The 1153433-nt window shown below is 36.0% G+C and overlaps 3 protein-coding genes, 2 non-coding genes and 4 pseudogenes across 11 annotated transcripts; 7 read left to right on the top strand and 2 right to left on the bottom strand.

Annotated features, from left to right (window-relative positions):
• The first annotated feature begins 144999 nt into the window (after positions 1-144999).
• Positions 145000-145107, top strand: LOC124987721 (U6 spliceosomal RNA). Its single transcript, XR_007109242.1, has one exon. It is a non-coding gene; the product is annotated as a U6 spliceosomal RNA (small nuclear RNA).
• A 5432-nt stretch (positions 145108-150539) lies between these two features.
• Pja2 (praja ring finger ubiquitin ligase 2) lies at positions 150540-219850 on the top strand. The gene is given in 11 exon segments (XM_047555409.1): positions 150540-150685; positions 174615-174731; positions 176279-176479; positions 178042-179089; positions 188280-188465; positions 200205-200390; positions 204002-204012; positions 204015-204109; positions 212770-212887; positions 213278-213399; positions 217209-219850. Coding segments are annotated over 10 exon segments (2124 nt in total). The 5' UTR covers positions 150540-150685; positions 174615-174700; the 3' UTR covers positions 217335-219850.
• Positions 219851-334115: 114265 nt separating this feature from the next.
• Fer (FER tyrosine kinase) lies at positions 334116-834083 on the bottom strand. Of its 7 annotated transcripts, none has more exons than XR_007109062.1 (21): positions 790977-791106; positions 774562-774704; positions 752854-753120; positions 732847-733020; positions 729838-729937; positions 707522-707705; positions 703769-703906; positions 703080-703199; positions 683087-683209; positions 659383-659572; positions 600900-600992; positions 595280-595483; positions 583489-583611; positions 488219-488275; positions 482395-482510; positions 479950-480044; positions 431556-431679; positions 347873-348027; positions 343746-343868; positions 342167-342760; positions 334116-340893 (listed from the first exon to the last, which is right to left on the bottom strand). XR_007109062.1 is itself a non-coding variant. In XM_047555290.1 (21 exons), exons 4-21 carry the CDS (start codon positions 753058-753060, stop codon positions 342618-342620), a joined length of 2469 nt encoding a protein of 822 aa, XP_047411246.1. In that variant the 5' UTR covers positions 753061-753120; positions 753843-753955; positions 774562-774704; positions 790977-791106; the 3' UTR covers positions 334116-342617. The 7 variants fall into 7 exon arrangements, 4 of the variants coding, with proteins under 4 accessions (XP_047411246.1, XP_047411245.1, XP_047411244.1 ...); XM_047555290.1 differs by adding an exon at positions 753843-753955 and having other exon boundaries at positions 334116-342760; XM_047555289.1 differs by lacking the exon at positions 790977-791106 and adding an exon at positions 833964-834083 and having other exon boundaries at positions 334116-342760.
• Positions 572009-572774, top strand: LOC124986900 (acidic leucine-rich nuclear phosphoprotein 32 family member E-like; annotated as a pseudogene).
• On the bottom strand, positions 647199-647270 carry Trnav-aac (transfer RNA valine (anticodon AAC)). Its single transcript has one exon. It is a non-coding gene; the product is annotated as a tRNA-Val (tRNA).
• LOC124986698 (methylsterol monooxygenase 1-like) lies at positions 674407-674968 on the top strand (annotated as a pseudogene).
• On the top strand, positions 708785-709335 carry LOC124986697 (dual specificity protein phosphatase 18-like; annotated as a pseudogene).
• Positions 834084-1078601: 244518 nt separating the features above from the next.
• Positions 1078602-1079472, top strand: LOC124987339 (transcription initiation factor TFIID subunit 9-like; annotated as a pseudogene).
• Positions 1079473-1111836: 32364 nt separating this feature from the next.
• Positions 1111837-1112304, top strand: LOC124987622 (spindle and kinetochore-associated protein 2-like). Its single transcript, XM_047556921.1, has one exon. It carries the CDS (start codon positions 1111837-1111839, stop codon positions 1112200-1112202), a length of 366 nt encoding a protein of 121 aa, XP_047412877.1. The 3' UTR covers positions 1112203-1112304.
• The last annotated feature ends 41129 nt before the right edge of the window (positions 1112305-1153433 follow it).

Raw genomic sequence — 1153433 nt, 5'->3', positions numbered from 1 at the left:
AACAACAGACCCTGGGAAAATAAGTACAGAGTCTGACCCACAAGGCTATAATACACACACTAGAGAATTCAAAGATATGTATTATCAAAAACCCATAAAGCATTTGTGGGAGGCAAAATTTTGGATGTGACCAAATGTGTTAACATGGATGCAGTTTCCATAGATTACAGATTTGATATTTAGTTTGAGGGCCTGAAAAAAACCTCTATTATAGACAATTTCCCAATTGGCTAACAAAAACAAGGACTCTATAGTGGCCTTCGTTAAATAAAATTAATAAAAGAAGTAAAATTTGTAAAAGAAGAAAATCAAAGGATTTTATCTAAAATTGTTGGTGTGCATCAATCACACATTACCTGAAGACAACCCAGAAGGCAATTCTATCATGAAGGCATTGAGAAATCATTAGAAAAGGGAGTGCTAGATACTTGAAAATCTCAGAGGTGTTCTTTTGGAGATTAGGTATGGTAATGCAATATAACAATATTCAGATGTGATACCAGGAGCTACAGAGGCCAGTTGACAGCACTTGGTCACCATAGACAAGGCAGTGAAGATTATTGCACTGGATAACAGGCCTGAGTCCTGATTCAAATGGTTTTATCCAGAGAGATCTTTGGCAGTGGCTTTTTTATCATAGTGTTTCTCAGACTCAAATCTTCAAAGTCTTAGTTCATTTGTAAAAGTTTAAGTATTGTCTGACTTTAAACTATCAGTTCTCCCAAATGAGCCAGCTAATAGGGTATCTTAAGAGAATAGAAGGCTGGTACCTCTTAAGGAAGGACCCAATGAAGTTACAAGAAGGTACTACAGAAATTTCTCCTAGCTGTCCCCAAAAGGAAATACACCCATTTATCAGGTGATAATACTGTGAGGAAAGGAAAATACCCAGACATTTCTAGGTTTCTGGTCACTGACTCTAAAATGACAGATCTTTAGAATACCCCCTCAATTTTAAGATCTACCAGTTAGAGTAGAAACTCAAGGCTGTCAGACAGTGAGTGGAACTCTAGCTTGAATCTATTTCCCAATAGACCTATAAACCTTGTCTCATTATTATTTTCCCAGTTTCCAAAAGCATATTTGCCAAGAATCCTTATTTCCAGTCCTTTAAGAGAGGGCTATTCTCATGAGAAGGACTGAGGGGAAGCTCCTAGAATTGCCTCCTTTCTATTTAAGTAGTAAATAATAATTTATAATCCTGGGGACTTTCAGAGATTAATATCATCACCAAAAACATGAAAGTTGCAAGGATGGTGCTGTCTATCACATTTGCATAAATCTCCCCCTAATTGTCTTGTGGCAGAAGAAAAATGAGTTTTGGGAAATAACAGTGGATTATTACAAACTCAATTAAGTTGCAGTACTAATTACATCTACTGATGTCACTACTGCAATTTTTCTAGAGCATATCAATGTATCCTCTGGCATCAGGTATACCACTATTGGTCTGGAGATACTTTCTTGTCTATATTTCAATTCATAAAGACCAATTGTTGCCAATGGAAATGCTGTGATAAATCTCTGAAAAATCCAGATAAGAGAGTTATATCTAGACCCTTGGAGTTTAAGAGCAAAACTATACTGTCTTTCACAGGTCATTTTTCTCCTTTTGGAGGATAACTTCTGGAACAGAATTGGATGCAAAAAGAGACTGATATGTACATGTATGATTACACAAATGGTGTGACACTATTTTGTGTACAACCACAGAAACTATCGTTGTACCCCATTTGTGTACAATGAATCAAATTTTAAAAATTTTTAAAAAGAGAATGAACGTGGCCCATTAAACATCCATGAACTAGAAGTTATATAATGTCACAGACTTGGGCATGGACATCAGAACTTTGTAATCAAGTAGAAGAAGCAGTATAAATAAGACCATGCCCAGGGCTGGGGATATAGCTCAGTTGGTGGAGTGCTTGCCTAGCAAGCTCAAGGCCCTGGGTTCAATCCCCAGCACCACACACACAAAATAATAATAATAAATAAATAAAAAATAAAAAAGACCATGCCCAAACAGACCTCAAAGACACAAAGAAGCTACCAGAGCAGCTGATTCCCATGGCACCTACTCCTGCTGCTTTGGTACCTCTCCCTTTACTCTCACCTGTAGCCCCATCTATGGTCAGTTGAGAGAGAAAGAAACAATTTGGTCCCAATTCTGTCAGTAACAACTCCCAAATGGAGTGGCACTACATTTCAGTCATATCTGTAACTGGTTCAGAAAAGCAAATGAAAATGGTATATGATGGCTATAGAAAGGAGCTATTAAAAGAATGGGAAAGTTGGAAGTGGTGGCATCTGTCTGTAGTTCCAGCTACTTGGGAAGTAAAGGTGGAAGACTTGCTTGAGTCCAGGAATTCAAGACAGCCTGGGCAACATAGTGAGATCCTATCTCAAAAAAAAAAGGGGGGTGTGGGTCAGGGAGAGATACTTATATTAGTCTTCCTGATGCATATACAAAAAAAGCAAATTATATTTTATGTATCACAGGTTAAGATTCTAGCATTATCCCACTCACCACCATCCCCTTCCATGGCACTAACTCTGGGTACCATTTATTCAATAAAAGTCACTAAAGTCTTAATATGGCTCTTCTAAGTGACATTTATCACCCTACCTATTGATTGAAGTCTTATTGGATTTTCCACTAATTATCCCTTTCATCCTTTTTTTGCCTATACAATTTCACCTATTTCTCCTCCCCATCCTGCACTTTACAACTATACCCCCCTAAACAGGGAGCCTAACATTCAAATGTTAAAAGAAATGAAACGAGTGACCCAAATGAATGACAAAGCCTTAATAATTTCTTTCTTTCTTTTTTTTTTCTTTCCTGTGGTGCTGGGGATTGAATCCAGGGCCTTGTACATGCAAAGCAAGCACTCTACCAAACTGAGCTATATCCCCAGCCTCTTATAGTTTCATTTTTAATTACATAATATTATTTTTACTTCTTTAAAGGAATATACTCTTTTTTTTCTAAAACATGTAGTCCTTTGAACCTTCCTTTTTTTACTTCTGATATAGACATGGGCACAAAAATATTTCTCTAGTATTTTTTGAGCTACATAAATGACCATTAAGATGAAACCTCAGCTGTCAGCAACAAAGGACTGTTAAAGACCACGGCAAACTGAAAATCTCATACCCTGTCAAAATGGAGATGCTGCCACTCAGTGCCATGTGACTGTGCCAGGAATGAGGGACTAATGGGGTCAGAAGTGACTTTTCTGTAGAAACTGAAAATTCAGATTTCTATGTAAAAATTTCACAATTCCAAGTTTAGTCTTAAATTTGCTAACACAATGTGCCAATCAGAAACTAAAGGAATCCATAGGCGAGGGGGCATTCAGTCAATAATCTGCAACTTCTGTGGGTGGTACCCCAAGTACTTGAGAACAAGGAGCAGGTCTTACTTGTATACATAAGCTCAGGATAATTTCTGGTTCATAACACCATCTTATTAAACATTTTTTACTTTAAGTTTTAAAAAATCTAAAATTATGTATTGTCTAATTCTACAGCTAGAAATCCTTAAAGAGAGGATTTCCCCTTGTTTTATACACACCCCAGAGCCTAGCATATCATTTACACGTACTAGAGACTCAAACACATTTTGAGTTGTTGAAAGGAAATGTTCATAAGACAGATGATTTTCACAAGGAGAGTTAGGTCAAGAGAGACATTAAATGCTGCCCTCAGGAGGTGCGATGGAGCATCTCAGTGATTTCTGAGCAAGATGGGGCAGTGTGAGAACCCTGAGCCTTTAGCGGAGGCAGTGACTCAGTAAACCATACCTATTGGTCATCTGTGACTGAGGGTCACCATAAGGCACAAGGTTTTGCTTCTGGGACACAGGCAGTGCCAGGGCTACCACTTTTCAGAAAGGCTGCTACTTTATGATGGTCACTTGAAACATAGCTTTAAATGTCCACACAGAACCATGATATGTGAAGAGTTTTGAAATAGATTAGCTTTTTGAATTTTGCAAATTGAGAAAAAAATGCCTAGAGTAATACAAGTTTTCAGTGATTAATAATCCAAAATCAATTGTTTTAAAATCATAATTAGCAAGCAGTACATTTGTAAGGGAAACCAGATAATTAATAGTTGCATATCCATACATGTATGTTACTGCTATATGATGTGACTTTAAAAATGAAGACAAGAACTATTTTATATGAACTAGAAAAAAGACTAATAAGTTGCTGAGTTAATATTAATTTGCATCTAATTTATTTTTAAAAAGATCTACTCTAAATATTTCCTGTTAAATTATTATGCCCTATATTGAGTTAGGTATTTGCCTTGTCTAGTATATAATAAAATCATTCTGGAAAATTTTGCTATGTTAAAAATGTACTTTAAATTCATAATAATGACAATATTTTGTTATGCATATATAGAGCTCATATGAATTTAAACAGCATTTAGCATATAGAAGATTTAGCAAGCAAAACTTTAGTTCCAAGTGTCATTTTATAGGACTTTAGATGTTGTTTCTTTCAAATATTGAGCACCCTACCCCCTCCAAGGTGCATTTCTAATTTGACACTGAACAAAAAAAATATTCAACTGTACACATAATTCATCAATAGTTTCTAGTATATCAAATGAGATTGAAGTATTTAACAACCCACAATAGTGGTGTTATTTTATAAATTGGCCTATATATACAATAAAACTTATTTAATAAATATTTACAGAGTGCCTACTATGAGTTGGATATTGTAGACAGTGGGACTGTATAAATGAATAGACCAAAAAAAGTTGGTCTACTTGGAGCTTAAATTCTAAACACTGTGATTTTAATATCCCCATTTTGCATTTTTGCATATTACACATTCTGAAATGATAATCATTTTATTGCTTTTAATTATGTATAATTGTTATTATAAAACATAGTTAGTGCTTAACTTTTTAAAGTACTTCCAAATACATTCTCAGTTATTTTTCATACTTCTCTGGTTTTGAAGTAAGTTTGGCAGATGTTACTCTCTCAGCATTGCAGATGAGAAAGCCATAGATGATCTATTCTACTGCCAGTGGTCAATGTCCTGGTACAGTTCCATCTCTCCAACCTAGACAATTGTGAGAGCATGAGAAAGAGACAGAGTCAGAGGCTGAAAAAGGAAGTTTAAAATAGTTGTCATGGAAAGAAAAAGAAAGTGCTAAGTGGAGAAACATTAAGAATACATGAACAGCTGAGATAACTGTTGTGGCAGTCACTGGCTATTCATAAACTCTGGTGTTCTGTTCTTATCTTTCTTGGGACCTGATGAGAGTGTGTTTTTTCAGCCCCTTAAACTCCGGTAGAGCAACTTGAATTCCTTTGGCCAATGAAAGATGAACAGAAGCCTTTTCTCTGGCTGCAATAACTATGGATAGTGAGTTGAAGCACAGCCTTTATCACCCGGAGTCCCTGAATGACTATGATGAGCAGAGTCCCTGCCAACCCTTTTGGGACTTGTAGTATAAAAAAGAAATAAATTTGTACTCTGTCAAACCCTTGATATTTGAGATTTATTTTGTTTATGTATTTACGTGTTTCATTTTGTTTGTTACTACAGTATATAACCTGGTCCACCTTTAATGGAAATCACAGATTTATACTGACATCAGTGTATCTTTTTCTACAACCGTGTTAATATCTAATATAAGCACAGAAAGCAGAAATTGAATTCATTTGGGTCTGAGATTTTTGTCAGGTTATTGCAATAAAATGGATTTTAAGATTTTGGCAAGAGAACAATTAAAACTACAAACCATAAATCTAAGCTTGATTAGGAGAAAGTCAAGAGGGAAAGGCCAGGAAGTAAAGAGAAAATAGATGGGTCCAGAGACTGACTATTTCAATAAGGTGGATGATCATTTACAGAGAAGACAGGTAATAATCAAGTTTTAAAAATAAGGAATTGTGAATGAAGCAAAGAATGGTTTCATTATAGATTTTGGAAGGTTCTGGGAAAACCTCAGGTCATGACAAGGTACAAGATGTGAAAATGGAGCTGAATGGCTCAGTCAGAGAGAAGATATATGAGTAAATAGAGGTCATGGAACTGAGAGGCCATGGACTAGACAGACATCCAAAGGCACAAATTTATCAGAATGGTGGCAAGAATTGGGTTAGAAAAGGAGACAGTGAGTCATCTGCCAAAGTCATCAGCTAAATGTGTGGGGATGAGCAATGGATGGGGACTGTGTTCAGTTGTCAGAAGCTTCTTGGAGATAGATGTTTTCTTTACAAGAGACTATAAGCAGCAGTAAATGAGCTATAGACTCTACCTTCCAATTCTGAGCTTCATGGGATGTGGGAGAGAAAAAGCAGCCTCTACTCAAGAATATTGTTGGCCAAGTGTTTTCATAAGGTGATAACTATGTTGCTATGCAGGTGAGAAGACTGAAGGAAATTTGCTTGAAAAAATTCAGGATGGAGGGTATGACATAGGGCCTTAGAATAAAACAAAAAGGCTCAAGAAAAGAGTTTGGTGAATGTGAGGAAAAACAGAAGGTCACATTTGGGAGAAGAAGGACAAAGCATTATTAAGATGAAAGTTAAGGAGGGAAGCATGACCAGAAAATATGTCCTTGGGCAGTGACCAAGGAAAATGGGCATTTGAGGCAGGGAGGAATTTGGTATTTCTCAGGGCTGTGAAGAGCTTGCTACTGTGAGGACAGCATACACTCAGGGTCTCTTGTACGCAATAGCGGCTGGTAGAGAGGACTAGTAGCTATGCTCTGCACAATTCTTTCTTGCAAGCGTGGATCTCATACAGGTTTGAAGTCTCTACATGTCAAGGGTTGCATCCTGGACACTGATCTGTGTTCCATCCAAACTCATAGAAAATATTCAGAAAAGTCTTGAGATTTTTTTTTTTTTGCAATGGTTGTTAGAAGACAGTCTCCAAAAACATTCAGGGAGAAGATGATTGATCTAAACCACTCATTTATTAGGTAAGAAAACTGAGGCCCTATGAATGGTGCAGACTACATCCATCATTTGTCACATGGTTGAGTCTAGATCTCAGGTCTCCTGTCTCTCGTACTCTCTCTACCTAAATATCCAGTCTCCTAGAAGAGTGATTGTCATATAGTAATAAATATTCACAGCTAATGCTTATTGAGAACTTAACAAAAACGAAGTCTTGTACAACATATTTAATTTTCCCATCAACCTCATGTGATACAGTACTACATCACATTATCATTATCCCCATTCTACATATGTGGGCATTAAGGATCAAAAAGTTAGGTAACAAATATCACACAACTATAAAGTGGCAGATCTGGGATTTGAACTTGGATTGTTCTATTCCAGAGGCCTCACTCTTAGCTGACATAATATGCTTTATCATCACCTTCATATATGTTATGACTTGCCCATCTCCTTTTCTTTCATGATGTAAAAAACGTAGCAGGTCTTTACTCCCTTGATAAATAATTCCATGTGCTCTTTCCAGGTCTGCTCTGATACCTGTTTTCCTTGTGTATGCAAACACCAGTTTTGGGACTGGTTCTTCCTGATCATCCCTTGGCTATCAGTTTCTGGATCTATTCACCTTTGGGATATGATGCCTGGAAGAAGCAGCTGCAAGAAAGTGCTAAAAATGTGAAAAACTAGGTTTTTAAAATTGTTTTCATTCCTGAAATTACCAATATCATCTGAGAATGGTGTAAGAAAGTAGAGGGTGGTTTTAGAGCTGCTTGCACTGGGGAATTTTTAGGTAACCATCCCAGTTTACCACAGTTTGGGGAAAGCCATATTGAACTCAGCTTTAGGATAAAACTTGGAGATGGTAGAACAGGCAGGCAGGCACACACCCAAGATACCTGTTCGTTCCTAAAGTCTCTGCAGAGATAGAGAACCTTGGACAGCAAGAGAGAAAGGCTGTCAGTTGCAGACTTGACCTACTCCTTGGAATCTGGTAGTGTTTTATTCAGCAAACTTTAGTGATTCCTCCTGTGTTCCAGGCAGATGCTAGCTGTCCTTCAGGAAATCATGTTCTTATTGGACACTCCAAAATGGGTAAACAGAAACTTGTGATACCATGTGGTAATTTCTGCAAGGAACACACTTGTAGGATGCTAAGACAACCCAGAAGAAAGACTTGGGCATCCTCATAAGTTTCTTTCTTAGAAATGTCATGGAACTACAATAGCACTGAAGCAACCATTTTCCTTAAGAGAAGTAGAATAGCCATAAGCATTGGGCAATTTATTACATTTTATTCTCGGGGATGGGCAAGGTCACCTTTTTTTAAAAATCACAAATCAGAGTTTGCACACAGCTCTGAGTACCTACAGAATGTAGTAGAGGAAAATTGGTAAGGCAAGGTGCTAAATTCATTCCTCTGACCTTGAGATGATTAATAAAGTTACTCTCTTTTGTTTCCCTGCCGCTCTGAAGCAGTGCAGGATTACCTGTGAATTGTTTTAATGATGTGCTGTTTTGTTCCTTTGAATACTCCATACTTTAGGTGCCAATTCACCTTTTCCTCTCATAAAGGAGAGTCAGGAAAAAGAACAAGGAGAATGGCTGAACAATTGAAAAACCAGCATATTGAAAAGGTCATGGTACCACCACATCCTATTTTAATTCCTAAATGTTTTAGACATTGTAAGTCCTTTCTGACGCGCCATGCTACTGACAAATGCTAAAAAGGGGGTGGGAAAGGGCACACATTATCAATCTGCTTGTAAAACATGATGATAAGAGTAGAAATGGTGCCTAACTAATCCATTCTTTTTTCACATTTTCATTTGGAGACCTGCTTTGGAATTATCTTTCCATGAGAAAAGGTAATGGTTATAACCTAGTGATGTTTACCACAGTGATACAGAAGTAACTGTGCATTCCTCTAAGTAAGCTGATGTTTTGAACTTCTTTTCCTCTTCTTCTTGTATATTTTACTAGTTCTCATTCAGCATGTGCTTTGTAAGGGGTTTACTTTGAGGAAATTTTAAACTAGCACAGTGGTAACTAACATTTGCCCAGTGTTGTCACTAGATAAAATAATCATGACAGACACTGTTGCCTACCCAGCCTCCTTTCCCTGGTTCTGTCCACCACAGTGGTTGCAAAGCCAGTACTTGTTCAACAACTCTTGGAGGAAAGGGGAGTCATGTCCTCCAATTCTGAGCTGAAAGATGTAAGTGAATTCTACTGGGTTAGTTCTGAGAAAAGAGAAGCAGGAAAAGCCAGTGCATGTGTCTCCTTTCTCCCTGCAATGGAGTTTAGGAATGATATCTAGAGGTCTAGTAGCTATGTTGTGACCAACAGTCATGGTTGTGAAGCAATTACCAAACTCACTATGGAAGATGGGATGGAGAGATATGAGAATCTGGAGCCACTGATATCTGAAAGCTCTAATCCTACCTGTGAGAACTGGATTGAGCTCCTGTGTGCTTAAGGTATGGGAATTTTGATTTTCTACTACTCGTAACTGAAAGTTTTCCTAACTGACAAATATCTCATTTTAGCCTCAGGAGGAGCCTGTCTAGTAGATTTTTATTATGTCTGTTTACTGAGAAAGAGAAATTAGAGGAGTTTCAGTTAAGACGACACATCTGGAATAAGAAGGACCAGGACTTAGTTCTTAGACAGTTCAAATGTACTTTTTCCACCAGTCCCTTCCCTGATCTGGAATAATAGTTTAAACTTATATTGGAAGGAAACACAAACGATCCATTAGTAACTTGTTGGATCTATCTGTGAAGTGACTTCAGGCTCTTCTCTTCATCTTCAATTACTAACGTGTCAGCTAGCACATCATGTTTCGACTGCCTCTTTTTGGGTGCCATGTATACATAATATTTTTCCTGCAAAGTAAACCATGTGGCATTAAATTAGGACTAGGAATATAAAAATGTCTCTGAATTTAGTAAACGCCAATGAACTTTTCTCATAATCAGGGATATGGGCATGTTATGAATTTATCTTACTGAAGGTCATCAAAATGAACAGTCCAAAGGAGAATTGTTTCATTCCATATTGGACATTACTGGTATCCTGCCTAGATCCTTTTCCCCTGCCCTTGCCAGCAAAGCAAGATGTCTGAGTACCCATCTTCCATGTGAATGAAGAGAAGGGAACTTTCCCCAGTTCCAGGGCTTCTCCAGTCCTTCGGCAGCTCTGTTTCCTTTACCAGTGATTGACCCCAGGGTAGACATGTGACCTAGCAGAAAATTTCCTCTTTCTACCTCTCTGGTTGTAAATCCTATCCCATTACTAGACAAAGCCAATTTTACAATAAATGTCTGAGTAAAAAAGAAAAGAAAAGAAAAGAACCTGGATGCTTGATGATAACTGAATTCAGCACTGAGGCACCTTAAATTTGGGCTTCTGTTGTGCCAGACACCATGTTTTATTTTTTATCATTTAAGCAAAATTGACTCAGCTGAAGATATGATATCTGACTGTACAGTTTCCTGATCTCAGTGGAGATTTGGATCAATTAGGAAGCACAGAGATTAACTGCCCCATAGAACCACCCAGCCTCGGGTGAGACCTGAAGATATCCTTGGGTATTGATTCTTCCAGGTGGTCTGAGCAATCATTACTGCTCTACACAATAGCCACAGCATGACCCCTGGGTGGAGAAATCCGGCAAAAACAAATTGGAAAACAGGACCTAATTAATGTGAAGTAGAATTTCTTAAATAGAATAGATACTGTTTTTAACTGAACCGAGTAGTTCTAGAGCATGTGTGATGTTGTACACTAAGGAGTCTGGTTTTGGGTACAAGCTGCCAGATTAAAATTCCACTTCTATCATTAACATGATGTGTGATGTTAAGCAAGTTATTATGCTTTTCTGTGCCTCAATTCTCTACCTGTAATATGGGTAAAATAATAATAGTACTTTATATGTAATAATGGGCATAATAGCAGCAAACACACTGGTCTTTTATGAGGATCTAATAATTCTTTATCATGTAGTAGGTGATACGTAATTTTTAGCTACTATCATTATTTGCAGACTGAATTACAAACTTCCTTTCGTTCTTCCTTATCCTCTTGGGAGACAATTAGTCTTGCATTCATTAAGTCCTAAATTAATGCTGCTTAAATTTGGATTTTCCATGCCTCTATCTGGAAAATTTTGACTAAAATATGATTGATTACCTTATAATGATCTATTTCATGTCAGGGGAAAATAATAATCTTGAAAATAAATTATACTATGTCCTGTTTTTATAACTAATACTGTTCCTACTAATAACATTACTACTAAAAATGCTTTCAATCATAGAATTCTTGCAATTGTAACCTGGTAAATAAATCCTGGATTACCTTAATTCTAATTTTAAGGTTGTGTAAATGATAATTGATTTCAGTAAATGACTATAGTAAATTTTCTCACTTTAGCTCATATTTCTCAGCGACTCACTGTTCTTACGGTAGCTATCATTCACTGCACACTGTAATTTTAAATTTTCCCCTCAAAATGCAGCCATGACCCTGACAAATGCTTTCTCAATAGGGTGTCTTTCCTCAACAGTCTAACATTTTATTTTTCTTTGCATATAATTAAATTTTACTCTTTTGAGAAAATTGTCTCTAAATATCCTGCAAGAAAAGAAGGAGTAGGAAAATTACAGTACCTGTGTTTTCTTAGCCGTTGAGCTACAGAATTCTAGAGCAGAATAAATGCCCTTATTTGTTACTGACTCCTTATCAGTAGAAAACAGTGCTCACACTTTCTGATAAGGTCTTTGGATGTTTTGGTATTTAAGCCATAATTACATTGTAAAGATTAATCTCTAATTTTCTTGCCTAGATTTTTTTCTTTGATATATCTTCACTTATTTTTTCCATAGATTCTTAACTATAAATTAACCGAGTACTAAAATTTTTGTCTTGCATAAAAGTTTTTGGTTTATTCGTTCAAATTTTACTGATTAGCCTATTATATAAGGTGGTGTATTAAGCAGAGGTGATATAAAATGAAGGGAGTATAGACTCTATTTTCTATAATTTCTACAGTTATAGTAGTATTGATAATGATAATATCCATAATCACCTCTTATCAGACTAAAAAATGATAGCATAAAACTTAAATAAAATATAATTTAAATCGATATCTTCTAAAGAAATATCTTTTCTAAAGGAAAAGAAAGGTGGATGTGGATTTCATGGTAATCAAAGGGAGATCAGTAAAGGAAAAGAACCAAAGGGTAGGAAGTGGGGAGGGAGGGCGGAAGTGCTGGGGGGTGATATTGGTCAAATTATAGATACATTGTTTGCATGTACTAATATGTAACAACAAATCCCATCATTATGTACAACTATAATGCACCAATTAAAAATGTGGGAAAAAATCAGACATTAAAAGAAATAAAGTAGTATCTTTTTCTAAGTGTTAAAATAAAAACAAAAATGTTATATTTAAATGTTCCTAAAAGGAGGAATGATCCTTAAAAAAAATTCCTGGAGGTGCAGGACTGGTTCCAAAACTTTTTGAAAGGGAGAGATTCCATTCACAATAAAAATGACGAGACCGAAAAGGTGGAATAACACTAAAATCATGCAAAGACACATGATAACTTGTTCGTGACAAGGGAAACCATGTCATAAATGTTGCAAAGTTCATAGTTTTGTATATTTTTGTTTTTTTATTGAAGGGAGAGAGCACAATAGTAACATATTCAATATGACAGACCAGACAGCTAGAGAGGCGCAGTAGATAAACAACAAGAGATTATCTTTGAGAGATGTAGAACATTAATTAAATTCATCATCCTGACTGCAAAAGAGAAAGTAGCTTCAGGCACAGGTTTAATTGTGGAGTTCTGGAAGGAAAGCAAGCAGGGCATTCAACTTCAGAAGAAGGAAGAGAAAATTGGATGGTCATGATGGTGAAGAACAGCTAGCTCATGGGGCATCTACCATGTGGCAGGCACTGGCTTAGCGCTTACTTTTCACTTCATTCACCACTCTGAGTTTTCCTCAGAGACCATCACTACTAATGTTTTACCATGGGGAAACGAGCAGAATCGCAATCAGACTTGTGTAAGTCACCCTCGGATCTTAGCCTGTAGTTTGGAAACTCCTAAGCATCTCTCATTTGGGACTCTCAGAGCATCTCCCTGCCTTCTTCCCACCCTCGCTTACATATCTGCATCCTGTGGCTACCCTCCTAGGTCCATCCTGGGCCACCAGTGGGGCATTTAGGGCATCTAATTTGCTCTCTGGCTATAGGAGTTTATCTCTGCTTATGCAATGAACAGATACAACCTAATTGCAGCACTATCATGCAAAATAATTGCATCTCCTGAAGACAACCAATAATGTTCAGGGGTTGATCACATAGTCTGTGAATTGAGAGTTTATGATAAACATTGTTAATGATATTGCTTTGAACACAGAGAACCTTTCATCTGAAAGGGCTTTGTAGTTACGAGATGAATGATTGCCCAGGTTTTTAGCAAGTACTATGGTGGAGTGAGAAATAAATAGTTATGGATTTCCATGTTGTATTTTATGTGCACTATATTTATAATAATTCCTACCACCCTTCCCATACCTTTCCCATAGTCTTATTCCAGTAAGGTTTAAAATGTCCCACTCCTTCTTTCAGTTAACAGATCTGGCATCATATTTCCACACATTTAAGTTTCTACAAATTAACAAAAAAATAACAACTAAAGTTTGTAGAACACATACTAATTATAGTTCTCTCTTCCAGACAGAAATTAATATTGTTTGATTTTTCAGATGGAAAACTAAGGTGGAAGAGTTTGGTGATATACCCAGGTTTCTAAAACCAAGAGTCAAACCTTATCCATCCAACTGTGCATCATGAAATCTTTCTCCTGTCCCTCACTGTCCTCATTTTCCAGAGTATGATCTAGTCTTAGATCATGAGTTGGTTCTGAAATCAGGGATTGTGCCTGGTCATAGATAGGTGTTCCAAACTACTCTTTTATTGACCATGTAAATGAATGGAAAGTATTTTTACTTAGATTGTTTCCATTTAGTTCATTTCCCATATTACATATCATAAGCACTTTCCTGTCATAAGTAGAGGTCTACCTATATAGAAAGAAAATGAGGTCCACAGAGGTTATTAAGTGCCTAAAGCCCTATAATTGATTTAGTAACAGAAATAAAAACACTGAGCTCCAATGCTTCTGCATCTGGGCCAGTCCTTGTCTTTCTCAGCATAAGATGTCTTTCTAGCCTGTTGATGTTTTAAGGGTTGCACTCTCCTAGTCATGGTAACCAGGAAGTGTTCTCTGCCTAGCTAAAAACACATTTAATAGAAGAGCATGTTACATACCATATTTAAGAAGATAGTATTCATCGTGGAACATTTTCCATTTGGATCCCAACATCTCAACCTAATTGGTTGTCATTGATAAGGATTGTTCATGACTGTTTCAGGAAAACAACTCCATTTTAAATATTACACTAAAAAAATTAATGGGAAAAAGAACAAGATAGAAGTTTTTTAAATAAAGCTAAATAATTTCTCTCAGAATTACACATCAAAAGAGGCAAGCATTTAAGTGTGAGATATTATTTAGTTTTGTATAACAAATAGTAAAGTAGATAATAAATACTGGCTTTAAAAAATCAATCTCCAGCTCTTGAAAGCATGAAGACTCACATGTTACTAGCAAAAGGGAAAAAGGTGCATCTTTTTCATAAGTAGGTAATAAAATCTTATCTTAATGGAATAAGTAGCACTCAAATGATCCAAATCAATTTTCTGAAACACAGAAGTTGCTTTGGAAATATATCCAAGTAGCTCATTGCAGCACTATTCACAGTAGCCAAGACAAGGAACAACCTAAGTGTCCATGACCAGATGAATGGATAAAGAAAATGTGGTACATATGCACAATAGAATACCATTCAACCTTCAAAAAGAAGGAAGTTCTAACATTTATAACAACATGATTGAACCTAGAGACATTAAATGAAATAAGCCAGGCATAGAAAGAGAAATACCATATGATCTCACTTACACGAGAAATCTAAAGAAGTCAAATTCCTAGAAGCAGTAGAATGATGGTTACCTGGGACTGGAAAGCTGGAGGTTTGGGGGGTTGGGAGATGGTCAAATATATGAAATTTTACTTGGACAGGAAGAATAAGTACAAGAGAGTTATAGCTATTGTACAACGTGGTGACTATAGTTGTTAATAATGCTCATATACTTGAAAATTGCTAAGAGAGTAGATTTTAGGTGTTCTCATCACAAACAAAAATACGTGAGGAAATATATATATATATATATATATATATATATATGTATTAGAAATCCTGCTTTAGCTAGTACATAATATATATGTTGTTAAAACATCGTGTTGTATACCATAAGTATACAGAATTTAAATAATCATAAGTGGAAGTTAGAAATTTATTCCAAATTTTGTAAAACATAACATTTTACTTAGTGATGAAGTATAATAAATTTAGCCAATTCTCATTTCCCTTTTATTAGAGAATTAGAATTTACAAACAGAATAAACGCGACATATCTCCCACGCTCAATGATTGCTTTCGTGCCAGTCATTTTCATTTTCATTTCACTGACACTTCTATTACAAATGGAGTCCTGTAAAAATGGGATTTTACTATTTTATCAAAGAAAGCAATTTCATTTTCTACCTCGGAGAGAATCCAATGCAAATAGAACTAGCATAATTACATACATACTTTTATAACTTCAATATCATAATATTTTGATTTTGCTTTACATCACACACTTTCCCAGCTGGTGGGCAGCTTTTGTTTTAGCTTTGTGGATTATATTAGAAATGGGGGAAAGAGATATCATACACATTGTGAACTAATGAGACAACATTCTGGTGTCATTTGAGGATATGATAATACATCTATTTGATAGTCTTTGACTTGCTTTGTTATTGTAACTCCTGTACTTCAGGTGCAGTGGCACTTATAATTATTTATAGCATTTGGGGCTTAGGCAGCAGCAGCAGCAGAATGTAAGAGCAAGGTGGGTAACCATGAAAGGAGGAGGACTTCAGAAAGACTGAGGAGGGAGGCTGATGCTAAGAAATGAGCCAATAGTAAGAGCAGGGGGCCACACAGGACAGGAGAGCAAGAGAGAAACACTGGAGAGCTGGGGTCCCTATTGACAGGGTCAAATAAGGCTTAGGAGAAGTGGCAATTTCCTACTTCAGTTTTAGAAGCCGATTTCATGATTTCATGAGAGTTAATTCTTCAATCCAGTGCTTCTAAAACTCAATATGCATATGAATCCCCCAGAGAACTTTTTCTTTAAACTTTTTAAATTTATTCTTCTTAATTATACATGACAATAGAATGTGTCTTGACATATGATACCTGCATGGAGTATAACTTCCCATTCTTGTGGTTGTACATGATGTGGAGTTGCACTGGTGGTGTATTCATATATGAACACAGGGAAGTTATGACAGATTCATTCTACTGTCTTGTCGGGGTTTCCAGGACCCCCAGCCTTGGGCATGGTCAAGATGGCGCCTGACGCTGAGCCAAAAGCGGCCCAACTATACAGTAAACAACCAGCGAATTCCAATGATTGGCTAGTTAACGATGTGACTAGAGCATGCCCCCCTCGTGTACCTATCCTATGCTTGCAGCTGTCCGCTTTTACCTCGTGTACTCTCCCCTGATTGGTTGAAGTGTATATAAGCCTGGTGGGTGGGAGAGTAGAGAGGCAGAAGCGGAAGAAGCTGAGGGCGGCAGAAGCGGAAGAAGAGGCGGAGGTGGAGGCAGAAGCTGAGCTGGAAGCTGGGAGTGCGCGGAAGCTGGAAGGAGCTGAGAGAAGGGAAGCTGGGATGTGCGCGGAAGCTAGGAGTAAGAGAAGTGTAGGAGAGGGACTGTGCACAATAAACTTCCAAAGCTTCAGACGTTTGTCGTGTCTCTCTCTGCGGGCAGAGGGAGCGCGATACTGTCTTTCCCCAGAGGTATTTTAAATGCAGATTCTGATTCAAGAGGTCTGGGATAGGCTACAAAATTCTCTAATCCTAATAAGCTTCTAAATGATATAGATGATAGTCCTGGTACAGGGACCATATATTACCCACCAAAGTCTTAGGCCGATTCAGAGACAGGCAAAGCAGACAAGGGGAGGCAACAGGCTGGAGGGAAGAGGTGGTGTCAGGGAGCAAGGACAGTTCCTAACAAAGGTGAAATTTGCAAATTCAATGTATTTCAGATGAAAAATCATACTTTGTTGATGCCTGCTTGTTATAGGTTTAATTATGTCACTCCTGTTAAAATGATATGTTGTGTCCTAATTCCTAGTAGTACAGAATGTGATCTTATCTGGAAATAGGGTCTTTGTAGAGTTAATCAAGTTAAATGAGGTCAGTAGAGTGGGTCCTAACTGAATATGATTGGTGTACTTATTGAAAGGGGAAATTGGGACATAGACACAGGCATGTGGAGAAGGAGATGATGTGAAGACACATAGGGAGATGACCAGTGACTAAAGTAATTAGTGACAAGTTCCCCAAAACCCAGCAATCACCAGAGGCTAGAAGAGGAGAGGCAAAGAAGGATTCTCCATGGGAGCCATCAGAGAGAACATGGCCCTGTGGACACATGGATTTTGACATTCTAGTCCCCAGAACTGTGAAGCAAGAAATTTCTGTTGTAAGCTACTCGGTTGTCTAGGAAATTAATTCACTGCTGAATAATAAGAATATTGACTTGCCACTTTCTAAACAATGTTCAACAAAGAAGAAAATTCAGACTTGGAAAGATTTAAATAATTAACAACTTCATAGAAAAAAGGCCTGAAAACCAGGTCTTCTCAATGTCAATCAAAGTTTTTCCACTTAAGTGCTCAGTTTACCAAGAGCATCCACAAATGGACTAATCAATAATACACCACTTCCCAGACCAGTGTTCTGAAGATTCTTTTTCAGGTTTATTAATAGGTGCTTCAAGGGTTCATGGTTAACTAAGTTTTAAAACATTCTAAATTCACAGTACACATTAACCTAATTAAAGATCTAAGTAAAACCTACAAAGTTGGAGAGGGGATTTGGAAAACTTGTATTGAACCATCAGGTCCCTAATTTTAACAGCATATAATGCATTTAAAAAAAAAAACACACATTCTGCTTAGCTTCCAAAATACTAGCTCAGGAAATGCTGGATGAGAGGATGAACTTCATAGCCACTGAGAAAATTCATGCTAACAAAATGGCTACTCAAAACTTAATTATATTTTACTCTCATCCAGGAGGCCACCTGTTATTTGTTGTCATTTCTCAAGGCAGGAAAGATGATGCCTCCTGGATGAATTTTAAGAAGTGAACTTAAAGGCCCATCATCAAAGTGACATAAGAGATCAGTCACAGAGCACAGAGACATGGGGCACAAAACTGACAGGGTCAGAGAAGGAAAAATGAGCAGGGAGATCAGATCAGGCCTATCTATGCAGCTACAGTTTTTCTTCAGAAAAATCCCACTGAGCATAAAGAAAAAATTTGACAGTAACTGTACTTTGCATCACTGTGAAGAAAAACCACTGTGAAAGAATGAAGCGCAGGACACCTTTCCAGCATCGATTCCACGTCTGGCGCCCCTCCCAGTGTGCAGGATCACGGACATTCAGGCAGACAACAGCAGTGCCACTTAGTGATCACCTTCAGGTTGTACACAGTATACATTTGTGTACTGTCTAGGACAGCTTTGTCAGGAAAATTCCAGCAAAATCAGAAGTATATTGCAATAATTGGCCAACAGAAGTCAAGTATATTGAGGAAAGGGCTGCCTTCTTCTAAGCTACCGATGGCATGACATGAGTCAGTAGCAAGCCGGGTAACCTGTCTCACTATCTATGTGGTTCAGAGCCCCACTTCAACTAGGAAAATTCTTGATACCACCATCTGACACCTGGATAACAAAAAGAAAACATGTTGGTCCAGCTGGCAAGCTCTCACCCAGGACTGGAGACGGGGGCAAATGTTCACTTTGTGTGGGAACCTGGACCCAGTGCCCTCTCCTCCGAGGTATCTAGAATACAGTTGACAAGAAGAGTCAACTCATTATGAGATGTTCATAAGTTCTTCAAAATTGTTTTTTTCTACATCTATTAATAAGAGATGCTGTGCTAGGAACAGAAGCAGGTTTTTTTTTGTTTTTCATGGATGAATTTTAAATACCATTTTCACATACTGACAGTTTAAAGGTAAGAATTTTAAGCACATAGACCATATCACCTAAGCATGAAAGAAACACTCAAATTAAGTCAGTACCCATCAGACATTATTTTTTCATTGGCGGCACAGCAGGAAGAGGCAAGGCTGCCCCTCCATGGGGCTCACAGTCTTACAGGGAAGACGAACTTCAACAAATTGTCACACAAGTAATAATAGAACTACACTAATAGAAACCTTGGGAAGTAAAATCACACAGTGCTCGAAGAGTTTACCATAGAAGGTTTCAATTAAGATCGGGGGGTCAGGAAAGCTGTTCTTGTAAAAGGCTTCTTTAAGCGGAGATGTGAAAAATAAATCAAAGCTAGCTACTCTCTAGGCATAGAGAGTGAGTGCTGGAGACAACAGTGTAGACACAGAGGCAGGGGAAAGGCCCAGAGCATTCGAGAAACAGAATAAACCCAAGTGGCCACAGTGTTGTAAGCGAAATAAAGCAGATTGGAGGAGGCAAGTGAGTGACATTGTGTGGGTCCCTCAGGGTTCAGTTAAAGATCTTAAATCCTTTCATGAGAGCAAAAATAAGTTGCTATGGTTTGGAAATGGTTTCTCCCCAAAAGGTTCATGTGCTGAAAGCTTGGTCCCCAATGTGGTGGTGTTGAGATGGTGGAAGTTTTAAGAGGTGGGGCCTCGTGGGAGATGACTGGGTCATGAAGGGGTTAATGCTGATCTCAGAGTGGGCAGGGAGTAGCTTCCACTGGAGCACATTGCTATAAAAGAGTGAAACTAGCCCCTCCATGGTCTCCTGCTTCCTTTCTCCCAAATTGACAAACTACTATTTATGTTGTGGTCAGAAGTCCCTCAGGCCCTTAGGGGCCAACCAGAGGGGCTATTCAAGTTGGACTTTCAGCCTCCAAGACTGTGAGTGAAATAAACCTCTTTTATTTATAAAGTACCCAGCCTCCAGTATTTGATTATAATATAAAATGGACTATAGAGAAGTCTTTGTAACTTTTAAGCAGAAAAAAATATATTAAAAATATTAGAGTTTAGAAGTTTGTTCTGGTTAATGTGTGGGGAAAGATTGAGTGGCCAAAATAGAGTAGGGGGACCAGTTAGAAGATACTATGGTTGACCAGGAGAGAGATAGTAGATTAGTCTTGAAAGATGTCAGTGAAGATGGAGAAAATCGGACCAGTTAGAGACATTTTAAAGAGATAATGTAGGAAATATAATTAGATATAAAGCGAGTTGTAAAGGGGCATAAGTAAAAATGGGATGATTTTAAAATATGTGGACATTTACACAGTATTATAATATTTCATGTCTCTAGAGTAACAGTTTATTAAGCATTTTCTAAAGATGAAAAGTATCAATTGAGAAGCTGTTATAAGCTAGTGTTCTAGGCACTAAAGGTACAGATGCATATGACAGAAAAAGCCCGTGCCCTCTTGAAACTTGCCTTCTGATGGTGGAGACAATCAGTGAAGAAATCTTACAACAAAGGCAAGCTATCATGGGCAGTAAGAATTATGAAGTGAATGGGGGGAATTAGGCGCAATTGGACAGGGCCCTTCTGGCTTCTGTGCATATTACCAAAGGCCTCTGAGAAGACATCATTTGGACAAAGATCTGACAAAAGCAAGGGAGTGTGTCATAATGCAACGTGAGGAGCTGAGGTGGGATCAAATTCTGTAGGACCCTGTAGTCAGGAAACTTATTTCCCGGTGTCCTCATGGTGAAATCACTCTGGACTGGCTGGATCCTTCCACCAAAGACCACTGATCTCTCCTGTGGTCTAGCCTGTACAGCTAAAGCTCTCACCCAGGACTGGAGATGGGGGCAATCTTGCTATTATAGTTTGCATGTAAAATGTCCCCCTCAGGCCATGTGCTGAAGACTTGGTCTCTAGCCTAGCATGCTTTTGAAAACCAGTGGAAATTTTAGGAGTTGGAACCTGGTTGGAAGAGGTAAGTCACTGGGGTTGTGCCTTTGAAGGGTATATTTTGTCCCTGGCCCCTAGCTTGCTCTGTTTGCTTCCCTGCTGCTATGAGGTGAGCAGCTTTGCTCCACCACCTGCTCCCCACCAGGATGTTCTACCTCAGCATGGGCCCAGAAACAATGGAGCTAGCTGAACATGTTCTAAAATCTCTGGGACCCTGAGACAAAATAAATCTTTTCTCTCTTAGGTTGGTTTTTCTGTTGCTTTTTGTCATAGTCACAGAAAATTCACTAACACAGCTACTCATGCCAGAACTGGGTTTCCGTGCTGTCCCTGTGGTTCCTCTCTACCCTACCTATAGCTTTGTGATTAGTCCTTTGTGAATAAACTCTCCTCAAATTACAGAAATATGTGTGTCCTCCAGCCAATACAGTGTTTGACTAAATATTTAGAAAGGAAGTGTTAGACATGATGGTCCAGATATACGTTTAATTTCAGTTACTTTATGGATAACCCAGAAAGCACATTTGAAAGAGTACATTTGTTGATTCAAAGTTAAATATAGGATGGAAGACATAAAAATCACCCATTTTTCCTTGAATGCTCTAACTCTTTTCTACTGATTTTAATTTAAAATAAACATATTTAAGATAACTTCAGATTTCCCAGTAAAAACTTTGTAATTTTGTTTTGGTTCTTGATTTGGAACATGGAATACCAAGTTGTTTTCACTTCTACTTTAAAATTTCAGGCTTTTTCTCAATTCCTATTCCATACAAAAGCAATTTCTCTGATAGAAAGAAGCAATTCAGTAATTTTAAAAAATTGTTCAGCCTAACTGGTAATCAAAGAAATTCATATCTCAAAATAATGAAATTGGCCAAAATGTTTTACAACTATAATATTTACTATTATTTGTTAATGATGTAGAAAAATTAGTAGTCTCATACTATGCGGGTGCTAAAATACTTTGTAAAAAACATGTCTAAAGCATAATTTGGCAATCAAAAGGTTTCAGTTAAACTGAACAAGCAATTTTCCTTCTGAGAATTAATCTTAGGAAATAATCAGTGATGCAGCTACAGAAGGGCACTCACCACAGGATCACTGATAATAACCATATCTTCCCTTCTCAAAAAGGAACAAGATAAATGTCCAATAATAAAGGAACAAGTTAAATATATGGTACATGCATATGATAAATAAAAAATGTTTCTGGAAGAAGAATCTCAATCCTGGCTGTGCAGTGAGAGTAGTTGGGTCTCTCTAAGGAGAGGCAGATCAGGAGTTCGGAGAAAAATCCTGGTTTCTGTATTAAAAAAAAAAAAAAAAAAAACACAGTTCTATGAGAATTGAGCAGTATGAAATATGGGGCAATTTATAACAGCATGGGAAAATGTTCCAGAATAATGGTAAGGATGGAAAGCTTGTTACAATATACTAAAGTCTTCTTAAATACAGGCCCAGAAAAATAAACTCTAAGAATAGGTCCATACTGGTAAGTTTTTAGCTCTGGTTAGTAGGATCATGGACAGTTTGTATTTTCTTTTTTTATCCCTCCCTATACCTATACTTTACATTTTTTTTCTACAAAATCTCTTCTTCTTAATTAAAACAAAATAGAAAGCATCTCTTTCTTGTTCATTTTGTCGTTTGTGCTTCCTCAAGATCCCCTTTCACTGGCTTCATTCCCATCTCTGTGTCTAATTCTGGTTATCTATTTTTAGCTAGAGAATACTACTGATTCTAGAGGCATTGAAAGCCTAAGTCTAAAATATAGCAATTCATCTTTTTGTTTTGTAACAAAGCAAACACATTCTACAGGAGACACTGTAAAATTTTATCTGCTGCCCCTCCTCATTAATGACTGAACAGGAAACGCTTCAGTTTTCCTTCATCGGTTCAGAACATTGTGTTCACAAGGAAATAGCCACTTGTGAAGCACACACGTAAGAGGCACAATAGAGAACAGGAAGAGCAACCTTTGTAAATATTAAAAAGTATTTTCCTATAATGTGATATTAATCTACAGCCTGCCTTTCCTAAGAGAGAAATAAAAACTGGTATGATTGTATATTTACATGAATTAATTATAAAAGTTGCTACTTATTTTTTAGATAATTAATTTTCTTTCTATCTTCTTTTTTTTTTTTTTTTTTTTTTTTTTTTCCTTTATTTGGTGCTGGGGATCAAACTCAGGGCCTTAGCCCCTTAGCCTGCCAGGCAAGCACTCAACTACTGATCAATATCTCCAGCCCTATATTTTTCCTTTTTGAAATAGAAACAACCTGTTGCACTGCTATCCCTTTAATTGGGAAGTACTCCTACATAAGTCTCCCTAAAATTTTTTGCTAAATTATTTTATTTTACTTTGATTACTGTAGTAGTTGTACATATGAATGGTTTTCAGTGGGCTGTTTCAGCACATGCCCCTAGCATGTGACTGATCAAATCCAACCTCCGTTTTTGTACTGTCTCCTCCATACCCACTTTTCCCAACCTCTAATCACTATTTTACATTCAAGTCAACTTTCTTCAGCCTCCACATATGAGAACATGCAGTACTTGTTCTTTTGTGTCTGGCTTATTTCACTTAACATCAAATCCTCCAGTTCCATCCATTTTGTTGCAAATGACGGAATTTCATTCTTATTTGTGGCAAACAATATTCCATTGCATGTATTCACCACATTTTCTTTATCCACTTATCTGTTGATGAACACCCAAGTTGATTCCATATCTTAGCTATTGTGAATACTGACATAATAAACATGAGTATGCAGACATCTCTTTGATATGCAGATTTCATTTCCTTTTCCTACTCTGGAGTAGGAGAGCTGAATTATATGGTAGTTTTTTGAGGAAATTTTGTACTGTTTTCCATAATGGCTGTGCTAACTTACATTCCTACCAACAGTATATAAGGGTTCATTTTTCTCCACACCTCACCAGTAATTGTTATTTTTTTTATTTTTTTATTTTTTTTAAATAATAGCCAATCTAACTGGAGTGAGATGATATTGCATTGTGGTTTTGATTAGAATTTCTCTGATTGCTAACGATATTGAGCATTTTTTCATTTATTTGTTGACCATTTGTATTTCTCATTTTGGGAAGAGTCTGTTCAGATCATATGCCCATTTTTAAGTTGGATTACATTTTTGTTGTTGTTAAGTTTTTTGAGTTTCTTATATATTCTGGCTATTAATCCTTCATCAAATGAATAGGTGACAATATTTCTCCCATTCTTTAGGTTGTCTCCACTCTGCTGATCATTTCCTTTGCAATATAGAAGCTTTTAATTTGATGGGATCCCATTTGTCTATTTTGGCTTTTGTTTTTTCAAATACAACAGCATATCAAAAACATCATTTACTATGCTAAAGTTGGATTTATCCAAGGGATGCAAGAATGACTCCATATGCAAATCAATAAACATAATACATCACATCAACAGAATGAAGAAAAAAATCTTATGATCATCTCAATAGATGCATAAAAAGCAGTTGATACAATCCAACATCCCTTCATGATAAAAACCCTGAACAAATTGTATAGGAAAACTGTGTCTCAGTATAATTAAAGCTACCTAGGACAATCCTTGTTACTTTTTTCAAATAAATTTTATCAAAATAACACACATGCATATACATGTGTAAAAATCATACATGTACAGCCTGATTATTTCTTATAATATGAGCACATCTTTGTAATCGCCACAAAAATCAAGAAATAGAACCTTCATGGCATAATAACCAGAACAAAATCCCCTTTGTCAGCCACTTCATATCCCAAAGCTAACCACAATTCTAATACCAGACTGCTAATGCCACAGATAAGTTTTAACTCCTTTTAAACTTGGAATAAATGGAATTACACAGTATTTACACTTTTGTACCTGTCTTTAATGTTATGCTTGCGAGTTTAATCTGTGTTGTTATGCATAGCAGTCATTTGTTCTTTTTTGTTGCTGCAGAGCATTTCATTATATAAGCATACTATAAAGTATTTATCCATTCCTCTGTTGATGGATATTTAAATTACCCCCAGGTTTGGGCTACTATGAATATGCTACTATTAAATATTTTTACATGTCTTTAGCATATGTATTTATGCTTTTCTGCTAGACGCATACCTGTTAGTTGGATTCTCAGGCATAAGATAAACACTATTCATTTTTTATTATATGCTGTAAAACAGTTTTCCACAGTGGTGGTACCAGAAATGAAAATTTCAGTCGCCTCTTATCTTTGTCCACTCACAAGTTGTCTGTCTTTTAAGAATTACTGAATCTGGTGGGTATGTAGTGGTATATCACTATGGTTTTAATATTAATTTCTCTAGTGATTAATCATGTGTATTTTTTACGAGTTTATTCTCCATTTAGATGCCCTATTTTGTGAATTTCCAATTCCAGGTTTTGCCCATTTTTTCTATGGATTTTGTTTTGTTATTTTGATTTGTAGAACACCTTTATATATCTTCTCACAAATTCTTTGTTTCTATGTATTGCAAATGTCTTCTCCCATTTGCAAGTTCACTTCATTCTATTAATGACCTTCTTTGAATGAATGGAAGTTCACAATTTTAGTGTAGTTCAATTTATCCATCTTTTCAATTTATAGGTGATACTATTTCAGTCCTGATTAAGGATGAAAAAAAATCATATTTTCCATATCATTATTCATTTAATTTTTTTTGGTTCTAGAGATTGAACCCAGGGATGCTTAACTACTAAGCCACATCTCCAGCCCTTTTTTAATTTTTTATTTTAAGACAGGCTCTGCTAATTTGCTTAGGGCCTTGTTAAGGTGCTGCGACTGGCTTTGAACTTGTGATCCTCCTGCCTCAACCTCCTTTTTATCTTTTCTATATTATTATCCTGAAACTTTATTATTTTAACTTTCTCATTTAAACCAACAACCCATGTTGAGGTTACTATTTCTAAGGTATAAGGTATGGATAGTTTTTTGACTCACTACTATTTATTAAAAAGAATATTTTCCCCACTGTTCCGCATTGACAGTATTGTAATAAAGCAAGTGCTTATAGTGTGGGGATTTTTCTAGATATGATCTTGTTCCATTTCCCCCACCATCCTCATGTCAATATCATGCAGTTCTAATTCCTGTCCTCACATCTCCTGTAAATCCTCCGAATTGTCTTTCTTCGAGATTTTCTTGGCCATTTTGGATCCTCTACATTTCCACCTACACTAAAGAAGATGCCTGTCAATTTACATATTAAATTTTTTAAAAAATTGATTTTGGTTGGACTTGTACTGACTCTGCAGATAAGATGGAGAATTTTACATCTTTATTCTGTGTCTTCTCATACTTGAATGTGACATACTCCTTTGCTTATTTATGGATACTATTTATATCTTTTTAATATTGTGTCTTCCCAGGTTGAACATGACATTTATTTATCTACATTATATTTATTTTCTCTAAAGAATGTTTTATTGTTTGTGTGTACATATATGTTTACACATATATGTGTATTTTCCTTTAGATTTATTTTTAGTAATTTAAATTGTTGCTATTCTAAATGGCATTATTGGGAAATTTTTAATAGTTAGCTACTAACATGTAGAAATACAAATTGTTTTTTTTTTTTTTTTGGTGTGTTGCTGTAGTATCAAGAAACAGTTATACTTACCTATTAATTCTAATACTTTGCAGACTCCATTGTACACCATCATGTTGTCTATGAATAGTGATAATTTATTCCCCAACCTTGGCATCTTCTTTCTTTTCTCCTTGCACAGGCTAGGATTGAACAAAATTCCTGGTGGCAGATGTCCTTGTCTCACTGCCAAACATAAGGTAATCTTACTGGTTAGTATAATATTAGCTGTGGACATTTTAGGAAACAGACTTCATCAGAGTAAGGAAGTTCCCCTCTATTTCTATTTTGCTAAGAGGTTTTATCACAAATAGTTAAATTTTATTGAATGCATTTAGTTCATTTATTAAAATATGGTTTTTCTCCTCTGTTCTATACATGTGATGAGTTATACTGATAAATTCTTGCATAACTAAACCAAACTTGTATTCTTAGCTGTGTCCTGTAGCACCTTCTGTTTATCATTGAACTTAGTTTGTTAGCATTTTGTTTAGGATTTTTTTCTGTGTCAATGTTCATAAATGAGATTGAATATAATTTTCTTTTTTGTAATATTCCTATAGGATCTTGACCTCAACATTATACTGACCTCAAAAAATAAGCTATCATGTTCTGTTCTCTGGAACTGTTTATGTCAGAGTCATATCATTTTGTCCTTAAATGTTTTGAGAATTCATTAGTGGAGTCATTGCATCCTGGAATTTTCTTGGAGGATGGTTTTTAAATTAAAAATTGAATAGTTAAATTAATGTGGTGAGGAACTTAATGTTTCACCTTGACTGAGCCATAAGATACTCAGTTACTTACTCAAACATTGTTCTGGATGTTTCTGCAAAAGTGTTTTTGGATAAAATTAATGTTTTTTATGTGCTACTTTCAACAATTTATTTAGCTGAATAGTACAGATTTTACCTGTTTTATGCAGGAGTGGGAATAGGAGATTGAGACTTGGAGAGATGGTAACTTTAACTCAAGACGCACAGATGAGTATGATGGACATTTAAATTGGTAGACTGAGTAAAATAGATTGACCTCCCAAATGTGGGTGGGCCTCATCCAATCAGTTGAGTGCCTGGATACATGAAAAGGCTGACCCCAATTCCCTGAGTAATAGAGAACTCTTCTTCCTGACAGTCTTCTAACTAGGACTTCTGCTTTTTCCTGTTTTTGTAATTGAACTGAAATATGGCTCTTTATCTCAAGCCTGTTGGCTTTCAGACTGGACTACATCATTGGCTCTGCTGGTTCTCCAGTTGCTGGCTCACACTGCGTCTTGGCACTTGCCACCTTCTTCCTCCTCCTCTTCCTCCTCTTCCTCCTCTTCCTCCTCCTCTTCTCCTTCTCCTTCTCTCTCTCTCTCTCTCTCTCTCTATATATATATATATATATATACATATATACATATATATACTTATATAATTATATATATACACATATATATACATATATGTATAATTGTTTCTGTTTCTCTGGGAAGCCATAAGTAACACAGTCAGATATGGGGATATTCAGATGCAAATATTTCCTTACTTATAGCAGGATTAGGTCCTAATATGCCCATTTTAAGCTGAAAACATCCCAAATGAATATACATTTAATAATTGAATATACATTTAATATACCTAACCCTCTACATCGTGGCTTTGCGACACAGAAGGCTGTAGAATCCCCTGGCTGCAGACTTCACTACCTGTAGGGCTGAGTGAGTGCTGCAGTTCACCCACACTGACCAGCTTCATGAGAAAGGAACAAGCCACTCCAGAGTTTGAAGTACAGTGGCTCCTGAGTGCATATCACTTTCACACAATCACAGGGTCAAAAAATATAAGTTGAACCATTTATAATCTTCTTTTGAATATGCACTAAAAGTTATAAACATAGCTATGAGGTATATTTCCCTTTGAGCATTGTTTCAACTGCAATCCACAAGGTTTTTTTCTTTTTTTTTAAATGATGGATCTTTTAAGATCTTTTTCTTTAATGATGGATTTTTATTTTCTCTATTTATTTATTTATTCATCTAATTATTTATTTATTTATATGTGGTGCTGAGGTTCGAACTCAGTGTCTCTCGTGTGCTAGGCGAGTTCTGAGCTGTGGCCCCAGCCCAGTCCACAAGTTTTAATATGCTCTATTTTATTATAATTTGCCTAAAATATTTTCTAATTTTTATTGTGACATACTCTGAGCAATGGAGTAAACTTACTTTTAAATGTCTAGGAATTGATGATTTTTAAATAGATTTTTAGCTCCATTTCACTGTGCTCAGAGCATACACCTTTATTTCCATTCTTTAAAACTTATAAAGACTCGTTATATGGACCACTGTAATCTAATTTGTATGCAATTCAAAAACACTTGAAAATTCTGTAGATTTGTTGTGGAGTTTCCTAGATATATTAATAAGCTCAATTTTTAAAACTCTGTTGTTCAATTTATCTATATTCTTGTTAACTTTTGTATGCTTCTTTACCCTGTTACTGAAAGAGGTGTCATAAAATTTTTCTCTCTGATTGTGGATTTGTCTGTTTTTCCTTTTCTGTTAATTTATGTTTTATAATATACTTTATATTATATTATGTTATTATATCATATTGTTATTATAATTATATAAATTATATTTATATAATTTTTGCTTTATATACTAATAATTGTGGGTTATGTTAAAATTTTCAACTGTGGTTGAATTGTCCTTTTTTCCCTTTAGAACTATTTAGAATACATTCTTCATATTTTCTGGCTTCAGTTTTTTTGGGAGTACATTTGTAATCATTTTGTCTTCCTGAAATATTAATCATTGTGAAGTGTCTCATTTATCTCCAGTAATAGGTCTTGTCATAAAGTCTGCTTTGTACAGTTAACCTTTGGTGCCTCAGTCTTCTTAAGGTCACTCTTTCAAGGCCCTCTTGTCTTTGCTGTTTGATGACTTTATTACATTGTCTTCTTCCATTTATTCCCTTAGTTTTATTATAAAGTCAGGTAGGGATTTTTGTTGTCCCTTTGAGAATATTTTTTTTCTAACTGCTTTTAAGTTTTCCACTTTATACTTGAAATAGAACCACCATTTGAACCAGTTATCCTATGCCTTGGTATATATGCAAAGAACTTGAAAGCAGCATACTACAGTGATACAGCCACATCAATGTTTATAGCAGCTCAATTCACAATAACCAAACTGTGGAACCAACCTAGGTTCCCAGATAAATGGATAAAGAAAATGTGGTGTATATATATACATTATATGTATATGTATACATATAATGGAATATTACTCAGTCATAAAGAAGAACAAAATTATGGAATTTGCCTGTAAATACATGGAATTGGAGACTCTCATGGTAAGTGAAATAAGCCAATCCCCCCAAACCAAAGGTTGAATATTCTCTGTGATATGTGGATACTAACAAACAATAAGGTGGGGAGGTAAGAATAGAAGTTCGTTGGATTAGACAAAGGGGAATGAAGGGAAGGAGTGGGGATGGTAATAGGAAAGACAATAGAATGACTCAGCCATAACTTTCTGAATATACCACCAGTGAAATTCCACATCATGTATAACCACAAGAATGGGAAGTTATATTCCATATATGTATATGTCAAAATATACTCTACTGTCAGGTATATCTATAAAGAACAAATAAAAAAATAAAAATGTCACCTAAGAACAATATAAATAATGAAAGACTAAATATATTCAAATATTAGCTACAAATGTATTTATTTGCCCATAATTTAAATTTATTTTGCCTTTTAATTGTAAAGAAAATGTGGATATTATGGAAAACACAAAAATAGTAGAATAAGGAAAACCAAATGCTACCAACCCATGTTACCATTTTTTAAATTTTTTAACTGATACACAAACACATAAAAATTGTACATATAATGAGTATCAACCGATATTATATTTTGAGATATTTCCTTTTAGAACTTTTTCTATAGTTGTCATCAGAGTAACTGAATTCCCAGAAGGAAAAAAAAAAGAAAAAAGTTTTCTTTATTGTTGGTAGGTCTGTGATTTTCAACAGTTTTCTAATAATGTTCCTAGGTGTACTTTTCTTTACATTGGTTACCCACCCCCTCCCTCCCTTTTTGTTTTGTTTTGTTTTGTTTTGGTAAGACTTGCTAAATCTGTCACTTCATATCTTTCATTAGTTTTAGAAAATGTATGGCTACTTTCTTTTAAATTATTCCTTTTCCTTTTTTCAATTTGCCAAACTTTTTTTTCCCAGAGTGATTGTGCCAAGGTTCATTCACAGTAAAAGTAAAGATATCATCATTCTCTTTAAGTCATTCTGATTAGTTGGATAACTATCTCATTGTGGTTTTAATTTACATTTTCCAAATGGCTTATTAGATGCCATACGTCTTTTTATGGGCTTATATGACATGTGTGTATCCTTGTCAATGACGTGTCTGTTCGTATCAATGGCCATATTTTAGTAGATTGCTAATTTTTTTGTTGTTGTTGGTTTCATATATAGCTACTAGGCCTTTATTGGATAGACGGTTGGCAAATAGTTTTCTCTCAATCATTAATTTATTTTTATGTCTTCTTAAGAGTATCTTTCACAAAAGAAAAGAAAAGTTTTTAAATTTTTGGGACACACATTTTATTAAGTTTCCCATTGATGGATTGTGCTTTGGTTTTAAATCTAAGAACTCCAAGATCCTGATTTTTCTGAAAATTCTATAGTTTTGCCATTTACATTTAATCTACCTTGAGTTTTTTTTTTTTTTTTTTGAATAAAGGTGAGGCTTAGGTAGCTATTTTTATTGTTAATTGGTCTATGGAAGGTCAATTGCTTCAGTACCATTTTTTGAAAAGCTATCCTATATTGCACCTTTGTAAACAATAAATGGGGCATTTTTGTGTAGGTCTTCCTTGTTTATCTGTGTTGTTCCATTTACCTGTATGTCTATCCTTTGACCAATAACACATTCTTGATTACTGTAGCTATATAATAATTCTTGGAAAGGGGTATATGGATTCCTCTCACTTTCTTCCTTATTTTCAAAAGTATCTTAACTTTCTAGTTTCTTTGCCTTTCTGTATAATTTTTAAATTACTTTTCTATATCTAACAAAAAATCTTACTAGGGTTTTAATAGAGATTGTGTTAAATGTGCATATCGATCTGGGAAGGACAGACATTTGTACTATATTTTATATAGTAATAGTCAACATATTTACCACACACTAGTGTATCTTTACTATACACATGCTCATTAGAATTAATGAGTCACATGTCTTTCTTTTTAATTAGATCTCTGATTTCTTTCATCAAAATTTTGTAGTTTTCAACATACAAATTCTGTACATGTTTAGATTTATACCTACATATTTCATTGTCTTTGAGAAATTGTAAATGGTTTTACATTTTAAATATTGGTGTCCATGTGTTCATTGGTAATATATAAAAATATTGTTGGGCACCTAGGTCAGTGCCATCATGTGGCGGGCGAGACCCGGGGCCCAGGGTTACGCCACATGCATCCAAGATGGCAACTGGCAGAGAGCCAAAGGGCGTGCTGAATGCGCCTTGAGAAAAACAGGAAGTGTTTACCATTGGCTGTATGATAATTAGTTCAGCCGCCTAGCGCGTGGACAGATATGTCTTGCATGTATGCTTGAGCTCGTGATCACTCGACCTTTAATAGGATTGGATGGACATATCTGGTTACAATTGCACGTGCATGAGACTGCTTATATATTGAGGGTGTTATCCGAATAAAGTGGAAGCTGCTTCATGAACTTCTGAAGAGTACCTGTCGTTTGTCCTGCTGGTCGGCGGGCAAGCGACAAGTGGCAGCCCGTACCGGGAATGGTGAGCGCTCAGGTAAGTAAAAGACAGTTTCGCTAGCGAAGGTTTCCCTATTTGAGGAAACGGTGGCCTTAAGGTTTTAATGAAAGATTCCTCTAGAGAGGGAATGTTAACGGAAGATTCCCCTAGAGAGGGAATGTTATGAAAGGCTGTCCCAAGAGACAGCGAAGGACGTCCTATGGTGAATGAATATGTGTAAGATTTTACCTTTTCTTGTTTCATTTCTGTTTGTTGTTGTTGTGGTGATATGGACATTAGTTCATTTCTGTCTGACTTCCAAAAAACCAAAATTTCAAGAACGGTTAGGAGAAGGGGAAAAGATATTAGAAACTGTAAAAGAAGAACAATTAAGTTGAGCTTCTGAAAGAGAAAGTAGATGTTCAGACCTCTGTGCCTCCACCACAGCAGTATTAACTCCAGAGATGGGAGTACAACCAATACCAACTTCGGTTGTCGGCCCATTACCTAAAGGAACAGTGGGACTAGTTCTGGGGAGGAGTTCTTCTGCTTTAAAAGGATTAAATATTGTCCCTGGAGTTATAGACCCTGATTTTACAGGAGAAATAAAAATCCTGCTTCTTCACCAAGAGGTGTAGCAATAATAGCTCAGGGTGATCGCATAGCACAATTGTTGGTCTTACCCAGCTGCCATGATCAATATCCATCAAAGAATATTATTAGGGGAAATAAAGGATCAGGTTCTACTGGCCAAAATATGGTCATGTTAACATTGGATTTAAAAGATAGACCTATGACAAAGTTAGTGATAGAAGGCAAAAGTTTTGAGGGCTTATTAGATATTGGGGCTGACAAAAGTATTATCAAAATTACAGAATGGCCCAAAGCCTGGCCGCTTCAACAGGCAGATCAGACTTTAAGGGGATTGGGTATGGCTTCCAATCCTAACAAAAGCGCAACCATATTAAAATGGAAGGTGGCTAACCAGGAGTTATGTTCTGATACTGCCCGACGTAATGCAGTTGTGGGCAATCCTCAATGGAATCTAAACATGCTGACAGGCCAATGACCATACGAAGGGCAAGGTAATCAGATTAATTTCCACCCTGGCGTGTATCAACAAATTAACCCTCAACTTTTAATCTATCATTATATGGATGATATTTTGCTAGCTTGTAAGGAAAAACCTGTCTTAGAGCAATGTTATAATTCCTTATTAAAGTCACTGGAAAGATGGGGCTTACATATTGCCATTGATAAAGTACAAATGACAGACACCAAAAACTTCCTGGGATCTATCCTAAATGCAACTATGGTTAAACCCATAAAAATTACTGTTCGGGTGGACAAATTTAGAACTTTAAATGATTTTCAAAAACTTTTGGGTGATATTAATTGGATTAGACCTTACCTTCATTTACTCACCTCAAGTTTGGCCCCCTGTTTGATATTCTTAAAGGTGAATCTGACCACCTTTCTAAGCAGGTGCTTACCCCTAAGGCTTGAACAGCTCTCAAGCTTGTTGAAACAGCTATGGAAAAGGTTCATCTTGATCATATTGACCTAGCTAAGCCTTTATCATTCATTGTCTTGGCCACAAATAAGTTACCCACAGGAGTATTTTGGCAAAAGGGTCCTATTCTATGGGTTCACATGAATTATGCCCCTAACAAGGTCTTATCTTTGTTTACTGAATCTGTGGCAGAATTAATCCTTAAGGCGTTAAAAGTATCCCTTTCCACCTTTGGTATACAACATGTCACAGGAATTCCCTATAATCCTATTGGACAAAGCATTGTGGAGCGTGCCCATTTAACGCTTAAAAACATGCTTTATAAACAAAAAGGGGGAATAGGGGCATCATACAGATTCCCAAAAGACAAATTATCTGTTGCCTTGTTCATCTTAAATTTTTTAAATCTTGATTCTGAGGGCCGATCGGCTGTTGACTGTCATTCTGAGCCTAATAAAAAACATCTACCTCAAGTGCTCTGGAAGGACATTCTATCAGGACAATGGAAAGGCCCGGATCCGGTGTTAATCTGTGCCCGAGGGTCTGTTTGTGTTTTCCCACAGGACGCACAATCGCCAATTTGGGTGCCCGAGAGATTGGTCAAGGCCTCAACAGAGACCCAAAAACAGGAAGAAGATGAGGAGGCTTCTCCCTCTGATGGTGCTGGCGATTTCTCACCAAGTTAATGGAGGAGACTCGCATGAACTATGGGGGATAGTAAAGACGTGGCCCTATCCTGTACCCCTTACCAACTCTTCTATTCCATATCCTCCTATTTTTACAACAATTGGCCACATTTCTCCAGTCTGCTGTTCAATGGGGAAAAGAATGGTTTGGGTTTTTGTCTGGGGGAGGTCTCTTGTGTGTTGTATCTGTTCTGTGCATACAGTGTTTATACAAAATGCATATACATCGGCGCAGAGAAACAGCCATTATTCGCCAAGCTCTCATCGCAATTGATGCTGGCTCATCCCCCCAAGTCTGATTAAATGTGCTAGACCGGTAGTCAAAGATGGGTAAGATTCATGGTGAGCTCATACCGACCTAAGACAGGAAATGAGGGCTAGAGCCTCATTGTCCAATGACGGGTAAGGATGTTGCTCTGCCGTGGACAACCTAAGACAGGCACGGTCTCCTTTATAAACAGACAGGGGGAAATGTGGTGGGTGAAACCCGGGACCCAAGGTTACGCCACATGCATCCAAAGATGGTGACTGGCAGAGAGTCAAATGGCGTTCTGAATGCGCCTTGAGAAAAACAGGAAGCATTTACCATTGGCTGTATGATAATTAGTTCAACCGCCTAGTGTGTGGACAGATATATCTTACATGTGTGCTTGAGCTCGTGATCACTTGACCTTTGATTGGATGGACATATCTGGTTACAATTGCATATGCATGAGACTGCTTATATATTGAGGGTGTTATCCAAATAAAGCGGAAGCTGCTTCATGAACTTCTGAAGAGTACGTGTCGTTTGTCCTGCTGGTCGTTGGCAAGCGACACCATCACTGGTTGGTCCTAGTCGCGGAGCGAGCTGGGGGATGAGCCAGGCCACCTACATCTCAGAGGTAAGAGGCAGGCAGATAACCCGCCCAGCCAGCAGGCCAAGGACAGACGTCATAACTGAGTGACCCTGCCTGACCCCTGCACCTCGGTTGGTGCCATCGCTGGTTGGTCCCAGTCGTGGAGCGAGCTGACAGGCGAGTCAGGCTGCTTGCATCGCGGAGGTAGCAGGCGGGCACCCAACCCACCTGCCTTGCTGAACTGGGCTGCAAGTAGCCAACCCACCCAACCACCAGGCCACAGACAGATGCCATCACTGAACAACCCCGCCCAACCACCACGCTGAGATTTGTTGCCATCACAGAGTTAGCCAGAGGCTTCTTTATAGACTGGTGCAGGCATTTTGAATTACTCCTGAGGGCGTGGCCATCTTCATTGGAAGGGTAACTCCCTTCCTGACACAACTACAGGAGGCTAGAGGACCTTTGACAAGACCCAGGAGCCAAGAAGAGAGGTATTGAGAGACTCGGGACCAACTCAGAGCAATAAGGGAATATACCCCACCTGAAGGCCACACCCCAAGAAGGCCAGTTTCATAGTGGAGCACCGCATTATCAAGTTCCTCCAAGACTTCAGACTACTGAAGGCTAAGAGGTGAGTTATTGGAAACCTACAGAGACATTATTAGTCAATAGAGGAAATCTGCAGTATCCCAGAGTTTCACTACAAGAGAGGTAGATACCTGAACAATATGAGAAAACAAGGGAAGAAAATGTCCCAAACAAACCTAGATGGTATAGTGATAATATCCAATGACAGCATGGCAGAAGAATTGTCAGAAAGGGAGTTCAGAATGTACATAATCAAAATGATCAGGGAAGAAAATGAGGAGATGAAAGAGCAAATGCAGGCATTGAACGATCGCATCAATCAGCAGTTAAAAGAGCAAATACAGGAAGCAAAAGATCATTTCAATAAAGAGAGATACTGAAAAAAATTAAACAGAAATCCTTGAAATGAAGGAAACAATAAACCAAATTAAGAACTCCATAGAAAGCATAACCAATAGGATAGAACGCCTGGAAGACAGAACCTCAGACATTGAAAACAAAATATTTAACCTTGAAAACAAAGTTGACCAAACAGAGAAGATGGTAAGAAGTCATGAACAGAATCTACAAGAACTATGGGATATCATAAAAAGGACAAATTTAAGAATTATTGGGATTGAGGAAGGCTTAGAGAAACAAACCAAAGGAATGAACAATCTATTCAATGAAATAATATCAGAAAATTTCCTAAATCTGAAGAATGAAATGGAAAATCAAGTACAACAGGCTTTTAGGACCCCAAATACACAAAATTACAATAGACCCACACCAAGGCACATTATAATGAAAATACCTAACATACAAAATAAAGACAGAATTTTAAAGGCTGTAAGAGAAAAGAATCAAATTACATTCAGAGGGAAACCAATACGGATATCAGCAGATTTTTCAATCCAGACCCTAAAAGTTAGAAGGGCCTGAAACAACATTTTTAAAGCTCTGAAAGAAAATGGATGCCAACCAAGAATCTTATACCCAGGAAAACTTACCTTCAGATTTGACGAAGAAATAAAATCCTTCCATGATAAACGAAAGCTAAAAAAATTTAGAAAAAGAAAGCCGGCATTCAGACCATTCGCAGCAAAATATTCCATGATGAAGAAATTAAAAACAACGATGCAAATAAGCAAAGGGAGGAACTATCCTAAAGGAACAGCCAAATAAAGGAAAAATTAAGTTGGGTCAAAAAAAAAAAAAAAAAAAAAGAGCCAAATGACTGGGAATACAAATCATATCTCAATAATAACCCTGAATGTTAATGGCCTGAACTCATCAATCAAAAGACATAGACTGGCAGATTGGATTAAAAAGAAAGATCCAACAATTTGCTGCCTGCAAGAGACTCATCTTATAGAAAAAGATACCCACAGACTAAAGGTGAAAGGATGGGGAAAAACATACCATGCACATGAACGCAGGAAAAAAGCCGGAGTATCCATCCTAATATCAGATAATGTGGACTTTAAGCCAAAATTAGTCAGAAGGGATAAAGAAGGACATTTCATACTGCTTAAGGGAAGCATAAATCAGCAAGACATAACAATCATAAATATCTATGCCCCAAACATTGGCTCATCCATATACGTCAGACAAATCCTTCTCAATGCCAGAAATCAAATAGACCACAACACAATACTAGATGATTTTAACATACCTCTCTCACCTCTGGACAGATCCTCCAAACAAAAATTGAACAAAGAAACCATAGATCTCAAAAACACAATCAAAAATTTAGATTTAATGGACATTTATAGAATATACCATCCAACAAAGAGCAAATACACTTTCTTCTCAGCAGCACATGGATCCTTCTCTAAAATAGACCATATATTATGCCACAAAGCTACTGTTAGCAAATACAAGAAGATAGAGATAATACCTTGTATTCTATCAGATCATAATGGATTGAAATTAGAAATAAATGACAGAATAAAAAACAGAAACTACTCCAACACCTGGAGATTAAATAATACACTATTGTATGATGAATGTATAATAGAGGATATCAGGAAGAAAAGTAAAAAGTTCTTACAGGTAAATTAGAACAAAGAAACAACATATCAAAATCTCTGGGACACTATAAACGCAGTTCTTAGAGGAAAATTTATTTCAAGGAGCACATTCAACAAAAGAAGAAAAAATAAAAAAATAAATGACCTAACACTACAACTCAAAGCCCTAGTAAAAGAACAGAGCAACACCAAAAGTAGTAGAAGACAGGAAATAGTTAAAATCAGAGCTGAAATCAACGAAATTGAAACAAAAGAAACAATAGAAAAAATTGACAAAATAAATAGTTGGTTCTTTGAAAAAATAAACAAAATTGATAAACCCTTAGCCACACTAACAAAGAGAAGAAGAGAGAAAACCCAAATTACTAAAATTCAGAATGAACAAGGAAATATCACAACAGACACGAGTGAAATACAAAACACAATTAGAAACTATTTTGAAAATCTGTACTTCAACAAAATAGAAATTCTCGAAGACATCAACAGCTTTCTAGAAACATATGAATTACCTAAACTGAACGAGGAAGACATACACAATTTAAATAGATCAATTTCAAGTAATGAAATAGAAGAAATCATCAAAAGCCTACCAACAAAGAAAAGTCCAGGACCAGATGGGTTTTCAGCTGACTTCTACAAAACCTTTAAAGAAGAGCTCATTCCAATACTTCTCAAAGTATTTCATGAAATAAAAGAGGAAGGAACCCTCCCAAACTCTTTCTATGAAGCCAATATCACCCTGATACCTAAACCAGAGACACATCGAGGAAAGAAAATTTCAGACCAATATCCTTAATGAACATTGATGCAAAAATTCTCAACAGAATCTTAGCAAATTGCATACAAAAATACATTAAAAAGATAGCACACCACGATCAAGTGGGTTTTAATCCCAGGGATGCAAGATTGGTTCAACATTCGGAAATCAATAAATGTAATTCACCATATCAATAGACTTAAAGTCAAGAATCACATGATTATTTCAATAGATGCAGAAAAAGCATTTGATAAAATACAGCATCCCTTCATGCTCAAAACACTGGAAAAAATAGGGATAGTGGGAACATTCCTCAACATTGTAAAGGCCATCTATGCTAAGTCCATGGCCAATATGATTCTAAATGGTGAAAAACTGAAAGCATTCCCCCTAAAAACTGGAACAATGCAGGGATGCCCTCTTTCACCACTTCTATTCAACATTGTCCTCGAAACTCTAGCCAGAGCAATTAGACAGACCAAGGAAATTAAAGGGATACGAATAGGAAAAGGAGAACTCAAAGTATCCCTATTTGCTGATGACATGATTATATATTTAGAGAACCAGAAAATTCCACCAGAAAACTTTTAGAACTCATAAGTGAATTCAGTAAAGTAGCAGGATATAAGATTAATGCTCATAAATCCAATGCATTTTTACATATAAGTGATGAATCTTCAGAAAGAGAAGCTCGGAAAACTACCCCATTCACAATAGCATCGAAAAAAATAAAATACTTGGAAATCAATCGCACAAAAGAGGTGAAAGACCTGTATAATGAGAACTACAGAACACTAAAGAAAGAAATTAAAGTAAACCTTAGAAGATGGAAAGATCTCCCATGTTCTTGGATAGGCAGAACTAATATTGTCAAATGGCCATACTACCAAAAGTGCTATACAGATTCAAGGCAATTCCAATTAAAATCCCAATGATGTACTTTACAGAAATAGAGCAAGCAATCATGAAATTCATCTGGAAGAATAAGAAAACCAGAATAGCTAAAGCAATCCTTAGCAGGAAGAACAAAGCAGGGGGTATCACAATACCAGACCTTCAACTCTACTACAAAGCAATAGTACCAAAAACAGCATGGTATTGGCACCAAAATAGACAGGTAGGTCAATGGTACAGAATACAGGACATGGACACAAACCCAAATAAATACAATTTTCTCATACTACACAAAGGTGCCAAAAATATGCAGTGGAGAAAAGATAGCCTCTTCAACAAATGGTGCTGGGAGAATTGGAAATCCATATGCAACAGAATGAAACTAAACCCCTATCTCTCATCCTGCACAAAAATCAACTCACAATGGATCAAGGACCTTGAAAGCAGACCAGAGACCCTCCTGCATCTTATAGAAGAAAAAGAAGGTCCAAATCTTCAACATGTCATCTTAGGATCAGACTTCCTTAACAGGACTCTCATAGCACAAGAAATAAAAGCAAGAATCAAAATAACTGGGATAGATTCAAACTAAATAGCTTTCTCTCAACAAAGGAAACTATCAGCAATGCAAACAGAGAGCCTACAGAGTGGGAGAAAATCTTTGCCACTCATACTTCAGATAGAGCACTAATTTCCAGAATATATAAAGAACTCAAAAAACTCTACATCAAGAATACAAATAACCCAATCTACAAATGGGCTAAGGATATGAACAGACACTTCACAGAAGAAGATCTACAAGCAATCAACAAACATAGGAAAAAATGTTCACCATCTTTAGTATTAAGAGAAAATGCAAATCAAAACTACCCTAAGATTCCATCTCACCCCAATTAGAATGGTGATTATCAAGAATAGAAACAACAATAGGTGTTGGAGAGGATGTGAGGAAAAAGGTACCCTCATACATTGCTGGTGGGACTGCAAATTAGTGCAGCCACTCTGGAAAGCAGTATGGAGATTCCTTAGAAAACTTGGAATGGAACCACCATTTGACCCAGCTATCCCACTCCTCAGCCTATACCCAAAGGACTTAAAATCAGCGTACTCCAGAGATACAGCCACAACAACGTTCATAGCTGCTCAATTCACAATAGTCAGATTGTGGAACCAACCTAGATGCATTTCAATTGATGAATGGATAAAGAAACTGTGATATATATATATATATATATATATATATATATCTCACATGGTATGTATATATATATGTATATATATATCACATGGTACATACCATGTGATATTACATGGAATATCATACATACCATGGAATATTACTCAGCCATAAAGAATAATAAAATCATGGCATTTGAAGGCAAATGGATGCAGTTGGAGAATATCACGCTAAGTGAGATAACCCAATCTCAAAAAACCAAAGGACAAATGATCTCACTGATAAGCAGATGATGACAAATATAGGGGGTGGGAGTGGGGCAAGAATGGAGGAAGGAGGGACTCTATAGAGGGATAAGAGGGGTGGGAGTGGGGGGGGAGGAAAAAATTATTGATTTTTAATATGTTTGCCCTTTATCCTGCAAACTTGCTCAACTTATTTATTGTAGAAAAAACTCATTTTTCCAATTCATTCAGATTTTCTATATAGTATAGGTTTTTGCTTCTACATTTTAATCAAGTTGAGAAGGTCCCTTCTGTTCCTATGTTTCATAAAGTTTTATCATGAATTGGATTTAAATTTTGTCAAATGCCTTTTCTGCATTGATTGATGTGATCATGTGATTCACCTTATTTAGGCTGTTAGTATGATAGGTTCCAATGATCAATTTCCAAATATCTAACTAGTCTTACATGTCTAGAGTAACTATTCAATTGGTCATAGTGAATAATTCTTCTGATACATTTTTGTATTCTATTTCCTAATTCTTTGTTAAAGAATTATTATTTTTTTTAGATCTATATTCACTAAGGTCATTTTTTCTTTTTTTTTTTTGCAATTTTTAAAATGTATTTTTTTTAGTGTAGATGGATACAATATCTTTATCTTATTTATGCATTTTTATGTGGTGCTGAGGATTGAACCAAATGCCTCACATATGCTAGGCAAGTGCTCTACCATTGAGCTACAACCCCAGTTCCTGTAATTTTCTTCTTATGTACTGTCTTTGGGCCCACCTAGAGTATATTAGCTTCATGGAGTAATTATAAAGTGTTTGCTCTTCTTCTATTTTTTGGAAAAGATTATATAGACTAGAACTGGTGTTAATTCCTCTTTAAATGTATATAAGAATTCTCCTCTGAAACCATCTGGACCTAGATATTACTTTTGAGGGAACTTATTAATCGAATTCCCTTAATAGTGAATAGTTTATTCAAATGATCCATTTCATATTGTGTGGATTTGAGTATTGTGCAATTTTTAAGAATTAACCCATTTTACCCAAATTGTCAAATTTATCTGTGTGAAGTTCATAGTATTCCCTTTTATCCTTTTAATATTTACAGTCTATGTTAATATTTGCTATAATTTGTGTCTTCTCTCCCTTTTTCATTCTCATTTGTCTTCTTTTCAAAGAATAAGCTCTTTGATTCATTTACTTTCTCTATTTTTTTCTGTTTTCAATTTTAATGATGTCTGCTTGTATTTTTATTGTTTCTTTCTCCTTGCTTTTTGGATTTATTTTATTCTTCTATGTTGTTGAAGTGAGAGTTTAAATTGTTGATTTGAAACCTTTTCTCTCTTCCAATATATATGTATATATTTAATATCATAAATTTTCTTCTCAACACTTCTTTAGCTGTCCCACAATTTTTAATATATTGGGTTTTTTATTTGTCATTCAGTTTAATGTAGTTTTTGAATTTTCCTGAGAATGAGTTTTTCAGAAGTAATTTGTGTAATTTTCAAATGTTTGTAGATTTTCTTGTTATCTTTCAATTCTTGGTTTCTACTTTTATTTTATTGTGATTCTTCTGCATAATTAAATTTTTACAATATTTTTCAGATTGTTTTGTGGGCTAGGCTGTGGTATCTTCTTAAATTCTGTAAGTACCTGATAAGAATAGACATTTTGTAGTTGTGTAGAGTATTCTACAAATGTCAGTTACATTCTGTTGTTAATGATGGTTTTTGGTTTTGGTTTTCTACATCCTTGATTTTCTTTGTAGGGGGGTGGGTATTAATGGTGTTTTGTTTTTGGTTTTCTACATCCTTGATTTTTTTTTGTAGGGGGGTGGGTGTTTTGTTTTTGATTTTCTATATCCTTGATTTTTTTGTTTTTTGCTGGTAGGGGTCTGGTTGTTCTATCCATTGTTGACAGAATAGTGTTGAAGATTCCAGCTATAATTGCTGGTTTGTCTATTTCACCTTTCAGTTCTGTGTTGGTCCATTCTCCATTGCTATGATGAAATACCTAAAACTGGGTAAAGAGGTATATTAGCTCATGGTTTTGGAGGATGAAAGGTCAGTCAGTCCTATTTGTTTATCCCCTGTATCCTCTTCATGATGAGGGCATATATGGGATGAAGAAATAACATGGTTAGACAGGAAACTAGAGAGTGGGAAGGGACTGTTCTTTCTTTAATAGTAATCCTCTCTTGAGAAATAACCAGGGTCCTACAGGAGCTGCATTAATCCCTTTCCAAGGAAGGGGAATTAATGTAGGAAATTAGCCTGCCTGTATTATTATTTTTTTAAAGTAAATTCTTACAGATAGCATGTAGTTGGGTCATATTTTAATTCAGTCTGTCAACTTTTGTCTTTTAAATACTGTATCTATTCCAAGTTTTCTGAGGATTCTCCGTACTGCTCGTACTGCTTTCCAGAGTGGCTGCACCAATTTGCAACTCCACCAACAATGTAAAAGTGTGCCTTTTTCCCCACATCCACGCCAACATCTATTATTGCTTGTGTTCTTGATACTAGACATTCTAGTTGGAGTAAGATGAAATATTAGAGTTATTTTAATTTGCATTTCTCTAATTACTAGAGATGTTGAACACTTTTTCATATGTTTATTAATCACCTGTATGTCTTCTTCTGTAAAGTGTCTGTCCAGTTCCTTGGCCCATTTATTCATTGGGTTCTTTGTAATTTTGGTGTAAAGTTTTGTAAGTTCTTTATAAGTTTTGGAGATAAGTGCTCTATCTGAAGTGGGGTGTGGAAAAGATTTTCTCCCATTCTATAGGCTCTCTCTTCACATTATTGATTATATCCTTTGCTGAGAAAAAGCTTTGGAGTTTGAGTCCATTCCATTTATTGATTCTTGCTTTAATTTCTTGTGCTTTGGGAGTCCTGTTAAGGAAGTCTGATCCTAAGCCAACATGATGAGGATTCTTGACCCAGTTATCCCACTCCTCGGTTTATACCCAAAGGACTTAAAATTAGCATACTATAGTAACATAGCCAATCAATGTTTATAGCAGCTCAGTTCACAATAGCTAGATTGTGGAACCAACCTAGATGCCCTTCAACAGAGGAATAGATAAAGAAACTGTGGTATATATACACAACGGAATATTAATCAGCCATAAAGAATAATATTATAGCATTTGCAGATAAATGGATGGAATTGGAGAATATCATGCTAAGTGAAATAAGCCAATCCCAAAAAACCAAAGACCAAATGTTTTCCCTGATAAGTGAATGATGATATATAATGGGGGTGGGGGTGGGTAGTAAGAGAAGAATGCAGGAACTTTAGATTGTGTAGAAGGAAATGAGAGGGAGGGGGGTGTGAAAATCATGGAATGAGATAGACATCATTACCCTATATACATGTATGATTACACAAATGGCATTAAACTACATCGTGTACAACCATAGAAATGAAGCAATGTATCCCAATTGTGTACAATGAATCAAAATGCAGCCTGTAAAAAATTTTAAAAATAAAAAATAATTAAATAAGTAACTGTCTATATCATTTATATTTGATGTAATTATTGATCTGATAGGACTTAAATCTGCCATCTTATTTTTTGTTTTATATTCATTCAATTTTTTGCTTTTCTGTTTTCTGTTTTTCTGTCTCCTTGAACATTCTTTTTTTATATTTTTTTTATTTTTATTTTTCCTTCTCCCCCACCCCTCCCACCCCTCTTTTCCCACTATACAGTCCCTCCTTCCTCCATTCTTGCCCCCCTCCCACCCCCCATTATGTGAGATCATTCGTCTTTTGGATTTTGGGGATTGGCTTATCTCACTTAGCATGATATTCTCCAATTTCATCCATTTGCCTGCAAATGCCATAATTTTATTATTGTTTATAGCTGAGTATATTCCATTGTATATATATATACCACAGTTTCTTTATCCATTCATCAATTGAAGGACATCTAGGTTGGTTCCACAATCTGGCTATTGTGAATTGAGCAGCTATGAACATTGATGTGGCTGTATCTCTGTAGTATGCTGATTTTAAGTCCTTTGGGTATAGGTCAAGGAGTGGGATAGCTGGGTCAAATGTTGGTTCCATTCCAAGTTTTCTAAGGAATCTCCATACTGCTTTCCAGAGTGGCTGCACTAATTTGCAGTCCCACCAGCAATGTATGAGGGTACCTTTTTCCTCACATCCTTTCCAACACCTATTGTTGCTTCTATTCTTGGTAATCACCATTCTAATTGGGGTGAGATGGAATCTTAGTGTAGTTTTGATTTGCATTTCTCTTAATACTAAAGATGGTGAACATTTTTTCCTATGTTTGTTGATTGCTTGTAGATCTTCTTCTGTGAAGTGTCTGTTAATATTCTTAGTCCATTTGTTGATTGGGTTATTTGTATTCTTGTTGTAGAGTTTTTTGAGTTCTTTATATATTCTGGAAATTAGTGCTCTATCTGAAGTATGAGTGGCAAAGATTTTCTCCCACTCTGTAGGCTCTCTGTTTGCATTGCTGATAGTTTCCTTTGCTGAGATAGTTTCCTTTGCCGAGAGAAAGCTATTTAGTTTGAATCTATCCCAGTTATTTTGATTCTTGCTTTTATTTCTTGTGCTATGAGAGTCCTGTTAAGGAAGTCTGATCCTAAGATGACATGTTGAAGATTTGGACCTTCTTTTTCTTCTATAAGATGCAGGAGGGTCTCTGGTCTGCTTTCAAGGTCCTTGATCCATTGTGAGTTGATTTTTGTGCAGGATGAGAGATAGGGGTTTAGTTTCATTCTGTTGCATATGGATTTCCAATTCTCCCAGCACCATTTGTTGAAGAGGCTATCTTTTCTCCACTGCATATTTTTGGCACCTTTGTGTAGTATGAGAAAATTGTATTTATTTGGGTTTGTGTCCATGTCCTGTATTCTGTACCATTGACCTACCTGTCTATTTTGGTGCCAATACCATGCTGTTTTTGGTACTATTGCTTTGTAGTAGAGTTGAAGGTCTGGTATTGTGATACCCCCTGCTTTGTTCTTCCTGCTAAGGATTGCTTTAGCTATTCTGGTTTTCTTATTCTTCCAGATGAATTTCATGATTGCTTGCTCTATTTCTGTAAAGTACATCATTGGGATTTTAATTGGAATTGCATTGAATCTGTATGGCACTTTTGGCCATTTTGACAATATTAATTCTGCCTATCCAAGAACATGGGAGATCTTTCCATCTTCTAAGGTCTTCCTCAATTTCTTTCTTCAATGCTTTGTAGTTTTCATTGTAGAGATCTTTTACCTCTTTGGATAGATTGATTCCCAAGTATTTTTTTTTTTTGAAGCTATTGCAAATGGAGTTGTTTTCCTCATTTTCCTTTCAGCTGTTTCATTGCTTGCATATAAAAATGCTTTAGATTTATGCATGTTGATTTTATAGCCTGCTATTTTGCTGAATTCATTGATGAGGTCTAGAAGTTTTCTGGAGGAGGTTCTTGGATCCTCTAAATATAGAATCATGTCATCAGCAAATAGTGACAGCTTAAGTTCCTCTTTTCCTATTCGTATCCCTTTAATTTCTTTGGTGTGCCTAATTGCTCTGGCTAGAGTTTCGAGGACAATGTTGAATAGAAGTGGTGAAAGAGGACATCCCTGTCTTGTTCCCGTTTTTAAAGGGAATGGTTTCAGTTTTTCTCCATTAAGAATGATGTTGGCCATGGGCTTAGCATAAATAGCCTTTACAATGTTCAGGTATGTTCCTACTATCCCTATTTTTTCTAGTGTTTTGAGCATGAAGGGGTGTTGTATTTTGTCAAACGCTTTTTCTGTGTCAATTGAAATAACCATATGATTCTTATCCTTAAGTCTATTTACATGATGGATTACATTTATTGATTTACGGATGTTAAATCATCCTTGCATTCCAGGGATGAACCCCACTTGATCGTGGTGCACAATTTTCTTAATATGCTTTTGGATACGGTTTGCCAATATTTTGTTAAGGATCTTTGCATCTATATTCATCAAGGATATTGGTCTAAAATTTTCTTTCCTTGATGTGTCTTTTCCTGGTTCGGGTATGAGGGTGATATTAGCTTCATAGAATGAGTTCAGTAGGATACCCTCCTTTTCTATTTCCTGGAATACTTTGAGAAGTATTGGAATGAGTTCTTCTTGAAGGTCTTGTAGAACTCAGCTGAGAATCCATCTGGTCCTGGGCTTTTCTTGGATGGTAGATTTTTAATGGCTTCTTCTATTTCATTGCTTGATATTGATCTGTTTAAATTGTGTATGTCCTCCTGGTTCAGTTTGGGAGGAGCATATGTCTCTAGAAATTTGTCAATGTCTTCGGTAGTTTCTATTTTGTTGGAATACAGGTTTTCAAAGTAGCTTCTCATTATGTCTGTATCTCAGTAGTGTCTGTCGTGATATTGTTCCTTGAACATTCTTTAGAATTTTATTTCCTTTTTATCTAAAGTGTTTTAAGTGTACCTCTTTGTGGAGCCTTTGTAAAGGTGACACATTTGTTGCATTACCACATCATTTATACAAAACTGACTGTTATCAACTGGTGGTCTTCCTTGTGACCCAAGGTGCCTAGCTGGTCTGCTTTTTATTCTCTATATTTAAGAGTCTTCTTTGATTTGTTTTATATGTAATGTCTAGGGTTTTTAGTTACTCTTAACAAAAATGTTCCCGGAGGCATAAATCCAGTTCTGAGAGTTTTGACAGAAACTGCAGTCAAATAACAACTAACTACCACATCTAAATTTAGCAATTTCACCATCCCTCCAATCTTACCCATGCTCCTGTTTGGTCAATCCCTTCTTTTATTCCCATTAATCTGTTTTATTTCCTTATAGTGTTGCCATTTTGAAAATGTCATATAAAATAGAATCCCATCATGTGTGTAGCCATTTGATATTGACTTCATCAACTTGTTATAATGCATTTAAGAGTTATCCATGTTGCCGCATGTATCAGTAGGTTGCTCCTTTCTACTGCTGAATGGTATTCAGTTGGAGGGATTCACTACCATTCATTCCCCTATTGAAGACTGTATTTGGGTTGTTTTCAGTTTGGGAAAATTACAAATAAAGCCATTATAAATATTCATATACAAATTTTAGTGTGAGCACAAATTTTCTTTTAACTTGGAAAAATAAAAAAGTAGTAGGATTACTAGGTCATATTTTAAGTACATGCACAACTTTATTTAAAATAAAACTGCAAACCTTTTTCTCCACCTAAATTAGCTATACTATTTTTCTTTCTTACGAGCAATATTTGAAAATACTAGCAGCTCCTCATCTTTGTAGCTAAATGCAAAGATTCTTACAATTATTTGGGTTTGTCTCTTTTCTTTGTCTTTATAACTAGTGTGTTGTAGCATTTTGTTGTAGCAAAACGGTTTTAATTTTCATTTCCTTATTGACTAAAGATACTGAACATTTTTTAATGTGCTTCTTGTCATCTGTATTGTTATTGGTGAAGCGTCCTTTCAAATCTTTTGCCCATTTAAAAAATTGGATTGTTTGCTTTCTTATTATTGAGTTTTATGATTTTATATATATATTTTGGATACAAATCATCTATCATAAATATGATTTACACATTTTCTCATATTCTGTGGGCTTATATTGTCATTCTTTTAACAATGTCTTTCAGGGAACAGGAAGTCTCATTTTTTTGTAGTTACAACAGTATTTTTAATAATGTAAAATTATTACACTTTTCCATCAACACAATGAATAAATACCATGTGGCACAAACATATAGTAACAGGAAATGTTGATAACCTACAACAAATTTCACAAAAATACAGTGTGTGAAAAAAGCAGGTACTGAAAAAACAAAGTAAAAAACTACAAACATTTTTAAAAATGGATATAGAGTAGAATTGAAATAAAAATCAATAACAGGATAAACAGAGGTCAGGGAGAGTAGTGGGCAGGAGATACCCAAAATGAACAGGTGACGCTGATAATATTCTTTAGGAGGTCTCATTTTTAAGGAAGTTTAATAAAGCAATTTTTTCTCTGATGGATTATGCTTTTGGTATAATATTTTTAAAATAGTTGCCTAATCCAAGTTCACAGATATTTTTGTATGTTATTTTTTTCTTCTAATTTTTTTATTCAATGCCAAACACCATTTTTTAAAAAGTGTAGAGATAATGTGAGGGTCCGGATGATGTCATCTTCCTCCTAGAGAGAAAAGACTTCAGCTTCTGTCAGGCAATTAGGTTAGAAGCAGATCACTTTAATCTAATTGGGGACAGAGATGACTCAAATCTTGGTTCCAGGCTTTGTGAGAGCTGTTTTATTTCTTGCTTGCCCTAAGGTTTGAGTCACTGGGCTGGGGGGGTTGGGGGGAATAGAAACAGGGAGTTTTGACCAGTTCTCATCTTTGGTGGGTCTTATTCCTCTGTTTTTGTCTCACCAGTCCTGTGAGCCTGCCAAAAGCTCTGCTTAGCTTCTCTTCATTTCAGCCACTACTTATAAATCAGCAAATGGCTCAGGAGAGACATTGAGCCAAATGTCAGGTTCTTTCTGTGCTTCCCTTCTGTTCAGCATCATAGTCCCTCAAGCACAGAGCAGAAACTCTTGGATGCCTTCAAACAGTTTTTTTTTAATCCAGCTTTTATAATTTTATTCAATGTGAGGGCTGGTCTGATACAAGTTAGTCAGATATAACCAGAAGCAGAACTCCTCCCCATCAATTTTTCACACTGACTATTTGAGAGGCATATTATTATCTCGGTGTCCCAGAGACTAATTTTCCTTCAGAGCGATTAGCATATACAGAGAACTGAGACATTATAAACCTGTAGGTGCACATAGATGCGGGAAATGACTTCATCTCCCTTTGGAAGTTCAGGCAAAGAGTATGTTTCTCTCGCCTGTATATTTCTGAGAGAATGTGTTTTACCACTTTAGAATGAGAGGCTGATATTTAACCACCTGCACCAGCTTAATGTAACAACTTTTTTCACCCAGGTAGCATCAAAAATCTAATTACTTTCTCCTTCAGTTATTTTATGTGTTTATTCCCCCTCTCTCTATCCCCTTCTAAAAGGTTACTGCTAGCAAACAAGTCTGTCAGGTAACATCCAGCATTCCATCCAGAACTTAATAGTGTGGTTTCCTAGGATGATCCAGGATGAAGGAATTTGTCTTCAAAGTGTCAGATGAGAGAGATACATTTTCCTCAGCCAACATTAAATCTTTGATAGCAGCTCAAAAATAATTGAAATAAGAAATACCAGATATGCACCAGCTTTCAAAACTGAAAGTAAAATTCTTCTAAGAAGGCTGAATGGAGATGCTGTGGAGTTGTCAGGGCTGCACTGCCATTGGGACCAGGTCCCTTGAGAATAAAAGTAAAGTGAGTGATGGGCAGTTTTATACAAGATGTAGAAATAGAAAAAAAGAAAGTGAAAAGTGGAAACTGTTAAAGGTAAAGGAATATGTAGGCCATAAGAAGCAATGGAAGATTTAGTTTTGGAATGAGCTTCTTGACTAAGAGAAATGGCTGAAACAAATACCAAATGTGGACATTCTGAGCCTTCTATACTGAACTTCTTTACAAGATGAGTAGCAGGTAGTCGGTGTACATTTGCTCTGCATAGAATAAAAGATCTTTGGGATCAATTAACCAAAGAAGAGAGTTAAAATTCCAGCTTTGCTGTTAATTCATGGAGTGACCTTGCTTGGAAAGGTCATTTGTTTTTCTCTAGGTTTCACAATATGGCAAATTTTTAATGATTCATCTTTTAAGTTTTTTTTTTTAAATTTGGGGTATAATCCAATTTTAACTTTTGATACAAGTATTGGATACCTCTAACATACTTCGCTTGACATTTTTGCATTCAATAAAATTTACTGTGGTAGGATTTATACTGGGTTTTTTGGTATAGAAATATGGATTGTGCATTATATTTTTTCTCTTTATCACCAGTCATTTAATATGTACAAAAGAAACTGTAAATACAAACATGTACAATTTGCAGAGAACCTGGATCCATAAACCTAATTTTGTATGGAAGTCATTACTTCAGACTCAGACTGAGCTAAATTTTGTGGATAATTTTACCCCGTGTGTAGTCATTTTGGATGAGTGGCATATTTACCTCTCAGAATGGAAAGAGACTTTGTCACCAAATATTTGTGCAGAAAATAAAGTGTTTTATCAGCAGCTTTAAAATATCCAGTGTTAACTCCATGCAGTAACTAATGTTATCTTAACTCATTTTTTATTAGTCTATTCTAGTTTGAAAACAAAAATCTAAACACTGAGAGTATAATTAGGAACAATATGCAAAACTGCTTCTAGAAAACTTCACGCTTCTTTCGGAAATGCTATGATGGTTAGGCTAAAAAATAGTCTACTCCCTCACTTTAAGAACATTTGAAAGACTGTGGTTGTGGCTCAGTGATAGAGTGCTTGCCTAGCCTGTGTGAGGCACTGGGTTCAATTTTCAGCACCACATATAAATAAATAAAGAAAATAAAGGTGCATCGACAATTATATAAATTGAAAAGAAAATTGAAGCAGGGTGCTGTGTCGCACACCTGTAATCCCAGAGGCTCAGGAGGTTGAGGCAGGAGGATTGCAAGTTTAAAGACAGCATCAGCAATTTAGTGAGGCCCTCAGCTACTCAGTGAGACCCTGTCTCTAAATAAAATGTGAAAAATAGGGCTGGAGAGGTGCCTTAGTAGTTAAGTGCCTCTGGGTTCAATTCCAGTACAAAAAAAAAAAAAAAAAAAATCTGATACTAGTATACCTGCCTGCAATTATCATAACCACTATTTAGAGGAAGCTGGTATTTTCAAGACAACATAGGTTGACCCTATCATCTTACAGGTAACAAAACCAAGGGGAACAGTCATCGTTCTGGTGTTCTGTTAATTGCTTTTAGAATCTAACAAGTTTATCAAATATCAGTTTGCATGTAATCCGATGTAACAGGTGATTAGAGGAAGTTACAAAACAAAGAAAAACATGGTTCCCATTCTCAAAATTGAAAGCTGCAGGACAACCGAGTCTCTCTCCGTCTGGTCCATTACCCAGCTTAGTGCTTGGTACATGGGGAGTGCTCCATCAGAGCCTAGTCTGAGGTACACTCACTGTCCCTCATTTGAATCATCACTTACTGAGCACAGATTGTGTTTAAGATGCAAGTGCTTGCCTATGGGAACCACTTTATTTCATGAACACTGTACTGGTAACAGAAGTTGTCCTCTTTCTTGACTGACGTTGGATAAGGGACCTAGAGCTCCCCATAGAGAGCTGAGAAAGCTTGGCTGATGAGTGTGGTAAATTAGTTTTTAGGAGCTAAGTCGGTAAATTGTTCAGGTGCACAAGTATAGAGATTAGCTAATTAGAGTAAGGGACTGGAAAGAGAAGAAGATGCTAACTAATGTGTACGGGGCATAATTATGCGGCAAGCATTTTTAGCTACACTAACTCATAATCCTCATAACAATCAGGTGAAGTAAAAACAAACAAACAAACAAACAAAAAACCCCACTATTATCCCCTTTGAAGTGGAGAGCTTAGAGACTGAAAATGTTAAGCATTTTATCCACAGTTGCACAACTTCTGTAAACAGCAAAGTTGGGGGAAGGACGTGTCTTCCTACCTCACCATTCCAAATGCTGTGTCAGGACAACTGATAGAGCTGAGTTAAAGACAGACATGCTGTGGACTGTGGTACAATGAATAGGGAACACAAGATGTGCTCTTTCCCAGGGACAGGCAGTACCAGAAAAGGAAGCAAGCAGCAAGATGACCCAGACCACAATGGCTCATAAGCCTTGGCTCAGGGTACAGAAGTTTCAAAGCTGTGAACAGGCACATGGCCAAAGCCAAAGGCTGCAGCTAGGATTCCTGCCAGACAGAACAACTGGACTCACTGGGCTTCTTGAAGGCTACAGACTGTTTTTGGAAAAGGCAGTTGAGTTCATCTTGGGCAGGCCCTCATGGAGAGAAGCCCAGTAAACAGAACTGAACTTGAAGGGCCCAGTGAAATCATAGTTGAAACCACTGCCCAGATCTGCAACAGCTTTTACCACTTGGACCATGAGTGAGCAGAAGAGGTGAAGTAGGGATTTAGTGATCTTGTGCTGAAAGTTTTTAGAATAACACTGTTTTTACGGTGTTTGTATACTCCGAGTAATTGCCATATAAACTTGAAGGTGGAGAGTGAGCCTTATTCTGGTTCTCATCACCTTATTTTGGTGCTTTTCTTACAATAAATGTGTAATAAATGTGGAATGATCGACTGAACAGTTCTACTTTATCTTGCATATATTGGAATTTTAATTATACAACTAGTAGAAAATCAAACTTGGACTCTGTCACTTTGTTCAGCCTGGTTCCTGTCTTTCCTTCCTGCCTGAACAGAGATCTGAAGCTCAGAGCTTACATTTCATATTTGTCCAGTGGATGGATGGGTGCCCAATCTAGCTTCATTTGTGATGTTTGCTGTTCATGGTGAGCCCGATGAGAGTGATTTTCAGTTCCTTGCCCCATAAGTCACATTGTGCATAGGTACAACTTTACAATAAACAGGATCCGCCTCTGGATTTCACAAATCCAAACTGAATTTGAGAATGTCTGGAGGCTTACAAAAGCATTTCTTTTTATCTCTTTAGCAAACCAGAGACCTTGCTTTTTAAGGTAAGTTTTATATATATGTGTGTGTATATATATTATATCTCAAAGTAAATTTAATTTATGAAAAGCTATGACTTATGGGATGGCTGTTCTCCTACTACAAGCTCCTTTGAAAGCAGAATTCAACAGAGAACCACAGCAAGCACAGCCCCAGCAGATCTCACAGCCCTTCCATAACTGAACACAGAAATCCATCATCTAGTTTTATCAATTTCCACCTGAATAAAACTGATTTGCCTTACTTTGAAGCATGTTGTAGAAATTGAACAAGGTTAACAAATATCTTCCATTAAAACGTAATGCTTAAAAATATTAGTGTTCATGTGAATGTTCTCTTTGGTACCACCATCTTTTCTCATTTCGGTTTTAACGTGTAGTTCTCAGGTTCACGCACTGGAGACTGAATTCAATAAACAACAGGAAAAGGGATTTTGCTCTGAGAGAATATAGCAACAATTGCCTTGATAAATGAACTGAATATTTTTGTTTTCATTGATGTCTTAACTAACAAATCATGTAAGATCTTTCTTCTGGCAAGTTATTGAGAATCTAAATGATACAAATGCTTATAAGACTTTCTAAATCTAATGTAAATTCATGATATAGTGAGTAATGATGCTTCCAAGTTAGTTTTACAAATATAACCTATGGTCAGCATTGCCAAAGTTTGTTCTACATTTATCAATACATAAAGGCAATATGTTTTCTCAACGTCGTGATTGCATGAGAACAATTATAAAGTCATCTTCCACCCCCAGAAGATTTTATGCTGTATTACTGAATCCTGTATAAATAATTTCAGTTATTTTCTTTTTTTAAAAAAATATGAAAAGATATCAAATAAAGGCATATTCCTGTATGCAGCACTAAACCATGATGTTAAAAAGCTTGCCAAACTAAATGAAAAAGAAAGGAGTATTACAAACATAAAATATAACTTTCACTTGGGACAATTTAGTAACTGGGATTAGCAATATTAGAGACCACAAAATGAATATGGCCTAATTTTTCTTACCAAAGTGTGTTTATTGGGGGTAATCCCATGAGTGATGAAGGTGAGGCAGTTGGGCAGTCATCATTTCTAGAGTTGAAGCTGCTCTTATCTTTAAATTTCTTATTCATTTATTCATCAAACATATTTCAGCATGAACCATGCAATGAAGCAGTGGTGAAAAAACAGGTGTGGCCTTCATCTCATTGTTAGGAACCCACTAACTCAGCTCAACCTCTGCAACCCATACCAGGGTGACTGCCTGAAAAGGTTGCAGCAGACTCCCACAACAGTCCTAAGTCGGCTCACAAGGAGTAATTACACTCCTGTTACAGACAAGAGAAGCACGGAGACGTTCCCAAAGTCATGCAACTATCAGTGGTGGGACAGGAACATGTTTCTCTCTAGGCTTCTAGACATGGCTAAAATCCCTCTTTGACCCCAAAGTTTGAGTATAAACTGGAATGGAGATACCAGTGTCAGAGATATGGTAATTGAGAAAATGTTCTGGAGATCAGGCAAAATGGAGACAGATCTAAGCACTATGAGGTGATCATGACATTTGTGGGTATAAAAGCAAATGCTAATAAGATGAGCCAATGCTACCTGACAAGAATGAAAATAGCACTTACTACATGCCTTGCACTCTTGTGTTTTGCATACATTAATTCCTCTAAAAAAAACCCCTATGAAATAACTTTAATCCCTACTTTATAGATGAGAAAATGCAGAGAAATTAAATAACTTGCCTAAGATCACACAGCTGGCAAAGTGGTCATGGACGGATTTGGAAGTAGACAGTTTGATCCCAGAGTCTATGACTGTGCTATACTACCTCTCCTAAGAATGAGTCAAAAATCCTAGAGGGATGTTTGCTTGCACTCAGCAGTCTTTTTCTTCAGTGATTATGGCATACGAAATGACAACAACCATTGCTCTCTATATATTTTACAGGAAATAGATGAATCTACTTTCTTCTCTTCTTGTCCCTAGGAAAGTCCACTGCCCTTACTGGGATGGAGAGGGGATTGTTCCTATATTCTCTTCACTTACATCTAGCTCTGTCCTAACTTCAAATTTCTTTGTATTTCTCTCCAAGCATTAACCTTTGTGACCTTCAAATCAATACTGTCTTATCCAGAGGGGAGTTCAGAAAATCAAAGAGATAGACAAGTATGGGACTGTCACTGTCTATTAAAAATACCATGACTCTAGTGTCACTGGTGCCACACAAAATGGAATTTGCCTGTGTTGAGAAAAGGGCTTTGCTTGAAAATAAGAGAAATATAATTATTTTGGTTATTAATAAATGGAATTTATAAAATTCACAGTCCCAATAGGTCCAAGAGCAGACTAGCTATAAGTATCAAGAGTTAAGGACCATTGTGTTTGGATTTGCTGATTTGCCAGGCGTAGGTACTGACTCCTCTTGGCATCAGCTATCAAATCTTATCATCCAAGAGTCAAGGAGAAGTGGCTCTCACAGGGAAAACCAAGGTCTTTTTAAGAAATCAAATCAAGTAAGAATGGATAGGGCAGATACAAAACAAGTACAAGCAAATACAAGAGCCCAACCTCTACCTCTCAGTTTGAGAAACTGAGGCAAACTTCCCTTGCAGGGTCACATTGTGGGGGAGTTATGGATCAAGCCAATGATTTTCCCTGCATGAACTAGACAAAATATGGGAAAGGAGAGAATTCACGTTTTTGAGCATTCTGGTGCCAAGAGGGTTGGGTGGGGATTGCTTCCACCTTTAGAACTCCCTCAGTTTCCTTTGGCAGTTACCACAAGAGACTGTTTAATCATTCATCCTGAATCTCTGTATTGATACTTAGATTTCCTTACTCATGTTCAGGAAAATTCAACCAACCATTTGGTTTTAAAAAATGAATAATTGATCAATTAATAATGAATGTGGAAATGGGAAAATAATCATGTTTTTATTTTCTTATTGTTCATGCTGTCAAGTCACCAGATATTGTGTCTAGATGGAAATTAAGTTAATACCATGGGATTTGGTGACCAAGAGATCTATTTTTTTATGTCCTCACAAGATTCCACACACCTGTGTCTATATGTTTTAGCCACTTCAATTGTCTGCCCAACTTGATTAATCACAAAATCCAACTGTTTGTATTGGAAGAAGACTTAGAGGAATTACAGATGAGAGATCAGAGGTACTAAAAGCTAGAAATATAATTTAGGTCAATTAATATCAAGGGGCAAATTCAGTGTAAATGAACAAGTCTGATCATTTAGTGATGGACTAGGTGGACTGTAGTGGTACCTCTTAAGTAGTTTTTGAACCCCTTTCCCTTGGGAAAAGTGGGTTTCTCACCAAACTCTAGGCTTTTATAAACTCAGAACCTTCTCCTCAATTATGGGTGAAATGAACATTCATGCCACCCGACCTGCTGGGGAAAATAGCTAAGGAGAATAATACAGTTGTTGTGGACAGAAGTCAATTAACAGGACACATCCATGGTCTCTTATCCATCCTCATGGTCTCTGAACCCTGTGGGCTGGACCAGCACAAGGCAGACTGTCTTCTCTGCAGAAAGCCTGGGTTTGATGTGCATCCTTCTTATGTAAACTCATCACACTACCCACTTGGGCTAACCCTAACACAAAGGGACAGTCTTGCAAAGCTATCAGTATAAATTAAACACAGTGACAATTGCTTGTGACATCTGAGCAGTCAAGGCTGTATATGTCCCAAGTCACTCTTGAGCCATGTCCAGTTCTTAGAGAATTATGTGACAGATCAATCATATAACCCTGCCTTTTTACCTTTGTGGGATTGCTTTTGCTACATTATTCTTTATTCTGCCTTTGGTCTTAAAATAAGAAATGAAACAAGGACTCTTAAAGAGAAAGTAGCCTTCAAAGCTTTGTTCTACATTCTTGCTGTTTTGACTGATGACATAGCCGTTAATAAGATTAGTGCCTTCCCTTCTGCTCATTTTCCAACAGAATTAGTTGCTGCTTTTATACCCTCTGCTGCTAATTTTGCTGGCAAATCTCTTGAGGATTCTAGCCTAATTTTCTGCTACTAGAAGTAGAACTACTGTTGTAGTAGGTCACCTAACATTATTTGATTCCTTTAGGAAATCTCAAGGAATGAAACCTAGAGGTATAATTCAGACACTAACATCAAATACAAATCAAGGACCAAGTTTTCAGACAGGTAAAATGATTACTTTGAAGTGGATAATCCCTATTTCCTATAATTCTTATGTGTAAGATGTATGTAATATACTACTAACAATAATCTATATATTATAATATATTACATTATACTATATTGTATATTCAAATATGACTGAGCACCAGGCCTAGCACACTGAAAATAAGTTTTAAAAGAAAGAAGAACTTTTTTTTTTCTTTGGTACTGGGGGATTGAACCCAATGGTGCTTTATCACTGAGCTACATACCTTTTTATTTCTTATTTTGAGACCGAGTGTCACAGAATTTCTAAGGTTCTTACTAAGTTGCTGAGTTTCTCCCTAAATTGCTGAGGCTGGCCCCAATCTTGGAATATTTCTGCCTCAGCCTCCCAAGTTGCTGGGAATACAGGTGTGCACCCCCACACCTAGCAGAAGCAAGAACAATTCAAGGTTCTTAAGTATGCATCTAAGTCATCCTTTGCCCATTTGGGGTTTGAAATATGTTACCTAAAGTTTATACAGGCACTTGTAACTTATTATCTTCCATTGATTCCTTTTCTTCATTTCTTATACTGTGGAAACATTATCCAAAAAGAATAGGAGAAAAGATAAATGTGATGCAGTTGAAATTCCTCCAGACTGGTACTATCAATGGAATAAGAGATGTCTTAGAAAGTGTCTGTCTTTAGCGGTATAATGAAAATTGGGGACAGGCAGAGCCCAGGTACATCCTAAATCAATAGTGGGGATGTTCCATTTGGTGTTCATTTTATGTACAGCCCAACAAGGTATTATGGGAATGGTCCCAGGAATGAGGCTCAGAATGAGGCATCAAGAACCCTTCCAATGAGGAGGAGAAATTTAAACTTGAATAAGAGAATATCAGTCAAAAATAGCAGGAAACCTGCTTATATTGGCAATGGAAGCAGTCATGGGAGCTCTATGTCAAATTTAGATAAATATAGCTTATCTTTATGGATGTGAAAGTCAATGGACAGCACAGTGAATTTTTACCCCAGAGTGTTATAGGCACCAATCAGTCTCTGGCAATACCCTGGGAGAGATCATTGATTAAGAAACATTTGTGATATTAACAAACAGAATTTTTTTCCTAAAGACACACACACCCACATATACCACAATCAACTCTACTGGCAAAGCATGGAGCCACAGCTAATTTATATTGAATGATGTGAAGATAGTAACATGAGGACCATTAACAGGAAGTTCAATAACGTGATAGTGCAACTCACAAATCAGCACTACCAGATGCCACAGAAAGATTTGTAAATGGCATAATAGGCTAGATTTGAAAGCACTATATTTTAACTAGCCTACGAATATAACTGTATGAGAAACATTGTGATTACAGAAAGCAACAATTAATGTTGTCTAGTTAGAAAGTTTTGTTTAAATTTGTAATTATTTATAATTGCAGATTATGTAGAAAGATACTGCAAGTTTAAGTGGGCACTACAGAAAGTAATATTAGTAAGAGCATAGCCTGCTGTACTCAATAGGGAGTAAGGACTGGAGATGCAGAAGAACTTGTAGGTCTTGGTTGAGTGTCAGTGGTGTCCACAGAGCAGTCTCCAGTCAGCACTTTGAGAATGCTTTTCTGACACTGTTTGGCACATGTTTCTCCCACATGTTTCAACCATAATGTTATGATTTATAGAGTTTCAAAATCAACTATAACCTAATATATTCTCTGATAATAATCAATACATACCAGACATTTATAATGATTTATCTTTATCCCTTAATAAATTAGAGAAGATTCAAACTATCCTGAGCCTAATCCAGTACTTCTCACTGACATTCCATATGCTTTCTTGAGTGATGAGAAAAATTGCTTGAAGAATAAGGTTTAAGCAAGGTAGAGATGAAGAAAGGGGAAGAAGGGGGAAGAAAGAAGGGAAAAGAGCATTTCCCCCATGCTCCACATTTAAGTATCATTTCAGTGGGTCAGGAGATGACCAGAAATCTGGTTGAACATTGTTTTTGGATGTGTCTGTGAGGACGTTTCTGGAAAAGGCTAACATTTTAACTGGTGAATTAAGTAAAACGTATCTGAGAGACATTTTTCCATTCTCCCCTGCAGCCAGCACACAGACAAGTATGGGATTGACTAATCTGATGGACCTATCCCAGAGTGATTCAGAGCTGGTAATGTGAAAAACCAGGAACTGCCAAAGATTCCATCCTGGCAAGGCCACATCCAGACCCACAGGCCCCATGGTCTGGTGGCATTGTCCTGGCTCCCTGATCATTCTGGGCTTAATTTGGAGCTGTCTTTTCCTGATTATGTGGCTTCCACTCCTGATTCTCAATTTTTCCTGGAGATTTTATGATATACTCAATATCTTTTAATCAAATACCCTTCTGCTTGAATCAGCCAGTTAGTTTCTGTTGCTTGTGATCACAAATCTTGTCTGAGACAAATGGCCTTAGGAAACATAGTTCTGTGTTATTTTAAAAAACAACAATAGAAGATGAATTCTTATGATGGAGGAAGATTAAGAAATGGGGTATAACTGATTTACTGAGTGTTGTTAGTAATTGGCACTGTGGTTTAGGGTTATTGTTATTCCAACTTCACAGACAGAAAAAAATTAAAAAACAAGATTCAAAGAGGTTTTGCTTGAAGTCGGTAAGCATGAGTCAGAATTCAAATTCAGGACTAATTCTTTGACCTGTACCAAAGGAAACAAAGGTTAAATAGCATTGGCAACTTAAATTAAAAGATTCAGATTTAAATAAAGAGTTACACCAGGTGATCAGGACCTAAGGCTTCTGGTTATAACAAGTCCTTATAGCAAATGTGGCTACACACAAGCCATGGCAGGTTAAAAGAAGAGGTTCCTGAACTGGTTTAGCAATTGCACACAAAAGAGGAATTGTCCTTTTTTGATTGCCTCACAAACTGAAAGTAAGTTATTCTTTATTATTTTCTTTTTAATATATATTACATGTGTATGGAGTACCATGTAATGGTGACTATAATAAATAATTCATTATACATTGTAATATTATTAAAGGACCAGATTTTAAGAGTTCTTGCCACCAAAAAAAAACAAAAAAAACAAACAAAAAAAAAAAACTGAAGGTAATTAAGAACAGTTTGCTCAGAGAAGACAGAAGAAGTATTAAGGAGATAATTAACCCCTGCATAGAGTCAACCAGCTGGGAATTAGCTAGTTTGATTGTCCCCATCTGGAAAGAGTGCCTGGGGGCACATTGTGGGTGTCAAAAGGGATTGGTTATAAACTTATAATTGAAAGATCAGGAAAAAAGAATATTCATTTGGAACTTAAAAATTGATTTCCTCTTTAGGATATTAGTCATTTTGAGGTTAAAAAACTAGACAAAGAAATATGTACTGTTTTATAAATGAAGAATTAAATTTGTACAAAAATGGTCAAAATAAGGTGGGAGTATTGCACTGTTGCTGGTCTCCTGACTCGAAGTCTGCATGGAGGAATGCCTGGCTGAGTCTCATGTGATGCTGAACCAGCTCTCAGACCATGAGTTTTAAGAGTCAGGTACACAGATGGCCCTCTGTGTCCATGGGTTGTGTGTGTGTGTGGATTTAACCAACCATACATGGAAAATAGTAAAAATAAAATTATGTATGTACTGAGAGTGTACAGAATTTTTTCTTGTCATTAGTCCCTAAGCAATACAGAATAATTATTTGCATAGCATTTGCATTGTATTAGATGTTATAAGTAACATAGAGATGATTTAAAGCATATAGGGTGGTGTGCATGCGTCCTATGCAAGTACTATGCCATTTTATATAAGAGACCAGAGTGACTGCATTTTTTGAAGTTTAAATTAATTTTTTCTTTAATTTATACATAAAACCATAAAAACTTACATATTAATGGAATAACATGATGTTTCAATACATGTATAAATTGTGTAATGTTCAAGTGAGGTTAAACATATTACTCTCCTCAAACATTTATCATTTCTTTATGGTGAGCTCTTTCACAATACTTTCTGAAATGTATAGTTCATTATTGTTATTTATAGTCACCCCACTGTGTAATAGCACACCAGAATTTCTTGCTCCTAACTTCATCTTGGTACCCATTGATCAATCTTTCCCACCCACTTATTCTCCCTATCCTATGGAAACCATCATTCTCTCAACTTCTGTGAGATCAACATTTTAAAATTCTCATATGAGTGGCATCATGTAGTATTTGCCATCCTACGCCTGGTTTATTACATTTACCATCATAAACTTTAATTCCATCCATACTGTTGCAAATGACAGGATTTCCTCTTTTTTATGGCTGAATAGTGTTCTATTGTTTACCTCTCACATTTTCTTGATCCATTCATTTCATGATTGACACTTAGGTTGTTTCCATTTGTTGACAACTGTGACTAATGCTGCAGTAAATGTGGGAGTGCATCTGTCTCTTGGACAGACTGATTACATTTTTGAATTAATCTGTAAGAGTGGTACTGATGGATCATATAGTACTTCTATTTTTAAATTTTTGAGGATCCTCCATTTTGTTTTCTACAACATCTGAACTGATTTACTTTCTCACCAACAGTGTGCCAGTGTTCCCTTTTTTCACATCTTCACCAGCACTTGATATCTTTAGTCTTTTTTATTGTAGACATTCTTACTAGAATGAGGTGATATTTCATTGTGGTTTTAATTTATATTTCCTTGATGATTCATGATACTGAACATTTTTTTCATGCACCTGTGGCTATTTTTATGTCTTCTTATGAGAAACATCTATTTAGATCTGTTGCCCACTTCTTACCTGGTTATTTGATTTTTTACTATTGAGTTTTTGGAGTTCCTTATATATTCTAGATGTTAACCCCATATCAGATGTATAAAGTGCAAATGTTTCCTTCCATTCTGTAGGTTATCTCTGAACCCACTGCTTCCTCTGTTGTGCAGAGCTTATTAGTTTGATATAATCCATTGTCTATTTTTGTTTTTGTTTCTTGTGTTTGGGAGGGGGGTCTTGTCTAAAAACTCCTTCCTCATTCCAATGTCCTAAAGTGTTTCCTCTAGTAGTTTCATAGTTTTAGATAATTACCCTTAAGTCTTTAATCCATTTTGGGTTGATTTTTATAGCTGGTGAGAGATAGAGATCTAGTTTCCTTATTCTGCCTGTGGCTATCCAATCCTCCCACCCAACCCCCTGCACCATTTATTGAAGACTGTCCTTTCTCCAATGTGTGTTCTTAACAGCTTTGTCAAAAATCAGTTGAGTTAATGGGAGAAAATCTTTGCTAGCAAGTCTTCTGACAGAAGATTAATATCTAGAATGTATAAAGAGTTCAAAAAACTTCACACCAAAAAATCAAATAACCCAATTAAAAAATGGGCAAATGAACTAAACAAACACTTTTCAAAAGAAGAAACACAAATGGTCAACAAATACATGAAAAAAATGTTCACAATCATAAGTGAAAGTACTCAGAAACCACTCTGGACACAGGAACTCACACAAGAGATTTTTTTAAGTGGACAGGCAGAGTGTTTGTGAATAGGGTGAGAGAGAGAGAGAAAGACAGGGAGAGAGAGAGAGAGCAAGAGTGAGCAGGAGAGAGAGAGAAAATGGCGGGGGAGCTATTCTTAAGTAGTGGAATTTCACAGGCTAATAACAATGGACCAATGGCTGGTAAGGAGGTTCGTGGGCTAACAATCTGAGTTGTAAAGTGGTGTGGGGGAGGGAGAATAATTGGGGCAACAAAATAGCAGATCTGATCTCAATATTCCTCCCTTTTTGTTTTTATAGATACTGGGGGTGGGACAATGGTCTTTCTTCATGGTTTCTTCCTGCTGGTTAAGGGCGAAGAGTCTCATTCCTGTAAAAAAAAAAGAGGATTAGGGAGGGCTTTAGGTGGGAGCAGAGCTTTTGAAGCTGGAAGTGTCAATAGTGAATCACAGGTCTCGGCTTTGGGTGTCAGGGCTGGTAATCTTGAAGGAGAAGCAGTTGATTGGCCGATTGTTTGGTGAACTTGTATGTGTCCACCAGCTCCGGAACTTGTGTATCTGATCTTGTAGGAACTTCTGTAGGCAACTTAACAGGCATGGTCCTGTTTAAGAAGATCTGTAGACCTTACAATGACCAAAAATTTCTGACTCTGGCAGTTTCTTTTGGTGGTTATCAGGCACACCTACCTAAGAATCTCTTTAGTAGCCTCCAGTTTTATTTATTCTTGGGGCTAACATAAGTGTATATCTTAGGTTATGTTTAACTATTGTTTCTTCTTTTAAATGCTCAGGAATGGCTATGTTTTGGTTTTAACTGTTTTACTAGGTGTTCAAGATCAAGCTAGTCAAATTGATCTTGTTCTTATCTGTTGTTAAGGATCAGTTGAGTTCCCACAGGGGTTACTCATGGAGAACTTGAGAGCAGCTTCTTAGCTCCTTTAGTGTCATTTGCTAGGTAGGGTCTCCTTGATGAGGTGACTTCCTTTGGAAGCATCAGGGATGTCTCCCTTTTTCAATGACCTTCCTCTTTGCAGCAGGTGCAGTGATTGACTTTTCATCCTCTAGTGGTCTCATCAATCTCCCTGATCAGGAGGTCATGTGGCCCAGAGTTGCAAAGCTCCTTAAAGAAGCTCTCCCATTCCCTGGGTTCACGCTGACTCAGATGGCAAGAAGAAAATATTGGTTTTCTTGGCCCCTGTATTTTTATCTAAGTTTGATCTTAAACATCCAGCAAGCCAGTCTCACCAGTCATAAAGTAAGAGTACTGGGCTTTAACTTTAATGTTTATGACTTTACAGTTATTTACCCTCTTTTATTTAATTGGGGTCTATATTATCTGTCCTATAGATGATGGCTTATTATCTCAAATTAATTTAGATTGTTCTTGAAGCAGTACTTCTGCAAAACATTAACCAGGCAACAAATATAGAGTTTATACTTGAAAATAAGGAATCCCTTTCCATCTGCTTGCTTGCTCGCTCGCTCACAGAAGTTGTATGCCATTTTGGATTATCTAAAGGACACATTTTGGTGGTTTTAGGCAGGGCGTCAGGTAAAAGGGTTTAAGATTGTAGACACCCCAGAGGTGAATCTGCCAGAATGGTGGAGACTGATACAGCTGAGTCAGTGTTCAAGGCATCCTGAGGTCACAGACTAGTTGGCTGGAGAAGGCAGCACAGTGATGGGGTTGTCACCCAAACATCAGTGTGTGCCGGGCAAAAGCTGAGAGAATTAAAGACCTGACGTCAGGATATTCGAGAGCAAGTGCAAAGAGGAGCCTCAACCCTGAGAGACGATCTCCACCATAAAGATCAGGGACTCACCCGTCAGATAAGTCAACTAAGGGGGCCAGCCGTAACTGTAAAAGTCGTGGCTAGCCCCCACTCCTCAACTGCCTCAAGGGCGCCTCATAATCAACGGTCACATCTCAGGTCAGCAGAGGAGTGTTTAATTTGACCTAGGGGAAAACTCACCAATCTGAAGGCCAGTGGTAGATGTGGAACCCTGCATCCAAGCAAATGGAAGGTGAGACCAGCATCTTGGGAAGATAGATGGGATTCCACCCACCTAATGGTGGTAGAAGAGCCCATCCAAGTCACAGCACCAATGAAAGCACCCAGAAACCACTTCGGACATGGGAACTCATACAAGAGATTTTATTAAGTGCACAGGCAGAGTGTCTTCCCACAGGGTGAGAGAGAGAGGGAGCACATGCAAGAGTGAGGAGGAGAGAGAGAAAATGGTGGGGAAGCTATTTTTAAGTAGTGGAATTTCACAGGCTAATAACAACAGACCAAAGGCTGGCGAGGAGGTTCGTGGGCTAACGATCTGAGTCGTAAAGTGGTATGGGGGAGGGAGAATAATGGTGGCAGCACAATAGCAGATCTGATGCCAATAATAAGCAATTAGGGAAGTGCAAATCAAAACTGCACTGAGATTTCATCTCACACCAGTCAGAATGGCAGTCATCAAGAACACAAATGATAAATGCTGGAGAGTATGTGGAGAAAAAAGAACATGTTTACACTGTTGGTGGGATTGTAAATTAGTACTACCACTATGGAAAACAGTATGAAGGCCCCTCAAAGATAGGTATATAACTACCATATTACCCAGCTGTATCATTCCTCAGTTTTTATCCTGAAGATTTAGTTATCTTACTACAGGGATAAATGAATACCCATGTTCATGGCAGCATAATTTATAATGGTCTAACTATAGAACCAGCCTAGGTATCCATAAACAGATGAATGGATGAAGAAAATGTGATGTATAAATATATATATGTATATATATATAAAATAAGTAAAAATGAAATTATATCATTTGCAGGAAAATGGATAAAACTAGAAACCATCATGTTAAGTGAAATAAGTCAAATGCAGAAGGTTAAGAGCCATATGTTTTCTCTCATATGTGGAAGCTAGAGAGGAAAAAGGAAAACAAAGGTGGGGGTGTATCTCCTAAAAATCAAAGGGAGATCAGTAGAGAAAAGGGAAGTAGAATGGGAAGCAGGGAGGGAGGGGGAAAATGCTGGGGAGTGATATTGTTATATTGTGTGCATGTACAGACATGTGACAACAAATCCCATCAATATTTACAACTATAATACACCAATTTAAAACAATGTGAAAAAAATTTTCAAAAACCACTTATGTTTACTTCCATGCTCTCAATTCTATTCCATTTGTCTGTGTTTCTGAATTGATGGCAATCCCATGTTGGTTTTAATTCTATAGCTTTATTATATATTTTGAGGTTAGGTAGTATAATGCTTCTTGCTTCCTTCTTTCAGAGCATCTGAAAATTTTGGTATCCTCAGAGGTCTTGAACTAATCCCCCATGGGTACCAAGGGATGACTCTTCCCTGGGAGAAGTGTGAGTTTCCTGTCCTCGTGACTCCATTTTCACTTCTGTACTCTGCCTACCTTTCCCACACCATCCCCTACAGTTAACCAGTTTCTTCAACATCAAGATTTTCCTTTTTTTCATGCACAAATTAGCATATAAACATATATTTTCTTATATCCTCTTCTTGCTTACATGAAGTGTGATTTACTATGTATAGTTTTTTTCCACTTTACTTTTTCACTTAATCATTATTTATCTGTTTGTGGATATTTTTCTAATATTTTTAATAGTTGAATAATTCTCCAATGTGTGAGTTTAGTTTATTCATAGTTTATTCAACTACTATCTTATGTGTGAGCATTTAGGTTGTTTCCAATATTTTGTAATTACCTTCAATGCTGTAATGACTAATCTTGTGCACACATATTTTGCAATGTTGGAGGTGTATCTTCAGGAAATGTTATGGTCTGAATGATTGTATCATCATGAAATTTATATTTTGAAATCCTAACCTAAGGTAATATTAGAAGGGGAAGACTTGTGGGAGTTGATTGGGTCACGAATTGGATTAGTGTCCTCATAAAATAAGTTCCAGGGAGTTCATTCGCTCCTTCCATCATGTGACAGTGAGAAGGTGCCATCTATGACCCAGAACTTAGTCACCAAATATGACATCTGCCACAGTCTTAGACTTCAGTTTCAAAACTGTAGGAAATAAGTTTCTGTTGTTTACAATATTTTAATAGCCCATTATGTCCTCTAACTAGTTATTGAGTATGTATGGGAAGGCTACTGACTTGCATATGTTAATTTGATAACTTGCTCTGTCTCTCAGGTTAATTTGAGCTCCTACAATGTTCTGAGGTTTTTCAGATATATAATTTTATTATCTGCATATATATTTCTTTTACTTAATCTTGTGCCTCTAATTGTTTTCTATGGTATAATTGCACTGGCTATTAACTCTACTATGGTGTCAAATAGGCACAGAAACAGTGTTCCCAATATTAATGGAAAAGCCTCTAGCATCTCCCTTTAAATAATATGCTAGATTATTGTATGCATGTGTGTATGTGTACATGCATATGAATTTTATCATGTAGAGAAAATATTCTTTGATTTATATATTTTAGTATTTTATTGTAATGGGTTTTGAATTTTATCATCAGATTTTTAGTGCCTACAGAGATAATCCTGTGATTTTTTTTTTCTTTAGAAACATAGAGTATGCAGTATTAATGATTTCCTAATATTGAACAAATCTTGCACTACTAGAATAAATCCTACTTTGTCATGGTATGTTTCCTAATATGGCATTGGATTCTGCTTGCTAATATCTACATATTTTCACACCAATACACAAGCAGACACTAATCTGCACTTTTCTTTGATGTACTTTTTCTTTGCCTTTCTTCATTTCCAATGTGCTCTGACTGATCATTTTTTTTCTTTTCACTTAATGCTCTCATTTATTTTCCTGCCTTTCATTTATGCCTACTAAGTTTTCAAGTGTGTCTGTTCTGCCTCAAGGACCTTGTAATTTATTCTTTCTCAGTTATTTTTGTCCTTTTCTTCCATTTCCTTCCTGAGTTCAATCAACTCTGTTCTTATTTTTTTCCAGTTGTTATCCATTTCTTGATTTTTTTCAAATTTCCAATCAAGGACTTTTTTTCATATTCTCAGATGTTTGAGTGATTATATATAGCTCTGGAGCATGGACTTAACCAACTTCTTTCTACTTCAGTGTTTTTCTTATGGGATGTGTGGGTTGTTACTCAATTGATCAATGTAAAATCTTCTTCCCTGATTTTTGGCAATGGCTCCATATGAATTTGTTTATATTTTTTTCATTGTTATCATGTGTTGATGGCTAAAAGGTTTTAGTTTATTGATCACATTTTCTAGTAACAGAGCAAGGTCCCTGTGCTCCAGGATCATTTACTCACTTGTTTCAGTGATGGGAGGAAGAGGTGTGAGCCCTTTGACTTGTTTCTCTGCTCTTGCAGAACCCTCAAATTTATAAACTCCTTTTTCCTTTTACCCCCCAATTTCAAGGGATGTGACCCCTTTGCTTCTTGTCTTGTCTGTTCTTCCTCCCTTTAACATTATGTTTTGAACAATGCTTTTTAAATAACTCCTGACCTTTTAATCACATCTACTCTGACATCCTTTCCCCACAGTCCACGCTGATCTCTGACTAGACACTGCTAGAATTCACCTTTTGGATGGTGGTTTTTGATGGCCCTTAGGCCCCTTTGCTAGTTCTCTTTCTGGACTTTCCTAGAATTTGTCTCAGTGTGTCCTTAGTATAGAGTTGGTGCAGGGTGGGGGTTGAGCCAGGGCAGGGAGAGCTCACACCAGAAAGTGGTGATTTCCTCTTTTTAGTCAGTCATTATAGTGTTTTGGTGTCTCGTCCTCTAGTTATGCTGAAAGCATGATTTATCTAGATTTACAAATACTCTTATTAGTTTTAATCATAGGAAATATAAGGAGACCCATAGTTAGACAACTATTATTATCTTTAAGCTACAGAGAAGTTACCAATTATAGTTATCTTGTCCGTTAACTTCTATTATGTGGATCATCTATTTAGTTGGTTTTCTGTTTTTGTTTTTGTTTTACTTTTTTTTTATCTATTTGTTTTTATTGTTTGTTTGTTTTGTTTGTACTAAGGATTGAATCCAAGGGCTACCACTGAGCTATATTCCTAGACTTTTTTAATTTTTTGAGATAGAGAATCACTAAGTTACTGAGAGTCTCACTAAGTTGCTGAGGCTGGCCCTGAACTTATGATACTTCTACCTCAGTCTCCCAAATCTCTGGGATTACAGATATGTGCCACCATGCCTGCTTATTATTATTTTTTCCTTGGTAATTAATCATATGACTGTCTTTTAATATAACTGATGACCCTTGCTTGCAGATAGGATGTTATGTACAAAGGAACCATAGAGTTTCTGGATATTATTATATTCCATAAGAAAAATTTTCTTCTCTCACAATGGACTGAATTTTATCTTTCCATATTCATAAATTGAAGCTCTAACCCCCAATGTGACCATATTTGGAGATGAGACCTCTAAAAAAGCAAAGTTAAATAAAAGTGGAATTCTAATTTCACAGGATTGGTGGCCTTATAGGAATTCTCTCTTTCTTCCTGACTTTATCTCTCCATCCCTCTCTTCCTATTGCCTCCCTCTTTCCCACCCCAGGAGCACACACCAAGGCCCTTAGTGAGCACAATAGGAACGCAGTTGTCTGCAAGCCAGGAAGAGGACCCACACCAGAAACCAAATTGGTTTGATCTTGGATTCCCAGGCTGCAAAATTGTAAAAAATAAATTTCTCCTGTTGAAGCCTCCAGGTCTTTGGAATTTTGTTATGGCAACCCAAGCAAGCTAATACATGTTCATTACACACACCACAGGGTCTAATCCCTTCAATTCAGTCAGGAATTAAGCTCAGATAAAGTTTTAGTAAAGTTCAATCTACTTTTGATTTAATCATGTTCCTGAGGAACAGTTATCCCAGGGTCTTTATTGCAAACATGGTGTTCTTTGCCTCTTCAATATGGGAAGACTGTAGGAGATACCGTTCTGCCCTTCAGAATTTTTAGCTTCCATTTTGGCTGCCTGTTCTATGTGTCCTCAAGATTTGATAAATGTTTTCAGCAAGAACCTGGATGTATGTTTGAGGCAGGCCATCTCCTGATGAATTTCCATTTTCTGAGCTCTCTGAGACTGTGGGAGATTTCAGTACAGTGGGAAGAACAGGCATGTATTTGAGGCTCCTTAAGTTTTCAGAGCTCCACATGATTATTAAAGTTTTGCTGGTTTCTCTTCCTCCAGCAGAGTGTCTCTCTCTGGGTCAAGCCCACACACCTGGGCATTTCCAGAACTGACAAATGCCCTGAGAGAAAATAGCTGGCAATCATCAACTCACCTCAGAATTGTTCTCCCTCTAGAATTTTAGTTCATTTCATCCTCATTGCTTTCACAGCTCTCAGATGCTTTTGAAAATGACTTTTGTAATATTTTCCATTTGCTCAAGTAAGAGTATTGACCTATCACATCCTCCTCAGAAGCACAAGTCTCTGTATAATTTCTAATCGGTACAACTCTGGCTTTCCAAAAGGATCTAATGGAACAAAGATATGTTTATTACACCAAATTTTCCTGCTTTGCAACCTTAACTGGGTCAAGTTTGCCACTCTGTTGTGGAAAGCAAAATGTTATTTTGGTTTTACAGCAAAACTAATATGGCCAAGGTTCAGGATTTTGTGGCAAAGGGCATATTTTTGTAGCATGAAGCAATAAAACCCAGATAGTCTTGAGTACTGGATTCTCAGCCTTTATACTCATCAAGTTTTGCTTTTTCATTTCTCCTCTACTATCCTAAGATGGGAAGTAGTGGATGAGATATTTGTTTACTAGTTTAGCATCTGTCCTACTAACTAGACTTCATGAGAGTAAGGGCTTTGTCTTGCATGCTATTTTATCCTCAGTATCTAGTTCAGTACCTCACCCACAATAGCTGCCCAAATGATTTGAATCAATGAATGAATACCAGTAAGTTCTTTTATAGGCTCTTATTAGAAGAGTAACCTAAACAAACACATAAAATAAAAGTAAAAATGGACTTTATTAGACATTAACAATAACTGATATAAAACATGACTGTCAGAAACTTGAGAAGTACTTCGGCAATAACTTTGATCTAATAGAAATAGAAGTTCAGGGATATATTCTACTTAGAATAGAATAAGTATCATTTATGAAATTAGATTATCCTAAAATTATTCAAAATCAAATACCTTCCATCCAAGTATGTTAGTCAGCTTTCCATCACTGTGACAAACTACCAGAGAAAAACAACTTAAAGGAGATAAGATTTATTTTGGCTCATGGTTTCAAAGGTTTCTGTCCATGGTCACTTCACTTCAGTGAGTCTGGGTCTGTGGTGAGGCAGAACATCATGGGGAAGGTGGATGGAGCAAAGCTGCTCTCCTCATGGCAGCCAGGAAAAAGAGAGAGAGAGAGAGAGAGAGAGAGAGAGAGAGAGAGAGAGAGAGAGAGAGAGAGAGAACGTATGTTTCCCACTCTTCCATCTAAGCCCCACCTCCTAAAGTTTCCACCACCTCCATATAGCGCACTAGCTAGGAACCAAGCCTTCAACACAAGAGCTTTGAGGAATATCCCAGGTCCAACTATAATACCAAGTAATAAGAACTTCATGGAAAATTATCTACAAGGAACATTTCAAAATATAAATAGTCTTGGAAGTATTTTCACCTTCCAGTGCTAAATACAGTTATTGTCCCTTGGAAATGAGCATGGGAACTCCATCGATAGTTATATTTACACATACCAATGCTAATAATACCATTTAAAATGAACCAAGGGCAGAAGTTATTTTGAGAAAACTAGAGTTAATCTTATGTATTATTTATCACTTGACTCTCCTCCCCCCAGATAATATTGTTCAATGAGATCCTTAGGTAAAAGTAGCATAATTTTCTTAAAAATTGCAAAACAATACGAAATGAAGATTCTTACTAAAACTTGGGCTAGAAAACAAATCAATTTTAGGTGAAAAATATGTGTGAACATGCACTTTTTGATATAAATTGAAAGTGTTCAACATCAGGACAGTTGGCCTTAGGGGATGATTAGTGTTAAATAATTTTAGAAGTCCATCACTTAACAATTTAATTTTCTAATTCAACCATAAATGAAGCAATCATAAAAGCAAAAGAGTATAAAGAAAGCACAGGGACTTTGGAATAAAACAATTCTAAATTCTAATCTTTGCTCTTCTGTTGTTAGTAATTTAACAAATTTGTCTGAACCTCACTGTCTTCATTTGTAACAGGGACTTTTTGAGAGAACCCAGAGGAGTTCTGCACTAGTAGAAATAGCAAGAATGGAGCTTGGAAAAGAGGAACTGTGTAGAGCAGCCAGAGCACAGGGAGAGGCAAAGACAAACCAAGGAGAGAAAGCAAACAGAACTCGGGCAGGATATTAATTTTTTTTAACCACAAGAGTGAGAAATCTCAGAAGCAAAGCAAGACTCTGGCCAGGTAGAAGTAAAGGTCTTAGTCAAAAGTGTACAATTAGACTACACCAGATCTCCCTGACAATAGGATCTTTGCATTAGCATAGTGACAATACAAGTAAAATAATTGCTTATTATTGAGTTAGATTTGTCTTCAAGAATTATCTGGGAGGGAGTTTGGAAATCAGACAAAAACTGTGCATCAAAGGGAGAATATGATTTCTGTAGGGAAGGCTTATCTTATGACTGAGGACTGGGAGAACATCTGGTACTCATGACCTCCTGCTACGTGGGGCTGACTTAGTGGGAGTCTGAATAGTAATAAATCACACAGTTGCACATTTACATTTTACTGCTCAGTCTACTCAGACCCGTGTTGGAAGGAAACCCTAGAAATCAGGAGCTTTAGTCTGAGAATTGGAAAGAGTTCAGTCTCCTGGCACCCGTTTGTAGAGATTTGAAACATCCAGTTCTCCATCGAAGGCTACTCCCAGCCATTAGGACTGCCTTGGAGGACTAAGCCTTCGGGGGGGGGGGGGGGGTGAAGGGAGGAGTAGGGTGGGTCCCCGGGGATTATAGTGTTAGCCTCATAGAGTGCCATGAGAATTATTTGCGAAAAGATATTATAAAAGGACTTAGCACATCAGCTGGGCACAGTGGCACACGCCTGTCATTCAAGCAACTTGGGAGATTGAGGCAGGAGGATCAAGAGTTCAAAGCCAACCTCAGCAATGGCAAGGTACTAAGCAATTCAGTGAGACCCTGCGTCTAAATAAAATACAAAATAGGACTGGGGATGTGACTTAGTGGTCGGGTGCCCCTGAGTTCAATCCACAGTAATCCCCCGCCCAAAAAAAAGGACTTAGCACATGAGTGCATGATACGTGTTGGCTTCCCCACCACCTCTGCTTCAGCATTTACCATGGGCTATACATTACTCTCCCTTAAAGTATCAATGATGTTTACAGGTTGTATCTTAAACCTGGGCCTACCCATCGAGGCAGAGGCAGCGTTAGATACATGTGTTTATAGGGTACTAAAACCAGATAAACAAACATATTTGCCTTATAAGCTGGTTTTAAGTTTGATCTACTTACCCAAAATTCAACACTTAATTTTTGGGGCCTGGGAATTTTCAAATGAAAGCATTAAAAATATCATATTTTGATAATAAAGAAAACATGGAGCCCTCTAATAATTGATGGTTTTACCCTTCTCGGCTGCTGGATACTGCACAGTGAGAACGTGTCTTGTTAAACCATGTGTGCAAGTCCACAGTTCCTTAAAAATTTCCATTGTAGTTATTGTTGAATTAAGAAATGAATTCATGAATAAAGAGAAAAAGACGAGTCAGTTAAGAGACTATTTCTACCTTGAGGATTTCAGATGCAGGTCTCCAGAGATCTTTACCTTCTTTTTCAGTTCTAAATATTAAGCAAACTGTATAAAACCAGGTACTCGTGGAATTTGACTGAAACTTAAAGAGTTTTTGCAAAAGAAACTAGCAAGATTTAAAAAGATTATGGGGAAGAGCCTGTTGTGGTGAAATCAGTGTACCATAGTTATTAGCGAATTTTAAATGGCTGTGATCTTTAAAATAAAAGATTGCATTTTATTACAGCAACCGAAAATGCCATTAGCTGCACAAGCATTTAATTAGTTCTGGCCTCAGGATTTCATAACAGATTTTACTTTCGTTAAGAAATAAAATTTTAAATCATTGTAGGCTCTATTTTCCCAAAAACATATTTCAGTTGCTCACTAAACATCAAGAACATGGACAAGGCTGAACTTTGTGGATTGCATGGCTAAGGACTTATGAAGCCAAATGGTTGCTGTCTCAAATAACCTACAACGTGTCAGACACAGGGATATAACCAATGTGCCTAATAATCTATAATTTTTCACACAGAGATACAAAAATTACTGAGAAGAAAATTTGATTGCTGTTTTCCTGAAATTGAATTCTTAGTAGCAAGTGATCAAAATGCATAGCGAGCTGGTTTACAGGGAAATGAAGAGAAAGAGAAGAATAATAGGAATTTATTGACTTAAGTATGTGACTAGTATAGAGCTGGCTTTCACATCAGACCTGGTCAGGTTCTGGGCTTTCAATGATTATATTAGGAAATAGAATTCAGTTTTCTTCCAGTTTTAACTCAGATTTCTTTGTATTGTCTTCAGCTCAAACAGGTTCTTTTATACAAGCATATATACATGTAATATACTTTTAAATTCACACATAGAAATTGCACATATTTATGGGATACAGTGTGACATTTCACTACATATGTATAATGTGTAATAATCAGATCATAGTTATTTGCATAGCTATAATCTCTGACATTTATCATTTCTTTGTGTTGGGGACATTCAAAATCCTCTCAACTATCTATTTTGAAATATTCAGTTCATTGACTAATTATAGTCAGACTCTCTTGTGGCCCTTATAACTTCTAGACTTACATCCTTCCAGTTTGAAATCAAGGGGAGAGCCAAAATGAGAACCAGAGTGGGAGCCAGAGTGAGAGAGAGCAAGAGAGCAAGAGAGAGAGAGAGAGAAAGAGAGAGAGAGAGAGAGAGAGAGTGAGAAGCATCTTTTTTCCCCTTGGGCTAGCTGCAGTAATGTGTCCAATGACATTCAGAATGCAGAAGCATTTTTTTGGCCAGTTTTAGATGATGTATTTCACCCCAGAGGTCAGAGGGTACAGGAGAAGGAGTGAATTTACTACCCAAATGATGTCATATGTTTACAATTAAGTAATGAGGTGTATGTGTCTTCCAGTCCAGGCTTCGCCACCCCATCATCCATGTTGAAACTCATCTTTTGAAAAAATCACTCCTAAGCAGTCAGTCAGCTTACATTGCTATGCCAGTGATACACGCCTAGCTTTATCTCTTTCTCAAGCTTATCACAACTTGGTTTGCTATACATTAAAATTTGGTTCTGCAGGGAATGCCACAATAATTTGTTGCAGGAAGGGAAAATATGTGGTAGAGATAATATCAGAAAGATGTGCATAAGTGTGCTTTGAGGGATGAGACTGATTCCTCCACGCATGGAGCTTAATTGGATTCTAAAGTTTGCTCTTGCTATAAAGCACGACTATAGAAAACTTTGGGACACAGTATACGCTTGTATTTCTGTTGCTAACAGATAAAGGAAATAACATGATATTAATATATTTAGTAAATTTGTCAGCCTGGGAACATATTTCATTCATCATGATGCAGCTGTCAAGGGTCAGTCCAACAGTTAAATCAACAAAGCTGCCTACAGACGCTTCTCAAGGAAGGGCATTAGTACGTAGAATGGTAGTGAGAAGAAGGTCGATTTGGAATTGTAGAACTAGATTTGCATCATGGTCCTATACTCTATTGACAAGGTGCTGGACAATTTACTTAACCATGTGAGCTTCCATTTATTCACTTATAACAATACCTGTTTTAACCTCACTCACAGGGCTGGTGTGAGGTTCAAATAAAATAAAGCTCACATTTATCCATGTCACTTCTGTAAATGAAATGACTCAGAGGTTGTGCCTTATTGATCTTTTTTAAGTTCTATTGCCTAACCCTGTGCCTGGCAGACAAAGTATGCTTAACAAATACTTGTCAGTTGAACAGATAAATAGATGAACAAATAATAAAATAGATGAATAAATTATAGTGATGATATAGAGAGAAACAGCAAATATTGTTTAGCGCTGGCTCAGAGAAGTTCTGAGATTTGAGTAACACTTTAACAATGTTTCAGAATTTAGGATCCTTATATTTAATTCTGCATTTCCCTGGGTTTCCCTTGGTATAAAGGAAGCAGCATTTCAAGATTTAGAAAGAATAGTGATTCCTTTAGCAAAGTAATATCCAAGAAAATTACTGCTCTCCCCACTCAAAGAGAAACATTAATTAGTTAAGACACAGGCAAGATGCAAAATGGAGAGCTTATAAGAGTGAATTGTATTATAATTAACACTTAGTAATTCCTCTAAATTTTAGAGCATGACTGTCTTGTTGCAAGAGGTCTTTGAATTATTTAAAATTTTTCTGAAGGAAGTCTTTGAAATCCCTAGAGATGACTATTTATCTTTTTATAAAGCTTCTTTCCACTCCCATCTAGATTCTCTACCAAGCTCACATGCCACAACTTATGTGATCTGTAGTCTGGGGAAACAGGGATGGGTTTAGCTGAACCTGAGATTATGCTGATTATGTACATTGATAACATCTAGGCAGGTCCCACCATGGAAAAAATATTCCATATGTCTGCTTGTGTGATTTCCAAATTTATGGATCCTAAACTGTTGATTTTATCACTGATTCACCTTTCTTTATTTAGGTTTTGTTTAAGTGTACCCAGTGAGGAAATCACTTTGATCACTGTGTGGGTTTTTTATTTTTTTGTACTGGGATTGAACCCAGGGGGGCTCAACCACTGAGCCACAACCCCACCCCTTTTCTATATTTTAACAGGGTCTCCCTGAGTTACCTAGGGCCTTGCTAGGTTCCTGAGGCTGGCTTTGAACTCATTATTCTCCTACCTCAGCCTCCCAAACCACTGGGATTACAGGCATGCACCACCATACCCAGTGGATGACTGGTTTTAAAACAAGGTAAACTTAGATTCCAATTTGTATTTGTGTTTAAATGGGGAGTAAATGCCATAAAGGGAGGGAAGAAAGGCCAAAAGGACTTTGAGACAGCTACTGTAAAATATTATATTCTTATTTTTGCTTCTTCTGACTGAGCACATTTGTGTTCTATTACTCCTGGTTATAACCAAACAGAAAGGATAATTGAAATATTCTCATGTTTGTCTAACTACAAATACAAAAGTGAACAAATGTCTAGCAAGAACATGTGTGATTACACAAATGGAGTGAATCTATTTTGTGTACAACCATAGAAACAAAAAGACGTACCCCATTTGTGTATAATGAATCAAAATGCAGTCTGTAAAAATAAATAAAAATAAAAATAAAAGAAGAACCTCTACAGTTGCTTTGGGGATGCGGGATACATGAAACTACAAAGAGATCTCCAACTATGAGCATATTGGGGTTTTCTCAGAATACCTTGAAAGAAGGGGATGTTGCTCAACTCTGCACCAGTAATTTTGAACTTGGAAGTGGTAGGAGAATAAAAAAACTGAACCTTGCTTTCTCCCTCTGGGAAAAATTCTGTTTCATCTTCCCAACCCAGAGTACAAGGAAGAACCAAAACTTACCATGACAACTTCTAAATGGTAGCAAAGCTAGAACAAGGACCTTCATTACCCAACATTTAGAGCTATGCCAACATTTAGTTAACATGTAAAGCTATGCCAAAGACAGAGTAGGCTCTCAATAAATGTTGAATGAATTAATGAATGGGTATGTTTATAACAAGATACATACGTACACCTGTATATATGCAAAAAATATTTCCAGAAAGTTATTAAGATAATATATTAGGCTGGTTCTTCTATGATAGGAACAGGAAAGAAATTCATGTTCAAGAGAAACTAGGTCAGACACCAGCCTGAGGTAGTTCTGCTTCATGTGCATGACTCTGTCCTCATAGGGCCACCTGTATAACACCTCCTCAGTAGACTTCATTTTACAGTCATATGAGAATTACATGCCTACCATGAAAAAAACAGAGTTGTTCTCTTGAATTGAAAATTAAGAAATATTCAGAAGCTATTTTTCGATTCGCAAGTTTACCTTCTATTTGCTGCTCCATTATGTAAAGCTGGAACTACTTGATCTACATTTCCCATTTTCCCCTGCCGGGTGGGTTCCTCTTAGGCTCTATCAATGGAAATCATCAGAGGAATATTGGAAGCCCAGAAGAGGAGATTGCTTTCTATGTTCTTTTCACCACAGTTGGCTGCAACTTTCACCCCAGTCCTATTCTCACCAATCTGCCTAGTAGTAGCCAACCTGAAATGACACTTGGCAACCTCACTATGAACCACACTGCATTCCCTTCCAACTGAGTGACTCACTACTCCTGAGTCTAGACCCTTCATGACCTCTAGACTTGAAGGTGGTATTTGCTTCCTGCTGTCATTGATCTTGGGGTTACATAAGCATCCTCTTTTCATTCTTTCAGCCTTCCAATGTTCGAATAATGGATTTCCAAACCAACCAAACTATTCACTCGTCTTGAATCTGGAGAGGACCCTTGTGCCATGTCCCTCTTCAGATGTTCAAGCACCAGCTTTATGGGGTTTTCTCCAGAAGGCCCACACACTATCTCTGTAGGTCTCTCCCCATGACTCACCTTCTAATTACAGGGTCCCTTCCCTATGTTCTCTAAGCTTGAAAGTGGTAATCGCTTCCCACTGACTTTGATATTAGGGTTGCCTTAGTCTCTTCATTTTGCTTTTTCAGCCCATGACATTTGTATAACTAATTCTCTGTACTTTATGTATGGTTTCTGTTTTCCTTCCTGGAACATCACCAATACAGTGATTGTTTGGGCCTCTTTTGCTCTACCTTTTTTCCTTGGGCAATTGTTAGCTGGATTCATTTATACATTCAAGATGCATATCCAATTCTTATTTGCTCTTTACATCTTAAGGCTAAGAAACACTTCAATTTGTATCATGTCAAAAAATGAACTCCTGTTGAGGGCCCCCAAGTTCAATTCCTGGTACCACCCCCCGACACACACACACACACACACACACACACACAAAAAAACAATGAACTCCTAATGCACCAGTCTCTTCCTCCACTAGAATTCACCATCTCAGTAAATGGCACTATGTCAATTCATTTCTTCAATTCAAACCCTATGACTCATCCTTCCTCCTATCTCTCCCTGATTACTTATTCCCAGTGCAACTTAACATTGTGTTGATTACAACTGCAAAACTGTACCTGTCTCTCTTTCTCTCTATTATCCTAGTCCAGGTCATCCTTATCTATCATGTGGACTACTAAAGTTGTCTTCTTAGTGGCCTCCATCTTTCGACCCTCACTTTTCTGAAATTATTTGTCCACCTTATAACCATGATATTTTAAAAGTATAACTCAAAATGAAAATTAATCAGAACTTCTTACAGTGACTTTATGGGCTCTGGTTCTCACCATCACTTCCAACCTCATCTCCTATCACAGGCTGCCAGCACTAACTGTGCTCTAGCCATGGAGGCCTCCTGTCTTGATTATTTGTTTCTGTTTTTGTTTTTATTTTTCCAAATCTTTGAGACAAGAGACTTGCTATTCACTGATATATCTCCAGTATCTCCAGCACCTGGAACAGTCCCTATTCCCTAAAAGATGCTCAGTAAATATTTGTCAACTAAATTAATGAATAAATGCTTTTAATATTCTCTCATGGGGTTTGAAGTGCCTCAGCATCCAAGTTCTGCAAGTATATAAGAATTTCTAACACTTTGGAATAGAAATGTACAGAATTCTATTTGTCTCCTATTTTCCTTTCTTATCACAATTCCTAGGAATTTTCTTGAGGAATAAGAGTTACAGGATCAAGACTTGGTGACATGGTTGATTGCCATTGGATAAACAATACATGAATCAAAGAGGTCAAAGATAAGGATACACCAGAATCTACAAGATTTTTACCACAGTGAGATTCATGGCCTTTAAAAATGTGTAGAACAAGATGAAGCAAATGTTTTCAGTAGATGTTCAGGTGCTCTTTTCTAAAAATAACATACTTAACCACAAATCAATGTTTAAAGCCAGATGGTTAATGAAGGCCAGCCAGGAAACTCCTATAATTCACAGTAATGAGTATGGTAATGAGCTCCCATTATAAACCAAACTGCATCGTGACACACTGTATCTATTTCAAATAACAGTGATTAGATTATTTCACATTTTTTCAGAGCTCCAAAGTTAATTTACAGGGAAAAAAATATTAGAAAGCCTGAGTGATGGATGAGTTATCATGCCCAATGAATCAAATAGAAGGTGGCCTAAATTTTATTAACAAGACCTGCCTGTTGAAACATCAGATGTCATCAGAGATAAAATAATACTCAAACTCAAATAAAGATTAAGATCTTTCAAAACATGAAAGAAGTCCCATTTCTATGGTTGAAAATAAATGTTTTTTCCCTCAACTCTTTGATGTCTTTGCTTTTCAAATAGGACCCTAGGAAAGGTTACGTTCTGTTGAACAGAATGCTTTAGGGATTCTTCCACTATAGAAAAATGCCAAGGATTGAATCTTATTTTTAGTATCAAAAGCAAATATTTATTTTTACACTCAAAGTTCACCTGATTTCAGAGAGATAGTCTGAAAAGGCATCTCTGGATGATCACCAGGATGTGGGCAGGAGCACAGCACGTGAGCAGACCACTGAGCGTGGCTTCATGGAGCCACTCTGCTCTTGGGAGACATGTCCCACTGTGCCACCTTCTTATAATGGGATAGGATGCTTAGAGTTGAGTAGTGACAAAGTGAGGGGTGTGATACCCATTGTCATCTCCATTTAATGTGAATGAGGCTGCTCACACATTGGGTGTTTGGAATATAAACACCATTAAAGTTAATGTGCATGCTTGATGCTCCATATTTTTAGGTTAATTTTATTAAATTATTATTTGTTCTTGGGAATTCTGAAGCATGCTTTTCCCTCAAATGTGCCAGGAGTATAAGCAGACAAACTTAGACAACTTCTGATCTCCTATAAAATTTCTGAATAGACCTCAGTTATATTTACCAAAGATCAGAGGTTTATTTGCTAAAGTGTGTATGGGAGAGGATCTCTGGCCTAAAAGCAAAAATAGGAAATTGAAGTTGTGAGTACTGTATTGAAAACTGGAAGATTATATAGATTATAGAGATGAGTTTGGCCACTTTTCCACACTCAGCTCCCTAAACACTGGGAGGAGATTAAAGGTCTCTGGACAATAACACTAGCCCAAGAAGAAAGTTCTGAAGATACTAAATCAGAAGTTTCTCAAGTAAATAGCCCAACTTTGTCATCTCATATAAAATTCACAATCTGTAAAGTCTGTTCATACACACCAAGTAGCCAGTGAGCTATAAAATACTACAAAACATGGGTATTGTATGTCAAATATAAGAAGACAACAATATATATGCTTATATAATTATATATGTATATATAATATAATATGTGAGAAGACAACACAGGCTTATTAGACATTGGAAGCCAGCATATAATTTGAAAGATAGAGACCCAAACAAATAAATGTAAAGCAACTTAGAGTAAACAGAGACTGTTTCCTCAATTATCTACAAAGAGATGAGAAGATCATGTATCCTCAAACATGAACAGGATACCAGAATTTAAAAAAAAATCAGATAAAATAAAGAAGAGATTTTTACAAATTTAAATATTATACATAAAAATGAAAACTCAAAAGAAGAGTCTTTGGAAAGAGTCCCCAGTAGCATACACACCTGTAATCCCAGTGACTTGGAGGTTGAAGTAGGAGGATCACAAGTTTGAGATCAGCCTGTGCAACTTAACAAGACCCAGCCACAAAATAATATATAAAAATGGCTAAGGGTGTAACTCAGTGATAGAGGGCCCCTGGATTCAATCTCCAGTACTGGGAGTAAAGGGAAAAAGGAAGGAAAGAAGGAAGGAAGGAAGGAAGGAAGGAAGGAAGGAAGGAAAGAAGGAAGAAAGGAAGGAAGGAAGGAAGGAAGGAAGAAAGGAAGGAAGGAGAGAAAGAAAGAGAGAGCGAAAGGAGAAAGTTATTGAAGAGTGAGTGGTGAATAGTGATTAAATACATAAGAAATGAAGCAAATGAAAACAATTTTAATTCCAGGGAAAAGAAAATTTCCAGGAAAGGAATAGTGCTCATGCCTTACTGCACATCTCCACTATAAATAGAATTTACATAGTCATAATAATATTTTAATATGTAATATTATTTTAACCAAAATTACAGTATAGCTCTACTGGAGGGAAAGAGAATGAGAAGTCTATTGAAAGGAGCTACAGATAGTCTCATCTTCCACAGTCAGAAGTAATTACCAACTCCCCAAACTGAAATCTCAAGAAGTAGTGATGAGGAATGCTACTTGGAGTCATGAAGCTAAATAGCAACATAAACAGGTAAAAGAGATGAGAGTGATTGCTCCTAGGGAGGACAAGAAAAAAGTAAAGTTGGGCAGGGGTAGGACAATGCTATGCTTCAGAAAACCTTGTGAACTGTTGGAGTCTTTAGAGTTGTATGAATAACCTTAATAATAATTAAAGATAAAGGAGGATGAGGCAAGGGCTGAGGCAGTGACAGCCCTCCAAACACTGCAGGCAGGGAGGAGGACATGGGTTGGTGATGGTCAGTATAACTTTGTGTCTCCCCAGGAAACATGCAACTTGGGAAGAGAGAGCGTCAATGCTAACATGTTGAGCAGAGGTACATGAGGTAGAGCAATCGGCAATGGGATTTACAGATCCTTGGCCCTCAGATGTGTCTTGTTAATACCTGGCTCATGGGTGACCTTGGACAAGTTACCAACCTGCACCCCAACGGCATGGCACTTTCTCATTCATCTTGTGTTCTTCATAGTTTGTACAGAGAGCTTTACAGAGGGTAAGCACACAGATTATTTGGATCTATATTTTCTTTGGGAAAATGTTTCCTAAATTAAAAAAAAAAAGTGTAAAATACATTTGTGTAGAATAACCTGTTTGGAGACTAACAAGACATATTAAAGAGTTCTGTTAATCATCATAGAAAGCTTTTTACATAAATCAAATGTGGCCAAAGCATTTTTTAAGTTTCTCTGTAGTAATAACCACTTTCAAAAACCAAATAACTTCATAAAAATATTTTGTGACTATGTTTTGATTTACAAAATACACACATTTATTATTGATAACTTTGGGAAATACAGAAACACATGCAAAATTAATGTTGATTCTACCACACAGAAATGATAAAAGAATTTGAGTATATATGTAACCTTTAAAAATGATTTGAATATGCATGTTTTTGTAAACAAAATTGAAAATGTACTGTACATTTTGTCACCTGATTTTTTTCAACTAGTATGTTATGAATATTTTCCCTTTTCATTAGATATTATTCTCACCACCATTTTAATAGCTTCATAGTATTCAGCAGAAGTATGATAATTTATTTCTGGATAAAGCTAATATTGTCCATAGTTAATTTTTATAAATAACACTGTGAAAAGTAACCTTGTGCATAAATTTTTGCACACATCTATTTATTTCAGTGGATACAATTCCTAGAAATAAAATTTCTGGGTAAAAGAGTGTATGTTTTTTAAAACTCCTGATACTTGGCTACCAAAATATCTCTCCACTTCGCACACACACCAGCAGCTCACGTTTCATTCTTTTTTATGAAAACTGACAAATAACAATTGTACATATATAGGGGACACTATGTGATGTTTTGACATGTGTATAAATTGTGGAGTGATTAAATCAAGCTAATTAACATATCAACACCTCTTTTTTGTGTGGTGACTATATGTTAAAAACCTACTCCCTTAGCAACTTTGGAACATACAATACATAATTATTAACTATGATTATGAAATATGAAAAAGTCCAACTCATACTTTTAAATACCCTCAAAATTGACAAATTCTGCCAGGTTCAGTGGCGCACACCTGTAATCCTGGGGACTGGGGAGATTGAGGCAGAAGGAGCTCAAGTTGAAGGCCAACCTGGGCAATTTAGTGAGACCCTGCTTCAAAATTAAAAAAATAAAATAAAAAGCTCTGTGGTTCAGTGGTAAAGTGTTGCTAGGTTCAATCCCTAGGACTAGGAAAAAAAAACAACAAATTTTGATTTTGAGAAATAATCTAATTCCTCACTTTATATCCTGTTTCCACTTGAAATTACAAACTCTTAAAACTCATCTTTTATATTCTGCCAAATACCAAGAAAAAGTAATTTTATATTAGTAGTGGTAAGGTCAGTGATCAAACTAGGTGATGCAGTTGGAGTCAAAATAATATAACTATAAAGTAATAACACTGAAGTGTACAAGCTTTGCAGCAATGACCTATCCTTACTCATAAACCTAGAGAAGTTCTCGACTATCATAGAAGACAAGGGAAGATACATGGGGTTTACATTTCCTCTAGTGGTGTCTTCAGAAGGTTGGTTTTATTTTCATATTATTCAGAGGTGATACTTATTAAAAGAAATCCCCAAAGCCATAGACCATATAGACAATAAAAATGTGCATTCTCATTAGTATTGTATTACATAATGAGACAAAATTAAAGTACAGCAAATACATAAAGTATAGATGAATAAAGTCAACCTCAATGAAAAGCATGAGGGAAATATAAACATTTTTTTAATTGTCAGGTAATCTTTTAACCAGAAAGGGGGGGGGCATTAGAAAGAGAAAGAAAACTATTGATTTTTTAAAGGAGTTTGCAAGAAACACTCCTTCAGCTGCTGTCTAGCAGTGCTATTCAAAGCTGCTCAATGCCCAGGTGGGTATTCATAGATATTCACAGTGTTTTACACTCTGGCAAGAAAAATACAGGACTAAGCTACAGCTTTCAGTGTGGAAGAGGTGGTCTGAAGTCAGTCACTGCTGTAACAGAGGAGCTGCTTCCCTCAGACCCTGGCAATAGGGCTCTGTGCCTCATAAATCTGTTCAGCTTCTGGAAATCCCTGGCAATCCACCTGGTCTGGCCTCTCCACCTGAGGTCATCATTAGTGATGATCTGGGGCACCTCCCTCTGAGCTAGGTGGCACAGCTACTTTCATCTGTAGTGGGCAGCTTCTTCCTTTAATCCAACTTGATTGCTCCCTAGATCAAGGCAGCTGAGGCAATGTGGGAGGAAACCTGAGCTCAGGCCTAAGTGAAAAAGAGAGAGCAACTGTTTTTCCTGCCTTCTGCACAAACAAGAGCCATAGCAGGCTGGCAACTAGTGCTTCATCTGCAAGGCATGAACCTGAGGAAATGGGCTTCAAGGATGTCGCTCGTACTTATTTAACCATTTGTGGATTCTGTTGAGGTCTCTGAGTGAAGTTTGGCCCTTTAGTCAAAACCGTAGAGGGAATAAAGTTTGTCATCAACTAAAAAACAATTAAAAAAAAACAAAACAAAACAGGGATCCTTCAGCACCTACTCCAGTTCAGATACCATCCTAGGTATTTGCACATTTCTTAGCTCATTTAAATATGATAACATTGTAGGGAGTTAAGATAATGATTCCTTCTTTAATAGATAAAGAAACTGAACTAAAAGAGAAGTAATGCATCCAAAGTTAACCAGTTAATAATGGAGAAAGTCAAAATGTAAACTTGGATCTTATTAATTCTGAAATCTTTTCTGATGTACTTTCCCCATTTTCTGTTTGGTTCTTGGTGCCCCCTCTTTTCTGAGCATTTCCTATTCAAATTGACTTTCAATCAGCTACCACTTGAGAAGGAATTTAATAATATAACTCACAGAGTATTACCTTCTAAAAGTTTTGGTTGTATTTGAATAGGAAACAGCCATGGAATGAAATTCTAATAGTAAAATTGTATGTCTGAATAATAATAAGAAATATTTCAAGATTATAGTCTCAGAGATGAGCATGGAATGTCATTCCAGCAACTGGGGAGGCTGAGGCAGGAAGATCACAAGTTTGAGACCAGTCTCAGGAACTTAGCAAGCCCTTGAGCAACTTACCAAGAACTTGTCTCAAAATAAAACATTGAAGAGGGCTGGGGATGTGACTCAGTTGTAAAGTGCCCCTGTGTTCAACCCTCAGTATCCCCCTCAAAAAGATTATAGTCTCAGAAGAGGAAGTCAATGTTTCCAGTAGGACATCAGACAGTCTCAGTCCTGGAAAAATCCTTCAGTCAGGGGTCACATGTCTTTGTACGCTTCTGTTGGAGTGATATGGACAGAGCACACTTGAAAAATACCTTTGATGAGTATGATGAAAAACTGTGTAGGAGTTTAAAGGGGAAAAAATATCTAAAGATGATAGTAAAATAAGAACTCCTTTGTATGAACATCAATATCATCTTCACCCTTTTTCTGGCCTCTCAAAAATATCGCTGTGAGTATAAACCTCGCCTATTCCTTTCAACTCTTAATTCATTAACATGAACACTCAACATAATTGAGTGGGGAAAATGAAACATTTTCTTGTCACTAGACAAAGAAAATGTGTTATGCAATCCTCTTTAAGTGTATGTTCTGGTAATGTTGAAAGGAATTTAAATGAGATGTAAAAGAAGAATTATTTTCCCGAGTTTACATAGAAAAATGTAAGTTCTAACATTATATTAAGTATGCAATTTAAATATCTATAAAGCAGATATTCAGCACCCAGAAAAAAAATTGTGTGATGCCTGAACCTAGTAGGAACAACTTGGTTATCATCCTCAATAACCCAAATAAACATTCATTGAGCATCTAGTATGTTTAAAACTCTGAGCCATAGAATAAAAGGCAGAAGGTGTTTAAATATATTTTGAAACAAACAATGACTACCAACCCATATACACACTAAAAGAGCACAATAGGTGCTATTATGTTGAATGTCTTCCATAAATGACCTCACTTTATCACCTGTGTCTCCATGATGTCATATAATTATTATTGCTTATGAAGAGTGGTCTGCTGCATCATTTCACCTTTTCACTTTATTTTTTAGCACAGAAAACAAAGTCAAAGTTTTATCACAGTGATTAATAACTTTTTTTATTTTTCTTAAGACATTTTATTTTGAGATGTTAGACTTATGAAAGAGATTCTAAAAAATAGTAAAGTTCCCAGATACCCTTCATCCAACTTCCCCTGTCATTAAAGTTATATAACCAAAGCACTTGTCTCTAAACTAAGATATTGCCATTGATACAAGGCTATTAAACTACCAATTTCAGATTAAACCAGTTTTTCTACTAATGCCCTTTTCCTAAATTATTCTAGGATCCAGGATTCCACACTGCACTGATTGGGCATGCATCCTTATTCTGATCCAAGCTTTGACACTGCATTAGTTTTGTTGTCTTTCATTACCTTGAGGCTTTTGAAGAGTACTGGTCAGTTATTTTGTAGACTGCTCCTCAATTTGAGTTTGGTTATTTTCTCATGCTTTAACTGAGATGCATTACCAGAGAACAAAAGTGCAGAAGTGATGTATCTATCATTACTATCACATCAGGGATACATGATATGGATGTGTCTCATTACTGGTGATGTTAATGTTGGTAAAGCTGTGTATGCCAGATTTCTTTACTGCAAATGTACTTTTTTTCCTTTACAATTAATGTTTATTTACTTATAATGAAAGATACTTTGACATTATGCAGATGCCCTTATTTCTCCTTCAATGTCACCTGCTAAACAACTCACTTTTGAAGAAAAAGCAAACCTAATCCATTGGTAGAGAAAATCTACCAGTGACACCAGGAGCCTTCAGTGCTTTGGTGGCTGTTACAAACATCCTAAAGTAGAGAACCTTAGAATTGCTAAAGGCAGAGCATGTACAGCCAGAGCACCTTCAAAAGGGCACAATTTATTTGCCATCAGTGCCAAGAAATCTCTCCTTTTCAATAACTCGAGGGCAGAACCAAAATAAATGGATAAGATGCAAAGAGAAACAGAAGGAATTCCAGACGGATTCCACAGTTATCAGAGTTACATTATCATTTGTATTTCCTAATTCATTTTTGTATCAGTAAGTTATATGGTTCACAGATGGTTTAAAAATCATATTTCCAGTGTTCCTCAGATCAAGTACATAAAGAACTATAGGCTTTGGGGCTTTTGAGTCATTAAAATTTGGCAGACTATTGAATGCCACTTGTTTGATTGGCTTATTAACTTTCCCTCAACACTGAATTATAATATTGCAAAATCTATATTCAAGTTACACTGCAAAATATGCCTTAAGAATTACTTATATACCTCCTGCCCTACCCATAAGAGGCAAAATATTCATGAACCCAATCTTTACAGAATTTACTTGACCTTCCAAGAATTCCAGCTGAGCGATCTGGAGCTTGTATTCAAAGGAATGACACTGTCAGCTCAATTATCACTTGGGGAAAAAAGTATTTTGAAGTTAATTCATATATAATACCAAAATATTTGCCTTACTAATGAATAAATTACATACCAGTTTTATCTGGGACAGTAATATTATCAACAGTCCATATAACATTTAGTACTTTCTATATGCCAGTCACTAAGTTCTTTACACAGTTTATCTCATTTAGTTGTTACAGCCATATGAAGTGTCAAGAATTGTGAAGGGTCTGAGAATTTACCATACTTGCAAGCTAACAAGTTAACCTACTACAGTTTTACAGAAGTTAGCAGAAGACATGAGACTCTTGGGTCAGAGACAAAGATTATTACTCAGAGCATCAGCATTTTCTTGTACCAGTTCTCCAAGCCTTAGACCCCACAGGTGACACAAAGAGGGTCAGGTGATACCTGCACAAACAGTAGGTTGCATCACAGTTAAGGAATCCCACCCTTTTTAAATGAACAGCAGGCATATTGCTATTTCCTCCAGAAGGACATACTATCCCTATTTTCCAAGGTTGTCTACCATACAAAACGAAGACAGTCAGTGCTTTTGTTCTCAAGATAGGCAGAAAAGCATGACATACTCATGGAGAATTATATCCTAACATGATTGGTACCATAGTTATTCCTCTTACAAATGAAGGACTTTAAGCTGGGAGAGAACTACATGGATTTAAGAAGACTTTCAATGAAGGCATAGGTATTTGTTTTTGCATGGAATTGTTTTAGTATTTACATTTATTTAATTAATTACATGAAACATGCTTCCCCATAAAGGGTTGCAATTTGCACCTGCATGAATTTGCAAACTGTGCAGGAGTGGGATTGGGCATAAAGATGTGCTGAAGATAAACTTTCCATTAGATGTTTTGGAAATAATATTGTGATTTTCTCTCTATGATATCACTTTTAAAGTCTAAATATTAACTTCCACAAATAATTGTATATCTACTGTGTTTAGGAAGGAAAGGTGCTGCAACAGAAAAAATATGAGCTCTGAGGTCAGATAACATCAAGTTGGGATTCCAGTCTACATGTACTAACTTTTTTGAGACCATTTCCCCATCTGTGAAGTGGGAATCTCCTGTAGGGTCATTGTATGAACTAAATGAGATAAATGAATGCAAAGTTCCCAGTATAATATTCTGGCACAGAATAAGTGCTCAACAGTGAAGAATAATAATGATAACTTGTAGAATGGTTATTAGCAAAGTCCCTAAACATCTATTGCTTTCACAATTTGGAGAATTCAAGAATAAAATTAGAAGGAAAATTTTAAGCCCCGTTTTTTCCATGCAAAAGCTTTTCCAGGCATTGAGGATGTGTCATATTGAATTTAACTTTTTTCATTCAAAGATTAATTTTAAACATGGGGTGAAAACTCTTCAAGCTGTCAAAGCATCAGCTTTTAGCAATGGAATGGATGTTGTTCTTTTAAAAGGTCTCCTAATATTTCTTTTAACATCTTGGAGCAGGAAAGCTTGTCATTTTCCCTAACATGATGTGAATAAAATACAAATAAATGGTGGGAACCAGAGTCAGGAGGAGCTCAATAATATACATTTGCTATAATATGTGTCCCAGTGATCAATTCAAAGGGCCTTATGACTTTACATGGGGAGTTGTGCTGTGTTAGAGACTGCTTTGTTGATCTTTCATCCATTCACATGGAGAGGTGTTAGAAGATGAAATTGTTTTTTTACATTCACTTAAAAGTTACGCCACAGCCATTAGATAAAAGCAAGAATAATTGCCTGCTCAGTGGGCAGGCTGCTACAGAGGAAGAAGCACACTCATCAAACAGTTGTGTTTTTCAGCTTTGGCAGATGGAACATCACATTCTTTGGTGAGTTCTTCCACCCTGTAAAATTTAATGATTTGCCCTCCCTGCAGATTGCTGAACAAATTATTGTCCATGATAGCTTGATGTCGATTTGCTTTCGAAAGCCTCTCAACTTTAACTAATAGTTGCAATACAAATTAACAATAACCAAGGAAGTATGGAAATTATGGGTGCATTCTGGTAATTCACTCCAAACTAAGCTTGTTATCTGCATGAAATACAACTGTGGCTCCATGAATAATTCTCAAAAATGTTGAATCTAAAATGAGCACTGGGTAGGATAAACAGTAGTTGAATAATACTTAAACTCCACCATCTGGTATTCTAGTATTTTAATGTGAGTAGAATTTCTTTTATTAGGTGCTTATTTGAGATTCTTTCTGTATGGATTCTCTCCTTATGCAGAAAGAGCTCTATAAATTGGGGAGGAGTAAGAGTTATGATTCAGGACAATTTTCTTTTATAGTAATTCTCCTAAAGGGAAGTATGAGTGTTAAAATCTCAGCCATTGCTCCAAGGGGCAGCTAAAGAATTCCTGAGATAGTTTGTCTTAATTCAGAGAATGTATTTGTACTCCATAAGGTTGGTGCATGTAGAGGGAGGGAAAAATCACTCGGGTAGTAGGGAAAAGAGAGAAAAAGAGGGAGAGAATGTAATAAAGATTAGCAACAGGAAACAAAAATGACAAATTACACAACAGAGTAAGACTAAGAAATAATAATAAATGTACATTAATGTTCTTTGGGAGAAAAATAAGAGGATGAGAAAAAGAATTTTTGAAAAAATAAAATAAGTATCATGAAAGGTAGCTGTAATGGGTCCATCACATTTGGAAAAAATATCAATGTTATTTCCCAAAATTTTATACCAAGCTATTCCAGTCACTTAATGTGAAATTTGCATGAGATTTTTTTTCTTTCTGATCTGAGAAATTCAAAATGAAGTTACATGGAAGAAACAGAAGACAGTAATAATGACATTTACATAGCTCCTTACCATTTACCAAAATACTGTATCCCTTTGATAGACACAGCAATGCTCTGTGTGAGGTAAGCAGAGATGGTCTTATCATCCTTATGCAACATCAGAAACATGTAGCTACTGAGTGGAAGTACCTTGAGGTCAATTTTATTTCAAAATTCTCACCTTTGTTATATTTCAAATTAGCACGCACCAATGTTTCAAGGATGTTCTGCATACATTCTAAGCACAATTATGATCTGCTTTAAAATGCAACTTCTGACCCTAGATTCAGTTCTTATTTAATCCGGCTATACCTACTAGAGAAATATGGCTCTACTACCTACTGAAAAATAACCCTAGAATCTGTCCTTAACTTCTCTAAGCATCAACTTCGCAGATTAACATTGATAGAGCAGATAAAATGTTATGAAGCACTTTGGGCTCCATCATCTTATGTAATACAGAAACTGTCTAAATATTTATTTTTTCTTTAATAGAAATAATTCAAATTCAGAGTTGGAAAATTGTTTGCCAAGATCATATCAATAATAAATGTTAGATCCAGGTGTCCCCTCAAGATCTCTAACCCACCACCTTCCTATAAAACTGGATTGGCTTGGACACTTTCTAGGTTCTCCTCCAGTTCTAGCTTCCCCAACCTGTAAGACAGAGTGGGAGAATCTATCATTATTCACATGTTGACACTGCTATACTGGTGAATTGGATAGTGTTTGAGGGAGAAAAAAATCTTACTGACTAGTCACTAAAGCACTTCCTGATACCTCCTTTCTCCAAGAAATTATGCCAAGTGTAATGGGAAGAAAATGGACAAAATCTACCCCTGAAGAGTGTATACTCTAGTTGGAGGCATAATAAATAAGCATCCCTGCCAAAAAAGCACTGAAGATGAAGTGCTCTGAGAATCAAAGAAGGGAGGTGACTTTAAGCCTCATGCCACAGGATGAGTTTAAAAACTTAAGAGACACTGGGTTTGGTGGCTCATGCCCATTTTCCCAGCAGCTTAGGAGGCTGAGACAGTAGGATCACAAATTCAAAGCCAGCCTCAGCAACTTAGTGAAACCCTGAGCAACTTAGTAATACCCTGTCTGAAAATAAAAAAAATTAAAAGGGACTGGGAATGTGGCTCAGTTGTTAAGTGCCTCTGGGTTCAATCCCTGGTACCAAGAAAAAATTAAAAAGAAAGAAAGAAAGAAAAACTCAAGAGACTGGAGCAAGAGAGCAGAATGACAACTAAAAAAAAAATCTCTTGGGCCATCTACCATATTAGTCCCTATCAGCTTATTTCTGCTATACCTAAAATACACGGAGTGTTTTTTGGTAAACGATAACAACATTATCATTGTCTATATTATTATTAATTATCACTGTAGTCCTCCTACCACAATATAGTAGGTAAATTTCATTCAATATCTGAAATATGATTAACATGTACATTCAAATTCATTAAAAATTACAAATCCACAGAGCATACAAATGTTAGGGAGCAGCTTCACTCTTGTTTTCAAAGTAATATTTTCTTCTGTTTTGTTGGTTCTTATCAAGACCTGCAAAAAAAAGTCATTTGAATAACCAACTGAAATTTTTTCTCCTCTTTTTCCAACTTTCAAAAGTACTATAGAAGATTGAAAATAAAAGAAGAGCGAAAAACCAGAATGGACAAACAACAAAAGCAAAGAACCAAGATAATTAGTCTTAATAAGTCTGAATAATTGAGAGCTGATGAACTTTTCAACCACCCCTAATAATTGTGTGGCCTTATTAAGCTGTCCCTGCAATATTACCCCCAAAGTCCAAACAACTTGCCCACTTATGCTTAACTTGTAACAACGTACATAGTGCAGGTTTTCTGCACTGCAAAACAAGTAAGATGGATGTCAGAGCAGTCCTTGGAATATATTGAAAACTGAGAACTCAATAGTGGATTGCTCTGGCAGCAGATTAAATAAGTAATACAAGAGCATCTATTCTGAACACTCTTTCCATTTAAATTTCAGAACTGCATCAAACATCAGGCAACTGTATAAGATGTAGTAGGACCAAAGCAAAAAGGAAATTATAATAATGTACCTTGCAATACAACTTCATTTCAAATAACATCTTTCATATAAACCGGTATCCAAAGTACTTTAGTGAATAAAATAGTACAAGAAAGTGGACAGCATGTGGTATAAATTACAGGAAACAGAGGTGCAAGGATATTATATGTGGAGCAAATTAAAGTATTCCATCATAAAACCAGGAACATTAGAAGAAAATGTGAAGAGGTAGAGAAATGTGTACAATTTTAGATGAGGTTTAAGAAACTTGGACATTGATACAAAAGTCATTTCTCTCCCTACTTAGGTTTTTTGAAAAATGAAGTACTCACCATTCACTTTTAGTAGAATGCTTTAAGCTGTGTATTTGATAAAAGTGAATTTTAGGGTGCTTTAGCTTAAATATTGCAAACCAATCAGAAAAGATATGAGTTTCTATGTGAAGAACCAAGCACTGCTGCCTCCAAATAATCTGATTGTCTAAAAGTGTCAAGTCTGCAGGTGGCAAAAGTCCTCTTACAGGTATGTATAGCATAGTAGTTTCAACTATAGACAGTGTAATCAAATAGTCAGATCCGTGCCTTAACTCTGTCACTTAAGAACTGCATGGCCTGGACACTGTATAATCTGTCTTTGTCTTTACCTGTCTTTGCTCTTATCTTTAATAGAGAGTTATAATAATACCTATGTAATAGGACTGCTATAAAATTAAATAACAATTCATACGAAATGGTTCACATGGTGTCACTGACATAGCCATTTAGAACGTTAGCAACTGCAAATATTAGGTATGAAGATCAGGTCCAGGTCTCTATGGGAACTCCTGACCCTCTAGTGAAGACCTCCGGGTTCAAGTAGTCAGGATTCACTTCAGAGCACTCATGCACAAGCATAAGGCACTCACATACCTACTTTCAAAGTCCAGGCATTCAGGATAGAAATTTCTTATATGACTTCTAGTTTTATAATCAAGAATCTAAAACAAAAGAAAATAAACATTTCTTAAATTCTAGTAAAAGTTCCAGAGCAGGGAAAACAATTTTTTTTTCAGAACTGGGGATTAAACCCAGGGGTGCTTTATCATTTACATCCTTGGCCTTTATTTATGTATTTATTTTGAGACATGGTCTTGCTAAGTTACCTAGGCTAGTCTCAAACTTGTGATCCTCCTGCCTCAGGTGCCTGAGTGGCTGGGATTACAGGCCTGTACTACTACACCCAGCCAGAGTAAAGCTTTTGTTAAGATGTTTATGAAGGAAAGTTGGAGCACATGAACTCAGATTCCCTGGATTATGACTTTCCTGTGTTACCTTACTTATTTCTGTCTTAGATGACTTCCACCAATGTACTCTATATGGGAACCTACAGTGTCCACTATTTCCCCAGTATTGGTTACACAGTTCTGGGTAGAAAATTAACCCCAAACTCAGCACTGTAAGGCAACAAACCCTCATTATCATACAATCTTTTTTATAATCAGGATATTCATTCCACTAAACTTTTTTTTATGTTGATGAACCTTTATTTTATACATTTATTTATATGTGGTGCTGAGAATCAAACCCAGTGCCTCACACATGCTAGGCAAGCCCTCCACCACTGAGCCACAACCCAGCCCCTATCACACAATTTTTGAGGCCCGGGAACCTGGGAGTTGCTTAGCTTTGTGGTTTCTCATGAAAGTGATTTCTCTACAAAGTCAAGCTGCCCACCAGGACTACAGGATCTCTTTCCCAGGTCACTCATGTGCCTGTTGGCAGGAGTCTTCAGTTCACCACCTTGTGAGCCTCTTTAAAGGACAGCTCATGATCTATGAGCAAGCTTTCTCCAGAACAAGTGATCCAAGATGTCAGAGAGAACAAGGCAATAGCCGCAGTGCCTCCCCTAACCTGACTTGTCTGCCGTATTCTATTGGTCACACGGACCGATCCTGGCACAGTGTGGTAAGCCTGTACCAGTGTGAATATCAGGAGGTAGGGCACCTTGGGGGCCTCTGGGAGGCTGGCTACAATGCACCCTTCTGAGTCAACATTCTTCTGCCCTAGTCTCTGTTGGACATTTTTAACTTATTGATGACAATCCTCTACTTTGTCACTAGGTTTCTTCCAGGTTAATCTAGTTTTAAACTATCATATGATCCTGAAGTTTTTCTTCCTCAAAGCACAAACCAAAACATGGACCCTGTTGTAGATAACATAAGTCCATTAGGGCTGTTGTCTGTTGTTCCTCCCAGAAAACCTGAATGTTTTTGAAGAAGTTAGAATACAAGGGTCACATGTCTGTGGCTGACTGCAGAGAATCGAGCATACCATCCTGATTTTTGAGATGTGAAAAATACTTATGATTATCATTCATAGGTGATGCTCAGAGAAATTCACACCTTGTACTCCCCACACACATACACACACCGGGTCTTTGCTCAAGTTTCTCTATTCATTCAGAATAGTTTTCTACTCCTTCCCCCAAGTGTGCACCTCCTTCTTCATGTTCTAACTTCAGGGAGACCTCCTTCAAGGAACCTCCCCTGATCTACCATCCCTTCCTTCTCTGAGCTGCATTCACACTTCAACTGTCCTTCTCTCTTTCCATTGCTTACTCCTTAGAAAGTTGAAGGCTCAAGCCACTGATCCTATGATGGAACTGTGTGTATGACTGGTTCATGAAGGCGAAGAGGTAGTACCAGAAGACAGCCTGTTAGATGGTGATGCAGGGTTACAAACCCCACAGATGGAGAGATTCTCCATTCCATTAAAAAAGAACCTGCCAGCCAGGTACATAGGTACACACCTGTAATCCCAGGTACTAGGGAGACTGAGGCAAGTTTGAGGTCAACCTGGGTAACTTAGTGAGACCTTGTCTAAAATTAAAAAAAAAAAATCTTTTTAAAAGGGCTGGAGATGTAGATCAGTTATAGAGCACTCCTGGGTTCAGTTCTGGTACTACAAAGGAAAAAAAAAAAAAAAAACATTCATTTTGCAACAGTCATGAAGATTTTTATCCCTTGGATCCCAGAATAATGTGTTTTCCTTCCTGGAAAAAGTAAATGTTTACCTTCCTGCAGTCCCTGATAATCAACGACAAAAAGGGATCTTTTAAAGCTATTTGTGCAGTGACCTTCTGGGTTCAACCCAAACGTGGCCTTAGTTGTTTCAGGCAGAGCCAAGGTTTGCTCTGCAGGTAATGGGGATAGTACTGATCCCCAGTTTCCTCAGACTTTACTTGCTCAGCACTTTTCAGTGACTGAGATTTGAACCTGCCTGCTTCTGCGCATTATTCTTATCTCTCTTTTTATTATAAAAACAATGAGCAGTTTTTAGGACAACTGGCAAAAGTCAAACCCCCAATGATCCCATCACCCAACTACAAAGGCAACAGAATCTGTGAGTGCTGTTCTGGAGTATTCTGTGTGTTCATAAATAAGTTCAAGTTCCTGATTTCTTTTGTTGGTGTCATTAAAACTATTTCTTGTACACATGCATACTCCCACACCCATTGTTTTCTTCCTCCCCCTCCTCCTCTTCTTCTTCTTCTTTTTAATGGACCATTTCCTGATTCTCTTAGCTTCTTGGACACAAAAGCAAGCAGCACATGACATGTATTCCCTTCCAAGCTTCTGTCCATATGTATAAAGTTTTCACACAGTTGTACTGTGCACATATAATTTGCTACTTTTTTGATACTTCACAAAAATCATAAGCAATATGAAATATGTGGTAGTTCCTCGTAATTCTGTGTAAGAATTTTTGGTGTTTGATAGACCTGGGGTCACGTTCCACTTCTGCCATGTAGTGGATATATTTCCTTGGACAATTAATTAACCTCTCTGGGAATCACTTTATCTCTAAATAGGGTTGACAATATCTGCTTCATGCTGTCAGGAATAATAAATGAGAATTAATGAAAATGCAGTCTTAATACTGGCATACGCTAAATGTCCAATAAATTTTAACTAAAAGCAATAACCTTCATAAAATATAAATGTTTATGGTGGCATAGTATTCCATCAAGTGGAAAGTAAGTTATTTTTAAGATGTAACCACTCTGATATATGATGAAATAAATTATTATTATTATTATAATACCCACTATCTTTTTAAATTCCATTTTCAGCCACTTGAGTGTGATGTTTGTCTATTGTCCCTGTATGTGGTGGCCTCTGTCTAATTACAGTTCTTTCATGTGGGAATGTATTTCACTTCATTCCCCTTGTCCTTGCCTTCCTTCATCCTGGATAGGCATTTCTTAGGAGAGCTAATAAAAATATTCAACTGCTGGTGTTAATGTTTACCCTGAGGATATTCACAGATGATCTCTTAAGTTTTTTGTGTGATAGTCAACATTGCATGCAATATGAAGTAGAATTTGGGATGTTTACATACCAGAAAAATAAGTGGTTAAGAACCCAGCAAATGAATGAAAGGCTTTGCAAAGATCAAACGTGTTAATGAGGAAGTTGTCAGCTTCATGGGTTCTATTTGAATCCTCAGATTATTTGTGAAACCAAGGAAATAGGAAGAATGAATTCTGCTGATAACCACAGAGAAGAGGAGCAGTTTGGGTTAGAAAATTCTTTTTAATTACTAAAGCTCTGTAAATAAATAAATAAATAAATATCACTGATTTACATTAAATTTTCTTGTAAGTATCTATAAATATGGTTGGTCCTGATAGTAATTTAACAATGAGCAGTGAAATTTTACTAGTGTTGAATTTTGTTTTGTTTGCTTTGCTTCAAGGTAGGAGGAAATGTTACCATTGGGATAATATATTGGGCAAAGTTCTTCACTGCAATCAACAAAAACAACTTTTGCAAATTTGAGTGGAAATGGAATTGGTGAAAGAGTATTAGCTATCACAGAACTTCTGATAGGGCCAGAGGATCAGATGACAAAACTGAGCATACTTGAGCAGTGGTCAACCACTTCTTCTCTAGCAGAAACACCATGGGTGCTGGTACTAAGCATTTAGGATGCTCATCTCTGGGTTTCAGAAGTGCTGCCACCCCAGGAACTGGATCCCACCACACCCAGCTTGACAAAAGATGAATATCCTAGATTCACCTGCTTTCTCACATGCTTCCTTCAAATCTGTCTCTTCAAATCACAGTGTGATTAGAGGAAATGAGGTCACAAGTCTATACCAGGAGGTAGGGAGTCTGGGAATACAAATTTCCTCGATTCTACTTTGGGAAGGAGAGGTAGATAATGTGGGAAATATCACAATGTAGGGAGTGTAGTCAAAGACATGAGGTGACCCAATAGATGATGGACATTATACATAATCAGTCATTTTGAGTGTTCTGTAGACACTGACTGAGGATTTCTGTTCCTGAGAGAGAACTTTCCTGTTGCTAAGTCCTTCTCAGCTTGCTGGTGGTGGGCATTACCCTGATCTCAGGATTGTTCAAACCCTTTGGTGCCACAAAAACAAAACAAAACAAAACAAAAAATCATTTACCGTTCACAAAACATGTAACTCTGCTTCTTTCATTCCTCTTCTCACCAACATTCCCAGAATTAGCCTGGGCATGTTGAGATGATGAAAATAAAACTGATAAAAGTGTGTGTGTGTGTGTGTGTGTGTAGACATAGTAAACACCACACATTGTCATGACTCACAACCTCACCTCTGGTTAGTGATCAGATAAAATTGTAAGAGAAAAAGGAGTACATTCTTCCCTAGAAATTTGAGAGGGCAAGAGGGAAATAGGATCCATGGATAATTATAAAATATCTTACAAAGCTAGAAAATAACATATAATTTCACCTTTATTACATATGAGATTCTAAGATGCTAATTACTCTATTGAAAATATAATAAAATGGTCAATGTTTCCTAATAATAACTGTAGAGTAGTTGGATGGGAAGAAAACAAACCTATTCTTCAGTGGTATATTTAGAAACCCTTTCAATCTTTGACATTCCTAGCTAAAAAGGATTCAATCTGTTTTGTTAAATTTAATTTTAGGCCAAATAATTAGTGTATAGAGAAAATTAATAAAGATAGGTCAAGGTAATCATAAACCAATTTGCAATAGCTGGTTTAACTAATGCTAAGTTTCTCACTGAGTCATCTGTATATGTCAGTGTTTCTCTACTATCATAATAATAGATTTTAAAATATCTTTAAAATTACAAATAGAATATTTTCATTACAGAAAATTTAGAAAGAATGATTAAAAAAAATAAAGAAATCACTCATTACCTCATATGTGTTCATCTGCACAGGTACCCATAACAAAATACCATAGACTAGGTGCTTTAAATGGCAAATATTTCTTTTTGTTTAGGTCTGGAGACTGGAGTCCCAGATCAAGGAGCCAGCCAGTTCAGTCCTGGCAAGGGCTCTCTTGCTGGCTTATAGATGGCTGCCTTCCACCCTGCCTCCATGATAGAGAGAGAGCACTCTCAGATGCCTTTTCTTATATGCATTAATCTCTCTACAACAACTCCACTTAATATATAACCCTAATACCTCCCCCAAATCCTATCTCTAAATACCATCACATTGGAAGTTAGAACTTTAACACATTAATTTGTGGGCAGGGATGAGGGGCATACAATAGTCAGCCTATAACATCATGGTCAGAATACAATTCCTGTCAAATGTTTCCATTCTGAATTTTGCACAAGAAGGAAAGCAAATCTGGTAAAAAAAAAAAAAAAAAAAAAAAAAAAAAAAAAAAAAAAAGTTTATTGATTTGACTCACTTTCTGCTCTTCATTTAATATTATTCTGAGAATATCATTCCACTTAATTGTGTATTACACAATTAAAAGTGTTTAAATATTTTAAATGTTTTCAAATACTCTATAACATTAGTGTTAATAACAGCATAGAATTCTATAAATATATGCTATTCTTAGTTTCCCAACTCACCTATTGATGTACATTTACATTTTTTCTAATTTTAAAATATTTCAAGTAGCGCTATGAAGAAAATTCTTATAACCCCCTTCCTTGTAATTATCTAAGTAGTGGAATTTCTGGGGGCAAAGGTTATACATATTTTAGGACTTTCAAAAGCACTGGGAATTACTTTTGAGAAAATTTATTTCAAATGTATTCCCAAGTAGCGATATAAGAATGTCTTATATCCTTAATTTATACTAACAAAGGACATCATTTAAAATATTTTACCAAAGACATAACACTGTTGTTTTACTTTAGCTTTTAAAAGTTTATATAGTTTGTAATTAACATTTACCCTCAAAATTATGTTGACTATTAGAAAGGTCTTCCCCATCCAAAAGTTCAATAAATTTTCATATGTATTTTACCTTCATACTGTTAAAGTCTTGCTGTGTACATTTACATTTTTAATCCATCTTAAGTATATTTTGAATCTACTAACTTTTCAAAGGATTAGCAGGATGTCCCAATATTTTTTGAAATTGAGTTAAAATATGCATAATATTTTGTTATTTCCTACACAGAGAAAAAACTTTAATGAGTAAGATATAAAAAAATAGGCCACAGTCTAAAGGGTCCTTAACTATAAAGTAGTCCTCATAGTCCTCTGAGGATCATGTTATTATAAAGGTCATGTGGATTAACTCTGGCTAGCTGCTGCTGATTTTATTTTTTAAAACATTTTGTCAAAGTGACCTATGATAACTATCTTGAAAATTCAATTTCTACCTATACAACTTGGATTCTGTATAAAAGGTTGTACATATTTTTCCCATAAGCATAACTGCATTCCAATCTTGAAAGAAGCAACATTAAAGACTACAGACATAATTAATTTTGGTGTGTCAAATTAATCCTTGCTATTTCTTGACATTTCCAACAAGGATATTGATTGTTGTTGTGATTTTTTAAATGCAAATATCTATCCAGTAAAAAACGGAAATGCATTTTACAATTTACTTAGAACCTCACACTGCCACTAGATGGGGTCATTAGGTCTTTGTCAAACTAGGTCTAATATAATGTTATGATCCTAGAAGAAAAGATCTGTATCTGTTTCATTAGCATTCCTATATAATTATTAACCCATCCTAGATAAACACAATTCTACCTGAATTAGAATGAATGTCAAATTTATTTCATAAAATGTGTGCTAGAAATATTGCAAGTTAGATTTAATATCTTTTTTCTCAAGATGAGCTAACAAAAATCAATAAAATTTCTATGTACACTTACAATGACCAATTGGAAAACATATAAGATAGTTCCATTCATAATAGATACAAAACGTATAAAATACCAGGAATAATTATAACAAAAGATCTACAAGTCTTTAATATAGAAAACCCTCAAGCATTATTAAACAGTCTTAAATGGTCCTTAAAAAAATGAAGAGATATACAATGTTCATGGATGGAAAGACTAAATAATGTGAAGATATCTCTCTCTCCAAATTAATTCATAAATTAGACAAAATTCCACTCAAAATGCCAATAACATTGTGTAAATTAACAAGATAATACATGTGATCCTGCAATATGTATAATCAGAAAAATGAGATTACACTCTATGTATGATCTATCAAAATGTACAAATGCATTCTACTCTCACGTACAACTAATTAGAACAAATAAAATTTAAAAATTTAAAAAATAAGATAATACTAAATGCATAAATAATAACAGGATTTCAAATACTTTGCTCAATTTGAATAATAAAATATGGGAGCAACTTGCCTCATCCAATGAAACATAATCTAAATCCAAAGGGAAAAAAATCCACAGTGGCATCCCAAAAACCAGAGAAAAGACAAAGAATGGACTATTCATATAGGGTGGAAATTAAATCTAATTAAAAATAAATTTTTATCTCACATAAACCAAAAAAAAAATCCTGTGGCAACTAAGAACCTAGAGATTTTAAACTACAGAATAAAACATAGAAGTTTCTTGCTTTCATCTCATGATAGGAAGGAATTTCTTAAATAAGATACCAAAACCCAAGACAAAAAGTAATAAATTTTCCCATATTAAAATGTAACATTTATGTGCATCAAATGATACTACAGAAAATCCCTGGACTAAAAAAATTTTTTTAAATGGCAACAATTAGTATTAAATTCATGGCAGTGGTTGTTTCTTGGGAAGGTGGAAAGGGAGAAATGGAAAACTTTGCTTCATTTTGTTTACAAAAAAAAAAAAAAACTTAAATAGACAAACTGCAATATGTTGAGATTTGATAATGTTGAGCAGCAAGTACATGATATTCATAATATATTTAAAATGATATCATGTAAAAAAGCTTTTTTTTTCTTTGCTTCATCCCTTCAAATTTTATTTTCAAAGAAATAAGACACCGTCTGACCAGACAGTTCAGCAATCCCTAATAGCTTCACAGTGGGTGATTAGATAGTCACTTTTATAATACTACCTTATTTTTTATATTTAGGAAGAAACTTTTATAGCAAATTGCAAAGTGGAATCCCTTAGGAGTTTGGGGGATTTGTTTTGGAGAATTTTGTTTTGTTCTATTTTGTTTTTAAAGCTGTTTACTTCCAGTACTTTTTTACCTAGAATTCTCATTTTGGTTTAACCATTTGAGAAACAATGGTATCTCTAGCAGCATGCAGACTATTAAAATCATGTTTTCTCAAGTCCTATAATATTACTGGAAGTTTTGTAAAAATACATTTTCTATTATTAGTTTGGTTATTGAGCCACTCATCTTGCAGTTACTCTAAGCCAGACAAAACCCAGAAATTATAATTCTACCCTCTATGCAGCAAAGTACAGCTGTACCCAATAGCTTCCTCCATGTCATGCTCCTTTCTCTTTCGTGCCCACTACTTGCCATTTTTATGCAATAAATTTGGGTTTTCATTATATAATCATATTAAATCATATAATGTGTAGTAAAAAAAAAACTTAGCCATAGCCTTCTGAGGTCTTCAACCAAATGGCAAGAGCTACTTCTCTCATGCTGTTATCAATCTCCATCTAACAAAATTAACTTGTGAGAGTTTGAGTTGTTTTTTTTTTGTTGTTGTTGTTGTTTCATTTATTTGTTTTTGCTTTCAGTATCCCATAAATTATATCCCAGCTACCTGAAATAAGGGGAGGAAGGATTTATCAATTCATTTTTATTTCATGAGAAATAAGACTAACATTTTTATCCCTTCATTATATTATCCTCAACCTAAATCAGCTATCCTTGGGGTCATCTTTCCTCAACATTATGAAATTTACATGCCATTTGATCTGATCGAGGGAAATTTTCAAAGTATAAATGCCAACTTCATCCCTTACTCCAGAAACTTGCAAGAAGAGACAAATTTGAAAATCACTCAGGGATAAGGTGCTGAGTGAAATGAGACAATTTCCTTTCCTTTTAAAAATTGCTTTTTAGGGTCTATTCAATTTCTGGCATTGTTCAACTGTGGCTTAGGTTGAGGAGAACATGAGATGGATTCTCACCCATCTTCTGATTTAGATGACATCCTAAATTATCATTAATAATTAGTCAAATTTGCTATTTGGATATACTCCAAGAGTTGCTGATAGAATTATTTACATATAATCTTATCCTGATTATTGTATAAAATTTGGAAAATATGGTTTAATTTTTCACTTAGCATTGCATTGTAAGCGTACATATCATAAAGCAAATGATTAAAAGTTTTCAGTTTTGAAAATTCTCATATATATGCACATGCGCACATATAAACATATATAATTTAAGTAAAATCAACAAGCACTCTCTAGTCATGTTTTACTGGAATAGTTGTATATAAGGTGATATGTTTAAAAAATTATCTATTCAATTTAGTCTTGAAAGTATTTCTCAAAAATCATTTGTTCAAATAAAATTCTGTTAGGCTTAAGTGTATTTAATTGGTCTTAATGTAGTTCATCATTTATTGAAAATTCCCTGGGAGCCAAATTATTCTTACTCTTCCTGTCCCTTGCAATTCTTTTTGTCACAGAATTAAGGAAAACAATTAGCAGACCTACAGAGTCATAAACAAAGATAACTTAGGGAACAATATTTTACATTCTACTCAGTGCTCTTTCCCCCAAGTGCCATTAGAGTGATGGCTTGTCCTGTACCCTTATCCAGTGGTTGGCGTCAGGGTGCATTTCAGTGATCTCTCAAATGCTGCTGGTTTGTGTCATTGCCACTTCCTGGAGCACAGCAGTTCTCGTTTTTGTCCACAATGCATTCCTGGAAACCACACCGTAAAGGGGTCTATGGGGACAATGGGCAACTTCCCCCTCAGGACCAGGGTTATAACTGAATGTCTGGGCCCTAAATAAAGTACACAAAAACAAATCGTAGCTATTTCCAGTTAACTTGCCATAAAAATGAACATTCAACAATGAGATACATCCATATTAATTTTAAACAGTAAAAATCATAATCCACACCTAATAAAATGGGCATGGCACTTCCAATTACATTGAGCATAGATTGGGCAAATATACTTAGAGCACATAAAAGGAATCAAATTCATAATACCTTGACCATAAATGAATTTAATAGATTCAATCAACTTAACTTTCAAGGGTAAAGTAATTTGTTTCTCTTGGCCCAGATCTTTTAAAAAAGAAACCCAAGGAATCCCCATTGTGTCTCTTCCTTTTCTTCTTTATAAATTTCCACACATGGTCATTAAAAAATACTTCACAAAACAGAAGGGAGAGTTTAATGAATGATTTTATAAATAGTTATAAGAAAAAAGATAACAGAGACATTGAAGGGGACATGCCATCATGAACTCATCTTCTTTTAATTTCTCCCAGTACCTCAGTTGATTCCAAAGTGCCCTGTGGCTGTTCTGAGTCAGACCAATTTGTTGATTCAAAAGTCATTATTATCTCCTTCCAATCAATCAGCACTACAAATGAAGCTTTCTTTGCACGAGAAGATTTGGGTGAATGAAAGCATGAGAAACAGATTTGATAGTTACTATGCAGGACATGGTAGATGCTAGATGCTATGGTTTGGATGTTGTTTGTCCCCCAAAGTTTCATATGTTGGAGGCTTGGTACTCAGTATGGTGGCAGGAATGGTAGACCATTAAGATATAAGCTAGTAGTAGATCCTTAGATCACTGGGGAGAAGACCTTAGAAGGAATTGTAAGACCCCAGCCTCCCTGGTTTCCTGTTTCAAAATATGAGTTCTTCATCCAGCAGGCACTCCCACCTTTGGCATCCACAAGAGGGACTGTAGCCAAGTGGGTACTTCACTAGATCCCCCTTTGCAATCTTCTTAGGACTTTCAGCCTCCAAAGTTGTGAGCTAAAGAAACCTCTCTTCTTTATAATTAGCCTACCTCAGCTGTTTAATTTTTAGTAACAGAAAATGAACTAATACAGTAGATTGAAAAGTCTTCAAATATTTCACTCCTTCCATTGAGAGGCTCTTTCCCTTGCCTTGAATCTCAGCTATCTTAATGAATTACGTGGTCAATGAAACTTAAGACTAGGCCATAAGAAATCTTGCAACTTCATCCTGGGCCTCCTAGTATACTCCCCCTTGTTACTCAGCTTCCATGCTGTGAAGAAACCCAAGAAACACTGTGGAAAGGTCTATAGGGACAGAAACTGAGGCCCCACCTGACCACCGAACAAAGTTTCCATCTAACTGCTAGCACTCTCTCGCCAGAGGCGATTAACCATTTGAGTCACACCAGTGAATACCATGTGGAGAAGAGAAAGGATGGACCTTACTCAAACTGCAGATTTAAAATTATAATTGTTTATAGCTGTTAAGGTTTGACTATGAGGTAACCCAAAAAAATTCCATGTTAATGAATATTCAAAGGTAAATAAATCAGATTATGAGAACTGTAACCTAGTCAGTTCATTCACTTTGGATAGACTGAATGGGATTGACTGACTGGGTGGTAACTGTAGATAGGTGGGGCATGGTTGGAGAAGGTGAGTCACTGGGACCATGCCCTGGAAGGGTGCATCTTGTCTTTGATCTCTTCGTCCTTCTTTCTCTCTTTCTCTCTGCTTTCTGACCCCACCATAACCTGTGCAGCTTTCCTCAGTTGTGTGCTTCCCCTGTGATGTGCTACCTCATCATGGGCTCCAAGCCATGAAGTCAGCCATCTGCTGACTGAGACCTCTCAAACTATGAACCCCAAATAAACTTTCTCTCTTCTAAGTTAACAAATTTTGATGTAAAGTTACATAAAACAGACTATTCTTCAAGTATTTAGGATATTTATATTTGATGCAAAAAGTAGGAAAAACTGAGTATATGAAGAATATTGCTAGAGTCCAGTGAAAACTATAATTTGGTTTTAGTCTTTACCTTATTAGATATGATTTTATATCAACTTCTATAAAAACATGAAATCCAATTAAATCTAGAGTAAACTGCAAGTTTATTTGAGAATATACACATCAGGTAGTAGAAACTTTTAAGGTAAGAAAATATTAGATTCATTATTAAACAATTTGACTAGATAGAAAATTATGATTACCTTCAATAGATATGAATTGTGTAAATAATGTATAAGATCAACATTGGTCTCTCATCCATTCAGAAAGTAAATTATGTTAAAGTGCATGAAAAAGCAACATTCAAAACTATCTTGACTTTCTCCTTATTTCCAATAGGCTTAAGGAACCTTGCAGATTTTGTACATCAATTTCCTGTAAAAGTTATTCTAATGAGAATGTGCAATCTAAAAAAATTAGTTCAAAGAGAGAATTCTTATATTTCAGAGAATAAATATTATTGTCATAATAAATTGATATGTCTATTTAAAGGTGTTTGCCAGGATTATACCTGTATATAAATTTCATTTAAATATACTTGGTCATACAATATAGCCATAATGAACTCTGTAAGCCTATTTTCTCTCAAAAAAATAGCCAAAACTCCCAATTTAAAACAATAATTTTATAGAGAAACTGTTATTAGAATAAATAGTTGCTCCTCCTATTTATTTATGAATGTCTTCAATAGTTGGGTAACCCATAGCTTTCACCATTACTTATGGGTCCTACTGCCAAATATTTTTCAATAAATGTCTGCATCAACCCATTAAGTATGGAAGATTTGCATTTTGCACTCCATGTGCTTTGTTAAGGAGGATGATGACAACTATATTTTAGAAAGGCTTCAGTAAATATATTTTAAAGTTGAAATTGGAATTATTGAACTTCTTTTCATGTGTCAAGAAGTTTTAAGGACATAACTCATAGCATCTTTCTAGTGAACCAAAAGTCAATGTATTTTTACAGTACTTAACTTTTCATGGAATGGCTTTCACCTTTTTCACAATAGGTCAAAACAGAAAAAATATTGGAATCCCTTTCATCTACCATCCCATTAACTATAAACATTCTTTGTATGTACACTGTCACATCTTAAAAATGAAAGTAGAGATGAAGGAAGGGAACCTGGGAGAGAAGGAGTGGATGAAGGGTTCTTATTGTTGCATCATATTAAGAATCAACCTGAGACCTTTCTGCTAATCTCTATGATTTGTAGTTTCTATGCAAAATACTATGTAAATATACATTTGTGCCTATAGGGTGATATATCATAGATTTGGGGAAATGTAATTTCAAAAGGGGATTCTGATTTGAAATATTAAGCATGTCTCTTCTCTTACTGCTGCTAGTGCTATCTGGAACTACCTCACAGGTCTCATAGCATCACTTTTATTAGAGCCACTTCTAACAGTCAGGCCCAAAATCTCAATCCTACCAAGTCCTGCCACTGAAGACACAACAGAAAAAGAAACGTCCTTTGCCATTCTGCTAGGGTGACTAACACAAGACTGGGAAGAGTTTAACTTTAACTTACAAAGCTTCCAAAGGTTTAAGTTTTACATCACTCAGTCTGTTCTCTGTAATATGTAATATCAGAACAGCTGATAGCAGGAGAGGTTAAAGCAAGGATCATAATAATGACTACTTAGTGAACATAAGGCTCAGGTACTTGTTAAAATCTTTGTAAACCATTATTATTATGCTGAATTTATTACAAAAAACCAGCATGATAGTATTGCTATTATTATTTTGCAAATGAGGAAGTAGAGGTTAAGTGTTTTCATAAAAGGAATGGATCCAGAATTACAACTCTAGATCTTAGTCTCCTAAACCCCTTCTTTCCACAATCCCTACCCTTATATTCAGAACTACTGCCTTCCCAAAAAAGCTATTGAGTGGCCATCACCATAAATGGTAGTTGGTGTATAGTATATGAGTTTCCAAATTTATTTAGAAAGACCTACCATCAAAATTTTTCTATGGAAGTCCAAGTCCTAGAACTCCTTTCTTTATCCAAGTCAATTTGGTGGGTTTTATAATTGATGTAAACTCATTGAAGATACCCCAATCTGAGAACTCTAAGAGTAAATTCTGAGCTCAGAATCTTGGGATAGGATTCATTCCATGCTTACTGAATATCAAGCAGTTGATGTGATATGAGGATGTACCAATCATGACATGTAAATGACTTTGATCTTGATGAGCCCACAGTAATATCCCTATTTGTTATTGTTCACTGAAACAAAATGCAATAATATTATTGGAATGAGTAGAATGTATTGAAGGGAACAAATGACACCAATCATTTGGAGACTTCAAATTGTTAGGTCTGAAAATTGTGGAATTGCTAACGATTTATTAAGCACTAAATTATCTTGGGTCAGACAAAAGTACAGATCTCTCCTGGGATCCCTTAAGCTTCCTCTTTTGAAAATAAATGTCAAAATGTGATTCTGTTATGTATTCCCAAACAGAAATTGAAGCTCACTGATGCACTTTAAATTCCATCAAAGGATTAAAAAGGAGAAGAAATGTAAGAGAAGCTTAGGTTATGGTTGGGCACCCTTAGATATGGTTAATACATTTTAATTCTGCTTCCAAATACTCTAGATATTGAGTAACAAGGAGAAATTAAGGTGAGGTACAATGGAGCAATCTTTGCCAGGAGAAGTAATCTATGACCTATGACATTACTTATCTAATATTTTTTGGAAATCTTTCTCTGTTATATTTCCACATATTTGCAAATGCATCGTTTTGTTTATTCCTCCTGTTCTGTGCTTCCATTCATGTGCCTCCTTCAAGTTAGGGAAATAGACTATCCCTAGAGTAAAAATATTACTGACAACTACAAAGTGAAGACAGTTCTAATGGGAAATACCTTGGCACTATCGCGGGAGCTGCCAGCACGGCTGTTTCTGGCTATCAGTTAGGAACCAGCAGATGTTAAATTGACATATGTTAGGAAATAGCTTTCTGAGACTCATGTTTCAAAACGTATAAAAGAAAAACAGATGATACTACTTTTTTTTTTTTTTGGCTTAAACCGGATAACGAGAAAATCACACCAGATGTGCTAAGATGTTTCTCTTTAAAGCCATGTTCTATTTCCTGAGAAAAACACACAAAAGCAGAAGTCAGAGATGGGCTCCTCGAAATGTACTTTGGTTTTCTTTACATAAATTTTAAATTTCTATAGTGTCTAAAATATTTGGCCCAAACCTATGGGGCAAAAACAGGGGATTTGATATTTTTATAATTATTAGAGATTTTATAAACTGATACTCAGTTCCCCATAAGAATAGGTTAGTGGAAGATCTAAATAGAATCCCAAGGGAAAACACATTATAGTGAAGCCTGGAAAATATTAACTCAAGCCTGGAATAAATTAACTCAAAAATTGAAATGTTAATATCACTTTTCTGACAAGTTTATCATAAGTGATTCATTTTCATATAGGTAAGATATTAACATGTACCCCAAAAATGGTATATAGTCACCTGATTTAGGAAGCTGGCACTTTCATTGTACAGATTGCAAGTTGACAAGGACATTGGTTGCTTTGTCAGCCTGTGGTCATTCCCCTCCTTTAAGTGACACCTGAAATATGTACCTGTGAGGAACCACCCCTTTTCCACACATGGAGCTGTCCCTGTGACTGGATTGGTCTCCAAGGGAGAGCATGTGACAGATTCTAGCCCATTACAGTGATTAATGCAGTGTTGGACACATGACCCATGTTCCTGGAACTTTGGGTAGAGTCATTGAGAAAAACAAGGTTTATTATCCTGTTGGAATTAAAACTTTTGGGGTACACTCACTGAGCTCCCAGCAAACATTTTATCACCACAAAGAAAGAATATATTTAAGAATTAAGACAACCCAGAGAAAAACAAGAGGGTAAGGAAGAGAGAAGGGTAGAGAGAGAGGCAAAGAGACAAAGACAGAAACCAAGTTTGGATGACAGTTTTTAGCCCATAGATCTGATCTATTTGTGAACTTCTGAATTAGTTAAGCTCTAATTCTTCTCTTTGTTAAAGCAGGGTTTCAGCTGAGTTTCATTCAATTGCAATCAAGAGTGCATGATGATTACATGAGAAATCACTTCATGTAAGGCTCCATGGGAGAGGTAACACTGGGCAGAATCTTAAAAGAAGCTAGACTGGAATAAGCGGAGATGGAGAGAGAGGAATTGCTGATGACGTGTCTGCATGAGCAGGGTACTGGGATCAAAGTAAAAGGGTGGCCACAGTCATGGAAGTTCAGGAGGCATGAAGGGTTCCAGGTGGGGTCTCTGGTCTCAGCCATTGCATCTAGATTCCAGTGAGTCCTGCTGACCCCACAGTATTCCGTGGAATGGGAAGAACTTTCAGGGAGAATGAGTGTGATTTCACGTGTGGAGATGCACAGTCTGGAGCTTGCACGAATAGAGACTGTGCATAAAGGAAATAGAGACCAAAGAGAAGAAGTAAGAACCCCAGAACCACCCTCTGAAACTCCTGGCCCACACAGTATGAGATCTTCATATCTTCCTATTAATATCATGCTTGCACAAGGAGAACTGGAGAAGGCTGTCATGGTGTTTTTAACATATTTTTATGCTCAGCAAGAAAGACCTGTTGTCAGAACACATATGAATAGAAAAAAATCAAAAGTTCATACAAAAATACTTACCATCATTTCCCTTCATTATTTTACTTACCATTATTTATCTTTATGTTTGATTTTATGACCCATTTTCAAGTCTGCAGTTTAAAAATCACTGACCTGACAGTGTTATTGGGAAGCACCAACAGACCCAACTATAGGTGCAACAGTCACCACAGGTGACCATGGCAACAGTTGCTCCCTGCAAAAGATCGTAGCATTGCTTTACTGTTTATTTTTACAGGTCAAGTAGTCATATGTTCTACATTTCAAAAATATTAAAGTGAAAACTCTCCTTTCAATTCTTGGATCTTGGTCATGCAATTTCCTTCTTCATAGGCAAATCAATCTCACTAGTTTCTTCTGTTTTCTTCCAAATATAGTTTATGCTAATACGAGTACACACACACACACACACACACACACACACACACATTCTTTATTCCCTTCTCTTACAAAAATAGCATTGTTATAACACTGTTCTGTACCCTCCTTGTCTTTCCTAAGCATATCTTAGGGATTATTCCATCAATACAAATAAAGAAAACATCTTAATTCTGTTTATAGTTGTATAGTATTCCACTGTACATAGTGCCATTATTTATTTATTTATTTATTTATTTATTTATTTATTTATTATTTTTATTATTATTGTATTCAAATGGGATACATGTTGTTTCTCTATTTGTACATGGAGTCAAGGCATACCATTTGTGTAATCATACATTTACATAGGGCAATGATGTTTGATTCATTATTTTTTTTCCCTTCCCCCCCACCTCTCCCAACCCTCGTTTCCCTCTATACAGTCCTTCTTTCCTTCATTCTTACCACACTCCTTATCCCTAACCCTAAACCTAACCCTAAACCTAATGCTAGCCCCTCCCACCCCCCATTATATATGTCCTCATCCGCTTATCAGCGAGATCATTCGTCCTTTAGTTTTTTGAGATTGGCTTATCTCACTTTCCATGATATTCTCCAATTTCATCTATTTGCCTGCAAATGCCATAATTTTATCATTCTTCATTGCAGAGTAATATTCCATTGTATATATATGCCACAGTTTCTTTATCCATTCATCAACTGAAGGGCATCTAGGTTGGTTCCACAATCTGGCTATGGTGAATTGAGCAGCAATGAACATTGATGTGGCTGTATCTCTGTAGTATGCTGATTGTAAGTCCTTTGGGTATAGGCCAAGGAGTGGGATAACTGGGTCAAATGGTGTTTCCATTCCAAGCTTTCTGAGGAATCTTCATACTGCTTTCCAGAGTGGCTGCACTAATTTGCAACCCCACCAGCAATGTATGAGTGTTCCTTTTCACCACATCCTTGCCAACACCTATTGTTGCTTGTGTTCTTGATAATCGCCATTCTAATTGGGGTGAGATGAAATCTTAGGGTAGTTTTGATTTGCATTTCCCTTATTACTAGGGATGTTGAACATTTTTTCATATATCTGTTGATTTCTTGTACATCTTCTTCTGTGAAGTGTCTGTTCATTTCCTTAGCCCATTTGTTGATTGGATTATTTGTATTCTTGGTGTAGAGTTTTTTGAGTTCTTTATAGATTCTGGAAATTAGCGCCATATCTGAAATATGGTTGGCAAAGATATTCTCCCACTCTGTAGGCTCTCTCTTCACATTGCTGATAGTTTCCTTCACTGAGAGAAAACTTTTTAGTTTGAATCTATCCCAGTTGTTGATTCTTGCTTTTATTTCTTGTGCTATGGGAGTCCTGTTAAGGAAGTCTGATCCTAAGCCAACAAGTTGAAGATTTGGACCTACTTTTTCTTCTATAAGATGCAGGGTCTCTGGTCTGATTCCGAGGTCCTTCATTCATTTTGAGTTGAGTTTTGTGTAGGGTGAGAGATAGGGGTTTAATTTCATTCTGTTGCATATGGTTTTCCAGTTTTCTCAGCACCATTTGTTGAAGAGGCTATCTTTTCTCCATTGCATATTTTTGGACCCTTTGTCTAGTATGAGAAAATTATATTTATTTGGGTTTGTGTCCATGTCCTCTATTCTGTACCATTGATCTATCTGTCTATTTTGGTACCAATACCATGCCGTTTTTGTTACTATTGCTTTGTAGTAGAGTTGAAGATCTGGTATTGCAATACCCCCTGCTTCGTTCTTGCTACTGAGGATTGCTTTAGCTATTCTGGGATTTTTATTCTTCCAGATGAATTTCATAATTGCTTGCTCTATTTCTGCAAGGTACATCATTGGGATTTTAATTGGAATTGCATTGAATCTGTATAGCACTTTAGGTAGTATGGCCATTTTGACAATATTAATTCTGCCTATCCAGGAACATGGGAGATCTTTCCATCTTCTTGAATTTCTTTCTTTAGTGTTCTGTAGTTCTCATTGTAGAGGTCTTTCACCTCTTTTGTGAGATTGATTCCCAAGTATTTTATTTTTTTCGATGCTATTGTGAATGGGGTAGTTTTCCTAATTTCTCTTTCTGAAGATTCATCACTTATGTACAAAAATGCATTGGATTTATGAGCATTGATCTTGTAACCTGCTACTTTACTGAATTCACTTATGAGTTCTAAAAGTTTTCTGGTGGAATTTCCAGGTTCCTCTAAATATATAATCATGTCATCAGCGAACAGGGATAGTTTGAGTTCTTCTTTTCCAATTCGTATCCCTTTAATTTCTTTGGTTTGTTTAATTGCTCTGGCTAGAGTCTCAAGGACGATGTTGAATAGAAGTGGTGAAAGAGGGCATCCCTGCCTTGTTCCAGTTTTTAGGGGGAACGCTTTCAGTTTTTCACCATTTAGAATGATATTGGCCATGGGCTTAGCGTAGATTGCCTTTATAATGTTAAGGAATGTTCCCACTATCCCAATTTTTTCTAGTGTTTTGAGCATGAAGGGATGCTGTATTTTATCGAATGCTTTTTCTGCATCTATTGAAATAATCATGTGATTCTTAACTTTAAATCTGTTGATATGGTGAATGACATTTATTGATTTCCGAATGTTGAACCAACCTTGCATCCCTGGGATAAAACCCACTTGATCGTGGTGCACTATCTTCTTAATATATATTTGTATGCGATTTGCTAAAATTTAGTTGAGAATTTTTGCGTCGATGTTCATTAAGGATATTGGTCTGAAATTTTCTTTCCTCGACGTGTCTCTGTTTGGTTTAGGTATCAGGGTGATATTGGCTTCATAGAACGAGTTTGGGAGGGTTCCCTCCTCTTCTATTTCATGGAATACTTTGAGGAGTATTGGAATGAGCTCTTCTTTAAAGGTTTTGTAGAACTCAGTTGAGAACCCATCTGGTCCCGGACTTTTCTTTGTTGGTAGGCTTTTGATGACCTCTTCTATTTCATTGCTTGATATTGGTTTATGTAAGTTGTGTATGTCCTCCTCGTTCAGTTTAGGTAATTCGTATGTCTCTAGAAATTTGTTGATATTTTCAAGGTTTTCTGTTTTGTTGGAGTATAGATTTTCAAAATAGCTTCTAATTATGTTTTGTATTTCAGTCGTGTCTGTTGTGATGTTTCCTTGTTCATTCTGAATTTTAGTAATTTGAGTTTTCTCCCACTCTCTCTTTGTTAGTGTGGCTAAGGGTTTATCAATTTTGTTTATTTTTTCAAAGAATCAACTGTTTATTTTGTTAATTTTTCCAATTGTTTCTTTTGTTTCAATTTCGTTGATTTCGGCTCTGATTTTAACTGTTTCCTGTCTTCTACTACTTTTGGTATTGGTCTGCTCTTCTTTTTCTAGGGTTTTGAGCTGTAGTGTTAAGTCGTTTATTTGTTGATTTCTACTTCTTTTTTTGAATGCGCCCCATGAATAAATCTTCCTCTAAGTACTACTTTCATAGTATCGCAGAGATTTTGATATGATGTGTCTTTGTTCTCGTTTACTTCTAAGAATTTTTTTATTTCCCTCCTGATGTCTTCTGTTATCTATTCATCATATAATAGTGTATTATTTAATCTCCAGGTATTGGAGAAATTTCTGTTTTTTATTCTGTCATTTATTTCTAATTTCAATCCATTATGATCTGATAGAGTACAAGGTAGTATCTCTATCTTCTTGTATTTGCTAACAGTAGCTTTGTCACATAAAATATGGTCTATTTTAGAGAAGGACCCATGTGCTGCTGAGAAGAAAGTGTATTTGTTCTTTGTTGGATGGTATATTCTATATATGTCGGTTAAGTCTAAATTGTTGATTGTGTTATTGAGATCTATGGTTTCTTTATTCAATTTTTGTTTGGAAGATCTATCCAGTGGTGACAGAGGTGTGTTAAAATCGCCTAGTATTATTGTGTTGTGGTGTATTTGATTTCTGGAATTGAGAAGGATTTGTTTGACGTACGTGGATGAGCCAATGTTCGGGGCATAGATATTTATGATTATTATGTCTTGCTGATTTATGCTTCCCTTAAGCAGCATGTAATGTCCTTCTTTATTCCTTCTGACTAGTTTTGGCTTGAAGTCCACATTCTTTGAAATGAGGATGGATACTCCAGCTTTTTTGCTGTGTCTGTGTGCATGGTATGTTTTTCCCCATCCTTTCACCTTTAGTCTGTTGGTATCTCTTCTATGAGATGAGTCTCTTGCAGGCAGCATATTGTTGGATTTTTCTTTTTAATCCAATCTGCCAGTCTATGTCTTTTGATTGATGAGTTCAAGCCATTAACATTCAGGGTTATTATTGTGATATGATTTGTATTCCCAGTCATTTGACTCATATTTGTTTTTTGACATGATTTGGTTTCTTCTTTATTTGGCTATTCCTTTAGGCTAGCGCCTCCTGTTGCTGATTTGCATCGTTGTTTTTCATCTCTTCCTCATGGAATACTTTGCTGAGAATGTTCTGTAATGCTGGCTTTCTTTTTGTAAATTCCTTAGTTTTTGTTTATCATGGAAGGATCTTATTTCATCATCAAATTTGAAGGTAAGTTTTGCTGGGCATAAGATTCTTGGTTGGCATCCATTTTCTTTCAGGGCTTGGTAAATGTCGTTCCAGGCCCTTCTAGCTTTTAGGGTCTGGATTGAAAAATCTGCTGATATTCTTATTGGTTTCCCTCTGAATGTAATTTGATTCTTTTCTCTCGCGACCTTTAAAATTCTGTCTTTGTTTTGTATGTTAGGTATTTTCATAATAATGTGCCTTGGTGTGGGTCTATTGTAATTTTGTATATTTGGAGTTCTATAAGCCTCTTGTACTTGGTTTTCCGTTTCATTCTTCAGATTTGGGAAATTTTCTGATATTATTTCATTGAATAGATTGTTCATTCCTTTGGTTTGTTTCTCTAAGCCTTCCTTAATCCCAATAATTCTTAAATTTGGCCTTTTCATGATATCCCATAATTCTTGTAGATTCTGTTCATGATTTCTTACCATCTTCTCTGTTTGGCCAACTTTGTTTTCAAGATTAAATAATTTTTCTTCAATGTCTGAGGTTTGTATTCCAGGTGTTCTATCCTATTGGTTATGCTTTCTATGGAGTTTTTAACTTGGTTTATTGTTTCTTTCATTTCAAGGATTTCAGTTTGTTTTTTTTTTTTTCAGTATCTCTAACTCTTTATTGAAATGATCTCTTGCTTCCCGTATTTGCTCTTTTAACTGTTGATTGTTGCGATCATTTAATTCCTGCATTTGCTCTTTCATCTCCTCCTTCAATGCCTGCATTTGCTCTTTCATCTCCTCATTTGCTTCTCTGATTGTTTTAATTATGTACATTCTGAACTCCCTTTCTGACATTTCTTCTGCTGTGCTGTCATTGGGTTTTATTGATGTAGTATCTAGGTTTGTTTGGGACATTTTCTTCCCTTGTTTTCTCATATTGGTCAGATATCAGTGGGAAACTGAGATATTGCAGATTTCCTCTATTGGCTTATAGTGTCCTGGTAGATTTCCAGTGTATCACCTCCCAGCCTTCAGTAGCCTGAAGTCTTGGAGGAACTTGATAATGCAGTGCTTCCGAAGAAAGCTGCCCCTAGCCCCCTACTGGCTCCAGTGCTTGGAGCTGGCTCTGTGCGGAAAGGCTCTCACTAAGGGCCTGCACCGTGCAGCTGGCCGTGTGGGGGGAAACCACTGCCGGAGTGTGGAAGGCTACCTGGGGAAGACTCTAGCTGCCTTGCCCTGATAAGCCACCCCTATCAGTGCCAGCCACCCTGGCCAAGTTTTGCCCAGTGGGGGAGACTCACCCTCTGATTCTATTTTTGTCCAAGTCTCTCAATGCCTCCCCTTCTTGAGTCCTTGGTTCTGGAGCGACTGGAGATGCAGTCACCCTCTAGGCTGCCATCTTGGATCACCCCGTGGAAAGAGCCTGCGGCTGGAGTGGGCAGAGCCGCCTGGAGAAGTCTTTGGCTGCCCTGCCCTGATCCCAGAGGCTGCTTGCGGATCGAAGCTCTCCGTTGGTTCAGGGATTTGTGGCTGGCTCTATGTAGAAAGGCTCTCACTGGGCCGTCTGCTCCGAGAAGCTAGCCTTAAAAGGCGCCTCCCACCGCAGGGGGCCGGGCTGCTTGGGTAAGTCTCTGGCTGCCCTGTCCTGGTCCCTGAAGCCGCTTGTGGGCTGGAGTATGCCACGCTGGTTCCGGGACTTGGAGCTTGTTCTGATCAGAAAGGCTCTCAGTAGGGGGCCTGCTCCGAGAACCTGGAGAAGCTGCCTGTGTGGGAGGGGCCCAGCGCCGGAGTGCACAGGGCTGCCTGTGGAAGACTCTAGCTGCCCTGCCCGGCTCCGATAAGCCACCTCTATCTGGGCCTGCCACCCGGGCCGAGCCTTACCCAGTGGGCAGACTCACCTGTGGCTCTATTTTGATCCGAGTCTCTCAATGCCTCCCCTTCTTAACTCCTGGGTTCTGGAGCGACTGGGGATGCAGTCCCCCTCTAGTCCGCCATCTTGGATCGGCCCGTGGAAAGAGCCTGCGGCCGGAGTGGGCAGAGCCGCCTGAAGAAGTCTCTGGCTGCCCTGCCCTGATCCCAGAGGCTGCTTGCGGATCGAAGCTCTCCGTTGGCTCGGGGACTTGTGGCTGGCTCTATGTAGAAAGGCTCTCACTGGGCGGTCTGCTCCGAGAAGCTAGCCTTGAAAAGCGCCTCCCACCGCAGGGGTCCAGGCTGCTTGGGGAGGTCTCTGGCTGCCCTGTCCTGGTCCCTGAAGCCGCTTGCGGGCCGGAGCACGCCACGCTGGCTCTGGGACTTCCATTATTTATTTAATGAGATATCTGCTAACAAAACATTTGAGTTATGCGTATGAACGTCCCCAAGATGTTTATGAAGACACCTCAAGTGTCTATTAGTACAGCCATATTAACTATCAATTCTACCTTAACTAGGATTTACAACTCTCTAACCATGAATGATCGGTTCAGGACCTCAATTATGTTTCATTGTATTTTTTTTTATTCACCTTGTGCAATTCCTAAATTCCACACTGGCCCTGGCCAATTAGATCAATGCTTTTGAGCCCCTCTACATTTGCTTTAAACATGATTAAGTATAAGATTTTCTAACAATGGGTTCAGAACCACTGTTTATCATTGCCATATCTAAAGTCTTCTGATGTCCTCTAATTCTCTGAACTTTTGCAAATCACAGTACCATGTGCTGGCCTTACCATTTCACATGTTTTTTTTTCCTGCTCAGTACTTCTAGTTTTTAAGAAAATATGTCAGTCAAAAATTCTGAGATATTTTCTTTTTTGTAATAATTGAAGTTTTTTTGACCCAGAACTTAAAAAAAACAAATTGTTAACAAGAAGAAAAAAGGAAAAATATGATTAAATGGTATTCATTTTCATTAAACCTTTAATTTTGACACCTATGTACCCAACTTCCCAAATGTTGTGGTTTGGATATAAATTGTCCCCTGAAAGCTCATATGTGAAACAATGCAAGAATTTTGAGAAGTGAAGTGATTACATTATGAGAGGCATAGCCTAATCAGTGGGTTAATTCACTGATATGGATTAACTGGGTAGTAGCTGTAAGCAGATAGGGCATGACTAGAGGAAGTAGGTCAGTAGGGGCATGCCTTTTGAGTTTATATTTTGTCCTTGGTGATCAGAGCTCTCTAACTATTTCCTGACTATCATTGACTGAGCTACTTTCTTCCACCATGCCCTTCTGCCATGATGTTCTGACATACTTTGGGTCCACAGCTATGGAGTTGACCAACCATGAACTGAATCTCTGAAACCATGAGCCCCAAATAAATTTTTCCTCCTCTAAGTTGTTGTCAGATCTTTTGGTCACAGTGATAATAATAATAATAATTTTTCAAAACCTGACTAAAACACTGAGACATACACCAAAATAAATTGTTTTAAATAAACACGTAGTATACCCTTTACAGGTACCTGATCTTCAAAGAACCATAACCTTGGACCACTGATCAGAAGGTCCATAACTCATTCTTTCAACCTTAAAATTAAAGACACTTTCAGATTCTCCCAAATCTCTCTTATTATATTGTCCATCTTGACTCCAATGACTACGTTGGCCACCACCAGCCTTGATCCAATTTGGTCCTAGTGTTGGTCACATAGTGTTCCATAATAGGACTTCTCCTTTCTTAGCTCCTCTGATCATTGGGTTCAGCAAGTCTTTGGTTTATATTTCAGAACATTACAAAGACCTGGATCTCCTGTGCCATGTTTTAGAAAAGGAAGAACAGCTTACATAAGAGAGCTACTGTCTTTGAGTTCTTCTCCACTTTCATTAAAACTGTCCCTCAGCTCACTGGTTTACCATTATGATGTTGCAACTAAAGATTGTAAACTAAAATTAAACAAATATTTTTATATTTCAGTTTACCATTTCTGAATCAATGGGAGCTGAGAGCTCAAAATGTGATTTCTCCATTTTTCTCATTCATTCCTAGCTAACTTTCCCATCAATGTTAATAGCAACATGAAAAAAATCTCCTCAGTAGATTTTTTAAAACTTTATTGCTTATTTATTTGTGGGTTATTTTGGCTAAAGTATGAATTTGCATCACTTCTAATGGTAGGGTTACTTTTCAAGATTACACCTGTTACTTGAGACAATAAAGAGTTCAGGAGCAAAACTGGAATTAATAAATTTTATACCAATGCTTAGACCTGCCAGGCAAGCTACCATATATAACTCTTATGTGGTACCCAGTAGGTCAACCTCCAGACTCAAACTACAGCTATATGGCTCCTTCCAAATGCCCTGAGTACCAAGGAAGAGTCTCAATATGTTAGATATATAGCCATTGATTCCCTTTTGTACTTAGGATGTCTTCACATTAATAAAGCAAACCAACAGCAAATATTTCAAACTTCTCTGACTATAAAGTTTGCAATGGAAATTTTGTTTAAAAAATAATTCCAGTGGCATTCAAAATAGCCTGAAACTATAGAATTTGGGGAAAGTTTTAGTTCTTTAGGTTAAAATGCTCTCAGACAAGACATTTCTAAGTTATGAATATACCTCATTTATTTTATGACATTTATAGAGTATTTTATTAGACATAATTTCATTTTTTTAATTCTCAGCTCCATTAAATGGAAATGCAGTAAAAGTTGTAAGACCATATTTATTATCAGAGACATGCAAACCTTTTTTAATGGCAATATTTTCAAAAAACTAAACTGAACTCTTGATGGGAGACTTCTACTCTGACTATGAAGTGATATATTGTTACATCTCTAGTCCCTCTTTATTTGCAATATCCAATCAAGATAAAACAAATCATGACATTAAATCTTGAAGGCAATAACAAGCCAGAGATGTTCATAAATTCCATGATTAGATGGCTGATTGTATGTGAGTGGATGCCATCATGAACAGAAGGAATCAGGGATGAGTAACAGTTCTAATTTTGTTTGAGCCACAGAGATTCTCCTTTTCCAGGAATAACTGGTACCAGAAAAAGTATTTGCAAAGGATCTATCCTTAAAACTATGGTGCAAGCAGGTCCTTGTGTGCATCTGTATCTGTTTCGTTTCCCTTTCCTGAACGTAGAAGAGAACAGCAATTCACAACTCTCCTTGTAGTTAGGTTGGGGTCCGGTGATTAATTTAGGCCATCAGTCTGTAAGAGGAATGAAAAGGGCCTCTGCCACAGCCATGTGTTGATATAACAGAACCTCAAGGTGGAAGCTGCCGGGATCCCTAAGTCAGTCAGATAGCTGCAGAATTCTTCTTGCACTGGAGTATGTTATGAACAGGAAATGAACCTTGTTGTGTTAAGTCATAGACACTTCAGGATTAGTTGGTAGTTTATAGATTAGTTTGTAGTCAGGGTTAGTTTGCAGTAGCCAGAGAGCCTCACCTGTCTGAACACAATCCAAAAGTAAATTTTCAATATAAAGAGTGCAAAAAAAATTTGATTAGAACTTTATTTTAAAAGGAAAACAAATTGTAAAAATAGGTGCTTTCTCTTTATTTAATAAAATGTAAGTTATAATGCTATTACAATTATATTTATGCTTACAACAGAAAAATGAATCAAATGTTAGGCTTTTGGCATGGTACTTTTTTATTTTTTAAATTTCTTTTCCTTTCTTTTTGTACTGGGGATTCAACCCAAAGGTATGTTACCACTGAGCTACATCCCCACATCCCCAACTCTTTTTATTTTTTATTTTGAGTCAGGATCTTAAGTTGTATAGGGACCTGCTAAGTTGCTGAGGTTGGTCTCAAACTTATGACCTTCCTGTCTCAGCCTCCCAAGTTTCTTGGATTACAGGTGTATGCCACCATGCCTAGCTTGTTTGTTTATTTTATTTTATTTTATTTTTATTAAGAACTTTAATAAGCCTAGGCTTGTTTTTACAAGGCTACTCCAAAGACAGAGTATGTCTCTTCTTCAATCTTTAGAATTACTAAATTAAAATATAATACATATCCATTTAGAATTTCTCTTAGGTGAAAATATAAAATATAACCAAAGGCCATTCGGAGAACATCTTTAAAAGTTAAAATAGTTCACGTTCTTAGAAATTCTTTTAAAAGTCTTAAATATTTTATACACTTCTCGGAAAGAATAGGTACTATTATTTTTATCAAACTTTGGGGGGTTTACAAAAAATCCTAATTCTGGATTTTTATTAAAAACAAATTGGAGTGCAATTCAGTCTGTTCAGATAAAATCAGTGAAAACAATTTCTTGTTTAGCTACAATGAAGCCCAGAAAGTAGGCTCTGACAGGTAAGAGGTTATCCCAAGATTGATAGGGACTAAATTGTTCTCATCAAGATGCTTTAATTCAGAAAGAGATAGAGACTATAATCAAAGGGGATGGAAACATTTTGAATGTTTTAAACACAAAAGTTATCATATGTAACTGATGAACTTAACAACAAGTGTTCTACAGACAATGTTAAGTATCCAAAATGACAGAGTATATTGTATATAAAATAAGAAAAACTATCCTTGGTCCAATAAGAGATTTTGATGGGATCTTTTGGAAATGAAAACTTTAACAAATATTCCTTAGGAAACAGAAAAATTCTATCATTTTTATTACTACATCTCCCCAAATGGAAAACTGTCCTTTTAATACTTATATATTCTTAAATAAACTCTTTGATGACCATAAAGATTTGATCTCTCCTTAGGTATATGTAAATTATGTCTTCCTGGTGCACTTCTCATACTTAAAAAGAAAGAGAGAAAAGGAAAGAAAAAGAAAAAGAAAAGGATTCCAGAGCTTTTTAGCATCAAGAAAATGTTTTATAGGATTTCAGAATATTTTCATTTCTTGACTGAGAGCAGAAATGATTAACTGCCAAAATATAAATAAAATGTTTCCCAGTCCAAATATCGGGAAAGATCTTCTCTTTTCCAATTCAAATATACTAACATTTTTTACCAGGAATTCACTGTGTGGATTTTAACTTAGATCATTTCACCCATTAAACCCAATTTCAATTTCAGAATAAAATTTGGGAAGTTTGTATATCTTGCTAACAGGATATAGATGTTAATAGAAGAGTTATTAGTATATTTAATTTTAATTTAATAAGTGTTATATTCACATATATAATTCAGAAATATTAGGATGTATGTAAAATATAAATTATGCCCACTGTACACATTCATCATCTGCTCACAGCCCACTTTGCTCTATGTAATGATGGTTCTTAAACTCTTATGAATCATTTTAGTGTTACTCTACATGCATATGAGCCGATGCAAATATAGACCAGTTATGGTTTTCGCTTCTCAGTTTACTTGTCTTTTCTGCAGCTGTGAATGTGGATCCCTGTGCTCTGCATGTGGAAAATCCCTTGGCACTTCCCAGTTTTTTCCTCCCTCTCTAGCACTCCTCTTTCTTCTCTCTTGTAAGTGGTCTTCCTCTGTGTCCCTTATAAACTGATTACTCCTTTTTCACATGTTCTGTTCTTCCCAAGTGATCTATTCTCATCCAGCATAAATAAACGTATTGTCATTGAAGTAACTTGTGGGTTAAGTCATTGCAGAAGAGAAGAGTTTGCAGAATAAGAAGGAGTTAGAAAAGAGAGTAAAGAGATTTCTAGATGGGGGTAACAGCATATAAAGATGCAAATAGATCAAAGAGGGGCAAAATGTCTTGGTCAGCTTTTTTGCTGCTATGATCAAAAAACCTAACAGGAACAATATAGAATTTATTTTGGGACTCATGGTTTCAAAGGTCTCATTCTGTAGATGGTCAACTCCATTCCTCAGGGCCTGAGGTAAGCAGAACAACATGACCCAAGGGTGTGGCACAGGAAAACCACTCAGGACATGACAGCAGGAGGCAGAGAAACAGAGATTTCCCTCACCACAGACAAATTACATAACCCAAAGGCAAGTCCTCAATGACCCACCTCCTCTAGTCACACCCTACCTGCCTACAGTTAATTCCCGTCAGTGGATTGATGCACTGATTAGGTTAAGGATCTCATAACTCAATTTATTCACTTCTGAAATTTCTTGCATTTTCTCATATATGACATTTTGGGTGACACCTCATATCTAACCATAACACAAAACTTTACAGACTAAGTCACCAGCTCATCTAACTTAACAATATTTGTATAGCATTAAATGAAATAATGGGTAACAGCCAAGGAAAAAAAAAGTAATTATTTTGCTAAATCAGCCATGCAAATTATAGAAACTGAATGAAATGAAATGAAAACTACAAGGACTAAGTCTATGAGCAATGTGAAATATGAATGAGAGCGAAAATGATCCCTGCTCTACTTACCAGTAAACTGGTCCTCCATCTGCTGTTAATTGCCAACATGAAACTCTGCTTAGGTCACCTCTGTGTGGGAAGGTTGTCCACAGAGCGTTGTAGACTGACAATTTGTGGACCTGTCTCCAGATGCTACACCACATGTCACAGCAGTACTTGAATGGAACTTTCAAATGGGGGGAAGATTTTCATTTCCATGTTCACCGTTTCTTAAATCTCTTAACCCTAAGGACATGTCGAATACAGTTGCCTTCTAATGTAACGCCCTACTGACATGTTAAGTAGTAATGAAAAGCATTAGCTTTCTTTTTGGATACAATGTTTATGGTAAACATTCGAGTAGTTTTAGACTTATCCTCTTAGATGAAAGAATATTTTCCCAAAGTTATAAATTCACGTCCAAAAACTGGAATGAAAATAAGTCACTTTCAGCTTATTTTAGTTAAAGAACATCCCTTCCCCTGAGAGGAGAGTGTTTTGACTGGGTCACAAGATCTCTACCCTTAACAGAAAATGTTCAGTGTTCTGTTGTTTAACCTTCACATTCTTCTAAATCGATTGTTTCATGCCGGTGAGACTCCTTTAACTGTACCTACAATCAGATTAAGAACCCGGGGAATGGTTTCCTTGTGTGGAACCAGAACTGTGGTCCTTGCTCTGTCACTTCATGTCTCTGCAGCCCATTCTCCTCATCTGTGCTAGACACAGAACTCATAAGAGAATCATTCAAAATAAAACTGCTTTTAAGGCATAGAACACCATCACCCTGCTGTAGGAATCTGCTAAACTTGCACATACCTCTCATTTGGTGTTATACTGTGCTTCTATTCCTTTCTATTGCAATGAGAGGGACATGGCAGGCCAACAGTGACAGTGTTTCACTCTCCCTTCATTCCCTATGTGGTGTGATGATGAACAGTAGCCAGGGTCTCCAGTGTTCTGCCCAAAGGTAAGAACCTTCAACATCTGTTCTGAGCCCCCAAACTGAGATCTCTTTGTTGGCAATCAGGGAGTAGAAGATAGAAGTTTTGTCCATAGTTTTAAATCTAAACCTCAGTGGGGGGCATTAAAAAGAAAAGAAGAAGGAAAAAAAAAGGAATATCTGACCCTTTTAAGTCTTTCCCCAAGGCAAAACTGTGACCTCAATGAGAAATGCAATTACGGCTTCATTGCAGGAGATTTACAGATATTACTCACATACTTTCACTAGAGATGTGTAGCTCTTTTGGAAAAGGGCATAGTGACCCTGTCATACATTGCTGAAGAGCAATGGTCATGACCTAATGATCCCATGTTCCCATGAGAAGAAAAATCATTGCTTAGAAATGCCAGAGGTCTCCAGGTCATTTAGAAATTTTCAGGAATGTCTTCTCGTCACAAGAAGTAGTGCAGTATGGTATGATTGAAAAAGAACTGAGCCCCAGTAAGAACAGAATTATAGTCTGGCTATTACTTTGTGCTGTGTGACCTTGACAAGTTTCAACGTCAGCTGTGTCTGTTCCCTTACCAGCAATGCTCATCTGTATGGTCTCAAAGATCCCTTATCAATCCAATACACTGACTTTCTAATTACAGCTGTCTTTAAGTACATGAACCTGGATGTAACTTATTAGAGAGGAGAATAAAATAGAGTTTGAGTCAGTCTGTTTCGGTACCTTTTAAAAAACTGAACTTTTTAATCAGAGGGGAAAATCTTTAGTGGAGCTAATAAAGGCCTGGCAATGGACTTTTTTTTCATGCAAATGTGGAAGGATGCTATCTGCATATAGGCTAATTTTGTCCATCACTGAACCAGAACAGATGCAATGAACTATACCTGAATGTCTACCTCAGTGCAAGGAGCATTGATGAGAGTTGAGATGAGAGGAGATGAGGCCTCTATATCAAATAAATGATCTGTTTGCACCTAAAGCCACAGATCATTGTTTATTCAAATGCTATGTTTTTGAAGGGTTAGTTTAAAAGCAGTGTGGCAATTTGGGGGTTTCTAGTAAATAGAACGAAAGGCATGAACTAAGAAGTCTAAGCTCAGTTCAGAATTGAAATACCTAAGTACCCCCAAGTAAATAAATACAGACTAAATGTATAACTTCCTGACAACTCTGTGTTTCCTGGTTTACTCATAAATTTTAAAAAGCAATGTAATGTAGCATCAAGGTTTGTTTATGCATTTGTTTAAGGTGATGGAGTAAGGGTTTAAGTACAGGAGCATCATCTTGCAGAAAGCTTGAATTTTACAAAAAAAATCTTAATTTTCTCTATCTGAAAGCAATCTATAAATTTCAGTAAACACAAAAATAAAAATAAGAAAACAAATCTATAAACCCACCAATCTGCTCATATTTCATGTTTTTTTTTTCATGTATTTATGGGGATGCTCATTATTTTAAACAAAAATGGAACACAGCACATATACTATTTTTTTCCTGTTTTTCTCATCAACACTGTATATTGAATATTCTCACACCTCCCTGAATTTTCAAGTCTAAACAGTCAGTTTCAAACTGCCACTCTTAGGAGATCTAGGGCTTTCACTGAGATGCTGGAGGGGTTTCCAGGATTTGGAGTGTGGTTGAAGGGACAGAGTTCCATTCCTCCACCTCTACTCCAAACCACCTTAATCAATAGGGCCTTTAAAAATTATGCCTTATATGTTTTTTAACTTATTTTTTAAAGAGTTCTGTTGCTAAAAATAAAAATAATAACCATTGTTCTATATCATGTTTAACATTTATTATATCTGGCACCTACATATGTATCACATTCTAATGAACAGATCCCTTTGCATATAGCAGGTAAGACTAAGACTTTCTGGGTTCAAATCCCAACTCTATAATGGAACAAATGTGACCAAGGTAGTTTTAGGATACACCCATACTCCCATAGAGCGGTAGAGTTCAATTCTTTCCCCTGGGATATTGGCCAGATTTATTGATTTGTTTCTAATGAAGAGACTGCCGTAGAAATAACTTGGCAAGACTCCCAAGTAGGTCAGAGCTTTGTAACTGAAGCAAGGATCTTGGCAAGAAGTTACTTTTTTTTTTTTTTTTTTTTTGTCTCACTTGTCTTATCTATAAGACGAGAAAAATAATAGCATCCATTTCACAGGGACTTTTATGATTTCAGAGTTAATATTAAAAAAAGCCTTATCACAGGCAGCTTATAAGTTCCATATAATTATGATCTATTATTAAGTTGCTTATTCCCTTTTAGACATTTCTGCCTTGTATAGTAAACTTTGATATATGGTTAAATCTCTACAGGCAACTATGATTATTTCCTTAAAATTTTGTAGACATAGAATTGTTGAATTGAGGTGTATGGATTCATTTAGAAAAAGTTATTGTTAAACTCAATTCTCACTTTGTAATGAGAAATCCTGTTTTATATAATTGTAAAAGGCACATGGCATCATTGAGTCCTAACTACAGGGGTGAACATTCATATCATTTCTAAATCAGCTGTCACATTTTTTATAAAAAGTCTAAAAACAAAGAAAAATAAACCAAAATATACTTGAGTTAGCAAGAACTTTTATAAACCTCTATGTCTTTTGCTACAAGAATAAGAAGACAGAATTGTTGATTAACCTACATAGAGTATCTAATTATAGGAATGGATATGAGTACAATTGGAAAGGAGGTTATAATAATACACATACATACACACATATTATATAAATCAGAAGCTTATATTAATTAGAATGCCTTCAACTGAAATGACTGATAAGTCAACCCAAAATAACTTGTAAAAAACATTATTGATTTACATATCTGTAAATATGTAATAAGTACTGGCTGGATTCGGTACTTATTATGCATTCTTCTAGGTTAATTTCATTTTCAAACTATCTTCGGGTCCAAGCCCCTGAAATTTCCAGGTCTACTAATTTTACAATGTTACAGAATTCTTACTTGTAACTACATCCTCTGCCTGAAAATTACAGAAAGGAGTTTATTAAAAGACTACTTTGTAGGTTGCAGAATTGTTATAAAGGCTGGAGAATCTTGCCTGCAGCCAAACTTCCAACAAGAATGTTCCAAATAAACTATAAACAGGGCTGCCGCAGCCACCACCACCAACACAACTTCGTTTGCACGGCTGCCAAGAGCCCAACTGCTGCTTCTACTAAGGCCACTCGAGGGCCAGAAACTCAACTGTACAAACAACTGCCACCCCAAAAGCTGCACATCTCAGTCACTACCCTTAACCAAATAATGCCCCCAGAGCTTCCTTTCTTGATTTGTCAGCTTCCCAGTCAAATGTCACATGACTGAGTGATGGTGAAGTTATCTCTCTTACATGCGCCTTCCTCTGCTAAAGAGCCTGAGAAAGCAGGTTTTCTGTGTTCTACCTTGGTGAGGCAGATCTTGCAAGAAGGAAATTTTCTAAATGTTAAGAATTTTTCTCAAAGGCATCAGGTCAGAAAACATGATGAATGTCTGCAAAAGTAGCTCCAAAGATAAGAATGTCTTTCCACGTGTTCCATGCAAAATTCTGAATCTAACTGTCATGATGCTGGCTGAGATCAGGTATTGTGGCTTAAGTAAGCAGTCCCAATTGAACCACGGGAACTAAAAAGGAAAAATGAATACTGAGATGCAAAATCACCACAGAACTCCATCCTGGTCCTTGTAGGGCTCCCTCGAATCTCTGAACCAGTTCTCACTGCCCACTCCTCCCTGGTGACAACTGATCTACAAGTCATAACTAACTCAGGCTACAAACCACAGGCCATGTTACACTCATGTTATAAGTCCACACCAAGAGCCTGCTGAGCCAGGAACCACAGCCGTGCGCAAAATTATCTATTCTGTCTTCTTGGTTTGGGGATACGGAGGTACAAAGAGAGAAGTGAGTTCCTTTGGAGAAATCATTTTAGGGGCAAAATAAAATTGAGGAGAAAGGAAAAGAAAAAGAGTTTCTTCCTTATAGGCAGAGCAAACTTTCCCTTTCATAAGTAATGAAATGCTATGCCATCTGCTCTCTGGTTCTACTCTAGATTTACCCATTGTGTATCCTAAGAGTTTAAACAATTTAAAACTGTTTAATTTCAGAACATGTTGTCATATGTTATTTTACGATTTTAGTTTGTTTTTCCTTTGAAAAGTCTGTAATTTTAATTTTTCCTTTGATCTAAAAGTTGTTTGATAAAGTGTAATTATTTAAGATGTGCATTTTGAAGGGCCTTTAAAATTTTATTATTTGTAATTTTATTACCTCATGCTGTGAAAGTGTTATTTATATTATTTCTAATCTTTGGATTTTATTGAAATTGTGTGTGTGTGTGTGTGTGTGTGTGTGTGTGTATGTGTATGTGGTGTGAGTGTATGTATGTGGCCTAAGGTATGGTCAATTTTCATGAATATTCCATGAATATCTAAAAACAAGATATATTCCATACTATACACAGTTAGATATATCTCTAAGTTCTGCTTTGCTGATTATAATTTGAGGCCTTCTATGTACTTACTATAATTTGTTCATTTCATTTGTATTGAACTGAGATTAATAGCAAAGGATTTTATTTTTAGTATATTTCCAGTTATTTCTTTTTGCATTTCCTATTGTTTTCATATTTTGTAACTAAAATTAGGTCAAGACAAACATTGAGGAATAAACCTGAGGAGGACAAAAATCACAAAAACCAAGTCACTCCTCCACCCAGGGCTCCTCAGTTTATTGCCCAGGCATTACTGGCATAAATGCAGAGCCAATCTTCCCATTATCCATACCCAGAGAATGGTTTTTACTTCCAGAGTCAGAATATTCATCAGTATGAACCAATAATAAAGTAGAGGGAGGTCTTCCTTCCCAAAATTCTTCTAGCAGACAATCTTGCATTCTGTGAGCTTTTAAAAAATGGTGTAAAGTAAGGGTCATGTGAGAAATGAAGCTAACTTGGCAAATAGTCAAAATATAAAATTGCAATGAGCTGAGTTGATGATATTTCATAATTTGAAACTTGGCCTAATTGAAAAATAATTGAGACTTATCAGTACCTCTTATGTGAAAAATTCAAGAAAGGAAAAATTATGTAGACATCACTGAGAGAACAGTTCTTAACCGATAATATAATTTCTGTAGTACTGTTAATATTATGATGGCACCTCTCACTTGGATATGGACTGTGGCCTTCACCAAATGGTTCTAGAATATTAGTCATTCATTCTAGAAAGAAATTTATCCTCACCTGGTGCAAATTGATACTGTATAGTTATTAGGATAAAAATACATCAGATACTAAAAGTCAATTAAATCACAGAAAACATGATGAATAGTCCAAAAGCACTGCATGACATGTAGGCCAAGAATAAATTTCTGCTTTTGTTGTCTTATGGATATGTCTTTTACAGTTAATTTAACTTGGAAACTCAACATTTTTGCACCTGTCTATTGCCTTTCATAATATGAAGAGAAATTTCTAAGGCTATCATCTGTCAGTTTTTCACAAGTTTTTCTCCACATGGCAACAAATTGAAAATGCCGTGTTTGTCAGAAGCTAGATGTGGTATTTCTCGAACACTACATATACAGGTGGCCCTCAAGAACTTAAAAATGAAGGCAATGGCTTTATTAGACTTCTACTCTTAAATGAGCACAATTGCCAAATATTTGGTAGGCAAATTCTCCAGCATAAAAGACACTTTCCTAAGGCTTCAGAACTTAATGTTAATATGTTATTTTCATGTACCTATCAGATCAGCCAGGAAACACAGAAAAGGAAAGTCACAGAAGACAGTTTGGTATTCTCAGCACACACAAAGGAAAGATGTAGAGGATAATGTTGGCAGTATTCATCTCTGCAGGTTTCTGATGAGAGGGAATCATAAGGATTATATTTTGAGTACTCTGGCCTCTATGGCAAGACTATGTTCATAGTGATATGGACATATCAACCTTGAGAATAACAAAGATTTTTCTAATCCCTGTTAAGATTTCTGTGTTTATAACATACCTTTTAATCATATGCACCTTGATTACAGGAAGAGAACAAGCTCTTCATTATGATTGTGGGTCTTCAACTTTCCATGATAATTATTTTTCATTTGAAGTTAATAAATTTCCATTTGATGCCTCTTGCAGTCTTCTGGGCAGTTGAAGTTTAATCAGTCTCACAGAATTCACACAAAAGAACAATTATTAGTGGCCTGTCCCTAAGTCAACTTGCAAATACTGATCTTTCTATGAACTTCCATACTGGTATTAGAGACCACGCTCTCATGGCCACAATATTAGAAATAACAAAATTTCTGTGAATAAAATGAGAATTCACAGTTTACTAAGATTAAAAAAAATCAAGAAACAGGTGCCATCACAAGTTGGATTTCAATACCCACCACAGTAGAGGACCCAATCATATAAAATCTACAAGTGTCTTCTTAGAGCCTAGAACAGAGGTGAATATGGTTAAAATGGCTTTTGATATGAGACATTCTCCCCTGTATGTTCTCAACTTTATGGTTAGTAAATGGTGTTTGTGTATGAGAAAGAGATAGAGAAAGAGAAAGAGAGAGAGAGAGAGAGAGAGAGAGAGAGAGAGAGAGAGAGAGAAAGTCAGTCTCTTAATGGTTTTCTTGATGGCATATCTAGAAATACAAATAATATTAACTCAAACATGTCACTGTGGTAGCTGATATGATTGATATTGATAATGCACGTTGGAAAGGAAGAGCAGTAACATAGTCATTTATTATAATTATTGAGTGTTATGTGCTGTACGTAATTGTATTGCTATTCTTTTATACACTGGGCAATGCAGTAGTTTTGTTTACAACAGCATCACCATAAACACAAGAGTAATGCATGGTGCTATGACCTCACAGCTGCAATGCCATTAGGCAAAAGGAATTTTCAGCTTCGTTATAATTTTATGGAACAATAATGCCATATATGTGGAATAAAGTTCACCAAAATGTCATTGTGTGGCACATAACTGTACTTAATCTTGTGGTTTTTGAAAAAATTTTCCATTTTATTAGGTTGTTGAATATAAGAGTGTAGAGTTTTTAGTGATTTTTTATTACTCTTTTCATTTCTGCACAATCTGTAGTGATATTTCCTCTCAAATTCCTGATAGTGCATAATTGTGGTTCCCCCTGTTTTTCCTCGTCAGTCTTACTAGAAGTTCATCAGTTTTATTTTCCTTGTGGCTGGAGACTGAACCCAGGACCTCACACATGTGAAGCAAGTGCTCAACCACTGAGCTACGCTGTCAACCCAAAGTTCATCGATTTTATTAATCTTTTCAAAATAGCTTTTATTTTAATTGATTTTATTTTAACCTCATCAGTTTCTGGTCTTTTGTTTTCTCAAGCTTGCCTTGAATTATCTTGTTTTTTTGTCTCTTGAATTAGAAGCTTGGATTTTTTTCTCAAAACTTTTCTTATGTAAGTATTTATTCTATAAATTTCTCACTCAGCACTACTTTATCTGTGACCCACAGATTTTGATACATTGTACTTTTATTTTTATTTAGTTCAATATTTTTTATTTCCCTTGAGAATTATTCTTTGACAGAAAATTATTTAGAAGTTTTTAAAATTCCAACTGTTAGAAGATTATCCTGATATTTTTCTTGTACTGATTTTGAATTTAAGTCCATCAAAGTTGGATACTATATTTTGCACAATTTCAATTTCTTAACATTTCTTGAAGTTATTATATGACCAATCTCTCCTGGTAAACGCGCTCTTCAAAAGAATGCATATTCTGCTATCACTGGGTGCAATCAATATGTTATAAAGGTCAACCAGATTCAGTTTGTTGATAAGATTCCGATTTTCTCTGTTGATTTTCTGACAACTAGGTTTGTTCTACTGAGAGAGGAGAGTTGGAAGTTTCCTCTCCTTTCTTTAATAACAGAACTTCCAAATCATAGCTGGGCATTCTGATGCCTTGTTAGGGGTCATATTCTCTAGTTTTTTTGAAGCTGGGTGAGATTTTGTGATTAAGTACTGGCAATGAGATGTGAGCTGAAAGGATGCATGTCACTTGCTAGTCAAGCCAGAAAAGAAAGAAACTAACTCTTACCCTTTTCCTGCTCATGCTGGAAAATGAGAAGAATCAGCAGAAACATCTTTATCTCCCAGATGAAAACCATGTTGAAGATGGCAGAATAGTCCAGTCTAAACTATTAGGTAACACAGGAAACTTTTATCTAGTTTTAAGCCACTCAACTTTGAGGGGTTTTGTCTGTTATTTAGTTTATACACTACTAGATATCAAAATTAAGAGTACATTAGATTTACCTATTTGATAATGGATTTAAAAAATCACAACTTTCAGGACTGAGGTTGTAGCTCAATGGTAGAGTACTTGCCTAACATATATGAGGCACTAGGTTCAATTCTCAGCACCTCATATAAATAAATGAAATAAAGGTCCATTGACAACTAAAAAAAAAATTTTTTTAAATCACACCTTTCAGTGAAAAAAAGGAAGTTGCTGAATGGTTTATATGGAATGCTATCATGTATTTAAGTCTGAATATGTGAAAAATAAAATTACATGTTATTTATGTATAAATAATAGAGTTATAAAATTGAATGACAGATTTGACAAATTTAGGTTGAGATGCAGTTAGCGAATTTGGAAAAGAGAGTGATCAAAAAAACTATGTTCACTCAGGGATTTTATTCTCCTAATTAATTTTAAAAATACTGAAGCAAATATCACAAATTTTATAATTTAACAAAACTTGTGGTAAACATGTATAATCATGATATTTTTCTTCAAATTGTTATAAACACTTGAAATATTTCAATTTAAAAATTAAAAATAAAAGCCTTTATAGTGGAAATGATCTTTGCCTTGAAGGATGTAGGAGTTATGCAGTCATGCTTTGTGAAACTGTATTAATTTCCCACTTCTGCTTTAAAAAAGTATCACAACTTAATAGTTCAAAACAATACAAATTTATATATAATTTTGGAGTTCAGAAATCCACTGAGCTAAAATCAAGATTTCAGCAGGCTGCAGTCCTTCCTATAGATTCTAAGGGAGAATCTATTCCAGCTTTAAGAAGGTTCCCACATTCCTTGGCTCATGGTCCCTTTAGATCTTCCAAGCTAACCATGGCTGTTGTGTCTTTATTATGATGTCATGTCATGACTCCTCTGCTTCTCTCTTTCCACTTAAATGTTGTGCAATTGCATTGGGGCCACCTTGATAATCCAGGATAGCCTCTTTTCCTTCAAGTGAGCTGATTAGTGACTTAGATTTCATCGGCAACCTTAATTTTCTCTTGCCTTGTAGCAAAACATATTTACAGGTTTTGGGGATAAGGATGTGGACATCTTTGGAGAGTCATTAGTCTGCCTACCACAGGACCCATTGGCACTCTTTGTTTACAAGCAATAGAAATTATCTCTAATTTAGATTGGTATTTTAATAGAGGGAAAAAATTACAGAAAGCCTGAATAGTTTTATATCCAAAATAATGTGAAATCTGGATATCTAAAATAGGAGATAATTGGCAATCTCTTCTAATAAGCACTACTATCTTAATGAATCAGCTCCAACAATTTTTGTATTATTATACTACTGAAGATTCAACAAGGGAGAGAATCTGACTGGCTTCTCTAGAGTAATGCAGTCACTCCTTAATCAGAGGTAGGATAGGCACCTTAGAGGAACCCACCAAGCTTCTTTGCAATGGGGTAAGGTTCTTCCTCAATGAAAAACTGAGTTATGTCATAAGAAGAGGAAATATGTGTAAAGCAGGCAAAGATTTTCATTGCAGTAGAAAAATACAATTTGTCTGATAAGATCAGTGTCAGTTAGCTTGTACTGGAATCCTAATAAATTGTTGTTTCAATTAGTTTTACATTACCATGACCAAACAATCTGATCAGAACAACTTAAAGGAGGTAAGGTTTATTTAGAGCTTACAGTTTCAATGTTCAATCTGTAGTGGGCCAAGTTCATTGCTCTGGGAGGCTGAGCATCATGGCTGAGGGTGGAGGTCTGCGGAAGCTGTTCAGCTCTTGCCAGGGTCGAGAAGCTGAGAGAGGAAAAATGAACCCTTCAAGGCCATGTCCCCCGTGACTTCCCAGAGCCACATCCTACCTCCCCATAGTCAGCACCCAGTCAGTTCATTCAAACTAGGATGGACTGATTAGGTTATAGCTCTCACAATCCAATCACTTCACCTTAAAACTTTTAGCACAGGAGTTGTAGGGGGATGTATCATATCCAAATCATTGCAATTGTATATTCTGTGAACAAGATTAGTTTGGCTGGCATGAACATGTAAATAATGCTCACAGAATAATCACAGGAAAGTAGGCTTTGCTGTGTAGAACTGTCCCTGAATTTCCAAGTCAAAGATCTTGAACAATGTCAGAAGGAATGAGCAAACATCAAATGTTTCAGGATAGAGAAAAAATATAGTTGTAATGGTTGTTCAGGAAACTCAGGTAAATGACTATCAGCAAAGAAAAGGAAGGGGTAATCTTCTCTAGTAGCTAAGAATAAATCTTATCCAGCTATTTCCACTTTCTCTTATATTAGAAACTGAACTTCTGGTTAGTGACAGACTAGTCTGCTTTCCTAGAGATCAATGATTTCTTCAATCTTTGGGAAAGGAAGTAAGATGTAAGATTTTTCTGTGATGACATGTCTGAGTCAGCCCTACACACAGAAACAGCATAAGTTCACATGATAAGCAAAGAAACAAGCATACATAGAAGTCTCACCCTACTTTCTTCGTTTTTATCTGTCAGACCCCATAATTTTCTATCTCATTGTTCTTCCTATCCAGTAGGCATTTTTCCAATTATTCAATGAAGGCATTATACATTCATTCTAGCCACATTCTTAATTAGAATATGCACCACATAAAATTGCTGGGTGATTTTCAAGAAAAGTAATCAAAAAAATCAAACGTTTAAAGGGTGGTCTTTTGTTTTCACAAAGAGAAATTACTGAAGTAAGTCTTTTGAAGGTCAGAAATATTTACAACTTACATATGCACCAGACAGATAAAAAGAATTCCTGGTCAGAATTACTCCTCAGCAGGAATCCTGAAAGCAATGTGAAACCCAAGCTGTGAATCTGAAAAGGAATGTAAAGTATTAAAATGTACTATCAATGTACCATCACCATTGCCTAGAAATATTTTCCCCTTGCTTCTGAAACATCATCCATTTTTATCTGGATTATAACAGCTCCTCTTCTGTCTCCCTTGCTTTGCTGGCCAGTGGAATAGATGAGTCATTTCACCATCTGGGCTAAAGGAAAGGGAGATGTATGGCTGAATAAAGCTGAATATTATCTGCATAATGATGGCCCTGTAGTCCAAAATATCTCTATTTCTCAGTGTCCTCATCTACACTTAGTCTCTCTCCAAAACAAAATTAGGGGGTGTTCTACAAAAGCAATTTCTGGCTACTTATTCCCACATCTAAGTCAACATTTCCAAACTTTTGGCATTAGCAACTCCTGGTGATACTGACTTTTCAAAGGTTTGGTAATGTCTAAAAAAGTTGAATCAAAATAATTTAGCAAAATATGTAGCACCATATGTTTTTTTAGGTGCCATTCAAAATCCTAAATAACACCAATCCCCAAAGACAAAGTTGATACCTGAAAAAGTAAAGGTTATAGGTAGATTTATGGTTGCTCAAATGCTGTAAGTTTTCAAAATATTTGTGTATGCCTGTGTGTATACACGTACATAAATTTTGATAAATATCAGGGTATGATGAAGAAAGTAGATATTTATCTAAAATATGTAAAAATATAGACTATATGTAGAATACATATAAGCTTCTAGGAATATGAGACCTCTATTTAAAATGTTATAGTATAGATAATCAATTCTTGCTTGGCTAAGATTAGAGTTCTTTCATAAAGAGTTAATGAGAACTATGATTTATTCTTTTATATTATTATACTTTGTATATATGGGTACATATACATAAGCTACATGTGTATCTTATGCTGTATTTTCATTTTTTAAAATATGCTTAAGAATTTCAGTTACTTGAAAAAATAAGCCTACTAATACAATAGCCTTAGTGCTACATGCTAAGAATGACATTGACAGGCATTGCTAAGGAAGGTGACAAAGGCTACGATGAGTCTTATTATGATACAATAAAAAATATATATTTTTTTTAGTATTTGGTCTTTGATCATGGTTCCTGACCTAAAGCTCTTAAATCCCTTAGAATCTCACAGGCAACAGGAGCATCTTTTGTTCTAATAAGGTGATTCCTATTGAGCTCCTGCATAGCTTTAGGATAGGGGCTAATAACCAGAAAGATCAAACTATGATTAGTAGTTTGGAACTTTCAGCCTCACCCTATTCTTCACTAAGAGGAGAGGGGCTATCTATTGAGTTAAGGATTGATCATTTCTGCGTGAGGAGGCTTCCTTAACAATCCCTAAAGTACAAAGTTCAAAAACTTCTAGTTCATGAACACATCCACATGCTGGGAATGTGGTACATGTCAATTCCACAGGGATGCAAGCTCCTGCATTCAGGACTCTGCTGAACTTTGCACTGTTCATCTGTAACCTTTATCATATCCTTCATAATTAACCAGTTTCCCTGAGTTCTGTGGGCCATCTTAGAAAATTCTCAAACCTAAAAACAAAAAAAAAAAAAAAAAAAAGGAGGGGTTTATGGGAACCCTGATTTGCAACCAAGCAGGACAGAAGTGTTGGTAACTTGGGGACTCACTAATTGTGATCGGCATCTAAGGTTGGGAGTATTCTTGGCTGTGAGATCTTACACTAACTCCAGGTAGATAGTGTCAGAATTGAACTGCATGGTAGGACACCCAGTTGGTGTTGGAGAAATCATTAATGTAGGAAAAACCCCTACACATTTCGTTGGAAGTGTTCTGTGTAGTGGAAGAAACAATTTGTTTTCCAATTCACTTTTCTATACAAGTTATTTAAGGTATAGTTTAAGGAACTGATAATATTGAGTACCAAAAACATAAGTGTGCAGAGTCTTAGAATTTTCGAGCTGAAGACATCTTACAAAGTAGACCAAATATTTCATTTTGTAAGAAGAATAATATGGTAACCTCTGAAGTATTGAGTTAGTGAAAGAATCATATTACAACTGAAATGTCAGTTCCATGTCCTTTTTCCAATATCATTCTACATTCCCATAGCAGCTGACTCATAATTTTGGAAATGCAATCATCATCATCATATCATCATCATCATCATCAATCAATCAGTGATCATTGTCACTAATTTACTGAATGCCCACTATGTGCTGGTTACAGATCTAACCACTAATTATTTCATTATTTTTCACAATACCTCTTTTGAGTAGGTGCTGTTATGAACCTTATTTTCCAGCTATAGAAGACTAGAAGCAGGTCACCCAGTTAGTAAGAAACAAATACAGGCTCCAGAAAAAACTTTTATCTACTGTGCTCTGTTCCAAATAATGAGAGCAATCAGATGTGGAACTCCTGGGTGGATGTTATAAGAAGGAAGATTGCATCTTATCTGAGGAGTAAATTTCTGACGTTCCATTTTTAATAGTTCACAGAGTTGAAGTGAAACCTTAGTTCAATGAGCTTTGCAAAGATTGCTAACTTTTGAATGGATCTTGGGAAAGAATCTGCATACTGAGTAAGAAGATGAACTGATCAATATCAACTCTTCCTTCTCATTCTTCAGATTTTTAATCTTTTTCCTTAATCAGTTGGCAAAGTGTTATGTATCTCATAGTCTATTTGTCTCTACAGTTTTTCAATTACTACAATTAGAATATATATTTTAAAAGTACTAAACATTCACATTTTAAAAAGTCATGCTGAATGTTATTTCTGACTGGTTTAGGCGTCTTGTGTGGACATCTTCTATTTCTTTTGATTATCTGGAATCTGAAATTATTTTCTGTTTGAGGAATTCCCTGCCATACAAAATCTTAGGCAGAGCTGCCCATTATGGTAGCAGAAAATATCAGCTACCTGCCTCCTACTCTCTACTGGCACATGACTTAGGCTCTGGTAATCAGATACCCCTTCCAGGGACTCTGGCTCAGGCGCTTGTGAGATGAAGCAGCACGGTCAGGGAAGGATTTACTTTGGAGGCAGCAGCAGCCAAAGTTTGAGTGGTCAAGTTACCAGGAGTACCACCCTACATTGGAGCAGGTCGTGTCAGCCAGTGCTCAGTCAAATGACAGAAGTGTCCTCACTAGCCTGGTTATGTGGTATGCCTCAGGCTAGGATTTCAATACCCAGTCTCCCTTTTGCACCTGCTGGTTTCCCAAATCTGCTTCTCTAGTCTTCTGGGTACTACCTAGTATCTTTTTAATTATTTCCATTTCTTCTTTAATCAGCCAGTTTTGGTAATTACAATTCTAACCATTGATAAGGAAATAGGATTAGTCACTTGCAGTTTGACGTCATCCTTTAATAAGTATGAGATTCATGAGAAGTTAAATGTATCTCTGATTACAATGCTGTGTGCCAGGCAGTCCTGAAGATGTACCTGGGCACGTAACCCAAGGAATGTTCACGAGGCTTGAATGATCTATTTGTCAGAGAGTGTTCAAAAGAGCATGTTATCACCTCTTCCTCCTGAATCTATAGTAAAATAGTATTTTAAATGCAAAAGTACAAATCCTCAATGAAAAGGCAACAGGAATATATCAGCATCTGAAAGATTTCAGCATATTTTTAGAGAACAGTAATTAAGGATTGTAACTAATGAATTCAGAACAACAACAACAACAACAAGCTAAAAATTCAAGGATATTCAGAAAGAATTATGGTTGAAGTAGAAAACTAGTGAATTTAAACTTACCCTAGAGATATGTAGGATTTTGGAGTGCTAGGTGTTAGTACTACAAAAGACAGAAGATAACCAAAAACAGAGGATAGCTTTGTATTAGAATAAGGCAAAAGGGCTGGGGAGATAGCTCAGTCGGTAGAGTGCTTGCCTTGTAAGCTACAAGGTCCTGGGTTCAATCCCCACCACCAAAAAAAAAAAAAAAAAAAAAAAAAAAGAAGTCAGAATAAGGCAATATATACATTGAATCACATATATAATTTTAAATTTTCAGTCAATTTAAAAAAGTAAAAAGGTGAAGATAAGTTTAATATATTTTATCTAACATAAAACATTAGTATTTTAATCAATATAAAATTTGTTAGTGAGATTTTTATAAAGTTTTTTTTACTAATTTTTAGATTAGTAAATGGGATTTCACATTCCCATGCATCTTGAAATGTGCTGCATTTATAGTAGTCATATGTGGCTGCTGGCTACTATATTGGCTAACAGAACTCTATATGATATTCCATGCAGAAAAATTTTTAAAAACCAAGTGTCTATTGTCCTCAACAGAAAAGTTAAAAATGTTTTCTGTTTAAATCAAACAAAAAATAAACAAAACAAACAAACAAGACCCTTATTGGTCCTGGTACAAAATTGTGGATTTTCAGTATTCATGGTTTCCCCAGCAAGAGTTAGCTACCCTTGAATTGCAGCCTGCCAATTCAGTCACAGAACTTAGTTAGTTATTTTCAAATTAGAACACAAACCAAGTACTACCATATATGTAAAGAAATATTTCAATAAGAAAGAGAACTATTAAAATTGAAAATACTGTAATGACACTGAAGGAAACAGAGTTCAAGGAACAGAAGGGAACTAAAAAAAAAAAAAAAGAAACATTTAGTTAGTATCTTTGGAAATATTCAAAGCAATGTTCTGTCCATATAATGAGTATGAAATGAAAAAGAAGAAATTATAGAAATTAAAAGTATGATGATTGAAAAAAATAATTCAACAGAAGGAAATAAAGTTTAAATATTCTCTTAGAAATTTAGACAAAAAAAAATAAAATAAAAGGGTGACAGAAAAAATTGGAAGCTGTCTAGAGAGTAAAGGAAAAGAGAAGAGAAACTATCAATGTAATAATGTAGGAAAATTTCTCTGGGATTAAAATTTTAAGTCTTTATACAGAAAAGATTTACCCAATGCCTAGCACACTAATAAAAACTGACACACAAAGGGAAATTGTTGTGAACTTTTCAAACACAAAGCTAGAGAAAATGCTAAAAGTCTGGGGGCCAGGTGGTTAGTGTTACCTGCTGTATCATTTAGAATCTGTTGCAGAGAGTCACTAGTAAATTTAGGCACCAAAGAGATTTATTATTTGTTATTCAATGGCTCTCAACTGTTAGCACTCATTTTCCATATCTTACCTTCACTACTGTCGAGGAGGCTGACAATATAGTCTCTCATTTGAGCTTCCAATAACTACCTGCAAAGTCACACTGCAAAACTGGGCCACAAAGAACATCTGCCCTCACCATGATCAGGAAAATACCACCTAGATCTGCTTGACAGTTCAGGGAAACAATCACTGAAATTCCCAGCTTTCCAGTACCACACCATGCCCAGCACAAGCCTCACTAACAAAATGGATGTCCCATTCCCTAACTCATACTACCACAGAACTCAAGACCAGACACTAAGATCTCTGTCACAGTTACTATAGAGAATTGCTAGCTTTGACTTACAACATCCCTTTCCCCTTCTGATTTTCATGTAAGTGTAATCAATTAGCAGAACCTAAACTATACCTGGAAGCCCTAGCAGCAAAGGTATCTGGGAAGTGGAGTTCTTAGCTTTCCAGTATCTCCAGCGTAGGAAATTGTGTTAGAAAGTTGTAATGAAGGCCAAAGAAGCCAATCCATAGTGTCTATTTTAGCTTAGCACACACACTATCATCTTTCCATACTTAAATTTTTACACAATTTCCATGTAACTGCTTAGACTCTACAAAAAGAAAGGAAGTCTTTGCAGTTACTGCTCCCACGTCTCAGCCCAAAGTTGATGTAGTGAAGCTAGTGGGTTTTCAAAGACTAGCCTGAATTAGAATCATCTGGGGAGCAGGGGAGTTCAGGAAACAAACGACTGGGACCTGCTTTATTTCTGATTCAAATGGAATGAAATACAGCCCCAAAATTGGTATTATAACAATTTCTAGGTGGTGCTGATGTTATTTGTTCAAGGCAACAGTTTCAGAACCACAGCCAAAACCTATAGAACAAATTGTTACTGGTTGTAATTGGTATGTATAACCTGTTTTTCTGATCATTTCACGTTCCTGTCACTCAACCACCACTCAGCTTTTAGAAGTTCCTTAACTCTTTGGTGGGAATTATCAGAACAAATCGAGAACATGAGTTGTAGGTGGCTGCACCTCTTCAACATAGGGTCACTGAATTACAGCGTAAAACACAACCTTTCTCCCAAGCTCCCTCTTCTCCTACCACTAGGTGAATGTTATGTATTTATGAAATACACTTCTGTCGAGTTAAACTGTAACAGTTTGGTCTTTATCTGTTATATTAACTAATGTTGCGTAATGACAAGATTTTTTTTTATAATAAAATATTGAAAATACATGGCACTGGCTTAACAGTTGCTTAGTGGACAGTGAGGCCAAAATGCTAAAATGATAGAGATACATGCTATGCAGTCTCAAAGCATTTGGTTAAAAATTAGCTATCACTGTGGTAATTTGGGATGCAGGTATACTGCCCATTGAGTCTATAATTCAAGGGAAAAAGATTTTAAAATAGAATATTACTACTCCTGACTGGTTAACAAAGTATAAGATGAAAGAGAGAAACATAGGCAAGAAGTGACTGTTTGCAAGTAGAAATGAAACAAATTCCAAAAATTTGGAGCCACAAATGACTAGAAAAATAAACTTCCACTAGACCCTAAACTCTTAGATAAAACACTGAGGTTTTGATCAACAAAGGTCAATTAAAACTAAACTTTTACTGAAACATTTTTTTGTGGGGGCGGGGGGGTTACCAGGGATTGAACAGAGGGGCACTCAAACTCAGGGGCACTTGAACACTAAGCTGTATCCCCAACCCTATTGTGTGTTTTAATTTAGAGAGAGGGTCTCACTGAGCTACTTAGTGCCTCACTTTTGCTGAGGCTGGCTTTGAACTCTCGATCCTCCTGCCTCAGCCTCCCCAGCTCCTGGGATTACAGGAGTGTGCCACCATACACAGCAACATTTTTTTAAAAGTTAAAAAACAAACAAACAGATAAAACACTAATTGTTATGAAAAAAAATTCAGTTTAAGAATCTGGATTTTTTTATCTAATCCCGATGGCCTAAAGGTAGTCACCATTAAACTGAAATGCAGGATGGAGGTGAGGAAGGAAAGACTCAAACCAGATATGAAATTAAGTCTAGGAAAGAACTCTGAATATGGATAATGATTCACAAAACTGCCTGGAAAGAAAAACATTTTCAGAAGTTTATTAAAATTTGGATTTGGATTTTTTAAGTTTTGCAAAGGAAGAAGTCTAGACTACAAATGTGTTTCCTGTTAAAAGTTTTAAAAACAATCATCTGGTAGACTTCTGGTTGCAACTGCTACTGATTGACTTCTATCAGACTATCTTTCCCACCGAGAGCAATGATAAAAACCAGAAAAATACATGAAACAAATATTTGAAGGCATTGAAGAGGTAGCCATGCTGCTAAAACTTGACAGCCTGTGATCCTTGAGAGAAGGGAAACACGTGAGGTGAGCTTCCTAATCATCTAAACTTTGACTATGAGAGTGGTTACCAAATTGTGGTGTCAAGGAACAGTTTGAGCACAAAGAGGCATACAGGGAGCACACTTTTTAAACAGAGGAGATGGGTCAGAGAACAAAATTGCCAAAATAACTGAATTCAAGTAAAAAAATTCCCAAGAGGAGAGAATTACAAAGAAAGAACCTCAACACCTTTATAGAAATTCCCCTCAAGTTGTTGACGGACTCCTAAATGATTCATACAAAGAGCAAAACTCTCAGAAATCCAGCAGATAACAAAAGGAATTGGAATAAGACAAATCAAAATGCTACAAAGTTCTCAATTCTTAGAGAAATTCAGCCTTTTTGTCTTGAAAAACAACATTCCCCGGATTGCAGAAAGCTTTTGATTAATTTTCAGAGTTCTGGAAAAGTTGATTCTGACAATTTTGCCAGCATCCTTGTGACTTTTATGGAAAACACATGCACACTTTCAGATGTCCTTATTGCCTCTATTTTTGCTGATGTCAACACAGGTCCTCTGTCCATGGTCACTGAATTTTATGTACACCAGAACTAGCTGAAAGCTTTGTTAAATACAGCTGTGCCCTACACTTAAAGTATCTGATTCAGGTCAAAAAATTTGCATTTTTAAAAAGTTTCCAGGTAATACTAATGCCTGGTCTGGGGATTACTCTTTAAGAACTACTGTATTCTGCTTGCTTTAGGACACAAATACCAAAATTGGAACAATACAGAGATTAGCATGTCCCCTATGCAAAGATAACATGAAAATTCATGAAGCATTCTAAGAAGAAAATTGAAGAAGACCTTAGAAGATGGAAAAACCTCCCAAGTTCTTGGCTGGGCAGAAATAATATTGTCAAAATGGCCATATTATCAAAAGTGTTAAGCAGATCCAATGTAATCTCCATCAAAATGCCCTCAAAATGACATTCTTCACAGAACTAGAAAAAAGCAGTGCTGAAATTCATTTGGAAGAATTAAAGACCAAAAATAGCCAAGCAATCTTGAGCAAGAACAATGCTGAAGACACCATAATACCTGCTCTCAAATCACTGTGGTATTAGCATCAAGACAGACATGAAGACCAGTGGAACAGAAGACAGACATAAATCCACATAGTTACAGTCATCTGATACTTAACAAAGGTGCCAAAAATATATGTGGACTAGTAGATAATCTTTTAAACAAATGAATAGTGGGAAAACTGGATATACATAAGAAGAATGAAACTAGATCTCTAACAATTACCCTGAACAAAAGTCAAATCAGAGTAGACTTAGGAACTAGACCAGAAACTTTGAAACTTGGAAGAAAACATAGGGCCACTTTTTCATATATTTATTAATCGCCTATATGTCTTCTTCTGTAAAGTGTCTAGTTCCTTAGTCCATTTATTGACTGGGTTCTTTGTATTTTTGGTGTAAAGTTTTGTAAGTTTTTTATAAATTTTGAGATAAGTGCTCTATTTGAAGTGTGTGTGGAAAAGATTTTTCTCCCACTCTGTAGGCTCTCTTTTCACATTATTGATTATATCCTTTGCTGAGAAAAAGCTTTTTAGTTTAAAACAATCCATTTATTGATTCTTACTTTGATTTCTTGTGGCTTTGGGAGTCTTGTTAAGGAAGTCTGATCCTAAGCCAACATGATGAAGATTCGGGCCTACTTTGTCCTCTACTTGGTGCAGGGTGTCTGGTCTAATTCCTAAGTCCTTGATCCATTTTGAACAAGTGTTCAGCATCTCTAGTAATTAGAGAAATGCAAATTAAAAACAATTCTAAGATTTCATCTCAATCCAATTAGAATGACTATTATCAAGAACACAAACAATAATGGATGTTGGCATGGATGTGGGGGGAAAAGACATACTTTTACATTGCTGGTGGAGTTATAAATTGGTGCAGTCACTCTGGAAAGCAGTGTGGAGATTCCTCAGAAAATTTGGAATGGACCCACCTTTTGATCCGGTTATCACACTCCTTGCTTTATACCCAAAGAACTTAAAATTAGCATATTACAGTAATGCAGCCACATCAATGTTTATAGCAGGTGAATTTATAAGAGCTAGGTTGTGGAACCAATCTAGATGCCCTTCAACAGATGAATAGAAAAAGAAACTGTGGTATATATACACAATGGAATATTATTCAGCCATAAAGAATAATATTATGGCATTTGCAGATAAATGGATGGAATTGGAGAATATCAAGCTAAGTGAAATAAGCCAATCCCAAAAAAACAAAGGTCAAATGTTTTCCCTGATAAGTGGATGATGATATATAATAGGGGTGGGGGGTGGGATGACATAAGAATGGAGGTACTTTAGATTACATAGAGGGAAATGAGAGAGAGGAGAGGGCAAGGGTATGAAAGATGATGGAATGAGACATCATTACACTATGTACGTGTATGATTACATGAATGGTATGAATCTACATTGTGTACAACCATAGAAATGAAATGATGTACCCCATTTGTGTACAATGAATTAGTCTGTAAAAATAAATGCAGTCGGTAAAAAATAAAAAAATTTAAAAATAATTAAAAAAAAGAAAACATAGGGTCACCATTCCATCACACTGGCACAGGCACCCACTTTCTTAATAAGACTCCTAAAGCTCAAGAAATAAAACTAAGAATCAGTAAGAGGAATGGCATCTAATTATAAGACTTCTGCACAGCAAAGAAAATGATTAAGAGCATGAAGAGAGTGTGTACAGAATGGGAGAAAATGTGCCAGCTACTCCTCTGACTGGGGATTAATATCTAGAATATATAAAAATCCAAAAAGTTTAACACCAAAGAACAAACCAATCAATAAATGGGCAAAAATGCTAAGCAGATATTTCTCAAAAGAAGAAATACAGTCAACAAATATTTGAAAAAAACTGTTCAAAATTTCTCTAATCAAATGCAAATTAAAACTATATTGAGATTTCATCTCACTCCAGTCAGAATGGTACTTATCAAGAATACCAATAAAAATAAATGCTGGTGAGAATATGGGGAAAGGGTATACTCATACATTGTTGGTGGGACAGCAAATTGGTGCAACCACTCTGGAAAGCAGTAGGAAATTCTTAAAAAAACAAACAAACAAACAACAACAACAACAAAACTAGAATAGGAACCACCATGTGAACCAGCTATCCCAGTCCTCCATGTAATCAGTGGTATTTATCCAAAAGAACTACAATCATTGAACTATAAGTGATACAGTCACATCAGTGTTTATAGTAGTACAACTCACAGTAGCCAAGTTCTAGAACCAGTTCAGGTGTCCATCAATAGATGAATGGATTAAGAAAATGTGGTATATATACACAATGGAATATTATCCATAAAGAAGAATGAAATTATGGCATTTGCTGGTAAATGAATTCAACTGAATAACATCATGCTAAGTGAAATAATCAAAACTCAGAAAATCAAGGATTAAACGTTTTTCTCAACCTATGCAGAAGATAGAGCAAAATGAGGCAGGGAAAAAGGAGGGGAGTCAGGTATCATAATGATAGTGGAAAGACAAGTGGAGTAGAAGGAGATTGAGGAGGAGGAAGAAGGGACAGGAAAGTGGAGAAAATGAGGAGTGAATTTGACATAATATGCTATGTGCATGTGTAAATATACCACAGTAAATTCTATCTTCATGTATTTCTACAAAGCACCAATTAAAAATAAATAAATAAATAAATAAAAGGAAGACCAGTAGAACAGAGAAAGGGGGAATAGAGAGAGGGAGGAGGGGAAGGAAAGAAGAGGCACCCAGGACTGGAAAGAAGAGGCACCCAGGACTGAAAAGAAGCAAATTAAATTCCACACATGTATAATTATGTCAAAATGAATCCAACTATTATGTGTAATTATAATGCACCAATAAAAGCATAAAAAATAAACAACCAAAAAAATTCATTATATACCATGTGGTTCCTTCAACTCATTGGTTTAGGGAGTGCTTCCCAACTCTAGAATCAACAATACAGTGTATCTATATGTACATACAATGATACAGTTACATAAGCTAATAGGTATTTAGTACTTCATTCTACACATCATACACTTTACATTGATTAGGTTATTTAATCTATACAACCCATAAATAGATATTATTAGTTTCTCATATTTAAAAAGGAAATCAAGGCCAAAGAGGTAAGTAGGTTGCCCAAAGGCACATACTAAACAGGTATGAGAATGTCTCTGATTCTAGAGTACATACTGTATGCCTTCATCCCAGCATTTCTCAGGGTAGCATAGATCACTTATTTACTTTGGATGACTGTACTTGGGACAGGCAAGCAAGACTAAAAACAATGAGCCACACAGTGAGCAAGTGATTGCTATTTTGGTTCTATTTTTGTATCCTTTGATGGTATCGTAATACAAATGTCTTTTTTGTGCTGTCTTTAATAATTGTCTACTGCTTGATAAACTATCTTTTCAACTAAGGGTGTGTTTTTTAGTCTCAGAGCCTTTAGTGGGCAATAGTTTCTAACCAGACTTTTAAATTTTTTTTGAGATAGGATCTAGCTAAGTTGCTGAAGACTGGCCTCAAATTTGTGATCCTCCTGCCTCGCATTCTAAGTCTCTGGGATTATAGGCATGCGCCACGGCTTCTAACTAGAATATTATTTTATGTGTACTTTTACAGTTACTTTCAACTTGGGATAGGTGATGCTAAGTTTTTAATTTAGAGCACTTTCATCAAGTTTCCTACTTGAAAATGAAGAAAAATACATTTATTTTAAAAATAATGCTGAGTCATATACTCAGATATGATATGAAAAAGTCAAATTTGAGAAACCCTGCTCTCCAAAGCAGGTTAGTACTTTCTGCAAGACTAAATGGAAATTAGAGGAATATAATTAAAATATGAATTCTCTTTCAAGGAGGGAGGGACTTGGATAGAAAGTTACAACTCTAAGCATCATGTGTAAAAGCAGAGTAATATCAAGTTGGAAATGGTTTCTTGGTGAGATACCACGAAGGATGGCTAGAAATTAGATTTGGTTTCACAAAATGTCTAGCAAATCCTCATAGCCTGTTTTACGATAAATTTCGGATAATTTATTTTCATCAACAGCGGGGGGAGAACCCTCAGTTCAACTAGCGGATTTTACAGTTATCAAAGGACAGCAAAAGAAATAGGGCTCTTAATTCGTGGGGGAGGGGACGCGATAAATATGTCCTGGGCATTTGGCGGGGGCAGGGTGGGGGAGTGGGCTGGGGAGTAAGCAAGGAAAACAGGACTGTAATCGGAGAAGCGGACATGTTTCGGGATGACGGAGAAGGATATGTACTGAACGAAAAACCATTTTGCATCACTGACATAATTAAACTGTTACCCGCGTTTAAATTAAGCAAGGTGTCCGGGGACTACAGCTGTTCTATTCGTTTGCATGTGATGGGAGCTGTTACTTCGCCGCTTGACAACCGATTAGCTTCAAGATATAAACTGCAAGGCTCTGGTCAGGCCAAGGCTATAACGAGGAAAGACAGGCCTCCCCCGTTTCCCTCGCCCCGGCTCCAGCAGAATCAGAAACCGAGGGGCAACATCTGACTGCGGGGCGGGAGAGTAGAAAGCACTACACAGTGCGTAGAATCAGGGTAGACAAATATGCCCTTCCTCCTGTGATATTTTTCTTTTCCCACTGATATGTGAACTGCAAATGGTTGCATTTTATGCTAGGAAATCCTAATCTTGTTAGGTTTCCAGTCGAATTAAGACCGATTTTAATGCCTCCATCTTTGCAGTTGCTGTTGGAATTTCTGAAAAAGTCTAACTGCGCCAGTCCTTCCCTCAATTCTCCCCACCCGCATCCCTTTCCCTGAGACCCCGCCCTTTTCTCCCAGCCTAAACCACAAAAGGCTGTGCTGTACTGGCCCCGGCACAGCGCCCCGCCCCCTCCCCCAAACGTCGCAGTGCTGCAGGGAAAGGAGGTGGGCCCGGATGGGGGTGTGGAGTCGGGCTTCGTCTTTCCGCCCTTCGCCCAATGGGTAAAGTCCCTCGGAGAGATTGGGGAGCGGGGCGTGGAGACTGTCCAAGTATTTTTCCCTTTTTCTGCCACGTCCCAACCATTGACGTGAGCCCACTCCTCAGGTTCCGATTGGGCGTGTGTATTTTTCCCGCAGAGGCACGTTAAGTCTATTGGTCGGCGCGGCCGTGGGGGCGGGGCTTACCTGTACTCCTCCTTCGCGTCGGAGCGGCGAAAGGGGCGGGACTCGCCGCCACCGCCTCTGCTTCCGCCGCCGCCGCCGCCGCCGCCGCCTGCCGCTGCGCGTTCGGCGGGGGAGGAGTCGGAGGCGGAGAAGAAGGCGGTGGTGGCGGGTGGAGGATCGAGCGCTGTTCTCGCTCCGGAGCCGCTGCACATTTCGGTGAGGGGATTTTTTTTTTTTTTTAATCTGGCTTGTTCTGATGTCGGGAGTGTGGGGGTCGGGGCGAGGAAATTGCTGCCTTCAGCTTCTCGATTTCTTCGTCTCTCCTGGAGAAGGAGCGGGGCCTGTCCCTGGCCCGCTGCGCCGGCCATGGTGGGTGGGGTTGATGGCTGTGAGAGGCCTTCTTCGCCTCCTGGGCCCTGTCCAGCCCGGACCTGGGGCCGCGCTTGTATCCGGGGCTCCGCGCCTGCTGCCTCCCCCGAAGGATGGCATCGATCGGTGTCGGGGGTCTCCGCCCGCTGCTTTTTCCTGCAGTCTCTTCTGCTGTCCTTGGTGCCTCGGCCAAGGACCCTGCTGCCGCTCTCCCCACACTCGCGACTGTCCTAGAGTGTGCCGCCCACCAACAACTCACACCCGCCTTCTCTGCCCATTTCCAGTCACCCCGCATAGAGCTGATCCATCTTGCGCCACAGGCCTGCAGCCCCCCTTCTCGGAAAAACCTTCCGTTGCGGCCGCTGTGTTGGGTGTATTTGCATTTTTCTTGATTGTCACGGGGGCTTGGGCCCGCAGACACCCTGTACAAACCGTAGCGATCGTTCTCCCTATATTAGCACCATTCCATAAGTGCTTCTCCCCGTTAGGATGTCAGGTCAGAGCATACCTCTGGCAGATGCACCTTCAAATTTGGCCTCCCTAAGATTACTGCTGGTTAATCATTTTGCGCACATTCAAAATGGTGAGTTTAAAGCCTCATAGAACAAGTTAGAGAAAAGGAGAGGAGGTAAACGGTTTTTTGCAGGAAGGTAGAATATTCGGGATTTTGCCCCTTAAGTATTAAAAAATAATTTACATCTGCATGGGTAGTGCTTTGAGTCTGCTGGTTCTGTGAAGTGTACGGTGTTTTTAAAGGTTAAAATATTTTGTTATTTTTATTATGAAATTCTTGGTCACATTTCTTTTAAAATGGCAGTCACCTTTACTGAAGACTACAGATCTTTTGGAGACTATGTAAATAAACCTGGAAATAACAAAAATAAACGCTTTCAATTTTGTAATTGTTTTCTGGAATTCATGTCATTTGTATATGAAATAACTATTAACTATAGACATGCAAGTTTGATGTAAAATTTAAATAAAGGAATATTAGGTAAAATGTGAATATTTCTTTTCATTTTCTAGTCCTACTGCAGTATCTAGAGTTAACAATTTAGTGTTCATCTTTCAAAGTCTTTTTACAAATGTCCTTTTAAACACACATAAAAATGCAAACTTTTTTTGGGGGGTGGGCATATACCAAGCACATTTGGATATCACTTGCTTTTTTACTTTATATATCTTGCACATTATTCCTTGGTGTATGTAGATCTTCCTAATACTTTTTAAAGGCTCTGTGGTATTTCAGCAGTTTGAATGGGCTATAATTTAACCATTCCCTTATTAAAAGATGTTTAAATTAGTTGCAGTTCTTTTTTTGCTCACACAAATAATGGTTTATAATGAAGACAGCTTTCTAATATATTGACTGATGCTTAATTATTAAGTCCTTCATTTAAAAAATTGACTGATGCTTAATTATTATGTCCTTCATTTAAAAAATTTAAATGCTATGGGAGAATGTAAAAAAAAAGTTCTATTCCCATTTCCCTTTCTAGTTTTACCTGCATCCTAAGAGTCATCCACTGTTAACAATTCAGTAAACTTTCTCTATGTATGATTTTTTCCTGAGGGTGAATTTCTAGAAATAGAAAGTGATATGCATATTTAAAATTTTGACAACCATTTCTCCCTTAGTATTCTTTGTGAAAATGTTCTTGACTATTTCTTAGGCATTTCTTTTTCTACAAGAACTTTATACTCAATTTGTTATTTATAATTTAAAAGTTATTTCAAATAAGGTTATTTTGAAATTTTAGGTTCACGTAAAGAGAACTATAGTAGTATTTAAACACACATTGAAATGTGCTCTTGCTCTTTTAGTTACATCTTACATTATATTCTCAGGGAAAGTTTAATCATCCCTCCCCTCCAGCCCCCCATATGTATGACATTCCTTCATGGTTTGATTGCTATGGAAGATGAAAACTTTCAGTGACACACCCCCACCTCCCCCCATAGTAAACCTTTTAAATTTTATCATGTATCTAATCACTATTGTGTTGATACATATTTGAAAATATTCACACTATTGTGGTTTCCTTTTCAGTTTTTATAACATGTTTTTCTCATTGCTTGGTATTGTATCTAATGTTGAATAATAGCTCTAATAGCTTGAAACTTTGTATTGTTTTCCTTTAAGGGAAATACTTCTGATGTTTTTGCATTAAATATGAATGTCTCCTGAAGTTTTCTGATTAATAGCCTCTATTAAGCTTACAATTTTCTTTCTATTCTTGACTTTCCAAGATATTATCATTCTTTCAATTTTTGTTGACTTTTTTTAAAAAACTGTAAGTGTGTGTTATATTTTCTTAGATTTTATTTGACATGTTTTAATGTGGTTGCATATGGGCATCACCAGTATTCCCTGGTTAATAGTTCCCTAAGAGGACCTTTTTTTAAAAATCAACTTTATTGAGGATGCCTTAGATACAATAACATGTACTTATTTAAGATGTACAGTTAATTTTGTTTTGACAAGTGGGTATACCTGTTACTACCATCACAATTAAGAGAATATTTGCATACTGCAGTCACATCTCCCAAAAAGTTCCTACCTGCACTTTTGCAGTTAATCGTGCTTTCACTCTCATCTTGTTTTTCTTGCTATTAGTTTCATTTGTTCTAGAATTTCATATAGATGAATTTATGTAATATATACTCTTTTGCACTTGGTTTTTCTCAGTATGATGTTTTTGAGGATCATTCCTATTTTTGTGTACTTAACTAGTTCACTTCTTTATTTCTAAATAGTCTTTGATATTGATTTATCACAGTTTTATGGCCATTTCACCTATTTATGAACATTTGGATTGTCTCCAGTTTGGGCTGTTATTAATAAAGCTGCTATGAACATTCATTCATTCTGAGTTCTTGTGTGAATATATATTTTTATTTTTATTGATAAATACTGAGAAATGGAATTTGTGGAATTGTATGGTAAGTTAATATTTAACCAGTTAAGAAACTACCAAACTGCTTTTCAAAGTGGTTGTCCCATTTTACACGTCCATCAGCAATGTATGACAGTTCCAGTTGCTCTGCATTCCCATCAACACTTGGTTATTTCAGTCTTTTAAATTTCAACCCTTCTAGTGGGTATGTAATAGTATCATGTAGTACAGATGTTATCCCCTTGAACTTGTACCTGTACTTTTGCCAAGTGCTACATTGTATAGTGGTTTTACTTTATAGTAAGTCTTAAAGTTAGAAAATGTGAATTCCTTTTTTTAAAAAAAATTGTAGTTGTCAGTGGACCTTTATTTTACTTATTTATATGCAGTGCTGAGAATCAAACCTAGTGCCTCACACATGCTAGGCAAGCACTCTACCACTGAGCTACAACTCCAGCCCAGGAAATGTGAATTCTGAGCTTTATTCTTTCTAAAAATCATTTTGGCTAATTTAGTTCTTTTGGTTTTCCACAAAACTTTTTGAGCCATCTGAAAGGATGGACTTTAATTTGGATTTTATTTAATGCATAGATCAGTTTGGAAGCAATTGAGGCTTCTAATTCATGAGCATAGCTTATTTCCATTCATTTAGATAATTTTCACATTTCTTTCATGAACATTTTCTAGATTCAACATACAGATACAGTTGCTTATTGTATTAAATTGTATCTAAGTATTAATTTTGTTGCTTTATAAATAAATTTCAGTTTTCATTTATTCATTGCTATTCTGTAGAAATACATTTGGTTTTTCCATGTTGACCTTGAATTCTGGAACCTTGCTAAGTTCACTTATTTGACTTATTTTTTGGAGGATAGGTCTAGGTAACTTTTTTGGTAGATCCTTTGAAAAATTCTGTTTAGTTTCTTTCTTTTCGGTGCTGGGGATTGAATCCAGGGCTTTGTCTTGACAAGCAAGCACTCTACCAAGCTGAGCTATCTCCCGAACCCTGAAAAATTCTTGGTCATGTTATTTGCACATATTTGCAGAACAGTTTTATTTTTTAATTTGTATAATATCCCCCTTTCCTTTTTTTCCTTATCACACTGGTAGGATTTTCAGTATCATGTTGAATAGGAATGGTGAGAGCAGATAATTTTTGTCTTGCTCCTGATTTTAAGAGGAAAGCTTTCAGTCTTCATTAAGTATGATAGAGAGGTACTACAGACTGAATGTTTGTGTTCCCCTCAAGATTTGTATTTTAAAACAATCCCCAGTGTATTTGGAAGGAGTGGGATCTTTGGTGGGGGATAATTGGATCATGAGGGCTAATGAATGGATTAGTGTTCCCCACCTTTTTGGAGATGGGGTCTCTGTGTTACTCTTGCTCACCTTCAACTTGTGATTCTCTTGCCTCATCTTCCCAAGTAGCTGGGAGGATTAGTGTCTTTTTAAAAGAAGACTTAGAAAGCTTCCTCTCTCCTTTCCACCATTCCACCATGTCAAGACAGTGAAAAGACTGCAATCTATGAACCAGCAAGCAACTCCTCACCAGATTGAATCTGATGTCAACTTGATATTGAACTTGCAAGCCTCCAAAACTGAGAAATACATTTCTGCCATATGTAAACCACCTAGTCTATCTAGTTTTTTAAATAGTAGCTTTGAAGATATAAAGGAAGTGGCCTTTTATCATTTTGAGGAGAGTCCTGTTCTGTTCTTAGATTGCTTAGATTTTCTGTCATGGGTAGATAGATATTTGGTCAAATGATTTTATAATACTGAGATCATATGATTGATTTTCTTTAGTCTGTTAATAGGACAAATTACATTATTTTCAAATGTTCAGTCACCTTGCATTTGTACCTTGCCCTTGGTGATGCTGTTTTCATCTTCATAAATTGGTGGTTTGCACTTGCTAATATTTTGTTAAATTTTTTTTTCCTCCTTTCTTTTTGCTTCAGTGTCCATGAAAGATACCTTTTCATGTAATTATTTTTATCAGGCTAATACTGGCCTCTTAAAGTGTTTATGTTTATAAATGTAAGGGTAGTTTTTCTTCCTTTTACATTTCCTGAAGAATTTTTCTAGGAAAAATTACTTGTTTTATAACTGTTTAGTACAGTTTGCAAGATAACTTCTGGGCCTAGAGTTTTCTTTGTTGGAAGGTTTTGAAGGGCAAAATCAATTAATAGGTATAGGGTTATTAGAATTATTCATTGCTTCTTGAAAGCTTTAGTCTTTGAGAGTCATTTCACCATTGTGAGCTTTTGAAGTTTTTGTCTTTTAAGAAATTTATTTCAAGCCGGGTATGATGGCACGTGCGTGTAATCCCAGCAGTTTGGGAGGCTGGAGAGTTCAAAGCCATCCTCAGCACTAAGTGAGGCCCTAAGCAATTCAGTGAGACCCTGTCTCTAAATAAAAAATATTTTAAAAGGGCTGGGGATGTGTCTCCCCATGTGGTTAAGCACCACGGGGTTCAATACTTGGTACCCCCCACAATAAAAGGAAATTTATTATTTATTTCATCTAATCATTACAATAAAGTTGCTTTTTAATTTCCTCTTAATATCTTTAGTTTCTGTAGGGATTTGTTTTCTTTCATTCTTGATATTGGCCATGTGTGTTTTCTTTTGTCTTTTAATTTGGTTTAAGGTTTATCATTTATCAATTTTCCAAAGAACTTTTTTTTTTAATTGTAAACAAATGGGATACATGTTGTTTCTCTGTTTGTACATGGAGTCAAGGCATACTATTTGTGTAATCATAAATTTACATAGGGTAACGTTGTTTGATTCATTCTGTTATTTTTTCCTTCCCCCCCACCCCCCACCCCTCTTTTCCCTCTATACAGTCCTTCCTTCCTCCATTCTTGCCACCCTCCTTGACCCTAACCCTAAACCTAACCCTAACCCTAATGCTAACCCCTCCCACCCCCATTATATGTCCTCATCCGCTTATCAGCGAGATCATTCGTCCTTTAGTTTTTTGAGATTGGCTTATCTCACTTAGCATGAAATTCTCCAATTTCATCCATTTGCCTGCAAATGCCATAATTTTATCATTCTTTATGGCTGAGTAATATTCCGTTGTATATATATGCCACAGTTTCTTTATCCATTTATCAATCGAAGGACATCTAGATTGGTTCCACAATCTGGCTATGGTGAATTGAGCAGCAGTGAACATTGATGTGGCTGTATCTCTGTAGTATGCTGATTGTAAGTCCTTTGGGTATAGGCCAAAGAATGGGATAGCTGGGTCAAATGGTGGTTCCATTCCAAGCTTTCTGAGGAATCTCCATACTGCTTTCCAGAGTGGCTGCACTAATTTGCAACCCCACCAGCAATGTACAAGTGTACCTTTTCCCCCCACATCCTTTCCAACACCTATTGTTGCTTGTATTCTTGATAATCACCATTTTAATTGGGGTGAGATGGAATCTTAGTGTAGTTTTGATTTGCATTTCTCTTATTACTAGAGATGTTGGATTAGCAGGCCAAAGAACTTTTTATATGATTATTTTTCTGTTTTCAATTTTATTGTTTTCTGCTCTTTACTATTTCTGTATGCTTTGGGTTCAAATTCCTCTATGTTAAAATCTTAAGATACATGTTTAGGTCATCGATTTGTGACCTTTTCCTTCTAAGCAATGCTTTAGATGCTCATGCAAATTTGATATGTTGATATTTTCTAGGTTCTTAATATGACTTCCACTTTGACCTATGAAGCTTATGAGGTTTGTTGTTTCATTTCCAAATCTTTTTAGTGATTTTGCATATTTCTTCCTATAATTTATTTCTTGGTTAACTCTTTTTATATACTGCTAACACTTTTTCTGCTTGCTTTTCAATGTTTTGGTGTTTGTTTTTTGTCCAGAATTTGGTCAACCTTAGTCACTTTTCCATGTATACTTCAAAATAATGTGTATTTTGTTATTTTCATTGGAGTAGTCTCCAAGTATGAAGTCAAGTTGATTGATGGTGCTTGTTAGGACTTTTACTTCCTACTGAGTTTCTGTTTACTTATTTTGTTGACCATTGAGATCAGAGTTGAAGTCTCCCAAGTATAGTGAAGGATTTGTCTATTTCTCCTTTTTGTTCTTTCAATTCTTGCTTTATATATTTTGAACCTCTGTTGTTGGATTATATAAATTGGGATTATATATTGTCTTCTAGATTATATATTATCTTCTAGATGAATTGATGAAATTTTGTTCTATAATGTCTGTCTTTATCTCTGATAGTATTTATCATTCTGAATATATCAATATAGTGTCTTCAGCTATCTTCTGATTAGTGTTGATATATCTTCCACTGTCTTTTTAGTTTTTTAATCTATGACTTTTTATTTAAAATGGGTTTGCTTTGGATAACCTATTTTTTCATGTCATCTGACAATAACAATTTATCAAGATTCAATGTACATTGAATATAACCATTGTTTTCTATTTATCTGCTTGCTTTTTTTTTTTTTTTTTTTTTTTTTCCCCCTTTTTAATGGTAGTCTTATGTTTTCCAGGCTGGGCCCAAGTGGTCCTCCTGTCCCTGAGTAGCTGAGACTATAGACATGTGTCACCATGCCCAGCTTAAAACTTCCTCCACCTCCTCCTCTTTCTTATTTTTCCTAATGCTGGGTATCAAACCGGAGGCCTCATATGTGCTAGGCAAGTGCTCTACCACTGAGCTACTTACTGTTCTGCATCTCTCTGATCCTTATTAATTTTTTTTTTAGCTTATTCTATCTTCTCTAGTGGCTTACCATTTACACTTATTTTACTTTTAAAAAATGTACTTTTCTCTATGATTTACATTATAGATCTTCAATCACAGACTATGTTCAAGCTATGTTTATTTAGTGTAAGCTCTGCAACAGTATATTTTCAATTTGTCCCCATTTTCAATTTGTGCCATTGTGTTCAATATTTTATATATGCTATGAACCCATAATACTTTATATAGTTGTCATCCTTCAGGATGAGTTCTAGGACCTCCTCATGGATACCAATATCCACTGATGTTCAAGACCCCCCCCCCCACCTTACATAAAATGGCATAGCATTTATATATAATGTATGAGCATCCTCTTGTATATTTTAATCACCTTCAAACTATATTCATGCTATGTTAATAGTTGCACTGTATTTAGGGAATAATGACAAGGGAAAAATCTGCACATGTCAAGTACAGATGCAAGGGGTTTTTTTGTGTGTGTATGTCTTCCAAATATTTTTATCTGAGGTTGGTTGAATCCATGGATATGGAACCTGCGGAGATAGAAGGCCAACTGTATGATAGTTTTTTAGATCTGCATTGTCCAAGGATAGCAGTCCCCAGCTGGTGTAGGTACTTAATTTTGAATTTAAAGTTGGTAATGTAAATTTAATTTAAATTTATTTCTTCTGTTGCAGTAGTCAGTTTTCAAGTACATGTTGCTTCTAGTTAAAGAGCTTCCCCTGTCCAATTCTTTTCTTGCACTTCAGATCTTCTGGTAACAAAGTATCTCAGATTGCCATGGAAAATACTTTGTTTCACCTTTTGAAAGATATTTTACTGGAGATAGAATTCTTCCTTCAGTGTTTTTCTTACATTCAGAATGCCTTTTATTATGTTTAGCTTGCATAGCTTCTGTCAAGAAGTCCCCTGTAATTCTTATTTGTTACTTTTTGTTTTCTGACCATTTATATAAAAGATGTTTTCTTCATCTTTAAGATTTTATAACCAGTTAAGTGTAATGTTTTTTAGTATGTGTGCATTTGTTTGTGTTTTATGTTTATCCTTTTCTAGGAGAAGGATCACTGAGTTTCTTGGGTTTATGATTTGATTTTAAAATCATATATGGAAATTTCTGAGCATATTCCCTGCCCCCACACACCCAGTACTGGGCTTGAAGCCAGTGGCCATTTACCTGTCAAGTGAACCAATCATCATGTCCTTTTTATCCTTGTTTCCTTATGTTTCAGGTTACTTGATTGCATTGCTTCCTCAAATCTATGACCATAACAAACATGATTTTGTTGCTTATCTGGCATTTTCTTATAGTTGACTGGGACTAGCACTTTAACTCTCCATATTCTAGTAAGATGTGGAAGTCCTACAGATGGTATATTTTGAATATATTTTTTAACTATTTATGATGATGTTTAATAGTGACCTTTGTATCTTGATGTTATAGCTGGTTGCCTATTCCTGCTGCTGTAATAAAATACCAGAGACTGGGTGATTTATAAAAAAATAAATACATTTTATTCCTCACAATTCTGGATCCTAGAAACCCAAATCAAGGTGCTAGCAGATAGAGTGTCTAGTGAGAACTATCATCTGCTTCTAGGATGGCACCTTGTGGGTTGATACAGGGTAGAGAGTACAAGAACAAAAGGGGCCTAACTTGCTTCCCTTCAGCTCTTTTTAAGGCACTAATGACTTGATCACTTCTTCACATCACCATTAACTTTGTTCACCAATTTTGGAAGGGGGCCCTGATGTTCAAACCATAGCACTGGCAATATTCCAAGTGCTCTTGTATGTTTCACATTTTCTGTTTATGTTTCTTTATAGCTTTTAAAATTACACTTTTTAAACTTTATACCCTTAAAATTTTTTTGTGCGTGCCCTCCCTCTCCTCCTCCTCCAACTAAAATGTTGGATACTTGTGAGTTGAAGTAATGATTAGGCATTTTAAGAATATAGGATAATATTAACATTTTACCATTCCATATAACTATGTAGCTTTTTGATTGATATATTTTATAAGACTTGGAACATTCTTTTAAATTTTTAGTTCTTTTAATTCTTCATTAAAGTTGAATTTTGTTGAGTGCTTTTTCTACTTCCACAGAGATATGATAGTGTAATTCTTCACATCTAATGAGTTCATTTTGAAGTAGACTCAATTTGTACCTTTTAAAAACATCATGATAATTGATTTGCAGATATCTTGTTCATTCTTTTTGTATTTTTATTGCTGGAGTCATCCTGTGATTTTTCAATTTTGTAACTTGTCATTTTACAAAGATTTTATTGTGCCATAAAGTGAGCTGTGTTAGTTATTGAAATGAATTTTTCTGTTCTCCAAAGAAGTTTGTTTAGCATTGGAATTATCTCTTCCTTGACTGGTTTATAGAAATTTCTATTAAGACTTGGACTTAGTTTTCAACTTTTGGGAAGATTTTAACTTTTTTTTTTTTTTTTTTTTTTTTTTTGAGACAGGGTTTGTCTTAAGTTGTTGAAGCTGGCCTCAAACTTGTGATCCTTCTGCCTCAGCTTCCCAATTCCCTAATGTTACAGGCATGTGCCACTATGTCCAGCTTTGAATTTCTTTAATGATACAGAATCATAATGCTTTTATATTTATTTTTTAATCAACTTTAGCCATTTATAGTTTTCTTGCACATTGTGCATTTCACTTAAGTTTTCACATATATTGTTTATAATGTTTTTATATTTCAACTTCTTCTTTTGGAATTCTGTTTGCATTGTCATTCCTGTGTCAGTTATTTGAACTTCCTCCCCATCTTCCCATGCGCTCTTTAGAGAGCTTTGTCTTTTCCATAGCTGCTCTAAAGGTCTTTTCTGTTGGTGACCTTCACTCTTGGTCCTCTATGGTTTTCATTGCTTTTGTCTAAGACAATCTTACTTTTATTTATCCTTTTTGAGACTCCTTGAGCTTTGTGAATCTAAGAATTCACTTTTATATTTGACTATTAATCATTTGATTATTGATACTAATCTTTTCTCTCTTCTCTCTGTTGGAATGCTACATAGAAGTATTTTCCATCTTTTCATTTCATGCTCCATGGCTCTTTTATGTATTTCTGTTTCATTCTTTCTCTGTATTACATCCTGGGCATTTTCTTAATATCTCCTCTTCTATTATGCTAATTATTTTTTCAGCTGGATCTCATCTGTTCCTTTACTCATGTAAGTTCTGTCGGTCCTTTTTCTGATTTTCCTAGTCATCTTTAACAGGCTCTTCTTTTTTAAGTCATCTTTTTAATGTTGTTTTTGTTTTCTACATATTAAAGAAAAATTTTGGTAAAGACAAAATTTTGGTACCTGTAGTCTAAGTATCTAAAGTTGTTGTAGACATTTTCCTGTTGAATCTTGTTTTGCTAATTCTTACCAGCTTTAATTCTCTTCTATTTCACATACTTTTCATAATTCTCATGTACTTTTAATTGCAAGCTTATGCTCTTTAAATATATGTGGAAATTCAGCCTGGGTTGAGACAGTGTACCCTGAGACTACAATGTTCTTAACTTGTGGTTTAGCACCTCTTTAGGTAGTATGGTTTGCAGCCACAGATCTAGGTGAGGTACAGTGTGTGGCTTTACATCGTTAGACTAGACAGTCATCTTCTTCCCTACCATCTCTACCCCTCACCCAAAGCTAAGATGTTTTCATGTGCTTTAATTTAGGAAGTATTTGTTGTTTTTTTGTTTTGTTCTTGCTTTTTGGCTACTATACTGTTGAAAAATGGGAATTGAGTAGTTGAAAATGAGATATTTTACTGTGTATATGTTCCTTATTCTCTACATCATTTATTTATTATTTATTAGGGGTATGATCAGATGTCCTGGTATGCTTAGGATAATTCTACTTCATGCCTCTAATTTTTGCCTAACTATTAATTGTATCTCTTTACACTCTTAAAATTTACTTTTGACCAGCTAGCTTTAAGTGGCCCATACAAGCCTGATGCTAACTAATAATGACAGTATAGGTCCATTCATCAAGTGACATTATGATCCTTATTCTACCTTATTCTTTTTGAAGGCAATCTTGACTCTCATTTAACTTTTAGAATCATCTTGTCAGTTTCTAACAAATCAAAACAAAACAAAACAAAAAAGCTTGCTGGGATTTAAATTACAGGAAACATTGATTACTTCAGGAGAATTGGCATTCATAAAATTGAATTTTCCAAGCCAATGAGCATGGTATTTCCCTCCATTTAGTATGCCTTTTTTAACTTCTCCCAGTAGTGTTCTACATCTTTCAATGGGTTTACTTGGGGATTTGATATTTTTTATTACTATTGTAAATTATGTCCTTTTAAAATAAAATTTGTAAGACATTTAGTTGTGTAGCTATGTGTTAGAATATGGTAATGCATTTTTATATTTGTATCTCTCAATCTACTAAAACAAATATTTTATCATTGTGGAAGTTTGTAATCAGTCTCTTCCAGTTTTATTGTATACATTTATGTTGTCTATGAATTAGATTTCTTCCTTTCTAATTCTTCAAATTGGGTCCCTTTTTCTTTTTAATATTATTGGACTGATGAGCAACCTCAGTTGTTAGATTTTTGACTACATTAATTTAACAGAGATAGAAAAGAAATTTCAACTGAAATTATGGGAGCTAGAAGACAATGGAATTATATTTTTCTAATTTCAGAAGGAAAAAAGAGAAAAAGAAATTACCAATGTGGATTTCTATTCCATTGAAAATAGCCTTTAAAACTAACAGTAGTTTTAGACAAACTGAAGCAGAGAGGGAAGTTGTAATCAGCAGACTTATAATAATCTTAAATATTAAAGGATATTATTTGGGCTGAAGGTACATTGGAAGATGGAGGCATGGAAATGGAACAAGGGGTAGATATCTTTAGGAAGGAATGTTAAAAACTATCTGTGTCTGAAAAAGACATGATAATGTTTGGGGCTTATACACAGTGAACTGCATAAAACCAACAACACAAGACATGGGGGAGTAAATGGAGTTCAACTGTTATGAGGTTAAAGAAGTAGTTTGAAATAGACAATAGGGGAATAGGTCACACTTTCAAGTAAGAACAAGCAGAAATGCACTTGCCCTACTATAAACCCAAACCAAACTACTATAATATTAAGGTGATTTGCCTGCAGTATAATTACCTGCCAAGTGAAAAGGAAGATAAGCTATCCAGAACTTCTAGAAACTAGCACCCAACATGCAGTAAGAATGCATTTGGTAATTTCTAGGGAAGATTCTAAGGATACTAAAGAATAAATGAGAGGAACAAAGATAAAATGAATGAAAATTAAAGCAAAGTGGTACACTTAAGTCAAACTACATTAATAATTATGTAAATGGATTAAACATTCTTATAAGTAATTTCAGTGTAAAGGCACAGATAAGATGAAAATAAAAAGATGAAATGAGTATTCTTGGCAAATACTAAAAGCTGATATGATGTATTAACATCAAAGTAGATTTAAGGAAAGAAGTATTGTGGGCGATAAGGAGGAAAATATTATAATAGGTGGATACATTCATCAAGAGACATAATGATCCTAAATGTGTGTTCACCTAATATCACAACTTCCAAATATAGAAGGCAGAAGTTAATATAACTTAAAGAATAGATAGCACTGTATTTATAGTGGAACATTTTAAGTATGTATCTAAAGTAACTGAAACAACAATTAGATAAAGATATTTGTAAGGGAATAAAAATTTGACAGAATCAACTTGATTTTATTAACATCTGTACAACATCATATTTAACAATTGAAGACTATATTATTTTTAAGCTCACATGAGGTGTTTGCCAAAATATTCTGAGCCATGAAGAACTGATTTTTCAAAGGATTGAAATTATATAGTTCCTGTTTTATGACCACTATACAATTAAATTACAACTCAGTAACAAAATAACTTGAAAGGTTCCAAACGTTTGTAAATTAAGACACTTCTTGGTGGCCCACCATTGAATAAATAAGTCACTATGGAAATGAGAAAACATTTTAATTTGAAAATTAATAAAAATATTACCTATTAGAATTTATGGAATATAACTAAAGCAATGCTTAGAGATAACTTATAGCTTTTTTGCATAAATTAGTGAAGAAGAAAGGTTGGAAGTGAATAGTCTAATCCCTTAACTCAAAAGAGCAACAAATCAAACCCCATAAAAGTAGAAAGAAGGAAATAACATAAAAATAGAAATCATTGAAACAAAATTTTTAGTCTGTTGAGATTTTTGTAAAATGAAAACCTGTAATGAACTGATTAAGAATGAAAAAAGGGGAGAAAATATAAATTACCAAGACCAGTTATGAAAAAATATCATCACAGATCCTGTTGATGTTAAGTTGTTAATCAGCGAAAACAAAAATAACTTCATACAAATACGTTTTTGATCACTTAAGGCTCATAATTCCTGAAAAACAATTTATCCAAAATGACATATGAAATAATAGAAAATTTGAGTTATAATGAATATGATTCCTCCAGTGCTGAGCATTAAAGTCAGTGAACATTCTGTCCAAAAAAAAAAAAAAAACAAAAAAAAAACAGAACCTATGAAAAACTTTTCCAAAAAGAACACCCCAGATCCAGATGCTTCACTGGCAAATCTTCCATTTATTTAAGTAAGATATACACCAGATTTATACAGGCTGTTCCAGAAAATTAAGGGGAAAAAAAAGAGGAAACATTTCTCAGAACTCTTTTATAATTTGGCATAATCTTGATACAACCTGACCTCAGATTGACAAGAAAACAATTATAGGCCAGTATTTCCCAAGAAAATAACATAGGGATACATAAAAAGGGATAATATATTATGACCAACATGGATTTGTTCCAGGAATGCAAAACTAGTTTGAAGTTTTTTTGGGAGGTGGGGTACTGGGGATTGAACTCAGAGGCACTCAACCACTGAGGCACCACCCCAGCCCTATGTTGTGTTTTATTTAGAGACAGGGTCTCACGGAGTTGCCGTTGCTGCAGCAGGCTTTGAACTCGAAGATCTTCCTGTCTCAGCCTCCTGAGTTGCTGGGATTAACAGGCATGTACCACCACGCCTGGTTGGTTTAACATTTTTAAATTAATGTAATCCATCACTTTAACAAAATAATGAAGGAAATCAATAGTCATCTCTATAAATAAAGTCATTTGACAAAATTCAACATGTGTTTGTTAAACACCCTTATCAAACTAGCAATAAAAGGAAACATCTTTAATTTGGTAAAGTTTATCAACAACAAAAAACTATGACTAACATCATACTGAATGAAACACTGTTGATTCATATCCAGTATCTCCTGCTGTATTCAACATTGCATTGGAGGTCTAACCAGTACCCTCAGGCAAACAAAAACTAGAAAGGAAAAAGTAAAACCCAAATGTATTTACCAGCAAACAACAAAGTGATTTTAGCAAGGCAGTTAGATTGGAGTTTGTGTACTAGTAATCAAAAAGTGTAAACATTTGAAAGTACCTGTATAAGAGCATCAAAATATATAGAATAACTAAGACTTTAATAAAATTTGATAAGACTTCTATACTAAAAAATATTTTTAAATGAGATACATTTAAAAATGTTTGAAGAAGTATTCAATTTCTTTGTAATCAGATTCTTAGTATTGTAACAAATGTCTATCCTCACCACTTGATCTGTAGATGCAATGCATTCAGCTATTAAAATTCCATAATTTTTTTTGTCAAGTGGATTTTGAAATCTGTATCAAATTCTACTACCTCAGGTATCAAGAATTGCTATGAAGTTACAGTAAAACAGTTTTGTATTAGAGTAAACATAGTCAAAAAGATCAATGGAAGAAAATGAGCATCTAGAAATAGACCCTCCCATTTGATTTCTGGATTTATAACAAAAGCTGCACTGAGGTTAATAGAGCATTTATTTTTAATAAATTGGGACTAGGTCAACTGAATACCCATGGGGGACAGGTGAATCAACCTTGACCATTGCCAAATCCTGTGTTCAAGGATTAATTTGAGTTGGATCACAGATATAAATTTAAAAGGTAAAAATGTTAGACTTCTAGAAGAAAACCTAGGAGAATATCTTCACAACGTTGGGATGGGCAAATAAGACATAAACTATATAGGTAGAGAACATAAAGTTAGGAATTTCTATTCTTCAAGACATCATTAAGAAGGGGGAAAAGGCAAGCCACAGACTCCCAGAATATATTCACAATAAATAAACCTGGTCCAGGAATTGCACTGGAAAAATATAAATAACATACAAATCTAAAAAAGGCAGACAACCCAGTATTTTAAAATATGCAACAAAATGAGCAGGTCTTCACCAAAGAACACATCCAAAAGGCCAGTATGGATAGTTATTACTCATCTGGGAAATCTCACTGGGGGCAATGTTACATCCCTACCAGAATGTCTGAAATTAGAGAGTGCCAGTATCAAGTTTACCTAGGCTATGAAAAAAATTGATCCTTGTATATTGATGGTGGGAATATAAACTGCTATAGCCACTTTAGAAAACTGGCAGTATCTGTTAAAGCAAAACATTATTCCTCCTTTAACTAATTCCAGGTCATATGTACCTTAAAAAGTTGAAAACACGTACAAGGGTGTTTGTAACAACCTGAATGAATCCCCAAAGTGAAAAGTAGGCAGACACAAAAGAGTTCATACAGTATTATTCCACTCATAGGAAATTTAAGACAAGAGAAACTAATCTGGGCTATTGGAAACTGGTTTTCTCTGGGTTGGGAGGAAGTAATGACTGCAAAGGAGTAAGAGAACCTTCTGAAAGTAATGATAATGTTCTACATCTTTATCTATTGGTAATTGTTCAGATTTATATATATACAAATTAGTTCATTAAGCTGTGCACTTGTTTCATTCTTTTTAAATGTAAATAATTCTTCAGATTACTGCAGAGAAAAGGAAATACAAGTTATTGTTATGAAAATTTCCAAATTTCTATAGAGTACTAGGAACTTCCATGTATAGATCATCTTGCTTCAACATTTTGTCATTCTTATTTCTCTGTCTCCCTTCCCACTCACATCTCACACATGGTAATATTGGGTGTTTACTTTTGTTTGTAGTGAGCTCATATCCAGGACTTAATTATTATAGATATATTGATTTATTCTGAGCATATTTTATTATTTACCGTCAAATGAAATTTGTCACATATTGGTATGTATAAAGTTGAATTTCCTGTTTTCCTGTACATCCCCCCCCCTTTTTTTTTTTAATTTTCCTAGACCCTTAACAGAAATAAGTGTCTGCTAATGCTTTATTCTGAAGTGATTTGACTTGTGCGTTTGAAAGGAAGGTAGAATGAGTAGGAATCTTTGATTTATACCACTTTTGAGGGCTGGGTGTGTGGCTCCATTTTAGAGCACTTGGGAAGCATGCTGGAGACTCTGGATTTGATCTCTAACACCATGAAAACAAAACAAAACTTAGGTACCACATTTTAATGAGAAATCTTCCCAACTAAATGTCAGGTGAAGTTGAGGAGAGAAGGAGAATTTCTTTTCTTTGCCTCCCCCCCGTGGTACTGGAGATTTAACCACTAAGCTATATTCTCAGCCCTTTTTATTTTTATTTTGATACAGGGTCTTACTAAGTTGCCTAGCTGAACTTGTGATCCTTCTACCTCAGCTTCCCAACTCATGAGCATTACAGGAGTATGTCACTGTGCCCAGTTTATTTTGTTTTTTAATAGACTGATATTTTATTCTTTCATGGCAGTTTGTCTTTATTCCTCTTTATCTAACCCCCCCAACCAGTTATAGTCCCAGTGAATTAGAAAATCTTTATTGTTCTAAAATGTTGGGTATGTGCTCATTTAATTTGTTCTTCACATGTTTCTCTATATTGTCTTTAAAAATAATATTTTTGATGGCATAACAATTTATAAACATTTGGTGAGGTACAGGCTTTACCATAACAAGTTGGAAATAACAATTGTTTCAACTATTTAAATACAAGATTTTTGGTTGATATGAAGATGTTTCTAATTACATGTATTATATGCTGAGTCATTTCTGTGTAATTTTTGCTATATCAATTCTGAACTTATTGTTTCTTTTTTATACTTGTACACAAAAAAGCTTTTAGAGAAAAATAGTATTTAAACATGCTAACCTTATATCAGATTACCTTTTGGCATTACCAGGATAGTAAAACCATTTTTTCTCAGAAGTTTCAGTAGTTGTGCTTTTTAAATTGCTCTCTGTTTAGGTCTTAATTACCATTTCTGTAGTTGTTCATTTACATAATTTGGTAAATGTAGCAACCTGTAGCTTCTGACTGTAGTGGTTAATAGTAATTGGCTTTTCTGCAGTTATTTTTAGTAATGTGTCCAATTTATAGTGACATAGGAATGATAACACCTCAGTCCTCATTGTATATCTACTAGTTAGGAAGCAGGATCAGCTGAATAATTTTTCATTTGTGTGTATGTTTCAGCAATTGTATATGCATGTGAGTAGAAGATATGAACTCTGTAGATAGATTGAAAAGAATATACAAGTATAAAAAGATTTATATATAAGCTTTGATTATTATTCAAAACATGTACCTATTAATCTCTTGAAATATTTACCTTAGCAACTAAAAACAGAAAGATGGGATAATGTTAGTAAGCTAAGTTAAAAGGTAGATAATTCCAGCGTATATGAAACAGCTTCCTAATGACATTTATCATCGTTTGTCATAAAGTTTGTATTTTTGAATTTTTATCTCAGGTGTGCCAAGAGATGTAAATTATCAAAATTCTATGTGTCAAAGGAATTACTTTACTAAAAGGAAATGCAAACTAGATAAATTATAGATGTTTATTTTAGGAAAATCTTTAAAAAAAATTTTTTTGTAGTTGTGTGTGGATTGCATGCCTTTATTTTATTTGTATTTTTTTATGCAGTGTTAAGGATCGAACCCAGTGCCTCACACATGCTAGGTGAGTGCTCTACCAGTGAGCCATAACCCTAGCCCCTATTTTAGGAAGAACTTTAAGAAATGTTTTAGAGGTATAGGTGTAAAGTTAAACATAGGAGTATATAAAATAAATAAATATTCTAATGTGATTCAAAGAGTTGTAGTAAGGACTTTCTCTTTTAAGTAAGAGTCAAAAATTATATTTCTCAATTAACCTTTCTTTTTCCAGAAAAGACTCTTTAAAAGTGAGGTATTTCTTAGCTCCCCATAAGTGGCTTGCAGGGGTATAGATTCAAGCTATCAGTTAAAACTTCTGAAAGTTTGATTCTCATTCACTCCCCTACCCTCTCCTTTCTGCCTAAACTTTACTTAAAAATCGATTGTAAAAGTAAGTGCTTCCAGTATGTATTTAATGAGTGTAGGTTCTTTTTTTCCCTTTGTTCTAATTAGTTATATGTGACAGTAAATGCCCTTTGGTACATCATACATAGATGGAGTATAATTTCTCATTGTTCTGGTTGTACATGATGTGGATTCCCGCAGGTCATTTAGTTATATATGTACATAGGATAATAATGTCTGATTCATTCTACTAGGTTCTTGCTCAGCAGTTCTAACATTGCCAACAGTCAGAAGGCCAGTATAATTCATTTTGGTACTGCCAACCTCAACATTTCACTTTTCATGTTGATAATAAATAGGTCTTCTAAAGTGAGAAAATAAACTCCTATGAGATGATTTTAGAAAACTTTTGTTCTAGTAATAGATGGAAAAGTGAGAAAATCCAATATCTAAGTACATGTTTTAATGTTATTTTGTATTTGTTATCTATTGTAGGATAACAGTATCCTTTCATAAACTTAGTAGCTTGGACATTTATTTCATAGTTTCTGTGGGGCAGAAATTAAAGAGCAGCCTAGCTGGGTGGTTTTGGCACAGAGTCTCATGAAAATGTACTCAAAATGTAAACCAAAACTACAGGAATCTGAAGGCTTGACTGAACCTAAGGGATCTGCTTCCACGCTGGCGGAAGATCTCAGTGCTTTCTGACTGTTGGCAGGAACTACTGATATTTCAACATGTGAATCTTTGCTTGAGACTATTTAAATGATTTCATGATATGGCCCTTGGCTTCTCCCAGAGAATAAGCTGAGAGAAGGCAAAGAGGAAACTATATTGCCTTTAAACCCTAATCCTGTATATTAGACAGCCTTATTTACCAGATTGTCATTGAAAGAAACAAATCATAAGAGAAGCCTAATACTGAGAATAGTTACAAACTTACTCAAGTATCAGTGTTGGAGTTTGAATCCAGTATGCCCAAACACTTAGTCCTCTCTTTTTATTGTTTTACATTTCCATCAGAGAAAGGAACACAAAATTATCTCATTCATTCATTCAGCTACTGTTAGATAATGAAATAGACATAGTGCATTCAAATAAAATAAGGCCCTTTTCTGTACTTTCATTGGTTTACTGTGTGGGGTTAGGGGTGGGGAGTATCCTATTTCTGTGCTTCTCTTTATGTTCCTTTAAAGGTTGTCTATATAACCTGTCTAGAGTGTTGGCATAATGTATCCTCATTAAAATGCTAAAATGATGACTTCTAGGTTAGTAACTGGAAGATCTAGAATTGTTTCCGTAATTTACTCCTTTAATTCTTTAGCAACACATTTATATAATTAAAAAACAAGTAAGAAGTATATAAAAACCCAAAGCATTTGAAATGAATAAGTGTCACAAGTATAGAGGAGGCATGTTATTTATTAGAGGAATAGTACACAGAACAAGAGACTTAATTCATAGAAAAACTTGTAGAGAAAACTCAGAGTAAATATTCCTACTTTACTTTGTATACAGACCTGGAAATGATAAACTAATCATTTTAATCTTGATCTATAACTGTGATCTTTATTTTCTGTTCATTCCCCTCTCCTGCCTTTTTTAATACTTCAGAAATAGAAGTGAGGTAACACTATCATAACACTTGATTATAGTGACCTTGGATAAAATAGAGATAATTGATATCTATAGAGACAAGAACTACTACTGAAAATAATGAAGAAGCAGAACAATAAAAGAAACTAACAAATTACTGTAGTGTTTCTAATTACTACTGATGGAAGACTAGAAAAGTATATGAAATTTCCCAGTCCATTGAGTAAAATTATGAAAATTTTTGAGACGAAGAATTAATCCATGTGGGCCAAATATTGAGGTAATAGAAAGAGAGAGAGAGAGAGAAAGAAAAAGAAAGAAAACCACATCTGTGTGACACTGATAGAAGTGTTGAAATTAAAACAGTGCAGCCATTGCTATATAGGAGAAATTTTTAAATGGCCTGCCCCTAAGTAAGTCCTTAAGAAGTTGCAGGATACTAATTATTAAGACAAGATTTTAAATATTCCACGGAGAAAAATTTGGTTTTCCTATAGAAGAAGAAATAAATTGGCCAGAGACTTTCTTAATAGTAACAGGGAATGCTAGAAAACTATCTTTCATAGTCTAGAAAAAATGATACAATTTTGAACTACACTTAAATATGAGGGAAAGAGAAAAATGTTTTCAGACATGAAAGGACTCAGAGTTTAGCTCCTCCATATACTTCCCAAAAGAATTACTAGGGGATTTTCTAGGAAAGAAAAAAAAAAGAGGAAAATATACGATTAAATCCAGGCCTGGTAGTGGAATCAAAATTGCCACAAAAGTAGTTGGTAATAGACCTTGAAAACAAGTAGATCAGGATGTTGGAGGGTTTTGAAGAGTATCTTTAAGAAGAAACTTAAGAAACATAGTGCTTTTCATGATTCCTGTACTCTTTCCAATTTCTTTCCTCTCATTCTCTTAACAACTTTCCAATCAGGCTTTTGAATACGACATTGTACCAAAGATGCCCTTTGCAGTATCTCTGGTATCTTCTGTGCTAATGGTCATGTATAGGTTCTCATTGTATTTTACTTTTTGGCACAGTGGATTGTTTTTCTGCCTGAAACACTTTCTTCTCTTCACATACACTCCTCATTTTTTTCTTTTTTCTCTCTGGCTTCTCTATTGGTTTTTCTGTTACTTTTCACCCTGACTTCTTAAAGTTGAATTGTTACAAGGCTCAGTCCTTACACTTCTTTACCTGTCTATGTACCCTTAGTTATCTCCTCTGAGTTCATGCCTTTTTGAGTATTATCTACGCACTAACAACTACCAGATTATACTAACAGCTCAGATTTCTCCAACTCCAGACTCTTGTTTAAAGTTTCCACTTGAATAGCTCAAACTTAATACCCAAAGTTAAGCACAAGATATTTTCTCCAAATCTGCTTCTTCCACAAATTTTCCCCTCTCTTTTTTCCAATTGGTTAGACTGTAAATCTTATAGCCATCTTTGACTCCTTGCCTTCTTTCATATCCTTTATGAGTAAATTTTTTTAGCTCTGTTTTCACAATATATCTGGAACCTATTTCTCACCACCTCAGTTTTTACCCTGATCTAAAGCACTATGATCTCTTGGCAGTATTATTTTGTGAGCTTTGTATTCAGGCTCCCTACATTTGACCTTGTTTCCCTTCAGGCTCTTCAACATACTCAACATAGTAGCTGGAGGGGCCCTACTAAAACACAAGTCATATAATGTCTCTTCTCTGCTCAGTTGTTCAGTGGTTTTCCATCTTGGAATAAAACGCGCGTTTCTTGCATTAGTCTATAAAGACCTGTGTGATCTGTTCTGCTTCACTCCCCTCTCCTTGTCCTCATTAATTTTCTAACTTTATTACTTTCTTGCCTATTCTCTTGTAGACTGGTTATTACATGATTATTTCTAGAAGGTTTTACTTCACAACACAGTATTATGCCGAGAATCCTCTTTCCCTAGATATACACATTTCCCTCCCTCACTTCACATGTTTGCATCAGGAAATCCCTTTTCATTGAAGTTGTTCATCCCCAACAACTGTTTATTTCCTGCTTTTTTTGGGGGGGGGTCTATAATATGTATTATCTAACATATATTATTATTTAATTATTTCTTTTACTGTCTGTGCCTCTTACTATAATTTTAGAAAAGCAGGAATACTAATCCATTTTGTACTCCTTGTATCTACAGCTCTGAAAATAGTGCTTGGGACATGGTAGAATAAGACCTTATTCCAAGGAAAAGACTTTGGGTAAAATATTTGTCATATATACTGGTATCCTTGGTCATTCTTTAAGTTTGCCGTGTGCTGCACTGATCTGTGAAGATTCAAGTTATTTAAGATTATTTTTCTTATTAAAACAATGTTAATTAGCACCTGTGTTTTTGCTAGTATGCTGATTGTTTTTATTCCTTCTCTCTTCAGCTATTGCTTATAATCTGATGTGATCCCAATATATTAGAGGATCACAATCTGTTGATGAATTCGTGATTTATATGAGTGAATGTGGGTGTATACTCTTATGTATGCTAATATGTAACTATCAGTGGTCAGGTAATATATACAGTTAAACTCATTTGCTGAGTTGTCATCTTCTGATAAATTTGCACTAGTGATTCACAATTAGCAATGGCTCAAGTGTTTAAATAACTAAGATTTGTTTAAATAAAAAATTGAAACTTTATTAAGTTTAAAATAACCACAGGTTGCAATTTCTGAAGGAGTAAATAGATGGGTTAATTTCAAAACAGAAGGAAGTCTTCTTGTGTTTGTTAAATGGGAAGTTGTAGTTTCTCCTGATTTAGACTAGATTCTTATTTGGAATTTTCTCATCAATTGAGTGTTGTGAAGAGTAACTACATCATTGTTTACATACATTAATTGTTATTAGCCATTAAACATTTTTAAAATTGAGTTTGCATTCTTACACTTACGAATTTTAACAATTTTAGGGGTAAAGGAAGAATAGTACTTGATAAGGAAGCAAAGATAGCATTATAGTAGACTCCTAGTTTGTTCACGTGTTTCAACCAGCACTTCTTCCAATGTATTTGCTTAAACTTATAAATTATATGTGTGTTGTCAGTGACAATCATGAGGATGATATATACCAAAGGCAAGATTTATCAAGAGCAGATATAAATCTGTATTTCATATAGCCATTTTGATAGTTTTGAGGGTATTAGATTGATCTGTCAGATCAGGTTATATTTTTCTAAATTATAAAGCTGACATCTTAACTAGGAGAAGTATTGATTTTGCCATTTTTATTTTTTGCTTTTATTCCTAATATTTTTTCAATCCATTGTTTCATTGTAGGAATCTTTTGCAGCTTATCCACTGTGTGAGTAGAACTAAATCACATCCATAATTCTACTAAATTGGGCACACAGAAACTGCCATATATGTCACAGTACACTGAAAAAGAGCCATCAGGTAAGGAAGGTATAGTTCTTCTGCATTAAAGACTTCTTGATTTTCTCTGTACCTTTTTTCTCTCTGTGTATCTTTTGTGCAATATGTGACATGTCATCATAATATGGTCTTAACTAAAGGCTAGTTTTGATTCATCTATTGAATATTTGTAAAGCTTAACTTCTTTTTATATAAAATAAGTTTTGAAATTTGCCTTTGAAATTCTGATTTTTTTTTTTTTTTCCATACCCCTTGGCTTCTGTTGTGCATTCCACTCTGGAGACTTATTCCTTTGGTTGTTAATGATACTGGTTCTTAGATTTTTGGACAAGTGATCTAACACTTAATTTTAATTTTAACCTTAGTTTTTCTGTTTTTAAAATAGAACAGTGTCCACCTAAAGGTTGTTTAGGGGATTTAATAAGATAATGTAACACTTGATATTGTGTGTTATAAACACATTTTTCTTTGGTCTTAAGAAGTTATTATATTATTTTAATGTAGAAAAAATATGAAACTATTCCATTTTTTGACTATCTAGTATACTTTGAGAAAATATTCTGTTCCTGTATAGTATATATATTATGGTTGACTAAACAAACTTAGATCTTAAATATATATATATATATATATATGTACAAATATAGGTATGCTATTTAGTAAAAGATGCTATTATTTACTACTATGTGTCATTTGGTTATCAAAAATTAACGTTCAAATTGTTTAAATGTTGGTGACTTTTCTTCCCATAATGTACACTATTTACACATAGTTTTGATAGATAAGATGGCATGTGTTTGACTAGGTCCATGACTATTGTCTTATGGAGATTTTTATTTGACCTTAAACTTTGGGACATATTTTATTGTGATCTTCATGGTACATGTACAGTTTTAAGAAATTACCTATTGCCTTGATAGAAATGTATTTACTCTTGAATCGAAACCATCATATTGTGTTCTAGTAAAATTCACATTGAGCCCTTATGTGGAAGTGCTTATATTACCTACTTAGTTAATTTGGAAGATCATCCTCCAGTCCACAAAGAACTTTGTTGGCATAATAATCTGTTATTATAAAAAAATTTTTTTGGTAGATTTCATTATAAAAATCTAAAATACCAGCCAGACATGGTAACACATGCCTGTAATCCCAGAAACTAGGGAGGCTGAGGCAGGAGACTCTCAAGTTCAAGATCAGCCTTAGCAACTGAACAAGGTCCTAAGCAAGTTAGCAAGACCCCATCTCAAAATAAAAAATAAAAAGGGCTGAGGTAGTTCAGTATTTAAAGTGCCCCTGGGTTCAATCCCCAGTACCCCCCCCCCAAAAAAAAAAAACTTAGATACCTTAGAAGCACCAAATTTTGAAAAGAAAAGGCAACTAACTTGCCTTATGAAGTATTCCATGTCTTATCTAGCATATGAAAAAGTGGTTATAAGATAGTAGTAAGGTACACTTAATATTCAGTAGCATATGATTTAGTAAATAATAACATAAATGTTGAGGTAGTTTCTCTCTAACTAGTTGTCATTGATGTGCCTCTTTTTTGTTGTTACTGTTTTTTCCAGCAATGGATCAAGAATCCAACAAGGCTGGTTGGCCCAAACCAGCAGGAGGATATCAGACAATTACAGGCAGGAGATATGGAAGAAGACATGCCTATGTCAGTTTTAAACCATGTATGACTAGGCATGAAAGAAGCTTAGGTCGGGCTGGTGATGACTATGAAGTGTTGGAACTAGATGATGTTCCAAAGGAAAATTCCTCAGGTATGTAACATGTAATTAAAGGTTATTAATAGATACATAGGAATTGGTCTTAAAATATTTCAAATTTTGAGTGATTTTTATGCGTGTGTATGAATGTAAATATCGTACAGCTTCCTGTCAAGAAATTCTGTCTTGAAATTTTTTATTAAATTTAATATTAATAGTGTATACATTTAAACACAGAAGAAATAGAATATGAGCAGTCATTAAAATATAACTGTGTTGTCATGCCAGTGATCACATTGTCACATCTTTTAGCTGAAAACTATCTTTCAGCAACAACAAAAAAATCTTTTTAATGTGCACTGAGTATAATTTCCCCTACATACTACATTTAACTACTTTTTCTTTTAGTTTTATCCTCTAAATAATTTAGCTCAGCTAGTTTAGTTTTTTAATCACTTTATAAAATACAAATACCAAATAATGCTTAGTTATTCCATTAAAATTTCTTAATTACACAGGGATTTGAAATGAATTTTTCAGATATTCGTGTATTATAATTATACATTTTTAAATTGAATTCATCATCATTTTATATCAAGCAACAATTCTAGAATATTTTTACTGTCATTTATATCTAAGAATTTGAATTAATAATTAAGGTCATTCTAGTAAAGAAGCTTGTGACAAAACTAAATTTCATTTATTTTATAATGTATACATTTTTGTTCCAAAAAATCTCAGTGTTTGTTTTTAAATTAATCGTGAAAGATAGTCACACTTAAAGTAATTTATAGTACTGATTTGATTCATGTCTTAGACTTCTGACAGATAATCTATGGCAAAGAGAGTCAACATACTGACTTTTTTGTTGTTTTTTTCAGTCATAGTTATACTACATCTAAAATGAACTCATTATAAATGTCTTACAATGGGCTAGAGTTGTGGCTCAGTCGTAGAGCACTTGCCTAGCATGTGTGAGGCATGGAGTTCGATTCTCAGCACTACATATAAATAAATGAATAAAATAAAGGTCCATCAACAACTAAAAAAAAATGTTAAAAAAAAGTCTTACAACAATTCTATTTTGGGGATAGAAATCATGTGTCTAGAAACAAGATACAGTCTTCTGAATTAACATCAAAACACAATAGAGTCTCTCTTAGATCTGTACCTTGTTGATATTATATCTGTCATAAGTACTTAAGAAGGATTTTTTCTTTTTTCCCACCTGTATGTAATAAAAGAAGGTAAATTTTGAGATTAGAGCAAGGGTCCATTGATTACCCTTTTACTCCACTGATGCTTCCAATTGTGTAGTCTCTCTTTAACTCCTTTATGTGGCTTGTAGAAGGTTTTAGGTATGACTTAGGCATAAAACCATCTGCTAAAGAAAAATGATGGAGAGGATATTGAGAGTCTGCACAATGGTATAAATGAACTGATAGGGTAATCATTCTGCATTGCCAGTTAAGTTAGGGAGCAATAAAATCAATTGCCAAATCACTCATATTTTCAAATAGGTAATAAGTGATATAATTTCTGCACAAATGATAGTTATTACATAAGTTTTTTTATCTAAATTAATCTCTTCAAAATGTCTTTTGTTCTCCATGAAGGTTCCAGTGCATTGGATCAAACTCATTCTTTACCCAACGAACCCATATTTGAAAAAAGTGAAACAGAAATTCCCACTTGTGGTACAGCATTGGATCAAACCACTGAGAGCAGTCCATCCGTTGCTACAGTACACCACAGTGAGGAAGGGAGGGAGATCTTAGGAAGCAGTGAGAATGTTCCTAATCACTCTGAGGGAGAGTATACTCCAGGAGCTTGTAATGCCTCAAGTGTCCAAAATGGAATTGCATTGGTTCATACTGACTCTTATGATCCAGAGGGCAAACACGGAGTGGATAATGACCATCTTCAACTATCTGTAGAAGTTGTGGAAGGTGATAAATATCAGGAAGCATTAGGTAATACAGTAATTGAGTTGGAAAATGGAGAAGCAGAGGCATACAATGGTCTTTCACCACCAGTTCCCTCTCTTAACTGTGAAATAAGAGATGAGTTTGAAGTGTTAGATTCAGCACCATTAGTGAAAAATTCCACTGGTGATACTGAGTTTGTCCATCAGAACGGCCAGAAATTAAAGAGGTCCTCTTCTGAAGATGAAATTGTTAGAAAGAAACAAGATAATACTGTCGAGGAAAAACAAACAGAAAATTCAACTGAAGATGCTGCCTGTGTTCCGGGGCATATTTGTAGTGAACAAAATGGCAGTGATAGGGACAAAAACCGTGGAAGTTCTCCTGAACAGGTAGTGAGGCCAAAAGTTAGAAAAGTGATAAGTTCAAGTCAGGTGGACCAAGAAGTAGGTTTTAATAGGCATGAGGCTAAACAAAGAAGTGTTCAGAGATGGAGGGAGGCTTTGGAAGTTGAGGAGAGTGGCTCAGATGACCCCTTAATAAAATGTGAAGAATATGATGGAGAACATGACTGTATGTTCTTGGATCCACCCTACTCAAGAGTTACACAAAGGGAAACAGAAAATCACCACGTAACCCCAGAAAGTGGAGCCACAGCAGGAAGGCAAGAAGTTCGGGATAACAACTTTTGGAATGGCTGTGGAGATTATTATCAACTCTATGACAAAGACGAAGATAGGTAAGTCTTCGTGTGGTACTTTGTCAGATTATGTTGAACATAGTGGTTTATTTCTAGTGTGAGGGTTGATGGACTCTTTGATATGATCAGAAACTTGGATATTTTAACTTATAAACATTCTTTATAAATATTCTTAGCATTAACCACATATGCAAACTACTGGTTAGATTATTTCACAGGCACTTTCTTTTGGGTATTTTAATAACTTACAGAAATTATAAATTCAGATAATGAATATTAGTTATTAAGGGTAAAGATGCTAATTATTTCAGTTCATGGTATTTCCATGAATGAAATGCAAAGTACATGTTTATAGTATTAAAAAAAATCTACATAAAGCCAGTATGGGGTTTTAGAAAGTGATTAAGATCACAGAAATTATTGATTGGTAGTACTGCATTAAGTTTGCAAGTAGTTGTTAATGTCACCTATTTCCCTTTTTATTGGTTCTTTCTGTTGCTCTTTTTATCATTAGGTTTACTTTTTATTTATTTTTGTTAGCATTTAAAAATTCTCATCAACCACTGTAGTTGTAAATACTGCTATTTCCCCCAATAGTAGCCGAGGAAACTGAGGAACAAAGAATTAACTAACTTAAGGTCACAAAGTGACTAAAAGTTAGAGCTGGAATTTGAGTTAGTCCTATTCTTTCTGAACTCCAGAGGCTGTGTTCTTCACCATATCTATGCTATTTTTAAGAGAACGTTTAACTTTTCTTACACTCAGCATTCTGACTCATTTTACATACATGATTCTGTTTTGTCCCAAACAATAGAACATCAGAAAGAAATAGAGAATTTATTTGTAAAACTGGTGAATTTTCACCACATCAGAATCCAGACTTTAATGCATCCTTTTAAACTAGTTGCAAGCCTGACAGTGCAATTGTAAGACTTTATTAACTAGTAAAATAATCATTCTTTTTTACATTAAACAGTAGTATAAAGGAAGAAATTTATCATATGAATGAATTTATGGATTTTATTTCATGTCATAAAATAATAAACATTTGATTTTTAAGTATGAATTAAGCTCCTATAATATAGTATGTATAATATATTTTAGAAAACAAACTAAAATATAATTTATACTGCTGTCTTGAAGCTTATAAGCTTTAAGGGATAACAGATAATTTTAGTCTATTGAGGTTTTTTTTATGGGGAAGGGTAACTGGGAATTGAACTCAGGGGCCCTCAACCACTGAGCCACATCCCCAAACTGTTTTTTATTTTATTTAGAGACAGGGTCTCCCTGAGTTGCTTAGTGATCCTCCTGTCTCAGACTCATGAGTCACTGAGATTATAGGCATGCACTGACCTAGTCTGTTAAATTTGGTTACAAAGTTTTGCTTGACTTACGTTTTTTCAGTTTGAGTCTACAGTCTTTTATTCAAAATTCACAAAGTTCTAAAAACAGAAATTGGCTACAAAAACTTGACCCAGTGTTAACCTTTTTGATAGCTGATCTGAATTTGAAGTAAAACGAGACCCTTTTTTCAAGTATTCATACATTCCTCTACAGAATATGAGTGTATTCAATTATTGGTTGCTGGCCTAGGTGTCTTTGGGGGTTGTTAAACAGTATTTCTAAACCCAGTGTGTATGGAGGGTGGTGAGGGTGGTATCTAAATTCCCCAACATATGCAGCCCTAAGATTTTTGGATTGGATTTCGAACCTCTCTTGTACCTCTAGGTTACTATAAAAGAAGTCTTTGATAATCTATCTTTTGGAAAATATAAGGTTGTTGTATATTTTTCTTAGTTACATTTTTGCTTCTTAGAAGAAAATTGCTTAACTTGACTGTGCTTTCACCATTGTGGACACACTAATCAAAAAAGGAAACCTCTGAGTTTTGCTTGCTTTTTATGGTCAGGTTGAACATCACGTGAAGAAGTTAATGAAATATCATGTTGTTTGCCAACCTTAAGAGAAAGGGTAGTTTCTTTAGCTCCTGGGTTTGGGTTGTTTTGTTTTTGTTTTGGTACCAGGGATTGATTGAACTTCCCTAGCAGTGGAAATGTTACTTTGCCTAGGAGGACTCTGGACTTTAAATGGTTACAGGATGTTTTCTTAGTATATCTTATTGTAATTTTTTTTCTGAAGTGATATGTCAGCATTATGAACAATGACTTTTTTTTGTTTGTTTTTGGTTTTGTTTTAACAAATAGGAAAAACACAGTTAATAGAAACATTAGTAACAATGACTTACAGAACTTTTAGTTGGGATGTGCCATAATGATGGAACTGATTTTGTAACATTATTTAAGACACATTGAAATGCTAGTAACAACTTGGGTGTTTTTTGTTTTTTTAAGAATCACATAAAAAGTTCTCAAGCATAGTGGTTCTGCTTTCCATTCCACTTGTATTTGCATATATGTTTTAACTTATATTTAGGACCTTATTTCAGTCATCAGAAGAGTTTCAAGGAGTAAATTTTTTTCTATGCTTCTTTGTCCTGTTCTTGTCCACTCACTCCCTTCCAAGTATCATAGTTGCCAAGGTGCTTTTTAAAGTGATGCCTCTGAAGGTTAAAATTGAGTAGCCATACCTTTTTATTTAGTTTTATTTTGCCCCTTATTCATCTGCCTGATGTTTTACTGTTCCCCTGTGCAGCTATGATATTAGCAGATTAGAGAAATAGGGAAACAGTGACTCTACTTTTCTCAGTTTCTTGAGAAAGAAAGTATAAAGAACTGATTCTTAATTTGAGCCTGTGAGCTTTTGTTTTGTTTTGTTTGAGTTGATTTCTCTGCTTTGTAATACTAAAGATGATATACTTGAACTATTTGTTTTTTTGTCATGTTTGTATTATAAAAGCACTCAAGCTGGAATGACAGTAATCCCAGCGACTCCAGAGGCTGAGGCAAGAAGATTGCAGGTTCAAGGCCAACCTCAGCAATTTAGTGAGAACCTATATCCCAAGTGGAAAATAAAAAGACGGGATGGGGTAGGATCTGGGGTTGTGGCTCGTTGTGGCTCAGTGGTAGAGTGCTTGCCTAGCTTGTGTGAGACCTTGGGTTTGATCCTCATCACTGCATATAAATAAATAAATAAATAAATAAATAAATAAATAAATAAAATAAAGATTCATCAACAACTAAAAGAAAAAAAATTTAAAAAGGACTGGGGATATAGCTCAGTGGTAAAGAGCATCCCTGGGTTCAATCCCAGTTCAAAATAAAATAAAAAATGAATAAAAGGGCAACAAATAAAACACCAAGAACATAACTAAAATTTATTGTAACATTTTTAGATATTGGAACTTGGGCCACTTTTTTTAAAATATGGATATTTTTTCTGTGTGGAAAAATATTTTAATGAATGCGTGATCACCTTCCTCTCTGAAAAATTCTAACTAATCACTTAATCACATCTGAAATGTTACGTTCTATGGGGATAAGCATTGCAGTTGGTAGCATTGCTCTAGGCTGTTTGACAGAAATAGAGCACCACCTTATTAAATTAGAACTGCAAAGGGAATTTTAATAGACAGCATATAATTACCAGACTTGGAATTAGACCAAAGAGCTAAGGTTAGCACCTTGCCCTTTTGAAATATACCCGAGAACTTGAGTAACTGAGGATAAGATGTCAAGTTGAAAAAAACTTTGAGCAATACTAGCACATGTTAACCTTGGGCCTTAACTGTTTTGAAGAGAGGCATGCCATCTACTGATCATTTCTTATAGCACTTGAGGTTTCTTTTAGAGTTTTTCTGTCCCTAGGACTTAACATTCCTTTGAAAATGTTTAAAAAATAATAATAATAATTAAGGGAAAACGTCAGGACAGCTATTTTTGTTGATATTGTTGGGAGAACAAAATGAATATTCATCATTTAGTTGATTTCAACTTGATATATTGATTTCAATAAAGTTTACTGGAAGATTCTTAAGTGCCAGCCAGGCTTTATTTCAGGAGCTCTATAAATGTATAATAATAGTGATCCCTGTACCCATGTTATTCACCAGTCTTCTGAAGACAAAACATACACACACATTGTTGTGAGACTATAAAGCTTTTTTGTATTCTGTATGTTAGTTGAGATGATGAAGAAAGATCACTTGACAACCACAGCAATAAGTAAAACATCTATGAGCAGCCTAAACAAAGATCTTTAAGCACATTCTGCAGCATTTCAGCCAACCTTTTTTATCTTTTTTTCAAGTTCACAGAAATTTAGTAAATTCATGATAAATGGGTATGTTCCTCAAGCATGCTGAGGAGTTAAGAGTATTACAACATCCTGGTATAAAGGAAAAAGAAAGTAAGAGACAGGCACAATTCAAAAAAGCACAGATATCTAGGCCTTTTAAACTAACTTTAAGCAGCCTTTTGTATTTGAACACATTCAGTTCATTATCAGTGTATTGCGTCACAGGTCAATATTAGCAGTGGTAAAATGTCCCAGAATGCTTAAAATACTGTCAGATAAGAAAATTTTCTAAAATTTCACTTTTCTGTAGGTTCCTCTATAGAGTTTTATAAAAACCTGTGATAAATGCCAGAAAAGATAAACCTATCATTTCCTTGGGAAGTTAGGGAATGAAAGATTGCTGTGGTTGATTTTACTTAGAAATCTTATTTCTGCTTGGAATTTATACCTAAAGTATTTTTGTCTGTCTATAAATCAATTCTTATAATTTTACTCTTATGTGGAAAAAGTTCCTTTGCTTCATAACTGAATGGGTAAAGTGGTAACATTTGAGTAAGCTGTCTGCTTTCAAATGTCACTTTTTAAGTGCTTCTTGGGAAAGATCCCAATGAAAAACCATAAGAAGATCAAAGAGTTCCTTACTTTGGTTTTTACTTTGAAAATTTTAATATGCTTAACTCATCTTTTAAAATCCTATTTATTCTGTTGCTTTCTGTCAGTGAAAATATTTTTAAATCTTTTCTTTTTGTTTTTCGTTCCATATATTCCTGTCAATCTTAGTAGATAACTTTGTTTCCTTGCTTTTCTAGATAGGTTGAAATAAACGTGAATGTTGTTTCCTTTGTATTAGAATATGTTAGTATCCATTTGTATTTTTAATTTTTTCTTCAACAAAGAAGTAGTTTTTCTCATTCTGTGCTAACAGTTACTTCTGACACATTATCCTTGCCCCTAGGTTGCATCTTTCTATTTCTCAAGCTTGAATTTTTTTAAATCCTAGGCAAAACTTTCACTTTATCTAGCTCTGCTAACACTTGTCCTGTTTGTGTTTTTTCTTCCACTACTAAATTTTTACAGTTAATATTCCACATCTTGTATTTCTATTCTGTCACAATCCATTCTTCTTAATTGCCTGAAAATCCCATTTCCCATATTATTTCTGTATTCTCTAATGTTAACAGTGACCTCCTAATTTCCCCATCTGTTCCTCTTTTCTCAGTATGCATTTTCCTTGACTTCTCTGTTATTATTCAGACTGTTTATTCATTATTCCCTACAGTCCCTCTTCCACTGAGCTATGTTGGTTTCTTCTTTGCTAACTCTTTCCTGGACATCAGAGGTCTGCATACTTTTCCTTAAAAGGTATCCATATAGTAAATATTTTAGGTTTTATGGACCAAAAGCAAAATCAAGAATATTATGTAGGAACTTATATAGCCATGAAAAAGTACAAAAAAAGAAAAGAAAAATCCCTCATATTTTGAATCTTGAGAAGACAGGAAGGTGACCTAGCTTGACTGATGACCAGAGTGTGACCTCTGGTATAAAAGAAGACAAAAGTTGACTGGGTGACCAGGAGGCTGATATTGTCATTAAATACAAACCAGAGGATGTAGAGTAGATTTTCTTTGGTTTAAAAAAAAAGAAAGTAGTGGTGTATTGGTAGAAAATCCACTAAAATGTCTGAAAAGACAGATTGTGTTATGAAAAAAGTAACGATTGTCTTTTTAAAATGTTCACTGTTTCCAAAAGTTATACTATTTTGTCTGCAGTATTCATCAAAACATCACTACAGACTTGAAAAGCAAAAATTTATATACTTATTTCATAGATGAAGAAAAGTGACCTCAGTGAAGTTTATTGTTCAAACTTGCATCACTAGTAAATAACTGAGACAGATTCTAACCCAAATCTTGCTCTTACCGATATGGAGTTCTACCACCAAGGCTAAGAAAAAGGCAGTAGTGACTGGAACTTTGACTTGATATTAAATATAGTGCTTTGTTTCTTTAGTAAAGAAATTGCCCATAGTAGGATTTTTGTTTAATTTTTTTTTTACTATTAGAAAATCTGTATTATAGCTGAATAGTCTCCTTTGATTAACACTCTGAATCAGTTTAGTCTTTGAGAGCTACAAATTGGTAATAAACATTAAGTTTGAAATTTGTCAGAGAAAATAACATTGACAATGAAATAGTAGTAGAAATTGTTCATATACTAATACCTCTCACTCATCAGAAATGCAATTTTTGGAACATATTCAACAGTGTTAATTATTGGCTCTTTTCAAATAGCTAATTACAAACTAAAATTTCTCTATTTAAAATCATGTGGTTGCACAGTCTTTAGTACCTTCCAAGAGTTTATAAGCACTTTATTTTTCAGTCTCCTTGGAAACTACTGGTAAATTTTTAAAGAAACTATGACTTTGAACTTCATAAAAAAGGGAGATTCCTTAGACCAATTAAATTTAGTAGAGTTTATTTGAGCAAAACAAAAACAATTCATGAATTGGGCAACTTCCAGTTCAATCCATACAAACAATGTGATCAGATAGCATTTGTAGAAAGAGATGAGAAATGCAAAACAATTTAATTGAACTACAGCTTAGTTCATTGGTTGGTCACTTGATTACATCTTAGTTAATTGACTGCAGGACTTCCTACAGCCAACCAAAGCTTACTTTCTGTGATTAAACTATTGGTTTGGGTTGATGAACCCAGTTCGGTTTACAGGTCCATGATCTCCCACAAATTTCATTTAACACTTATGAAAAATAAATTCAACGTTAAAGAAGCAGCTTCACTATAATGAGTTGGACTAAAAAAGCAAGAATTCTAGTCCATGAAATAATTGAAAAACAGAAGGTGCAATTTTACATAGAAGGATCTTGAAAGAAATGAGGTGATCTAGTCCTAAATGGGGAAAATAAGGTGAAGTCTTTGTGAAGGATCTTGATGAGAAAAATGGTTGTGGCAAAAGTTTTGCTTTGGGAATAGGGTTTGTAATTGAGCATTTATCTAAGGTAAGAGTTGGATGTAAGGATGTACTGAAATCATAGTGTAATGAATCATAATGGTTCTCAAAGAAGTTTAACATTTTTATTCTGTATGCCAGTTTTTCCAAAGTGGGTGAAATACATCAAGTGGTACATAGATATGTTTTTAATTTTAATCATTGCTTATTTATTTGAATGAGAATTTTTAAAAATATAACTGGCACATTAAACATGAGATTTATTTATTTATTTATTTTGATTTTTTATTTGTTCTAATTAGTTATACATGACAGTAGAATGTACTTTGATACATCATACATAGATGGAGTATAATTTCTCATTCTTTTTTGCTTGCACGTGATGTGGAACTCCACTGGTCATATAGTTATATGTATACTTAGAGTAATGTCTTATTATTTTCCAGGTCCTGTTAAAGTGATTCATACATTAACTCATTAACCTCTCAGATGAACTCACTGAGTTACTAGACACTACATTATTTTCACCTGATAATGAGGATATAATGGCACATCAGTGTTTTCAGTACTAGTAAGTGGTAGATTCAAGTCCAGACAAGCTGATTCCAGAACCTGTGTTCTCTCTTACCTATTGTTCCTTAGGACACAGTGTTATTATGCAGCTATAGCAAAATTGTGAGGATGATAGACACATGGCTTAACATGAAATACTGTTATAAGAAAGAAAGAGCTATTAAAGGTTTTTGGAGTGTTACACTAGAAATGTGCCATATAATATAAGTTGAAATGAAATGATAATGATACTCAGAATGTATTTTTTAAGTTAATTGAAGGAGTCAGATTAACTTAACCACTGAGCCACATCCTTAGTCCTCCTTTTTCTTTCTTTTCTTTTTCTTTTCTCTTCTTTCCTTTTTCTTTCTTTCTTTCTTTCTTTCTTTTTTTTTTTTTTTTTTTTTTTTTTTTTTTTTTTTTTGTATTTTATTTAGAGATAGGATCTCATTGAGTTGCTAAGGCTGACTTTGAACTTGAGATCCTCCTGCTCAGCCTCCCAATCCACTGGGATTACAGGCATGCACCACGGTGCCTGGTTTTAAGTAGATTCTTGACCAGAATGTTGGGTGGAGGACACGTAAGACTTATTTCAACATTAATTAATAATATCTTAGCCTTTGGTAGTACAAGATGACTAGTTCTTAAAAGCTAAGATAGGGTGGGCTTTATGGTACATGTCTGTAATCCCAGTGACTCCAAAGGACCAGCCTCATCAATTTAGCAAGACCCTGTCTCAAAATAAAAAAATTGAAAAAGGACTGGGAGTATATCTCAGTGGTAGAAATCCGTGTGTCACCAAAAAGTAAACAAACAAGCGAGTAGTCCCCCTCCCCCCGAAAGAGTAAAATATATGACCAAATTAACCAAATGAAATGTAATCTGAAGTAATTTTCTAAATTTTATGAGGTTCATTATTAATCCTCTTTATTTAACCTTTTGTTTTCCTATCTATATGTTTTGTTGAACTAAAATTCATGTTTGTTCAGTGCTCCTTCTTATGAATTTGAATATCTTTCCTTTTAAAAGTTTGTGTGTGTGTGAAAAAGGAGGAAGAAAATAAACTTTTACTACATGGTAATAATACTTGATACTTATTCATAGAATGTAAGTCATTACTTGTCATTATGTAATTAGAAAATGTTTTCAGTCAGATCAGATGAACAGTACATTTTTTATTTAATCCAGATAGCATTTGTGACTACCAAATTTTATTTAAAATATTATTTAGAAATATGCCAAACTATGAAAAGCCTATATGTAGGCACAATGGAGTTATATGCTTCGGTGAAAGGAAAAAAAAAAGTGATATGTCTGTAATTTGCCATATGCCATGCTCATTTGAAAGAATTACGTTCTGCTGAATCTATTTCTGAATATTTAAAAATTATTTAAAAAATTGCATTAGCAGTCCCCTCTGTACCATGATGCCTGGTTAACACTCCACATGATAAAACTAACTGAACATGTAATGATAGTTTATTTTGTTTGTTTTGATTTACAGTTCAGAATGTAGTGATGGAGAATGGTCTGCTTCTTTGCCCCATCGATTTTCTGGTACAGAAAAAGATCAGTCCTCAAGTGACGAAAGCTGGGAGACTCTGCCAGGAAAAGATGAGAATGAGCCAGAGCTACAGAGTGATAGCAGTGGCCCTGAAGAAGAAAACCACGAATTATCTCTTCAGGAAGGGTATGTTCAAACCGTGATATTTACTTTTTTAAAATGTTTATTATACAGTAATGTTATATATCACATTTAGATGTTGGGTATGCTACTAAATTACCTTTAAAAACCCCATGTAGAACCAGCAGGCTCTTCTGATTTTTTTCATGATGCTTTTAAAAGGACCAATTAAGAATACTGTCCATTATCTTCTACAGAGATAATAATGTATGCTGTCACTTTGCTTTGTAAAGAGAACTTGTGAAATTAAAAGGTCAGTTTAAACTGGGTGAGGTGGCACATGCCTGTAATCCCAGCAACTCAGGAAGGCCAGGCAGGAGGGATCATAAGTTCAAGACCAGCCCCAGCAACTTAGGGAGACCCTAAGCAACTTAGTGAGACCCTGTCTTAAAATAAAAAATAAAAGGGGCTGGGGATCTAGCTCTGTGGGAAAGTGCCCCTGGGTTCAATCTCCAGTACCAGAAAAATAAATAAAATAAAATGTCATTTTAGTTGAATTAGGAATGAGTAAATTAGAGTTGTCATCGTTATACACATGAGTCATTGGCCAGGGAGAATGGGTAACCTCAAGAGGGAAATCAGTGTTTGTTTCACAGAAATGGAAACAGTTGCAAAAACTAAAGATTTAATAATCTTGTCTGATTGCATTGGATGATGCCATCAAAACATCAATGATTAATGATAAACATCTTTGACTTTTCCTGACTTTAATGGGAATGCTCCTTGTCTAGGGGTTGTCAGACTTACCTTGTAAAGGGCCATATATTATTTTATGTTTTGTGTGCCAGTCTCTTTTGCAGCTCCTCAGACTTATGTTGTATAAAAGTAGCTATAGGCAATATGTAAATAGATGAATGAATGGTTGTAGCTGTGTTCCAATAACAGTTTATTTACAAAAATTGTGTCAGGCTGTAAATAACCTGTGGCTCATGGTGTACCATTACTTATTCTAATATTTCCCCAGTAAAGCAAGTGTATGTTGATTTTTCTCTCCAGCACAAGTGTGTGTATATGCCTACACACATGGGTTCTTTTCCCCCCCGCATCCCTACCACCCCTCTTTTCCCTCTATACAGTCCCTCCTTCCTCCATTCTTGCCCCCCTCCCACCCCCCATTATGTGTCATCATCTGCTTAACAGCGAGATCATCTGTCCTTTGGTTTTTTGAGATTGGCTTATCTCACTTAGCATGATATTCTCCAATTTCATCCATTTGCCTGCAAATGCCATAATTTTATCATTCTTTATGACTGAGTAACATTCCATTGTGTGTGTGTGATATATATATATCACAGTTTCTTTATCCATTCATCAACTGAAGGACATCTAGGTTGGTTCCACAATCTGGCTATTGTGAATTGAGCAGCTATGAATGTTGTTGTGGCTGTATCTCTGTAGTATGCTGATTTTAAGTCCTTTGGGTATAGGCCAAGGAGTGGGATAGCTGGGTCAAATGGTGGTTCCATTCCAAGTTTTCTAAGGAATCTCCACACTGCTTTCCAGAGTGGCTGCACTAATTTGCAGCCCCACCAACAATGTATGAGGGTACCTTTTTCCCCACATCCTCACCAACATCTATTGTTGCTTGTATTCTTGATAATTGCCATTCTAATTGGAGTGAGATGGAATCTTAGGGTAGTTTTGATTTGCATTTCTCTTATTACTAGAGATGTTGAACATTTTTTCATATATCTGTTGATTGCTTGTAGATCTTCTTCTGTGAACTGTTTGTTCATTTCCTTAGCCCATTTGTTGATTGGATTATTTGTATTCTTGGTGTAGAGTTTTTTGAGTTCTTTGTATATTCTGAAATTAGTATTCTATCTGAAATATGAGTGGCAAAGATTTTCTCCCACTCTGTAGGTTCTCTTTTCACATTGCTGATAGTTTCCTTTGCTGACAGAAAGCTTTTTAGTTTGAATCTATCCCAGTTGTTGATTCTTGCTCTTATTTCTTGAGCTATGGGAGTCCTGTTAAGGAAGTCTGATCCTAAGTCAACAAGTTGAAGATTTGGACCTACTTTTTCTTCTATAAGATGCAGGGTCTCTGGTCTGATGGGTTCTTTTTTTAATCACCAAGGACATACCTTTATTATTTTATGGGTTTTTGCTGATTTTTATTAAAGTTCTTTTAGCATCAAAGGACATGATCATAAAGATTTTCTACTTTCAGCCTGATGATCTTGAGGAATTATTCTCCTTTTAGATTTGCTAATATTCAAATATTTGAATAAACCAAACATAATCACATAGTCATGGTTTAATGTTGGAATCTGTTTGCTGTTATTTTGCATAGTACTTTTATGTTGAGAACATGAAGAAGGCATTGTTTCTACAATTTGGTTTTATTATCAGTTTGGCATTTGCTTTGCTAAATGAAAAATGTAGACTTCTTTTTCTGTCCTCTGCATCTGTTGTTTAAATGGTTTATTTATTCCTTTAAAGGTTGTTAATATTTGCTTGTGAAATCATCTAGACTTAGTGTAGGGGAATACCTTTTTGATGATTTTAGTTTTTTTCCTCTTGGTTCTAATATTTATTTTCTCCTTGGATCTATTTTGGTAAATTATGTTTTCTTTGGGAAAAAAGCACTCTTTCATCCTGGACTAGTGTTGCAATTTATACTTCTTAAACTATATAAATTTCCTGCTTGACATTAATACTCTAAGAAAATCTAGGTAGGAGAGATACAGATAATAAGCAAGATATAAGCACAGTAAGTTACAAACTGTGCTACTTACTATAATGGAAATAAAACAATAATATGTTAAAAAATAACTAATAAGTTATTGTTTTGAAAACTAAGCAAATCATTATGGAGGTTCCTCAAAAGACTAGGAATGGGATCACCATATGACCCAGTAATACCACTCCTGGGTATTTATCCTAAAGAATTAAATTGAGAGTACTATAGTGATACATTCATACTCATGTTTATAAAGCAGCACAATTCACAATAGCCAAATTATGGATCAACCTAAATGTCTATCAGTGGATGAATGGATAAATAAAATGTAGAATATAGGCACAATGGAGTTTTATTCAATCATAAAGAAGAATGAATGAAATTATGTCATTTATAGAAAAATGGATTAAACTGGAAAGCATTATTTTAAGCTAAATAGACCAAACTTAGAAAGTCAAAGATCAGTCATCTTATCTGTCATATGTACAAGCTAAAGGTAAAAATGGGGAAAAAGGTGGTGGTAAGGTCTCATGAAAATACAAGGAAGACCAGTAGAGAAGGGAGACTAGAAGGAGGGAGGAAGGGAGGAAATGATATTGACCAAATTATATTGTGTGCATGTATTAATATATAAAAATAAATCTATTATGTATAATTATAGCACAGCAATAGAAATATGGAAAACATTTAAAATTTTTAAAAAAGAAAGTTAAAAGTTAGAAAATGATATTTTAGGCAAATATTAAGCAAAAGTTAAAAAAAAAAAAACAAAAACAGAAAAGTCCCAGTAGCATTATAAAGTATACTTAAAGACAAACATTATTAGAGAGAAAGAAAGTCACAACTGAAGGTAATAAACCTAACTTACCAGGGAAATAAATATACCAATCCTAATGTACCTAATGAAATAGAGTCAAATTATAAAAATCAGAATTTGACCAAATTATATGAATTTACTCTCTTACTGGGAATTTTTTACATACCCATCTCAATTGCTTATAATTCATGGATATTAAAAAGTTAGTCTGTCCTTAGCAGATTTGAATAACTTACACAGGATTTAATGAAGACTGAATTATCTGACATACACAATTATAAAAACCAGATATGCATTAGTCAATTAAGTTAACACTTTCCAAAGAATCAAATATTCAGACTGTGTACTCTGACTACAATTAACTTAGAAAACAAAAACACAAAAACAAAAGCTTGTTTTTCAAAAAATACTTACATGTATTGTTATCCTTTCTTTAAATAGCCAGTAGAACAAAGAAGAAAGTATAAAAGAAATTTAAAATTGTTTATAACTCAATGATAATAAATATACCACCAGTTAAAATTTGTAGAATACAGTGAAAATACTTAAAGGAAGATTTATGATCATAAATGCTTATGGTAGAAAAGAAAAAAAAGTCGCTAGGTGTTGTGGCACACACCTGTAATCCCAGCGACTCTGGAGGCCAAGGCAGGAGGAATCCAAGTTCAAAGCAAGCCTCAGCAATTTATTGAGTCCCTAAGCAACTTAAGCAAGACCCTGTCTCAATATAAAAAAATAAAAAGGATTGAGTATGTGGTTCAGTGGTTAAGCATCCATGAGTTCAATCCCTGGTACCAAAAAAAAAAAAAAAAAAATACAGAAAGAAAAGAAGAAAAGCTAACAATGAAGGAGCTGTGCTTTTAACTTGAAAAGGAATATTAGAATAAAGAAAATAATAGGAGATAAGAATTAGTATTAGTAAAAGCACAAACATTGATGAAATAGAAAAAAGTTGAAGATCAAAGAAGTCATAAGTTCATATTTTGAAAAGATTAACAAAAGTAGATGAAGCTTGGATAAAACTGAAAACAGTATTGTAAATTTTGTGTGGTGCATTTGAAGACTTATACTGACAAGTTCCTAGAAAAATAATTTACCAAACTTAAGAGAAAAAAGGAAGTCTACATAATCTTAAAACTATTAAAAATACAGAATCAGTTGTTTAAAATGTTCTTATGGAACAAACAGTTGATCTGGATGATTTTGGTCCAGGATCAGATCACTTCATTCTTACATAAATTATTCCAGAGAATGGAAAAAGAACTACTCCTTCAAACTCATTCTGTAAGTCCAGTGTAACCCTAATTACAGAAGTGTATATAAAAAAAAAAATTAAGCTTATTTCATTTATTAAAATAGATGCCCAAATCTAAAATTATTTGGAATTTGAATGTTTATTTTTTAAAAGAAAAATAAATTACCAATCTGGGTTTGTTTGAGAAATGTGAAGGTAAATTAACATAGAAGATCTGTAATTATCATTAATCACAAAATACAGGAGAATATCCATAATACATAGTCTGTAGATGTAGTGAAAAAAAATCACTTAATACTCTTCAACATCTCATCTGTATAATGAAAACTCAAAGTAAGATTGGAATATTTGTTATTATTGTATTTACAGCAATAGTAGCAAAATCAGTAGAAATGATTTGCAACAAGAAAGTATTAAAATTTTTTCCTCCTTAAATTTCAATTAGTAGTTAAGAAAAGTGTGCTTGCTAGCACTGTTTTTATAACCATCCTAGTAGAGGTCTTACCATGGTGCACTGGGAAAATAATAAAAGGAAAAAAGATATAAAAAGGAAGAAAACAAATTGCTGTAATATATTTGAAGTTTTTGAAGAATTTAAAATTATAGTCTTTCATTCCTTTGGGGTATTTGTTTCTGCCACAAACTCTACAAAATTGAAGATACTTTTGACCCTATTGTTCAGAATCTTGTTTGTTTTAATTTTTAAAAAATTGATGTCTATTTTGATTTATTAGGCTGGAAAGTCCAAGAGCATGGTGTTGGCATCTAATGAGGGCTGTCTTTCTGCATTATAGCATGGCAGAGGGCATGGTGAGACAGAGCAAGCACGCCAGCTGGTTACAGTCACCAATGTCATCATGGCGCTCTACCCTCTTAACCTCATCTAAATCTGATTGCCTCCCAAAGGCCCAAAATCAGTATATGAGTTTGGGGATTAAATTTCCGATATATGAACTTTGGGGGACAGATTAAAACCATGGCAGGTCCCATTTCTTCCTCCCTGCGGGTGCTGTTTTTCTCTCCCAACTCATTCATTACCTCTGCAGCCCAATACTAGGGCCTTTCCCTAGCCCACAGAACTACCCTCTCCCTTGGAAACCCCGCCCCTGTCTCTTCTCTGCTCTTCAGTCCTTTTTGAGGCTCTGCAGAAATCGTAGTGACAAGTCTTGGGAGAGGATGTGAAGTAGGAGCATGAATGAATATTTCTTTCTTGAGGGTGGTTAGGCCTTTCTTTTTAATTAAATTTATTTTTTAACATACATAAAACCATGAAAATTGATATTAAGGGGTATCATGTGTTATTTCAAATACATGTATACACTGCATAATGTTTGAATCAAATTAAACATACCTACCTACTGAAACATTTTTCATTTCTTTATTTCTGTTTCTACAACTTAGAATGAATTGTTGAGCATGGTGGCACATGCCTATAATCCCAGCAACACAGAAAACTGAGATGGGAGGATTGTAAATTCAAGGCCAACCTCAGCAATTTAATGAGAGCCTGTCTCATATAAATAAATAAATAAATAAAAAGGACTGGGGGATGTAGTTCAGTGGTAAAGTGTCCCTGAGTTAAATCCCTAGTACCCCCCTCTCCACAAAAGTGAATCATTAAAGACAGATCAAATGTTTAAGCAAATTATGTAGATGAGAATTGCTTATGTAGTAGGAGTATTAATGACGTTACAAATTATTTAGATTCTTATTTTAGTTTTGTTCTTTGAGTTGAAAAAACCCATAAGTTACTTATTTCTTACACTGAATTATTTTCACCCATCTATTTAATTTAGGTTTATGTTACATATCTGAAGCATGGAATTACAGTTGTTGTGATATGTCTGTAATAGACACAAGAAATGTATTTTTTGTTGGAGTAAATTAGAAATAACAAAAATTTCCAAGGACTTTTCCAAATTTAATAATTGAATTGTTTCTTAAAAGCTATTTTCTAGGATTTATAATTATATTCAACAACATAGGATAGAGAGTACCTATTATTGTGAAACATGTATTAGAGGGTGAGTCTACATGATGAGTCACAACACTGTGTCCTTTAGAGGCTCCCAGTGTAGTGGAGGAGACAGATGAGTCACCAGTTGAGCTAGAATACAGTGTGATCAGTGTTGTCATCAAGGTATGAACAAAGATCTGTTACTTAGAAATTTTAAGTTTAACCTTGTATCTCTATTCCATTTTGGGATTAATTTTTCATTGGATCTAATTATGTTACACAAAAGGAAAACATCCACTGTATATATTAGATATTAAAATTTAAAGAAATAAGCATATTTTGTTGTGCCTATTTCTCTGATTTTATTAGACTGATCATATTAGATGCCAAGTCTTATAAGCTTGTTTTACTAAATTTCCAGGTTAGTATTGGAAATTACTTTAGAAAACATTTATTGGTTTGGGTACATAAGGAGCTTCTGTTTCTGTGTATTTAAAATACATTGATTCTTACATGTAGATGTTGTCTGAGTCTCTTTTATATATAATAGTCGTAGTATATACTCAAGGATTGTTTCTGGTACCCTCTGCCACTATCCAGAATATCAGAATCCATAGATGCTCAAGTCCTTTGTATAAAATGGTGTAGTTATTTGCATATAATCTACACAATTCTCCCATATACTTTATTTTTCTAATTTTGGCAGGGTTTGGAATTGAACCCAAGGCCTCATCCATGCTAAGTGAGCATTCTACCATTGACCCTACCCATCCCATGTACTTTAAATCATCTAGATTACTTACAATACCTAATACAATGTCAGTGATGGTTGTAATTTATTAAATGGGGAATAATGACAAGAGGAAAGTTTATATAACTTATTACAGTCACATTTCTTTTTCTGAGTACTTTTAGTTGAGGTTGGTTGAACCCTTCAATGTAGAACCTAAAAATGCAGAGGGCCAATTATATACATTATTTTTACTCCCCTAAGTTAAGCTTGCACTAAATATTAATAAAACCCTAAATGAGAGCTTCTTTTAAAACTGAAATATACAAATTGTATATTTTACAAAATATATTTATATGAAACATATATGGTTATATAACCTTATCTGTTAAGACCTAAACTAAAATTCAAATTTGCCAAGACTTTGCTGTAATATTAACATCCTTTTATATTCTAAAAGGGGTATCAATTCCAAAAGTACCTTCTATTCGTTTCGTTGCAGTCTGAAAAATTGATAATTTAGGAAGCCCAGATTTTCGAAATTAGTCCTTTACACTGCTATAATGCCAAATTACAGTTCTATTCATATTTTTCCTTTTTAGACTTGCTCTTAGAACTAGCAGCCTTATTTGATGAATCTGTGACTATATCTAGATTATATTTTTTAACAGTAACTTCTGAGTAACTATTTAATAGTTTTTATATTACCAAGATATGTATAGGTCTAAAAGTGTTTTTCCAGTTGATACATTTTGCATCCAGAATAATGCAGAATGATATATTCATTCAGAATGATGGGGTACATTGAATGTCAAATGTGTAATTCCAACAGGCTGATTACATCTATCAAGGAATGACTAATGTCTGAGGTAGAGAGAAAAGAAAATTAGAAGATAATAATAAATTAGTACATTTTCAAAATTCTGACTTGCCCATGAAATACTAATAGGGCTTTAACCAAAGGGAAAAAGGGACTCTTGTGGTTGATTAAGAAAACCTTCACAATTTGAACATTTGTTAAATGTTAGACATCTATTAGTTTTATCTATATTTCAGATTGATATACAAACAACTGTATGACTCCTTAGTGATTGGTCACATGACTCACATGACTACGCATTTCACTCTTGTAGTTTACAGTAATTGAAGAGATCTGATTCTGAAATATGAGTATTAAGTGTGAATACAGCTTTACCTTTTAATGATACAGGCCTTAGTGTTTTAGAAATATTTAATGAATTGCTAACAATTTATTGCCAAGTAGTTCTTTCTGGTTTAACTTCTCGTGATAAATAGACAAAATAAAACTACATTTTAAGAATATGGATTCTGCCTGGTGAGTGGTGCTTGCTTGTAATCCCAGCTGCTCAGGAGGCCGAGGAAGATGATCTCCAGTTCAAAGCCAACCTCAGCAAAAGCAAGGAGCTAAGCAGTTGAGTGAGACCCTGTCTCTACATGAAAAATACAAAATAGGACTGGGGATGTGACTCAGTAATCCAGTGCCCCTAAGTTCAATCCCTAGTACCCCACCCCCCACTGCAAAACAAAAGAATACAAATTATAATATACCTGCTAAAAAGTGAATTTGTATAGTTTAAAAATAAAAAGCAGTGTAACCAGTTTCCTTTGTGAGCTTCCAAAGATATTGTATATCTATAAAAGCATATGTACATATACTTCTTTATTTTTTTGTGCAACTGGCAGCACATTGTATCTGTGAACACCTTCCTTTTGTTTTTGTTTTGTTTGTAGATCTGTTTAATTGCTCTATATTTATACATATAGATTTCTTTCATTCTTAAAAATCTACATAGTATGGTATACTAATTTTCATTGGTGAACACTTAAATATTTTCAGTTTTGATTTTTATAGGTAATACTACAAAGAAAACATTGTATATACTTTTTTAGAAGTATCTAGAAGCAGAGCACTCAATTTATAACTATTGACATTTCTTTACAAAGAAGTTGTATCAGTTACTTTTCTACAAACACTATACAGATTAATGTTCTTTACCAATAGTATATTATATTTTTTTACATTTACCAATCGTAAAAATGAAAATAATATTTCACTGTTATTTTAGTTTACATTATGCATTTTCTTTTCTGCCAAATAATTATATACTTTTCTCCCTTCTGTTGCTACATGTTCATCTTTTCTTTCCTTAGTGGTTTGCTTTTACATTTCTATTAAGGAAATACCCTCTGTATCGCATGTGTTTTAAAATTAATTTCTACCTCAATTTGAACTTAGTGTCCAAATTTGGGCCTTTTGACTATTTTCTTTAGTATATATATTGTGAAATTTAGTAATCTCTTTATGCTTCAAGATTTTTCATTGTGCTTAGGAGCGTAGGATGACGTGAGACTTGTAAAATTTTCTCTCATGATTATCCTAGTACTTCTATATGTTAGTGATGATGGTAGTAGGATATACATGCACATGCATTCGAAGCAAAAGCTTTTTTTTGCATCTAGAATTGAACCCAGGGGTGCTTAACTATTGAGCCACATCCCCAGCCTGTTTTATATTTTATTTAGAGACAGGGTCTTGCTAAGTTGCTTTGTTAGGTTGCTGACTCACAGTCCTCCCCATCTTCCCAAGTTGCTAGGATTAACAGGTGTGTGCCATTGTGCCCAGCAAGAAAGCAATTTACATAAGGAGAGTGACATCAGGATTAAACCTCTGTGGCTCCAGGTGAACATTCAGTTGTCCAAATACCATTTGGGTTGGGGGGGTGTTGCCAGGAATTTAACTTGGGCACTCGATCACTAAGCCACATCCTCAGCCCTATTTATATTTTAGAGACAGGGTCTCACTGAGTGGCCTAGCACCTTGGCATTGCTGAGCTGGCTTTGAACTGGAGATCCTCCTGTCTCAGCCAAGATGCTGGGATTACAGATATGTGCCACTGCACCTATCCTGGTATCATTTTTCTTTTTAAGAAATAGATTTATTTTTATGTATATATTTTATATATATTTCTTATATATTTATTTACCTATAAATCTATTTCTTTAGTTGTCAATGGATCTTTTATTTTTATTTATTTATTTATATGTTGTGCTGAGAACTGAACCCAAGACCTCATACATGCCAGGAAAGCACTCTACCACTGAGCCACAACTCTAGCCTCCCAATATTATTACTATTATTATTATTATTATTATTAGTGGTGCTGGGGATTAGAACTCAGGGCCTTGTGCATGGAAGGCAAGCACTTTACGACTGAGCTATATCCCCAGCCCTACAATATTTATTTTTGACTAGTCGTTTTCCTTCTGTTTTGAAGTGCTCCCTTTACCTCCTGTTTTCTTGATCTGTACCATTGATTTGTCTGTCCCCTGTTTCTGTGAGCTTATATTCTACTGGTGGTAGACTGACAATAAACAAATAAGAAAATACTAGTTAAAATAAATTCTACAATTTAAATCAGCACAGTGCTATGGTAGCCAGTAACTGGTGAGCTACTTTAACTGAGTGTTAAATTAGGCCTGTTTGAGGAGGTGGCATGCAATGTGACATTAATATCAAGAGGGGAGTAACAATATGTAAATCTGGCAAAAAAAAAAAAAAATTTTTTTTTTGGTAGGAGAAATATTCCCAAGATAGAAGAGATTTCCATGTGTTCCAAGAATAAACAAAAGGATTAGGAACATAATAGACCAGGAATAAGAGTGAGCAGAAACAGTGAAGGGGGCCATGAAGAAAGCATGAGTTTCATAGGCACTTGTAGGCCAGGTTGAGGAATGTGAATTTTAACTGTGAAGGGAAACCTCAAAAACAATGTTTAAAAATTCAAGTAGTCTAACATGGATTTCTCTTGTTTTTCTCTTCCAGAAATGTGGGAGAATAGACAATTCATAAACCCAAACATGTTTTTTGTATAATTAGGAACTTTTTATACACAAATTTGTTACCTTTTAAGTGATTTAGGAAATAGTTTTTAGAATCATAGAAGTACCAAGAGCTTAGTACTTCAAGACAAAGTCCAATTGCAGTAAATAGAATTCTTTAAAATAAACAATGTTAATGCCAGGCATGGTGGTTCACACCTGTAATCCCAGCAGCTCAGGAGGAGAATCTCAGGTTCAAAGCCAGCCTCCACAACCTAGCAAGGCTATGAGCGATCCAGTGAGACCCTGTCTCAAAATAAAAATAAAAGGGCTGCAGATGTGGCTCAGTGGTTAAATGCCCTTAGGTCAATCCCTGGTACCAAAACAAAATAAAACACAACAAAATGTTAATGATATGTCTTAGGTAATATTTTTTTCTTCCTTTAAAATATTTCTATTAGGGAACAGACATCTTTGGAAGAGGGAGAAATTCCTTGGTTACAGTACAATGAAGTCAACGAAAGCAGCAGTGATGAGGGAAATGAGCCTGCCAATGAGTTTGCACAGCCAGAAGCTTTCATGTTGGACGGTAACAACAACCTTGAGGACGACTCCAGTGTGAGTGAAGACTTAGATGTGGACTGGAGGTATGTTGCACAGTATGATTAGCCCGTGTCATTGCTCAGGGTAGAATGCATTCATGATTCTGAATTGTAAGAATTGAATTTCTGAGATAAGGAATATTCTGATTTTCCCATCTACTAGTCATCTCCTCCTTCAAAGCTCATTTCAAATGACACTCTCTCATGGACTCTCCTGTTTGCTCCACTTGGAGACCTCTTCCTACTTTGACCTATAGCTCTCATGAAGTTCACCTTACAACCTAGTTATTTATACACTTAGGGATTTGAGTTTTGGTCTTTTTTGATTTACTGTATATGGGCCGTTGTACTTAGCATAGTCTTTTTTTTTTTTTAAATAGGTTCCGAATAAATACTACTTGAAGAATTTAAAAACATGCGATTGAATCAGAAACAAACTTAAGATTATAATTATTCTTCTCTGTCCTTCCTTTGCCTTGTCCCATATTAGAATATGGAAGGATTATTTTATTTTATTTTATTTTATTTTGGCACGCAGAGCTTGAACCAAGGGCACTTAACCACTTAAGTCACATCCCCAGCCCTTTTCATTTTTTATTTTGAGACAAGGTCTCAGTAAGGTAGCTACTTTTTTTTTTTTTTTTTTTTTGCAGACAAAAAAAACTCATCTCCTTGAGATCCTTTACCTTTCCTATTACTTTCCTAGAGGGGAAAAGTCATGTATGTAGAAAAAACTTTTGTCACAGTTTTGTAGTATGTAGAAATGGGGTTTTATCAAAGGTGTGTAATTTTAAATTTCCACCTTAAACATTCTGTCTCTAAAATGCATTTTCTGACTTGCCAAACATTATGGAAAATCAGTTTGATCTTGGTCCTCAGGCCTTGCTGACTTGGAGGCTTCCTACTTTTCCTCCCTCTCTTGTGTCTCCCTGTCACCTGCCTACTGAGCTCCTTAATTCTGAGGTCTTCTGTCTCTGTTAGGGCTGAGTAAATCCTCAGAGTATTCAGCAGATTAAAGAATTGTCATTTAAGCTGGGCATGTTAGCACATACCTGTAAGCCCATTAGTTTGGGAGGCTGAAGCAAGAGGATCATAAGTTCAAAGCCAATGTCAGCAACAGTAAGGTGATAAGCAACTCATTGAAACCCTGTCTCTCAATAAAATACAAAATAGGACTGGGGATGTGACTCAATCATTGCGTGCCCCTGAGTTCAATCCCCGATACAAAAAACAAAAATTGTCATGTCATTTGGGATCACCATACACTCTATACACCACCTGTAGAAGCAGTTATAATTTCATATGAAGGCATTTTTTCTCTTGCATGTTTTCAAGACTCAAAATATTTTTTTACAGTTCCATTGTGTAGTTGGCTCCATCTTATGGGTATAGATTAGTGGACTATTTATTCTTTGAAATAGTGCAATGAACCATTAACTTGTTCTGTATTTCTGGTTATCCTTTTAGGACAAATAAATAGAAGTTGACATTACTAAGGTATATTGTGTTTTTCACGATTTGATATATCCAAATATCTTTGAAAAAAGCTAGTTCATATAGCAACTCAAAAGAACAATGTATCTTCATTGAATATAATTTTAACTTCAATTTGAAAACTTTCACTTTAGTTTCTAATTTGCTGATGATCTTTCTGGATATGTGTGTTGTGTAAAGGTTTCAGAGATATTACTGATGGTTCCAAAATTTTCAGAGCTTCAAAGTGGATTTTTTAATATTGAAAGCATTTTATCATTGATTTTAAGACAAAATTTTTGAACCTTGCTCTTTTGAACTTAAATAATGTCAATATCTGATATTATGTTGGTACTACATTAATTTATGTGGCAGTGACTAAAGGTTGATAAGGTGAAAATGGAGTTCTGTTTTCATATTAAAATAGCATGTCATTTAGCAACTGAAATGAAAAGTCATGGCAAACATTAGCAATTCTTCTCTCTAAAGTGAAACTTTGATACCACCTTAGAAAAAAATGCAAAGACTTTTGGTTCCTTTTTTCAATTAGAAGGAAAAAAACACAATGAGAGAAGTCCACTGCCGTGTTGGTGTGTTAATTTGTTTTGCTTGAAATTGCAAGTGTTGTAAAATACCTTGAGTATCTCATAGCTGGTGTGGTAGGAAATGACATGGAGCAAAACATGGGTTATAGATTTAGACAAAATCCCACCTCTACCAGTTTATTTATTCCTTGATAACTCCTTCTTATAAGAAATTAGGGTTATAGTGATGAACTTATATGGTTGTGTGAAGTTAATTTTGTATGTAATAGAATTTTTTAAAATAATTTCAGCCTTACAGAAAAGTGTCAGAAAGATCTTCTTTGTAGATGAGGAAACAATCACAATGAAATAATTTTTTCAAGTTAATTGTGATTCAATTAAATCTGACTGTAAGGCTCTTTGCATTACATCTCACTATTAGATGAAGGAGTTCCAGTTTCACAAGACCGTTTGGATCACAATTTGTAGTATTAATTTTAATTCTAAAATTTGTGATGGTATGAGAATGTTCCTTTGCACTATGTGATATTTGTTGATTTCTAAGTCCTATTACGTTATGATACGTTCTTCATAAGAATCACTTCTGTGTTTCTTTGCAGTTTATTTGTAATTTAATAATGACATATGGGTTGGCATCAACACTATTTTTGAACTTCTTTATATGATTGTGTGTGCTTCTAACTATCATATTAAAATTCTGATAGGCTATGGAAGTCAATAGAAGCTTGCCTTTAGGTAAAATAAGTTGTTTAGAGATCTTGGGTTATGAGATGGTAGGAGTACATCACACAAGTGCCCCCTGAAGTGTAGTTTAATGGCTCCAGAGAAGTTCGGAATTAAGTAGAGATTAGGAATTACCTATAGAGAGGACAATTGAATAAATGGGATGGAATGTAACTTTCAAGGGAGCAGATTAGAAAGAGAGGGGACCAAGGACCTATCTTATTTCCAAATTTAAAACTTAGCATTTCCAGGACTAGAAAAAAAGAGGAATATGTTTATGTCTAAGGATAGAAGAAGGAGATTAATCATGGCATGAAATATAATATTTTCTTCAGGGGTTATAGTTCTTTTCAAAAAAAAAATGAAGTTAGGAGCAAAATGTTTTCAAGCATAATAATGAAAGAGACCCAATTCTTAACAGTTTTCAAGAAGAGAGATTAATTAGAAAGGCTGAGAAAATAAAATAGTTTTAAACCCAAAGTAATTAAGCAATACAAAGTGAAAGAAGAAAAAGAGGAGACTTGAACTAGTGACAGAATTAAAATAAATGTAGCAATTTTCTTTTATCTTATTCTCACCTACACTCATTGGAAACTAAAATAAACAGACAGAGGAAATGTGAGAAGTATTTGGATTGGGACAAGTACTGCCTTTAAGCAGCTCCTCAGAGTTAGCCTGGAACAACAAAAAATGAAAATTTCCTACAGGCTTTATACAGTGAGTTTGAGGCTGTTGGGTGAGAGAGTGATAGCATATGCTTAGCACTTTTGTGTTGGTCCTTCCTGCTCCTCATCCCACAAGAGTAACATTACAAATAATTTAAGGATTTCTGCTCACAAGAAATGCTAATATAATTATCTCCTCAGATAAAATTTTCTGATCATAGTTTACAGGTTTTGTGTTTTTTCCCTCCAGCCTGTTTGATGGCTTGCGGATGGACTAGGCGTGGCTGAAGCTATTTCTTATGTGGATCCTCAGTTCCTCACCTACATGGCTCTAGAAGAACGCTTAGCCCAGGCTATGTGGGATTTTTAGTAACTCTGATGCCTGGGTATATGTTGATGGGACACAAAATGATAAAAGTTAGAGGCTTAAGGGGTTTTTGTTTTTTTTTTTTAAACTACTCTTAAGAAAGATAGTTTTCACATCAGTGTCAATAACAATTACTGAATACCCATTGTTGCTAATGGGTATATAAAAATTGCATTTGATGTACTGACTATTTCCCTTAAAATGCAATATTTCTCAGTTTTACTGCAGAATGGAAAATGTTTGGCTTACATTTAGAAAATACAGTTTTTTAATTATGTTTGGTATGAGTGTGAATATTTCATATGTGTACACACATGCAAAGGCATATTAGTGAAATGAAATGGAAGACCCTCCAAGATATATTACACATCACTTCCTTTCTTTTGTTTTCATGACTTCTTAAAACTACTGTGTTGCTGCCTAACGCAGTTTGGAAATTTTCTCCCCACTCACAATGTGCACACACACAACACACACACACACGCATCACTTTCATAAATATGACACATTTGCTGCCTAAATTTCTTTTGCTTTTCATTATTTGACTAAAACAGAAAAGCTTATTTTTAAAATGTTCTTTTCTAAAGTCAAAAGCCCCTAGTTTGTCACATTGGGGAACCTCCATTGCTCTAGTGGGTTCATTATAAGAAATCTCTCTTGAAATCACTAATTCTAAAGTGATTCCAGGTAGAGGAACACTAATAATTAGTGAATGTGCCAGAGGTTCAGAGAATAAATATTAATTAGACAAAAATTTCAGAAGCATTATAATGACATTTTTATTTTGAAGTTTTCTGAGATTAGAAAGTCAAGTTTAGATTGCTAAATTAGATGATATCCATCTATAGTACATGTGTGCATCACGCTTGTGCATGCTCACATGCACTTGTCACTCTGCTTTGCCATCACTGTTTTACCATATGTGTAAACTTCTGTGAAGATTATTTTGTCAGTTATGCCTGTATAAGTGTATATTTTTCTCAAAATTAATGTAGCATAAATACTATATACTAGGAGAAAATTCAGAAAGAAAATCACAAGGCAGGATAAAGCTAGAACTTTTACCAGATCATTTAACCAAATTCTGACATGTGTAAAATAGTGGTACAAAATGATGACTTGCATCAGAAGCATAATATATAAAGATTAAAGATTACTTACTTTCTTGAGCTACATAACTTCTAAGTAACCACAGTGGGTTATTGATTTAGGGTCTGGTTTCACAACACTTAAACATCTTTTATTTTTATGCTAGTAGATTCCAATTTCCTACACTTTAGAGATACTGTTAAAAAGAAATGTTGAAAACAAGTTTTACTATTTATTACTAACAGGAAATGTGACATTTGTTTGGCATCTTGAAAGAAGAGTCAGAGAGATTGGTCATGGGAAGTCATGCTAGGTAAAGACACTAGCAGAGTGAACAAAGATAAGAAGCAAGAAAGAACACAGTATGTTCAGGAACTTAGTCTCATACATTGTTGGCTTCTGCTAAGGAGAAACTAGTGGCACTACCACTTTCAGAGTTATTTTTACTTATCTGTCCTTCTGCCTCTGATAATGGCTTTAGGTCTCTTCCTTCTCCATAACTTAACAGTGCCCTACATTTTAGTGCTTTGCTTAATTTAACTTGAAGTTGATAGAGATGATTTACCTAGAGTATCAATATAATTCTATTTTCTTACCACTCCCCAGAACTCTACTTTTCCATGTTTCGTATGACATTATTTAATCATTTTTAAAAATGAGACTGAAATAACTTAAGGATTTTTCTTTAGAAATTTAATGCTAGTATTTAGATGAAACAAGCAAATAACAAAAACTGCATGTTTTTATTTGTATTTTAAGCAGCCCCTATCCCTTTTTGGAAATGGTTGCTTTATTTCTATTATTTTTCCAATAATATACTTGTCCTTTCTTTCAGGTAGTGGCTTTCGTTGAAATAATGTTATATTTGTGTCTCAGATTTGAGTAAGAACATGGTAAAATAGCAAACATCTTTAGCTTTTTGAAATAGTGTTATTACATTTTTCTACTTAACCTCCCAAATTTGAAAAAGTACATAGTCCTTTTGTACAGTTTATGTTCACATCTAAAAGTTTTTAGTATAAATCTGAGTAACGCTTACCTTTTCATATTTGTTGCAAGAAAATTGCTAAAAATGTTTAAATGATAAAAATTGATTTTTGCTGGTTGCTATGGCACATGCTAATATCCAGCCCACTCTGGAGCCTGAGGGCAGGAAGACTGAGTTTGAGGCCAGTGTCAGTAACTTAGCAAGGCTCTGTCTCAATATAAAATGGCTAGAGATGTAGGTCAGCGGTAGTGTCTCTAGCTTCAATCCCTAGTATGAGAAAACAAAAATTATTTAAATTGAGTTATAATTAATAGCATCCAGGTAATTAAAGATAAATAGAAAATTTTCATCAGCAATTATTAAAAAAAAATTTTACTGGAAATGTGGTCTCTTATAAGATGGAAGCTTTTATCTTTTTCCATTACTTTATGAGTGGTTTTATTGATTCGTAGGATTAGACAACTTTCAGCATGAATTGAATTTGTTTTTCCATCTTATGATATAAGTTTGAGAAACTTGTTACGTACGTAAATTGATAGGAAGAAATTTATCATAGAATTGTTACTTGGTTGTCTTCTATTTGCCAAAAATCATATTAAACTTAACCTCCTTTAATTTTTTGAAAGCAAAAAATTGAAAGTGCCAAAAGGATTTATCATTAGTTTGTTAGTTAGAGATTGTTTTGACCCTGGTACTTTAGATTACTCAGAATGAGTAATAGATATGCTTTTATTTATAAAGTGGGAGAAAGGGCTGGATGTGGTGGTACATCCCTATGATCTCAGTGATTTGGGAGGCCAAATCAGGATGATTACAAGTTCAAGGCCAGCCTTAGCAACTTAGCAAGACCCTGGTCTCAAAATAAAACAGAAAGGGTTGGGGTGTACCTCAGTGTGAGGTTTTTAATCCCCAGTGCTGCAAAAAATAAAATAAAAATAAAAATCAAGTGGGAGAAAGGTAGTATAAAATGAAATATGGAAACAGAGAACCTGCATGATACTTCAGGTACATTCTTAGGTAAATCATTTGAGGAAAGGTTACTTAAGAAGTTAATTGAAGTTGATTCCTTAAAATTGTCCACACTCATGAACCCCTTGGAACGTCTTAATAAACTCACAAGGGCACTTTGTAGACACTGACCTAAATAGTAGGACTATGACGTGGAGGTTAAGAGCATGAACTTTTGAGTTAGTTGGCTCTATGACCTGGGCAATGCATCTATTAACATCTTAGCTTAAGGAATCTCATCTATAAAACAGGAATAATAAAGTTTACCTCATAGGTTATTTTGAGACTGTTGAAACATTTAGTAAAAATACCTAGTATAACAGTAAGCTCACAGGAAATGGCTGTATTCATAGGCATCTTCAAATCAGTGCTCAACCTAATTATCTAGCAAATCCTGAATCAGTGATGTTCTTTCAAAATTGTCATTAAATCGTTTGTTATAAATCTTTGTATTTAAAAATTAAATTCTCTTTTATCCCTTTGAAACTAAATATTGTGCTCATAAAGGAATATGCTGCATTAAACCTAGGTATGTTGCAGTTTGGGTTTTTTAGTCTACTTAGTTGTCTTACTCAGACTAACTTTTGAAAATATACTGTACTGCCTAATGAGTTAGATTTTTGAATTTTTGTGAAATTTCATAGAAATGACTATAAAATGGTCTCTTTTGATCTTGTTGCTTATAAGTGATCCCAGATCTTCTTAAATATATATCAGTATCAAGGCAGTAAATAATTTTTACATATGAAATACCAGGTGTTTATTAGCACTGCAAATATGCAGACATTCATCAGAAAGAAATATTGAACCAATCAATTGAAACAAACATGTATCAAAGCATAGTTAGCCTTGAGTAACCTCCTCAAATGGAAGTTATTATAAATAGTATCTCTTCTTAGTGTTTATTTGTAGCACCAATGAGTTCTTTCAAGCAGAGTCTATTTTGAGAAGTACATTGGGAACTGGAAGACATTCCTGGTTAGGTTACATGAGAAAGGAAGGGGCAGATAACAAGGGCTTAACTTTTATTTCCTATCTCCTGATATGAAAATTTGATACACAGAATTATTAATTATATCAATATATTAGAGCTGGGTGGGATAGTGCACACCTATAATCCCACCACCTAGGCAGGTGAGACAGGAGGATTGCAAGTTCCAGGCCAGCCTCAGCATCTTAGCACTCTTGGGGTCAATCCTCAGTACTCCCCAACCCCCAACCCTCCCCCCCAAAAAAAAATTTGAAGTAACAAGGAATTGGCTAATAAGACATAAAGATAATTATAAAGAACATAGGAAAAGTACATAAAAGGAGCAGCAGCCACCTGTCCAGCTAAGATAGAACACCCAAGAAAGAGTTCCCCCTCCACCCCAAGGCTGAGATCCCAATCTTGATGGAAATGGCACAGCTGTGGCTCCTTGGCTGGCAGAGAAGTCACTGTAGTGTTGTGTTGGCAGAGCTTTCTGGAAAGCTATCCTCTGGAACTTGCTGGAAGTCAGCCCTCTGGGGTGCCAGGAAAAGTTATTCATAGGAAGGTGTCCAGTTGTAAAGCACTCTGCTACGGAGCTGTCCAAGGCTGATGCTAGGGGAAGCTGCTGGTCACATGAATTACAAGAGCTAGCCACTGGAGAAGATGCATGCCCCAAGGGAATTCATGCTAGAGAAAACCATGACTGCCTTAGAAACCTGTCAAGCAAGCACACCAGGCTCAAAAGCAAAGTCTTTTTTCTCCTATACTCTCTCTTCAGCATTCTTTGTGAACAAAGCTTATCATCATGCCATCTGTTAGAAAGGAAAATATTGAAATGGCCCAGCTCCATTTTCACAAAGCTGACAAAAATCGTGAGTTTGGATTTGAGGAACAATAATCCAGTAAATGTAACAGTCGATCATTTTAACTACTTGGTTTCCATATATACTTTTCTACTTTCGTTTGAGCTCTTATCTAACAATACAGCTATATTGTTACCTAACAAGGTGCAGATGTCTTACAAATAAAGTTATTAATCTTTTCTCAGAATGAGTAGATGCACAATCTCAGAATCATTATATCTCTCACTAGTATTAATTACTCCACAAATTCAGTCACACTGAATATTCTCTCATGTAAAGATTAAATTGCAGAGTTATTTTCTAACAACTTATATATGAAGTAGAAATGGGAAGGGAGAGATAAAAAGAGAATGCTTAGCACATATGCATCCATAAAACAAGCAAATAGACAACATGTAAAGCTACTAGTCTTTTTTTCTATCTTTGGTCATGAAGTCATTAATCAGTAGTTATGGCTTCTTTTTTCATAACCCATTCCATATTTTGCTTGCCTTCAGTGAGTCCTCGGCTGGTTAGAATTCTTCACTTGGTAGAGTGACCCAAATCTACATTTTTTAAGTGTTTTAGAACCCAGATTGTCCTTCCCGTTTTGGCGACTGTAGTTTTTTATTAACTGCAGTGTTGGACATGGAAGACTAAGAGATGTACCCTCCAAATGAGATTATCAGAGTTTTCAAACCAGTTATCAGAGTGACCCAGCATTCAAGATTGTCACTTTCATCTGAGTTCAACCAGATCTCCTCATTTCAAGTTTCAGAATTCCATTTGTTTGTTTGTTTGTTTTTGCAGTGCTGGGGATCGAACACAGGGCCATGCACATGCTCTACTACTGAGCTACACCTACCCCAGAACCCCATTCTTTAACCAGTCAATGATACAAATTTTGAGGAATTTGACTATACAGAGTTTTGCTCCCATTTTAAGTTAGCAGTCTACACAAATAGTTTGCCTTTGATTTTTCAAAAGTAAGAGCTTCTTTTAGGGCTGTGATGGAAGCTCCGGTTCCTATACTGTCTTAAGCTGAGAGTTCACAGACCTGAGTTCGCGATTTTCTCTGTAAATGAACAGGCTGTCAAAGAAATCCATCCCCCATCAGAATTTTTATAGTCGGCTCATTATTGCCATAAGGTTAAGGTTAAGTGTAGCAGTTACCTGGGCTCCCAAGACACTGGCTTCAGTTAGCCCCTCATCACAGTGAACCACAACGATAGCTTGATTATTGTGATGGCACTACAGGCCATGGGTTAATAGCTTCCCATTCCTGTGGCAAGGAACTCAGCACCAAGCTCAAACCCAGACAAAGTGGCCCAAGCAAAACAATCCCAAAATCTTATTCTTGCATTTTTGTGTCCACGAACCACTCCCAATGCCAAAATCTGTGTCAGAGTGGTATCAGTCACAAGAGAGAAAATAATAGTTTGAACAGGGAAAGTTTAAAATAAACTATTGCTGCCTCCAGCGGGAGATTATGGATTGCCTCCTTATTAAGATTACAAGGAAGTAGTGAACTCTATAAAGAAAATAGAAATAGCGGATTTAAGGAACAACTTTCACGCTGAGATGAAGTATTCTTTCTGCCCATCCACCCACTAAGCTGAGCTCCAGACATTGCTGGGGAGGACGTGACCGTAGTAGAACTTGCTGGGTTTCTGCCCTCTGGGACTCCTGAGAAGCTATTCACAGGACAGTGACTCACTGGAAACACTGTTCTACAAAACCACCCAAGATGAGTGCCAGGAAGCGGATGCCACCTTATACTGCAGTTGCTAGGCACTGGAGGAACCTGGTGCTGAAGAAGCACCATGCGCAGGGAAGCCTCACTCACTGGGATTCTGCCCACCAAGCTCAAGAGAGCCACAAAGCCAGAGCCATTTCCTTCTGTGCTTTCTCTAGCACTCTCTACTGACAGAACTTAAGATCATGCTAGCTGACAAAGGGAAAATACTTAAAAGGTCCAGATTTATTTTCATAGAGCATGTGGGGGAAAAGGTGTATTTGGAGCAGTGGGCAATAATTCAGACAACTGGTACACTTTTTTTTTCTTTCTGCACTGCCTCTACAAATCTAGAGTAAAATTCAGCGTTCAGTATTATGATGTTCCTAAACTTATGATGAACCTTTTTTCTTTTCTTTTTTAATTCTGATCTTAATTTGGGCTTGGTTCTATCCTCTATTTTAAGTCTATACAATATCTATAGAAATATCTATGCTAGATCCTTAGGCATATGTAAAAGATTATGTTTACCAGTCAAAAGACTATAGTGCTATCAGGCATAATTCTTTTCCTACATAGAAAAGCAGCTTTCTGTTGTTGTTGTTGTTGTTTATTTTTATTGTGATTAAAAAAACATAAAATTTACTTAACCATTTTTAAGTGAACAGTTTAGTGCTATAAAGTACATTTACATTGTTATAAACACCAAATCCCCATTTTTCCCCTCTCCCTAGACCCTGACAACCACCATTTTACTGTCTGTCTCTGAATTTGATGACTTTAAGTACCTCATACAAGTGGAATAATATGGTATTAACCTTTCTGTGACTGGCTTATTTCACTTAGCATAATATCTTTAAGGCTCATTCGTATGTGAGAATGTTACTCCTTTTCAAGGCTGAATAATATTCCACTGAATATACATATGTCACATTTTGTGTATCCATCAATAGACACTTTAGTTGATCCCACCTTTTTGATCTTGTGAATAATGCTGCAGTGAACATGGTTGTAAAAATATCCATTTCAGTCTCTACTTTCAGTTATCTTGGGTGTATTTCCAGAAGTGGGATTGTTGGCTTAAACTAGACTAATGCTAAGGTCTTTCACGACTCTGGGCCTTATGATGCTGTAATTAGGATATAATACAAAGAAGTAGTTATTTAACTGTATAATATTAATTATTTGAATATGATAGCAATTCAGAAGGAAGATACCAGTATGGTCTGGGGCCAATCACATAGACTTCCTAGAAGAGACAGAACTTACCCAGTCCCCGAAGAATTGATGGGACTTGTACCTGGTATAGAAAGTACCAGACAGAGGAAGCTGCTTGTGCACTAGGAACTTGTAATTGTACAAGTGGCAGGCAAAATATAAAAGTCTTAACTGCCATTCGGTCTAATTGGAACTCAAAAGAATGAGAATAACTCATCAAATAACTCATCATAGATGTTCATATGATCTATTGTTCTTTTCATCCTTCCTAGAACAGGGATTTAACACAGACATTTAAACCCCCAAGTGAAATTCACAGTAATACTTGTGAGCTGATAATGTGGGTGTGCTGACTGTATGCCAGTAGTAGATAAACCCATTCAGTAATGCATTTTTGCTTCCACACTTTGAACGTCTAGTAAACCCACCATATTTTATCTTTCATGAAGCGAACCTTTTTAAAGCATTTACTTTCTTCATATTGTTGATCCCACACAGGAAGCCATAGTTGGAAGATATAAAGACTCTCCTGAATATAAAATTGTAATGGGAAAATAGATAATTATTGGGAAAAGACGTAATTTTACTCATGAGAAGTAGGGCTTTGTGTGCGTGTGTATATGGAGGTGAGGGGTGTGCAGATGTTTTGGTTTAATGGTGGTTCCTTCTGGAAAGAGGCAAAGGACTGAACAGAAGAAACAGAAAAAGAATATGGTAAATACAATTTTGTAAAATACCTTAAAAATAGTTTTCCATTTCTATTTTAAAGTGTTTTCTAACAAAGAACTACAACTTCTTTTTCAGACTGCACTGGCACATTTAGAGTCTCTGGCAGTGGACGTTGAGGTGGCCAATCCACCAGCCAGTAAGGAAAGCATTGATGGTCTTCCAGAAACACTTGTTCTTGAAGATCACACTGGTAAGGGCAAAGCTGATCTCAAGTATTGAATGACACGTGCTGCGTGTTTAAGTATATTATATGTGCACCTAGAAGATGAAGTACTTGCCTACTAGAAACCATAATCTGGTTTTCTGTAGAAATCAGATGCTCACAACTTTTACCTAGTAGAATATTTTTAATTATAGCATGGTAGGCTGAGACAAGTGTTCTCCAGTCAAGTTTTCTACAAAAGCAATGCTTATTACATGCCAAATTGTCATGTATTATGCAGAAACATGCTTGCCAATTAATCAAAGTCTAGTTCTTTTGTCTTGCATAGGTATCATTTGTGAGTCAGTATGTTGATTTTTAATTTTATTAAATTGAACTTTATATGATTGATAGATCTAAATTGTTTATTGTTTTCAGCTATTGGTCAGGAACAGTGCTGTCCAATCTGTTGCAGTGAGTATATTAAGGACGATATAGCGACAGAGTTGCCCTGTCACCATTTCTTTCACAAACCTTGTGTCTCAATTTGGCTACAGAAGGTGAGTTTTAAATTTACTTTTTAAAAATTAATATTTTAATAGTTTCTCCTACGCATTAATGATGATAATAGTGTCTTTTAAGGCTATTTTATTTAACTTTGAAATAAATATTTATTTAGTTTGAAATACAGCTGGACACAATGGCATATACCTTTAATCCCAACAATTCAAGAGGCTGAGCAAGAGGATTACAAGTTCAAAGCCAGCCTCAGCAATTTAGCAAGAACCTAAGCAACTCAGTGAGACCCTGTCTCAAAATAAAATACAAAAGAGGGCTGGGGATGTGGCTCAGTAGTTAAGCACCCCTGGATTCAATTCCTGGTACCAAAAAAAATTTAAAAAAAAGATAACACAGTAACTATATAATACATTCTTAATTACAACTCTGAATTTGATATTTTCAAAAGTATCTCAAACAAGGAAGTCTTTGATGCTACCCAAAGTGAAGTGTAACAATAAACAAGTGTTCTGCTAATGTGGCTTTTACCCAAAAATAATGTGAGAGAATTTTAATAACCTACCAAGTACCTCCTATTCTAGTTTTTATATACTGTCCTTCAATACTTACTTAATAATTTTTAAGTCTATTTGAACTACTTAAAAAATAAGAGTTTTACTTAAATCTGCTTACTTACAATAAGAGTTTTGCATAAAGGATATTTACCATCCAACTCAGTAGGAATTCTGAAATTACTTTCAATATTCTTTTACAAAACACTATTTTCACATTTTTCCATTTGCTATCATCTCTTGTGTTCTCCTGCTCACTTCCACCTTTCTTCCTCACTACTGCTCCCGCTCCCCAGATAACTGGTATTCCCATCCACTGATTTGTATGTCCACATTTTTTCCAAGTTGCCTAAACTCTTTCACTAATATTTATAGGATTGATGTCTTTTAAAAACTTTTATTATTTTTAATAGTATATGCTATTTTTTCTGCTTATTATTTTGCATACTTATCCTTGAACATCTTTTTCTGTTTGACTTTTCAAATTATTTTATCAATTTGCTTCTTATCCCCAAAAGAATTCACTTTAGTGTGCTAATCATGATTACATTAAATTTATGTATTATTTTAAAGAACTGCTCTAGAATACTTTTAGAGTTAAATGTTTATGAGCTATAATACTTAATTTGAGTTAAGGTCAAAGTTGTGTAATTGATTACTGCCAGATTTCTTTTTCTTTTTAATTTCTTAACATTTGTTAAATGATAATTATGATGATATGTATATTACACAATGTGAGGACTGAATGAGATAATCCATAGTGCCTGGAAGGTGGCGAATGCCCAGTGAATGTTAAAAAATAATACCATATCAGATCAAAACTGTTATTAAAAATTAGAGATGGCTTTACTAACAAAAGCACAAATATAAACAATATATGATACTACTTACAAAAAAACAGCATCTTACCAACATGATTGCCATTTGGTTAGTAGTGCCTGTGTGGCGATCAGGTGTATTTCGAGTCTCATGAGACTTCCTGCCTTCTGGATTGGGGCATAAACTTGGATTCAGAATTATTTGTAAAATATTGTTTCCTTTGATCTCTTCCCTTCCCCAGAATATAATTTGGGAACTAGAATTCTAGATGATTTTTCTTAACCTATTTATTTGGCATTATGTCGATACACCTGAATGGCTATACTAACACTATATATGCACTTTTCTAGGACTTTTGTAAAGGTTGAAGTATATTTCATAGTGAATTGATATAGTGCCTGGAAAAATAGCAGTAAAGATAGTAGTAATTAAAGTCAGAATTAATTAGAAAAGAACTACTGAAGCAAAGTGCCTATACATAGTGGTGGTGGTAGCAGATGTTATTAAAATTAGTGGGAAAGAACAAAATGGAAAGCCATCAAGTGTTGTGTATGCCTGTATCTATAAGGTCTATTTTCTCATCTCATTTCCACCCCTGTGTATGAGGTCTTCACCCATGTTGGCTTGACTACTGTGGTAGTTACCTACTTTGTGTCCACACCTCCATTAGACATATTATCCAGCTCTGATCATGTTGCATCCCTACCAATAAAAGGTTGGGGGGAGATGTTGAGATTGAGATTGATTTCTGGTTACCTGTTAATAGTGAGATTGTTTCTGGTTACCTGTATAACATTTCTGTTTTGGCTTTCAAGATCTTTTGTGACCTCACCCCAGATCTCTGTTTTCTTATTTACTCATCTGCATATTTCCTTGTGTTTCTGTGCATTTGTTTTTGAAGCCTGTTGTGATTGTCCCTCTATGCCATCTAATAGATGGTCTTAGTACATGCAGTTGAAATGCCACCTTTTCTATTTTTATCATAACCTTTCTTTAAATTGCCATGATAGTTTCAGAGACTTGAGAAGGATCAGTGTTCCATGTGCCTACTGTGTTTCAGGCACTGCTAGATGATTCTCCCATTTAATCCTCACAACTTGAGGATGTATTGATATCCATGTTCCCATTTTCCAGTGATCATTACTTATTTAATATTACACAACTAGCACGTGGTTGACCACGTCTGCACTCATCTGTCTGATTCTAAAATGTTGCTGTTAGGGCCCAATCTGTATGACAAGTAAATGTTCACAGACTTGAATTCTTAAATTGTAAAAGTGAAATATGTTGTACAGCTTTGAACTATTCTTGATTTTGCTATAACCCAAGGTGATGTCCTGTTGAGTCTCTATCCTGTAAGGAATCAGCTTAATGAGAAACCTTTCCCAGTTTCCCCCAAGAAACTTTCACCTTCAACAGCATGATCCCTTCATCCTCCCTTCTATCTAGATCTCTTTGGGAAAAAGACCAGATTTGTAAGGCATAATCTTTCATCTGATGACTTCTCCCTAGTATAAAGGCTTTCCCTTCCTTCCCTCATTCCCAGGTTTGCCATTTGACTGACTTTGTCATTTAGAAGGTATCTTAATGCCAGGCTTAGTGGCACACTAATCCCAGCAACTCAGGAGGCTGAGGCAGAAGGATTGCAAATTCAAGGCCTGCCTCAGCAACTTGGCGAGCCCTAAGCAATTTAAGTGAGATCCTATCTAAAACACCAGTTTTACCCAGTGGTAAAACACCTCTGGGTTCAATTCCCAGTACCAAAAAAAAAAAAAAAAAGAGAGAGAGAGAGAGAGAGGAGGAAAAGAAGGCATCTAACTCTAGTTCTTCTTGGAAAGGAATTAACATGCCTTCTAAGAAAGGTCTGAGGTCCATCTTTATATGTGTATATATATATATATATATATATATATATGAAATTATATATAAAGTCTATATATATGCAAAGTCTGTCATAACAAATTTGATAAGTATATGTATGGTATCTTTAGTATATGCATAATAGATGAAATAATAATAATTCAGGTCATTCTTGATCTAAATGTTGACCTCCATGAGGAAATGTACTATGATCCGTTGCTCACCCTTCACCCTGGGCCTCAGTGCTAAGCATGGAGACTCTTAATTAAAACTTACTCTAGGTGAATTTTTTCTTTAAGTAATACTGGGGCTTGAACCCAGGGCATTGCACATGCTAGGCAAGTGCTCTACCACAGAGCTACATTCCCAACCCTTGGTGAACTCTTTTAAATATATAGACATAATCATGAGACAACTCTAAGAAATTAGGGTCTTACAGGGTGCAAAAGAAGTAACATTAAAATTTTGTCCTTCTGTATTGTATGGGTTTCAAATTCATTTGGTTTTAGTTTCCCAGATACTTGATTTGTTATTAGGATAATGAAACTATCTTTTTTCTTAATACTTGTGTGGCAGTTAAGATGTTTCTGATGGTTGTTAACTTATTTTTTTCCCTCCAGTCGGGAACATGCCCTGTGTGCCGCCGTCATTTCCCACCTGCAGTTATTGAATCATCTGCAGCTGCTTCCTCTGAGCCTGATCCTGATGCCCCACCTTCAAACGACAGTACTGCAGAAGCCCCCTAAACCTTAATGGTTGAAACGAGATCAATCTATCAAAGTTAATCTGCAAATTCCTTCTAAATCTGATGTGCAAATAATTATATATAAATATATTGAAAATGCTATATATAGTATATGCCATAGTTTAGAAAGAGAATATTAACCTTTCTAAACTGAATTTAGGTTTGCAGAAAGTACTAAACATTTTCAAGCTGAATGTTAAAGCAGTGCATCCATTTTCTTTAGTTGAATATGTTGGTATTAATTGTAAAGTCAGGCTTATCAGTTAACTCCAAAAGAAATAGTCATCTATGTGGCACACATTATTGATTTTGTCAAAAATTCTGCCACTACAAGATTATAGCTAAGCTCTCCTATTTGCATCAAATGTGAAGACTGTGATCACAGCAGTAGTAAAATTTGGTTTCATTGGAAATAAATGGAATTCTAAAGCATGCCTTTTTCATTGGTCCCTTTGCTTTTGCTCCATCCAAACCTCTTGGTTCATAGTACTGGAAAGCTTTTGAGAAAGGTGTCCACTCTTTCATCTTTGCCTACAATTAGAACTTTTCAGAATGCCAAACAAAGGCCAAAATTTTGATCAGAACAATACAAAATTTTTAAATCTTAGATATATCCCCCTAAAATGGTTTGGTAGTAAAATCAATTATTTCATAAGTAGTAGATGTGCCTAAAGGTTGGTAAAGCATATGAAGAATCTGGTGTGCTCCATGCTTGGTACAGTGAGGTGAATTTGATGGTTATATGAAACCCTTTCTCCGCTGATAGCCAACCTTTTTCTACTGGGTTAAAATTTTACCCGAAGGTCCAGAACACTCTTGGCACATTTGTTTAGTAAATGTTGGATATAGTTAAGGTAATTTTAGTTCTGAAATATTTTGGAAGGTCTGAAAACTTGGACAGGGTCATCTTTGTAATTATATAATCCCAAACCAAAATGACACAGCTTCTCCTTTAGGTGATCGCATGCATTACGCAAGTTTGTACAAACATAAGCTTTATAGTTAACTTGAAGATGTGATTTGATATCAACACCAGAGAACAATGGCTTTTAGAAATCACATTTGAGTAAAATAGCAAAGCACATAGTTAGTGTACATCCATCCAGGTGGTCCATGATAATTTTATTTGAAGATTATTTATATGGCTTCCCAATTACATTTTGTGTAATTTCTCTTGAGTATTTAAATTCTGTTTCTTTTTGCCATTCTTAAAAATAAATGAATTTTCACTGTTGGCACATTTGAGGCTTAAATATAAGGAACATAACACTTGCATTCTAATTTTTGCATATATTGTAAATGTGTCTGGTATTTACAGCAAAATACTGTGTATCCTTTTATGGGTAAAACAAAAGTGAACTGCATGCATGTAATGTGGTGAATTTGTAATTTAGGGGTTCTTTGGGGCTTCTGTGACTTTGGAAATGCTTACATTCAGGCCTTAATGTTGCATTAGCTAGCATGTTTTCCTGCAGATGTATATAGTCACTGTTGTATAAACTAATCTTTGCTTGTTTTCTACTCTGTGATCTTTCCATACCATATTTCATTGATGATCAGTTAGTGTCAAGGAGTCAAATCAGATTAAAATAATTCTCATATGTATATTGTGGAAATTTGTGGCTAATGTGATTTTTTGTTTGTTTGTTTCTTTTCAAGTAGTGTTGATCAGTCGTGACACTTACTGGTTAAACTTACATTGTTACAGATCTGTCTGTAATAAGCCATGCATTATATTTAGGCAGTATTAAGGGACCTTGGTTTTCATCTCCTACATAGCAGCTGTCCCAAAGAAAATATTTCTTCTCTGCCTGTTAAGACTTAGCTAGTATCTGCCAGTTGTTAAGAGGTTTTGGTTCCAAACTCAACCACCAATGTTGAGAGCTGACTTTAGATAGCTGTTGTACTTTTTGCTTTCCATCTGTTACTGTCCTTCATTGTTGGCTCCCTACTATCTATAAACAGCTGCTATGAGGGGGAAAAGTTAGTTTAAATTTTTTTTAAAGGAAAGTTGAAGTTTTAGGATTTTCATGATAACAAGCCAGTATAAGCTGAGGCTGACAAGTTCAGACCCCAAAATATTATTTGATCTTATTTTGGATCCTTTTGAAAAAGTTAAGAATATATGAAGGCAAAAAATTAGAAATAAGTATGAATATTATTAATAAAATATTGTTTATCTTATTTCTCTATTTTATGTTGTGACTTGACCTAATAATTTTATTTTTTGAACATTTTCTTATTTCTTGTAATATGAATGCTGATATTTAAAGTTAGATTCATGTGGTTTTCTTTTGTGTTTCTTAATTGTTTATCTCTGAGCTAACTAACTCTTAAGGTTATTTGTGATCTGGATTTATATATATATGCTGTTAAATATATATGAACTGTTTAAATGGAATGCAAGTTTTTCAAAAGCCCAGGTCTAAATGTAATGATTGGTTTATTGTTCTACAACCCCAGCCCATCATCTTCCGTGTAAATCATAAACAATAAACAGGATATACTTGGTGGTCATTTCTAATATTTAATTGTGTAATCATGTCACTTCTATAACATAACCCCTGCAGGGGTTAATAGCAAGAACACAACTAATAAGGAAGTCTAGAATAGACTCCTGTCACATGATTTTTTAATCCTTGATCTATAATCTGAGAAGGCCCTACAGAGAACTTCCTGAAGTAGTTGGAGGACTTCTGCTGCTGGGGGGACTCTGAAGGAGTAGTTGCCCTCTCCTCCCTAATGTTCTCCACATTCTGTAGATTTCAGCAGAGCCTGATTTCCACATTAACTCAATACAGCCAAAACTCTCAAGTTCAGGATGGGGATTCACCTCATTTATTGTCTTTCTCCAAATCTAACTTGTGGTTTACAAAGGGTTCAGAGACTTCACCCAATTTCAGCAGGGTCAGTTTGGGTGCTGATTATGTACACCTTATTAGACCAAAACTCAGTTTTGTTTTCCCCTAATAGAATAGATGTGCTAGAAAAATACAATCCAGAACTAGAAATAGCAATGGTCCACCTCTGCTATGGTGCCACAGTCCTCTTGTGATTACATCATAATGTTTATCCAGACACTGCAGGATGGAGTCACTTGGAACCTACAAGGGATGGGTTTCATTGTTAGAAGAGTGTCACCTAGCCAAGTGTGGTAGCACACACCTAAAATGCCAGCGGCTCAGGAGACTGAGGCAAGAGGATCGAAAGTTCAAAGCCAGCCTCAGCCACTTAGCGAAAACCCAAAGCAACTTAGTGAGACCCTGTCTCAAAATAAAAAGTAAGGGGCCGGGGATATAGGTCAGTTGGTAGAGTGCTTGCCTTGCAAGCACAAGGCCCTGGGTTCAATCCCCGGCACCGCAAAAAAAAAAAAAAAAAAAAAAAAAAAAATTAAAAATGGACTAGGGATGTGGCTTACTGTTAAGCACCCCTCTGTACCAAAAGAGAAGAAGAAGAGTCACCAAATTTCTCTGTAAATAACACACTTATTAATTAGAATACTTCTGTCTCTTGTGTGACCGCCTCTTTATATCCTCCCTCTGGCTTCACACTTTCTGAAATCTTACATCATATCTTTTCCAGACCAGCATGGTGTTGATTCTTTCAATCCCTCTCTTAAAATACGTTGCTCAGAACTAAACACAATTCTGTAATCCCATTAGAACAGAGTTCAGGGCCATTATTATCAACTTCAAAATCATCCTGGCTGATATGTTGTTGTTACCACATCATTATTAGACAAGCATTATCACATGGTTGTCTCTTGCTGAAAAACTTGAAAGGCATTGCTAGTAAACCAATGTCCTCTCCTAATCTTACTGACATAATTTTTCTTAGCCTAGTTGAAGGATGACATTCATCCTTACTAAATTAACCTTGTAAAGGTGTTTGTGACTTGATTCTTTTAGTCTTGTGTCATTTCCAATTTTGATAAAGCATGCTTTCTATATTTTGTAGCTTTGTCCAGATTATATATAATTATTATGTATAATTATTGAGTCAAACAGGGTGGAATTTACAAACTCTGAAGGAAAGAAACCTAGAAAGAATGCCATTAGAGACTGTTCTCCAGATGATGTTAGTACTTCCGGTACAGTTGTTGAAGCAACTACCAATCACTTCATGTACCCATTTTTTTTTCTTTTCTAAAACACCATAAAAGTTGTGTCATGTTTGGCAGTCACATGCACTGTCTTGGAAATAGCTTATTCTGCTGTATATTAAGTCAAGAAGGGAATGAAGTCTGCCGAAATGTCTCATTCGTGGGGGACCACACTACCTCCTTTTCCATCTGCTCACATGGCATCTGTTTAATAATTTGCCTTAGAACTTGGTAAGTGATCAAAGTCAAGCTCTTTAGTAGATATTTGGATCCTTGTTCCCCTCCCTCAAAAATATTTTATTTGAAATAATATAAACTTGACAAATCACGTAGTTGCTCTAATTTTTTTGCTATAAAGTAATGAATATAAATTTGTTAGGGATAAAATTGAGAAAAATTTTTTTGCTAATATGCAGAGTTTGGGGGAAATATACTAGGTTTCTATCATTGTTTTTAGCAGTGCCTTTTGGAAATGGATGAACATTTCAGAAAAATCCTTAAAAGCATCTTAATCACTTCAGGCATTCTGAAATTTGATGGGAAACAATAATTAAAACAAATAGTTTAGTTTTGCTTAATTTTATTAAAAGACTATTTGACTTAAACTAACAACTTACTGATAGGAAAGAATGTGGCAATTGGCTTCGTCCTTTTTTTCTTTTTTCTTTTTTTTTTTTTTTTTTTTTGTGTGTGTGTTGTGATTGCTGGGAAGTGTACCCAGGGCGCTGTACCACTAAGCTAAGTCCCGGCTTTTTTTATTTTTTATTTTGAGACTAGATCTTACTAAGGTGATAAGGCTGGCCTGAATTTGTGATCCTCCTGCCTCAGTCCCCCACTCTGGGATTATAGGCATGTGCCACCACGCCTGGCTTCCTTCTTAGATTCTCAGCTTATTATCAATATACAGTTTTGTAGTGAAAATTGTCAGGGAGAGACCTTTATCTTTTTACTGATCTTTGTCAGTAGGAGAAATTCTACTAGCAACTATGATTTCTTTTCCTTTGATCATAGTGGCACTTTAAGATTCATTTTTAAAATGCATTTATACAAAATATGAATAGTTCCTGTCTATGAAGTACTAATGAGGCTTTGTGTGAGAGCTCTCTGCCTTAGCTATGTTCACAATAAATTCATAGGGTTGGTTAGTTGGTTGTCCCAACCAACTTCACACACACACACACACACACACACACACACAGTGAGTTCCAGAGATGGTGATGAGTCCTGAGGAAGAGCATGAGGGTTCTTTCCACTTCATACTACCTTTCTAGTAGGAGCAGCCTCTCTAGTCAGTAGTATATTTAAGTTCGTGGTTTGAAATGCCAGTCTGAGTTTTTTAAATGAGAAAAATCTGATCTGTTTCAAAATTCTGGAAATATTTTGTTTTGCTTTGCTATATTACCATCAGCCTTCCATATTCATGGATCCAGGGTTCTCAATTCACAGATGCAGCGAGCTGTGGTGGTGCATGCCTGTAATCCCAGTGGCTCAGGAGGCTGAGACAGGAGGATCATGAGTTCAAAGCCAGTCTCAGCAAAAACAAGGTGCTAAGCAACTCAGTTAGACCCTGTCTCTAAATAAAATACAAAATAGGACTGGAGATGTGGCTTAGTGATCAAGTGCCCCTGAGTTCAATCCCCAGTACCAAAAAAATAAAAAATTAATTCACAGATTCAGCCAACTGCAAATGAAAAATATTCTTTAAAGTGTGTAGTGAACGTGTAAGTGCTTTTTTTCCTTGTCATCATTCCTTGAATAATACAGGGTAACTATTTACATAGCATTTACAGTATATTAGGTATTATAGGTAATCTAGAGATGATTTAAAGTACGTACATGGAGAATGTATGTTGGTTATATACAAGTACTACTCTGCCTTACACAAGAGACTTTAGCATCTGCAGATTTGCCATCCACAGTCGTCCTGGAACCAATCTCCTGTGGGTACTGAGGGACAACTATATTTTGCTAGTTTTCTAGACATGTATATCTAGAACAAAATGATGACTAAAATTCTACCTTAGTCTTGTTAGTGAAATTTCTTAGTTACTGTTAGATCAGATAAGAATTTGCTGCCTTCGCCTGATAATTTGGAATCCTTAAATTACTCTGTAGACACCTGCCTCTGACCCAGGAGGTGTGTCACAGCCTCCTGTTATCCTTAAATTACTCTGCAGACACTGCCTCTGACCCAGGAGGTGTGTCACAGCCTCTTGTTGCCCATGCAGCCAACAAGACCCAATTAACACAGACATAGCACACCTACCCTCAAGTTATCCCATCAATGGGAACTTGACAGAGGTTTTTCTTTTTATTTCAATCTTTAAATTCCATTTGAATTATTTCTAGCCATTTAAGCTATGTCCTGGTCCTACTTGTCTAGCCCCATTTCTTGTTAACCAAGTTTTACAGACAATCCTTGTAAGGGACCTTCACTCTGAACCAACCTACTGATTTGCCATTGGCCTCAACAAATAATTCTTTCCTTGACCTGACCCAGGGATCCTCCATCACTAGTATTTACAGTATCCTGGTGATGGGGACTTATCAGAATGCCTGGGTTTTAGTTTACATTCACATTTAAAGCAAATGAAGATAGGAAGAGGAGCTTACAAGGTCAAACTTATTGCAAAAGCAAGTTCCAACCTCAGCTAGATGATAAGGCTATTCAAAAATGAACAACTGATTATATCCCACATCTAAATGAGTTAATAGCATCTCAAATTTTTTTTAATTTTAAAATAGTTCATGAAAACAATGCGTTAGGACATGTCAAAGGGGCATCCTTCCTGAATCTGCTGAAAAATCTATTGACCCATCCCAACAAATTAAATAATTGAGCTGCTATCCACTTAATGGTTATCAAGTGCCTATTTTGACAACCCTGTGAACAAGATAGACAAAATCCCTGGTCCCCCAGAAGTATCCATTGTGGGAGAAGACTACTCCATGTCTCCATCCTCAGCCCCCATACACCTGGATTCATTCTATAGGAAGGAGTTCGTCTTGGCCTGGGGACTGCCTGGCACTGGACCTTAGAGGCTTTCTGTAGTTGCCCAAGCTAGAAACACCAAAGCAAGGAAAAGGGTACATGCTGAGCTCCCCAAGGTGATTCAGCTACAGCAAACACCATCAAGCCCCAAAGATCTATAGCTATGTCGATGTAAGTTGAAAATCTCTTAGGGTCTGTGCCCTCTGGCCCCAGTGAACCATGATGCTCACAGCTGAAAATTTTCAAAAGAATTTATTATCTTGAGATGGGACAAAGCAGAATGGAGAGATGCAAAACTTAACAGTGTTTCACTTTATCTCTTGTGCTTTATTTTATTACCTTCATTTTCTCTGTGCTCGAAGACATTCATACATAAACATCCATTGTGTTTTCACCCGGAAAATGGACATGAGATAATTCTGAAGCATTGCTCTCCTGGTGGAAAAATATTCTGGTGCAAAAGATTATATAGATTTTGGTAACCATGCTGGTAGACCAGGGCTAACAGTGAACCCTGCAAACTCTCTTACTCAGGGTTTGACAAGGAGTAAGCAACCACTGTAAAACTGTCAAACTTGCTCCTAAGTGAATCTCGCAGCAGCTGAATGAGTCACAGATCACCAAGGGGACTAAATGTCTCACAGAAGTACAGTCTTATGAGGACAGCCACTGCCTGACTCAGCCAGCAGTGTCATGGTATACAATGTGCCAAATTGGCTGCCAAGGGCTCATTCAAAGAAGGCACAACCCTGTGGGGTCTTCTTTCTCTACCTCTCATTGATGTGCAATGCATTTTTCCTTCCCTCACCAACAGAAAAAGGGGTGGCATTTGGAGAATCCTGTAAAGATTATTTAATCCATATGTAGGAAGAATAGAAAGTTGCATTAGATAGGTTCATCATAATGCCTGCCTTGACTTGAATGAGGACCTCCTCATGGTCAAGAACAGCAAAGGGTCTGTTTACCCTGCTCACCAGCTAACAGGATTCCCAGATTCTGGTAGAATATATGAGAGACACAGACATTGTTTCTCAGGCCCAGCTGGTAGCCCGAGTTTCATAACTGCATCAGTTCCTTTCATTCACCCTGTCCCCCAGGAATGATACAGAGGTTGGCACGGGTAGATGCTGCATACACAGGGAGTATGTGCCAAAGCCAAGAAAATGGGAGCTTAGGAAATCCCTGTCTCATACGGGGCTGCTGGCAAACCTGCCTCGGGGCAAGACATTAGCTTCATTGTTTTGAGCCGCAAACAAATTCATCCTCTGACCTGGGACAATATACCTGCCTTCTAAAACTGCTATACAAACAACATTGGAAAGACAGTATGGAACAGCTATCCACACTTCTTGCCCAGAAGACCTTTGAAATAGTAAATGCATAAATAATTGTCTCCAACACCCACAGCCCCTGCTAACAGGATGGGACCATGCAGGGTCCAAGAACCCATTTTTTCTCAGTCACAGCTGATTGGACTGTGACTGGATTTGATGCAAGGCCCATCCATTCTGAGGTTGATCATGGTACTAAACGAAGCAGGTCAACCAGATTATTGTGCTAATTTAGGTTGGGAAATGGGGAGAGGAAGCCAAAGGTTGCATGAGGAATGATATAAAAATCGTAAGTAGTCATGACATGCTGAGTGACAAGAAAAAACTAAAAGTTACTAGTGGGAAAAACCATGCAGGACTGGATTAAAGAGGAAGCCAGCTGCGATGGGAGAGGAGCTGAACCTCATCACTGAGGGAAGCATACAGTGAAGACATCCTTTATGGCTCCTTCCTTTCCCGAGGCTTCCTTACTTTCCATCCCCATCTGCCACCCACAGAAAACACGGACCTCCCTATAATCACACATGCACAAGCCATTACTGGAGGACAGGACTGTGCCTCGGTGAGTAAGCTCTAAAGATTTAGGCCTAAACCTATGCAGAAGTTGATAATTACCTATTAAATTCCGCCAGAATAAGCCCAAAGAAGGCTCAGGAGAGATGCCTGGACATTAATCATTTTATTCTCCTTCCTGAAAAATAGTAATAATAGTGATGATGATGATCTCAGCAGATGCAGAGGTTTGTATTACTTTCAAACCCATCACAGGAAGAATTCTGCCTCTGCCATTTTCTCTCTTCAAAAACAGAGTAGTATATACCCACAGCAGCAGCAACGCCATCACATGCGTAAATAAGTAAGAACAATGATGTGGTCAAAGGGAGCCTGTTGTATTTGTACAGACTGGTAAGGCCCCGGGTGGAAAGCAAGGTATAAGTGAGTAGAGGTAAGTGTCAAGTCCCTGCTGTGTCTTCCCACTCTGTGGGCCTTGCTGTGCCCTAGTCGGTCTCTGTCCAGGCAGCTAATCCTTTTGGTGAGTGAAAAACCCAGGACCTTAGCATCTCCAGTAACAGACACCACGGGAGGTAGAGACAGCAGAGTCAGACCACTTGGCAGAAGATTCCCCCTATCCCTGGACTGCTTTGTACTTAGAATCAATGAAAAATTAAGGGCATAAATCACCCCTGCATTAGCTCGCTTGTGGAGGAGAGTGCTTTGCCCAAGATCCTGGTCACAAAACACTGGATGGAGGACTCGAACTCAGGTCTTCAGGCTACAGACAAACTTTGTCACAGTGCCCAAAGCTGTGCTGCTGCTGTGGACCCACTGTCACCCTCGGGTGAGTCAGGCATCAGCTAAGTTAGTCAGAAGTGAGGCCTTCACTTCATAGGTTGTGTTTACCCTCAAACCTGTTCTACCCATAGGTACTCATCTGCCAGCAAAGTGGGAAAGGAATGACTTAAATAAGCAGATGAAGAATTTCGTTAGTGAGTTCCTGTTTTTCTAATTCCATCTGGGGACAATTTTAAGTTAGGAGGCAGCGGGTAGGGAAACAGGGATATTTGTCAGAGTCTGCTATGCAGCTGGTCCTTTACCAAAATAGAAGTACAGGATGAAATTTCTAGCTCTTTAAAAATGACAACACTGATTAATAATCCCTAGGAGCCGGTGATTGCTTCATGGTCCTGAAGTAGAAAACCTGCTGGGTTTTAAAAAAAGACAGTGAAGGGAGCATTTTGTCTTGTAAATTGAGTTCTCTGGTGACCTGTTAATGTCAGAGATAATCTCTACAAAAGTGAAGATAAGCTTCATTGCACCCAAGGAAATACAAATTTAGGGCTTCTTCAGTCTGGGAAGAGGCACTGTTTACACACTCTAAGTTCTAAGGGAAGGTGTTAAACCCATTCCTGGCAGTTACTCCAGAGGTGGCTGGCACTAGCAGATTCTCACTCCTCTGCTTCTTCCCCCCCTCCTCCTTCTTCTTCATTTACTTCTGTTCTTTTCCAGCGAGATTGACCATTTAAATCCTAGATTCACTGCGTACTATGAAATCTCAGAGAGCTTATTAACCTCCATGCGTACCTATTGCCTCACCTATAAAACAAACAGATGTATGTATCCTGTAGGGTTATGAGGATGTGCAAAGGACCTCGAATCTGGTACTAGTGGATTTCCCATGGGAACTCTTCTTTGCCCTTCCTCTTGTTTCTTTCCTTGTGGAGGGAACTCCACTGCTTGGCCTTGGTTCATCCCCTCACCTGCTGGGAAATGGCTTAGTTTGGTTAGCATTGCAGGGAACAAAATTGGCATGCTTGTCTCAGCTCCTTTGTTCCCCCTCTTGGAGCAGTTGCCTCTGCTTTACAGAATGGATGGGCTGTCTAAATCCATGTCCACGATTAAGAAGAGCAGTATTGCCCTTGGTCTTGCCCATCAGAGTTCCTGATGTCTGAGTGAAGATCAGAGTAAACCCCAATCCCTGTGTCACCCATGGTCTCTAACCTTCAACACTGCAAGTGGGCTCAACAAGATCCCCCAAAGGGGTCCCAGACTCCTATCTATGGGGTTCTTCTTGGGCTCTGTGGCTGGGTTCTGGTTCCAGGAAGACAGCCAGAAGAGTGCATTTTTCCTACTGACTAGTAGCATATTTCTTTTGCAAAGCTGGGTCAGATGCACAGTCTCACTGCCTTAGATTGACTCTCACTCTTATCAGATACAAAGCAATAGCAGGACTCAACTTGATCTCTGTGTAGACTTGTGTCACCAAGTGCCACCTCAACTGTATGGCACTCAAGGAGTGGGACAGAAGGTATCCTTTACCCTGTGCAACCCATAGACTGGCATCTAGGGCACTGATATCTCAAATGCATGTGCCTGTGTCCTCTGAGGTCTCACGAGAGCATTGCTCCACCACCAGTGGGCCCCATCTGTCTGTGTCCTCTCCTGCTTTCAGTCTTCAGAACCTCCTACCTTCACAGGTTGGTCTGAAGGCTAAACTTGATGAATAGAGTTTCTGGTGCAGAAGGGATTTCTCTACTTCTGCCTACAGCACTCTTCACTACGGATGGTGTATGGAAGGCAGGGGTGCAGCCCAAATGGGAAAAGATCACATCCTAGGCGTATAGTGAGTACTGTTCAAGAAGTTCAAGGGAGGGTATGGTTGGAAAATAGTCTGTTCTATTTCAGAACCTTGCCTATAACATTCTAGAGAATGAATTATCATTCACATTTCCCTGCATACTCCAGATAAGACTTGCATACATGGTTACCATCAATGAAGCCCAACAATCAGCTCTGATAGAGTCAGCGGAGACCACTATTCACAGGCAACACTCGGGTGATAGGATCTCAGGAGTAATGATGTAATGAGCATTAAATAAAAGAATTAGGCAACTGTAGAAGCAAGAAGGTCTGTGGCGTTCCAAAATCATTTCTGAAAAGCCACACATCATGAGTAATAACAGAGTTGAGACCTGCCTTCTCCTCGCTATGGGCAATATGAAATTGGCTAGGGATGTTGGGCAGGACAATAAAGAACATGAATAAACAGTTCCTGGACAGGAATAAGTGGTGCCTGGGTAGCATGAAAAGTCTTCACATGTACTGATTAGATCAAAAACATGAAAGGACTTCGTCCTTACTCATTTGTTCTAAACCTTCACTGATAAATCACAATATCTCATGCAGGCCCATGAGTTTTGTAATGGTTTTGAACTAAAATGGCTTCTAGAGTTGACACCTAACAAAGTATTTTTCTCAGGATCTTGCACACCCTAGACGAAACTCTGGAGAAAGGCAGGTACCCACAGAAATAAGCCATCTTCCCCTCTCAGCAGTAACACAGGTGCTAATTTGGTCACCATCTGGGACTCCTTTGTCTTATTCTTCAGTTTGTTTGGAAGATCAAGGAAGAGAGATGCTTTTTAACTAGGTTCCTCAGAGTCTCCAGAAGTAAACATTCAATAAATGTTATATATTGTCATTTTCTAAGCTTTTTGAATACATTTTATTTTCCTTTTTTTTTTTTCTTTCCCCAAAGTTTCCTTTCCTTTAACTTTACAATTTCTGTGAGCTATGACTAAGTCCTGTTTATTTTTGTTTGTTTTCATAATGATTCCGGAGATCTAGACAATCTCCACAGTGTGCATGTGTGTGTACACACACACACACCTTTCCTTCTAACATCCTTCAGTAGTTGGACTAAATGAAAATTCCACTGCTTCCCAACCATTAGCAGCACTTCCCTTGAGACTAATGTGTCACAGGAGAATTATGAGCCCAAGCTCCAGATCTCAGTTCTTAGGTCCCAAGGAAAGAAAATTTAAAGGCAGACACAAAAAGCCAAAAGAATTTCATTATAAAGTGAAAGAAAAGTAAGGTTCAAATGAAGAACACTCTCAAGAGCGGGTCCTCTCTGAGCAGAGAACAACAAAGGAATTGTGATGTGGCATCCGAATTTATCTCCTGATGTTTACCAGGAGACGTGTTTCCCTTTCTGCTGTCTTCAACAGTCAGATGTTCATCTCTCCCTTTATGACAGGGAGGGAAGTTTTTGACCCTAGTCGGTCCTCTGCAAATGTCATGGCGACTATCCCATTCAGGGGGGCTTCATCTACAGTCAAGTCTATATTAATGCAGGTGCTGGGGTCAATGACCAGGCAAATTTCATCTCAGTGCACCTACACTAATAATGAAACTTCCTTCTGAAATACACTGAGAAACCTATAACCATAAATCCCCACTTTACAAAGACTCAATAGACCCAGTCAGTAGTGAGCCCATTGAGCTTTCCTTCTTGAAATATTTCCCAATTTGTTCCCTTTGTTTCCTCGTGTTTGTTATCAGGGTTATTAGTACACCTGTTACTCTACAAGTTACTTGATTGCTCATAAGAGACAATTTCAAAGAAACCCTGTGACCATGTTATATAATATATTATATATATATATATATATAATATATATATATATATAACCTGTGACCATGTTATATTATATTATATATTATTGGTTCACATTTCATTGCTCATTACAAACAACTACCAAATAGATAGACTGAACCTGGGCACTGACTTAAGAGGAAGAGCACAAAAGGAGAGTGTTCCTAAGTTAAAAAATCAAATTCAGGGGTGAAGGGAATCTACGTTAGGACTTCGAGAAGGCCAAAGGGTTATAGGAAGAAAGTATTTGATATAGCAAGCTGGAAGTAAGTTAAATGTTCAATGGTGGGACAATAATAAAGCAAATGAAACCAACCAAAGAACTATATGGAGTCATTGTTTAGAGACAGAAAGAGACATGGAGTAGGGCTTATGCAAAACCAAACAGGGAGGAGAGAGTAGAGGAGGTTAAGTTATAAATGCATGTTCTGTGGGCATAACTGTGTGACCAAAGATGGGCATATCAGAGAGGAGCTAACATACTAGAGGTCCTGGGTTATAATATTTGCTGTTGCTTTTCTCAGACTGAAAATGATGTAATTATGTTACTTTTTATTTTTTCCACAGGAGGCATAGCCATACCTTTCCAGCCATCCTCAGCCCAGGGATCTTAGCTTCCCCTGCCTGCATCACACTAAATAGTCCCACCTTACCATGAAACCCTTGTTTGTTGTCTCTCAAGGTATACTCTGAGAATGAGGCCAAGGAATCTGCATTATAAACAGGTTCCTGGGAGATTCTTTATGCATACAACATTTTGGAGAAATATTGCTCAATTTTTGTACCAAACTCAGTAAGAAAACTGAAAGACTCCCTTGGAAATTAGGGGCAACTTCCTGATAACTATTTTTCTGCATTCCCTATTTCCTGGTACCAAGTATGTCAGACTCATGTGAGTCTCTGGTTCCCTGAGCCTCTGCACTCATCTAGCTAAATCTGCATGTGCATGTGTGTATTCCCTGCCTTGCTTCTCACTCTGCCTTCTCTTATGAAAGTTTGCTGTGTCCCTGAGCCCCCCAATGGTGACTTGAGACAAGTCTCTAGCTCCCTCAAAGCTGGCTTTGAATAAACCTATTTTCCTGCAGACCTGACTCAGGAGTTTTTAGTGTAGCAACAATTCCCTCTGGTAACAAAATCACACCAGGATTTCTCTGATATTTATTATATCTTGAAGCAAAATTAATCTACTGAAATTATTCCTTGTGCGTGTTTGTATTTTAAAGAATCGGTGAATATAGTTTTATTTATTCTCAAAGATAGGTCTGTCCATAAATTTTCATTTATAATTTGCTAATGCTTTTGTTTGGAAAATTACCTGAGAACCAGCTCTCCTCTCACAGGTCCCCATTTTGTTTCTCTCCACTTTGAGGGCAGATTGGCCTTTCTGAACATAGCCTACTTTGCTTCTTTGATCCCAGTGAAACAGAAACTGTAGAACACCAAGGTCCTGAGACTGGGTTAAGGGTTTTAGTTTTAATTCTCTATTATTACAATGCCTAGAAATACCCAGTTATGATCTCAAACTAAGGAGGAGTTGTCCAAAGTGTCCTGGGCTCACAGAACAGCAAAGGTCCAGCAAGGCCTCACAGCGCTCAGCTGAAGGGGCCCTTCCCACTCCCATCCTCCTTTAAGGCAGAAACGAAGAGCTCATGCTTTCACCCAATTCCGATTGCATTTTGTCTTTTTTAGAGAAATCTAAGAGACAAGAATTTCCTAATCTTTCCTGGAAACATGGAAGCAAACAAATATGTTTTCTAATACACTTAGGTTCTTCCCAGGGATTCACAGATAGCACAAACCTCTTTCTTTTGCTCTTTCTTGGGAGGGTCCTTACCCACTGGGCAGTCTCTAATGCTAGATAGGTGGCCAACCAAGAGCAGGTGGGTAGAGGAAGGACAATAAAGGGCAGAAAGCAGAGGCTTGCTATAAAGAAAGTCCATAGGTCACAAGACTGGGAAAAATAAAGAACTTTATCAAAGCAGGCAAGAACAAAAAGAAATTCTTGGGCCAGCTCTAATACCTGCCTGGCTGGGGAGGAAGGAAACAGCCATACCGCTCTCAGCTCCGGAGACATTCAAAGTCAAATTGGTGGGAAGGTGGGTTTTATTCAAAGCCATTTTTGGGGAAGGCGGAAAAAACCTTGTTTCAAAAGTTCCAGCTCCATAAACTCTTGGAGGAAGAGAGGACAAAAGACGAAATTCCACAGGTTTCAACGAGGTTTTCACTTCCAGGAATTTAACAGGTTTTAACTGCTTCCAAGCCCTGGAGGCCTTCCTTTTCACGTCAAAGGGAATAAGGACTTCCGGGGGCAAGCATCTTCATCTTCCATTTCCAGAGGGAGAGGGCATCCCAAGTTCAGACTTTTAAAAAAACCTCTGAAAGGCCAATATCAACCTCTCTGAAAGTCTGTCCTGAACTTGCGTACTCTCCATCTTCTGACAATCTCCTTTCTGCTACTGTGTGCTACATGCTTGAATCCTTCCTGTGGAGTCCCAGGCGACAGGGGACAGACAGAGATGTGAGTGTTGGGACCATGAGGTTGAGAAAATAATTCTATAAATGGGGCCCACTGTGCTGATCCCCACATGCTTTTACTTTTTTTAAAAAGCAATTTACCTGCAGCCTGCCTGGCTTAAGTCCACAGGGTATGTGACATTTCTCAGGAAACCACCTGCCATCTACAGGAGAAATGCAGACCCAAAATAATTCAGATGAGGAACACAAATTACCCTGAAGTGGGGGGACTTTGTGACCCTTTCACAGGTCAGATCCTGGAACTCAGGGAGATAAAGATAATTCCTCATAACCATAAAATCTGTAAGAACACATTCCAATTAGAACGGGTCAACCTGTTCAAAGTGCCCTAAAGTTGTCATGGCAGTGGGGACTTGACAGTCTGAGGTCATCCTGCTGCCAGTCAAAAGTCAATAGGTGGACCTGGGTGGGACTCTCTGGAAACTTTCCTGGGACCCCAGTAAGAGGAGTGCCTGTTACTCTAAGTGATGTGTCTGAAATCTTCCTGACTTGATTGCAGGAATTGGGGTTTGCAGTGGGGAGGGTCTCTGCACTGCCTCAGTTTCTCAGAAGGCCCCAGCCCTGTAGCACAGGGAGGGACTGGAGTTTGCAGACCCCCACAGTTTCTCTGACTCAGCAGGCCCTGCACACCTGTCCAAGGTGATGAGGAGCATCCAGGAGCTCCAGGAGATCCAGTCACAGTGCCCACTGTGCCAAGGTTCTGCTGAAGTACAACTCCCAAAACACTTGTACAAACTCCTATCACCTCCTAGGCCTGTAAATACATATACTGAGGGTTTTTGTTTTTTTTTTTTTTTCTTAATTTGTGTTTTCCTTGGTAATCATTTGAAATGTCTGCCCAGGATAAAACAATTGTCCAGATTCTCACAGAATTCATGAATAATATTTAAATCTACTTTCCAAAACAGCAGGAGTTCCATTTAAATGCTGCACTAAAAATGCAAGCCCCAAATTTATTTTCAAGCCTTTAAAAATAAATGAGGAAACCTCCCAGGAGATTATCTCTTATGCAGCAGAAGAGGAGTATCTTTGAGGGTGAAGTTGCTCAGGCAGCTGAGAAGGCCAGACCCATGGGTCCAGAGGTCCTGGAGCCCCTTGAAAGGATGTGTGCCATTATCCAGTAAGGGGTACAGTTGGTGGTGAGGACCCGAGCAGTTGTACCAAGGCTAGGCCAATAACAGGCATTCCTCAGACCTATTATCTCCACCTATTGGAGGCAAAAATCACTTCCACTAGGCTGTGATCTGTTCCTTTAAAGACAAACAAATCCCTTAAACCACTGCCCTCAACTCAGGAGTGTCAGAGAGGACAAGTCCTTTGACCTGGAAGCCCCCAAATTTCCTTCCCTCTTTTTCTGTCTTTCCAACTAAAACCATGGTTAGTTTTCAGCACCAAATCTATTTCTTTTAATTTACTTTAAAAATCTAAAAACTATCTCCTCCTCCTATCTTCCTAAACAATCCATGACTAAAGCCATTAGGTGAGGGAGAATAAGGAAGGTCAGGGCACCGGAACGAAGGGAACCATAATGGCCTAAAGTTGGTGTCAGCGTCAGGGTAGGGTAAAAAGGCATCCCCACAGAGGGACAGCTCAGCATGGTGTGTTCAACTCCTACAGGGTGGGGTACGGGGACCCAAACAAGCGTGGACTGGGTCCCCACAAAGGACAGCCCACGATGGGAGTGCATCCATGCAGGAGGCAGCCCAGAACTAGAGCCCATGCCAGGTGAGCACCAGGGAGTGTGTGATAGTGACCAAGGCCGAAGGCTGGTACAATGTGGGAGATTTGAAAAAATAAATCAAAAATATATTAATAATGTGGAATAGAGATATTTCACTGTCAGTGCCAGGAACTGCAAATGTGAATAGTGGGAAAATTAGGATGAATTGATGTTGGGTTGGAACTAATTCAGTGTGAGTTCCTGATTTTCAGTACCTATCCACTGAGATGCTAGCCATGGTGATGATTCTAAATCAGATCTTGGTATATAAAAACCATCTTCTACTGAAAGGAACCAGGGTTTGCAGGAGAAATGAATGAGTCCAGTGCTCAGACAAGAAAAGTAAAAAAGAGCCTAAGACATCTTGAGCTAGAAAAGGAAGCGATCAAAGAATGATGGCAGCTTGTGGAGACCCAGAAGCTGGCTGGAAGGGATCTCTTGCTGGCCAAACTGGGAATGGTTCATAAATTAAACTAAGCAATGGTAATGAAAGATTACAACCCACTAAACAATAAAAGGACACGTTGAGTCCATTCAGCTATAAATAAATAAGTGGATAGGTAGGAGATTGATAAGTGGGATATTTACATAATTTCGAAGGATTACTCCAACAGCACTTATTCATTGCAGAGGCATAAAGTGTGATTTTACGATGGGACCTCCCCACAGACCTTGCCTGACTAAGATGGTCAAAGTGAACAGACATCATCACCGAGGACACAGATAGAAACCTGCCACCTGATGGGAGCCATCTAGAACTTGGTGATATTTCTGCTGAAGATGCATAACCTCTTCCCTCGGTGGAAAAACATCAGAAAACACAAACCAAGGAACACTCTTGCAAGGTGTTTGGCCTGTAATAGTCAATGATGCAAGGTCAGGAAGGTCAAAGAAACACCAAAACAGTTCCAGACTAAAAGAGACTTCAGAGATGTGACAAATGCAATACCTGATTCAGAGTTGGAGCCTGTGGCTATTTAAGTCATGGTGGGAACAATTGGCCTATTGAAAACTGTGGGTTTAAGGGGTAGCTAAGTTATCAATTAACTGACTGCCTAGTCTTGATAGTTGTATTGTGGTTCTATAGGTGAATATCCTTGTTGGTAGGAAATGCATACTAAAATATTTAGGGGTGATGGGAATCAGCTGGTAAGTGACAAATGAATCCAGAAAAACAGTTGTTTGTAATATATTTGTAATTTTTCAGTAAGTATGTTATCGTTTGCAATAAAAAAAAAACTAATGTAAAATACATTTTATTTATTACTTCTCATCTTACATAGTCATTTTGAATTGGGCCATATTGAAAACTCAAGGTAAATGTTACATACCAGCATATTCTTGACTAATGTAAAATTAGATTGACAGCCAGGGAAAGAACATTGTAACCACCCTTTCTTATAACATGCTTTTCCAAGAGTGTTAGCTAAAATACAATATTTATATCACTGGAAAAGCAACACCTAGTTAGGCACTGAGGCATACCTGTAATCCTAGCAACTTGGGAGACTGAGACAGGATGATTGAGCAAGTTGGAGGTCAGCCTCAGCAACTTAGACCCTGTCTCAAAATTTAAAAAACAAAACAAAACAAAAACCAAACAGGCCAAGGATGTAACTCAGTGGTAAAGTGCCTAGTCTCTCTCTCTCTCACACACACACACACACACACACACACACACACACACACACAAGCAAAACCCACCTCAAAGAGAAATCTGAGAGATACATTTTCATCAGGACGTCTAGCATGTACTTCCCTTCCATATCATACATGCCTCTCCTAACTAGCTTCTGGACCTCCCTTCTGATTCCCCGCCCCCCAGAATTGGCAACTAAAAAGGTGGCTTTGAATGAAGAACTGTTGATGTCCTTGCCTGCTGGCACTGAACACACGCCTATGCTGTATGTCTCTTGAAGGGAGACACTGTGTAAACTTTATGTTCAGACACAGTTAGCGAAGGTGTCATGAATTTGTTTAATACAGTCGCTGCCTCAGCATTCATTTTTAGACCTGACATAAGTTATTTGAAACCCAGTGGTACAGCCACCTTTGGCCTAGTTAACGTTCCTCTCCCTGTGTGGAGGTTTGTGGTGTGGACCAGACACTTCCCATCTCATAACCCAGAGCCCAGCACCCCCACAGCTACTGACCATGACAAACCTAATGGTCAACACCAGAGTCATATAAATGAGTTCTTCTCGTTGCACGTGCTTTCTTTAAATTAGCCAAGCCACAAGCTCCAGCCCCATCCTAAGGGATAAAGCCCCTGAGTACAGACAGAGTCCTCCCATTCTTGTGAGCTGCACACTGTCTCTGGACTCCCTATCAGCCCTTGTGGACTTGTGAGTGAAAAAATTCTCTGTGTCATTTTATGTATTTTGTTGCGCTGCCACCTCTGTGTGTCACCTGGCTGACACATGGAACCTCATCCTCCTCCTGGAGTTCTCCTGGAGTGTGGAAAAAACTGAACACAGATCAGACAAGAACCATAGGCCTGTCTGTTGGTATAAACAAGTTTCCCGGGGCTGAGGGTGAGGGTAGGTGCCAAAGCATTTGCCTAGCATGCACGAGGCCCTGGGTTTAATCCCCAGCACTGGCCCGTGCACACACACACACACCGTTCCCTGTGAGCGGGACGTGTGACTTCATGCCAACATTGAGGCAGTAAGCTGTCTGCCTGCATAAGAAGGGTAGGTGCAAGACACATGAAAACACCCACGACCTCCTCAAGAGCCCCATCAGGGCAGGGCAAGCATTTATGGCTCTCTCTCCAAAGAGAGACCTCAAGGCCAAAATTAGAGGAAATCACCCCATATGGTAGATACGGTGTTGCAGAACATGATGGTAGTAGTTATGGCTAAGCCTGAGGAAAAGGGTGGAAATAAAGACGTCATGGCTCTGTGTTGAAACTTAATCTGAGCTAATCTGTGCCCTCCAGGGGTAGTGCTCTTCCAGAGAAGTCCTACTGTGGTGGGAAAAACACTAACTTTGTAACTGGTCCAAGGTTCAAATTCTGTCTTTTTTGTTTCTTTGCCTGGTTTTTGAGTTTTTTCTTGATTACCTACATTTGACATGCTGCTTAATCTTTCTTCAGCTGTGATAGTCACCGCTCGTTGCCTCCAATATCCAGTCAACCTCTTATTAAACCTCAATTTGTTCAGTTGGCACCACGGTTAGCCTTCCTGCCTCTGGGCTCCCTACATGAAGAAGCCAACACTTTCCTTGCAAAAGCCAGAGTCATATTACCATTGATTACTGTGAAACAGCCATAAGTGATACTTCCTCCCCATTAGCACGGGGTTACTCATGGCTCCGTCAAAGGCTGATGAAAACTTAGGCTGATGACACAAAGTAGGACTCTTCTACATGGTAGAAGAGAAAGTTCAAAACCAGTTGCTTTCTTTTACCTCCCTCATCCAATTTAGCCTTGCCATCTACTTTCTCTGGTTTCATGTTTGATTAAGCACGGGCACTAAAGTCATCGCCCTCAGGTGTGGCCAGCACAAAGGGGACTCCAAGTGCTGTAGTGTCAGGGAATGTGGGAGTTGTCTTTTGTAGTGAGGGATGGAGGGAAGCCAGAACTCCTTTGACGGATCCAGGAGTGTCCTGGAAAACCCACTGGACCTACCAGCCTCCCTGCAAATGCAGGACAACAGGGAAGACAGGGCGACCAGGCTCCTTGAAGGCCTGAAGAGGTCTGAGCTTCCACAGAGTTTTTGCCAATTAGGATCAAAGATGTGAGGGGCTGGGGTTGTGGCTCAGTGGCAGAGTGCTTGCTTAGCATGAGTGAGGCACTGGGTTCGATCCCCGGCACCACCTATAAATAAAATGAATAAAATAAAGGTCTGTCAACATCTAAAATACATATATTTTTTTAAATGTGAGATTTTCCTACTAAGGAGAATTATGTCTGGGGAATAAACTCAGCTTGGGCAGTGGTAAAGTGCTTGCCTAGCATACATGAGGGCCTGGATTTTGGATTCCCAGCACCTTGCATGAGCGTGCGCACACACCTCTCAGCTGTCATCAATGTTAGTCCATATCTTCAACTGTAAGGCAAAACTCTCCTTTTTATTAATGAATCAGTGAGCTAATGTCCAGACTTGCACTATGTATAATAAAACAAGTATCACAATTTTATGAAAATACAGGTTTCTTGCTGGTTATTGACACGTTTTGGTCAAGTGAGAATAGTGATATTTAACTTGTATTCATGAGCTGTGAGGTCTTTTGGGGGGCAGGATTCATCTCAATTCTAATTTCAGGTTTAGTTTACTGACGGTAGATCTCACGTTGAGATTCTAAAGTATCTTTGGAAGATCACATTCTTGAAGCCTCACTGCCCAGTGAATAGAGGGGTTCGTACCTTTTCCCTCCACTCCTAAGGATAGTACATCTCTTTGCTGGGTAGCCTCTAGTCAGTGCCACTGGGGTCACGTGACACAACAGAACTGCCTGTCATTCTCTCATTCTCACAAATCAGTTCTTGAAATTAGGCAGACTAAGGCAGCTGCCCCCCATAATCATCCTGAAATATATTCTTCAAAAAAGCCACAACAGAAAATACCTTTAATCAGTTAAGATTATTTTGTTCTAAGTGATAGAGAACTAAGCTCAAACTGACAATAAGCAGGGAATTGATGAGTTCAGATAGCTGAAAAATCAGGCAGGCTGGTGTCAGGCATGGCTGAATTCAGGGCTTCAGGGTATCTGTAGAAGTCAGTTTCTCTTCAATTTTAGGCTGTCCCCTTTCTTGGGCTCCTTTAGATGGTTTCTGGCAGATACTCATTCTCTCAAGATTGCAAAGTATTTATGGCAGCTACATCCTCACACTCTCCTAGATTTGAGGTTAGCACAAGATTTTTCAGTAGTCTTCCCCCAAATTCCAGACATTCTGACCGTTTTGGTCATGTCTCTTGCTTCCCAAACCACTGTGTCCAAAAGAAGATGTTGCTATAATTAAGTAATTACATACCGAGTCATGTTGTTTAAGCCCACAGTTGGCCACTGGAGCCTGTGGAAGGGTTGGATTCCAGCGAAAAGGGGCTACTACACAAAAAGGAGTGCTAGGAGGGAAAATAATAAAATATCCACCCTTACATAGTCACAAGAACCTGTAAATCTCTTCTGACACATTTATTTTCACCATGGTGCAAATAAATTGCATTTTTTTTTTTTTTTTTTTTTTGTTGCTGAGGATCGAACCCAGGGCTTTGTGCTTACAAGGCAAGCACTCTACCGACTGAGCTATCTCCCCAGCCCAATAAATTGCATTTTTGAAAATATGATTTATTTTTTTGGCGGCGGGGGGATTGGACCCAGGGATGCGTAATCACTGAGCCACATCCCCAGCCCATTTTTGTATTTTATTTAGGGACAGAGTCTTGCTGAATTGCTTAGGACCTCACTAAGTTGCTGAAGCTGGCTTTGAACTCATGATCCTCCTGCCTCAACCTCCCTAACTGTTGGGATTAGTGGTGTATGCCAACATGCCCGACTGAAAAATCTGTGATTTTAATGAGCTCAGTTCAACAATACAAAATAACTCTTCCCTATTGTCAGTTGCTCAATGTTCATGCTCAATTTTAGTCTAAGCACTGACATATACTTGAATTGGTCAACTGTGCTCTTTGTTTTTCTAAACGTTCAATAATTCTGTCATGTGTTTTATCTGTTAGGAAGTATGGTTTGATCAGTAGTCCACCAAACTTAATCTCTTAGAACTCTTTAAAATTCCAAAAATCTCTATGGCCAAGAAAGCAACTCAGCAGATCACATTAAATTTTCAAGTCCTAGCCTCTGGTACACTGAATCAATTCAGTCTCGACACTTGCTTCAATTATTTTCTGTAAACTCTCAAACCCCACACCAAGAGATAAATAGGCTCTACATGGCTATGAATGCTAAATAAAAAATGTAAACAATTTCCTACAATCCTTGGCCTTACCCCACCCACTGTTGAATGTTGTCTTTAGAGATTCATGAGTTTAGGCATTACTGACCCCAGGTTTTGCTATCTGGAGTCCCTCCCTTTTTTGAACAAGAAAAGAGACTCCACTCCTTGAAAGTGGAGCTCAAAACATTCCCTTTTTTCCTTTCTTGTATTTGCTAGTATGAGAATATCATATTTAGGGGGCTGGGTTGTGCCTCAGTGGTAGAGCACTCGCCTAGCACATGTGAGGCACTGGGCTTGATCCTCAGAACCACATAAAAAGAAATAAAGGTAATGTGTCCAACTACAACTAAAAAAATTTTAAAAATAAGGATATCATATTTTTGTCTCTTTAGATTTTATTTAGCATTTAGTATTTAATAAAGTTACGGCCACAGCAATTGCAAGGTTGGGAATAAGTCTATAAGAAGCCAAGTTACTACTTTTTCAGAAAACCTACATTCTCTGCCTGTAATACACATCATTTTCTGGCTTCTCATCTTTGATATTTGCAATGATTTTAGTCAATTACTATAGGACAGTAGTTACTTAGTGATGCTTCAAGTCCTTAGAAATAGATTCAGCCGAGTGCCCAATATTTCTCTAATGATTCACAATTGAATATGCGTCATTAAATCTTCTCTACAGCACTTTTCCTCTACTGAAATGAGCTCAAGCAATCTTTAGTTTTTCTCAAAACCAGTTTCAAGGGGCATCTGGGAGGTACATTTCTGTTAGAATAGATGTGTTACCTGCTAATGGTTCAACACTGATTTTTAAGTAACAGTCTTTCCTCAGTCTAATCCAGTATTCCATTTTCATTCCCTATGGAAAAAATTTGACCCAGGTAAAAATGAGAAATCAGATTGTGAGTACTGGAAGCAACTTTAGAAACTGTGCAAAATACTTTGAGATTCAAGATTTGGACTCTTGAGAATTTTAGAGAGTATGGTTATACATTTGTTCAAATATGCACATTAAAACATACACAGAGCATCCTATAATCCCAGACACTTGGGAGGCTGAGGCAGGAGGATCCCGAGTTCAAAGCCAGCCTCAGCAAAAGCGAGGTGCTAAGCAAATCAGTGAGACCCTGTCTCTAAATAAAATACGGCTCAGTTCCCTGAGTTCAACTCCTGGTACATATACACACACAAAAGCATACACAGAACCCTCTGGATCTCAGAAAAATAATTCAGTTTTCTTGGACTCGGAGGACAAAGTGACTTTCTCAAGACCATTGTATAAGTTGGTAAAGTTAGAGCTGAAACCTGAAGAACTGGGGTTCCTCAGTAACCCACAGTTCATCACAGAAGAGCTTTCTGCTATTGCTTATTTATATGAGGTAAGGAGTGGGGGAGTGTTTTTTAAAAAAAATTCAATGGACCAAATAGTTATAAAATTACTCCTGATTAAAATGCTCTTCATTAGGCATTTTTATATATAAGCGATGAATCTTCAGAAAGAGAAATTAGGAAAACTACCCCATTCAATATAGCTTCGAAAAAAATAAAGTATTTGAGAATCAATCTCACAAAAGAGGTGAAAGACCTCTACAATGAGAACTACAGAACACTAAAGAAAGAAATTCAAGAAAACCTTAGAAGATGGAAAGATCTCCCATGTTCTTGGATAGGAAGAATTAATATTGTCAAAATGGCCATACTACCAAAAGTGCTATACACATTCAATGCAATTCCAATTAAAATCCCAATGATGTACCTTACAGAAATAGAGCAAGCAATTATGAAATTCATCTGGAAGAATAAAAAACCCAGAATAGCTAAAGCAATCCTTGGCAGAAAGAGTGAAGCAGGGGGTATCGCAATACCAGATCTTCAACTCTACTACAAAGCAATAGTAACAAAAACGGCATGGTATTGGTACCAAAATAGAAAGGTGGATCAATGGTACAGAATAGAGGACACGGACACAAACCCAAATAAATACAATTTTCTCATACTAGACAAAGGGGCCAAAAATATGCAATGGAGAAAAGATAGCCTCTTCAACAAATGGTGCTGGGAGAATTGGAAATCCATATGCAACAGAATGAAACTAAACCCATATCTCTCACCATGCACAAAACTAAACTCAAAATGGATTCAGGATCTCGGAATCAGACCAGAGACCTTGCATCTTATAGAAGAAAAAGTAGGTCCAGAGCTTCAACATGTCGGCTTAGGACCAGACTTCCTCAACAGGACTCCCATAGCACAAGAAATAAAAGCAAGAATTAATAACTGGGATAGATTCAAACTAAAAAGCTTTCTCTCAGCAAAGGAAACTATCAGCAATGCAAAGAAAGAGCCTACAGAGTGAGAGAAAATCTTTGCCAATCATACTTCAGATAGAGCGCTAATCTCCAGAATCTATAAAGAACTCAAAAAACTCTACACCAAGAATGCAAATAATCCAATCGACAAATGGGCTAAAGAAATGAATAGACACTTCACAGAAGAAGATGTACAAGCAATCAACAAAAATATGGAAAAATGTTCAACATCTCTAGTAATAAGAGAAATGCAAATCAAAACCACCCTAAGATTCCATCTCACCCCAATTAGAATGGCAATTATCAAGAATACAACCAACAACAGGTGTTGGCGAGGATGTGGGGAGAAAGGTACACTCTTACATTGCTGGTGGGGCTGCAAATTAGTGCAGCCACTCTGGAAAGCAGTGTGGAGATTCCTTAGAAAACTTGGAATGGAACCACCATTTGACCCAGCTATCCCACTCCTTGGCCTATACCCAAAGGACTTAAAATCAGCATATTACAGAGATACAGCCACATCAATGTTCATAGCTGCTCAGTTCACAATAGCCAGATTGTGGAACCAACCTAGATGTCCTTCAATTGATGAATGGATAAAGAAAATGTGGTATATATATATACAATGGAATATTACTCAGCCATAAAGAATGATAAAATTATGGCATTTGCAGGCAAATGGATGAAACTGGAGAATATCATGCTAAGTGAGATAAGCCAATCTCAAAAAACCAAAGGAAGAATGATATCGCTAATAAGTGGATGATGACACATAATGGGGGGTGGGAAGGGTTAGTGTTGGGGTTGGAGTTGGGTTTAGGGAGGGGGGCAGGAATGGAGGAAGGAAGGACTGTATAGATGGAGGGGAAGGGTGGGAGGGGAGGGGGGGAAGGGAAAAAATGGCAGAATGAATCAAACAACATTACCCTATGTAAATTTATGATTACACAAATGGTATGCCTTTACGCCATGTACAGGCAGAGAAACAACATGTATCCCATTTGTTTACAATAAAAAGAAAAAAAAATGCTCTTCATTAGTTTCAATTCCCACCAATTAATATTTTTGTTTAAGCTCCAGAATTATTGGTTGGTTGGAATATCCCGGAATGAACGATGATACCATGAACATTGATTTCAGGTGAAAATGTCAACCTTGTGAAAGACCCAGGATTTCATGAGCTATATACAAGTGATGTTAGAGAAGTGCTCCAAATCCTACGTGCTGAGACTCTGATAAATGAGGGTGTGCTGGAGTCTGACCAATTAATGGTGGAGAGGACAGAGGGCATGGAGGTTGATAAGCTAGGAACCTCAAAAGAACACTTAGATGTGAAGAGGTTTAAGAAAATTCCTTGAGGAGGCCAATGGAGACCTGACACATTTTTGTTTAATGATGCTTTTTATGTTCATGTGAAAATCGGGTATCAAGTAGAAATATGGGTTTTGCTGAAGTATAATTCTCTTCGAAAGTTACACCAAGATCAGCATGGTTTTTAATTTCACTAAATCCTATCAAATCTATTTTTGTTTTCATCATTTCTGTGATACTCAGTGGCTTCACTTGAAGTAGGTTTGCTTTTACCCATTATCTGTAGATGATGAATATGTCCAATTTTCATTCTAACCTTCAAAAGCAGGCACTTGTTTTATGTGTTGATCTTTAATTATGTCTGTCCGATTTCAAATCACAAAGTTCCTTGAGGATTGTCATTTTACAGATCCCCTCCAGGATCTCAGCCAGGTTCATAGACATGTCAATGGTGACCCCTGGGGAATAGAATTGTTGTGCTACAAATTGAGTAAATTTTGATTAACTGGGAAGAACTTTTCTGAAACTCCATCTGCAGCATAACTCAATACTATTTTGAAAAATGAGAATGTCATTGAAACCAAAGGGCATGGACATGAAATAGATGAATTCTGGGTTATTTATTGAATGCCTCTTACAGATGGAATTTTATAAAGTCTTATGTGGTTTGAATAATTTGTGACTATACATACTTTCTGTTTTTGGATATTTTAATCATTAATGATTCTGAAGCATAAAATACCACCTAAGACATTTTTATGCTGTTTGATAATCTAAGAATGAATTGTGAAATTGACCTTTATAACTAGATTGTTGGGGTCTCTCCAGCAGAAGGGAGTCACTGTTTGTGTGAACTGAAGAATAAGCAATTTCTCACTGGGACTATACAGGGGCAATCGGACTCAGGGACTGGTGTCTAGGCCCTCTCCTGCTCACTTAGCCTTTCAAGATTTGTCATTTTGCCCCAACATTTTAAGGTTGAGTAACAGTGGAGACATAGGCCTGTTGGTAAGGTGATCATAGAACTTATCCAAATTGTGGCACTTTGAGATGAGTTTTTCTAATATACACTGACAATAGCTGTCAACAAGGATTATTCCATTAAACACGGATATGTGCCCACTGGACCTACAGATGATCTCCTGTTCTGCAGTCGGGGATCCTAACCCCCATTATTTATACATATATAACCCGCAGTGCACACTCAATCCCCTCCACCTGAGACCATAGTGGTACACACTGCCCCAGAAGGCAGATTCCCTAGCAGCCCAGGGCACATAGGAGGAAGTGCACTATGCTATTAGAGGGCCAGACAGGGTCCCACTGCTCTGGACGCTCGCCTGTACTTCCTCTCCAAGATGACAAGGCTGAAGGCATTCCAAGGATGAAGTGGGTTAAAGCCCATCTTACCACAGAATGCTAGGAGCTGTGAATGTGTGATGCAGAGAGAGATGGTAAAGTGTGGAGCTGAAATGCAGTTGCCTTCGTGTGTTCTGCCCTTTCGTTAATGGTTAAAACCCTGTCATTAATGTTGACAAGTGGTGAAGCTCTTTGAGCCCACTTTCTCCATTTGTAAAATGCTAATAACCTCTATCTAATGGTGTCGTTATAAAACCAAAGACTGATTATTGGTTCCACATCTAATCTCCCCTTCTTCCTTTGAGTAATATAATTTGCCAAGTTTTAATTGACACAGATTCCCTAATCTAGTCATGACATTTACCAGCTTCTTTAATCAGCTCCAGTGAAGGTGATACACAGGACTTCCCTGTCATATTTTCATGAAGGTTTAGATCCCCTACTCCCACCCTCTTTCTCCCTTTCTACCAGCTAGAAAATGGCAACATGCACTTCTGTACTAACATTTGAGAGAAAAGACAGAATTCATCTTATTTAAGCCACAATACTTGGGGACCTCATGATCAAAGTCATAAATCATACAAGCAGCTATAGTGGATTTGAAAACCCAGTGGATGCAGAGTCAGAAGATGCATGTTGTAGTCTTGCTCTGTTGGCTGCATGTCCATGAGCAACTCTGAACTTCACTTTTCTCATCTGGAAATATAAGTAGGAATAATACTGGAGAGGTAGGCCACCATTAAGTACTGTACTGTTCTTTCTGAATCTGGATTCATCTTTATGAGTTGATTCATTCCTTTGGCAAATGTTTAAGGAGTCGGGCACTATGCAATGCTTGCAGTTATCTAACATTGCAAGATTTTGAAAGTGTTCAACCCTCATGCAGACAGAGTAAATAAACAAATATGTAGTTGCTGAGATAAACGTCAATATTATTCACTGACTAATGGGACAAATAACAAATTGTAGAACTTCCTGTTTATGCTTGCATAATAAATCAATGTACTTAATTGCTGCATATTCAAAAATAAAAGTGGCAAAAAATATTGAGTAAAGAAGAATTCTTTCAAGGAAAAGAGAGCCAGTATGACTGGAGCAGGGTGAAGAGATGATGACTGGTGAGAGATCAGAGACAGGAGGGGCCAGAGGGTTTGTCCACGGAGTTTATGAAATTGGCCCAAGTTCAATAAGAAGTCTCTAATGGGCTTTAAACAGAGATGATACAGATAGCACCTGATATGGGCTTTCTCATATGCAAATGTTTTACCTAACGAAATGTAACCTATTTTATAAGTCACAAGAGCAACTTGAAATAGGGAAAAAGTTCTAGCTACCAGTTGTTTGAGAACATGAGAAGTTATTACTAAGACCTATCTTTATATACAGAGCAAACACCATTGCTAAGTCCTTTATTCTTAAAGAGATTAGTAGCTTGGGATTTGGCAGGAACACCTGACTTTGAATGGTAGCTCGTCCTCCACTAGTTAGAGGTGCTGAGCTGGGAACTTCTGGACTCCCCCTACCTGGCCTGTTTAAAATTCTCTTATACTTCCACCAAGCCCACCTGCCCCAGAGCTCCCTTCTCTGAATCCCTGTTGTGCTGACACTTTGTCATGCCCCCACCCCTGCCCATTTTAGCTTTTATTTTGATAGTCTCTATGCCTATGACTTGTTTCCCTCTTCAATTAAGAACCTCTTGAGAGAAGGGACCATTTACTATGCTTCACTTGTTTCCAAGGACCTTTCATCTGTAGGTGTTGAACAAGCATGTTTTGGTTGAGTCAAATATGTGCAAAAATGAGTAAGAGCATTCAGCTGAGCACCCTGACTCCTTGGTCCTCCTCATTTATGCCAGTTAGCCATGAGAATTTCCTTGCTGGTTCCCAACAACCCTGCTCAGGCCATTTGTAAAACTCTGCTCAATTTATCCAGTTTGGATCCCCCTAACCCCAGGACACGGATACATTCCATGTATGCCATGTTGGGCAGTATACTACATCGGGTAGATCTAAATGTAGACTTGCCCTAGGAGAATAGATTCCACCATTCCCATGGTGAACTTTTCATTTTATTATAATTTGGTGAACAAATTCAGATGAAGCTGTTCATTGTCTTGAGCTAAGCAAGTTGTTCATAGGGAATTGCAAAACTTAAAACTTAGCATACGTGAACCACTGCTGACAGTTAAATGTTTTTAACAAGAGTGAAATAAAATGTCACTTCAAGGAAGAAACTAAAAATACTTTTAAAAGTGTATATTGTGCATGAGGGTTTTTTTCCCCCAACCGTGTTGCCAGGCTGTAGGTGTTAAAAACTCTTTAGAAGATTTGGTCTGTCATGTTTAGATGGTGGGTGGCAACAGAAATTCTAGGTGGGGAGAAAAATTCAAAGTCATTCCATTGTCTCTCAAGTATAAATTATAGAATGTTGGCTCTAAAAAGAAACAATTTTTGACTGACAGAGTCAAGGTCAACTGGCAGCTTCCAAAGTAGGATGGGTTACCTTTAGACTAGTGTCCCACACCATCACTCAGGCTACCACCTTGATCACTTGTAACTGACTCCTATGAAGACAGGATATCCTTAAATAAAATGTTGGAAATGACTGAGGAAGTTCACTGAATTGGGATTTCTATAGAAAAAAAGTCACAAAATATTTTTCATTAGCAACATTGATCTATCCAAAGAAAATGTTTTATTAATAAAGATCAACAAGAAAGCAAGAGGTGATAAACACACATCTGATCCATTGCCCTAGGAAGTTCTATTCCACAGATGCCAGTTTAGTAAACACTTGTTTTCTGTTCACTGTTTTGACAACTTTGAACCCCTGGGCTCCTCTTGAGCACCTAGCTGCTCTATGTCGTGAGCAGCCCTTGCCCACTGCACTAGTAACACAATCCACTCTTCCCTACCATCTTCCCACCTTCCTGTTGAGGTGGTGTGCAGGGTTCTATGGCTTAGTCAGAGGCTGAATTAAATGACCCCTTTCCAAGGCAAGCACAGTCCACAGACCATAAACTCCTAGGTGCTCCTCACTTGGAGGAGCAGGTTTATTCACTCCATATTCAGATGCAGCTGTATTCACTCCATATTCAGTCTCTGTAGAGCAAGTGAAAAGCAACCACAAGTTGGTCATGGATCCCCTTTCTCTTCCCAGCTCTGTGTGTGTGTGTGTGTGTTTTCCATATTTTTTTTTTTTTTTTCTTTTTTGGGTCCTGGAACTTGAACCCAGGGGCACATTACCACTGAGCCACATCCTCAGCCCTTTTTTTTTTTTTTTTTTGAGACAGAGTCTTGCCAAGTTGTTTAGGGCCTTGCTAAGTTGCTGGGTGGCCTTGAACTTGGAATCCTCCTGTCTCAGTTTCCCTAGTTGCTGGGATTACAAGTATGCACTGCATACTTGGCTCCTCTTCTCAGCTTTAAAGCCAACTATTTTCTTGATTTATTCAACCCATGTTCTAGGTGTTGTAGATCCATCCTTGAACCAGTCAATTAAATTGCCTTCCCTCTCTAGAGTAGGAAGTTGGATAACGAATGAATACACACACAGACAAAACCTATAAAAATGAAGCCACTTTCTTATTCTGTGGTTTCAAAGAAAAACAGTGGAAAATTTGCCACAACCTGAACTACCACCACTACTACAATCCCTGCTAGATGCAGATACAGACTGCCCTAGAGAGACTGGAAGCCAGATCCAAGAAAGCAGTTGATTGCCGATGCTTTAGAAGGACTGTAGCTCACATGATTGAGCATCTGACCTATAGAGAGGACTCTGTCCTCTTGAGACTGTAGGAATTGCACAGTTTCTAGAGATTCCTGGGAGGAAATGTTTGCATTTGCTCTGTAAAATAGTTGAGTATGACACCCTTTGGTGGCCAGGGTGTCTTTGCTTTTAAATAAAACTCATTTTGAGCCATTCTCGGGAGGAACTCGGAACACATCTTGCAAAGATTCTGGTTGAAAGTAAAGCAAAGACCAAAGAAATCAAAGGTTAGGCTTTAGGGAAACACACCTAAAGACAAATTTATTGTTATCATTATTGTAATTGTTGAAATCTGAGGTAGAATTTTGATTTGGATTTTTGATGCCTTAGAATTCTACATTTATAAGTAGTTCCCAATATTGCACATTTGAATCACCTGCAAAGTTTATGAAATATATCTAGGGTCCCCCACCTTGGAGATTCTAATTGAGTCTGATCTGGGGTCCAGGAATCTTCATAGAAACTTCTGAAGTGATTCTAAATTGCAGACTGATTTAGAAACTACTAACTTGGGCTACCTTCATTCTCTAACACAGAAGGAATCTGAGGTTCCCTATGTAACATCAATGTCAGGGAATTCCTAAGGCCACACATCACACTAGTGCACATCTCTAGGTACAACTCAGATCCTGTTAATATAATGCTAAAATTGGTCACTTTGCATGTCCCTGCTTGAATCTGTTCCCAGGAACAATACATATACATATAATTTTCTCCCTTTTTTTTTTTTTTTTTTCTCATTTCTTTCATTTCTTTTTGCAGTTAAAGGAGAAAAAATTCTCCTTGGCTCTTTTTCTATGACAGAGTTTCTGGACACCAAGAATGATGACCAAGGGCTGGGGATATAGCTCAGTTGGTAGAGCACGTGCTTTGCATGCACAAGGCCCTGGGTTCAATCCCCAGTACCATGAAAAGAAAAAAAAAAAAAAAAAAAAAAAAAAAAAAGAATGATGACAAAGAGTATCAGAAATATGGTCTCCAGAGGCCATGTTTGTCATGTCACTTGGAAGTTCCTGGGATATATTCCTTATAGCACCCACACCTCAGGATGGCCTGTGCTCCGGAATTCTCCAGCTTCCTGAACCCATAGTTCTTCCTTGAACACAGACATCAATAGTTCTGATTTTCTCAGAACACACCTCTGATTAGATTTATGCCACAGGAATGACTGTCCAAGTCCTGTAGAAAGAAAGGTACTCAGCAAATACATAAAGGGTCAGAAAAGGTGAGGGACATGCTGGAAAAATGACACACAGCTGCAGGATATATGTTCACTAGAGATGCTTGCCCAGATAGGCAAAATAAAACCATGATTGCATGTGAAGGAGAACCTTCAATATAAGCTAATACATGTTCATACTGCATTATAAACCCCAATCCCGAGGCGTGATAGAAAGGATGTCCTATACATTATGGAGGAGCAGAACTGTCAAAACAGGCCTGTAAATCCTTTCCAATGGATACACACTGCTTTTATCTGCAAACTATATTAAAACAAAGCTTATTAGTATTGCTTCTAACTACATATGAACACACTCTCAAAGATATACTACACAAAGACAAGTACATGAGTGGAATTGAATAGAACAACTCAAATGTGGAGATTGAGTGTTAAGGTGCTCAAGCGCAGGGAGGGTTCTAGGTACTTTAGCTAAACATTTTTAAAGAATACATGAAAACTTGACATCTAGGATGTGTGTGCACACACGCACAAGTGCACGTGACATTTTATTTGAATTAAGAAAAATGATACATGGCCATTCATCAAAATCTATAGAAATTAGAAAAAGACCAAAATGCCCTTAAGGCCAGAGTTGTCTAAATAGAGGGTAACAAAATCTAAGGAAACCAGACGTAGCTTCTATATCTTCATGTTTTAAAATATAGCTTGTTCCTTCAGGTAACATAAAAAATCATGGGCTGGAGCTTAGCTTTGGCTACTTTAGAACAGCGTGCATCTACAGCGGTGGCTCAATATGAGACAATATAATCATGCAATAGCTAAATACAATCTGTGACATGTTTCCACAGGCAGCAGGAATGGGAGCATCTGTCACACTGTCTGTTATTAATACATGATGTACATCGAGGCGTGTAGGTACATGTGAAGGAACAGGGAAATGTCAACATTTAGGCCGGGGAAACAGATGGCATGTTCGTTTAAACATGTTTTCTTGTCAGCTTGAGTAGAACAAATGCTCTTGCTATTCTTCAATTTGTAAAGTATATATTTTTAAAGTGAGACTGTCTACCACATAAAGAAAAAATTTAATAGCCGTACAGTGTTTCTTAAAAACGACTTATCTTTCATATGGTACTTTCTGAGCCAAATAACCAATTTTATTTGGAAATCAGAAAATGACAGAGGATTATTTTTAAAGCAATTTTTCTTCTTGTGCCCTTGTAACCTCCAAGGAAGTTGGGCTGATGATGACACATACAGAGAACAACGAAGTTGTCATTGTCTGTATTTATATTTTGAAGAGGACCATCTAATCAGATATTAGACAATGACTTTATGACCCTTATTCTCAGGCAGATGTGATTATGCCATCTTAATACTGTAGGAAATATAATTTAAACCTACCTTCTGCTTATTTTTCACTTGATGTGTCTATTATGTTTCCTTGTAAATATTTTATTTAAAAAATTTTTCACTTAATGTAAAACCAGAAAAATAAATTGGCAAGCTAGAAGCAACAATTTGAGGTACAAAATCTATCCATGGAACATAAATTTCAGATACATGACTGTTTCTCCTCAGCTAGGATATATTTTCTTGATCTCTGTGGCCATCTGCCTCAGAGAAATCCAGAGAGGCCCAGACATGACTCAGAGCAGGGATTGCAGAGAGCAGCCCCCTGGGCTCTGTAATATTCAATTCCACTGCCAGGCGACCAGTGTCCATCATGGGGGTTGGGCCTGAGAAGAATTTGGAACTGTGCAGTCTTCTCTTAATTTCAATTATCGATATCTAAGGGACTATTGCCCTCTGAGTCATTTGTGTTCTTGCTCATAAACATCTAGTGACTTGTTACTGCTGCCAAACTAAACCTTAGTCCTAAGAGTGGCCTTAGGGATCCTCCTCAATTTGAATGTGATTTTTTTTTCTGTTATTACCACCCCCCACTGTTCTTGGAGTGTGCCGATCATGTATTTTACCAAATGGAAAATCTACCCTATTTTCTTTTTCCAATATCTCCATATCTTTGCCCAGGTGATTTCCTCTGTGTGGGACAAATCTCCCACATCCTATTAAAATTCTACCTATTTGCCTATTTTGGGTTAATCTTTATTTCTTCCACTGAAGTTTTTTTCTAATTCTTCCAATTAGAAACACTCTCTAACTCCTAAGACTTATGAGTACCTTTCGTGGCAGTTGAATTGGTTATGTGTGCACATACCTGCTGCCTCCCTAGACCAGTTCTCCTTCAGCTTCTGTTCTGACAGCCCCACCCAATAACAAAGGCCTGGCTCTGAGAAGCTGCTCCAAAAATCTTGGTTCCATCTGCTGCTCCAGAAGTCAGTTTTGGAACTTTGAGAGGGAGTTCTAGCTCAGTATGAAGGGGAGAGGATGACCTTGGGATGCTGTCATTGTCAATATCATATATAGCATAATCTCATCTGCAGAGGTAGCACTGTGCCTCCAGCTGTACCACCTTGAATCAACCGTAAGTGTGTGTGTGTGTGTGTGTGTGTGTGTGTGTGTGTGTGTTTTTCCTTAAGTAAGGCTGTTCCTCCCTGCAGCAATTTATTCTCTGGGCATGGACAAACTAGGAGATGTTCTGGCCTTCTTGTTCTGATTCTCCTTGCAGGATTAAAATTCATGCAACACAAACTAACTTTATCAGCTACAGCCACATTCCCTGCTTGGGTCCTTTAAAACATTTCAAGTTAAACCCTCCTCTTTGGCATAGGAAATGTAACCCTGCTGCATTCCCAACACCATCTGAGACTAGACCCCTCCAGTGGATTTTCCATCTGGTGTAACCACCAACAACTCCTTTGCATAACCACCCCACCCATGATATTTTGCCAAAGTTGTGGTTTCTGTCAAATGAACCTCTTTGACACTTTCTCATGAGGGTCAATTTTTCTGAACTTTGACAACCTTGAAGAGAGTAAATAGAGCTAGAGGTATTTTATCAGGAAAAGACAACCAGTTGAAATTTATAATGTCCCTTCACTCTTTTTTTAATAACTTTTGTTCATTCATATAGTAATGAATATATTGAGCACCTGCTATATACCTGACATTTTCTCAGCACGTGGGATGCAGTGAAGAGTCAGATCCTTCCCCTTGTGGAAAAGCAAAGAGGAGATAGACAATGAGCAAGAAACTTGGTAGATGATTAAATGGTGTGGGTAAAGGGATAGAACAAGGACTTGGGGCAGCAGGAATTCTGAGGCAGAATGTGCAGGTTGTTGGGGCTCAAATCACATTTGAGCATAGTTGAGGCAGGTAAAAATTGAGTCCAGCAGTAAATGGGGAGGAAGAATAATGCAGGCAGAGGGGAGAAGGCCATGCGGCTGGGGAGCTCTCAGAGAAGAGCAGAGCCACAGGGCAGAATGACTGGGAGCAGGGCCTGAGAAACACTGTAAATACTTTGGGATTTTTTTTTTTTTTTTTTTTTTGTCCTTTTTTAAATAAAAGAAAAACATTTTCCTTTTCTGTAAGAGAAAAGAGGTGATGTTTGAACAGAGACATGAAATCTTACTCTCTAGAGTGCTAAGCAGAACATACCCGCCTATCGGAAGGCACAGGTACTTTGGGTGACCCTAGGTAGCACAAAGAGAAAATGAAAGTCATTAGAGTGGGGACAGATTTGGGATCTAATCAAAATATTTACTAAGCACCACTGTGTGCGTACAGAACTGTTCAATAATGCAGTCTGAACACCAGCAGGACCATGGGTATCACAACAGAAAAAGGTCAATTGCAGAATGGCTACCTGAAGTGCCTAGGATAAAAAGGATGGAGATCACAGAGATCAGTGCTCATGGCCTCATATATCTACATGCCAAGAGTTCTGTCTAGGAAATAAAAATAGAAAACGGAAGAAAACACATTCATGGCTGCAATTCTGCAGGCACACAGAAAGCCAGTTGGATAGAAGTCATGACTTCTATGTCATGGTGCAGACAAATATATTGGCAAGGGTAAAGGTGGAGCGTGTAAATCAGAAGTTATGGTTATTTATAGAAATTCGTGAACCTGTCAGTGGGGTGATGTGAAGGGAAGGACATCAAAATGAAGATAAAGGGAGAGGGAAAGAGATGATAGCTAAGCCTATTTCCATCAATTTTTTTTAATTTGCTTATAATTTGGCATATTATGCTGGGTAAACTTAAGTTTAGAGGGAGGTATGAGGCCCTTATTTTTGCATGTTGCCTGAAAGCTGTTATCTATATCTAACTAGATTGGAAGTATTTTAAGGAGGAAAGGGTTGGGAGATGGTGCCAAGCTAGTCTTCTTCCATCCTGCAGGAAGCAGCACAGGGGACCACCCTCAATGATATTTCTAGCACCAGTGTAGCAGAACTGTGAGGAGGTGAAGTATGTCCTGTAGCTCTGAGGTCTCCTGTCCTCCTAGTTCCCACTTCCTTTGGATCTTCCATCCCTTGTCACATTCGGAGCCTCAGGGAACTGCTCCCTACACCTGCCAGCTTCTGCCCATTCTAATGGAAGCTTGAAGGTGGGAGGATCAACACCACAACCACAAGTTGCTAGATCAGGACTTAGATTGAAACCAAGACCATTGTAATCTAGGTAAGAGCAGTTTTCATGGAACATGGTGTCAGGTTGCATTTGGTAGAGAACTGAGTGAGAGGTAAGGAACTGAAGTGTAAGAAGTTCAACTGTGAGAAGGGAAGTTGTGGGGAGGCCTGTTAATGTTAAGGCAGAAGAACCTGGAGCATGTTTAAATGTTAGTGGAAAGGAGCCATTTGTAAGGCACAAGTTGACACAGGAGAGGGGGAATAATCAATAGAGTGAGGTCCAAAAACTCCCAGATGGAATTTTAACACAAGATGATAAATGATTTAGGCTTAAACTTTTGGCCTGTTGCTGAGGTCCAGGAAACAAGTCTAGGGAAATGTTTCCAGCTGTCCCCATCACATTCAAAGAGCTTAAGCACCACCTTTAAATAGGATCCTGAGCACTGGAGCCATTAAAGAAATCTAAGGAATGACAGGTTGTCTGCATCTAAAGTTATGTGGTGGGGAAAAGACTCCCTGTGCTCTAATATGTATGTAACATTTTCTTAATGTCCTCTGAGGTCTGTGACTAATATTATGATAAACTACTCTAACCATTTCTGAAAGTTATTTCCACATTAACATTATACAATTGATTTTCATTATCCTGGGAACTTTTTTCTCCCTCTAAAGATCTATGGCATTTGCTCTGCCTTTAATTATTTTAGAAACAAGTGTCATCTCAAAGTAAGATATTTACAGAAGCAAACGTTAACTTGACCAGACTCAGAACTCTGTGATTCCAAGAGGGCTTATCTCTGACCAACAATGACAAGAGACAAAGGGATATACTGCAGGTCAGCGATGGAAAACAGAATATTCTTAGCAACTGAGTAAAGATTCTATAATAAACACTACATAACTAGAAACTGAGAAATGTCTCTAAATGAGTAAAGAGCCTCAGAAGGAAAGCAATAAGAGCATACTTGACACACAGACACCAGAGAATGACAACAAAGGACTCCTAGACCAGTCCAGAAGAGGCACAAGTCCCTGGTCATGGTGGACTAAACATTCTCAGGAATTTCGTAGTGATATGTATTAGACATGTTAGACTATCCTGCTGGATGGTGAGGACAGTTATTGATCTAGCACTGCAGTGTGTCATATCTGGTTCTCATTGCACTGTGAATCTGGCATTTCCAAAGCTGCTTCCTGGTAAGAACTTGCTTTAGCTACTGTTGGTAATAACGACAATAGTGAAATTGAATGCACTCAAGCTTATTGTTTCAGGCAGCATTCTGTCATTTATATAGAATCTGCCTTATTTCCAAAAGTGCTACAAGTTAAACTAGACATTGATTTCCATTTTTCAAGAGAAGTCTTTCTGCTAAAGGCTCAGTGAAGCATGTATAATTCTTTCCAGAGCACCATGTTTTTATGTCTACAAATAATGTCACAGCTGGGCCATGTTGCTTTATGGGTTCAACATAAAGGAAAAGGAAATCTCACTATATTAAGGGGGCAGGCAGTTAGGGGTGTAGCTCAGTAGTAGAGTGTCCACTGAGCATGTGTGAAGCCCTGGGTTCTATCCCCAGCACACACACACACACACACACAAAAATTCACAAAATGGATAGATATGTCAGAAAATTTGTTTGATCAGATTCTGTGCTGACTCTTATCACAAGAATTTTTTTCTAATTCTAATTTTCTTAAGACATTCTACCAGTTGGATACATAAAATATTCCTATTTTGCTTAGGAAAGTGAAATATTACATGTGTGAACAATTGCTTTGGTTTGCGTTTTGGAGGTCTCTGATAATTTTATCCAAGTGTCTTTATCTATAGTTGTGTCAGAACTTGAAGCTGGCTGGATTTGTGTGAGCTATCATGCCAGACCCAGTGAATTCACTCGGGTGCCATTGTATTTAGCTTGAATTTTAGAAATGGCCAGACCTGGAGTCCACTGGAAATGCTTTGGGTGAGAGTGCTTGAGTGGACCCCCATGTGATTCCAAGAAAGGCTGACACCAGATTCTAGAGCCAGTCCTTCTACCCTGTTGGCACTGGCAGGGCTTTTTTAGAGAAGTACTTAAAATTTGGCTGTGTTTTAGACATTTTGGAAAAGACAATCAACACATAAAACAAAAGTTTTGATTTAGGTTCTTCCAGAAGCTGACCCTATAAGATCTGTTTTCTTTCCTATCAAAGTTAAATCATAATGCACCATAGGCATGATTACTGTAACTTAAGTTTCACATGTATAACAGAGTCATCTTAAGTTAGGGAACCATGTGGTCAGATCAGCGCCATCTTAAATTATGGAATCAGGTGATTAGAGTGGAGCCATTTTAAAATCAGGGAATCATATGACCAGAGTAGCACCATTTTTGATTACCTAACAAGTATCCAGTCACAACTATAACCCTTTTCTGTGCCCATCCCCAATGTTAAATTGGCTAATTATGTAGAGTATATCCTCCAGCCCTTCCTATGAGGAGCAAGGGGGTGTACTTCATTAGGTATAAATATTGGTGGGCTGCCTGCCCAGGCGTGCATACTCCCAGGTTCCCTTTGGGAGTGCACCCTTCTGCAGAAGTACAGTTGTGACTTACCAACCCACTTCTAAGCACATGTTTGATTTCTTGGGGGCACCTTGTTATTTCTAATAACCCTGACACAAGGAATTGTGTACACGTAGTTTATTTGAAGACTGCCCCTGGGAAACCTTGTTAGGGAAGCAGGAGAGTAAGAGCAACAAGAAGAAAGTGATCAAGGGTTTTGACCAGCCTTTGTTGGTAAATTGGAGCTCAGTCCTGCGGGGATCTCTGGGACTGCTGAGCACACCTTGGAACTGGCTCACCCTGGAGTTGGCAAGAAAGCTGGAACATTGATTCATCAGCTCCCGCTCCATCCTTGGTTGAAGGCAGCTTCCATAAGCATTAACTTGTACTTTCAGCTTGTTCAGCCAGACAGTGGCAGGTATTGGCAGTAAACTAACTTTGTACAGAGTGATGCTGGTTTATACGGGCAGAGACTAACTATACATTATCAGATGAATGGGAACCAGGCTCCTGAGTGGAGAATAGAAGACCTTGAGGGAATTGGCTCAACTGGAAAAGCCTAAGGAGTTGATAGTCCTCCTTCCTTTCCTTCTCCTCCAATTCTCCCTTCTCTCTCCTCCTGCCCTATTCCTCTACCTTCCCTGCACAAAGAACAGGAAAAGAATCTTCAAACACAGAATTTGGTTGAACAAAAGAACAATGGTTGACTAGTTGCCATCAGATAGGCCTAAGAAGCTCTGGTGTGCTTTTCCACAGCAGGGTTGTTATAGACAGTGACTGTGTGCTGTATATCTCTAAAAGCTAGATTTCTGAGCATTCTTTCCAATAAAGAAATGAAAAGTGTTTGAGGGCATATGTTCAACCTGATTATACAATGTAAACATTTATTGAAGCATCACTTGGCACCCCATTAATATGCACCATTTTTGTTTTTGTGTATCAGTTAAAAACAACATAGTTTACAAAAAAAGAGGAAAAAATAACAGGAAATATAAACAACTATTGAGCACTTACTCTATGCAAGGTGTTGTGTGGCAGTTGTCATAAGCTGACATGTCTTTCTCTCTTAAGACGTTTTCTATTAAATGGTGAGACAAAACATTTAAAAAAAAAATCTCAAGGAGCCCAACTCCTCTAACTATTGGAGGTAGTGGAGAGTTTAAGAAATAGTGCTAAGATTGCTGAGGGGCAGGGACAAAACCTTGCACAAAACCTTGTGGAGGAAGCAAGTGATTAGTAAGAAGGGAGACCAGGGTGGAGTTTACAGAGCAAATTAGATTAGAATTAGGCCTGAAGTGATGGTGAGATTTGGATGAGAAACAGGGGCATCACTAGGGGAGGAGGGACAGAGTGAGGATTTCAGTTAGATATAAGAAATAGGTTTTTTTTTAGAGGATTAAACTCTGAAGAAGACATACACGAAACAAGTGCAGAATCTGCCTCCAGGCAATGTTCCTTGTATACTGGCGTCCTTTGGTCTTGTCCATGATGTGATTGGGAGCACTGGGTCAGGATGAGATGGTAGGATGGGCAGTCAAGATAACACATTCAAAATTAAAAGTCGAAACTGAAGTAAACTCACTAGCCTGTGCCTGATAGGAGGGTAAGAACTATCTAAAAACTGCCTAGGTCCAGTGGCAGGGGTTGCCACCAGGGAGGCCTGGCAGCAGGTATCAGAAACCCTGCTCTGAGGATGGTGGCTCAAGGTGGAAAGCTCAGCCTCGCCCCGAGAGCCAGGGCCCCACAGGCAGGAAAGGGGCAAAAGCAGCAAGAACTCCGTGGTGAACTGTAAAACGCTGCCGTGTTACAGTATGTGCGTGCTGCCCTCAGGAACCCGTGATTTCACACTACCAATTGCTTCCCACAGACTTGGAGTACCTGATGGGGGGCTGACTCCCAGAGTGATTGAAAGGAAAACTGACAACACAATAAAATTAACAATCCAGTAAAAAGGCACAAAGGATTTGACCCTGTATCTCACAAAAGAAGCGATACAAATGGCAAGTAAGCACATGAAAAAACATTCAACATCACTTAAGAAGGATTTGCAAATTTAAATCAATAATAAGATAACACTGGGTACCTACTAGTATGGCTAAACCTTTTTTTTTTTTAATTGTTAACAAATGGGATACATGTTGTTTCTCTGTTTGTACATGGCGTAAGGCATACCATTTGTGTAATCATAAATTTACATAGGGTAATGTTGTTTGATTCATTCTGTTATTTTTTCCCTTCTCCCCACCCCTCCCACCCCTCTTTCCCCTCTATACAGTCCTTCCTTCCTCCATTCTTGCCCCCCTCCCTAACCCTAACTCCAACCCTAACACTAACCCCTCCCACCCCCCATTATGTGTCATCATCCACTTTTCAGCGATATCATTCGTCCTTTGGTTTTTTGAGATTGGCTTATCTCACTTAGCATGATATTCTCCAATTTCATCCATTTGCCTGCAAATGCCATAACTTATCATTCTTTATGGCTGAGTAATATTCCATTGTATATATATATACCACATTTTCTTTATCCATTCATCAATTGAAGGACATCTCGGTTGGTTCCACAATCTGGCTATTGTGAATTGAGCAGGTATGAACATTGATGTGGCTGTATCTCTGTAGTATGCTGATTTTAAGTCCTTTGGGTATAGGCCAAGGAGTGGGATAGCTGGGTCAAGTGATGGTTCAATTCCAATTTTTCTAAGGAATCTCCACACTGCTTTCCAGAGTGGCTGTACTAATTTGCAGCCCCACCAGCAATGCATGAGTGTACATTTCTCCCCACATCCTCGCCAACACCTGTTGTTGCTTGTATTCTTGATAATGGCCATTCTAATTGGGGTGAGATGAAATCTTAGGGTGGTTTTGATTTGTGTTTCTCTTATTACTAGAGATGTTGAACATTTTTCCGTATGTTTGTTGATTGCTTGTAGATCTTCTTCTGTGAAGTGTCTATTCATTTCCTTAGCCCATTTGTCGATTGGATTATTTGCATTCTTGGTGTAGAGTTTTTTGAGTTCTTTATAGATTCTGGAGATTAGTGCTCTATCTGAAGTATGAGTGACAAAGATTTTCTCCCACTCTGTAGGCTCTCTCTTCGCATTGCTGATAGTTTCCTTTGCTGAGAGAAAGCTTTTTAGTTTGAATCTATCACAGTTATTGATTCTTGCTTTTATTTCTTGTGCTATGGGAGTCCTGTTGAGGAAGTCTGGTCCTAGGCCGACATGTTGAAGATCTGGACCTACTTTTTCTTCTATAATCTGCAGGGTCTCTGGTCTGATTCCGAGGTACTTAATCCATTTTGACTTTAGTTTTGTGAATGGTGAGAGATATGGGTTTAGTTTCATTCTGTTGCATATGAATTTCCAATTCTCCCAGCACCATTTGTTCAAAAGGCTATCTTTTCTCCATTGCATATTTTTGGCCCCTTTGTCTAGTATGAGGAAATTGTATTTATTTGGGTTTGTGTCCGTGTCCTCTATTCTGTACCATTGATCCACCTTTCTATTTTGGTACCAATACCATGCCGTTTTTGTTACTATTGCTTTGTAGTAGAGTTGAAGATCTGGTATTGCGATACCCCCTGCTTCACTCTTTCTCTTAAGGATTGCTTTAGCTAGTCTGGGTTTCTTATTCTTCCACCTGAATTCCATAACTGCTTGCTCTATTTCTGTAAGGTACATCATTGGGATTTTAATTGGAATTGCATTGAATGTGTATAGCACTTTTGGTAGTATGGCCATTTTGACAATATTAATTCTTCCTATCCAAGAACATGGGAGATCTTTCCATCTTCTAAGATTTTCTTTAATTTCTTTCTTTAGTGTTCTGTAGTTCTCATTGTAGAGGTCTTTCACCTCTTTTGTGAGATTGATTCCCAAATACTTTATTTTTTTCGAAGCTATTGTGAATGGGGTAGTTTTCCTAATTTCTCTTTCTGAAGATTCATTGCTTATGTATAGAAATGCCTTAGATTTATGTGCATTGATCTTATATCCCGCTACTTTACTGAATTCACTTATGAGATCTAAAAGTTTTCTGGTGGAATTTCCTGGTTCCTCTAAGTATACCATCATATCATCAGCAAATAGGGATAGTTTGAGTTCTTCTTTTCCTATTCGTATCCCTTTAATTTCTTTGGTCTGTCTAATTGCTCTGGCTAGAGTTTCAAGGACGATATTGAATAGAAGTGGTGAAAGAGGGCATCCATGCCTTGTTCCAGTTTTTAGAGGGAATGCTTTCAGTTTGTCACCATTTAGAATGATATTAGCCGTGGGTTTAGTGTAGATGGCCTTTACAATGTTAAGGAATGTTCCCACTATCCCTATTTTTTCTAGTGTTTTGAGCATGAAGGGGTGCTATATTTTATCAAATGCTTTTTGTGCATCTATTGAAATAATCATGTGATTCTTGACTTTAAGTCTATTGATATGGTGAATTACATTTATTGATTTCCTGATGTTGAACCAACCTTGCATCCCTGGGATGAAACCCACTTGATCATGGTGCACTACCTTTTTAATATGTTTTTGTATGCGATTTGCTAAAATTTTGTTGAGAATTTTTGCGTCGATGTTCATTAAGGATATTGGTCTGAAATTTTCTTTCCTCGATGTGTCTCTGTCTGGTTTAGGTATCAGGGTAATATTGGCTTCATAGAATGAGTTTGGGAGGGTTCCCTGCTCTTCTATTTTATGGAATACTTTGAGAAGTATTGGAATGAGCTCTTCTTTAAAGGTTTTGTAGAACTCGGCTGAGAACCCATCTGGTCCTGGACATTTCTTTGTTGGTAGGCTTTTGATGACTTCTTCTATTTCATTATTTGAAATTGGTCTATTTAAATTGTGTATGTCCTCCTCGTTCAGTTTAGGCAATTCATATGTCTCTAGAAACCTGTTGATGTCTTCGAAATTTTCTATTTTGTTGGAGTATAGATTTTCAAAATAGCTTCTAATTATGTTTTGTATTTCAATCGTGTCTGTTGTGATATTTCCTTGTTCATTCTGAATTTTAGTGATTTGGGTTTTCTCTCGTCTTCTCTTTGTTAGTGTGGCTAAGGGTTTATCAATTTTGTTTATTTTTTCGAGGAACCAACTATTTATTTTGTCAATTTTTTGTATTGTTTCTTTTGTTTCAATTTCGTTGATTTCAGCTCTCAGTTTAACTATTTCCTGTCTTCTACTACTTTTGGTGTTGGTCTGTTCTTCTTTTTCTAGGACTTTGAGCTGTAGTGTTAGGTCATTTATTTGTTGAGTTTTACTTCTTTTATTAAATGCGCTCTATGAAATAAATTTTCCTCTAAGTACTGCTTTCATAGTGTCCCAGAGATTTTGATATGTTTCTTTGTTCTCATTTACCTCTAAGAATTTTTTAATTTCCTTCCTAATATCTTCTGTTATCCATTCATCATATAATAGCATATTGTTTAATCTCCAGGTGTTGGAGTAGTTTGTTTTTTACTCTTTCATTTATTTCTAACTTCAATCCATTATGATCTGATAGAATACAAGGTAGTGTCTCTATCTTCTTGTATTTGCTAACAGTAGCTTTGTGGCATAATATATGATCTATTTTAGAGAAGGATCCATGTGCTGCTGAGAAGAAAGTGTATTCGCTCTTGGTTGGATGGTATATTCTATAAATGTCTGTGAAGTCTAAATTATTGATTGTGTTATTGAGATCTGTGTTTTCTTTGTTCAATTTTTGTTTGGATGATCTGTCCAATGGTGAGAGAGGCGTGTTAAAATCACCTAGTATTATTGTGTTATGGTCTATTTGGTTTCTGAAATTGAGAAGGATTTGTTTGACATACATGGATGAGCCAACTGTTTGGGGCATAGATGTTTATGATTGTTATATCTTGCTGATTTATGCTTCCCTTAAGCAGTATGAAATGTCCTTCTTTATCCCTTCTGACTAACTTTGGCTTGAAGTCCACATTATCTGAAATGAGGATGGATACTCCAGCTTTTTTGCTGAGTCCATGTGCATGGTATGTTTTCCCCATCCTTTCACCTTTAGTCTATGGGTATCTCTTTCTATGAGGTGAGTCTCTTGCAGGCAACATATTGCTGGGTCTTTCTTTTTAATCCAATCTGCCAGTCTATGTCTTTTGATTGATGAATTCAGGCCATTAACATTCAGGGTTATTATTGAGATATGATTTGTATTCCCGGTCATTTGGTTCATTTTTTAAATTTTATTTATTTATTTATTTATTTGACACAACTTGGTTCCTCTTTTATTTGACAATTCCTTTAGGATAATTCCTCCCTTTGCTGATTTACTTCTTTGTTTTTCATCTCTTCCTCATGGAATAATTTGCTGAGAATGTTCTGTAATGCTGGCTTTCTTTTTTTAAATTCTTTTAGCTTTTGTTTATCATGGAAGGACTTTATTTCATTGTCAAATTTGAAGGTAAGTTTTGCTGGGTATAAGATTCTTGGTTGGCATCCATTTTCTTTCAGAGCTTGAAAAATGTTGTTCCAGGCCCTTCTAGCTTTTAGGGTCTGGATTGAAAAATCTGCTGATATCCGTATTGGTTTCCCCCTGAATGTAATTTGGTTCTTTTCTCTCACAGCCTTTAAAATTCTGTCTTTATTTTGTATGTTAGGTATTTTCATTATAATGTGCTTTGGTGTGGGTCTGTTGTAATTTTGTGTATTTGGAATCCTATAAGTCTCTTGAACTTGATTTTCCATTTCATTCTTCAGATTTGGGAAATTTTCCGATATTATTTCATTGAATAGATTGTTCATTCCTTTGGTTTGTTTCTCTAAGCCTTCCTCAATCCCAATAATTCTCAAATTTGGCCTTTTCATGATATCCCATAGTTCTTGGAGATTCTGTTCATGATTTCTTACCATCTCTGTTTGGTCAACTTTGTTTTCAAGGTTAAATATTTTGTCTTCAATGTCTGAGGTTCTGTCTTCCAGGTGTTCTATCCTATTGGTTATGCTTTCTATGGAGTTCTTAATTTGGTTTATTGTTTCCTTCATTTGAAGGATTTCTGTTTGTGTTTTTTTCAATATCTCTAACTCTTTATTGAAATGATCTTTTGCTTCCTGTATTTGCTCTTTTAACTCCATTGGTGCGATCATTTAATGCCTGCATTTGCTCTTTCATGTCATTGTTTGCTTCCCTGATCATTTTAATTATGTACATTCTGAACTCCCTTTCTGTCATTTCTTCTGCCATGCTATCATTGGATTTTATTGATGTAACATCTAGATTTGTTTGGGGCATTTTCTTCCCTTGTTTTCTCATATTGTTCAGGAATCAGTGGGTCATTAAGATATTACAGATTTCCTCTATTGACTTATAATGTCCCTGAAGTTTGCTAGTATATGGCCTCTTATCCTGCAGTAGCCTGAAGTCTTGGAGGAAGTTGATAATGCAGTGCTCCACAAGGAGCACCTCTAGAGGTAGTGACCTTCAGGTGGGGTATATTCCCTGCTAGTGGGCAGAGGTGCCTCCACTTGTTGACCAATGGTCATCCAAAGGGTAACTAGGCTGCGGGCTGAGGCAAGGCCTGTTTGTACCTGTGTTTCTGGTTTTACTGACCTTGTGGGAAAACCTCATCCGGCAGGGAAGACTCACCCGGTGGGGAGGTCTCGCTGGTCAGTTCTCCTCCTAGAGGTTCCCCTCAATCTACAACTACCGCCTGGGCTGGGCTGTCTTCCTCTGCAACGTTCTCAGGGGCCCAGACCTACCTCCTGCCCCTGGGAGCCTCACCCTTCGCAGGCGAGTCTCCTTAGGTTGCCTCTCTTCAGAGAATCTGCCCACAGTCCTGGAATCTTCACTCCGCCCCTCAGCTTGTGTCTGTGCAGCTCTTCCACCAAGAAGCCGCCTAGGTTCTGGGACCCTGCTCTGCACCTAATCACCTGGCTATGCGGCCCCTCCTCTGAGCAGCCACCTGCAGCCCTGTACAGTCACTCCAAGTCCCAGTGACCCGCCACACGCTTCTTCCTCCGGACAGCCGCCTGGTGTTCTGGCGCGGTCACTAGGAGTGCAAGCAACTCACTTCGTGTCTCCTCCTCCCGCCAACAGCCTGTAGCCCTGGGCAGTCACTCCAAGTCCAAGTGACCTGCCCCGTTCCTCCTCCTCCTCTGGGCAGCTGCCTGGAGCTCTGGTGCGGCCACTCCAAGACCAAGCGACCCACTGTGCTCCTCCTCCGGGCAGGCCACCGGTGTTCAGGAGCGGTCGCTTTGAGTCCAAACAACTCACCACTCGCCTCCTCCTCTGAGCAGCCACCCAGAGTTCTGATGCAGTCACTCCGAGTCCAAGCAACACGCTGCACTCCTCTTCCTCCTCCAGGAAGCCCCCCCCCGTGTTCAGAAGCGGTTGCTCTGAGTCTAAACAGCTCACCACGCAGCTCCTCCTCTGGCAACCGCCTCCTCTACGATGCTCCCAGTTGTCTGAGTTCACTGCTCCAGCAGGGGGAGGGGTGTCTCGCTGGGCAACTCTACTTCACAAAGTTCCCCGCGTTCTGGGGCTACCACCCCATCTGGGACGCCTCCCCAACGGGAGAGACACCTGGTGGCTTTGAGTTGGTCCCAAATCTCTCACTATCTCCTCTTTTGAATCCTGCGTCCTGGAGCAACATGAGATGCAGCCACCCTCTAGTCCGCCATCTTGAAAGCGCCCCCCCCCCCCCCTTAAACCTTTTAAATGTGCAATTTTACATGCTGGCAAGGACGTGAAGCACCCAGAACCCTCTTACACTGCTGGTGGGAATGCAAAAAGGTACACTTATTTTGGAAACCAATTAGATTCTTATGAACTTCACACTTGCCATAAAACCAAGCGATCTGATTCCAGGTATTACCTTAGTGAAACAACTAAATATGGCCCACAAAAGACCTATAAAGCAACCTTAGTTGTAATCCCCACCCCCAAACTGAAAGGGACTAAAAATGTCATTAATTTTAAAGGGATAAACAAATTTTGGAACATCTATGAGACAACACCACTCAGCAATAAGAATAAAATGCTCTTAGAGGGGCTGTGGCTGTGGTTCAGCAGTAGCATGCTGGCCTGGCACGTGTGAGGCACTGGGTTCAATCCTTGCCACCACATATAAATAAATAAATAAAATAAAGGTACAGCAGCAACTAAAAAATATTTTTTAAAATGCTGTTAGATACAACAATATGAATGAATCATAAAATCATTATGTAAAGTAAAAGATGTCAGGCACAAAATGCTACATACTATGAGTCTAGTTATATGAAATTCTAAGAAAGGAAAATTATATGAACAGAAAACCCATCAGCGTTTGCCAGGAGCTGGGAGTAGGGGTTGGGTTGACTATGGAGGGAAGGGAAGGAACTTCATAGGTGATAGAAGTCTGTATCTTGATTACTGCAGTGGTTATTCAGCTCTATATATTTTTCAAAATCTATTAATCTGCATGTAAAATTTGTTGAATTTTTCTATATGCAAATTAATCATCAATAAACTTGCTTTAATAAAAGATGTGAGGGTGGGGTTGGTGGTAGAGGGAAAAACGGGGACAGGCCTAGGGCTGTGTGAGGGAGGTTGCAGGGCCACTTCCTCCATCCTCAGGGAACCTGAAGTTAAAAGGCAGCTTCTCCCCACAGAGTGGTTGTGGAAAGCTGACTAGGACACCAAACACATGGTTTCCAGCCAGTTCCTCACCTTGGGGCATTCACCAAGTGCCTGAAGGTTCAGCTGGGCCAGGTGGGGAGACCACACTGCTAACCTCAGTTCTAACTCCAGCTCTGCCCACCCACCAGTCTTTCCTCCCAGTACCAATGCATTCTTATGACAATGTGGACCAGATGACATGAGGGTAGGCTCTCTCAGGTGATTTTGGGTTGGCCATGGACAAAATGCAGATTGGCTTGCTTGGATTTCTCTGTAGTGATTTCTGCTCCACATCAGACTGACTAACCTGGGAAATGTAAAATGAATGCAATGGAGAGGGTCTCTGGCAAAATTTTTGTACAAGGTCTCGGTTTGCTGTCAGCCAGATATTTCTGTCTTGAGTGGATTTGTCACTCATTTCCATCCTGCCTCTGACCTAGACCTGAATCAAGAGAGGAGAATGTAAAATTCTGTGACGGAGATTGCCAACAGTGAGAAATAAGAAGAAAGAGTCCATGTAAAAGGCAACATAATTTTCTCAGAAAGCAGGCAATTTGAGAGAATTTAGAATTCCAAAAGAATGATTGGATGTAAACACGCATATGACCCTAGGCAATGAGCTTCTCATCCACACTCCTGGTAACGAGCAGAGTGGTACCTGTAGTTTCCTAATGAATACACGTTTTTCACGTATTGTAACCCTTCAGTTAGATGCCACATCTTATCCATTTAACCCAGATTCACTTCTGCTGGTTATATTAATAGATGGCACACTATTGAAATGCAAAGCTTGAAATGCAAAGCTTTTCCAAATATATGGCTCTATACAATTGCTCTCTTCTTCAATTGGGTTAATGGAAATCTATTTGAGTTTTTTTTTTTTTTTTTTTTTTTTTTTTTTGCTGTATACAGTTTTTATTTTGTGAAGGAAGCCAAGAAATGTAAAATGATGCACACTGAAGATCCAAGAGCACCAGAGTAGTAGTGACCATGCCTAGTTCACTGTGTTTACACATTTGACAGTTATCTCCTTTATGGATTAGGAGGGCAGGAGCATCCTTCTGCACAAGTGATTGAGTGAAACTTTTCTTAATGAAGAAGGCACATCATAACAGGAAATGGGCACATGAGCAAAGGAAAAGACGAGTCATTTCTCATTGCAATGTAGGCTTATTTTAAATAGAAGAGAAGGGGTGGAGAGAAGTTGGAACCCTTGAACACTGTTGGTGAGAATGTAAATGGGTGACCACTGTGGGCAACACAAGTTATGCTTGCAGACAATTGTATTTGAGGTCACAGCTTCAGGGAACGGCATTCTTCCTTTATACTCTGTATTTGGGTACAAATTCATAAGTCTCCTTCTACAGGTGTTGGCACACCTGTTCTGATTAAAAATAACAATTCTCATTCTCTTACCTCCTCACAAAACAGTAAACCAGTATATGTTAAGACTCTCTGAGGTGTTGATTCCCACAGTGTAGAAAATTCAGAATCAAGGAATATAAAATAGTTGAAATTTACTGGCTTAAAATATAGCAACGGTTGAGAAGCATGAAAACTGAAGAAAATTTGGAGGCTAACAATTTGCCAAAAGTAGAGGGGATAAATAAGAACAAATTGTTTTGCCTTTTAAAAAAAATCATGATCAATGGCTACTCAAGACGAGACAAGTAGTTCAAAAAAAGAAACTGGTATCTTTTCACTTACAGCTCCAAGTACCTGCACTAGAAGGAACCCTCCAAGATAAAATGGTGCCATCTTGTCTGAGGGGGCTAAATTTCTGACAAGCTAAAACTAATGTAAATAGTGTGTAGAACGGACTCGTCTCATACAATCCCATTGTTGTGTTTAAAAAGCACTTTGTTTTGTTTCTACTTCCCATTTTTATTTGGTAGAGTTAATTTCCTCCATGGAGGGCAAGCTCAGAGTCTCGTGAATTTCCTGCTCATATTTGTGTAATAAAAATCTTCCAGTTATTCTAAATTTCAGCACAGTCTTTATTCATAAATTACTAATTCAGAACCCAATAATAATCAAAACTATGAACTTGATGTAAAATTGAGGCATCTTTCCATGCCAAGTTTGGGCCAGCTCCAAGTAGGAAGCAGAAGGGAGTTATGGTTGGTTTCTCTCTACCCCCAAAAAGCTATCCCACTCATCTTGCCTCAGCTGTTAATTTCGGATCATTGCACTTCCCATGTTTTCTGTTGCTAATGTGTAACTAAAGCACTTTTGTGGAAAAAATCACTGGGATAAGGAGCAAGAAAAGACTTATGGCCTAGAGAGGCAGCAGTAGATAAAATTCAGGATTCAGATCAGGATACTAAGGTTTGAAACCTGACTCTACCTTTTAGTTGTGTGACTTGTACATATTTTCCCCACTTGCTTAGTTTTTTTCCAACTGTAAAGTGAGCATAACAAGAGTACTGTATCCTTCAGGGTTTAATTGGACAATCAGAACCAATAGAAAATATAGATATTAAAAGATGTCTTAAATGGAAGTGGGCTATATAATTGTGGTGGTTGATGAAGCAATCAAAACCCACAGGTGCTATACACAGTTGGAATTTCTCCTTCTCCAAACCATTAGCTTTACCTTTAAGATTCATTCAGATTATCTAGGACAATCTACATTATTAAGGATGACTGATTATGGACTTTAATCACATCTACAAAATACCTTTGCAGCAATACCCAGATTAAAATTTTTTCTTTTAAAAAAATGGACAAAAATTACATTTGCTTTGGTAAAACATGTTTGAAATGTGTATTGTGGAATGACTCAGTTGAGCTAATATATGCAATATCTCAGTTACTTATGTTTTGTGGTACAAACACTGAAAAAGTCTCTGCGATTTTCAGGAGTCCAATACATTGTTACAGTTCTCTTGTTGAATGGATTTCTGGAACTTTAGATATTTAACTGAAATTTTGTGTCCTTTGACTGATATCTCCCCAACCTCGTGATGACCTCTATTCCATTCTCTACTTACAAGATCAACTATTTAGATTCCACAAATAACTGCAGTCATGCAGTATTCATCTATGTCTGACTTATTTTACTTAACATAATATCCTCCAGATTCACCTGTGTTGTTACAAATGACAAGATTTCCTTATTTTTAAAGGACAAACTGTATCTACATGTTTGGGTGCAAACATATGTTCTCCACCATTCCTCTGCTGAGGGACATTTAGGTAGATTCCGTACTGTGCCTATTGTAATTGATGCTGCAATGCACATGGAAGCACAGGTGTCTCTTTGATATGGCTTCATTCCCTTTGAGTGGATACCCAGTAGTGGGGTTGCTGGTTCGTCTAGTACTATTTTTAAATTTTTGAGGAATCTGCTGTTTTCCATAATGGTGTTTTGTAGTTACATAAGAATTTTAGTACTTTTTTCTCCCCTATTTTTGTGGCATAAAAAAGTCCTGAAATTCCAACAGGGATTGCATTTAATCCATAGATCATGTTGGGTAGTACGGACATTTTAATATTTAATATCTTTTTCAATTAATGAACACGGAAAGTATTAGTCCTTTTTGTCATTAAAAATATATAAATAACTGAGAATAGGTACTTTATAAAAAAAAAGAGGATTTCTTTTTTTTTTTTTTTTACATGACAGTTTCGTAGGCTAGAAGCCCACGATTAGATGGCCCCTCTGTCTGGTCTCTGGGAAGTATCCCCTTGACTGTATTACAACATGGCAGAAAAATGAAGAGAACTGGCCATGGGCAGAAGGAGCCAAGTACATGTGTCATCCTCACTTTAAAACAATTCTGTCTTGCAAAAACTTACCAGGGTCCCTTGAGAATGACACTAATTCCTGCCAAAGGTAGCGAAACCACCAATGACCTAATCATCATCCACTAGGGCCCCACCCCTTAGAGGTTTCACCACCTCTCAGTGTTGCTGCACTGGGGACCGAGCTTCCAGCACATACACCCTTGGGAGACATTCTCCAATCATATTCAAATAGCATAGGCTATCTTTCCTTTTTTTTTTTCTGTCTTAATTTCTTTCATAAAGTTTTTTTGGAAACTGGGGATAGAACCCAGGGGCACTTACCCACTGACCACATCCCCAGCCCATTGTATTTTTTAAGACAGGCTCTTGCTAAGTTGCTTAGAGTCTCACTAAATTGCTGAGGCTGGCCTTGAACTTGTGTTCCTCCTGCCTTGGCCTCCTGAGTCACTGAGATTACAGGCATGTGGCACCACGGCTGGCTCAAACACATTTTACAGTTTTTAGTGTTCAGGTCTTATACTTCCTAGTTTAACTTTATTCCCTTCTTTTGTAGCTGTTTTAAATGGATTGCTAATTTCTTTTTCTGACACTTCATAGATATCATGTAGAAAAGCTACTGATGTTTGCATATTGATTTCACATTATGCAACTTTACTGTATTCTGGAAGTTTTTTAGTGGGGTCTTTAGACTTTTCTCTATATAAGATTATATTGAACATTTTTTGTATAGTTAGAGAAGTGCAGATTAAACTACACTGAGATTTCATCTCACTCCAATCAGAAGGGCAATTATCAATAATACAAGTAACAATAAATGTTGGCAAGGATATGGGAAAAAATGTACACTCATACATTGCTGGTGGGACTGCTAATTGGTGCAACCACTCTGGAAAGCAGTATGGAGATTCCTCAGAAAACTTAGAATGGAACCACCATTTGACCCAGTTATCCCACTCCTTGGCATATACCCAAAGAACTTAAAATTGATATATTATAGTGACGCAGCCACATCAATGTTCATAGCAGCTCAATTCACAATAGCTAAGCTATGGAACCAACCTAGGTGCCCAACAGATAAATGAATAAAGAAACAGTGATATATATATACAAAGGAATATTACTCAGCCATAAAGAAGAATGAAATAATGGCATTTGCTGGTAAATAGATGGAACTTATCATACTAAGTGAAATAAGCCAATCCCAAAACACCAAAGGCCAAATGTTCTCTCTGATATGTGGATGCTAACTCACAATAAGCAACGGGAGGCAGGACTAGAAGTTCACTGGATTAGGCATAAAGGAATGAGGGGAAGGGAGAAGGGATGGGAATAAAAAAGACAATAGAATGAATCAAACATAACTTTTCTATGTTCTTATATAAATACATGTCCAGTGTAATTTCACACCATGTACAACCACAAAAATGGGAAGCTATACTCTGTGTATGTATAATAGGTGAAAATACATTCTACTGTCATGTATAACTAAAAAGAACAAATAAAAAAAATTTTAAAGATTTTGTTTACAACCAAGAACAGTTTAGCTTTTTCCTTTCCAATTTGAATGACTTTTATTTTTCTCTTCTCTAGCTGCTCTGGCTAGGACTTCTACTATGTTGAATAGGAATAACAAGGGTAGGCATCCTTTTCTTATTCCAGAGTTTAGAAGAAATGCTTCCAACTTTTCACTGTTGAGTCTGATATTGGCTGTGGATTTGTTACATGGCCTTTATTGTGCTGAGGTACATTCCTTCCATACCTAATTTTTTAAAGAGAAGGAGATATTAAATTTTGTCAAATATTTTTTACACATGCATTGCTTTTTCTGTGTCACATGGTTTTTGCTCTTTCTGTTAATGTAATGTAACACACTTATAGATTTGCATATGCTGAACAATCCTGTATCCCTGCGGTAAGTCCCATTTGACATTGGTGAATGATCTTTTTTAATGTGCTATCAAATTTTGTTTGCAAATATTTTCTTAAGGATTTTTGTATCTTTGTTTATCAGGGATGCTGATCTGCCGTTTTCTTGTAGTATCGTTGTCTGGTTTTGCTATCAGGACAATGCTGCCCAAATAAAATAAATTTAAAAGTATTTCCTGCTCTTAGGAAGAGTTTGAGGATGATTGGTATTAGTTCTTAAATGTTCATTAGAATTTAACAGTGAAGCTAAAAGGTCCTGGGATTTCTTCAATAGGAGACTTCCTGTTACTGACTTCAATCTTCTTTCTCCTCATTTATCTATTCAAATGTTTTATGTGTTCAGGATTCAGTCTTAGGTTTTATGTGTTAGGAATTATGCATTTCTTGTAGGGTAGGCAATTGGTTGCTGTATCATTGTTTACAGCAGTTTCTTATCCTTTCTATATCTGTGGTATCAGTTGTAATATTTCTTCTTTCATTTCTAATGTTGCCTTTTTTCCTTAGTCTAAAGGTTTGTTTTATTTACCCTTTCAAAAAAGTAACTCTTATGTTGATCATTTCTATTTTTCTAGTCTCTATTTCATTTATTTGTGCTTTGATCTTATTTCATTCTTTTCCCTACTAACTTTGGTCTTAGTTTGCTCCTTTTCTCATTCCTTCTGGTATAACATTAGGTCATTTGAGAACTTTCTTCTTTTCTAATTTAGGTATTTATAAAGGTTCCTCTTAGAACTATTTCTGTATTTCAAATATTGGTATATTTCCATTTTCATTTGTTTCTCCAGATATTTTTAAAGTTTCCTTTTAATTCTCCATTAACTCCTCCATTGTTCAGAAGCACATTTATGTTCAATGTATTTGTGGATTTTCCACAGTTCCTCCTGCTATTGATTTCTTTTTTATGTGTCGAGGGGTAGATATTGGGGATTGAAGTCAGGGGCACCCAACCACTGAACCACATCCCCAGCCCTATTTTGTATTTTTATTTAGAGACAGGGTCTCACTAAGTTGCTTAGTGCCTCACTTTTGCTGGACTGGCTTTGAATTTGAGATCCTCCTGCCTCAACCTCCTGAGCCACTGGGATTATAGGCATGTGCTACCACACCTGGCCTGCTATTGATTTCTAGTTTCATATCATTGTGGTTGGAAAAGACACTTTATATAATTTCACTATTTTTTAAATTTGTTAAGACTTGTTTTGTGGCCGAACATATGAACTATCCTGGAAAATATTTCATGTGCACTTGATAAAAAGGTGTAATATTTTGTTGGATGGAATGTTCTATGTGTCTGTTAAGTCCGTTTGATCTAAACTATAGTGTAAGTGTGATTTTCTGTCTGACCTGTTCATGATGAAAATAGTGTATTAAGGTCCCCTACAATTGTAGTATTACAGTCTCTTTTCATATCTATTATATTTACCTCATATATTTAGGAGATCCAAAATTGGGTATGTGTATATTAACAATTGTTACCTCCTTTTGTCGAATTGATCTTTTTATCACTACATGATAGTCTTGTTTTACAGGTTTTTTTTTAAATTTTTTCTGATGTAAGTATAGCTACTTTTGCTTTCTCTTGGTTTCTATCAACTGTCTCTTGCCATCCTTTTTCTTTCAGTCTATATATGTCTTTAGATGTGAGAAGTCTTGTATGCAGCATATAGTTGCATCTTACTGGAGTGTTTTATTTATTTTTTTATTTTATTTTTTTATAGTAAACAAATGGGATACATGTTGTTTCTCTGTTTGTACATAGAGTAAAGGCATACCATTTGTGTAATCATAAATTTACATAGGGTGATGTTGGTTGATTCATTCTGTTATTTTTCCCCTTCCCCCCACCCCTCCCATCCCTCTTTTCCCTCTATACAGTCCTTCCTTCCCCCATTCTTGCCCCCCTCCCTAACCCTCATTCTAACCCTAAAACTAACCCCTCCCACGCCCCATTATGTATCATCATCCACTTATCAGCGAGATCATTCTTCCTTTGGTTTTTTGAGATTGGCTTATCTCACTTAGCATGATATTGGAGTGTTTTAAATAATCCAGTTAGCTGCTCTGTCTTTTGATTGGAGAGTTTAATCCACTTACATTCGAGGTAATTATTGATAGGCAAGAACTTATTACCGTCGTTTTGTTTTCAGTCTGTTTTATAGATTCTTCCTTCCTTCCTCTCTCATTGTTTTCCTTTGCGATTAGGTGATTTTATCTAGTAGGATACTTTTGACGCCTTACTTTTTGTTTCATGCATCTGCAGGCTTTGGTTTTGTAATTATCATGAGGCTTACATAAAACATAGTTACAATAGGCTATTTTATGCTAACAACTTCATTTTGCGCATAACCCTGTGCTTTCACTCCATTCGATCATGGCCAACCACCTTCCTTTGTCCCACCCCTTACACCCTTCTCCCATGCCTTAGCTATTGTGATATGTCAATATCATTTTCTTTTGGATATATATTCAGGAACCAAGGATAGGCCTGCTGGATCTTGTGGTAGCTCTATTTTCAGTCTTTTTGAGGTACATCCATACCATATTTCATAGTGGCTATGCTGTTGCATTTCCACCAACAGCATATAAGAACTCATTTTATTCTCACCAGCATTTCTAGTTTTATTTTTTATTTTTTGGTAAGTCATTTTAACTACTGAAATGATATCTCATTTTAGTTTTTGATTTATATTTCTCTGCTGGCTAATCATATTTAACATTTTTCTTATATTTATTGGCCATTTATATTTCTTTTGAAAAGTATACATTCAGCCCCTTTGCTCATTTTTTAGATTGGATTCCTTTTTTGTTTTTTATTATGCTTTTCAGTTCTGTATATATTCTGGATATTGACCCTCTGTCAGATGAGTAGCTGGCAAATATCTTCTCCCTTTCTACATCTTGTCTCTTACTCTGTTGCTGTTGATTGTTTCCTTTGCTGTGAAGGAGCTTTTTTATATCATCCCATTTGTCATTTTTTCCCTTTTGTCTCCTGTGTTTTAGGGGGCCTATCTAGAAAATCATTACCTGTACCAGTGTCTTGAAGTTTCTTCATGTTACTAATTAGTGTCCTTTTCTTTCAGATTGTCAATTCCCTTTAGAATTTATTGTAAACAGGTCTGGTGGTGATAAACTTCCTCAGTTCTTGTGCATCTTTCGAAGTGTCCATCTCTGCTTCACTTCTGAAGGACAGCTTTACTGGTACTGTATCCTCCATTGTGCATTATTTTTCTTCAGCACTATGAATACCTCATCCCTCTCTCTCATGTTCTATGAAGTTTCTGCTGAGAAATATGCTGCTAGTCCTATAGGAATTCCTGTGTGTGTTACTTGATTATTTTCTCTTGCCACTTTCAGAATTTTTTTCTTTCTTTCATTTTTTTAAAAAATATTTTTTAGTTGTAGATGGACACATACCTTTTTTTATTTATTTTTATGTGGTGCTGAGGATTGACCCCATTGCCTCACACATACCAGGCAAGCACTCTACAACCCCAGCCTCATCCTTTCTGTCATTTTTTGACAGCTTCAGTACAATATGTCTCGGTGTAATCTTGTTTGGATTGAGATATTTGGCCTTCCTGAACTTGTGTCAGTTCCTTGTGAAGCAAGTTTCTTCTCTTCTTTGTCCTCCTCTTCCTCCTCCTCAAAGTCCTATAACTAAACATGAATCCCTAAGTTTTCTTTATTCTTTTTGTTTTCTTCCTCCTCTAACTATATAGTTTCAAAGAACCTGTTCTTGAATGCACAGATTCTTTATTCTGCTTGGTTCTGCTATTGATGCTCTCTATTGCATCTTTCATTCATTGTATTTTTTCAGCAATAAAATTTGTTTTTTAAAATTTCAATCTCTTAAATTTATAATTTTGGTCATTTATTGTTTTCAAGATTTATTGAATTATTTCTCTGTATGTTCCTGAAAATTACTCAATTTCCTTAAAGAAGTTATTTTTCATTTTTATGCCGTTCATTTATTTTCATTTCTTTGTGGTCAACAGCATTGAATGCTGTTGCATTTCAATGGTGTGTGTGTGTGTGTGTGTGTGTGTGTGTGTGTGTGTGTGTGTGAAAGACAGAAGGTGGTGGTGGTGGAATCTCTCCTTGTTTTTTCACATTCCTTTTGCCTTACACTAATGTCTGCATAGTTGGAAAAAAGTAGGGACTTTTTGTACTCTTTGGCTCTGTCCAGGTAAATCCTTAACATTCAGCCCATCTAGTGATTCTAGACAGAGATAGAATGGTCTGTAGGTAGGCTAGACTAATCTTGTTCAGCAAGTAGGTAGGCCTGGTACCTGGATCCACTGGAGTGAACCTGTTGATTGAGTGCACAGGCTGGACCAGCCTGGAGCCTCTATCTCTGGGGGACTGAGATAGTCCCTGACCTGGTCCAGGGCTGGCGCTTGAGCTTGATTCTGCAAGGGCTAGCCATATGACAGGATAAATGATAGGAGAGTTCTATCATTTTCTGGATATCAGCCCCCTAAGATTAGCATTTGATTGAATAATTAGGAACTTTGGGCTAGCCAAGTTGACACATCAAAAAAGCTATCATAAGTACATACATCATTAGTTATTGTGAGAATTAAGTGATATTTGCAAAGCATTTTAACAGTGTCTGGAATACGGTGAATATGCAGTAAATATTAACTATCACAAATATTACTAGGTATGTGACCTTGAGTCAATTATGTAATTTGATTGATTCTCAATTTCTTTATCTGTTAAACATGGGATTTGGAGTAAAAAGTTGCTAATGCTTCATCATTCTCTTACAGTCTATTTTTTTTGTACAAGGGATTAAAACCAGGGATACTTAAACACTGAGCCACATCCCCAGGCTTTTTTGAATTTTATTTAGAGACAGAGTCTTGCTGAGTTGCTTAGGACCTTGCTAAGTTGCTGAGGCTGGCTTTGAATTTATGATCTTCCTGCCTCAGCCTCCCAAGTCACTGGGATTACAGGCTTGTGCCACCACACCCAGCTAGTCTATGATTCTTTGTGTTAGAGGAAAGGAAGTTAAGCAAGCCAGGATTAGAAGGTGAAATGAACTAAAGTGAAGTAGGAATAGAGAAAAAGAAGAGGTCACAGTATAGGAGGAAGAATATAAAGGAAATTCCTGAACCCCACCAAATACCTTGTAAGTAAATAAACTGTTTCAAATATTATTGAAGAGACTAGCCTATAGCCATGGTCACCCTCATTCCTAGGTGCCCTACCCTGTCTCTGGGAGATTCTTGTCAGATTGGCAATACAAGCTTGACTCACCTGCAGGTTGGACTTATACTCAGATAACACTCAGCTCTGCTCAGGCCTGGGCTGATGTTGCTGTGACAAAGCCAGCAGCAACTGATTCTAATTGCTCTCTACCAGGAAACACCTCCCTGTGATAAATTACCTTTGTCTTTCTAGTCACCTCCACAAAAAAAATTTTTCCCCAAGGCAGGGCTCCCACACTATATGCCAGCCTAAGGGTTTGGGGTAATTAAGGCAAGCACTCAAATGTTCCCACCTACAGCTTAAAGGTGTCATCAGTCTTGAAAGATAGTGCCACTTCTTATTTCAAAAAAAAGATTTTGATATTTACTCAGTTATGAAAGTAGATGCAAGCTTTATTTTATTTTATTTTTTTTGCCCCCTCAGATAGCAATAACTAAAAACAGGTCAAAATGGGTTAGAACTTGCAAATTTTTCCCCTGAGGAAAATTGAGGTTCTAAGCTACAGTGAACTAAATCCTCAGCAAGTCCCCTTGTCAGGAAAGACAGAATCTTGGAGAAAGGCAACTGCAGACGGCCTGAAGAAGGAAGAGGAACCATCTAAATGATAATTTGAAAAGTCGCTACTCAAAAATAGAACAATAGAACACTTTTTAAAAAATAAAAATAGATTGGTATTATTTCTGGAGATACAAAAAACAAAACAGAAAAATGTAAGATAAAACACTCTGGATTGACTGAGGTTCTAGCAGATGCTCTCAGATAAAACAAATGCTCACATCTCTAGGACTTAAAATGTAAAAATGGGGACATCAGCTCCTCAGGATTCTCGGCCTCAGCATGTGTCGGGCTTCACAAGCTCTTGACCTTCACATCCAGGCATAATCCCTATTCTTTCCTGTTCTCCCCTTGTTTCTGTGAGGCTCCTGAGCAGTCGTGGTTGTTCTCATGATTGAATTGTTCTCCATTCAGCGAGGCTGTGTCAGGAACTTGGCAAACAACCTCCTGATGGCAAATGCCAGCTCCCACAGCCCTTCTCAGGGACTCTGTTTCCAAGTCCTGAAAGCGGTCCCTCCCTTTCTCTTTGTGCCTGGCAGTGGCAATAGCTCCACTCTAACCACCTCTGGAAATCGTGCCGTCCTGGTGCAGGCCACAGTCAGCCGGCACATTTGTGAACCGCCCCTTGTTAAATTTGTCTCAGAACTCTCCCATTTGAGTGTGCCATCCGTTTGTGCTGGGCTTCTGTCTGATACATCAGATGTGTCTCAATCTCACTTTAAGGCTCAGGCAAGAGTCTCTAATGCCATGAGGTCATTGGAAGTTTTATTGAACTGTTTGGTGAAAACTAGTCAGGAATCTAAAAGATGATCCTTAAGACATATTTTTCCTTTTTATTTTTTATTGGTGCATTATAATCATATTATGATATGTAATAGTGATATTCTTTTTGCCATATTTGTGCATGCAAATGACATTATTTAGTCTCTCATTCACCTTAACTTCCTCTCCTCCATCCCCCAATCCACTTGCTCTACTTTATTGATCTCCTATCTATTTAAATTAGTGTGTTATATAAAAAAGCAGATTCATTATGGTGTATTTATACATGGACATAGCATAATTTGGTAGATTTTTTCCCCCATTACTTCCCCATGCCCTCCCTTATCCCTTCCTTCTTGATCCGCTTCCTTTACTCTGTTGGTCTCTCTTCTATTTTCATGAGTTTTTTCCTCTTTTTTTCCTGCTCTCTCTAGCTTCCACATATGATAGAAAATATTTGATCCTTACCTTTCTGAGTCTGGTTTACTTCACTTAGTATGATGATATCCAGTTCCATTTACTTAACATAACAAATGACATAATTTCATTCTTTATAATTGAGTAAAATTCTATTGTGCATATAAAGCACATATTCTTTATCCATTCATCTTTTGACAGACACCTAAACTGGTTCCATAACTTGGCTATTGTGAATTGTGCTGCTACAAACATTGGTACACATGTATCACTAATATCCTGATTTTTGCCCTTTTGGATAATTACCAAGGGTTTGGATATGACATAGTTTTCTGAGGAATCTCCATACTGCTTTCCAAAGTCATTATACTAATTTATATTCCCACTAACAATGTATTTCCCCCCCACATTTCCACAAGCAATTATTGTTTTTATTTTTGATGTTCCATTCTAACTGGAATGAGATGAAATTTCAGTGTAGTTTTGATTTGCATTTCTCTAATTGCTATGGATGTTAAACACTTTTTTATATATTCGTTGGTCATTTGTATTTCTTCTTTGCCCATTTATTGATTGGGTTAGTGTACTTGAAATTCTAACCAGAGTAATTAAATAAAAGAATGAAATAGAATATAATCAGGAAAACAGAAGTAAACTTATCCCCATTTGCTGATGACATGATCCTATACTTAGAAGACCCAACAAAGAAGACTTTAGAGCTAAAAACCAAGTTCAGTAAAAGAGCAGAATACAAACTCAACATACAAAAAGCAATCGTTTTTCTATGTACTGATAATTATAAATTATAATTTACAAATGTATAATAATTATGCTATTATATTAATAAATATATTATTTCTCTGATGAGAAATAAGGAAAACAATTCCATTCATAATAGCCTTTAAAAAATATATCTGGGAATAAATCTAACCAAGGAGGCAAAAGGCCTTTGTAATGAGAATTATAGAAAACTGAAGAAAGAAATTGAAGAAGACTTTAGAAGATGGAAAGACTTGTCAGATGTTGACCATAAGCTAGTTTCCTCATCTGTAAGGTAGAGAAAAATAATTACTAACCTTGTCTGGATGCTGAGATGATTAATAAACATCTGTGCCCTCTGTGTTAGCTATCACTGGAAGTCTTTTTCTTAAGAGAAATGAATTTCTGCAACTCCCTCCAGGACACCGGAGTGCTACCCAGTGCTTCAGTTGATCAGTTCCATCCAAGAACAAACTTCACACTGTGTCCTATGAAATTAAAGGCCCTGTGGATCTTGCTGAACCCAGCAGGATGGAATGATTTTGGTATCTGGGATATAGCCAGAAGTATGTGCTCCAGCCATCTCAAGATTTCCTATTTCTGTTCTATTCTGTGAAGCTCCAGGCACCAATGTCAGCTGTTCAGGGTAGTATTCTAAATCAGACATACTGCCTGGAAGAAAACTACCTCAAAGTAATATGTCTGATGAAGAAGGGTAAGATCTGGAAATTCCATGTTTTATTGTTTGCATGTATTCTATTTATTTGTTCCCTCTGCCTCAACTGTATAATACCAACTTTCAAATAACCCTTAAGAATATATTTCGTTTTCAGGTAGAAAGCTAAGACATTTATCTGAGTTCAATCTTAATATCATTATACATAAATAATACCATAAAACTACAAGCAAGATTTAAACAAAACTGTATGACATTATTCATAACAAGTCTTATTCTTGTGTACATTTTCGAGAACCAGTTTTGGATTCAGACTCCTTTGCACAGCTGCCTGGATAGCTTATGTGGAGTCAGGGCAGGCACTGTCACAGTGACTGAAAGGCTTCTGAGGCTCCTTACAGTGTGTTACCTTGTTGCACAGTGGCATTACATAGACAAGGATGTTATTGTTCCCCTGTTGCATATATAATGTAACTTATTTATTATTCATATATATATATATCACATATCTTTTATACATTATAAAATATTGGGGCATATTTTTAAATTCTACTTGTAATTTCAGAATTGATATTGCAAATGAATCAAATGGCATTTTCTCCTTTTACAAGGTTGAGGTGAAAACTAATGACAAAGATAACAGACTATTTTTTTCCTTGGTAATTAGAAAGTCTTTAGCTTCATTATTTAATCTCCAAGGACAGGGTAAGTGATTGCTCTGTATGAGTGAGTTGCAGCCTACAGTTCCATTTTAATTAAATTTTTTTCACACTATGAGAGATTTGTTAAACAAATATTAACAGTGTAAATGCTTGAGGACATAGGAACTGTTTTTAAAGTTTCCATAACTATCACACTGATTCTTAGGAAATTTACCTTTAATTAAATCAATTTACAATGGGAATTTTTTTCCATAATTATATTTTGTGATATTTATATTTTCACCTATCATGTCATATAACCAATGGAATTGTCAGATGTGTTAAAGAAATGCCCCTTTGACCCAGGAATTCCATTTCTAGAAATGTATCTCAAAGGTGAGAACCAGCAATTAGATGTTTATGGGACAAATTTATACCAGTGTCAAGCTAGAATTTGATGTTTAAGGGACTAATTTATTCCAAAAGTCTCCAAGGACTGGTGAATAAATGTATAACTGAAATTTCCCTGTGTCGGGCTTTGTCACATGTTAAACACGGGAAACTTCTGAGGGCACTGTAAAGGATGAGAAAATTATATCTGGTGTTGGTTTAGCACAGTATTTTAATCAAACACAGGGCAGATTAAATCGGCTCTGCAAGAGACTGGGTGCCAATTTTGCTGTTACCTGAATCAATGAAACGGGCTGAATTTTTAAAGGTTGTGGAGGCTGCGATTAGAGAGCAGGTAATTGGGTAACTGCCTATTAACAGAACAAGCCAGATATGTATTGATCAAGAAAGGAAAAAGTTTGACTTGATTAACCTTCTCAGTGTGTCAATAAACCACTGGTTGGGTTTAAATGTAATTTTGCTTCTGTTCTTCAGTAAGGGGCCAAAAATAACCCAGGGAGGGGCTGTGGAGAAATTAAGAGTGTTTTTGAATCAGAAGACTTCCCTATTTGGGGAAATTCGGGGTGGGGGAGGGGGAGAGAAGAAGCACATCATCTTGGGCAAAAAGCTCCTCTGTCCCTCAAATGTCACATAGAATCCCACGCAGTTTTATACTTGAAGGTGCAGTTAGACTTGAGTTTCCTTCTTTCCCTCTGAAATGATTTCTGCTGGAAGCAAATGTCAAGAAAGGGAAACTTCCTTGTATTAAGATGCCTGTTACACACACTGCTGTTCTCCAGAGGGCTCTCAGATGTCAGGTCAGCATGTCTTGGCTTTTCTCCTCTGGGAAGCTGATGGATTGACACACTGGGAATTCATTACATTGTCACAAAGCAAAATAAACTGTGCCCGGGAGCCCTCTTTCTGAAGAGGCTACCTATCCTATTTGCAAAATGAAAGGGAAAGAGTAGCATCTGTAAATCCCCTTCTGGGTGCCTTGGTGAAACATCAAAAGTACTTACTTTTAGGTTTCTATTAGAGCAGGAAAAACCCTGTCCTTCATTATACAAAAAGCGAGTGAGACTGGACATCACTCTGGACCTATAATTTGGAAATCGAGGAAACTAAGAAAAGTTGTCTAGGCTCTTTCAACTCCTGACTTAAAACAGAGCCCATGAGATCTGCAGAGAAAGATGTGGGCAATCCTTTGGGTCTGTCCCTCCCACTGTCCACCCACTGCTTACTGAGGTGTGACTCTGAATGGAAGGCTGAAGAATCCCACTCTTGGCAGGGAAGAGGGTGGTGGGACAACTCTCTGGACACCATGTTGATTTGCTAGGGAATGCAGAGCAAGACAGCTCTTCAAGTTTGTCTTGGTGTCCTGTGACTTCTGTCTGTCTCATCACAATAAAAACAATCAGCTGGAGAGCAGAGGCAGCTCCACATCTGATACCCAAAACAATAACATTTTATTCTAATAGGAGATTTGACATAAAGAAAATGGAAAATAAATGGAAAGGTTAATTGGGAACTTAATTAGATTGTTTCCTTGTGGGTTTAATGCCAAACATTCTGCATGAATAATATTTGTTTCTATAAAGTACCTCCTTATTCAAATGTATCTTGGGGAAAGAGTAGGATTGAGGAAAGAACATATAAAGTTCCTGGATTAATAAATTCTGGATATTCCTAAGTCTTGAGTCAGCAGTTATACTAGTCTGTTTTGTATTACTAAAACAAAATTCTTGAGGCTAGTTAACTTTATAAAGAAAATATTCTACTGGTAGTCCTTGAGGTTCAAGAGTCTATGCCTGGTGATGGCATTCTTGCTAGAAGAGGCTTGTGGCAGCACAGAGCATCATGTGGCAGCAAACCTGGAGTGTGTGTGTGTATATGTGTCTTCTGTCTCTTATAAAGTTACCAGAATTCAATCATGGCCTTATCTAAAGGCCTTACCTCTAACACCATAGTCTGGTTAAGTTCCCATCCTCTTAATACCTTATGGTAGGAATTAAATTTCAACATATGAAGCCTTGGGGGACACCTCAAGCCATATCTAAACCACAGCATAGCTGTTTTTCTCCCTACACCATTGTTTGTCCAGATTTTATTTTAATCTAAGACATCTGGAGACTTTGCTAGCATCCAGGGGGCAGTCCCAAGCATCCAGCCCTTGTGGACTGTGTGGCTGCACAGCTGTGCTTGTGAAGATAATTCTCTGACAGCAGTCATGCCCCCGCATGTCACAGCCACCACCAAATTCACCTGCAAACTCCCAGTGGGGGATGTAGACAAAAGAAGACTGAGTGGTGGCATCATAGTAGGGCTAACTTTACATCACACCCCAGCCTTTCCTTCAACAGTAAGCAAAATGCTCTCCCCAAACATCCCATTCACCTCGAAGAGCTTGGGCATGAGCTCCTGAGACTTGTCTAAGTTTTTATGGTACCTTGCAAAAGAACCTCTTTTCCCTGTGGATCTGGCCTTCACAGCACAATACAAGGGTACTGAATGTGCATATCCCAGCAGGGAGTGTAAATGAAAGCAAAAAAAAAAATTTTTTTCTCACGTTGGTTGTTTACTGTTTTTCTTTTGGCATATTCAGTATTCTAGAAGCATGGAAAATAAAATCTCTTAGGAATTTTCATGTGAAAGTGGCAGAGAAGGCAAGAAGATACAAATGATGCATATGCATAAGGACTTTCATTCTAACTTCCAATCCTTTCCTCTCCTAGGTTGAAAATTTCAGTTTTCTATTTACATAAACCTTCCCCTTGCCCTGCTACGAAAGGCACTGTATTTCTGCTAACTATTATCAGAAGGCAATCAACTGCATTAATGCCTCTGAGGTGGGCTGGTAGAGATTGATTATCCCTGTCACTCAGGAGGTGTGGGCTGAAAGGAAATGGACAGCCCATGGCAACAGAGGGAAGAGACGGGCAGAAGCCAGTGGCATCGGCCATCCATGTTCAGTGCAATTTGTCAGGCACTGACCCAAGGAAAGAAGGCCTGTCTGTCCTGCAGGGGTTGGGAAGTCATTGGGCCTAGAGCATGGACAGTGATGTACTCAGCTTTCATGTCTCTGTCAGACTGTTGGGTCAGGGCTCAGAACCAAAAGTGCTGACCAAGAGTTGTGAGGAAGTTCTCTGACCCATGGGTTACATGGAATCAAGTCAGTGCAGAGGGGAAGGAAGGCAGCTGCAGGAGCCTAAGTGAGGTAAAGAGGGGCGGCACGGGGCTGTCTGTTCAGGACAGGACTCCGGAGCAGATTAGCCAGGAAGGAAGGAGACCTGGAGCTGACGTCAGCATGAACCTGGCTCAAGGGCTACTTCTATTCAAATGAGTTGCCTGGCTGCACACTGTCCCCTCTCCTCCCCACAGAAGACTGAATCCAGGCTACTTAAATTTCTAGCTACGGAGTGCTGTGACCAGTTTTGTCACAGTTCTAGATAATGAATGGCACCTGCACAAGTCGCAGGTAGACAAGGGCTGATGATTTGTTGTATGTCATCAGCAATCTGAGAAGCTATATGCAACTTCCTCTCTGAGCCTACCTTTCTCTGGCACAGTTGTTCACAGGTATCCTCAGGACAGCAAGCCTGCCTTTGTCCTTCCATTTCCCTGGCAAGTGGCATCAGCAGCCTTTGAAAGCAATGTCCTTGGAGATTCTCCCAGGAAAGTGTTCATTTTGACTGGGAGATGACTTATCCTGTCCACAGGGAAGAGACTGTCCACAGAAGAGGCAGGTCAAATTACTTGGGTAGTGAAAAATTGGGGATGATTTCTTCTAATTTAAATAATACAGGTAAAAGAGACTTCCTAATACTATGGAACTATGTAACTGAACTGGAAAGAGCATGAGCCTTGGAGCCAGAACACCTGTGTTTAAGCCTGGCTGCATCAAATTGCTGACTGTGAGACTTAGTTAAAGGCTTAACATCTCCATCTGTAAAACAGGTACAGCAAGGCTTAATTTTCCTCTCACAGCTTTAATCAAATACTGATAAAGATGATTAATTTGCATCACATAGCATTCACCCTGTGCCAGGCACTATGCTAAGCATAATATATCTACGAGTTTATTTAATTCTCATATCAATCCTATGAGGTAGGGATCCTTGCAATTCCTAATTTACAGAAGAAATCAAGGTTAAGTGGCTTACTTGCCCAGGGCTGCACAGCAAGCCAGGATTCAGTCAGAATTGAATCCTGGGCAGCTGGGAGCCAGGGGCTCTAGTCTGGACCTTACCCTATCTCCTCTCAGATAATGATATAAAACTGCCTGGGAATCACCTGCCTCCGGATAGTAGGTGCTCTGTGTGTTTCATAAGGGATTCATGAAGAGTTAATGGACTTAATAAATGAAGTGTTAAACACATAAGGAGATAATGTTTTTATTATCATTGGATGCTGGGCAGTTCTGACCCCACTACAATAAAGGGATAAAAAATCAGTTCTGCTCACTCATCACATGCTGTGGTGGGGGAGGGGGATGAGTTCCTGGTCCCAGCAGGCAACTGAGCAGGGATGCGTCTGGGGGTGGGGTGCGGGGACCGATTTTGAAGGGCAGCCAGCTCAGCACAAGCTGTGGGAGTGTTTGGTGGCTGCCCCAGAGCCAATGGGAAGCGCTCAAGCCTGAAACCCTTCTCTTCAGCTGGCTGAGAAGGGGAATCTTTCATTCTAACAGGCCATTGGTTCTGATTGATGAAGAGAGTGGCTTCCGTTAGGAGACGCTGACAATGGCAATTTACAAGGGGGCGAGAGCAGGAGGAATCGAGCCATGCGCTGACAAGGCAGATGGTGGCCGTCGCGGTCTCTGGGGCCTTGCACCGCATTGCGGACACCTGTCAGCTCACCATGTAAATGTAGCAATTGCTGTTGTTTTACTTTTCAGCTAAGACCAGGATCAATGGCGAGCTGCATGGAGGCCATCCATCACTCCAGGTGCAGGTTGTGAGTTATGAGGCCGCAATCCTAGCTCGCAGGAGTTGGTGATATGTTAGTGGGCCGGTCAGAACCTACCAGGGGATGTTCTGGGAGGGGATCCAAACCAGTTCGGAGGATTTGTTCAAAGACTAGGAGCCAAAGGGTCAGAAGTGCTGTGCAGGAGCCACACTCACTCCTGCCAAGAGGCCTCCTGGGGAGCTTGACGTGTCCCAAGGGCCCTCCTTCTCTGCACTGGTGCAAACTTGAGTCTGCCTAAAATTATGAAGGACCATCATCAAGTCCCACCTCCCCATCCTTTAGCATCACCCCTACCTCAGTGACTGCTCAGTCAGCCCATCAACCGTAGTTCTCAGTCCCACGTTCACAGCTGTCAGACCTCCTTGTGACTCAAAAGAAGTACAGTCTATATCAAGGCCCAGGGTGTCATAAAACACCTGAACACCCCGAAACATGTTTCACGAAGCAATGACCTTTCTAGAAGCTGTAAGAACATGAGTAAATGTTTTTGCACACTCATGGGTCAAGACCCATAGTTTGAAAAACATCATCCTAACACTGTTGAATTTAATCTCTCCCCTCTCTCCACTGCCATCTCCCTGGTCCAGTAGCCCATTAGATAATGTGGCCTAGGTGACCACAACAGCCTTTAAATTATTCTCCCCTTGATCATTCTTACTCTCCTTCAAACACTTTAATCATGCCTCTGGCACGGAAAGATGAGGGCTCCGTTTACTTCTCTAATTTTATGTTTGATACTTTCTCTCTTACATTGCTCATACTGAACTTTTTCCAGGTCCTTGGGCTTGGCATGTCTATGTTGGATCTGAGTCTTGCACAGGCATTGTTTCCTCTGCTTGGAACAGTCCTTTCTCAACCCTTTATTTAGTTTAGTGATCTAGAGTAAGCAAAGATGAGGTGTCAGGAATTCTTTGAAATGAAGAAGGAGAACTCCAAAGATTTAGGATATAAGAAGAAATGTTGGATGACTTTATCAGTGCTCCTGTCTCACTGGCTCTGGATCCTGAAGAGGGTCCAGAGAGCACTCCTTCACCACAGAATGGCGAAGGGAATAAGCCTATGGTATTCCTAGGATAGATGCTGTGTCAAGCTCCTCTTCACCAGGCCAGAACGTTGACTTCTCTGAATGTAGGCTTCTGCCTTTTTCATAGAATTCCCTCCACCAAACTGGAGCCGTTCACCTGAAAGATCACACCATTCCCAATACACTGCTAGGCAGCCAGATGCCAAAGACTGACTGGCACTAGATGTCTGAGCCTGGGCCTCAAACTGGCCCTAGCTCCGTGTTGCAATCCATGCTTCAGCACTCTCTGGAGAATAGGGCGAAGCTGGTGCCCAACCAAGACATCGCCTCAGAATTCGTCCCCCTCTCTCTCTTATGTCCCTTTTCCTGTGAACACTCACTAGTAACCTGGTTTTACAAATGAAACTGTTCAGGCTCTGACAGCTCACATCTTTGAAAAGTACAGAGGTGGCTGTCCTCAGAGGGCAAGTATGGAGGTGGGAGATGCTGCCATTAGAATAGCCTTCTCGATTTCAGTGTAGATCCTTAGATTCCTCAGGAATGGAGGCCAAGGTACAGCACTTACCTAGGAGAGACAAAGTTGCCATGATTTCTGTCATGGGTAGATAGTTAGATGGCATATGGAATTTTTGACCTTCAAGTTCTTGTATCAGTGGCTGATTGGTCACAGTGTGGACAATAGATGGACAGCCCACTAAGGTACTGCTTGAGTTGCATAGCTGAAAAACAGAAGAGTGATCTGAATTATCAGATCTGGGGTTGAGGCCCCTCACCAATTCCTAGGTCTAAGATGGTTCATATATCTAGAGTTTCCTGAATGGAAGATGTGACTTGCACTTGCTCAAGGACCTGATGATAAAATTAGAAGAATGTCTACAAATTTCCCTCCTATTCTTCTCCCAGGAGACCTGCAGCCGTTCATCAAGAGGGAAATGCTCTGCCATGTAGTGAATTATTGATCTCTGATTCTTAGACTGTTTCTTTGGCCTACCAGTCAATGTAAAGATCAGCTGAGAATGCTGATTTGCTATAAATTCATGTGTGGGTCTACATCCATTTCCTAATGTATCTGATGGGTCTATCTTACTTCCTAAGCTCATAAGTGTATAGTTAGATGAAATTAGCAACTGAAAAAATCTCTATCAGCTTTCCACCCAGGTGAGCAAGGTTTGTTTATTAGGCAAGGAAACCAGAAGCCCTTGGAATAGTCTCAAATTTATCAAAATAGACTATCAAAACAATACCCCATTTCTGGGAATCCCCAAAGGTCAATGATTTACATTATTCTTATTTGTCATATATTACCTTATGTGAGACTAGTAATATTAGCCTCTTCTTATAAATGAGAAACCTGTAGTTGCAGAGGGGTTGAAGTATGTTTTTGGAAAAACCTCCAGTTTTCAGCTCCAGGTCTTTGTTATCCTTCTCAGATATGGGCTGGGGTTGGTTTCTGTGCATCTGTGGTATTTGGTTACAGAGTAGCTGTCTGTCAACCTCCATCAGACAGTTTGTCAAGTATTTTAAAACTGATTAGATTTCTAACAAGAGTGGTGCTGAGGACTCCTTTTCTTAATAGATATTGTTATCATGAAATGTTACAATCCATACTTGCCTTGTGCTTGAAGACTAATTGTGAGGACTGTAATGAATTGTGGAATAATCTTCACTAATGCATAATTAATACATGCTGATTCAATTAGTCAGGACACCCCCACACATTTTTTCTTGCTAAAAAAATTTACATTTATATTAGAAAATTTACAAGAATGTGAAAAGGGAATAATATTCCCCAGAGCTCTTGAGACCCTCTTCACTTTTCTTCATTTTATCAGATGTGCTTTCTCTTGGCTCCTGATGCTTTTCAGCTCTAAAGTGCTGCAGGGAGCTGGGGAAAGATCTGTCTGTAGTGGCTCAGCAAGGTGATCCCCTCCCCCAAGTCAGAAATCAGCTTGTCAATCTCCTCATCCCCACACCCAAGCAGCCTTTACATCAAGTTCTTCTTCCTAAACATGTCTTTGGTGTGACATTTCCTCTCTGGCCCACATCCTTTGTCAGCTCAGACCTTAACTTTGCAAACTTTCCCCCATCTTTTTAGCTGCTGCTCACTTCCTCCCATTCACTTGCTACACTGCTGCCAGCAACTATGGTTGCAAAACATCGGTGACAGCACTTCAGTATTTCCCTTTAGAGGAAATGTGTTTTTTGCTTCTCGGCATCACTTTGGGTCAGGTTCCCTACCCCCCTTCCAGCTCAGGATGCAGGCCTGCTCCACGTCACTCTATCCTCCTCACTGACTGGGTCAGGGATGCTGTGCCAAGTCCAGCTGGAATAATAGAGATGTTCTCCAGGGACATTGACTGGAACAGTCGGGGGAGTGGCACCCATTTCTTTCTGGGATCTTTAATCTGCAGTGATCCATCACTTGAGTATCGACTCCCTGAGAATGACTCAAGACCAAGGACATCTGAGCAAACAGGGAGAAGGAGAGGAGAATGATGATTTTGCTGCCATCTATAACCCAAAACGTCCTGATGAGCATATTCCTATAGCCAACAGACCAAATTGTTTTTCTATCCTAAAATGCAGAATGCTCTCTAGAAGCTGGGCTCCATCCTTTTTCACCTCATCTCACTACCTCCTCTTCATCAGGCCCCCATTGCATAGCTCTGCTCAGTCTCCCGGATGTGGTGTTAGACTCGTGTTCACTCTATACAACGTGGTCTTCCAGTCTCTGCCCCCCAACCCCCTTCCCCTGTCAGACCCAGATCAGCTGTCACTCTAAAGCTCCCTACATCCCTGCCACCACCACCAATTAACAACCCTCAATCTATGCTCCAACACCACCGTGACTAGCTCTATTGCAGTAATTGAACCATAATTGTATTTGTTAGGTTTCATTCATCTATTTCTTTCACAGTCATATAGCAAAGTGATGATTGAATATGTTCCCAGTCTCATTCATTGTTTGTATACTTTAGGTACAAGTTACAATCAGATCCAGACACTAACTTCTCAATGATCTTTGGCAACAATATACAGTTATTCAACCACCATAGAAAATAAGATTTAGAACCCTCAAAAGTACTCAGTGTCTCCTCAAGTCAATTCCCCTCTTCTCCATAGGTAACTATTTTATAGTTTCCATAACCATAGATCAATCTTGATCAGACTTTGAATAAATGAATCCATGGATCATATACTATTTTCATCTTTCTCCTCTTGTTCAACAAAATTTCACTCATGTTTGAAATTCATCCATGCTGTTGTATGTGTCAGTAGTAGTTTCATCTTATTGCTGAGTATTATTCCATTTTATGGATATACTATAATTTATCATGATTTGTTTATGTGTTGGAGTTATTTCCAGATTTTGACTATTGAGAATAAGTCTATTATAAACATTCTTTTATAGGTCTTTGTCTGGAAGCAAGATGGTCTGGTTTAGGAGGCAGGATGTTTGTAGGATCTGTGAAGAGAAGGGAATGTGAACATGATTGTGCTGAGGAAGAAGTTGAATGCAAAATGGATAAGGGAAGGTGGTTCGTGGAAGCTGGCACGATCCCCTGGCCCAACCGTGACTATTGTCTGTCACTCCCCAGGTTGGGCTGAATTGGGCAGTCCTTCGTGCCCCTGCCTGATTCAGTCTCTGCCTGAGAACTGTTCCAGGAAGGATGTAAGTTCAGGAAAGGTAACTCTCTCTCGCTGAGGAGGACATGGAAGATATTTACGGCTGGAGATATCTGGCTACAACAGTTCCCACAGTTGGACAGTTGATCCTTCTCAGACAGGGACTCTGGGTGACTCACCTCAGTGTTAACATAGTCCATTCCTGTAGCCTCCTGCATCCACTCTAAATTTGGACAACAGAACCCCCATGGTCCTATTTTCAGGAGGGGAAACAGAAGAGATTAGCTGAATGTACTACCTTGCAATTGCAGTTGGCCTGGGGACACAGCAGGTACTCACCAACATCCTCTTTTGTTTGGGTTCTTCTCACCCTCAGGGCTTACAGGTAGTGGGACTTCAACCTTCATTCTGGAAACCATGCTCTTCCCAGGCCAGGGTTGTATATTACACTCAGTGGGGTAAGTAATTCACAGAGGTAGCCAAGAGAAATATCTGAGACCTATAGAAATTTTTCTCGGTCCCCACTATGCAACAGGGAACCCTGCTTTCTGCTTAGTAGGACAATTACTTCTGACCAAAACAGTACTTTCTTTTCCTGTCTGCTGGAATCTAGACACTGAAGCATAAAATGCCCAAGTGGAAGTTGTAACTGGTATTCCATTGAGTCTCTTTTCATGCCTTCCAGAGACAGTTTGTCCCTTTTGAGGGTCAGAACACATTACCTTGCAGAACCCAGAGTTGCAGGATGGGAAGCACAGAATTTCTCACTCACTAGGAGTGATAAGTGGAACTAGTTTCTATCACTTGTTTCCTGGACCCATATAATCTTCCCATTGAGGACAAAGCACCTTATGAAATGTGCATACTACACACTGGAGGACAGTAACCCATTCTTGCAGAATATTGCCTTCAAGCTGACACTTTTATGGTATAGTGTTGATGTAACCAGTGGATTCTTTGGTCATAGACCCTGTGTGGATTTCCTGTGGCAGTTATAACACATGAAGGAAAACTCGGTGGCTTAAAACAACTATGACTTTATGATGTTAGAGTCCTTGGGTCTATACTTCTCCTGCCAGGGAAGAATTGTTGCCTTTCCTAGCTTTAGAGACTCCCTGAATTATTTGACTTGGGGCTCCTTCCTCTGTTTTCAAAGCTGATAACAGCACCTTCAGGGCTTTTGATCTCTCTGTCGTCATAATGTTGCTTTCTGTCTTATAGGAACCCTTGTAATTATATCCAGCCCACTAGATATTCCAGAATAATCTTCCCATCTTAGTTTTTAATCACAAAGTCCCGTTTGCCACATGAGGCAACTTGTTCACAGGTTCTAGGAATTCGAATGTGGAAATCTTTGGGGAACCATTATTCAGCCTGCCACATCACCACCCCTGTTCCCATAGGTTAGGCAGCAGTGTTTCTTGCTGAGGACCATTTTTCCCTGAGGGTATATGTGACAGTGTCTGGAGACATTTTTGGTTATCACAATTGAAGAGGGTGCTTCTGGCATCTAGTGGTTTGAAGATAGGGGTGCTATACATTCCTCAAAGTACAGGACAGAAACTTGCCCCCCCCAAAAAAAAATGAGACCCAAAATGTCAATAGTGCTGCGGTTGAGAAACTGCTATAAAGTGAGTCCCTTGGATCTTAAGGGAAAAAGATCAGACTGATGCATATCAGTTTTCAGCACCAATATTAGATGTGTCTTTATAAGACTATCTGCAGTCTTAGAGCTCTAAACCCAGCTGAAGGATCAATCTGTGTGTGTGTGCATGTGTGTGTGTGTGTGTGTGTGTTAAGAATTTTTGAACCTGAAACACTTCTAAAGTCTACTTCTTCACTTGTATATTCACCTGAAAATATTATTTGGGGTGGTATTCCAGAAGAATGCAAGTATGGAGTTCAAGAAAATTAAGAACATTGCAAACTATAGACCAGAGAGTTGGGCATGAACCAGGGCATGTGCAAAAAACTAGAGAAAGTAAATAAAAAGAACTCCATTAGACCTTGATGTGCATAGAATCCTCACTCAAGAAGACACTATAAATTCAGGAGTTGCCACCTCACAGATGTAAACATTTAAAGCCAAATAAATATTGTTTAAAGTTATATTGAAAGGTCACCAGAAGAATGAAACCAGAAGCAGGACACTGAAGAGAGATCATTTTATATCCTACTCTACAATTAGATTTTTTTAAACTTGGGAATGTATTACTCGTGTAATAAGACCAAACTTGTTTTAAAATATCTATTTACCAAAAGAAATCTGAATCGCTGTGATTCTGAATACACAGCGAACCTCCCTAAGTAAGGAGTTCTCACTGTTTTTTATCTCAAGGAAAGGAAGAGAATAGGATGTGATCCCCATGTCAACAGCAGGGAATTATCACATAAATCATGATATATCTACTCCATTTTATAGTTATTAAAATAATGATTTTATTGAAAATCAATGTAGAAATATGAAAAATGTTAGGAAATAGTGTCAAATAAAGGTATATGCATGTTTTATAAAATTATTGCTGTTTGAAAAGAGGCCAGAAGGGAATTATCATAATGACAGAAGGCTCATGTTAGAATAATGAGGGTGTGGATGATACATAATGAATGTTTGTTTTTTTCCAACCACTTTTTCCATGTTCTATCTATAATACTACTTTTAAGAAGCAGTTTTCCTTAAAAAGGATAGAAACATACTGTTTTTAGATAGCTCACAGGTGTCAAAGCACACAGGTCTGGTAATTCTCATGCGGAGGCAGGCCCTCTGTCTCTTCTTAAACAGGAGACTAATATTACTGTGTTCTGGTTGAAACAGAAAACCACCAGTTTCTATCAACAAACAATGTCTGGGGTTATCTTTTACTTTTTATTTTTTTTTTTTTTCCTGAATGAATGGAAAGATAAATTCCAGAGCCTTTGTGTGAGTCTATCTGTGCCTGTGTGGACGTGTGAGTCTCTACCCTGCCCCCCGCCCCTGGGGTTCAGACCCTAGATATCCAAGGAAGGCCAGGTGTGTGTGTGTCTCTGTTGTATGAATCAAGATGTTACAAACCAGAATGTTGTCTGGTAAAGAAAGATCAGTGGGAAATGCAACACTAGTCACTGAGAGAAGTTTTAAAAAGAGATTCAACTCAAAGTTTTGAGTTTTTTCAGCAGCTTTTGGGATGGATTTAAGTAGGATGGTTATTCAAGATAATTTGGTAATATAAAAATATGTGTGTCAACAAGAATGGAGCAGAGGTTGAGTAGCAGATACTACTGGTTGTTTTAAAAAGAATCTACTCAACTTTCTGTAATAATAGCAATTTTCTTTTTCTTTTTTAACCTAGGTATAGTCTCAGGGGGAGGGGAGGACTACATTTCCCACCCCCTTGAAACTGGCACAGCCATGAGACAAAGTTCCAGCTGTGAGCCTCAGGCAGCTTGGGATGCCATTTCCCAGAAGCTTGGCTATGGGACAGAGCATATCCCTTAGCCTTGCTTTTCTTCTGATTGAAGTGTGACAGCATGGCCTTGGGGACAGAAGCTGTGCATAGCCTAGCAGTAAGATAGTGAGCCTTTGCCCTGCTTGGTTGAGGCCTCAGACAAGTTCTGGTCCACAAGATTTCAGACGTACATGTGAGAGAAAAATAAACTTCTATCTTGTTCATGACACTACATTTGGAGTTTCTGCCACCGCATCTTAATTACACAAGGGAGCTGGTGGAGAGAGATGGTTTAATGGTTCTGCTTCAGGACGATAATCAACTCAATGTCAAAATGGTTTTTCACTCAGATGCCAAAAAGGAAGGCTTCTTCACAAAACTAAATAGCAACATAGACTTCCCACATGAAAATCAACATGGGGGTGATGGGGTGTGGAGACCAGTATCAGACCTTGGCAAGGTAGATGGGGTTACAAAGCCTCCCTTGCACGTAGCACTGAAGGGATTCAGATGTGTTCGGAGGCAGTGTGTGTTTTGCATCAGTGGGAACCTAAGGCAAAAATGTTTCATCCCAAGCCTTTCCAGGTTGGGACAGAAGCCTTAGGGACACGCAGAAGCCAACAAGTCCATGTCATAGAGCAATGGGAAACTTAGGCCCAGAGTGAGTTCAAACAGGATCCCATCTGCTCTGGGCTGATTCTTACCTGCTCTTTTCAGTGAGGAAGTTGGTGTTTGTATCAGCATGCCACTGTGCATCCTTCACAGATCGTACGTAGTGTATGTGTATGAGAGGAAGCATAGAACTCTTAAGTACAGATTTCTTCATCTCTTCTAATGATGAAACCTCAGGTTTCCCTTTCTATCTTAAGCACTCTGAGTGAGTCAAAATATGCACATTCCTTAGAAAATGCTGCCTTTTCAAGGAATGTTGCTGGTTATAAGGGTTTCATAATGCATCCTACTAAATCAAAATGATCAGAGCTAAGGAAAAATATAGTGCCAGAATTAGTCTTATTGTAGCAGGCAAAAAAGCATCAGGTTAAACATTTGTTTAATATCTTGACATAAGTTAAGCCTGACCCAATCTGGGAGCAGGGATGGAGAGCAATTGAAAGAACAAATACAAGCAATACCTGGATATGGTTAATTCAACCCATCACAAATACAAATATTTTATGAATATCTAAGGAAGTCGAATTGAGTAAAAATTATCAGCAGTATACCTTGGTCCCTCCTTCCCTGGAAAGTTTGTATGTACTTAAATGCAAAGCTAAGAGAAAAAGCGCTGTTGGGAAAGAGGTAGAGGCTGCACAGAGTATTCTGGATCCATCTCTGGATTTCTAGTTGAATATAGATATGTTAAATCCAAGAAGTCTGGGGCAAGATAGTTATACTAATTAAATCATTCGCAGTTCTTATTCAAGTTATGCTTAGTTTGTTTTTATTTTTATTTTATTTGCATTTTGAAACACTATCATTCTACCTCAAAATTACCCTTGTCTCTATCTGACAGCTGCTTAGTGGCTACAAGGCCATTCCAAGATGTTGAATCCACACCTGGGGGAGACAGGCCAGGAGCATACCCTAAGGGCTGAGTTTGCAATTCTACCAACTAAGAATTACACCACCAATAGAAATGCCTTAAGGGCAAGGGAAGAGTGAAGGGGAGGAAAAGGAGAAAGGAAGGGAAACCAACACCATGTGGGAACATTGACCCCACAAAAGTCAAGGATTCCTGGCAAGCAAACATGTTTTCTGCATAGTACATGCTCCCAAGAACCTTCATAGCATGCCTGGGGAATAATCTCATTTGATCAGGTGGTAGACAGAACTTTGGAAGTTCAAAGGGTGGAAACAGTGGTATGTCCTGAAGCCAAGATGTCCAAAGAAGGCCGAGTGTTCTCTAGGACCAAGTTTCCATCCCCTTTACTCTCCAAGTGGTTCCCATAGAATCTCAATGTTCAGGGGGCTGGAACCATTTCCAGGCATTTTGCAAACTGCCTCCCTGACTCCTAGTCTCCCCAGATTAATTACCAAGCTGTGATATTCGCAGAGCTCTTGTTTTTCTTGGTTTCTGCTCTTCCCCTTCTGTTTGTATAGTCCCAGGTAGAAGTACTTGAAATCATTGCTTCTAGTATGAAGCTTGGGTTATTTGTGTATTTCTTGATCCATGTTTGGTTCTTGGGGAGTTAACTACCTCAGACCATGTACTTGTGGGATTTGAGGAGCAGATATTTAGAATCTCTTTTGCGGTGAGACCCTCCAGAGCCCACGTTTCCCCATGGACACACACCCATTTTCAGCTCTCCTCCCTGGATATTCTTATGAGTAGTTCACACCTCTGGAGGAACACAGTGAGACTCCCTTTTCTGGCATGGTAGCTTAACTTTGGAAAAGAAAGGTTGCAGATCACTGTCTGCTTGGGTGAGATGACTTTTTGCATCAAAAATACCCTGATGCCTTTATGGGAAGAGCTTAAATTACCATTTTACAAAGGAACAAGAGGAGAAATTCTTAAGAATTTGTGTTTTGAGATCACCTTGGGCAATAAAACCACAAAAAACCAGCTCAACAATTCTAGAGGACTATTGACAGCAGCTATCCACCCCAGAACAATGGGTATGAGCAGAGCAAGCTTGAGGTTTCTCAGATCCTGCCCCCATGCTGTTAAATCTTACCCAGAATGCTAGATTTGAATTTATTGTTCTAATTGTAGGTAAAGTACCTTAGAATGGTATAGTCAGTGAGGAAAAATCAATTGGTCATGAAAAAGGTCAATGCGTAATTGGGAGGCAGGCTATCCAATTCAAAGCCAATACACCAAAATGCTAGAGCCAGCACTTGGATTTCTCCACCCCACTAAGGCATCTGAGAGGAAGGTGAAAGGCTCTAATAGGAAAGAAAGTGGTCAGGTTGACAGAGCTGTTTCTTTCCTGAGTTAGGCAGATTCCTCTTCAGTCTCTGGCTTATGCTGGATGGCCTAGCGTGTGGGACACAACACCGGTCCCGGCAAGGTTTAGACAACAGGACTCATTGGTGATGGGTGCAAATGTGCCTCTGATCTCCTAGGATCCCCCACGTTGTCTTCTCAAAAGGCATCAGTTGACGGTATGGTAGGGTGTGTGTAGGCACCCAAATATGGCAGGGCCAAGATTCATTTAAACACCTGGTTGGGGGTCCAGGGCTCTAGCCACCATTTTTTGGTTTTTGGTACTGGGAATTGAACTTGGGGACATTTTACCATGGACTTACATCCCCAGTCCTCCAGTCCTTTTCAATTTTGAGACAGGTTCTTGCCAAGTTGCTGAGGGTCTTACTAAATTGCAGAAGCTGGCCTCAAACTTGTGGTCCTCCTTCCTCAGCCTCCTGATTTGCTGGGTCTGTAGGCAGGCACCACTGCAACAGCTCCCTAACCTTAACTCTGGAGAGCTGCCCTAGGAAAGGTAGTTCCTCAGGAAATTTTTGTGTTGACCTCTGGATGTTCTGGCATGTTGCTGGGAGGACAGAGAAGGATTGTTATGATACTTTGACCTGCTGGGCCTCATCTCCTTTTGTGGCCTCAGCAGTCTCTGAGCACATTGGTTTCATACCCCATTGTGTTGCTGGAACTTGTCATTTGGACATATTCCAAAACTAAAGCATGAGTGCCAGACCTGACTATACCTTCCTACAGCTGTTGGAAAGAATCCTAGCTTGCCTATACTGTTCTTCTACTGTCTAGTCAGTGTGGCAGCCAGGGTGAACAGTGAGGTGACTGACAGGGGACACCCTGAAAGGCTTCTCTGAGGGCAGGCAGAGAGAGTCAATCTGGTCAGGCCCTTGGTCCTCATACTCTGACTTAAGAGCATAAGGGAGGCCCAAAAGAAATCACCAAAGATTCTGAGACCATGGGGGTGGGCACAACCAGCAACCATCATATGACATGACTGCACAGGGACAGCTGCATCCTTACCAGCAGGTTGGAATCAGGACCATCTCCCAGCTCCTGCTGGTAACTTTGAGTGGCAGAGATAAGAGCGGAACCACAGCCTTCTGTTCAGCCTTCTTTCTAGATCATTAAAACTGTACTCATGGCCAGAGGAAATCACAAAACAAGCAACAGGACACATGGGAAACACTTTATAAACTGGAAAGTTCTCCGTAGATCTCAGGCTCTTCTTTCTAACAGCATCAGCATCTCCTGGTGGCATTGCGAGCTTTCTCATAGAGAGGTAAGCCTTCAGGCCTGCTACTGGTGGGTCCCCTGCTCTCACATCTTGCCTAGATGCTGCTTCTTGGATACTTTGCTATTTTATTAGTTAGTGAACCATACTAGGCTTAAAGGTCAGATTAGAAGATTTGCTGAATTTAGAGCATCCTTGAATAATAATCTTCAAATAAATTAATTTAATCTTTCAATTGAACCTGTGCCAGGGTTTCAGAACTGATTGAGAATTCTAAAGAGAAAATATTGGATTCACAAATGAAGTCTTAGAGGTGTGGTATCTAGATGGAACAGTCCCGGGCTTCCCACTGGCAAGACTGCAAGGACTGAACAGGATTTTGTTCTCCAGTGAACAATTGGATTGTGACTGGGATCATTCATTGTGAAAGAAGCAGATGCACACAGGAAAGGCAATTGGGTTTGATTATCTTGAGATCAGCATTTTCTTCCTCAGGGTTTTGTTCAGATTTATTCAGGGGACCCACGTAAGAACCTTAGCCTAGAACTTAGTGGTAGTTATACAAGACGGATGGTTGAGTGGGGTAGGGGCAGGGAAGTGGTAGCTGTGGGACCCAATGAAGAGGAGAGAGGAATTTGCCAGTTCATCCATGTTATTGTATAAGAGGCCTATGCAGAGCCCCTGTGGGAATTGCCAGGCAAAACCAGCAGGGAAATGTTATGGTTTAGATATTAGGTGTCCCCAAAAGCTCAAGGGTGAAACAATGCAAGAAAGCAGAGGTGAAATGATTGGGGTAAGAGAGCTGTAACATAATCATATTTGAATGGATTAGCTGGGTGGTAACAGTAGATAGGGTGTGGCCAGACGAGGGATGTCACTGGGGCTGTGACTTTGGGGTATATATATATTTTCCCTAGTGAAAATATATTTTCTCTGCTTCTTGGTGGCCAAGTCCTGAGCTACTTTTTCCCTCCACACCCTTCTGCTTTAATGTTCTGCCTCACCATGGCCCAGAGCAATGATGTTGGCTGTCTATGGACTGAGACCTCTGAAACTGAGCACCTAATAAACCTTTCCACCTCCAAGTTCTTGTCAGGTATTTTGGTCACAGTGATGAAAAAGCTGACTAAAACAGGAAAGGAGGAGGGGAAGACAACTAGCTGGAGGAGGCAGCTAGGAGTTGGGGGTGCAATACTTTGGAGAAACAGATAATGTTAAATCTGGAAATGCATTCGGGTGGGAGGGAACTGGAAAGAAGCAGAGGCCTAGAGTCAGTCTGCACCTGCAGGATGCCAGGTATTATTCCATGTGGGATAGATGTTGTAGTGGGGTAAATATCTTCAAAATGTTGCTGGATACTTTTCTGTTCTTCCTGAATGTCCCGTCGTATCTGCCCTTCCTCCACTTGGACAGAAGCTGGACCACTTGGGAGTCTTTGCCTCAGAGAAGGGCTATTACAGCAGAAATGGAGGAAAGACTTCTAAGTTTGGAAAGCCTGGGCCTGAAAGGTATTTGGGAAATAAAAATGGAAACCAAAGCAAGACATGTGATGATCAAGAGCGATGCTTCCTGAGAGATGAATGGGGACAAAGAATAGTCAGTGTGTATATGCCAGTGGGTGCCCTAAACCCCTCTCCAGGATCTGCCAGGACAGAAGCTCCAACGAGAGGCAAGTGAGAACTCGGCCCTTGCCCCCAGAGCAGCCATAATAACCTTGTGTGGCTTAGGAGACAAGCCAGAGCCCCTGGAGCAGCTGAGAAGCACACTGAATGGTGTGGTGTGGAGTCCACTGGACCTGGAGGCGTCTTTGTCAATGAACAGGAGAGGACCATTGTGCCTCTCACACAGCAGTGGGCAAGCACAGCCAGATGTGTGGCCCAGGGGAGGCCAACAGAGCAGCTGAGGGCCAGGCACTCGATGCCTCAGCACTTCTCCATAACTGCCCCACTCCCCAAAGTTGGCTATTCTGTTTCTGCCAACTGACCAAATGAGGGTGTGAAATAAAAATTTCAGACTAAATTTAATAGAAGCAACAACATATTATCTCATTGAATTCTAATATTGTCATTCAGAAAGGATTATTGTCCCTATGTATTGATATGTCAAACAAGGCACAGAAAAGCTTAATAAATCATCCAATAATTTCAGTTATTCAATAGATATATAATAAGCTCCTTGTAAATGCTAGACACTGTAAAGATCATTTATTTCAGTTTTCTTTTGCTACATAATAGTTTACCACCATTTAACAGCATAAAACAGCACCCATTTGCTTGCTCACAGTTGGGTTCTATGCTTGGGGGTATTACAAGACTGAAACCAAGGTGTTGGGAGACTGGCATGAGTCATTGCCTGGAGGCTTTTGGGAATAGATGCTTTTAAATTCATTCTTTTTGACATAATGCAGTTCCGGTGGTTGTAGGACTGAGGTCTCCCTTATCTTGTGGCTTCCTCCATCTTTAAAATGTGAATTTCTGCTTTCTCATCTGAAACCAACTGGAGAAAACTCTCTGCTTGAAGCTTCCTAGGATTAAGTTGACCTCTATTTTAAGGTCATTTCATTTGGGAACTCAATTGCACCTACAAAGTCCCTTTCCTGCAGTACTTAGATAGGTACTTGCTTGAATAACTGGGAGAAAGTATGTGGGTACTAGGGCCTGCATGCCCTAAAGGACCACCTGAGAATTCTATCTACCACACCACTATTTTTGAAGAACAATGGTGAATAAGGCAGAGAAGGTGGATTTTGCATTCTAGTTGTAGAGATGTGCTATAAATAAGTGTACAAAGAAAGAATGCTGGGCACGATGGTGCATGCCTGTAATCCCAGAAACCCAGAGGCTGAGGCAAGGGGCCCTCAAGTTTAAGACAAGTCTCGGGAACCTAGCAAGGTCCTGAGTAACTTAGAGAGTATTTCAAAATAAAAAGTAAAAAGGGGGCGGGGAATGTGACTCAGTGGTAGAACACATTTGGGGGGCGGGGGAGAGAGAGAGACGGACAGACCATGGCCATAATATGAAGGCCATATTGTGGGTCTCTAGGAAGCATCATCTGTTGTTTTATGTAGAGGGAGAACCGACAGTATATTGGGCCTGGTCCTTCTACTCTTTTCCCCCTGGAAAAAGGTGTAGGGACACACTGAGGTCATCCAGTCACTTGAGGCTGCACCAAGACTGAAGTCTCCAGAGCCTGGGCATCTCTAGGTCTGCCCCCTGGCTCGCCTGGACCCACCACCTGCTCTCAGCCCACCAGGCTCCAGGGAGAACTTGGATCTCAGAGCAAGGACTCTGTAGGATGCAGAAGGCCCTGAAGCACCCTGTTTGTCTGACCCCAGGTCATAGGCAGGAATCAGATAAGTTAGGAATGGGAATCTTCATTATACCCCACTAGGGTGCGTGAGGGCACCAAATCTAAGGGCATTCAAATTTGAAAGGAAAGCTGTGCCTCGTGGCCAAGGCTTGAGTCATGCATGAGGTGCATCGGCCTTCCCTGACTCCTGCCTTCAAGCTCCCTCCCAGTGCAGCAGCCACGGGCATTGCTGGGAGCCAGCTCCTGAACAGGGGAAGTTCCTGGGGTGGGCAGCATTGCTGGGAGCCAGCTCCTGAACAGGGGAAGTTACTGGGGTGGGCAGCATTACTGGGAGCCAGCTCCTGAACAGGGGAAGTTACTGGGGTGGGCAGCATTGCTGCAGGGAGGGGCTGTGGTAGCCCTGCCACCCACCAAGGAGACAGGAGAAGGGCTTACCTAAAGGTGTTGCTGGGATCAGAATTAGGGCTGTCTTCTATTGGACTTTTCAGAAAGTTTTCTGGGGAAGAAATTTGTAAATGTATTTGGAAGATTCTGAGTGCACTATCTTCTCTTCCCTCCCAGTGGTTGACTTAGTGAGAAGCCAAGTCCCTGACTCAGGGGCCTCTGGATATATAGCGGGGGATGAGCTGCAGCTCGGGACGTACTAGAGAGGAGTGGAGCAGTCAGTCCTGTCAACTGAATTTTTTTTTATTGTAAACAAATGGGGTACATCTTGTTTCTCTCTTTGTACATGAAGTAGAGGCATACCATATGTGTAATCATACATTTACCTAGGGTAATGGTGTTTGATTCATTCTATTATATTTTCCTTCCCCCCACACTTCCCACCCCTTTTCCCTCTATACAGTCCCTCCTTCCTCTATTCTTGCCTCCCTCTCACCCCCCATTATGTATCATCATCAATTTATCAGCAAGATCATTTGTCCTTTGGTTTTTAGAGATTGGCTTATCTCACTTAGCATGATATTCTCCAATTTCATCCATTTGCCTGCAAATGCCATAATTTTATTATTCTTTATGACTGAGTAATATTCCATTGTATATATATATATGCCACAGTTTCTTTATCCATTCATCAGTTAAAGGGCATCTAGGTTGGTTCCTCTGGCTATTGTGAATTGAGCAGCTATGAACATTGATGTGGCTGCATCACTGTAGTATGCTGATTTTAAGTCCTTTGGGTATAGGCCAAGGAGTGGGATAGCTGGGTCAAATGGTGGGTCCATTCCAAGTTTTCTAAGGAATCTCCACACTGCTTTCCAGAATGGCTGTACTAATTGGCAACCCACCAGCAATGTATGAGTGTACCTTTTCCCCCACATCCTCGCCAACACCTATTGTTGCTTGTATTCTTGATAATCACCATTCTAATTGGGGTGAGATGGAATCTTAGTGAGTTTTGATTTGCTTTTCTCTTATTACTAGAGATGTTGAACATTTTTTCATATATCTGTTGATTGCTTGTAGATCTTCTTCTGTGAAGTGTCTGTTCATTTCCTTAGCCCATTTGTTGATTGGATTATTTGTGTTCTTGGTGTAGAGTTTTTTGAGTTCTTTATAGATTCTGGAAATTAGTGCTCTATCTGAAGTATGAGTGGCAAAGATTTTCTCCCACTCTGTAGGCTCTCTTCACATTACTGATAGTTTCCTTTGCTGAGAGAAAGCTTTTAAGTTTGAATCTATCCCAGTTGTTGATTCTTGCTTTTATTTCTTGTGCTATGGGAGTCCTGTTAAGGAAGTCTGATCCTAAGTCGACATGAAGATTTGGACCTACTTTTTCTTCTATAAGATGCAGGGTCTCTGGTCTGATTCTGAGGTCCTTGATCCATTTTGAGTTGAGTTTTGTGAAGGGTGAGAGATAGGGGTTTAGTTTCATTCTGCTGCACATGGATTTCCAGTTTTCCCAGCAACATTTGTGGAAGAGGTTTTCTTTTCTCCATTGCATATTTTTGGCCCCTTTCTCTAGTATGAGAAAGTTGTAATTTATTTGGGTTTGTGTCTGTGTCCTCTATTCTGTACCATTGATCTCCCTGTCCATTTTGGTACCAATACCATGCCATTTTTGTTACTATTGCATTGTAGTAGAGTTGAAGACCTGGCATTGCAATACCTCCTGCTTCACTCTTCCTGCTAAGGATTGCTTTAGCTATTCTGGGTTTCTTATTCTTCCAGATGAATTTCATGATTGCTTGCTCTATTTCTATAAGGTTCATCATTGGGATTTTAATTGGAATTGCATTGAATGTGTATAGCACTTTTGGTAGTATGGCCATTTTGACAATATTATATCTTCCTATCCAAGAACATGGGAGATCTTTCCATCTTCTAAGGTTTTCTTGAATTTCTTTCTTTAGTGTTCTGTAGTTCTCATTGTAGAGGTCTTTCACCTCTTTTGTGAGATTGATTCCCAAGTATTTTATTTTTTTCAAGGCTATTGTGAATGGGGTAGTTCTCCTAACTTCTCTTTCTGAGGATTCATCACTTATTTATAAAAAGGCATTAGATTTATGAGCATTGATCTTACATCCTGCTACTTCACTGAATTCACTTATGAGTTCTAAAAGTTTTCTGGTGGAATTTCCGGGTTCCTTAAATATATAATCATGTCATCAGCAAATAGGGATAATTTGAGTTCTTCTTTTTCTATTCTTATCCTGTTAATTTCTTTGGTCTGTCTAATTGCTCTGGCTAGAGTTCCAAAGACAATATTGAATAGAAGTGGTGAAAGAGGGCATCCCTGCCTTGTTCCAGTTTTTAGGGGGAATACTTTCCGTTTTTCACCATTTAGAATGATATTGGCCATTGGCTTAGCGTAGATGACCTTTACAAGGTTAAGGAATGTTCTCACTATCCCTATTTTTTCTAGTGTTTTGAGCATGAAGGGGTGCTGTATTTTGTCAAATGTCTTTTCTGCATCTATTGAAATAATCATGTGATTCTTGACTTTAATCCTGTTGATATGGTGAATTACATTTATTGATTTCTGGATGTTGAACCAACCTTGCATCCCGGGGATAAAACCCACTTTATCATGGTGCACTATCTTTTTAAATATATTTTTGTATGTGATTTGCTAAAATTTTGTTGAGAATTTTTGCGTCGATGTTCATTAAGGACATTGGTCTGAAATTTTCTTTCTTTTGATGTGTGTCTGGTTTAGGTATCAAGGTGAGTTTTGAAGGGTTCCCTCCTCTTCTATTTTATGGAATACTTTGAGGAGTATGGGAATGAGCTCTTCTTTAAAGGTTTTTTAGAACTCAGCTGAGAACCCATCTGTCCTGGACTTTTCTTTGTTGGTAGGCTTTTGATGACTTCTTCTATTTCATTGCTTGAAATAGATCTATTTAAATTGTGCATGTCCTCCTGGTTCAGTTTAGGTAATTCATATGTCTCTAGAAACCTGTTGATGTCTTCAAGATTTTCTATTTTGTTGGAGTATAGATTTTCAAATTTCATAACTTCTAATTATGTTTTGTATTTCATCATATCTGTAGTGATATTTCCTTGTTCATTCTGAATGTTAGTAATTTGAGTTTTCTCTCTCCTTCTCTTTGTTAGTGTGGCTAAGGGTTTATCAATTTTGTTTAGTTTTTCAAAGAACCAACTCTTTGTCAATTTTTTTGATTGTTTCTTTTGTTTCAATTTTGTTGATTTCAGCTCTGATTTTAACTATTTCCTGTCTTCTACTACTTTTGGTGTTGGTCTGTTCTTCTTTTTCTAGGGCTTTGAGCTGTAGTGTTAGGTCGTTTATTTGTTGATTTTTTTTCTTCTTTTATTGAATGCCCTCCATGAAATAAAATATCCTCTAAGAACTGCTTTCATAGTGTCCCAGAGATTTTGATATGATGTATCTTTGTTTCATTTACCTCTAAGAATTTTTTTCCCCCTGATGTCTTCTGTTATCAATTCATCATTCAATAGCATATTATTTAATCTCTAGGTATTGGAGTAGTTTCTGTTTTTTATTCTGTCATTTATTTCTAATTTCAATCCATTCTGATCTGATAGAATACAAGGTAGTATCTCTATCGTCTTGTATTTGCTACCAGTTGCTTTGTGGCATAATATATGGTCTATTTTAGAGAAGGATCCATGTGCTGCTGAGAAGAAAGTGTATTCATTCTTTGTTGGATGGTATATTCTATAAATGTCCATTAAGTCCAAATTATTGATTGTGTTATTGAGATCTATGGTTTCTTTGTTCAATTTTTGTTTGGAAGATCTGTCCAGTGGTGAGAGAGGTGTGTTAAAGTCACCTAGTATTATTGTGTTGTGGTCTATTTGATTCCTGGAATTTAGAAGGATTTGTTTGACGTACATGGATGAGCCACTGTTTGGGGCATAGATGTTTATGATTGTTATGTCTTGCTGATTTATGCTTCTCTTAAGCAGTATGAAACATCCTTCTTTATCTCTTCTCACTAACTTTGGCGTAAAGTCCACATTATCTGATATGAGGATGGATACTTTGGCTTTTTTGCTGAGTCCATGTGCATGGTATGTTTTTTCCCATCCTTTCACCTTTAGTCTGTGGGTATCAGTTTCTATGAGATGAGTCTCTTGCAGGCAGCGTATTGTTGGATCTTTCTTTTTAATCCAATCTGCCAGTCTATGTCTTTTGATTGATAAGTTCAGGCCACTAATATTCAGGGTTATTATTGTATTCCTGGTCATTTGGTTCATTTTTGTTTTTTGACACGACTTGGTTTCTCCTTTATTTGGCTATTCCTTTAGCGTAGTTCCTCCCTTTGCTGATTTACATCCTTGTTTTTCATCTCTTCCTCATGGAATATTTTGCTGAGAATGTTCTATAGTGCTGGCTTTCTTTTTGTAAATTCTTTTAGCTTTTGTTTATCATGGAAGGATTTTATTTCATCGTCAAATTTGAAGGTAAATTTTGTTGGGTATAAGATTCTTGGTTGGCATCCATTTTCTTTCAGAGCTTGAAAAATGTTGTTCCAGGCCCTTCTAGCTTTTAGGGTCTGGATTGAAAAATCTGCTGATATCCGTATTGGTTTCCCCCTGCATGTAATTTGATTCTTTTCTCTCGCGGCCTTTAAAATTCTGTCTTTATTTTGTATGCTAGGTATTTTCATTATAATGTGCCTTGGTGTGGGTCTATTGTAATTTTGTGTATTTGGAGTCCTATAAGCCTCTTGTACTTGATTTTCCATTTCATTCTTCAAATTTGGGAAATTTTCTGATATTATTTCATTGAATAGATTTTTCATTCCTTTGGTTTGTTCCTCAATCCCGATGATTCTTAAATTTGGCCTTTTCATGATATTCCATAGTTCTTGTAGATTCTGTTCATGATTTCTTACTGTCTCCTCTGTTTGGTCAACTTTGGTTTCAAGATTAAATATTTTTTCTTCGATATCTGAGGTTCTGTCTTCCAGGTGTTCTATCCTATTGGTTATGCTTTCTGTGGAGTTTTTAACTTGGTTTATTGTTTCCTTCATTTCAAGGATTTCTGTTTGTTTTTTTTTTTTTCCAGTATATGTAACTCTTTATTGAAATGATCTTTTGCTTCCCACATATGCTCTTTTAACTGTCGATTGGTGTGATCATTCAAAGCCTGCATTTGCTCTTTCATTTTGTTTGCTTCTCTGATCATTTTAATTATGTACATTCTGAACTACCTTTCTGACATTTCTTTGCCATGCTGTCATTGAATTTTATTGATGTAGCATCTAGGTTTGTTTGGTACATTTTCTTCCCTTGTTTTCTCATATTGTGCAGGTATCTTCCCCTCTAGTAGTGAAACTCTGAGATATTGCAGATTTCCTTTATTGACTTATAGATTCCTGTAGATTTCCAATCACTCACCTCCTAGCCTTCAGTACCTGAAATCTTGGAGGAACTTCATAATACAGTGCTCCATAAGGAAGTTGCCCCTCTAGGGGTGGTGGCCTTCAGGTGGGGTATATTCCCTGTCAGTGGGCAGAGGTGCCTCCACTTGTTGACTGATGGTCAGTCAAAGGGGGTCTAGACTGCAGGCTGGGGCATGGTTGGTCTGGGCCTGTGTCTCTGGTTCTACCACCCTGGTGGGAAAGCCTCGCCCAGTGGGGAAGACTCACCTGGTGGGGAAGTTTTGCTGGGCAGCTCTCCTCTATGAAATTCCCTTCAGTCCAGAACTACCGCCTGGGCTGGGCAGCCCTCCTCTGTGACATTCCCTGGGGTCCAGAACTACTGCCCATGCAAGGGAAGCTTGCCCTGTGCCGAAGCCTCTCTCTGGGCAGCCCCTCCTCTGAGAAGCTGCCTGTGGTCCAGTCCTGCCACCCAGTCCTGGGACCCTTGCTCTGCCCCAAAGCCTCTTGCTGAGCGGCCCCTTTTCTATAATGCTCCCAGTTGTCTGGGTTCACCGCTCCAGTGGGGGAGTCTCTCGGGGCCACTCTATTCCACAAATTCCCTGCGTTCCAGGACTACTGCCCCATCCAGGGCACCTCGCCCAGTGGGAGAGACTTACCAGGTGGCTCTGAGTTGGTCCTGAGCCTCTCAATACCTCCTCTTCTTGAATCCTGAGTCCTGGAGTGACATGAAATGCAGTCACCCTCTAGTCTGCCATCTTGAAACCTCTGTCAACTACCTCTTCAGGAGCTGCTCCAGCTCTAGCTACTGTCTCCATGTTCACTGCTCCCCTCCCAAACCAACGCACCATCTGCAGAAGCTTTCTGAATGAGCTCCTTGCTTCCTCTCTACCCAATATTGAATGGACATTCTCCAAACAGAAGCCATGAAATAGATAAGACAGATATTACACCACTGCTTTGTGCCTCTTGTGCCTTCCTCCCACACTGAGTTTATCACTGACACTTACACTGGAGAACACTGGCACCTTAGCCACATTGATTTCTCTAATCCATGTGTATCCTATCTTATTCCACTTATGTAGGTGCTCCTTTGTTTTAAGTAATGTTTTCTTTTGATGTTAGGGGAAGGGCAATTTACACACAATAATATTCTCCCTTCTTAGGCATACAGCTTGATGAATTTTGACAAATGTCTGAGGTTATATAATCACCACTACAATCAAGAAATGGAATATTTCCATCACTTCAAAATTTCCCTCATGTCACTTTGTAATCATTCCCTTCCTCCCTTCTCAGACCTGTAGTTTGCCTTTTCTGAATGCCACGTCAGTGGAATGTAGGGTTTAGCTTTCTGTGGTTTTGCTTTTTACTTACATAATGCTTTTGCAATTCATCCATGGTATATATGCATTGGTTAGTTCATTGCTTTTTAGTGATAAGTATTCTTTATTGTGATATATAGCAATTTATACATTCATCTTTGATGGACATTAGTTGCTTCCAGTTTTAGTTCATAATAGTATGACTATAAGTACATGACTTTTGAGTAAAAGACTGTGGGAACATAAGCTTTCATTTCTTTTGGATAAAGACCTAGAAGCAAAATTGATGGGTATTATGGTACGTGTATATTTAATATTATGAAAGTATTTTCCAGTGTGATGTACTTTCTCTCACAAGCAATGTTTGTTAGTTTCAATTGTTACATATTCTCACTAGTACTTTGTAAAGTTTTTTTTTTCCACCCATATAAGTGTGTAGTTTACCTCATTTCACTAATGGGCAATGATACTGAACGTTTTTTCCACGCATCCTTTCATTGGTGAAATGTCTCTTCAAATTTTTACTAATTTCTTTTGTGTTATTTTATTACTAAACTATAAGTTATTTACATATTCTGAATTAATTCATCAATTATTCATTTTACAAATATTTATCCCATGTTTTCTGCTACAATATTTTTTATAGTTTAAGATTTTACATTTATATCTATGATTCATTTCAAGTTGATGTTTTGCAAATGATGAGAGAAAAGAGTTGAGGTTTTTTGGGGCTTTTGTTTCTTTTCAAATGTGTGTCCAGTTGTTGCCAGCATCATTTATTAAATAGGCTGACTATTCTTTCTACAATGAATTACCACAGCACTGTCATTGAAAAGTCAATTGACCATATATGTGTAGACCTATTTCTGGACACTATTCTATCCCATTGATCTTTATATCCATGTCATGTGGTCTTGATTACTATAGCTTTATAGCAGGATTTGAAACCACATGGAGAGAATGTTCCAACTTTGTTCTGTTTCCTCAGTTATTTTGATTCTTGTAGATCCTTTGTTTTTGCATATAAATTTTATTCTCAACTTGTGAATCCTTACCAAAGACATCCTGTAGGGATTTTGATTGAAATTGTATTGAATCCAAGCCCTGTGTCTATTTAGAAAATTGAATCTGTAGTATAAAAACCTTCCCACAAAGAAAACTTGAGGTCCTTGTGGCTCTGCTGGTGAAATTTAACAAACATCAAAGAAAAAATAATACCCCTTGTAAACAAGCTCTTCCAGAATGTAAAAGGGGATAGAATGCTTCCCAATTCTTCAAATTTGAGCAATGTGGTGATTAATTTAATGCATCAACTTGAGTGGCCATGGAATGCCAGGATGTTTGGTTAGACATCATTTCTGGGTGTGTCTATGATGGTGTTCACTTAGTAGACTGAGTAAAGCAGACTGTCCTCCCCAATGTGAGTGGGTATCATCCCATCTATTGAAGGCCTGAATAGAGTACAAGTCTAAGAAAGAAAGATTTCTTTTTCTGTTCTTGACTATCTTTGGGCTGGGACATTAATCTTGAACTTGGACTCAAAATTGGAACTTACATCATTAGGTTTTTGGGTTTCTGACCTGTGGCTCAGACTGAAACTATATTAATGGTGCTTTTGGTTCTCTTGGAATTAGCCTTCATAATCATGTGAGCAATCTCTTGAGATATGTGTATGTATGTGTGTGTGTGTATGTATGTGTGTGTGTATATATATATATTGTGTTTGTATATAGGCCCACACACATGTGCACACACGGTCTCCTATTGGTTCTATTTCTCTGGAAAATCCAAACTATTATAGATGGACTTCCCACCCATCAAAGAACTTGAGGTCTCCTCAGGCCCTGTCCTCAGTTCTTACTGCCTCCCATTCACAAGAGTTCTCACTCAGGATCTCTGAAACTACTCCCAGCTTCCCCATATGTTAGGCTCCCATGTCATTTGGACATTGTATTGCTCCCCCTGGGGCTGTTCTTCCATTCTTCCCTTATTACCTCCCACCAGTCCTTCAAACCCCAGGTCAGGGCACTGGCACAGGAAGTCATCTTGCACTTCTCTGATTTAATAGCTCCTCAGCTGCGTCCAAAGTTCTGTGCCATTCTCTATACTTTTCACTGTTGATAATCATTGTTGATTCTTTTCACTACATTTCTTAAGGATGACAATTCTTGCCTCTTTTTTCTACCCCTTACACCTAAAACAGTTCTTGTCTCATATTAAGTGGCTGTGGTTGCTGATTTAATGAAGAAGAAATTGATGAAATTTCAAGAGCCCAAAACTAACCTGGTGCCCACAAAGGAAGAAGTGGAAGGAGGCCACAGTGGTCTCCCTTTTTCTGTACCTTCTTCTTCTAATCCATCTCCCACAGGCTGTTGTTATTCTTTAAAGAGAATGGCACTGGGTGCTGTAGCACATGCCTGTAATCCCAGCAGCTCGTGAGGCTGAGGCGGGAGGATCTTGAGTTCAAAGCCAGGCTCAGCAACAGAGAGGTGCTAAGCAACTCAGTGAGACCCTGTCTCTAAATAAAATACAAAATAGGGCTGGGGATGTGGCTCAGTGGTCAAGTGCCCTTTGAGTTCAATCCCCAATACCCTCCAAAAAAGAAGTGGCATCTCAATTGGCCCCTCTGGATAGGCTGTATTAGTTGGGGACTGTCCACTAGCAGAAATCACTCCATCCCTCTGTTCTGACTCATGGCACTTGGAACCCCCAGAGGGTTGTTCCACTAGTCTTTTAATTATCCCCATCTATGCCTGAATCATCCAGAGACATGGTTTAAGGTAGAGCTGATGCCTGACTCCTGCAGAGATGCAGTTCAGACCCCTTCCACATGTCTTCTGTCAGTCTATACCACCACCTCCAAGCAAGGTAGGCCCTTGAGAATGTCCTGTGCTTTGGATACATGAGGGGATATATAGGGATAAGTCCTTGAAATTGAACTTGAGCTATACTGATGTAAAACATTCCAACGAATGCTATTATTATGACAAGTGTATAAAACTTAAAGTATATTCATAAAGTGCATATGTTCAAAAAAATTTCAAGTGATATAAATTAAAGGATGGGCTCTCAAGGAAAGTATGTCAATCATTCCCTTCAACTCCTCTCCTGCCTCCTCCTAGGACTTAACATTCTCTGTCTGAGCTGTGGTGGGCCAGGCTCCACCCCTCTTTCCTAGGCTTCTGAGCATCCAGAGGGGCATGGAGATCACAGGCAAAGAAGGAGTGGCAAGCCCTGCAGTGAGTCGCATTAGGAGGCTGACAGCAGAAGCCAGGGCTTCTGCAGGCAGCTTAGCACTGGGGGAGGCTGAAAGAAAATCAGAAGGGCCAAGGCAAGAGAAGAGAAGGTAGGAGAAATTTCCAGCATAACATTCACCACCAAAAGAGGTAAAAGTGTTCAACATTTTTCAGAGAACTAAACTAGATGGCTTTCCTGCTATACATTCTATTTTCCTCAAACTTGGAGCATAATTTGCTTTGTGATAAATAAGATGTCAGTTGCCACCAGCCTACAAGCCATTTTAGTGTAATGCTTTTGCACAATGTAAACCTCCTTCATCTCTTTACTCTCTGCACTGAGGCTAAATTTGAGATTATCAACCTCAGGCACTCCCTTCTCCCACTTCTTGCCTCATGGAGACATAAATGTGATAACGGGGTAGCGCAATCCTTCTGGACATGTGAAATTGTAGTGTTCTCCTAGCCTTGCTGTGGGGTCCTCGTTCATTCTCAGGCTCCTGGAGGAATTCCAAGGCTGAAAGATAGATTTATTTTTTTACTTCATCATCTGAGTTGTTAAAAAATACTTCCAAACTCTGTCCCTATTATAGATAGGGAGAGAGTATCCTATCTATAAGAGATATAAAATACCAATTTCCTCCCTTTAAAAAATGTGCTTCAGAAGAATATTGTGAGTGCAAATAAATCAAAAGAGCGCAACGTGGTTCTGTTCAGAGCCTGAGGATGTTGCTGAACTTGTGAGGGGGCCCACAGACATGCACTAGACAGACAGGCAGATCTCATTTTTGTTGCCTACTAATCTCCACTGTCAAGCTCTAGGCTTATTTTGCATTTTTTTTAAACTGTCAAATTCTTGCCAGAAAAAAATCCTGAGGAATAAAAAGAAAGAAGAAAAAGATTTTAACAGCACGTGTGGTAATAATTCACCCAGAGGAGAGTCAGGAGCTGCATTATGGCAACATACAGCAGGTTTTTGATGTGCTTTGGCATGAAACAGCCTTGTGTTTGATGGTTAGTGAGAACAATAGCATTAGGTTTTAAATCTCGAGACAAGATGTTCCTGACCTTTGTCTTGTTTTAATTTGCAGTCTGTTACTTGACAGCAAATTAGAAGGAAAAAAACTAGGGCTCTTGTGAAATAGCTAATCAGCATTTCAAGCATAGAAAGCAAGGAACTGGTTAAGCAGTCAGGCTATTCTGAGCAGCTCCAGAGTCTAGGAGCTCTATTCATTATAGAAGCCAAAAAGAATTTGGTAGTATGTGTGTGGGTTGACCCAAGAAAGGGATGAGGGGTAATGGAGCCCAGGTTTTTCCAAATACCAGTCATTTGCATATGGCTCTGGCAATGTTGCCATTGCCACAAATCACCTGGCTTGGTATTTATTTACTCTAGTAAAATAATTTCATTTTGTTTATTTTAAATGAAAATTATCTCATTGGTTTGATGGGCTAGTTATAATTTTTTATTACTACATATTTAAAATGAATGTATACCTATAACAATTATGCGCCTCCAAATTATTTCTTGGATTACCCAGCAGCTCACATACCACTTTGGGGAAATCTTGAGTATGCCCAGAAGGCCACAGCAGTGATACTGGTGGCATGAGCTTTTTTTCAATTTCTAAATGTCTTGCATTCAGTTGTATACCACCTGGCCCTCTGAGCCTGCCAAAAACACATTAGCATTAGTGTTTTCCTGGAATGATATCGATGCAGGTATAACACTGCTGGTTTCATGGGAAAACCAAGTGACTTTAAAAAATACATGCAGTTGATATGGATAGATAGAATCTTTCAAAATAAACATGTGTTGGGGTTCATAAAAATGGGTTTCTAGAGGTGGGAAGGTTAATATCCACTGGTTTAGACCATGTCATCTTTGTAAAGATGAAATAATTGAGCTTTAAAAAACTCCAGGAAAATGCAAAAGGAGAGAGACTGAATTCATGTGCTCTGACTCCTGGTCACTCTTTCCCCTGTCACCTGCCTCAACTACATCTGTCTCTTCCCAGGGTCAGTTGTTCTCACCCATGCGTATATTAAATGTTTGACCACAGTACTTCCAAGAAGTGGCCTGGATGGAGACGCAAGCCTAGGGAACAAGTTAAGTAGCCTTTAATGGATTCAAGTGCTGGAGTCGGCACTCAATTGTTGAGTGGTTGGGGAGCTCAGTGCAGGAAACTTGAGGAATGATTTTCTTCACTCCTTGTCCCTGGTCAGGGTCAGATAAGGGCCTGAATGATAGAATTTTTTAGAAAATTTTGTTTGAGTGGAAGGAATAATAAAGTATCTGGAAATGGAAGATGCCTCCAATGTGGCATGTACGACTCTTCATGAGACCTGTCTTCTCTATTACAAAAAGACCCAGATTTACACTGGGGAAACTGATAAGAGAGTTGAACCCAGATAAGCTTCCAATAATAAAGTATTTATGACTAGGCCTGTAATTCCCAAAACCATGCACCAAGGCACACCAGGGTGCCCCAGAAACTCACAAGTACCTCCACAGGATACTTTTCATTTTTGAGGAAAACATCTGGGATGTCGTATGAATTGCTACCTGAATGTGATTTATACTTCCAATGTTAGATTATGATACATTCTATTTAATGACATGTCTTCATGAAGCTGGTTCAATGTTGCTGCCTTACAAAGCAAGTACTGAATAACAGTCACAGAAACAGGAAATCAAGGTGGTTAGGTTCAGTCTGATTCCAAGGTTTGAGAAGCTGTGCAGGGTTTACCAGGCTCACAGTGCATTAGTAATTGTAGTTATTTAACAACAAACTCAAAATGTTATTTTTTCTTTCAATTTATGTGTATTATTTCAAATAGCTACTAAGGTGTCAGAATATAAATTCTTACTAAGTTGGTTGGGAGTAACTATTAATAGTAACTAATAATGGAACTACCAAGTGCTTCTTTGGCCTACGTGTGCTGTGAATCTGGTTACTATGACAGCAAGGGCACTGAGAGCTGAGACACTGGGCTCCACAGCTGTGTTCAACAATCCAGTGGACCAGGGCTTGAAGGGCTAACCCATCTCACCCTCTACAGCCTGGGGTTAGAGTCAGGGGGCAGAGTCACAGGAGGCTTGTTTGAGATTACACCAGGACTCTGACAATTAGTGTGGTTTCACGCTAGTCATACCACACTTACCGGTGGTGAGGTCTGTGTTGAGGAAGATGTTCCAACAGAACATCTTGGATCCACAAGTGGTCACATGCTTAGGGAGGTTTATATACCTGCCTTAGGAAGGAAGAGGGTAAATAACCTCTTCTAGAATCCTGGGCTTGCCTTCAGCTGATCTCTGTGAGCCTCCACTTGGAGCACAGCACTGGTTCTCTCTGTTCTTCCTCCAGCCGGATGTTTCTAGGGAACCTGAGAATTACCATGTCCCTCTGTTAGAGGAGAATGACCGTATTAGTCCAAATGCAGGCTAAATTGCCATAATCAAGAGGTTCTAATAAAGTGGCTTGGATAAGGTAGAAATGCCTTTCTCTTATTTAGCTTCTGGATTGCTGAATAGGGTCATTTATGTTTAGGGGACAGCTGAGCCATGTTCAACATGTGGCTTCCGTCTCTTTGCCTAAGGAAGTTGCTCCACTTTCTTTCCATCTTTCAACTATGGATATTTTATTTGTCAGCAAGGGCTGCCATAACAAAGTACCACAGTCTGGATGGCTTAAACAACAAAAATTGATGTTCTGACAGTTCTGGAGGACCCAAGTCCAAGATCAAAGGGGCAGCACAGTTGGTTTTTTCTAAAGTCTCTCTCCCTCTATGCAGGTCTTCATCCAAATTTCCTTTTGTTCTAAGGACACTTAATCCACTAGTCATAGTGGATTAAGGCCCATTTTATCTGTTGGCTCTTTAAAGATACTCTCCAAATGCACTCACATTTTGAAATATGGGGGCTTCTTACATATAAATTTTCCAGGAGCACCAGTTACCCCATATATTGAAGGATGATTGTTGGTTTTTCACAAAGCCTACATCCTAGAAGCCTAAAAGATACCCAGGCTGTAGAGTTCACAGAGTAAAAACTGAGCTAAGGAAATGACCTAAGGCATCTTTATCAGAAGCTCTGGGAAATTGGAGACATCAGGTAAGGGAGCTTAAGCAAAGGTGATAGAGACTTAAAGAGTATACATTGTACCTGTTGAAACTCATAAAATTAACCTAGTTGGAAGACACTTCAAACATGGGTATAATTTTTTTTTTCCTGAAAATCAACAAGCACAGAGCCAAAGTATACTAGTTTGCTACCCTGACTTTTTGTGATATGATAGTATTTTGAAGGGCTGAAGAGAACTCATCGTTATTGATGGTTCCACTTCATTAAACAGGGTTAAATGTTACATTTACAGCATTTTGAAGTGGAAATATCTGAGGAAAGTTGAGGAAGGAGAAAAGGAACTTTTATGGAGTATCTGTTATTTCTAAGTGCTCCATTAGGCACTTTTATGAGCATCGCATATCAATAGGGTGGTACTATCTTTGTTTTGCAGTGGGAGACTCAAGGGTGTTGTGTCGGTGCTATGCAGTGTGTGGGGAAGAGTAAGGATTTGAACTCGGATTAGTCTGATGACGAAGCTCCTGTGCTTTTTACCATACCCCATTGTCTCATTTTTCTTAAGGTGAAGATAATTAATAGCTGAATTTCCCTGATGAAGATATTGCTAAGATGGAAAGAATCAGAATAGCAGTCTTCTAGAGCTTGGGAGAAGGGTTCAAAAGAATGAAAAAGCAGGAAGGGATACTGACCACCTGTCTCTGCTGGCACTGGGCACTGTGACGAAGCAGGCTCTACTTTCTTGAGAGCTGAGGCCTTCCTGGTCCTGCTGAGCTGGGAGGCCTAGGACGGGATGGTGTGCCCTCTACAGGCGACCTGCGGCCAATAGAGAGAGAGGACCCTAGCTGGCCAGGGGAACTCCCTGAGGCCCTCCAAGCAGAGCCGTGAGCTGCACTGTGCATGGCTTCTGGGACAGTCCCATCATGTCGCTGTCCTCCTCATTTTTGTTTGCATTCTTTAATTCTTTTCCTTCCAGTGATTTCTCTCTCCCTAATCTTGCCCACATGGGCTCTGGCTCTCCCACGGGCAGGGCTCAGCTCCAGGAAAGAGGGAGCAGATCAGAGGATTGTTCCAGCAAGGCCCACTGATAAATTTTAAACATCTTGCCTCTCCCAGGACACTCATTTCCAAACCCAGCCTCCTCTTAACATCCTTTCTATTTCTGTATTTTCCTCGCTGCTTTCCACGGAGATTCGGATTTCATTAGTGATGTGAACTGATAAAGACAGACAGCCCATCCGCGATTTTAAATTCGCTGCTCTAATTTAATCTCTCCTTTGATGTTTCTCCTTTAGAGGCAGCCTTAATCAGTTGGGTTTTCTTGGCTGCTGTTCATAGCTCTAATTTTTAGCTATGAGGTCAACGTCTTTGCCCTTCCTCAGCCTCTCCCCAGAGTAATCTGTCATAACAAGCATTCTATCCACCTGAAAAAATGCACTCTCATCCTTCCGGGTAGTCGGCCGTTTCATAAATTCCTTCACTACCTTGTTTGCTGCAGGTACAGCAGGTAGCTGGTAGATCGGGGACAGGGGAGAGTGGTGGTGGTCCTCGGTGTGAGGCTGTCTGCGTAGACAGGTTGCCATCGAATTCAGGGGCCTGCCTGGTGGTCAATAGTCTCTGGCGAATCTGGGTGAGCTGCAGAGCTAAGCACTTGCCTTTGGGGGGATGCAAAAGATATTACAGGATCCAGTAAACAGGGTACATTGACTTTAGGGTGCTGAGCTTTAGGAAAACTGCTGGACAAGCAGGTGATGACCTTCCTTCCCCAGATTCACGTTATCTCTTCAGCTCAGACACTTTTCTGAGCAAAACATTGCAGGACAGCTGCTCAGGAGTCTTGCCTGAGAAGTGGATGAGGTGGGTCCCAGAGCAATTTACATGAAGACATGCACATCAGCACTGCCATCTTGTGCACCTGACTATAAAGCCTTGCTCTAGGGTGGGAGTTATGGCTCAGGGGTAGAGTGCTGGCCTAGCATGTGTGAGGCCCTGGGTTCAAACCTCAGCACCACATAAAGATAATATAAAGGTACTGTGTCCACCTACAACTAACAAACACAAAATACTAAAAGAAAGAAAAAGAAGCCTTGCTCTAAGAAGGCACAGGGACATCTCTGGAGATGTCTTGGGGATTATTCATGAATAGTACTATATGTACATGGGCCAGAGAGAAGGATAGAGAAAGTGTAGCTAAAGGGAGTAACACTAGAAAGCCTGTTTTGAATTCATTAGATTAGGGACTGGAAGAGAGGGGGCAGTTTTGTAATTTTGTTGTCAGATTTCAGAGTTTCAAGGAGCTCAATCCATCTGCCTCTTTTCTTCCAAAGACCTAAGAATAAGTGTATTTCAAATATGGAGGGCAGAAGAAATGAGTTGGTCATCTAGATTGTCTAAGACTTTACTTCTTTTCTTGGGTAAACAGTCTTTTTGAAATTTTAACTGTTTTAGCTGGGCGTGGTGGTGCACTCCTGTAATCCTGACTAATAGGGGCTTGAGGCAGAGGATCACAAGTTCAACTCCAGCCTTGGCAATTTAGCAGTAACCTGTCTCAAAATAGAAAGGGTTGGATGTGCAACTCGGTGGCATAGTACCCCTGGGTTCAATCCCAATACATTCACATAATTCAAAGAGCAAAACAATATTGAAAAAATACAGTAACATGTTCCCATTTATTCCTACCCATATTTACCTTTCAAATGTTTTTCTAGACCAATGTAAGCAAATGATGAGTATATATTCTTAAATAAAAGAGGGCATAACATAGACATAATTCTGCACCTTGCTTCTTAAGAACACATGACAAATTTAAAACAGTTTAACAGATCATTTGACCACTATATTCTGTAATTAACATTTTTTTTATACTTGCTTTATTACATATCTATTCATTTTTCCATCTCTCATCCTTCTATCATTTTATTTTGTTTCTGGTCTATTTCAAAATAAATTAGACATCACAATCCTACATAGTTTAGCATGCATATCATTAAAGTTCATATTTACTCTTTTTGATGTGAAATTCACAAAAATGAAGTCTTTGAATCTTAAATATACATTCACTGATTGTGACAAATGGATGCCCCTGTGAAACCCAAACCCTTATGGAGATTCAGAGCTCCCACCCCAGAGCAGCTACTGTGCTATGTTTTTCCTTAACAGAGCGGTTTTGCCTAACTTCATAAAAATGGAGCCATATAATACATATTTTTATGAATTTTTCATGTAGTATTATAATGCTTTTGAGATTCATTCATATTGTGTTCATCAGAAATTCATTCCCTTTTATTGATGATAGGCTTCAATTGTAGGGGGCTATCTTACCACATATACTAGTTTGTTTATTTTCCTCTTTATGGATACCAGTCTCCAACTAAATTTTGGATATTGTGAATAATAGTCAGCAAACATTCTATTTTTTGTTGAAATATGACATTTTCTTTTCTCTTGGGTAAATACCCAGGAGTGGAATTGCTGGATTCAAAACTGCCAGATGTGTACTAAAGTGCTTGCACTATTTCCTATCCCCACCAGCAATGTATGAGAGTTCCAATTGCTCCACATCCTTGTCAGCACTTGGGATGGTCAGTCTTAAATTTTAGCCATTATGGTAGTCATGTGGTGGAATTTAATTACAGCTTTATTTTTCATTCCCCTTATGAATAATACTGAGTGACTTTGCAGTGCTTATTCATAATTCACATGTGTATTCTATTATGAATTATCTATTCAGATCTTTTGACCATTTAAAATGTTTTTCTTTCCTTCAACACGTCCTAATTATTAGTTACTTGTTAGATAAATGTTTTGCCACTGTTTTCCCAGTTTATGGTTGTCTACACAGTGTCTTTGATGATGGAATTTTTAAACTTTGAAACCAAATCAATTTTTTATTGTTACTGACTTTTCTGTTCTCAAAGCTTTATTTCCTGAGTCACAAATTCATGTTTCTAAAATTTTTGTGGCTTTAGATATTACTTTAGACCTCTGAATCATCTCAATTTAATTTTCTGAGTATCAAATGAGATTGGGGTCAAGGTTCTTTTTGTTTGTCAATCTGCCTTTGTTTCACAGCCATTTGGTGAAAAAACTTTCCATTTCCTGTTGCATTATTTTGGTACCTTGGTAAAAAAAATCAATTGCTTATATAAGATAAGAGTGGATCAATTTCTATGCTCCATTATTTCTGTTTATCCACTTATGAATCCTTATGTCAGTACCACACCATCTTAGGGTATGTGCGTGCGTGCGTGTGTGTGTGTGTATACTCTTATATTGTTCTTCTGTAGATTGCTTTAGATACTCTAGGTCCTTTACATTTTCATGTATATTTTAGAGTCTGCTGGTTTGAGATTTCAATTTATTTAAGTTTGGAATCTCGCCAATCTGGTAGGTGAGAAATGGTATCCAAAGCAGTTGTTAGTTTCATTTCCCTTATTACATGTGAATTTGAGCATTGATAAAACTTTCTAGCAGTGATTGACCTGATGCTTCAGGAGAGGGCAGTGAACAGGATTCCAGAGAGGACCAGCACCTGCCCAGCCTCCCACCTCCTCGTCTTCCTCACCCCAGGTCCCCTCCTAGCTCCACTGTCATTACTTCCATCATCCTAGCCCACATTTGTGATGTTTCTGGTCTCCTTTAGGAGTGCAGACAGATGAATGGCAGCTCAGCAAACAGGCAGCTTAAGAATAAATTTTGGAGGATGGACAAATTCATAATGATAGAATGGATGGAACAGGTGCAGACATTTGAGCAGGGTATCTGGACATGGGAGGAAGGTTAGGTGCCCAACACTTCCCTGGGAACTTCACAAACCAGGGCATTTGCTTAATGCTCCCCAGGTTTCTGTGAGCTCTTGACTCTGATTTGCTTGGACCAGGACAGCTGAATACCTGACAGGCGGAGTGTGAGAAGAAAGGTCAACGAAGTGTCATGCTTAACACCCTGAACCTAGCTGTCGAAGCAAAGTTCCAACACTGTTGAGAGAAAACAAGGAGATGGAATTATTTTCAGAAAGAGGGCAATCATTCCAAGTCCTCTCTGTCCCTCAGGCCTGCCACATGAAGATAGTGCTCTTTAACATGGACGTCAGTCTTGGAATGTTTTCCTGAAAGACATTTTAGAAATAGAATGTGTCACTCCATGAACCTGCTGTCCCATGTCAGTGGAAAATTCTGCAGTCTGCTGATATGAGACTTTTATTAGAGAAACAAGGTATTACAGGCATTGTCTCCCTCTAGGAAAATTATTACATCAATGAATATTTATTATGTTATATAAGGAAACTGATAGTGTTTCTTTAGTTGAATGAGTATAGGAAAAGTTGTTCTAATAAATATATGACCCAACTTATTTTCTGCTTTTGTATTCCCATTTTATTATAAAATATTTCATATATACAAAATAACATACTGGGTAATAAATAAAGGATAATAATATAGATATGAATGTAGAGACCACTCACATATGTTCATATGGTAGGTATGTTTAAAGAGTAAAGACATTTGAAGATCCTGTATACCTCTCTCCATTGTATTCATCTCTTACCCCCGAATAACCAAAATACAGAATTTTATGTTTGCTTTGTTATGTTGTAATGTTAACTGAACATTTATATATATTCCAGAACGATATTGTAAATTTTATAACATTTTGGTCTTTGTGTCGGTGAGCTCATACTACATGTAATTTTCTTTGGTTGCTTTTTATTCACATTTGCTAAGTTTATTGAGGTCTAATCTATATATGATAATACTCACATTTTTTTCATGGACAGTTCAAATGAGTCTTGACAAATATGCAACCCCCACAGTCAAGAGGACAGCATTTCCATTACCTAGGACAATTCTGTGTACCCTTAATAGTCATCCCTCAGCCACTGATGTGTTGTGTGTGTGTGTGTGTGTGTGTGTGTGTGTGTATACAGATATATATTTGTTCTTGTTTTGGTTTTGCCTTTTTTAGCCAGTTATATGGATGGAATCCTATGATGTAAGTCTTTTGTGTTTTTTTTTTTTTTTCTTTTTTTCTTTTTTTGCAGTTAACATGCCAACAGGTCTTTATGTGACCTTTCCCTTTCACTTCTGAAAGTAGATTTTCTGGATCATATGACAGGTATCTGTTTACAAGAAACATTCAAAATGTTTTTGTGCCATTTTGCCTTGCTAAGTTGCTGAGGCTAGATTTGAACTTGTGATCCTACTGCCTCAACCTCCTGAGTTGCTGGAATTACAAGCATGCACCAATGGTTAATGTAGCTTTATTGAAAATTAAATAGTGTAAGTCTTTATTCTTTTTGAAATTTTTGGCTATTTTTAGGTCCACTGTCTTTACATGAAAATTATAGGATGAGCTGAATAATATCTGAAAGAGGGTTTCTGATATTTGAATGGGATTGCATTAAATCTACAGATCATCTGGGTAGAAGTGATACCTTAGTATTGATAATTTCAATTCATAAACATGATATCTGTCTCCATTAATTTATCTTTACAATAGCATAATTTTTAGTGTAGAATTTTACATAGATTTTTAAAAATTTAATCCCTAAACATTTTGGTTTCGATGCTTTCAATTTTTCTCCATTTAGAATGATGTTGGCCTTGGGTTTAGCATATATAGCTTTTACGATGTTGAGGTATCTTTCTATTATCCCTAGTTTCTCTAGTGTTTTGAACATGAAGGGGTGCTGTATTTTGTCAAATGCTTTTTCTGCATCTATTGAGATGATCATATGATTCTTGTTTTTAAGTCTATTGATAGGATGAATTAGGCATATTGATTTTTGTATGTTGAAACAACCTTGCATCCCTGGGTCGAACCCCATTGACTGTGGTGCACTATCTTTTAAACATGTTTTTGTGTGCAACTGGCCAGAATTTTATTGAGAATTTTTGTCACTAAGTTCATCAGGGATATTGGTCTGAAGTTTTCTTTCCTCGATGTGTCTTTGTCTGGTTTTGGTATCAGGGTGATATTAGGCTCATGGAATAATTTGAGGAGTATTGGTGTTAATTCTTCTTTGAAGGTCTTGTCAAACTTGGCTGAGAATCCATCTGGTCCTGGCCTTTTCTTGATCGGTAGGCTTTTGATGGTGTTTTCTATTTCATTACTTGTATTGCTCTGTTTGAATCGTGTATGTCCTCCTGATTCAGTTTGGTAAGTCATATGTTTCTAGAAATTTGTCAATGTCTTCAAGGTTTCAAAAATCAGTTTCCAATCATTTATTGGTATATAAAAATCTGGTTGATTTTTGTATGTTGACCTTTCATCCTGTGACCTTGCTTAACCCACTAATTAGTTCTAATAGCTTTTTTGTAATTTCTCTAATATAGTTTTCCTGGATGATCACTACAAATAAAGACGACTTGACTTTGTCTTTCTCAGATTCTATGGCTTTCCTATTTCCTTACGTTATTGTCCTGGCCGTGATGACTTCCACTGCAATGACAAATGACAATGGTGAGAGTGGACAGTCCTGTCTTGTTCTTGATCTGGGGAGAAAAATATTCATGTTTTTTACACATTAAATTTATTCACTGTAGGTTATTCATAAATGTCCCTTTTCCATTGAGAATATTCCTTTATATACCTAGTTTGTTGAAGATTTTTGTCACCAGAGAATATTAAATTTTGTAAATACTTTTCTGTATCTTATGAGGTAATTATATGAATTTTCTTGTTTAGTCTGACAGTTAATTCCTTTTTCTTTATTTTTATTGTGAAGCTGAATCAACCCCATAGTTCTGGGATGAAAACCTTCTGTTGATATTTATTATTTTGTTAAGAATTTTTGCTCATATGTCTGAGTAATATTGGTCTAGAGTTCTCTCAAAATATTCTGTTGGTTTTGGTATCAGTATACTGATAGACTGTTAAAATGGCCTTATTGCATTCTAGAAATAATTTTGTAATATTTCTTTTAACAGTGTCTAACATAATTTCTCAGTAAAACCATCTGGCCTAGAGTTTTCTTTGTGGAAAAATTTTATAGTATAATCTTATTTAATAAAAAACTATTTTATTTATGCATTTCTTCTGAGCTGAGCTATAAATTTTATAGTTTGTGTCTTAAGAAATTTGTGGGTTTTATGTAAGTTGAACATTTTTTGCAATGAAGTTATTAATATTTCCTTATTTTCTTCTTAATGTATACTGAATGAGTGGGGTTGTCTTCCTATTCCTGATGTTGATAATCTTTTCTTCTTCTTTTTTTTCTTCTTGATCCATGTGGTAGAACGTTGTTGCTTATATTGAGCTTCCCAAGGAATTAACATTTAGTTTCATTGATGTTTAAATTTTTTTCTATTTCCTTTCATGTGCTTATACAACTTGAGTTTAATTCTTTTTTTTTTTTCCTAGTTTCTTTACGTCATTGATTTGAAAGCTTACTTCTTTTGAGTAGAAGCATTGATTTACTACAGCTATTTCTATGGACAGTGCTTTAGTCATATCCTACAAAAGTTACTTTTGTGTTTTTCCACTGTCTGTGAGTTCAATGATGGCGTTTTCTCAGCATTCCTGTCTCCATCATGGTGACACAGTACTTCTCCATCCTGCTTGGTGAAGCCTGGGCAACTGGAGAGTTTCTTGTCTTGCTTTTCTTTCTATCTTTCTTTCTTTCTTTTCTTTCTCTCTCTCTCCACACACACACAAACACACACACACACACACACACACCCCTCACACCTCTTTTCTTTCTTTCTTTCTTTCTTTCTTTCTTTCTTTCTTTCTTTCTTTCTTTCTTTCTTTCTTTCTTTCTTTTTTTTTTCCTTTTCTTTCTCACAGAAATGCCTAAAGTCTCCTAGGGCATAGATGGGTGTCTTCCTGTCTCGTAGTGGCAACCATCTCAGTCTCCTGTCCTCCTGAGACTTGGTACATACCCAAAGGAGAAGTGATGGCAAGTGGATTCAGATGCCTCTCGTGACTGGAACGCTAAGACTGTCACACTATTTCGCTCTGTCATTGTTTTAGTCAGTCTTTTCACTGCTTGACTACAGTTGCTCTGGGTGTGTCTTTTAGAGGAAGAAAAGTTTATTCAGGGGCTCACAGTTCCAGAGATCTCAGTCCATAGACAGCTGGCTCCGTTCCTTGGGGCGAGAGAGATTCCACTTGCCAGATACAAATATACACCCTAAAGGCACAGCCTCGATGCCCACCTCCTCCAGCCAGACCCCACCTGCCGTCAGTCACCACTCAGTTAATCCAATCAGGTGACCTGTTCACTGATTGGATCAAGGCTGTCATAGCCCAATCATTTCCCCTCTGAGCCTTCTTGCATTGTCTCACACATGAGCTTTTGGGGGACATCTCACATCCAAACCACAATAGTCAGTCAGTCTTTGTTATAATTTCAGTTGTTTTCTATTTCACTACACTTGTGTTGGCTGTCTCTTCTTCCCGTTCTCTGCTAAAAGCGAAAGTTTGTGTACCTCGTGTCTTCTCAAAGGACTTGATACTCTTTGCAATTTAAACTGCTTAGTTATCTTATAAAGACAGCTCTCTGATGACCTAAACAAATTATGATTTTATAGATTAGCTGGTTTTTTCTTAAGCATTTAGGACAAGAATGTCATTTCCTTGTTTTCTATGTCATAAACAGAAATTACGACCTTCTAAAATTTTATTAAGGTTTATTCAGGTCAATGCTGGTGAATTCTCATTAATTTTAACTGTGTAGTATTCACTACAAGAGTATGTCACAGTTCACTTTACCATTCTCCTGTTGATGAGCATTTCAGTTTTCTTTTTTTTTCTATCAAGAAGTTGGATTACAGTTTCTCCTGGAACACCTGTGCAAGTGTTTACCTCAGATATGTACCCAGGAAAGCCCGTGCTGAGTCATAGTGGAAACCACTCTTCAGTCTCCATCTTCGTCTATGCTTGGTATTATCCAGGTTTTTAATTTTGCTAGCATGGTAGGCATCAAATTAGGTGCAATTATATTTCAATTTACATTGCCCTGATTACTGATGAGGTTGAATATTTTAAAATCTATTTATGAATCATTCATCTCTCCTCTCTATGAAATGGGTTCCATTTTTCTTTTGGGTTGTCATTTCTTTTTGATATGTAGGATTCTTTATATATTATCCATTGTTAATTCCTTACCAGTTACATGTATTATAAATTTGTCTTCTAGTTTGTTTTTTTACTTTTTAAATGATGTCCTTTGACAAACTTAAGTATTTAATTTTAATGTAGTTTAATTTAGTAATCTTTTCCTTTGGGTCTTATTTAAGAAGCAGTCCCTGTTCCAATGTTATAAAGACATCTATATTTTCTTTAAAAGTTTCAATATTTTGCTTTTAACATTTAAGTTTTTAATCTACTTGGCTTTCTTTTCTTTTTCTTTTGTATCTAGAGTGTAAATTGGGAATTTACTATCTTTTTTCCCATATGGAAAATCTTTTGTCCTTCTACCATACAATGGTAGTCCATCTTCTCATCGCTGATCGGTAGGGCCACCTTTGCAATATATCAAGTGTTGTATATGTTCGGGTTTATTTTGACTCTCTGTGTGCAGGTCCATTTCTATGTTTGTCTCTGTTAGTCTATCCTCACATAAGGAAGTCTCTGTCCTTTGCACCCGATTTTTTTCTTTAGAAGTTCAATATCTGTTCTTGACCCCTTGTTCTTACATATAAGCTTTAGAGCCATCTTGTTAATTTATATGAGATAGATATTGGACAATAGAGAACTGTATTTTATTTATAGACAATTTTTAGAAAAATTGGAATTTTTATAATACAGTACTGAATATTTCTTCTTTAATGTTTTGAAAACTCTTCTGTAAACGGCTTACACATATTACATTATTTATTCCCGAGTACCTTATAATTTTTGTTAATATTGCAGTAGTATTTAAAATAATTATGTATTATTACCTTTGGTGAACAGAAATATAATTTATTTCAGGTTAACTCATATCAAAAAATTTACCTAATCTCATTAATACATCAACTTATTAGTAAGTTTGGGTTCAAAATGTGAACAATCATATCATCCATAAAAATATTTTTTCCTTATAATTATTAGATCATATACTTATTTTTCCTGTCTTTGTATACTGGTTAGGGCATCCAATGCCAGGGTGAATAGAAATGGTGATAGATGATCCCTTTTTCTGCCCTAATTTTAAAGGGATTGCTTCTAATGCTTCACTATAAAGTATAGTGTTTGCTGTAGGATTTTTATAGATACCTTTATGACTTTAAAGAACTAACATTTTCTCCTTTGTTTTCTACATTTTTGACCGCCTAAAGAATTGTTTTTTCTTTCCTTAATGTGACAATTTTCATTAATATGTCTTATAAAAATTGAACCATTCTTTTATTCTTAGAATAAAACTAATTTAAAATTTATATTTTTCATATTTTATTCATTACTTAAGGATTTAGTTTGCCTTTACTTTGGGGAAGGTTCATCTATATTCATGAATAAAATTAACTTGTAATTTTCTTGTACTTTCCTGGCACTTTGTTTTCAAAGTTATATTATCTCATTAAATTGATTGGAGAGTCTCCTTTCTTCTCTTCCCCCTCTTCCTCCCTGGAAAAGCTTGCAAGAAGGCACTATTTGTTCTCTAAAGCTTGCTGGGTCACCTCTACACCTGTACTTATGGGTCTGCTATTGTTTTTGTGGAAAGATTTAGATTTTTTTATTTTAAATTTTTTTGACTTTGAAAGAGTTATAAAGGGTTAAGAGGTTGCAAAGTAATGTACAGGGAAGTTCTGTGCTTGTTTTCCCTGGTCTTGCCTAAGAACTAGACTTTAGTATAATCCAGAGTATATTCAATTTTTGTTAGTTATCCATGTTCCGTTTGTGTGTTTGTTTGTAAAACTCTATGATTTTATCATGTGTAGCCCTGTGCAACCACTGCTATAGTAACTGTTCGAAAACATACCATTACCACCAGTCTCCTATGTCCCTCTTTTATAGCCACACCCACTCCTTTTCCCCATCCCTAGTTCCTGGTAATCTCTAATATGAGATGAAATTATGCAGTATGTATCCTTTTGAGATTGACTTTTATCACTGAGCCTAAGTTTCTTAAGGCTTCTTGTGTATCAACTGTTCACAACTTTTCACTGCTCGGTGGTAATTCACAGTATGGATAAACCACAGTTTGCTCTACCTGTTTAAGAATATCTAGGTAGTTTCCAGTTTGGGGGTAATTATGAAAAAAAGCTGCTATGAACAGTTTGTGTAGTTTTCTGTATGAAAATGTCTCCAATTCCCTGGGATAAATGCTGTGGGAGGATCTTAAAATGCTGGCTCCATTTCTTTCATCATTGTAGAACTATTCTGGATGTTTATTTCTTCTTGTGCTTTCCTTGGTATGTTAGTTTTTTTCTAGGAGTTTGTCAATCCTTTTTTAAGTTTTTAGTTTCGTCTATTTTTTTCATTCCTAATATGGTTCATTCTTTTTTCTTTCTTAGTAAATCTCATCAGAGGATGATTTTTAAGGAACCAGCTCTTGGCTGTGTTCATCCTCCAGATTGTTTCTCTGTGTAAACTCTGTTAAACATGTCAACTTATGGGAAATGAACACATTTTAATTTTTGTCCTTTACCATTCCTTTAAAATTTGTCCAGTGGAAAAAAGTCTCCCATTTTTCCCAGATGGAGATTAAGATGGGCCCACCATTCAGGGTTTCTCAACAATGGCACTACTGACTTTTTGGACCAGGTAGTCCTTTAACATAAGGGTCTGTCCTGTTTGTTGTAGGGTGTTTAGCAACAAATCTGGACTCTACCCACTAAATGCTGCCAGTTTTACTCCCCAGTTGGTGACAACCCAAAATGTCTGCAGACACTGTCAAAGTGTTGAGAACCTGGTTGAGGACCATTGCCATGATTTTTATGTTCCATCATAGAAAACAGAGTTCTAAAATCACCCCCCAAAACTATTAAGTTGAATGCTTAGCTCATTAATTTTTCAGCCTTTTTTTTTTTCTTTCATTTTCTAGTATAAACCCTCCCATTTGGTTGTCAGAAAATTCAGTGAAATTTATTGCCTAATTGGAGTAATAAATTTCAGATGTTTGATTTCCTTTCTTTCTCTTGCCCTTTACAATTAGATTTTATTTCTAATTTTTCCATTATGCTTAATCTTATTCTCAAGGTAGCATTTGAGGAATACATGTTTAAAATAGATAAATGATTATATTCATGGAACATCTGCTTTGTGGTAAGAAACTGGGGGATATACTGATATAAGAATCTTATTTTAGACCATGAGAAAGGGTGTGTATGCCTTAGGGAGGATGGGAAGAGACCAATGAAGCCAAGAGAGAAGGAATGGTGCTATAAATCTGGCCTCTTTAAGTTCCTGTATGCATTGGAGCTATAAATGGGAGAGGCCACATTTAGTTTGATTTAAACAAAAAATATTGAGGGGGCCAAACTGGCTGGGGCAGATGGCAGCCCTCCCCTCCTTGGTTGAGATGCATAGTAACAGTTCAACCGTAACAGATGATGTGCTCCATCTCTGATTGGTATTACTTGGAAGACTCATGATGTGTGCAGTCCTGGAGGTGGAGAAAACCTGGTTTCTGGGTTTGGGGATGGCTACGACAGGGTCTGTGCTGTTCAGAGTCCCGAAGACTATGAGGCTGGATGGGAAGCCAGTGAGCAAATCCCCTCCTGCCCTGCTTGCAGCCTCTCATAAAGACTGTGCATCCTCCGTGTGTTCCTCAGAATCCCACTCGCCACATTACTGTGTCATAACCATTCCCTGACATTTGGCAGGAGGACAAGGAAGAGACAGGCAGGCAGAAGGAAGGGCCTCCAGGGGCTGCTTGGAAATTAGCCTGAGATGAAAACTCAACAGGATTGAATTATTTATTGGCTTTTACTTGGATCTAGAGGAAACATTTGATAAATTTTTGTTTGTTTTGTTTTGTTTTGTTTTGTTTTTCGAAAAGGGAGAGGCCTTTCTGAATGTGGATTAAGTCCAAGGCCTATAGAAAGCTAGGAGGGGGAGGCTAGGAAAGAGTGTCGAGGTTGTCAATACCTCAGCTTCCTGTGACATTTATTTTTCTATTAATTCCTGGCATTTATATTGCTGCAATAGATCAATTAGCCTCTCACAATGTTGAGTCCATTGACCTTATCACACCACTATCTTCTAGTGCCAGTGGTCACCACAGGGAGACTGCAAAAGAAACATTTATAATCTTGAATTACCTAAGCCCTGGGCTGGGGAAACATTAAAAGGCTTAGTGTAGATAATCAGCAGCACATTAGATGACTGAACCTTTAGGGAACCTTCCTTTTTTCTCATCACTCTTGAATTTTGACAGCCCACTTGCTAGTAGTTTGCATTTAAAATGTTCTCCAAAGGCTCGTATATTAAAGCCTTGGTCCCAGGTTTATGCCATTATTGGGAGGTGAGGCCTACTGGAAGGAAGTTAGGTTATTGGGGGCATGCCCTCAAATGGGACACCGGAACCCCAGTCCCTCTTGTTTCTTCACCTTCTGGATACCATGAGGTAAACTGGTCTCTGCCATGCCCTCCTGCCGTGATGTACTGTGCACCACAGGGTCACATGACCTTGAACTGAATCTCAAACTGTGAGCCACAACAAACTTTTCATATTTTTAAGCGGATTATCTCAGGCATTATATCACAGAAACAAAATGTTGACAAACACAGTGTTACGCAAAGGAACAGAACCTACCCTGCAGAGCACTAGTGTTCAGGTATTCCAAAATGGTCAGAGACTTGGGAGATCAGAATCTCAAAGCTTGAAAGAGACTTAGAGATCATTGTTGGCTGCCAAGTACAGAAACAGCCTGTGGATGACTTAGGTAAAAGGAAATTAACTAGAAAACCATGAGGTGGTGGGGTGGGGGCAGCTCCAAAGTCGATAGGAGGCTAGAGAACAGGCTTGGGAATGGACTGTACCCAGGGTGTTCTGGAGAGCAGGGAACCAGGATTTATACCACTATCTTCCTGGAAGGAATGACCTCTGCTCTCATGAATATCCTCTGCTGTTCTGTCCTTCAAGATTCAGTCCTGGGAGAAAGGATCAAGTTGGCCAATAAAGGATTATGGGTTCCTGGGCTTCTGTAGTGGGAGATGGGGACTTGAAATTACTTCTCCATCAGTACCACAACCCATGCTAAAGTGAAAATTCCCCAAAAAGAGGAAAAAAGAGAAAATGCTTACTACTAATCCAACCTCACAGCAGAGAAAAGTGTGGCCTGGACGGTGATATGACTCATTTAAGTTTACAAACCATGGAGAGCCCAACAGAGGAGAAGAGCCTGAGTTTTCAAGCTCCCCACTTGGTGTTTGTGACAAAAATTTCAGCCTCATTTATATGTAATTGCAAGAGTTTGAGCTAGATGTGTTGTCCAGTTCATGTGTATCAGATCTGGGGAGTTTGAAAAAGCATTTCATTTGCTCAGTTTCCAGTTAAAGGGCCACCATTAACATTTTGAATAAAAGGTAGTTCTTACCTCTGTTTTCTTCAAGCAATACCACCACCATTTGTCTGAAGAAATCACCAGCTAGAGGGGGAGGGCACAATGAAGTGCAGGACTTTAAACACCACGAGAGCTCCAGGGGATTTCAAGGATGCTGTTCATTTATCCGAGGAAATGGATTTTGGTCAGATAGCCAAACTTGCTTGGTGATGGATACACCTGGTCCTAATTAATCGAAGTCAATAAAAGCACGGATTGTCTAGGATTCTGTGCTAGAAATGAAATCTGCTGAAGAGTAGACAATTTAAGAGCTATGGTGGGAGCCCAGAGACACAGTTCTGGTTAGGGTGTAACAGAAGCAGGAAGGTCAAACAGGATTGTGTAGGTTCGTTTTGCCTATCTTAAGAAGCTTGCGGATTGCCCTACAAATACTAATCACTTGTATTTTGAGAGGCAGTGTGGGGCTGACTTTTCTAATCTAAGATCAGGGTTAAGGAAAGAGCTTGGTTTAATGCTGGGAAACCAAATAAATGAGAAATTTGGAACATTGCCCAAAACCTGTGTAAATAACAGCATGAAGTTTTAGGAAGGGTATTGATTGGAGACTACACAGAAGTCAAGCATCTTGGCTCTGTGACCAACTCAGCTCTGTACCAGAGACAGGCAAAGATGCACACCTAAACTTTACAGCAGCAGCTACAGTTTGCTTTCACATCCCTCTCAGTCACCTTTCTCCCCTAAATCCTGTGTTATATCTAAACAAATCCTGCTATGAAAACAAATCCCAAAACCAAAAATATAAGCAAACCTGGCCAATCACCAATCCACACAGAAAACTGAACTTGAACTACATTGTAGTTTTGATTTCCAAACAAAGCCCCAATTGGACTATATGCAGCACACACCCATTATCATCAGAACTCATAAGCTTAATTACAGAGAAACTGAAAGCTAATAATTTCTATGTACTATTATATCCCTAGGAGGCCAGTTACCATGGAAATCTTGCCTTCCTTTTGTTCTACTTTGAGCATATTTATATGGAAGAGAAATGTAAACACGATGCAAAGATTAAACAAGACAAGGCACAGTTTGCTAGAAACAGTTTACATTTATTATAAGAATACAGTAAAAAAAAAAAAAAAAAAAAAGGTTCTTCAGATCCATGGGTGGTAATTGGTCTTCCAGAAAAGAAAAGGAGGTTACTCAAAAAAGGCCTACGTTTACAAAAATGATGAAATCGTGTTCTAAAAATGTAGAAAACAATTTATAAACAGCCTACAATGTTAGCCAAAATTCAAAGTATATTTCTTTTGAATGTAAAAACTAACAAATAAATAAGTGTTAAATACAGATCTGAGTTAAAAATGATACATTGCTTTATATATTTAGCTCTCATTCATTTCAGACTTGTTTACAAAGCCAGATGAACCCACCAAAGATCTTCTTGTTTTACACTTGAACTTTCCAGATGAAGCACCCTATTTCCAGTGTTTCTTTTGTCCACTTCACAAATATATTATTTTAAAATAACAAAAACGACTAAAGGTGCTTTTAACCTGACATTAAGATGACCATATATTGGCACTAAAAGAATTTTGTAAACCACAGGAGTGCTTTTGCTCAAAATGCTGCCTACAGATGGAAATGTATACCACAGGTGGCAGAGGGCAGACCCTACTCCCCCTTCACCACCCTAACTTCATCTTCTAGTAAAGGGAAGAGAAAGTAACTCAGAAAATCACATTGCCATAACCACTGGCTGTGGGTCTATGTCAGGAATGGCAGTGACTTTCTGGCGAGTGGCCTCCCACAGTTTAATGGTATGGGCACCATTTGTATGTTTTGTCTTTGCTTCCAATTTGCTTGTGTTTCTGGAGAAGTCAGGGATGTTCATGGGATTTTGGTCACTTGATTTCATTCACTTGTATTTATCTGGCTTTCCTGAACCCTACACAGTCTATGGTTACAAATTCAGACAGTTTCAATCTTTTAGGGCACTCACCAGAAGCCGCCAAACCAAGAAACAGACACACAAACTGTAACAAAGTCATGGAACCAATATCTTTGATCCTAAAACCCCAAACTGCGAATTTCATTAGAAAGAATATGTAATCTGTACACCACAGGTGGGAAAATGCCTAGAATCTGAAGAGGAATTGGACTTGTGTTGGCTGAAGCATAGGAATTAAAACCGGAAGCAATGGGCCTCCATAGCATCTTACAGCCCAACATAAAAACTGCTGTCCTTTGGGTTAGGAGAAGCGTCCAGAGCCATATCAAGCCTGGTTCTTAGCACAGGCCCTCCACATTTGTGTATACCGATCTAGGGTTTCTTAAGAGCAGGCAGGTAAGTTCATTTCTACCAAGTTAAATTATTTGTAAGGAGAAAAATTCCTATATCCAAAGGTGTTTGATTTTTTTCTCCCTTCTGGGTTTAAAAATAAACGCATGGACTGATGAGTTGGCAGACTGTCAGAATGGTCTTCTCACACAGGATTCCAGTAATAACAGATTAGATTCCCTCTCAGCCTCCAAGGTTTTGAATCCAGATCACAGAAAGATCTGGGCTGTCCCTGGGGAAAATTTAGTTTTTTTTCTTTATAAAGATTGTTTAGACTCTTCAAAAAGAGAACATGAAGCTGTATTATTTGACAAGAACTACAGGGGGAAGACATTAATAGAGTTTGGGCTCGCATGCAATTTTTTTCATGCTCAGATTTTTGCTGCTCAGAAGTGGGAATTGGGATTTCTTTCTTATGGTCATCTTACATTTATCCTGTCTTGTTCAGAACATTGCTGACATTTCCCACTGATATATGACCTATGCTTTCAAAGTAAGATCTGATGTCCTGTGATGGGGTGAATTGCCTAAGTGGTTATAGTTTTGTAGGGGTATTTTAGCTGAAAACAAAAAGGTAGTGTATCTGTTGTCTGCTTTGGATATAATTGGAAATCTAGCTTCATATGTCATTTTATAATCTACTTTGGGTGGCATTTATAATGTGTTTATTCTGATACTAAAGATGTTTACAGCAAATAGGAAAAAGGTTCTATGTTTAGCTTTTGGGGAAAAGAACTACTTTGGGGAACTGTAAAGTAGAGCTGATGTTTTAATACAGTGGTGCTTTGGTGTTTGTATTTCTGGGTAGCCTGGTTTGTTTTGAACTTAAGGCTCCATATTTTCTCCCCTCTTTTCTGAAGGTATGAAAAAATCATTTAACATTATGCAACTAAAGTACTTGTAGACATTTGCTTTAAGAGGAGTATAAAGGAAACAAACAAAAATTGCCATACAATAGAATGAAAGAATCAAATACATCTAGGGGTTTAAGGTAAAGTATTGTTAGTTTTTTTCAACATTTTCTTGGGGGTTGAGGACAGTCTTTTGATCAGCTTTCATGCCCGAGTCAATAGTCTGTGCCCCTGGGCATAGCCACTCAAAATAATCTTTCTGTCCCCAGGAGACCTCCTAGTAGCCTCTACTGACAGTGCGTTTGCTACCTCAGAATCCTGTGTCCCCAGCAAGGGCTACAATCAGGTCATCTTTGTATTCTAAGCTGGGAATGCCACGGTGCCACTCACATGCCGAGAGTGTGGCCAGGATTGGTGCGTAGAAACCTGGGAGTTCCCCAAAAGGCGGGGGGTCCCTGAGCACCCGAGAAGAAACTCTTGGTCAGAGCAAATTATGACATTCAAAGCAAGTTGAAGATAAAGGTTTTTCTATTTTGGTTAAAGCATAAGGCTGAGGGTGTGAAGATGAGAGAAGGAAGTTCTAACCATAAGTCAGTAACACCAGGAAAACTAAGCTCTGACAAGGCAGATGTTCAAGAAAAGCTTCCTGAACAAAGTTGAGAACCAAATTCAGCCTCCAGGGTCATTTCTATCATTTAACATTTTATTACTGAGAACACTTACGTATTGTCTCAAAGATAATGTTTACAAATTCAAGATTTGAGCCAAACATGGTGGCACATGTCTGTGATCCAGTGACTTGAGAGGCTGAGATGGGAGGATGGCAACTTTGAGGTCAGCCTCAGCAGCTCAGCAAGGTCCTAAGCAACTCAGTGAGACCCTGTCACAAAATAAAAAGGGCTGGGGAAGTGGCTCAGTGGTAAATTGTCCCTGGGTTAAATCCCCAGTACCCACTCCAAAAAAAGAAAAAAAAAAAATCAAGGTTTGAATCACTTTTGAGTGAATCCCAAATATTCTCATTTGGGGTTCTCAGATGTTCTCTGGCAAGGAAGGACACCTAATCTGCCTTGTCACAAAGGACACCTGCGAGAGATTTTTTCATTAATAAAATGAAAAACAGGAACTTTCACAGCAATTTTCTCTCAATGCTGGCTACCCTAGGCATGTGTACTGTCAGCTTCCCACTGCTTAGGTAATGGGCTGAACTACCATGTCTGCAGCCTTACAGAACAGAGCCAAGGGTCACTATGATTCAACAGCAGCTACTTCCTGAGATTACAGGAAGCACAAAGAAAATCAAACCCATATCCAGTTCAACACTCTTAAAGTGTTGTAGAGACCTGAGAGGCACGTAATATTTAATAACATGCAGCAGGAAGTCCTTCAACCCTCATCTGAGGACTGGCTTCCCTTGGTGACACTAGTGATTTGCTGGGAGGTTGGCCCTGCAATCATCCTGCATCGGTCCTTAGCTGCAGCCCTTCATCTCCTTTCAACCTCCCTTTCTGGATGTCTCTTTCTCTGCATTTGTCTCTTACCTTAGCCACACTGCATTCTGACTGACTTTAGGGTGCTTCCAAGACTCCTTTCACTTGAATGTTATGGGTATAAAGACAAGGGGCCTGGTTACTAATCTGGTATTTTCCTATTTTCCCGCTGAATTCTACATTTTCCCAAAGTAGAGCTCAGCACAGCAAGGTCCTTTGTGAGTCACTCTAGGAACCACTTAATTAATCTGGATCAAGAGTTGAAGCAGGGTGGATATAATTGAATTGCCTCTTAGGAGACTTGAGCCCAGGTTAAGCTCCATTGCAAACAAAGGTTTTTACTGAGTGTGAATAATCAGTGCTCTTACGAAAGACTAAAACTAACAAATGTAAAGATGACTTGGGGTGATTTCTTGGAGAAGTTTGAACACATGTTACCAAATCCATTATGTGGGAGGACAGTGAGGAGAATGTCACCCAGCACAGGATCATCTGACTTGGAGACATGAAATTGCTTTGAATGCAAGGAAGGTTATTTGGTTTGCTTGTGCAAAGGCCCACAACCTGCCAGGTGACTTTTTCTTTTCTTTTTTTGGTTCCATTTTATTTTCTGTAGGAAAGGATCTCGCCTGATGGCACTGTTTTCCTCAGGCTTCCTAGTGACCTTGCCCATGTCTTTGTTGCACTTTAATTTTTCCGCACACTCCATAGGGCGGCCTCAACCTCTTAGGATATGCTTACCTCAGCACCTGAGCAACAGCCTGCAGCCCATGCTCTTCACTTCTGCATCCAGGGACTGAGAATTTAGCACAGCAGGATTTTCCTACCATCTAAGAATCTGAGTCCTTATTAGGTAGTTAGGTGATTCTTAATGTCTATACTTAACGATTCAGAATTTAATCTTTGAATCAGTATGAGGAAGCAAGATGGTTTTCGAAGGGTACTATATTTCATAAATTGAACTATGGCAAAGATATGTAGTTTATGTGCTCTGTATTAGAGCATTATTTTTTGAAGGAGAATTTTATGGGATGTTAAGTTTGTAGCAATAACTCTTTCAAGTAGGTAATCTTGGTACATGAAATCCTGACTTTTTAAATCTTTGCAGAAATGCGTGTAGTTCTGGATTTTCCCAATATAGCATTTAGACAAGATGTGAAACTAACCAAAACCAGAGAAAAATAAAATCTTTAATGAAACACTTCTGATATGTATAAGCAAGTCAGTAATAAGAGGTAACACGTTCATGGTAAACTTTCATGCTAACTTAGCAGTATAATGGAAATGTAATATAAACTCACTTTCATATAAAGTCTTTGATTCCCCTTGAGATATTAATACATAAAGAAAACATGGTCTTTTTCTTTGTTGTTTTATTTTGCAGGGTTTTGTCTAATGAAAGGACTCTTCCTACATACTGGTTTTTCCATGATTCAGAATACTACTGTGAACAACCAATTCTGTTGACGAGAAACCTCTAAAATATCACTGGTGTCACAAAGGGAGTATGTGTAAAAAGAAGGGTAAGTAACCCTTCTCAGATATCAATCCTTCTTGGAGAAGACACATGGTCACAATAGTGTACATGAAACATACTAGGAAAGGTGTCCAGGTATACTCTTAAAGCATCTGATGAAGTGGTGTGATTGTGACAAATGAATAACAGTGACATACAATACAGATAGGTGTCATTCTAATGTTTGTTCACAAGGTCCTCAGGGTGTGTTATATGTTATACTAAAACACTTTGTTCTTGACACACCAGTAGGTTAAGCCAAAGTTATTTTAGTGGTACTTCCAAAACTTTTAAAAACTATACGGCAAAACTGAAACGTCAGGAAAACCATACTATAGTTTAAAGAAAAACAGAACTATGACACTTTGTCTTCTAAGAAGTAACCCTAAATAACAATTGTGAAATGTACACTAAATGACACCGGACACAATTATGCTGATCAGCTAGGAAATGTTTCAATAAAGTATTTGTGAGAAATTGGTGAAGTATGGATGAGGAACATTATTGTTCATGTTAAATTTGAGAATAAGAGAAACAAATGAGATTTTTCACTAGGAACCTTGTGGCAGGACGAGCCAAACCAAAATCTGAGTTTCTGAAAGTTTAAACAAAACCTAGTAATATTTAATTCCCAGAAGAAAAAAAACATGTTGGCTTTCAGATGTAACCTTACAGATGTAACTTTAGATTACATGGAATATAAAATTAGCTTTCACATGTTGGTAATAAATGTTAATTTGGTGATTAAAAATTTTTCTTTGAAAATTATGAACTACTTAAATATTCCTCACCAAGGCTCCTTGGTAATTCAAGGGAGATATGCAGGTAAAAGTCAGGCTGCCTTTGTTTACCACACCTCCCACTCTGGATTAATGCATTTATGGAATTAAGAAGAGAGCTGTATAGTAGTGATACATCCAACTCTTGGATAATCCATTAATAACACAAATATTTATGACCAGACTCAATTACATTCAAACCACTGGCAATTTGGTTACAACTGTTTTCTTACTAAACAATTCATAGGATTTGGTGCATTTCTGAAACCTCTTTTCCCCTGCATCAACTTGCAAATTCAGAACAGTGTTTATATGTACTTTCTGGGTATGGATTAGCCTCCTAAAGTACATAATTCCAATAATTATCAGTGACAGAAGGGATGAATAAATTATGCTTCAAGCATAACAAAATTAACAGTAAAAATGGTTTGCATAAGCTTTTCTTAATGCATGAGCCTATATTAAATTTAATATTCTATACAACTGATATGATCCTGAAAGACACCCAATGAGTTATTAATCTCGAACTGTACCACAGCCTGCTTCAGGACAAGGAATAAAATAGAATTTAAATGCTGCAGATGTCATGATGTTTTGAAAAGCTTTTTTAATTTTAAGCAGAGTTATGATGTGAATTGCAAATTCTAACAGCCTGGATGAGTGAAATATTAATACCATGTTCATTCTTTACACCAGAATGCAAGGATTAAGCTTTGGGTCTTGTTCACAAAATTAAAGCCAGAACCATTATTCTCTGTCCTTGCTGAGGCCACTAAGTGAAGAGAGGCTGTTTGTTTAAAAAAAAAAAAAAATTACAAACACTGCAAAGAGATTCATCTGGAAATACTGAAAGGGGTAGAAATGTCTTGTCTTCTTAATCTTAATGCCTGAGTCTATGCTTTGATTTACCATGGTATATGCCATCAAAAGAAAGTTCCATTTATTTATAATGTTTTACCTAAGAGAGAAACATGATGATTAAAAATAAGTTGCTTTGTATGTTGAGGGCAATTTATTATGCTTTCATTTTAGTCTGAGTGTACTAATCATTAAACGGGTACAAAATCTGCAAGGACATTGAAATGATAGACGCAGTCATTTTTCTTTTCAGTATTCTCCTTCACCCCCTCTTTTAAAGTATTGGTGTGAGTTCTGCACAATGATATTTGCAGGCAGCAAACAGTGAGAGAAAGAGGAATTTCCTATCCCTTAAGCTCTTCCAAAAAACATGAACCAAATAATCACTAAGGTGATATTTAACTGTATAAAGCCCCAACCACTTATTAAAGACTTCCAGGCCACATTTAACCCCTGAGTGCGACCATCTCCTACACACCTGTCCTAAGAGCCAATGCTGTACAGATGGCGGGGTAAATTCCCTGGATGCATTAAGATTCAGCTCAACAGAATCCTAGTTTTAATGCTGTTACATTTTATTCACATGATACATTTTCAGCACTATGCTTGCACACCTGTCAGCTACTGTAGATTTCCAGGAAGCATGATACGGGTAAATTAAGAAAAAAAATAGAAATAGGAGGGCTGTCCCTCTATTTCCTCATTAGTATTCACTTGACTTCTGAACCACCTATTTAATTCACACTTGACTTGCCCTTCGGTAGTGTGTGTACACACAAATGTTTGTGAACTAGAACCATGACTTCTGGCAGCTCTGGAAACTGGAACAAATGGAGGGAATTACATTCTGGGATGACTCCTCTAAGAGGAAGATACTTAACCATGAGTATACTGTCACTTTTCTGGACTTGTACATGGTAGAGCCTTGAAAATTTTTGTTGTTACCATTAAGAGGGCTCTGCAGATTCCTGAAACATTTCTTGGGGCCTTTTTGGTGAATTCAAACCACAACATTAAAAAGGACATGCATGGGTTTATAAAGGCATAACTCTTAAGGTGGGTTTTATGTTTTCCTTTACTTTGATCACCACTCTAGTTGCTCTTTTTGTCAGACTACCCTCCCGGTTGCACATCTTGCTCTCCCAGCAATCTATATCATCTTTTAACAGTGTACTCTAAGGACATTTCATGCATCATTTCCTGATGTTCGGACTGAGGGAAACAACAACTTTCATAATAATGCAGGAGCATGATGGTTCTTACTGGGCTTATTTCTGGCACCAACAACAAAAAAACCCCCAAAACAAAACAAAAAACCCTGGGAGGCCCAAATACTTCCTCCTACAAGTGTCTATTTACAGATGGAATCTCACCTTGGCAGAGTAGAAAGTCAGCTGTGTTTGGAATGTGTCCTGCAAACATGCAATACCAATGAAACTTATAGCACCGACTGAGTAGGGCCTGTGGCACAGGACAGCAGCCCACAAAATGTGCCTGAAGTAGAAAACCTTTGAGAAACAGCAATGGTCCTAGGTGTGAAAAAGATAGATTTTTAATCTTTCACACATTTAGAACCTGTGCTTTTCTATTTACAGAGGCCTGAAATGGTAGAATTGCTTGGTTAGCCAATAAAGCCCTTGGTAGGACTATTTCTTGGATAAATCTGCCTTTGACATAGTTTAAAGTGGAACATATTTTTTAAAAAAAGTTAAAAAAAATAACCTTAGAGGATGGTTGCTGGCAATGTAGTATAAACTCATCATTAATGAGAACAACAGTATTAATCTGCTGGAGGACAGAGTCTTGAAGGCTGAGCTTGGCACTCTATGAGATTTTCCTTTTGATGATAGTAAGCTCTTTCTGAAGTTCACTGAATGTAGGGCGGTTTTCAGGATTATAATCCCAACACTTCATCATAATTTTAGAAATATCCTCTGGACAGTTTTGAGGGGCTGACATCCGGTATCCTAAAGACCCAGAAGAACAGAAAAGAGAATGGAGTTAAGAAGTAAATGCTAACACAGTGATATGCACTTTGTGAACTTTTAGTACCCCATCTTATAGGTGTAGTGGACACAAAAGGTACAGCTTCAGTGTACATTCTCCCTCCTCAGAGGCCATACAGAATTCAGTATTACAGAGCCATACACTTAGTTCAAAAAACATTGCCATTTGTCAGGAAGTAAGATATATCCTATACTACAAATGCATATTTTAGCTGCTAGAATGGAATTTTATCAACTCTGCCACAGCATCTACTTCTTTTCATCTTCAAAAACCTAGGTTGTAGAGTTAAAAACTAACAGTGACATAAAAATGAATGAGTCTTGTTTTACAAGCTGTTGTCTGGCAGTGTTGCTCTTGTGTGCCTGACTCTGCTAGTGTGAGGTGTGGGAGAGGGAGGTTCTCAGCCCTGTCTCCCAGGCAACCCGAGGCCAGGGTGCACCACCTCATCTCATCATGGTGGATGACAGTAGCCCCTGCTAGGGCGTCACCATCACCTAGTTGTTCCTATCTCTGGTCTGGGAAACCCAGTTTCTTCAGAAGTGTTATGAAATTCTCCAGTTCTTGGAAATTTCCTCCTAAAGACAAACAGCATTTCACTTTGTAATATTTTTAGGGGGATATATGTGGTATGGAATAAAAAATAGGTTGAGGAAGAGTAACCTATTTCCACTGAAGGTACAACACTGCAAATTCATGCCAAGTAGGGAAGAGATGGAGGACAAGCTTGTGTTCTCTAGTTTTAAACTACTGCCTACTTTGCTGTACAGAAACCATATCAACCATGGGATTCAAAAGTAGAATCGTGTAATGTCTGTGTTCTCTACTTACACCACAAATGACATTGTAAATAGTCTCTTTGCCAGCAATCTGGCCAGCAGAAACACCACGAGCACTGCTGCCCCTAGGGCTGAATGTGAACCCTGACCATGTGGGTCCTTGGCTCACCTCTTTCCACTTGCTCTCTTGCTTGTTGATTTGTCATTCCAGGGTAGGGAGAGATCCCTAAGCTGAAGGTCTCCCAGAGGAGGATGCCAAAGCTCCACACGTCACTCTCAGAACTGTATCTTCCTGGGAGGGGAACAACAACCATAAAGAGGTGAGGCACAGAAACAAGTAGATGAACAGTTCTGGTTTTGTATGTCAGTCGCATATTAACTAAACTCACCAAAGGAACTCAACAGCTAGTGATTCTATTCTCTTCACTGGTTTTATGTTCCAGGACTAGTTGTATTACCAATTAAATAATCACTTGCCCCCATCCTCCCTACCAAGAACAAATATTCAGCCAGCATGCAGGCTTACTTTCCTGTGGTGTCTTGAATGACATGGATGGTTTATATAAAAACATGTAAATGTATACACATCAATGCCTAGGAGATTAAATAAGTTGGATTCCTGCAATTTTGTCTTCTGCATCATTTTCTTTCTACTAAAATTGCAAATAAACTTAAAGCAATAAGAAAAGTTTCTTAACTTCAATTTTTTACTCATCACTGTTTACAGATATTCTTATGTAAAGGTCTCATTTTCTCCACTGATAGTTTCATTTACGGAAAATATATTTTTCTATGTGTTTTGAAGAGTAGAAATTAACATAGCTAGCTGATAAAAAACAACTTCTTTAAATTACATGGTGCCTTGTTTTGTCAAAACATCTTGGTGCACCTGTTTTACTGAGCTAACTCTTAGAGCATATTTGGTAGCTTTCGGAGAAACATATAAATCAACACAAGATGGATGTGAAAGCAAGGAAGGGCAATGAAAAGATCCTTTCCGAGACTCTTCCAAGATATTTAATTTGCTGTATAGGGCACATACCATCACAACTAAACTCTGTGGAAGGTTTCTTAAATGATTTCAGTTTCTGTTCTTCCTAGAGCTTCTCACCTTACCTCTGACATTCCAGGATGTATAAATGCCCCTCCTCTAAAAATGTTACTTTAAAAAGAATCACCTTTTCTTGACATAAAATGAAAAGGAGAGTCCGCCTGCACTGTGTTAACTAATCTTTCTGGAATGTGCCTACTGAGTAAAGGTTCCAGCTGTGTGATTTAACTTTCTTCTTGGTAGATAGCAATTATGAATATAAATCTTGCTAGCAAACAGCATAGTTAGTTTTCCTGTTTGCAAATCAACTCTTGTCATGTTTGGCATCCAGTAATTTAATACTTTTCATGAAAGTATATTATACAGAATCAAATATCTTAGTTTGTAAAATATATAAATGGTCTATTATAGGTAAACCAGTTCATACTCCACAAGTGAAAACTTTCAACCTAGTTCTGGCTTTTGAACCTGGTACTGCTGGATAATTTTAAGGCTAAGAGCAAATCACAGTTGTATTTTTCTGCTTTTCTATCTCTTAATTCTCACAATACCCCTGTAGAGAAAAGGTATTATTTTCATCTTACAAAGTAGAAAACAGATGTAGAGTATTAGAAGGCTTGCCAAGGTCATGCTACTAATGATATACCAGATCCAGGACTCTCCATTAAAAAACTCTGCCTTTTATTTTGAAGTATATTTAGTTATATGACACTAATCAAATTAGAAGAGGACACATCAGCCCCAAATAACCAGGTGACAAGTAGGAGACTTTAATAATTGATAGAATACTGATCTCCAACAAAGAAATAAAATCACCTATTTGCCCTTTGTAAATACACTATCTTTGTGACCGAGGATGCTCAATAGTCCAAGCATGTTACAATTTTTACATTTTAAAAAATTGCTGGGGAAGACATCCACAAATAAATGCCAAAGAAATCGTTAAGAACAAGATGAGAATATGATAGGAATATTTGCCTCTATGGAGGGAAATTATGTAGCTAGAGATAAGGGTGGGAAGGGCTTACATTGCATGCTAAAAAAAGTAGTTAACACAACAAAATAGTAAAAACAAGTTTAATTCTACAGCCGTAAGCCAAAGTTTTAAAGGTTCCTTGGATCAGAGGGTTTTTTCCATTTACCCTAACCCCACACTTCAATGGAGATATGGGCAGTGTTTTATCACTGAGGCCAGAGTGAAGAAAAGCTTCTTGGAAATGAGGCAAAAATCTTACCAAAGACAAAAGATATTTACATAAAAGAACTGTAACAGGCAATAAGAATTTTCATAAGATGTTTTCTCTTGTTTAAAAATAAAATGTAAGAATTTGGAGCCAATCTTCAGTAATTTTACATCTGTGAGAACTAACACAATTTCCCAGGATTGCCTGAGACTTGCAGACTCAGGAATTTCCCCAGTGGATTGGGTAATGCACACTACAAACTCCTTCCTCATCCACCTCTAAAATATGTACCTCCTTCTCAACTAAATATGAAAGACTGCTTTTAAAAAAATGCCCCTCACTACCAATTCAAGAACTTCATACTCCTCCTTCAGTCAAGTTACAATTCACCTAAAATACATTGTGATCAAGAGGCAGAATTTTACTTGGCATAATCATGTACTAGTAAGAGAACTTTTAAAAGACTGTAATATAGAGAATCTGGCAATGAGGGTTAACAAATTCAGTTTTAGTGATAAATCTTTAGACTCCCATGTCCAGTTCCAGCTCCCTTAGTATTTGTTTTGCCATCTAAAGAAAGCCTCCATGTAATATGAGCATTACAATCTTTTATCCTGTGATTGTTCACATCAGTAATATAACCCTAGCATCCAAGACAAAAACCACTATGGAAAATAGTAGGGCTGCCATTTCCCCTGGATTCTGAGGAACAGGTGGATTGGCTGGCAATTACTAGAAAGTTCACAGACTCCCTACTTGCTGGCACGTGGGAAGACAAACCAAGGGTGAGGATTGGTGTCTGGATTAGCCCCTGTCAGCTAACATTCAAAAGCTTTCACTGTTTGAGGAACCACCAAATGTTTTCCAGATAAACAATACTAGTACAATAGTACATACCCAGAATAACTGGATGCAGATACTTAACCCTTGTACACAATAGCCAAAAGGTGAAAAATGCCCCAATATACATCAATGCATGAATAAACTGTAGCATTATCCACAGAATGAAATATTCTGCCTTAAAAAGGAATAAAGCACTGATGAATGCTACAATATGAACAAACCTAGAAAACTTATACTAAATGAAAGAAGATACAGAAGGTCACATATTATTTGATTCCATTCATATCAAATATCCAGAAGAGGTAATAGGTGAGGGAGGAATGAGAAAATAGAATGGGTACACAACTTGGGAATGAAGAAAATGTTTTGAAATTAGACAAAGGTAGTGATTGCCAACACTGAATTGCAAATGCCACTAAAGTTTTCACTTTAAATTGATGAATTTCATGTATGTGAATGTCACCTCTATTTTAAAAAGATTTGCCTGCCTAGGCATTAAGAAATTTATAAATGCCTTATAATTTATTTTTTTATTTAGTAATTTATTTTCAATCAACAAATCATATTTATTCAAAAGACATCATACCCATTTACCAACCCACAGTTTTATACATTGCTTCCCTTAATGAAAATGTAATTTCTAATTTCACTTAAAGCACACTTTTTCTTTTGCTAAATTCTTGAGCAGTTACCCACCTTGTTATGACCCATTTCATTCTAAGTGCAGAACATACAAACTATTTCTAATTACAATAACGCAAAAATTCAAGTAAAAAAAATCACTGCTATTTTAATTTCATTATCCCTCTTTTTCCTCAAGATTTATATAGGTTCTAGAGATTGAGATGCTAAAAAAAAAAATGTCAATTTTAGAGTGAGAAACTATAAAGAATTGACTGGCTTCACATTTTAACAGTAGATTAGGTTATTGGACCAGAGTCCCCACAATGCTTTCAGTCTATGTATAAATTATTTTTCAGATAAAAGAATTGAGATAAGTGTTTATATCTACATTTTTGATCTAGCAATCTTTAATCTAGAAATCTGATCAATAATTTCAATTTGTGCTTGTGTATAAGTGCAAGATCTGAACATTTATATACTGTGCTGGTTCTCAAATTATAACTTGGATTCTGTTATACCCCTGTATTATTATTTGTGAATGTTTTGTGCTGATACAGTCCATTTTTACCACAAAAAGTAAAAGTCTACTCTTACCATAATTAAGAGCTTCCGGTGCCGTCCATTTAATGGGAATCTGCTTTAAGCCAGATGATGAATATACCCCACCATCCTCTTGACGAGACATTCCAAAGTCACTGATTTTTAGAATATTATTTTCACCTACTAGGCAATTTCTTGCAGCAAGGTCCCTAGGTTATAATAAGACACAGAAACACCTATTAAAACAAATTGAAAGACGCTTTCACATTTATGACTTCCACACTTTGCATTTTTACATTTGCAATGTATTTATAATGAGGTTAAGAATGCTTGTGATTTACCAGTCCTTTCCAACTTTTCTGTCATAGGTAAAAATCATCCATAGGAATATTTGCATATGGAACAGGCCACATGCTAGTTTTCTAGGCATCACATATATTTCCATTTAAATAGAAAAGTGTGATTCTAAGGTTAAGAGAAAAATCAGAGGAAAGGCTAAGCAAATCTGCCATTATCTCTCCTTGGACTGCTTCATTAGGGCAGCACTGTGCAATAGAACTTGCTGTGATGGAAACCATAGCCACGTGTGGCCACTAAACACTTGCGATGTGGCTCATGGGTCTGAGAAACTGAATTTTTCGTTTCATATGCTTTCAGTGTATTAAATTTAAACGGCAGTATGTGGCTAATAGCTATGGTGTAGTCTGCAACAGACCATCCCTAGAGTTTCCAAAGGCAGGACATGACTGAGGTGCCAGAGAAACTGGTAACATTACTGCCTCTGGGACAGTCAACCCCCCCCCCCCCCTTTTTTTAACTCTTTGTTTATTTTTATGTGGTACTAAGGATCAAACCCAATGCCTCACACATGCTAGGCAAGCGCTCCTCCACTCAGCTACAAACCCAGCCATGGTAAACCCTTATTGAGTTGTTACTGGCTCTCTTATTCCACTGTCTCATTTACTATATATTCCAGCCCTACTAATCTCTTTTGTCTCCAAACTCAGGACAATCCTTAAACCCAGCATACTTGTTTCCATTTCTTACGGGTCCTTTGCACTTAACTCTTTCCTTTGCCTGGAATTTCCTCTACACTTAGGCATAGCTAGCTCCTTTTTCATTTATCCTTTAAATGCTCCCTCTTCAGAGGGAAGGTGGCAGTGAACCAAAGTGCCTTCTCTCATTCTAGTGAGGAGGGTAGTCAGTCATCAAATCCATGGAATATGTGGGAGAGAATGTATATATTCACATATATACAGAAAAATCATGTATCGTAGTTCTGAGTGTTAAGGGGAAAGAGATTTACAAGAGGCACTCTGAATTTAGATAGGCTAGTAAGGAAGGGGTGGGATCAGATTCAAGGAATGTGGTAGAGATGGCCAATTGACTCCTAATGTCCATTTATTTCACTTTACTAACAGAAGTTCTATTTTAGCTGAATATTTTGCCATGCACTTTAAAAATGCTATGCTTCCCAGCCTTCACCACAGCTAGGTGTGGCCATAATCTAAATTCTGGGCAATGTAATATAAGCATGGGTTTTCTTGAATTCCAGGCAGTTTCTTTAAAAGCAAGAGGAAGTAGCATCACAATTCTCCTTCCTGTTGACCTGAATGTGAATACAAAGGGTGTCAGCAGATAGCTTATACAAAGAAAAAACATTAGAACAGCAGCAAGAAATTAGGGGTCTAGGTTCCTGATGAGTATGGTGTTGCCAGACATGTTTTGAACTGCCTACTTTTGATCTTAGATTTATTATTTTTAAACACGAGAAATTTTATGTAATTCAAGTGGTTTTCATTATTTTTTTTCTCCCTTTTTGGTTTTTGTATGAATTTTGTTATATGCAGTTAACAATCTAGTGTGGTGGCTCTGGTTTTGGATACATTGAAGTTTGAGATATCTATTATATATCCAAGTGGAGATGTGGAGTAGTCAGTTGAATGTATGAGTTTGAAGGTCAGAAGAGAGGTCTAAAAGTTGTAGCTTTTTGGTACTACTTGAATTGATGGGATTGGAAAATGCTTTCACCCAGAGTGTACAGATAAAAGACGGCATTCAGGGACTAGACCCTAAGACATGGTAAAACTTGGAGAAGGGTTACATGAAGGAGCAGCAAGTGAGGCAGGAGAGTATGGTGTTCTGAGTGAGGAAAACTTTTCAAAGAGCAAGAGTGATCAACCTGAACATGAAGACACTGAACTGACTATTGGATTTGGCAACATGGAATTTACTGAAACACAAGGGCAACTTCATTGAAGGGTGGGTACAAAAGCATGATTGGAGTGTGACTATGATAATGAGAAAAAAGTAGAATCATGAGTTTAGATCCCTGTGTAGAGAAGTGGAGGGGTAACTAGGGAGGATTTCAGGTCAAAGGAATTTATACCAACAGGGGGACTATTACATGTACATGTGGCAGAGCAAAACTAAGGCAGAAGGGAAAGACACCAACTGCAGCTGTGAAGCACTTGAGAATGCAAGAAGTGATGGCATCCACCTGGGCTTTAATGTTATAATCCCAAAATCTAGAATAGTATGCGTGCATAGCAGGTACTTGATGCATACTTGATGAATGAGAAAATATATACTCCCTTATCCTAGAGATGTTCCCTGCTGAAGGCAAGTTACCTATTCAATGCTCCTTTCCCCTTTTAAAATTATTTTCTCCTGAGAAGCAATCAACAACTGGCTTTGTTTTCGACTGATATGGTTTTATCTTTAGAACACATCTCTAACCATGACTCAGGACTTCCAAAAAAGTAAAGTCTAATTTATATAATTGGCCTGTCAACTATGCTGAGCAACTGGTCAACAGCTGACTAATGATGATGGAGTTTCCTAAGAGTATGAATTTAACCTTAAAATTATCACATATGATCAGAGAAAATTTTTTTGTTCTACTAGCTACTAGGTGGTGGTAGCTAAAGTCATTCAGAAAAGAATGTGAAATATTCTACCTTACTAATTTCACAAGTTTGGCTTTATTTATTAAATCAAATCTCAATGGAGAACTTTAGCTAGAAGCCCAACTTTAAATCTAATTCAATTCCCAGTTTTTAAATATAGTAAATCACCATGAGCTCCCACTGGAAGAGTTTACTAACAGATTGAGTGACACTGAAAGGCTGGTTCATTTATTCACTTATCTTAATCTGTAGGAGTTATTCATGTTGGCTCAGGGATTTCTAAGTCCTACTTATGACCCAGTTGGCCATAATAAATCCTAGCTTTGCTACTTAGCTGTGGCCCTGGCATATTTGGCTTTATTTTACTCATTAAAAAAAAAAAATACAATCTAGCAGGGTTCAGTGCAACAATGTTTGCAAAGTTCCAGCACAAAACATGTGGCTAAAAATATGTCTCCTATGTATTACTGCTACTGTTATAGTATCCATAAATCTCGAAAGTCTTTGAGAGTGTTATGATACAAAAGAAATGTGACCAGAACCTGAAAACTCAGGACTACAAAAAGGTACATCTGCAAAACATGCTTCCAAAGATGGAATCAATAATAGTTACATGTTAAGGATTTCACAGTAGAAGTATATAGAATGAGCTGAATGCAAGTTTCCACATTATTCTCTTTATCAGTGAATAAAAATGGTAAGGTCTTCATCTCTGTTTGAGACTGAATTCATTTGTTTTAGGTATGCGTATTTTTCAGTAGATATTTCCTCTTTATGTGTATTTCATCATTGTGCACAAAGGGGGATCCAGCAAGGTTTTGATGGTTTGTTGATCAATTTCAAATAAGGCTGTATATTATTCAAGTTAGATTTATGAACTCCTCTCCCTTCACCCTCTAACCTCAGATAAATACTCCATTCAGTATTTTTCTAACAGATTATACATTAAATCTATTGTTATTTAACGAGTAAATCAAAGTGAATGGATGGAGGATTGTGATAGGTTCTGGATATATTTGACCCAGGGGGTCTAGCTCAATTTAATTGGTATTACATAAATTTTTGAAAAAATTTTTGAAAAGGACAAGCAATATCGCATATTTCTTAAATTCAGGATTCAGTCTGTCTTCAAAATTTACCTTCCGTAGCTTCTTTTCTGACATGGCAATGTAAACTCATAGTCTGTCCTCCCAATGATCATAACTAAAACATTCAGCTGAACTACTAAAAATAACTCCTTGAAGACTTTTCAAGGTAATGCAGGTAATCTGCAGTGCAGTAGAAACTTGCAAAGGCAATTATATGGGACTGAGTTTCCTACCCCACTACAGCCCCTCCTCACTTCTCTAGCGGCTTTCCCCTGAATGTAGGTTCTAGTTATAGAGTAATATAAGGCAGTTGGACCAGTACTAGTGATTAAAACTCCAACAGAAACAATGTCTTTCTTCTCAGAAGTGCCTCTGGAAAGTAGGAGGAGGAGGAACCAGAGAAGCAGCTCACCTGGTTCCACGCATGAATGTGCACATATCTCAGCCTAAGTCAGACCCAGATCCACTTAAGAGAACTGCACTGATATTTAAATCACTGCCTGGGTCTAAAATTCACAGGGTTGAGTGCTAAAGACAAGCAAAGGTAGAGTTTGTAGTCTGGACCTAATCAAGTTGTTAATCATTTTGTTTTAGCAGAGAATCTCCCAAGGAATATAACAGGAACTTAGGGTTAATGCAATATAATATTTATAGTATCAAGAACACAGTTCAAAATTGCTTTTAGACAAAGAGTAAGATACAAGTGGCTAGGGTTACAGATCATTGATTATGCCCAGCATGTTCAAGGTCCTGGGGTCAATCCTCAGCACCAGAAAATCAAGCACCAATATAAATAGCTAAATAAAAAAAATGACCGATTCTAAAGCTAAATGCAGTCAACAAATGCCAAACTCATGATAACAAGACAAAGGAATCAGAAAAAGATTTTAAAGCAGACATTTTAACCATAGTCTATAAGAGAAAGCCAACTTAAATGAAAAGGCAGAATGATTAAGAAAACTTAGAAATCTTAGAACTGAAAAATACAGTATCTGGGGGTGGGATCGTGGCTCAGTTGTAGAGCACTTGCCTAGCATGTGTGAGGCACTGGGTTCAATTCTCAGCACTGCATACAAATAAAGGTTCATCAACAACTAATACAATTTTTTTTTTTAAAATCTGAAATAAAAATTCACTTGACAGACCATGGTAGACTGGTGATGACGGTCAATGAACTGGAAGACAAATATAAAATGTCAAAACTGAAGAACGCAAAGGTAATAGAAAAATGTGCACAGGGTCTCAGAGAGGTAGAATAATATCAAAAGATCAAAAATATGTGTTAATGAGGTACAAGAATGGGGCAGAAAATATATTTGAAGAAATAACTGCATATATTTAAGAATCTTTGTGAACCCCCAATAAAATCAAAAAAGCACCTAAACATGTCATAATCGAGTTGCTGAAAACTAAGGAAAAGGCAATGATCTCTAAATTCACCTATAAACTTAATGTACTCCCTATAAAAAATTTCTAGCAGATATTTTTATCAACCCAGAATTCTACTCCAGCAAAAATACCCCCATAGGAATGAAGGCAGAATAAATACACTGCCAAATGAAGAAAAACAAAAGAATTCAATGACAGCAGATTGACTATCAGAATTGTGAAACAAGATAGAAGGAATAGGAATATTAAATATACATTTTCCCTCTTAAGTTCTTTAAAGAATTTTGAAAGCAAATATAGCACCTAGTCAGGTTTTCAATGTATGCAAACGTTACATGTCAATCACCAAAGGTTTGATGCTGGTACATGGTTACAAATTTTCCACATTTTTACAAGCTAGTACAACATTAACTCTGAAAGTGTAGGTATGCATATTGCAATCTATAGAACAAGCACTGGAAAAATGAATAATATAGCAGAAAAGAAAATGGAGTATTATAAAAATCAGGAATAAAAAGGTTATTAATGCTAACGAAATTTGATGCCTTGATGAAATGGACAATTTTTTTGAAAAAACACCTTCCCAAAAATGACATAGGATGATAATCTGAATGGCTCTATATCTACTAAAGAAATTGTTTGCTATTGCAACTTTTCCTAAAAGTAAACTCAAGTCAAATGGCTTCATTAGTAAGTAAGTTCTAGCAAACATGGAAGAAATAATATGACGTAAAATAATAGAGGAGTCCCTGCCTAACACATTTTATGAGGCAAGCAGAACTCTAACTTAAAATCCGACAAGACAATACAGAAAAAAAATTTCCTATGAAGACAGAGACAAATATCCAAAATAGCAAATCAAATCCACCAATATATAAAGATAACATTGGTGACCAACTGGGGTTTATCTTCAAGATGAAAGGTTCATTTACCATTTGAAAAACAATCAATGTTAATTACTACATTGACAGAATGTAGGGAAAAATGAAGAGAATGGTCAAATTCAAAACAAATACAAAAATAAATATTAGGGCCTGGGGTTGTGGCTCAGTGGTAGAGTGCTTACCTAACATGTACTGGGTTCGATTCTTAGCACTGCATATAAATCAATAAATAATAAAAGTCCCTCAACAACTAAAAAATAAAAATAAAAAAAAAATAAAAAACCAACTTCTGCCTGACAAGGAGCACGTATAAAAACCCAATTCACTAACATAATTAATGCTAAAGGACTAAGTTATCTTCTTCTTGATCAAGGCAAAGATGTCTGCATTTGCCACTTCTATACAAAATTTCTGGAGATCATATTCTTTGAAATAAGACATGAAAGAAAAAGCACACAGATATCAGAAAAGTATTAAAATATTCCTTTGCAGGTGACTTTTTGTATAGAATATCTCTAAATTTATATATCTAGCAAAGTTGCAAGAGAAAACGTTAATATATAGTTAGAAAATACAACAAATGCCTAAAAATAATTCTAAGACATCTTAGGCCTGTTTATACTCAAAACTCGACTGAAAATATCTAAATGGAAAGTTATTCCATATTCATGAAGAGCAAGACTCAATATCATTAAGACATCAATTCTTTTTAAATTAATTTGTACACTTAATGTGCTTCCAAATAAAATTATAGCAGAGATCTTTGTAGAACTAGACAAGCTGATTCAAAAACACACATGGAAATGCAAATATTGTATAATTTTAAGATGAACAACCTAACCTGATTTAAAATGTTACCATAAAGCTACAGTTATCAATAGTTTGATATTGTCAAAAATACATATGGCTTCATTGAATAGAATTATAGAAATAGAAAAGATCCAGAAATAGACCCACGCTTATATAGTCAATTGATATTCTGGCAGTTTAGCACCCCAGCATGCAACTCCCAAGTCGAGTGAGTGTGCCAAATGCATTTTTCTTGACTGGAATGAGTTTTCACTCACTGCAGCATTTTAGTTATTTATGGGATTTCACTGTTAGTACTTTCCTCAGAGTTATTCTATGCTATAGAACTACGTACACTTCTGTTACCACAACTACCACTGTATCACCAATGTAGAGGTTTGTCCGCTGAAAATAAGGAGTATAGTATTATGGAGGGCTAATCTAAAACTAGTTCAGAGATACCTTCAATTCAGTGTAAGCAAAATTTCATAACATTTACAAAACATGCTAATTCCTTTGGGCCGCATTAAGTTCAAGTGAATGGCATAGTATCTTTAGGGCATAATCTATGAATAAAAACCTGACCTTCAGATAATAAGCATCCAGTGTTTGCTCACTATTTGCTTAATATTCTGTTAAGTATTAAAAGTGATAGGAAAAAATATATGATCTACAGGCTGAGAAGGTCACACTCTAATTTGGGAGGTAAAGCAGACCTACACCCTTCTTTTCCTCCTTTTTTCTCCATTCCCCTCTTATAAACGTACTATTGTCTATCACCAAGTCAGACCCTCTAGGAAATACCTTAGGGCTCCCCGTCTCTTCACAGACAAAAACTGCTAGAGAACAAGCCAACATGAGGCTATATTACAGACTTCAACCCTAGAGGAATGCAGAGATGAGAACTGTCATATTAGGCTGGTGGTGTCATTCACAGGAAGTATCAGAGATAGCAGTATCTCATCACTTCCAGAGGGACAGAACCGCAAATGCTGCTTGTTGCCAAAAGGATATGGAAATGTTCCATTCATGTCTGCTGGGTAATGGAAGCAAAATCAAACTTCTAAGTGCATACTAGAAGTGTCTTACTAGTCACACATAGAATGAGACAATTAAGGATCAAATGAGAACAGAGCAGCTACAGAAAAGCCAATGCCAGCCCGCAATAGAGATGAGTCAATTTCCTTTGCTATCTGGAAAGCACAAGAGTGGGCATCGAGCTCTGTACTAGAGTTCTCTCTCACAGCAAATCCTATGGTAAACCAGGAATGTCCACAAGGCTGGCTGGAGTTCTCCTTTGCAATGTTGCTTTGCTCTAAGTGTCATTTACTACTCGTAGCTACAATTTTACACAGCCAGGATTTATCCATCACACAGAAAAGGAGTCAAGGAAATATTTGCCTCTTTTTCTTTTTCTTTTTTGGTATAAAAATTATTCCCACTGGGTCTGGATAATATTGAGCCACAAATGACACTTTGTGTTATTAGCGCTTAAGAGGAGAAAAATGTCTTCAAAGCCCGGGAGTTTCCTCATTCTGATTAAATCATGGCATCAAACCAACAACCCAGGGAGTGGGGAAAAAATGAAACACACTTCATTTGCTTTACTATGTTCTGATAAATGAGAATTATAGTATCACAAAATACATAGTTGGCTGCAAACATATTTGGGGAGGCATTATAGAGGAGGGGTTATATCAATTTTAAGGTATTATATCATTTACTAGTTCTTGAGCCTTTATAAATTCATTTACTCAGTCTCAGTTTTCTCATTGATAAAATGGAGATAATAGTACCTTCCTCAAAGTTGTTTTAAGAATTAAAACATGTAAACTGCTTAGCACAATACATATAAAACACTAAGTGCTCAATATGTTAGCCACAGATATGTAACTGCATATCTATCATAGTTAAACTTGGATTTTAGCCTCAAAGTGTCAGATGTGTTGGAAAATTACTGCCTTTTCCCCTTCTAATTAAACCACTTAACAATTATCTATATGAATGTAAAAGCCATTCAGTTTCTAACAACTTATAGTGTTTACTATGTGTGAGGCATTGGCTGAAGCACTTTTCATATGTGAAGTCACTTTGAAATTGCTGTAATTATGATCTCCATTTCTGTAGATGGTGAAACTGAGGCCCAGGGACTTTCTCAATGTCAGTGAGCAAGTAGAGAAAAGCAGGAATTGAATTCCAGAAGCCCAGCCCCAGACTCTGTTAGCCACCTTGTAGAGTAAGTGTGATTCTCTTTTGGAATGCAATCAAACCACATACCACTTAATTCGGGGTCAATGGTTTTAACTTTTAAATAAGAAAAGTCTGTATTAGTTACCTTTAAGAAAGGAAGGACATGTTAAATTCCCTCTTCACCAAAGAAAGACTATATTATAAGCATATGGAAAAATCTGTTTTCTGAAGAAGATAAATGTTACTCCTGACTTTCAGCAACGTGTGGGTGGTGTGATGGAAAAAGTAGGATTGTCTGTTGGTGTAAAACTTTGCACACAATAGAAATGGAGCCATAAACTGTCTCAGAGCACACCAGGAAATGGAGGTTGGCCAAGGTTGGTGACTTTGGGGCTACTCTTTGGCTTAAAGTAAGAGGACCAGGATATTGGCCAACAAAGCAATGACCAGCCAGATTCTTCAAGTTAGATGTTATTTCTATTTCATAATCCACCTTGTCTTTCCTGGAATTCAGGTAAATATGAAAATTCCCCAACATTTCTTATTTTCAGCACAGCTGTAATTTCACTGAGTTTTCAATTTGTCATATTGCTCATCTCCTGGGTTCCCTTTGCAACCTCCATTACCACATTTCATACCTCTCCCTGGTGGGTTTTGTGCCCATTGTTAATGGGGGCACTGATTTCTAACAGAGGCCCCAAAGGAAATCCCAGTTGCAAAACGGAAAATTAGGCCCACTTTAACATTGGAACTATTCTCTTTCTTTGAAAAATTGCTCTAATGGCACAGACTCCTGGGCAGATGGAAACGAAAGCACTGCCTCTGCTACAGTACACAGCCAGGTGCAGAGGAGGTTAGAGTGCAATTTACACCGGTTTTGCTCAGGAGAGGCCCAAAGTCCTGTGGGTACATAAGGTGAGAACCAAAGGACTTGTTTCTGAAAGATCTCTCCTGCGGCCTGCCAGGATACATGGAATACACAGCATTTGAATCTCTTCATTTATTTAAAGCTACTGCTAAAATGCAAATGTGGTACATGGAGAGAAGGAGGTACATATTACCACTTATTCATAATTATTTGAACATATAGACGGCATACAGTGTCTTCAGGGAATGGGATGACAGAGGAGAAATGTTCTGACATGGGGAAAGAAGCAGAAAAGGAAAATTGAATAGTACAGGGAACTGACTGAGGAGAGAAGGCCTGGGTAAGGGGTGATGCAGGCTCCTGTGGAAAAGTCAATTTGGGCACTGGGTGGGGATGACAATGCAGATATAACTTCTAAAAAGTTTGTCTGGGGCTAGCCCCTACTGTATTTATTCTCCAGCTGGTTACCACCTTTCTCAGTAGCGGAGGGAGATCTGACTGGACTGCACACTTGGGAGAAACAGGCTTTTAGTGAATTCTTACAGTGAGGTTCCCAGCAGACAGTTGCAACATCAAACAACTAAGGCCTTGTCTGACATCGGACCCCGATGGAAGACCCTGTAAGTCATCCAGCTCTAAGCAAAATGGTCATGCTTAGCACATGCGGAGATGTTTTCTTCATTTGGCTCTTTTCCTTGAGCAACTTCCCTCAGAGAATTCTTGTTGGCCATGTACAAGTGCAAACTCAACATATTCTTTTCCTTGGCTTAGAAATCATATCAGGTCTATGACCTGATATGAGCATCATGGTCCTTTCAACTCTTAGACTTTGTATGTTCTGGTATCAAAGCATTGTCTTTCTGTAGCTAGCCAGATAAAACTAGCCCACAGTACCAGTAGAGCCCTGCTGAAGAGTTTTCCATGTTTTCGCTACTCATAGTAACTATTGAAAAAAGGCTTAGAATCAAACTAACTAGTGATAACACCGTAGTCCTTAATTTACCTTAAAAAAAATCTAAGGGGAACTTTCTTTGAATTTAATGACCAATGTTAATCTTGACAGTTTATAGTTTTATGAAAGGTTATTCTGTTTGTATAGTCAGACAAAACTCTCTCAGGCAATGTCTCCTGCTATCAACTGTGGGGCACACTGTGAAATGAGATACCAACTCTATAGAGACTATAGGGCACAAATTTTAAGTAAATATTGGTATATTGTTAAATCTCTTACTAAGGAGTCTAGTCTAGAGGAAATGAGGGGATTAAAAATAGTGGTGGAAAGTAAATGTTTACATTTTTTATTTCAAAGAAATATACCAAATTTCAATGTATATTTCAACAAGACTGAGCTCTGTCTTATTTACATATCATCTGAGACTTCGATAAAACACAGGACAAGTACCTGACTCCACAGTTAGTTTCAGTACTCATGGCAAAAGCCTCTATTCCTGAAAGACTTCTGGAAGGGAGATTTTTAAAAATATCCACCGACTCCTATTCTGAGAGTGTAAGTGAAAAAGGAAGCTACTTGCTGAGTGACAAATAATACAGCTTAAAATGTTATCCTTGGATGAAATAAGTTACTTTGAGCAACATACTGAAAAAAGTGACAAAACTATTCATAACTAAACTGTTACCATGATAACAGCTATCATTTATTGAGTGCTTTTTATGTGCCAGATACTGCTTTAAGTATTTTTCATGTACTCCATTTTCTGTCAGTACTCAACTTCATGCATACTAATCTATACATTTCACATCCCCCAGCCCCCCTGCCAGAGGCAATGATGCAAACAGCTCTATGATTGGGAATTCTGGACTAAGGATCCTCCCTCAATAGTAGGAATTGAACCTAGAACCTCACAAATGCTAGACAAGTGCTGTACCACTGAGCTACATCCCTAGTCCTTGGACTAGGAATTTGGAGACTGGAGTTCTCATTCAGTGATTTCCTTAACAAGCTGTACAAGCTTATATATCACATTATTTTCCTGGACCTTGAAAATGATAGCACCAATCCTTGATTTTTCTCAGCATGAGGGTTTGCTATACAATGTCAAACAGTTTTACAATTTCTTTGCATTACATCCACCCAAAGGAGCCGTAAGTTTTATAAGGGTTGACAATAAAATACAACATGATGAAAAGTTGATCAGAATTCAGTGTTTTGAAGAAATTTGTAATCTAATCACAACAGAAAAATAGTACAGTATATAGATTATATGCAAGACATTATTCTATCCTAGATGATGCTTCACGTTCATTTGAAACATATGCAATATAAGAAGCAAGTGTCCATGCTCTATGACCTGATATGAGCATCATGGTCTTTTCAACTCTTAGACTTTGTATGTTCTGGTATCATAGCATTGTCTTTCTGTAACTAGCCAGATAAAACTAGCCCACAGTACCAGTAGAGTCCTGCTGGAGTTTTCCATGTTGCTAGTGCAATAATGACCGGCAGAGTCAATTAATCCAAGTCATGCTGGGGAGGTTAAGTTACAGCAGTGCCAGTCCCTCCACATGGCAAATGGTCCCACTCACCCAGGAGCCAAACTACAACAGTGCAGGTATACTCTGGCTTGCCTCTCCTGAATAACTGTGGGCTACAACCAAGAAAACTTCCCAACCCTGTAACCATTTGTTCAGCATCTATTATGTATCAAGTATGATGCTAGAAACTTCACCTATTAATCCTAACAATCACTCAGAAGTTTAGCTAATCTTTAATACACAGAAAAGAAATGGAGGCTCAGAGATTAGATAACTTGCCCTTGATCACATAGCTGGCAAGTGGCTAGTATGAAAATTGTCATACTCCAAAGCCAGTATTGCTTTAGTTTTATACAGTGTAAGAATTCTCTTGTTTTCTTTGAAATACTGTTCATTTTATCTTTGCAAGTTAAACTAGATTTCTGCACTTTGTTCCTGAGACTTGTTTTCTTTCCCATTTGAGTTAAATGAAATAGAGCCCTTGACTTAGTGCTTAGGCAATGGAATAAAGAATATGTTGAGAGGACTAAATATGTATTATTTTTTCTATTCTATTTCTATTCTGCACAAAGGCACATAACAATTCCTCCATAATCATTTGTTATGGTTTATACTTTCACAAAGTAATATACATAGTCACACTGGGACCTAAAGTAAGATATAAAAGGCACATAAAGACATACAGCAACTGTGTAATCTGTGATGCACAAGGTGCCATAATGAGCCTTAGGATCACTTAAATTTTTATAGTCTTCAAAATGTTCAGCTACTAATGAACAAATACACTCTAATTGTGGTGGAATGCACCTATATTCAGATAATGATCTGTAGATCATGCAGGGCTTAACTCTTAGTAGGATTATCATTGTGCAGGGATGCTGCTGACACCACTTTGCTGTGAGGCTCAGTAGTGGAGTACATCTCCTGCATGTCTTGCCCGCAAATTCTCCCAACCAAACAGGTCTGCCTCCTGGGCCAACTTGCACCTTTACCTCTGGTTTGGTGATACCTAATAGATTGTTAGACCATATTCCCAATTGGTAGGTGGGAAGACAGCCTCACCTGGCATACTTAAAGTGTCTTTAGGACAGTATTTGTCCCTAACGTACAGAGGCGAAATATATTTATCGTGCCACCAGTATCCTGCTAATGGAAAACACTTTTTAGTATTTATAGGAATTCAGAAGAAGTAATGACTTTCATGTATCACAACTGTTTTTTCCCTTGCTTCCCAATTTATATTCTTTCAAACTGAAATTTTCATTATTCTTATTTCAATTTCTAATGTTTTCTATGTTTATGAAGTGATATCCCAGGTGACTGTAATAAATTTCCCTTCAGTTCTATGATGGCTTGCAGTATATGAAACCCAACCAGGAGAGTCTAAGTTATGAATACAGACATATTTTATAATAATTCATTTTTATCTTGAAACAAAGATCTGAAGTTAATTTCTTTTCTCTCTATATTTTCTTTCCACAGCCAGGAAAGCTTGCCTTATTTTCACTCCATCTTAATTCTTCATTGTTAATAAAATACCACTAAAATAAATTCTAAAGACTTGATTTCATATACATAGCTATTTTTCTCATAGTTCTATAAGAAAAGATTTTTTAAAATACTTATCTAAAATATTCACCAATGGTCCTTCTAGGATTAGTTGTTATTCATTCTGTGATTCTTTGGTGTAATCCACACAAAAATCTGCATGTAGCATTCATGAAGAATTACCTGTCTGAGAAAACAGTAAGTCTTCATGTATATCCTTTTGGTCTCTTAATGAAGTCTGCCTTTGCCAACTTGCAGACTACAGTTACATAAAACAAAATTGTCAGAAAGGCTCATGCCTTTAATGCCTAAGGATTCCCAGGAAACATAGAAAATTTAGTGATCTCCAAACCACAAGGGAAAAATGTGACAAGTGCTTAACAGCATTTAGTAGCAGTGTCAGCAATAGAGGCAATCCCAGCGGCTGTCAAGCAACTTGAGGCAACTCCAGGGTAACTACATATATAAGAACTTAAATACGACAAAGAATTTTTAAATTCTCCAAAAACCAAATCATTTTAGTGCTACCAATTAATTTTAGGTAATAGTGAGATCATTTAAAATAATTCAGCAAAATAATTAGGGCTATATTTGCAAACCAACTTTCCTTATTGAGACACTATTTTGGCACAAATGGTCATGAAGCTGACATTTTAAAATGCATGCCATCTATGAACTGAGGCCTGATGTCAAATGACAATGATGGTAGAGAAAGATGAACCCACATCTGGTTATATGATTTGGTGACTGATGTAGGAAACACTGCTAAGACTCATTATACAGATAAATGCAAATTCTAAGAACACTGCTTTCTATGGTTACTGCTTGACATACACAAAGACTCTTACTGTTTTAAAGTGAAAAGACACTTCCACTTTGTACTTTTTCCAAATCACTTTTTCCACTTATCTTATCACATAATCACAGAATTTAGCCACCAAAAGTACACAAAACAGGATATACACACATGGACACATCAAACAATCCACCATCGGTTTCACATTCATTTAATGAAGGGCTAACTAGTACCAGGTCCTCTGCTATATGCTGCAGGTAAAGAAAACAATTCCTTCCCTCAAGGAATTTACTTATACAGAAAAGATAGTTACCATGAGCACATTCATTATAATACTGGAAATTATAAGTCTGAAGGTAATGCTTGAGAAGAAGGCTTTGAGAGACAGGCATGGTATGGAAAATGGTCATAAGTTGTACTTTCCCCCCTGGCTTTAGGTGAATTTTTAACCTTGACCAGCAGGATGTGGCAGAAGTGCTATGGCAAAGTTTGAAGTAAAAACCTCAAGTGACCTTGCATCTTCTACTTTTGTCTTCCTGAAACATGCCTGACACCAGATAATGAAGCCCAAGTGGGAAACTACAGAGACTCAATCTACAGCCAGTATAAAAGTGCCAGTCATCTGAATGAGGTTTTATTATACTCTCCAGCCCAGGTGAGCCACTGAAACCATGAAAAAGCACCAAAGGAGAACAACGGAAAACCATTCAGCTGAGCCCAACTCAAACTGTTGATCCAAGTGGACAGCACACTAAGAAATGCAGTTGTTATATCAAGTCATTATGTTCTGGAGTAATATTTTCTGTATCAATAAATAGCTTGCACAGCAGGTTAACTAATAGTAGAGAAAAAAAAAAAAAAAGAAAAACAAATCACCATTTATGAAGGGCCTGGAGCTATTACATCTAGCTTATTATACCTGAAAGAAAGTTGCTGCAGGCACCTTCTTATTGGTGCAATACTTCCCTCCTGGCATGGTTTCTCTTCTTGGTCTTTGAACTTGTTACCTTATATGGCTTTATTATAGGCTACAGACCTGAATTTTCCCCTCATTCAGGGCTTTTTTGCACTAGTATCTGTCAGACTATTTGACTGGTGTTGCTTCTAGACACTCCTTCTTGGAATAACTCTGGCTCTAGCCAATAATGCTTGTGGAGGGTTCTAAACTTCCCAAAGTTGTGCATTACTCCTTAGAGACTGATATAAAGAGAATGGAAATAAAATTTAAACATCTGACATATTGAAGCTAGCTAATTTAAGGGTAAATATCCCTGACAGGATTTAAGGGAATTTTGATGTCAGATTAAAACAGATCATAATAAAGTATATGAATAACGACCCTGACTCATCAATAAAGGTAACTACTGTGGGGATATACCTGGTATCAGAAAGCAGAAAAATAGACAATCTATAATTATTTCCATAAAAATGATGTGAAGTTGGTGGTGAGGGAGAAGGCCAAGAAATACAATAATTTTATTCCTTCAAAAATTTGCATGTAGCATTTACTATTTGCAGGCATTCTAGGCAAGACAAGAACAAAACAACAAAAAAGAGACAAGAATTAATGTCCTCATAAAACTTACATTCCTCTGGTGGAAGCTAGTTAAATAATGTATCATCAAATATTACATCTCTAAAAGAATTACTCCAGGACATATTCTGCATAAAGAGAATGTGTACAAGGGGAAGCTAAGAGAAGCAACAAACAGCAGGAGCAGAGAAATGAGAGAGACCGTTATGTCTATATAATTGTTGACTCCTCTGTTAAAAACATGGAGGCAATGTCCTAGATGACTTCAGCATGCTGAGTGGAAGGGAGGAGGCAGAGAGGAGCCTGGTAAAGTAAACATAGACTGAGGCTGTCATCCAGCTCACATAGAAGAGAACTGGGTTAGTTTGGGCAAGCAGATTGCAAGAAGCACATGCTAACAAACAGCAGGTGCAGCAATATTTGCTATCAAAGCAGAATTGGGAGAAGGAGCAACAATTAGAATTAAAAAGTACTATTCTGTGTTTCTAACAGATTCACCACAAAGATATATGCTAGTTATGCTAAATGGTAAAAGCAGCAAATAGTGCAAACAAGAATCCAGACACATGATGAGTTCTGGGCAGAAATGGAAGCAGCAGTATCAATACAGATATGCAAATGAGTCAGAAGGACGCAAGGCCAAGGTCATGTCATGTCGTATAGGAATGTCAGCAACATCAGCACAGATGGAGTAAGACCACATCAGAAGTAAGTATCGATGACCAGAAGACCTGCCTGCTAAGCAAATGGCAACTTAATTCATACTAATTAAGGAAAATGGAAGTTACCTTTGAGTATTTTAATAAAAATCACTAATGGGAGAGAGGGTCATTCAAATTCAATCCATGTGGAAACAATGAGAGTAATTATGGAATCACACCACCAGTGTGTGTTCTGATTATTAAATAGGCAATGATGTCATCTTGGGTAGAACTTCTGCCTGCTTCACTGCTTGGCTCATTTTAAGCAAGCCTGATCAGGGCCTCCAGGAACATGTTATTGGGAGAAAAATGTGTCTGAGAAAAAATGGGAAAGTCTTCTCAGCTATGATCTCAGAAACAATTACTTTTTTTAAGGCTAACTGGGTTTTATGCAGTTTAGGTATTTTGATAACTCAATACAACAGGCAAAACAACATGCTTATAAGGAACTATGTTTATTTTCTGAATAGTTCTATAATCCATACACTATACATTTAAATCTTATCAAATTATCATGAAATTATTGTCTAAAATCATATCAGTACCCAGAATAGTTCATAAAGGTTTTCTGTTCAGGATCACATTATTGAACAAAATACTAAGCAGAAGTAATGTTTTAAAACAAATGTTCAATACTTAAAATTTAATTTTATGTACTAAAAGTAAGTTTAGTCTTTCTTCTGATAGGAGTAAAAGGGCAGATGCTTAGTTTTACACCAATACCTAATTTTTTTCTCACTTTCTTGAAGTTTTACTTATGATGAGCTAGTAATGATTCAGGAAAATAATGATTCTTTTCATGAGAAAGAAAACCTGTTCTTAAGGATATGTGGCAGAGAGAAGGCACCCTCACTCAAAGATGTGATCATCATTAAAAAATCAAAATAAATTACTGTGTTTAGTAAATTGCCAGTAGTGTTCAAGAGAAAGATAGTCAATGGATAATTATTTGAGTTAATAAGATTATGATTGCTATGGACTAAATGTGTCTCCCACTTAAATGCAAATGTTGAGTTCCTAAATGTGATGGTGAGGAGGTAATTTGTTCATGAGGGTGTAACCCTCATGAATAGAATAAGTGCCCTTTTCGAGAGACAGGAGAGCTTGCTTTCTCTCTGTTCTTCATGTGAGGATAAAATGAGAACATGGCCATCTGCAAACCTGGAAGCAGGCCCTTAGCCGGTATCAGACCTGCTAGCAACTTTATCTTTAACTTCTTAAAGAACTGTAAGAAGTCAGTTTTTGTTGTTTATAAGCCATTCAAGTCTACGATACTTCATTTTAGCAGCCTACACTAAGACAATTTTGAAGAAAGTAGGTCTATACTGCATAGCAGATGAGATAGGAGAATTCTTGTCTACAGGAATTTTTAAGATTTTTGCATATGGGGAGATACCAATTTCCTTCTCTGGAAATGTTAAAGCTGTAAGATCACTGATTCAGCAAACATTTCCTGGGCACATTATATGTAGCAAAAACTTCACCATTTTAAGAAAGCCCAAAATGTCCTTAGGGGGTTTACACTATGCAAGAAAAAAATGCTTTTGTAGAAGCAATAACAGAGTTCAACAGAAGGCATGATGCAGCACAAAAGAGGAAGCGAAGAAAGGATAACTGGAAATGCAGTTTGCCTGAACAGAGCCTTGACAAGTGATCATATATTTGCTAGGGTGATTATCTAGTTATGTAAGTCATGTTTAACGTGATCTAGTAAATATATCTGACTTACTCTTCCACAAAGGATTGACTCTCTTGTGCTATCAATATAGACTTTTATTCTAATAATGATCAAATTAACATAATGGCATTTCCTGAATTTTGTACTAAGTCCTAGTTGAATTTAAATGTGTGGTTGTTTCAAGATCCATGTATTTTTGAACTTTCACATATTTCCCCCAGGCAAAATAAAACATCTGAACTTTTTAGGGAAAAATATGGGAAAGGTATGCATACAACATAGAAGGAAATGTTCTTAGAAATGCTACTAAAAGAGGAAAAGGAAAAAAAAATAACAAGCAATTCATAGATTTCTAGGAAGAGGCAGGGATACAACTCAAAGTCCCCATAAAAGATAACAGAAGATATGCAAATTCAGAAATGATGCAAATGAGTAAGAAAAGAACCAAACTGTAGGAAGAGGCAGAAGGGTCCTAAATTAGCAAGGACAAGAATCAGGCACTATACATACAGGACTTAGATCTGCAAGCAAAACTATCAAACTTTTAGAACACACAATATGAAAAAATCTTTGTCATCTTGGTTACAAAGAAATTGATATGCCACCAAAAGCATGATTCATAAAAGGAAAAAAAAACCTGATAAATTATACTTCATCAGAATTAGAAACTTCTCCTCTTGAAAAGGATAGGCCACAGATTGAAGGAAAGTATTTGCAAAATATCTCAAAAAGGAGCTGTATCCAAAAAACATGACAAATGCTTTTGACTTCAGAAGACAATAGTCTAGTTAACAAAAATTGGGCAAGAGATTGAACATACACTTCAGAAAATATATGAACAACAAATTAGCACGTGAGAGCAGCTCAACTTCATTAATCATTAGAAAAATAACGCAAAAATTTAAGCCATAACAATTTAAGCCATAACAATATACCATCAGAATATATATCAAGTCAAAATGATATATATCAAATATATATCATTTGATAACAACAAATGTTGGCAAGGGTATAAAGGAATTGCAACTCTCATATATTGTGGGTGGGCACATAAAATGGAACAACTACATTGTAAGGAACAGCCAAACTATTTTCCAAAGTTAAACAAAATTTTCTGATCATTCAACTGCTACCAATTTGCCCAAGAAAAAATAAAGTATAATTCACCCACAAAGACTTACATGACTAGTCAAAGCAGCTTTATTTTTAATATCAGCAAGCTAGAAATAGGTCAGATGTCCATTAATTAGTGACTGGAAAACAAATTATAGTGTATCCATACAATGAAATACTACTCAAATAAAAAGGCATAGACTATCAATGTGTGCAATGATATGGATGGATCTCAAAAGCATTATGATAAATGAAAAAAGCTAAAATAACAGACTACATAGTGTATTATTCTGTTTAAATGAAATTATAGAAAAGGCTAAACTATAATGACAAAGTAAGTTAATGGTTCCTTGGGACTCAGGGACAGGAGGGGGGTCTGACTACAGAGTAGGTTAAAGGGATGTTTTGGAATAATGGAAATTCAGTGCTGGTTACATTTGGCAAAACTCTTCATATGGTAGCCTAAAATTGGTAAATTTTATAAAAATTATACTGTATTGAAATTTAAATATATGTAAGGTATCTTGAGATAAAGTTAATGGTGTTATGATTAAAAAGGAATTTGGGTTGGCATGCTACTATGGATTTCTTTATAAGGGATTACAAAATAATTTACTGACTACATATTCAAATATTTTAGGTTAAACAAAGTAAGTGTATTACTACTAATATTGCTTTTCTTTAATATATGAAGATGCTTCTGAAGGTAAGTTTTCAGTTTTTTTTTATTTTTTATTATCTAATGGGATGTCTGTTCAGTTATTTCCAAAACACCAGCATCCCTCACAATCAGTATTTGTGGGAGAGGAGACAGGCTTATTGGGGAGTATGAGGCTTAAGATACCTTTTTCTAATACTAAATAGCTAACTGGTCTATGTGGCACTTAATACTTTACATTTTGACTTTTTTTGGTAATATAGTCAAAACTAAAATTCAGGAAACTTTAAAAATTTTATTCTTTAATGAAATTTTTATTGGTTAATTATACTTACACACCATTTTGCGATTCATTGTGATATATTCATACATGTACATAATTTGGTCATTTTTCATCCCCTAGAACCACTTTTTTGCTCCCCTTAACCCCCATCCTCTACTCTTCTATTCTTATGGTCTCCCTTCTGTTTTCATGATTCCATTTTTCCTTTTATTTTTGTATTTTAAAGATGTCCCATGGGAAAAAAATTGTGTTGTTTGTATATGAATATCTAAAGTAATGACATGACTCCCTTTATTTTTCTTTTAGGGATTGTAATGACAAATTCCTACCAAAGAAACTAAGAAGTAAATTCTTATTAATGAAATAAAGACTGAATTATACTACTAAATGTTATATAACTCATTATATATTCCTTATTTCTTCCTTTTATTTAAAGATTGGAACAGTACAAAAATGACTTGACAATAAAGCATTTCTGAAAAAGCACATTTTATATTACACCACTAAAAATATTCATTTTTAAGGATTAAAATTTAAAACAACTTTGAAAATTATAAAAGCATCCTATAGAAACCATTAAATAATGAACACTTTATAAACAATGGAGCTGGAAGTAGAGTATATAAACAACATTCAGTGTTGTATTTGCATTAAGCGATTGGTCCTATTTTGCCTGTTTTTAATCTTACACATTTACTTTGCTTTTGATCTTTGCACTTGGTGTTTATATATGACAAATACCCTAAAGTCTTTAATGCACCTTGAAGAGACAGAATTCAAAAAGGTCATCATGCTCAGAGCGGCAAAGGATGGAACACATTAAGGTGTGGTTCCACCCCCCAACTCCCACATGCAGCACCTAGCAGACTATCAGATCCCCAAAAGAAAGTTCAGGTATTGGAGGTCTACTTTTAGCTTAAATTCAGAATTTGGATAGAAAATTTTTCAGTATATTTTTATACAGTTACACAATTGGTCTAGTCCCAAAGATTTCCCCTTTTCTTCCTCTGTGACCCAGACAGTTGACCTTCTGTTAACAACAACAAAAAGGCTCAGAGAAGTTCATGCCATGCTGCTTGAGGGCTGCCAAAGGGTCTACTTATGCATTTTTAAGTTAAACAAAATGAAATTAAAGGGGCTAGAAAGGAAAATAAAATACCAAGACAGAGAAGAATGGTAGCTTGAACACCAGAATTTTGATGAATTAATTTACTTAGTTCAGAGAACCAAGATTTAACAGCTCTATGTATGAATATGAAGTAGGGAAGAAATTGAATGAGATGGGCTAGTATTCTGCACAGCAAGTTATGACTCAACACTTCCAGGACTTTCCTTTATTTGAAACATTTAGGAAAAGCATTTGCAATTATGTATATAACATTCCTTCAAAGAAAGTTACTCAGATCCCAATATAGACAGGAGATGAGAGAAAATGGATTGAAACAGTTCTGCATTTAGCACCCAGCAGAGCTTCCTGGTGGACAGGATGGATGCCTTGTGAATCTCTTCTCATCCTGCCATTTGATTCATCAGTTTCTTCCTGTGGGGTCTGAAGACATTATAGTATCACAGTCTGGAATCTGACTGAATCCCTGAGATACCTGTATAGCTCCACAGGCTAACTTTTAATTTTAGGGAAAGAAATCTATAGAGGATAGTTTATTTCTAGTGTATTACTCCTGAAAATAGTAACCATGGATGGCATTCCAATTTATCACTAAATGTTTAGTTACAGATAGAAAGATTACTTCATTTTCTTTCCTCTCAGTAAATGCTCTTAACAAGATTCAAAAAAAAAAAAAAATTCAGTCCTTTTGTCCTTTTAATAACCATCATTAGGAAAACAGAAAAGGCGGATAAATTAAAATAGTTCAATGGCCTGTTATTGGTGCAGATCTGTTTTGTAGATTACTGCAGCCATGTTCTATTTTTGTGCAGAGCCAGGATGAGAGACTTGGGGAGGATGGGTTGGAGCTTTTCACAGATTCTAGTCTGTGACTCTGCATTCATAATTTTGACCTCCAAATGTCACTAACGTATGTTTCCAAGTAAATGTACTTCCTTTTGGCACCTGTCTATCTCAGCCATAATCCCCGAATCTCATTTTGGGAAACAGTATTTTATTGACACTGTTTATAGAATCCCTCTAGCATTGACTGTACCACACGTTCCACATTTATACAGTTTTTGACAGTTTTGTCCTATTGCCTTAAAAGTTAATTTTTTAATTTTCTTGACATGTATTGTCTCCCTAATAAGGTTTAGGCTCATTAAAGAGGAGAACTATTGTGTATTACCATTAACATGCATGCATGTATTCATTTATTCATTCATTCAATAATAGAATGAGGGGCTGGGGAGATAGCTCAGTCGGTAGAGTGCTTGCCTTGTAAGCACAAGGCCCTGGGTTCGATCCCCAGCACCCCAAAAAAAAAAAAAAATAGAATGATCTCTGTTCCTAAGCACCAGTTGGTTACTGTGGGGATTGTAATGTATAATTAAAATATCAAGTAGAATATGTTATAAGTTAGTGTTAGAAAACCAAAAATGTAATGGTAGCAGAAAGAAGGTAAAGATCATTTCTGATTGGCAAATAACAGAAGAATCTATGAAGGGAAGAATAAGTTGAACCTCCTGAAGGAAGAGCAGGCTTTGAAAAACTGTTTACAAGGTTGAAAATAACATATGTGATTATTTTCACTATTAAAGCACCACATGTTTAGTATTAGGGGGAAAAAAAACCCTGAAAATACTGAAGAGGCCAAATGGGGCAAGAGAAATAGCCATTATCCAACTAGCCAGAGATAACAACTATTAATAATACCATGTTGAATATGCCTAAAGTTGTTTGTACTATAGTTAATTTAAAAAAATGTTTTAAAACTATCCTTTTCCTTTTACCCAGCATTGTATTAACTCATCTTTTCACAGTAATTATCACACAAAAGTTTTTTAATTACTTAATTTAAAATTATTTTAATGACACAATAATTATATTTAATGACTTTCTTGGCATTCATGGGCATATTAATATTTGTTTCAGATACTTTAGCTTTTAAGGATAGGCATGTTTTTAACTATGTGCAGAGGATCTGATATGACAGGGAAGGGAGGGACCAGGAAAGGAAGAATATTCTGAGCAGTGGGTACAACCTGAGCAATAGTGTGCAGATGGACAGTGAGGGGTGGGCTCAGGAACAGGGAGTACTTCTGTTTTTGAGGAGGATCAGCAGGCCTTACGCCGATGAAGACACTCAAGTCAGACTGGAGAGTTTTGAATGCTAGCTGTCATTGGAAGACAATGTTGAGCCACTAAAGACTTCCAAAGAGAGGTATTATGAAAGGAGCTGAGTAAATGGTGAAGCAAGAGTACATGGTGAACTGAAGGACCAAATAGAGGTCACTATTCTAGGAGATGAGTGCTCTTATGCAAAGCATTCTATCACTATTTTTTTTTCTATTTCATCCTGCATCACAGACACCTCTTCTTTATATAAAATACAGGCTATTTTTTAAAAAAGAGCATTCTTTTCTCTAAAATTAGTGCTTATTTCCCTTCTTCCTCTAGCTAAATCTTACTCATTCTTCAAAATCTCATTCACTGTATTACCACAGCACAACTTAACATGGATCTTGATGAATGATGATCACAGATCTACTGGTCTGTCTTAAATGTCAGTTCCTGAAGAATCAGAGTTTGGAAACTCAATTACAAGGTACATGCCACAGAGTAGTTCTCAATACATATTTGTTGAGAAAATGCATGAGGTTTCAAGTCTCCAGTATTCAAATGCCACTTATGTTTGGAAACTGAACTTATGCCAGACAAGTTCTGGGTAGGCAGACTAAAATCCACAATTTTAGAAATAATGAAATTCCATAAAAACAGTCACTAAGGAAAATAAGTCAATTATTTTTGGAAGCCTATTCTCACAATAGGAAATCCATCAAAGTTAACAGCACTAGAGCAGAGAGGCAGACTCATTAGGGAACTGTTTGAAAAGCTCAATATCAGAAAAAGAATATCTGAACTCATTGCTAGTGATCAAATAAAACCACTGGCAATGTACACTCCAGCAGAAAATTCCAATGAGATAAATGGTTTGCAAAAATTACAGTCCAGGCACGACAGATCAAGGGGAATAGAATTTAGAACAGTGGAAATTTTACAGCCTTCCCCTATTGCTGATCACAGCAGTAAATTGCATTTTAGGGTTTTCATACAAATAGTCACTAAGAAAATCTGTGTAAAACTGAACTGCTAGCAGATTTTAAAACACAACACTCTCTCAGAAGATAATAAAGACCTGAATCAATACAATTGTGTATCTATTTTCAATTGATTGAAAAACCATAGGTCCATAGTCCTGATTGGCTCATGCAGAGTAAGAGGCGACACCAAGCTTCATGATCATGTGACCAGTACAAATCCATGTAACTTAGCAGTTTTCAAAAAAGATTTTATTTCTCGGTTTAAAGGCCTGGGGAAAAACAATCAGCTGGCTCTCTGTTTAGTATAATTATTTACCTACCACATGTGTTCTGGCCCACCTTCTGAATTAAGTCTTTTCATTAGCATCTGAACATAAAATCTTTGGTCTTGAGCTTGTATTCACTTCCAATTATCACCCTATTTCTCTCTTCTGTTTCTACTACTTCACCTCCTTTCTTGGCCTACTACCATTCCTTTTGCCCCTGTCACTTTATTGAACATGCTCTTACCTCCTTGTGGCATGTGCTGTGCACTCTCTCAGCCTTATTCTTCTTAACCTTTCAAAAGCACTTGGCTCTGACCAATGCACCTTTGAAACTCTTCCTTTCACTTCTAAGACACCAGACCACTTTGACTATACCCTTTAGGTCTCTTCTGCTCACGAGTTCCTTGAACATGGATGCTTCTAAAGTTTGGTCCTAGTTGGTCTTTTCTTAGACCATAGGCTCTCTCTGGGTGACCACGTACCCATCTATGGCTCTATCATCCACACACTCATGACTCCTGGATCTGGATCTCTATGATTCTCTTTCTTCAGTCCACCATCACCTCTTACCTCTGGCTTGCCATTAGTGTTATATTTCTTCAGTCTGCTGTTTACACTGCAGAAATAGGGATATTTCTAGAATGCAACTCATTTTATAACCTTAAAAAATCCAGATTGTCCTTTAAAAAAAAGTTCCAATTTCTTAAAATAGCTTATAGGAATATTTATGGTTTGGATCTAGTTTAATTCTCCATAAAAAACAAACAAACAAACCTTTCTCCTATTCCATCCTCATTACAAATCCACTTAACTCCATTGTCAATGAGAACTCTTTTCCTCATTTTCACTTATAGGGATGGATTTTGCTTCCCCCTCACTTACCAAAAAGAAAGGGTTTATTTTCCTCTCTCATTTCTGATTCTGCCTTCACCAATAATAAAGCAGAAGAGACCAATCAATAAATTGGAACATGAAAATTGAGTCTTTCACCTTCTATACTATAACAACTAGCATGCATTTAAAATTCTTAGAGCTGGCAATATGTTTCAGCAGCAGGAAGATAACACAGCTGATTCTCTGAAGGCTTTTCCCCTGTTTCTTCAGTTTTCTGGTAAAGGTTCATAAATGTTATAGCTATCCCTGACACCTGTTGAGGAGTATAATGACAAAACATCTGTTACAGCAGTTTTCTGGTACCAATTTGGAGACTTCTTAGAACTAAGGACGTAGGGTGAACCCACCCCTAAAGGAGTATGTGACTTGTGCACTTTCCCTAAACATATGTATTAATTGAACTCTCGCTAGTTTCTGAAAAACTTAGAGATCCTTAAGCAAAGATGAGACAATGGTTAGGGAAAACATTTGTGGAAGGTCAGCAACAAAGATGACTCAGAAGAGTCTGCTCCCTCTGCCACTTGACTTTTTGTATTGTTTCCAGACAAAATGTACCTTACATTTTCGAGCCATTACCTTTAGTTTTTAAATGAGAAAACAGAAGCTTGGATAGTTAAAATGGCTTTCCCAAGGTGAGAGAAAGCATGTTGCTAAAGGCCAAAAACAAGGATTCTAGAGCGCCTGGGTTCAAATCAGACTCTGCCACTTACTACTAGAACATTGTTGGGCTTCATTTTCCTTGTCTGCAAAATGATAATAGTAATGTTACTTGCTTTATATAGTAAGGAGTCAGTAAAGTTTAGACCAGATCCTCACTGATGGTAAGCACCTCTATGTGTTACTATCGTGTTATGCAGTTAATAGGGGTTAGAATTAGAAGTAAATCCAGTGCTCCCTCCACTACTCTACCCTACATCTTTAAGCCAGATGCAATACACTATTTGGCTCGTAGCATACTTTTATTAAAAATACAGTCATAAGTCAAACTTTTTCCCCTTACTTTCAGAATGACTTCTTTTTGAAAAATAAGGCATATTTTTAATAAAAAATTAAGTAATAATAAAAACAAAGAAAAATATCAAATACTATCATTTGGAATATATCCCTAGGTGTACAGATAATGATAGTATAATAAAGTTTTTGATGAATATTCAAGTGGATGTCAATTTATTTACTATAAAATTCTGGTCTGATTGTTTGAGAAACAATATCAACACAGAATTTTGTTTGTTTCATGAGATCGTATAGAAAACTTCATGCTTATTTTCACTCTGTGGCTAATTAACAAATTTTCCAATTCTAAAGAATAAATTGTTTGAGTTTAGCTATATGTATAGTATCTTCCTTGAATTTTTGGTACTCTCACCTATATTTTGTTAGTCCATTGTTAGTCTGTGTCTAAAGACAACATAAATATTCTTCAAGCTCAATGCAGATTTCCCAAATTGCACTCTTTTTTTTTTTTTTTTTTTTGGTACTAGAACTTGAACCCAGTGGCAGTTTTCCACCTTTTTATTTTAAGAGAGGGTCTTGCTAATTTGCTTAGGGCCTTGCTAAATTACTAAGGCTGGTCTCAAACTTGCCTTCCTCCTGCCTCAGCCTCCTGAGTCCTTGGGATTACACTGCACTCAGCTCAAAACTACACATTCTTAATGGTTTATTTTAGAATGCAAATTTAATGAAGATGGTGGTAATAAGAAGGTAGTGAACAATGCTTCCTTGACACAGATCTAAAAATTCACTGGAAGGGCTTTGTCTTCCTGCACATAAGTGAATAGAAAACATAGTGATAAGTACAATACAGGCATACACATACAAATAATTTTAGTTAGATTATTTTACAAATGTTTGGAATTCAATATGAATGTTTTATATATTTTATACACAAAATATAAAATACAGACACGTTGACATTTTTTTCTTTTCTGACAGAAAGCATAGTTCAATCCTTTTGCAGAGGGCTGAATGAGTCCTAAACCTGATATTTATTAATGACTTATATCCTGTCTAATTCTAATGGACTCATGGTATTGGCAGTACCTCCAGCCTTATGTTACCTTTGTGAAAATTTTAAAAGGTGCACCCTGTGTTGGCAAATAAATTACCATACACCGCCTAGTGTAGGATACGACTACATGAGTGTGTGTGTGCATACACACACACATACACATATATATGTATATGACACACACACACACATACACACACACACACACACACACACACACACACACACTGGTAAATTAAAACGGATTTGAGATTTTTAAAAATCTAGATAATCTTAAGTGGAAGAAAAAAGAATTATATAGCAGCTTTATTATAGCTAGGCACCGGTTTTGATTCTACATCAAATGAAATGAAAGATCTTAACTGTTTTCAAGATCTAAAATTAAAAGACTCAGAACTGCTGCATAAACAAATAATAAGTCTTATATTGATCTTCCCAAAGAGCAAGAGGTACCACAATACACCATAATTCCATGAAGGTGCTAAAAATAATGCTTTCATGCTTTGCAAGCTAATTATGGGACAAAACTCAGAAACCCTTCTTTGAGTAGATGAAACATGTCTATTGGACTGTCTCTAAAATATCAGAAAGATGAATCCTTCTGAGCAGGGGGCGCTGTCAGATTATGCTTTGACAACAGCTCTGGTGACTTATCTTCCAGATGACTGTAGTTGTCATCATGATGGCACTAATCTACTTCTGAAGTTTCTTTACTGGAGTAATCTCTCCTGGAGTTAAGTTCTCAGTAATTTCTGCCACAGAAAATGCCTTAATTTAACACTGAAGCAAAAAAATGACCCATTAGCCAAAGCACAAGAAGAATCACACACCTGAGCATGGTTGATAACTTTGCATATTTTCTTCATCTTTGATCTTGAATAAATGTACTTTTATACCTTTTTCCCCCTTTTTACCAATTTGTAAATATCAGTAATCTATGTGTTTTATTATTAAGCATGTTTCTTGTTTTATGGTCTTTGGAGTGATAATTCAGTATACTGTTTGTAAAACAGAAAAACAAAATTTTCTTTGCACTAAAGTGATCTTGTCACCAATTCAATTTGACTTAATTTATCCTTACAATTCCAGTTCCTGAAGTGGTACATGAAAAATTACCCCAACACTCAAAAAAAGGAAAATAAAATTATTTTCTTAAAAAACCTGAAACTTCCATCAAAAAAGAATAGCACAGCAGGAAAGTATCATTCAGTGAATTAAAATAATTTTCCATTCAATGAGGCCATTTTAGACTATTTTTCCATCTTCAAAGGCAAAAGTATTACACAAAGATAAATTCTTCAAAATACTCCTCTATAATTCATTATTTTAGTGCCCATTCCTTCCTTTATACAAAATAGAAATTTTCTAAAATGTCATTTTGATTATCTTACAATTTGATTAACTTAGTTAAAATTAAATCAAAATGTTGGGTTGGGGTTGTGGCTTAGTGGTAGAGTTCTTGCCTAGCATGTGTGTGGCACTGGGTTCAATTCTTGACACCACATATAAATAAATAAATAATATAAAGGTCCATCAACAACTAAAAAAAAATTAAATCGTATACCGACTCAGAGTTGGGTGTGAGAAATTTGTAACGGGTTATATTTCAAGATCAAACATTTAAAATATTACAAATTTGTGACACTGTTCCAAAACAATATAGTAAAGGCACATGGGAAATTAATTTTCAATAATTTCTCAGGAAATTCATACTCCAGGAGAATACTAATGATGGGGAGAGGAGAGATCACTTTGAAGAGGTCAAGCTTCTGTGGCCTGAAAAGGGATAATTTACTGTTCTAAGAATCAGTGAGTAAACTTTGTTAGTTTTCTTCTTCCTGGTTAATTTAAGTTAGTACTTTATATTCTAGGGAAGTATCATAAAAGTCTGTTGGGGAGATGGATTACTAAACTGTCATACTTTTTTGTAATAATTAAATAACAAATTTATTGCAATGAATACCGTGATAAGGTAATAAGAAGGGTGACTAAAACTTGGTAGAGAAACAGCCTGCTAGGGAAATGAGTTCTCAGGGGAACCTGAGGAAGGAATTATGTGAGATGATGTAGAATTATAAAGGGGAAATAAGGTTTTTAAAGATAATGGGGCAAGAGAGGTATATGGAGAGAAGTGGGTTTGGAGGGAAGGAGGGATAAATCATAGGAAATGAGGCTCCAACTGATCAGATCTCTTAATCTTGGGACTTCATGTTCTCTGATGCTCATTCTAAGAGAAAGACTGGGCATTTGTCTCATGTCCCACATTTTTCTGTATCTTCTTTTCATTTCTATTACCACAGACTGTTTGAACCTGGAGGTAGTGGTGAGGGGAGGAGAAGAGCCATTTGGCTGAGCCCTTACATTAAAGAAATGCCTCAAATTTACACTTTTCTCATCATTTTTAAATGAAGTTACAGATACAATAACAGAGGTATTTATTTTGATAAGAGAATAAAAGGATATCATAATTTTTATCATCTGATTTTGCATTTTTTCTTTTTTTAAATATACCAGTGGGAGAAAAGTGACCAAAATAACTGTTTTGACCTTTCAGAGACCTTGAATGATCTTGGTTAAGTGATCATTGTTAGCAGTAGGTAGAACAGATATTGTTTGGTAATATTTTGCTCTAATTAATATAACTTACATTAAAATTCAGTTCTCTATAAGATCTCTGATCATCTTTTCTAATTTTCAACATCTGAGACATTCTTAACATTCACTGCTACTGTTACTTATAATCACAACAATCAAAGCATGTTGAAGATGATTCTCTTGCTCTGTGAGAATACATACACATAGTAAACCTTCATTTTGACTGTTTTGGCCAAGGATACAGGAGTTCTACATAAGGAAATTGTCCAAATAACTGAAGGTTAACACTTTGAGAAAAATATTTAAAGAGCTTTAAGACTTTTCATGAAGATATTAGGAAGGAAATTTAAAAAATTATTAGAGGTAAATGAGAACAAAGAAACATCATATCAAAATCTCTGGGACACTATGAAAGCAGTACTTAGAGGAAAATTTATTTCATGGAGCTTATTCAATAAAAGAAGAAAAAATCAACAAATAAACGACCTAACACTACAGCTCAAAGCCCTAGAAAAAGAAGAATAGACCAACACCAAAAGTAGTAGAAGACAGGAAATAGTTAAAATCAGAGCGGAAATCAACGAAATTGAAACAAAAGAAACAATACAAAAAATTGACAAAATAAATAGTTGGTTCTTTGAAAAAATAAAATTGATAAACCCTTAGCCACACTAACAAAGAGAAGACGAGAGAAAACCCAAATCACTAAAATTTGGAATGAACAAGGAAATATCTTATATTCTTAAACAGTGAAAATAAGGTCCCATTGTCCCAATGACTCAGGGAAATCATGAATAGCAATGACTAAACTTTGGTGTGAGAAAGTGATGCCTTTACAAAGACTTTAAAAGCAGGTTTCTTCTCACACACTATCTGCTACTTTAAGAATTTTGCTTCTTTCCTGTATAGCTTTGTTTTCAAGTCTTTTTCTTTTCTCCCTGGTCTGCACTCTTCTGCATGACCTTTTCTAATTTCCTGATTCAAGAATGTGAAAACCAAATTATGAGACTTATGCTTAAAGTAAAATAAAGAAGCTCCCAAAGACTTCTACATCTAAAGTGTCCATGATTCAATGCAAGTGATCTCATGGCATTTTTTAGGCATTAGAGATCTTTCATAGATTATTTCCCATTCTTAATTATTCTCTGCATAGTTGGAGTTGATGGATATGTGGCATTCCAGGTAAGTGAGATTTTTTGAAATCTATTTAGATTTCAAAACTTAAATATACCAAGTTAAGACAGAAGTCCCTGATGTATATGCTAACCATATACATGCAGAACATAAAAAAGTCATATCAAATACATAACTGAAGGACTGACATGTAATTCAAAACTAAATACATATTTAGTATGGATAAAGAAATTTAATCTTTTTGTCTCCTTACAAAAGTGATGGGTCATTAGAAAAATAAGGAAAAAAATTACTTGGAATTTGAAAAAATAACTCAATATTTTGATGTGTTTGATTAGTATTTTTCTCTCTTTAAGTATACCTACATATTCTTTTGGTATAGAATACACATATGCTTTTGGGTACACATACTTTAAAAAAAAGTGGTATCACATAGAATCTAAAATTTGGTTTTGCCTTTTTCTGCTAGGAACAAAGTATGAACATTTCTTTTGCCAACATCTTTTCTCACATCTCAGGATTTCTAATGGCAGCATTTTCATTCCATTAACAGACATACCCTAATTTACATAACTAAGACTTGATTGCTAGATATCTTATTATTCCAGGTTTTAATCCACCCCTTTTTTTTATATGAATAACACTGCAATGACATATATATATGGTCACATACATCTTTTTGCATGTCTGTCATTAGTGTCACAAAATATATTCCTATAGCCAAAATTAAGTAAATGCTAATTTGCATGTTTTTTGAGCCATGTAATGTTTTTCAAATACTGCCCAAAGAGATTGTATGATTTATACCCCCATCAGTGGCATATGCATGTCTGTTTTTCCATCTCCTCATATACACTGATTTATAATATTCTTTTTAATTCTTGCCAATAAAAAGAACTCATTTTTAGATTTTCTTTTATGACTACTGAATTTTAATTTTTTCAAATATGTTAATTTTTGTTATGTATATTAAAGTCAAATATTTTATAGGGGTTGTGAAATCTCTATGAACTACCTTTTAATCTCCTTTACCAATTATTGAATGGGTTGTTTACTTTTTACTTATTAATTTATAAGTAATCTTAATGAATGAAAACTGTCTTTTTCATATATATTGTATATTTCCTCAACATTTTTGTCTGAATTTATTTGTGGTGTGAAAATTTGTTATCTATTAATTGTTCCTCTGTCACATTAGTGAATCCTTTGATAAATTTTCTAAGGTTCTCTGCTTTTTCTGTTTTCTAAATCTCCTTTGGACTTCCTCCCAATCCATCAGTTCTGAGGTAATGATGCATACAACATGGTGGAATCAAGTCTTGCCAATGCTATACTTGCCATATGGACCAACATTTTAAACTCCATGGTTCATTCTGTCACTGCAGCATCTATGGCATGTGGATTTTTAAGTCATTTAAATCAATGTTGTCACTTTTGGGAAGGACTTTGTGGCTTTGGTGAGACAAATCGTAATTATATATCACATATGATGTTTTGTAAATCATAAGTACTTTACACATTAAATACATGGGTAAATATCACAAAATCATAATTTAGAAATTCTGACATAATGAAATGTTATTGCCTATAGAAAAAATTTAAAAAACAAAAAAACAGGCCAGCTAAACAATTACAATGAGAGAGGAAATGTGTGAATAAACATAACTATAGCCAGAAAGATTGGTAGTCAATACTATTACTTAAGTAACCTTTGAATACAGATATTTAATATCTTTAATGTTAGTTGGATTAGATCAGAGTATTTCTAATTATGTTTTTGAGGTGTGAAATTCCTAAACCTGACTCTCGACCACATTTCTAAGAAATATTTGACAATCAATAAGGAAAGCGTCAAAAACTAAACCTTTTTTGCTGTGAAATTCCACAATTGTATCAGTATTATTTCTCTGATGTTTAAAAGAGAAAACTATATTTTAAAATTTTTTAAGAATTTTATTGAGTAATCTTGGTATTTAGCTCTTACTAGTTACCTAGTATGTCATCTATACATAGCTTAAAAACAAAATATCCAAGATGTAAATCACCTTAGTTTCTCTATCTCTCTGTTATTTATATAAAGTTCTGGGAGATTATTGTTTTTTTTTTTTAAAAAACATAATAACATGCAGTTTATCTAGGCAGCCAAATAGCTTCAATATTCAGCCCATCTACTCGAGGCCTTAAAAAAAACCAAGTGGAAACACATTAGCATACATTTTCTGAGAAATGCAACATCAATGTGACAATAATAAAGTTCCAATAATAACACTCTATATGTGCATAGTCTCCCTTCAACAAATTTCAACCCTCCTGAATAATCTCAGAAAATGTTTTACCTCACTGAATAAAGATCTCCTAAAAAACATTCTTGGTTTTGAATGTTCGATGTTGCTAGCAATCAGGATGCCTCCCCATCTGCCTCCACAGAAAGATACCCGCTGATGCCAAGTAATGCAGAGTACAGATGAGTGATTTAAACAGGATGATGGCGGGGGGGGGGGGGCAGCAGGGAGAAGAAATTTCTTTACAACTCAAGCAAGAAAAAATTTGTAATGAAAACATAAAGCACTGAAGCAATTTGAAGGTAAAGTTAACTTCACAAAATGATATAATACAGTTTCTTTAAACATCCTGTTTTCTTCTTCTTGTCATTGTAAAGGTTTGCAAAGAGAATGTTTTTGCTATTTTTAAGTTCAGAAATTTCAAAGAGAGCATTTTCTTTGAGGAAAGTGTTGCTTTCCTCTGTTAAGCAAGCCCTGGTAAGGGTAACCTTGTTCTTTGGAACATACTGAGTAGAGTCAGTGATTTTATGCATGACAACCCTGAAATTATCAGAAAGTTTATAACCAAGGAAAATATGGAAGCTTTCTAGAGTTGAGTTTGCCACACATTAAATACATGCTTTTAACATGAACAAACAGTATAAGTTTAATTACATTCTCAATCAAAAAATAAATACATATGCCACAATGAAATCCATTATTCTGTATAAATAATAGTCATCAATAAAATTTTTTTTAAAATGAAACAATTCTGACCAGATTTTTTGAGCACCCTTGGGTGGAAGGGGACCAAACAAACAAAAAACAAAATAATAGGAGATAAGAAGCAGAAAAGAAGTGCTTGCTTCTTTCCAGCTTGAACGTTCGTTACTTTTAGAGGGGAAACTTACAATTAAATGCCAGATTTTTTCTCAGATCCTCTAATTTTCTTGACTTGGAATTAGAATCAATACAAAAGTTATTTGCATTTGTTCTCATCTCTCTTACATCTCCTACCTTGCGCTATGGGTCCAGAAACCACTGGATCCTAAGTACATCCAAACAACATTTGGTGGCATCTCTCTGGCCTTTAACTAACCCAAGAATGAAGGGAAATTGCATAGGTCCTTAAAGACTCTCTTCAGTGTTTGTTATTGGGTTTTTTTTTTTTTTTGATGATGACTGCCATACTAACTTCGGTGAGACGGTAACATTGTTTTTTGACTTGAATTTCCCTGAAGACTAATGAAATCAAGCATTTTTTCATAAATTTGTTGACCATTTGAACTTTTGAGATATGTTTATTTGTATCATTTGCTTTTTTTTTTTTTTCCGGTACCAGGGATTGAACCCAGGGGCACTTAGCCACAAACCCAGCCATTTTTATGTTTTATTTAGAGACAGGGTCTCACTAAGTTGCTTAGGGCCTCACAAAGCTGCTGAGGTTGGCTTTCAACTTGTGATTCTCCTTCCTCAATCTCCTGAGTCACTGGGATCACAGGTGTGCACATTGCACCTGGGTCCTTTGCTCATTTTTAATTGGATTACTTGTAGAGGTTTTTGTTATTGTGTTTTTGAAGTTATTTATATATTCTGGATGTGAATATTTAGTCAAGTAATACTTTGTGAAAATTTTTTCCCATTCTGTAAGTTGTCTCTTCACTGTTGTTTCCTTGGCTGTACAAAATTTTAGTTTGATATAATTCCAGTGTTGTGGCACCACTCACAGTAGTTAACATATGAAATTAACCTAGATGTATATAAATGAACAAATGAATAAAGAAAATGTGGTAAATATGCATAACTGAATATTATTCAGTCATAAAGAGAATGATATCCTATATTTGCAGCAAAATGGATGGAACTAGGGGATTTAAGTCAAATAGGTCAGACACAGAAAGATAAGTACCATATATTATTTCTCATATGTAGTTGTTTTTTTAAAAAAAGTTGATTTGAATGCAGAATACTGATTACCAGAGGCTGAGAAGGGTAGGGAAAGGAGGAATAGAGGGAGGTTGGATAACAGGTACCAAATTCAGTTAGATAGAAGTAATAAGGTCTGTATTCTGGAGCAAAGTGGGCTATTTCACAATAACCTATTATATATTTTATGAAGAACTAGAAGAGAGGTATCTGAAACACAAAGTAATGATGGAAATGTTAATTATTCTGATTTAATAAATACATATTATATATGTGATTTCAAAATATTACCCTGCACCTCTAAGTATGTATAATCGTGTGTCAAATAATTTAAAAAAAAAGTTTAAGGGAATGGAAATGTTAACTACCCTGATTTGACTATTATACACTGTATACATGCTCTGAATTATCACACTATACTCCATAAATTTGTAAAATTAAAATACAGAAGATTCATTCTGGTTATTCAGCAGCCAGAAGACCAAACCAAACAAAACCCTACAATGAATTCCATCTCTCGGTTTTTTCACTTTTTTAAAGATCTGAATGAAGGTGAGAAAGATTGCGTTGGTATAATCAGATTTAGTATGCCTCAGAATGGAAGGCTCTAAAAGAATCTAACCTTGTTTTTCTATAAGAAGACTTGGATCTCCAAGGAAGCCAGGATGCAATGTCTGGTAGAAGCACACAACCTGGTCCAGAATGCACATGTGATGACTAGTGGCGGGAACTTATTAAAAAACCCCACAGCCCTCAGACACAAAGAGTTACTTCAATACTCAATTTATAAATTATCAATATTTTAATACAGTTTAGTTCTATGACAGTGGCTATCAGTAAAAATGGAAAGAGGAAGACTGTTAGGACAAAAAGAGAAAAGACAGGATTTAGACTTGATGGAATCTCTGCCTCCAGTTACACAAAACACCTTTACCAGAAAAATGTTTTCAAATCAAGCTTATATGGTTGTTAAAGGCTTTGACATTTAAAGTGACAAATTTATTGAGATACAGCAATGAAAACAATAAAATCCTCTCTTCACAGAGCTTAAAAGTTAGAAGAGAAGGAGAAGCAAGATGGTGGTATAGAAGCAGGCTGCACATACCAGTTCCTTCACAGCTTAGAATTAAAACAGCTGGAGAATAGCTACTCAGAGATGTGGGTGAGAGTGTTGAGGTTCAATGTTGGATAGTCAGAACTTGGAGAGACTCAGAGACTTCAGTTACTAGAACACAGAGTGAGAAAGAGTTAATTCTGAACCTGCCAACATGGTTCCAGGGAAAGTCATGGGCGTGGTGGTGGGATCGCATAAAGGAAGAGAAAGAGGCATATTTTAATAAAATTGTTATAGAAGCAGTCAGAAGAGAAAGTCAGTCTGAATTTAGCTGAACCGGGTAATGCACAGTAGGCTGCTACATGAGAAGTACAACACTTTTCACAACTTACAGGTGAAGAAGAGTCATTTTTGCACCTTTTTTTGCCCCTGTAGATGCTGGCAAATGTTGCCACCTTGTAGTAAGCTATGTGAATAATTTACACAATGTGATTGTTGAGAGCTTGAAGCCAGCAAAACCAACCAGCAGGAAGAAATAGAGCCAGAGTGCTCTTCTACCAAGTGCCCAACCTACATCCACTAGAGAAGGTTCAGAAAAGGTTCAGACTGCTAGGTAGAGTACATACCAACAGCAGCCCCACAGTAATACCAACGGGGCCCACAGACTCTGAGGCCAGACATGAAGTTTCCAGAGCAGTGGAGGTCTGCACCAGGGGAGGGCTGGGTGGAGTCTTTGTGGTTAACCCCAGTCCAAGGTGACAGAAACTGTCACATTGGATTAAAAAAGAAGGCCCAACTATACATTGTTTCAAGAAAATACACCTCACTGCCAGAGATATTCATAGACTGAAAATGAAAGGATGGTTTATGATATTCCATGCAAATGGAATCCAAAAGTAAGCAGGAGTTGCTATTTGGATATCAGACAAAGCGAACTTCAAGTTAAAATTAAGTCAGAAGAGACCAAGGTCACTACACAGTGGTTAAAAAAAAAATCCAATAAGATATAACACTTCTTAATATTTATCCCCTGAACACTGATGCACTCAATTTCATAAAACAAACACTATTCAACATAGAATGACAGGCTCCAATACAATAATAGTGGGTGATTTCATATACCACTCTGATAGGCCATGCACACATAAAATTAAAGATATTACAGAGTTGAACTTTAGATCAAATGGACTTAACAGACAACTACAAAATATTTTGGCCAACAACTGCTGAATACACTTTATTTTCAGCTGCTCATGAAACTTTTTCTAAAATAGATCATGTATTAGGCCACAAAGTAAGTCTTAGAAAATAAATAGAGACAGAGACAGACAGAGACACATGGGGTGTGGGTGGAATTCCTTATATCTTATCAGATCACAATAGAATTAAACTTGAAATGAACAAGAAAATACAGCAACTATACAAACACCTGGAGATTGAACAGTATGCTTCTGAATGATGAATGAGTCATCAAAGCAATCAGGGGAGATATTAAATTCTTAGAATCAAATGAGAATAGAAATACAGCATATCAGAATCTGTGAGATACAGTGAAGGTAGTTCTAAGAAGTAAGTTTATAAGAATTCCTGCATCAAAATGTCAGAAGGATCTCAACAAATAATAATGCATCTCAAGGTCCTAGAAAAAAAGAACAAATCAATCTTGAAACAGTAGAAGGAAGTAATATAATTCAGAGTTGAAGTTAATGAAAGGGAGAATAAAAAGCAATACAGAAATCAATGAAACAGGTCTTGGTTCTTTGAAAAGATAAACAATAGTGATAAATCTTTAGTCGAACTAATGAAAATAAAGAAGATTCAAATTAATAAAATCAGAGAGAAAAAGGGGATATTACAACAGACACCAATGAAATCCAGAGAATCGTTAAGAACTATTTTGAAAATGTATATTTCAGTAAATTGCAAAGTCTAGAAGAAATGGGTACATTTCTATACACATGCAATCTGCTAAATTTGAAACAAGAAAATATAGAAAACCTAAACAGACCACTAAAAAGAAATGAGACTGAAGCAGTAATAAAAGTCTTCCAACAAAGGAAAGCAAGGATCAGACTGACTCAGATGAATTTGACCACATCTTCAAACACATTCCTCAAATTATTTCTTGAGATAGAAAGGGCAGAAATATCTCCAAACTCATTCTACGAATGAATAAGCACACATCAAGCAACAATTGAATATTCAAAATTGAATAAGCACACCTCAAGGAAAGAAAATTACAGACTAATATCCTTGATGAACATGGATGCAAGAAGCCTTAAAAAAATACTTGCAAACCATATTCAGCAACCTTTTAAAATATCACACACTGGGCATTATAGACATGCAGGATGGTTCAATACATGCAAATCAATAAATGTATATCCCACCTACATAGAATTAAGCACAAATATCACATAATCTTCTCAATAGATACAAGAAAAAAAAAAGGCTTCAACTAAATCTAACAATCATTCATGATAAAAACTGTAAAGAAACTATGGACAGAAGAAACTTACATCATCATAATAAAGGCAACATATGACAAACCCAAAGCCAACGTCATACTGAGTGGGGAAAATTCAATGACTAAATTTAGGGACAAGGATGTCAACTTTTACCACTTATTTAACATAGAACTCAAAATATTATACAGAAAGAAATAAATAAAAAGGATACAAATAGGAAAGGAAGTTAAATTATCTCTATTTGCAGATGATAAGTTCTATACTTAGAAGACTCCACCAAAAGACTTCCACATCTGATAAACAAATTTAGCAAAGTAATAGGACACAAAATCAACATACAAAAGTCAGTAGGTTTTCTATATGCCAACAATAAACCTGCTGAGAAAGATATCAGGAAAATAATTTCATTCACAATGGCTTGAAAAACTAAATACATAGGAATAAATATAACCAGGAGGTAAAGATCTCTATAAGGACAATAGAATACTGGGAAAAAAGAAAAAAAAAAAAAAAAAAAAAAAACAGAAGAAAACACTAAAAGATGGAAACCCCCCATTTATGAATACACAGAATTAAAATTATTAAGAGGTTAGATTACCAAAAGTAAACAACAGATTCAATGCAATCTCTATCAAAACACCATGACATTCTTAACAGAACTAGAATAAAGGATCTTAAAATTCTTATGGAAGCACAAAAGACCCAGAAGAGCTAAAGCAATCCTTAGCAAAAAGAGCAGTGCTAGAGGTACTGCAGTATCAGATTTTAAATTATATAACAGAGTCACATTAACAAAAACTGCATGGTACCATCATAAAAGCAGATAGACCAATGGAATAGAAGACAGAGACAAACCCACACATCCTCAGTCATCTTTTATTGACAAAGGTGCCAACAACATTCTTTGAAGAAAGAAACAACTTCTTTAACCATGGTTCTGGGAAAACTGGATATCCATATGTAGGAATGAAACTAGATCTCTCATTCTGCATGAAAGTCACCTCAGAATGGTCAAAGATCTTGCTCTAAGACTAGAGATTTCACAATTGCTAAAAGAAAAAATAGGGAAAAAAACTTTAACATATAGGAATAGATAATGACTTTATGAGTAGGATTCCTATACCTCAAGAAATACTAAGAATCAAAATGTGATGACATCTAATTTTTAAAAAGCTTCTACATAGTAAAGAAAACAACAGTATAAGAGCAAGGCAACAGAATGGGAGAAAATCTTTGCCAGCTACTGTTTCAACAGAGGATTAATATCCAGAATATCAAACGATATCAACACACACATACATACGTAAAATACCATTTAATTAATGGGCAAATAAACTGAAAACAACACTTCTCAAAAATGATGAACTGGCCAACAATTATATGAAGACATGTTCAACATTTTCAGCTATCAGGGAAATACAAATCAAAACTACATTGAGATTTTAACTCACTTCAGACAGAATGACAATCTTTAATAATATGAGTAACAATAAATGCTGATGAGGATGCAGGGAAACAAGCACTCTTATACACTATTGGTGATAATATAAATTAGTTCAGCCAATACAGAAATCATTATAGATGTTCAAGAACTTTAAATTACGTAGAGGGAAATGAGAGGGAGGAGGGGGCAGGGTATGAAAGATGGTGGAATGAGACAGACATTATTACCCTATTTATGTACATGTATGATTACACGAATGGTACAAATCTACATTGTGCACAACCATAGAAAGGAAAAGTTGTACCCCATTTCTGTACAATGAATCAAAATGCAGTCTGTAAAAATAAAAAAAAAGAATGGTGTGAAAAAAAAATTAAAAATTGAACTGCCATATAACCCTGCTATATCGTTCCCTAGTATTTATTCAAAATAATTACATTCAGCATACTTTAGAGATATATGTACACCTGTGTTTATTTCAGTATAATTCATAATTACCAAGTTATAGATTCAGTCTAGGTGCCCATCAACAGATGAATGGGTATAGAAAACATTTATACACAATGAAGTGTTAGTCAGTCAAAAAGAAGAATGAAATTAAGTCATTTACAGAAAACAATGATGCAAAGAGAATATCAGATTAAGCAAAATAAACCAGACTTGGAAAGATAAGTATTGTGTTTTCTTTCATATATGGAAACTAGAGAGCAGAAAAAAAAAGATGGCATGAAAGAAGAAAAGAGACTATTAAGGTATAGGAAGGTCAGGGATATGAAGGAGAATTTAAGGGGAGGTATTAGGGAGTGAAACTGATCAAATTATATGATATACATGTATGAATATGCCACAATGAAACCCATTAGTATGTACCAGTTAGCTAGACAAAATAAAAAAATACAATTTTTTAAAAAAATATTTTTTGTTGTAGATGGACACAATACTTTTTTATTTAATTCATTTGTTTTTATGTGGTGCTGAGGATCGAACCCAGGGCCTCGCATATGCAAGGCAAGTGCTCTACCATTGTACTACAACCCCAACCCAGTAAAAAATACAATTTTTGATACAGGTGTTAGGAAAAATAGAGGAGGTATGCAGACAGAGGATAAGGGAGGTGGGTGGACTATTTTAATAAGTGGGCAGACAAAACCTCTGGGGCGGTCATGTTTGATCAAAGGAGGAGGCCCTTGGATTCTGAAGTCTCAGCTGTAGTTAGGCTGACAGAATGATCTGAGATGAAATACAGGTCAAGTTAAAGAAAAATGTATTCACACTGGACACTTGTTAGAGGTCTGTTTCTCCCCAAATATTTTTTCCTGTCTTTTTTTTTCTTTTAACTCAATACTCATGGGCTGATTAGACAATCTATCTCTTCAGTTGGCAAGAAGACAAGTAAATTTATGTGTTCATAGTCAAGCACTTTATTGCATACAATAAGCTCTTTTCTTTGTGCCCTGTAAGTGGATTTGGCAATAGTAACACAGCATCTTATCCTCTAATATAACTCTTCCTGATGCTCCCAAGACTGCTATAAATGCTGACTCTGACTGTCTAAGCTCCTTAATGGAATGACAGAACTGCTAGCATTTTTCATTGGCCCTGAACTCCTCCTTAATGAAACAGGAACATATCACTCAACATAGATGGGTTCTTAGTTAAATTAGAGTAGCCAGAAGTGAGGCAAGGTTGCTACTTTTGTCATAAAATAATCATATCCCATCTTCAGTGACAGGACAAAGAAAACAAAGACATGTTTGTCACCAGCTGGATATCAATCTTCCTAAGATTAAAGAGCTAAAATTTTTAGGCTCCCTCAGTATCTGCTACTATAGTATAATCTACAATTCTAATACTCTATATTTCTTTGCATTTTTATACAAAATACTCAATTTCACAGAAGAGGCCATGTATGAAGTATAAAGGAGTCAGAAATAAGATACACAGTTGTTAGTTACTGAGAGGCCTGCTGCTTCTTATCTTTCTGTTCTCTACTCTGTCCTCTCTTCTTTTGTTGGCTGGATTTGCCATCTGATGCCTTGAGCTAAATCTTCTGCCACACTCCCCCAAACCATAACAGAGTGTATACTGTTTTGTAATTCTTTCAAGGGAAGGTCAATTCTTACTGGTTTTGGATCGCTGGCATCTAGCAGATAGTCTGTTATATAGCAGTTGGTTAACAAATGCTCTATAAAGGCAAGTCATTTAAAAAATTTCCTCAAGTGTGGTTCTTGTTATTTTAACTTTAAAAATAAGTGTTAGAGTCCCTAAAATATTCCTCCTTCTACAAAAACTTCCCAGACTGAAACTTGCTTTTTTGTAATTTCCACACATGCTTATTGGCTCATCATTTAAACAATTCACTCACTCTTGTCATTTGATAATAAAACATTAGTGAAGGGACTTAGGATCAGATTGTTAGAGTTAAGCTAAAGAAATGGAACTGAGATTTCAAAAGCTCTAATGTTGACAACTTTCTTATTTAATACTTTTACAAAAAAAAAAAAAAAAAAAAAGCAATTCATGGCCCAAACAAAACAAAAACAAACATTCTATGTTTGCAAAATATGATATCTTTGTCAGGAATGGTGGTACACACCTGTAATCCCAGTCGCTTGGGAGGCTAAGGCAGGAGGATCATAAGTTCAAAGTCAGTCTGAGCAACTAAGCAAAGCCCTAAGCAACTTAGCAAGACCCTGTCTAAAAATAAAATATAAAAAGAACTGGGGATGTGGCTTAGTGGTTAAGCGCCTGAGTTCAATCTCCAGTACTATAAAAAGGAAAAAAAGACATCTCTGTTTACTAATGAAAAAGGTTCTCCCTGGTGCCATGTTGAATTCTTCATATTAGCTATGCAAAATAAGAAGGGCCACCTTTTATACCTTCTGGAAATATTGACCTGGTTAGGACTCCATTAAGTCTTATTCTTGAATACAAACCTTTACAGTTGCTATTACTAGTTTCTAGTTCATAAAAATTTTCTGAGTCTCTGGAACATGACATCCTCAAGAAATGTGGAAGAGAAGCTGTACAGAACATGGGCTCAGTTTTATCCTGGTAGCCTTCCCAATGGACCCAAGCTCTCCATAAGCTGCAGGGCAATAATGACTTATGAGGAGACTGCTCTACACTCACATTTTTCACCTGCATGAATGATAAAGAATTTCTATGTCCACCATAAAACAATCTCTTCCTCTCCAATTCACTGTAATTTAAATATACCCCATCCTACTATCAGATGACTGAGGGTAAGCAAAGTACTTTCCGTGTAATACTTAGTGACTTAAGATATAAGATAGAAGGTTTTAACATTAACATTTTTTTAATCATTAGCAGCAGTATTAAAGGAAATTCATTTGAAGTTCAGGATTTTCTTTTCTTTTTTTTTTTTCTTTTTTTTGGGTGCTGGGGATCGAACCCAGGGCCTTGTGCTTACAAGGCAAGCACTCTACCGACTGAGCTATCTCCCCAGCAAGGATTTTCTTAAGGTGCATCATCAAATACCAAAATCATTTTAAAAGATTTTAGTATTTATTACTTTTTCCCAACTCAAAAATAATTAATAGCTTTCTGGTGAAAATTTCAAAGAGTCATACTGTCTAGTTGCATAGGTCTTTCATAATACTATTCTATTTTTTGCACTCTTAGTAAAAATAATACTGGTCATTTTCTTACAAATGATACCAAATTCTCTTCCACACAATTTGGATTAAAAAAATTTGGCTAAAGAACTAGTGTTAAGAGTGATGATATGCTTAGCTGTCCAGTTCAAGATGCCAATAATGGTGCTTCACAAAGACCATGTTATATGTAACTTCTTCATTTGTATTTGGGTAATAATCCAGTATAATCGAAAGAGGCATGTGATTTTAGTTTATTATAGGTAAAATTCTGTTCTACTTCAACTCATTCTTGTACAGTTAAAGCTTTATTTGAAACATTAAGAACCACTAAAAAAATGCATTACATTTTATGTATGATGCATATGGCCTCTTTTGTGTGCATACAATAAAATATAGGCTTAATATGCTAGTAACAAAAAACAAACACTTTCTTCATCTATTGTAATATTTCACATTATATAGGGTGGTGTTGTTTTGCTTACTATGCACTAAAGGAATTTGCAATTTGATTTTTTTTTTTTTTTTTTTTGGTGAGGGTTGGGGGAGCCAGAGAAAAATATTTGGGCTTTTATTTCTGATATGATTCAATTACACACTCATCAGCCAGCTAGTAATTGATAGTGGAATTCTCTATTTAATTCAATTTTTGTATTGCAATTCATATAGTACTGTGTAGATCCTGTCAGTGAATTGGCTACCCATCTTCCTGACTGATACTTACTTCATCTATTGTAAAACTGAGAAGTTTTCGATAAATTGTTATTCCCAGGTCAATTCATCAAATACTAAGTTTCAGAACATGTCAGCAAAACGTGTGCTCCCATAACAACACATCACATTCAGGAGAACACTGGGGGTTTGCTTTCATAACAGGGCATAGTTACTATATTTTTTATACTAACTTCCCATAAAACCTTTAAATCTTATTTTGGGGAAAAAGTGAAATAAAAACCAGATCTGACATTGGAAAATGAAGTAACAGTCAAACTGTATTTCCTTTAAAATGCTCCCTTGGTAATGTTAAATAGGAATAGTTTTCCTCTCTTAGCAAGGTTCCTAGGTTATGAAGAATAAGAGACCTTTGTCCTTTACTGGTTAAGGGAGTGGTTTAGGGCTGGGAGTTTTTTTGCAGGATTGGGAGCAAGACAGATCCAGGGATGAATCTATGGGAGGCAAAGATGACATTTTGATTGGAAAAGAAAATATAGGAAAAAAACTGGAGGCTCATTTATATCTCCCTTGCATTTATCTGATCCCCTGAATTCAAGTTTCTTTCAATGGCTCTCCTCCTTCCTACTCCTTGAACGTTGCTCTGCCCTCGGTCCAATTCTCTTCACTCTGCTTAGACAATCTTATTCTTTCTCATGGCTTCAGGGATCATACAGGCATCAATGGAGCCCACTTTTATATCTAGTACCCCCATATTTCAGTTGGATTCTTCTAGATTTATCTTCCTGGATGTTTTAACAGAAATCTCAAACTCTGTAAGTCAAAATAAAAAGAAAAAAAAAAAAAAAAAAGGAATTTCCTGCATCCATAAAACCTGCTCCAGACTCTGTCTTAGTTTATGGATTGCTGTGGGTCCTCTACCCATGTTAGGAATCTACCTTCGATACTTTCACTCTTACCTTTCCTTTATCCTATCTTATCAATGATTTATATTTATCTACTTCTGAAAAATACCCTAGTTCAACCATTTAATCCTGCCTTGGCACTCAAAATGCACCTGTTATAGTTCAGGCCTTTGTCATCTCTTTCTAGGACAAACACATGGTCTCCTAACTGCTCAGAAAGGATAAATGACTTCATAGCCCCCAATCTGTGACACAGAAGGAAACTCAGAAACAGCTGACTGCTTACCGAAATTGAGTGGGAGGAACCTAGATAAAAGAAGCATTTTTGAGGCAGCAATATTGCTTTAAACCAGAAAAACAGAAGTCTGGGGAGAGAGTAACCAAGTCCAAAGCTTTTAGATGACACTAAGTTCCCACTGATTTTTCTTTAATTTAAAATTTTAATTGATAAAAACAATATATTCAAGGTATACAACATGGTGCCTTGATATACATATATACTATGTAGCAATCATCTTGATCAAATTAACTAACACATATATCACCTCCCATACTGTACCTTAGATCCCTGGAACTTTATAAACTTACAGCTGAAAGCTGTACCCTTGACCAGTACGTCCTTCATCTCTCCCCCTGGATATCTTCTAACATCTTTTTACTACCTTGACAATGCCTGCTACACAAAATATACAATTAGTAATGAATAATATGAACCGTGAAACATCCTGAAGACCTGCAAGTATCCTATGAGCAGGTCAAAGAACAGAAGCATTTTCCTCTTTATTGAACAGAAAGGTGGAGTAGTTGCTCCCATTTCCCCCTCCCTCCTTTTCCTGTACAGTTTTAGCCCCACATCTGACATACTCTCCTACAATCCCTGAAGCAGACATCCTTCCAGTTCCAACATGACAAAGAATGTAGGGAACTGGGAAGACTGAACCAATGCATTAGTCAGGGACTAGGGCCAAGGATAGGCCCAGTATGTTTTTGGAGGGAAACCATACCACAGTACCCTTAACAAGTTAAACTGAACCACTGACTAATGTGTTTGAACTAAATCTATAAGGAAAAGATTAGAAACAAGCCCCATAGAAACCTCAAGCCTCATGTATGGCATGGGACTGAAAACTGGTTTTGGTGTCTTCTTTTCCTCTCAGGGCTGAAGCCATAGTGGCACTATAGCAGGGTGCCCACCTTTCATGGTTCTCACTACCTCCCCACCACCCATCTTTCTATCTGCATTGACGCTCTCTTTTATAAGACCTCAGTGCTTTGTCTCTGGTTCTGTGAACAGTAGAGTCATTAGATTACTTTGTGATTCATGAACTAATTTCACGTTACACTGTTTCAGGTTCCTCTAAGCTTCTATACTCCATAGTTAGAAGCCAATCTTGACCAACCTCTGATCTCCCCCCCTCGCCCCTTCCCCCTGCCCAAATTCCTAACAGCAAAGCCAAGACCAGCACTTTAGGAGAAGCTTTAATGACATATTTGAATAGAGGAAAAGAGGTCTGTCATGAAAACTGGTCAGGAATAAACATGGCAGAATTATACAACTCTAGTAAACACTAAGGAGGAGCCAATGCCTACAAGGTACATGGGCATGCTGCTTACTGCACAGTCTAGGAAGAGAAGGACTAGCCTCTGCTGCATCCCCATTTCTTCTGGAAACCACTGGCCAAGTCTTGAAGAAGGATCTGAGATTTTGCTGTATAGAAAATATCCCTTCATGACTTACTCTAGGTTGGAAGTTTCCCTCTCCATTTTCCTGTTCCCTTGAAGAACTTAGTAAGAGCCCCACTAAATATACAAGGTAATCAGTTTACAAAAGTTACTTTTATAATCAAAATATTTAAAAAAATTCTTCTCACAGAAACTAAGACATTGGAAAATGCTAATTTAAGTTACAGCATTAAACAGACAAGTTGTACAGTGTACATTACCTAAATATTACATTAAGATGAGGCTTACTTTTCCTTCCTATTGGTGTCAACATTACCTTTAGGACCATGAAGGTCATCCCAGTAATTATCACAAAGAGAGGTAAAAGTTGACATAAATGCCACAGATGTAACTGAGTGAGAGCTTGGACCAGAGACACATGGGTTTCCAGTATTAACAAAATATCATTATTGTGATATATTACATTTATAACAAACCAGTTTATTATAGTTTAAAAAAACAGACTAGATCTGAAGGTAGAAAGCCTAGGCTGAGCTCTGGAACCATGTGTTTCCTCACTAAACCTCTGTTCTTTTTGTTTTTAAGTTTGTTTGTTTTCTTTTTTTGTACCAGGACTGAATCTAAGGGCACTCTGGTTTGAGACAAGGTTTCTTTAAGGGTTCCATCTACATCTACAATATTCAAATTTTGTATGTGACTTTAGTTTGAACAACTTGAAATTACCAATATTTAACCATTTTTTTAAAAATGGCAATTTTGTATGTCTCATTCAAGTATAAAAAGTCCCACATTCTTAAGAGTAAAAACTTGAAACCAAACTGCCTGTGTTCAAATGTTGGTTCTTCCCTAATTAGCTACATGATCTGGGCAAATTACCTCTCTGTGCCTCAGTTTCCTCACTTGTAAAAATGGATGGATAATAATAGTGCATATGTCAAGATTTTGTAATGATTAAGTAAATTAATGTATACAAGGTTCTTAAAACAGTATGTGGTAAAGAATTGCATAAATATTACCAATCAATATTATTATCCCCTCAGCTTTACCTCCAGTTGTTAGTCTGTCTTGATTTTGTGCTGCAAAGGCACCAATTATTGTTTCTTGAACATTTCGTGCAGATTGTTACCTTTCTGTCCAGTATGCCCTTTCCATCTGGTTCATTCAGCAATATATTTCTAGGCAATATTATGCTAGGCTCTGAAGAAACAGTGCTGAACAAAATATACATGGTTTTTACCCTTATTAAATTCACCATCTAATGGGACAAACTTTCACTATTTAAAGACTGCTGATGATCACCAACTTGGACATTAATACGGTCCCTGAGCCATGTCCCTTGTGAAGCTATCTTTGATGTCTTAAGCAGAGTGAACCACTTTTGCTTTGTATCAATCCTGTTTTGAGGAACATACTTTCATAGTGCAACTGTGTGTGTTTCAATGGTGCATTTCTGTGTGCTACACCTACTTCTGGAGTAGATGGTGAACTCCTCCAGGAGAGAGGAGCCATCTTTTTTTTAATTAATTAATTAATTTCTTTTTTTTATTTTAATTTATTTTCATTGTAAACAAATGGTATACATGTTGTTTCTGTTTGTACATGGAGTGACAGCATATCATTTGTGTAATCATATATTTACATAGGGTAATGATGTTTGATTCATTCTGCTATTTTTTGCTTCCCCCCACCCCTCCCACTCCTCTTTTCCCTCTATACACTCCCTCCTTCCTCCATTCATGTCCCCCTCCCACCCCCCATTATGTGTCATCATCCGCTTATCAGTGAGATCATTTGCCTTTTAGATTTTTTTAGATTGGCTTATGTCACTTAGCATGATATTCTCCAATTTCATCCATTTGCCTGCAAATGCCATAATTTTATTATTCTTTATAGTTGAGTAATATTCCATTGTATATATATATATATATATATACCACAAATTCATTATCCATTCATCAATTGAAGGACATCTAGGTTGGTTCCACGATCTGGCTATTGTAAATTGAGCAGCTATGAATATTGATGTGGCTGTATCTTTGTAGTATGCTGATTTTAAGTCCTTTGAGTATAGGCCGAGGAGTATGATAGCTGGGTAAAATTGTGGTTCCATTCCAAGTATTTCAAGGAATCTCCACACTGCTTTCCAGAGTGGCTGCACTACTTTGCATCCCCACCAGCAATGTATGAGTGTACCTTTTTCCCCACATCCTCTCCAATACCTATTGTTGCTTGTATTCTGATAATCACCATTCTAATTGGAGTGAGATGGAATATTAGGGTAGTTTTGATTTGCATTTCTCTTATTACTAAAGATGGTGAACATTTTTTCATATGTTGGTTGATTGCTTGTAGATCATCTTCTGTGAAGTGTCTGTTCACATCCTTAGCCCATTTGTTGATTGGGTTATTTGTATTCTTCATGTACAGTTTTTGAGTTGTTTATATATTCTGGAAATTAGTGCTCTATCTGAGTATGAGTGGCAAAGATATTCTCCCACTCTATAGGCTCTCTCTTCACATTGCTGAAAGTTTCCTTTACTGAGAGAAAGCTATTTAGTTTGATCTATCCCAGTTGTTGATTCTTGCTTTTATTCCTTATGCTATGGGAGTCCTGTTAAGGAAGTCTGATCCTAAGCCAACAAGTTGAAGATTTGAACCTACTTTTTCTTCTATAAGATGCAGGGTCTCTGGTCTGATTTCAAGGTCCTTGATCTATTGTTAGTTGATTTTTGTGCAGGGCGAGAGATAGGGGTTTAGTTTCATTCTGTTGCATATGGACTTCCAGTTTTCCCAGCACCATTTGTTGAAGAGGCTATCTTTTCTCCATTGCATATTTTTGAACCCCTTTGTCTAGTATGAGAAAATTGTATTTATTTGGGTTTGTGTCCGTGTCTTCTATTCTGTACCATTGATCTACCTGTCTATTTTGGTGCCAATACCATGCTGTTTTTGTTACTATTGCTTTGTAGTATAGTTGAAGTTCTGGTATTGCGTACCCCCTGCTTCATTCTTCCTGCTAAGGATTGCTTTAGTTATTCTGGGTTTCTTATTCTTCCAGATGAAGTTCATGATTGCTTTTTCTATTTCTGTAAGGTACATCATTGGGATTTTAATTGGAATTGAATTGAATGTGTATAGCACTTTAGGTAGTATGGCCATTTTGACAATATTAATTCTGCCTATCCAAGAACATGGGAGATCTTTCCATCTTCTAAGGTCTTCCTCTTTCTTTCTTCAATGTTTTGTAGTTTTCATTGTAGAGATCTTTTACTTCTTTTGTGAGATTGATGCCCAAGTATTTTATTTTATTTTATTTTTTTGAGGCTATTGCAAATGGAGTTGTTTTCCTCAGTTCCCTTTCACTGTTTCGTCGCTTGCGTATAAAAATGCTTTAGATTTATGCGTGTTGATTTTATAGCCTGCTATTTTTCTGAATTCATTGATGAGGTCTAGAAATTTTCTGGAGGAGGTTCTTGGATCCTCTAAATATAGAATCATGTCATCCGCAAATAGTGACAGCTTAAGTTCCTCTTTTCCTATTCGTATCCCTTTAAATTCTTTACTCTGCCTAATTGCTCTGGCTAGAGTTCTGAGGACAATGTTGAATAGAAGTGGTGAAAGAGAACATCCCTGTCTTGTTCCCATTTTTAAAAGGAATGATTTCAGTTTTTTCTCCATTAAGAATAATGTTGGCCATGGGCTTAGCATAAATAGCCTTTACAATGTTCAGGTATATTCCTACTATCCTTATTTTTTCTAGTGTTTGAACATGAAGGGGTGTTGTATTTTGTCGAATGCTTTTTCTACATCAATTGAAATAATCATGATTCTATTTTTTCTCTCATTGCCTTCAAAATCCTATCTTTATTTTGAATGTTAGGCATTTTCGTTATAATGTGCCTTGGTGTGGATCTGTTGTGATTTTGTGCATTTGGTGTTCTCTAAGCCTCTTGTATTTGATTTTCCATTTCATTCTTCAGGTTTGGGAAACTTTCTGATATTATTTCATTGAATAGGTTGTTCATTCCTTTGGTTTGTATCTCTGTGCCTTCCTCAATCCCAATAATTCTTAAATTTGGTCTTTTCATGATGTCCCATAGTTCTTGGAAATTCTGTTCATGATTCCTTACCATCTTCTCTGTTTGGGCAACTTTATTTTCAAGATTAAATATTTTTTCTTCATTGTCTGAGGTTCTGTCTTCCAAGTGGTCTAGTCTTTTGATGATGCTTTCCATTGAGTTTTTTATTTGGTTTATTGTTTCCTTCCTTTCAAGGATTTCAGTTTGGTTTTTTTTTAAAGAATCTCTATCTCTTTGTTGAAATGATCTTTTGCTTCCTGCAGGTGCTCTTTCAGCTTATTGGTATTATCATTCATTGCCTGCATTTGCTCTCTTATCTCATCCTTTGCTTCACGAATCATCTTAATCATGTATAATCTGAAGTCCTTTTCTGACATTTCTTCTAACATACTGTCTTTGGATTCTGTTAATATAGAATCTAGATTTGTTTGGATCATTTTCTTCCCTTGTTTTTTCATGTTGTTCATGTATCTTCCCCTCTAGCAGTGCAGATCTGGGGTATTGCAGATTTCCCCCTGTAGGCTTATAGTGGCCCTATAGGTTTCCAAAACACTTTCTTTAAGGGGAGATCAATATTAGCAGTGCCCAATTCAGACACTATGCAATCCTAGACCAAATAGCCCCTATGAAGACAATAATAAAATTGTCATAATAAACAGAATGAGTTAAAATATTATCTTCAATAAAACAAACAGATTTCCAATAAGGTCTACAGTTTCTAATGGAGGACAAAGAGGATGCAGAGGGATATAGAATGTGGCTGTTATGGGATAAGAAAAGAATATACAGAAGTTCTAGATAATAGAAAGGGTGAGAGTGTAATGAAAAGAAATTGGATGTTAGCATGCAAAAGAGGGAGAAAGAGACTCTGAGGGAACAGGTAAAGAAAAGGAAAGGAGAGCAAGAAAAGTAAAGAAATAAAAACTTAAACTTTTTCAATAAGGAGAAAAAAGAAAATCAACAGTATAACAGTCATATAGTAATGAAACCTCCCAGTGTTCAGTAGCCTGATGTATGAGAGGTACCTGACAATGAGCTTCAAGCCTCCAGCAGGAGTCTCAGGATGGGATTTGCCCCACCTAAAGATTGGAGCTACGGCTTCCAGGATTATCCAAGATGGCCGCTCTGGCTTTGAAATGTGTTGGCAAATGGGGAGCTGCAGCTCAGGGTGTGGCCGTGGTCTGCTGGAGGTCCTAGAGGCGGGATGCAGTTGGTCAGGTAGGGGTCCTGGAGGTCCGGTGTGTTTGGTGTGGTTGTGGGACCCTGGAGGCCAGGTGCAATCAGTTGGTCTGTGGGTCCTGATGATAGGGCGCAGTCAGTTGTTCTGGGGGTCCTGGCGGCAGGGAGCAGTCAGTCGATGTGAGGGCCCCAGAGGCAGGGAGTGATCAGTCAGGCTGAGGGATCCTGGAAATGGGGCTCAGTCAGTTCGGTCAGGGGTCCTATGGGGCCTGGCTGTTGTCTCAAAATGGCAGCAGCCAAGTGTAATCAAACCTGCAGGTACTGTGAGAGAGAACTTCCAGCAACAGCAGGCAGCTGGTGCTCCACTGGCGGTCGGCGATCAGTTTGCTGACTGTTGTTGGATGATCGGGAGGTGAACCTCGTGCGTTGGGTGATGATGGATAGGTGTAAGGAAGGCGATGGACCAGCCAGAGGCAGGGAAATGGTGGATGATAGGCACCTGGCAGTGAGCAATCTGCACTCAAAAAAGGCATCAATATGCTGGCAGACTGCAGGTCATCACAGCAGACAAATGGGGTAAACACCAGGGAATCAATAAGCAGCAAAAACTACCTCACCAAGAAACAGATATTCTCCGCTTGAAACGAGAGTTACAGAGCAACAAGGAACGCAGCCTCCCTGTAGTCCGCCATCTTGGATCCCCAGAGGAGCCATCTTCTCAGCAGCTCTGGTGTTGAGCAGAGTTCCCCAGCTAAACTGCTCTGAATGGGTCCATGATCAGTCAAGTCACTATCTGAATCCACTGGTTTTCCAATACTAAACTTAAGTTTCTATGGCAGTCAACTCTTAAAATCTAAGTTGAGTTACTTATTTGGTACAGACCTTAAAATTGGTATTGTGGTAGAGTATAGTCATATCAATGTGTTATTTAAAAATAACTTTTAGGTAGGAACATTTCCAAATTAATTCTATGAAGCCAGTATTATACTCATACCAAACCCAGGTAAGGATACATCGAAAAAAGGAAAAATCACTAACTCATACAAAAGAAAACTACAGATAAATGTCCCTAAATGAACTTAGATGCAAAAATCCTTAATAAATATTAACAAATTTTATTTGACACCATAATAATAAGATTGTACACCAGGAACAAGTTGGTTTTATCCTAGAGCTGCAAGGATAGTTTAACATATGTAAATCAATAAAGTAATTCATCACATAAATAGAATTAAGGACAAAAATCATTCAGTCATCTCAATAGACTCATAAAAAGTCTTTGAGAAAATTCAGCACTCATTCTTGACAAAAACACTGAAGAAACTACGGACAGTAGAAACTACCTAAACATCACAAAGACAATCTGTGAAAAACCCAAAGCCAATATCATACTAAATGGGGAACAACTGAAAGAATTTCCTTAAAAATCTGGAACAAGACAGGGATGTCTACTCTTATCACTCTTATAATACAGTAATAGAAATCCTAATCAAAAAGGATTTAGAAGGTGGAAGGAAGGGAGGGAGAAAGTGCTGGGGAGTGATATTGGCTGAATTATATTGTTATAGTATATGCATACACTAATATGAAATAACAAATCCCAACTTTATGTACAACTACAATGCACCAATAAAAATGTGGAGAAAAATATATGAAAAATAAAATTTCAAAAAATTAGCAAATCATTTTCCAAAAAATGATTTTAATAAATTATAGAAGAAAAACATTAAGATTGTAAAACCTCTCCTCGTTATGATATTTTACTCACTTAATTTTGATAAATACAATAAAATAAACTGATTTTGATTTGATTGCAATTACTTTTGTGATTTTATAAAACTATAACATTTGACTATTTGGGATATGTTATTGTTCTCTGTTTAAATTTTAAAGTACTGGAGACTAAGTAAGTTACAAAATACTGCATAGTTGGAAACTTTTAGTATTTGAGGTATTTTATTATAGGAACTCAATGGTATATTCTTGATATTATCCACTTTTCCATGTTTTAGTTTCATAAGAAAATTAACATAGGAATTATTATTTAACCCTTTCAAATGAGAGAAATGAGGTACTCAATGAGCTACTTTTAAGTAGAAAAAATATTTATCATAATAACTCAGAAAATAACTCTGTCAAACACTTTATCACTATTAAATATTGACTGATTCATCCACTCATTCATTCGTCTTTTTCAGGCAGTGTCTCACTATATTTTCAGGCTGGTCTTGAATTTGAGATCCTTCTCAAGTGATTGGGATTCCAAGCATGAACTGCCATGCCTAGCTAAGAATTCAGTTATTAATCAGAGGTAAAAATAACTTCTGTGATTGAAATACTAGTCTTTAAAAGCAAAGACCAGAGTTGAAATATATTTTTAAAAATGACTATCAATGAGGTATATTTGATGCCATCTTCTACCTTAAATTTTGTTAAAGTCTTTACAAGAGTGCAGGAAATGACAGACACCAAAGAAAAGTTAATTGACCGACAGGAAACATATGGAATGTATTTTGGTACATAAATCTGGATCTCGGGACCAATCATCAGAGAAACAAAGAAAATACCATTGCATTAATTGTCCTTAACAAGGTCTTGCTTCAATTTTTCAAGTAGGCTAAGATAATCAGAGCTTTCTTTCTTTTCTTTTATAACCTCAGAGAGATACTAGTAACTGTTTAAGAGCTTGTTAATTATGCAGTATCAGATAAAATTGCTACTTAAAACTAGGAATAAACAAATATTTTAAAAAATGAATTGACTATTCTTTGTTAAATTTTCTAGTAAACCACCCAAATTCAAACTATTTTCATTTATAAATATTTTTAAATAAGTCTGTAAATAGAATAATTTTGTCTGCAACTTCACTTGACTTTGCTATTGCTGCTGGATGAATTTTAATAGTTAAGATAAAACTATGCTGTGGTTCTGTGAAACACATTATCAAATTTTTGGTATTATTTGCATAATGTTTTTCTCCTCTAAGAGGAACACTCAATGAAATGAAGGCAAGAAAACTAACTTCTCTTCTGAAGTAAATTCCAAATTTATTAATTTTTGGTGTGTACTTTATCAAACTACAGAACACCTCCCCCAAGAATACTGGTATTTCCTTTCCAATAAAACTGAAAGTTATAGTACAAAGAATTCCAACTTAAATACTGCCCACATCTTAGGCAATGACTGGTCTATGTAAAACAGAAGTCATTTTAGAGATGTCCAACGGGTGTTCTATTTAGCAGTGGGCTTCCTGCCATACAACATCTCATTCTGCTTGACTACAGTCCTTTTCTCAGTCACCATACATCTTCCATTCCTAGTTTGATCTTTGTTTCAGTTCCCTACTCAGAGGAGCCTGGAGTCTATCCTCAATTGGGATGGGAGGTGACCTGACAGATCCCTTTCACCAGGTACCACCATCTGGGCTATATTCCTAGTTGTCATTGTTATTTTTCAATAGCCCACTCCCTCCCTAGCTCCAAACCCCTTACCCAGAGATCTTTATTGCCATTCCTGGCAGACTACTGAGACCTCTGGGATATCCATTTCAACCTGAATTGGACTTAATGGATTCCTGTCTCCTCACACACTGGGCATTGGATTTTGGCCTGATGACCTCTTATCTGGGGACTTAGCTTTTTCACCATCAAAGGAGTTAACTTCCTTTTCTTGGCTCTGCTTGTTTCCAGCTTACTGTTCTACCATCCTGACCTCACAGCAGAGCTTGCTGAGGTTAAGAACAGAAGTATGATTTTCACTGAAAAGACCATAAGGCAGAAATTTTTGTTTTGTTCATGGATTTATCCCAAGCTCCCAGAATAGTTACTGCCACATGGCAAGTACTCAATATAGTAAATGAATAAGTAAACAAAAGCCTTCGTGAGGTAGCAACTTACCTGGATATTTATTTTAGTTGCCCCACTTTCAGAAATTTCCTCAGTTTTATTTTTCCCATGGGGGAAAGACTGAGAAGATACAGCCTGTAATACCAGATGTGGCATTTGGCGTAATATCAGTCCCCTATTTTGATTTTTGGGTCTTTGGTCATTTTTAAGTTTCTGAAGATGCCTAGCACTTGATTCCCAATGTTGACAGTAGCATGTTTGGTTGATTCTTCAGAGAAGACTTAATGTTAAGGATAATAAATAATATTGCATATTTGCCATGGATACATACTTTGGGCACATATATCTCAGAAAACTCTTTTGTCACAGCTTTATGCAGTTGGTAACACACTGAGTACTGGAAATTGTTGGACAAGTAGCAAAGCCTGAATTTGAACTGGATTTGTTTAACTGCAAAAGTTTCCTAATTTATATGTCTGGTTATTCCTACTAAGCAGTATGCTTATGTTAACATGGCACAGCAATGATTTCCAAGCATTCAACCTGATTTTTAGCATTTGACCTAAAATAATCTAAATTTGTTTTCTGATGTATTCTAAGTGCCCATCAGAAAAAAAAAATTATTTTCTGCTCTTAGCAACTAACAGCATATAGGCATATGATGGCTGTTCAGTTATTATTCACAACAAATTAAAAGCATTCACTAGTGTTATTTACAATACCATTTATGTGAGGAAAGATATTTCACAAAGCCCCCCAAATAAACACATCATTTAACTCATCTTTTCTATTGGAAAGAGATTTAATTCCATGATGAAAATTTACAGAAACTAGCGTTTTATAATTTGGACAAAGAAAGTTTAAGGAAAATATAGTGATATAACTGTTGCTAAAGCTCACTATGATTAGTGCTGACCAATCATTGTATGGTCTCCACAGAGGATCACGGAGGAAAGGTCTTATGTTACAGCAAGGAATTATTAAGATTGACAGAAAGAACTCTGTAGCTATAAAATTTATCCAACATAGGACAAGGTTACATTAAATAATGTTGCTGAATCTCTAACCCTTAGAGCTCTTAACAAAGAAAATCAGCAGTCAGTCATTTTGGATGATTTCAGCTAAAGCCCAGATAAATGAAGAGTCGAGATCTTCAATTTCTATTGTTATATGTGATATAATTCTATAAATTTGACCTTGTGTGATTTAACATGTAATATTTCAAGAGTCTGATTTACTAGAAAAGAGTCCTCTAAAGTTAAATTAACTTCTTTCTTCTTCCCCAACTTCCTTCCAACAAACAATAGTGACCACCTACTATGTTAGGGATGTAAAGCTGAATAAAATGTAGTTACTATCTTGAGGAACACAGAGTTTAATGCTGGTGATAGGTATGTAAGTGAGAATATTAAGATTTAGTTTATTAGATATATTTCAGAAGCTTTCCCCCAGGTTTCTAGGTTGTCATTTAGTAGTGATTAGTTGATTGTTACATGGTAGAAGTACATAGTAATGAAATAAAAGGCAAAGAGTCTTAGAAATTCAAGGAAGTCTTGATAACATTACTGTATGTAAGGATTTTACTATACCATGTTAGGATTAGAAAGAGCAAGTAAAAAAAACATGTATATATAAATATGAGAGGTTTTAGAAGACTTAAGAATATTAAGGTACATATGGTGGCATTAAATTTTAAAATTGAAAAATAATAAAAATATGGAAAATTTACTGCAACCAGAGCCAACTAGTAACTATTAAAAAGTATATTAAAGTTTTCATCTGAAATTTTGTTTTAACATGCAAGTGCCCAACTGTATTCCTCTCCATTCCCCCACACTATCACTGATAGTTAGCTAATTATTCAATATCACTTATAAAATAATTATTTTCCCATTTACATAAAATACTTCTACTGTACTCTAAATCATTATCTACATATTGCTCTACTTCTTGACATTATATTTAGTTCCAATATTTTTGCATATATTTATGCCTATATATCATTGCTTTAATTAACTTAGTTTTATAAAAATGTTTAAACATATTATTGGGAAAGCTATTCTTCATCCCTCTTTGCTTTACAATGTTTTATTCATTTTTTTGGCATATTTATTTTCCCATACATACTTTAGAGTCATTTTGTAAAGTTTGGAAACCAAAACTTCATTTGGATTTTGACAGAAAATATCTTAAATGTGTGCTCTGTATATTACAAATTACAACCTACTAAATTTGCATAATATGCAATTATTTTAAGTACATTGGCACCCACATACTCTAGACACTTATCTTCAATTAACCTATGAGTATAGCTGAATATTAGTGTGGATATCTTAGTACTTACAGTCTCCATTACACACTGTTCCATCTTAAATATATAGGGAAGTGCATGCTGTAGGATGGTAAACACCAATCCTAAATGCATTTTTCTTGGCTTTCATAAATTCCCAAATATGAATTAGAAAACCATCACATTACTAATGTACTGTATACTGTGTAGTGTATACTGTGAATGCCTTATTTAGATGATATATTTTATATCCCCAAAACTGACCATTTAAAATAGTCATAGATAGTAATATGCCAAAATTCACGATTACATGCAAAAATGTACTTTGAAGATCTAGGCCCTTAATACTATTTCATTATTAAGAAATTATTCACGATATTTCTTTCACAAAAAATACTTTTTATATCTCACAAAGGTATGATCAATTTTTGTGTGATCAGTAATTAGTGGGGAAGGAGAGGATGAAGTAAAGTATGTCCCCTGTCTATGCTAGGATAAATTTAATCTTCAACACTACACATTGGTTGGCCACTTTTATCCTCCACGCATCAATTTAGATGTTAAATCAGAGGTTTATAAAACACTTCTGATTTACAGTTTTCAATAAATCTGTGAAAAGTTAACACAGATATGAAGCAGTACTATAAACAAAGAAAGAGAAAATGGTTGGTCTGCATAAACAGTGTTATTTCTTCCTACCAGCAATGACCCTTCATGACATAATGACATATAAAGTAATTAATAATTCATAGCAACAACAAATGCATGAACAATTTGCTTGTTTTACAGCCACCTGACACTAGTATTTATTCAGTATCTAAAGGAAAAAGTAACAATAGACTGGTACCATGCATGAATTACTTCGGTATCTGTTCCTTCAGCATACTGTTCCTAATGCACAGTAGAGGCTTATGTATTCAATGAATGATGAATGACTCAAATGTGGCATTTTTAGTTTCTGTATACTACAAGTAAAGAACAAATGCCAAAAATGATGACAAGAAAAAAAAATGCAAGAATATAGAATTACATTATTATGTGAACGTTAACAATTGTTAACATATATTTCAGGGGCCCACTTATAAAAGTGTAAGTATTTACTGCATCCCTAGTAAATGTAAAAAATAACTTTGGACATAAAAACATAAGGCATATTGTTACTTTTTTATGACTCAGAATACAGTTAATTATCAGTATCTTTCTTAAAACAAAAATCTTTAAAAATAAAAATGCAAACAGTTGAAGCATGCTTTGTATGGATTAACACCAATAACTTATTCCTATTTTAGGTAATACAGATATATATTACACAACATATACTCAACTCTTCTCTATGTATTCAAATGAAACAGTAATTGGATAGTTTTTAATTAATTTATACTTATATTTTTTGCATTATAATTCAATATAGATATGGGATGAAGCCCTAATTTCCTCAAAATAATTCTATATTGAAAGTAATCTGAAATTAGATGAAGGTGCATATAATCAATGCCAATAAATATTTTAAACATTGGGAAAAATCTTAGAACTCAAGAACACAGCAGTTTATTAATAGGTTTCTCTGTGCTGAAAGATAGATTTCCTGAAAGACTAAGACATCATCAGAGTTTTCTACTAGCTGGTGAACCCCCAGTGATCTTTCAAATAGAGCCTGAAAACCTGTTCTCCCCAATCTTCCCATCACTAACTCCTTTAGTTTTTAACAAAATGTAGGCTCCTGGGAAGTCTTTCCTGACTCTCTATGTAAGTAGGTTTCCCTGTCCTGCTCTAAACAATTTATTCTCGTCACTATATCCTGCTTGCTTCCATTACATCATTTGTCATGACTAATGAATGTTTATTTGTTTCATTGCCTGCTTTTTATCTGCATCCTGTTTACAGGTTATATAATGATAAGGAGTCATACAGCCATACACCAAAATACAATGCTGGTCACAAAATAAACAGTACAAAATGCTTTTGCTAAATGAATAAAAGAAAGTAGAGAAAGTCTAAAAAGATTTGTTTTTATTCACTGTAAATTCACACTTGTGAGAGGATACAGACAATACATTTTTATTCATTAATCAATACCTTTATAGAAAATGAAAAAAAATAGCAATAAACATAATTTACAAAGATTTCCTTGTATCCACACTTGGCTACCCCAGATCTAAGACTCCCTTTCTTCAAAGCACTTTCTGTGTGGTGGCTCTGTATGTAATGGATAAGAAGAATAAGTAAACAGGAAGAGCAAACTCAGTAGTATTGCTCCAACTGCTCCAGTCCTTCCAAGAGAAATAAAAAATACACTGCTTAAAGATACACTGAGTGTGGAAATTTCGGAGTTCTCACCTCCATGCACACATACAACTGGAGCGCAAAGCAGTGCAAGGGGGGAAGAGGGTAAATGCCCTTGGGTCTAAGCAGTTACCCTACACCATAATATGATAGTATAAAGGAATTTTTATGTATTTTAAAGACAACAACTACAATTATTTCCAAACACATAACTACAAGTTTTCCAAAGAGAATCCAATAAAGGTCAGGCAGTCTGACCAAAAGTATAGTTTGTAGAACTGAGTCAATTACTAGCTGCACTGGAAAAGGAAAAAAACAGCTGGATAGATGAGGTCTGAGCATTAAGAAATGAATGAGCAATCCCTGGGTGTAGCCGTCACAGCCATCACTGTTTTATCCTCTCTGATAAATCAGAAGAACAAGGAGTCCTCGTGAAGTCAGGGAATGCTGAAAAGAATTTCTAACTTAAGAACAAAGAAGAGATGACTTGAGAACGCTGTACTACTAACATTCCTATCTCTCAAGTGACAGTCTTTCCTGAGATGATTTACAAAATAAAACACTTGGGCAAATCAAGTTTTTAGGAGAAGTAAATGAAACAGGGGAAAAATATAATCCTTGGTTATTTTAACATTTCAGAACAACAACTACCACCACCACCACCACCACCACCACCACCATGAGCTTGCATTTATGGAGTGATTATTATGGAGTAATTAAAATGTTCTAGGCACTGAGCTAAACACTTTTGTTTAATTGTCTCCAATATTCTATAAGTGCTACTATTATCTTGATTTTATAGATCACGTTTTAGAGAGAGGAGGAAATGGTCTGAGGTTACATTATTAAAAATAACTAAGGGCAGTAGAAGAAAATGGTGAACTTACAGATATTTATATGGTTTTTTAATATAATGTACCTCTAAGAAAAATTTAGCAAACTTATTTATATAAAGTAATTTATGTAAGCTGATAAAATGCTTAACTCAATTTTCGGTGATTATTATTTTGCATTTATATAATTATCCAATAACTAACAATACATTTGAATCCACTTATTATGTAAAGAGTTCTGAAATATATAAGAGGAAAGTACAGATAACAATTCTCAGTCTTTAATTCCTGGGGTGTTAGGATCTTGAAAATAATAAGTTCAGTGAAAAAAGAAAAATTAGTTGCTTTAAGAGTTTCTCTACTTTGCAGTCAACATCTACCTCACAAGGAAAGCTCATATTTCTAACATTATATTTCCTATTGATTGCTCTTATCCTACAAGGCCTTAAGTAATGGGCTCAGACTCAGTTTTGAGACCTCAGTTAAGGCTGCTGTCCATCAGCAAGGAGAGCAAAGAAAACCATTAAATATTTTTCTTCTAATAAAGGACAGGGAGTACCTGTAGTTAAGAGGCATCTGGTTTCTAAGAACAGCAGATGTCTGAGGACAGAGGAAAGGAGGAGGACCCACAAAGTGATCTGGGGAAATCTACATAGGGGTTTAATGAAAAAAGTTCTCCCATTCACCAGTGCAAAAGGTATTAATTCTCCTTATGAGCCACTGGCCTAAATACAAGCCTCTGAATAGAAAAATACTGACAATTTTCCATTGCATTTTGATTCTCAAAGCCTTCCATTAAGTATCCCAACATGGGTAAAGGAAACTGCTAAACACCTAGGGTCTTATTCCTTGAAGTGTTTCTTGCTTTATTAATGCTAACATAGCTCACAAATGTAACCAGAAACAGACTGAGATATTTAGTAAACAGGCTAAAATGTTCTCTAACTAAAAGTAGTAGTTATGAAAATGTAAATTTACCTTCTCTTTCCTAGAGGTCACTGGTCTTAGAATTAAACTTCAGTCAAATGATTACTTTTAATTTGAAAAGCCAATATAAAAATAATGCTAGTAAGTGGAAATGAAAAGAAAAAATTTAAACATTTTCATAGGTGTAAGAATTATGTCAGTATACTTGGGTATATTAGAATAAATAAGTATATGCCAAAAAAGAGTACACTTAACTTCTAGGTCTGATCCTATATAATTAAAAGTAATATTTATTGCTATAGTTCACAATTATACATTATATCATTTAGTTAATAAACATTTGGTAGATTACCATTTTATGAAAAATTCCTTACTAAATCATTATGAGGCAGAGCTATTATCAAACTTCATAATTTAGGAAAGACATCAGAATAATATATAGTTAACTGTAACAAAACTTCAGGCATTCAAGATGGTATTCCCAGTAACCTCATTGTATATACGAATGACAAGGGTTTACCATAAAATGGTAGATGTATACCACAATGTCAATATAGTTTCTAAGAGCTTGATATTTTATACAGGGTTACAAACACACTATTTTGTAAGGTAAAGACATTTCTGACACATAGAATTATATACAATATGACCCACAGAATTGTGTGCATTCACTGTATTTGGAAATGGACTCAATTTTTTAATGTCAATGAGCATAAAATGCTGATTTACCATTCTAGAATGTAATCCTGAAGGATAAAAAAAGAACCTTTCTGAATTGTAACATTATAAGCATAATGGAGTTATGCTACAACTGAGAAAGAATGTTATGTCAAAAATATTCTTTAAAATAAAAGTAAAATCAATCCCAGAGGAAAGATGAAATGGAAAGTTAAATTGTCTCACCATAGGTTCCCTTCCAAGAGTGCTGACATTTATGACAGAGAGAAGCAAAATCTTTTACCATAAACCTAGAAATTCCATTCATCTTCTCACTGGTCTTTTTTCAAAAAAGCATAATCACATACAGATGTATTTTTTTTTATTATTCACTTCACTTCAGTTCCTACTCTGAACTGCTGAATCATTTTTCATACAAGAAGCGGAAAATAACATTATGCTTAAAAATGACATTCATCTCCACTCAAACTATGTGTTTGTCTTTACTTACAAAGAGTGACATCCCAAAGGCAAAATGCAATTCAAGTGTTTTATGTGTATGAAGACAGGCTGCTTCAGTGACAATTATCTTGAAATATGGTGACAGCCTACAATCATGGACATCAGTGCAACAGAATGTAAATATCCATTTGTTTCTCAGAATAAGATGAAACAGCAATATTTTTAATAACTTGATGCAGATTGGGTCTAATTCATCAGGTATGTTTTAGAACTAGAAGACTGATTCATTTCTTAACATTTTGAATGACAAACACATTGTCAAATTATACTGACAAATGGAAAGAAAGCAATCCATAGACATGGTTATTTTGTTTTTGATCATCTGGCAGTATTTTTTCTTCAAAGGGGAAAAGAGAAAATCCATGAAGTGACAGAAGCAGTCAAACCATTTAAGCCAATGCTATAGATAAAATAATTCCATTACAACTGATATCTGGAATCAGTAGTATTACATTGCTTGTCAACATCTCTCAGTAAAGAAAACTGGCAAAAAAATAATTTCACAGGTTTCCATCTCCCCATCGTAGGTTAAGCATGTCTGAAAGTGTGGCGACCTCTTCAGGACACAGTTACACATGGGCTGAGGTAGTCAAGGGGGCACAGACCCCACAGACACCCACTTGCTCTTTAATCTGATCTGTTGAAAATTTATGTTTCCCTATCCAAACCTCTTTATCTCTCTTTGGTTTTTCATCATTTTTCATGTTATATTCTGGTTGCACAAATACATCTTGTGTCTTCTTTTATATGAAAATCCTCCTTAAGAGTTTTTAATCCATTATAAAATTTTCTATCAAAACTAAGAGTATGCTAAGTAAAAAATTAGCCAACATGAGTGTTAGAAAGAAAAGAGGGAATAAGAAGAAAAGGAAGAAATTTATGGTAATATTTTTCTAAGTTGTATGTTTATAATTTTGAATGATAAAGAAAAAGCATCTAACTACAAAAATAAGAATAAAAATAGCACAAACCATGAAAAGTCATCAGAAGCTAAAAATTCAGATCTGCCCCCTCCCAAAAGGAATCTCCTGCTGGGTGGATCCCACAAAATATGTCTGATAGGGTACTAACATGAAGTCTAATGATAGAAATGTCTAAAAATAACTTGAACTACTTTGATAATTTTAAATTGATTAACCTAAGAATAAGAAAACCATTATTGTAACTAATCTCAAAAATCTCACAGATGCACAGATAAATTACCAATATGTCACTTACCTTGCTATGCTCATGCAAGCCATTTTCCATTTATAACTGCACTTGGGATGGTTAATGGGTACAGTGGTATTATTTGAAAAACAATTTATTATTTTAACTAGGATCTGAGAAACCTAGGAATTTTCTTCACCCACCATAGCCAAATTATCAATAAATCATTGGTTCTTACCTATTAAATAATCTTTAATTTTCATCTCTTTTCCATCTCTGTATTTTAGCCTTTTCTAATATTTTGCCTCCATGGTCTTGTGTGTTTAAAACTTTTCACAACAAAGGTTAGGAAAAAAGCTTTTAAGATCTTAATTAGCAATTATAATCATTTAAGGACCCTTATGTTAGGGTCTGAAAAAAATTAATTATTTCTATAACATCTCCTATGATGATAGTTGAGAATTAAAACAACTTCATAATGAGCAACAAATATCTCCTGTTTGTCTACTAAGAATTCAGAAAGAATAGGGGAGAGAGGAAAGGAGTAAAGGAGGGAGGGAGGAACGAACAATCCATACACTCAAATAGCTAACAGTGTAGTGGAGAAGACATTCATTTAAGATCTGTAGTTTGGATCTGAAATGTCCCCTGAAAATTCACATGATAAAGGTTTGGTCCCAAGTGTGGCACTACTGGGAGGGGTGGAACCTGTAATAGGAGGAGCTAATGGGAGATTTTAGGGGCATACTCTTAAAGAACATTCTGGGGACCACTACCATTGTCCTCCCTTTTGCCTTCCAGCAGCAAAAAAGTTGAGCTGTTTTTCTCTACCATGCACTTCTCACCATAAAGTGTTGCTTTGCCACAGGCTCAAAAGCAATGGTGCCAATTAATCATGGACTGAAACCTCTAAATGTGAGCCAAAATAAAACTTCACTCTTTATAAGTTGATTAGCTCAGGTATTTTGCTACAATAATGGAAAGCTGACTAATACCGAAGATAAAGTATGGATAACACAGAAAAAGGGAAGAAGGGGAAACTGGTGGCAGGGGAGTAGGATTTGATCACAATGTCAAAGGAAATTTAATGATAAAGGTTAAGAGGAACTTAATTTAAAAAAATGTTCTAGTACTCTTTCAAAACATTTAGTTTTACACGTCTTCATTTTAGAGCATGGGTCAGCAAAACATGGCCCACAAGCCAAAGCTGGCCCACTTTATTTTCTGGTAAATAAAATGCCATTGGAACATAACCATGCTCCATTGTTTGCAGGTTTTCTATGGCACTACAATGGCAGAGTTAAGTGGCTATGATGAGCCCATGACCTAGAAAGCCTAAAACATCTAACAGTTAACCCTGAAGAAAAAGAATTCTACCACAAAGGTTTATTTTTGTCGATCCCACCAATTATCCTCAAAACCCTGCATAATTATAGATATCTTCAAAAATAATGAGGTATCGATATTAGCATATAAAAATTGGGAAAAAAGTAAAATTTACTTTAATGTCTTGATTAAATATTATCATATCAATGTTTACTTCTGTCTACTCAAATATTTGCAGTGTTATATAATTGAGAAGTGATAAATGCAAAAATCAATCATTGATAGTTATTGGGAACCTTAAAAGAAAGAAATTAGTAATATTAACCTTAGTTCTCTGTATGTCATGATCACCATTTGCATTTATGGTGAGTTACAAAAGACATAGCTTATAAGTGGAATGAATTAATCTCATGACATGTCCTTGTATATTAGAGGGAGGGACATTATTGCAGTGGGTGAGAAATGCACACCCATTACCAACTACATATAGATCATTGTGTGGACAGACAGAACTTCAATTCTAAGAATGTCACTTTAGTACCATCCATCATTACCACATTCACTTAGAAAGCACAAGGTCAATGCTACCTTAGAAAAGCCATTCTAATAGTCCCTGATTACATATTTTTCTAATTTGATATTGTATTTTGTTATCTATTCTCATAGTTTTTCTCTTGCATATTAAAGAGAAATGATCATATTAGATCATGATTTGAATGTATGTTATTTGGAGGAAATTAGGTAAATTTACTTTTCTTGATGTCATTATCAAAGAGTAACCATTTGTAAAGGTGGAGCAAAATTTGTGCTATAAAAACTTAAGATTCCTTAACATTTAATCTATATTTAATTTTTGTAATGCATGAATTATTCAGTTGTACTATATGTTTAGGTATTGTGCTAAACAATGGGGATAGAATTTCAAAATAAAATGTTTCCACCCTTCAAGAGGTTCCCAGCTTGTGTATGTATGCATGTACATATGAATCAACAGTATTTAAACACCTTCAAAAGAATTCAGTAGCTTGGAGTTTCAAATAAAATCTTTAATTAATGTGCGTTTTTCCAATAGGTGAAAAGATCATTTTCTTCAACATACACTGTTGGAAAATAGTAGTTCTCAGATGATTTTGTTTTATAATACAAAAAGGTCCCTGAAACATCCTATGTTAGTTGTTATGGTTTAGATATGAGTTGTCTCCCTAAGTTGATTAACTGGGTGGATTAACTGGGTGAAAACTATAGCCAGGCAGGATATGGCCAGAGGAGCTGGGTCATTTGGGGCATATATTTTATCAGCTGAGCTGAGTTTCTCTCTGATTCCTGGTGTCCTCTACTGAGCTGCTTTCCTCTGCTACACCCTTCCACCATGGTGTTCTGCCTCACCTTGGGCCCAGAACATTGGAGTTAGCCATCTATGGACTGAGACCTCTGAAACCATAAGCCCCCAAATAAACTTTTCCTCCTCTAAAGTTGCTCTTGTCAGGTCTTCTGTTCACAGTAGCAAAAAAGCTGGCTAAAACACTTCTTATTCCCCTGCTTCTTAGTGTTAAAAAGATGAGAAAAAAAAAGATATTTATGTACGTATCTATACTCTACATCTTTTCTTTATCATTTCCTACTTAACTGAGGACTCCTCATATTCTCAAATCACAGGTACATAGGTAGAGAATACTAGGGCAAATCTAGGTGAGTAGGAGAAAACTAGTTCTCATTCCAGCAAAGACCTACCAAGTCCCTCTCATATTAGTAATTCTGCAACTGATCATGAAGATGTACACTGTATTCTGGCATTACCAGGCTGGTTCTAAAAACAGTGAGGGGAATCTATTATTGTGTGTGTGTGTGTGTGTGTGTGTGTGTGTGTGTGTGTGTATGTGTGTGTGCCATTTTTTCTTTTTAGATATACATGACAGTAGAGTGTATTTTGAAACATTATACATACATGAAGTATAACTTATTCTAATTATATCCCATTCTTGCAGTTGAACATGATATGGAAATCTCTTTTCAAAATCCAGGGCATTCTAGACCATGACTGTTTTCCTGCATTGGCAAAGACTATAGGACAGGCAGATGAATAAGGAAAGAAAAACAGATGAATCAAATGACTACAGACATCCATGAAAATGTGGAAGATTTCATGCAACTGAACGGGGCAATATATCTGATACATTGATCAGAAACCAGTTGTGTGCTCTTCTCAGAAGATACAGAGAGAATTACAATGAATAGGAAATAAGAATGTGCATTACTGAAAACTACAGTGACCTTTCTACTCTTCCAGAAATTCTTTTAAAGAAACAGTCAAATGTTTCACAAGATGAGTTCAATTAAGCTAAAATGGAAAGTTAATAAAGATTGGGGAAAAAAGCTAATTGCTTTATCTTCCCATAAGAAAAAACTAGCAGTTACAAAAATATCAGGTAAAACTTTCTGAACATTGTAATTTTGTCTTTTAAGCAAATAAAGTCCTACAAATGGAAATACAAAAATAAGAGTGAAAAGTATGCATCCAAAAAGCTCCGTGCACACTGATTTCTCCATGTACCTACTGGGGAGCAGGAGCCAGGAAAGGCCCACAGAAGTGGCCAGCACCTGTTGCCAATAGTAAGATTTACCTCACCTTCACTATGATTGACAGGGTAAGTCTCTGCAGTGGATACACAGAGATCACATTCTTGATATGATCACCATCTGCTTTTAACCCATTCAAGTATTTATTTATTTATACCAGCACCTTGTTTCATTCATTTTTTCAGTTTACTTTCTTTCCTTCTTCTAATAGGCCTTGCTGTCCAACACTCTCTTCCTTTACAACTGGATAGTAATTTAACAAGACCCCTAAAGCCCAAGAAGTTAAATGGAGAATCAATAAATGGGATGGATTCAAACTAAAAAGCTTCTTCTAAGCAAAAGAAACAATCAATAATGTGAAGAGAGAGCCTACAGATTGGGAGAAAACCTTTACCACATGCACCTCAGATAAAGCATACATGAAGAACTCAAAAAACTTAACATCAAAAAAACCCCCAAATAACCCAATTAATAAATGGGCTGAGGAACTGAATAGACTCTTCACAGAAGATCTACAATCCATCAACAAATAAATGAAAAAATGTTCAACATCTTTAGCAATTAGAGAAATGCAAATCAAAACTACTCTATGATTTCATCTCACTCCCATCAGAATGGCAGTTATCAAGAATAAAAGCAACAATAAATATTGGCGAGGATGTGGGGGAAAAGGTACACTCATACATTGCTGGTGGGACTGCGAAATGGTGCAACCGCTATGGAAAGCTGTATGGAGATTCCTTAGAAAACTTGGAATGGAACCACCATTTGACACAGTTATTCCACTCCTAGGTTTATACCCAAAGGACTTAAAATCAGCATAGTACAGTGACACAGCCACATCAATGTTTATAGCAGCTCAACTCACAATAGCTAAAATATGGAACCAACCTGGAAGCCCTTCAACAGATGAATGGATAAAGAAAATGTGAGATATGTATATATGTATATACATATATATATATATATGAATATTACTCAGTTTTAAAGAATGAAATTGTGACATTTGCTGCTAAATGAATGGAGTTAGAGAATATCATGCTAAGCAAAATAAGCCAAATCCAAAAAACAAAAGGTTGAATGTTTTCTCTGATATGTGGATGCTAATTCACAATAAGTGGGGCGGGGGGAATACAGAAGAATAGAGTTACTTTGTATTAGGTAGAGAGGAGTTAAGGGAGGGAAAGGGGTGTGGGGGTAGGAAGGATAGTAGAGTGAAACAGACATTATTACCTCATGTACATATATGACTGCCTGATGGATGTGATCCTACAATGTATATAATCAGAAAAATGAGAAATTACACTCCATTTATGTATGATCAATCAGAATGTATAAATGTACTCTACTGTCATGTACAACAAATTAGAACAAATAAAAATTTTAAAAAATGATAAAATTGAATATAATTATTTAAACTCATCAATCAAAAACCAGACTGGCAGATTGGATCAAAAAACAAGACCCAATAATATGCTGTCTTCAAGAGAATCACCTCATAGGCAAAGACAGCTACAGACTGAAGGTAAAAGGATAAGGAAAAACATATCATTCACATAGATCTTGCAAACAAGCAGGGGTTTCTATCCTCATATCAGATAAAGTGAACTTCAAGCCAAAATTAAACAGAAGGCACAAAGAAGAACATTTCATACTGGCTTAAAGGAACTATACATCAACAATACATAACAATCATAAATATTTCTAACCCAAACAATGGAGCATCTACGTACATCAAACAATCCCTTCTCAATTTCAAGAATCAATAGACCACAACACAATAATACTGGGTGACTTTAACACAATGCTGTCATTACTGGATAGATCCTCCAAACTAAAACTAAAGAAGTTACAGAACTAAAAAATATACTTAATAATTTAGACTCAACTTATAGAATATTTCATCCATCAATGACTGAATATACTTTAATTTCAGTAGCACGTGGATCCTTCTCTAAAATAGACCATGTTATGTAAACAATCACACATTTGCATACATTTGTAATATTACATTATAATTTTAGCATCTATAGGGTTGTTGATAGCTTCCTTTCCATTGATATTGTTTGTGTGCTTGCTTTTGTTTGATTAGACTTGTTAAATTTCTATCAACTTTTAGCTGTATTATTTTTGTTCCATTTCATGTATTTCTGCTCCTACTCTTTTTTCCTCCCACTACCTAATTTGAAAATAATTTGATTGCTAATCTAGCTTCTTTCTGATACAAGGACTTTAAGTTATAAGTGTTCATCTGAGTACTGTTTCATCCCAGATTCTGATATTTTAAGCTTTTATTATCACTTTGTTCAAAGTACTTTTTATTTACTTTTCTAGTGCTTTCTTCTTTGACATGTGACATATTTATAAGTGTGCTTTTAATTTTGAAGTAGTTGAGACGCAGAGGTGGGCTTCTATATGTCTAATCATGCAGGAAGCAGAGTCTGCACAATTTCAAATTTTACAAAAAGGTAAAAGAAATGCTTTTTATATTGATTGTATTGCTTACATTTGTGTCAAAACATTTCAAAACTGATCAAATTGCATACTTAAATATGGCACTTTATTGTACTTTAATTTTACCTCAGTAAAGCTATGCAAAAAGATTTTTTTTTGTCATAGAAAAACTAGAAATATGTCTCTTTTGCTTAAATACTCATGCACTGAGATGTGGAAAAATAATGAGACATTTCCATTGTTAGATCTGAGTTGTTGAAGAATAATACCAAGCTATATTCTGTTTACCTATTTCCCTATTATGTTATTTCAAATTTTACTGGAAATTCTATTTATAATAGCAAGATTCTTGAGGAAGAAAAATCAGTTCTTCTTCTAGTTTTCTACCCTAAGAAGAAAAATTTCAAAAAGATAGATTTCTGTAAATGGAGCTTTCATAATTTTTTCTCCACTATAGTTTATTTGGACAGAATTAGAGAAATTTCTGAATGTAGTGAAAGTATTTTTCTTTTTTGTTTTCCAGTTTTTACTATTATTTTTGGGACCATACAGGTACCAATGTTGGTAATATAATCCTAGATTTTAAAGGAAGCACTAAACCATCAGAGAGGTTATTTAGATCAATAAGTTAAATAATCATTATCCTATCCTAGAGTTAATTTGGGGTTAATGGTACTACCATAATCAAAATACTTATATTTGAACCTGCCTTATTTTTAAAAATCTAGAGAAAAAAATTAACTGAATTTTCAAACATACATGTAGAAATATATTCTACAGATTATTCTTCCATGTACTTTTCTTCTCCTCAAATATTTCTTTCATTTATTCACTAATCAACTCAAAGCTTCACTGATTCACTCAACCATTTATTCATTCATTTTTCTTCCATCCTTATGGAAGTAGGACCTTTCCCTTTAGTTATAGATCTTGATACTTACTTGCCTACTCAATAGCTTCAAAAATATTTTACAGGTACTTCAGTTCAACCTGCCCCAAGTTAAAGCTTAAACTCAATGCCCCAACTCCCAAACAAACCCAGTCCTCTTCTGGCTTTTACCTATTACCCATCTGCAGAAACCAGTGACCAGGAAGATGTTTTTATACCACATTCCCTGGAAGTTTTCATTCCCAGGCAATACCTTCCTCCAATCCAGGCTCAGTACTTCACTAACTATTCTAAGGAATTTTATGAAAGAATTTAATATTTATTAAATTATAAGTCATTTTATAGTTCATAATCCTACTTTAGAAGGCTTTTTGTACAGTATACACAGTAAGTGAAAGATAGCTCTTTCATGTTACTTTAGTTTTTCAGAAAACATTAATTCTTCTAGGCATGATCTGTTGGCATTATTAACTAGCAACACTATAGTTTTATTCATAGGTAAGTATTAACTTTGCTTATCTACAAGTCATAAAACCACCCCATTGACCCTCCATAAATTGTTGGTACATGTAGTCAATGGATCTATGAATTGGATACTATTTAAAAAGTATACTTAAAGATCTATAACTTATATGGGAAACACGTGCCCAGTTGAATACAAAAATATTCAGATGAGACCCTGAGTGTCATTCATTTCAAGGTCACATTCTATCACTTTCTTTCATTTCAAGCATTATATAATTAGTCTTGTAAAATAAATGCCAGCAGTGCTACCGTCCATCTTGCTCATGGTTTTAAAACAAACTCTAGGACAGTACTCAGCATAGAGCAGACTCCCAGTAAAAAGGAAGCTAGAAGTAATGCTTTTCTTTCATTTGGTTTATGACAGTTTTCAGCAGTATTGGTAGAATTATTAGAATTACAAAAAATTAAACACTGGAGGGTGCATTACACCCACCTGAATGAATTAGGAAAATAATAAAGGAAGACCATTTATTTTGAAGTCTCCGTGAGAATATGAAGTCCTCTTTCACTCCCTTTTTTCCTCGTATACCATCTATGTCAACAAATACTCATGTCTCTACCTTCTACATATATCCAGAACGGGGACCCTTCTCAGGATTTCTACCACCACCTGCTCCAATGTTTATTGTCTCTCATTTAGACTACTGCAACAGCCCTAGAGCTGGTCTTCTTGCTCTGTACTTGTACCCTTACATTTTATTCTTAAGGAAAAAATAAATAAATAAAGAAGGAAAAGAAAAAAGAAAACAATATTTGAACCGATTCTTCAAAAACCTGGGACAGATCAAGTCAGTTCTCAATGCCCCCTATCACATGCAGACTAAAAACCACAACCTTTTCAATGACTTGCAAGAGCTTTGTAATCCCACTACTTAACAATGAACCTCATTTTCTGTTCCATGATGGTGTACTCTGGACACATCTGGAATGCTCCTCGCTCAGGGTCTTATTGCATTTGTCATACTCGGGTCCAAGAAGGCTCTTCTTACTGATTTTTACCTGGTTTGCTCCTTTATCTCTTTAGGCTATAACACTGGACATAAAACAGTGCACATCTCCACTATCCCATTCCCTTCTTATTTCACTCTCCTCTATCTCATGTGTGTTTCTTTGTAAAACTTTTAAATTTTTGTGTTGTTTTGTAAATTCACTCATTCTCCACTTTCCTTCACTTCTGTCAGTTCTATGAGGGCAGAACTTTGTTTCATTTACTACCACAGCCACAGTATCTAGAAGAGTGCTTGACTGAAACATAATTCGTTTTGGTAACATTTAGCTAAAAGGGTAATGAGAGTAAGGTAGTAGACCATGGAAAAGTGGGCTGGAGACAGAAACTGTCTAGAGACACCTAGACTTTAAACTTTGCTTTTTGCACAAAGGGAGGATGTGACCCTGTTGACACCGATTATAGTTCGAAAACCCACTAGAACCCTATGTCTAAAATACTACATTCAATAAAACTATAAAAATTTATAAGTTCCCCCTTATAATGGTGCCATAGGTTCCATTATAGTATAGCAAGAAAATAAGCTTCTTGGATTCATCAAGGCCCCATCCTGTTAAATGGCATCACTAGAAACTCTGGGGGCCATGATTAAAAAAAACAAAAACAAAAACAAAAACAGTGCATTTTCACTTTCTTTCTGTAGTCTTCCTTTTCAGAAAAGTTCCTCTGTTTTTAGATAACTAGATAACAACAATTTAAAATCATATGGACCTGTGTGGTCTCTTCTTGCTAAGTTGTGAACTCCTTAAAATGCTGTAGAGATATTTCCTAATGGAGAGTGTTGACATACTCCTTTACTAAATACTGGTGTTCTTAACTAGATGTTGGTATTCTCAGTACTAAGAAAGTGAGTCATGAACAAAATGAAGTAAATATCTTTATGGAGTTTCCACTTTAGTTGGGAGAGATAGGCAAAAAAAAAAAGTTAATCAGTATTTCATATATGCGTGTATGTATGCATTACACATGTGTATACATGCACATCTATACATACATAGCCTATGTTTATACTTATTAACTTATGATAGGGTTACATCTCAATAAATCTATTATAAATAGAAAACACTGTAAATAAAAAATACATTTAATACACCTAATCCACTGAATGTAATAGTTTAGCAAAAAGGGAACATAAAGTATAGGTTATTTACCCTCATTAGAGGTGTAGATCAAGAGTATCTTACTACATTTTGGTAAATCAGGAAAAGATCAAAATTCAAAACAGTTTCTACTGAATGCATATCACTTTCACACCATCATCAAGTCTAAAATTGTAAGTTGAATCATAGTAAAGTCAGGGGTCATGTGACATTTATTTATGCTAAAAAATTTAGTATAAATTTATGTTATACTAAAATAAATGTCAGATGATGGTAAGGAGTTGGACAAAGCAATGGGTAAAGATTGTAGGGTGTGCAGAGAGGGGTGTGAAGGGAGGAGCTTGGTCTCCTGCCTTTTGTATGGACTTGGTACACACTAGGATTCAAGAAGACTGTGTGGACCAAGTGCAGTACCTACACCATGAAACTGTGGGAGTCATTCAAGAAAAACGTGGAGATAAGTTCCTACAAACAAGGACTATGAATCAGCATTTCTCAAGTGATTTTTACTTCATAAGAGAGATTCATACAGATCATATTTTGAAAAAGAAAAGAAACTGGGAAACATATCTAAAAAATTGTTTTTGTTTTGTTTCAGAATCCTTACTGTCAATACTGAATAGTCTTGACTTCTCTCACTAGCTGGGCACTAGACAAATTATTTGTGGCAATATGTTCTACTGTGAAATGGTGATAAACAGTATCAACCTCATTAAATAGAATTAAGATAATGAATGCAATTGGCAAACAGTGGACATTCAATTAACGTGAAACAACCATCTTTTGGGAAACCTGCTTAGTACATGTCTCATCCTCTGGGAACTACCCCTAACACAGAGATCAGCTCCTCCAGCTCTTTGTAAATAGTGGCTTGCATACTCTTCTCTGCCCAAGTCATGTTTTAGATTAAAACAAGTGTAGATGTTTAATGTAAAGTAGGTTCATTAAATCTCTGTCAATTTGAAATTTGAATTCAAGGGTTAATTAGCTTTAGATGCTGGGTCTAGCAGATTGTCATACTGACTCAAATATCGTTTGGGATCTCTTTGCAAATGTTGCAGAGAATGTAGTGTTTAGAGCAAGAAGGAACTGAAGCAGCAAGATAGCAAACAGCCTAACAAAAGTCCAACTGAAAGACAAAGATGCTGCCTTGGTCCCTCACTGCTTCCCAGATCTGAGGAAAGTTTCAGGGACTCCTTGAACTCTGTCCTTCAGTTCTGTGAAATAACATTTTTTTTCTTTCTTCCTTAAATCTATTTGTTAAATTAGCTTAAGCAGTTCTGTTTCTTAATCAAATATGCTTTAGGAGAAAAACAGTAACTCTAACCTATTTGTAATTGTTTAATGTAAAATAATATTTATCGAAACTGTAAATACAAAATGTACTTATTGTAATTGACTGAATAAAAATCAGAAATAATGATGAGTATGAGGTGCCAGTCAATTTTCTCACCCATCATTTCTGCGAACATAAAACAAGACTAGCCCTAATGAGACCACAACATAGCTTTGAACTGCTCCTATTCACTTCTTTTCTTCTCCTCCTCATTCTCAAGGACTTTCAGTCTGTTCACTGAAATGCCTTGAATTCCTAAACAGAATCTTGCATATGCTGCCTCTTTCTTACCAATAACCATATCAAAACTCACCTGTCCTCTGACCCTTTACCCCAAAACACTCATTTTTGTTTTCTAAGGAAGCAATTAGATGCTCTGGTACATTAACCTAAGCCAACATGTTAATTGAGTCTAATATAAAAGAAGACCTCCTTTGCATTCCTTCAGACACATGTGACTTTTGGGGAAAATCTTTTAGTTAATAAAAGAAATTCATACACTGAATAAAAGGAACAGAAGAAATAATTTTTACAAAGGTATTTTTATGATATCTCTTGGGTGATAATTGCACTGAATAAACAAATACCAAAGAGCAATAGGAAAAAAGGGTTAAACTAGAGAAGGACCATATAATTTTGATACATTTAAAATTACTGAGCAGTTCTCTCTGCAGTGTACTAAAATTGGTTTAGAAGCTAAAAATGAAAGTGTAGCTCAATATATTCAAAATTGTAATCAAATGTTAGAACAAGAGAATCAGGCATAAATGCTTAGTCAACTAACTGAGATTATCACATCTCTATGCTAATCCTATGCTTTTAATTAACAGATAAAGCAGAAGGGGCTATCTAAATAACAGTGTATAAAAAATGAAAAAAATAAATTTTCAAGCTCTAATTAAATGGAGCTACAATAACACAATATTATTGTATTTCAGCAACTGTTCATTAGGAAACAACCAGAATACAAAATACCTTGGTATGTCTTTCCAGAACACATTTCAAAGGCCTCAACATCCTCTTCTGTTTTCATTCATGATCATAAAGAGTCCAGATGTTGAACATAATAAGCTGAATTATCACACCAAGTAACACACCTAGCCTTCTGCCCCAAGTCTCCTGATTGATCAAAAGATACTTTTACCATGGAAGAAATGGGCTCTAGAACATTCACATCTGCCACTTTATTTTAACGTGATCTTGGGAAAAATATTCAAATGCCCTAACTAAGTTTCCTTATGTGTATAATGAGCTCTCCTATGTAAAATTACCTCAGCAACAATAACTCTTGTTGTTTTGAAAATTCATTCTTTTACCTTTAAGTATCAGGTGTGGTTCCAGGCTCTTGGAATCAATGTGAACACAACTAAAAATAATTTCCCTCATGAAGCATATATTCTCAGACCCTGTATCTAAAGCACTTAGTGTCTGGTATTCAGTAAGCTGTCAATAAATGTCTTCTATTAGGGTTACAGGTTGAGAATGCCCAATTTAAAAATCCAAAATCTGAAATGCTCCAAAATCTGAAACTTTGAGTACCAATGTGACACTACAAATACAAAGTTCCACATATGACCTCACAGTAGGGTCTGCAAATGCAGGTATGCTAAAAATATTGTGTAAAATTACCTTCGGACTTTGTGTAAAAGTTATATAAGAAACATAAATAAATCTCGTGTTCATACTTAGGTCCCATCTCCAAGGCATTTCATTATGCATATGCAAATACTTGAAAATGTGAAAAACACTGAAATCCAAACCACTTCTAGACCCAACCATTTCAGATAAGGACTACCCAACTTGTACTAATACTAGAAGGAGAGGTAAAATATTGGCACTGAAATGACAGGTATTAGGTTGGAATGGAGTCAGCACATCTAAGACCTAGCAGTGGCACTGCCATGAATTATTTAGGTGACCTTTATTTAATTTCTCTTGGCTTCAATTACTTAAAAGTGGTTCGAAGGTACCTTATATTGAGTATATGGTAGATCATGAGGGACAGAAATAATGACAAGTTCAAAAACATCAAAAATATTGTATTTTATGCATCATGTATTTCATATTTATTTTCTACTTATCTTATTTAAATACATGAAACAAACAAACAGAAAACTTCAGTACATTCAAAGCTTAGGAAGAAATCAGATACTAGGCAATCAGTTGCACTTAAAACTGAGAAAAAAAATCCTTGGAGAAAAATGCTATAAATGCTGGGCCCAGAAGGTTATATCAACTCAAATATCATTTTGGATCTGTTTACAAATGGGGTAGAGGAATATAGTTTTCAGTCAGAGGGAAATGAAGCAGCAAGACAGCAAGAAGAAATAATAAAAGTTCAAGTTATTGTTGTGGGAAGAGAAAAAGAGATGGTTCCTTGGTATTCCTGCTTTCTATTGCTGAAATATGAAATCTCCCAAAAAAAAAAAAAAAAAAAAAAAAAAAGGCAACATCTTACTTTTATCCTAAAAAGTACAAGGGCTTAAGTCTTAATTATTGGATGAGACAATCTCCTTGTAGAACACAGATGTGAATTGCAACATTATTCCTTTATGGGTAATCTTAACTATCCTAAATTAGTTTTTTCAGTGAAATTTAAAAATAAGATTGGTCTCATACCTATACCTCTCACAAGATTATATATTTTTCAGGGTTTTGTGGGTTTCAATTAGTTTTTTGGCATTTCAACTTTCTTAAAATAATCTGAATGTATATTTCCCCCAGACTAGTCAAATTAAAATGACCTACATGGCTCTTGGTGAGAATAATGTTGTTTACCTGACCCAGGCTACCTCCTTTGTAATTCTCATCCAGATAATACTGAATTATTTGAAGTCCCTGGTTGTCATGGTCTCTCATGCAAAACACTAACTTGATTTCATCTTTTCTTCACCTGGAATGTTATTTGTCCTTCTATTCAAGGACATACCCATCCATCATGTCTGACTCAGTGCCCTCTGCAAAGCTTTCCCTGGTTTTCTCCACAAGAGTCCTTATACTAACAGGTCATATTAGATGTTCTCAATATTACTCCCCAAAATTTTTGTACCTATTATCACAAAATTGATTATCTCTCTGTATTATTATTTTTTCTTATGTCCATCTGAGGACAGCACCATATTTTTCATGTTGGTATTAACCTGACACATAGTCAACAACTGTCTATATTGTGTATCCCTTATCTGAAATACTATGGACCAAAAATATTTAAGATTTTAGATTTTTAATCCAAAGATATTGTGGGGAGGGGACCCAAGTATAAACACAAGATTTACTTGTGTTTTGTATACACTGTGTATATATAACCTGGAGGAAATTTTGTATAATATTTTAAATAACTTTGTGCATGAAAACAGTTTCATAGTGTGGGAATTTTCCATTGTGGCATCATGTTGTTGCTAAAAAGGTTTCAGACTTTGGAGCATTTCAGACGTTGGATTTTCAGATTGGGAATTTTCAAATTGAATTGGCTATATCATTGCTGTCAATGAATATGCAAACCCCTATTATTTCTAATAAAATAAATATGGTCCGATAGGATTTAATTTGTAAAGTTGTTACCTTACTCTACAACAAAAACATCACTGTGATAGAGCAATCAAACGTGAAGAGAAATCAATAAAAAACTGAGGAAAAAAAATCAGTTTCTGGCTCATTCTTCTTTGGCCTCCCTCCCTGGGGACAAGAGGGATGAGGAGAAATACCTTTTCTGGTATTGACAGTGACACACAATATCATGAAACTAGGAAATGCTCCCCCAGCTCACTATAACTTATGGTCTTTAACTCTAATATATGGCAATAAAATGTTTAAGTTTCCATAGATATATCAAAGAAAAACGGCACAAGACCAACTTTTAGAAATAAACCCAAATTTTAGCAAATCTTCCAATAGGATTTATCACAATAAAAGCATCAATGCCATTACCATTTAAATCTAGTATAAAGTGACCCTGAATTCATCTAACTTCAAAATTAGTCAGATTTCACATTCATTATAGAGTGATATCCAACAATCTAATAACATGCCATTTTCACACACACATGCACTGTAAGGCTTATCAGGATATTTCAGTAGTCAAAGTATAATCAGAAAAGAAAATTTCACAATGGTCTACAGAATAATTATTTAAAAATGCAGTTGATTAAAAATAAACTTTATCAAAAAACCTAGATATTCCTAAGTTATAAACAGAAATACTAATAGAAACAGTATCAAGAGAACTCTCCTGGAAGTTAAATGAAAATTACATTTTCCAAATGCAGATTCTTTCTTAATGCAATTTATTTCCATTTTCTAGCTGTCAACCCATTTTTCTATAATAAAATATCACTCTGTTCTTCTCATAATAGTTAATAACATAAGGCTAAAGAAAGAAAATGTGTTCCTCAAAAGTTAAAGACTATTTTAGGGGCAGAAACAAATATTTTCATGTATTGAGTTCCAGTGCCCTCTAATCAGTAAACAGGATAAAACTTACCAGTTAATATAAAATTTAAGGCATATTTTAAATTTTTAGTTGAATTTGTTGAATATAAACTTAACAATTCATAGATATGCATTTATTTTAATACTATTTTATGAGGTCAAAAATGGGACTTAACCATTTTGTTATATGAAAAACTAAAGTCTTAATAATGGTTTACATTATATTAATTTATTTTTAAATACTTGTTAGAAATTTTTCCAAAGAGGAAAATAAATTTTAACTATAGTTAACTACACATTTTTCTTTGATATTTTTTTGATAAAGTACCTTGAATGTATTTTTTTTTTACTACGCATCAAATAAAATCTCATTGCAATTACTACTACTGCCCCTAGAGAACAGTTCCACAGGTGCATGCATGCAGAATTCACTACTATAAAAATTCAACATAAGAATGCTTCATTTTCTCAATACAAATCCATACATTGGTTAAAAAAAATTGAAATGATAAGAAAATGAACTCATTCAAAAGAGCATTTATATAAGTTTAAAAAGGAACAAAAGACCATTAGTAGAGATACATTAAATGCTTCTGGTACTCATGATTAACAAAGGAAATGAGATAGCAGATAGTTTAGAAGAATTCAAAGGAAGTGATACAAAGAAAAATATTATACTGTTGTTATATTATGGTTAGTGAAAATCAAACACTTAAAAAAATTTAGAAATATATTTAAGAGACTGAAGAAAATAAAAAAAAAAAAATTAAAAAAAAAAAGGTATTCTATGTCCAGGATGACAAATTTGGAGCTTGAGTGTTAATGCCTGTCAGACATGACTAATTGATTACTGATTCTTTGTAGCTGATTTTGGAATCTTTCTCAGCACATACCACAGAGAGCCACTACCAATCACTAAAAATTGGCACTAACACTGAAACCTATTCGTCAAACCTGCTCTCAGTGACACAGTTCACGATGTTCAACTGGGAAACCTTCCTAGCCTGATAAATGGCACAGGTCTGTGCACAAGCTGCTAAAATATGTGATCAAGCAAAAATTGGCTTACAAAAATTTGTAAATGCATGAAAAAAAATCTTAAAAAGCAAAAATGGGGAAATAACACTATAGAGAATAATGTTATGATAGGAGACAGGGATAAATCTTTAAAAACAAATTGCCACCTACAATCTAAAATGGCTTCAATTCTGATTAAAAAAAAAAAGTCATAAGTCATCCATTTGTGAGGAAAGTAGTCACTATAAGTAGCAAGAAATTGCAACAATGGTGCCCTCTATTGCAGTGCAGCAGAAAGTAAAGAACATTATTGGCAACTGAAAATTTAACAGAATAATTTCAATAATTGATCATTATGATTTAAAGTCATAAGTGGCCTAACAGTCTAAAAAAATTTTTTTGTGACAAAATGAATAACTACAATAGGGATTTTGATGAGATATTTGATACACACTATAACTCAATACCTCAGCAAATAAAACTGCAAAATTTCTATAAAGGGAAGAACAATTTATATTCATAAAAAGTGTTTATTTCTAATGAAATCAATTCTTGTCCAGACTCAAATGCTTTTTAAGTCTTCCAAAATAAAATCTTAAGCAGGGCTCAGTGGCGCATGCCTATAATCCAAACAACTCAGGAGGCTGAGGCAAGAGGTTCTCGAGTTCAAAGACAGCCTCAGGAACTTAGCAAGGCCCTAAGCAACTCAGTGAGACCCTGTCTCTAAAAAAAACCAAACCACTGTCTATAAAACAGTAAGCCAGACCACTGTGCATAATTAGAAAGTTTACTAAAATCTCCTTTGAAATAACTCATATGCTAAAACCGTTTACTCTTGACCAAATTCACTGTCATGAATTGTTGTATTATTATGCTTTTCCATGATTTTGAAAAATGAGAACAGGAAACACATGAAATAATTTTTTAATAACAAGGCAATTATTTTAATTGTATAATTATAATATATAATTTTAGTACATTCCATGTCACTGTTATTCATGATTACCATAAGAAAAATTCTCATTAAGAGATAAATCATTGTCTAATTAGGTACTTACCTCAAGTGAGAGGGAAAATAAGTGCTTCTCTGAACCATATCAACAACTAACAAAGAATGCTTTCACACACAATATAAAAACCAACAAGAAAATATGTTTTATGGAAAAAAATGTACTGCTGCATTGTAGAAAATACATCAGTTTTCTAGCATTTATTAATTAAAGTGGAAAGTGCTTTAAAAACATGTTCTCCTTACCTGTGTATACAGTTTTTACTCTCGAGATATAACATACCAGCAGCAGCATCTAGGGAAAATTTCACCAACTGTTTGAGTTTTAGTTCATCCTTCTTCTTTCTCAGAAAGGAGAGGAAGTCACCTCCTAAAGTAAATGACAGAAGAAGAATGAAACAAAATTATGATTAAAGTCACATTTATACCCTAAAAGGGTATCAGACAAAACAAAAAGCATTACACATTTGGAATTGATTTTGACCCCCTTTGGCCCCAGTCAGCTTCTTGCAGAAAACTAAGAAAAAAGAAAACATGAAAAGAACACATCTTATTAGAAAGCGGATACCATAAACTTTTAAATACCTCAAGTGCTTCACTTGTATATTACTCAAGGCATAATAATATTTAGTTAAAACAATACTCGTCCCTTTTATCACTATTTTTACTAATTTGTTTCACTAAATTTGCTAAGAATTTTATTTTCTAGAATGCAAAATAAAATATAATTGTGAGTTAAATTGGAAAGTATATGATATTGGATTAGTTATTAGATTCAGTAATTAATTAAAAAGTTAAAACTATTCACATTACTTTATCTCTGCACCAGAGTAAAAAATAAATGTTCTTATATTGATGAGATTTAGACCAAGACCTGAATTGCACTCTTGTTCATCTAGTAAATTACAATGACATCTTGGAAAAAGTTAGGATGTGATGGTCAAGACAAATAGAACATGATCCAAATTAATTGTTAACCAGTTTGTGAAGTTTTCAAAAAGGTGAATTTGATTTTTATATTTTCTTTATCCCAACAGATGCAAAATATCATATACATGCATCAATATAAAAATTCTAGTTGAGATATTTGAAATTTTTATTACATTGAATCTTAGAAAAACTAATTCTTATGGTACATCTCAATTTATATGCAAATTTTCATCTGAAATATTTGATCTACATTTTGTTTCATAAAACTTACACTTGAAAAATAGATTCACCAACTTAAGTTGTTCCAAATTTGTTTAACATTTTCAACAACTGATTTAATATCAATTTTTAAATTTAAATCAATGAAAATTAAATTGATTTAAAATTATGTTTTAGAATCACTAAACACATAGCAAGAGCTACATAAGGTCAGCGATTATCATATTGAATAGTGCCACAATTAAACTTTTCATTCATTCTTAACATAGCTTTAAAAGCTATGGGTTGGTTAGTTTATATAGTGTATTGCTCTATATTTAAGAATTTAAATTATGTTAGAATTCATGTTCACTAAAAGCAACCATTCACACTTTCCCTATTAGGCCCCTAAATATTAAACCAGAATTTTAAAAGAGGGATTAGCATCTTAATTGCCATTTCCTGCACCTTTTTGCTCTCTTCACCAGGCATGTAGGCTTCCTTAAATAGAAAAGCTGTAGAGGTAAAGACTTAAAGACTTTTTCTTTAAAAAGAGTACCAAATAAACACTTGTCTCTCTCCTTAAAATATTGTCTTTTTCTAATCTCTTCTCTTACAAATCAAGTGTAAAACAAATTTGGGTGGGTCATTTACAAAACCAATAAACTTTTTACCTTAAAAAAAAATTTAACGGTACCAGAAAATTTTTTATTTAAGAACTTAACTTAAAAATTTGAACAAAACTCAATTTCAACAGTAAACAACAAAAGTAATCACTAACTTCTCAACATTCACAGGTACGAAAAATACCTGTTAAAATGGACTTGAAATCAATATTCAGGTAACATATTATTTGGACCAATATTCATATATTAATTTTTTTTTCTGAATATATGTTGGCCTGTTTTAGAGACAGTATACCCTTGTGGTTCTGAAACCACATAGCATTCTACTTAAACTACAGAATTACTTTCAAATAAAAAGATCTCTTCTGCAATTTGATTTAAAAGAAGCACATGATATAATCCAGTATTCTGTGGAATCCTGATATTATTTCTTTCCCAAGTTAGCTCATATTCAGCACTTTTTCATCTGCCTCCTGCCCTTTTAAAATTTACTTCTTCATATAATCCTCTTTGCACTCCTCATCTGCTACCCCAGACCATAAGCTCTTGGAAAGAATTGTACCTCTGTTGGTAAATATTTGTTATTCAATGTTATTAAACTATTATTTAACAAATTATTAAATATCATTATTTGGTAACACATGATATATTCATATACAAAAACAAAAAGCATCAAAGACTGAGTGAAAAGTAATGTCAATTCATTAAGCACTGGAAAGTCAGGGCTACAGTTATTTCTAGATGTGACACAGCCAAAGATTCAGAAGTAATTTTTGATCATCTCATCATTAGACCAACAATATTTCTGCCTTTGAACACACTCTTGCTTAAAATAAATTTAGGATGTAAACTTTAAATGTTTCCAGTTTAGTTATTCAAGTCATGGGCAAGGTGATCGTAAGTACAGGAGCAGAGTTGCAAAGATTTCACAGGCCCAGTCAGCTTCTTGCAGAAAACTAGATGGAAGCCAAGACTTCCATAAAAACTAAATAATTATGATTCAGGATGAAAGTCCGAGTCTTGTTCAAGTGCAAGCAGTAAGAATACTTCAGTAAGAAGTAAACTGCCCAGCAGCAAGAGTATGGGACTAAATTTAGGATAACCAGAATATAATTCATATAAAGTTAACATATTCCTGTAGGCACAATACTTTTCACCACCATTAAGTGAAGAAAAATGGATAAGGTCTTTACTACTTTCTCTGAGGTTAGTTTAAAGGAAAGAGCCCAGGCCCTTCAACCTGTTCTTCAGTCATTTTTACTAAGTGTTAAGTTAAAAAACTTAGAATTTGTGATACATATAATACTCATACATGAGGCACAAATGTATACACAGGTATATGCACTTATGTATACATATGTGACTGGATGTATATGGCATAGAGTACCCTAACTTGTCCTTTGCAGTAAGGATTTTGTGCTCAATAGAGGCAAAAGAAGGTAACTTCCCTTTTGTAATTCTGTCTTAATAAGGCTTCTTTCTATAACTGTATACAGTACATTAAACCAAGATAACATGATTATTTCCTAGAATTCTACAGTAATGATGAATTTCTAAGAATATCTTTAAAAATGTTTTTAGTTGTAGATGAACACAATACCTTTTATTTATTTTTTATGTGGTGCTAAGGATCAAGCCCAGAGCCTCTCACAGGCTAGGCAAGCGCTCTACCACTGAGCTACAACCCCAGCCCTGACAATGCTTTTAATAATCAACTTTTGGTTTACTCTGGAGAAATCATTACATGGTGAAAACAGTCATGAAGTCAGACTCACTTGGGTCTGACTGAACAATGTGGTTTGGGGAAACTTTTTTAATCTTTCTAAACTTCTATAAAACAGGGACTTAATGCCATTTATTTCTCAAGATGACTTTGAAACTAAAATGTATCTATAGCATTAGGCATGTGCCTAGCATGTAGTATACACTACTGCTTATTATTGCTGAAGTTATTTTGCATTAAAAAATGAGGATGAGTTGTAGGAGGGATGGTGGCTTACAATACCTCATTTATTTCCCCCCTTAACTGCTACAATTTCCTTTACAGAATTGTCCCCCACCCCATTTTAGAAGGCATTAACCTCACAGAGTGGTCCTAGATTGGTGTAACACAGTCAACAAAATCCAACGATGAGTTCAGGAAAAGGCACATGGCTTAATTCAGGTCAGAGACTCAAGGAGATGACTGAAGGGTGAAAGAAACTTTTTGAGAGAAGTAAGAAGTGCAAATGGAAGTGAACAAGGCAGCACATTATAAGAAATGGCACTGTTTGGAATGATGCTTTCATAGAAAGCAGAAAAGAATGAAGAAAAGAGGCTAGCTTTGCTAACATTGGAGCCAACAGATCACAGGCTGACTGAAGCCTAACTTTAAATTTTTCAATTAAGTGAATCAATAAAATCTCTGGAATTTTTTAATACATCTTTTGTACTAGCAACTCAAAGATAACTAATGGGCATACTATCTATATCAAAAGGTTGCTCTGAGGATTAAAAAGAGATAATGTACATTAAATTTCTGGTACAGGTAGGGAACTCAATAAAAACAACTGCTTATGATTGTTTGCAGTCAAATTTCAATAAGAGGATAGAAGGTTGGTATTTTCAATAACTCCCTCCTAAAGATTTCTATTACTCCATGCTATGAAAATTTGATCTTACCTGTTCTTTCAGTATTAATGGGGCTCTGAGGAACTGATCGTACTTAATATAAACTCAGAGAAATTATGTAAACAAGAATATTAATCTATTAGTTTATAATTAAAGAAAAAGGATCATCAGAGCAATACTATTAATAACTTCTTGTCATTGAATCAGAGAGATCTTAATTCATCTTCAAATATCTTCAAATAACTTCAAAGTTTATTAAATTAAGAGATACCAGTCCCCAGTGATAGATAAAATGTATAATTCATTACCCTTGTTTTTAGGATATTAATTTGCTCCCTGAGAAATTTGTTTGGTTCAGTTGTGTTCAATTATACATTTAAAAATAAGCCAGTACTCAAAGCAAATATTAAATAAGAGACCTATTTTAAACCTCCATTTAAGTAACTGTTCAAAATTCTTGTAAAAAGTTTTGTTCTTTAATCAGAAGTAATAAGAATTCTGGCTGTTAGCCAGCCCATGGGAAACAAGGGGAAATCCATATGGTAAGCATCAACAATGAACACTGACTCAAATTGTACTCCATGAAACAGAACAGATTTTCTGTTTACAATAGGATGTACGTTCAAACAAATTAATGAAGAAAGGACCAATAAACACTGCAGCAAACATTATTGACTGCTACATAAAGGGTAGTTTATGAGAGATGAATTGCTCAGAAAGGAAGATTATTCAAGGGAATGCTCAAGCTATGTGATCATAGCTCATACTAAGAATTATCCATAGAAATAACTAGAACATTCGATCTGCAAAGACTCAGTAGATATGGGTCAGTTTTTGGGGAAAACAAAGAATAAGCTGAAAGAAAAGCTGAAAATGACTTCAACAATCTATTGGCTTTCCCAACTCATTGTCTTCTTTTTAAAGAGGCACTTATTAAATAGCTTGCTACCCAAGTAACAGAATTCAGCTAGCCAAAAAGCAGAGCTGTATATGTGAGTTTCCCCAATTCTGGCACTAGTCTTTTCAGATAAGATTCCTTAATGGAAGATCCAAGATGGCGGACTAGAGGGTGACTGCATCTCTGTCACTCCAGAACTCAGGATTCAAGAAGAGGAGGTATTGAGAGACTCCAACCAACATAGAGCCGTGGGGTGAGTCTCTCCCATCAGGTGAAGCTCAGCCCGGGTGGCAGGCCAGGACAGGGGCAGCTTCTCGGAGCAGGGCAGGGCAGCGAGAGTCTTCCCCAAGCAGCCCTGCTACCTCCAGTGGCAGGCACGATCCACAGTCAGCTTCTAGGAGAAGGCTTGCCCAGTGAGAGCTTTTCCACACAGAGCCAACCCCAAACCCTGAAACTAGTGGCAGGCCCCTGGCGCAGGCAGCTTCTTGAACCAGGGCAGGGCAGCTAGAGACTTGCCCAAGCAGCCCTGCTCCCTCCCACGGCAGGCCCAGTCCACAGCCAGGTTCTCAGAGCAGGTCTGCCCAGTGAGAGCTTTTCTGAACAGAGCCAACCTCAAGCCCTGGACCCAGTGACAGGCCCCAGCCCGCAGGCGGCTTCTGGGACCAAGGCAGGACAGGGAGAGGCTTTCCCTGAGCAGCCTGGCTCCCTCAGGTGGGGGCAGGCCCTGTCGATAGCCAGCTTCTAGGAGCAGGACCGCCCAGTGAAAGGATTTCAATGCAGAACCAGCCCCCAGCCCTGGCCCCAGTTGCAGGCTAGGGGCAGCTTTCTTCGGAAGCACTGCATTATCAAGTTCCTCCAAGACTTCAGGCTACTGAAGGCTGGGAGGTGATACACTGGGTATCTACAGGGACACTATAAGCCAATAGAGGAATACTGCAATATCTCAGAGTCCCACTGATATCTTACCAATATGAGAAAACAAGGGAAGAAAATGTCCCAAACAAACCTAGATACTATATTAATAAAACCCAATGACAGCACAGCAGAAGAAATGTCAGAAAGGAAGTTCAGAATGTACATAATTAAAACGATCAGAGAAGCAAACGAGGAGATGAAACAGCAAATGCAGGCATTAAATGATTGCACCAATCAACAGTTCAAAGAGCAAATACGGGAAGCAAAAGATCATTTCAATAAAGAGTTACAGATACTGGGAAAAAAAAAACCAGAAATCTTTGAAATGAAGGAAACAATAAACCAAGTTAAAAACTCCATAGAAAGCATAACCAATAGGATAGAACACCTGGAAGACAGAACCTCAGACATTGAAGACAAAATATTTAATCTTGAAAACAAAATTGACTAAACAGAGAAGATGGTAAGAAATCATGAACAGAATCTACAAGAATTATGGAATATCAAGAAAAGGCCAAATTTAAGAATTATTGGGATTGAGGAAGGCTTAGAGAAACAAACCAAAGGAATGAACAATCTATTCAATGAAATAATATCAGAAAATTTCCCAAATCTGAAGAATGAAATGGAAAACCAAGTACAAGAGGCTTATAGGACTCCAAATATACAAAATTACAACAGACCCACACCAAGGTACATTATTATAAAAATACCTAACATACAAAATAAAGACAGAATTTTAAAGGTTGCAAGAGAAAAGAATCAAATTACATTCAGGGGGAAACCAATAAGAATATCAGCAGATTTTTCAATCCAGACCCTAAAAGCTAGAAGGGCCTGGAACAACGTTTACAAAGCCCCAAAAGAAAACGGATGCCAACCAAGAATCTTATACCCAGCAAAACTTACTTTCAGATTTGACGATGAAATAACATCCTTCCATGATAAACAAAAGCTAAAAGAATTTACAAAAAGAAAGCCGGCATTACAGAACATTCTCAGCAAAATATTCCATGAGGAAGAGATGAAAAACAACAATGCAAATCAGCAACAGGAGGAACTAGCCTAAAGGCATAGCCAAATAAAGGAGAAACCAAATCATGTCAAAAAACAAAAATGAGTCAAATGACTGGGAATACAAATCATATCACAATAATAACCCTGAATGTTAATGGCCTGAACTCATCAATCAAAAGACATAGACTGGCAGATTGGATTAAAAAAAAAATCCAACAATATGCTGCCTGCAAGAGACTCATCTCATAGAAAGAGATACCCATAGACTAAAGGTAAAAGAATGGGGAAAAGCATACCATGCACACAGACACAGCAAAAAAGCTGGAGTATCCATCCTCATTTCAGATAATGTGGACTTTAAGCCAAAACTAGTCAGAAGGGATAAAGAAAGACATTACATACTGCTTAAGGGAAGCATAAATCAGCAAGACATAACAATCATAAATATCTATGCCCCCAACATTGGCTCATCCATGTATGTCAAACAAATCCTCCTCAATTCCATAAATCAAATAAATCACAAAACAATAATATAGGTGATTTTAACACACCTCTCTCACCACTGGATAGATCTTCCAAACAAAAATTGAATAAAGAAACCATAGATCTCAATAACACAATCGACAATTTAGACTTAACAGACATATATAGAATATACCATCCAACGAAGAACAAATACACTTTCTGCTCAGTAGTATATGGATCCTTCTCTAAAATAGACCATATTTTATGCCACAAAGCTACTGTTAGCAAATACAAGAAAATAGAGATACTACCTTGTATTCCATCAGATCATAATGGATTGAAATTAGAAATAAATGACAGAATAAAAAACAGAAACTTCTCCAATACCTGGAGATTAAATAATACACTATTATATGATGAATGGATAACAGAAGACATCAGTAAGGAAATTCAAAAATTCTTAGAAGTAAACAAGAACAAAGACACATCATATCAAAATCTCTGGGACACTATGAAAGCAGTACATAGAGGAAGATTTATTTCATGTGGCGCATTCAACAAAAGAAGTAAAAATCAACAAATAAACAACTTAACACTACAGCTCAAAGCCCTAGAAAAAGAAGAGCAGACCAACACCAAAAGTAGTAGAAGACAGGAAATAGTTAAAATCAGAGCTGAAATCAACAAAATTGAAACAAAAAGAAACATTGAAAAAATTAACAAAATAAATAGTTCATTCTTTGAAAAAATAAACCAAATTGATAAACCCTTAGCCACAGTAACATAGAGAAAGAGAGAGAAGACTCAAATTACTAAAATTTGGAATGAACAAGGAAATATCAATACAGAGAAGAGTGAAATACAAAACATAATTAGAAGCTATTTTGAAAATCTATACTCCAACAAAACAGAAAATCTTGAAGACATCAACAAGTTCCTAGAGACATATGAATTACCTAATCTGCACCAGGAGGACATACACAACTTAAATAAATCAACTTCAAGCAGTGAAATAGAAGAAGTCATCAAAAGCCTACCAACAAAGTAAAGTCCAGGACCAGATGGGTTCTCAGCCAAGTTCTACAAAACCTTTAAAGAAGAACTCATTCCAATACTCCTCAAAGTATTCCATAAAATAGAAGAGGCGGAAACCCTCCCAAACTCATTCTATGAAGCCAATATCACCCTGATACCTAAACCAGACAGAGACACATTGAGGAAAGAAAATTTCAGACCAATATCCTTAATGAACACCGATGCAAAAATTCTCAACTAAATTTTAGCAAATCGCATACAAAAATATATTAAAAAGATAGTGCACCACAATCAAGTGGGTTTTATCCCAGGGATGCAAGGTTGGTTCAACATCCGGAAATCAATAAATGTCATTTACCATATCAGCAGACTTAAAGTTAAGAATCACATGATTATTTCAATAGATACACAAAAAGCATTTGATAAAATACAGCATCCTTTCACGCTCAAAACACTAGAAAAAATAGGGATAGTGGGAACATTTCTTAACATTGTAAAGGCCATCGATGCTAAGCCCATGGCCAATATCACTCTAAATGGTGAAAAACTGAAAGCATTCCCCCTAAAAACTGGAACAAGGCAGGGATGCCCTCTTTTACCACTTCTATTCAACTTTGTCCTTGAAAGTCTAGCCAGAGCAATTATGCAGACTAAAGAAATTAAAGGGATACGAATAGGAAAAGAGGAACTTAAGCTGTCACTATTTGCGGATAACATGATTCTATATTTAGAGGATCCAAAAACCTCCTCCAGAAAAACTTCTAGACCTCATCAATGAATTCAGAAAAATAGCAGGCTATTAAATCAACATGCATAAATCTAAAGCACTTTTATACGCAAGCGACGAAACAGCTGAAAGGGAAATGAGGAAAACAACTCCATTTGCAATAGCCTCAAAAGAAATAAAATACTTGGGCATCAATCTAACAAAAGAGGTAGAAGATGTCTACAATGAAAACTACAAAACATTGAAGAAAGAAATTAAGGAAGACCTTAGAAGATGGAAAGATCTCCCATGTTCTTGGATAGGCAGAATTAATATTGTCAAAATGGCCATACTACCAAAAGTGCTATACAGATTCAATGCAATTCCAATTAAAATCCCAATGACGTACCTTATAGAAATAGAACAAGTAATCATGAAATTCATCTGGAAGAATAAGAAACCCAGAATAGCTAAAGCAATCCTTAGCAGAAGGAGCAAAGCAGCGGGTATCACAATACCAGATCTTCAACTCTACTAAAAAGCAATAGTAACAAAAACAGCATGGTATTGGTACCAAAATAGACAGGGAGATCAATGGTACAGAATAGAGGACATGGACACAAACCCAAATAAATACAATTTTCTCATATTAGATAAGGGGCCAAAAATATGCAATGGAGAAAAGATAGCCTCTTCATCAAATGGTGCTGGGAAAACTGGAAATCTATAGGCAACAGAATGAAATTAAACCCCTATCTCTCACCTTGCACAAAACTCTACTCAAAATGGATCAAGGACCTCAGAATCAGACCACAGACCCTGCATCTTATGGAAGAAAAAGTAGGTCCAGATCTTCAACATGTCAGCTTAGGATCAGACTTCCTTAATAGGACTCACATAGCACAAGAAATAAAAGCAAGAATCAACAACTGGGATGGATTGAAACTAAAAAGCTTTCTCTCAGCAATGGAAACTATCAGTAATGTGAAGAGAGAGCCTACAGAGTGGGAGAAAATCTTTGCCAATCATACTTCAGATAGGCACTAATTTCCAGAATATATAAAGAACTCAAAAATCTCTACACCAAGAATACAAATAATCCAATCAACAAATGGGATAAGGAAATGGACAGACACTTCACAGAAGATCTACAAGCAATCAACAGATATATGAAAAAATGTTCAACATCTCTAGTAATAAGAGAAACACAAATCAAAACTACCCTAAGATTCCATTTCACCCCAATTAGAATGGCGATTATCAAGAATACAAGCAACAATAGGTGTTGGCGAGGATGTGGGGAAAAAAGTACACTCATACATTGCTGGTGGGGTTGCAAATTAGTGCAGCCACTCTGGAAAGCAGTATGGAGATTCCTCAGAAAGCTTGGAATGGAACCACCATTTGACCCAGCTATCCCACTTCTTGGCCTACACCCAAAGGACTTAAAATCAGCATACTACAGAGATACAGCCACATCAATGTTCATAGCTGCTCAATTCACAATAGCCAGATTGTGGAACCAACCTAGATGCCGTTCAATTGATGAATGGATAAAGAAACTGTGGTATATATATATACAATGGAATATTACTCCGCCATAAAGAATGATAAAATTATGGCATTTGCAGGCAAATGGATGAAATTGGAGAATATCATGGTAAGTGACATAAGCCAATCTCAAAAAACCATAGGACAAATGATCTTGCTGATAAGTAGATAATGAAACATTATGGGGGGTGGGAGGGGTTAGTGTTAGGGTTAGGGTTAGGGTTAGGGAAGGGGGCAAGAATGGAGGAAGGAAGGACTATATAGATGGAAAAGAGGAGTGGGAGGGGTGGGGAGGAAGGGAAAAATAACAGAATGAATCAAACAACATTACCCTATGTAAATTTATGATTAAACAAATGGTATGCCTTACTCCATGTACAGAGAAACAACATGTATCCCATTTGTTTACAATTTAAAAATATATATATATATATAAAAGATTCCTTAATGGTCATATCCTGCTAACACTGCAGAATAGTAGAAACTTTTTGAGTTTTTCCTTTGCAGGTGATCTTTGAGAACTGAGAGCAGTTATAACAATTCTATGAAATAAAAGAATATATTTCTCAGTATTTTTAACTTGCTGATTCAAGGGACAACAGCTATAATCTTGACAGACATGACAAACTGCCATGAGAGACATCACAGTCAACTTCCATAAAATCTAGAATGCTGGAACTAGAAAGGACTTTGGAGGTAATCTAATCCAGCCTTTCAACATTCTGGATGAGGGAACTGACTTATATGTGACTCATATTTTTAAGGCTGATTTTGTAAATACTAAAATTCTGTGGTGAGTGTCTGAAAACGAAAAGTTTGGGATAAAATCCAGCCTATTCTTATTAATAAAGTTTTATTGGAAAACAGTCTAATTCATTCCTTCATATGTTGTCTATTGCTTCTTTTTTGATACAGTAGCAGAGTTGCAGTAGAGACTGTATGGCCTGCAAAGCTAAACATTCTAGTACCTAGTCCATTGCAGAAGTTTGTTGATCATTATTCTGAAGTATTTCTCAGTACTGCATATAGTTACAGTTCCTCTTTTTTGAAATGATTTGTTTGCTTTATCTACAAACATTTCACTTTTATTCTTTGTTTTCTTCACTAGGACTCAATATTTCTATTTTTTGATTCTCCGAAAGAAAGTTTGAAAAGGTAGTTTCACCGATTAATTTTTTGTTCTAATATATACTTTTATACACAATGATATACATACTTTATGACCACAGATCTCCTCCTACTTCCTCATCAATAACCTACTGGTTGTCATCAAGGTCAAGAAGTTTGACTGTCTCTTGTCCTACTTTTTTTTTTAAGTTGTCGATGGACATTTATTTATATGTGATACTGAGAATTGAATCCAGTGCCTCATACATGCTAGGCAAGCACTCTACCACTGAGCCACAACCCCAGCCCCACTTCATCTTTTTAACAAACAAAATACATTCATTTTATCCCAACAGCCCCTGAAGTCTTAATTCATTCCAATATCAACTTAAGTCCAAAGTCTCTCTAAATATCATATAAATTATATATGGATGAAAATCAAAGTATGATTCATCAGAAGCAAGTGATGTGCTACCAAAATACACTGGTGGGACAAGCAAAGGATAGACATTCTTATTCCAAAAGGGAGAACCAACCAAGAAAAAAGGGGTAACAGGTCCCAAGTAAGTCCACAGCTCAAAATGCCAACAACATTAAATCTTGAGGATGAAGAATAATCTTTGATTCTGTTCTACCTCTGGACACAATGGAGTGGGGTCTGTATCTCAAGACTCTGGGAAGCCCTGTCTCTATGACTGGGCAGGGTATAGACCACATAGCAGATCTCAGGGGTTGGAGTAGGGTGCCTGAGATTCTCCCAGGCTCATGTTATATATTGAATGCACTACAGTTCTGAGATTCTAGGATGGCCTTGACCCATATCTGTTCTGGGCTTTGTTCTAGTGGGAACTTTCTGTGGTGGCCCCATTTCCATAGCAGTTATTTGCCTATGCCCGGATGCTCTCCAAGGCACTCTTTAAAATGTAGGTGAAGGCAGTCATACCTGCACAGAACATGTACTCTGCCTTTAGAATTGGCAAGACATGATCACCAAGGTTTATGGCCTGTACCTTTCAGAAGAACAGCCATTATAGGACATACTACACCTGCACCCACTGAAGCCACACCAGGGGTAGCCCAAGAGTGCTGTGCCAAGAAATATTAATTTGTTCAAATGTTTTTACTGTTTTCTTAGAACAGTACTTTCAGAAAAAAGATTCATGTACACAATAAAATTCTAGTTATTTAAAGGGGGGAAGAAATCCTCACTCTCTGCATTCCTTTAGGATTAATTTTAATAGAATAAACTTGGTACATAAACTTGCAGACTGTCATCTTTTCTCACTCCATTTTTTCAGTAATTAGTGGTAAGAGGTGGACAAGCTGCTCTACCTGGACTTCCTTCATTACATAAAGAAATTCGGTTAGAATTACCTCTAAGAGCCATTCTAGAAGGTGAGGATTTAGTCACCATCTTTGGGTTTCCAGTTTTATATGCTGTACTTTAAGGACTCTGCATGAATTATTTTAATAACTGTGCAAGTCTTATATCCTCACCACCCTGCACTGTCTCACTTTGCACCAGGACTATACAACTGTTACTTTCTGGTATGTGACATGTTGATAAAGCTCGAGATCCTGCAGTTTCCTATTTACTACACTAAACCTCATCCTAATAATCTATGCTATCATTTCTCTGATTTCAACAATGTGAGAATAATATTTTGTTGATTAACATACTTTATTCTGCATATCCAATTTACAATTTTCTTCTCCTTGCCTCTATAATTTAGTCTTTACTGTCATTGTTTTTTGGATTATTAACGAATTTCTTTTCAGATTTCAAACTCTAGCAGATAAAAGGAATAATCTTCCCTTACATATAACCAGTTAATTCACTCTCATTATTCAGATTTCAAATTATTAAGTTGAATCCTTCCTGATTCAACTAAAGATAGCTTTTGGGCTGGTGGTATGGCTCAGTGTTAGAGCACTTGCCTAGCAGGCATAAGGTCCTGAGTTTGATCCTCAGTACCATGGGGGTTAAAAAAAAATTAAAAAATGAAAAAGCTTTTACTGATATCCTAAACTCTAAATGAGTAATTCCTCATTTACCCCTTCACAACCCATATAATATTATTTTTATAAAAAGTAAATATTTTGATCTCAAGACATGATAGTCTTCATCTTGGGACACTAGCCAGGGCCTGGAAGTCCATTATCAATGTGCCTGCAGGTTTGCTTACACTTTTTCCTTCCTCATTGGTATCACATCCTACACCACTTTTGTACTCTCTTTGTCCACCATTAGAAATTGTAAACCCTTTTGCAAACTTACTGCTGATATTGTAGATGATACTTGAACACATCATTGTTATTTATTGTGACAAGACTGTAGTAGACATATTAATAGGAGCTATGGGGTTTAAGGCTGTATATTGTTTGCATGAGTGCTATTAATATTGCTCTCCCCCTTAAAGAAAAGGTACTAAAATCTTTCAGGGACATTATAAGTCTACAGGGTAGAAACTGAACTGCCTCAGATCCATACTACTAAATGGGAAGACACACAAACAACATGAAAAGACAGGAACAAAGTACCCCAAACAAACCACGATGCTCCATTAATAGAATCCCATTGACAACACAGTAGTTGAAATGTCAGAGAAGGAGTTTAGAATGTCTGTAATATCTGCAATGTAAAGAAGAATGTAAGAAGTGAAGTCAGATAAATTTTAGGAGGTGAAAGATTACTTCAATAAAGAGATTCTGAAAAGAAATCAAGCAAAAATCCCTGAAATGAAGTAATCAATAAACCAAATTAAAAATTTAATAGAAAGTATCACCAACAGACTAGACCACTTGGAAGACAGAACATCAGGCAACAAAGACAAAATATATATTCTTGAAAATAAATTTGACCACAGAGAGAAGATGGTAAGAAACCATGAACAGAACTTCCAAGAATTATAACATAACATTAAGAGACCAAGTTTAAGATTTATTGGGGAGATGAAGGTATGGAGATATAAACCAAAGGAATGCACCATCATTTCAATGAAATAGTATCAGAAAATTTCCCAAACCCGAAGAATGAAAAGGAAAATCAATATAAGAGGCTTATAGAACCCCACATGTGAAAAAACTACAGCAGACCCACACCAAGACACATTGTAATGAGAATCACTAACACAGAGAATAAGAATAAAATCTTAAGGCCATGAGAAGAAAAAGTCAGGGGAAACCTACATAAAGGGGGAAACCAATTCAGAACTCAACTGATTTCTCAACCCAGACCCTCGACCACAGGAGGTCCTGGAATAACAAAATGGATGCCAACCAAGAATTTTATATTCTGCAAAATTTGGCTTCAGATGTGAAGATGAATTAAAAGCCTTTCATGATAAACAAAAGTTAAAAATTCACAACTAGAAAGTCTGCATTACAGAACACTCTCAACAAAATAGTCCAGGATGAAATGGAAAAAAAAAAAAAGTGAAAAGTGAAGGGAGGAATTACATTAAAGGAATAGTCAATCAAAGCAGAACTAAGTCAAATTAAAAACCAGAAATAAACCAAAATGACCAGGAATACAAAAAATAATCTTGAATGTTAATGGCTTAAACTCATCAAGGAAAAAACAGACTGACAGACTGGATTAAAAAACAAGACCCAACAATATACTCTCTCTGAGAGACTCACCTCATAGGCAAAGACATCTACAGAATAAAGGTGAAAGGATGGGAAAAAACCTATCACTCATAGGGACTGCATAAACAAGCAGAAGTTCACATCCTCATATCAGATAAAGTACACTTCAAGCCAAAGCTCATCAGAAGGGAGGGCATTTCACACTGCTTAAGGGAATGATACATCAGTAAGACGTAACATTGTAAATATTTATGCTCCAAACAGTGGAGCATCTATGTACATCAAATAATCTCTTCTTAATTTCAAGAATCAAACAGACCACAACACAATAATACTGGGTGATTTTAACACACCTCTCTCACTATTGGATAGATCTTCTAAACAAATACTAAACAATGAAACTATAGAACTAAACAACACAATAATTTAGACTTAACAGACATATATATGATATGTCATCCATCTAGGAGCAAAAACACTTTTATCTCAGCAGCACATAGACCCTTCTCTAAAATAGACCATATCTTATGCAACAAAGCAACTTTTAGCAAATAGAGAGAGAGAGAGAGAGAGAGAGAGAGAAACAGACAGACAGACACTACCCTGCATTCAGTCAGATCATAATGGAATGAAATTAGAAATCAATGATAAAATTAAAAATAGAAACTACTCTATGGAGTCTAAATAATATGTTATTGAATAACAAATGGATAGAAGAAGAAATCAGGGATGAAATTAAAAAAATATTTAGAGGTAAAGGAGAATACCGATACAACATACCAAAATCTCTGTGACACTATGAAGGCAGTGCTAAGAGGAAAGATCATTGCATTGAACTCATTTTCATTAAAAGAATAGAAAGTCAATGAAAATGGTCTAACATTACAGTTCAAAGCCCTAGGGAAAAAAAGAAGAAATCAACATCAAAAGCAGAAGGGAATAATTAAAATCAGAGTTGAAATCAATGAAATTGAAACAAAAGAATTTTAAAAATTGACAAAACAAAAAGTTGGATCTGTGAAAAATAAATAAAATTGACAAACCCTTAGCCACCCTAACAAAGAGAAAGAGAGAAAACTCAAATTACTAAAATTTGTGATGAAAAAGGAAATATCATGATGGAAACTATGGAAATACAAAAGATAATTAGGAAATATTTTGAAAATTTATATTCTAATAAAATAGATAATCTTGAGGACATTCACAAATTTCTAGAGACACATGACCTACCCAAACTGAATCAAGAGGACATATACAATTTAAAGATTAATTTCAAGCAATGAAGTAGAAGATACCATCAAAAGCATACCAATCAAGAAAAACCTAGGACCAAGTTTTCTGAGGAATCTCCATACTACTTTCCATAAAAGTTGTACCAATTTGCATTCCCACCAGCAATATATGAGTGTACCTTTTACCCCACAGTCTCACCAACATTGCAACCATTATGCAAAGCCGTAAGGAGATTTCTCAGAAAACTTGCAATGGAACCACCATTAGACCCAGCTATTCCACTCCTCGGTTTATATGCACAGGACCTAAAATTAGCATACTACTGTGATGCAGCCACATCAATGTTTATAGCCACATCAATGATTATAGTAGTTAAACTATGGAAACAACCTAGGGGTCCTTCAACAGATGAATGGATAAAGCAACTGTGGTATAAATATACAATGGAATGTTATTCAGTCATAAAGAAGAATAAAATTATGACATTTGCAAGTAAATGCACTGAGTTGGAGAATATCATGCTAAACAAAATAAGCCAAACCCAAACAAACAAAGGCCATGTAGATGCTAATTCACAATAAGGGGGAGGGCAGCACTAGTGAAGAATAGTTACTTTAGATCAGGCAGAGACGAGTGAAGGGAGGGGAAGCAGTATGGGGGTAGGAAGGTAGTAGAGTGAAATAGACATTATTACCTCATGTACATATAGGACTGTATGACTGATCTTACAGTATGTGCAATCAGAAAAATGAGAAATTATACTCCATTTAAGTATGATTTATCAAAATGTATAATACATTCTTACTGTCATATATAACTAAATTAGAACAAATTTAAAAAATTAAAAAATGAAAAGCCTAGGAGTAGGTGGATTTTCAGTTAAGTTCTATAAGAACTCCAAAAACGAATTAACACCAATACTCCTCGAATTATTCCATGAAATAGAAAAGGAGGGAACACTTCCAAACTCATTCTATGAAGGTAGTATCACTCTGATACCAAAACCAGACAAAGATACATCAAGGAAAGAAAACTTCAGACCAATACCCCTGATGAAGACAGACAGAAAAATTCTCAATAAAATTCTGGCAAATTGCATACAAAAGTATATTAAAAGGAGTGCACCATGATCAAGTGGAGTTCATCCCAGGATGTGAGGTTGGTTCAACATACAGAATTCAATAAATGTAATTCATCACATCAATAGACTTAAAGAATCATATGATCATCTCAAAGATGCAGAAAAAGCATTTGACAAAATCAGCACCCCTTCATGTTCAAAACACTAGAAAATCTAGAGATAGAGGAACATATCTCAACATTGCAAAAGCTATATATGCTAAACCCAAGGCCAACATCATTCTAAATGGAGAAAAATTGAATGCATTCCCCATAAAAACTGGAACAAGACAAGGATTCCTTCTTTTAGTACTTCTATTCAACATAGTCCTTGAAAGTCTAGCCAGAGCAACTAGACAGATGAAAGAAATTAAAGGGATAGGAATAGGAAAGAACTCAAACTGTCATTATTTGCTGATGACATGATTATTTAGAAGATCAAAAAAACTCCAACAGAAAACTTCTAGAACTAATAAATGAATTCAGCAAAGTAGCAAGTTATAAAATCAACACTCAAAACTCAAACATCTTCCTATACATCAGTGATGAATCCACCAAAAGAGAAATTAGGAAAACTACCCCATTCAAAATAGCCTCAAAAAACTCCAACAACAACAACAACAACAAATGAAAACTTGGGGATCAGTCTAACAAAAGAAGTGAAAGACCTCTACAATGAAAACTACAGAACACTAAAGAAAGAAATTAACAAGTCTTTAAAAGATGGAAAGATCTCCCATACTCTTGAAGAGGCAGAATATTGTTGAAACAGCCATACTATCGAAGTGCTATACAGATTTAGTGCAATTCCTATTAAAATCCCAATGACATTCTTTATAGAACTAGAAAAAGCCATCATGATATTCATTTGGAAAAATAAGAGGCCCAGAATTAGCTGAAGCAATCCTTAGTAAGAGGAGTAAAGCAGAAGGCATCACAATACCAGACCTTAAACTATACTACAGATCCATAGTAACAAAACCAGCATGGTATTGGCACCAAAATAGACACATAGACCAAAGGTACAGAATAGAAGACACAGAGACAAATCCACATAAATACAGTTATCTCATACTAGACAAAGGCACCAAAAACATGCAAGGACAGCCTTTTCAACAAACGGTGGTGGGGAAACTGGAAATCCATATATAGCAAAATCAATTTAAACCCCTATCTCTCACACTGCACAAAACTCAAAGTGAATTGAAGATTTAGGTACTATAACAGAGACCCTGTGTCTAATAGAAAAAGAGTAGGCCCAAATATTCATCATGTCAGCTTTGAAACTGACTTCCTTAATAAGTCAGCACAAATAATAAAATCAAGAATCAATAAATGGGATGGATTCAAACTAAAAGGCTTCTTCTCAGCAAAGAAAATAATGTGAAAAAAGAGCCTACAGAATGAGAGAAAATCTTTACCACATACACCTCAGATAGAGCATTAATCTTCAGGATATATAGAGTTCAAAAACCTTAACACCAAAAATACAAATAACCTGATCACTAAGTGGACTAAGGAACTGAACAGAAACTTCACAGAGTAAAACAATCCATCAACAAATATATGAAAAAATATTCAACATCTCTAGCAATTAGAGAAATGCAAATCAAAACTACACTGAGATTCCATCTCACTCCATTCAGAATGGCAATTATCAAGAATACAAGCAACAGTAAATGTTGGTAAGGATGTGGAGGAAAAGGTACACTCCTACATTGCTGGTGGGACTGCAAATTGGTGCAACCACCATGGAAAGCAGTATGGATATTCCTCAGAAAACTTGTAATGGAACCGCCATTTGACCCAGCTATTCCACTCCTCAGTTTATACCCAAAGGACTTAAAATCAGCATGCTACAGTGACACAGCCACATCAATGTTTATAGCAGCTGAACTCACAATAACTGAACTATGGAACCAAACTAGGCGTTCTTCAACAGATGAATGAATAAAGAAAATGTGGTATATATACCCAATGGAATATTACTCAACCTTAAATAAGAATGAAATGATGACATTTGGTGGTAATGGATGGAGCTGGAGAGATCATGCTAAGCAAAATAAGCCAATCCCAAAAAACCAAAGGTTGTATGTTTTCTCTGATAGCGGATGCTAATTCAAAATAAGGGGTTGGGGACTAGAGAAGAACAGAAGCACTTTGGATTAGGCAGAGGAGATTAAGGAAGGGGAGGAGGAGTGGGGGAAGGAAAGATAGTAGAATGAATTGGACATTAATACCCTATGTGCATACAGGATTACACAACCAGTGTGATCCTATGTCATGTACAACCAGAAGAATGAGAAGTTATACTCTGCTATGTATGATGTGTCAGAATTCATTCTACTGTCATGTATAACTAATTAGATTTTAAAAACCTTTTAAAAAGTAAGCATTTTGTTAACTCTTTATATTATTATTTTTATTACCTATGTGACCTTTACACAGTCAGTTTTCCATTCCAGATTTCTCATCAACAATCCCCAGAAAGCCCAGACTAGAAAGTCACTTTATACAACACCATGTGCAAATAAGCAATTAAAGTTGTTTACCTTAAAATGATAGGTTAAATGCCAGGGAGAGATCATCAGAAGAATTTAGATTACATTGACATTCCTTTCAAGTTATTGTAGGTCATTTCTTATTGGGTGTTATTTCTATGTTATGACATGAATAGAAGTTTAATGAGCAAGCAGATAGAAAAATGCCATGTATGAGTGGAAAATTTTTTAGATACACTTTGTTCATTTAGGGAAAAAGTAATGTGTTCATCAAAAAGGTAGTAGTTTTATTAAAATACCTAAGCAGTAACTTTAAATGTAGAGAATGTAAGGTCCTAGTCCACTTAAACAATGTCGACAGGAAAAGGAAATAATTCTCTTCAAGTAATTTATAAAGAGTCACAGAGTGCTGCAAAAAGCACATTAATAACGAGTCTAGAAATTGGGTCAGCATTAGGAGAGCACTGTAGTGTTGCCAGTAGCTTGGCTATAGAGTCTGACAGCCATACTGTAGGGCAGTTTATGCAGGAAAAGATCTACTGTAAAAATGTGCAGAATCCAATATATGATACCTTCTGCCCTGAATAGATTTATCTGAAGCAACTATACCCTTTTTTGGGTATTACGTCTTTATCTGACTATGATGCCCTCAAGCCAGAATTTTGCCTAGGGGTTCTGAAATCTACATTGATGTCTTCCTTGCACAACCATAGCACTTACATGACTTCAACCATGCATACAGAGGAACTTATTTTGTTAATGCTAGGAAAAGATGAGAGAAAACTAAAATTACTACTGCTCTATTTTGCAATTCATTCATATAGTAAATGTGGTATAATGTTGTACCATAAGACATTCACTTCAGGTTTAGGATGAAAGAATAAGTGCTTTATTCCACACTATATAGAGTACTGATCCAATGTTACCATATGTCAAAAATGCCTTTGACAACTTCCCAATATCTTTCCACTTTTCCAGACAGAGGAAGACATGTTTTATAAATATGAAAGCTGACCTTTACCTTTATGGGCAGTTTCTTATCTTCTCCCTTCTCCTCTGATGCAGCAGTGGTTAGGATAATTTTATAATTATAGCATCTTACTGAATTGATTTTAATAGATCTTTGCTATTTTATCTAACTAGATAAAATAGATCTCAAATGTTCTCAATCTTGGAACACCACCACTGGAAAATGGACAAGAAAATTTTACACAAAACTTATCCTTTGAGTCTCCTCTTCATTCAATCTGGTATTCAACTGGGTAGGCATGTTATAGTTAAAACTTAGGATCTCAGATAGAGATACACAGAAATAAGAAAAACAAAAAAAGCAATCCCATATATTCTTACTCCTTCCATTTCAGAAAAAATGTAAGAATTTTGGCAAAAAGGTTTACCTAGTAGCTGTATTTTAAAACGCAATTCCAAATCATCTGTTCTCATGAGTTATAAAGAGACCCTTGATGGTATTTAAATGTGGACCTTTATAAATCTGTTGGTGATAATATTTTTCTAGATGTTAACTAGTACAGGGCAGTAAACTTTACAAAGGCAACTCCTAGGAGGTTTTGTATTCAATAGTGTGTGACTATTTTCATCATGAATGACTTGGCAAATACTGCACAGAAAACTAGTTTCTGACAGCTGTCTGTCTTAGTTTTGCATTGCTATTACCTATATACCTGACAAGAACAACTTAGAGGACAAAGAGTTTATTCTGGCTCATGGTTTCAGAGGTTTGGCCAATTGTTGGATGACACTCCGTTGTTCTGGGCCCAAGATGATGGCAGAAGGGCACAGTGAGGAAAACCGCTCAGTTCAAGATATCCAGGAAGCAGAGAGAGTCCGTTCTGCTTGCCAGGGACAAAATATAAACCCCTAAGGCATGCCTCCAGTGAACTGCTTCCTCCAGTCACACATTACCTGCCTATAGTCACCACCCAGTTATCCAGTCAAATGGATTAATCCGCCAATTAGATGATAGCTCACATCATATAGGCAATTCATCTCTGCCCATTCCCGTATTGTCTCAGACATGAACTTTCAAACCAAAACATTGTTTATTCTAAAGCAGTTTAAGCTTCTCATTCTCACTGCTTAGATTATGTTCAAGAAGGGGAGTTAGTAAACAGACTCCAGAGTCCTAGTCCTCTTTCTTGAAGGAAGCTCAAGGGAAAAGGACATTAATGTGAGCTGGTTTAATTCTCTAGATCTATCCAGTGTGACAGAGAAAAAGAACTGGAACGTTTACTCATTTTAAGATGCACATAGAGAAATTACCCAGAAAGAAATATGTAAATAATGCAGTGTTAAATTGGTCATGCAGATTTTAATTGCTTTCTTCCCAGTAAAGAGTAAGATATTTTAAAAAGATGTTCTTGTTAGTAATGAACTAATAAACCACCGGGTGGTCCACAAACATTTTCAAGATTACCACTGTTATAATAGTTTAAAAATTCCACGGATATAACCCTGAGACTTTAATTGGCATATATAGGGTGGTAAAGGGGATATCCCTAGCAGTATGTATCTTATTATTCTCCTTTTGTATTCTTATACTCCAGGTGTTCTCTACATAGCTGTTGATGAACCACACTAAAGTACTCCTGGATAATTCTTGGACTCAGTTGTGGATTTTTACAACTTCAGGAATATCAGTGAGAGCGAACCCTAGTGGTGGATAGTTTATTTCTGAAATTTTTTGATTTATACACTAAAAAAAGCTTTTCATCTATAATTTCTTCCTTTGTAAAGTGGAAATTACAGAAATAATTAACTTTAATGATATAGAATTAAATTAAATGTATTTTAAAATTCTTTATTAAAAAGTCCTTTCATTTGTAAAATTCAAAAAAAGGTGTTTGAAAAACAGTAATAACATTAGTTGTGTGGTATCTGTTCTACTGTCATTGTTCTATTATTTGTTGGACTGTTTTTTAGCAAGCCAATGGAATGTATAGTGATTATTGTCTATGGAGAACAAAAGTCAAGTATACTAAAGACTAGACAATTAAACTGATGGGAGAATAGGAATTTGTGTACTCCAAGGGGGCTCTTGGGCTGTCTGGAAAAGGCCAGGAAGACAGGGCTATTACCTTGATGGGTGGACTAGAGTAAATGATCTGTTTGTCTTAAGTATGAGAGTTTACAAAGACCCCCAATGCCAATGGCCATAAAAAATTGATATTATCTTTTTAAATAAGTAGTAAATACAAAAAAATCAATTTTGAAAAATTAAATTTCCCTGACCATATTCTGCAAATAATTTCCATTAATAACATGATGTGTGTAGGCATACCACATACTTGTGCACACATACACATCTTTTTTTAAAAGATTATTCTGAATGTCATATTTATTTACTTAAGGTATTTTTAAAAGAATTTTTGGTTAAATGGCCAGATTAGACTGATTTGGGAGTTAATTTATGGAGTAAGGAAAAATCAAGATGTTATCAAGATCTATGCAAACTTCATTACAATGACTCATGTGCTTTAAATATGATTTCTCTTGGAATAACTCCCTGTGACTCCTCACACTGATAGAGTGATTCAACCATTTTGTTCCACAATGCCTCAACATTTTTCATTTTAGCACTATTGTTAAAATCTAGCACTATGCAGTTTCATCATTGCTTTTAATAACCTAACTGATATTAAAAATGATATATAAAAAGCAGACAAGGTAGATGACATTTAGGACAACGTATCAAAGGCAGACAAGTTCAAGAGATGTGAACAAGGCTGGCCTGTCCCATTCAGAGGCTCACTCTATTAAATTACTCAGTCTGAAGATCTGAGATTGTGTACCAGCTCTGGCCAGTGGCCTTAGACAAATCACTAACCTCTCTTGGTCCCTAACAGTGGCATCATAATAACCACCTCACAGGGCTGTAGTGAATATTAAAAAGTATTTATCACAGTGTTTGACATAGAAAGCTTAAAAATTCAAAAAATATTTGCTCTAATTATTGTTGTTACTAATATTGTTATTGCTATTACATGAAATTAACTCAGACTTATAGCTGGAAAATTGTCAATGCAGATTATGATTCAAGTAGACAGAAAGAAGACAGTCATTCAGAATGACCACTATCATTACCACAGAAAGCTGATGCTATGAAACTAAGAAAATAAGAGAAAATTTACTTCAATTAGAGCAAACTAATAATCTTTTCCTTTAGCCTAATAGAGGTTTTGGTAATGGTATCACAAAATAGGCCTGTCGCTCTTCCAATATATGATAGATAATTAAATGTCTTCTTTCTGAAATTTTAGTGACTTCTTGTTTTGAGCTCTATTCTCTGTTGCTTTCCTTGGCTATCATCCTCCTCATATGCAATCTGGATTTTGGAATAATATAAATTCTTAGAAAAATACCCATAAAATAATGTTATACATAATTTAAAAACACGTGGTATTATAAAGTTCCAACTGAAAAATTTAATCTTTGGAAAAATGTAGACTGATAAAAACTGAGAGATAATATTAAAGAGTTTGCTTTTCTATGTTTAAGATACATTATAAAAATAAAGTTTATATAATTTGTTAAGCTCACAGTTATATGTGCTATTCAAATATAGCGTGTCTGTGGTTGTTATTATTTAGAAGGGAAGCAACATTTCAAACTGGAAAAATATAATTTTATTCCTTATTACAAATATATTTATAGCATGTTCTAACTATGATTGGTTTCCAACTGTGATTAATTTTGATATGTTTTTAGGTGGTGGGCCAATACCTGTTAAAAATTCAAGAAGATGCCATTTCTAAGATTTTTTTAGAAAAAGAAAAATACAGAAAGTAATGTTCAAAATTATATGACTTATGGATCAGTTTTACAGCAAAGTGTAATTAATATACTATGCTTTCATAAAAACACGAAGATAGCAAGGTGTTAGTGGAAGAGTTCTTTCTTCTTATGTTTATTCTAAATCTTAAAAAGTAATTTCATAGATTCTGGTCAAGAAAGACCAAGGAAAGACAGATGAGAATTTATATAAGACAGACTGAAAAATTTGGTAGGGGAACTGTACAGAGGAGACATGGAAAAAGTTAAGAAACATTATATATACAGAAGTTGGATGCTTAAAACCTTATTTTAACCAAATTATCAATTTGTTCAGGTATAACTTCAATTATATATATAAGATATATAAAATATTAAGATATATTAAACTTGTTTTTATCTTTCCAGAAAATTGCATTTTAACCAAGTAGTATATTAATATTAGTGAACACCTGGTAGAGCAAATTAAAATTTACTCATATTTCATATCATCTAACCTACCTTCTATCTGAAAAATACTTCATATCAAGGATTATGACACCAAATTCGGCTTTCATCTGTAAGTAAAACCCTTGGTTCCATCTCCTATAGAGACTCTAAGTGGTATTTTGATGCTTTTATGAAATCAGATTTCATGATCTCCCACTGTACCTCAAGATATATACTCAGTAAGGTATCTATAAAATTCATTACTGTTTTAACTGTACTGGAGAATGTAACTCCATATACAGTATTCGAAGCTATAGAGCCAAGTGAAGCTCTGGATCCCAGGCAACGAATTGTGTTTTAACTTTTGTGGTCAATGTGAATCTAGTAGAGTTGGCTGGATTTCTATCTTTGATTTACCTCAAGGAATTACAGAAATTGAACTGTAGCCCAACTCTGACAACCCTACTGAATATAATAGGATATCTTTAATAGGTGACATTCACTTTGGTTTAGTATATTGTGATTAAGAATATTGGCACCAGATTCTGGCTAGATTTGAATTCTGACTGAAGGCAATTACAAAGTGTGTGATCTTGGACAGCTAATTTTTTAAACTCCCTATGCCTTAGTTTCCATCTATAAAATGAAGATTTTATATGACTGTATTAGCATCAAAAGAACCCTAAGTGTTAAGGCTTAAAACAGTACTTAGCATACAATACAATGTCCAATATTAAATATTATTTTATTCTGCTAGATTATTATTTTTCCTTTACCACAATTTATTTTCTTTGCACTTTAGCTAAGTAAGTTACAAATATAGTTTTGGGTAAGAGAATTAGTCTTTATGAAAAGTTATGAAATGTAAAGTGTTTGTGAAACTTTTATGAAATGATCCTTCTAATCAACCCTTAAAAATTTATTCAAATAACCAGAGGTTAATATTTTTATGTTACTAACGGTTTAATAATTTGTTATTTCTTCTGGCTAAGTGTAATAAGCATTATTTGAATATAAAAAGCAATACATTTCTGAAGGCTTATATGCTGAAAACTTTGAGTCCTTAAGTCCACAAGTTCCCAACTATATAGAATTTCCTTATTAAATGTTTACACAATGTTGAGGAGTAAACAGTAAACACAGCAAGAGAAAGACATGCTGGGTTATCAATATTGGCCCCTTGGCTAGGCTCAGATAGCTCTCTAAATAATTCACACCCCAAAACCAGATTAATTATCTTTTATCCTGATTGTATACATGCTTTGTTTTAATTGATAAGCATACCAAATATGGGATACATATGTGATAATTCTTTACATGTATACGATGTGTGATGAGCAAATCAGGATAATTAGCAATTCTATTTCTTCAAACATTGATCATTTCTTTGTGTTGGGCACTTTTGAATTCTTTTTTTTTTTTTTTCTCCCCTGCAGTGCTCGGAATTGAACCCAGGGTCTTGTGCTTGCAAGGCAAGCATTCTACCAACTGAGCTATATTCCTAGCCCCCTCCTCTCCTAGTTCTTTTTGAAATACACAATAAATCACTAGAAACTATATTCACCTTGATGTTCTGTAGGGCACTAGAACTTACTCCCATCTTGTTTTGGTACTTATTATCCACCTTCTATCCCCTTTTCTCTCCTGAACTCTAGTGACCACTATTCTATTCTTTATACTTTTAAGAAATCAACTTCTTCAGCTTCAAAGAAATTTGAAATGAATAACATTATGAAGGACTACATGACATGAGGCTCAATGATGGAAATGATCATTAGTGCTAGTGTTAGTTGACCAACAGCCAAATTCAAGGTGCTTAGCTCTTGCTGAAAGTCGAGTTGGAGAGTACCATATCCAAAGTGTTTTGGATCTACCAGAATAATTCCTATTTTATAATTATTTTCCAACGTAATATAACACAATAAACTGTACTTTCTCTTACATGTTACAAATCAATTTATACAAACATGCTATTTGTCTTCTATGCCTTATGATGTCTCCCCAGTTCTATCCACTTCTTGCCACAAATGACAGTATTTCACTCTATGACAGTAATATTCCATTATATATAGAATAATATTCTGTAGATTATATATGGTATATTATAAAAAATATAATAATCCATGAAATAATATATAATGGAATATTATATATTATTCACAATATATAAGATATATTCTCCACATTCTTGCTAGCATTTGTTATTTTTTTCTTTCTCATTATAGTCATTCTAAGTGGGTAAGAAGATATCTTTTTATGGTTTTGATTTGCATTTCGCCCATGATCAGTGATACTAAGCTTTTATATATATAATATATATATATATACACACATGAATAAATATAAAAATACATATGACTTTCACTATATATATACATATATATTGTGTGTATATATGTAGATATATACACATATATACATATATATGTGCATCTGTTGGCCATTTTTTTATTGTAAACAAATGGGGTACATCTTGTTTCTCTGTACATGAACTAGAGGCATACCATAATGGTGTTAGATTCATTCTGTTATTTTTTCCTTCCCCCCACCCCTCCCACCCCTCTTTTCCCTCTATACAGTTCCTCCTTCCTCCATTCTTGCCTTCCTCCCACCCCCCATTATGTGTCATCATCCGCTTATCAGCTTATCAGCAAGATCATTCATCCTTTGGGTTTTTGAGATTGGCTTATCTCACTTAGCATGATATTCTCCAATTTCATCCATTTGCCTGCAAATGCCATAATTTTATTATTCTTTATAGCTGAGTAATATTCCATTGTATATATACCACAGTCTTTATCCATTCATCAACTGAAGGGTGTCTGGGTTGATTCCACAATCTGGCTATTGTGAATTGAGCAGCTACGAACATTGATGTGGCTGCATCACTGTAATATGCTGATTTTAAGTCCTTTGGGTATAGCCCAAGGAGTGGGATAGCTGGGTCCATTCCAAGTTTTCTAAGGAATCTCCACACTGCTTTCCAGAGTGGCTGCACTAATTTGCAACCCCACCAGCAATGTATGAGTGTACCTTTTTCCCCACATCCTCACCAACACCTATTGTTGCTTGTATTCTTGATAATTGCCATTCTAATTGGGGTGAGATGGAATCTTAGGGTACTTTTGATTTGCATTTCTTTTATTACTAGAGATGTCGAACAAATTTTCATACACAAACCCAAATAAATACAATTTTCTCGTACTAGACAAAGGTGCCAAAAATATGCAATGGAGAAAAGAAAGCCTCTTCCACAAATGGTGCTGGGAAAACTGGAAATCCATATGCAGCAGAATGAAATTAAACCCCTATCTCTCACCCTGCACAAAACTCAACTCAAAATGGATCAAGGACCTTGGAATCATACCAGAGACCCTACATCTTAAAGAAGAAAAAGTAGGTCCAAATCTTCAACATGTTGGCTTAGGATCAGACTTCCTTAACAGGACTCACATAGCACAAGAAATAAAAGCAAGAATCAACAACTGGGATAGATTCAAACTAAAAAGCTTTCTCTCAGCAAAGGAAACTATCAGAAATGTGAAGAGAGAGCCTACAGAGTGGGAGAAAATCTTTGCCAATCATACTTCAGATAGAGCACTAATTTCCAGAATCTATAAAGAACTCAAAAAACTCTACACCAAGAATACAAATAACCCAATCAGCAAATGGGCTAAGGAAATGAGCAGACACTTCACTGAAGAAGATGTACAAGCAATCAACAGATATATGAAAAAATGGCCATTTGTATTTCTTCTTTTGATAAATGTTTATTCAGATCATTTGCCCATTCCTTATATATTCTGAATCCCTTTCTGGATGAATAGTTTGCAAATATTTTTTCCCCCACTGTAGGTTCTTCACTTTTTTTTTTTTTTTTTTTTTTGGCTCACATTCTTATTCTTAAATACACTATGAAGGACTACACGGCATGTGCCTCTATGATGGAAATGGTCATTAGTGCTCTGACCAACAGCCAAATTCAAGGTGTTTATTAGTCCTTGCTGAAAACTGAGTGGGCTAGTATAATTTCTAGAGTATCATGGATCTACTAGAATATAAATGCCTACTTTATAAATATTTTCCAGTGCAATATTAACACAATAAACTATATTTTCTTTTACACATAATAATATCATGAATCAACTTATTCAAAACAACTAAGACTATATTTGGTTGAATAGTGTCACTCAAAAATTCATGTCCACTTAAGACCTCAAAATGTTATCCTTATTTGAAAATGGTGTCTTTGCAGATGAAGATGGGGTCACACTGGATTAGTGTGAGCCCTAAAACCTATGACTGGTATCTTTACAAGAAAGAGATTTGGATACAGAGAAGGGAGAAAGTCATGGGACTAGAGAGGCAGAGACTGAAGTGACACAGCTGAAAACTGAAAAATGCCAAGGATTGCTGGCAACCACCCAAAGCCAGGAAGAGGCAAGAAAAAATTCCTCTCTAGAGCCTTGGGAAAGTGTGTGGCCCTGCTGACACCTTGATTTTGAACTTCAAACCTCCAGAACATCTTCCTTTTGTTTTAAGCCACATAATTTGTGGCAGTTTCCTTCAGCAGTTTAGTAAATTAACGTGGGGTGTGACCATCTCCTTGAAGACTTCATTATGGACTGTTTTTTTTTTTTTTTTTTTTTTTTTCCTGAGTTGAAAGCTGGAGTATGAAGACAGAAACAGCTCTAACTCATGACCACTAAAAAGATTAAAGAAAAACATCCTGGGTTTACTTCTTCTGTCATCTCTTGGTAAACATATATAATTTAATTTTCATGAATTTGCTGTAACAAACAGAAAACACCATACAATCTGAGAGTTCAAAGTTGCACCAACAAATCCAGAGAGATTTATTATTGAAAAACACTTTACCTAGACTATCTTCTGAAACATTCCAAGTCACATATTTTACAATTTTCATTCTCTAGCATAGAAAATAGGTGTTTTTCCCCCTTTGTTCCTATTGTTTTTGATGACACTCAGGTAGCAGAAGAAAAATTAAGCTTGCCCGAAACAGAAAATGTCATAAGGTTAAATGAGTTTCCTAAAATATATAATCCCATCTAAACTATTTATAGTAAACACAAGTATGATGTGTATGTAATCTTGGTCTTAATTATATGAAAAAATGTGAAACTTGACTATCTTTCTCCTTTAAATCACTGTATGAAAATTAGGTTTATAACATTAACTCACACACTCAAAACCCGTCTCCCACTTAGACCATGGATGCTCAAAAGGATGCCAGATCGTTAGCATATATTTGGAAGGGAAAATTCCCCTGAGGATAGAATCATATTCGATTGCTATGTGAATATTTCTACAGCCAATGGTTTCAGGTTTTGAATTCATAAGATAATTTTGTTTAATGAATATGTTAAAAATCTGGGTGCATATCTTTCCAGACTGTCAATTTTATATGCCTTCTAGAATTATTTTAAATTACCAATGGAACATAATAAAAATCCCCTGACTTCTTTTCTCATATACTCTCTCTGTTTTTAAACTAAAAGGAGAAAGTAAAAAAATATATTTGTTAGCTTTTTGGAGTCAATATCCTGATACAGATTCTGATCTGAAGGCTCAGTATATGTTGAAGGAATTCCTATTCTAGTATTTTTATATATTCTCAGGCACAATGAAATCTATGTATGAAAAACATGACCTGTGTAGAGATAAAACCATATAGGCATCTGACAAAATGGATACAAAGGGAGGATTATAATCATGGATGTTTTAAAGAAACTCCAATAGTTATAACAAAAATGTCTCCCCTCCACTACAAATAATCCTAAAATTATATGAATTATTTGTTTCTATTTCTAAATCTACCCTTTTCTAAAATACATAAAAACTTCCTGTATACTTTAATTTTGTTTCTAATTAATTATACATGACAGTAGAATGCATTTGGACACATCATTCATAAGTGGATTATAACTTCTCAGTCTTCTGGTTATACATGACATATAATTACACAACTGGTGTGATCCTACAAGTACATAGGGTAATAATGTACAATTCATTTTACCATACTTCCTCCCACATATGCCTCCCCTCATACCCGCCCCTTCCCTTCCCTTCAGTTCCCTCTGCCTAATCCAAAGGACCTCTATTTTTTCCCTAGACTCCTTATTGTAAAATTTGCATCTGCTTATCAGAGAAAACAGTTGGCCTTAGGTTTGTGGGATTGGCTTATTTCACTTAGCATAGCTCTACTCTGTCTAGTTACCTGCAAATGCTGTAATTTCATTCTTCAAGTAATATTCCATTGGGAATATATACCAAATTTTCTTTATCCATTCATCTGTTTAAGGCCATCTAGGTTGGTTCCATAGTTTGGCTATTGTGAGTTGAGTTGCTATGAACATTGATGTGGCTGCATCACTGTAGTATGCCAATTTTAAGTCCTTTGGGTATACACTGAAGAGTGGGATAGCTGGGTTAAATGGTTGTTCCAAGTTTTCTGAGGAATCTCCATACTGCTTTCCATAGTGGCTGCACCAATTTGCAGTCCCACCAGCAATGTATGAGTGTACCTTTTCCCCCCACATCCTTGCCAACATTTATTGTTACTTGTATTCTTGATAATTGCCATTCTGAATGGAGTGAGATGGAATCTCAGTGTAGTTTTAATTTGCATTTCTCTAATTGCTAGAAATGTTGAACATTTTTTTCATATATTTGTTGATGGGTTGTTTTTCTTCTGTGAAGCGTCTGTTCAGGTCTTTAGCCCAATATTGATGGTGTTATTTATTTTTTTGGTGTTGAGATTTTAAATTCTTTATATATCCTGGAGATTAATGCTCTGAGGTGCAGGTGGTGAAGATTTTCTCCCATTCTGTAGGCTCTCTCTTCATGTTATTGTTTCCTTTGCTGAGGAGCAGCTCTTTAGTTTGAATCCATCTATATTGTGATTTTAAGTAGTTTTTTCTGGTTTTTCCCCAAATATTGAGGCTAAATTACAATAATAAGAGCCTAGAGCCATATTCCTTTGCTACAACTAACCAACAGGATGATCCTAATTTATTCAACTGCTTTTTTTTTTTTTTTTTGAATCGATACCATATCTGGCAACAAAAGTGATATATAATTATATAATTAGATAGCTTACTCCAGGGAACTGCTGAATTTCCTAAGTTTTCTCTTTCATTTGTATTTCCAAAGTTGTGTGTCTTCTAAGGGTGATATGCACCATCATCAAACACATTTGCTATAGCTCTCCAACAAGTTAGATAGAAGTGGATAGACTAAGTATGAAAAAACGTGGCATATCTTTTTTTCTTACATTTATATGATCTTAGTAAAATGTCTTCTATATTCTTTTCTCTCATTTTTTCTCTCCAATAACCTTTCCCCAGTTTTATTTTTTAAAAAAGCCATTTTTGCTTGAAGGGTTATATGTTTGGGGAGATTAAAAACTCTGTTATTATTAAAAAGGCTCACCTAGCATTTACAAAGAAAAGCATATAGATTGACTGACAATGAGTCCACTTTACACTGAACAAGGAGAATATGCAAATATCAAGGTTTAACATCAGTTACTGCGAAAAATTACAGAAGTAGTCTTAGAATTGCTCAATAGCCTAAATTTATGCCTGCCAGTGGATTAGATAAAATAACTTTAAAGTCTATTCTACTCTTAAAATTATAGATATCTAAAAAGTAAAGTAGAATAGATCAAATCATTCTCCTACCCCATTTAAAAATGTTATTTCCTTATGTTTTCAAATAAAAACAACCAAAAAGCAACACTATGGCTCATCTTTTGGAAAAAGACAACACACATCTCTCTTTTCTATTGTCTTGCAAATAAAAAGACATTTTGAAAGAACACTGATATCTACACCTTCCTTCTTTTTGGCAACAACCTTATAATTTTCCGTGGAATACTGCCAGAAATATCCCAACTTGAACTCAAAAAACTACTCTTCATAGTTTATCATTTCCCATCTCAACTGTTAAAATTAAACCGTTCATAAATTTATCTTTGGTATACTCAAGGGGTAAAGACATTCAAATAATTTTATCATTTAACCCTACGTTGTATACTCTGGTTTCCTACACATCCGAGCACACTTCAGAAATTGTTATTCTACTCATTCCTATCTGGCACTGACAGAATTTTTTTTTTTTTTAAGCTATCTAAAGATCTATTGTCCTCTAAACCACCTTCTTATTATCCACTGGTCCTCTAACCTTGATTTGTCTATTTCCTGCAATGAATTTCTGACTGAGCCATGATTTTGCATGAACTAATTCTCTTACAGACCCACTCCTATTACAAATGGCTATTTTTTATATCTCAGCTCAGAAACATTCTCTTCTATATATGGTTGACTTTTGATAAAATATTTGGTCTGCTGAAAACTATAATTCTACAATGCTTAATTTTTTTGCCCTTAGAATTTGAAGATTTTATATATCAAGGAAAAAAATCTGATCTATAAATAGAGTTTGTTCTATTAAATTAAAATGTAATCATTTTATATTGTTTTAACAGGAAGAAGAAACAAAGTCTTTAGATTCATTTTTAGTTATGTGGCAGTTTGACTAAATAATATAAACAAAAATGGGTAACTATTAGTGCTTTGAAAATATTGACAGTTTTTAAGAAATTGGATATAATTTACTCTGAATTATCCAGGCACTGTAGGGATCTAATATTTCACTGAACTGAAAATTCAATTTATACTTAATGTTACTCTCCAGCTCAGATTAATTTAGGAGAAGCTAATATTTATGAAGAACTTAAAATGTGTTAAGCATGATACCTCACTGCTTGCATATATTATTTCATTTAACCCTTTCAACATTTTATTTCTCCATTTTATAAGTAAAGATGTTGATATTTAAATAGATTAAATAACATGCCTAAAGTCACATAACTTGAAATAGAAGAATGGGAACTTAAACTCATATGGATCTAAAGTCACTCACAAAAATCACTCCTAAGGACACCACCTTCCAAGTAAGACTTGCAATGCACATGAATTTCATTGAGCATTGCTTTAGAAAAGTGTTAATGTGGGTAACAACAGAGCATCTCAGTGACAACCGAGTAGACTCAAAAGTCCACCATATTTTTCTCAATTTTCTTAAGAAATCCTGACTCTACCAGATCTTCTGGAATGAAATTTAGTCAAAGGGAAAATTACATAGAAAAAAAATATTTTCTGATATTCATAAAGAATTATTATGTTCATGAATGGATATGGGGTTTGCTTGGTCACTTACAAACACATCTTTCATATATACCTATTTTATACAAAATACTGTAAAGGCTTCAGAAAGCACAGGCCCCATAGGTTGTCACTGTTTTTTCTAGAAATCTCTTCAATCAGAATCCCTTACTGCCTAAACTATTGTTCTAGATGTCTAAAATATGGGGAATATTCATAATTCTTTTCTATACCATATCTATTTATATATGCATGAGAACAGAATTCAATCTAAAATGCTATCTCCACATGAAAGCAGATATAGATGTACAAAAATCTTTACTAAAGCACAAGAGTGGTAGAGGACTACAAAAACAATTATAAAGCAAGGCATAATCAGGTACTATGTAACTGTTAAAAGAATAAATGTACATATATTGATACAAAATATCTCCAAGGGGCTGGGGTTGTGGCTTAGTGGTAGAGTGCTTGCCTGGCATGTGTGAGGCACTGGGTTTGATTCTCAGCACCACATATAAATAAATAAAAAATAAAGGTCCATTAACAACTAAAAAAATATTTAAAATAATATCTCCAAGATACTTTGTCAAGTAAAAATACCCACATACATATGGTGTGCATGGTAAGCTATCATTTGTGCTAAAAAGTAAAAAGATGGTGGCACATGGGCACATGCCTGTAATCCCAGCAACTGGGGAGGCTGAGGTGAGAGGGTCTCAAGGTCAATGCCAGCCTAGCCACTTAGCGAGACCCTGTCTCAAAAAAAAAAAAAAAAAAAAGAAAGAAAGAAAGAAAGAAAGAAAGAAAGAGAAGGCAAAAGATATGTCTATATGTTTCCATTTATACAGAAATGCTCTGGAATGGTAAAACCAAAAGTAAGCTATGTAAACAACAATAAAATTCCATAAAAATGTAGAAAGAACAACTGTCTTCAAAAAGAGAAATCAAGGGGCTTGGGGTCAGAGATTGAAAGATGGCTATTCATTGTGTTTCCTACATAATCTTGAAAGTTAAAATAAATAAATCCTTCAACTTCCTAAAATACAACTGCATTGGGAATAAAACCCAATTAATTACCCTGACCTACAAGGCACTGCATCACTTCGTCCCTCTTACCTCTCCAACCTTATCTTATGCCAGTCTCTCCTAAACTCACCACGCCTCAGCCACTCTCCCATGTTTCCTGCTCCTTAAACACAAAAGCTTTATCCCACCTCAGAACTTCTGCATGCGCCATTCAATGTGCTTTTCCCAGTCCTTTGCAAAACTGGGTTCTCTTTCAGGTATTAATGCAAATGGTACTTTCTCCCAAAGACATTTCTTTCCTAAGACCCCTAAAACAAATTAGATACCATGTGTCACCATCTTTCTGAGCAGTATTATTTTCCTTTTCATAGCACACTGTGAATGATAAATTTATTTGTAATAATTATCAAATTATTACAAATAATTAAATTTTAAATTTTAAATTTCTCTATTCACTACAATGCTTTGAGGAAAAAAAGATGTATTTTTCACCAATGTATTTAGTATGGAACATAGCTGGCATTTGCTAAGTAGTTAACAAATAAGTAATTCAAATCTCACAAGAATAAGAATGGAAAGTCTTAAAGAAAAATAGGCACTTCTGAGTTTCAAGATTGCTTAAACACAGTGTGATGTGTTTCCAATAAAATATGAATCATTGCATTTTCTGGTTTAATATTAATCAAACTAACTGATTTAGAATTTTTAAAAAATTATAACCAAGTTTACGAAATTCCATCCTAATTCATAGATTCTATTTAACAAGAACTTAAGAATATTAATTTTACTTTTAAAGTAAGTAATTTCAATAAAAGTTTTTCATATAGTATTACCTATATAAGAATCTTATGTTTTTAAAAAGCACTTTTAAAGATGAAAAAAAAATTCAAAAACAGGTCTGAGTCTTTCATCCTGTTCAACAAATGAAATGAAATCATGGTTGTTAACTATGAGAAGGGTTTCTCCCTTAATTTATAGGAACCAAAATATAAAATATAGAGATTAAACCACTTGCTGGTAACAAATATTCTACAAGATAAATTCATTTGGAGGTCTTTTATCAGTGGTCTGGAAAATAATTCCCATACTACCAAAAATTAGCATGTATGAGAAGGGAAAAGGTCTTTAAAAACAGGTGCTAACCTGAAGGTAGAAAATCACTAAAGATGCTAACAGAAAGTCACTTTAATCATTTTCACTTTGCTGCATAAAACCTTTCTTTTGGAATGTAGATACTGTTTCTCAAATTTGACACAGAATTTGGGGAATATTTATTCATTTAGACAAAGGTCACATTTTCCAGGTGTATTTATTAGGCACTCAGTCTCAGGCACAGCTGCGTCAGGTATTGAATCATATCCTGTCTGGAACTGAAATGCAGGCCTATAAATAGTACCAATGACAATCTACTTCAGTTTCATAGAAAAGGCAAATGAAGACCAATAAAGAAAAGGAAAGTTTCACATACACAAAAATCTTGTTATAATGACAGTTTTTAATATTATTTTCATATTTTCAACGACAAGAGGCTTAATATGAAGTATGATCCCTCAAGATGAATTTGTGAAGATATTTTATGTTATACAGCATTTGAAAGCTTATAAAGGGGAAAAAGAAGTACCTAAATGGGAAGAGAGAGATTAAATATGACTAGAAAACTGGTGAAGAAATGAGAAAAGAAAAATGCATAATGGACTTTCAGAAGTAATTAATTTTACTGGTCATAAAATGAACATTTAGCAAGTAGAAGATTGATTTCATCCTTAAAAGTTCAAATTTATGAAGGGGAAGAAATACAAAGGAAAATACATGCTTTCCTGTTTACTTGATACAAAATAGACTCCTGGGCCTGGAGGACCAAAAAGACATGCAGTATTTTCCCTTAAATTTGTCATAAATGTAAGGTTCTATCTGCATTATTTACCCTTGGAAGGTGATGAGGACAGTTGAAATCCAGCATGTATACTTCAGAGTTACCACCACAAGGTAACTCAAACTAAAATAAATCATGACTATGATCTACAAGGCATTTCATTATTTGAACCCTATTCCCCCTCTACCCTCAACTCCTGACACTCTCCCTTTAGCTACTCTCCCCGCTTCCTGCTATTCCAGAAGCCTGAAATGCTCAGCCTTCAGATATCCACATGGCTAGATCCCTCACTGGCAGCAGGCATTTATTCAAATGCCTCACTTGGTCTAAAATTTCATTTTCTACCTATTCCAGCAACAGTTCTACTACACTTTATTTTTCACATCAACCTACTGCATACTATACCTATCTAGCACATTTCTTCTGTTTTTATGTAAGCAACAGGAGTATGGGGTTCTATTTTAACATTTTTTAAAAAATACAAAACATCTGGCACATATAGTAGGGATTCAATAAATATTTGTTGGACAAGTTAATGAATAACCCAAGTCTTAAGTAATGTTGAAGTAAAATTCTAGTATAAGAATACTAGTTATCTATGAATAGAGTGATTTACCTTCTAAATATTAATGCAGAAAGATCATTTCTTCCACAAACTTAAGGGTAGAATTTGTCTTGTCATCATTTCTGAAGTTAACTGACAACTAGAAAGGGGTAAAATTTAGAAATAAAAGCTATCCACTTCTTCCACCAGTCAGCCTGAGCCCAACTTACTACCCTAGAAGCAGTTCCTAGGCTGGAAAAAATGTCTATATGCCTGGAGTTCACACTGGAAACTTTATGCAGACAGGACCTATCAGGATGGAGCAATCATGAGCTGTAAGGACTTGCCCTAATGTCCCTGGGAAGAGTTTGGTTAACATCATGCCAGCTGAAATTGTGAACAGGTTGGCAAAAATGGTCAAGTTTTTCATAATGGGATGACACTTGGGATCCAGAAATGTTCTGTGACTGGAACTAATTGCTGCAGGAAGGATCCTTGTATCAAGAGCACTAGGAAAAGCCCTTACCTTCAATGTCACTGTGACCATAACTGCCAAACTGATGTCCAAAGTGGTTTAACAAGAAATGTTATAAAATGGCCTCCCACCTGCAGTATGCCCAGTATTGACTTATCTGTCAACTTCCCCACCACCCATCACATCTTTTGTATCTACTCCTCTATACACCAAAATATACCATTTTTGTTTTATTGGGACCATTACCCATAACTCTTTTGTTGCCAAAATTAACATAAGCATGGCAAAAGCTAGATGGACAGAGGTATCTACTTCCTCCTCCCTCTCTCCCTCCTGTTGTATGGTTGGAAAGTTTTTTCATTTCTTGTTTTCTGGACAAAAGTTACTCTTCCCCAAAAAAAAAAAAAAAATTTTTTTTTAAAGAATAGCATTACAATCTTTGTTTTGTAGTAAAGACCAATACTTACAGTATTTCAATGCAAATAGAAAAATATAAAACAGACCTTTATCATGAATGCAATAAACATTTTTAAAAAACTGATTCAAATGATTTTCAGTTGTTTTGTAATTATGGAAAAACATATGAACTCTCAACTGTTTTAAAAAAATAACTGTTTTCCTTATAATTCTGATAAAATAAAAATCTTGCACCGATAGGCCCTGTTAGGTTCATACTTATTGGTAGGTTATTGGAAAAAATGATTTTTTGGAAAAAAAATAAGCAATTTTATGTAAAATACAGTTTTTACTTCAGTTGAATTCACTATAGTTTTATTAGCCCTGCTAATGCCCCATTCATATGTACCAAATGTAAGCAGAATGCAAATTTTCTTACCATTTAAAATATTAAACTTTATCTCTAGCAATTTTAAGACTTTTGCAAGTCTAGTAACAAAAACTAAAATAACAAAGCAAGAGTGAAATTCATCAGTACCTTTAAAAAAATGCTTATCCATGTGGAAGGATACATATGGAGTTACAACTCTACACTTTTCTTTCGATCATTAAGGAACTTAAATACCATGAAGACATCTTAAAGATCAGGATCTAAGAGCAATAATATGGTTCAGAGCATGCTTTGTTCTGCTCATCAGCCCATCTACCTACTTGTAGGAGAAGTTTACTCATAGGTACAAGTGCCATCAGAAACTCAGAACTCAAGGGATAGGGATTTAGCTCAGTGACAAAGGGCTAGTAGCTAGCATATGTGCAAAGCCCTGGGTTGGATCCCTGGTGGAAAAAAAAACTGAGAACACAAAAAATATATGAATAACGTTCACACACATACAAGGCATTTGCGATGCAAATATATCACAAAAACTTAATGTTCATTGCAATATATCAACATTTGTTCACTAATGGGGAGGGGGAAAAAAAAACCCTTAGGCACTTCTTCAAAACCACTTGTCAGAGAGGCAATTCATTAACAGTGATTTTTTGGTTTAATTTTTCTTATCCCTCTTCTCTCTTAGTATCAACTTCTGGGAAAGAATGTGAATGTAGAAGGAAGAGGTCCACACAAGAGAATAGGAAAAAGATCACTAACACACATGTGAAATATCAAGTTATCGATTTATGCCATTTGCTTCTTTGCAGTGCTTGGGATTGAATTCATGGTCTGTCACATGCTAGGCAAGAGCCCTATCATGGTTCTATGCCCACAGTCCAATTTATGTCATAATTAAAGTAATTCCAATTTTAAAGGATATTAGTGCCTTTTTTTTTTTTTTTTTTTTTTTTTTTTTTTGGTACCAGGGATTGAACCCAGGGGCACTTAACTACTGAGCTATATCCCCAGCCGTTTTAAAAAATATTTTATTTAGAGAAAGTCTTGATGAGTAGTTTAGGGCCTCGTTAAGTTGCTGAGGCTGGCTTTGAACTCACGATCCTCCTGCTTCAGTCTCCCAGGGTGCTGGAATTATAGGCATTCATCACCATAACCAATTTATTAGGGCTTTTAATGTCAGTAAAGATGGCCAGTTTAAACTGTTGCATTTGTATTTGCTTTGGGATATCAAGCAGCAAATGGGGTACAAAAAGAAAAATCAATTTAAAGATGTTATCTTCTAAATGTTGTTTTGGAAACATTTTATATCACATCAAAAGTATTGTCTGTGATATAAATGACAACTGAGAACATTTATTTTAACTGTCATTAATGTAATATGCTTGAATTATAAAGACAAATGTCTAAGTTCAGATATTATGTCAGTTAACAAAGAAAAAGTTACTCATTCTCCAAAGTGAAATTTGAAATACGCTGAATGCACTCATTTAGATCATGCCAAAATTGTTTTAAAAGAATATTCTATGATCTCTAAACATAAAAAAAATCAAATTTCACAGAATTAGGGTTTTCTTTAGTAACTTACTTATTACATTAAAAAATTCAGCAACAGTGGTAAAATATTTTCTTTGTATAAAATATTAATTTGAGAATTATTTTGTTGTTCTTTCTCTTGACCCCAAAATTGACTACTGTGAAGTGATCTTGGCCATGGGTTAAATTTATATAAGGCAAAAATGCCAGTTCAGATTTGGAGAGCACACTTTTAGTGAGTGCCAGAAGTCACATTCCTTAATCCTTTCTTGGCTCCATTCATTCTTTCTATACTTATCAGGGTGAAAGAAACAAATGGCAGGCAAGTATTCAGAGCGCAAATGCTGAAACTTCGTTACTAAAGGAGCTGGGACGGTCATCTCCAGTGACTACCAATAACCTATAGCTGTGATGTCACATAATTGAAACTAATTGCTAAAAAATGAAAATAAAAATCATATAAAAACAAAATTTCACAATGAATGAAAGGAGTAAAATGCTTATTCTCAAAAAGAACTTAATGTTTTGGCAAAAATTAATGAAACTGACTAGAGAAATTACAAATGGAAATGAATAATTAAAAGAAAGGAATTTTGTCAAATGAAGGATTTTTATTGAAAGCTTAAAGACATTTATGAGAATATTAATAATTGTGTCTGAATTTCTAATTCCCAAATCTCTAGATCATATAAACTGAATGAACTCAATTTTTTTTCAATCATAAACAAGATGTCATGTTAGAGAGATGAGATATATTTTGACAATGTCTAAAATTCAGTGAAAACTCTTCAATAATTCTAAGAATCAAAGTTGTAACTCATTTTAAAATTAAATGAGGTTAGGATTGCCAAGGGTGAGCTGAGAGTGTTCCACACAATACAACGATTAATTAGTTCCAGGAAATTCTGAACTAAAAAGAACATCTAGGTCAAAAAGAAGAGGTAATTGAAACTCTTTAGTGAAGGACAGTGGAGACCCTTTGCTATAATTAACCATCTAGGATTCACACAGACATTGCTGAACCTGGAGGTTAAGGTGTTTAGTCTCCTCTCCATTGGGGCAGCCCTAATTTAACTACATTTATGAAAACAAATGACAGTTCCTTGGACCATACTTATTCCTTTATGTCATAGTTTTTCACTTAAAAACCACCTCTCTTGATTTGAACTCCTAAATAACTTATCTACAAAATAAGGGATCATCTTACAGAATATTCATACTTTGATTTTTTTTTTTTTTTGGTATTCCCCATTACCATTTAGAACTCACTTTTGTTTGATTTTACTTACCCAGCAAACAGTAAGTAAATAAGCTATTGAGCATTCACAGTATTTATAATTCAAGAGATGATTCAAATGAAGACAGGATCATCTCGGAGTATTCTCTCTAAACTTCAATTCTCAAATGCTTACAATCTCCTCAAACATTACTCTGGTTAAAATATAGTTTGGATTTATGATTCCAAGGGGCTTAGTTATCTGACAAGAACAGGAACATATTAAATCTTTGCATAATACATTTTAGAAATGGTTTGCATATTAGACACTAAGCAGTTATTAAATCTTGCTTTTAACCTACTGGTTTTCTAAATTTTTCCTCCACAGCTTGATTCCCAGTAGAGAGAAAAACAAGTTGAACAAAAATTTTTCTATTTACTGAAAAGAGTTATTTACTTATCAGTGCAAAAGGTTGAGATATTATGGAACAGGGGGATACATGTATTTACCCAGAGTGTCTTATACAGGCATTTTACTTAAATTTTCATTTCATAAAAGGATTATATATTTTGACCCACTTATACACCTAATGACAGTGTAGAAGCACAAAGTACTATTTTTCCCACTTTCTACTTAACTGATATGGTCAAGTTACTTTAAGCTTTCTCTTGAACTTCACTTAGCTCATTTTAAGTACAGATATATTAATGTCTGGTAGAACAAATGACAATGTTAACTGAAGTCTCTGACAGCTGTAATATATTACATAAATGGAAAGAGATATTGTTCTATTTATATAAGAATAGAGGCTACCTGGTTATTTCTCTAGCATGACAGTTTTAAAAAGAAAGGACAAAAAAGATGCTATTTTGAAGTAGAGTTTACTATAAGAAGGTTCAAATTTTCAAGAATTTTTTTCATATGAAAATGTGGGTTATAGCTAAAACCTAGAGACTATTTAATCCAGTCACTTCAATTTTACATTTTAGGAAAGTGACACCCTGAAGGCTAAAAATCAAAATATACTAACAAGCCATCACAAGAAATGGTGGAAAGAAAAACACTAAAGACAAATTTTGTGCTTCCCAATTTGTTCTGAAGTCCTTCCTTATTGGACTTGAACTCTTCACCACTACCTTCTTTCAGCACTGGTTTTCAATTACCATGTGCATCTCTCACCATGTTGGAACACAAGCGGGGAAAGAATGGAGAGGCAGGAGACAAAGTTCCTATGCTTCTTTAAAGTCAACCAAGTCTATTTAATTTCTCCTGTGTTCTCATAATGAGAAAAGATTTTCATCTTGTAGTGGAAATATCTCGTTTTCCTCCAAAGGGTCATCATGTTTCTTATAAATTCATTTTTATGAATTCTGAGGTATATATTGGTTCTTCAGTGAGAAAGAAGGGTACAGTAGGAGTTAAATAGTGATATATTAAGAGAAGGGAGTAGAACATAGGAAAAGATGGTTACAAAGAATTAACTTGAAGCTGGCATAAGGTACATCATTTTCAAACTTGCTATTTTGGTCCAATTTCCACAACATTATAAAGTTAGATTTAACAGGTGAAAGACTAAAGGATTCAAAGGCCATGTCTGATCGATCAGATACTCACTGAAGACAAAGAAACATTACTAGTTATTGGCCTTAAATTACCCAAAATTTCAAAACAAAAATTCTTAAGTTTCAGAGTGTTATACTTCATACTGTCATTATGTCCTATTTTAATATAGCAGTTAGTATTTTATCAACTAGAAAATTTAGTAAAGTGTTGAAGGAAGTGGTGCATGTAAGTATATTAGTCTTATTTCTAGTATAAAGAGGAAAGCATTTAATCATTTGCCATTAAGCATGGTGTTAGCTAATAGGAATTTCTTTTTTTTTTTTTTTTTTTTTTTGTGGTGCTGGGGATTGAACCCAGGGCCTCGTGCTTGCAAGGCAAGCACTCTACCAACTGAGCTATCTCCCCAGCCCAGGAACTTCTTTTTTTAAGAAACACTTTATCATTATTACAAAGTTCTTTATTCCTAGTTTCTGAGAATTCTTATAGAGAATGGATATTGAATTTTGCCAATGCTTTTCCACATTTATTGAAATAATCATATAATTTATAGCTATTAGGAATTCATTTTTGAATGTCAAAAAGCTTGTAGTACTGGATAAATTCCACTTGATCATGATGCATTTTTTTATATTGCTGTATTAAAATTGCTTAGATTTTTATATCTATGATTATGATTGATATTAGTCTGTAGTTTTCTTGTCCTGTAATATTTCTGTCTGATTTTAGAATCAGGGTAATGCTGGTCTCAAATGAGAATTGGGATACAGTCCTTCATTTTCAATTTTCTCAGTGGGTTTGAGTAGAAGTGGTATTTCCTTCTTCAAAGTTTGGAAAGATTTGCCAATAAAAACATCTCAGTGTGGTATTTCTTTGGAGGACGTTTTTTTCAAATGACCAACTTAATTCTTTAAAACATGGGGCTAGATAAGTTTTCTATTTCTTCAAGAGTGATATTTGGTGGTTTGTGTCTTTTAGGAATTTGTCCACTTCATGTAGGTTGTCAAATTTGTGCAAATAACAATGCTCCTTTATTATCCTTTTAATGTCTATAGACTGTAGTAATGTCACCATTCTCATTCTTGATACTAGTGATTTGCCTTCTTTCTTTGATCATTGGAGTAGAAATGTATCAATTTTGTTGATCTTCTGAAAGGACTAGCTTTAATTTCATCAGTTTTCTAATTTTTGTGTTTCCCACTTTAGTGATTTGTGACAATTTTTTATACTTATTTTGGTTTAATATGCTCTTAGTCTTCTAATTTCTTAAGGTAGAAGTTGAGATTATTACTTTACTTTCTTCCTTTTTTAATATAGGCATTTATGCTTTGTTTCCCTAAGTTACTGCTATATGGGCATATTACAAATATTGAGATGCTATGTTTCATTCAGTTCAAGGTACTTTCTAATGTCCTCACCGATTTCTTGACTCATCGATTATTCAGCTGTACATTTAGTTTCCATATATTTCAAGATTGTTCAGAGAATTTACATTCTCATAAAATTACCAAGATTTGTTTTATGGACAATAATATTGTCAATTGTAGTAAAAAATTCTGTATACTTGAGGATAATATATACTCTGGTAACATCTTATGAGTGTCCTATAATATTAAGGGAGTATGAAAAGTTCACTGATATGGTTTCAGATTCTACAATGCAGTTCGCCTTTAAGAAAATTTAGCAAAACTGTGATAGGCAGAATTGTGGAATGGCGCCCAAACAGATCCTACCCTAATACCTGGATCCTGTGAATTTGAAAACATACCACTCTCAGAGTTATGTTCTGTCACATGCACAGTTGTACTTAAATCAGGGTTATCTGGGTAGATATGATCTAATTATATGAGCCCCTTCACAAAAGCAGAGAATATTCTCCAGATGGTAACAGAAGCTGAAGTCACAAAATCAAAAACAGTTGGAGGATTTGATATGCCAGTGCTGGCTCTGAAGATGCAAAAACCACTTGAAAAGAAATGTAGTTAGTCTGAAGAAGCTAAGAGATAGTCCAGCTGACAAGATGTGAAGAAATGGGAATCCTAGACTCATAGTTTCAAGGCATAGGATTCTGCCAACAACTGAAGAAGGCTGGTAATGGATTTTTTCCACAGAACTGCTAGATAAAAGATCTATTTGACATTTTGATTTTGGCTTCGCAAGGCACTGAGAATTCAGTCAAGGCTGCCTTCACTTTTTGTTGGGGAAGGGAGGTACTGGGGATTAAACCCAAGGGTGCTTTACCACTGAGCTATATCCCCAGCCCTTTTTATTTTGGAACAGGGTCTCACTAAGTTGTTGAGGGTCTTGCTTACTTCCTGAGGCTGGCCTTGATCTTGCAATTTTCCTGCCTCAACCACCTGAATTGTGGGATTACAGTGAGCCACTGCATCCAGCTCTGCCTCGATTTCTTACCCACATTACCGTGGGGTTACAAATGGGTATTGCTTTAAGCTTCTAGACAGTGATAATTAGTCATCCAGCAATAGACAGCTACTACATTTACTTTAAATCAAAATGCAAGTTTGGATCTAACTCCTTTACTATTTTTCCCCTCCTTCCAAATGATTCTTATGAGTCCAGAATTATTTATCATTGTTTGTTAAAAATAAAACTACCAAATCCTTAAATAAATGATAGGTTGTACAAATTATATAAATACACAAAATGGAATACACTATAACCAGTAAAAGGGAGAAGTAGTACATGGATAACAAAACATTAAAACCAACCCAAGTTGTATTAATAAGAGAAAAAAGCAAGATCTGATAGTGTTATGGAATGATTTTTCTTATAATTTAATTTAAAGGATTTCATAAAATCAAGATAACTATATTAAACATCTTTCTGGAAAAAATTTAAAAATCTGTAATAGCCAACAAGTTTTGTAATATAAGTAGATTGTTGAGTGGAAGGCTTTAATTTTTCATTTTCTACCTTTCATTACCTTTTAAAATAAAGAAGTATCAACAGAGGTTACTTGTCAGTGTCTGAATAAACACTTGCCTGGATTTCATACAAAACTATCTTGTTGTTTTATTTAATTTAAACTTGTCATCTGGAACTTGAATCCATGCTCCTCTAAGTACCCATAAAACCACTCACTTTGCCTTATCAAGTTTTTCCCCCTCACTTCTCAATGGCATTGCTTTTTAACCAGGGGCCTTGTTTGCACCTATATGAATGTTAATATGTATGTAAAACATTCATATCCTATTTTAATTATACACTATTCACTGTTCTTAAAATTTTATGCTGAATCTTTTCATTTTTTTCACAATAGTGGAACTTGCATTAAGATACAGATCCTAAGTAGTACAAACCATTCCAACAAACAATGCCATCTTGATGAAGATAAAGATAATGATCTGTGTATTCATAGTTATATAGTAATATTGTGAATATTCCAATAGGAGGTAAAGTATTATGATAAAATGGGACCAATAATCCTAAATACTGGAACAATTATGTACACGGCATTTAATGGGCAAGTTCCACTACTAGTTTTATTTAATGTATTTTAATGGAAATGACAAATAGTTTTTCATATTCCTTTAAATGTCTTCTTTCAAAATGAATAATTGTTACAGGTAAAACTGAAAATGGTAAATCTGTTTCAGTGATTAAATATTGTACTTATAAACCTTATTGTTGGGACTAATGACATGTTAACTAACTCAGGCTGACTCCTTACTCCCTGGTGGGTGAGCTAGATCAAGGCCTCAATGGCAGTTTCAAAAGTTAATGATGATAAATCAGACCACCATCAGGGATTGGGTAACAACAGTTCTGCGAACGTGATCAGCTCGTGCTTGCCATATAGTCCTATGGGACTCTCGCCTGTGTGAATCCCCTGTGCCTTGCTGACCTTTAAGCTGATTGGTTCCCGCCTAGCCTTCAACCTACATAAAAGCTGTGTGACTTCCTCAATAAACGAGTTCCTGCTGTGACTGGTCTCCCTGACACAGCTGATTGTCCTCCACCTAGAGGGCTGGGTGCAGGCGGTCAGTTGGCCCTACCTTTCTCCGTCTGGCCTTGTTGGGGAGTGCTCCCTTCCCTTGTCGCTGGTTGAGAAGAGCAAGGGGGCTAAAGACCCCAACACCTTATCAAGATCAAATTTTACCTCTGATTGTATTTTCTACAGCAGAAAGTAGACAATGAGAAAAACCTAAAAACACAATCTCAGTTTGAGGCTGTCCTTGTCATGTTAACCAAAAGACCTGGAGGCACTGAAGGTCACCAAAAATACAATATTACCAAATAGCTCCCATTTCTGTATGTCTACATGTCAAAGAAGTTCACAGTTCATAAGTGACCTACACAACCATGAGATTATTACACAATCAAAATAGGGTATGTGGAGATGTACTTGGAAAATGATACACAAGAATTAAATATAAGTGCCATCACTGTTACAAAGTCACACTAAGTAGACTTTCTTTTTCTAAACAGCTTTTTACACATAAACATAACTGGATTCCAAGTGTAACTACACTGTAATAAATCTGTCTCAAAAAAAAAAGTTAGCTGACATTTTCGGAAAACAGCAAAGTGTAATAGCCTATAAAACACTGAGTATATGTACAAGCTCTTTGTTATAGGGAAAATGTTAGACAAAATCCTTGGAAACTTTACAAGGAGAAATCAAAGAGACTGAACATAAAAAAGTAATAAAACATAACATTAAAATGTCATTGTGCAAGCCTCTCAAATCACATTACCTGAAACCAGTTCCATAATGATGTAGACAGGTTGTCTTTGTGTGCAAACTCCTATGAGTTTGACAATATTGGGATGATCATATTGCTTGAGAATTCTGGATGAAAGAAAAGAACAATTGTTATTTGAATACAAATGAATTCCTTTGTCATCAATACTTTATTATTTTTAAATGATGTGCACAAATAGAATTGTTTTAATCATAATTCAATTTTTAAAATATAAATATAACCCCCAATTATGATAAATGGGATGTACATAAACAAGTACTCAAATATTAACAAAATATAGAAGTGGGTCAATTTTCCTTAATTCAATTAAATATTCACTTAAAAATTGTCTACTCTTAATGAGTATCAATTATGTTAAATAGGAATAATCTAGTTTGTTTAAAAGATGTAGAACTTCCTTCAATGTGTCTGGTTTTAGCACCACCACAAAAAAATCATCTCATACTGGTAAATGCTGCAGAGATCATTAGACTTTATAATATTTAAGTGCTTTCTTATCATGATCAATAATAAATGGTAAGACAAAAAAAGTTGATGAATTTGGCAAAATTTTAAAAAACAACCAAGTAACATACTAAAGCTGAAGCAGAATAGAGTTAATTTGGTAAGACAAAACTTCGTCAAAGATTATAAAATAGCATAGGCTCATCCACGGGATTCCAAGTATGATCTAAAAATGAGTTCGATTTGCTCAGAAGCCTATCTGCCCCAATTACGTCTTTTACGTTCAAATTTTATCCACTGACAGTTTTAAATTTGCTCTTATTTGAAAACTACCGTATTCTTACCTAGAATGAAAGAACTTTGGAGAAAGAAAAAAATATGTTTTGTATGTATATGGTTAGATCAGGAAAAACACTAAAAATATTTTAGACTTAAAATGTAATGATTTACAAATAAAAAGATTACAAAGAATTCTAGAGATAGAGGAAAAATTTGGCCAATAACTTTGAGATCACACTTTCTACTAGAAATTAAAAGGAAAGTTTCAAGAATGTTTGACTTTAATCTGAATTATCTTTTCTTAGGTTGGAAGCTGCTTAGTAAAGAAATTGCAAAAAACGTCCAGTATGAACTCTGATAATATTAGATATCTAAATATATTTAGAACCTATTAAAGAACACTCAGAAGCTTGAATGAACAAACTTTTCATTTTTAACAAAAAAATTTCTAATTTTACTTTACAAGAAGAAATTAAGCTCTTCACTGTGCAACAAAACAATTACATTGGAAACAAATTTAATTTTTTTGAAAATGTTAAAACATAGCCTTAAGAATACCTGTGAATAGCCATAAAATAATGAGGCTATGAATTTCAATTATGAGAGCTTGGCTTTTAACTTATATTTTATTGGAAATTCTGAAAACTATGTAAGAAAAAGTTCTCCAACTTTATTCTATAGATAATATTTAATAAATGTATCCCACTATTTTTATCTGTTGCCAGGAACATTCATTTTTAGATAATAAATGGAAAAATGTACATCAAAATGATCCACGTGATGGGACTCAGTTTTCTCCTTGTCATCTACTCTTTACTCTAACACCACAAAAATCCATGGATCCATGTATCCTCCTTTCCCATCATCCATTCATCATTTCGTTCATCTCTCATCCACATGTCTGTCTAGTTTACTCTGTCAGTTACCTGTTGGTTTAGTGTTTTGTAGTATATACTGGGTTTTGCCACTAAAAGAACAGTTTTAACTATTTGTAATACAGGGATAGCAAGGTGAAATATTAAACTTCAGCTCACAGAAAAAAAAAAGAGACAATAAAGTAGAAACAATATATACATTTTTGAACAAATGCCAAACACTAGACTGAAAAGGAAATTTGAGATTCTCCGAAAAGTTAGTAACTGGTAAAAGAGAATCAAGTCAATAATATCCAAGGAGAATAGGATATATAATTCCATATCTAAATGTACATATAAATACCTTAATCATATGATAAAGTAATTTTTAAAAAAAATTTTTAGTTTTCAATGGACTATATTTTATATTTATATGTAGTGCTGAGAATCAAACTCAGTGCCTCATACATGCTAGGCAAGCGCTCTACCACTGAGCCAAAACCCCAGTTCCAATAATGCTTTTTCTAAGAATAATCACGTTGCATGTAAACATATATAGGTCAATGTATTATAAAAGCAAAAATACTGCATTATTTAAGGACATATAGAACACTCACTGCTTTTAAGTAACTGTCTTGCTATGATTGCCTATTGACATACAGTCTACCTCAAAAAACAACTTTGCTTTCTCATTATAAAAGTGCTTACTTAAGAGGGTTCTGAAAGTGCTTATTTCTACTTCAGCAAATCACAATTTAAGATGTCTTCAAACTTACATTTTGATTATAAATACATTGTGATGAATAAATGCATTATAGTGAATTAAAAATGCATATTTATATTACTTTAGAGAACTCACTTGGCTTCTTGTAAAAATTTTATTTTCAATTCCTGAGGAAGATCTTCTTTACATGTTTTAACAGCAACATTAGTTTTATCCTTTAATGTGCCCTTATATACTTCACCAAAATTTCCCTGAAAATAGAAATCATTGTTTGAGATGTATGACAGCATGTAAATCTTTGCTAAACATAAGAAAAACATGCAATGAGACAGTTTGAGTTAATCACAAAGAACTGAGACTATATCAGTATACATTCTTACTGCTGGGCCTCTACTTATCTGAATGATTCTAAACTGTTATAATTCAACTTGTCTAAAACTTATCATCCAAAGTTCTTCCTGACTAAACTGCTTTCTTCAGTTACTAGAACTGTCATTCTCTATGTAAGCACTCAGTTCCTGACTTGACAACACTTTTCATTTTCCTCCTTTCATCTCACAAAGGTTACCCTTATTCAGGATCTCAATCTTCTCATCTAAACTGGTCTCATCTTAAATCGCTCACTCCTCCAATCCATGTACCATAGCACTGCCAGGCTAATCTTTGCTAGAGAAAACTTTGATTCTACTACTACCTTGCTTAATATCCATCCTTCAATTACCATTACTTTCTTAGCCTCTAGCTGCACAGTATAGTCCCCCAATGTTATATGTGTTCTAAACTTATTTGAGTTTAGTGATCACAGAATATGTACCATGGTTTTAATTTATTTTACCATCTATGGAAAAACCCCACCTCCAATTAGAAAATGCCACCTCAGCTTTAAGTCTATTTCCTACACTTTCTCCTTCATGAAGACTTTCTTGATCTTCCCTATACTATGTGTCCTGTTCCTTAACACTCATCTCCCCATTTTCCCTTTGTATTTTTCTAATGGTTTCTGCTTTACATAACAAGGTCTTGATCCCCACTGAGCATTTGAAAAAATTTAAACATTCTTCTGACAAATGTTACCTGGACAGCTTCATAGGACAGCCATTACTGTCTACCATGAAATGTACAAAACTTCATCTCTGCTTTCAGCCTTAGATCCATGGGGACAAGTCTCACTATACTTTTTGTTTATATCAATCATCATAAGATCATGGTCCTGGGTGAATTTTTACTTCCTCCTCCCTATCATCAGATTTTACACACTTCCATTTAATTCTTCCTTCTCTTCTATAGCCAACTTCCACTGTGTCGTCTGGAATTCATAGTATATTACCAACATATCTTCAGTCTACCCTTTGATCATTTCCTTTACCTTCTTCTAATAGGATCCTGTTCCTCACCTGAAAACCACCAAATGATTATGAACTTCCCTTTGTCCTCTAAGGAATACCTTCTCTGCTATCCCCATATAATTCTATGTTTGTCTCAATTTCACATTTCTTTATTTTGCTTTGCAGAGGATCAAATCCAGGCCTGACAAATGCTAGGCAAGTACTCTACCAGTGAGCTACTCTCCCAACCTAATCTTACAATTCTAAATATCAACTATATATCAACAACTATGATATTTGTACCTTTGACACAGTCAAACCTTTGACACACCTGATGTTCACTTTTGTCTGAAGCTTGAGGCACTTATACTGACATCTCTCTTAATCCTCTCACAGATATTCAATTATATAGGTAAATATTCAAATGTATCTAGAACCCACCACTTCTCATCACTCCCAGTCACCACCCTTTTCTAGCATCATCTTCTACTAAGTTATGTACAACTGCCTCCTAACTTTCAAACTCAGTCTAATTTTAACAGTGACCTTTTTAAAAAGGTCATGCCACTGGTATTGGAACCAAAATAGACAGGTAGATCAATGGTACAGAAGAGAGGACACAGACACAAACCCAAATAAATACAGTTTTCTCATACTAGACAAAGGTGCCTAAAACATACAATGGAGAAAAGATAGCCTGTTCAACAAATGATGCTGGGAAAACTGGAAATCCATATGCAACTGAATGAAATTAACCCCTTTTCTCTCATCCTGCACAAAACTCAACTCAAAAATGGATCAAGGACCTTGAAATCAGACCAGAGACCCTGCACCTTATAGAAGAAAAAGTAGGTCCAAATCTTCATCATGTCAGCTTAGGATCAGACTTCCTTAACATGACTCCCAAAGCACAAGAAATAAAAGCAGGAATCAATAATTGAGATAGGTTCAAACTAGTATCCTCAGCAAAGGATACTATCAGCAAAGTGAAGAGAGAGCCTATAGAGTGGGAGAAAATCTTTGCCACACATGCTTCAGAGCACTAATCTCCAGAATCTATAAAGAACTCAAAAAACTCTACACCAAGAATACAAAGAACCCAATCGACAAATGGGCTAAGGAAATGAGCAGACACTTCGCAGAAGATCTACAAGCAATCAACGGATATGAAAAAATGTTCAACACCTCTAGTAATAAGAGAAATGCAAATCAAAACTACCCTAAGATTCCATCTCACCCCAATTAGAATGGCAATTATCGAGAATACAAGCAACAATAGGTATTGGAGAGGATGTGGGGGAAAAGATACCCTCATACATTGCTGGTGGGACTGTAAATTATTGCATCCACTCTGGAAAGCAGTGTGGAGATTCCTTAGAAAACTTGTAATGGAACCACCATTTGACCCAGCTATCCCACTCCTCGGCCTATACCCAAAGGACTTAAAATCAGCATACTACAGTGATGCAGTCACATCAATGTTCATAGCTGCTCAATTCACAATTGCTAGATTGTGGAACCAACTTACATGCCCTTCAATTGAGGAATGAATAAAGAAACTGTGGGATGTGTGTGTGTGTGTGTGTGTGTGTGTGTGTGTGTACACAATGGAATATTACTCAGCCATAAAGAATAATAAAACTATGACATTTGCAGGCAAATGGATGAAATTGGAGAATATCATGCTAAGTGGGAAAAGCCTATCACAAAAACCAAAGGACAAATGATCTCTCGGATAAGTGGATGATGATACATACTGGGGGGTGGGAGGGAGGCAAGAATTGAGGAAGGATGGATTGTATAGAGGAAAAAGAGGGATGGGAGGAGTCTGGGGAAGGAAAAATAACAGAATGAGACAAACATCATTACCCTTTGTACATGTATGATTACACAAATGGTATGACTCTATTTCATGTACAACTAAAGAAATAAGTTGTACCCCATTTGTTTACAATGAATGAAAATAAATAAATTTTAAAAAAAAGTCACACCACATTTCTCCACACAAAATTGCCTACTATCTCACAACTTCACTTGTGATCAGAGCCAAATTATTACACTGGTTTATAAGGTCCTAAAGATCTATACCCTCATCACCACAGATTTCCCTATTATGCTTGCTTAATTATACCTAAACTGCTTTCCTTGCTCCTCCATCTCCAACCCCTTCTACTCTATAATAGTCTCCCTTCTCTTTTCAGGAGATCCCTTTTTAAATTTTTTTTCTTTCCCAGTAGTCCCCTTTCTCTTCCACATGAGAAGACATTCAAGTTCTGACTTTGCATTTGGCTTATTTAAGGTAGCATGATTTTCTCCAGTTTCATTCATTTGCCAGAAAATAACAATTTCATTCTTCTTCATGACTGAATAAAACTCCATTGTGATTATGCCATATTTTCTTTATCCATTCCATCCACTAATGGATACGTAGGCTGGTCCCTTGAAAGGGTTAATGTGAATTGTGCTGCTGTGAACACTGAAATACATAATGAATTCCAGTATTACATATAATTATCATGCACCAAAAGTAAATAATAAATCAGCACATGAATGTGAATGCCTAAATGATAACACTCTTATGTGCAGCTGGGGATACAGCACAAGGTCTTAAGTTTCATAGCCAGCACTGAGGGGTGGGGGGCGGAAACACCTTAGAAGAAACAATAACTCTCCATGAACTTAGTGTTATGGTTTGAATTTAAGTATTCCACCAAAATTCATATGTTGGAACTTAACCCTGCAGGTCAAGAGATAAGGTTTTGCGAAGTAACTGGGCCATGAGGGATCTATCATCATGGAGGATTTTCTGAACCAAATAGAAGTTCTTGAGGTGGGGAAAGGGAAAGGTAGTGAAAATACATGAAAAATCATGCTCTCATATTCAAAAATATTAGATGAAGTGAAGCTACACAGTGTCTCTTTAAGTATTAGTATTACTACAATTGATGAAATTTGGCCAGGCGTGGTAGTGCATGCCAGTAATCTCAGTAGCTTGGGATACTGAGGCAGGAGGATTGCAAGTTCAAAACCAGCCTCAGCAACTTAGCAACACCCTAAGCAACTTAGGGAGACCCTGTCTCAAAATAAAAAATGACAAGAACTAGGAATGTGGCTCAGAGGTTGAGCACCCCTGGGTACAATCCCTGGTACCTAAATAAAAAGTAAAAATTGATTGGATTTAGAGAGACTGACATGCTGTTTTCTAGTCATCAAGAAAATTACTCCTTGAAATAACTTTACTAAGCAGCTAAATTCTTCCTGATAAATCACACTTTACAACTAAAAACAAGTGAACTGTTTTCTTTAACTGACAATATTTTTCTTTAGTACTGAAAAATCTGTCCTCAAACATTCTTTTTCATACATACTTTAGTTTTAAAATTTATTACTTAATTGTATTTTTATGGAAATTCATTTCTTGATAAAATTCTTTGTCCCAATCACTACTATTGAGTTACCTATGGCAATAGAAAGAAGGAATGTTTCCTTAGGAATTAGGAAAGCATCAGAGTAAATAAACTTTACTTTTATTTTCTTTTAACTTGAGGTTCTGTAGAACTTAAAAATATAAGTGTATTAGTAGTCAATACAAATATGATTTCTAACCACAGTTTGATGCTTCCAACCAAATTTTATAAAAATTCTGCAAAGCAGATTTCCAATAAGGATTTACGTTCTCAAAATACATCAGAGATATAAAAAAGCGGGGGTGGGCAGTAAATTCATCAAGTTTACCTGTGAATAAAAAAGCATTGGGCAATTATTTATTATTTATCTAAAATGCTTAGTTTGAAATAAGTCTAGTACTGATCACTAATAAATCATATATGATAGTTTACCAAAATAACTGGATTTTATACTATTTTTCATGGTATACCATAAACTCTTCTCAACCTTTCATATGGAAACACTCCTAATTAAGATGCTGACAAATTAATCTTTATCCATCAGCACTCCATTATAAATTAATAAATTTTCAGTATATTTAATTAACTATCCAATATCCATTTTTATTATTAGACATAATATAATTTATCATGGCTTCTGAGTTAGAAAAGATTTCCAACTAGATTCGAAGAAAAGGAATTTCACTATGTGGAACTGCCCTCTGACCACTATAAGAACCAATTAAAAGTGAGTCTGTTGAAACTTGTATCTTGTCCACGTTATTTTTAAAATAAAATAACATGTCCAATGTTATGAACAAATCCTAAATCCCAAGAAGCAGAACCTTACTTTTTCTGAACTACATTACATATAACCAGAAACAAAATAAGATTAGGTGTTTGTTTTAAACTTTTATTCCCTAATAGTTTCTTTTCAAATCTCAGCTCAGTAGTTTTGGTTTTATTATACAGTAATAAAATCATTCGCTTTGGTACTTCCAGGGGAAAACATATATATACTATTTTTAAAAGACAGAAAATCATTCATCAGTCTTTCAAAGAGTTACACATCTCTTTCAGTGAACATCATAGTGTTTATTACAGGTGTTATATTACTGTTCTTGCAGATTTAGGTGCAATGTGCCTGCCTCTGTGCTAGAATATAGGAAAAACTGAAGAAAAACAAATCTCAAGTGTTCACTGTAAGTATAAAGACTTTTTTGGTATTTAGCTCAGCTGTTTACATACCTTGCCCAGTAATTCTCCCAATGTGACATCTTCATGATTGAGTATCCATTTCTTATCCTACAGTGAAAAATAAAACAAAAAGAACATTCATTATTGTCACTAAGTTCAAGCAACAGTATGTGTCCTGCAGGATATGTCTGAAGCAGTGGAAAATGGACCAGAAGGGATATTTCATTCATCCCATTCAATCAACAGCACACTAAGAAGTTATAACCTAGAGATGCTGTAAAACAGATTTAAGGAATGTTGCTATATAATAGTATTAAAATATTTTAATAGTATTAAATCTACACTGCAACCAACTTCCCTCAGAAATTTCGGGCTTCAAAAGGATAGTATCCCTGTAACTTTAACAACATATGCTTTCCACCTAACATGAAGTTTTGTCTAAGCTATTACTCTCTTTTCAAAAAAAGTTTTGTCATAAGTACACGAGGGAGTTTCATTTTACAATGTAAAATTTCCAATTCTTACTTAATCTTAGAGAATTATTTTTCTATACAACCATATTACTAGGAATTTAAAAAAATATATGTTAGCCATGAGTTACAGCTTTCTATGGCACTGCATGTAGTCCCGTATCTTTCCCAAGTAATTTCCTGTGGCATAATGAAGTAACAAACATCAATTGCTATATCATTAGGATACACAACATCAGTGATGCAAGTATGCTGTTATAAAAAAGCATCCCATTATCTGATCTCAAGAGCCAATTACTACTTAGGGAATATTTTAGTAGGTAAAAAGTCTTATCTATTAAACCACACTATACCTTAATCTTAGAAAAGCAGTGTTTTATTTTCAAAGGAGGGAGAAAAAAGAAATGAAGCAAGGAAATAGGAGAATGGAAAGAACAGAAGAACAACAACAACAAAAGTGGAGTAGGAAGAAGGGGAAGAAGAGGCAGTCAAAGTGAAATATTTTGTTCCTGGTTTAGTTTTTATTATTTATTTATTTTTTAAATATTAGAGTGTAGTTTTCCCATATTACAAATAGAAAGAAATAATTATGATTTATATTATGCATTATAACAAATAATCAATCATCTACCAAAACTATGGTTTAAAATGTCCTGGACAGCCATTTGAAGTACTTTTCCTTCTGAACATCATGTAGCACTTAACTGTCATCCTCTGACAGACAAGTGAACAAAAGGGACAACACTGGGTTTAAAATGGAAGTTTACATGTATAGTCTTTCAAACTAAACATTAAGTTAAACCTATAAAGGTCTTAGGAAAAACATGAGAGAATATCTTTACAACCAATTGAGTAAGCAAATATTTCTTAGGCATAAAAAGAACTCGCTATAAAAGAAAAGCAAATTACAATTCATCAAAATTACTAACATTTGTTATCCAAAGGCATCATTTAAAAAAATGAAAAGGTATGTCTGTAAATCCTAGTGGCTGGGGAGGCTGAGGCAGGAGGATCTCAACTTCAAGGTCAATGTCAGCAACTTAGCAAGGCCCTAAGCAACTTAGCAAGAGCATATCTCAAAAAAAAGGCTGGGGATGTGGCTCAATGGTAAAGTGTCCCCTGGGTTCAAACCCCAGTACCCTCCTTACAAAAAAAGCAGCAAACTACATTTTTAAAAATTATTTTTTGATTCATTGTACACAAATGGGGTACAACTTTCATTTCTCTGGTTGTACATGAAGTAGTCACACGATTTGTGTAATCATACATGTACATAGGGTAATGCTGTCTCATTCCATTATCTTTCCTTCATCCTATCTCCTCTCCCCTGCTCATTTTCCTCAGTATAATCCATCCTTGCCTTACCCCCTACCCCCAAAAAACAAACATTTTGAGAGAATATTTTTCAATACTTATATCTGATATGAAATCTGTTTGCAGAATATATAGAAACTTTTATCAGTAGTATAACCAAGTTTTAAGAAATTACGTGAAAAAAATTAACAAAAGATGGATAAATAGCCAGTAGGCACACAAAAACATTCTGAACATTGCTAGTCATCAGCAGCATACAAATATAAGTAGCAGTGGAAGCATTTCACATCCATTAATATACTACAATTAATATTGTGCATTTGTCTTGCTGGGGATGGATCTCAGGGCTCCATGCATGCCATACAAAGTGCTCTACCACTGAGCTACCTACCAGCCCAAATACTACGATTAAAAAGATTATTAATACTAGGAAATTAATACTAGGAGCAACTGCAGTTGTCATATGTTGTTAGTAAGGATGCAAAAAGGTACCAACACTTGAAAACTATTTGAAAGTTTCTTATAAAATTAAACATACGCATATCTTATAACTGAATAAATACTACTAGACAATAAAAAGGAACTTACAACATATATAAGTAACAAAAGAACATTTGCAAAACATTTTTCTGGGATAATAAATCCAGGCATATTCTACATACATAATTATTCCATTTATATACAATTCTAGAGAAGGATAACTGTAATGTTAGAAACAAAGCAGTGCTTGCCTGGGTCAGGGGTTGAGAAGGACGGATTATAAAGAGGAAAAAGAAACTTTGAGGGGTTGTAGAAATGGTCATCTTGGAACGGGGGAGTTCTGGGGATTAAACCTAAGACCAGCACATGCTCTACCACTGAGCTACCCCCACCCCTTAATTCCTTGATATTTCATTGACCTATACACCTAAAAAACTTGTGAAATTATACTGTGTGTAAATTATATGTCCATAATGTTTTTAATGAAAAACAAAGTCCTTTGTGTTCAGTAGCATTTTTTGGTCTAATACTATCCCACCTCCATATATTGCCAAATGTCACTCAAAGAATGTAGTCTGGCATACAGGGGAGGTATTTTGGGTTTTGGGGAGATCTTTCACTTTTGACAACTAAGTGGCTTAGACCAATCTTTCCACTGTAACCACTGAGAAAACCAGGACAAAACCCTCAAAACTTGTTTGATGAGACTGAAGAGCTACTGAAATAGTGAACAACTGGGAGGTTAAGTTTAAGAAAGAATCCGGCTGGGGAGATAGCTCAGTTGGTAGAGTGCTTGCCTTGCAAGCACAAGTCCCTGGGTTCAAGCACCGCAAAAAAAATCCAAGTTAAAGGGTAATCAAGAAGAAGGAGGATATAGTCAATGTTCTATGCATGTAGGAAACTGAAACAAAGAAACTCATTTGTAAAAATAACAAGGGCTAGTGATAATTTTTTTAAAGGGTCAAGGACTGTAGATGACTTTCACCTTTAAGTAAACATGCTGATTGTGAAAGAGACAGTCAAAAGGCTAAAACATACAAAAATCAAATTCTAGATCCCCCTTGTTTTTGGCTAGGCAGAATACTGTCAAAATGGTCATACTATCAAAACAGTTATACAGATTTATTGCAATTCCTATTAAAAGCCCAACATTCTCATAGAAATAGAAAAACTGATCATGAAATTCATTTGGAAAAATAAGAGACCCAAAATAGCCAAAGTAATCCTTAGCCAGAAGAGTGAAGCAAAAGGCATCACAATACCAGATCTTAAACTATACTAGGGAGCAACAGTAACAAAAACAGCATGGTATTGGCACCAAAATAGGTAGACCAATGGTACAGAATAGAGGACGCAGAGACAAACCCACATAAAATACAGTTATCTCGTACTAGACAAAGGCACCAAAAACATTGGAGAAAGATAGCCTCTTCAACAAATGGTACTGGGGAAACTGGAAATCCATATGTAGCAAAATGAAATTAAATCCCTTTCTCTTGGGTTGGGGTTGTGGCTCAGTGGTAGAGGGCTTGCCAGTATGTGTGAGCATTGTATATAAATAAATGAATAAAATCAAGGTCCATCAAAAACTAAAAAAAGTATATAAATTTTTTTGAAAATCCCTATCTCTCACCCTGCACAAAACTTAAACCAAAATGGATCAAGAACCTAGGAATTATACCAGAGATCCTGCACTGAATAGAAGAAAAAGCAGGCCCAAATCTTCATTATGTAAGCTTAGGAAACTACTTCCTGAACAAGTCTCCTAAGGTACAAAAAGTAAAATCAAGAACCAATAAATAGGGTGCAACCAGCAAAGGAAACAACCTGAAGAGAGAACCAACAGAATGGGAGAAAATCTTTACCACCTGCACCTCAGATAGAGTACTAATCTCCAGGTTACATAAAGAACTCAAAAACTTAACAAACAACAACAATAATAATAATCCAATCAATAAATAGGCAAAGGAACTGAACAGGCACTTTGTAGAAGATATACAATTGATTGACAAATATATGAAAAATGTCCAACATTTCTAGCAATTAGATAAATGCAAATTAAAACTACACTGAGATTTCATCTCACTCCAATTAGAATGGCTGTTATCAAGAACATAAGCAACACTAAGTGTTGGCAAGGATGTGGGGGAAAAGCTACACTCATACATTGCCGGTAGGACTGCAAATTGGTGCAACCACTATGGAAAGCAGTACAGATATTCCTCAGAAAACTTGGAATGGAACCACCATTTGACCCAGTCATCCCACTCCTAGGTTTATACCCAAAGGACTTAATATCGGCATACTACAGTGATGCAGCTACATCAATGTTTATAGCAGCTCAATTCGCAATACCTAGATTGTGGAACCAACCTAGATGCCCTTCAAAAAATAAATGGATAAAGAAACTGTGGTATATATACACAATGGAATATTACTCAACCTTACAGAGGAATGAAATTATGGCATTTGCAGGTAAATGGATGGAGTTTGAGAGTTTCATGCTAAGTGAAATAAGACAATTCCAAAAAAACCAAAGGCCAAATGTTGTTTCTGATAAATGGATACTCATCCATAATGAGGGGGAAGGGCAGAATGGAGGAACTTTGGACTGGGCAGAGAAGAGTGAGGGGCTGGAAGATGGTGGAATGAGACAGACATTATTATTCTATGTGCATGTATTATTGTGCAAATGGTGGAACTATGCATCGTATACAACCAGAGAAATGAAAAGTGGTAATCCATTTGTGTACGATGAGTCAAAATGCATTCTGATGTCATGTATAATTAATTAGAACAAATTAAAAGAAAACAGATGAATGAATCCATAGACCAATGAAAACTATGGAATCCAAGCTACAGAAGAGTGAAAAAAAATTCAAGATTTTGTGGGACAATATCAACAGGTCCAATATTCATATCATCAAAATGAGAATGAAAGAAGAATAAGTACAATGCAGGAAAACAACAACAACAACAAAAATCAATGACTAGACAAAAGAACCACATTGGTTAAAAAGCAAAAGTAAAGAAAAAAATCTTAAAAGTAGCTAAAGGAAATGGCCCATTATTTCAGGAATACAATAACTGGAGTGACAGGGATTTGTCAGAACCCAGGGAGGCAAGAAGTTAAACAACGTTTTTTTTTAAGTATCAAAAAAACTGGATTGTCAACCTAAATTTCTATATCCAAGATAATATGCTTCAGGAATAAAGATAAAATAAAGACACAAATTTGTTTACAATAGACTTAATTTAAAATGATAAAGACTGTCTTTAGATAGGAAATGATACTGAAAGAAAACACCAGAAATACAGGAATAACAAAAAAGATGTATACCTGAGTAAATAGATTTTTATATTCTTGGGTTTTAAAATACTTCCTATTAGCTGAAAGGAGAAATTACAACATTGTCTGATGGGTATTCTAATTGACATAGATTGAATACACAGGAAAAGTACAACAGAGGGGAAGGTATACAGTTTTATGCAGTGGTAACACTTCTACTTTCCATTTGCAGTGGTACAATATTCTTAGGAAATTGTTAAAATTATATAAATTATATATTCATATTCCAAGAGCAATCACTGGATAATATATAAAAGTGCTATAACAAGTAATATGGAAAAAAATTAAGTGGAATAGTAAAGAGGGTTTAAATAATACGAAAGGTTGTATAAACTTAGGGGGAACAAAACAATAAAATGGCAGTCCTCAATTCAAATGTATCAATAATTGCCCTAAGCATCACTGCTATCACACCCCTGGTTTGGCCCCGCCCCATAGTTGCCTGTAGGCTTGAAGGGAGGGAGGGGGAGGGAGGGGGAGGGAGGGGGAGGGAGGGGGAGGGAATCACTGCCATCTAAGGGAGCGCGGGGTTGCTACCCCTAAGGGCACAGTCTTGATGTAGGACCTAGTCAGCCCTCCAGACACAGCTGTCTAGTTCCAATTCCACTGGCTTGGCAGGCTGGAGCTGGACTAGTCTGGGTACCAGCATCTGGTAGTGGCAGGCATAGACTGAGGAAAAGAATACCAAAAAAGAGGAGGAAGGAGTAACAGAGAAGTGAGAAGAGAGGATTAGTTCCCTGTAGTCCTGTGGTCAACCCTGGGCCCAGAATCAGCACGGGCATTGGGTGGGCATGATCCCATGGTCAAGGTCACAGACTAGCCAGATAACTTCTGGACCAGCGAACCTGGATATATACTTCCTTAGTATCTCAGGGACTAAATCACTTGTGCAAGTTCAAACAACAGTGGTAGACCAAACCTTCTGACCTTTCATTTTGCAACTAAAATATGCTGCCTTAAGAGGAAAGATAGTAAATAAGATCTTACCCCTCCACAGCCCAGAAAGGAAAAAGTAAAAGAATAGCTGATCAGAGAGAACATTAATACAATTTTACACACCTAGATTAAAGAAACTATAGAGAACATTTTCAGAAACTTTTTGTTTCTCCCAAGATTGATTAGTACACAGCTTTGCTCTGAAGTGATTATAGTTAATAGGGTTTAGTGTCTTCTCTCAAAGTGGTGATGATACCAGGAACAGTAGAGGACATATGTCAAATGAGAGTGTCAATATCTGGATATATGCTCTACCCAGGTGCTTAAGAGGAAAAAGCTTATTGATTAGTCCCTTGCAGAAAACTAGAGTGATAATCACCCCAGTAGCTGGTTAGACATATAAACAATATGAAAAAACAAGAGAAGAAGGTACCCCATATTCAATTCACAACACTTCAACAACTGATCCTGTTGATACCACTGTGGAGGAAATTTCAGAGAAAGAACTTAGAAAGTTCATTGCTAAAATGTTCAATAAGCTAAAAGATGTAAGGAATAAAATTTGAAAATACAGAAAGTGAGCAAATACAGAAGTGAAAGATAATTTTAATCAAGATAGATTCAAAAGTAGCACCAGACATAAATCTTGGAAATGACTCAACAAATCAAATTAAAAATTCAGTGGAAAGCATCGCCAATAGATTAGACCAATTTGGAAGGCAGGTTCTTAGGCAAAGACAGCATATATAATCTTGAAAACAAAACGAAGATGTTAAGAGACCATGACAGAATATTCAAGAAATCAGGATAACATTAAAGGCCCAAATTCTGAGAATCATTGGTATAGAAGAAGACATCGAAATACAAACTAAAGTTATGCAGAATTTTTCAATGAAATATCAGAAAAAATTCTAAACCTTAGGAATGAGATGGAAATACAACTACAAGAGGCATTTGGCACCCCAAATAGGTAAGATAAAAATGATCCTCTGCAAGTGCATTCTAATTAACAAGATTAATATACAGAATAGGATAGTATTTTAAAAGCTGCAAGAGAAAAACAGCAGGTCACTTTAACAGATAAGCTAATTCAGGGTTGATTTCTCAACTCAGATCCTAAAAGCAAAGAGACCTTGGAGTACATACCAAATTCTGAAAGAAAATGGATTGCAACCAAGATTACTATACCCAGCACAACTAATCTTCAGAATTAAAGACGAAACTCTTCCATGAAAGCAGAAATTGAAAGAATCCATAGCCATTTAGCCTGCATTACAAAATATACTCAATGAAATATTTCATGCAGAAGAAAAAGAAAAATGAGAGACAGGACAGAGATGAATTTCAAAAAGTAATTAAAGGAGAGTCAAGCTTGAACTAAGCATTTCAACAAAATCAAAATGGAGGGAAATAAAATCATGTCTACATAATAACATTATATGTGAATAACCTTAACACTCCAATCAAAAAAAAAAATTGACAGAATGAATTAAAAGACAAGACCCAACACTACATGCTGTTTACAAGAGTTCACCTTAAGGCAAAGACATCAACAGACTGAAGGTCAAAGAACTGGAAAAGATAACAAGCAAATGGTAGCCATAAATAAGCAGGGAAAGTTGGACTCATAAAAAAGTTGACTCAAGTCAAAATTAATCAGATTCAAGGTCACTTTATACTGATTAACAGAATCATCCAATAAGAAAATGCAATGATTTTAACTATTTATGCAGAAACATTGGTGCACCTACAAACATAAAACAAATCCTTCTATATTAAGAATCGAACAAACCACAATACAATAAATAATGCTGGGTGATGTCAACACACTTTTCTCATCATTACATAGGTCATTCTGACATAAGCTAAGACTTTTCAAAACTAAAAAAGAAAAAAGAAAAAAAGAAAAAAACACTATATTAATCAAATGGATCTAACAGACAGCTATAGAATATTTCATCCACAAGTGAATTCACTTTCTTTTCATTGGCACATGGAACTTTCTCTAAAATAGATTCTATTTTAGGACAAAAAACATGTTTCAGAAAAAAAAAAAGAGAGATAATCCCTTATATCCTACCAGATTATAACAGAATAAAATTAGAAATTAATACACCACTTTAATACCTGGAGATTAAATACATTTTTGTTTGTGGAATGGGTCACAGAAGAAATCAGGAAATTAAAAAAAAAAAGTGTTAGGAACGAATGATAACAGAAATAACATGTCAACATCTCTATACAATTTTAAGGCAGCTATAAGAGGAATTGAGTTCCTACATTAAAAAGAGAGAGAGAGAGAGAGAGAGAGAGAAGATCCCAGATAACATAATGTTATACCTAAAGGTCTTAGGGGGGAAAAATTCCAAAATCAGAAGACAGAAGAACTGAGCCAAAAATAGTAAAACTGAACATAAAAAAATACAAAAGATCAATGCAACAGAGAGTTAGTTCTTTGAAACAAAGAAGATCAATAGGGCCAGGTGCAGTGGCAGCATGACTGTAATCCCAGCAGTTCAGGAGGCTGAGACAGGAGGATCTAGAGTTCAAAACCAGCCTCAGCAAAAGCTAGGTGCTAAGCAAGTCAGTGAGACTCTGCCCCTAAATAAAATACAGAGGAAGGCTGGGGATGTGGCTCATTGGTGGAGTGCCTCTCAGTTAAATCCCCAGTACCCACCACCTCCCAAGAAAGATTGATAAAACCTTAGCCAAACTACCCAAAAAAAGAAGACCCAAATTAACAAAATTAGAGATGAAAGAGGAAATAATACCAGGCATTTCTGAAATCTGGGCAATAATTGAAATCCTTTCATAAATTTATAGTTCAATAAACTAGAAGATATTGGCAAATTTCTGGGCACACATGACCTATCTAAATTGAAACGGAACGATATAGAAAACTTTAACACCAATTTCAAGTAATGAGACCAAAGAAAATTAAAAGCCTTCCAATAAAAGAAAAGCCTAGGACCAGATGGATTTTCCGTCAAGTATTACCAGACCTTTAGGGAACTAATGCGATCCAAATTATCCTATGAAATACAAAGGGAAACACCAACAAATTAATTCTATTAAGCCAGTATCATCCTGATAACAAAACTGAAGACACACCAAGGAAAGCAAACTTCACACATCAAGGAAAGCAAAACTCAGAGCAATATCCATAATGAACAAAGATACAAAAACCTCTAATAAAATATTGACAAAGTACATTCAAAAACACATTAAGAAGATAGTACATGATTAATCCAGGATGAAGCCCACAGATGCAAGTTGGGTTCAATAAATCCAAATCAATATATACGATTTACTACATAAATGAAGTTAAGAAAATAATCACATCATCAACAGATGAAGAAAAAGCATTTGACAAAATCAAGCACACATATGTGTTAAAAACACTGGAAAACTATGAATAGAAGGAACTTAACATTAATATTGTAAAGGTTACACATGACAAATGTAAAGCTAATATCATACTGAATGGAGAAAATATGAAATCAATGTCTTCTAAGATCAGGAACAAAACGAAGATGTCCACTCTTACTCTTAATCAACATGATTCTTGAAATTCCAGTCAAGGTTATCAGACAAGAGAAGGAAATTAAAAGAAAAGGAATGTGAAAAGAAGCCAAATTATCTGTTTGCTGATGATATGATCACAAACAACATCAAAATAGGCCTCCACCAGAAGACTTTTACAGCTGATAAATTCAACAAAGTAGCAGGACACAATCATTTTATTATACTCCAATAATCAACCTGCTGAGAACAAAATTAGGAAAACAATCCCATTCTCAATAATCTCAAAAAAATAAAAATAAAACACTTGGGAATAAATGTAACCAAGATGGTGAAAGCCCTGTACGATGGAAACTATACCACACTAAGAAAGAAACTGGAAAAGACTGAAGATGGAAAGACCACCCAGGTTCATGGATAGGCAGAATTAATTTTGTAAAAATAGACATACATACTACCAAAAGTATTACAGATTGAATGCAATCCTCATCAAAATAACAATGACATTCTCCACAGGGGAAAAAAAAAAAAACACCACCAAAAAAAGTCCTAAAATTCATTTGGAAAATGGCCAAAGCAATCCTGAGCAAGAAGAGTGATGCTAGAGTATCACAAGATCTTAAAGTACAGAGTTATAGTAATAAAACCAGCATGGCCTTGGTATCAAAACAGACATGAAGACCAATGAAAAATAATAATAGACAGTCAAATCCACATAGAGACAGGCATCTGATTCTTGACTAAAGTGCCAAAACTGTATGAAGAAAAGATATCCTTTTTAAGAAACAGTTGTGGAAAAACTGGATATCCATATGAAGAATGAAACTAGATCCCAATTGGTCACCCTGCACAAAAGTCAACTGAAAGTAAAACACAAAGACCTACGAATTAGACCAGAAACTCTGCAACTCCTAGGAGAAAACAGTTGAACTCCAACATACTGGCACAGGCACCAACCTCCTTAACAAGACTCCTACAGCTCAAAAAACAAAACCACAAATTAAAGAGTGGAATGAAATCAAATTTAAAAACTTCTGCACAGCAAAAGAAACAATTAATATGTGTGAAGGGAGAGCATACAGAATAGGATAAGATCTTTGCCACCTGCCTTTCAGATAGGAGATTAATATCCAGAATTAAAAAAAAAAAAAAACTTGTCAAACAAAAATCTCAAACAAACCAATAAATGGGCAAATGAATTAAACAGACACTTCTCAAAAGAAATGCAAATGGTCAAATATATGAAAAGGAGTTTAACATCCTTAGCAATCAGAGAAATGTAAATCAAAACCACAATGAGATTTCATTTCACTGCAGTCAGAATGGCAATCATCAAAAATAGTAGTGAATGCTAGTAAGGATATGAGGGGGAAAGTGCATTCATACAGTGTCAGTGGGACTGTAAATAAGCACAACTGCTCTGGAAATCAGTATAGAGATTCCTTAAAAAAAAAAAAATCAGACATGAACTATCATAATACCCAGCTATCCCACTCCTTGGTATTTATCCTAAAGAACTAAAACCAGCATACTATAGTGACACAGGTACATCAATGTTTATAGCAGTGCAATTCACAGTGGCAAAATTATGGAACCACCCAGGTGCCTGTCAACAGATGGATGGAAAAAGAAAATATGGTATATACATACATACTCAATGGAATTTTACTCGGCCATAAAGAATGAGATCATGTCATTTACTGGTAAATAGATGGAACTGGAGAGCATCATGCTAAGTGAAATAAGCCAGACTCAGAACATCAAGGGTCGAATGTTTTCTCTGATATGCCAAAGCTAGACTAAAATAAGGGGGAAAAGCAGAGGAATCGCATCAAATGAAAGAGGAAGGGACTGAGGGTAGGCAGCACAGACAGGAAAAGAGCAATGATGAAATGAAATTGACCAAATTATGCTGTGTACATATACAAATATACCAGAGTGTGAGTGCAAATTGGTTCGACCACTCTGGAAAGCAGTATGGAGATTCCTCAAAAAACTAGGAATGAAACTACCATTTGACCTCGTTACACCACTCCTTAGTATATATACAAAGTAATTAAAATGAGCACACTTCAGTGACATATCAATGATGTTTCCAGCAGCTCAAGTCACAGTAGCTAAGTTATGGAACCAACCTAGGTGCCCTTCAACAGATGGATAAAGAAAACATGGTATATACACACAATGGAATATTAATCAGCCATTAAAAAGAATGACTTTATGACATTTGCCAGTGAATGAACGGATCTGGAGACTATCCTACTAAGTGGCATAAGCCAATCTCAAAAAACAAAGGTCAAATGTTCTGATATGTGGATGCTAACACATAACAAAGTAAAGGGGTGGGAAGAAATTCAGTGGATTAGACAAAGGGGAATGAAGGGAAGGGAGAGGGATAGGACTAGGAAAGTCAGTAGAATGAATCAAACACAACTTTCTTGTGTACATATATGGATACACACAATGAATCTTCACATCATGTACAATTAGAATAAGATATACTCCATGTTTGTGTAAATGTCTAAATATACTCTCATGCACATCTAAAAATAATAATTAAAAGAAAGAATATACCAAAGTGAATTTCACCTATGTATATCTGTAAAGCACTATTTTTTTTTTTTTAGGTATAAATAAAAAGAAGGAAGACCAACACAGAAGAGGAAAAGAAATAGTGGGAGGGAAGAGAGGAAAAGAGGAAGTACTAGGGACTTAAGAGGAGTAAAAATTCCATGCTTACACGATTATGTCAAAATTATTCCCAATATTATGTATAACTACAATGTGCTAATAAAAATAAATTGTCTAAATATACCATTTAAAATGCAGAGATTTTAAGAATAAATTTTAAAATGAGTCAACTATATGCTGTCTAAAGAAACTAATTTCAACTATATAGCTATGAAATTTTTTAAAGTAGAAGGATGGAAATACATAAACAATGCAAACATAAATCATAAGAAAGCTGGAACAACTATAGCAATGTGATACAAGATAGACCACAGAGTCAGGAAAATTACTATGGATAAAGAGGAAATAAAAAGGGAAATTCACCAAGAAAGCATAAAAATTCTAAATATCTATTCCCTGTCAAATACTTCAAAATGAAGGAAACAAAGTAAATTTTCACAATTAGTTAGAGACATCAATACTGCCTTCTCTGTAATTCATAGTAGAGTGAAATTCATGAAGGATATTAAAAAAGCTAAATAACACCATTGACCAAGAGAATCAAACTGACAAAGAACACTCTACTCAACAAAAGCATAACATACACTTTTTTGAAGTGTACAAGGTAAACACACCAAGTTAAACCATACCCTGGGTCATAAAACAAACTTTAACAAATTTAAATTTAAAAGATAAAAGTCATACAAATTAAAGTCATCTTTTCTGACAGTAACAAAAAACAATCTGGAAACCTACAACGTGAGAACATCTTTCAAACAAAGGTACTTGGAAATTAAGCAATATACTTCTTGAAAATCTCAGAGAAAATCATGGGAAGTAGGAAACATTTTTAACTGAACAAAAAATGGAAATATATCAAAATCTGTTGGATATAGGAAAAATAATGTTTAAAAAGAATTCCACTGCATGTCAGAGATCAAAAGAGGTCTCAAATAATAATACTGAACTTTTACCTTCAGAATCTATGAAAAATAAGAGCAAAGTAAACTCAAAGGTAGTGGAAGTAAGTAATGAAAATAGCAAAAATCAGTAAAATAAATTCAGAAACAAGAGAGAACTCAAGTACAGACAATTGATTTATCACTAGCTGAACTAGGAAAGACTTCTGCTGACATCTCTGGAACTGCCTGAATATCTTTTTGGTTCTTAAAAGGCAGTTGGTTAATTAAGGTCTGAAAGAATCTTAGGATCAGTTTCTTTTTTAATTGGTACATTATAATTATATATAATACTGAGATTCATTATGCCATATTCATACATGCATATAACAACTTGATCTATCTCATTCTCCAGTGCCTTCCCAGCCAATAAAGAAAAATACATGCTTATTAAAAACTACATAACTGTAAATAATTATATAATAAATATACCAAATAAAGGTTAAAAAAAAAAAAAAGGCATGCTATTAAGTCATCAACCTGGATTTGACAAACTCTGGAAAAAGAGACTAGCCCTGTGCCCCAGAATTAGCCTAGCTAACGGCCATGTGGGAGCTCCTGAATATCATTAGTTGATGACTGTAGGAAAGTTCATCCCTGGCAGTCTCCACATGCCACAACCAATACTACTAGGGATTGAACCAATGGTCTCACACATGCTAGGCAAGGGCTCTACCAACAGCTATGTCTCCCAGCACCTATCCCTATCCTGGCCCAGCAGTGCTTATGGCAGGCATGGTTAGCCTTCTGTGGGTTTAGTGGAAAAACAGTCAAAGAGGATGGTTCCCGCAATTGGAAGTTGACCAGAATACAGGGAAAGACAGAAGGATGTGAGTAGTGCACTGACAACATCTGCTGCAGCCCTTTGCCATTCACTCATACTGGTCTTCCTGAGGATGTTGAATTCTAATCAATCCCTTTTCTCCAGATCTTTTGTCCTCACCAAATCAATCCTCTTTATCAAAATACAAACCTGTCCTCTTTCTACCTTTACACCAAGACTCTCAACGTGCATACCTATATGTAGAGTAAAACTATTCACTGAACTTAGGGAGAAATTTGTTTAAACTTCAAAGGTAATATCAGTTATATTTACTTTAATTAGGAAAGAAGCAATGGATAATTCTAATAGTTAAAGAACTGCCACAAGTTAGGTAAGCTAAACAAAATATCTAATTCATTGATAGTAACATTTGGATTTGAAAGTTTTAATTTAATGTTTAATGTGAGGTTTTCTGCTTTTTTAAAACTGAACTCACCCTGAACTGATGAATTATTTTGCAGTATATCAGTATATATCAATATGTGTGTGTGTGTGTGTGTGTGCATGTGTACACACACTCATATATACACACACACTTTTATTACCTTTAATTATGAAGTTTCTGACATGTAAGTGTCCATCTGGAATGTACCCTCATTATTTAACAGAGGTTCCTTATTGGAAGATGCAAGTACTCCAATATACTCTAGCAGTAAGACTATGAAAAGTTCATATTCTTCAAAATAAACTTGATACTATCAGCATAAAATGACTAAAAAAATTCCATTAAAATTCACTTAAAAACAACTTCTAAATAGATGACATATGACATTTTTAAAAATCAGAATCACGAATTATGTTAAAAAACCATTTCACTCTTTCATTTAAAAAATCATCTAGTGGTAATTCATTTTAAACAATGAATTGTTTAAATATTTGAGACACTTACAAGTTGCCAATAACATAAAATCTGCCCGAAAACATTCAATATTCTAAATTCATTTCTTAGAAATGATGGAATTTAATCTTACAATAAAATTATATTTATGAATGTGATAAATCTTTGGGTTTATAAATCATATGCTTTTAGGAAAAGTGATTATTATACAAGAAAATATGAATTATTTATTATGATATTTTTCATGTTTTACTTAAGAATTCCAAAATAAAAAGAAAGCAATGTACAGAGTCAGAATGCCCCTTTAACAGTTAATCCAACCTTAGCACCATTTTCCACAGCAGAACCCATGAAATTTCCAACTGATAACTCAAATCTTGTTTCTGTTCCTCAGAAAAACTCTTGACTTTCAGAAATTAACTAGTTAATATAAACAAAAGTTAAAATAAGATACTGAGACAAAGAGGTGGTACTGATTAAAGTGCTTTCTAAGTAAATAACAGTGAAAGTATTTCTCAAACAACAGATAACTAAAATTCCAAACTAAAACATCCAATTATTTCCAAATTAATTCCTTATATTAAGGTGAATTTTTATATATCAATCTTCCTTACAGTCACACAATTACACTCACCTGTACAAATCACAATGAACATTATCATTGAGAGAACATAGCTTATGGAAACTGATTTAACAAACTTGAAAGTTTATTCAAGATTCATCATACTTTACTACTTCAAACTTCTTCCATTCCAGTCCCAGAATTGCTAATAAAAATTAGTTCATTTGATATTTGCCTCTATTTATTCTTTTTTGAAAAGAATACAAATGAGAAACAGTATGGCTAACTGGTGAAAAGTGAAAACCAGAAATACACATCTGAGACATAGTTCAATAGAAATAGGACAGCAAATATAATTTCATGCTCTTTGGAGAAGGAGGAGGAGGACTCTTGAGAGCAGCCAAGAGGGTGGGTTCAATCCAAATAATAAGCATGAATTTGTAAATTTAAACTATCAAAAAAATAGTTTTCCAGGACCAATTTTAAGATATAAATTAATATAAAAGAAACAAAGCAGTCTAGAATATACTGGACTTTGCCAACTTACTAAAAGATGGTCAAACAGTGAAAAAGAATGATGTTTGGGGGGGGAACGAAACAGTTCAGAGCCTAGTTCCAAATAACATCTCACTGTATACACATTTGTGTACTCAAGTATGCTAGAAGTTCAAAGATAATAACAGTTATGTAAAAGAGTCAGAGGAAAACAAAGCTGCATTGTGCTAGAAAAGTGAGAAAGTTTGAGAGAGGAGGTAGTGTTTGAGACAAGCCTTGAACATGTATATATGATTCTGACATGCTAAAAGGAAAAAATATTTTGGTAAAGGCACAGAAATAAGTGAGAATCTACTAGGTAGTATAAATGTACCAATATGATAGAAGCAAAGAGTTCAAAGGGAGCGGTGTTGGGTGAAAAACTAGAAATGCGGTTTCTAGCCCAACTGTAAACAGCTTAGACAAGTACGCAAACATTAACTTACTTGTACAGACCAATGGTTCCTACCTCTATTGTGTAACCCTTTAATTTTTAAAAATCTGAGCATTTGTTCAATTATACCAGTGTATATTATCCAGAATTTTATAAACAAATTAAAATAATGTAGCCATTGGGTAAGTTATGAAACAAATTCTGCCGGTTCCTTTCTACAGGAAAGAATTACAACTATAAATCCTGGAAATAATTCAAAAGGTAATCAAAGAACTCTGAAAGGTGGTAAGAGAAAGGTAAACTGGTTTGGAACCCAAGGAATAGGGGAACAACACAGCAGCAAGAGGTTTTACATCCTACCCACAAAACAGAAGAAAGCTCGAATCCCAGTCAAGCAACAGAAGGCAGACCAGGTAGGCCCATTTCTCTCCTGGGTTAATTGGGAGTCCTCAATAATCCTGGGTGAACCCAACTCCTGCAAGGAGACTAAGTGGAAGTCCAGAAGACAGAAGCCAGAGAAAGAGCTCTCTTTCTCAGCTGGGAAGGAGAGTCCCAGCACCACCAAGAAAAACTGTAGTGGCCCAGAAGCACAGAGGAGGGATCGCAGCACAACCAAAAACCATGCCTGAGAAGCCTCTTTGTCCAGCAGACCTGATAACTCCTCTCTTCAACAAGAAATAACAAGGTCGTGAGGCTGCATCGGTAAGGGATACACTGCTACGAAATACAACCCAGCCTGGGAAGTCTTTTTGTCCTTAAGGACTTGAGATTCCCATTCCCTGCCAGAGACAACAGAGCAGCTAGGGGATATTAGCAAGGAATATCCAATCACAACAAGTGCACAGCACAGGAAGTGCTCTTTGTTCCCCAATTTCAGGGGAATTCTACCCAACAACTCTTAGACCTGACACCTATTCCCCTATAGTGAGAAACACCTGGCAGTCCAGACTGGGACAACCCCATCCTTACCCTGAGGTAACACTAAAAGGAACAAGTTTGAAACTCGGTGCCACCAAATAAAATGGCAAAATAAATGACAACACAAAGGCTCTGAAAACTAAACTATCAAACCCCAGCCCACTAAAGTAGGCAAGGATCTGAATGCTATACCTAAAATAGTGATTGTCTTTCAAAAATAAAAGATTTTTGTGGCGGGCTGACATATTTGACTCCATGGAAATGTTATAGGCCAGGCTATATGGGCAATGGCTAAACAGACTCCATTTTACCCTGAGACTCCATGTTACATAGGGAATGCTTCTCCTGGGGGAATACCCTGCCTCCGTACCCATCATCAGTTGCTTAACATGACAAGTTTGGCAACACAAAATGGCAATCCTTATATAATGAAAAATTGTTCTCTTTTTGATTCTTATTTTTCCTAGACAAAGAACCCTGTCAACCGTGATGTCAACAGCGATTGTCCAGATGTTAGTAACCAATCTTTAATTTGTACCGAAGTAAGGTTATTTTGACCCACTTCCCCCTCTGTTAATGATTTTAGATCTCATGATGTTAGTTTGTAGTTTTGAATCATAGCAACAGACACTTATGATTGATGTACTGACTTACAGTATAGAAACCTCTGCAACCCTATGGTCAGGGCTGTTCTCCCAATAGGGGCGTTGTGTGAAACACTCAGTTGGCTGGCTAATAAACTCTCAAAGCTGGATTTCTCAGTGGTGACCGGTCTATCTTAAGTTGTGACCCACAACAGATTTAAATAGGACCCAGAGTTTCCTAACAGTTTCCAGTCCAGGGTATGATTTAAAAAAGAAAAGTCAAGAAAAATCACAAACTGAATAAGAAAAGATACTCAAACTGACAGCAACATTGAAATGGATCACATGCTGCAGTTATCTGACAAGAATTTTAAAGGAATCACAAAGATATACAACAAGCAATTAAAAATTCTCTAGAGAAAATAAAAACAGACTATCTATCATGGAAATAGAAATTACTTTTAAAAAGTACCAAATTATAGAACTAGATAGAAAAACAAATTTAAAAAAGTGAATTGAATGTGCTCAATAGTAAATTGAATATTACAGAAGGTTAGAACCACTAAACTGACGACAGATTAATAGAATTTACCCCAACTGAACAAAGGGAAAATAGACTGGGGGGGGGGGATGAAAAACCTTGGGGACTCATGAGACAAACACAAAATTCAACATTTCTATCAATAGTGCTCCAAAATATAGGAGAAAAAGGTAGAGCTGAAAGAGTATTTGAAGAAATAATGGCTAAGAATTTCTAAATTTGGCAAAAAACACAAATCTACAAATTCAAGAAGCTGCTAAATCTTAAATAGGATAAGCTCAAATTTAAACAAAGACACACAGAAACCAAACCTAGGAAAATTAAAGAAAAGTGTTGAAAGCAGTCATAGAAATGACACGATGTATAGCAAAACACTCTAAAGATCAGATTTCTAAATATGAAGTTTATAAGGAAGTAGTCCACTGTATAAGTGATTTTTTTTGTTTTTGGTTTTGGTTTATGTTTTAAAGAACTGTCAACTGGAAGATAGCCGGCTAGAGGAAGCCTGAACTTCTGTGCTCTCAGTGACTTGAGATTCAAGTAGAAGGAGTATGCTTCTCTTTAAGGAGGGTAAAAGTGGGACTTCGCTAAATCTCAATATTGGACAGTCAATGTCTTGGAGACTTAGAAAACTGGGTATATTAAAGAAGAAGGAGTACATTGGAGTCAAGCCAGTGGTGGCAGCACTGGTTTAGCACAGGAAGGAGAACACAGAGAATCACAGTGGATAGATTTCATATAGAAAAACCTGAGATCAGAAAATCAGCCTGCCCGTAGCTGATCCAGAGGCTGCACTGTGCACTGGTGCTTGAAAAGTGCCCTTTGTTTTCCAACTGACCATGTCTCCAACTGACCATGTCTGGCTGAGGCAAGGGCTTGAGGCAGCCATGCAGCAGCAGCTGCTGTGTGGGAGCCAGGAGATAAGCAAATGGCTACATTGACCTGGCAAGAGCCTTCTTCCACGTAGCCTAGGGTATACCCGGCAGAATAGGAGCAAAATGGGCACAGAGAATATTTTACCCAGAATATTCAAGTCAGAAAAGCAATGGGGACCCCAGTTCTCTTCCCACTTTGAGTCTGGGGGCTCACTTGACCAGCTGAAGTGGGTCGGGAATCCACAAGCAGATGTGAATGCACTTAGGGACTAAACCTGGAAGTCTGGAAAGACTGTTTGTGGGCAGCAGAGGGGCTGAAGGATTGGCTCCCTCATCCCGTGAGTAGAATCCTTGAAAGGTTCCCTAGATCCAGACTCCCAGCAGAGATGGGCAATCGCCAGGCCCTGGGGGTTTGTTGTTCTAATCTTTCCAGATCAGATACCACCCAGCAAAATCCCTGAGGCCTGACTAGATCTAATCTCCACCTGCTAGAACTCCACTCATAAAACTCTGCAGTGGCCCCGCCCTGGGAGTGCATCAATCTGATCTATGCAGACAAAACTCTACTGACAGTACTTCTCATCTCATCCTACCTCACACTAAGAAAAGGAGAAGCCGAGAATTATTTGAACCAGCTTCAGTCTTTGACCACTTCAACTGGCAGGTTGATGAGCAACAAAGAGGAAGGATTTAACAACCTTCAGCTCTTGCTCATGCTCTCACTCTCAGTACATAGCCCAAGAAGAAACGGAAAGAGTAAGAGTCAGGCATAGACAGTGACCATTTATTCTTGAGACTATTTTGACCACCTCAGTGGAAGCGATTCTTTTTTTTTTTTTTCCTTTCCCATTAAAAGTCTTCTTTTTGGTTTTGTGTCTGTTTTTGCTGTGACAATCGGTTCATAGACAGACATATACCTATTACTTTTTTCTTCTTTTTAGAATTTTCTAAATGTACTTATCTTTCAATGTCTTGTCTTTTGAGGGTTAGATATTTTTATTAGTTTATTTTTGTTTGGTTTTTCATTTGTCTGTTTCTCTCTTCTTCTCCTAATTCAAATTCTGTTGTTCTTTTACTCTTCTTTTTTTGCTTTTTTTTTCTCCTTCCTTACAACCATCACATCACATCTCTATTGCATTCTCAGTTCACATTTTGGAACTGTAAACTATCTGTTGATCAGTTTTTAACCTATTAACTGAATTCTTACCATCTTTTTAGCACTAATTAGTTTATGTAACTCCTGTCCCTACCATTAATGCTGCTGGCAATTACTACTGCCGTGGATGACACAGTTGACACCTGTTGTTTGCTTTAATGCCAGATATAGTTTGTGGTCTTCCCACCCTCCACCACTGTTGGTAATTGTTGGCCTTTTCTATTTTTTGTGGCAATTAACATTGTAGATGTCATAGTAGGAACTAAGTATTTAGTTCTGTATATTTAATGCTATATATTGTTTGCATTGGTTGTTGCTGTTGTTTGTTTCCTCCTATTCTTTGAGGTGCTGGGAACCTACAGGGACACTACATGTTCACAGGGTAGAAATTCTGTTGAGTTACATTTAACCAAAAGACAGAACACCTTGCTTCACACACGAACTGATGACACTAAATCTTTAGCTATGCTTATACAAAAGAGACAAAAACCCAAACTATCAACCAAGTCCCAAGCAGAAACAGCTAAGGATGGGCCCCAAGGACAACCTGATGAAGTAGGATGCAAAAATACTTAATAAAATATTAGCAAATGTGTTAAAAAGCAAATTGGTTTTATTCCAGAGATTCAAGGGTCTTTTAATTGAATGTAATTCACATTAACAGAATTAAGAACAAAAAAACCCCACCAATTAGTAACCTCAATAGATGCAGAAGGCTGGGGAGATAGCTCAGTCGGTGGAGTGCTTGCCTTGCATGCACAAGGCCCTGGGTTCGATCCTCAGCACCACAAAAAAAAAAAAAAAAAAAGATGCAGAGAAGGACTTCAACAAAATTCAGCACCCATTCATGATAAGAACACTGAAAAAACTAGGGACAGAAGGAACCTACCTGAACATCATAAAGACTATACATGAAAAACCCAAAGCCAACCTCATAGTAAATGGGGGAAAACTGAAAGTATTTCCTTTAAGATCTGGGACAAAAAGGATGTCTACTCTCACCACTCCTATTTGATATAGTGGTAGAAATTCTGGCCAGAGAAGAAAATAAAAGGTATAAAAATAGGAAAGGAAGAAGTGAATTATCACTGTTGACCGATCCTATAGAAAGAAGATCCAAAAAGTGCTACCAACTGACTGCTAGATCTAATAAATCTGGCAAAGTAGTGGATTACAAAATCAACATATAAAAATCAATAGCTTTCCCATATACCAATAATTCTGCTGAGAAAGAAATCAGGAAAACAATCCTGTTCATAATAGCCTCAAAAAAGAAAATACCTAGGAATAAGTCTAACCATGAAGGTGAAAGATGTCTACAATGAAAACTACAGATTAAAAAAAAAAAAAAAAGAATTAAAGACACAAGACAGATAGCCATCCCGTTTTCATGGATAGGTAGAATTAATATTGTTAATATGGCCATACTACCAAAAGCAATGTACAGATTCAATATAATCCCCATCAAAATACTAATGATATTCTTCACAGAAGTAGAAAAAAGTCTTAAAATTCATTTGGAAGAATAAAAAGACCCAGAATAGCCAAAGCAATTTTAAGCCAAAAAAGCAATGCTGGAGGCATAATACTTGACTTCAAGTTATACTACAGAGCTCTAGTGACAAAACTGCATGGTACCAGCATAAAAACGGACACATGGACTGATGGTACAGAATAGAAGACAAAGACAAACCCAAACAGTCACTGGCTTTTTGACCAACGTGCCAAAAACATACATTGAAGCAAAGAGTTTTAACAAATGGTGCTGGGAAAACTGGTTATCCATATGTAGAAGAATGAAACTACATCCTATTTTTCACCCTGCACAAAAATCAACTCAAAATGGATTAAAGACCTAGGAGTTAGATGGGAAACTAGGTCAACATTCAAGCATATTAGGTACAGGTAATCACTTTCTCAGTAATACCTCTAAAGTTCAGGAAATAATGGCAAGAGTTAATAAATGGGATGACATCAAATTAAACTTCTCCACAGTAATGGAAGCAATTAGGAATGTGAAGAGAGAACCTATAGAATGGGAAAAAATTTTTGCTAGATACTCTTCTGACAAAGGATTAATAACTACAATATATAAAGAATACAAACTTTACACCAAAAAAGTCAAAAAATAGTTAAGAAATAGGAAAAAAAAAAAAAAAAACTACAGACTTCTCAAAAGAAAAAGTACACATGGTTAACAAATATATGAAAAAATTTTCAACATCATTAGCAATTAGGGAAATGAAAATCAAAACTACACTGAGATTTCATCTCACACAATCAAAATGGCAGTCATCAAGAATACAAACAATAAATGCTGGAGAGGATGTGGAGTAAAAGGAACATTTTTATACTTTTGGTGGGAGTGTAAATTAGTAAAACCACTATGGAGGCTCCTCAAAAGACTAGGCATGGAACCACCCTTTGACCCAGCTATACCACTCCTCAGTGGTATTTATCCTGAAGAATTAAAGTCATCTTACTACAGTGATTCATACATACCCATGTTTATAGCAGCACAATTGACAATAGCCAAACTATGGAACCAGTCTTGGTGTCCATCAATGGATGATGAATAAAGAAAATGTGGTATATATACACAATGGATTTTTACTCATCCATAAAGAAAAATGAAATCATGTCATTTTCAGGAAAATGGATGGAACTAGAGACCATCATGTTAAGCAAAATAAGTCATTTTCAGAAGGTTAAGGGTCCTGTTTCCTCTCATATGCAGAAGAGAGGGAACAGGAAAACAAAAGGCCAGGGCGGATCTCCTAAAAAATTAAACAAATAAATATAAAGCGAGGGGAGAGATCAGTCGAAGAAAGAGATGAAGGAGTGAGAGATGAGGAGGAAGTGGTACTGGCCAAATTATATTGTTATCTTGTGTGCTTATAAAAATATGTAACAACAAATCCCATCAGGATGTACACAAAAATAAATTCAAGTTGAAATTTGAAGAAAAACTGTCTACTTCAAATACCACATGTGGTAAAATTATCTTTCAAGAATGAAGAGAAAATGAGGACATTCTAACATGAAAAACCTAAAAGGATGTGGGTTAAACCAAATCTCAGTTCTAATAATTTCTTTCTATGCCCAGCAAATTATTTCATGTACTCCAGATAGAATGCAGCAGACACTGGACAAAGAAGCTTAATTAGGATAGAAGAGACCAAAAAAATGATTTATGGGACAATTATACCTTAACTTTCACAATAACTATGTAATAAAGGTTAACATAGCAGGTCTGTTATACTCAGTTTATGATTCTGCCTGTAGTTACATTGATGATGATGCTCAAACTGAGAATAAAACTACTATAATATTCATAAGTTACTAAATAATTTTAGTCTACATTCCTAAAAAGTAGTGAGTCAAGAGGAACCAGGCTGTGAGCATATTTCAATACACATGAAGATTTATGCTATGCGTCTAGTGCTGGATTGGGGTCCTTACCATGGTTGGCCATATAACAAGTATGTGATCAGCTCTGTGTAAGAACTTTGGACCCCAAGACTCAAATGGGATATCCTGAACAATGATATCACACATGTCCCCACAAGCCCAAACAATTCCTGCATAAATAAGACAAGAAAACCTGTGTTTAGTGTAACCTTTGCCGTTTTTACTGTTCCTACGTGAATCCTTGGATATGTGATAAATCTTAGCCTTCAGCATAACTTAATATTGGACCATCAAGACATTCTGTGAAGGCTGTAAGATTCTGAAAGATTACTCTAGCAGCAAATGACAAAATGTTTGAACCTGTATCTGTCTAATTTGAAAACATGTGTCCTTTCTAACAAATTATACTGCCTCCCAAAATAGAGTAATTTATTTAAAGCAATGCATACAACTCAAATTCAGAGATTATCATGCAATCAATTTTAATTAACAGAAACACAATGAGTTACACATTCTATTTCAAGTTTCAAGTTCTGGTCCTAATAGATTTTTTGATTCTAATGGTTTATATACTTTGCTTCAAATGATTGGCAATAAATCAATTATAAATTTCTCTTTCACTGGGTTTACCAAATTATAACCTAATTTAAAGCTTCACATTTTACACATTCAAAGGTTTTTGTTTTTATTTTTTTGGTCACAAAAATCACAATGATTATCTTTCAAGTTGTAATAAAGTAAAATATCTTTATATAGCTGGAAGAAGTGAAAATCAATTTTTTATAACCTTTATGTAGTCTACAGCCTGAAAAAAATGACTCATACTTCAGACTCCAAACCATTTATTTTTTATTAAATATATGACAAATATTCCTTTTCCCAAAGTAACTGCCAAATTTTCCACAAAATATAAAAAAATCGTTTTAAAATAAGTTATATCCAAAATCAAAATCATTATTATAGTATTTTCTACTTTTGCAGAAACATTGTGTTAATCCTTCATCCTTTGTACATGAGTAGGTATAAGCTTTAAAAAAAAAAAAAAAAAGGAAATAAAACCTAATTACAGATTTAAAATGTTAAAACCTAAGTCTTAGAATTAATTTTGCCTCACAAAATTAGTCATTTAAAATAAGGTAAACAAAGTAGCAAATAAACAGCATCCCCTTTGTTCACCTGCTGAAGACAACTGGCCAGCCTGCCCAGGCTGCAGGGGACTAATAGGGCTTCTTGATGGACTGCCACAGGGTGCAGATGGTCATTATTTATTATGCCAATCAGTTGCTGCCAAATTTCTTTTGGATGCTGTATATTTCTTCCTAAAATTATCCTTTTAAAGGACTTTACAGAGTTGAGTAACATATCTGAAGTTAGAGCTCAAGCAAAGGAGTAAAATTTAAATTAACAGCTCACTTTTGATTCACATTCAGTTCTCCAGAAAGAACATCTATGTAATCAACAATGCTAAAAAACAACCTAATTCTGTCCCTGCATAGCTTCCAAAGATTAAAAATTCAAATAAGTTATCTCTTCCACGTAGGTTACGAGTTATATTTTAATGCAATGTTTTCATTTTTATTAATCATTGTTTTCATAATTACCTCTGCCTTAAATATAGGACAACTCACTAATACTACAATCTATTTTCAAGCAAGAGTCAATGTATTTTGGGTGAGAATTTAGTTACCAAAAAATGCTGGAAATACAAGTTTTTTTCTATGCCATGAACAAATGGGGATAGTAGTCATCTATTATCATAGTTTTTCTTTTTGTTGTTGTTGTTTTGTTTTTTAAATGGAAGAAAAGAAAAAGCCAATTTTGAATACAGTTTTTTAAAAAATTAACAAGAATTTAACTCCTGAAGCACAACAAGATACTTTAGGGCTTTTATTTTGAAGTCATAAGCCCAACATATAATCCTTAGAAGGAATAATTAACAAAACACCACAATACAGAACATAAAATGATTGCCAGAGACTATAATTTTTCTACTATTCATACTGAGAAATATTTGCTATCTCTACTTTTTTTTTGTACACAGATTCAGTCAGTTTGCTTCATTACCTGCTTAGCACATTTGTTCCACTCAAAATCTCAACCACAGCATATTTTTAGAACCCAAGGATTATTCAGAATTTGATCAGCTTTGTCATTAATGTTATCAGTGTTGCTTTAAAGGGGGGAAAAATCCTTATTGACAAGTATGCAAAGTAGTCAGGTTATATAGAATACATTTGAAAAGTTTTTTAGTAACTGAATACTTATTTAAATGTTCTATAAATTGCTTCTAAATAATTCCAAAGCACTTCCTTCCCAAATGGTTCTTATTAAGGAAAGACTTATTACCATCTTAGAAAATCATTTATATTTTTCAAGCTTCACAAAATTGTTCTAGCATGTGTATGGTTTACTTTTATTCTTTCTAGAAAGAATTTTACTCATTTCTATTTTAAATAATGACTACTCAATTTTCCTACTTCTATAATACACTTGTTTTTATTAGCACAGAATTGAACAAAAGGCTATATAACTTTCTCTATATACTAAAAATTGCTAACTCATTCTCATTCCCCTCAACTTTAGAATGTCTGTTTTCTTGACCAAAACTCTTGAAGCCAAAAGAAGAAGTACAGCTGATGGAAGTAAAAAAGATGCTGATCCAGACCCTTTCCATGTTCTGGCAACTGACTAAAAATAGCCAGTTAATATATGCAGGTTCAACTTGGCACATCAAAATCTTATAAAAAACATTCACCCTTAAATACTCTTCCATAGACTTATCCATTTTGCTGATGAATTCATTTTAACAATACAACGTGAAAGGCCCAAGGGTTCGTTAAAATGAGAATGTAGTTTTTGTTACCAGGAGTTTATCCAAGAGGAAGAGGACAAAGAGGATTCCACAGTATCTTTATTTCTGAGGAACAAAAAGATGAGACTCCTAGCTTTTTTTCAGTCTTAGCATTTACCTCCTTTCACCCTACCAGCCTGTCCATATACAAACTTTGGCCATGAAGGGACCTCTCTCAGGCAGGTTTGGCTCTCCCTGATGGCTACTAAAGAGGAAGCCTGCCCATGAGTTTGGTGGGTCAGGATTTTGCTTGGATCTCTCACTGCTTTCTTTCCTCCTCTTTTTACTCCATTGAAATAGGGTGGCAGCTCTATGGGGAAGAGGAATCACTTTTGTCCTTTCTTTAAGGAATACACAGTGGGGTTATTTTGTTGGGCCTATGTGGTTATATCAGGAACATGACACTGGCAAGAGGTTTCTGACTGGTATTATGCACAATTCCAGGAAATTAACTGGAGCCTTCTTCAATAGCACCAAAACCTGAGGAAACTACATGACCCATAGCACTGCCGCATGTAACCATTAAGAGAGTAGGCCTATGGAGTCAAACTGCTTGGGCCTGAAGTATAGTTGTGCAACTTTAAGCAACTTTGTCTCTTTGAGCCTAGTTTTCTTATCTGCAAAATGAAGCAGCATAGTGCCTAACATGCAATAAGCACTAAACATAACCATTCTTCTTATTCAAGATTCTTCAAACCTTGTGGGGCAGGGGATCTTCAGCTACACCTGTCTGCAAGCACTTTGTCTTTCATCTAAAGCAAACCACAATTCTGTTCATTCGACAAAGCTATTTATTTGGTATCTATTAATTGGCATGCACTGTGCTAGGCACTGTTAGAAAGGTAAGTAAAACAAAGTCCCTCTTCTTGAGGAGGGGAAAAAGTGAAAAGTTTACAAATATAGAAGCACCCAAAACACAAACAATATTGAGAAAAAGGAGGAAATGGAGGCAACAAGAACCATTTAAATAGACAGGGAAAGAATATTCCAGACAGAAGGCACAACTGCACAACCAGAACACAGCCTCAGTCATAGGAAGAGTGTGGTATGTCAAGAGACACTCATTTCCCAAGTGTGAAGCTTTGATATATGAATACCCAACTATCTATCTAAAACCTGCACTTGAATGTCAAACAGCATCTCAAACTAATCAAGTTCACCACAGAACTATCAATTCCTATCTGTACCAGAAACTGTATCCCTTTCAGGGTTCTCCATTTCAGTAAGTGTAATTAGTATGTGTGCAGTTTCTTTGGGGGCGGGAATCGGGAGGGGGTCTGATCATGAAAAAGGTGTAAAGTATATTGATGATTTGTTTGTGTGCCCCGCTCCAGTGTTAGGGATCTAATCCAGGCCCTCGAGCATGCTAACACTGCCCTACAATCCCAGGCCTATTTGACATTTGTGATAGCAGATATGTAAAGTAGTTACTAAAACTATTATATTTAATGTGAAGCAAAATATTTAAAGGCGAATAAATAAAAGGTCCCTTAACTCCTGGTTGTGAGTATTCCAATAACGTGATGCTCTTTATGTGTTGACGGTTTAAAAAACAAAAACAAACAAAACAAAAAAACACCTCATTTTATTCAGTTTAGTCAGAAATATCAAAAAGAATCATCTTAACCTTCTTTACTACTCAAGAGCATGTTTCAAAGAAAGAAAATGTCAGGATCATTGAGACAACTAATGCACCACAGTTCAACAATTAGAATAAACAAACCAAAAGAATTCAGCAATAAGGCAGCTTTTAGTTTGATAAAATAGCTAAAAACCAGTTTCAAGGCTTCTTTAGAGTATCCATGAAAGTCAAAATGCAATTTCTACTTTTGAAGTGCTGGCTACAAAGTTATAAAGTCACCTAGGGAACAAGGTCCGAGCCAGTAACTCACAAGGGGATATTATAGTTGGATGAAACATAATTAATCTCTCTCATACCTCAAGTTCTCTACCCAGGAAAGATTTCTATCAGGCCAGTTTTAGTAACTGAAAAACTCCTCCAATTCATAAAGAACATTGTAATCCAAATGGAGTTATGACAATACTAATTTGTCCCCCGATCTACAACATTATTGATGTTATAGGATATTTTTATTATATATATTATATTTATTATTTAAAGAGAAATATTGGCCTTGCTTCTAGAACTGTGGTAGAAACCAAACACATGGCAAATTTATATATTATGTATGACTATAAACAAAGATTACTGTATTTTTTTAAAGCACAATTTCAAAGAAAACTTATTCTGTAAGTGATGGTCTTGCTCAAAACAACTATGGGAATCCATTTTTAAAATTCTCTTCAGATAATTTAAGAATATTTCCAGTGTTTACAGATTATCCATCTATGTTTGCAAATTTAATTTTCAGAAAGCCAATTAAAATTCAAATATAGTGAATGTGGTAGGTGGTGTAACAGTTTGACCACAAAGTAAAAATACCATTTTATGTTAATTGAAACATTACCTTTAACCCATTCCAAAAAGAAAAAAAAATTCATTTAATATAAAAAGGAAAATTGTTAGAATTTTTCTCCAAAATTATATGTATTATCAGTATTTCAAAACTTAGTCTTAAAACTTTATATAGTTTGATATGTAAGCATTTCTATCTATCCCCATCTATAAAATAGTTTCAGTTTGTAAAACAAAAGTCTTAAAACTTTATATAGTTTGATATGTAAGCATTTCTATCTATCCCCATCTATAAAATAGTTTCAGTTTGTAAAACAAAGGTTATTGGCAGGCTTGACTCACTTCTTCCCTGGAGTAGCAGGGAAGAATGCTAGAAGGAATGAATCATCTACCAGATCTTCTTGTAAAGTTATGAATACAATGGTTTTTTATAATTTAGCCTTTATCAGAATCATTTGGAGGGCTTTGCAAAACAAGATTATGTCTCATACACTGAATCTGACTCAGGAATTCTGGAATAGGGCCCAAGAATTTGTCTCTCTAAACAGTTCCCACATGAGGTTGATGTTACTCATCTGGAGATTACATTTTGATAGTACTAATACTACTACTTTGGTATTTGGTTGGGAGAAAGTTATCAGGGGAGATCTAGTTATAAAATGTTTACAGTTAGATGTAATTGAATTTCTGATTGCTCATTATAAATAAACCTATAATTTGAGGATTTATGAGAGCTTGGGTAGTTGGGAAAAATGAAGTAGTCACATCAAGTTTTTTCTATGAAATTGATGGAGTATAGTACACTGTTTGGTGCTTATCTGTTAATCCAAAACCAAAATTTATCCAAGTATGGAGGAAGGGATGGTTTTGAAGCCATATACAATGGCTAGAAAGAACTACTACTTTTGTATCTAGTTTCTGCTTGTATTTTTTGAACTATTAGAATATTTAGTTTTATAAAATATCTATGATTTACATGAGTTGACTGACAATTTGACCTTTGTGTTAGACAAATGAACTGTCAAAGTTACACAGTTCAACAGCAGTATTACACAAATCAAGTGTTCATATCCTGTTTTGCATGTTTGCTCTTTATGTGTCCAACCAAGGGACAGGGAAAGATACTCAAAAACCAATGTGGAAGAAATGCAACTCTGTCACTTAAGTCCTTTCTAAAGAAATGTTCATATCTTGCTTTGAGAACAGGATGAACTCAATGTTGTGGAAAATTATTATTTATATGACATTTTTAAAAGGTCATCATATGCCAAACACCATAACATTTATACATATATATATATATATATATGATTCATATGATTACACGTGACTCCATTAATTCTGCACATACCTGCCATACAACTGTAATTTCAGTTTATAATTAAGGAAATGGAAGCTTAGATTAAGCAATTTACTCATTCCATACTGATTATGGAGGCAAATTTGATACTAAAAATTGTGGTCTTTACCAAACTATATGAAAAGCCAAATTAATAATTTTTATCACTGAATTAGATTATCAGGATTTTAATTTTTTATAAATCTCTGCATTTCCCATATTTTATAGTATGCCATATCAATTTTGTATTAATAAACATAAGGACAGACAATAATCTATATCTTGAGAAGTCAGGCTAGCAATGATGACAACCACTACTAAACACCAGTGTGCCCAGAGTTATGAGTGTTACCACCTTGTACAAGACCCCCTCAATTTACATTTTACACACATTCACACCTATGTTTGATGAGTGCTTCAGATAATGTGCCCAACAGTACTCTATCTTGGTAGTAACAATTAATATATGTTGAGTCCTGGAAGGTTAAATGTTTAATATCTCACTAAAGTCGACCCAACTGTATATTGTTTATTGTAAATACTGGTGAAAAATGGTTAATAGTTTTATATTCCTTTAAAAAAAAATCTACAACTGACAAGGCAGAGCATAGTGAAGGGAGGGAAGCAGGTACAGAGGTAAGAAAGACTATAGAAGGAATTGGACATTATTACCCTATGTGCATACATGACTACATGACCATTGTGTTTCTACATCGTTTACAAGAATGAGAAATTATACTCCATTTATGTATGATATGTCAAATTCATTCTACTGCCATGTTTAATTAGAACAAATCCAAAAATTAAAAAGAGGAAAAAAATCTACAACCTATGAAATGAGTACTATTCCCATCTGCTAGATGAGAACTCTGTTATGAACAGGATAAAATGCCCTAACCAAGACTAGATCACTAGTGAGTTTGAAGACACAGAACTCCAAAGCACAGGCTCTTCATGCACTCATTCTCCACCCTACTGCAAGCTGCCCCATAGAACAGAATGGGAAAGGAAAAGACACCTCCTAGACACCTACTGCATACAAGAAATGAAATAGTTATGTGTACACTCAGGGAACTTACCTGGACATGATGGCCAACTTGTCCTCTTATCTCATGGCAACCAGCAGTGAGGGCTTCTAAGAAACCCTACAGCAACTCCAGGTTAGGAAAACGTAGGTGGATATAGCCCATGTTTAAGAAAAAAGGATAGTGGAGAGCCTGGTTCTACCTCTTTAAAGGCATCCTACAGGTTTCAGCAGAGCATAAGAGCCCATTCCAATAGGCATACTATATTCTGAAGATTTCTCCCAATTTGGCCTAACCCTTCTGCACTTACTACCCTCTCTCTTCACATTGTTTTAACTCTTGTTTCTCATTCCCTGACTTCAAAATGACTGCTAACCTATTCCAGGTAGAAGCCACTCTCTCCACTTTCAAAATTTCTGCTTTATCTCCTAATGTAAAATTTCATGTCTGCTATCAAAAGCACCCTGGGCTTGTTATATCACCCAACTATGAAAACCTTCTATCCCAGAGCCTGTCACATAGTACTGCCTAATAAATATTAAGTCTTTCCTATTAGCACTGAGTCCTACTGAGCTTTAAAGACTCCTAAATTTGTGAATTACCACTCAGACACTACAACTATCACTTCCTTTCTGGATGGGGATACAGAAAGCTCAAACCAGATACTCTGAATTTTACCAACCTGGAGTCTTCCTCGATATAAATTGTTTTTCAAAATTTTGAGCAGTATTTCAGAAGTCTCACTTTTTTTCAAAGTTGGTTAATTTGGTTTATTTTTTTAAGCATAAATTCAAAAGGTTTATTGCACCAAATGCCACAGAAAAAAAATGATCAAAATAATACATGAACAAGTTTTAAGAAAAAATTTCCACACATTGACATTGTTATCTATTCAGCTCATCAAAATTATAAAGTTCTATCAACTTCCCTTAATGGAGTTTCAATAGCAATTCCCAAAATTTTCTTTTATCTGCCTCAAATTTAAGTATATTGCAATCTCACTTCCTAGATATATTATTCATCAAATTTTAACATTTAAAAGATAACAAAGCTGATTATAAGGCAGTGAGAAGGTGGAAACATCAAGCTTAATTCTTGTCTAGGTTTTCCCCGAGTTCACAGTCAATTATACTTGATTCTGCAATGCCATGAAAATGCTCCCTAGGCCCAGGGCACATTGGGAGAAACAGCAGGTAAGTGCATTCAGTCTAGAACATCTGCTGTCCTACCTCATGAAAATGTCACAGTAGAAACAATTTGGTGCTTATGCCAATTTTTGAAGGATCTCAACAAATTCCACCAGATAAAACTACAGATCATTTTTCTTCCTTTTTGCCAGAAATATATATTTATATCAAGAAAAATATACATCAGTAAAATAATTATAATAAAGGTCAGATCAATGATACATACCCTTCAAAATTGGTCAACAAAAGGTAAGTTTTACTTGTATTCAAACTGAAGCTAAAAGAACTAAAACTCATGAAAATCAAGTTTTAGTTTGTGAATTATTTTAAAGACAGAGGGCTCAAAAATAAGTAGCAGACTGTTTCTGAATATATAAGATTTATAAAGCATGAAGATCTCATTATGTCCTTTGTGTATTCCCTTGGCAATCATGAACAGAGGACATATGTAACATTTCCTTCAAAGTAATCCATTTCTTAGAACACGTCTTGCATTTGGAATTTTGTGAAACAGGATACTTGAAGTTTATAATAACCATTTTATCTTTGCTAACAAATTTTTGATTAGCAAATGTATAATTTTTGACAAATTTGAACAAATTTATAAAGTATTCTTTCTATCCCCTTTAATGGACCTGCACATTTTCTCAAGTTCAAACCTTAAAGGGCAATATAAAATAATTCTCATTTTAGTCAAAGATACGCAATGTAAGACTTCCTAAAGTAAGTACGTAAGAGTAGAAAAAAAACACATTTATTTATTACATGGTGTATTAGTCTGCCCCAACTGGCATAGCAAAATACCACAGACTGGATGGCTCAAAAACAGAAGTCCAAGAGCAAGGAGCCAACTGAGTCAGGCCCTGGTGAAGACCCTCTTACTAGATGCAAACTGCCACCATCTTCCCACTATGTCTTTATCAGGGCACCAACTCTATTATATTAGGAGCCTAGTTATATAACATCATTTACATTCATTAACTCCTAAAAGTTCTGCTATAAAATATAGTAACATTGAGGGTTAGGGCTTCAACAGATGAACTAGAGGAGTGGGGCACATTTCAATCCACAGAACGTGATGAAGAACTAGAATAATCTTGAGGAAAACATACATTTCTCAAGTACATTTAAGTAAACACTAAGTGTACAAATACATATTTTAAAGTTTGGTTATTACTTCTTTTAGTCAGAAAAGAAGTGACCTTTATATGAATCATTTGATTTATATTCATGGTCAGTTTTATCAGTGGTTAAAAAAGAAATCTGACATAATCAGAGACATCAAAAAAATACACAGGATTAAAGAATATGGATTAAAGTTGTCCTTGGTTAAAGTAAAGTCAGTCTTCCACTTGGCTTGCAACCAAACCTTGCTTTATAGCACTTGCTTAGTCATTTTACCACTATTCATTCTCAACAAGTCCAAATCAAAGTGACTGATGCAAAATGAATTTTTAAATTAGGAAAAATGGCCCACACTTGTAATCCCAGCAGTTCGGGAGGCCGAGACAGGAGGATAGTGAGCTCAGAGCCAGCTTCCGCAAAAGCTAGGTGCTAAGGAACTCAGTGAGACCCTGTCTCTAAATGAAATACAAAATAGTTGTCGAGTGCCCCCAAGTTCAATCCCTGGTCCCCCCCCAATAATAATAAATTAGAAAAGATGACATTAAGCTACTCAGATTATTCTTCTAGCAGAATGTCACCTAACCTTGTCCTCTTCAAGTTTATTATCAGCCTGTAGATCTGGGATAGATAAAGTGGTTCAAAATTAACAATACATTATATACTTCCTTATATAGGCTGCCTGGTGTGCATGAGTTCAAGAAGCAGATACTGGCAAGGATAACACACTACAGCGTATTCTCTGGTTACTGAAGAGGGACAGTTTACAACAAGAAAAAAAAAAATCTCCTAGAAAAGGGAATCATCAGCTCCTGATACCTTTGTTCTCCTGGGCTCAGTGATTCTTAACTGAATGTGACACAGTCCTCCAGTCCTGCCTTTCAGGAGCACCCAGAGCCACAGACAGTAAATCACAGATGTAAAATGACAGTGATTCAAACAGTAAAGACATTTTGCAGGGTGGGTGGAATTGGGAATATAGAGGGGCATGGGGAAGTGAAAAAAAAGCACACAATGTTGACAATAGAGGAAAAAGTCAATTTATAAATAATAACTCACTTAAAATTGAAGTAAAAACTAGACTAAGTTTACAGTAATAAAGCTACATTTCTGTTTAAAAATAGTGTTGCTCATGATTCCATTTCATTCCTGATTTGCCATAACACTATCTCCTGCTTCCCCCAGGGATGATGTGCTGCCCCTGCCCTAGTGCTTCCACAGTTTTGTTCATACTTATGTCACCTGTCCCCTTGGATCACAATCTGTTTCCTGCCAGGTTCCCATGAGAGACTGGGAGCTCCTTGAGGGCAGAGATCGTCTTAGTCATCACTACAGCTCCTGAGTTTGTCAAGAAGCTGTTATATAACACGCGTACCATGGATGTGGTACCAGTGAAGGAAGGAATATGTTTCCTCCAACAACTGGTTAAAAAAAAGAATCAAGCATTTTTCTCATTATCTACATCTTAACCATTTTAAATTTATCTAAAAGTCAGTTTTAAAAGATTAAAGTCATTTGATGCCAGGCAATGACATTTCAAATTTTACTACAAAAGAAACCAAAACAGGCCAGTTTAAAAAAGCATTGATAGCAAACACCTATAGATGGAAATGACGACACCACTGTGACGACTGCAAAGGGCTGCATGTGCTGCTGCGACTGACAAAGACACGGTGGCTGTGCTTTAGAACCAGGGCATATGAAATCACATAGGTAAGACTTCAGATGCATGTAACTGTCAAACCCAACACTCTTCCCCGTAACAAGTCTGACATTTCTGCAGACACAAATATCATACTTTCATATTAACACCTACAGAAACATTTAGAATAAAATGCTCTTTAAAAAATCAACACTAAATTACTTTAAAAACAACAAACACTGAAGTCAGAAAATGCACTTGATATTCAATCACTAGTCTAACAGGTAATTTCACTCCATATGTTCAGCAGAAATGTCTAAATGTGCAATGAGAATATATTTCTAATGCCCACTGGTTTTGTCATTTTTGAGTCTATCAAGTAAGACTTGTAGTTGTTCATTTTCATTATTCATCATATTCTCATACTTTTCCAGTACTTACGTTTAGTATTTTTCCATTTTAAGGAAATCAAAAGAAAATAAAAACAGGAAAATTCTTAATTTAAAGGAAATTATTTAGCAGTTTTCAGTCACCACTTGGATCACTCAAGGTCCCATTAAGACAAAACATCTTTGAACAGCTCTCTCTAATACCATGTTCCACACAGTACAGATGCATAGGTAACACCCATAAATCTCAACCTTTGGGAAACACTTTCTGGAATCATTACATGAAAAAAACTCATTGGTTTAAGAAAAAAAAAAAAGCTTTTTACTTTGAAACAAATAAAAAGGTAGAGGGAGAGAAGGTAAGTACCTTCTGAAAACAACTAAATTAGCAATGAGATTTCAGATTTAGTCTCAAAATAGGTACATACAACTTTAATTGGCACATATAAACCTTGCCAGTGAGTTGAAGGTAATGTTGCCACCCTGCTATGAAAAGCAAACTAAACAAGAAGCTCACCAATTCTCCACAACCAGACTCTACAGTTAATCACTAAACCAGCTGAGCTGTATTGCGCTAAGAGAACATTATCTTTAGGTAATCATTATCTTTACTAAATTTGCTAAGCATTTTTAGCAAACCTATAATGTGGCTGACATAATACATGGTCTCTACCTCCCATAATCTCACAAATCACAGGAATCTTCACAGTAAGCAAATATAATAAATGTTACATTCTGGGTTAAGTGCTCAGAGCACAGAGAAGAGAGTGGTAAATTTGATGAGTGATTGAGGCTAAGGACACTGCAGAGTGAGAAGGGAGTTTTGGAGGGTAGAAAAGAGAAGAATGAGAGGGCCACACAGCAGGCGAAGGAAACAAAGTGAGCACGATAACTGAAGTATGAATGTTAGTAGTGGCTAAAGAACAGAGAGGCTGAAGAACACATGCAACTGGAACTGGGGACACCAGTTACAATATATTTCCACAAAGAAAATCGTACCAGGAACTTAATGCTGTGAGGTAGGTTCCTGTTTGTTCAAAAGAAACCTTAAAAAAAAAGCAGCACTGGATCTGTGCAGGTCCGCAGGTTCATTGTGTTTTTAATTTGAAATGAGGGGGAAAGGTTCAACCTGCTCCAAATGCAAGCAGCTAATAAATTAAAAAAAAAAAAAAAAAAAAGATAAAGCCCTGCTAAGAAGAAGGAAGTGGGGAAGTGATATGTGAAAAGGAGGGGAATGCCTTGAGAGGCCAAGATAACCAAGGACGCTGGGGAAAACCTCAGGAGATAGTTCAGGAGTTAAAGGAAATACTGCAGATGGTGTAACAGGAAAGGGATAAAAGAAAGCAGTGAGGTAGAAAAGCACCTGGGTGAGACAAGAAGCAAATGTAGGGTAATGCACTAAAAACAAAGACAATCCCAGAAATTCCCTCCTCATTCTTTCCCTCTAGAATCTTTTCTCCGATGCTAACATTAGAGCTCCTACTTTCACTGTGCATGCATTTTGTTGTACACACCTCCAGTTTTCAACCTACTCACATCTTCTCAAAAATTTTATTGAATTTTGGCTTTTGTCTTACTCTATAAGTCTCAAGGGAATTTCTAATACTGCCTCAAAAGAAATTATATAATTTGGAAAAAATGGATTTAAAATAAAACCTACATTATTAACATGTTTTAAAAGCATGTGTGATGCTTTAAGTGTTAATATATTTGTAAATTAAATATGAATAAAAAAATCAAAGAATACACAAAAAAACAGTATGGAACTCATGTAATTTTTCATTTCTTTCGTGTTTTTACTCATCTGTTTTGCCTCATTTTTTCAAAATAAACTCATTTGTGCCAAAAAGCACTTGTTAAAAACTCAAAAACACTAAAAAGTCAAGTGAAGAAAAAAAAGAAATGAACTTAACATAGGTAAGGGGGCAGCTGATTAAGATTTACAGTCAGCAGGCCTTTTAAGCACCTGGATATGGAAAGGACAAACAGACACATACAATAATCTAGAGGGCATAATTCTACAGAGGACCATGCCATAACCAGAGATCAAGACATGAAATAGGAGGAGAAGTGAAGGTATGGAGTTAGGAATAGAAATAATCCCCTTTGGGGCTAGTTTAATTTAAGACATCCACAGAAAATCCAGGTATTGATCCAAAACCTCATAAGACAAGTATGGGAATGAAAACACAAAGCTTTTAAAGAGAGACAGAAAATGAAACTCAGAAGAGACACTGAAAGTTGAAAATTAAGAACTGGGTAGTCTGTTTAATGTCTGCACTTATCCAGTTATTGTCACCCCTTTTAAGTGTGACCTTGGGGCCTCTGCTATGCAGAGGTAGTCTCTCTCTCACCTGGAATCTTAACCAGCCTTGTTACTTACTTTGACTAACAGACAGAGGTAGAAGAGATGCTATGCAAGTTACAAAGTGGAGACCTAAAAAGTCCTTGAAATCTCTATCTTCACCATCTTGGAATACTGCCCAGAGATCATGATACTGTTAAGAAGCCTCACCTTTAACGACTAGCCAATTTAGCCATCTCAGCTGAGCCTGCTCCTTAATCAAGCTGTTAGTTGAATGTGAACACATGAGTGAGCACATGCTAAACCAGCAGAACCATCCAGTCAACACACAGAATCATGAGAAATAAAACATTTTTTTTCTTCACTGTTTGTGTGATATCCAAGAATAAACAACTGAAATAAGAACCAACAGAACATTATAATCTTGAAGATGCAAAAGGAGAAAGCAATTTCTATGAAAGAATAGCTAAAATTTTCAAAAAGTAGCAAAGGTTTCAAATAGAGAGAAGGCCAGAGAGGTAACTGATGCTGGAATGAGTCATGGAAGACACTTGAGAGTAAGGTGGTCAGGGTAGAAACCTTTTTTGGTAAATTTTGAACAAATGGTAGATGAGAAAAACACTCTCATAAGACAGATACTCTTACAAGTTATCTGATAAGAAAAGTAATGAATGAGCCATTTAAGAAAGACTGAAAAGGAAGACTAGTTAAATGAAGGTTTTGACTACCATAAAAGTTCTGACATTGTTTAAGATAAGGATGCAGGACTGAAGAAAAAGACCTTAGGGACCTAAGAAAAAAATTTTTTAATAGAGAAAACTCATATATCAAAGGCAAAGGGAGAAGTGATGGAGAAAGTAGATGAGTGAAACCACAGAAAACTGAAAAAGAAAAGTCTCAGGTATGATGATAAGAGTTGGAATAGAAGAGAACAATGGAGGTTTAAACAGGTGAAAATGTCTGTGGTGGAGCATGCACAGCTTCTCCATGTTCCTGAAAAAAGAAAGAAGCAAGGTCACCTGTTAAGACTGAAGGATCAGCAATTTAAGAGCTTGAGAAAAATGGTAAATTTGGAACTGGAGAGATGAATCAATTAAACATGAGTTATTATTTCTAGCAACATGGTGAACCTCTTTAATAACAGGAATTGTACTAGGAGAGAATTACCATTATGTCATTGACACAGACAATAAAACAGCATTCTTAAGTCAATTTCACATGATAATAAACTAATGTAAGTTTAAAAGATACACTTTATTTCCTCTGTGAGTATAGGATAATTTTAAATCACCACTTTCTTTCTTTCTATGGTTGCTAAAAATAAAAACAAAGAAGACATATGGATCACAAATAGGTACATAAATGATGTTCAACATTATTAGTTGTTAGGGAAACACAAACTAAAACCAAATGACATACCTCTATACATCTATGAGAATGACTGAAAGTAATTACCTAATTTATTTTTTAAAAAACTGACAAAACCAAGAGTTGGCAAGAAGCTGGTAGTCTACTCTCTGATAGGCTGATGTTCTCAATGTAAGTCTGAGACTTGTGGAAGAAAGCCCTTTTTTGGTTCCTGTGATCAAGAAGAATGGACGCGTTGTGATTGTCCCCGCGGGCGGTGGGCGATCATAAGTGTGTTAATTTTATTCAGTACCACAGTTAAGTAAATTTTTGAAATAAAGAACTAAAGACAACTTTTGCCAAAGTTTTTCCCCCATAATTTTGTTCTTAGAATTAACATATTGCTTTAATAATCTTGAGTAAGGAGTGAATCAGATAAGATTAAGATCTTGCCACCATTTAAGCATCATAATCACTTTATTTAGGATAATTTTGGAAGACATTTGTATGAGAAAGTAACATTAAAGTAGGTTTCTTGAGAAAAAGACTTAGATTATAATTTTTAGACATCTTTGTAAACCATGTGTAAACGAGAATTCTCCTCAATTCCTATTTCAATCAGAGCTCTCCTAACAAAACAAAAAACAAAACAAAAAAACCCCAATGAACAAAGTAAAAGAGAGCTGCTTTTCAGCAGAGACATGTTAAATATAAAAAGTTAAATTTTAATGCTTAATGAAAACTTTACAGCTATCTTCATTTCCCTCTCTCACTACAGAAAGTGTTAGAAAAAGGAAAAGTTTTCAATCTCCCCAAGACTCAATGTTATGTTTGTGAAACTATTTTAAATCTCTTTGCCTCATGAAAGTGTCACAAAGAGAACACAGTAGATTTGTTAAGTACTATAAGCATAACTATGAAGTATTCCTAGAATACATCTGAAATTAACATCAATACTGGTTAAAAACAATTTCAAAATACTTATAGCTGCTTTTTATTCAATGAATTATGCTAAAAGTGGTCTCCATCTGAGTATCACGTTGGGTGAATAAAAGCTGTATTTAGTTATAATGGAATAATTAACTTATTCTTCTGATGACTGGACTTTTCCTTGGTGTGAACCACTGTGTAAGAGTTTAGAAAGAACAAGAAGGTACAAGGTACAGCACTTGCTCTTCAGAAACCTCAACAGAAGGAATATTTGCACTCTGTGTTTGGGATGCTTTCATTTGTGTTCAAGAACATATGTAACTAAAACAAGAATTTCCTAAAAATTCTCAGGTATTTTCCAGAAATCCTGTGTCTAGACCAGAATTCTTTCCCAACCAATTTAGTTTTCTCTAATTGCTGAAATGTAAAACATCTTTTGTAAGTACATATGTTTTTATGTACCTGTGAGCATACACAAATGTTGGAATCTTCCATAAATAGATATATATATTTATATACATATATATAACACACCTCATTTAAATATAATGCCAGCCATTAACTATTCATGTGATACATAGTAAATTTGAATGAACACACACGTACATAGACTGGGTTTTCTACATTTGCCAACCTGCCTCCCCATCCTCTGTCTCCAACTACTTCTTTTCTCTGCCCCACTCAGTTCTGTTCTATGCCCAGGGGACTGACTCCTCAAACTTCACTTTGAGGTTCTCTTGTTGGACTTACAGTAAGATTTCAGTATGAAATCTAAGGATGGAAGAAAAGAGGTGTGATTTCTTTTCCATTTCTCACTTGCATGGTGCTTTGTTTTTGGCACTTGCTACATCTCCTCTTGATTGAAGTCTAGGCCTACCTGCAAAGCTCTATAGCACACCAGATTCTGATAACTATTTCATGCCTCTTTGTACCTGCAGATAGTAATGACTTAATTATAGTTTGCTTTTGAGGAAACTAACCATTCCTCATTTATTCCCTTAATCCAGTCAGTAGTTAATTTATTTAAGAATTTATCTTCATTTAAGCAATTTGCATGAAATCCATTTTCTAGCAGGTATTCACTTACACACATACACATAGAGGCCTATCACCCATACATATGCAATATGACACTGAATGTATAAATATGACAAACACCATTACACTTCAAATGAAATCAACAACCCAAAATGGACAGTCACTAACTGCTTCATGAGATTCAAAACCAAAAGGGGGTTTTTCAAGATGGCGGACTAGAGGGCGGCTGCATCTCATGTTGCTCCAGGACGCAGGATTCAAAAGAGGAGATAGTGAGAGACTTGGGACCAACTCAAAGCCACCAGGTGAGTCTCTCCCGTTGGGGAGGCGTCCCGGATGAGGCGGTAGCCCCGGAACGCAGGGAACTTTATGAAGAAGAGTTGCCCGGCAAGACGCCCCTCCCCCCGCTGGAGTGGTAAACACGGACCCCTGGGATCATCGTAGAGGAGGCGGCTCAGCACAGTGCTTGGACTCGGACCAACCACTGGGGCTCTGGGCGGCTGCCTGAGGAGGAGCAGTGTGGAGAGCTGTTTGGACTCAGAACAACCGCTTCTGAACACCGGGAGGTTGCCCGGAGGAAGAGGAGAAGCACGGCAGGTTGCTTGGTCTAGGAGTGACTGCATCAGAGCCACAGGCAGTTGCCAGAGGAGGAGGCGAGTGGTGAGTTGTTTGGACTCAAAGCGACCGCTCCTGAACACTGGTGGCCTGCCTGGAGGAGAAGCTTGATGGGTTGATTGGTCTCCGAGTGACCGCTCCTGAACACACGGTGGGGGGCTACCCCTAGGAGGAGGAGGAACAGGGCGGGTCACTTGGACTTGGAGTGACTGCCTAGGGCTGCGGGCGGTTGGTGGGAGGAGGAGCAACGAAGTGAGTTGCTTGGACTCCTAGCGACTGTGTCGGAAACCGGGCGGCTGTCCGGAGGAAGAGGTGTGTGGCGGGTCTCTGGGTCTCAGAGCTATTGTACGGGGCCCCAGGTGGCGGCTCAGAGTAGGGGCCCCATAGCCAGGCAATTAGGTGCAGAGCAGGGTACCAGGACCCACTTCTTGGTGGAAGAGCCGCACAGAGACACGCCTAGGGGCAGAGCGAAGGTTCCAGGAATGCAGGCAGATTCTCTGAGGAGAGGCAGCCTAAGGAGACTCGTCTGCGAAGGGTGAGGCTCCCAGGCCCAGGAGGTAGGTCCAGACCCCTGGGAACGTTGCAGAGAAAGACAGCCCAGCCCAGGCGGTAGATGTAGATTGAGGGGAACCTCTAGGAGGGGAACTGACCAGCGAGACCTCCCCACCGGGTGAGTCTTCCCTGCCGGGAAAGGTTTTCCCACAAGGACGGTAAAACCAGAGACACAGGCTCAAACGGGCCTTGCCTCAGCCCGCAGGCTAGTTTCCCTTTGGATGACCATTGGTCAACAAGTGGAGGCACCTCTGCCCACTATCAGGGAATATACCCCACCTGAGGGTCACCAACGCTAGAGAGGCAGCTTCCTTGTGGTGCATCGCATTATAAACTTCCTCCAAGACTGCAGGTTACTGAAGGATAAGAGGGGATATACTAGCAATCTTCAGGGACATTATAAGTCAATAGAGAAAATCTGCAATATCTTAAGGACCCACTGATTCCAGAACAATATGAGAAAACAAGGGAAGAAAATGCCCCAAACAAATCTAGATGTTACATCAATAAAATCCAATGACAGCAAGGCAGAAGAAATGACAGAAAGGGAGTTAAGAATATACATAATTAAAATGATCAGGGAAGCAAACGATGAGATGAAAGAGCAAATGCAGGCATTGAATCATGAGATGAAAGAGCAAATGCAGGCATTGAATGATACCACCAATCGACAGTTAAAAGAGTAAACACAGGAAGCAAAAGATCATTTCAATAAAGAGTTAGAGATATTGAAAAAAAACCAAACAGAAATCCTTGAAATGAAGGAAACAATAAACCAAATTAAGAACACCATAGAAAGCATAACCAATAGGATACAACACCTGGAAGACAGAACCTCAGATATTGAAGACAAAATATTTACCTTGAAAACAAAGTTGAACAAACAGAGAAGATGGTAAGAAATCATGAACAGAATCTCCAAGAAATATGGGATATCATGAAAAGGCCAAATTTGAGAATTATTGGGATTGAGGAAGGTTTAGAGAAACAAACCAAAGGAATGAACAATCTATTCAATGAAATAATATCAGAAAATTCCCCAAATCTGAATAATGAAATGGAAAATCAAGTTCAAGAGGCTTATAAGACTCCAAATACACAAAATTACAACAGACCCACACCAAGGCACATTATAATGAAACTACCTAACATACAAAATAAAGACAGAATTTTAAAGGCCGCGAGAGAAAAGAATCAAATTACATGCAGGGGGAAACCAATACGGATATCAGCAGATTTTTCAATCCAGAACCTAAAAGCTAGAAGGGCCTGGAACAACATTTTTCAAGCTCTGAAAGAAAATGAATGCCAACCAAGAATCTTATACCCAGCAAAACTTACCTTCAAATTTGATGATGAAATAAAAATCATTCCATGATAAACAAAAGTTAAAAGAATTTACAAAAAGAAAGCCAGCATTACAGAACATTCTCAGCAAAATATTCCATGAGGAAGAGATAAAAAATAAAGAAGCAAATCAGCAAAGGGAGGAATTATCCTAAAGGAACTGTCAAATAAAGGAGGAACAAAGGTGGGTCAAAAAAATAAATAAATAAATAAATAAAATTTTAAAAAATGAACCAAATGACCGGGAATACAAATCATATCTCAATAATAACCCTGAATGTTAACGGCCTGAATTCATCAATCAAAAGACATAGACTGGCAGATTGGATTAAAAAGAAAGATCCAACAATATGTTGCCTGCAAGAGACTCACCTCATAGAAAGAGATACCCATAGACTAAAGGTGAAAGGATGGGGAAAAACAAACCATGCACATGAACTCACCAAAAAAGCTGGAGTATCCATCCTCATTGCAGATAATGTGGACTTCAAGCCAAAGTTAGTCAGAAGGGATAAAGAAGGACATTTCATACTGCTTAAGGGAAGCATAAATCAGCAAGATATAACAATCATAAACATCTATGCCCGAAACAGTTGCTCATCCATGTATGTCAAACAAATCCTTCTCAATTTTAGAAACCAAATACACCGTTACACAATAATAATAGGTGATTTTAAAACGCCTCTCTCACCACTGGACAGATCTTCCAAACAAAAATTGAACAAAGAAACCAAAGATCTCAATAACACAATCAATAATTTAGACTTAACAGACATTTATAGAATATACCATCCAACCAAGAGTGAATACACTTTCTTCTCAGCAGCACATGGATCCTTCTCTAAAATCAACCATATATTATGCCACAAAGCTAATGTTAACAAATACAAGAAGATAGAGACGCTACCTTATATTCTATCAGATCATAATGAATTGAAGTTAGAAATAAATGAAAGAGTAAAAAACAGAAACTACTCAAACACCTGGAGAGTAAACAATATTCTATTATATGATGAATGGATAACAGAAGATATTAGGAAGGAAATTAAAAAATTCTTAGAGGTAAATGAGAACAAAGAAACATCATATCAAAATCTCTGGGACACTGTGAGAGCAGTACTTAGAGGAAAATTTATTTCATGGAACACATTTAATAAAAGAAGTAAAACACAACAAATAAATGACCTAACACTACAGCTCAAAGCCCTAGAAAAAGAAGAACAGACCAACACCAAAAGTAGTAGAAGACAGGAAATTGTTAAACTCAGAGCTGAAATCAAAGAAATTGAAACAAAAGAAACAATACAAAAAATTGACAAAATAAATCGTTGGTTCTTCGAAAAAATAAACAAAATTGATAAACCTTTAGCCACACTAACAAAGAGAAGACGAGAGAAAACCCAAATCACTAAAATTCGGAATGAACAAGGAAATATCACAACAGACACGACTGAAATACAAAACATAATTATAAGCTATTTTGAAAATCTATACTCCAACAAAATAGAAAATTTCGAAGACATCAACAGGTTTCTAGAGACATATGAAATGCCTAAACTGAACGAGGAGGACATATACAATTTAAATAGTCCAATTTCAAGTAATGAAATAGAAGAAGTCATCAAAAGCCTACCAACAAAGAAAAGTCCAGGACCAGATGGGTTCTCAGTAGAGTTCTATAAAACCTTTAAGGAAGAGCTCATTCCAATACTTCTCAAAGTATTCCATAAAATAGAAGAGGAGGGAACCCTTCCAAACTCATTCTATGAAGCCAATATTACCCTGATACCTAAACCAGACAGAGACACATCGAGGAAAGAAAATTTCAGACCAATATCCTTAATGAACATCGACGCAAAAATTCTCAACAAAATTTTAACAAATCGCATACAAAAACATATTAAAAAGATAGTGCACCATGATCAAGTGGGTTTCATCCCAGGGATGCAAGGTTGGTTCAGCATCAGGAAATCAATAAATATAATTCACCATATCAATAGACTTAAAGTCAAGAATCACATGATTATTTCAACAGATGCAGAAAAAGCATTTGATAAAATACAGCACTCCTTCATGCTCAAAACACTAGAAAAAATAGGGATAGTGGGAACATTCCTTAACATTGTAAAGGCCATCTATGCTAAGCCCATGGCTAATATCATTCTAAATGGTGAAAACCTGAAAGCATTCCCCCTAAAAACTGGAACAAGGCAGGGATGCCCTCTTTCACCACTTCCTTTCAATATTGTCCTTGAAACTCTAGCCAGAGCAATTAGACAAACCAAAGAAATTAAAGGGATACGAATAGGAAAAGAAGAACTCAAACTATCCCTATTTGCTGATGACATGATTATATATTTAGAGGAACCAGGAAATTCCACCAGAAAACTTTTAGATCTCATAATTGAATTCAGTAAAGTAGCGGGATAGAAGATCAATGCACATAAATCTAAGGAATTTTTATACATAAGTGATGAATCTTCAGAAAGAGAAATTAGGAAAACTACCCCATTCACAATAGCATCAAAAAAAAATAAAATACTTGGGAATCAATCTCACAAAAGAGGTGAAAGACCTCTACAATGAGAACTACAGAACACTAAAAAAGAAATTAAAGAAAATCTCAGAAGATGGAAAGATCTCCCATGTTCTTGGATAGGAAGAATTAATATTGTCAAAATGGCCATACTACCAAAAGTGCTATACACATTCAATGCAATTCCAATTAAAATCCCAATGATGTACCTTACAGAAATAGAGCAAGCAATTATGAAATTCATCTGGAAGAATAAAAAACCCAGAATACCCAAAGCAATCCTTGGCAGAAAGAGTGAAGCAGGAGGTATCGCAATACCAGATCTTCAACTCTACTACAAAGCAATAGTAACAAAAACGGCATGGTAATGGTACCAAAATAGAAAGGTGGATCAATGGCACAGAATAGAGGACAAGGACACAAACCCAAATTAATACAATTTTCTCATACTAGACAAAGGGCCCAAAAATATGCAATGGAGAAAAGATAGCCTCTTCAACAAATGGTGCTGGGAGAATTGGAAATCCATATGCAACAGAATGAAACTAAACCCATATCTCTCACCCTACACAAAACTCAACTCAAAATGGATTAAGGACCTGGGAATCAGACCAGAAACCTTGCATCTTATAGAAGAAAAAGTAGGTCCAGAGCTTCAACATGTCGACTTAGGACCAGACTTCCTCAACAGGACTCCCATAGCACAAGAAATAAAAGCAAGAATTAATAACTGGGATAGATTCAAACTGAAAAGCTTTCTCTCAGCAAAGGAAACTATCAGCAATGCAAAGAAAGAGCCTACAGAGTGGGAGAAAATCTTTGCCAATCATACTTCAGATAGAGCACTAATCTCCAGAATCTAAAAAGAACTCAAAAAAATCTACACCAAGAATGCAAATAATCCAATCGACAAATGGGCTAAGGAAATGAATAGACACTTCACAGAAGAAGATCTACAAGCAATCAACAAACGTATGGAAAAATGTTCAACATCTCTAGTAATAAGAGAAATGCAAATCAAAACCACCCTAAGATTCCATCTCACCCCAATTAGAATGGCGATTATCAAGAATACAAGCAACAACAGGTGTTGGCGAGGATGTGGGGAGAAAGGTACACTCATACATTGCTGGTGGGGCTGCAAATTAGTGCAGCCACTCTGGAAAGCAGTGTGGAGATTCCTTAGAAAAATTGGAATTGAACCATCACTTGACCCAGCTATCCCACTCCTTGGCCTATACCCAAAGGACTTAAAATCAGCATACTACAGAGATACAGCCACATTAATGTTCATAGCTGCTCAGTTCACAATAGCCAGATTGTGGAACCAACCTAGATGTCCTTCAATTGATGAATGGATAAAGAAAATGTGGTATATATATACAATGGAATATTACTCAGCCATAAAGAATGATAAAATTATGACATTTGCCGGCAAATGGATGAAATTGGAGAATATCATGCTAAGTGAGATAAGTCAATCTCAAAAAACCAAAGGACAAATGATATTGCTAATAAGTGGATGATGACACATAATGGGGGGTGGGAGGGGTTAGAGTTAGGGTTAGGGAGGGGGGCAAGAATGGAGGAAGGAAGGACTGTATAGAGGGAAAAGAGGGGTGGGAGGGGTGGGGGGAAGGGAAACAAATAACAGAATGAATCAAACAACATTACCCTATGTAAATTTATGATTACACAAATGGTATGCCTTTACGCAATGTAGAAACAGAGAAACAACATGTATCCCATTTGTTTACAATAAAAAAAAAACCAAGCAGATGCTAAAAGATACATTCCACTTTATTTTGATTTTTTGTGACTATAAAACTAATACATAACAGAAAATATTATCAAAAAATAAATTTAAAGTTAATAAATTTGTAATTATATTGTTTTACGGCCTGTGTATTCCATTATCAGCATATTATATATATACTTCCATGACATTAGTCCCTAAACATATTTAAATAGGTTATTTAATATGATTTCATATGAATTTATAAACATTTTCTGTTCATTTTTGGGTTATTTCCAATTTTCAATATTTTTTCCAATGTTTTAGTGAAGCTCCTTAAGCTTATAATATTTCTTAACACTATGTCCCCAGAAGAAGGGCTATTAAGTAAAAGATATGACTCTTTTGGAGGTAATAATTAATGATAGCCAATAAAACAGTCCACAATTACAGAAATGTGCTATATCTGTTGTATACAATGTGTAGCCACTAGGCATTTGTGGCTATTGAGCACTTGAAATGTGATTAATGAGATGGAGGAAATAAATATTTAAGTAGCCAGTGTAGCTAGCAGCTATTTACTATTGCACAGCACAGCTCTGGATTCCAACTGCCCAACTGTCATCCAGAAAAGCTATTTACATTTTCATCAGCAAGGTATGAGAGTGCTCATTTCTTCATACCATCATTAGCAATGATATTTATTAATTTTAATAATATCAACTCTATAGAAAATATAAAGTATAATTCTATTTTAATTTATATTTTTCCACATGCTTGGAATAAATATTTTCATGTTTCTACACATTTGTTTTTCTTTCATGAATTGTTCCTTTTCTTTGCCCACCTTTCTACTAGAGAATAAACTTATTTTCTTGGAATAAATGCATTCTATATCTTAAAAAAATAATGTCTATCAATTCTAAGACAAATAATTTTAAAATTGTTTATGATTTTTTCAATAAAATTCTATATTTCAACATACATTTATTGATCTTAACTTGTGTTTTTTATTCCAAGCCAATTTATATAAAGTCTCAAACCAATTGATATATAATTTATTTATCACCCTTAGGAAAACATTCAGGATTAAATAGAGATTCATAATTTAAAAGCCTACCCCTGCCTCAAACATATAGACAGATAAAATGTAAAGAGGAAGAACCAAATAGATTGTGCTGGGTTCAAAAATAAAATAAATATATTCCCAAAAGGGAGAGACAAAGAGTTGATGCTGCAAACTAGCTATCCTTCTGTGAACTGTGTGAGTGAAATTAGACAATCATAGTAAAGGGTTTTTCTCCTCCTTGGTAAAAGCGACTAAAAATAAATCCAAGATAGCAGCTAGAAGCAGCAAATATATAATTCATAGACAGGAAAAGCAGAAAAGCCAATATATAGGAAAATCTCTCTAGTAATCAGAATATAATTGAAACCATATCTATGAGAATGGCAAAAATAATAAGTATGTTAAAAATGTAGAGAAATGGAAAATTTTGCCCTGTTGAGATTATAAATTGGCACAAACACACTGGGTAGCAAATTAGCAATGCCTAAAAAAAATGAAGATATGCAAACCCTTTCTTCTTGCAACTGTATGTCCAAATATACATAATAAAGAGAATTTTCACATATACCTCAATCTAACACAGGGATGCTCTTTATGCATTATTTGGTTTGCTTTAGCTTTTAATTTTCACTAAAACAAACAGCAACTAGACAGTATTCAAAGGAAAGGAAATCAGTACATCAAAGACTGCATTCCCATGTTGACTGAAGCAGTGTTCACAATAGTCAAGATAAGAATCAACCTAGGTGTCCATTAACCAACGAATGGATAAATAAAATGTGGTACATATACACAATGGAATATAAATCAGTCATGAAAGAGAATGAAATCCTGTCATTTGTGACACCATAGATAAATCTGGAGGACATTATATTGAATAAGTCAGGCACAGAATGACAAGTACCACATGTGCTTTCTCAAACATGGAGGCTAAAAATTAGGTTTCATGGAAATGTGGGGTAGAAGAATAATAGTAAGTTACCAGGGATGAGTTTGTGGGGTTGGGATGGAAAGAAGATGGTTAACAGGCAAAAGGAATATATTTGGATAGCTGGAAGTACTTTTAACATCTACAGCACTCTACAAAGACTATGGTTAACAACAATTAAGTGTACTTTTAAAATCAGCTAGTAGATTTTGAATGTGCCCATCAAAAAGAAATGACAAATTTTTGAGGTAATTTTTAAGAAGTCAACTACCCATCTGATCATTATCTATTATATACAAGTACTGAAATATCCAAATGTACCTTACCTCAAATATGTACAATTCTTATGTGCCAACTAAAACTATTCCAACTTAAAAATCTAAACTATTAAGAAAAAAAATTTATGAATTGTTATAAAATTTTAATTGAATTAAACATTAATGAGGGGCTGTGGTTGTGGCTCAGTGGTAGAGCACTTGCCTACCATGCCTGGAAGCACTAGGTTTCATCCTCAGCACCACGTAAAAAAATAAACAAACAAACAAAAAATAAGGGTATTGTGTTCATCCATAAATAAAAATATTTTTTAATTAATGGATTAAAATATGAGTTAAAGTTGTACAATCAATATGGATAAATATAATATTTTAAATATTGAGTACAAAAACAAGTTGCAGAATGGTAAACTCTTCTAAAAAATTGAAAAACTTGCAACAATCCTAGTCATGCAAACAAGAATTTTTATGGCCAATATAAACAGCATAGTATGGTAATAGTATAAAAATTCAAGAAAAGATAAATCCAACCAGTCAGTGGAACTAGGACTAAAAAATGGCATGGATTCAAGGGAGAAATCTTGTCACTTGCAACAACATGGATGAAACTGGAAGACCTTATGCAACTTGAAATAAACCAGGAATAGACTGCACAATCTCACTTGAAAGTGGAGTCTAAAAGTTGAATGGACCGAAGAATGTAGAATGATGATTTTCAGGGAATGGGAAAGGGGAGTAGGTGGTACTGTGAAGGAGGAAAGAGGGACAGATGTTGGTCAAATGATTCAAAGTTTTAATTAGACAAGATGAGCAAGTTCTGGAGATCTATTGTATAGCATGATGACTACAGTTAATATACAGTATTCTAGAAAGATTGCAGAAAGTAAATCATAAATTTTCTCACCACACATTAAAGACATAAACATGTTAGGTGATAATATGTTCATTAACTTGATCTAATAATTTCACAATGTATGCATATATCAAAACATAATGTTGTATACTGCAAACATACATAATTTTTGTTATCAATTATACATATTTTAATAAAGCTGGAGAAAAACCAATAGCAGGTAAATTGGCAAGGAGATATACATACAAAACTCATAGAAACAGAGAATTTCCATGTTATTTTTCCTCTGTTGTCTCCTGACTTTGACATAATGGGGAACCCAAAGAGGAAACAGCAGTTACATAGCATGAAGGTAAAAAAAAGTAAACAATACAAATCCCTGAGCAATAAACTCTGCCATTCCGGTTAAAGGACCAGGAAAAGAGTCCTCTATAAGGGAGCAGAGAGGGCACCTCTTTTTTCCTTTCTTCTCTCCCAGCCCTTTTCTCTGAAAGTAGTTGCAATAACAGCATTACAATGAGGTATGCACCTAAACCCCAACGAGAAGCAGGCAAAGGTAATCTGGTAGTCCTCAAAGTGTTACAAATCAAGTTTATAAAGTGTGGCAAACAAACCCCACACCAACCCAATGTGATGCTCTTAGGAATTGCTCTGCCAATTGGAATACAAGTCCCAGGCCCACAGATGCACACACTGGACAATGTCATTTATGTGACATTTTAAAAAGACAAAACAATGGTAGTAGTTGTCAGGTACTAAAGGGAGAAGCTGACCAAAAGGGGAAACTGAAGGGAACTTTTTGGGTTAAAGAAAACAATCCTGGATCTCAAATGTCATAGTAGGCCTATGACTCAAATTATTTTTCAACACTCACAGAACTGCATACCAATTTACTGTATACAACTTTAAAAATAGAAAATATATATAAAAACATTAATTTAAAATTCACATTTTTAAATTACATAAAAAATTTCAAGTTCACATTATTGAAAAATTTTAAATATCCACTGATAAATGATATAATTCATAGATTAACTGATACACAACACCAAAATATTAATAACTTAATGTTGGTAATTATGGAATAATACCAATTTTACAAATGTACAATATTCTTGCTATTTAGTGTTCCTGTTTGAAAACCAGAAGCTAAAATGGAGCATTTTTTCCTACTGTCTTCTGTTTTCTTTTTTTTTTTTTTTTCATGTTAAATACAGATAAAAACAACATGATTTCCCTTTTCCATTTTCCCTATCCAAGTAACATTTCTTTTCCTATTTTGGAATTATTCCTATTAACCTTTCACTTTCTCTTAGTTACTTTCTATTTTAAAAAAGACTCACTTTTACTCATAAGGATTTTGATATCTGTTGGATCTTTATAAGACTTTTAGTAGTTGTATCTTGACCCCAATTTATATAATCAATTTTATTTATTATCACTATTGCTTAATGCTCATTTAGCATTCACACATGGGACAGAGTACAAAATAATATTTAAATGTTAAATTTCAAGTTCAGAGGTCATATCCTTTCATTCACCTTGAAAACTATCTCAAGGTTGCCATAAGCTTTCGATATAAAGACAGTTAAGTTTGGATTTGGTGACAATATATTTTATACCCCAATTATTTAATATCAGAAAAAGAGTCTCATATTGAATTTGAAATATATCAAGAGGAAAAAGGAACCGGAATTATTTAGCAAAAAAAAAAAAAGCTTTGAAATGATTTTATGTATTTCTGGAGCTAAGTCATAACTTGAGGATTTTAAAATGCTTAGAAAAAATTTTCCTGAGTAAAATAGCAAGTGTTAAAAAAAAACTCAGCACTTAATAAAAATATATTGAATGAATAAATAAAAAACAACATAATCTTGAAGTACACATAAAATGTTTTTTTGGGCTTACACATTTTGCACACATATGGCATAAGTGGAAATCCTGAAAAGTGTCTAACCCTTAAAATACTAAAGAAGAGATCATAGTTGGTTCATCTTTTTGAAAAGCTCCTTAGTTCTGTTAATTATATATCTTTCAAATAAATTTTTAGATCTTCTAAATAAACAAATCAATAATATATGGTCATTTGAATTTTAAAATTGTTTTAAAAGGGGCATGATAGATCATTGTCTTTACTAGTCATTCAGGATAACAAAATATTCTATACATTTTCTCACTTTGCCTTACTAATAACTGGAGTAATTAAACTATGCAATAATGCATTCAATTGCTTTTATGAGTAGCAAGCTGAAATACATACCCCCTTCACATATATAAAATGAGGTAGACATACCAACCTTGGCATTTGTTCTCTATATTGTCATTTTCTCCTATATATTGTATTACTAACAATTTTCTTTCTGTCACACTGTCCCATAATTAAAAGTACCTTTGTATAAGATATTTAGGCATATACATATATAAATAAGAAATGTTTATATCAAACTCATTGGCACAATGTGAAGATGTATACCCTTTCTAATTCTCAACAAAACTTTATTTTGTGCAACATGTAAGTTATATACCTATATTAATAATGTCAAAAGTAGAGTGCTGAGACTAGGGTTGTAGCTCAGTGGTAGAGTGCTTGTCTAGCATGCATGAGGCACTGGGTTGCATCCCCAGCACCACATATAAATAAATAAAGAGAAAGAAAACAAAGGTATTATGTCCATCTATAACCAAAAAAATTTTTTTAAAAAGTAGAGTGATGAGATGATTAGTATTAATGTCAATATCATAGTTATTAGTCTAAAAATACAGTTCATTTTTATATTATACTTGGGTACAGAATCTCTGTTACTTAATTTCATTTAAGTTTCATTTTAAAGAGGCTAGTGAACATGACTCAGATCTCTATTGCATTAAATAATCAAGTCTCCAATTTCAATTTTGTTTCTAGTCTTTTATTATTTTTATTTTTTTATTGTAAACAAATGGGATACATGTTGTTTCTCTATTTGTACATGGAGTAAAGGCATACCATTTGTGTAATCATAAATTTACATAGGGTAATGCTGGTTGATTCATTCTGTTATTTTTTTCCCTTCCTCCCCACCCCTCCCACCCCTCTTTTCCCTCTATACAGTCCTACCTTCCTCCATTCTTACCACCCTCCTTAACCCTAAACCTAAACCTAACCCTAACGCTAAACCCTCCCACCCCTCATTATATGTCCTCATCCGCTTATCAGGAAGATCATTCGTCTTTTAGGTTTTTGAGATTGGCTTATCTCACATAATATGATATTCTCCAATTTCATCCATTTGCCTGAAAATGCCATAATTTTATCATTCTTCACGGCGGAGTAATATTCCATTGTATACATTTGCCACGGTTTCTTTATGCATTCATCAACTGAAGGGCATCTAGGTTAGTTCCACAATCTGGCTATTGTGAACTGAGCAGCTATGAACATTGATGTGCCTGTATCTCTACAGTATGCTGATTTTAAGTCCTTTGGGTATAGGCCAAGGAGTGGGATAGCTGGGTCAAATGGTGGTTCCATTCCAAGCTTTCTGAGGAATCTCCATACTACTTTCCAGAGTGGCGGCACTAATTTCCAACCCCATCAGCAATGTATGAGTGTACCTCTTCCCCCTCATCCTCATCAACACCTATTGTTGCTTGTGTTCTTGATAATTGCCATTCTAAATGGGGTGAGATGAAATCTTAGGGTAGTTTTTATTTGCATTTCTCTTATTACTAGAGATGTTGAACATTTTTTCATATATCTCTTGATTGCTTGTACATCTTTTTCTGTGAAGTGTCTGTTCTTAACCTTAGCCCATTTGTTGATTGGATTATTTGTATTCTTGGTGTTGAGTTTGAGTTCTTTATACATTCTGGAAATTAGCGCTCTATCTGAAGTATGGTTGGCAAAGATATTCTCCCACTCTGTAGGCTCTCTCTTCACATTACTGATAGTTTCCTTTGCGGAGAGAAAGCTTTTTAGTTTGAATCTATCCCAGTTGTTGATTCTTGCTTTTATTTCTTGCGCTATGGGAGTCCTGTTAAGGAAGTCTGATCCTAAGCCAACAAGTTGAAGGTTTGGACCTACATTTTCTTCTATAAGATGCAGGGTCTCTGGTCTGATTCCGAGGTCCTTGATCCATTTTGAGTTGAGATTTGTGCAGGCTGAGAGACAGGGGTTTAATTTCATTCTGTTGCATATGGTTTTCCAGTTTTCCCAGCATCATTTGTTGAAGTGGCTTTCTTTTCTCCATTGCATATTTTTGGCACCTTCTCTAGTATGAGAAAATTGTATTTATTTGGGTTTGTGTCTATGTCCTCTATTCTGTACCACTGATCTACCTGTCTATTTTGGTACCAATACCATGCCATTTGTTTTGTTTTGTTTTTTTTAATTAATTTTTTTTATTGTAAACAAATGGGATACATGTTGTTTCTCTGTTTGTACATGGCGTAAGGCATACCATTTGTGTAATCATAAATTTACATAGGGTAATGTTGTTTGATTCATTCTGTTATTTGTTTCCCTTCCCCCCACCCCTCCCACCCCACTTTTCCCTCTATACAGTCCTTCCTTCCTCCATAACCCTAACCCTAACTCTAACCCTAACACTAACCCCTCCCACCCCCCATTATGTGTCATCATCCACTTATTAGCGTTATCATTTGTCCTTTCGTTTTTTGAGATTGGCTTATCTCACTTAGCATGATATTCTCCAATTTCATCCATTTGCCTGCAAATACCATAATTTTATCATTCTTTATGGCTGAGTAATATTCCATTGTATATATATGCCACAGTTTCTTTATGCATTCATCAACTGAAGGACATCTAGGTTGGTTCCACAATCTGGCTATTGTGAACTGAGCAGCTATGAACATTAATGTGGCTATATCTCTGTAATATGCTGATTTTAAGTCCTTTGGGTATAGGCCAAGGAGTGGGATAGCTGGGTCAAATGGTGGTTCCATTCCAAGTTTTCTAAGGAATCTCCACACTGCTTTCCAGAGTGGCTGCACTAATTTGCAGCCCCACCAGCAATGTATGAGTGTACCTTTCTCCCCACATCCTCACCAACACCTGTTGTTGCTTGTATTCTTGATAATCGCCATTCTAATTGGGGTGAGATGGAATCTTAGGGTGGTTTTGATTTGCATTTCTCTTATTACTAGAGATGTTGAACATTTTTCCATACGTTTGTTGATTGCTTGTAGATATTCATTTCCTTAGCCCATTTATCGATTGGATTATTTGCATTCTTGGTGTAGAGTTTTTTGAGTTCTTTATAGATTCTGGAGATTAGTGCTCTATCTGAAGTATGATTGGCAAAGATTTTCTCCCACTCTGTAGGCTCTTTCTTCACATTGCTGATAGTTTCCTTTGCTGAGAGAAAGCTTTTTAGTTTGAATCTATCCCAGTTATTGATTCTTGCTTTTATTTCTTGTGCTATGGGAGTCCTGTTGAGGAAGTCTGGTCTAAGCCGACATGTTGAAGTTCTGGACCTACTTTTTCTTCTATAAGATGCAAGGTCTCTGGTCTGATTCCGAGGTCCTTAATCCATTTTGAGTTTAGTTTCGTGCATGGTGAGAGATATGGATTTAGTTTCATTCTATTGCATACGGTTTTCCAATTTTCCCAGCACTATTTGTTGAAGAGGCTATCTTTTCTCCATTGCATATTTTTGGGCCCTTTGTCTAGTATGAGAAAATTGTATTAATTTGGGTTTGTGTCCTTGTCCTCTATTCTGTGCCATTGATCCACCTTTCTATTTTGGTACCAATACCATGCCGTTTTTGTTACTATTGCTTTGTAGTAGAGTTGAAGATCTGGTATTGCGATACCTCCTGCTTCACTCTTTCTGCCAAGGATTGCTTTGGGTATTCTGGGTTTTTTATTCTTCCAGATGAATTTCATAATTGCTTGCTCTATTTCTGTAAGGTACATCATTGGGATTTTAATTGGAATTGCATTGAATGTGTATAGCACTTTTGGTAGTATGGCCATTTTGACAATATTAATTCTTCCTATCCAAGAACATGGGAGATCTTTCCATCTTCTGAGATTTTCTTTAATTTCTTTTTTAGTGTTCTGTAGTTCTCATTGTAGAGGTCTTTCACCTCTTTTGTGAGATGGATTCCCAAGTATTTTATTTTTTTTTGATGCTATTGTGAATGGGGTAGTTTTCCTACTTTCTCTTTCTGAAGATTCATCACTTATGTATAAAAATTCCTTAGATTTATGTGCATTGATCTTCTATCCCGCTACTTTACTGAATTCAATTATGAGATCTAAAAGTTTTCTGGTGGAATTTCCTGGTTCCTCTAAATATATAATCATGTCATCAGCAAATAGGGATAGTTTGAGTTCTTCTTTTCCTATTCGTATCCCTTTAATTTCTTTGGTTTGTCTAATTGCTCTGGCTAGAGTTTCAAGGACAATATTGAAAGGAAGTGGTGAAAGAGGGCATCCCTGCCTTGTTCCAGTTTTTAGAGGGAATGCTTTCAGGTTTTCACCATTTAGAATGATATGGGCTAATATGGGCTTAGCGTAGATGGCCTTTACAATGTTAAGGAATGTTCCCACTACCCTAATTTAAGAGTTAGGAGCATGAAGGGATGCTGTATTTTATCAAATGCTTTTTCTGCATCTATTGAAATAATCATTTGATTCTTAACTTTAATTCTCTTCATATGGTAAATGACATACTGATTTCCGGATGTTGAACTAACCTTGCATCCCTGGGATAAAACCCACTTGATCGTGGTGCACTATCTTTTTAATATATTTTTGTATGCGATTTGCTAAAATTTAGTTGAGAATTTTTGTGTCGATGTTCATTAAGGATATTCGTCTGAAATTTTCTTTCCTCGATGTGTCTCTGTCTGGTTTAGGTATCAGGGTGATATTGGCTTCATAGAATGAGTTTGGGGGGGTTCCCTCCTCTTCTATTTCATGGAATACTTTGAGGAGTATTGGAATGAACTCTTCTTTAAAGGTTTTGTAGAACTCGGCTGAGAACCCATCTGGTCCCAGACTTTTCTTTGTTGGTAGGCTTTTGATGACCTCTTCTATTTCATTGCATGAAATTGATTTATTTAAGTTGTGTATGTCCTCCTCGTTCAGTTTAGGTAATTCATATATCTCTAGAAACTTGTTGATGTCTTCGAGGTTTTCTGTTTAGTTGGAGTATAGATTTTCAAAATAGCTTCTAATTATGTTTTGTGTTTCAGTCGTGTCTGTTGTGATATTTCCTTGTTCATTCCGAATTTTAGTAATTTGATTTTTCTCCCTCTCTTTGTTAGTGTGGCTAAGGGTTTATCAATTTTTTTTATTTTTTCAATGAACCAACTATTTATTTTGTTAATTTTTCCGATTGTTTCTTTTCTTTCAATTTCGTTGATTTCGGCTCTGATTTTAACTATTTAAACTACTACTTTTGATGTTGGTCTGCTCTTCTTTTGCTAGGGCTTTGAACTGTAGTGTTAATTTGTTTATTTGTTGATATCTACTACTTTTGTTGAATGCGCCCCATGAAATAAATCTTCCTCTAAGTACTGCTTTCACAGTGTCCCAGAGATTTTGATATGATGTGTCTTTGTTCTCGTTTAGTTCTAAGAATTTTTTAATTTCCCTCCTGATGTCTTCTGGTATATTCATCATATAATAGTATATTATTTAATCTCAAGGTATTGGAGAAGTTTCTATTTTTTATTCTGTCATATATTTCTAATTTCAATCCATTAGGATCTGATAGAATACAAGGTAGCATCTCTATCTTCTTGTATTTGCTAACAGTAGTTTTGTGGCATAAAATATGGTCTATTTTAGAGAAGGATCCATGTGCTGCTGAGAAGAAAGTGTATTCGCTCTTTGTTGGATGGTATATTCTATATATGTTGGTTAAGTCTAAATTGTTGATTGTGTTATTGAGATCTATGGTTTCTTTATTCAATTTTTGTTTGAAAGATCTATCCAGTGGTGAGAGGGGTGTGTTAAAATCACCTAGTATTATTGTGTTGTGGTCCATTTGATTTCTGGAATTGAGAAGGATTTGTTTGACATACATGGATGAGTCAATGTTCGGGGCAGAGATATTTATGATTGTTATGTCTTGCTGATTTATGCTTCCCTTAAGCAGTATGTAATGTCCTTCTTTATCCCTTCTGACTAGTTGGCTTGAAGTCCACATTATCTGAAATGAGGATGGATACTCCTCATTTTTTGCTGTGTCCATGTGCATGGTATGTTTTTCCCATCCTTTCACCTTTAGTCTATGGATTTCTCTTTCTATGAGATGAGTCTCTTGCAGGCAGCATATTGTTGGATTTTTCTTTTGAATCCAATCTGCCAGTCTATGTCTTTTGATTGATGAGTTCAGGCCATTAACATTCAGGATTATTATTGTGGATGATTTGTATTCCCAGTCATTTGACTCATTTTTGTTGTTTGACATGATTTGGTTTCTCCTTTATTTGGCTATGCCTTTAGGCTAGTTCCTCTCGTTGCTGATTTGCATTGTTGTTTTTCATCTCTTCCTCATGGAATATTTTGCTGAGAATGTTCTGTAATGCCGGCTTTCTTTTTGTAAATTCTTTTAGCTTTTGTTTATCATGGAAGGATCATATTTCATCATCAAATCTGAAAGTAAGTTTTGCTGGGTATAAGATTTTTGGTTGGCATCCGTTTTCTTTCAGGGCTTGGTAAATGTTGTTCCAGGCCCTTCTAGCTTTTGGGGTCTGGATTGAAAAATCTGCTGATATTCTTATTGGTTTCCCCCTGAATGTAATTTGATTCTTTTCTCTCGTGGCCTTTAAAATTCTGTCTTTATTTTGTATGTTAGATATTTTCATAATAATGTGCCTTGGTGTGGGTCTGTTGTAATTTTGTATATTTGAAGTCCTATAAGCCTCTTGTACTTGGTTTTCCATTTCATTCTTCAGAATTGGGGAATTTTCTGATATTATTTCATTGAATAGACTGTTCATTCCTTTGGTTTGTTTCTCGAAGCCTTCCTCAATCCCAATAATTCTTAAATGTGGCCTTTTCATGATATCCCATAGTTCTTGGAGATTCTGTTCATGACTTCTTACCATCTTCTCTGTTTGGCCAACTTTGTTTTCAAGATTAAATATTTTGTCTTCAATGTCTGAGGTTCTGTCTTCCAGGTGTTCTATCCTATTGGTTATGCTTTCTATGGAGTTTTTAACTTGGTTTATTGTTTCCTTCATTTCAAGGATTTCTGTTTGTTTTTTTTTTTCAGTATCTCTAACTCTTTATTGAAATGATCTCTTGCTTTCCGTATTTGCTCTTTGAACTGTTGATTGGTGCTATCATTTAATGCCTGCATTTGCTCTTTCATCTCCTCATTTGCTTCCCTGATTGTTTTAATTATGTACATTCTGAACTCCCTTTCTGACATTTTCTTCTGCTGTGCTGTCATTGAGTTTTATTGATATAGTATCTAGGTTTGTTTGGGACATTTTCTTCCCTTATTTTCTCATATTGGTCAGATGTCAGTGGGACTCTGAGATATTCAGATTTCCTCTATTGGCTTATCGTGTCCCTGTAGATTTCCAGTGTATCACCTCCTAGCCTTCAGTAGCCTGAAATCTTGGAGGAACTTGATAATGTAGTGCTTCGAAGAAAGCTACCCCTAGCCCGCTACTGGTTCCAGGGCTTGGAGCTGGCTCTGTATGGAAAGGCTCTCACTGGGGGACCTGCTCTGAGAAGTTGGCTATGTGGGAGGAGCCCACCGCCGGAGTGAGCAGGGCTACCTGGGGAAGACTCTAGCTCCCCTGCCCTGCTCTGATAAGCCACCCCTATCCGGGCCTGCCGCCCAGGCCAAGCTTCACCCAGTGGGGGAGACTCACCCCATTGCTCTATTTTAGTCCGAGTCTCTCAATGCCTCCCCTTCTTGAATCCTGGGTCCTGGAGCAACAGGAGATGCAGTCACCCTCTAGTCCGCCATCTTGGATCGCCCCGTGGAAAGAGCCTGCAGCCGGAGGGGGCAGGTTCGCCTGGAGAAGTCTCTGGCTGCCCTGCCCTGGTCCCAGAGGCTGCCTGCAGGTCAGAGCTCACTGCTGGCTTGAGGACTTATGGCTGGCTCTGTGTAGAAAGACTCTCACTGGGCAGTCTGCTCCGAGAAGCTAGCCTTGAAAGGTGCCTCCCACCAGATGGAGCCGGGCTGCTTGGGGGAAGTCCCTGGCTGCCCTGTCCTGGTCCCTGAAGCTCCCTGCGGGCTGGAGCTCACCATGCTGGCTTCGGGACTTGGAGCTGGGTCTGTGCAGAAAGGCTGTCATTGGGGGGCCTGCTCCGAGAAGCTGGAGAAGCTGGCCGTGTGGGAGGAGCCCACCGCCAGAGTGAGCAGGGCTACCTGGGGAAGACTCTAGTTGCCCTGCCCTGCTCTGATAAGCCGCCCCTATCCGGGCCTGCCGCCCATGTCGAGCTTCACCCGGTGGAAGAGACTCACCCCATGCCTCTATTTTAGTCCGAGTCTCTCAATGGCTCCCCTTCTTGAATCCTGGGTTCTGGAGCAACTGGAGATGCAGTCACCCTTAGTCCGCCATCTTGGATCGCCCCTGTTTCTAGTCTTTTAAGGGTACATTTTCTGTGTCTGTCTATTCAGACCATTACCTAGCTCATCTCTTTAACTACCAAAAATGCCATTCCTATTATTACCCTTAAAATATTTTATAGTGTTAAAATGTTTCCGTTATCCTCTCATACATTCATCCACTTCCTTCACTCTCTCATCATCTATAACTCCTTCATACTTGTGCCTCTTTGAATTATATTAAGGGCACTTAGGATGGGATGTGCACACATATACACACACACACCTGAACCATAACAGGTTTTGTCATCATTCTCTAAGTTGAAATATCAATCTGTACAAACCAATATGTCATACATAATACTTATTATAAACTTCTGAATCTACTATTTTGATATTTACTAATAATCAACCATGTTTATTAAAGTTTGATTACAAAACCTACAAGAAAAATACAAATGAGAACCACTATGTTTAAACATTAGCAAAATGATGGTTTCCTTCTAATATGACCTGAGTTGATCATATTCCCACTAAAGGAATTCCCTTAAGTATTAAATTATTTTTCAGTTTCAACAATATTTTATTTTAATATCTAAGTCATTTTTAAAAATATATTTTTGACTTTTAATGACAATATAAGCTAATGTTAAGAAGTTGCTTACTTTTCCATGTGTGTGATAGAAAAAGTTGAATGGATTGAATCTGTAGCATGGATCAAATCACCTAATGAATTCTTTAAAAATGTTCTGAGAACAACATGTATCCCATTTGTGTACTATAAAAAAAATATTTTAGTGAAAAAAAAATGTTCTGAGTACACAGGAAGTACAATACACCACAGGGATGCAAGAATTATGACATCCTACTTGCCCTTACACTGATTATAGGGACAATGTAAATTCTTACAAATAACTAAAACACAGTGAATGGAGTTCAAATCAACAAAGATGTATAAATCCTACCTATATAATATTAAACTCCTTCATATTAAAGTTATGTATTCTCAAATGCAGTTTTTATAATGGAAATACAACAAAAACAACTAAATGTATATAACTGCTTCATTGAATAGTTGCTTTCTTGGGTGTTTTTCAGAGTCTTTTATTAACCATCAAGATGCAATGCTATCACAGTACCAGACCTTAAATTATAATATAGAACCACAGGAACAAAAACAGCAGGGTATTGGCACCAAAACAGAGACATAGACCAATGGTACAGAATAGAAGACACAGAGACAAATCCACATAAGTATGGTTATCTCAAACTAGACAAAGGCACCAAAATTATACACTGGAAAAAGAGAGCCTCTTCAACAAATGGTGCTGGGAAAACTGGAAATCCGTATGTAGGAAAATGAAATTAAACCTCTATCTCTCACCCTGCACAAAAATCAACTCAAAGTGGATCAAGGACTTAAGCACTAGAACAGAAACCCTGTGCCTAACAGAAGAAAAAGTAGGCCCAAATCTCCACTATGTTGGCTTAGGAATTGACTTCATCAACAAGCCTCCTAAAGTGCAAGAAGTAAAATCAAGAATCAATAAATGGTTCCACAATCTACCTATTTTGAATTGAGTTGCTTATAAACATTCATGTGGCTGCTTTACTGCAGTGCAGAGACATGTTTAAGTAGTCCTAGGATGGCAGCTGGCATTGGGCCAAGAGATGGCACATAATTAGTGTTAACGTGGCATGATTTACTTTTGCCTGATTAGTTAATGTCTCCTCTGCGCTAGTGGTCAACAGATGTTCCTCATTCTTAATTGGTACAGTGGCGCATGCTCCAACCATGCTACTTAATCCTAAGCTGATTGGCTGCCTTAGGGTATATAAGACATTCTCTTCGCCTGGGAGGAGATAGTAGGTCGCAGGTTGCAGATCACAGAACGCGGGGATCGCAGATCGCAGGTTGCAGGTTGCAGGCCGCAGGCCGCACACCGCACGCCACACCCCGCACCTCCAAGAAGCAACCCACCTTTAAGAAGCAGTAGACCTTTGATAAGCTTAGCCTCTCTGAAAGAGTAGCACCTCTAAAATTAAGCAAAGTCTCTCTTCCTCTAAGCAAAGCCTCTCTTCCTCTATAAACTAGCGAATAAGCAAGCAAGCAAGGAAGTAGTCCAGATAAAGTAACAGAAGTAGTTCATTCCCAGTCCACCTCCGATAAATTCCTGCGGGATTGTTGCTGCGGGCAGCAACACTGCAGCATGCTAATTTTAAGTCCTTTGGGTATAAATCAAGGAGTGGGATAACTGGATCAAAAGGTGAGTCCATTCCAAGTTGTCTGAGGATTCTCCACACTGTTTTCCAGAGTGGCTGCAACTCCACCAGCAATGTAAGTGTGCCTTTTTCCCCACATCCATGTCAACATCTATTTTTGTTTATGTTCTTGATAATAGTTATTCTAATTGGAGTCAGATGAAATCTCAGAGTTGTTTTAATTTTCATTTCTCTAATTACTAGAGATGTTGAATACTTTTTCATGTATTTATTAATCACCTGTATTTCTCCTGTAAAGTGTCAGTCCAGTTGCTTGGCCCATTTATTGATTGGGTTCTTTGTATTTTTAGTGTAAAGTTTTGTAAGTTCTTTGTAGTGTTATTACATCCAAGTTTTAGATTTCTGTACATTAAATTTGATAAAGCAACATAAGCATAAATAAAACATTTTAGAAATATTTTAATATATATGATAAAATATTAGCATCTTGTGTAAGTTAAAAGATATTAGGAATTAGATATTTCCATTTACAAAAGAAAGATAGAAAGTGGTATGAATATTTCAGTAAAAACTAGTAAAATATGAAAAATGTCATTAATAATCAAAACAAATAAACTGTACTTTTAAAAAAATCAATAAATGGGATGGAATCAAACTAAAAAGCTTCTTCTCAACAAAGAAAATAATCAATAACATGAAGAGAGAGTCACAGAATGAGAAAAAATCTTCACCACACACACCTCAGATAGAGCACTGATCTCCAAGATATGTAAAGAGCAAAAAAAAGCACCAAAAAAAAAAAAAAAAAAAAAAAAAATCAAAAACAAAAAACAACCCAAGGAACTGAATAAATGGGCTAAGGAACTGAACAGACACTTCACAGAAGAAGAAAAACAATCCATCAACAAATACATGAAAAAATGTTCAACATCTCTAGCAATTAGAGAAATGCAGATCAAAACTATACTGAGATTCCATCTCACTTCAGTCAGAATGGCAATTATCAAGAATACAAGCAACAATAAATATTGGCGAGGATATAGGGGAAAAGGTACATTCATACATTGCTGGCAGGACCAATATGGAAAGCAGTATGAAGATTCCTCAGAAAATTTGGAATGGAACCACCATTTGACCTAGCTATCCCTCTGCTTGGTTTATATCAGGACTGTAAATCAGCACACTACAGTGATGCAGCCACATCAATGTTTGTAGCAGCTCAATTCACAACAGCTAAACTATTCAACCAATCTAGGTGCCCTATATCAGATGCATGAATAAAGAAATAGTGGGATATACACAAAATGGAATATTACTCAGACTAAAATAAGAACGAAATTATGGCATTTGCTGGTAAATGCATGGAACTGGAGAATATTATGCTAAGCGAAATACACTAATCCCAAAGAACCAAAGGCTGATGTTCAGGTGTTCTCTAATTTGCAGATGCAAATTCACAATAAGGAGGTAGGGAGAATAGACTTTGGACTAGACAGAGGTGGGTGAAGGGAGGGAAAAGGGGTATGGAGGTAGGAATGATAGTAGAATGAACTGGATGGACATTATTACCCTATGTGCATATATGATTACATGACCTGTGTAACTCTACAACATGTACAACCAGACGAATGAAAAGTTATACTCCATGTATATATAATGTGTCAAAATGCATTCTACTGTCATGTTTAATTAATTAGAACAAATAAAAACAAAAAACAAAAAAAGCACCAAGTTAGAAAAGGTATTAAAAAAAAAGAGAGAGAAAAAGATGCAATGCTAGAGATATAGCCATATATGAGATCTAAAAAATTTTAATGTGATCAAATACAGAAAAATACAAACACCTAGCATTAGTTATGATCATCTTTAAAAATTAAAGACTGGAAAGATGGATATTTCACAGTTAGAGAAAAAAGAAACACTAAATGACCTAGAATTTTGTAGTCAGTAAACTAATAAATTCCAATATTTCACTGAATTAACAGATAAAAGTTTTCACGTGGAACTAAACATTTCTTAATTATTTTTATTCACTCACTTGTAATGTAAGGCAACTGAATATAATATTGCTATAAAATAGAGTTTCTATATTGTTTGTTGGTGTATGTCAAGGGAACCACCAGAGAAGAACAGACCATCATCACCCACCCTTTCGTCCACACCTGTAATATTTTTCTCATAACCACCAGTTTTTGACTTTTCCTTATTATAAATAACAACATGATGAGTAATCTGGACATCCAACTTTTTTCCATTTGAAGATTATTTCCTCGGAGTTGATTCCTGGTAGTAAAATGGTCAAAGAGTGGGACAAATTTATATTACTATTTACTGTGAGGATATCATCCTATTGTCTCTTTAAAATTTTGCTGAAAGCTTGCTTAAAAATGAAATTTATGAGAAATGTCATAGGAATTTTAATTGGAAATTCATTAAAATCTGTATAGCATCTTTGGAAGTATGGCCATTTTGATAATACTGATTCTGCCTATCCAAGAACATGGGAGATCTTTCCATCTTCTAAGGTCTTCTTCAATTTCTTTCTTTAATGTTCTATAGTTTTCATTGTAGAGATCTTTCACCTCTTTGGTTACATTGATTCCCAAGTATTTATTTATTTATTTATTTTTTTGAGACTACTGTGAATGGAGTTGTTTTCCTCATTTCCCTCTCAGATGTTCCACTGCTTGTGTATAAAAATGTTTCAGATTTATACATGTTGATTTTATATCCTATTTTGCTGAATTTATTTATTAGATCTATAAGTTTTCTGGTGGAGTTTTTTGGATCCTCTAAATATAGAATCATGTCATCAGCAAATAGTGACAGCTTGAGTTCCTCTTTTCCTATTCTTATCCCTTTAATTTATTTAGTCTAATTGCTCTGGCTAGTATTTCAAGGACGATGTTGAAGAGAAGTGGTGAAAGAGGACATCCCTGTCTTGTTCCAGTTTTTAAAGGGAATATTTTCAGTTTTTCTCCATTAAGAATGATGCCGGCTGTGAGCTTAGTAAAAATAGCCTTTACAATGTTGAGGTATGTTCCTACTATCCCTATTTTTTCTAGTGTTTTGAGCATGAAGGGGTGTTGTATTTTTTGTCAAATGCTTTTTCTGCATCAATTGAAATAACCATATGATTCTTAATCTCAAATCTATTGATGTGATGAATTACATTTATTGATTTCCGGATGTTGAACCAACCTTGCATTCCCAGGATGAACCCCACTTGATCGTGGTGCACTATCTTCTTAATATGTTTTTGGATGCAGTTTACCAGGATTTTGTTAAGAATTTTTGTGGCTATATTCATCAAAGATATTGGTCTAAAATTTTCTTTCCTTGATGTGTCTTTGTCTGGTTTGGGTATGAGGGCGATATTAGCTTCATAGAATGAGTTTGATAAGCACTACTCTTGTGGTTTACCTTATTATCTTGGACTTCTTTTCTTTCAACATTTAAGATTAGTATATTCTATATGCTGAAAACTGATAACACTGTCCTTTCTTATTTTTCTATGTTTTCTAACCTTGGAAATTCTTAGTTCCATCCCCAAAGGTTTATAAACATTAAATTCTATCTTCTTTAATTTGACTTGATTTTATATATAATTCTAATTAATTCTGAATATAGAATACTCTTAGAAGTAGTGTCTAAACTGTTGCTTTACCAAACTGCTTACCACCACTGATTGAGAGATAATCCCTCTTCCACTTGATTTGGTATTACTATATTAGTATATTGGTACTAATGTTAAGCAAATAACTACAGAAACAACTATCATCTGTTCTATGCATGTGTTGTCTCATTTAAGATAATAGAACTGATGAGGTAAGATTATCACAATTTTATGAATTAAGAAATAAAGGTTAAATAGGCTCATGCTTGTAGTACAAAGAATGGGAAATCTTGAGAAGGAAAGTTGTAAGTGTGTGGTAGTCTCTGATACAGACAAGGAGTCAGAGATACTTTTCTGAAGAAATAGTATTCACAGTTTAGCTTTCTTGATCAATCTAAAATATGACAGACCAAACATAGGCTTAAAATTTATAATTTCTGCTCATTTGTATTTGAGAAAGTGTTCACTATGTTGCCCAGGCTAACCTTGAACTCTTAAGCACAAGTGATCCTCCAACCTAAGCCTCCCAAGTGGCTGGGATGATAGGCATATGCAGCATCTTAACAGGCCTAAAATTTATAATTCTTAAATATATAAACCACTTTTTGTCTTAGAATCACCTCAGAATGATTACAGTGAATACACAACATAAAAAGGGAACACCAAAACAAAGTGCTCATACAGAAAACTATTTTTGATATTTTTCTTTTGAATTCTGATGAGACTGCAAAAATCAATTTTGGAACATCAACTTCTCCAGAAAGCCATAAAATAGGTATTTCTGCTTCACTGATTCTTGATCATTAGGATGTTTTGAGATGATTAAAGTTTAAAGAGGTCATTGCTTATACCTCAAATAATCACCAGTCTATTCCCTGAAATGTGACATTTTTTTTCTTTTATTTCCAAGGGAAGAACACACGTACTTTAACTCCAGATCCCTACTTTACTCTCCTAGTCTAAGTTACAGAGAATAAAGTTATTAAGAGAACTTTCAGTGTTAGGATAGCATTTTTTCTTTATGCCCAGATGAGTTTACATTAGTGGTTCTCAAACATTAGGAAGCATCAGAATCACCTAGAGGGCTTGTTAAAACAAAGACAGCAGGGCCTACTCCCAGAGTTTCTGATTCTTAAGATCCTTAGTGGGGTCAGAAAATCTGCTGATCTCACAAGTTCCCCAGGTTGACCATACTGATCCAGTGCCCTTTCAAAAACACTGGTTAGGAGGAAAACCACAGGGAAATCTATAAATAAAAGTGAGAAAGTACTTGTATTTCCTAAATTAACGCAGTTTCACTGGTACTTAATTAGCATCATTGATGAATGTAAGGAGAAACAATAACATAAAACTCAATATACTACAAAGATGGAATTATAGGTACTGTTCTCTTCTGTACCACATAGAGAGGCAGCAAAGCATAATGTTTAAGACCAATTACTCAAGCCCAATTGCCCCAGCTGGAATCCAAGTCGTGACGTTGAATAACTAGGCAGCCTTCAGCAAATTACACAACCTTTTGGTGCCACGGTTTCCTCAACTATGAAACTGAGAAAATAATACCTACTTTCTAGAACTTTTGTGAGAATTAAATGAGTAAAGCACTTGAAATTTGACTTTTATTGTATATAAATATTTACTAAATAAATAAGGCTGACCTCCTGAAAAAAGACAGAATCTTTCCTGTAGATCTCAGAACTATGTCTAGCTCTCCTGAATAGCTTGCCTTCTTCTCCTGCCTCGCTTTTGTTATCCATTCACTCAGAACTAACTTTCTGAACTATCCCATTTTAAAGAAACCTCTGTTAAACATTGCTATATAATAGGTATACAATCATTACGTATGTAGTTGTTTTTTCTCTTCAATCTAATTTCATCATTCCCTCATTTTTAGCTTCTTTTATTACACATATCTTTGCAAGTGTCTCTAAATCCTTTATTGGAATGAAGTAAGATATGTATAAATCAGTCATCTAATAAACATCTCTCTGATTTATTCTACCATTAGACACTAACATTATTAAACAATGGAAGTAAACTTAAACACATCATGATTGCCATTGACATAATGAAGTGATTTGCTATTCTGTGTATTTAAATCAAATGATGACTCAAGTCCTTTGCAGAAATATTTCTCTAAAAAATCCTAATAAGTTTTTAATTTGTCCTTTTAACAAACACGTGTACTCAATTTTTATTAAAATTTGAGTAAATTGCAAGAGATCTTAATTAGTAGATTGCATGTCTGTCCAATAAAACAACTGAAGCCAGAGTTCACCTGTACTTTTGCTTCTTCACATCTTTCAGTGCTAATGCTAGACACACATAAGATATTTGGTGACCATTTGTGATCTATGGGAATCAAGTGATAGTAAAATTATTTTCAGTCTTCTGCTTAATTTCTAAATCTATTAAGATTGTTTCTTCACTGTGACTTCTAAATGTTTCCCATGATCTCACCAAAAGTCTTGCATTACCAACAAACTTCAAAACAATTTTAAAAATATTTGTATTGACATGGGACTTTAGGATTAGTTTTCATACTTCTATATACTTCAGGTAAAATGGCATTGGAGAAAAGATATTATGTGGTATTTTGGCTTGATAGATTTGTTAGACAAATCAAAACAACTACAAAGAGTTTACAAAAACAGAAGAAAATGCCTTTCATGGCTGCTGAGTTGACAGATCAAAATTGTTTAGTACTGTGAATTTTTCACCAGCAGCCTCTGTTAAGAACGGTTGTGTAATATATGGAATGATAAGGATTAAGACTATTTTATGTCACAATTAATGAAGCACATAGAGCAAATATGTCAACTAATTTTTAAATGTTTTTTTTCCTACTTAAGTTATGCCTTTCTCTTTACTCAAAGTAATGCTGTGCAACATTCTTGAAACTATTAGATTCAACTTATTCAAATAAGAAACACATCTGTTGGTCAGCCTATAACTTACAACACTGACTTTCTAAATTCATTTTGCAGTTATTGTTCCACTCCCTTTCCCATCTTAATAACTTTGACTTCCATATCCTTATCCACTATTTTCTCAAAGTTTATTAAATAAGAGAGAATACCATCAAAATATACTTTTTTCTTTTTTTCAGAATTAATTCAGTAAAAACTCATTAGTTCAATCTATAACCCACACAATGATATACTGTCTCCCCTGTTTTTTGTCCCACATTGCAAAAATATCTTTTAAAAATATATGTGGGTCAAACATATTTCTGTCCAAGGAACCTAATGGATATTAAGAAATTTTGCACTACTGTGGAAAATTGACCTACTACCCAAATATCGTTCTTTTTTAAAGCTTCTCAAGCTTACTGGATAATACAATTTCCAAAATCTATGGATATTATACTATCCAACTGAGTTAGCTATAATCTCATTGCATACTATATAATAATAAGTAACATTTTAAAAATACCTGAGTTTACAAAATATTTTCACTATCTTTCCAGTCCAATAACATTGCAAATTATATACAGAAAAAGAAACTGGTTATCAAAGAGATAAAGTATATGGTATAAAGACTCACAGAGGAAAATGAGAGGGAGGAGGGGGCAGGGGTATGAAAGATGGTGGAATGAGACAGACATTAGCCTATGTACATGTATGATTACACAAATGAATCTGTATCGTGCACAACCACAGAAATGAAAATTTGTACCCCATTTGTGTACAATGAATCAAAATGCATTCTGTAAAAATAAAAATAAGACTCACAGGAAAAACAAAAAAATCTAGTAGGGATACATTTGGTGGAGAAAGTATCAAGTGGAATCAACCTCTGGACAGTGTTTCCTGCCTAGAAATAACTCCAGGAAATAATTGGGAATAACCTTAGAGGCAAGAACATTGTTTTAATTATCTATAACCTCAAAATAGGATTTCTAAGGAAAGAAAATTGCAATTTTCCATCAATCAAGTTGGGCTTGATTTGGGAGTCTCTACTTAATAAAATGCTTTGATTTGCAAGATCTATGGTACTTGGGAATAATACAAAGAATTCCTGAAATCATGGCACAAATAAGAAATCACCACATCAATCAGTAATAATTGTTTGGCTACTAGAATGTAGATGCTACTTCAGCCACTGAATAAGGACCAGACTATTATATTTTTTAATCAATTACAAATTCCTGTTGACATCTGGATTTTTTTGATTTCTTATATGTAATTTCATCTATGTTCTTAAAACTATTTTTTCAACTCACACTCACTGAGTAACTTTTGTGTATGGCCATGAAACTTGGCTCAAAAAAGATATTACATTAAGAAGCTATAATTATCTTTATAAAATACAGGTCTTATTATAATTCTTTCTAGAATAAAACCATTCCCAAGATAAAATCCACTGGCACCCACCAAGACAAAGATCAATTGTGTTAGCATGAAATGATAAGTTATGACTTGGTATCTTTTAACTTTTCCAACATTACTTCCTGCATTTAGTTTTCTATTGTTGCTGTAAATCATCGTAAGTGTAGCAACTTAATGCTACTTATGTGAACTTATTATCTTATAATTTTGAAAGTCAGAGGTCCAAAATGGTCTCTGGGGCTAAAATTAAGAGGTCAGCAGAGCTGTTCCTTTCAGAGGTCCTATAGGAGAATCTATTTCTTGTCTTTTCCAGCTATAGAGGTTGCCTTCCTTCTTTGGATCTTGGTCACATGACTTTAATACCTACTTCTGTAGTAATATCTCCTGGCCTGACTCTCCCTGGACTCCTACCTGAAATAATGATGGGCCTACTTGGACAATCTTCCCATCTCAAGATCCTTAACATAATCATGTCTGCAAGGTCCCTTTTGCTGTGGAATGGAATATATTCACACATTCTCAGAATTAGAGTACAGACCCAAAGGCGTGAGTTATTGAACCTACCACTCCTTCCTCTCATCTTCTGTTCATCTAATGTATTCCTCTCTCTATGTGTATAAACTGGAATCCCTATAGTTGCTCAAATGTGCTATAGAATTATTCACCCCAAGATCAGAGGCAGCTCATCTACCTGAACCAGTATGCTGCAGGTCCTTCTCTGGTACACTCTGTCACTCTACACAACTCAGCCCACCAACTCAGCCTCTTCTTGGAAGCAATTCTTACACTGTCAAGGTAACATTCCCTTCTCATGTGCTCTAAACCAGCACAAAATTCCTCTGGAATGGAGCTTATCACCTCAATCACAATTCTTAATTTACTTATCTGTCTTCTTCAACCAGACTTTAGTTTCTTTGGGAACAAGATGTCATAGTCATCATTGTATCTTTAGTACCTTATATACTGTCTATTATATAAAAGGGAACTAATAAACATTTGTTGAATGCTAACTAAAGAGACAGACACATGTTTAAAACCTGTTGAATTCCTAGAAAGTTTTGACCTATTTATTTCAGATGAGCACTGATGACCTTACAGAGACCCTACAATCAAGACTGCAACAAAAGTGGAGGAATCTTTTAAAGGTTATTTCTAAAGAAGATTCAGAAAACTCTGATGATCTCACAGACCAATATTGTAGACATTAAAAAATGATTCTTATGGTTTCCAACTGAGGTGATTCCAAAGTTAAAAAAAAGATGTATTTTTTAAGTGAGAAAAAATATTACTAGAAAACACTGGAAAAATCATAACTCATAGAGGCCATCATTAAGAAACATGCATAATGGCAAAAGCACAAAGCAATGAGGACTATGGTTTGAACATAAGGGTCATTCATGACTAAAAGATGTATTAGAAATGACAACTGATATTAGCTGATCTTGACTCTGCTTCCTTTAATTTAATTAGTCACAAATCAAGATTCAATGGAATCCACAGATTATAATTTCTCTCTACAGGTATTCCTATTATAAAATCTCTTTTATGGTCTAGCCTTAATATACACAACTTGTTACAAAAATAGCAGAAGGAAGAATATAAAGTTTCATTTTCTCTAAGGCTTATAAATAGATATCAATGAGGCTTTCCATTTTACAAAAATCACCTGCAGATATCTTTTTAATGTCCTTGGTATTTCTAATTTAGATCCTATTATTTTGATGTCATTAAAATTCTTAGCATGTATACTTAGTCTTTGTAAAACAATAAGATGTTTCTTTTGTGGTACAATTAAATTATTCTCTGAGGTAGCAAGAGGTGAACACTAAAGTAGCTGATACGATAAAAAAAGATCAATGGTTCTTTTAAAAAGTGAAAACAAGTATGCCTATTCTTATACATCATTTTCACTTTGAAAAAAATGTTAATACAGGATAGTAATTTACAAATAAAGAATATTAAATATTATATAAGATTTCCTTGCCACTTTACTATCAGAAATCTTGTCAAGGTGTCAGATTTTATGTAACCAATCAAATATAGTCTGCAATAGGCCAAATACAGAGAAGCTAAACAAGATTATACCAGAAATATTTTCTACCAATACTTTCAAACATTTATAAAATTTGCTAAGAGTAACATAACTCTGTTATGAACAACTTCTTATGTAAAAAAATAAATAAAACTTTTTTTTTTCTTTTCTTTTTTGAAGTGCTGGGGCTCAATTCCAGAACCTTATACATGTTAGGCAAGTTCTCTACCACCAAATTACTCCCAGAGCCCCAAGTAACTTCCAATATGAAGCAATGAAAGAAAGAAAAGATAGTACACACAATAAATTATTGTACAAATAAAACTGAATTTAAAGATAGCTTATTTCCAAAAAATTTCATTCATTAATCTAAACCATGCTCCATTTAGAAACTCTGAAAACTAAAATTTCTACATTATTATGAGAATAGAATACTAAGGACTTTTGTTTATATATCTTTTTCAAATATATCAAGTACTTATGTTTGGATTTTCTCAAAAATAATATCAAATATTTACTGTTCACTGTGCGTTAGACTATGTGAGACACATAAAAATAAAACTATCCTGATTGCTATTGAAGAGCTTATTATCTAATGGGATGTCAGACAGTAACTATAATAGAAGAACTGAATAGAGTAAGTACTGAATAAAGTAAGTTACTGAATAAAGTAACTACTGCAAGACTCAACATGAGTTGAGAGGCAAGAGTTGTCCACCATAGAAGTTTTGGTGATCTTCAGGTTGCAGGGGAAGAGAGAATAGAGTTGTTCTAAGGAAAAGGGGTAATGTGACTGAAGAGATAAATCCAGGATGGAGGCAGGAAAGGGGCCCTCTTCTCTGTCCATTACACTCCCACTTCTCATCAACTCACCCCTCCCACTCCCTACCACCTCTCATGGGCTCCTCCTTTTGGACTGATTGCTTCTTACCTGACTGAAGAACAGAAGTACTGACATTAATATCCTATATCAGAATCCCTTTGCTTTCTCAGAGATGCTTTTATTGCTTTATATATCTTACTCTTAGTACTCTGAGGTTTTAGAATATCAAATATATTCTCAATGTCTTAGTTCAGGATCTGAAGAGTCAGATAGTATAAGTGGATAGTAGTCCTCTGTAAAACTATGTAGAATTGATCATTTACAAAATAAATTGCTGGAAATACATTGGGAACATTTTTTACAAGGGCAGTGTATGAATGAAAAAGCAATACTTTAACAATAATCCATTCAATTTTAAGGTTTTTGTCTTCGAGTATGTGCATCTTTACCAATTTAGATAAAATTAACCTCTCCAGACACATATTTAAGATGAGAAAATGTAAATGTAAATGTGCTGGATATAATCCTTTGTTATTTTGGTACTGGTTTAAACTTTTTAAACCAGTTTAATGCTAACTTACTAACATTTTGAACATAATTCATAAATTTAATGCTAACTTACTAATATTTTGAACATAAATCTGTAGTATAGAATTTTACTATTGTTAACTAAAATTGAACATAGAGAAAAAATGCTGATGCAGATTATTCCATTACTAAGCTGTATTTTAATATTAACCTCTTGACTGTAATTACAGGATAATAAAAGCAACAATGTATGAAAAAGTTCCTAAGTTTCTGCATAAATGTTGTGGACAGTCTCATCTACAATCCCAAGAGAAAAATTTTCTTCAGAACTCTGTCACATTGCTGTGATCAAAATAACTTATAAGAGGAAAAGTTTATTATGGCCTCATAGTTTCAGAGATTCAGTCCATGGTCACTTGACTCTATTGCTCTGGTTCCAAGTTAAGGCAGAACATCACAGATGGTAGTACAGAAGCCCCTCACCTTGTGGCACCCAGAAAGCTGGAGTGGGAGAGGGAAAGGATCATGGGAACAAGATATAATAATCCCCAAGGGTGCACCCCCAGTGACCCATCTCCTCCAACCATGTGTCACCTGCCTACAGTTAGCACCCAGTTAGTTCACTCAAACTAAAGATTAAGTTAGAGAACTCAGGGTCTAATCATTTTATTCTAGATATTCCTGCTTTTTAACACAGGAGCTTTGGGGGGACACCTCATATCCATGAACTTGTCAGTACTATAACTTTGCTTCAAACAAATTAAAATCCATCTTTATTTCTAATCATAAAGTTAGTTAACTCATTTCTGCAACAGTTTCCAGGAAGCTTACAGCTGAATTTCAATCTCAACACAGAACTTATGTAGACCTTTAAGAGTCTGAACATTATATTTAGTGCTCTTAAATTTCCATCATATTTATTTTTCCATGGTACTGACAATTTGTTTCTACTTCTGCTTTAACATTACTGTATTGTAACTTAGTTATAGCTGTACAAGTTCAACATGAAACACAGTAAAATGAAAATTGATATTTTTCTGTTTTCTAAATTTGTCATATTCCTTAAAATCTTCAGGAAGTATAAGGTTGAATATTTTTCAATATTAGTGAGTTAGGCAGTATCACCAATATACTTAGGATATACTTACTTCACATTCACCCCTTGATTATCATACCTTCAGCAGAATGGAGTTTTTCCTCCTAATCCTGGTATTTAAGGCTCAAAAAAACCTGACTTTAACCTGAACTTTTCAGATTATTACCCCTTCCAAATAATTTGCTTCAGTCAAACTTATCTTGCCTTCCTTAAAACAAGTCTGCAAACTCCCACATTTTAGAACATTCCTTCATTAAAATGATTGTCCTAATCCTTTCTTTCCTCATGATCTAGTCCATCTTCCTTTCTAATGCATTTTCAGGCCACTTGTTCCTCTTTGAATTCTTATATGTTGCTATTTTAAAAATTAGTTTTTATTGATTTTTAAAAATCCTTTCTATTTTCAAATTGGGGTTTACAAAATCAAATTATTGGATGTAGACATTTTAAAAATATAATAGAATGTATCACATGTAGGATACATAAAACATCATTTTATAAAACCGTTTCAGTTCTACACACACATCAACACTCCAAATTTGGTATGTCCTACATATCAATATAAAATACAATTTCTTCCTATATATTGTAGAAAAAAAGTTTAAAAAATACAGATTTATAATAATTGTTCTACTAAAAATTATTATGATAAACTTTTAGAAAGTTTTGACTTTATAAAAATAACATTTGACAGAAAGAAATGAAAAACTACACTTAAGCTACCCCAAATTGTCCTTCAACCCAAAATAATCATAATTAATATTCTAAATTATATATAGCCTTTAAACTTTCCTATGTACATGAACATATGTAGTACAATTCAGTTTGTGAAAATGAGATAATACTTTAATTCTGTTTTATAATTACTTTTGCTACTTTAACATATAACAGAACATTTTATCCTCTTATCAATAATTTTTCAATAAAGCATCTCCCTGAAAAATTATAATTACTTAAAGATATGTGCCACATTTTCAATAATGTTTTAACTTTTGAATGGGTAATACATTTACAATGCTAAAAAACGTATTATGTGAAATGCACTAAGAGTTTTCATCACACCTCTGCTACTAGTTTTAAACCCCTTGCTAAACACATGTAGTTTAAACCCCCCTTGCTAAACACCCCCTTGTAAACTGTATTATTAGTTTCTTGAGTTTGATTTTTTGTGTGTATATGTACATGCATGCACTGGGGATTGAACACAGGACTTAATGCATGCTAGGCAAGTGGTCTATGACTGAAAAACACTCCCAGCCCTGTGTATATTGTCAAGATTTCTTTATCATATAAAAGAAAATTCAGGCATATAATATTATAACTCCCTACCCCTTTCACATAAAAAGTAACAGCTGTTGTGCAGTTCAGTTCCTTTTTTTACCAATATATCTTGAAACTCTCTCCAATCAGCACATAGAAAGTTCTCCCACTAATTTATTCAATCCCTAGTGATGACATTTTCAATTATTTTCAATTTCCTGATATTACAAACAACACCGCAATGACTAACCTTGAACTGACACAATTCCATACATACAAAGATACAGGTGGACTGTGGAAGGGTTATTGTTGAGTTGAAGGTACATTCATTTTACACTTTTGATATATTCTGCCAAATAACCTTAAAGAGAGGTGTTTCCAATTTATACTCTCAAAAGCAACTTATCAAAGGGCATTTTCTCCACATCTTTGTCAAAAGAATGAGGTATTAAGTTTGAATTTATGTTAATATGATAGGTGAAAATGATTTCATTATAGTTTAAATTTTTCTTTAGTCTGAGATTGTTAAATAACCTTTAATATCTTTAAAAGTCATTTGTATTTCTAATTTTGAACTACCCTCTCATATTCATTGCCAATTACTTTATTTAGTTGTTTATCAACACCTTGTAGTTCATTGTATATTTAAGGAGATTTGTCCTTCTGTGGTATGAATCTTTCTTGATTAGATCAGTCAAAATGTTTTAATTATTTCTTGATTTTTTAAAAGCAGCTATTATATTTTTCTTTGTCTACTTCAGTCTTGTATGCTTTTATCAATTCCTTTTTTCTACTTTCCTTTTGGGTTCAATTGTTCCTAATTTTTTAGTTGTATGTTTGACTATTTGTTTCATTCTTTATTTATTTGAATGTTCATTCAAGTGCAGCTCTAGCTATAGCACTTAAATGTTATGTTATTTTAATTTTCCCACCTACTTCCCACATTCATTGATGAAAGCAAGGAACACAGCCTTACAACTTTAGGTTCAACTTCTCACTTTTAATGAGTGTTTTTGCTGGAGTGTGGTGAGTTCTATTGCACCTTTGTTCTTTCATCATGTATTCTTTCTCACTCTAACGTTTTTTTTTTAACTGATACATAAAAACCTAAAACTGCATAACATAAAACTGCTTGTTAATGGAGTAACATGATGTTTTTACAGATGTATACATTGTGTAATGTTTAAATGAGGTTCAATATATCTCCCTCCTCAAATATTTATCATTTCTTTTTTATTTATTTATTTATTTATTTATTTATTTTTATTATAAAACTGTAAACAAATGGGATACATGTTGTTTCTCTGTCTGTACATGGCGTAAAGGCATACCATTTGTGTAATCATAAATCTACATAGGGTAATGTTGTTTGATTCATTCTGCCATTTTTTCCCTTCCCCCCCTCCCCTCCCACCCTTCCCCTCCTTCTATACAGTCCTTCCTTCCTCCATTCCTGCCCCCCTCCCTAAACCCAACTCCAACCCCAACACTAACCCTTCCCACCCCCCATTATCATTTCTTTATGGCGAAAAACTCTAAAAATATTTTTTCTAGTTTTTTTGTAATGTAAGTACAAAATTATCTATAGTTATCCTATAGTTTCTTAGGAAGCTATCCAACTGTAACTTTCCCATAGACCAATCATTCTCCACTCCTCCCTCCCTTCTATTCCCCCAGGTTCTGATAGCTACTATTCTACTAGCTACTATTCTGCTCTCAACTTCCCTAAGATCAACATTTTTAAATCATATGAGTGAGATCATGTGGTTTTTGTCTTTCTGTGCCTGACTTATTTCTCTTAACACAGTGATCTCCAGTTCCATCCAAGTTGTTGAAAATGACAGGATTTCATTATTTTTATGGTGAATAATATTCCATTGAGTATATATATCACATTATCTATTCATAAGCTGATGGGCATGTAGGTTTTTTCCATTGCTTGATAATTGCCAATAGTGCAGCAATAAACATGGAAGTACAGATATCTCTTCAACATACTGATTTCATTTTCTTTGGATATAAACCTAGTAGAAGGATTGCTGGATCATATGGTAGCACTGTTTTTAATTTTTTGAGGAAACTCCATATTGTTTTCCACAATGACTGTCATAATTTGCATTCTCACAAATGGTGCACATGACTTCAGAATAGCCTAAGGTACTTTTGGCCTCCTTTAGGATGTACATTGAAGTCTGTGGATTACATATGGCTTCTAGTTTCAAGAAACATGTAGTTTATGTATTTTGTTGTTGTTACTCTCTTGGTCACTGTTCTACGGTTTCCAACAAGAAACAGAAAAAAAATGCTAAATCACAAAACCATATTCATACCAAAAACCTTCTTAATACATTTTCTCTGTTTCAATATGCTTCCACAGCCTGAGCATATAAAAGACTAATAAGAGATGAAATGGCACATATCAGGCAATATATGTGTTGTAAATATCAAATCCTGCCTTTCAGCATACATAAAAAATTCCAGTGACTTATTATTCTAATTCCTTAGGCTTCATCTGCCTCTTCCCAATATCCTTCAAATATTGGTAGAGTAGGACTGGGGCTGTAGCTCAGTGGCAGAGCACTTGCCTAGTACTTGTGAGGCACTGGGTTCGATCCTTAGCACTGCATAAAAATAAACAAAATAAAAGCATGTTGTCCATCTACAATAACAAAAAAAATTTTTAAATAAAAAATAAAAAAAAATATTGATAGGGTAGATAAGATGCATGGAACTTACTACTGAAAAGTCTGGTTCCTCAAACTAAAAATACCATGATACTTGAGACAATGTGAAGTACATTAATGAAAGTAACTCCACTGAGAAATCATTAATGGAAAATTAGGAGTCTCCAAGGCCTATTTTACCTTTTTGAGACTAACACTGCTTTTTCTTCAAATGTTTACTGGTAAAGAATGAGAATTTTTATTTCCCATTGCTAGGGATAAAACCTAAGGCTTGGCACATGCCAGTATGAAAATTTTATGAAACTGAAAAATAGTCTATATGTTACATGGACAATGGTAGGGTTCTTTAATACTATGGATATAACACATCAAACCTAAAATTGAAGTTTAATTTGGCTTTCCAGACTATCCTAAATGGAGACTATTGAAATATCACTCTGTATCATCCTCAGCACAACATGCTATAGTCTCTGCCAGACTTTCATGGTAAAGAGACAATAATTGACAAATTCACTGTTATATCCCAGTGCTAAAATACTGGATTACAGAAAAAGTTGTTGTTGAACTATTGACATCACTGAGATAGTACAGATTATAATTTTTGCTAGCTGAAATTGTAATAAAAGATGATAAATATAACAACCTGTTTTAAATAACAACTCTGAAATTTACAAGAAATATGAACTAGGGTAAATAATAATCTCCAAATTTCCTAATAATGGATATAATTTTAATACTTAATTCATAACTGTGAAAAGATTTAATAAAATAAGAAAAGCAGAGTGTTCTCATCAGAGTAAACACCCATTTTTTATTTCATAATTTATAATATTAGATTTGCTCTCTGTTCTGATTAATCTGTCCTTTAAAAGTTTTTAAATTTTTTTCATTTGTCCTTTTTAGTTATACATGACAGTAGAACGTATTTTGACATATTATACATACATGGAGTATAACTTTCCATTCTTGTGGTTGTACTCCATATGGAGCTACACTGGTCATATATTCAAATACAAACATAGGAAAGTTATGTCCGATTCATTCTACTGTCATTCCTATTCCCAACCTTCTTCCCTTCCCTTCATTCCCCTTTGTCTAATCCAAAGTACTTCTATTCTTCCCTACCCCCACCCATATTGTGTGATAGTTCTGCATATCAGAGAGAACATTTGGCCTTTGGTTTTATGGGACTGGCTTATTTCACTTAGCATAATAGTCTCCAGTACTATCTATTTACCAGCAAATGCCATAATTTCATTCTTATTTAAGGCTGAGTAAAATTCCATTAAGTCTATATACGTTTTCTTTACCCATTTATCTACTGAAGGGCACCTATGTTGGTTCCATACCTTAGCTATTGTGAGTTGAGCTGCAATAAACATTGATGTGGCTGCATCACTGTAGTATGCTGATTTTAAGTCCTTTGGGTATAAACCCAGGAGTGGGATGATTGGTGGTTTCATTCCAAGTTTTCTGAGGAATCAAAATACTGCTTTCCATAATGGTTGTACCAATTTGCATTCCCACCAGCAATGTATGAGTGTACCCTTTCCCCACACCCTTGCCAATATTTATTGTTACTTGTATTCTTGATAATTGTCATTCTGACTGGAGGAAATGGAATCTCAGTGTAGTTTTAATTCACATTTCTCTAATTGCTAGAGATGTTGAATATTTTTTTCATTTATTTGCTGACCAATTCATATTTCTTCTGTGAAGTGTCTGTTCAGTTCCTTTGCCCATTTATTGATTGGGTTATTTGTTCTTTGATGTTGAATTTTTTATATCCTGTAGATTAATGCTCTATCTGAGGTACAGGTGGCAAAGATTTTCTCCTATTCTGTAGGCTCTTTCTTCCCACTGAAAAAAGTTTTTAGATGAGAAAGTATACTCACATCTAACATACACCTACAGAAATTTTTCTCACATGATCTCTACAACTACAAATGGAGTTACTGTAGGATACAGATAGTTAGAAAGCTTACTTACCTAATATGGTGCTGCTGATAGTGGAGAAAACTGGGATTTAAAGCAGGCTTCTCTTTGCTCAAATATGAATCCTACTAGATCTCCATATTCCTGATCACTTCCCTTACCAAGAATATTTTATGATTTTTTGTGTTCTTCTACTCTCAATAGACCTAATTAATTGATCTTTAAAAGTCAATTAAATAGAAATCGTTAATACTGGGTATTCTAGTTCAGAACATTTTTTCCTAACTGTGGGTTTTCACAAATAAATTTAATTTGAAATGATATTTAATTATCTTATTATCAAGAGCTTTAAAAAAAGGTCACTCTTACCTTTTTTCAAATTTTAAACACACAGCACTTTTTAAAAATTCCATGTAAATGGGGCTGGGGTTGTAGCTTAGTGGTAGAGCACTTGACTAGCAAGTATGAGGCACTGGGTTCAATCCTCAGTACCACAGAAAAATAAATAAATAACATATGGGTACTGTGTCCATCTACATCTAAAAAATTTTTTTCATTCCATATAAATGACAACATAAAAGGATTAATTGCAAAAGTACAGATAGCTAGATGCCCTCAAAAATAATATTACTTAGGAAAAAAATTTTCAGAAATTAAAAACATGGAATTTAGGTGTGTGTGCGTGAGTGTGTACGTGTGTGTGCGCGCGCGCGCGTGTGTGCTGGTGTGTGGACAAGGAGGTGGGGGCAGCCGAGTTAGAGTCCCAAATCCTTGGACTCCATTTGCTGTTGTTTTCTTTCTCCTCCACATCTTTCTGATGGTAGTGGGTGTTTATATTTGCATTTCTTTTCATTCATTTCCAAATCTTTTAAAATTTTAGGATTGGGGGTAGTGGGAAAAGCAGGAAAGGGGAAAGGAGGAGAGTAGTAGCAGAAGAGCAGGAGGAGGACATGGAGATGAAGAAGAGGATTAACATGGAGTTAAGGAACAGAGCCCCAGAGGAGGTGACGGAGTCTTAGTTCTTGATAATTGCCTGTGTGTCAATGGGGAAATTGAAGTCCTGAATGATACTTTTAAAGAACTAGAGTTTCTGAGTATGGCTAATGTGGAATTAAGTTCACTGGCCCAACTTCCCAGTTTAAATAAACTTCAAAAGTTGGAACTTAGTGACAATATAATTTCTGGAGGCTTGGAAGTCCTAGCAGAAAAATGTCCAAATCTTACCTACCTCAATCTGAGTGGAAACAAAATCAAAGACCTCAGAGTACAGTAGAAGCTCTGCAAAATCTTAAAAATTTGAAAAGTCTTGACTTGTTTAACTGTGAGATCACAAATCTGGAAGATTACAGAGAAAGTATTTTTGAATTGCTGCAACAAACCACATACTTAGATGGATTTGATCAGGAGGATAATGAAGTACCTGACTCTAAAGAGGAGGAGGATGAAGATGGAGATGAAGATGATGGAGATGAAGAAGAAGATGAAGCTGGTCCACCTGAAGGATATGAGGAAGAGGAGGAAGAAGAGGAGGAGGAGGAAGAAGATGAAGCAGGGTCAGAATTGGGAGAGGTAGAAGAAGTCGGCCTCTCTTACTTGATGAAAGAAGAAATTCAGGTGAATAAATACTCTGTATTAGCCCTAAAAAATAATTATTTAGGCATAGGACTAAGTACTATAAAAAATGAGTTGGGTAAAAATTTGAGAGTTATTTCCTAACTTGTGAATGTGCAGGTATCTGCCTTTTTTCCCCCCATTGTGGCCTATTCCATACTACATGCATATAAACATAAACCCCTATTGATAATAAATCCCAGATATCTTTCAAATCAATTCTGCTTTCAGTGGTATGGTATGGTAGAAACATTTTACAGATATTTCTGAGATTTAGTTTCTGCATTTATAAAAATGAGATATCAACTTCATAGGATTGTTTTAAGGATTAACAAGATAATATAGGTGAAGTATCTAGTCCCTGGCACATTGTAAGTGCTCAAGAAAACTTAAATTTCTTCCCTTCAATTATCTCTTGCTTTATACTCTCTGAATATAGCATTACCACTTAGTAATATCCTTCAAAGTGCTATGTGGGTACTCTAATATTAAATGTGATCCTATCACTAGTCTTCTTGAAACTCTTAATGTTTTCATGTTGCCACCAAAGATTACAAACGCTGCATTGTCTATTTGGCCCCTATTTCCTTCCCTAACCTCATCTCCCTGAATACCAAGTTAAATTGTCACACCAAACTCTTACCTGCCTTTATGTGTGTATATTATTTATCTGAAATGGCTTTCTACCCAGGTCCCTGATGGACTTCATTTTTGTTTGTGCTGAGTTAAACATAAATATAAGTGAAGCACGTAAAGTGCACTAATTTTATGAATAGCTCCATGAAATTTTACATATATATTTACTTGTGTAATCACCACCTCAGTCATGCCTTGTGAACTATTATCCTTAAACTGAACTCTGGTGTTAACCTTATTTTTGACCTTTTCTATAGTTTTTCTTAGAAAATCACTCCTTCCTTTGTTATCTTTAAACCTTGATTAGGCTTCTATTGCTTATAGACACTTTTTAAAAAACTTACTTGGCTATACTTTTTGAGGCAGTAAGCTCTTTAAGGGTTAGGGAGCCTTTCATCTTTGCACCTCAGCATTTCACCTTGACTGGCACACAGAATGAATGGTCTTGGCTCCTGGGTGTTTAGTGAAGTTACTTTTTCCTAATGTTAAATTGAGGTTTCTTTTCATAATTTAAAATAATTTTTTAATTGTTTTAGGGGATGTAGCTCAGTGGTAAAGTGCCTGCCTCGTGTTCATGAGGCCCTGGGTTTGATCCCCAGCAGTGGTGGTGGTAGCAGGGGAGATTCTTATTTAGACTAAATATTATTTGTTCTCCTAATTAGTTTTACATTGGGCAGTTAGATAATATCTGGTCAGTGTTTATTTTTTTCTGACACCATTTTAAATATGAATCTACTGTGGAAAATAAAGTTGTACATATGGTTGGGGCCCTAGTGAGTTAGGAACTATGCAATAATGAAGATCAGAACCCTAAATATTTTAAATAGTCACAGAATATTTAAAATATTTATATTCAGTCTGTTCAATTTATACCAGCATACAACTTGAATGTTTTTCCCATTTCTATTTATTTAATAAAATAAGTGTTTTTTTATTCTTTTGAAAAAAAATATGGAATTTATTATTACTTATTTGGTTACATTCAAACTAAAATAGTCCCTTGAAATTCACTACCACTATTAAACATAAATCTTTTGTTTTTATGAGACTTACTGTATGAACTTATAAAATTTTATTTTAAGTTTCTATCAAGTGAAGTGAATTTCTTAAATTTCATAATGAACAACTGACTTCTTAAGACAACATATTTAGTTATACTGATCCAAAGCTGTGCTCATCTCCCATCACTCCTCCTTCAACCACTATTTCTGGCACAGTAGCCTCTGCATTTCCTCATGACACCAAGGAACTCTCCCCAGGTACACATGGAGATGTTCCAGTCAATGAAAACAGCTATGGCTCTACCAGTTGTTTATAACTGGCAGCTCTTCCAATAGCTTGTTCCATGCTATACTGTTAAAATATTTCATTATTATCCCTGCGCACAACCATATACATAACTCCTTTACTTGATTCACATTTCTGCCCAAAATACATTAGAGGCCTTCTTTGATCACAATGTTAAAAATAGTTACTAACCCCCACACACAACACACACACACCATCTAACCAAGGCCCTCAGTAAAGTTAGGTCTAGCCCTTCATTATTTCTTTACCCTGTTTCTTTTTCACAGCACTTTTGCATTTTGTTATAATACAGAACACGGCTCAGCAGAGACTGAGTACCAGGTAAATATCTACTACTTGGAAAAACACTGAATCATGTATGTTTTCCATTCTTCTTTCTTTATTGAAATTTTTAATTATTTTAAAATTTACCCAATCTCAATGAATTGAGGAAATGGGTATAGACTTAAGAAAAAGGAAGTCTCTGATTTCATAATGTATTCTATTAAAAAGACTTCAGCATATCAAAAACTGTTTATCATAAGCCTTTATAAAAAGAAAATAATTAAACAATTAATTGGAAGAGGCAAGTTACATTACTTAAAAATAAGGTAAAATAGTCTTTAAGTCATATGAAACTAAAAATATGAATAAAGCACCTAATTTAAGGTCAATTTTCTTCTCTTAATCTTAAGAACTTAATCTTAACTGTTTTTACATGTATATGATCATGAATTCTGTTGCCACAAACCTGCCTCCTGATAACAAGATAATACTTTCACCCACATACAGATTTACCATCCTCTCAAAAATATGCCTCTAATATCCTGGCAATCAACACAAAATTCTGATAAAAAGTCACAATTACTTGATTCAAGCTAGTAGGCAAATCATTTATGTAAGGTGTAAGTTAATGGCTCTCTACCTAACTGATCTGCATTTAATCATGGACTTTTTAAAATTTAATTTCCAATCAGAAAGATATTTTTTCTTAAAAGAAGCTAAATCTGAAAAACTATTAAATTTAACAAAGTAAATAGCTTTCATAGTGCCATTTAAATGTTAAACTAGATGTCCTTCTTTCATACATATTTGCCAAACCTTAAGTTTAACTCAAATCCCAACTCTGTCCACCCAATTCTATAGTTTAATGATTTTTCTTGTATAGAGACTTATATTATTAGAAGTTTTAATATACTGTCTCTTTTCAATTTAGAATTGTATAAAATCAAAGAGATTTTCTTTTATTCATACTCATATTTGCATTTCTTAAAATAAACAGTTTATTCTACACTCTAAAGCCTAGGCTCTACAATCTAGACAAATAAATAGTGCTCATAACATTGTATGAAGTTAAGAGCAACAATAATATTATATGGAATTAATAACGATGCCATATAGGAATATGTGAGGATGAAATAAGATAATGCATATTAAAAACTCAGTGGGGTCTGGGGATATACCTGAATGGGACAGCACCTGCCTAGCATGGTAGAACCTGGGTATGATTATGTAAACGGTGCGACTCTACTTTGTGTACAACCAGAGAAACAACAGTTGTACCCCATTTGTGTACAATGAATCAAAATCTTTAAAAAAAATACCAGCAACTACTCAATCAATTCAATCTTTCAACAAATATTTATTGAATACCTACTCTGGTGCAGTACTCTTCTGGCTGGGGACACCACTGCAATAGTTGTTAAATATAATTCTGGCCTTATGGAACTTACATTTCACATGTGGGAGATGAACAATTAAAAAGACATCATTGAATAGTGGATAAACATAACCATGACACATAGAAATTTTAAAAAGGGTAAATAAGAGAATGTGCTATTTTACACAAGGCAGCCTGTGAAGACCTATCTGATAAGTGATATTTCAGCAGAACCTAAACTAAGTAGAGAATAGGCCATGTGGATGTCCTTTGGGTTTGCTAATCTAAGGATGATGACAATGGGTAATTTATAAGCCCTGCTTATAATAATTTCCATCTTCCATATCTTTGCACAGGCTCTAGGAGGCAGTGTAGGAAAAATCATTTAGTGGAAGATAAGGACTGGATAGCCTGGACCCCTACTAGCATTATTGCTGTGTGAAAGTTAGGTAAATCCTCTACCTCTGCTTGCCCTGTTTCCTGTACCTCTGAGTAAATACTCATAAGGACATAAAGATAAGAGAGACTACTTTAGCTACTATCAGCATTAGTAATAAATTTGAATTTTCATGGGTAAGAGAAAAAATAAATGGGAAGAGAAATAAATGGGAAACAGAAATATATTGAAAGCAAAATAACATTATGTGGGCTAAAAATGAAGTCTAGCAAGGTAAAAATTAGATATTTTATAGCACATTATATGGTCAAAGATATTAACTTCTTATACAAATTAAATCAAAAAGGGATTTGGTTTTAAGAGTACAAATAACTTTTCGAAGGAAGATATATGACAGATAATACTACCATAACGAAATCCATATCAATTTGTACTTCAGTCGTAATTGAAAATTATCTAACTTTCACAACCTCTGCATTGTGATTATCTTTTAAAAGAGTAATGTGATTCTTTAAATCAAGTGCTTAACAATATTTACAATGAACTGAGATAATGATTTGCACATTTCAAATACCAGTACTTTAAAGCAGCTTAATAGTCAGGTAGAAAACTTTAAGTTTCTACCTTGTAAAACAATCTCTTATAGCTCTTTAATCTTCTATAGCTTCTAGCATACATTAATTTTCATAGCTAGTGCTATAAAATGATGAGATAATCATCTTCACAGTGTTGGAGGTTGGAGAAAAAGATAATAGTTGACCATGCAATAGTCCACAGAATCTAATCCATTATCTACGTTCATTTCACAGAAAGTTTTATATAGGAGGGCTACAGTTTCATTTGAAATTATGTATTCCCACCCATGCCCAGATCTGCATTACTATTTCTATTACAGGTTTGGTCCCTCACCTTAACACTTTTCTAAGCCTGTAGATAGTACAAATATTTGTTGGCTTGTGAAATATGGCATCAATATCTCCAAAAAACGAGTTGTACATTTTATTAACCTAACGTGGGTAAAAAGTATCTTCCTGTACTGAATTTGATTTACACTGGAATACAATGAAATTGAGGTCATACTTCCAAATGTAGGATTAAAACACTATAAAACTTCTATCATATCATATAGGAAGGCAAGTAGTGGTGAAGTAGGAGATGTCAAAGATGACCCCCAGGTTTATGGTTTTTGAGAAGTGGGGTATTTGGTGGTATCACTTACTAAATGAAGAACAACAAGTTTGGAATTAAAGATGATAAACTGAGAGGCTGGGGTTGTGGCTTAGTGGTAGAGGGTTTGCCTAGCATGTGTGAGGCACTGGGTTCAATTCTCAGTACCACATGTAAATAAATGAATAAAATAAAGGCCTATCAACATCTAAAAGAAATATTTTTTTTAAAAAAGATGATAAACTCAGTTTGAGGTGAAAATCAGAAAAACTCTTCAGTTTTGAGAAAGATAATGCTGAGTTAGAAATATAAATTTAGTAGTTACTAATGTATAAATATAGTAAATGAAACCATGAGAATAGACCACTCTGACTTAAAAAAAGATATTAGAATTCTGAGAAAATAGCATTTAATCATAAATAGAAAAAGAAATGCTAGCAGGCTACTTTTTTTTTCTAGAAAAAAAAAAGGTCACAACCTGTTCCAGACCAGGGAATTTTTATGGGGTTTTCTATAATTAAAAAGAAAAATGAATGGAAAAATATTAACATAGAATATACCATCCAACAAAGAACGAATACACTTTCTTCTCAGCAGCACATGGATCCTTCTCTAAAATAGACCATATTTTATGCCACAAAGCTACTGTTAGCAAATACAAGAAGATAGAGATACTACCTTGTACTCGATCAGATCATAATGGATTGAAATTAGAAATAAATGACAGAATAAAAAACAGAAACTTCTCCAATACCTGGAGATTAAATAATACACTATTATATGATGAATGGATAACAGAAGACATCAGGAGGGAGATAAAAAAATTCTTAGAAGTAAACGAGAACAAAGACACATCATATCAAAATCTCTGGGATACTATGAAAGCAGTACTTAGAGGAAGATTTATTTCATGGGGCGCATTCAACAAAAGAAGTAGAAATCAACAAATAAACGAGTTAACACTACAGCTCAAAGCGCTAGAAAAAGAAGAGCAGACCAATACTAAAAGTAGTAGAAGACAGGAAATAGTTAAAATCAGAGCCGAAATCAACGAAATCGAAACAAAAGAAACAATTGGAAAAATTAACAAAATAAATAGTTGGTTCTTTGAAAAAATAAATAAAATTGATAAACCCTTAGCCACACTAACAAAGAGAAAGAGGGAGAAAACTCAAATTACTAAAATTTGGAATGAACAAGGAAACATCACAACAGACACAAGTGAAATACAAAACATAATTAGAAAATCTATACTCCAACAAAACAGAAAACCTCGAAGACATCAACAAAGTTCTAGAGACATATGAATTACCTAAACTGAACGAGGAGGACATACACAACTTAAATAAACCAATTTCAAGCAATGAAATAGAAGAGGTCATCAAAAGCCTACCAACAAAGAAAAGTCCAGGACCAGATGGGTTCTCAGCCGAGTTCTACAAAACCTTTATAGAAGAGCTCATTCCAATACTCCTCAAACTATTCCATGAAATAGAAGAGGAGGGAACCCTCCCAAACTCGTTCTATGAAGCCAATATCACCCTGATACCTAAACCAGACAGAGACACATCGAGGAAAGAAAATTTCAGACCAATATCCTTAATGAATATCGACGCAAAAATTCTCAACAAAATTTTAGCAAATTGCATACAAAAATACATTAAAAAGATAGTGCACCACGATCAAGTGGGTTTTATCCCAGGGATGCAAGGTTGGTTCAACATTTGGAAATCAATAAATGTCATTCACCATATCAACAGACTTAAAGTTAAGAATCACATGATTATTTCAATAGATGCAGAAAAAGCATTCGATAAAATACAGCATCCCTTCATGCTCAAAACACTAGAAAAAATTGGGGTAGTGGGAACATTCCTTAACATTATAAAGGCCATCTATGCTAAGCCCATGGCCAATATCATTCTAAATGGTGAAAAACTGAAAGCATTCCCCCTAAAAACTGGAACAAGGCAGGGGTGCCCTCTTTCACCACTTCTATTCAACATCGTCCTTGAGACTCTAGCCAGAGCAATCAGACAAACCAAAGAAATTAAAGGGATACGAATAGGAAAAGAAGAACTCAAACTATCCCTGTTCGCTGATGACATGATTATATATTTAGAGGAACCTGGAAATTCCACCAGAAAACTTTTAGAACTCATAAGTGAATTCAGTAAAGTAGCAGGTTACAAGATCAATGCTCATAAATCCAATGCATTTTTATACATAAGTGATGAATCTTCAGAAAGAGAAATTAGGAAAACTACCCCATTCACAATAGCATCGAAAAAAATAAAATACTTGGGAATCAATCTCACAAAAGAGGTGAAAGACCTCTACAATGAGAACTACAGAACACTAAAGAAAGAAATTAAAGAAATCCTTAGAAGATGGAAAGATCTCCCATGTTCCTGGATAGGCAGAATTAATATTGTCAAAATGGCTATACTACCTAAAGTGCTATACAGATTCAATGCAATTCCAATTAAAATCCCAATGATGTACCTTGCAGAAATAGAGCAAGCAATTATGAAATTCATCTGGAAGAATAAAAAACCTAGAATAGCTAAAGCAATCCTCAGTAGCAAGAGCGAAGCAGGGGGTATTGCTATACGAGATCTTCAACTCTACTACAAAGCAATAGTAACAAAAACAGCATGGTATTGGCACCAAAATAGACAGGTAGATCAATGGTACAGAATAGAGGACATGGACACAAACCCAAATAAATACAATTTTCTCATACTAGACAAAGGTTCCAAAAATATGCAATGGAGAAAAGATAGCCTCTTCAACAAATGGTGCTGGGAAAACTGGAAAACTATATGCAATAGAATGAAACTAAACCCCTATCTCTCACCCTACACAAAACTCAACTCAAAATGGATCAAGGACCTCGGAATCAGACCAGACACCCTGCATCTTATAGAAGAAAAAGTAGGTCCAAATCTTCAACTTGTTGGCTCAGGATCAGATTTCCTTAACAGGACTCCCATAGCACAAGAAATAAAAGCAAGAATCAACAACTGGGATAGATTCAAACTAAAAAGCTTTCTCTCAGCAAAGGAAACTATCAGAAATGTGAAGAGAGAGCCTACAGAGTGGGAGAATATCTTTGCCAACCATACCTCAGATAGAGCGCTAATTTCCAGAATCTATAAAGAACTCAAAAAACTCTACACGAAGAATACAAATAATCCAATCAACAAATGGGCTAAGGAAATGAACAGACACTTCACAGAAGAAGATCTACAAGCAATCAACAGATATATGAAAAAATGTTCAACATCCCTAGTAATAAGGGAAATGCAAATCAAAACTACCCTAAGATTTCATCTCACCCCAATTAGAATGGCGATTATCAAGAATACAAGCAACAACAGGTGTTGGCGAGGATGTGGTGAAAAAGGAACACTCATACATTGCTGGTGGGGTTGCAAATTAGTGCAGCCACTCTGGAAAGCAGTGTGGAGATTCCTCAGAAAGCTTGGAATGGAAACACCATTTGACTCAGTTATCCCACTCCTTGGCCTATACCCAAAGGACTTAAAATCAGCATACTACAGAAATACAGCCACATCAATGTTCATTGCTGCTCAATTCACCATAGCCAGATTGTGGAACAAACCTAGATGCCCTTCAGTTGATGAATGGATAAAGAAACTGTGGCATATATATACAATGGAATATTACTCCACAATGAAGAATGATAAAATTATGGCATTTGTAGGCAAATGGACGAAAATGGAGAATATCATGCTAAGTGAGATAAGCCAATCTCAAAAAACTAAAGGACAAATGATCTCGCTGATAAGCGGATGAGGACATATAATGGGGGGTGGGAGGGGTTAGCATTAGGTTTAGGGTTAGGTTTAGGGTTAGGGATAAGGAGAGCGGTAAGAATGATGGAAAGAAGGACTATATAGAGGGAAAAGAGGGGTGGGAGGGATGGGAGGGGTAGGGGGGAAGGGAAAAAAAAATAAACATCATTGCCCTATGTAAACGTATGATTACAGAAATGGTATGCCTTGATTCTATGTACAAATAGAGAAAGAACATGTATCCCATTTGTATACAATAAAAAAAAAAAGAAAGGTAAAAATAGAAAATGTCAAAAAAAATTAAAAAAAAAAAAAACAGAATTTTTACAAAACCAAAAAAAAAGGATATGACTATCAGCCAGGATCTCTCTGTAATGAATCTTGAGAGTAATAACTGAAAACATAAGGAGCAGAAAATTGAAACTGGATGAGGAATGTTTTCTTTTTGCCATCAGGTTTCGCTTCTGGGACCCCAGACACATGAGCCATCAACACTTGCCTTTGCCTTGTTATATCTCACAACAGCATCCGGCTAAATTGCTGAAGCACCCACTCACTGAGGGAAACAGGCATAGCACAATAGGAAAATCTTCCACTGCCTCACCATTTCCTGAGATGATGGGCAAGATCCATCACCAAAACTGGCTTGTCCATTATGCAGAGATCTCTGCTGTTTAGATTTTTCAAAAGAAAATGAACAACGGAACAATATTTTAAAAATAGGATCGAGGAATTAATCAGTAGATTGTGAATATATTGGCTAGTGTTTCATAAAAAAAAAAAAAAAAAGAATGAGCCAACTTTGCAATTCTAAAAAAAGTATACAAAAGGCCAAGTCCTTAAGCTACAGAATTAGAATGGTTAGCAGTCAAATGTCAAAATCTTCTATGAAAGAACTACTAAAGCTCAGCCCCTCAATGAAGACTTAGTAATATAATAAAAAGTATAAATATGGACATTATTTTCTAGACTAATAAAGGAAAACATAGCAATTATTTTTTTCAATTCCCTGTTAGCTAAATCTGGGTTATGTAACAGCATTCTTGGAACTAGAATGTATTTCAAATTAAAAGCCATTCCTTATTCTATAAAATCAATAAATGTTATCCATCAAGTTTTGTGACTTTCCTATTTCTATGCTGTTCTTCATATCAGACAGCTACCAAAGGAAAAAGACAGTTACCAACCCAACCTAATTTATGAAACACTGAAGGTGCTTAGAAGCTAAGTCATTTCCACAGTGCACTTGGTCTAGTCCCCACAAGTTTTGTCTTAAAAACACAAACCTTCCTCACACCCATTCCTTATCTCACAAATCTCCTAAATCACATGAAAGTAATGAGTTCTTTGATAGATCTTAGAGGTAAAAGTGACCTAAAGCAATCTCTCACCTTGCTACCTGGCTTCACATGGAAATTAAGATTTGCTGACTTTGTAATGTAACTTCTAAAAGTTACAGTATCTTATAATATATTGGAAACCTCACCTCTAAAATTAAAATTCTAATTTACTCCTAATTGCTAAACATCTTCTTTGAAGTCTACATCTTAGTCTTTCATAATCTGAAGCTTTCAAAGTATGAAATTTAAAGTGAAGAAAATCCTCAAGTCTTTCAAGAAAAACTGGAAAAGAAAAGGGGAAAAATTCAAACCATTTGTATCCTACCAAATACTAGGCAACATCTTATAAAATTAAGAAAATTCTTTATTTCAACTGTATTGGTATACTGGTAGTGTATACCTTTTTGTTTCTGAGTTTCTAGCACATGGTCTAAGAACTTTATTTACCATGGGAAATGTTAATTCACCAAGCATTCTTTTAAAACAAACAAATACATATATACACACTTACCTTCGGAATAGGATTCAGTAGAACTACACCTGATTTCTTAGTGATGACTTGTTTTGTTGTATAGTGATGATCTATTAGTTGAGGGATGTTTGAAAACCCAGTACCCTCAAATCGATACAGATTCTGGAGAGAGAACAATAAGGTAAAACAAATATGAACACATTGTTTCAGAAAGACTGCATTCATCAGAAATTTGGTTTCATTTAAGAAAGCCTATCATTGCACAACAACATGAGTACACTTAACACTACTGGATTATATACTTAAAATAGTTAAGATGGTAAAAATATTAAGTAGATAAATAAAGCTACAATATCAACATTTTGACAGAAAAAAAAATTAATTTCAATAATGAGTGAACCCAATAAAATTTATTATGAGTAAACAGAAAAACTAACAGACCTGAAATGCATTTTGTCAAAGTGATAACCAAAGGAAATAGCTTACAACACTTTCAAGTTAAGGAATAAGAAATATGTTAACATGCTTCTAAATATATATTCCATTCAATTAAAACATGTAACTAATGCAATCATAAATATTTGGATATATTTGATTATATTGTATTATCAATATAGTAATTAGTTGGCTTTTTGATGCTGTAGTAATTTATTACCAAAAACACTTACTCATTCATGCACTTTTTTGTTGTTGTTGTTTTTGGTATTGTGGATTGAACTCAGGGTGCTTTGCCACTGAATTACATCCCCAGCCCTTTTTATATTTTGTTTTGAGACAAGGTCTTGCTAAGTTACTGAGGCTGGTCTTGAACTTGTGATCTCCCGCCTTAGCTTTTCAAGTTGCTGGGATACAGGTATACACTACCTACCTGACTCATGCACTTTTGATAAAGAAATATCATGTACCAGTGACAAAACTTCAGATACCAACATGCTCAAATCTGAGCACATTTTTATTTCATATCACTAGGTAAGTAGCTTCTTCCCAAACCTTGTCAAGACAAATTGACCTGTGGATAGGCCAATACATGGATGAATTAATAGCAGTAACTAAAACAAATAAAAATATCATATTGGCCATATTTTTCAATTCAAGAAGTGTTACTACATAATGTAATAAAAGCTTCTATCCAATTATTCTCAAAAAGTTCGTCTATAAGATGATGGTAGGAAATAAATGCAGATACAGATGTGGGTGTGTATGATTTAAATAAAACTTTAAGAAATAAGAATTTTCCAATTTTACACAATTAGTGGTATAGTGGTCACTAGAAGCTAGGAAGAGAATGGGGAGGGGGAACAGAAAAAAGCTGGATAATAAGTACCAAAATACATCACACAGAAGGAATGAAAGTTCCTTAGCATGGAAAATTTATGTTAAATTAATGTTCCATAGCATGGAAAGGTGACTACAGCTTACAAAAATTTATTTTATGTTTTATAAAGAATGAGAAGAGTTTGAAGGTTCCCCCCCCAACAAAAAAAAAAATAAGTGTTTAAGCAGATGGAAATGCAATTTACCCTGATACAGTCATACATAGTATACATATATTTAGTTATCATACTATATAATTATGTTGTGTCAGATAAAAAAAAAATTAAGAACTTTCAGGCTGGGATATAGTTCAATGGTAAGGTGCTACGAAGAGGGAAGAAAAAAGAGAGAGAGAAAGAGATAAGAACTTTGAAAACTGTCTAAATTTGGATACTATTTTGCAGTACTGAAACTGTTTTTCTAGTTAAAGGTTAAAATACTCAAAGCTCCTTCTCCATGATATAAAGATTCAACTCACCAGAATTTAATTTATATAAAACTTATCCAATGAACATACCTTTTTTTTTTTTTAAACCAGTTGAGGACCTATTAAAAATACATTAAGGAGATGGAGGAATAAGTTTAATATTTAACTATAAATATTTAAACTCAAGGCAGTTTGTGTTATAGTCAATTCAGAGGAGTTGTTAATAAATTGCCTAAAGAACTTTTATACAAAGGAGTCAGATGAGCTTTGATATATCAGTGTTGATGCTTAAGAATATTTCACATGGAAGATATTTTAGATGTGCATTACACTGAGCAAGAGCTCTCAGTGTCTCAGATTATTCACTGGTGAAAGAGATGATCTGTGGACCTCCTCAGAGATGAAAAAGCTATTCCAAATCTGGATATATGAGAAAAAAAAACTTTCAAATAATACTCAAATATAAATTACATTTTCTCAAAAATAATGATTGTCCATGAATAACTCAATGACCCTGGAAAGCATTCTTCTATGAAATTTAGGAACAAAGACATACACGAGGTCATAGAAGTATAATATGTAATAAGAACAATAATAACCACCATGGCAATATTTCAACCCCAATATACCATTTCTCCCCTTCTTCCCCTCAGTCAACTCTTACAGTGCGGTCAGGACATCCTGTTGTAGCAAAACATTCCATTACCTTGCTCAACATTCTAATTTCCCTCAGAATAAAAGCCAAGGTCTTAGAAAAAAACAAGCAAAAAAAAAAAAAAAAAAGAAAAGAAAAACCAAATTCTTTATTTGCCATGTCCTATCAGATCCTATATAATTCTTCCCATAGTCTTTCTTACTTCCATGTCTTACCACTGCCCCTCTTTATAAACCTCCCTACAGCCATATTCACTTCCTTTTTGTTTTGCAACTGCCACATTCACACCTTCCTCAGGGTCTCTCCTTTGCTGCTTGAATTTATTCCTCAGACAGCCATATGGGTAAAAACTTCCTAACTGTTTTCCAGTCTTTAATCAGATGTCACCTTTTCTGTGAGGTTCACTCTGGCCACCCTACACAGTAGTCAATATCTGCTTTCCCATCCCCGCTTAATTTCCCATCTCTTTTTCCTAATTGAATTTTTATCTCCACAGAACTTATCACTATCATCATATACATCTTATTTAACTCTATCATCATATACATTTTTTATTTGTCTTTTTGTTGTCTATATCCCCCTCTAGAATGTGGATTCATCAGGTGATAAATTTATTCGAGTGTTGTGTTCAGTATAGTATCCTCATGGTTCAGAACAGTGCTTGGCACATACTGCTTGTGTCAATAAACATATGTGGTTGAATGAAATGCAGTAAAGTTAAAGAGACAAATAAGAAAACTTAGAAAAGGTTACTGGGACGTTCATACACTCACACACTCAAGACATCAAAGTAGAGTGTTTTAATTAGGTTTAGGGTTAGGTTTAGGGTTAGGGATAAGGACAGCGGTAAGAATGAAGGAAAGAAGGACTGTATAGAGGGAAAAGAGGGGTGGGAGGGGTGGGGGGGAAGGGAAAAAAAAATAAACATCATTGCCCTAAGTAAACGTATGATTACACAAATGGTATGCCTTGACTCTATGTACAAATAGAGAAACAACATGTATCCCATTTGTATACAATTAAAAAAAAATAAATAAATATAAAAAAAAAATAAGATAAAGTTCATACAGAATGAAATTTCAAAAGAGCCTCTGCTGTCATGTATGATGTAAAATTCTCATGTATCTCTATAACTAGAAAACTACTGAATAAAAATAGTGGAGATTTTAATTTCCCTTTCTTAATTTAAGAACACATCTAATTTTAAATTTAATTATTTTTAAAGCAATCACCCTGATGTCAATAATGTTCTGAGAATCTTAATGGCACAAAACTGATTAATTTCTTAAAGATAAAAATACAGTAATGTGTCTAAAAATGCTAGGATTATATGTTTTTGAAGGTCACCAAAGTATCTAAAAGATCAAGAATAAAACATTCATTAAAATTGTGAAGGCCTGGGGCTGGGGTTGTGGTTCAGTGGTAGAGGGCTTGCCTAGCACAAGTGAAGCACTGGGTTTGATTCTCAGCATCACATAGAATAAATAGATAAAATAAAGCTATTGTGTCCATCTAACTAAAATAATATTAAAAAAATGTTAAGGACTCGTTTCTTCATATACTCAGAATTCCAAATGTTATATTTAATCTTGCACAGTTCTTTGTAAATCTCTTCTAAGTCAGCTGATCACATGGACTTGTTTTTTAAATTTTCTACCATGATTTAACAATATGATAGAAAGAATTCAGACTTTTTTCCTTTGAAACAGGGTCTGCCTATGTTGTCCAGGTTAATCTCAAATCATCAATGTATTGCAGTTTTCATTATATACATCTTTTACCTCTAGGTTAAATCCGTTTATAAATTGTTGTTAGTTTTTTTTTGTTTTGTTTTGTTTTATGGTAGCTATTTTATTTTTATATTTTTCTCAGAGTAACAGGAATGGGTTCATTGAAGGGATATGAAAAGGGGATAGTCTCAAGGGAGAGAGTGGTTCCTCTCAGAGAAGAGAGGGAAAGTATGCCTCTCTTGCACTTCAGTTTTATTGGGGATCCCAGAGAAGTTTCCAGAGAGTTCTGCCCAAGTCCACCTCTTGATTTTTGACTGACAGCAAGATGACCAGACTTTCAAGTCCCCACTGCTAAGACCAAACTAGGCCACCTTGACCCAGGCTGACTAGTACTAAATGGATTTTTAAATTTGTTCTTCTTAGATATTTTATAACTATTTTATATTGGGTTGTTCTCTTGATTTCATTTTCAGATATCTTCCTATTAGCACATAGAAATGCCAATGATTTTTGTATGTTGATTTTTTTATCTAGCAACTTTACTCAATTTATTAGGTCCAACTGGTTTTTTGTTTTGTTTTGTTATTTTAGTAGAGTCACAAGATTATGTGATCTGCAAATAGGGACAATCTGATTTCCCCTTTCCAATTTGGATGTCCTTTCTTTCTTTCTCTTGCCTAATTGCTCTTGCTAGGACTTCCAATACTATGTTGACTAAAAACAGTGAAAACAGGTATCCTTGTCTTGTTCCAGATCTTAAAGGAAAAGCTTTCAATTTTTCCCAATTCAGTATGGCATTAGCTTTGGGTTTGTCATATATGGCCCTCATTATGTTGAGGTATGAACGTACCATGTTCCATTCCTAATCTGTTGAGAGTTTTTATCACGAAGGAATATTGAATTGTATTAAATGCTTTTTATGCATCTATTGAAATGATCACATGGTTTTTTTTTTTTTTTATTCTGTTAGTGACCTAGGTGTAACACTTTAATTGATTTGTGGTATGTTGAACTATTCTTGCATTGCAGGGATGAATACCACTTGATCATGGTGAATGATTTTTTAAATATACTGTTGAATACGGTATTCAATATTCAGTACTTTATTAAGGATTTTGGCATCCATGTTTATCAGGGATACTGGCCTATTGTTTTCTTTTTATGGTGTGCCCTTCTCTGGTATTAACAGGGTAATGTGGCCTCATAAAATTAGTTTTGAAGAATTCTCCTTTTCAATTTGTTTAAATAGTCTGAGAAAAGTTGTCAAAATTTAAATGTTTGGCAGAATTCCATAGTGAAGCCATCAGGCTTTTCTTGCACAGAAAAAAAATTAATAAAAATAATAATTTTGTTAAAATGATTATTTCATTAATAAAATGATTGTTATTAATAAAAATGTTATTTTATTAAATAAAATTATTTAATTATTTTATTAATAGTCAATTTTAATAAAAGTAATTACTTATTAGTGCTTCACCTTCATTCCTTATTATTGTTCTATTCACATTTTCTATGTCCTTCACGATCAGTTTTGCAAGTTTGTACGTATCCAGGAATGTATCCATTTCTTCCAATTTGTTGTCATATAGTCATTTATAAGTGTCTAATGATCTTTGTATTTCTGTGCTATCAATGATAATGTTTCTATTTTTATCTCTGATTCTATTTATTCAAGTCCTCTCTTACTATTAGTTTAAATGTCAATTTGGCTTATTTTTTCAAAAAAGCATTTCGTTTAATTAAAGCTGCTCATTTCATTAATCTTATGCATTTTTAAGTCTGTACTTCATTTATTTCTCCTTTGATCCATATGATTCTTTTCTTCTACTGAATTTCATCACATAATCACTACTACTCTCTAATTGTCACAATTGTTTTTTCAGTCCAAAAATTGGTTTATAACCTTTCATCATGTGATTGTCATGTGGTAAAATTGTTTACCAGGTCACTTAAAGGTCACCAAGCAGCAGTGTATTCATGATTGTCCAATGACTGGTCGTTTGTCTTCTCCTACACTGTGAACCAGGAGCCTGGAATTCTGAACATTTGTGCATTTTATGTTTCCCAAAACCAACCTGCGTGTTTTGTTTAGAGCACTCTCATGTGAGTAGCTCTTAGGATTGTCATGTCAAATAATAAAATCAACGACCAAGGCACAGAATCTTTGGACACAGAAGATTAAACATTATAAGGCCATATCTTGCAACACTGTAATAAATTTTTTCTCAAGTGTAATATTTCAACTATAATGCACAAATCAATAAAAACTATTGTGTTAACTTTTTTTTCAGATCAGAAAAATGTTCACTACCTTTCCAAAGAAATAATGTACATTGATTTGGACTATTCAATTTTAATGTATGGTTGTGAGTATTCTGTGCATCCTAATCAAGCACCAAAGACAGTTTAATAATAAATAAGTTTGAAGTAATACCAGCACAATTTTTTAAAAAAGTTTTAACATAATGTTTGCACCCCACTTTTTTGCAAAAAATTTGGCTGAAAACTGTAACTATTATCCAGTGAAATACAGTACTACTTTTGTTCATGTTTTTCTGGTTCTTTGAGATGTATTGTCAGATTTTTCACTTCAGAACTTTCTATTTTTTTGATATAGGCATTTATTGCTAAGAATTACCCTCTTAGAATTACTTTTCCTGTATCACATAAGTTATAATATGTTATGTTTCAATTTTCATTTGTGTGAAAGACACTTTTAAATTTTTCTTTTAATTCATTCAGTGACCTACTGCTTGTTCAGGAGCATGTTGCTGAATTTCCAAGTATTCATACTATTTCCAGAGTTTGTTCTGTTGTTGATTTCCAGTTTCATTCCACTGTAGTCAATAAAGCTAATTGAATTTTTAAAATATATTCTTGTTTTGTGGCCTAATATATGATATGTTCTGGAGAATGTTTCATGTGCAGCTGAGAAAAATGCATATTCTGCAGCTACTAGAAGGAATGTTCTGCAAATGTCTGTAAGGTTCATTTGGTCTAGTGTGGTTTAAATCCCATATTTCTTTGTTGATATTGCCAGGATGATCTGCCTTTGATCAAAGTGGGGTGTTGAATTCCCCAACTACTATTGTATTACAGCCTCTCTCTCCCTCTTGAGATCTATTAATATTTATTTTATATATTTAATCAGCTTCCTAATTTCAATAACTGTCACCTTTACTTTAGTGTTGGCTTTTGTTTTACCGGTCCATATCCTTTACTGGTCCGTGTCCTTACATGATACTCACAAAGTACTTCCTGAATTAATGAATAAATAAACAAGGTCATGAAATGGAGGATTGCCCCCCAAAAATAATTTTTATTTCAAGATATACATTATGTTGTTATTTTTAATTCTTCATCACATATTAATCTAGATTTAATGGCTCAGTCAGTCAACCCTAAAATTATACTTCTACTTTTTGTTGTTATTTGGAAATTATACTAATGTCTCATCTGCTATGTTTTAAACTCACTGAGAATAAAGGCATATATTTTTCATTCTCATTTCCTTAAGTGGCATAACATGGTACTTTGCAAAAATGGGTCTTTAGGAAATGAGTGTTGGATAAATTAGAGAAATATGAACTGGTACTTTCCAATGATAATAGCATTATAAGTTCTTTCTGAAGTTATTTTGTTTATCACATATATTTTTGCTTTCTCATTTATAAAAGCAAAGATTTGATTATATATTTACTTGTTAAATGAAAAAAATTGAATCTCTATAAAAATCTATCAACTCTTATCCCAAAAAAATGCAGTTTTAGATACAAACTATGAACATGTTTTTACATTAAGCACTATAGTAGACAGGCTAGTAACTACACAATAAGTTATCAAGTAACACTAGAAATACACCAAGATTCAGAAATTCTTAAATATGCTTAAGCAGCAGGTGTTGCAAAATTAATATATTTAATGTCAAAAATAATACACCTCTTCTTGCTAGAATTAGCTAAAACAGATAGATATTCCCAATTAGAGTAGTAAAATATAAAGATTAAAGGTATCTGTGTCCATCTTCATAAATTATAATTTTCAGAGAATGCAAATAGTTTCATGCCATGTAAAAAAGAAAGTGTAATAGCCATGTAAAAAAGTTCCAAAATTATTGCCATTCTAGACTCTAGTTAATAGTGGAATTGTTATTAAAAACGCCATTATTTGTGAGTCAGAGAATGTCTTGAATTCTAAAACAACACTTTTATCAATATTTAAATTTTACCAATAAATTCCATAGGAACTAAAATGAAAAAATTCAAATGAACTCTTCCAATTACATTGATATTTCTTACAAAGTATTATTTATGTATTTTCTAAAAGTCATCAAACAGTAATAAAACTGCCTACTAGTTGCATAGTACTTAACATCTTGCAAAGTATATATTCACTGATATGATTCTCACACCAAAAAAAAGAATGCTATAGGATATTACCTGCTATTACTTCCTAAACCACACACAATGTAAAGTTTAGAGCTTGGACTATCAACTCTCATGACTCCAAGTACAATGTTCTTTTCATTGTTTCACTATTTGTTATTTTTTCTGTTGTCTAAAGTTCTATATTATTTCATATCTTACTACCTTTAGGACATCTGTCACCTCATTTATGTACAGCTTTTATAATCTAACACTAGATTATGAACTCCTTCATTAGGATCTAATAGGCATTTATTAAATTTCTAAAAATTTAATAAAAATGTAGGCTAAAAATGCCTACATTTATTATCTTCTTCTAGGCAACAGGCATATGAGGAAAGAAATAATAGAATTTTAGCTTATGGAAGATTCATCTGCACAAAATGAAAAAGGTCTGAAAACTCCACCAGAACTGTCTACATTCCCTTTAAATCTAGTTGTCAATTGCCTGAAGAGCTTGACATTAGATAGTGAGAGTTCACTAGAATAAAATAAGTGAGAAAACCTGGGACATTGCAGGAAATACAGGTCTTCACATCTATAATAGAGATACTTGCAAAATTTTACTAACAGAAAAAAATCAAGTAAAATCTTCAACTCTGAACTTATAACAATGTTTTATATTTAAAGGAAAATATTAAAAATAGGTTATAATTTGTAAGTTTTCCCTTTCCTTTTTGTTTCTAAGAATATTAATTTAAATTTCTATAACTACATTTCAAACTAGAAGGGGTAATAAGTGAATTACTTCACAGTTATTCAATGTATGATGTATTTCAAAAATTGCAACTTTTAGCATTTAGAAAATATAAAATAAATTATAGTTAATTGGTTTATACTTTACCTATGATCTTTCCTTCTATATTACCAATATGGTCACAAATTGTAATAGAGTAGGTTATCTACATCCATAACCTAAAGGCACATACAATTCAAACAGTTTGCCAAGGAAATAAAAAATGATAATCTTAGAAATAGTATGGTTTCTAAAACTAGGCTGAACACATGAAATAGGACAAATATGATTAACAAGTTGAGGTTTGAACACTATGGAAAGTTAACAATTAATTTCAAAATTATACTACAGACTTTAATAGACTTGTGTGGGGGTCCTCTCTGCCATTTCCCGATGGAGGAGGAAAGGATTAACTACCGGAGGAGGAAAGGATTAACTGCCGGAGGAGGATGTTGGTGGTTTTTCTATCTTTACCCCAAAATACTTATCTACTCAATGAACACACAAGAACCAATACTCTTTTTATGAGAGGGGGCATGACGGGTCTGTCCATACCAGCTCTGGCCTCTTACAACAACATGGAGTCACCCAACTCTCCTTTATTTATAATACACAGGTAAAGGAGGCAAGGACTGGGAGGAGCTTCTTCTGTGATGGACAGGATTGAAAAGGATTGAGGGGAGCCATCCTATTGGGGGGAAAATTCCAGAAGGAGACAGGGAACCACTTCCACGTAGCACCACATGCTTCCTGGCAGTTCCTGGAAGTCAGGCTTCTGCATCCCATGGCTCAACCTAGTCTGATTCTGCTAAATAAGGATGGCTTCCCACACACTTGAACCATTTTCCCATCTGAATGGCATTCATTTTCATTTAACTATAATTGCTAGATAAGAATATACCAAATTATATTGAATCATACATTTTTAAATGATTAATTTTATGTCATGTGAGTTTCACAAATTCACATGCACGCATCTGTACATATTTATATATGTTTGTATATACACACATATATTTGTATATATTGATAGATGTATAAGTTGCTAAGTTACCTAAAGCCCTATTAGGTTTACCTAATTATCATCATTTGCTCTTTCTATAAAGAAATTCATACCACTCTCGTCCCTAGATATAAACTGAAATCATGTGGACAAAGTATCTTGAAAATGAATGCCATTTGAAATGATGGAGTGAAAAATGATAAATGGGACAGGGGAATTCCATCAAAATAGAAGAAAGAGTAGATGAAGAGACTGAGTGGGAGGGAAAAGGTATTGAATAAGGGAAGAACAGAGGAATGAATCTCACCTAACTTTCCTGTGTATGTATATGAATATACCACAGTGAAAGTCAACATCATGTATGTTCACAAGACACTAACCCACCTCCCCTCCAAAAAAAAATCTAAAAGTAAATAGCAGGGGAGAGGGAGGAAGAAAGGGAAAAGGGAATTAAAGGGAACTGAATTTGAGCAAATTATACTCCATGCCTTTTGATTATGTCAAAATGAATTCTTACATTATATGTAACTAAAAAGGAACAATAAAAAATTTTGCCAAAAAAAAAAATGGAGGAATCAATTTTTCATACACCAGAATCTTTCATTTACAATTTCTCAAGAGGTTTATGCAAAAATTTTGAAATTAGTCTTCATCTGTTTAATGCTCAATAAAGGAAATGTAACAAGTATATAAAGTAGTTTAGCAATACTTAAAAACTTTCAAAAAATATTTATCATTAGCCAGGCATGGTGGCACATGCCTATAATCTCAGTAATTCAAGGGGCTGAGGCAGAAGGACTGTAACTTCCAGGTCAGCCTGAGCAACTTGGCAAGACCCTGTTTCAAAGCAAAGAAGGACTGGGGATGTAACTCAGTGGTAAAGCATTCCTGGGGTCAATACCCAGTACCAAAATAATAATGGAAACAATAATAATAATAATAATAATAATTTAGCATTAGAATAAGCAATGTGAATGGGTCATTTTTGAAATTTCACCATTTTCTATTGTTTATTAATACCAAAAAACATTATATATAAAGAAAAAATCATAATCCTTAATCACCAAACTAGTTCAAGTATCATTATCCTATGCACTCATTATCACTATTCAATATAATAATTCTTAAAAATTTCTCAAGGCACCATTTTGAAAACAATTTCAAGGGATATTCTCAAAAGTATACATTTCATAATTTTAGGTTTCCTTAGAATAATGAAAAGTAATGATATTCACATTATTTTCATTTTTAATTTAGAATACCTTTACTGTTCAAATTTAACCTATTTTAAATACTAATACAATTAAATTTAGTTAAAATGTGTCAAAACTATTTTAAAGCAAAATATTTAAAATACACATTTCCTTATTAGGACTTAACATTTTAGTTAATTTTGAAGCATCATATTTAAGAAATTCAGAAAAGTTAGGTGCTAAACTTTAAGTGTTATAAACATTTATCACAAATCATTCATTATTATATCAAATTATACTCCAAAGAACTACATCAAAATATATATATGAACTAAACTGGAAACGTACATCAACAAATTGTATGATAAAGTGTCTCCTCTGTCCATCAGAATATACAGAAAGGACATATTCACCAGGTTTCCCATGACTCTCTCGCACCAAGAAGTCTCCTTGTTGTTTTAACAGTTCTTGTGCTTCTATTCTGGGAATCGCACCATGGTACCAATCTTGTTCCGCCAGGGGCTTCTCACTTATGGAGATCACATCAGAGAGCTGAACAAATATTTTTTAAAAACTAAATTAGAGAAAGCAGTGATTTTTTTTTTCTGGTAAAATTCATAGCTATTTATAAATAGTTTTCTACATGTGTTCCTCCCTGTCATTAACCAAATGAAATTTCTGAAATTTTCATAATTTTTTGAGAAAATATCTTCTGAAGCATCAGCACTGAAGTTTACCATGAATACATTTCTTCAGTACTTTTGGTTTTTCCATCTACCATAATCCAATATTAGCATTTAAAGTTAGTATTTACAGTCACATTCACTATATTGTAAATAAATCTATGTATTAAAATTACCAACCAGAGAAATTATGAAGACAAATTTATCACAAACAACTTCATTTTTATTTAAGTTAAATTTATTTCTTTTTATGGAATTAACTCTTGACCACATAGGCTGTAGACTATCCTTGCCATGTGTTCCAGGAGCACCATTTCAGGTTTACCTTAAAGTTGCTTTCCTGGGCATTTTCTCACTGATGGGACTTCCTTAACCATTACCTCTGCCACACAGCTGCCATACAGCAATGACATAAATCCTTAGGAAAAACCTCATCACTAACATGCAATTACACATGGAAAAAACAGGGGAGGATTATAAGTCATGAATACAACAGGAAAAGTAAATTGTCTACTATTTTAGAAGTCAAATGCTAATACCAAAATAGTAGAGATAATTAAGAAGCAATTATATTTAACTGAAATTTTTCTAATTGATCACAAGTAAAATCATTGTTGTTATATTTTATTCATTCACAGGAACTAAACTGACCCAAATGGAATGAGTACTTTGTGGGTAAGATATAATAATTTGCATTATTTCTAAAGTTTATCAAGATACAATATGCATAATACCCCCTGAGAAAGGAAATGAGAAGCTAGAACATTAGGGGACATGTCCTTGGAAGGGATATTGGAACCCTAGGTTCTTCCTATTTGTGTGTGTGTGTGTCTCTCCCTCCCTCCCTCCCTCTCTCTCTCTCTCTCCTCTCTCAACTCTCTCTCCCTCTCCTTCCTGGGTGACATGAAGTGAACAGCATCTTCACTAAGTGATTCTGCCAATATATACTGTGACGCCATAAGCCCAAAATCCATGGAGTCAACCACCCATGGACTGAAGCTTCTTAAACCATAAGCCCAAATAAACATCATCTTCTAATAAGATTTTATTTTAAATCACAATGAATTTAGTCACAGTGATGGAAAGTTGACTAATACAATAAATAAAAGTCAAATATTTGCATATAAGGCTTTATGAGTTGATATTATGAACTCCCTGTAGGACCAAAGTATGGTGCCTTTGTAGTAAGTGAAAATTCTTCATTGTTTGTATCACCAAAGAGGCCCAAAACACTGGTACGAGTCCCATTTCACATTATCCTGAACTCATTCTATTGATTAAAAGTAAATAAATAAAAATAAAGTGATAATGTGTTCTAAATAGACAAAGAAAAGTATACATTTGGTTTTTAACTTCTTCTACTTATGACAGTTTCAATTTCTAAAAATACATACAGGGTGTGACTGTAAATGGTAATTTTTTATAAATGAAATAAACCTTTTTAGTAATAATTATGATAAAGATGATACTTCAAAAAAATTAAATGTGCTCCCAAAATGTATTTAAAGAACAAAGTAAATAATGAACTAGGAACAACTATAAGAGGTAGGAACAACCATCTAAGAGGTAAAAGAACAGTTTTTAAAAATAAATGCATCATCTACCCAAATTTCTTTTGCATATTGATACTAATAGTCTATAATTTTTGAAGGTAGTTAAAATAAGCAGATGTTTATTTTTTAAAACTTATCACAATGAATCTTACTGTAGTCCATAATTTTTTTTTACTATAAGAAATATTTCTAAGGTTTCTTGTGGCAAAATTGCGTGAATATAAAAAATTCAATGTAACATCTTTGCAAGGGACTGTTTTTCTCTCTCTCTCAAGGAGGTCTACATGATAGGAAAGTATCACAACCAAGGTTGTCATATGCTTGATTTCTTATCTTAGCTAACTTTTCCATCCAAGTGTATATTTATTTAGAACTGGGAGAATGCAGACTTTAGAGAATTCATTAAGTCTGAAAAGTGGTTTGAAGTATAAAAGTTGATCTAACACTCAAGAAATTCATATAAGGTTTTGAAGATGATGAATGTTTGGGGAAAAAAAATCAACCTGAGAAAATATCTAAGTTTCAGGCTTTGTTTTTCTTTTTTCCTTTTTTTTTTTGAAAAAATATGAATGAGCCCATATTGCTATCTCATAATGATGACACTTGAGTTCTATGGGTTTATTAGTTTTGTGAGGTTACAAAGGGACATTTGAGATCTGTTTCTCTCCATTCCCTTGAAAATGCTACTATGAGATGTAGTTCAAATTTCTTGTGAGTATAAGTGTATATCAAATTTTGTGCACACATACATATTCTCTGCCCAGGGCCATCAAAGACTTCTCTAGAAGCACTGGAAAGGACATTTTTATTAATATGATTTCAGTGAAATTATAATACAACTTTGCAAGCTTGGTAGTAATAGAATGTAGGATGTATAAGCAACAAAACCTAGCATGATGAGAGCTTACAATGGTATCAAAAATGAAAGGCTTTATTACTGCAAAGATTTAGTCTTTCTAAGTCTCACTGGGGAAAGATTTTTTATTGGTGGTGAAGTTACCTGAGATTTTTGCCAAAGATGTAAGAGGCTAAGAAGTCCCTTTTACTAAAGTTATGATTACTCTAATTCAGTTAATCTTATACTTAATAAGATGAATTTTCCTCATTGAGCACACTAGTCATCTAGTCAATTATTTTCCCCAGGTCTTATTCTGAAAAAATATTCCAGAAAAAAACATATTTGGTGAAATGAAATAAAAAAGATCCATTTACATGAAGAGGCAATGAAGAGGCAGTAATATAAAATGAAAGTATATTTTTCAGGGGAAAAGAAAGGTCATTTTTTCTCTTACCATAGTTCAGGCTGTCAAGTATGTAATAAAAATTTGTATGCCTTTATCTCAAACATTTGAGTAGTAAGATGAGATGAATTTTTGAGAGGCACAAACAAAAGCTTAAAACAAAAAAATAAAATCTGTTTTTCCATTAAAATTAAGTACCCAAATAAACCATAACAAAAAACAAAAACTGGAATAAAAAATATGGAAAATATATAAGTATAATCTCATCAAGCTCCAACAAATTAAATAAAATATCAACATATTTAAAACTTTTTTATGTATTTTGAATAGTCATAAAAATGACAAAATTTTCTATTTCTACATATATTTATTTAACCTTACAGTCTAAGTAATAAATTATTCCAAATCTAGTGTAGTAATATTAATATTCTGATGTAACTACAAATAACTCATAGAATTCTAAACATTTCTCAAAAATTCCAAAAGACCCCTTTAATTTGAGAGCACTATATAACTTGGGAATTTTAGGACAAGTTAAAAAATCAAATGTCATAAAATTGAAGTAAGAGAATTACCAAATGTTTGCAAAGGTGAAAAATACCTGGCCTATTGAATAGGAACATGCATGATGGTAGCAAAAATTATTTCCAGACAAATGGAAATATAACCACAGTTAGAAGTATATTGTATTCCATTTAGAGTTTGACAGTTCAACACAAAGTTTTTTTATTTATATAAAATAAAAACAAAAGAAATAATGTTCTTCCTGCCAGTTTTCTTCCAAATTTCTAAAGAGTTTAAATTTTATTTAATTAGTTAATACTTAAGACAATGAAAAAAATTTTTAAATTTGAATGTTTGGTCTTCAGGGTCATCTGCATTCAGGCCAAACAGGATGTAAATTAATTAGAACAGTGGTTTTATCTTGAATGGCACTAAGGACTATCTGTAATTCAACACTTTGTGTTTCATTAGCAATAAAGTAGAATTAATAAAATTTTCTTGTGCTGAGATCATTAACCAAAACAAAGATATTTTATCTAATGTTTACTTTCTACAATGAAACTAACAACAAACTCTTCTTCATAAATTTCTTAATTAACAATTTTTTTAATACCCAAGATTTTGAGTTTGTTTAGTTTTTGTCTAAAAATAACACGGTTTGCTAGAATGGTGACTATACAGAACTACATGCAACCATAAAACAAATTCCTAACAGGTATATAGTATCTTTCTGAAGGGATTAGATATTAAAATCAACTAAGTGCACACTTTAAAATGTGAATGTTATGTGAAGTATATCACAATAAAGCAAACAACTTAACTGTGCTAATATACCAAGTTTCCTAAGACTTCCTTAATAAAAAAAAATCATTTAAAGTAATTAAAAGTTTTATTTTTTACATTTACCACATTAGCACACCCTGAGAAATGAATATTATAGCAGATAATATACTATTTTAAATATAATTTAAACTTTAATTATATTTAAAACCTGAGTAGTTTTGGAATTGTTATGCAGCTTGAATTATCATGCTTAAAACATTCACATTCACATTCACATTAAAACTCAAAAACTCATTTACTTGTTATTTGAGGAAAAACCTTCAAATAAATAGGAAGCTAATGCTTTAGAGTAACAGTTCCATGTACTTGTTCACAGGCTATCTTGGCTGGCCAAATTGCTCTTTCTAAAGATAACTAATATTCCACTATCTCTGTAACATGCTAAACCCAGGTTTGAAAGATTAATATATCAGACTTTAATTTTATAATCAAAATGTTCGTAAAAACATGAACACTTAAACTGATATACTCTAAAATACACGCATATTAATCCCTATTATAAAAGTATTGTTTCACAAGAAAAGAAATTTGTATATATTATTCTTTTAGTAAGGCTCCAAAGCATATAAAATGTTTCTATAATCATTCATCTATAGTATAGGAAGACTCTAATACAGTAGTCCCTCCTTATCCACAGTTTCACTTTCTGCAGTTTCAGTTACCTGAAAGCAACCATAGCATTAAATCATCTTACATTGTCACATTAAGAAAAATAAGTAGAGTAAAATAAGATATTTTGAAAGAGACAGACCATATATTTGTGTAGCTTCCATTACAGTATGTTGTTAAAACTGTTCTGTTTTATTATTAGTTATTCTTATGTGCCTAATTTATAAATTAAACTTTATGGGAGTTATGTACAGGAAAAAAGATATATAGGATTTGGTACTACTAGTTTCATGCATCCAGTAGGGATCTTAGAATGTATCTCCTGTAGATAAGGAGGATCCACTGCAAAAAGTTATTTGTCTTTCCAATATCAATGTTACATTATGCTTTATTATAGACATATATAAAGATTTATATGCATACAAAAAGTTAAATTATGCTCTTATTTTTCTATTTATAAGTATAAATTTTCAAACATCAGAAAAAAGCTAAAGAACAACCATTTTCAGTGGCATACAGAGTTAGTCCTACTTACTGCTGAAGAGCCCAGTACAGATTTTGGAGACCTGATTATTCCAGCAATTGAATGGCGAATAGATTCAAATTTGGAGAGCCTCTCTTTTCTTTCCTGGAGGAATTAAGAAACAAGCCTTCAGCAATAGTAAACTAGCTGATATACACACATTTTTGTATTTATGTATTTATTTACAATTTATCCATCATGTTTTCCAATTAAATATAAACTTTCTGACATTAATGACAAAAAATAACCAATAAACAAGTACATATAAACTCTATAGAAATTTCTTTCCTGGATCCTCAATAAATGTCTTAAGTTGGGAAAAAAATAAGAAATTAATATACCATTCATATAGATAGGACAAAACAAGAAATACAAAGGATATTGAAGGAAAAACAAGTGTTAAACAATACACACACACACACACACACACACACACAAGCTATAAGAAATCAGTATAACAGAACACTATAGTTGTAAGAAAATTTCAAGAGAAAGAATAAAAGGAAAAAAGGGAGACTTACATGGAACACATTTTTAAAAGTGACTTCCACTTAAGTCCTAGTCCCTTTCCCAAAAATTCACATTATGATGATGTTAAACAAGAAGATCATGATGACATGATTGATGGTAATGATTCAGGGGTAGGGACAATAAAATAAGAAGGCAGCAGTGGCTGAACCACCACAAGAAAAGTCAATCTATATCGTATTTGCTTCAGGATGTATCATTTCTGGATGTCACATATCACAACTGAAAAAAACTTTTCCTTAAAATTTCACATCTTCAGATCCATTTTACAACCCTAAATGAATGGGATAGGTAGAAAGGTAACGAAGGAGAGAAAAAAATGAGAACTAGGAGGTAAAAAGAACAAAGAAAAAACATATGAGGTTTTGTAACAGAAGCACTGGTCCATTTCCCTACAATGAACTACATTTTAACTGCTAATCAGCAGCAGACAAAAGGACAAGAGCTCCTACTGTCAAGTCCAATATTTCCATGTCTTCCATCAGTAGTGATGTTCCATTTCACTTGTGAAAATCAGCTAAGCAGGCCACAACACCTTTTGTTTCCTGTCTCTAATACCAGGGTATGTCTCTGGTAAAAGGAGACAGGCTTGGTTACCTTACACAACTCAACTTTTACCTGAGTTCAATCCCTGGTACTGCTCCCCATCCCCAAATTCAACTTCTACCTCTCTACTTGCCTATTCCTACTTTATTTATTTTTCCTTCTAAACAGATGCAGAGCTAACAGTTCTGATTATTCTATGAACACATGCAATTAATCCTTTAAAACAAACTTAGGACAACTTTCTAACAGAAGAGATTGTTCCAACTTCATCATCACATTACTAACTTGCTTATGATGCCATTTAAATCATTACCTACACATCAATTTGATCATGTATAAAACAGAAAAAATAATACAAACTTTCAGGTGACTTACAAATAAATTTCTATAAATGATTGGAAATTCATACTTAAAAGCATGTACATATTTAATATACTTATAGAAAGTAAATCTTTAGTACAAATGATCATCATCTTAGGAATGTCAGCATTCACTTTACATGCAAGCATTAAACCAATCTAAAATAAAAATCACTATAAGGAGCCACAAGAAGGGCTGAAGAAAGAATAGCCATGAAGTAAGTGATCTTTCTTAAATGCATGTTCACCTTCCTCAACTTTGGTTGTGTGTGTGTGTGTGTGTGGATGTGGATTGTTTCATTTTTGATGCCTCCAGAGTTTTCTGAAATAAAAAACTAATGAAAAAAAAATAGGACTGTGATATAAAGAGAGTAATAGTAGGGAATAAAGCATATTTATAAAGAAATGTATTATGATGGCGTGAAGCAAACACATTGGAAAGCACTGATGATGCCATAGTTCTTCCAGTCCCCAGCCCAATTTACCCTTTTCTTATTCCTTCAGGGAATTTCTTTCCTCACTCTGCAACTGTAGAAATCGTCATCTTGCCACTGCATCTACTGACAGAAAGATGAGATGAAAGTGTTCATCTCACCTGTTTGGCAATGAAAAGCTTCACAAGAAAGCAAGAGGCACTTCTGTGAATTTTGACTTTTAATCTAAGTCAATGCTCTTGAGATACTAGACAGAGTATTGTTCCCATATGAGAGTATTATAAAAACAATGGAAACTGTAAGGGAAGTCATACAAAACAGCAGAAAATTCAGGGGAGAATTTTAAGTATTAGAAAGCATTTTATTTGCATATGAATTATATGCACTAAGATGGTAAATATTAACTCCCCTCAAGTTATACCTTAGGCATCAAACCCTAGCAGAAAAGAGAACCCTTTCCCATAAAACCCTTTAACATTTTTTTAAGAGGGTAATACTAGAATTACTAAGTATTATCTAATTGGTGAATTCAGATAAGGGATAAAAAGATTTTGAAAACTGCTGCTGTTATAAAACATAATATATTGTATATTTAAAAGGGTACAGTTAGTGAAAACACCCTTTTAAGGTACTTTTTAGATATACTGATCAAAAAAAAATAATGACAAAAATAATAAGACCTTAAGTTTAATATAGGAATAATCAAAATAAAAATAGAGTTTATAAAACATTTCAACCAGTGTCAACTCACTTGGTGTCCAGATTTCCCCAAATAAAACATGAAATTAATTTGTCAAAGCTCGTCTATGTAACATTAAATAAAAACTTTAAATTATAATCTACCTAATACCACATCACATTGCACTGACTTCACTGACAGGCTGATTTTTATATGAAATAATTAAATGGTTACTTTAAAAATTAAAATTATAAAGCTTCCCTTCATTTACCATGGACACAGTGCCTAAGTGTGCCTGTAGGTCTGCCAAAGGCTGGTGATGATGATAAGTAGCAGATGGACATGAATGGTAGGACATGAGGTTAAGCAGGTAATTCTATAGATTGGTGCTACCTACTGGCACTCCACGTGTTTTCTCTTAAAAAGCAATACACCCAAAGAGCAATTTACCTAAGGTCATTCTGGGTCTGCTCTGGCTTAAATCATTAGGATATGTCACATTCCTCTGCAAACAACCTGCTACCTGAAAGAAGGTAAGACTTCTTCCTGCTGATTAGGGCACAGGTTATCCTGAAGGCGGAATTCTGTGACCTTTACACAGACCAAAGATTCTAATACTCAGAAAAACAGAATAATTAAAAGCAAAGCCCACCAACTATGAAATCTGAAAGGCAAGTTCTAATCAGGACCAGTCAGCACAGGCCAAGGTAACAAATCTGAGGCAATCCTACTGTCAGTTAAAAGCTGAGATGTGGTATCTGGGTGGGACACTCCAGAAACTTCCCTGAGGTCCCCATGAAACTAGGGAACAAAGGGTAACTGCCTCCCTTTACTTTTAGAGAGGACCTACTCTCTCCCTTGAAAGTCTTTCCCTTTTCCTATAATAAACTTTATTACACGTCTACTGTGTTTTTTGTATTGCTAGAAATTTCCTCCTGCAAGAACTCAAGAGCTGAGATAAGAAACAATCCCTGGACCACAGATGGTAAGAACCATACACTCATTTACCCACCCCAAGTAAGGACTAGATAAAGAGCTTTCTCCAGATAAAGAACACATAAGGATTCTAACAAAAGACAGCTCCACACAGTGCAGTGGGTCTGTACCAGTGAAGGAAGACAGAGAAAGGCAATGTTATGAAAAAAACCTATTGTTAGAGTGCTTGCCTTGCAAGCACAAGGCCCTGGGTTCCATCCCCAGCACCGCAAACAAACAAACAAACAAACAAAAAAAACCTGCTGTTATGAAATAATATTCTGATCAGATGCCAGAGGAAAATGTTGTAAGAAAAATTCTAGATGCAGTTTGGTTTCATATCTCATTTAGGAATAGTTTTTTTACTTTTTAAATTAAATAATAATAAAATGAGATATTCCCTATTGCCATACTTGTGTTTTATGTATGTATATAGGTGAATAAATACAAACGATATATATACACATATATAAATATATATGTTTCATTGACAAATTCATTTTTATACTGAGAATTAATGGCAGCTTTAAAAAAATTAAAAAGCTATCCTTTAGTGTAATTACCATGGATACAATGCCTAAGTTTGTCTATATGTCTATACATACATATAAAATTGAGACTGTTTCACAATTTAAAATTTAAATATTATCAATTATTTTTAAAACTCTGTAATAAGCAATACATAAATTACTTAAAACAAAATCATACCTAGCAGGTTTTGAAATTAATATTCACTGGAACTTGCAAATTGCAATACAAGAAGTTACCTCTATCCCTGGTCAACTAAAGCATAGGCAATGATATATAGGGGAAGAATTAGGGTTGTGCTGATTGGAGAAGCTTTGACAAAAATCAAAAGCTCTATCAAATGGCTATCTAGCTGCTGTATAAGTGATAAGTTTGAGCCAAAGGCATACAACAGTTCTCAAAGTGAGATTCTTAAAAAGAACCCTAAGCAGAAAGAAAGAGGTTCTTAATAACAGGTGGCACAAACAGCAGGAACCTGGGCAAATCACTATCTTGCTCTCAGTTTCCACATCAGTAAACAGGGAAGCAATGGACTACATAAAATCTTCATGTCAAAAATTCCATGATTATTATCCAACTCCCCCATAATTGCATTGCACTGATTATTGATGAAATACCCACATAAGAGTTCCATAACAGGCTGGCAGGAGTTATATACCTGACATGCCCTCAGAACATGAAACAGTGGGAAGACAAACTATGGTGAAAGTTGTCATTGGGACACTTTTTTTTATTAACAATAGGTTATTAAAAATAACCAAATATTAATTCCTACAGACTTCTATAAATAAATCCAACTAATAGCATTCTTGGAAGGAATAATTAAAGTGATTATCTGGCCCTACAGGAACAGTCAGATACTTTTTCAAATCTGGAAGCAAGAAGAACCAAGAAAGAGATAACAATATTTATGCTTACAAGGCCAGGCTGAGTGCCAAATATCTTAAGGACTTCTTATGCAAAGAAGCCATGAAATTCACAGGGATTTTGTAAGAAAAAATTACAGGGAAATTATACTCCAGAGAAGACTGTCTCCAGAAAAAAATTCTATGCTTTTGATGATTCCATAATGTAAATGAAATACTATAAACACCACTATGTCCTTCATAAAAGGAATGCATTGATAAACAAACAGGTAATTCAATCTTTTGCAGATGTTGATTTTCTGGGGAGAATGAAAGATACTTGGTTTCTATCTCCACCAGCATACAGAATTTAAGTATTAAAATAGTTTCTAAATGATTTATTTTATCAATTGGGTTATGACTGACAGTAAATAATTTTAGAAGTACTATATCGTAAACTAGTTTGTTATATTGTATTTCTCTTTTCAGCATGTAAATTAAGAATATTTATTAAAAGAAAAAAAGCCCTCTTGCTGAGTCAAATATCTTCATATGCTGAAAAAAGAAACTGTAAATCAAATGTGTAAAAGGAAGATTTGAATGATATAATAAAGGTCTTGTTTTAAAATAACAAATGTTAAGGAAATCTGTGGTATAATACAATAGACTTAAGTGAGCTCTAGGATGAAGAACATAATGAATCATTCTTTTTTTCTTGACTCTCTATTTCTTAAGTAAGATGAAACCTCTAGGGAAACAAGACCCAAACAAGAGGTTGTAATCAGTTCCCTTACAAGTTAATGTCTAAGTACAAACCATGTTCCTTAGTACTTTTCCCAAATGTGTTTCCCAAATGGTAAATATAATTCTTTTTATTAAGGCTGCGTTTTTACAGCAGTTTCAGGTTCACAGTAAAATTGAGAGAAGAAACAAAGATTCCCATATGTTCCCCTGCCCCCACACGTGCAAAGCCTCCCCTATTATCAAGGTCCCCCACCAAGTAGTACTTCTGTTGCTACTGAAGAACCTACTTGACACATCATTATAGCTCAGAGTTCACAGTGTACATTAGGAATCATTCTGGGTGTTCTACGTTCTACGGGTTTGTGCAAATGTATAAGGACATGTATTTACCAACATAGTGTCATACAGAGTTTCACTGCCCCAAAAATACTGTGTTCTGCCTATTCATCCCTCAAAATATTCTTGCATAAATTATCCAGAAGTGTAAGATGCACACCAACCACTTCTCTGATGAGTACCTCACTGACTCAACAACGAAAATGTTGGTAGATTTAGATCAATAAACAGCTGTATAATGTAGTTTTTTCAAAAATATAATTATGAATTAACTTACCAAGATTCAGCTTAACTGAGATTCTGCTTTTAAAACAATAAAGGGACAATAATAAAGCAGCAGCATATTGATTTTCTTTTTAAAATATTAGTGAAACAAGAAATACAGTATCGGAAGGGTAAAGTATTATTTCATTATAAACCCTGATGTCTGGTAATCAAGGGATTTCACCAGCTTTAACCACACCATCTCCACTCCACAGCTCAATATTCCATTTAACAAATTCTTTTTATCAAGTCAAAATAAACTCTGTGCCATACACATGCCCTTCTCATAGCAGCTTCCACACCCCTCCTCTCTCCCCCTCTCCAACTCCCATTTTCTTTCTTCTCTTCCCTCTCTGCCTTACCATAACAAATGCTCATAAATATGCTATTCTTATTTTGAAATTACTGACATTAACAAAGACACTTGGGCTGTTTTCTTCTTTTGGCTACTGTGAATCATGCTCGTGTGAACATGTGTGCACATGTATTGTTTCAATACCTGTTTTCAATTCTTTGAGGTATCTATCTACAGGACAAGATAGTAATTTCATGTTTAACTTTTTGAGGAATAGCCAAACCATTTTCCACATTGGCTAAGACATTTCAAATTTCCACAGGAAATGCACAAGGGTTCCAATTTATCCACATGCTCAGTGACATTTATTTTCTGACAGCAAGCATTAAGTATCCTGATGGGATATGAAATGAAATGCAATTTGTATTTTTGTTTTTTGGTGATGGCACAAGGGATTGAACCCATGGGTGCTTTACCACTGAGCTGCATACCAAGTCGCTTTTATTTTTTATTTTTTGAGACAGGGTCTCATTAAGTTGCTAAGATTGTCCTGAAAACTGGAATCCTCAATCTCCCGTCAGTTGGGATTATAGGCATGCACCATATGCAGGGCTTGCCTTCATTTTTGCAGGGTACTTTCACTGATTATCAAATCCAAGTTTGACCAAAAAAAAAAAAAAAAAAAAAAAAAAAAAAAACCACACCCCACATTAACCCAATCAATATATGGGCAAAAGAAATGAACAGGCACTTGTCAAAAGAAGAAATATGAATGGTCAACAAATATGTGAAAAAATGTTCAACATCTCTAGCAATTAGAGAAATGCAAATTAAAACCACACTGAGATTTCATCTCCTTTAGTCACAAGGGCAATTATCAAGAATACTAGTGGCAATAAATTTTGGTGAGGATGTGGAGAAAAAGGTAAACTCATATATTGCTGGTGGGACTGCAAATTAGTGCAACCACTCAGGAAAGCAGTATGGAGATTCCTCAGAAAAAAACTTGGAATGGAACCACCATTTGATCCAGCTATCCCACTTCTTGGCCTATATCCAAAGGACTTAAAATCAGCATACTACAGAGATACAGTCACATCAATATTTATAACAGCTCAATTCACAATAGCTAAGCTAGGGAGCCACCCTAGGTGTCATTCAACAAATGAATGAACAAAGAAAATGTGGTGTATATATATACAATGGAGTATTACTCAGCCATAAAGAAAAATAAAATAAAGGCATTTGCTGATAAATGGAATGGAACTAGAGAACATCATGCTAAGTAAAATAAGCCAGTCCCCCCAAAACTAAAGACCAAATATTTTCTCTGATATGTGAAAGCTAACCCACAATAAGCATGGTGGGGAGGGTGGAGTAATTGAAGTTCAGTAGATTAGACAAAGGGGAATGAAAGGAAGGAGGGGGGCTAGGAAAAGGAAAGACAGTGGATATATATATATATGACATATATTCCTTGCTTATATAATTATATCAAATTGGGTTCTACTGTCATGTATAACTAAAAAGAACCAATAAAAACTGAAATTCAAGGTTGATTATTTTCATTTTCAGTACTTTGTTTTCTGGTTTCTGTTCTTTCTGAGGAGAAATCAGCTATAATTCATACCATTATTCCCTTACACATAATGTGCCTTTTTTTTCACTTCACTTTTTATAGCCAACTAGGATATAAGTAAATGTTGTGTATGTGTGTGCACAGGTATGTATGAGGTTATATAAACCTACACTTATGGTGAAATGTCAGGAACCTGTGGGCTGAAAAGTGTTAGAAAACATTTGGCAATCAATCCTTCAAATATGTTTTCTACCCCATCTCTCTCTCCTCTTCTTTTTAGATTCTAATTACATGTATGCTAGACCATTTGGCATTATTCAATGGTCACAAATATTTTGTTATATTTTTCTCACTTTTTCTTTTTGTTCAATGTAGGTAACTTCAACCTGTCTTCACATCTCACTGACTTGATACACTATATCACAGTGATACAATCCACTAATAAGCCCATCTAATGAATTCCTCAGCTGTTATTTTATTTTTCATTTTGAGCAATACCATATTTATAACAACCATATCTCTTCTGAAATGCCCCATCTTTTCACACACATTGCCAATCTTTTGCACTAGTTTCCCTTAGTATTTCTGTAATAGCTGTATTAAAGAGACTGATAATTCCAATATCTGGACCACTTCTGGGTCTATTTTCTTGATTATGTTTACACATTTTACTTTTCAGTGTGTTACATAATCTTTGATCATATGCCAGAAAGTTCATATAAAAGAACAGAGCTATCTGAATTCAATAATATTTACCTCCAGAAAAGGGCATACCTACTCCTTTCTATCAGGCTGCTGAAGTTAGAGCAATAGTTAATTCACTGATCTGCTCTTTGTTGCAGTTTTAGTTTGAATTACCACCCCCTCATTCTCATAGGTAGGAAACATCTGTCAGCCCTAAACCTTCACAGGGTCATTGGCCGATGCTCTATGAACAGTCAGAATTCCCTACAGGGAATTCTTTTATAGGTGAAACCCAAAATACTTAGCTTTCTTGCCTAAAACCAGCCATCTCCCAGAATGGGGAAAAACATATTCACACCATGTACACCAATCCACCCTTTTGGTATGGAGAGAATTTTATTTAAAATCTCTCATCTGATCCCCTGTTTCATTTAGTGAAAACACTTGAGTAAGAGCTGGTGGGTAGATGCTGCCTTGCTCTACCCACTAGTAGTAGCTACTGGGCTCTTCTGGGTTCAAATCTGTCACACCAATCTATACGCTGTCATTAACAGATTGTCAAAAATTCATTAGCAAGGCTGGGGACAAAGCTTTAGTAATGGAGGAATTAGGTAGCATGAACAAGGCCTTGGGTTCAATCCCCAGCACCACAAAACAAAACAAAAAATCTGCTTGGAATTCTTGTGTTCATACAGATTCACCAAAGATACAAGTAGTCAGGGGTCTATTTTTTCCTATGAGAGGCTTCTCACTTTCTGGATTTAGGCTCATATAGATTCCATTCTCTCCTTGGCTCTCTGGTGAATTTGTCAAAAACTAATATTTTATAGTTTATTAGCAGAGTATTTGGTTGTTAGGTAGGAATGGTGGTCATCTGTGAATTTCCATATCCAGACTGGATACATTTATGTGTATTTTACTAAGATAAGTGATCCACCTGTCATCATTTTATTTATATTTATAAACCAAAAAAACATAAAGGCACTTTTTAAGGTTCTTCACTAAAACAAAGGCCATTAATTTACTTTTTAAGGTTCTTCACTAAAACAAAGGCCATTAATTTATCAAAAATTACAGACTCAATTTTGAGTTATCATTTTCTATCACAGCCAATTACCACACAGTTAAAGGCTACATTTCTAGAAGGCAATTTAAAAGGCTAAAGGCCAGATGTCTCAAAAATTTGATTTCTATTACTTTTGTTTTTTCCTCTGTGGATTGCTTCTGTGGGGTAGGGAGGATCTGTTTGAACAACTAGGTATGTTTTTGCAGAGGACATCACAAGGACACTATGAAGACTACTAAGAACTTGTTTCATTTTTGTAAATGCTTCAAAGTTTCCAATTCTATCTAAAAGTTTCCTGAATGAATATGCTATTTAGTATTCTGGTGCCACACCAACAATCTGCTTATCTATTCAGAGTTCCTTTTTCTTTTGTTACTGAAACTAGTAATTGGGAACATTTGGAGTTTCAAGTCCTCAGTCAAGATTTTATTTATTAGACTGGAATCAGAAACTATAGGGCCTAAAAGAAAATTCTAAGACTTGAAAAAAGAAGAGAAAATAACAAATTTTAAATAAGTAATGTGGTGATTATAATACTGCACTTCTATTATGAGCAAATAAAATCCAATCAGGCGATATGTTTTAAAAGAATCAGGGACTGGGGATGTAAGTCAGTGGTAGAACACTTGCCTCGCATGTTCAAGGCACTGGGTTCAATCTTCCCCAAAACATAAAAATAAATAAATAAAGATGTTGTGTCCATCTACAACTAAAAAATATTTTTTAAAAAATAAAATAAATCAGGTTCTAAGTGCTTGTCCCATTTTTGGCTGTTTTGAGAGAAACTATCACACTAGAGATAGTGTGACCTCCTGCCTTGAGAAGGAAGTCAACACAATAACAAGTAGAACTCAGAAAGAAAGATTCTTGATTATCTGCTTTGAAATTCTAGATATAACCAGTTACAACAGTGGACAGTTTTTCTGCTTTAACTTATCTGACCTGGATAACTGCTATACAGAACACTTGCCTGGAATGTCCATAACCAATAAATAATTTCAAATGTGCATATTCATGTTCATTGCAGAACAATATATAATAGCCAAGATAATGGACTCAAACTAAGTACTCATCAAAGGAAGTATGAATGTACAAAATGTGATGTACATACACAAAATGAAATACTATTGAACTTTATAAAAGAAATTCTGTCACTTGCAACAATAAGAATAGAACTGGAGAACATTATACTAAGTGAAATAAGCCAAATGCAGAAAGAAAATATCAAATATCCTCACTTCCATATAGAATCTAAAACAAGTGAACTCAAATGAGTACAATATTCATTCCGAATATTATACTGTGAGAGGGCAAAATAGATGATAGTCAAAGGGACAAAGCCTCAGCTAGGAAATAAGTATGTTTTTTTCCTAAATCAATTGCACAGTATGCTGAATACAGCTAATCATTGAGTAATGTACATTTTACTATTGAGAATAAAGTAAATATCTAATGTTCTCATTACAAAGAAAGTTAAATATTTGAGGTGATGGTATGTTAAGTAGCTTCCCTTAAGCATTCCACATTATATTAAAAAAGCATGACACCACTTTGTACCCCAGAAATCCATACAACTGTAACTTGTCAATATATACTAAATAAAGAAAATGCAAAGAAGGTAAAACACTATCTCAAACTCATAAGAAGCTGAGAAAAGTACACTATTACTTTTTTTTTTAACTAGGTAAATGCTCTACACCAGTACCAGTATTATTTTTTTAAAAAAAAAGACTGCAAAGAGTTTTAATAATTATATTCTTATAATGTGATACATAGGATATAAAATTGTATATATGATATGATCTTAACTATATAAATATGTATCTACCTACAAACATATGTATAATGATAGACTCCATGCAAAGAACTCAATACAATTTTTTAAAACCGTTAATATAAGAAAAAAAAAATACCAACAATTTTCTGGACATAGAATTAGGTATAGAAATCATACAATTTATTCAAACTATTTTGTACGTTTCCAACCAGAAGGTCTTAGTCTTTCTATGCCTTATTTCAAATAAATCTGATCTTTTATCAGTATTACTGAATTGTAGTATATTTGTATAACTATATAACTGACTGATAGATTCATGATATTTTCATATGAAATAATACCAATTAGAAACCATTACTTCAACCAATGGAACAGAATAGAAGACACAGAGACATACCCACATAAATACAGTTATTTCATACTAAACAAAGGTACCATGAACATACATTGAAGAAAAGATAACCTCTTTAACAAAAGATGCTGGAAAAACTCGAAATTCATACATGATGGAATGAAATTAAATTCCTATCTCTCGCTCTGCACAAAACTCAACTCAAAGTGGATCAAGGCCCTTGACATTAGACCACAGACCCTATGCCTGCTTGAAGAAAATGTAGGCCCAACTCTCCATCATGTCAGCTTAGGAACCAACCTCCTCAATAAGTCTCCTAGACTCAAGAAGTAAAATCGAAAATCAATAAATAGGATAGTATCAAACTAAAAAGTTTCTACACAACAAAGGAAACAATCAAGAATGTGAACAGAGAGCCTACAGAATGGGAGAAAATCTTTACCACCAGCACCTCAGATAGAGCATTAATCTCCAGGATATACAAAGAACTCAAAACACCACCAAAGAAACAAACAAACAAAAAAAAAAAACAAATAACCCAATCAATAAATGGGCAAAGGAACTGAACAGGCCCTTCACAGAAGAAATACAAATTACCAATAAATATATGAAAAAATGTATGTTCAACATCTCTAGCAATTAGAGAAATGCAAATTAAAACTTACACTAAGATTCCATCTCCAGTCAGAATGGCAATTATCAAGAATACAAGTAATAATAAACGTTGGCGAGGATGTGGGGGAAAAAGTACACGCATATATTGCTGGTAGGACTGCAAATTGGTGCAACCGTTAAAAGCAGTATGAATATTCCTCAGAAAACTTAGAATGGAACCAACATTTGACCCAGCTATCCCACCCCTAGGTTTATATACAAAGAACTTAAAATCAGCATACTACAGTGATGCAGACACATTAATGTTTATAGTAGCTCAATTCATAATAGTCAAGCTATGGAATCAACCTAGGTGCCCTTCAACAGATAAATGGATAAAGAAAATGTGATATATTATTCAGTCATAAAGAAGAATGAAATTAAGGCATTTGCTGATAAATGGAATGGAACTGGAGAATATCATGCTAAGTGAAATAAACCAGTCCTCAAAAACTAAAAACCAAATGTTCTCTCCAACATATGGATGTTAACCCACAAGGGAGGGTGGGGAGGTGAAGAATAGAAGTTCGTTGGATTAGACAAAGGGGAATGAAAGGAAGGGAGGAAGATGAGAATAGGAAAGACAGTAGAATGAATGTATTCCTATCCTTAAATATGAATAACCAGTATAAATCCATATCATGTACAACCACAAGAATAGGATCCTAATTAGAATGTTATACTCCACATATGTATAACATATCAAAATATACTCTACTGTCATATATACCTAAAAAGAATGGATTTTAAAAAAAGAAAATAGCACTCCAACAAAGGTGATCTTAATTAAACAATAATCCTGAATGATAGGATTTTAAAAGGATTAGCTTACCAAACCATTTGTTAAAAAGAGGTAAATGAGAAATTATCTCTAAAAATTTCATTAAACTTACATTTTCTAAGTGTCCGCTGAGATAGAAGCTTTCAGAGCTATTACATAAACTAAGGCTCTATCAGAACAAAGTGGTTTAATTGGGTCTTTACAATATAATGTACATAGATATCTGTCATACTATTTACTTGTTTACTTGTAAGTTATTCTTCAGAAGTCCTTTTATATGAATTTTTAAAATGCCATAATACTAAAAAAGATTTTAAAGAACTGTCAAGATACATAAATTGGATTCTGACTAGCACATTTTCTTAAAGTTCTCTCCTAAGCATGAACAAGTTAAAAATGTAATTAAAACCTGTATTATCCAATGAATTCTTAGCAAGGCATGTGAACCAGCAAAAGTGCTCAAGCAAGCTGAATCATCTGACTAGTAAAGAATCTTGGAAAAGAATTAAATAAGATAATTTTTAAGTAACCACACTCAAATATGCTGGAAGTAACTTAGGTACCAGGGCCTATCCATTAAAAAATCTCTTAGCACTATTACTTAGATAATATTAGATGTAAAAAACAGCAAAACCCATTATTTTGAAATGCATGTTGAAGAGCTATAAAGCAATGAAGCTAAACAGAAGTCATACAGTTTTAATACTAATAATCTGACCTTATTACAAATCAGAATGCCAAAGAGTGTAAAGAAAATAGTTTCTTAGCCAGTTTATTTTTACATGAAGCAGGACAGAAAAGTATGCACAAGAACACAGAGTAAAACTCATTTAGCTATTGTACATAGAATCGTCACAATTTCATATGTATGTCTGCCTTCAACAAGTATGCTCATTAAAATCATTTGGTAAGTTAATGTAATAATATAATTTCATTATAAATACAACATATTTCATAGTTCTCTTAAGGCAAACTTAAGTGAGAAATCTGTTGGCTATTTGTGATTAGTTAAGTGGACTATTAACTATAGTTATTATATTTGCCAAATAAATAATTAATAAATGATAAAATATTTTAATAAAAGTATTTTTACTTGAGGTTTAAAAAATATTTTAATTTTCTTCATATTAAGGACAAAATAAGTATACCAGTCAAGAATGCAAATCATCTGAAATATGAAAAATTAAACATGAGTAATCAAAAGACGACAAGGGTTATTCTACTTGATAGAAATAGCTCAAACAAAATATTTACAATAGTTTTAGACATTGCATTTTGAAGTTGACATAATATTCTTTGAAAATGTACAAACTAATAAAATATGCCAATACACACAAATTTACTTTTCACATATAATTAATTCCAAATAATAAAATTTCCTAAATATCTTGCTACCATTTCTTGAATGGTAATTAAAATTCTTAAATAGCCTAAGACTGAATTTAGAGTATGCCTTTTTTAAAAAGAAAATATATTATCTATTTGTTATAAGAGCAATACAAAGATAAAAATAAGAAGGTATATATATCTCTATGGTAGAATGTTCCTGGGTTCAATCCACAGTACTAAACACAAACAAACAAAAAATAAAAAGATAAAAATAAATAACCAGCAATATTATGTGGGTATTGTTTTATATTATTGTTTGTTGGCAAATTTCTGCCAGATAGGAAATATTTTAGCTCAGAAGCCATATGTTCTCTGAGTCAACAACCATAAAAGCAGCCACAGACGATATATAAATAAATGAGCATGGTTGTGTTCCAATAAAACCTTATTTATGGGTATTGAAGCCTGAATTTCATGTAATTTTTACCTACCACAATATATTGTTCTTCTTTTTTATGGTTTTTAACATTTTAAAAAATGTAAAAATAATTTTTAGCTGTATAGGGAGCCAGCCAGATTCGGACCTTGTTCTATGGGCCATGGGTCATGATTTTCCAACTGTTACTTATGTTATTTAAATTATATAATCAATAACATAGAGTCCACATATGATTAAGAAGGCAGATTTAAGAATCAGACTGAAAGGGTTCAAATCCTGGACCTACCACTTTCAATCTATATGATTTTGGACAGGTTGCTTAACTCCTCTGTGTACCAATAATAGGAATAATGAAAGTACCAACTATGAGGAAGAATAGTACTTCCTAATAAGATTGTCGTAAGGATCAAATGTTGCACATAAAGACTGAGCAAAACTCCTGGCATATAACAACATGTAAATCCTCTCTAAATAGTAGTAATTCTACTACTGCTGCCGCCACTTTAATCGTAATATAGGAAAAGTTCCAATACATTAAAGTATGCATTATAATATGCAAAACTATTCTACTTCCAAATTTCTACATTTTTAAGAATATATTTTTTAAAAATCTGGTCTAACAGTCATAAAACTTCAGGAATGAAAAATGCCATAAAAATAAATTTGTTTCTGCAGAAACTCTGACATGTTGTTCATAGTCCAATTCTAAGAGTCAAAGCCAGGACTAGAACCCAGGTTGCCAATGACTGCATCAATCTATAATATGAGCCCAGAAAGTCCTCTGTTTAAAGTATCGTTGCAGCTATCAAGTAAACATTTACTGACCAAACTGTAAACAAAATTTCTCTTTGAGTGGTTTGGGAAATACAAAGCAAGAAGCTGGCAAAACAGCATAGTAACTAAGAGCCAAATTTGGTATCACCATATCACCACTGATTTTAAATTTAAGTTGTGGCAAAATGGTGTTTCCAGGGCTAACAGAGGAAATGCTCAAAAAAATACTTCAAAAATAGAGCAAAAGAACCAGCTTCTCTTTAGGTTAAGAATCTCACCCACAACCAAACCTTCATATTTTAAGAACTTTCTTAATGATTAAAGAGTAGACACAAACTATAGTGAGTAAGATGGTATGACCCCGAAATGTATGTCCACCAAGAATCTGTGAACAGAAACTTATTTGGAAAAAGGGGTTTTGCAGATATAATTAGGTTAAAAATCTCAGGATAAGAACACCCTGCAATATCTGGGTAGGTCCTAAACCCAGTGACAAATATCCTTAGAAGACTCAGAAGAGGAAGGAACACAGATAAGAAGGTGATATGAAGGACAAAGGTACTGCAGTAGTATTGCAGTAGTATGTCTAAAAATCAAAGAATGCCAAGGATTGATACCAGAAGCCACCAGAAGCTGGGAGAGTCAGGGAAAAATTCTCATGCAGAGCCTCTAGAAAGAACCAATTCTGCCAACATCTTGATTTTGGACTTCTGAATTTCAACTGTTAAAGAAGAAATTTCTGTTTATTTATTCTACCAAGGATTTTGTGGTTTCTTATGGTAGTCTTAGAAAATTAATATACAGCTAACAATGAGTTGAGGCACATTTACTTAATAAAGTAATCATCATTTAAGTGTACAAAAAACTGCCATTATAAGAAATCTGTTTTTCAGAACATCTGGTGAAAAATTCCATTATTCTGGGGAACAAAATTGACCAAACCATATTGTTATATTGTGTGTATATACAAAAATGTAAAACTAAATCCCACTATTATGTATAATTATAATGTACCAATAAAAATGTAAAAATTAAAATAATTATTTTTATAAAACATGTTAAAGTATTCATATATGCATTTTTCTATCTTCATTTGCCATACATACCTTATGTCTAACTAAAGTGATTTCTTGCCCCCAAATCTACTGTCAGAAGTATAGTTGTAGTTCCAAAGACAGTTTTTCTCAGTTGGAGCTTTGGTAATTCTGAGAAATTATTCAGCAGTATCTATAGCTCAGCAGTAAGTAGCAAGGTCGCTGAACTTTCTTCCTCTGTCTTTTCACTCATCTATAATATAGTAGCTGGAAAACTGACTTTCTTATTTGTTTTGTAACATCTATTTTCACAGTAATCAGCACATGTGATTTGAAATAATTTCTTATATTTTGGTGCCTAATACTGCTTCCTATAATATGGTATTAGCAAACAAAGAAGGAATTTAAAAAGTAATCAGGGCTGGGGATGTGGCTCACTGGTAGACCACTTGCTTAGTGTTATAGTTCAGACATGAGGTGTTCCCCAAAAGTTCATGTGTAAGATGATGTAAGAAAGTTTAGAGATAAAACAATGGGGTATGAGAACGTTATCTTACTCTGTTAATCCCTGATAGGAATTAACAGAGTAGTAACTATAGGCAGGTAGGGTGTGCTTGGAGGAGGTGGGTCCCTGTAGGTGTGCTCTTGGGGTATATATTTTGTCCTGTTGAGCAGAGCTCTGTCTCTCCAGCTGCTTTCTGGTGCCACGTTCCCAGTTACTTTACTCCATCACACCTTTGCCATGATGATCTATCTCACCTCAAACCCCAAGGAATGGAATAGGCTGTCTATGAACTGAGATATTTGAAATTGTAAGCCCCAAAATAAACTTCCTCCTTAAAATTTTTCTTTTCAGGTCTTTTGGTTATAACAGTGAAAAAACTGATGAAAGCAATTAGCATGTGCAAGGCTCTAGGTTCAATCTCCAGCACCACAAAAATAATTCATTAATTAAAGGCAACCCACTCCCAAACCAAAAACAAATTGGCCAATATATGTTTATGCAGACAGAGCATTACAAAAAAGATTAACATGCAAAATAAGTGTAATAATTACTGGACTTTAATTTTTTATTGTATCACTTTTTACATAAAGCAGTCATTGAAACTATTCTATATAAAATCAGTGGCAGAAGGAACCTCCTATGTCAAAGATTTTCTACTTCGATTTCCATGTCATCAAAGATAAGAAAATGGAAGTAAAATGTTTCACCTCAAAACATACATAAGATGACAAGGCCTAATTCATTTACTCCCCCCCTTCTGTGCTAGCATACTACCTACACTATATCTGGGAAAATCAACCAAATGTTGGATATTAGTCACTAATTCAAAAATTTAAGGTAGCGGGGAGACAGAATTTTTACATTTGAAATAAACTAGTATGTTAAAATTTAAAACATGGGGTATATAAAACTGATTTATTTACAACTAAAACAGTGCACTATTTTAAATACCACAACTAAAGAACACGATAAAAACGGACATAGACCAGTGATTTTAACCAAAAATGATTACCAAAAATTGAGGGATATTGATAATACAAAGACACATACACAAACACACACACACACACACACACCATTTTTTGCCTGGAGTGTTGGAAGTAGAGGTTAGACAAATCTGAAAACTATAAAATACTAATAACAAGATAAGATGATCACAGACTTTTTTCATAAATGATAAATCACTAAAATAAAAGAGAGGCCCTTGACTATAGAAACAAGAAAGCTTAGATTCAGTTTTCACACTTTCACATATAAGTCATTTCATTTTAAAGATGTATAAATTCTTTAAATCTCAAAGTAGTTCAGTGGGAGGTCAAATGATTATAAGTATTGCCAAGTGAACAAAGCTAATAGTTACAAACTCTATTGCTAAGGTTTTAAAAGTTATGTCAAAGAGAACAGCCATAACATACTACTTAAAGCTTCTGTTGCAAAAAAGAATACTGACCTGTTTGGAAAATGGCTACAACACAAAGGTAGTTAACATTCACTAAGTGCTTACCATGTGCCAATCACCATAATCTTGTACACATGGTTCTTAGCCTTCTACAATACTATCAGATCCTGACAATATTGCATTGTCAAAAAACTTAGAGTGGTTCAAGAACTCTAAAGCTTAAAGTGGTTCAAGGACTTTTTCAAGGACAAAATGACACTTTCTTTTCTCAGTATACTAATTATTATAATCAAATCTATAATATAATTTAGAGCTGATAATTTTTTTTCTTCCCTACAATGCTAGGGGAGAAACATTATTTACAGAATCTAAGTTTGATACCAAAAAACTTCAAAAAACTCAGCTTAAGAATTATATATAGATTAAAAGTATTTATATACATAAAGTCTCAAGAGTCTTAAAGACACAAATAATCAAATATCTAATTATTAGATATCTTAAAACTTGAATAGAAATTTATAATTTTTAAAAGAATAACTTACTTTGGAATTACACAGCACTAATGAGATGCCTCATTCGGCCATGTATTTTTAAAAAACTGTCCTCATAAAATAGATTATATATTGTTGTCTTCTCAAATACTTCAAACCTTCTCTTGATGAGTCAAGGAAATAAGACTTTGCTTTGCAAAATCTTTTAACTATATTTTCTACCTTCCCTCTCTGCATGAGAGATTATATTCCCATTTTCTATTCAACAGATTTTCTTACTCTATTCCTGTTCTCCTCATTTATAGGGAGTTCATCATTAGCTAGTTATAAGTCTTTATTTCTTCACAATTATTTTCGGTGACCTTACTTTAAACTCAAAAAACAACAACAACAACAACAAAAAAAAAAACCCTCATTTTCATAAGTTCAATTCTTTATGATGCTCAGGTGCCTTATTTCTGTTTACCTAAAAAGGAAAAGTCAACCATGCTTTGGGAGAAATAATACAATAGGCAAACCACATAAATGAGAACTTCTGAAATTCTAGTAAAACTTATCTTAGATGACATCTAGAGTCCATTCAGCAACATCTGGTGATTACAGGAAGTGACTTGCAAGATGCAGCTTCATTTACTACATATTTATGCTTGGTTCTGGCACCGCTCATAATGGATTAGTAATAACACATTCTGGAGCAGAGCAATCAATCAATGTGTGCTTCTTTAATTCAAGATTTTTTGGTGTATTTTTGGCAGTGGGAGTAGTTGCTTTGTTTGTTATGCCAAGCGAAACATTAAGGCAGGCAGTGTGTTCTTGCTATTGCAAGAAAACTATAGATAATATAGAAATACCCTATATGCCATGATTAAAAGGCTAAAGCATATTTTGTGTTTTTCCACTTTCCCCACACCCCTGAGGGGCACTAAAGCCTATTCTTTGCGATGAATTTAGATCATATTTTCAATATTCTCATGTGCAGAACATTTGTTAATCAGAATGAAACTAATATAAAGTATTTTTTAAATCTTCAGAGAAGTACAATAAACTATACAGACCCCAGATATTTGGATAAAAAATAGATGTAGAGTCTAAAGTATTCATCTATGGTCTATGCTTTTGGCTTATCTTATAACTTTTACCAGACTTTCTTGTCCTCCTTACTTTTTTTCACCCCAGCTATGTCACTCTTCAATATTTATCCTTGAGAATTAAAGTCAGCATACTATAATGACAGATGCACACCCATGTTTATAGCAGCATGATTCACAATAGCCAAACTATGGAACCACAGTAGGAGACCATCAATGGATGAATGCATAAAGAAAGTGTGAGATATATATATATATAAACACTGTGGAGTTTTATACAGAACAAAATTGGGTTTGCAGGAAAATGGATGGGAGTTTAGAGTATTATGTTAAGCTAAATTAGCCAAAGTCATAAAGTTAAGGGTTGTATTTTTATCTCAAATGTGGAAGCTAGAGAGACAAAGGGAAATAAAGGCAGAGGGGAGAGAATTTCATGAAAACAGGAGAACAGTGGGAAAGGTACCAGAGGATGGAGGAGAGGAAGGAAAGAGTAAATACTAGGGAACTGGCAAAATTATATTGTTCTATTATGTATATGTATGAATATGTAACAACAAATCCCAATATATATAATCATAATACACCAGTAAAAATTTTTAAAAAGCAAAAAATAGTTTATATCAGTGAAATACATATACTTTCAAGGGAGAAGCTATATAGCTAGAATAAATCTTTTGAAAATTAATTAGGAATTAAGCATCTAAAGTAATAACCTAAAATTATACTATTAGAAAGATAAATCTTAAATATATATAATTACCCTATTTTCTCTGAACATACCTAATAGTTCTTGAAACCAATTCCTTAAAATCTATTTTATTCTTGAGAAAAAGACTAAAACATATAATAAAGTTCACGAACTCAACAACTGAACAATAACAATAGTTATTTTCATAAAAAACATTATCACATCACCAAACATTGAACTATGTATACAACTTTAAAATATTTTGTGTAGATTCAATTAAGTCCTCCTAAGAATTTACCTAGAAACTAGAGAACTGGGAAGAGGAAGACTGTATCTTGCTTACAAAATACAGACATTTACAAAGGCAAGATGCAGTGCCCAGATACTTAAATACTAGTATTCATCATAATGTCCAAACTTGCACTAAAACTCTACTACCTTCATATACTTGTTGCCACCACAAGCTACTATGTCTGGGAACAAGCACTTTCTAACATACACAAATAATGATGAACGAGCAATACCATGCTGAATCATATTTTTTCATTTTTTTTTATTTTCATCAAAATCTTACTCTTTAAGTCAGATTACTTTCAGCTGTATGTAGTAGAAATGTGTACACCTATGCAAATAAAGTCTTTTATTTTCTTTTGACTTTTTTTCCTTTTCTTTTTCTTGGTACTGGAACTTGAACCCAGGGGCTCTTTATCACTGAGCTATATCCTCGGTTCTTTTTATTTTGAGACAAGTTCTAAACTGCTGAAGTTGGCCTTGAACTTGGGGATCCTACTGCCTCGGCCTCCCTATTTGCTGAGATTACAGGTGTACATCACTGCACCTGGTCAAATAAGGTCTTACGTTTCTCATGAAACAGAGAATCTGTAAAGTAAGCAGACCAGAGCTAGTGCCAACTACTCAAGAGGAACAAAAAGTCTAAAAGTTTCCTTACAGTTTTAATTTAAAAATGCCTCTTGACTTAAATTTGCTTAGCAGCCACAATCCTCAGTCAATATCATTTTAGGTTATCCCAAATGACTAAGGGTTGAAAAAAAGATAACAAAACAGAGAGTACATTCTTTGATGAATTCAGAGGAATGAGCAGAAGTCTGAAATATTTCATTAATGAGGAAAATAATGTGGTATCACCAAATATCACAAGGCTTCAAAACACAGAGGTTTTCAAATAAGGGTGAAAGAATAATAAAGGAAGCATTAAGGATCACCTTCAAATGCAAACCTATATGAAATGGGGAGAATGAGTAATCTTCTCATGAAAAGAAAATATGAAAATTTACTTAATAGAATGAGATTCCAGAGGCCATGGTTTAAAAAAAAAAAAAAAAAAAAAAGAGACAGAGAGCTCTATGAAAATAAGTGAGGTGAGTAAAGGCCCAGTATGTTTGTGTATGTACATGCGTATATACACACACATGCATACATACACACATGTACATATACACACATATGCATAAATACATATACACACAGTATGACGTGCTATTAGAAGGAGAAATCAGATGGCCAGCAACTACAGCCTTTGGCTCACCAGAAAAAACTAGGCCTGGACTGGTCACATTTCCAAGGGAATCCAAGTTTCTGATAAAAGAAACAACTCCTGCCTAAAGTTAGCTTTTGTGAGTCAGTATATATTTAATGGTGATAAGAATTATGTGGACACATCACAAAAATAATATCAAAAAGCAAAACAAAAGAAGTGAGAACACCTCCTGGAAAAAAGGACAAACAGCATGAGAATACAAAGCCCTCCTGTAATCAATTCAGAAGTAGAATCATCACATAAGCTGGTGTGTGTGACTCTGAACATGAGTGTCTGAGTGAGAGTGATGATATCTGACTGAACAGACTGATGATGATGACCATTGCATAGTATATATATAGATTAATCTTCAGTCAAAAATCTCATTATATGTAGTCAGCGTTAGCTAATCACCAAAGATAAATCTTCATGGTCATGAAGGAAGGTTCAGAGGTATGAGAATTCTGTAGGTATTTACTAGTTCGAGTTATTTTAAAGTCTCAAGTAAGTGTGCATTTCTATATTTAATAGCTTCTTAAGGATGCTGGCTGACAGCTACAACACAAAAACTCTTATTCTACTTTATCTAAATAAAACTTACATAAAATAATAAATATTTATTTTTTCCATCTTACCTTAAACATATGCAGCAGAACTGATACAAAAGAAAAGGGAAAAAAAATGAACAAAATTTAAGAGGATAAAAAATAATTTCAAAAACAAGCATAAAAAAGCCTAAAATTACTTTGAAAAACGATGCAATATACAAAGAACAAAAATATAAGCAAAAAAGGTCAAAGAAGGATCATAAAGGATATAAGAAAATGAAGAGTAAAAAGGAAACAAGACATTATTATTTTATTGATTGATTGGTACTGAGGATTAAACACAGTTACTTTATTTTTCACCCAGAACACTTTTTTTTTTTTTTCTTATTTTGAGACAAGAGTCTTGCTCAGTGGCTTAGGGACTTGCTAAGTTGCTGAAGTTGGCCTTGAATTTACAATCCTCCTACCTCAGCCTCCTCAGTTGCTGGAAATACAGGTGTGCACCAATACACCCAGTAAGACTTATTTTTAAAGCTAAAGAAATGTGAGTTGTCCAAGTCACCATTAGTGTAACAGTGGTCCACTTCATGCTTTGAATATAGCCCTTACTGCTCTGCCACTGAGGCTTATTGTTAAACAGAAGGACAAGTTTTTTCCTCTTCTCCCTCTCCCAAATTAGCAAGTGAATTTCAAACCACTACCTCCAGTCCTCCAGTCAGGGCACAAGTGGAATGTAGCTTTCAAATCACCTCTTTGAAAAACTCTATTCTCCCTGATGGGCAGAAACACAGCTTCTGGGACAGGAGCCCCCTATGTGTCTCCTTTGCTAGCAAAGCAGTAAAACTTTTTTATTTTTCTCAATCCATTTTCTTGTAATTGGATTGGCATCAGGGACAGAGCTTTCCATAACAGTAGCTATGTTGTGAGTCACGAATTATCTTGGGCTTCAGAGACATTATATATAAAATGATAAATTGAACAAGTTGATCCCAAGGGACTCTATATCCTCTAATGTTCTGTGAATCTATAAATGAAGGTAACACAAAACCTATGTACACAATTAATGATCCTTATGTTCGTGAAAATACCTAATAATTACAAGACACGAATATTTAGAACATAACCCAAATATTTAATTGGGTGACATTAAAACAGGAATTAGATATCTCCACTTTCCTCGAAGATAGGATAAATATATATAGTTATATAGTCGTTGAACATTTTTTGTTTTTGCATTTCCATTCTTATTTGAGGACCAGAATTTGTTTTTCCTAATATAATATAGTGAATATGGAAGAAGCCAGTCTAAAATACAGAGGTATTAACTGAAGAATGCAAGCAATTAAGCTTAAATTATAAAAAATAACATGATAATTTTTTACTAACACAAGAGTTAAGTCTCTATTCCTATTATTCACAGAAATTATGTTATACATGAAAGATTAAGGATTGGTGCATTCTAGATTACCAAATTAAACCATAAGAACTAACTATAATATTAGTAGTAAACTATATAGTTTCGTATCATAATGAAAAGTTTTATCAGTTATTATTGCTAATTAATACTTATGTTGAAGAAAAATATTATCAGTTTCCTTTGGTAACAGAAATTGAAAACAAGAAAGGTAAATTGAAGCTCAGCAGTCAGTAAAGAAACTGACTGGTGGATTTAGGAAATAAACACCATTACAGATTTTAAACTGAACAATGCTTCTCCTCAAATATTCACAAGGCATTCTCTTTACCTTCCCATGAATTGGAAAACAGGTATTTTTCTTAAATCTTAGAATTCAATAAAGGAACAAATGAAATAAAATGAAAATTAAAAACAAGTCACTTTCCTTTTGAATACCCTTGGCTTGGCATCTGAGTAACAGCAGTGTTCAAAAAAAGTTTGTCTACTACCAAAGTCAAGAAAAATTATTCTTCCCATTTGAATCAGCAGCATAAAATACATAGTCTACTGGACTGTAAGGAAAGTTCTTGGCCTTCAGTGAAGTGGGACCGAGATAGCCTTCCCCTTACCTTATATCTCTGGATTTCTGATGTGGAAGCCTCAGGGCTCGACATTAAAGCACAAGTTCTACAGGCCTGGAATTCAGAACCAGGTTCTAGGTGATCCTCACAATGGGGACATTTCATTTCCTGTTCTATGTCAAATCTTAATTAGAGCTACTGATCCTGTACCCACAGAAGCCAGTTTGTCCACAGACCTGCCTATCTGGGACAAAAGCCAAGACAGAAAAGGCACAGAGCTGAATCTCCTGTTTCATGCTATCTTCTACTGTTGGCATGGAAGTGGACCAGTCAGTTCTGGATTAAAGGAAGATCCAACAAATTCTTGGTTTAATGAGCTGAATAGAGTAAATACTTGTGAAGATTCACATATAAGAAATAAATTTATTTTCTAGTTGATCTTTTTAAATAAAATAACTTATTTTCTTCCTATACAACATATAGAAATCTTGCCCTTTTAGGCAGCTGGATCCCATGACCCTCTGATAATAGACCAAACTTTTTTTTTTTTTCTTTTTTTTTTTTTTTATTGTAAACAAATGGGATACATGTTTTTTCTCTGTCTGTACATGGCGTAAAGGCATACCATTTGTGTAATCATAAATTTACATAGGGTAATGTTGTTTGATTCATCCTGCCATTTTTTCCCTTCCCCCCCCTCCCCTCCCACCCTTCCCCTCCATCTATACAGTCCTTCCTTCCTCCATTCCTGCCCCCCTCCCTAAACCCAACTCCAACCCCAACACTAACCCTTCCCACCCCCCATTATGTGTCATCATCCACTTATTAGCGATATCATTCTTCCTTGTTTTTTTGAGATTGGCTTATCTCACTTAGCATGATATTCTCCAGTTTCATCCATTTGCCTGCAAATGCCATAATTTTATCGTTCTTTATGGCTGAGTAATATTCCATTGTATATGTATACCACATTTTCTTTATCCATTCATCAATTGAAGGACATCTAGGTTGGTTCCACAATCTGGCTATTGTGAACTGAGCAGCTATGAACATTGATGTGGCTGTATCTCTGTAATATGCTGATTTTAAGTCCTTTGGGTATAGACCAAGGAGTGGGATAGCTGGGTCAAATGGTGGTTCCATTCCAAGTTTTCTAAGGAATCTCCACACTGCTTTCCAGAGTGGCTGCACTAATTTGCAGCCCCACCAGCAATGTAAGAGTGTACCTTTCTCCCCACATCCTCGCCAACACCTGTTGTTGCTTGTATTCTTGATAATCGCCATTCTAATTGGGGTGAGATGGAATCTTAGGGTGGTTTTGATTTGCATTTCTCTTATTACTAGAGATGTTGAACATTTTTCCATATGTTTGTTGATTGCTTGTATATCTTCTTCTGTGAAGTGTCTATTCATTTCCTTAGCCCATTTGTCAGTTGGATTATTTACATTCTTGGTGTAGAGTTTTTTGAGTTCTTTATAGATTCTGGAGATTAGCGCTCTATCGGAAGTATGATTGGCAAAGATTTTCTCCCACTCTGTAGGCTCTTTCTTTGCATTGCTGATAGTTTCCTTTGCTGAGAGAAAGCTTTTCAGTTTGAATCTATCCCAGTTATTAATTCTTGCTTTTATTTCTTGTGCTATGGGAGTCCTGTTGAGGAAGTCTGGTCCTAAGTCGACATGTTGAAGCTCTGGACCTACTTTTTCTTCTATAAGATGCAAGGTCTCTGGTCTGATTCCGAGATCCTTAATCCTTTTTGAGTTTAGTTTCGTGCATGGTGAGAGATATGGGTTTAGTTTCATTCTGTTGCATATGGATTTCCAATTCTCCCAGCACCATTTGTTGAAGAGGCTATCTTTTCTCCATTGCATATTTTTGGCACCTTTCTCTAGTATGAGAAAATTTTATTTATTTGGGTTTCTGTCCGTGTCCTCTATTCTGTACCATTGATCCACCTTTCTATTTTGGTACCAATACCATGCCGTTTTTGTTACTATTGCTTTGTAGTAGAGTTGAAGATCTGGTATTGCGATACCCCCTGCTTCACTCTTTCTGCCAAGGATTGCTTTAGCTATTCTGGGTTTTTTATTCTTCCAGATGAATTTCATAAGTTCTTGCTCTATTTCTGTAAGGTACATCATTGGGATTTTAATTGGAATTGCATTGAATCTGTATAGCACTTTTGGTAGTATGGCCATTTTGACAATATTAATTCTTCCTATCCAAGAACATGGGAGATCTTTCCATCTTCTAAGGTATTCTTGAATTTCTTTCTTTAGTGTTCTGTAGTAGACCAAACTTTCAAGCACACCTTGAAACAACCTTGTAGACAACTGTGCTAAAAAGTTTTTTAAAAAATCAAATGTTTTTAAATTTTTATTTTTTTGAAGCATACCTCTCCAATATTTTATAATTCTTCTGGTTCAAAGGAAAAGAGTCTGATTTATGTGTAAATGATCTGTAAGACCTCAATAAAATAAAGATTTAAATTTTCCTTGTGGCAAGAATGTATTGAGCTTAACAACATACAACAAGGTGGCAGAGTTGGAGAAGCAGTGGAGTGAGTGCCTGGGATACTCAAAATCATTCAGTGTTTAACCTCCAGAAGGCTTTTATTTTTATCATCTGTTCTAAAATAACTTAATTGCTGTGTAAATCCCAGTTTTATTTATCTTTTTTTTTTTTTTGAGTACTGTGCAACTACTAGACACCAGAATTATGTTGAGGAGGCACCATCCAGAACATTGTTTCAAATGGAAGAAAGTTCAAGGAACTTTAAGAAATCAAATAGAAAAAGAGCAACTGCAACTTCCTACGCAAGTGTTAGGAAAATTTTCTCAAATCACAGTCCTGACATAAACATTTCTCCCTTTAAACTTTTTGGTTCCCTTTCCTATTAAAGGAAATTTTTAAAAAATGTAGTCTTGCTTCTTTGTATAACTTATACTATTTTTCTTTTTTGTGAATCCACTTTTCTGTTGTCTGTAACAACCACTCATCAAGAAACAACTCTGTTTTATATTCTAAAAATATAAAACTTTACATTTAATAAATAATGCCAGGTAACATGGAATGGGAAGTTTATTATGTGTGAGACATTGTTCTCAATGTTTTAGGTAAATTATCTCATTTAATCCTTCACAATAACCCTTTAGAAGATAGGTTCCAATACAAGTTCTAATTTACAAATGGAAAAACTGAGGCACAAAAAGGTTACCTAACTTAATCAAGGTCAGTAAGTGTCTGTCACAAGGTTTAAGTCCACACAACTTTGCTACAGAATCTGAGCAATTAACTATTATACCATGATTCTTGAGTTAGGTTCCTGTTCCACCTCACCAAAACTATCCTGTTGCCAAATGGGAGTCCCAAAGATGCATTAACAATTTAATTGCAGACGGAGTTGAACCAAGGGGCATATTCTACCATTGAATGACTCTCCACCCCTTTTCATTCTTTATTTTGAGATGGCATCTGGTCTCAAACTTGCAATCCTCCTGCCTCAGTTTCCCCTGGTAGCTGGTATTCTAGGTGTGTGCTACCATTGTTTCTCAGCCTATTGTTTCTCAATATTGTTAGTCTCATTTTTTTCTAGTTTATTTTAAACATATAGGGTTTTATACCTGAATAAATGTACTTATATTTTTCTATCTTTCTCCCTTATTTACAGTTTGGTTTTATCCACTGCTTCTTTCAATATTCACTGAGTATTTACCAGGTGCCAGGCACTCACCCACGTTCATAAAATTTAAATCCTAAAGCAACCTTGGAGATAAAATAAGTGAAACAATGTTTACAGTCAAAGAATAGTAATCTAAAGCAGCTACTTGTTTCTTAGTATAGCCCAGAAAGAAGTTAATTTTTATTTTTCTCTTTTCATCGTCTGTACCCACAGGTTTTGTTCTCGTAACTAGAAAAATTTGATGTCATGTCACTAGGCAGTTCCTCTTTAAGATCAATTATAAAGACAATAATCATAATGGATGTTATATTAATTTCCAGGGATGCTGTGATAAAGTACCACAAATTGGGTGGCTTAGAAATGTATTTTTCCATAGTTTCAGACGCTAGAAGTCTGAAATCAAGGTTTAGCAAAGCCATGCTCCCTCCAAAATCTCTAGAAGAGGATCCTTTCTTACCTCCCATAGCTTCTGGTAGCCCTAAGAATTCCTCTGCTGTGCCTACTTACCACCAGTCTTTGACTCTGTCTTCATATGGCTCTCTTCCTTGAATGTTAGGCTCTCTTCTCTTCTTGTATGGACACCAGTCATATTGGATTAGAGCTCACTCTAACAATCCCATATTAACTTGATTATATCTACAGACCTTATTCCCAAAAGAGGTCACATTCACATGTACTATATACTACAACTTCAAGATAATTTGAGAGGGTACACGATTTGAAAGCATGTGGTTTTTTTTTATTTTAAATTTTATTTTATTGCAGTACTGAGGATTAAACCCAGGGTCTTGCACAGTCTAGGCAAGCACTCTATCACTGAACCATCCCAGCCCTAGAAGTGATCATAAATTATTAAGAAACCTTAATCTTTATACACTTGCAGTAAAATAAACAACTATTGATTCCTACCCTTTCATTTCTGAGTTTAAACCTGTTCCAGAACCACGATAAAAACATATTTCCCATTCAACATCTCTAGTAATTAGAGAAATACAAATCAAAACTACAATTTCATCTCACTCCAGTCAGAATGGCAATTATCAAGAATACAAGTAACAATAAATGTTGGCAAGGATGTGGGGGTAAAAGTACACTCATACATTATTGGTGGGACTGTAAATTGGTGCAACCATTATGGAAAGCAGTAAGGAAATTCCTCAGAAACCTTGGAATGGAACTACCATTCATATCCACCCCTTGGTTTATACCCAAAGGACTTAAAATCAGCATATTACAGTGATACAGCCATATCAATATTTATAGCAGCTCAATTCACAATTGCTAAACTGTGGAATCAACCTAGGTGTCCTTCAGCAGATGAATGGATAAAGAAATTGTGGTATATACACAATGAAATATTATTTGGCCTTAATGAAGAATGAAATGATGGCATTTGTCAGTAAATGGATGAAGCTAGAGAACATCATGCTAAACAAAATAAGCCAATTCCAAAAACCAAAGGCTGAATGTTTTCTCTGATATGCGGATACTAATTCACAATGAGAAGGGGTAGGAAAGTATAGTTAATTTAGATTAGGTAGAGGTGAGTGAAGGTAAGGGAGAGGTATGGGGATAGGAAGGATAGTGAAATGAATCAGATATCATTACCCTATGTGCATATATGACTACATGACTGGTATGATTTGATATCATGTACAAACAAAAGAATGAGAAATTTACTCCATTTATGTATAATGTGTCAAAGTACATTCTACTGTCATGTATAACTAGTTAGAACAAATTTTTTTAAAACTCAAAAACAAAAGCATATTTCCCATTAGGAATGACCTTTACTAAACAACTTTGTCCAAGTCTTTTTTATAATCTAAGTTGATCATTATATATGCCCTACTACCATCATATAAAAAGACTCTCAGAATAATTAGCCATGATTTTTGTTCATTGAAACTGTTCCCTTTCCCCTGGGAGATAATTTTATATAAACACCTGCTGATTCTATTTGTTATTATGAATTCTAAAGCTTGTACAACCTTCAAAAGTATTTATAAACTGAGCCTCCTCTAAGGAGCAAGCACCATATAAGGCACAGAAAATAGTAGTACAAATATGAAAGTGCCTGTTGTTATGGAGTTAGTTTGAGGAACAAGCACAGATTATAGGAAACAAAAATAGATAACAAAAACATACATCTGTATATAAACAAATACCATAATAAAGTGAGTTAATACATACAGAAATACACATACTGTTATTCAATGTATGGAAATACTTAAAACTAATCTAACACACTGTAAATGTTAGCCAACAAAATAGTAGTAGTTATAATCATAAGAGTGGTAATAGTAAAGATACTAGAGGTAGTGCTATGCACAAAAAGAAAAAAGGCAACAGGGTAAGATAGGTTGCGGAGGATCATGAGAGGGTTCATTACTGTTAAAGTAGTATAAGAGAGCTCTCAAAATGGTATCATTTGAACTAAAATGATGAAAATAAGGCTGTCAGTTACATGAAAAGTGGACAAGAATATTAAAGAGAGAGGAAATGGAAAAGCTCAGATGAAAAGAAGTTTGATATGTTCAAAGGACAATAAAACTAGAATGACTAGGGTGTGTTCGATGAGGGGGAATGGGAAAAAAGGATGGAATCTGGTAGGCAAGGACAAGTACATGTAGTTCAGGCTATGGTAAAAACTTTGAATTTTATTCAAGTTATGTAGAGATACCACAGGAGGGTCATAGTAAGGAAGACATATATAAGATCTCATACACACAGTGAGATCACTCAAAGTGCACAGGAAATGACACATAGGAAGGGCAAGGGAGCAAGAAGGTGAACCTGCTGAAGTAGTTCAGACTGCAGTTCATTGTGGGTTTTACTGTGATGATCACAAGAGAGCTGCTGCTCACAAGAGGTCGGTTTTGGGACATATTTCAGAGAATTTGCTGATGGAACAGATGTGAGGCTTGAAGAAAGGCATAAATATAAAGGGGATTCTTAAGATTTTGGCTTCAGCAGTTAACTGAAGGCGATGCCATTTACAAAGAAGTAGAAGACCGTCTGACTGGTAAATTTGAGAGTTTTGACAAGTTAAATTCAAGATGACTAGTCCAATTACTTTACTGAATGAAACAGTCAAGCTCTAAGACAGTCTTTATATATTAAGTTCATATAAAAAGTGCTTTGTTTGTGTAAATGAACTGTCATACCTTACATGTGATACCAGATAGAACAAATAATTTTAAATAAGAATAAAGTCTTTACATATTCAAGAATTATGTGGCAGGGTGATAACTTCTAGACATGATAAAATAGAAAACTTTCTCATATAAATTTCAAAACTACCTACATTTATTAAAATTTTATTTTTAAAAGATAAGGCAAGAGAATACCTCAATTTCAGGAATTTTATTTTTTGACACTGAGCTCCACCTGCTGGTAATTTTAGTTTAAGTATTAACACTTAAAAATAACTAAAATGTTAAAGTGGAATGTAGTTTCCAACACAAAATACAAAAAAAAAAGTCCCCCAAACACATTCAGGAAACATCAAAATTGCATTTTCTTTCTTTTTAACTACCATTTATTAAGTTTAACTATATGCCAACCACTGCTAAACATTTTTGCAAATATTACTGAATTTTCAAACAATTCTGAGGTTTCTAGGATTTGTCATTTCTCATTTTTTTTTTATTTTTTTTACGTTACATAGGGTAATGATGTTTATTATATTTTTCCCCTCCCCCCCACCCCTCCCACCCCTCCCACCCCTCCCACCCCTCTTTTCCCTCTACACAGTCCTTCTTTCCTTCATTCTTACTGCTCTCCTTAGCCTAACTCTAAACCTAACCCTAAACCTAATGCTAGCCCCTCCCACCCCCCATTATATGTCCTCATCCGCTTATCAGCGAGATCATTCGTCCTTTAGTTTTTTGAGATTGGCTTATCTCACTTAGCATGATATTCTCCAATTTCGACCATTTGCCTACAAATGCCATAATTTTATCATTCTTCATTGCGGAGTAATATTTCATTGTATAAATATGCCACAGTTTCTTTATCCATTCATCAACTGAAGGGCATCTAGGTTGGTTCCACAATCTGGCTATGGTGAATTGAGCAGCAATGAACATTGATGTGGCTGTATCTCTGTAGTATGCTGATTTTAGAGTCCTTTGGGTATAGGCCAAGGAGTGGGATAGCTGGGTCAAATGGTGTTTCCATTCCAAGCTTTCTGAGGAATCTCCACACTGCTTTCCAGAGTGGTTGCACTAATTTGCAACCCCACCAGCAATGTATGAGTGTTCCTTTTTCCCCACATCCTCGCCAACACCTATTGTTGCTTGTATTCTTGATAATCGCCATTCTAATTGGGGTGAGATGAAATCTTAGGGTAGTTTTGATTTGCATTTCCCTTATTACTAAGGATGTTGAACATTTTTTCATATATCTGGTGATTACTTGTACATCTTCTTCTGTGAAGTGTCTGTTCATTTCCTTAGCCCATTTGTTGATTGGATATTTGTATTCTTCGTGTAGAGTTTTTTGAGTTCTTTATAGATTCTGGAAATTAGCGCTCTATCTGAGGTATGGTTGGCAAAGATATTCTCCCACTCTGTAGGCTCTCTCTTCACATTTCTGATAGTTTCCTTTGCTGAGAGAAAGCTTTTTAGTTTGAATCTATCCCAGTTGTTTATTCTTGCTTTTATTTCTTGTGCTATGGGAGTCCTGTTAAGGAAATCTGATCCTGAGCCAACAAGTTGAAGATTTGGACCTACTTTTTCTTCTATAAGATGCAGGGTCTCTGGTCTGATTCCGAGGTCCTTGATCCATTTTGAGTTGAGTTTGTGTAGGGTGAGAGATAGGGGTTTAGTTTCATTCTATTGCATATAGTTTTCCAGTTTTCCCAGCACCATTTGTTGAAGAGGCTATCTTTTCTCCATTGCATATTGTTGGAACCTTTGTCTAGTATGAGAAAATTGTATTTATTTGGGTTTGTGTCCATGTCCTCTATTCTGTACCATTGATCTACCTGTCTATTTTGGTACCAATACCATGCCGTTTTTGTTACTATTGCTTGTAGTAGAGTTGAAGATCTGGTATTGCAATACCCCCTGCTTCGCTCTTACTACTGAGGATTGCTTTAGCTATTCTAGGTTTTTATTCTTCCAGATAAATTTCATAATTGCTTGCTCTATTTCTGCGAGGTACATCATTGGGATTTTAATTGGAATTGCATTGAATCTGTATAGAACTTTAGGTAGTATAGCCATTTTGACGATATTAATTCTGCCTATCCAGGAACATGGGAGATCTTTCCATCTTCTAAGGTTTTCTTGAATTTCTTTCTTTAGTGTTCTGTAGTTCTCATTGTAGAGGTCTTTCACCTCTTTTGTGAGATTGATTCCCAAGTATTTATTTTTTCGATGCTATTGTGAATGGAGTAGTTTTCCTAATTTCTCTTTCTGAAGATTCATCACTTATGTATAAAAATGCATTGGATTTATGAGCATTGATCTTGTAACCTGCTACTTTACTGAATTCACTTATGAGTTCTAAAAGTTTTCTGGTGGAATTTCCAGGTTCCTCTAAATATATAATCATGTCATCAGCGAACAGGGATAGTTTGAGTTCTTCTTTTCCTATTCGTATCCCTTTAATTTCTTGGTTTGTCTAATTGCTCTGGCTAGAGTCTCAAGGACGATGTTGAATAGAAGCGGTGAAAGAGGGCATCCCTGCCTTGTTCCAGTTTTTAGGGGAACGCTTTCAGTTTTTCACCATTTAGAATGATATTAGCCATGGGCTTAGCGTAGATGGCCTTTATAATGTTTAGGAATGTTCCATTACCCCAATTTTTTCTAGTGTTTTGAGCATGAAGGGAAGCTGTATTTTATTGAATGCTTTTTCTGCATCTATTGAAATAATCATGTGATTCTTAACTTAAGTCTGTGATATGGTGAATGACATTTATTGATTTCCGAATGTTGAACCAACCTTGCATCCCTGGATAAAACCCACTTGATCGTGGTGCACTATCTTTTTAATATATATTTGTATGCGATTTGCTAAAATTTTGTTGAGAATTTTTGCATCGATGTTCATTAAGGATATTGGTCTGAAATTTTCTTTCCTTGATGTGTCTCTGTCTGGTTTAGGTATCAGGGTGATATTGGCTTCATAGAACGAGTTTGGTAGGGTTCCCTCCTCTTCTATTTCATGGAATAGTTTGAGGAGTATTGGAATGAGCTCTTCTTTAAAGGTTTTGTAGAACTCGGCTGAGAACCCATCTGGTCCTGGACTTTTCTTTGTTGGTAGGCTTTTGATGACCTCTTCTATTTCATTGATTGAAATTGGTTTATTTAAGTTGTGTATGTCCTCCTCGTTCAGTTTAGGTAGTTCATATGTCTCTAGAAATTTGTTGATGTCTTCCAAGGTTTTCTGTTTTGTTTGGAGTATAGATTTTCGAAATAGCTTCTAATTATGTTTTGTATTTCACTCGTGTCTGTTGTGATGTTTCCTTGTTCATTCCGAATTTTAGTAATTTGAGTTTTCTCCCTCTTTCTCTTTGTTAGTGTGGCTAAGGGTTTATCAATTTTATTTATTTTTTCAAAGAACCAACTATTTATTTTATTAATTTTTCCGATTGTTTCTTTTGTTTCGATTTCGTTGATTTCGGCTCTGATTTAACTATTTCCTGTCTTCTACTACTTTTGGTATTGGTCTGCTCTTCTTTTTCTAGTGCTTTGAGCTGTAGTGTTAACTCGTTTATTTGTTGATTTCTACTTCTTTTTTTGAATGCACCCCATGAAATAAATCTTCCTCTAAGTACTGCTTCATAGTGTCCCAGAGATTTTGATATGATGTGTCTTTGTTCTCGTTTACTTCTAAGAATTTTTTTATTTCCCTCCTGATGTCTCTGTTATCCATTCATCATATAATAGTGTATTATTTAGTCTCCAGGTATTGGAGAAGTTTCTGTTTTTTATTCTGTCATTATTTCTAATTTCAATCCATTATGATCTGAGAGAGTACAAGGTAGTATCTCTATCTTCTTGTATTTACTAACAGTAGCTTTTGTGGCATAAAATATGGTCTATTTTAGAGAAGGATCCATGTGCTGCTGAGAAGAAAGTGTATTCATTCTTTGTTGGATGGTATATTCTATATATGTCCGGTTAAGTCTAAATGCTGATTGTGTTGTTGAGATCTATAGTTTCTTTATTCAATTTTTGTTTGGACGATCTATCCAGTGGTGAGAGAGGTGTGTTAAAATCGCCTAGTATTATTGTGTTGTGGTCTATTTGATTTCTGGAATTGAGAAGGATTTGTTGACGTACGTGGATGAGCCAATGTTCGGGGCATAGATATTTATGATTGTTATGTCTTGCTGATTTATGCTTCCCTTAAGCAGCATGTAATGTCCTTCTTTATCCCTTCTGACTAGTTTTGGTTGAAGTCCACATTATCTGAGATGAGGATGGATACTCCAACTTTTTTGCTGTGTCCCTGTGCATGGTATGTTTTTCCCCATCCTTTCACCTTTAGTCTATGGGGTCTCTTTCTATGAGATGTGTCTCTTGCAGGCAGCATATTGTTGGATTTTTCTTTTTATCCAATCTGCCAGTCTGTGTCTTTTGATTGATGAATTCAGGCCATTAACATTCAGGGTTATTATTGTGATATGATTTGTATTCCCAGTCAATTGACTCATATTTGTTTTTGACATGATTTGGTTTCTCCTTTATTTGGCTATTCCTTTAGGCTAGCGCCTCCTGTTGCTGATTTGCATCGTTGTTTTTCATCTCTTCCTCATGGAATATTTTGCTGAGAATGTTCTGTAATGCTGGCTTTCTTTTTGTAAATTCCTTTAGCTTTTGTTTATCATGGAAGGATCTTATTTCATCGTCAAATTTGAAGGTAAGTTTTGCTGGGTATAAGATTCTTGGTTGGCATCCATTTTCTTTCAGGGCTTGGTATATGTTGTCCAGGCCCTTCTAGCTTTTAGGGTCTGGATTGAAAATCTGCTGATATTCTTATTGGTTTCCCTCTGAATGTAATTTGATTCTTTTCTCTCTCGCGCCTTTAAAATTCTGTCTTTATTTTGTATGTTAGGTATTTTCATAATAATGTGCCTTGGTGTGGGTCTGTTGTAATTTTGTATGTTTGGGGTTCTATAAGCCTCTTGTACTTGGTTTTCCATTTCGTTCTTCAGATTTGGGAAATTTTCTGTTATTATTTCATTGAATAGATTGTTCATTCCTTTGGTTTGTTTCTCTAAGCCTTCCTCAATCCCAATAATTCTCAAATTTGGCCTTTTCATGATATCCCATAGTTCTTGGAGATTCTGTTCATGATTTCTTACCATCTTCTCTGTTTGTTCCACTTTGTTTTCAAGGTTAAATATGTTGTCTTCAATGTCTGAGGTTCTGTCTTCCAGGTGTTCTATCCTATTGGTTATGCTTTCTATGGAGTTTTAACTTGGTTTATTGTTTCCTTCATTCAAGGATTTCAGTTTGGTTTTTTTTTCAGTATCTCTAACTCTTTATTGAAATGATCTCTTGCTTCCCGTATTTGGTTCTTTTAACTGTTGATTGGTGCGATCATTTAATGCCTGCATTTGCTCTTTCATCTCCTCCTTCAATGCCTGCATTTGCTCTTTCATCTCCTCATTAGCTTCCCTGATCGTTTTAATTACGTACATTCTGAACTCCCTTTCTGACATTTCTTCTGCTGTGCTGTTCATTGGGTTTTATTGATGTAGTATCTAGGTTTGTTTGGGACATTTTCTTCCCTTGTTTCTCATAATGGTCAGTTGTCAGTGGGGACCCTGAGATATTGCAGTTTTCCACTATTGGCTTATAGTGTCCCAGTAGATTTCCAGTGTATCACCTCCAGCCTTCAGTAGCCTGATGTCTTGGAGGAATCTGATAAAGCAGCTCATTCGAAGAATACTGCCCCTAGCCCCCTACTGGTTCCCGTTTGGAACTGGCTCTGTGCGGAAATGCCTCACTGTGGGCCTGCACCGTGCAGCTGGCCGTGTGGGAAGAGCCCACTGCCGGAGTGTGGAAGACTACCTTGGGAAGACTCAAGCCGGAGTGGGCAGAGCCGCCTGAAGAGGTCTCCGGCTGCCCTGCCCTATCCCTGAGGCTGACTGCAGATCGAGGCTCTCCGCTGGTTCTTTGCAGGAGTACACGCACTGCAGGGGCTCGGGACTCGGAGCGTGCTCTGTTCAGACAGGCTCTCACTAGCGGGCCAGTTCCGTTCCGAGAACCTGGAGAAGCTGGCTGTGTGGGCGGGGCCCACCGCCGGAGTGCGCAGGACTGCCTGTGGATGACTCTAGCTGCCCTGCCCGGCTCCGATAAGCCACCTCTATCTGGGCCTGCCACCCGGGCCGAGCTTTACCCAGTGGGCAGACTCACCCGTGGCTCCACTTCAGTCCGAGTCTCTCAATGCCTCCCCTTCTTAACTCCTGGGTTGTGGAGCGGACCGGAGGTGCAGTCTCCCTCTAGGCCGCCATCTTGGGATCGCCCCATGAAGAGAGCCGCCTGTCATTTCTCATTAATAAGGAATCTTATCTCAGAGAAGTTATGTGAATTTCCCTATAGTCATATTAATAGCATAGAGGATTTTAACTATGGTCTTCTGACAATAAGTCTGTTGCTTTAGAGACCAGACAGTACTGCTTAGATAAAATAAAAACTTTACAAATCAGATACTTTTGAGTTTGAATTTCTGCCTCTCAAACTTTGATCAAGTTCTTTAATCTCCAGTTTCAATGTTCTTATCTGAAGGCAATGTCTTTTGCAAGATTGTCAGTAATAAATAGTATGTTATATATCTAGCATACTGTCTAAGCACATGGTAAATAATAATTAATGGTTAGCTCCTTTTCCTAGTAATTTTTCTTAAATGACATATTAGGATAAGCTAACATATGAGACTTTGTACTGCCAAAAGTGAATGAATCAAATTAAGTGTCTCTCAAAGAATGTCTTTTGGAATTTTAAATTTCTGAATTGTACTAGATAACAAATAAATTGGCTTAGAAAAACCCTCCCTCTAAAATGAAATATATTTCATACTATAGCAAAATTTTCAGGACTGTTTACTTATCTTTAAAATTTGTATAGAAAGATGAATTATACACGAATCTAGCTAAGAAATCTACAAAGTAAATCTAAGAATAACCAAGTAGAAATGAGATATAAAAAAGCAAAATATATCATGAAAATAAGCAAAAGTTGAAATTTAAGGCTGAAAACTTCCCTTCAATCATCAAGAATATTTTTAAAATTCTAACAAATGACAAAAGTTGAATAATTTTATGGCAACTGTTTCCTTGAACATAAAAAGTATTTTAATATAGAAAGTATTTCCAATAATTTTAAAAGAAAATACAGATCCTCACTTTTTTTTTTAATTAGAAAATTACAGTTCCAACCTCAAATAAGGACAAATATCTGCACCTGAGAACTATTCCTAGGAAACACAATTATCCATTGTATATTCAAACTTCAGATAAGAAAAGTGGTACCAAAAAGGAATTTTTTAAAAACACACCCAGTTCCTCCATTATTTGAAGTTTAGATTACACTCTTAAATAAAATCAGTTTATAGACAGTTACATTATTTATTTGTTTGTTTGTTTTAATACCAGGGATTGAACCCAGGGGTACTTAACTACCAAGCCACATCCCCTACCCTTCTTTATATTTTATTATAGACAGGGTCTCTCTGAGTTGCTTAGGGTCTCACTAAAGTTGCTGACACTGAGCTTGAAACTCTTGTTCCTCCTGCCTCAGCCTCCCCCTTCACTGGGATTACAGGTGTGCACCAACATGCCCAGCTATAGACAGTTGCATTCTTAAGACAATAAGAATTGATAAAACTAGTAATAGTGTCATGACCTCTGCTCCCACTGAGGGATACCAGATTTTTCAAAACATGGCTTCATGAATTTCCTTCCTACATTGGCTATAGTGATGCTGTCAGGGACACTATCACCAAAAAAGCCAGTGTTAAAGCCTCTAGTAAGAAATTCTATTAGAGCTCAGTAGAAGGAAAAGGTTTGCTTTCCCTGCAATGAGATAAGCTTGCTTTTATTTAAGACTGTTAAATGACTTTATCTCCCTTTACATTTTGGCCTTTGGGAAGCATAGAGCCAAAATAATAGCTAAAGGGTAGTAATATACATATGTGCTATGGTCTATATAGTTCCCCCCGGTCTTGATACCCTGTTGAACTCTATATTTTTTCTGATTCTAATTGTATTTTATATTTCACTGAATTGTATTGTCATTAGCTACCTCAAATACTCTGGGGAATAAGGCAGAAAATGAATGAATGAGTGAATGAATGAAAGCATGTACAGTAGCAAATATTAAATTATTACAAAAATCCTTACGGTGTGAGCTTTAAGTCTTTTCTACTAACAATTAAACACAAAAAAAGTCTGATTACCTATGGTCCTCTGACAATAAGTCTGTTGCTTTAGTGACCAGACAGTACTGCTTAGATAAAATATAAAGTTGGTGACATGCTCCCTGCCATCTTCTGACCCCCTAGATATGGTCATTCCACTGGGCTGCCTTTATCAGAAGAGATAAAGCTGAAGTTTAAAGAATCAGCACTTTTACACTTACAGCTAATCAGCTGATGGACGCTAAATAGAAAATTAGGACACAGGAACATTCCCTTGTATTCTAATCCCAAATTAAATTTCACAGCTACTTGGCACAAAGTGAAAGCACTCTCTGATTTAGGAAAGTTGGAAAGAGGCAACATCCCCCAAAGCACCCAAGAAGCCTCTGAGAAATGACAGGCAAAAATTAAATTAGGCTTTCATATTCCTATAGGGAACAAAAGATCAGTGTTTTTTCACAGTATGTCTAGTCCATGCTTGTTTCATTCTCTGTCTACCAAATATCTTAAGTACCTGCACTAATTGCTACATCGTCTTAAAAGCATGGTATGTCTTCCAAAGTAAAAACAATTATGATTTAATTCCAAAGCACAACTTTCAAAATTATAATGAGAAACCACTAAATTCAAATGAGACTTCCAAATTGTATGCTGTCATCAAATGCTAAAAAGTGCATAGGTATTAATTTATGTTGGTAAGTTAAATAGCTAGTAAAAATCAGCATCATCATGTCTGTACAGCAATCTGCATCATTTTATATTTCTTTGAAATGCAGAGAAACTTCCTGGATTTTCATTATTATCAAAAGAGGCTAGCAAAGAACCTTTCTGATTAAATGCATTTTTGGCACACCAACATAATTATATGAATGAAAGATAATATGAAATACTGTATCATACAGGAAAATGCTACCTGATCAAAATGTAGAATCCTAAGTTCAATTAATTTTATTTAATACAGGAATTTAATACAGGAATTAAATCCTTGAAAATGATAAAAAATATGATATGAAATTGATTGCAGCTACAGAAAATGTCTACATAGTTCTATAATACACAATGGAAGGATAAAACTAGATCTCAGTAGGAGTTTTCATAATGATGTGAATTTCATCTTATGTCACCCAACCATGAGTGAACATGATAAAGTTATCTAGCAATTTTCTAATAATACACCTGCTCTGGGGTCTAATAAATGGCAAAAGACTATAAATGTTTGATAAGTAATAAAATTGGAAAAGGCTTACAATATCAAAAGTACAGATATTTGTAATAGTTGGACACTGCTAACATATGATAAATACCCATGACATAATTAATAGCAAAATGAAATAATGATCTGTGTAATGCAAGTCTACTCATCCATGGCTCCTTACACCTACAAATGCTACAATCAATTATGACATTTCAGATATCTGTTTGAGAAGGCTAAATTATTAGGATAAATGTTTAAATTTTCCATTTCATTTTATCTTACTAAGAAGTTCCCCATAAAAACTTTTGAGAATCAACAACTTAATTTGGCATTAATCAAATAATTCCATATAAACAATTTTTCTTTAAGCATCATAATTTGTCTCTTGACCTAAAACTTGAATCAAACATGTGTATGAATTTTCCTAAATACCTGAACCACAAATTGTTACTATATATTAGATTTTAACGAATTCTAAAGTGAAAGTTTTGACACCTTTAACTTAGGTTGGTTCAATAAACTTTCCATTTAAAATACTTATAACAGAGAATGCCAATATAATCAATGCCTTTTGCCTATAAATTCTTACCTTGTACAGTCCCAGTTTAAAAAAGAAACAGAGGAAAGTTCTCAAGTCAGTAGTCAGTAAAAATGGAAACCTGGAGAGAAGAGGGAAGTGGGTCATATCAGGGTACCCTGAGTCAAGCCAGCGCCTGAGGGGAAAGGCAGTGAGAGGAGAGGGAATGAAGAGTTGTCTTATGTCACACTCTACTCTTCCATTTCTTTTTACCCAGTCCCTTTTAGGATTTTACTTTTACCTGCCTTCTCTTTCTGTATTTCCTTTTTCTCTTTACCTTTCCTTGTCTTTTCTTCTTCCTCATTTCTACCGCTCTTCTTCCCCTCACCTGTTTCTCTTGCTACCTTTCCTGTTATGTGTCTCTTTCTCCCTCTTTTTTGATTCTTCTTTAATGAACTAAGAAACGAAGGACTGGGTAGAAAAAAAAGTTCCCTCTAAAACCAAATTTAACTGGGACAATCCAGTGTATCCTCCAAGAAGTTCTTTGCAGAATCACAGAAACATTTTGGCTTCATAAAGATTGTGTTTGTTTTTTTGTTGTTGTTGTTTTGTTTTCTTTTGTTTTTGTTGTTGTTGTTGTTGTTTTAAAAGACAGGGTCTCATTATGTTACCCAGGTGGCCCTGAAACTCACAATCCTCCTGCTTCAGCCTCTTGAGTAGCTGTGACTGTAGGAGTGCTTCACTACTCATGGCTTATGCCTAATTTTTTAAAAGTATAATAAATAAGGGGATAAGAATCATTGAACTTATAGAATTTCAGAAAATGTCTCTTTGGAAAGACTAAACCTCTGGTGACTCTTACTATACTTCTTAAAATGAAAGTTTTCCCTTACCAATTAGATCTCATTTGCTTCTACCTGACCTTCTGCCTCTACCAATCCCATTCTTAGTCCTTTGGTTTCTGACTTCTGAAACTAAATGCTATCATAATCCATATCCTACTTCATTCACTTTGACTACCTCTCAAGTTACATACCTAACCCATATCTTCCTTTTCCTAGCTAAGTCAATTTGTTTCCACCTGCATCCCCCACCATTCCAGTCTACAGTACTGAAAAAGAGTTTTTCTTTCCAAAATTTCAAGACCTTTTCCTTAGTGGGCTCCTCTGTTCAAAGTATTTTTTTTTTCTGAATACTTCTGTCAAAATAAACTACATTTGAATTGAAAACCCAGGCTTACACAGAATTTTGAATAGGATAAATTCATCTTTGACCACCTCACACTTTCAAATACCACAGCCCTCACTAGCCTGCCTATCCAGAATCAGGACTGTCATTCGAAGTATCTTTTCACAAGCTTACACTAACTACTCTCAGCATCAGTCCCGCTCTCTTCAGGTATGCATTAATGTATGACAATGCTTACTTAACATGCTACTTCTGAAGAAGGCATTCAGAATTTAATAGGCCTCTTTAAGACAAAATTCTTTGCCTTATAGTACTCAACTTTTTTTTGAGCTTCCAAAAAACTGAAAGATGTTTTATAATAGCTTCTTAGTAAAAAGAGAAAGGAGGAGAGGTACATGGTCCTAGGAAACACATCACAGGAAATGGAATGGGTGACAGAGAAAAATATGACCTATGTAGTTTAAAAGTCTGCTCTTCTTTCCAAGTAATTATAAAAAAAAAAAAAGGTAGCCATAGGCAGACCAACACAGACACAAATTAACACACACACACAGAGTCAAGCATGCTTTCCTTTTAGTCCTATGCTAAATAAGAACATTTTTCATTTTTCTTGTTCATCGAAGTACAAGATACATGTAGTAAAGTTTTAAAATCACAGTTTATAGTTTATGAATTTTCAAACTAGAAAGGCCCTGTAACCAGAACACAGATAAAAACACAAGTCATTATCTGTCCTCCAGAAGTCTTCTATGTGCCCCTCTGTCACTTCTGACCCTTTCAAGAGCAACCACTATTCCAATTTCTAAAGATTACTTTTGCCTCCTTTTGAATTCCATATAAATGAAACCATATGTATTGTCTAATATCTTCCACTCAATATTACATTTGTAAGATTCATCCATACTACAATCATGTACTTGTAATTTGTTTACTTTTATTACTGCAGGGTATTCCACTGGCTAAATATTCTACAACTTACCTATTATACTGTTGATTGACATTTGGACCATTTCCAGTTTTGAGTACTTATAAATGATGCTTCTCTGAATATTCCTGTGTATGATTTTTGAGAGCATATGCATGCATTTTCACTGGGCACTTACCTATAAGTAGATATGCTAGTTCACAGGATATGTACATTTCCTTCTTTAGTAGATGTTAAATAGTTTTTCCACAATGGTTATTGTGGCTAAGGTTTTCTCTTTTTTGATGGCAGAATTCATTCTGGCTCTGCTCAAATGATACTGCATATTAAATTTCTACTCTGCCTCTCTGTAAGTGAGGATTATGCTACTGAGGGCAATTTCACTTTTCTTTCTATCAGTGTTATAGAAATTTATTACTTTATAAAGTAGATTCTAGAATGATTTAGCCCTCCACATTAACTGAGTAGGTGTTTTTGTTGGTCTTGTGCTTCCAATAGACAAGGAGCATCATATTTAACTAAGAACTGCAATCTAAACATTGATGGTTTCATTTTACAACATTAGGCTTCTTCAAAAAAATTTACTGACACCTACATACTGCCATGTACTATGTTAAACACTGAAAACAGAAATAGCACTGAATGTATTTATAATAATAACATAAACATTACTTTTGCCATTAATTAATGAGTACTTTCATTCTCAATCTACTGACCTCTCAGATACGTCCCTTCATTGACTCAGGTCTTTGGCAAGTGGTTTAAGCTTGTTTTCTTTCCAATTCAATCCCTGACATTATCATAAATGATTCTTACACCCTGACCTCAAATATCCTTATAATATCTTTCTCTCCATCTTCATCTCTAACACTGCTCATTCATGCTCAATTTCAGCAATTCATTCCACCATTTTTAACCTGGGATTTCCAGTCAGAATTGCTTTGTTTGTGAGAGTTCAGACTACACTTCTTATAAGCCTATAGTTGTTCTTAAACTGAATAAATACAACCACCCCAAATCTGCCCCAAATTATATCTCCTAAACTTTTGCCCCTTATATCTTCCTTTTTTTTTTTTTTTTTTTTTTGATGTTATTTTTGGGAGGAGGGTGTCCTTCTTTATTTAATAGAGATGTGTGTGTTTATGATCAGCATCCATCATTCTGCCTAGTGATAGTCCATGGTAGGGAGACTTTAGTCAGCATTTAAAGAAATCTGGTGTTTAGCCTAAAAGTTATAAGAAGTCTTTGTGACTGACGAACTTGTGAGTCAGTACAACCAGATTTGCTCTGATTTGACATTTTTAAAGATTATTTTGCTTTGGCTGGAGTGGAGAAAAGTTTGGAAAATGGCTACTGTGGACGGTAACAGAAAAGTTATTTCCCAGCTGCATTTCTTAATCATTATTTCCATTATTAGTGGGATTGAATTTTTTATATTATTATTAAAGTTTCTATTTACTCTACTAAGATCACTTATTCATGAATGTAGTCCATTTTTAATTGATGCATTATTTTTTTATAAACCAATTTGGATGGTCACTGTAGATATTTACCAACATTAATCCTTTGTTATGTTTGCAGCACATAATAGTCCCAGTTTTTACTCTGCTTTTTATTTTTTGACATAGAAAAATGTTTACTTACATTTCTTTCCAATAGTTTTGTGGATATGTTTTTATATTTGAATATTTAAAGTATCTAAAGTCTATTCTTTATGTAGTATGAATTTAAAAGTTAAATGTTTACCCAAAATACAGAATAATATTTTTCCCTCCAAATATTTTTATATTCAGATTCTATTTATATAGGAGCTTCTTTGGGACAAGTTTTCTTCACTAGTCTATCTGAACGTTCTTGTTTATTAACTGTGTTGTATTGAACAATGTAACCTTCTAGTTATTCAAATATTAATTTTCTAACATTATCACTAGTATAACATTCATTTGAATTTAAAAAAAAAGGCAGCTTTTAAAGGATCTGAATTTGTTTATATTCTTATTATTGCCTCTACAAAATTTACTACAAAGTTAAATATATAGAAGTACAATTGATTTTGAGTTGTTACTCCTTTCAAGAATCATTTTTTACATATACCTTTATATATATATATATATATATATATATCATATATCTTTTTTTATATGTACCTTTTTAAATATATACCTTTATTTAGTTTTCTTTGTTTTTGTTTTAGGTGGTGCTGGGGATCGAACCCAGTGCCTCCTGCATGTTAGGCAAGCACTCTACCACTGAGTCACAACCCCAACCCCTCAAGGATCAATTTTTTAAGTAATTTTGGGAACTTTTCAAAAGACATATCCACTTCTCTTAAAACTTCTAGATACATCCTAAGAGAGAAAACTTCTCCTTAGTCTAAGATCTTACTGTTCATATTGAATTTGCAAAGTAAACAAATCATTTTAAAAATTAACAGTTGAAGCTCAACCTCTTAAATATTAACAGAAATGATATTCTGCAGCATGCTATAATAAGAGAAAATTACAATTTTAAGTTTATTAGGCACTAAATGAAGCAACAAATCATAACATTTCCATATTATCTTTATGAAACATTTAATGTCACAAATAATTTTCAAAATTTAAAATAAAAGATTTTAACAATAAAAATATATTCTTTTCTACATGAATGATGAAATTATCCACCCTTAATTAAACCCAAAGAAAACAACATCTTTAAACATAAATTTTAGGACAAATATTATTCAGTTTAATAGAAAGTTTAGCAACTAAATTGTATAGACTAGAATAACTTTTTTTTCAAGTTGAAGGAAATTAATTTTTAAACTTTAAAGAAATGACTTGAACATTACATAATGATTTAAATGAAAAGTAATTGCTTTTTGACAAATTAATTTTTAAATGAGTGCAAAGCAAAACAAAACTATACTATAGGAGAAAATAAAGAATTGTGCTTACTTGTCAGTAGAAATTTTTAGTAATTTTATTCCTAACAATCAGAATTGCTTCATTTGTGAGAGTTCAGGTCACACTTCTTATAAACCTATACTTGTTCTTAAACTGAATTAATGCAAACACCCCAAGATCTACCCCAAATTATTTCTCCTAAGCTTTGCCCCTTTTGTCTTCCTTTTGTTGCTTTGTTTTGTTCTGCTTTGCTTTGTTCAGGCTTCTACTTTAATAGGGGTGTGTATGGTTATGACCAGCACCCAACATTCTGACTGGTCAGAGTCCATGGTAGGGAACTTTTAGTCAGTGTTTGAAGCCATGTTCTTTCATCACACTCTTCTGCCATGATGTTCTGCCTCACCTTGCACCCAAAGGAATAAGAGCTGGCTGTTTTTCTAACTGAGACTCTTGCAACTCTAAGCCCCCAAATAAATTTTCCTCTAGTTGTTCTTGTCAGGTCTTTTGATCACAGTGGCACAAAAGCTGACTAAAACATAGTGTATAAATAATATGAAATTTACTCAATAAACAAAAATGTTATTAAATTTAACATTTATATATGAATGTTTCTCACCATTATCTTGAATGGTACTCCAGTATTCCTATTTCCTTGAAAATGTTTATTTGGAATTTATTGATTGGTGTTTAATTCATGATAGAAGAAAAACAATCCTCAGATATATGAATACAAAGAAAAGAAAAGGGCTAAAGGTTGGGGGCTGAAGCCTGAAGTCTCAGGAATATTCATAATAAACCCATCAGAGCATTTAATTCTAATATTTTCTTGTTAATCATTTGTTTATTCCAACTTTCTGTCCACTGAAGGTTGACCTATAAGTGCAGAGACTTTACTACTCCAGGATGTCTCTATCCTTTGCACATAAGAGATACCCAGAGATTTTTGTTAATCACATTTAATAAAAAGGCAAAATAGGGAAGAGAAGAAATGGTGACACAGGTGGAAGAGATGGAAAATATGGAAGGGAGAAAGAGAAGGGACAAAAACCAAATATGTATTAGGCATCTTCCTAATAGAGTCTGGGGCTCTATGTTCTGTTTTGTAATCATTCATTTAGTCTGAAAATAATCCTGTCTCCTCCAATTACAGTAAAAATTCCATAATGGCAGAAAAGTTATGCTTACTTTGTTCACTACTGTACTGCCAGAACCAGAAATAGTACCCAACACTTGACACTCAATAAAGATTTGTTGAATGAATAAATTAAAAAGGAATAACTGTATATGTACTACTAAGATGTGATACATAAGACACATTGGGTAAAAAGGCAAGGTCCAGGATAGTATTGTACACTTTATCATTTGTATAAAAGAATGGTAACCATGTAATTTGCATTCAGGCTTTTATTTGTATACAATGCTTCTGCAAGTTTACTTCTGAAGAAAGGAATTGAGAAACTAAAGAACATTCAGTCCCATGTACCTATGCATATATTACCCGGGCACAGAAATTAAATGAGGTCTGCCTTTATCATTAAGAAATACATACGGTAATCCTACATAAAAATCTGACGCTCATATTCAAGATTTCAGCAAGTATATACTAATTAATGTATATGTAAACTAAGATACATTACTTAGAAAACTGAAATAGAATCTTAAGTTTTTAAAGTATTTTATAATATGCAAAATATATTTACACACTATCTCATTTCAGTGTCACAGAAATCCAGTCAAACAAAATGAATACTCATTTCTTCCTTTTATAAAAGGTAAACTCTGAAGAGTTAAGGAAGCTGACTACAGTTACAGAACAGAGATAAAGTTCAACTCAGTTCTCTTGATTCTTAGTCTGGTACTTTTCTCAGTGTATTACCATTTGATGAGTAAGGCTTAAAATTAAATCTATGTTAGGTATTCAAAGAAAAAGATATGTACCTCATAATGAAAACAGATAAAACTCTAAAGACATTGTCATTAGACAATGACATTAATGCTTTGATTGATTTCAGCTCATTTTAGTGTCCCAAGCATAAACTGAAATATCAGACACTAATGTAAAATGGATACTGAGTCATAATGACAGACAATTTTTAGCATATCAGATATTTTGTTGGTTGAAAATATAACAAAATGGGATTATGTTGCTATTGCTGTTAAATTAAGCAAAAATAACTCAATAAGATATGCAAAGAAGATAAATATACGCAAAATGTGCAATTTCAGAAATAGCAAAGTGAAGATAATTATGTATAGCTAAATATATTTTTAAAGTAGGTACTCATTACATATTACCATCAATTCTAGATATATTTGACATATAAAGGAAATTCTTTCAATGAAAATCATTGTACTTGGTCCAAAGCATATGTTGTTATAAGGTAAAACTAGATTATTATGTAGTGAAAAGGAAGCTCAATTCCTCTATTTAACAGATACTTAGTGAAATTTTATTATATTCTTATAACTACATAGCTAAAAAACAAAAAAAATGAAGAAAAGTGTTCTATATATACAAATATATGTATATGTATATGTTAATCTATATGTAGCTATAGATACTAGGAAAGTCAGTAGCTGATGTTTTCTCAGGGATTAGAAAATTCTGACATTCTCATCACTATCCAAGGGAAGCCAAAAGAGTTCATCTCTCTAACTTGTCTCAAAAAGCAGATTCTTCTTCGCTCAAGAGCTAGAACTGAAGTATTATATAAAATAATCCTTAAGTTTATAGAGTGCTTACACAACTCAAAATGCCTTCAGAATTACCAGCATGTTTAATCTGTCTTTACTCAATTTGATGAGAAGGGATTTATTTTCTAAAACATTTCCTAAAGTATGTTCCATTGCACTATGGTCCCAAAAGAGAGTTAGGACAATATTTTCAGAGACAGCATTCCATACAATATTTTCCCCCTTGGGTATTTAATATTGAAGGTTAGAAAATTTCTAAGTTAATACTATTTTTCATTTCATTTAACTCAACATATTTGGAATTCTAGAATTCATATCTCCTTGGAACACTTCTTAAACCCCCTAAACTAGTACAAATTATAAAGAAAATAACCTATCTAATTAAATTGATCAAATCAATATAACAAAATATTTAGACCAGCATTAGTGCCAGTAGAATAAATATTACTAGTACAATTAGAAATACCTTCCATAAATTATCACTGTACTCCAGCTTTTGGAATTATAATGGTCTCAAAGATGTCTATTCTAAAAATACTAAAGATGTACATTTTTGTCATTTGTTTCTTCCCTTTGTTTTTGGTTGTTGTTGTTACCAGGGATTGAACCCAGGAGTGCTTTACCACCACACTACATCCCCAGCCCCTTTTATTTTTATTTTGAGACAGGGTCTTGCTAAGTTACTTAGGGCCTTGCTAAGTTGCTGAAGCTGGCCTCAAACTTGTGACATTCCTACTGTAGCCTCCCACGTCACTGGTGTTATTGGTGTGTACTACCATGCCCAGCCTTTTCTTCCTCTTTAAAGAGTCCCAAAGACTGCCAAAGTCCCAATAAATTTAGTCCCCTCTTTAAGTAGACTAAAAACTTCAAAAAATAACTGAAAAGACTAATCTTCTTAATATTAATCATAAGCATTAGAAATACTCATGAATAAACCAAAATTATTTTTAAATAATCTTAAAATTTATAAAATGTCAAGTTTTTATTGTTATGGTAGACCTTGTAATTCCTTTACAGGCGCATCATTAAAGGTGTTTCACTTTTACTACTGATTCTACTAATAAAGTTACTGGCAATCAAAAACTAAAATACCTAGAAATAAATCTAACCAAGGAGGTGAAAAACCTTTACAATGAAAACCATAGAACACTGAAGAAAGACTCCGAAGAAGACACAAGAAGATGAGACAACCTCCCATCTTCATGAATAGGCAGAATTAGTATTGTGAAAATATCTACATAACCAAAAGCAATACACAGATCCAATGAAATTGCCATCATGATACCAATGACAATCTTCACAGTAGTAGAAAAAAACAAAACATGTCTACAATTTATTTGGAAGAATAAGCAGAACAATTCCTTTTTTTTTTTGGTACCAGGGATTGAACTGAGACAGCCCAAGCCTTTTTTTTTTTTCTCCAAACTTGAATGTGTTTTGCTGAACTGCTTACAGCCTCACTTACCTGCTGAGGTTGGCTTTGAATTTGTGATCTTCCTGCTCTAGCCTCCCAAGTCTCTGGGATTACAGTCATGTACCACTGCACCCTAGCCAAAGCAATTCTAACCAAAAAAAATGCAATGCCAGAGGCATTATACTCAAGTTATACTACAGAGTTTTAGTAACAAAAACTGCATGGTACAGCATAAACACACACACACACACACACACACACACACACACCAACAGAACAGATCAGAAGACAAAGAAACTAATCCAGAAAAGTGTGAAAAAATACATTGAAGAAAAAACAGATTTTTTTTTAACAAATGGTGCTGTGAAAACTGGATATACATATGTGGAAGAATGAGAATAGATCCTATTTCTCACCCTTTCACAACAGTCAATTCAAAATGGATCAAAGACCAGAAACTATGCAACACCTAGAAGAATACATAGGGTTAACACTCCAATATATAAGTGCAGGCAACAACTTTCTCAATAGGACTCCTAAATACAAGAAATAATATCAAGAATTAATAAATGGGATGGTGTCTAATCAAAAAGCTTCTGCACAGCAAAGAAAACAATTAAAAGTGTGAAGAGAGAACCTACAGCATGGGAGAAAATCTTTGCTAGTTACTCTGGCTACAGAGAATTCAGATCCAAAATAATAAATAAAAAATTTAGCCAGGCTTAGTGATACACACCAGTAATCCCAGTGGCTCAGGAGGCCAAGTCAGCAGAATCTCAAGTTCAAAACCAGCCTCAGCAACTTAGTGAGACCCTTTTTCAAAATAAAAAATAAAAAGGAATGTGGCTTAGAGCACCACATTGTGGTTAAGCGCCTCTGGGTTCATCTGGGGTTCAATCTCTGGTACGGGGCGGGGGGTTGGGGGGGGGGCAAGGTCTCAAAAACTTGACACCAGGCCAGGTACAGTGGAGCATGGTAAGCAACCATAAGCAACTCAGTGAGACTGTTTCTAAATAAAATACAAAAAGGGCTGGAGATGGGGCTCAATGGTTAAATGCTCCTGAGTTCAATCCTCAGTACCAAAACAAACAAACAAAAAACAAATATGGGGGTGGGGGTGAGAGAATAATGAAGGAACTTTAGATTATATAGAGGAAAATGGGAGGGAGGTGGCTATGAAAAATGGTGGAATGATGCAGACATCATTACCCTATGATGTATGATTACATGAATGGTATGAATCTACATAGTGCACAACCATAGAAACAAAATGATGTACCCCATTTGTGTACAATGAATCAAAATGCAGTCTGTAAAAAATTTTTAAAAATAACTTTAAAAAAATTGACACCAAAAAGATATAATAAAAATAATCCAATTAATAAATGGGCAAATGAACTAAACAGACACTTCTCAAAAGAAGACATTCAAATGGCCAACAAACACATGAAAAACTGTTCAATATCTTCAGCAATTAGGAAATACAAATCAAAGCTGCACTGAGATTTCATCTCATGCCAGTTAGAATGGCAGTTATCAAGAATACAAACAATAAATGATAGAGAGTATATGAAGAAAAAGGAACACTTTTACACTGGTTGATGGGATTATAAATTAGTACAACCACTAAGGAAATCAGTATGGAAGTTCCTAAAAAGACTAGGAATGGAATCACCATTATTGACCAAACTGTACCATTCCTTGGTATTTATCACAAGAATCACTCAGCATACATAGCAATACATGCATACCTGTTTATAGCAGCACAATTCACAACAGCCAAACTATGGAAGCAGCCTGTTTCCACTAATGTATGAATGGATAAAAAACTTAGATATGTATACAAATGGAGTTTTATTCGGCTATAAAAAGGAATTGTGCCATTTGCAGGAAGACAGAACTTGAGAATACCAAGCCAAATTCAGAAAGTCAAGGGTCACATATTTTCTTTCATATATGGAAGATAGAGGGGAATAAGGAAAAGAAAGGTGGGGATGGGCAGTCTCATGAAAATAGAAGGGAGATCAGTAGAGTACAGGAAAGGATCCAGGGGGAGAGAGAAGGGGAGAGAATGGGGGAATAACAGGAAATGAAAATGGTCAAATTATATTATTATATCATGCACATATATGAATATGTAACAATGAATTCCACCATTACGCATAATATAAGGTACCGATAAAATACAGAAATGTACCAATAAAGAATGAACTTATTGGCAAAAAGAAATAATGACAATTCAAAAAATTTAAGATTCAGTTATTTAACCTAAAATTTCACCATCAAAGATACACTTAATGTCTATCTCCCAAAAGCACTTTTTCTTAAATTATAAAGCTAACATCTGGATGATAAGCATTGTCATTCAAAGTTTACAGGTTTATAATGGTCTTTTGATCACTCTGGGTTCCTATAAACTGATCCTACCAGTTTTTTTTTTTAACTACCACTCTCCTCTTGACATCTTTTCTCTTACTTAATAACTTAAATTCTTTGGTCAATCATAATAATCACTTTCTTGTATGAAGTTTTCCTTCTTTGTCCCTTTCTTACTTCCTTCATCATACATACCTAGGAAAACCACAGCCTTAAATAAATCCAACTCTAGGCAGCCTACTCTGCATCATGCCAGTGTAGCTGAACACACCTACTAGAAAAACACATAATCTTGCTAACAAGTCTCACCTTAAACTTATGATCCCAGTACTGTATCTCCTACCCTACATTCTTGATTGTATTATGCAGGATCATAACTCAAGTGAGCCCTTATTCCTATCTAGCAATCACACTATATTGTCCTAATCCATACATTCCTTCTCTTCTTCAAATATTCAATTCCTCTTCTTACATCTTCACTCTCAGCCAATAACTATAATCTCTATTTTATTGAGAATACAAAGAAAACAGAAGAAAACATTCACAGAATCCCAACTACCACGATATCCACACACCTATCAAGAACTACCACCCTGCCTTTCAATTACTATACCATTATTAAAGCTATCCCATTTGAGTATTATAACTCATACCCTCTCACCTTCTTAAGGAATTATTCTGAAAACTTCCCCCTTACCTAAAAAAATGGTTAATATTTGTCTTTCTACTGGATTACATCTTAAACATTCAGATAAAATAATTTCCTCTTCATTTAATAAGTACTGAATATTCCCATCTTTACTGCCTGATTTTTTGTGCACATCTTTGTTCTTCATAAAAGTCTTAGAAAAATTTGTCTTTGCCCACTACGTACAATTATCATTTCCTTCTTAAATAGGGTTTTATCCTCCATTGAAACTGCTCAGCAGTGACCTTCATGTTATTAATTACAATACTCAATTATTGGTTCTCACTTTATAATACCCATCAATAACATTTAACGCAATTGATTTGATTTCCCCTCAGATTTGAAATATTTTCTTCACTAGGCTTCAAGGACACCTGATTCTCTTAATTTTTCTTCTCCCATATTGGTTAGTTCTCAGTCTTTTCTACTGTTTCTCCTTTTTGTAAACCTCTTAATTGAAGTGCCCCAGATGTTAATCTGTGTTCCTCTTTTCTTTCCTAGTGATCTTGAGCAGTCAAATCAGTTAACTACCATCTGATGCCTACAACACTCAAATATATATTTGTTGTTCAAATCATGCTCTTAACCTCCAGTCCCAAATACCCAAATTTCTACTGACATATCTTTTTGGAAAAACCAAATGAAGTTTTGATCTTCCTCATCAAAGCTGCTCTACCCATAGCTTTCAATTTCACTCAAAACTAATTCAATTCCTCCAACAACACCAGCCAAAAACCTTAGTCATCCTTAACTCCTCTCTTACTTCATATCCACAGGAAATCTCATGCGATCACCCTTCAAATAATATCAAGACAATAAACGCTTGTGATCACTTCCAGCACTACCATCCTTGCTCAAACCATCATCTTCTTTCATCTAGGTTACTGCCAATAGTCTCATTTTCCCATCTTTGATCCCATTAAATACATTCTCAACAGTGATCCATTTCAATCCAAAGTCATGACATACCATTTCCCTGTTATAACTCCCCAACCCAAAGACTCCCTGTTTCTCTCAGAGAAAAGCCATAACCTTAATTATGACCCATAAAGTCCAAGATCTATTCCTCATTACTTCTCTGACCTCATTCTCTATGCTCTCACCCTCTGCCCTACTCAGGTCTCCTTGCTGTACCTTGAACAGTCCACACATGCTCCTGCCTTACAGTCTTAGCAATGGATGTACCCTGTGACTGGAATGTTTTTTCCTCAGACAACAAAGTGGTGTGCTAACTAGATCTCTGTTTCAAGGGTGTGCTCAGATGTCACCTTCTCATTGTTGTTTATTCAAACCAAACTTTAAAACTGTCCCCAACTTCTGACACTCTAGTCCCCCAACCCTCTACTACTCTGTATTTACTCCTTAGAACTTGTCACCTTCCAGTATAATATTTAATTTGTTTATTTATTAACTACCACTCCCTATGGAATGAATAATCTCTAAGAGAGGAGATTTTCTTTTGTTTTATTCAATGATGTATGCTACACATCTAGAAATGTGCTTGTCATACAGTAGGTGGTTAATAAATAATGCTTGAATGAAAATGAAAACCACATAATCAAAAGCAATAGAGAATTTTTGTGTAATACTTAATATTTATCATGTTCTCCTCTGTATTCTGGCCAAACAGAAGGATGATTCGTGCAGAAAGAGATTAGTACATTATTCAACATATTATATTATCTTCAATATTGTTTTAGATTTTTATGAATAGATAGGTTTTAACTCTAACTGGATTATGAAGTCAAAAGAAGCAACAGTATATCTAAGCACCTGACTCTACAATGTTCACTCTGATTACATATCTGCATTATCTTAGAATTCATAAGAATACTCATCCTTGGTTAATGGTATAATTCTTGAAAGTATTCTGTCACAGAGGCATCCACCACTGAAGAGTGGATGTTTTGGGTATAACTGTCATTAACAAGGATCATAGTTATTAGTTAGCTGTCTCTCCTTCTTGTAAATAAAATTTAGGCCAAGTTTTCACAATTTTCCATGGTACTATACTTTAAGTTTTTTCAATTCTTCCAATAGTCAATTAATTCTATTGTTGAAATTTATAATTTATGAGATGGAATTTTTCAAAAGGGAATACCAATAAAACTTATGTTAAACCAGAATTTTTTTGAAAGGTTATTCATAAAACAGCACTTAAATAGTCATTTGGGGAAAATATCATTTATGCTTTACTATTTTTAACGTTTTCAAGTAAAAGTTATATTATAAATACTATTAAAAAGATTAAAGTATGCAAAAATTTCATTAGTGGGAGTATTAATTTTTAAGAACCACACATTACAAGTATTTCTACTTTCTTCATAAAATATATTATAAAATCTCATTAATTGACATTAATTTTGGGGATGCCCTGTCTGATTTATAAAATATTAATGATATCAATTATTAATATCAAATATCATTAGTATGTTGAATATTAAGATTATCAAATATTAATATTAAATACTGATTTACTTTTAACTACATATATATAACATGACTGTATAAAATTGACAAATTATAAAAACTTAATAAACTTTAATTTTTCAATTACTTACATTGTTTAAATGACTAGATAAGACATATTTATAATTACTCTTTCAATTATTTAAAGTAAATTGGATAAAATTTAAATATGTAGCACCACTTTGCAAAAATTAACCAGTTATTTTCACCACTTAATAAATGGGTTATAAGAGAAGAGCTTGAAAGTGCCAAAAAGTGGTTTACTCTCTTAAGCATTATTATACATTCTCTTTGAAACATTGTCTATTCAATTCATTTGGTGAACAAACCTTTTCTTCAAAGATTATGAAATAAACTCCAAATAATTATAAAATCTTAAGAAAATGAAAAATAACTATTATATTTATATTTGAAAGTCAGGTTTGTAATCATAGTTATCAAGTAGGAATAGCTATCATCTAACAACTCAAATGACTATCTTTTATTCTACCATGATATGTCAACATGTGTATCTACACTTAAATTAGCCAGTATTAACCAATCTACCACTAAGTCAAGTCATTAACTAAATAACAAATTCCACACCCACATGGAGATAGGAAAATATTATAAAATGCACTAAAAACCAGAAAAACTTAGGGTTCTCAGAAGCCAAGTAACAGAAAAAATTTCAGAAACTTCTCTGAAAGAAGATATATGCCAGATAGTTAAGGAGAATCATAAAGCAAGACGGAGAATCTAGTAGGACAGTACTGTAGAGCAAGAAAGTAGTATGGCTCAATTGATAACAAAAACAGCAGTAACCATAATATTTTAAATATTTCATATTCATTTCCACATTTATCAAATTCAACCTTTTTTTTTTCTTATGGTGACATTTGAATCTATTAACCAATCAAACTATACTTCTTAGAACCACATAAGCCAAAAATAACTAAAATATCAATATAAATTAATTTACTATAATCGTTCTATCTATGGAATACAACCAGCTAATCCACAGGAAAAAACAAGGATATAGCTCAGCCTCTTTGAACCACAGCACTATTGACACCTTGGGCTGGATAGTTTTTCATTGGGGATGTGATAGAGAGGCTGTTCTATACATGGATGATATTGAACAGCCTCTAGACATCAATAGCATCAACTAGTTGTTACAAAGAAAAATGTCTGGAGCGCTGCCAAATGTCCCCTATTGGGCAAAACTGCCCCTTGGTGAGAACAATCAACAGAGAGGAGAGGGAGAGGGAAGGGAAGACAAGGAGAGAGGGTGGAAAGGAGGAAGGGAGGAAGAGGGAGAGGGAAAGAGGGAGGAAGGGAAATAGGTAAAGGGAGGGCGGGAATGATGAGAGGAAAGAATTTATACCAAGTATTCTCCAGCAATTAATAAATGTATATAAAATACAATAAAATTTCAAGATGGTGAATTAAAATGTATTAAGGATCATATTTATTAGTAAAAACATTTTTTACAACTAAATCAATATTTTGTTTTGTGAAAACAATAAACACACAACCAATCTGAGGTAAATAAGACTTTACTACTCTTAAGAATAACACCCTACCTTCCTGCTGTCTCCAGGAATAAAAACAATTACAATTCTTTCTTTTCAGTTTTGAAGGCAAGAGATGAGCTTTTTCCTCTGATTCTATAGCTGGTTCCTGAAAGTGCTCTCCAGGTGACCTGAGATGACTGATAAGTCTATTTTGCACTTACAAACAAGTTTAATAGGACCTGAATATTAACAAGAGCACTAATTTGTTATAGCAAGCTGGAATTAAGTTTTGTATTTACTTATTACCTAGACACTACTCTTTGAAGTTACTCACTCAATTACTCTTAGGCTTACCATAGATGTAACTGATCGTGCATCTTCTTCATAATTTACTACTGGAGGTGGCTCTTTCCCATCATTTTCTTGCACTTTTTGCTCTAGTAATTCTTTCTGTGCTGAAAACTTTGCCTCAGTGCATTTCAGCTGCTGGACTGATTGTTTCAGCTCTTCAAGGGTCTGTTTGTGGCTTAGCAGAAGCACAATACTAAAACAGAACAAATTAAATATAAATTACAACAATTTGTTTAAGAAGTAAAGACTAACAAAGTATATATGTAGATTATGTTTTTATTTTCTCTCATTTTCCTCTTTATAGGAGTCCTTCAGAATCATAAGAAATATGAAGTTAAACAGATTTTAAGTTGTCACAATTGTTAGTAAATGTTTAGGAATAACAAATGGAAGAAAATGTATGGAAGCAAAACCCAAATTCAAGATGCTTTCAAATATATTGTGATATATGGCACTCATTTTACTTTATACCTAAACCATCTTCTTCACAGAGTACAGACACTTAGATACAGAAGTTTAGGGTCTAAAATAAATGAAAATGAGAAGAAGAATTTTAAATTCATTTCAAATTTCAATGATAATATAGCAAGGGCCAGATCTATACCTAAAGTAAAAGAAATCAAATTAAGGTGACACTAAGCAGTATGTATGTTATCAGGAAATAAGAGAGAAAGGGATTAAGACAAGGAATGGGGTTGAGTGTGATAGCAGGAGGAAGTATGACCTAAGTCCACAAACCTATCCAATATTAACATAAAGACAGATTTCCCCAACCCTCCTTAGAAAAATGTGCCCCTACAAGCCTGCGCTCAAAGTTTCAAACTCATTTACACACATTTAAGTCACAGGAAAACAGGTAGCAAGAGTGGAAATGCCTCTGCAAACACCCCACCTGTACAGTATAAATTAACATCATGAAAGAAGTGTGCTATACACACTGTCAAAAGTAAGTTATTAATATGTAACAGAGAAGAGATTATAAATTAGGGAAAGATACCTAATGGGTGATCAGGTCAGAAAATGTACCTACTGAAACTTGAAACTCTGAGGATCAAAATGTAAACAGAAGAAGTGTTTTTAAGCAGAATGAATCCACAGAGAGATATAATTAAAAATCATCTGCTGTTTGATGTTCTGGAAACTAAATTCCAATATCATTGAGCAGGATGCAAGCTCAGGACTACTGTAAAGAAAACAACAGTCTATATATAGCAATGAGATTCTGGGGAGAGTACACCAACAGAAAAGTAGAAAACAGTGCTTAGAAAAATTGAACTAATGAGTGAGAATATTTGTAGGAGACCTAGAAATGTCCAGAAGACAGAATACTCTAAACAGTAAAATTCAATAAATGATAATTATCATTTACATTATCATCATTCAATAGTTCATGGCCTATTATTTAAATCTGCACAGATTTCTTGATAAATTCATGCTGGTATGCTTATTAGTGGTAATCATTTTTTTACAATACATTGGCATTTTGGTTTCTCAGGGAATCCTTCTAGAGAAAATTGATTTTTTTTAAGACAATTAAACTTGAGTGAACAGGAATTTTTGAGGACCAGGTCCTAGAAAACATTATGTCCCTATATACTTAGAGCTTCTTAAGGGTTTCTTCTTTGCATCTTCTAGCAAAAAAAAAGAAAAAGAAAAAAAAATTCACAACGATAACAAGCAACAATTCAACTTATTTCAAAATGTGGACAAAATAAACAGAGAAGTATACCTTGAAAATAACACTGCAAACCATTACTGTTAGCAGTATTTCATAGAGACTAATGTGGAAAATGTAAACGACAAATTAAAAGAATGAAAATAAGTTTTACAAAAGTGAAATATGAAATAACAAGGCATAATAATTACCAAATAGTAAATGTTAACTGAATATCCAAATATATTTTAAAACCATCTGTTTATGGAAGTAAACAGCATACATTTTACTCTCTCTTAAGCCTATAATAAACTAAAAATGGTCCCCCAAAGATAACCAGATCCTCATTTCCAAAACCAACAGAATAAGTTATCTCTAACAGCAAAGATAATTTCCACATATGATTAAATTAAATATTTTAAGATGGGGGAATTATCCTGGATTATCCCAAATGATCCCAAGTAATCTTAATTATCTTTATAAGAGGAAGACAAGAGACAATGTCAGAAAGGGCACTGGACAGCTGAAATGATGGGAGGAGAAGGCAATGTGCTGAGAGGCCAAAGCAAGAAGGATAGCCCTTAGAAGGTGGAAAAAGTAAAGAACCCAGAAGAAAGCATCCTGTCAAAATACTTCTTGTTCATAAGACTCATTCAGACTCTGACTTAAAGAACTTTAATTGAATGAATTTGTGTGTGTGTTTGTGTCCGTGCAGGTATGCATATGCATTTAAGTTATCTTAAAATGGGTCATGAGAATTAACATTGTCAAACAGCCATACTAAGAAAAGTGCTATACAGATTTAATACAATTCTCGTTAAGGTTCTGATGACATTCTTCACAGAAACAGAAAAACAGTCATGATATTATTTGGAAAAATAAGAGACCCAGAATAGCCAAAGCAATCCTTGGCAAGAAAAGTGAAACAGGAAAGCATCACAATACCAGACCTTAAATTATATTACAAAGCTATAGTAACAAAAACACATGGTCCCCTGCTGTTTACCCCATTTGTCTGCTGTGATCACCTGCAGTCTGCCAGCATATCGACACCTTTTTTGAGTGCACATTGCTCACTGTCAGGCGCCTATCATCTGCCATTTGCCTGCCTCTCGCCCTGTCCATCGCTTGCCTTACACCTATCCATCACCCAATTCACAAGGTTCACCTCCTGATCATCCAACAACAGTCAGCAAACTGATCGCCGACCGCCAGTGGAGCGCCAGCTGCCTGCTGTGCCCTGGAAGTTCACTGTTACAGTACCTGCAGGTTTGATTACACGTGGCTGCCGTCATTTGAGGCAACAGCCAGGCCACTTAGGAACCCTGGCCGGACTGATTGAGCCCCATCTCCAGGATAACTCAGCCCAACCGATCACTCTCTGTCTCTGGGCCCTCACATCGACTCACTGCTCCCTGCCGCCAGGACCCCCAGACCAACTGACTGTGCCCTATCACCAGGACCCCAGACCGACTAACTGATTGCACCTGGCCCTCCAGGATCCCACAACCACACCAAACACACTCGACCTCCAGGATCCCTGCCTGACGAACCGCATCCCGCCTCCAGGACCTCCAGTTGACCACGTCCACACCCTGAGCTGCAGCTCCCCATTTGCCAACACATTCAAAGCCAGAGTGGCCATCTTGGATAATCCTAGAAAGCCATTGCAACGATCTTTAGGTGGGGCAAATCCCATCCTGAGACACCTGATGGAGGCTTGAAGCTCATTGTCAGGTACCTCTCATGCATCAGGCTACTGAAGAGTGGGAGGTTCATTACTATATGACTGCTATACTGTAGATTTTCTTTTTCTCCTTATTAAAAAAGTTTAAGTTTTTATTTCTGTACTTTTCTGCTCTCTTTCCTTTTGTTTACCTGTTCCCTCAGAGTCTCGTTCTCCCTTTTTTGCATGCTAACATCCGATTTCTTTTCATTACACTCTCACCCTATTTTCTAGAACTTCTCTATATTCTTTTCTTATTGCATTAACAGCCACATTCTACATCCCTCTGCATCCTCTTTGTCCTCATTAGAAACTGCAGACCTTATTGCAAACCTGTTTGTTTTGCCAAAGATAATATCTGAACTCATTTTGTTTACTACGACAATTTTGTTATTGTCCCCATAGGGGCTATTTGTCTAGGATTGCATAGTGTCTGATTTGGCACTGCTAATATTGATCTCCCCTTGAAGAAAGGGTTTTGGAAACCTATAGGGCCACTATAAGCCTATAGGGGGGAAATCTGCAATACCCCAAATCTGCACTGCTAGAGGGGAAGATACATGAACAACATGAAAAAACAAGGGAAGGAAATGATCCAAACAAATCTAGATTCTATATTAATAGAATCCAATGACAATATGTTAGAAGAAATGTCAGATAAACTTCAGATTATACATGATTAAGATGATTCCCGAAGCAAAGGATGAGATAAGAGAGCAATGCAGGCAATGAATGATAATACCAATAAGCTGAAAGAGCACCTGCAGGAAGCAAAAGATCATTTCAACAAAGAGATGGAGATTCTCAAAAAAACCCAAACGGAAATCCTTGAATGAAGGAAACAATAAACCAAATAAAAACTCAATGGAAAGCATCACCAACAGACTAGACTACTTGGAAGACAGAAACTCAGACAATGAAGACAAAATATTTAATCTTGCAAATAAAGTTGCCCGACAGAGAAGATGGTAAGAAATCAGGAAGAGAATTACCAAGAACTATGGGACATCATGAAAAGCCCAAATGTAAGAACTATTGGGATTGAGGGAGGCACAGAGATACAAACCCAAAGGAATGAACAACCTAGTCAATGAAATAATATCAGAAAATTTCCCAAGTCTGAAGAATGAAATGGAAAATCAAATACAAGAGGCTAAAGAACACAAAATGCACAAAATCACAACAGATCCACACCAAGCACATTATAATGAAAATGCCTAACGTTCAAAAAAAAAGATAGGATTTTGAAGGCTGTGAGAGAAAAACATCAGATTACATGTAGGGGGAAACCAATATGGACAGCAGCAGACTTCTCAACCCAGACACTAAAAGCTAGAAGAGCCTGGAACAACATATTTCAAGCTCTGAAAGAACATGTTTGCCAACCAAGAATCCTATACCCAGCAAAAGTAACCTTCAGATTTGAAGATGAAATAAAATCCTTCCAGGATAAACAAAGTTAAAAGAATTTACAAATAGAAAGCCTGCGCTACAGAATGTTCTCAACAAAATTCTCCATGAGGAGGGAAATGAAAACAACAATATAGTCAGCAAAGGGAGGAACTACCTTAGAGAAAACCATTCAAAGGAGAAACCAAGCCAACTTAAAAACCAAAAATAAGTCAAATGACTGGGAATACAAATCATATCTCAATAATAACCCTGAACGTTAATGGCCCTAAACTCATCAATCAAAAGACATAGATCAGCAGAATGGATTAAAAACAAAGACCCAACAATATGCTGCCTGCAAGAAATCATCCTCATAGAAAAAGACATCCACAGACTAAAGGTGAAAGGATGGGAAAAAACTACACTCACATGGACTCAGTAAAAAAGCGGGGGTTTCCATCCTTATATCAGATAAAGTGGGCCTCAAGCCAAAGTTAGTCACAAGGGATAAAGAAGGACATTTCATACTGCTTAAGGGAACCATAAATCAGGAAGACACACGATAGTAAATATTATGCCCCCAAACAATGGTGCATCCCTGTACATCAAACAATTTCTTCTCAATTTCAGGAATCACACAGATCACAACACAATAATTCTGACTGACATTAACACACCGCTGTCACCACTAGATAGATTTTCCAAACAAAAACCAACCAAAGAAACCATACAACTCAATAACACAATCAATAACCTAGACTTAATAGACAGATATAGATATTCCATCCATCAACGAGCAGATTCACTTTCTTCTCAGCAGCACATGGAACCTTCTCGAAAATAGACCATACGTTATGCCACAAAGAAGTCCTTAGGAAATGCAAAAAAATAGAGATACTGCCTTGTGTTCTATCAGATCATAATGAACTGAGAGTAGAAATCAATGACAAAATAAAAAACAGAAATTACTCCAACACCTGGAGACTAAATAATATGCTAATGAATGAAACATGGATAACAGAACACATCAGGGAGGAGATAAAAAAATTCTCAGAGGTCAATGAGAATGACGATACAACATATCAATATCTCTGGGACACTATGAAAGCGGTACTAAGAGGAAAATTCATTGCATGGAGTGCATTCCAGAAAACAATGAAAAGTCAACAACTAAATGACCTAACATTACAGCTCAAAGTCCTAGAAAAAGAAGAACAGAAGAACAGCAAAAGTAGTACAAGACAGGAAATCATTAAAATCAGAGCTGAAATCAATGAAATTGAAACAAAAGAAAGAATTCAAAATATTGACAAAACACAAAGTTGGTTCTTTGAGAAAGTAAACAAAATAGACAAACCCTTAGCACATTAACAAAGAGAAGGAGAGAGAAAACTCAAAATAATAAACTCCGTGATGAAAAAGGAAATATCATGAAAGACACCACTGAGATACAGAACCTAATTAGAAGCTACTTGAAAATCTGTATTCCAACAAAATAGAAACTACTGAAGACATTGACAAATTTCTAGAGACATATACTCCTCCCAAAGTGAACCAGGAGGACATACACAATTTAAACAGATCAATATCAAGCAATGAAATAGAAGAAGCCATTAAAAACCTACCATACACGAAGAGACCAGACCAGATGGATTCTCAGCCGAGTTCTATAAGACCTTCAAGAAGAACTCATTCCAATATTTCTCAAAGTATTCCAGGAAATAGAAAGGAGGGTACCCTATCAAACTCATTCTATGAAGCTAACATCATCCTCATAACCAAACCAGGAAAAGACACATCAAGGAAAGAAAATTTTAGACCAATATCCTTGATGAATATAGATGTGAAGATCCTTAACAAAATATTGGCAAACCGTTATCCAAAAACATATTAAGAAAATCATGCACCATGATCAAGTGGGGTTCATCCTGGGAATGCAAGGATGGTTTAACATCCGTAAATCAATAAACGTAATCCATCATGTCAATAGACTTAAGGATAAGACTCATATGGTTATTTCAATTGACGCAGAAAAAAGCGTTCCACAAAATACAACACCCCTTCATGCTCAAAACACTAGAAAAAATAGGGATAGTAGGAACATACCTGAACATTGTAAAGGCTATTTATGCTGAGCCATGGCCACATCATTCTCAATGGGAAAAACTGAAACCACTCCCTTTAAAAATGGGAACAAGACAGGGATGTCATCTTTCACCACTTCTATTCAACATTGTCCTCAAAACTCTAGCCAGAGCAATTAGGCAGACTAAAGAAATTAAGGGATACGAATAGGAAAAGAGGAACTTAAGTTGTCACTATTTGCTGATGATATGATTCTATATTTAGAGGATCCAAAAATCTCCTCCAGAAAACTTCTAGAACTCATCAATGAATTCAGCAAAATAGCAGGCTATAAAATCAACACGCATAAATCTAAGCATTTTTATACGCAAGTGACCAAAACAGCTGAAAGGGAAATGGGGAAAACAACTCCATTTGCAATAGCCTCAAAAAAACAAAATACTTGGGAATCAATCTAACCAAAGAGGTAAAAGATCTCTACAATAAAAACTTCAAAACATTGAAGAAAGAAATTGAGGAAGACCTTAGAAGATGGAAAGATCTCCATGTTCTTGGATAGGAAGAATTATATTGTCAAAATGGCCATACTATCAAAAGTACTATACAGATTTAATGCAATTCAATTAAAATCCCAATGATGTACCTTACAGAAATAGAGCAAGCAATCATGAAATTCATCTGGAAGAATATGAAACCCAGAACAGCTAAAGTAATCCTTAGCAGGAAGAGCAAAGCAGAGGGTATCGCAATACCAGACCTTCAACTATACTACAAAGCAATAGTATCAAAACAGCATGGTATGGTACCAAAATAGACAGGTAGATCAATGGTACAGAATAGAGGACACGAACACAAACCCAAATAAATACAATTTTCTCATACTAGACAAAGGGGCCAAAAACATGCAATGGAGAAAAGATAGCCTCTTCAACAAATGGTGCTGGGAAAAATGGAAATCCATATGCAACAAAATGAAACTAAACCTCTATCCCTCACCCTGCACAAAAAACAACTTACAATGGATCAAGGACCTTGAAATCAGACCAGAGACTCTCCTGCATCTTATAGAAGAAAAAGTAGGTCCAAAATCTTCAACTTGTTGGCTTAGGATCAGACTTCCTTAACAGGACTCCCATAGCACAAGAAATAAAAAGCAAGAATCAATGACTGGGATAGATTCAAACTAAAAACTTTCTCTCAGCAAAGGAAAGTATCAGCAATGCGAAGAGAGAGCCTACAGAGGGGAGGAATATCTTTGCCACTCATACTTCCGATAAAGCACTAATCTCCAGAATATATAAAGAACTCAAAAAACTCTACACGAAGAATACAAATAACCCAATCAACAAATGGGCTAAGGAAATGAACAGACGCTTCACAGAAGAAGATCTACAAGCAATCAACAAACATATGAAAAAATGTTCACCATCTTTAGTAATAAGAGAAATGCAAATCAAAAACTACCTAATATTCCATCTCACCCCAATTAGAATGGTGATTATCAAGAATTCAAGCAACAATAGGTGTTGGAGAGGATGTAGGGAAAAAGGTACACTCATACATTGCTGGGTGGGCTGCAAATTAGTGGCAGCCACTCTGGAAAGCAGTGTGGAGACTCCTTAGAAAACTGGAATGGAACCACCATTTGACCCAGCTATCCCCTTCTCGACCTATACCCAAAGGACTTAAAATCAGCATACTACAGAGATACAGCCACATCAATGTTCATAGCTGTTCAATTCACAATAGCCAGACTGTGGAACCAACCTAGATGTCCTTCATTGATGAATGGATAAAGAAACTGTGGTATATATATATATACAATGGAATGTTACTCAGCTATAAAGAATAATAAAATTATGGCATTTGCAGGCAAATGGATGAAATTGGAGAATATTATGCTAAGTGAGATAAGCCAATCTCAAAAAAGCAAAGGACAAATGATCTCGCTGATAAGTGGATAATGACACATCATGGGGGGTGGGAGGGAGGCAAGAATGGAGGAAGGAGGGACTGTGTAGAGGGAAAAGAGAGATGGGAGGGGGGGGGGGAGGAGAAAATAACAGAATGAATCAATACATCATTACCCTTTGTAAATGTATGATTACGCAAATGGTATGCTATTAGTCCATGTACAAACAGAAACAACATGTATCCCATTTGCTTACAATAAAAATAAATTAAAATGAAAAAAAAAAAAAAAACCACATGGTACTGGCACCAAAACAGACATGAAGGCCAATGGTACAGAACAGAAGACACAGAGACAAACCCACATAAATACAGTTATCTCATACTAGAAAAGGCACCATAAGCATACATTGAAGAAAAGACAGCCTCTCAACAAATAGTGCTGGGAAAACTGTAAACTCACATGCAGCAAAATGAAATTAGACCCCTATCTCTCACCCTGCACAAAACTCAACTCAAAGTGGATCAAGGACCTAGGCATTAGACCAGAGAGACCCTGCACATACTAGGGAAAAAAAAATAGGCCTAAATTTCCATCAGAATGGCTTAGGAACTGAATTCCTCAACAAGACTCCTAAAGCAAAAGAAGTAAACTCAAGAATCAATAAACAGCATAGTATCAAATGAAAAAACTTCTTCACAACAAAGGAAACAATCAAGAACATGAAGAGAGAGCCTACAGAATAGGAGAAAATCTTTGCTACCTGAATGTCAGATACAACATTAATCTCCAAGATATATAAAGAGCTCAAAAAACTTAACACCAAAGAAACAACAAACCCAATCAATAAATGAGCAAAGGAACCAGACACTTCACAGAAGAAATATGTCAACAAATACATGAAAAAATGTTCAACATCACTAACAGTTACAGAAATGCAAATTAAAACTACATTGAGATTTCATCTCACTTCAGTTAGAATGGCAATTATCAGAAATACAAGTATCAATAAATATTGGTGAGAATGTAGGGAATAAGGTACACTCATACATTGCTGGTGGGACTGCAAATTAGTGCAACTACTCTGGAAAGCAGTGTGGAGATTCCTCAGAAAACCTGGAATGGAACCACCATTTGACCCACTTATCCCATTCTTCAGTATATACCCAAAGGACTTAAATCAGCATACCATAGTGTCACCAACACATCAATGTTTACAGCAGCTCAATTTACAATAGCTAAGCTATAGATCCTATAATGTGCCCTTCAACAGAAAAATGGATAAAGAAACTGTGGTACATATATACAGTGGAATATATACTCAGCCATAAAGAATAAACTTATGGCATTTTCAGGTAAATGGATGGAACGGAGACTACCATGCTAAGTGAAAGAAGCCAATCCCAAAAAACCAAAGGCCAAATGTTCTCTCAGATTGTGGATGCTGACTCACAATACATGGAACGGAGGGAGGAATGGAAGTTCCCCAGATTGGACAAGGGAAATAAGAGAAATGGAGACGGAATGGGAACAAAACAAACAGTAGAATGAATTGGACATAACTTTCTATGTTCATATATGAATACATGACCAGTATAACTCCTCATTGTGTACAACCAAAAAACGGGAAGTTAATCTCCACGTATGTATGGTATGTCAAAATACATTCTACTGTCATATACATCTAAACAAGAAAATATATATATATATATAATGTGCATAGATTATACATATATTATGTATAAATATATATTATATATAAATATACATATATACTATACATGTATATTTTATATATAAATCTAAACAATGGGTTCATAGACAATGTAAAATCTATAAGTATTAAATTTTTAGCAAAACAAAAAGAAAACTTGAAGGTCTAAGTTTAGGCAAATAATTCTTAGACTTGATACCAAAAGAACAAATCACAAAAGGTGAAATAAATTGGAGTATATTACAATTTAATTTTTTTCCAAAAGATTCTTTCAAGACAATGAAAATGAACCTGTAGAGACTGGGAGGAAAATATTTATAAATCACATATCTCATGAAGGATTAGTAGCTAGAATATATAGAAAGCTTCAAGGTAATAAAACAATCTAATTAGAAAAAAGAAAAAAGAATACACAGATATTTTAATAAAAAACATATGAGAGGGCTTATAGCTCAGTTGATAGAGTGTTTATCTAGCATGCACAAGGCCCTGGGTTCAATCCCCAGCACCACCATCAAAAAAAAAAAAAAAATCTGAGAAATTAGCACATTGAAAAGTTGTTCTCCAGTGTAAGCCATTAGGACAATATGTGTTAAAATAAAATGAGATATTACTAACATATCTATTAGAAAGGCTCAAAAAATATAACAACAATGAATCCTGGTAACAATGAGGAGAAATGATCGGTCACATTGCTGGCTGGAATGTATAATGGTATAGCCAACTTTTATAAAACTAAACATGTAATTCCCCTACAATGAGTAATAGCACACCTGGGCAGTTTTTCCAGAGAAATTGTAACTTATGCTCATGTAAAAACCTGTACATGAATGTTTAGAGAACCTTTATTTGTAATAGCTAAAAAATTAGAAACAAACCAAATGTCCTTCAAAGGGTGAATTATTAGATATTTATACTGTATGTAGAATATTAGATATTCATACTGCTACAGATTGAGTTGTAACCCTCGAAAAAATATGTTCAAGTCCTAAACCCTGAAACCTCAGACTGTAACCTTAATTGGAAATAGGGTTGTTGTAGATATAATAATTAAGGTCATTCTGGATTAGAGTAGGCCCTAAATCCATGTGACAGTCATCCTTTAAAGAGGGGACTGTGGATACAGAGAAGAGAGAGTCTGAACACTGTATGAAGATGGAGGCAGAGTTTGATATGATGTTTCTATGATCTATAATATGTACTAAGGAATGTCAGGAAGTGCCAGGTAGGAGGAAGGCATGAAACACATTCCTCCTCAGAGTTCTCAGAAAGATTAACTCTGCTAACACCTTATTTCAGCATTTTGGGCCTCATAATTATGTGAGAATAAATATATACTGTTTGAAGCCATGCAAACCAGTGGTACTTTATTGCAGTAGCCCTAGAAAACAAATACACATACCATGGAATACATCTGAACAGTGAAATGGAATGGAAGTGCCTGGATGAATCTCCAGAGAATTATGCTGAATATAAAAAGTCAATCCCAAAGGTGACATACAGTATGATTCCATTTATACAACACTGAAAAGGCAAAACTGTGGAAATGGGAAATAGTAGTTTCCAAGGGTTTAGAAGAGGGCAGAAGGACAGAAGGAAGCATAGCTATAAAAGTACAACATGAAGGACCTTTGCTATGGTGGAAATGTTTTGTATCTTGAAGTCAATGTCAATATCTGGGTTTTAATATTATTTACAGTTTTTCAAGATATTACCATGGGAGAAACTGAGTATAAGGTACATGGAATCACTCTATATTAGTGCTCAGGTACTACATGTTAATCAATTATCTAAAAAAAATCTGTTTTGAGGATAAGACTTTTTATGTTTTCTCAGGAATTGTATATATTAGATGATGTTGGGAAATATTTCTATTAAAATCAAAAGAATTTTATTTTAGTCCCATATCATATTTTGATATGACAATTTATTCTACTTCTATAAGGAAAAATTAAGCATAAGTCTACTAATTTAGAAATGACTTAAGAATGTGAATATCTAATATGAAATATTTTTAGTATTTACAAAGAAATGTAGTTTGCTTTTATTACTTTTCAAGTAACATAGCATATGATACTAATAAAGTAATAAGTAAAGATAATTTTAAATTACTTTTAAAACTAGATAAAGACTTATTTTGATTGTATATGCATTTAATATACATGTACAGATATATACACATGGGAACAAAAACAAGAAATGCCCAAAAAATCTTAAGAAATAAAATCCAAACACCTCATCCTAGAATCCCTTTCGGAATTTTTTTTTAGTGAAATATTTAAACAAACAATGCAAAGGCAAACTTCAACCATACCAATGTCTAAAGGAATAAGATTTAGCAGTACCTATTTAATTATACTTAATATTTTCAAGATTACGTCCTGAAGCAAACAATAAAAATGCCATGGTAACACACACTAACAGAAATTGCATTTCCTCCCCTGAAAAGTCTGGCATACTCGACACCACTCTAACTTATATTTCTAAGAATGCTATTAAAATCATAAGATCAACAAACCTATGATTGAAAAGATAGAAGTTTTGGAATCAGGAATTAATGTATTTTCTAAACTTATATATGTATTCATAGGTAAGTTACATAAACTTTCAAAATCCTACAGGTAAAATACAGGCCATTATGAAGAAGGAATCAAAATATAACATTTATAACATTCATACTATTTAAACATAGTATGTGATACAAAGTAAAAGTCAAGAAATGCTACTTTCCATATGTCTACCACCCTTCAAGTTCAATCTCCTTTACTCTTATTTTCATCTCCTAATAAATACAAATACATGAAGGAAAAGAAACCTCACCCATCATGTAAATGAAAAGATACAAATATCTGAATTTAAAAAACATGCTAAAAAAACTGGAAGAGAATATCTATTGTCTTGTCTTTTTGTTTTGTATTTTTGATAATGGGGACTGAACTCAGGTGTGCTTTACCACTGAGTCACTTCCCCTGTTCTTTATTTATTTTTTTATTTTGAAACAGGGTCTCACTAAATTGCTTAGGCCTTGCTAAATTACTGAGGCTGGCTTTGAATTTGTGATCCTCCTGCCTCATCCTCCAAGTCACTGGGATTACAGGTGTGTGCCACTGTGCCTAGCAGTTGTCTTTATATTCACTAAATTGTGAAATAGGAGTCACTTACAATGTGTGAACTTGCAAAACTATTTAAAAAAGAACCACTTAGTTTATTTCTAAACAGGTAAAGATATACAGTCACAAACAGAGAAAAGCAAAGTTGAATTTTATATGTGTAATGGTATTTTATTTTCATAATTCAAATAGAATCTTCTGTTGATGTAATGCTAAAAATTTCCAGATTAAAGATGTCCAAAGTAAGTCAAATCTTTCTGTCTCATTTTTTTTTATTGTTACCTAATAATTCTATAGAACACTGGGTTTCATTGTGGCATACTTGTACATATACACACATCATTTGATCAGTTTCATTCCCCAGTACTTTTTAAAGATTCACTGATTCCAAAATGATATTGAAATAGAACTATTATGTGCTGCCAAAATTCATAAGCTAAAATACTACTTTCATATGATGGTATTAAAAGGTGGGGCCTTTGGGAGGGATTAGGTTATAAAGGTGGCCTCCTCATGAATAGGATTAGTGCCCATATAAAAGGGATCCAAGATAACTATCTTATCCTCAATCTGCCACATAAGGATACAAGAAGACAGCCATCTGTAACCTGGAAAAGGGCCCATATGAGAATCCAAACAGTAAGGCACCCTGATCTTAGTCTTCCAGACTTTGGAACTACGAGAAATAAAGAATATTATTTATAAAGCACCTAGTCTATGATACTTATTATAAAACCCCAAACTGACTATGATAGAAAGGTAATACGAACTTGTATACAAAATGCATAAAAAAATAAGAGAAATAGGACTTTTAATATTGTGTTATAATAGGAAAGATAGTAGTGTCATTCACTGAAATAAGGAATAATAAGAGCAAATTAGAGGAGGCTTGGTTCAGCTGAACTGAGGAGATTTTTAAATTCAGACTTTATACATAAGGAATGTAGAATAACTTCTAAGACATCCAAAGTGAGGTAACAGCCAAAAAATCTGAGAGTGACAAACTTAGGCCATCTTCAGAAGATTACCTAGCACAAGAGGTCAGGAAGAAGAGTGACAAAGCAAATGCCCATGTCTTCAGTTACTACATAATCGATGGTTGAATACAGGAGACTCAGCTAGAAAACGAATGGTCAGCAAAATTGGAAGAATCTTGCACCTTGGATTCCAAACATCAAGGGAAAGGAAAGAACATGAAATCAGCGAAGTCAGATACTGTTGAAAGATCTGGAAAGATAGTTGCTAAATTTAACTATCAAAGGAGAGGTCATTGGTAATCTTAGAGACATGTATTTCTATAGCAATAGGACAAAAGTATATGTAGGTTAAAGACAAGTACAGGTGATGGTGGCTGGCAGTTTCCTCATGGATGTCCAGGATAAACCAGAAACATGGGGAAAACCAATAGGAATACTTTAAAGTACTTCTTTTAATCACTTTTGTATCAACTACCTTTGATTTGTGGAACTTATTATTTTACATAACATTTCAATATTCCTTATAACTGGGAAAGAATGCCAAGATGGTGTAGCCTTTTGACAAGATGCTTTGGCTGTGCAGTCATTAAAGATACTTGGCACGATTTCCTGCATAGACTCTTACACCATAAAGAATATATAAACATATTTATAAAATTCATCATGAGTTTCAGGCTCCATTTGGAATGGAAGCTGAATATGCGCATCCTTTGGAACCATAATTCTTAGAACTGGTTTCAGAAGCGATCGTGCTTTTGTGTGATCACGTGATTCTTCTTTGGGCATGGGTGACCATTTGCTTGATAGAAACTATTGATGTCCATAGTGGTTATGATATTCCTCTGAACCCCTTAAATCTCATCCCTTTCTATGTTGGTTCTCGGCATCACAATTTCCACAACATGAACTTCATTGGAAATTATGCTTCAACATTTACATGGTAGGATGGGATTTTTGGAACAGATTCTCAGTTTCATGCCTATTATGAAAATAGGATGATGGGGGAAAAGACTGAATAAATCTCTCTGTAAATATCCCTGAAGATTCACATTTTCCTAAACTAAACTGGTAGCTAACATTGCTTCTGGGGGACAGAAATAAGCATGTGTCTTGGCTGCTAAATTAAAAAATCACATTAATGACCTTTAATAATCTTCCTGGTAGGAACTTTTTCTACTTTACAAACAAGTTGTATATATGTAGGAATAAATAAACACATATTTAAGTACAATATTCATGAGGAAGTTTTAAAGGCCATTTTGTTAACCTTACAAAAAGCTTTAAGTAATGGAAGAATATCAATCTATGTATTTTTCCCTTGTAATACCAGAGACCTGAAGTTGACATGGATCTTTGGATCTTTTAGATATGTACTTGTCATTTTAGAAGTCTTAATAATGGTCCTGGCCTATATTTAACTTAAAACATTTATTATAGATTTTTGCCTAAAATTGAAATATCAGGTATTGAAAAACACCAACTGATAACAGTGAGTGACTGAGCCTGTCAAATCAGAAATAGCCGAGACATGAAGACCTTCCACTCTAATCTAGAACTGGCCATTGGAGTGATTCCTTCTTTGGAAGAGTCATTACTGATTGCACTGCAGTATTAACATCTACAAATAGTGCTCCTGACATCAGATGTAAGTGTTTTTCAAATTTTGAATTTTTAAAAATATTAAATAGCCTTATCTGCTATTCACCCTTTCATTTTTATTATCAAGTTTTCATTAAGCTTGAAATTTTGTGAACTGATTTTCTGTATTTGCACTTTGAGCTATTGAAGAAATAAATGTGATTTTGTCTGAACCAAAAAAAAAGTGTCTGTAGGTTGAAACAGTAGGAATTGACAGAGTGAGTATAATCACTCTTAGAACAAATCTAAACCAAGAGAACAGAAGGCAAAGACAGTAATTGGGGGAAATCTGAAGACTAAAAATGGAACTTGAGAGCTGAGGGCAAAGCTCACAGGAAGAGCACATTCTAGCATGCACAAGGCCCTAGGTTCAATACCAAGCACTGCAAAAAAAAAAAAAAAAAAGTGGCAGGTTGGTGGTGGGTAGGAAGGTGAAAATTGTTTTTTTTGGAGTCAAGATTTATATAAAAAGTGAGCACAAGTTGGGGCAATAGCACAAACCTGTAATCCCAGCGGCTTGGGAGGCTGAGGCAGGAGGATCCCAAGTTCAAATCCAGCCTCAGCAAAAGCAAGCCAAGAAGCAACTCAGTGAGACCCTGTCTCTAAATAAAGTACAAAACAGGGTGGGGGATTGGTTCAGGGGTCAAGTGCCCCTGATTTCACCCCAAAAAACATTAAACTAAGCACAACATGGGAAGAAAAGGTGAAAATAATTTAAAATTTGGGGAAAGTAAGAGATGATAGGATTTTTTTTAATGTCACAAGAAATGGACTCTGAACAAGAAAACTCAGTTGAAACAAGGAAAAAAATGAATGCTAAAGTGAATGGGTATGGATGATTAGTCCCCCAAAATAAGAGAGTGCCACTTAATGCTTCTAATTTTACTGCAGTATAAAGTCCATCTGCTTACAATAATGAGGAAACAAGAGGAATCCGAAATTTGACAAGAGCAACGAATATTTGTAAATTTGTGCAGAAATAAGAGCAAGTGTGGGGGCGATCCAAGATGGTGGACTAAAGGGGGACTGCATCTCCTGTCGCTCCAGAACCCAGGTTTCAAGAAGGCGAGGAATTCAGAGACTTGGACTAAAATAGAGCCACGGGGTGAGTCTCCCCCACTGGGTGAAGCTCAGCCCGGGCGGCAGGCCCAGACAGAGGCAAATTCCGAGAGCAGGGCAGGGCAGCTAGAGTCTTCCCCAGGTAGCCCTGCTCCCTCCGGCAGCGGGCCCCTTCCACACGGCCACCTTCTCGGAGCAGGCCCCCCAGTGAGAGCCTTTCTGCACAGAACCAGCTCCAAGTCCCGGAGCCAGCGGCAAGCTCGGGCCCGCAGGCAGCTTCAGGGACCAGGACAGGGCAGCCAGAGACTTTCCCAAGCGGCCCTGCTCCCTCTGGCGGCAGGCGCCTTTCACGGCCAGCTTCTCGGAGCAGGACTGCCCAGTGAGAGCCTATCCGCACAGAGCCAGCTCCAAGCCCTGGATCAGTAGCAGGCTAGGGGCAGCTTTCTTTGGAAGCACTGCATTATCAAGTTCCTCTAAGACTTCAGGCAACTGAAGGTTGGGAGGTGATACACTGGAAATCTGCAGGAACACTATAAGCCAATAGACGAAATCTGCAATGCTTCAGAGTCCCACTGACATCTGACCAATATGAGAAAAACATGGGAAGAAAATGTCCCAACAAACCTAGATACTATACCAATAAAACGCAATGACAGCACAGCAGAAGAAATGTCAGAAAGGGAGTTCAGAATGTACATAATTAAAACAATCAGGGAAGCAAACGAGGAGATGAAAGAGCAAATGCAGGCATTAAATGATCGCACCGATCAACAGTTCAAAGAGCAATATAGGAAGCAAGAGATCATTTCAATAAAGAGTTAGAAATACTGAAAAGAAAAAAAAAAAATCCTTCAAATGAAGGAGACAATAAACCAAGTTAAAAGCTCCATAGAAAGCATAACCAATAGGATAGAACACCTGGAAGACAGAACCTCAGATATTGAAGAAAAAATATTTAATCTTGAAAACAAGTTGACCAAACAGAGAAGATGGTAAGAAATCATGAACAGAATCTACAAGAATTATGGGATATCATGAAAAGGCCAAATTTAAGAATTATTGGGATTGAGGAAGGCTTAGAGAACAAACCAAAGGAATGAATAATCTATTCAATGAAATAATATCAGAAAATTTCCCAATCTGAAGAATGAAATGGAAAACCAAGTACAAGAGGCCTATAGGACTCCATATATACAAAATTACAACAGACCCACACCAAGGTACATTATATGAAAATACCTAACATACAAAATAAAGACAGAATTTTAAAGGCACGAGAGAAAAGAATCAAATTACATTCAGGGGGAAACCAATAAGAATATCAGCAGATTTTCAATCCAGACCCTAAGAGCTAGAAAGGCCTGGAACGACATTTACCAAGCCCTGAAAGAAAACGGATGCCAACAAGAATCTTATACCCAGCAAAACTTATTTTCAGATTTGACGACGAAATAAGATCCTTCCATGATAAACAAAAGCTAAAAGAATTTACAAAAAGAAAGCCGGCATTACAGAACATTCTCAGCAAAATATTCCATGAGGAAGAGATGAAAAACAATGATGCAATCAGCAACGGGAGGAACTAGCCTAAAGGCATAGCCAAATAAAGGAGAAACCAAATCATGTCAAAAAACAAAAATGAGTCAAATGACTGGGAATACAAATCATATCACAATAATAACCCTGAATGTTAATGGCCTGAACTCATCAATCAAAAGACATAGACTGGCAGATTAGATTAAAAGAAAAATCCAACAATATGCTGCCTGCAAGAGACTCATCTCATACAAGGAGATACCCATAGACTAAAGGTGAAAGGATGGGAAAAAACATACCATGCACATGGACACAGCAAAAAAAAGCTGCAGTATCTATCCTCATTTCAGATAATGTGAACTTCAAGCCAAAACTAGTCACAAGGGATAAAGAAGGACATTACATACTGCTTAAGGGAAGCATAAATCAGCAAGACATAACAATCATAAATATCTATGCCCCAAACATTGGCTCATCCATGTACATCAAACAAATACTTCTTAATTCCAGAAATCAAAAAGACCACAACACAATAATATTAGGCGATTTTAAAACACCTCTCTCACCACTGGATAGATCGTCCAAACAAAAATTGAATAAAGAAACCATAGATCTCAATAACACAATCAACAATTTGAACTTAACGGACATATATAGAATATACCATCCAACAAAGAACGGATACACTTTCATCTCAGCAGCACATGGATCCTTCTCTAAAATAGACCATATTTTATGCCACAAAGCTACTGTTAACAAATACAAGAAGATAGAGATACTACCTTGTACTCTCTCAGATCATAATGGATTGAAATTAGAAATAAATGACAGAATAAAAAACAGAAACTTCTCCAATACCTGGAGACTAAATAATACACTATTATATGATGAATGGATAACAGAAGACATCAGGAGGGAAATAAAAAAATTCTTAGAAGTAAACGAGAACAAAGACACATCATATCAAATCTCTGGGACACTAAGAAAGCAGTACTTAGAGGAAGATTATTTCATGGGGCGCATTCAACAAAAGAAGTAGAAATCAACAAATAACGACTTAACACTATAGCTCAAAGCCCTAGAAAAAGAAGAGCAGACCAACACCAAAGCAGTAGAAGACAGGAAATAGTTAAAATCAGAGCCGAAATCAACAAATTGAAACAAAAGAAACAATTGGAAAAATTAACAAAATAAATAGTTGGTTCTTTGAAAAAATAAACAAAATTGATAAACCCTTAGCCACACTAACAAAGAGAAAGAGGGAGAAAACTCAAATTACTAAAATTCGGAATGAACGAGGAAATAAAACCACAGACACGATTGAAATACAAAACATAATTAGAAGCTACTTTGAAAATATATACTCCAACAAACAGAAAACCTCGAAGACATCAACAAGTTTCTAGAGATATATGAATTACCTAAACTGAACGAGGAGGACATACACAACTTAAATGAATCAATTTCAAGCAATGAAATGGAAGAAGTCATCAAAAGCCTACCACAAAGAAAAGTTCAGGAACAGATAGGTTCTCAGCCAAGTTCTACAAAACCTTTAAAGAAGAGTTCATTCTACTCATTCCAATACTCCTCAGGAGGGAACCCTCCCAAACTCATTCTATGAAGCCAATAAAACCCTGATACCTAAACCAGACAGAGACACATCGAGTAAAGAAAATTTCACACCAATATCCTTAATGAACATCGACGCAAAAATTCTCAACAAAATTTTAGCAAATTGCATACAAAAATATATATAAAAGAAAGTGCACCACAATCGAGTGGGTTTTATCTCAGGGATGCAAGGTTGGTTCAACATCTGGAAATCAATACATGTCATTCACCATATCAACAGACTTAAAGTTAAGAATCACATGATTATTTCAATAGATGCAGAAAAAGCATTCAATAAAATACAGCTTCCCTTCATGCTCAAAACACTAGAAAAAATTGGGGTAGTGGAACATTCCTTAACATTGTAAAGGCCATCTATGCTAAGCCCATGGCCAATATCATCCTAAATGGTGAAAAACTGAAAGCATTCCCCCTAAAAACTGGAACAAGGCAGGGATGACCTCCTTCACCACTTCTATTCAACATCGTCCTTGAAACTCTAGCCAGAGCAATTAGACAAACCAAAGAAATTTAAGGGATACAAATAGGAAAGAAGAACTCAAACTATCCCTGTTTGCTGATGACATGATTATATATTTAGAGGAACCTGGAAATTCCACCAGAAAACTTTTAGAACTCATAAGTGAATTCAGTAAAGTAGCAGGTTACAAGATCAATGCTCATAAATCCAATGCATTTTTATACATAAGTGATGAATCTTCAGAAAGAGAAATTAGGAAAACTACCCCATTCACAATAGCATCGAAAAAAATAAATACTTGGGAATCAATCTCACAAAAGAGGTGAAAGACCTCTACAATGAGAACTACAGAACACTAAAGAAAAAATTAAGAAAACCTTAGAAGATGGAAAGATCTCCCATGTTCTTGGATAGGAAGAATTAATATTGTCAAAATGGCCATACTACCAAAGTGCTATACACATTCAATGCAATTCCAATTAAAATCCCAATGATGTACCTTACAGAAATAGAGCAAGCAATCATGAAATTCATCTGGAAGAATAAAGAACTCAGAATAGCTAAAGCAATCCTCAGTAGAAAGAGCGAAGCAGGGGGTATCGCAATACCAGATCTTCAACTCTATTACAAAGCAATAGTAACAAAAATGGCATGGTATTGGTACCAAAATAGACAGGTAGATCAATGGTACAGAATAGAGGACATGGACACAAACCCAAATAAATACAATTTTCTCATACTAGACAAAGGTTCCAAAAATATGCAATGGAGAAAACATAGCCTCTTCAACAAATGGTGCTGGGAGAATTGGAAATCCATATGCAACAGAATGAAACTAAACCCATATCTCTCACCATGCACGAAACTAAACTCAAAATGGATTAAGGACCTTGGAATCAGACCAGAGACCCTGCATCTTATAGAAGAAAAAGTAGGTCCAAATCTTCAACTTGTTGACTTAGGATCAGACTTCCCTAACACGACTCCCATAGCACAAGAAATAAAAGCAAGAATGAACAACTGGGATAGATTCAAACGAAATGCTTTCTCTCAGCAAAGGAAACTATCAGTAATGTGAAGAAAGAGCCTACGGAGTGGGAGAAAATCTTTGCCACTTATACTTCAGATAGAGTGCTAATTTCCAGAATATGTAAGGAACTCAAAAAACACTACACCAAGAATACAAATAATCCAATCAACAAGTGGGCTAAGGAAATGAACAGACACTTCCAGAAGAAGATGTACAAGCAATCAACAGATATATGAAAAATGTTCAACAACTCTAGTAATAAGAGAAATGCAAATCAAACTACCCTAAGATTCCATCTCACCCCAATTAGAATACCAATTATCAAGAACACAAGCAACAATAGGTGTTGGCAAGGATGTGGGAAAAAGGTACACTCATACATTGCTGGTGGGGTTGCAAATTAGTGCAGCCACTCTGGAAAGCAGTATGGAGATTCCTCAGAAGCTTGGAATGGAATCACCATTTGACCCAGTTATCCCACTCCTTGGCCTATACCCAAAGGACTTAAAATCAGCATACTACAGAGATACAGTCACATCAATGTTCATTGCTGCTCAGTTCACAATAGCCAGATTGTGGAACCAACCTAGATGTCCTTCAATTGATGAATGGATAAAGAAACTGTGGCATATATATACAATGGAATATACTCCGCCATAAAGAATGATAAAATTATGGCATTTGCTGGCAAATGGATGAAACTGGAGAATATCATGCTAAGTAGATAAGCCAATCTCAAAAAACTAAAGGACGAATGATCTCGCTGATAAGCGGATGAGGACATATAATGGGGGTGGGAGGGGTTAGCATTAGGGTTAGGGTTTAGGAGGGTGGTAAGAATGGAGGAGAGAAGGACTCTATAGAGGGAAAAGGGGGGGGGGAGGGGGGGGGAGGAAGGGAAAAAAATAACAGAATGAATCAAACAACATTATCTTATGTAAATTTATGACTACACAAATGGTATGCCTTGACTCCATGTACAAAGAGAGAAACAACATGTATCCCATTTGTTTACAATTAAAAAAAAAAAGAGCAAGTGTGTAGATCTGAAAAATCCACCATAACACGAATTCTGTGAGAGTATGATAGCAAGTCAGGATTAGAAAAATCATACCATCAATGTTGTTGATGCAAGCCATTACCATTCAGATCAGCAATTTAGTTTTATATCAAAATTTAAATTTTGAAGGAACAGAAAAGAACTCTAATTAGTGAAAGAAAATTATACCAAGACAAGTAAACTCAGAGAACCCAAGAACATACTTACAATCCAGTAGTCAGCAAACAAACTAAAGTAAGACAAAACAGCATAACAAACCTCAGAGCGATTTTCATAGGAGAAGCAGATTACTATTTTCTAATTGGTTTGTCTGCTTCCTCCTAACACAGTAGAAACCAATTTCTAGATAATATTGATCTGACACTTTAACAAAGGGATTCATAGAGCATCTAGTTAAAATGAGTGCGGGAAAGTAAATATAGCTTTCGTAAAGGAATCTTTCAGAACGTAGTTCAAACTGTTTAAAGCATCGAACCATATGATCAATACAATATATTTTCAAAAACATGGAATCACTTTTCTAGGGCACACCACATCTACAAAAATGCAGAAGCACTTTTTAGGAGTCCTGGAAAGTAACTCAACTACACAAAGTTTTATACATAAATTGAAGTTTCCATTTCTGGAAATGTTATGGTCATAATATCATAGCACTGAACTATTTCTGTAAAATTTCACCAATTAAGCTTTCTTGTTTCAATAGTTTTTCTTTTACTCACTCAGACTTCTTTTCACAGGTCTTAGAAGACTCTTCAATTCTCTTCTCTAGCTCCAGGACAGCCTCCTCTTTGTTTAAAAGCATCTGCTGTGTCTGCATAAGTTCTTCTGCTAAAGTTTTCAACCTAGAATGGCAATTTCAATATTATCAATCAACACGTTAATTATGTAGACTTTACCCTTACGGAGAAAGCACTCACACTCTAACATGGTGATGTCTAAAATAAGAGTCACACATAATTTAATTTAAAATGTCCATTCCTTTGTTGCATTAGCCATGTTTCAAGTGCTAAGTTGAAATGTGGTTAATGGTTTACCTCACTCGATACCACAAAGAACAGTTCAATATTCCCAAGAAGTACTCTTGGTGTAGTGTTGGTGTAAAGAATCTAATTTCTTCAAACCTAAAAGAAATATGGAAACAAAGTATGGAAAGAAGAAAGATGAGGACTAAGTAAATAAAAATGAGAAGTATGCAGTGACAAGACCATGCTTCTTGTTTTCAGACCAACATAGGTTCACATTCTGACTTTGCCACTTTTTCTCTAAGACCATGGTCAAATTCTTAAGGTCACTGAATCTATTTTCTTATTCGTAATTCTAGTACAATAACAGTTGGCTAAGAGACTTGCTTTGAGGATTAAATGAACTAAGCTATAAATAATGACTGGCACTTTGTAGATAATGAATAAGTGGTAACTAAATTAATTTGCACATATTGTCTCATTTAATCTTTATAACAATCTTATGAGATAGACACTATGATACTTATTTTAAAGAAAACAAAGTGAATTCAGCTGCATAGCAGTTTCAAAGGATGGTAAGCCCTAAGTCCATATATAATAATAATAATGTTTTCAAAGTATTTTCTACATAGATGTGAAGATAATTTAATATACAAAATTAATATGTACTCATAGTCCAAATAATTTATGGTTGCATTAAATGCATCCATTCCTTAATGAAAATACTGCTATCATTAAAACACATCTATTATATAACATTAAAATATTTATGGTTAGCCTTTCAAAGTAAGAATGAAATCCAAAGGAGACGAAAGAAAATATTAAATAATCTAACTCTACAAAAACATCAATTTGTTTGAAGTTAAAGAGATCATAAATTAAAAGTCAAAAACAAAAGGAAAATTAGAGTTTCACTGTAATATTAACAGTGCAAATTATAAGCAAAAGCTCTTTTTACTGCATAAAAACTCCTAAAAGAAGATAACCCAAAAATAAATAAATAAATAAAAGAAAATTCTAAAAAAAAAAGAAGAAGAAGAAGAAGATAACACAACATGAAAATGATCAAAAGACCCAAAGGAAGTTCATCAAAAAAAAAAAAAAAATCAAATGATCAATAAGTATATATAATTATTTAGTACATAACCCACAAATCACTGCCTTGGGATCATTAAACAAACAGTAACTTATTATTAACCTACTGAAATTGACAAGTACAAAAAAGAGTAATAATGTCCAGTATTCACAATGTAGTGTAAAAAAAATAAAGAGAAAACACTCATACACTATTAATGTGACAAAAGAGGTCCGATTTTTCAAAAGTCAACTTAGAATTGTCTCTCAAATATTAAATAAGAATATTTTGACCATCTAACACCTGTCTTTAAAACATCTGCACAATATGTACAAAAATTGTCTATATGAAGTTGTTTGCAACATTGTTTATAAAGAACAAATCTTCTATTTAAAAAACTATCAAGTACATATTTCAACTTAAGATATTTATTAAGTCCATAGTATATAACTTTGTACTTTTATTAACAACAAATGCTTATTGATTTTTGTTTTCAACTTTATTAGAAATTCCTATTAAAGTGCTGTTTCTCATTTTTAAAAATGAAAACTATTTAAATGTTCATTAATAGGGAAATGGCTAAATACATTTTAATTCATTTACAATACAAAAGAGCATATAGCCCCTAAAAAAAGTGGGGTATACACATCTGAGAGTTTTCTTTTTTCTGGGGAGGGGTACTAGGGATTGAACTGAGGGGATGTTGACCCTGAACAACATCTCCAGTCCTATTTTATATTTTTTATTTACAGACAGGATCTTGCTGGGTTGCTTAGTGCCTCACTTTTGCTGAGGTTGACTTTGAACTTGCAATCATCCTGCCTCAGTATCTTGAGCCACTGGGATTACAGGGATTTTTCCACAGCACCCAGCAAAAGTTTTCTAACACATAATTTTAAATTACAAGGGCAGATATAGAGAGATCCAAGATGGCAGACTAGAGGGAAGTTACGTTCCTTAAACTCTGTAATTTGGGTTTCAAGCAGAGGATATTTGTTTCTCTGTGAGGTAGTCTTTGCTACTTATCGATCCCCCTGCTGTTTACGCCATTTGTTGGCTGCAATCACCTGCAATCAGCCAACATATCGACTACTTTTTCAGTGCAGATTGTTCACTGACTGGCACCTATCATCACCATTTGCCTGTTTCATGCCTCTTGCCTGCTCATCGCCTGACTTTCACCTACTCATCACTCACTGCCTGAGGTTCACCTGCTGATCCTCCACCAGTAGCCTGCAGACCAACTGCAGACCACCATGGGATTGCCAGCTGCTTCTGTTGCCTGGAAGTCCACTGTCACAGTACCCACAGGTTTGGATACACATGGCTGCCACCATTTTGGGGCAACAGCCAGGACCTGAAGGACTCCCAACTGGACTGACAAAACCCTCAGCCTGACCAGCTGCACCCTGCCTCTAGAACCTGCCAACCGACTGAGCACGCCCCACCACCAGGAACCCCGGACCAACTGACTGCGCCCCACCTCCAGGACCCATCAAACATACCGACCACACCCTGTCTCTAAGAGCCCTGCCTGACCAGCTGCACCGCGCCTCCAGGATCCCTGGTCAATTACGCCCATGCCCCAAGCTGCAGGTCCCCATTTGCCAATACATTTGGAAGCCAGTGTGGCCATCTTGAATTATCCTGGAAGCAGATGCTCCCATCTTTAGGTGGGGCAAATCCCATCCTGACACGCCTGCTGGAGACTGGAAGTTCATTGTCAAGTACCTCTCATGCATCAGGCTACTGAAGACTGGGAGGTGTGATAATATATAACTGTTATAGTGTAGATTTTTTTTTCGTTTATTTTCTCCTTTTTGAAAATTTTTAAGTTTTATTTCTTTACTTTTCTTCCTCTATTTTCCTTTTGTTTCCCTGTTTCATCAGTCTCTTTCTCCATTTTCTCATGTTAACAACCAACTTCTTTTTATTTACAGTTTCACTCATTCTATGAACTAGAACTGCTATATACTCTTTTCTTATTCCATTAACAGTTACATTTTATACCCCTCCCCATTCTCTTTTTCCTCCATTAAAACTGCAGACCTTATTGCAAATCTATTTGTCATACTGTAATAATTGAACTCATCCACTCTGTTGATTATGACAATGTTGTTAGCATCTTCATAGGGGCTATTTAGGTTCGGGTTGCATAATGTCTGTACTAGGTGCTGCTAATGTTGATCTCTCCCTTAAAGAAGAGGTTTTGGAAACCTACAGAGTTGCTATAGGCCTACAGGGGGTAAATTGCGATACCCCAGATCTGCACTACTAGAGGGGAAGATACATTAACAACATGAAAAAACAAGGGAATAAAATGTTCCAAACAAACCAAGATTCTATATTAATAGAATCCAGTGACAGCACATACAACATATGTCAGAAAAGGAGTTCAGAATATACATAAATAAAATTATTTGTGGTCCACTTCTCCCACATCCCTCCACTTGACCCAAACTGAATCCCACATGATAATCTCTCTTCTTAGAATATTCCTTCTCCTCCCTGAACTGACATTAGCTGCTGAACCACTGTCCATTCATCAAGATGCATTGTAGGGAGCCAGCCCGCCCCCCCAACACCGAGGTCAGATGCCATCACTGAGCTGCCCGCCAGCCCCCCCACCCCCACACCTCAGACAGACGCTGTTGCTGAACCCGGCCCCCTCAACCCAAGGTCGGATGCCAGTACTGAGCCCCCAGCCTGCCCCACACCAAAAGATGGAGGCTGTAGCTGAGCCTGCCTGCCTGTCCCCCTACTGCTGAGGGACACTGCACCTGCCTCTGTGCTGACTCACAGCACCCTCCCTGGGGCTCCCCAGCTTCCTTGGAGGCTGATGCAGGCATTTTGAATTATTCCTGAGGACGTGTCCATTATCATTGTAAGGGCAGCTCCCTTCCTGAGGCACCTACAGGAGACTGGAGGCCCTTTGACAGGTACCTCTATTTACTCACTTACATCCTACACCCTTTCCCATCCAATTGTTCACAACTAGAAAATATTGTAAACAGTAATCGAACTGATCCTGTTCATTACAATAATGTTAAAGTTTTTATAGGGGCTATATGGTTCAGGGCTGCATGTTCTCTATATTGGGTGCTACTGGTATTGATCTCCCCTTCAAAAAAGAGGTAGTGGAAAACTGCAGGGTCATAATAAGCCTGCAGGGGGAGAACTTCAGTATCTCTGATCTTCACTGCTAAAGGGGAATATATGGAAACAATATGAAAAAACAAGGGAAGAAAGTGTCCCTAACAAACCAAGATGCTATTGTGATAGAATCCAATGACAGCATGGCAATAGAAATGACAGAAAAAGAGTTTAGAATCTGCATACTTAAAATTATCCGTGAAGCAAAAGATGAGATAAGAGAGCAAATGCAAGCAATGCATGACCATTCCAAAATGTTAAAAGAGCAAATGCAGGAAACAAAAGAACATTTCAATAAAGAGATAGAGATTCTGAAAAAAAAAACCAAACAGAAATACTTGAAATGAAAGAAACAATAAACCAAATTAAAAACTCAATAGAAAGCATCACCAACAGAATAGATCTCATGGAAGGCAGAATCTCAGACAAGGAAGACAAAATATTTAATCTTAAAAATAAGTTGAAAAAACTGGGAAGATGTTAAGAAGTCATGAACAGAACCTCCAAGAATTATGGGATATCATTAAAAGACCGAATTTAAGAATTATTGGAATTGAATAAGGCACTGCAATACAAACCAAAGGCATAAACAACCTGTTCAAAGAAATAATATCGGAAAATTTCCCAAACCTGAAAAATGAAATGGAAATCAAATACAAGAGGCTAAAGAACACAAGGTGTACAAAATTACAACAGATCCACACCAAGACACATTATAATGAAATACCTCACATATGAAATAAAGATAGGATTTTAAAGGCTGTGAGAGAAAAGCGTCAGATTACATACAAGGGGAAACCAATACAGATGTCAGCAGATTTCTCAGCTCTGACTCTAAAAGCAAGAAGGGCCTGGAACCCTATATTTCAAGCTCTGAAAGAACACCGATGCCAACCAAGAATCCTATACCCAGCAAAATTAACCTTCAGATTTAAAGAAGAAATAAAATCCTCCCATGGTAAGCAAAAATTAAGAGAATTTACAAATAGAAAGCCTGCCCTACAGAACATTCTCAGCAAAATATTTCGTGAGGAGATAGTAGGGGTCTCCAACCTCATATCAGATAAAGTTAACTTCAAACCTAACTTAGTCAGAAGGTATAGAGAAGGACATTTCTTACTGCTTAAGGGAACAATACAAGTCAGCAAAGGGAGGAATTACCCTAAAGGAAAAGTCAATCAAAGGAGAACCAAGTCAAGCTAAAAACCAAAAATAAGCCAAAATGACCAGGAATACAAATCATATCACAATAATAACCCTAAATGTCACTGGCCTAAACTCAATAATCAAAAGACATAGACTGGCAGATTGGATTAAAAAGAAAGACACAACAATATGCTGGCTCCAAGAGCCTCATCTCATAGGAAAAAAGACATCCACAGACTAAAGGTGAAAGGATAGGGAAAAAACATACCATGCACATGAATCCAGTAAAAAAGTAGGGGTCTCCATCCTCATATCAGATAAAGTGGACTTCAAACCTAAGTTAGTCAGAAGGGATAAAGAAGGACATTTCATACTGCTTAAGGGAAGCATAAAACAGCAAGATATAGTGATTTTAAGTATTTATGCCCCAAACAATGGAGCAACTATGTATATTAAAAAAAAAAAAAACCTTCTCAATTTTAAGAATCAACTAGATCAAAACACATTAATAGTGGGGGACTTTAACACACCCCTCTCACCACTGGACAGACCCTCCAAACAAAAACTGAACAAAGAAACTATAGAACTAAATAATGCAATCAATGATAGAGACTTAATGGATATTTACACAGTATTTCATCCCTCATCGAGCAAATATACTTTCTTCTCAGCAGCTCATGGATCCTTCTCTAAAATAGAGCATATGCTATGCCACAAAGAAGCTATTAGTAAATACAAAAAAATAGAGATCCTACCCTGTATCCTATTAGACCATAATGGAATGCAATAAGAAATGAATGATAAAATAACAAACAAAAACTATTCATTGACCTGGAGACTAAATAATATGCTATAGAATGATGCAATGATAACAGAAGACATCATGGAAGAATAAAAAAAATTCTCAGAGGTAAATGAAAATAATGACACAACATATCAAAATCTCTGGGACACTATGAAAGCAATACTAAGAGGAAAGCTCATTGCATTAAAAAAGCTCATACATTAAAAAAATAAAAAGTCAACAACTAAATGACCTAACATTACATTTCAAAACCCTAGAAAAAGAAGAACAGAACAACACCAAAATAGAAGACAGGAAATAATTAAAATCAGAGTTGAAATCAATGAAACTGAAACGAGAAACAATTCAAAAAATTGATAAAACAAAAAGTTGGTTCTTTGAAAAAGTGAACAAAATTGATAAACCCCTAGCCATACTAATGAAGAGAAGGAGAGAGAAAACTCAAATTACTAGAATTTGTGACTAAAAAGGAAAGATCATGACAGAACCACTGAAATACATAACATAATTAGAAGTTACTTTGAAAATCTATACTCCAACAAAATAGAAAATATCAAAGACATTGACAAATTTTTAGAGACATATGATCCTCTCAAACTGAATCAGGAAGACATACAATCTAAACAGATCAATTCCAAGCACCAAAATAGAGAAGCCATCAAAAGCGTACCAACCAAGAAAAGCCCAGGACCAGATGGATTCTCAGCCGAATTCTACAAGACCTTCAAAGAAGAACTGATACCAATACTCCTCAAAGTATTCCAGGAAATAGAAAAGGAGGGAACCATTCAAATTCATTCTATGAGGCTAGTATCACTCTGATACCAAAACCAGACAAAGACACATCAAGCAAAGAAACTTTAGACCAATATCCCTGATGAACATAAATGCAAAAATCCTTAACAAAATACTGGTAAATCACATACAAAAATATATTAAAAAGATAGTGCACAATGATCAGGGATGCAAGGTTGGTTCAACTACAGAAATCAATAAATGCAATTCATCACATCAATAGGCTTAAAGTTAAGAATCACATGATTATTTCAGTAGATGCTGAAAAGGCCTTTAATATACAGCACCCCTTCATTCTCAATGCACTAGAAAAAACAGGAATAGTAGAAACATACCTCAATATTGTAAACCCTATCTATGCTAAGCCCATGGCCAACATCATTCTTAACGGAGAAAAACTGAAAGCATTCCCTCTAAAAACTGGAACAAGACAGGGATGTCCTCTTTCACCACTTCTATTCAACATCATCCTTGAAATACTAGCCAGAGCAATTAGACAGACCAAAGAAATTAAAGGGATATAAATAGGAAAAGAGGAACTCAAGTTGTCACTATTTGCCAATGACATGATTCTATTTTTACAGGATCCAAAAAACTCCTCCTGAAAACTTATAGACCTAATAAATGAATTCTTCAAAATAGCAGAATATAAAATCAACACACGTAAATCTAAAGCATTTTTATTCATAAGCAATGAAACATCTGAAAGGAAAATGAGGAAAACAACTTTGTTCACAAAAGCCTCAAAAAAAAAAAAAAAAAAAAAAAAAAAAAAAAAAAAAAACTAAAACACTTTGGAATCAATCTAACCAAAGAGGTGAAAGATCTCTACAATAAAACTACAGAACATTAAAGAAATAATTGAAGAAACCTTAGAAGATGGAAAGATCTCTCCTGTGTTCCTGGATAGGCAGAATTAATATTATCAAAATGGCATACTTTCAAAGGTGCTATACAAATTTAATGCAATTCCAATTATCCTAATGACATTTCTCATAGAAATAGAGAAAGCAATCATGAAATTCATCTGGAAGAACAAAATATGCAAAATAGCCAAAGCAATCCTGGGCAAGAAGAGTGATGCAGAAGGTATCACAATACCAGATCTTAAACTCTACTATAGAGTAATAATAACAAAAACAGCATGATATTGGAACCAAAACAGACAGGTAGACCAATGGTACAGAATAGAAGACATGGAGATATACCCACATAAGTACAGTTATCTCATACTTCACAAAGGTGCCAAAAATATACAATGGAGAAAAGATAGCCTCTTCAACAAATGGTGCTGGCAAAACTGGAAATCCTATACAGTAAATGACATTAAACCCCTAGCAAAATCCAATTCAAAATGGATCAATGATCTAGGAATTAGACCTGAGACCCTTCACCAAATAGAAGACAAAGTAGGCCCAAATCTTCATCACGTTGACTTAGGACCAGACTTCCTTTACAAACCCCCATAGCACAAGAAATAAATGCAAGAATCAATAAATGGAATAGATCAAACTAAAAGTTTTTTCTCAGCAAAGGAAACAATCAATATTGTGAATAGAGAGCCTAGGTAGTAGGAGAAAATCTTTTCCACACTCACTTCAGACAGAGCACTAATCTCCAAAGTTTATAAAAAACTTAAAAACTCTACACCAAAAATACAAAGAACCCAATCAATAAATGGACTAAGGAACTGGACAAACACTTCACAGAAGAAGATATACAGGTGAAAATATGAAAAGTGCTTATCATCTCTAGTAATTAGAGAAATGCAAATTAAAACCACCCTAAGATTTCATCTCACTTCAATTAGAATGGCTATTATCAAGAACACAAGCAATAATAAGTGTTGGTGTGGATGTGGGGAAAAAAGGCACACTCATACATTGCTGGTGGAGTTGCAAATTGGTGCAGCCACTTTGAAAAGCAGTATGGAGATTCCTCAGAAAACTGGAATGGATCCACCTTTTGAACCAGCTGTCCTACTCATTGATCTATACCCAAAGGACTTAAAATTAGCATACTACAGTGATGCAGCCACATCAATGTTCACAGCAGCTCAAATCACACTAGCTAGATTGTGGAACCAACCAAGATGCCCTTCAACAGATAAATGGATAAAGAAACTGTGGTATATATACACAATGGAATATTACTCAGCCATAAAGAAGAAAAAAATTATGGCATTTGCTGGTAAATGGATGAAGTTGGAAAATATCATGCTAAGTGAAACAGACAAGCCCAAAAAACCTAAGGCCAAATGTTTTCTCTGATAACTGGCTGATGATAATAAGGGAGGGTGGCAGGGGGGAAATAGAAGAATGAAGGAATTTTGAACAGTATAGAGGAAAATGATGCAGGAGGGGATGTGGGAAGGAGAGATAGTAGAATGAGACGATAGTATTACCCTAATATATATGTATAATTACATGAATGGTGTGAATCTACATTGTGTACAACCATAGAAATGAAAAGTTGTACCCCATTTGTGTACAATGAATCAAAATGCAGTCTATAAACTTTTTTAAATTTTAAATAATAAAAAAGGGAAGATGTAGAAGAATACATTGTTCTAATCTAGATTAAAGTACATGTATTTGTATATGTGGACCCCAAAATTCATCTGTTGAAGCCCCAATCTCCACATGATAATGTTATTTGGAGCCTTGTGCGTGCTCACATGCACTCTCTTTGTCTCTCTCTCACTACACACACACACACACACAAACACACAAAGAGGTCATATAGTACACAGAAGAAGGCAGCCATCTACAAGACAAAAAAGAAGCTTCACTAGGAACTGAAGGTACCTTGATCTTGAACTTCCTATCCTCCAAAACCCTGAGAAATAAACTTCTATTGTTCAAGCCACACATCCTTTAGTAACAATTGCCACACATCCTTTAGTGGCAATTCAAGCAGACTAATAAGATCCATGTATATTTAATTGTATGTGTTTGTGAGTACATAGGAGAAACATAAGATGACCCCAGATGACCTAAACAACATTTTTATCAATAAACTGAGCGGTGTGGGATTGGGGTGAGGGATGATTTAAGGCCAAGAACACCTTTCATAGCTTATTCTATACCTATGATGTTTTAATTTCTTATAAAAAGAATGAAGTCAATTTTTTTAAATTATTAAATAATAGGTAACAGAGGTAAAAGAGGAAGCAAACCTAAGAGACATAATCAGAATTCAAAATACGGCAATCCAGATTGTTTCATTTTTGTTTGGAATTAACAATGATAAATCACAATAGGTTTCTGAGGACATTAATAAATTAAGGCAAAACAAAATGAGTTAAATTTATAATAATGATCCAGTCATCAGGTAAAGGTCAAATTAATATGAGCATTTTTAATAAGATGTATGTATGTATTCTTAAGAAATTTGCATCACACCTAGCAAAATTATGTTTTTAATATAACAAAGATAGGGGTTTCACTATCTGAAAAATTCACCTGCATGGAATACTTCATATAGTGACTATCAGATAAAAAGTGTATTAATATATTAAATTATGAAGATCATTTTCCAGAAAGCTATATTTCAATCCCTGGCTTAGTAAGTTACTTACTAAATAATTATAATTAAATAAAAAATAATACATAATAATACAAATAAATAAATAAATAATACATAATGCTTTGCCATTTATAAAACTTCGCCTTACATACGATCTCATTTAATCCTTGTAGAAGTATAAAACATAAGGCCCTACCTCAGAAACCATCGCAATCACTTTCCACCACCCCACCTGGGGAAACAGCAAAGAACCAGTTTCTTTCCACTGTCTTGGCCAAGCTACAAAAAAAACTGAATTCAATAAAAAGCTCTTCCCTCTCTTTTATCATTTTCTTCTCTATTCTAACTTTTGCTTCTTTCCTCTATGACTTATTCCATTCCTGCTTTATTTTCCATTCACCTCTATTCTGAAGTCCTCAATTGTTCATTTAAACAAGTCTTTACTAAGTACATTCCTTGTATCAGCCACTCCACTAGACACTTGAAATACAAACAATAAAATAAGTTTGCCTGAACAAACTTACATTCTACTAAGACAGACTTCAAAACAAAAAAGATAGGTTATTTAGAGGAATGAAATTATGTAGAGAAAGTATTTCCCCTTCTTACCACAATGCCTCTAAGGAAAAAAACAAAAAAAAACCCTAGAGTGAGTAGATTAAGAGAAAAACATTCTACCAGTTACAGATTATGTATAGATAATATAATGTGCATATTTCAAAGCACCATTCAACATTGTTATTATACATATTTGTATGAAAATATAACAGTAACAGTTCAAATGGCTTATTTTTTATGTTTTAAAATCAAATATCAAGGTAATTTCATGTAAATCAGTTAAATATTATAGAATGTTGCCCTAAGAAATTCATAAAGTAACATAATAATTAACATTTATTTAGTGTCGAATACAGTTTTAAGCACTTTAAAAATAAGCATTTAAATTTACATAATTCTTATAACAAACTAACATTATCTGAGGAACTGAGGCACAGGGAGGATAAGGATTTTGGCCAAAGTGGCAGAACTGGTAAATGGAAAGGTGGTATTATAGTCCAAGCAGCTTAAATCCTGAGTCCACTCTCTTGACTAATATCCTCTGTTTTAAGTAATTTCAGTTCATAAAATTATCATATGGGTGTATATATGAATATATGCTTATATATAGGAATATATAGCATATAAATGAATACATGCTTCAACAAGTACATAAAGAAATAAATTCAAGGTCATTCGTTGAGGCACTGCCTATAATCACAATAACCAAAGGGTAAAGATCTACTTAAAGATGCTTTCCCTACTCAATTTTATAAGCTTCAAGTCTCACAAAACTCAGACCTACTCTTGGCAATAGGAAAAAACTAGAAATAACCTAAATGTCCATAAATAAACAGCTAAATTTGTTACACTACATGCCAGGAGTAAAACACCATACACCATTAAAAAGTTTTCATACATGTTAAGAAAAGAGGGTGATGGAAGGGGTATGCACAGCTGGGTGCAGTGGAGCACACCTTTAATCTCAGCAAATCAGCAGGAGGATTGTGAGTTCAAAGCCAGTCTCAGCAAAAGTGAGGTGCTAAGCAACTCAGTGAGACACCTTCTCTAAATAAAGTACAAAATAGGGCTGGGATTGGCTCAGTGATCGATGCCCCCTGAGTTCAATCCCTGGTACCAAAGAAAAAAAGTATGTGCAAAATAACCCTCAATTAAATAAAAAATAATGTATATGTTTATATACAGATTCTGGAAAGACATACAAACTTTTTTCATGAATTAACCCCGGATGTTAGCAAGGACAGGGTGTCTACAAAAGAGGGAAAGAGAACTTTTAGTTTCATGTATATTCTTTTGTACGTATTTATCATCCTTATGCATTCACTAGAAATGTTTTTTCTTGCTGTGCTAGGGTTCAAACCCAGGGCACTGTGACTACTAGGTAAACATTATAACACTGAGCTCTATATCTCATTTTAGCTCAACTGGATAATTTTTTAAGATTGAATTTTATTGAAAGATACAAAGACCTAAACATCTATCGCAGATAATAGCAAGTCTTCAAAATGTAAACAATACAGCCTTTATCCTTTACTATCATCTATCATTATCTAAATTTTACAGTACTCTTAAACATAATATCCTAAAAAGTATAAATGACTTGTCAAACAAATCATCTTAACTTTTATTTCTTACATTAAATTAACAATACTGTCATTTTAATTGTAACATTTGGGTTAATAAAAAAACTAAATGGAATAAGGGTTACAATCACCTGAAGTAACTTTTCTGATATCTCTTTCCTTTTTTACTGCAACATAAATTGAAGAAATAAACTATTTCTTGCTGTCTCTTCTTCAAATGTAATTGCAGCAGCATAACATTTTACAAATGACTTTCTATACCTTGACACAAATTGTTACGAACTTTTCTCAAGATTAAACAGAAAGTAGTTCCTAATCAACCAAGCAAAAGTTGTTAAATATATTCACCTCCTAATACCCAACCTAATTCACCTCCAATCCAACAAATCTACCTGTTTCTTCCATACAGTTTTTATGTTTTCCTCAAATTGTCCTCCTAACTTGATATCTCCCTTCTAATTCTTTTATGTTTTTCTAGATCTTTCAACTCACTCATTTCAAAAGTATTCCTTGGGACTGGGGAGATAGCTCAGATGGTAGAGTGCTTGCCTCACAAGCACAAGGCCCTGAGTTCGATCCCCAGTACCGCAAAAAAAAAAAAAAAAAAAAAGTATTCCTTGAACATAGCTAGACAAAATTCCAGTATATGGTCAACCAGAGAGCAACCCTGAGCTAAGATAAGTGAAACAAACCAAAGACAGACTTGGTAAAGCCAAGGTTCTGTTTCAGAAGGGAGGGAATATTGAAACATTTGATATCCTGTTGGATATACACTGATTCACGTAGTTGGATAAGTTAAGTTAGTGTCATCCTGGACAATAGGAGCTAGTGTTTTCTGTAAAGATCTGGACAGTAAATAATTATTTGGGCTTTGCCACCAAAAAGTAAAATCAAGGATACTATGTAGGTAGTAGTATAAAAAAAAGAGAAAATAAATATTCACAAATATTTTATTGGCAAATTTAAAATACAATAATAATTGAAAACAATTTATGGTAATACTAGCCTATGAATCACTTATGGTAATAATACCTCCCTTCTTTGAAGCTGAAAGTTAATGCTTATCAAAATCAACTGTAAATGCTCAACTGTTAATGCACAGATATACAATGAGATTTTACATACTTCATCACTGGAAATGTCTCTTCACACAGATTGGTACCATTGATATCAATATTGATCAATGAGCATATGACTTTAATTAAGTACAGTCAGCATATAGCAGGCATAATGTCACTGCACAATAATGCAAGGCTTTGCCATGTAATTCAGTAACAAAACAATCCACTGTACTGTGCCTTAAAAGTAAGGCATTCGAAATCCATTTTCTCTTCTTGTTTTGACACAATAGGCATGAACTGATAATAAAAAGTAAATAAAATGTTCAGTATGCCAATATGTGTAGCACTCAAAATGGTGCTGAGTTATAACTGTGTCACTCAGATTTGTTTTGTGCCAGGCAGTGGTGTGAAGTGATGAGAGTGCCACATATGGTTGCTGTCACAACACAACTGCTTGACTCTGCTGTTGTAACAGTAAATCACCCGGACACAACAGGTAATGAATAAACATGACTGTGTGCCAATAAAACTTTTATTTATGTACTCTGATATTCAAATTTAATACACTTTTCATGCAATACAAAATATAATCCCTCTTTTGATTTTCTTTCAACATGTAAAAATAAACACCACTCTTAGTTCATGGGCTGCACAAGAATAGGCAGCAAGATAGACTGGTTCAGAGGCTACATATAGATTGTCAACTCATGCCTACAAGATCTAGAAGAATCACTTTTCTATATAGAAAATTAGCATTCTTTGTTTAAAAGATTCTACTTATATTCCATAATAAATGCTAACCTGTTGTGATTTTAAATTTTTAAACAGATGAATGGATAAAGAAACTACGGTATATAGACACAATGGAATATATTCAGTCATAAAGAAGAATAATATTTGGCATTTGCAGATAAAGGAATGGGAATGAAGAATATCATCCTAAGTGAAATAAGCCAATCCCAAAAAAACCAAAGGCCGAATGTTTTCCCTGGTAAGTGGATGATGATATATAATGGGGGTGGTGGTGAGGGCTGACAGAAGAATGGAGGAACTTTAGATTACATAGAGGGAAATGAGAGGAGGGAGGCAGCAAGGGTATGAAAGATGGTGGAATGAGACAGACTCATTACCCTATGTACATGGATGAGTACACAAATGGTATGAATCTACACTGTGTACAACCATAGAAATGAAAAGTTGTACCCCATTTGTATACAATGAATCAAAATGCAGTCTGTAAAAACTAAATAAATAATTTTAAAAATTAAAAAAATTTAAAAATAAATTTTAAAAATGTATTAAAAAATAATTTTAAAAAATGAGAAGCATGAGGCCTGAGGTAGGAATTTACTTTAGAATATAAGACAATATATACATTTTACACAATCTTGCAGAATTATAATATATGTCCTATGCTAGGAATTAATATAATAATACCTCATTTGAAATTAGAAAATAAAGTGAACAAAACAACAAAATAAGACCTTAACCTTACTATTTTGCTAAAATCAATCAAAATTACTCCTTTGACAAACATGTTAATGTTATTTTGGAATGACCTATCTATAATTTGCTATAAACTGCTAAGGTGCCAATTTATAACTCAATGGAAGTTTGCAATATATCTCAAATGTATGCTTCATCTGTTCAAAATAACAAAAATCACAATAAGCACTTAAATATATTCTTATGTTCATAATTATGTATCCTAACGTTTTTGTTACTTAATGAACTAAAATTAATGATTTCCAAATTATTTAATTAAATAGTGATCAGATAAGAAGAAATATTTATATATTCAATTTAACAAGTGGCTGATTAAAAATCAATTCTTATTTATAATCTATTCTAATATAGTACCCTTTGCAGCCACTTGGCAAAGAAGATAGATCCAAAAAAAAAGCTGTTGATGGGGGGAAGAGTAGTTATAGATAACAGAGCAAACAAAGGAACCTCAAATTCAAGTCTGAAAGTAATGCAGCCTAAAAGCATGTGTGATGAGAAGTATATAACTTCAGATGTTCAGTGCCAATCATTATCAGACCTGAGAAACAGCCTCCACCACAGGTAAAGATACCAAACACTCTTTCTGTAAAAAGGAAATAATCCTATAAATCACTAAATTTAACTCTTGTTTGCATATACACCAATATAAATATAGTTGACATCTAGATAATGAGATTATGATAAAATGTTTTGTGGTACATGTTTAGACAGGTTAAGGCAATAACTTTGTCATGAATAAATTATGTCATTAGATTTCCATCAAACAGAGTTTAAGTAATCTTTACAGTTTCACCAAATATTATGCATAAGTTATATCATTTACATTTCTGACAACACTTGATAAGAGGGCTCATTTCTCTATGCCATACAAAACATTGGTCATTATCAAATTAATTATATCTCTGCCAATCTGGTAAGTGAAATAGCCTCTTTCTTTTAAATTTATGTTTGTCAATGGAGTGTATCTTTTCACATGATTATTGGATATTTATATTTATTTTTCTAATAGCTATTTGTTCCTTTCTTTTATTTCTATTGATATATTTCAATACAATCAATAAATTAACAATTTTAATGTCTTCGGGAAAGTAAAGTGTTAACTCTAAAGTGTTAACATATAGTAAAAGAAAGTACTCTTAATTTTAAAAAAATACATATATGTATATATGTGTTTTAATGGAATTACCTTAAATTTATCTTAACATTGCCAAGTCTTTCTTGAATAAAATTCTTGAAGAAACCTTAATCTTAAACTCATCCTAAATACTGTGCAATGAATGTAGCTCAATTTTTCCCCTCAGTAAGATGTAAGCATTAAATCTTACAATACATTATTAAAATTTATTATCTTCATTTATGATATTTTCTTCACTGTTTATCACCATGATTAAGAAACAATGATTTATAAGCATAACTAATTCTATTCTCATTATACCCTAAAAGAAATAAAAACAAATTCTTCTTCAGTTATAAAATCTCTGATAACATAAGCTTATAACAGGTAGCTTTTTAAAATTTTACCCCATTATACCCAAATATTTATGTTTGTTCTTTTTGGAGTTTACTGAGTAAATTGTCAATTTGAGTATAAACTTCTTGAAGGTACAAATCTTTACAACCTTAAATATATGGACAAAATTATTTTGTTAAATAAATATGTTATCTGGGAGCAAGACTGATAAAAAAAATCAGGGGCAATTTATACCATATATTCTTGTACCATGCAACACATGAATTAAGAAATGTAATATCTAACTACACAGGAATTGAGAAACTACCAAACCATCTTGCACCATGAGGTCACTCATTTGTTGTTTACAGCACAGTTTCTCAACCTCAGCACTAGTGGTATTGTTGCCAGATAATTCTTTGTCATGGGATACTGTCCTGTACATGAAAGGATGTTTAGCAGCATCGGTGACTAATGTTTCTGGAAATTGTCAAATGTTCCCTGGAGGACAAAATCTGCCCAGGTGAAAACTACCAGTTTAGAAATAGCTGACACGTAAATGTCAATGGTCAAAGAGATCCAGTAGAGGGCATCAAAAACTTGGAGAACAGCTTCAAGAAACCCAGTATAGTTGCCAGGAAAATCTAATTCAGAAGACTCGCATGCCTCCACTCCTCTCATTAGTAGCCAATCCTCCGTAATTATTAAACCCATATCTTTAACAGGAGATTTGTGCAAAAGCATTTGTCAGTTACTTCAATTCTGTATGACAAGCTTTAAATATTTCAAACACCTTTACAAAACTAATTCTCCAATCCTACGTGAGCTAATTATCTATACCACTACATTGCTACTGAACAACTGAAGGTGATTAATTACATTAGATGAGAACTTTTGACTGTTATTTGGGGTAAAAATTGATAAGTGAAATAATTTACAAGTTCAATATTAAAGAGAAATCACTTCTAACTATGGTTCTGACACAAAGGTAAGCACTTACAATGCTTACTAATAAATATGTTTCTTGGCTGGGCACCATAGCACATGCCTGTAATCCCAGTGGCTCCCGAGGCTGAGATTGTAAGTTCAAAGCCAGCCTCAGCAACTTAGCAAGGCCCTAAGCAACTCAGTGAGACCCTGTCTCTAAATAAAATACTAAAAAGGGCTGAGGATGTGGCTCCGTGGTTAAGCACTCCTGGGTTATAAATCCCTGGTACTTATTTATGTTCAGACATAAATAAGTTTCTTTGTGTTAACCCTGAACAAAATCAGGAGATAAGTTAAATATTTAACAGTATAGTGCCTTAAATATATTTATATATTCAAAAAGCACTATTAATTGTCTTTAATGTTTGAAAAGTACTAAAAGATACATTAAGATTTCTCAAAACTCCTTTAAAACCTTATGTAACAGAAACAACAAAGAAGGAACTTGCGGGGGCATCTGGAATTCCATCCAGTGCTTGACAAAGATCCTCTGGAGGATGACTACAAAGGCTCATCCTAAAGGGAACTGCCGGATGTTTTGCTCCGGAGCATGGTGTTTTTTCTGCTGTGTTTTTCTGATAATATATTACTCATTTCAGTCTGAACGGATTGCTTAAGGGGATGAGGAGAATACAACAAAAATTCCAGAAAATATTACCTACAATCTGAAAAACAATGGGTCTTTACCACTAACAAAATTAAAAATAATTTTACAACCGTGCAATGAGTCCTGAAAGCCTCTGGAGAAAATAGTTATAGATCTGCTTTTGTCTCCAACAGGCTGTTAATTCTAACGATGGTGGTGGGGTAAAAGAATATGGTTTCACAACATTCCTTCCTTCCTACAAAGAATAGGTCGCCCCTATAATAAACGCTGGTGCACAATGCCCTGTTCTGGAAAAAAAGAGCTACATAAGATAAGGTAATTTATTCAGTAAAAAAAAAAAACTTGGCCAGGAGAACCACTGCGACCGCTGCCCTCCTGTAGCCCTTAACTCAGCAATTTAGATATTAACAGATGGACCTAGTAGAGATGGTCACATGAGATTACTTGTCTATCGCTTTAACTGCGAGAATAATAAGAATAGTCTTAGGTCACATAGAGTTTAGATATTAAGGAAATAAACATTGTATTAGCTCATTGACGTAGTTAGATATTCTTAAAATAATTGTGATTAGGTAAGGATAATCTGTAAGGTACTGTTTTCTCATAATTTTTCCGTTCCTTGTTAATAACAATTTCTGCCTATGCTTTGGAAACTTCTTAATATTAACCACAAGACTGCCATTATAGCCTGAAGAAAAATGTATATAAACCCAGCCTTCCCAGAATAAAGTGGGATTGATTGCACCAGAACTAGAGTCTGTGTCTTTCATTTCCCATCCATCGCCGATGCTGTCTCCCCGTGCCCCATTTACCTGTGTTGAACCCATGGACTCCTGCTAGGGCTGGACCCCGCAGACTAATTTGTAGACACTTCTGTAATAGAAGACATCCTTGTCTAGAGAGAACTCAATTAAAAGTCAAATTCTATGCTAATGTCCTGACATCAGTGTCCCTACTATCTCTAACAATTAGTGTACTTGTTTCCAAAATGGTTCTGCCAATAAGTACTGAGGATGAAATCAGATAAATTTTGCCAAGCACTATGGCAACGCCTAAAATCCCAACTAGCTGAGAGACTGAGGCAGGAGGATCATAATTCAAGGCCAAATCCAACAACTTAGACTTGTCCCAAAATAAAAAACAAAACTAAAGGACTGGGGTTACTGCTTAGTGGTCAAGTACCCCTGGGTTCAATCCCTAGTATACACACACACACACACACACACACACACACACACTTTGAAAACAAGCATTATTCCAATGTAAGATATTAGCAATAATTATGCAAATTAATGTCACATCACAGAAAAATTGGATTTTCAGAATTACCAAAATTAGTGACAATGAGTAAAATTAACATACTTCTCAAAATATGTCACTCTAATCAAACAAATTTAATTTACTTTTTATTACTTGCAAAAATGGAGATTTTTAAATTTGATAAATTATAACAATAAAATTAATCTTTTAACTGTTCAGATTTTCTAAATACTTACATTACTTGCAAACTTTCTGCTGTTAAATTATTCCACATGATCTCATTTGCCTGAAGGTTTTCATTTTCTTCCAATAAGGAAGTATCAAACTCAATTTCTTGTTCTTTAGCAGCTGTTGTTTCTAGTAAAGTATGCCAAATAATTCTGATCAATATTAGCATACTACCAAAATATATCTGAGTACACACAAAAGCAGATATATTCATTCTTATTCAAAATTATATTAATGAAGTAAACACAGTATAAGTTAAAGCAAACTCAAAGATCTATTCTTGTAACTTGAGCTTCACTTTCCTCCTCTACAGAAAACAGATGTTTACCTGCTTCATCCATCACAATTTTAACATGATAAAATAAGATGCACGCAAGAAAAAAAGTAATCAGTATCTCAGAAGGTTTAATACACATGTAAATTCATAGTATTATTCTATATAAATGTTAAAAAGAACAATTTAATGTATTAAATGAGGATTAAGGCAATGATATAGTAACTGACAAATCTTTAATATAATTATATAAATTAAATAGTTATCAACATTGAGAAAGTCTTTGAAAACCAAAAGCAGACAAATTAATCTGTAATAAACATGTACTAATAGGTTTATAAATATTTTTACTTTATTTTGTTAAATATTATATGGCAGAAAAATATTTTCAAAAATATTTAAAGAGGAATGAAAATATCATACCTGTGAACATCTATGAAATTATTGTATTCTGTGCTAGGATCTATCTGTTCAACTGACAATTGAATCTCTTTATGAACATTCACTATTTCCTCTGTAACAAGACTTGTTATCTGGCTGTATTCATCAAATATACCTTTTCTGAAAACAAAAACAAAATTTTATAACATTTTAAAGTTTTATCAAAAAAAAACAGACTCCAGAAGGATTCAGAACAACACATATAAGAAATGTACAATCAGAATTTACAGATGGTGGTTTCAGTCATACCTTATTTTATTTCAATCCTGGAGAACAAAGAAAGGGATTACAGAGTAACTATTTACATTGAACAACTACAATCATTGCAAATCATCTAAAAAAGGGCATTACCTTTTCAAGTTGTATTGAACAGGTCCAAAATGCAGAGCCAGTGTTGATAATTTTCTATACTTTCATAGAAATTTCAGATTCCATAACATGGAACTCTGATCAACTCCTGTCTTTTTAATATCCCTTTCTAGAGCCTACCACTTTTCACATGTGCTACTTCTTTGTTCTTGTCTTGCTCCTGGAACTTTGGGGGTTTTTTGTAAATAATACCTAGTTCAACTGGTTCTATACCATCAAAGACATCTAAATCTCTTCTCCTGACCTCAAGTCAGTAGCAAACAAAAAGTCATCAAGTTATTAGCTTAATAAATGTGAAAGTCTAATAAATGCAAAAGGAAAATAATCATTCTGTCACAAAGACCAGATCCCCTTCTTTAAAATGCTATGTGATAAAAATATGCAATTAGTCATTAATGGCCTAGACAGCAAGTATGGACAGACAAGGTTATCTTGCATATGCCTCGAATAAATAAATATACAACATGTCTTGTTTTCTTTTCTAAAATCATTATTCATAAGTCGAATTCATTACTCACAAAACTCCTTTATTATAAAGTGTTCTCTCAACGACTTTAAATAAAGTATTTGGGTTAAAAAAACTAAAACTGGTTCAGGCAATGCTAGTTTTAAATGACTACACAAATCACTTGACAGACACAATTTAAAGAAAAGGAGGAGATAGAAAAATTAAAATACACATTTAGTCAATATCTCTGGGATTAAAATGATTATAATATAGAAATTATTAAATGGTTATGATGTAGAAATCATTAATATTCACCCTTAAGGCAAACTGGGGGGGAAAGGGATTTCTCCTAACAGTATATGAATGGATATTTATCACATGGGATACAATTTCAGTGATAACATCAAACTTGTAATTTTTTAAATGCTAATATAAAATAATATATTACAAAGTGAAGAAAATATGCTATGGAAAATGTTTATCTCAAAAAGATGTTCTAGTTATGATGAAAACCTATTACTGAAAATTCATATCAACAGTTTGAAAAATGCTCATGGATGAATGGAGAGTAGGAAAGAAAATATTCCCCAACCAAAATTATGTAATTTAAAGTAAAGCATTAAATTTAGAAATTAAATGTTTAAGTATTCATTTCACTACTTTTAACAATGAAAAATTGTACATATTCAAGGTAATTAAAAACACTTTATTTCCTTATTGCAAATATAGGGATCATCTAAAATTTAGTCTGACCTATATAACAAGTATATACATCTATTTACCTTCACACTTTTATATAAGGAGAAGCAAAAGTAAGTCAAGTAGAGTCTTAAAGGCAGCAAAGACAAATCTGATCTTCTAATTTCAGAGGTTCTGGAAGTCACTGTTGTCTAAGAAATACTGGGAACCTAGATCCCTTATCTGAAATGTTTCTCTGTAAATGGAACAATATAATACAAAGAGAGGTAGTTGTACTGAGTCTGTTAGCAGAGAATCGTTCAAAAGCAACAATGAAGTCATTTACTAAGGTTAATTAATATCAGGGTAACAGATGATCAGGTATTAGGAAATATTTTAAACATTTCCCCTTCTGTATAATTAATCAAATAGGAAATGTGTGTTCCAGCACAACTTGCAACATTTTAGAATTTTCTAATTTCTACTATAATAAAAATCTCCAGTTTTTTGGTGATACCAGGTATTCCTTGGCTTGTGGCAGCCTAACTCCAGTCTCTGCCTTGGTCTTCAAATAGTTATCCATGCTTGCATTCCCCTGAGTCCTTTCTTCTTATAAACCCTCTAGTCATTGGATTTTGAGACTACCCTAAATTCAGAACAATCTCATTGAGATACTTAACTAATTACTACATCTTCAAAGACCTACCCAAACAAGGTCATAAAGGAGATTTCTGGTACATATAAATTTGGGGAACATGCTATTCAACCCACTGTATACTCATGGAAAAAATTTTGAGATAATCAGTAGACCCAGCTTCAAGTCCAGATCTACCACCTTTTAGCTTTGTGATCTTGGGTCAGTACTGACGTGTCTGTCACAGATATATCCTGGTTATAAACTTCTCTTTCTAAGTCTTCAGGATACTGGACAGAACAAGTGAGGAGATGAACTAGTTGAAAGCATGAAAGTGTTCGGCAAACTACAAAATATTGAACAATTTGTTGTAGCTTTGTTTTAGAAATTATCACTCTACCTCTAATAGTTTCTTTGGCAACCACTAACTATTCAGGCTGTCCCACATTTTTTTTTATCCAGGAATTGAACCTAGGGGCACTTACCCACTGAACAACATCTCACCCCTTTTTTCATTTATATTTTGAGACAGGGTTTCACTAAGTTGCTGAGCCTGGCTTTGAACTTGCAATCCTCCTGCCTCAGTCTCCAGAGCAGCTGGGATTATAGTCAGGTGCCACCATGCCCAACTCAGGATGCCTCATAAAACTTGAAAAATGTTCACAATTATCTTTCATATCAATTTACTGCTACATTTCAAAGAACACTAAACCAAAAATTGATTTGCTAACTTATCTAATTACAGATAAATTAACTAGAATATAAGAATCTGAACTTAACTGGTCCAAGTTCCTTCTCTCATAATTCACCATAATTTGTGAACTTTGTTTCCACCTGAGAGATAACCAACTATTTATTTCTTCTTCTCTAACACTCCTTCCTTACTATCCCATTTCCTTCCCTCTTCCCTAACCCTACTTCTAATGCACAGCAACTCAACATTGAAGAATTCCCCTATACACATGTTCAGTGAAAGAAATTTGAATCTTATCAGTTGGAAAGTGCTAAATCAACAAATAAAGGAGATGAAGTCCACCAGAGAGTGGCTTATCTTTTTCTATTGTCTTACATCAATGTATGCTGTAAATGTGTGTACATGTGACTTAACTGATTACTGCTAGCTCCTTGAAGGCAAAAATTGTGACCTGCACATCTCTATACCCCCAAGCGGCAAGCAGTATAATTTGTATACAGTAAAACCTCAAAAAGCATTTGTTGATTTTAATCTCATACAAAAAATAATAACATGAAGCTGGTGAATAAACCTTCAAAAAATTATTTCCTCAACGCTTTTCATTTTAAGATTTAAATGTCCAATCCTTTGGGGACAGGTATTCACTTCTTAACACTTGTCAACTTGAATTTTTTTTTTTTAACTTAAATATTCAGCTAACTGGAACAAAAAATACAGGATAGAAGATCCATTCTTGGGGCTAGCCAGAAGGTTTAGGAGATGACCACAAACTGAAGGAAGAAGAACACACGGATCTGACATATCCATTGTGCTGGGTAATAACAAAACTCATGAAGTAGAAGCTTAACTAGGGTAGAAAATATTTTGAATCATTTTCAAAGGAATTTTATTATAAATAGGAACGTATCTTACAGAGCTTTTATCATCTCTTCTTGCATCTTTTGTAAGGAATCCAGAAGCAGAGGAAGTGTGGTGTCATAATACTGATTCTGATGAAGCTGTGCCCCTTTCAATGCTAATACATACTGATTATGCAACATATGAAGTTTCATTGTAGCTTTATCATAACGTTCCTTGGCCTTTTCTGTCTCCTTCCCTGAAATAAACAGCAAAGAAAGTCAGCAAAAAGATAAGGAATTTTTTTCTTCACTCTGTACCATCTGAATTACTACTATTTTATTTCACACATTTTATGAATAATCAACTAAAGATTTTTGATTATATGTGTTAAACTTTATGCAACGTACTATTTATGTGCCAGTATTTAGCACACAGGTTGCTATGAAGAGTGCATGCTGTACACTAAATGTATGGTAAATCAAAGTATATGTATAACACAAAAAATACTGAAACAAGATCTTCTCACCATAAAGGAGCTTAAACCAAACCAGAACAGCACTGCACATGAATTGTACAACCAAGAAATCAAAAATGGTTGTAAATAATGTTAAATTTTGAGGTATATATTTGAGATATTATTATAGACAAGGTTAGTCAGAGAAGGCTTTGGGGAGAAAACAGACCTTAAAAGATATGGCATGTATGGAAAAGTATAAGACATAAAGAACAAGTAACTTGTCCCTTTCAATGAATATTATTAACTGAACACTACTAGAAACTATGCTAAACATTTGAAATTCAGTTTTTAAAACAGGGTCCTTGACATAGAACCTAGTAAACTGGAATAGCAATAAATGGGCGCGTGGGGAAGCAATCATTGCTTCTCCACCACATGGGCTGTGACCCTGGCATGATCTTGGAACTGGTAACCAGGTAAGCAATGGCAGGGCTGCACTTGGCACAGAACAAGCCAAGATTTCTCTGAAGACCAGGACAGCCAATTCCTCCACATGAGGAGAAACCACTGCTATTGAAACCAGAGTGCTGAGCCAGTGCAGATTGTGGCCAGGACCTGAACTGGTCTTTATTCCAGATACCCTTGCTTGGGGATATGCAGTGTCATTGCTTCATGTATGAACCCCCTCCCACTGTCTTGCTAGGTTGCTGAGATTGTCCTTGAACTTACCATCCTCCTGCCTCAGCCTCCTTTGTTGTTGGGATTACAGACCTGTGCCACCATGACAGGCTCACAACATGCTTTGAAATTTTCACAAGGACACAGCCTAGCAGAAAGCTGTAGCTCTCACATGTGGCCAATGCTGACCCACAGCCTTGATGAGAGCACCCTTGTGTGCCTTCCAGGTTCAGTTCTAGTAGCCCTCAGTCAGTGGCCTCTCAAAGATCACCAGAAACCTACATATCAGCAATGGTGTGCTGCCAAGAACAAGCTCTTGCTGTGCAGCAACCATATCACCTAGTCATCAACATCTGGGTAGAAGTGGTAATACCTTCTATGAGGATATCCACACTGATGCCTGTGGCTGAAGCACCTATCTCACAGCTCTGTCTTCTTTGACCCCATCCCAACCACATCAACAGTGTGGAAATGAAGCAGGGCCTTACACTGCTACACTGTGCAGCTGGGAGTGAATTTCTCACTTTGTGCCTTCCTTACCTCATGAAGTACCAAGCCATGTCCCTGCAAGATGCCCACACATGGACCAAGTCAAGCTGGTCCATCATCGTACCTAACAATGGCTTCTGGGAGCAGATCATCCACTACAAGTTCCAGGTGTTTGGCAAGAATACTGCACACATAATATCTCCCCAATGGGAGTGATTCCTTACATCTATAGAAGGAGGTCCATTTGATGATTCCACTGTGAATCATTCCCCAGCTCCCTGCTTTAGGGTAAGGGTATAGACCTGTTGTTGATCCTATACCAGGATACAAATTTGAACAATCTACCTTCATTGATACTGTGAATACACCAAAATGATGCCTATTATAAGGGCAAGAAAATAAGAGTTGCTACAGCTTTCAACTTTGCAATCCATATCTTCAAAGATTAAACTCATTAACTGTTAGATGGTGAAGATAAGTTTTCTACCCTATGACTAGCAGACTATAGCTGCTAACCAGAGGGTGAATTAAGGCAGATGGCACCATGGACAAATAGACCAGTGCCCCAATGCCAATGACAGGTCCATAATCCTACTGCCCTTCCCCAGATTGACCTACTCAGAATGAGTCTGCTACAATTCCACTTTCTTCCTTCAAATCCAAAGTCAGAGCCTTAAGAATTATGGCAGCAACTAAACTTTTCACATTAAGTTCCAACCTACCAGATAAGTGACCTTCAAGCAATGCTCTAGGAATCCTAGGGACCCCAAGCAACCCCATGACCACCTTCAACACAGTAGCCCCACTCTGGTTTTCTAGATCAGATTTACAAAGACAGTTTTCAAATAAAGCATTCTACTGTATTTAAAAAAAAAAAAAAAAAAAAAAAAAGAATAAGCAATGTTACATAGGCAAGTAAAGACAACAAGAGTGTTGAGGAGTTGAGGAAAGACGGGAAATATGTCTAATGTGTAGGACCACTCTAGGCGATAAATGACTTGAAAATCCAAGCACAGAAATTGAAGCTTGAATTGGAAGAACTCTGGGAGATACCAAAACAGGAGTTAAAGCTTTTTGTGGTTCTGTAAAATAATTTACAAAATATTATAGATTGCCAACATAAGTGAATGAACAGGTGAATAAATAAAACTTTTTATTTGCTCATTTTAGATATACATAACAGTAGAGTGTATCTTGACATATTTTACATACATGGAGTTTAACTTATTCTAATCAGGATCCCATTCTTGTGGTTGCACATGATGTGGAGTTTCACTGCCACATGTTCTTATGTGAATATAGGAAAAATAAAACTTTTAAGCAGATCCTGAATTTTGCAGGCAATTCAAATAAATATTTATCAACTCAGCTTAAGAAACTTTTTAAAATATATTTATTAATTATGTCATTCCCAAGGAAGTTCTGCAAATTAATCCTGACTCCAGAAATAGATCTTAAAGATTTTTTGACATAGATATATATATGTATGAAAAAATGATATATATATGTATCTCTACTACAACAGATTCTAATGTTCCCAAGTCCTGTACCACCACTGACTCCTCCCAGGGAGATGCACCTAATTATTTTTCAGAGTACAATTCTTTAGCCATAGCCCATTATTAGGTGGCTCCTCCACACAGAGATTTTAACAACTGTCCAATTATTTCACAACTGTTGCCACAGATGATCTATATTACTTTAAACATTGAGAACTTCTCAATGAGAAATAATTTTTTCATCAGAGTGTCTTTCCTAACTTCTTTCACTTCTGAGTAGAAACAGATTGTACTAGAAGTAGCAGAAGCAGAGCAAGTATTTTTAATTCAGTTCAAACCTGAAGAAAATCAGAAAAAAAAAAAAACTTAAACTACTTAAAGAAGTGTTTTTTATATTTTTTACTACAACTCATAGGAAAAACCTTTTATGTCATGAATCAGTATAATAATCATACATATTTAAATACATAACTTAAATATCAATAATTCTCCTCATTTTGAGGTATTCCCAATGATTTTTTTAAAAAATTCTATTCTATTTGAATTTCTAAGAATATTCATCAGAATCCAGTAAATTACTTTGCCTCAGTTAACATAGATCCCTAGAAAAAATTTAACTCATTCTGTATGTACTTGGGATAATCTTAACTTAGCAATTAGTAAATCACTTCATTAATACTACTCATGAACAATTTTTAATATTCTGAGGAACATCATTCCACATGCTGTTACTATAATAATTTTTCACAGAATACAGTTACTTAGCATTGTTCTTGCAGAAATACATTTCATATGTCCCCAAGAGTTTATGGCAATTGACACATCTACAGCCAGTCCTAAGCCTTCCTCTAAAAATAACCACCCCTGTTTCTCCCCACCTACAAAAGACAGGAGGAGACTCTTATATGAAGCTGACACCCAGGATCAAAGATGCATACCAGATCATACAGGAAACCAACTCAGCTAGAAGCTAAGTGACATTAATGCCTGAACAAGAGTGGAAAGTTCACTACCTCCTGGTACAGAGGGCTGTCAGAACAGCCATGTTACTGCCCTTTCTTTAGACTATTTCAAAGTTTTTGATGTTTTTGTCTTTTGCTTTGATTCACCATTTTTAAAGCTAGTTTGTTTCTGTTACTTGAAGTTAAACAAATTCACCTGCCAATAGATAGTTCAAAATTAGTTCCAAAGTAATAAAGATGTTTTCTACAGTCTACATGTTTAAAATAAGAAAATAAAGCAAACAGTTTCCAAGCAAGAGTAGTTGAGTATTGTATTCTAATTTGTTGTTATTGGCAGTTCAAAAAGCATAACTAATGAATTCAATGTATTCCATATTTAATGTCAGATTTTAAACACTATTACTTTTTTTTATATGAACTTTATTATATCTAATTAATTCCTTAAATTTTAGTCTAACTTCAGGAGTCATACTCTCTACACAAACATTTTCATGGAGACATGAAACCATTTAAACCACCCATCTGTCTTCCTATTTGCCCAGATTTTTAAACTGCAAACTACCCATCTGTCTTTCTATCTAGCACAAAATGATTCACAAAATAAACAACACTCAACTCACAAAGATTTTATAATACAAAATAATATTGGAAAGTTAAGAATTTCTTGGATGCTTTTTTTCTTTATTAGGTACAGTGTCTGACACAATTGGAAGAAGAGTAATGTAGCCAAAATCTAATTATTATCAGTTGATCAATGGTTTATTAACAAAAGAATAATACCTTTACAAACATCCAATGCAGAATTCATTACATTAAAATAATAATAAATTCTTCAAAAAAAGCTTGATGTTTAATACTGAATTTGAGGTTGTATATTAGTAGGCTTTGGGGGAGAAAGGATATTCTACCACTCACACACAATTCTACATTTTGTTGTGAGGTATGCTTGTAGTGTGCACACTACCCATCTATTTATATCTTCCTCCTTCCCTTGTAGGTATAAGTTTAAAAAACATGTCTACTTGCCATGATATGGAAAGAGATTCAACTGTACTTTTTCTTAATTTGTTTTAAAATAAACATTTAAGATCTGACAGAGGCTATACAAATAAATCCCAAAAATGTTAATAGCATATGAAAACCACAGTTACAAATAAATTTTTTAGTTCCTTTCACTTAACAAAATTATTGCAAAAAGCATCTAGCACAATTCTCCCCCTATATCAATTTATTTCAGAATATCTCAGATCATTCACATACTTTCTGAACTTTTAATTTTTTAATGTGAAATATTACAGGTAGTGTAAGGTGCATAGATGAACAAATTCTTATTGACAAAGAATCTCAGTTGCTATTTGCTTATACTTAGGTGATGAGAGGCAATAAAACAGGGCATGGAATTGTTCTGTGTCAATTAACAGGGAGGAAAACATCCAATTTTTCCTCCTCCACATAATGAAATTCTCAAAGAGATTGAATTATAATCTTTTGCCACCACTTGTTGACAAATCTGTTCAAGTTTTGTAATAACAGTGTGTGTATACAACATGTCATGCCATAAACATTATTATGAAGCTAGTAAAACTCAATTATGTAAGCTTGACATTTACAAGAGAAAGGCTAGACTACACATTAAGTTAGTCTAGGAAGTAAGTATTTTTATTATAAACTTCTGTCTACCCTTTGCTGAATGTCATAGTAGAAAGTCTCCTGACAATAAATAAGAAGTGATTAATGTCTGAAAAGAAAGTGATTATTTCTACTTTTTCTACAAGTATAATCTCCTTTAATTTGGGTAACTAATATTTTCCATCTTACATATTTATTTTCAAACATTCTTCCTCAACTTAAATTTTTACTTTGCTATCCTAGATACACTGAGTACTAAAAAGATGAACAAGAATTCATCTTAATGTCTTAATTACTTAGACCAAATGTACAAATATGTCTTTTCACATTCAAATTAAATTCAAGTGTGATAAGTAGAAACAATGAAAGGGTTATCTATGTTATGCAATTCTAACAAGAACAACATTAAGAAGCCATTTTAGTCTTAACTTCTTTGATTAGCTGTGCAACCCCAAACAAGTCCTGACATCTAATTTTTAAACTTGGGAGTAAAATCATATGTATTTCCTAACTCATTCAGTTGAGATGAAGATCAAATAGTCAAAAACTGTCAAAATTCAGTTAATAGCAAGGCTTAAACAAAGCACAGAATTGGAGAAAGAAAAAAAATTTTGATTGTATCATCTTATAAAGATTGAAAAAAATGGTTATATCTATACTTTGCTACATTTAATAAGTTTCCTGAGATAAGAAAATTGGTACATTAATAAAGAAATGTTTATTGCATTATTATAGATTTTAAACTGCTCTTAAAACAACATAGTTCTTCTTATAAAATTCACAATGAAATAGCTTTAAAGAGCAAGTTCTCCAAGTCAATGTAATAGCATTTCCTTGCATACAGAAATTGCTAGATTAGATTGATCCATAGTTTCAATTACCTGTTAATGAATGATATACCATGTCAAAATCAAGCTGTGAAAGGGAACTGTGGAGTTCAATCTCCAGTACCCACACTCAAAAAAAGAAGATCCATTTACATGTGAAAACACTTTAAAAATAGCACTTACAGCAGGAAAAGGACTTGAAACTGCATGTAAAGGCAAAGGAAGCAATCTTAGAAAATTAATGCTTCAGAGGGAGAAATGGTTAAAGAAAGAAAAGTTGGAAACTGGGAAGGAAACAAAAGCAAGAATGATGGAAATTTGGAGATCTTGAGGGGAAAAAAGAAAACAATGAAACTAAAAATGAATAAATAAAAGAACAAGTAAATCCTTGTCAAAAGCCATCATCAGTATGATATTTTACCCTTCTTGCTAGCTAGTAAATTAGACTGCCATAGTTCATGGAAGTCAGCAGTAGACACAAGAGCCATGAAAAGACAAACAACAGTATATTTCTCACAGCAAATCAATTAAAAGAAAAAAAAGTCAAAAGACAACTGACAACCTAGTCAAAAATATTTGCACCACACATTATAGATGAAGGGCTAATATTCTAATATATAAAGGAGTGTTAAAATTTTAAGAAATGAAAGACCAAAAATTCAATAGGGGAAAAATGGGCCAAGGCATTCATACATAACACACACACACACACACACACACACACACACAAACATATTTTTAAATGGCTTTTAACCACATGAAAAAATGATGAACCTTACTCCTATTCATAGTAAAAGAAATGCAACTTAAAACTATAGTGAGAATATTTTCTCATCTACCAAACTAGCAAACACTATTGGTAAAGCAAATACAGATTCACCGGAGAAAACAAATACCATTGCCCATTTTTGATGGGAATGCAAATTAGTATAGTATCATAGAAGGAAATTTGGGAATATCTACATAACTTCATAAGTATGTATCTTTGAACTCAGCCATCACACATCTAGCAATTTATGCTCACATATTTTTCCAGACATTCACACACACACACATACACACACACACACAAATACCACATGTATAAGTTTATCATGGTAGCACTAAATATACAGATAGTCCTTCTACTATAATTAATCTTACAGATTTTCAGTTTTATACAGTGTGGAAGCAATATACATTCAGAAGAAAATGTACTTTGATTTTGAGTCCTGATCTTTTCCAGGGCTAAGCAAAATGTGATATGCCAACTATCTCCTGATGCTGGGAAGCAGAAGCTAACTACAGTTCTCAGTCAACCACTTTCATCAATTATAAGGATAAATAATTGATACTCTACAAGGTCCTGTGTTGCTAAGCTACAATGTTCAGTAGGTTAGGTGTATTAAAAACATGAATGATCTCCATATTTTCAAATTTATGAGGAGCCTTATCAAGACATAATCCTAACAAGAGCTGAGAAGCATTTGTACCTGGAAAAATTAGAAATAAGTTGAAAGTCTATACACAGCAGCATACTTGAATAAACTTACAGTGAAATGCCAATGCAGCTGTAAAAAGAACGAAAAGCTGTGTGCAGAAGTACTGTGATTTTTGGGGATACATTGTTAACAGAAAAGCAAAGTAAAAGAGAATATCAAAAGTATGATAATTGGCTTATGAATGAGAGGGAAATAATTAAGATAGAGTTCTCTAAGCATATATCTTTGTACAGTTCTCACTTTAGAAACCATTCAAGTTTTACTCCAAAATAAACAAAATCAACAAGGAAAGAAAGGGGGGAGGACTTTAAAATGGGATACAACAGAAGCAAAAGAACAAACTATTTCCAGTGGAAAAAAACCACTATAAAAGGAAGAGGGGGAAAGAACTAACCTATGTTCTTACAAAATTATAATTTTCTAATTCCATCATATTTTTTTTCATTTATTAGTTTATTTTAATATAAGGAAGGGCTTTATAAAGCTCTTTGGAAACAATACTTGACTACAAAAGAAAACCAATATGCACAAAGAGCCCTAAGAAAATACCAAACTAAATTTATAAATTTCACTTTCAGAAGCATGAATTAGCAGTACTGAAATTATTTCCTGTGTATTCTAGCATTGAGTCAATAAGCCAATACATTGTGCATAATAGGTGCTAAGTTTCTCACTGTCTGAGAAAGATATTTCAAGTATATAAAAAAGAACAGATGGCATGAACTTTATGATTTTGGATTGGAATTAGAAATATCAATGTGAATATCAGTTTTATATAGATAAATCAATAGATACAGAAGAAGGCACAGAAATACATGAGTGCATGTTTATTACTTCCTAACTCAGTCCAATGAGAAAACCTAAACAATGAGCACATCCAGGGCCTCAGATACTCTTCTAAATACCATTTTCCGCTGAAAGGAAATAGGATTCCTTAGAAAAATAGAGTATGAAAAGCAAAAGATAAACCAGAAAATAAGTATTCAATAAATTACCGAAGTTGGATGTGAGGCCAATGAAAACTAACAATATATATTCAGCAGATGTCATTAAATGCAAACATATACAAAACAAGTTATGCATTCACTGTAGAAAATACGGTCTTATAGAACTAAACCTTTCATGTTCCCTAGGAGCAGTGGTTCAGTATTTGCTAATTCAGCATTCACAGTGACTTTATAGAATACTTTATAGAATACTAAGAATCTTCTGTCTATCCAGAATTTGACTACTTTTTCACCACTTCAGCTTCCACCTAGGTCCAACCTAGCATGACCTCATCTGCCTGGATTACTGCAATAGCCTGGAAATAACTGGTCTGGTTCCTTTCATCCCTCCCCCATCCTTTAAACTACTTTCAATAAGGCTACCAGACTTATTTTATTAAAATGTTAAATTAATTCATGTCACTACTCTGCTCAAAACCCTCCAATGGCTTCCCATCTTAGAGTAGAAGCCTAAGTGCCTGTATTACCAAGTGTCTACATTATATGTGCCTCTCCTGCCATCCACCATCATTCTCTCCAACTTCATCTCATTCCTCCACACCATTTCCCTTAACAGTCAACTCAGTTTCAGACACATTTCCCTATACTTAAAAGTATCCTTTTGTAAAAAAAATGTTTTTTTAGTTGTTGATGGGGCTTTATTATATTTACTTATATGCAGTGCTGAGAATCAAACCAGTGTCTCACATACTAGGCAAGCACTCTACCACTGAGCCACAACCCCAGCTCCTGGAGTACTCCTTGTGCCAAATAATCACCTGGTACACTCCCTCACTTCCTCTACTCTTCATTTAAACGACTCTTTTCTCCTAGAGGCTTACCTGAACATGCTCCAACACCCCAATCACCTACCTTGTTTCATTTTTCTCCATCATACTTATCATCATTTTATACCATGTTTCATTTATTTGCTTTATAAACTATCTTCTGCTCTGAAATGTAAGCCTTATGGAAACAGGGATTTCTGTTTATTTTATTATCTATATTCTCACTGGTTAAAAAATAGTGCTTAGCACATAACACTAACTCAATAAATAGTTCTTAAATGTATAAATCAAAAAGTTCTTATTTGAAAAACAAGTTAGATCTTTTCTCTTGCTTTTCTCTCCCCGACTCACTTTCTTTCTCCTCCTCGCTTTTTCCACTCTCTCTAGCACATGCCCTTTCTCTTCCCTTTCTTTTCCTCTCATTTTCTCTCTTACCCTGCAGGAGACACTCTGTTTGCTTAAAAACTCCCCATGTGAAAAAAAAAAAAAAAAGAAAAGAAAAACAAGTTAAATTTAAATAATTTTTTAAATTAGGTTATAGAAAGATTATAATTTTTCATCTAGTATTTAGATCATGTTGCTTGTATTATCAATATTACTTTCTGATATCATTTTTCTAGTAATAAAGTCTAAAACTAATATTTCAAAGTTCCTACAAATATAGGAAAAAAAAAGCCAAAAGACATAACTTAATATCTTCCATATGAAACTTAGATTTGTTTATTCAACAAAACTTAAGCAAAGCAGAGACAAATCAAAATATTGTGCTTTTGCTGTATTTTTAGAAGTTTATATAAAGAATATAAGTAGATCATATAGCATATGCCATTCCACATAATATTTCAGCATCTAATGAGACTATTTTAACTGTCACTCCAATTTATGCACAGCTTTAACCAATGCAAATTAGATTAATAACTAAGAGTGCCATTACTTTTAATAACCTTGCAAAGATTCTATCATATCAAGCTCCCTGCAGTGAAAAGCATTCATGCCATAAGTTAGCTGCTAATATATCATATATTAATGACTAGATAAAAAAAAAAGAAAACCTCTCACAGGTCCCTTCAATAGAACTACTGATTGACAACAATAGCTTGAACTTGATTCTGACCTTTAGTAACTACTATATCCAAAATGCAGTTCTTCCATATATTGAATGACAAAAATACATCTGAATTCTAGAATATTCTCTAGAAGACCTCCATTCACTACCCATATACGATTCTGATATTGAAGTTATTGTATAAAGACAGTTACTATTCTTGATGAACTCAAATTTTTAAAAGTCAACTAAGAGAGTCTTTAAAAAGTCTCATTCATTTTTTAAATTTTGGATTTATTTAAACATAAATTTAACCATCTGTCTAAAGGCTGGACTCATTTCAAACTGTTTTTTCATAATTAAAGTACTCTAAAGAGGCAATTCAAAGGATCTAACCAATTTTTACTGACTATAAAATAACACAAACCTATTCATAATGCATGAAGAGTCAATTTAAGAAAATCTAGTTCCCAATTACAGAAAATTTACTTTTGAATGAAATTTAAAGCTACTTCTCACAGTTTCGCAGTAGGTACCTCTTACTCTGCTAAGGTAAAGAACTGTATATTATTTACAATCTCTTAGAACTCTTTTTTGTTTCTCATACAGAAAGAATGATTAGAAAGAGAATTTGTTTCCCCATTCTTGTTATAAAAGAGGGTGAGGAGAGTTCCTTTCAAGTTTCTCTAAATTGTCATGAGCATATGTAATACGATTTCACAGATTTTTTGTTTTTAATCTGATGTGTGATAAAAAACAGCATTCAGATTTGTACTCATGCAATAGAAGGCCTCAAATATATCGTGGATATTTTTAAGGCTCAGTTCAATAAAAAAACTTAGTGTATGTAAACTATAAAACTTAAAAGGAAAATTATATTCAGATCCACTTGATTCAACATTATAAGATTTTATAAAATTTGTACATATTACATTTGCTCTTAAAGTTTTTTCACTTTGGAAAAACATACTACATGGCAAATACACAAGTACCTGCATATAGGAATACAGGTAAAGATAATAGATATTTTTTTACAACATGAACAAGTAGGGGAAATTGTAGGCCCCAAATATTTCAGAATGAATAAATTCATACAACTCACAAAATGAATGAGTAAAGAAAATAAACTGCACTGAGTCTAAAACTTAGGTTACTGTGTTTTTGTTTTTCATTTTTGCCAATGAAGTTTTATTTAATTCATTTTCTTCATGGGAAGAAATAAAACTAATAAGACCATAAATATTAAAGTCAGACAGACTTGGTTTCATCTAATTTTATTTTTTTACTTTCTCCAACTGCAATTTAACAGTTGTGTGTCACAGGGCGTGGTGGTGTCCACCCGTAATCCCAGCGGTTTAGGAGGTTGAGGCAGGAGGATCATGAGTTCAAAGCCAGCTTTGGCAAAAGCGAGGCACTAAACAACTCAGTAAGACCCTGCCTCTAAATAAAATACAAAATAGGGCTGCGAATGTGGCTCACTGGACAAGTGCCCCTGAGGTCAATCCTTGGTACCCACCCCTCAAAATTGTGTGTCTATAGAATTTTCAGGGTTGAGAGTGTAGCTTAGTGTTAGAGCACATGCCTAGCATGCCCAAGGCCCTAGGTTTGATCCCCAGTACCACCACCACCCCCCCAAAAAAAACACTTAGAAATAAATTAAAAAGTACTATTCACAAATTGGACCAAGTTGACAATATTGACTGACTTCAAAACATAAGAGAACACACAACTGAGTCAAATTAAAGTACAAATAAATGTCAAAAAAATTAGTCATAACAATAGTCTCAGACCACAGTGGAATTAAGTTAAAAATCAAATTTGAAATACCTCTAGAAAAATGTCAAAACATAGGGAACTGAACAACACACTTCTAAATAACCTATGAATCAAAGAAAAGTTCAGAAAGAAAACTAGTATGTATCTTGAACTGAAAACACAAGATTTAAAATTTGTGAGTGCTAGGGATGTACCTCAATGGAGCACTTGCCTAACATGCATAAGACCTTGGTTTCAATTCCTAACACTGAATAAAAGAAAGAAAAAACAGAGGGAGGAAGGGAAGAAAGAAAGGAAGGTAGGAAGGTAGGCAGGTAGGTGTAGTATATTGCTAAAATAGTACATATGGACATTTACAGCATAAAATGCCTGTACTATAAAAGACTGTTCTCAAATTCATTCATGACCTAAGCTTCCATATTAATAAAATTTAAAAAGAAGTGCAAACCATACCTAAAGCAAGCCAAAGGAGAGAATGATAAAGAACAGAGCATAAACCAATGAAATAGGAAGTCAAAATTCAAACAAAAAAAAAAATGATGAAGCCAAAAGATGATCTTTTAGAAGATTAGAAAAATTGATAAACCTTTAGCTGGAATGATTAGGGGGGAAAAAAAAGACACAAAATACCAATATCAAGAATGAGATGGAAATATCAGTACAGATTCTATAAATACAAAAGGTAAATTAAGACTTTATGAGCCACTTAACAGTAAATTCAATAATTTAAATGAAGTAGACAAATTCCTTGAAGGACACAATCTACCAAACCTAAAGTAAAAGGATGTAAACTAAATCGTCCTATATTATTTAAAGAAATGGAATTTAGAATTGAAACCCTTTCCCAAAAAAAGGACAAATAAAACCCAGATCATATCACAAACAAATTCTACCAATATTTAACAAAGAACATCAACTCAATACAAATCTATCTAGAAAATTAAAGAGGAAGTACACATTCTGAGACCAGGACTATCTTATATGGGAATGAGACAAAGATATGACAAGAAACATAGATGAAAAATTATAAACACAAATTCGGCAAAACATATCTAACAATATAAGAAGTGATGCTACATCATGACAAAGGATATTTTATTCTAGGAATGAAAATTATTAAATATCTGAAATATGAAAATCAAAATAATTTGCCATGTTAAAGTACTAAAAATTAAATACATGTTAATATGGTGGATACTGAAAAAGCATTTGACAAAATTAACCATTCATTTTAAAGCAAGAATAGAAAAAATTTTCAACCTGGTTTTTAAAAAACAATCTTGAAAAACTATAGCTAACTTCATACTTAATGGTAAAGACTAAATTCTTTTCCCTAAGTTCAGTACAAGGCAAAGCAAAGTCACCCCTATTCAATATAATACTGAACATTCCAGTCAATTGGTCAGGAAAAGAGAAAGGATGAAAAAATAAATAAATTTTACTCATAGACAACATAACTCTAATAGGTATAAAATCTTAAGGAATTCATAATGTATCAAGTATGAACAATCCAAACAAATTAAAGAAACAATACCATTTGCAATAGCACTAAAAATAATTAGACAGAATTTAAACAAAAGAAATGTAAGGCCTGCACACTAAAAACTGTAAAACATTGCTGATGGAAATAAACTAAGATATAAATCTTACAAATAAAACATTACATGTTCACAGAGCAGAATGCTTCAATATTGTTAATAAGTCAGTTCTCACCTATTGATCTACAGATTCAATGCAATCCTTATTAAAACCCCAGCAGGCTACTTTGCAGAAATTCACAAGAGATCTAAACATGCATATGGAAATGCAAAAACCTAAATATCTAAAACAACTTTGAAAAAGAACAAAGTTGTGATACTAAAATTACCTGATTTTAAAAATTTAGTAAAATTATAATGCTATGGTCTAAATATTTATCTCCAAAACTCAATTTATTGAAATACTAATCCCATAATGCTATGGTATTAGGAGGTAAGATCTTTGGGGAAAATATTAGATCATAAGGGTAGAGCCCACAGGAACGGGATTAATAACCATATGTAATAGGAAAAAGAGGGCTCATTTGCCCCTTCCATCCTGCAGGGATACAGAAAATTAACACCTATGAACCAGAAAACAGATCAAATAACAAATCTACTGCACCCTTGATCTAAGATTTCTCAGCTTCCTAAGCTGTGAGATACAAATTTCCGTTACTTCTTATAAGGTACCCAGTTTGTGGTATTTTGTTACAACAATCCAAACAGATTTAGACATATAATCAACAAGACAATGTGGTACTGTCATAAAAATAAACAAATAGGTCAGTAGAACTGAGTCCAGAAATAGACTCACACATGTAAAGTCAGTTGACTTTTTCTGAGAATGAAGCCAAAGCAATTCAGTAGGGAAATGATAATCTTTTCAAAAATGGTGTTGGTGCTGGTATAACTTAATTGCATTTTTGTACTACATTTATGAGTACATCAAGAATAGGAGTTAAAAACTGAAATAAGAGGGCTGGGGATATAGCTCAGTTGGTAGAGTTCTTGCCTCCCATGCACAAAGACCCCGGGTTCAATCCCCAGCACCATTAAAAAAAAAAAAATACAAGTGAAATAAGTACTTTTCACAGACACACACACACACATACACACACACACACAAAACACAACACCAAGATAATATATACAAGAAAAAAATTAATGAACTGACTTTGTCAAATGAAAAACACCATTAAAAAAAAATCAGATTCACACCAAAACTGTATGTTGGCAAAAAGATAGAAAGTCTAATTTTTAACAAAAGTTAAAAGAAGACATCCACATGAAGAAAAATAAAACTAGTCACCTATCTCTTACCATACAGAACAGTCTACTTGAAATGGATCAAAGACCTAGGATTTAGACCAAAAAGTTCACAAATGCTAGAACAAAACATAGGATCATCACTCCAATATATAAGTACAAGCGACAACTTTCTCAATACGACTCCTAAGATCAAGAAATAATTCCAATTATGAATAAATGGAATAAAATCAAATTAAAAAGCTTCTGCACAGCAAAGAAAGAAACAAAAGCATGAAGAGAAAACCTACAGAATGGGCAAATATCTTTGTTAACTCTGCTCCTATGGAAAATTAATACCCGGAATATTCAAAGAACTCAAAAAACCTACCATCAATAATAATAATAATAATAATCCAATCAATAAATGTGCAAATTAACTAAATAGACACTTCTCAAAAGAAGAATACAAATAACCAACAAATAAATGAAATGCACCCATATTAAAATTCTTAAGTGTGTTAAATTATGGTTATGTTGGAAAATGTCATAGTTATTATGGAATATATACTTGGGTACTCAGGAGGAACTATTACATTGTTTACAATTTACTTCAAGAGGTTCAGCAACAGTAAACATGATATATATATATGTATATGCATACATACATATATGATAGATGGAAAGAGATATAGGAAAAGCAAAACAGTGACAAAATTTTGGCAATTTGTGATTCTGGGTAAAAAGTATGCATGTGTACATTTTGTTACAATTTCAAATTTGTGGTGGGCCCAGTTTTTTTAATTGGGTAACTCTCCTTTTATGAAAAATTCAATTTCCAACTGCTTGAAGATAGGATCCACATCTTTTTCACTTTTACATCTCTGGTATTTATCAAATAAGAGGCAGTCTTATATAAAATGAATAAATTAATTAATGAGTTAATAAATACATAAATATAAAATGATAATAATGGATTCAGAATAGTTTAAGAATCCTAAAATAGGTATCCTGATGAGAATCATTTATGAGAGCCTGCTTTCTTCTTTTATAGCAAGATTCTTTTTTAATTTTTATGAAAAAACTTTAAACCTATACAGAGGTAGAGATAATCATTCAATAAATCTCCATGTACTTATCAATTGGCTTAAAGAGTCAACTAATGACCAATCAAGCTTCATCTTTACTTTTATCTACTTATTCCCCATCCCCTAAACTATTTTAAAGCAAATCTCAGATATCACATACCATCTCAGCTGTGAATATTTCTGTATTTACCTCATAAATATACTGGCCTATAAGAAAATAACCACAATTTCATTACCACACCTAAAATATAACAAAATTTCCTCAATAGTACTAAATATACTACCTGGGTACAAATCTTTCAGATTATTCTATAATTTTAACTCTTGATTTTCAAATCAGGATTCAAATGACTTCCATTCAGGTATACTGTAAAGGTCAATCCTCACAATTCCAGATAACTATGTGATTTATTCTCACAATATCCATCCCTCCTTCACCAGTAAGACATGAAAGGAGAAGGGAATAATGAGTCTTTTGCTAACCGCTGATCCAGACAGACCTCAGCCTGACTCCAGCTCTCACCTGATGGTACAAAACAAGCCAAGTTCAGCAGTTTAGATACCTCTTTGTCACTTCCTGGCACAAATATTCAGGGGTTTGAGATTTTTTTAAGTTAATTAATAGACTAAAACCCACATTAGAATGCCTTACTTGTATCCCCTGTGTAACTACAGTGTTGATGACAGTCAAAGGTGGTCATTAAAACATATATTGTAACAAACAAGACCTGAATTCCCCAACTTTACCAGGGGACCACAGTCAACCTCTGGAATGTCTCCTAAGAGATAAACCCCACAGTATTATTTGTTTTCTAATATATACAAAAACGATGAAAGAAAATATTATTGTCTTTGACACTATTTATTGCAGGTAAAAGCTTTATGACACAAAATTGTTTTACATTTAAACCTAACCATGTATTTAAATATACAAATATTCAGAATTTAATCTGTAGTAAGTAAATTTGCATATTTTCTGTTCAAGTACTTGTTATTCTATGCTGCAATCAAGAAGCACCTCTAACTAAAATGCATGTATTTCTTACGAAAGTGACAACCCTAAGTAAGAGGCTCTCTCTACTCTTTGCTCATTGCTTCAAGCCAGCCTTTCCTTAAAGGGCTCATGCTCAGAAATAGTTGAACATAGAGAAGCCCCAGCAAAGCTTTGGAATTATTTTCCATATCTCCAGCTTTCCATTCCCTATTCAGCTTATTCTCTACATCTTCCCCAACCTCCTTTCTATTCTTCCCAATTATCTTCTACACATTTTATAATTGATGAACTATTAATGTAACCATTATTAATAATAAGAATCATCAGTGGATGTCAAACTATGGATGGAAGAATATTAGGTTATACAGAATTTACACATGCTAAATATTTGTCCAGTTACTTACTAACTGCATAGGGTAAAGGTACCTTTAAAATGAAGGGATCTAGTAATTACCACTTCAGGGATCAAATTTGAGTAGTAAGAGTGACACAATCCAACTCTATGAGACCCTTGATAGGATGCAACATAAAGTACACACATCATCAATGAAGAGTTCTTACCAAAAATATTTCATCTGAATCTAATCAAGCCTCTAGCCCTATCCAATTTACATGAAATATAGTGAAGAGTCTAGGGACAATAGTCTGAATAAGCAATTAAAGACAGAATATGAGAAATTTGATAAGAAAAACTGTCCTGAACTCTGGGGAAGAAATCAATATCATGAACAAAAATTAGGAGATACTATCCTAGGTGAAAAGATTTTAAACGTCTAAAGAGATACAATGACCAAAAGTGGTAGATGCACCTTGATCAGATCCTGGTTTAAAGTAACAAGAAGATAATGACAAACAGGAAAAAAAACATAGCTATAAAAGATATTGTGGGGACAATTTCAGAAACTGGAAAATGGACTGGATATTAAATGATAGTAGGGCTGTATTAAGATGCTAGGTGAGCCTCCCAGCAGCTCGGGAGGCTGAGGCATGAGGATCGCAAGTTCAAATCAGGCTCAGCAAAAGCAAACCACTAAGTAACTCAGTGAGACCCTGTGTCTAATTAAAATACAAAATAGGGCTGCGGATATGGCTCAGTGGTCAAATGCCCAAGTTCAATCAATCTTTGGTACCCACCCCCCAAAAGAGATGCTAGGCTATATAAAAATGGTAGTAGGGAATTATTAATTTCTTAGATATGATAACTTCATTGGAGATTATTAGAAGAATACCTCTAATCTTAGGAGACAGATGCTTAGCCACTTAGGGATCAAAGGTATGATGCCTGAAACCTACTTCGAATGGTTCATAGGGAGTCTGCCAATGTGGCAGAATGTTTACAGTTGTTGAATCTAGGTGGTCAGCATGAATATTCTCCATACCATCTTTCTAACTTTTATGGTTATTTAAAATTTTTTTCTTAAAAGGTTTTGCAAAGTAAAAATAAAAATAATGATGGGCTTCCTGGTTGGTCTGGGTGTCGAGGAGATGCTTTTTCAATCTGTATAAATTGAAGCTAGTCTGAAAAAGAGTTGAATTAACTACTGTATTATGAGAAACTAGGCTGAGGGAAAGTGGGGAGGATTTCCCTCAGTGGCTACTTTCTCCCTGCCATTACTCCTTTTACCTATCTGGTATTTACAGGTACTTTCCATTCCCATTTCCTCACTTAGAACAGTCTTCTTAAAGGAGCCTGAGGCACTTGAGCAGCCTAACTTCCACAATTATCCTCTTTCTACCTAGGGTAACTTGGTCCCTTTTAAATTTTAAATTCATGCTTGCCCAGGATTCTTTTCAATTTTGGCTCACCCCAACCCATTTCCTTCAGATAATTTGTAGAAGCCATAATCTTTCACCCATTTTCTCTTTCCTTTTGGTCACCTCTTCTTATTCATTTTAAAGGTATATTTAGAGGAACTTGCATTTTTATTAAACCTACCAGAGGTGATTTTTCTGTCTATAAGAGAAGAGGCACTGAAATGGCTATGAAAACTAGGTATGTATGTGTTCAGTTGTGATGGTGACAGTGATTGGGGAATCCATCTACCACCTTGTATACTTCTTTGTATCACAGCGTCTTTGTACTTAAATGTTTGTTGATGTAATGTGAAAAAAAAGAAACATCTCTAAATTATTAGCTGTAGCTTAATTGGCTAACATTATTTTGGTTGTTCTCAGAATATGCTGCAATACTCAATAGGCTAATGTCCAAAGTAGTCCAAATCAATTTAAGACAAGATTCTATATACTACAGCACATAGCAAAGCAAGTTTGATGTTTAAGATCTATTACAAAAAAAAAAAAAGAATGAATTAAAATGATACTATATTCATGTTATGAAGGAGTGTTATATTTTAAATAAACTGAACATGAAAGTAGTGTTCCTTTGAATATAAATTCTAACATTCAAAAATTTAAATATTTAGGGCTGGAGTTGTGGTCAGTGGCAGAGCACTTGCCTGGCATGTGTGAAGTACTGGGTTTCAAGTCTCAGCACCACATATAAATAAATAAAATAAAGGTCCATCAACCACTATACATATATATATATTAAATTAAATATTTAGTATGATCCATAGAGCACGATCAAAAATTTGGAATTTCAACATTAACCCAGACTTCCTGCTGATCTATTACTACTGCTAAACCTCCAGTTATAGGAATTGAGCTCAACCCATTTCTCAATCAAATCTAGAATTTATCCTTGTTCTCTACAACTAGATGCTCTATGTCAGAGTAGGGTTTTAAATAGCTTTCCCAGGACCTCCTAATGTCTAAAGTAATGACTTAGATGTCTGATCCATACCTGGATATCTGCTATCAGCCACCAGCAGTCTCTAGAGCTCATTCTAGAAATGGCCTGGTCTGGCCTACCTACCTAAACTAAAGTTCTGACACCCGGTCTATAAACACTGAAAAAAATTTACCATCATAGCTCATTATCCTAAAACAAAGTAAAAAACTTCACAAAAGAACTTCTAAATTTTGAAAAAGAATAAGACTTAGAGTTTTCAAGTTAAGAATGTCAACTAAAGTGCAAGCACCTTGAATGGCTAGGAAATTTTATTTTGAATCTCAAAACTTAAATATAGGAAGTGTTCAGTAAATACTTCTGGATTATCTAAAGCCCTTTTTAAAAATAACAAAGGGATGATAATGGGGTACATGAAGTTTGGAAATCAATAAAATAATCATACAGTGTTTGAGTATAAATCCAAATCCAAAACTATCTGACCCCAAAGCCTTTGATCTTTCCCCTAAGCTATTTTTCCCTTTTCTTCACTAAAATAATTTAGATAATTTAGTTACAAAAGCATTTTTTAAAAAATGAAAGCTACTGGTATAAAGTTGTAGAGCACTTGCCTAGCATGAATAAGGCTCTGGGTTTGACACATAGCACACCAACAACAACAACAAAAAAGATATATCTACTTTAATAAGGAGACCATAATGTCAAAATATTGGTTGAGGTACATGGAAAATAAATTAAGTAAAAATAAAACTGTGAATACGCATCCATCTTCCCTTAAAAAAGCAATAGAAGCAATACAAGAAACAGAAATATTAGGGGAAACATGGGAAGGAAAAGAGGGGAAGAAGTAGAAAGAGGAAGCCTGGAAATGTGGTGCTACCTATAAATCCCAGCGACTCAGGAGGCTGAGGTAGGAGGATCACAAATTCAAGGCAAGCCTAAGCAACTTGGCAAGATACCATCTCAAAATAAAATAAAATGGACTAGGGATGTACTCAGAGGTAGAGTGCTTTTCTAACATCCATAAGGCCCTGGGTTCAATAACTAGAACTGCCCAAAAGCGGGGAAGGGGATAACACGAGGAAAGAAACAGGGAGGAGGAAAACAAAGAGGAGGGCAAAGGGAGAGGGAAAGGGAGGGAGAGTCACATCTAAATCAGTATCATTTCTAATCTATTGTAATAACAACAGGATTTTCATTGTGCAAGATAAAGCTAAGTGAAGGAGTTGTTTACTTCAATTATTGCCACAAAATAAGAAGACAATATATAATAAAAGACAAAGAGAAAATGCATTAGTAAAAGAGAAAGGTAAATTGAGAACCAAAGAAGAGTTTTGAATAGAGCTTTTGGGCTGGGGAGATAGCTCAGCTGGTAGAGTGCTTGCCTTGCAAGCACAAGGCCCTGAGTTTGATCCCCTATACCAAAAAAAACCAAAAATACAAAACAAAAATTTTTTTGCAGTTTTTAAAAAATCTACATATGAAGACTATTTAGTCACATTTAAACAGAAGACAAATATTGCTCAACTATAGCAATAGCAAAGCTTCTGTTCATGATCTATGATTAATTTCTGCTGAAATCTAATATCTGAAAAATTTAGAAATAAAATTACATAAGTAACCAATAAGAAACCATAACCAAAAAAAAAAAGAAACCATAACCATAAATCTCTGCTTTAAAACACAACATGGTTCTTTCCACTTACTTTTAGAACTTCTTATGAAAATTCTAGGACAAGGTAGACACACAAAACTCAGTTATGAAGCCAAGATAAAACTATAAAATGATCTTTGTGTTTTAATGGGTTTTAAATCCCACAGGTTAAAAAGAAGATTTTAAAAGATTCCTAAACAAATAGAACAAATAGAATACTATTTTTCTTATTTAATACTTTCTAATTAAATAAATAAATATAATGCTAGAGAAAAATTTTTATACATTCCTTGCATTCTATTACAAATACTTCGATAATTCCATTTAGTATGAACTATTCAAAAATACTTTGAATCATTTAAAATGAAGTATGATTTACTATACAATTCAATTTGGTTTATTTTGAGGGTTTTTTTATATGTAAATTGCACTATATGGAATCATTCTACTACTTTTAAAAATAACTTTCAAACAGAAAGAATAAAAATCATTCAAGTACATTTTTCATAATTTTGCCATACCTTTAGCTAAAGCTTCTTTATATTTCTCTTTGGCAGAATTCATTTCTTTTATTAATTGTCTATAACTGGATTTTAATTTCTCCAATTCTGTTTTTGTAACCTGTCAAAAAAATAAAATGCAGAATTTCTTTTAACCTTTAAAAATTTAAATCAAGGGAGGGAGGAAGGGAGAAAAAAGGGAATTACTGGGGAATGATATTGGTCAAATTATACTGTGATATTGTGTGTATGTCTAAACAAATTTCACCATTATGTACAACTATAATGCACCAATGAAAAGTATGGAAAAATAAGTAAGTTTAAATTGATCAAGAACTTAAATTCCAAAGAATTAACTGATGTGTATTTTACTACTTATAGCATTTTACTGTACAACTATAGCCAATAAAGAAACTAAAAATTAGCTTAAAATCAGTTATAAATTCAATAGCATATGAAAACAGATAAACTTCTCAAAAGGGGAAAATCAGGAATAACACTATAATTATCTAAAACCTAAAAACTAACAAATTAACTTGCAGTGTACAGAAATACTTTCTATAGTAAAAATATTAAAATATTTATTCAATTACATAAAGTAACTTCACGTTATTAGAAAACAGATAAATTTCTTAAAAATAAAAACAAAAAATCATGCTGTCATCATCTAAAATTTAAGGACCAACTAATTTTCTGTAAACAGATATATTTTCTATAATTAAAAAACTAATTAAAATACTTATTTTAGTCATACGAAGCAAGTGAATTATATTTTACCAGTTCTAACTTTTTTTTTTTTAACATTTTAACATCTCTGAAAAAAAGATGCATTCCATTTGCAGTGACAAACACTGTTGATCAGGCGGTAATCATGATAGGGATTATATGCATGAATTTGGCTGTTTCCACTATGGAATAACTAAACAAATATAACCTCTTTACTCTGTAGTCAAAAAAGTCATTTATATACAATTTAAAGTAAAAATGTGAGTCTCAAAATTCAGCAAATCTTCTAAAACATGTTCTGAGAGGATTAAGATAGAGACAGCATCAAAAACTTGTAAAATGGGAACCAGAATTTTAGAAGGAATTCTGAGTTCTTAAAGAAATTCTACATTACCAATATTCTTGATGGCACAGAAGATGACATTGTGTGAATAATTAAAAAATCAATAACTAAGATATAAATATAAATGAGTTCAAACCATTCTCCTATCAAGAAAAATCTCACTGGTTAACTTTTTTGTTTTGGGTATCTTTTTAGTTGTTGATGGACCTTTGTTTTATTTATTTATATGTGGTGCTGAGAATCGAACCCAGTGCCTCACACATGCAAAGCAAGCGCTCTACCACTGAGTCACAATCCCAGACCCGCTGGTTAACTTTTGAAGTTGCTAAAGAACCAATTTTGTGAAAACTGGCAAAGTAATCGAAAAAAAGCAAGCATTTATCTGACTTTTCCTATATGATTTATATGTTAGGCAACGCGATAAGAAAATTCTTCTTTATAGAAAACTTTTAATGTGCATTAGGAAATGATATAAGTAAAAAAATGTTATTTCACAAATCCCAAGAAAATAATAGCTCTAAGTAACAAACATTGATCAATAGTTTTTAAAACTATTAGGCAAAAGATTAATGGGAAACTGTAATATATTGATCAGTCTGATAAGACTGATACCTGTTAGCAAAGTTTACCATCACAGAAAGATAAATAAGCAGCCATTATATACCTTCTGATATGAAAAAACAGAAAGTCTACATCACCACCATTGATGTATTCTTACCCAAAATAAACAGCCAGAATCTAATCAAGCCTCTAAATCTAATTTTCAGTTTACAAGAAAAATGGAGAATGAAGGAATTATGAGAAATCATGTCATAAATGCAAACAGTAAAATCCAAAATGAAGAAAACAATTCTATTGAGCAAATTATCCACTTTCTTCAACAAATGAATAGCATTTTTTAAAAGGGACAGGAAGAAAAACCTACAGATTAAAAGAAAATTTTTATTCAAATGCAATATATGGACTATATTTAAATCCTGATTCAAACAAACCAACTGTAAAAAACATTTTAACAATGATTTGAATGTAGATATTTAATAACATTAAGGAATTATTGTCATTTTTAGGTGGATTGATGGTAATGTTATCTTTTTTAAAAGAATTCTTATTTTAGCAACATATACTATAATTTTTGTGGATAAAATGATATCTGGTATTTTTTTTTTATTTGGGGATGGGGTAGGATATTGGGGATTTAACCCAGGGCAATTTACCACTGAGCTACATCCCCAGCCCTTTTTAAAAATATTTTGAGACAGTGTCTCACTGAGTTGCTTGGGCCTTTGCTAAATTGCTATGGCTGGCTTTGAACTTGCAAACCTCCTGTTGCAGCCTCCTGAGATGCTGAGATTATAGGCGTGCCTGTGCTACCACACTCAGCTGATATCTGGTATTTTCTTAACATAATCCAGTGCAGAAGAAAGAGGGTAGGACTACAGGAAGAATAATACATGTTGACTGTGGGTCATGGGTAGAAGAGTTCAACTATTCTCTTTTCTTTTGTAAGGTTATAAATTTCCTTAACAAAAACAGCTTTAATAAATTACCCAGAAGACAAAATCTGAGTATAACAATAATTGGGAAATACCTTAAATAAATTATTTTGCCTATTTCTGTATTATTTATTCTTTGTTATTTACACAAAGTGTTACATGATACACATCTACTTTTTTTAAGCCTAAAAGCTATATCAGTAAATAAAAAGTATTCTAAGTGATTTTCAAAAAGCACTCTGTTGTAATTTAATTGACAGCACTTTTTTCTTTCTTGGGAGTAGATAAAGTAATAATGTATCTTATAATCAATAATGTTTTATATGCAATAAAATACTACTTATTAGAAACACCAAATCTATTTCTTATCAGGAAATGGTGAATAAACAATTCTTAAGTTAAACAGGATAAAATATTCAGCAAGTTTAAACACAAATTGAAGAAAGAATTCAATATGGAAAGACAAACCTTGATCATCTCTGCCTCTATCTGCTGATGGACACCTACATAACTTTTCTTCACCTGCTGTTTGTCCTTGATCATCATGGTAAGCCTGTGTAAGGGTCCAGAGTTCAGGTCCTCGGCATGTGTCTTCATTATCCTACTAAGTTGTTCAGTCTGCTGAATCATAAGTAGCCAAGACTTTAAAAAAAAAAAAAAAATGAAGAAAATTAGCCGTGTATTAGAGGTTCCTGTTTAGCTATGATTTAAGTGTTCAAAAACTTTAAATATTTATTTTTATGTAAATTATTACATTAATATAAAACAAGAGATTTCTGGAAATTGTGCAATGAGTTATGAATGATTTGTATTTAACATCTTCAACTACAAATGCTTCAAACTTCCACTATTCAGAGACTATGCAGAATACTAGGAAAAGGATTAAGGGATCCCGAAAGGCTATACTTGCACTTCGCATTTGTTTTCCAATCAATGAAATACAGTTCTCACACCACTCCAAAGCCCCAGTTAAGGCCACCAGTTCCTAATAGTCAAATGAACAGACATTTTCCCATCTTCATCTTAACCTGCGACTGTGGCATCTGATCCTGGTGACTCACTTCTTCCTTGAACCTCTTCTTTTTGACTTACATGACTTCCTTTTCCATTTATCTTTAGAGTAGAGGAATATTCTCACCTTATTTTCTTCTTTTCTAAAATTTCCTTTAAAATCTTTAGTACCTGCTCTTCTTTTGTTCTCTTTGCCTTAAATACTGGATTTCTGCCTAGAGTTTCCACTTTTTAAAAGAAATACAATGAGTTCTCAATAGCACAACACACCTAAGGTATATAACATGTTGCTTCAATAACAGAGACACATAATAGTGGATTTGAAACAAATGAGCATATGGAGAACACTAGAAAAAAATTTATTATTAGACTTTTTAACCTCAATATACTGAAAAAAGTAATAGGGGAATGGTCTTCATTAGAGCTGTCCAAGATTCTATTCTGGTTGGGAACGGTGGCACACACTTGTAATCCCAGAGGCTTGGGAGGCTGAGGCAGGAGGATCAAAGTGAGGCCCAGCAAATTAGTAAGGCACTAAACAACTCAGTGAGACCCTGTCTCTAAATAAAAATAAGAAAGGGCTGGAATGTGGTTGAGAACCCCTGGGTTCAATCCCCAGTACCCCCGCCCAAAAAAAAAAAAAAAAAAAAAAAAAACCTATACTGAAATAATTACTGGAGAACTATCATAGTCAGGGAGTATCCATATTAAAGATACAAAAAAAAAGGCAAGGAATGGTTTCAGATATTTACAAGAATAATTTTGAAGTCTATTACTCTTTATCTATAAATGAGCAAAATTATTCTTGCCCTGTTAATTTTGTAGTAGAATCCTAAATTGAAATTTCATTAAGAATCTATATTGAAGCTATAGCCTAAAGTAGCTGCAACTCTTAGTCACAGTCTGACTCAAGGTCTAATTGGTAATCTTATTTTAGATACATTTTAGTATGTTAAAAATACGTAAAAAGGTTGTAAATTACAACCTTTGAGGATATTTGTTTAGGGAGAGGAATGAAATGCTAGTTGTGAAATGCTATGATGAACATGAAAGTAATAAGTAGCTTATGAACCCATCATATTTACTTTTAAATTTGAAAATGTTACAGGAAGTAGGCTATATATACCACAAAGTATTTAAAGACTGATGTAGCTCTTCCTTTAAAAATACAAAATTTAACAAAGATGCAAACAATAAAAGCTATATAAAATGGATTAAAAGTGCAAACTAAATAGCCATAATAACTTGTGTGGCTTTACCTTTTTAGCTAATATTTTCATGATGAAAAATACAACATTGGGAAAATAACCTATGGTATCTGCAGAATGTTAAGGCTACAAATAGCTAACATAATAAATAAGTGAGAGGATCACTGTTTTTGCCCTACCTCCAAACAATAAATATTTTCTAAGTGCTTTGTAGCAATAAACTTTGTAATTCTATGTAGGAGTCTTTGCAGCACAGGGGAGAGGCCATCTAGAAGCAGCACGAAAAACCACACAATTGGGTCAGACTGCCCTCTTCTCCCAGTAGGGCACATCCACCCAGCCTAATAGCCCTTTTCACTGGAGTAACTGCAGGAAGTACAAGGTCCCAAAGTATATATATCACTCTGTCAACATCTTCTTGCCCTCGATGTCTCCTAATCCCACACAGGCCACTATCTTTTGAATGTCTCCTAATCCCACACAGGCCACTATCTTTTACCCTAAGAAGCTCCTGTTCTCTGATTAGAAAACTCCTCATACCTCTTACCAGAACTTTCCATTTCACTTCTATTTTTAATAAAAATCTGGCTCTATTCCATCCTCAAAGCCCCAACATTGCTAATAAACATTCCTGCTCTTCCTGCAGAAGTCCCTGCTCTGTTGAAACTCAGGCTACCCATCCCCATGAGTAATCCATCAACAAGTCTTCACATGCTACCTCTAAATCTACCACAAATCTACCATGCTTTTCTCCATCTCCACTGCCACTTCTTTGGAGGTTATAATTATCTCTGGCTTAAACTATTACTATACCTCCTGAATGCTATATTCCCATGTTTCATTCCAATCCATTCCCCTTAAAATAGCAAAAGAAATTAATATCACTGCCATTCCTAAAACTCTACACTAGTTTCCTATGCATTTAAAGAAAATTCCAAATACTTTCTAAGACCTATAATATCTCACATTATCTGTCCTCTTTTTCTTTCCAACTTCATGCTTTGCCATTTTCCACCTAGCTAAATAAACTATAGGAGCATCATTCTTTATTCAGTTTCTTTAACATATTAAGTTCCAATTTCCTCCTGGAAGTTTTCCCTCTCTATAGAAGCTCTTCCTCCCCTTTAAATGGCAGGATCCCTCTCTTTGTTTACTAAACTGCTAAATGTCATGTAGGTCTAATTCCTAATATTTTCTCTGAAAACAATTATTTATCTGCACATATATTTGGTGGTTTGTTCTTTTAATGTCTCCTAAACTAGAATGGAAGTTCTCTGAAGGCAATATCATGTCTCTGATCATATTTCAGGTATTTACTGTGATGTCTAAAATAATAGATAATAAATACTCATTGAAAGAAGAAAAGGAGGAGGGAAGAAAAAAGGGAAGGAGGGAAGAACATAGAATAAAGTATGATTAGAATATATACCATTAAAAAATGATTTTTAATGAAATTTAACCCAGAATTAGACAGTATTGTACAAACACCGGTTTGCTAATAATGTTCCTGATGAGATTTTACCAGTAGTAAAAGTCACCAATCCTTAAAGTTAATAAATATTAAAAAGTAAAAACAGCTTAGTAGTACACTGTGTGCTTAGCATGCAACATGCCCTGGGTTTAATCCCAGCACCAAAAACAAATCTCAAGTTTAATTTTAGAAAAATTTAACCACATTTAAAGAACAATAAATTTGAAAAAAAATATACTTCAGTAAATTTTGTAAAACAGAATTTAAAATTATATTAAAAGAAAAACTACAAAGTATAAAGGTAGTAATAATTTAAGTATAATTGACTATACAAAAATTAGGAGTGACTGATGGGAAGAAATTTATTTCCTAACTTTTCATAGAAAAGAAAAGTTCAAAGATAGCTTTCATTCTAAAGTTTAAGTCAAAATATATATATATTTAAGTGTGCAATTCTTAAATTTCAAAAGTTAAAAAAGTGAGTATTTAGAAGAAAAAAATGATTCATCTACCTTCTGTAATATTAAAACTGATTTTTTGGATTTTCTTATTTGGTTTTTGTATGTGCTAGGGATTGAACCTAAGAACTTATGTATTCCTACAAGCACATATTCTACCACTGAACTAACCTCCTCCTAGCCCTAGTTATGAGTTTTAAGGAAAGATACTACTGTCCTTTAAAAAAAGAGCTCCAATTTCTTCCTGAAGTTTTCGCTCTCTATAGAAGTTCAGAGAAGAAAGAAAAGGGGCCAAAAAAGAATAACAACTGAAAATAAGTTATAAAACAAAGTGATACTCAACGTATCTGTTAAACATTATGTGAAAATAGATAAACACCTCTGAAAAAGAAAAGATCAAATTGGGGAGGGATAAAACTTCACTGTAGGAAGTACATAAAAACCAGACACAAAGTGAAATAACATGTATCAAATAACAACAAAAAGACAAGTACAAGTCCCACACAAAAATGTGAATAAGATCCAGCAGTGGTTATATTCTGATTACATATAATTAAACTTTAGGTACAAACTATAAAACAAAGAAGGGCATATGTGATGCAAAAGAACACTAATTAAAATGAATATTACAATGAATGTACAACTGTGATAAATATTTATGTTCCACAAAACAGTGCATCAAAATACAAAAAGTAAAAATGATGAACAATACAATAAGAAATCAATAGTAGTGAGAAAATTATGTATACCCATCTCTGCTTGTGACAGATGGAAGTTTAAAAAAAAAAAAAACTATAGAGTATCTTGGACAGGGGAATATAACTCACTTGGTAGAGTGTTTATCTTACATACCTAAGGCCCTGGGTTCAATCCCCAGAACCACAAAAACAAAACAAAACAAAACAAAACAAAACAAAAACTATAGAATATCTAAATAAATAATTTAATAATGAATCTATTTGACCTATCATTATGTATAAAACTTTAATCTGTACAGGTACAGAAAGCATCTATTTTTAAATCTGTGAAATATTTCTTTAAATTAGATTATATTAGACTACTAAAAATTTCAAAAACTTACTCAAAATAGAAATAGTACATATTGCATTCTCCAGTCTTTTGTAATTAAAGTAAGAAAATCATTAAGAGAATGTTTTAACAATATTTTGAAAATTGAATCATTCCTAAATAACACACAGGACAAAAAGTAGTGTTTTTCAACTAACAGAAAACTAACAATAGGTAAAATACTGACTTAAAATCTAAGTTATACGGCTTAGCTTTTTTAAAGAAACATCCATTTCTAAGTAACAAAAATTTAAAAGAAATCTATTAAACATTAAACTTTTAAAGTTAGAAAATTGTTGGGTACAGTGGTACATGCCTCTAACCCAAAAACTCAGAAGGTTGAGGCAGGAGGATCGAAAGTCAAGGCCAACCTCAGCAACTTAGCAAGGCCCTAAGTAACTTAGCAAGACCCTGGTCTCAAAATAAAAAGTAAAAAGGGCTGAAGGGCTAAGGATGTGGGTTAGTGGTTAAGAATCCCTGGTTTGATCTGCAGTGTTAAGAAAAAAAAAAAAAAAAGAATAAAATAGTCAGAAATATGTTTAACTAAGGAGGTGGAAAATTGGTACAATGAAAACTATATTTATGGAAAACTTAAAGAAAACACAAATAGAATTATATCCTATACTTGTGAATTAGAAAAATGATCATCAAAATACCCATACCTCTCAAAGCAATCTACAAAGTCAAACCAGTGAGTGGCATTTTTCACAGAAATAGAAAAAAAAAGTCTCAAAATTCTTGGGGAGCCACAAAACACCATGGATAACCAAAACAATTTTAAGAAATAACAAAACTAGAGGCAGCAAATTTCCTTATTTTAAACTACACTATAAAACTATAATAATACAATATTTATAAAATATAATAAAAACAACATGATATTAGTATAAAAGCAGATGCATATATGAATGAATCAGAATAGAAATCCCAAAATAAACCCACACATACATGGACAACTAATCTTTGATGAGAGCATCAAGAAAACTTAGGGGAAAATAACAGTCTCTTCAATAAACAGTGCTGAGAAACAAATAGTAATTTGATATTCACAAGCAAAAAAATGAAATCACAACCTTGGTTTATGCCATACAGATAAACTGACTCAAAACGGATTAAAAACATAAATGTAAGATCTGAATTCATGACACATAAAAAAAAAAACAAAAACCTCCTTGGCATTTTCCCTGGCAATAATACTTTGAATATTAGGCCAAAAGCACAGTCAACAAAAGCAAAAATTAACAATTGAGACTACATCAAACTAGAAAACTTCTATACAACAAAGGAAACAGTGAATAAAAAGAAAAGGCAACCTACAGTATGGGAGAAAACAGGTTGTATATTCAATAAGGAACTAATATCCAAAATGTAAGGAACTCATACAACTCAACATCACAAAACCAAATTGCTCTGTTAAAAATGTACAAAGGGCCATAAAGAATAACACAATTATGACATCTGCAGGTAAATGGACAGAACTAGAGAACATCATAAGTGAAATAAGCCAAACTCAGAAAGTCAAAGGTATGTTTTTCTCTCACATGGGGAAACAGAGAGAGAGGAGAAAAAAGGATTTTCATGAAAATAGAAGGCAAACCGTTAGAGTAGAGGATGGGAATTGGGCCGAAGGTGAGGGGAGAGAAGGGAAAGGGAAGTACTATACAATGAAATTGGCCAGATTATGTTATGTGCTTATATAAATGCATCACAATGAATCCCACTATTTTGTATAACTATCATGCACCAATTTTTAAAAATATGCAAAAAACTTGAATAGGTAGGTATTTTTCCTAAAAAGATACAGAAATGACCAATAAGTTGTATGAAAAGATGCTCAACCTCACAAACATCAAGTAAATGCAAATCAAAACCACAATGAGGTAATGACAATGACAAAATGACAGCAAATGCTGGCAGGATGAGTAAAAAAGAGAACCTCTGAACACTGTTGGTGGGAATGTAAATTAGGACAGCCATCATGGAAAACAATATAAAGATTTCTCAAATAATTAAAAACTGCCTGGTATGGTGAAGTATGCCCATAATGCCTGCTATTCATGAGGTTGAGGCAGGAGGATCTCCAGTTTGGGGCCATCCTGGGCAACTTAGAGAGACTCTGTCTCAAAACATAAACAAAAAGGGCTGGGATATAGCTACATGGTAAAGTGTCCCTAAATTCAGTCCCCGGACTGAAGGGGGAAAAAGTCCCCTGTAAATATATAGCCCAACTTAACTAGTCTCCTTCCTTGCATAGTTTATATCTTAACATCCAGAACCGCAGGCATATTATTATCTGGTGAAGCAATTTTGTTTTGTTTTGTTTGGGGCAGTGCTAGGGATCAAACCCAGGGCAGTACACATGCTAGGCAAGAGTTCTACCATTGAGCTACATCCTGAGCCTGGTTTAGTTTTTAAAGAATCAAAGGAGCTGTGTATGGTAATATACACCTTAATCCCAGCTACTTAGGAGGCAGAAACTGAAGATTACAAATCCTAGGCAATTTAAGAACCTGTCTCAAAATAAAAGGGCTCACGATGTAGCTCAGCAGTACAATGCTTGCCTAGCATGAATGAAGTCTTAAAATCAATCCTCAGTACTACAAAAAAAAGGAAAAAAAAAAAATTAAAAGACAGCAGTTACTTTGTAAGGCAATGGGAGACAGAACACATGAGTTACATATGTCCTTCAGTGTCAGGGGAATTTCACTTTCTCTATTTTGTTAAAGACTTTCAAACAAAAGGTTCCAACTTCTAAGTCCCTGCTATTTCAAGCACCACACTGCAAATTCACAGATTATAAAACACTAAAATAATAACCAAAATAAATTCAAATAAAAATACTATGTGCACAAAAACAATTAAATAAATAATTTCTTAACGTATTTTTGGGGTTGGGATTGCTTGCCTAGCACATGTGAGGCACTGGGGCACTGTGTTCACTCCTTAGTACCACATAAAAATAAATAAATAAAATAAAGGTATTATTTCCATTTATAATTTTTTTAAAAAAATTTTTTAATGTTTGATATTCGTCAATCTTCTTGAGCTCCATTTTTTTTTTTTTTTTAATATTTGTAGTGCTAGGGGTCAAACCCAGGGACTCACACATGTCAGGCAAGCACTCTACCACTAAGCCACAACCCCCGTTCTAAATAAATACTTTTAAAATAAAATAAAATGAATATAATTAAATTCAATAGTTGATTTGTAAGACTAATATCAAATAGGCTGAGCTGTATTCACTTTGTCATTGCCCAATCTCAGAAGTAAGAGAGCCATCAGGATATTACATTGCTTTTAAAAAGAATAACTTTAAGTTGGTGATGCATGCCTGTAATCCCAGTGACTCAGGAAGCTGACACAGGAGGATCACAAGTTTGAGGCCAGCCTCAGCAACTTGGCAAGGCCCTAAGCAAGCTAGTGAGACCCTGTCTCAAAATAAAAAATAAAAAGGTCAGGACATGGCTCAGTGGTTAGGCACCACTAAATTCAATCCCTAGTTACTCCACCAACCCCTGCAAAAAGAGCAAGTTTAAATATCTAAACACAGATCAGACTGTAAAAAAAAAAAAAAAAAAAAAATCAATGTTTTCTTTTCCAATACTTTTTCTTCTAGCTTCCTAGATCCAGTACTCCAGAATTACTTTTGTTCTTGAACTTAAAGGTTATCTTCTTATTCTTCTGAGGAAGAACAATACCAGTAAGAAAACCGGCCAGAGTCATCTTTATCCTTCAGAAGCAAATCATCTAACCTCAAGTGAAGCTGAATCAAAGACCTTCATAGTCCCTTCCAGAAGCACCCTGTGATCTCTCTCTTTCACTACTTCCCTCCTTAGTGTTATCCTCAAAACTCCTGGAATTTTATGGCTTATGTCCAGAGAAGACTTCTTTGATCATCCAGCTCTAGAGGATCTTTGTTAATATAAGACTGAACTACTTAGAAATTTTTTTAAAAAATAATGAATTACAGTTAAGATCCTGGGAGATGTCTATTTCCTTTCCTCTAACTTCTGTGTGATACTCCTGCTCTCCACCCTGCTACATCCTATATCCTTTCCCTGTACTAAAGACATTTTTCTGTTGTTAACACTCCTTTTCCTCTATCTCCAAATTCTCCCTGATTGGCTAAACATTTCTTTAAAAAGCAAAGTCTTCTCTTTCCTCTTCTATCCCAACCAACCATTTCATCTACTGCCCTAATTTTTTTTTAACCCCTCAAATAATTTCTGGACAGACGAAAATTAGAACACTGTATTTACTCCCAGAAAACACGAACCAGGTGATATATTCAGGACAACCCAGTTCTCTGAAGCTCTATCAAATAAATGCTGTTTTATTCTGTCACATCCTATGTCATAAAGAACCAAGAGGTGGAGTTGATGGTCTCCATTACTTCTTTCTAACCTCACCCCCTTTAAAGCTAACCACACTTTCCTAAATGACCCTCTGCTCCTGCTATTTAATACTATCAACCTACTGCCAACTCACAGGGTTTCTCTTGTTTCCTCCTTACACCAACATGATGAAGCAAGTACCTTCATCTTATAAATATGGAAACTTGAGGTCAGAGAGATTAAACAATCTGTTCAAGGTCACATAGCTAACAAGTGGAAGAATTCAGATGCACACACAAATATATTTTTAATGTGCTAGACCTGATAGAAGGTGATTCTTGGAGAATACAAAAGAATGGAAACCTGAAGGCTCTTATATCTAAGGACTGCTTTCAGAGTAACTATCTAAACTAAACTGATTAGAGTACCATTTGAATTGGTATAGTCATCTGTCGGGGTTTCCGGGACCCCCAGCCTTGAGCACGGTCAAGATGGCGCCTGGCACTGAGCCAAAAGCGGCCAGCTATACAGTAAACAACCAGAGAATTCCAATGATTGGCTAGTTAACGATGTGATTAGAGCATGCCCCCCCCCCTCATGTACCTATTCTATGCCTGCAGCTGTCCGCGCGTTTACCTCGTGTGCTCTCCCCTGATTGGTTGAAGTGTATATAAGCCTGGTGGATGGGAGAGTAAGAGGAAGCTGAAGCTGAAGCTGGGAGGGCGCGGAAGCTGGGAGTAGGGCAGAAGCTGAGAGAAGAAGCTGAGAGCAGAAGCTGAGAAAAGAAGCTGAGAGAGAAAGAAACTGGGAGTAGGAGTAGAAGCTGGGAGTATAGGCGTGCAAGCGGGCGTGAGCCAAGCGGGAGAAATGAAGCGGCCGGAGCAGGCGAGAGCCGAGCGGGAGAAGAGTGAAGTGCAGGAGAGGGAAAGAGAGCGAGAGAAAGGGATAGATAAGAAGGAAAGAAAGGAAGACTGTACGCAATAAACTTCCAAAGCTTCAGACATTTGTCGTGTCTCTCTCTGCGGGCAGAGGGAACGCGATAGTCATCTTTTATAGACATCTTTAATTTTTAATTTAGTGCTTAAATCTTCAATTTAGTGCTTTATCATCAGACTAGAGGCTAAAAGCTAAAGGGAAACACTATTTGCTCTCTTTGAGCCACCTACTTTGTAGCATGAGTACACCTAAGTGAAGATGTCTTGGGCCAGTATTAATGTCATTCTTGACATGACATGCTCTGTTAGAAGCTATAAAAATGAGAATGAAGGTTGGTGATATAGCTCAGTGGTAGAATGCTTGCTAGCATGTGCAAGGCCCTCAGTGTTATCCCCAGTACCATAAATAAATAAATAATAAAAAATGAAAGAGAACTGTCATTGTAATTGGATTTCTAATGAAAATAATGGTTTCTCCCTCAAATCTCCATAAACAAAACAATTAAGAGCTAAATCATCTTCTTAAGTAACCAACCCCAATAATACACAGGATAATTAGAAATATGACCACTCTAAAACATAGCATACATTTTCCTATGGCCCAGGTTAACAAAATTACTGGTTTGAGATTTATAAGAAACATTTTTCAGAATTCTGAGTTTTATGTGAAATGATTTCCAAAGTTTTTCTAAGGTATTAAATGTGATTTTTTGATGCTATTACTTTGTGACCAAAAATAAAATGTTTCCTAGAAATAAATGTATCACTTATTTCAAAATAAAAAAAAAAAAAGATTCAATTTGGAGAAATTTTCTTCTCCCCTACCTCCCCACTCCAAAATAAACCTATATAGAGAAAATAATATTTATAATATGAAAATATTATATACATATATTAGTCACATACACTAAATATCATCTCAGGTTTATACAATAATTAACATAAATCTTAAAGTGACTATTTTAAATTTAGGAAACCAATAGAAATCAATAGTACCTGTTATACTAACATGACATAAAAACAAACTCTGAACTCAAATTTTGAAAAATGAAAAGTTATATATAGGGGGAAATACATATCTTTTAGAAAAGCACATCATGTCCTTTCTTGCCTTCTACCTTTGAACTAACAGATGTGTGGTGACATGAATCAGTATTCCATAAACAGGTAGTAATTTAAGTGCTCTGTGCTCATTATACCAAAACATACTTATTCTGGGACATGGAGGAAAAGAACAAACTACTACTGAAGCTATAATTACAGCAAAGCACAGAAAATAATCAACAAGATGACTCCAGCTTGAAAAATACCTACATAATAGCTGTCATAAATAACTTTTTTCCAAGAGAATATATCCTCCAAAAACTTGTTTTCATTGTTCTTCCTTAAATTTCTTTTAAAGCAACATTAAAACTCCACAAAAAACACATAGTTTTTTTCAGTACACAATAACTGAAAATTAATGGTTTTCTGAAGCAACAACTTTTATTCTGAGTTTGCTTAATATAAAAAGAATGTTGGAGTCTCTGCGTTCTTATGGAATATAGAAATTCAGAAAACACTCATTAAATTTCCCTAAAACTAAGGTTTTCAAAAGTTTGATTACAAGTACAAAGGAAACCTTAGATATTCCTAAACCATAAGAGCCTCTCTTTCTGCATTTTCTTCAAAGCTTCTCCTACAACTCTGGTTGCAATAAGAAACAACTGGGAGTCTTTTAGAGAACCAATCTTCGAGCGGGGGATGTAGCTCAGTTGGTAGAGTGCTTGCCTAGCATGCCTAATGATCCTGGGTTCTGATCCCCAGCACCACCTTAAAAAGAAAAGCAGAACCTCTTAAAATACAAATCCTTGAGCTATTACCAGAGATTCTGATTTAATAGATTTTTGATAGGATTCCAAGCATCAATATTTTAAAGGTCCCCAGGTAATTCCAATGTACAAGTTCTGCTGTAATAAACATTTGTGTCCCTTGTAATCATTGAGTTATGCAAAATCATACTCTAAGAGTTCCAGAGCTTATGGAAAAATAGGGTTAGAGGCATCACACTAAAAATATTAATCAGGGATGGATTAAAAAAAGAGAAACTTAATAAAGACTTTGCATAGTTTCACACTTACTTTAAGAAATATATAACAACTACAACAAACATGGCACTTTAACTTGAAAAGACCTGAATTTTGCTCATCAAAGTCAGTTTTAGAAGGGTTAAAACTTATGGGTCACTGTAAAATGGTAGAAAGAATTATCTGTAATTGAACAAAAAGCTGCAACTCATGACAAAGGAGTAAACAAAGGCAGTCAATAAAGAACTGAAGGGTGTGCCTAAAATGTATTCCTAAGCAGCTTGGTTCATCTGGGTAGTTTTCTGCATTCACCCAATGCTTCCTCCAGTTTCACACATGAGGAAAATTCACATAAAGACCAAATTGTTCCTTAATATTGTTCAGGAACAAATTCATTTTTTCAAATCAAATGTTGTACCAGAACTGACTCTGCAGCAAGACTTGAGAATTACTGCCTTAAATATATATACTGTTGAAACTTTAGTATATAAATAGTGTACAACTACTAAACAGTTATAGTATATGTATATTGTATGACTAATAAACAGTAAGTTTGATCCTCTGGAAAGCAATTTTCATTCCTTTTTATTCTCCCATGGTATAAGTATTGCTAATATTTCCATGTCATTTGTGTTTAAAAAGTAAGTCATACCTGCCTTCATATAAGTTGTTGTTTGAAGATTACCTGTATCACTGTGCTATTGTAAAATAGAGTTGACTTTATTTAGACAGGCATATTTTTTTTAATTTATTTTTATTGTAAACAAATGTGATACATGTTGTTTCTGTTTGTACATGGAGTAACAGCATACCATTTGCATAATCATACATTTACATAGGGTAATGATGTTTGAGTCATTCTGTTATTGTTTCCTTCCCCCCACCCCTCCCACCCCTCTTTTCCCTTGATAAAGTCCCTCCTTCCTCCATTCTTGCCCCCTTCCCACCCCCCATTATGTGTCATCATCTGCTTATCAGCGAGATCATTCGTCCTTTAGTTTTTTGAGATTGGTTTATCTCACTTAGCATGATATTCTCCAATTTCATCCATTTGCCTGCAAATGCCATAATTTTATCGTTCTTTATGGCTGAGTAATATTCCATTGTATATATATGCCACAGTTTCTTTATCCATTCATCAATTGAAGGACATCTAGGTTGGTTCCACAGTCTGGCTATGGTGAATTGAGCAGCTATGAACATTGATGTGGCTGTATCTCTGTAGTATGCTGATTTTAAGTCCTTTGGGTATAGGCCAAGAAGTGGGATAGCTGGGTCAAATGGTGGGTCCATTCCAAATTTTCTAATGAATCTCCACACTGCTTTCCAGAGTGGCTGCACTAATTTGCATCCCCACCAGCAATGTATGAGTGTACTTTTTCCCCACATCCTCTCCAACACCTATTGTTGCTTGTATTCTTCATAATCATAGACAGGTGTAATTTTAGATAAACAAGAAAACACAAAGTAAAAATAAACTGCAGCACAGACTAAAACAAGTGTTCAAAATCGCTACAAAATATGTGAAAAGAGCCAGGCATGGTGGTGCACACCTGTAATCCCCACTGCTTGGGAGCCTGAAGCAGGAGGTAGTCAAAAACAAAGATGGGGCTACCTAGGTCTCCATTTCCCAATTTCCTCCAAAGCAAAAAGGAAACTAAAACCACACAAAAACCATGCCCTCAGGATTAAAGACGAAATGTACACACTTCAAAATAACTTTCAGTTAAACAAAAATAACAAAATCACAGCATGTGATTTCTCATTATTTGTGTTCTATATTAGACACTGAGGAGGCAAAAAAGCTAAATGAGATGGGTAGTTCTGTATTAAACCCTGAAAAAATGTTGCCAAAAAAAGACATTAGTGGGATAGTTGACAAAAGTGAGATATGGAATGTATTTTTTTATAAAATGTAACAATGCTAAATTCCTGTAAATTGATCATTATATAGTTGACAGGTTCTTGGAAAATACATGCACAGATATTTAGAAATAAAGACCCATGACACCTTCAACTAATTCATAAATGGTTCAGAAAAAATACTAATACATATTTACATTGAAAATACTAATATGTATTTATATTGTTAATAGAACAAGAATGATAAAATGTTAACAACTGATGAATCAAGCAAAAAACATGAAGAGGTCTTTGTTTTATTCTTGAAACTCTGTGGAAGTTTTAATTTTTTAAAATAAAGACACGAAAATCGAGCATCAATAAATGAAAGACAATGATCCCTGAGAGACTAAAACAAATGATCTGTGACATAGGATTATTCCAGTTTACAGAGTGGAGAAAATGACCAAGCCACACATAGGAAGGAAGAGTTAAATAGAGGGAGAAGAAGTTCAGAACACAGAGACACCAAAGCAGTCAGAGCCCTGGAGAAGGGACAAGGACAGAGTTTTTACAGAGGAGATATGTGCACAAAGAAAACTCAAGAGATCCACAAAGACTTCCCCTTAATTATTTAGGTAAATAACAAGTTCAAAGGTGTGAGCAAACCACTTAACACCTAGAAAATAACCACCCAAAAGGATTACAGGGAAAAGTCCAGAGCACACATAGGTTCAAGAATCACATCACATCCCAAGAGCCAGGGTTCAATGTAAGGGACATTTTTGAATACTAAATATGATCTTGCTTCAGCAGAGGAGAAAAATACACCTGAGATTACACCTACCTCCTGATAAAAGCAAGGACCAAGAAGAGTAAACTGTCTCCAAATAACATAACTATATCCCAAAATAAAATTCTAGGATATTTAAAGAAATACAAAAATATACAGTACCTTACAAAATAAAATTAATAATGCCTGACAGGCATCAAAATAAAAAATTATCAAGCACACAGATGCAGAAAATGCAACTCAAAATAAGGAAAAAACACAATCAATCAAAACTGATTCACAAGTAATGCAGATGAAGGAAGGCAAGGACTATGACTACATCTGATATATTCAAGAAACTAGAGGAAATAATAAACATTGAGTAGGGATATGAAAAATATTTTTAAAAAAGATTCAAATTGAATATCTGGTGATGTATATGATTTGCTCATCTTTAACAAAGAAATGGTTCAACTACTTGCTTCTGGTTAATCTCTCCATTCCTCCACCTTAAAGAACAGACATGGGGAAAAAGAAAGAGGTAAGTGTTGGCAAGGACAAGAAGATGAAGGAATGGTCCATTGGCAGAATTTAAATTTAAATATTGGTAGGACAGGAAATGATGCAGACAGAAGAGGAGAACTGTGGGAGAGAGTGACTCTGCTTTAAGAAGAGGAGTCAAAATGGACAAAGTTACACTTATTAATAAGATTTTGAAAGGAAAACTAGAGACACAAAATGTTTTGAGATGAAAAATACACCAGGTAGAATTAACAACAAATGAGATACTGAATAAAAATAAGATTAGTCAAGTGAAAGAGACAACAATAAAACTAAACACAATGGAACACTGAAAGAAGACAGAAAAATAAATAACACAGCATCAGCAAACTGTGGAACAACTTTAAACAGCCAAATATACATGTAATTAGTGTTCCCCAAGAGGAAAATAAGGAAAAATGAAACAAAAATCTTTAATAATACCTGAAATTTTTCTGAAGTCAATTTAGCCAAAGTCTAAGAAAGTCAACAAATCCACAGCACAAGAAGCATGAAGAAACATGAAGCTGAAAATAAATTGCTTAAAAGCAGTATCAATGAAAAAAATCTTAGGCACAGCCAGAGAGGAAAAATATTAGATGCAAGTTTTCCAGAAATAATGCAAGATGCCAATATAGCAACATCTTTAAAGTATTGAAAAAATATACTAGATTTCTATACACGGTAAAAATTGTTTTCAGGAGCTGGGGATATAGCTAGTTGGTAGAGAGCTTGCCTCACAAGTCCTGGGTTCAATTCCCAGTGACCCTCCCCCCCCAAAAAAAAAATTGTTTTCAAAAACTAAAACAACATATTTTTACAAGTTCAAAACCTGAAAAAAATCCATTACCAGCAGACCTACACTATAAGAAAAGTTGAAGTCCTTCAAGCAAAAACAAAATGATACCAGGAAAAAAACTGGATATACACAAAGAAACATAAATGGTAACTAAGTACATATAAAGATTTATGCTTTTATTTAAATTATTCAAAAGGTAATAACTATTAAAAGCAATAACAATACTGTATTGTGAGACTTATAGAATTGAAAGGTATGACAATAAAAGCACAAAGGACAATGGAAATAATACTGATGCAAAGATATTATTATAGCTGAGGTTCTACCTATTACAAAACAGACTTGCATTAAGAGATACATACCATAAACACCAAAGTAACTGCCAACATGAAAAATGTAGAGGTAACAATATAACAAAGGAGATAAAAATAATTAAAAAAAAAAAAAAGATTCAGTGAAATCCCCATCAAAATACCAATGGCATTCTTTATAAAACTAGAAAAACAATTCTGAGATTTATAACTATAAAAGACCCAAACAGACCAAGCAATCGTGAGCAAAATAAACAAAAGGAGGCATTATACAACCTGACTTCAAAATATACTTGAAAGCTGTTGTAATTAAAACACCATGGTCTTGGCATGAAAATAGACAACACAGACTAATGGAAGAGAATAGAGACCTTAGAAATAAATCCAAACATCAATAGCCCACTGATTTTCAACAAAGATTTTAAGAACACATAGTAGAAAAGGACAGTCACTTCAGTTAATGGTGCTAGAGAAATTGGATAGCCACATGAAGAAGAATGAAACTAGACCCCTACCATTTAGACAAATCATCTCAAAATGGATTGAAGACTTAAATGTAAGACATGATACCAGGGAACTACTAGAAGAAAACATAAGAGAAATGTTTCAGGACATTGGAAAGGATAAGGATTTTTTGGACAAGATCCCAAAAGCACAGAAAACAAAATCAAAAATTGACAAACTTCTGCACAGAAAAGGAAACAATCAACAGAATGAAGACAGTTGACAGAAGGGAATAAAAAAAACTGTAAACTACACATCAGACAAGGAATTAATCTCCAGATTATGTCAGGAACTCAAAAAACTCAATAGCGACAAAACAAAACCCTGGTTTAAAAATGGGTAATGACGGGCTGGGGAGATAGCTCAATTGGTAGAGTGCTTGCCTTCACAAGGTCCTGGGTTCGATCCCCAGCACCAAAAAAAAAAAAAAATGAGTAATGACCTTAAGCGTATGAAAAAATGCTCAACATCACTAATCGTTAGGGGAACATAAATCAAAACCACAATATCACCTAATAGCAGTCAGAATGGCTATTGTCAAAAAAACAAAAGAAGTGGCTGGTAAGGATGTGAATAGAAAGCAACATTGCATGCTGTTGGTGGAAAAGTACGTTTGTATAGACATTACAGAAAACAGCACAGAGGTTCCTCAAAAATTAGAAATGGAACCACCATATGATCCAGCAATTCCTCCACTGGGCTTATATCCAAAGCAAATGATATCAGTATGTTGAAGAGATACCTGCACTCCCACATTCACTGCAGCACTATTCACAATAGTCAAGAGGTGGAACAACCTAAGTGTCTTCCAACTGATGAATGGATAAAGAAAATGTGGTACATATACACATGGAATACTATTCAGTCATAAAAAGGAAATCCTGTCTTTTGTGACAACATGGATAGCACTGGAGATAATTATGCTAAGTGAAAAAAAGCCAGGCACGAGTACTGCATGAACTCACTCTCAGGTGAAATCAGAAAAGCTGAGAGTAGAAGTAGAGACTGGGGAGAGTACAAGGGAGGAAGGAATGGGAAAAGGTGGATCAATGGCTACTAAGTTATTGCTAGACAGGAATAAGAGTTCTGGTGTGCTACTGCACAATTGAGTGACTATAGATAACTATAATGTACTATAGATTTCAAAAAGCTAGAAGAAAGGACTTCAAATGTTTTCACTATAAGGAAATAAATGTTTGAGGAAATAGGTATTTTTAACCTGATTTAAATATTATACAAAGTATAAATGTATCAAAACATCACACAATACACCTAAATTTTTTAAAAATATTTTTTAGTTGTTGATGGCCCTTTTTTTTATTTACTTATCATTTATTTATATTTTTTTATATGTGGTGCTAAGAATTGAACCCAGTGTCTCACACAAGCTGGGCAAGTACTCGACCACTGAGCCATAACTCCAGTCCATCCCTACATGTAAAGTATAATTTTTGTGCAGATTTTTCACTTAAAAATAAATTTAAGGGGCTGGGGAGATAGCTCAGTTGGTAGAGTGTTTGCCTTGCAAGCACAAGGCCCTGGGTTCAATCCCCAGCACTGCAAAAAAAAAAAAAAAAAAAGAAAGAAAGAAAAATAAATTTAATTTAAATTTTAAATTTTTTTTTTAAAAATCCAAAAGAAGGGGAGAAAAAGGAAAGTAACAGGAAAGAAAAAGCAGATAGAACCAAGATAAATTTAAACCTAATCATATCAATAATCATTTTACATGAAAACAGTCTAAACACAACAATTAAATGACAAAGATTGTCATATTAAGGAACAAAGTAGCTACTTAGGAGAATCTACTTTATAGCAACCAAATATGATAAAAAGACATACCATCCTAATATTAACCAAAAGAAAGTTTAAGTTATAGTAATATCAGAGTAGATTTTACAGCAAAGAATATTACCAGAAATCAAGTTAATTTCACAAGAATAAAGGAAATCAGTTTACAAGGAAAACCTTAAAATCCTAAACATTTTTCACCTAATAAACTTATTTCACAAAATACATAATTCTAAACTTTAGCACAAAATTACAGATTCAAAATTAAACTAAGACTGATTAAAGTGCAAGTAGAAACAAATTCATAATTATAATCAGGAATTTCAAAATCCACCCCTTCTCAATAATTGGTGGAACAAATGGACAACACTGAATAAAGAAACTGGAACAGTTAATTTTTTATGTCAATTTGGGTCAAAAAAGGACACTCAAATAGCTGGTAAAGCATTATTTCTGGGTCTAGGAGGGTGTCTCTGGAAGAGATTAGGATTTGAATCAGTCAACTGACTAAAAATCAGTCCCCACCAATGTGAGCAGGCACATTCATAGAGAGTGAACTAAAACAAAAAAGAGGAGAAAAGGCAAATTCACTACTCTTCTGGAGCTGAGATGTACATTCGCCTATGCCCTTGACGTCTGAACTCCAGGTTTTGGAGCCTTTGTACTCAGGTAGCAGTGTCTCTGCAGTTTCTTGAGTCTTTGGCCTCAGATTGAGTGTTACCAGCTCCCCTGATTCACAGACCTTCCAACATCACCAGCTTTCCTGGTTCTCCAGCCTGTGGGACTTCTAGACCTCCACCATAAATCCTGTGTTATTCATCTATGTAAATATATAACCCATTGAGTCTGTTTCTCTGGAAAACCCTGACTAAACCAGAAATAAAAGAACTGAACACAACTAGGAACCATCTTGACCTCTTGCCATCTATGGAATACTACAAACAACAACACAGAATACGTATTTGTAACAACAGCACATGAAACAATTACCAAAACAGATCATATTCTTGGTCAGAAGCAAATATTCACAAATTTAAAGCATTCAAGTTATTCAAAATAGGCTCTTGGAAAATTGTGGTACTAAATTCAAACTCAATAACAAAAAGGTATCCGGAGAAAACAAATACTTGTAAATTAAATAAGACTTTGAAAGAACGTGAGTCAAAAAAAAAAAAAAAAAAAAGGCATATTCTGAACAGAAAGGACATTAAAGTAAAATGTAAAATTTCTGGAATGCAGCTAAAATAATACTCAGAGAAAACTTAGAACACTGCAAGCTGACTTGGATATGCTCATTCAATAGTGTGATCTATTTGCTTTAAGGACAACTATGATGCTACAAATAACAAATGATGAAATTCTTCTTACCTTGGACACGTTGCTGACATGATTCATTTGGACAGTACTTTCCTTATCAACTTGATTACAGAGGTTCTGTAAAGTCGATGCATATTCTTTGTCACTTTTTATCCTCAGAGCCATAAATTTCTTCACTGTTTCCAGCAATCGTAATTCCCAGTCTTGCAGTTTTAACACAGCTTCATGTGAGTTCTTCAGGTCACTCCCAAACCCCATTTTTGTAAGGCACTGTTTATCCTCCACGCTGCACAAGTGAGCCTTCTAATCAGCACATATCTGTGTAAGTAAACATAAGAAAAAAGTGTTAAATCAAAAGGAAGAGTCTTCAAAGCAAAGTTATGCCCCGTTTGTAGTGATTAAAAAAAAAAAAAAATCACCACAACTGAATGCTTTCTCCCAAACATCAGAAACAAGATGAGGATGTCCACTAAACTGACCATTACATAAATAAAAATTTAAAAATTTGGATTAGAAAGGAAGAAGAAAAACCATTTTATTTGCAGATGACATCATATTATTTACAGAAAACCCTAAGGAATGCGGCAAAAAAGTAGAACTAATAAATGAGTTTAATAATATTATAAGGTATAAGATCAATATTCAAAAATCACTTATATGTATGTATACCAGTGACAAGTCAAAAATAAAATGAAAAAACACTATTTACAACAGCATAAAAAATTAAACATTTAGAAATAATTTTCTAAATGCAAAACTTATTCTCTTAAAACTATAGAACCACAAAACATTGTTGAAAGAAAATGTCAAAGATCTACATAAAATGACTCATGTTCAAAGATTTTTTTAAAGAAGTTAATATTGTTAAGAAAGCAAATCTCCCTCACTGAAACTACAAACTTAATATAATCCATACTGATATCTCAGTCACTATTTCTGCCAAATAGACAAGGTAACACTAAATGCGAATGTAAGGGAGACAGAATAATCACAAAAAATGTTTTGGGGGAAAAAAAAAGAACAAAGTTGTAACAAATCACGTTTTCTGATTTCAAAACTTTCTAAGACACTTCGGTAATCAAGATAGTATGATATGGACATATGGCCAGCCATAGAGATCAATGGAATAGTGGGCCCTGATAAATCTCCACACCTAAGGAAAAATGATTTTCTATGAGTCTATTCAATAAGATCAAAAAATCCCCTAAACAGAGGGTCCTGGAACAACTAGATTTCCACGGGGGCGGGGGGGGGGGGGGGGCGGGATGAAACACATACAAAAATTAACTCTAAATGGACCACAGATCTAAATTTCAGAACTAAAACTATAAAGCACTTAAAAGAAAATATAGGTGTAAATTTTCATAACCTTGGCTTAGGCAATCATTTCTTAGATTCAACAACAAAACACAGCAAAATAAATATACATAAATTGGATTTCATCAAAATTAAAAACTTCTGTGCTTCAAAGCACACCATCAAGAAAGTGGGAAAAAAAAAAAAAGCACAAAAATCTTTGCAAATCATATATTTGATAAAGGACTTTACCTGAAATATGTAGAAAATCCTTTAAATTAATAATAAAAAGACAAACCAATTAAAAGGAACAAAGGGTCTTTGATTTTACCAAAGAAAACGTACAATGTCCAAAAAGCACATGAAGACATTCCATAAAATTAGTCATTAAAAAATGCAAATCAAAACTACAATGTGATAGTAATTTGTAGCACTCAGACACCTATAATCGAAAAAGATAAAAATGTTGGAGAGACTTTAAGAGATTAGAATGCTCTGATAGTGAAATGTAAAATGGCAGACACTACAATTTGGCAGTTCCTCAAATAATAACACACAGTGTCGCCATATGACCCAGAAATTCTACTTCATGGTATATACTCAAGTGAAACAAAATAAGTGTCTATAGGGCCTATGTAGCTCAGTGGTGAAGCATGTGCTTATCATGTGCGAAGCCCTAGGTTTTATCCCCAGCACTACATTTTAAAAGCAACAAAATGTCTACATAAACACTTGTAAGCTAATGTATGAAATAACATCATTCTATAGCCTCAAAGTGAAAAACAACCAAAATACTCATCAGTTGAGTGGATAATTAAAATATCATATCCACACAATGGAATATTATCTGGCAAAGAAAAGAAATGACATATTGGTACAGGCTACAATATGGATGAACCTTGAAAACATTTTGCTAAATCAAAGAAGCCAGACACAAAAGACCACATATTGTATAATTCTTCTACATTAACTACCCAAAAAGGTAATTTTAGTAACGGAAAGATTATTGACTCCCTAGGGTTGTTGAATTTGGGGAAATATGGAGTTACCATAGGTACTGAATTTCCTCTGATGTTGATGAAAATTGATCGCAATGATGGTCGCACAATTCTGCAGTTCCAATGGGTGAATTCCTTAGCATATTAATACTATGATTTGCCTAAGGTAGCATCCAAGACTTCATTTGTTGAAATGTAATCACCTTTGTGAAATATTAAGAAGATAGAAAACTAATAGACTGTGGTGTTTAGATGTTGGACCTTTAAAAGGTAATTAAGAACAATTAAGGTCATTAGGATGGAGGTCCCATGATGGAATTCTATTGGCTTTATAGGAAGAGAAAAAGTAGCTAGAACATACACACACACATACACACACACACACACCCTCTATCTCTTAACATGTGATGCCTTGCACCACCTCAGGTCTCTCTCCCAGCAAGAAGGCCATTGCCAGATATGGCCCATTGACCTTGAATCTTAAGAAACATGAGTCAAAATTAACCTCTTTTCTTTATAAACTCACCTAATTTCTGGCATTATGATATCAGCAACAGAAAATGGACTAATCCAATGAGCTATAGTTATAACTCAAAAAAGTTGTTTTAAAAATTCTACTGTCATATATAACTAATTTGAAAAAATTGAAAAAGAACTTAAAATTAGCATACTACAGTAACGAAGCCACATCAATGTTATAGTAGCTTAATTCACAATAGCTAGATTATGAAACCAACCTAGATGCCCTTCAACAGATGAATGGATAAAGAAACTGTGGTATATAGACACAATGGAATATTATTCAGCCATAAAGAAGAATAATATTATGGCATTTGCATATAAATGGATGGAATTGGAGAATATCATACTAAGTGAAATATGCCCATCTGAAAAAAACAAAGGCTGAATGTTTTCCCTGATAAGTGGATGATGATATATAATGGGGGTGGGGTTGGGGGATGAGAGAAGAATGGAGGAATTTTAGATTATGTAGAAGGAAATTAGGGGGTATGAAAAATGGTGGAATGAGACAGACATCATTACCCTATGTACATGTATGATTACACGAATGGTATGAATCTACATCATGCACAACCACAGAAACAAAATGATGTACCCCATTTGTGTATAATGAATCAAAATGCAGTCTGTATAAATTTTTTTTTAAAAATCACTACAGCATAACTTATTATCACTTACAGGTCAGTTATTAAAAACTTCCCCCAAATATCCTCCTTGTTCACTATCCTGAAAACTATGGTAGAAGGTATTTTGTCATCCAGTTTCCTAGAAGTTCAGTCATTGAATCTTTCAGAGACAGAAGAAATGCAAAAACATTACTTCTATGTCTAATTCTAAGTTATCTGTATCAAAAGTCTATTTTCTTTTAATTCAGCAGATATCCACTAAGCTACACAGAAAAACTAGGAGGGATTTCTCTCTTTAACCTAGTGATTTCATATAAAGATATGGTTTAAAAAATGAGGATTTCTCAAACAAAGAATAATTTACAATTTTTTTTCTAACTGAACACTGTACAGTTTTATGAACTATATGATTGTAGAGGAAAAAATTTAAGGTTGTGAAAAAAATCCATTTCATTAATGTAGCAACCAAGACATTAAATGAACCTAAGTCATTGGAAAGCAATTGATTTATTCACTTTACTATCAAATAGGAAGATTCCTACTTATGAGAAATTTTGGAAAAGTGTTCTTCAAAATGACATGAACCAGTCTTTTCTACTCCAGCTTTGCTGTACAGTTGACATCAATCATCATTTTAGGACTGTAAAGTATTGGAAAGGATGACTTTTCTTGATTGACACAGATGGGGAAAAATTTTTTTAAATCAAACCTTGGATAGCAGAATTTTGGGAACATCTTATAAGGGCAGGTAATCACTAAGTTTTTTTTTTTTTTTTTAAATATATAAATCTCATGTTTCATGCCCAGATTCTCATCAGTGGTTTAAAAAAGTTAATTTTATTTGCTTAATCTTTATCCAAAGAATATATGATGCATGCTCAAGGTTGCATTGCATTGTGATTATTAAAAGTTAATTATACCTAAAAAGAAAAAATAGAACGATCCCTTTTTTGTTTTGTTTTGTTTGTTTTTTGTGGGGCTGATGATTGAACTCTACCACTGAGCTATATCCCTAGCCCCCAGTTTTCAAATTCTATATGCAATAGATTTTTAAAATTTTCTTAGTGGCTAGGGGTACAACACTGTGGTAGAGTGCTTGCCTATGTATCATGTGAAGCCCTGGATTCCAGTGGAAGGAAGGGAGGAAGGGAGGGAGGGAGGAAGGGAGGGAGGGAGGAAGGGAGGGAGGGAGGGAGGAAAGGATAAAGATTGATTGGTTTTTGACATACTGTATCTTTTATTGGCCACAAAAATTTACAATGAACACTTTTCTGTTATTTTACCTGCAACTCAACAAAGTCTGAGTAGAGATACTCCATCTCATCGCATGTTTTCAAAAGAATAGGAATAATTTGAGGGCAAAGAAAGCAAACTATATCGTTTTTTAGAAACACTAAAGCTGAGATTGCAATTCATTTTATTCTGTAACTCATCATAAATATCACCTCTGCTTCTAACTGTATCTGGATAACAACTGATTTCTTTCATTATCAGGAACTTCAGAAGGATGGTGAAAACTGTGAAGAAAAAATGAAAATAGAATCGGGTAGAATCTGGGAAACACTTCAGCCCATCCTAAGGGTTTATATGTATCAACCAATACTTGAGGTCAGAGTGTGGATAAGACAACCTAATATATGGTACCTCTCTTTAACTAATAAAAAATAAAAAAATTTTAAAACAACTCTGCAAAAAATTAAGAATATGTATAAATTGTTGGACTGGTAGTTATTATAAACACTTATGTAATTAATAGAATGATGTTTCAAATAACATATATATATATAACTATTTGTTTTAACAGTGTTTGCAATAACAATAAAAAACCTAGAAATATCCAAATATCCACCATCAAGCAGGCTGCATTTAATTGTAACTGAGTAAACCTAAGAGTGCAATTCAAATCATAGACTGTGAATCTGTTCAGTGCCCAATGTTCACAACCATATGATATGTTCCTGATAAGTTCATTCAGTGAACTATCATTCAGTCCTAATAAAAATTAAGGAAGTTTTGGCGAATTGATATGGAACTATCGTTTAGAATTATTCATTGGAAAAGAAAGATGCAGAACTTAGTATGTTAACTTTGCATAAAATAGGGAAAAAGTTAACATTGATTTTGCTTGTGAGGGTATAAAATATTTCTAGAAGAACAAATACTAGATTGGGTACAAGAGTGGGAGGGCAACTTGTCATTATATTCTTTTGAACATCTGAATTTTGTTCTAAGTGAATGTGTTGATTTAACCTATTCAAAAAATAAAGAATTTTGAAGAGAAAAAGATAAAAAATAATACAAGCTGAAATTATCTAGAAATTTTCCTAGAAATGGTGAGATTTGAGCTGAGCTGGGATAAAAACTGTGATTTTTAGAATGTAAAAAGTCAAAAGGGAAATATGTTTCAGGAAGTAGAATCAGTATGGAGCAACAAAAGTGAATATAAGGTCAAGTAAAAAAAGAAATGTCTCCAAAATCAAACTATATGTGGCAAGCAGTGGGAGACAGTGTATCAATTTGTTTCCTCCTATTCCTATGCTTAGGAAACTCACAAAGTTCAACCGCCTGTAATTAATTGGGTTTTTTTAAAGCAGAATACCAAAGTTATAAACAAGATATTTTTAAAATATTAATTTGCCATTGCCAGTTATACAAGTATGCGCTGTGTGTGAAAATTCATTAAGCTAAACACGTGTGATTTGTCCACTTTTCTATGGATGTGCTGCAGTTCAAGAAAGAGAGAGAGAAATAGATTTTAATCTGTCAACCAGGTAGAATACAACTTGAAGAGAAATGAAGAAAAGAAAATGAGATGTAAGAAGGCAAGTTAAGAAGTTGTTATAGCAATACAGCTTGATAAATGAGGATCCAGAATTGACAATGTCAGTGTGAATTAAGATGAAAGAGTCTTGATCTGGTAAAAGGATTAGGAAACAAAAGAGATGATCCAAGGAAAACTTTAAGATATTAACAAGAAAGAAAGGTGAAAATATCAATAGAAATAGAAAAATAAAAACATAAAGCTACTGTAAACAAAATGTATTCATTTCAACTAGAAATTAAGCTATCTATAAAAAAACAATGCCTAAAATCCATATTGGAGAGTCAGTTACTTAAAAGGTGATAGATGAAAAGTCTTTATTGGAATTGTGGGTAAAATCAGTTATCATGAAGCAGTCCTCAAAATCCACCACCAATAACTAGTAAAAATAATAATGATTTTATGTTTAAGAAAAACCAACAATTAAAACATCTCATTGGCAAATAAAGGAATACAAATATGATGCCCTCAGTTCCACAGCATGGTTTTCAAAGCAAAGAAACAGAAGACACTGGGACTTGAGGCAGCATGCACCCTGCAAATGCCTTTATGACCTTACAACTAGAACAACACAGAGGCAGGGTGTTTTGTGTCCCCCTCACCTGAGCAAGGAAGGTCACTCAAACTCAGTTCTTCTCAAACACCAGGGTGATGACAGAAAACAGCCTGCTATGGTTTGGATATGAGGTGTCCCCTAAAATCTCCTGTGTTAACACAGGAATAATCAGAGGTGAAATGATTAAATTATGAGAGACATAATTGGTCCATCCTAGTTTGAAAGGGCTAACTCGGTGGTAACTGTAGGTAGGTGGGGCATGGCTGGGGGAGGTGGGTCACTGGGGGTATTCCCTAGAAGGGTGCATCTTCCCTGTAGCCCCTTCCCCTCTCTCCCTCTGCTTACCTGACCACCATGAGATAAGCAGTTTTCCTCCACTTCTGCCCTTCAGACATGATGCTCTGCCTCATCTCAGCCCAGAGCAACAAAACCAGCCAACCATGGACTGAACCTCTGAGCCCAAAATAAACTTTTCCTCCTCTAAGTTGTTCTTGTCAGGTATTTTAGTCACCATGACAAAAATTTGAGTACACAGCCCACGTAGGCTAATTCTTCTCAGAATAGAATAGGAGTCCCTCGGGATAGGGAGATAGCTCAGCTGGTAAAGTGCTTGCCTTGCAAGCACAAGGCCCTGAGTTCGATCCCCAGTACCGCAAAAAAAAAAAAAAAAAAAAAAAAAAAAGAGTCCGTCTAACAACATCAGGAGAGTCCACCAGCAGCAAGGGAGTTTGACTGGGAATCTCACCAAAAGCAAAAGTCAGTGGAATCCCTCTGCCTCCCCATATGACCTAAGATTCCCCTTTTATACCTGGCTAAACCAAAGTGAGGAGGAGGAATCAGCAAGAGACCCAATTATAGAAAGCAACTCAATCTCCTTCCCTACTCAGACATCAGAGCAGGCAAGAGAATAGGTAAGAAGGACCCAACTTTTGCAAGAGGTCCAATATGGAAGCCATAGGCCCAAGACTCTCCTCCCCATCCCAGAAACATCAGGAGAACAGAGCACATTAAGAAAATCTCAGCACACATTTCCTCTACCAATATACATTCCATGGCTTGATCTAAGAAAGAATTTTCTACTTTCTCAGGTAACAAGAACAGGGATCACTGTTACCAGTTAAGTGAAGCAAACCAAAACAGCAGTGCAAAGACATGAAAATTAAACTGTCTTTGGACCTGTAGTCCAGAAAAAATAATACTAAGACCTGAATACTAAAACTAAAGAAGGTGATTAGTTATAAAAATAAAAGATTGAAATAGTCCCAAGTCTGCTAACAAAATAAATGAATTATCCTATTCAATCAGAAATCACCTGTTACTCCAAGAACAACAAAAATTATAACTCAAATGAGAAAAGATAATCAACTAATGCCAACACCAAGATGAATTAAATGTCAGAATTATCTGACAAGAATTTTAAAACCTAGTCTGATTTTGCTAAATAAGGATGGTTTCCCACAAAACTGTGTTTTGGTTTTTTGTTTTTTGTTTTTCAGACTGCACCTCCAAGTTGTTAAAAGAGGTCAGAGCTGGTACGGCCAGACCTGTCATGCTCCCTCTTTAAAAAGGAAAAAAAAAAAAAAAAAAAAAAAAAAATTTTAAAACAACCATCAATAAAAATGCTTTAACAATCAATTACAAATTCTCCTAAGATAAATGTGAAAAAAAAAAAAAGAATTCAAACACAAGAATAAAAGTTACAAAAAAAAAAAAAGATGTTAATTATAGAACTAAGACACGCAATAACAGAAATGTAAAAGCTTACTAGATGGCCTGGCATGGTGGCACATGCCTGTGATACCAGTGACTGGAGAGGCTGAAGCAGGAGAATCTAAAGTTCAAATCCAGCTTCAGCAACCTACTGAAGCTCTAAACAACTTATTGAGACCCTGTCACAAAATAAAAAGGCCTGGGGATGTATCTCAGAGATAAAGGACCCTTGGTTTCAATCCCCAGTACCAAAGGAAAAACAAAAAAAAAAAAAAAAACAAAACAAAAAAAACCCACCTAGATGGACTCCATAGTAAAGTGAAGAAGACAGAACATACAACTAATGAGTTTAAGGACAGAACAATATAATTCAAACAATCCAGACAGGTGCAGTGGCACACTCCTTTAGTACTTGCTACTCAAGAGGCTGAGGCAGGAAGATCGCAAATCCAAGGCCAGCCTCAGCAGCTTAGTAAGACCCTCAGCAATTTAGCAAGATACTGTCTCAAAATAAATAAAAAGGATTAGTGATGTAGCCTAGTGGTAAAGAACTCCTGGTTTAAAAATAAATAAATAAACAAACCCTGGTTTCAATCCCCAGTACTGAAAAAGTTGTTTTGTTTTGTTTTGTTTTGTTTTTTAAGAAATCCAAACATAGAGAAAATAGAACATATGATGAAGAAGAAGACCACCACCACCACCTTAGGAATATATGAAACACTAACCAAAGATCCAATTTTTCTATCATTAGAGTCTAAAAGGAGAAGAAAGAAAAGGCATGAAATAGTATTCAAAGAAATATGATCCACCTTGCTAAATAAGACACTATATAGCAACAGAAATCAAGACAATATCAAGTGTGATATTGGTTAAGGACAGACAATACTAGGGCAATGTAACAGAAAAGAGAACACAGAAAGATCCACACAAATATGTTCAACAGATCTTTGACAAAGTTCTAAAACTAATTCAAGGAGGAAGAATTAGTCTATTCAAAAAATTGTACTGGAGTCACTGGACATCTATTGAAAGAAAGAGAAACAGACACAGAACTTTGACTTACCACCTTATTAAAAAAAATAACTTAAAAGAATCATAGACTTGCTGGACATGGTGGCACCTGTAATCTCAGCATTAGGGCAGCTGAAGCAGGAGAATCATAAATTTGAGACCCAGCCTAGGTAACTTCATGAGACCCTGTCTCAAAATAAAGAATAATTTTAAAAAATAAAGGACTGGGGATGTAGCTCAGTGGTATAATGCTTGCCTAGCAACGTGCAAGGCCATGCATTCAATCCCCAGTATCACCAAAAAACAAAACAAAACAAAAGAGGATTGTGGATTTAATGTAAACATAAAACTGATAAATTTTAGATTAAAAAAAAAATAGGAGGAAATCTTCAGGATCTAAAGCTAAGCACTATTTTTAGCTATGATACCAAAACCACAATCCAAATATAAAGGAAAAAGACATCGAAAGTAAAAATTTTGCCCTATGAAAGCCAATGTAAATACAATTCAAATATAAACTGCAACTTACAGTTTCTAGTGGGCATATAAGAAGCTTAGAGGTCACCAGTCCATCCAAAGAAGTAAAGAGCTACACTAACTAAAAAATCAATAACTCTTAAATCAGTAAAAGCAATGAGGTCATAGGGAACAAAACTACTTCTCCCAAACTGGAGAGAGAGAGGTGAATATATTGTCACATTATACCAGAGCAGAAACTGCCACAAGAACTAGTGCTAGAGTAAGAAAACCTGACCTGTAAGTGACAAACTGCTAAAGGCCCAGCGTGGGCAATGGGGAGTTAAACACTCATCAAAGTACACAGGGACCTCTCTGTTATTCCTTACAACTGTAAGACAATCAACAATTACCTCAATTAAAAATTTCAACCTAAAAAAAAAAAAATGCCCATATCTCAAACTACAACTCAGAGGAAAAGCAATATTATGGAGAGAGTTTCACAAATTTAGACATATTATTGCAGAAGTAATACAAGGTATGGGTAAAGCTGAAAACGAAATTATACAATAGCACTGTAGCCAAAAATTACACAGGTGGTAGGGATTACATTATATGCTGACCCATAATGAAAATTTCAGTCAGGCAGAGAATTACTCTGTTCTGCTCCTCATAATATCTATAGTGCTTAGAACACTGTCTTGAATAGAGTAGATAATAAAAATATGTAAAATAAATTAACCAGTTGAAGCTACACAGTACTGCAAATGCATATCTAGTGCCCTGCAATCTTTACTTTGCTTCTTCATTCCCTAGGATGCTGGGTAATACTAGCATTAACTCTATTGTTACTTGTAATATTAGGTATTAAATTTATAACCATAACTAAGTAAAGACTTCAAAGTCCTTTGCTGATAACCAAAACTGGCTCAAGACAATTTCCTGCCCTTTTAGGAGCCACACAACTTACTTCTCATGATTCCTGAAACATCTCCTGATTCTTCACATCCCTGTGCCTCTGCAGATGTTGTTCCCTCAATCTAAATGTTTTTCCACTCATCAGCCTGGTGAACCAAACTCAAAGTTGTGTACCCTGTGAAACTTCCCACAACTACCACCACCACCCAGAACAAGTTAAGTACTTCCTCTTCTCATATCCCAGTATGCCTGCATCTGTGCTTCATATGACACATCTCATATTTCAATGATTTACTCCCTTTAAAATATGAGCTAACCAGAAACAAGAATATCATGGATTTTTTTAATCTTTAGATCAATGGAGCTTAAGTTACTATGGAAAAAACATCAGGCATTTGATATATTATAGATTATTAATAAGCAAACCTATTTTTAGAAAGATTTATATATTCAGATTTTTAAAATAAAAATTCCTATTAGTTAGTGAATACTATGTATAAATCAGACAGATTTATACAAAAGTGCATGCATGCTATTACCAAAGGAATCTATTTTTAAAAGGCATCTTTTTAAAAAGTGAAAATAGTAAAACTTCTACTAAACTACAGACTGTTTAAATTTAAATCTAAATAATGGTATTCAATTTGGTACTTAGGATCATGTGACTTTTTCCATAAATGATTGAAAACTTTCAAAGACCCATTAAAATTGCTATTTTCCAAAATTAGAAGTTTAATTGCATAAAATAAATCTGTGCATGCATTACTTTATAAACAGAAATGGAAGTTATTAAACAGCAAAATGTAAAACAAAACTAGTTGCCTTGGCAGAATGACAGTATTCCCATGGCATATCTTGTGAATATAAGAGTATATACAAGTATCTGTTTTAAATGCCTCCTGCTTTTCAACCTTATCTACATGACTGGCAACTCCTTCAAGTACAAAGATGGAAATACTGCTTTTTTGTAGCAAAAGAAAGTTTATTCTGTATTGAATATTCTCTTTCATATTACAGTAAACATGTTTTATGTTTAAAAATACTTATTCCCTTTATTTTAATATTAACAAAGAAATTCAAGTAGACCATTGAAGATCTGCTAATTTAGAAAAATCAGCAAATAAGAGAATAAAAGCACTGTAATAAAAACAGAAAATCCTTCATTCTTCCCCCAACAGATATCTCATGAAATAGAAGGGAATTCAATAGTACTTGAATTTATAATCCTTGATTAATAATACCTATCAAAATCAATTTATGATTCAAGTTACATTACCAGAATATGTTTGTATAGTGAAAGACTATAAAATTAAGCAGTTAAAATACAAACAAATTATCTGAAGGTATTTCTTACCTTTCACATGCCTCAATACTGACAAAAGTCAGAAACAGTGACTATTTGGACAAAATGTTAAGCTGCCAGCAACAAGACAGAAACAAAGTCACTAAAACCACCGAGCAAGTAACAAACACAGTTACAAACTGAAAAAATGACTTCACATGAATACAAAGTGAGATCTTTTTTCAGAAGCACTTAAATGGGCAGAAATGAACAGTCATCAAAATTTAAGTATGAAGACAGCAGCATTCATTACCAGTTAATAAACGCTTACCTTGGCTACCTTCTGAACATGGTATTATGTTTAAAATTCCTCCTATGCTTTCCTTATTCAAAAGTTTTGCTCCTAGTTCAAGTTTAAATGAAAGTTAAATGCAAGTGAATAGCCCTGGACTGGACAGCTTATTGGAACAACATTAATGGATGACAATCTTCTATACTCAGAGCAACTCTCAAAGTCTATGATTAAATGAACAACACATTTGCTTTATTTTTATCTTAAAACTATATATGAAGTACTAACATTTTTAAATTATTTAAGGGGAGCAGAATTAACAGAATTTTTTAAAGGAATGGATATAAATCAACAGATATTTTTACTGAATTATCATGAGATAAGGAACATAAAAATAAAATCTGAATTACAGCCTTCAAACAATTTACAGTGTAGTAAGACAAGTACACAAGCAATGGTAATCCAATTAATTCATCCAAAATTAACTCAGCAAGCTGGACACAATAGTGCATGCCTGTAATACAGTAGTTCATGAGGTTAAGGCTAGAAGATTGTAAATTCAAAGCCAGCCTCAGCATCTTATCGAGACCTGTCTCAAAATAAAAAATAAAAAAGGGCTGAGGATGTGGCTCAGCGGTTAAGTGCCCTGGGTTCAATCCCTAGTACAAAGGAAAAAAAAAATTCACTCAACATACAAACATACATATTTGTCTCTCAGTGATATTGTCCAACCCAATTCTTATCCTCATCGATGGAAATTTTAACATCTGTAGACTTTCTCTTTTCAGAAGATCTTCAATTCAACTCTATTTCAACTTCTACTGTCTATAATCTAAATCCAAAACTGTTACATTTGCAGAGTAAAATTTAATATTCTAGTTTTAGACCATAACTTACTACCTTCTATTTCTCTGAACACTTAACTTTTATCTATTCTTTTATCTCAAAGAGAACTCCAGCCATCCACTAATCAAACTATTTTTCTGAAAATTTATCAGTCACCCCTTGACTCTTCTTTTTCTAGATGAGCATGCCACTTCTATCCAGAACTCGGATAATTTTAAGAGTGAAGTTGGATGCTGGGATGCTATTCTTTATTATACCAGAGTAAGAAGTATAATTCTGAACCATCCAAAGCAAACTGGAGCAGAGAGTTCCCATACCTTTCCATATACATATTAAAATGATCAACTGACTTCCTTTGACTGTTTTTCTATTGTAACAACCAACCTCCAATTCAATTCTTCACTTCCTCTCGCCTTTTTTTTTTTTTTTTTTTTTCATAAATGCTGGCTAATTCTTACTAGTATTATGGACTAAGTCACTTCCTTCAGGAAGCCTCCTCTGTGCTTGCTCTTTGTTATCACAGAGCTTAGTAATGAAGGCATTGCATCCTCACATTTCTCGTATCAGTCATGTAAGTATACACCCATAAGGGTACTCAATACATCATACAGTTTTCCCCAATTCTTTCTTATGCATTTATTCTAAAATGTCAAATGAAAAACAAAGATTGCTTTTATAATTCAATAAAGATTAAATGAGCCAAAAAGAAGCACCTATAAATTAAAAGATAGCAATAACATTACTAAAAACTAGCATGTATTTTCCTCAGTCTAAACTTTTAAAATCTAATCTTCCCATACATTCAATTACTCTTGCTTTTTTGCTATTATTCTGAGGGATTCTGCCCTCTTATGTTGTATTTCTAATATAAAGTTAATAAACAAATTTTAGAGGTACATAGAACATAAATACAAATAAAATGAAAAATAGGAAAAGCAAATTGAAGAATATGCATATCAAATAATTACATTTAAAAATTATACACACATAAACATTTGTTTTCAATATATTTTAAAAGTCTAAACTGATACATATCAAACTAAATATTTGCTACCTTTGAAGAGTGAGACTTGGAAACAGTTTAAATAATGTCCTTTTGCTTTGTGTATCTCTAATTTCTGTTTTTATAATAAATATCTGTTTGCTTTTTAAGATTAAAAATACATAATAAAAAAGGGGCTGGGGATAGAGCATGTGTTTAGCAAGTGTAAAAGGCCAAGGTTCAATTCTTAGCACCCACTCAAAAAAACAAAACAAAACAAAACAAAACAAAAACAACAAAAACTACCAATAACTAATTTCTTTTTTTAAGACTGAGGATTAGGAAGCTAAAAAATCTGGACAGACAGTATTGCCCAGTGGTAGATTGCTTGCCTAGCAATGCCTAGCATGCATGAAGTTCTGGGTTGGATTCCAGCACCACCAAAAAAAAAAAAAAAAAAAAAAAGAGGAAGAAGGAAAAAAAGTTTCATGGACACATGTAAGAAAATATGAGGAAAGGGCTGGGAGATAGCTCAGTTGGTAGAGTGCCTGCCTTACAAGTATGAGACCCTGGGTTCAATCCCCAGCACCGCAAAAAAAAATAAATAAATAAAATAAAATAAAATATGAGGAAAGAGTAAAAGGATGAGGAAAGTACTTAAAATTAACCATGAGAAAGGCAAGGCTCTAACCAGTATTTCTTTAGTTACTAAAAATATAGATTATACAGACAGAGCAACCAACTTTAGTAAAAAGTATACCACTCATATTAAGATTGTAGATCAGTGAGCATACACAAAAAGCTTAGCATGAAATATTCTAAAGGAAAAGAAACATTTAAATATATTTGTTTTTCTTTATACTGCTTTAACTTGGTCACGGGTACACTATAAGGAAGACTTAATCCAGCTGAATACCAGGATGATAGCAAAATTTCCCTATGGATTATATTAGGCAGTCACAATAACAAATAACTTCAACAATCTGTAATAACAGAAGTCATGTTCTATAAAAGAAGGTATTTAAAGTACTTGGCTATAGGAACATGTGAGCAAGTAGATAGTGATAGAAATGTTGAGGTTTTCTTCTCTTAAAGTTTTCCCAAGTCCTAGGAGCAAGCTGGCCAAGCCAGAATCAGAAATGGAAAAAAAAAAAAAAAAAAAAAAATGGGCACTTGAAATAAACTGAACTTCATCAACATTTAGACTTTTGTGGATCAAAGAACACTCTCAATAGTAGGACAAGTCAAAGAATTGAAGGAAATAATTTTTAAGTGATAGACCTATAATTATGATATATGTAAGGGTTTAATATTCAGACCATAAAGAACTCAATAATGCAAAGACAAAAACTTGTTAGGATTGTCAGAGGAACAAAACCAATAGGACATACATAGATATAAACAAGTGGAAATTTATTCTAGGATTTGGCATGTGGGGCTACAGAGGCCCAGAAGTCCAACAACCTACTGGTGTTATAATTCAGTCACAGCACAAAGGCCTATGAATGGGGTTGGGGATGGTCAAACATATAACTCCTGATCTGAGTAGATATAACCAGGAACACCAAAGCCTGAGGGAAGAAGAGCTTAAGCAGAAAGAGTGAATTCATCATTCCCTTAACAAAGTAGATGATGCTCACCACACTGGTGAAGAAGATCTTCTATACTCAAGTCTACTGATTCAAATTCTAATAATCTCTTTGAGAGCAACCCTCACAGACATACCCAGAAATAATGTTTTATTAGCTATCTAGATATCCCTTAGCCCAGTCAAGTTGACACATAAAATTAAACATCACTTGACCCAATTTAAAAATGGGCAGAAGAGTTAATTATACATTTCTCCACAGTAGACATACAAATAGTCAATGATCACATGAAAAAAGTCAACATCACTAGTCATTAAGGAAATAGCAATCAAAACCACAATAAGATACCAACTTATACCCACTAGGACAGCTATACTAAAAAATTGGAAAATAACACATATTAGTGAAGATGTGGAGAAACAAGAACACTGGTACTTTGCTAATGGGAATGTAAACTGATTCAGTCACAGTGGAAAACAATTTGGCAATTCCTCAAATAACTAAACATAGAATTACCATATGATATGGCAATTCTGCTCCTGGCTACCTAAAACAAATGAAAACAAGCCAGGCACACTGGCACATACCTGTAATCCCAGCAATTTGGGAGGCTGAGGCAGAAGCATTACAAGTTCAAAACTAGACTAGGCAAATTAGCCAGATCCGCTCTCATAATGAAAAACAAAGAGTCAGGATGTAGCTCAGTTGTAGAGCAATCCTGGGTTAGACCCCAGTACCACAAACAAAAAAATTAAAACAAGTGTTCAAGCAAAAACTAGCATATGAACATTCAAAGTATCACTAATAAAAATAGCTGAAAGTAGAAAAATCTAAATGTATGAATGGATAAAGAAAATGTGGAATATTCATCCAATGGAACACTGTTCAACCACAAAAAGTAATTAAGTACTGATGTACTCTAAAACACAGATGAACACTGAAAACACTGTGCTAAGTGATAAAAGTCAGACATAAAAGGTAATGTATGATTCCATTTATATAAAACATCCAGAATAGGTAAATACATAGATAGAAAGCAGATTGGCAGTCTCCAGGGACTAGGGAAAAGGGATAATGGACAGGGAATGTTTAATGGGCACAGATTTCTCTTCAGAATGATGAAAATGTTTGGGAACTAGATTAAAATGATGGTTGCCCAATATTGTGAATGTACTAAATGCCACTGAATTATATTTTTTAATGATTTATTTGTTATGTGAATTTTATCTCAGTTTTTTTAAAAAGGCAATCAAGAAATGTTGCCTATCTTGCAAAATAACTAATTATGTAGAATACTTGAAAATAATCCAAGGGGAAAAAATACCTCAGCCAGACACAGTGGTGCAATGCCTGCTGCACTTTAGTGAGACCCTGTCTCAAAATTAAAATAAAAGGGGTGGGGGTATAGTTCAGTAGTAGAAAACACCTGGGTTCAATCCCTAGCAGCAGGAAAAAAAATGTCTTGTAGATGAAACAAGACAAACAAAATTGCCAAAGTATGGCATGTGATGGATACTTGGGGGCCCATTATATTACTGTATCAATTTTTCTATAGATTTGATAATTCCAATAATGAATGCTAGAAAGAACTCCTGGATAACATTAACATTTTCATGACTCTGAAAACAAAACTTATTTCTAATTATTAAGTGCTTAACACTAAAAATTATTTCTCCTTCATTCGTTTTAATTCATAAAATGGCAAAGTTATTTATACATCATGATAGCTACTTTTATGAAAACTTTCCCAATTGTGTTCCCCTAATAGATATCTTTACCTCTTCCACAGAATGCTCCTGGCTTCCACTGGAACAATTTACCTGTTCTTTATTCTACACTCCTCAACTAATTCTAGCTCTAACTGAACACCTTGTCAGCAAATCAATCAAACTTGTCTTTTTTGCTCTACATTTTATTTAGAGACTTTTGTTCATTCATTTATCCATTGGATAAGGACTTATTAAATGTCTACAATGTGCCAGGCACTGAGTAAAGCCCTGAATACACAGAGATAAAAAGTATTGGTTCCAACCTCAGGAAACTTATTAGAGAAGAGGCAATTCTAATATACAACAATATTGATAGAAGGAATCTCTTTGTAAAATGTAATAAAAGACCACAAGAAGTATAACCTAGAAGCATCCAGAGTAGTCCCTCTCCTCATTGAAATCTTCTCTTTCCTTTCAATCAAAACATTATTCTCCCCTCTTTGAAAATGTTGCTTAAAAGTTAGATCTTAGCCAGGTGTGATGTCGCACATCTGTAACCCCAGCAATTTGGGAGGCTGAGACAGGAGGATTGCAAGTTCAACACCAGCCTCAGTAATCTAGCAAAGCCCTTAACAACTTAGTGAGGCCCTGTCTCAAACTAAAAAGGAAAAGGGGCTGGGGATGTGGTTCATTGGTTAAGCACCTCTGTGTTCAATCCCCAGTACCAAAAAGATAAAAATAGTAACCTCCAACTTCCTCCCAAAAAAGTATACTAGTTCTTAAATACCATGAGTCTTAAAGAAAATCAACCAGATCTATGAAACCCAATAGCAAATAAGGAAGAAAGAGAATACTCATTAAAGAGAGCTCCACACAAGTACCAGAGACAGAAGGTACTTAAGTTGTCTTGATTGTGCCAAACTCTGATTTTATCTATTAATTTGCTTTATATGTCATTTGCATTTTAATCTCTCTCACTTGAAATTGTTCATCTTTCAAAGACAAAGCCTTTATAATATTCACAGTGACTAGATATACATTACTAGATATAACCAACAGGTTAGAAGGTGGGGATGGGCAATGAGGGGGAACTCCTGCAGACTTCTCTTTTTAATTTGAATTTCAATTGCTGACTAGTGCCAGGGAATCAAATACAACATAAATCTCCTAGTTTCCTTAACTTTAACTTAATGCAACCAAATGAAAAAGTCTCTTCTAATGTATATTTAAAACTAGAATGATACTTTGAAAAGAAAACCTCAGAAATGACAATATTATCCCCTGCAACCTCAGAGAATTGGAAAGAAAAAGCAAGCTGCAAATAAATTTTGGATGAATAATGTTCTAAGAAACCAGGCAATTCCCAAAAGAGACATTAGGTATATACAAATTCTAACTTCTAAAAGAAAATAGAGATCATGAACAACAAGAAAACAAACAAAAAAAGCAGGGAACTATTTGAGAACAGAAAATACAAAAGCATAAAACCAAATATGCAACGCTCGAAACCTGACTGAATCTTGGATTAAAAAACAAAACATATCAAAAAAAAGTTCTGGAACAACTGGAGAGACCTGAATATGGATCATTATGTTAAACATTGCTATGCTATGCTACATGTTTCTCTAAAAGTCAGATGTTGGACTTTAATCCCGATGACAATATGGTAAGAGGTACAGGCTTAGGAGGTAAAACCATGAGTGTTCTACCCTCATGGATGGGATTAATGCTCTTGTATGAGTCTTCAGAGAACAGCCTTCCTGCTTCCATCCTTTCTGCTTTGTGACACCTAAACAATGCCATCTGTAAGGAACAGGTCTTCACCAGACACCAAACCTACCAGCACATTGATCTAGGATTTCCCAGCCTCCAGAACTGTGAGAAATAAATTGTTGTTTATGAATTACCCAGTCTGAGGTATTTTGTTATAGCAGCATAAGTAGACTGACAAAATATTCTTAAATTAATGTTAATTTTCTTATGTGTAATATCAGTATGATGCTTATGCAGGAAATAAGCCATATTATCAATGGTTTTAAATATATGTAAATACATATATAAAGTGAAAATGTGGCAAAACATTAATAGATGAAAAGCAATGTGGGTGTTCATTGTCTTATATTTTTAATTTTTCTGTAGCAGTGAATATTGTCAAAATGAAACGTTGAAAAGGAGAGAAGATACAAAGCATAAGAGGAGGATAGCTTGACTAAAGCATGAGGAGTAAAAGCAGCACTAGTCTCCAAAATCAAGAGAAGCAGCTGTGTGATCTTGGGCCAATCATAAAATCTTATGTTCCAACTGAAAGAGAGGAAGTTCATGATCTCAAAGGTTCTTTCCAGCTATTAAATTCCATTATTCTATTACTACCTCTCATCTCTAAAACTCAAAAAAGATAACCAAATGCAAAGTGGAAAAACTCAGGACTAAGGATCAAATAAAGGCTTAAAAACAGCTAGCCAGAGCTGGGGTTGTGGCTCAGTGGTAGAGCACTCACCTGGCATGCGTGAGGCCCTGGGTTCAATCCTTAGCACCACATAAAAATAAAATAAAGGTATTGTGTCCACCTACAACTAAAACAAAATATTTAAAAAAAGAAAAGAAGGTAGCCAAGTGCCTCTCACATAAAGCACAAAAAACAAATATTAACTCCTCTGTTTTGAGAAAACATCACAAAAATTCTTCTGAGAAGAAACAAAAGGTAACTAAGATTATTAATTAATTTGAAGAAACAAGTAACACAGAGTTAGAAAGATGTATTGTAATAGCTACTCAATTTCAGTTTGCACCTAAACTGAATATAAATATGCCAATGAACCACAAAACCAAAAAGTTAATAAATGAACCTAAGTTTAGACAAGATAGATAGTTTCAAATGGCCTTAATAAGACATCCATCTAATAACAGGATATTGGAAAATCTCCAAAATAAAATAACAATAAAATTACCATCCAGAGCTTTGGGTTAGCAGTCTGGGAAGTTTTCAGACTGGTTAAAAAAAATTAATCTATTTTTAAAAGAGAGCAAGAGAGAGGAAGCTTAACAGTGTAAAAGAACAGACCAGTAATCTCAGAAACATTTTAGAAAACTCTTTCCCATAGGATTGGTTATATTACCAAAAGGGATTTGATTATAAAGCTAGATATAACATTAATGCTGGAAATAAAGCAGCTGACAAAAGTATAATACATACTAGTCAATACTTTAATACTTTGGTTTTATTTTTTCCCAGAAATTGAATTTTATATGACTTTTAATTAATTATGAGTTCAATTCCATGTGACTTCAGTCTTTCTGGAAATACAGAAACTAAAAGGAAGAATAAGCATTCAACAAGAAATATATATATAAAGGAGTTTGGTGAGTATGGTGCCGGGCAGTTAAAAATATAAGACCATGGAAACACAGGGCAGAGAAGCAATACAGATTCTGCTAATTATAAATATTGGTTAAAAATAATAATTATGTGTTATAGTTTAGATAGTAGGTGTCCCCAAAAGTTATGTGAGAAAATGCAACAAAGAGGTGATATGACTGGGTTGCAACTTAACCTAATCAGTGTGGACCCCCTGATAGGTACTAATTTAGTGGTGACTAAGGCAGGGGGGGAGTGGCTGGAGGAGGTGAGTAATCGGGGGCATGCCTTTGGGGTATATATTTTGTCCCAGTTGAGTGGAGCTCTCTCTCTCTCTGCTTCTTGGTGCCATGTCCCCAGCTCTTTGCCCACTCCCTGCCATGATGTGCTACAACACTTCAAGTCCCAAGGAATGAAGCCAGCCTTCTATGGACTGTGACTTCTGAAACCCTGAGCCCCCAAATAAACTTTTTTTCCTCTAATTGTTTTTGTCAGGTCTTTTGGTCACAGTAACGAAAAAGCTGACTAAAACATTATGTCACAAATGAGATAAAATTCATTAAGATAAATGACAAGAAAAAAAAAAAGACAAATACAAAATGATAGTGATCTGCCTAGGTAGAATAATCTAACGTAAAGAAAAAAACAAATATAAAATTCGAGACAAGTCAAAACTATTAGAGTTTCAAGGACAAAAAATAAATAAATAAATAAATAAATAAATAAAATATATATATATAAACATATATATATGTTTAGTAATTTGTTAAAAACATTAAGGTAATCCTACCTTACTACTATTCATTGCTGCTGATGTCTTAGCTAAAGCAGCAGGTCCATGTTGAGGTATTACAGATTAAGGATGAGGAAGACACTTGAGAAAACGTAGTGAAGTCTCACAGGAATAATCATAGGTCTAGCCAAAGACAGGAGCTGTAAGAAGAAATGGCAGAAATCACTATTCACTACAGAGAAAGACATAAAAATGTATACATGAGACATAATAGGGTATTACTAGAAATTAACTGTGACAATTTATCACATTCACCAAATTAAACATAAGAATACTACATTTGACAAATTTGTCTACCCGCTGCTTACTCTCTCCCCTTTCCTTCCACAACTTTTCAACATGCAATGTATTTTACCTTCTACCCCACCCTATCCTCCAGGTTTGAAGAGCTAGTTCTTGTCTTTCTCCACTTTCACAGCATAAAACTGCAAGTTTGAAGCATATCAGAAGAAACAAGTAACTATGGTCAATATTTTAAAATGTTAAAATATTGTTTCAGCCCAAAGAAGAAACTAAGTATGCAAGAAAATTGTTTTCAAATGTTGAAGGTGGTTTATTAAAGATTGTACGAGCAAATGCAGGATTTCCCTGTTTCACAAACTTGTAGTATGCCAAAGCAGGATCCTTGAATTGGTTGTTTTCCTCTCAATCCTTGAAACAGGGGGATCTTAGAGGAGTCTTGTTCACTGGAGTCTCTTATCACCAATGTCAATATACAGTTTCCCTCAGTATCCATGAGAGATTGGTTCCAGGACTCCCATGAATGCTCAAGTCTTTTAAATAATATGGTACAGTATTTGCATATAACTAACACACACCATCCAATTTTCTTAAAATCATCTATAGGTTGGTTATAATACCTAATACAAAATAAATGCTATGTAACAGCTGTTATACAGTGTTATTTAGGGATTAATGACAAGAAAAAGAAGACTGCATGTTCGATATAGATGCAATTTTAATAATTTTGATCCATGGTTGGTTGAATTCACAAATACAGAACGCATGGTTACAGAAGGTCAACTGTTTGTGGTTTACAGTCCTGTTAGTTTCTCATCTTTTATCCCAAACCCTCCTATTTCTAATTCCAAACTCCTTGTTTAAGAGCAGCTCTCCTCTTCTTTCAAACTCTTCTTTTTTATTTGCCTATTCTGTTTCTTGTCATTTCTCCTACTTCCTTGACTTTCATATGACATTTCACAAATGTTACCAGAAAGATCACTGCTTTCCTTCTGGTCAGGAAACTGACAAAACACCTTGTATCAGTCATATTCTCCAAGTCTTACATTCCTCTAATCCTTTACCAATTCCCAAGGGCTCCTTCTTTGCCTCCAAACATATTAAAAAAAAGTATTTCCTTCTAGATTTGGCAAGGTTCCCAATGCTAGAATTGGTTGGAAACCCAATCTGCATATAATTAAAAATTTTATTTGCCTTCTTTCACTAAACTGTGTGGTGACAGAGGACACGGATTTTTATCTTAATACAGCCAGCATTCTACACAACACCTGGACCACAGTAAGCACCAAATAAGTGTTCCTGTATGATTGAAATTACAAGGTGAATTATAGCTTTCTCTGATTTGCATATGAGGGTGTAAAATAAGCCTTTGGGGCAAGAGTTGTTTATTAAACTATAAAATGTATAATTTAAGATATTCAAATATGGCAATTTTAATCGTGTCTTCTCTTTTATACTGCTTTCTATACAGTACCTTAAATTAAACCTGCAAGATATAATACAGTAAATGTCTTCTTCACACATTAGATTTCTAACAAACAAAAAAATAGTGAATGTGTACCTAAATGTGTAGGTTATATAAGTATCTAATACCATTCCAAAGACAGACCCCCATATTACTGGGTCATCAACTAATTTCAAATTTTTTAATTTTTCATAATTTCTCTATAGTAAAGATAGTTGAAAGTTATTTAGAATTCCACATTCTGGTCTCACATATGACATGGAAATGGTCATAGTCAAAGACCCAAGAACAAGAGAGACAACTATTCAATGAGTATTCCATATTCAACATTGAGCAGTGTCAAATGTTTTGCTCAAGACAGCTAGTCAAAGCATCCACGTTAGGTCTCAATCTCCAATTCAGTTGTCTCTATCATTTTTATTTTTCAAAGAAAAATAAAGTGTTTTTCCTTAATATTGAAATGACTCATTGCTGGCATCTCTGAATGGAACTTTTCTTTTCCAAACTACTGTGAATCTGTGAATATAAAATTATGTTCTTTGAGTTACTCAAAGTTGTTATCAACCTTATCAGAACTCAGCAAGGATTTCCATACACAATTAAAAATGTATCATGACTACCTTCTAGTGTACCTTAATTTTCCCTCATCAATTTCCCCAATGACATAGGCTCTCATCTCTAAAACACACTCAAAGTCAATTATAATTCCTATTTCCTGGATGTGCTTCTTCTTCATAAATAGGGCCAGGATGAAGCAAGAGAAGTGCCTGAAGTGCAAAATGTAAGGAAACACTCTCAGGATCCTGGAGCGCCACCCTACAGATGCACTGCCCTGCAAGTAGGCAGACCTGTTTTGTTTATTTAGCCCAAAGGATGCATCTCCCCTTTTTGCAGTAGCAGCATCTCAGTGTTCTTTTGCTTAACTATTATTTTTAACTCTCCACCCATGTGGTTAGGGTGGCACCAATCACTTGCACTCTAAAATTACTATAGTAGGCACATGGCATGGGTCTGGAAAATCAGCATATTCTCTCCCTGGAGTAGTTCAAGAATAGGAATGTGACCCAAACTGCACAAATGAGACTGAATCCCAACTTTTTTTTTTTTTTTCATTGCTGGGAATAGAACCAGAGTCACACACATGCCAGGCAAGTTCTCTACCACTGAGCTACTTCTCCAATCTCCCACCTCCCAAATATTTTTGCAGGAATTAAGCAGGAAGGAACATTCTCTTTCAACTAAAGTTGCTAAGATGAAAGAACATAAGTACCTACTTGAAAATGCACCAACCCAGAGAAAGAACCAAGAGATGGAAAGAGAAATGGATAAAATTCTGAAAACATTTTGTTACCAAATTTGAGTTTGGTATGAATAGATGTAGCTGCTGAAATTTAAGAATTAATGCTGAGAAACATTTCTCTCTAGATTTTTCATGTCCTGCAGGGTCACCTAAACTAAAGGTACTATATGAATATTTGCATAATAGACAAACTTGCATATTTTCCTAAAAATGAGGTCTCTTTGGAGATCTCTTTGGAGATTTCTATCTTTATTAGAGAAATAAAGCCCTGGAGGTATTCACTTATATCATAGGATAATAAATCTAAAGAAACCTTCCCCCTTTTTCATGGGGCAATTGCTAAAAGAGTAATCACTCTCCCTCTGCAAAAAAAAAAAAAAAAAAAAAAAAAAAAAGATGGCAAATGTGCCAAGAGTCTATATGGGCTTAGAGTCTCCTGATTTCAAGACACTTCTCTGGGATGCAAATCTGTTGCACAAATATCTGGCTTTCCTCACAGCAACCTGTCAGAGGGATGGAACATGAGCAAACAGCACTAAGTTATTTTTCTGGCCACTGTTTTTGCTATATTAAACCCTAAGTCTCTGACTCAGGACTTATCTGTTAATATAGGAATGTAAAACTCAGGCAGGTTAACTTTTTAACTTATAAGCAAGGTAATGTCAATCTTTCAGAGTTCTAGACTTAATAGTTACATGAGACAATACATAATTTTTCTTACTTATTCAGTCAACAAATTCTTGTTGAGATACTATTTAGCTATATGCCATGCAATTCCCTATGCAAAAAAAGACAAAAATCCCTGCCTCTGTGAAGATTATATTTTAGAAAGAGGAAACAAGATATAAAATAAATCTGTAAAATACAGTGTTGGGTGGTGATAAACACTATGAAGTAAGAAAAAACAGGAAAAACTAATGAGAAGCATGGGGAAAGTTATAGTTTTCAAATTTACATTGAGTGATTAAAGATGTTACAAATAAAGTGATTTCCTACAAAGATCTGCAGGATATAAGGAAGTGAGTCATATTGGAGAAAGAGCACTCCAGGTCTAGGGAACAGTAAGTACAAAGTAGCTATTTAAGACCCAGCAAGGAAGACTTTGTGCAATGAATGGTGGCAAGAATAGTAAATTCTGAATAAAGATCCTGCACTAAGGAGGAAGGCCAGGACTATGAAATTGTCTCCCATTTTAAGGGCTTGAGCTTTCACTTTGAATTACATGGGAAGTCACTGCAAATTTCTGAACAAAGGAGTGACATGATCTCTTTACTTTTCAAAAGGATGACAGGTACTTTTTGAGAACAACAGTCCTAACAGGGAGTGTTAATAGGAATTACGTAGGAGGAGAAAGAAGATGGTGTTGTACCAGGATGACTGAAATAGAGATGATGAGAATCAGTCAGATTTCAGAATTTTTTAAAAACAAACAATATATGGAAATACGGTATGGTAGAAGTGAAAGAAAAAGATCAAGAATAAATTCAATGTTCCAGGCTTAAGTAAAAACAGAATGGAGTTGCCATTTACAGAGATAGGAAGGACTGATATTTTAAATCATGTTTATATCATTTGTTTTGGGTTCAAAAGAAGCCTGATAAATGTAAAGCTTATGTCATAAATCTGGTAATACAAGTGGTAGCCCTAACATAAGAAGTAAATCAATGATAGAAAATAAAGAGAACTTGGTATTTTTCTATTGTAAAGTGAAAAGTCAACCTTTAATATGCAAAACAGCTGGTAAATTACTGATGTTGTAAATCAGACTATGGGTCTATTAAGGAGGAGATGGTAAGGCACTTAATAAAAGATGCAGGGAAGTTGGTATACTAGCTACTATGTTTCAGTCTTTAGCAAATTCCTTCAAGAAAAAAGCACATTAAGCCTGCCTGGGGTGGCACAGACCTGTAACCCCAAATACTCTGGAGGCTGAGACAGAATGATGGTAAGTTCAAATCCAACCTGAGCAATTTAGTGAGACTGTATCTTAAAATAAGAAATAAAAAGGGCCAGGGATGGAGCTCAGCAGTAGAGCACCTCTGGGTTCAATCCCCAGGAAAGGTGGTGGGGTGGGGGGGAGAAAGGAAAGAAGGAAAAAAAAGAGAAAGAAAAAGAAAGAAAGAAAGAAAGAGAGAAAGAGAGAAAGAAAGAGAGAAAGAGAGAAAGAAAGAGAGAAAGAGAGAGAGAGAGACAGAGAGACAGAGAGACAGAGAGAGACAGAAAGACAGAGAGAGACAGAAAGAGAGAGAAAGAGAGAGACAGAAAGACAGAGAGAGACAGAAAGACAGAGAGAGAAAGAAAGAAAGAACACACAATTATTAGAGTGAAGTCATATACATCCAAGATGGCTGACAATCTTGCAATTTATGAAGTGAAAATCGAATATCCTTAAACTAAAAATTAGTGCCTTTGCTACACAAAAACAACATGCTAATTAAATGTTGGAAGTGAAAGAAGTCTAATACCCCAGGCGACGACTCAGGGATCCTAGCAAAGAAGATATTTTCCCATTATAAAGAACCATCCAAGAATAAAATAGACTGTGAACAGGGACAAATAAGATGTACATCAGCAGCAACAATTACTCTGACCTACAGGCAGAAGCCAAGATGAAGACTGATAATCTAGGATTCACAGAATTGTTTAACCCTGACTCTACTGACATTTTGGTAGATTTTGTTTGTTTGTTTTGTTTTGTTTTGTTTTGCAGTGCTGGGCATTGAACTCAGGGCCTTGTGCTTGAGAGGCAAGCACTCTACCGACTGAGCTATTTCCCCAGCCCTCTACTGACATTTTGAAACATGTAATTCTTCATTGTGGAAGGCTGTCCTGTCCACTGTAAGATGTTTAACAGTATACTTGGCCTGTATCTATTAGATGTCAATAGTATCTGCCTACTCCTCCACCCTCTGATTTGACAAAAATGTCTCAAAAAATTGTCAAATATCCCTTGAGATAACACTGTTCCCTATTGTAGAATCACTGGATTAGGGTGATGGGCAAAGATATTTAGAAACATACCAAGTGAGGTTTTGATTCAAGGACTAGAAGTTCAATTTTGGCTACATAGGAGAAGTTGACCAAATACAAATTAAACCAAAAGCGTACTAAGTTTATAAATGAGTTGAATAGCCAGGTGTAGTGGTACATGCCTTACAATTTCAGCAACTCTAGAGGTTGAGGCCGAGGGATCACAAGTTCAAGGCCAGGCATAGCAATTTAGTGAGAGTCTGTCTAAAAATTTTTTAAATTTTAAAAAGGGACTGGGTTTCATCGCACAGTGGTAAAGTGCCCCTGGTTCAATCCCTGATACAAAAAAAAAAAAAGTTGAATGGCCAAGACTCCCAACAAAGTCTTGTTACTTACTGCTTATTCCCTAAAATGATTCCCTGGACCCCAATCCCTTACCAACAGAAAACCAGCTGCTAATACAATGTAGTCCCCAAGCAGGGGAATCCCTCTCAATGTCCATCTTGGTTAACCAAGAGAAAAATAAACAAAGATGATCCTTGCAGGTGATAGAACAAAACAGTCATATAGGCAAACCAAATATCTTATTCCACTTTCAGGGCAAAAAGTCCTTATCATCCCTGTCCAATGATGTATGTATACATCATGGACTGGACAACTCTGTGAGTTATTTCCCTTTTTTCTTTTCCCCAGTTAAAAGTTTTGTTGTTCTTCCTATCACTGAACACTGACTTTATTACAGTTAGTTAGGTTTACCATTTAACCACAAATTGCTTGAGTCTAAGGCAGTCTATTCAAAGAGAACTGAGATAAATTACCCAGAGATCTGAGGTTTAAAGCTGGACGTAATACGTCTTTTAGCTGTCTTTATTGGGAGACAAGTGGAAAATGTGTCAAGTGTACTAAGCAAAAGATTTGCATTGTTAGGCGAGGGCATCTTTTTTGAGGACATATGTAAGAAGGAACAAGTATGCACACTGGAAGGATTATAGTGAATATCTTTTGGATGTGCTGGCCTAGCACCAACTCCCTCTTCCTGTGATCATAGTGCCTCTTTTCTTTCAGCAAACCACTCCATCCTGACTCTTGGCCTGAGTGGCTCATAAATGGCTAAACATGTTTCCTCTTTCCAGTTCCACTAGTTGGAACCTGAACCAGATCTGACCTGTCATCATGTGCTATCCTTTTGACTACAGGATCAAGGATGGAGAAATTATAAAATTAATTCAATCAAATATAATCAATCCCAGGACAGGGTGACAGAACTAAGAGTAAGATAAGTTCTTTTTATGATAGCCTTGCTTAACAAGAATACAGAGCTCCACGTTGAGTAAACCTTCATGAGAGTACATCTAACATGAGAAAAGGTCATGGGCATCTCAGTGCCCTAAATATGATTCAGGTTTTGGTCTCATGCAACTGAAGGATACTGAAAAATCTACTATTATTGTCACCAGTTTACAGATGAAAAGGAGGGGCACACATGGGGAGAGGCTACAAGAATCAATTATTTGTCTAAATTCACACAACTATTATTAGTACCAAAGATTCAACCCAAGCAAGTCTGGCTATATCTATTCACTACACCACATTCCCTTCAGGAAAACAGTCTGCAACATCTCTATACTTTATAATAACCTGTAGCCATAAGTTAAGTTTTTACAAGGAATGGGTATTCCGTGAACATTAGTAGAATGACCAAAAATGGAATAATCATGTCCTTCTGCTTTCTGTCCCATTCCTGTAACAGTTTGCCAATTGTCTGGCATAAAACAATTCTGCTTTATTTTTGTGCATTTTTTCAGTAGCTTCAACCTCTCTCAGAACCCATGATATAATTCAGGCATGGTGATGTATACCTGTAATCCCAGCAAGACTCAGAAGGCCGAGTAAGGATGATCATGAGCTCAAGGCCAGCTTCAGAAATCTGACAACACCCTGCCTCAAAATAAAAAATAAAAAGATCTGCAGCTGCAGCTCAGTGGTAAAGCACCCCTAAATTCAATCCCCAATATCACAATAAAATAAAATAAAATAAAAACATGATATTATTGTATATAATAGCAAGTATCCCTAAGCTAAGCCACTTGGATCTTAGAATGCCAGTTTCATTATGGGGTAAAACAGGCTGCAAAATATAGGTAGGAAGTCAGAACCTTAGAAAGAGGCCATTACCAAGGTCTACCTATGGTTCTAATTAATTGAGAAATCATCAGAAAAGGACACACATGTTATCTCAGAAGTTAGGATACTGTTGCTTATGTTAACATAAAGATGTCTGAAAGGAATCTAGAAAGTAATAAATCCCTTTCAAATATTATTGTTGGGCGGTGGGTAGAGAAGGGAAAAAAGACAAGCTTTATGAATATAAGTTCTCTGGCATTTTCAAGAAATCTGCTCAAATAAAGACCATGAGAATTTTTGACAGCTGAAACACTCAGTGAAAATGTTTTGCAAATTAATGGTTGTTTCCCTAAAAGGTGTGGTAGATTGATTCATATCCAGATCACTGAATTTAACATTCTATGTTTGAAACTTACTGAAAAATGTCTATTTTCTGTCTAAGATCCTCCACTTTTCTCAGGTCTCTTTACTTTCTTTTTCCTTCTAGCAGCTGGTTTCCTTTATCAGGAAAATACTTTTACAAAGAAACAATGCTTTATCATTTCACAAAAATTACAGTATAGGACAATCTCAAACAGAGAACAAAGCTAAAATGAGATATAGTCAGCTAGAGTCTTGGGGTTTCTCTCTCTTTGTACTGGGGATTTAACCCGGGGCATTTTGCCACTGAGCCACACCTGCAGACCTTTGTATATTTTTTTTTATTTTGAGACGAATCTTGCAAGTTGCTGAGGGTCTCACCAAGTTGCTGAGGCTGGCCTTGAACTTATGATCTTCCAGTCTCAGCCTTCTTAGATCAATGGGTTTACAGGCATGTGCCACCACTCCTGGTTAGGGTCTCAATTCTAATAAGAGGACATCATCTCAGCAAAACTGCAAATATTTCAACACAGAACTTCTGAGGCACTCCCAAAGAGTTAAAACTGCAATTAAAATCAGGACTTGCTAACAGTTTACTATAGTTAAACTTAGCCACTTACATCTATTTCAGGTTTACCTTTAAAAGATCTGAGTTCAAATCCCAGAATCACTTTGTAAGTCTTTGGATAAATGACTTTTTTATTTAAAAAAATAATAATAAAAGCCATTCAATTTATAGGATTATCATAAAAATAAAAATGTACTAAAAGTGCCCAGCAATTTTAGTGAGCCCTAAAGAAACATTAGAGCCCATGCCATCCCTCATAATATATCTGAATCTATGTAACTTAAAAACTTGTACAGACAGAAACTGTTTATGACTTGGAAATTTAAAAGTTCAGGGGGGGAGAAAAAAGTACTATGCACAAATCAAAACAAAAACAAATATATGAATGTGGTTATGCATGTGTATAGGGGGAAGACATAAAATCCACCTCCCACTTTGTAAAAAAGTTTTATTGTATATAAATCTAGGTAAAGATTCTTATTCTTCATCTAACATAACTGCTTATAAATCAGTTAGATATCAAGGTATTTATCATTAATAATTATCAAATACAACTATATTGTTTCGTTCCCTTTAAGTATTCTCCTACAGCCAGTTTATTCAATACATAGAAAGAAGAGGCATGACAAAGTGAGGGTATTTAATCAACATACATAAACATGGATTAATGCAGAACGGTAATGAAATGCAACAGTTAATTAATCTGCCACATTAGAAATTCTACCATACACCACAGAGTCTATAGTAAAAGAAACAAAAACAAGGAAGTTTAAAACTTTTTCCTTTGCTTCTAGCAAAGCAGAATTTGCAAAATCTTAGTGAAATTTAAAATGAGGCAAATCTGTGTAAGGCTATACATAAAAAGCATGTGAATCCGAAGGAAATAAAATTCAAGAGAAAGGCAGGACATTGTATAAATATTTTCATGGGGCAAGATGTAGTGTAACTGCTCGGGTGGCTACTGACCCACCCCAGTAGTTAACAAAACTGAATATAACTAGAAGAGTCAAACTCATTTTTCTTTGTATTATAAAGTGAATAAACCAAAAAGATCCACCAATTGACAGAAGCTTGGGAAATCCTCCCAAGCTGAAGACAGAAAGCAGAAAGAACACAGTTTGCAGACTCCAAAAAGAAAACATACCCAAGAAACAGCAGCAAGTAGCAAGCATTATAATGACCAAGGACTAATAATCAACTTTGTGACAATGCAGGAGGTTTTGTAAGTAAGCCAGAAATGTCCCTTTGTTCTGAAAACTCCAGGACACAGAGTCAATAAGAATCTTGCCTGTATACTAAAGAAGTAATACAAAGTCCTCTAGCCTTCATTTTAGAAGGAAAATATATTTAACAACTTTAATGATTTAAGTCCTATTTATAGAATCCTTAAGAGTCTGAAGGGATCATTTAAATTTTTCAATTAAATTTGACTTAGTTTTATGGATGTAATTATATCCAAGATTCACAAAGGTTTCTAGAAATAACACTTAGAAATATCAAGGGTCTATTGAATATAGTTTTTGTAAGTTTTCACTTCTAACTGTACTCCCACATAGGATAACCAATTTAGAAGCAATGTCATTCATAGCAATGTAATTTTAAAGTTTTCTGATTGATATAAAGGGCATTTTTATGTACTAAGTGCCTTAGAATGTAAAAGACAAAACTAGGAATGAGAGATTCTGTACCTTCAAAACTGTTAGTCCCACTATAGAAATAGTCTTTCTGCAAGTAAAATAATTCATTTCAATGTTTCTACAATAGTGATATTTTATTTCCAATAAAGACTGTGATGATGTTATTCAAATACTTTTAAACACTCATTAAATTATTTTAACTTTTAAACATAGGGTCTTCATTACCAATTTCATAAAAATCAATGTAATAATCTTCTATAGCATTAGAAAAATGGTTAGGGAAAATGGAAAGGTATTCATTTCAAGAAAATGTAGGAATAGGGACAGGGAAGGGAAAATGTAGGAATAGGAAGGAAGGGAAAGGGGAGGTACTGAAGAATAAAAATGACCAAATTATATCGCCACACTGTATACTGTTATATCATATGCATTGTATACTATTGCACTGTATATATTGTATAAAGTTACATTTTATGTATGTATTACTATATAATAAATCCCTCTGTTTTGCAACAATGAATCCCACTGTTATGCATAACTGCAACGCTCAGATAAAAAGGAAAAGGAAGGAAAAAAATGTGGAAATCCTTTGGATCTCCACTATAGAACTGTAAGGTATGTATCAAACATATGTTACTAATAATAGTTACATGAATTTTTAATGAATTGCTTCCTTCAATAAATCAGAATAGATTTAAGTTTAGTGATGTTACTCATAACACTTGCATTCCGATATGCTTCCTTCAGTGGTACAGGAAAAGATGGAACTGGATAGAAAACTGCCCTTTGGAATGTGTCACACATGTAAATATCTTGTACTTAAATGGGAAAAAAAAAAAAATTGAGACACTGTAACTTAGATCACAAAATCTGTTTTCACACCTGAATGAGAAACTAATGGCTGTTTGATTCAATTATTACCTCAGTTCAGTGCTTGCTTCAGTTCACCCAAGAACTATAGGCTGGCGGAGAGCAGTGGCGCATGCCTGTAATCCCAGCAGCTGGGGAAGCTGAGGCAGGAGGATCATGAGTTCAAAGCCAGTTTCAGCAATGGTGAGTTGCTAAGCAACTCAGTGAGACCTTGTCTCTAAATAAAATACAAAATAGGGCTTGGAGATGTGGCTCAGTATTTGAGTGCCCCTGTTCCAAAAAAATCCCCAGTTCCAAAAAAAAAAAAAAGGAACTATAGGCTAGTCTGTGCATTTAAACTGTCTTTTTAAGAACTAGAGCTGCAGCAGGGTGTGGTGGCACATGCCTGTAATCCCAGAGGCTCAGAAGGATTGAAAGTTCAAAGCCAGCCTCTGCAACTTAGTGATGCCCTAAGCAGTTCAATGAAATCATGTTTCTAAATAAAATATTAAAAATGGCTGGGGATGTTGCTCAATGGTTAAGTGTACCTGGGTTCAATCCCTGGCAGGAAAGGAAGAAGGAAGAAAAGAAAAGAAAAAAAAAAAAAAAAAAAAGGAAAAAAGAGAAGGAAGGAATAGAAAAGAAAGGAATAGAATTAGAACCCTATGCTTACAGAGCACACATTCTGAAACAGGGTTATCTGTATATCTGTAAAGTACTGCTCCCTAAATAATAATAATTTATATCAAGAGGTAGGAAATATACAACTCATTAATGAGTATTATTAAATTTGAAAATAAAGTTTAAATTTCAAACAAATTAAATAAATATGTTTCAATGTGGACCAAGCACTAGTTAGAATTTTAAGAAAGTAACCTTTAGTTCTTCTGTACCAGTTTTCAGCAAATACTTGTGGTTCAAATGAAAGGAATTTAGGGCAACTATCCAAAAACAGATGACAATCTAAGGTAAAAGAAAAATAAATCAGGAATCCAAACAAACTGAACAAATTTTGGAGTTAAATCCCCTTTAAGTAAAGTTCTGATCATAACTACTAAGATACAGTAATTTCATAACTATAAGAATAGATAATCTGAGATATTTATAATTATTTCTGTACAAACGCAAATGTCTTTCAATTTAAGTAATTTGATGTATATTATTTTAGTTTCCTATGTCTGAAACCTGGGACTTTTAGGATGAAAGAAAACCAGAACAGATAAAATTGCTACCACTTAAGAACTAAATACAGAAGTTGATTACTTCCTAAATACAGACATATATCTACATTGTCTCATTCCTTGTACATAACTACCTTATGCAGCGGTTTTATCATCCTCATTTAATAGATGAAGAAACTAAGACTTTAAAAAATTAAGTAATCTTCCCAAGATTACACAGAAGAGAAACTGGGACTAAGACCCAGGTTATGTAACTCCAAAACAAATTGCTTTTCTTTCCACTACATTTCCCTACCTAGCAAAGAACACCTACCTTAAAATTTACAGTTTTTAAATTAATACTTAAGAGTAATAAATATTGAGCCTATTATGAATGGTGATGATGTAGACTGAAAATTAGTCATAGTTTGATAATCATACATGAATATTATATTTTTAGGAGCAAAATATATAATACCTCACAAATGAAAACAGAATATTATTACAGAAAAATACTAAGCAAACTTTATCATACTGCCTATTTAAGGCCTCATATTTTCTCAACCATATAGCAGCTTCATATGGTAAACTTGGGTTATATTTCTATGTATGAAATGAGATGAAGTAGGTAGTTGGTTCTGATTCCTCTACCAGTCCTCTATTCTTTTCTGTTTTTCCCTCAGATCTGGAAGTCTTCTTCCAAATTAGGATAACTGAGTCTCAAATTCAGAAAGACCTGTAGATCTAGATGAAAGTGAAAACACACTAAAAGGAAGTCCATAAAATTGCAATGGTTAGTGGAGTATTACAGAAGAAATGGAGTTTAAGTCATTTTCCAAAATACTATCTATGGTAGAATTATTGATGACTTTTCTGTAGTTTTCTCAATTGATTTTATTTAATTTGTATAATCAAATAAAAAATAGAAAAGGAATAAGAAAGGAAGAGAGAGAGGAAGGAAGGAAAAATGAGAGCTTTGATTTTTTTAAAAAAATTAAACATCTATTTTTTTCTGAATTAGCTGAACCTACCACTGAATTTCCAAAACTATGAACTGCTTTTCACTTTAATCTGTCAATGGCATGGTAGGTTAACCACACATAAGCAGACTAAAGAAATGAAAAATGAAAAAATAATGAGGCAATCTGTAGATCTATAAATTCTGAGACATACTTCTTAATTTAAGAAATTATCTTAATGAGGTAGGTACAAAAACAGATTTACTAAAACTGAAAAGGAGGATTCAAATACTTAAAGAAGAGTACAGGAATTTCCTAAGTATGGGAAAATGACAAATATGATATGTACATAAGTGAATTTATACTCAATTCCATTTTTATTCCTTTATTATAAACTGAAGTTCTATATTAGAAATATCCCTTTATCAACACTGAGACACACCCAAAAGTTTTGAGTTATATTAAAATCTGACAAATCTCTCTAGTTACTTCAGTTTTCATGAAGTAATTACTAAAAAATTCCGGTTTTTTAAAAGTTCACATTTGTAAACTTTCTTTTTCCATTACAAAAATACATTCTTATTCCAAAACAACACACATAAGATTGTCCTAATTTATTAAGCTTACATAGCATAACTGATAATCTTTTGTTCTTCCCCCAAAGAATGTTGATTTACAAATCAAGCACAAAACTAGATTAACACAGGAATCCAATTTTAAAATAAAACTTTTATTTTTATGACAAGTTCATTAGATTTCCTTTCTTCTGATTGCCAAAATGTAATTTACTCATCTGCACCTTGGTTACAGACAATAACTTCCTGCTCACTCACAAAATTACTGTGAATAGTCTCATGCAACTAAATTACTATAATTTTTCAAGTTCTATTCCCACTTACAAACAGAAAAAAGTACCTTACAACATTTTGGTATTATATACATTTATGCTGACTTTTCAAACTTGATCATTTCAATTCCTCTGTTCCTTAACACTTACTATGTAACTGCTATATAAAATACATTATTACTATATAAATGGTAGGTACAACTCGATTTTTCTGCATAGTTTGAAATTTTTCCGAGTACAATACAGGAGGAAAACAATGGTAAATGTGAAATTTTCACAGACCACAGTTAGAACTACGTAACAGTTGGAGATGGAATGGAAGTGACTTGTCTACCAAAAGCCGGAATTATTCCTTCTAGTCTAATGACATCTAACTTTGAAGTAGTGCAAAAGCTGAATTAAGCAGACACTAAATAATCTTAGATGGTGTATATTCAATGCTGTCAACCATAAGTACAGAAGAGAAACAGATCTTCACCAAAGGTCTTTTATGGAAAAAAAACAGAGAAAGGGTTTTCAAGAGGGCTTATGTACTCATATATACCCAGTATTCCTAGAAGCACAGCTCCTTGGCTCAAGAATGCTAGCAGAAAAACTTCTCTGGGTTATAAAAAATAAACTCAACCTTCCTATGCACTCACTAACAAACTTGTGGCTCTTAAAAAAATATCTTCGTAAAGCCCACATAGGTATACAAGGACTATAACACTGCACAATAATTTATATATTGCAACATTTCTTAAAAATCCTGTTCTCATTCCACATGTGGGTTGAAAAGTATTTTCTAGTCTTTAATCACTAAAATAGTTTTGGTCTGTCCTCCTTGATTTTTCCGTTATGCTTTTGTATACCATGACTTCATTTGAGAAATTTCCTTAAAATATGTGGAAAACAGTAGTACATCTTTAGAGTGGTTTATGTCAAACTGATAGTGATACCACTATGAATATACTCAATTTCTTCTGAATTGAAATGATTAAATCTTCATATTTTTTTTAAATAAGTTGAACAAAATCGAAAGGCTACTCCAACCTTAATAAATTATATTTTGGATTCACAGCAGTGGACAGCAAAATCACAAATGTACAAAATGCAAAGCGACCACCTCACAGACTCAATTTGTGCAAGAAGTTCCCTGACCCTACCAACATCAACCTAGTAAGTGTTTCAGAAAGTTGATACTAAGGGAAACGCTAAGGCAGAAAGTTGACCCGAAGGTGCCTCCAAATACCTCCCATCCGTAAAAGGCCCACTGAGTGCCCCTGAGAGTACTAGCCTCACACAAATGTCTCTCTTGATTCGACTCCTGGAAGACACGTCCGAACCATATGAGAGAAATGAGAGGTGGAAGATAACAGCGGGAGGAGAAACTGACACACGCGAAGAGACTGTTGGGATCGAGAGGGTCCTGGGAGACTGCAGGGCCCAAGTGGTGGAAAGGGGCTGGGGTAACACCCAGCGGGATGGCGGCGCCGGGGACAAGAGCGCGCGCAGCAGGGTGCGGGCACCGCCAGCAGTGGTTGCAGACCCCCCACCAGTGCCCACACCCCGCAGCGCCCAGACCCTGCGATGGGGCGGGGCCATGCACCCGCCACAGCCGTTCGCGCCGGCACCCGCCCCCTCAGCCTCCAGGTCCCGAGTTGGTGGAGGGGTGGGCCTAGCCGGGTTGGGTGTGCCGGTCGGCCCAAGCCCCAACCAGGAATGTTCCGCCGAGAGCGGGATGGGCGAGTAACCCGCAGCATGGGGCGGGGATGGCTTAGGGCGGAGGAAGAGCGGCCGGAGCAGCCCTGCCGCCAGGGCCAAAACCCGGCGCCCCCCAGCGGGCAGGGATTGTTGCCCCCACAACTAAGCTGGCCTTCCCTCCTCCTCCCCACCTCCCGCGGCGTTGCCCGGGGCAACAGCGCCTGCCGCCGGCGGCGCGAAACGCACCTACCTAGAACCTGACAAGCAGGAGCCCCTCAGACACAGGAGCCAGTCGCCACCCCGCGTCACGGGGGCTATCACAGCCAATAGACGCCGCTGTCACGAACCTCTGCAGCCAATCCTGGTGCACTCCGGTCTCCGAGCACCCTCGAGGCCTCAGCCAATGGACAAGAGCGGAAGGCGGGCGATGCTGCCCGGCCCCCAACCCCCTCCTCTCCCACCTCCCAGCAGGCGGGGCGCGACCGATTGGCCAGGGACCCGGAGGGGGCGGAGTCGAGCGAGAGGCCGGGTGGGCAAGGGTGGACCGGTGTTGCGGGCGAGGAGAGGGGAGGCGTGGAGCCGGGGACTCTGCGCTCTGGGCCTGCTCACCGGCCTGGGCGGGGTTCCGAGGTCTGCGCTTTTGCTCTGCTCTCCCGGCCTTAGTAACCGCTCCTCCCTAGTCAGTATCCTGGGCTGCCACGGTGGGATGGGACCGGAGGCGGACGGCGGCGTCACAGGAAACTTTGGGAGGCTCGCCTGGTGGTGGCCGGGAAGTGGCCGGGCCGGGGGTGATAAGCTGGGGCCGCCTGAAAGGGACTACCCCGCGGGCCTGCCGCCGGAAAGGAATCCGGAGGGTGGGGGCGGAGGCGTGATTAAAATGTTAAGTGTTCCCGCGGGGTGCTGAATAATCCCCGCAGCCTAGATCTCCGGGAAACCAGCGGCTGTAGGACTGGGGTCCCCTGCACCCTCAAGTCCCTGTTTTTCCTGTGCGCTTCCACATTTTGCTTGCGCCTGTTCTAACGGTGATTGCTTTAAAGTGATTTTCATCTTCTCCAAAGTACTGTGAATCCCTTGAGGACCGGAGCATTGTCTCATTCTTTTATTCTCAATTCCTGAGACTTAAAAAACGTAAAACAGTACTGGAATTCTAATGGATGCTGTTATGAAAGTGTACAGCAGGTCCTGGGAGCAATCCCCTGTGAGAAATCTTTACCTCTTCGAGAGTCTACAATGCATGAAGAATCCAAACTAATTTGCTTTTTCAGTGAGGGCTGTTTCTGAAGCGCCCCGCACTACAAAATTTGGTGGAAAATGAGTGTGAACTAAAATTACTGGGTGATCTGTTACCTTGCGATAGGTGTTATTCCCCATGGTGTGAGGGCGTGACACTCCCATGTTCCTGTAGCATGCTTTTTAAGGCATTGTATCCTGTACAAGGGTTGAACCGCGTTCTTTGGAGCAAATCTAACGTCAACCCCTTATCCACACTCTCTTAAAAATGTATGAGTTATGAGGGAGCTAAAGGAGAGTGGTGTTTTTCCTAGAAAGTTATTCATTTGACCATAATGAACAGCCCTACACATAGAAAAACATAAATATTAGGTTGGACTTTGTCCACTATTTGAAAGCCCAAGAAACCAAAACATGCTTTAAGGAAAAATAAATACTAAAAACAAGAGACTCAATTCTCCCTGTTGAGATTAGGGGTTCCTGTTCTTGCCCACATTCCCCAGCTTTTTTTTTTTTTTTTTTTTTTCCCCCTCAGAGCATGTGCCTTAGAAAATAAGTAATTACTCAGGGCTTTCTTATCTTTTTGAAATGTATGTAAATCCTTCTGAAGATGAAATAGATCTTTTTGTCAAGTTTATGATCCAGTAATGTCTTTCCCAAGAACCTGGAAAATCACAAACATCTAAGGAGCTAACACCCCTATATCACCGTTCCTGAGACAGTGGGAGTCTAACCTCAGTGTGTGCCTTGCTCCAAGTTAGGAAAATAGGATCCCCCTAATAAAGATAAGAAATTTGCTATTCCTCTGGGTAAAATCAGTTATATTAGATGGTTATCCCAACTATGAGGTAAAGATAAATTATATGTGACAATAAGTTCTCTTACTTGAGGGTCAGGTATTGTTTATCTTCAAAGTATGGAATGGACTGTATCTGCATTGCTATATAAAAATGATGAGATTTCTTTCTCTTTGCAGTCTCTTAGCTAATTGCCTATGATATGATCACATTTTGGCTTAATACTTTCTCAACAAGAGAAGTTTTCTTTCTCTACTACTTTTGTGAGATTTCTGGGTTGGAAGATACAGTTTTTAATCATATTTCCCCAACAATACCTATTCCCAGAATATTAAGACAGGAAGCTAAGTAATTTTTTATTTATTTATTTGTTTTCTGTACTGTTTTTGGGGATTGAACCCAAGGGAACTCTACCCCTGAGCTACATCTCCAGCCCTTTTTATTTTTTATTTTGAGACAGGATCTTGCTAAGTTAATTCAATCTGACTTCAAATTTGTAATCCTTCAGCTTCAGACTCACTGGTCTTACAGGCTGCCACTGCCACCAAATCCAGGGTCTTTTTTGTTGTTGTTTGTTTTGTTTTGATTTGGTTTTGGTTTTTTTTTTTTTTTTTTTTTTTTTTTTTTGGTTTTTTTTTTGGAGTTTTTAATGTGTTCTCTGAAATGGTCTCTCATTAGGTGATGATTTTTTGACTGAACTACCAATAAGTTTAGTAAAACCAGAAACAATAAATTTAATATTTAGTATGCATTTTGTATTTATATGCACAAACAGCCTCTGTAAGCAAGCTTTTTTAAATGTAAGTTTTCTGAGAACATTAAATGTTGAGGTTTATGTAATGTCAACATGAATGAAATAAATGAAAGTTTGTGCGTTAAATGGCTTGGGAAATCCAAATATAACTATGATGATTGCTTCACCATGGTATACCTTTCCAAAGAATCTTAGGATTTCCCTACCTTTAACAAAGAATCTAATTGTAGAAAGATGTCGTTAGTGAATTTGTTATATTTGCAGAAAGTAGCTTTAAGTAAAGATATGGTGAAAAAAGAACTCTGTGTATCTGAAAACAGTGTTTCCAATTCTGCAACAGTCTTCTCAGTTCTCACCTATTCACTTAAGAAACTTAAACTATCTACCATATGCCAGTCATGTGCTAGGAAATGCAATTTTGAATGAATGTACTTGAAGTAAATGAATATGGCAAAAATCTATGCTCTATTTTTGAAACTGAGGAGAAAATATCATAGCACATCTAGTTTTAAATTTTTCTCTGTTATAATTATCACTCTGCATTGCAACACATTTAACAAATACTTTTTTCACCTGCTTCTAAAAATACTGTAAAACACTCCTCTCAGTTTGGAATGTGGAAGGATGAAGAGAAAGAATTTCCTGTCTAGATGATTGATCTATGGGTTTCATAAAACACTAACCATCCCCACAGGACCTGGAGGAATATGCACCTCAGTTTAAGTTGTTAACATAGGCTATAATAGATCTGTTTTCTTTTACTAAAATTTAGATCTTTTACTAAAATTTAGATATTATCAACACTTTTGAAATGCCACAGTATTCCTATGGCTGTAGGCAAACAAATCCTTCGAATATATTCCATTTTCCCAAATACCAAATTTTGTCTGTTTTAATAACATTACTTACCTGGACAAATGAATACAATAATGTAGACATAAAACCTAATAATTTTTTAAGTTTTTTACTTTTGGTTATCACCACCTATTCCTCACCCCATCTCTCTCCCTCCCTAATTGAGTAAGTTTCCGCTGCAGAAGATGTAGCTCAGTGGTAGAATGCTGACTACTAGGGCCTAACTTGCGCAAGACCTGGTTTTGATCCCCAGCACCAAAAAGGAAGCTAAAAACTTCTCATTGGCTTCAAGAGGACTCTTGGCTATATTCCATTTTAGTTTGGTAATCCTACTTACCTATCCTTAATCTATGCCCTTTTTTCTTTTCCTTCTTTCTCTCAACATCTTTGATTTTTAACTCTCTGCCATCTAATCTACAATTCATACCTAACCATTTACACATACCACTCCTAAAATAGATTTATCCGATATCCAGAGGTATGCAGTATGGAAATCTTATCTGTCTCTATTCTATACACTACAGTGTCTGTTTAACAAATTTCTTTTGTTTTAAAAAATTATTCCCAAATGAATATTGTTGCTACTGGTCTATTTGAAATTTTCTTTAGGACTTTCATTTCATTTTATTGTATTTTATTTAGTTATTTTAGCTTTCTAAATTTAAAATGGCCATATGGCTTCCTTTATAAATCTGTATAAGGAAAATAAAGAGGAGAGAAGAAAGGTAAAATAGGGCTAAGGAAGGAAACTTCTATTCTGCCTTCAAACTAGGTACCAAGTCCATTACTGCCATCACACAACCATCCCTCCCAAGCATAGGCTGACTGTCTTTGCACTCTAATATTGGTTCCTTTGCTTGCCTGGCCTCTTTCTCTTCATTGAGAAATGCTACCACCAACACTCCTCAAGACAAGTCCTCTCAAAAATGCCCCCAGATCACTCAAGTCCTATTCCTTTTAAGCCTTTCTTTTCATTTCTTTTCATTGTGCCTTCAAAGCAATGGTTAAAGTATGCCAGTGAGAGTGCTGGAATGATCATTTCCATATGTGGCATCATCAGAATCACCTGAGGACTTTTCAAAAATACAGATGCCTGGATTCACTCCAATGATTCTGTCTTAGGAGGTCTGGAAAGAGTTCCAAAAATTCATATGTTTAGAAGATTTTCTCCCTGATGATGTTGAACTAGAGAACTTCTGGTCCCAAGACATCACAATGACCTAGTATAGGGATGAGGTGCCTTATCACATATTGAAACAAGTCAAAGTCTACAAACTGAAATATGAGAATTTTCCCAGTTGGATTTTGTAATGAAGTATGCAGGTTTATCTCCTCTAGAGAGGACATTGGAGGAGTATTTCTTTCTATGGAAATGGACTTGCCCAAGGAAAAATACTTTCATGGCTACTGGGAACTGGGAGGATCTTCCAAAATGGTCAGATTTCCTGCCAAATCACAAAATGATGAGGTCCGCCAATCTATAAATTCTGCCTTCCAGTAGCTTCCCTCATTCTTGAAGAGACATCTGGGGGTCATTTCATTTTTTAGTAAACCTGTAGTCATGAGAACCAGACAATAAAACAAATAGGCAAAAGAGGTGGGGTGAGGAACAAAACCAAAGGAGAGAACAGAAAAAATGTCCAAAGAATTATGAGTGATGTCCTTCAAGAAAGAAGAAAAGAAAGGAGTATGGAGATTCCTCAGAGAACTTGGAATGGAACCACCATTTGACCCAGCTATCCCACCCCTCAGTTTATACCCAAAGGACTTAAAATCTGCATATTACAGTGACACAGCCACATCAATGTTTATAGCAGCTCAACTCACAATAGCTAAAACATGGAACCATGGAACCAACCTAGGTGCCCTTCAACAGATGAATGTACGAAGAAAATAGTATATATATATATGATGGAATATTACTCAGCTTTAAAGAAGAATGAAATTATGGCATTTGCTGGTAAATGGGTGGAGTTAGAGAATATCATGCTAAATGAAATAAGCCAAACTCAAAAAAACAAAGGTTGAATGTTTTCTCTGATACCAGGATTCTAATTCTCAATAAGGCGGGCAGGGATAGGGAAGAATAGGGTTATTTTGTATTAGGTAGGGGAGAGTAAAGGGAGGAGTAGAGGTATAGGGATAGGAAGCATAACAGAGTGAAACACATTATTACCTCATGTACATATATGATTGCATGACTGATGTGATAGTACAATATGTATAATCAGAAATATGAGAAATTACATTCCATTTATGTATGATCTATCAAAATGTATAAATGCATTCTACTGTCATGTACAACAAATTAGAAAAAATAAAAAAAATTTTTTAAAAGATTGAATGAAGAAAAACAGGATGCTATTTTTCTAAGAAAATATTTAGAGAAAAAAATGAAATTTTGTAAATCAAAAAATACATTTTATAACTCAATAGCTGGTGATAAACTGAAGTTAAGAAGATGAAAGTAATCAAAAAGTGAGAACAAAGAAAATGTAAGATCAATCAAGAGGATCAAACATCTGGCCTAAAAAAAGAGAAAAGGAGGTTGGTGGGAGAGGCAGAATTATCAAAGAAAGATATTTTAACGGTACTGAAAGACCTGAATTTTGGGGCTGCAAAGGATCTAAGGAGGGCCTTGTAAAATGAATGGAGGAGAGTGGCATTCCTGAAATTTCCAAGAGTCGAGATGAATAAAATTTCCTACAATCTTCAGATAAAATAATAAACTGCAGACAAAAAATCAGGCTTAAGAATAGAGAATGGCTTTGGATTTTATTTTATTTTATTTTATTTTATTTTATTTTATTTTATTCTATTCTATTCTATTCTATTCTATTCTATTCTATTTTATTTTATTTTATTTTATTTTATTTTATTTATTTTATTGGTACTAGGGATTGAACCAGGGGCACTTGACCACTGTGCCACATCCCCAGCCATTTTTTATTTTTTATTTTGAGATAGAGTCTCACTTAGGACCTTGTTAAGTTGCTGAATCTGGCTTTGAAAGTGCAGTGCTCCTGCCTCAGACTCCTGAGCAGCCGGTATTACAGGCATGCACCCCTGCACCCAGCTGGTATTATTAGACCCTTCAACAGAGATTCAGGAAGACAGAAGAAAATGGGACATTATCTTTAAATTTCAAGGGGAGAGTATTTACAATCTAGAATTCTCTATAAAGCCAACCAAACAAGTCTGAGAACAGAATAAGTATTTTCAGATGTACAAGATTGCAAAAAGTTTACTTACTATGGAATGGTTTCTCAGGAAATTAATAAAAGGTATTTTGCATCAAAAGGAGGGACTAATATAAGGGACCTGCAGACACGGAATCAACACTGGAGAAAGGGAAGGGGAGTACCCAGGATAATTGTGAAGGAAATTTCTAGTAAGCCTATGCAGCCTTTACAGCAAGCCTAGAAAGTAACCAGACTGAGGCAGAAGAATGAAAGTCTCCAGAATGGATGTCTCCAGGAAATAAACAATAGTATCAATAAATTTCCTCATGTGTGTCACCACATGGAGAAGTGTAATAGGTTTCTGACAGAATTCGGAGATTACTTAAAAGGAGGCATATAAGAGATGAAGCAAATGAAAAATGAAACAAGTGTTAACCACAGGGAAATTTTTGTTTAAAAAAAGAAACTACATTTTAAAAATACAGTCATAATATAGCATGAAACTAAGTCTTAAAAATTATTACATAATCATCAAAATCTAACCAATAAATATTGAAGAAACCAAAAGGGATGATATTATAATTGCTATTGTTTATTGTAGGATTAGGTAGAAGGAAATTGAATGGGAAGAATGAATGTGAGAAAACTAAATCCTCTTCCTCCATAGTGGGAAGTCAGCAGATAATTACTAATGTTAAAAACTCAAGAAAGGGTATTGTCAGCACTCCAGTGTGGAGAGAAGAATTCAATTATGATAAGAGACTCTGAGGTTACAATAGGGAACTACAGGGACAGGAGTCCTTCCCTGAAGCCAAGTGGAAGATCAAGACAATAAACAAGAAAATAAATTAACAGGTAACCTATAGATTGTGATCAATGCTGAAAAGGAAATGAATACAATGATGTGAGAGAATATTAAAGAGGACTGAAAAGAAGCAAGTGACTAAGCTTCAGGTCTTAACTTCACAGTTATATAGTGTGAGCTTAAACAAATCCCTTGACCTTTCTGAGTCTCCATTTTTTTTTAATCTACTAACTACAGATAATAATTCTAACCTCACTGGTTCTTATGAGGATTAATTAAGACAGAGTAAATGAAATAATTTTCAATTTATAAATTATTTTCAGATACAAGGAATTTACTCTTATGGGTGCCTTTATCACCTCTTAATTAGTTTCCCTACCTGCCTCCCTAGGGTCCTGTGGTACAAATTGACAACAGTGAAGCTACTTGTCATTTTCATTCAAATGCTTTGGCTTAAAGGTATGTCTAGTTTCTTAACCTTGGGTTTAGTACAAATCTACAAGTTCTGTAACTATCCAGACTTATCTCTCACTTGGCAGTTACATTTCCCTATTCTCCTCTTATTATAGAATACAGTATGCCTCCAAATTCATTTATTTTTAATTTACATACAGTAAAATTTCCTCTTTTTAGTATATATTTCAATGTATTTTGACCAATACATAGCCATGTAACTGTCACTGCTATCAAGGTAAAGAACAGTTATAAAACCCTCCCCAAAAAATAGGGAAATTTTGTTGAAGGGTTTTGTAACTTCATCTTGAAAACAGTCAACCCCAACCCCACACATTCCCTGGCAATCTCTGATATATTCTTCATTACTATAATTTTGCATTTTCCAAAAGGTCATATAAATGGAATCACATGTATATAGCCTTTTGAGTCTGGCTTCTCTTGCTTAGCATAATGCATTTGACATTTGTCTATGTTATTGCATGTATTAGTAGTTTCTTCCATTTTATCACAGTGTGGTATTTCATTGTTTATCCATTTCCCATTTGAGGATTTTTTTTCTCCATTTTTGGAAATGAATATGAATAAAGTTGCTATAAATACTCATGGAGAAGTTTTCTTGTAAGAGCACAAGTTTTCGTTTCACTTGGATAAATACTTAAGGAGTGAGATTGCAGGCCTCTGTGGTAATTGTGTATTTATAAGAAACTGCTGAAGTTGTTGAAATGGCTGAATAATTTTAACAGTAATGTGTGACGATTCCAGTTGCTCTTCATTTTCACCAGCACTTGTTACTGTTGGAGAGAGATTGGGGAGTTTGTTTTGCAATTCTGGTAGGTGTGTAGTGGTAGTTTATTGAATTTACACTTCCCTAATGACTAATTATGTTGAGTATCATGAAATGTCCATTCAAAGTTTTTGTCCATTTTACAAGAAGGGTTGTTGTGTATATTCCAAATTTATGCTCCCTTCCAGAAAAAAAAAAAAAAAAAAAATAAGGGTTGTTGTTTTGAAAAGAAAGAACAAAACTGAGGGAATCATATGGCCTGGTTTCAAGATTTATTAAAAATTTACAGAAATAAAAAAAGTGAAGGGTGGGTAAAAACATGGGCAACAAGATCATGAAACATAACAAGGAATCCAGAAATACACCCATGAGAATATGATCAATTGATTATTGGCAAAGGTTCAGAAATAGTTCATTGGGAAAGGTTGTTCTTTTCAACAAATAGTGCAGCGATAATTGGGCACTGACATGGAATAATGACCCATGCCTCTCACCTTATGCCAAAATTAACTCAAAATTGATCATAGATCTAAAAGTAAAACAGCAAAAGTTTTAGAGGAAAATACAGGAGAAAATCTCTGTAACCTTCAAGTAACAAAAAGAGTTCTTAAATACCACAGCAAAAGCATGATACAGAAAAAAGAAAATAAATAATTTGGACTTGATCATAAGTATAATATTGCTTTGTGAAATACACTGGCAGGAGAATAAAAGACAATCCAAAGAAAATGTTTGTAAGTCACATATCTGACATTCTACATTAAAAGAGAGAGAGAGAGAGAGTAAAGGAGGAGAAGAAGGAAAGGGAGTACTGGAAAAGAATAAAGTAAGTTATGTGCATATGTGAATATGGTATAACGAATCCCACTATTATCTGTAATTATAATGCACCAATAAATAAATAATTAAAAATACTTTCCATTCTTTCAGACTCAACTCCAATCTCATCTCTGAAAATTACAAAGACCAAATGAGTTAGATAGGTCTGTCTGGACTGTTAGTGGATGAATGCATGAATTCATCTCAGTCATTATTACTTTTCTGTAGAATAATAGTCTGGTGTTATTCCTATATTCTTAATATTCAGTTCATTTTATAACCAAAAACCTGTATGAATTTGCCAGACACTTGATAAGGTTTGGGTATGCTATAGTGTATTATACAATGAAATGAAACTATTGACCCAATAAAATAATAAATACCATAGATGGCATCATCTTACAGCTCTCAAATTATTCACATTATGGTTTAGTTCTAGTATGAGGTCATATCTAATGAGGGCAAGGCTAGTAATATATATTTTATAACTGTATGTAATATCTTTTATGAATATGAATATATATTTAAGTACACAGTTATGGAAATTTTTAAAAAGTTTGGAAGAAATCCTAAATTATATATCTTGTTTACTTTGTTGAAATAGGAATTCTTCCATTTAGTTTCACCTTTCGCCAGATCTATAGCAATATTGTTTTAACGTCAGAAGCTTTTGTTTTTTGTGGAGAACATTAACTGTAAACTCATTTTTTCACAACACATTGATTTGTTAAATTTAAATGCTGCCCCTTTTGCAAGGTCTGGCTTAGTGCTAAGGATCAAACAAAGAGCCCTTAATAAATTAACATCCAAGTGAATGGTATTCCAGGAGTCCAGGAAAATATGGTTTCTCAAACAATTCAAAAAGACTTTCAGATAATGTGTTCCTCGCATACAGAGCTTCCCATTGTCTATATATTAAAGGAAATATGTGTCCATTCTACAGCAAGGCTAACAAAGGTGCAAAGAAGTAACTCAGCAGACCTCTAGTGCTTGTTTAAACATTGGGCACGGTATGTATGTCCACTGTTACTTGCCTCTCTGTTCTCATTAATGTTCTTGAGGCCCTATGGGCACAGCATTCTGGGTTAGCCACAACGCATGAGAATTCAGTGTGTCTCAAAATGTGTAGAACTTCAGTATGTTGCATCTGTGACTGAGTAAACAGGGGCACTAAAAACATGAGAGGCCATGATTTACATCCAAACTGGAATTTGTTCCTAACAAAGATAAAAGGAAATCATGCTCTAAGAAATAAAAATATCCAAAGATCCCTATCATTTTCTTTCTTAATTTTATTTCTTCCTGTTTTAGCTAACTACTTACATTTTTTAAAAAATGACATAAGAGGAAGGAAAAGTTATTTTCCCTTTTGGTCCTTACTTACCCATCAGTAAGCTAAAGCTAGACAGGATTGCATATAGCAAGAAGTGAAATAAAAGCAATTGAATTGGTTTGTGTAGTTTCCACTGTTGGTAAGAAAGAAACACATATTCATCTATAAACTATCAAATGTAAATTTTGTAATTTCAGTGATTCCACATACAAGTTACAATCAAACTTGATTGATTTTATTTCTTGTGCTTTAGGAGTCTTATTAAGGAAGTCAGATCTTAGGTTGACATGATGAAGATTTGGGCCTACTTTTTCTTCTACTAGGCACAGGTTCTCTATTCTAGTGCCTAAGTCTTTGATCCACTTTGAGTTGAGTTTCATGCAGGGTGAGAGATAGGATTTTAATTCCATTTTGTTACTTGTGGCTTTCTAATTTTCCCAGCACCATTTGTTGAATAGTCTATCTTTTCAATGTTCAATATCTTTAGCAATTAGAGAAATGCAAATCAAAACTAAGATTTCATCTCACCCCAGTCAGAATGGCAATTATCAAGAATACAAGTAATGGTAATTATTGGTGAGGCTATGGGGGAAAAGGTACACTCATATATTGCTGGTGGGAATGCAAATTGGTGCAACCATTATAGGAAGCATTATGGAGATTCCTCAGAAAATTTGAAATGAAACCACCATTTGACCCAGCTATCCCACTCCTTGGTTTCATCAATGTTTACAACAGCTCAACTCACAATAGCTAAAGTATGGAACCAACCCAGGTGCCCTTCAATAGATGAATGGATAAAGAAAATGTGATATATATATATATATATATGATGGAATAGTACTTAGCTTTAAAAAAGAATGAAATGATGGCATTTGGTGGTAAATGGAGAATATCATGCTAATGAAATAAGTCAATCTCAAAAAACCAAAGGCCAAATGTTTTCTCTGATTTGTGGATGCTAATTCACAATAAGGCTGGGGTTGGGTGTGGCTAGGGAAAAATAGAGTTACTTTAGATTAGGTAGAGGGGAATGAAAAGAGGGGAGTGTGTATGGGGATAGGAAAGATAGTAGAATAAATCAGATATTTTTATCCTATGTACATATATGACTATATGACTGATGGGATTCTACATCATGTACAACCAGAAGAATGAGAAATTATACTCCATTTATGTATGATGTATCAAAGTGCATTCTACTGTCATGTATAACTAATTAGAACAAAAAAAATCTAAAATATGTATATAATAGAAAATTTTTAAGAAGAAAAAAACAGCATTATGCAATAGAAAGTTGGAAGGTAAAATGCATTCTAGTCATTAAAAATTTTAATTTTCTCGACTTAGAAAAACATTAAATAGCAAATAAAAAAACGCCACAACAAGTTGAGAGAGAGAGAGAGAGAGAGAGACTGCAGAAGAAAGGAAAGAGTTATATATTTTGTTCCCTCTAACAGTCCTTTTTTTTTTCTTTTTGTATAAAGTGAAGTTTTCATTTCATACTGATGGGCACTGTGTAGGTTCATTAACTTAACTAAGAAAGAGAAGCTATGGACAGTCATTCATTTGCCTCAATCTGTTTGTGATAACTGTAGTTCACAACTCTAATTTGTAATTTGGACTGATATAAAATCTTCAGAGAATAGACAAATATGTATCCTAATAGTTTGTGACTGCATTTTCAATTCTAAGTTAAAAAGATAAATTGAACTTATTATTTTATGTTATCTACTTCATGTTATTCATTCTGTAGGATATCTAAAATAGCAAAAGAAACTAAATGTGGAATTTTTTTTCATTCATTTCTATGAGTAATGTCAGGAAAAAATAATTACTTTTTTTTTTTTTTTTTTTTTTTGGTACCAGGGATTAAACCCAGGGTGCTTAACCACTGAGTCACATCCTCAGCCTTTCTTTAAAACTTTTTTATTTTGAGAAAGGGTCTTGCTAAATTGCTTAGGGACTTGTTAAGTTGCTGAGGCTGACCTTGAATTTATTATCCTCCTGCCTCAGGCTCCTTAGTTGCTGGGATTACATGCTTGGGCTACAACACCCAGCAAATTTTTCTGTTTTGAAACTCACAATCTACTCAATAACATCATGACTGTCACTAAGAAGAAACTGAGTGATAGAAAAATAAGATCTTTATAATAAAAAAAATTCATTGGAAAATATTAACCTAGAAGACTTTTTTCCAAATAAGAGAGTATAGTCTGCCTATCTTCCCCCACTACTCTCCAAATTTTTGAATTTCATTGTTCTCTAAAGATTGTCATATTTCATTTATGCAAGGAAGAATTTCTTTCTAATCAGATTTAATGGAATTTTCATTTTTAAATACACTTTTTTTTTTTCAATCCCAGGAATTGAACCCAGAGGTGCTCTACCACTGAGCTATAAATCTAGCCCTTTTTAAAAATTACTGGTATTTTAGTGTTGAGACAGAATCTCACTAAGTTGCCCAGGCTGGCCTTGAACTTGCACTCTTCTTGCCTCAGCCTCTTCCTGAGATCTGGGCTTATAGTTGTGTACCTGGCACTCACCCTAAATAAATACTTTGAAGTATATATATTGCATTGTGCTTTTATTCATTTATATGGCTCAGTTGGTAGAGTGCTTGCCTTGCAAGTACAAGGCCCTGGGTTCAAATCCCCAGCACCACAAAAAGAAAAAAAAAGATAAAATGTCTAATATATACCAGCAGTAAATCTTCCATTGTAGCAGGAGAAAAGATAAGCAAGTAAAAAAGACCGTTTTGGATAGTGCTTAATTCTGTGCAGAAAATGTAAGGGTATGTCACTGAGGGCAGGGAGGACCCTGGCTAACACAGATGAGGAGTCTGAGGAAGGATTCTCTTGAGACAACACTTGAAATGGGACTGTAAGGAAAAGAAGGGGACAGCCATAAGATCTGGGTGCAGATTTTTCCAGATAGCAGTTCCTGATTACAGTCATGTAATGCTCTGGAAGGAGAATAATTTGAAATGTTCTAGGCACAAAAAGACCAGAATGATGATGAACCTAGGAGAGAGGAAACAGGATGAAGGTTGAACAGGGATCCTCGGGCAAGCTTAAGATGCCATTTTACTCTAACTGTAGTGAGAAACCAACAGCGAGTAATAAGCAGATGAGTCACATGATCGATCGTACTCTTTGACAGGTCATTTATGCTACTTTACAGAAAATGAATTGGAAGAGAGCAAGAGGAGAGACGATCAGGAGGCTGCTGAAGGAGTCTAGGAAGAAGCAACAGTGGTTACTACCATGGTAACCTTGGGATAGAAAGCTGCTGCAGTGGTGCATTCCAGTAATCCCAGCTTCCTGGGAGACTGAGAAGAATCACAATTCAAGCTGTGTCTCAAAATAAAATAAATAAAAAGCACTGGGAGTGTCTAGTGGTAGAGCACCTCGGGGCTCAATCCCCAGCACTGATACCGTCACTACAGGTGACACAAGTTCCGTTTCCCCAAATGTTGAATTTTGAACACCAGAGAAGTGCCGAGGCAAGAGTAAAAAGCAAGTTTTATTTAAATAATAGTAATCCAGACTCATCCTGTGATTAAGAAGGGAGCCATAGCTAGTATCCTGGTAAGAAGTGGGAGTGTCCAGCCTCTTTTATACATTTTAGACTTTCCTTCTTATCTCTCCTCTTCCTTTCCCCACCCTGCATACGTGACTAGGCCCAGGAGATGCCAGTGGAATGGCCAAAAGGTGAGAAACAGATGGTCTGGAAGGGCCAAAGGTGGAGTGCTCCTGGGCAGGAAGGGAGCAGCAGTCTAGGAGCCGTGGAAAAGTATTAGTTTACATTGAGAAAGCTCGTCATAATTTTCTTCCTTCTTTTTGTTTTCTTTCCTTTTTATGATACTGGGAGTTGAACCCAGTTCACCACTGAGCTACATCCCCAGCCCCTTTATATTTATTTATTTTCTTTTGAGACTGGATCTCACCAAATTCCTTAAGTTGCTGAGGTATATTCAAACTTCCAATCCTTCTGCCTTAGCCTCTGTAGTTGCTGGGATTACAGGCATGTGCCACAGTGCCTGGCTTCTTCCGTAGTCTTCTATTGTTGCATAACATATTACTGTAACAGGGGTCCACTTCATGCTTTATATATAAACCTTGGTTTGACCACTGGTAACTAATTTTTAAACTGACAGGTCTTTTTTTCCCCCCTTTCTCTTCTTCCTCTCCCACTCTTTAAACCTGGAGGCAGAAAGATAACATTCCTCCCTCTCAAACCAAGTTACCTGTCCTTCAGCTCACTGACCACAGGGATAAAGAAATCCAGATTCAGAGACTGATACAAAGAGATTTAAGAAAGGCTCTCTCAAAAGGCTACCACTTGGATATGAATTATGACTCCACACCTGGAATTCAGCCTCTGTATACCTTCTTTAAAAGCACATTGTTCCTCCTGGCAATTAGAATGGCAGACTCCAGGACATGAGTCTTCTGTGTTCTCATTTGCTTGCAAATCAATAAAAGTTATTTTTCCTTTTTCTCAATACCTTGTTTTCATTATCAGATCAGCAACAGGAGTAAGGAGTGTTATTACTACAAACTTAGTAGTTTAAAACAACACCCATTTATTATCTCATAGTTTCTGTAGATCAAAGGTTTAGGCAAAGCATAGCTGGACCTCCTGTGCAGGTCTCATATTGCTGCCATCAAGGTCTATGATCTCATCTTAGCCTCTGTATTTCCTTCCATGCTTATTCAGGTTAATTCAAAACTCAGTCCGGTGAAGATGTAGAAGTCTTGGTGATCTTCATCTTCTTCAAAGCAAGCAAGAGGGCATTTCCTGGCTTTAAATTCTAACTTAAATTTAAATTTAAATTTAATTAATTAATTAATTGATTAATTAATTAAATTAAATAATAAATTAAATTAATTAATTAAATTAATTAAATTATTAATTAAATTAATTTAAATTTAAATTTAAATTCTAACTAAATCTGTCTCTGACCCATAAACCCAGTTTTATAGGGTTTTTATAATTAGGTCAGGCCATTCAGTATATTTTCCCTTTTGATTAACTCAAAGGCAACTGATTTCAGGACAATTAGTTACATCTTTGCCATACAAAGTTATGTAATCATGACAATGAGATTCTCTGTCACAAGTCCCACCCACACTCAAGGAGAAGAGATTATATCAGGTATGCATAATGATGACCAAGTATCTTAGAGGTCATCTTAGAATTCTATCACTATACAATAAAATAGTATTCATAATTATGGTATAATGCATAAAGAGTGATTTTAATGTGATAAATTTCAAGGTGTATGCTCAGAGTTTTCTTGTGGTGTCAGAAACCTAATTCAAACATCCATAGGAAAATAGAGCAAAGAATCAAAAAGATGTAAGATAATGAAAAGAAGTGTAAGAAACCACAGTTCTGGAAGCAGATACTTCGAGATGCAGTGACAAATGAACTAGGGCCTAAATAGTAACCAAAACTCATTTGTTTTCTCTCTCCTCCCATTTTTCTCATTTTTTTTTCTTTTTTTTACTTTTTCTTATTCTCTGTTTCACTATACATACCCATAAACACACTTACTCATAGTCTCTGTGGGACAGGTTCTTCTATATGGCATAGAAAGTATTCTAGTTTTATAATCTACAGTTGCTATATGAAGGAGGGAACAAATCTAATCAACTCCAGTTTGAAAAATTCAAGAGAGAGACTCTGGCTCCTCCTTCAAGAATCAAGACCAATCAGATATCCATAGGGTGTTAAAATCAAGGAAGAACTTGGCAGTTTTTGCTGGGATCACAGTTGAAGAGGTGAAAAACCCTTCTCAAAAGATGGAATGGGGGCTATAGGGATATTGCTCACTGGCACAGCGCTTGCCCAGCAGCATGAAACACTGGGTTCAATCCCCAGTAACAGAACAAACAAAAAAAGGAAAAAATGGGTACTAATAACTGCCATAGATTTCCACTACAAGCAGCTACAGAAGGGCTGTTCATGGTTTACTAGCAGGGGAGAGATAGTGCGAGAACTCTTTACGGCATTTTCTATTTCAAAGCATTGAAACCTGGTGCAATGGTGCGTGTCTGTAATTCCAGTGACTTGGAAGGCTGACACAGGAGGATTGAAAATTCAAAGTCAACCTCAGCAATTTACCAAGTCCCAAAACAATTTAGGAAGAGCCTGTGTCTACTAGGCTTTAAACCACAATGCAGTAATAATGACTGGCATTTTGTCCTATGCAAACCCTGTGGGTAAGACACTAATACTATCCCTACTTACAGATATAAAACTTGAGGTGGCTGGGTGAGGTGACTGAGTGAGGTGGTACATGCCTGTAATTCCAGTGGCTGGGGAGGCTGAGGCAGGAGGATCTCAAGTCAAAGCCAGCCTCAACAACTGCATCTATGTGCCAAGAAACCCAGTAAGACCCTGTCTCTAAATAAAATACAAAAAAAGGTCTGGGAATGTGGTTCAGAGGTTCAGTGTCTCTAAGTCCAATCCCTGGTACCCAAAATAAAATAAAATAAAATAAATTGAGGCAGCAAATTAAATATGTGATTTATAGCCTCACAGACTATTAGAGTAGGCATTATAATTTGAATTCAGATGATTGAAAACAAGAGTCACATTATCTATGTTGTCCTGTTGGTTATGTGTATAGATGCAGAGGTAGAGGAGTGATTTTGAAGGAAGACAGAATGATCAGCATCCATGCAAAATGACAATGGTAGGGAAGATCAGATCTTTTAAAATAAAAAATAACATAGTTGATATAAAAATCTCCTTATAACTCTAAGAGTCAAACCTAAGTTTGAGAATTTGCTTCACAACTTCCGAGTTATATAACATTGAGGAAATAACTAAGTCTTAATTCTAAAATGAGGGTAATAATTACTAACTCCATAGTGTTGTTGAGTATTAAATGGCAAAACTTTAAAATGTTTAAAATGGTGTCTGGTATTTAATAAATACTCCATAAATATTATTTACTTTTTTTTTTTTGTATTTTATTCTTGATCTTCTCATCCTCAAACACCCTTTTCCTTGTCTTTGTGATCTAAGTAATTCTTTCTACAATGTTGAACTGGGATTGAGTACTACCAATACCAATTTTAAGCAACCAGATTTTTGTATTCTTCCTGTAATTCTCTTTTTTCACCCACTAAATCACTACTGATCACTGCTGATTTAGTGACAGATTATACATTTTCATCTACATGTTTTAATTGAGAACTTCCCCTTTTATCTGGCTTTCAAGCATATTGTGTTAAAATTCCCAAATGATACTTGTAGAGTTTGCTGCAAAGTCCTTATCATAGCTCTCAGAAAACTTAAAAGTTGTTCTTAGGGGAACAATCATTGTTTTGCATTTCATTATTGAATAGAAAAATGAAAAAGAACAATATCAACTTTTAAATGAAATTATACGCCTGGAAGGGGAGCATGAATGTAAAAAAAGAGCACCTCATTATCACTCTTTCAAGCTGCTAGAGTGAAACTTGAGTCATTGCATATTCCAACATCAAAAACTCTCTTGGATATACTAAAGAACATCATTATGCACACAGCAATAAAATGAGGAAGTTATTAGAGAGAACTACTAAGAATAAAAGATTGCCAAGGCAGATTCCTAAAATGGATAATATAATAAGCTCATTAATAAGTATTCTGAAATAGCTCTAAGATTTTCCAACTGAAACTGAATTCCTTGGGGTTCTTAACTAGTCAGAGCCATCAAATTTTTCTTCCCTTTTCTGCTTAAATTATTCATTTCTCTTTGCTGACCCATGCAGGAATGTTTCTACCTGTCTCTATCTGAACCCAAGGAAACATTTGATTTTGCAATGGTGTTTATAAAAGTACTCATATGAAAATTTGTGAAATTAGGCTTCTTTTTAAAGACATAGGGAACTGACAAAAGGTTTTTGAATGAAGGATAAGCATATGAAGGAGCCATGCTTCACCATCTTGCCATAATCCTCTAAATTGCCTTCATAATGTAGGAACTTCTAATTGCAGAACATAAGAATTATTGCATGTAACCTCAATAAAGCCAGTCATTAAAGTTTCTCTTTAGTTGATAGTAGTACATTCAGAAATACACGTATGTGTCATTTTCCCTTGCCATTTCCATTTACATCATATAGAGTAAATCAAGTTTTAACAGGGTTTCTTACATTCTGTGGGTTCAGCCTTAAGAACTGCTCATTTTTAATGGTTTCAACCCAAATGGTGTAACGTTTCCCCTTCTTCTTGGTGTCTGCATAATTATAAATTTCTGAGTTAATTAGGTGAGTTGCCTACAGTGTAGGTGATAGAGCTAATGTTCATTCCTTTGAAACCCTGTTAGGTCTGTATGGAGGAAAAAGGAAGTCCTGATCCCACACTCTGCCCAAAGGAAGGAAATTGTGGTTAGGGGCTCCTTTCTTGGGCTGCCACCACATGATGGTATCTGTAGCAAGAATCAGAATTAAAACTAAGAAAACACAAGACATCAGTTGAAAAGGATAAAGACTAAGAAGTGGGCGTGTGTTTGATTTGCCCCGTTGCAAATAAGGTTCGATTTTTTGAGAAAAATTAACCAAACTGTTCTCTGAAATTTTAGAAATCAGAGCTTTTCCGGGGACAGCTGGTGTATGAAGGGGAAACTAGTAATCAAAGCTTTTCCAGGGCCTGCCTCGCGCTTCCAACCTGCTCGCAGATCCTACCCTGGCAAGCTCCAGGCTTCAGGCAGGGCCTGAGCCGCGTCAGGACCCAGAACTGGCCCGGCCCCAACCACTGAGAGGCGGATATTCCCCCGTCCTAGAGCGGCTCCGGGCCCGCTAGCCGGCTAGGGTCCCAGAGCCGCCTCGTTGGTCGCGCTCTAAGTCACCGAGCGCGCTTCGCCTGTGTTCCCACAGTGCTGGCAGGAGACCCTCAGGCGGAGCTGTTTCAGCGGCAGACGGCGGGGTTCACGCCAGTCGGCCTGCGCGGTCGCGGGCCCGCCTGTGCTGGCGTAGGTCAACCTCCAGCAGCGGAAAGGAGCTTCACCTGGGGCGGCCGGTGGGCTGAAGCCCGAGCACTGGGCGAGTCTGTAGACCGCCGCCCGAGAAGCCCGGCCTGGGAAGTGGACAGGGCTCAGTCCCAGGTCAGGCCTGGGTTGCCAGACCACAGCACCGGGATTGAACACTTGCCATGGGTTTGTCAAAATTAAATGAGATAATGAATGGGAATACCATTAATTGTCGGGGGCCTCTTGTGTGCCTGGCGAAGTTCGTTTCTTAACACAGAAGCTCAGTCGGTCCGTTCTGACTGCGTGCTGTCGGAACTGCAAGGCGCAGCAGATGAATGCCCACCCCTGATTAGCAAAACTGTCGAGGTCACCGACCTTCTGAAACTTAGAGAATGGTTGGTTGGAATATGGAAGAAGAGACCGAATGAAGATAACTAACTACAGAATACATTACTTAATTACAGCTTTGAGTGCTCATAGCAGGAAGACTCCTGTGGCAAGGAGGTGAAGATGGGGAAGAGGAGGAAAGGAAAATACTTCCCTGAGAAAAGTAATGTTTCAAGTAAAACCTGAAAGATGAAGCTGATACATCAATGTTCCAGGCTTGGGCACTAACATGTATGTAGGAGGACTCGAGCTGAAAAGAGTATTTGGTAAACACCAATAGTTAGACTTCACTTTTAATATGCTTCCCCTATCTCCTCTTCCCTTTGTAGGAGAATGAAGCTAATTTTAACTCCTTTCAATTAAAATATAGGTTTGAATATCTGAAGAAAACAGGATCATCTTCCATGGTTTCTCATAGCTTTCTAAATAAAATGCAAACTACTACTTTGCTGGAAATGTTCTTTATCAAACCAGATACATTTCAGTTCCACCTTCTACTCTGCTGTACCCTGCACTAGTTTTGTCAGTCTCCAGTTGACTTCTTTTGGAACCCTACATCATTCATCCTTTTTTTATTTTTATTTTTAGTTGTAGATGGACACAATACCTTTATTTTATTTATTTATTTTTATGTGGTGCTGAGGTCCGAACCCAGTGGCTCACACATGCTCGGCAAGCGGTCTACCACTGAGCCACAACCCCAGCCCTACATCATTCATCTTAATTCTCTAATGTATAAAGTGTTCCAAGCATTGCATGTTATGAAGCAACGGTTTTATTTAGCACACAGATTCCTTAACTATTTCCTGCCAGCTTATTAGATTAATGCTATTATTATAATTTCAATGACTATACTTGTGAATTATGAGAATCCTATCCCAATTCAAATTATAAATTGTTGGTACCGATTCCTTTTATTCCACTCATGATTCATTTGTTTATTCCCTTACCCAGATGTCAACAGAGCATTTGAGAACTGTCTGATGACAGAAGTGAGGGTGAGTCAACTTCACCCCACCACCTACTTTCTGACCTCAAGGGAGATTTTGTATATATCTATTTCCTTTTTTCGGTTCACAGTACTGAAATTCTACTGTAGGCACCTTCTATTCAATCTCACTGCTAACTTTTTTCTTCTTTTCTGCTTATGATGAGAAAGTTGGTTTATCAATGTTTTATTCTGAATCATAAAAGAGATATAATCTTGATGATAAAATAAGCATAGTACTATAGAAAAGTAGTAATATACCCAGATTAGCTAACAGCTCCTCCTCTTTGTTCTAGTACCCTAGATGTTAAATGTCTGTGGTTATTTAACACATTATATGAGGGTAGAGTTGGAGGATAGAGTTGCTGTGGGAATACAGACACACACACACACACACACACACACACACAAACTGTACTTAGCCCATCATCAACCATTTCCCAGGTGATGTGTCACCATCTTGGCCTCTTTAGCAAGAATCCAGTTGGGTTGGTTTATCAAGAATCCCCCTTATTCTTGATATTTCCTCTTAGTAAGTTTTCCATCCACTGACCCCTATACTGCTCATTGGCCATAAATTCCCACTTGCCCGAGCTCCATTCATAGTTGAGGCCAGTCTCCATTCACCACTGCAAAATCCCATTATAGTGATCCCTATACCTATTACAATGATCCTGAATAGTCTTCCCTTTTGTTTTTTTTGTTTTGTTTTGTTGTTTTTTTTTTTTTTTTTTTTTTTTTTTTTTTGGTAGTAGCGATTGAGCCCAAGGATACTTAATTACTAAGCCACATCCCCAGTCTTTTTAATTATTTTTAAATTTTGAGACAGGGTCTTGCTAAGTTGCCTAACACCTTGCTAAATTGCTGAGGCTGGCTTTGAACTTTCTATACTGCCTCAGCTTCCTGAACTGCTGGGATCAAAGGTGTGCACCGCCATGCTCAGCATGATTTTCCTTTAACGTGTGTGTGTGTGTGTGTGTGTGTGTGTGTGTGTGTTTTAAAGGGGTTTTCATGTTCATTGTAGAAAGTTTAATAGCATCTTTGACCTTTAGCAACTAGATGCCATTACTACTACCCTCACACTCTCTAATAGCAACCAAAAATGTTTCCAGACAATGCCAAAATTCCCTATGGAATAAAGTTGTCCCTGGTTGAAAAAACACTGATTTATTCTAATATTATATAGTAGTGTATTGATCATTTCTCTTTTCTTGCCGTTCTACCTAATGACTATAAGAGAGTCAATGCTAAATCCTTTTCTTTTTTTTTTTTTTGTTCTAGAAATGGTTAGTATCAAATAAGTACTATAATTAGATGTTTTAAACTCTTTATTAATTCTGAAATAATACCACCAGATTAAGTGAAATTTTTTCTCATCTTAAAATATACCCTCTTTATGTCTTATGGTTTTATTGCCTAAAATTTAAAAGTTCACTTTAAGCAAATAAAGTATAAATTATTTCAAGCAAAGGTACAGTAGCACAGTAGCATTATGAAAAAGAGCATTAGGAAAGAGGGCCTTTGTGAATTTGCTAAATGAGTGATTTTGATAAAGTTTCCATGCACAGATATGATGTAGTTGGTTGACTTTCTGTTTATCATTATAGCCTTTTTTAACATTAGTTATCAAAAGACTTAAAATGGGAACATTCTGACACTAAAAACTCTCAAACATCTTTTAAAGGTTAGTTAGAAAGTTTAGGGAAAGTTTTCAGAATCTTACATTTTAATTTAAAAAAAAAATTTAATGTTAAATGAAGGATTTTTTTTAAAAGATTGCATAAAAATGTAAGTATGCAGTTTCATGAATTGCTACAGTAGGATCACCGTGCAATCCCTAGTCTAGGTCAAGAAGTAGAACATCAATACAGCTCAAGAATACCGCCCCTGTTGTGCACGTCCCCAGCTACAGCCTCTTCTATCTCCTAAGCACAGTCCTTTCCTGATATTTGGGAGAAATATTATGTAGTTACTTCCTTATTCTTTTTATTCTTTACTGCAAAAGTGTGCATCAACTTGTAGTAGAGTTTAGTTTCTGAAATTTATGTCAATGGAATTATACAATATTCAGTCTTTTCTCTCTAGTTCAACATTATATTTATGAGATTCATTTGTATCATTATATACATTGTAGTTCATTTATTTTCAATGCTATGTTGTTTTCTATTGTGTAACTACATTACTACCCTTGATGAATATTTGGTTGCAGATTTGACCAATGATCATTCTTAAACATGCCTGCTGGTCCACATATGTACATTTCTAATGGGTATATAATCTAGAGATTGAATTGCTGCATTAAGGAAAACATATTCTTCAATTTTATGGCAATATACTACACAGTTATCCCAAGAAGCTTTCAAATTTATACCTCAAGCATCAGTTTATGAGAGTTCATGGAACTCTGTATCCTTACCAATACTTGGTATTTTTAGTCTTTTTAATATTTAGCTGATTCTGGTAGGTTTGTAGTGGCTTTACTTTGTATTCTTCTGATTAATAACTAAGCAGAACATCTTTTTATGTATTTATGGAAATGTACTTTTTGTAAAAGTATTTAGTGAAGTTTCTTACCTATTTTCCATTGAGTTTATCTTTAGTCTTTTTCTTAATATTTATTTTGTAGTATTTCCTCAATATGAGTTACTTGTGTTCATTTCACTTCATGACCTCCTTCTTTACTTTTTTAACTATCAGCTATTCCAGTGCTTTGTACTGAGTGTATCTCTCATTTATAACATTTAAATAGACTTTGTTTGGTAAACCTTCTGAAAGTCATTTTATTTTCATAGGTACATTTTTTGACATGATACTTTTCCTTCTATGTTTCCTAGTTTTTATCTTTTACTATGTGATATATATTTTTTTATATTTGTATTTTATGTTTTTATGTGTGTGTTCCTTCTGAAAATGTAAAAAAATTGCATTCCAGATTGTTTCAGACTACAACCTACTATAACTTTCTATATTTTATTCTGTTTCTTTTGAATATACATATGTGCTTCTTCTTCTATATGTGTGTGTACACACTCTCCCCCATTATGAGCATTATCTCCCTTAGTCCATCTTGTGTTGCTATTACAGAATACTGGAGACTGCAGAATTTACAAGGAAGTTAATTTATGTGGTTTAGAGTTCTGGAGAACAAGAAGTCCAAGATGGAATGGTTGCATCTAGTGAGCGCCTCGTCTGTGTTGTAACGTGGCCGAAGGCTTCACATGGCAAAAGAGGACATGAGAAAGGGAGCAAGAGAGAGCTGACCCTGCTTTTATAACAAGCCCTCTCTTGCAATAATGACATTAATCCATTTATGAGGAGCCTTCATGGTTTAAACACCTTCCATTAAGCCCCACCTCCCAACCCTGTTGCATTAGGGATTAAGTTTCCAACACATGAAATTTGGGGAACATATTAAAACTATAGCTCCCCCTTTCCAATTTTCATATTCTACACTTTAAAATTGGAGTTTTATTAACTGTACTTTTTTTCTATATTCTTCTAATATCCTCTTCAGTACCTTGAAATGTGATCATACATTTATTACTTGATTTGTCAGCTTTAAAACTTAACTTTAGGGCTGGGGAGATAGCTCAGCTGGTAGAGTGCTTGCCTTGCAAGCACAAAGCCCTGGGTTCAATCCCAGCACCACAAAAAAAAAAAAAAAAGGCTATAACATAGAGAAAATCAACATCTTATATACCTCCCACTCTTTACCCCTTTTTCATCTCTACTTTTTTTGCTATATTATTTCTGTGTTGTTATAATTATAAACTTTATATTCTATTGAACATAATTGTCATGGTTGTTTTAATCATAATCTAATTGGATTCACTGCTTTCAACCAGTTGTGCTGGAAACAATATCAGTTTTCCAGTTGTTAAGAGGATTCAATTTTTAAAAAATTGAATTGGAACTCATTAAACTTTACTGAGGATTTAACATATGGCAAAGCTTGTGCCAGGTACCTGGAAATAAAAAGGTCAACGACATTTCCTCTGTTTTTAGGGAGCTCCCAAACTCAGGATAGACACAAATGTTTCACTGCAGTATAGCAAGAGGTGTGCCAGAAATAAGTATAAAGTGTTCCAAATCAGAGAGAAGGTATTCCTAACCCAGGCATGGAAACTCAGCATAGAAGGAGTTTCTAGAGCAAGAGGTGACAGAATTGTGTCTTGAAGTATGAAGAAGATATGGTCTACTCAGATTGGATTTAATAAAAAGACCCAAAAATATCCTGTCTTCAAGAAACTCACCTCCTAGAAAAATACATCCAAGGACAGAAGGTGAAAGGTTGGGAAAAAACATATCACTCATGTGAACAGCATAAACAAGCAGGGGTTTTCATTCTCATATCAGACAAAGTAGACTTCAAACAAAAGTTAGTCAGAAGGTCATTTTATACTACTTAAGGGAATCATACATCAATGAGATATAACAATTGTAAATATATATGCCCCAAACAATGGAGCATCTACATACATCAATCAAACCCTTCTCAGTTTTAAGAATCAAATAGACCACAACACAATAATACTGGGTGACTTTAAAACACCTCTCTTACCAATGGATAGATCTTCCAAAAAGAACTAAACAAAGAAACTATGGAACTAAATAATATAATCAATGATTTAGACTTAAAGACATACATAGAGTATTTCATTCATCATTGAGCAAATACACTTTCTTTTCAGCAACACATGAATCCTTCTCTAAGATAGACATATGTTATGCCATGAAGCAACTCTTAGCAAATACAAAAAAAAAAAAAAGAAAAGAAAGAAATACTACCCTGCATTCTATCAGATCATAATGGAATGAAACTAGAAATCATAATAAAATTTAAAAAAAAAATAGAAGCTACTCTAACACCTGGAGATTAAATAGCATGCTATTGAATGATGAATGGATAAAAGAAGAAATCAAGGAGGAAATTTTAAAAATAGAGGTAAATGAGAACACCAATATAACATATCAACATCTCTAGGATGCTACAAAGGCAGTACTAAGAGGAAAGTTCATTGCATTGAGCTCATACATTAAAAGAATAAAAAGTCAACAAATAAATGACATAACATTACATGTCAAAACCCTAGAAAAAGAAGAATAAATCAACAAAGCCCTAGAAAAAAAGAACAAATCAACACCAAAAGCAGCAGAAGATAGAAAATAATTAAAATCAGAGCTAAAATCAATGATATTGAAACAAAAGAAACAATTCAAAAAATTGACAAAACAAAAAGCTGGTTCCTTGAAAAATAAATAAAATTCATAAATCCTTAACCACACTAACAAAGAGAAAGAGAGAAAACTCAAATTACTAAAATTCATGATGAAAAAGGAAATATCACAACAGATACTACTGAAATACAGAAGATAATTAGAAACTATTTTGAAAATTTATACTCCAGTAAAATAGAGAAACTCAATGACATTGACAAATTTCTAGAGACATATGATCTACCCAAACTGATGCAATTGGACATACACAATTTAAACAGATCAATTTCAAGCAATGAAATAGAAGACACCATCAAAAGCCTACCAACGAAGAAAAGTCCAGGATCAGACAGATTCTTAGTCAATTCTACAAGACCCACAAAGAAGAATTAACACCAACACTCTTTAAATTATTCCATGAAATAGAAAAGGAGGGAACCCTTCCAAACTCATTTTATGAGGCTAGTATCACCCTTATACCAAAACCAGACAAAGACACATCGAGGAAAGAAAACTTCAGACCAGTATCCCTGATGAACATAGACACAAAAATTCTCAATAAAATTCTGGAAAATTGCATACAAAAACATATTTAAAATAAAGTGCTGCACAATCAAGTGGGGCTCATCCCTGGAATGCAAGGTTGGTTCAACATACAGAAATCAATAAATGTAATACATCACATCAGTAGACTTAAAGTCAAGAATCATATGATCATCTCAATAGATGCAGAAAAAGAATTTGACAAAATGCAGCACCTCTTCATGTTCAAAACACAAGAAAAACTAGGGACAGTAGGAACATACCTCAACATTGTAAAAACGATCTATGCTAAGTCCATGGCCAACATCATCCTGAATGGAGAAAATTGAAAGCATTCCCTCTAAAAACTGGAGCAAGACAGGAATGCCCTCTTTTACCGCTTCTATTAAACATAGTCCTGGAAACTCTAGCCAGAGCATCAGACAGAAAAAAGAAATTAAAGGGATACAAATAGGAAAAGAAGAACTCAAACTATCACTATTTGCTGATGACATGATTCTATATTTAGAAGATCCAAAAAATTCCACCAGGAATCTTCTAGAACTAATAAATGAATTCAGCAAAGTATCAGGCTATAAAATCAACATTCATAAATCAAATGCATTTCTATATATAAGTGATGAATCTACTGCAAGAGAAAGTAGGAAAACTACCTCATTCCCAATAGCCTAAAAAAAAAAAAAAAAAAAAAAAAACTTGGGAATTAATCTAACAAAAGAAGTGAAAGACCTCTACAATGAAAACTACAGAACACTGAAGAAAGAAATTGAAGAAGACCTTAGAAGATGGAAAGATCTCCCATGCTCTTAGATAGGTGGAATTAATATTGTCAAAATGGACATACTACCAAAAGTGTTAAACAGATCCAATACAATTCCTATTAAAATCCCAATTATATTCTTCATGGAACTAGAAAGATCAATCATGAAATTCATTTGGAAAAATAAAAGACCCAGAATAGCCAAAGTAATCCTTAGCAGGAAGAGTGAAGCAGGAGGCATCACAATACCAGACCTTAAACTATACTACAGAGTCATAGTAACAAAAACAGCATGGTATTAGCACCAAAATAGACATGTAGACCAATGGTACAAAATAGAAGACACTAAGACAAATCCATAAAAATACAGTTATCTCATACTAGATAAAGGTGCCAAAAATATACATTGGAGAAAAGATAGCCTCTTCAACAAATGGTGCTGGGAAAACTAGAAATTCATATGTAACAAAATGAAATTAAACCCCTATCTCTCGCCCTGCACAAAAATGAACTCAAAGTGGATCAAAGACTTAGGCACTAGAACAGAGACTCTGCCTAATAGAAGAAAAAGTAGGCCCAAATCTTCATCATGTCGGCTTAGGACCTAACTTCCTTAACAAGACTCCTAAAGTGCAAGAGGTAAAATTAAGAATCAATGAATGGGATGATTCAAACTAAAAAGCTTCTTCTCAGCAAAGGAAACAATCAATAATGTGAAGAGAGAGCCTACAGAATGGGAGAAAATCTTTACCACGTACACCTCAGACAGGGCATTAATCTCCAGGATATATAAAGAACTCAAAAAACTTAACACCAAAAAAAAAAAAAAAAAAACCAAACCCAATCAATAAATGGGTTAAGGAACTGAACAGACAATTCGCAGAATAAGAAAGACAATTGATCAACAAACATATGAAAAAGTATTCATCATCTCTTGCAATTAGAGAAATTCACATCAAAACTACTCTAAGATTTCATCTTAATCCAGTCAGAATGGCAATTATCAAGAAGACAAGTAACAATAAATGTTGGCGAGGATGTGGGGGAAAAGGTACACTCATATGTTGCTGGTGGGACTGCAGATTGGTACAACCATTATGGAAATCAGTATGGAGATTCCTCAGAATACTTGGAATGGAACCACCATTTGATCCAGCTATCCCACTCCTAGGACTTAAAACCAGCATAGTGCAGTGACACAGCCACACCAATGTTTATAGCAGATCAATTCACAAGAGCTAAAGTACAGAACCAACCTAGATGCCCTTCAACAGATGAATGGATAAAGAAAATGTGGTATGTATACACAATGGAATATTACTCAGCCTTAAAGAAAAATGAAACTATGGCATTTGCAGGTAAATGGATGGAGTTAGAGAATATCATGCTAAGTGAAATAAACCAAACCCAAAAAACCAAATGCTGAATGTTTTCTCTGATTAGTGAATGCTGATCCATATTGATGTGGGAAGGGAAGAATGAAGGAACTTTGGATTATGCAGAGGGGAAGGAGGGGAGGGGTGGGGTGGTGGGGATCGGAAGGACAGTAGAATAAGACAGATATTAGTACCATATATATATATATATATATTATATATATATATATATTAAAAATTTCCAAAAAAATATGGCGTACTGGTGAAGAAGTGTGTCTAGTCTAGGCAACAACAAAGGCAGAGACATGTGAGTAAATCTGTGTTCAAGGACTTGTAGTAGTCCTGAATGTCTGGAATAAGGTATAGGGTGTGAATGGAGAAAAAGAGAAGAGATAGAACTATAGAAATAGGCAAGAAGGGATCACAAAGAATTTTGGGGAAGGCTTTAGGGTTTTATCTGCAAAGAACTTAAATTCTTCTCTTAATCATACCAAGAATGAAAACTGGCAGGTCTCAGACTGAGTGAGGAGAAAAGTGTTCCTGTTTCAGGTGCCAATTTGAACTAAACTCCAAGGCATGGGAAGCTCCTGGAGCATTTCCAGAGGAGAAGCCACCCCTGGCCAGACAAGTATTGACTGGAAATGAGGATCTCTGCATGGGTTTGAGCCTGGACAAGTTTTAACTACCTTCCTTTTCTTGTATTCCTAAACCTGCTGTCAAGTGTCGTCAACGTTGTAGTCCGAACTTGGTTATGCTGTGGGGAATTCAGGAAGGGCTTGTCCTGGGCTTCACAAAGAGATGCAAAGGAGAGAGCAGTACACCTCCTCCTTCAACCCAGGGTAACAGTAATCATCTGCAGAAACACATACCCATCTGACAGCTCAGTGTGGTCTTACAGGAAGACATGGCAACCTTAGAGCCTTAGTGGGAACAAGAACCCTGAAAACCGGCTTAAGACACTACAGGGCAGAACGCCGAAAGCTCTCAGAAGCTGATGAGGGTTCTTGATTTCTGGGAAATAATTGGGATCAAAAATATTATAATTTGTACACTAAAAAAAAATGTTTCCCTATTTTATAATCACAGACTGGTGTAATCTTCGACAATGGGGGTCATATAGTGATCCAGGGAATCAAGGATTGGGGCCAAACTAGTGCAGGAGTGATGGAAGATATATTGAAAACAGAACATCAGCAGGATGTGGTAGCATATTGAAGTCTGGGCTAGAGATAAATATTTGAAAATCATAATCATAGGAATAAAATTTGAGGCTATGAAGACAGATAATATCACCAGAGAGTGTTAAGTATGTATTTCATAAATAGTGAACCATTATCTAAATGTTAGCAATTAATTTTGCTTACTCATAAAGCAGTAAAGCAGTCTTATTTATTTATAAACACATCTCATGCTTGTTGTAAGTAGTCTGAATATGTATGTATGGACATATGTATATATGTGTGTATGTGCATATTTTTTATCTTCTTCTTTTTTTTTTTTTTTTTGGTACTGGGGATTTAACCCAGGTGTGCTTTACCACTGAGCACATTCTCCAGTCCTTTTTATGTTTCATTTTGAGACAGGTTCTCTGTAAGTTATGTAGGACCTTACTAAGTTACTGAGGCTGGCTTTGAACTTGTGAGCCTTCTGTCTTAGCCTCCCAAGTAGTTGGGTATGTGCTACCAGGCCCAGCTATCTTGTCTTTTTTTAATCCAAAAACTTTTTTCAGAGATAAAAACTTTTAGTCCATCAAAACTATTGATATATATTTTTAGTTCCTTTAGAGAAGAGGAGAAAACATTTGGCATTGTTGACATTTGGTTTGGGGTTGGATAATTTACGTGTGGGAGACTCCTTGCATTGTAAGCTATTTAGAAGTGCTCCTGGCATCTCTATATATTGAATGCTGGTAGCAGCAACCACAGCAACTCCTACCCCAGTGAGACAAATTGTTTCTAGACATGGTCAATTGTCCCCTAGAGGGCAACATCAGCTCTACTTGAGATCCACTAAAGGCCTGCCTATACATGTTAAATTTAGTGCTAAATAGGAGATTAAAATAATAGACTCTTTAATGGGATCACCCATTCATCATTGCTGTAATTGTTTCTAATTGCATCTGTTTCACATATAATGCTCAGGAATTTTAAAACAAGAGCTGTATTTCCTATGGAGCATATCAAAGATTGTATCAATAGAATGATTAATTTTCATCAAACCAATTTGAAAATTTGTCAGTATTCAGATGGAGCCTAAGTTGAAGTATGCCAGTGCTTACTTAGCAAACTGTTTCTTTTTCAGAAAATTAAGAATTTAAACAAATGACAGGAAGATTTTTTTGATTTGTAAGAAAGTAATTTTAAAAATATCTTTAAGCACTTTTGAATTACCATATAAATTTTAGTAAATGATATACTAAGCAGAAATCTTCCTTATCAGTCATTATAGCTGGACCTCAAAAGCAGTTTATTAGACATTGCACATTTAGTTTGAATAATTCTGAATTGAGTTTGAAAATAAGATATTTTTTTCAAACATATAATTCAGACTTACAAATTTATCCTGGACTTTTTACAATTACCTTGATTTAGGGAAAATTTATCACAACAAACAGATGTTAGGGAAAATGGACTTCTGTGAGAACCTGGTTGATATTTATGATTTTCTTTTCCTCGAATGTGACCTAGTTTCAAGTTTCCTACTGTTATCCAGAAAAGGAACATCATTAACCTAGAGGCAAATGGTAATTTCATATTTTCTTGAATAACACAGACTATTACTGTGTTGCCACCTGCAGCAACGAGACCGCGGGAAAGAATCGGAGGCAGACTGGGAATGAACAACTTCTTTATTTCTCTCAGGGGTGCTTGCTCTCAGAGGTGCTTCCTTCTCCCAGAGGAAGAGAATGTCTTATATACACTAAGGCAACCAATCAGTTTAGGATTAAGTAGCACGATAGGAGCACACGCCACAGTACCAAGTAAGAAAGAATGAGGAACATCTGTTGACCACGAGCGCGGAAGAGACATCAACCAATCAGGCAAAAGGTCATGAGGGATCACGCCATGTTAACACTAATTATGCGCCACCTCTTGGCTCAACGCCGGCCGCCATCTTAGAGCTACTTCCTCAAACAGCTGTAAACATGTCTCTACATTACTGTCTAAAAGAATTTCTGTTAAAACCTTCATTTTGAATTTTAAGAAACTGAATTTGGGCAACTTGGTATGATGATACACACTTGTAATCCCAGCTACCCAGGGGGCTGTGGTGATAGGGTCACAAGTTTGAGATCAGACTAGGCAACTTAGCAAGACCTGATCTCAAAATTAAAAAATGAAAAGGGCCAGGGATGCATCTCAGTGGCAGAGTGCTTGCTGAGTATGTATGAGGCCTAGGTTTGATCCCCAGTACCTAAATAAATAAATAAATAAATAAAACAAAGAAACAAAGACAGGAACCGAGTTAGAAATTAAACAACGTATTACAGCATTCGTAGATTTGGTGTCACTGTTTACTAAGAATTCATAAAGCATCCTCAGATAACTTACCAAACACTATAGAAGAGTGGAAAGAGGGCCATCTTGAAATATGATGGAAAGAATTCCAATTTGGATGTTAAAAGGACCTCAGTTCAAGTGCCTCTGTGGTCATTAGCTGGCTCTACCCCTAAATGGTTGAGTGACTTAGAGGCAAGTTAGCTTATATTTCAGGTCCTTGGTGCCTTCATTTGAAACATGAAGATAATTGCTGGGGAATTAGAATTATTATGTGAATAATATATATTTTGTATGCTAACACAATTCACAGCTGAGCTGGTTAGTGTAAATTAATGTTAAATATTACTTCTGAGTACAAAATAATACATAATATAGATTAAGTTCTATATTCATCTATATTTTGAGATCTAATTCAATTTTTGTATGTGTATGTTTATTTCGATGCTGGGGACTGAACCCAAGGCCTTGTGCGTCATAAGTATGTGCTGCTTTACCACCAACCTACATATCCAATGTATTTTAATTTTAATGTAATTGAATTTACCAATATTTTCCTTCATATTTCATATTATATATGCATATAAATTAAGTATATATGCTTTCCTCTTTTTTGAATTTAAGAAATAGGTTTAAGTGTATTTATTTAAGTGGGCTAATGGTATATCATATGCAAACCCATTGCTATGAACTGAATCTTTTTCTCTCCTGCCACCCAACAGTTTCTATATTAAAACCTAACCCTTCAGCTTCTGAAGGTGGGGCCTTTGGGAGATAATTAGGTCATGAAGGTAAAGTCCTCATTAATGGGATTAGTATCTTTTCAATAAAGATGATCTCTCTCTAGGCAGTGTAAGGATATAAGAAGATGCCATCTGCAAACCTGGAAAAGGCCCCTCACCAGACACTGAATGTGCCAACACCCTGACCTTCGACTTCCCCGCCTCCAGAACTCTGAGAAGTAAAAGTCGGCTGTTTAAGTCATGTAGCCTGAGCAGACTAAGGCATACATGGTCCACAGGTTGATGTTTATGTCTATTAGATACCTCCCATTTGTCTTTTCATGTCCACTTTCTATTCCTCCACTTTCTCTCCACTCTGGGAGGCTCTCTGTGTGTATTACACTCTTGGCTCCTGCTCCTCGGTTGGATTCAGCTCCAGCAGTAGACCAAAGATCAGCCAACGGGAGAAGAGTGAGGTCAGAGTACGACTGATTACTCCTGCCCCAGCTTTGAGTTGGTTATATCCCTACATTGAGAGTTACTGCTTCTCTCAAAGTGATTTATACTCTTTCAGGGTTCTTCCCTTCAACCCTTTGGGCAAAAATAAATAATAGTTTCTTATAGAATAAGGAGTAGAAGTCTCAGGATTGGACATTAATGATTATTTAAGGATTTGTCTTGAAAAAACAAAGTATTTTTTTTTCTAAGTATGAGATTGTGATACTTTTCATGTGTTACTGAAATTCAGGAGAAATAAAGAATGTGAAAGCTTTATAAAAATTATAATCATGAAGTTATTGTGTAAAAACTAGGTGCCTTGCTCTGTGCTAGGTGTTTTACATATCTTAGCTTACTTATTCCAGATGATGATTTTTTTGAGACAGATTCTATTATCCCTATTCCACAGGTGAGGCTTTAAAGATGCTTTCTCAAGGTCATAGAGCTATCTAGTAAATAGTAGAATCAGCACTTTAATCCAGGTCTGCCTGATTCCAAAGCTCATGCTGTAATCTTCTTACAGTTCTGCATACACTCTACCATTAAATTAATACTCAAGGAATTATGTTCTTTTAGAATGCAGATTCAGTTAAATGATCAGGATGTAGTTTCAGAGGTGTTATTTGGTCATATGATCAAGAGATTATGGAATAAAGTAGCAAGGAAATAAAGATGGCAGTGGTATACCAGGTATTTGATGAGTCTGGTAATAAAAGTTTGGGGATGAATAGTATCAATTGCAAAAAGTGTTCCATTTTTTCCACAAATTCTGTGCCACCTGAAGTCTGACTTTTCTCATCCTGAGAAATGCTCAGCTGGCCCTCTCTGAGGAGTTCCTCTACATTTTTTCAATAGTGATGTCCCAGTTTTACAGGAGCTTCTCATCCTTGTAGGGGGGTGAAAAAAAAAGTTAGACAATGAGCTTCTTGGGGACAGAGTATATTCATCTCTGTATTCTGCCCACAGAGCTTGGTATGCTGTGAACTAAACATTGTGATTTGGGCCCTATTTCAGTCTTTCTGCAGGGTTTGTTTATCCTCATTAACATTAATACAGTGACTGTCTTCCAGGTCACCTTGTCCCAGCAATAGAGGAAAAAAGATATTTATGTCTGCTATCCTCCTGGCTTTTCTTCCTAATAGCTCTCCTACCTAATATTTAAGCACAGACAGGTGCCATTTAACAAAACACTTACAAGAAGGTTGTGGGAATAATCAGCTTTAACCTTGGATTTCAACTCTCAAAAGAGAAATCATTGCTATCACAGGAAACAGAAATTCTCTGAGGATAGTAGTCGAAATGTAAAATGAAAACTAATGCCCAAATTCACGGTGAGCAGGTAAGAGAACTGGGAACTAGGAGCCATTTTCTTCTCCATCTTGGATGAGCAAAGACAAGACAAACCTAGATCAGCCTACCTCTGACTATGGCAGGTCTCTGAGAAAGTTACAAAAATTCCTAAAGATGAAAATACAGTTCAGCTATCTAAATCTTGATTCTTTCTTTTCATATTTCTTTCTTCTTATTGCACATTTTTTATTTCCTTCAACTCATATTTTATGTTCTTAAAAAATCTTACAAATTTATTTTCCATAAAAAGTCACAATAATAATAGTTTAATGACAATTATTAAATCATGCAATGCAGTGTTATCCAGATAACAGGGAAAAGTAAATATGGGAAAGTGCTGTGAAGACTACAATAAAAGATCACCTACATCTAGCTAACAACAAGGAAAGGGGATCAGCAGAATGCAAGTGGTACTGATGGCAGACTTATAAAAGTAATAACAGTGATAATAATTATAGAGTAAAGCTCCTATTTGAGAATTGAATTAAATAGGAAGCCATGGAAACTTAAGTATAGGTACCTCATATTTCTGGTCTAAACTTTGGAAATCGAATTAGAAAAATTTAAAAAGTAATTTACCATAGTAAGACTGAGAGAAAGTGATACTTTGAAGGAGACCTCGGCTTGCTCATTTTAGTCGCTATAAACAGATGGCATGATAAAGCAAAGCACTTTTTTTTTTTTTTTAAAGATTTAGGAGTCTAAGAACTATAAGGTAAAAGATAGTTCAGGGTGAATTTGAATGTCATGTTCTTGGCAAGATAGAAAATGTGAACTACTTTTAAGTTTACAGGGATGTTTGCCAAGACTGAGAATCTTTCATATTTCCTTTGGCAAGTCAATGAGACATTTTCCCAAATAAATGAGAAATTTGACACTTTGTAATCTGTTTACTTACTATAAGTATTTCTTTCTTTAGAAAGTAGTCTATTAAATTTAAAGGAAAAGATCTCTTCCTAAAGGAGAAGAAAACCTAAAAATAATTGCATCTTATGGCAAAAAAGCCAGTTAGTTGATAAAAGTTTGCTTGCAAAGTATTATAAAACATAGTGCAAATAGTTATGAGGTCTAGTTTAATATAAAATTTCCTTTAAGATTCATTTGGTTCATCTAAAATATTACTTCATTGACATCAGAATTTTGAATTACAATAGTGACACAATAATATAAGTATCATAACAAATGGAGATAAAAGTGAATTCATTCTTTGTAATGTTTTCCATTGACTTGACCTGATCTGATTCTCAATTTTGGTGAAAAAAATATTAAAACTTAGGTCTCTAGTCCAAGATTAGACTAGAATAATGTTTCTAACTTATTTAGAAGATCATTAGCCACTTTAAAATAAAAACATAGCAGGTATATAATGTCTCAGTGAAAACAAATGACTATGTTATTCCAAATTCAGTAAAAAAAAAAAATACCCTTATTTATACATGTATGCTCCCTTTCCCAGAGATTGCAGCCTTTAGCATCTCATAAATCCTAGTTAATTACATTGCAAAGCAAAAGGTTAATGATAAGTTTAATATACTTCCCGTTTCTAGCTAATGAATCAATATCATATGTGGAAAATGCTAGGAGACTAGAACAGAAATACAAATACTTTAAAGTAACTAGTTGAAAAAAAAAATAACTAGTTGAGGTTCTATATGTGAAGAACTTCCCAAACAGCAACATTGCCGCACAATGGGAAGGGTATTTCACTCAATAACCATTTACTGAGCATCAACTATGTTCTAGCCACACTGTGTTAGGTTCTGGGTTGTATAAGGAACAAATGTACCCAAGATAACTTATCCGTTCATCAAGAGATTATAACTCCAGGGTAGCAAACTCCTATATTTTGATCTGCTGTCCTTGCATTTCCTTAAGAAGTACATGACCTCCCAGTTGCTGAAGTACAAGTTCCTTAAGGGGTACATGACCCCTCAGCTGCTGAAAAAGTTGTCTCTTACTTGAAGAGTTGGTTGGGTTGCAGATCTTAGGAGTCCCTTCTTGGGGACATAAAATATGGATTTTTTTTAGTTCACTCCCAAAAAAGACTGTTTAAAGCCAGGCATGGTGGTACACACCTGTAATCCCAGCAGCTGGGGAGGCTGAGGCAGGAGGATCACAAGTTTGAGGCCAGCCTCAGAAGTTTAGCAAGACCCCGTCTCAAAATAAAAATTAAAAAGAGTAGGGATGTAACTCAGCAGTAAAGCACACCTGAGTTCAATCAATCCCCATTACCGAAAAGAACAAAGAAAAAAAAAAAAAGCTACAGTCTCAACATCAACATTCTCCAATGTGCTGTGAATAATTTATCTTCCTTTTGATGTGCACAAGTATAGATCTACCCTAAGTGAAGACTCCATGACAGTGACTCACTCCAGGAAGTTTTCCTTTTATAATGGGGTGGGGGAGAGGAATATATATTCTATAGAAACTTCTTTAGAAGTTTTGTTGCTCTTTGGCATCAGCAATGAAAAATAAATGTCAGCATTAAGGCAGCACCAGCACCAGTACTGAGCTTAATGGCATCTGAGAAATGAATATGGTTCTGAGTTGTCCACTCCACTGCCTAATGCTTTGTAAGAATAGCCTCTTGTATAAGCCAATTCCACTGTGCAATATTTTTACATGCACTACCTCTAATCTTCATAACGATTGTCTAAGATAAACTTTACAACCTTCATTTTACAGAAGAGATTTAATATCAAAGGTGGGTTTTATTGCCCAGTGTGACAAAGGACAAGGCAGCCAGAGCTAATGTTTGAATCCAGATCAGTCTGAATTCCTGTTTCCTTTTTCTACACAGCACTGCCTCTCTGGTAGATCTCAAATTAACTAAGTGAATCTAGAGGACGGCAGTCCTCTATAAACACGAAAACCCATGTCAGTTGAATCATCAGTCTTCTTAAGACACAAATAATAAAACAATCACCAAGATGTCAGAATTCTTCCAGTTCTACTTTGAACTGAAACCAATGTGTAGCCTCATGTAGGGGAGTGGGATGCACAAAACACAGAGCCTCCTCAGAGTCACACACCCTCATCTGCCATCTCTCTACACTTTGTTGTTGTTGTTGTTGGTACTAGAGATTGAACCCAGGGCCTGGCACATACTCTACAGATGAGCTGCATCTCTAGTCCTTTTTACTTTGAGACGGTCTTGCTAAGTTGCTCAGGACAACCTGAAACTTGCATCTTCCTGCCTCAACCTCCTGAGTAGCTGGGATCATAGGTGTGTGCCAGTATATCTACACCTTTTTAAAAGCAATATGAAAAATGTTGATGTTCTTTGTACTGTAGATTACTGACCAATGTGGATTAGTTCCCCTTAATTGGAGTGTGCCTAGCATTTGAAGAGAATGTGTTGAGGTACCAAAGGGATCAAGCAGATTTATATTCATGACTGGCAATTATTGTCTCTACTTATGTTTGTAATTTTAGAATATTATAGCAACACCATGTTTTGATGAGTCATCAATGAACTAACCGTTACTAGTTATATGCCTTATCTCCATCGGCCACAATGACAGGTATAGGTGGACACTTCAAGCTTTCCTTTTTATAAATGTAGCAGTTAGCTTGCGACCCTCTTTTTTTCTGTCTCTGACCACACTGTCTTGAGACTTGGTGACCTGGTCAACACATATAATAATATCTATGATCTGATAGTCACATTCTCCCAAAAAATGGGCAGAGTTGCCTATTTTTCTTACAGAGTATTTTGTGTACTCCTGATTCAATAATGGTCAAAACTTCATTTTCCATTTGAATAAGTTCAGGATCAGTAGGCCTTCCTCCTAAAGTGTTTTCTCTCTATTCCCCTACCTTTTTCCATTCCTGAAGCAATCTTCCCTTCCACCATTTCATCATAGTCACTTTGGCTTTCCCCACTAAATTAAAAAAACAATTTTTAATGTGTAAATATTTTAAAGTCCTTAAAACAAACTAAGCAATTTGGTAGTATCTATCAAGAGCTGCAAAACTGCCAGATGTCATGGCACTCCCCTATAATCCCGGTGACTTGGAAGGCTGAGGCAGGAGGATCATAAGTTCAAAGCCAGACTCAGCAACTTAGCAAGGCCCTAAGCAACTTAGTGAGACACTGGCTCCAAAGAAAAACTGAAAAAAAAACAACCAGTGTTGTGGCTTAGTGATTAAGCATCCCTGGGTTCAATTTCTGGTACAAAAAAAAAAAAAAAAAAAAAAACAAGAAAAAGAAAAAAAGAAAAAAAATGAAGAGCTCCAATTTGTTCAAACATCCTGAATCAGTATATTCTGTTATGGGAATCTGATCTACCAAATCAAGTATGGTGATTTAAGATATTATTGATAGCAGAAAATTTTTAGTATCTAAAAAAATAGTAACTGGATAAACATACTAGAATGTTGGGTACATATGCTAGATTATTATGCAGTTACTAAAAATTTCTGTGAATAGTTTTTAAGAATATGAGAAAATGTTTGTGATACTTGTAGTACCTTGAATGTGACTCCAAAAAAAAGTGTGTCTGTGTCCTGATTCCCAGAATTTGTGAACGTGACCTTATTTAGACAAAGGGTCTTTTCAGGTACAATTAAATTAAAAATCTTGAGATGAGATCATCTTGGCCTACAAGCATGGGCCCTAAATCCAATGACAAGTGTTCTTATAAGACATAGAAGAGGGACTGAGAATGTGCCCCAGTGGTAGAGCACTTGCCTATCATGCAGGAGGCCCTGAGTTCAGTTTCCAGCAACACACACACACACACACACACACACACACACAAACACACACGCATGCACAAAATACAGGTGCACAGAAAAGCAAATATGAAATGGAGGCAGAGATTAGAGTGATGTGGCTATAAGCTAAGGACATTGACAAATCATCAGAAACTCAAAGAGCCAGAGAACAGATCCTGTCCACCTACCACATCCTGCAGAGATAGCACAGTGGTCCTCCCATACATTGAGTTCAGACTTGCAGCCTCCAGAACATTGAGAAAATAAATTTCTGTTGTTTTAAACTACAAAGTCCATGGTAATATGTTCTAGCAAGTCAATATGCTAAGTGAATAAACAATATATTGAAAGGTATTTCCATTATAATCTAAACAATGTGAAAAGGTGTGTGAAAAATTCAAAAGAAGCTCACCAACATGTTGCTAATGACTGTAGGTAATGAGATTATAACAACCTTATTATGTGCATGCTTATAATTTCTGCACATTATAAATTTTCTAGAATGAGCATTATTATTATTATTATTATTATTATTATTATTATTATTATTATTTTCATTGGTACTGGGAATTTAACCCAGGGGTGTTTAACCACTGAGCCACATCCCCAGCCCTCTTTTTATTTTTTATGTTGATACCGGGTCTTGCTACATTGCTGAGGGCCTTGCTAAGTTGCTGAGGCTGATCTTGAACTTGCCATTCTCCTGCCAGTCGCTGTCTTTATAGATGTGTTCCACTGTGCCCAGCAAGTATTATTATTAAAAGTGTATATTCCATTTTGATTGTGAAAAACCATATGCATTGATATGCTAATTGCTGTATAATTTACGATAGAAAAGTTGGAAGCAATCTAATATTTGGTAATTTTTAAATAGTTACTGGTTTGTTCTTTTGATGGAATTAAGCTGCCATAATTATGAATATTCTCTAGTAATAAAGTCAAGTCTTAGAACAAGCAGGCAACAACAGAGTTTAAGGGATAACATTGTGGTCACTAGTACCATGTTGACTACATTTAAAACAACCTGCTCCTAGCGACTGTGTATCTTGATAATCTCTTTATTTGTCAGGTTTATTATCTGAGGAATAATAAAATGGACTTAAAGATCATTTGTGAATCAAATGAATAACACCCCACTTCATAATATTCTATGGAGAGTTGTTTTTTTACCTTTAACATTTCTGATATTAGACCATGCAGTATGACTGATGGTGCCATATAGCACAGAACTGCTGCCACTGATGCACATGAACTTGGCCATCGCTGTTTATGTGGTTTCACATTGAATGAATTATGTACACTGTGGCACTACACAATTTTAATAGAATTGCCATTTAAAATGCCTTAGGGGACTGGGGTTGTAGCTCAGTGGTAGAGTGTGCTTGCCTGGCATGCATGGGGCACTGGGCTCAATCCTCAGCACCACATAAAAATAAACAAACAAATACATAAAATAAAGGTATTGTATCCATCTACAACTAAAAAATATGAAATAAAATAAAATAAAACACCTTAAAATTCCATTATGATTCTGCATTGAAACAAATGTTATATAGGGACATAACGGAAACAGGATGGGGGTGCTTAAGTTCATATTTGATAAAGCAAATTGAAGAAAAGATTACAATTCCACATATTCATGCAAAGCCGCCTCAAAGAGGAAGCTGTGTTACATTTTGTGACTGAGATATGAACCTATCTTACACCAGCCAATGCTGAGAGAAACTGTGAAATTCCTTGGAAAAGTGAAACTTCAAAGCAATGAGAGTCTGATCTGACCAATTCAAGCTTTGTGTAGAACCATCATTAAGGTGTCAGACACTAATTATTCCAAAATTTCTTACTGACTTTATTTATTGGAGCAGGGGTTGAACGGAGGGCCCTGTGCATGCTAGGCAAGTGTTCTATCCCTGAGCTACATCACCAGTTCACCTGTTAACTTTAGATAGAAGTCACCTGACTTCCAGAATCATGTGGTTCAATTGGGGAAGGGGAAGCACCATGTGTTGTTTGTGTGATATTGCAGTTAGTGGTTTTTTTTTTTTTTTTTTTTAAGTTCTTTCTTAGTGATATATATGTTATTGTTAAATCTTAAAATCAATAACATCTGGGATGGGGTTGTGGCTCTCAGTGGTGAAGTGCTTGCCTAGCATGTGTGAGACATTGGGTTTGATTCTCAGCACCACATATAAATAAATAAAAAATAAAGGTCCATTGACACATTGACAATTAAAAATATTTTTTTAGAAATCAATAACATCTTAGTTTCAATGAAATATACCTTAAAGGAATTTCTGATCACTATTCTTGGCACATGGTAAGTACTTTCTAAATGCTACTTATATATAAATCTAAAATAAAAGGTCATAAAGTATAAATATCTTGGGAAAAAATCAACAAAAATTTAAAGGGAATATATAAAATGATAAATGATACTATGTTGATGGCTTAATGGAATTTTTTCTTATGTTTTTGTATCATTATGTAAATTTGCCACCTTTTTATAATTTAAATTTTCTTTTTTTTTTTTTTTTTTTTTTTTTGCCAGATGCAGTAGCACATGCCTATAATCCCAGTGACTCTGGAGGCTGAGACAGGAGTATTCCAAATCCAAGGCAAGCCTCAGCAACTTAGTAAGGGCCTAAGTAACTTAGTGAGACCCTATCTCGAAATAAAAAATAAAAAGGACTAAGGATGTGATTCAGTGGTAAAGTGCCTCTGGGTTCAATTCCCAGTTAAAAACAAAAAACAAACACTTTTAATTGAAAAAATATATTTCATGAGCATGGCAGAAATAATCAATAGTTCAAGGTGTATATAAATGAAATGTAAATCTCTCTTCCATCTTAGACCCCATTTTTGTTTTCCCCAGAGCAATTACTGATTTCATTTTCTTATTTAATCTTCTTGAATTTTTTTCTTCTTAGATTTTTCTATATATAAACAAGCATATATCTGTATGTATGTATAATTAAATACACCCTTTATTTTGAAAGCGTAGAAATTCAGTTCATTCTCTACTTTTATTTTGACTCTAATGCTATCAAATTGAATATTGTTTCCTAACCCATATAAATTTTAATTCGTCTTGACAACCACATAGCATTAGTATCTATTAGGAGCTGGTGCAAATAACAGAAACCACTTAGGTATTTCAGATAGAAAGGGATTTAAGCAGGAAATTAGGTACTTACAAAATTGTTCGACAAGAAGATAGAAATTCGCTCCTGGAGATTGATTTCAAGGGTGCACCACTATGATCTGCAGCAAACTGCTGCTACTTCCACAGCTTGAGTCCTACAACTACCTCAGTTCTGAAACTGCTAAACAGACACTCTGCTGCATCTGGGTAACTGCTGCTAGGTTATGAGGAAGCTGATAAGTAGATATAGGAATGCTGAGTAAGGCTGCAAACACTAATGAGCTGGCAGCTCTTTATGAAGAAGGAGGCCTCTGTTTATTTCCAGTTTCCAAATCACACATTTCTCATTGGTGGAAGTAAATCCAGAACCCAAGCTGCAAGAGAGTTTCTTCTTGTGGCACGAACTTAAAAATGGTGGAAATGACTGCTGAGTGGCAATTCACTGTGAACAATGCAATGATCCACAGCATTAATGCATCGTAAATTATTTAACTGATCCCCATGTATGGGGGTGGGAAGAGTGTGTGATATGTTGGTCTATGATAGGATTTTGTTGCTACTGATAGTGGGTCAGTCTAAATATGTCCGAGCATCTGTGAGAGAACAGTAAGTTCTAAGAAGTACAACTGGTGATGTTTTGAGTTGATGGTAGACCTCTTAAGTAACAAAACAAAAACCCATCCCATGCTGACTGAAACACAAAATAGCATGAGTAGTTCAATTATGTTACCAAGGATAGATTTTTAAAATGTTTAAATGTTTAAGAATGTAACATTTTAATCATACAGAAGAGTGCCCCATGTCCCTAATTGCTTTCCTATCTCTGTGATATATAAAATGTCCTAGAAACACCTTTATTCCTCTATCTTAAAATTTAAACTAATGCCAGATTTACAGTTTTATGTTTCTCACCAAAATCTCCACCCCACTGTGGTTTCTTTGTTTACCCTGCATTGAGGACAGGACAAGAAGGTGTGTGGCCAACAGTTCAGGGCAAAGTTAACTGGGTCACCAGGGATGGAGCCTATGAGCTCAGCAGTGCAACATTCCTCCCAGCACCACCCAGAAGCAGGAGTGACAATGATTAGCATTCTTGGAGTGTCTGCAGAGGCATGACATTGTTGGGTGCAGTCATTTAGTTCTCAGGATGACTCTTTGAGGAATAGATACCATAACCCCAGGTCAAATGGGAGAGCTAATTCTCAGAGAGGGGAGCAATGTGCCCAAGGTCACAGGGCTTACTTTTGCAGGCTCTTGGACTTAAATCTCAATCACTTATCTTCAGAGGCTGCTTTTGCCACCCTCCTCGAATGTGAATTTATTTTATCGCTCATGACTAAGCAGGAATTCATGAAATACGAATCTGTCTGAAACAAGAGAACGCTATATTTGGTGTAGTTGAACAAGATGGAATCCCAACCTTAGGGAACCCCTGTGTCCTAAAGCCACACACTCCTCCTCCTGCCAATATGTTCTCATTGTGATAACGAACAAAAAAGTAACTATAGAATAAACGTGCTACAGGAAAAGCAATGCATAGTGCATGGATATATTCACTTAGTCAACCAGCTAGCCATTTGTTCATTAACTGGTTACTATTCACAGAACAGTATAGGTCTGTAGGGACTAAGAAAATAATACGAGTTGCAGTCTTCTGTATGCCCTAAAGGGTTTACAATCACTTTGAGAGAATAAATAAATACACATCAAACATTTAAATAACAATTAGATTACAAGACAGCACAGTATCCTTGTAATGTCCTTGTAAAATGTTAATACTTTCACTTTACTTTTTAAATATAATTTTTAATTTAATTTTATAATCACACTCACAATTCACAGCTGTAGTATTATTAACCTCCAATTGTGGGTCGTCTGATAGGAAAAAAATCTGTAAAGGATTTTGAGATTTTATATTGAGATTTTAGAACAACTAGGGTAACTTTAGCAATCTATCATGATATGTTCAGTTTATTCAACTCCATGCAAATCACATATACTTTTAATTCTAGTTCTAATTTCTACCAAAAACATACTAGTTAAAGTTCCTATAAAAATGATATTTTGTCAAAGAGGCAGCCATGCCTCTCAAGATTGAACCTGAAGATCAATAACTATTCCCTCCCTGGCAGCTAGGACATGCAGGGGCGGGGTGCAGGTAGGGTAGATGTGACCCAGTTTTGACCAACAGGATGTTCCTATGTGAGGTGAGGTTCAGGAGACAAGGAACAGTGTCCAGGAACAGGGTCCTGCTGGGTGGAAGTGAGTGTCTGGTGGCAGCAACGGAGGGTGTGTAGAGTGATTTGTATCTAGTGCGACCCTGTTGGTTCTTGTCTGTTTTTTGAATTGTCCTTCCAGCTCTGTGGGCTATCCAATAACCTAACAATAAATTTGTTTTGTATATTTTTAGCCTAAATTAGCCTGAATCAGTGACTGACGGACATGAAGAATCCAGAGGACCAGAAGGTTTGGGGACTTTGGGGCAGATGCCCGAGTTCAGTAGCATCTGACTGTGGCTGAGAGAACGGTGCTGGGTCTCCACTGTGCACAAGAGTGGCAGGAGTGGAGGCTCCCGCACTGCCTTGGCAGATCCTTGAGATTAACTGCCTTATAGGGAAGTGCTTCGCCCAGATGTACACTCTGAAGTCTGAGCTGTAATGAAAGCACGGCCCGTCACTAGCTATGAGATTGTTTAGGCGCACTACAGTGTTTCTCATTGACACACTACAGTGATGAGGACAGAATATTAAAAAGAGCCCTCCCTGCATAAAGATTCTGTTAGTGCCCTTGATCATCCTACCCCTCCAAGGTTCTGACATTTTTATTAAATTTTTTTGTTAAATATCCACAGGTTACATGTTTTTAGTCATAGGCAATGAATTTTTGATGTAATCAGTTTTCCTGATCCTGAAATGTTTACTTCCATTCAAAGTCCTGAAGAAAAAAATAATTTCCATATTGCTGTATAATATCATTGTCTTAAATATTTATATTTTATAATACTAAAATTAATTTTAAAATAAATAATATCAAATATTAGTTAATATGTTCTTAAATGCCATCCAAAGATTATTTCTATTGCACCATTTCCTAAAACAGTACATTTTGAGTCTGTATAAAAATTCATGAAGATTTTATTAATTGAGTTCTTCAAAGAGACAGAACAAATAGAATTGTGTATGTATGTCTATAATGTCTATATCTGTGTCTGTATGTGTGTGTGTGTGTGTGCGTGAGAGAGAGAGAGAGAGGTGGGGGGTGGATAAGGGAGATTGAGAAAGATTTTAACATTGTTAAGTGTAGGCAGGTAGACTGGAGACCCAGAGTAGAGTTTTGGTTGGAGACCACAGGCAGTGTGTTGGCAGAATTCCTTCTCATTCTGAAGAAGGTCAGACTTCTTTCAATTAAGGCCTTCACTGACTGAATGAGACCCATGCACATTATGGAGGTAATCTGCTTTACTCAAAGTCTGCTGATTTAAATACTAATACCTAAAAAATGTCTGCACAGAAACACCTAGAACATTTGCTCACATATCTGGCTACTGTAGCCTAGCCAAGTTGACACATAAAATTAACCATCAAAAAGGTCTTGCATATGGTTAGTTGTTAAAATGAGTAGTACAGATGGTAGATGCTATCTATCATCACTGAGAGGAAGGAAAGTCCACTTAGCTAGAGTGGCTGGGGAAAGCATCATGGAAATGGTGTGGCTTATACCATTCCTAGGGATGGGTGAGGAGGTCAAGAATTTCTGTTCTCTTTCTCACCACTGAGACAGCGAATGGCAGGGAGGTAGAAAGGTAGGTTGCTGCCATGGAAGGTTCTTCCAGGTTTTTGCCATATCGTTCTCAGTTAGTAGCCACTTACCCTTCCTGTGAACCATCTGAATTATTTGAGATGAATTTAGGCTTAACTAAAATTCTTATAGAACAAAACAGAAAGCCTTGGTATGGTGGTATACTCCTTTAATCCCAGTGACTCCAGAGGTCAAAGCAGGAGTATTGCAAGTTTGAGGCCAGCCTCAGCAACTTAGTGAAACCCTTAGCAACTTAGGGAGACCCTGACTCAAAAATAAAAAGTAAGGGGGATGAAGCTCAGTGGTAAAGCACCTCTGGGTTCAATCCCCAGTATAAAAACAAAACAAAACAGAAAGTTATTAAACTAAGTAACCACGGCTAAATTTTATTAAGTATTTACTATATGCTTTAGGTGTAGGGCTACCGGTCTTATCTAATTTAATAGACATAATATTTAATTAGGTGCTGTTAATTAGCTTCACTTTACAGACACAGAAGACTGAAAATTAGAAATGTAAAGTCATTTGCCCCAAGTCACATTGCTTACTAGAGGGGAAGCCAGAATTTAACTTTAATTTAAATTTAAATTTAATTTAAATCCAGGCCTCCTTGATGCAAGAGCTCATGATTTTAACCACCAAGCCTGATGTAGAAAAATGGGGGGAAAGGACTTGCAAGATAAGAAATTACTAATGCCTTAAACTTATCTTAGTTTGGATTTCCCCCCAAACAAACTTGAAACAAAGTTTTGGAGGTATATAAAGATTATCTGGAGGTGATCCCAGGAAGCACAGTGAGGGAGTGAGGAAGTAGGCAAAGTAGGCAGAGAAGGAGAACAGCTGATAAAGGGTGTATTAGGGAATTCTCCACTGTGTGGGCTTAGACTTCTAGGAATTCTCTGAGAAACCAAGCAGAACATTTCTCAGAACTGACCCACCAAGGAGCAAGGGAACGGGCATACTTATTCACCAATTCTCATCTCTGATTGGCTGGTACTTCTGACTGGCAGCACACCTGAGCTGAGAAGAAGGTTTTCCTTGTTGTGTTTGGGAACTGTTCACTGAAGTTACAGATGACTTTCAGGTCGGGGCCATGGGATATGGGTGGGAAATTGACACAGTCTGCCACAGAATGTGAATTAATTTACAAAAATTAATAATAAGAAACTTTCTTTATTGTGGTAGGATAGTCCATTTCATAGATAAATAGATTTCTGCTTCGGTGAAATTGTATCATAAAATAAATTAGTTTTTACTCTTTAAATTATCAAATTAAGGAATGCTTATAATAAAAAAAAAGAAACTGAAGTGATATTCATTTCTAACAACATACTAGAATTGATTATATATTCACATATTAAATAATATTTGCAGTCTCAGCCAGGCCAATCCAGCATTTCCCTGGAGAATCATTAGGCCATGTCAAATAAATAATCACTGGTGAAAAAACAGGAACTGTGTATGTACCTATGATTGGATCATCCCTGCAAATCTGAAAGCCTGCAGCTGTTCTGGAGGATTCTTTCCTGTCCCCTTGAAGTGTCTCCCAATGACTTCTTAAAGTGAATCTCATGTGTATCCTGGTGACCTAATCTTTTTTTTAAGTACATCTGATCATCCCAAACATATTTTACAAATTTGGTAAAAATATGTTCAGCTCTTTTTTCATGATGCAGTAATAAATAAGCAGAGACTCCATTTTATTTACAGAGATCTCATTTTATTTATATAGGTAACAAATTGGATTTCAGAACTGAAATAAGCTGAGGCAGAAAACAGCCAAACCACATTTCCCCAAATGATAGAGTCTAAGACTTTTTTAAATTGTATACTTGCTTTCTTATCACGAATCTATAATTTTTAATTGATTCCAAATCCTGGGTTCTAATAAATATTTTCCACATGCTTTTTGTAGCACAGGAAGAGGAAGTGCAATCCCCTTCCTTTTAATTTTGGAATGGTGTGTGATGACTTCCTAAGTAGTAAATTATACAGAGGATTAAGGATTATCAGTTGAAAAGTAAAGCATTTGTTATGGAGCAAATGAGAAACTTATTACAGAATTCTTAGAACCATTTTCCAGAAATATGGGGAGAGTCAGTGAAGAGGATCTTGAAGGAAAATGGAAAGGTGGAAAGAGACGCTAGTTCAGACAGCTTTAACCTGAGGGTATACTCTTGGAGACACTCAATTAAAATCCTATCCTGGGCTAAAAAACCCTTCAGCCTTGAGTTTATTTCCTACAAATACCTCATCCACTAAGTTTATTTAGTAGAGGCTGTAGTTATTGCCTCATAAAAAGAAAGCACCCACAATTTATCTCCTTAAGGAGAGAGATTGATATTCAATCCAGACTTGGGTCTTAAAGGACTTAAAAGCCCAAGTTTGAGACGTTGAAAACTATACTCATAGATAGGAAATATATATTCGTTCTAAAGAAAAAGTTTAACTTTCTAATAAAAATGTGCAAAAGAACAATTATGTACAACTATAACGCACTAATAAAAAACATGGGGCAAAAAGGGCAAAAGATCCAAATGTGCTTTAGCGTTTAACTTGTATTTAATGGACAGTTGTCACTATAGTATTTTCTTTAAATCTAGAAGGGTGCCTCTAAGGATAATTAGGCTGAATAATAAATTAAGAATGAATAATAAAAGACTTTATCCTTTTTCCATCATAATCAAAGTCAAAATCACACTTCTTGTTTAACATTCAGTATTTGAACCCACCTAAGGGACTGATCCTTTGGGAAATTGCAGAATTTTTTTTTCCTTACTGCAAGTTCATTAGGCAAAAACTTCATCTAAAACTACCAGACTTTACACCTTGTGAATATGAAGTAATTATCAAAAAAATCTCTCCTTGCTCTCTTTGTCTGCATGTATTTCTTGGGTTTTAGGGTCTTATGCTTGCGAGGCAAGCACTCTACCAACTGAGCTATATCCCCAGCCCTCACCAGCCTCATTAACAGAATTATTACATAGGATTTTTTTTTTTTTTTTTTTTTTTTTTTTTGTACTGGGGATTGAACCCAGAGGTGCTTTATCACTGAACTACATCCTCAGCTCTTTTTACTTTTTATTTTGCAACAGGGTCTTGGCTAAGTTTCTTAGGGCCTTACTAAGTTGCTAACTCTGGCCTCAAATCTGTGATCCTCCTGTATCAGCCTCCTGAGTCATGGGATGACAGGTGTGTTTCACTGTACCCAATACCAAGTTCATATAGAATTTTTGTTATTTGGTACTGGAGACTGAACACATAGCTTCATGTAGGCTAAGTACACACTCTACCACTGAGCTACACCAGCAGCCCCCTATAGGATTATTTTGACATTAATATATACTTGTAGAGAAAGCTAAATATTTGAGATAAACAAAAACAAAAACAAAACAAAACTTCACTAGAAATAATAATACATAATGATTCCCCAACTTGATATAAAAAATTTAAATCCTACTTAGGGGGTTGTAAAAACGGTGTCTATCTTATTTATTCTTACAGCTAGAAAAACAAAACACAACTGCTATGGAATGGGTAGGAATTCAGGACTGCATTTTCTTTTGTCTTATTTTTTCCCCCTGAGTACTGGAGACTGAACCCAGAAGCACTTCACCACTGAGCTATACCCTAGCTTTTTTTATTTTTTAACTTGGAGACAAGGTCTCCTTAAGTTGCCAAGACTGGACTTGAACTTGTGATTCTCCTGTCTCAGTCTCCCAAGACAGGAATTACAAGCATGGGCCAGGCAGAGCTGCATTTCTTATCACATCATGTATATCTCAATGGAGAAATAAGCCCAGACTTTAAGCATGTATTTTCATTGTGTGGCACTTCATAAACACAAGCACAAATAATTTTCATATAATGTCAATTATGAGTGCTTATTTATAGAAGTTATTATATTTCTACCCTCTATTATATAACTTTTCTCATTTTCCATTTTTAGTATAACATTTCTGTTTCTATGTTTTAACCCCAAAATCCTCTTTGAATGAACTCTCTTATTCTATCTTTGGAAGAGTACTTCTCTTTCCGGAGGATTTCAGTGTGTTCACTGAGGTCTGTATGTTCACTCTTTTTAATGAATCTAGTGGTTGTTGGAAAGTCTTCTCTATCTGCTGCTGCCTTGTAACTTGATTATAATCAACAGTATCATTTTATGGAAGTGTTTATAGTTGAAGATGCTTAGTTTATAAATTAAATAAGATAAAGAATTTATAAAATTTCCTGAATATCTGGTTATCATTTTTCAAGTTCAAGATATATCAGTTCTGTGGATCTCAGCTTCCTCATCTGGAAAGCAAAGGGTTTAGAAGCACAGTTTCTAAGGTTTCAATGCTAACAGTCCAGATATTCAACTCTGAGATCAGAATGCCTGGTCTTGACCCTCTTAGGAAGTTTATAATTTCAGTTAATGAGACAATAATGATATCTGACTAATGGCGATGCTATAAAAATGAAACATTTAATGCAAGTGATGTATAATGGAAAGTGCCTATCACTGGAGTGTCTTTCAATAAATATTAGCTCTATTCCTTTTCCTTCCTTCTTTCTTTCTTTCTTTCTTTCTCTCTCTCTCTCTCTTTTTTTTTTTTTTTTTTTTTTGGTACCAGGGATTGAACCCAGGGGGTGCTTAACCACCAAACCACATCACGACCCTTTTTCATATTTTATTAGAGACAGTTGCTTAGGGCCTCACTAGGCTATTGAGGCTGGGTTTGAACTCTTGATCCTCCTGCCTCAACCTCTGGAGTCACTGGGATTACTGGTGTGCTCCACTGTGCCCAGCTCCCGTTACTTTCTGACATCATCATTTTACAAGTAGATATTCATTTACCCTTTCAATTATTTATTTAACTGATATTTACCAGGCATGGTGCTGCAGACCTCTAATTCCAGCTACTTCCAGAGACTGAGGCAGGAGGATTGCACGTTGAAGGCCAACCTCAACAACTTAATGAGACCCTGACTCAAAATTTAAAAAATTAAAAGGACTGGGGGGTGTAGTTCAGTGGTAAAACACCCCTGAGTTCAATCCCCAATACTAAACAAACAAACAAACAACCCTGAATATTTGTTCACCATTCATTCTGTATAGCTATTTATTATACTGGGGATTTTTTTTTTTAAGTCGGGGGAAAAAAAAGTATTATTCCTAACCTCAAGAATCTTAGGGCTGGGGAAATAGCTCAGTTGGTAGAGTGCTTGCCTTGCAAGCACAAGACCCTGGGTTCAATCCCCAGCACCGCAAAAAAAAAAAAAAAAAAAAAAAAAAAAAAAAGAATCTTAAGAGTTTCATGGAGAAGACAAAAGAGCTTTGATAGCAGAGAGAAACTTGGGCATGGGTGGGATGGGGTGAAGGAAGGCTTACAGTGAATGAGGTCATGTCTAAGTTGAAGCCTAGAGCTCAGCTAGAGTTTAACTTTGACTAAGAGTTAGCCACACCACAAGGAGCAGTTACAGAGGTAGGGGCTGGGATGGAAGAATGAGGAGGTCTATGTAGATGGACTATCACAGGCAAGATGCAGATGTATGAAAAAGCAGGAGTATTTAGAACCGTAGATGGCTCTGGCTATCCAGGGAGGAGGCCACATGTGGTGACTGACTGACAAGCCAGTGAAATAGACAGGGGGCTGCTGGCGGTTAAAGTGATGCTGAGGAAGGGAGATCTGGGAAGAAGACTGAGAGAGAGCAGTGAGAGGAGGAGGAGAAGTCAAGGTTGAACAAGAGCAGGTTTGGGTGGGATGTTCAATTCTATAGGATGCAGCAAGGGACTTAGGTGTTACTTTTTCTCCTCTCTTTCCATCTTTCCTTTGGGTTAATTGAGATTTGTTATGTTTACCTTTTAGTTTCCACTTTTTTGCCACTATTGACTTATTAGCGATCCTTTTTTGTTTGTTTTTTAGTGGCTGTTCTAAAACAGAGGTGGCAATTTTTTTCTGTAAAGAGTCATATAATAAATATTTTAGCTTTGTAGAAATTTTGAAAACAAATGGGCTTGGCTGTATTCCAGCAGACCTTTATTTACAAAGCAACAGGCCACATTTGGCTCATGGGCTGTAGTCTTCCAATTCCTGTTCTAGGCGTTACGATATACCTCTTTATCATAGTTTACCTTTAAATAAGATTACACCACTTCCAAGTGTATTTTAAAACCTACCCTATGGTATACTCCCTTTTCCCTCCTCTCCTACTTTATGCTGTTGTAGCCATTTTGTTATAAATTTTACTTCTATACATGTAATAAACTTCATAATTGTTTGTGATTGTTTTTACTTGAATAAAGATCTCTTCTTAAAAAGCCTTTAAAAGAAAAAAAAATCACTTGTTATCTATGCACCTGGATAGAACATCATTTCCAGTGCTCTTCATTTTTCTGTTTAGATCCAAGTTTCTTTCTATCTGTAATTTACTTCTGCCTCCATTGGGATTGGAATGCCTGGAGCTGCCAGGAGCTGGTGAGGTGGTTCTTCTCTCTTTTTTCATGTGCCCCCTTCAAGTGAGTAGCTGGGGCTCCCTTACAGTATGGTGGTATCAGGGTAACCAGGCTTTTTACAGAGTGGTTGGCTTTCCCCAGATCCAGTGCTACAAGAGTAATTGCTTTCAGAGACTCAGGAAGAGGTTTCTCGTTTCCTTATTTGCTTTCTTTCTTTCTTCTTATTTCTTCTTCCTTCTCATCATCCCATGGATTGAACCCAGGGGTGCTTAACCACTGACCCACATCTCCAGCCTTCTTTATTTTTAAATTTTGGGACAGAGTCTTGCTAAGTTGCTTAGGGCCTCACTACATTACCAAGGCTGACCTTGAACCTGTGATCCTCCTGCCTCAGCCTCCTGAATTGCTGGGATTACAGGCATGCGCCTGGCAAGAAGCTTTTAGTCTTGTTGTTTTTGTGTTTTTGTTTTTTTCAACCTAGCATTGGAAGTTATTCAGTTTCATTTTCACTACATTCTATTAGTAAAAAAGTGAGCTATAGCATCAGCCTAGATGAGGGCAGTACACGGACTTGAGGACTATGACTCATGATGGGTGAGGGGCATCCTTAAAGATAAGCTGCCACAGTCCACAGTAGCCATAAGGGTTTTGAGGAAGGGATTATTGTCTTTCAAGGAAGACATTTCACCAACAAAATAAAATGGAAAGTAAAGCTTTAAAAGATATTTAGCTTCCCACTTAGGGAGGAAAGTGCACACGGTGAAATAAGCATATCCTTGCAAGAGAATCTGGATTTGGATCCTGCCTCTTTCATTTATTAATCATGTCTTTGGGTTGAAAACTGCGCTGGTTCATTGCTGGGGATAGAGAGGTGTGGAGGATAGCAATATATTTTAAAAGCCTAGATTCTAGCAGAGGAGCTATTATTATTACTCATGAAAGGATGACATTCCAAGCTGTGTAAAAATGGGAGCCAAAAGATATATTGAGGGCTTAGGTAGTGAACTCCAACATTGTCAGTGGTCAGAGTGGACACAATGTATATTCCTCTGCTCTGGATGATTTTAAGATTTATTCTTCAATATGTAATGTGATCTGTCCTTTCTTCCAGCCACTTTTAAGATTTTTCTCTTTGCTTCCTCTCTTCATCACTTTTACTGTGGTGTGCTTTGACATTTGTATTGATTTCCTATGCTGTGGCAACAAATTACTACAAAGTTAGTGGCTTAACACAATACAAATTTATTGCCTTATGGTTCCAGATATGAGAAGTCCAAATATGTGTCCTGCAGAGCTAAATCCAGATGTGGAGAGGACTGCCTGCCTTCTGGAGGTGCTGGGGGAGAAGCCACACCTTGCTGTTTCCAGTTCCTTGAGGCCAGCTGCATTCCTTATTGTATGGTGTGTTCCTTGCATCGCTTTGACCTCTGCTTCCATTGTCACATCTCCTTCTCTGACTCCCTCTTGTCTCTTTTTTGTAAGGATCCTTATGATTGCATTGGGCCTGCCCAGAAAATTCAGAATAATTTTCCTATTGCAAGATCTTTCATTTAATCACATCTGCAAAGTAATATAAGTAATACTCACAAGTTCTAGAGATTAAAACATGGACATCTTGGGGACCATTATTTTGCCCACTAAGGTGTTTTTGGTCCTCTTTGTTTCATATTTCTTCACTTGAACTATGTTGAACTTCTTGTATCTGTGACTTCACAGTTTTTATTAAACTTGGAAAAATATTTCTTTAATTTTCTTTTTCTTTATGCCACACCCTTCCTTCTGTGACTCTAGTAAATGTTTATTAGACTGTCTGATATGGTGCCATATTCCACTGGTATTATATTCATTTTTTCTTCAGTCTTTTTTTTCTCTATGTAGTTTTTATTGCCATATGTTTATGTCATGTGATCTAATTTGCTGTTAATTCTATTAAATATTAAGTTTTCACTCCAGATATTGTATTTTCATCTCTAGAAGTTTCATTTAGGTCTTTCTTATACCTTTCATTTCTCTTCATATCATGGTAAATATTTTCTTTTATCTTCTTAAACATGTGGAATATATTTATAAGCTGTTTTAATATTTTTGTTTGCTGATTATAGCATATATGCGATTGATTTTATTTTAGCTAAGGATCACATTGTCCTGATTGTTGCATGTCTGGTAATTTTTGATTGGATGCCAGACATTTTTAATTTCATGCCATCGAGTATTGTATCTTATTGTTTTCCATTAACTCTTATTGGACTTTGGGAACATAGTTGAGTCACCTGGAGTTAGTTTTGGTCATTTTGAAGCTTGCTCTTATGACTTGTCTGATTTGGCCAGAACAGATTTTAGAGCTAATATGATCTTGCTACTAAAGCAATAGTTCTCAGAAAGGGCTACCCAGTGCCTCATGTTTAAGGAAATTTTTTTCATCTGGACTTACTGCTAGCTGTATATGAATTTTTATTGTTTATTCCTTGCCTTGGGTAGTTTTCTTACAAAAATGTTACTTAAATAAGTATTCTGCTGAAGATGTGAGGAAAAGACCTCTGCAAATAAGTAGAGCTGCCTTTCTTTTCAGTTCCCTTCTCTCAATTCCTTTGCTTCACAAATTCTAGCCCATTGGCCTCCCTGTACTTGAAAATTAGTGAGACTACTAGGCTCTATTTGGGTGCCTCTACCTGTGCTATAGCCTTCTCAGGCAGTAAACTAGGGGTAATCATAGGGTTTTTCTTTCATAGTTTAAAGTTCTTGACTACCTGTTATCTAATGTATGAAAACAATTGCTTTGCATATTTTGTCTGGTTTTCTGATTGCTTAAGGTGGGAGGTTAAATCCAGTCCCTATTATTCCATTATGGTTAAAACCTTTCAGTATTATCTTTTAAGTAGAAAAACAAATATATATTAAACGTATATATTTATTTAACAGAACAATTTATAAACACCTTTATTGCCACTTCCTGTGAAGTATTTTTTTTTTTTTTTTTCCAAAAGAGGTAGATGTTTATTTCATACCTTGTTATTCACCTTTTATTTCCAAACTGAAGAGAAGCAGAGAGGGATTAGAAAACTGAAATATCAGTCAAAGGGAAAGTTGGGAAAGAAATTTCCCCTTCTTCCCTTAACATAAACATTTTTGTTATTTTACACAAAGCTTTGCATAATTGAATTCAAACCAGCTTTTTTTTTTTTTTTTTTTTGTGAACAAATGGGATACATGTTCTTTCTCTGTTTGTACATAGAGTAAAGGTATACCATTTGTGTAATCATACGTTTACATAGGGTGATGTTGGTTGATTCATTCTGTTATTTTTTCCCCTTCCCCCCACCCCTCCCATCCCTCTTTTCCCTCTATACAGTCCTTCCTTCCCCCATTCTTGCCCCCCTCCCTAACCCTCACTCTAACCCTAAAACTAACCCCTCCCACGCCCCATTATGTATCATCATCCACTTATCAGCGAGATCATTCTTCCTTTGGTTTTTTGAGATTGGCTTCTCTCACTTAGCATGATATTCTCCAATTTCGTCCATTTCCTTGCAAATGCCATAATTTTATCATTCTTTATGGCTGAGTAATATTCCATTGTATATATATGCCACAGTTTCTTTATCCATTCATCAACTGAAGGGCATCTAGGTTGGTTCCACAATCTGGCTATGGTGAATTGAGCAGCAATGAACATTGATGTGGCTGTATCTCTGTAGTATGCTGATTTTAAGTTCTTTGGGTATAGGCCAAGGAGTGGGATAGCTGGGTCAAATGGTAGTTCCATTCCAAGTTTTTTAAGGAATCTCCATACTGCCTTCCAGAGTGGTTGCACTAATTTGCAACCCCACCAGCAATGTATGAGTGTACCTTTTTCCCCACATCCTCGCCAACACCTGTTGTTGCTTGTGTTTTTGATAATCGCCATTCTGATTGGGGTGAGATGGAATCTTAGGGTGGTTTTGATTTGCATTTCTTTTATTACTAGAGATGTTGAACATTTTTCCATATGTTTGTTGATTGTTTGTAGGTCTTCTTCTGTGAAGTGTCTATTCATTTCCTTAGACCATTTGTTGATTGGATTATTTGTAGTCTTGGTGTTGAGTTTTTTGAGTTCTTTATAGATTCTGGAGATTAGTGCTCTATCTGAAGTGTGATTGGCAAAGATTTTCTCCCACTCTGTAGGTTCTTTCTTCACATTGCTGATAGTTTCCTTTGCTGAGAGAAAGCTTTTTAGTTTGAATCTATCCCAGTTGTTGATTCTTGCTTTTATTTCTTGTGCTATGGGAGTCCTGTTGAGGAAGTCTGGTCCTAAGCCGACATGTTGAAGATCTGGACCTACTTTTTCTTCTATAAGATGCAGGGTCTCTGGTCTGATTCCGAGGTCCTTAATCCATTTTGAGTTTAGTTTTGTGCACGGTGAGAGATATGGGTTTATTTTCATTTTGTTGCATATGGATTTCCAATTTTCCCAGCACCATTTATTGAAGAGGCTATCTTTTCTCCATTGCATATTTTTGGCCCCTTTGTCTAGTATGAGGAAATTATATTTGTTTGGGTTTGTGTCCGTGTCCTCTATTCTGTACCATTGATCTACCTGTCTATTTTGGTACCAATACCATGCCGTTTTTGTTACTATTGCTTTGTAGTACAGTTGAAGTTCAGGTATTGCAATACCCCCTGCTTCATTTTTCCTGCGAAGGATTGCTTTAGCAATTCTGGGTTTCTTATTCTTCCAGATGAATTTCATGATTGCTTGTTCTACTTCTGTAAGGTACATCGTTGGGATTTTAATTGGAATTGCATTGAATCTGTATAGCACTTTTGGTAGTATGGCCATTTTGACAATATTAATTCTGCCTATCCAGGAACATGGGAGATCTTTCCATCTTCTAAGGTGTTCCTTAATTTCTTTCTTTAGTGTTCTGTAGTTCTCATTGTAGAGGTCTTTCACCTCTTTTGTGAGATTGATTCCCAAGTATTTTATTTTTTTCGAGGCTATTGTGAATGGAGTAGTTTTCCTAACTTCTCTTTCTGAAGATTCATCACTTATGTATAAAAATGCATTGGATTTATGAGCATTGATCTTGTATCCTGCTACTTTACTGAATTCACTTATGAGTTCTAAGAGTTTTCTGGTGTAATTTCCAGGTTCCTCTAAGTATATAATCATATCATCAGCAAATAGGGATAGTTTGAGTTCTTCTTTTCCAATTCGTATCCCTTTAATTTCTTTGGTCTGTCTAATTGCTCTGGCTAGAGTTTCAAGGACGATATTGAATAGGAGTGGTGAGAGAGGGCATCCCTGCCTTGTTCCAGATTTTAGGGGGAATGCTTTCAGTTTTTCACCATTAAGAACAATATTAGCCATGGGCTTAGCATAGATGGCCTTTACAATGTTAAGGACCGTTCCCACTATCCCTATTTTTTCTAGTGTTTTGAGCATGAAGGGGTGCTGTATTTTATCAAATGCTTTTTCTGCATCTATTGAAATAATCATGTGATTCTTGACTTTAAGTCTGTTGATATGGTGAATTACATTTATTGATTTCCTGATGTTGAACCAACCTTGCATCCCTGGGATGAAACCCACTTGATCATGGTGCACTATCTTTTTAATATGTTTTTGTATGCGATTTGCTAAAATTTTGTTGAGAATTTTTGCGTCGATGTTCATTAAGGATATTGGTCTGAAATTTTCTTTCCTCGATGTGTCTCTGTCTGGTTTAGGTATCAGGGTGATATTGGCTTCGTAGAATGAGTTTGGGAGGGTTCCCTCCTCTTCTATTTCATGGAATACTTTGAGGAGTATTGGAATGAGCTCTTCTTTAAAGGTTTTGTAGAACTCGGCTGAGAAACCATCAGGTCCTGGACTTTTCTTTGTTGGTAGGCTTTTGATGACTTCTTCTATTTCATTACTTGAAATTGGTCTATTTAAATTGTGTATGTCCTCCTCGTTTAGTTTAGGCAATTCATAGGTCTCTAGAAAGTTGTTGATATCTTCAAAATTTTCTATTTTGTTGGAATATAGATTTTCAAAATAGCTTCTAATTATGTTTTGTATTTCAGTCGAGTCTGTTGTGATATTTCCTTGTTCATTCCGAATTTTGGTGATTTGGGTTTTCTCTCGTCTTCTCTTTGTTAGTGTGGCTAAAGGTTTATCAATTTTGTTTATTTTTTCGAAGAACCAACTATTTATTTTGTCAATTTTTTGTATTGTTTCTTTCGTTTCAATTTCGTTGATTTCAGCTCTGAGTTTAACTATTTCCTGTCTTCTACTACTTTTGGTGTTGGTCTGTTCTTCTTTTTCTAGGGCTTTGAGCTGTAGTGTTAGGTCATTTATTTTTTGAGTTTTACTTCTTTTATTAAATGCGCTCCATGAAATAAATCTTCCTCTAAGTACCGCTTTCATAGTGTCCCAGAGATTTTGATATGATGTTTCTTTGTTCTCGTTTACCTCTAAGAATTTTTTAATTTCCTTCCTAATATCTTCTGTTATCCATTCCTCATATAATAGCATATTGTTTAATCTCCAGGTGTTGGAGTAATTTCTGTTTTTTGCTCTTTCATTTATTTCTAGTTTCAATCCATTATGGTCTGATAAAATACAAGGAAGTGTCTCTATCTTCTTGTATTTGCTAACATTAGCTTTGTGGCATAATATATGGTCTATTTTAGAGAAGGATCCATGTGCTGCTGAGAAGTGTATTCACTCTTCATTGGATGGTATATTCTATAAATGTCTGTTAAGTCTAAATTATTGATTGTGTTATTGAGATCTATGGTTTCTTTGTTCAATTTTTGTTTGGAAGATCTGTCCAGTGGTGAGAGAGGCGTGTTAAAATCACCTAGTATTATTGTATTGTGGTCTATTTGATATCTGGAATTGAGAAGGATTTGTTTGACATACATGGGTGAGCCACTGTTTGGGGCATAGATATTTATGATTGTTATGTCTTGCTGATTTATGGTTCCCTTAAGCATTATGAAATGTCCTTCTTTATCCCTTCTGATTAACTTTGGCTTGAAGTCCACTTTATCTGAAATGAGGATGGATACCCCAGCTTTTTTGCTGGGTCCATGTGCATGGCAAGTTTTTTCCCATCCTTTCACCTTTAGTCTATGGGTATCTCTTTCTAAGAGATGAGTCTCTTGCAGGCAACATATTGTTGGATCTTTCTTTTTTATCCAATCTGCCAGTCTATGTCTTTTGATTGATGAATTCAGGCCGTTAATATTCAGGGTTATTATTGAGATATGATTTGTATTCCCGGTCATTTGACTCATTTTATTCATTTATTTGCTTATTTTTGACACAACTTGGTTCCTCTTTATTTGAGATTTCCTTTAGGATATCTCCTCCCTTTGCTGATTTGCTTCTTTGTTTTTCATATCTTCTTCATGGAATATTTTGCTGAGAATGTTCTGTAATGCTGGCTTTCTTTTTGTATATTCTTTTAGCTTTTGTTTATCATGGAAGGATTTTATTTCGTCGTCAAATCTGAAGGTAAGTTTTGCTGGGTATAAGATTCTTGGTTGGCATCCATTTTCTTTTAGGGCTTGAAAAATGTTATTCCAGGCCCTTCTAGCTTTTAGGGTCTGGATTGAAAAATCTGCTGATATCCGTATTGGCTTCCCCCTGAATGTAATTTGGTTCTTTTCTCTCACAGCCTTTAAGATTCTGTCTTTATTTTGTATGTTAGGTATTTTCATTATAATGTGCCTTGGTGTGGGTCTGTTGTAATTTTGTGTATTTGGAGTCCTGTAAGCCTCTTGAACTTGATTTTCCATTTCGTTCTTCAGATTTGGGAAATTTTCTGAAATTATCTCATTGAATAGGTTGTGCATTCCTTTGGTTTGTTTCTCTAAGCCTTCCTCAATCCCAATAATTCTCAAATTTGGCCTTTTCATGATATCCCATAGTTCTTGGAGATTCTGTTCATGATTTCTTACCATCTTCTCTGTTTGTTCAACTTTGTTTTCGAGGTTAAATATTTTGTCTTCAATATCTGAGGTTCTGTCTTCCAGGTGTTCTATCCTATTGGTTGTGCTTTCTATGGAGTTCTTAATTTGGTTTATTGTTTCCTTCATTTCAAGGATTTCTGTTTGGTTTTTTTTCAATATCTCTAACTCTTTATTGAAATGGTCTTTTGCTTCCTGTATTTGCTCTTTTAACTGTCTATTGGTGCGTTCATTCAATGCCGGCATTTGCTCTTTCATTTCATCATTTGCTTCCCTTATCATGTTGATTATGTACATTCTGAACTCCCTTTCTGACATTTCTTCTGCCATGCTGTCATTGGATTTTATTGATATAACATCCAGATTTCTTTGAGGCATTTTCTTCCCTTGTTTTCTCATATTGTTCAGGTATCAGTGGACTGCAGAGATGTTGCAGATTTCCTCTATTGACTTATAATGTCCCTGAAGATTGCTAGTGTATCCCCTCTTATCCTTCAGTAGCCTGAAGTCTTAGAGGAAGTTGATACTTCGGTGTTCCCCTAGGTAGCTGCCTCTCTAGGGGTGGTGGTCTTCAGGTGGGGTATATTCCCTGCTAGAGGGCAGAGGTGCCTCTACTTGTTGACCAATGGTCATCCAAAGGGGAACTAGACTGCGGGCTGAGGCAATGCCTGTTTGGGCCTGTGTCTCTGGTTTTACCGTCTTTGTGGGAAAACCTCACTCGGCGGGGAAGACCCACCCGGTGGGGAGGTCTTGCTAGTCCGTTCCCCTCCTAGAGGTTCCCCTCAGTCCACAACTACCGCCTGGGCAGGGCAGCCTTCCAAAGCAACGTTTCCAGGGGCCTGGACCTACCTCCTGGGCTTGGGAGCCCTGCCCTTTGCAGACGAGTCTCCTTAGGTGGCCCCTCCTCAGAGAGCTGCCCGAAGTCCTGGAACCTTCGCTCCACCCCTCAGCTGGTCTCTGTGTAGCTCTCCTGGGCCTGGGAGCCTCACCCTTTGTAGACGAGTCTCCTTAGGTTGTCCCTTCTTAGAGAAGCTGCCCGAAGTCCTGGAACCTTCACTTCGCCCCTCAACTTGTCTCTGTGTAGTTCATTCAAGAAAAGGTGCCTAGGTCCCTGGACCGGACCTTGCTATGCACCTAATCACCTGGCTATGCGACCCGCCCTCTGACCAGTCACTTGGAGCCTCGTACATATGTTCCAAGCCCCAATGACCCGTCGCTCGTCTCTTCCTCCAGACAGCCACCCAGTGCTCTGTGTGGGCGCTTGGAGACCAAGCCACTCACTGCGTACCTCCACCTCCTCTGGGCAGTCCCCTCCCCGTTGCTCAGGCGGTTGCTGGATCCAAACAACTCGCCACCTGGGCAGGGCAGCCTTCGCAGGCAACGTTCTCTTTCTCTGGCAGCCACTCTTTCTCTGGCAGCCACTGGAGCCCTGGCAGATCGCTTCAAAACCAAGTGGTGTGTCGCACAACCTCCTTTGCAAAGTTCCCCGCTTTCTGAGTTCACTGCTCCAGCGGGGGAGGTGTGTCTTGCCGCCTGGGCAGGGCAGCCTTCGCAGGCAACGTTCCCAGGGGCCTGGACCTCCCTCCTGGGCTTGGGAGCCTCACCCTTCGCAGACGAGTCTCCTTAGGTTAGAGAATCTGCCCGCGGTCCTGGAAACTTCAATCCGCCATTTTTCGCTCTGCTACGCTGTCCGTGTTTACTGCTCTGGCGGGGGAGGGGCGACCCGCCGAGTCACTCTACTTCACAAAGTTCCCTGCGTTTTGGGGCTACTGCCCCATCGGGGACGCCTCCCCTATGGGAGAGACTCACCCGGCGGCTTTGAGTTGGTCCCAAGTCACTATCTCCTCTTTTGAATCTTGAGTCCTGGAGCAACATGAAATGCAGCCGCCCTCTAGTCCACCATCTTGAACCTCCTCTCCGAAGTATTTCTTAAGAAAGAAACTATAACTATATAGGCTTCTATTGTCCTTAATTCCATAATAACCAGTTGTGTAGATCAAAGACCAATCTCAGTATGGAACAGGTGGTAGTGTATAGATCATCTCCTTCTCCCTTTCTAACCTAATGAGATTTAGAATTTATCTTAGTAGATGGTTCACAATCATCCCTTAACTACCCATCCTACCCACCCCTCAGATCACTCTAATCCCCAAATATAATGGGTAATTCTATGTGTCAAGTTGACTAGACCACAGGATTCCCAGACAGATTAGACATTATTTCTGAGTGTGTCGCTGAGGATGTTTCTGGAAGAGATTAATATTTGAATTGCTAGACTAAGTAAAGCTGACTGAGTCTCCTTTGCTGTCAGTCAAAACTGGGGGAGACTCACTGTTCTTTCATTAGAAAAATCTCTGCACCACTCTGTGCTCCTGTTTTCAGGATCTTCTTTTCTCTCTGATCATATCTTATCTTCCCCTTGTCAGCAACTCCTGGGCCACTACTGTCCTGCCCCCAGACCTCAGTGACTGTGGCCCCTCTGCCTGGTCAGTGACTGACCTTTAGCATAAGGTCCATCAGCTTCAAGCATCATTCATCAGGATTTCTGGTTTCTGTGCTTCTGCCTGGGAGGGACCTGAGAATCACACCAAGGAGGTTACCACTCTTCCTACTACAAGGCCAGACTTAAAGTTTATACAGACTTCTTCCGACATGATAAATTCTGGGACAAAGCAGCTAGATTGCTGCACTCTCTAAATTCTTCTTTCCAATCTAGTCATGTGAGGAGCTTGGAAGTGAGCGGGTGAGCCCCGTTCATCATATCTCCCCTTTTCTCTCAAGAGAACTCCTCAAGAAAGCCAACCTATATAAAAAAGTATAATTGAACACATTAATAATGAAGATTGAATTATGCTATTTTCCAGGGTTGCAGACACATTGAAAACCAGCACTTTGAGTAAAAATGGGCAAGTATTGCCTCCTATATTTTAAGTATGTATTATTATTAGAGTTCATTTTTAATTTTATATACCTACATTTCTCTCCAGCTGATCATAAATTTGCTAAACCCCAACGTAAAACAATTTTTAGCAAGAGGGTGCATGAGGGAAGTTATAGTGGGTTATTAAAGCAGTAGAGAGAAACCTAAATATTGCTGAACAGGTCATAAATGGAGCTTTAAAATGAGCAGTTAAATAGCCAAAGAATACTGATTATTAAAATCAAAAAGTTATAAGATCCCATGTGAATTCAGATTACAACTATTAACTCTTTCATAAATTTTCTTAAACTTGATAAGAACATACTTTAAAGAAGAGAAGCTTTTTGTGTCTTTAGCAAGTTTCAGGGTTTATTTTTATTTTTTCATTTTGTGACATAAATAGCCAAAATGAATTTCTGTCTTCTAGTGATAGACCTTTTAATCCAAATCCGAAAGATATTTAAATAAAAATTATATTATAGTTAACTTTTAAAAATGACTATTTGCCCTCAATTTCACATAAGAAAACAGTAAGAAAATGCAGCCAAGGACATGAATAGACAGTGTATTAGATGACTAATACAAATGACTAATAAATACTATATATAAAAATCTGTTTAATCCCTTTAATAAAGATGCAAATTGATATCAGAATATGGTACCATTATTTCTCCATTATATCAACAACAAAAAAGATTTAAAAGATGATACTCTATGATGGCAAAGATACATTGAAATAGTCACTCATATACTATTGATGGGGGTATACATTGATACAACCTTTCTCAGAATAAATTTGCCAACACATAAGAAGAATATTAATCATGTTCATACCCTTAATCAAAGATTTTCTCTTTATAAATTCTAGGAAATAAACAGAGCTATGGATTTAGATTTATGCACAAAGGTTATTAGAAGAGCAAAATTATAAAGTATTTTGTAACAGAATAATTTTAGCTGCAAGTACCTAAAACACAGACACAAACTGTCTTAAAGAGCAAATCTATTTCATATAATGGGAAGTATAGAAGAAGAGGTGAGGTGGGTTCTGTGATTCACCAACATCACTAAAGAACTGTTTTGTTCATCTGTAATTTTCAGAGCTGGCAGGAAGTAAGATGCTGCATACAGAGTCAATAATGTCTGGAGGAAGAAGATAGACCATCTCTTTTGGTGGCTCTGTCCTAGATGAGAAAAACTCTCAAATCTTTCTCTCAAAATTTCCCCTTGGGGGGTAAGGGTAATCAGGCCTATGGGGCTGACACAAGTGTACATCTTAAGTTCAATTAAAAGAACTATTGTCTTTTCTTTTAAATGCACAGTATTGTTGTACTTTGGTTATAACTGTTTTTGCTAGGTGTTTAAGACCAAGCAGGTCAAATTGACCTTGTTCCTATCTATTGTTAAGAGTCAGCTGAGCCCCCTCAGGGGGTCACTCTTGGGATTTCATGAGCAGCCTCTTAGCTCCTTTAGTGTCATCTCCCAGGATGAGTCAGGGTCTCCTTGAACATGTAACTTCCCTTGGAAGCATCGGGGATGTCTCCTTCTCCAATGAACTCCTCTTTGCAATGTGCACTGATGGTTTTCTCTTCTCAAGAGTCTCATTTATCTCCCTGATCAGGAATCATGTGACCCAGTGTAAAGTCCTTAGAGAAGTCCCCTGTTCCCTGGGTTTGAGCTAACTCAGAGGGCAAGAGCCAATATTGACTATTTTCTCTTTTTTTTAACCCTTTTATTTCCTTAATTTTAGTCTCTAATCTTTGATCTTAAACATCAGCTAGCCAGTTTCACCAGTCTTAAAATAAGAGTACTGGGTTTTAACTTTAATATCTATGACTTTATAGTTATTTACCCCTTCTATTTTTGGGGTCAATATTAATACTAGAAGTTAGCCTTACATCATCCTGTCTGTCCTGTAGGTGATGGCCTATTACCTCAAATTAACTTAGATTGTTATATCAGAAGTTATACTTCTGTAAGGCATTAACAGATAACAGTTAAGGTCTACAAGGAAAATGCAAAAAGAAATTAACAGGAGTAAAAAAATATTTTTTAAAGTTTTTTTTATTGTAAACAAATGGGGTACATCTTGTTTCTCTTTTTGTACATGAAGTAGAGGCATACCATTTGTGTAATCATACATTTTACATAGGGTAATGATGTTTGATTCATTGTTATTTTTTCCTTCCCCCCACCCCTCCCACTCCTCTTTTCCCTCTATACAGTCCCTCCTTCCTCCATTCTTGCCTCCCTCCCACCCACCATTATGTATCATCATCTGCTTATCAGTGAGATCATTCATCTTTTGGATTTTTGAGATTGGCTTGTCTCACTTAGCATGATATTCTCCAATTTCATCCATTTGCCTGCAAATGCCATAATTTTACTATTCTTTATGGCTGAGTAATATTCCATTGTGTATATATATACCACAGTTTCTTTATCCATTCATCAATTGAGGGACATCTAGGTTGGTTCCACAATCTGGCTATTGTGAATTGAACAGCTATGAACATTGATGTGGCTGCCTCACTGTGTATGCCGATTTTAAGTCCTTTGGGTATAGGCCAAGGAGGGGGATAGCTGGGTCAAATGGTTGTTCCATTCCAAGTTTTCTGAGGAATCTCCACACTCTTTTCCAGAGTGGCTGCACTAATTTGCAACCCCAACAGCAATGTATGAGTGTACCTTTTTCCTCACATCCTCTCCAACACCTATTGTTGCTTGTATTCTTGATAATCACCATTCTAATTGGGGTGAGATGGAATTTTAGGGTAGTTTTGATTTGCATTTCTCTTATTACTAGATATGTTGAACATTTTTCATATATCTGTTGATTGCTTGTAGATCTTCTTCTGTGAAGTGTCTGTATATTTAGTTCCTATAATAACTATGAGCCAAGAAACATAATTTTTATAATCTGAAACTTTTACTTTAAACTTTAGTTTGAAGAACACCAATTTTTTACAATGTTCTTCTAAACCTTATGCTTTAAAGACTTATATACTTGGAAGATATGACAAAAAACCAGTAACAGTTCCATGATTACACTGATGTTTTTATAGTAACCAAGTTTAGCTTTTAAAGAAAAGTTCAGAATCTGTAACATAGTGTAATACTCTAAAATAATGTTGTTTAACCAGAGTTGTACAAACCCTAATTCCTGTGAGATTAGTTTTTCTAAAGAATAAAACTTAACAAACATAAGAAATTATCTTGATAAATAAAAGTAGATTAATGTCTTAAGAAATCCTTTTTACTTCAATCCATAGAGTATTAAACTTTGGTGTATATCAGTATATTAATATTTGACCTTAGGGAAAAACCTTGAATAACTTTAACTGATTGTGCTACTTAACATATGACTAATTTTGTTGCATATAAATTTTTTGAAATTTACCCTCCATAAACCTTCTGCAACTTACTTGACATTCTACAATTTTTAGTTTATCACACAAGACTTTCTCATCCAGAAACATTTCTGTTTCCTTCTATTTTTCACATTCTGAAACAATCCTTATGAAATTTCTGAATTTTTCAATTACTCCTCTTATTAAAGTGAAATACCCTATGCAATTTATAGTACTTTAATTGAAACACAGCTGAAATTCTTGGAATGTTTACATATATAATTATACTTATTAGAACTTTAACTTTTAGTAAACTTGCTTTAGTGAAGACCCAGAAACAAAGCGATCTTAAACTCTTTTTTCACTTACCAATTTATAAAAACACATTTAATGTTTAAATATATTATCTCATGGAATTTAAGAAGAGTACTTGATTTTATATTTAGCAGTTGATGTTTTTAGCACTTTAACTTTGTAAATTAATCAGATGTCTCCTCTAACAAACATATCTATGATTAATCCCATTGATGTTGATATTAAATCTAATTCACTCATTTTTAACTGTAAAAACCAAGATATTGGACAGTATATTTAATGGTACTAACTATCTCTTCCCTGTTGAAAAATCCTAGGAACAAAGGGTATTACATTCTAGACATTTTCTGGAAACCAACTCTGTTAATTGTTGGACCACTTGGAAAAACTTACAAGTTATTAATTTTAAAGCTCTATTTACTCTCATCTGTTTACCTAATTTAAATTGAGTTTTTTTAAGTCAGGTGAACTAAAAGGTATTTGGATCCATCTCTCTTTTAGATTTTAATTTATGAGTGCTCATTTTACTATATGCCAATTTTGATATCATGTATGTGATATAGGAACAAAAGCACATATGTAGACATAACAACACAATACACAGGTGTGCACACATACATAAAACAGACAGGAAACAGATCTTGTAACTATTTGTAGGTAGATCTCCATGGGTAGGAGGCAGTGCTATAGATGTTTGCTGAAGTCTCTATTAGATTTAAATTGTTAGAAATTAAAATAGAGTTTATCAGACTTTCACATTATGACTTAAATACAGAGACCTGTGTAGTTGGAAACACTAGGTGTAAAGCATAACATCACCATATCTATATATATTTTTTTAGAATTTTGTGAAAAGACATTCTTCAATGTATTTAGAGATAACCTTTGAAAATCTGGCCTCTGAACAAAGACAGAGTATAAAAACTTCTATAGTTAGATCAAATAAGAATGATCAGAAAAATATTTTCATTTAGGCATACAGAATCAAATGTGAATTCACCATGAAACCATGAGCTCAAAAATGTAGAATTTTAAAAAAAACAAGAACTCTAAAAAAAAAATGACACAGTTGCATTTAGTAAAGCCGCATGCAGAACATCTTTATCAGATCAGAGTGCACTTTTGGCTCAGATTAGAGTCAGTTTAGATATTGAAAAAATGAGAGAAATTCTTAGGTAAAGATTCTCAAGGTAGAGAAGAGAAGAATTGATCATTCCATTTTCCCTCCCTGTGCTATAAGTGTTTAGGGATGAACTTGTTAATCCCTAAGAGAAAGCAGGGTGGTCCCAGTGCCTCAGGAAGCTGAGGCAGGAGTATTACAAATTCAAAGCCAGCCTCAGCAATGGTGAGGCACTAAGCAATTCAGTGAGACTCTGTCTCTAAATAAAATACAAAATAGGGCTGGGGATGTTGTTCAGTGATTGAGTGCTCCTTAGTTCAATCCCTGGTACCCAAAAAAAGAAAGAAAGAAAGAAAAAAAGAAAAAAGAAAGAAAGCAGGGCGGCAGAGTGCAAGAACAGATAAGATAGTCATTTAGGCTTGAATTTAAAAGTGACACTTTGTTTTGGTCTCAAACCAGTTTGGGGTAATCACCTCTGCAAACTCTGTAAGCCTTGGAGAGATAGAGATCTGGCAGAAGCTAAGAAATAAGGGAAGCTGCTGTTTTGAGCTTGTGAAGCAAAATCTCATACATAGGGCATTTTAGCCATACTTTCGTTTGTAAAATCAGTCTCTTAAGGTATGGTCCTAAAGTTTATGTTTCCTCAGAGACCCTTTTCATTTCCCCAGTTGGTAATCAGGCCAGGTTCAATGTGGAAAATTATTAGGCATCTCTTTCATCTTGACTGTAAATAGGTCATCCCTTACTATTACTTTTAAGGATAAATAAAAAAGAACAGAACATGGACACCTATGTGGAGAAAACTGTCTCTTTGGCTAGGGGACATATCCATGATCCCAGTATCTCTAGAGGTCAGCAGTTTCTGCCTTTTCTTCCATGACCTCTGTCTGGGGCCTCACTTGGAATGGAGGATACTTAGCTAGCTTCTTGGTAACTATTTTAATTTAAGGGTGGACATTTGCCAGCTAATTGTGCCCTTAAAATTTCTCTGTCCTTTAAGGTCCTCATACTCACAGGACCATAATTCATATTATGCTCCCCAATTTGAAGTGGGAGGTAAGTCTGTTAGTCTCTGGGTGATATCTCCACTAGAGAAAATAAATAATTTGGATTCCTGAACTAGGTAGGACAGATGAGGGGTTGTTTTACTCTAATGAACAGAGACAGATTTCTGTACGTCCAGATGAGGGAAGTACAGAAGAAAATGCTTCTTATGAGAGTCAGGAGAATGTAGTCTAATTTTAAAGCTAGGGGAGCTCTATCTTGAGAATCTCTCATACCATTATGTTAAGAGGCAAATAATGTGAATAGAATTGGGGTAGAAGCATTTCTGAAGAGGGAGAGATTGCTTGGCTCATGCTCTGGGGATTAAGGGTCACCTCTTTCCCAAAGTCCTCAGATCAGACTGAGATTTCATCTCAAAATCCAAGATTCATTGGGTGAGGGTGCCCTCCACCATCAGGCCAAGTCAATCAGAAACAGAGACAGCGCTTAGTATTTGGTACCCCTGATGGCTGTCGGGGTTAGACTCTGGTCATGAGACTTTCATGCAGTATTAGGGAATGACCCTGGCCAGCTGCCTTCAGTTCTCTCAAGTCTTCCTCTGTCCCAAGCACCAAACTTCTCTCACAGAAAAGAAACTGAAGTAAGTCTGGATTGACATTCCCAACACCTGGGTGAAGGGGGATCTAACCCTCCTCTTGACTTGACTGACAATAGGGTGACATCAGACTTTCAAGTCCCACTGTCATGACAACTCTAGGTCACCTTGGCCCATGCCGACCAATTCTAATTGGATTCCTAACCATACATTCTTACAGGTTTTATGGCTAGGAGGAACTATCCTTATCTCCCAGAGTTTCAGGGTCTGGTCACAAAAATCTCCTGCTGCAGGGAAACTTGGATTCCTCTTATCAACATTATTTTGGACCTGCAGTAAACAGGTAGTTTGCTAAGGAATGTGACATATCCTATCCACAGAGGCCAGACAGGGCTGTAGGTAAATTGCTTCTTGGAAAAGAAAGCATGTGTGGGTCAGTGCAGTGGGCCCATTTAGTAGAATTATACAAAATATTTAACTTTTATAATGTCACAGATGTCCTCATGAACTGAAGTTAAGATATCTAATATCATTTGATTTTTACAAAATACCTTTCTTTTGACATTACCTCTATGTTTAGTAGAGATCCCTTTATCTGTATCAGGTAGGGCTTTCTTAGTAAAGTGTAGTTAGGACTTTATCTGCCACATTACATCTTTTAGACCGATATGAAGGAAAATGCTGGGGTTAGATCATCATATTAGCAGACACAGATCAAGCCTGCCTATGTAGGAAGTTAGGAAGATTTGTAGGTCTCAAATTGCCTCAGAAAAAAGTTTGTGACTCTGACAGTGTCTTTTGATAGTTATCAGGCACTCCTGTCTATGAAACTTTCCTTTATTGCCTCCATCTTTACTTTTGGTGGACGTTCATCTGCTATTTTGGGGGAAGAAAATGAAGAAGAAGGCTGAGGGTCAGTACCTGATCTAGAGGGTTTATGGAGCAGGAATCAGCAAGAATAAATTGTAGAGCAGAGTAAGGCTGGTATAATAATGGCCTTGAGCAAAGGTAAAAGAAAGCTTGGAGGCAAGAAACCTTAGGCCATTTGCCATTTGTTGTAGGAAATTGTCTAAGTCTTGGAGGATTTGGGATCAAAGGTCCTGAATTCCAAATTTGAGCCATTGACTTAGGTTGTATAATTTAGATGGTGGCCAGATATGGGTATTCAGCCTAATAAGGTATTTGCTTTTGTGGTCAGAGATGAGATGGAGAATTTTGAAATTAAATGAGACAACCTACGGGGGAGTTCAGTGGAATAGACTGGTTAGCCCCCCATGTTGGAGAGGTATGACAAGGATGATGGTCAAAATCAAAGCATTCTTTGATGTTTCTCATTACTGGACAGAGTTCCACAGGAGAATGAGAGGGTGTCCTCTTCTAAAATCTCAATAGTGGAGGACCCCTGGGGTCTAGATGAGTCAAAAGGTGAGGATCTTGGGCAAGGTTCCTCTGCACAAGACTGGAAGGAAGGGATCTTACCTCTCTGAAGAATGAGGAGGCCAGTGTGGGAACAAAATGGTAGAAAGTGTTCTCTGATGCAGAGGTCTGACCACATAAGTGAAGGAAAGAATTGGAAAGGACAGGGTTAGAAGGAGGATGCCTCCAACACCAATAAAGTATCCAATACAGGTCCTTACTCCATGTACATGGCCGTAGGCAGCAAAAGTCTAGCCCAGGATTGGGGTCAATTTCAGGTTGCCTACCAGCAGTCATTGAGCTATAGTGGACTAAGAGAGTGTGAAGGGCCTTCTTCTTCAGGAGGAAAGAAGGAAAGAAATGGAAGGGAAATGAGAAGAGAAAGGATGTTAGAGGTTTGTTAGGACAGGAAGGGGTAGAGAGCCCCAAACCCCATCCCAATTTCAACACCAAATGAAAGCAAATCAAAGATAATACAAAAAGAAAAAGAAAGGGAAACAGACCCCAACGGATCAGTAATGCTTTATTAAGCAGCAGAGGGGCACATTTTAAAGGGAAAAATGGTGAATGGATACAACAGTAGTCTAAGTTTTATAGGGTTTGGCAGGGTCAGGTCATGGGAGGAGTTGGTCAGTTACTTTTGGCCGGCTTACTTACTGTGAACAGGGGCATCTCAGCAGATAAGGGAGATTGGGACAGGTCAGGTTCCTGAGCTCCCTTTTTCCCTGATGGTTTTTTAAGTCTCCATTTTCTTCACATTGTCTATTAGCTTAAAAGAACAGAAATTTATTTTACACTTTGGGAAACTGGGAAATCTAAATCAAGGTACTGGTTTAGTTCTTGGTGAGGGTGTCTTCCTGGCTTGTAAATGGCTATCTTTCTCATGGACTTCACATGGCAGGGAAAGACTGACAGCTGTCATCCCTTCTTTTGCTAATCTCTACCCTCATGACCTCATCTAAACCTAAGTGCACCCTCAGAGGCCCCTTCTACAAATACCAGCATGTTGGGGATTAGAGCCTCAACATATGAATTTGCAGGGAAGGAAGAATAAACATTCAGTCCATAACAAATGTGTCCCCCCAAAAAAAATGAGGGGGGAGAAAAGAAAACTACATATATTTTTATCTATAATACATATACATTATGTGTTGATGTATACAAAGAGAGGTCAGGGATAGATGATAAAATGTTAGTTACGTATCTCTCTATGAATAAGATAATTATTTATTTTTATTTTCTCCTTTATCCTTTACTGTATTTTCACTCTTTTTTACATAGATATACATTTAAATTTTTTTTTTTTATTCTTAGTAAGTACACATCAATTTCATTTGGGAACAGAAAAAATGTGAACATTTCAGAGTAATCTTAGCAAAGTAATATGTGGTATTGAAAAATATTTTCATTATCTTTTTTTTATGGTGATAAATATTTTAAAAAATGTTTTTTCATACATGTATACAGGGTAATAATGTCTGTCTCATTCTACCATCCTTCCCATCCCCATCACCCTTTCCCTCTCCTCTCTCCCCTCTGCATAATCCAAAGTTCCTACATTCTTCCCATCCCACTTCCCACTATGGATCAGCATCTGCTTATCAGAGAAAATACTTGGTCTTTGTTTTTTGAGATTGGCTTATTTCACTTAGCATGATACTCTCCAGTTCCATCCAGTTACCTGCAAACAGTACCATAATTTCATTCTTTTTAAGATTAATATTCCAACATGTATATAGACATACTTTTAGCAAAATAAAAATTATTATAAATTTTTATAGAGTTATATATCTAAATATATTACTCATAGTTGAGAATAATGGCAGCTCTAATTTTGGCAAAGTCAATTCTTTACCTCACTATAATCAATGCTTGAGTTTGGTCTACAAAAAGACCAAGTATGCTGGATGACTTATTTTTGAATCAAGAAGTATGCAAAATCCCTTTCTTTTGACTGTTTACATAGTACTCAGTTGAACAGCTGCTGTTCTACTATCCAAAGACCCAGCCTATCTGATATTAGGACCTGTGATACTGGTGATAAACTTTTTGAGGAGTACATGGTCATGGGGGGGGCAGCTGATAACTTTTGGTGACATCTATTTCAAAGAGTACTAATGAGGACTATGGTGAAGTACTTCTTAACAAGCCCTGGGCTCAATGGCTTTCTGGCCTGTTGATTGCCACGTTAATAGATTTTAATTGGTGAGACCCTTTCATTTTTAGTTTGAAACTGACTCATTCAGTTTTATCACCTGTGGCCTAGAAAAATGCTGGGGGAGTTGAACAGGAAAAATTGAAGGACTGAAAAAGAGGGCTCTTAGGATATCCTCCCCAATAGACAGGTAGGGTAGCAAACCATCCATTTGCCTGGGAATAAGAAGTTTCAAGTGCTAAAACCAGAGAGGCCCTGGAAAAACTAGGGCAGGGGTGGTCTCCTTAGTCACTGCTCCAAAAATTACTCATGCCAAAAGAGTAACACCTGGTATCACTAAAATATGATTCAGGGAGCTAAAAAAATATTCACATTGTTTTTTGTTTTTCTCCGTTTTCTTATTGAAACTGCCTCAGAGCATTCCAAACTGTTTCTGTTGTGCTGCAAGGAATGGAATTTTTTGCCACTTTTCAGCCAGCAATCAGGGGAAACAGAGAAACCCAAGAGGTTGGGTGGGGTGGCAACAGCAGGAAACCCTTATAAGGCAAAGAGAGAAGTAAAACCCAGTAGGGAGGGACCTTTCTTGTCCAGGGAATTTCCTGCAGAAACTTGTCCAATAGAAATTTTTCGTTTAAAGATGATAGGAATTTGATCCTTTTATAAGGTCTAACAACCTAAATTTTTGTTCATTTTTATTCTCACTTTCAGTTTTAAAGATCTGTTGTCATGACAACGTCATGAACTCAGTAGTTCAACCTCCTTTATGTTTGTCAGTGTCTGCTATGTTATTTAAAATGGCAAGGTTTTCTAAAAAAAAAAAAAAAAAAAACAAAGTCTTGATATCTTATCTCTCAATCTCTTTAGGAATCATTCTGTGGATTTATAATGCTCTTTTCTGATATGAACACCAGAGCCATATTCAACAACGACAAAAAAAAAATCTCTGAGAATTTCACATAGGCCTTATATGCAGGTGAGAGATTACATGTAAAATTATACTGATTTTGCAGGATTACACAAATGATACATTCTGTGTAGCATCTTATACACTGCCCTATTCCTTTTCACTAAATGTGATTATTGGAAAGGTCAAGGGGGGAAAAAGAAACCTTAAAACGTGAAAATTCTTATATGTTGAATGTTAACATATAATCAGAAACTTAAGCATGAGTTAAAAGCACATTTTCAAAATGATTAGTGTAGTTTCCAATATTGAGTGCTACTGAGAAAAAAATATTTAATACTTGAATTTAGAGCTGTAATTCAGACAAGTTTTTTGAATGCTCTATAAACTACACTGAATGGATAACTAAATCAGACTCCAATGCCTGTAGGCTAATGAGATGCATTTTCCTGGGATTCTTGAATTAGCATGTGAAAGCACAGATTTTAGCATCTTAATGCTTTTGTGTTTGTTGAATGAATCAATTTATTCCTTAGAATGTGTGGCAGAAAATATGCTTGAGAAATTAACCAATATTATTTTTTTCTTTTTATATCTTTCACTCTTTTTCCCTCTCTTTCCTTCTTTCAGATTCTATTGGCTTGATTAGATGAAGAATATGGCAGAGGGAACTATCTTAGGTTTTTAAGCAGACTGGCTCAAAGACCACCTAAAATGAGATGTCTGTTCCCCTAATATGGCACAGAAATAGCTGAGAGCTATGTATGGTAAGCAGTAAAATGGATCACAATGCTATCTGGAGGAGTGACCTAACTTGTGAAAGGTGGGTAGGGGTGGAATTGCTCCTAGAGTTAGAAAGTGAAATTCTGCAAAAAGTCTACATTTAAATTTCCTGAGGGCCGAGCTATATAGGGACTGACTAGGGAGGCCTTGCTCACCTCATTGACTTGACTAAACTTTAGACGAGCTTCTTCCTGACTGTAGCCTCCTGACCTACATTTTTAATAGTATTGACTTTAGAAAACTTGGAGTTATAAACCCTTTTTCTGCCCCTTTGAAATGTAAATCTTTCACAACTCAAGAATGTCTTTCTTAAGGACCTGGAAGTTATCCCTTTGAAACGTAATGATCATAAAAGATAGAACTTTTGTCTCCCAAACTCTGTGGGAGGGTGGGGGCCTAAAGGATAAGTGACAATTAGGAAATGCAGATGACTTAATCACATTAATAAGACCCCCCACACACAACATCCTCAAGTACTTTGCCATTAGTTTACCCCAATCCTCTGTCTTTTGTTTTAGTAGAATTGGGTTAATTCTCTATTACTTTAGTTTCTCTTCCTTGCCCATTTAACTAGTCAGTGGAACCCCCCACACACACATACACACACGAATACCTTACAGAACTCAAATTAAACAAGTTGCCATATAAAATTTAAAATTTTAATTTATTGCATAGTTCAACTTGTGATCTAAAATTCAAAACCTTTAGAGATAAGAACATTTCTTCTCTAGCTGGTTCCTAAAGTCCTAGACATTTTGCATATTAGAATCAGATTCAAAAATAGAAGGTTTCCTTGTAAACCTGTTTTCTTTTTGAAGTAATGTTTCTTGTTCTGCTTATCACTAGAGATGGTTGCTACCCCCGCTACCAACACATACATTTGATCCTTTATTTCCCTCTGTGACATAAAATTTGTTCTGAGGATTGGAGTGGAATCTGTAAATTGACTAGACTAGGGTGTAGCTCTTGACAGTCATTCAGTTAATATAAGGAGAGTCACAGTCTTCCATCAAAAAGTCAATATATTCAATAGACTGTAAGAATGGAAAGTCCTTACTTTTAGGAAAAACAATATAAGCATATATATAATTTCTCCTTCAATTATAAATAACAGAAGAGCCAAAATGAAAACAGCCTACATAGTAAAGACTTCAAATATATAACAGGAATGGAGAGCATATTATTTTCTACTGCTGCTGCAAATAACTACCAGAATATTTCCATGGGTATAGCATTGATCACTTGAGTCTTCTACTTAGGCCTCACCATTAAGGTCTTACCACCTAGTATCAGCTGGACCAAACTCTCATTTGGAAACTCTTGAGAAGATATGCTTTCAAGTTCATCAGATTATTGGTACAATTTAGGTCCTAGAGGTTATAGGGCTGAGGTTTTCCCATTTCCTTGATATGGCCCCCCTTCATCTTCAAGACAACAACGGTTGAATTGTTCTCATTCTTCTACAACCAGCTGAAGAAACAGCTCTACTTTTAAGAGCCCACATGACAATGTTGAGCCCACCTGGATAATCCAGTCTATTCTTCCTATTTTATTTTTTGGCATCAGCAATTGAACCCGGGGCACTTTGCCGATGAGCCACATCCCCAGCCCTTTTTATTTTTATTTTGAGACAGGGTCTCACTAAGTTTCTTAGGGTCTTGATAAATTACTGAGGTTGGCTTTGAACTTGCAATCGTCTTGCCTCAGCCTCCCAAACTGCTAGGATTATAGGCTTGCACCACCACACCCAGCTATTCTTCCTATTTTAAAGCTGATTAGTAACTTTAATTACTTCTGCAAAATATATTCTGCCATGCGAAGTGACATATTCAAAGAAGTAAAATAGGGTTGGGGTGGTAAATGCTATAGGGGCTAAATTCTGCCTACCAGAGGCAGGTTTAGACTGTATTTTGGAGGTAGAGGTGAAAAGATTTGCTTCAAAGAGAGTTAAATATCTAATATAATGAGATTTAGTCCTTTTTGGGGGGGGTGCTGGGGATTGAACCCAGGGCCTTGTGCTTACAAGGCAAGCACTCTACCAACTGAACTATCTCCCCAGCCCCTCCCCTGAGGATTTCTTTGAGTACTTTCCCCCGTACCCCCTCCCCGCCCTGGCCCGTGTTGGGGATAGTAATTTCATTCATTTGCTGGTCTGCTGTGGTCTTATTTGAGGTGTTTGTGTGTACAAAAAGATGAGAGAGACAACTTTCATTTAACAAAGGATTTGAATTTGGGAACAGGATTGTTGTTTGTGAGACCAGAGACAAAGACATGATGAAATCAAGCCAGAATTTGTGAGTGTGGAATGGGTGTGCTGGCATGAGCAGGAGCAGGAAGAAGAAATGAGTGAAAGGAAGGTGATTTGGACTTGGGGTCACATATGATATGTGAAGAGGTGGAACCAGAAGAGTATCATAGTAAAGAAAGTAAAACAGCAAAGACCCAGCAAGTCCTAAGTAGGAAGGGACAAGTAAAGGGAGAAAAACAGTATTAGAACCACACAAAGTCATTGACTAGGGAATATCATTGGAAAACAAATTACTGAGATGTGTACATTTTTAAAAGAAACTATTTTCACAAAAGATATGATCTTACCACCTAGTATCAGCTCTATTTCCTAATACTATTTCAATTCTTATTGAGATCCTTGTCAAATACCTTGTGTACATACATACATTTTTTGAGAGGTTGTCTTTCTTAGGAGGAGAAAGCTCATGTGAACACTGAGTGAACAGATTGATAAATCCAAGATAGAAAAATATGTTGAACCAAGCAAGGGCCTTTGAGTTGTTCTGTTTTTTCTCATAAGCCCAGGATCTTTGCAAAAAACCATCCGTGATAACTGCAGAAAATGTATTCTCTAAATTTTATTCTGTTGCTCCTCCAGCAGATACTGACTTGGGTTTTAGTGAGGAAGTTTCCATTCATGATTCAAATTTTAAAACCTCTCGGTCACTGTATAAGAAACAGTTAATAGATTTTCGTTTCCATCATTTTGGATCATCTAAAACAATTGTGCCCTCTAGCCTATGAAGTCTGTACTGCAGAGACCATTTTAACAGCTTTGCTTCAGCTTTATCTTCCTCGACTTAGGTTTGTGAAGTTGAAAGTCATTAACACTGTGGTACAGACTTACAGAGACCCCTCCAGGTGTGAGTAAAGCAATTAATCTCATTTTGGTACATAAACACTATTGTGAGGTTCATTTGCCTTCTTAGTTCTACCAGAAAAATTTAATTAGGCTATACTTTTGTTCTCATATTTTAAAAACTTGCAGGGTATAGAAAAAAATTGTCCCTAAAATATTGCTAAGTAGGAAGTTATCCATCATTTCTTAATAAAGGCACGTGACTAAACTCATAATTATGAATTTAGGAAGTTGCCTGCCTGGTTTTCATTAACCATCTGCCATTTAGGATACTGAGTTTTAAAGAGCTACATTTTATTCAGGTAAACCTTGGCATTTAAAAATGCTTTGATTTGATCTATTTCTACCTCTTTTTTGAGGAAATCAAGCTGGGAACTCTGAGAATTCATTCAGTTTGTTTATTTGTTCCTTTTATTCCTGTGTGTCCTGTCTGCATGCAAGAGCACACCTCACCTTGAAAAGAGCTCATTAGCAGTTTTCAAGAACAGGAGTTTCATTGCCTTTATCTTTGATCAGCTTTAACAGAAATTCACCGTCACCACCTCCCCAGCCTCTCCCCGCCACCAATTTTAAAATAGTACATATATTTAAACACAGTACAACATTCTGGCCAATCTCCTTCATAGAGTTGGAATTCAGGTTGGTTGTCAGGTTATTTAAAATATCTTTCTACTTGGATTGAATCACTTATAATGGCTCAGATCTACTGTAATACACGTGGACAAAGACAAATGACTGGCTTATTCTAGTTAGGGAAATCAGGGAAGGAAGAGGAGGCAGCATTAAGATTTAAATATTTCCAACAATAATTTCCTAGGTCTTAAAACCCAAATGAGCAGGCTCTTTCCACGGGGTGATCCAAGATGGCGGCCTAGAGGGGGACTGCATCCCCAGTCGCTCCAGAACCCAGGAGTTAAGAAGGGGAGGCATTGAGAGACTCGGACCAAAATAGAGCCACGGGTGAGTCTGCCCACTGGGTAAAGTTCGGCCCAGGTGGCAGGCCCAGATAGAGGTGGCTTATCGGAGCAGGGCAGGGCAGCTAGAGCCTCCCACAGGCAGCCCTGCTCACTCCGGCGCTGGGACCCTCCCACACAGCCAGCTTCTCCAGGTTCTCAGAGCAGGCCCCCTACTGAGAGCCTTTCTGATAAGAACAAGCTCCAAGTCCCGGAGCCAGCGCGGCATACTCTGGCCCGCAAGCGGCTTCAGGGACCAGGACAGGGCAGCCAGCGACCTCCCCAAGCAGCCTGGACCCCTGCGGTGGGAGGTGCCTTTCAAGGCTAGCTTCTTAGAACAGACCACCCAGTGAGAGCCTTTCTACATAGAGACAGCCACAAGTCCCCAAGCCAACGGAGAGCTTCGATTCGCAAGGAGACTCTGGGATCAGGGCAGGGCAGTCAGAGACTTCTTCAGGCGGCTCTGCCCACTCCGGCTGCAGGCTCTTTCCATGGGGCGATACAAGATGGTGACCTAGAGGGTGACTGCATCTCCAGTTGCTCCAGAACCCAGGACTCAAGAAGGGGAGGCATTGAGAGACTTGGACAAAAATAGAGTCATGGGGTGAGTCTCCCCCACTGGGCGAAACTTGGTCTGGGCGCCAGGCATAGATAGGGGTGGCTTATCATAGCAGGGTAGGGCAGCTAGAGTCTTCCCAAGGTAGCCTTCCACACTCCGGTGGTGGGCTCCCCCCACATGGCCAGCTGCACGGTGCAGGCCCCCAGTGAGAGCCTTTCCGCACAGAGCCAGCTCCAAGCCCTGGAACCAGTAGGGGCTAGGGGCAGCTTTCTTCGGAAGCACTGCATTATCAAGTTCCTCCAAGACTTCAGGCTACTGAAGGCTAGGAGGTGATACACTGGAAATCTACCGGGACACTATAAGCCAATAGAGGAAATCTGCAATATCTCAGATTCCCACTGACATCTGACCAATATGAGAAAACAAGGGAAGAAAATGTCCCAAACAAACCTAGATACTACATCAATAAAACCCAATGACAGCACAGCAGAAGAAGTGTCAGAAAGGGAGTTCAGAATGTACATAATTAAAACAATCAGAGAAGCAAATGAGGAGATGAAAGAGCAAATGCAGGCATTGAAGGAGGAGATGAAAGAGCAAATGCAGGCATTACATGATCACACCAATCAACAGTTAAAAGACCAAATACGGGAAGCAAGAGATCATTTCAATAAAGAGTTAGAGATACTGAAAAAAAAACAAACTGAAATACTTGAAATGAAGGAAACAATAAACCAAGTTAAAAACTCCATAGAAAGCGTAACCAATAGGGTAGGACACCTGGAAGACAGAACCTCAGACATTGAAGAAAAAATATTTAATCTTGAAAACAAAGTTGGCCAAACAGAGAAGATGGTAAGAAATCATGAACAGAATCTACAAGAATTATGGGATATCATGAAAAGGCCAAATTTGAGAATTATTGGGATTGAGGAAGGCTTAGAGAAACAAACCAAAGGAATGAACAATCTATTCAATGAAATAATAACAGAAAATTTCCCAAATCTGAAGAATGAAATGGAAAACCAAGTACAAGAGGCTTATAGAACTCCAAACATACAAAATTACAACAGACCCACATCAAGGCACATTATTATGAAGATACCTAACATACAAAATAAAGATAGAATTTTAAAGGCCGCGAGAGAAAAGAATCAAATTACATTCAGAGGGAAACCAATAAGAATATCAGCAGATTTTTCAATCCAGACCCTAAAAGCTAGAAGGGCCTGGTACAACATTTACCAAGCCCTGAAAGAAAATGGATGCCAACCAAGAATCTTATACCCAGCAAAACTTACCTTCAAATTTGACGATGAAATAAGATCCTTCCATGATAAACAAAAGCTAAAGGAATTTACAAAAAGAAAGCCGGCATTACAGAACATTCTCAGCAAAATATTCCATGAGGAAGAGATGAAAAACAACGATGGAAATCAGCAACAGGAGGCGCTAGCCTAAAGGAATAGCCAAATAAAGGAGAAACCAAATCATGTCAAAAAACAAATATGAGTCAATTGACTGGGAATACAAATCATTATCACAATAATAACCCTGAATGTTAATGGCCTGAACTCATCAATCAAAAGACATAGACTGGCAGATTGGATTAAAAAGAAAAATCCAACAATATGCTGCCTGCAAGAGACTCATCTCATAGAAAGAGATACCCATAGACTAAAGGTGAAAGGATGGGAAAAAACATACCATGCACACAGACACAGCAAAAAAGCTGGAGTATCCATCCTCATTTCAGATAATGTGGACTTCAAGCCAAAACTAGTCAGAAGGGATAAAGAAGGACATTACATGCTGCTTAAGGGAAGCATAAATCAGCAAGATATAACAATCATAAATATCTATGCCCCGAACATTGGCTCATCCACGTACATCAAACTAATCCTTCTCAATTCCAGAAATCAAATAGACCACAACACAATAATACTAGACGATTTTAACACACTTCTCTCACCACTGGATAGATCATCCAAACAAAAATTGAATAAAGAAACCATAGATCTCAATAACACAATCAACAATTTGAACTTAACGGACATATATAGAATATACCATCCAACAAAGAACGGATACACTTTCATCTCAGCAGCACATGGATCCTTCTCAAAATAGACCATATTTTATGCCACAAAGCTACTGTTAGCAAATACAAGAAGATAGAGATACTACCTTGTACTCGATCAGATCATAATGGATTGAAATTAGAAATAAATGACAGAATAAAAAGCAGAAACTTCTTCAATACCTGGAGATTAAATAATACACTATTATATGATGAATGGATAACAGAAGACATCAGGAGGGAAATAAAAAAATTCTTAGAAGTAAAAGAGAACAAAGACACAGCATATCAAAATCTCTGGGACACTATGAAAGCAGTACTTAGAGGAAGATTTATTTCATGGGGCGCATTCAAAAAAAGAAGTAGAAATCAACAAATAAACGTCTTAACACTACAGCTCAAAGCCCTAGAAAAAGTAGAGCAGACCAATACCAAAAGTAGTAGAAGCCAGGAAATAGTTAAAATCAGAGCCGAAATCAATGAAATTGAAACAAAAGAAACAATTGGAAAAATTAACAAAATAAACAGTTGGTTCTTTGAAAAAATACATAAAATTGATAAACCCTTAGCCACACTAACAAAGAGAAAGAGGGAGAAAACTCAATTACTAAAATTCGGAATGAACAAGGAAACATCACAACAGACACGACTGAAATACAAAACATAATTAGAAACTATTTCGAAAATCTATACTCCAACAAAACAGAAAACCTCGAAGACATCAACAAATTTCTAGAGACATATGAATTACCTAAACTGAACGAGGAGGACATACACAACTTAAATAAACCAATTTCAAGCAATGAAATAGAAGAGGTCATCAAAAGCCTACCAACAAAGAAAAGTCCGGGACCAGATGGGTTCTCAGCCGAGTTCTACAAAACCTTTAAAGAGGAGCTCATTCCAATACTCCTCAAAGTATTCCATGAAATAGAAGAGGAGGGAACCCTCCCAAACTCGTTCTATGAAGCCAATATCACCCTGATACCTAAACCAGACAGAGACACATCGAGGAAAGAAAATTTCAGACCAATATCCTTAATGAATATCGACGCAAAAATTCTCAACAAAATTTTAGCAAATCGCATACAAATATATATTAAAAAGATAGTGCACCATGATCAAGTGGGTTTTATCCCAGGGATGCAAGGTTGGTTCAACATCCGGAAATCAATAAATGTCATTCACCATATCAACAGACTTAAAGTTAAGAATCACATGATTATTTCAATAGATGCAGAAAAAGCATTCGATAAAATACAGCACCCCTTCATGCTCAAAACACTAGAAAAAATTGGGGTAGTGGGAACATTCCTTAACATTATAAAGGCAATCTTCGCTAAGCCCATGGCCAATATCATTCTAAATGGTAAAAAACTGAAAGCATTCCCCCTAAAAACTGGAACAAGGCAGGGATGCCCTCTTTCACCACTTCTATTCAACATCGTCCTTGAGACTCTAGCCAGAGCAATTAGACAGACCAAAGAAATTAAAGGGATACGAATTGGAAAAGAAGAACTCAAACTATCCCTGTTCGCTGACGACATGATTATATATTTAGAGGAACCTGGAAATTACACCAGAAAACGTTTAGAACTCATAAGTGAATTCAGTAAAGTAGCAGGATACAAGATCAATGCTCATAAATCCAATGCATTTTTATACATAAGTGATGAATCCTCAGAAAGAGAAATTAGGAAAACTACCCCATTCACAATAGCATCGGAAAAAAATAAAATACTTGGGAATCAATCTCACAAAAGAGGTGAAAGACCTCTACAATGAGAACCACAGAACACTAAGGAAAGAAATTAAAGAAAACCTTAGAAGATGGAAAGATCTCCCATGTTCCTGGATAGGCAGAATTAATATTGTCAAAATGGCCATACTACCTAAAGTGCTATACAGATTCAATGCAATTCCAATTAAAATCCCAATGATGTACCTTGCAGAAATAGAGCAAGCAATTATGAAATTCATCTGGAAGAATAAAAAACCTAGAATAGCTAAAGCAATCCTAAGTAACAAGAACGAAGCAGGGGGTATTGCAATACCAGATCTTCAACTCTACTACAAAGCAATAGTAACAAAAACCGCATGGTATTAGTACCAAAATAGACAGGTAGATCAATGGTACAGAATAGAGGACATGGACACAAACCCAAATAAATACAATTTTCTCATACTAGACAAAGGGGTCAAAAATATGCAATGGAGAAAAGATAGCCTCTTCAACAAATGGTGCTGGGAAAACTGGAAAACCATATGCAACAGAATGAAATTAAACCCCTATCTCTCACCCTACACAAAACTCAACTCAAAATGGATCAAGGACCTTGGAATCAGACCAGAGACCCTGCATCTTATAGAAGAAAAAGTAGGTTCAAATCTTCAACTTGTTGGCTTAGAATCAGACTTCCTTAACAGGACTCCCATAGCACAAGAAATAAAAGCAAGAATCAACAACTGGGATAGATTCAAACTAAAAAGCTTTCTCTCAGCAAAGGAAACTATCAGCAATGTGAAGAGAGAGCCTACAGAGTGGGAGAATATCTTTGCCAACCATACTTCAGATAGAGCACTAATTTCCAGAATCTATAAAGAACTCAAAAAACTCTACACGAAGAATACAAATAATCCAATCAACAAATGGGCTAAGGAAATGAACAGACACTTCACAGAAGAAGATGTACAAGCAATCAACATATGAAAAAATGTTCAACATCCCTAGTAATAAGGGAAATGCAAATCAAAACTACCTTAAGATTTCATCTCACCCCAATTAGAATGGCGATTATCAAGAACACAAGCAACAATAGGTGTTGGCGAGGATGTGGTGAAAAAGGAACACTCATACATTGCTGGTGGGGTTGCAAATTAGTGCAGCCACTCTGGAAAGCAATGTGGAGAATCCTCAGAAAGCTTGGAATGGAAACACCATTTGACCCAGCTATCCCACTCCTTGGCCTATACCCAAAGGACTTAAAATCAGCATACTACAGAGATATAGCCACATCGATGTTCATTGCTGCTCAATTCACCACAGCCAGATTGTGGAACCAACCTAGATGCCCATCAGTTGATGAATGGATAAAGAAACTGTGGCATATATATACAATGGAATATTACTCTGCAATGAAGAATGATAAAATTATGGCATTTGCAGGCAAATGGATGAAATTGGAGAATATCATGCTAAGTGAGATAAGCCAATCTCAAAAAACTAAAGGACGAATGATCTCGCTGATAAGCGGATGAGGACATATATTGGGGGGTGGGAAGGGTTAGCATTAGGTTTAGGGTTAGGGATAAGGAGTGTGGTAAGAATGAAGGAAAGAAGGACTGTATAGAGGGAAAAGAGGGGTGGGAGGGGTGGGGGGAAGGGAAAAAATAATGAATCAAACATCATTGCCCTATGTAAACGTATGATTACACAAATGGTATGCCTTGACTCCATGTACAAATAGAGAAACAACATGTATCCTATTTGTATACAATAAAAAAAAACCCAAATGACTGATCTCACTTGATTATTTTAAAGGCTAATTGGAAATAAAATGGAAACAGTTGAAAATATCTTCCCTGGTATAAAAAGGCTTTTTTTTCATAGCAATAGCTATGTGGACCTGAACATTTTGTGTCACACAAATTCTTGCATTTAACATCACCACCAGAGACAACATATAAACAAACAGAATCACCTTGGAGCTTTAAAAAAGCTCAAGCCATCTTTGAGTTTTGAGGGATCTAGTCATTTCAGCAATGGAGGAGTGGGAAGGCTCTCAGTAGCATGAAGAAGTTAATGGTCCCCCCAAGACCCAGAGAACTACCTTTCCAGAACTTAGTTATTCTAAAGTTTCTCTTTCTTGCATTACCTAAAATTCTCTTCAATGAGAAATTCATTTGGCTTATCAATATCAAAGCCTCTTACCAGGATAAGAAACATTTCTGGAATGTTTATGGTAATCTCTGTCATTCACAAATGTAGGTATAAAATCAGGTGGATTGATTTAATACATCTGGGGCAAGAAAAAAATATATATACATATATATATGTATATATACATATATACATATATATGTAAATATATATATACATAAATATATATACATATATATAAATATACATAAATATATATATACATAAATATATATACATATATATACATAAATATATATACATATATATACATAAATATATATACATAAATATATATACATATATATATACATAAATATATATACATATATATATATATTAGTTTTAAAAGATCATATCACATGATGGGGAATTCAGTTTCAGTCAAGTTTAGTGTTATACAAAAATCCCAAGTAGGTTGTACATTCAGACAACTTCGAGAGGGGAGTCTGGTATTTAGCCTAGTTGCCCGAGACCCTGGTTATTCACACTTATGTGTTGCTCAAGACTACCTGTTTCCTCTGCCCACAAGTCAACCTTGAGGAAGCTCTAAGGCCCCCAAGGACTCTGAGCTCAGCAGACAGGCTACCTTGTTCCCAGGAGACATGCTTTGGAGTGACTATGTAGGAGAGGCCTTAACTATTAGCTATCAGAGCTCCATACTCTTCCACTGCAAGGTTCTGGAAGGCATCCACACTCAGAGCTGGGTTCTCCCCTGTCTTTCAACCTACAGAGTCCTAAAAGACTTCCCTCTCTGTACAATCTACTATCCTACTGAGAGAGAGACAGACAGACAGACAGACTGACTGACTAGAGAGAAGCATCTGAAAATAAAAACTTGACCTTTCAGCAAATAAAACTCTGGATTTCCAGGATCTTTACTCTTTGTAAAGGTAAAAGTCTATTTTATATAAAGCTGTTCCTTTCAGTTTATCCTATGCAATAATTCACACCAAACTGGCATGAAACCTAACAATAATTATTTTTCATTTAAAAATGGGAATTGACAGAACTCAGATAGAAAATGTTCACTTGGGGTCTCCCATGTGGTGGAAGTGAAAAGATGGTTGAGCTTAGGATCCTCTTGCAGGCTCTTTTACTCATGGAAACATAGTGCCTGCACTAGGGATACTCCAACAGCCCAGGATCCTTGGGCACTGCCCCACTTCGTGTGGTCTCTCCACATGGTCTCATAGTAGCCTTCAGGTAGCTGGACATCTTATAAGGTTGCCAAAAATCTCTGGAATCAGCCCAGTGAGGCTGCCTGGGCTTTTCTAACTGTGTTGCTTCCATCCTATTCTGTTCATTGAGGCAGTCACTAAGATTCACTCAGGTTCAAGGAGAGGGACCATAGACCCTCGTATTTAGCCTACTTGCTCTCTTGAAGGGAGGAGTGTGACAGATTTTGTGGACTTATTTTTACAACTACCCTAAGAGCTTGTAAGAAGGAGGAGAGGAGGAAGAAGAAAAGCAGAAGAAGAGAAGGAAGAGGAAGAAGGAGGAGGAGGAGGAGAATAAGAAATCACTTCTCTTTATTACTTTATCATTTTCCCTGTGTCTACTTAAAACCACAAGGCTGCCACAAACTGTTTTTCTGGTTTATAGCTTCTCTGTAGGACTGTCTTACTTTCAATTTTCAAATCTTGATTATCCTTCTCTGCTCTGCCGCTGTAGTTCAAAGCCAGGTCAGGTTCCTCTTTGTTTACTTTTTGCAGTTCTGTGCATTGGAACCCATGAGCAAGTGATACTATTTTTGCCCTGGTCAGGCCACCAGGGGATCAGGTCCCAGTTAAGGCAAAGTATAGCTTTGGTTTTCTGAGACCAAGATTGGGAAATGTTAGAGCTCTGAGGTTTGAAAAGAGGCGGGGCAAAAAGAAGGTTTTGCGCGTGAGAGTAGCAGTCATTTTAGCAGTTCACAGCACTTCCTGCTCTGTAAGAGTTGGAAGGAATTTCCGTTTCTCTTATCTTTCCATGTGTGGTCCCCTCACAGGGCACATAGGCTGACTGTCTCTATTGGTCCTGATCATAGCTACATATGGGTTGCCTCTAGGCCTTTGCTCACTTATAAAATAGGCAACCGTGAAGGATTAGCTATCTAAAGGGTGAGGTACCTGAAACTCCCACCATGATATTGTTCTGGCCCACATTGGTTCTATGGCAGTAATTTTTCTTTAACAAGGCATATTCTAAGCTTAGACCTACTCACTTATCAAATAAATGGAACAAAATTAAAACAAACAAACAAACACTGTAAATTGGGTATTTCTTTTAAGGGCCGGCCTCACTACACTTGTGATTCAGAATCAACTTATAGAACAAATTCTTCTTGGCACTTCTATTGAAATATTTCTTACAGCAATTCAGAAAATTTTGGCAAATATTCATTTTGCATTTTAAAAATATTATTTTACTAAAGCTCCTCCTCAAAGAAGTGCTTATTCATTAAAAATAATTCAGTGAACTATTTCTTTCAGTCTTAATAGGAAAAGTATCAGGAAACCAATTTGTTTCTTCTCCTGTATATAATAAATCTCTTCACATTTCTTCGAGTTAACATCTTAAAAAATAAAAACGAATGACAATCTGAAACATGCTTCTCATATTTGGCTGTGATGCTGTGTGGTTAATAGTCCAGTCTCACATTTGCATGGGACCAGCTGTCAATTATGGCACCACAGGGAATCCACTATGATTTCAAGACACATTGCAGAGTCACATATATCCATAAATCTAAATTCACCAGAATGCTTATGGGGGACATACTATCATTGGATTTGAAAATAAATCCTTTATTGCTTTCATTTTGAACTTCACCCTTTACTTGACTCAAATTATCTTTATCAGATAATGGATGAAGGGCCCTCATAATGAGTAAGTTTCCAAGAGCAATCTCATTTGCAAAATTTCTTAAAATTCTTGTCAGAGTCCATTTTGGATACAGCCAGGGCAATTTTCTCTTATCCTTTAAAAAAAAATCCTTGACCTGTGATACGTTACAATTGACATGTAATCAGACCAATGGCAAAATCCATAAATTTATTTAATAAGTACAGATTAAGAAATTTGAAATACCTAATTGTCAACCATAAAAAGATATTCTCATACTACACAAAGACTGACATGTCCACCTATAAAGTTGTCTCTATGTTTTTTACTCATATGTAAAATAGCCCTATAATTTGTTTAAAAAGAAGGAAAAAGATGGAATTCAGGTCAAACACTTTATCATCAATTCCTAAAAAGTCAGTGCAATTACTATTAATGAATTTAATGACAGGATTAGAACCATGTAAATCATAGTTGTGTTGCCCTTCTTAAGTATTTCTAATAATAGGTATAAAATCTTAAATAATGAGTGCATTCATCTACTGGAGCTGTTACAGTCATCCCTTCTTTAGATCACCATCCTTCACTCCCTCTTCTCTCTCAGCCAATGATCTGCAAGTGCTCAACTTTCCACCTTCTCCCTGGCTCCTACCCTAGCGCTGTTCCTCTTTTCATGGATCTGATCCTATCTCTAATATGTCTTTTATCTTTCCCTTTTCATTGATCTCTTATAAATGTGACCAAGCCTAATCTTAAAAGAGCTCCTATTCATCCTGCTTTGTCTCCTAGCCACCTTCAATCCCCAGCCTTTCACTGTCAGTATTTCTGGAAGAGCATCCTAGACTCGTCTCCATTCCATCCAGTGTGGGTTCTACTCCTGCCATGTTACTGATGCTGCTGTGATTAACAATGAGGGCATGATTAATTCAGTTCCTAGGAATGGTGCTAGGCACTGGGAGTACTGGTGATACAGTATTGGACAGAGCAAATATGATCTCTGTCCTCATGGAACATAAAACTATAGTAGGTTGTCACTTCAGGACCTCTGAGATCAATTGCAAAGAAAAGATTAGACGTGTAAGAGATATTGAGGGAATTATCTGTGAGGGATAAAAGAGTGGCAATGGGTAAGGAGAGCCATGACCTCAGTGTAGCGCTAAGAAAATTTCAACTGCGCTGATAGGACATCAACAAATAAGAGCTGGCATTAGAGGAATCCATTTGCTATAGACTGACTGTTTATGTCACCCTAAATTCGTATGTTGAAATTCTAATCTTCAAGGTGATGGAGCACTTAGTAGGTTATTATGTTATGAGACTGGAACCCTAATGAATGAGTTTAATGCCCTTATAAAAGAGACTCTGGAGAGGTTTTTTTTGCCCCTTCTGCCATGTGAGGACACAGTGAGAAGATAGCCACCTATGAATTAGGAAGTGGGTCTCACAAGTAGCTAAATCTGCTGGGGCCTGATCTTAGACCTCCTAGCTTCCAGCACTGTGGGAAATACATATTCTATCACTGATAAGTTACCCATTCCATGACATTTCATTATAGCAGCCCAGACTGAAACAAAAAATTGGTACTGAGAAGTGAGGATACAGTAGTAAAAATACCTAAAAATGTAGAAGAGGCTTTGAAACTGGTAGTGCATAGAAACAGGAAGCATTTTGAAGTGCGTGCTAAATAAAGCCTACACTGCTATGAGCAGGGCATTTCTGGTGAAGGCTGAGAAAGAAAAGAGGAGAGTCATAGAACTGAGAAAGCCTCAATCTTCTTAGAGAAAACGTAAGTGGTTATGAACATAATGTTTGTAGAAATATGAATGGTAAAGTCCTTTCTGATGAGGTCCCAGATAGAAAGGAGGAACACGTATTGGACAATGGAGGAAAGACCATTTTTGTTATAAAGCAGCAAGAATTTGAGTGTGTTCACATCCTTATGTTTTATGTCCTTGGGCTTTGTAGAAGGCACAATTCTTATTCATAAATGTGATCTGGGAGAGGGATTCTGGTGCATTATGATGGAGATCTGAGCAACCTACTTATGTAGCTTAAGCTTACTTATACCCTCTGGGCTTATTTCTGGCCATAAACATTAAGCAGCATTGCAATGCCATTAATTTTCTCCACAATTCCCTGGAGTCAAGCATTCTGGGTTGTTCCTCTGCTCTTGCTGGTCATTATGATAATTGCAGTCTTCTGGTTACTACTGGCTAAGCAATACTTCTTGGCCCTATTATCTCACTCCCCCATCATGAATCCAGCTCTGTAATCATCACTCTTATCATTGCCCTGGAATGAGGCCACTACTGGGTTTTAGAGTATTGTTGATGCCTTTATCATTAGCACATCACTGATGGCTAAGATGTATAGTGTGTTCTCTGGGGCACTCCATGGAACATAATCCTGTCATAGGTCTTCTGATTTCATAAAGCCCCATATCCACTCTACTATCCCTTTTTTAGTTAGCTTTTCATTGCTTGGGCCAAAAGAGTCTGACAAGGACAATTTAGAGGAGAAAAAGTTTATTTTGGCTCATGGTTTCAGAGATTCAGTCCATGATCAGTTGACTCCATAGTTCTGGGACCACGGTGGGGCAGAACATCATGGCAGAATGACTTGGTGGAAGAAAGATGCTGTGTTCAAGACAGTCAGGAAGCAGACAGAGTGAGATGGCAGGGACAAAATATAAACCCCAAAGGCATGCCTCCAGTGACCTACTTCTTTCAGTCACACACTACCTGCCTGCAATTACCACACAGTTAATCTGTTCAAGTGGATCAATCCACTGACAGATTATAAGCTCTCATAATCTAATCATTTCACTGCAAACATTATTGCATTATCTTACATGTGAGCTTTAGAGTGACACCTTATATACAAACCTTAACAATCCTGCTTCCTACAACTTCTTTATTCCCTCCTCTAACATGGGCATGGCATTTCCACCTTGCCTAGCATAGGACGTTATTTTTTCTAGGCTTGTTAGAGTCATTCTAGCTTTAAGTTTGTTTTATCTTCTTGGGTCCTTGCTAGGGTGGTAAATCCTATGATCTGAGAAAGTATCACAATTTCCTGAAGTTTTGCTTATTTAGTTTTATATTCTAACACCTTTGATCAAGTGCTCTCAAATTCTAGTCTCACTGCTATTCCATCAACTCAACTGGCTAATTTTTGCAGCTCCTTTGACAAAAATCTCTTTTCTTTATTCTCAAGCCCATCATGTACCCAGCTATGGGGATTTAACCCTAGTTATCAGCCTAGAAGTCAGGAGAGAAGGCAGGATTAGTTCCTGAGGAGGTACCTATTGCTTTACCTATTACTTTATGAGAATAAAACCTCTGCAGAATCTTCCTTCTGGGGCTGCTAGCTCTTCCTGTGGAGAGGGGAGCACCTTTCCAAGCTCTGAGATTTCAGAGAACTCTGAAAGGTCAAAAGTCACAGGGGCATCTGGCCAGAAGTCCCCATTTCAGATTGCAGAGTCCCAGGTCTCTGCAATCTCTGCCATTACCTTAGCAAACAGACTTTCACTGAGCACTTAAATACTTCTGGAGTTAAGTAACCTCAATATCAGATCTTGATTTTTCTCCTCAGCTGTGATTGTTCACCCACTAGAGGAAATAAGGGCCTCTTTTTAAACCATTTAAACTCTCACAACTCAGTCTTTAACAGTTTGCTAAAGGGATCTCAGTTTCTCAACATCCCTCCGTGGGCTTCAACATAACTTAGTAATAACTGGCCAACTCCACTGTAGGGCTTGTGAGCCTCATATTGTTTTCAAGTGTTTGAATCATCTCGTGGAAGAGAACATTCCCCTACACTGGGTGTTCCCTATGTCATCACCTTCCCAACATCATCCCAACTTTCCAACCTTTCCAAACTCATCTCCTGCCAAAACTTTCTCCCACAAGCACTGTAGGCCCACTGTTGTCCAAATTTTTTTTTTTTTACTATATCCAGTCTCAATGTCTTTGCCTGCAGTATTCCTCTACCTACAGTTTTTCACTGTCCTTCACTTCCTCTGACCCATTGTTCAAAGATCAGCTCAAGCATCATCTCTTGGAAGACTCATAGAAAGGTCTTGCAATCCTAAAGTCAGATAGTCCAGGTTTGTAATCCCAGCTTTAGCACTTACTGCCTTAAGAATTCAACAGAGGGCTGGGGAGATAGCTCAGTTGGTAGAGTGCTTGCCTTGCATGCACAAGGCCCTGGGTTCAATCCCCAGCACTGCAAAATAATAATAATAATAATAATTCTTGGTGTGTAAACTCTTCTTTCAAGTGCTCAAACTGCAAATATATTGAGTTTCCTGGAAAGCCCCAGAGTGCAGATCTATATGGTAAGAGTGTAGTACAGGGCCCAGACTGGGTACAAATGGGAGACAGACTGGGGTTTTGGCTTCCTCTGCAAACCTTGGGAAGCCTTGACCAGTCAGATGAGTTTAAGTAGTGATTGCTAGAGTGGTGAAACATGAAGTAATTGAGCTAGTGGTGAAGGCTTTTGAAGACTGAATGGATCTGGATTCAAATCCTGACTCTGCTACTCAGCTGAATGACTGTGAGAAATTTACTTAAGCTCTTTGAGCCTCAGTTTCTTCATGGAAAATTTGGAAACAATAAGCCTGGCTCAGAACATGGTAGTGAAAGTTGGCTAAGAGTGCACAGAAAGAATCTGGTACTCTGCTGGGGATATTATAGGCACTGGATGAAATGCAGAAATGACATTGATTAGTTCACATTCCTATGCCAGGTGAGGGTCTCTCTTTAGGATAGAGGACTGCCATAGACTGTGAAAGGTATCTCTGAATGAGTTCTAAACCTAATAAGTTCAGCTGGCTTCTTTTATTGCTAAAGCTCTTTGTTCTTCCTTCTTTTGATGCTGCTTCTCCCTCTTTGTATTCAGTACTCCATTTCTGCCCAAGTTGTTGAGCACAGTTCTCCCCAATTTTTGTTCAGTGCTTTGGATCTCATTTACTCTCTCACTTCATCAACATTTATCTGTACTGCCTGACTTTGATTAGGACCTTGCTGGGGATCCATCTAATTAATCTGGCAAAGCAATTAAGGGCAGGGCATTAGTGGCAGATAATACTGCATTCCTCCTAGGGAATTTGCTAGACTTTAATAAGGGTCTCCTTAACACGATGCAAAGGAGTGACTAATGGGCTAATTTCAGGACCCTTGCAAGGTCAACATCACTGGGACAACAACTTACATAAACTCCAATTGGAGGATCAAACAGAAGAGAAAGGGCTAGACTGGTTAAGAGCAGGACCCTGTTCCTTACATCCAGCTGACATTGCTTAGGGAGGAGGGTTGCTTCAAGGAGCATGTCACACTGCACTGTGCAGGGGAGAGGGCCAAGACAGGTGCATTTCTGAGCCACTGCTTTGATTCAGGCCTCAGTTTCTCTTGCCTGGACTAGTGCAGAAGCCTCTTCTCTGGTCTCTCTGGAGCTTTCAATATGTCTCAGTCTATCTTTCTTCCATACTATTGTTGGAGGACCTTTAGGTGATACCATTCTGAGGATGTCATACCCTGCTTAAAATCTTTTGTTGGATCCCTTTTACCTCACGGTAAAGTCTGAACTCCTTGGCCTGACACACAAATCTCCCCTGCCTGATGTCTGCTCGCTTCTCCAGGCTCAGCCCCTGCTGCTAGCATTACACACCCACAGACCAGACTGATTGAATGACTCACTGTTCCCTAGAGCCTTCCCCTAGCAGTCTCAACTCTCAGCACCAGATTGTCTTTCTCCTCACCCCACGCCGCACACCACCATCTCCTCATCCCCACTCCTGTTAATTACCCCAGGGACTCCTGTTCATCTTCCAAGACTTGTCTGTTATCATGTCCCGGTGATATCTTTACTATCCTTCCATCCTCGCTTTGCTCTGAAAACGTGAGCCATTTTCTCTTTGTTCTAAAAGTCTACTTCTGTTATAATAGTCCCACCTTAAAGCATATGTTTTATCCCACATCAGGTGAAAACTCTGTAAGCATTTGGAGCATGTCCTATTTGAATCCTCAGCTTCAGAGACTCAAGATAATCAATAAATATGCTCTGAGTGACTATGAATGTTCAGAGTTTAATTTGAATTTGTATCTACAACGTATTATCGGGCAATTTATTTAATTATTCAATAACTCCATTTCTTCTTTTGACAAATGGGAATAAAATATTTACCTGCTATCATGGAACTGAGACTTTATGGACATGAGGTGTCCTGTCCCATGCTGGGCACAGGACAGACTGTCATGCTGGGCTGCCTTTACCTGCCTTAGTGTGTCTTGAGTTGAGGTATGGCACCCTTTAAGATAATCCCAAGAGTCAAAGGAGATATCAAGAAGCTGAGGGGGAAAGCTGAAGCACCTTCTGTGTGCAGAGTCTTGTGCTTGGCACTTTTCACTGTCCCAAGGCACTTTGAGTGTCAGATTTGCTTCTTTCCTGACTGCATATAACTAAAGAGCAATAGTGGTTGCTTAATAGATATTTTAATTTAAAAGAATTGAATAGAGGTGGTGAAAAAAACTGACTAAATAAGCTGTTCTTCATAGTGGTCTTTTTTGGAGTATTTTCCCTTAAATTGTAGATTCTTTCTAAATAAAAGGCTTAATAATATAAAAAAAAATTGAATAGAATCTTTCCTACATTAATTCATAGTTTGAGGAGTGTTTCTTTGGCTGTACCTTTTCAGTAATTAAGTTACAGACTTTCCTTGAACATTCGCTATTACACTGGTAGATTTCAACGTTGTTACTGCTGATTGCTTGAAAGAAAGTAGTCTTCAGACTGGAAGAGATGTTTTGTTTCCAGTTTTTGGCAGTTTCGTGAGTAAAGAGCTCAATGAAACAAATCTCTATTTTAAATTGATGTTTTCTCTACCAACAAGTGTGGTAGTGGTAGGAATTCCTATATGTGTATTAATACATAAAGATAAATATCTCTCCCTTTTGATAGGTAATGAAAACCCATTATCCTGGAATAGCCCATTAGCTAAATGCTAGAAGCATCAAGTAATTCTTAGGAATTCAGATTGTGGCCTAATGTCACAATTGAAATGTATCATCTTTTCAAATAAACTGACAGGCAAATCTTTCAGAATCTAGAAGACTTCCTGTATATGAAAAGAAAAATACTATGAAGAACTCTTGGTTGCTGAACATTTTCAAAACAAAGAGAGGTGACAACAAAGCATCAGTGTTTGGGCTTTGTGAAAATCCAGCCTGTCAGTTCCTAGGCAAGATTATTCCATTACTTCAGTACCAACTCTGAATTATAATACATGTTCTTATTTATTGCTTACAGAAGGTTGTCTCTTAAGAAACATATTTGTCAAAGGGCCTCTATATAATGTCACTTTGTTGATAATTAACTTCCTATGTTTATGATTAAGCAATTATTTATGCTAGATAGTGTTTTAGGCACTGAGGACACAGCACAGAACAGGACGACGTCCACCGTCTTGGAGTTTACATTCTGAAGGCTGGGGTGGGGCAGATGGAGAAGACATGAGAGTTAAACTGTAGAACGAGAAGATATCAGACAGTAAGAAATGTTATGCCTGGGGAACAGAAAAGCCTCTAGAGTGAGAGTGGGCTTGGCATGTTGAGGGAACAGAAGGCAGGTCGGCATGGTCGGGGTGAAGTAGTGAGAGTCGTGGCAGGAGGCGAGGTGGAATGTCACCTAGTGAGATACAGAGATTGGGTGTTACTGTTAGTGCAATGAGAAGCTGTTGGAAGGATTTAAATCTAAGTAATGACAGAATCTAAAGAACATTTAGAAATGTGGGTGGAGAACAGATTCTAATGAGTCACAAGTTTAAGCAAGATTCCCAGTTATAAGGTGTGGCTCTGGACCAGGAAAAACATTACAGTGACATAGACCAGGGGTACTAGTGAAGAAGTAATCGGTGGAAAGATTCTGCATGCGGTCCCACATATGATTCTGTTCATTAATTGCTCATGAACTTTAGACATGGAAATGATTAAAGAACTCCAAAAAAAAACTGCCAAAGAGGTGGCAAAAGAACTAGAACATTTAAATGTTAAATGTAAGCCAAGCACTATGACTTCTATTTTATCTCATTTAATCCTCATTGCAACCTTATGAAGAAGATACTATTATTTTTATTTTATAAGAGAAAGAAACTGAGGCTTAGAGGCCCAAGTTCACACAGCTAGTAAAGGCTATAGTTAGAGTTTATAACCTATGTCGATTTTTACCAAAACCAGTGAATTTAACTACCAGCCTGAACTGTTTTCCAGACTCAAGTTCGTGCCTATGACTTTAGGATGGAGTATAGTAAAGAGGACCAAGGAGTTGAGGGGCACCATACATTTCTCCTAAGATCAGCCTGGGAGCAGGCACCTGGCCAAGCATTTACAGGACAGTCTTCATGAGTTAAAAAGAGGTGAACAACCTAAATTGTGCTCTAGTTTTAAAATCCTGTGGATTCTGCTTCGGTGCCTTGTAACCTTGTAACCCTATTTCTACAGACTACCCTAGTTCAGGCCCTTATCACCTGGTGTCTAACCAGAATAATATCAGTAATGAACACCTTTTCACATTCATTATGTCAATTCTCACAGCATTGAGAGATAGATATTACCATATCTTATTGATTTGTTGATACATATATATTTTCCACAAGAAATTTTTTATTGGTACATTATAATTATGCATTGGAGGGATTTATTGTTACATAATCAACATGTGAACAGCATAATTTGGTCAATTTCCTTCCCCTTCTTCCTCTTCTTGGTCCCCTTTCCTACTGTACTGGTCTCCCTTCTATTTTCATGTGATACCCATCCCCACTTATTCCTTTTTTCTCTGTTTGGCTTCAACATATGACAGAAAACATAAACACCCTTGATTTTCTGAGTTTGACTTATTTCACTTAAAATAATGTTCTCAAATTCCATTCCTTTTTTCTGTAAATAGCAATTTTTTTTTTGTTTTGTTTTTGGTATCAAGGATTGAACTCAGGGGCACTCAACCACTGAGCCACATCCCCAACCCTTTCTTTTATTTTATTTAGAGACAGTCTCCTGAATTGCTTAGGGCCTTGCTAAGTTGCTGAGGCTAGCTTTGAACTTGGTGGACATCCTGCCTCAGCCTCCTAAACCATTGGGATTACAGGTGTGCGCCATCTGCGCCTATTTAATTTTGTTTTTCTTTATGGCTGAAAAAAACACCATTGTATATATATGCCGCATTTTCTTTATCCATTCATTTGTTGACAAGACACCTTGTGTGGTTCTATAACTTGCCTATTGTGAACTGTGCAGCTATAAACACAGGCATGCATGTATCACTGTAATATGATGATGTTAATGCTTCTGGATATATACCAAGGAATGGATCTCAATGGGGTTCCATTCTTAGTCTTTTGAGGAACCTCCATACTGATTTCTGAAGTGGTCGTACTAATTTACAATCCCATCAACAGTGTTTAAGTCTTCCTTTCCTCTAATATCCTCTGCGCATTTCTTATTTGTATTCTTGATGACTGCCATTCTAACTAGTGAAATGAAATTTCAGTGTAGTTTTGATTTGCATTTCCCTGATTCCTAAAGATGTTGAATGTTTTTTCGTATATTTGTATTTGACCATTTGTATTTCTTCTTTTGAGAAATGTCTGTTTAGTTTATTTGCCCATTTATTGATTGCTTTTGTTTGTTTTGGTGTTAGGTTTTTTGAGTTCTTTATGTTCTGGATATTAATCCCCTGTTAGAAGCTGGCAAAGATTTTCTCCTATTTTGTAGGCTCTCTCTTTATGCTCTTAATCATTTCCTTTGCTGAATATTTTTCACATTTTAACATATTTGAAATTGGAATGGGCTTCATGCTCCATCACAACTTAAAATTGCTATTGGCTGGAAGGCACTTGGGTTGTTTGTCATTACCTCTACTGGCTGAGTCTGATATATTTTTTTCCTGGTGGTTTGAATAGAACTCACTGTTTTCCACTATAAGCTTTCAAAAGACTGTTTAAGGAAGGAACACATCCTGGTTATTGCCTAAAAACCTTTCATTGAACACCTTGGGATATTTTCCAGCTAGGAAAGGTGCAGAATGAATAGGGCTTAAAAGGAAACATTGAGATGATAGTGGAGTACTCAAAAAAAAGGTGCATTGCCAATGCACTGTAGACCAGAGGATGATATTATACAGACAAAATGGGTGCAAAGAACTCTGAATCAAAGAGTGATACAGAAAAATTGCACTGTAAATGTAAAGAAGTTTTAGGAATACCTTAACCCAGAGATTTTCAAGTTTTCTTTGTTATTGAGATTCTTAGGGCCTTGGGACGTTTTCACAGCCCCACTAGCGGGGGCTAGGTCAAAAGAAATGCCTAATAGTTCCATTGATTAAACAGGTCCAGCAACTTAGTAGCCATTTGAAAAAAAAAAAAAAACTTACTTCGTTTTTAAACAACTTGAATTACCTACTAATGAAATGGATGTGCTTCTTGGACACTAAACAACTTTCCAAACCATGGAATCCTTTTGGATACTGCCACCCTCATTTCCTGTTACTACTGCTACCTCCTCCTCCTCCTTCTCCTCTTCTTTTTATTCCTTTCTCATCACAGCAATTGCTAATAACCTAGCTTCACAAAATATGTTATTGAAAGGATTATAACTTGACATAAAGTTGCATTTATGACTAGCCTTGAGCTAGAAGTTTGTACCATATCTAACACATGTCAAATATCAACATGTTTAAAATACAAAATAACCACAGCATTCCACTGAGTTCTTTGTGGTGCATGGTTTGGATATTATAGCCATAACTGATCCATTTTGCTCATAGTTTACTTATATGAATGCTCAAGTGTACTATATCACAAAAGTAATGTTTAAATAAGTGTAAAAGAAGAAGTCAATTGGGTATAAATAAAAATTCCAAAGTATAAGAAATCATTTTGTCAATTTTATTGGCAGGAATTTTTCTTTCTTTGGGATATGTAATGTGTCTTATAACTGATGGCACCTTAGATTCTATTCTATAGATAAAGCTAATAAGACATTAGTTGCTGAATGAATCCCTCTGCTTTTAGGCATTGGTGCTGTATTTTGTTGCCACATCAGTTATTCTAACTTATAATTTTCAATATGTCACTTCTTCTAAAAATATTCTATAATTTGCTATTTCTTATAAGCTAAAAATCTATATTTCTCAATGTGACAAGCAATTCTTCCTAAAATGTATTCTAAGATACTTATCTATGTAGCCTGAGCGTCTATCTTTCTAATTCAGAGACCCAGTCTACATCTTCTGTTAATTGACCAATCTCTTGACTCTGGGTCCCACTTTCCCATTGACAAAATACAATGTTGGGTCAAATCAATGGTTCCCAGCATTTTTGGAAAAAGCTTGGAGACTGACATAGGGTTACCAGTTTTAGCCTATGAATAAATCTGACCCTTATATAATTAGTTTAACTTATAAGTATTATGCTACAAATAAAGTAAATTACAACTCAACATAAATAACAAATAAATAACAAGAAAAACTGAATAAAATTACTATAATACTCCTTAGTTTATTGTCCTTTTTTTTTTTTTTTTTTTTTTTTTTTTTTTTTTTTTTTAGCTACAGACTTCTTGATGTATTGTTGAACATTGATTCTGAGACCAGTTTTTCGAGAGGGCAGACCTAACTACTCAAATTGTAGTCTTGGATCAGGGGCATCATATCACCCAGAAGCCTGACAAGAGTGTCACATTTCAGAACCTCCCCTGCACCAGCTGAATCAGATTATCCATTTAAACATGATTCCCAAGTGATTTATGTCCAGGTTAAAGCATGAGGCAGCTTGAGCTAGCTGCTACCTAACATGAACATTACTATCTATGATCCTCTTGTACAAACTCAACGGAGCTGCCAAATTATGACTTGCAACATGTCCTTCATCTGACTGATCTTGTGTTGTTCTGCCAAATTTCCTGTTCCTTGGCCACCTCCATTCCCTCCTCCACCCTATTCTTTAATGGTTGGTTCAAATTCCATCTTTGGTTCTCTTTTCTCCAATTCTGTGTAACTTAGGCAAATAGAGTTTTCAATCTAAATCAGTTTTCTCAACCATAAAATGGGGATCATAATAACTATTTCACAGGATTTTTGAAAAGATTAAATGAGCTAATAAATGTAAACTTCATGCCCCAGTGCTTGGCATAATAGGCACTTACTACAGGGGTAGCTTCTATTGTTGTCCTTGCTATTCCTTTTTTTTTTTTTTTTTTTTTTTTTCCCTAGTGCCAGAGATCAAAACCAGGGCCTTGAGCATGCTGGGCAAGTGCTCTACCATGGACCTATGTCCCCAGTCCCTTGCTATTCTTATTGCAACAGTAATATAGCACTGTACCAAACAGACAAATTTCCCCACCCTGTGGTGCTTACTTTTCTAATGGGTGCTGCTAAATAAATCCTCAATGGATACTGGAGTCACACCTCAGCTTGCCACGCAGTTACTCATAGGCCCTGTGAATTCTAAAGATTATTAGAAAATGAGTTGTGAGATTTTTGTATGCCTTGCTAATGCTATGTGCCATATTATTTTTTCATTATGGGTATTTTTGTGTGTATTTTCTCACTCAGCAAACTAAGTGCAGTGCATTAGGTATAGTTCCCTGTCACTTGACACATGGTATCTATGATTAGTGAATGAAAGCATCTTAAGAAAGCATATCTGACCTCCTTCCAACCTTCCAGTAGGAGGCTGGTGTGGTGGTCTGAGTAAGCAATCATCTTGGATGAAGGAGTTCCCACTCTAGTTAGATGTTATTCTCTCTGAATTACTTTGCTTATCCCAGCTGCTTAATGTAGACACTGCTATCTGTAAGTTTTCTTGTCCCAGATGCTGATGGCATTAGGGAAAATGTCTAGCTAGAAGACTGAAATGCCAACCACAGGCTGGTGCAGAGTGCACAGGTGTTTGGTTTATCATAGACCCATTCTCTGTGACACAGACCCATTATCTCTGATTGTCCAAATGTGACCCTTCCTGTAGTATCAGATGACTGTCACACACACACAAAGAAATATCTTGGCAACTTTTGGTTTAAATATAAAAATTATCTCTAAAGCCATTTCAGGGAAATGAACTGTCATATGGTTCTTTTTTGGCCTTATCTGCCCTATGATGTAATTGATAACTCATTTTTTTCAATTAGTCACCAGATTTGTTTTGGCAAATCCAAGGTAAATACAATTTGTCCTCTCCCTACCAACCCTTTGGTAAGGTCAGAGCTGTGTGCTTATATGAATCAATTTCCCCAAATCAGGTCAATGTGAGTAAAGAGGGATTGGAAGCCAGGACTGTCTGGTTCACTGGGACAGTTTAGAATCACCCTCCAGCTGCCGTCACCTTCTTCAATAGAGACTCATCAGCAATTTGCTGATGAGCTTCTCTTTCTATAACAAGCCCCAATAAAACTGCATCTGTCATTGAAAATACCCATGCCTTCTACATCCTCAAACATACCATCTAAACCCAAGACACTTGGGGAGATCATTAATTCAGAGATTTGACTGAACAGAGCCCTTTATCCCTTTGTTCCCCTAAGTAGAAAGCTATGCTAAGTGCAGGGTAGGAAAATTCAATAACTCATGGAAAAGGCATTCATTTTACTTTTAAATCCCAATAACCAGGGTGAAGGGTCAGGAAAGGCCATGACAAATTCTTACAGAAGAAAATCCCCTGCTGCCCCACAGCTAGTCATCTTCCTGCTGTATAAATCATTGCACTCTGTGGAATGTCAGCTCCAGCTATAATCAGAGTGCCACAGAAAAGGTTTTCTCCAGGGTTTCTGTGACAGTTGTATTTATTTGGGGTCAGTTTGACATCTGAATGACCCTTTCCAAAGAGCAAGATTTGTTAGAGTCATTTCGACACACACTCTTGGTCTGTTCTGGTCCCACTGTGGGAATGTGGAATGCATACATGGTCTCTGCCTGCAGTACACTCAGGTCTCTGACTCTCCACCTTGAGCTCCTCTGGGTTGGCTATACTAGTCCTTCTCTTTTATTCCTTTTGGCAGTATCACACACAGCATTCAAAGGTTAGGGAAGATGCAGACTCTTGACTGTTAGAATAAGCAATGAACAAAACAAAGTCTGATAATGCTAGTTTTCCTAAATTAAATATTCCTGAACTTCCTTAACTTTTTCTATTCTTTTCTGTCCTTTACCTAGTCAAGAATAAGATTCAACTGGGCACCATGTTGTACATCTATATTCCCAGCAACTTAGGAGGCTGGGGTAGGAGGATTGCAAGTTCAAAGCCAGCCTCAATAGCTAAGTGAGGCCCTAAACAACTTGCAAGACCCTATTTCAAAATAAAAAATAAAGCGAGCTGGGGAGGTGGCTCAGTGGTTAAGTGACCCTGGGTTCAATCCCTGGTCCAAAAAAAAAAAAAAGAAAGAAAAAAAAAAGAGAGAGAGAAAGAGAATAAGATTTATAGCCAGACTGGTGACTGGCCTTAGATATGAAGGGAAAGCTATGACATTTGGCTTTGGCAAACATATCCTTTACATCACCTTTTTTCTCAGTTCACTTCCATGTCTGTGTTCACCCTTTCCCCAGAGCTGTTGGGCCTTGGCTCCTGAACCCACCTCCCTTACTAGTATGTGTGAGACCTTCTTGTCTATCACCTCTAATGACAATAAAACCCCCTCCATCTTACCCTATGCCTCCACCCTGGTTGGATCTCATGCTAAAATAGTATTCTGTTTCCTTCATTGGAAGGAGAAGATAAGTACTCATGGATTTGAAAACTCTTGCCATTTGCTTCTGCTTCTGCACAGCCAGAAACAATGAGAGTCCTCATATGACAATAGCCTCACTGTGCACTCAGTGAAGGTGAAGGGAGTCCACCTCACTCTTTCATTTGTTCATATGCTATGCTTCTAGAGAATGGGAAAGAAGCCCCTGTTGGAATGAATTCTATCCATGGAAATCTTAAATTGAAGCTTTTCTATGTGATTCTTGCAGGGAATCACATTTCCCCCAAAAGAAGTTAAAACACAAGGTACGACTCCATTTAGCCAAAGATTCTCTCTCTCTCTTTTTTTTTTTTTTTGGTTGGGGAGTATGGGTACTGAGGATTGAACCCAGGGACTTTCAATCACTGAACCACATCCCCAGTCCTATTTTGTATTTTGAGAAAGAGTCTCACTGAGTTGCTTAGCACCTCGCTTTTGCTGAGGCTAGTTTTGAACTCTCAATACTCCTGCCTCAGCCTCCCGAGCTGCTGGGATTACAGGTATGTGCCACCATGCTAAAAGATTCTCTCTTAATGTAAACATTGCACCCCATGGCATTCCCATGGATGGGTCAGAAAGAACTTCACTCACATCACATCCCTGCTTATAAAGGGAGTGAGGTGTTTTTGTTTTTTGTTTTTTCCTAATTTATTTTCAAACATGTTTCATATTTCCACAAAGTGTCCTATCTTCGACCACCAGCAGGCATCTGTTACAAGTAGACAGAGAAGAGACTTGCCTGTGTGGTAGGATCCTAATGCTACATGCAAGAACTTCTCTCCTCTTGCTCTGAGCAACCACCTCTGCAACCCTGAGAGAACTCCCTGCCCCGCTCAGGTCAGTGTTTCTTAAATTCAAGCATGCAAAATAATCATTTGGTACTGACACATTACGGGCACAACCCCCAGAGGTGCTCTTTCCCATCTAAGGTGGTGCCCAAGAGTGTGCATTGTACTTGTAAGTTCCATGTGACGCGCATGCTGCGTCAGCTGGGGTTATACTCTGAGAGTTACCATTTGAGTTAAACTTAGATGAGTGTAGCAAGGTCTCAAGAAAGGGTCACTCAGAGGAGGAAAAAGAATCTGGTATTGATCATAGGCATGATGAGACTGTCCTTGCCAGACCTCATGGTCAGCCCAGACAGTTTCTTCTGCTCCTGATAAAAGGTGAAAGGTGCTGAAACACAAGGAACCCCTTTTTTTGTTGTTGTTCCTGACTCCCTTCCTCTTTCCATTTGTTCTTTCTTTTCTTTTCTCCCTATTTTTTGAAAGTCACTTTACCCGAGATGCCTTATAAAAGATAGAATCTCAAAACTAGGTTTGCAAATAAATCAGTTTGCCATTTTAACAACAAATTTCAATGAGTGTTAGGACCCAGGGGTGGTTGGTATGCAGGAGGGTCCTATGAGGAGTGAAGTAAAAACTTCAAAAAGAGAAAGATTGATTCCTTCTCCAGTTTGAAAACAGCAATCATCTTTGAAACCTCATTTCCTTTTCCACAGAATTCAGCCAATAACCAAGCTGATACGACATCCAAAATGTCTCTTTAATGCATCTCCTTTCATATACTCCAGGGCCATGATTCTCATTTTCTTTTCCAAAAAGATTCTTTTGTCTTTCATCTTGTTTTCAGTCAGTCTCAACTCTTATCTGCTCTCTGTCCTGGGACCACTTCATTCTGGAACTCCTCTACTCATGCTACAAACTGCATAAAAGTTCTAAATGGCCCTCTACTGATGTTCACCAATAAAGTAAAATGCATTTTCCTCAGAATGTTTTCAGAACTCTAAAAATATGGCTTCTGTAGGGGACCTGATGTTTTCCCACTTCTTTTTTTTGGTAGGTCTTTAATTTCCTCATCCCATGTCTATATGTTTTATCTGGTGCCAGTCCATCTTTTTTGACTCTAGGGGTGGACAGCTTCCCAGACGTAGTAATTGGTTCACAAATAGGCATAAATGACTTAAATCAGACCAAGTCTGTATTCAGAGACTTGTCTCAATGGTTGAGAAAGAGAAGTTCGTTTTATGTTAAGACTGTAAGAACTAATTATTTTTTTAAAAAAGAAATGAAGCTCCCAGGAGTTATCATGTGTAACAAGATAATGAAGTCAAGAGAAAGAAAAGAGGTGAAATTTATAGAACAAGGTGGAAGTCCCTGGATCCAGCTATGAAAGAAGATAGAGCACACCTCTGACCTTCCAGGTGAGTGTGTTAATACATGACTTTCAGAGCTTAGGCCAGTTTTAGTTATGTTGTAATCACCTTCAGCCTAAAGAATCTTGACCAACATAGCCTTCGACTGTCTTTTAAAATATCTCCCCTGATTCCTCTACAATTTGCTAAACTATTTGCTCTTGTTTCAAAGCATATAAAGATATAATATTTATATCTGTGCTGTCACTTGTGCTGTTCTTTCTATCTAGAAAATAGTCTGTAGCTATCTCCATCAATCCAATCTCAAAAGTTCTCTCTCAGATGTTAACCTCCAAAATAATGTCTCTTCTGCTATTCAGTCATATAGAGTCTTGCTCCATTTGAATTCTCCTAACCTCCATGGAGTTTTCTTTGCCATTAAATACTTAACATCTGTCACCAGTGCTACATATTAGATATTCAATAAACTCTAGTATAAACTGGATCAAAAAACAATAAAAATGAAGCTAACACTTGTTGGATGGAGGTAACTTTAAGTCCCAAGGAAAATAAGAAATCACTTATTATCCTTCCTACGGAGGACCTAGCTTTTGTTTCTTCCAGAAGACAGGGTGGCATTTTCACTGCTATTTCCTTAATCACACATGCCACTGTAAACAGTAATTTTGCAGCATAAAAGCACTTTCCTTTGAACTTATGGGAAATAGCAGGATTTCTGGTAACAGGAAAACATTTTACTTTAATATTGGTTCCCTTCCTTTTGCATAGAAATTTTGTTGTTTTGATGTTTGTTTTTTTTCTAAAGTCAATATCATAGATTTATTTTACTATTTCAGTATTTTAGAGTTTCAGTATTTCTGAGGCTGTTGTATTGCAAATTCTTGAGGGTATTGTGAATTCCCAGAGCTTTGTTGAAGTTTTAATATGACGCCATTTGAAAGGAATGTTCAGTTGTATTCAGTTTTTATGTAACGCCTTCCAGTTTGCCCTCTAAGTGATTTACAGCTCCTCTGTGGAAGAGGAAAGTGGAACACCAGAAGAGGGGTTCTTTCTATAAATGCCAACCTGAGTGGTTAAACAAGAAAAATCTCATCAAACACCTTGAATCTCCTGCCTATATAATGACACAAGCCCACTTTCCACCCCTTTAGTCAAAATAGTTTACTTTGGTGTCACATAAACCCAATCAGACATTGAATTCAAAAGGAACACTCACACTGAATATAGACCTGTCCCTCCCATAGGTTGCATATACTTGAAGAATTGCTTTATAGTTTAGCAGGAAAATAATCTAGGTTGTTTGTCTTGGTAAGTAGTTTAGAAAAGGAACTCTAGATAGTCCATGTGTTTTTTTCCACATTCATCTCATAATGAAATACTTATTTTGTTGTGGTGGTGATATCATTATTTATTTTAACAGCATCAAAGCATGAGAAATTTGTGAGTTTAGGTTTTATATATACATATATATGTATATGTGAATTTCTGAATTAAAATATATATATACTTTTCTACCTGACTATAAATAATACATAGTCACTTGTTAAAAAAAAAAGACCAAAACAAAATATTATTTTATAATCATATTGACAAAACTGAGAAATTTCCATTCTAAGTATTGGAGACCGTGTAGATCAACAGTATTTTACACATATAGTAAGAGGGAATTTAAATTTTTTTAACCACTTTGGAAAATGATTTGATGTTATCTTGTGGAGTTGATTATTCATATATCCTGTGGCATAGAAATTGTACTCCTTAGTATATGTCCAAAGGAACATGAGCCAGGAGCTATAGATAAGAATATTTATGAAAACTCTGTAACAACAATCAACCAACCAACAAAAACTGGAAACAACAAAAATGTCCAGCAACTGTGATATATATAAATTAGCCATAGACTTTTTTGGGAGGTGCAACTAGGGATCAAACCTAGGACCTTGTGCATCCTAGGTAAGTGTTCTACCACTTAGCTATATCCCCAGCCCTTTTTACTTTATTTGGAAACAGGGTTTCACTAAGTTTACCCAGGCTGACCTGGAATGTATAATATCCTGCCTCAGCCTCTAGAGTAGCTGGGATTACAGGTATGTGCCACCATGCTTGGCTAGCCATAGGTTGTTATATAGCACTGAAAGTGAGTGAATTATGACTTTTTTTAACAGTATGTATGAATCTTACTAACACACTGTTGAATAAGAAAAGCAAGTCCAGAAGACTATACATAATATGATATCCTTTTAGTAAATTTCAAAAACAACTAAACCCCAAAATTTTGTTTAAATATGTATACATATGAACATATATAATAAATAAGAAAAGTAAGAATAACATGATTTCTGATAGACAGGCAAGAGCATGCAATAAGAAAAAGTATAGGAGAGGATTAAATCATTGTTAGTGTTCTAATTCTTGGGATGCATAGTGATTTGTGGGTATTTATTATTACCAAGAAATAAAAAAGATAAAACAGGGAAATGAATGAACCAATGATGCCATTAACCAAGAAATAAGATGAATTCAATCTGTGCATCTGATGTCCTGAGTTAAAAAATAAAGGACAAACAAATATACACAAGAAGAGAAAACTTATTACCTGAAACTTTTTTCAGTTTTCAGATAGCAGAAAATGCAGTGGTTTAAACAAGAACCAGATTCCCTCTCTCTTTCTGTACTGCCATTCTTAATGTGTGGGACTTTCATTTTCATGAAGGGACAGAACCAAAGAGGAATGCTGACCCAGCCTGTCCTCTTTACAAAGGGCTCCTCTGATGCTTCTTTTAGCTTCCGTTGGCCCACTCTATCTCTGCCTTCACTACACCTGCTGGCTCCCACCTTCCCTCTTCTTTCCTTTTCTCTTTTATGTGGCTTCTCTTTATTATACCTCATTGCTCATTATTCAAGACCTTAATGTCTTATCTACTTTTTTGTGTATTTGGCTTTGTTGCCCAAATGAATGGTTTATTCTAACGTCTGAAATTTAGTACTCCTTCAGTAGAGACAGATCATTGTAGGACAAGTTTACATGCCAATCACCTAGTACATCTTGAACCAGTAGATTATTGACCAACTGCCCTGATTCATTCACATTGGACCATGTGCAACAGTGAAGTAATTTGGGGGAAGATGTCTTTTGAGAAGGAATGTAGGCATGACAAACATCGCCAAAGCTTGGACCATTTGGAGCAATCCAGTTCAGAATCTACAATGATGTATATGCTCAACTGTAGAAGCAAGAAGAACATGTAAATGGAGGGTGAGATTTCTACATCTTTAAGGTATTAGGGGATGTTATCAACTTGATTTAGATTAATGTGTAAATGACTCTTGAAAGACTTTTTTAAAGGAAAAGGAAGGAGTATAATATTGCGTTGGGAAGTTATAAGCAAGGAATGTGGGGAAAACAGGATGAACTGCACATGAACAGAAGTGGGTTGAATAGTAGTTTCTTTTACATGGTAAGAAAAAGTGGCGATGGTATACCTGCAGGGAAAGATCTGAGATAATACTAAATAATTTATCTATTCAACCTTAGTTTTGAAATGATACATATATATGAATTAAAATATGTAAAGTGCTTATAATAGAAACAGGTCTTGGCATAGATAAATGAATAAAATCACAAAAATCTCTGCTTTATTTCTATTATAATTTAAATTAGATGCTTAAGTAACTTAATCCAGTTTATTTTCATGAGTGTATTCTAAGCAGGATCACCTATACCAGCTTAAGCTACCTGCTCTATACCAGACCATCACCTGCTCTAAGAGCTTCACCTACTTTATTTCAGATATTCTTTACAATAACCATAGGATTAAAGTACTGTTATTATTCCCATTTTGTAGATAAGGAAACTGAGGCTTGTGGACAGATTACACGGCCAGTTAAGTGGTAGAGTTGGGACCTGAACTTGTCTGTCTAGTAGTAGTGTGTATTTCTTATTACATTAATAAATTGCTTCTCTGCTGTGCTGAAGATACGGGTAGGTATTCAAACTCAGGTCTGCGTCTACACAGTAGGTTTCTCCCATAGCCATCCATTGTATAATTGAGAGCCTTCAACTTGGTTTTAATCCTTTAAGGTTTGTATATGGTATTGAGGTATTGCCCAAAGCTTCATGTATTTGAAATCTAATTCCTATTGTGAAATATTAAGAGGGTGGAAACACTTCAACTATAGTGTGTAGTGGTGGGGCCTTTGGGAGGTGGTTAGGATTAGATAAGGTCATGAGGGTACAGCCCCAGTGATTGAATACTGCTAGCTTTATAAGAAGTAAGACAGAGTCAGGTATGGTAGCATACACCTGTAATCTCAGCTAATAGGGAGACTGAAGAGGAGGACTGCAAGTTCAAGGCCTTTAGCAAGGCAACTTAGCAAGTCCCTGACTGGTGAGATCTTGTCTCAAAATAAAAACTAAAAAGGGCTGGATATGTAGCTCAGTGGTAAAGCACCCCTGAGTTTAATTCCCAGGACCAGAACAGAAACAAACAAAAAACCACCACCAACAACAAAAATAGGACCATCAGTTAGATGTAGCCCCTCATCCTGTAATCTCCAGAACCATGAGCCAAAATAAAACTCTTTTCTTTATAAAGTAGCCTACCTGGATTATTTCACTATGGTAACAAAAAAATGTAGTAATACAGGACTGAGAGGTAGAAAAAAAGAGCAAGACCAGAGGAAGTAGATTTAAGTAGGAAGCTGCAGACATCCAAGTAAAGGTGAAAAGTATATAGTATAAGGACTAACATTGTAATAAAAAGGGCAGAGTGGATTGAGGAAATATTGGCTGCCAATCTGCAGAAAATTATCATTGACATTTGTAAAACATCCTCTTTTCAGATATTTTTAAGAGGTGGAATAACTACAAACTTTAAAGATATATTATAAAAGTACTTCACATACATGGTAAACAACAGTTAAAGAGGAAACTGTATGAAATAAAAGTAAATTTCTCTTTCTTCTCTTCCAATTGTTGCTAGTCCTTTCTTAAAAAAATATGAATGATGATTATGACCATAATTCTAAATAATTGATTTATGGATGGACCAACTTTAAGTATCTATTGAATCCTAGTAATATAAGATGTACAGATTAGTACTCCTACACTATTCTAAACTTGTTAGTTATGACTTTTACATTACTGTTAACATTTACATTATTGTTAACATTTACATTCTACTTTATATCTTTAGGTAAAGAATGAGAACAAATTTTGTAAAAGATTAGGAACTAAAGACAAATATTATAATGTAAATTTAGAAGTATACCAATATGACTGGAATCACAGAAAAAGAAATATAATTAGTTATTAAGCTTGTGCTATTGAAAGGATAATGTTTCATATTTAAGGTATGGGTGGATTCTCTTATTTTTAACCTATGCTGATTATTAAAAAATCAGACTATAAGTTTGCTTCACATATGCAATGTAATTTTCTGGTACAACTTTCTGTTTTTCCTGGAGTATTTAATTGCCTTCCATCATTTTGGTTTAATGAAAACACATGAAGTTTTCCTTCATACCATTAAGCTTTTTGACTTCTTAAACTCTATTACTTGGAATAAATGTTATTCTTCTTGTTAAGTCTTTTCTAGGATCCTGACCACATCTAATTCTAATTTCATGATTGCTTTTTAGGATTATTGCCAGTTATGATTCTGGTATTGGTTTTCTCTGCATTCCTGGGTTAGTATGCTATGTTGGATTCCATGTTATTCTCTCTAGTGGATTCTCTCATATTTTTTTTTTTTTTATTTTTTTACGTTTACATAGGGTAATGATGTTTATTATATTTTTCCCCTCCCCCCCACCCCTCCCACCCCTCTTTTCCCTCTACACAGTCCTTCTTTCCTTCATTCTTACTGCTCTCCTTAGCCTAACTCTAAACCTAACCCTAAACCTAATGCTAGCCCCTCCCACCCCCCATTATATGTCCTCATCCGCTTATCAGCGAGATCATTCGTCCTTTAGTTTTTTGAGATTGGCTTATCTCACTTAGCATGATATTCTCCAATTTCGACCATTTGCCTACAAATGCCATAATTTTATCATTCTTCATTGCGGAGTAATATTCCATTGTATAAATATGCCACAGTTTCTTTATCCATTCATCAACTGAAGGGCATCTAGGTTGGTTCCACAATCTGGCTATGGTGAATTGAGCAGCAATGAACATTGATGTGGCTGTATCTCTGTAGTATGCTGATTTTAAGTCCTTTGGGTATAGGCCAAGGAGTGGGATAGCTGGGTCAAATGGTGTTTCCATTCCAAGCTTTCTGAGGAATCTCCACACTGCTTTCCAGAGTGGTTGCACTAATTTGCAACCCCACCAGCAATGTATGAGTGTTCCTTTTTCACCACATCCTCACCAACACCTATTGTTGCTTGTATTCTTGATAATCGCCATTCTAATTGGGGTGAGATGAAATCTTAGGGTAGTTTTGATTTGCATTTCCCTTATTACTAGGGATGTTGAACATTTTTTCATATATCTGGTGATTACTTGTACATCTTCTTCTGTGAAGTGTCTGTTCATTTCCTTAGCCCATTTGTTGATTGGATTATTTGTATTCTTCGTGTAGAGTTTTTTGAGTTCTTTATAGATTCTGGAAATTAGCGCTCTATCTGAGGTATGGTTGGCAAAGATATTCTCCCACTCTGTAGGCTCTCTCTTCACATTTCTGATAGTTTCCTTTGCTGAGAGAAAGCTTTTTAGTTTGAATCTATCCCAGTTGTTTATTCTTGCTTTTATTTCTTGTGCTATGGGAGTCCTGTTAAGGAAATCTGATCCTGAGCCAACAAGTTGAAGATTTGGACCTACTTTTTCTTCTATAAGATGCAGGGTCTCTGGTCTGATTCCGAGGTCCTTGATCCATTTTGAGTTGAGTTTTGTGTAGGGTGAGAGATAGGGGTTTAGTTTCATTCTATTGCATATAGTTTTCCAGTTTTCCCAGCACCATTTGTTGAAGAGGCTATCTTTTCTCCATTGCATATTGTTGGAACCTTTGTCTAGTATGAGAAAATTGTATTTATTTGGGTTTGTGTCCATGTCCTCTATTCTGTACCATTGATCTACCTGTCTATTTTGGTACCAATACCATGCCGTTTTTGTTACTATTGCTTTGTAGTAGAGTTGAAGATCTGGTATTGCAATACCCCCTGCTTTGCTCTTGCTACTGAGGATTGCTTTAGCTATTCTAGGTTTTTTATTCTTCCAGATGAATTTCATAATTGCTTGCTCTATTTCTGCGAGGTACATCATTGGGATTTTAATTGGAATTGCATTGAATCTGTATAGAACTTTAGGTAGCATAGCCATTTTGACGATATTAATTCTGCCTATCCAGGAACATGGGAGATCTTTCCATCTTCTAAGGTTTTCTTGAATTTCTTTCTTTAGTGTTCTGTAGTTCTCATTGTAGAGGTCTTTCACCTCTTTTGTGAGATTGATTCCCAAGTATTTTATTTTTTTCGATGCTATTGTGAATGGAGTAGTTTTCCTAATTTCTCTTTCTGAAGATTCATCACTTATGTATAAAAATGCATTGGATTTATGAGCATTGATCTTGTAACCTGCTACTTTACTGAATTCACTTATGAGTTCTAAAAGTTTTCTGGTGGAATTTCCAGGTTCCTCTAAATATATAATCATGTCATCAGCGAACAGGGATAGTTTGAGTTCTTCTTTTCCTATTCGTATCCCTTTAATTTCTTTGGTTTGTCTAATTGCTCTGGCTAGAGTCTCAAGGACGATGTTGAATAGAAGCGGTGAAAGAGGGCATCCCTGCCTTGTTCCAGTTTTTAGGGGGAACGCTTTCAGTTTTTCACCATTTAGAATGATATTAGCCATGGGCTTAGCGTAGATGGCCTTTATAATGTTTAGGAATGTTCCCATTACCCCAATTTTTTCTAGTGTTTTGAGCATGAAGGGATGCTGTATTTTATCAAATGCTTTTTCTGCATCTATTGAAATAATCATGTGATTCTTAACTTTAAGTCTGTTGATATGGTGAATGACATTTATTGATTTCCAAATGTTGAACCAACCTTGCATCCCTGGGATAAAACCCACTTGATCGTGGTGCACTATCTTTTTAATATATATTTGTATGCGATTTGCTAAAATTTTGTTGAGAATTTTTGCATCGATGTTCATTAAGGATATTGGTCTGAAATTTTCTTTCCTTGATGTGTCTCTGTCTGGTTTAGGTATCAGGGTGATATTGGCTTCATAGAACGAGTTTGGTAGGGTTCCCTCCTCTTCTATTTCATGGAATAGTTTGAGGAGTATTGGAATGAGCTCTTCTTTAAAGGTTTTGTAGAACTCGGCTGAGAACCCATCTGGTCCTGGACTTTTCTTTGTTGGTAGGCTTTTGATGACCTCTTCTATTTCATTGCTTGAAATTGGTTTATTTAAGTTGTGTATGTCCTCCTCGTTCAGTTTAGGTAGTTCATATGTCTCTAGAAATTTGTTGATGTCTTCAAGGTTTTCTGTTTTGTTGGAGTATAGATTTTCGAAATAGCTTCTAATTATGTTTTGTATTTCACTCGTGTCTGTTGTGATGTTTCCTTGTTCATTCCGAATTTTAGTAATTTGAGTTTTCTCCCTCTTTCTCTTTGTTAGTGTGGCTAAGGGTTTATCAATTTTATTTATTTTTTCAAAGAACCAACTATTTATTTTATTAATTTTTCCGATTGTTTCTTTTGTTTCGATTTCGTTGATTTCGGCTCTGATTTTAACTATTTCCTGTCTTCTACTACTTTTGGTATTGGTCTGCTCTTCTTTTTCTAGTGCTTTGAGCTGTAGTGTTAACTCGTTTATTTGTTGATTTCTACTTCTTTTTTTGAATGCACCCCATGAAATAAATCTTCCTCTAAGTACTGCTTTCATAGTGTCCCAGAGATTTTGATATGATGTGTCTTTGTTCTCGTTTACTTCTAAGAATTTTTTTATTTCCCTCCTGATGTCTTCTGTTATCCATTCATCATATAATAGTGTATTATTTAGTCTCCAGGTATTGGAGAAGTTTCTGTTTTTTATTCTGTCATTTATTTCTAATTTCAATCCATTATGATCTGATAGAGTACAAGGTAGTATCTCTATCTTCTTGTATTTACTAACAGTAGCTTTGTGGCATAAAATATGGTCTATTTTAGAGAAGGATCCATGTGCTGCTGAGAAGAAAGTGTATTCATTCTTTGTTGGATGGTATATTCTATATATGTCCATTAAGTCTAAATTGCTGATTGTGTTGTTGAGATCTATAGTTTCTTTATTCAATTTTTGTTTGGACGATCTATCCAGTGGTGAGAGAGGTGTGTTAAAATCGCCTAGTATTATTGTGTTGTGGTCTATTTGATTTCTGGAATTGAGAAGGATTTGTTTGACGTACGTGGATGAGCCAATGTTCGGGGCATAGATATTTATGATTGTTATGTCTTGCTGATTTATGCTTCCCTTAAGCAGCATGTAATGTCCTTCTTTATCCCTTCTGACTAGTTTTGGTTTGAAGTCCACATTATCTGAGATGAGGATGGATACTCCAGCTTTTTTGCTGTGTCCGTGTGCATGGTATGTTTTTCCCCATCCTTTCACCTTTAGTCTATGGGTGTCTCTTTCTATGAGATGTGTCTCTTGCAGGCAGCATATTGTTGGATTTTTCTTTTTAATCCAATCTGCCAGTCTGTGTCTTTTGATTGATGAATTCAGGCCATTAACATTCAGGGTTATTATTGTGATATGATTTGTATTCCCAGTCAATTGACTCATATTTGTTTTTGACATGATTTGGTTTCTCCTTTATTTGGCTATTCCTTTAGGCTAGCGCCTCCTGTTGCTGATTTGCATCGTTGTTTTTCATCTCTTCCTCATGGAATATTTTGCTGAGAATGTTCTGTAATGCTGGCTTTCTTTTTGTAAATTCCTTTAGCTTTTGTTTATCATGGAAGGATCTTATTTCATCGTCAAATTTGAAGGTAAGTTTTGCTGGGTATAAGATTCTTGGTTGGCATCCATTTTCTTTCAGGGCTTGGTATATGTTGTTCCAGGCCCTTCTAGCTTTTAGGGTCTGGATTGAAAAATCTGCTGATATTCTTATTGGTTTCCCTCTGAATGTAATTTGATTCTTTTCTCTCGCGGCCTTTAAAATTCTGTCTTTATTTTGTATGTTAGGTATTTTCATAATAATGTGCCTTGGTGTGGGTCTGTTGTAATTTTGTATGTTTGGAGTTCTATAAGCCTCTTGTACTTGGTTTTCCATTTCGTTCTTCAGATTTGGGAAATTTTCTGTTATTATTTCATTGAATAGATTGTTCATTCCTTTGGTTTGTTTCTCTAAGCCTTCCTCAATCCCAATAATTCTCAAATTTGGCCTTTTCATGATATCCCATAGTTCTTGGAGATTCTGTTCATGATTTCTTACCATCTTCTCTGTTTGTTCCACTTTGTTTTCAAGGTTAAATATTTTGTCTTCAATGTCTGAGGTTCTGTCTTCCAGGTGTTCTATCCTATTGGTTATGCTTTCTATGGAGTTTTTAACTTGGTTTATTGTTTCCTTCATTTCAAGGATTTCAGTTTGGTTTTTTTTCAGTATCTCTAACTCTTTATTGAAATGATCTCTTGCTTCCCGTATTTGGTCTTTTAACTGTTGATTGGTGCGATCATTTAATGCCTGCATTTGCTCTTTCATCTCCTCCTTCAATGCCTGCATTTGCTCTTTCATCTCCTCATTAGCTTCCCTGATCGTTTTAATTACGTACATTCTGAACTCCCTTTCTGACATTTCTTCTGCTGTGCTGTCATTGGGTTTTATTGATGTAGTATCTAGGTTTGTTTGGGACATTTTCTTCCCTTGTTTTCTCATAATGGTCAGTTGTCAGTGGGACCCTGAGATATTGCAGTTTTCCACTATTGGCTTATAGTGTCCCAGTAGATTTCCAGTGTATCACCTCCCAGCCTTCAGTAGCCTGATGTCTTGGAGGAATCTGATAAAGCAGCTCATTCGAAGAATACTGCCCCTAGCCCCCTACTGGTTCCACGTTTTGGAACTGGCTCTGTGCGGAAATGCTCTCACTGTGGGCCTGCACCGTGCAGCTGGCCGTGTGGGAAGAGCCCACTGCCGGAGTGTGGAAGACTACCTTGGGAAGACTCAAGCCGGAGTGGGCAGAGCCGCCTGAAGAGGTCTCCGGCTGCCCTGCCCTTATCCCTGAGGCTGACTGCAGATCGAGGCTCTCCGCTGGTTCTTTGCAGGAGTACACTGCACTGCAGCAGCTCCGGGACTCGGAGCGTGCTCTGTTCAGACAGGCTCTCACTAGCGGGCCAGTTCCGTTCCGAGAACCTGGAGAAGCTGGCTGTGTGGGCGGGGCCCACCGCCGGAGTGCGCAGGACTGCCTGTGGATGACTCTAGCTGCCCTGCCCGGCTCCGATAAGCCACCTCTATCTGGGCCTGCCACCCGGGCCGAGCTTTACCCAGTGGGCAGACTCACCCGTGGCTCCACTTCAGTCCGAGTCTCTCAATGCCTCCCCTTCTTAACTCCTGGGTTGTGGAGCGACCGGAGGTGCAGTCTCCCTCTAGGCCGCCATCTTGGATCGCCCCGTGAAGAAAGCCCGCAGCCGGAGTGGGCAGAGCCGCCTGAAGAGGTCTCCGGCTGCCCTGCCCTTATCCCTGAGGCTGACTCCTCTCATATTTTTAAACTCTGTAGTGTATCCTAAAATATTTTTTGGGAAAGTATATGGAAGTAAATTTCTGTATCCTCCAGTGCCTAGAAAAGTTTTATTTTGCTCATACCTTCTTTTACTAAATATTCTGGATAATTCTTGATTAAAAATAATTTTATTTTAGAATGTTAAAGGCATTGCTCCATTGTCTTTCAGCAACAAGTATTGCTGTTGAGAAGTCTGATCTTTATCTAATTTTTATTCTTTATTAGATGACAGTTTATCTCTCTAAATGTTTAGAATAGTGTTTTCACTGATGTTCTGAAAAATCATGAGGATGTGACTAAATATGAGTTTTTCTTCATTAATTATTCCTATATTCTAGGCTGTTGTGAGATTAAATGAGACAATATGTGGAATGCACTTAGAAGGTGGTGTCAACAATGTTAGGGATTTATACTATTTGCCATTATATTGCTCAGCAATGAATACACCTTTCAATCTGAAGATGTTTATCTTTAATTAAGGAAGATTGCTTTTTAACTATTTCCTCAATAATTTCCTCAATGCCAGGTTTTTCTTTATAATACATACTTATTAGATTTTAGAGTGTTTGACTGGATTTGCCCCATCTCTTATTTTTAAAAATTCTTCATATTTTTCATCCTTTTATATCATTGTCCTAGTCTGAGAAATTCCCTTTATCTTTGCTATTTTGTTACATATTTTATTTTGGCAATCACGTTTTGGATTTTTTCTTTTATTATCTTCTTATTATAGCAGCTATTTCTGTCTAATGGATGCAATATCTCATTGGATTAATGCTAATTAGAATCCTAGTTCCAGCCTTTCTCTGAATTGTTTATTTCCTCAGGTATTTATTACTTTTGGCTATTTTTCACTTTAATTGTTTTTCTCATGTGATCAATGAGCCTTGGTTGTCTATTCAGTTTTGTGAAGTAATGACTAGATTGATTAATAAGGACTGCTGATGTAGGTTTCTCTGATGTTTTGTAGGTCTTTCCCTTGTTTCAGATTTTGCACTGTATTTTCTGGGTGTGTGCGGCTCAGACAAACTCCCAGGTGTAGGGATGGGGTGCAGTCAGGATTCTCCCCAACTACGCCTCCCTCAGTGCTATACTTTCAGGGTTTACTCTGGAGCCATCTTTTCTCACAGAAGAAGACATGTCTCTGAAGAAGTTCCAAGGAGCTCTTGGAGAGAAGGGGGAATTTGACTCAGGACCAGTGGGGTTCTTCACATATGAAAAGAATTTCAACAGGCGTCCATCAAAGGCATAGACAGAAGTTTATGTCGGAAAGTAGATATATATCCACAGGAGAATGGGGGCCATCTCAAGGGAGAAACACCTTTGGGGGTAAAGCAAAGAAGATACATTCAAGAGAGAATGTGGGATATTGCCAGAGGGAAAGAGAGCAACTTATTGGTAGGGGGTATTTAATATTTATAGAGGGGTAGTTGCTAGTGGCTGGATTGGAGGTGGAGCCAGGGATAAGCTATACAATTTCATGCCAGTTTTTCCAGTGTTTGTGCATTGACCTCTTGGTACAAGGGCATGGGTAAAGGGCTCAGGCCAATGTCATGTAATTCAGGAGTTGCAATTGTTCATGGGTGTTTTTTTGTTTTGTTTTGTTTGTTTGTTTGTTTTTGCATTTCAACGGTTCATAGGCACTTCCCTTTATTCCCAAATTCTTATATCACTTTCTTTAGAGACCAATCCTACAGTTTGTTTCAGGAACAAAAGTCTTTGCCATCATTTCCCTTGGCAATGATGAGCCAGAACTCAGGGACAGACCAGCAAAGTTGTTCTGAAGATACTCCCTCAGCTTGCACCTGATTTCTACTCCTGTTCTTGCTTGTCATATCTTCTATTAGCTATGAGCCTCTCCATATCAGGAAGATGGGCTTCCCCCTCTGCTTCAGCCTTCTCTGTGCACATTATTGGTTAATTTTTTTGGCTTTAACTTATCTTACAATTTCATGTTCTAAAAGTCTGTCAAACATCTCTGGTTTGCTGATGGCTACTGCTTCCTGCTTTCAGTATTATGAATTTATCTCTCTTCAGATCTCTTTACTGTCATTTCTGTGGAAATGTGGGGAAAAGGAATAAATACAGGGCTTCAGTTAATTTCCTGAACCAGAACTTGGCTTCTGCATCATGATGAGCTTAAGTTTACTTCAACATCACCTTCCATCTTTGAAAGCTATATATTTTCACAAAATAAACCTTCTTGTTGTGGCATTATAGCTGCACCATAGTGAGCTGGGAATTTTAGAAGAAATAAATTTTGAGAAAAGTAAAATTCAATAACTCCAGCAGTCAGGCCAATGATCTCATTTGTGGCCCCACTAACATGGGGAAAAACTCATCCTCTGAAAACTTTGCTCAGTGACTGTTAGGGTTGCTTTTTTTCCCCAGATATGCTTTGTGCCTGAGAAAGAAATGACGACTAATTTCTAGAACTCTGATTTATCTTTTCAGGCTTAGTTGAGGAATTGGGAAGAAAAATCTAGAAATCTGAGCTCATTTGCTCAGGTGGGTCTGTAAGTAGCATTTGTTGTTTGGTTGACTCCCTCATTGCTGTCCTTCTAAAAAAATTTGTTTTAATTCAGCAAGGGGTATTTATGGTATCATACAATCATGGAAAAATAAGCAGCAAAATTCTAAATGTAGAAAATAGGTAATGAAAGTAGAAATGAATATTTCATGTCTTAAAGGCATTTTCTTTTCTTCATTAATGTGACAGGTTATACAAATCATCCACACTCTTTCAGATAGTCCCTGCTCTAAAAGTGGCATATATTTGCAAGGCAGTTACCACAGGGAAAAATATTTAGTTTTTGGACAGGGATTTAATCTGAGAGAAGATAGGGAGCTCATTTGAGACTTGAATACATGATCTCACCTCTAATCCATGAACCTAAACAATTTTTGTAAAGAAAAATCCAACTGGCTACCAAAAAGATCTTATTGCCTACTTAAATATTTATTTACTTGCTAAACATCTGTTCTGTGTTCAGTATTTTGGTATGTGTTAGGGGTGGGGCACAGTGGGATCAGCAATAAAAAAAAAAATAGAAAATCCATTTATTAACCTGCAATTTAGTTGAGTAGATAAGAAATATGTGAAGTGAATTTTAAGCAGAATTTCAGTGGTTTTTAGTCTTAATTATACATTGGAATCAATTGGAGAGTGTTAAAAAAAATATCAATGCTAGGTCCCATCTCTGGAGAACCCAGTATATAAGTAGTGAGTGTGCAGTAAAGTATTTGATTTTCTGGTGAGAACTGTAAGTCCTAGTGCTTGGTTCTTGACTTTGGCAGCACATTTATAATCACCTAGAGGACTTTTAAAAGTCCTAGCATCCATCTCAATAACATTAGAATCTCTGGGGAAGGAACAAAGTTATCAGTACCTTTTGAAATTCTCTAGGATTGAGAACCATGTCCTGAAAGACACTCACAGCAAAGGAAGGGAAGTAATATCTGGTGCAGTCAAAGATCCCATATAGAAAGGCACAGAATGTTTGGGTACAAAAGAAGGGGGCAAACTTTCATGTGGGAAAACGCATGGATAAAAGTACAGAGCCTTAATGGAGGGAACTGGAATGGCTGGTGGGAGCTCAGTTAGAACACAAGCCAGATAACAGTGGGATGTTCTTGTTTGAGAGAGTACAAACACTTGGAAAGGCAGGTGAATTGACAGAAGGATTTAAAAGTCAGACTACACATCTACTAGAATGTGAAAAACTACCCTGATTTCTCACCAACTTTCTATAGCTCTCTGATAGAGTGCTTTCATAGCATGTGTAGGACCCTGAGTTTGATCCTTAGCAATGGGGGATAGGGGAGAAGAAAAGAAAAAAGAAAAAAAAAAAAAAACTCTAAAGAGATTAAAGACTAGGAAACCACTAGAAGAAAACATGGGAAACACTTCAGGACATCAAAATGGTAAAGGAGTTTTTGACAAATCCCAAAGGCATAGAAAATAATAGCAAACAATTGAGAGATAGGATTACATCAAACTAAATAGCTTCTGCACAGAAAAGGAAACAAGCAACAGAGTGAAGAAACACTTATAGAATGGGAGAAAATCTTTGCAAATGATTCATCTGACAAGTGATTAATATGCGAAATATATAAGGAACGCAAAAAACTTCAATAGCAAAAGAAAACAAATAACTTATTTTAAAAATGGAAGACCTAAATAGACATTTCTCAAAAGAAAACATAAAAATGGCCAACAGGTATATGAAAAAGTGCTCAACATTACTAATTGTTAGAGTTTGGATATGAGTTGTCCCCCAAAAGCTCATGTTAGACAATGCAGTAATGTTTGAACGTGAAATGCTTAGATTTTAAGAGCTGTATACTAATCCATGGATTAACTCATTTGATAGATTAATAATTTGAATGAACTTCTGGGTGATAACTATATGTTGGTGGGGCATGGCTGGAAGAAAGAATCACTGGGGGAGTTTCCTTGATGATTACATATCTTGTCTCTGGTTCCTTGCTCTTTTTCTGATTCCTGGCTGCCGTGAGCTGAGAAACTTTTCTCCACCATGCCCTTCCTCCAGGATGTTCTACTTCACCTTGGGTCCAGAGCAATGGAACTGACTGATCATGGACTGAATCTCTAAAACTCCTGGGTCCCAAATAAAATTTTCTTCCTTCAAGTTTTTCTTTTCAGGTACTTTAGTCACAGTGACAAAAAACTGACAAACAAACTAATCATTAGGGAAATGCAAATCAAAATCACAATGAGATATCACCACACTCTAGTAAGAATGATTATTCCTGCCAAAACTTTAGATTACGTAGAGGGAAATGAGAGGGAGGAGGGGCAGAGTATGAAAGATGGTAGAATGAGATAGACATCATTACCCTATGTACATGTATTATTATATGAATGGTATGAATCTACGCCATGCACAATCATAGAAACGAAAAGTTGTATCCCATTTGTGTACAATGAATCAACATGCAGTCTGTAAAAATAAAAAAAAATTAAAAAAGAGAATAACTGTTATGAAAAAGACTCAAGATAAAAAAATGCCAGTGAGGATGTGAGAAAAAAAGAACAGTTATACACTGTTAGCAGGAAGTTAAATAAGTACAGCTATTATGGAAAACAATATGGAGGTCCATCAAAAAATAAAAATAGGACTACCATATAATCCAGCAATTTCACAAAGTTGTGAAACTGAGCATATATCCATAGAAAATGAAGTGATCCTATCAAAGAGATGCACTTCCATATTCACAATAGCCAAGAAATGGAAACAACCTAAATGTACATCAACTGATAAATGGATTAAAAATGTGCTACATGTACACACGATGTACATTTGGTCATAAAATAAATGAAATTCTGTCATCTGTGACAACATGGATGCAACTGGAGATCATTATGCTAAATGAGAAAAAATCAGCACAGAAAGACAAGTGCCATGTGATTTCACTCATATGTGAAATTTTTTTATTAAAATGGATATTATAGAAATTGATTATAGAATGGTGGTTACCAGAGACCAGGGAATGTGGAGGGTGGTGGAAAGAGGTTGATCAGTGGGTGCTAAAGTTCTAGTTAGATAGGAATAAGAAGTACTAGAAAATGAAAACATACTGAATATTTCAGAAAGCTTGAAGAAAGGATTCTGAATGTTTTTACCATAAAGAAATGATAAATGTTTGAGGATGTATATATATTTACCCTGACTTGAACATTACATAAGGTATTGAAACATCACATGATATCCCATAAATATGTATGATTTTTATGTTTTTATATATCAGTTAAAAATGTAAAACTTTTTAAATAAAAAGAATCATAAAACAAAGTTTTGTTTGATCTTTAAAGCAATAACAGTTGATATGTGTGTTTAATTTGTATTTCAGAACTTTAATACTATTCACTTGGTTCATCATGGAATGGTCTGCTAAAACAGTCTCACACAATTAAAACAAAGACATAACATTAGAAAAATGGAAGAAGAAAAAAACCCAAATCCTAGCAATACCAAATTTTGGAGAGGATGCAGAGCAACAGGAATTCTCATGCATTGCTGGTGACAATGCAAAATGGTACAGTCTCTTTGAAAGACAATTTGGCTGTTTCCTACAAAACGAAACCTACTGTTATTATATGATCCAGTAATTGTGCTCCTTGGTATTTACCCAAAGGAGCTGAAAACTTATGTCCATGGAAAAATCTGCACATAAATGTTTGTATAAGCTTTATTACTGATTGCCAAAATTTGAAAACAACCAAGATGTCCTTTAGTAGGTGAATACTGCGATACATCCTATCCAAAGGAATATTATTCAAACTAAAAAGAAATGAGTTATCAAACCACAAAAAGATATGGAGGAATCTTCAGTACATATCACAAAGTGAATGAAGCCAACTTGTTGGCTATGTACTGAATGATTCCAACTATATGACATTTTGGATTGGGGAAAGGCAAAGTGGAGTCAGGGGTTATTGAGCCCTATTGTTCTTTTTTCATCATTCTGATAAGTAAAGGGAGTGGTGAAATCATTTAGAAGGGAAGGAGGGGGAAATTATGAAGAGGAATGGAAATTTGCACTAGATTCTGAAAATCTGTCCTTCAGAATGGGGTTAGAAGACTGCACATAGGAAGCATTTGAGTATGTAAAAAAGCTACCATGTGAATTATTTTTAAAATCTAATTTTCAAAGGCCACTGGCATTGCTTGGGTGCATTTGCAAATCAGGCACTCACTTAAGTCATCTTGAGCAGTTAAAGCTATAATTTCTATGAAAAGGCTCAAAATACTAAAACATTAATTGAAAAGAGTACTTTGAAAATCCTGTTTGTAGAGTTCATTCAGCTGGGTACGATAGGGTCAGGCCAGTTTTTCATCTGCAGGATAAGCTAAGCCTTTTTGCATGATTGCCCTGGAAAACAAATCCTTCATATGGCAAATGAATGACTCCTTGGTCTGTTTGCTTTATTAAAGGCTATCGCAGTCCTTTTTATTTATTATGCTCTCAGTTTCTACTAAACTCTCAAACTTGAATATGAAATGTCCTGCATTATTTAATCTGCTAGCTATTGTTTATCCTCTCTCTTGTGAAGCCAGGGCTGGCAGACTCAGCTTTTATTATAATGGCTGTAAAATGTCTGTGGCATCTGTGACAAGGATCATCCTGGCAGGGCAGGGGTCTGCTGTTCTCTGCTCTTCTCCTGCAGTCTGGCAACTTGGGGTAGTGGACACAGATGCTCCCCCAAGCTCTCCCTCCTACCCCTCCTGCTCCTGCCAAACCTTAGATCACCTTCACAGAGCAGAGGGTAACTCAATGTCAGCGTCTCATGCAAGCTAATCTTTCCTCTGAGGCAGATGACAAAAGCTGCTGAGAATAAGAGAGAGACTCTAGATTCCCTCTCTGAAGATATTTGCTGATTTCAAGGTCAAGTAGGTAATTCACATGGTATCTTAATGAGAGCAAATACTACAATGAATGAAATAGAGAGGAAGGAAGAAGAGAACTCTCATTGCCTATTCTGGCCCAGGTACTTTACATACATTATCACATTTTATCTTTCTGCTATCTTATAAGAATTATTTTCCTCTTCTTACAGGTGAAAAAATGAGAGCATAGGGAAAGAACCCATAGGCAGTATGCAGATCAGTAGTTACCAGTAAGTGTGGAACTGGGGGACTAAGCCAGGACTGTCCAACTTCAGAACCCAAGTGCTTTGGACTCCATTGATTCTTGCCTTGGTTCTGACAGAGGCCCCCAGTGTTCTGTGCCTCCCCACCTCTGTGATCCACTCCTGCATTACCTCTGAGGTCCTTACCTGAAGAGCAGAGCCCAAGGACTCACCCGTGGAAAGTTACTTCTCTGTCCCTCCCACAGACAGCAGGTCAGCTGGGAAATTTTTATTCTTGTCACATAAACTGATTTCTGTCAGTGGTAGGATTAATTTAGCCCATTAAGTACCTTCCCATTAGGCTTGTGGCTTAACGGAGGTGTCAGAATTTGATGTCTAATGTTTTATGAATTACATTGATATGCTACTTCTTTGATCCCTTTTCATAGTCCATGTTATGACCATCTGGACACCTCCTTCTCTTGGAGTTTTTGGGATGGCAGCCAAAACTAGTACAGAATACTGAACAGATCAATACAGTTAAGCACATTACCATAATCCACAGACATTAAAACATCAATACTTCATTCCCCTGACAAAGCTTATATCAAACAGGCGGCTAGATGGCACAATAGATAGATTCATTCAGCTTTCACCTCTGGGAGTGAGTTTCAACAAGCTTAGGTTGCTTGCAAAGATAAGTCTCATGGTCTTAACTTTGCCAAACTTTGTTTATTGGCATTTGGGCCCCAGTCATAATCCAATCAGGCTAGTAGCTTTTCTTTATGAAAGGAGCATCCTCCCCATTTGTCCCAGAAAACACATGATGATGGCATGAAAGTTTTATTTGAGCTGTAACTGGTATTCTGTATTATTAAAAATGCCTACAAGCATTCAAACAAAGAAATTTCACATATAACCATATCAATATGTTATCCAAGATATAAAGAATTCAAAAACTCTATGAATATTTCTTGGGTACCTACTGTGTATCTGACACTGTCTTGGGCACAGGAGAGGTAGAGGGGTACACGATATGCCAGGTGCTTCCTTTCTCAGAGCTTGTATTGTAGTTGGGGAGACAGAAAAGCAAGCCTCAACAAGGTAATTTCATGTAACTGTAGATGCTATGAAGAAAACAGATGTGACAATGTAAAGTGGGGACACATGAGACAGAGTGGTGAGAGAATGACTTGCTGAGGTTGTGGATCCAATATGTAAAGAGTATAGCCAGGCAGAAGGTAAGGGAAAGGTGCCCTAGATAGAAAGAACAGTAAGTACAACTGCCTTGAGGTAAGAATGTGCTTTGTTTATGTGGGAATAAAAATAAGGCTGGTGGGACTGTTAAGTCAGAGAGATGGCAGGGGCTATACCGTGCAGAGCCTTCCTGGCCATGATAACAGATGTGGGGAGACACTGGAAAGTTTAAGTCAGGAAGTGACATTACTATGATTTTTGTTATTTTATTTTTGTCTTACTACTTATTGTTATTAATTATGACTCATTTTTTTAAAAGCAAAACTTGCTCTGGCTGTGGCAGTGATTTTCAACAGATGGTGATTTTTGCCTCCCAGGGGACATTTGTCTGTGTCTGGAGACATTTTTGGTTATCACAACTGAGGAAGGTGCTACTGACATCTAGTGGGTAGAAGCCAGAGATGCTGCTAAACATCGTACAGTGCTTGGATAGTACCCTATCTCAAAGAAATTGCCAGCCTAAACTGTCAATAGTGCCATGCTGAGAACCCCTAAGCTATGCTATGCAGAATGCATTGCTTGGGAAGGGAAGTGGAGTGGAAGAAGGAGGCTGGGGCAGAAACTCCGGAGAAATGATGGTTATTTGGATGGGAATGGCTGCAGCAGGGGTGGAGGAAGGTAGAGGGATTCAGTATGTATTTTGGAGATAAAACTGATAGGAGCTGCTAAGTTGGCTGTGGTAAATAAAGGAGAAAGGAGTCAAGGCTGGTCTCAGTGTTGTTGTTTGGGGGATGTTAGATATGAGATCTGTTAGAACTTCCTAGTACTGATGATATCAAGCAAGTGGCAGGAAATGAACCTGAAATTAAAGGTAGGGATTAATTATTAGCATGTAGATGGTATCTGAGGCCACAGAACTGGATAAAAATCACCTAAGAAGAAATGATGGCTAGAGGATCAGGGAAGAGAGTTTTTCCAACATTTAGGAGCCAAATCTAGGAGGAAGATCTAGCAGTGGGAACTGGGCAAGAGAAATCAGGGAAACAGAAGGAAAGTAGATGAATGCTGCACCCCAGAAGCCACGAGGGAGACATCTGAAGAGTGAGGAGCTTTCATCTATGTGAAATGTTTCTGAGGGGCCAGTTGAGAATGAAAAAGGACCTGAAAATCTAGCTGGCCTGGCTCAATTTTGCCAAGGCAGTTGTAACAATTTTTTTTAATATCTTTTTTTAGTTGTAGATGGATGTAATACCTTTATTTTATTTACTTGTTTTTATGTGGTGCTGAGGATCGAACCCAGTGCCTTGCATGTGCTAAGCAAGTACTCTACCACTGAGCTACAACCCCAGCCCCACAGTTGTAACATTGACTAGAGCATCTTCATTGAAGCGAGGATTAAACCCTGATTGAAGCAGGCCAAAGAGAGCAAACACATGTACTGAATGTAATCAAAGTATATGAATTGGAAGCCAGGCATTGTGGTGCTTGCCTATCATTCCAGTGACACAGGAGATTGAGGCAGGAGGATTGTTTGAGCTTAGGAGCCAGAGACTCACCAAGCTGGGCAACACAGTGATACCATGATAAATAAATAAATATATATCTATTACACTTGGACTGGCTTCAGCAAGGCAGGAATATATCATATTCCAGCAAGGCAGGAATATATATATATTTGTTCAATAAATATTACTGAAAAGAGAAAAATTGAGCAGTAACAGAATTCTAATTAAAAAGGAAGCATTTTTTCCCCCTTAGAGAATATTTGGGTTAAAGTTCCAATTGATAAAATTAACTTTATAAAATCAAGGAATAAGAACTTAAATGAATACTTTCATTGTGTTGGTATGTTACATATACATCATTCAAATTAGAATTCTATTTTATAAATCAAGATAAAAATTTTCACAATTATTGAAAAATGACTAAAACTTTAGAATGATAGTTTCTCCCAAGAATGTATTTGAAAAAACACTGCAAAATTTAATTTAATTTTAGAAACAAAATGTCATGTGTCAATCCTTCAGCAGGGCAATAAAATTTTACTTCAAATAAGGCCTTTCTCCTAACCCTGAAATTATAGCAGATTTTAATCTTGTCATTGTCACCTCTTAGCTCTTTGGCCTCAGGCAAGTTACTTAACCTCTTGACACACAAGATTCCCCATTTATAAGTCAGTCAAGGTTAATGTGAAGACTAAACAAAATGTTTGCAAATTGTGTGGGTCCTACATGGGGCCCACCTCTTCCCTTCTTTTTGGAAACTTCACTTCAGAACTCTTTGACTGAGGCCAGCCTTACAATGAGTGTCCTGGAACATTACATGTGGCAGAGCTGGTCATTGTGGGAGGCTCTGACTTGGTACCTGTCTTGCCTGTGACATTTTCTTACCTCATCTAGTGCACAGCCCAGAATGAAATGTACTTTACAAACCTTGAAGCATCTAAATGATGTTAAAAATCAAGACAAGATTTGTTTCTGTGGTTTCTGGATTTCAGTGTATGAGATATTGTGAAAAACTAAATATGTAAGCTATAAGAACTTCCAAGCACAAACTCCACCCAATTTTTGGGTTAGGATTTGGATACAGCCAGGATTATAAACAGTTACCCAAATCTTCTAACCACACATAGATTTCTTTAAAATTAGAATTAAAAAACAGACTAAAAATTGTGATAATTAACACAAAAGTAAGAGAAAGAATCTTCGAATCTAAAAAAATGCTACTGACCTAACATTGAGAATGTCAGAGAAAAGAACTTATTTGTTGACTTGTATTTTCTTTTCAATAATGTAAATTGCTAGGAGGAATTCATATAGGAGACAAGGAAAATGTAGTGGTAAAGTCTTTATATAATTTAAGCAAAGCAATCCACTCCAGTACACCAAGCCACAGGCTTCCTGGGCTCACAAGTTCAGAAGAATGACATATTCACAAATGTATCATTTGGGTGAGCTAAAGGTTTCTGGTTTTGTTTTTTATTTCGAGGAATATTTGCAGAACATGTTCATCTTTCTGTGTCCAACAGAGGGCTGCTGATAACTTGCCCAAATCCTTATCATATGTGAATTGGAATCTATTTTAGTCCTGAGACCTATACTTTTTCATCTCTCCATGCTATTATTTAAGGAATAAATTTAATGTGAACTTGTAAATAATTACCTTAACTTTTTTCTATGTAATTCCCAAATTCTGTCAAGTCTTTAACTGATTTAAATGAACAAATGACAGTACTAAAGTCTAGAATGGGAGAGAAGGCAGAGCCCCATCTTCTCAGCAATGTTCACAGCCACTGGTCTCCAGGTTTCCAGTCAATTCTCTGGCAATCCAAAAGTGACTATCCAACTAGACTGTCAGCGCTGATTCCAGTCTATTTGAATAGCTACAAATCCCATCCTTAGAAGCCACACAAATCCTAGCTACTTTCTTTGTCAAGGTAGACACTACCCATAACACAACTCCATTCTTCCTAAGGTAAAGTGAGGGCTCAGGAAGGCAGGGAATGAAGAGGAGCTGTTGCTGTAGGTAGGTCTCTGGGTACCAATGTCCAGTAGAAGGAAGGGCTCTTGCCTGTTGTGAGAAGACTATTGTTGGGTGGGAGTAGACAATGCCCTGTCTTATACACTGACCATGTTTCAAGTCACAGTCTGAACCTTGTAACAGACAAGGATTTCTTGTGATTTCAGTCCCAGTTATAGTTGGCAACAAGTGATTTACACATGTTTCCCTTCCAGTTCTAAATTCCTCACTACTGCTCTATACAGGTTGGAACCTAAACATTCCAGAACACTATTCTATGTGAATATTCTGAAATGTACCTAATGGAAGTAGGTATAATGCCCAAGGATTAGGGTAGAGAACTGTGTTTGAGGTTCTAACCTATTTCCAACACCCTTCCTGGAACACCTTCCACCATGAATGAGTTTTGTCTTCAAACATGGAACTCAACTCGGGCTTTACAAAAATAGCTCCCCCAATCACACTGGGTTATAGTTGATGAGGACTAACCAGGATCTGGGTATAGTTTCTGCCATGCAAACCTGTCTTACAGAGAGCTTACAGGTTTATACCACAGCACAAAAGGTCCACAGTCCTTCCACATTATCAGCATCTTTAGTACAAGACTTCTGGTACAGAAAAACTTCAAAGAGTCCATTCTTCAGGGGATGTTCTTCTATTTTAATCACAATTTGCTTTCTCTTAGTACCATTTTTATCTTCCTTGGATTCATTTTACTTTCTTAAAAATACTTTAAAATTTACTTTTAGTTTATATGGGTTACTTTTTTTGCCCTGAGATAAAACAGCCTATTAGTAGCAATTAAGCAACATCTAGTTTAATGATTTTCAGGTTTTCATACTTAAAACCCTTTACCAAGTTAAAAAACAGTCCTGCTTCCCACATTAAATGAAACATTTAGTATTCATTGAAATCTTGTATAATAATCAAAACACAAACTTTTCAACACAACCCAATAGCAACTGAACATATTCCCAAGTTTGAATTACAGTAGAATAATATAGATGAGTCATACTAATCCTTTCACTTTCTCATTTAACGCCATACACATTACATACTAATGACATACACTTTCCATTTAGAGTTCACTGTGCCTGCAAATGAGCTACCCTTTCAATTCTGTTTCTGCTCAGGAATTGGAACCACCCTTTCCCATACGTCCCACCTCCCCACAGAGACTTCCATGTATCACTGACATCATTCTTTCATGAATTCCCAACTCATAACATTCATCAGTTTTGCCCAGAATGTAAGCTAAAGTTTCTGGCCTGACTAGATTAGATCCTAAAGTAAAACCACAGAACTTTGGAGCTAGAAAGAACAATAGAGGTCATCTAGTTTTATCCCCTTAACTCCACATAATAAGAAACCCAAGGCCCAAGCATAAGAGTGGTTTCCCAGGACACAGGGACTAGGATAGAATGGATAGAATTAGCTCCCCCATATAGCATCCTGGTCCTGGTCACTGCCTAGGTTTGGTGCATAGGGCTACCAGGATTGCATCTGAACACTGACCACTCCAATGACTAGAAGATTCTCCAGTGTGTCAGGTTGTCCTGCTTCTAGCCCTGTACTCAGGTATTGCTCCTCAAACCCATAATCTATTTCTCCCCACAATTACATCTCAGAAACTTAGTTCATTTTCATGACTGTGAGAGTAGTGTCTTTCCATGGAGCCTCTTTGGACCCTTATAAGTCAAATAAGCATTTGTCTCTTTAGGGCTCCTACCTTAGAAATTAACAACAGCAACAATAATGGCTAATGTTTATTGAGTACTAATATAATGTCATATGTTACTTAATCCTCATAATATACTCTGCCATTGGAACTATTATTTGTCTCCTATTTACAAATGGGGAAATTGAGCTGGGCATGGTGGTTCATGCCTATACTCCCAGAGGAGGGAGGCTGAGGCAGGAGGATTGCAAGTTCAAAGCTAACCTCAGCAACAGCGAGGTGCTAAACAACTCAGTGAGACCCTGTCTCTAAAATACAAAATAGGGCTGGGGATGTGGCTCAGTGGTCGAGTACCCATGATTTCATTTCCCAGTAAGCACCCCCTCAAAAAAGGGGATATTGAAGCTCCAAGCTTTTGAGTAATTTGTAAGAAATGCCAGAAGCGAGACACCCATTCCCCCACACAGACTGAGTTGATCTATACACTTAACCACTATGCAATGTTGCTATACATTGTCCAGCAGTTGTAGCATAGTATCCATAACATGTGAGTGTACTTAAGTTTTTTGTTTTTTTTTTTGTACTTAAGTTTTGATGTACATTTTTCTTTCCCACTTGTCTGTAAAGCCCTCAAAGAAAGGGCATATGTTTTGTATTTTATCTCCTCATACCCAGCAGTTTCTTTTTTTTCTTGAGATCTTTATTTCATTTCATTTTATCTATTCTTTTTAGTTATACATGGCAGTAGAATGTATTTTGACATATTATACATACATGGAGTATAACTTCCTTTTCTTGTGGTAGTACATGTGGAGTTATGTATGAACATATGAAAGTTATATCTGATTCATTCTATTATCTTTCCTATTCTCAACCTCCTTCCTTCCCTTCATTCCCCTTTGTCTAATACAATGAACTTCTATTCTCCTCCCCACTCCTTGTTGTGTATTAGCATTCACATATCAGAGAAAATATTTGACCTTTTGTTTTTTGGAATTGGCTTATTTCACTTATTTCATGATAGTCTCCAGTTTCGTCCATTTACCAACAAATGCCATAATTTCATTCTTCTTTATGGTTAAGTAATATTTCATTGTGTATATATACTGGATTTTCTTTATCCATTCATCTGTTGAAGGGCATTTATGTTGGTTCCATAGCTTAGCGATTGTGAATTGAGCTGCTATAAACATTGATATGACTGTGTCCCTGTAGTATGCAGATTTTAAGTCCTTTGGGTATATGCTGAGGAGTGGCATAGTGGGTCAAATGGTGGTTCCATTCCAAGTTTTCTGAGGAATCTCCATACTGCTTTCCACAGTGGTTGTACCAATTTGCATTCCCACCAGTAATATATGAGTGTACCTTTTCCCCTACATTCTAACCAATATTTGTTGTCACATCTATTCTTGATGATTGCCATTCTGACTGGAGTGAGATGGAATCTCAGTGTAGTTTTAATTTGTATTTCTCTAATTGCTAGAGATATTGAACATTTTTCTCATTTATTTGTTGACTGATCACATTTCTTCTTCTGTGAAATTCCTGTTCAGTTCCTTTGCCCATTTATTGATTGGTTTATTTGATTTTTTTGGTGTTAAGTTTTTGAGTTCTTTATATAGGATATTGATGCTCTATCTGAAGTGTAGGTCACAAAGATTTTCTCCCATTCTGTAGGTTCTCTCTTCATGTTCTTGATTGATTCCTTTGCTGTGAAGAACCTTTTAGTTTGATACCATCCTATTTATTGATTCTTAATTTTACTTCTTGTGCTTTAGGAGTCTTGTTGAGGAATTCAGTTCCTAAGCTGACATGATGAATATTTGGGACTGCTGTTTCTTCTAGTAGGCACAGGGTCTCTGGTCTAATGCCTAGGTCTTTGGTCCACTTTGAGTTGAGTTTTGTACAGGGTGAGAGATAGGTTTTAAATTTCATTTTGTTACATATGGATTTCCAGTTTTCCTAGCACCTTTTGTCAAAGGGGCTATTTTTTCTCCAATGTATGTTTGTGGCATCTTTGTCTAGTATGAGATATCTGTATTTATGTGATACCCAGCATTTCTAAGAGCATGTTCTCATATATATGTGCTGAATGAATGAATGAATGAAAACATCAGTTTTCATAAGTGATTCTTAAAATACAGTTCCCAAACAGTTCATGCATAATGATCATTTATAAATGAGAGGGCAGGACTAATGATTTATTTGCATGAATGATGACATTTCTAAATATACCCTACAGATAACTGACTTTTGTGTTAGGCAATAGAAGTCTTTGTATATTAGCAAAACCAATAATTTCTATAGGTCAGTATGGAAACTTGGTTTTCCTGTGTCTCTATCTCTGTCTCTCGCCCTCTCTCACTGCTAAGGAAGAAATTATGAGCAAGAGAGGACGCAGGGAACAGTAGAAACAGCATTAGAGTAGATTTTAAGAGAGCTGGACCCAAACCCTCTGTAGTCACTTAGCTTCCTGTGAGACTCTGGCATGTAAGACAGTGTGTAAAAACAGCTCTTTCCATTTCTAAGCAGAGACACGCTTCTAAATGCTCTCTAAGGCCTTTTAAATGCAAACATTCTGGGATCCTAAAATTCACCAGGTGGTCTGTGGGCTGATCCAAAATGAAGGTCATAAGAAAAAAGTCTGCTATTTTGGGCTTCCCCGAAGCTTATATTTTCTATATCACAGATTTGAAACTGCATTTTAAAAGACAAAATGAAGATTTTAAAAAATGAAACAGAACCTGCTTTTCTTTTTAAGGGTCAGGACCCCAAAGAGTTTGTGTTTGTGATAATGAGAAGAATTAGAAGATCTCTCACATAAAATCAGTTTTCTGTCAGAAACAATGGCAAAGATCTTGTGAACCTAAGCTAATCCTCCAGTCCATCATGGTCCCCTGTCAAATGAAAGGATGGGAACTCACTGAAGGTCTCTACGAGAGTAAATGTTCCATGATTTTATGTACTTCTAAAATCAACTTATGATCTGTCCTCACATCACACGTGGGATGTGTCGGGGTTTCCGGAGCCTCGGGCATAGTCAAGATGGCGCCTGGCGCTGGGCCAAAAGCGGCTAGCTATACAGTAAACAACCAGCAAATTCTGATGAGTGGCTAATTGATTAGAGCATGCCTCCCTCGCGTAACTGTTCTATGCCTGCAGCTGTCCGCGCGTTTACCTCGTGTACTCTCCCCTGATTGGTTGAAGTGTATATAAGCTTGGCGTCTTCCTGGGGGAGGGGGTTATGCAGAAGAGAGTGCAAGAGAGAGGTGGAAGGCGGTCGCAGAAGCGGATGAAAGCAGGAGAGTGCAGAAGCGGCCGAAGCAGGCGAGAGTAGAGTGAGAGAGGCATGCTCTAATCAATTAGCCACTCATCAGAATTTGCTGGTTGTTTACTGTATAGCTAGCCGCTTTTGGCCCAGCGCCAGGCGCCATCTTGACTATGCCCGAGGCTCCGGAAACCCCAACAGGATGGACCCCATCTTGGAAGTCACTTCTATCTTTTTCCTATTGATGCTCTGGCTTTGGCCACATCCATCATCTCTCTATGACTACTGTCAGTTCAGTCACCTGCTTCTTCTTTTAACTTTTATTTTATCTACAATTCTTATAATTCCTTTTTAAAAAATGATTGTGAATTATCTGAGGAAATGCCAGTGATCATTTATGTCACCATCCAGTCACGAATCATGGAACCTGAACCTATCTCCTGCAATAATTGAAATACAGTAAGCTTGCATTTAAAATATGACTTTCTTTGGAAACAATATTCTTAAGTTTTTAAATAAATGGCTTAGTTAGACATTTGACATTATCTTGGTTTTTGATTGTCAGGATCTTCTCATGAAATACATTTTGCTTTAAAAACATACACATGTACAAAAATTTAGCAATGAATTTAACCCTGAATGCTCATTATTTAATTAATGTAAGAGACTATGATTTTTTTTTAAAGTAATAAGCTATAAAATTCAGAGCACACAAATTCCCACAGACATTTTTGGACAAGTCATGTCAACTGTTCTTAACGTTATAAGCTTCATTTAATTTTTTTACCACAGTATATATATACTTGCTATATATATTTACAGAACAGCAAAATTTCCCCACAAGCTGTTTTAATTTGCATTTTCCTCAATGTCTAATCTGACATACCAGATAGGATATTCTTATTTTTTTTCCATTTCAGTCAATGCTAACCTAGTATTTTGTTTTGCTTTTGTGAATTGAGAAATTTCACAATAATAGACAAAAAATAAAAAGCCCCATGTCAGCATGTCCTCATTCTCAAGATGCCCATGTTTTAAATATTATCCTTTTTGCAAAATGGCAGTCCAGAGTTCCACTTCAGTAACTTTGCTGTAATGGAACGTCATACAAGTGTTGCCAGAATCAAAATTTTAGATTCTTGTGTCTGTCTCAGACAGCAGGATTCATGGTGGTAATGCTGTACACCATGTGTTTCCTTTTGAAATCGTCTGAGTTTCTTACTTGTAGTAATGCTGCAAGATGGTGTGATTTTAAGTATACTTTTCCCTCAAAATGATGCATGAACTTTATTGTCTTGCTTCTTAAAAGAATGCATTCTCCTATTCTAAAACATTGATAAATTATTCCGTGTCTGTGTGTCTATACAGAGAAGAGGGAAGCAATTATCATTTCTATTTCTTCTCTGTCACATTAGTTGACAAGCTAATTCTCTCTGAGCTTCCAGTGGACATTTGTCTTTCAGTTATTTATAGTCATCTAATGATCATTCTTCAAGAACTCATGTCTGTGTTCCACATGTTTGATTAAAACGAAGCAGTTAGCTGGCAAGAAATTTTGATGAGGAAATTTCTCAGAACTTAGCTTCAGGATTTTCAACATTCATGGTTGATTGGAAATAAGACATGGAAAGTATTTATCCTTGTCACCAACAAACACTACATCAGAGATTTACAATTAGTAGGAGAATCCCCGTATGAATGGTAGTATAGGTCACTAAATGTAGACACTGCATATTTGTGCTTTTGCCGTTGGTGTTTACATACCTTAAATAGACATTGCATTTGACCAATAGGATATTTCTTCTAGGAAAGCCCTCATGATTGGAATGGTGGATACCACTAGGCTCAAGGGGGACACAAGAGTTAAGGGATAGCAAAGATTGATAACGAGAAGAATATTTCAATTTGTAAAAGGAATGAATCAAGTAAATGGACTGACATACTGATAGCTTTACTTTTCAAAGAGCCATGAAGACTTCTTGGGAAGTTAGACAAAAGGACCCCAGACTGAGAATAGGAGTGAAGCAGACGCTAAATACACATCTCTACCATAATAATTTGTCAATGGACAGGCAATATAAAAAGAGGCAAATTGGCTTCATGGTTTGACTGGGGCTCTGGTTCTACTTCTCTATAGTTTGGCTGTGCCCTCTTCCCTGTGTTGGCTTGATCTTCTGGCTGGCTTACCCCATGGTGGCAAGATGGTTGCCAACCGCTAATGAGGCTACATGTTTCTTATTTAAAAATCATAGATTGCTCTCTCAATTTCACAGGTTTTTTTTTATTACATTAGTAGACTGACAGAAACTCTGGTTATTAATTTCTAGTTAATAGTTCCACATTCTCAGTGATAACCCAGTGTATATTCTTGACAAGACATAAACCCCTCACAAAATAAGGAGATAAGAAATCTCTGTCTGCTTATCATTATGACAAGCACTTTTAAGGGGTACTTCACATTAAACAGTTTTTTCTCCTTTTAGACTCTGAGACCTGTCTGTTTCTTCCTCTTGCTTTCCAATAGAACAAATTTCTTATCTCCATATTGATACGTGAGAGCAAGAAGAAAGCATGGTTGTAAAAATAGGAAAACCTTGGGAGAGTGGTGTGCCAAAAAAGAGCACACGATTATGCTACTTCTTTCTTTATAGCCTGACATGGGCTAAACTGTGTATCCTCCAAATCCATAGGTTGAAGTCCTAGCCCCTAGGTACTTCAGAATGTGACTGTATTTGGAGATAGAGCCTTTGAGGAGGTAATGAAGTTAAAATGAGTTCATTAGGGTAGTCCTAATCCAATATGACTAGGGTATTAAGAAAAGGAGATTAGAACACAGACAACATGGATGGGGAAAAGAGATGGCCATCTAGAAGACAAGGGGAGAAACCTCAGAATGAAGCCAACTCCACCCACTTGATCTCGAACTTATGTCCTCCAGGATTGTGAGAAAATAAATTTCTGTTGCTTAAATCATCCACTCCATGGTATTTATTATAGTAGCCCTGGTAAACTAACACTTGCCCTTAGAGGTTTCAATAGAAAGAAATTATTCCTCACAGGGATGATATTAATCCTGAACCCCATCTTACATGCTAAAATTTAGGGACCTGGTTGCAGTGAGGATGTCTGCTCTTTCACTTCTATGCTGGCTCCACATGGGGGCCCTGGACAACACCTTGCACCCAGTATAGTACTGTTAAAGACTCACAGTTCTTGTTACTCTATTCTCTTTTGCTAAGGCATAGGGAAACAGATTATGGTTTGTAAGTTGAATTCAAACCACCTACTTAAGAATGATTTCAATATCAGAGTAGCTCATGTACAGACCTGGGTTTATTTAGAATGTCCAACCACATCTACAACTAAAAAGGAAATAAAGTAGGTTATCAGAAAGACTTAATGTTCAGAGTGGTACCTCCCCAAAAGGGAGCTAACCCTTTTCTCTGTGAAATGTGCAGACCTGTTCAGAGGAAAGCATGGGGAAATTTGGGGGGAAATGTTCCCTCCCTCTTGGAAAATTACAAAGGACAAAGAGCAGAAGGAGGAAGTTTGGAAAAGACAGCATAGGTAACTTAGAAGTCATAGCAAATGATATTAGATTTGGTGGTTCAAGCTTATAATTTTCTCCCCAAAGTGCCATCCTTTGGGACTTTACATGGAGCTCTATTTAAAATGCAGTCTTGGGCTGGGGAGATAGCTCAGTCGGTAGAGTGCTTGCCTTGCAAGCATGAGGCCCTGGGTTCGATCCCCAGCACCACCAAAAAAAAAATAAAACGCAGTCTTTTCCCATCGCAATGTCCTTTGTGATTTAGATGTCACAACTAAGCAGATTACAATCTGACACCACCTCAGTGGTGACAACAGATTAATGACTAGGCCATCTGCTGCTGGATGGGATGCAGCTGTGAGTTCAGTTACTGGATGAAGGTGCTTCAGGCTGTTGGTGCAAGCAGGGCTCGAGGGTCTCACAGGGCTCTTGCCCCAGCAGCTATTCTGGTTTCAAGGCTGTTCAAATGCCCAGCAATGTGACCATGGAATAAATACAAGCTGAACTTTTGGCTGCCCTCATCTTTCTTTATTATAAACAAGGGGGAGGAGTCAATTTAAGGGAATAGGTATCCAATGTTATCACTGCACACAAAAACAAATGCAAATTCTTCACTTTATTTCTTTGTTTGGTTTGCTTCTTTTTCTTTACCCAGACCTTCTCCTGCTCTCCAGAACTGTTTTGTATTCTGCTTGGTAGATCTAGCTCCTCCTCCCCAAAGGAAGAAAACTAAATTGTTTTTAGATAAAAATGCCATTTTCCTCACTCAGAATGAGAAATTCAATCATACAAATGACTGTGGAGGCTGGTTCTCCATTTTCAATGTGGCATCACTTAGAACGAGATGTTCTTCAGCAGCTGTTGTGTGTTATTACTGAGGCTGAAAGCCCATCCCGATCATAGCGGAGGACACCCAAAGTTGAGGTTCCCTCCCTCAAACAAATTACTTCAGGATCTAAAATCTTAATTGTCAACAGAACTAAAGGAACAGATTACAGTTTGGAAGTTCATGTACCACGTTCAGAGTGCAGGCCAGTGACAGAACATGGAAGTGGTCACTTTCTCTGTGGTCAGGGGACAAATGAGCACTTCCCCCAACTGTGACCTGTGTGCAGTTATAAAGGATCTGAGAGCCACAAGAGGGAAAAGATTCACAGAGTTTGGTGACATGTCAGCTGGCTTTCAGCAAACTTCTATTCCCTCATTCCAACAGAATGTTTCCCTGGGATTATTGCCCTTCTCTGTTTAATGATTTTGGGGTAAATTCAGAACATGTTTTTAAGATTTATCCCTTTTAGTCGATGCAGTTTAAACACAACTTTAGTTTATGACCTACTCATGTTATCCAGTTTCATGTCCAAGAGGAAAAGGGCTAATTATTCAAGACACCTGACAGACAATAATTTGGTGAGAATGAGCAAAAAAAAGTCATTTTAGTGTGCTCACATAACTGTTATCCCCACAAGAGGAGAGCAATGCCTTAAAGTGCATTAGTTTTCTCATTCAGCATCCACAATAGTGAAAGGAAGGAAAATAAATACTTACAGAGTGGCTATTGGGGTCATTTCTCAGTGTAAGGGATTTTCATACACATCACCTCATATAGACCTAGAAAACCTTGTTATATGGGAATTATTATTTTAATTTTTATAGAGAGGCTATATAAATATTGAGGCTGACAACATTTAAATTTGCCTAAGTTTCTACTTAAACAGTGAATGATACAGAATTTGACCTATCTTGACTCTGCTCTTTCCATTACATATTTTGATTTAACTTTAGAGAGTATATTTCAATAAATCCTTGTACCATAGGTCAGCTTGATTTTTAGAGTATATACTATATGGGAATATTATGCCTTTGGGGGCAAACTACTCATAACTGAAGTAATAAAATCTTCTTTTGTGTTTCTACTCCCACAACACTTTCTTCCCTTTTCCTATTTGCATGAACAAGGAACTTTTGTTATAGTCAGACAGTAGGCAGGAAAATGTGATCATATCTCTCTAAAAAATATCAAAGTGCTAATCTAGGGGAACCCAAGGAATTACTCCATTGAAAGTCACTTTCCCCAAAATCAAATACCATCCCCTCAAAACCAGACAGACAGACATACATGTATTCATACAACGTATAAAAAATTGGGTGTGGCTCCAACTATAACTGGTTAGCACCACATGGGAAGAAATGATTAGATCTCATCATGAATGGAGATCTTATATGAAGAGTGCTGGTTGGTCACTGCTCACATGACTGGTGTGGGTCATGGGGGTTTAGAGATGTTGGAGTCTGCAACCAAGTTGGTTTCAGCAAATCTCTGAACAAATTCTAAGATCCATTTAGAGCAAAAATCCAGGGTAGGGGGCAATATTTTCTTTTCTTCTCCTTGTCTGGGGCTGTGATCAAATATCTCAAATCATCACAAGGCAGGTTAGACACTAGGGTTCTTAAGGTATAAAATGTGCTTAAGAATAGGTTGCCAGCATATTGAGCCAGATTTTTCTTTATCTTCTGAATTAAGGAAACCTCCTGAGGTTTCTTCATTACATCACCACAAAGTCTACTTAGTGGGCTCATGGTTGGATTGGTTAAAAGCAAGTCTGAACATTAGCTCTCCTGTTGTATCTGCTTGGGTTTCCAGATCTTTGTCTCTCGTGGTTTGGAAATGGGAATGCACAGCTGCAATGTAGCAATCAAAGTGGGGGAGGTGATCATTTATATTCTAGCACATGGAGAATTCCTAGTCAAGGTCACTTATAAATCAAATAGATGTCATTTCATAAACACCCCCAAACAACTGTATTTCATTATGAAAATGGGAAGCAGTGCTGTTAATGGGTATCTGAGGACTAAAATCAATTTAACTTACAGGCACTCAGCTGCTACAACAGTTGTGAACATGTCTGAATGTTAATAAACACTGATTAGTATTAATATCATACAAGATTTTAAATGTGGCTAGCATGAAATTCTCAGTCTAATGGACAGAAAAGCCTATTGACAAAGATTTATTCTCTTTATTTGCTTGTCTAAGGAAATTTTCATAGGCTTGACAGTATTACCATCAGTTTCACAAGGATACAGTGACACTTCTTGATTTTTAGAGACTATAACAATCTCATGAAAAGAAAGAAGGCTGAACACTCATTTGTCACTGAGACAACACCAAAATGACACAGACCAAACCCAGGAGCAGCAAGTGGAATGTGAAAATTAAGAGGAAAGACAGAGTGAGTATACGTGGACCATGATAATATAGAACAGTGCTGGGGACTAAGGGACTGTTTTTCAGCAGAGTTGACAGTAGCCATGACCTCCAAAGCAAGTGATAATGCTGAGACATGGCTCTGCTGTTGTTACCTTTCAATACAAGTGTAAAGGAGCAAAACGAAGAAAAATGAGACATATTGATTGGAATTGCAAAGATGGCTAATTTTAGAAAATTTTATGTGAACTGATTTCTTTCTATGTTCTTGCTCACCATTATTTGCCTTGACTATCTAAAACTCATATGGAAATGCAGTCAAGCATAGCTAAGGCAATCTTGAAGAAAAACAAAGCTGGTGGATTCATATTGTTAGACAGCAAAAGTTATTATACAGCTATAAGAATAAGTAAGATAATATGGTAGTAGTACAAGGATTGATGAATAGACCAATGGAATAGAAAAGAGAGTTCAGAAATAGGCCCAAACATGTATAAATACATAAATCATGTAGTCACCTGATTTATGATAAATGTGATACTACAGTGTATTGTGGGAAAGGATGATGTTTTCAATAATTGGTGCTGGGACAATTCAATATCTATTTTGGGAGGAAATGAGTCTGTCCCCCACCTTCTGCCATACATAAAAATAAATCCTAAGTGGATTGCAGATCCACTTAGAAAGGTAAAACTATAAAGTTTCTAGAGAAGGACCTCAAAAATACCTTGACTGTGGAATAGGTGAAATTTCTTGAACAAGACACTCGAAGTACTTTACTATATAAAGAAAAATTTGATAAATTAGACTTTAGGATTAAGAACTGTGTAACCAAGGACACCACCAAAGGGCAAAACTATAGTCCATGGTATCAGGGAAGCTATTTGTAATAGAGGTAGCCCAGACCTGGACCCAGATTAGGTAAAGATCAATTATTTCAGATCAAAAAGATCAATAGGAAAAAATAGATGGGTGTAGTGGCACATGCCCATAGTCCCAGCAACTCAGGGTACTGAGACAAGAGGACCACAAGTTGAAGGCCAGCCTGGGTAACTTAGCAAGACCCTGTCTCAAAATAATAACAATAATAATAATAATAATGATGATGATGATGAAAATGGCTGTGGATGTAGTTCAGTGGTAGAGTGCTTATCTGGCATGCTTAAGGCCCTGTGTTCAATCTCCAGTTAAAAAAAAATGGCATAATATACAAATAAGTTTTCACTCTACCATATAAGCACTCAATAAATATGAGAATGGGCTCAACTTGTCAAAGTATTGTTTTGTTTTATCCCTCTCTGGGACAGTTAATAATCCATTATTTTTTCTTCCATGTCTATTATTCCACATGAATAGTTGGTCTACTCTAACAGGTGGAGCCCATGTTAGTAAGGAAAGTTGTTCTTATTTCCTGCTTTACTCATATGCAAAACCATTCATCCACAAGATCTGTTGATGCAAGGGAACAGGTTACTTAACACATACATCTTTACTCTACATGTGGGCTTCTGGGGTGCTAGTAATATACTGTCTCTTTATTTAGGTATCAATTATACAGGTGTTCTCAATTGGTAAAAATGATCCAACTGTGCACCCATAATTTGTTTATTTCTCTGTATAAATGTTATACCCGTGTTACAGCTGTTATACTTCAATAAAAAGTTTTTAAATCAGGTAACACCTGGTCTTAATATTAATGGGTTTTCATTCCCTTCTAAATCCTACAGAAAGGTTGAAAGATTTTTAGTACACACACCCTACACCTATATTCGCCAATTGTTAAAATTTTGCCACATTTGCCTTATATTTCTTTCCCTCTTTTCACTTACATATGCACTCATTTTATCTGAACTCTTTTTTTGTTAACTGCACAAATATTCAGGGAAAGCTTTAATTGAGGAGGAAAAGGGGAAGGGAGAAGGGAGCTTTACTAGCAGGTGAAGCGGGCAGCCCTGAGTGAAAGAGAAGTCAAAAGTGTCCTTTATCTGAACCATTTAAGAGTTAGTTGTAGACATTATTATACTCATTTCTAAATGAGTGTGCATCAGAGTGCATCCCTTAAGAACAAGAACATAATTACATTAAGCACTTGTAAAGGAAAATGCAAACTATTTTTTCTCTCTATTTGCACATTCAACACAGCACAAAATACTTCATTTCTTTCATTCCTTCCAGTCTCCTGTCCTCTGTCCTCCTCCCTTCCATTTTCTTTTAATTCACAAATAAAAATTAAGTTTATCCTGTACAACATGATGTTCTGAAATATGTATCCATTGTGGGATGCCTAAATCAAGCAAATTGACTCATGACATTACCTCACATACTTATCAATTTTTGCATGGTGAAAACACTCAAAATCCACCATTTTAGTGATCTTCAAGAATATAATGCATTATTATTAACTATAGTCACCACGCTGTGTATTAGATATCCAGTTTTTTCATTTTGCATAACTAAAATCTTGTTCCATTTGACCAACATCTCCCCATTTCCCCTACTCTCAGCCCCTGTCAACCACCATTCTGTTTCTATGAATTGAGTCTTTTTAAGATTCCATACATAAGTGAAATCATGTAGTATTTGTCTTTCTGTGTCTAATTTTTCCATTTAGTGTAATAACCTCTAGGTTCACCCACACTGTCACAAATTATAGGATTTCATTCTTTTTAATGGTTGAATAATATGCCATTTTTTATGTACTACAATTTCTTTATCCATTGGTTGATAGAAACTTAGGTGGTTTCCATAGTGTAGCTTTTGTAGATGATGCCATAGTGAAGATATATCTTCAGTGTAGATATATCTTCAGCATACTGATTTTATTTCCTTTGAGTGTATAACCAAGAGAGGGATTACCAGATCATATAAAAGTTCTATTTTTAAGTTTTTGAGAACTTAAGATAGTCTTTTCCATAATGATCATACCACTTTACATTCTCATCAACAATGTAGAAGGGTTTCCTTTTCTCTATATCCTCACTAACACTTTCATCTTCTTAGATTTAGACAATTTAACAGGCGTGTGGTGACAGCTCATTGTGGTTTTGATGTGCATTTCTCTGACAATTAGTGTGTTTAAACATTTTTTTCATAAATCAGTTGGCCAACGAGTATATCTTCTTTTGAGAAATGTCTATTCATGTCCTTTACTCATTTAGTTATTGGATTATTTACTTTCTTACTATCAAGTTATTTGCATATTCTACAAATATATTTTATAATTCCTTATTAGATCATGGTTTGAAAATATTTTCTCCCCTTCTATAGGTTGTCTCTTCACTGTGCTGATAGCTGCATTTGTTGTACAGAGGCTTTTTCATTTTATGTTGTACCATTTGTCTAGTTTTGCTACTGTTGCCTGTGCTTTTGGGGTCATATCCAAAGAATCTTTGCCTGGACCAATGTCGTGGAGTTGTCCCCCTATGTTTTCTTTATAATAGATTGACAGCTTCAGTTTCTACATTTGAGTCTTTAATCCATTTGAGTTGATTTTTGTATATGGTATAAGATGAAAGTCTAATTTCATTCTTCTTCTTCATGTAGATATCTAGCTTTCCCAATGTCATGTATTAAAGAGACTGTCCTTTACCCACTGTATAGCACAGGCCACTTCTGTGACCAGATGCATAGGAATTTTTCTTCATTCACAAAACTCTCTGAATACCACCAGCTGGGTGTCCTATAATTTAATTCAATTCAATCTATAGACAGTATCAGATCCTCCAGGTTAAGGACTCAGACCCACTATGCTGTCCCCCCTTTAACACCAATGGTGAGTCCCAGATTGTGACTTGTGCTTAAAATTGGGCTCCCCATGACCTTCCTCCTTGAGTTGATATTTGCTAGGACAGCTCATAGAAATGCCAGAAACATTTACCAGTTTATTATAAGGTATATTGTTAGGGATTAAGATACATAGAGTGAGTTATGGGGGAACTGGGTACCAAACTTTCAGGCCCTCTCCAGGTGTGCCCTCTTAGCAACTCCTTGTGTTCAGCAATCCTCGTTGTTCAGGAGATTTTATAGAACTTACTCTCCAACCATCTCTATACTGACACCCTTTTCTGGAGGTTGATGGTGAGACTGAATGTTTGACCAATCACTTGATCTTTCTGGTGACCATCCCTTCCTAGGCCATCTTGGGGTCCCACCCTATGTTACCCCATTAACATAAACTCAGAGGTTGTATAAGGGGCTCATTAAGAATAATAAAAAAGTCATACTGTGTGGCACATGCCTATAATCCCAGTGGCTTGGAAGGTTGAGGCAGGAAGATTGAGAGTTCGAAGCCAGCCTCAGCAAAAATGAGGTACTAAACAACTCAGTGAGACCCTGTCTCTAAATAAAATACAAAATAGGGCTGGGGATGTGACTCAATGGTCAAGTGACCCTGAGTTCAATTCTTGGTACCCTCCTGCCCCCGCCTCCAAAAAAAAGAGTAATAAAAAGACTCTCCTTTCAGGAAATTCCTACAGTTTTAAGACCTTCGTGATAGAAAGATCAAAATAGCACAGTTCTCTCTCAGGATCTGTTCCAGGAACACACTCTACCCCAAACCCTCTACTCAGATACCAAAATTGGCAGATACTCAAATCTATTATGTAAAATGGTGTATATAACCTATGTGCATATAACCTTTGCACATTATCCTGTAACTTTAATTATCTCTAGATTACTTTTAAAATCTAATACAATTTAAATGTTACATAAATATTGACATTGTATTACTTAACTAACAATGATAAGAAAAAAGTCTGTACATGTTCAGTACAGGTACTATTTTATTTTTTAGTATTTTCTATCTTCAGTTGATTGAATCCTCAGACGCAGAACCCCAGGTACAGGGTGCTAACTGTACGGTGCAGTAAAATGACCCTGCTTTAAGGGAAATGAGAAAATAATTTATTCTTGAGATAAGAATTTGAGGATACAGAAAAAGAAAGCTATATAGAATCTCAAAATACCCAGGCTGTGTCCTTGGTTCTGATCTTTACCCACTTCTTGCCTGCAAAAATAACATTGAGACAGGCGAGAAGGTCAGGTAGTAATGAGAATTGGTCATCAAAGAAAAGACAATGAGTTGCTAACAGTTAGCCTCAGGAATCACACTCCCCAGCACAAAGGGCTGCTAACATGAACCCCTGTGCTCCTGCTCCTTCTTGCCCTTAGGCACATACACAGAGAAGAAAGAAGGCAATGATTAAAAGGGAGATTTTGGGATATGTAAGAGAGACAAGACCGTCCCTTTCCTAGGACACTCAGCCCTGGGGCCTTTTCTCTTTGGAGAAGTCTGTCACTATCCCTTTTCCTAAATAAAACTTGCTTTCCACGCTTGCCTTGGTGTTTCTCTGGTGTTTAACCTTCAACACCGGATAACAAGGACCCATTCCTGATCCCTAAAACCAGTATCAACATGATAGAAGGGCAATGTACAGTCTCAGGGAATCCTGGTTCAAACTTGTGCAACTTTGCCCAGACCCCACTTCCAGTTTAGCCCCTAGCTATTGCCCCTTTATAAATACAACACCCCAGACCAAAGGATTACTTCCTCACACTTTCAAGATGACTCATGTTCTCCCTTGAATGTGTATTCCTTGCTTTATCCCAAAGGCATCTCTCTCTTGACATAGCCTGCATTCTCCCTAAATGTGTATCTGTTTTCTTAAACATATTTCGTATGTGTCTCTGGCATTTGCTGAAATTCTTTCCCATCATATACACCAAGGATCCCTCTTGTCCTAAGTCAACTTCCACCTCCTCTCCAGGAACTCCTTGGACCTCTTCTGGTGACATCCTGAGCCAAATATGAATGACCGTGGCCTAGAACATGGATCTGAGTTACACTGAATAACATATTCCATTGTGAAGAGGTTACATGAACTTTTACAGTCACAAAAGTCAAAAACCAATACATTTACCAATTACATTGGTGGGAGCGTGGGTGGAAGTTATAGCAAAGTGGGGAAATTTCTTTGACAGTTTTCAGGTGTTACAGTTTTAAGTTTGGTGGATGCTACAGGTGTGTTGAGCTTAGTGATATATTCTGACAAGAATATTTATTAATTATCAGAATGTTAGGTCAGATATGAAAGTTAAGGTTGGTGAATCTAAAGGGCCCAAGATAGCCTAAGATAATTTTGACTCTTGACCTAGAACATTCCATTTCTCCCTTGTCATAAAGTTCTAGTCAGCTGAGATTAAATAGTCTGTAGGGTCTTTCTTAGGGATATAGCTTCTTCAAGGAACTTTACTTCACAGTAAATGGGAAAGAGGGTGTTTTTTGGTTTTTGTTGTTTTGGTTTTTGTTCTGGAGATTAAACCTAGGGGCACACTAACCCTGAGCTAATCCCCACCCCTTTTTCAATTTCAATTTTAGTTTGAGGCAGGGTCTTGCTAAGTTGCTGAGGCTGACCTCATAACTTGCCATTTCCCTGCCTCAGTCTCCCTAATTCTAGATACTGGGATTATAGGCTTGTGCTACTATGCTTGGTGGGAAAGGGTATCTGATAAGAGGAAACACCTGTTGCTTTCCCACTCAATAATTTAATAAAAGTAATTGTCTCTGTAACTTCTCTTTTGAGAGAGTAGAGATTTTCATGGTTAAGTTCAACTATAAGGGAAGCAAAAAAAATTTCTGGTCTATAAAATAGTAAATGTAAAAATACATATACATCATTCTAAAGTATTCTGAATTAAACACTGTATTGTTTAGGGAATAATAACAAGAAAAAAGCCTGTATACCTTCAGTACAGATGTGATTGTTTTTCCTTCCAATATTTGCAATCTACAGTTGACTGAATCTATAGATGCAAAATCTGAGGATATGGAAGGCCAATGATACATTTTATATTATATCACAGAACTACATAACCATAGATCATTATCATATTAAAAACTATGAGTTTCTTGTAAATTCAGTTTTTAAATTTCCCCAAATGTCCTAATAATGACCTTTTGTGGGTTTCCTTTAAAGATCCAGGCCTAAAACAATTTGTTACCAGGTCTCTTCAGTGGCTTTCCAGTTACCCGCTGAGGGAGGCCTTTTACTTTCTCCACCTTGCCCCAGCTTTCCTTGAAGGCACTCACTAGGGTCTGTGGAAAGGAAACTGGGAGTGCTTGTCTCATCCCTTGCATCTTAGGCTTTCAGAAGCTCTATATTCTTATACTTGCCTACACTCAACTCCCAACAATTTGTTCCACAATCTATCTGAAATTCTCTTGCTCACTTGTATAGGGATCCTGTCTTCCTCTGAGCCCTGCCCTAGGTAAACCAGAGGTCTTATGCTGTCTCTCCTTGGAAGCATCTGTTTTGTTTTTGTTTGTTTGTATTTTTTTTAATTTTTTTAAATTTTGATTCATTGTACACAAATGGGGTACGACTTTCATTTCTCTGGTTGGACACGAAGTAGAACCACACCGTTTGCATAATCATACATGTACATAGGGTAATGATGTTTGTCTCATTCTATTTTCTTTCCAATTATATTCCACAGTTCACATTCTTTTTGATGCTCAGATTGTCCTATATTCCAAATTTGACCAGTCACAATGCCTTCAAGCCAGCTCTTGTTGCAGCTGGCAGCTCAAATGGCAGCTCAGGTTGCCATTTGTTCTTGAGCATCCTCTTTCTAGTATAATTAAGATCTCCCAGGTGTTATATTTTCCCTGTTTCAGACCTGAAATCCATTTTTCTAGGGATTTTTACTTCCTTTTCATGGGGAGTGGCAAGAGAAAACCTGAGTACATAATTTTTTGGGGGTAGTGTATCAGGGATTGAACTCTGGGACAATCGACCACTGAGCCAGATCCCCAGTCCTATTTCATATTTTACTTAGAGCAGGGTCTCACTGAATTGCTTAGGGCCTCTATTTTGTTAAGGCTGGCTTTGAACTTGTGATTCTCCTGCCTCAAGCCTCCCCAGCTGCTGGGATTACAGGAGTAGGCCACCACACCTGGCAGAGTACATATTTTTTTAAAAATCACAAGTTCATACATTTATGGCCTCTTCTATTTCAAAACCACAAACTTTTGCTTGTTTTTAAATTCCTTTTTATATTTTCCCTCCCATAATGAGAACTCTAACTCAAACATTAGTGTATTTAACCATTTGCTCTATTTTATAATGAAAATAAATTTATTTAAAAATCAGTATGTGCCAAAAATATGCAATGGAGAAAAGATAGCCTCTTCAACAAATGGTGCTGGGAAAACTGGAAATCCATATGCAACAGAATGAAACTAAACCCCTGTCTCTCACCCTGCACAAAAATCAACTCAAAATGGATCAAGGACCTTGAAATCAGACCAGAGACCCTGCATCTTATAGAAGAAAAAGTAGGTCCAAATCTTCAACTTTTTGGCTTAGGATCAGACTTCCTTAACAGGACTCCCATAGCACAAGAAATAAAAGCAAGAATCAATAAGTGGGATAGATTCAAACTAAATAGCTTTCTCTCAGCAAAGGAAAGTATCAGCAATGCAAAGAGAGAGCCTACAGAGTGGGAGAATATCTTTGCCACTCATACTTCAGATAGAGCACTAATTTCCAGAATATATAAAGAACTCAAAAAACTCTACACAAAGAATACAAATAATCCAATCAACAAATGGGCTAAGGATATGAACAGACACTTCACAGAAGAAGATCTACACGCAATCAACAAACATATGAAAAAATGTTCACAATCTTTAGTAATAAGAGAAATGCAAATCAAAACTACCCTAAGATTCCATCTCACCCCAATTAGAATGGCGATTATGAAGAATACAAGCAACAATAGGTGTTGGGGAGGATGTGGGGAAAAAGGTACACTCATACATTGCTGGTGGGGCTGCAAATTAGTGCAGCCGCTTTGGAAAGCAGTGTGGAGATTCCTTAGAAAACTTGGAATGGAACCACCACTTGACCCAGCTATCCCACTACTCGGCCTATACCCAAAGGACTTAAAATCAGCATACTACAGAGATACAGCCACATCAATGTTCATTGCTGCTCAATTCATGATAGCCAGATTGTGGAACCAATCTAGATGCCTTAAATTGATGAATGGATAAAAAAACTGGTATATATATACAATGGAATATTACTCAGCTATAAAGAATAATAAAATTATGGCATTTGCAGGCAAATGGATGAAATTGGAGAATATCATGCTAAGTGAGATAAGCCAATCTCAAAATCCAAAGGACGAATGATCTCGCTGATAAGCGAATGATGACATACAATGGGGGTGATAGGGGGGCAAAAATGGAGGAAGAAGGGACTGTATAGAGGGAAAAGAGGGGTGGGGGGAGGAAAAAAAAATCAGTATGTTTATACTACTATCAAAAACAAACTGACTAGGTAAAATCCCAGACTGTTTTTTGTTGTTGTTGTTGTTGCAGTTCTCAGAACATACGCTGTATACACACAGGGTAGTACTGTGTTCAGAAGTTACTTGAATTGATTCATTTTTGAATCACTTATGCTCTAAATTTATATTCAAAATTTTAGATTTGTTTATGTTTACATCCAATTTTAGGTTTTTACATTTTCATATAATTTCATTTTTAAAAATATGTAAATCATTATCTCGGTTTAAAAGTAAAACATATTAAGCATATATATGCTGGAAATCTCTCATTCCCTTTCCTATTTCTTCCATTCTGTTTTCATTCATTCTTATAACCAGTTCCTTTAGTTTCTGATTTATATACAAATATATATATATATATATATACACACACAATTTACTCAAACTAGAGATCAGCAATATATTCAGGTGAATTTAACAGTAGCAGTTATTGTAGGTTTACATGAGCAGATTTATTTTCAAGAGAGGAAGAGAAAAATTCTATTTTTTAAAAATAATGATGGAAATTTATTTGAGAGATCAAAATTGACTTGAGCTGGATAGTTGGCATATGCCTGTAATCCCAGCTATTGAGGAGGCTAAGGCAAATGAATTGCAAGTTCAAAACATGCAATTTTTTAAAATTTTGAGACAGGGTCTCAAAAAAGGGAAAAATGGTTGAGGATATAGCTCAATGACAGAGCACTGTTGAGTTCAATCCCCAGTACTGAAGAAGAAAAAAAGCTTATTGAAACTAAAATGTATATGCAGAGAGTTGTATTCTCTTGTATAATGTGTTTTGTTTATTTTATTTTTGCGGGGGTACTGGGTCTGAATCCAGGCCCTCATGCATGTTAATCAAGCAACCACTACCACTTAGCTACAATCCTTGCTCACCCCCACTCCACCCACTTTTGAGACAGAATCTCACTAAGTTGCCCAGGCTGGCCTTGAACTTGTGATTGTTCTGTTTCAGCCTCCCCATTAGGTGGATTACAGGTATGTGCCAGCTATGTTTGATTGTATAAAACTTAATAAGAAATACAATTATTAGATAAGAACTGTGATAAACATCTACAAATATTTTCCACTCTTTTTCCTATTCCCTCCTTTTCTTTCTATGTCTCTCTTCCTTTCTTCATTACATGGATGCTGTGCATATGTCTGTGCCTGGGGTCCAGAAATAAACAATACAGATGAAATCCCTGCCTTTAAGAAACTCGTGTCATTTTGGGGAGGTAAACAGTGAATGAATGAAAGCAGCAGAGACAAGTCACTGTTTCCCCACCTTACTGTTGGGTGGTGACAGCTGTCAAGGCGATAGTCTGAGTTATGTGAATATCTCAGTATCCACTTAGTTGGTTTCTTCCTTTTCCTGATTCCATAGAAATTAGCATAAGGTAATTAATGGTCTAAAACTTCTTCCTCCCCTTCCTTTAACTGACCAAACTTGCTTTGACATGATGTGTTGGAGATGAGAGTACTGGGAATAAGAACTGTAAAGCAGAAGCTCTTTTACAAACCAACTTTCAATTTAGAAATTTGGAAAGATACAAGCAAAACTATACGCTTGTGCAGGAGTGTCACCTCAGCCCCCTCTGCAAACAGATGGTGTTGGCAGGTGTGTGGTTATGTTAGTCACAGGCACGGTGCTGTTTGTCAGCCCCATGGCAATACTGTCACATTTTTGCTTTGTTTCCAGATCTATTACAAACCCTACTTTTGTAAGTTCAAAAGAATAGTAGTATTGAATGTGTTCAGAAAAAAGAGGTGCATGATTATGATGAAAACCAAAAGGATGTTAGCTCTATGTAAATGTTTATATTTTTATTCATAGATGTGTTACATTGTCCTTAAAAATTAAAGGACTTAGGATCCAACTTCAGAACATAACCTATAAATAAATATAGGTACTTCTGAATTTAAATATCTAGGGCTCAATCCAGTGTGTTTTAGATGTATCTCCCAGCAGCACTGGGCTCCAAAGTCATTTGTGTAAGTAAGATATCCTGTGTAGTTAAAAGATCTTTGAAAATTCCTAAAATGGTTTGTGTATGTAACTCTACAATCATTAGTCTGAGAACTATTGAGTTAGACTTTAAAAATAGGGACAAAAACAAGCTCCAAATGCAGATGTCTCAGAATTCAAACCATTCAGTTTTTAAGATAATCAGCAAATCTCTAACGGTAATGGGGGATGGATGAGAATTCTAAACAGCTTCTGCTTCTCTTCAGGTTGAATACATGTTTTAACAGTAGTAAGTGCAGTTATTTTTAACACTCGTTAATTTGCATTTGGTTTAGAGAAATTATTGAGGTATATATGTGAAAGCACCTAGCCCAGAGTTGCACATAGTTGATCCTCGAAAACTAAATATGAACTGACTCCAAGTCTAGGATTTGCTTGATCACATCCACCTGCTGCCTGTCATCTCAAATATGCATTACTTATGACTCTGCTGAACTGCTGTCATACTCGTGTTTGGGGAACTTGTTTCAGGCCTCTTAAATGGAGTCACACAAGGGATAGGTTCTCAAATCAACATGAAAAATAAATGCATCTGGACAACATGAAAGTGGATGTATCTTTATCTGTAATTGCACAATTCACCTTCTCCATCGTACCCATCTGTCCCCTTTCCCTTCTTTTCATACCTCCTATCATGAGAGCCCATGAACCACTGCAGTAAGCCCCGACTGTTTTCAAGTGTTTTTCATCAATAAGACTATGCAGTATCTAGGAAAACTTCTTGTCAATTATTTTAATTCCCAGTAATAAAGAAGAAAAAAATTAATAACATTCTTTTTTAAATTTCACTTATTTGAGTAATAATCAATTTGGAAGGTATTGTATGTTTTTATTGGTACATAGGTCTGGGATTAAATTAAAACTAACTCCTAAGAGAAAATAGAGCCTGGTTAGAGGATTCTTTAAAAATATTTTCTTATCAATTTTTGTAAGTAAATTGCATACATATTCTCCATATTAATAACACAATGGAGAAGAGGATAATGTCAAAGATCATAATCATTATCACGTCTCCCAAATTCCAACCCACTCTCCAGAGAAAACCAACTATGCTAATGGTTTTGCAGGCATCTCTCTAGACCTTTATCTTTTTATTCACATATGTATATGCATATATAAAATTATGCAGCATTGTTGTCTTTGCCTTACTATAACAACATTGTACTTATATAACTATTTTCATTCAATTTGCTTTTTCCACTTAACAATGTGTCCTAGCTATGATGTACCTCACTTTTTACAAACTTGTTCCATGCCCATCTTTGACAATAATGAAAATGTACCATATAATCTAATTAGTATTTACTTATAAATGGATATTTAGTTATTTCCAGTTTTTCACTAGGACAAGTAATGTATCAAAGAACTTTAGTGTTTTTGTCTCTTTGTGCATTTATGTATTTTTCTAGGATAGTTACCTGGAAGTGAAAGGATATTCTAGATCATAGGCAAAATAAAAAATTTTACTGAAGAGTACAAAATTGTCCTGTCACAAAAGTCTTTGCTATTGCAAGCCAAGAATACAGAAGAATATTTACTTCTCTAATATTCATGCTTTCCATTGATATTGTCCTCATATTTTACAAATAGTATAGAAATCAATTTACTTCTGTTTTAATATGTACTGCTTTCATGTCTAAAGAAGTAGACTGTGTTAAACTACATTTACTAGGTATTCATAATTTTTTTCTGTATAATGCTTGTTCTTTTTATGCATTTTAAGTTTGAATGTTTGACTTCTTAAAGTTTCATAAGAACTCATTATATACACATTTTGATAATAATGTTCTTAGGCTATATATTACTCATTTTAATTATGTCATTTTATCTCTCAGAAGTTTTTAATCATTCCATGGTCCAGTCTTTAATTTCTTTCTTTTTGGTTCTGGATTTGGGGTATTGTTTCAGAAAGTCTTCTCTACTTCGATGTTATAAAATTATTTTATATTTTCTTCTAATATTTTATGGGTTTTTATTTTAATTCACAATCCCACAATCAGTAGTTTATATCGGTCTATGGAGTGAATTAGGTATCTAATCTCTGCCTGGATAGCTAAATAGATACTAAATACACTTTCCTCAATCATTTGAAATTTATAATTTGAGAATGTACAAATTATAAAATATACTTGGATTTGTTTCAGAAATCTCAATTCTGTTCCATCGATACATTCGTAAATGCTTCTTCAAATACTACCCAATTTAAACTTCTATCATTTGGAGGATGTTCCCAACTTATTTTCAGTTTGTAGGTTTCGAAATTATTTTGTATAACTATTAAATCACTCTTACTAATTTTGTTATTTAAGCATTATATGCCCTTAATTATTTTTCATCTGTTTGTTAACTATGTCTAAGAGGTATAAGTTGACATCTTCCATTATAATTGTAGTTCTGTTGATTTTTCTTTGTAAACTTATCAGTGATTTCTCGACCCACTTCAAATTTATTTGTCAGATGCATAAACTTCCTGGTGATTAAGACTTCTTTGTGAACAATAACTTCTTGCTAAAATGAATTATTAATCTTTTTTCTTTTTAGTTCTTATTTTTCAAATCTATTGTTATATCTGTCTTTTTTGTAGCATTCGTCTGGAATATCTTTACCTTTCCTTAATTTTCAAACTTTTTGTGTTATTTTGTCTGTTATGAATGGCATGTAGCTAGATTTTTTCCCTCATAACCTTGGAGTATTTTGTTTGGAATTTTACCTATTCACATCTAAAATTATATTTGGGGCTGTTCCTTTCACTTTATATTTCTACTGGCCATAGTTTATTATTATTTTTTAATGTTTCTATCATTTATTGCCTTGATTGAATTTTTATTTTCTCCCATAATACTTCTGCTAATAATTTGGAAGTCATACTGATTCTAGATTTCTAGAAGTTGTTTTTATATATTTACTGGACACATTTAAACAACTTTTTCCCCTACTTCTCCTCTTTTTCTTACCCCTCCTCTCCTTTCTTATTTTTCTTTGGGTTCTAGGATATTGCCTAAATTTGACCTTGGTTTACTATTTTTGGTTTTATTCTGATTCATTTTATTAATAAGCCCTTCTGAACTTTTTCACTTTGTAAGTCATGTTTTTAATTTAAAATAAACTTTATTTATTAATAAACTGCTTTATAAAACAAAGCTTTGGGGGATCCAAGATGGTGGACTAGAGGGAGACTGCGTTTCTTGTCACTCCATAACTCCGGTTTCAAGCAGAGGATATCTGTTTCTTGGTGAGGCAGTTTTTGCTGCTTATCGATTCCCTGGTGTTTATCCCATTTGTCTGCTGTGATCACCTGCAGTCTGCCAGCATATCGATGCCTTTTTTGAGTGCAGATTGCTCACTGTCAGGCACCTATCATCTGCCATTTGCCTGCCTCTCACCTGTCCATCACCTGCCTTACACCTATTCATCACCCAACGCATGAGGTTCACCTCCTGATCATCCGACAACAGTCAGTAAACTGATCGCCGACCGCCAGTGGAGCACCAGCTGCCTGCTGTTGCCTGGAAGTTCACTGTTACAGTACCTGCAGGTTTGATTACACGTGGCTACGGCCATTTTGAGACAACAGTCAGGCCCCGTAGGACCCCTGGCCGGACTGACTGAGCCCTGTCTCCAGGATCCCTCAGCCCGACCAATCACTCCCTGTCTCTGGGGCCCTCACATCGACTGACTGCTCCCTGCCACCAGTACCCCCAGACTAAATGACTGCGCCCTATCACCGGGACCCCAGATGACTGATTGCACCCGGCCTCCAGGATCCCACAACCACACCAAACACACCTGACCTCCAGGACCCCTGCCTGACCAACCGCACCCCGCCTCAGGACCTCCAGCTGACCACGTCCACACCCTGACCTGCAGCTCCCCAATTGCCAACACATTTCAAAGCCAGAGCGGCCATCTTGGATAATTCTGGAAGCCATTGCAATGATCTTTAGGTGGGGCAAATCCCATCCTGAGACGCCTGCTGGAGACTTGAAGCTCATTGTCAGGGGCTATTTGGTCTAGGATTGCATAGTGTCTGAATTGGGCACTGCTAATATTGATCTCCCCTTAAAGAAAGGGTTTTGGAAACCTATGGGCCACTATAAGCCTATTGGGGGAAATCTGCAATACCCCAGATCTGCACTGCTAGAAGGGAAGATACATGAACAACATGAAAAAACAAGGGAAGAAAATGATCCAAACAAATCTAGATTCTATATTAATAGAATCCAATGACACTATGGTAGAAGAAATGTCAGAAAAGGACTTCAGATTACACATGGTTAAGATGATTCACGAAGCAAGGGATGAGATAAGAGAGCAAAGGCAGGCAATGAATGATAATACCAATAAGCTGAAAGAGCACCTGCAGGAAGCAAAAGATCATTTCAACAAAGAGATAGAGATTCTCAAAAAAAAAAAAAAAAAAACCAACGGAAATTCTTGAAATGAAGGAAACAATAAACCAAATAAAAAACTCAATGGAAAGCATCACCAAAAACTACACCACTTGGAAGACAGAACCTCAGACAATGAAGACAAAATATTTAATCTTGAAAATAAAGTGGCCCAAACAGAGAAGATGGTAAGAAATCATGAACAGAATCTCCAAGAGCTATGGGACATCATGAAAAGACCAAATTTAAGAATTATTGGGATTGAGGAAGGCACAGAGATACAAACCAAAGGAATGAACAACCTGTTCAATGAAATAATATCAGAAAATTTCCCAAGCCTGAAGAATGAAATGGAAAATCAAATACAAGAGGCCTGCAGAACACCAAATGCACAGAATCACAACAGGTCCACACCAAGGCACATTATAATGAAAATGCCTAACATTCAAAATAAAGATAGGATTTTGAAGGCCGCGAGAGAAAAGCATCAGATTACATATAGGGGGAGACCAATATGGATAGCAGCCGACTTCTCAACCCAGACTCTAAAAGCTAGAAGGGCCTGGACCAACATATTTCAAGCTCTGAAAGAACATGGTTGCCAACCAAGAATCCTATACCCAGCAAAACTAATCTTCAGATTTGAAGAGGAAATAAAACAAAGCTTTTCTTCTTTTATGAGTGCAAGAGCCTATTAGTCTTTCTGAGAATACCAATAAGATTTTTTTATAGTTGTTTTCTGCCCTCTGAATTATTTTTCTTTCTTGAGAGTCATTGGTTCTCTTCATTCATTATAGTCTTTCATGTGTTTTGTGCTGTATTACTGTAACAGTGGTCCACTTTATGATTTAACACTTGGTGCTCTGCCACTGCAACTCATTCTTGAAATGGACATGTTTCTTTCTCTTCCTCTCTCCCTGCTCCTCCCTAATCTTTCCCCTTTCCTAATCTCAGGGGAAACAGGATCACCTTTCTTCCCCATTTTAGGCATGTTTATCTGTCCTTGAGTATACACCTGCTATAAGAAGGAAGTAATCCAGGCTTTGGGGATGGTACCAGAAGATCTCAGAAATGACTATCTCACAAATTAACAAATGAATTCCAACTCCAACAGAGAACATGTGGAATGTTGCCTTTGAATCCCCTCTTTAAAAGCACCCCCCTTCCTGTTGTTGGGCAGAATCACAGTCCTTCTGGGACAGGAGTCCCCTGTGTTTCTTCTTTGTTAGCAAAGCAATAAACCTTCTTTTCCCTTTTTCTCAAAACCACTTCCTTGTTATTGGATTGGCATCTGGGACAAGGACTGAGCTTTCAGCATTACTGTGCTTGGTCTGCCATACAGAATATTATGGATTGACTCACTTAAACAACAGAAACTTATTTTTTACTGAGAAAGGAATTTGGGGATACAGAAAAGAAAAGATAGACTAACTCTCAAAAGAGAAACACCCAGGAGGCATCAGAATGCAGGAAATGCCCAGGAACCTTCAAAATGCAAAACACAATTCATGAGTAACCCAGCCCATGTCTTTGGCTAGGACCTGCCTGCAAAATTTAACTTGAGGACAATTCTCAGGTGCAAGGAAAAGTGTTGTGAAATTGTCTAGCTCCGCCCTTACTCCAATTAGAGTCCAGCCCCTAGAACCTGTCCCTCTAAAAATATTAACACTCCAACCAAGGGGTTCCTGTGGCTCCCTCTGGAGATAGCATGCATTCTTGTGGCGGGCGAGACCCAGGGCCCAGGGTTACGCCACATGCATCCAAGATGGCGACTGGCAGAGAGCCAAAGGGCGTGCTGAATGCGCCTTGAGAAAAACAGGAAGCGTTTACCATTGGCTGTATGATAATTAGTTCAGCCGCCTAGCGCGTGGACAGATATATCTTGCATGTATGCTTGAGCTCATGATCGCTTGACCTTTAGTAGGATTGGATGGACATATCTGATTACAATTGCATATGCATGTGACTGCTTATATATTGAGGGTGTTATCCAAATAAAGCGGAAGCTGCTTCATGAACCTCTGAAGAGTTTGTGTCGTTTGTCCCGCTAGTCAGCAGCAAGCGGCGGCAAACGGCACATTCTCCCTTGAATGTGTAGTCCTTGCTTTACACCCAAAGATTCGCACTCTCAAGATGGCTGGCATTCCCCTTTAATGTGTATCTGCTTTCTGAAATGAATCTGTATCTCTGACTGAGACATAGCTAAAACTCTTTTCTCTCACATGTGCCGAGGACCCTACTTGTCATGAGTTGAGGTCCCCCTCTCTGGGGACTCCTCTGGTGACATTACAGTTTCAGGGACTGGGAAATCCAAGATCAAGGTACCAACTATTTCCAATTCCCACTGAAGTCTTTCTTTCTGGCTTACAGATGCCAACTTTTTGCCATGTCCTTGGCTAGGTGGGGTAGTGGGGTGTGGGGATCAGAAAGGTAGGGTGGAAGTTCTGCTTTTTCCTCTTACAAGACACTAATCACATACTGAGGCCTTCATGACCTTATCTAAACCAAGCCCCACTTCCAAATACTGTCACATTGGGGATTGGTTTTTGAACACATGAATTTGGGGGCACAATTCGGACCACAGCAGTATCTTTGGTTGTCAGGATTTTTATGACTGAAAACAAGGTCAAACGATAGGTAGTGCATCAATTATCTGTTGCTATACAACAAATTGCCACACATTTAAGAGCTGAAAACAACAAAATGGATCATCTCACAATTTCTGTGGGTCAGCAGTCACTACAGGTCAGCTGGGTCTTTCTACTCTGGGTTTTATCATGCTGAAGCGATGACATGCTTCCAGTCTGTGATCTCAGTTGAAACTCCAGTCCTCTTGTGAACTCATGGATTTGGGGCAGAATTCTATTCCTTACAGTTGTAGGAATGAAGTCCTCATTTTCTTGCTGGCTTTTGGCTGGTGCCATGTCATCTCCTAGAGGCTTGCCATAGGCATTTCACAGCATGATTGCTTCTTTGAAGGCAGCAGGAAGATATGTCTTCTTTGAATTTTTCTGACTTCTTTTATTAACTCATCTGATAATTTCAGGCCCTTCTAATGTAATTGCCCTTTTGAATAACTGAAAGTAAAACTATTAGCAACTTAAACATGGGAGTAGTAAAGAAAATTTTTCTATTGATGGTTTTACCTTTCATTTCCTACCTTCAACCAGACAAGGGATAGCTGACTCACTTTATCATGCATGTCTTGGTTTTTAACCTGTGATTTCTGCAGCCTATTGCTGAGGTAGATTTGACTGAGAGATCTTATGGACCCTATTTTTTTGTGTCCATCTCTTTAATTAATTTTCCTAAGGGCTGTCCCAGAGCCTCCTCCTGGCTTGCTCTTTGTCCAGTCTGAGCTTGATTTTTTTCTGAATCAGTCTTATCTCTTAAGTTGTTTTTTGTTGTTGTTATTGGAGGTGGTGATATGTGGTGATTTGTGTTTGAGGCTTTTTATTCATTTTGTTCCATACACTTTTTATTTTCAAGGAATTCTCAAGTTTTTGATCTGTTGACAACATTTTAAAAATTCCTTTTCTTAGGCTGCTGAAGATTTGGTTATTGAATACATTTTTTGTTTTTGTTTTTGTTTTTTTCTTAAAAAGGAATGTGGGGTAGGAAAGGAGACAAATATATGCTCTCAGTCAATCATTTTGCTCTAATTTCTAATTTGGGTTTTTAAAACTTTGAAGTATCAAGTTGTTTTTGCCATTAGAGTGAAACTGTTCACTGAAAAAAATTAATCAACTCTCAAGTTGTTCCCCTTACCTTTGCTCTCCTAATCTTTACACTTCCTTCTTTAGGTCCCCAGCAAATAAAGGAAAGGCAAGTATGGTTACATGTCATTTTTTCTTCTGTGTTCAAACACTGTGAAAAAGTTGACTTTGAAATTGATTGCTAAAATGAAGCCCCTGCATCATTATTGGGTTCCTCTCCATCTGCATCACCCTTGCTTGAATACCTAGGTACTTTCATTGCCTTCCAATGGCTAGACAGTTCAATGGAATAGGATTATTCATTAAGTCATCAAAAGCAAAAAGAAAATGGCTCAATTAGTAGTCTTTCTTTAGGAACCAGTGTAGATGTGTTTAGGGAGGAGCATAACCTCATGGAAGGTTGCAAAGTTTTCTAACTGGATAAAAAAGTACAAAATGTCTTTGTTATCCAATTAGTAAAGAGATACCATGGTATAGTTTAGCTTGTGATTTAAGGGAGAGTTTTTAAGGAATCAGATTTTGAAAGGGTCATATAAATATTTTAATCAACCAACACACGTAGCTTATATGTATACAAATATATATACAAACTGACTATCCAACTCACAGAAAAATTTAAGCTAAACTTATAGCAGACATGTGTGCTAAATACATATAAGAGATCAAAGCATAAATTCAGATCTTTAGAGAATAATAATAACTGACATATAGGACAAGGGAGAGTCATTTCACATGTTCTTTCAGCAGGAATATAGTAAAGGGAATTGAAGGAAAAATGTTTCAGAGGAAGCCAGGGCATGCAAAATGGGCCAGGTGGAAAGAATATTAATTCTAATATACAAGGCAAGCATTCAAGGGTGAAGGACTAGAGATTGTAATCCATCCTTTTCTATGCCAGATTGAGTGCCATCCATAGTATGCCAGAAAAGCATTCTATTTAGGGCCATGAACTCCCTGGAAAATTGAGTAACATCTATAAATTCTATTCACTCCCTTTTCCAGATCATTAAAGGCATTAAACTAGACTAGACCCAACATGGACCCTTGCAACACCCCACTACACATTGCCCTAGAGTTAATTATGCTATCATTAATCATTTGCCCATTGTTTATAGTCACCCAAGCATTTAAAATGTAACCAGATACTTATTCGGGTTCATTTTAAATTAATTTTGCAAATAAGATTGGGAGGTCCCAGATACAATGGTCCATTTGACCTACATTCATCAATTATGCAACACTTTCCCTCTCTCCTCCTCCTGTTCCCCTCCTCTTTTTCTGGTACGATGTGCACTTTCTGCAGATCTATGTTTTGTGTTAAACAGAGTTCCTCTGTGCTCTAGTTGTTTACAATGTCTCTTTTTTTAATAGATGCACCATAACTTTTTAATCTATTGATATAAGAACAACCAGATGATGCTGACCTAAATCACACTTGTTTTTTAAAAAATTGACTGTACATCTGTTCTATTCCTTATTCACTTCTCTGTCCCTGTCTTTGCTGTCAGCAGTGTGCCCCAGTTCTCCATTTGAAGTAAATTGCTGATGTATTTCTTTAGCACAACTTTAGGTCCTTTTATGCTTGAATGTATGTTAGGTACATTGCCATTTTGGATGTGCTCTATAACTTCCTCGGACTAAATTTTGAAAAGAGTTATTTTTAAATTTCTTCCTGTAGACTTTCTTATTTATTCTACTGATTTTAAAAAACAATTCAATATCTTCCTTTCAAAATAAGTTACATATCTCTGCATTTATCACTGGTCCTATTTTCTGGACTCTATTCATTTCTAACCCTTGGTCTTTTTCTTTATCACTAACTAATAAAACATAGTGCTTAGAGTACACATGGTTAAGACTCAAATAGTTCTACAACATTTGTAATGAAAAATAATAGCTCTCTATCCCCAATCATTTTCCTCTCCAAGAGACAAGTTTGAATTCTTAGCTGAATATTTTGTTATTTACCTTTATGACTTTAAATAAGTGCTTGAATTTCTACCATTTGATTTTTACTTTAAACATTATCTATTGCCTTCCCACTATAGAAGATGAGGATTTTTCTCCTTTTCATTGTCTGCTCCTACCACACAATATTTCCTTCTCTTTTCTTCATCACTCCAATATAGCTGAACCATAATTTTTTTTAGATCCATAGCAGGGTTTATTGTATTATGATTATATAAATGCTATCTGTAGCTGAAGCAAATTCTAAACTTTAATAAATTTTCTTTTCTTGCACAACATTTTGTTTTCTCTGGAATCGATTGTCTTAAGTTTTTTGGTTTGTTCGTTTGTTTGTTTTACTTATCACTAACTCATTTCCCAACCTCTCATCAATTGGCAAAGCTCTTCTTAAGACTGTCAGACTTATTGGACATTAACTGCATTTCATCTTCCTAAAGAAGTACCTTCCAGAGCCTTCTGACTTCTTCCAAGCTGGGATGGTAGCACTCGAGGTCTGACATGCAGATTTCATCTTGGTGCCTCCCTGTACCATCATCTGGGATTCCTTTTCTATTGACTCTCCTGGACCCACTATCTTGTTTTTTCCCCTCTTTCTTGAGTTAATCTGCAAGCTTCATGAAAATACAGAAATGAGAGGTGATTTGGGGGCAGGAGAAACTTGAATGTCTGAAGATGTTTTATGTTATTTTTATACATTGGAACTAGAGATCTAGATTGGGACAGTTTCATTCAAGTTGTTAAACCATTACTCTATTGCCTTCTAGTATCCAACATTGCTGTTCAAAAGTTGGAAACACTCTGATTCCTATTCTTTTGATACTTGGTCAGTTTTTATTTTCTTTCTGAAGCCTCTATTTCCTTCTCTTTGTTTCTTGAGTTCTAAAATCTCAGTGATGAACCTCAGTTTAGACCTCTTGTTTCATTCACATTTGATGTACACGTTGTGGACCCTTTAAACCTGGAAACATAAGTAATGTTCTAAGAATTCCTGCCCTGGCCTTATTTTGTTGATGATTTCTTCCTATTTTCAATGTTTCCTCTTCAAAACCTCAGTTATTTGAATATTAAACTTATTAAAGTACTCTTCTATTTTAATCTTCATTTTGTTTTTATTATTCATATTTGTGTTCTTTTACTTTGCTTTCTGGAATATTTCCTTTATCTTTCAAGTCTTCTATAAAGTTATTAACTTTTATCATATTTTCAATTTCTAATAGGTTTTAATTTTCACATATTTTTCTAATAGGTTCAGTTTCAAATTCTAATGCAATATGCAATAGAATGTTCTTGGAGGTTTTTTTTTGTTTTTGTTTTTTTTGTTTTTGGTACTGGGGATTGAACCCAGGGGTGCTTAACCCCTGAGTCACATCCCCAGACCTTTTTTTAAATATTTTACTTAGAGACAGGGTCTCACTGAGTTGCTTAGGGCCTCACTAAGTTGCTGAGACTGGCTTTGAATTTGGGATCCTCCTGCCTTAGACTCCCTAGCTGCTGGGATTACAGGCTTATAGTTACCTTGTCTGGCTCCATTTTTCATTACTTTTTGTCATCTAAGTATATTTTACCCAACATTTTATACGAAAATTTAACAGGCATAATTGATAAAATAGTAGACTGAATAACCATGTATATACCACTTATATTTAAGAATTGTTAACATTTTGCTGTTTGTTCTCTTTATAGCATATATATATATATGAATATGTATAATCTTTTTGCCAAACCACCTGAAAATCAATTTTAGACATATGTCACTTCACCTCTAAATTTTTCAGTAAGTATAAGATGATTAGCTTAACCTGGTTTGCCCAGAATTTTCCTGGTTTTTAAACTGAAAATTTTGTGACTTGAGAACCCTTCAATCCCACCATAAGTTCCAAGCAAACCAAGACAGTTGATTAACCTCAGTGAGTGAGTCACAGTGATGACATCTTCTTATACAGCCACAGTACTAGTATCACATCTAAGGAAGTTAGTGGTGATTCCATAATATCATACTAAATTTACATTTATCTAATTGTCTTTTATTGTACATATATAGAGCATATGTATATACTATATACATATTGTATATATATAAATTATAAACCTATAAATTTTCTTTTTTGTACCCCATTTTGTTTTCTCTGAAATAAATATATGTGCATGTTTACACATATATTTATTTTATAAAAATATAAATGAACATATTTTTATAAAAATATAATTAAATATATATATAGCTTTAGTCAGCTTTTTTGTTGCTGTGAACAAAAGGCCTGACAAGAACAACCTGGAAGAGGGAAAATTTATTCTAGTTCATGGTTTCAGTCCACGGTGGTCTGACTCCATAGCTCTGGGTCCTAGGTGGGGCAGAACATCATGGCAGAAGGACATGGTGGAGGGAAGCAGCTTAGAACATGGCAACCAGGAATCAGAGAGATTCTGCTTACCAAGGAAAAAATATATTCCTGAAAGGCAGTGACCTACCTCCTCCAGGAACACCCTACCTGCCTACAGTCACCACCCAGTTAATCTATACTGGGGGATTAATCCATCAATTAGTTCACAACTCTAATCATCTGATCATTTTATTTCTGTATATTCTTGCATTGTCTCACACATGAGCTTTTGGGGGAATACCTCATATATAAACTTTAATGTGTAATACGTGCTACATGCACGCGCACACACACACACACACACACACACACCCAATGTATGTTGTCTGTTTCTCTGCCTTCTCTGACATTGAGAAACTAAACCAATCATCTTACAGAATAATGTTCCATATCATATTTTGAATTTGTCTCAATGTTTCTTCCTAATGTAATCTAGGTTATTCCTCTTTTAATGTACTGTGTAAATACTGCAGGTTGATTAGATTGAGGTGAAATATGTACCACAAGATCGTTCTGTAGGTTATGCCGTGTATCTCAGAGTGCACTATAGTAAGAGACACAAATTATCAAGTTTCCTCCTATTAGTGATGTTGAGTTTGAACTCTTAGGTTAGGTAATGATCACTAGATCTTTCCACTGGAAATGGACGTTATATCTTTTGCAATTAACAAGTAGTCCACTAGTCCATGGGATGATATTTTGGGACACTGCAAATATTCTACTTCTGGAAACTTTTCATCCCATTATTTAACATCTGTTGATGATTTTTATCTGAAACATGATTTTAAATGGGTTTACAGAATGATGCTTTTTCTAATTCACTCATTCCTTCAACAGTTGTTAGTTGATGGTCTTCTATAAAAAAGAACTTCATCCAAACTGGGGATGAACTACAGTTTCTCATGAAAAGGCTCAGTAGATGTTTACTTTTTCCTCTTTCATTGCCAATTTTCAAAGTAAAGTAACAGAGTTATTTTCTTTTAAATGGAGGCAAACAGGGTCTCTTACTCTTTCTTTCTCTCTCTCTATCCAGTATGAATTTAAGGATTTTTTTTTAATATGAGAAATTTTAAAATCAGATTACTAAGATCTTAAGTTATACTATATTTAAAGAGATTGCTTTCTTTTGATAGTATTAAAATGAACAATTTGATCATTTTCCTATTGCAATATTGACTAATAAACTGATTACTGGACCAGGGATATAACTCAGTGATAAAGTCCTTGTCAAACATATATGAGGTCCTTGGCTCAATTTATTTTAACACACACACACACACACACACACACACACACACACACACACAAATAAATAAATCTTGGAAGTTTATTTTCTTAAAACCCCAATACAACATGAGACCTATGTGGATAACTGTGTCTCTACATGTAGTTACTTTTTCCAAAATTGGATCTTAGTGTCCACCATTCCCAAATTTGTATCTGTTTTCTTTTTTTTTCTATGCTTAAAAACATCTTTTATTTGTTCTAATTAGTTATACATGACAGAATGCATTTTGACACATCATACATAAATGGAGTATAACTTCTCATTCATCTGGTTGTACATGATGTACAGTTACACCAGTCATGTAATCATATATGCACATAGGGTAATAATGTCTAATTCATTCTACTCTCCTTCCTACCCCTATACCCACTCCCTTCCCTTCACTCCCCTCTGTCTAATCCAAAGTACCTCTGTTCTTCCTGAAACCCACCCCTCTTATTGTGAATTAGGATTCACACATCAGAGAGAACATTTGGTTCTCTGGAATTTGCTTATTTTGTTTAGCATGATATTCTTCAGCTCTGTCTATTTATTTAGCAAATGCTATGATTTTATTCTTCTTTAATATTAATATTCCATGTGTATAAGTACCACATTTTCTTTATCCATTCATCTGTTGAAGGGCATCTTGGTTGTTTTTATATTTTGGCTATTGTAAACTGAGCTGCTATAAACATTGATGTGGCTGCATCACTGTAGTGTGCTGATTTTAAGTCCTTTTCATCTTGTGGCCTATCTCCCTCCCCTGATCTAAGGTTAAAGCAGACTGGGCCTGGCTAATGAGCATTTGTCCCAGGTGCTAGTGAGTCCATTCGGGCCTCTGTGACCTGCTTCAAAAATAATATCTGGGCCAATCAAATTCATTTCCCAGGAATTTGGATTGGGAGACTGAGAAACTGAAGAAATTAGCAGTAACACTGAGGTAGAAGTAAAAATTGAGAGGCCCTGATGAGCCACAATAAGCAAGACCACATGAAAGTCAGAGCTGTGGAGAGGAGAAACTGTAAGCAAAATAGAAAAACAAATAGCGGGTTGATGAGCCAGCCAGTGTTTCTTTTCCTGTTGTCCATATCTGGGAATGGCACCATTATGTATCTAGTAGCCCAGGCCCAGTATAAGACATTGTTCTTGCCCAGCAAGAGTTAGGGTCTTACCTGCATCCCTTCCAGCTATTCTCCATGCCATCCTAAAAAAAAAAAAAAAAAAAAAATTATATTTTGCCCTGTTACTACTACTCCCACCCAAACCCACACCTCTTTGAATTCCACAAATGATTTCCCATTTTTCATTAGATGGAGACAGAATTCTTCACAGTATGGCACTCTATGGTCTTGCCTCCTACATCCACATTACCCTTCTTTTGGAGCCTTGTTCTTTGTATCATTGGGACTTTACACATGCTTCCCCCCTTTCCTGGAGTATTATTGCTACTTTATTAGATGACATCTACTCCCACCATGGCTCAGGACACCTGTTTCTCTCTTATAGTCTCTCATAGACCTGTGATTCTCCCATTTATATAAAACAATTGAAACTTTATATTTGTGAATATTTGTTTGAATTTCTTCTTCCCTGTTATTCTAGAAGCACTTATGCCTATTGCTAAGGTTTGAATATAGTTTGTCTCCACCAAAACTCAAATTGAGTCTTAATTACTCAATGCAGCAGTGTTGGGAGACAGGGCCAAGTGAAGTATTTGGTTATGTAAGCAGAGGTCTCACAAAGGGAGTAATGCCTTTATTCCCAGGAATGGGTTAGCTGTCCTGGGAGTTCGGCTCCCTTTTTGTCTCTCTGCATGCACCTGCTTGCTCTTGCACTTATCCACCATGTGTGGAGCAAAATGAGATCCTCTCACCAGAAGCTAAGTAGATGCAGTTAGCCAATCTTGAACTTCCCTGTCTCTAAACCATGAACTTAAAAGAACCTCTCTTCTTTCTAAATTACCTGTTACAGCAACAAAAAAAATGGAATAAGACAGTCACTATGTCTGGCTACTGCTCACTATTCTATCTCAGATTCTAACAGATCTCAACACATAGAAGAGGCTCAGCAAATATTTATTGAGCAAATGAATAAGAAGTAGATAATCTGGGAAAGAGAAAAAACCTGAACTTGCTTCTGTTTAATTCTACACACTCCACATAATTCAGAAACTGTATAGAATCTACATTCAAAATATGAATTCATGCCTGTATCTGAACACCCATCATTACCATGACTTTTACTAACCTAGTCTAAGCAATCATCAACTCTCATGTGTACCATTGTATTAGTCTCATTTCTGATCTACCTTCTACACAAGGACCCTATCAAACAGTCAGAGTGGTCTCTAGAAATATTAATTCCACACGACATCCTTCTATGCCTTCCAAACAAACCGAATAAAGTCCAAAGTTTTATTATTATCATGAGCTTCACATGACCCCCTTGGTTACTAATTCCAATTCATCTCTTTCCCTTTCCTTTTTACTATCCAGTAACGCTGGACTTTTCATTATTTCTTCAACACACAAAACCCATTCTGGTCCCAAAGACTCAGACATTTATATTTTCTTTGCCTGGAATATATTTCCCCACATGGCTCTCTCTGTTCTTTCAAGTCTCGGCTCAAAAGTCACTTTCCTTGAGAGACTGTATTTGATATCTTTAGATAAAAAGTCTCCCTTCACCCCTTCAATCTGTTATCTTTTTGTTCATTTTCTTCATAGAAAGATTTACTTTATCACATTAAATTTCATATTTATTTCCTTGTCTTCTCCAGTGGAATGTAATTTCCTTGAAGGTAGACAGTCTGTTGATCTCCAGGCACTCCTTATTGCTATTCCATTAAGCAATAACTATGCCCCATAACAAAGACATGTAGCAGTTGTCTAAATACTTGTTGAATTAAGAAACTGAAAAAGAGAACTAACACCAAGACAATGGCTACCTAACACATAGTAGTTGCTCAACAAATAATATTACATTTCCAAAGATATTTGACCTTTGACACCATACAAAAGAGTAAATTAAGGTAAATATTAATGCCATTTAAGAACATATTTTGTGGGGGAAATAATAGTCTTTCCAACAAATGATACTAATAATAACTGAATATCCACATGTGAAACAATGAAGTTATACCTCTACCTCATACCATTTACAAAATTAATTCAAAATGAATTGAAGACCAAAATATAAGAACTAAAATCATACAATATTGAGAGGAAAGCATAATTGTAAATCTTTGTGATCTTAAATCAGGCAATGTTTTCTTAGATATGACAACCAAAGTATAAGCCACCAAAGAAAAATTATATATATTGGATTCCAGAAAATTAAAAACTTCTGTGATTGAAAGAAAGTGAAATGATAATTCACAGGGAGAAAATATTTGCAAGTCATACATATGTAAAAGGTCTCCTATCCAGAATAATAAAGAACCATTACAGATCAACAATTAAAGAACTTTAAAAATGGGCAAAATATTTTATATTCATCTAGTGAACATATAGAAATAACCAATAAGCACATGAAATGATGTTCAATATCATTAGGCAAATGTAAATCAAAACCAATATAAACTACTACTTCACCTAAAAGGATGAATATTATTTCAAAAATGTAAAATAACAAGCATGAGTAAGGATATGAGGAAATTGGAATTTTCATGTTTCTGATGAGGATGTAAAATGTTGTAGCTATTATGAAGTTCTAAAAAGTTTAAAAACAGATTTACTATTTCACTCCTATGCATATACTCAAGATAATTGAAAGCACACTACCAAAGGTTTGTACATGAATACTTAAAATAACAGCATTATTCATGATAGCCAAAAAGTGGCAACAGCCCAGACACCAACTGATGAATAAACAAATGTGGTATAGCCATACAATGGGATATTATTCAACAATAAAAAAATGAGGTATAATTTGTGCTACATGAATGAACTTTGAAAAGTGATGCAAAGTGATAGAAGTCAGACACGAAAGACCATATATTGTATGATTATTTTTATCTGAACCACCCAAAACAGGCAAATCCATAGACAGCAAATAGGTAATGGGTGCAGGGTTCTTTGTGGGATGGTAAAAACATTCTTGAATTAGATAGTGATGATAGTTACACTAATTTGTGAATATACTTTAAAAACCACTGAATTATGCCCCTTAAAAGAGTGAATATTCATATAAGAGTTATATCTAGATAAAAGAAAAAAGTAAGTATGAATTATGAGCATATTAAAAACATCCTTATTTAGAGGTATTATTATTTTCCTTGATTTGAGTTATAATTTTCTTTTTATTTCTTCATTAAATTTTAAAACTAGCTTTGGGATGAGAGACAATCATGGAAATTTTCTTTAAAACGGAAGTAAAAGACAAAAAAATAAAACATTTAAAGTAGCATTTGGGGGACTGGGGTAGTGACTCAGTGGTAGAGCTTACCTAGCATGCCTGGGGCCCTGGGTTCAATCCTCAGCTCCACATGAAAATAAAATGGGGGTATTATGTTCACCTACAACTATATATATATATATATATATATATATATATATATATATATATATGACAGCATCTTTTCATGTGCTTATTATTTATATATATATGTATAAATGATAGCATTTATTTATATTTATATATATGTATAAATAGTAGCATTTGGTTACTTAGTACTTCCCATGTGACCATTTCATACATATGAAGAGTTACCAAGGGCCTGAGCCTGAGGGTTTCTAGTTTTCACACCTGTTCTCATGCTGCCCTACTGTGTTTTGGTTCCTATTTCTAGATTTCATGAGAATCCCTTTTCCACAAAAGTAGCATACACTTAATCGAAGAAGCTTGGCTAGGTAACTATACCTTGTAGTCTTCCATACCTGATAATAACAAGTATTTACTCAAACTTCTTTTATGACTTTTTAAAAAAACCTGAATATATAGTGTGAAAAAAAAATCTTTACAATATCAAAGAGCATATACATGGATTATTTTAAATGACTAGAAAGTATTCCACTGTGTAATTAAAACAAAATCTGATTTACTTTCTCTGATTAGGACATTACTGTATTTCTCATTTGCAGGATTTTTTTCCATCTAGTTTTGGAATTCTCAAACAGGTTTTCGATTGGGCAAGACATGAAAATTTTCTCTGGAGCAAACAAATATCTAAAAAGATGAAAGAGCTACAATGAAATGATTAATATTTTGACATTTTGTTTTTTCTATGGGGCTATAATATGGCTAAAAATGAATCAGAATTCAGTATTTTGTAGAATTCTGACTTTGCAGAGAATTGATGTCATATGACCTGTGTCCTGACAGTAAAAGATGGAGCCAAACATTGGCTCTCAACTCTCCCCACTTTGACTGAAGTGTGTTCTTGTAAATGCCGGATTTTTAAAGTTGGATACTAATTATCCATGAAGACCCTTCTTTGAAAGTCATATGTATGAGAAGTGCTTTATTAAAATATCTTATTTCCTGACACTGGTTTTGTTTCTTAATTTTATTTTCTTTTGACCCTAATCTAGCTAATGGGAGATTGGGTGCATGTTTGTATAGACAGCAGCAGAATTATTTTCTCTCCTAGGTCACTTATCTTGATTACTATTAAGCCTCTCAGTGTCATATATTGTAATGACTCATGGTATGTGATTGACCAAATTACTAATTCCAGATACAGTAGATTTGGGAGATTTAAATTTATGAAGAAGGAAAAATGGCAGAGGAAGACATGGTTCACAAGAAGGACGGAATGATGAGCTTAATGAAGGGGCTGGCTGAATACTCTTGGTGTCTCCTGAAACTCTGAGATTTCTTGACCCAATTATCCTGGAGATAATTCAAAATTTCCTTCTACAATTCTTCTCCCTTATAAAATGTATTTTGAATATTCTACAGGATTAATATTTTAGAAAAAAAATTCATTTCCTTAGTCATTCTCAAATGATTATTTTCAACCTCACAGTGAGGAATTAATTCTGGGTCTCATAGTGAATGTATTTGGGAACTTCTAGGTGTAGAAATGAAACTCTTTGTTCAAGCAGATGCCAGGTTTTTTGTTTTTGTTTTTGTAACTGCCACACATTACTTCATATATCAAAGAAGAGTGACTCTTTGCTTTTTCCTTTGACTTTCTGACTTCTGATTTTGAATCTTAGTCTTTTTTCACTCACAATCAACCCTTGTCCCACCATTGAGGCAAATTAGGATCCTAGGCTTCTCTGGGAAGAATTACTCATATTTTTAAACACATTGATTCGAAGTTGGAAGTTCGTTCTTCCTCCATATTGAGGAGACATGTTGAGGTTACTGAGTGATTGGTGGGAGAAGCTACATCACACTCACTGTGTGCCTGGACTTCTCTGTCTGGATGAGTGAGAATCTGTTGTTATCACGACACAACTTACTATTGGCAGCCTTGCCAGCTGCCTGGCTTTGGCATGCATTCTGGCTACTCTTAACTGCCTTCACTTCAAGTTATCCAATGCAAAGATGCAAGTCACTGTGCTTTAACACTGAATAATCATCCCTCATATGGATCCTCTCTGCTTGAGCAGGGTCTTTTCTTGCCACAGTAGACATGCAGTCTATGCCCTGTGGGAAGGCAAGAAGAGGAGGGGGTTTGAAAAAGACACAGATAGATTAGATTTAGAATCTTGGTTGTCATCTCTTCACTGGGGATGTGACCTCCCTAAGGAGAATGTTCTCAGCTTGATGGTTCTGAGAGTCAGTGCAGCTTTAATGTCATTTTGAATAATTCAATTGAGTTTAATGTTAAGTCTTTAATTCAACACATCAATCCCTTAGTCTGTCCTAGGCACTGTAGACTTAGGACACAGGGAGGCATAGACATGGGTCTCTGCCTTTTGTTCATTCAGCTGACTTGATGAACTCCTGCATGAACATTCTAGCTGCTTTCTCTTCTCATTCATGATTGCCTTGAGGACACTAGGATAGTCCACAGAACTATGGGAAAGTTTAGCTGTTTGGAGGTCCAGGGGGACAAATAAAAAGGAGGTATAAGTCAGGATGTAGATAATTAACTTGGACTCTCTTCAAAACATTTTCACTATTTCTGGAGCCTAGGAGCCATTATCCATTTTCTTTCATCGGAAGGCCCACACTCATGGTATGCTTGAGAGCCCAGACTATTCCCAAAGTTACACTACATCAGTGTCACCTGCAGCTAAACGATTTTCCATATAACTAGTCCTTTCTTCCTCAAAAACTGTCATTTTACATGAAGAAACATGTAGCATATTAATGATCAGTCTTAGCCTTTATAAATCATATTATCTATATTTTTGATGGGCATGAGTCGCTCCTTCAGAATTTACAAATATTTCCAAAACTTTTGAATATACTTTGGCACATATGCTGAAAACAGACTTGAAATATGCTCTCTCCCCAATTGATGTTGATGGAAGATTTCCAACATATACATTATTCCTTATTTCTTCTTCATATACTAAAAAAGTCGGAGGCTTGCTGGGGCTTTTCTCTTTCAATTTTGGTTGATCCATCTAAAATGCACTTTGGCTTAGTGATGAACTGATCAACTAGCAGCTGTTGCACAAAACTTCCCATACTTTTTTTTTTTTTTAAGTAATAGCCAATGTCTAAAATGCATCTCCTTTGGGTGTACCCACAGGTCTCATGGATTTTTATTATACTTTTTTTTAACCATAAATTATAACAATTATTTGGCTAAAATTGCCTCAAATTTCACAAGTAGGAGTCCTTTCAAGTTGGTTCTTGTGTTCTTTTAATACACATCCCTTAATTTTTGACTATTTATTTACTTTCTGACAAAACAGCATGTGTTTTTCCTGCCATAAACCTAGAATCAGTCATTACTCCAAGAAGCCTTGATTCCTATTAGTGAGGAATAATATGGAAATCAGTACCAGACATACTGATCAATACACTTGTTGATGCTGGTGTGTCACTACTTCTCAGTGAATAAAGCCACAAAGTATTTTTTTTTTAAATCAAGTATTCATTTAAAATTTTTAACTCAAACATAACATCATATGATTTTTTTCCTTTAACTACTTTATTTCTTTAGATTTCATATTTGTATCTCTTTTTCCATACACTAAAAATACTGGTTTGAGAAGTTTATGTTTGTGTGAGTGTGTGTGTGTGAACATGTGTGTAAATAGTTTCAGAGTTACAGTGCCAATTTTACTCCTAACAATAAAACTGAGTAAAATTTAAAGTTTCTTTCAAGTTTTTTTTTTTTTTTTGTCACCTTCTAAGAATGTACAAGAGCTTTAAGAACAAAAACCGCTTAAAGTGATTTTCTGCAGTTACCAGTCTGATATATAGTTAGGTTCATTTATTTCACTTAATTTTCAATTTGGAGCTTTCTTCTTTATTTTATTTTTTGAATATGTAAGACATTAACTTGATTCAAAAGTCAAAAATAAGAGGTATATTCAGAAAAATCTAATTTTTACCTCTAGCCTGTCAAATTCCTATCTCTCCCACAGAAAAACATTTTTTCTGATTTGTGCTAGTTTAAAAAATATTTAACAAATGTTTTCATATTATTATATCTTCCTTTCTTATATATAATATAGCATTATCTTATATAATATATGCACATATATACCCTGTTTTACAACTTTCTTTTCTTTTATAACAATTTTTCCTGAAGATGACTTTATATATGATCAGCTACTACTGATCATCATTTTTAAAAAATAGCTTAATTAATAGTCCTCCTTTCTGTAGATGTACTATAGTTTATTCAACCAATCCCCCATTGATGAACATCTGAGTATTTCCCAATCTTTTAAGATTAAAATTAATGCTGCAGTGAGCAATGATATGATGAGTAATTTTGTGCAGATGTTTGTCCTCCGTTTGTGGAGACATATCTTCAGGATAAATGCCTTGAAGTGGTTTGACACATTCTCTCTAAAATGTTGTAACACACACTTTTACTCATAATGTTTGAGTGCCTTTTTCTCCAAAGACTTGCCAATAGCATATGTTATCAACTTCTGTATTTTCTCCCATCTCATGGGTGAGAAGTGATATCTCAGTTTAATTCTGAGTCTCTCCTCAAAATAGGTTGAGCATCTTGATTTAAGGGCCACTTGCCTTCCTGTGTAGAAAGCCTTTCCTTCAGATTTTTGCTCCTTTTCTACTGTTTTCAAGTCTTTTTATACAAGTTATAATACTTCTTTGATAATAATTGCAAAACTTCTACCAGTTTGACTTTTGTGTTTGAGCTTGGATACAATAAAAATATTTTTTTTTTAGTATTGGCTTTTTTTTTTAGCAGCTTTAATGAGATTTTATTCATATACCATGAAATTATATTCATTGACTTTGGGTATATTCAGAGTTGTGCATTCATTACCACAATCTGTTTAGAACACTTTATTACCTTGTACCCTATCTTTATAGCCCTAGGCAACCATTAATCTACTTTGTCTTTATAACTTTTTTCTTTTTTTGTTACTAGGGATTGAAGCCAATGGTGTTTTACCACTAAGCTGCATCCTCCAGTCCTTTTTCTTTCTTTCTCTCTTTTTTAATTTTGAGACAGGGTCTCACTAAATTGCTTAGGATATCGGTAATTGCTGAGGCTGACCTCCAACTTGCTATCTTCTTGCCCAAAACTTCTGTCTCTATAACTATTGGTTAGGATTTTTTTCTCCTTTGTAACATCAAAAATTTTTTTTTTCCTTCCTTCCAATTTCTATGTAGCCTGATTTAGCTTCCATTTTTATTACGTCTAGATTTTGAATCACAATTTGGAAGGTTTTCTCTAAAGTTATAAAAAAAAATCCACCCTTGATATCTTATAGTACTTGTGCCATTTTATTTTTAACTATTTGATCTATGATTTTTTTAAACTTGGAGTTCATCCAGGAAATGGCATGAGGTACAGATCTAATTATTTTTTTTAAATGACTATATAGTTCCAAGAATTTTATTGAAAAGATACCTCAGCATTAGTTTCCTATTGTTGCTTTAAACAACACAAATTTATTATCTTTTAGTTTTGGTCATAAGTTCAATATTAGCTTCCCCTATGCTAAAACAAGGTTTTGGCAGCCTGTGCTCCCACTGGAAGTTCTAAGGGAGATGGATTCCTTGCCTTTTCCAGCTTCTAGAGGCTATCATATTCCTTGACTCATGACTCATCCCCCGACCTCTGCTTCCCTTGTCATTATTTCCTTACCTCTTTGGACCCTCTTGTTTCCCTTTGGTAAGGAGCCTTGTGTTTGATTATACTGGACCTATCTGGATAATATAGGATACCTTCCCTCCTCAAGTTCTGTAACGTGATCCCATCGGCAAAGTCCCTTTATTATTGAAGACAGCAAATTCTCAGATTCTAGAGATTAGGATGTGAACCTCTTTTCAAAACCTTTATTTGGCCACCACGTGATTTTCCCATCATGGTACTAAAGTTATACTTTTATTATGCATAAAATTTCAATATTTACTGTGTCTGCTTTTGGAGTACCGGTTCAGTTCTAGAAGTCTATTAAGGTGCCATTACAGCACCGTTTTGGTAGAAAAGGTTTATACCCTCTCTGGGTTTCCTCTCTCATCCCATTGCTCTTCTTTTGAGGGTTTTCTTAGTTATTTTTACTTATATTTTTTGCATGTTTCTGAATCAACTTGCTTAGTCCCAGAAAAAGCTTGTTTGTATATTGTCAGACTTGTTTTGCATTTGTATCTTAACTTACAGAAATTTGAAAATTTTATGTTAATTCATTCTATACAAGACTATCAAATACTATTAATTTCAGCCTATCTCCATACCTCTCAGAACTCTTTCAGGCTTTCCTCACATAGGTTTTGTATTTCTAGATATTTTATCTTTTCACTTTGCTTTAAATAGGGCACAGACAGACATGAGTGTTGGGAACATGAGGTTAAGGGATTAATTCCATAAGATGGGCCCCCACCGTGCTGACCCCGACATGCTTTCTTTGCCAAGAAGAAACTTACCTGCAGCCCTGCCTGGCTTAAGTGGACAGGATGTGTCACATTCCTCAGTTAACTACCTGTTACCTGCAGGAGAAACACAGGCAGAAATAATGCTGATAGGAGGAACACAAGTTACCCTGAAGGGTTTTTTTTTTTTTTTTTTTTTTTTTTTTTAAGATCTTTTTGTTGTAGTTGTCAATGAACCTTTATTTTATTTATTTACATGTGGTGCTGAGAATTGAACCCAGTGCCTCACACATGCTAGGCAAGTGCTCTGCCACTGAGCCACAACCCCAGCCTGAAGGGTGTCTTTGTGACCTTTACACCAGATCCCGGAACTCAGGGAGCTAAGGATAATTTCCCCTAACCATAAATCTGTAAGAACAGATTTCAATTAGAATGGGTCAGCATAGGCTAAAGTGCCTTAGAGTTGTCATATGGCAGAGTAGACTTAAAAGTCTGATGTCATACTGATGTCATCCCGCTGCCAGTGAAAAGTCAAGAGGTGGACCTGGGCAGGACTCTTTGGGAAACTTCTCTGGGACCCCAATAAAACTGGAGTTCAGGAAAGGTACACTTTCTCTCTCCTCTCCGAGAAGACCCACTCTTCCTTGAGAGTGTCCCCCTTTCCCATCCCTTGTAATAAACTCATGCCTGTTATTCTGAGCAACATGTCTGAACCAGGGTTGAAGGGAGTCTTTCTACTGCCTTAACTTCCCAGAAGGGCCAAGTCCAATAAAAGTTTTACAAATGAAGTCTATTCTCATTATATCATTAGGCTGGCTATTAATTGCATAATGAATAAGGCATTTTTGTTAAGTTAATTTTACATCTTGGTACTTTACTGGAATAGTTTATTATTCTCTTGTTTAGTCATCCAAAAGCTATAAATTATTTGTTAAATATTTATGTAGTGAATCTATTGACTTTTTTAATTGCTTCCAGATTTTAAATTAGACATGGCTTTATCTACTTACAAGTTGCAAATAAATTCACCTTGGTTTCCAGATGCTGTCAAATCAACTGACGATAGGATTATTTTTTTGCTTTTTCCATTTTAATTTTTATATTTTTAATTCTTTTCTCATCTCATTATGATAACTAATAGCTCCAATATAATTTTGGGTAGTAATGGAAAAGTGAGAAACTTAGACTTGCTCCTGACTTGAGCAGTAATACCTCTTGTTTCCCTGTGAATTAAGATGCTGTTAATACATACACATACACGATGATGTTAAGGAAATATTCATTAATATAATACCTATTTTAATGAGTGGTTTTTTAATCTAGAATACATACAGAATTTTTAAAAAAAAAAGTCTCCTCAAGGCTTAGGAAGATAAACATGATTTTTCTTCTTAGATATATTAATATCATTAAGTAGTTTTTCAAATATTAAATTGTATCTGCATTATCAAATAATAGATTTTTTCTTTCCTCCTTTTTTTTATTTGTTGTTTTTAGATATACATGACAGTAGAGTATATTTTGACATATTACACATACATGAAGTGCAACCCATTCAAATTAGGATCCTATTCTTGTGGTTGTACATGATGTGAAGTTACACTAGTCATGTACATGAGCATAGGAAAGATATGTTCAATTCACTCTACTCTTTCCTATTCCTATCCCCGCTCCCTTCCCTTCATTCCCCTTTGTCTAATCCAATGAACTTCTGCACTTTCCCTCCCCACCCTCCCTTGTTATGGCTTAGCATCCACATATTAGATAGAACATTCATCCTTTGGTTTTTTGGAATTGGTTTATTTCCCTTAGCATGATAATCTCCAGTTCCATCCATTTATCAGCAAATGCCATAATTTCATTCTTCTTGATGGCTGAGTAATATTCTGTGGGCCCTGTCCCCTGGAAGGAGGCCTACATGGCATTCTGTCACAAGATGGAGGTGCAAACCAGGATCCTTGGGGACTAGGGCCTCATCTACTTTTCCTGTGCTCTGTGAACAGGATGTTCTTCTGCTATCGGTAAAATAGCTCTCTGTGGTCTGTGAGCCTGTCACCTCCTGGGTTTACAGAATTGCTTGTTACTTTCTGTTTCTGATGGACAATCTGCCAAATAGGTTAGTAACTACTTACACAAGGCTTGACCTTCAAGACGTATGGCTAGCTTAACTGCAAGCATATAAAAGTGTTATACACAGAAAGGAAAGAAGCAACTTCCTTGTGACAAGTGCTCCATCTCCCCCAAATAAAGTTCTTCTTCTCATACCTTGGTACACAGAGACCGAGTTCCTTTTCTCATTGTTTGCCGACATTGCACCCAGCGTAGTGCAACTGCTCAACCTCCTTTCTTGCAGACAGTGCAACAATATTCCACAGTGTATATGTACCACATATTCTGTATGCATTCCTCTGTTGAAGGGCATCTAGGTTGGTTCCATAGCTTGGCTATTATGAATTGAACTGCTATAAACACTGATGTGGCTGCGTCACTGTAGTATGCTGATGTTAAGTCCTTTGGGTTTAAGCTGAGGAGTGGGATAACTGGGTCAAATAGTGCTTCCATTCCAAGTTTTCTGAGGAATCTCCATACTGCTTTCCAGAGTGGTCGCACCAATTTATAGTCCCACCAGCAATGTATGAGTGTGCCTTTTGCCCTGCATCCTCACTAACATTTATTGTTACTTGCATTCTTGCTAATTGCCATTCTGACTGGAGTGAGATGGAATTTCAGTGTAGTTTTTAATTTGCATTTCTCCAATTGCTAGAGATGCTGAACATTTTTTTCATATTTTTTTGATGAATAGATTTTTTCAAAAATTTATTTTAATGGTGAAATGGTTAATTCCTCTTTGTTAGTCCTAATCTTGTGTATCTGTAGTTTTTTTTTGTTTGTTTTTTGTTTTTTTTTTTTTCATAAGGTTAGTGATTTGGGTACTTTGTTGATATATTTTGACTTAACAAGTTATTTATTTATACATACATACATACATACATACATACCAGGAATTGAACCCAGAGCTTAACCACTGAGTTACATCCTTAGCCCTTTTTTTTATTCTGAGACAGGATCTCGCCAAGTTGCTTAGATAGGGCCTCATTAAATTGCTGAGAATAGTCTCAAACTTTGTCCTTCTGCCTCAGTCTCCCAACCTGCTGGGATTAAAGACATGAATTATTATTTGTGATATTGTGCTCTTTTTCTATTTCCTAATTAATTTTTGTTTTTATCTTTTTAGTTTACTATTTAAAATTTATTAATTTTGTTTTTATTATCTTATTTTGACTGATATAAATTAGGGAATAGGAAACTTTTTTTTTAAAGGTCCATATAATAAATATTTTTAGCTTTGTGGGCATCTTATTTCTATTTTGTTATTCAATGTTGCTTTGTAGTGGGAAATAAGCCATAGACAGCATGCATATGAGAGTCATGGCTGAGTTCCAATATAACTTTATTATCAAAACAAAGGGTAGGCTGAGTTTGATCCACTGGAGGTGGTTTGACAACTTCTGGCATAAGTTGTTAAAGATATGTAAAGTTTTTATGATCACAACTATAATTTTGTCCAACAGGTTATGGTATGTGGTAATTTCTTATTTTTGGTTTTAGAAATTTTGCAAAATCCATTTATTTTCCCTTTAACTCAGGTTAGTTATTATTTACTTCTTTTTTAACTTGAATTATTCTGTCTTGTTAGCTATCAAAATCACAAACACCATTTAACATTTCTTTTTGTGTTTCTGCTTTTGCTTTATATACAACTATCCATTGATGTTTTGTGTATATCTCTTTGGTGAGTTAAGTCCACTTACATTTATGAGTAAAATCGATATAGTTGATGTTAGGAGGGCAACATATCTTACATTGGCTATGTGTCTTTCAATATGTAATCTGATTTATTTGCTTTTACAAAACTTAAAACTTCTTTACATTAACAAAGTTTCTATTTTTGTCTTACCATTTTGCCTTTGCATTAATATTTTAGGTAATATTGTAATATTCTCAGTGCTCTGCCCCCACCTTTGCTTATTTAACTGCTTCTGTTTATGAAAACTTTCATAATATTCTTTAATGGCCACCAGTTACTTCTTCAGCAATCAAGTTTTTTCCTACTTTCTCTCTTCTCATTTTCCTCCCATCTTTTTTACTTTTATTATTTCTATTTGCCAGAATATATAATGTTATTATACTGTTCTTTCACTATTGTTTTAATCTTTGGTCTTCAATTAAATATTTTATCAAATAAGAATTACAAGAAGTCATTGTTATAGACTAGGATCCTGCACTGGGTTCTAATAGGTTAGACTAAAAATCAGATGAAGCCAGGAGCAGTGTAGCCTATAAACTCAGCTACTCAGGAAGCTGAGGAAGAAGGATCGCAAACTTGAAGTCAGTCTGGGCAATTTAGGGGGACTCTGTCTCAAAATAATATGTACACAGGAGTAGGAATGTACCTCAGTGGTAGTGTATCTTTGGGTTCAATCCCAAGCTTTATATAATAAAAATAAAAATAAAAGTGGAATCAGTCAACTGAAGATCCATGCCACCAATCTGAAACTAAACTACTTATCTGACTTTCTGAAAAACCAGGAGAAATGAAAGATAATAGTCAAATTTCACAAATAAGCAACTTTCAATTGGTAAGGTTATAAAGTTCCCTCTGCTTTAATCCTTACATAAATAAGTAACCCAAAATAACCTAATGTTTACTGGTGATTTTTCTATTTTGTCTTTCTGTTCCTGCCTTAAAGTAAATTTGAAATGACAATTCTATTTTTTTGTTTCTGTTTTTCTCAGCCTTTCTCTGTCTATAAAACCAATTTCTTTTTATTCAGCCCACTGGAGCACTTTTCTACTTTTAGGAAATGAAGTGTTGCCTGATTCTAGAATAAAAATAAAGCCAACTAAAATATTTAAATTAAGTTTAATTTTTTTGATAGGGTTCAATGTTCACCACCAGTTCTTTATGGTTTCTCCAATTATCTCTTGGTTAAATGAAACTTGGTCTTTATAGATTTTTTTCTCTTATTCTTTTTTTAAATTTTTACAGACTGCATTTTGATTCATTGTATGCAAATATAAACTTTTTGTTTATGTGGTTGTATACGATGTAGATTCAAACCATTTGTGTAATCATACATGTACATAGAGTAATGATGTCTGTCTCATTCTACCATCTTTCATATCCCTGCCCCCTCCTCCCTCTGATTTCCCTCTACATAATCTAAAATTCCTTCATTCTTCTCTCACCCCCCACCTCTCACCCACATTATATATCATCCACTTATCAGGGAAAACATTCAACTTTTGGTTTTTGGTGATTGGCCTATTTCACTTAGCATGATATTCTTCAATTGCATCCATTTATCTGCAAATGCCATATTATTATTCTTCTTTATGGCTGAATAATATTCCACTGTATATATATACACCACAGTTTCTTTATCCATTCATCTGTTGTAGGGCATCTAGGTTGGTTCCACAACCTAGCTATTGTGAATTGAGCTGCTATAAACATTGATGTGACTGCATTAAAGTAGTATGCTAATTTTAAGTTCTTTGGGTATAAACCAAGGAACAGGATAGCTGGATCAAATGGTGGTTCCATTCCAAGTTTTCTGAGGATCCTCCACACTGCTTTCCAGAGTGGCTGCACCAATTTGCAACTCCACTATCAATATAAAAGTGTGCCTTTTTCCCCACATCCACGCCAACATCTATTATTGTGTTCTTGATAACCATTCTAATTGGAGTAAGATGAAATCAGAGTTGTTTTAATTTGCATTTCTCTAATTACTAGAGATGTTGAACACTTTTTCATATATTTATTAATCACCTGTATATCTTCTTCTGTAAAGTGTCTGTCCAGTTCCTTGGCCCATTTATTGATTGGTTTCTTTGTATTTTTGGTGTAAAGTTTTTTAAGTTCTTTATAAATTTTGGAGATTAGTACTCTATCTGAAGTGTGTGTGGAAAAGATTTTCTCCCACTCTTTAGGCTCTCTTTTCACATTATCGTTTGTATCCTTTGCTGAGAAAAAGCTTTTTAGTTTGAGTGCATCCCATTTATTGATTCTTGCTTTGATTTCGTGTGCTTTGGGAGTCTTGTTAAGGAAGTCTGATCCTAAGCCAACATGATTCAGGCCTGCTCTGTCTTCTATTTGGTGCAGCATCTCTGTTCTAATTCCTAAGTCCTTGATCCATTTTGAGTTGAGTTTTGTGCAGGCTGAGAGATAAGGTTTAATTTCATTTTACTGCATATGGATTTCCAGTTTTGCCAGAACCATTTGTTGAAGAGGCTATCTTTTCTCCATTATATGTTTTTGGCTCCTTTGTCTAGTATGAGGTAACTATTTTTGTGGGTTTGTCTGTGTCTTCTCTGCTATACCATTCATCTGTCTGTCTATTTTGGTGCCAATACCATGCTGTTTTTGTTACTATTGCTCTGTATTATAGTTTAACGTCTGGTATTGTGATACCTCCTGTTTCACTTTTTCTACTTAGGATTGTTTTGGCTATTCCAGGTCTCTTGTTCTTCCAGATGAAGTTCATGATTGCTTTCTCTATGTCTATGAGGAATGTCATTGGGATTTTAATTGGAATTGCATTGAATCTGTATAGTGCCTTTGGTAGAATGGCCATTTTGACAATGTTAATTCTGCCTATCCAAGAATATGGGAGATCTTTCCATCTTTGAAGGGTTTCTTCAATTTCTTTCTTTAGTGTTCTGTAGTTTTCATTTATAATAAATTCCGATGAACAAAATCGCTGGGTCAAAGACTTTTCATACAGATCTCCAAATCATCCTCAAGAAATCAATTTATACTGAACCAGTTGTAAATGCTAATTCTTACATCTTTAGAAAAATATTGTCCAGTTCCTTGGCCCATTTATTGATTGGGTTCTTTGTATTTTTGGTGTAAAGTTTTGTAACTTCTTTATAAATTTTGGAGATAAGTGCTGTATCTGAAGTGCATGTGGAAAATATTTTCTCCCACTCTGTAGGCTCTCTTTTCACATTATTGATTGTATCCTTTACTGAGAAAAAGCTTTTTAGTTTGAGTCCATCCCATTTACTGATTCTTGGGTGGGGCGTGGGGGTGAGAGAAGAATGGAGGAACTTTACATACAGGGAAATGAGAGAGGGGGTATGAAAAATGGTGGAATGAGACAGACATCATTACATGTATGATTACACAAGTGGTATGAATCTACATCTTGTACAACCATAGAAATGAAATGATGTACCCCATTTGTGTACAATGAATCAAAATGCAGTCTGTAAAAAAAATTTTTTTTAAATATTGTAAGTCATATTATTTTGTTTTTACATGTGTACTTCATTTTTATACCTCTATTACATATGCAAAATCAATTAATTTAACAAGCATTAATGTTAGTAAATTTGCACTCAGGACTCACCATTTGTACCAAAGTGGCAACATACTTGGTATCATCTTTTAAATGTATCTTCTCTTAATTATATAATAATTAACATAGATTTATTTTAGTTCTTATGTTGTTAACCTTGTTAGGGAAATGTCAGGCAAAATTGTTAGCATAAAATGACCGAACCAGGTGCAAACGTCATGGATCAGCAAAGCCTTTATTCAGCAGTGGAGTCATGCATCTGGTGGACTGACTTTCCTGATGGAAAATAAGCCACTGACCAAAGGAGGAATCTGTGCTTATATATGCCCCACAGAGAGGTGACTTAATTATTGACAGAGTGTGTTAGTTTGGGCATTCAGGAAACAGGTTTGTGAGAATTTGAAATTTGTTTTTAATGGGCAATATTTTTACTTGGGGAAGAATGGAGGGTCTGGGGTCAGCATTCCGCGCTTATCTCTTTCCCTTTGGGATCCCATTTTACTGTCACTGGGAAAGAATTTATTTGGGGAAGCATCCATGCCTTAACTTCCTCCCAGAAACTGTCATTTTAGGCTTGATGGATATCTCCTTCCCAGGGATGGTCTTGTCACTGGGTGATGTTTGCTTCCTTCCCAGGGATTGTCCTGTCACTGGGAAAGGATGTGTTGGGAAAGGATCAACATTATCAATGTGTTGCCTTCTTCCTCACTCTCTTCCCAGGCCATACTATTTGGGGTTTGTCATTTTCAGTATCTTACAAAAATAGTTACGAACCTACAGATTCTTTAAGAAGAACTCTATAATTTCCTGGTTAACTTTTTTTGCATAATAAACCAACTCCAAGGCCTAGAAGCTTATAAAAAGCCCACCATTATATTCTATTTCTTGATTTTATGAGCCAAGAATTTAGAGCTTGGCTAGATGATCCTTCTGCTCCATGTGGCATTGATTAGTGTCCTTACATGGCTGCAGTTGTCAACTGAGCTGGACTTGAGAGCCACAGATGGCAGCACTCACATGGCTAGTGCCTGGGTGGATGGATGCAAGGCTAGGTGTAGTTTCTCTTGTGCCAGGCTAGCTCATACGTAGAGCAAGGGTGCGGAGTCAAGACCCAGACTCTGGGAGTTGGGTGGAAGCAGGATTGTGGTGAGCAGCCTGCAAACTCATTTATTGGGGGAACAGCTATACATTTTATAGGTTTTGCCCAATCACAATGCGCCACCAGGAATCAGACCACCAGGTTCCTATACCGGTTTCCTTGGTAACACTGAGTCAACTTGAGGCAGTTGTTTACTTTCCTATTATCCGAAGTAGAATGCTCCTCCTCGCAGGTTCACACACTTTTTTTTTTTTAATTTATTTTTATTGTAAACAAATGGGATACATGTTGTTTCTGTTTGTACATGGAGTAACAGCATGCCATTTGCATATTCATACATTTACATACAGTAATGATGTTTGATTCATTCTGTTATTTTTTTCCTTCCCTCCCAACCCTCCCACTTCTCTTTTCTCTCTATACAGTCCCTCCTTCCTCCATTCTTACACCCCTCCCACCCCCTATTATGTGTCATCATCCGCTATCAGTGAGATCATTCGTCTTTTGGATTTTTGAGATTGGCTTATCTCACTTAACATGATATTCTCCAATTTCATCCATTTGCCTGCAAATGCCATCATTTTATTATTCTTTATAGCTGAGTAATATCCATTGTGTATATATATATATATATATATATATATATATATATATACACAGTTTCTTTATCCATTCATCAATTGAAAGGCATCTAGGTTGGTTCCACAGTCTGGCTATTGTGAATTGAGCAGCTATGAACATTGATGTGACTGTATCTCTGTAGTTTGCTGATTTTAAGTCCTTTGGGTATAGGCCAAGAAGTGGGATAGCTAGGTCAAATGGTAGGTCCATTCCAAGTTTTCTAAGGAATCTCCACACTGCTTTCCAGAGCAGCTGCACTAATTTGCAGCCCCACCAGCAATGTATGAGTGTACCTTTTTTCCCACATCCTCTCCAACACCTATTGTTGCTTGTATTCTTGATAATTGCCATTCTAATTGGGTTGAGATGGAATCTTAGGGTAGTTTTGATTTGCATTTCTCTTATTACTAAAGATGGTGAACATTTTTTCATATGTTTGTTGATTGCTTGTAGATCATCTTCTGTGAAGTGTCTGTTCATATCCTTAGCCCATTTGTTGATTGGGTTCTTTGTATTCTTCATGTAGAGTTTTTTGAGTTCTTTATATATTCTGGAAATTAGTGCTCTATCTGAAGTATGAGTGGCAAAGATATTCTCCCACTCTGTAAGTTCTCTCTTTGTATTGCTGGTAGTTTCCTTTGTTGAGAGAAAGCTATTTAGTTTGAATCTATCCCAGTTATTGATTCTTGCTTGTATTTCTTGTTCTATGTGAGTCCTGTTAAGGAAGTCTGATCCTAAGCCAACAAGTTGAAGATTTGGACCTACTTTTTCTTCTATAAGATTCAGGGGCTCTGGTCTGATTTCAAGGTCCTTGATCCATTGTTAGTTGATTTTTGTGCAGGGTGAGAGACAAGGGTTTAGTTTCATTCTGTTGCATACGGATTTCCAGTTTTCCCAGCACCATTTGTTGAAGAGGCTATCTTTCCTCCATTGTATATTTTTGGAACGTTTGTCTAGTATGAGAAAATTGTATTTATTTGGGTTTGTGTCTGTGTCCTCTATTCTGTACCATTGATCTACCTGTCTATTTTGGTGCCAATACCATGCTGTTTTTGTTACTATTGCTTTGTAGTATAGTTGAAGTTCTGGTATTGCGATACCCCCTGTTTGATTCTTCCTGCTAAGGATTGCTTTAGCTATTGTGGGTTTCTTATTCTTCCAGATGAATTTCATAATTGCTTGCTCTATTTCTGTAAGGTACTTCATTGGGATTTTAATTGGAATTGCATTGTATCTGTATAGCACTTTTGGTAGTATGGCCATTTTGACAATATTAATTCTGCCTATCCAAGAACATGGGAGATCTTTCCATCTTCTAAGGTTTTCTTTAATTTCTTTCTTTAGTGTTCTGTAGTTCTCATTGTAGAGTTCTTTCACCTCTTTTGTGAGATTGATTCCCAATATTTTATTTTTTTCGAAGCTATTGTGAATGGGGTAGTTTTCCTAATTTCTCTTTCTGAAGATTCATCACTTATGTATAAAAATGCATTGGATTTATGAGCATTGATCTTGTAACCTGCTACTTTACTGAATTCACTTATGAGTTCTAAAAGTTTTCTGGTGGAATTTCCAGGTTCCTCTAAATATATAATCATGTCATCAGCGAACAGGGATAGTTTGAGTTCTTCTTTTCCAATTCGTATCCCTTTAATTTCTTTGGTTTGTCTGATTGCTCTGGCTAGAGTCTCAAGGACGATGTTGAATAGAAGCGGTGAAAGAGGGCATCCCTGCCTTGTTCCAGTTTTTAGGGGGAACGCTTTCAGTTTTTCACCATTTAGAATGATATTAGCCACGGGCTTAGCGTAGATTGCCTTTATAATGTTTAGGAATGTTCCCACTACCCCAATTTTTTCTAGTGTTTTGAGCATGAAGGGATGCTGTATTTTATCGAATGCTTTTTCTGCATCTATTGAAATAATCATGTGATTCTTAACTTTAAGTCTGTTGATATGGTGAATGACATTTATTGATTTCCGAATGTTGAACCAACCTTGCATCCCTGGGATAAAACCCACTTGATCGTGGTGCACTATCTTTTTAATATATATTTGTATGCGATTTGCTAAAATTTTGTTGAGAATTTTTGCGTCGATGTTCATTAAGGATATTGGTCTGAAATTTTCTTTTCTCAATGTGTCTCTGTCTGGTTTAGGTATCAGGGTGATATTGGCTTCATAGAATGAGTTTGGGAGGGTCTAGGTTATTGATTGTGTTATTGAGTTCTATGGTTTCTTTGGTTGGATTTTGTTTGGAAGATCTATCTAGTGGTGACAGCGGTGCATTAAAGTCACCCAGAATTATTGTGTTGTGGTCTATGTGATTCCTGAAATTGAGAAAGATTTGTTTGATGTACAGGGATGCACCATTGTTTGGGGCATAAATATTTACTATCGTTCTGTCTTCCTGATTTATGGTTCCCATAAGCAGTATGAAATGTCCTTCTTTATCCCTTCTGACTAACTTTGTCTTGAAGTCCACTTTATCTGATATAAGGATGGAAACCCCTGCTTTTTTACTGAGTCCATGTGAGTGGTAGGTTTTTTCCCATCCTTTCACCTTTAGTCTGTGGATGTCTTTTTCTATGAGATGAGTCTTTTGCAGGCAACATATTGTTGGGTCTTTCTTTTTAATCCATTCTGCCAGTCTATGTCTTTTGATTGATGAGTTTAGGCCATTAACATTCAGGGTTATTATTGAGATATGATTTGTATTCCCAGTCCTTTGGCTTATTTTTGGTTTTTAAGTTGGCTTGGTTTCTCCTTTGAGTGGTTTTTCTCTGAGGTAGTTTCTCCCTTTGCTGACCTACATTGTTTTACATTTCCTCCTCATGGAATATTTTGTTGAGAACAGTATGTAGTACAGGCTTTCTATTTGTAAATTCTTTTAACTTTTGTTTATCATGGAAGGATTTTATTTCATCTTCATATCTGAAGGTTAGTTTTGCTGGGTATAGGATTCTTGGTTGGCAACCATGTTCTTTCAGAGCTTGAAATATGTTGGTCCAGGCCCTTCTAGCTTTTAGAGTCTGGGTTGAGAAGTCGGCTGCTATCCATATCGGTCTCCCCTATATGTAATCTGATGCTTTTCTCTCGCGGCCTTCAAAATTCTATCTTTATTTTGAATGTTAGGCATTTTCATTATAATGTGCCTTGGTGTGGATCTGTTGTGATTCTGTGTATTTGGTGTTCTGTAAGCCTCTTGTATTTGATTTTCCATTTCATTCTTCAGGTTTGGGAAATTTTCTGATATTATTTCATTGAATAGTTTGTTCATTCCTTTGGTTTGTATCTCTGTGCCTTCCTCAATCCCAATAATTCTTAAATTTGGTCTTTTCATGATGTCCCATAGCTCTTGGAGATTCTGTTCATGATTTCTTACCATCTTCTCTGTTTGGGCCACTTTATTTTCAAGATTAAATATTTTGTCTTCATTGTCTGAGGTTCTGCCTTCCAAGTGGTCTAGTCTTTTGGAGATGCTTTCCATTGAGTTTTTTATTTGGTTTATTGTCTCCTTCATTTCAAGGATTTCTGTTTGTTTTTTTTTTTTTTTTGTTGTTGTTGTTTTTAGAATCTCTATCTCTTTGTTGAAATGATCTTTTGCTTCCTGCAGGTGCTCTTTCAACTTATTTGTATTATCATTCATTGCCTGCATTTGCTCTCTTATCTCATCCTTTGCTTTGTGAATCATCTTAATCATATATAATCTGAAGTCCTTTTCTGACATTTCTTCTACCATAGTGTCATTGGATTCTATTAATATAGAATCTAGATTTGTTTGGATCATTTTCTTCCCTTGTTTTTTCATGTTGTTCATGTATCTTCCCCTCTAGCAGTGCAGATCTGGGGTATTGCAGATTTCCCCCAATAGGCTTATAGTGGCCCATAGGTTTCCAAAACCCTTTCTTTAAGGGGAGATCAATATTAGCAGTGCCCAAATCAGACACTATGCAATCCTAGACCAAATAGCCTCTATGGGGACAATAACAAAATTGTCATAGTAAACAAAATGAGTTCAAATATTATCTTCGGTAAAACAAACAGGTTTGCAATAAGGTCTGCAGTTTCAAATGGAGGACAAAGAGGATGCAGAGGGATGTAGAATGTGATTGTTAATGGGATAAGAAAAGAATATACAGTAGTTTTAGATAATAGAAAGGGTGAGAGTGTAATCAAAAGAAATCGGATGTTAGCATGCAAAAAAGGGAGAAAGAGACTCTGAGGGAACAGGTAAACAAAAGAGCAAGAAAAGAAATAAAAACTTAAATTTTTTAAAAAGGAGAAAAAAAAATCTACAGTATAACAGTCATATAGTAATGAAACCTCCCAGTGTTTAGTAGCCTGATGCATGAGAGGTACCTGACAATGAGCTTCAAGCGTCCAGCAGGCATCTCAGGATGGGATTTGCCCCACCCAAAGATCGGAGCTCCGACTTCCAGGATTATCCAAGATGGCCACTCTGGCTTTGAAATGTGTTGGCAACTGGGGAGCTGAAGCTCAGGGGTGGACGTTGTCAGCCGGAGGTCCTGGAGACATGATGCGGTTGGTCTGGCAGGGGTCCTGGAGGTCAGGTGTGTTTGGTGTGGTTGTGGGATCCTGGAGGCCAGGTGCAATCAGTCGTCTGGGGTCCCGGTGATAGGGCGCAGTCATTTAGTCTGGGGGTACTGGTGGCAGGGAGCAGTCAGTCGATGTGAGGGCCCCAGAGACAGGGAGTGATTGGTCGGGCTGAGGGATCCTGGAGACGGGGCTCAGTCAGTCCAGCCAGGGGTCCTACGGGGCCTGGCTGTTGTCTCAAAATGGCGGCAGCCACGTGTAATCAAACCTGCAGGTACTGTAACAGTGAACTTCCAGGCAGCAGCAGACAGCTGGTGCTCCACTGGCGGTAGGTGATCAGTTTGCTGACTTGTCGGACGATCAGGAGGTGAACCTCATGCGTTGGGTGATGAATAGGTGTAAGGCAGGCGATGGACAGGTGAGAGGCAGGCAAATGGCGGATGATAGACCCCTGACAAAGAGCAATCTGCACTCAAAAAAGGCGTCGATATGCTGGCAGACTGCAGATCATCACAGCAGACAAATGGGGTAAACATTAGGGGATTGATAAGCAGCAAAAACTGCCTCACTGAGAAACAGATATCCTCTGCTTGAAACCAGTTACAGAGCGACAAGGAATGCAGTCTCCCTCTAGTCCGCCATCTTGGATCTAACCAGGTTCACACACTTGAGATGTTCACTGCTGCCAGCCAAGAACTAGGATTTATTCCAACAGGTAGGCTCAGCCTCTTCCTCTCTGTATAACCTAATGGTATTTTTATATGCTCTTCCCAACAAGATAGTGGGATTTTTACACTGTGACTCTGAATTTCTATAAGCTAGTTTCCCCAGAGATATAAAATAGAAACTGCCAGTTTTTAAAGTCTGGGCCTAAAAACTGACACAACTTGATTTCTACAATATTTCATTGGTCAAAGCAGGTATAGAGCTCAGATGTAAGAAGTGTCTTAGAACTTGCCTCTTTATTAAAAAAGCATCAAAAAATTTTGTAGCCATCTTGAATCCACCCCAAATATTTCCTGAACTATTGAATGTTTAAAATGGTTTTTCTATGTACTGTGAACCTGAGTGACAGCTAAACTGGATATAAAATATTTGACTCCGGTTAGGGATGTACCTCAGTGATAGCATGCCTAGTGTGTTTCAGGTCCTGGGTTCAATCCCCAACACTGAAAAAAGAATAAATAAACAAACTTTTGGCGCACATTTTTCCTTCCTTAGGTGTCTTGGAAATACTCTCTACTATTCTATTCTTTTGTTTATTGCCATTGAGAATTTGATGCTATTTTACTTTTAAGTGCTCAAAAGAATCAAAGAGTATTTGTTTTTTAAAATAAAGACTTTTACTAATGTACACCTAGAAGTTGACTGATTTGAGAAAATTTACTCAGGTACACAGTGGTTTCTTTTACATATGGATTCAGGGGGTTTTTTTCCCCCTTTTTTCAGAAAACTTTTTTTAAAACTATAGATTAAACATATTACTATTTTATTCTATTATTTTTATCTTCTTGGACTTCAAATTCATGTACCTTGGGTCTCTTTTTCCTTTTTTTAATATTTCTTTTGTCTTCATTTTCTAAATTCTCTTGGTTCTTTAATTTATTTATTTTTAATTTCTATGATCTATAACCCTTACTCTACTTGGTCCTATATAATTTTTTTGGGCATCTGGTAATGTAGTCTTCATTATTAAAGTTATCTTTTGAAACAAATTTTTTTCCATAAATTTATTCAGATCTTATTTCATCTCTCTATTGTTCATTCATTTCCATTTCAATTCTTTAATTTCTGATTTGCAGTTGTCTTTCACATGTCTTATGGTTATACTTAGTTCATGGTACAGGATATGTTGTTTCATTTTTCCTCTGTTTTACATTTACATTGTTTTCTTTTGCTTTGTTTTTCAGTGTTTTCATATGCTGAAAGTTTTGTCATTTTGTTTTTTCACATAGCAACTTCACATGGATCCTAAGTTCTTTGTACTTGTTTATATTGTATTTTCTGGATCCAGAATAATAAGCAATTCTGTTGGGAGGAAGAAAGGATTTGGAAGGATTACTTTGTTTCTTAGTGCAAGTTTATCTTTGTTGATGAAGTATGGCTCCTTTCATCAATTGTGCTTTTAAATTTTTTGCTTCTAGTTTTTATGTTATTTTAATAGTGCTTGTGTTTAGCTACAACCTTTTTTGCCTTTATTATCACATCACATAGGACATCACCTTCATCTCAACCAAAGCAGAGCACTCCCCAAACTGACATATCTAGTTTAGCACACTTTCCAATTCCCCAACTTTTCATTTCTTAGTAGCCAGGTCTCAGCTTTCTTCTCAGTATTTTCCTATCCAAGTGGAATCCTCACCTTTTTGAGGTGAATACACCATACTTTTCTCTTCCACACCATTCCTGCCTGACCTATGAATCTCTTTGATCTAGAACTTTTTCTGTTTGTCCTGGAGATAGATGATTGATAGATAGGTAGGTAGGTAGACAGATTGATTTTACGTGTATGTATGTCGAAACTTATAATTTTCCCAGTCTCCTAGTTATGATATAGGCCTGAACTATGGGAAATTTTTACTGCTCCTTATTAATCTGAAAGATTTTTTAATAAAGAACATGGAGTGATTTTTTTTCAAAATAGGTAATCACCATTTTCATATATACATATATACCTATTTTCTTTCTCACTCTCCTCGCTCCACCCTCTCTCTCCAGATTGTTTCCTACACTTGCTTTCTTCTGTTTCCCTGTTTTGATCTCTATCTTGTTGGAGGTTTTCCCCCTGACAACTGGGGTTAATCTCGGAAGCTGAAGATTTTAACACTCTGTGTGTAAAAGTCACTTACTTGCCCTGTTTTCAGTGTTGCTGGTTCTAGGTAATATCTCACCTCTTACCCTCTCCTGCTGTGTCAGGGCAATATCCATAACCAGCTGTGTGGAGTAGGAGAGAGAATACCGGGATCTAACTGCTTCTTAAACAGACACACCTCAATCCAGCCCTCATTATTTTAAGAATTCTTATGAACTCTTGCTTCTAGTATTACTATTTCTGAACCTTTTGGGAACTCTGGGGCAAATCAGATTGTTTTTCAATTTTCCTCAGTGCTGGCTTGATATGTAGCTTGCTCACAGCCATCCTGACATTTAAGACTTACTCATCTGCTTTCTGGTTTCGGAGATGTTGCTATTTTGCTCCTAAACTGTTTTCTATGTCCTTGTAGGTTTATGCCTTTTAAAGATCTATCACTGTATTTTTGTAATCTTTCAGGAGTTAAAATAATTTCTGTAATGGCATCTTTATTATGAGTCCCCAATCTTGGATTTTTCCTTGAAGCTATTTTTAAAATTTCACTTACTTTCTTGCACTAGTTGATATTACCTCATTATGATTTAATCCTGCTCTTACAAAATTCCAATTCCCCATCTCCATCTTTACCCAAAGCTTTTGATGAAAAAGCCTTTTCCTCTTCTACCACCCTCCTTGCTTTTACACAATTTCCAATAGCAGGATCCTCAGGGCTCTAAGTTGTACTTCTGGGCATTATGTGAAAATTCCTAGTTTGTCACATTTTATTTTTCAGAAGAATAATGTTTCTATTACAAGACCACTTGGAAGAGTGAATTTTTTTCAAATTTATATCATATTTTATATAAATTACAGATTGCCTTTGATTTCTAAACTCCACAGAAATTTCTCTCCTCTGACTTAAAGACCCTGACCTATTTTTTCTAACATGCTTTGCCTGGTTAGGAAATAGGCCCCATGTTTACACCTACTCCAAGAACAATCATTTCTCCAACTTTACATTTTTGACTGTGAGCAATGCAACTTTCTCAACCATATTTTAAAAATTAACAACTTTAAAAATGAATATTTATGTTTCAATTAAAGTTAATGGAAATCAAAATGTGAGAAAGGCCCTGACACCAAAGGAACTTCCGAGTTCCTTGCCTGTTTTTATTCATATGCATTGGTAAGTTTTTCATAGTTACCATACTGTAGACACAATTTATGTTGCATTTTTTGTTAAATGTCTCATAGTAATTTTCCTTGCTGTTGAATGGTCTTCAAAACCTTTAAATCTTAATAACTACATAAAGTATCCCCAACAGGCCACTTTGAAAAGAGCATAAGAAAGCAGATAAAAAGAGAAATCCGTACCATTTTTCCCAATCATACCTAAATACCTATAATGAGAAATCTGGATAGAATTATTTATGGGAAAACACAGTATTACAGTTTTTCTTGATCTGATAACTGGCTAATAATGACTGTCTCAATCTACTGTCTTTCACATCCCCACTCACACCCACGCCACCCACCGCTTCCTCACTTCCCTCTGTACAATACAAAGTTATTTCATTCTTCCCTACCCACCCACTACTATGGATCAGCATTCGCTTATCAGTAAGCTCCCCATTTTTATCCATTTCCCCTTTTCACCTCATGCTGATTGTGTACATTCTTTTTTCACATCTTTTTGCACCATGAAATACAATTGTAGAAGTCCTGGATTCACATGCCTTGACTTTGCCTAAGAACCAAGTATGTCAAACTGGAGCAATCCTCCTTGACCCCAGCTGGGTAGGAGAACTGTGTCAGAAAACCAAAGGTTTTTCTGGAAAAACCTTCTTTTCTGGAATTTCCTAAGATGGAAATTCATAGAACCACGAGAGCTGGCAACACTGACCCTTCTGCCTCTTGTTTTCCCCACTCCTACACCATCACAGGCCTTTAGCGATCTCTCCTTGTTACCTCTCCTCATATCTCTTCTGTCTTTTCTACTGGCCTCCCATTCCCCTCAAACCCTACAGTCAGTACTGAGTATGTTTATCCTAAAACTCAAACATCTCTATTATCATCACCATGCTTCCTGCAGGCACCCTGTCCCACGCGTTCAAAATAGTATCTTTGATTTGTTACAGAAGCTCCTTCAGGATTTCATTCCTTTTTATTCCCACAACTCCCAAACACATATCCACAAAACACATACGCATACAATACCTCCTTACACACTTGCATATTTCACCAATATGACTACTGAAAAATGTCACTCTCCATTTATTAATGGAATATTATTCAGCCAAAAATAATAATAATATTATGGCATTTGCAGATAAATGAATGTGATTGGAGAATATCATGCTAAGCCAAGCCCCCAAAACACAAAGGTCAAATGTTTTCCCTGATAAGTGGATAATGATACAAAATGGGGGTGGGGGGAGCGAGAAGAATGGAGGAACTTTAGATTACATAGAGGGAAATGGGAGGGAGGAGGGGGCCAGGGTATTAAAGATGGTGGAATGAGACAGACATCATTACCCTATGTACATGTATGATTACGTGAGTGCTGTGAATCTACAGGTACACAACCATAGAAACGAAAAGTTGTACCCCGTTTGTGTACAATGAATCAAAATACAATCTGAATAAATAAAAAATAAATTTTTAAAAAGTTTGTCCTGTGGTTACCATACCCCTTATTATGTTCTACTTTGGCAATACAGAGATACGAAATGGGTTAAGCCCTTGAGGAGCATCCCCACTTTCATGAGATACAGATGACTTCAGTAAAATGTGAAGGGCCATAAGTCCAAAACAGAAGTAGAAAGAAGCTAAAGCGTTTTTGGAGAAGGGAATACCTGAGTTGAGATTCTGGAAGAGAGAAAGAAAGGGGGAGAGAGAGAGAAAATTAACATATATTTAAATATTTAATTTTTATAATTTTACAAAAAAGTAATACAAGTTCATAGTTTGAAAAAAGATTAAATGCTACCAAAAAGTTTATAATATTAAGCGACTGTCTCCTGGACAGTTTTGTGTGGAATACCCAGTACTCAAAATCAATCACTTTAAATTACTTACGTTTATAATTCTCTTAGGGTTTACTGACATATTTCTAAATAAGGCACAAATTATAGCTTTTCCTTGATTTGGTAATACAGTATCTTTGAACTTCCAATTCTGATAGATGAAAGTTTACCTCATTTTACTAGTTATCTACTGTAAAGGGAACTTTACTCCTTTCTAATCTCTGGGAGTTTTAAAAATGTCTACAAATTCTTTAACACTCCTCTTAAGACCCCTCTCCTTGAATCTGAAAACTTAGTCCCCTCTCCTTGAATGTGAGCTAGGTTTGCTGCTAACAAAATGCTGTAGAAGTGATGCTACATGACTTCTGTCTGGTCCTTCTCAGGATGTTTTTCCTTAAAACCTAGTCACCAAGCTGTGAGGAAGCCCAAGCATATAGCGAAGCTACACCTGAGTATTTTGGCCTATAGCAGCAGCTAGATCCTCAGCCAACAGCCACAATCAGCTTCCAGACATGGGAATGAAGAAGCTTTTTGAAGATTCTAACCCCCTAGGCTTTTAACCTCCCATCTGAAGTTTCAGATATTGCGGAGCAGAGACAAGCTATCCCTACTCACCAAAAGCATGGTAATAATACACAATTATTTGTCATTTAAATGCTGTGTTGACCTCCTTTTCAGATAATAGAATAAAAACAAAAAATACACTAACTGGCATTTTATTTCTTATACTATTATGCTATTCACTTGGTCATTCATGAGACCTTTGGTTGCATGTTTCAGAAAAGTCAACCACAAGCACTTATGCAAATAAAGGGAATTAATTGTCTCATGTATCTGAAAGGTCCAATGTGGATATTGGTTTAAGTCTAACAAAAAAATACCCTTAAGCAGATCCAGGAAAAAGTCTGATTAAATTTCATGGACTGATTGGGTATATGTCCATCTTTGGACCAATTACTATATATTGGGAAATGGAATGTTAACTAAATTTGAGTCATGTGAACTTCCTTAAAGCACATGAATTGAAAATAGAGATTTTGAGAAAAAATCAGGAGCTAATAACCAAAGAAGGACAGATGGGTGGATAAAAATACAATGTAAGCAACATGAACATTCTGATTCTTCTCTGCCTTGTCATTTCTTGATATTTCTAATCTTGTCATATAACCCACTTGTGGCCAGTGTCATTAATTATCAGTGACCTGGTTTGTGTTTAGTTCCCTTTCCCAATTTTCTGCCTTTATTTTGTGCTCCAGTGACTCTTAGATAAAGATTCACTGTTTTGGCTCCAAACTAAATCCTTACTTTGTATATAATATTACAATAGAAATCTCTGAAGACTAAATTTCCCTAAGTCTCAGCCAATATACTTATTTAGTTTGCTGTTTTATAATCTGAGGCCAGATTCCAGTATAAACAGAGTCAGGTTAGTCCTTAATGGATTTACTAATTGGATTAGACATGAAGACTCTTATTATAAAACTTACCCAAACAAGACTTTTCAGTCTCCAAATTCTTAACCATATAGGAGGATGAGAAAAAGGCAAAGTGTGAATTCAATAATAATTTTTATTTTAACAACAAGAGAATTGAATAGTAATATAAGGATTGGTCATTTCTTACACATAAACTTTTGAAAATCTACTGTTCATGGCCAAATTTTTTTGCAACATTATACAACTCAACAGAATGCTTATTTGGAAGAAAAGAGTAATCTATTACTAATTTTCAATTGTTTATAATGAAAGAATTTCCATTTTATGATACAAACAACTCTTTTTATTAAAAGCCCCTTTGAAGGCTTTTGTATGTTAGTTTTGCAATCACACTTAACAAAAATTTTATATTCTACTTTTGGGGGAGTTGCTTGCTAAATAGAACGAGTTATTTTATTATAGACACAGAATACTAGCCAAGGAGTCAATTATGTATAATGTGAACTCTACAACATTTTAAAATTCTCTACCTCTAAACTGCAAATATGCTTGTTCAATATAATAGTGCAAATATAATTATGGATGCAGTAGAAGAAAAAGTTTAAATTTACATATGCTTGTTTTAAAATTATAAAATTCCATCACAGTACTATATTAATGATTTAATTTCTTTTGTAGTTACATTTTTAAAATATGTATATTTTCAATTGTTTTCTGTTCACATTATACCAATATTTTAATTATTAAGATAGTTTTGCTATAAGAATGTTCCTACATCTGTTTTGGGCAAGAAAAAAGAATTTTTGTGCTACAGAAATAGAGGTTTCAGAGTTTTGCATTTAAACTATGTAAGATTCTTTTTGAGCAAGGCTAACAAAAAGGAAGATGTGCATATATACTGATCAATTATGTGATATGATGTCTCATGAAAACAGAAAAAGTATTCATCCCTAGAGAGGGTAGCCCTTTTCATTTACCAGTTAGCAAGACCAAAGAAAAATTCTAAATCTAATTTAATTCTACATAGTTGACACACTCACATTTAAGATTTATTATTATTATTACTGATGCATTCTGGGTTAGTCTTTCAGGTTAATGTCTACTGGTTGCCCCTTTATGGTCTCCACATGTTGGTTCTGTTCAAAGTGGGACACATAATGTTGGACTCGCATACATGGGGCTCACAAGGTCCAGGGCTGGGCTAATGACTGCCATATTGTGTAGCAAACCTATCAAACTCATGAAGTACGGTGGGGAGTAACATTCAGGTCTGAGTAGGTCACTTGTTTCTGTATTGTCTAGAAACCATATTTTACTTGGTGGATCCAATGATACTATAAATCTATATTAGCTTAGACAGAGACCAGAAATATGTGTCCTACTTCAACCATCAAACATTTCTAGACATAAATGTCAGAAAGGAATTGTATAACAAAGATGAATGGCCTTTCCTGGCTCTCCTGGTGATTATGCTACTTTTCTTGTTCCATTCTGGTTAACATTAAAAAGAATTTGGCAGATACTGCCAGATTTCCCTTATATTTATTTTCCTTTCTTCCTTTTATTATTATTTATTATTATTTTTTGGTACCAGGGATTGAACTCAGGGGCACTTGACCACATCCGCAACCCTATTTTGTATTTTATTTAGACACACATTTTACCGAGTTGCTTAGCACCTCACTGTTACTGAGACTGGCTTTGAACTCTTGATCTTACTGCCTCCACCTCCAGAGTCACTGGGATTACAGGTGTGTGCCACCATGTGGGGCTCTTTCTTCCTTTTAATAACAGAATGCCTAAGTTTGAGCTTGGCACATCATTGGCCAGTCAGAGATTACATTTCTTAGCTTTTCTTGTAGCCAAGTGAAGTCAAATGGGATCTAGCATAAAAGTTAAAATGGGAGTTTAAAAGACATGGGAACTTCTGGTCACCTCCATAAAGAGAATTTACTTCCTCTGGGCCCCTCTTGCCTCCTTCCTAACATGAAGCAACTGGAGAAGCTCCTTGGGCCTATAGATCTGAGCTATGTATTAATGATGTTTGGGCCAGCCTAGCAGCCTGATCTTTGAGTGAACGTGTGAATGAGTGACCCCATTGGTAATGGTTTTTTAGGACCTGTCTCCTAATAGCAGCTCATCCAACTATTGGAACAATGCAAAAAATCTTAAATATGGTGAGAACAAGCATCACTGATTTTTTTTCATTATTCTAATGATAAAACATTCATCTATTGTTATCACCTGATATATTCATTGATTAAATTAACTGCCCATGTCAATATTAACATATTAAAAAATCAACAATGACAACATACAACAAAACAGATGAACTACAACACATGGTTTAGGTTGCAGTGATGATAGTAAACACTTATCTTTAAGTAGCATTTTTATGCTGAAGGAGGGTCTGAGTGATGTGTATGTGCAAACTCCACTATTCATCACCAGAGACTGAAGTATGACAGAGGAGGTGATAAGGCTACAGATACTTTGGAAAAGGCAAAAGTATGATTGGGAGGTAGGGGAATGGAGACATAAAGCTAAATCAAGGAAATACAAGTTGTACTTCTCCGGGGAAAACATTTGCTGCACTAAAATGTATGGTATTTTGAAACCAAAATTGATAGTTGCAGTGAAACTTTAGGGTAAATATGCCACCTTCAGAGAGTGAAAAAACAGAGAGATAACATGCACTATTCAATTGGTGCCTTTATGTAAAATCCATCACCTGTTCAGACCGTAGTGTCCTGTTTTCCACCCCTCTCTTATTCTCAAGAGGGTAGGCTGGCCAAGCAGAGACCCAGGCAACCACAGGCTGATAGAAATTCCAGGCAGCAAAGTTGCCTTTAGATTTCTCTCTGTTATTAGATTTCTATACCCAAGGATTTTAATGTAGCAATGGCATATTAGAATGTTTATATGACTCATTAGTCCTCTAATCTATGCACAAAAATTTGTTCTAGAGTCAGAGTGATTTCTCTGCGTCTTAGAAGCTTCAGAGACAAGTGTATTCCTTTCTAGAATCTGAAAAGGAAACAGAAGTGAGAATTTCTCCTTGGACTAAAAAATAGCCTCAAGCAACTCAAACCTTCCCACCTCAATTTTACCCTCTCCTGAGAAACCCAAGTCTCCTTTACAAATTTATGAATATGTAAAGAGGATCTTGCCTTCCATGCCTGAATTCATGTTTTGAGGCACGTTTTGCTGAAAATCCCTGAAAACGGACTGACTTAACACAGGAATATACCTGAAAGCAGGCATAGAAAAACAAAGTCATGATTCTTTAATGTCATAAAGTCCAGCAAAAAATAAATAAATAAATACAGTCCAGCAAACTGAAGGTCTCTTGCCCACAGATCTTGAGAAATCTGTTATTAATTTCAAAGCTCAAGTTTACAATTCTCTTGAGTTGAAAATTATCAGATTCTAGCAAGGTGGGTGAAATTAACACTACTGTGATCTCTTTACTATGAGTCCCATCCATCATTCAATGTATTAAATCATTGTGGAGAGCAGTTCATTGTGACAGGTCCATGTGAGGCAAATGCCATCACCATTTACACCATAAAATGTCAAACAGAAAGGAGGACAACAATTGGTCTTTGCTTTTATGAAACTCGGAAGATAGCTGAGGAACAAAACACAACGTGAAAAATTTGAAACTTTTCCAGAGATTTCAGAGCCAAACATGAGTAGCTGCCAGAATGAGTAGTTAAAAAACAAACCAACCAAAAAAAAAAAAAAAAAAAAAGCAAAAATTCTTAACAAGGTGGCAAGACCTGGGTCAAGCACTTTGCATAGATCATCTCACAGCTCTCTACAACTTCTGAGGTATTAGCCCCCTTTGGGGAAACTGAAGTTTAAAGAGGCCAATTTAGTTAAATTCACATTGGAATCAGACCTGTCTCCTGCGATGACTTGAGTGTAATGGAACAATAATAGAGAAATGGCCTGACCTGAGTCCTGAAAAACAACATTAGGCCAGGGAAGAGCAAATGCCTTCCAAGTCAGGTATGAGTTGCTGTGGACTGCAAGTTCTTGTCCCCCTCAAATCTACACATAGACCCTAATCCCAAAGGAGGTGGGCTTTGGGGGGCAAGCAGGCCCTCAGGATGGAGCTCTCCTGAATGAGATTAGTGCCCCATAAAGAAGGCCTGGAAGTGACTCCTGGCCTCTTCCACCTTGTGAGAACACAGCTGGAAAACACCATATCTGAACTGGGAAAGGGAGCCTCACCAGACCTCCTATCTGCTGACACCTTGATCTCAGAATCCCCAGCCTCCAGTGGTTCATCAGCCACCCAGGTATGGTAGAGCCCAAACAGACTGAGACAGAATGGAAGGCAGAAGTGGAAGGTGGAAGCTTGAGGGCTTGCCTGCCAGGAAATGCTCTCAATCCTGGCAGGCTGTGATGATCTCTTTCCTCCTTGTGCTGCAAGCTTCAGAGAGCCAGGCAGTTAGTTGTCTCTTGTACACTCATTTTCTGCATTTACATTTGATCCCTATTTCACTGGTGGTCTAATTATGTGAGTTAGTTTCTGGGACAGAAAAACCTGCAAGGAAGGAAAAAAAAAAAAAGAATATATATATATATATATATATATATATATATATATATATATATATTTCTGCATATACATATTTTTTTTCTGCACTTCAGTTTCTTTCTATAGAAGGGCATCTGGATATTAGCATTTCCAATTGTGCCTAGGAGTCAAGAAGTAGATAAACACATAAGAAAGTTGACTTTTCATTATGTCCTTGAGCAGTTCATTGCAATGGAAACTTTAGTCCAATTAGGGCTTGTGTTGCAAACCTAAAGTTCTAATAAAGCTAGTAAATTTGTAAAGATTTTGTTTTAAACCTGCTGGAAATTTCAAGCTGGTATCTCCTAGGGTTTCTGAGATACAGTTGTCTCCAAATTGGCCCATTGTGTTGTGCCCTGGGGCAACACAGCAGTGTTGCAATTGTGTCTAATTAACCTCCTGCTAAACACAAAATGTCAGAAAGGCAAATCACCAAACAGAGAGGGACGCTGTTGTTATTTTCAACAAGGATCGAACTAACTGTTTTAGATTTTGAAATAACTACTCTGAAATTTGGCACGATATTAGTACTATTTGCATTTCAAAGACAGGATTTGAATAGGTCTTAACTTTGATGAGGTCATATTTTTAAAGTGAAAGAAGTTGAGAAAGGCATAAAGCTTATTTTAGCAGAATATTAATTAGGGAGGTAAAATTTCTAAACCAGTTTTGGTTCCATACAAAATTCTAATCTCTTCATAACTACAGGTGATTGTAATTGAGATTTTTAGAATAATGTGTAGCAAGATGGTGAGAGCAAAAGATGTTGCCTTAAAAAGTTAGTATAGACTAAAGTAAGCTTCAGTAACACTCCAAAATCATAATGTCTTTAATTATCAAAGCTTTATTTTGCTCTCATACTACATGTCCATTGGGTCAGCTGGAATCTAGCCTGAGGGAGGCTCTATAACTGTACTGCCAACTAATTTTCCTTTATTGTTTATCCAATTACCACCAATTTAGTGACTTAAAACAACACAAGCTTATGTCACAGGTTTTGTGGGTCAAAAATCTAGTCATGGCTTAGCCAGGTTGTTGATTTCAGGGTCTCTCAAGAAGGCTGCTAGCAAAGTGTTAGCCAAGTCTGGGAAACTCATCTGAAGGTTTTTACTGGGGAAGAATCTACTTCCAAGTCATGCGGATGTTGACAGATTTCAGTCTCTTGCAGAGAAATAATGTCTTGCCATAATATGCTGGCAAGACAGAATTTGCAGTCTTATGTAGTATATTAATTGAAGTAGTGTCTCATATTCTTTGGTTTGTGGCAAGTCCCTAGATCGGTCCACACTCAAGAGCAAGGGATCCACATGAGTATGAATTTCAGGAAGCGGGGTTAATTGGGGTCATCAAGAATCCATCCACCACCCACCAAGACAGAAAAAACTGGATATGAGGAATCATGCACTGGAACCTAAAGAGATATCACTTACATTTCATTGGCCTACCAAGTCACATGACCATATGGCAAACCAATCTTTTGGGGGGTTAGGGGGAGTGACAACTGAAGCAGCACCCTTTGAGATTAAGGGAATAAAATCTCTCCTAAAGCAATCACTCTAAAACATACTAGAAACTTAAGAATTAAATAAAGCAGACTACTCTCCAAGGCTATAAATTAAAACAGGATGCTGAGAAGTCACCTCAGTTTTTTTGACTTTGTGGTCAGCAGAAACACTTTTTAAAAGGGGCCTAAACCAGACAAAGTCACTAACACCAAACTCACTGAGTCCACCCTGTTCTGAAAATAACATAGGGACTCTCCCAGCTCATACGGGACAAATTCCAGATGATGTGTGTGGAATAGTCATTAGAGTAACCTGCGGTTACCCTTACCTTATTAGCATAGTAAAATGTACACTCTTAGGTGGATTTAAAATGGTAACTGTTAGCACAAAAAGATCAGGCAGGATGCAAACCTCATGTGTTATCTCAGCTCTTTATTCAGAGGGATGAAATGGTGCCCATGGATCCACTCTTCTGTGGAAAATGAGCCACTGAACAAAGAAAGGGATTGGATTTATATAGGTTATTATGGGGTGGTCTAGTGAACAAGTCAGTTTTGCTTAGTCAGGAATGTGAGCCTTTTGGTTAAGGTCTGTGGACAGTGCCTAAAAAGGATTTTGCTTTGGAAGAGATAACGCCTCCTAGAGACTGTTTTCTTTTGAGGATGATAAAACATCCTCTTTGCCTGTAACCAGCATCTGGAAAACATTTGTCTTGGGAGATGAAAGCTGTCAATGCATGACCTTCATTTTTACTCCCTTTTCTTTTTCTCAGTTATTTTGGGAACTTCTTATTCTCCGTATCCATTAGTAACGAGACATGTGACCATGAAGAGCATGATACAAAAAAGCACAGGTGCCTCTACTTGTGACACAGTCAGGAGACTGGGACCCTGCCTACACTGTAGATGCCATGAAAGCTGTATACCTTTGTCCTTTTGTTTGAACTGGGATATCTTTCCAGAGACTCACATCTGTCATTGGGCAAGGGCTATTCCCAGGAGTATTAACTGGACATTTCCGACCTGTCCCTTAGTTGGTTGAGAGAAGGCAGTCAGGCAAAGGGTTTCACGTAAGACCCTTACAGTAGGACCCTGTTCATGTGTGCTGATGTGGTAAGTGATCAGAGGGGCCCTACAGCATCTACTACAATCATTAGACTTGTCTTAGGTTGGACTGAACATCAAGGGAACTGGATTTCAGAACTGGGTTTTTGTATTACACTCAAGCACTTCATAACAAAGTTTTGGTCAACAATAGACTTTGTATATGATGATGGTCCCATAAGATTATAATGGAGGTGAACATTTCTAGTGCCCAGTGAGTTGTGGGTGTCATATGATGTAGTACAACACATTATTCATGTGTTTATGATGATTCTGGAGTAAACAAACTCAGTCATATAAAAGTACAGAAGAACTCTGTACAGTACATATTTAATAATTATAATAAATGACTATGTTATGGTTTGTGTATTTACTATACTATTATTTCAGAATGAAATTTATTTATTTAAAAAGATGTTTTCTGTAAGGCAGTATGCTCTGTTAGACTGTTAGTAGCCTTATACATCTTGTTCTTACCTGTCTCCTGATTGCATCAAGAGTCTCCCCTGAATTTTGACCTACACCACCTAGTTCTGTGCAAATGCACTCTATTATGTTCACACAACAACAAAATTACCTAACTACACATCTCAGAACATATCCTCTTTGTTAGGTAATATATGACCATATTTAGTAATTTGATATCTGCGTCACTGAAAATCTGTGCTTTTCTCATATCCTTAACTCAACTTCTAAGTGTGCTTATGGAAAAAAATAGTGGTAGAAATGATTCCTAAGTTTTTAAATGTAGATATGAATACAGTTTCTTTATTACTATTAGTAGTAATGATAAGTAGTGATAGTAGTAGTAGCAGGAAAAAGAGGAGGAAGAGGAAAGAAGGAAGAAGAAATCTGAAGACCATGCATGCTTTTATAGTAGTGCCAGGGGACTCTAGAGGAAGGAAGACAGCTTATTATCATTACCAGTAACTTTCCTGACTAGTCTATGAATGGCTGCTATTGAAGGGGTATAGAGGTAGAGGGTTTGAATACATCAGAGGATAGGTAACTTTGAGGGAAGTAGAGACACAAAAACAGGAAGATAACTTCATGACTTAGGGTTAACTTCTGGCCATGTGTATTATTTTTCTAGGATTATCATAACAAAGTACTACAAATTAGGTGGCTTACACAAAAGAAATTTACTGTCTCACAAATTTGGAGGCTAGACATCCAGGATCAAGGTATCTGCAGAGATGGTTCCTTCTGGGAGAGTTCAAACCATGCTTGTCACCCAGCTTCTGATTGCTGGCAATCTTTGGCATTCCTGGGTTTGTAGAAGAATTATCTCAATCTCACATAACTTTCTGTGTGCATGTCTGTTTATATGTCTATGTTCACATTTTTCCTTTTTATGATACCAGTTACATTTGATTAAATGACCTCTTCTTAACTAATTATATCTGTGTTGACCTTATTCCAAATAAGTTCACATTTAGAAAGGTATTTGGGGCAGCATGTAAATTTCGAGGGGACATAATTCAACCAGTATCACTGTGTAATTCAACATTTTCTCTTCATAAGGCCAAAGTAAAGCCTTCCACATCAATCCTAAAAAGACTTCATGAAATGTCTCTCTCTTTGTAAATATATAAATGCCTACCTCCTCTACAGCATAAAAATCTGCAATTGATTCTAGATCATCTTTCATTTTTCCCTAATTGTTACATTTTGCAACAAGATCCTCAAAGACTAGGATCATAAGAAGCTCAAGTCTAGAGGGGAAAAAAAAAACACTACGGGATGGGGAGCGGGATCATAAGAAGCTCAAGTCTGAGTCAGTACAAGTTATAGAATCTTGTTGACACATCACTGATGTAACATCAGGTAACTTATACTCTTTTCCAGACTCAGTTCTGGAAGGCAGTAGTTTGCAGTCTTATAGAACTTTACAAAAATAGATTCCTGAACCCCAAATGATTTAGAATCTGCATTTTGGGAAATATGAGATCTAAAAATCTGCATGTTCATCTGCATGTTCATCTGCATGCTCCTCTGGTGACTCCCCCAACCCACCCCGTCCCTGGTCATGGGAATTGAAACCAGAACACTCTACCACTGAGCTTCATCCCCAGCCCATTCTATTTTTTATTTTGAGACAGGGTCTCAGTCTGGCCTTAAACTTGTGATTCTCCTGCTGCAGCCTCCCAAATTGCTGGTATTATAGGCCCACACCAAGGGGCCTGCCCCGTCCTCTGGTGATTTTGATGCAGCTGTACTCACAGGCCAGCACCTGGGAACCAACAGGGTAGAGTACACTTACCACAGAGACTTTGGCTTCTGGTTGCCAAATCTGTTGTCGTTTTTATGTTTCTAGCCCTTCTTCTGGGACAGCATGAAATATTATTTCTTAAATTCCAAATCACCACATTGGCAGAATTCCATGATCAAATGTGTTTGGTAAATGAGCTAATCACAGTGAAATAAATTTACTTACTGTAGGAATTTGCAAAAAATTTAACAGGATAATATATAGTATACACAGGGGTAGGGAAAGATGATATACAACATCTTCCAGTCTTATTGAACTAAAGAAACCTTTTTTTCCTAGAGCACCTCATAAGTTTGTTCTTATGAAAATCACATTTTGGGAAAGAAATGAAATCTGGAGTCTTTTTCAGGAGGACTGCCTTGTAGCTACAATGTATTATTCAAAGAAGCTAAGAATTCTTTGGATCTTATTATTTTCCTCATCTATAAAAGTGATAAAGTTTACTCCAAAATACTTTTAGACCTTATTCTGGCTCACACATGGCATGATGTTATTTAATATAAAATCTATTTTACTCTGGTGCTTTTGATTCTCTCAATCATGTTCCAAAAGAACTGATTTCTGTCATTATAAGGTAGTGTGCTAGGCACTTTGGGGAGACATAAAAGAATTATGTTTCCTCAGGAAATCTCCCAGTTATGTAGGAGAGACAGGCATAGAAACCTATGCCATATTTCTCTCTCTCTCTCTTCCCTGCACCCCTTTATTTCATATCATCCAAGTCTCTTTGGTATTCAGAAGATGTATGTGCAGCAAGAGATGCAATAAAGTGTTATGCTATTTCTCTATTTATCTTCATTATCGGCAGAGAGAAGGCACACCAACATGAAAATCAATGAAAAGTTTACTGTTCCTTCCTTCTTACAAAGAAAAAATTTTAAATGATTTCTTATAAGAAAAAACTGGCCTTTGGTCCCTTTGTGGCTCCTATTAAATTAAAATTAGGACACAGAACTGATTCAATGACAAGTGAATGCAATGCCATAGGAAAGTCTGGAGTATTTTAGAGAACAGTTTCCAGTATTAGAGAATTTCTGCATATTTCTAGCAATGGATGACACAAAGGTAAGGATTTGAGAATAGTCTGCTGAGCAGGGGTTCTCAAGAAATTGACACCTCCTCAAGGGTATGGTTGCCAGATTTAGCAAAAATAACACAGGATATCTAGTTGAATATGAATTTTAGATAAATGACAAATTTTATTTTTAGTAAAAGTATGTACCAAATATTATATGGGACATATTTATATCAAAAATTATTTGTTTTTCTGATATAAAAATTCAACAGGCATCCTGAATTTAATCTGGCAGTTCTACTCTGGGAATCTTTTCCATAATTCATGGAGGGAATTTTTGTCATCATAGTGATATAGGGAACTGGGGGTGCTAGATACTGTGCAGGTGTTGAAAAATCTTGCACGACAGAGAATTTTTCCATAGCCACATGACCTGAATATCCCACTATATATTCATGAAAACGGAAGTGTTTTTGAATGGTTTGAATGTACAATGAATTTAGCATACAATGGAATCTTCAGAATCAGAATGAAACAACTATGTAAATTAAAGGATGATTTTGTTTTGCTCATTGAATTACCAACAGCTGTTCATCATTCCAGAAAAAGCACATCACCTGTGGCAACAATGCTTATGGTATTTGAGTTGCCAATACATCATACCTGAATCATTTATGGATGTCACCATCTTAGTGATTGTGTATATGTGTGCATGCACCTGGTGCTTCATTATACTTTTAGTGATAAAGCCCAAGTTCTTACACATCAAAATGCCTTGTTATGAATTAGTTTCCTTTTATTTCTTTTACATTAAAATTAGTGTAATCCATATTTTGTTAAAAATATTTGTGTAGCTATATCATGTGAATTTTACTTCAGCATAGTAATTGGAGTCTGGGTCTGATAGGCTCATTACCCACTGCTGGAGAGGATTGGTACATCACTTTTGTTTACTAAGACATATGAGTAGGATTCAGATTTTTAAAAATAGAACTTTGATGCAAGAAAGATTCTAAAGTTTTAGAAGAAAAATTGAAATAGTGCAACTATGTAAACATATTACAAACTCTTCATCTCTTGCTTTCTCACCCTTTTTTTTTTTTTTTTTTTTTGGGTTTTGTTTTTTTTTTTTTTTTTTTTTTTCTTTTTATTGTAAACAAATGGGATACATGTTGTTTCTCTATTTGTACATGGCGTAAAGGCATACCATTTGTGTAATCATAAATTTACATAGGGTAATGTTGTTTGATTCATTCTGCCATTTTTTCCCTTCCCCCCCTCCCCTCCCACCCTTCCCCTCCATCTATACAGTCCTTCCTTCCTCCATTCCTGCCCCCCTCCCTAAACCCAACTCCAACCCCAACACTAACCCTTCCCACCCCCATTATGTGTCATCATCCACTTATTAGCGATATCATTCTTCCTTTGGTTTTTTGAGATTGGCTTATCTCACTTAGCATGATATTCTCCAGTTTCATCCATTTGCCTGCAAATGCCATAATTTTATCATTCTTTATGGCTGAGTAATATTCCATTGTATATATATACCACATTTTCTTTATCCATTCATCAATTGAAGGACATCTAGGTTGGTTCCACAATCTGGCTATTGTGAACTGAGCAGCTATGAACATTGATGTGGCTGTATCTCTGTAATATGCTGATTTTAAGTCCTTTGGGTATAGGCCAAGGAGTGGGATAGCTGGGTCAAATGGTGGTTCCATTCCAAGTTTTCTAAGGAATCTCCACACTGCTTTCCAGAGTGGCTGCACTAATTTGCAGCCCCACCAGCAATGTAAGAGTGTACCTTTCTCCCCACATCCTCGCCAACACCTGTTGTTGGTTGTATTCTTGATAATTGCCATTCTAATTGGGGTGAGATGGAATCTTAGGGTGGTTTTGATTTGCATTTCTCTTATGACTAGAGATGTTGAACATTTTTCCATATGTTTGTTGATTGCTTGTACATCTTCTTCTGTGAAGTGTCTATTCATTTCCTTAGCCCATTTGTCAATTGGATTATTTACATTCTTGGTGTAGAGTTTTTTGAGTTCTTTATAGATTCTGGAGATTAGCGCTCTATCTGAAGTATGATTGGCAAAGATTTTCTCCCACTCTGTAGGCTCTTTCTTTGCATTGCTGATAGTTTCCTTTGCTGAGAGAAAGCTTTTTAGTTTGAATCTATCCCAGTTATTAATTCTTGCTTTTATTTCTTGTGCTATGGGAGTCCTGTTGAGGAAGTCTGGTCCTAAGCCGACATGTTGAAGCTCTGGACCTACTTTTTCTTCTATAAGATGCAAGGTCTCTGGTCTGATTCCGAGATCCTTAATCCATTTTGAGTTTAGTTTTGTGCATGGTGAGAGATATGGGTTTAGTTTCATTCTGTTGCATATGGATTTCCAATTCTCCCAGCACCATTTGTTGAAGAGGCTATCTTTTCTCCATTGCATATTTTTGGCCCCTTTGTCTAGTATGAGAAAATTGTATTTATTTGGGTTTGTGTCCGTGTCCTCTATTCTGTACCATTGATCCACCTTTCTATTTTGGTACCAATACCATGCCGTTTTTGTTACTATTGCTTTGTAGTAGAGTTGAAGATCTGGTATTGCGATACCCCCTGCTTCACTCTTTCTGCCAAGGATTGCTTTAGCTATTCTGGGTTTTTTATTCTTCCAGATGAATTTCATAATTGCTTGCTCTATTTCTGTAAGGTACATCATTGGGATTTTAATTGGAATTGCATTGAATCTGTATAGCACTTTTGGTAGTATGGCCATTTTGACAATATTAATTCTTCCTATCCAAGAACATGGGAGATCTTTCCATCTTCTAAGGTTTTCTTGAATTTCTTTCTTTAGTGTTCTGTAGTTCTCATTGTAGAGGTCTTTCACCTCTTTTGTGAGATTGATTCCCAAATACTTTATTTTTTTCGAAGCTATTGTGAATGGGGTAGTTTTCCTAATTTCTCTTTCTGAAGATTCATCGCTTATATATAAAAATGCCTTCGATTTATGTGCATTGATCTTATATCCCGCTACTTTACTGAATTCACTTATGAGATCTAAAAGTTTTCTGGTGGAATTTCCTGGTTCCTCTAAGTATACAATCATATCATCAGCAAATAGGGATAGTTTGAGTTCTTCTTTTCCTATTCGTATCCCTTTAATTTCTTTGGTCTGTCTAATTGCTCTGGCTAGAGTTTCAAGGACGATATTGAATAAAAGTGGTGAAAGAGGGCATCCCTGCCTTGTTCCAGTTTTTAGAGGGAATGCTTTCAGTTTTTCACCATTAAGAATGATATTAGCCATGGGTTTAGCATAGATGGCCTTTACAATATTAAGGAATGTTCCCACTATCCCTATTTTTTCTAGTGTTTTGAGCATGAAGGGGTGCTGTATTTTATCAAATGCTTTTTCTGCATCTATGGAAATAATCATGTGATTCTTGACTTTAAGTCTATTGATATGGTGAATGACATTTATTGATTTCCTGATGTTGAACCAACCTTGCATCCCTGGGATGAAACCCACTTGATCATGGTGCACTATCTTTTTAATATGTTTTTGTATGCGATTTGCTAAAATTTTGTTGAGAATTTTTGCGTCGATGTTCATTAAGGATATTGGTCTGAAATTTTCTTTCCTCGATGTGTCTCTGTCTGGTTTAGGAATCAGGGTAATATTGGCTTCATAGAATGAGTTTGGGAGAGTTCCCTCCTCTTCTATTTTCTGGAATACTTTGAGAAGTATTGGAATGAGTTCTTCTTTAAAAGTTTTGTAAAACTCGGCTGAGAACCCATCTGGTCCTGGACTTTTCTTTGTTGGAAGGCTTTTGATGACTTCTTCTATTTCATTACTTGAAATTGGTCTATTTAAATTGTGTATGTCCTCCTCGTTCAGTTTAGGCAATTCATATGTCTCTAGAAACCTGTTGATGTCTTCGAAATTTTCTATTTTGTTGGAGTATAGATTTTCAAAATAGCTTCTAATTATGTTTTGTATTTCGGTCGTGTCTGTTGTGATATTTCCTTGTTCATTCCGAATTTTAGTGATTTGGGTTTTCTCTCGTCTTCTCTTTGTTAGTGTGGCTAAAGGTTTATCAATTTTGTTTATTTTTTCGAAGAACCAACTATTTATTTTGTCAATTTTTTGTATTGTTTCTTTCGTTTCAATTTCGTTGATTTCAGCTCTCAGTTTAACTATTTCCTGTCTTCTACTACTTTTGGTGTTGGTCTGTTCTTCTTTTTCTAGGGCTTTGAGCTGTAGTGTTAGGTCATTTATTTTTTGAGTTTTACTTCTTTTATTAAATGCGCTCCATGAAATAAATCTTCCTCTAAGTACCGCTTTCATAGTGTCCCAGAGATTTTGATATGTTGTTTCTTTGTTCTCGTTTACCTCTAAGAATTTTTTAATTTCCTTCCTAATATCTTCTGTTATCCATTCATCATATAGTAGCATATTGTTTAATCTCCAGGTGTTGGAGTAGTTTCTGTTTTTTACTCTTTCATTAATTTGTAACTTCAATCCATTATGATCTGATAGAATACAAGGTAGTGTCTCTATCTTCTTGTATTTGCTGACATTAGCTTTGTGGCATAATATATGGTCTATTTTAGAGAAGGATCCATGTGCTGCTGAGAAGAAAGTGTATTCGCTCTTGGTTGGATGGTATATTCTATAAATGTCTGTTAAGTCTAAATTATTGATTGTGTTATTGAGATCTATGGTTTCTTTGTTCAATTTTTGTTTGGAAGATCTGTCCAGTGGTGAAAGAGGCGTGTTAAAATCACCTAGTATTATTGTGTTATGGTCTATTTGGTTTCTAAAATTGAGAAGGATTTGTTTAACATATATGGATGAGCCACTGTTTGGGGCATAGATGTTTATGATTGTTATGTCTTGCTGATTTATGCTTCCCTTAAGCAGTATGAAATGTCCTTCTTTATCCCTTCTAACTAACATTGGCTTGAAGTCCACTTTATCTGAAATGAGGATGGATACTCCAGCTTTTTTGCTGAGCCCATGTGCATGGTATGTTTTTCCCCATCCTTTCACCTTTAGTCTATGGGTATCTCTTTCTATGAGGTGAGTCTCTTGCAGGCAACATATTGTTGGATCTTTCTTTTTAATCCAATCTGCCAGTCTATGTCTTTTGATTGATGAATTCAGGCCATTAACATTCAGGGTTATTATTGAGATATGATTTGTATTCCCAGTCATTTGGTTCATATTTAAAATTTTTGACACATCTTGGTTCCTCCTTTATTTGACAGTTCCTTTAGGATAATTCCTCCCTTTGCTGATTTGCTTCTTTGTTTTTTATCTCTTCCTCATGGAATATTTTGCTGAGAATGTTCTGTAATGCTGGCTTTCTTTTTGTAAATTCTTTTAGCTTTTGTTTATCATGGAATGATCTTATTTCATTGTCAAATTTGAAGGTAAGTTTTGCTGGGTATAAGATTCTTGGTTGGCATCCATTTTCTTTCAGAGCTTGAAAAATGTTGTTCCAGGCCCTTCTAGCTTTTAGGGTCTGGATTGAAAAATCTGCTGATATCCGTATTGGCTTCCCCCTGAATGTAATTTGGTTCTTTTCTCTCACAGCCTTTAAAATTCTGTCTTTATTTTGTATGTTGGGTATTTTCATTATAATGTGCCTTGGTGTGGGTCTGTTGTAATTTTGTGTATTTGGAGTCCTATAAGCCTCTTGGACTTGATTTTCCATTTCATTCTTCAGATTTGGGAAATTTTCTGATATTATTTCTTCAAATAGATTGTTCATTCCTTTGGTTTGTTTCTCTAAGCCTTCCTCAATCCCAATAATTCTCAAATTTGGCCTTTTCATGATATCCCATAGTTCTTGCAGATTCTGTTCATGATTTCTCACCATCTTCTCTGTTTGTTCAACTTTGTTTTCGAGGTTAAATATTTTGTCTTCAATATCTGAAGTTCTGTCTTCCAGCTGTTCTATCCTATTGGTTGTGCTTTCTATGGAGTTCTTAATTTGGTTTATTGTTTCCTTCATTTCAAGGATTTCTGTTTGGTTTTTTTTCAATATCTCTAACTCTTTATTGAAATGATCTTTTGCTTCCTGAATTTGCTCTGTTAACTGTCGATTGGTGCGATCGTTCAATGCCTGCATTTGCTCTTTCATCTCATCGTTTGCTTCCCTAATCATTTTAATTATGTACATTCTGAACTCCCTTTCTGTCATTTCTTCTGCCATGCTGTCGTTGGATTTTATTGATGTAACATCTAGATTTGTTTGGGGCATTTTCTTCCCTTGTTTTCTCATATTGTTCAGGGATCAGTGGGTCATTAAGATATTGCAGATTTCCTCTATCAACTTATAATGTCCCTGAAGATTGTTAGTATATCCCCTCTTATCCTTCAGTAGCCTGAAGTCTTGGAGGAGGTTGATAATGCAGAGCTCCACGAAGAAGCTGCCTCTCTAGGGTGGTGACCCTCAGGTGGCGTATATTCCCTGCTAGTGGTCAGAGGTGTCTCCACTTGTTGACCAATGGTCATCCAACGGGGAAGTAGGCTGTGGGCTGAGGCAAGGCCTGTTTGTGCCTATGTCTCTGACTTTACTGTCCCTGTGGGAAAACCTCCCCTGGCCGGGAAGAGTCACTCGGTGGGGACGTCTCGCTAGTCAGTTGCCCTCCTAGAGGTTCCCCTCAATCTACAACTACCCCCTGGGCTGGGCTGTCTTCTTCTGCAACGATCCCAGGGGCCCGGACCTACGTCCTGGGCCTGGGAGCCTCACCCTTCGCAGGCGAGTCTCCTTAGGCTGCCTCTCCCAGAGAGTCTGCCCGCCGCCCTGGAAACTTCGCTCCGCCCCTAGGCGTGTCTCTGTGCGGCTCTTCCAGCAAGAAGCCACCTAGCTCCTGGGACCCTGCTCTGCACCAATCGCCTGGCTATGCAGCCCCTCCCCTGAGCCACCACCTGGAGCCCTGTACAATAGCTCCGAGACACAGAGACCCGCCACACACCTCCTCCTCCGGACAGCCGCCCGGTTTCCGACGCAGTCACTAGGAATCCAAACAACTCACTTTGGGTCTCCTCCTCCCACCAACCACCCGTAGCCCTAGGCAGTCACTCCAAGTCCAAGTGACCCGCCCTGTTCCTCCTCCTCCTCCTTGGGGTAGCCGCCCGGGTGTTCAGGAGTGGTGGCTCCGAGACCAGGTGACTCACCACGCTCCTTCTCCAGGCAGGCCACCGGTGTTCCGGAGCGGTTGCTTTTAGTCCAATCAACTCACCACTCGCCTCCTCCTCTGGCAACCGCCTGTGGTTCTGATGCAGTCACTCACAGACTAAGCGTCCCACCGCTCTCCTCCTCCAGGCAGGCCACCAGTGTTCTGGAGCAGCTGCTCCGAGTTCAAACAGCTCGTCACGCAGCTCCTCCTTCGGCAACCGCCCGCAGCTCTGATGCAGCCACTCCCAGGTCAAACAACAAGCCACGCTCCTCCTCCTCCTCCGGGCAACCTCCCGGCACTCAGGAGCGCTAGCTCTGAGTTCAAACAGTTCACCACACAACTCCTCCTCTGGCAACCGCCTGTGGTTCTGATGCAGTCATTCCCAGACCAAGCGTCCCGCCGTGCTCCTCCTCTTCCTCCGGGCAGTCCCCCGGCGCTCAGGAGCGCCCACTCTGAGTTCAAACAGCTCACCACGCAGCTCCTCCTCTGGCAACCGCCCGTGGCTCTGATGCAGTCACTCCTAGACCCAAGCGACCCGCCGGGCCTCTCCTCCTCCTCCGGGCAACCCCCCGGTGTTCGGAAGCGGTCACTCTGGGTCCAAACAGCTCACCACGCAGCTCCTCCCCAGGAAGCCGCCCGGAGCCCCAGCGGCTGCTCGAGTCCAAGCGCTATGCTGAGCCGCCTCCTCTACGATGATCCCAGTTGTCCGTGTTTACCGCTCCAGTGGGGGGAGGGGCGTCTCGCCGAGCAACTCCACTTCACAAATTCCCTACGTTCCGGGGCTACCGCCCCATCCGGGACGCCTCCCCAACAGGAGAGACTCACCCGGCAGCTTTGAGTTGGTCCCAAGTCTCTCACTATCTCCTCTTTTGAATCTTGCGTCCTGGAGCAGCGTGAAATGCAGCCGCCCTCTAGTCCGCCATCTTGGCCCCCCCCGCTTTCTCACCCTTATCTCTCAGAGAAGCATAGAAATTGAATTTTGATCGTGCTTTGAATATTTTTAAAATGTAATTTTTTCCCCGTAAGTTTTGGACACTAATTTCATCATTGGGGGTTGAATCTGTTTCTTTCATTAATCAAAGTTGTTTTATGAATCCTAACAGATCTTACATGGAAAAGAAGTTTATTAGTACCCATATTTCCATCAGTAGAAGTAATGATAGTGTTGATTGTGCTTTTAAAATATATACTGATTGAATATATTATCTTTTTAAGTAAGGGCTAAACCAAAATTCTGAAGCTATCCAAACAGTGATTACAATTTATATTCCAGGATATTAAGCAATTTGTCCAGCAATTAACTTTCTGTATGGTTCCTTGAGCCACCATTTTCATAATAAACAGTATCTAGGTAAAATGATGGAATTCTAGGAGGCTATCATAGAGAAGTTTGGGATGGTAATGATAATGAGAGGTGACAAGAAGGAAGGACATCAATAAGCCTGAACATTTGGTTACCAATTGCAGTGTAGTAGATTCTACTTGCCCAAACCCCCAGATCAGTGGCTTAAAACAATAGAAAATTTAGTTATATCTGATAATCTTGAGGGTCAGAAATTCAGACAAAATTTAGGTGAGAAATTCTGATATCCATTGAAGTCACTCAGGGGTATTCAACTGAAAGATGGGCTGGTCTGTAAAGTTCAAGAAAGCTTCATTCTCATATCCAATGTCTTGACAAGAAGAGTTGGAGCTAGACTTAGCCAGTCTCCTTGTCTTCTCCATGTAATCTTTTCTGCAGAATTATTGGGCTGCTTGTATGATAGCTCGGGGCTCTAGGGGCAAGAGTTCCCTGAGATGTGAAGTGGAATCAGCTGGTCTTTGGACCATAAAGTAGTGCAGAATCACTTCTGCTGTATTCTGTTGGTCAAAGAAGAAACAGATTCAGAAGGAAGAAATCACCTCTTAATGGAAGAAGGGTCAAAGAATATGTGGTCATCTTTAATCTGCCCCACCAGATTTGAAGGGGGAAAAAGATAAACAGGTTGATGAACACACATTAGCCCACCCCAAGATGGAAAGAGCCATACTGATGCAGGGAAGTCAGAGGGAAATGACCTGGAGCAAGATGAAAAAGAGGTTTGACATACTGAAGAAATGTGACGACTAGTTAAATTTACAATTTTATAATGACAACATCATGCTAGCTAATACAAGAAATTATGGCAGTCTATTTTTTTGAAATACTGTATCTTGCATATTTGATTTCTGGCTGGTTATTTCTCCAAATACTCTCTTCTGGGTGAGAAAAGAGCACAACAGACAAAAGATTAAATATTTCCATTTAGATTTCTAAGTTAAGTCCATGAAGTCCATCTCACACAAGTGTGTGAGTCAGGTTATTGAAAACAAGTAGGACTTAAAGTTTTAAATAAGCCTGAACTTTGAAGAATCAAAGAGTTTATAAAGTGAACTTCAGAATAGGAAGAATAAAGATAGAATTGCTTTGACAAGAACTGTGAGATGATACACCATTTGTGTAGTTATGGTCTTTTTATATAAATACTGCAGAGATATGAGATATTTGGATCAGGAAAAGTTATTTATTAATATAAACAGATCAACAGTCAAAATAACATTACAGTGCAAGTTTCTCACACCTAGCTCTGCAGGAGATGTATGAACGGAATCTTTTTAAGTGAAGGCCAGGAGATGGGGGGGAATGGATTTTCTCCACACATACACAGGAGAAAATTAATTCTCCACCCCCAACCCACCCAATAAAAGAGAAGGTAGAAAAAACAACTCAAGCTGCTTGATTCAGGGCTGAACAAGATCCTGAATTCTTACCCTGTTTCTCCAGGAGTTAGATGCCTAGAGAAGTCTCCAAGGTCCTGGTTTTTTGTTTTTTTTTTTAATGTAAATACTTAGGAGTTAACCCAGGTGCCAATCTTAGTATACTTGACTTTGAGGGAGAGAAGTTTTATTATTCTTTTGAATCAGGGTAATTAGTTTCATCATTGGAGTGGGGAGTGGCTATAGATCAAATCCTTATGGGAGGTGAAAATGTCTCAAGGGGAAGTGAATACCAATAATCTCGACTTTCCATTTCATGGGTTAGGGCTTTTCACAAGAGCATTAAAGAATCCAGGGGAGTTTCACTTCTTCACAATGATGGAATAGTGGTTTCCTAAAGTGTAGGATGGCAATAAAAATGCTTGCTAGTCTGAGGAGAGAGGATGAGGTTGAGAGACCACACATATTTAGAGGCTGAAGACTAGAGCAAATATGGTAGCCAAATTGGTTATTTTTAATTTTTTTTTTTAAGCTGCATTTTCTGGTTACAGTGACTTAAATTAACAGGGTTTTGTTTTTCTCCTTTAACAAGAAGTCTGAGGTATGTATTTAAGGTCTACATTCATAGAAGTTATCACTGATCCAGACTCCTACTAGCTTCCTGCTACTTTCTTAGCATGAGACTTGCTGGTTGCAATGTGGCTACTCGACCTCCTGCTATCATGTATGCATTCCAATTGACAAGAAGAAGAAGGAGAAAAGGCAAAAGGCATATGCCAGTTTTTTGTTTTTCCGTACTTTTGAATAACCTATGCAATAATTTCCATTTCTATCTTGTTGCCCTTCCCTAGCAAATCGAAGTCTGAAAAGGTGAATACTGGTACTAACCACATTAGTATCCTGAAAATTAGTATTCATTTTTTAGCAAGAAAGACAAGAGGAAGAACTATTAGAAAGGCAATTAGCAATGTCACCCATCTAAAAATCCCAGGTAGTTTGAGAACAATTGATCATGGAGTTTTTCCTCAACTTCCTATCAGAACTGTAGAAAGAAACTTTCTTGAAATATTAGCAATATGAAGGTCATCCAGAAATTTATACTTCCTTTCTAGTGTACTCAGGAGGTCTGTAAGAGCCAGTGAACTAAAAGAGGCCCCGTTCAGGGTGAGGAGGATGCAAAGGACAGACCTTGTCACCAGAGGCTCTGGCAGGGACCACAAAGATTAGAATATTAATTCTGTTCAAGCCCTAAACCAAGTACACAGCAGCAGAGAGAATACTTCAGAGGCTAACACCCAAAGGGTTAGCAGAGTCAGACAAGGGTGGAGGTCATTCTGTAGGTCAGACATGCTGCCTCAACATTGCACCCCGGCCTCAATACAGCAGGGGAGCTGGGCGAGTACAAAGGCTGTGAACTTTGAACTCTATGTCTATAGATCCTGAACTGAGGCTAAATTTTAAGAATGTGAATAAATAACTTTTAGTTTACAAAATCGAGAGGTCATTAGAGAAAAGAAGTGTGATTTCACCTCTTGTTCCTATTCCTGACAAAAGTCAGTGGCTGAGGGTCCCTAACCTTGGGTCTAGGTTTCTAAGCTCCAAAATTCGGGTTCATGAGAAGAAGGGAAAGGATCTCTAAAAGACAGCTTTGTGGTAACAGCAAAAGACTCTCCCAATTCCTAAAAGATATAGTCAGTCTTGGTAGTATAAACACAGTGATCTTCCTGGGATTCATAACCAGCGACATGTGTTTTAGGATTTTTCCATTACATTATTTGAGCTACTCCCTCTTAACTTCATAACAAGTGATATCATCCCTGAAAGGCCATCAGGGAACACAAGGATTTCATGTATCTTAAATCTGCATCCAGATTACAGTGGTGTAGCTAAGTCACATTACAGTATTTGCAAATATGCAGTTCATTTATTTTGGATCACTGGAGTGCAGCATTAAAAAGAAAATCCAATTTCAATATTTGGTTTATTTCCCAGAATAGAACCCATTATGTCCAGTTTTATGAGTCCCTTCAGGAAGATAAGAACAGATCTCATCCTACTCACAATGAAGAAAAACAACCATTGAAGATATCCTGTGACTGGTATCTCCTGTATCTAACTTTCTTTTGTCCAAATTCCTACAAGTTGGGGTGAACAGACAGAGGAGCTGGGAGGGAAAGGGGAGGAAGCAGGGCAATAGGAGAATGCTTATATCACCAGTCAACTCAATGAAGGATGCTTAAAAATTGATCTTCCAAATATCTTTGTTTTTCATGTAAAATTATTTAAGTGTGGTATTTATTGGCATGTTTCATGAGTTAAATTTAGAACTTTATTAACTGAAGTGATAACTTGGACCACTCATGTGCCTATGATATGGAATTATAATGAGAAAGGGTCATTTTCTGTGTTACCCACTAAACCTTCAGAAGTAATCTGCAAGAAGAAGGGAATAAGCCCTAAACAGCAGAATCAAGGTTAGGCATCAAACCATGGCAGCACAAATCAGTGTTTTAGGGCTTTGAATATAACCAGAGCCTGATTTGAGCTGCATCTGACAGATGAAATTTCCCAGGAAGAATTTCTGAAGTAGACTGAGGAAAACCATGCTTCTTGCCTGGACAAGACTCTAGTCAAGCATTGGGTTAGGACACAACCACATACTGTGGTTGCACAGAACAGATTCCAGTCTCCTAGAGAAAGGAATAAAAAGAGCTAGGCAGGGTTGGGGTCAGTTTTCACACCAGCAGGTCAAAATACATTATGTAACCAAAACAAAAATCAAATTATAAATGGTATATCAATGAAGGAAGAAAAAAGTCTGCCACCTGGTAAGCTTGGGAATGCATTGAGGTCTACTCTAGGTACCACAGACCCATGCCACAGATGGGAAAGGAATATTTAGTAGTTTCGTGTTGTTGGTTCATGGATGTATGTATAACTCAAAGGTAAAGGGCAACCCTTAGCATGACCCTAGAGATGGGACTCTTAGGGAAGCACAATGCGAATGCTCACCACTGAGTGTCTAATGGCCCCGAATTGAAGATATTTTAGTCCACACATTTAAGATTTTGGGGGAACTTTAACCTGATACACACAGCAGAAAGCACTAACAGCAAATTTCATTTTATTTGTGCACATTTGAGACCGATTTAAAAGCAATTCTAAAATGTCTTGTTTCAAGTTAAACTAATACCATATTGCTGAATGGGTAGAACCAGGAAAACATTTCAGTTGAAAGCAATGTTTACTTGTTAGAGTTAGGGATCACATATTTCTAGATATCGAAGTTATTTGATTCTGATTTTCAGATTTATTTGTACGAGTTTCTCATGTGACCCTGGAAAAGTTACACAAAGGAGATCAACAACCAGCTAAACAGTGAGGTCCAGCAGGCCCTAAAAATCTGAACACACAGTATTTTCTTGTAGAAACCACAATGTCTGGCTAATGAAGCATGTTAATTTTCCTCCATTGCTGTGCCTGCTGATCACTCCTCATAAGGATAAACTACTTTTTAATTCTGGTGCCCACACTGTCCTCTACTCAGACTGTAATAATAAACTACCATCTGAAGAGTTGTCAAGATTCACCTAGAAAACAATCCTCACTCAGATTTTCTCCTAGTAGTTAGCTTTGCCAGTGTTTGAGGATATGATTGCTTGAGGTCAGTCATGATGGCACAAAGCTAGGGCTGGGATCACTCAACTTCTTTCATCAGAGAAGATAAATCAAATGGAACTGCACCATGTGGCAGGAAGGCGAGGCATCCAGAGCTATTCTTGTGGCTGACTGGGGGAGCAGCTGGAGGCTCCTGCAGAGCCGAGTCTCTCAATTTCATTTTCATGATCAGGTTAGCTACTTTTCAAAGACACACTGTGAAACTCACAAAAGGAAAGTTCATGTTGCTTGGCTCAGCTAAATATGCCAAAAGTGAGAGGGTTAGGAAGGCCCCTTCTCTCCTTTTTTCCTTAGAGAAGTGAAAACCACTTTGAAAATATATTTAGTGTCATTGAACATTTCTGAACTCACCACTGGTAGCATCTACAGAAGACACCTAAGGATAGAGAAGCCTTACTCTCAAAAGCGTGTTGAGATCTAAATATTCTGTCCTAAGTTGGGTGACAAAGCAGACAAAGATGACTGTGGATTCAATGTGCCAGAAACTGAGGACTCCCCTCTGAGATCTTCCTCTCCCTCCGAGCTTTCAAATCATTGCCAAGCCCTGTCATCTTGACTCTGTCTACCTGTTTGCATCTCCACCACTAACACCTGACCTCCCTCAACCAGGATGACACTAACCCATCACCACTGTCTCCCGCCTCCCATTCTTGTGCTCTCACAATGGCATCCAGAGAGGTTATTTTACAATATCAATTAAGTTATGTTACTCTCTAAATAAAATTCCTTTATTGGCTTCCTTTTGCACATCAAATAAAATCCAAACTCCTTACCACAGCCTTCAAGACCCTAAATTAATCTGACTCCCTTCTCCCTCTCCACTTTCATTAACTGCAACTCTTCCATTGTTTATGATGCTCCCAATACACCAACTTTCATTCTATTTATCCTGCTTTGCACTTACTGCTCTCTCTTCCTACAATGTGCTTCCTTTCAGTCTGGGTTCCTTTGTACCACTCAGGTGATCAGAATAAATATCCACTCCATAGAGAGTCCTTCCTGGCCACCATTATATTTGTACTCTCTGCCAAATCTGTCACATTTTGTTTATTTAATCATTTGCCCATCCATTGTTAACCTCCAACAAACTATAGGATCCATGAAAACAAGCATCTCACTTATTGACTGGAATGCAGTCAATGAGTAAAGGAATATCCTTTCAGCTGTTAGACTAGCCTGCTGAGCAGGTGTTACAGTGTCTGGATTTCTGCTGGGTCAAGGTACCACAAAAGATACCAAAGAGACACTTCCTGACCTATTTTTCTTTGACTCAGGTCTGCTTGTGATGGTGGGTAAGCTCATGCTTAACCAGAAATACCATGATCCTTGTTCAGGTTCACTAACAAATGGTGGGAAAGGATGATATGACAGGTTAAAGATCATCACAAAGTCATTAGCCCTCCTCTTTAGTATTTCTGGGAGTATATATTCATTCCCCTCGAATCTGGGTGGGTTCTACGAATGCTGTGGCCAATGGAATACCTTGGGAATAATATTATACCAGTACCTGGGTCCAAGACTTAAGAGATTGACAGCTTCCATTCTCTGCCTTGAGAAATACCATTAGAGCTCTGAGTCACCATGGAAAGATATCAATTATCTTAAGAAGAGGCCATGTAAGAAGCCCCAAAACCACAGGAAGGAGACAGGGTCCCAGCTATGACCAGACACCAAACAACCCAACTAAAACACCAGACATATGAACAAATGCTTCTTGGACTTCCCAGATCTGAACAGCCACCAGTTGAACACAGCTTGAAAATTAGTATTCATTGACTGAGTGACAAAATCAATGCTCAATGAGGCAGAAGAATTGCCTAGCAGAACCTGGCCAAGTTGTTAACCCACAGATTTTGAATTTAATGACTTGACTATTACTTCAAGACATTAAATTTTAGGCCATTTGTTAAGTGACTATAGATGACAAGTAGGTAGCTCAACATCTGTACCCCAAAGAAGGAATGACCAAATTTACTAACTTCCTCCTTTGAAAGGGAGGATTGTAATTGCTCAGCAATATGATACAGAATGGAACTATATCAATACATAGAAGTGAGGTTGCTGAGATTAGCTACACAGGTACAGGAGCTGATTCCTGGCTGTTTTCTAGGACAGTTAATCTAAACCTCAGTAATATCAAGAACATCTTCTCAGGACAACCCACAAATAAGAAATGCCATCATAATATCCAGTTTAATTCCAATTTGGTTTTCTTCCATACTTATCTGGAAGTATATCTCAATAGTGTAAGATGCAATAACCACAGGTGTACTTTATCAGATGCTAATAAAGCATATATCACGATTTTGAAGTTATTTGAGAATGTGCAACATTCTCAGAAATTGATCTCAAAGAATTTTCTATACTTTATACATCAATTTATTTAAAAAAAATTTTTTTAATTGTTTTTAGTTGTAGATGGACACAACACCTTTATTTTCTTTCTTTCTTTATGTGTTACTGAGGATGGAAGCCAGTGCCTTACACATGCTAGGCAAATACTCTACCACCAAGCTACAACCACAGCACAGTCCATAAATTTCGCTAAAGCAAATAAAAAAAAAAAAATCAACATTTTTGCCGGCAGAGTCCAGATTTTTTTTTATATTATCTAAAAATCGATAGGTACTAAAATATAGTTTTGTCTGCCTTAATTACTATTGTGTTCCCAGTGCTTAGAGCACAGCCTGGGACATAGTAGGTGCTCAAAAAATAATATAAAATGATAATATAAAATGCATTTATAGTCTATATCGTAGACAGCTAATAAAATTGTTACATTAGAGAAAAGATAAGAAAATTCTGGGTAGATGTTGTCAACCTCTGGAGGTATCAGACCACCAGCTTTTCTTCAGAGCCTCAGGCATGCCCAAGTGCTGTTCCAAAGATTATGACAACAAAATTATTCATTTAAAAAGTTGTGAAGTTTACTTTATAACACTTGAAAAATTAAAAAGGGAAAAGGCTATCATAACTAATACCTTAAGTAATGGATTAAGACCTGATATATTGCCAACCATGTTGTGACCCAGGTGCCTTTCCCACCCTCACCTAGAATATTACCATTATACTTAACTTGGTGCTTATCAATCTTATATATTTCTTTACAGTTGGATTATATTTGCATATATATATATATATATATCTTTAAGCATCAATAGTATTGTTTTGCATGTTCTAAATTGTATGTATTACTGAATAAATTCTTCTGTAATTTGCTTTACTCTATAGTCCCTCAGAAGTTCTTCACACATACCATATATGCTAATTTGTAAACTCATTTTTTTCTTTATGGTTTTTCATTATAAAATAGTTCACAAATACAAATACAAAAAGGGCATATAACAAACCCAGCTGGGCACATCTTAAGAAATTAAACACTGTACCCTATGTATATTCTTACTTCATGGTATTCACCCCCTCCCTGCATAGACATTTATATTTGTATCTACAAGCAATATGTAATACTAGTTCGTATTTTTAAACACTTTATGTAGCATTTTTTTTTAAGAAATAAAAGGATAGTCAGAAGTAGTGGTACATACCTGTAATCCTGGCAACTCAGGAGGCTGAGGCAGGAGGATTTCAAGTTCAAGACCAGCCTCAGCAACTAAGTGAGGCCTTAAGCAACTTAGGGAGAACATGTTTCAAAATAAAAAATAAATAGAAAGGGTTGGGGATGTGGCTCAGTGGTAAAGTTTTCCTGGGTTCAATCCCCAGTAGGAAGGAAGGAAAGAAAGGAAGGAGGAAGGGAGGAAGTAAAGGAAAGTTTCTAACTTTTGAGGGTCTGGGCTTTTCATAGAGCATCGTTTCCAATTCCCCATCTGGTGAGTGCCCCTTTTACTGATCTCAGGTCCCCTCCACAGCCTTAAAACCTCTATTCTCTTCATTTCTCTGATACTTTCTCATTCCACAGGGAGGCCTTGTGGGCCTCACCATAATTCAGGTTTTCTCTCCCTCTGCATCTTTGACACCTGTGGATTTTCATCGTTTTGTTGTGAGACTAAGCATTTTAAAAGTTGTCTATTTTACCTTCTGCCACATTTTGGGGTATAGTAGGGGAATTTTCAAGATGGTACATCTGCCCAATTTCTGGGAGTTAAAGTCTTGAAATTATTTCTAAATGTTCTAAATATATTGTAGGCAGCACAGTCATTTCCCATAAGAATTTCACAATTTAAATAGCTGACATATTTATAAACATCTGCTAGATGTTTTTTAGGGGCATGTCATTTAATCTAAACAACTTACTTGGTTTCAATGTTAATGTGTTTGATAATTTTTGTTTTCATAAATAAATGTTTAGTTTTTAAATAGAGAAAAAAATAAAACAAACAGATTTTTCCCTCACTAGGATAAAAACAAAGGGAATTCTTCTGGAGGCAAGTAGTAGAGCAGTAAAGAAATAAGAGGGAGGGTAAGGAGGGAGATCATCTCCAAACTAATTAGGCCAGGTTTAGTAAGAAAGAACAATTCTAAATTGGGTTGACTGGTACAGGTATAAGGAGAGACACATTGCCTGGTAATGGTGGTTTTAGTGATGATGGTACAAGCAAATATAACCTTTGGTATGACCAGTGGAAAATGGAACTCAGTGTAAAACTGAGAAGTCCTGTTCTAAAGCTACTCACAACAGATTGAATAGACACCATTCCATCTGAGTTTCAAATGTTGTAATTACTTTTTATTGGTTGTGGATGGTTGCTTTTATTTTGTTTTGTCTTTCTACATTTGAAAATTATCTGCCTGCTCTGATCCCTGGAGGCTGATGCACTACCAAGATGGTCTCTCTTGTCTCCGACTTGCAGTTGAGTTCAGCCAATGAGAGGCCTTGGGATGGGTGGAAGGAGAATGAACTGAGTATGGGATGAATGAGTCTGAATATTTATTTCCCCACAACCTTCCATGACACGTCATGTTGGTCAATATTTTCATTCAGTTGCCATCTCCTGGTTATGATGGTATTCCCCTCTCTTGCCTCTTTAGTCATTAGTGGTCCTGGTACTTCATTGATACCAGCCATAAGCCATCAACACATCCTTATCTGTATTAAAGTTTCCTGAAATTGGTGGGCTTGGTGGCACACACCTGTAACCCCAGCTGCTCAGGAGGCTGAGGCAGGAGGATCACCAGTTCAAAGCCAGCCTTGGCAACTTAGCAAGGCCCTAATCAACTTAGTAAGACTCTTCCTCTAAATAAAATATAAAAAGGACTGGGGATGTGGTTCAGTGGTTGAGCACCCTTGGGTTCAATACCTGGTACAAAAATAAATAAATAAATAAATAAATAAATAATACAGTTTCTTCAAATTATCCAATTTGATTATTTCATCCAATTCTTGCTGTAATCCTGCCTGATATAGTTGGATAATGTTGGTGTGAGATGAGGCTAACAAGATATGCTGAAATACATAATCATTTTTTAAAGATTGTTTGGACTGTACTTTAAAAAAAATAAAAGAAATCAAGAATAAACAATGGTAAGGAATCCAGAATGAATGTGAGTAGATCATTTAGGAAACTTGATCAGTTACCCAGGAAAGACTAAACCTATTTGCCATGAGGAGTTGATGAGGAGATGAAGATTGCTTCTAGATTTGCAGCTTGCATAACCAGAGGATATTTTGGTTGTACTATGGAGAACACTGGAAAGAAATGGTATTTCCAAGTCTAGACAAGCAGGTACAATGAGGAGTTCCCTTGGTTTGATTTCCAGTATGTTTGCTATAAGAATACTTTGGATGCGATTTGCTAAAATTTTGTTTAGAATTTTTGCGTCGATGTTCATTAAGGATATTGGTCTGAAATTTTCTTTCCTCAATGTGTCTCTGTCTGGTTTAGGTATCAGGGTAATATTGGCTTCATAGAATGAGTTTGGGAGGGTTCCCTCCTCTTCTATTTTATGGAATACTTTGAGAAGTATTAGAAATCACATACAAAAACATTAAAAAGATAGTGCACCATGATCAAGTGGGTTTCATCCCAGGGATGCAAGGTTGGTTCAACATCAGGAAATCAATAAATGTCATTCACCATATCAATAGACTTAAAGTCAAGAATCACATGATTATTTCCATAGATGCAGAAAAAGCATTTGATAAAATACAGTACCCCTTCATGCTCAAAACACTAGAAAAAATAGGGATAGTGGGAACATTCCTTAACATTGTAAAGGCCATCTATGCTAAGCCCATGGCTAATATCATTCTAAATGGTGAAAAACTGAAAGCGTTCCCCCTAAAAACTGGAACAAGGCAGGGATGCCCTCTTTCACCACTTCTTTTCAATATCGTCCTTGAAACTCTAGCCAGAGCAATTAGACAGACCAAAGAAATTAAAGGGATACAAATAGGAAAAGAAGAACTCAAACTATCCCTATTTGCTGATGATATGATTATATACCTAGAGGAACCAGGAAATTCCACCAGAAAACTTTTAGATCTCATAAGTGAATTCAGTAAAGTAGCAGGATATAAGATCAATGCACATAAATCTAAGGCATTTTTATACATAAATGATGAATCTTCAAAAGAGATTTGAGGAAAACTACCCCATTCACAATAGCATCGAAAAAAATAAAATACTTGGGAATCAATCTCACAAAAGAGGTGAAAGACCTCTACAATGAGACTACAGAACACTAAAGAAAGAAATTAAAGAAAACCTTAGAAGATGGAAAGATCTCCCATGTTCTTGGATAGGAAGAATTAATATTGTCAAAATGGCCATACTACCAAAAGTGCTATACAGATTCAATGCAATTCCAATTAAAATCCCAATGATGTACCTTACAGAAATAGAGCAAGCAATTATGAAATTCATCTGGAAGAATAAAAAACCCAGAATAGCTAAAGCAATCCTTGGCAGAAAGAGTGAAGCAGGGGGTATCGCAATACCAGATCTTCAACTCTACTACAAAGCAATAGTAACAAAAACGGCATGGTATTGGTACCAAAATAGAAAGGTGGATCAATGGTACAGAATAGAGGACACGGACACAAACTCAAATAAATACAATTTACTCATACTAGACAAAGGGGCCAAAAATGTGCAATGGAGAAAAGATAGCCTCTTCAACAAATGGTGCTGGGAGAATTGGAAATCCATATGCAACAGAATGAAACTAAACTCATATCTCTCACCATGCATGAAACTAAACCCAAAATGGATTAAGGACCTCGGAATCAGACCAGAGACCTTGCATATTACAGAAGAAAAAGTAGGTCCAGAGCTTCAACATGTCGACTTAGGACCAGACTTCCTCAACAGGACTCCCATAGCACAAGAAATAAAAGCAAGAATCAATAACTGGGATAGATTCAAACTAAAAAGCTTTCTCTCAGCAAAGGAAACTATCAGCAATGCAAAGAAAGAGCCTACAGAGTGGGAGAAAATCTTTGCCAATCATACTTCAGATAGAGCACTAATCTCCAGAATCTATAAAGAACTCAAAAACTCTACACCAAGAATGCAAATAATCCAATCGACAAATGGGCTAAGGAAATGAATAGACACTTCACAGAAGAAGATCTACAAGCAATCAACAAACGTATGGAAAAATGTTCAACATCTCTAGTAATAAGAGAAATGCAAATCAAAACCACCCTAAGATTCCATCTCACCCCAATTAGAATGGCGATTATCAAGAATACAAGCAACAACAGGTGTTGGTGAGGATGTGGGGAGAAAGGTACACTCATACATTGCTGGTGGGGTTGCAAATTAGTGCAGCCACTCTGGAAAGCAGTGTGGAGACTCCTTAGAAAACTTGGAAAGGAACCACCATTTGACCCAGCTATCCCACTCCTTGGCCTATACCCAAAGGTCTTAAAATCAGCATATTACAGAGATATAGCCACATCAATGTTCATAGCTGCTCAGTTCACAATAGCCAGATTGTGGAACCAACCTAGATGTCCTTCAATTGATGAATGGAAAAAGAAACTGTGGTATATATATACAATGGAATATTATTCAGCCTTAAAGAATGATAAAATTATGGCATTTGCAGGCAAATGGATGAAATTGGAGAATATCATGCTAAGTGAGATAAGCCAATCTCAAAAAACCAAAGGACGAATGATATCGCTAATAAGTGGATGATGACACATAATGGGGGGTGGGAGGGATTAGTGTTAGGGTTAGAGTTAGGGTTAGGAAGGGGGGCAAGAATGGAGGAAGGAAGGACTGTATAGAGGGAAAAGAGGGATGGGAGGGGTGGGGGGGAAGGGAAAAAAGAAAAAAAAGAAAAAAAAAAAATACTTTCGGACATCCAAGATGAGGACAAGTTACCAGCTGGACTTCTGGGCTTGGAACTTGGAAGAGAGGGTTTGAAGATGTAAATTTGTGAGATATGAACTGATTGCCTAGTGACACAGCAAATAGATAAAAGATAAATGAGGAAAGGGTCATGGATGAAACTTGAGGAATCCCATCATTTAGTGACTGGATGGAAGCAAGGTGAACAAATGAAACTTAGAAGGAGGAGCTCGAGAGAAAATGGGAAATCCATCTATTAAAATAGTTCTGTGCCTAATATAAAAGTTTAACAGGCAGACTATAGGAGTTTTTCCAACATCCAGAACTCTCTTACCTGGTGATGACAGCCTGTGGTTTCAAAGTCTTATTAGGTTTCCCTGAAACCTTGGGAACCAACAGAGACAGTGTATATAGTAGAGGGTCTAGAAATACCGGCTCAGAGTCAGGGAACAGGGTTTGCATTCTAATATCACCTTCGATCAGCTGAATGACATCAGGGAAATGGGAATAAATTTGTTTCTTCCATTTTAAGATCTTGTGAAATTAGAATAATATATGTGAAGTCTATAGCACAGTATATATGACACATAAAAGTTGGACATTTTTATTTTTCATGAAAAAGACAATAATAACACTAGGAAAGCAAAACAAAGTAAAAGAAGGATGGATGAAATATAATAATAGAAAGCTGGGAGACACACTGATCACTAGATTAGAGACATGAGGGAGTGAGGAAAAGCAGGAAGAGAATAAGATCAAGGAACATCAGCCCACTGGCACCAACAGCTCCCCTGCCAGCTTCAGAACCCACTCTGGTGCTTTCACAAAAAATAGCGAAGTACCCAAAAAAGGAATGGGGAAGAAGAATATGCAAATGAAGAAAGAAGCCAGGCCTTCCACAACTGTATTTTATTTCAAATGACCAAGAACATTCTGTACTTTTTTTTTCCTGCGTTTTTCTGCATCGTACGTAAACACTGCCTTTCGGCAACGTCAGTTAAAAATATTTTACATGGTTCACACTGGAGTTTTGATTCCAAAGTTTTAGGCACCTACAGAGCCATTTCAGTATTTGAAGTGGCTGCTCTGTGAAGATGACTAACTCGTATGGTTTGCCTGACACTTTCCTGGTTTCAATACTGTAAATTCCATGTTCTGGCAAACCTATCAGTCTGGGGGAAATTGAGATGGTTGGTCACACTACTGATAATGTCCCCCTGAGGCTTAAGAAAGAAGAGAACTCCCTCAATCATTTTGATCCCAGGGCATAAAACCATTTTGTATATAGAGAGGAGAAGATTTATGTAAGGTATAATTTAAGAAGAAACCAAAACCTTTTACCTCCAAATCCAGCTGTTCTTCATCCTCAGTCCTCTTTCTACTTCCATTATGTTGATGGATCCTGCCTGAAATTCTGAACAGGACAATTCTCAGGGCCATATGATACTTCCCTTAATGGCAATGTGACCTAGGAGAGACAAGAAAGCTCTTATCATGCATTAATGATATATATTATCGCGTTCCCTCTGCCCGCAGAGAGAGACACGACAAACGTCTGAAGCTTTGGAAGTTTATTGTGCACAGTCCCTCTCCTACACTTCTCTTACTCCTAGCTTCCGCGCACTCCCAGCTTCCCTTCTCCCAGCTTCTTCCAGCTTCCGCGCTCTCCCAGCTTCCAGCCTCCACCTCCGCCGCTTCTTCCGCTTCTCCCTCTTCTTCAGCCCCCTACTCTCTCACCCACCAGGCTTATATACACTTCAACCAATCAGGGGAGAGTACACGAGGTAAACGCGGACAGCTGCAAGCCTAGGATAGGTACACGAGGGGGGCATGCTCTAATCACATCGTTAACTAGCCAATCATTGGAATTCGCTGGTTGTTTACTGTATAGCTGGCCGCTTTTGGCTCAGCGTCAGGTGCCATCTTGACCATGTCCAAAGGCTGGGGGTCCCGGAAACCCCGACAATATATATTTATCAGATGTTATAACGTATAATATAATTTATCAGATGAGTCAGTTCCCAGGCAAACTCCATGGAAATGAATTAAAATGATGTAAATTTTGATGGATTACAGAACAGGTCAAGAAAGATTTAGATCATGGAAGAGATTCCACATGCATTGATTTAGGTAGGGCACCATGGTAGAAGCATCTAGATTTCTAGAGAAGAATTTCAAAAATTCTTTCACTACAACTTGTCCCAAGTTTCTCTCCTCAAAAGGACTTCAGGGCAAATTAACTTTGGAAAACTCCATATTCTCTCACCTGTTTTAGTCAACTTTTTCATTCTGTGACTAAAAGACCCAACTAGAACAATTGTAGAGGAGGAAAAGTTTATATGAGGGCTCACATTTGAAGGCTCAGTGGTGTTAGAAGGCCAACTCTGTTCCTCGGGTCTCTGGGTGAGGCAGAACATCATGGCATAGGAGTATGGTGAAGGGAAGCAGCTCACATGATGATCAGAAAGCAGAGAGACTCCACTTGCCAGATACAAATATATATCCCATGGCCCTGCTCCCAGTGAACCACTTCCTGTAGTCACACCCCTCCCACCTTCAGATACCACTCAGTTAATCCCATCAGGGACTAATTCACTAATCAGGTTAAAGTTATAACCAATCACTTCTCCTCCAAACCTCCTTGCATTGTCTCACACATGAGCTTTCAGGGTACACCACATCTAAACTTAACACACTCAACCCTCTTTGGAGATTCAACATGAAGAGCAGCATATTAAGAACTCTGAGATATCCAACATTAATAATCCTTTTAAATTTAAAATATTGTGTAATTCATCATTTTTCTATTTTATCATTCAAACCTTTTGTAATAGCATCTATTCCACAACCTCCCCCCTCCCGCTTTTTTTGGGGGGGATGCTATAATCTTTGAAGAAGAAAAAAATTTTTCTTTAGCACTAAGTTAATAGCTGCTAAAGGAATAAGATGATAACCCAAAAATATTGGAGGTTCTTTAAAACCAACCAAACAAAAAAAAGCTCATCTACTTTGCAATGTATCCACGCAGATATTTACTCTTTCATTCATTCACTACACACATTTGTGATTACTAAATATTTATAATCATTTACTGTGTGTAGTAAATGCAGAATTCTGGGTGAAATATAGGCAAGAACTACACAAAGACCCTGTCCTGATAGAAGCATCACTCTAGTAGAAAAATATAAAATTAAGCTTGTGCTTTTTTTTAAAAATTATTTTGGTTGTAGATGGACACAATACCTTTATCTTATTTATTTATTTATTTTATGCAGCACTGAGCATGAAACTCAGTGCCTCACACATGCTAGGCAAGCACTTTACCACTGAGTTACCAACACAGCCCCGAGCTTGTGCTTTTAACACTTCTTGAAAGACATTTGTAAAATAAACTTCTGACCTGCGGACCTGGCTCTGAGTTCCTAGCTCTGTCAGCCCCTACTGCAATTGAGTTCTGACTCTAACAACAGTCTCTGACTCTGTGATTTGAGGTTAGTTATTTTATCTCTCTGTGCCATCATTTCATTTTCTGTGCAAAAATAGGATTAATTAACATGGTAGCTAATAGCATTATTGTGAGGATCAAATGTGAAAGTGCATATGAAGGGCTTTGCAATAGTGCATGGCACATAGTAAGAACTGAATGCATGCTAATATTAGTACTGTCATTGGCAATGTCTAATGAGAGAAACACTTCAAACTTTTAATTGGAGGATGGCTCAACTGCAAAGCATGCTGGAATTTGGCACTGTAGGGTCAATGGACAGGAATGATCTGGGGACAGGCAGAGGCTTGTCTAAAGCACAGGCAGGGATGGTTTCCCAGCTGTGTGCCACTTACTGACTTTACCCTTCCATGTCTGAGTTTTCTTGAATGGGAAACAGGCACAAGAATAGCATTTAATTCATAGCATTGTTGTGAAGATGAGCATTAATACATATAAAACACTTTGGATCACACGTGGGCATACAGAAAGCACTCAAAAATACTAGCTATTTTTAAAGACAGGCTGTGTTGAAGAGGGAGTATGCTACAACTGGAACTTGGCCAAGAGCACAAGTCACAGGGCTCTAAATATTGTTACTATCCTTTTGATATGGATTCAGGAAATGGGAGCACTCTAGATAAGGGCAATTATTTGAATTAATTCATGGAAAAATCAAAATAAATATGGAAATGAGTTATTGCATGAAAAACATCATTTCACACTTTTTCCAATTAATTCTAAATTGTTATGATACTATACAGTTTAATGTTTCTCTACTTGACTCTCCACATTGTATGAATAATTGCCTTTTAACTTATCTTACATTATCTGTGGGAGATACGTTGCTCCTAGAAATGGTGCCATGGATTACAATCTTCTGGGATCATTATAAAACATCCTGATGCCTAGGAACTGGTTCAGTTATTCTAGGGTAGGACCTGGACATCTGCATTTTTTTTTTTTTCAAATAACCCAGATCATTTCAGTGTGCAGCTGGGGCTGAGAACTATCTTAGAAGAGATAGTTCCAGAATTCAAATCAGTGGTCATCAAAAACCTTTTTCTCACAGCTGCTATCTATAAGTACATCAGCATGATGAATAATTCCTGTGTTTTTTTCTAACACTACTGAAATCAGACTTTAATTTCTTTTTCTTTCACTAAGCAAAGGGGAAAAAAGGAGAAAGAAGAAAAACTTTTTTTTCTCCATTTAACTGACACTCAGCATCTGCTTTAGGACAAACATTGTGTTTATTTCTAAAGATACAGCAATGGATAACTTGTATTGCATAGCATGGTAAAGGATTTGTGGTATAGTATGTTGCTTACCTAATACTCTCACATCCTACATATCCAAAGTTTAGAGAATAACTCATATCTGTTTAAACTAATTTGCAAATTCTTTAGGTGAACTTTTCAATTTTTCAATGTGGCAAAATACTTATGTCAAAAAAATTACCATCTTAGTCATTTTTAAGTACACAGTTCAGTGGTATTAGGTATATTCATATTATTATGCAACCATTATCCCATCTATATTCAGAACTCTTCATTTTCAAAAACTGAAACTCTATACTCATTAAAAAATATACTTTCCCCTCCTTTTAATCCCTGGCAACCACATTCTACTTCCTGTCTCCACAAAATTGACTCCTCTAGGTGGTTCATGCAAGTGGAATCATAGTATTTGTCTTTTTTGTGACTAGTTTATTTGACTTAGGATAATTCCTCAAGGTTCAACCACGTTGTAGGATATATTAGAATTTCTCTCCTTTCGGAGGCTGAATAATATCCCAATGACATTGTCATTGTCCAATACACCATGTTTTACTTATCCATTCATCTGTTGATTGATGCTTGGGTGGCTTTAATGTTTTAGCTAGTGTGAATAATGCTTTCAAAAACATAGGTGTTCAAACATCTCTCTAAGACTCTACTTGTAAATTTTGGGGGTATATATCTAGAGGTAGAATTATAGCATCATATAGTCATTCTATTTTTTTATTTGTTCTAATTAGTTATACATGACAATAGATGCATTTATGTACTTTGATTAAATCATACATAAGTGGGGTATAATTCTCATTTTTCTGATTGTACATGTTGTAGAATCACATTGGTCATGCAGTCATATATGTACATAAGGTAATAATGTCTGTTTCATTCTATTATCCTTCCTATCCCCATATCCCCTCTTTTCCCTTCACTCCCTTCTATCTAATCTAAAGTAACTCTATTCTTCCCTGCACCCTCCCCCTTATTGTGAATTAGCATCTGCATATCAGAGAATACATTCAGCCTTTGTGTTTTTGGGATTGGCTTATTTCATTTAGCATGATATTCTCCAACTCCATCCATTTACCAACAAATGCCATAATTTCATTCTTCTTTAAAGCTGAGTAATATTCTATCAAATATATATACCACATTTTCTTTATCCATTCATCTATTAAGGGGCACCTAGGTTGGTTCCATAGTGTAGATATTCTGAGTTTAGCTACTATTGATGTGGCTGTGACACTGTAGTATGCTGACTTTAAGTCCTTTGAGTATAAACTGAGGAGTGGGATAGCTGGGTCAAATGGTGATTCCATTACAAGTGTCCTGAGAATACTACAGATTCCTTAAATGATACTACAGATCTCCATACTGCTTTCCATAATCATTGCACCAACTGCAGTCTCATATCAATGTATGAGTGTACCTTTTCCCCCACATCCTCACCAATATTTATTGTTGCCTATATTCTTGATAATTGCCATTCTGACTGGAGTGAGATGAAATCTCAGTGTAGTTTTTATTTGCATTTCTCTAATTGCTAGAGATGTTGAACATTTTTTCATATATTTGTTGACTGTATTTCTTCTTCTATGAAGTGTCTATTCAGTTCCTTAGACCACTTTTTTTTTTTTTTTTTTTTTTTTTTCAGTACTGGGGATTGAACCCAGGGCTTTCATGCTTACAAGGCAAGCACTCTACCAACTGAGCTATATCCCCAGCCCTAGACCACTTATTGATTGGGTTATTTGAAGGTTTTTTGGTGTTGTTTTTTGAGTTCTTTATATATCCTAGAGATTAATGCTTTATCTGAGGTGCATGTATTAAAGATTTTTTTCCCAATCTGTAGACTTTTTCTTCATATTACTGATTATTTCTTTTACTGAGAAGAAGCTTTTTAGTTTGAATCCATCCCATTTATTGATTCTTAATTTTATTTCTTATTCATTAAGGGTCTTGTTAAGGAAGCCAGAGTCTAGGTCAATATGGTGAAGATTTGGGCCTACTTTTATTTCTAGGGGGCACAGGGTCTCTGTTCTAGTTCCTAAGTGTTTGATTCACTTTGAGTTGGGAATCAACATTAAAAAGAGGTAAAACACCTCTACGATGAAAACTACAGAACGCTAAAGAAAGAAATTGAAGAAGACCTTAAAAGATGAAAAATCTCCCATGCTCCTGGATAGGTAGAATTAATATTGTCAAAATGGTTATAGTACCAAAAGTGTCATACAGATATAATGCAATTCCTATTAAAATCCCAATGACATGCTTCATAGAACTAGAAAAGTTAATCATGAAATTCATTTGGAAAAATAAGAGACCCAGAATAGCCAAAGCAATCCTTAGCAAGAAAAGTGTAGCAGGAGGCATCACAATACCAGACCTTAAATGATACTACAGAGCTATAGTAACAAAAACAGCTTGATAATGGTACCAAAACAGACATGTGGACCAGTGGAACAAAATAGAAGACACAGAAACAAATCCACACAAATACAGTTATATCATACTAGACAAAGGTGCCAAAAACATTCAGTGGAGAAAAGATAACCTTTTAAAACAAATGGTGCTGGGGAAAATGGAAATCACATGTAACAAAATGAAATTAAACCTCTTATCTAGTCATTCTATTTTTAATTTTTTGAGAAACCACCATAACTATTTTCCACAATGGCTGTAATCATTTACAAGGCACAGGGTTTAAATTTTTTACGTCCTCACCAACACTTATTATTTTCTGTTTTACTGATAGTAACTGAGTGGGTTTAAGTCTCATTGTTCTTTTGATTTGCTTTTCCATAGTGATTAGTGACATTGAGCATCTTTTTCTCATGTTTTATGGTCACATATCTTCTTTGGAGAAATGTTGGGGTCTTTTGCTCAGTTTTGAATTTAATTTTTTTTTCTGTTGAACTTTAGAAGTTCCCTATATGTTCTAGATATTAACCCCTTATTATATATGTGATTAGCAAGTATTCTCTCCCATTTGGTAAGTTGTCTTTTAACTCAGTTGATGATGTCTGTGAATACATTACTTTTTCATTTTCAAGAAGACTGCTCTATTTTTGCTTTTGCTGCATGTATCTTTGGTGTAATATCCAGGAATCATTGCCAGGTTCAATGTTGTGAAGCTTTTGCCTTTATAGTGTGTTTTTTTTAAGTGATATAAATAGATTTTATTCAGGAACTGATGCACAGAAGAAGAGAGTTTTATAGTTTTAGTTCTTACATTTACGTCCTCAATTTGTATTGCGTTAATTTTTGCACATGGTATTAAGTAAGGGCACCAGTTCATTCTTTTGCATGTGAATATCTGATTTTCCCAGCACCATTCATTTAAAAAACTGTCCTCTCCCTTATTGAATAATCCTGACACCTTTGCTGAAAGTCATTTGATTGTGTGGGTGAGAATTTCTAATCACTCTATTCTACTCTACAGATCTATATATCTATCTTTATGCCAGTTTCTTAGGTGAAATATTAATGAGTCATAGATGACTATAGTATCAGTAAAGGGTCAAAAGAAATATCAGAGCTATAATTATATTTATATATTATATTCATATATATAAATATGTTTATTATATTTATATTTTAATTATAGCCAATATTATATTTTCAGCATAGAAACATATTAGCCATATGCCCAAACAATGCAGCTTCTAGTCATTTCCAGTATTGGCATCTTTAGTAGGAGCCAAAGCAACAGAAATAGCCAGTACAGCCTCGAATGCTTTGCTTTCCTCATCCCTTTTCCTGCTTGCCTCTGTGGTTCCTCCTTGCTATCTCTGCCCTTCTATCACTTCCACTAAGCAGACTGACATTGAAAGAAATTTTCTGTTTTCAGACTTTGAGTTTGCTTTGGGAGGGATAAATTTGTCAGCCTAATTGTCAGCCATTTACATCTTAGTGTAAAATACAGAATGCTGATTATCTTGGTTACTTAGAGACCAATGAGATCGAAACTGCAGAGAAAAATATCTAACCTGATATCTACTCTGTTGCAGAGTCAGAACTATAGAAACCCAGATACCCATTCAATGTTTCTTTCACCCTATTGCCTCTTCATGTAGAACTAAGAGCAGGTGTTTTAATAGAAATGTGGATAAGAATTCTCAATGCTTTGGGTTGCATTGTGAATGGAAACAATTTGGGAAAGGGTACATAAAAGGAAGGTAAGAGATGAAAAGCATTGCCTGCCTCTGTATTTTGCTGAGATCTAGCTCTTGATCAAATTTAACTAAGAATGGGCTGGGTATTTCAGAAAATGGAATTAGCCTTGAAAAGTTGTTTGCTCCATTCTACTGGAGTTTGCAAGATACTCTGAGCTAGTCAGAGACTCAGACAGAACACATATTTGAATATCAACTACAAAGATAATGCTTTTCTTGTCCTAGGGATTAAGAAGGGTTTATGGCTCCTGCTATTTCACATTCTGCTCTTACAAGAAAGAGACCTGAAATTCTCTGACAGCAGGAGAAACTCTTACCTCATCAGCAGAAATTCTCACAGATACCATGGTTTCTAGTTATTTTCTTAACCTCTGTACCCTTGATTTTCTGTTATCATCATATTTGGGGAAGTCATCACAGAAAGGGCAAAAACTATAATGACAGTTTAAAATAGTGCTGTATAAGAAAGGAGTCCATTTTAATGTAAATTGGCCAAAACATACACCTAAATTTATTAAATTTATACACTTTTTTCATGATTCCCTAGGTGTTCGGCCTAAGGTAAAAATCATAACTGGTCAAGTTTAGGTTGGAACACACTCTACTTGGACTGCCTGACATTGGAAGGTTTTTTATTCCTCATTTGTGGTTTTCATGGGCTACCAATCTGCTATAAATTTAGGTATCCCTAATCTGGGTTGGCTGTGAGATTTATTGTTAAAAATGAAGCAATAGCAGGAAGACAAAATATAAATATACCAGTTTGATATTATGACTGCTTTTTATTTATTCAAAGAATACTTCTTCTATTATTCTCCCTATTAGTTATAGTCTGGTGTCAAACTTTCTGCATATCTTTTTAAATCAAGATATTGAAAAAGAGTCTTTTGATGCTGTGTGCTCAGTCTTGAAATTATTTGCCGCAATATTGCTGCCATAGGCTCTTCGTGCTAAATTTAAAGAGAAGTTTCAATGGACAATCATTTAGAACATTTAGAATATTCAGAGGAAATGAACATTTGAATGAATCATTGACCCAAACAAGAAAAGCTTCCATATTATTTTAAATGCCTCAGAAATCCTCAAGTAATCAGCAGTGAATTTGAGTACAGTGGAACATCCCTAGATCTTTGCTTCAAGAGCAAAATTAATCACCCTTCCGGGTCCAGATAAAAATTAACATTCTACAATGCTCCCTTCCTAGTACTCACTGGGTGAAGATGTATTTTACCTCATCAGAGAATATAAATAAGCTAGTGCTAAAATATGCAATCCAGCCGGAAACAATCATTATTAACCGTCTGCTCTGTTATACAATAGAACTTTTTGAGGTCACTCCCAAACAGCTCCACTAAATAATGATAATCAATCAAAATCAAATGCGAATTGTTTATAATATCTAATCTGTCCAATATTATTCAACTCTTTGAAAGACCTACTTTTGCACTTCTTGCAATTAAAATTATGTCTACCAATACTGAAAATATTATATTTCTTGATCTTAGTGGTAACTATAGAGGGCCTTCACTTTATAAGATAAACTCACTAATATAAGCATGCTTTATTCATATGCTACTTCATAAAATATTTTAAAAAGAAACTATAAAAGAACCTCCATAATAATGTTTGGAAAAATATTCATAATTCATATCACAGAGCATGGGTGAATTTTCCTAATAATAGATAGACCTCTTAAAATAAATAGGAAAACATCCACAACTCAAGAAAAAAATGTGCAAAGAATATGAATTTGCACTTCATAGAAAAAGTTTATACCAGTGGGCCTTAAACATATAATGGTTAATCTCATTTATGGCAAGGGAAATGCAAAGGAAACTATTGAAATAGCATGTTTTTGTATATCACATTTTAAAAGGTCAAAAAGGTAGTTAACACTAACTAACAAGACCAAGATAAATAGACACACTTCTCCCTATTCAGATATAATGCAATTAAGTTTCAGATTATATTCTTCCTAGGAATAGACAAAGCAATCATGAAATTTACTTGGAAAATTAAGAGGCCCAGAATAGCCAAAGCAATCCTCAGAGAGAAAAGTGAAGCAGGAGACATCACAATGCCAGATCTTAAATTATACTACAGAGCTATAGTAACAAAAATGGTATGGTATTGGTACAAAAGCAGGCATGAAGATCAGTGAAACAGAAGACACAGAGACAAACCCACGTAAATACCGTTATCTCATCCAAGACAAAAGTGCCATAAACATGCATTGGAGAAAAGCTAGCCTCTTCAATAAATGGTTCTGGGAAAATTAGAAATCCAAATGTAACAACATGAAATTAAACCCCTATCTCTCACCATTCACAAAACTCAATTCAAAGTGGATCAAGGACCTAGGCATTAGACCAGAGACCCTACACCTACTAGAAGAAAAAGCAGGCCCAAATCTCCATCATGTCAACTTAGGAACCAAATTCCTGAACAACACTCCTAAAGCGCAAGAAGTAAAATCAAGAATCAATAAATGGGATGGTATCAAATGAAAAAGTTTCTTCACAGCAAAGAAAACAATCAAGAACATGAAGAGAGAGCCGACAAAAGGGGGAAAAAATCTTTGCTATCTGCCCCTCAGATATAAAAAGAAATCAAAAAACTTAACACCAAAAACAAATAGCCCAATCAATAAATGGGCTAAGGAACTGGACAGACACTTCACAGAGGAAGAAATACAATTTGTCAATAAATATATGAAAAAAGGTTCATCATATTTAGCAATCAGAGAAACTCAAATTAAAACTACACTGAGATTTCATCTCACTCCAGTCAGAATGGCAATTATCAAGAATACAAGTAATAATAAATATTGGTGAGGATATGAGGGGAAAGGTACACTCATACATTGCTAGTGGGACTGAAAATTGCTGCAACCACTCTGGAAAGCAGTACGGAAATTCCTCAGGAATGGAACCACCATTTGACCCAGTTATCCCACTCCTTGGTTTATACCGAAAGGACTTAAAATCAGCATACTACAGTGTCACAGCCACATCAATGTTTATAGCAGCTCAACTTATAATAACTAAGCTATGGAAACAACCTAAATGCCCTTCAACAGATGAATGAATGAATAAAGAAAATGTGGTGCACATACACAATGACATATTACTCAGCCATAAAGAAGAATGAAATTATGGCATTTGTTGGTAAATGGATGGAACCAGAGACTATCCTGCTAAGTGAAATAAGCCAATCCCTAAAATCCTGATGAGAGAATAGATGCAAATGCTGACTTACAATAGGTGTGGCAGGGTGCACGGCCTGGGGGTTTCGAGGTTCACAGGATTAGATGGGGGGAAAGAGGGGTATGGGAATGGGAAAGGCAGTAGAATGAATCAGACATAACTTTCTTATGTTCATATATGAATACATGACCAATGTAACTCCACATTATTTACAACCACAAAAATGGGAAGTTATACTCCATGTATATGTGATATGTCAAAATACATTCTGTCATGTTTAACCAAAAGAAAATAAAAAAATTTTAAAACTACACATTTCTATATTATAAAGGAATATAAGTTAGTACCACTTTTATGGAGGAGATTTCACTGTAACTATCATTTGCAAATAAATTTTCTTTGACCCAGCAATTCTACTTCTAAAATTTCATCCTATAGATGTGTTCAAGCATGTGAAAACTGACACAATATAAGAATATTTATGGCTGCATTGCTTGCAAGAGCCAAAGATGGAAAATAACCTATATACCTACATAGGAAAATAACCTAAACTACCAGTAGTGAACTGATTGAATAATGGTACAGACCTACAATGAAATTAACCCCAGAAAAGAATGAGAATGTTCTTTATGACCTGATATGACATGATCTCCAAGATACACTGCTGGGTGAAAATAAAAACAGGATGCAAGACAGTGTGTATAATAAACTATCATTCACAAAAGAGGAAGGCAGAATATATTAATGTTTGCTTGTATATGTATAAAATATACCTAGAGAGCTATAACAGAAATTTTATCATTGACTTCTAGAAAGGGGAACCGGGTGCCAATTTAAGGAGAACTTTTGTTATGTGATCTTCTGTATCTTTTGAATATTAAACTAAGTGAATATGTTATTTCCAAAATAAAAGGATAAATTTTAAAAAATATGTCCATGAATTTCTGTTCTTTCAAGCAAACCTGAGATGCCTTGCCGATTGGACTAGGTCAGAAGCAAAGTGAAGTGCACTGGAGACCTTATCCTGCCTTAAGGGATTAGCAGGACAGAGAAGTCAGTGTACAGGGTTCAGTTCAGAAAAATTCAGGAATTCTGTTCTGTTTGTGCAGTGTGCTGATTTTTAGTGACTGTTCATGTCTCTGGCGAGTTGCCATTGTTTTTCAAAAGGCAAATTACTAAAGTATTACTACACAGACTAAAATTTTGGTAGGGATTCAGTCTCTCGCAATATTAGTTCCATTAGTCTAAGAAATCCCAGGAATCATTTAAAGTTTGCACTTGTTTAAATTCTAATCCAATGCTATATTTATTGAAATTTTTCTTATTTTTCTGAAGAAAGACCTTTATAAAATGCCTCAAATAGAAGTCATAGAACACAAAAAAGATAGTCTTGGCATTAAGACAACCAGTTTGCTAGGTTGGTGTCATACCTTATTTAAAGTTCAGAAGATATCCAATTCTCTGAAAATAATCAAAATTGGTTTTAGGCAGTTAATTATCAAATGGCCAGGCTGGATTGCCAATCCGATTAACTGTGCCAATACCAATCATTTAAAAAGCTGAATAACAAATAGACCAAGGTAGCAATGGTCTTAACTACCTTGTGGTGGTAAAATACACACTTAGGGAAATTATTTACTTTTCCAATGCCAGTAGCTCACATTTGAAAGGGAAAAACTAAGCAGGCATTTATCAGTTGCTGTTCCTACTGTATAAGACAAAGCATTTATGGAAGGCCTACTCTGCACCAGGCACTTAATTTTGGCTTCTTGATCTTTATGTAAATTCATTTAATTCTACCTATTTTCCGATGAGAAATCAAAGACCTAGAAATCACAGATTCATATTGGGTGAGGCTAGGATTCAAATCAATATCTGGTTAACAATAATTTTATGTAGTTTACTGCCCATAATCCAATTTTGCTGAGTGACAAAATTGGACAAAATGACAGCATATCTTTCTCCTCTAGTTCAAGATTCAGTCTAGGGTTCAGTAAATTCCATGTACTAATCATGTCTCTTCAGTTTCTTTTAATCTGGAAAACTTCTACCACCTTTCTCTCTTTTATGGCATTGACACTTTCAGAGAATACTATCCTTCTACATACTTTTTGAAATAGAAAGTTCCTCACTTTGTGTTCATTTAATATTTCCTTCCTCTTGACGAAATTAAAGTTTTGCATTCTTAACCAGAATGCTGCATAGGACAGCAAAGCTGTATTCTTCATAGGTTATATCACCTAAAAGCACTAAATGTTCATCTATTTCTCATAATGATGGTAACTTTTATCACCTGGTGCAGGTAGTGCCCACTTTCTCCACCCTATAACTGGATTTCTTTTTTCCTCAGTTGCAATCAATGAAAAATCTATAAGACTTTTTATTTACACAAATATCCTGCTTCTCACTAAATTTCCTCTTATGTTGCATTGACAATTTTTGTATGATCCAGTTGTATTAGAATATTTTCTGTTGCTAGAACAAAATACCTGAGGTAGGGTGATTCATAAAGAAAACGGGTTTATTTCACTCATAGTTTTGGAGATCTATGAGCATGGAACTGGCCACTAACTTTTTCTCAGCTCTGGTGAAACTCTCATAGTGGATGGCATCACAATGGCAGGAGCATGTGTGAAAGAGAGCATATGATGAGACAGGAAACCAGAGGGATTCAGGGGCCTGGCTTGTTCTTTTAAAACAACTCGCTTTTTGGACATGGTGGCACATGCCTGTAATCTTAGTGACTCAGGAGGCTGAGGCAAGAGGATTGCAAGTTCAAAGTCAGTCTTAGCAATTTATCAAGGCCCTAAGCAACTTAGTGAGACCCTGTCTCAAAATAAAACACAAAAAGGACTGGGGAACTGGGGTTTTAGTTCAGTGATAGAGAGCTTGCCCAGCATGTGTGAGGCATTGGGTTCAATCCTCAGCACCACATTAAAAAAATAAATAAAATAGTTATTTTATCCATCTACAACTAAAACAAAAAATTTTTTTAAAGCTGAAGCTGAGCAGGGTGGCACACGCCTGTAATCCCAGGGGCTTGGGAGGCTGAAACAGGAGGATCTCGAGTTCAAAGCCAGTCTCAGCAACTTAGGGAAGTTCTAAGCAACTCAGCAAGACCCTGTCTCTAAATAAAATACAAAATAGGATTGGGGATGTGGCTCAGTGGTTAAGCGCCCTTGGGTTCAATCCCTGGTACAAACAAACAAAAAACTCACTCACTCAAGAGTATCACTCCACAAGACAGCATTAATCTTTTCCAGTGGTGATGCCCCATGGCCTAACCACCTTCTAAAGGTCCCACTTCTTCAAGATTTTACTACCTCAACACTGCCACACAAAGTTTCTAAGACACAAGCCCCTGGGGGACACACTAACCATGTCCAAACCGTAGCATCATCCTTACCAGAGTACCAATGATGATCTATCAAATCCAATATGCCCTCCACGTTTACCAGGAAGCCCCTGTCATTCTACTTTAATCAAGAGAAATCACATGCCCTGTTATCTATCTGTTCATCCATTTTTCACTCTATTCATTTTATCATGAGGAGGGATTTGAGTTCATATTTTTTCAGTGATTTATATATAACTCATTATTTTACCTTATGATTTTTGTGTTCAAATTGTCCTAGGGTTAGTCAATGGGAATTCATTCAGCACACTCCTGTGCCTTTGTGGCTTGCCCTTGTTAAGCTTTTGAGACTTCTTTACTGTCTGGAATAACAAAATGTTTCTGTATCATCTTGTATCTACCCTGTCCTGGTCCAAACCCTGGTATCAGTCATTTCTCTGAAAAGTCCTAGCTGTTTTCATCGGGGAATGTTATTAAAGACTAGAATTTGAATGTTAAATATACTGATTGCTGCTGGCATGTTTTTGCTTCTTAGTCCTTTCAGCATACAGAGCTAGGAAATATCTGCATGCATACCCACAACTATTTACATGTGTACACAAATAAACAAACATACAAATATATTTGCATATAACCATAGAAATGTGTTATATCTGCCTCCATCATGGTTCCCACTGATCACTGTCATTATTAATACTCTTGTGTACATGTGACATTGCATGAGGTCTGTTTTTTGTGATCATCGGAACATGACAGAGGTGATGGTATGTCCCTTCTGAGGTTAGGTTGTACAAGACATTTTCAATTTTCTCTCCCTCCTCTCTCTCAACATGGGAGGACAGCTCCCATGGTGTAAGTTAGAGAGGATTATACAGTGAACAACTGAGGCTTTCTTCCAACAACCACATCAGCGAGCTTGGAAGTAGGTCTTTCAGCTCCAAATTACTTTTAGGTGACCACCGTTTTAGTCAATAGACTGATTGCAATTTCATGAGAGACCCTGAGACAGAATCACCCAGAAAGCTGTTCCTGGGTTTCTGGTCATAGAAACTGTAAGGCAATAATCTTTTTAAATTTAAATTTATTTTTAATGATGGATGAAAGCAGTACATGTTAATGGGGTACCATGTAATGCTTTCATACACGTATACAATGTAAAATGCTCGATTCGATTCAACATATCTATTTCCTCAAACATCTATCATCTCTTCATGATGAACCTTTAAAATCCTCTTTTCTAGTTCTTGAAGTATATAGCACATTGTTGCTGCCTATAGTCACCCACTCTGCAATAGTGCACCAGAACTTCCTGCCCCTATGTAACTGTAACTCAGTACCCACTGGTCACCTTCTCCCCATCCCTCCCTCCCTCCTCTCCCCAGCCTCCAGTGGTCACCATTCTATTCTCAACTTCCACCAGGTCAACTTTTTTGAGATCCCACAAATGAGTGAGATCATATAGTATCTGCCTTTTGGGGTTTCACTTAACATAATGATCTCCAGTCCCATCCATGTTGTTGTAAATAATGGAATTTCATTCTTATCATGACTGAAAAGTATTCCATTGTGAATATATGTGTACTACATATTCTTTATCCATTCATCAGTTGATGGACTCAGTCTGTTGCCATTTCTTGGCTATTGTGACTCATGCTGTAATGAACATGGAAGTGCAGATGTATCTCTGGCAGATTTATTTCAGTTCTTTTGGAGGTACATGTACTAGTGGGATCGTTGAATCACACAGTAGTTCTATTTTTCAATTTTTTGATGACTCTCCATTCCATTTTCCATAAGTGCCATGAATTTTTGTTTTAAGCTGCCAAATTTTAGGGTAATTGTTATTCATCAATAAATACCTACTCTATATATATATACACATATTAGACACATTTTAGAAATGTTGAGTATACACTGATAATCTCCAATTCTAACCCCTTACCACAGAATTTTTTTCTTGTCTTTCCCTATTTTGTATTTGTACATCCTTCTTTCCTTATTGAGAAGTCTTGCTTCGAACATTATCCATGTGCATATTCATTTGCATAATCCTATTATACATTAAATAATTGCTTCATTATACTGTTTTATAAGCAAGCCTATTTAAGAGTTCATAATTTGTGTGCAGTTCTTCTCCTTCCAGCCTCCAAACTGAGGACACATAGTCAAATATCATATTCATAAATTATTTGTATTACTTCTTTCCTTCTTTTTTTCTTCCTTAATGTGATTCTGATAATTACTGGATATAAAGTTAGGTTAGTTGCCATTTTCTTTCAGTGTTAAGGTTTCTTCCCTCTTCTCATAGTTATTTAATTTCTTGAATAAAAAGTGTATGTAGGATATTAACACACGTCCAAAGACAAAAACTAAAACAGTCACTCTCAGAAAGTGTTACTTTCTTTTTTTTTTATTGTAAACAAATGGGATACATGTTGTTTCTCTGTTTGTACATAGAGTAAAGGCATACCATTTGTGTAATCATAAATTTACATAGGGTAATGTTGTTTGATTCATTCTGTTATTTTTCCCTTCCCCCCACCCCTCCCACCCCTCTTTTCCCTCTATACACTCCTTCCTTCCTCCATTCTTGCCCCCCTCCCTAACCCTAACTCTAACCCAAACACTAACCCCTCCCACCCCCCATTATGTGTCATCATCCACTTATTAGCGATATCATTCGTCCTTTGGTTTTTTGAGATTGGCTTATCTCACTTAGCATGATATTCTCCAATTTCATCCATTTGCCTGCAAATGCCATAATTTTATCATTCTTTATGGCTGAGTAATATTCCATTGTATATATATATATACCACAGTTTCTTTATCCATTCATCAGTCGAAGGACATCTAGGTTGGTTCCACAATCTGGCTATTGTGAACTGAGCAGCTATGAACATTGATGTGACTGTATCTCTGTAATATGCTGATTTTAAGACCTTTGGGTATAGGCCAAGGAGTGGGATAGCTGGGTCAAATGGTGGTTCCATTCCAAGTTTTCTAAGGAATCTCCACACTGCTTTCCAGAGTGGCTGCACTAATTTGCAACCCCACCAGCAATGTATGAGTGTACCTTTCTCCCCACATCCTCACCAACACCTGTTGTTGCTTGTATTCTTGATAATCGCCATTCTAATTGGGGTGAGATGGAATCTTAGGGTGGTTTTGATTTGCATTTCTCTTATGACTAGAGATGTTGAACATTTTTCCATATGTTTGTTGATTGCTTGTAGATCTTCTTCTGTGAAGTGTCTATTCATTTCCTTAGCCCATTTGTCGATTGGATTATTTGCATTCTTGGTGTAGAGTTTTTGAGTTCTTTATAGATTCTGGAGATTAGTGCTCTATCTGAAGTATGATTGGCAAAGATTTTCTCCCACTCTGTAGGCTCTTTCTTTGCATTGCTGATAGTTTCCTTTGCTGAGAGAAAGCTTTTCAGTTTGAATCTATCCCAGTTATTGATTCTTGCTTTTATTTCTTGTGCTATGGGAGTCCTGTTGAGGAAGTCTGGTCCTAAGTCGACATGTTGAAGCTCTGGACCTACTTTTTCTTCTATAAGATGCAAGATCTCTGATCTGATTCCGAGGTCCTTAATCCATTTTGAGTTTAGTTTTGTGCATGGTGAGAGATATGGGTTTAGTTTCATTCTGTTGCATATGGATTTCCAATTCTCCCAGCACCATTTGTTGAAGAGGCTATCTTTTCTCCATTGTACATTTGTGGCTCCTTTGTCTAGTATGAAGTAATTGTATTTATTTGGGTTTGTGTCCGTGTCCTCTATTCTGTACCATTGATCCACCTTTCTATTTTGGTACCAATACCATGCCGTTTTTGTTACTATTGCTTTGTAGTAGAGTTGAAGATCTGGTATTGCGATACCCCCTGCTTCACTCTTTCTGCCAAGGATTGCTTTAGCTATTCTGGGTTTTTTATTCTTCCAGATGAATCCTAATGATATACCTTACAGAAATAGAGCAAGCAATTAAGAAAGTGTTACTTTCATCTTTATCCTTTCCACTTCATATCCCCAATAACCTTTCACAGGTTATAGTTTTAAAAACTCATTGTTTTCCTATTTAGACAGGCCAGATGGTGCACACCTATAATCCCAGTTGCTTGGGACACTCAGGTAGGAGGATTACAAATTCAAGGCCAGCCAGGGCAATTTAGCAAGCCCCTATTTCAAAATAAAAAATAAAATGTGCTGGGGATATAACTCAGTGATAAAGTGCCCCTGGTTCAAACCTTAGTACTTCTAAAAATGAACAAACAAGCAAAACAAAAACAAAAACAAAAAACCCTCATTGGCTTCTTGTTTACCATTTCAGGCTTTGTTTTTGTTGTTGTTTTTGTAATGACAAGAAGGTATCACGTGCCTGTTATTTTTTTTTTTTTCATTTTTCCTTGTTTCTTATTCTCATTTTCACTTGGCTTTTTTCATTTAACATTATTTGTCTGGGGCTGGGGTTGTAGCTCAGTGGTAGAGTGCTTGCCTAGCATGTGTGAGGCACTGGGTTTGATTCTCAGCACTACATAAAAATAAATAAATAAAATAAAGGTATTATGTTCTTCTACGACTAAAATATTTTTTAAAGGAGATTATTTGCCTGGACATCATCCTATGTAACATAATAGAGACTTCTCATTCTTTTTTACAGTTGCATATTACTCTATTTCATATATCATAATTTATGGTTGGCTATTTAGGTACATTCTAATATTTTGTAATTATAAATAAAGCTGAAGTTTAAAAAGTATACCTATATATTTTTGTATTTTTGGAAGTCTATCTTAAAAATAAAATCCTAAAAGTGAGATTTCTTGAGCAAAGGACAAATACCTATGTGATTTCGTTTGATAATACCAAATTCATCCCCATTTTATTTTCTCAGTAGTAGTGGAAGAGTAAATATTTCATCACAGTTTCATCAATACAATGTGCTGATTTCAAATTTTAACCAATGTGTTAAATTGAAGAGAAAGGCTACTTGGATGTAGTTTTATTTTGTGTTTCTCTGATTTTGCTAACATTTTTTTAATATGTTTAAAAATAGCTTTAGCCAAGCATGGTGACATACACCTGTGACCCCAACTATTCAGGATGCCGAGGCAGGAGAATCTCAAGTTCAAGGGTAGCCTAGACAACTAAAGGAGATTCTTTCTCAAAATAAAAAATAAAAAGGACTGTAGACATAATTCAGTGGTAGAGTGTCCCTAGATTCAATCATTAGTACAAAAAAAAAAAGAGAGAGAGAGAGAGAGAGAGAACTTTATATTTATTTTTGTGAATTATCTATTTATGTTTTTTTGCTTTTTCCTATCGGGTTTTTAATTACTTTTATTTAATTTTTAAAAGCTATTGATTAAAGATACTAGTCCTTCATCTGTGGTATATATTGCAAAATTTTTCTCCTAGTTCAGTATTTGTCTTTTGAATTTGCTTATGGTGATTTTTTGCCATATTATAGTTTTTAAATTTTATATCTTTCAATCTATCAATTTTTCTTTATTGGTATTACTTCTGGTTTTTAAGTGTTACTTAAATGAACTTTCATACTATAAAAAGCAATTCACTTTTGCTTTCTTCTAGTACTTATGTTTTATTTTTATATTTACATCTCCAATTTAGGAGTTTATTCATGTGTTTTGATCCAATAATTTGACATGTCACCTTAGTCATATACCAGATTTTTATACATTTGTTTCTACTTCTAGAGTCTTATTCTAGTCCATTGATCTTCTGGTGATCATGGTACTGATCCATGCACCCGTACCAAACTGTTTTAAGTAGAAACACTTTGAGCATGTTTTAACATCTACTACTGCTTATCTCCTTTAGAAATGCTATTTTTCAATGTTTTCTGATTTTATTATTTTCCATATGAATTTCACAATCAACTTAGCTACAGTTATGTAAAATAATTTGTTGGAAAGTCAGTGCTTCAGTTAGAATTCATTTATTAACTTAAGGGAGAACTGATATCTTGATCATGTTGAAAAAGTCCTAAACAAAAAAGAAAAAAGTTCTAACAAAGAAAATGCAGGTAAATGTATGGAGTTGGAGAATATCATACTAAGTGAAATAAGCAAATCCCAAAAAAACAAAGGCCAAATGTTTTCTCTGATATGTGGATGCTAATTCACATTAAGAGCGGGTGCTAGGGAAAAATAGAGGTACTTTGTATTAGACAGAGGGGAGTGAAGGGAAGGGAGGGAGCCTAGGAGTGGAAAGGATAGTAGAATAAACTGGACATTATTACCCTATGTGCATATATAATTACAAGACTGGTGTGATTCTACATCATGTACAACCAAAAAACATGAGAAGTTATACTCCGTTTATCTATGATGTGTCAAAATGCATTCTACTGTCATGTATAACTAATTAGAACAAATAAACAAATTAGATTTTAATATTTATTCATATCTAATTATTTTTTGTCTTTTGGGGGTGTTTTTATAGATTTCTTTCTATAAATTGCGATAGCAGAATAATGACCTCCCAAAGATGACCATATTTTAATATCCAGGATTTGTGAAAATGCTATATACTATATTACCAAGGGGAATTAGGACAGCAGATAAAATTAAGGTTGCTTATGAGCTTATCTCAAAATAGGAGATTATCTGGATAGGCTCAACATAATAGCAAGTGTTCTTAAGTGTGGAAGAGAGAAGCAGAAGAATCAATGTCAGAATGATTTAGAAGGAGAAGGATTTGTTGTGTGATTGCAGACTTTGAAGGTGGAAAGATGCCATGAACCAAGGTAAGTAAGCAGCTCTAGAATCCCCAAACACAATAGACAGATTCTCCTGCAGTCTCCAGAAATCAATGCAGCCCTTGATTTAGCATGGTTCTTATCATTTGAGACTTCAGACTTCCAGAACTGTAAGATAATAAATTTGTGGTGTCTAAGATCTAAGATCATGGCAGTTTGCTACAGCAGCAATTGGAACATACAAGTTAGTTATGAGTCAATTTTATCTGGGGACACAGAGCAAATATATATTTCTTATACTCATAGCTGATTTCATCATCAAATCTCTCAAGGTTTCCAGGTATACTGTAGTAATCTAAAATAGAGATAGTTTTATTTTCTTTTTATGTACTTATGTCTATTTTCTCTAGTCTAATTATATTAGCTAAATATCCACAGAATTATGTTATAGTAATGGAGATAGTGGTTCTCTTTGCTTTATAGTGATGCGTATCATGACCTACTAGGAATGCCTTTACTGTTTTCTCATTAAGCCTCTGATTTCTGATTGAGGAAATAACTCAGCACCAGAATTTCCTTTAGGATGTTACACAATGCAACAAAAAGGCACAATTCTTTCTTTAAGTGAGTTTATATTTTAAATATAAAGACTCAGCATTCAGTCTCAAGATAGCTGAAGTATGGATTCTGAAAGATCATTACAATGCAATGTAGCATCATTTTAACTTAAAAATGAGAAAAAGGGCTGGGGTTGTGGCTCAGTGGTAGAGTGCTTGCCTAGCACATGTGAGGCACTGGGTTCGATCCTCAGCACCACATAAAATAAATAATTTAATTAATTAAAAAGATATTGTGTCATCTACAACTAAAAAAAAACTTTTAATGGGAAAAATTAGGTGAGATTAATTTCCTTAACAATTCTTATTAATTCTATAATTCATGACTTTAAGTCTTTAATAAATAAATATAATAGTCAAGACAAACTCTCGCTTAAAATTCAGGATATCTTCATCTGAGGAAGCCAGTTGGAAGGGGCTGCTGCCCTCCCTCTCTGCTGCCGGTTCCTGGTCAGAGCTCGGGGAGTGGGAGTGAGCCTTGGGATTGACTTCAGAAATCGAAGGACTTTCCAAGGAGCCTGATGGGATCCTGTCACTGCTAGTCGATCTCACTGTCCCAGATGAAGACATTATTGACTTGAAGTAAACAGTCCAAGTCTCGTTTGCCATCCTTAGTTTTCTTATGGAGATTTATACTCTTTAAACAGTTCTTACATCATTTCTCAACAAAATGTGACTCCAGCCTGTCAGTCATCTATTGGACCAAAGCTTCTGCACACCTGGCCAGTTTGCGTCACTCTCCAGTGTCCAATGCCATCTTTCTTGACCTTTGTTTCTTTCCTTTCAGGAACCATCAGTCCCCTTGTCATAAAGGTGGTAGATTTCATTGAGGTTTTAGGTTGAAACTTTGAATAAATAAAAAATATTCAATCTTACTAAAAAAAAATTCAGGATGCTTGGGCTGTGGATGTGGCTTGGTGGCTAAGTACCCCTGGGTTCAATTCCCAGTACTTAAAAAAAAAAAAAACTTACAGTAAAATTTAGTGTTTTTCAATTTTTGGTGTATAGTTCCATAGATTTTAATACATGTACAGATTTGTGTAATCACCTCTATGATCAAGATACAGAACATAACATCACACCCAAACTCCCTGTGCCATCTCTTCTTTTTTACCTGAATTATATATCATACATTAAAAAACTGAATTTCTTCTCATATTCCTTGATTTACAAGAATGTGTTCCTTTCATTTTTCCTTCATAGATACTATGTTTCATAGATACTTAGTTTTCTATTGCTGTGTGACAAGTTACCAAAAAATTAATAGCCTTAAAGAACACACATTTATTACCTCAATTCCTTCTTGGTATGAGTTAGCGGGGTCCTCTACTCAGGGAATCACAAGATTGAAATTAAAGTGTTGGCTCGTGTTATGGTTTGGATGTGAGGTGTCCCCCAAAAGCTCACATGTAAGACAATGTAAGAAGGTTCAGAAATTATTGGATTGGGAGAGTCTTAACCCAATCAGTGAATTAATCCCTAATGGGATTAATTGAAATGGTAGGGTGTGGATGGAGGAGGTCGGAATTGGGGTGTGGCTCTGGGGTATATATTTTGTATCTGGTGAGTGGAGACTCTGCTTTCGGATCAACGTGATGTAAGCTGGTTCCTCCACCACCCTCTCCTGCCATGATGTTCACCCTCACCTCTAGTCCCAAGAAATGGAGCTGGCATTCTATGGACTAGGACCTCTGAAACCATGAACCCTCAAATAAACTTTTCCTCCTCTATAATTGTGCTGGTCAGATCATTTAGTCACAGCAGTGAAAAAGCTGACTAAGACAGCTGGGGATGGGTGATGTTGGCTGATGTTCCCATACTCATTCAGGTTATTAGTAGAATTCAGTTCCTAGCAGTTGTGGGACCAAGGACCTCAGCTCCTAGAGCCCACCCGCTCCATAAGCAGTTCATAACATGATTTCCTGCCTCTTCCTAATCAAAAGGAAAGCATGTGTTACTGCTTCTTGTCTCTTTTTGAGCTCACTAGATCAAGACTGGTCTTTCTAATATAATTTCCCTTTGATAAACTCACAGGCAACTGATTAGGGACCCTAATTGAACCTGTAATATCTCTTGCTACTTAAACATAATTGTGACAGTGATGTCCCATCATATTTACAGGTCCAAGTCACATTCAGAAAGAGGGGATTATGTAACGGATGCACATCCCAGGATGGGAATCTTGAAGGCCATCTTAGAATTCTGTCACAGATACCACAGACATTTTAGAAAAAAGTCCTAAAATAATATACCTTTTGTTGTTGTACTAAACTCAAATGACTACAGAAGCTGGCAGGGAACACTAATAAGTAATTTCAGCCAGGTGTGTGGCATCTATATAGCTACACTTAATTTAGATGCTACTCACTCCCAAACAAATGTCTCTCACCACTATTGACAAATCACCGGGTCTCTTTTCAACAAAAGTTAGTAAGCTATAGATGTACTCGGCCATTTTAGGAGCTGGAAACTATCTTAAAATTTTTTAAAAATTGTTCAAACCAAACAATGGATAGTTAAGGTTTGTATTCAGACTATAGTGATTCCTTGCATTCTCTTTACCCTATGTAATTATTGAACTTGTTTCACTGGTAAGTATTCAAATAATGCACTTGAAATTCAGAATGCATTAAAGAGGTTAATCATTTCTCAAGAAGACATTTATCTTTCAAACTTTAAAAAAACAAATGAGTCGTTTCTTCTTGCTTTTATCTTAAAATCGAATGCCACAGGGCAGATTTTTATTGATGGTTTCTCTATTAAAACAAGGTATAATTTATCAAGTTCTAGTAACAGTTTGATATATTGATTTTGAAAAAAATATCTGCCAAGAGATTAGTGATATGATATCTAGAGAAACAGTTACCTGCAAATTAAAAAGCAGAGGTTCTTCGTGATTGACTTATATCACATTAGATATTTATGTCATGTGGGCACTTCATGGAGTTTGACATCAGGACAAATATTATTAATAATAAATCTACCTTTCAGGTATATTGTGAAGTGTAATTAGTTAGTATCTGAAAAGAGCTTTATGCATAGAAACTGATTTATAAATCCCAAGTATGATTTCTCATTAATACCCTTGAATGCATTTGACGTTAATCAAGTATGAATTAATTTGACATGAATCAAAATCGTCCCAAGAATGTTATAAATAGTATAATCATGAAACTCAATGATTTTAACCCAATAGGAAGAAATAAACAATGGAAATAGATATAAACACTTGAGAAAGAATTAAATATGAGTTCGAGATAATAAAAAGGCCTATGAAAAATTTTGTGCAGGGAAATAGTAAAATTGAAAAAGGACACATCAAAACTTACCATTTGACTATTTTTTTGCAAATTTGACCAATTCACTTCGTATGAAACCCTACAGAAGTTAAATCAAGGAAATAATTACCCTCCATAAATCTTTGTAGTATTTGAAAACTCATAAAAATTTCTAGAGGTTATATACACAGGCATCTTTTATTACATTGGAGATTAAGAAGAATCCCTTTTCTGCTGGGCATGGTGGCATACACATATAATCCCAGATATAATCCCAGACTGAGGCAGCAAGATTATAAGTTTAATGTAAAAAAGAAAAAAAATGGGCTGGAAATGTAGCTGAGTGGTAGAGTACTTACCTAGCATGTGCAAAGTCCTGGGACTTCAATCCCCAGTATTGCAAAAGTTCCTTTTTGAAATGTTGACCAGTTATCTTGGAGTTAAAACTATTTCCATTGGAACTGTTACAATTCAGTACTAAAAAGACAAATAAGCCAAGTAGAAAATGGGCAAAGAAACTAAAGAGAAGTTCCTCCAAAGGTAGCTGAATGGCCAATAAGCAAATATAAGGACAACTAATATCACCAGTTAAGAAAATGCAGATTTAAACCACATTGAGATACCACTTTATACATCCTTTATAGGATGACTAGAATCAAAAAGTCATTTCAAGGATGTGGAGAAATCATAACTCTCTAATAGAAATCTAAAATAGTATATCCACTTTGGAAAATAGGCTGGCAATTTCTCCTAGAGTTAAAAAATAGAATATGGCTTTACTTCTACTAGGACAGTTATAATTTTTTTAAGTGAAAGTGAGCATTGGTGAGAATGGGGAGAAATTGGAAACCCTATATATTGTTGAGGGGAATGTAAAGTGTACAGCCACTATGGAAAATAGTTTAGTGATTTCTCAAAAAGCTAGACATAAAATTGCCATATGACCTTTTTTCCTAGGCATAACCCAAAAAATTGAAAGCAGGAACTCAAGACATTTGTATAACAATGTCCATTGCATATTTGACTCAAGTGTTCATCAACAGATGATTTGATAAACAAAATGTAATATGTATATATGTTTATATATATGTACATATATATTCCATATATATGTGTATACACACATATACATGCAATGAAATGTTATAAAAAGGAATGAAGTTCCGATACTTACTATAGTATTAATCAACCTCAAAAACATTATCTAAGTGAAATAAGCCAAATATGAAAGAACAGATATTGTATGATTCCACTTATATGAGGTACCTAGAATAGGCAAATTCATAGAGTCAGAAAGTAGAGTAGAGGTTACTAGAGACTGAGGGAGGAAGGAATGAGAAGTGGGTATAGAGATTCAGTTTGAGGTGGTAAAAATGTTTTGTAAGTAACCATGATTACATAACATTGTGAGTAAAATTCGTGGCACTGAATTAATTGTACACATAAGAATTTTTTTAAATGTCAAATATTGTATTTTTACATACACAAGTTTTTAAAATAATGTAGTATATGAAAAGCCACTAAATTGTACACTTCAGATTAGTGAATTATATGATCTGTGACTTATATCTTAATAAAGTTGTAAAAAAGTATTGCTCCTGAAGCCCAAAATCCCTTTTAATTATTACTTACACATATTTTCACAAACAAACAAATTTGTGTATTGCATTCCTGACCTCAAGTAAGTTTTCTTAAACATTTTATAGTCCCATCACAAGTAATCTTAACCATACTTTTCCTTCAAAACATTATCAGAGTTGAAATTTTCTCCCCTACTAGATTACTAGTTCTATAGAGCAAGGGCTAAGTTTTGCTTTTAATTTACTATTGCTTCAGAGAGTCTAGCAGTTTCTGACACATAATTGGTATTGAATGAATAAATCAATAAATGGATAAGATTGGGTTCAGAGTTTGCATAAATAGTTCTGAATCTTAACAACTGATAATGTTAACACTTGTAAAATGTATGAATTAAACAACACATAAAGAGTTCAAATAAGATACTGGCTAGCATATAATTCTTAAAATTGCCTTAGGAAACCACCTTGAGAGACACACCTACAAGCATATTGAATGTAGTATGAACATTGTTAAAGAAAGGTTGACCCAATTGTGATGAAAGATGATGCAAGGGATTTCTAAAGGTTTGGGTACTGTTCTGTAGTTGGATAAAAGATCTGCTTATACATTATGTGAAAATTGAATTGGGGAGACAACATTAAATTTTAGAAAAAAACAAAAGCTACTGATATGAGAAGAAAACTACCAACAAGAGGTCAAGAGATCCAATTTATTTAAAGAAACATTATTTCAGGTAGAAAAATAAAAACACGGTAAAAAAGTCACTTAAAAAGAGTAGCTAACTCCAGAGGAAAACAGACTTCAGACTTCAGAGGTCTGAAGAACTGTAAAGCAAATGCAAAGGATAAATTAAGAACTGAAACTGGGAAAATATTCCTGAAGCTAATTATAATCAGAAAGTGGAACCATTTCCCTAAAGAGGTAATTACAGTAAATTTAATAGTGACATTCAAATGGAAATTAAATGTTTATGGAAAATGTGGTCTTCACTTTTCTGATACAGGAAGTTCTACTGACTGGCTAATGAATTATCAACCTCTTCATCTCCTCCTTCTATCTTTTGCCTTCTGTGAAGTTTTCCATTTTATCCGAGACTAGATCTGCTGAGTGTTTTACAATCATGTGCCTACTTGGCACTTTGTATTTTATAGGAGGCATTTGTTTGAATGCCATATTTAAAACTTCACCTAAGAGACTAGGCCAGTGACATCTATGCAATGTTATTCTCTCATTTTGAGTTCAGTGCAAGAACTATCTTGAGCCAAAATTCTCCTATCTAAAGGACATTGTAGAATATAAAATAGTTTAAATCTCTTATTCAGACAGTTAGCAGTCTACAGATATTTAATACACTTATGTATTTCAAGATATAAATTGGGATTTCTGATTCAAATAGCAAATTTAGAACAAATGTGCATTTCCTCTCTCTCTCTCTGTCTTTGCATCCCAAAAATATGATAATAAAGGAAAAAAATACATATCACATCAGTGAAGGAGAGATTGTGATTTCTAGGTGATAGAAAAGGAGGGTAATCTGTTGACAGACTACACAAAATGAAGATAAGTTCATTAAAAAGGGGAATGCTGATATGCTGGCAGATACTTCGGGGAAGTGGGTACTATGTGAAGGTAAAAATGCAAAGGGGAACCAAAAATGAAAGGGGCTGATGGTCCATCTGTTTCTGAGCAGCTCCATGGGGTACTTTTCTCTGCCAGACTCCTATCCCTTCTCTCCAGACCAACCAAAATTTTATTCCCATGCCAAAGATCAGAGGTCTCTTCTTTTAAGAATTTAGTGAACCGCTTAAGGAGAATTAGAATTATTACGGTAGGTGTCTGAAGCCATTATCGTTTTGATATTTAGAGGCACCTCTGTTTATGGCCAGCTCCCTTTCTGTGCCCATCCCTCATGTGAAGCTTTCCTGGTCAGCTATCCTGATGACTTCAGAGAACCAATGAGAAGCAAGAGTGCACCAGACCTGCTGCCTGGACAGTTCACACAATTAGACATGTCATGGAAGCATGAAGAAAACCATCAGTGTGGGGAAGAAAGAAAAAGATGGTGAGAAGATAAAGCAAAACTTCTATGAAAATGGCGCCATTAGAAGTATTTCTGAGAAAAATAGAATGGATCTAAGATAACAAATTGCAAATTAAGGGGAATAGATGCTGTTTGGGATGTTATTACTAAAAAAGCAAATGCTTCTTCCCTCAAGAAGGAAAATAGTAGAAACTTTAGAAAAAAAGACAAACCCTTTTATATCTTTTATTATTGTCATTGTTGCTACCTGTATGTGTTACTTTGATAAAAATTAAACTCAAAGTTGTTTTTATAAAGACAGAGAGGAAATACTAGATTTGAACCGTCATCTTCTCATTCACATGAATATTAAATGGTCACTAAACTGGGGAAAGGATATACCCTACTACATTCATCAGGGTTTGTCCCTAATCCCCAAGAAGATTAAACATGATCTTAGAAATTGAGGGGAAAATGAAAACAAACAAATCATCCTAGCACAAACATGATGATTTGTAAGAAAACACAGCCACTACTTTAGAATAAGGGGAGCCACGGCTGGCCAGGGTAAGCCTGGGAAGGTAATGGCCTTCATAGATGGAGGTAGTATTAAGAAACTACTAGGTGGGATTGTCTATACAGTGACACCAAAGGCCAGAGGTGGAGGGGGCCCTCATACTGAAAAGAGAATAGAAAGTAATGGTAGTGGGCTGTTATTTTAGATAGCTTGATCAAGAAGCTCCCTCATATAATCTAACAATTCCTCATATAATCTAACAGAGACCTGAATGAGAGAGCAAGCTATGAAAATAACTGAAGGAAGAAAATTCCAGACAAGGAAATCAGCAAGCAAAAAGCTCCTGGGATGGAACCTGTGCTCCATTAGGGCATCTTCTTCAGCGTCTCGAAGGTGTTTCTAATTCAGTGTGTTCCAAAATAGACTCTTGAGACATATCCCTGCACACAGGTCCTTTTCTAGCACTCCCTCCATTAGCAAATGACACAAGCATGCAGCTGCCAGCACAAGCCAGGAAGCTAGAAGTCCTCCCTAATAAGATCCTCTTCCTGTCTACAACAATTCTGCCATCCAGTGTATCCTGAGGATGATCAGCCTAGTCCACCGCATGCTCATGACTTGCAGGGACTCCTGCAGCAGCTTCTCCATGGTCTTTAATATCCACCGTCATGTCACTTTCTACCCTGCAGCAATTAAAAATATAAGTCAAACATGGAAATCCCTATTAAATCAAAGCCATTCTGGGCTGGGGATATAGCTCAGAGATAGAACACTTGCCTAGCATGCACTTGCCCCAGGTTTGAGTCTCAGTACCACTTATTAAATAAATAAGAATCATCCAGGGACTTTTCAATGTTCTAAGGATAAAGATCAAAATAGCCTGAGCTAAGTGTCTTGCATGATCTGACCCTTCTGACCTTCCCAGTCTTGCACACTTTCGCTTTTGCTCCATGAACTCCATTCACAATGGCTTTTTTTTAGGTCCGAGGGCACTGTTTTTCCTCAGTGCTCAGACCTCTGAGGTAACTGCTGACTTCTTCATGCCACTGTCCCTTTAGTGGGCTACATTTTAGGTAGCCCTTTAAACCTCATTTCAAACGTCGATTCCTCAGGGAGAACTTTCCTTATTAAGTCCAACCCTGGTTCTATTACTTCTTATACTTTTTATTTCTCATCAATCTCTTATTCTCAGAAAAGGAGCACTATACTTTGTGCTTTTATCTCCAGTACTTATAAATAGTGCCTAGCACATAACTGGTCTTCAGTAAAGTAGATCTTACCCTACCAGGTCCCTATCTCTACCTTAGTTCCTCCCACCTTTCTTTCATGGCCTCTAATTTTTTTTTTTTTTTAATCCAAGGTACAAGAGAAGCCACACCAGACTTCTTCCCAGCCAGAGAAAGGTCCTTATTCCCCAGAGTTGGGGTGAAGAGAAGGCATGTGCTTGCTTTCGGCTGAGTGGGATCTTGTCTGCCCTGAGCCATCCAGGCTCTTCTTGTGGCCCTCTGCATCACTGATCTGCAGACCAGATGTGGAAAACATGGACCAGAAAGAGAAGAGTGTTCTATGTGGACAAACAAACCTCAGAAACTGGTGCCGGACCCCACTGACTCATTGACAGAGGAAGACCACTGCTAAAGGAAGACTTCCAGCCTCAAGGAAAAAGCCTCTACTTCCTGTACAGTAAGAGGTAACAGAGACCAGAGGTCTCTTTGATAACTTAAATTTCTTAAACTAAAAGTCTCTTAAATAATTGCATCAACAGTAATTAGTAATTATTTATTTAGCATTTAACCAAGAGAAGGCACTGAGATAAACATTTTAAAAGCATGGCTTTGTTTAATACTATCCATACCCCATAGTGAGGAACTATTGTTTTACCCATTTTGCAAATTAGGAAACATTCAGAGAAGTTCAGTGATTTGCCTTAATCTCACAGCTAAATAACTGGCAGAAGCAACTTTCCAATATAAACCACTATGTTTCCATGTTGGTAACATGAAATTCAATAGTAAAAGTGATATAAACTACTACAATTCGCCCAAACCAAGCTATTAACTAGCTACTGTTTTCACAGCATTATGGAGTTTTTCTACCAACTGCAGACTAAGAACACCTTTAAAAAATTCACAAATTCAGTATCTTTGCCATGAAAATATTTATACTTGTATTTATTGAAATAAATATAAACATTATACATGATTTTATACTTGCCAGTTATTTCCACAAGAACTAGTATTGTCAGGCACAACAGCTGTAAATGCACCATAGAAGCTATGATCCTAAATTGTTTGATTATTGAAACTTATGTCTTGTAGTCCTCAGATTAATAAGCCCTATATCTGGATCAACATCAGGCAGGTTTGATCAGCTTTGTATTCAGCACTTTGCCTGTTTTAGAGTGTGCAAAGTTGTAGGAATTGATGTGCACCTTTTATCTATCGACTCTCACCCATGATTAAATGAGATGGTCTTGTAAGCAATCCCTATAACTCTCTGACTTGAGTAATATCAGCAAATGTGGTCCTAGGAAGCACAGAGAAGTTGAGGAATCAATTGTTCTGTCCATAGAGGATTTTGCACAATGGAATTTGGCTTCTGACCTCTCCCGTTTGTCTTGTTTCCTGTGTCATATAGTGCACAGGAAACAGGAACAGTAACAAGAGAGGAATAGTCACATGCTTTAAGTTTATATTGATGGTGACTTCTCCTGAATACTAAAGGTATGAAGGATATAGGTAAAACTCTTTAGGAAAAAGAATATTATTACTCTATAAAAAAAAGTTCTAAAGAGCTAGAAAATAAACTGACAATTCAATAGACTTATTTATCAATCATAAGAAATTATGTTAAGTTGGTACACCATACAATGTTATAAAAATATTTTTAAATTATTCTTTCTGAATATATTTTATTTTTAGTTGACACATAGTAATTGTACATATTTATAAGGTACAGTTTGAGATTTCAATACATGTATATAATGGGTAATGATCAGACCAAGGTAATGGTAATGGGGATATCTATCACCTCAGGTATATCACTTATTTGTGTTTGGGACATTCAAAAATCCTTTCTACTTGTTATTTTGAAATATTCAATTAATTGGTATTAACCATATTCATCCTACTTTTGCTATAGAACACTAGAAGTTATTCCTCCTATATTAGAGTTCTCTACAAGAACAGAACCAATATGTATGCACACAGATATATAGAACCAACACACACACACACATATATATATATAGTGAACAAACATAGGCAAAGTGTTTAATACCAAGCCAATCAGACCTGTCTGGTATGGATCCAGATATAGGACTTATTATCTGAGGACTACAAAACAGAAAATTCAATAATTTAACAAATAGGATCATAGCTTCTATGGTGCTTTTACAGCTGTTGTGCCTCACAAAAATAGTTCTTGTGGAAGTGACTGGCTCATCCAAAATCATGTATAATGCGTTGATTATGTATGCATGTGTGTGTGTGTGTGTGTGTGTATACGATCATACATGATTTTATATATAGATATATTATACAAATCATATACATATGATTTATTACAGGATCAGAAACTGGATAATCTCACAGAGGTCTTCCACACTCTGGAGAGCTGGAAGAACCAGTAGTTGCTCAGTTCAAGATGCTGGAGCCTCAGAAGAAGGTCCAATGATGCAGCCCCAGTGTGGGACTGAAGTCCTAGAAACTCCCTGGAGAATCACTGGTCAGAAAATGAAAGAGCTGGAGTCCGATGTGCTGAGGCAATCGCAGCAGCAATCCAGTACCCTTCTCCAAAAAATGGCACCTGCATCCATGTTGACTTTCTCCTTCTTTCACCCTCCTTCCATCCAGTCCCCAGTCCATTGGACTCTACCACCCACATTCTTGGTGGGTATGCTCCCGCAATTTGCTGTCCCACCTGACAATCATCTTTGGAAACATCCTCATTGACACACCCAGAAGTCTCTTAATCCAATTGAGTCGACAATTGCACCTTCCATTCAACTATACTTCTGTGCACATTAACAATCCTCTCTCCATCCCTCCCTTTCTGTGCCTAACTTATTTCATTTAATGTAAGTTTCATCATGTTCCTCCAGTTCCATCCATGTTGTGGAAAATGACAAAATTTTATTCATTGTTAAGGTCAAATGATAGTCCATGGTGTGTGTGTGTGTGTGTGTGTGTGTGTGTGTGTGTGTTCACGCGCGCGCGCACAGCACGGGCACACACACACACATGTGTGCATGCACAAGCACATTGTCTTTATCCATTCATCCAAAGATGGACACCTAAGCTGATTCCATATCTTAGCTATTGTGAATAGTGCTGCAATGAATATGTGACTGCAGATGTTTCCATGTTTCCTTGACATACTGATTTAATTTCCTTTGGTTATATGAACAGTACTGGGATGACTGAATCATATGGTCGTTCCATTTCTAGTTTTTGGGAAACCTCCACACAGTTTTCCACAATGGCTGCATCAACAGTGTATGAAATATGTGGAAGCTACAGGAAATACAGGGAAGGACAGAGTATCATAAAGATATAGGGAAGATCACTAGTATATAAAAAGATCAAGAGGCAGAGTGGAGGAATGGGAAAGGGAGGCAATGCAGAATGAATTCTTTAAAAATCATGTTCTGTATATATATAAATATACCACAAGGAATTTCACCTTTATGTATAAGTAAAAAGAATCAATCAAATATAAATAAATAGATGAGCGAAAGGAAGTCTAGTAGAGTAGAGGAAGGAGAATGGGGGAGGATGGAGGGGAAATGATAGGGAAAAGAGGGGAGTCGAGTGAACTGAAATAGAATTCCATGCATGTATGATTTTGTCCAGGTGAACCCAAATACTATGTATAATTATAAAACCAATTTAAAAAGAACAGTGTGTGAGAGTTCCCCTTTCTCTGTATTCTTGCAGGATTTTTATTTATTTCTTTTTGATAGTTGCCATTCTAACTGGGGTGAAATGATATCTCAGCGTGGTTTTGATTTGCATTCCCTGATGATTAGGGATGTGAAGCATTTTTTCATGTATCTATTGGCTCTCCGTATGTCTTCTTTTGAGAAATGTCTTTTCATGTTATTTGTCCCATTTTCAATTGGATTACTTGTTTGTATTTGACTACAGAATTATTTGAGTTCCTTTTTTGGATGAACAGTTTGCAAATATTTCCTTCCATCTGCAGGTTGTTTCTTCATTCTGTTGATTATTTCCTTTTATGTGCAGAAACTTTTAGTGTGATGTAATCCCATGTGTCAATTTTTGCTTTTCTTGCCTGTGCTTTTGGAATTATAGCCAAAACAAAAAACAAAAGCAAAAACCTTTGCTCATACCAATGTTCTGTAACATTTCCCCTATATATTCTTCTAATAGTTTCATAGTTTGAAATATTTAAGTTTTTAAGTTTTTGATCCATTTTGAGTTGTTTTTTATATAAATGAGAAATAATAGTGTGGTTTCTTTTGTATAGGGATATCCAGTTTTCCCAACACCATTTATTGAAGAGATTCTTTCTTTAATGTATGTTCTTTTTACCTTTGTTTAAAATCAGTTGGTTATAAATCCAAGAATTTACTTCTAGGTTCTTTTTTTCTGTTCCAATGATCTATGTGTCTGTTTTTATGCCAGTGCCATGCTGTTTTGGTTAATATAACTTTGTAGTATATTTTGAAGTCAGGCATTATAATGCCTCCAGCTTTTTCTTTTTTCTCGGAATTGTCTTGGCTATTCAGAATCTTTTGGGTTTCCTTATACTTTTTCTAGGAGTGTTTTTTCTATTTCCTTGAAGAATGTCAGTTGATATGTTGATAGGAATTTCTTTGAATCTGCAGATCACTTTGGGTAGTATAGACATTTTCAAGATACTTATTCTTCCAATCCATAAACATGATGTCTTTTCATTTTGTGTGTGTGTGTGTTCTCTCCAATTTATTTCATCACTGTTTTATACTTTTGATTGTAGAGATCCTTTACTTTTTGGCTCAATTTGTTCCTAGAAAATAAAAACTCTGAAAGACTTCTGCTATGTGGTCCCTTAGTACCAACTATTAAAGTGAAAACAATTCAGCTTTGCTCTATAAATGACAGGGTAAAAAAGTCCAAACCATTTCTATCCATCAAGATCCAGACCTGGCAGCTTTGAACCTGGCTCTGCCACTTACCATCTGAATGAACTTGGACAGGTTATTGCACACGTCTGAGTTCCAAATTCCATAAAGTAGAATCACATGCACTACCTATATCATAGAGTATATTGTATGGGTTGAATGAAATAACATTGTTTCATAAAGCACTACACAGTCCCTGGCACATATGAAATTCTCAGTTAATGGAGCTATTATTATGATAATGACAATGATATAAAGAAATAATTTCCAAATGTCTTTTATCATTCCATCCTTTCAGAAAGAAGATAGTGCATAATACACACACACACACACATACACACAATCTTTAAAATTTTATCCATTTAAAATTATGTCCATTTACTGCAATGTGTAACATAGAACATTAAGATAGAAAAATAGAACCATTTAAAGGATGGTAAAACAGAATAAATATAAATGAGAGTTTTACAATTTTCTTCCCACATCCAAATGAATTGTCTTATGTAACTCCTATGTATATGCAACCTACTATGGAAACTGCTGTTGCAAAGACGCAAAACAAAAGCCATTTTCTAAAGGATCTAGGTAAAAGTCTAAGCTCACACTTTTTCATAACCTGCTACCATCCCTTTTTAAACTTACCTTTCACTGATCCAAAAGGTAAATTCCATAGATGAGTATGAGGAGCTTTCTTTCTGCTTGCCTTATAGGACAAGCTCACGTACGTGAAGGCTCAGTTCATGTCCTACCTCTTCCAGGAGGCCCCAAAGTGACCTCCAAGAGACAAGAAACCCCATGTTAATATTGCCTTGTCTTTTGTCATGAGTTATCTTGGACTCTTTTTGGTTTCTGTTTCTACATATTTTGTCTCTCCTACAAGCCTGTACAACTGAAAACAGGGACTAACCATATCAAGTTTCTGGTACCTACATAGTCTTAATACTGGGAAATCAGAGATCTTAAATAAATGCCTATTGAAAACCTCACATGCAAATGATTTCTATTTTTAAAAACATCAAGATGCTGGGTGTGGTGGTGCTCTCCTGTAACCTCAGTTGGTCAGGAGGCTAAGGCAGGAAGATATCAAGTTCAAAGCCAGCAAGGCCCTAAGCAATTTAGCGAGACCTGTCTCAAAATAAAATATATATATATTTTATTTATTTATATATATATATATATATATATATATATATATATATATATATATATATAAAGTGCTTAGAAAACTTGGAATGGAACCACTATTTGACCCAACTAAAATCAGCATACTACAGTGATGCAGCCACATCAATGTTCATAACCACTCAATTCACAATAGCCAGATTGTGGAACCAACCTAGATGCCCTTCAAGAGATGAACGGATAAAGAAACTGTGGTATATATACACAATGGAATATTACTCAGCCATAAAGAATAATAAAATTATGGCATTTTCAGGCAAATGGATGAAGTTGGAGAATATCATGCTAAGTGAGATAATCCAATCCCAAAAAACCAAAGGAAGAATGATCTCACTGAGAAGCAGATGATGATACAAAATGGGGGGTGGGAGGGATGGGGGGAACGAAAAATAACAGAATGAGTCAAGCACCATTACCCTATGTAAATGTATAATTACACTAATGGTATGCCTTTACTTCATATACAACCAGAGAAACAAGTGTACTCCATTTGTTTACAATAAAAAAAGAAAAAAGAAAGTGCTGGGGATGTGACTCAGTGGTTAAGCACCCATGAATTCAATCCCTGGTACCAACAAACAAACAAACAAAAGCATCCTGACGACATCCTTGCCTAAAAGTTTGTTCCATCACAAGAACTAACCATAAAACAGAATTCTTGACACAAGTATTAAAACATACTTCTTAAAATCAAACAATCTCAATGGTAAAAAGAACTACGTTCTTTTTCTTTTTTTTTAACTTCCTTATTTTTCAAATGTGAAAACCAGAATAGATTAATAGATAGATTAAATGAATTCACATTTTTAAAAACTAACTTTAAAAGAAAATTTCAGAGCTCAAGATAATTCTTTATTCACCAGAATAAAAAAAAAATGTTGGCAAGAGGAATGGAGAGGAAATTAGATATTCTTTTTGTTGTTTCATTCAAATGAGATCCTTTAGTACAAGAAAATGTTTTTCTGTCTTTCTTGTCTCTGCACTTAATTTATCTACAACTCTAGGTGCTGTTCTAGGTTGTGCAAAAACACTAGGCTTTTAAAGTCTGCCAAAAAGAAAAAAAAGCACCCTCAGTTACATAAGGTACCCTGAGAATTAAATATAGCAGTGCTGGGCAGTCGGATGACCTAAGAACAGGATGATGACTATGGGATAGAGAGAATCAATTGCCTTTTTTCCCCTCCCCAGAAAATGCCCTTTAGGGAACAGATAAGTGCAGACTGTAAATAGTTTATTACTTGGTAGTTCTCTCTAACGCAGGCAGCACAGAGGCTGACAAGATAACCAGCAGTCGCTCATCCAAAGGTCACTTTCTCTGGCCCACAGCTTTCTCGCTTGGAAAGAGTCTAGTGTGGATTTGAAAGGAGAGGTTATTATACCACCCAGCTCAAAGCATCAACTTTCTAAAGATTTTTAAGTTGTACTTCTTCTAAAAAATAAGTTTGAATATTTGTGATATTTGTGTTTTATTGCTAGTAAAAAGAACTGATTACCATGGTTAGTGTAACTGCCTTTATTGAGAAGTGAAAGCCAAGAAGTGGAAAATAAGTTTTGTGGCTCTGTATAAGAAGTCTGAAATAAAATTCATCACTCCAGTTAGTTTTGGAAAGAAAAGAGACAGGGTTAGGGCACTTGTTTCTTTTGATTTCAATTGTCCATTCTGTAATGTAAAATAAAACTGCTCCCCCACCCTTTCTGCTGCAGCCATTTCCCCGCCTCCCAACTACTTGTCAGTCTGTGAACATGCTAGCTAGCTATTGGTTCATCAGTCAGCTTGCAAGTATCCTTCTCCGTTATTGGTCCCCTGTTAGCCCGCAGAATTCAACTGCTTAAAGGTAGCTTCCCCGCCTTCTTTTCTCTTGCTTTCTCTCTCCTACTCACTTGTTTTCTCTCTCCTCCTCGCTTTTCCACTCTCTCTAGCCTGCACCCTTTCTCTTTTCCTCTCATTTTCTCTCTTACCCTGCAGGGAGACACTCTGTTTGCTTAATAAACACTCATGTCAATTTCCATGTCTGGGTGGTTTTTGTGGGTTTCTTACACATTAAAATAGAGAGGAAGTAGGAGTCCTATCTGAAGGGTGCTGTAGTGGAGAGGGTCACTGAGCAGAGGAAAGGGACCTCCAGACAATGGGAGATGCTCTAGATCAGCTGGAGGCTTCTGTATAGTGCAGCAACGTGTTCTGAGCCACGCTGCACTGGGCAGAAAGGCAAAGGCAATAAGATTTGCATTTACAGATTCCAAAAAAGTACCCTTAAAGGTAAACCCAAGCAATTCCATTTAATGGGGGAAGCGAAACCCACATTTAAAAGATGTAATTTATATCACTCTTTTCCACTTTTGGCTTTACTAATATTAGCAGTGTTGGCCAAAGTCTGTTCAGTTTCAGTCAGTCGTCATTGATTCGGGTTTGACTTTTGGAAGCCAATTAGTTCTAAATTAATGCAGAATAATGCTGATTATTACATATGAAATTTTTTTCTAATTAGGCTCCCTGTTCATTCTCTTATTAAACATTCTATATTCACAAGTTTCATAATATTTGCCACAACAGTGGGTTCACAACCACTCAAAGTGGAGCTGGACTAACTGCTCATTTCATAATTCAGCCCATATTACTTGCTGAGGGAAAATGATTCTGTTCAATATATGTGTGTTTCCATAGCTTATGTTTCAAAATTGTTTTCAAAACATAGCTTATGTTTTCAAAATTGGCAGATTATTTGGCATGTCCAATAATTCTTCTGGGAATTTTTTTTAATTTTGTGAATGCACTTCAGAGGTGAGTTATTTAAGCTAGCATGGGTTTGCGTGCTTATCCTATAGTAACTCCACAACATATTAGCGATAATTCTTTCAACTTGCAGCCCTGCTTATCCCATGCTGCAGCAATGCATCTTTATACTGGGACCATCACCACTATCATCTCTGTGCCTCAGAGGTACAGCTTTACAGACTCTCTGAATCACATTAACTCCATGAAGAAAATGTGTTCGTGAGTTTCCAGCTGACTAAAATGGGCAAGGATCGGTTTTGCCTCTAGGAAAGTAAATGCAATCACAGCAATCACAGATTAATTAAACCATAGTTTAGGAGCAAAACTGCCACAAATATGACAACAGGTTTATATCTCTATTATGAAAGGAGTCATAAAATCAATAAGAAAAGCAGTAAGAGTCTCATAAATGAAACAAAGTACACAAAGAAACAATCCTCAAAAGAGTAAATACAGCCGGTAAACAAAACCCAAACATGTTCAATCCTACTAGTAAAACAACAAATACAAAATTTAAAAAGAAATCATTGTTTTTACCCATTTAGCACAGAATTAAACAAAATTAAAATACTCAAAGCTGCTGAAATAAAAGTCTGGCATTCTGATACACGCTACTAATCACATTATCATTGACTCATCACTTTTAGGAACATTTTGTCAATAAGCACTGAGAACATTAAAAATATGCATAGTGCTGGGGTTGTGGCTCAGTGGTAGAGTGCTTGCCTAGCATGTGTGAGGCCCTGGGTTCAATCCCCAGCAGCACATAAAAAAACTAAATAAACAAAATAGAGGTATTGTGTCCATCTACAACTAAAAATGTTCTTTAAAAAACATGCATACTTTTGGTTCAGTAGTTGTTGAGAAAATAATCTCTAATGTGGAAAAAGTCTTTTGTGCACAAAGATATGTGTTACAGAATAGCAAAATTTGAAACATCTTCAGTAGCCAAAAAGGAAATGTTAAACAAATGACATTACATATTCATGAAATCAATGTATTAATGAGTATCTACACATAAATTTTTAAAACTATGTATATGGGGATGGGGTTGTAACTCAGTTGCAGAGCTCTTGCCTAGCACATGTGAGGCCCTGGGTTCAAGCTTCAGCACCACATAAAAATGAATGAATGGAATAAAGGTATTGTGTCCATCTACAATTACAAATATTTTTTAAAAACAAAACAAAACAAAAAAATGATGCATACACATCTAATCAGAATGACAGTTTGAACTTTGTGAAACATTCCTTCTCTGGCTCAAATGCATTAAAATGTCACTTAAAATGTAATTTAATATCTGAAAGTTCAATATACATTTAGTTGAAGCTCCAGAGAAAGCGTAGAGACAAAGTGGTAGAAAAATATTTGAAGAAATTATTGCTGACAATTTCCCAAACAGGCATGAGGAAACTTTTAGAGGTGATGTTAATATTCTGTATTTTGAATGTACTGTTGGTTTCATGAGTGTATACACTCACCAAACTAATTGTATAATTTTAATACATATATTTTCTTGTGCATGAATTGTATCTCAATAAAATCATTTTTAAAAGTAAAAAATAACTAATTAAAACATTTTAAACCTAAAAATAAGCCAACATTTTAAAAAACCTCAAAGCACAAGTTGAACTTAAAACCCCTACTTATAGCTGAAATGAGCTAAAAGATATGAGAAGTATTGAATTCGGAGATACATCTAGGAAACCCATGGAGAATTCCAAAACAAGGTAAGAGATAGAAAAAATAAATGAACTAAGAGACATGGGGGATAGAAAGATCAGGTCTTATTTAATTGAGGTTACAAGAATAAAGAACAGAAAAATGGGAGCTAGAACATTTAAATAAAAAATAGCTTAGATTCTCCAATTGTAGTCTAAAAGAAAGATATAGTCTAAAACGAAAGGAGCATACCAAATCCTGAGGAAAATGAGTAAACAGTGCACATCTAACAAACTCATAGTGAAGCTGGGAATAATAAAAATCACAGTGAAAATCTTAAAAGTTATCAGAGGGAAAAGTCAGATTACGGGTTTCAATAACTCACCTTTGAAGTGTATTCATAAATCAAATAAAAAATCCAGAAGGTGTTAAGTGGAAATGCTGAGTCCTGTACCAGTAATTGGATTCACAACATTTCTTATTATCTGCATATTATGAAGTATATTTATTTCTAGATAAGTTTTTACCCTCTACCTGAACGAATTTTTTTTCAGTGTTTACCCAGTTTTTCCAATGGATTTTGTTGAGGTTTCTATGTATATAAATTTATAATCCTGAAATAACAATATTTTTACTTTCTTTTTCCCAATGTTTATTTATTTAGCTTCTTTGTGTTTTCTAATTGCACTAGCCAGATCTTCCAGAACAATGTTAAGTAGCAATGTCATCTTTGTCTTACTTATTACTTTATGGGACCTCTTCCATTTTTCCATTTTTATTTATTAATAATGATAAATTATATTAATAGATCTTTCTGATCTTGAATTATTTCTGTGCTTCTGGATGAAATGCCACTTGGTCATGATTTATTATTTTTTTTAAAATGCTTCTGAGTTTTGTTTGCTAATGTTTTATTTATAATTATAACTTTCTGTGTGTGTGTGTGTGTTTGCGTGTGTGTGTGTGTGGTACTGGGGATTGAACCAGGAACACTCTACCACTGAGTCACATCTCCAGCCCTTTTTATTTTTTATTTTGAGAAAAGATCTTGCTAAATTGCTGAGGCTGGTCTCAAAGTTGGTATCCTGCCTCATCTCCTGAGTCACTGGGATTACAGGCATAAGCCACAGCACCTAGCTATAGCAGATATTCTTTTTTCTTTTTTTTCAACTACAGAAAGTTTTTATTTGTTCAAAGTAACCAGTGGTGCTATTGATAAAAATAAATAAATAAAAATAAAACCTAACAATCCCCCCAATACTACTTTCAAAGCCAACATATCAAACTTGATTTTCATTAGAATGTAGTTATTTTTTCACACTACTAAATAAAAATCCAAGACCCAGCTTATATTTATATATAATATATATAATATTATATATATTATATTAGTATTATATATAGTATTAAAATATTATATATATTAGTATTATATATAGTATTAAATATTATATATATACATATGCATATATATAAACAATGCAAACAGTTATTGAACTTCATCTTCTGGACAAGAATGCCAAGTTAGTCTCTCTTCATAAAAATTATTTACAATTTGAGGACACTTCATATTTGCTTCTTTTGTCAGCACCAAGTCTGCCTCATTGAATCTTCCCATTTTGTGAGAAACATTAATTCTCCACTGCTGTCTGTGGCACCAATTACTTGTTCAGGATCAAGACCTCAGGCAAAGCCTCTTGGTTTGTCAGTGGCATCTCTTTTCTTCTTTGACTTCTTTAGCAGATATTCTTAACAAAGATTGACCAACCCTTTCTCTCTCTCTCTCTCTCTCTCTCTCTCTCTCTCTCTCTCTCTCTCTCTCTCTCTTTCTCTTTTTCTTTCTTTCTCCATTTATTTAATTCTGTCTTATTTTTTTTTTTTTTTTTTGCAGTGCTGGGGATCAAACCCAGGGCCTTGTGCTTGCAAGGCAAGCACTCTACTGACTGAGCTATCTCCCCAGCCCCATCTATTCTAAAGAATAAAGAAGCCTAAGTAGACTTCTCCTGGACTTGATGATTAAATTTGGGGGTTACTCTTGTACAACATTCCATATTTCTTCTCTAGTAATTCCTCTGTTTATATTTTAAAATATCTTCTAAAGTTATTATTTTTTGATAATTTAATTTTTTGCCATGAAATAAAAATAAATAAATATATTTCTATGTATTTGCTTCGATTTCAAACTTACAGAAAAGTTGTTAATATAATTCAAAGAAGTCTTTTCTTTGAGAGTGACTTGACCTATTGCACCACTCTTGCAGAATATTAGTGTAATTATCTTACAAACAAGGAAAATTGTCTTCATCATCACAATACAAGCATTAAATTCACGTAACATTAATATGTCGCTACCATCTAATCCTCCAACACCGTTAAACAGGTTTTTACCAATGGTAACAATAACATCCTTTATAGCAAAAAGATCGAATTCAGAATCATGTGTTCAATTTAGTTATCACACCCCTTTGGTCTCCTTCAATGTGAAAGAGACTCATTCTTTCAGTGACATTCACAATCTTGGTACCTGCCTTTGGCAGTAATATCACAAAAGTGATAGAACAATTTTTTTTTTATCCTTTTTGTTTGTTTCTAGATTTTGTGTCAAGGTTGGAAAGCCTTTCCATATACAGATTAAAGAGATATTCATTCATGTTTTCTTTTGGTATTTAAATTGTTAGAATTTTACATTTGAATCCCTGAAGAAACTGAAGTTTATTCTCATGTATATTTCAGATCTGGCTTTATATTTTCCCAAATGGGAACCTTTGTATATCTTTGACTTAGTGATTTGAGAGGTCAACCTTATCATATAATGGATTTCAGTGATTTGTGAGATCTGAGCTTGGATCTCTATCTGGGTTTTCTAGTGGGTTGCACTTGTCTGTCTATTCATGCACTAGCACCATGCTCCTTGAATTATAAAGTAACATGTTTTAATGCCTGATAGAGCAGTCCTACAGCATATTTTTCTGTTTCAGTGTTATATTTTTTTAGAAATTCTTTAATTAAAAAAAAATTTTAGTTGTCAATGGACCTTTATTTTTTAATATGTGGTACTGAGAATTGAACCCAGTGCCTCACACATGCTAGGCAAGCACTCTACCACTGAGCCACAACCTTGGCTCATCTTTAATGTTTGTTTTTTATATATAAGTTTTAGGATTAATTCATATAGCCATATATCAAAACTTGTTGGTGTTTTATTGGGATTGTATTAAATTAATAATTCACATAAAGAACATGTCATGAGTTCTCCAACTCAGGGACAGAGGATATACTTTGCATTTGTTCAAGTAAACGTTTGTGTTCTTCATTTTATCTCATATGGATTTTGGATATTGACTGTTAACTTTATTCCTAAATATCTGTTGCTAGTATAAATGAGATTGTTTTTCTTACCATTATGTGGAGGGCTTTATTTTAAAACTAAGCTTGCCTTACCTTCATAGCTTCCCATCCTTCTTCCATCTCGCATAAGGATCTGTTATGAAAACCATGCACATCCATTCATCTATTCCTTCAACAAGTTGAGGGCCCAGTTTGAGCTAGGCACAGGGCCATCACATGTGTTCTATGTAGACAGTGCACTATCAGACTACAGGGCACACCCTGCTCCTTATAGTCTATGGCACTTTGCAGAGGCCCTGACTAGAAGCCTACAGCATCATTTTTTTTTTATTTATTTTTATTGTAAACAAATGGGATACATCTTGTTTCTCTGTACATGAAGTAGAGGCATACCATTTGTGTAATCATACATTTACATAGGGTAATGGTGTTTGACTCATTCTGTTACTTTTTTCCTTCTCCCCCACCCTTCCCACCCCTCTTTTCCCTCTACACAGTCCCTCCTTCCTCCATTCTTGCCTCCCTCCCACCCCCCATTATGTGTCATCATCCACTTATCAGCAAGATCATTCATCCTTTGGTTTTTTGAGATTGGCTTATCTCACTTAGCATGATATTCTCCAACTTCATCCATTTGACTGTAAATGCCATAATTTTATTATTCTTTATGACTGAGTAATATTCCATTGTGTATATATACCACAGTTTCTTTATCCATTCATCAACTGAAGGGCATCTAGGTTGGTTCCACATTCTGGCTATTGTGAATTGAGCAGCTATGAACATCAATGTGGCTACATCACTGTAGTATGCTGATTTTAAGTCCTTTGGGTATAGGCCAAGGAGTGGAATAGCCTACAGCATCATTTTTGATAACCATACAGAAAGGACATAGAAAGATCTATAGAGAGTGATTTGTTATAAAATTAGATCTGGCAATGTCTAACATTAATTACAATTTTCTGAGCAGTTCGTTTATTAATGGAAGTAGTTATCATCTTGAAGTGTAATATTGTCCATTGTTCCTCATCCGAGTCTCTCTTTGAGGGGACTAATATATTAATTATTCATGGGTTAACAGTTCTTGGCTAATACTAGATTCTCAATAAATGTTTATTGAATGAATGAATGAGTGAATTGTGTTCAAAACAGACTCTACTTTATATAGGACACAGGTGTTGCCTCTTCTTGTCATTTTATTTTCTTTCTCTAACAAATTCAAATTTCAGAAATGTTTTCCTCAGACTAAGAAGAGAATGTAATATTTTAGATTTACTACATCTTAGGTGTTATTAAAGTGAGATTTTCCCCTTAAGTAGTCCACAGATATGTGACCCTTGTCAGATCCTTTGGGAAGCTCTCCTCAGTAAACACCTCAAGATACGAGAAGTTACTACATTCAGTATGAGCACTTTGCATATTTTCAGTTGTTACAGTTTATAGATGTATTGTCACTACTAAAATTCCTTTAGCTAGGAAAGAAGGGTTTTTCTCTGGGTGAAGACAAAACATTAAAGAGTAACTTTTAGTTGAAACACACTGAACTGAGCATAGCCACATTCTCTCACTCTAGTTTTTAACCCCTCTAAAATCTTAAATTGATCTCAATGACTTTTTAAAGACTCAGAAGAATAGCATGCTTTCAGACATTTTTCTTGTGTTCTTTTCCAGGCAAAGAGTTGTTCACTTTTATTCTAAGAGTCATTCAATTTGGTAAATCTCTTCACAAATACTACAAAGAAATGTGTCATTGTCTTTTATAAGCACATAGCCCTTTTCTTCCAAGAATCCTCATGTAGAAAGCCAACAATAGCAATATTCTTAGAAATGATCCTGAGAGGAAGCAAATGTTACTATTGAATCTTTTCTCCCTCAGAGAAAATGAGACATCAGATGGTTAAGCTAAAATGTCAAAGGTAAATGAAAGATCCATGGAATGATCTGATAAAATCTAATTTCTTACTTAAGTGCCATCAGCCTTCCAGAATCAACATCCTAAAGGACATTCATCTTCTGATGGGCTCAGATTTTCAAAGTGTTGGGTGGGAATGTGAGGAACACAGGATTGTGTGATGACTAAGGCCAGCTCATTTGGGTGGGGCTACGCACAGGTGGGGGACTTTTAACTCTGATAGGTGGGGGAAGTTCTTACATTCCACAAATCATAAGAAAAGGACTTTACCATGGCAACTCTTGAGGCAGGAAAGAAGAGACAGCATTCCACTGTGTGCTGTCAGAAAAAGCACTCAGTGTCTGCAATAAAGAGTAGAAATGCCACTGGTGGCCGGAAGCTGTTCAAAGGAACTATAAAGTGGTACTCAGTCACTCTTGGCCATAAAAAATACAGGTTTTTGACTCTTGTATTATACCAAAAAGGGTTTTTAAGAAATGGGAGTTGACAGAATTTGTAAAAATGGACCTTCATTCTTATAATTGGAGAGAATATTACATCTCAACTTTCCGGAATCAGTTCTCTCTCTATTCATGTGATAAGTGCAATTAATTCATAACAATTATCTTCTCACATTAGGGTCTGTGTTTCACATTCATAAAAATATTGGTAGGCAAGTTAACAGGTGATTCCAACCTGAACAACATGTTTGGGTATGCAGTTATTTCTACAACACTGCTTGAATTAAAAATGCCTTTTTATTTCAAAATGTATGGTGTCAAGGTGCAGGGGTGGGGGTGGGATCATTTTCTGCAATCTAAGGTATTTTAAACCTTTCTACATTTCAAAATGTAGAGGCTAAAGTTTTTTTTCAGACCTAGGCCATCATGGGAATTTGTGAAAAAACTGTTCATGAGATTCATTTCATCCTGAGAGAGGCCTGCACAGTCTGTGCTCACCAGGGACTCAAAGGAATTTGGAGGTGGTGTTTTTTAATTATCCGAGAATCCAAATTAAGTTTTGATCATGAGATTAAAGCCTTAATACTAAAATCAGGATTTTAATGTTAAGTTTCTATTGATACCCTTTGGATAATTGAAAAAAAAATTAATTCAATCAGTTTTCCTCTAAATTACTGCTGCCATTCTTTTGATTTTCCCTGTAGCATCAAAAGTTATGATTTCACTGGGTGATGGGTCACAGGAGGAATTGTCATTTTCTCTTCTGAGGCCAACTTTTTTGTACTGAAGAAAAATAATACAAATATAAATGAAACTACTAGTAAATAAAAGTGCTGGGAATTTAAAATAAATTTCATAAAACATCCACAACTACCTCTCCATGTAGCTTGAAAACAGGCAGAATATGCAAGATAGTCAAAGAAATTCTGGATTTAAAACCCCTTTGGTAACAACTGATCAATCGAAATTCAGCAGGGTATCTATACTAAATTCATGTGATAGGGTAACCAACTCCAATATTAAATTGTTTCTGTTCACCCTTACATAGTTAATATTCTTAGTTTTGAGGAAACAACTAAACCACCTTTGCCAACTTAAAGAATTCAACTTGTTACTTAAGTTCCATTTAACTGTCATGAAATAGTCAGTAACTCTATGGTCAATAGCAGAAAACAAGCATGTTCTCTTATAATAAATATTATCAGTGGGTGTACTTATTCTGTTCTTCAGACAACTGTGTCAGTTTAATCTAATTTTAGTTCAAAGATTCATTCATCTCTGGTTCTGCCTCAAAGACAAAAATTACTTTATTTGATTAACTCTGAAGACTGGGAAGAAGTCTTCCATATATCTTAATATTCAGTTCTAATGCATTCATTAGAAAGAAACAATTCCATAAACTCAAGAAAATTGTCTCCAATTGGAATGGTCAAAACAAAAATGTTAATACCCGAATAGAATTTAGGGTGTTATATAAGCATGTGCAATCATTTAAAATTAAAACTAATCACTTTGTATCAGAAACAGTAATAAAAGCCAAAGTTCTGCCTCATTGTTCTCCCGTGAAGCATGAATAATTCATGATTCAGGTAAGTTTTCAGTCTCCTCTGCATCTTCCACAGATTTTACCAATTTCATTATTCAAATTGTATCTCATTAAAGCACTTTAGCCATGCTAGAAGTGAAATGATACTAGATGTCAAACCCTCTGATATTATTTGTAGATCTATCCCTCATACAAAGCAGGGTATGAACCAGCAGATCTCAGGGCCTGGCTCTGCAGCTTCAGAACTTCCACTCTTCCTCCATCTGACCTGGTTCCTCTCCATATTCCCTAATGCTCTCCCTGAATTTAAATCTTTTCTCATTCAGAAGAGTCTGGTCCCATCTATTCTTTCTACAAATCTCTTATAGTGGAGCATTTAAATTACCCTCTTTTATAGCTCAAAATTCTTCCTGGAATAGAACTTTTTACTTCACAGTAAGTGCCCCCATCAATAATGTTACCACTTTCATCATCATATGCATTTATTCAGCAAACATTTATTGAAACTCCTACTGTGGATGTTGTGCTAAATAGGGGAACAAAAAAATCTCAAACTCTGCCTCCAAGGAGGTGACAGATGAAGTGGGATAAATGAGAGGTGATATCCCACACAGACAGGAAATGTGAAGGCTTCCAGAGAGGGAGCATTTTACTGGTTTTTAAAGGTTGAGTGGGAGTATCCAGGTGTTTGCAGAGGAGGTAAAATGAGGAAAGACCTCTAGGAGGAGAGGATGAACATCTATGAAGGTGGAGAGTTGTGAAAAAGCAAAAAGATTTTAGAACAGTTGTTATAAACTCTGTGGTCTCCAGGCACCAGGCAGTCAGTACTGATGAGAAAATCAGACTGAGTGCAAAGCAATGGGAACTGAAGAACACTGAACTGACGAAAGGAATGCAGACCATGTCAAAGGCACTGTGCTGTAGTAGTCCTGTGCAGTACAGGCCCAGAGAGGCCAGATCTCCTTACTTCTCAAAAGAAGCCAGAAATCTGGATTTTCATGTAGAATCTTGGAAGATTTTATCATTAGCAACTAATTTTTTTAAAAATTATTATTCTACAGATCAAATGAAATATTTTTTTCTCTGGTAGGTGGACAGTATCTGACACCAAATCCTGGAGCCACAAATACCCTACCTTGCATAGCAAAAGGGACTTTGCAGTTAAATTGAACTTTAGGGATCTTGAGATGCAGAGATTATCCTGGATTATTTGAATGGACCCTAAACATAATAACTACTGTCCTTGTGAGAGGGAGGTAGAGGGAGATTTGATTACAGGAGAAAAGCTGGAGATGTGACATACGAGCAAGAGGTAGGAATGATGCTTTAAATAACTTGCCCAAAGTCACTTAGCTGTAGTGTCAAGTACTATGTTTGCATGCCTTCTGTATAATAAAACATGTTATATTGATTTTCCTGCATGAAAATATTCTAAATTAGAATAGGAAGATAAATCACCATGTATTCTGATTTCCAGGAAAGGACATATATATTCACTTTATGTCCTCAAAGGGTAAAGTCCTTCATATAGTTAAGAACTGTAAGAATATTACACAACCATAGATTCAATAAAATAATTGAATATGAATAGATCTTCAATATATATTGTCATTGAAAAAGTAAGGTATAAAACTACAGCATATATGAAAGTGGATGGGTTTTCCATATGGTTGCATATGCATAGGCTATCTCTAAGAAGCATATAAAAAATGTCAGTAACAGTGATTACCAACCACGGTTGGTATGAGTGATGAATTGAGATGGGGAGGGAAGCTTGCCTTTCACTATATGTACTTTTCATAACTCTTGAAATATTTCATATATGCATGTATTATATATTACAATAAATTTAATTGTTTTAATTTTTAATGGAATAATCAATGCCAACATGATATCCAAAACTGTTGACAGAATAATCTTATAGGAATAGATCTTTTTCTCAACAAGATATACAAATTTTGAGAGAGCTTTCATTAATGTGTGGGTCACACTGAAAATTTGTTATAATAAGCTTTATATTTTCATAATTGTTGACCATGATCATCTATAAAGAAGGATCAAATAAACAATTAGGCAATACCTGAGAAGTAGAAAGTGAGCCCACAAATAATCTGAAGAATGTAGTTAAAAACAGTAATTCTCCAACAGACATCTAAGAATGGTAGGATCCCAAAAGCTGCTTGTAAGCATAATACAATAAAAATTTGGATTACTTTTTTCAAACCTTTCCTACTATATAATATTTTCCCTTCAAACTTTCAAATTTCCTCTGAGAATCTATGAACTAATATATTATTCATGAGAAAGTGGTGAGAAATAAATGGGGAAATATCAGAAATCTATATAAAGTTATAAGAACACCAAATGTCAGTATTATCCTGTTATTTAAGGTATTTTAAATATGGAACACAGTATATATTAATTGTTTGCCCTTTTGAGTCATAAAATGTAAAGTTTTAGATGTAATAGGTATGTCATCTAAAGAAGTTTTACCTAATTCAAATATATGCTTCTACACTGAAATAGGAGGAGGAGTCCAGGGCATAACCTTATTATAATTCACTGGAAATCAGACCTGTTATTAGCCATCCTTGGGTATCACCACTTACTTTTCAATATAATTGCAGCTTAGAAAGCACTTATCTCGCAGTAAAAAGCTTTTTATATATTATATGTGTCAGCTTTGTGTAGTTAGTCAGATCAGTAATTAACTCCTCTTTATAATAAGCTTTGAGGAAGGATGTAGCAGTACAGGTAATGAAATCATTACAGGTTGATGCTCTGTGTCATTTTGTAGGCTAGTTAGTTACCAGGAAAAGAAAGGTGCCAGGTCAACACAAAATGGAGCGAAGAATTGCCTTTAATTTCTGAGATTATTTCAAAATAAAGAACTGGTTTGATGTACACTGACACTGTATCTATAGAAATGTGAGTTCTTCACTTTGAAACTGTGCACAGTGTTGAAGCTGCCATTCCATTTTCTCTTTTCCTGATAGAGCAGGTGGATTGAGATGTCTGCCTACACTGAAAAATGTACACATTTAGAACAAAACTTTCCTCAGCATAAACCTAATTTAATTGGGCTGAACAGAGATTCTTTTAACCATACCATAATTAGCATCTGTTGTAACCAAACAACCCAGATACCATTGAGTCCTTTGCTGTGTTCTATGAATTATTAAGTGGAAACTGCTGGCTTGTCCAATTAATAATATCTATTTTATCTTCAGGAAGAACTTTATTCATCTCAATAATTGTTAACCAGATTGTAAGATTAAGAAAAAATATGTGGAATTTGGGTCAAGAAAACCCAAGGGATATATATGACTCATTAACAAATGGTTAGAATTAGAGAAAATGACCTTCATCTGGATTATACAAAAAAAGAAAGAAAGAAAGAAAGAAAGAAAGAAAGAAAGAAAGAAAGAAAGAAAGAAAGAAGAACAACAACAAATTTTCCATTAGAGTGGTTTCAAAACAGAGAGGAAACATATTGGAAAAGTTCCCCTTTGACAATCCTAAAGATTGAGATGGGAATAACAGAATTACAAAAAGATGTTCTTCCAAATACAAAGGGTCTGCAGTTAGGGAACTATATTAATTATGTATCTAAACAGTATAGCTGAAACAAGAAAGCCTGTATCTGAAAAAATGCTTGAAAGCTTTATGATTCACAGGTGGACCTGTTCCCTAAGATACTATGTATGCAACTAGATCCTCTGAACCCAAGTTTCCTTTAATGTCCTGTGCAGAGATGTACATTAGTGATGGAGGAATCACTTTTTCCTACCCACTCAAATGTAACTTGAAGATGTCTGGATATCATTATACAAAGAAGGCTCATCTGAAGAGAAACCAAAGATAGGCATCCAATTTTGCTCAGATCATTAGCCATTTTGTGCTACTCCGTCATCCCTGACTAAAAAGATACCATCACCTTTCTTCTGATATAAGACAAGGTGATGGGAAGAATATTCAAGGTATGTTACTAATATTTTTTTCTGCTGCTATGGAAGGAACATCTATATGCCCAGAGCAGATATACAGTATACTTAGATATACCAATCACATACAGTCCCAAATAGAGAATGGTACTATTTAACTAGTTTCCCCCATTAAGTGAGAAATACTATAGTTATAGGCAAGTAGGATAGGGAGTGATTCACGTGATCCAGACTTACAAGTCATGGAAATGTAAGTATGTGAGATGACTTTGAATACATGAGAACACTGAGAGAGGTTGGAAAATTTGCCAACTCAAAGCCAGAGTTTAAAAGATTGAATTTAGCCCAAAGTAAGCAAGATGTATTCAGAAAACAATAGTAAAGTCAATGGTTGTATTCTATTGACTAGACAAGGGGGAGAAGGCCAGTTTGGAAAAGTAACTAAAATGAAATATAGAATCTGGATTTTTTTCCTGTTATCATTAAACACCCTCATTGGAAAGTCATGAGTAAGGGAGAATAAATGAGTATAAGTGTGAATTTTAACTACATGAATTATCCCTGAAAAATTATGTTTGTTACAAAAGCATCTCACTTAACCAAAGGTCACGTCCCCATGATTGAGAAAACTAGAAGTGAGCTGAAAAGCAACCTTTGAATACCTACAGGAGGAAAAAAAATCACCAACCCTTATACTAAGAGCACCAAGTCACCATTAGAAACCAACTCTCAGAGCAGTCTCACTCTTATTTCAGAGAAAATTCAATTTCTTTCTCCATTGCAGATTAGAAGCAACAAATTAAAAGGAGTAGCTTCTAGACTCAGGCATTCTGACAGATGTACTGTGTAATAGATGACAGTCTGACAATGATAAAGGAAGCAGAAAAAGTATTAAGAGCAGCCATAAATTGAGAGATGCATGTAATTGTTTACTTGAAACTGAGCTTAATTATCTCAGCAGAAAAAATTCATTCAATTATGTAATACTTTATTTTCACTCTCTAATAATTTTGTTCATATAACACATACTGTAAAAGATTATCCAAAAGAGAATTACTTAAAATTGTGCCAAAAAGGCCAACCTTTCTCTGATTCTCTGACCAATTTCAGATGTTACATCCTTTTTCTTAGTTTCTCAATACATGTGGTTATGCTTACATAAGACATGCATAACATTTGCTTCAAGAGAGCTGAATAAAGGGTGTTGTACAACTACAATATCTTCCTTGTAATACTGGAATCTTTGCAGGGAAATGACAAAATTTTAAATAACAATGTTTTAAGGCATGTGTAGTCAAAAAAATATCTTTTTTTTTTAACCAGGCAGATTTCTTGCCAACACAGTTCTTTTCTCATTGATTTTATATCATACAAACTGGTCTAAGTGTGCATATAAAAATGGAAATTGCTTCAGGGGTGAATACAATCCCGATATGGCAGTCATACTTTGTTACCTTTCTGCATTAACCATTAACCCAGAAGAGCTGAATGTGCTAAGTATGGTCTAGTCTAGAGTCTTGCATTTTTACCGTGAGTTACCATATCCAAGTTCAAATGTGGCTGAGAAACAGGTGAGAACATCATCATGCTGTGAGAACCCTTTCTCACAAATCTTATGAAGCCTACAATTGGCGGAATGATAACCACAATCAGTGTATTTTAAGTGCTTATTATACCCATGCACCATTCTAAGTTTGTTCCCTAGATTAAACTGTTTGTCTTTTTTTAAAGTAAAGGAAAAAGACTTTTTTAATTGTTTGTATTATAAATATAAGGTAACTATGGCTAAGAGTTAAAGTAACTTGACCGTTATCACAAAGCTAGAAAGCAGAGACTAAATTCAAAAGCATGTGCCTTACATGGGAATTCTTTGGTACCTCAACTGAGATTTCCTTTTCTATTAATTATTATACTTTTTTTTTTTTATTTTGCAGCACTGGGGATTGAACTCAGGGCCTCACACATGCTAGACCAGTGTTCCACCACTGAGCTACATCCGCAGCCCTTAAAATGACTTGATGTTCTTTGGAAGGTAAATATAGTCATATAGCAGCTCTTCAGATTTGGATTGTAATACTCCCCACCTTTTTATTCAAGATTTTTTTTTGGTTTCAAAGGATGAAAACCAACTCAAACAACCTAAGCTAATGTTAAGGGTTTACCTCCAGCTTCAGGTAGATTTAGATGCTCAAACAATGTAGTTTGTATATTTTTAAACTTCTATCTTGACTTTCATTCTTAAGCTGACCTTAAGTGATAGAAAAATGACAATTAGCAGGTCTGGGTTTTGCAACCCCAGAAAACAAAAGAGTGTTTCTCTTTATCAGGGGTCTAGCAAAAAGTCCTAGCCTAATGTTCATGACTATGACTGTTCTGTGACTGTTCTGCTTGGTCATAGGCCTATTCTAAAACTACTCTCTATAGTCAGGGCATTTATTACGCTCAGTTGTCATATACCAACCACTAGCTCAAGCTCTAGGGAATAGTTCAACCCCAGCTGAAGCATAGGCTTCAGTTGAGCCAGTGAAGACAGTGGCTCCCCAAACGAGTTGATTTTACCCCAAAATAGGGAAATGGATGCTGGAATAAACTATGCCTTGGCATAACAGAAGAATAAGTTGGCCTCTTGTCACATGGCTGAGGACATTTTGGGTTCTTCATCAAAATAATTTCCCTATGGTGAACTAAAAACTGTGCTGAATCAAGCAGGGCAAGTGTGAGCCAAAGAATATTAACAAGCTATCACTGAAGTGTATCAATGCACAGGATCAGCAGCAGAAAATTGTACAACACAGGATTAGCAGCAGAAAATTCAGACTATGGCTATCAGAAATGATATAGCTATTTGGACAAAGGAAACCTTTAGCATAGAGGGTAGAGGCATTGCTGTCAAACACTGCCACAACAAAATTCACATGAATAATGCTTATTGTGAAAAATAACTGCAAGTAACGCATATAACAGACTTTAGTTTGCAAATATACTGAGAACAATGTTGTCAGAATAATATCTTTAAATGACAAGAATGCAGAATGAAGATAAATTAAGAAAGTGCTTCAATGTTCTCTTGCACACACCAGTTATTCTAATTTGATTTAATTTTGTAATGCTGCATGTTTCCATTCATTAAAAGTATAGTCCTCCAGTTCAGACAGCATCCCACTTATATTGTACTAACTTCATTTATAAGTTAGTGCTTGAAAAGTTAGAGCCTTTTTTCTCACTGAAAATTGATTATAGAGGTATTTATACCATTACAGTGGAAGACTGTATTGTACCCATATATTATGCTCACCAGTACTCCAGGGGTTGGAAAACCCACACTGGACCAAGAATTTGTATCAAAATCAGGTCTAAAATACATCAATGTGGGTGATTTAGCTTGAGAAGTTTGATCACTGGATATCATGGGGTCTGGAAAGATGGCTTCTCCCAAGAGCATGCCAAAAGATGCACAGATGATGGCACAAATCCTGAAGGACATGGGGATTACAGAATATGAGCCAAGAAATATAAATCAGATGTTGGAGCTTGCCTTCCAATATGTAAACACAATTCTAGATGATAATAAAATTTATTCAAATCATACTAAGAAAGCTACTGTCAATGCAGATGATGTGTGATTGGCAATCTGGTGTCAAACTGACCAGTCTTTTACCACTTCTCCCCAGAGATATTTTTTATTAGATATTACAAGGCAAAGAACTCAAACTTCTTTGCCATTGATCAAGGCATATTCAAAGATTGCCACCTGATAGATACTGCTTATCAGCTTAACAGCTCCAGGCTAGAAGTTCAAGACATTCAAAAAAAAAAAAAAAAATCAGACTGGGGTTGTGGCTCAGTTGTAGAGTGCTTGCCTGGCATATGTGAGGTACTGGGTTTGATTCTCGGCAACACATATAAATAAATAAAATAAAGGTCCATCGACAACCAAAAAATATTTTTTTAAAAAGGCATCTACCATGAGAAGAGTAACAGTTTTGTATGGGTAAGTGCTGGTTAAGTGGGAGACCAGGTATTCCCGTGCAGGCACACCACCCTCACAAACCATGCCTGTCTCAACTAAAGTAGGGACTTCAATGTCTCTCACAGGGCAAAGGTTTACAGCATAGATTCCTGCTTCACAGTCCTCTGTTTTAAAAGCTTCAATCCCTGCAAAACATTCTTATTATCACTAATATGGTACCATCACAAAATACTGCCAATAAATCATCAAATGCATTGAAAAGAAAACGTGAAGAAGATGATGACGATGATGACTTTGATAATCTGTGATCAAACTTTGATGTGTGTACCCTGTATACTTGGTCTTGAATTCATTCTACTGAAATTTATAAACTATGCTGGATGTTTTCATGTTGTGTTTTAGAAAATGTCTTAAATAGTATTTAATGAGTAAATAATAGTTATTATTCTTCTCAATTGAAATGTTGGATTTTCTTTAATAGGACAAGTAATGGTTTTTCACCAGAGTTTATGTGTAAAAAATGAAGTTGTTCATTATTTGAAAAAAAAGAAAGAAAGAAAGAAAATTGATTATAAATGGCATCTGGGTTCCAAAACTGGCTCATGAGTATTAATCAAGTAATACAGATGTGCTTGGCACAATGTGAACACATTGTAAATAATTAATAGAATATAAGTGTTATGATTAGTTATAATGTGATATGCATAACAAAATAACCAAACTGATATTTAAATAAAAAATGACAATTAAGTTAATGGGTATTTAGAAAAATGACAAGAATACTCAGTAAGGTACTATGAAAAATTACTTAACTCACTTCAATGAAGATACTTAATATTTTTCTCCTTAAGGACTATTGATTATTACTAAAGAAGTTAGAGAATTATTTTAATCTTTCAAAACAGAATATTATTTATTATAATTCTAATCTTGGGATTCTATATACTAGCAAAACCAAATCAAATATCATGAGTATAACTAGATCCATACAAATGGAAATATTACATGAATTGTTTTTTATTTACCAAGAACTTTTCAGAATTTCTCTTTCCACATACTTACATCTGGATGCAATTCCATTCAGCAATTGAAGACACAGTATATTGCTCTTACCAAAAAAAGAACTGTAATGGGGACAGAGTCATTATTGAACTTACATCTTAAGTATTTACACTCTTCGCTTTGCAGTCTGAATATTCTATGCCTCAGTACTGTTTCACAGACAAAATATCATCCAGGATTAGTAATGCAGATATTCTTTTGATGTAGATCATAAGTTCTTTTTGTAATTTGTATAACTTCTCAGTAAAGTTAACTTTTTTTAAGAATTAATTCCACGGATCTCTTGTTCAACAGTCTAATGCTATTTTCAATTTTTTAAATCATTTAAAGGTTAAACATATTTAACTGCTATTATTTATCTGAACACTTGTGTTTTAGTGCCACATTTATGGGGACTTTTAAAAATCAAATACCTGTTTAAGAAATAAATAAATGCAGAGAATCATACAGGTCAAAAATCCAATGACTTAGTGTCAATAAGACTTCCTCATTTGGGTTTGGACTTTCAAACATTTGCCACACAATGTGTCAGAAGAAATGGAATAGAGACATCAGTTGACTGAAGTTTGCTTCATACTTTCATTTACTCAATGTCTTGTTACTGAACACCTAATATGTATCAGGCACTTTTCTCCATTCTGGGGAGACAGGAGTAAATGACACAAAGTTCCAGTCCCTGGTCTGACTAAGTATGTAGCTCAATGATAGAGCATTTGCCTAGAGTGTGTGAGGTCCTGGGTTTGACCTCCAGCACCACAGTTTTTTAAAACAGAATTAATTAACTTAAACAAAAACAAAGACCCAATCCTCATTGATATTTATATTATGCTTGACAAAGACAGACAGTAAAATTATTAGGCAATTTTTTCTTCCAATGGGAGAGGAGCAGGGTAAGGATAAGGTGGGGAGAGGTGGAAAGTGATCAGGGAAGAACTCACTGAAGAAATGACACCTGAGAAGATACTTGAATAGGGAGATGGGACATGCAAAAATCAGAGAGATAGTCAGGAGGTACAAAGGCCCTGAGGTAGAAAAAGCCCATTCTATAAAAAGGAACAGCCAGATCATGGTGGCTAGAACAAAGTAAGCAGGCAAGAGGCAGGATGATAGAGGATGAGGTCAAGGAAGTGGAGAGGGCCAGACGCTACAGGGTTCTACAAATCATTTTAAGGAGTTTTGGTTTATTTGTGATCAGAAGCCCTAGATGTTAGAAATAGCTGAGTGATGTGGTCAGCTGTTTGGAGAAGAGGCTCTACAGAGGCCATTTCAGCAGTTTGGGTGAGGCTGATGTTACTGCAGTATTATAATGTTGACTCTTCACTGCCTAATTTCCAAGATGAAAACCAAAAATTGTTTCTGGGCAAATGGCGTGCTGGGAACAGATAAATTGGCTCTTTAACTGGAGTGGCACAAAAGCAGCAAGAACAAAATACCTGCTTCTATAATGACTGTAGAGAAACTGCCTACCAAACTGCCAATTTAGAGGTTCTCTGTGGATGGCAAATTTGGGAAAAGTATGAAAGGTCAGAGTATTTGAAATGCATCTGCCGCCTTGTCTCCCCTCCCCTCCCCCTGCTGACAGCCTGACTCTTGGGTACCTTTATGAAGGAAAAGCAGGAGGGGTACTGCAGGCACTGAACACCTTCTTCCAAAGTAAAATGCTGCCATCTGGAGGTTTCCAGAGCACAAAAACAATGCAAATTCCACCCCACTCTCCACACAAACACACCTCTTTCTGTTTAATCTATCATTTTAAGTTATTTTATTTGGAAAAAAATTATAAAGAAACAAACAAGAACCTACCAAGTCTCACTCCTTTGCTTTGCCTGCCCCAATCTATTAAAGTGACTCTTTTTAGAGTTGGTTTTGAACACTTTACTTTTTTTTGGTGGGTCATGCAGCTTTATTGCAAGTGAAGGGCAAGTGTTCAATTTTTTCCTCTCTTTAGTAACTAGTGTTAGGCCTCATCCCTTTTCAAATGGTAAATCTTTTCCAACTCTTCCATGATTATTGATCTATTCAGGTTTTATATATATATATATATATATATATATATTTTTTTTTTTTTTTTTTTAATTTCAGTCAGGCACAGTGGCACATACCTGTAATCCTAGTGGCTCAGAGAGATGAGGCAGGAGGATCGTAAGTTCAATACTGGCCTCAGCAACTTAATGAGGTCCTAAGCAACTTAGCAAGACCCTGTCTCAAAATAAAAAAAATTTAAAGGGCTGGGATTTGGGCCTCTATTGGGCTGCAGGCTCCCAACAGGAACAGAGATGGAGAATATTCAGGATAGGACCAGGACATCCAAGGTGAAGGGAATATTTGACTAAAAGACTCTCTCAAGAGAGGCAAGCTGGAAACACTACCCAAAGAAGATCTCATCAAGTTTGCCAAGAAGCAAATGAAGCTATTATAGAAAGCTAAATCAAGTTGTAAAGAATTGGACAATGAAATTGAAAAATCAAAACCTGTTCATGGAGGAATGATAATATAAAATCTGCTGCACAATTTTCCTGGAACTGGCCTTAGGTGATGATCCTCTGAACCTCTGTACTGCCTTCCTGAATAAGGACCCCATTTGTTATGTGTTTCATCATTCACATTCTGGGTTAACTATCTAATTTCTATAAAGCAATCCTTCTATAACTTTCTAAAAATGAATGCATGGGAGTTCTCCAGGTTTTGAATGACTTGTGCTGTTTCGTAGCATCAGCCTCCTCCTCTGAACAACGACATCTCTGGCTCTACATCTCGTGTCTGTACTCATCTATTTTCTCCCTACTTCTTTCATGCTGACGTTTTAAATCTTCAACTCGTGCTAGAAAAGTTCTGTTTTCTACTCTTATGACTATGAACGGGAGCATATTGTTCACCATGCACTCAGCCCTCCCCAGGAGCTGAGTACAGACTCATTGGTGTCAAATCTCATGCCAAAGAAAGAGTAATTCACCACTGCATCCTGGGCTTTAGGAGCCCACCAAAGACTGGGGTTGGCTAAGGAGGATTTGGGGGCTGGGGAAGGCAACAGAATATTTGCATCACAAGCAAAAAAAAGTCACTGATTAGGGCAGGGCAATATTTATTTGTTATAAATAGAAAATACTAGACTTCATTGTTGTACTAAAATCCTGCTTCTAAAGGAGGCATAACAATACCAGACCTTAAATTATAATACAGAGCTATAAACAAAGACAACACGGTATTGGCATAAAAATGGGCATGAAGACCAGTGGAACAGGAAAGAAGATACAGAGACAAACCCACATAAATACAGTTATCTCATCCAAGACAAAGGCTCCATAAACATAAGTTGGAGAAAAGATAATCTCTTCAACAAATGATGCTGGGAAAACTGGAAATTCATATGTAGAAGAATGAAATTGAACCCTTATCTCTCACCCTGCACAAAACTCAACTCAAAATGGATCAAGGACCTAGGCTTTAGACCAGATACCTGTGCCTACTAGAAATGTAGGCCCAACTCTCCATCATGCTGACTTTGGAACTGACTTTCTCAACAAGACTCCTAAAGCAGAAGAAGTAAAATCAAGAATCAATAAATGGGATGATATCAAATGAAAAAGCTTCTTCACAGCAAAGAAACTATCTAATAACGTGAAGAGAGAGCCTACAGAATGGGAGAAAATGCTTGCCACCTGCACCTCAGATAGAGCATTAATCTTCAGGATATATAAAGAACTCAAAACACTTAACACCAAAAAAAAAAAAAAAACACAAATAACCCACTCAATAGATGGGCAAAGGAACTGAAGAGATACTTCACAAAATTATGAATGGCCAACAAATATAAGAAAAAATGTTCAGCATCTCTAGCAATTAGAGAAACGCAAATTAAAATTACACTGACATTCTATCTCACTCCAGTCAGAAAGGCAATTGTCAAGAAAACAAGTAACAATAAATGTTGGTGAGGATGCAGGGGAAAATGTCCACTTGTACATTGCTGGTGTTACTGCAAATTTATGCAACCTCTCTGGAAAGCAGTGTGAAGATTCCTCAGAAAGTTTGGAATGGAACTACCATCTGACTCAGCTATCCCACTCCTCAGTTTATACCCAAAGGACTTAAAATCATAGCCTTAAAGAAGAATAAAATTATGGCATTTGCAGGTAAATGAATAGAGCTGGAGCATGTCTTGCTAAATAAAATAAGCCAAACCCAAAAACCAAAGACTGAATGTTTTCTCTGATAAGCAGATGCTAATTCATAATGGGGTGGGGGTAGGGAAGAATGGAGGAACTTTAAATTGGGCAGAGGGGAGTGAGGGGAGTAGAGAGGGTGTGAGGATGGGAAAGATGATGGATTGAGAGGGACATTATTATCCTATGTACATGTATTATATGACCAATGTGACTCTGTACCATGTACAGTCAGAGGACTGAGAAGCCATGCTCCATTTGTGTACAATGTGTCAAAATGCCTTCTACTGCCATATATAATTAATTATAACAATTTTTAAAAAATTTTTAAAAAAGAAAATGTGGTACATATACACAATGAAATATTAGTAAACCATAAAGAAGAATGAAATTATGACATTTGCCAATAAATAGATGGAACTGGAGACTATCCTGCTAAGTGAAATAAGCCAATCCCAAAAAGTCAAAGGCTGAATATTCTCTCTTATTGTGTGAATGCTGACACACAATAAGGAGGGTGGGGAAGGAAAAATAGAAGTTTCTTGGATTAGACAAAGGGGATGAAGGGAAGGAAGGGGGGATGGGAACAGGAAAAAAGAAAACATCCTGCTTCTATTTAAAAAAGGGGAGGGGAATATATTGAAAGAAAGAAAACTCAGGAGCACTGTTCAGAAGGCAACTATACCAGCTCAAATTAGTGATGACTAGCATCTGAACCATGGAGAAGTAGACTTAAAAGATTCTGCAAGACTAACGGTACAGAATAGAAGACACAGAGACAAACCCAACAAAATACAGGAAGCTCATACTAGACAAAGGAGCCAAAAACATGCAATGGAGAAAAGATAGCCTCTTCAACAAATGGTGCTGGCAAAACTGGAAATCCATATACAGTAAAATGAAATTAAACCTCTATCTCTCACCCTGCACAAAACTCAACTTAAAATGGATCAAGGACTTAGGAATTAGACCAGAAACCCTGCACCTAACAGAAGACAAAGTAGGCTTCATCATGTTTGCTTAGGATCAGACTTCCTCAACAAGACTCCCAAAGCACAAGAAATCAAAGCAAGAATCAATAAATGGGATGGACTCAAAGAGTTATTCTTCAATGATACTATTTGCTGTTATCTCCAGGAGATAAAGATGCAGGAAATTATATTTTTCCTAAGGTGCAGACTTAGGGATCCTCAACAGGTCTTTTCCTACCACAGGTATCCACATAAATTAGAAAAAGTGGAGTTTTTCTCACACAGCATTATTCAGTTCTGGGTTCAGTGGAATCCAGACTGACTTTGCTTTCTGCCAGTGTTTGTCATAATTTTGTCAAATATGTCTATCTTTCTGTTTCTTTGTGTGACCCCCTCCTCTCTGACCTGCTCTGGTACTGACAGTGGTTCCAGTTCAGGCTTGATTAAAAGTTTCTCACTCTTTAGTCCAGTAAAAAAAAAAGAAAAAGAAAAGATTCTGCAAAATAAAATTGGTAGGAATTTGTGACTGCATATGTGTTTATAAGAGAAAGGGAAAAGTTACCACATTGCTACAATTTCCTGCTTAGGATGATGGAGCTATCCTTAGGAAGGAATTTCCTTTGGGGACATTCAAATTTAAGGTGTGAAAGAATAACCAACGTGAAATTGTCTAATCAGTCTGGATCTAGAAATACAAGTCAAAGCTAGAAGTGATAGCTGAGACTGTGAGATCAGTTAGGGGGAAAAAAACGAAATGGAGAGAGAAAATGTACTATATTTTTCCAATAATGGAAAATGTTTTGTAAAGATTTATATTTACATTTTGGGGTGCTGAACAAAACCAGACAGCAAATTCAAGAAGCCAAAGAAGAAAATTTTAAGGTAATTTAGGAAGCAACAGATTAAAATGAAGAAATCTATACAAAAAAAATTTTTATATGAAACAAATTCTTTTGTATAAAATAGATTTATAATGTATCTAATCTTCTTAATATGTGAGCACTTAAAAATCAGTAAGAATATCATAAAAGAAAAATTTGATAAATTAGACTTTATCAAAAATGGAAACTTTTGCTGGGTGTGTACACTCCTGTAATTCCAGTGGCTCAGGAAACTAAGTCAGGAGGATAGCAAATTCAAGGCCAGCCTCAGTAATTTAGTGTGACCCTAAGCAACTTAGCAAGACTCTGTCTCAAAATTATCTTTCATCCTGCACAAAACTCAACTCAAAATGGATCAAGGACCTTGGGATCAGACCAGAGACCCTGCACCTTACAGAAGAAAAAGTAGGTTCAAATCTTCATCATGTCAGCTTAGGATCAGACTTTCTTAACATGACTCCCAAGGCACAAGAAATAAAAGCAGAAATCAATAATTAGGTTAGATTCAAACTAAAAATCTTTTTCTCGGCAAAGGAAACTATCAGCAATGTGAAGAGAGAGCCTACAGAGTGGGAGAATATCTTTGCCACACATACTTCAGATAGAGCAATAATCTCCAGAATCTATAAAGAACTCAAAAAACTCTACACCAAGAATACAAATAACCCAATCAACAAATGGGCTAAGGATGGGAACAGACACTTCACAAAAGAAGATCTACAAGCAATCAACATATATATGAAAAAATGTTCAACATCTCTACTAATAAGAGAAATGCAAAACCAAATCTACCCTAAGATTTCACCTCATCCCAATTAGAATGGCAATTATCAAGAATACAAGCAACAATAGGTGTTGGAGAGGATGTGGGGAAAAAGGTACACTCATACATTGCTGGTGGGGATGCAAATTAGTGCAGTCACTCTGGAAAGCAGTGTGAAGATTCCTTAGAAAACTTGGAATGGAACCACCATTTGATCCAGCTATCCCACTCCTCGACCTATACCCAAAGGACTTAAAATCAGCATACTACAGTGATGCTGCCACATCAATGTTCATAGCTGCTCAATTCACAATAGCTAGATTGTGGAGCCAACCTAGATGTCTTTCAATTGATGAAGGGATAAAGAAACTGTGGTATATATACACAATGGAAAATTACTCAGCCATAAAGAATTTAAAAAATTATGGCATTTGCAGGCAAATGGATGAAATTGGAGAATATATGCTAAGTGAGATAAGTCAATCCCAAAAACCAAAGGCTGAATGATCTCTCTGATAAGTAGATGATGATGCATAATGGGGAGTGGGAGGGAGGCAAGAATGGAGAAAGGATGGATTGTATAGAGGAAAGAGGGGTGGGAGAGGTTGGGGAAGGAAAAATAACAGATTGAGACAAACATCATTTCCCTATCTACATGTATGATTACACAAATGGTATGACTCTACTTCATGTATAACCAGATAAATAAGTTTTACCCCATTTGTGTATAATCAATCAAAATAAATAATTTTTAAAAAGTTATTAAAGTTATTCAAAAAATAAAAATAAAAAGATAAAAGAAGACTGGCCATATGGCTCATTGGTTCAGTGCCTTTGGGTTCAATTCCTGATACCAAAACAAAACAAAACAAAAAAATTAAAATCTTTCTCTGTGAAAGACCCTGTTTAGAATATGAAAAGAAAGGCATAGACTAGAGAAAAATAGTTGTAAATCACATTCTCAAGAAAGAATTTTATACAGAATATTGGGGAATTAAATTTATCAAATTGTATTTGTATATATGTATGAATATGCCACAAAGAAACCCACCATTTTGATAATTGAGATGTACCAATTTGAAAAAAAGAATCTAAAGAACTCTCAGATCTCAAAAGCAGAAACAAACAACAACAACAAAAAAAACCACAAAAACAAAACAAAACAACAACAACAAAAAACACCCCAGTGATGGAATTAGAAAATAGGCAAAGTTATAAAGAGACATTTTACCAAGGATGAGAAAGGAATGACAAGTACATGAAAAGAAGTTCAACCATGTTGGTTGTCAGGGAAATGCAAATTAAAACTACAATGAGATTTCATTTCACACCTATCAAAATGGTTAAAATAAAGGATGACACTAATATTGGCTAGAATGAGGATAAATTGCATCATTCATATAGTACTGGTAAAAATGTAAAATGTACAGCCATTTTGAAACATAATTTGGCAGTTTCTTATAAAACTAAATATTCATCTGCCATACAACCCAGGTGTCAAATTCTTTGCCATTTATCTTAAATGAAAACATGTTCATACAGAAACCTGTACATGGATGTTAACAGCAGTTTTATTTGCAACTGTCAAAAACTAGAAACAACCTAATGTCCTTCCATGGGTGAATTGTTAAACCCTGGTACACCCATAAAATGGAATACTACTCAGCAATAAAAAGGAATGAACTGTTGAGGCAAACACCCAGAGTGGGTCACAAGGTAATTATGTTTGGTGAAAAATACCAATCTCAATTGGTTAAATATTGTGTGTTCACGTTTATATACCATCCTCAAAATGACAAAACTATAGAGATGGAGAACAGATTAATGGTTGCTAGGGCAAAGGTGAGAACAAGTATCAAGGTAATACAAGGAAGTTTCTTTGCAATGATCAATAGAAATAGAAATACTTGTGTGTTTTCTTATTTTTTATTTTTTTACTTTTTAATTTTTTGTGGTACTGAGAACTAGACCTATGACCTCACACATGCTAGTCAAGTGCTTTACTGCTGAGCTACATTCACAGCCCTATTTGAAAATTTTATTTTGAGATTGTCTTTCTAAGTTACTCAGCCTGGGCTTGAACTTGCAATCCTCCTGCCTCAGCCTCCCAAGCAACTGGGATTACATCACCACACCCAGTTGGTCCTATATTTGATTGTGGTTGTGGTATTCTCTAATTTTAAATGTCAGAAACATTGAGAATTAAAGACTTTTACTTTTCTGTAAAAGCACTCATCGGGAGTAGTTTGAATACTCACTCAAATTGTTTCTCATACTATTTATACTATGGAGCAAGCATCTTTTCTATTCCTTGGCAAATCATAATCCTCCTTTTAAAGTGTGGATCATCTTCCAATATTTTATCCTTTGTGCTCTCAGTGTTGTAGAATATCTCTGAGAGTTCCTGTGACGTGAAGTTTTTGCTGGTGCCACTTCTTCTAGGACATTATCTTTTCCATCACAACCGCTTTCCTTGTTTGAGTGAATGTGCTTTTTACTACGTTCCCCTGAATGCCTGTCTCAGAGTTACTCGAATGGCAACAGTGTCAACATTTCCATGATAGTTATTTCTTTTATCCATTCTGCTCAAATTTCATTTCCAGTATTGTTTCCCTGCTGCATTTTCATCTTTGTTAGTCAATTCTCTTTGATTATCAATTTTTGTCAAGTGCCACATGGGTTTATTAATGAGAGACAAGGAGGTCACGGAACTACATGTTTTGCTGTGTGTGAACTGAGTAAAAGATGGGAAGTGATCAATCACCAACTGACTTTAAGAGAAGTGATGCATTGGTCACTGGTTATGTGTATTCATTATTTATGTAGTGATTTGTAGCCTAAAGAATCAGCGGCAACATTTATTCTTCATGTAATTACAGTCAATATACTCCACTAATAACAGAACTATGTTGTTGGGAAATGGTGTTATTTAACTAAATCATGGAAATAGAAATTCATATGTAACAGAACTGTGGAAAGAGAAGACTGCCTCAGTAGCTTGGTCAGGACTTGAACCCAGTCTAATTGATTTCAGAATGCTTTCTCTTAATGACTAGTCAATACTACCTCTAAGAATAGGTATGGTAGATATATTAAAATGCAATTATAGCAGAGAAAAGTAATTACAGAAATATTTTGATTTGATATTTGTAAAAATGTTATTGTAAAAATAGTCATCTGAGTTTGTATTCATATAAGAAATCTGTAGAAATATTCACCAAGTTATTGGCAATAGTGAGTATCTCAGGGTTGGGATGCAGGTTCTGAGAAATTCATCTTTTACATTTACATGTCCTCTCTACATAGAGCCAAACTGAGACACTAAGTCGACTAAAGAGGAAAAGGCAAAGAAGTGAAGGGCAAAAAGGAAGAAGTGATGGAGGGCGAGAGGGTCATGAATGTTGGAGTCTGTATTTGTGTATGACACAAATAAGGCCTGTTACATTAAGAAAGCACCCTCTTACGCATCCTTGCAAGTTTCCAGAATTTGTATTCTCTTCTCTTTCAGCCTTTCTTCTTTTTAATGTGCCCAGATTTCCCTCAGCTTAGTTTAAAAACAAACAAAAAACACTTCAACCTGTTGATTCCTCTGATTACTATACTTTTTTTCTTCTTCTTTTTTAAAATGGCCCATGATCTCAAATAAAGCTTCTTTTTTTTCTGTTTCTATTTCTTCCCTACCCACTCCTTCCTAACATAATCTGATTTTATTTCCAAAACAATATCTATGCTGAAATTGTTCTCTCAAAGGTCAGCATGGGCACAGAACAACCTTCCCACTCCTGTCCCCTCCAAACCTGGTGGAGATAGTGTGAAAAATCCCAGGAACAAACACTGAACTTATTGTGTTGTGTTCTGCTGGCTCATTCTGTTGAGACTCAGCCTCTGAGTAGACTCAGTTGCTAGTCAGTCAGGAAGAATGGAGTTTTCATCTCTAAATATGAAACCAGAATTTGGAAAAGGGCATAAAGGGGGATTGGTGCACAGGGGAAGAAATTCCAGTCTCCTCGCAGCCCTTGGCTTTGCCCTATGTGACCTGGATGTTTTCAGTTGCTGAAGTGTACTCTGAATCGGGGAAACAAGTTGGCAAAGTTATGGGGAAATTTTTTCCAGTTCTGCTTCTCCACCATAATCACTCTAGGATGGAATGGGATTTACTAAAAGAATCAACAGCATTTACCAATGAAGTTATATCTTTATTACCAAATGCAGCGGATTCTTCTTTCTCCCAAGTCATAGCACCAGGAGTTAATCAGAATTCCCCTGGAGAGAGTCCAAGATCCTACACAGGTGAGAAGCTGACTTTTCTCCCTCACTGATGGAAAAAATAAAGGAAAAGTCTGCCATGAGGAAACCCCTTTCTTCTGGCTTCAGATGTTCTCTCATTCGGAATGACAGCCTAAAGAAGCTCTGGTCCAGAGATCTGTGGTCAGTAGAAAGGGAGGGGAGAAGCCCTAGCAGCTACAGCCAATGGATATCCCCTCTTTCATCCCAGCCTCCCAGGAATTGAAAAAGGGTGAACTGAGGTCCTGCTGACAGTGCATAAAGGGAAAAGGATGAACCTGGAGAAGACACAGGTCTACATCAAGGACACAGGTTATAACAGAGCCCTTCGATCCCAGAGCCAGAGATTCAAACAGTAACTGTGGGAAGACAAGTCCCCTGGACTATCCCAAGGCCCTGTGGTGCCTGGCCCCATAGCAGGTAGTCCCACATTCCTCTGTACTCACCTTTCCCCTGAGGTGGGTATAGCTCAGCATCCAGAACCAGGGATGCTGCCGTAGTTAGTTATATTTAGACCCTATAGAGATAGAGGGTAACTCTGGAAGAGAAAGAGGGGGTCCCACAAAACTCTTTCTTCTGGTATGAGAAGAAAATTTTGTGGGAATGGGATATTTCCCCTAGCATTTTACACACTTGGCTCCTTCCTCTCAAGCCTCAGTTCATAGGCCACCTTCTCACCAGCGTCCTCTCTTCCAACACCACAAGTCTTCCCTTCAATTCTTGTTGTTATCTTCTTTGAGTTCTAATCTCAAATTATTTTGCATACTTATTTATTTCACTTATTTATTCCACAAAAATAGAGAATTTGTCTGCCTTGTTTCCTGCTGTCTTAGTTTCAAAATACATGAAGATTTGATTATTTGAGAGGTTATTTGAAGTCCAGGTCCAGGAAATATTGGAAGGAAGGGAGAAGAACAGTGAGATAAGGAAGGTAGGAAAGCAAATAAAGAGAGGGCAATAAGCCAGTTACTATCGTGGGCAACTTGGGCCTTAATCCTCCCAGGGACCCTCTCAGAAACTATGGAAGATGATTTCGACTCATTCTGCTGGGTGATGGGGAAGTTGGGGTATCCAACTGGTTGAGGATTCCTTCAAGGACACTAATGCACCTCTGAGCTCAAGTTCAGCCCTAGAGAACATGCTCATTTAGCAGAGATCAGAGAAACCATTGATATGAATAGGGACTATGTATAGGCAACCTCCAGAGAAAGTTGAATGGATATGGACTGGGCAAGTATAGCATAGGCTGTATGTGTTACAGTCTTAGCTTGGGTTCTAGAACATACTACCTACTCCATAAACAATTGCCAAATAAATTAAGATTGATGAATGAAAAAAAGAAGGACTGAATGGGATTCTAGTAGTTTTATTACCAGGGAGCATTTTTTTTTTTCTTAGAGTTGGCCTTCTTTTTGACCAAAGTTCTTAGATTTTTACATCCTCCTTCTGCTATGCAGGAGAGGATCCACTTAACATTCCTACCACCCACTCTTCTTCTTTGCCTCCTAGGCAGCTGTTTCATCCTCCTCATTCCTCAAAGAAGGGCATGTCCTCATGTTTGCCACTCTCAGAAAAAAGTACTTTCAGACTGACTATATACCCACTTACTTTTAACTGAGAAAAAAAAATGTTTCTAGGTTTCTTGGAAATAAATATAATATTACTTATTGATCCAGTTTTCCCTGGCATGTAAGCTATTGCCTATAAATTAGCTGGCCTACTTTTAGAAGTTGCATTAATTCTTTTGGGCCGATTGAGTACCCTTTAGTGCACAAACAGCAATAGAAGTTAAATTTACAACACTGAAGCCTGGCACCGTTAATCTACACCAATGCATTCTAGGGACCACTTCCTTCTTTCCTTCTTTATATATAGTTTTCATCTGGGTTATGAATAAGACATCTCATCCTGAGCAAAGATGTATTATGTCTTGGGGACATTTAAATTCTTGATTCATAATACTAAAAATCTTTTAACCTTAAATGAATATGCTGATGTGCACATTCTTTTGCTTTCCCCCCTAGAGCTCTTGGTTCATGTAACATTGGCTTAATTTTATTACATAGCAATACTCCATGAGTATGAACTTTCTTTAATCATGAAATCAGTGATAATGAATTTCAGATTCCTAAACACATGTGATTCTATTTCTAATTATTTTCTACAGAATCTTCTCTCTCAGTTATCACAAGCAATATTTTTTTCCTAGCTTCACAGTGATTTACTACTGGACAATAAATTCAATTTTTTCTGACAGAGTTAATCTAAATAGTACAATTTGAACTTAAAACCACTATTAAAAATTCCCTTCTCCTTATGATTCCTGTGATGGCTAGTTGTATGTATCAAATTGGCTAGGCCTGGTACCCCAGTTTTTGGTATAAAAATACTAGTATACCAGTATAGGTGTTGCTATGAAGGGTTTTTTTTTTCCCTGTGATTAACACTTAATAGACTCTGAGTAAAGCAGATTAACCTTCATGATGTGGGTCAGCCTCATCCATTCAGTTGAAAGCCTTAAGGGAAAAGTGTGAGCTTTCCCACGCAAGAGGAATTCTTCCGCCAGGTGACCTTTAAACAAGACTGCAACATCAGCTCTTCCCTGCATTTCTGGCCTGCCTGCCTGGCCTGAAGATTTAAGATTTGCCAGTCTCCAAAATGGCATAAGTCATTTCCTTAAAATAAACCTCCTCCTACAGATAGATATAAATATAAATGCATTTATATGTAATCATGAGCCACTTAACAATGGGAATACATTCTGAAAAATGGACCACTAGGCAATATCATCCTTGTGCATATATCACAGAGGGTACTCACAGGCACTAAAACAGCTACAATGTCATGAGGTCACTAGTTACCACCAATACACACATATGGGCTCTATTTCCTGGGAGAACCTAGGCTAATACACTTCCTAAATTTCAAAGGGGAAGCAAATCTTCAGAGGAAAGTCCTATATAATTTGATATTTAGAAGAAATTTTTCCTTGCTTTTCTTCCATCCTTTCATAATATGTTTGGTCTTAGGGACACAAATAAGAAAGCTCACAGACCTTGCTCTCATATTTCGGTATAATGAGATGACTGCAGAAGTGAGGCAAGGATGCAGGCATCACCACTGCCTGAAAAAGCTGAGGATCCTTGACAGCAAAGTTACATTTGAGCTACATTTTTAGAAATGAGTATAAATGAGCTAATTGGTGGAGGAAGGAAAAAATCTACCTTCTAAGCAGGTAATAAACATTTGGTTCAAAAACGTAGCAGCCACCTTTTATTCGTTCATTCAGTAATTAAGTATTTAGTGAGTATGTTTGTGCCAGAGATGGTTTTGTCTTAATTTTGACCCATGTTTTTACATCCCCCTTCCTTAGACTGAGGAAGGTCCACCCTATTTGTTTGCTAGGTGGCTGCTTCTCATCAGGCCCTTCAGAGCATTTTACACCTGGGGATAAAATGATCAGCAAAAACTAATGAAAGGAGATGTTTAGAAGTAGCTTTGCTAGCTAGGACAGAAAACCCCAAGTAACTAAAGCATAACAGAATTTTATTTTCATCTCTTCTAAAGGTTCAGATAAATGATCTAGAGTGGATGATAAGATTTCTTTTATCATTCTGATCTGTCAACTTTACTAATAGCATAAGTAGTTAGCTAAAGATGAGCAGGAATGGGAGAAGGGAAAGTTCAAAGAAGGGGAGAAATGTAAAAAGGTTCCTGACAGGTGACTGACCCAGAGGACTCAATACCCATCATGCAATGCCATAAGGACATAAATTTCCTTTCACCTTGTGTGGTGAAGCTATAGAAGAAACCAATATTAAGAAGACCATTCAAACTACTGGGGCAGTAGTGGGGCAAATTACTCAGAGCCACCGAATGGCACTCCAATCTTCCCCACACTCCTGAATGGCACTTCAGTCTTCCCCACATTCCTGAAAGAGGCCCCAAAACTCTCTTCCAATAAATTACTTGTATATATCACTTTCCCAAGGTCACTCATGCACTCAAAGCTGTTCAGTTGACTGTTGCATGACCTTCTGCTGATGACACCAGACCAGAAAGGGCAAAGTGACCCACCTACAGAGGTGCTGCCCTCTGTTTCCACACAGAGCAGGCATATGACCTCCCCCAAAAGGGCAGTCGCTACAAGCAGGAACCCAAAAAGGTGGGGCTACCTCCCACCCCAAGGTTTCACACCACTGCAAGCTCCCATACCCTATCCTAACAAAAGCAAAAAGCCTAATCATTTCAGCACCTTTCAGTCCCTAGCCAATATGTCAGTCTCTTTGTCCAGGGCATATCTCACTTTCTCTTGCCTTTCCCTCACCTTGCAATAAACCTGGTCTAAATGCTAACTCTGACTTGCTGTGCTTCTGTTTCTACACCAGGGTAATTGCTCTTAGGCATTACACTCAAAGACCCAGGATTACTTCACAATAGACTCTCAATCTCCAGTAACTTTATCACACAGCTACGGCTTGGTGATCCAGTATCTCTCCAGATCCAATTCCCTTGTCTCTATTCTAGCCAACTGGAAGGAGAAGATGAGCATTCTTTTTTCCCTCACCCCCTCCTCCCTTTTTCAGTACTGGGAATTGACTCCGGGGCCTTGCACATGATAGGCAACACTCTACCACTAAGCTACCTCTCCCTCTCTTACCTTCTCTTTAAAGACACTTCTGGAAGTCACAGATAACACTTTCAAAACGTTCTATTTTCCAGAACTTCATTATAAAACTACTGCTACCCCTTTTTCATTCTTGGTAGCCACTTGTCAGCTAGAAACTAAAGAAGGAAAGACAAATACTGGGAGGCAATGGACTGCCAGGAAGAAAGGAAAATCAGAATGACTACACCCCTAATTTGAAAAATAGAGTTGATAAGAACCTACTTGTTTTTATGTCTTTTAAAGTCTTTACTACATAATAATAGCCATTTAAAGCTAGTTGTGTAAAAGTGTGCTTAAATTCTTTTTAAAAAATCAAGAAACAAATTTATTTTTCCTGTGTAAGTTAATTGACCAATGGTTAAGGCAAATGGTTTTTAAAAGGTGAACTCAGGCCTAGTAGGTTTTCTTTTTTTTCATGGTTTTAATCCTTCATATGATATGTGAGAGGAAAACATAAACCTTGAAAACACAAAGTAGAAGTCAATAAATTTCTCAATAATAAAAAAAATATGAATTTGTGTGTGTATGTGTGTGTGTTACTGAAGACTGAACCCAAGGGCACTCTACCACTGAGCTACATTCCCAGTCCATTATTGTTGTTATTATTTTTTTATTTTGAGATAGCCTCTAAGTTGTACAGGCTGACCTCAAACTTGGAATTGTCCTACCTTAGCTTCCCTTGTACCTGAGATTATAGGCATACACCACCTCACCTGATGTGAAATACTTTTAATTATTGTATTAAATTATAACTATGTGACAGCCATGGAGCATCACTGCTTATATCTCCTTTTCAAAGAACCTGCTGTGAGAATATTGACTGACATATCTCTGTATCTTCCACAAGATTCGTATAGAGACTGCATACCCTCTAGCTTCTACTTCATGATGATTGATCAAAGTGAGGACAATTAGAGAAGCAAACTCTGAGATTTTCAGGCCTAGTCCTCAAAACGTCATGGAGCTTCGTTTCTGTTCTTATTCTTCACATGCCAGTCCCACATGAAGAAGCCCGGGTATTCTCCTTGAGGATAGTGGACTATGTATAGAGCTAGGTGTAGTGGTGTACACTTGTAATCCCAGCTACTTGGGAGGCTGAAGCAGGAGGATCACAGGTTCAAGGCCAACCTGAATTATTTAGTAAGACACTGTCTCAAAATAAAAAGCAGCAAGGACTGGAAATGTAGCTAGGTAGTAGAGAACTCCAGGGTTTAGTACCCCTACCCTACTCCCAACTCCCCAAAAAAAAAAGAAATACAGAAAAAGATTATGTGGACAAAGTGATGCAGTCAAAAGCTGTAACAACCACCAGATCTGTGAGCACATCTTTTCTTTACTTTTTCTTTTTTTTTTCTTTTTTTCTTTTTTTTGTACAAGTGATTGAACCCAGGGGCATGCCACCACTGAGTCATATCCTCAGGACTTTTTAATTTTTTTTATTTTGAGACAGGATCTCGCTAAGTTACTTCTGGGCTTGCTATGTTGCTGAGGCTGGCTTTGAATTTGCAGTCCTCCTGTCTCAGTCTTCCAAATGGCAGGGATTACAGGCAGGCTCCACTGCAATGGGCTTGTGAACACACCTTGAAACCATCTAATTCCAGTCAAATTGCTAGGTGAATTGTAATAATATGAATAATTCCAGATGAGATCTGCACAAGAACTGCCTAACTAAATTCAACACATATTGCTGACCTACAGAACAGTGAGCAAATCAAATGGTTACTGTAATAAGTTTCTAAATTTTGGAGTGGTATGTTAAGCAGCAAAAGATAACTGTTGCATATCCTTAATAGAAGGCACATAGTAGTTGAAGATTTTAAAATATATACATGGCAAATACTAACAAGGTAAAGGTTTAGCTCTCTATATTAACAGAGATGAAATAGATTTAAAGACAAAATCTATTATTAGAATTAAAGAGGATCAATATAACTTAAAACTGTAAATCCCTGATAAAATGTTCTCAATATACATATTTATAGAGAGAAAGAAGGTTTGAAAGTTGACACTACAAGAAGTAGATAAATTCAAAATCAACACGATAGTATAACAGCATGTGATCAAAAAGTCAAGCAGATCAAAAAAATAAACATAAAAGGGATTTGAATAATGCAGTTAAAATGCTGAATTTTATCAACATAGAATGACCCTTATGCTCTGTGGTGAGCAGAATTTTAAGATAGTCCCCAAATGGCCCTTTGATGTACATGCCATATATAATTCCCTCCTCTTGAATGTGTGGAGGGCCTGGGAATTCGATCCAGTCAATTCCTTGATCACATTATGTTCTATCTGACTCCATCTTACCAGCCCAGAGAGAAAGATTCTCCTGCTGTCTTTGAAAAAGTAACCTGCCGTGTTGGAAAAGGACCCCATCACTACGACCAAAGTGGGCTTTAGATGAGAGCAATCCTTGGCCAAAAGTCAGCCAAAAATGAGGGTATCAGCTCTATAACCACAAGGAGCAAAATACTGTTGACAATTTGAATGAGCTTGGAAGAAGATGCTCAGCTGCAGATGAAAAAATTGCTGGTGAACACTTTGATTTTAGTCTTATGAGATAAACAACCCACACCAGACTTCTGACTAACAGAAACTTTGAGTTAATACAGGGAAGTCATTTTAAGCCTCTGAGTTTTACTTATTTGTTACACAGGAATAGAAAACTAATATACATTCAACAATTAAAGGAGGTTTTCAAGATGGCGGACTAGAGGGCGGCTGCATTTCATGTTGCTCCAGGACTCAAGATTCAAAAGAGGAGATAGTGACTTGGGACCAACTCAAAGCCGCCGGGTGAGTTTCTCCCATAGGGGAGGCGTCCCGGATGGGGCAGTAGCCCCGGAACGCAGAGAACTTTGTGAAGTAGAGTGACTCGGCAAGACGCCCCACCCCTGCTAGAGCGGTAAACACGGACAGCGAAGCGGAGTGAAAAAACGGAGCGAAAAAAGGTGGATTGAAGTTTCCAGGACTGCGGGCAGCTTCTCTAACCTAAGGAGACTCATCTGTGAAGGGTGAGGCTCCCAGGTCCAGGAGGGAGGTCCGGGCCCCTGGGAACTTTCCTGGGAAGGCTGCCCTGCCCAGGCGGCAAGACACACCTCCCCCCGCTGGAACAGTGAACTCGGAAAGCAGGGAACTTTGCAGAGGAGGCCGAGCAGCACACCGCTTGGTTTTTTGAAGCAATCTGCCTGGGCTCCAGGGGCTGCCAGAGAAAGAGTTGGGCGGCGAGCTATTTGGACTCAGCAACCGCCTGAACAACGGGGAGGGGGCTGTCCTGAGGAGGTGGAGGTGCGCAGGGAGTGGCTTGGTCTCCAAGTGCCCACATAGAACACCGGGTGGCTGCCTGGAGGAAGAGACGAGTAATGAGTCACTGGGGCTTGGAGCATATGTACGAGGCTCCAAGTGACTGTTCAGAGGAGGGGTCGCATAGCCAGACGATTAGGTGCAAAGCACGGTCTGATCCGGGGATCTAAGCACCTTTTCTTGAAAGAGCTACACAGAGACAAGCTGAGGGGTGGAGCGAAGGTTCCAGGACTGCGGGCAGCTTCTCGGAGGAGGGGCTACCTAAGGAGACTCGTCTGCGAAGGGCAGGACGTCCAGGCCCAGGAGGTAGGTCCAGGCCCCTGGAAACATTGCCTGGGAAGGCTGCCCTGCCCAGGCGGTAGGTGTGGACTGAGGGGAACCTCTAGGAGGGGAACTGACTAGCAAGACCTCCCCACCAGGTGAGTCTTCCCCGCTGGGTGAGGTTTTCCCACAAGGACGGTAAAACCAGAGACACAGGCCCAAACAGGCATTGCCTCAGCCCGCAGTCTAGTTCCCCTTTGGATGACCATTGGTCAACAAGTAGAGGCACCTCTGCCCACTAGCAGGGAATATACCCCACCTGAAGACCACCACCCCTAGAGAGGCAGCTTCCTTGGGGAGCACCGCAGTATCAACTTCCTCTAAGACTTCAGGCTACTGAAGGATAAGAGGGGATACACTAGCAATCTTCAGGGACATTATAAATCAATAGAGGAAATCTGCAACATCTCTGCAGTCCACTGACACCTGAACGACATGAGAAAACAAGGGAAGAAAATGCCTCAAACAAATCTGGATGTTACATCAATAAAATCCAATGACAGCATGGCAGAAGAAATGTCAGAAAGGGAGTTCAGAATGTACATAATCAACATGATAAGGGAAGCAAACGATGAAATGAAAGAGCAAATGCAGGCATTGAATGAACGCACCAATAGACAGTTAAAAGAGCAAATACAGGAAGCAAAAGACCATTTCAATAAAGAGTTAGAGATATTGAAAAAAAAACAAACAGAAATCCTTGAAATGAAGGAAACAATAAACCAAATTAAGAACTCCATAGAAAGCACAACCAATAGGATAGAACACCTGGAAGACAGAACCTCAGATATTGAAGACAAAATATTTAACCTCGAAAACAAAGTTGAACAAACAGAGAAGATGGTAAGAAATCATGAACAGAATCTCCAAGAACTATGGGATATCATGAAAAGGCCAAATTTGAGAATTATTGGGATTGAGGAAGGCTTAGAGAAACAAACCAAAGGAATGAACAACCTATTCAATGAGATAATTTCAGAAAATTTCCCAAATCTGAAGAATGAAATGGAAAATCAAGTTCAAGAGGCTTACAGGACTCCAAATACACAAAACTACAACAGACCCACACCAAGGCACATTATAATGAAAATACCTAACATACAAAATAAAGACAGAATCTTAAAGGCTGTGAGAGAAAAGAACCAAATTACATTCAGGGGGAAACCAATACGGATATCAGCAGATTTTTCAATCCAGACCTTAAAAGCTAGAAGGGCCTGGAATAACATTTTTCAAGCCCTAAAAGAAAATGGATGCCAACCAAGAATCTTATACCCAGCAAAACTTACCTTCAGATTTGATGACAAAATAAAATCCTTCCATGATAAACAAAAGCTAAAAGAATATACAAAAAGAAAGCCAGCATTACAGAACATTCTCAGCAAAATATTCCATGAAGAAGATATGAAAAACAAAGAAGCAAATCAGCAAAGGGAGGAGATATCCTAAAGGAAATCTCAAATAAAGAGGAACCAAGTCGTGTCAAAAATAAGCAAATAAATTAATAAAATGAGTCAAATGACCGGGAATACAAATCATATCTCAATAATAACCCTGAATATTAACGACCTGAATTCATCAATCAAAAGACATAGACTGGCAGATTGGATAAAAAAGAAAGATCCAACAATATGTTGCCTGCAAGAGACTCATCTCTTAGAAAGAGATACCCAAAGACTAAAGGTGAAAGGATGGGAAAAAACTTACCATGCACATGGACCCAGCAAAAAAGCTGGGGTATCCATCCTCATTTCAGATAAAGTGGACTTCAAGTCAAAGTTAATCAGAAGGGATAAAGAAGGACAATTCATAATGCTTAAGGGAACCATAAATCAGCAAGACATAACAATCATAAATATCTATGCCCCAAACAGTGGCTCACCCATGTATGTCAAACAAATCCTTCTCAATCTCAGAAACCAAATAGACCACAATACAATAATACTAGGTGATTTTAACATGCCTCTCTCACCACTGGACAGATCTTCCAAACAAAAATTGAACAAAGAAACCATAGATCTCAATAACACAATCAATAATTTAGACTTAACAGACATTTATAGAATATACCATCCAACGAAGAGTGAATACACTTTCTTCTCAGCAGCACATGGATCCTTCTCTAAAATAGACCATATATTATGCCACAAAGCTAATGTTAGCAAATACAAGAAGAGACACTTCCTTGTATTTTATCAGATCATAATGAATTGAAATTATAAATAAATGAAAGAGTAAAAAACAGAAATTACTCCAACACCTGGAGATTAAACAATATGCTATTATATGAGGAATGGATAACAGAAGATATTAGGAAGGAAATTAAAAAAATCTTAGAGGAAAATGAGAACAAAGAAACATCATATCAAAATCTCTGGGACACTATGAAAGCAGTACTTAGAGGAAAATTTATTTCATGGAGCGCATTCAATAAAAGAAGCAAAACTCAACAAATAAACAACCTACACTACAGCTCAAAGCCCTAGAAAAAGAAGAACAGACCAACACCAAAAGTAGTAAAAGACAGGAAATAGTTAAACTCAGAGCTGAAATCAACGAAATTGAAACAAAAGAAACAATACAAAAAATTGACAAAATAAATCGTTGGTTCTTCGAAAAAATAAACAAAATTGATAAACCTTTAGCCACACTAACAAAGAGAAGACGAGAGAAAACCCAAATCACCAAAATTCGGAATGAACAAGGAAATATCACAACAGACACGATTGAAATACAAAACATAATTAGAAGCTATTTTGAGAATCTATATTCCAACAAAATAGAAAATTTCGAAGATATCAACAAGTTTCTAGAGACATATGAATTGCCTAAACTAAACGAGGAGGACATACACAATTTAAATAGACCAATTTCAAGTAATGAAATAGAAGTCATCAAAAGCCTACCAACAAAGAAAAGTCCAGGACCTGATGGTTTCTCAGCCGAGTTCTACAAAACCTTTAAAGAAGAGCTCATTCCAATACTTTTCAAAGTATTCCATGAAATAGAAGAGGAGGGAACCCTCCCAAACTCATTCTGTGAAGCCAATATCACCCTGATACCTAAATCAGACAGAGACACATCGAGGAAAGAAAATTTCAGATCAATATCCTTAATGAACATCGACGCAAAAATTCTCAACAAAATTTTAGCAAATCGCATACAAAAACATATTAAAAAGATAGTGCACCATGATCAAGTGGGTTTCATCCCAGGGATGCAAGGTTGGTTCAACATCAGGAAATCAATAAATGTAATTCACCATATCAACAGACTTAAAGTTAAGAATCACATGATTATTTCAATAGATGCAGAAAAAGCATTTGATAAAATACAGCACCCCTTCATGCTCAAAACACTAGAAAAAATAGGGATAGTGGGAACGTTCCTTAACATTGTAAAGGCCATCTATGCTAAGCCCATGGCTAATATCATTCTTAATGGTGAAAAACTGAAAGCATTCCCCCTAAAATCTGGAACAAGGCAGGGATGCCCTCTCTCACCACTCCTATTCAATATCGTCCTTGAAACTCTAGCCAGAGCAATTAGACAGACCAAAGAAATTAAAGGGATACGAATTGGAAAAGAAGAACTCAAACTATCCCTATTTGCTGATGATATGATTATATACTTAGAGGAACCAGGAAATTCCACCAGAAAACTCTTAGAACTCATAAGTGAATTCAGTAAAGTAGCAGGATACAAGATCAATGCTCATAAATCCAATGCATTTTTATACATAAGTGATGAATCTTCAGAAAGAGAAGTTAGGAAAACTACCCCATTCACAATAGCCTCGAAAAAAATAAAATACTTGGGAATCAATCTCACAAAAGAGGTGAAAGACCTCTACAATGAGAACTACAGAACACTAAAGAAAGAAATTAAAGAACACCTTAGAAGATGAAAGATCTCCCATGTTCCTGGATAGGAAGAATTAATATTGTCAAAATGGCCATACTACCAAAAGTGCTATACAGATTCAATGCAATTCCAATTAAAATCCCAACGATGTACCTTACAGAAGTAGAACAAGCAATCATGAAATTCATCTGGAAGAATAAGAAACCCAGAATTGCTAAAGCAATCCTTCGCAGGAAAAATGAAGCAGGGGGTATTGCAATACCTGAACTTCAACTATACTACAAAGCAATAGTAACAAAAACGGCATGGTATTGGTACCAAAATAGACAGGTAGATCAATGGTACAGAATAGAGGACACGGACACAAACCCAAATAAATATAATTTCCTCATACTAGACAAAGGTGCCAAAAATATGCAATGGAGAAAAGATAGCCTCTTCAATAAATGGTGCTGGGAAAATTGGAAATCCATATGCAACAAAATGAAACTAAACCCATATCTCTCACCATGCACAAAACTCAACTCAAAATGGATTAAGGACCTCGGAATCAGACCAGAGACCCTGCATCTTATAGAAGAAAAAGTAGGTCCAGATCTTCAACATGTCGGCTTAGGACCAGACTTTCTCAACAGGACTCCCATAGCACAAGAAATAAAAGCAAGAATCAACAACTGGGATAGATTCAAACTAAAAAGCTTTCTCTCAGCAAAGGAAACTATCAGCAATGTGAAGAAAGAGCCTACAGAGTGGGAGAAAATCTTTGCCAATCATACTTCAGATAGAGCACTAATCTCCAGAATCTATAAAGAACTCAAAAAACTCAACACCAAGACTACAAATAATCCAATCGACAAATGGTCTAAGGAAATGAACAGACACTTCACAGAAGAAGACTTACAAACAATCAACAAACATATGGAAAAATGTTCAACATCTCTAGTAATAAGAGAAATGCAAATCAAAACCACCCTAAGATTCCATCTCACCCCAATCAGAATGGCGATTATCAATAACATAAGCAACAACAGGTGTTGGCGGGGATGTGGGGAAAAAGGTACACTCATACATTGCTGGTGGGGTTGCAAATTAGTGCAGCCACTCTGGAAGGCAGTGTGGAGATTCCTTAGAAAACTTGGAATGGAACTACCATTTGACCCAGCTATCCCTCTCCTTGGCCTATACCCAAAGGACTTAAAATCAGCATAGTACAGAGATACAGCCACATCAATGTTCATTGCTGCTCAATTCACCATAGCCAGATTGTGGAACCAACCTAGATGCCCTTCAGTTGATGAAAGGATAAAGAAACTGTGGCATATATATACAATGGAATATTACTCAGCCATAAAGAATGATAAAATTATGGCATTTGCAGGCAAATGGATGAAATTGGAGAATATCATGCTAAGTGAGATAAGCCAATCTCAAAAAACCAAAGGAAGAATGATCTTGCTGATAAGTGGATGATGATACATAATGGGGCGTGGGAGGGGTTAGTTTTAGGGTTAGAGTGAGGGTTAGGGAGGGGGGCAAGAATGGGGGAAGGAAGGACTGTATAGAGGGAAAAGAGGGATGGGAGGGGTGGGGGGAAGGGGAAAAAATAATAGAATGAATCAACCAACATCACCCTATGTAAATTTATGGTTACACAAATGGTATGCCTTACTCTATGTACAAACAGAGAAACAACATGTATCCCATTTGTTTACAATAAAAATAAAAAAATAAAACAAAGGAGCATATTCCTCTCAACTACACATGGAATAATTATTTTTTAAAAAAATGATCATAAACTGCAGCCACATCGGGCTGGGGAGATAGCTCAGTTGGAAGAGTGCTTGCCTGGCAAGTACAAGGCCCTGGGTTCAATCCCCAGCACCGCAAAAAAAAAAAAAAAAAAAAAAAAACTGCAGCCACATCAATGTTCATAGCAGTTCAATTCACAATGCTAAGCTATGAAATCAACCTAGGTGCCCTTCAACAGATAAATAGCTAAAGAAAAGATGGTACATATACACAATGGAATATTACTCAACCATTAAGAAGAATAAAATTATGGCATTTGTTGATAAATGGATGGAACTGGAGACTATCTTGCTAAGTGAAATAAGTCAATCCCAAAAGCCAAATATTCTCTTTGATATGCAGTGGGCAAGGAGGGAGAAGGGGAGGTTCACAGGATTGGACAAGAAGGCATAGAGGGAAGGGAGGGGGAATGGGAATGGGAAAGACAGTAGAATGAATCGGACATAACTTTCCTATGTTCATATGTGAATACATGACCAGTGTAACTCCACATCATGTACAACCACAAAATTGGGAAGTTAAAAAAAATTTAAAAATAAAAAAATAAAAAAAATTAAAAAAAAATTGGGAAGTTATACTCTATGTATATATGATATGTCAAAATACATTCTACTTTCATGTTTAACTGAAAAGAATAAATAAAAAATAAATAAAAATGATCACGAATAAAGTCTTAGGGAAAGTTTCAGCAAATTTCAAATAACTAGTGTTATTTGAAAGAACTGTATTTTCTGATCCCAGTACAATTAACACCACAATCTGGACATCAGTGTCAAAAATCACTAATCGATCACATAGCTGGTTATTAGTCTCCCATTAGTTTTGCTGTATATAACATCTTTAACATATGGGTTATGATGATAATGGTTATCTAGGTTACTCTTCAGGGACCTGAAGGTCACTTTTTCCAAAAATACTGACTCTTCCCTCTGGCCTGCAAATATCCAATGCATAACCAGAACAGGATGAAAATGCTTGGCAACTCTATCTTGATATTGTGTCTGTATCCTTTGGTACCTTAAACCTTTGGAACAGATTCTTCTCTGTACTGCATGTAGATGTATGGATCATTTGAGAAATGTTTTTTCCAAAATTCTAATATAAGGTTAACTTGACCTAGACTTGCCTACTATCTCCCTCCACCCACCCCTTCCTGTTTAAGACTAGACACCTACCAGCTACCATGACAAGAAACACCAAAATGAAAGGAGTATAAAGGAGTACAAAGAGGTGGCATCTGAGTTTCTGGAAGATGTCATTCTGTTCCCAGAAAAGACGAGAGTATTCCTCCCCTTCAGTAGCCTATCTCCCTCATTATTTCTATCCTATATCTGCAACCCCCCAACCCCCTGGAGGTGAGAAGCTAATTTGTGAGCAAAGTTCTCTCTTCTCTATTCTTTAGCCACTGAATAATCCTTTCTTTCTCCCTAACACTCATCTCTCAGAAATTAGTTTTTCTGTGGGATGAACTTGCAGAGTTGTTTGGTAATAGCTGGAGGCAGGGACAAATGGCTGTGACCCTGCAGTCAGCAGTGGTGGCTAGCCCCCAGGAGTTCACAGCAGGACGCACAAGCTGCACTTCCACAGTCACGAATCCAGGCAGCAGCACCGCAGCCACTCTGCAGCCAGAACCACCAGTTCTTCAAGGGCAATTTTCTAGCCACCATCCTGAAATCAAGGAAGTCCCCAGCCCACCCCAATACACACGCCCAACAGGTAGAAACAGGTACGAAGGAAGGGAAACAAAAGAGAATGAGTAAGCTACTCCAAACTATTTAAACGGAGATAGATTGAAATGTTAATAATTATCAAGTATAAATTTTGTTTGGAATTAGATTGAAATATTATTAATTATCAAGTGCAAGTTTCCTTTAGTTTCCCTGCTATACAATATAGGTAGCTAGTGATTTTGTTTTCCATACATGAGAGAGGCATTAGTCAGAATATTTTAACACACACATAACCTTCTTTAAAACTCATTTAAAAAAAGTTTTTATATCAATTTATAATATAGCATCTCAGGGTAGGTGTTAGGGTTTAAATATGAAATGTCCCCCAAAGGCCTATTTGTTCAAATTTTGGTCCCCATGCACTTTTGAAAGGTGAATGTACCATTAGGACTCTAACCTCATCAAAGGATCAACCCATTGATGAATTCACAATTTAATGGGCTATTGGTAGAGGGAAACTTAGGAGGCGGGGGTTTCTTAGGAGAGAAAGTAGATCCTTGGGGACATGCCCTTGAAACCATACCTTGGGAGGGAGGAATTCCTTTCCTCTGCCACCTCCCCCACCTCTCTCCCTCTCTTTCCTGGCTGCTATGAACTGAGAGGATTTACTCCACCACACCCTCCTTGCCACGACGTTCTGTCTCACCATAGGCCCAGAAACAATGCGGCCAGCAGACCATGGACTAAAATCTCTGTAACTCTGAACAAAAATAAATTTACCCTCCTTTAAGTTGATTTTTATCAAGTGTTTTGTGACAGCCAATAGAAAGCTGACTAACACTTAGGCGTTTGCTAGATCTCCACACTAGGATCTGAAACTCAAGTGCTTAACAAGGAATAAGGCAGACGAGTTTTAAAAGAAGAGGATATGGTGGAGTCTTGATAAACTAAGGAATACATGCTCCAAATTAAAGAATGTCTAAATCTGTAGACTAGTTCTGGCAAATAGGCCACTTTTTTATATCTTCCATAATATGGAACATGCACATATAGTTGTTATCTCTATTGCAGCTTGATCGAATTATATCATAATTAAATAATATTATATCTCTTTCCCCCATAGTGAGATATTCCAAATGCTGGAACAGTGCCCTCCCTGTTCATCTTTATATCCCCAGGATATAAACCCTGGCATAAAGTAGCCTGCAATAAATGTTTGTGGCAGAAATGGTGAATGAATGAATAAATGAACAAGGCCCATAGCAGCAAATCATCCAGATCAATGCATCAACTGAAAGATAGCAAAGGTAATCAAATCAAGGACGTGAACATGGGACAGCACCACAGAGGTCTGCCTCTCTGTGATGTGACATGCAAACAGCTAACAGCTCTCTGTTTAATGGCACTCTGTAACCTGAGATGCTAGAGGCTCAGTGTTTGAAAAAGGCACTAATTTCTTTCATTTTTAATTAGGTGACCAGTGATTAGATTATTATTGCTAGAGACAGGCTGATTAAGAAGTCACTGGCAAGTCATTTGTCCTCCTCCAGAGGGCTGTCACACGAGTACATTTGCATAATGTCAGCTTCCCAGCTGGGAGCTCTAAGCTGTGCTCCTGTCACTTCTGGCGATAAATGCTAGTTCCTTGATGCTTGGGACTTCACTAAAAATCTCCAAGGAGGCAACTGGCAATCTTTTAGAGAAAAGTTTTATTGAAAAACTGAAGAAGCTTACAAATGGAATTGCACCCTAAGAGAATGTGCTAAGACACCCCCGCCAACACACACACACACTTCCAGAAATTTTCTTAAGGCAATGGATGTATCCTAGTGGACTAAGGGAGGGTTCATCCTTTCCCCCTCAAATGCTTTGGGGAAATCTGTTAAAATGCTTTACATTAAAGCACCAGGAGATAGAGGGGAGTGTGAGTATGTGGGAGTGGGGATAGGGGTTGAGGAATTGGGGATGGGCCAGGGGTTTTCTCCTAAACATTGTATCTGTAAAACAGAGAAACGCCTTTTCACTTAATAATGTTTGAAACTGGGGCAATCCCAAGCCTCTGGGCTGCCTTGTTATTTTTTATTTTATCTTATTTTTCATTTTCCAAAACCTTTCAAACCTCTTTGTGTTTCTTCATTTTACATAAACAACTTATTACATTCATAAAATGAAATATTCAGTGAGATTAGATAGAGACAGACAGAGAACTCCACCTCTGATTGTCTCAAATTAGTGAAGCCTGGGTTATTTTCTAAATGGAATGCTATTAATCAAGTCCCCAAGCTGAATCACAGAAAAAGGACAAATTAAAAAAATGAACTTCAAGTACAGCCTGCAAAATAACCAAAATAAATAAATAAATAAAAAGACAAAATAGCTAATTTGAATTAAGTATTCTAAATTAAAGAAAAGTCTAATTATATAAAATAAAAATCCATTTACAATGCTTCCATCTGGGAGTTCTCTGGACTATGGAATAATATTCTATCCAGGTGTCTGAAATTTTCTGAAATAAATGAAGTATTTTCCATGTAGTTTTAAAAATTATTTGTTCAGTAAATTTCTTTTTCCATGGTTATGCTCAGTATGGGGTCCAAATTTGGAGCATACAGTTGAAATTTTTTAAAAAAGGATATCTTTTTAAAAACATGAACTCAACATCAGAAAGTCTAATTTACCATATTGACAGATTTAAAAAGGGAGAAGTGTATCAGCACTAATTATTTATTTTGCTCATGATCCTGAACCATTTGGACTGGACTTAGTAGAGATAATTCATCTCTGCTACGTACAGCTTTCATTGAGGTGTCCTGACTAGAGCTGGTAGATCAACTTCTAAGATGACTCACTTGACCAGCAAGTTGGTACCAGTTGTCATCTAGAAGTCCAGCTGGAATTTTTAGGGGAGCTTAGTTCCTATTCACAGGCCTGCTAGGCATCATTCCAGCATGGCAACTGAGATCTAAGAGCAAGTACTTCAAGAGACTTGAGTGGAAACTGAAAGACTTGTTATGATTTAGCCTTGGATATCCCAGAAGACATGTCTGCTGCATTTTATTATTAAGCAAGTCTCTACAACCAGCTTAGATTCAAAGGGAAGCATCTGAGCTAGTTTGATTTGAAGGCACCAACGTTTGTAGGAGTTATATAAGAACACTTTTTATTGCACCCAGAGATCTTGGGATGTGTGGGAAGGTATAGCATCACCTGTCAGGGGACAGAAGTCATTGATCCCCTGGGAGCTGAACCTGGATGCAGTCTCCCACTTGATGGAGGAAGTAAGATGGGGTCCCTGTTCGCCTGTTGACCAGACAACCCCCAGTGAGCACCACAGTGAGTATGTTAGCCAGTCCTCTTATTGTATCCCTGGGCTATTTGTTGATTTTAAAATATTATGCTGACTATTTCCTGGACCTCGTCAATATTTCCCATCTTCAGTTCTCTCTGTTCTCTCTTCCCAGAACTCCTATCATTTAGGCATTGGATTTTTTGAGCTAGTCTTCCAATTTTTAAAAATCTTTTCAATACTATTTCCACCTTTTTATATATTTGTTCTGTTCACTGACAGATTGCCTCAGTTTTATCTTTTGATATGCTATTGAGTATTTCCCCACTGCTGTATTTTTAATTTCCAAAATTGTATTTTTGTCATAAATAAAATTTAAAAATTATCTTTATGTTTCATAGTTGTAACATTTTATCTCTTGAATGATTTTATAGATAGCTGTGTGTATGTGTGTGTTTTTAAGCTTTCTTCTTCGTAGAGAGTTGTTTCCTCCAAGTTTCTACATACTTTTAGTTTTGTCCTTCCTTTTTTTTTTTTTAACATTTTAAATGATCACAACAAATTAAGCAAGCCATAGTCAATTCAATAGTTCAAAAGAATATAAATATAATGACTACAAAACATATTTCTTCACTTACATTCAGGACTATTTCAGACTGTGGGTTTTGTTTCTTTTTTTATTTAAATTTTTGTTTTATTTTTACAGACTACATTTTGATTCATTGTGCACAAATGGGGTACAACTTTTCATTTCTACGGTTGTACATAATGTAGATTCACATCATTCATGTAATCATACGTGTACATAGGGTAATACTGTCTGTCTCATTCTACTATCTTTCCTTCCCCCACCCCCTCCCACCCATTTGGATGGTCTATACCATCCAAAGATCCTTCATTCTTCTCTTCCTCCCCCACCTTAACCACCCCCACATTATGTATTGTCATCCATTCATCAGAGAAAACATTTGACCTTCAGTTTTTTGGACTTGGCCTATTTCACGTAGCATGTTATTTTCCAACTTCATTTACCAGCAAATGTCATAATTTCATTCTTCTTTATGGCTGAGTAATATTCCATCATGTATATATACAAAAATTTCTTTATCCATTCATCAGTTGAAGGGCATCTTCATTGGTTCCACAATCTAGCTATTGTGAATTGAGCAGCTATGAACATTGATGTGGCTGCATCACTGTAGCATGCTGATTTTAAGTCCTTTGGGAATAGGCCAAGGAGTGGGATAGCTGGGTCAAATGGTGGTTCCAGTCCAAGTTTTCTGAGGAATCTCCATACTGTTTTTCAGAGTGGTTGCACCAATTTGCAACTCCACCAGCAATATATGAGTGTGCCTTTTTCCCCACATCCACACCAACACTTATTACTGCTTGTGTTCTTGATAATAGCCATTCTAATTAGAGTTAGATGAAATCTTAGGGTGGTTTTAATTTGCATTTCGCTAATTACTAGAGATGATGAACACTTTTTCATATATTTGTTGATCACCTGTATATCTTCTTCTGTGAAGTGTCTTCCCAGTTCCTTAGCCCAGTTATTGATTGGGTTCTTTGTATTTTTAGTGTAAAGTTTTTTAAGTTCTTTAAAAACTTTGGCAACTATTCAACATGGAGGCGGAGGTCAATAAGCTTGAACTGATGTTCCAGAAAGCTGACTCTGATCTGGATTACATTCAGTATAGACTGGAATACCAACTCAAGACAAATCATCCCAATTCAGCAGGCCAGAAAAATCCAGTTACAGTCTTAAAGGATTTGTCTGCGATAAAATCTCTCTATCAAACTTTATATGCACGTTTTAAACCAGTTGCTGTTGAGCAGAAAGAGACTAAGAGCCACATTTATGCTACTTTGAATAAGACTATGACCATGATACAAGAACTACAAAAGCAAACAGACCTGGAGCTGTCACCACTGACTGAAGAGGAGAAAACTGTGATAGAGCAATTAAAATCTCACATAACAGACTTATGAAGAAATGGACTTGCAAAAGGAAACTAATGAAGAGATCTGTTCCAGAGAAATTTAGGACAATGTCTTGTTAACACTTGATTATTAGAGGTGGGGGGCTGGTAAAGGAGAAGGAGGTTTGGCTTGAATGACAGGGTATGATGCCTTTAATCTGAGTGGAAATTATAAGAGCAGATATTATTTGTATAAAATTTAGCTGAAAAAAATAAAAGGAATGGGAATGTAGGGATTTAAATATATATTTACATATATACCCTTAGTTTTGTAGTTTTAACTAAGGAAGTCCCTTAATATTATTTTGGACCTGTTTTCTTTTTGTGTAGTTGAGATAATGTAGATATTCTGTCTTGTCATAAAATAATGTTTATGTATATTTCAGGAGTCAATGTGTAAATGAGTATGATTTAGAAAGTAAAGAACAAGCAACATTAAAAAAAAAAAAAAAAAAACTTTGGAGATGAGTACTCTGTCTGAAGTGTGTGTGGAAAAGATTTTTCTCCCACTCTCTAGGCTCTCTTTTCACATTATTGATTGTTTCCTTTGCTAAGAAAAAGCTTTTTAGTCTGAATTCATCCCATTTATTGATTCTTGCTTTTATTTCTTGCACTATGGGAGTCTTGTTAAGGAAGTCTGGTCCCAAGTCAATGTGATGGAGATTCGGGCCTACTTTTTCTTCTATTTGGTGAAAGGTCTCAGGACTAATTCCTAGATCCTTGATCCATTTTGAGTTGAGTTTTGTACAGGGTGAGAGATAGGGGTTTAATTTCATTTTACTGCATATGGATTTCCAGTTTTGCCAGCACCATTTGTTGAAGAGGCTATCTTTTCTCCATTGTAAGTTTTTGGCATCTTTGTCTAGTATGATATTACTGTACTTATGTGGGTATGTCTCGATGTCTTCTATCCTGTACTATTGGTCAACCTATCTATTTTGGTACCAATACCATGCTATTTTTGTTACTATTGCTCTATAGTAGAGTTTAAGGTCTGGCATTGTGATACCTCCTGCAACACTCTTCCTGCCAAGGATTGCTTTGGCTATTCTGGGTCTTTTGTTCATCCAGATGAATTTCATGATGGCTTTCTCTATTTCTATGAGAAATGCCATTGGGATTTTAATTGGAATTGCATTAAATCTGTATGGCACGTTTGGAAGAATGGCCATTTTGATAATATTAATTCTGCCTATCCAAGAACACAGGAGATCTTTCCATCTTATAAGGTCTTCTTCAATTTCTTTCTTTAATGTTCTGTAGTTTTCATTGTAGAGGTCTTTCACTTCTTTGGTTAGATTGATTCCCAAGTATTTTATTTTTTTCAAGGCTATTGTGAACAGAGTTGTTTTTCTCATTTCCCTCTCAGATGTTTCATCACATATGAACAAAAATGGTTTAGATTTATGCATGTTGATTTTATATCCTGCTATTTTGCTGAATTCATTTATGAGGTCTAAAAGTTTTCTGGTGGAGATTTTTGGATCCTGTAAAAATAGAATTATGTCATTGGCAAATAGTGACAGCTTGAGTTCTTCTTTTCCTATTCGTTTCCCTTTAATTTCTTTGGTCTTTCTAATTGCTCTGGCTAGTAATTAAAGACGATGTTGAATAGAAGTGGTGAAAGAGGGCATCCCTATCTTGTTCCAGTTTTTAAAGGGAATGCTCAGTTTTTCTCCATTAAGAATGATGTTGGCCATGGGCTTAGCATAAATAGCTTTTACAATGTTGAGGAATGTTCCTACTATCCCTATTTTTTCTAGTGTTTTGAGCATGAAGGGGTGTTGTATTTTGTCAAACAATTTCTCAGCATCTATTGAAATAATCATATGATTCTTAATCTTAAGTCTATTGATGTGATGAATTACTTATTGATTTCCAGATGTTGAACCAACCTTGCATCCCTGGGATTAACCCCACCTTATCATGGTGCACTATCTTCTTTATATGTTTTTGTATGCAATTTGCCAGAATTCTGTTAAGGATTTTTGTATCTATATTCAGCAGAGAAATTGGTCTAAAATTTTCTTTCCTTGATGTGTCTTTCTCTGGTTTTGGTATCAGAGTGATACTAACTTCATAGAATGAGTTTAGAAGGGTTCCCTCCTTTTCTATTTCCTGGAATACTTTGAGGAGTATTGGAATGAGTTCTTTGAAGGTCTTGTAGAACTCAGCTAAGAATCTGTCGGATCCTGAGCTTTTCTTGGTTGGTAGGCTTTTGATGGTTTCTTCTACTTCATTGCTTGAAATTGATCTGTTTAAATCTTGTATGTCCTCCTGGTTCAGTTTGGGTGGATCATATGTCTCTAGAAATTTGTCTTCAATACTCTCTATTTTGTTGAGATATAGATTTTCAAAGTAGCTTTTTATTATCTTATGTATTTCAGTGATGTCTGTCATGATAGTTCCTTTTTCATTATGAATTTTAGTAAATTGAGTTTTCTCTCTCCTCTTCGTTAGTGTGGCTAAGGGTTTATCTATTTTGTTTACTTTTTCTCCATTTATATGTTTTTGGCTCCTTTGTCTAGTATGAGGTAACTGTATTTTTCTGGGTTTGTCTGTGTCTTCACTGCTGTACCATTCGTCTGCCTGTCTATTTTGGTGCCAATACCATGCTGTTTTTGTTACTATTGCTCTGTAGTATAGTTTAACGTCTGGTATTGTGATACCTCCTGTTTCACTTTTTCTACTTAGGATTGTTTTGGCTATTCCAGGTCTCTTGTTCTTCCAGATGAAGTTCATGATTGCTTTCTCTATGTCTATGAGGAATGTCATTGGGATTTTAATTGGAATTGCATTGAATCTGTATAGTGCCTTTGGTAGAATGGCCATTTTGACAATGTTAATTCTACCTATCCAAAAATATGGGAGATCTTTCATCTTTGAAGGTTTTCTTCAATTTCTTTCTTTAGTGTTCTGTAGTTTTCATTTATAATAAATTCCTATGAACAAAATCGCTGGGTCAAAGACTTTTCATACAGATCTCCAAATCATCCTCAAGAAATCAATTTATACTGAACCAGTTGTAAATGCTAATTCTTACATCTTTAGAAAAATATTGTCCAGTTCCTTGGCCCATTTATTGATTGGGTTCTTTGTATTTTTGGTGTAAAGTTTTGTAACTTCTTTATAAATTTTGGAGATAAGTGCTGTATCTGAAGGGCATGTGGAAAATATTTTCTCCCACTCTGTAGGCTCTCTTTTCATATTATTGATTGTTTCCTTTACTGAGAAAAAGCTTTTTAGTTTGAGTTCATCCCATTTATTGATTCTTGGGTGGGGCGTGGGGGTGAGAGAAGAATGGAGGAACTTTACATACAGGGAAATGAGAGAGGGGGTATGAAAAATGGTGGAATGAGACAGACATCATTACATGTATGATTACACAAGTGGTATGAATCTACATCTTGTACAACCATAGAAATGAAATGATGTACCCCATTTGTGTACAATGAATCAAAATGCAGTCTATAAAAAAAAATTTTTTAAATATTGTAAGTCATATTATTTTAAGTTTTTACATATGTACTTCATTTTTATACCTTTATTACATATGCAAAATCAATTAATTTAACAAGCATTAATGTTAGTAAATTTGCACTCAGGACTCACCATTTGTACCAAAGTGGCAACATAATTGGTATCATCTTTTAAATGTATCTTCTCTTAATTATATAATAATTAACATAGATTTATTTTAGTTCTTATGTTGTTAACCTTGTTAGGGAAATGTCAGGCAAAATTGTTAGCATAAAATGACCGAGCCAGGTGCAAACGTCATGGATCAGCAAAGCCTTTATTCAGCAGTGGAGTCATGCATCTGGTGGACTGACTTTCCTGATGGAAAATAAGCCACTGACCAAAGGAGGAATCTGTGCTTATATATGCCAGACAGAGAGGTGACTTAATTATTGACAGAGTGTGTTAGTTTGGGCATTCAGGAAACAGGTTTGTGAGAATTTGAAATTTGTTTGTAGTGGGCAATATTTTTACTTGGGGAAGAATGGAGGGTCTGGGGTCAGCATTCCGCGCTTATCTCTTTCCCTTTGGGATCCCATTTTACTGTCACTGGGAAAGAATTTATTTGGGGAAGCATCCATGCCTTAACTTCCTCCCAGAGACTGTCATTTTAGGCTTGATGGATATCTCCTCCCAGGGATGGTCTTGTCACTGGGTGATGTTTGCTTCCTTCCCAGGGATTGTCCTGTCACTGGGAAAGGATGTGTTGGGAAAGGATCAACACACTCTCCCAGGCCATATTATTTGGGGTTTGTCATTTTGGGGTCTCCCAGTCTTCCTCACTCTCTTCCCAGGCCATATTATTTGGGGTTTGTCATTTTCAGTATCTTACAAAAATAGTTATGAACCTATAGATTCTTTAAGAAGAACTCTATATTTTCCTGGTTAACTTTTTTTGCATAATAAACCAACTCCAAGGCCTAGAAGCTTAAAAAAAGCCCACCATTTTATTCTATTCCTTGATTTTATGAGCCAAGAATTTAGAGCTTGGCTAGATGATCCTTCTGCTCCATGTGGCATTGATTAGTGTCCTTAAATGGCTGCAGTTTTCAACTGAGCTGGACTTGAGAGCCACAGATGGCAGCACTCACATGGCTAGTGCCTGGGTGGATGGATGCAAGGCTCGGTGTAGTTTCTCTTGTGCCAGGCTAGCTCATACGTGGAGCAAGGGTGCAGAGTCAAGACCCAGACTCTGGGAGTTGGGTGGAAGCAGGATTGTGGTGAGCAGCCTGCAAACTTGTTTATTGGGGGAACAGCTATACATTTTATAGGTTTTGCCCAATCACAATGCGCCACCAGGAATCAGACCACCAGGTTCCTATACTGCTTTCCTTGGTAACACTGAGTCAACTTGGGGCCGTTGTTTACTTTCCTATTATCCGAAGCAGAATGCTCCTCCTCGCAGGTTCACACACTTTTTTTTTAAATTTATTTTTATTGTAAATAAATGGGATACATGTTGTTTCTGTTTGTACATGGAGTAACAGCATACCATTTGCATATTCATACATTTACATAGGGTAATGATGTTTGATTCAATCCGTTATTTTTTTCCTTCGCCCCCACCCCTCCCACCTCTCTTTTCCCTCTATACAGTCCCTCCTTCCTCCATTCTTGCACCCCTCCCACCCCCTATTATGTGTCATCATCCACTTATCAGTGAGATCATTCGTCTTTTGGATTTTTTGAGATTGACTTATCTCACTTAACATGATATTCTCCAATTTCATCCATTTGCCTGCAAATGCCATAATTTTATTATTCTTTATAGCTGAGTAATATTTCCATTGTGTTTATATATATATATCACAGTTTCTTTATCCATTCATCAATTGAAGGGCATCTAGGTTGGTTCCATAGTCTGGCTATTGTGAATTGAGCAGCTATGAACATTGATGTGGCTGTATCTCTGTAGTATGCCGATTTTAAGTCCTTTGGGTATAGGCCAAGGAGTGGGATAGCTGGGTCAAATGGTGGGTCCATTCCAAGTGTTCTAAGGAATCTCCACACTGCTTTCCAGAGTGGCTGCACTAATTTGCAGCCCCACCAGCAATGTATGAGTGTACCTTTTTCCCCACATCCTCTCCAACACCTATTGCTGCTTGTATTCTTGATAATCGCCATTCTAATTGGGGTGAGATGGAATCTTAGTATAGTTTTGATTTGCATTTCTCTTATTACTAAAGATGATGAACATTTTTTCATATGTTTGATGATTGCTTATAGATCTTCTGTGAAGTGTCTGTTCATATCCTTAGCCCATTTGTTGATTGGGTTATTTGTATTCTTCGTGTAGAGTTTTTTGAGTTCTTTATAGATTCTGGAAATTAGTGCTCTATCTGAAGTATGATTGGCAAAGATTTTCTTCCACTCTGTAGGCTCTTTCTTCGCATTGCTGATAGTTTCCTTTGCTGAGAGAAAGCTTTTTAGTTTGAATCTATCCCAGTTGTTGATTCTTGCTTTTATTTCTTGTGCTATGGGAGTCCTGTTAAGGAAGTCTGATCCTAAGACAACAAGGTGAAGATTTGGACCTACTTTTTCTTCTATAAGATGCAGGATCTCTGGTCTGATTTCAAGGTCCTTGATCCATTGTGAGTTGATTTTTGTGCAGGGTGAGAGACAGGGGTTTAGTTTCATTCTGTTGCATATGGATTTCCAGTTTTGCCAGCACCATTTGTTGAAGAGGCTATCTTTTCTCCATTGCATATTTTTGGCACCTTTGTCTAGTATGAGAAAATTGTATTTATTTGGGTTTGTGTCCGTGTCCTCTATTCTGTACCATTGATCTACCTGTCTATTTTGGTGCCAATACCATGCTGTTTTTGTTACTATTGCTTTGTAGTATAGTTGAAGTTCTGGCATTGCGATACCCCCTGTTTCATTCTTCCTGCTAAGTGTTGCTTCAGCTATTCTGGGTTTCTTATTCTTCCAGATGAATTTCATGATTGCTTGCTCTATTTCTGTAAGGTACGTCATTGGGATTTTAATTGGAATTGCATTGAATCTGTATAGCACTTTTGGTAGTATGGCCATTTTGACAATATTAATTCTTCCTATCCAAGAACATGGGAGATCTTTCCATCTTCTAAGGTCTTCCTCAATTTCTTTCTTCAATGTTTTGTAGTTTTCATTGTAGAGATCTTTTACCTCTTTGGTTAGATTGATTCCCAAGTATTTTTTTTTTTTTTGAGGCTATTGCAAATGGGGTTGTTTTCCTCATTTCCCTTTCAGTTGTTTCATCACTTGCGTATAAAAATGCTTTAGATTTATGTGTGTTGATTCTATAGCCTGCTATTTTGCTGAATTCATTGATGAGGTCTAGAAGTTTTCTGGAGGAGGTTTTTGGATCCTCTAATTATAGAATCATGTCATCCGCAAATAGTGACAGCTTAAGTTCCTCTTTTCCTATTCGTATTCCTTTAATTTCTTTGGTCTGCCTAATTGCTCTGGCTAGTTTCAAGGACAATGTTGAATAGAAGTGCTGAAAGAGGACATCCCTGTCTTGTTCGCATTTTTAAAGGGAATGGTTTCAGTTTTTCTCCATTAAGATGATGTTGGCCATGGGCTTAGCATAAATAACCTTTACAATGTTTAGGTATGTTCCTACTATCCCTATTTTTTCTAGTGTTTTGAGCATGAAGCGGTGTTGTATTTTGTCAAATGCTTTTTCTGCATCAAATGAAATAACCATATGATTCTTATCCTTAAGTCTATTGACATGATGGATTACATTTATTGATTTACGAATGTTGAACCATCCTTGCATTCCAGGAATGAACCCCACTCGATCGTGGTGCACAATTTTCTTAATATGTTTTTGGATACAGTTTGCCAATATTTTGTTAAGGATCTTTGTATCTATATTCCTCAAGGATATTGGTCTAAAATTTTCTTTCCTTGATGTGTCTTTTCCTGGTTTGGGTATGAGGGTGATATTAGCTTCATAGAATGAGTTCGGTAGGGTACCCTCCATTTCTACTTCCTGGAATACTTTGAGAAGTATTGAAATGAGTTCTTCTTAGAGGGTCTTGTAGAACTCAGCTGAGAATCCGTCTGGTCCTGGGCTTTTCTTGGATGGTAGATTTTTAATGGCTTCTTCTATTTCATTGCTTGATATTGATCTGTTTAAATTATGTATGTCCTCCTGGTTCAGTTTGGGAGGAGCATATGTCTCTAGAAATTTGTCAATGTCTTCGGTAGTTTCTATTTTGTTGGAATACAGATTTTCAAAGTAGCTTCTCATTATGTTCTGTATCTCAGTGGTGTCTGTCGTGATATTTCCTTTTGCATCATGTATTTTAGTAATTTGAATCTTCTCTCTCCTTCTCTTTGTTAGTGTGGCTAAGGGTTTGTCTATTTTGTTTACTTTCTCAAAGAACCAACTTTTTGTTTTGTCAAATTTTTGAATAGTTTCTTTTGTTTCAATCTCATTGATTTCAGTTCTGATTTTAATTATTTCCTGTCTTCTACTACTTTTGCTGTTATTCTGTTCTTCTTTTTCTAGGACTTTGAGCTGTAATGTTAGGTCATTTAGTTGTTGACTTTTCATTGTTTTCTGGAATGCGCTCCATGCAATGAATTTTCCTCTTAGTACCGCTTTCATAGTGTCCGAGAGATTTTGATATATTGTATTGTCATTTTCATTTCCCTGTAAGAATTTTTTATCTCCTCCCTGATGTTTTCTGTTATCCATGTTTCATTCAATAGCATATTATTTAGTCTCCAGGTGTTGGAATAATTTCTGTTTTTTATTTTGTCATTGATTTCTAATTTCATTCCATTATGATCTGATAGAACCCAAGATAGTATCTCTATTTTTCGCATTTACTCAGGACTGCTTTCTGGCATAACATATGGTCTATTTTACAGAAGGATCCATGTGCTGCTGAGAATAAAATGTATTTGCTCATTGATGGATATTCTACGTATGTCTATTAAGTCTAAGTTACTGATTGTGCTATTGAGTTCTATGGTTTCTTGTTTAGTTTTTGCTTGGAAGATCTATCCAGTGGTGACAGCGATGTGTTAAAGCCAGAATTATTGTGTTGTGGTCTATTTAATTCCTGGAATTGAGAAGGATTTGTTTAATGTACATGGATGCACCATTGTTTGGGAAATAAATATTTATGATCGTTATGTTTTCCTGATTTATGATTCCTTTAAGCAGTATGAAATGTCCTTCTTTATCCCTTCTGACTAACTTTGGCTTGAAGTCCACTTTATCTGATATGAGGATGGAAACCCCCACTTTTTTACTGAGTCCATGTGCATGATATGTTTTTTCCCATCCTTTCACCTTTAGTCTGTGGATGTCTTTTTCTATGAGATGAGTCTCTTGAAGGCAGCATATTGTTGGTTCTTTCTTTTTAATCCAATCGCCAGTCTGTTCTTTTGATTGATGAGTTTAGGTCATTAACATTCAGGTCAATAACAGGGTTATTATTGAGATATGATTTGTATTCCCAGTCATTTGGTTTTATTTTTGGTTTTTAACTTGACTTGGTTTCTCTTTTGATTGCTTTCTTCTGTAAAGTAGTTCGTCCCTTTGCCGACTTACATTGTTGTTTTTCATTTCTCCTCATGGAATATTTTGCTGAGAATGTTCTGAAGTGCAGGCTTTCTCTTTGTAAATTTTTTTAACTTTTGTTTATCATGGAAGGATTTTATTTCATCTTCAAGTCTGAAGGTTAGTTTTGCTGAGTATAATATTCTTGGTTGGCAACCATGTTCTTTCAGAGTTTGAAATACATTGTTCCAGGCCCTTCTAGCTTTTAGGGTCTGGGCTGATAAATCTACTGATATCCTTATTGGTTTCCCCCTATATATAATCTGATACTTTTCTGGAGTTTTCAAAATCCTGTCTTTATTTTGTATGTTAGGCATGTTCACTATAATGTGCCTTGGTGTGGATTTGTTGTAATTTTGTGATTTGGTGTTTTGTACATCTCTTGTATTTGATTTTCCATTTCATTCTTCATGTTTGGGAAATTTTCTGATATTATTTCATTGAATAGTTTGTTCATTCCTTTGGTTTGTATCTCTGTGCCTTCCTCAATCCTGATAATTCTTCAATTTGGTCTTTTCATGATATCCCATAGTTCTTCAAGGTTTTGTTCATGCTTTCTTAACATCTTCTCTGTTTGGTCAACTTTATTTTCAAGATTAAAGATTTTGTCCTAAGCTGAAGAGATAGCTCCCCTTGGAGAGTGCTCACCTAGCATGCGCAAGGACCGTGGTTTGAATCCCTGGATTTTCAGATGGGGCAGAGACAAAAAAAGATTTTGTCTTCATTGTCTGAGGCTCTGTCTTTCAAGTGATCTAGTCTGTTGGTGATGCTTTCCATTAAGTTTTTTATTTGGTTTATTGTTTCCCTCATTTCAAGGATTTCTGTTTGTTTGTTTTGAGAATTTCTATCTCTTTGTTGAAATGATCTTTTGTTTCCTGCAGTTAACTGCTCTTTCAACTGCTTATTGGAGTGATCATTCATTGCCTGCATTTGCTCTCTTATCTCATCTTTTGCTTCACAAATCATTTTAAATAAGTATATTCTGAACTCCTTTTCTGACATTTCTTCTACCATGCTGTCATTGGATTCTATTAATATAGAATCTTGGTTTGTTTGGAACATTTTCTTCACTTGTTTTTTCATGTTGTTCACGTATCTTCCCCTCTAGCAGTGCAGATCTGGGGTACTGGAGTTTCCCCCCTATAGGTTTATAGTGACCCTACAGGTTTCCAAAACCTCTTCTTTAAGGGGGAGATCAACATTACCAGCGCCCAATACAGACAATATGCAGCCCTAAACCAAATAGTCCCTATGAAGATGTTAAAAATATTGTTATAATAAACAGAGAGGATGAGTTCAATTATTATCTACAGTATAACAACTAGATTTTCACTGAGGTCTACAATTTCTAATGGTGGACAAAGAGGATGGAGAGGGGTGTAGGATGTACCTGTTAATGGGATAAGAAAAGAGTATATAGAAGTTCTAGATCATAGAAAGTGTGAAAGCGTAATCAAAAGAAGTTGTTTGTGAGCTGCGGAGATAGCTCAGTTGGTAGAGCGCTCGCCTCGCAAGCACAAGGCCCTGGGTTCAATCCCAGCACCACAAAAAAAAAAAAAAAAAAAAAAAAAAAAAAAAAATCCCCAGCACCACAAAAAAAAAAAAAAAAAAAAAAGAAGTTGTTTGTTAGCATGAGAAAATGGAGAAAGAGACTCTGAGGAAACAGGTGAACAAAAGGAAAATGGAGCAAGAAAAATAAAGAAATAAAAATAAAAATTTTCCAAAAAAAAGACAAAAACATCTGCACTGTAACTGTCATATAGTATTCAAATCTCCATGTCTTCAGGAGCCTGATGCATGAGAGATACCTGATGATGAGATTCCAGTCTCCAGCAGGCATCTCAGGATGGGATTTGCCCCACCTGTAGATGGGAGCTTCCGCTTCCAGGATAATCCAAGATGGCCACACTGGCTTCCAAATATGGTGGCAAATGGGGAGCTGCAGCTGAGGGCATGGGCATGGTCAGCCTGGGGTCCTGGAAGTAGGGTGTAGTTGGTTGGGCTGAGGGGTCCTGGATACGTGGCTTGGTCAGTCCAGCCAGGGGTCCTTCAGGTCCTGGCTGTTATCTCAAAATGGTGGCAGTCATGTGTAACCAAACCTGTGGGTACTGTGACAGTGGACTTCCAGGCGACAGGCAGTTGGTGATCTGCTGCAGATCTACAGTTGGTCTGCAGGCTACAGGTGGACAATCTGCAGGAGGACCACAGGCGGTGGGTGATGAGTAGGTGAAAGGCAGGTGATGGTCAGGGAAGAGGCGGGCAAATGGGCAAATGGCAGATGATAGGTGCCAGTCAGTGAACAATCTGCACTCAAAAAGTAGTCAATATGCTGGCAGACTACAGGTGATTACAGTGGACAAATGGGGTAAACAGCAGAAGATTGATAAGCAGCAAAGACTGATTCACAGAGAAAGAGATATCCTCTGCTTGAAACTCGAGTTAAAGAGCAACAAGGAATGCAGCCACCCTCTAGTCCGCCATCTTGGATCTCCTAGTTTTGTCCTTATTTTCTATGGTAGTTTTCCTCATATACCTGGTAATACTTGACTGCATGCCCTTGATTAAGAGCAGAGGAATAAAAAGGGAATTAGTTCCTTCTATATTTGCATGCATGTGGGGCATGCAAATGAGGCCTATCAACTGAAATTCTTGTGAGTTCATCTAGATGGGTCATTTTTTCGAAAAGCCCAGCTATTGATATATTTTAGGTATTTCCTCCTAGTCTGGTGAAATTTCCAAGTCTTCTACTATCCTGATAAGGGTGAGTCTAGTTGCCAAAGATTGATTTTAAATGTCCTTCAAAGGCCATGTGTTAAAAGATTTACTCCCCAGGGTGGAACTATTGGGAGGTGGTGGAACCACCAAGAGATGGGACTAAATGGGAGGACTTTTGGTAATTGGGAGAATGGTGCTGAAGAGGATCAGAAGACCCTGGTTTCTTCCTCTTATTCTCTTTTACTTCCTGGCCATGAAGTGAGCAGTTCTGCTCTGCCACATGCTCCCTGCCATAATGTGTGGCCTTGCCACAAGCCCAAAGTAACAGCACCAATTGATCATGGTCTGAAACATTCAAAACTGTGAACCGAAATAAATATTTTTTCTTTTTAACTTTCTTACCTCAGATATTTTGTTGTAGTGATGGAAAGCTGACTAACACGTGGGTTGACTGTGTTCAGGAAACCAATGAAGGAAGAAGACTTGGAGTATCAGCATTCAGCATTCAGTTAAGTATATGGTCACTCATTGCCCCTGTTTTGGGCATAGAACTCAATGTACCTTCAACTTTGAATGTAACTCCCCTCTCTGCCAGCCCTGGCACTTTCCAATCTATAAACAAACTTGCAAAACCACTCTAGAATTGCTAGACTGCTATACATTCAAAGGCAACTTAATTTCTACAAATTTTGTGAAGTTTATTGGTGTATAAATGTTTATTGGATAGCATAGCAATTCATGGGGTTGAAAATCAGAATTTGATTTAGTTTATCTGATTCTTCTGAAATTCAGTGTGTTCAACTCTAAAATAGAAATGAAGAGTATCCACCTCTTAGTTTTATTGACAGAATTAAATGAGTTCAAAAAGTGCTTTAAATACTGCATAATATTTAATAAGTACCAAATAAGTGTTAGGAATTAGAATTAAAATGCAAATCAACATATTGACATTAAATATTTTCAAGTACAGATCCTTAAGATAACTTTTATATAGTATTTATACAATTTAATTGCCTTACATACCATTGAAAAACTTAACCTTCAAAAAAATTGGCACTCATGTAGGAAATTTTAAAGATATTTATAACAATTTCCAGTTGGCATTTATTTACTTCCAACTTAAAACTCTGTGTATGTGATTTAATGAAACTAGTATGTTATTAACAACAAACTAAGCCACATGCAATACTTCCTTCATTCTTGGTGACTCATATTTTAAACAATTACCTGTTCTTTTAGTAATTAAAGCCAATCAATGTTTTTGCCTTTCTGCTATCAAAATGAATTCCTTTTTATGTCTTTTTTTTTTTTTTCCTTTTTATGTCTTATTGCTTAATTACAGGATATAAATCTTCCCTGCTAATAAAAATGTTTCACCAATTGAAAACCAACATTGCTTTATCTCTTTCCCATTTTCTGGTTGAAAGTTGCCTTTTCATAGCATGAAGCAAGAGTGACATCTGGTGATCAATAAGTTTATCACATATAACTATGCCCTTGGAATTATTCTATTTATGTTTTAAGGCTTCTGTTTAAAAACTGAAAACTTCTGGTACATACTTCACATTTTACAAGCTCCAAAAGTTGTTTTTAGATGAAACTTGTAGAAGATTACAAAAGTAATGAGTGATGTTCTCTGCAATGAAAATTGGAGAATATTTATTTCAAAAGTCAAAAATATGGCAATTATGTTTATCTTATTTAATAGGTAGGAGAGATAAAACCTCCTTTTGACACTAAAAAATGAAAGCATATTAATTAATTCTGAAAATATGTGGATTTTGCAGAAGATTCTTCCCCTAAATCATTTTTTTAAATCCAACAACAAAGAAGACAAAGTATTAAGACAATATTATCAACACTGAACAAAGGGAACATAATTGCTTTATCTACAGATTTCACAAGATCTCAATAAAGAATAATTCAATTTAGACCTAAATAAAGATAAATATCAGGAATCAAAAGAGAACTTTCTTTTTGGAAAGGTCAAGGTCATATGGCAAAACATTGCAAAAAAATTTCTTTGGTGTTATCCTGTTTGGATGTTTTAGAATTGATGACAGAAGAATACTAGGAAAAAGAGATGGTGAGCCATGCAAGGCAGCCTGTAGTCCCAGCTACTCGGGAGGATGAAAAGCAGAATCACTTGACATCAGGAGTCTGAGGCCAGCATGGGCAACACAGTGAGATCCTGTTGAGAGAGAAAGAGAGAGACTATGAGATATGAGAAATAGAGTATATTCCAGAGCCCTTTTATTCAACATTCCAAAGCAGGAAAGAGAAGGAAGGAGATATAGTGGAGGTATTCCTGAACCACCACAAAGTGTAGGATGGAAGGGCACAATTCCTGGACCACTATATTATTGTTCTTTAGTGATAGTGGCAAGTAAAGGCAGATAAGTGCAGGAATATAGGTGCAGATATTCACATGCACATGCACAACAAAAATATGTGGCTCATTCATCCTGAAGAGAAGAACAAAACACACGGTGGTTAAATACATCCTCACAACTGTTTAGGAACCATCACTGACTCAATTTAGTTAGACTATGATATAGGAATTTCAGCAGAATTATGAGGAGAGAGACCAGAGATGAATTTCCCAGGGCTGGGGTTGTGGCTCAGGGGTATAGTACTTGCCTGACATGTGTGAGGCATGGAGTTTGATTCTCAGCATCACATATTAATTAATTAATTAATTAATTAAAGGCCCATCGACAACTAAAAAAAAATTCCCTAAATGCAGTTGAACATCTATATAGCTTTCTTCCTGCCCATCACATGTAGCTGCATAATTGGGCAGAGAATACAAATCAACATATAGTCCACTTTGAGATCTAAGTGAAGACTCAAGTAGTACCCAGAGAAATTAAAAAATAAAAAGTTAAAAGAAGCCATTATTGAATGCTTTGGAAAATACAGAGGAAAATGACAAAGACATGAAGATAACTTAGAAAAAAGATAATAGAAGGATGACAGAAGGCCAAAATATAAATGATGGCATAAATAGAAGGATAGACCCTATGAAATAAAAACAAAACTTTTATGAAATGAAAGTATCTGAATCTGCAGTTTTAAATAATCATTGAATTCCAGATAAAACTTGGTGCAACTGGAATAAACTGCTCCACAAAATCATGTATAAACATGGTTAATATCTTATTTGTTTAATTATTCCTTTCACTAACTACTTTATTAGCAGGAAGTTTAGTAACTCCCTTTCGAAGCTCCATCCTCTTACAGATCTATCCATGAATTCTTCAGGCCATTACAATTCACAAAAGATCAGAAGAAGGATACACCAGCTTCTGTGGCTATGTCAAAATAGAACTGTACCATGATTTACTCATTCCTATCATTAGGGCAATCTTAACAGTTTTTTGAAAATCATTCCTTTAGGCACACAGCACAGTAAGAATGTGACAAGTAAAAAAAATCAATGGATGCTAAAATGACTGGAGAAAATATAACAAGAAATATACTTTAAGATATTTAGTAATTGAAAAGATAAAAGTACAAAATTTACATTAAATGCACTCTGCAGACACCATTTTAATCAAGTGACCAAAATTAATGTCATTACCAATATATCATGTACATCATGATACAATGCACTAAAGCAACAGTTCACTTCTGTGGGTTTTGCCAAAAATGCAAATTCAAATCTAATCATGCATAATGAAATACTGGACAAATCTAAACTTAGGAAAGTCTAAAAATTAACTATTCTATAATAACGCTTCAAAGACATTCAAGGTCATGAAGGACAAAGGAAGACTGAGGAAATGCCAGATTAGAAGAGATGAAGAAAACACAACTAAATGCAATGTGCATCCTAGAAGAGAAAAAACACTAATGAAGAAACTGACAAAATTTAAACAATTTTGTAGTTTAGTCTAGATTGTTTCAATGTTAATTTCCTTTTGATAATTATGATGATATAGGATGTTGTTAACACTGAGGCAAGCTAGATGAAAGATATATGCAAATTTTATGTACTATTTTTTGCAACTCTTATATAAGCCTAGAATTATTTAAAAATAAAAGGGTTATTTTTAAGTTCATATAATTCATTAATTTTGACACTGCCCAGGACTCATTGTCCTTTGGAAGGGAATGATCCATTCCCTCAGTGCTGACTCAGTCAAGTCTGTCTTATCCTTGGTCTCCTGAAGAGAAGCTTTTGGTGCTTTCCATGTTTCATATACAGGTATATCCCAGAATTTCTTTTTTATTATTATTTTTCATTGTAGATGGACATAATACCTTTATTTGATTTCTTTATTTTTATGTGGTCCTAAGGATCGAATCCAGTGCCTCATACCTGCTAGGCAAGGACTCTACTACTGAGCCACAACCCCAGCCTTATATTCCAGAATTTCTGTTAGGCCAGAAGTACTTAGGCAGGACTGGTTTATGGTTTTGATCTCCTCATGATATTAAAACCATATCTGCCTTTTCATCACAGAGAATAATCCAAAGGGCAAGCAGTATTTTTTATTCTTAATTATGAGAGGTCTAATTATTCCCCTTTCCCTAAATTATTCTCCACTACTTCATTGACCCAGATAGGTCTGACATTGTTGATCCCTTGTCCCATCTCCCCTCAACACAATAAGTTTGCTTGCACCTAAGGTAGAGTGTTTCAGCATGTTAAGTTTCCTACCTCCAAGGCCTCTTCTCACTTTTTTGCCTGTGATCTCCTTTTAGCATTAAATGCATTTAGTCCTTGCCAGCTAGTATAACCTACAGTGTTGGGGCATGAAGGTCCCTGAGGCACAAACAGTAAACAAATAAATGCTCCATCCTCTTCTCCCTATGCTAATGTTCAGAGGTGTTTTCTGTGTGTTCTCTCAGAAGGCCCTTAGGAGGCTTGAACCCCCATGGCCCACAGTAACCACAGTCTCTTTAATGTCCTCTTTACTGACTTTCTGCCCCTCCTATCTCACTTTTACCACCTCCTTGTTTATGCTTCTTAGGATCACCCCCTAACAAACTACCTACACCCCAACTATGATACAGTTATATTTAATAATAGAGATAATGTTCACAAGCTATTCTGAACTGAAATATAAGACATATTAAAAAGTAGCATAATCAGTTTATGTCTAATTAGCATGAGATGTGATGTCCCCCACAAGCAACCATGGACATGGCGTTGAAGCTAGAGGGCAGTTGCTGTGTACCAATGCCAACCCCCAAATTGTGGGAGGCAAGACATCTTTGGAGCACATGTAATGTGTATGGAAGAGAGGGAAAAGGTGGTAGGAAGAGGGATGTTTAGGTCAATAGATGAAGGCCAGAAACCAGAAACAAGTGTGGGCTGGGAGAGGACTTCTTTAGTTCCTTCCTCACACATTTCCTAGACAAGCCCATTAGCTATAGCAATGTCTTATGTAGCAGCCCTATCCAAGCTTCTGCTGGGGTATTAGGTAACATTGACTAGTAATAGTCTAGACCACGACTATGTGATAGAGCTGATAATGATCAGTGAAAGCCTTTATTTTCCACTTGTGTTAGTTAGCTTTCCATTACTATGACCAAAATGCCTAACAAGGACACCTTAGAGGAGTAAAAGCTTATTTTGGCTCACAGGATAAGAAATTCAGTCTGTGGTGGATGGATTCCATTACTCTGGGCCCAAGATGAAGCAAAACATCATGGTGGAAGGGTTCAGTGGAGGAATGCTGCTACATTCATGGCACCCAGAAGGGGGGGGGAGAGAGAGAGAGAGAGAGAGAGAGAGAGAGAGAGAGAGAGAGAGAGAGAGAGAGAGAGAGATTGGGAGGAGATTAGGGGACATAGGGAAAATTTCAGGGCATGACCCCAGTGACCCAACTCCTCCAGCCAGGCCCCACCTCCCTACAGTTACATCCCAGTCATTTCATTCAAACTAGGATGGATTGATTACAGCTCTCACAATCCATTCATTTCAACTGCAAACATTCCTGCTTTGGGAGAACACCTTGTATCCAAACCCTAACACTACTTTCACTACCTTTTTATTTCATCACTGCTCTATCCCAACCCCCACCTCAAATCCATGGATTAGGCAGTTACAATAGAAGAAGGAAGCATCTGTTCCCCAGATGGTAGGCCCAGGTTGGGGATGGGGATGAGATCAATGCGGAGTGGTTGAGCCCAGATTGTTTTATTGTTTGACACAAAATCACTCCTAACTAATCCTGAGTGACATAAGTAAGAGCATGGGTTTTCCTTCCTTTCTTAGATAAAAATTTTCAGTTAAGGGAATCAGACCTGAGGGAATATAAGAAGCTAAAAGGAACAGACCACTAAAGAGTGCAAACAGAATAAAAGAGATTACTTTCATCATTTAAAAAATGTTTTTAAAAATGATAACACATGATTCACATTAATTATAATGATTATTACATGATTAATTTAAGTGCACAGAGGATTCCTAGGCATCAAAGATCTGTGCAAGTGCAATAGGAGGAGCCGAAAGAGAGATGAATACTGTGTGCAGGTAAGTTTGTGTATCTGAAATTGGGGAAGATGAGGGAGTGTCTTTAATTGTCTATTTCCTATGGTAGGTAGGGAATGAGGTAATTGCTAAGCAAAGGGGAAAGTTTGGGAGTGTGCAGCATTGGTGGGGATATAGAGAAGAGATTAGGGAGGTGTGGAAGTTAAAGGAAATAGCCTCGTAGAGACAAGATATTAAATTACCCAGGTGAATACAGCAGAACTGAGGTCCACAATCATGAATTTGCAGTGGAGCCAGTCTTCTCTGTTGTATAACTTTTGTCAGTGCTTGGCTGGACTAGTGCACATGTGAACAGAGTGGACCATTTGTTTTATCTAGTATAAAGGTTTTGCCAGACACTGGACAAAGATATAAAAGGACAAAAGCATTTAGAGAATTAGTAAAGGTATTATTCAAGTGATAAACCACTGAACTCAAGCTGGAAAAGAGAGTAGTATAGAAAAATGGCTGACAGGGAGAAGATGGAGAGACTAAAATTAATAAAGTGACCAAATTTAATTTTATGCATTTCTATCTATGCAGATTTTTCTACAGCTTATTGGATGAACAAATTATTTTTCCCTTTAGAGAGTTTTTAAAAAATAGATTTTATTTATTTTAAGCTGTTTTTGGTTCATAGCAAAAATGAGCAGGAATTTAAAGATTTTCCCTGACCTTATGTGTATGCATAGCCTGCCTACAATCAGCATCCTCTACCAGCACATTTGTTATAATTGATGAAGAACCTACACTGACATATCAATATTGTCCAAAAAGTACAATTTATATTGGGATTAACTCTTGATGTTGTGAATTCTATGCACTTGCACAAATGTATTATGATACGTATCTACCATTATAGTATTGCTAGATACAGTGCCTAAAAATCCTCTCTGCTTCATCTTCCTCTCCCTTAATCCCTAGCCACCACTGACCTTTTTATTGTCTTCATACTTTTGTCTTTTCCAAAGTGTCAGTATTCTAGATTGGGGGCATTCTGAAAGGATATGGTGATACCTCATTGTTGTTTTACTTTGCATTGCCCTTGCGATATACAATGTGGAACACATTTTCATATGCTTATTTGTCACCTACTTGTCTTTGATGCAGTGTCTACTAAGGTCTTTGAGCCATTTATTAAATGGGTTGATCGTGGTTTTGTTTTGTTTTCTGCAGAGGATTGACCCAAGGCCTTATGCATGCTAGGTAAAAGTTCTATCACTGAGATACAGCTTTCAAACCTGTGTTTTTATTGTTGAATTTTAAGAGTTCTTTGTATATTCTCTCTCTCTTTCTCTCTCTCTCTCTCTCTCTCTCTCTCTCTCTCTACACACACACACACACACACACACACACACACACACATTTTGCAAGTTCTCTCAATCTATGGTTTGTCTTTATATTCTCTAGATAGTGTGTTTTGCAAAGCAGAAATTTTTAATTTTAATGAAGTCCAACTTTCCTTTACACAGTCACTCTTCCAGTGATTGTGCCTTTGGTGTTGCATCTAAAAAGACTTCTCTAAATCCAAGGTAAACTATATTTTCTCCTGTTATCTTCTAAGAGTTTTATTGGTTTGTGTTTTACATTTGTGTCAATGATTCATTTTGAGTTAATTTTTGTGATGAGTGTAAGGTCTGGATTCATTTTTTTGCATGTAAATGTCCAGTGTTCCAGCAGGATTTGTTGAAAAGATTTGCCTCTCCATTTATTGACTTTGCTCTTTAGTTAAAGATAAGTTGACCATATTCATGGGGGTTTATTTCTTGATTTTCTATTCTGTTCCATTGGTCCATTCATCCATTTATTCACCAAATCTGTCTCTTTTTTTTGGGGGGGGGGAGGTTGCTGGGGATTGAATCCAGGGCCTTGTGTTTGCAAGGCAAGCACTCTACCAACTGAGCTATCTCCCCAGTCCACCAAATCTGTCTTGATTACTGTAGTTTTATTGTATGTCTTGAAGTTGAGTATTGTCAGTTCTTCAACTTTGTTCTTTTTCTTCAATATTGTGTTGATTATTCTTGTTTTTTTGTCTCTACATATAATTTTTACTATCAACTTACTGATATATAAAAATTAACTTACTGGGATTTTAATTGGCAAATCCATATAGCACATAGGGAAGAACTGACATTTTGACAGTTTTATCTTGCATTCATGATATGGTCTATCTCTACATTTATTTACTTCTTTGATTTCATTAGAGTTTTGTAATTTTCCACACATAGATCTTATACACATTTTGTTAGATTTATACTTAATTCATTTTTGTGGGGGCTAATGTAATGGTATTATGTTTTAAATGTGAAGTGCTACTTGTTAACTGCTGAAAAGCTATTGTTTTTTTAAATTAACCTTGTATCCTGCGAGCATGCTATAATCACTTATCACTTATTAGTTCCTGGTGGTCTTTTGTTGTTGTTGTTGTTGTTTTGTTTTTATTGATTATTTCAGATTCTCTTCATAGATGATCATATCATCTTCTAAACCTTTAAATTCTTATAACACATTACATACTTGTGAATATGTTTAATTTTAATTATCATATATTTTATAGAAATAATGCAGGAGTGAACCAGGCACAGTGGCACACATCTGTAATCCCAGTAGCTTGGGAAACTGAGACAGGAGGATCACAAGTTCAAAGCCAGCCTCAGCAAAAGCAAGACACTAAGCAACTCAGTGAGACTCTATCTCTAAATAAAGTACAAAATAGAACTGGGGATATCGCTCAGTGATCGAGTACCCCTGAGGTCAATCCCTGGTACTCCCCCCAAAAAATAATGCAGGGGCGAGATAACAAAATTTATTTCTGTAGTAAATTTCTTTAAAAAGTATATAGTAGAGGTTCAAGATGGCGGACTAGAGGGCGGCTGCATTTCATGTTGCTCCAGGACTCAGGATTCAAAAGAGGAGATAGTGACTTGGGACCAACTCAAAGCCGCCGGGTGAGTTTCTCCCATAGGGGAGGCGTCCCCGATGGGGCAGTAGCCCCGGAACGCAGAGAACTTTGTGAAGTAGAGTGACTCGGTGGGTCGCCCCTCCCCCGCCGGAGCGGTAAACACAGACAGCGAAGCGGAGTGAAAAATGGCGGATTGAAGTTTCCAGGACCGCGGGCAGATTCTCTAACCTAAGGAGACTCGTCTGCGAAGGGTGAGGCTCCCAAGCCCAGGAGGGAGGTCCGGGCCCCTGGGAACGTTGCCTGCGAAGGCTGCACTGCCCAGGAGGCAAGACACACCTCCCCCGCTGGAGCAGTGAACTCAGAAAGCGGGGAACTTTGCAAAGGAGGTTGTGCGACACACCGCTTGGTTTTGAAGCGATCTGCCAGGGCTCCAGCGGCTGCCAGAGAAAGAGTGGCTGCCAGAGAAAGAGAACGTTGCCTGCGAAGGCTGCCCTGCCCAGGCGGCGAGTTGTTTGGATCCAGCAACCGCCTGAGCAACGGGGAGGGGACTGCCCAGAGGAGGTGGAGGTACGCAGTGAGTGGCTTGGTCTCCAAGCGCCCACACAGAACACCGGGTGGCTGTCTGGAGGAAGAGACGAGCGACGGGTCACTGGGGCTTGGAACATATGTACGAGGCTCCAAGTGACTGGTCAGAGGGCGGGTCGCATAGCCAGGTGATTAGGTGCATAGCAAGGTCCGGTCCAGGGACCTAGGCACCTTTTCTTGAATGAACTACACAGAGACAAGCTGAGGGGCGAAGTGAAGGTTCCAGGACTTCGGGCAGCTTCTCTAAGAAGGGACAACCTAAGGAGACTCGTCTACAAAGGGTGAGGCTCCCAGGCCCAGGAGAGCTACACAGAGACCAGCTGAGGGGTGGAGCGAAGGTTCCAGGACTTCGGGCAGCTTCTCTGAGGAGGGGCCACCTAAGGAGACTCGTCTGCAAAGGGCAGGGCTCCTAAGCCCAGGAGGTAGGTCCAGGCCCCTGGAAACGTTGCTTGGGAAGGCTGCCCTGCCCAGGCGGTAGTTGTGGACTGAGGGGAACCTCTAGGAGGGGAACTGACTAGCGAGACCTCCCCACCGGGTGGGTCTTCCCCGCCGAGTGAGGTTTTCCCACAAAGACGGTAAAACCAGAGACACAGGCCCAAACAGGCATTGCCTCAGCCCGCAGTCTAGTTCCCCTTTGGATGACCATTGGTCAACAAGTAGAGGCACCTCTGCCCTCTAGCAGGGAATATACCCCACCTGAAGACCACCACCCCTAGAGAGGCAGCTACCTAGGGGAACACCGAAGTATCAACTTCCTCTAAGACTTCAGGCTACTGAAGGATAAGAGGGGATACACTAGCAATCTTCAGGGACATTATAAGTCAATAGAGGAAATCTGCAACATCTCTGCAGTCCACTGATACCTGAACAATATGAGAAAACAAGGGAAGAAAATGCCTCAAAGAAATCTGGATGTTATATCAATAAAATCCAATGACAGCATGGCAGAAGAAATGTCAGAAAGGGAGTTCAGAATGTACATAATCAACATGATAAGGGAAGCAAACGATGAAATGAAAGAGCAAATGCAGGCATTGAATGAACGCACCAATAGAAGCAAAAGACCATTTCAATAAAGAGTTAGAGATATTGAAAAAAAACCAAACAGAAATCCTTGAAATGAAGGAAACAATAAACCAAATTAAGAACTCCATAGAAAGCACAACCAATAGGATAGAACACCTGGAAGACAGAACCTCAGATATTGAAGACAAAATATTTAACCTCGAAAACAAAGTTGAACAAACAGAGAAGATGGTAAGAAATCATGAACAGAATCTCCAAGAACTATGGGATATCATGAAAAGGCCAAATTTGAGAATTATTGGGATTGAGGAAGGCTCAGAGAAACAAACCAAAGGAATGAACAACCTATTCAATGAGATAATTTCAGAAAATTTCCCAAATCTGAAGAATGAAATGGAAAATCAAGTTCAAGAGGCTTACAGGACTCCAAATACACAAAACTACAACAGACCCACAACAAGGCACATTATAATGAAAATACCTAACATACAAAATAAAGACAGAATCTTAAAGGCTGTGAGAGAAAAGAACCAAATTACATTCAGGGGGAAGCCAATACGGATATCAGCAGATTTCTCAATCCAGACCTTAAAAGCTAGAAGGGCCTGGAATAACATTTTTCAAGCCCTAAAAGAAAATGGATGCCAACCAAGAATCTTATACCCAGCAAAACTTACCTTCAGATTTGACGACGAAATAAAATCCTTCCATGATAAACAAAAGCTAAAAGAATATACAAAAAGAAAGCCAGCATTACAGAACATTCTCAGCAAAATATTCCATGAAGAAGATATGAAAAACAAAGAAGCAAATCAGCAAAGGGAGGAGATATCCTAAAGGAACTCTCAAATAAAGAGGAACCAAGTCGTGTCAAAAATAAGCAAATAAATGAATAAAATGAGTCAAATGACTGGGAATACAAATCATATCTCAATAATAACCCTGAATATTAACGGCCTGAATTCATCAATCAAAAGACATAGACTGGCAGATTGGATAAAAAAGAAAGATCCAACAATATGTTGCCCGCAAGAGACTCATCTCTTAGAAAGAGATACCCATAGACTAAAGGTGAAAGGATGGGAAAAAACTTACCATGCACATGGACCCAGCAAAAAAGCTGGGGTATCCATCCTCATTTCAGATAAAGTGGACTTCAAGCCAAAGTTAATCAGAAGGGATAAAGAAGGACATTTCATAATGCTTAAGGGAACCATAAATCAGCAAGACATAACAATTATAAATATCTATGCCCCAAACAGTGGCTCACCCATGTATGTCAAACAAATCCTTCTCAATCTCAGAAACCAAATAGACCACAATACAATAATACTAGGTGATTTTAACACGCCTCTCTCACCACTGGACAGATCTTCCAAACAAAAGTTGAACAAAGAAACCATAGATCTCAATAACACAATCAATAATTTAGACTTAACAGACATTTATAGAATATACCATCCAACGAAGAGTGAATACACTTTCTTCTCAGCAGCACATGGATCCTTCTCTAAAACAGACCATATATTATGCCACAAAGCTAATGTTAGCAAATACAAGAAGATAGAGACACTTCCTTGTATTTTATCAGACCATAATGGATTGAAACTAGAAATAAATGAAAGAGCAAAAAACAGAAATTACTCCAAAACCTGGAGATTAAACAATATGCTATTATATGAGGAATGGATAACAGAAGATATTAGGAAGGAAATTAAAAAATTCTTAGAGGTAAACGAGAACAAAGAAACATCGTATCAAAATCTCTGGGACACTATGAAAGCGGTACTTAGAGGAAGATTTATTTCATGGAGCGCATTTAATAAAAGAAGTAAAACTCAAAAAATAAATGACCTAACACTACAGCTCAAAACCCTAGAAAAAGAAGAACAGACCAACACCAAAAGTAGTAGAAGACAGGAAATAGTTAAACTCAGAGCTGAAATCAACAAAATTGAAACGAAAGAAACAATACAAAAAATTGACAAAATAAATCGTTGGTTCTTCGAAAAAATAAACAAAATTGATAAACCTTTAGCCACACTAACAAAGAGAAGACGAGAGAAAACCCAAATCACCAAAATTCGGAATGAACAAGGAAATATCACAACAGACACGATTGAAATACAAAACATAATTAGAAGCTATTTTGAAAATCTATATTCCAACAAAATAGAAAATTTCGAAGATATCAACAAGTTTCTAGAGACCTATGAATTGCCTAAACTAAACGAGGAGGACATACACAATTTAAATAGACCAATTTCAAGTAATGAAATAGAAGAAGTCATCAAAAGTCTACCAACAAAGAAAAGTCCAGGACCTGATGGTTTCTCAGCCGAGTTCTACAAAACCTTTAAAGAAGAGCTCATTCCAATACTTTTCAAAGTATTCCATGAAATAGAAGAGGAGGGAACCCTCCCAAACTCATTCTACGAAGCCAATATCACCCTGATACCTAAACCAGACAGAGACACATCGAGGAAAGAAAATTTCAGACCAATATCCTTAATGAACATCGACGCAAAAATTCTCAACAAAATTTTAGCAAATCGCATACAAAAACATATTAAAAAGATAGTGCACCATGATCAAGTGGGTTTCATCCCAGGGATGCAAGGTTGGTTCAACATCAGGAAATCAATAAATGTAATTCACCATATCAACAGACTTAAAGTCAAGAATCACATGATTATTTCAATAGATGCAGAAAAAGCATTTGATAAAATACAGCACCCCTTCATGCTCAAAACACTAGAAAAAATAGGGATAGTGGGAACGGTCCTTAACATTGTAAAGGCCATCTATGCTAAGTCCATGGCTAATATTGTTCTTAATGGTGAAAAACTGAAAGCATTCCCCCTAAAATCTGGAACAAGGCAGGGATGCCCTCTCTCACCACTCCTATTCAATATCATCCTTGAAACTCTAGCCAGAGCAATTAGACAGACCAAAGAAATTAAAGGGATACGAATTGGAAAAGAAGAACTCAAACTATCCCTATTTGCTGATGATATGATTATATACTTAGAGGAACCAGGAAATTCCACCAGAAAACTCTTAGAACTCATAAGTGAATTCAGTAAAGTAGCAGGATACAAGATCAATGCTCATAAATCCAATGCATTTTTATACATAAGTGATGAATCTTCAGAAAGAGAAGTTAGGAAAACTACTCCATTCACAATAGCCTCGAAAAAAATAAAATACTTGGGAATCAATCTCACAAAAGAGGTGAAAGACCTCTACAATGAGAACTACAGAACACTAAAGAAAGAAATTAAGGAACACCTTAGAAGATGGAAAGATCTCCCATGTTCCTGGATAGGCAGAATTAATATTGTCAAAATGGCCATACTACCAAAAGTGCTATACAGATTCAATGCAATTCCAATTAAAATCCCAACGATGTACCTTACAGAAGTAGAACAAGCAATCATGAAATTCATCTGGAAGAATATGAAACCCAGAATTGCTAAAGCAATCCTTCGCAGGAAAAATGAAGCAGAGGGTATTGCAATACCTGAACTTCAACTGTACTACAAAACAATAGTAACAAAAACGGCATGGTATTGGTACCAAAATAGAAAGGTAGATCAATGGTACAGAATAGAGGACACGGACACAAACCCAAACAAATATAATTTCCTCATACTAGACAAAGGGGCCAAAAATATGCAATGGAGAAAAGATAGCCTCTTCAATAAATGGTGCTGGGAAAATTGGAAATCCATATGCAACAAAATGAAAATAAACCCATATCTCTCACCGTGCACAAAACTAAACTCAAAATGGATTAAGGACCTCGGAATCAGACCAGAGACCCTGCATCTTATAGAAGAAAAAGTAGGTCCAGATCTTCAACATGTCGGCTTAGGACCAGACTTTCTCAACAGGACTCCCATAGCACAAGAAATAAAAGCAAGAATCAACAACTGGGATAGATTCAAACTAAAAAGCTTTCTCTCAGCAAAGGAAACTATCAGCAATGTGAAGAAAGAGCCTACAGAGTGGGAGAAAATCTTTGCCAATCATACTTCAGATAGAGCACTAATCTCCAGAATCTATAAAGAACTCAAAAAACTCAACACCAAGACTACAAATAATCCAATCGACAAATGGTCTAAGGAAATGAACAGACACTTCACAGAAGAAGACCTACAAACAATCAACAAACATATGGAAAAATGTTCAACATCTCTAGTAATAAAAGAAATGCAAATCAAAACCACCCTAAGATTCCATCTCACCCCAATCAGAATGGCGATTATCAAGAACACAAGCAACAACAGGTGTTGGTGAGGATGTGGGGAAAAAGGTACACTCATACATTGCTGGTGGGGTTGCAAATTAGTGCAACCACTCTGGAAGGCAGTGTGGAGATTCCTTAAAAAACTCGGAATGGAACTACCATTTGACCCAGCTATCCCACTCCTTGGCCTATACCCAAAGGACTTAAAATCAGCATACTACAGAGATACAGCCACATCAATGTTCATTGCTGCTCAATTCACCATAGCCAGATTGTGGAACCAACCTAGATGCCCTTCAATTGATGAATGGATAAAGAAACTGTGGCATATATATACAATGGAATATTACTCAGCCATAAAGAATGATAAAATTATGGCATTTGCAAGCAAATGGACGAAATTGGAGACTATCATGCTAAGTGAGATAAGCCAATCTCAAAAAACCAAAGGAAGAATGATCTCGCTGGTAAGTGGATGATGATACATAATGGGGCGTGGGAGGGGTTAGTTTTAGGGTTAGAGTGAGGGTTAGGGAGGGGGGCAAGAATGGGGGAAGGAAGGACTGTATAGAGGGAAAAGAGGGATGGGAGGGGTGGGGGGAAGGGGAAAAAAATAACAGAATGAATCAACCAACATCACCCTATGTAAACGTATGATTACACAAATGGTATGCCTTTACTCTATGTACAAACAGAGAAAGAACATGTATCCCATTTGTTCACAATAAAAAAAAAAAAAAAAAAAAAAAAAAAGAAGTGGTGAAAGAGGACATCCCTGTCTTGTTCCCATTTTTAAAGGGAATGGTTGCAGTTTTTCTACATTAAGAATGATGTTGGCCATGGGCTTAGCATAAATAGCCTAAAAAAAAAATAAAAAAAAAAAAAGTATATAGTAAAATCTTTTGTTTTACAATTGATGAAACCCATGTTTTGTTTCTTAAGTATATTTCCTTTTCTCCTGAACAGAATAACTATCCTTAGCTGATAATTAATAGGGATTCCGTATCTTTAGATGTTTGTTCTCAAGGAGATTTTATTAGGGCAGAATCTTATTTCAAGAAGAAATGACAAAATGAACATTATATCTCTTTTGGAAAGTTTGCTGATTACACAGTTACCATATTCTAGTCTTTTTCTTGTTGCCAGGTAAAACCTGACATAGTAACAACCTTTTCAGCTGTTATTGTCTATTCAACAAAGCCAGATGGAGCTACATGAGAAAACAAGCCATGTTTCAAATGGTTGTGACAAATTGACGTGACCCTGGAGAGATTCCCCAAACCCTCTTTGGTGACAACTTTATCTGCAGCCAACATGGCATGTTAGGAGAGCCAATCAACTCTGCAGCTGCACATGATTATACTGGTTTAATCCCATATTGGAGTCTGGCCAGTGTACTGTGCTGTCATCTAGTAACCACAAGTGGAAATACAAACTCAAACTCATGTGCCTGTGAAGAAATAATCACCAGAGGATCTAACTCAGTTGCCATCTTGCTCTACCTCTCATTAAAAGTTTCTTAGTATGTATCTTCAATTCTGTACTATCAATGATTCTTGATCCTGACTATACACATGACAGTAACTTGAAAGAATCACAGAGAGATTTTTAAAAACAGTACTACTAGATTTGTACCCTAAACAACCTAAATCAAAAATCAAAATCTCTGGAAAGTAAGACTTGGAGTGTGTGTGTGTGTGTGTGTGTGTGTGTGTGTGTGTGTGTAATACGAGAGATCATGATTGAATATCAATTGCCCAACTGGACAAGTTAGCTAAACAAAAGAAAATGATTCTTCTTTCCTTCTAGTTACTTAGCCATAAAGCCTAGGATGGATTTTTTTTTTTAGTGAAATTAATTTATTTGCAAAATCTTTACATTGAAAAAACTCTCTCCTTTAGTCATTTAAATTTAAACACTACAGTACATTTTGGAGACCTGACATTTTGCAAAAGCAATTTCTTCAGTACTTATTTTTCTTCCTCCAGTAATTCCCTTTTACCCTCTGTGATAGTTAATCTAAGTTGTCAACTTGCATGGATTAAGAGATGCCTAAGATTAAGAGGATTCTAAGTGTCTTAATGAGGGTGTTTCTAGGAATGATTGGCACATGGGACAGCAAACTGAAGCCAACACCCACCCTAACTGTGGGCAGCACCATCCAATAGTTTGGAGGCTTGAATGGAACAAAAGTTGGAAAAACAAGGAGGCAACAGCAGATGCAAAACAGATTCTTCTTGAGACATTTCTTGATTACTGCTGTCATCATCTAAGGACATCAGACTCTCTCTCCTTCACTTTTCCAAAGCAGACTCTGATCAGTGACTCTCCAGGGAGTTTCTAGGCTTTTGGTCCCTGACTGGGGCTGCATCATTGATCCCTCTTATTCTGAGGCTCCAGCTTCTTGAACTGAGTAGTTACTGGTTCCTCCAGCTCTCCAACCTGCAGATGGCCATTATGAGACTATACAGCTTCTGGTGGTATAAGCTAATTTAATCAATCCCCTTTTTGTAATCATTCATTATATTGGTTCTGTTCCTCTAGAGAACCCTGACATACTTATCTTAATTTTTAAGGTACTAGGAAATTAATTGTTTAGGAAATCTTGTATGAATACCTTCTCTTTATTCTTTCTTTTATTTTACTTATTTAAAATTATGTCTACCAACTTCGAAGCCTGATTACTCTTCTAGTAGACAAGCTTAAAACGTCAGTAATGGGGCTCAGAAAATAGTATAAAATATAATGCCTTGGCATCATGAACATATTAAATTGAAGGAATTTGAGAAAAACATACATGCAGGAAGGTCTCTCTGACCTTGTTCCTGAAGTGGGTCATAAAACATAGGTATGTTAATCTTTCTTGAAGGAGATCATTAGACCCTCATTTGAAAGTGCCCTCCTTACACCTAAAGAAAAGGAAGATTCTTATCTCCAAAAACAGAGACACCTAGAAGAATCTGAAAAAGAATCGTTGATATTCCCTCAGCGAATTGCCACTAATTATACACTTTTTGCCCTATTGTGTTTCTCCACAACTCTCCATTCTTCATGAAACACACTAAAAATAAATAAATAAATAAATAGATAAATAAAATTTTAAAGATTCAGGTTTAACTTTATTTGGGTCTTTATTTCTTCATTTCCTCATGAAGGCTCTCCTTTTACATAAAATTGGATAAATTTGTATGTTTTTCTCCTTAATCTTTTTTCCTTAGTTGATTTTTCAGGCCCAACTAGGGATTCTAAGAATGTTAAGGAAAATCTCTCCTCTACTCTGTAGAATTGATATATTCTATACCCTCAAACATCTCAGGAGATTTTTACATAAATTGACCTTTTCTTTCTACTAAAAATATTCTCTTTGCAGGGAATGAAGGGAAGGGAGGGAGAATGGGAATAGGGAAGATAGTAGAATGAATCAGACATTACTTTCCTATGTTCATATATGAATATACGATCAATGTAATTCTACATCATGTACAACCAGAAGAATGGAAAGTTGTACTCCATATATGTATAATATGTTAAAATACATTCTACTGTCATGTATAACTAAAAAGAATAAAATAAATTCTCTTTGCATTATCTTATTTTATTTTATTTTGTTTTGCTTGCAGTTTTTCATTTGTTTTGTAAAGGTTGTTCATGGAGTTTCTCTCTTTTTCCCACACATATTCATATTAATTCCTAGTCTTGAAGACCCAAGATAGTATGTTTTTAAATAAGTCTTACCATTTTCTTCATTTTAGCTTCAAATAACCTAAAAAGTTTTTGTGAAAATTTTAGGAGTACTGGAGAACAATTTAGAGAATTTTAAAAGAAGTTATTCTTTCCTTGCCAATTTCATAGCCTTAAAAATCTTAGTGGTTTTTTCCAAATGAGAGGCTTCAAAGTAATTTTATTTTTTAACTCCCTATTTTCTCTCTGGGCAGGGTGACTATAAAGACAGTAACTGTAAATTCCAGATGAGGCTCTGGAGAATTTTTTTAAGAGTCTGTCCCTGAATCTACTTCTTTCTTTCCTACTTAATAAAGCTTTTCCTCCCCTTCCGGACTAGAAAGAGTTTTTAATGAATCTTCCCTCTCAGCCCCCACCTCCTAGTAACCTAGTTTCTAAAGTTTGGGTGAATTTTTAAACATAAAAAAATTTCTGGAGCTCATTTCTTCTTTTTCACCTTTAACAGTTACTGACTTCTTGTGAGAAATCTGTTTTCTAATCTTAAAGGCACTGGGGAATTAATGATTGAGGAAGTTTTGCATGAAATTGTAGTCTTCTTTCCACTTTGGTTATCCTATTCTTTTGCAAACCTTAACCTGGACAGTGCACTCTGATGAAGAATGGTGTCACATAATGAGACGTGTTGTGGTTTAGATATGAGGTGTCCTCTAAAGCTCATGTGTGGGACACGGGGGGCAATGCAAGAAAGTTTAGAGGTGAAATGATTGGGTTATGAGAGCCTTAATCTAAACAGTGTATGAATTCCCCGACAGGGATTAACTGACTATAGACAGGTAGAATGTGACTGGAGGTGGGTGGATGGGGTTGTGCCCTTGGGGTTTATATTTTGTCCGAGAGGGGAACTTCTCTCTCTACTTCCTGGTACAATGTCTTGAGCTACTTCCCTTCCCCACCCCCTTCCATCATGATGTTTTACCTTGCCTCAGACCCTGAGGAATAGAGTTGTCATCTCTGGGCTGCAACCTCTGAACTTGTGAGTTCCAAAATAAACTTTTCTGTCTTAAAATTGTTCTTATTAGGTCTTTTTGTCACAGTGACAAGCTGAATAAAACAAGAAGTGTTGACTGAAATAGTTGTGCCTTATGGTTGCGAAATTGAGGTATAGATAAAAAGAATGCAGGTTTGTGGGGGGGTTGTTGTTTCATTCTTGTTGTTGTTGTTGTTTTGGTTTTTTGTTTTGTTTTGGTACTGGGGATTGAACCCAGGGGCACTTAACCACTGAGTCACAACCCTAGCCCATTTTATATTTTATTTAGAGACACAGTCCCGCTCAGTTCCTTAGAGTATTGCTAAGTTGCTGAGGCTGGCTTTGAACTCACGATCCTCCTGCCTCAGCCTTCTGAGCAACTGAGATTACAGCTGTGCACCCCGACACCTGGCAAGAATGTGGGTTTTAAAAGAATGCAGAGTTTGAGTTCTCTGTCCCAACCATCTATTAACTGCATACTTGTAATTGATTTTCTTGGTCTCTCTCAATCTCACTTTATTCATTACGTAGGGAATCATATCTACTCCCACAGAGATCTTGGGATTATTAGATTTTATAATGATAAGTTTCAGGACTTACTATCTCAGTATATGCCAACTGGCATACTGGATATTTTGAACTGTAGGCCTTTAAACAAGTATCAGAAAGAGAAAGGTCTCTCTGACCTTCCCAGACCCTTCTCTGAAGTACATTATCTCTGAAGATACGGGCACAAAAAGGAACCTGATGCAAAGGACTTGCTAAGCTTTCTCCAGTTATTACCATTGTATCACAGTCTTTTTGCCCTGTATTTCTTTACAACTGCCCATTCTTCATTAATATATAAGTCTACTATTTTGAAAATGTTTAACTGTTTATTTGTTCATTTTCTTATGGAGGTCTTCACTGTAACATAAAAGTCATATTACATTAAATTTCTCTTATAACTCAGTTTTCCTTTCGATCACCTGAGACACTTCACTCACTCCAGAGCCTACAGATAAGATCCTCAAAAAACTGACAAAAAATCCCCAGCACCAAAAAAAAAAAAAAAAAAAAAACTTACAAAAGCTGGTGAAACTTAAAAATTTTTACCAAAGTCAGCTCTCTTGGTCAGTCTGTAGTACCAGATTGAGAAAGGAAGGTAAAACTTCCTTTCCTGATTCAAATTATCAGGAGAAAAACATTCAATTAGTTGGTGACTAATCTAGAATGGGTAGGAGGAAAGTTATTTTTCACTTCCTCTAATAATACACGTAAAAGTGCCTGACAGAGGCCTTGGCACATAGGGAGGTATTCAAAGGAGAAACAACCAGGTCCTAACATCTGACAACTAACCAGGGTTTTGAGCTAATGACTGGTGGGGGCACACTATTACACAGCCCCACTCTTTGACTCTCTTGTCCATGCTTCTAACATCTCGTTATGTACATTCTCTAACATGGTGATTTTCAGTCCTGGCTATATACCAGGATCACTTAGTGAGATTTATAATAATATTGAAGGAGAGGGCACAGTAACAAATTAAAACAGATTTTTGTGTGGGGGGGTAAGTTTTTATAGGTAATTCTATTGTGTAAGTCAGTATGAAGGATCATTGAACTAAATAATTTCATACTAAAGAAAGATATAGAACTTTAAAAACAACTGTCTATTAACAAAAAAAGCCTGCCTATTAATAAATTGTCTATTAACTGAGAAATATTTTCAACACACCAGTTGAATAAAAGATTTTACTGAGATTTTACAAAAAACTTCCATAGCTCAAGAAGAAATAAACATCTCAGCTAAAAAGTGGGCAAGAATGTTTTATCAAGTGGATGCTGATCCATTGTGGGGGGTGGGTAGGGAAGAATGAAGGAATTTTGGATTGTGCAGGGGCGAGTGAGGGGAGGGGTGGGGTGGTGGGGATGGGAAGGGTGGTAGAATGAGACAGACATTATTACCCTATATACATGTAGGATCAGACTACTGGTGTGATTCAGCACCATCTACAGCCAGAGGAATGAGAAGTTATGCTTCATTTGTGTACAATGTGTCAAAATGCATTCTACTGTCATGTATTAGAACAAAATTTTTAAATGAAAAAAAGTGGGCAAAAAATTCACCAGTGTCTAAAAAGTATATAAAAAGATGCTAGCATCATTAGTTAATAGGGAGATGAAAATTAAAACCACAGTGAGATGCCACGTCATGCCTACTAGAATAGCTATAATAAGACAGATAATAAGGCTGCAGTTGTGGCTCAGTGGTAGAGCACTTGCCTTGCACCTGTGAGGCACTGGGTTCCATCCTCAGCCCCACATAAAAATTAATAAATGAGGGCTGGGGTTGTGGCTCAGTGGTAAAGCACTCACCTAGCATGTGTGAGAACTTGGGTTCGATCCTCAGCACCACATAAAATAAAATAAAGGTATTGTGTCTACCTACAACTAAAACAAAAAATTAAAAATTAAAAAAAATAAGCGAAATAAAGGTAGGTATCCATCTACAACTAAAAATACTTAAACAAAAAAAGACAGATAATACAAATGTTAATAATGGGAAACTTTGGGCTGGGGATGTTACTCTGGTATAGCCCTCGCTGAGCATGTGTGAGGCCCTGGGTTTAATCACCAGCACCTCAAACATAAATAAATAAATAATCAAAACAAAACTTTCATACATGGTTGATGAGAGTGTAATACGGAAAATAGTCAATTTCTCAAAAATGTAAACATAAAATTCCCTTACAACCCAGTAACTCTACTCCTAGGAATCTATCCAAAAGAAATAAAAATGTATCCACACAAAACTTTGTGAATACTCATAGCATTATTCATACTGACTGAAAACTGGAGAAAACCTAAATGTCCATCAGCTGATGAATGGTTAAGCCAAAGTGGTTTATCCATACAATGGAATACTATTTAGTAATAAAAAGGGACACACTAATTCCATGCTGTGAAATGGATGAACCTCAAAGCATTATGATTGGGCACAATGTGGCATTCCTGTAATCCCAGCAATTCAGGAGACTGAAGCAGGAGGATTACAAGTTCAAGGCTAGCCTCAGCAACTTAGAGAGACTGTCTCAAAATAAAAAATAAAAAGGGAATGTACCTCAGTGGTAAAGCATGCCTGTGTTCAATCCCCAGTACCAAGAAGAAAAAGAAAGAAGAAGGAGGAGGAGGAGGAGGAGGAGGAGGAGGAGGAGGAGGAGGAGGAGGAGGAGGGAAAGCGTTATGAAAGAAACTAGACAGAGGGCACATAATATAAGTTTCCATTATTTGAACTATAGAGAAGAGATAAATCTATAGAAATAGAAGAACTATTTGTTGCCTATGGCTAGTGGTAAGAATGGACATTAAATATAAATAAGCATGGGTGATTTTACTGGGGTGATAAAAATGTTCTAAAATTGATTTATGGTGATGGTTGCACTGCTCTGTAAATTTATTAAAAAGTAAGTGTGTATTTGAATATCCTTAATAGTGAATTTTGTAACATGAAGTATACCTCAATAAAGATTTTTTTAAATCATTTTTAAAAAGGTGCTGCCTTTAGGGAATGACGCTCAGAAAGCAATTGTTTCTTTTCCTGTTCAAATGCAGCTCCCACAAACTCTACTTTTGACGTTCAAAAATGGTTGATTTGAACAGTTTGTCTTAAGGTATTTCCTCTTCTCCCTCTTCCCTGCCCAATTTCAAATGAAGGAAAGAAGAAAAGGGGGTAGAGTTATTAAATAGCACGAGTGTTGTTCTTTGGAAAAACTGCAAAATATATATTTGTGTTTGGATTGCTCTGTGACCTTTCTGTGCTGTCGCCCAAATGCTTCCTACCTCTCCCTGTCTTCTTGTTTCCCCTGCAGGAACCAAGAACTCCACCAAGCTCTCTAGACAATGATTTACAATGTTTTCATTGTTTACTCATCCATTAAAACAGACATAAAAATTAATATACACAGTACTGATTTTAAAAATTCAGTATTTTTCAAATGAGAGCTTTATAGTTATACATGGTAGTTGGGTTATTCCCAAAAAATTTACACATGTATGGAAGTAGATTTCAGTTCATGATCCCCACTTTTCTCTCCCTCTTTTTTCTCCCATCCTCCCTCCCCTCACCTCCTTCCCCTACTAGTCTTCCTTTTGCTTGTTCATTAATTTATATTTGATTGGTTCTGTGTGGTATCCTATCCTTCCTTTTCCCATTCCTTGATCTTGCTGAGTTTTTAAACCAGGGATTCTGAACTTGCTGTTTTATCTTGAAGCTACAACACACCCGACTCCTGTAAGAATGGCATACATTTGGGATGGCAGTACCCTCATGACATACCTCTTAAAGATTCCACCTCCCATTATCATCCCACTGGCAATTAAATTTCTTTCCTTTTCCTTTTTCTTTCTTTTTCTTCTTTCTACACCCCCGCCCCCACCCCCACCCCCACCCCGCTCTTTTTTGCTAGTACGGCATTGAACCAGGGGCACTCTACCAGTGAACTACATTCCCAGCTCTTATTTTTTAGTTTAAGACAGAATCTCACTAAGTTGCTGAGGCTGACCTTGAACTTGGGATCCTGCTGCCCCAGTCTACTGAGTCACTGAGATTCTAGGCATGCTCCACCAAGACTGATCCGTTGGCAATTAAATTTCAACATGCATTTTGAAGGGAAACATCTAAGCCATAGCAAGGTCATTCTTGATTTTACCCTTGGCTTCTTACATTTCCATTCTACTTTGCTCTTTGTCATATGGCTCCAGCTACACTTCTTTTTGTTGGTCTGGGACTCCTCTCTCAGAGTTCACATGACTGTCTTCCCATTTCAGCATTCTGTTCAAATGTTACCTCATCAAGAGGTCTTCCTTAACCACTTTATCTATTAGCCCCAGTCCCCAATACATAATCTATTTTCTAGAATGTAAGCCCACTAAAGCTTGGCTTTGTGACCAATACCTGTAATCCCAGTGACTCTAGACGCTGACACAGGAGGAATGCAAGTTCAAGGTCAGCCTGCCCATTCATAAGATTCTATCTAAAAAAAAAGGATGTGCAGGGGAGGGAGAACCCCATTAAGAAGCAGATACTCTGGCAGTTTTATTCAATACAACATCTTACAGAGTCAGAGTAGATGCTCAAAAATATTTGTTGAATGATCCTCTGGAATGGAGTTACAACCTCAAATAGTGATTCGCTCCTAAAATGCTACAAATTGCATACACCAAATAAATGCTTGTGTGTATGTATTATTGTACTTGGTTAAAGAAAAGATTTAAAGTGGGGAAAAAAGTGAATGACCTTGCTGGGTGCAGTGGTGCACCACTGTAATCCCACCGGCTGGGGAGGCTGAGGCGGCTGAGGCAGGAGGATTGTGAGTTCAAAGCCAGCCTCAGCAAAAGCAAGATGTTAAGCAACTCAGTGAGACCCTGTATCTAAATAAAATACAAAATAGGGCTGGGGATGTGGCTCAGTGATCAAGTGTCCCTGAGTTTCCCATACCCCCCACCAAAAAGTAAGTGACTCACCTGAAATTTGTGAAGGCATTTTTAGGTGAAATTGAGCTACTGTTGGCATAATCTTGATAGGGAAAATGTAGACATAAGTGGTGAAAATACTGAGATTAAGAAGTTCTACATACTGAGCCTACACACTAACTCTCAATATGTTTGTTTGTTTGTTTAAATTTTTTTTTTTGTAGTTGTAGATGGACAGAATATCTTTATTTTATTTATTTTTATGTGGTACTAAGGATCGAACCCAGTGCCTCATACATTGTTGGCAAGCTCTCTGCATCTGAGCTACAGTCCCGGCCCCTCAATGTGTTTTCAAAGAAACAACTTACACAAAGTCATCTTGGTTCTCCTCTGAGGAGGTCAGTCTGTAGTACCTGATTAAGAGAGGAAGGTAAAACTGACCGTGGGTCAATTACATGCACTGTTGTCACCTATGAGGAAAAGGAATTGTTGGGGTGTGAAAGATCCAGATGAGAGTAGTGGGAGAAGTAACCAAAGTGGAATCAAAATGGAAACCTTTGGAAGACATAGGATCAGAATGAGTTTTGGGTTTAGAAAATTATTGATATTTTTCTAAGGGGTAACTGAAACCTTCCCAAAGAAATTCCAATACTACTACCAATACAAGAAAACCCTTTTCGTACTCTTTTGTAACAATGTAATATTAATATACACATATGGAATACTGTGTATTTTTTCCTGATATTTATGAAAAATGGGGAGGTCAAGGGGCAACCAAATTCATAGAAAGGATGTGGTTAAGAGGTGGCTGCTAGTGTCCAGAGCATGAAAACACTAGGCTGAGAAGAGGAATGTAGGACATAAAGTGAGGGTTGGGGGAGTGACTTTCATCTGATAGCTTTTGTCAATCAAGATCTGTAAAGATTTGCATATCTATTGCTGGGTCCCTGGATGTTATTCAAAACTTTACACCTGGACTCAAATTGCTTTTCCAAAATTGTCCCTCATTCCAGCCTCAGACCTCCACCATACAGCATCAAAGTGCACCTAATTAACAAAGGTTAATTGTTGTCATTATCATTATCATTCTTTAAAAATACAGTCGCTGCTCCTTTTCATGAAGTTTTCCCAAAAGATTCCTTCTGTCTCCCTCAATATCATTAACTTCATCTTTTTTCTGACTTCCCAAGGCACTCCTTTCCTCAGCACTCCCTCTACTTTACCTCACTTCAGAGTTAATTGTGTCCTTCTCATCCCACTCTGCAGGATTTTATCAAGTAAGGGAATCTTATCATATTCAGGCAAGTGCTTTACCGCCCAGCCATATCCCAGACCTCTGTCATAGTTAGCTTCAAAACTTCATATATATAACCTTAAGATTTCTACCAGATTTACATAAAAAGTAAACATACATTATTTTGCTTTTCTAAAATATAATTGATTGTCTATAAGATTTTAGATCCATTTAGATAAAAGATTAGAAAGGAGGCAGTGTGTATCATATTTATAATTTCTTGACAAACAATACAGGTCATTAATTCCAACGTTAACCTGCTTTGAAACAATAATAGGATTTTCCTCCCGACAGTGAGGGGCAAGTACATGCACAGAATAGTCACTAAAATAAACTATAGTTAGCTTTACTCCATTAGCATATAAAAATCAGACCAGGGCAGAGACCTAAGATGATAATGGACAAGCCTGGCAAGAAAAGGCACGAAAAGGAAGAGCACAGGTGATCTGAAATGCCACCTCCACATGCGATGATATCAAGAAACTGGGTATTTATCAACCCTGGAAGTACTAAAAAGTGATACTTATCTGCCCTTTTGTTTCAGTAAGACTGTCTCCCTTGTGCTCAAGCATGAGAACAAAGTGACTTATTCCTCTGACTGATTTTTCTGATAAAGAGGCTAAGAACCCATGGACCTTATGATGTTCCCAGGATTTAATGTATTTATAAAGAGGTTCAAACTCTTATTTCATGGACATTTTTTTAAAGGTATATACATTCTTTTCTTCTATCAGTCACATAGCACCTGTCACACAGCAATTCTTTTCAATTTCAACAGATGTTTCCCACAAAAAAATTACTACTGTCTTGCGGTAAATCAACAACAATAATAAGCTCTCTCACCATCCCTGCCTTTTCCTGGAACACTGATTTAGAGCTATCTGAATCTGTGTTTCCTAAATTTCAATTCCTAAGACCCCCCAAATAAAGTCCCTTTTACTTTTTCAATTTCTATGTTTGCATTGATCAACAGTGGAGGAAGGGAACATTCTTATTCCTGAAGATGAAGGGACACAGACAGGAATCTAAAGTTACCATAAGATGACTTGCATAAACAAAATTATTCAAAATGACCAGAACTTAGTCATTTACCCAATGATTACTATTCCCATGAAAGAACAGAAAATTACAGATTTCTAAATGTTTCCAAATGCTTGAAAAATATCCATCTATATGCCTATGAGATGGGAGATAGAAATGGGGACCTTGGAGAATGGGGATCCCACCACCCCAGATTAAAATCCTAGGCTAAAGCTTGGGTTTTTTTTTTTGGTTTTGGCTGTCTGACTGGAAGATCTCACTTATGATTGGATGCCCATTAATTGTTTTTTTTTTTTTTTAATTTGTTCTTTTTAGATATACATGGCAGTAGAGTATATTCTGTCATATTATATGTCCATGGAGTATAACTTATTCTAATAGGATCATGTTCTTGCAGTTGCACAAGAAGAGGAGTTTCACTGGATGTGCATTAATATATTCACATAGGAATGTAATGTCCAATTCATTTTACTGTCTTTCCCATTCCCATCCCTTCTCCTTTCCCTTCATTTCCCTTTGTCTAATCCAATGAACTTCTATACTCACCCCCCTCCACCACTATCCCTTGTTATGGGCGAGTATCCACACATCAGAGAGAACATTTGGACTCTGGTTTTGGGGGATTGGCTCATTTCACTTAGCATGATAGTCTCCAGTTCCATCCATTTACAGGCAAATGCCATAATTACATTCTTCTTTGTAGCTGAGTAATATTCCATTGTGTATACACACCACATTTTCTGCTCTTTTTTTTTTTTTTTTTTTTTTTTTGGTGGTGGTGCTGGGGATTGAACCCAGGGCCTTGTGCATGCCAGGCAAGCATTCTACCAACTGAGCTATATCTCCAGCCCCACATACCACATTTTCTTAAACCATTCATCCATTGAAGGACACCTAGGTTGGTTTCATACCTTAGTATTGTGAATTGAGCTGCTATAAATAATGATGTGCCTGTGTCACTGTAGTATGCTGATTTTAAGTCTTTTGGGTATATACCAAGGAGTGGGATAACTGGGTCAAATTGTAGTTCCATTCCCAAGTTTCCTGAGGAAATTTCATACTAGTTCCCAGAGTGATTTCACCAATTTGCATTCCCACCAGCAATGTATGGTCTACCTTTTCCTCCACATCAGCACCAACATTTATGTTTCTTGTATTCTTGATAATTGCCATTCTGAATGGACTGAGATAGAATCTCAGTGCAGTTTTAATTTGCATTTCTCTAATTGCTTGAGATGTTGAACATTTTTTCATCTATTTGTTGGTCCTTCATGGTCCTTCATATTTCTTCTGTAAAGTGCCTAGTCAATTCCTTTACCCATTTATTGATTGGGTCATTTTATTTTATTTGTTCTGTTTAACCTTTATTTTATTTTTTTAGATTCAAGATATTTTATTAACAGCTACTACAAACAGTAAGATAGTTTAATTAGATTACCAAGTACAAAATCAACATACAAAAATCAGTAGTTTACATATATTCAAACAATCCTTTGGAAGATTTACTGGAAGAAAAGATTTCATATAACAGTAACAAAAATATATTGATATGTTTGTCAATAAATATGTGAGACCTATTAAAAATTAAAATTAAAATACCACTATAGGCAAAAAATAGCCTTTCTACAAATAGAAGGAACTTATTATTGTATAAATTAATTTGTAAATTTAACAAAATCTCAATGAAAACTTAACA

This window comes from Sciurus carolinensis, chromosome 6, assembly GCF_902686445.1.
Source record: "Sciurus carolinensis chromosome 6, mSciCar1.2, whole genome shotgun sequence".
In the NCBI taxonomy this organism is placed as follows: domain Eukaryota; kingdom Metazoa; phylum Chordata; class Mammalia; order Rodentia; family Sciuridae; genus Sciurus; species Sciurus carolinensis.
This window is presented reverse-complemented; position numbering and strand designations above follow the sequence as displayed.

Excerpts from the sequence above, each read along its gene's own strand:
- Fer (XM_047555289.1), bottom strand. The coding sequence starts at position 753,060 with ATGGGGTTTGGGAGTGACCTGAAGAACTCACATGAAGCTGTGTTAAAA. Across the intron at positions 480,045-482,394 it reads AAATTTTTACAAGAAGCCAA|AATTCTCAAGCAATATGATC; the intron begins GTGAGTTCTCTA and ends TCTTTCATCCAG. Across the intron at positions 431,680-479,949 it reads CATTATGGAACTGGTTTCAG|GAGGTGACTTCCTCTCCTTT; the intron begins GTAATGTGATTT and ends CATTTACTTTAG.
- LOC124987622 (XM_047556921.1), top strand. The coding sequence starts at position 1,111,837 with ATGGAGGCGGAGGTCAATAAGCTTGAACTGATGTTCCAGAAAGCTGAC.